At 43.4% G+C, this 1,153,433-nt stretch overlaps 3 protein-coding genes and 2 pseudogenes across 11 annotated transcripts; 1 reads left to right on the top strand and 4 right to left on the bottom strand.

Annotated features, from left to right (window-relative positions):
• Positions 1-1,812: 1,812 nt before the first annotated feature.
• UCHL1 (ubiquitin C-terminal hydrolase L1) lies at positions 1,813-97,502 on the bottom strand. Its single transcript, XM_030192622.1, has 9 exons — positions 97,288-97,502; positions 97,192-97,203; positions 96,414-96,542; positions 58,317-58,461; positions 35,258-35,343; positions 35,131-35,178; positions 15,933-15,999; positions 3,639-3,697; positions 1,813-2,203 (listed from the first exon to the last, which is right to left on the bottom strand). The coding sequence occupies exons 1-9, from the start codon at positions 97,318-97,320 to the stop codon at positions 2,120-2,122; spliced, it is 663 nt and encodes a 220-aa protein (XP_030048482.1). The 5' UTR covers positions 97,321-97,502; the 3' UTR covers positions 1,813-2,119.
• Positions 97,503-215,603: 118,101 nt separating this feature from the next.
• LOC115462180 lies at positions 215,604-219,557 on the bottom strand (annotated as a pseudogene).
• Positions 219,558-230,066: 10,509 nt separating this feature from the next.
• On the top strand, positions 230,067-894,520 carry APBB2 (amyloid beta precursor protein binding family B member 2). Of its 9 annotated transcripts, XM_030191330.1 has the most exons (18): positions 230,067-230,136; positions 230,529-230,700; positions 387,610-387,684; positions 446,762-446,882; positions 490,460-490,521; positions 497,221-498,024; positions 609,106-609,314; positions 630,321-630,383; positions 630,849-630,934; positions 632,657-632,717; positions 704,251-704,397; positions 711,488-711,615; positions 870,361-870,475; positions 881,927-882,014; positions 884,665-884,748; positions 884,998-885,113; positions 892,265-892,444; positions 893,384-894,520. In XM_030191330.1, the coding sequence occupies exons 5-18, from the start codon at positions 490,503-490,505 to the stop codon at positions 893,549-893,551; spliced, it is 2,268 nt and encodes a 755-aa protein (XP_030047190.1). In that variant the 5' UTR covers positions 230,067-230,136; positions 230,529-230,700; positions 387,610-387,684; positions 446,762-446,882; positions 490,460-490,502; the 3' UTR covers positions 893,552-894,520. The 9 variants fall into 9 exon arrangements, with proteins under 9 accessions (XP_030047190.1, XP_030047192.1, XP_030047193.1 ...); XM_030191332.1 differs by lacking the exon at positions 230,529-230,700 and having other exon boundaries at positions 609,109-609,314; XM_030191333.1 differs by lacking the exon at positions 230,529-230,700 and having other exon boundaries at positions 884,668-884,748.
• Positions 866,324-868,204, bottom strand: LOC115461757 (annotated as a pseudogene).
• A 56,474-nt stretch (positions 894,521-950,994) lies between the features above and the next one.
• NSUN7 (NOP2/Sun RNA methyltransferase family member 7) lies at positions 950,995-1,152,819 on the bottom strand. The gene is made up of 12 exons (XM_030191328.1): positions 1,152,665-1,152,819; positions 1,132,768-1,133,151; positions 1,109,493-1,109,551; positions 1,076,459-1,076,594; positions 1,050,738-1,050,885; positions 1,031,194-1,031,377; positions 1,018,227-1,018,437; positions 1,006,981-1,007,124; positions 985,316-985,417; positions 976,002-976,119; positions 962,529-962,652; positions 950,995-952,020 (listed from the first exon to the last, which is right to left on the bottom strand). The coding sequence occupies exons 2-12, from the start codon at positions 1,133,090-1,133,092 to the stop codon at positions 951,379-951,381; spliced, it is 2,193 nt and encodes a 730-aa protein (XP_030047188.1). The 5' UTR covers positions 1,133,093-1,133,151; positions 1,152,665-1,152,819; the 3' UTR covers positions 950,995-951,378.
• Positions 1,152,820-1,153,433: the final 614 nt, after the last annotated feature.

The following is a 1,153,433-nucleotide window of genomic DNA, read 5'->3' as shown; positions in this document are numbered from 1 at the left end:
AGGTGGTAACTAGTGATGCATCTTATTACATTCAATTATGGGTCGAGGTTTTTTTGCTTACATCTATGGGCCAATGTTTACAATCATTCCTTCTTTCAGCATTTGGTGCGCTTGGGTATTCAGCATTCTACTGCCCCTTGGTTTATGTTGGGAGATTTTAATGAAGTTATTGATGGGTATCAGGATTGTTCTTCCTCACTGGTGGGTGTTTTCATGTAGTTTCTTATAAAAGGAATATTTGTTTCAGTTTACCCTATACATATGGACATTATAGAAAAGTAGGTGTTACGAACTAGTTTATGTATAGCACATTTATGTTTTTTAGATCATAGTTTAAAGGCATACATATGGACATCATAAAAACAGCTGTTTGCAACTGGTTATTATTCATAATCTCTAGTACAATTCTATTTTCTTTTTAAGATCATTCACAGTTTATGCGCCATCATGCCACATACTTTTTTCAAGTCTTATATTCAAACCCTTTTAGTAGACAAACACAAACTTAGCTCAGCATTTAGCCTCCACATTCAAGTGAAAAAATGAGATCACAAGTTATAAACTATACATCATTCATACATCAATTTTTTTTTATTATTCATAGACTTTACATTGATTGTTTTGCTATTTAAACCATGCGCCTCCCGCTCCACTTCACAAAATTTGAAACACCAACTCGACGTTCAGACGTCCACTTTCAGTGCTTTTGTTCCGCTAAGGATAAATAAGTTATGGACCTCATTTTAAATTTTTCTTTAGTACACTCATAAGTGGCTCCTTGAATGAGGGGCTCCTTTATGTTCTTCACATTTATACATATTTTTCTTCCAGCAGAACAGCCGTATTATATTTCCACCCTTACTCAGACACTGCTTGTTTTTTGCCTTTAAGTCAACGCCATTGTTCAAGCGCTTCACTTTTATTCAATTTATAAATTGGTATTCTTTGAACTTCCACACAGTCTTTTGGTGCGTTAAAAAAAAATGCATGACAGACACTGGCAGCTGTTCGCTGCTGTTTTCAGATCTGTTTTGGTCACATACTTTTTCACTTTCTTCAATTGGATTTATCACATGACAATTTTTCAGTTTTCCTCTTGAATACATTTAGGCACATTACTGCACTTCTCTCCATCCATCCGATGCCATTTTTTTGCTGTGTCTTATTCCTATCATCTCAGTATGAAGACAGCACATCTCAATTTCACCCAAATACTCACATGCATGTCCACTCTTTTTTCATATTTCATCCAGATATCACAAGGATATAACAGCAAGAACCTCAACTATAATCTCTGTTAAACACTTCTACTACAATAGCAGAGGTACCTTTTATAGTTTCTCTGTGGTTCTCAAACATTGCCTGAAAGACTCATCCCTCATCCATATACCATATTTATGCATTTTTACCTTTAGCAACATTTCTATATTCTTTATAAAGTAGTTTTACATTTCTGGATTCTACATTTGTATACATATACTTTTTGTATTTTTCTTATAACTGATTATGTACTATTTTGGAAATACTAAAATGCCACCACCTTTTTATTGTACAATATTATTTAAATATTCATTTATCATGTCTATTGTTCAGCATTTTTTATATTTGATGTTGGTCATTATATATTCACGTTTTCTATGTAGACTGACCAGACCTCACTTTTTTTTTGGCTTTTGGTAGCTGTTTCTGGCCAGCACAGGTACCACTGATAATAGCAAGATGTAATGCCCAAACAGAGCAGAGCATATATGCTGTTCCTGCTCCAGCAGCCACCAGAAAAGCTTGGGCCACAAAATAGTCACACTGTAAAACTTCATGTTTCAAATAAAGTATAAGTTTTATTTATGTAAGTCACATTGCTCAAGTAATTTTGTAACAGAAAACAGATATAACTGAACATTTAGAAATAAATGCTCCATGAACTTTTGTAACAGAAAACAGATATAACTGAACATTTAGAAATAAATGCTCCATGAACTTTTGAATAAGCAGCTTAACATAGCCAGTTAAGTTGAACAGGAGAAGGCTTGAATGTACTGCTTCACCAATTAGTAAGCAACTTCAAATTAACAGCACTTATGTGGACATGTTGCTGTTTAGAATTAAGCATGGTCACTTCTTAAGCCTTGCTAAGTGCCACAGCAGAGAATCTGACTTCTCCTCTCTCACGGCTTGTAAACTGACTACAGATCTTGGCAGCATCCTGTAAGAAGAAAAAAAGTACTAGTTACCTACTTTAAGATGTGCATTTATTCAACAGAGGAAGTAGAATACACAAGTTTCCTATGGATCACATGCAAAGTACATTTTAGATATTTACTGCAGGTCCCATTTTATGCAATAGGACCCAGTAACATGCTGCTTAGTGCATTCTGGCAAAAAAAAAAAAAAATCAACTTTCATCTTTTACTAGAAAAAAAAGCCAGCATTTATTCATTACATGTACTTTTTATGCAAAAACTAGGTTTCAGTCAATAAATGCACAAGTTCATTACAAAAATTTTTTTTTTTTTTTTAAAGTAAACCATGTACAGGGTATGTCAGATTTCTAAGTCCAGTCGGTTATCAATAGAAATCAAACAAAAAACATGGAAAAGAAAATAAGATACCTTTTTTATTGGACATAACTTAATACACTTTTTGATTAGCTTTCGAAGGTTGCCCTTCGTCAGATCGGAAATAAGCAAATGTGCTAGCTGAGTGTATATAAGTGAAAACATTCAAGCATTACTATGACAGTCTGACAGGGTGGGAGGATGGGGGTGGGTAGGAGGTATGCATGGGGACATCAAAGCATATCATTGATATTCTAACAGGATGGGTGTGGATAGGTGAGGGGTGGGGTGATCAACAGAGACATACAGCTTTATGGTTTATAAAATCAGAGCCCAAACAAACCAGGGAATACTGATCACACCTTTACAGATGCAAACCAAATGGGGATAATAAACCTCTCGAGGAGGAGGTAGAAGCAAACATGAGCTGGCAGCTTAGGTCTGAGGTACTTAGCCTTTCTGGATCAGTTAACAGAATGCAGGAACAATGAAACCCTTCCATCCCTTCCTAAACCAAGTGCCCACTAGTGACTGACAGCTACACATTACTGTTAGCAGCTAATTGTATGAACTGCTAACAGTGTTAACTGCTAACATTTTGCTCTAGTTGTACATTATACTACCAATAACTATCATAACTGCCTAGACTGTTTCAGTAAATTGCTTTATATCAAGACTCCTTTTACCATATCCTTCCTGCAACCCTTGTGTGTGCAGCACCATTGGTTAAGAACCCCTGGCTTAATAGTGCTTGAGCACAGAACCAGGTGTTTTTGCTGGGGGAGATTCTACATAAGCCACTGCTACACAGAAATGTTAACTCTGCACAAATTCCCCCAGGAATACTGTATGTTGTCTTTTTAATGGCCCAGCTATCTTAGGTAGTACAGGAGGAATAACTCCCTGCTTCACCAGCTTCCCACTATGACAACACATTTCCATAGAATCTTGTCTGCCATAGCAAGACTTGTGTGTTCAGTGGACAGCAGTCCAGGAAGTCTTGAAACACCTTTTAGTAGTACATTTCAGTAAAAAGTATGCTCAAACTGCAAAGTGCAACAGCCTTTTCAAAAAGTTAAATACCTGCAGCAATGAATTCTCTGATGTGGAACCATGCTTCACAGGAAACGGCATTCTCCCATCTACAAAGATTAGATATCTAGATTTAACTCATCCAGCATTGTGGTCAATGACAATACTCCCAAGAACACTGTATAACTCTTAATATATACAATATGTAAGCTTGTCTAGACAAAGCTTGTGTCATAAGAACTTGATATGACAGAATGCTGGAGAGGAAGTCTTAGACCTTCAGGGGGAGGGGGAAGTTTTCAGGTCTATGCAAGCTGCTCCTATGAACAGCTAGCTAACAAAGCAGGTAGGGAGTACAGTAACTAGTTTGACAGTTCAAACTCATGCATGAGTAAGGGTTAAGGAACAACAAAAGCCTTGAGAAAGGTATGCCCTATAAAGTGCACCAGCTTACTTCTGTATTATATATTATAAGGCTGCAGGTTCCCTACTGCCATGGGGCTCTAACTGGCAACCTAGTTGAATGACTTGCTAATTTATATACACACAAAAAAAAGTGAAATTGTGTTAAAAGCAGCTTGAAAGGGAGAGTGCGCCACAAAGTACAAATTGCCAATTTTTGACATGTTCAAAGCACAAAGTATTAAGCACCAAGCACCAGAGCCTTTGGACTCCTTATCCCTCCTCCCAACATACACCACTAGTTGCAGCACAGGGTGAGACAGCAGGGCCTTCAGGGACACAAGTTTCCATAGTGCTAGATACTTTTAGTCTGCTGTTGCAGTACCAGAGGAAGATACACTGAGTCATGGGGCAGGCAAGGGAAGGTGATTTTAATGTTAAAGACTGCAACATGTTAGTTTACTACATATTTTATATTAAAATCTGAATGTTAAACTGCAATTGCACAATTTCTGATTAATTTTCAACGCTGTTATAAGAGCAGCTTGAAGTTACAGGTTGTTGCAAAGTTAGAAATATCACAGCAACTTTTAAATTGTGTTTAGTGTGTAGTGTCAGATTTGTATTATATTTTAGTTTGATATTAATTTTGGCTTGTTGCGCACATTTAAGTCTTGAGTATTCATCCAAGATTTTTGCTCATTAATTTTGTGTTAAATCACTATATACTTTTGAGGTTGCAAGAGATCCCTCTGAATTGGATGTGGCCTTCTGATTAAAAAGGTTCCTCACCTCTGGTACAGGACTTGCCACACTTAGGTTGGGGTGTTTAAATCTGGGAGTTGAAGGCTTTACTGAATGCAGACTTGCATCCTTATACATAATTGATTTTAAAAGCCTGTATCATTTGGGGATTTACATGGGTAAGTACTGATTTCACACAACTACATGTTAAATGAGAACCAGTTAAGCAACCAAGCGAAATAAGACTACAAACAGCGCAGAAGTTTTCCCCTCAAACCACTGGTCAAGGCCCCAGACCCCACAAGCAGTAATTGACACCTGTCAGCAAACAGTAAAGGTTTGCTGATTTACTTGCCACCCCAACCTCCCCCCCTTAAAAGCCTTGGTGGGAGCTCACCAGGCTAGTATGCCCTGGTGGTCTAGAGGCCTTGTCAGGGTCAGGAATCCCACTTTCCTGCCTTTTTCAAAATGGCCATAGACTTCAAACTTGCAAGACTGCTGCAGAAGTCTTGGCGGCATTTGAAAAAGCAGCGACACTAGCCTAGAGCAGCAGCAGTGGGCAGGAAAGTGGGGTTTTTGCCTGCCCCAAAGAGGTACTCCCATGCAGCTCTTCCTGCTCCTATCTCATGGGTGAGTACAGGGGTGGCTGAAAAAAATATGGATGGGAGGGAGGCTAATAAAAGGCGGATGCTATGTGGGTTGTTTTTATAAGGAACATTCTCTCTGACCATGATCTACTGTCCCCATCCTTATGTGAGGAGGTCAAAGAGTCAGTGGACTCAAGGTGCTACAAGATTTTGATATAAGGACTTTATAACTGCTTTGAGAGATTATTTTGATCTTAATATGGATTCTGGACCATCCTGTATATTGGGGCTATTTTCTCCAAAGGGCTAGTCAGCATTTTAAGGCCCAGAGAGACCATTTGGGTCAATGTTTCGAGCAGCTGGGACTTTTGAAGGCTCAGCACCAGGATCTTCAGAAGCTTCAGGTTGGCAAGATACTAGCTCTTCATGATGATCAATTATAGTTTAATACACATTTGAAGCACTCATTTTGAATGTAGTAATAAGCTTGGTTGCCTTTTGGTCAATAAGTTGGAGGGTGCGGGCTCAGGCATATTTTACATTTTAAGGATTCTACTGGGTGTTTTTGACTAGGCCTTCCCAGATTAGGGAGAGTTTTCACCACTTTTACCAGAAGGGGGAAGTGGGATGTTTAATTTCATTTACTGATTAAAGGGAGGGTGGTGGGCCAGATAATGGGTCTTTTCTTGTTGAAAAACTTGTTAAAATATGGAAGCCTAACATTGCTCATTTTTCTTGAGATATGGTTTTATACTGTTTAAATTGTACGAGTCTTGTTACTTGGTGTCACAAAAACACCTAGCACCTACCTGGGGTTAATCCTGCGGCCACCCAAAGGGTCCAATCCAGCACTGCTCAGGCTCACCTGCACATGTACTTCTACACTGGCACCCACTTGCCTTTGGGCGAGTCTCCCACCCGCAAGTTAATTCCCTGGTGGTTAAGGACACTTGGGCCACAATCCCAGGGGTCCCATAGTTCCTAGAAAACACCCACATATCAAGAAAACTACCAGTATTCCAAGTCAGTCCAGGACAGAGCTAATAAACTAATAGGTTTATCATAAGGTAGAAAAGTGAACACACTTTCCAGGTACCTGGGAAGTTCAGAATCACAGAATTTGAACAGGGTCCCAGTGCAGAGATCTCTACTCTCCACACTCCCACTCAGACTGGGCAGTGCTGCCAGATGGAAAACATTTTCCATGCCCCAAACCAGCCCAAAGTCGTTTGCATATGAATTACATTAATATTAATGTCAATTTCAATATAAATGACAATGAGGTCATTTGCATAGAAATGTCATTAAGCCCGCCTCCATGGGCCTTCTATTGGCCGCAGCCGTGCGAAAAACCCCACAACCTGCATGCATGAAAAAGCCGCAGCGGGTCATAGAAGAGTCCAATTGGGCGAGAAACCCGCAGCCCTGGCAACTTTGAGACTGGGGAATTCCAGCACATTCTGGCTGAATCTTAGTGCTCTGGGCCCTGATTGGCCCTGAAGTGTGAGTTTTTGACCAATGGCACTGCAGATTGCTTTCCTATTCCTGTAAGATAAGCCGAAAGGAAAACAGCTGCAGCTCTATAGCACAGGAACATAAGTCCCTTGTTTTCAATAAACTGCTTCTACAAAAAAAAAAAAAAGTGTATGCTATGTGTGGGTGCAGGGGGGCTGGAAAAAATATGGATGTATCTGTACAGGGAGGGGGCTGTATTATTGGTTAAAATGACTAAAGATTGCAGAACTGTTTTACACAGAATTTTGATTTTTTTTGTGCAGAACATTTCCATTTTACAATGAATGGAAAAACTGACTGCCCTCTGAATCTGTTCTGGGACAATTCTACTATAGCCACATTCTAGAAAAAGCCTGGTATTTAGTCATATACAGTCTACACAAAGACTTAGGTTCCTTTTACCAAGCTGCAGTAAAAGGACCCCAGTGGTAGCACTGGTGCACAGGCTTCCTGTGCACCAGGTAAAAGCCTTTTTTTTTTTATATTAAATGAAATGGCCGTGCAGCAAGTTAAACCACTTGCTCTGAAGCCATTTCCTGGGGTGGGGGAACCTTAACCACCACCTATGCCTTAACAACATTTGTAAAACTAAAGTTGCCCTAGGGCATCACTCTTACATGAATATCTTAAATACCAACTTGAAAGGCAAAAGTACTTTTGTTAAGCTAACCCCATTACCTGCTTCCAAGTTCAAAAGGGAACACACTGTTCATTATAAGAAAACATACTGTTCATTATAAGCAAAGGCAGGGTGCTATTGTTTAAAGAGGCTGATATTAAAGGTAAAATTATGTATCATACCTGATAATTTTCTTTCCATTAATCATAGCTGATCAAGCCATAAACTGGTGGTTGTGTCCATCTACCAGCAGGTGGAGATAGAGAGCAAAGCTTTTGCCTCCCTATATGTGGTCATGTGCTGCCGGAAACTCCTCAGTATGTCGATAAAGCTCCATCCGCAGTCAGCACTTAGAGAATTACACCCACAAAGGGACACACTGCCCAGCTCACCACCGCCGAAATGGGGGAGGGGAATCCGTCCAGCTCATCCCCGCGGAGCGGGGGAGGGACACCACCCCACCGATGCGGGGGGATCTGGCTTATCCTGCAACCACAACCGCGGGAGGAGCTGACTGACCCTAACACCGCCGAAGCGGGAGGGGTACAAAGCTGCCCTACAGCCGCATGAAGCGGGAGGGCGCGCCGGCAGAATTTAGGTCTCAATCCAGCCCCGTAAAACGGAGGGGAGAGGAATGCAGCAGCTCACTAACACAAACTCGTCTCAACTCTTGAAGAATCCAATTATAAAAACTTGAACACGAAGTCCTCCTGAACAGGAACTGAAGACAACTTGAACCTGAAATGCAACCAGAATATAAATAGTACAGATATCTGGGAGGGGCTATGGATTGATCAGCTATGATTAATGGAAAGAAAATTATCAGGTATGATACATAATTTTACCTTCCATATCATCATGCTGATCAATCCATAGACTGGTGGGATGTACCGAAGCAGTACTCACCCAGGGCGGGACATTGAAATCCCTGACCGCAACACAAGCTCCAAACGGGCCTCCGCCCGAGCAGCCACAGTCAAGCGGTAATGCCTGGAGAAGGTATGAGCCGATGCCCAAGTTGCCGCCTTGCAAATCTCTTCCAAGGAGACTGACCCGGCCTCTGCTATCGAGGCCGCCTGAGCTCTAGTGGAGTGAGCCTTCAGCTGGATATGCGGCACCTTCCCCGCGGCCACATAAGCCGCTGCAATGGCTTCCTTGACCTATCTTGCCACTGTAGGATTAGCAGCCTGCAGACCCTTACGAGGACCTGCAAACAGGACAAACAGATGATCCGACTTCCGGAAATCATTGGTCACTTCCAAGTTTCTGATGACTCGTCTCACATCTAGATATTTGAGAACAGAGTACTCCTCTGGGTAGTCCTCCCTACGAAAGGATGGGAGACAGAGCTGCTGATTCACATGGAAGCGAGAAACAATCTTGGGCAGGAAGGAAGGCACTGTGCGAATAGACACTCCTGCCTCAGTGAACTGCAGAAAAGGCTCTCAACATGATAGCGCCTGGAGCTCTGAAACTCTTCTGGCTGAAGTGATAGCCACCAAAAAGACTGCTTTCAACGTCAGGTCTTTCAGAGATGCCCTCGACAAGGGTTCAAAAGGCGGCTTCTGCAAGGCTCTTAGCACCAGGTTGAGATTCCACGCAGGCACCACTGAGTGCAGAGGAGGGCGCAGGTGATTAACTCCCTTGAGAAAACGTACCACATCTGGCTGCGAAGCCAGGGAAGCACCCTTCAGGCGGCCCCTGAAGCAAGCCAGAGCCGCTACCTGGACTTTAAGGGAACTTAGCGACAGGCCTTTCTCCAGACCTTCTTGCAGGAACGCCAACACTGAAGAAATTGGAGCAGTGAAGGGAGAAAGTGAGCCTGCTTCACACCACGCTGCAAAGGTACGCCAAACCCTGGTGTAAGCAGTAGAAGTAGAGCGCGTCCTCGCTCTCAGCATAGTGGCGATGACCTTGTCTGAGAAGCCCTTCTTCCTCAGACGCCGCCGCTCAATAGCCAGGCCGTAAGACCAAAGGGGGAGGTATCCTCCATCACCACGGGACCCTGATGCAACAGGCCCTGCTCCACTGGCAGTGGCAGAGGGTCGTCCACTGAGAGCCTGATCAAGTCCGCATACCAGGGACGTCTGGGCCAGTCCGGACCCACCAGGATTATCCGGCCCGGATGCTTTGCCACCCGGTCTAGTACCCTGCCCAACATGGGCCAGGGCGGGAACACAGAAGCTCCTGTGTCGGCCACTGTTGGAGCAGAGCATCTACTCCCAGAGATCGAGGGTCCCGTCCTCTGCTGAAAAAGCGAGGCACTTGGCAATTGGCCGATGACGCCATCCGATCTAGGCTCGGCTGGCCCCAGCGCTTCGTGATTCCCAAGAACGCCTGAGCCAATAACTGCCACTCTCCGGGATCCAAGGTATGGCGACAGAGTCCGCCTTGACATTCATGACTCCGGCAATGTGGGCCGCCAACAGCTGTTCCAGGTTCGCTTCCGCCCACTGGCATAGATTCATGGCCTCCTTGGCCAGAGGGGCGCTCTTGGTACCTCCCTGGCGGTTGACATAGGCCACAGCCGTGGCATTGTCCGACAGGACCCGTACTGGCTTCAACGCCAGTACCGGGAGGAACTCCAAAATCGCCAACCGAATGGCTCTGAGTTCCAGGAGGTTGATAGACCACTTTGCCTCTGCAGGAGACCAGAGCCCCTGCGCTGTCCTTCCCAAGCAGTGGGCTCCCCAGCCCGTCAAAGAGGCGTCCGTCGTGACGACAATCCACTCCAGGGTCACAAGAGGCATTCCTGCAGACAACTTGTCTGTCCTCAGCCACCAGCTCAGCGCCTTGCGCACTGCTGGGTCCAAGGGAAGGCGCACAGCATAATCCTCCGACAGTGGAGTCCAGCGCTGCAGCAGAGTGTTGTAGTGGTCTCATATGAGCCCTGGCCCAGGGCACTACTTCCATCGTGGCCGTCATAGAGCCCAACAGCTGCACATAGTCCCAAGCCCGAAGAGGAGAGGCTACTAGGAACTGGTCCACCTGAGCCTGAAGCTTGACAATCCGATTGTCTGGCAGGAACACTCTGCCCACTTGGGTGTCGAATCGAACTCCCAAATACTCCAGGGACTGAGTCGGGCGCAGCTGGCTTTTCTCCCAGTTGATGATCCACCCCAGGGAGCTCAAAAGAGCAATCACCCGGTCCACAGCCTTGCCGCACTCTGCATAAGAGGGGGCTCGGATCAACCAGTCGTCCAGATAAGGATGGACTTGTATTCCCTTTCGCAGGAAGGCCGCGATGACCACCATTACTTTGGAGAAGGTCCGCGGAGCAGTAGCCAACCCGAACGGGAGGGCTCTGAACTGGAAGTGTCGGCCCAGGACTGCAAAACGCAGAAAGCGTTGAGGCGGCCAGATGGGAATATGCAAATACGCTTCCTTGATGTCCAAGGATGCCAGGAACTCCCCTGCCTTCACTGCCGCTATAACAGAGCGGAGAGTCTCCATGCGAAAGTGCCGAACTTTCAAGGCCCGATTGACCCCTTTGAGGTCGAGGATAGGCCGTACAGAACCTCCTTTCGTTGGTACCACAAAGTAAATGGAGTAACGTCCCTTGCTAAGCTGATTTTCTGGCACCGGAACGACCGCACCCAGGCGGATCAGATTGTCCAAAGTCTGCTGCACTGCCACAGCTTTGACCGGAGACTTGCAGGGAGAGAGTACAAACCCGTCTCAAGGGTCGGCAGAACTCTAGCTTGTAGCCGTCTCTGATGACTTCCAGCACCCAAGCGTCTGAAGTTACCCCGGTCCACTCGCCCAGAAACGAGGACAGGCGTCCTCCAATCTGCACTGGGCCATGGACCAGGGCCCCGTCATTGGGTACGAGACCCTGGGGGAGGACCGGAGGGCGCACCTCCGGGATGGCGGTCTCTGCGAAAGGAATGCTGCTTGGGGGAGAAGTTCCTTTTGAAGGAAGAGGGGGCAGAGGAGCCCAACTTGCCCGGGCGGTACCGAAGGGCTTCCTGAAACCGTCCTCTGGAGTTACCGGGGCGAGCACTGGCCCGAGCCCTGACCCTCTGGTAACCTCTTGCCCTTAGACGTGCCGAGATCGGTCACGATTTTGTCCAGCTCGACCCCAAAGAGCAGCTTGCCTTTAAAAGGCAACTTAGCCAGGCGGGACTTAGAGGCGTGGTCAGCAGACCAATGCTTCAGCCAAAGCCACCGCCGTGCAGAGACTGAGCCATACCTTTAGCCGAGGCTCTCAAGACATCATACAGCAGGTCTGCCAAATAAGCCAAGCCCGATTCCAGGGCCGGCCAATCAGCCCTCAAGGAAGGATCCGAGGGGGAAGCCCGCTGCACAATCGTCAGGCACGCCCTGGCCACATAGGAGCCGCAAACTGAGGCCTGCAACTTAAAGCAGCCGCCTCGAAGGACGACCTTAAGGCCGCCTCCAATCTTCTGTCTTGGGCGTCCTTTAGGGCCGTGCCACCTTCCATCGGCAACGCCGTTTTCTTAGTCACCGCAGTGATTAAAGAATCCACGGTAGGCCAAAGAAAGGCCTCCCGTTCACTTTCAGGCAGAGGATAGAGGCGGGACATAGCCCTAGCCACTTTGAGACTCGCTTCTGGGACATCCCATTGAGCCGAAATCAAGGTGTGCATGGCATGCACGTGGAAGGTTCTAGGCGGGCACTTCGTCCCCAGCATAATGGCGGAGCCAACAGGGGCTGAGGGAGAGACGTCCTCCGGAGAGGAAATCTTCAAAATGCTCATGGCCTGCACTAACAGGTTGGGCAAGTCCTCTGAGCGAAAAATCCACGCTGCAGAGGGGTCATCCGCTCCATCCGAGCAGGAATCCGTCTCCTCCAAGGAATCCCCAAAGGACCATTGGGAGAACCCAGATACGCTGCCCTCATCTACATCAGAGGAGACAGAGTCCTCTAAGGCCTGGAAATCCACCCGAGGGCGTTTACTTCCGGGGGCCTCAACCCCTTTATCGGACAAGGGAGCCGAGCAGCGTTTTGCATAAGGAAGGCCTGATGCAGCAGCAAAATGAACTCGGGGGAGAAACCCCCCAGACTGTGCACTTCAGCAGCCTGGGCCACAGCCCTAGACACACCCTCAACCGGCACTCGCAAGAGCGGGGGAGAAACATGCTGCGCATCCAAAATGGCGTCCGGCGCAACACTCCGCGAAGGAGCCGCACGGGAAGAACGGCGCTTAACTTTGGCCGCTTTTTTGCTGTCGCCCAAATCAAGGGCGGCCATAGAATTAACGTCTCCCACCTCAAGGGCGGCCCAAGAAGCCGTCCGAGCAGAGTGGCCGGCCAAGATGGAGGAGGCGAGCAGCGGGGGGATGGGCGTTTATGGCGGGAAAAACCGCCGCACCGGAGGAAGAACCGGGACACTGACCGGCCTCCAAACTGACACCCAACAAGGGCGAATCAGACTTTAAGACCCCCGCATCCCCGCTAGAAGCGCACACACGGTCCGGGGAGCGATTCTTTGCGCCCTCGCCCTCCGACGCCATAGGCCACGTGGAGACCAAATCAGGGAACCCCCTGCCTGCTACAAAAAGGTAAAAATTACCTGCTTCTCGCTCCGAGCTGTAACGAACTGGTGTCCCAGTGAGTAGCTGCAATAAACGTTGAAATAAACGCCCTTAAGGATGTCCAAAATTTTTTTTTTTTCTTCAACGGAGCCAGCGGGAGGGGGGAGAAAAGGAGGGACCTGGCACCACCAGGTTTGCACTTGCTCAAGAAGAGCCCTCAACCCCAGGTACTCAAAACCTAAAAATTAGGCTTGGAGACCTAGCCAGAGCTGCTGCTGTGTGTGACCACCACCTGCTGAGATTCAGTTGGAAATTGAATCTATACTCAGCCAATGGCTTGAGACAGGGTTAACGGCAGCTACTCCTTTTGTTCTGCACCAGGGCACACAGCAGTGGTGTCCGTTGCCCCTGCTGTTTGTGCTGGTGGTCAAACGTCTAGTCTTGGCAGCCTTGCAGGAGTTAATGGCAGAATATGGTGGCCCATCCAGATTGAAAGCTAATCTTAAAAAAAAAAAAACAAACAGATCTTGAATGTCAGTCTTCCAATCCACCCTAACAAACCGTAAGTATTTAATAAAGGCAGACACCCATCTAAATGGAAATCTTTTCTTTGTATGTCTCCTGTGCTATAGAAACTATTTAGATGGAATTATGAACTACTTATGGCAAGCATTAAATAATCACTCCTCCTAGATGGGGAGGATGGAAGCAGAGAATGATGGTTCTTCCTAAAACTTTCCTTATTTCAGGTGCATAATGTTTCAAAGCTGGATCAGAAAGATTTATTTGGGAAGGAAGTTGTGGCATGTGAGGCTATGTTCCAATCTAAGGGGAAGGCGAGCATAACACCAGTAGAAACCATCTACACAATAGGCTCTGGTGGACTAGGGGGATGTTGATCACAAAATTACATTTCTCCCTTAATCTGATTCCCAGGGACATCTGAGGCACTCAAAAGCCTTTTATACAGACCACAATGGGGCTGTGGTTTAAGATTTGCTTCTTTTTGCTATGGATGAAGATATGGAGTAGAAAAGAGGCCTAGTGTTTACAGCACCAGTCTTCACAACCAGAGGTACCCAATTCAAATCCCACTGCTGCTCCTTTTGATCTTGGGCAAGTCACTTAACCCTCCATCGCCGCAAATTGTGTGTTTTGGAACTATGCAGGACAGATACCAGTTAGCAACTAGCAACTGGTTTTCTTACTTCAAGTAAGGCACTATCCAAGTGGAATGATATGCAGGAGGAACTAAAACTGCTTTTGAAAAACTGATGGGACAGCAAGTTAAGAGGATGTCTAATATACGACATCCTAAGATAGAAGGCTAGTTACAGGAGAGCTTGGAAAGACTTGATAGTGAGATCCTTGAGGAGCAAAGATTACATACTCAAAATTATCTTACGCACCTCAGAATAAGGATGCCCTTAAGGTGCGGGTGAGATGGCATTACACTCCACAGGATGAGAGCAGTTATGGGGAGAAATGGTTTGTGCTGGAGAGGTGTGTAGAGCGGGGTGCATATAGACATAACATATACGAGTATAAAAGCCCGAGTACAAGTTTGGGGAACACAGACATGTCCCCCTCTCCTTCTCCCCAGCTTCTCTCATGCCCCTCTTCCTCCCCCCAGGCTCTAGGTATTTTTCTCCTTTAGCACAGTGTCAAAAGTTTGTCTTCCTCTGCATGGCCGAGCTCTGCAGACACTTAAGCCACACTGTGTAGAAGTTAGGAAGTTAGACTTGAAACCATACTTCCCAAACTTCCTGCACTGTGGCTCAAGAATATGCAGAGCCCAGCCAAGGACTGACACTGAAGGAGGACAAAAATCCAGAGCCCAAGCTCTGCTGTAGAGGTGAACATTGGGTGGGGGAAGATGGGAGAGGGGCAGGTCTGTTTAAAGGCAGGCAGCGTTACCATGCTAAGCTGAAACCCCAATTTTTGGGGCCCAAAAGTCTCAGCTTATAATTTGAGTATATATGGTACTTAATGGGACTGTCCCAAGATTCAGGAGCTATGGGGAGAGGTTTTTACTTGGGGCTCCTATACTGTGCATTATAAAAATTGCTTTGAATGGGAGAGTGGACAAGACCAAGGACAAATTAATGTGTGGCAACACAGAAGTTGAATTGTATTCCTTCAATGCCATTAGCCAGATACTTTCAAAAATTGGTGCTCTGGGCTCTGACTGGCCCTGGAGTTCAAACTCCAGCCAGGAGGTATTAATCCAATACCCAGTCTCAGCAAGGGAGTGCACAGCAGGAATGCACAGAGGGTAAGCATCTCTGCCTTGAGGCCCTGTTCAAGACCTGTGAGCAGTTATTTTCCCGAAACTGCTCAGAAGCTACCCAGGTAACACAGGTAACATTCAGTTACCTGTTATTGCTTGTTTTCCATCTGTTTTATATTGTTCACTGTTCTACTTTTCTGATAAGCTCAATTAGCTCTGTTGTCCTGGACCAAGAACTCGTGCGGTTTGTGCTTGGGTCTGTGGGTGCTTTCTAGGAACTGTGAGACTAGTGTGAGCCCTTGGAATCACCGGGTAATAACTTAAGAGGGAGACTTGCCCAGAGTAAAGCAGGACCCAGTCAGTGGGAGGAGGGTGCAAGTGTACAGCACATGCCCAGGTGAAGGCAGGCCTGAGTAGTGCTGGGGACAGACCCTCCAGGTCGCTGCTAAGCATTTCACGACAATGCTTTTAACCTTCACTGCAACTCAAAGGCTTACTGATATTACTGAAACTGGATCCACCAACCTTGAGCCAGATTATAGATCATTCACAAATAGCACTCAGTCTAGTCTAACAGCATTGCAAAGTCACAAGTGGAAACAAGAAATGTGGAACAGTTTCTTAACAGGAATAGGGAAACTTAGTTATCAGTCGATAAACTTAACTGAGGTGGTTTTGGTGCTTTATGTTCCTACACAGGAGTTTATTGAAATTAAAGGGTCAAAAAGACAAGCTTTAAAAAGTTACATACCCAATTCATAAAGGCTACCATCCACATTGATGAATACTATGAAATGGAAGTTCACACCATCTTCTACCTATTAGAAAAAAAGGTAAACGTTAACAGCTATCAGTACATCACAAGAAGCAGTTATCCACATGGGAAGAGCGATTGTACTTTTACTGGATGAATTATTTCCATGCTGAGGAGGAATACTACACTGAGGAAGACAACTCATTTGTTCTGAACTGGTCTTGTATGGACACAGTAAATCTGTCCATCTACCAGAAGACAGAAAAAAATAATAGTCCAAAATTCATCCCTTAAGGGTACTGGGCAGCCTGTTCTCTATGTCCAAGCAGGTGGTAAACAGTGCAGCTCCTTCAGTGCTTTGCTAGGTCCTGGCCTGGTTTGTTCTGGGGTATCAGCTAAGCAGGGGTTTATGCTGGAAGGATTTGCTCATTTCTGGTGTGGAGATTCAGTTTGAGCTAGGATACTTGGTGCCAGTCCCTTAGTCCTCAACCAGGGTGACCCCTATGCAGCACAGAGGGTTGGAAAGGAGGCTAAGAATGGGACTGAATTTGCTGTCTGGTATGAACATAAGCATTGCCATAACAGAACATACCAAAAGGTCCATTAGGCTCAGTGGCCAATCCAGGTCACAAGTAACTGGCCAAGGCAGATTTTATGCTGCTTCTCCTAGAAATAAGCAGTGGATTTTCTCAAGTCCCATCTTAATGGCTTACGGACTTTAGGAAAATTATCTAGAACCTTTAAACCCTACTATGCTAACTGCTTTACCACATTCCCTGGCAATAAATTCCCAAAGTTTAATTACATGTTGAGTGAAGACATGTTCTCTGGTTTGTTTTAAACTCACCAACTAGTAGCTTCATTATGTGCCCCCTAATCCTAGCATTTCTAGAAAGTAAAAATATGCAACTTTTTACTCTGCTACAAGATTCTTGGTAAGCTGAAGTGTGCCTTATTTCAGCGTTAATTTTTCTTTTGGGAAACTGATGTTCTATGGATTTGAGAGGTTTGCCAGCTTTTCAGCAGTTACTAATGGCAGGAATTCCACATGGAGAGCCCTCCTTTTCAGTTATTGTGGTGCATTTTTCTGCAGTTTTTATACCCTTAGCCTGTCTAAAGGTTCTGTACATTAGTACTGTCATACTGGGACAGATCAAAGGTCCATCAAGCCCCCAATATTCAGTTTTCAACAGTGGCCAATCCAGGTCACAAGTACCTGTCAAGATCCCAAAACGGTACAATACATTTTATGCTGCTTATCCCAGAAATAAGTGGATTACCCCAAGTGCATTTTAATAATGGCTTAAGGACTTTAGGAAGCTATCCAAACTTTTTTTAAACCCTGTTAACTGCTTTTACCACATTCTCTGGCAACAAATTCCAGAGACTACACATTTAGTGAAGAAATATTTTCCCAAATTCATTTTAAATTTACTACTTTTTAGCTTCACTGCATGCCCCCTAGTCCTAGTATTTTTGGGAAGAGCAAACAAACCATTCACATCTATCCATTCCATGTCACTCAGTATTTTATATACCTAACATCGCCCCTCAGCCATCTTTTCTCCCAGCTGAAGCCATTTCAGCCTTTCCTCATAGCGAAGTAGTCCCATACCCTTTATCATTTGTTGCCCTTCTCTTTATTTTTTCTAATTCTACTATATATTTTTTGAAATGCAGTGACAAAGAATTGCACACAGTATTCAAGGTGTGGTCACACCATAGAGCAATACAAAGGCATTTTAACATTTTTATTTTCCATTCCTTTCCTAGTAATACCCAACATTCCTCTTGAAAGAGCTCATTGAGCCTTGGAAAAACCTAGGGAGAATCTTCCAAGGGCCATTGTAGTGCGCTTTTGTCCAATATAAAGATAAAGAGCGTGTTTTGCTGCGAGCCCGACAAGAATCCTCTGTACTTTACAATGATGCCTGGATTTCGATTTACCAAGATGTTTCAGCATACACCCTGCAGCATCGCAGAGCAATGAAACCAGTTTTAGATCTTACTTGTTCCAGCAAAAAGATATCGCTGGCTATTTCCATTCGCTTTGGGCTTCACTGCTGGAGGGAAAGTACACCACCTGCGTGAATTGGCAGAGGCCTGGAAGATACTACACAAGGCTGGATTTGAACCTACAGCACTTCCCCCCACTGCTAATGGCTCCTGCTATGACAAAAATTGCAGCAGTGGGTTGAGAAGGAATGCAAGAAAAAGCGAACCATTATGTTAAGACGACTTTCTGGTTCTGATCTCTTATGTGAGGCCTTGATGTTGTGGAGTATGGATGATGGTCAAGTATGCGTGTATTATACATTTGTTTTGATGATAGGACAATTACTCAGCAAGTTTTGGGGGGTGGGAAGGTTAAATGTGTTGATGGTTGGAGGGGGGGGGGTGAGGGTTGTGTCTGGCTGGGGGTTATACCCTCGTTTATCCCACCAGGTGGCTCTTCTGTGGGTATGGAGAGATATGCGAGGTGTTCAGTAGGTGGGTGGGGTCTGTCAAACAATAGAGCACAACATCCTAAATCCAAATTGTCCTCATCCACAATGTCATTCTGTTAAAAGTTGGTTGAATGTCAGCACTTAAGTTAATGAGTTATAATGTTAAAGGACTTAATTCCCCTTATAAATGTTCAGCTCTCTTTAGGGAACTGTTGAAAGCTCAACCATATGTTGTGTGTTTACAGGAAATACATTTTTTTTTTTTATAAACAAAAGTTACTGAGGCACTCGCTATCCAAACATTTACTTTGCCTCTGAAGTGCACGGGCAAAAAAAAAAAAAAAAAAAAAAGCAAGGAGTGGCCATACTATTTTATGAATCTTTAACCTGTTCAGTTAATCAGTGTTAGGCAAGACCCTGATGGTCATTTCCTTTTATTACATGTTTTGCTTGACTAGGTGGCAGTAACTGTAGCTTCAGTCTATGCTCCTAATGAGCATCATGATCTCTTGCCCACCTTCAGTCCGCTGTCAGGCTTCTTTTGGCAGGGGATTTTAATACGACCATGCAGCCTGCCATGGACAAGACTGGTTCTTCATCAGTAGACTGCAAGGCCTTTGCCAGCCTCAAGTCTATGGTTGACTCCCTGGGCCTGTATGATGTTTGGCAGTTAGCGCACCCTGCTGCCCAAGATTATTTTCTTCATCTCCGTATGCTACTTATTCTCGTTTGGATTATATTTTTGTAGACGAGACCGTGCCGATATAAACTGTTCTCCGGTAATTGTTAATATCACTATATCAGACCATACACCTGTCTGGGCAGTTATACCTTCTCTTGCAGGAAGTTTGTGACAGACGATGGACAATGAATAACTTGTTATTACAGGACCAGGATGTATGTCAATCTTGCCAAGAGTCACTGAATGACTATTTTGAGCTAAATATGGAATCTGGGCCTTCTATGGGAACAGTCTGGGATGCCTTTAAAGCAGTAGGAAGGGTTTTTTTCCTACAGAAAGCTAGTAATCGGGCGCAAAAGCAAAGGAATAAATTGGCTCAATGTATTTCAAGACTAGGGATCTTGGAGGAGACAAGGTCTTTGGGGAGGTGGCTGATCTTCGGGAACTTCAGGCATTGCGTCTTGAGGTAGCTGATATTCATGATGAACAACTGCAATTTGCCTACTCTCGCCTGAAGCAAAATTATTATGAGTTTAGTAACAAAGCAGGTCGGTTGTTGGCTATAAAGCTACAGAGGGCAAGAGCCAAGCGACATATCCCGCGTGTGAAGGATGGTCGTGGGGTGTTCCTAAGTCTTCTCAGATTAGTATGAGGTTTCAACATTGAGGCCTTGTACACAGCAGACCCTGGTATTTCTCCACATGAGAACTATGCTTATTTGCAATCCAAACATCTCTCAGCCCTATGTAATACCCAATGGACCCCACTGAGTTCAATTCCCAATTCAGGAACAGGCAGCTCCTTGTGACTCTGGGCAAGTCACTTAACCCTCCATTGCCCCGTGTAAGCCGCATTGAGCCTGCCATGAGTGGGAAAGTATGGGGTACAAATGTAAAAAAAAGAAGCTTTGGACACACCTATTACAGCACAGGAGGTTCTTCTGGTGGTAAAAAACCTGCCTACCGGTAAATCTCCTGGACTGGACGATTTTATGAATTCTATAGGACCTTTAGAGTGGATATGGTTCCCTATTTGGCTTTGATTATAAAATTCAGTTTGAGAGGGAGCTCCTTTGCCCCCATTGATGGAAGTATGTGTGGCAGTTTTACTAAAGCCTGACAAGGATAGAACTGAATGTGTGTCTTTGCCATATTTCTATTCTGAATTTAGACATTAAGATATGGGCAAACATTTTGGCTAACCGGTTGTCTGTGGTGCTGCCAGATTTGGTGCATCCAGATCAGGTGGGTTTTGTGGCTAAACTTCAGTTTATGGATAATGTGCGGAAAACTGTTGATTTGCTTTACCTTTCACAGTGGGAGGGGCTACTTATGTGCCTATTGGGGTTAGATGCAGAGAAAGCCTTTGATGGGGTCCATTGGGAGTTTCGTCACTGGATTCAAGTACGTCAAAGGCCTGTGTACGTATTAATGGGTGTAACAGCATTGTTTCCTCTCACTCCGGGTGTCAGATGTCCCCTCTCCCCATTGTTTACTCTGTTCATAGAGCCTTTAGCAGTGGCAATTAGGAGTAACCCAGATATAGTGGGCATTAGGTGTGGATCTGAGGAGTTTAAAATCGTTCTTTTTGCAGATGTTTTTGTCACTTAGCCACCCTTTGATCTCTATCCCTTATTTAAATTGCGGAATTCGGGGCTTTTTCAGCAGTCTTGGGTTAAAAAAAATGCCTCAAAACTGAGGGAATGGTTATAGGCTTTCCATTAACTTGTGGAGACTTTGCATGCCTCTTTCCCTTTTAAATGGGTGACAGTCTATTCATTACCTTGGTGTAAATTTACCTACAACGGTCGAGGCCATTTTCAGGCTAACTACCTGGCCCTCGTCCGTGAGATCTCTAGAGACCTGGATAGGTGGTCTGTGTTGGAATTGTCTTGGTTTGGTAGGCTAGCCACTCTTAAGATGAACATTTTACCTAGATACTTGTATCTTTCAGGTACTACCACTGCAGCTTCCCAGATCTTTTTTGGCTAGGATACAGGATAGGCTAATTAGATTTATATGGAACAAGAGACCTCAGCTTCCTAGGGCCTTTTTATATAAGGGAAAGAGTCAAGGAGGGCTTGCAGTCACAAATGAGTTCTGGTAATATAGGGTGGGGCACAGGCTCATGCAGCGAGTGGTTCCATGCATCGTCATCTAAATGATGGATTTTTTCTGGAACACTTGATAGGGGCTCGTCCCCTAAAACATCTTACCTGGCTGCCTTGTAAATATTGCTGTTTTGTCACGGAATCTGTGCCCATCCATTACGTCTACTTTTCATTACTGGGACTCAGCTTTGGGAATAGGAAACAATCACGGCTTACACCTATTGTGGGTAATCTTATGTCCCCCCTAGGATGGAGGGGGTGTTTCTCAGTGGGCACGTCAGGGACCAGAGTACATGGGGCCAGGTATCTGAAGATGAGTCTATACCTTTTGCATCCCTAGTTGCAGAGTATCACCTCCCTCAGATCAGTATGCTTGTATGCAGCTGGAGAATTTTTTTAGTTGCTCCTAGTACTCGAGCATGTATTGTTTGAGATGATTTCCTATTTGGAAGACTTGTGCAAAGACGAGGGGTACTCATGGATTTACCACCCGTTTGTATCAACATTTGAGTTAACTAGTTCCTGTGTGCCAAGGCCACAGGGCTAATTGGGAGCAGGAACTGGGATTAGTTATATCTGATGACTGGCTCACCATGGAAAAATTATAGGTCTCTAGTCTATCCTCATCCTTCTCGATCTATCTTCTGCTTTTGACACTGATCAGTCTGCTCCTTGATATGCTGTCCTCACTTGCTCTGTTCTTTCCTGGGTTTCTTCTCATCTCTCCCAGCATACCTTTAGTGTATACTCTAGTGGATCCTCCTCTACTTCTATCCCACTGTCAGTTGGTGTACCTCAGGGATCTGTCCTGGGACCTCTTCTCTATCTATACTTCTTCCCTTGGTACTCTGATCTCATCCCATGGTTTTCAGTAGCATCTTTACATTGACTCCCAGATCTACCTCTCAACACCAGAAATCTCAGCCGAAACCCAGGCCAAAGTATCAGCCTACCTGTCTGACACTGCTGCCTGGATGTCTCAGCACCATCTGAAACTAAACATGACCAAGACTGAGCTTCTTATCTTTCCCCCTAAACCAACCTCAAATCCTCTCCCATTCTCTATTTCTGTGGATAACACTCATATCCTTCCTGTCTCATCAGCTCGTAACCTTGGGGTCATCTTCGACTCCTCCCTCTTCTTCTCTGCACATATTCAACAGACTACTAAAACCCGTCGTTTCTCTATATCAGCAAAATTTGCCCTTTCCTTTCTGAGCACACTACCAGAACCCTCATCCATGCTCTTATCACCTCTCGCTTAAACTATTGCAACTTGCTTCTCACAGATCTCCCACCTCTTCAATCTGTTCAAAATTCTGCTGCACGACTAATATTCCGCCAGGGTCGTTATGCTCATATTAGCCCTCTCCTCAAGTCACTTCACTGGCTTCCTATCTATTTCTGCATACAGTTCAAACTCCTCTTATTGACCTATAAGTGCATTCAATCTGCAGCTCCTCAGTACCTCTCCACTCATCTCTCCCTACATTCCTCCCCGGAAACTCCGTTCACTGGGTAAATCTTATCTGCACCCTTCTCCTCCACCGCTAACTCCAGACTCCGTTCCTTTTATCTTGCTGCACCATATGCCTGGAATAGACTTCCTGAGCCGGTACGTCAAGCTCCATCTCTGGCCTTCTTCAAATTTAAGCTAAAGGCCCACCTTTTAGATGCTGCTTTTAACTCCTAACCCTTATTTACTTGTTCAGAACCCTTATTTTATCGTCCTTACCTTAAGGTTCCCTTATCTCTTGTTTGTCCTAATTAGATTGGGATGCAAACATACCAGGCTATAATCTTTCTAGGAAGGATAGAGAGGGGCGTAAAGGTGGAGGAGTAGCTCTGTATGTGAGAAATGATATCACAGCGACTGAAATGACAGAAAACTGGGGAAAGGAAGAAGCGATATGGATCACCTTAAAAAGAGAGAATAGAACCTCTGTCCATGTGGGTGTTGTCTACAGACCTCCGACAATTGGAGGACCTATATAAAGATCTGATCGCTGATATTCAAAAGTTGGGGAAGGAAAGAGGTGCTGTTGGGAGATTTCAATCTGCCGGATGTAGATTGGACAGTTCCGTCTGCGGAATCGGAAAGAAGTAGAGAGATCGTGGATGCTTTTCAAAGTGCTTTGCTCAGACAAATGGTGTCAGAACCCACGAGGGAGGGAGCGACGCTAGATCTGGTACTCACAAATGGGGATGTGTCAAATGTCCAAGTAGGTGCCCACCTGGGCAGCAGTGACCATCAAACGGTTTGATATGACGGCTGAAGAGGAGGGTGGCCACTCAAAACTCAAAGTCCTGGATTTCAAACATGCTGACTTTAGTAAAATGGGGGAATACCTGAGGAAGGAGCTGATGGGATGGGAGGAAATACAAGAAGTGGAAGGACAGTGGTCCAGGCTGAAAGAAGCTATAAATAGGGCCACGAACCTTTATGTAAGGAAAGTAAATAAAAGCAAGAGAAAAAGGAAACCGATATGGTTCTCCAAGCAAGTGGCTGAGAAAATAAAGGCTAAAGAGTTGGCGTTCCAGAAATACAAAAAACTCAAGAAAAGGGACACGAGGAGGAATACCGGATGAAACTGAAAGAAGCCAAGAGAGATACGTCTGGCGAAAGCACAAACGGAAGAACAAATGGCTAGAAATGTAAGGAGGGGTGGCAAAAATTTTTTCAGGTATATTGGTGAAAGGAGAATGACTAGAAAGGGAATTGAGAGACTAAAAGATACTGCAAACCGCTATGTGGATAATGATGAAGAAAAAGCAAATTTGCTAAATAGATACTTCTGTTCTGTTTTCACAGAAGAAAATCCTGGAGAAGGACCGCGATGGACTGCAAAAAGTACAAATGAGATTGAAGTGGATAGAGCACCGTTCACGGAAGAGAGTGTATATGAACAACTTGAAAAGCTAAAGGTGGACAAAGCCATGGGACCGGATGGGATCCACCCTAGGATATTGAGGGAGCTCAGAGAGGTTCTGGCGGGTCCTCTTAAAGATTTGTTTAATAAATCCTTGGAGACGGGAGAGGTTCCGAGGGATTGGAGATCGGCGGATGTGGTCCCTCTTCACAAAAGTGGTGATAGGGAAGAAGCTGGAAACTACAGGCCGGTAAGCCTCACTTCGGTTATTGGAAAAGTAATGGAAGCGATGCTGAAGGAAAGGATAGTGAATTTCCTAGAAGCCAATAAGTTGCAAGATCCGAGACAACATGGATTTACCAAAGGGAAATCGTGCCAAACGAACCTCATTGAGTTCTTTGGGTGACAGGAGAATTGAATCAGGGACGAGCTATGGACGTAATCTACTTAGATTTCAGCAAAGCTTTTGACACGGTTCCCCACAGGAGGCTCTTAAAACTGGATGGGCTGAAGATAGGACCCGAAGTGGTGAACTGGATTAGGAACTGGTTGACAGATGCCAGAGGGTGGTGGTGAATGGAATTCGCTCGGAGCAAAAGGTAAGTAGTGGAGTGCCTCAAGGATTGGTGCTGGGGCCGATTCTGTTCAATATATTTGTGAGTGACATTGCCGAAGGGTTAGAAGGTAAAGTTTGCCTATTTGCGGATGATACTAAGATTTGTAACAGAGTGGACACCCCGGAGGGAGTGGAAAACATGAAAAAGGACCTACAGAAGCTAGAAGAATGGTCTAAGGTTTGGCAATTAAAATTCAATGCGAAGAAATGCAAAGTGATGCACTTAGGTAGTAGAAATCCAAGGGAGACGTGTTAGGCGGGGAGAGTCTGATAGGTACGGGCGGAGAGAGGGATCTTGGGGTGATAGTATCTGAGGATTTGAAGGCGACGAAACAGTGTGACAAGGCGGTGGCCGTAGCTAGGTTGATAGGCTGTATAAAGAGATGTGACCAGCAGAAGAAAGGGGGTGTTGATGCCCCTGTATAAGTCGTTGGTGAGGCCCCACCTGGAGTATTGTGTTCAGTTTTGGAGGCCGTATCTTAAGGATGTAAAAAGAATTGAAGCGGTGCAAAGAAAAGCTACGAGAATGGTATGGGATTTGCGTTACAAGACGTATGAGGAGAGACTTGCTGAACTAAACATGTATACTCTGGAGGAAAGGAGAAACGGGCGATATGATACAGACATTCAAATATTTGAAAGGTATTAATCCGCAAACGAACCTTTTCCGGAGATGGGAAGGTGGTAGAACGAGAGGACATGAAATGAGATTGAAGGGGGGGGCAGACAAGAAAAATGTCAGGAAGTATTTTTTCACAGAGAGAGTAGTGGATGCTTGGAATGCCCTCCCACTGGAAGTGGTGGAAATGAAAACGGTAACAGAATTCAAACATGCGTGGGATAAGCATAAAGGAATCCTGTGCCGAAGGAATGGATCCTCAGGAGCTTAGTCAAGATCGGGAGGTGGGGCTGGTGGTTGCGAGATGGGGATAGGGCTGGGCAGACTTGTACAGTCTGTGCCAGAGCCGGTGGTTGGGAGGCAGGGCTAGTGGTTTGGAGGTGAGGATAGTGCTGGGCAGACTTATACGGTCTGTGCCCTGAAGAGCACAGGTACAAATCAAAGTAGGGTATACACAAAAAGCAGCAAATATGAGTTATCTTGTTGGGCAGACTGGATGGACCGTGCAGGTCTTTTTCTGCCGTCATCTACTATGTTACTTTGTAGATTGTAAGCTCTGACGAGCAGGGACTGTCTCTTCATGTTCAAGTGTACAGCACTGCGTACGTCTAATAGCACTATAGAAATGATTAGTAGTAGCAGTGAAATCCACTATTGCTGTCTGTTAATGAAAATGCAGTCAAGGTACTTTATTGCTGGTACCTCACCCCAGTTAGGCTACATGTTCTCTGAAGTCCACCTTCTTGTTGGTGTGGATGTCTGGAAAAGGGGACTATGGGTCACCTGTGGTGTGCTTGCCCCAAAGCAAGGGCTTACTGGAAGGCAATTCAGGCTTGCTTGCAGGGCTGGCTAGGTGGTGGGGTTCAGTGGCATTTATTTGGCAAGAGGCTATCTGGGCTGTCTCGAAATCAGTCAAATTTGGTACGTTATGCTCGCCTAAATCTGGCTAGGCACTGGAAGAGGTCAGTGCCTTCCTTGTTGGGATGGATTTCTAAACTATGGTATATTTGTGACATGGAAAGATTGACTGCAAGAGACGAACCCAAGCAACGTGGAAAGACATTTGGGCCCCTTTTATACAGGCATGCTCTGTGTAATAAGGGAAGGAGGGAAGGGGAAAAAACAGAAAAGGAAAAAACAGGTGAATTTGAATTTGGACAAAGCTGTTGGTTAAATGGTGTCCTCATCTACCGGGGAAGAAGGGGGTATTACTTTGGGTCTGTTGTAAAAGTTAAGATTATTGAAATAAGATCACTATACAGTAAGACAAAAAATACAGAGGAATGAACATTCTAGTTCAGTCTGTTGGAGTGGTTGGTCACAGAGTTCTGCTTGTTTGCCAACTATATGTTTGCTGTTATTGTTGAACCAATGTGCTTGATCTCAATAAAATTCTACAAATAAAAAAAGCAGAGGTCCCAACACTGACCCCTGCAGAACCCTACTATCTATGCTTCTCCATTGAAAATACTAACCATTTAACCCTACTCTGTTTGCTATACTTTAGCCTGTTTTTAATCCACAATAGACCATTACCTCCAATCCCATGAGGTACTTTGTCAAATGCCTTTTGAAAATCCAGACAATATCAACCGGTTCAATTTTATCCACGTTCACTCACCCCTTCAAAGAAATGTAGTAGATTGGTGAGGCCAGTCAAGATTTCCCTTCACTAAATCCATGCTGGATTTTGAATATGCTCTTTTGTTCTTTATTTGCCCAGCACTAACGTCAGGCTCACTGTCTGTAGTTTCCCGGATCACCTCTGGAACCCTTTTTAAAAATCAAGTGTTACATTGGCCACTCTCCAGTCTTCTGGTAAAATGCTTGATTTTAAAGATAAATTGCATATTACTAACAATAGTTCCACAAGTTCATTTTTCAGTTCCATCAATACTCTGGGATGTACACCATCCAGTCCTGGCGATTTGCTACTCTTATCAAATTGCCCCATCTTCCAGGTTTACATAGATTTGATTCAGTTTCTCTGACTCATCAGCACTCAATACCATTTCTGGCACCAGTATCTCCCCCACATCTTCCTCTGTGAAGACCAAAGCAAAGAATTTAATGTTTGCTATGGTCTTTTCTTCCCCAATGATACTCCTCTGCCATCTAGGTCAGAATCTTTTGCTGGCTTCTTGCTTTTAATATACTACAAAAAAAAAAAAATACACATTTTTGCCTCCAACGCAATCTTTTCAAAATCTCTGCCTTCCTTATCAGCGCTTTGCATTTGATTTGCCATTGTACTCTATTTTCTGAAGGTTTTTTTCTTATCAAGAAACCCCAGAGGTTATATCAAATCTGATATTGTTATGATCACTTATCAAGAGACCCCAGCACCATTACCTCCTGCACCAGATCATTTGCTCCACTAAAGGACTGAAATATAGAATTGCTCCTCCTCCTGTCAGCTCGAGAACCAGATGCTCCATAAAGCAGTACTTGATTCCATCAAGAAATTTTACCTCTATAGCATGCCCTGATATTGACTCTAGTCAATAATCGGGGTAATTGAAATCACCCATTGTGTTGCTCAGTCTGTTAGCCTCCCTAACTGTCTGATAACATGTCTACATCTGTGTCTTCATCCTAGCCAGGTGGACGGTAGAACACTCCTATCACTATCCTTTTCCCCTTTACACATGGAATTTCAATCCAGAGGGATTCTAAGATGTGTTGTGTCCTGTAGACTTTAGTCTATTTGATTCAAGGCCCTCCTTAACGTACAATGTTACCCCCTCCACCAATTCGATCAACCCTATCGCTGATAATTTGTATCCTGGTATGACAAGTGTCCCTCCTTCCACCAGGTCTCAGAAATACATATTATATCTATTTTTTCATTTAGTACAATATATTCTCCCATTTTATTTCTTAGGCTTCTAGCATTTGCACATAGACATTTGAGATTGTGCTTGTTCCTATTTACATGTTGCCCAGTAGTGACAGTGATAATGTGCAATCTTGAAAATCTGTCTGCTTTTTATTTATAAGACACCTGCCTACTATGCCCTCTATTGCAACTTTTCTTCCCTATTTTGGTGATATCTTTGAAAGACATCTTATTCCGAACCATGTGCTTTTGAGCAACTGTTGGCCTTCCCCCAAGAGCTGCTCTGTCTCAAATGCCAATGCAAGCAGTCTGGTCCCACCCATGTATATTTTGAGCAGATTTGAAGTTACTTGTTTTCTGCAACATCAATTTCCTGGAGTATTTTCATACACAGCCTTAACAGCTCTTAACGATATCCTCTTTGGGCAAGCAGCTAGTCTTTCCAGGCTTCATAAGGTGGAATTTGATTCTCTAGGTATTATGGATTTGATTCAGATATTAGATATGCAAATTGTCAAATCCTAAATTTCTGTTGATAGTACAAGCTGGCTTCCTTTCAGGTCTACATAAGTACATAAGTAATGCAACACTGGGAAAAGACCAAGGGTCCATCAAGCCCAGCATCCTGTCCACGACAGCGGCCAATCCAGGCCAAGGGTACCTGGCGAGTTTCCCAAACATACAAATATTCTATACATGTTATTCCTGGAATTGTGGATTTTTCCCAAGTCCATTTAGTAGTGGTTTATGGACTTGTCCTTTAGGAAACCACCTAACCCCCTTTTAAACTCTGCTAAGCTAACTGCCTTCACCACGTTCTCCGGCAACAAACTCCAGAGTTTAATTACACGTTGGGTGAAGAAAAATTCTCCAATTTGTTTCATCGTATGCCCCCCCAGTCCTAGTATTTTTGGAAAGTGTGAACAGACGCTTCACATCCACCTGTTCCACTCCACATTTTATATACCTCTATCATGTCTTCCCTCAGCCATCTTCCTCGTCCCATCCCCGCTATCGTTTTAGTCTCCCTTCGCTGCACCTTTTCCAATTCTACTATATCTTTCTTGAGATGCGGCGACCAGAATTGAACACAATACTCATGGTGCGGTCGCACCATGGAGCGATACAATGGCATTATAACATCCTCACACCTGTTTTCCATACCTTTCCTAATACCCAACATTCTATTCGCTTTCCTAGCCGCAGCAGCACACTAAGCAGACGGTTTCAGTGTATTATCGACGACAACACCCAGATCCCTTTCTTGGTCCGTAACTCCTAACGTGGAATCTTGCATGATGTAGCTATAATTCGGGTTCTTTTTTCCCACATACATCACCTTCCACTTGCTCACATTAAACGTCATCGGCCATTTAGCCGCCCAGTCTCCCAAGGTCCTTCTGTAATTTTTCACAATCCTGTCACGAGTTGACTTTGAATAACTGTCATCAGCAAATTTTATTACCTCTTACTCCCATCTCTAAATCATTTAAATATATTAAAAAGCAGTGGTTCTAGCACAGACCCCTGAGGAACCCCACTAACTACCCTTCTCCATTGTGAATAATGCCCATTTAACCCCACTCTGTTCCCTATCCAACCAGTTTTAATCCACAATAGGACATTTCCTCCTATCCCATGACCCTCCAATTTCCTCTGTAGCCTTTCATGAGATACCTTGTCAAACGCCTTTTGAAAATACACAATATCAACCGGCTCCCCTTTGTCCACATGTTTTACTCCTTCAAAGAATTGAAGTAAATTGGTCAGGCAAGATTTCCCCACACAAAAGCCATGCTAACTTGGTCTCAGTAATCATGTCTTCGGATGTGCTCTGTAATTCTATTTTTGATAATAGCCTCTACCATTTTCCCCTGCACTGACATCAGACTCACCGGTCTATAATTTCCCGGATCTCCCCTGGAACCTTTAAAAAAAAAAAAAAAAAAAATCGGCGTTACATTGGCCACCCTCCAATCTTCCGGTACCACGCCCGATTTTAAGGATAAATTGCATATCACTAACAGTAGCTCCGCAAGCTCATTTTTCAGTTCTATCAGTACTCTAGGATGAATACCATCCGGTCCAGATTTGCTACTCTTCAGTTTGCTGAACTGCCCCATTACGTCCTCCAGGTTTACTGTGAAGTCAGTAAGTTTCTCCGACTCATCTGCTTGAAATACCATTTCCAGCACCGGTATCCCACCCAAATCTTCCTCGGTGAAGACCGAAGCAAAGAATTCATCACTCTCTCCACTACGTCTTTATCTTCCTCGATCACCCCTTTTACCCCTCGGTCATCCAGCGGCCCAACCGATTTTGCTGGCTTCCTGCTTTTAATATACCGAAAAATTTTTTGCTATTTTTTTTTCATAATCCCTCTTGGCCTTCTTTATCTGCGCCTTGCATTTGCTTTGACACTCCTTATGCTGCTTCTTGTTTTCAGACGGTTCCTTCTTCCATTTTCTGAAGGCGTATGCTTTCACCTCACTTTTCAACCACACCGGCTGTCTTTTGGACTTCTGTCTTTCTTTTCTAATTCGCGGAATATGTTCTGCCTGGGCCTCCAGGATGGTATCTTTGAACAACGTCCATGCCTGTTGTACAGTTTTTACCCTCTCAGTTGCCCCCCTAAGTTTTCTTTTAGCCTTTCTTCTAATTTTATCATAGTCTCCTTTTCTTAAAGTTAAACGCCAATGTATTTGACTTCCTGTGTATAGTTACTTCAAGGTAGATATCAAAATTGATATGATCACTGTTATCAAGCGGCCCCAGTACCATAACGTCCCTCAACAGATCATGCGCTCCACAAAGGACCAAGCCTAGGTTTTTTCCTTCTTTCGTCGGCTCCTGCACCAGCTGCTCCATAAAGCTGTCGATTTCATCAAGGAATTGTACCTCTCTAGCGTGTCCCGATGTTACATTTACCCAGTCTATATTTGGATAATTGAAGTCACCCATTATCACATTGCCCATTTTGTTTGCATCCGATTTCTTTTATCATTTCTGCATCTACCTGCTCATCCTGGCGAGGCGGACGGTAATACACTCCTATCAACTTCCTTTTCCCTTTTGTACATGGAATTTCAACCCTTTCTTTTGGCTCTGTACCGATTTCATGCTGATGGGTTATTTATGTTTGGCCAGTGTGTTTATGCAGTCGTGGAAGTAGGGGTGCTCTGCTACAATCAATTTTTCTCTTCTATCTTGGTTCTTTACAGTTCTCACTTTGTTCTACAGGACTGGTGAGAAACCTCGATTTGCACCGTTGCTCCATAGCCCCTACACAGGGTATGATGGGAGTCCTTATTATGCCTCTTACTGATAGCATGCTGCTTAAGATACTTCAGCAATACAAATTCCCGTGGTGTGTGTGTGTGTGTGTGGGGGGGGGGGGGGGGGGGGGAAGTAGTCTGTTCAGGTGCCCAGCTGAGCCCTTATCTGAAGGTTCAGGGGCTGTGAATTTCTCTGCATCCCGTTATGCAATGGCAGCAGGTGCAGGTTTTGCACTATAGCAGAATGTTCTCAGTTGCTGCATGGTGGGACCAGCCCCAGGGTTACTCTGTTGCATAGCATGTGTGGATGGGTAGCGGCTACTACTGAGAGGAAAGCAGGCTAGCATTTGTTTTTTTAGGGCAATGACCCCCATGAGCATTTGTGTTTTTAGGGCAATGACTCCATGGTTTGTTCTGGGGCAATGCCCATATACACTACACAGCAGCAACAGCCTTGTGAACTGCACTGCATATTGTCTGTCTGCTGTACAGCAGTGGCAACCAAACAATGCAGTTTCACCACCTTAATTCCTTCATGGTGGCAATTAAGTGCTACCCAAGGGCAACTACAGATATTACACTAAGCCAGTGCCTCACTGATGTGCCAGCTGCTACATGTACTCTACAGTGGTGGAATCAGCATGTACTGCATGGTGGTGCAAGGGCAGTAACATGTATAGTGGTAACAACCTTATTTGGAGGAACACAAGAGCAGTAGTGATGGATAGTAGCAGCCTCATCAGCTGCATGGGACCAGTAACTACACCTGCATCTTAGCCTAAGCAGCAGCCTCACCAGTATTGCTTCAGTGCTTCAATAGGGTACCTCTTGCAGGGGACAGTATGATAGCTACACCTGATTGTGTGGGCCAGTGTCAGTACTCCATGTGAAGGTACCAACTTCCTCCTGTGCTCCAGCCTTCCAACTATACAGTACTGGCGGCTTTAATGCTACTCCACCATGCTGTCCTGTGACATGCAATGAAAGTTTTCCCTGTACTGAACAAACTTTTGTTAGGCAGGGTTAACAGAGGCAACAGCTGCTTGTGCAGTACATATCATGGGAGCCAGCTCTGTGAGTGCCTGAGCATACCCAATATTGAACGAACTCCTCGACTGTGTCCAAGGTGAGGTAATGTGTGCTTGGCACCCTCAATAATTTTGGAAGTTGGCTCTGATGGCACATATGGAACACATTCTTGTTGCTTCATCTTCACAAGTTGGTAGGTTTCAAACTCAAGATGTTTCTTACTCAATTACCTTTTGAGAGTGTCTACAGGAACAGAGTCCAATTCCATCCACAGGTGTATTTTTGAAGGCAGCGTCCCGAAGGGTCTTGTGGGTGGCATATGCAGGGGCCATGGGCGTAAACAGGTGCAATGAATTTTTTTCCACACAGGAGTGGCTTCAATTGTAGCTCTCGCTTTGTCATATGTAGTAGCCTCTGGTATGGTACTACCTGCTGAAGACTCAATAGCCATCTCCATCTGCAGAGATCTGCTATAAAAAGAACTGTTTCCTTTATTGCACCACCTGTCACATCCACCTAAAGGACACCATACCTCACACCCTCCAAGCTGGTGAACTTGCTGTCTGCATATGGACCATCAAAAGCCATGCTTGTTGTGTCGACATTAAGGCCATTGTACGTTTCCGGCCAGCTCCTAATGCACCTGTGAGGTTAATCTGAATGTCTTAACAGATATGCCTACCACATCCATCTAGAGATCTTTATTTTCAACTGAATTATCTAGTGATGGATGCTGTGTCCAATAATGTCAGCTATTTTCTCTCCACCTGGTACCTCCTATTCTGAAGGTTGATCTCTACCATTTGCTGACCCTGCTGTTGCGTCATTTGCAGTCACTCTCCTTGTCTCTAAGTTCTCTGCTTTTTCTCTCTTCTGGGGCATTGTGATCTCTGGTTCACTGGCCTCTGGAGCCACTGTTCTTCACTTGTTTCATTTGCCAAATTGCCAGGACTTCTCTGGTTTGGAGCTACTGGGATATAATCTGCCTCAGCTTCACATCTTTGGTGGAGACTGGCCTCTGAAATGCAAGACTTCCTGGCATTTGTTACACCAAGTTAGGATAGGCTCTCCACCTGAGTGGATGAACACAAAATCCCACGAGGTCAAAATACAGATGAACGAAGTGGGAAGTGGACCAATGACTCCAGGAAGATGAGACTATGATGCTTTTGTGCTTGTTTATTCTTTGTGGTAGCTCCTGGGTTTGTGGTTCTATTCCTGCCCACATTCTAGGAAGTTTCCTATTGTTTCATGGCTGTGTATGACGCTCACCACTTTGCTCTCTGGATGTTCACCTCAGTTATTCGCCACCTTCCTTTACCAAGAGGTGCTGTCAGCACCTCTGAGGCATCTTTATAAGATACCTTGCTTTAGTATGGTATGCTTCAGGGATCCTATTCTTGCATTATATAGGTTGAACCATAACTTCAGGCCTGGCATGCTCTGCTGTTTTGCAGAAACCACATCAGACCTATCTCCTTGTGGGTTTTTATCCTCTACTTCCACCCTGACGGGGACACTGCTTTGCTAATTGCTCTGGACTGGACACAAAGGAAGGAGAAATTGTGTCTTACATAATGGTTCTTTTCTTTAGCCCTACCAGACCAGAAACGCTCTCTAATTTCTCGTTATAGGCTCTTCACATGTCATTTCTTGAGTTACCTTCAAAATCCTATGTCACCTGGTTCAGTGAGATCTGCTTGCCAGTTAAGAATGTGCTTCACTACAACTTCAGTCAACACATGGCCTCACCAGCTGTTGAGTTTTCCATGTTTTTTTTTATGTAGTCTTGAGCACTACTGCTTGGCTATTGGAAATGCTGATCACTCCAAGCTGCACAATACCTTTAAGGAGCAAATTACCTGGGACTACTTCCCCCCACTCCTCCTGCTAGTAGATGGACATAACCCATTTGTTCTGGGCTGGTAGGACTAAAGGAGGAAAAGTAATTTACCCATCCCGCAACACAGAACGTTTCAAGAGCTATGGTAATGTACTGGAGGGGCACAGTTTCTTTAGTATCGTTATGTGTGTGCTATATTGTGTACCTGTTCTAAAAAGTGGCAGAGATGTAGCTTTTGGAGGGGAGGAAAGCTAAGAATTTGACAGAATTCTTAGAACCTGGGCAAGATCTCTACCTCACTCTTGGGACAGCTCCTGAATGAGCAAGGTAATATTTAAATAGAAAAATGGTAGCTTTCATCTTTAATATAAAAGAAAAAACCTTGCTTAATTTGTGCATGGAAAATATTCATTCTGTCATGGATCAGCAGATTTAGCTTTTATCATGATTCAAGCCTTATGTAAACACTAGGAATGTTTTAGCTATATGCTAAGCTGATTAGGTCAAGTGATCAATCTGTCCTGCTCCTTTCTATAATGAAAACTGAGAAAGTGGAGGAGTGGTCTAGTGGTTAGGGTGGTGGACTTTGGTCCTGGGGAACTGAGTTCGATTCACAGCACAGGCAGCTCCTTGTGACTCTGTGCAAGTCACTTAACCCTCTATTGCCTGCCGTGAGTGGGAAAGCGCGGGGTACAAATGTAAGAAAAAAAAAAAAAAAATTTACCATGTATAACTCCTGAAGCTCATCATTGGGCTACACTATAGAAGATATAATGCTGATCTCATCTGAATTGCATACATTTTAAAATGGAAGTTAAATCAGCATGTCGTATTAGATTATTAACAATACTGCAACAAACATTACCTGACATTGCCCTTCCTGGGCTACTGCATCATGGACTGCCTGAATAGCCTAGAGTAGAAAAGAAACCATGTCACTACGCAGACTTACAATATTGCTGTTAAAACAGCGTATTTAATATTAAGAATACCTCATTCTTTTCAAGATGGGAAGCCCTTTCTTCAGAAGAAAGATTGCTTGTTTCTGCCAAAAAACGTTTCAGGATAGAGCTGTCACCTGTTTAAAGATTTAATAGGTTAAAAGTGCAACATTCACAGCATCTTAGTAGTGAGAAGTTAGCATCTAGAGCTGGGTTTACACTTTCAAACCCACTGCAAGCACCACCTTATGCCAATTTGTTTTCCCGTTTAGATTGACTGGACATTTAGCTACGTACTAAGCTGATCACTAAAAGTCAATGTGATCAAGCTGTCCTGCTCCTTTCTAAAATGGAAACTACATTATCTTTTACTGATGCTTGACCACTGCAGAAACACACATGAGCAAGCTTTAATATAAAATTCTGCATCTGACCTAGTCATGTAAGACAGCTTGACATGACTAAAGGAATTTATAAGTTCAATAGGCCTATGTCGCTATCTAAACATCTTAGAAATCAATAGTGCTCCCTGAAAGTATATTTACCTGCCTTGCATCAATTAGACGGTGCAAAAAAATCCACTTTCTGCTTGAAAGCCCTGCTTTGAGTGGTTAAGGTTTACTACCTGAAAACCTGTTTTAAAAAGCCTACTTTCAGTCAATGGGCATGAACTTAGATAGATGTCTGCTCTACTACCTAAAACTGAATGAAGAACTATAGCAGAGCATCTTCATTTGGAGAAATGTGTCTTAGCAAAAAACTTGGGGGGGGGGGGGAGGCACACCTACAGGACATCAGTGGCATGTTTCTCTCCCATTTGCAGATAAGTAACGATCCTACAGTAGCATCTGAGGGACTTAGGCCAAAACTAGCAGGGTAAACGGTCATTAGGGTAGCATGTAATGTGTAGATTGGTGGATAGGGATGCAAGCAGTGGCCAATATGTATCCAAGTGCCATGGGGAGAATCTGGTGGATAGGGATGCAAGCAGTGGCTGATAATTATCTGAGTGCCATGGGGAGAATCTGCTTGTTCATTCTGTGGAGATGTTTTGTCAAAATGTCATGAGCCAGGACTAGGAGGTACAATGGGGCATGAAAACTACTTCCTAGTCCTGCACTCCCCATTCCAATGTCCCTCCCTACCCTATTCTACATACCTTTTGCACTATATTCCCTCCCTTTTTGTATCCTTCCCATTTCTATGGAGGCCACCATATTTTTCCTAAATGAGCAGGGACTGCAGGCTTGCATTCCACGTCTTAGCTCTGCTCGTACTTTAGTAGGCAAGGCTTGGCCTGCATCACCTGAGGTACACCCTTTATTTGTTCCCCTGCTAGCTCTTGTAGGAAAAGCGAAGCCTAGGCCCTGCCACAAATCTACTGTTTAGATTCTTGAAGTCTAGCAGTCTATTCATATACAAAAATAAAGGGACAGATGGACTCTCCAATAGAGATCATTGCTTAAGTAAAATAAGTAAAACTACTACGACTTATTTCTATAGCGCTACAAGGCATACGCAGCGCTGTACACCATACACAAAAAGACTACTTGATATATCAATCCAATTTAAATAAAAAGCAGAAGTTGCTGAGAGACTAGAAGCAGATCTTGAAAGTTCTGAAACAAACTGTAAAGTTATGTTTAAATCATTTTTATTGGTGTACAGAACCATGTAATAACTTTAGTACATCTATTAACCAACTTAACCATCCATTTCCATTTTGTACCCCAACTCTCATCCTTCCCCCCCCCCCCAAAAAAAAACTTCCTTATTCTTGACATTCTCTCAATGTATTATTGTATGCTATTATAAGTTCAAAAGATAACTGCGTGCTGATGGGGTTAGAGTGTTCCACCGCTGCTGAAATTATATTCCCATTTGCGAGTTGATATCAGGCACGCTCATTTTCCATGCATAGCATCCACATCATGCGTGTCCTCCACTGCTGTAGTGTCGGGCCTCTCGTCGATAACCACTCTGTTAGTATGACTCGTTTGCCCACAATAATAGCTCGTTGGACAAATGATGTAAAGCCTTTTAACTGTGGGGCGGCTAGTTATTAGATGACCAAACAAAAGGGTTGAGATAAGTCCAACATTGTTTCCAAAGTGAATTTACATATTTGATGAGTTCTTTCCAAAATCTCTCCACTTCTCTGCACTGCCAAAACGTGTGCCCCAAGTTTGCTCCTTCTGCTCTACATTTCGGGCACTCCCCCCAGGGAGAGAGTCCCATATAAAATGCTCATTTGGGGGGCACATGCACGCGCAGCACGAACTTGTATTGTAATTCCCAATGTATGGACTGGTATGTGATTCGTCTTATTGACAGCACATGGGACCTAATCTGGGCTGCACTAATTTCGGTGCGATCTATTGTCCACAGTCTGGCCAAACCAGAGTAATCTGGTTCTTCTGCTGTGTCTTTTATGTGGCGGTGGTGGTAAGATAAGGGCACCTTCTGCTGGGCTCCAAGGGAGAATGCCGATAATTCTTCTTGTGCATCTTCTGCCAAGGACTCCCAAGGCAGTGAAGTCACATAATGCTTCAATTGCTCATAAAAGAATTTCTCATTTTGTAGTATCCCATATTTTGTTTGTAATTCAATAAATGGCTTTATGTGTCCTTCTCTATTAATTACTTGCAATAAGTATTCCATCCCTCGTCTCTTCCACCTATGGAACACTGCATATATCTGTCCCGGAGCAAATGCTGCATTGCCACAGATTGGTAGGTATTGTGTCACTTTCGAGGAAAAGTGGTGGAGTTTGCAAATCCATTTCCAGACTGCCACCGCACATGGCATGACCCTTGTCTGTTTCAAAACACGAGGCACCGGCGTCCCAGCAGAATGTAAATTACTAAAATGAATCCCCTTTGTGAACTCAAGTTCCAGTGGAGTGTCTGTGAAATCTGTTGTGCCTCGGAACCAGTCATTAATTGTCCTCATACCACTAGCAATATTTAAATCTCTTATGTTCATCAGCCCCAGTCCATGTTCCACTGGCACGCAGAGCGTGGTAAATGCGAGACGGGCTTTTTTGCCCCGCCAGAGGAATTTCTGCGTCAAGGCCCTCAACTTTCGTTCATGCGTGTTATTTATATACAATGGCAACATTTGCAATACAACCACCTGGGTGCTATGATCATGTTAAATAGGGCAATGCGGCCCAATAACGAAAGAGGGAGCCCGGCCCACGCCTTCAGGCTAGTTTCTGTCTCTCTCAAAAGCCTATTAATGTTAAGATCATACAAATTATTGATATCTGCCGGAACCACCACTCCCAAGTACTTTATGTGGTCCTTCACTTGCTGAAAAGGTAACCTGTCTCCCCAGTTTCTCCCCTCATCTGCTCCAATTCCCATCGCAATTGACTTGGACACATTTAACTTAAACCCAGAAAGTTGTCCGTACTGTGTAATTTTATCTAACAGTTCTTTTATAGACCGCCCTGGACCTGTCAGGGTCAACAGAAGATCATCCGCGTATGCCAGCACCTTGATACACCGAGTCCCTATGGAAACACCTAATTTTATCTTCCTATCGGAGTGCACACAGTAGAGGCTCTAAAGATAGTACAAAGAGCAGGGGCGAGAGGGGGCAGCCCTGCCTATCGAAGTTAAGTCTGCCTAATTTTGTTCAGGCAAGAAGTCTTCTCCCCATCATACAAGTTTCCCCGATTAGAATACTGCATGGGGCAGGAAAGGCCTGAGAGCCAGTGGAAACAGAACAGGTAAAATGGAGAAATGAGACTTGAGAACGAATTAACTGCTTTATTCCAGGTGAATATTAGTCCTGCCCAAGGGCCGTTGGCTAGGAGACACTACCAAACAGACTGAAAGAAAATGAGAATGGTTATGTGGAGAGTGAAGATGATAAAGAGAATGTGCTAAACAATTACTTCTCTCCAGTATTCAAGGAGGAAAATCCTGGAAAAAGGACTGTGGTTGGCTGCAGAGGGAACGCCTGGGAATGGATACTACGCTGTTTACAGAAGTTTATAGACAGCTGGAAAATTTGAACGTGGACAAAGCTATGGGGCCAGATGGGATACATCCCAGGATACTGAGGGAGCTCAGGGAGGTCCTGGTGGGACCTCAAAGATTTAATAGATCTTTAAAGACGGGAGAGGTTAAGTGAGACTGGAGATAAGCAGATGTGGTCCCTCTTCACAAAAGTGGAAACAGGGAAGTGGGAAAATACAGACCGGTAAGTCTCGCTTCGTGGTAGGTAAAATAATGGAGTCACTGCTGAAAGGATAAACTTTCTAGAAGCCAATGGGTTACAGGACCTGAGGCAACATGGCTTTACCAAAGGAAAATCCTGCCAAATGAATCTCACTGACTTGACTGGGTGACCAAAAAAAATGGATGAAGGATGTGCACTAGATGTAATCCAATTGGATTTCAGCAAAACCTTTGATACAGTCCCCCACAGAAGACTCGTGAATAAGCTGAAAGGGCTGAACTGGATAGGAAACTGGTGACCGACAGGTGGCAGAGGATGGTGGTAAATGGAATCCGCTTGGAGGAAAGGAAGGTGAGCAGTTGCTCTTTTTGAGTTATAGTACAGTATCCACTGGCGAGAGGTGGATCGCCGAGTGATTTAACTCAAAAAGAGCAACGTTTAATCTACCTGGGACACTATCCAGCCTTGTGGCTTAACAGAGTGGTTGTGATTTAAAGTGGGAGGAATGATATAACTAATGATGCTGTAGGTTCTGATATTGTTCATTTGTGACAAGGGGTGGTTGTGACAGCATTTGGGAAGGGGAATTTTAACCAACAGCATTGCTGGATCTGACGCCACTGTATATTTGAGTGCATGGGTGGTGATTAAACACATTCTGCTACTACGGTAGGAAGGGCAGAGCCCTGTGGAAACCTGTTTGATCGTTTAGAAAGTACTGTGAAACAATGTTTAAGGATTTATTTAAGAGCTTTATGTGAGATATACTTCAGCTCATGTGAAGTTGTGATTTAAACTTGTGTATGTCTATTTGTAGATTCCCCTTCTGAAGAAGCAATGTGAAACTCTGCTAGGGTTAAGGGGATTTTTTGGTATCTAGTGAGATTGAGTGAAGAAATAAATACGAAGAGTGTTCACTAGAGCATGGACACATGGGAGACATCCCCAAGGGAAGTAAAACCTCAATATTTATGCATATCTATCAGATTATACTGTAATGGATAGGTGGTATAATCTATGTTTATATTTGAATTTAGATAAGGGAGGGGTGTCACAGTGGGCTCAAATGAGCTAGCCTTAGGTCTTCATTAGGTTTTTTTTTTTTACATGTATACATTTATGCATTAGGTGTATTACCTAGAGCATAAGAAAAATTGAAACTACAATTTCCTGCAAACACTATTGTATGTGAGCTATCCAGTTTTTGTTATAAATGCATAAGATTGGTGTACTAGTAGACAGTGAAAGCGAATGCAGTTATAAGTGACAAACTATAGTGCTGCGGAAGGCAATAGTATGTACATACATATGGGATTTGGAGCGCCTAATGTGCAATGATAGTTCCATCCAGGAGTGTAGCCAGACCTCGGCGGGAGGAGGGCACAGTTTAGACCACCTCCCACAGCCACCGACCCCCCCCCCCCCACTTTGGACCCGCCGCCAGGAACCTTTGATGGCAGGGGTCCCCAACCCCCGCCAGCCAGTCTACTTTAGTGCTGTCAACTCCAGCACCTTTGCTGTTGATCTGTTTGACTACAGATGTCCTGCACGGGGCTATATACAGGACGTGCATGCAGGACTTCTGCCGCCAACCCTCCCCTGTCGCCAGGTACCTTTGCTGGACCCCTGCCAGCTGAAGTCTTCAGCGCCTTCGGAGTGACCGGCGCTGAAGACGACTTCTGCCACCGACTCATCACCAGGTACCTTTGTTGGACCCCCGCCAGCAAAGGTGCCGGAGTTGACCAGCACTGAAGACAACTTCTGCCGCCAACCCTCCCCTGTCGCCAAGTACCTTTGCTGGACCCCTGCCAGCCTAAGTCATCTTCAGCGCCTTTGCTGTTGATCTGTGTCTGACTCCCGACGTCCTGCACAGGGATACATACAGGATGTGCATGCAGGACGTCGGGAGTCAGTCAACCTCGAAGGCGCCGGAGTCAACCGGCACTGAAGACAACTTCAGCTGACGGGGGTCTAGCAAAGGTACCTTGCGACAGGGGAGGGTCAGTGGCAGGAGGGGGTCCAAAGTAGAGGGGGCTAGTGCTTAATCTGTGGGGGCCTACACCCCTGGTTCCATCTGTGACACTATCACACGTTCCCTTGGGGATATAATGGTTGGAATGGGTATGAACTGAGCACATTAATATTTGAATTTGTGTGAAGAAATTTTAACTACAAAAAAAAACAAAAAAAAACCTAACACCAAGAAGTGCAGAGTGATGGATTTGGGATGCAGAAACCCAAAAGAGATACCAGATAGGAGGAAGAGATTAGTAAGCGCGACTCAGGAGAGAAACCTTGGGGTGTTGGTGTCTGAGGACCTAAAGGAAAAGAAACAATGTGACAAGGCGACAGCTGTTGCCAGAAGGATGCTAGGCTGCATAGAGGGGTATAACCAGCAGAAGAGAGGAGTTGATGCCCCTCTTCAAGTCGTTGGTGAGGCCCCATTTGGAGTATTGTGTTCAGTTTTGGCGGTCATATTTTGCTGAAGACAAAAAGACGAAGCGGTCACGAAAAACCTTTGGAGAATATTGACTGGAGTATAGACAACGTAAGGCCTGTCTATTCTTAGTTGATGCTGAAAAGGCCTTTGACCGAGTTCGTTAGGACTGCTTCTTTAGCAGCTTATGGTTTTTCAGGCCGTTTTATAATCAGTTTTCAGGGTGTTAATATTTGGTGCCTCAGGAAAGGGTACTGGTGAACAGGGGTTGGAGTCTTCATCCTTCCCAGTGCTTAGGGGTATGAGGCAGGGTTGCCCCCTTTTGCTGTTGCTTTTTGTGCTGTCACTGGACCCCCTCATTTGGGATATTATGGCAAACCCAATTATTCAAGGTGTGCAGATGGGGTCCCAGTGTTTTAAGGTGGTGGCCTTTGCCGGTGACATTTTAGTGCATCTGATGAATCCTCAGGAATCTCTTGAAACGTAAAGACTTTACAGGAATATATGATTTCACGGGGTTGTTTAAAGTTTGGAGAAAGAGGACTCGTCATCCTTTCCTCAGGTGCAGGATTTGTGGGTACCTGAGTTCTCTTCAATGGGCGACAATTTTACATACCAATGGCAGACTAACTATGGACACAGCTATTGTACAGACTTAATGTGGGGGCCCTTTTGGATGGTACACATCGGAGGGATCTTCTATTGTCACTGGTGTGGCAGGTAAGCCTTTTAAGGTGGTTATATGTGCTTCAGGTTTTACCTTTGCGATTATTAGAGATTTGAGATGTATTTATAGACTTTGGCAAGTTTTGCTGGTTAGGTAAAAAAAATGAGAATGGCTTCTATGCTGGGGGATTGGAGACAGGCCTGGGGGTTCCATATATGAAGCTTTATAATCAGGTGTTACGACATTTGGGAGAACACCGGTGGATTTAGAAAGAGCGTTACTATGTGCCATATAATTTTTATTATCTGCTTCACTGTACAGCTGTTCAGTTGCCTTCTCACCCCACACAGTGTGTTGCTAGGCCCATTGCAGGAGATGTGGAAGGTTTTAGCAGGGAGAGTGGGGGAAGCATACACCACAGATCAGCTTCCTATTTGGGGAAATGGGGAATTTACCCCAGGGATGGATAACCCTACTTTTGAGATAGAGAAATCTCCTCCCTCTCCCAACTAGAACATGTGGTAGGGGGAGGAATAAATGCTTTCTTTGAAGAGTCTGCAGGGTAGGGTGGGCTCTTCCTGTACAGAAGTTTGCATAAGCACAACTCCAGCATTATGTGTCTGCTTTAGACAGATCTTTATTGGAGATTAAGGTAGGGGCTGAGGTTCATGAGGTTTTTTTTTTTTTTTTGCAGAAGTGGAGATCATGGGTCTATTTTACAGCTCCGCAAGGTCTTGGTGAAAAGTCAGTCTCAGATGGAAGATTGACTCAGACTTCGCTGGAGCACTCCCTTAAGGGGATTCATACTTTGACCACTGATGCGAGACAGAATGTTGGTATAGAGTAATTCTTAAGAGTGTATATGCCCAAAGCTCAGGTGCCTCATATGGGGGGGGAGGGGGGGTCTTCCTGCTCTAAATGCGGGCACCCGCGCCACACCTTTTCATGCTTTTTGGGCATGTCCCAGGATTTGGAGCTTTTGGGAACAGATTAGGAGATTGTCAAGGTTATTGGATCAGGACATATGGGGATTGGTAGAGCAATTTTTGCTAGATGTGCCCAGAGCCTTCCAGCCCTTATCCAGATCTGCTAATAGTCGTAAGTTGTGTCTGGTGGCTCGGAAGGTTCTTAGTGTTGGCTCCTACCGGATCCCCTGGTCTTTTGGCACTAGAGGAACCAGGTGCATCTCGGTCACGTGGGAGGTGAAGGGTACTCTTAGACCTTAAGAATTTACTCGTATGGAACCCCTACTTGGCCATTTTAAATCCTAGGGGGCCACAGCCTCAATGACGTATAACAGGTGCTCTGGGTGGTTTTTAGATGCTCACGAAGAAAAATAAGTTTCCTGTGAGGTAGTAGGGTGGGTAGGGGGAGGGGGGAAAGGTTTCAAGTTTTGTCTTTTGGAATGTTTTATGCTGGGGGAGGGGTAGATAGGAAGAGGAGTTAAAAGGTGTTATTTAAAATCTAGAATTGATGGGTTCTATAGTTGAGGTGTGTTAAGCTCCTTTACTTATACTGATTTGTATTTTACTTTACAGTTGTCAGTGAGCCTGTAGGTTCCATCATTAATTGCTGAACTGTTACAATAAAATAAATAGTAGTGGGTGAGAAAGGGATAATGGGATTAAAATGTCACTGGTTGTAGTTTGAAGAGTTAAGAGTCCAATTGGATAAAGTGTGTTTACTGACAACTGCCCCCATCCTATTTGGATTAAACCACCCAAGCTGCTGGGTGGACTAATGGGCTTTAGTCTGCTCCAGATAGAAGGCTAAGGCTTAACTGCAGTCCAAGGTGTGCCAGGATGGGCATGAGGTATGGGAAAGCAAAGATACTTACCTGTAGTAGGTATTCTCTGATGACAGCGGGCTGATTGTTCACATGTGGGTTGACATCTGCCTGGAAATCAGCGTTTTGCAAGAGCAAAATATAAAAGTTTTGCCAGAGTCTTCTGGCACGAGTGCAGTGCATGCATGGACTGACTTCCCACTCGCCACGCAAGTCTCCTCAGTTAAAAGCAAATGAAACAGATCCCTCCCACCTCCCCTTTGTGAGAACAATCAGCCTGCTGTCCTTGGAGAATACCTGCTACAGGTAAGTATCTTCGCTTTCTCCAAGGACAAGCAGGCTGCTTGCTCTCACATGTGGGTATCCCTAGCTTCCAGGCTCACTCAAAACAATGAGCATTGGTCAACTGGGCCTTGCAATGGTGAGGACAAAGATTAACCTGAAACTACACAACTGCAGCCTGGAACAGAATAAAAATGGGTCTAGGAGGGTGGACTTGGATTCTAAACCCAGAACAGATTCTGCATCACTGATTGCCCAAACCAACTGTTGCATCGGGTATCCTGCTGAAGGCAGTAATGAGATGTGAATGTGTGGACTGATGACCACATTGCAGCCTTGCAAATCTCTTCAATGGAGGCAGGCATATTTTCAAAGCACTTAGCCTTCCAAAGTTCCATAGAAACATATGGAACTTTGGAAGGCTAAGTGCTTTGAAAATGAGCCCCTAAATGAGCCACAGACGCAGCCATTGCTCTAACATTATAAGCCGTGACATGGCCCTCTTCAGTCAGCCCAACTTGGGCATAAGTGAAGGAAATGCAATCTGCTAGCCAATTGGAGATTGTGTTTTCCCGATGGTGACTCCCCTCCTGCTGGGATCAAAACTGGGTGGACTGTCTGAAGGTCTTTGTCTGCTCCACGTAAAAAGCCAATGCTCTCTTACAGTCCAACGTGTGTAAATTGCTTCTGCCATGAACTTGGGGTGTGTGCGGAGGACTACTACGCTGTTGTGATAAAACTTAGCACAAGGTGCATCAACCACTAGGGCCTGAAACTCACTGACCCTACGAGCTGAACAGCCACCAAGAAAATGGCCTTCCAGGTCACGTACTTCAGATGACAGGAATTCAGTGGCTTAAAAGGAGCTTTCATCAGTTGAGTGAGAACGGATGTTGAGATCCCATGACCCTGGTGGAGGTTTGACAGGGGGCTTTGACAAAAGCAAACCTCTCAAAGCGAACTAAAGGCTGTCCAGAGATGGTAACCTTCTACACGCCGATAAGCACCAATTGCACTGAGGTGAACCCTTATGGAGTTGGTCTTTGGGACCAGACTGACAAGTGTAGAATATATTCAAGCAGGGTCTGTGTAGGACAAGAAAGAGGATCTAAGGCCTTGTCACACCAGACGGCAAACCTCCATTTGAAAAAAAAAAAAAAAAAAAAAAAAAAAAAAAAAAAAAAGAGTAACCTCTCTTAATGGAATCTTTCCTGGAAGCAAGACTCGGGAGACACCCTCTGAAAGACCTAAGGAAGTGAATTCCAAGTTCTCAACATCCAAGCCGTTAGAGCCAAAGACTGGAGGTTGGGATGTAGAAGTGACCCCTCGTTCTGAGTGTTGGAACACACTCCAATCTCCACGGTTCTTCAGAGGACAACTCCAGAAGAGGGAAACTTATCTGGCGCAGCCAGAAGGAAGCAATCAGGATCATAGTTCTGTGGCCTTGCTTGAGTTTCAGCAAAGTCTTCCCTACTAGAGGTATGGGAGGATACGCATACAGAAAGCCTGCTCCCCAATTAAGAAGAAAGGCATCTGACGCTAGTCTGTCATGGGCCTGAAGTCTGAACAGAACTGAGGGACCTTGTGACTGATCTGAACGGCAAAAAGATCCACTGAGGGGGTGCCCCACACTGAAGATCTTGCAGGCTATGCCCATGTTCAAAGACCACTCGTGATGTTGCATTACTCTTCTCAGCATGTCGGCCAGACTGTTTACACCTGCCAGGTAAGTGGCTTGGACAATCATGCCATGACAGCATGCCCAAAGCCACATCTGAACAGCTTCCTGACAGAGGGTGAGATCCGGTGCCCCCCTGCTTGTATGTAGTACATCACAATCTGTTTGAATTAAGATGATTTGGTTGGAGAGCCATCTCAAAGCCTTTAGAGCATTCCAAATTGCTTATAGTTCCAGGAGGTTGATCTGACCCGTTTCCCAGAAGGACCAGGTTCCTTGAGTGTGAAGCCCATCTACATGAGCACCTCACCCTAGGAGGGATGTATCTGTCAGCACATTTTGTGGCTGAGGAATTTGGAATGGTCGTCCCATGGTCAAATTGGAGCAGGATTGTCCACCAATGGAGAATTAAAAACAAAAAAAAAAAACTGACAGTTGGATCACATCCTCCAGATCCCCCGTAGCTTGATACCACTGGGAAGCTGGGGTCCATTGAGCTGATATAGGTAGACATGCCATGGGAGTTACATGAACTGTGGGGGCCATGTGGTCCAAAAGTCATCTGCCAAGCTGTAATCTGCTGTAACCATGGACACCAGAAACAGGTTGTCTGCCCTTGGGTTGGGAAGATAAGCCCCGAGCCGTCTTCGTGTCCAGCAGTGCGCCAATAAATTCCAGTCTTTGAACAGGAGTGAAATGGGACTTGAAGTAATTTATTATGAATCCCAGTAGCTCTACCACCTGAATAGTCATTTGCATTGACTCCAGAGAACAGTTCTCAGAGGTGCTCTTCACCAGCTAATCGTCTAAATAAGGGAACACATGCACTCCCAGTCTGCGTAGCGACGCTACGACTACCGCAAGGCACTTTGTAAACACCCTGGGCGCAGACGCTAGTCTAAAAGGCAGTACATGGTACTGAAAGTGCTGTGCTCCCAGCCGGAATCAAAGATACCTCCTGTGAACTGGAAGTAGAGATGTGTGTATAAGCTTCCTTTAAGTCCAGAGAGCATAGCCAACTGTTCTTGAATCATGGTTAGAAGGGTGCCCAGGGAAACCATCCTGAACTTTTCTCAAACCAGAAATTTGTTCAGGTCCCTTAGATCTAGGATGGGACGCATCCCTCTTTTCTGCACAAGGAAGTATCTGAAAGAATCCCAGCCCTTCTTCCCCTGGCGGAACGGGTTTGACCGCTTGGGCTTTTAGAAGGGCGGAGAGTTCCTCTGCAAGTTTGGATTCCAGATTGAGAGTGTATCTTAACTGGACTATTTAAAAAAACCCACCAGAGGTTATGAGAGGCCATCTTTGGCAAAAAAACAACCTCCCCCCAACCGGCAAGTCGTCCGGTACAGACACTTTTAGAGAGAATGCTGAACTGGAGCCAGTCAAAAGCCCGTCCCTTGCTTTTGCTGGGGAGCAGCAGGGGCCTTAGGCGCACACTGTTGATAACGAGTGCACTGGGTGAGCCTGTGCAGGCTGCCAAGAAGCCGGAGTGTACCTACGCCTAGCATAGGAATAGGGAACACTCTTCCCTCCAAAAAACCTCCTAGTTGGAGGTTGTAGCAGAAGATGCCCATCAGGTGAGAATCCATAGCATCATTGTGCTTCTTGATCTGGTTAACAAGATCCTTTACTTTCTCACCAAAAACGTTATCCCCCGGTAAGGAACCTCCATCATTTGCTGCTGGACCAAATGATCCAGGTCAGACACAGCCATGAGAGTCTGCACATCACTGTACCCTGGGCAGCAATTCTGGATGCTACAGTGTCGAAAGCACCCCTGACCAGGAATTTACAGTATGCCTTCTGCTGCCTGACCACCTGGCAAAAAGGCTCAGCCTACTCCAGAGAGAGGGCAACCAAGCTAGACAGTTGCCTCAAAGTTCCACAAGTGGACGCTCGTGAAGTGCTGGTATGACTGAATTCGGGCAGCGCTTTGCAGCCTGATACATCTTCCTCCCAAGAGTCCAAGGTCCTAGCTTCTCTGCCTGGTGGTGCCGAGGCATAGTCTGTAGTACTCAGCTCTCGAGGGTAGAGTCTGCCACCATGGAATTCTGGGGTAACAGACAACCCAGGTTCACCGTGGATCAGATACTGGGATTCAGCTTTCTTTGGGATCATGGGGCCCGAAAGAGGGAACAACCAGTTCTGCATAAGGACTTCCTTCAGCACCTTATGTAGAGGAGCAGTCACAGCCTCTCTAGGTGAAGGATAGTCCATGACCTCAAGCATCTCAGCCCTGGGCTCATCCTCAACCTCCATAGGGAAAGGAATAGCCGTAGCCATTACCTGGACAAAAGATATAAAGGACCAACTCCAGGGGAGATATCTTTCTGGTGGAGGGGAATGTTCAGAGGGAACCCCACAGGGCTCATCAGAAGAAAAGTACCTTGGATCTTACTTCGATTCCCACGAACTCCTCAGTATCTGATAAAACCTCAGCACCATCAGTCTGCCTTGACACAGGACAGACGTCCTCGATGGCGATGTTGAGAGGCAGACGTCCACCTGGACTGTGGCGAAGCTTCTTCCATTGAAGAAGGGGAGTCGACCTGGGTGGCAGCTGACACTGATTCTGCAGGCATACCATGAGACAGTCTGCCTTGACACAGAGGATAAGACGTCCTCGATGGTGAGAAGCTGACACCCCCACCTGGACTGTGGCGAAGCTTCCTCCACCGACAAAGGGGAGTCGACCTGGGTGGCAGCCGAATGATGCTGCAGGCGGCACAGATGCTGGGGACCTCACTGCAGATGAAGGGCCAGATGCCGCTGCAGCAGTCACTACGGAAGGCACAAGCACCCCTGACACCAAAGCAGATTGGCACAGTAGTCATTCCAGCTTTAGAAGCAGGGCCAGGATGTGCTTGTCGAGAGCCACCATCCGAGAAGGCTGCGGGGTCGGTGGAACAACTGGTGGCAGAATCTGCCGAGGTTCGGGAGCAGGTACCAGGCTGCTAGGAGACCAAAGCATCAGCACTTGTACAGAGGGGGAGTGGTCCTCTCTGCACCAATGCTTCTTGGGTGCAGAGTCCCTCAATGCCCTGAAGCTCCTGGCACTGTGTGTCAAAGGAGATCAATGACTGCTTTGCCTTCGCTAGACACCGAGACTCCTCAGTACCGATGAGGACGTGGAATCCTCACCTCTTCTCGGGGCCAGGTCTGACGAATGTTGGTCCAAGGGGGCCTGCATAACAGGAGGCCTCAAAACAGGTGGAGACCCACTTGATGCGTCACTGCTCCCAGCGTGTCTTGGCCTCTCAGCAGCCATTACCTCTGCTCCTGACAATGCCTCCTTGATGTCGACGCCGCTGACCTCAGTACCGAAGTCGATGTCCCGGGCCGAGCCCCAAAGTTTCTCACTGGGCTTTCAGATACCAGAGTGTTTCTTCATACAAAAAGACAGACTACAAGCGGCTGGGCTATGGTCGGGCCCAAGGCACAGGACACACCACAAATGAATATCGGTACCCGAGATGGTCTGGTTACACTCAGTACAACGTTTGAAGCCACTGGGGGTCTAAATTGATATGGGATGAAAACGGCTTTGGCGAAATCAAACGACGCTATTGTGCCAAAAAAAAAAAGGGCACAAAAAGGGGAGAAACCCCAACCGCACAGCCGCATCGAAAAAATAAGAACTTAATTGAACAAAAAATAAAAGGAATTCTCTTTAACAAGGTAAACAAAAAAAAAACTCACGAGAACTTTTTCCCAGGCCTAAACAAGGAGCACAGGAGGAACCTGCCGCACCTCATCATGGAAAAAAAATAAACAGACACGTATGTGTGGTGCATGCGTGCCAGAAGACTGGCAAGACTAAATATTTTGCTCTTGCAAAACACTGATTCCCAGGCTGATGTCAACCCACATGTGACAAGCCTGCTTGTCCTCATAGAAAGAATGCTTGCTAGATAACCAACTGGTTAAGATGGAACAGACATCACTTTAGGAATGTAGGGTGTGTGCAGAACTACTCTTCTGAAATGTACACAAGGTAGATCTGCTACAATGACTTTAGTGATCACCCTGTGAGCTTAAGTGTGCCACCAACAAGACCTCCAGGTCAGGTACTTATTCCTGTCAACTGAAAATGGCTTAAAAAGGTCCTTTCATCAGCTGGGTGATGACAACATTCAGGTTCCATGACAAGTTGGAGGTTTGATAAAAAACTTTAGGCTGTACAAAGATGGGCACTAACTGTGCAAAGGTGAACCCTTGCAGAGTTGGTTTTTAGATTAGACTCAGGTGTAGGAGGTATTCAAGCAGGTTGTGTAAGGCATGTGAGAGATCTAAGGCCTCCATTTAGAAGTATAACACCTCTTGGTGGAATATTTCCTGGAAACTAGGACTCTGCATCCCTACAGCTGTCCAAGGGTGTCTCCAAATCCTATGCCCTCAACATCCAGGCCATGAGGGCCAGGGATTGAGATTAGGATGAACATATCCCTCACAAGGATTAGAAAGCAGTCCAGTCTTCATAGTTCCTTTAAGGCAGATATGGTGCAGTCAGGATCATGGTTCCTCAGTCTTGCTTGTGTTCCAGTTAAGCAAAATAAAGATATACAGTGGGGGAAATAAGTATTTGATCCCTTGCTGATTTTGTAAGTTTGCCCACTGACAAAGACATGAGCAGCCCATAATTGAAGGGTAGGTTATTGGTAACAGTGAGAGATAGCACATCACAAATTAAATCCGGAAAATCACATTGTGGAAAGTATATGAATTTATTTGCATTCTGCAGAGGGAAATAAGTATTTGATCCCTCTGGCAAACAAGACCTAATACTTGGTGGCAAAACCCTTGTTGGCAAGCACAGCGGTCAGACGTCTTCTGTAGTTGATGATGAGGTTTGCACACATGTCAGGAGGAATTTTGGTCCACTCCTCTTTGCAGATCATCTCTAAATCATTAAGAGTTCTGGGCTGTCGCTTGGCAACTCGCAGCTTCAGCTCCCTCCATAAGTTTTCAATGGGATTAAGGTCTGGTGACTGGCTAGGCCACTCCATGACCCTAATGTGCTTCTTCCTGAGCCACTCCTTTGTTGCCTTGGCTGTATGTTTTGGGTCATTGTCGTGCTGGAAGACCCAGCCACGACCCATTTTTAAGGCCCTGGCGGAGGGAAGGAGGTTGTCACTCAGAATTGTACGGTACATGGCCCCATCCATTCTCCCATTGATGCGGTGAAGTAGTCCTGTGCCCTTAGCAGAGAAACACCCCCAAAACATAACATTTCCACCTCCATGCTTGACAGTGGGGACGGTGTTCTTTGGGTCATAGGCAGCATTTCTCTTCCTCCAAACACGGCGAGTTGAGTTCATGCCAAAGAGCTCAATTTTTGTCTCATCTGACCACAGCACCTTCTCCCAATCACTCTCGGCATCATCCAGGTGTTCACTGGCAAACTTCAGACGGGCCGTCACATGTGCCTTCCGGAGCAGGGGGACCTTGCGGGCACTGCAGGATTGCAATCCGTTATGTCGTAATGTGTTACCAATGGTTTTCGTGGTGACAGTGGTCCCAGCTGCCTTGAGATCATTGACAAGTTCCCCCCTTGTAGTTGTAGGCTGATTTCTAACCTTCCTCATGATCAAGGATACCCCACGAGGTGAGATTTTGCGTGGAGCCCCAGATCTTTGTCGATTGACAGTCATTTTGTACTTCTTCCATTTTCTTACTATGGCACCAACAGTTGTCTCCTTCTTGCCCAGCGTCTTACTGATGGTTTTGTAGCCCATTCCAGCCTTGTGCAGGTGTATGATCTTGTCCCTGACATCCTTAGACAGCTCCTTGCTCTTGGCCATTTTGTAGAGGTTAGAGTCTGACTGATTCACTGAGTCTGTGGACAGGTGTCTTTCATACAGGTGACCATTGCCGACAGCTGTCTGTCATGCAGGTAACGAGTTGATTTGGAGCATCTACCTGGTCTGTAGGGGCCAGATCTCTTACTGGTTGGTGGGGGATCAAATACTTATTTCCCTCTGCAGAATGCAAATAAATTCATATACTTTCCACAATGTGATTTTCCGGATTTAGTTTGTGATGTGCTATCTCTCACTGTTACCAATAACCTACCCTTCAATTATGGGCTGCTCATGTCTTTGTCAGTGGGCAAACTTACAAAATCAGCAAGGGATCAAATACTTATTTCCCCCACTGTACCTATTAGAGGGACGACTAGGAGGAAAGCATTTGACAACAGCCATTTGTGCACCCCAAGTTTGGAGCAGTACTGATACCTTGAGTGACAGATCCACAGAGGGTGCCCAACTCTTGCAAGATCTTATGAGCAACACCCATGCTGAGAACCAATGCATGTGGCTGCATCAACTTGTTCAGCCTGTCCAGACTTGTCTTTCTCTGCCAGGTATGTGTCTTGGAGCATCATGATGTGATGTGGCCCATTGCCACACCCTGACTGCCTCTTGACATGAGGATTAGAATCCTGTACCCCATGCTTGATGCTGTATTAATCCAGAGAGACCAGCAGGCTCCCATGTACTATTCAGTTCAGCTGCTACTATCGCTAAAAGCCTTTAGAGTAGACCAGGTGAACTGGGTATGAAGCTCATCTACATGAGCTTACCACACCAGACTGGATGAATGTGGTCTGAACCTTCTGGGACAGATTAATTTGTAATGGGAGTACCAGGGTCAAATTGGACCACACACCCAACAGAGGAGCGACTTGGCTAATTCCAGGATGTCAGATTCCCTGTAGCTTGGCATCATTAAGAAGCAGAGGTCCATTGGGTGTTCCTGGAATGGAAGAATGCATTGGGAGCACTGTGGAGGTCATGTGGCCCATCAATTCAACATCTGATAAGCCATGACCTGCTGGCTGCTCTGAATAGAGTGGTGATGGCAACAAGGGTACCTGCCTGTACTGGAGACAGAGCTCCAATTTACTTTAACTGCTGAACAGTGCAGGTGGGACTTGGGTAGTTGATGCTGCAAGCTAGGTGAGGCACTTTGTAAACACTGGATGCAATATTGGTAGGGGTTTCCCCACCTAAATCTGAGATACTCCCAGGTCACATTAGTATCCAATCTGGGTAAGAATCCTTTAAATCCGAAGAGTATAGTCAACTGTTTGAATCATGGGAAGGTTTCTAGGGAAATCCTGAACTTTGACCAGCTGTTTGCTTAGATCTAGGATAGATGAAAGCTCCCTGTCTTTTGGGGAATAAGAATCTCTTCCCGATGGGTTTGACCACATGGGCCTTTAGAAGGGAGGAGAGTTCCTCTGTAAGTGCTTCCTGGTGCTAAGAGCTCAAGTTAACCATTGGTGAGCAATTTAGAAGTCTTGTTTGCCAATTGAGAGCATAACCCACTGGACTATTTGGAGAATTCATCTGTCTGATTATGGCCACTTGTAACCTCAAACTGCAGTTGCACCAAGGAGTGAAGCATTACAATATTCAGTTTTGTTCTCCATTTCTACCATTCTATTTGCTTTTAGCCACTGCTGCACATAGATACCCAAATCTTTTTTCTGGGTGGCGACACTCAGTGTGGAACCTTGCATCGTGTAGCAATAGTTTGGATTCATCTTCCTTAAATGCACCACTAAGTTTGCCGATGACATTTGTTCGAAGTTGTAAAGTTTCAAGAGGACCTTAGACGGGGCATCTAAATGGAATACATTTAATGCGAGCAAATGCAATCATCTCACCTGTTATTCCTGTGTCCAGATTTCATTTTAAAATGTTAAAGGAGCTGTTCTAGCACAGACCCCTAGGGACCCCCCCCCACCCCACTATTTACCATTCTCCATTCAGAAGATTAGCCATCCAGCCTTATTCTATTCTCTCAACTAGTTCCTAATCCACAAAATGACTTCACCCTTATCCCATGACTAATTCTCAGGAATTGTTCATGAGGTACTTTACCAAATGCCTTCTGAAAACCCAAATATGTAAATCACCAATCTTCACACTTTCAAAGAAATGTAGAACATGTGGACAGAGATAAGAGCCATGGATTTATAGGACAAAGCCAATTAGCCAACAGAAATGTATATGTTCAGTAATTTTAGTCTCCACCATTTTGTCCAGCACAAATGTTGGGCACACTATCCCAGGTCACCACTGGAACCTTTTAAAAACTAGAAGCAAAACAGTTTTCCCTGGAGGCCTATATAAATTTACATGTGACATTACCTGAGTGGTTTTCAGCCAAATTAAAGTCCTGTTTCCAGGCAGGGTCAAGTGACCCACACATCAGCATTCTCCAGCAACAAAGTTACCTGAAGGGACTGATTTGACTGAGAACCAGTTTCCAGGTGGGGTCATGTGACCCACAAACCAGTGTTCAACAAAATTACCCAAATGGTTTTCAACCAAATCAAAGTCCTGTTTCTGGGTGTGGCCACATGACCCATGCACCAGCATTCAACAAAGCAAATGCCCACCACTATTTAAAACTGCTTGCCAGCGGCACTCATGTCAGCGCCAGAAGGACTGCTCTCCTTCCATCCAGGTGCCAATGCGATTGTCTCCAGGCAGCCGAGATCCTGCTCCCCCATTGGCCCCCATGGTTCTGCAACCTCTGCCTCAGCTGACGCCAATCTTTCCCTGACAGCCCTCGAAGAGTGCATCTGGGCCTTGCTCCATGAGCTGTTGGATGGCCTTGTGCAACAATGTGCCTCAGGAGTGCTTGCACCTACCATAACTTCTGCTGCAGCCCCACAGCCTGTGGTGCAGCCCCGGTGTTGACTGCCACCCAGGCTGGTAACCCCTCATCTGGAGGGAGCTTTGCTGAGTCGAGGTGGGATCCAGTCTCAAGACCATGGTTCCTTGGCATCAAGGCAGGCTGTCTCAGACATCCCTTAGGGACATCTTGTCCAATACTGAGGAGTACTCATGGGAAGAGGATCCCAGGTACTTTCCCTCAGAGTCCTATGGACTCCCTCCAAGCCCTCCCCACCATCTGAAAGGAGAAACAGAGCACCTCTTTTCCATCCTTTGTGAAAAATGGCTGAGGCCATTCCACTTCCTCTGGAGGTGGAAGATGAGCCCAGGGCCAAGGTGCTCGATGTCCTGGACTATACATCTAAGGAGGCTGTGACTGCTCCTCTCCACAAAGTAAAGGCAGGCCTTGTATGGAACTGGGCTTCCCTCTGTTGGTCCTTGTGGTCCCCAAGAAGATTGACACCCAGTATCGGATCCACAGTGAGCCTGGATTTGTGCAGTCTTACCTCTGATTCCATGGTAGTGGACTCTGCTCTCAAAAGGGCCAGGAGTACTAGAGACTGTCTTGGCAACCCCAGGCAGAGAAGCTAGAACCCTGGATTCTTTTGGGAGAAAGATGCAACAGGCTTCTATGCTCATTTTTCGCAGTCATACCAGCTCTTCATGAGCGTGTACTTGTGAAACAGGCATGTCTGACTTGGGTCAATACACTCTCTGGAGCAGGCTGAGTTTTTTCACTGGTTGGTCAAGCAGAAGGTGTGTCGCAAGTTCTTGGCCAGGGGCACTTATGACACCATGTGGGATCCAGGATCTCTGCTCAAAGTATAGCAATGTGCAGACTCATGGCTGTGAGTTTCTGACTTAGAACACACTCCTCATCTAGGAGGTTTTTTGGTTAAGTTGCAGGGTGCTCCTACTACCCTAGATGTAAGTACACTCTGGCGGCCCCCGCCAGCCTGCTCAGGCTCAGCCCTAGCACACTCAATCACGTCAGTAGTGTGTGCCTAAGGCCCCTACTGCTCCCCAGCACAAGGGGTGAGCTTTTGACTGGCTCCAGAAGCATAGCTGCAGTCAAGTGTCCATCCTTAAAGACTTGCTGAGGGGGAGGGGGTAAAATTCTCAAAGATGGCCTATTGTAACCTCCAATCCGTGAGATTGAGCCCTCCCTAGCCCACAATGTAAAATGAACTGCTGGGGTAATACAGGAGGAAGTTTGGGGAGGGACCTGGTGCCTCGGTGTGACCCCACAGCTGATTTGTGTGCACTGCACTCGGTTACAAGATGCCAAAATACTCCAGGGTACAGAGGAGAATACAGAAAAGAAATCCTCTTTTTTTTTTTTTTTTAAGACTAAGGAAACTAAAAGGAAGTCCCAGAAAAGACTAAAGGGCTCACCTCCTTGCACCTGCTGGAGACTGAAAATACCAAGTCTAGGGTTAGGTGGCCAGGGCTCTTATTGGCTCTCTAGATTCCGTTCTCAGTCTCCACCTAGGAGTGCATAACCCAGTCAATTCCTGGACCTGTCTGGAGGTAAGGTAAAGAAGGGGTAAATGTGTCTGGCACTCCCAATCATTTTTATATGTTGGAACCTATGCACAGGGACCCTTAGAATACACAGAACAAGGAATCAAGTTAGAAACCAATTGAACTGGGAATCCCAGTGAGGAGTGGCCTAGTGGTTAGGGTGGTGGACTTTGGTCCTGGGGAACTGAGGAACTGAGTTCGATTCCCACCTCAGGCAGCTCCTTGTGACTCTGGGCAAGTCACTTAACCCTCCACTGCCCCATGTAAGCCGCATTGAGCCTGCCATGAGTGGGAAAGCGCGGGGTACAAATGTAAAACAAAAAAAAAACAAAAAAAAAAACTTGTCACCCTCCCTCTCACCCCTTCAACCATATTGTCACAGTTAAAACAAAGGAGCCAGGTCTGATCTAGTGGGTACCAAGATCTGCCAATAATGCTTATGTCCAGTGTTAAAACAGCACTTCTAAAGTTGGGAACTAGAGAGCAAAGCCAGTCTAAAAATAAAGAGGAGACTTACCATTTATAATCCCACATATACTTCAAGAGTTTGATGTGCCTTATATACAGCATCAAGATAGATTACTCCACAGCAACATAGAAAATTCCTGGCTAATTGGTTGCAAGTTTAACATTTTGCAAAATATTCAAATCCATATTTCTATCAGTAGAAAATTCCACCATTTTGCCACTTGGTAAAAAGCAAAACAAATGCATGAATTTATAAGCACTTACAAGGAAAATGCAGCACTAAAAAATCCCTTGCAGTGACAGAAGCATTATGTCCTGGTAAGTTGATCAGACCTTGCATATAAAGTAACATACCATATAATGTGGAACATTAACAAATGTTACATTGGCTGCCAGTTAAAGCCCGTTCTATTTACAAATTGGTGTAAGCTTGCTCATATTTAGATATTCTATAAAATAGACTGGGCTGCTGTATTTTGAGCTGATGGAATTCAAATAGAGAATAAATTATTCAGTGTTAATTGCTCAAATTTAGTTGCACACAACTCAGGACAGTGCCTAAATTTGAGTACCTTTAATCTGGGGGTTTGTGAAATGAGGGGGTAGGAAAGATGGCAATCTAAGAATTGTTTATAAGTAACTCCTAGAATCTTACTTTTAAAAACTAAGTTGTGTCAATTATAAAATAATTGGCTTATAGGACTATCAGAATTTACCATAGAGTTTCAATTTTAAAGACATGTTAGCCCATGATAAAGTATCCAGACCTCTTGATGGCCCCCAAAATACCACTGTCAAAAAAATAGGTGAAATCAGCAAAGATTGTACATTAAGCTCAGTTAATTTCTTCCACAAAAATATTAAATATTGGTGAAACTGGTGAACCCTGGGGACCACCACATTCAGTAACCTATCAGATGAGAAAAGTTACCAAATAACTGACCTACTTCCCAGGAAATCTGGTGACTCCCAAACAACTTAAATTGCTAAAATTGACCCATGGAACTTAAAAGCCCTTGACCATCAGTCTACAATACTGGCAAGCTTGAAAGTTTGGGCAAAAATCTATCCCCTGCCCTGTGCAGTTTATTTTGTTAGAGTAGCTCTGGCTTATAGTTCTTGCCTGTGCACTGAATGAAAAAAAAAAATGCTAGCTTGTCATGCAAGACCTAAAAACTACTATAATTTGTAGGACAAGAAAGCAGCCACCATTTGGTAGTCGCTATTTTGCTTTTATTTCCTTCTCTGAAGATGAAGGATCCAAAGCACAGCATTCTTTTAAAATTGAGATGGACAGCTGTGTGGGTTTGATGCTCTGAACAAATGAAAAAAAAAATTCTACACAGTACTGTCTGCTTTAACATAAGAAAATCTGGTCACTCACCAAGGTCCAGTTTGTTATTGGCTACTGCATGTATAATACCAACAGTCCCACAGGAGTTGCCAATTGTCTGCTTCATGAAGTAAATTTTAGGACTTGTTTCTTGCCCTTTAAGTTCTTCAATCTGCTTCTCTCTGAAACCTTCATGCTACAAGAGATGAATGGACATTTTCTGAAGACTAGAGCAATTCGTTAGATCATATTACCCGACACCACTGTCTAGATTTTTCTATGAAAGATTAAATGGAACTAAGGTTATCTAGGCCCTAGTGGTGCAGTAAACTAGTCTACCAGTAGCTAGACATCCCTGCTCTGCAACCAACATGGTTTAAGTACTAAAACCTTGCTTCATAATTCAAATTGGGTCTATATAGGTCTTAGGGCTCTTCTGAGGGGGTATTGAGTACTGGCACCTTTTCTATTGTCTGCTAAAATTGACCCATGGAACCTATTTTAAAAGGTGCTACACACCAATGGCCAGTTTTCAGTTTGAGGTTAGTTGTGGCCTCAGAATGTACAGAGCTTTTCTATGGGTGGCTGCATTAGTGAGTTGTGGGATGCTTGTGGGTTGGGGTAGGAGGGGGTTCTTATCTATGTAGAGATTGTTGCATGTGCTTTCAGTTTATATAAATGACTTTCTAACAATGGGCAATGGGACTTGATATACTGCCTCTCTGTGGTATTTTGCAACTACATTCAAAGTGGTTTACATATATACAGGTACTTATTTTGTACCTGGGGCAATGGATGGTTAAGAGACTTGCCCACAGTCACAAGGAGCTGCAGTGGGAATCGAACCCAGTTCCCCAGGATCAAAGTCCGCTGCACCAACCACTAGGCTACTCCTCCACTCCGGTGGTGGGAAAGAAGAGTTGAGGATGAATCAGTGTTGTATACTTGTATGATTACTAAAAATTACAGAAAACATTTCACAAAAAACCCACAAAGTTCAAGTGAACTTGACCAGTATATATATATTTTTTTTGGTTAGAAAAATGTGTACCAGTACTCAAATCTACTAACACATTGTATAAGCCACATTGAGCCTGCAAAGAGGTGGGAAAATGTGGGATACAAATGCAATAAATAAAGTGCTAGTCCACTCTTCAGGGGTGGGGTGATCACTGAGGGACCCACCCCACAACAGCCAGGCCCCCTGCAACCAGTCACAGAATCTGAGGCAGAATTATATACCTAAACCTGCAATTCCCCAACTCCCCCCTCTCCCCAAGAGCTCCCAAGTCATTAGTGTGATTTGAAAGAGAATCTATTAAGAACCTGGCTGAGTGCCATTGAAGATACTCTAAATATGCCCCCCCCCCCCCCCATACTGATAGGAATTACTTCTGGCATTTAGGGTTTTTAGGAATCCTTTGGGTCTAACAGTAAATTCCATAGCGTCCCACAGAGCAATCCAGAGACTGGTGGGTTGTGTCCCTCTGCCAGCAGGTGGAGATAGAGAACTTTTGGAGGCTCTATATGTGGTCATGTGCTGCCAGCCAAACCTCAGTATTCTATCTGGCAAGTGGATGGTCATAACTCTGCAGCTCTGGGATTGGGACTCCTCGGCCGTTCCCGCAGGATGAGCTGGTGCCCGGTGGGGTTGAGGGTTCACTAGGCTGAGCAGGGATAACTGGTGGGGCCAGGTCCCTCCCTTTCTCCCCCCTCCCGCTGGTCCTGGTGGACATGTGAGTGATAAGTCTCCTGAAAAAAAAAAAAGCAAGAGATTTTAAACACTTGTGTGGTAGAAAGCACTCACAGGAGCATGTGTCTGCTACAAGGCAAGGTAAAGGTCTTTGGCGGGATGGTGGCTTCCTCTGCTCTATTTCTTTTTTCTGGGCATCATGGCAGCCCCATCGGAGTCTGTCAAGTGCTGCTCCTGGTGTGTGAACCAGAGAGCAGTGTCAGGGGCGAGCGATTCCTGCCCCCGCGTTTCGCCGGGTCCGGGGGGGGGGGGAGCGCTCAGAACAGCTGGGTCCTGCAGCACCTTCTGTGGCCTCGGGGTGTCCGACTTCGCGGCCACCAGCGAATGAGTTTGGCGCCATTGCGCCTTTAAAAGGGTGAGCGGCAGCGGACTCCACGCCTGGAGCGAAGAGCTGGCGATCAGCTGGGGCTGGGACGCACATTGTAGGCGCCGGAGAAGCAGTGGTGATGGAACGCATGGTTTCCTGCGCGGAGGGCTGTCTGGCACCATTTTGGCTGAGGGGGACACTCTCCCAGGGCCTTCTTTGGTCGTGAATCAGCGGCAGGGACCCCTAGCTGCAGAAATAAGTCAGGTTGACAGGGAGGTGGAGCAAGCAGCTCCTTTTCCCCCTGAATTTGTTCTGTTACTTCACAGAGCTTTTTTGCTAAAGAGATCAGGAGGAGGGCCTGGGAGTTGGAAGGTTCTGGGAGAGCCTCTCAAGAGGATGTCTCCTTGTTTCCTTCCTCGTTGTCTAAAAGACCACGCATGGATTCACAGGAGTTGGACTCCGTGTCTGTGGCCACAGAAGTAAATGGCGGTAGTTTGTCAGAGGTTTCTTTTCTGACCCAGTCTGATTTTCAGGAGGGCGAGTCTCCATCCGAGGGGGCTGATGATCCGACAGCGGCATGTCTGTCCCACCAAGAGGAATTGGCGAACCTAGTTAGGGTCATGGAGGTTTCAAATATCTCAGTGCCGGACAGCAGTACCTCCTCCGCGGTAGTCCCATCTATTATGTCAGGGACTAAGCGGCCATCCTGACTTTTCACATTCATGATGCTATGAAGGTGCTCATTGCGGTGCAATGGGAGACACCAGAGGCAGGATTGCGGGTGGCAAGGGCCATGATGCGGTTATATCCGCTTCCAGAAGGGGAGGAGGATTTGCATTTGCCCATGGTGGATTCCTTGATCACAGCAGTGACAAAGAGGACTATGTTGCCGGTGGAAGGCGGGACGGCACTTAAGGACCCTCAGGATAGGAAGTTAAGTATTATGCATGCAGGCGGTCTGCGGGTCTTACGCAGCTAGAGCATGCCTTTCTTGGGTGCAGAAGGCATCCTCAGAGGAACTGGTGACGAATTTGCCTGCGCTTGAGGCTGCGCTGGCTTATTTGGCGGATTTGTTGTACGATATTCTTCGAGCATCGGCCAAGGAAGTGGCCCTCTCGGTAGTAGCTCGCCGATGGTTGTGGCTTCATCACTGGTTGGCAGACACGGCTTCTAAGTCTTGTCTGGCTCGGTTGCCTTTTCGAGGCAAACTTATGTTTGGCAAGGATTTGGATAAGATTGTGAAGGATCTGGGAGATTAAGGGCTGTCGTTTACAGGAAGATACGCCAAGATCGGCTTCTTGAGTGGGTTCATCTCGGGCTCTGTTTCGGGAGGCAAGGTGTTATCGCCTGGGCAGGTCGGTGGCCTTCTCTAAACCCCGTTTTCCTCAAAAGCAGCAGCCTTTTCAGGGAGAGCGCAGGCCAGGTGGCACGGCCTCTAGACCCGCTGTGGGGTCACGTACCGGGGCCTTTGTCCATCTTCCAGGGTTGATAGGGGGATGGATGTCCCTTTTTCTGGGAGAATGGACCAGGGTGACTTGAGACGAGTGGGTGTTGGAGGTAATAAGGGATGGTTACAAGCTGGAAATTGGTTTGAGATCTTGCAAGGAGATTCCACAAAAAAACTCTGAAACTCCCCCAAAAGAGGGCGGCGGTCAGAGACACACTGGACAATTTAATTCGCTTGGGAGCTGTGGTTCCCATTCCAGTCTCTCAGCGGGGTCTAGGCCATTATTCCATCTATTTCGTGGTCCCAAAGAAAGGAGGGCCTTTTCGTCTGGTCCTTGATCTCAAGGGTGTAAACAAGGCTCTGCAAGTGCGTCATTTTCGCATGGAAACTTCGCACTGTCATAGCCGCAGTTCAGCCCAGAGAGTTTTACATCTCGATCTCAAAGAGGCTTACTTGCACATTCCCATCTGGCCTCATCACAGGTTTCTGCGCTTTGAGGTGCTGGATCACTCAGTTCTAGGCGCTCCCATTCGGTCTAGCTACGGGCCCTTGGACGTTTTCCAAGATCATGGTGGTAGTCGCAGCATTTCTGCGACAAGAAGGGGTGCAAGTGCATCCTTATCTCGACTGGTTGATACGGGCTCCGTCTTTTCAGGACAGTGTTCAGGCGAACAAAGTAGTCAGTCTGCTGAGGTCGTTAAGATGGATCATCAGCTTGAAGAGTCATTTGGTTCCTGCTCAGTCCTTGGAGTACCTTGGGGTGCTATTCGACACCTGTGTGAGCAGTCTTTGCTAGACAACCGGAGGGTGAAGCTGCAGGCAGTCTTCTGCGCAGTTCAGCTCCCAAGACCTGGGACTATGTTCAGGTGTTGGGATCCATGGCAGCCTGGAGGTTGTTCCGTGGGCCAGGAGTCACATGAGGCTTCAGATATCCCTGTTGAGCCGCTGGTCTCCGGTGTCAGAGGATTATTCAGTCCAGTTATCTTGGGAACCTATGGTCCGGATGGAAATGCGTTGGTGGCTCCTGGCTGACAAGTTGAGCCGGGGGATGCCCCGGGCGGTGCTGGACTGGGTGGTGGTGACTACGGATGCCACTCTTTCAGGATGGGGAGCTCATTGTTGGGGGATCACGGCGCAGCATTCTTGGTCACTGGAAGCGGCTTCTTGGTCCATCAACTGGTTGGAGCTGAGAGCGGAATGGCTAGCATTGCAGGCCTTTCAGGCGGATCTGGCGGGGGAGACTGGTCCAGGTTCTCTCCGACAATGCGACAGCAGTAGCCAATGTCAATTGTCAGGGGAGCACCAGGAGTTTTCCTCTGGCCAAGGAGGCAACATGTCTATGCCAATGGGCGGAAGAACACTTAGCTCGGCTCTGGGAGGTGCACATAGCGGGGGCTCTGAACACCGAAGCAGATTTTCTGAGTCATATGTTGGATCCGGGGGAGTGGGAACTCTCCGCTCAGGCGTTTGCATTGATCACGAGCCGGTGGGGCATTCCGGCTATGGACCTGATGGCACAAGCGGACAATGCCAAAGTCTCGCCAGAGCCTCAGGGATGGATGCTCTTCTTTCAGCCTGGGCCTCGGACAGTTCTGTATGTTTTTCCACCGTGGCCCATGATAGGCAGGATATTGAGACGAGTGGCGACTCACCCAGGTCTGGAGCGGAGCTGACTGAAGACGCCTTAGATCTGCATACTATGGCCTGCAAGGCCAGTCCGCAGCCACCAAGATCAGACCTCCATGTGGCACCTTTGCATTGAGACTTGTGGCAAACGGGTCCCAAGAGAGGAATCCCCCAGCGATCTTATCAAGCAAAATAACTGCGGCCTGAGACCACTCCCACAGATCAAGTGCGCGACGGCTGAGAAAATCTGCCTGGACATTCGCGATCCCTGCTGAAAGAACCGACAAGTGACACTCCACCCAGGTCAGCCTTGCTGATTCCTCCTGCTGCAAAAGGCAACTTCTCATTCCTCCTTGACAATTGACACGAACCACCAAAGGTAAAATTATGTATCATACCTGATAATTTTCTTTCCATTAATCATAGCTGATCAATCCATAGACTGGTGGGTAGTGTCCATCTACCAGCAGGTGGAGATAGAGAGCAATCATTTTGCCTCCCTATATGTGGTCATGTGCTGCCAGAAACTCCTCAGTATGCCGATATCAAAGCTCCATCCGCAGGACTCAGCACTTAGAGAATTACACCCAGAAAGGGACGCTCTGCCCAGCTCACCACCGCCGAAACGGGGGAGGGGAATCAACCCAGCTCATCCCCGCAGAGCGGGGGAGGGACACCACACCTGCCGATGCGGGGAGGACCTGGCTTATCCTGCAACCGCAACCATGGGAGGAGCTGGCTGACCCTAACACCGCCGAAGCGGGAGGGATATAAGGCTGCCCTACTGCTGCACGAAGCAGGAGGGAGTGCCAGCAGAATTTAGATCTCAATCCAGCCCCTTAAAACGGAGGGGAGAGGAATGCAGCAGCTCACTAACAAAATCGTCTCAACTCCAGAAGAATTCAATTGAAAAAAACTTGACACGAAGACCTCCTGAACAGGAACTGAAGACTAAACTTGAACCTGAAATGCAACCAGAATATAAACAGTACAGATATTTGGGAGGGGCTATGGATTGATCAGCTATGATTAATGGAAAGAAAATTATCAGGTATGATACATAATTTTACCTTCCATATCATCATGCTGATCAATCCATAGACTGGTGGGATGTACCGAAGCAGTACTCACCCAGGGCGGGACATTGAAATCCCTGACCGCAACACTGAAGCTCCAAAGCGGGCCTCCGCCCGAGCCGCCAGTCAAGTGGTAATGACTGGAGAAGGTATGAGCCGATACCCAAGTTGCCGCCTTACAAATCTCTTCCAAGGAGACGGACCCCGGCCTCTGCCCTCGAGGCCGCCTGTGCTCTAGTGGAGTGAGCCTTCAGCTGGATAGGCGGCACCTTCCCCGCAGCCACATATGCCACTGCAATGGTTTCCTTGACCCATCGTGCCACTGTAGGCTTGGATGCCTGCAGACCCTTACGAGAACCTGCGAACAGCACAGATGACCCGACTTCCGGAAATCATTGGTTACTTCCAAGTATCTGATGACTCGTCTCACATCTAGATATTTGAGAGAGAGGAGTACTCCTCTGGGTAGTCCTCCCTACAAAAGGAGGGAAGACAGAGCTGCTGATTCACATGGAAATGAGAAAATCTTGGGCAGGAAGGAAGGCACCGTGCGAAGAGACACTCCTGCCTCCGTGAACTGCAGGAAGGGCTCGACATGATAGCGCCTGGAGCTCGGAAACTCATCTGGCTGACTGCTTTCAATGTCAGATCTTTCAGAGATGCCCTCGATAAGGGTTCAAAAGGTGGCTTCTGCAAAGCTCTTAGCACTAGATTGAGATTCCACGCAGGCACCACCGAGCGCAGAGGAGGGCGTAGGTGATTAACTCCCTTGAGAAAGCGCACCACATCTGGCTGCGAGGCCAGGGAAGCACCCTTCAGGCGACCCCTGAAGCAAGCCAGAGCCGCTACCTGGACTTTAAGGGAACTGAGCGACAGGCCTTTCTCCAGACCTTCTTGCAGGAACGCCAACACTGAAGAAATTGGAGCAGTGAAGGGAGAAAGAGCCCGCCTCACACCACGATGCAAAGGTACGCCAAACCCTGGCGTAAGCAGCAGAAGCAGAGTGCTTCCTCGCTCAGCATAGTAGCGATGACATTGTCTGAGAAGCCCTTCTTCCTCAGACGCTGCCGCTCAATAGCCAGGCCGTAAGACCAAAGGGGGAGGGATCCTCCATCACCACAGGACCCTGATGCAACAGGCCCCGCTCCGCTGGCAGCCGCAGAGGGTCGTCCACTGAGTGCCTGATCAAGTCCGCATACCAGGGACGTCTGGGCCAGTCCGGACCCACCAGGATTATCCGGCCCGGATGCTTTGCCACCCGGCCTAGCACCCTGCCCAACATGGGCCAGGGCAGGAACACAGAGGAGCTCCTGTGTTGGCCACTGTTGGAAAAGAGCATCTACTCCCAGAGATCGAGGGTCCCGTCCTCTGCTGAAAAAGCACGGCACTTGGCAATTGATCGATGACGCCATCAGATCTAGGCTCGGCTGGCCCCAGCGCTTCGTGATGTCCAAGAACGCCTGAGCAGATAGCTGCCACTCTCCGGGATCCAAGGTATGGCGACTGAGAAAGTCCGCCTTGACATTCATGACTCACGCAATGTGGGCCGCCGACAGCTGTTCCAGGTTCGCTTCCACCCACTGGCATAGATTCATGGCCTCCTTGGCTAGAGGGGCGCTCTTGGTACCTGCCTGGCGATTGACATAGGCCACAGCATTGTCTGACAGGACCCATACTGGCTTCGCCGCCAGTACCGGGAGAAACTCCAAAAGCGCCAACCGAATGGCTCTGAGTTCCAGGAGGTTGATAGACCACTTTGCCTCTGCAGGAGACCAGAGCCCCTGCGCTGTCCTTCCCAAGCAGTGGGCTCCCCAGCCCGTCAAAGAGGCGTCCGTCGTGACGACAACCCACTCCGGGGTCTAAAGAGGCATTCCTGCGGACAGCTTGTCTGGCCTCAGCCACCAGCTCAGCGCCTTGCGCACCACTGGATCCAAGGGAAGGCGCAAAGCGTAATCCTCTGACACTGGAGTCCATCACTGCAGTAGAGAGTGCTGTAGAGGTCTCATATGGGCCCTGGCCAGGGCACTACTTCCATTGTGTCCGTCAGAGCCCAACAGCTGCACATAGTCCCAAGCCCGAAGAGGAGAGGCTACTATGAACTGGTCCACCTGAGCCTGAAGCTTGACAATCTGATTGTCTGGCAGGAACACTCTGCCCACTTGGGTGTCGAAACGAACTCCCAGATACTCCAGGGACTGAGTCGGGCGCAGCTGGCTTTTCTCCCAGTTGATGATCCACCCCAGGGAGCTCAAAAGAGCAATCACCCGGTCTGAAGCTCTGCAGCACTCTGCGTAAGAGGGGGCTCGGATCAACCAGTCGTCCAGATAAGGATGGACTTGTACTCCTTCCTTGCGTAGGAAGGCCGCGATGACCACCATTACTTTGGAGAAGGTCCGCGGAGCAGTAGCCAACCCGAACGGGAGGGTTCTGAACTGGAAGTGTCGGCCCAGGACTGCAAAACGCAGAAAGCGTTGGAGGCCAGATGGGAATATGCAAGTAAGCTTCCTTGATGTCCAAGGATGCCAGGAACTCCCCTGCTGCTATAACAGAGCAGAGAGTCTCCATTCGGAAGTGCCGAACTTTCAAGGCCCGATTGACCCCTTTGAAGTCGCGGATAGACCGCACAGAACCTCCTTTCTTTGGTACCACAAAGTAAATGGAGTAACGTCCCATGCCAAGCTGATCTTCTGGCACCGGAACGACCGCATCCAGGCGGATCAGATTGTCCAAAGACTGCTGCACTGCCACAGCTTTGACCGGAGACTTGCAGGGAGAGTGCACAAATCCGTCTCTTAAGGGTCGGCAGAACTCTAGCTTGTAGCTGTCTCTGATGACTTCCAGCACCCAAGCGTCTGAAGTTACCCTGGTCCACTCACCCAGAAACGAGGATAGGCGTCCCCCCAATCTGCTCTGGGCCATGGACCAGGGCCCTGTCATTGCGTACGAGACCCTGGGGGAGGACCGGAGGACGCACCACCGGGACGGCGGTCTCTGCGAAAGGAATGCTGCTTGGGGGAGAAGTTCCTTTTGAAGGAAGAGGGGGCAGAGGAGCCCGACTTGCCCGGGCGATACCGACGGGCTTCCTGAAACCGTCCTTTGGAGGAACCGGGGCAGGCACCACTGGCCCGAGCCCTGACCTCCGGTAACCTCTTGCCCTTAGACGTGCCGAGATCGGTCACAATCTTGTCCAGCTCGACCCCAAAGAGCAGCTTGCCTTTAAAAGGCAACTTAGCCAGGCGAGACTTAAGAGGCGTGGTCAGCAGACCAATGCTTCAGCCAAAGCCCGCGCAGAGACTGTCAGCCATACCTTTAGCCGAGGCTCTCAAGACATCATACAGCAAGTCTGCCAAGTAGGCCAAGCCCGATTCCAGGGCTGGCCAATCAGCCCTCAAGGAAGGATCCGAGGGGGAAGCCCGCTGCACAATCGTCAGGCACGCCCTCTAGGGCCTGGAAATCCACCCGAGGGCATTTGCTTCCAGAAGACTCAACCCCTTTATCGGACAGGGGAGCAGGGGCAGCGTTTTGCATAAGAAAAGCCTGATGCAGCAGCAAAATGAACTCAGGGGAGAAACCCCCCAGACTGTGCACTTCTGCAGCCTGGGCTACGGCCCTAGACGCACCCTCAACCGGCGCTCACAAGAGCGGGGGAGAAAAGCTGCGCATCCAAAATGGTGCCCGGCGCGAAACTCCGAGAAGGATCCGCGCGGAAAAAACGGTACAACTTTTGCCGCTCGAATCAAGGGCGACCATAGCATTAACGTCTCCCACCTCGAGGGCGGCCCAAGAAGCCGTCCGAGCAGAGTGACTGGCCAAAATGGGAGGGGGGCAAGCAGCGGGGATGGTTGTTTATGGCGGGAAAAACCGCCGCACCGGAGGAAGAACCAGGAAACTAACCGGACTCCAAACTGACGCCCAAAAAAGATTTAGTCTTTGAAACCCCCACATCCCTGCTAGACGCGCACACGCGGTCCGGGGAGCGATTCTTCACGCCCTTGCCCTCTGACGCCATAAGCCACGTGGAGACCAATCGGGGAACCCCCTGCCCGCTACAAAAGGTAAAAATTACCTGCTTCTCGCTCCGAGCTGTAACAAACTGGTGTCCCAGTGAGCAGCTGCAATAAACGCTTAAAGGACGTTCAAATTTTTTTTTTTTTTTTTAACGGAGACAGTGGGAGGGGGAGAAAAGGAGGGACCTGGCACCACCAGGTTTGCAGTTGCTCAAGAAGAACCCTCAACCCCAGGTACTCAACAAAACCTAAGAATTAGTCTTGGAGACCTAGCCAGAGCTGCTGCTGTGTGTGACCACCTGCTGAGATAGAGAACATACTGAGGAGTTTCCGGCAGCACATGACCACATATAGGGAGGCAAAAGGATTGCTCTCTATCTCCACCTGCTGGTAGATGGACACAACCCACCAGTCTATGGATTGATCAGCATGATGAAATGGAAGTCATTGTCAATCTGTACAGCTGTTCTGCTCAGCACTGAAGCCTCCAGTGCCAGCCAATATCACCCTGGTTTCCAATAGGGATGCCTCTTGGGTAGACCGAAGACCTTGAGCAAACTGTCCCATGCAGTGAGCACCCCAGCCTCGGAGGCAGGCATCTTATCACTATCCACGGGTGCCTCCAACAGCATCCCCTTGGTTAGACTGCTCAGACGGAGCCACAAGAAGAGACTGCTGCACTCCAAGGCCTGCAGAGGCAGCTTCTTCCAGAGTGTCTGTGGAGACCATCTGGACAAGAGGGAAGACTGACTTGTTTTCATGTGGGCTTGGGCCCAAGGAACTACCTCTACTGACAGTCATGGAGCCCAGCACCTGCAGATAATCCCAGGCATAGGGAGTGGGCTGATGCAACAAGATCTGAACCGTAGATTGAGAATTCTGTTAGAGGGAAGAAATATCCAACCTTATGCCGTGTCAAAGGATACCCCCAAATACTCCAGGGATTGAGAGGGGATCAGACGGCTCTTTGTTTAGTTGATAACCTAGCCAAGGGACTGCAGAAATTGAACTACCTGAGCTATGACCCTCACACTCCTGATATGACTGCCTGAATCAACCAGTTCAGATAGGATGAACCATAATACTTTCCTGAGAGCGGCCACCACCACTTTTGTGAACGTGCAAGGAGCTGTAGCCAGACTAAATGGGAGCACCCAAAACTGAAAGTGTCCCAGCACTGCAAACTGAAGAAACTGCTGGTGATGGGGCTGGGCCAGATAGGAATGTGTAGCTACACCTCCATTAGATCCAACGTCCTCAGAAACCCTCCTGCCCTTATGGTGACAACCGACTAAAGAGTTTCCATCTGGAAGCTGGACACAGTACAATTGACCACCTTGAGATCCTAGATGAGCCAAAGGGAACCTTTCTTCGGGACCACAAAGTAAATGGAATAACGGCCCTGTGAGGATAGCATGGGACAAAGCGTGAAGGCCTAAAAGCCTAAGTATCTCACACCACGCTCACTTTCAGAGGGACTAAGTAGGTGTCTGCCAGGGGCTGTGCAAATTTTAAGACACCTGTCACTCATTGACCAGTAATCAGAGTCCACCTCTGAAGAAACAGAAGGGACCCGTGCACCTTCATTCAGCAGAATAGGCAGGGGACTGGAAAAAAGCACTGGGGAGTCTCAACCCCCACAATGAGATCTGTGAAAGGACAGACCCCTGGAAGAACCAGGATCTCAGGGATTGGCGCCCCCTCCCAAACCAAAAACCACCCCCCTCCCCCGGCCAACTGATCTAGGCTTATCTTCTGGAATACGAGGCCCTTTAGTATCCTCTAAGCAACAAACTAATTTACTCAAATTGTCCCTGAAGAAGGAACCCTTAAAGGGAAACTTACTCAACTTAGACTTGGAGGCGTCTGCCAACCAACCCCCCCAATGAGAACGGCAAGCTGCTACCCCAAGGCCATGGATTTGGAGGAGGTTCTCAACAAATCATAGAAGGCATCTGCTAAGAAAGCCGAGCCCATCTCAATCTTGGCCACCTCCACATCTATGGAAGACAAATCAACTGACTCCATTGTCCAGCGGAAACAGGCCCTAGCTATTAAACAGCAGATGGCCGCCTGAACCTCTAAGGAAGAAACATCAAAACTACTTTTCACCTTCACTCTTCTATCCTGTACATCCTTAAGGGCTGTACCCCCCATCAACAGTGACCGCCGAGACCACATAATTCACCACTGGAATCTTAAGGGACTCTACCAGCAGAACAGTATAAAGACACACCATGGACCTGGCTATGTGAAATGGAGAATCTGGGGCATCCTACTGCACCTAGTGTCCCTGATATCTTGGTGCATAGGAAATGTCTTCCCTAGCACTTAATGCCCTTAACTAGCAGGTCCACCATACAAGCCTCAAGCTGCTCCTCCTCAAAACGAATGGTAGAAGCTACTATAGAGATTAACTCCTGAAGATCTTCCTTAGGGAAGATCCACACCACTGAGGGATCCTCACCCACAGACAAGGAATCCGCACCTGGTTCAGCTGCAAGATGATCCTCCAACTGCTCAGTTTCCAAACCTTCCTCCCTCCCCACAGCTTGCCACCTCATTTTCTTTCTACCAGACCATTTGACTGCAGAGGTGACAGGTATGCTAAAAGCATCATGCTTTTGGAAAAATTAGTTCCCTGATAACTAGTTCTAAAGGATCAGTCCAGACTAATGGGTCATGCCCATCTGCCAGCAGGTGGAGATAGGCAAGGCAACATCAACACACTGTGCCATGTAAGCACCTGTGCATTAGAATTCAGCCAAACTCCAACTTCTACATGCAAAGAATTCAAAGATGTTTTAAAACATGTGCAGCAGAAACAGTATAACAGTATACAATTATGCTCGAGAGAAGGGTGGTTCTGGACAAGAACGTATTTTTCCTTCCATTACATCAAAGGATCAGTTCAGACTAATGAGGTGTAGAAAAGCAATCCTCAATTAGGGAGGGAATGTGATACCCCTGCAGAAAGGGGTTTTAGCTCCTAAAGAGGCATCTGCTCTGGCTGCCACATCCAAGTGTGAATGCTTGACAAAGGAATGAGAGAAGACTACTATATCTATAAACTTCCTCCAATGAACACTTGAGATTCTGCCTAAGTAGACAAAGCTCTCATGGAATGAGGTTTAATGCAGAAATAGCTTTTCAATAGCTACTGCAGCTCTTGATGCAGATTTTTCTCAAGTCCACATAAAGGTAACAAAGATTAGCATCTAAGATTATTGGTAGATGCAAGATAACATGTATTAGTGTCCAAAAGATTAAGAGTAGTCTGCAATATAGTTGGAAAGAGAAAGGCAAGAAAACTGGTTTATATGAAAAAAACTTGGCAAGAAGGAACTGAATAGAAACCCTAGCCTCTGAAACAGAGAAAGGGATCCCTAAAAGAGAGGGCTTGAAGTTCAGAAACCCATCTTACAGAAGATAGCAAGCAGAAAAAAAAAAAAAAAAAAAAAAAACTTGTCAGATCTTTGATAGTGGCCTTGTTCAAATGGGGTTTTTAAGAGCAAGATTCCACTCTGTACTGAAAGGACATAAATGGACTACACATGTGCTCCAATAGAAACCTTCTAAATACGGACTATAAGGAAGCTGTAACAAACCTCAAGGGAAGAGCTAATCCTTTTCTGAAGCCTTCCTGAAATTTTTAAAAGGACTAAGTTTGCAAAGGGGAAATGCCCTTATCTTTAGACCAACTTTCAAAAGTCCCCACACCCTAGTGTAAGAAGCAGAAAAGTTGACCGCTTGTGAGCATGAAGCAAAGTGGTAATGACTTCTGAGTATCCTTTTATAGTCTCACCCTCAATAGCCAGGTTGTAAGATCAAAGGGGGAAGGGCGCCTCCATGAGAATAAGACCTTGATGCAGAGGAGAAATTTGAAGGTGCACTAGGTCAGCATACCAAGGATATCTGGGCCAGTCTGATGGTACTGGACTTATCAGGCCTTGTTGAACAGCAATGCAGCTTAGTGTCCTGCTTATAGACCATAGGGGAAATACATAGAGAATCTGTTGGCCAAGACTGCACTAGTACATCTATATATCTATGAAGCTGTATACTTGTGCATTGTTTGGATGGATACCATGAAAGTTGGAACACCCCAGTATGATATTATGAAGTGGAAAGCAGAGCTGCAATTCCCCTGGATCCAGAGAGATGTTCACCCAAGTTTAAGGCACCTGCTATATAGAACATTGAAGTTAGAGGAATGTTCAGCTACTGAAGAGAAAGCTTCTCTGGCAAGACAAGTGTTTTTGGTTCCTACCTACCTGTTGCTATAAGAAACTGCCTATGTCTGGTTTTCCTCACAGAAGGGGCAAAAGCCAAAAGACTCACTGCTCCAAGTTCCATCTGTTCATGGACCATGAAGATTCCACAACTGTCCACTGAACTTATACAGTCTGTTGAAGACCATGCCCCCCCCCCCCCCCCCCCCAACTGAACAGGCTGTCATCTGAACTGAGGACACTCAGGAGGTATGCAATGGAAGCCCTGCTTGGATGTTTGGAGGATGCAGACACCAGTTCAAACTCACTGTGGCTTGGTGCAAAAGATACCAACTCCTATATGCTTCAAAGACTGGGGACCAGCAGCTTCCCATGAAAACTGTAGAGAATGCATATGGAACTTAGCCAACAGGATTACATCCCAAGTGGATGCCATGGAACCTAGAACTTGGCAATCCCATGCTGAAGGGCAGGGAAAAAGACAATCTGATGCTGAAGCTTCAGCTTATGAGCCGTAGGAAGAAAGCCCTTCCCCATCTTTGTACTGAACCCCCAGATACTCATGAGATTGAGATGGTCAAGTGACTTGCTGTTCACCACCCCTCCTAGGGAAGAGGGTAGAGAAACTTCTGGAAGTATTAAGCATCTTAAAAGAAAGGTGCTTGAATGAGCCAATCATCCAGATAAGGGGGGCATTTGAATACCTTGTTTGTGAAAAAAGGTAGCCACCACTATATTACTAGTTTGGATAAAGTGTGGAGCAATTGCTAATCTGAACAGAAGTCAATTAAAAATGACTCCCTATGATTGCAATGCAAAGATCTTCTGTGATGAGACCAAATTGTAATGTGAAAATAAGCCTCCTTGAGATCTAGAGGCAAGACTCTCCTGACTGGACCAAGGCTATGACCGATCTGAGGATCTCCTTTCTGAAGTGCTGGATTTTGAGGGACAGTACCCTTGAGGTCCAGAACGGGACAGAAGGACCCTTTCTTTGGTACAATGAAATAGATCAGAGCACTTCCCTGTTCCTCTCTGCCAGAGGAACTGGCTAGACTGCAATGTCCTATACTGCCCAACACTTGCTGAAATTGCTGCAAAGGGATTGTAAGAAAATATTTGCAAATGGCTGGCAGAATCCTAGTTAGCAACCCTGATGAATGAATGAATCAGAGACCCATTGGTCTGTAGTTGTGTCCCCACTCCTTATAAAAAGGAAAAAAGAGGACCAACACTGAAGAGTAAACCCTGTACCCATCATTGCCAGGGATAAGCAGAGAGAGTAGAGTGTATAAGAGGTTGGTTGGTAAACCCTTACCTCAAAAGAAGACTTGAAAATGATTGAGCAGAAAAGCCAGATTTCCGCCAGCCTGTTAACACCTGGCTTCCTTGAAACTTGCTTTAACCATTCAGGACTGTTTAGTTTTGTCTTCTGAAGGTGCTGAACTTTGGTTCTGAGCTAGAAAATGTTAAGGATTTAGGAGACACTAAAGTTTGCCCCTGAAATGTAATTTAGCCAGACAAGACTTGGATACTACATGAGCTGCCCAATCAACTAAAACCATCTTCTTGAGACTGCTAGGGACAGACTTAGCTGATCTCGATGCTTTGCATGATACTTTGACAGCTGCTTCCAAAGAAGGAAAAATGTGGAAATTCCAAGGCAATTGCTAAACCCAAGTTTTAGCAACAAATGAGGTACAAACTGCTGCTTGAGAACTTAAAGCTGTCGTTTTAAAGAGGACTCCATTCTAGTCATGCACATCAAGGGCAGTACCACCCTCTGGGATAGCCATCCCTTTTAATGACTGCTGTAGTTAGGGCATCCACTTTAGCAAAAACTGCTCTAGCCGAGAGAAGAGGTAAACTTTAGATAGATATAGCCCTTGCCACTCTTTTAGTGGAGTCAAGAGCAATGCTTCCTCTAAGCAGAGCACACGAGCAACTGCTTATACATTAAGAGTGGTCACTCAGATTTTACATGGCTGCTCACAAAAATGTTTGTGCTAAAAATGTTTTTTGTGCTATATACAGAAATGCATTAATACTGGTGCTCAAACATTTTAGAACTTGCTTACACATTCTGCACACACCAGGCCACTTAGAGGAAACACTGGCCAGGGGTGTCCCACTGAGTTCTCATGAATATGAAAAGATTTAAAGGGTCTTTCAGTAGACATAGTAACATAGTAGATGACGGCAGAAAGACCTGCATGGTCCATCCAGTCTGCCCAACAAGATAAACTCATATGTGTATACCTTACCTTGATTTGTACCTGCCTTTTTCAGGGCACAGACCGTACAAGTCTGCCCAGCAGTATTTCCCGCCTCACAACCACCAGTCCCGCCTCCCATCTCCGGCACAGACCATATAAGTCTGCCCTCCACTATCCTCACCTCCCAACTACCAACCTCTCTTCCCCCACCTGCTCCACCACCCAATTTTTGGGTCCTCTCGTTCTACCGCCTTCCCATCTCCGGAAAAGATTTTTTGCGGATTAATACCTTTCAAGTATTTGAACATCTGTATCATATCATCCCTGTTCCTCCAGGGTATACATGTTCAGGTCAGCAAGTCTCTGCTCATACGTCTTGGAACGCAAGTCCCATACCATTCTCGTAGCTTTTCTTTGCACCACTTCCATTTTTTTTTTTTTTTTTTTTTTTTTTTTTTTAACATCCTTCGCAAGGTACGGCCTCCAAAACTGAACAATACTCCAGGTGGGGCCTCACCAACGACTTGCACAGGGGCATCAACACTTCCTTTCTTCTGCTGATCACACCTCTCTATACAGCCTAGCAACCTTCTCGCTACGGCCACCGCCTTGTCACTTTCGTTGCTTTCAGATCCTCGGATACTATCACCCCAAGATCCCTCTCCCCCTCAGTACCTATCAGACTCTCCCCGCCTAACACAAGTCTCTCGTGGGTTTCTACTCAGAGTTCCAGGTATGACTACTAAAGTTTTTTTCCTCTTAGTTTATTCAAAAGGAGTGAAGCCTGTGAAACTGGGATTACCTTAATCAGTGGGAATTGGATTAGACACAAGTGTTTGTATTGTTAAATAATTTCTGGTTTTAAGAGAGATCAGTTGTATTATTTCCACTAATATTGGACAATACATTCCCAACGAAATAAATTGACTATACACTGTTTTGGATTTGAAGCCAACCAGACGATCAATGTGGAATAATGATTCAGATAAATAATTGGGGATAATCAGGTTAATACCACATTTTCTTTGTTTACCTTTTAGTTGATCTTGTCTTGTTTCACTCTCCCTATTTTGTGGTCTAAGGAAGAGTTTAATTACCTGATTGAAATAATTCTTGTATTATTTTGTCTATATTTCTGGCAAGTTATTTTAGTGCTTGTAAAATTAAATTCTTATAAATAAAATTAAAAAAATAAAATAAAATGAAGATACATACCTGTAAGTAGGTCTTCTGAGGACAGCAGGCTGATTGTTCTCACGCCTGGGTGACATCCACGGCAGCCCCGAGGAACGGAAATCTTCCTATCAGCAAAGGTTTGCTAGAGCCGAGTGCGCGGGGCCACACACACCGCGCATGCGTGGCCATCTTCCCACCCATCGCGCGAGACTCCCAATCAGTTCGATAAAGCAAAGAGGAAAAGGACAACTCCAAAAGGGGAGGCAGGCGGGTATGGGAGAACAGCCTGCTGTCCACCGAGAATACCTGCTACATGTATCTTCATTTTCTCTGAGGACAAGCAGGCTGCTTGTTCTCACGACTGGGGCATCCCTAACCCCCAGGCTCACTCAAAACAAAGAAAGGTCAATTGGGCCTCAACGGCGAGGACAGAACAAGGATTGACCTACGAAGAAACATCTAAGAGTGCAGCCTGGAACACAACAAAAATGGGCTTTTTGGGGGGGGGGGGGGGGGTGGAGTTGGATTCTAAACCCCGAACAGATTCTGCAGCACCGACTGCCCAGACTGTCGCGTCAGGTATCCTGCTGAAGACAGTAATGAGATGTGAATGTGTGGATTGATGACCACATCGCAGCCTTGCAAATCTCTTCTATAGTGGCTGACCAAGTGGGCCACTGACGCTGCCACGGCTCGAACACTGAGCCGTGACATGACCCTCAAGAGTCAGCCCAGCTTGGGCATTAAGTGAAGGAAACAATCTGCTAGCCAACTGGAAATGGTGCGTTTCCCAGACAACCACTCCCCTTCTGTTGGGGGTCGAAGTAGTAGTGGGTGGACTGCCTGAAGGGGCTGGTCGGCTCCACATAGGCCAATTCTCTCTTGCAGTCCAATGTATGCAACTGACGTTCAGCAGGGCAGGTATGACAGGGAAAAAAAATGTTGGCAAGACAATTGGCTGGTTCAGATGGAAATCATCAGACACCACCTTGAGCAAGAAATTAGGGTGCATGCAGAGGACTACTCTGATTAAACTTAGAATAAGGAGCATGGGCTACACCAAGGCTTGAAGCTCACTGACTCTACGAGCTGAAGTAACTGCCACCAAGAAAATGGGACCTTCCAGGTCAAGTACTTCAGATGGCAGGAATTCAGTTACTCAAAAGGTTTCATCAGCTGGGTGAGAACGACATTGAGATCCCATGACACTGGTGGAGGTTTGACAGGGTCTTTGACAAAAGCAAACCTCTCATGAAGCAAACTAAAGGCTGTCCAGAGATAGGCTTACCCTCTACACGATAATGAAAAGCACTAATTGCACTAATATGAACTCTTACGGAGTAGGTCTTGAGACCGGACTCTGATTTTAGAAGGTATTCAAGAAGGGTTCGTGTAGGACAATAAAAAGGATCTAGGGCCTGTCACACCAGACAGCAAACCTCTTCCATTTGAAAGAGTAACACCTTTGTGAAATCTTTTCTGGAAGAAAGACTCGGGAGACACCCTCAGAAAGACCCAAGGAGGCGAAGTCTACGCCCTCAACACCCAGGCCGTGAGAGCCAGAGACTGGAGGTTGGTATGCAGATGAGACCCCTCGTTCTGAGGGTTGGAAAACACTCCAATCTGCACAGTTCTTCGGAGGACAACTCCAGAAGAATGAACCAAATCTGACGCAGCCAATAGGGCACAATCAGAATCATGGTCCCGCAGTCTTGCTTGAGTTTCAGCAAAGTCTTCACCACCAGAGGTATGGGAGGATACGCACAGAAGGCCCTTCCCCCAATGCAGGAGAAAAGCATCTGATGCTAGTCTGTCATGGGCCTGAAGTCTGGAACAGAACTGAGGGACCCTGTGATTAAGCTGAGTGGCAAAAGATCCACTGAGGGGGTGCCCCACATAAAGATATTGCGGACTACACCCGAATTGAGCAACAACTCGTGAGGTTGCATTATCCTGCTCAACCTGTGGCCAGATACATGGCTTGGAGAAGCATGCCGTGCTGGCGTGCCCAAAACCACATCTGGATGGCTTCCCGACACAGGGTGCGAGATCTGGTGCCCCCCCCCTGCTTGATGTAATACATGGCAACCTGATTATTCAAATTCAGACAGAATTTGATTGGACATCTGATCTCTGAAAGCCTTTAGAGCGTTCCAGACCGCTCACAACTCCTGGAGATTGATCTGAAGACCTGGAGGGACCAAGCTCCCTGGGTGTGAAGCCCATCTACATGTGCTCCCCACCCCAGGAGAGATGCATCCGTCGTCAGAGAGGCTGAGGAATTTGAAAAGGACGTCTCAAGGTCAAATTGGATCAAATCATCCACCACCGAAGGGCATTTTGAAAGTCGGTGGACAGCTGGATCACTTCCTCTAGATTCCCTGCAGCTTCATACCACTGGGAAGCTAGGGTCCATTGAGCCTCTCATATGAAGACGAGCCAAGCTGTGCTCTGCTGAGACGCTCTGGCCATGGAAACAAGAGACAGAAGGTGGTTAGGCATGAGCCGCCTGCAAGTCCAGCAGAGCCCCTATAAATTCTAGTTTTTGATGAGACTTTGGATAATTTAGAACAAAATCTAGTAGCTTCAGGAGTTGAATAGTCATCTGCATGGACTGTACAGCTGTCTCGGAGGTGTTCTTTACCAGCCAATCGTCGAGGTAAGGGAACACATGCCCCCCAATCTGCGTAGCAACATTGCAACCACCACCATTCTGTAAACACCCTGGGCACAGACACGAGACCAAAGGGCAACACAATACTGAAAGTGCTGTGTTCCCGGACAAAATCAAAGATACTGCCTGTGAGCTGGAAGAATCGGGATGTGTGTATAAGCATCCTTTAAGAAAAACCATCCTGAACTTCTCAAACCAGGAATTTGTTCAGGACCCTTAGGTCTAGGATGGGACGCATCCCCCCCCCCCCCCCCATTTTCTTTTGCACAAGTACCTGGAATAGAATCCCAGCCCTTCTTGCCCAGGCGGAACAGACTCAACCGCATTGGTGCTGAGAAGGGCTGAGAGTTCCTCTGCAAGCACCTGCTTGTGCTGGAAGCTGAAGGATTGAGCTCCCGGTGGGCAATTTGGAGACCAAATTGAGGGATTACCCTAACCAGACTATTTGAAGAACCCACTGATCGGAATCTTAGCCTCCCCCCCCCCCCCCCCCCAACCGAAGTTCGTCCGGCACAGGTACTTTTATGGTGGCTATGCTCAACTGGAGCCAGTCAAAAGCCCGTCCCTTGCTTTTGCTGGGGAGCTGCAGGGGCCTGTCTGGGTGCACGCAGTTTGACACGAACGAGCGCGCTGGGGTTGAGCCTGAGAAAGCTGTCGGGAAGGTGGATTGCACCTATGCTTATTGTAAGCATTGGGAGCAGTCCTCCTTCCCCAGAAAAACAGTCTACCTGTTGAGGTAGATGCTGAAGGCGCCTGGTGGGAGAGCTTGTTGAGGGCGGTTTCCCGCTGGTGGAGCCGATATACCACCTGCTCGACTTTCTCACCAAAAATATTTTATCCCCCTGCAAGGAACATCCGCAAGCTGCTGCTGGGTTCGATTGTCCAGGTCAGAGGCACGCAGCCATGAGTCTGCGCATCACTATACCTTGAGCAGTGGATCTGGATGCAACATAAACTGTTATAAGCACCTCTGGACAGGAATTTGTGACACGCCTTCAACTGCCTAACCACCTCCTGAAAAAGGCCTGGCGTGCTCCACAGAGAGCTTGTCCACCAAGTCTGCCAGTTGCTTCACATTGTTCTGCATGTGGATGCTCGCATAGAGCTGGTAAGACTGAATTTTGGACACGATCATAAAGGATAGGCCTTCCTCCCAAAAGAGTCCAGGGGTTCTAGATTCTCATCCCAGGGGAGCCAAGGCAAAATCTCTAGAACTCCTTGCTCTCGAGAGCAGAATCCACAACCATAGAATCGTGAGATAACTGCGCCCTTATCAACTCAGGTTCTCCGTGAATCCGATATTGGGACTCAGCTGTTTCCAGAGTGTCTGCCAGGAAAGGGTGTGGGGCCGGTGCAAGAGTCAGAGGCAGAATCTGCAAAGGGCAAGGAGACAGTACCGGGCTGTCCGAGGACCAACACCTCTTGAATGGAGGGTGAGCGGTCCCTCCCAGCGTTGACGCTTCACGGGTGCCGAATTCTTCGATGCCCCGGAGCTCCCGGTACCGTGTCTAGGAGACAGATGGCGATGCTTCTTAGCCTTCACTCGAGTGACATCAGTACTCCTCGCGCCTCCTCAGGGTCGGGTCCGAAGGTGTTTGGTCCTGGTGGGCTTGCACAGCAAGAGTCTGAGGCAGGTGGAGACCCACTCGAAGGCTCACTGCTCCCCAGCATGTGGTGATCTCCGGACAGCCATTACCTGCGCTCCCGATGTCGATGCCGAAATCCCAGGCAAAGCTCCAGACGGTCCCCGCTGAGCTTGTCTCGATGCCTGTGTTCGCTTTTTAAGGCTAAGACACAACTTACACGCATCTGGGTGATGGTCAGGCCCAAGGCACTGAATACACAAGTGGGGGTCAGTACCTGAGATTGCCCAGTTGCATCGAGCGCACTTCTTGAAGCCGCTGGGAATCCTCAATGTCATGGATGGAAAAATAGCGGCAGCGAAGTCTAAATTCTCGATGGTGCCAAAAAGAAGAGCACAAAAATGGAGAGACGTATGCACGGCCAAAGAGGACCATGACAAAAACAAAGAGAAACTTGAGGAGACAAAACCTAAGAAAGTTTTTTTTTTTTTTTTTTTTTTTTTAAAGAAAACAGCTCAACTAAGGAGAAATTAGATCTTACCTGCTAATTTGCTTTCCTTTAGTCCCTCCGGACCGGACCAGGATTGGACTGTTGGGTTGTGCCCGCCTACCAGCAGGTGGAGACTGAGAAAAAACTGACTCTAGAGAGCCAATAGGAGCCCTGGCCATGTGACCTTAGCCTCAGTATTTGAACAACAAAGTAGGAAAGAAAGAAAGAACTTCTGTGCCGTATGGAATCCTAGCAGCCACAAATTCCTTGGCAAAACCGAGTACTAGAGCTCGCCAGCAACTCGGCAGAGAAGTGGTATGACATATTTAAGGCTTTATATATATATTCCAGCAACTGAACTCACCAGCAACTCTCGGCAGAGAAGTGGTATGACATATTTAAGGCTTTATATATATATTCCAGCAACTGAACTCACCAGCAACTCTCGGCAGAGAAGTGGTATGACCCATTTAAGGCTTTATATATATATTCCAGCAACCGAACTCACCAGCAACTCTCACCAGAGAAGTGGTATGACCCATTTAAGGCTTTATATATATTCCAGCAACCGAACTCACCAGCAACTCTCACCAGAGAAGTGGTATGACCCATTTAAGGCTTTATATATATTCCAGCAACCGAACTCACCAGCAACTCTCACCAGAGAAGTGGTATGACCCATTTAAGGCTTTATATATATTCCAGCAACCGAACTCACCAGCAACTCTCACCAGAGAAGTGGTATGACCCATTTAAGGTTTTATATATATTCCAGCAACCGAGCTCACCAGCAACTCTCACCAGAGAAGTGGTATGACCCATTAAGGTTTTATATATATTCCAGCAACCGAGCTCACCAGCAACCACCAGAGAAGTGGTATGGACCACGCAAAGTCTTTTTTTTTTTTTTTTTTTTTAAACATTCCACGTGTGGTAAGGTAAAATTATGTATCATACCTGATAATTTTCTTTCCATTAATCATAGCTGATCAATCCATAGACTGGTGGGTTGTGTCCATCTACCAGCAGGTGAAGATAGAGAGCAATCCTTTTGCCTCCCTATATGTGGTCATGTGCCGCCGGAAACTCCTCAGTATGTCGATATCAAAGCCCCATCCGCAGGACTCAGCACTTAGAGAATTACACCCACAAAGGGACACTCTGCCCAGCTCACCACCGCCGAAACGGGGGAGGGGAATTAACCCAGCTCATCCCCACACAAGTGGGGGAGGGGAATCCGTCCAGCTCATCCCCGCGGAGCGGGGGAGGGACACCACCCCACCGATGCAGGGGGATCTGGCTTATCCTGCAACCGCGGGAGGAGCTGACTGACCCTAACACCGCCGAAGCGGGAGGGGTACAAAGCTGCCCTACAGCCGCACGAAGCGGGAGGGAGTGCCGGCAGAATTTAAGTCTCAATCCAGCCCCGTAAAACGGAGGGGAGAGGAATGCAGCAGCTCACTGTAACACAAACTCGTCTCAACTCTTGAAGAATCCAAGTGAAAAAACTTGAACACGAAGTCCTCCTGAAGTAACTGAAGACTAAACTTGAACCTAAAATTCAACCAGAATATAAACAGTACAGATATCTGGGAGGGGCTATGGATTGATCAGCTATGATTAATGGAAAGAAAATTCAGGTATGATACATAATTTTACCTTCCATATCATCAAGCTGATCAATCCATAGACTGCTGGGATGTACCAAAGCAGTACTCACCCAGGGCGGGACATAGAAATCCCTGACCGCAACACTGAAGCTCCAAACCGGGCCTCCGCCCGAGCAGCCACAGTCAAGCGGTAATGCTTGGAGAATGTATGGGCCGAAGCCCAAGTTGCCGCCTTGCATATCTCTTCCAAGGAGACAGAACCAGCCTCTGCCATCGAGGCCGCCTGAGCTCTTGTGGAGTGAGCCTTCAGCTGGATAGGCGGCACCTTCCCCGCGGCCACATAAGCCGCTGCAATGGCTTCCTTGACCCATCTTGCCACTGTAGGCTTAGCAGCCTGCAGACCCCTACGAGGACCTGCAAACAGGACAAACAGATGATCAGATTTCCGGAAATCATTGGTCACTTCCAAGTATCTGATGATGACTCGTCTCACATCCAGACCTCTGAGAGCAGAGTATTCCTCTGGGTAGTCCTCCCTACGAAAGGAAGGGAGACAGAGCTGCTGATTCACATGGAAGCGAGAAAATCTTGGGCAGGAAGGAAGGCACTGTGCGAATAGTCACTCCTGCCTCAGTGAACTGCAGAAAAGGCTCTCGACATGAGAGCGCCTGGAGCTCGGAAACTCTTCTGGCTGAAGTGATAGCCACCAAAAAGACTGCTTTCAACGTCATGTCTTTCAGAGATGCCCTCGACAAAGGTTCAAAAGGCGGCTTCTGCAATGCTCTTAGCACCAGATTGAGATTCCTTGCAGGCACCACAGAGTGCAGAGGAGGGCGCAGGTGATTAACTCCCTTAAGAAAGCGCACCACATCTGGCTGTGAAGCCAGGGAAACACCCTTCAGGCGGCCCCTGAAGCAAGTCAGAGCCGCTACCTGGACTTTAAGGGAACTGAGCGACAGGCCTTTCTCCAGACCTTCTTGCAGGAACGCCAACACTGAAGAAATTGGAGCAGTGAAGGGAGAAAGTGAGCCTGCTTCACACCATGCTGCAAAGGTACGCCAAACCCTGGCGTAAGCAGTAGAAGTAGAGCGCTTCCTCGCTCTCAGCATAGTGGCGATGACCTTGTCTGAGAAGCCCTTCTTTCTCAGACGCTGCCGCTCAATAGCCAGGCCGCAAGACCAAAGGGGGAGGGATCCTCCATCACCACGGGACCCTGATGTAACAGGCCCTGCTCCACAGGCAGTCGCAGAGGATCGTCGACAGAGCCTGATCAAGTCCGCATACCAGGGACGTCTGGGCCAGTCCGGACCCACCAGGATTATCCGGCCCGGATGCTTTGCCACCCGGTCTAGCACCCTGCCCAACATGGGCCAGGGCGGGAACACAGAGAAGCTCTTGTGTCAGCAACTGTTGGAGAAGAGCATCTACTCCCAGGGATCGAGGGTCCCGTCCTCTGCTGAAAAAGCGCGGCACTTGGCAATTGGCCGACGCCATCAGATCTAGGCTCGGCTGACCCCAGCGCTTCGTGATGTCCAAGAACGCCTGAGCAGATAGCTGCCACTCTCCGGGCTCCAAGGTATGGCGACTGAGAAAGTCCGCCTTGACATTCATGACTCCGGCAATGTGGGCCGCTGACAGCTGTTCCAGGTTCGCTTCCGCCCACTGGCATAGATTCATGGCCTCCTTGGCTAGAGGGGCGCTCTTGGTACCTCCCTGGCGGTTGACATAGGCCACAGCCGCAGCATTGTCCGACAGGACCCGTACTGGCTTCAACGCCAGTACCGGGATGAACTCCAAAAGCGCCAACCGAATGGCTCTGAGTTCCAGGAGGTTGATAGACCACTTTGCCTCTGCAGGAGACCAGAGCCCCTGCGCTGTCCTTCCCAAGCAGTGGGCTCCCCAGCCCGTCAAAGAGGCGTCCGTCGTGACAACAATCCACTCTGGGGTCACCAGAGGCATTCCTGCAGACAACTTGTCTGTCTGCAGCCACCAGCTCAGCGCCTTGCGCACTGCTGGGTCCAAGGGAAGGCGCACAGCATAATCCTCCGACATCGGAGTCCAGCGCTGCAACAGAGAGTGTTGTAGTGGTCTCATATGAGCCCTGGCCCAGGGCACTACTTCCATCGTGGCCGTCATAGAGCCAAACAGCTGCACAAGTCCCAAGTCCGAAGAGGAGAGGCTACTATGAACTGGTCCACCTGAGCCTGAAGTTTGACAATCCGATTGTCTGGCAGGAACAGTCTGCCCACTTGGGTGTCGAATCGAACTCCCAAATACTCCAGGGACTGAGTCGGGCTCAGCTGGCTCTTCTCCCAGTTGATGATCCACCCCAGGGAGCTCAAAAGAGCAACCACCCGGTTCACAGCTTTGCCGCACTCTACATAAGAGGGGGCTCGGATCAACCAGTCGTCCAGATAAGGATGGACTTGGACTCCTTCCTTTCGCAGGAAGGCCGCGATGACCACCATTACTTTGGAAAAGGTCCGCGGAGCAGTAGCCAACCCGAAAGGGAGGGCTCTGAACTGGAAGTGTTGTCCCAGGACTGCAAAACGCAGGAAGCGTTGATGAGGCCAGATGGGAATATGCAGGTACGCTTCCTTGATGTCCAAGGAAGCCAAGAACTCTCCTGCCTTCACTGCCGCTATAACAGAGCGGAGAGTCTCCATACGAAAGTGCCGCACTTTCAAGGCCCGATTGACCCCTTTGAGGTCGAGGATAGGCCGGACAGAACCTCCTTTCTTTGGTACCACAAAGTAAATGGAGTAACGTCCCTTGCCAATCTGATTTTCTGGCACCGGAACGACCGCATCCAGGCGGATCAGGTTGTCCAAGGTCTGCTGCACTGCCACAGCTTTGACCGGAGACTTGCAGGGAGAGAGTACAAACCCGTCTTTTACGGGTCGGCAGAACTCTAGTTTGTAGCCGTCTGAGGACTTCCAGCACCCACGCGTCTGAAGTTATTGTGGTCCACTCGCCCAGAAACGAGGACAGCCGTCCTCCAATCTGCACTGGGGCGTGGACCAAGGCCCCGTCATTGGGTACGAGACCCTGGGGGAGGACCGGAGGGAGCACCTCCGGGACGGCGGTCTCTGCGAAAGGAATGCTGCTTGGGGGAGAAAGTCCTCTTGAAGGAAGAGGGGGCAGAGGAGCCCGACCTGCCCGGGCGGTACCGACGGGCTTCCTGAAACCGTCCTCTGGAGGTACCGGAACGAGTACTAGCCCGAGCCCTGACCTCTGGTAACTTCTTGCCCTTAGACGTGCCGAGATCGGTCACGATTTTGTCCAGCTCGACCCCAAAGAGCAGCTTGCCTTTAAAAGGCAATCTAGCCAGGCGGGATTTAGAGGCGTGGTCAGCAGACCAATGTTTCAGCCAAAGCCACCGCCGCGCAGAGACTGTCTGAGCCATGCCTTTAGCTGAGGCTCTCAAGACATCATACAGCAAGTCTGCCAAATAGGCTAAGCCCGATTCCAGGGCCAGCCAATCAGCCCTCAAGGAATGATCCGAGGGGGAAGCCCGCTGCACCATAGTCAGGCACGCCCTGGCCACATAGGAGCCGCAAACCGAGGCCTGCAAACTTAAAGCAGTCGCCTCAAAGGACGACCTTAAGGCCGCCTCCAATCTTCTGTCTTGGGCGTCCTTTAGGGCCGTGCCACCTTCCACCGGCAAAGCCGTTTTCTTAGTCACCGCAGTGATTAAAGAATCCACGGTAGGCAAAGGATAGAGGTGGGACATAGCCCTAGCCACTTTGAGGCTCGCTTCCGGGACATCCCATTGAGCCGAAATTAAGGTGTGCATGGCATTATGCACGTGGAAGGTTCTAGGCGGGCATTTCGTCCCCAGCATAATGGCAGAGCCAACAGGGGCTGAGGGAGAGACGTCCTCCGGAGAGGAACTCTTCAAAATGCCCATGGCCTGCACTAACAGGTTGGGCAAATCCTCTGAGCTAAAAAGCCGCGCTGCAGAGGGGTCATCCGCTCCAACCGAGCGGGGATCCGTCTCCTCCAAGGAATCCGCAAAGGACCGTTGGGAGAACTCAGATACGCTGCCCTCATCTACATCGGAGGAGACAATGTCCTCCAAGGCCTGGGAATCAACCCGAGGGCGTTTACCTCCGGGGACCTCAACCTCTTTACCAGACGAGGGAGCAGGGGCAGCGTTTTGCATAAGGAAGGCCTGATGCAGCAGCAAAACAAACTCGGGGGAGAAACCCCCCAGACTGTGCACTTCCGCAGCCTGGGCTACAGCCCTAGACGCACCCTCAACCGGCGCTCGCAAGAGCGGAGGAGAGACATGCTGCGCATCCAAAATGGCGTCCGGCGTGACACTCCGCGAAGGAGCCACGCGGGAAAAACGGAGCTTAACTTTAGCCGCTTTGGTGCCGTCGCCCAAATTAAGGGCGTCCATGGCATTAATGTCTCCCTCAAGGGCGGCCCACGAAGAAGCCGTCCGAGCCGCATGGCCGGCCAAGATGGCGGAGGCGAGCAACGGGGGATGGGCGTTTATGGCGGGAAAAACCGCCACGCCGGAGGAAGGACCGGGACACTCATCGGTCACGAAACTGTCACCCAACAAGGGCGAATCAGACTTTAAGACCCCCGCATCCCCTCTAGAAGCGCCTAAGCGATCTGGGGAGCGACTCTTTGCGCCCTCGCCCTCCGACGCCATATGCCACGTGGAGATCAATCGGGGAACCCCCTGCCCGCTATAAAAAGGTAAAAATTACCTACTTTCCGCTCCGAGCTGTAACGACCTGGTGTCCCAGTGAGTAGCTGCAATAAACGCCTTTAAGGACGTTCAAATTTTTTTTTTTTTTTTTTTTAAACGGAGCCAGCGGGAGGGGGGAGAAAAGGAGGGACCTGGCGCCACCAGGTTTGCACTTGCTCAAGAAGAGCCCTCAACCCCAGGCACTCAACAAAACCTAAAAATTAGGCTTGGAGGCCTAGCCAGAGCTGCTGCTGTGTGTGACCACCACCTGCTGAGATAGAGAACATACTGAGGAGTTTCCGGCAGCACATGACCACATATAGGGAGGCAAAAGTTTGCTCTCTATCTCCACCTGCTGGTAGATGGACACAACCCACCAGTCTATGGATTGATCAGCTTGATGATATGGAAAGGAACGAATACACTTCCAAACTTAATAAAAGAATCTAAAGAGTTGATAGAACATGGGAGGGGCCTGGTCCGGTCCGGAGGGACTAAAGGAAAGCAAATTAGCAGGTAAGATCTAATTTCTCCTTCCTTAGCATCCCCCCGGACCGAACCAGGATTGGACTGTTGGGAAGTACCAAAGCAGTAATCTTACGGGAGGGACAGACATTGAGAATGTGGTAGAGTCCCTGAAGACACCCAAACTAGGATGAATATGAAGCCAAAGCTTGACGATCCAAGAACCACCAATAAACTAAATAGAATGACTACAAAGCAAAAAAGCTGAAGCTGAAAAGTCCAAGCGACGCTGAACATTGTCCCCTACCAAGTGGCCGCTATATATTGTCCCCTACCGGACTATCAGTGCAGCGCAAAGGACAGAGACTCAAGAAAAAAACGACTGAAAGAAGGATGACAAAGATAGAAGCAGAGCTGCCTGGCAACAAAAAACTGCAATGAATCTACCTCAGCTGAGAAGGTGGAAACCGAAATCCTGAAGTACAATACTCCAGATATTGTAGACTGTTGCTGACCTAGCAACAGATTGGAAGTATGTAAAGCCTGTCAGTGAGAAAGTACCTGATCACTAGAAGCTAAATAGGTAAAAACAAGAATGCAGTTAAATACTATGCAGAAGAAGGTACCTAAATCCTTGCTGCAAACTAGACTGAAGGTCCAAATAAACTGACAGCCGCTGCAGTTACCCAACATGAAAAAAAATCTCAGAGCGCAATTCAACAGAGAGAAAGAATCATCTGTAGCTGCTGCCTCTGCAAGCCAATCACCTGAGACTCTTGTCGTAGACCCCAATTAGTGAAAACGGGAATAAATCAACAGTAGACACTTGTTAGTACCTTTCATCTGTTAGAAACATATAGAAGTCCATAAAACACTACACAGTTCCAGGAACAACATGTATAGAATGTTTGTACGTTTAGGAATCTAGCCAGGTGCTCATGGTCTGGATTGGCCGTGGACAGAAAGGTGGGCTCAATAGGACCTTTGAGCTTTTCCCAGTGTGGAATTACATATGTACTTATGTAGCAGAACTATAAATATACATATATATTTTCACAGATGCAGCCATCAAAAAACTGGTCACTGTGTATATGCTCCTGGCATACCTGCAGGAAGAATGCTCAATCTCAACCACTAGTGAGAATACAGAGGCCAACTGAGCGGAGGGATTCCATCAGAGATAAATATCTGGATACGAGAGGGCATCTATCTCTGCCGCTGACAAGTCTTTTTAGCAAGAGAGTAAGCGAGGCACATGGAAGGTCAGAGCGAAAAGAAATAGTTCTAGAACTGGGACCTCCCCTTAAGGTACTATCCACTGAGAACTCTTTTTTCAATGGTCACGAAATTGACAGAGTGAAAAGCTGCCCAAAAAAGACTACCGAGACCCAAAGCGAATGAAGAAAAAATTCCTTCTTGGGAGCTAGAAAGTAAAATTTTACTCTGCAAAATAGAGCAAGGTAATAGCCGAAGGCCCAAGAACATCCAGAGAAAACAGAAAGTGGGACGCTTGTAGAGAAGACAAACAGTCTGCGCCAACTTGACTAAACAAAGAGAAAAAATAGAAACATGCTATGAAATCTAATGAGATCACACGAGAGCTCAAAAGAGAGCTCAAATGAGAGACCTGGCTACATGCACCCCATAACCTAGGGTGTGCCCGAAATGCACCACCCGTTGCTTGACCTGACAACTCTGCCAATAAGACTGTCTGTAATGAACCAGACATCTATGGAAAGGATGAAACGACGAGACGTAGTTTCATGTGCGCAGCTGCTACTACGACCATAACTTAATAAAAAAGTGCGCGGAGCCGACGCGATACCGAAGAGCAGGGCAAGAAAACTGGTAATGAGGACCTTATCCTCGTATCACGGACATTACTCCTCCTATACTGAGATGTACTAAGATGTACTGACCCATATCCATAAGACATGAATGTGGTACTTGCAACCTGGATTGACCACAACTGAGAACAGGATGCTGGGCTTAATGGACTCTTAGACTTTCCCCATGTGACTATACTCATATACTAATAGCAAAAATGCACAGGAAGTGAAAGAATCCCCTTCCAATTGAAAGGAAGGTCTGGAATGAGGACATATAGAATGAAAATGAGAGGATCACCATATGTTGAGCGTGGACTGAGACACACTGGCCTTTAATTTTACTGGATCTCCCCAAACCTCGTATCATGTCATGCCTCCTTCCTCACAGATGTACAGAGATGAACAGACGCACACTCACGAGATATGAATGTGGTATTTGCAATCTGGATTGACCCCATCTGAAAACAGGATGGGGACTCTTGGCCTTTCCCATTATGGCAACACTTATGCCCTTATGGCAAAAAATGCACAGAAAATGAGTGAATCTCCTTCCAAGAGAAAAAAATTCTGGAGAGAGGAAGAATAAAATGAAAATGAAAAGGAATAGACTTGGAAAATACCTATTACGGAAAAGGTGGTGAATTTGTGCCACAGGAGACAAGACTGTACCTGACGTCAAGAAAGCTTGAAACAAGACCCTAAAATCTGTAAGAAAGGGATAGCAGATGTTATGGATGGTCATACTGGACAAAACCAGAATGTTTACCATGTGCCCAGGCTGAATAGATAGAGGAAACAAAAATACAAGTAGATGGCATGAGAACCTCCCACTATCCTTAAGTGGGAGAAAATGCAAATTGACCTGATAACTTTACTCCCTAAGTGGACATATATCTTGTAAGTCCTAGAAGAAAACTAATATAACACATGAGAAACTCCAAGACAGTTGGAAAGTAGAGAAGACGTGAATAAAACATGCCTTCTAAAGCATCTGAGAAAACTGGGTGCTCGGTAGACAGGACTGAGTCTCCTAGAATATGAGAACCATCTGAACCATGTAGCCTATGCAGCTGTCATCTGCTATGCCAAAGAGAACGCATAGCCATGAAAGAAAATTGCTGAAAGGAAGACCTTATGTCCAGAATTGCAAAGTACGCAACAATTGAGTATCAGACAATGTATTTCATTGCACATGGCATCTGAACCATATAGCCTACGCTCTAGAGAATGTTTGTTAAGATCTTAAAACACTGTATAAGAACATAGCCACGGAGGAAAATTTCCTGAAAGGAATTAAGATCTTATGTCCAGCATTGTAAAGTACCAAACAAAGGCACCTGAACCAGATAGCCTATGCCATAGAAAATGTTTGTTAAGTTCTTAAAACACTGTATAACATCATAGCCATGAAGGGAAAAGCTTGAAAGGAACTAAGATATTATGGCCAGATTTGTAAAGTACTAATCAATTGACTATTAGACAATGTAGTCCTATTCACCAGGAAATGAGAAAGACACAGAGTGACACACACTGGACCTCCATAAAAACTGCGCTAGACAATAGCAAAGACCTTTCCTCCAAACATCACACACAAGGGAAAGGAATAGGAAATTGGTTATTTTGGAGCTGAGATATAATTTAATTCGCCCCATTGTCTAAAACAGAGAATTCCCGACTGAGCTGCACTTTGAATCGGAGTCTTGCCAAGAACAAAGAAATCGCCAACTGAGCTGCACTTTAACTCAACATTGCTAGCAACCAAAAAGTCCCCGACGGAGAAAAAACAGAGGGAAAAACAAAATGAGCGCCATTCGCATCGTAACATTTCGTTTTTTTTTTTTTTTTAATAGCTTGAAAAATACATGTAAAAATTAATTGCGGGGAAAATATACTACCAATTGCCCCAACTACCGGAGAAACTATCTCCTTTCCATTGCACAAACAGCCAAACACAGTAAAAGCAGAAAAAAGGTGCCGCATCAAGGGAAATTGCAGCTGCAGGCAAAACAATGGCGGCCAAGCGCGCCAAAATGAGAAGAATAAAGTTCGGGGGAGAAAACCACTGACCAGACCGACGAAGAAGCAGGAAATCCGTGCCGCTGAAAAACAGATAACCTCCGATGCACCACAAAACATGGTTTAGCCTCTGGCCCGACAGGAACCGTCAATACAGCTCCCAAGCTATACAGACCTGTCCAAGAGCGAGCACGCGCTTAGCAGTTCGCGCCTCTCTTTTTTTTTTTTTTTACAACTACCGCTGCTAACAATGCCGGATAGCAGAGGAAAATTAATGAAAATAACAAAAAAACGCCGATTAAAGTCACAGACGCTGACTTTTCACTTTTTTTTTTTTTTTAAATAGCTCCGCCAGAAAAGAAAATAAAGACTCTTCAAACAGAATAAGACAGAAGAGCTACCTGCTCGTTATAAGACTGGGGAAAGCAAAAACTACTTCCTTTAAATTCCTTTCATTTGAATTAATTTTTTTAATTCTCTTTTACTTGATTTAATTCTTTAAAAACAGCTGCCTATTAAAAGAGGCTGCCTCTCCCAAAGACGGTACACCTTTCCAGAGAAAGGGACGGCCCTTCCCTGCTAAGCCAGGGAGATGGGGAGGAAGGGGGGTGGACTCGAGACACCCGAGTTTAACACCCCAGAGGCTGTCAAAGAAAGAAAAGAAACCCTGTCAAGCCTCTAATTACGATTCCAGGCAGAGCAGAAGTATTATAAATATATCTGTAATATCTTATAGAGAAAAAGAGAGAGACTAATGGGCTCACTTCCTACCTGCTGAGAGACTGAGAAAATACTGGGGCTAAGGTCACATGGCCAGGGCTCCTATTGGCTCTCTAGAGTCAGAGTTTTTTCTCAGTCTCCACCTGCTGGTAGGCGGGCACAACCCAACAGTCCAATCCTGGTCCGGAGGGATGCTAAGGAAAGCAAAAATGAAAAAAAAAAACAAACCCCCACGAAAATTAAGGCTCTTTTCAGGAGCACACGGAGAGAGACCGCAGTCACCCCCTTACCATGGAAAGAAGAGAACTGATCTGGACTCTCACGCGGGCAGGAAGATGGCCGCCCACACGCACTCAAAGGCTGGCTGGCAAACTTGTTGGTAGGAAGATTTCCATTCCTCGGGGCTGCCGTGGACGTCATACAGTCATGAGAACAAGCAGCCTGCTTGTCCTCAGAGAATTCAATTATTCATCATGGATATCCTGAAAGCCTGACTGGTGTTCGACATGTTTGAGATCCACTACCCTAAGCAAACCTTCAGTTATGTGCCCTGTACCCCTCTACATACAGCATCTTCCCTATATTCAGTGGTATCCCTTCCCTTTAACCCCCCCTCCTGTGATGGCAGTGGGGCTAGTAGTCAGCATGCCTATAGGAATATTTACAATACTCCAAAGGAGTCACCAAAGCATGTCATGGCACGGTTGCTCAAGGTCCATGTTGAATATCTATAGGCATCCTCACTACTGTCAATGCCACTCTAGGCAGTTCCTATATTCCACTGCTTCCTTGGGTTAATGAAGAAGTGCTGGGTCACATCAAGCTTTTCTTCCACACCTTCCAGATCTAACATCATTAAAGATACTGTTGGAAAAAGCAACTTGTCTTGATTTGTTGCCTACAAGCATTCTAAAGACCAAATGCCAACAGACCTCAGTTTTCAAGAGGACTCCAGATTTTTACAAATTCTGAAAAGCTAGTCTTCAATGGTGCAGCCATGGGTGGGCCTTTACCCCCCCCCCCCCCCCAAAGTTCACATATTTGCTATGGCTGGTGGGGATCCCAAAGCTCCACTAGCTAGAAGAGGTCCTCCAGCAGCCAGAACAGCTCATTCTACTTGCTGCAGCTAGCAACATTGTTGCATATGTGGGAGGGTGGCACAGAAGCTGTTGCACACAAATGAAGCAGGTGCAAGAGGGGGAGAGGTTGGTGCAGTAGCTTGTGGACAGTGCTACCATCTGTAGCAAATAAGATGGACTGTTCTGGCCTCTGAGGGCTGGAAGGGCTGGGGATCCCTGCCACCTCAGGTATTTGTTAGGGGTCACTAGTACAGTGGAAGAAGTGTAGGGAATTGAAGACCCACCCAAATATATATCTGGCTACACCTGTCAGGAAGAGTCAATTTTATTTTTAGAATAAGGTAAATTACCACACAAGACAGCCCTGTACTGCTTTTTTACCTCTTAAGCATGAGTATTAGCTGGATGCACACCTACACCATGCAGCATACATTCAAGTTATGAGCAGACTTGGCAGAAACTGTTGCCCTGTACCTTACTAAAATGGGGTAATGGAGCTAGTTTATGGAACCTGAGCATCAGGAAATAAAAAGGGCAAGGGAGAGATTATACAAAAACAGAAAAATGAAGGCAGATAAAGATCATACATACAGCCTATCCAATCTGCCAATCCATGCCATCTACTCCTTAAGAGCTCTTTTGTACTTATTCTCTGCTTTCAAGAAAGCTTGGGGCATCACCTCCACTGGGCGGCCATGCCATGAAGTCACCTCCCTACCCCTTCTCAAGTATTTTTTCAAGGCCACCTTAATTTCTTTACCATCTGGACTGCATCCACCAACAGATTTATCAGAACAGTTCCTTGTTTTGCAAAACTGCTTACCATCAAAAGGTAAAGCAAAGAGGCTATGGAGCCTGATGTATATCTTAATGCAGTAAGACTAATGCCTCAAGCTTAAAAGACTTTCATAAACAGATCAACATTTTTAAACAAAGCTTTAAAGGCAATAAAGTTTATATGCCACTTATGTGGGTAAGCAAATAAAAGCAGTAAACGATTAAATCAGTACAATTTTAAGCCAATTGAACCACCTTCCCTACCACATTAAAAGTGCTAGGAAGTCATTAGAAAATTACTGTGATCTGAATACTCAAAACTGTATATTTGAAACAATTTATAACGGTTGTCATGTCAAGATCTGACATTAATTTAAAAGGGGTTGATAGGTGGGGATAACATGTTAAAAATAGGCTAAGTTTTAACTGCTTTCCTGGAAGCAATATATAACACCATGTCCCCATTTACTTTGGATATGTATCTAGAGCAGGGATAAGTGCTAAATAGTAGTAGTATAGGCCACCTGTAGCTTGTCAAATTTTATGCAGCCTGCAAGCATTCCCCATCTTTCTTCCAGTCCTGTGCAACCAAAGTAGTAACTGCTCAACTTGATGAATAAATTATCATGCAATCTGGTTATTTTCCATTTTAATTCTTAATTTTGAAGACACTACATTTTCATAAACAATAATGTGGTAAGCAGAGCATTTGCTCTATTTTTTAATATCACTACTGTACAACAATTTCTAGAATTGTTTTATTACATTGAATATTTTTTATGCAACTCAAATTGAGAAGTTTGGGAATTCACCAATAAAACCAATTTTAGGTTTTTACAAAAATCTTATTTTTATATTAACTTTCACACATGTATTTTTCACAGCAATATATATTTTACACTTTTTTACCAGACCCCTGACAGGTGGCTTGTCACCGAAACACAGAGCATGTCGGATCCACTCAGTTTCCTTGTCCTGTTCCCGAAGGTCTCTTGTGCTTGTTTTGGTAATGAACTTAGGTGCTAAGGAGTCTTGGCACCACATGTGAAGGCCCTGCTTGTTCCACCCCTTCTGATGGCTTCTGTACATGCACGGAATGTGGGTGGGACACGTATGGCACTTGTAAATGTGGTACCAAGGATCCTCCACACAGACTTTCACTATACTGATCTGGGCTGGTACTTTTCAGTCAACCAAAGATGAAAGAGCTGCTTTCTGTGTGAAAGGAATAAGAAGGCTCAGGGATTGAGGAGAACCAGAGCAGAGTTGTGGCAGGAAAGAGAAAGGGGAACTACTGTGATACACGGGATTATGGATTAAGTGGATAGATGGGTAGGAAAGAGGATACAGGAAATTGTTGGGAGATAAGGCAGAAAAAAAAGCTCTGGAAATTATAGAAGTGGGGAAGTAGAGAAGGGAAATGAAGACAACATGGCAACTTTATGTCAAGTTGCAGGATGATAAACTGACTGATGACAATATCTAAGTATTGAGATAGAAGAAAATTTTGTCACTTGTGAACTTTAATGCAATACCACTTTATATTTCTCATTCCGGAAATGGCGATTGCCATTACAGAATAATGTAAGCCACATTGAGCCTGCAAATAGGTGGGAAAATGTGGGATACAAATGCAACAAATAGTTTATATATGGGATTTTGTATGGAGGGGGATCCATTTTGGGGATTTTTTTATCCCAGGAGTAAAGAGTTGTGTGTGCTGCCCCTAGGACAGGGCTAATATTCATGTGGCTCACTGTAAAGAAGGCTATTCACCCTGATCTAAGTGGCAGATGTTATTTCACATAAATCAAGTCAGTTAACACAGATTACCACCAAAGTGAGCTGCATTCTTATCAAGACCAAGACATGGGTGCAAATAATGTGGGGTAAGCAGTTATTAAGTTTATACCAGAACACAAGATGGCAATACTGCCACAACTTATGGTCTTGTACACTAAAATGAATTACACCCCCCCTTCCCTAGTAAGGGCTTATAGGCAGTGATAATGTATGAGAAAACCCACAATGTTATTGACTGAACAAAATCTATTTATACCAGAACACAAGATGGCAATACTGCCACAACTTATGGTCTTGTACACTAAAATGAATTACACCCCCCCTTCCCTAGTAAGGGCTTATAGGCAGTGATAATGTATGAGAAAACCCACAATGTTATTGACTGAACAAAATCTATACCTTACTTCCATAAAGGCTAAGCTTCCAAACTATTTAAAAAAAAATTTTTTTCAGGCAAAAAAAGGGTTTCCACTATGTACAATGACTAGGTACCCCAACACACGAGAACCCTTCACATCCCCCAACCAGTCCCCATCATGCAACCGCTACCGCCCTACCTGTTGAGTCAAAGGGAAGAGCAGCAGCAAGGCGCAGACAGGAGATGGCACGGAACGCAGTGATTCGTGTTCCAGCCCCAGCACGTCCACGAAGCGCCAACCTTCCGTCACCCCGAGCTTGGCGAGCACCTGCACAACACCACGAGAGAAGAACGAGATGAAGGGCGCTGCCGCAAGACCCCGCCCAGTCCCCGTGTACGCGGTGACACAGCACAATCAGCTACTACCTTCCTCTCCCCGCCCCCCGCGCGCTTGGTTGCGCGGCACTCCCCGTAGAGGAAAACGCACGCGCACTCCAGCAGGGCTAGGGCTCCTTATAACGGAACATTTGAGCCTGCAAATAGGTGGGAAAATGTGGAATACAAATGCAACGAAAAACACAAATATACTCAGGGGATGCGCGGCCTAATGGGGAAAGGGCGATAGTGAACAACCTACAGAGTTTCGCATCTGCCTTCCTTCTCCCCTCTAGCCCCAAATAAGTTCGCTAGTAGTTTTGGGAAAAAAAAAATGCTGTGGTTTATCTTAATCATACAGCACAGTTATCTAAATACCATCCTATAAACCCCAAGACCATACCCTCCAGAAGCCCCTTCGAGTTCACCTACGGACCTTAATAGGCTAGACTGATCTGCAACTCCCCGTCCCTAAAAATACATCTTGGATCAGAGAGTAGGAAAAAAAATGGACGTATCTACCCAATAAATTAAATAGGGTCCCCCACCCCTCCAATACTTATACCATGGAGGTAAAGGTCTAGCCATCGCCACTGACTCACTTTATTCAGCATCTGTTAAAAAGAAAAAAACAACAGGTTAATAACCTCATAACATAAAAATCAATTTAGAAAAAAAATGCAATAAGGCCCGCTTGCCTCAGGGTTGATTTCCATCGCTTTCCACTGCATTTTAGCAACTTAAAGGGCGGAACCCACGTCGATCGCTACAGCGTCTCCACTACACCTGACTCTACTAAAGAAAAGCGAAAAAGCCACGCTTCCGAAGGGGTTTTATATAGTCCTGGACCAATACCACTGCCGCCTAGAAAAGAGGGGAGGTCAGGTCTGACCGCACCCTCAAAACGGCGCGTTCTCACGGTAATGGGGAAGCTTGATAGGACTGACCGACTACAGGGGCCCTGCGGGGGCGTGGCCCAGTGCCGAATCCGATCCGGACTTGGGAAGTGATTGGCCGAACGCGATGTTTCATTGTTTGCCTAGGGGAGGAGCGGCGTCCAACACCTGCATTAACTTGATGCTGCCTGTTTCTGGCGTTTTCTTCTGGAAGTTGCTGGTGAAATCACCCGTTGTTTAGAATAACAGGAAGCACTATCTGCTTGTTAGTGGACTGGTTTCGTTCTACTTATGCTTACAACAAAAGCAAAGACCGCCTATAAATCAACATATTTATCAGTTTCGGCTCCCCAAATTTCCAGATTACCTTTCGTTCTAACAGTTTGCACTGAAGAATAAAATACAGAGCAGCACTTAACCTTTCCGAAGGCATCATGAAACAGAGACATTGTTGATTAAAGCAAAAGATGTGCCAAAGTTTGAAGCCCCATGTATTTTTAGCTATAGCGCTCATAGCTGGCTGTGTCAGTCATGCGAAATTGCCTGCAATATCATAATGACATATTAATTTGTATATAATTTATTTTTTTTTTTATGTCTACCCCACCTTGCTAGCTTTAACCAAGTTACCCAGCCAGCACACTACCAACTTGCAAAGTTGGTAGCTTGCCTCTGTGAGAGATTAGTCCTTATTTTATAGTTAAACCATTTTTATTGAGTGAATTTCAAACAAGTATAAAACAATATGCAAGCAAACATGATAACATAATGGTAGGTCAAAACTGTCATGAAAGTACCAAGGGAACACACTCATAGGTTTTCAGAATAATATTCTCCCTGACCCTGCCAACCCCCTCCCCTAGGGCCAGTGGATTTCACTCCTACAGCAGAGAGATGTGGTAGCGTGTTAGTCCACTTTTAAAGGTAATCAATAGAAATAAAAAAAAAACAGAGAAAGGAAAATAAGATGATACATTTTTTATTGGACTAGCTTAATACATTTTTTGATTAGCTTTTGAAGGTAACCCTTCATCAGATTGGAAATAAGCAAATGTTGATAAATAACAGTATATATAAGTGAAACATCAAAGCATTCCAGTGACAGTCTCACAGTCTCACAGTGACATCTCCCTCCTACCCTTCCTCTCCAAGACACTTGAGCGCGCAGTCCACAGCCGCTGCCTTGATTTTCTCTCCTCTCATGCCATCCTTGATCCGCTTCAATCCGGTTTTCGCCCTCTTCACTCGACAGAAACAGCACTTTCTAAAGTCTGTAATGACCTGTTCCTTGCCAAATCCAGAGGCCACTACTCCATCCTCATCCTCCTGGATCTATCCGCCGCTTTTGACACTGTCAATCATGACTTACTTCTTGCCACACTGTCCTCATTTGGGTTCCAGGGCTCTGTCCTCTCCTGGTTCTCCTCCTATCTCTCCCACCGCACCTTCAAAGTTCACTCTCATGGATCTTCCTCCACCCCCATCCCCTTATCTGTTGGTGTTCCCCAGGGATCGGTCCTTGGACCCCTTCTCTTCTCAATCTACACCTCTTCCCTGGGCTCCCTGATCTCATCTCATGGTTTCCAGTATCATCTCTATGCTGATGACACCCAACTGTATCTCTCCACACCAGACATCACCGCGGAGACCCAGGCAAAGGTATCGGCCTGCTTATCCGACATTGCTGCCTGGATGTCCAACCGCCACCTGAAACTGAACATGTCCAAGACCGAGCTTATCGTCTTTCCACCAAAACCCACTTCTCCTCTTCCTCCACTTTCTATCTCAGTTGATAACACCCTCATCCTCCCCGTCTCATCTGCCCGCAACCTCGGAGTCATCTTTGACTCCTCTCTCTCCTTCTCTGCGCATATCCAGCAGATAGCCAAGACCTGTCGCTTCTTCCTCTTTAACATCAGCAAAATTCGCCCTTTCCTCTCTGAACACACCACCCGAACTCTCGTCCACGCTCTCATTACCTCTCGCCTGGACTACTGCAACTTACTCCTCACCGGCCTCCCACTTAGCCATCTATCCCCCCTTCAGTCTGTTCAGAACTCTGCTGCACGTCTCATATTCCGCCAGAACCGATATACTCATATCACCCCTCTCCTCAGGTCACTTCACTGGCTTCCGATCAGATACCGCATTCAATTCAAGCTTCTCCTTCTTACCTACAAATGCACTCAGTCTGCTGCCCCTCACTACCTCTCTACCCTCATCTCCCCTTACGTTCCCGCCCGTAACCTCCGTTCACAGGATAAATCCCTCCTCTCAGTACCCTTCTCCACCACCGCCAACTCCAGGCTCCGCTCATTCTGCCTCGCCTCACCCTACGCTTGGAACAACCTTCCTGAACCCTTACGCCAAGCCCCCTCCCTGCCCGTCTTCAAGTCTTTGCTTAAAGCCCACCTCTTCAATGCTGCGTTCGGCACCTAACCCTTACCGTTCAGTGAATCCAGAATGCCCCAATTTGACTGCCCCTATCGGACCGACCGTTCACTTGTCTATTAGATTGTAAGCTCTTTGAGCAGGGACTGTCTCTCTTTGTTAAATTGTACAGCGCTGCGTAACCCTAGTAGCGCTCTAGAAATGTTAAGTAGTAGTAGTAGTAGGATGAGGGTGGGGTGGGTAAGGTGAGAGACAGGGAGAGCTGGGTGGATGATGTACAGGGAGCTATGCATGGTTATAAGAGGGTGACAAAGCAGTAGAATTTTATGGTTTATAATGGGCTAGAAAACCCAGATCTTTGTTAAGTCCTGTCTACTGGGTGTCAAAATATGTAATCATTCTGATTTCAAAGGTCTTACATTCCTGGGTTATCTTAAAGTTTCCTTTTAGTATTCTCACCATAAAATCGTTGATACAGTGTTTGGGTACTGTAAGATGCTGCCCCCACAGAGGTGACATCCTGGTTGGCATTGGCATTTTTCATATGATGTCATTGTAAATTAAATTCTTCTTCAGCATCTGACTTGTTTCTCCAATATAGCACCCTTCGTCACACTTTTTACATTGAACGGTATATACCACATTGGAAGATGAGTATGTGAAGGATTCCTTTATGCTGAATATTTGTCCTTTGTGAATGACTGTGGGATCCTGTGAAATGTTTTGGCATAGTTTGCATCTGGATATATTGCAAGGATGTGTGCCACTCTCTTCTTTTTGAGTTTCTATCGGGAGCTTGCTTCTCACTAGTTTGTGTTTTAAGCTGGGTGGCTGTTGGAAGGCCAGCACTGGTGGGAAAGGGAATATCTCTTTCAGTAGTTAGTACATAAGTATTACCATACTGGGAAAGACCAAAGGTCCATCAAGCCCAGCATTCTGTTTCCAACAGTGGCCAATCCAGGTCACAAATACCTGACAAGATCCCAAAAAGTACAAAACATTTTACACTACTTATCACAGAAATAGTGGATTAAAAAATGTCTCTTCCAGTTCAGCCATAAAGAGGTTAGCATATTGGGGTGTCGTCCTGGTGCCCATCGCAGTGCCCATGATTTGTAGATAGATATCAGAATAAATTTGATTAATTTTGTAATACTTTCCGGTGAGTATTGATGGTCCAGGGTGGATATTTTTAGGAGTTCCTCACATGCAGCTATGCCATCTGCATGGGGAATGTTGCTGTATACTACTACTTATCATTTCTATAGCGCTACTAGACGTATGCAGCGCTGTACACAGTGATTCTACATCCACTGTGACCAGACGGGTACCTGGTGGTAACTGCTTGATATTTTTTAATTTATTCAGAAAGTCTGTGGTGTCTTATATGAAGCTGTTTGTCTTGTGCACGAAAGGTTTCAGAATCCCCTCTATAAGTCCAAATATTTCCTCCGTGCCAATCCCAGATATGATTGGTCTGCCAGGGTTTCCAGGTTTATGGATTTTGGGTAGCATAGAATGTGCCCACAGAAAGATGGTTTGGTATGAGTGACAAAAGGAAACAAGGGAATTCAGAAAGTCACCCCTAGAATAAACATGATGGCAGAGGGAAAGGTCATCTAAACATAGAAAGCAATGAGCACAAATGATCGTAGTCTAGGTAAAAAGATTCAAGACCTGCAAGCCCTGATGTCTGAAGAAAACTTGGATATTGTTTCTATTACAGAGAGGTGGTTCAATGATTCCCATGAATAGGATGTGACTATACTGGGCTATATCTTTTTAGGAAGGATAGAGAGGGCCGAAGGGGTGAAGAAGTGGCGCTGTGTGTGAGAGACAATATCAGAATGGCTGAAATGCGGGGGATCTGGGGAGAGGAAGAAGCTTTATTGATCAACCTGGAAAGTAAGATGGAACCTGTATCCACATGGGGGTTATCTACAGACCTCCGGCACAAACGGAGAAGCTAGACAGGGACCTGACAGAAGATATTCAAGATTGGTATGAAAGGGGAGATGCTACTGTTGGGAGATTTCAACTTGTCTGATATGGATTGGAACGTTCCGTCTGCAGAATCGGAAAGAAGTAGGGAGATTGTGGATGCTTGTCAAAGTGCCTGGATCAACCTGGAAAGAGAAGATGGAACCTGTATCCACATGGGGGTTATCTACAGACCTTCGGCACAAACGGAGAAGCTAGACAGGGACCTGACAGAAGATATTCAAGATTGGTATGAAAGGGGAGATGCTACTGTTGGGAGATTTCAACTTGTCTGATGTGGATTGGAATGTTCCGTCTGCAGAATCGGAAAGAAGTAGGGAGATTGTGGATGCTTGTCAAAGTGCCTTGCTCTGACAAATAGTGACGAAACCCACGAGGGAAAGGTCGATGCTGAATCTAGTGCTCACGAATGGAGGAAGTGTTTCCAATATCCGGGTGGGTGCCCACCTCTGTAATAGTGATCATCACATGATATGGTTTGATATAAGGGCAAAGGCAGAGTGTGGACGCACAAAACTCAAAGTACTGGATTTCAGATATACTGATTTTGATAAAATGGGAGAATACCTGAAGAAGGAGCTGTTGGAGTGGGAAGGCGTAGGAGAAGTGGAAAATCAGTGGTCAAAGCTAAAGGCTTCTATAAACATGGCAACTGATCTTTACGTGAGGAAAGTAAACAAAACCAAGAAAAACTGGAAGCCTATATGGTTCTCCAAGCAAGTAGCTGAAAAAATAAGAGCAAAAGAGGCTTTGTTCAAGAAATACAAAACAACGCATCAAGAGGATCACAGAAAAGATTATTGGATTAAACTCTAAGAAGTGAAAAGGGAAATATGGCTAGCGAAAGCGTGAGCAGAAGAAAAAATGGCTAAAGATGTAAAGAGAGGTGACAAGACCTTTTTCAGATATATTGGATAAAGGAGAAGATAGGAATGGAATTGCGAGACTGAAAGATAATGTGAATGGTTATGTAGAGAGTAAGGAGGATAAAGCGAATGTGCTAAACAATTACTTTTCTTCAGTATTCATGGAGGAAAATCCTGGTGAAGGACTGCAGTTGGCTGCTGAGGGAATATCTGGGAATGGAGTGGACACTGCGCTGTTTACTGAAGAAAGTCGGCCAAGTGCTTGTGAGAGACACCCTTCTTTTTTCTATTATTGGCCGAGGACGCCCATCTCCTAATCACGTTCGCCAAGTCCGGTAGATAACAAATACAAGGTGATGGTTTGGTCGAATAAGGTTCATGAGTTTCGGACGCAATGGGGCCGCAATGGGGCCGCAATGGGGGAAGGGTTATAAGGTGTCCATAACGAGCTGTGATGTTGCTGTGTTGGGTTGGGTTGGTACGATATGCCTTTTTAAACAGGTAGGTTTTTAGTGATTTCCTGAAGTTCAGATGGTCGTAGGTTGTTTTCATGGCCTTTGGCAGTGCCTATGCTCTTGTAACAGTTCGTGTAAGTCTCTAATCAGATACAATATGGCAATTATGATTCACTTATCTTGTCAGACGTAAGCAGTTTTGATGTCGAATTTCACTGCAGAGTTCAGTGTACTCCCATGTAGTGTTCGCCATTTACCGCTATGTGTCCGTTCTCCCCAGCTCTGTTATTCTGTCCGTCACATTATTTGTTGTTCTCAACGTGAGTTCACGTTTCACCCGAACAGCGTCTTCAGGAGAACTTGCTGAAACAAAACATTTTTATATACCACATTAGCTTCTTCTCATTACATTATTGCTCTATTAAAGTTTCTTACTGCTAAACTACTATTCGGTCATCTTAGGGCAGGAGTCCATTACCCAGTTCCTCCTGCTTCCGGAATGCCGACACATGCTCTGTTACCTCTGGCTTTAAATATCCTGAGATTACATTATCATGTCTCCTATAGGGCATCTCTGCTGCCAATCTGCCCATGCTAACCAGTCTATTGCCTTGTTCAACCCTTTGGGTTGAACCGTGTCCCATTCAAATATAAATCTCTGTTCTTTATGGATCAATACCGTTGATATGTCCCCTTCCCATTGTAAATGCACTTGAGACAACACCATGTATTGTAAGTCCATCTCTGTATGATTATGAGTAGCCCAGTGATCTACTAAAGGTGCTTCTCGTTTTGAGACCCTGATGTTCCGCTATTCTCTGTTTGACTTTGCGTTTAGTTTGCCCTATATACCATTTCAGGCATGGGCACTGTATCGCATATATTACCTGGGCAGTATTACAATCTCTGTGATTATACTAATGATACCTCTTCTGTGTCCTGGGGTTAAGAACATACTGTACTTCCATTGCGTGAACACAATAGGTGCATTGCTGACATTTTCTGTGTCCCCCCACTCTGGGTTTAATTCTGTCCCTCCAAAATACAGACAGCATTTCCCCAACATTTTTTGCTCTCCTGAAGTGTTTTGATAAGGTCTTTCAGCTGTTTTGTATAATCCTGCATGGGATCCTCAGTTAGTTTCCTGTAGTATATGTTGTCTGATAGCTGTCTGTGTCCTTCGATGTATTTTTGTGTGTCCATAATCACCACTAAGCCTCCTTTGTCTGCAGGTTTGATGACAATGCATTGGTTGTTTTGTAGGGTTTTTATGGCCGCTGTTTCTGGTGGAGTAAGATTGTACACTCCTACAGCTATAGTAACTCCAGTTCAAAATTCAACTGCGGGCCATATGGGCTACAATAGTCCAGAAAGGCTTCCAAGTGGCCTGGCATTGCCGCAGAACCAACAACAAATACTCCCAAACTACTTTATCAAATGCTTTCTCAGTGTCCCAGCTAGCCAGGATTGCATCCCCTGGAAATCTCCACACCTCCAAGAGGGTATGGCTAACCTTGAGGAAATTAAACGAGGCAAATCTGCCCGGTAAGAAGTCTATTTGTTCTTGATGGATAATCTGGGGGAGGAACCCACCCTGCCTAGACATAGGAACTGCTGACATGATTTTAATATCCTGATTCAACAATGAAATGGGGCAATTCTGCATCCTTTCCCAGTTTGTGGAGAACAGTTATATAGACATGGTTTAAAGAAGGTCCCACGCTTTGGGTGTCTGTAATCAAATCACACATTGAATGAACTGCTTGGGGATAACGTCCTGCAGGATTTTATAAAATTCAGTTCCTAGGCCGTCCAGCCCAGGTGCTAGTTTCAGTTTTTTAATTACCACGTGTACTTCTTTTCCTGTCTAGGGAGCATTGCGTTGTCTCAACAGCCCCAGCAAGAGCGAGGGCAGATTCAAGGTGCTGAAAAAAATCATCACATTTCTGGAGAGAGAAGGAGCCAGAAACATACAGTGAACTATAGAACTGAATAAACTCTTTTTTTTTATGTCTCCTAGGGTGCATATAGTGCCCACACTACCCTTAATCCGACTAATGTAGCTTTTGGCTGATCTCTGTTTTACTAGGGAAGCCAGCAGCTTGCCTGTCTTATTTCCCTACTAGTGCAGGTGTTAATTATATAACTTAGCACTACAGGGCCGCCGAAAGACAGAACCGGGCCCGGGGCAGCCGCAGCCCCTCCCCACTCAAGACGCAGCTGCCACCACCACCACCACCACCCCTAACTCAGGCCACCCCCACCCCCAACTCAGGCCACCCCCACCCCCTGCCCCCTACCTTCCTGCATCAGTGTGTCTATATCTCCCTGGCCTGGTGCCAGGGTCTGTCTCTCTCCTGCTCTTGTGTCCTAGGATTGGGTTATCACATTAACAAAATCACTCGGGTCCTGACAGGAGCAGAAGAGAGACATATCCCAGTGCCAGGCCCGAGGAATTTTGCCTCCTCCCCTAGGCGGCCTTGTAACACTATACAAGGCTTTGGCATCCAAGATTGATTGTGTCTGCTTCTTAACTTCAAAGTAGACCATTCGATTACAGTGTGAGGGGTATAGTATGAATAACCATCTAGCCTCCCTCAATCTAGATGCCACTTCTACAAGGTCTTTTTCTTTACACTTGTTAATTGACACCGTAAAAGCGATAATCTTGCCTCTGAGAACAACCTTATCTGCCTCCCAGTACACCCTAGGCCTCACGTCCCCCACAGCATTCTCTGCTTCAAAGTCTAACCAGGCCTGGGGGGAAGGAGCAAAAGGGGCGCTTAGGGAGGACAAGGCCATTGCTGATCTGCTGTTAGTAATATAGACTTACCAATAAGAAACAAAGTCAGACCGTCAAGATCCTACCTAAACCTACACTACCCAAATTACAAAGGACTGAAATACAAAACAACTTACGCAGCTGGCTTCTCCTACATAAGCGCACAACTATGGAATGGGCTCCCAAAAGCTGTGAAAACAATCCACGACCACTTGAACTTCAGGAAATCACTAAAAACCTACCTCTTCAAAAAGGCCTACCCCAATGACCCCAGGTAACCCTCTTCACCTACCAACACAGCATGACTACGATCGAACAGGACATCACGCAATCTTCATCCATTCCGACCCTCCACTTATACCTCATACGATCACTATACAGCTTTGTATTTGTTATCTACCGACTGGGCAAATGCCTTTGATGGTACTATGTAAGCCACGTTGAGCCTGCAAATAGGTGGGAAAATGTGGGGTACAAATGCAACAAACAAATAAATAAATAATATGTAACTTGTTATTAAAATTGTCCATAGTACCTGAAGATTGGAGGATGGCCAATGTGATGCCGATTTTTAAAAGGGTTCTAGGGGTGATCCGGGAAATTATAGACTGGTAAGCCTGATGTCGGTGCCGGGCAAAATAGTGGAAACTATTATAAAGAATAAAATTATAGAAAACGTAGACAAACATGGTTTAATGGGACAGAGTCAGCATGGATTCAGCAGAGGGAAGTCTTGCTTCACCAACTTGCTTCATTACTTTGAAGGCGTGATTAAACACGTGGATAAAGGTGAGTCGATTGATGTAGCATATCTAGATTTTCAGAAAGCTTTTGATAAAATTCCTCATGAGAGACTCCTGAGAAAAATAAAGTCATGAGATAGGAGGCAAGATTCTGGTATGGATTAGGAATTGGTTATTGGACAGAAAACAGAGGGTAGGGTTAAATGGTCATTTCTCTCAATGGAGGAGAGTGAACAGTGGAGTGCCACAGGGATCTGTACTGGGACCAGTACTATTTAACATATTTATAAATGATATGGAAATCGGAATGACAAGTGAGGTGATCAAATTTGCACATTTACAAAACTATTCAAAGTTCTTAAAACACATGTGGACTGTGAAATATTACAGTAAGACCGTATGAAATTGGAAGACTGGGCATCCAAATGGCAGATGAAATTTAATGTGGACAAATGGAAGGTGATGCACATTGGAAAGAATAATCCAAATCACAATTACCAGATGCTAGGGTCCACCTTGGGGGACAGAAAACAGAGGGTAGGGTTAAATGGTCATTTCTCTCAATGGAGGAGAGTGAACAGTGGAGTGCCACAGGGATCTGTACTGGGACCAGTACTATTTAACATATTTATAAATGATATGGAAATCGGAATGACAAGTGAGGTGATCAAATTTGCACATTTACAAAACTATTCAAAGTTCTTAAAACACATGTGGACTGTGAAATATTACAGTAAGACCGTATGAAATTGGAAGACTGGGCATCCAAATGGCAGATGAAATTTAATGTGGACAAATGGAAGGTGATGCACATTGGAAAGAATAATCCAAATCACAATTACCAGATGCTAGGGTCCACCTTGGGGGTCAGCGCTCAAGAAAAAGATCTGGGTGTCATTGTAGATAATACGCTGAAACCTTCTGCTCAGTGTGCTGCAGTGGCCAAAAAAACGAACAGGATGCTAGAAATTATTAGGAAAGGGATGGTGAATAAGACCGAAAATACTATAATGCCTTTGTATCGCTCCATGGTGGTAGAGGGGGGAGGCACATGAAGCTGTAGGACCTTAAGGGGAAGAGGACATGGAGTTGCTGGCACATAGTGGTAGGAGAGAAGGGACATGGAGCTGCTGAACTAAAGTAGTGGGGGAAGAGAGGGGACACACATTTGCTGGATCATGGGTTGGAGGGGAGAGGGGACACAGAGCTGCTACACCATAAGGTATAGGGGACACTAAGCTTTTGGACTATAGGGTTGGGAGAGAGAGAGAGAGGACACAGAGCTGCTACATTATAGGAGAGGAGGGGAAGGAGATAGGGAGGGGACATGAAGCTGCAGGACCTTGAAGGAAAGGGGACAGGGAGTTGCTGGACCATAGGCATGGGTGTAGACTGGGGGGGGGGGGCGAACGACTTATCTTCTTATCTTACTGGGAGTCGCAGCGGCGGGGCGCCACCGGCGCCAGTAGTAAAAGCACCAAACAGGCAGCTTGACTCCGTCCTTCGCTTCCCTGCCCTCTCTGTGTCCCGCCTTCCTCTGATGTCATTTCCTTTCAAGTGGACGGAACGCTGAGAGGGCAGGGAAGCGAAGGATGGAGTCGAGCTGCCTGTTTGGTGCTTTTACTACTGGCGCCCCACCGCTTTGACTACCGCCAGTTCGCCGCCGCTCTTTAGTGGAACTGTGGAAGTGAGCCAGCCAGCGAGCCTCAGCCTACTTAACCTAGTCCACTGTAAGGAAGGAAGAAGCGGCGCCATTGGTAAATGAAATCAAATCTTTTTTTACACTCCCCTGCGCAGCCGTCGCCGTTCACTCAACACAGTCAGCAAGCAAACCTGTGAGCTGCTGCTGCTGCCTGCATCGCATCCCCACGTTGTCGTTCTTTATGTTGGTCCATCTTTCTTTAGTCTAGTGTAGGTTTTTGTTGGGTGGGTAGGCAGTGCCTTACGAGGGGGGGGGGGGGCAAAGGGAAAGGGGTAGTTGGGGAGGGTTGAAGTTGTTAGTGGGTCGTTTAGTGGGATAGTGGCGAGAGAGAGAGGGGAGGGAGGTAAAAGGGATCGGATCTCACAGAATTAGTGGGCATTTAGAGATGGTTGTAAGGTGTATAGAGTTGGAGTAAAGGAATGCTAGATTTGCATTACGGTTATTCCCCAAAAAAGCCAGCTCTTTTTTCCTTCCTTCCTCCATATTAGCATATTCATTTATATATATATATATATATATATATATATATATATATATATATATGCAAATGAATATGCTAATATGCTCCACCCCATCCTTTGCCCCCCCCCCAAATGAAACAGTCAAACTACGCCCATGACCATAGGGATGGGGTGGTGAGGAGGGTACATGGAGCTGCTGGACTATAGGGGTAGGGGGACACAGAACTGCTGGATCATGAGTAAGAGGGGAGAAGGGTCAGAGATCTGCTGGACTATATGGGTGGTGGTGGGTGGGAGAGGTGACACAGAGCTGATAGACTATAGGGAGGGGGAAAGAGGGGACACAAAGCTGATGGACTATAGGGTTGTAGGAGAGATAGGGTGATGCTGGATAACAGGGGAGGAAAAGAAGGTAAAAGGGACAGGAAAATGCTGGACCATAAGGGTGGAGGAGAAGGGAAAAGAGACAGAAAAATACTGGACCATAAGGGTGGAGAGGATGTGAGAGAATGGAAGACAGGTGGAAATTGGAGAAAGGACACACTGGAAAAGAGAAAACAGGAAAGGAGAAAAGGGAAACTGGGACCACCATGTTTAGAAAAATAAACTGATCAGACAGCAAAGGTAGAAGAAAGCGCTTTATTTTTAATTTAAGTGGAATATAATGAAACACCACTTGTATGCGCACTGGTATTGTATGGGTCTGGATTATGTGCAATGGCAACATGCGTCCTGATGATGCTGGGTTTGTACATGGGACTTGTTTGTATGCGTACAACACAGTACTGTGGTCCTTGATGCCTAGTTTTTTTTAAGGAGGGGGGGTTATCAATGGCCTCCTGCCTGCCTCCGGAGTTGTCTTTCAAAAGTCGCCAAAAAACCATGCACACAACATGGTTTTCTGGTGGCCTCCCGTCAGACTCCAGAGTTGTGCGAGCTCTTCTTTGGCAACTTTTGTAAGACAGCTCCGGAGGTAAATTTGCTTATACGTACACCAATAGTATGTGTTCCAAGGTCTTTGGCTCCCATCTACCGCTACTATCGGTGCATCACTGTATGTTAGTTGTGGGAAGTGTGTATCATAGATGCATTTCCTTTTTACTGAACAAAATACCAAGACATTTCTGTTTTTATTTCTCCCATGTTGTGGTGCAAACTTAGTTTGACTTACTGAGGTTCCCAGTTCACTTTTTGTCTTCATTTTTCTATTTCTCATTTGTGATCCCTTGTTCTGTATTTAGTGAGGGTCTGTCTGTGCTTTGCCTGTGATCAAAGTGTAGTATTCTGTTTGCATGTTCTGTTTTTACCAGTAGTAGGTGCATGAATGTTCTAGGGCCCATGTAATATTTATAGTGCTGCCTATTCAAAGGTAGGATTCAAGTTGTTTGAATCATAAGCATTTGTGATACTGTTTTATGGCGGGTTCACTACATGTGGAGGAGTAGCCTGTGGATAGTGCAGCAGACTTTGATCCTGGGGAACTGGGTTCAATTCCCACTGCAGCTCCTTGTGACTCTGGGCAAGTCACTTAACCCTCCATTGTCCCAGGTACAAACAAGTACTTATATACTCTATGTAAACCATAGTTGCAAAAAAACACAGAAAGGCAGTTTATCAAGTCCCATTCCCATGTATGTTGAGTTAGGATTTTTTTTTCAGATTTTGTATTTAACAATGTGGAAAGAGTTATGTTGCTGTTAATCAGATGACAAGAGATAGGGAGGATACTGGTTTTGTGGATGCAGAGCATGTTTATATTTAACTAAAAAATTGCTATACTGTGTCAGACCAAATGTCCATAAGGGTCATGTACGTGGTGTGCCACATATGTGAGCATCATATGTCAGGTGTGTCCTGACTGAAGAAAGGTTGAGAACCACTGCTTTAGAGCCACGAACATAGAGGGGTGGGCTTGTCAGATAGCTTCTGCAATTTGGAACATTTTTTTTTAATGAATTCTTTATTAATTTTCTCCTTTATAACATTCATAAAAGAACATAATAATAGAAATATTGATAAATCAAATCATTATGATATTCATATGAAATAAATTCAAATAAGAAAATCATTCTAAACATAGTCCACAATACAGGATCCAAGATTAAAGAAATTATCATACTTGAAATTACATAATGTATATACCTAATTTATTCTTGAACAGAGGTTATGCCAACGATACAATCAGACAGCAGCTGTAGTCTGGTTAACTTCTTCAGGGAAGTTTCTCATACTTTCTTTAGCAATTACAAACTCTTTAAGTTTCTTGGGGTCAGTAAAAAGGTAATTATTTGTTCCATAAGATATTAAACATTTGCATGGAAACTTAACCAGGAAGGTTGCCCCTAGGGCTATAACTCTTGGCTTGTATGCCAAGAGCTCTTTCCTTCTCAGCTGAGTCTCCTTAGACAAATCAGGAAAAATGTGTATCTTCCCTCCCAAGAACATTCTTTCATATGACGAAAATATATACATAATACATTTATTTTATCCATTTCAAAGGCGAAGGAAACTAGCAAAGTAGCTCTTTCTGTTTCTACGGATGTTTCTAGAATGTCAGTAAGATTTAAAGGTTCTCTAGGTAATTGTTCAAGGGGCTTTTTCCCTTTTATATAATAGGTTTTAGTTATTGGTGGATAATTATCACTTGTAAATCCCAGAATTTCTGAAAAGTATTTCTTTAAAAGTTCCAATGGAGAAATAAATGTTGATACTGGGAAATTCAAAAATCTTAAGTTATTTCTCCTGAGTTGGTTCTCAAGAGACTTCATTTTCCTTGCAATCACGTTTTTTCCTTTAATTCTGTCATAACTTCTTTAGAAGATTGTACTTCAGTCTCAATTTTTATAAGTTCGTTTTTTCTGTCCTTCAACTTTAGTGGATAATTGTTGAAAATTATTCTTTAATTCCAAAGTCTCTCCCTGGAGAGACTGAGAAATTTTCAGTAAGGATGAGTTAATCCCCTGTAGAGCATCCCAGATAATATCCATTGTGATAATCTTAGGTCTTACCGGGCCACAAACTACTCCGGGAAAATTCTCTCTGGGTTGTAGAGGTGTTGAGGTTGCCCCCAAACTTCCAAATGATGATTCTCCAGAGAGCAATTCGGGGTGAGAGCCTCCTCCGAGTGCTTGGAGGACTAAACCCCCTTCGGGCGTCTCCAAGCATTCGCAACCTACCACTCTGCTACTTCCGGGTTGCGGCGGGGTTTGACCCGGCGAAGGAGGACTCAGGGACGCTCCCTCGCAGCTGCTGTTCACGGGTGCCTGCGCGATAATCTCTGAGGTAAGCGTTGGGATTCCCGTCGCCCGAAGTCCAAATGTTTCTAAGGTGGGTTGTCGTGTGGTGGGGTTCTGGACCGGTCCCGAGGAGGCTGGGGTCCCAATCTTCCCCTTTCTTTTCCCCATTCCGGAGGCGCGCCACAAATCAAACAAAACCCAGATAGAGCTCAGGAGCCCTCAGAGCGCACGTCTGTTCAACAGCGCCATCTTGGATCCAAGCGATTAGATCTTTGGAACATTTTTTAAAGCAGCTACAGAGCTGGGAAAAGAAAGGCTTGGGGAGGAACCAAACAATCTAGGGCCCAGATGCACTAAACCTAACGAGCCAGCAACGTGGTTTTTAAACTAGCTCTAGCAGGTTTAGTGAGCAAGTAGTAAAATGAGAAATGCACAAAGGGATTCTCCGAGTAATTTTCCTGTCAGTAGCAGATAATGAAAACGGAATGCAAAGCTATTATAATGAACCAATTACTATTATAATGTGCACGCAAGGCAACGCACAGCCGTTTTCTGACCCATTGCACAAAAGCAGTCCCTGCCTTTACCGTGGAGAATCTAACGGGAGGTCTGCTGCTTTCAATAATGCCTGGCTGGGGTTGCTGTGAGCTCCAGACTGTCTATTGCTGGTGCAAGGAAGCTGATCTTCATTCTAGGAGCTGCTGAGTTGCCCTTTGTAATCTCCCTTGTGCCCATCTGGTGCTGGCATTGTAGGGCAGGAAGTTATCTCTTCCAGAAGCACTTGAAGAGGAGGGGATAGGGGAAAATACTGGAATATTTTTGCAACAAGCCCTCTCTTCAAGAAAGTGATTTCTCTTTTTTTTTTTAAGTCCAGGTTTGAAATAGAATTGAACTCCAACAGAAAACATTTTTTTTTTTTTGTTTCATTATTGCTGCAGTGCAAAATGAAATAGCTTGGAGCTGTAGATATGAGCTAAAGGTTTAGAATTTGTTAAAACAACAAAACCTTTCATAGCATTACGGAGAGATCAGTACAAAAGTAGCTGGGCTTACCAGACCCATTTGCTCCAGCCATTCCAGCTGGTCTCTCTCAGCCAATCACAGCGTGTTTAGTGACACCAGTGTCAGCTAAAGGCACTGTGATTGGCAGGCAGGATCAAGGTAAACAGAAAAAGGCTTTAGATGGCTATTATACACACAGCTTGTCTGCGTGTATGAAGCCGTCTGTGGCATGTGCAGAGCAGCCACGCTTAACACTTGGCTGCTCTGCGAATGCTCAGCTAACTGACTGGCTGGAAGAATTCGCATGCAAATACGCTAACAGCAAGCAGCTTATTTGCATGTGATTTCCTTCATGCATGCCCGATGTTTTCAAAATCGCTAAGCAGCAACCGGGGATTGGTAAGGGAAGGGCTTTTTGAATGGAGTTAGTGCATCTGGGCCTGGGTTCAGAGGGTGGTGCCTTCTCCATTTGCCTAGCTGCCACCTCTGAGAAGGCAAATGCTTAACAAAAGGAGAGCTATTTGGGGTCTTTCGTAATTGAGAAACAGATTGACTAAAATAAAGAACTGTTTTGCTGCTTACTTCAGGCAAACAGTGATATCTTAAAAAGCCAATTTTGAGTTAAAGACTTGTGGAGTTTATTAGAGCCAGACAGAAGCTAGGAAAGTTATTGCTGAGATTCCTTTAACCTTATAGTAAATGCGAGCTTAACACTGGCAGGACTTTTGAGGATTGTTTTTCATTTCAAAAGGGATATATTTTTTCAAGGCTTGTGGGAGAAACCCTAAAGCCTTGAGGGTTTGAACTGCAGCCATGCTGAGGCAGAATTTTAGGACAGAAAGGTTAAAAAGCCTCCAGGAACTGTGGAAAAAGACCCCGGTTTAAAAAGGTGATTTTATTTATTTATTACTCAAAGAAGTCTTTTCAAGTGAATGCTCACTAATATCCTTGTTTGTGCTACTAGTCTGAGGATTATTTCAGAAAACTTTGAGAGAACAGGCCTTGCTGAGACCCCTATGCAGTCTTTCATGAGCTGCTTTCCATAATGTAATACTCATTGAACCATCCCTCACGGACTTCTACAGCTGACCTCAGTGACTAAAGTGACTGAATCCTCTCAGCGGACCACAACTCCCAAGGTGACAATAACTAATTTTGCTAGTCAAAATTCAACATAACAGCAAAATGTAACTTATATTTTTAATCTCCCAATTGGGAGAAACTAAGGCAGCTGGGGGGGGGGGGGGGCTTGGAAGAAAATAGAAGCACAATGTGAAGAAACTGGACCCTCCTCATTGTGAGTAATCTTCATGCTCAAGACTCTGTAGAAAATCTCAAGGTGGCGACACAATATGACAAGGTGGTAGACGCGCCAGAAGATGCTAGGTTGCATAGAGATGCATAACCAGCAGAGGAAAGGAGATGTTGATGCCCCTGTACAAGTCGATCGGGAGACCCTACTTGTAATATTGTGTCCAGTTTGGAAGCCGTATCTCGCAAAGGACATAAAAAGAGAAAATTGACGAAAATGGTATGCAGTTTGTGCCACAAGTCATATGAGAAGAGATTTGATGGCCTGAATATGTATATCCTAGAGAAAAGGAGGGATGGGGTGATATGATAACAAGAGTGCAAAATGTGATTTTTATGATAAACAGATTGAGGAAGCATCATCGAATGTGAAAGAGCTTTTTTCCGTAGTCTCTAATTTGGTTCAAGAAGGGAAGAATTCCCTGGGTTTATCATCAATTTCTAGTAATAAGTTTGCTGAAGGGTTTGTGGTTAAAGTGAAACAAATTATGGGTCATTTAATCAATCTAAATTGCCAATTGAAATTAGCTGTCCTTTGCATGATAATGAACAATGGATTACTTTTAGTAAGGTTTCCTGGACATGGTTGAGAGAACTTTTGTTAGGGTAAAGAACAGTGTATGTAAAACAGACATATGTAGACCAGCAGTTATTAAAGTACATAAGTACATAAGTAATGCCACACTGGGAAAAGTCAAAGGGTCCATCGAGCCCAGCATCCTGTCCACGACAGCGGCCAATCCAGGCCAAGGGCACCCGGCAAGCTTCCCAAATGTACAAACATTCTATACATGTTATTCCCGGAATTGTGGATTTTTCCCAAGTCCATTTAGTAGCGGTTTATGGACTTGTCCTTTAGGAAACCGTCTAACCCCTTTTTAAACTCTGCCAAGCTAACCGCCTTCACCACGTTCTCCGGCAACGAATTCCAGAGTTTAATTACGCGTGGGATGAAGAAACATTTTCTTCGATTTGTTTTAAATTTACTACACTGTAGTTTCATCGCATGCCCCCTAGTCCTAGTATTTTGGAAAGCGTGAACAGACGCATCACATCCACCTGTTCCACTCCACTCCACTCATTATTTTATATACCTCTATCACGTCTCCCCTCAACCGTCTCTTCTCCAAGCTGAAAAGCCCTAGCCTCCATAGTCTTTCTTCATAGGGAAGTCGTCCCATCCCCACTATCATTTTAGTCGCCCTTCGCTGCACCTTTTCCAATTCAACTATATCTTTCTTGAGGTGCGGCGACCAGAATTGAACACAATACTCAAGGTGCGGTCGCACCATGGAGCGATATAATGGCATTATAACATCCTCACACCTGTTTTCCATACATTACCTAATAATACCTAACATTCTATTCGCTTTCCGAGCCGCAGCAGCACACTGAGCAGAAGGTTTCAGTGTATTATCGACGACGACACCCAGATCCCTTTCTTGGTCCGTAACTCCTAACGTGGAACCTTGCATGACGTAGCTATAATTCGGGTTCTTTTTTCCCACATGCATCACCTTGCACTTGCTCACATTAAACGTCATGTGCCATTTAGCCGCCCAGTCTCCCAGTCTCCCAGTCTCGTAAGGTCCTTCTGCAATTTTTCACAATCCTGTTGCGAGTTAACAACTTTGAATAACTTTGTGTCATCAGCAAATTTAATTACCTCACTAGTTACTCCCATCTCTAAATCATTTATAAATATATTAAAAAGCAGCAGTCCTAGCACAGACCCCTGAGGAACCCCACTAACTACCCTTTTCCATTGTGAATAATGTCCATTTAACCCCACTCTCTGTTTCCTATCCTTCAACCAATTTTTAATCCTCCTATCCCATGACCCTCCAATTTCCTCTGTAGCCTTTCATGAGGTACCTTGTCAAACGCCTTTTGAAAATCCAGATACACAATATCAACCGGCTCCCCTTTGTCCACATGTTTGTTTACTCCTTCAAAAAATTGAAGTAAATTGGTCAGGCAAGATTTCCCCACACAAAAGCCATGCTGACTCAGTCTCAGTAATCCATGTCCTCGGATGTGCTTTGTAATTTTGTTTTTAATAATAGCCTCTACCATTTTCCCCGGCACCGACGCCAAACTCACCGGTCTATAATCTCCCGGATCTCCCCTGGAACCATTTTTAAAAATTCGCGTTACATTGGCCACTCTCCAATCTTCCGGTACCACGCCCGATTTTAAGGATAAATTGCATATCACTAGCAGTAGCTCCGCAAGCTCATTTTTCAGTTCTATCAGTACTCTAGGATGAATACCATCCGGTCCAGGAGATTTGCTACTCTTCAGTTTGCTGAACTGCCCCATTACATCCTCCAGGTTTACCGTGAAGTCAGTAAGTTTCTCCGACTCGTCCTCTTGAAATATCATTTCCGACACAGGTATCCTACCCAAATCTTCCTCGGTGAAGACTGAAGCAAAGAATTCATTCAATCTCTCCACTACGTCTTTGTCTTCCTTGATCGCCCCCTTAATTTTCTCCTTTATAACATTCATAAAAGAACATAATAATAGAAATATTGATAAATCAAATCATTATGATATTCATATGAAATAAATTCAAATAAGAAAATCATTCTAAACATAGTCCACAATACAGGATCCAAGATTAAAGAAATTATCATACTTGAAATTACATAATGTATATACCTAATTTATTCTTGAACAGAGGTTATGCCAACGATACAATCAGACAGCAGCTGTAGTCTGGTTAACTTCTTCAGGGAAGTTTCTCATACTTTCTTTAGCAATTACAAACTCTTTAAGTTTCTTGGGGTCAGTAAAAAGGTAATTATTTGTTCCATAAGATATTAAACATTTGCATGGAAACTTAACCAGGAAGGTTGCCCCTAGGGCTATAACTCTTGGCTTGTATGCCAAGAGCTCTTTCCTTCTCAGCTGAGTCTCCTTAGACAAATCAGGAAAAATGTGTATCTTCCCTCCCAAGAACATTCTTTCATATGACGAAAATATATACATAATACATTTATTTTATCCATTTCAAAGGCGAAGGAAACTAGCAAAGTAGCTCTTTCTGTTTCTACGGATGTTTCTAGAATGTCAGTAAGATTTAAAGGTTCTCTAGGTAATTGTTCAAGGGGCTTTTTCCCTTTTATATAATAGGTTTTAGTTATTGGTGGATAATTATCACTTGTAAATCCCAGAATTTCTGAAAAGTATTTCTTTAAAAGTTCCAATGGAGAAATAAATGTTGATACTGGGAAATTCAAAAATCTTAAGTTATTTCTCCTGAGTTGGTTCTCAAGAGACTTCATTTTCCTTGCAATCACGTTTTTTCCTTTAATTCTGTCATAACTTCTTTAGAAGATTGTACTTCAGTCTCAATTTTTATAAGTTCGTTTTTTCTGTCCTTCAACTTTAGTGGATAATTGTTGAAAATTATTCTTTAATTCCAAAGTCTCTCCCTGGAGAGACTGAGAAATTTTCAGTAAGGATGAGTTAATCCCCTGTAGAGCATCCCAGATAATATCCATTGTGATAATCTTAGGTCTTACCGGGCCACAAACTACTCCGGGAAAATTCTCTCTGGGTTGTAGAGGTGTTGAGGTTGCCCCCAAACTTCCAAATGATGATTCTCCAGAGAGCAATTCGGGGTGAGAGCCTCCTCCGAGTGCTTGGAGGACTAAACCCCCTTCGGGCGTCTCCAAGCATTCGCAACCTACCACTCTGCTACTTCCGGGTTGCGGCGGGGTTTGACCCGGCGAAGGAGGACTCAGGGACGCTCCCTCGCAGCTGCTGTTCACGGGTGCCTGCGCGATAATCTCTGAGGTAAGCGTTGGGATTCCCGTCGCCCGAAGTCCAAATGTTTCTAAGGTGGGTTGTCGTGTGGTGGGGTTCTGGACCGGTCCCGAGGAGGCTGGGGTCCCAATCTTCCCCTTTCTTTTCCCCATTCCGGAGGCGCGCCACAAATCAAACAAAACCCAGATAGAGCTCAGGAGCCCTCAGAGCGCACGTCTGTTCAACAGCGCCATCTTGGATCCAAGCGATTAGATCTTTGGAACATTTTTTAAAGCAGCTACAGAGCTGGGAAAAGAAAGGCTTGGGGAGGAACCAAACAATCTAGGGCCCAGATGCACTAAACCTAACGAGCCAGCAACGTGGTTTTTAAACTAGCTCTAGCAGGTTTAGTGAGCAAGTAGTAAAATGAGAAATGCACAAAGGGATTCTCCGAGTAATTTTCCTGTCAGTAGCAGATAATGAAAACGGAATGCAAAGCTATTATAATGAACCAATTACTATTATAATGTGCACGCAAGGCAACGCACAGCCGTTTTCTGACCCATTGCACAAAAGCAGTCCCTGCCTTTACCGTGGAGAATCTAACGGGAGGTCTGCTGCTTTCAATAATGCCTGGCTGGGGTTGCTGTGAGCTCCAGACTGTCTATTGCTGGTGCAAGGAAGCTGATCTTCATTCTAGGAGCTGCTGAGTTGCCCTTTGTAATCTCCCTTGTGCCCATCTGGTGCTGGCATTGTAGGGCAGGAAGTTATCTCTTCCAGAAGCACTTGAAGAGGAGGGGATAGGGGAAAATACTGGAATATTTTTGCAACAAGCCCTCTCTTCAAGAAAGTGATTTCTCTTTTTTTTTTTAAGTCCAGGTTTGAAATAGAATTGAACTCCAACAGAAAACATTTTTTTTTTTTTGTTTCATTATTGCTGCAGTGCAAAATGAAATAGCTTGGAGCTGTAGATATGAGCTAAAGGTTTAGAATTTGTTAAAACAACAAAACCTTTCATAGCATTACGGAGAGATCAGTACAAAAGTAGCTGGGCTTACCAGACCCATTTGCTCCAGCCATTCCAGCTGGTCTCTCTCAGCCAATCACAGCGTGTTTAGTGACACCAGTGTCAGCTAAAGGCACTGTGATTGGCAGGCAGGATCAAGGTAAACAGAAAAAGGCTTTAGATGGCTATTATACACACAGCTTGTCTGCGTGTATGAAGCCGTCTGTGGCATGTGCAGAGCAGCCACGCTTAACACTTGGCTGCTCTGCGAATGCTCAGCTAACTGACTGGCTGGAAGAATTCGCATGCAAATACGCTAACAGCAAGCAGCTTATTTGCATGTGATTTCCTTCATGCATGCCCGATGTTTTCAAAATCGCTAAGCAGCAACCGGGGATTGGTAAGGGAAGGGCTTTTTGAATGGAGTTAGTGCATCTGGGCCTGGGTTCAGAGGGTGGTGCCTTCTCCATTTGCCTAGCTGCCACCTCTGAGAAGGCAAATGCTTAACAAAAGGAGAGCTATTTGGGGTCTTTCGTAATTGAGAAACAGATTGACTAAAATAAAGAACTGTTTTGCTGCTTACTTCAGGCAAACAGTGATATCTTAAAAAGCCAATTTTGAGTTAAAGACTTGTGGAGTTTATTAGAGCCAGACAGAAGCTAGGAAAGTTATTGCTGAGATTCCTTTAACCTTATAGTAAATGCGAGCTTAACACTGGCAGGACTTTTGAGGATTGTTTTTCATTTCAAAAGGGATATATTTTTTCAAGGCTTGTGGGAGAAACCCTAAAGCCTTGAGGGTTTGAACTGCAGCCATGCTGAGGCAGAATTTTAGGACAGAAAGGTTAAAAAGCCTCCAGGAACTGTGGAAAAAGACCCCGGTTTAAAAAGGTGATTTTATTTATTTATTACTCAAAGAAGTCTTTTCAAGTGAATGCTCACTAATATCCTTGTTTGTGCTACTAGTCTGAGGATTATTTCAGAAAACTTTGAGAGAACAGGCCTTGCTGAGACCCCTATGCAGTCTTTCATGAGCTGCTTTCCATAATGTAATACTCATTGAACCATCCCTCACGGACTTCTACAGCTGACCTCAGTGACTAAAGTGACTGAATCCTCTCAGCGGACCACAACTCCCAAGGTGACAATAACTAATTTTGCTAGTCAAAATTCAACATAACAGCAAAATGTAACTTATATTTTTAATCTCCCAATTGGGAGAAACTAAGGCAGCTGGGGGGGGGGGGGGGCTTGGAAGAAAATAGAAGCACAATGTGAAGAAACTGGACCCTCCTCATTGTGAGTAATCTTCATGCTCAAGACTCTGTAGAAAATCTCAAGGTGGCGACACAATATGACAAGGTGGTAGACGCGCCAGAAGATGCTAGGTTGCATAGAGATGCATAACCAGCAGAGGAAAGGAGATGTTGATGCCCCTGTACAAGTCGATCGGGAGACCCTACTTGTAATATTGTGTCCAGTTTGGAAGCCGTATCTCGCAAAGGACATAAAAAGAGAAAATTGACGAAAATGGTATGCAGTTTGTGCCACAAGTCATATGAGAAGAGATTTGATGGCCTGAATATGTATATCCTAGAGAAAAGGAGGGATGGGGTGATATGATAACAAGAGTGCAAAATGTGATTTTTATGATAAACAGATTGAGGAAGCATCATCGAATGTGAAAGAGCTTTTTTCCGTAGTCTCTAATTTGGTTCAAGAAGGGAAGAATTCCCTGGGTTTATCATCAATTTCTAGTAATAAGTTTGCTGAAGGGTTTGTGGTTAAAGTGAAACAAATTATGGGTCATTTAATCAATCTAAATTGCCAATTGAAATTAGCTGTCCTTTGCATGATAATGAACAATGGATTACTTTTAGTAAGGTTTCCTGGACATGGTTGAGAGAACTTTTGTTAGGGTAAAGAACAGTGTATGTAAAACAGACATATGTAGACCAGCAGTTATTAAAGTACATAAGTACATAAGTAATGCCACACTGGGAAAAGTCAAAGGGTCCATCGAGCCCAGCATCCTGTCCACGACAGCGGCCAATCCAGGCCAAGGGCACCCGGCAAGCTTCCCAAATGTACAAACATTCTATACATGTTATTCCCGGAATTGTGGATTTTTCCCAAGTCCATTTAGTAGCGGTTTATGGACTTGTCCTTTAGGAAACCGTCTAACCCCTTTTTAAACTCTGCCAAGCTAACCGCCTTCACCACGTTCTCCGGCAACGAATTCCAGAGTTTAATTACGCGTGGGATGAAGAAACATTTTCTTCGATTTGTTTTAAATTTACTACACTGTAGTTTCATCGCATGCCCCCTAGTCCTAGTATTTTTGGAAAGCGTGAACAGACGCATCACATCCACCTGTTCCACTCCACTCCACTCATTATTTTATATACCTCTATCACGTCTCCCCTCAACCGTCTCTTCTCCAAGCTGAAAAGCCCTAGCCTCCATAGTCTTTCTTCATAGGGAAGTCGTCCCATCCCCACTATCATTTTAGTCGCCCTTCGCTGCACCTTTTCCAATTCAACTATATCTTTCTTGAGGTGCGGCGACCAGAATTGAACACAATACTCAAGGTGCGGTCGCACCATGGAGCGATATAATGGCATTATAACATCCTCACACCTGTTTTCCATACATTACCTAATAATACCTAACATTCTATTCGCTTTCCGAGCCGCAGCAGCACACTGAGCAGAAGGTTTCAGTGTATTATCGACGACGACACCCAGATCCCTTTCTTGGTCCGTAACTCCTAACGTGGAACCTTGCATGACGTAGCTATAATTCGGGTTCTTTTTTCCCACATGCATCACCTTGCACTTGCTCACATTAAACGTCATGTGCCATTTAGCCGCCCAGTCTCCCAGTCTCCCAGTCTCGTAAGGTCCTTCTGCAATTTTTCACAATCCTGTTGCGAGTTAACAACTTTGAATAACTTTGTGTCATCAGCAAATTTAATTACCTCACTAGTTACTCCCATCTCTAAATCATTTATAAATATATTAAAAAGCAGCAGTCCTAGCACAGACCCCTGAGGAACCCCACTAACTACCCTTTTCCATTGTGAATAATGTCCATTTAACCCCACTCTCTGTTTCCTATCCTTCAACCAATTTTTAATCCTCCTATCCCATGACCCTCCAATTTCCTCTGTAGCCTTTCATGAGGTACCTTGTCAAACGCCTTTTGAAAATCCAGATACACAATATCAACCGGCTCCCCTTTGTCCACATGTTTGTTTACTCCTTCAAAAAATTGAAGTAAATTGGTCAGGCAAGATTTCCCCACACAAAAGCCATGCTGACTCAGTCTCAGTAATCCATGTCCTCGGATGTGCTTTGTAATTTTGTTTTTAATAATAGCCTCTACCATTTTCCCCGGCACCGACGCCAAACTCACCGGTCTATAATCTCCCGGATCTCCCCTGGAACCATTTTTAAAAATTCGCGTTACATTGGCCACTCTCCAATCTTCCGGTACCACGCCCGATTTTAAGGATAAATTGCATATCACTAGCAGTAGCTCCGCAAGCTCATTTTTCAGTTCTATCAGTACTCTAGGATGAATACCATCCGGTCCAGGAGATTTGCTACTCTTCAGTTTGCTGAACTGCCCCATTACATCCTCCAGGTTTACCGTGAAGTCAGTAAGTTTCTCCGACTCGTCCTCTTGAAATATCATTTCCGACACAGGTATCCTACCCAAATCTTCCTCGGTGAAGACTGAAGCAAAGAATTCATTCAATCTCTCCACTACGTCTTTGTCTTCCTTGATCGCCCCCTTTACCCCTCGGTCATCTAGCGGTCCAACCGATTCTTTTGCCGGCTTCCTGCTTTTAATATACCGAAAAAATTTTTACTATGCTTTTTTGCCTCTAATGCTATCTTTTTTTCGTAATCCCTCTTGGCCTTCTTTATCTGCGCCTTGCTTTGACACTCCTTATGCTGTTTCTTGTTATTTTCAGGCGGTTCCTTCTTCCATTTTATGAAGGCATTTCTTTTAGCCCTAATAGCTTCCTTCACCTCACTTTTCAACCAGGCCGGCTGTCTTTTGGAGTTCCGTCTTTCTTTTGCGGAATATGTTTGGCCTGGGCCTCCAGGATGGTATTGTTCCACATATGAATGCTCGTGTAGAGCTGGTAAGATTGGATTTTGGCTACGAGCATTGAGGAATGGTAGGCCTTCCTCCCAAAAGAATCCAAGGTTTTACAGTCTCTGCTCGGGGGCGCCGAAGCATACTCTCTAGAACTCTTCACCTTCTTAAGGGCCAGATCCACAAGCCCAGAGTTGTGAGGCAACTGAGTCCGCATCAACTCAGGATCTCCATGGATCCAATACTGGGACTCGATCTTTTTGGGAATGTGGGGATTAGTTAGCGGCTTCGCCCAGTTCTCCAGCAGTATCTTTTTGAAGACATGATGCATGGGTACTGTGGACGATTCCTTAGGTGGAGAAGGATAGTCCAAAAGCTCAAACATTTCAGCCCTTGGCTCATCCTCCGTAACCACAGGGAAGGGAAATGCCGTAGACATTTCCCGAACAAAGGCTGCGAAAGACATTCTCTCGGGAGGAGAAAGCTGTCTTTCAGGGGAGGGAGTGGGATCAGAAGGAAGACCGTCAGACTCCTCATCTGAGAAATATCTGACGTCTTTCTCTGCCTCCCACGAGGCCTCACCATCGGTATCGGACACCAGTTCATGAACTTCTGTCCGAAGCCGTGCCCACCTCGACTCCGTAGACACATGGCCACGGTGGGAATGTCGAGAAGTAGACTCCCGCAACCGCAGCAATGAAGCTCCCTCCATCGACGTCGTCAGGGAGTCTGCTTGGGAGGCAGCCGACGCAGGCACCGCAAGCGGTACCGGCATCGGAGACCTCACGACGGGCAAGGGGCCAGCCGTTGCCTCACTCGACGGCACCGGTGGCGCAAGCACCCCTGGTACCGGAGGAGAAGGCCATAATAGCTCCTCCAGGATCCCTGGAAGGATGGCCTGGAGGCTTTCGCTTAGAGCGGCTATCGAGGAAGGCTGGGAGTCCAGTACAGGCGACGAACTCAGAATCTGTTCGGGGCGTGGAGGCGGTACCAGGCTGTCCAGGGTAGAGCGCATCGACACCTCCTGAATGGAGGGTGAGTGGTCCTCCTGGCGTCAATGCCTAGTGGGTGCCGACTCCCTCGGTGACCCAGAGCTCTCAGTACCACATCGGGAAGGTGACCGGTGCCGATGCTTCTTTGCCTTCACACGAAGCATGTCACCGAACCCTCCCGGTACCGATGAGGAGGACGTCGAATCCAAGCGCCTCTTCCTCGGGGCCGGGTCCGAAGAAGGTCGATCCCGGGGGGGCTGTACCGAAGGAGCCCTCGAGGCAGGGGGAGACCTACTCGAGGGCTCACCGCCACCAGCAGGGGAATGGACAGCCCTCACCTGCACTCCTGACGAAGAGGCACCCTCCGACGACATCAGTACCAACGATGATCTCGGTACCTTAGACGCTGGAGCACCGGTCAATGACCTCGGTATCGCAGACATCGATGCACCGGCCGATGATCTCGATACTGAGACCGTCGAAACACCAGGCGAGGCCACGAACAAAACGTTCCACTGGGCCAATCTCGCCACCTGAGTTCTCTTTTTCAACAGACAACAGAGAGTACAGGCCTGAGGATGGTGCCCAGCCCCCAGACACTGAAGGCACGAAGCGTGCCTATCAGTGAGCGAGATAGCCCAGTTGCACTGGGTGCACTTCTTGAAGCCGCTGGGAGGCTTCGATGACATGGGCGGAAAAATCACGCTGGCGAAGTCAAAATCCGAGATGATGGCAAAGGCACCAAAAATAAGAAGGGAGAAAACCCGTACGGGCGGCCAACAGGGCCGCTTTCGAAAACAAAAGGAAACTTGACAGGGGAAAAACAAACTCGAAATAAAGGGTGTTTTTTTTTTTAGACAAACACGCAACTCGAGGAACTTTTGAAATCAAAAGAAGACTTCTGAATCGGAAGAACGCGGCAAAAGCGCAAGGGTCTCCTCAGGGCACAGAACGACAAAAATCACAGCCGTCCCAAGCGTGGAAAAAAGAAGACTGACGAACACGAGCGAGTTTGGGCAGGAAGATGGTCGCGCATGCGCGGTGTGCATGCGTGCGCGAGGGCTAGCAAACGTCTTTGCTAGAGAAGATCTCCGATTGAAGGGGCTGCCATGGACGTCACCCATCAGTGAGAACAATCAGCCTGCTTGTCCTCTGAGAATTACTGTTACTGTGCACTGGATAAAGAGCCCAGACTGGAGCTGACTGTGAATCCTGGTATGTGCTGATAGCCTACTGCTTAAAGGCGACTATTTGCCTCACACTTTCAGGCGGCTTATATGTGCTTAAGATTGAAGGTGAATGCTGCTGTTGGAACTGTGTATCAGGTCTACTAGAAACCTGCATGGAATAAAGTCCTTAAGATTGAAGTTGCTGGTGGACATTTATTTCTTGACTGTACTGGGAGCCTGTGGCTGGAGGAGATTGTTCTATCCTTGGCTGCACCTAGAGGTACCTGGTTACAATATTTGTGCACTAAAATTATAGAATGAGGGGAACAGGTCCTGAAGTACCCCCTAGCCTGTCTGGTTTTCAGAATATACATAACGAATCTATATGAGAGAGAGGAGAGTTATATGCACTATTCCCATTGTATGCAAATGGATCTCATACATATTCATTTGGATTGCCTGCAAATCAGATTGGCTAGAGGGTATTCAAGGGCCAGCTTGAGAAATACTACATCACCTTTGCCTACATATGTTTAATGCTGGAATACCATATCTGCCTTCCCTATTGAAAGAAGAACTGATAACGGTTGAATTTGAAAGAAAATGATAAAGGCAAACTAGATTTATTTCTCTGAAGTTAGTTAGGTTGTTCTAAATTATCTTCACCACTTTGATAGTTTTAATTAACTTATGAGTGGTACTAGTATATGTAAAAGAGTGGGAACAGAGGAAGGCTTGACAAACCCCAGGAACAAAACAATTAAAATGTATTACTTAAATTTGTATAAAAACAGTATAAAATAAACTTTCAAAAGAAGAAGATATGTGCACAATAAAATAAAAGTCTAATAATGTGCACATATCTTTTTATTTTTATTTTATATTGTTTTGTTCCTGGGGTTTGTCAAGCCTTCCTCTGTTCCCACTCTTTTGTGTATTGTTGCTTGTCCCATGGGACCTCTTCTGTTCAGTTACCTTCTGGTTTCTGGTACTAGTATACAAAATCTTTTAAATATTAATAATAAAAGCTCCTGGTTTTTTACTGCATCTTTCTCATGTATTATATGTACGTGTGGATTAACTGAGCTTCATTTACACACAGGACAAGTAGGAGATGATACAATGGTGATTTTTCCCTTTGGGAAATCAATGAGAAGCGTATGCTAATTAGTCCTTCTCCACAGGACATTAATAATTTATTGTTTTGCATGATTGTCTCTCATCTTCCAGATAGGGTAGCAATACTGCAGTGGCTAGTTAAATCCTATGCTTGAAAATTAATGTGAGAGCAAAATGTTATGTTATGTTATGTTATGTTCTTCATCTCCCAGCTAGGAGTAGCAAAGGTAATGGAGGGTGCATTTGAAAGTAAACAGAAGCAAGACCTGACATGTAGAGCTCCTTGAATGTTTTCTAGGTACCATTTAATGGTGGGCATGAAAATGTCTGATGAGGTGATCCTTAAATAAATAAAAAGAGGATAGTAACAAAACAGAGGATCCCTAAATAGAAAGAGGATGGTATCAAAACCTCATAGGCTGTTGATGTATTATGATGGGCAGGACAGAGTGGTGCTTTGACAACTTCTCCAGCAGTGGGGAAGTAAGGCTAATGCCAGGCACATTTCTATGGTCTATGTCCCGTATATGCCAAGACAGGTCAGGATGGTCAGAAGTAGGCTTTAATGACAACTTTAATGACAACCCTCCATTGCCTCAGATACAAACTTAGATTGTGAGCCCTCCTGGGACAGAGAAATATCCAGTATACCTGAATGTAACTCACCTTGAACTACTACTGAAAAAGGTGTGAGCAAAATCTAAATTAATAATAAATAATAAACTTCAGTAGAAGGGAAGTAAGGCCAGTGCTGGGCAGACTTCTACAGTCTGTTTCCTATATGTAATCCCTGGTTAAGTTTGGGATTACTAAGAGAGTAAGTCCCTGTAGAGTGTCGGTGGGGGAAGTAACTAGGAGGTCCCTGGGTAGGAGGAAGCTCAGTCCTAGGGGAGTAGCTTTGAAATAAAATGCAGAAAGTGCACTGAAAGGAGGAGTGACAGGGGAGGTTGAGTTAGCTGCTAATAAAAAGAGTTAGTTGCCCTTTAGGATGGGGTTCTTTATTTTTATTTTGGGCCCTTTTGGTTTGAGTTTGTTTTGCTGCTGTGGGTCTTTGGTTGCCTGCAAGCCCCTGCCATGTGACCCAAGAAGAAGGGGGACCCTTTTAAACTGAAGTAAATCCATTGGCCAAATACAAGGAGAGTTGCTGTTGGGAGATGCAGTAACTGTGGAAGAGAGCTCTGTGTGGGCAGTGGAGTGACCCAGCCTAGGAGCATGGGATCAGAGCGAGGAGAGCACATCCTGTAGTTAGGGTGAGCCAATGCAAAGGTCATCCTGGGAGGAGTTCAGGCCACAGGGATCTGAACCTGATACAAAGAGGAGCACAGCCTTTAGAACATTGTCTTTGGGGGATAGGCACGGAGTGGAACTGTATAAAGTGTAAATAGCCCTGCTTGAGAGAACCTTGTAGGATATACCCTAAAGAAGGAGAATACAGGAGTTCCACTGGGGAAATACCAGAAGGATATTTATTTAAATATTGTACTATTTGATGAAGATGTCATGCTGTTGGATGTCCCTGATGTTTGAAATTGAAGAATAAACTGAGTTTAAGCTACTGACTGAGAAGTGGTCATTCGGACAGAAAGGTAAACAGATGTCTCCCCACAGGCTGCCTAGTTTAACTGCCAGCTTTGTTCTTACAGAGATTTGGACCTTAGCTTGTGGAGTTCCTGGGGGAGAAGAGGGTCATCCCACCCACTAACACTTCTTTCCCCAGGTGGAGGCACCATGCACCAAGTGAGTGAGTGAGGATTTGATGGAGTCTGCCCTTCACGAGGGCTCCTGCCCACTCGGACCCCAGACCCAGAAGTACCCAGGCAGAGGGGCATTACATATATATAGCAAGACAGATCTGGATGTGCTAGAGTGGGCTTCAAGAACAACTCCAGTAGTTTGGAAGTAAGGCCCGAAAATGTCAAAAATAGATCAAGAATACATATTTTATTTTATATCCCATTCATATCATATGCTATGAGTGTAGGTGCTGTGTAACTCTGTGGGGGAGGGGGGAAGACATCTTAAAGTTGAATATAACATTGTTAATTAATAACACTGTTGGATTGATAATGAATGTTATTGTTGGGCAGATTAGATGGATCATCCAAGTCTTTATCTGCCATCAACTACGTTATTATCAGTTGAATGTTCCCAGACAAGAGAATGCATTTACTAGACCTGGGTGAATAAAGGAAGATCTTTTGAGAAGCTTCAGCTACTTTTGATTGATTTAATAAAGTAGCAAAATTGTCTGCTAGTTCATTTTTAGGTGGAAGAATTAATACAGTGCAGTGGCCACTTGTACTATTTTTCCCTTAATCTCCTGGATGGGAGTAGCACATTGGAACAGTGCTAGTTGATTCTCTTTTGAGTCTTGTCTTTTCATCTTTTGGATAGGAGTGGCACATTATAGATGTGGTAGGTTCCATTTTCTCCAAAGGCCTTCATTTATTTTATTTTATTATTTACACAAACTTGATGTACCACAGGGGGCCTGGCACAGGCTTCAAAGCAGTTCACAATTTAAACAAATAAAAACTGTAAAAGTAGTAAAAAGAGAGGTAACTCAACAGAAGTGGGGGAGGTCAGGAGGAGGGAAATGCAGAGAACAGAGCAGGGTAGACGCAAGTATACAGGGAGAGTACGGTACAGCTGAGTAGGAGGCCACAAATAGATGAGTCTTTAAAGCTTGTTTAAAGGCAGAGATGGTGGGTTGGTCACGGATATGGTGAGGGAGGTCATTCCAGAGAAGTACAAGTAGGAGATGATGCACACAGGTTGTAGGCTAATTAGTTGTAATGGCGATGAGGAAAGAAGAGAGATCTGTGCAAGATGAGTTACCATGGTGCTCATTTTCATAGCAGATGGATTTCCCAAAAGACTAAAAAAAAAGTCCATCTGCCAAAAACTTCCAAATCACAATTTTCAAAAGGCAGAATCTAGAAGTCCTACACTGCAGTTTATCAAAATAGCAAGTGGGCATGTTGTGTGTGTGTTTAGGGCAAGACTGGGGAGGGCCCAAATTTAGGACATCCAAAAGCAATAATCGAATGGAAAGAAATGTCCAAGTCAAAAAAGATGGGAGTCCTTAGTTAGACCTGTTTCAATCACATCCAGTGTATAAAAAGGTGCCCTGATTGAGTAGCTGACCACTGGAGTGATTAAGGCATGACCCCTCCTTAATCCCCCAGTGGTTATTGTCCCCCTCCCTCACCAGTGAAAGTGACACAGCTGAGACACAGGAAAGGGAAACTAGGCTCCCTGACAACAGCAGGTATTGTAGGTATTCTAAACATAGTAGCAAGCAGGTCTGAAGGGTAGCCTAGTGGCCAGTGAAGTAGACTGTAAACCCCAGGGGACCCAGGTTTGAAACCCACTTCAACTCTCTCTCTCTTTTTTTTTAACATTTAAATTTCGAGCCCTACAAAAACATAGAGATACCTACTGTACTTAAATATTAAAGACATCTGCAAGCCTGAGGACTATTGAGGTGGTGCACATTCGGTTACAGCAGGTATTTTCCTGTCTCTGGAAGGATCACCATTGAAAATAACAGAGTTACAGTGGAATATGTACCTGGGTTCCCTGGATTAAACTCCACTGCACTGACCACTAGGCTGCCCCTTTGCTCTGCAGGGATGTCTGTGTGGCCATTTTCGAACAAATGCTTCCAGACAGATATTCTTGTCCCTGGTATTTGGGCATTCATAATTTGGATATTTTGTTTCGGAAAATGGCTGTTTATTTTGGACATTCTAATATATTTTCAAACAAGAAACCCTGATGATTTCCTGTTCAAAAATAGCAGTGAGTGGGACATTGTTTTGGCCGTTATAAGCAGGACATCTCAATTCTGACTTGAACACCCGTTTGAAAATGCCCCTCTAAGCATATCTATGCAATCAAGTATGAATACAAGCAATTTGGTTAACAGTGTTTTTTTTAATCACATGCGCACACACATAGATATCACAAAACCAAGCAAATCAAAACTGGTGGAGAAGATGGACCATCATTAACAAGACAGAATTAGCAAACTGCTTATATTCAATAGTTTTTTATTGATGACATTGCACAGACAAGAAACAGTACAGTCTTTTAACCACGCACAAGACAGATATCAATAACATCACCTTGAACAAATTGCACTTGTCTCCACGTCATCACATTTAACATTAGCCAAGACTATCCTTCTCCCGCCCCTCCCCTACCGATTAACAATTATTGTTGTCTTTACTTATGAATACAACTTAACCTGAAAATTAGACAAACATTGGCATCCATTTCTCATGTGACTATCCCCCCCATCCCCCCTCCCCCTCCCCTTAGAGCTGTTCAGATGTTCAGAATATAGCTGCGGCCTCTGGAAGGCATGGTCAACCATAAAGGTTCCCAGTGTGTACGAAATTTCTCCCCTGATACAGAGTCCAGTGAATGGACACCACATCTTTCAAGTTTCATTTGGTACAGTAGCTGTGTTCTCCAATATGCCAATGGTGGTTTCAAGTCAGACAGCCAAAACTTTAAAATGGTGGAGATCCCATATAGTGTCGCCAAGCACACAAAACGCTTGAACCCCGGAGGTGGTGGTCCTGAAAATTTGTATTTATGGAACAATAGGAGGGGATCACAGACTACGGTGCATCCCCACATTTGTTGTAATGCTTGAACGATCTCCCCCCAGAACTCCTTTGTTAAGGGGCACAGCCAGAACATGTGACCTAAACCTGCTTCTCCTCCACCACATCTAGGACAGGTTCCATCACAGGTTTCTATCACGCGTGCAGCCCTCTTAGGTGGCATATATGTTCTTAATAAAAATCTGTATAGTCTCTCGCACTGTGTGACTGACAATTGCAACCGATACAATTTTTTAATAAACTCCTTGCATATGTCAGTCGTGATTGCCGCTTCCAGATCTTTTGACCAATCTCGGGCCAATCGCCCATAGTCTATTTCAGATGTAGAATCTTTTAATTGCTGGTGGTGAAACCTGAGAGGAACCGATAACTGTGCACCTAATGTGTATGTCTCTGTCAGAATGTCTATTACATCCTCTGTTAGGTCGGTCCACAACAATGATGTTATATAATGCTTTAACTGTAAATACTCAAAATGATGCCTCCCCTGTATACCGAATTCTTCCACCAATGTCGTGAGAGGTTTTATTTTCCCGTCTTCATTAACTACATGTGATAAATAAAGGATACCCTTCGTTGCCCATTGTCTGAAGATGCTGTTGCCCTGTCCCGGTGGGAAGTCAGGCTTATTATTAATGGCTAGTAGAGGAGTGGTTTTTGCCGTGAAGTGATGTTTCCTACACACCCACCGCCATGTGTTTCTGAGTGATTGTAACAAGGGGTGCTTCTGAAACGCTAAGGTAGGTAATCGGTTACCCGAATGTAACAAATAACTGAAGTGTATCCGAGGAAAGATGGAAGTCTCAACCTCAGTGACAGAAAACTCCTGAGTACCCCGATACCAGTCATTAATATGGCGCATCGCGCTGGCAATTGATAGATTCCGTATACTCAGGAGTCCCATCCCCCCCTGTTCCCGCGGGGTTGTAATCACAGTCATCGGTAGTCTGGGGCGCTTCCCCTTCCATAAAAATCTCTGAATCCATTTATCTAGGGCTTTCTCATCTTTCCCTTTCAAGTACAAAGGTAATTGCTGAAAGAGATACAGCCATCTCGGTGCTATGAGCATATTAAAGAGAGCAATATGCCCCCAGAGTGATAATGGTAAAGTCTGCCACAGAGACAATCTATGCTTCGTACTTTCTAACAGTGGACCCACATTAATTCTGTACAGAGAGGTCACGTCCCGAGGTATCATTGTTCCTAAATATTTCAAAGCCTGATCTGCCCACTGCAGTGGAAAAATTCCCTGCCACCTCTCACGTATAGCATTATCCACTGCTAGGGCGCCAGATTTCTGCAGGTTTAAAGCAAATCCCGATAACTCACCATATTCTTCCAAAACTGCTAGGGTACATTGTAGTGAGGGCCGGGGGTCCCGCAAAACCAGAAAAATATCGTCCGCATACGCTAATGTTTTGACCTCCTCCCCTCCCATCCGCACCCCCTTAATCTCCCGGGACCCATTCAAAAGTCTTATCAGGGGCTCTAAGGAAAGATCGAAGAGGAACGGGGACAGGGGACACCCCTGCCTCGTTCCTCGCTTGACTGGGAACCACTCCGATCGGTTTCCATTTGCTATGATCTGCGCACCCAGTCCTGTATAAAGCACACGGATAATCTGTATGGCCTCCTCCGGCAGCCCCATCCATTCCAGCAACTATAGCAGATATCCCCAATTAACATGATCAAAGGCCTTGGAGGCGTCCAAGCTTACTAACATTAGGGGTTCATTGTTACTTTTACAGTGAGCCATAGCAAGAAGGATTCTGCGAACATGTAAAACCGAATGTCGTTTAGGTACGAATCCCACCTGTGCTGAGCCTACCAAGAGTGGAATGTGCTCTGCCAATCTATTAGCCAACATTTTGGCGAATAGTTTAATATCCACATTGATGAGCGATATAGGGCGGTAGGAGTCAGGGTCCGACGCCTCCTTCCCTGGCTTTAGTAACAACGTAATTAAGGCCGTGTTTTCATGTTTCGGGAACTCCCCTCCCTCTGTCACTTCATGAAAATAGTCTAACAGAGTCGAAATCAGAGGCAATTGTAATGTTTTATAAAACTCTCCTGAAAAACCATCAATCCCAGGTGCCGAGTTATGTTTCAAGCCACAAATAGCCTTTTGGAGCTCTCTCGGTTGTAAGGGTTGAGCTAAGTGTTCCCGAGCTTCTGGTGTTAACTTTGGCATCCCCGCCCTGGTTAAAAGTGCCTCTACTACTTGCTGCGGGGGAGAGCCAGATGACTTATATAATTCCTGAAAATGTGTCTGTACAATTTGTAAAATGTCAGTTGTTTTATTCCTTAATTCTCCCGCCTTATTCTTCATGGCCGTGATAGTGCGATTTCCCACCCATGGCCGAACTAGTTTCGCCAATACGCTCCCTTGTCTATTACCATGCTTATGTAATCTGTATTTTTGATATATTAGGCCTCTTTGGGTCTGTTCGTGTATTAACGAATTTAAGGTGGCCTGGAGAGCCTCATAGTTATCTCTGTTAACTTGGGTCGGGGAGTTCAAATAAGTGCGCCTGGCCCCACCCAACCGATCTGACAGATTAATAATGCTAGCTGCTACTTTCTGCCGCCTTGCCGCTACATAGGAGATAACTTCCCCCCTCATCACAGCTTTCGCTGTGCACCAAAACAAAATCGGGTCAGATTTGTGCTGCTGATTGTGCATGGAGAATTCCTCCCATTTTTGATGTAAAAACTTTGTAAAATCCACATCTTTAATTAAATAATTTGGAAATCTCCATGTCCTAGCTGTCTGACTTTCCTTATGATCTGTCAGCTGAAACCACACTGGGGAATGGTCCGAAATTAGCTCTTGTTCTATGCCAGCTGCTGTTACATTGGAAAAAAGCGGGCCAGATATAAACAGGTAATCTAAACGGGCCCAGGTCCCATGTGCCCGAGATCTGTGAGTGTAGTCCTTTACCTCAGGGAACAGGGACCTCCAAACATCCACCATCCCAAGGTCAGTGGCAAATGCTGGAAGGATCCCCCGGTCCCCACCATCCCCCACCCCCTCATTCCGTCTACCTGTGCAGTCTATATTTGGGTTCATCAGTGTGTTCATATCCCCAACAATTATTAATCTCTTATCTCTGTATGGTAACAGAATACGTAATAACTCTGAAAAGAAATCTGGATTAGAGGGGGTGGGTGCGTATACAGATAGCAAAAATATTTCAGACCCTTGTAGGTTTAATTTAACTAGCAGATAACGCCCATTATCATCCCGTAACATGACCTCAGATGCACAGACCAGATGTTTGCGATATAAAATCGCCACTCCCCCCTTCCTCTTTCCAGATGACACATAATCTACTTGACCCACCCAGGCTCTCTGTAATTTCTGATGTTCTTCATCAGAGAGCCTGGTCTCCTGTATACAGGCTATGTCAGCTCCCAACCTCTTCAAATGTGTGAGGATCTTCCTCCGTTTTATCGGGGATGAAATTCCCCCCACATTCCATGTAATTATTTTATAGCTAGAAGAGCCAGCGCACCAAACAATCCATCAGTTGTACCTTTCCTGCTAATTTATTGGCGCCAGGGCCCCAGCCCTTCCCCGGCACCCAACTGTACCTTTTTATTGTTAGCTTAGGAGGCCTCTCCCTTCCCATCCATATCAGAGTTCCGCAGCCTGTCATCCCGCATTCATAGTTAGAACAGCCCATTATCCCTCTCGAACTTCCCCCCGCCCCCAACCCCTTTCCTTGAACCAACATAACCTGTTTTAAACATTTCCCTTCCCCCCCCTTAAACACCCCATCATAACTGCTGTATCGTGACGCCAACTTGTCGTCACCGAGGTCACATCTCTGCGGGGGTCCCCGCTCCCCTACACCCTTATTGCTTACTACAACTTTCAAAAACTCAATTGGAACCGTCCTCTAACTTCCACTATTCGGTTTCAGCTCCACAAGTTATTTAGAGCACTGAGTCTCATCAAAAAACAGAAACCAGACAGTCTCATACCCAAATCCTGTTTCATGTAGCCTCTTCCTGTTGGCCCAGCTCTCTGTTTATGTAGTCCATGGCCAATTTCTCAGAAGTAAAGGTGCTCCACTTCCTGTCTTTCTGGATTTTAAGAGTCGCTGGGTATGCCAGAGCAAAGCGAATTTTCTTCTCCGCTAAAGTAGAGCATGCTGGATGAAACCGTCTTCTCTTTTCCTGCAGTCCTGCAGAGTAATCGGGAAAAATTAAAATCCGCTTTCCATCATATTGTAGATTGTCCCTTTTGGATTTAAATCCTTGCATGATCTCTTCTTTGTGAATGAAATTATGTATTTTAATGATGACCACGCGGGGTTTCTGTTTCTCTACTTGAAATCTCCCCAGCCTGTGGGCTCTCTCGATGCAGAAACCCCCACTGCTGTCCGAAAGGGCGAATTCTTGTTGCAGCTATTTTTCTAGTAGGGGGCCCAAACTCTTCTCGGCGATTGACTCAGGAATACCGACCAGCCTCAAGTTTGAGCGCCGCGCTCTATTTTCAAGATCTTCCATTTTCTCGGCCTGTGTCTTGAGCTGTTGTTCTATTTCCGCCATTCGCGGCTGGCTGGCATTGCACGTGTCTTCCAGGGTAGATACCCTCTGTTCTAACTCGTGTGTCCGCTTTGATAGCTCCGCCATGTTTGCGTCCATCTTCCCCAGTTGATTCGCCAGCGATTGAAATCTCGGTTCCAAAGCCGCCACTACCGCCGTGGTCAACTGGGTGAGCTGCCGTTCTGAAAATTCATCGCGTTCTTCCCGCCCGCTATCCGCCATCTTGGGCTCCGCGGGAGAGGGTGGTAGCTTCCCTTTCTCCACCTTTACGCTTCGTTTGGAGGTTCCAGCCGGCATGGGGAGCAAGTAATGTTCCATACACACTCCGAAAGCCTGGGTCTTGTTTAGATTCCGGTTGTTCTGCTATTTTCGGTAATTAACGTGATATGTGAGGAGCGGGGACCCGGAGCTCAGCCTCTATGCTGTTACCGCTCCCAGCGCATCACGTGACCCCCATAGCAAACTGCTTAAACTTTCATTGAAATACCACAATGGGTCAAAATAAAACATAAACTGTGACCCATTTAGTGTAAAAAAATAAAAAATAAATGCTTATCTTCAAAGTGATACCAAACATTCAATCTTCTCAAGGAATCAGTGTTCACATTCATTCACATCCCTGGCCAGACTGGGGACCCTACTTTGCACAGCACATTAGGGTGGGGAAGAAAATGTTGATGTTTTCTGTTTGTTTTGGAGGCATTATGCCTCATGTTGGGTGTAGCTACAGAAGTCATGTGAGGTGATGACATTTTCTAGGCCTGCTGGAGCATCTTGCTTGAGGACCATAGGGCAAAAGTGGATAAAGGTGAGCCAGTTGATATTGTGTTATCTGGATTTTCAAAAGGCATTTAATAAAGTATCTCATGAGCGTCTCCTGAGGAAATCAGAAAGTCATGGGATAGGAAGCAGTGTCCTATTGTAGATTTAAAACTAGTTAAAAGAAAGTGAGAGTAGGGTTAAATGGTCAGTATTCTCAATGGAGAAGAGTAGATAGAGAGGTTCCCCAGGGGTCTGTGCTGGGACCACTGCTTTTTAACATATTTTAAAATGGTCTACAGATGGAAATAACTAGTGAGGTAATTAAATTTGATGATGAAACAAAGATATTCACTGTTGTTATATCACAAGAGGATTGTGAAAAACTGAAAGAGGACCTTAGGAGAATGGGAGACTGGGCATCCAAATGGTAGATGATGTTTAATGTGAGCAAGTGCAAAGTGATGCACGTAGGAAAGAGGAACCCGAACTATAGCTACGTCACGCAAGGTTCCAGGTTAGGAGACATCGACCAAGAAAGGGATCTCGGCGTCGTTGTTGATAAGTTGAAACCCTCTGATCAGTGTGCTGCGGCGGCTAAGAAAACAAATAGAATGTTACGTATTATTAGGAGAGGAATGGAAAACAAAAATGAGGACGTTATAATGCCTTTGTATCAGTCCATGGTGCAACTGCACCACGAATATTGTGTTCAATTCTGGTCACCGCAGCTCAAGAAAGATATAGTGGAATTAGAAAAGGTACAGAGAAGGGCGACGAAAATGATAAAGAGGATGGGACGACTTCCCTATGAGGAAAGGCTGAAGCATCTAGGACTCTTCAGCTTGGAGAAAAGATGGCTGAGGGGAGATATGATAGAGGTCTATAAGACAGAGGTCTATAAAATAATGAGTGGAGTGGAACAGGTAGATGTGAATCATTTGTTTACTCTTTCCAAAAATACTAGGACTAGGGGGCATGCGATGAAGCTACAAAGTAGTAAATTTAATACGACCTGGAGAAACTTTTTCTTCATTCAATGTATAATTAGCTCTGAAATTCATTGCCAGAGAATGTGGTAAAGGCGGTTAGCTTAGCAGGGTTTATAAAAAAAGGTCTGGCTTACTTCCTAAAGGAAAAGTCCATAGACTATTATTAAATTGACTTGGGTAAAATCCACTGCTATTTCTGGGATAAGCAGCATAAAATGTATTGGACGTTTCAGGATCTTGCCAGGTATTTGTGACCTGGATTGGCCACTGTTGGAAACAGGATGCTGGGCTTGATGGACCTTTGGTCTGTCCCAGCTGGCAATACTTATGTACTTAGCATGTAATTGCAAAGGGGTGTTAACATGGGAGAGGCATGAGTGGGTTAGGGAGAGGTCAGACATGCATTAAGTTTATAAAATACTGTCAGTTAAGCAAATGTCAGTATTTAGAGGCAAGCACAGGCACCCAGTATAAGAGGCTAGGGGAGGCTTAGTTCCCCAGTTCGAACTTGGCCTTCCCCTCCTGCCTCCTTCCCACTACCACTCTCTACAACTGCTGCTTCTGGATCCAGTGGATCTGGGGTTTACCATCTTCCTTCTTCAGAAAATAACCTCAGAGATGCATTCTCTATGTGTGTGGCTGATGTCAACTGTTTTGCAGGGGGCAGAATCAGAAGTCAGCAGTCGCGCACATAGATGTTGTGGCTCCATGGCTGCTTTCTCTTGAATTGCTGCTGCTAGTCCTAGGAACCAGAAGTGACTGGGGTGTGTTTTGGGGGAGGTGTAGAGAAGAGATATTGCATGAGGGGAGGAAGAGAACAAACACTGAATGTGAGGAGAGGGATAGAGAGTGGAATTTGCTGGTTAAAAGAGGGGACAGAGAGAGACAAGATATGTTGGATGAAAAAGTGGAGAGTGAAAGACAAGATGGGTGGAAGGTGGCAGAGATTAGATGATGGATGGAAGAGGGAGAGTGAGAGACAAGAGATGATGGATGGAAGAGGGACGATGCTGAATGGAAGGGAGGGAGAGAGAGAGAGACAAGGGATGCTGTATGAAAGAGGGATGATGCTGGATGGGAGAGAGGAGAGAAGTGATACTGATTGAAAGGGAGGATAGAGAGAGAGAGAGAGAGAGACAAGATGCTGGCTGAAAGAGAGAGAGACAAGAGGTGCTGGTTGAAAGAGGAGGAGAAAGACACATACACAAGAGATGCTGGATAGAATAGGGCAGAGAGAGAGAAGAGATATGCTGGATGGAAAAGGAGAGAGAAAGATGGAATAATTTGGAAAAAAAAAAGAGGGCAGAGAGGGGGACAAGAGATGCTGGATGGGAGATGCTTGAAGAAATGAGAAGAAGAGAGGAGATGCTATATGGAAGGGGAAGGGAGGAGAAATGCTAGATGGAAGGGGGACAGATGTTAGATGGAAGGGGAGAGAGAGGGGAGATATTAAATGAAAAAGAGAGAGAGAGAGAGAGAGAGAGAGAGAGAGAGAAGGGAGATGTTAAAATGAAAGGGGGAGAGAAAAGGGAGATGTTAGATGAAAGGGGGAAGTGAGAGAGAGAGAAGATGCTGGATAGAAGGGGGGAAGTGAGAGAGTTAATGAAAGATTGGAGAACTGAAGGAAGGGGAATGGGAGGGCTACAGTAAAGGAAAAAGATGGAAATCTGTGGTAGATGCAGTAAAGCGAGGGAAATTGAAGACTGGATAGTAAGAATAAATGAAATATGAAGAAAAAGGCAGAAAAATAAATGGAAAAAAAGTTGACAGGAAAAAACTTTGGAGATGGATGTAGTGGAAGAGGAAGAAGATAGGAGACAGAATAATGACAGAGAAGAAACCCAGTTAAGAGACGACTGAGGAAAGCAGAAACCAGAGACTGGGACCAATGTTATAAGAAAAATTAAATAAGCAGACAACAAAGGGCTGCAATCTATAACCTTAGCACATAATTCCTTTAGCACGCAACTGCTATGGGGATGTGGATCTGGGAGGGGCATGGGTAGTTCAGGGGCATACCTAGTATTTATGTGTTAAGCGGGTCTTTTACAAATGTGTATAATTATCATTATAGAAGTTGTACTTAGCACAAACACTTTCAGGCTTATTTTTATCAATAGAAATCAAACAAAATAAAACATGGAAAAGAAAATAAGATGATACCTTTTTTATTGGACATAACTTAATACATTTCTTGATTAGCTTTCGAAGGTTGCCCTTCTTCGTCAGATCGGAAATAAGCAAATGTGCTAGCTGACAGTGTATATAAGTGAAAACATTCAAGCATTACTATGACAGTCTGACAGGGTGGGAGGATGGGGGTGGGTCGGAGGTATGCATGGGGACATCAAAGCATATCATTGATATTCTAACAGGATGGGTGTGGATAGGTGAGGGGTGGGGTGATCAACAGAGACATACAGCTTTATGGTTTATAATGGGCTAGGAACCCCAGATCCTTGTTAAGTCCTTTCTGTTGGGTGTCCTTACGTTCTTGTATGGTTTTAAAGTTACCTTTCAGGATTCTCAGTGTGAAGTTACTGGTAAAGTGTCCTGGTCCTGTAAAATGCTTACCAACAGGTGTGGGAACCCTACTGGCACCAGCATTGTTCATGTGATGTCTATGTAAATTGAATCTTGTCTTAAGCATCTGGCCTGTTTCTCCAATATAGCATCCTTCGTTACATTTTTTACACTGAATGATATATACCACATTGGAAGATGAGCAAGTGAAAGATCCCTTTATGTTGAATATCTTTCCTTTGTGGATGACTTTGTTTTGAAAGAGAAGGACGCCCATCTTTCGACACAAATTGGAAGATGGGCGTCCTTCTCACAGGGTCACCCAAATTGGCATAATCGAAAGCCTATTTTGGGCGTCCCCAACTGCTTTCCATCGCGAGGGCGACCAAAGTTCCTGGGGGCGTGTCAGAGGCATAGCAAATGCGCGACTGGGGCGTGCCTAACACATGGGTGTCCTCGACCCATAATGGAAAAAAAGGGCGTCCCTGATGAACACTTGGACAACTTTACCTGGTCCTATTTTTCTTATGACCAAGGCACAAAAAGGTGCCCGAACTGACCAGATGACCACCGAAGGGAATCGAGGATGACCTCCCCTTACTCCCCCAGTGGTCACTAACCCCCTCTCACCCTCAAAAAAACATCTTTAAAAATATTTTGTGCCAGACTCAAATGTCATACTCAGGTCTATCGCAGCAGTATGCAGGTCCCTGGAGCAGTTTAAGTGGGTGCAGTGCACTTCAGGCATGTGGAAACAGGCCCATTCCCCCCCCCCCCCACATGTTACACTTGTGATGGTAAATGTGAGCCCTCCAAAACCCACCACAAACCCACTGTACCCACATCTAGGTGCCCCCTTCACTCGTAAGGGCTATGGTAGTGGTGTACAGTTGGGGGTAGTAGGTTTGGGGGGGGGGTTGGGGGGCTCAGCACACACGGTAAGGGAGCTATGTACCTGGGAGCAATTTCTGAAGTCCACTGCAGTGCCCCCTAGGGTGCCCGGTTGGTGTCCTGGCATGCCAGGGGGACCAGTGCACTACGAATGCTGGCTCCTCCCACGACTGCTTCCTCTGCGCTGGCCCCGCCTCCTCAGAAAGAGTATCAGAGAAGGTGAGGCGGGGCCAGCGCAGAGGAAGCAGTCGCACGTCGCAGCAGCGTACAGACAGCCCTAGCGCCGCGTGGATCCGCTGCAGAACTAACACCTCTGCCAAAGGATGACAAGGGAGGGCAGCAGCGTAGCGGCAGCATGCTGACAGACCCGGTGCCGTGCAGTTTTGCTGTAGAGTTAGGCTGGCGCTGCCCGATGGAGATGGAAGGGGAGGGAGGGAGGGAGGGGAAAGAAGGCCTGCAGCGTGCCTGCGGGTGGCTGGGAGGGAAAGCTGAAGTGGGTTTGGGCTGTCTTTTATTATTGGCGTCTATGGGTGCACCGTTGCTGGGTGGGCCTGAGCCCAAAGTAGGGCTACGCCCCTGCTGCAGCAAAGAGAGACGGTGACTGTGGAAGAATATTGTTACAGCTTGAGCAGCAGTGGATTTACAAGCCAGGCACTTTAGAACCATGTGGATTAAGTACAGAAGTATTGCCATACTGGGACACACTGGGTATTGCCATGCGGCAGCCACCAGCACAGCTTTGTAAAAAAAAAGAGGGGGGGTTAGGACTCCTGAGGTCTTCTCCTCCTTTTACGTGTACAGGTAAGTGAATATAATTGTCTTGCTTATTTATGGCATATATGGACACATTATTTTTTTTATATATATATATATATATTTATTTATTTTAAATTATTAACAAGAGTACACTTGTGAAACGAAATACAGCCATACATTTTTTTTTTACACAAAACTTATGAATAAAAGCACGGCGGCAGAATCCCACCTCAGCCGGCAAAGGAAAAAATTAAATCAACTATTGTTCCATTTTAAACAAAATGTTACGCTTTCTTAGACCACTATATTGGGGGGGGGGGGGGGGGGGCCGAACTGAATAGAGAAGATTACATTACATGTAACTTTTAAATTAGGCAAAGCTGCGTATTCCTCCAATTTAACAGTAAATGATGTTATTTCAGTTGTTTCATATCTAGAAATGATTTCAGCTGATCAGGTGAATAAAAAACATATTTGCTCATACCCAACTTTACAATACACTTACATGGATAAGCTAGAAAAAAGGATCCCCCCACTTCCACTGTCCTTTTCTTCATAGCTAAAAAAGCTTTTCTTTTCCGTTGAGTTTGTTTTGTTACATCAGGGTATATCCACACCTTCTCAACTCCGAAAAGGGTATTAGCGTTCTTAAAGTAAAGTCTCATAGAGTAAAGGTACTGTTCAAATACGAATGAAGCAATAAGTATAGTCCTTTCTGTAGTATTGTCTTAGGAGTGTTCCAATAAAGCTGATATATTATTCAAATCAGTATTTATATTGTCTGCGTCTCCCGTTTTTCCCTCTTCCTTCTTGGGATTTACAATGTAGTGTATTTTATTTATTGGAGGTATAGCTTCAAGAGGTATTTTCACATTTTCATTTAGGTATCGTCTAAATAATTCCATCGGAGTATTCCCTGGGAGTTTAGGGAAATTCAAAAGGTGCAAGTTCAAACATCTGATGAAGTTCTCTATCTGTTCAATTTTTTGACGTCAATATTATCTTTAACGACCATAGCTTTAAATTCTTGAAATTGTTCAACATCTTTTTGTAAATTTATAACTTTTGCTGCTAGCTCTTGTTTAACTGAATCTACCGTGAGTTTTAACTCTTCAATTTTAGCACTGAGAGCATTTACTTCACCTGACGATTTTTGTAAAGTTAAGTCCATTTTATTCAGCATCAGCCAAATCTTCTCCAAATTTACCTCCGGAACTTTCTCCGAGGTTCCAACCTCAGATCTCAGGGTCTTTTGCAGCGGCGCTAGTCCCTCGCTTGGCAACACTCCCACCACACTTCCGGTGGCGTGCTGGGTTGCTTCTAGGGCAGCTGTCGACACTGGACACGGAGGGAAAAACAATGCTGCTGGAGAGAGGAAAGTTTCATCTCCCAGTAAGGATTCTGCTTCTCCGAGGGCCCCACTATGGGATTCGTTCCCCTCAATATTTGGGAGGTCCCGGTGAAGAAGCGCTTTAAGCTCGGCTGGTTAGGCGAGGAGGTCAAGGAGAGCGGGGGCACCAATTTCACCATCCCCTTACGCTTGGTATGTGGCATAGTTCTGAAGAAAACAATCTTAATTCCTAGCTTAGCAGGAGCGTTTCACACACTTTCCGACTATGCCACCACCTTGACACACCCTGGACACAGTATTATAATGCAAAGATTTGTCTAGTATTGTTCCAAGATGTCATCCACACTGAGGAAGTAGCTCTGAGTTGGTGAGATACCTTTTCTTTGTTGTTTTGGGGGGGGGGGGGGGGCATCACAGATCTGCTTTTCAGACAGATGCTTCTGTCTGCCAAGGAACCATCCATCTGTAGTGAGTCAATTGTTTGGTTCATGTCTGTACCCAGCATACTGTTTATACCAGATTGAGGTGACAATCACCTTAGAGGCCAGAGAGATGTATCACCACCAGGGCAGAAGTAAGACATAGACAAATTTAGCATTTGTCTAGAATCTAGTTATGAGATATTTAGGGGGTGCTCTCTTGCATGTGTGAATTCCATGGGACTCAAGATAGAATTTTATTTATTTTATTTGTTACATTTGTATTCCACATTTCCCCACCTATTTGTAGGCTCAATGTGGCTTACATAGTACCCCACATTTTCCCACCTATTTGTAGGCTCAATGTGGCTTACATAGTACCAGAGAGGGCGTTTGCAGACTCCGGTGTGAACAAATACAAAGTGATGTTGTGGTAAGATAAAGTTCATGTGGCACAGCCACATTAGGGCATTGTATAACGGAAGTCCATTACGTACTTTAGTTTTGTTGTGTTGCAGATATCAGGCATTTTTTCCATATCAAGGCAGCTGCTGGCAGGAAGAAGAGTTAGAGGTGGGAGACAGGAACCACCATGCCCTCAGAGGTAAGACTTTTCTTTTCTCCTAAACCCTAATGCATTGTCTTCTACTTACCCAGTTCCAGAAGGAGACATTAGGCCACTCCAGGATTTCTGACACCCTGAATTGTCCAGAGTGGAGGAGTAGTCTAATGGTTAGTGTAGTGGCCTACAAATCAGTGGAACTGGGTTTGATTCCCACTGCAGCTCCTTGTGATTCTAGGCAAGTCACTTAACCCTTCATTCCCCCAGGTACAAAATAAGTACCTGTATATAATATGTATATGGCTTTGAGTGTAACCACAGAAAGGCAGTACATCAAATCCATGCATTATGGGATCAGCAGCACTGAATTCAATTGGCAGCATTAGTGACTACAAATATCATACTGCTTAGGGATGTTAAGCTCAAAACCAGGACTGGTGAAGAAGTTTCCCTCCTGGAACCAGAGACTTGGTAACTCTGCAGTATTTCCCTTACATATCCCATCTAGTACTCTCTTCTTGACTCTTTCCCTCTGTTGCCACTTACCTCTCTAGGGAACGCAGCTTCCTGATTCTCTCCTCATTTTGAAATGGTGCCCCCTCTGGCTAGGCAAAGGGAATGGTTTGTGTTCCCTTGGGAGGAACAGCCTGACCAGGAGGACGGAGTCATCAGGTCCAAAACTTGTGAATCATGTATGTCACAGCATCTATTTTGGTAATGTTCCTGTGCTTGTAACATCAACACATATGCTGCATAAGTGGATGTGCACATATTTGATAGCACATGCAAATCAAAGGACATTCTACTGCATATGGATACTTTCATTTTTTTAAAGTATTCATGCCTATTCTATAAAGGGTATAAAGAAATGCATGCCCTATAGAAAACAGGAGCACTTTTTGATGCTGTCATTTAGGCACAATCAAGTGCCTTTCACATATCAACTGTGTGCTTCTGCTTACTACTACTACTAATCATTTCTATAGCACTACTAGACATACACATTATGTGCACTTACTTTCTCTGTCCCTAGAGGGCTCATAATCTAAAGGCTGCTTTTACAATGCCACAGTGGTGATTGCTGCATAGCAAATGTGACAAAGCCCATAGAAATTCAATGGGCTTTGTTGCATTTGGTGTGCTGCTAATCACTATTACAGCTTGGCCTAGTGGTTAGGGTGGTGGACTTTGGTCCTGGGGAACTGAGGAACTGAGTTTGATTCTCACCTCAGGCACAGGCAGCTCCTTGTGACTCTGGACAAGTCACTTAACCCTCCATTGCCCCATGTAAGCCGCATTGTGCCTGCCATGAGTGGGAAAGTGCGGGGTACAAATGTAACAAAAATAAAGGAGCCCTAAGTTTTTGTACCCAGGCAATGGAAGGTTAGGTGACTTGCTCAAGGTCAGGAATTGCAATGGGGATTGAACCCAGGTCACCAGGATCAAGGCCTGCTGCACTAACCATTAGGCTACTCCTCCAAGCTCTGATGGTAAACTGCCAGGGTGCAGCCATGACATGCCAGGTGACCAGGCTACCAAGGAGATCTACAGGGAGAGCAGAACAGAGCTATGTAGTCAAGCAGCCAAGGAGGAGCACCAAGCTGCTGACCCTGTCCCCTGTAGAACCAATGAGGAGGCTGCTGAAGAGCTAGCAATTTTTTAAAATATATTAGGTACCCTGTATTTCTCCATTTGTGTAGCATTTTCTCTCATTTGGAGTGTTCCCAGGATTCGGTTTACCAAGCTACTGTACAATCCTGAAAACTTGGATAAGGTCACCAATGATGTTGCTTTGGGAGATGAATGAAGTGCTCCTGAAGCATGAATTATATGCCTGAAGACAGCATTGTGGGGTTCTTTTTTTCCACTACATTTTCTGTTCTTGTTTTGTGCTTGGTTGGTATGATGCCTAAAACCATTTTTTAAAGCAAGATACAAAGAAAGAGAGACATTACTTTTGTGCTCAGATGTTAGCCAACCCATTATTCAAGTTTTTCACTGCCTTGTTAATCCAATCTGTCCAGCTATTTTCTGAGTCACTACTGATTGTCAGCCTTTCCTTAGCAATGCAGTGCTTTATCTGATACTATGAAACACTAGTGCATCATTCCTAAGTTTATGGCTTACTTGCTTGGAAATGTTTCAGTACCATGGAGAGTTCCATGATAGTATGTAACATGCCTGAACTATTTTAAGAACTGGTCAAAACCTGCCAAAATGACATTTCTCATCCTCCTGTGAAAAGAAGCATTCCTGTGTTGTGTGTGTGTGTGTGGGGGGGGGGAGGGTTGTCTCTGTCATTTTTCTGTGAGTAGTGGTAACCAAACTCCCTCCGCAGTAATCCTATCTCAGCAAACTGTATTCTTTTGAAGTTTCAAAATGTCCAGCTGATGCCTGGAGCCAGTGAGTCTACATTGATATCTCAGAAATTCCTGATTGTAGGTGGGCCATTACTGAAAACATGATTATAGGACTGGATGCTTGAGCCTGAGCGCAAGTTGCTGACCATAGCACATATGTTTGATCATTTGATATTATTTAAATTGTTTTGTGTTATGCTTTATTTGTTTTATTTTGTGAACCACCTAGGAACTTGTATTAGGTGATATATTAAATTTACTAAAGTTGTAACGTGGTCAGCTACTTCTAGCTTTCTCCCCTGATCTAACTCTGTAGTCACCCAGTCAACGATATTGATCAGATTCCTCTGCCTATCCCATGCTTATCTGGATCATCCCTACTAGAGGTCATTCCATGAATCCATCACACTTTCTCTGAGGAAATATTTTTTGATGTTGGTACTGAGCTGGGGATTCATACCATGATTTCATGTTCTAGAGCCATGGTTCCCAACTCTCTTCTGGAGGCACACTTAGCCAGTTGGATTTTCAGATAGATTTGGATAGACTGTGTTTCCACTGTATGCTAATCAATCTTATGCATATTCATTGAGGCCTGACCAGTTAGGTGTGCTTCTAAGACTGAATTGGGAAACATTGGTCTATGGGAGTGTACCAGGAATAAACCTGGGTAGACTATTGGGCCTGATTCACTAAAGTTTTTCTCCTATTCTATATCTGTGGAGGAAAAACTTAGTAAATCAGGCCCTAGACTGGCCTTACTGCCCTTACACATATATAGGGCCATAATTTATAAATGGTGCTGAAAATTCAGTGCCAATAAAATTCAGCATGCAACACTAGTCTATAAAGGGTGCTCCAAAATGAGCATTTTTTATAGAACAGCGTTGAGTGCTGAATTCCACACTCAACTTTGGGCACCAAATTTAATGCTCAATTTTGGGTGCAAGGACTTACACCAGCTGAAACCTGAAGTAAATTCTGTTGTGCAAATCGGGAGTAGATCCCTGCTATTCTGTAACACTGTGCACATTTTTTGTGAATGCTATGACCCACCCATGCCCCTCCCATGGCAATGTCCCCTTTTTGCATATGATCCAATTTAGGTATCCATTGTTACAGAAAAGTGCATAGCCAGACTCGTGCCCAAGTCATAATTAGTGCCAATTAAGTGCAAGTTAGCGCCAATAATCAAATAATTGGAGCCCATTAATTATTTTAGGTGCCGATCTGGGATTTGTGCCCAATTTTGGGCAACCTTTATAGAATCCAGGGCATAATGTCCAGAATATCCAACTGAAAGCTCACAGGTCACCATCCCAAACATGGATCATGTTTCACTATGCTGCATCAGGAAGCCTTAATTGTGACAGTGAACCTCATAATTTTATAGGGCATTAAAAAAGCAAAAGCAACTGGTAGGGGGTATCCCTGCCCCTGTTTCTAGACTAGTAATAAGAGTGCTGACTAGGAATCCCCTCCCCACCTCCTGTCAAAAAAAAAGACAATAGTGCGTTCCTCAACTAGCATTGACCAGTTGGAAGAGAGAGGTGGGAAATTCCCCTGCTAGTAACTTTTTTTTTTTTTTTTTGCAAGGAAGAGGCATTTTCAAATATGAAACGAGGGAGGGAAGAGGGCTGGTGGCCATGGAGGAACATTTTTAAAGATGGGAAGGAAGGGTCCAGCAGCTCATAGAGGTATTTTGTACATTTAAGATGGAGGTTTGGTGATTCCATAGTAGCTCATGGTGAGTTACATTCAGTACACTAAATGCTGTTGAAGCTCCAGTACAGTCAGTTTCAACCTTTTTTCAGATGAGACACCACCAGATGGATAAGGCTGACATATGTGACAAACTGCATGCATGACCCTCAAGGATCTTTTGGTCTGACACAGTATTGCAGTTCTTAAGTTAAAGGTAAACAAGCTCTGCACTCACGAAAATACAACCTCCTACCCCCCCCCCCCCCCCAACAACAGGTGCAGATGAGAATTTTAAGACATTTCTCTAAGGAAGTTACAACAAAATATTTTGATTCTCATGTCATCTGAGCAATAGCAAAATAAATCTCTCCACTACCAGGCACTACCTGGGGGGAAGGCCGACAGTCGCTCAAAAGCGCATGGTTCGGGATAAGGTATCTTGCAAAGATACCTCACAAACAAGGAAGTTAGGGTTTCTGGATAGTGAGGTTGCACAACAGACCGTGGTAGGCCAGGTGCCCTTAAATACAACTAAAGATCAGACAAAAGATGGCAAATCAGTAGTGTCCAGTACTAAGCATCATGCAAATAGGAACAACAAACATACTCTGAAATGTCTATATGTAAATGCTAGGAGTCTAAGAAATAAGATGGGAGTGTTGCAATATATTGCACTAAATGAAAAATTGGATATAATGGGCATTACTGAGACCTGGTGGAAGGAGGATAACCAGTGGGACACTGTCATACCGGGGTACTAAGTATATCGTAGTGATAGGGTGGACCGGAATGGTGGAGGGGTAGCATTGTATATTAACGAGAGCCTTGACTCAAATAGATTACAAATTCAGCAGGACGCAAATCAGACCTTTGAATCATTGTGGGTTGAAATTCCATGTATAAAAGGGAAAAGGACGGTGATAGGAGTGTACTACCGTCCGCCTCGCCAGGATGAGCAGGTAGACGTAGAAATGATAAAAGAAATCAGAGACGCAAACAAAATGGGCAATGTGATAATAATGGGTGACTTCAATTATCCAAATATAGACTGGGTAAATGTAACATCGGGACACGCTAGAGAGGTACAATTCCTTGATGAAATCAAGGACAGCTTTATGGAGCAGCTGGTGCAGGAGCCAACGAGAGAAAGAAAAATTCTAGACTTGGTCCTTAGTGGAGCACATTATCTGGTGAGGGACGTTATGGTACTGGGGCCGCTTGATAACAGTGATCATAATATGATCAGTTTTGATATCAACCTTGAAGTAACTATACACAGGAAGTCAAATACATTAGCGTTTAACTTTAAAAAAGGAGACTATGATAAAATGAGAAGAACGGTGGAAAAAAAACGTAGGGGGACAACTGAGAGGGTAAAAACTGTACAACAGGCGTGGACGCTGTTCAAAAATACCATCCTGGAGGCCCAGGCCAAATATTTTCCACAAATTAGAAAAGAAAGACGGAACTCCAAAAGACAGCCGGCCTGGTTGAAAAGTGAGGTGAAGGAAGCTATTAGGGCTAAGAGAAATGCCTTCAGAAAATGGAAGAAGGAACCGTCTGAAAATAACAAGAAGCAGCATAAGGAGTGTCAAAGCAAATGCAAGGCGCAGATAAAGAAGGCCAAGAGGGATTACGAAAAAAGATAGCATTAGAGGCAAAAAAAGCATAGTAAAATTTTTTTTCGGTATATTAAAAGCAGGAAGCCAGCACAACGCGGGCAGTCGGCACATACTCATACATACTTCTTGTTAACTAATCATATATACTGGAGTCCATTTCAGATATCATTTGGAGTTTATTTGGCCGCAGCCAGGTGCATTAACATTTACAATCTTAATCTAACACATAACACATATCATTTCTAATACTTAACATTATAACTAGTAACATTACATATACATGTATGTATGGGTACACAGCTTCCTTTGTCCGACAGGTCGTGCCGTTAGAGCAGCCTGTTCTCCCGCTGTAGTGCCTCTTGCAGCACCAATTGTCTCCCAGGTGTATCCCGTTAGAGGACCCACCCACAATCCTTTTCTTCGGCGCATCCCGTTGAAGGAAACACCCCGGCCTCTCTCTCTTGATCTGATGATGTGGGCCTCCTGGCCGTCTGAGCCAGAAGACAAGCTGTGAGTCAGCTACCATGCGGCATATGCCTCTTGTTTACATTTTAACTTTACACTAAGCTGTTTCACTTAACAGTATCACATTTCTTATCGTTTTGTCTGTCCGTTGGCTGTGTACCCGTCGCTGTGACCGTATCACTGCTGTAACTTTACGCTTGCCTAGCTGCGACAGTGCGCTCTCTTGCTGGGTGGGTGGGTTGGGTCAGCGTTGCTTCCTGCACTGGCTAGATGAAAGGGGGCTGCCTGTTCCCTCCCCATGTCATTTATATCCTTCACGCCCCTCCTCTTCATCCCTGTCTCTCTCCTTTTTAACCCTTTCCTTCCTTTTACCTGCCCTCTTCCCTAACTGTATCTCCGTCTATCCCTTCCTTCTTCTGCCCCTCCCTCCCTTCCCTCCTTTGCTCCCCTGGCCTTCCGCCCATTTGTGTACGGCATTCCCTTAAAGGGGTCTGCCTTCTTCTAAAGAATCGGTTGGGCCGCTGGATGACCGAGGGGTAAAAGGGGCGATCAAGGAAGACAAAGACGTAGCGGAGAGACTGAATGAATTCTTTGCTTCGGTCTTCACCGAGGAAGATTTGGGTGGGATACCGGTGTCGGAAATGATATTTCAAGCGGACGAGTCGGAGAAACTTAATGACTTCATGGTAAACCTGGAGGATGTAATGGGGCAGTTCAGCAAACTGAAGAGTAGCAAATCTCCTGGACCGGATGGTATTCATCCTAGAGTACTGATAGAACTGAAAAATGAGCTTGCGGAGCTACTGCTAGTGATATGCAATTTATCCTTAAAATCGAGCGTGGTACCGGAAGATTGGAGGGTGGCCAAATTAACGCCCATTTTTAAAAAAGGTTCCAGGGAAGATCCAGGAAATTATAGACCGGTGAGTCTGACGTCGGTGCCGGGGAAAATGGTAGAGGCTATTATTAAAAACAAAATTACAGAGCACATCCGAGGACATGGATTACTGAGACCGAGTCAGCACGGCTTTTGTGTGGAGAAATCTTGCCTGACCAATTTACTTCAATTCTTTGAAGGAGTAAACGAACATGTGGACAAAGGGGAGCTGGTTGGTATTGTGTATCTGTATTTTCAAAAGGCGTTTGACAAGGTACCTCATGAAAGGCTACAGAGGAAATTGGAGGGTCATGGGATAGGAGGAAAAGTCCTATTGTGGATTAAAAACTGCTTGAAGGATAGGAAACAGAGAGTGGGGTTAAATGGACAGTATTCACAATGGAGAAGGGTGGTTAGTGGGGTTCCTCAGGGGTCTGTGCTAGGACAGCTGCTTTTTAATATATTTATAAATGATTTAGAGATGGGAGTAACTAGCGAGGTAATTAAATTTGCTGATGACACAAAGTTATTCAAAGTCGTTAACAGGATTGTGAACAATTACAGAAGGACCTTACGAGACTGGGAGACTGGGCGGCAAAATGGCAGATGACGTTTAATGTGAGCAAATGCAAGGTGATGCATGTGGGAAAAAAGAACCCGAATTATAGCTACGTCATGCAAGGTTCCACGTTAGAAGTTACGGACCAAGAAAGGGATCTGGGTGTCGTCGTCGATAATACGCTGAAACCTTCTGCTCAGTGTGCTGCTGCAGCTCGGAAAGTGAATAGAATGTTGGGCATTATTAGGAAAGGTATGGAAAACAGGTGTGAGGATGTTATAATGCCGTTATATCGCTCCATGGTGCGACCGCACCTTGAGTATTGTGTTCAATTCTGGTCGCCGCATCTCAAGAAAGATATAGTGGAACTGGAAAAGGTGCAGCGAAGGGCGACTAAAATGATAGCGGGGATGAGACGACTTCCCTATGAAGAAAGACTAAGGAGGCTAGGGCTTTTCAGCTTGGAGAAGAGATGGCTGAGGGGAGACATGATAGAGGTATATCAAATAATGAGTGGAGTGGAACAGGTGGATGTGAAGCATCTGTTCACGCTTTTCAAAAATACTAGGACTAGGGGGCATGTGATGAAACTACAGTGTAGTAAATTTAAAACAAATCGGAGAAAGTTTTTCTTCACCCAACGCGTAATTAAACTCTGGAATTCATTGCCGGAGAACGTGGTGAAGGTGGTTAGCTTGGCAGAGTTTAAAAAGGGGTTAGACGGTTTCCTAAAGGACAAGTCCATAAACTGCTACTAAATGGATTTGGGAAAAATCCACAATTCCGGGACTAACATGTATAGAATGTTTGTACGTTTGGGAAGCTTGCCAGGTGCCCTTGGCCTGGATTGGCCGCTGTCGTGGACAGGATGCTGGGCTCGATGGACCCTTGGTCTTTTCCCAGTGTGGCATTACTTATGTACTTATGTACTTACCTAATTCAATATATATGCAGCAACAATAGTACTAATCCTACGATTCAAATAGCAAGAACCCTACCTATGAATAGGCAGCAATACAAATGTTACATTGGGCCCTAAAACACCAACACATCTGCTATAAGTAAAACAGAACTAGAATTGCTATAGATCTCTACACAGAAATGTATAGAATGTTTGTACGTTTGGGAAGCTTGCCAGGTGCCCTTGGCCTGGATTGGCCGCTGTCGTGGACAAGATGCTGGGCTCGATGGACCCTTGGTCTTTTCCCAGTATGGCATTACTTATGTACTTATGTAAACCTTTGTTATATAGAAAATACAAATCCTTACCTAATACAGAACAAGGGATCACAAATTAGAAACATGAAGGCAAAAACTGAACTGAAAGCCCCAAGAAGTCAAACTCATCAAATACTGCAACACTGGAGAAATAAAAACAGAATAGCATTTCCTCTTCAACTGTACAAAATACAAAGACATCCGCAATGTACATTTCACAAACTAACATATTCCAGTAAGTAAATTCAAAATAAAACACTTTTAAAAAACATTGCTGTCTGCACAATTTATTTTTCCTGCTCTTCCTTTCCTTCCTTCTATTTTTCAGCATCTCTCTCTCCCTCCTCTTCACCCCTGGGTCCAATCTCTCCCTCTCTCTTCCATCCCTCCCCCCCTCTGAGTCCATTATATCTCTTTCCTTCCTTAATCCCTGGGTCCATTATCTCCCCTTCTCCCCTCTTGTTGGCATCATAGGACATGTCTCCACCACCACCCTCCCATGTGCAGTCCAGCATCTCTCTCCCTCCCCATCGTGTGTGGTCTGGCATCTGTCTTGCTGTCCCCCCCCCCCCCCCCCCCATGAATGGTCTGGCATCTCTCTCCCGCCCATGCATGGTCCAGTATACATTTATCCTCCCTACTCCCGTATGCAGTTTGGCATCCCTCTCTCCCTCCCTCCCTCCCCCACTCCATGTGCAGTCTGGCATCTCTTTCTCCCTCCATGCCACTCAAGCATGGTCTGGCATCTCTCTTTCCTTCTATCCCTAACCCCCATGAGTAGACTGACATCTTATTCCCTCCACTCCCCACACCTATGCATGGTCTGGCATCTCGCTTTCCCTCCTCCCCTCTCACAAATGCATGGTCTGGCATCTCGCTTTCCCTCCACCCCTCATGTGTGGAATGGCATCTCTCTCCTTCCCCCCTCCCCCATGTGTGGTCCAGCATTTCTCCCACTCTCCTCCTGTCCCCTGCCCATTAGCAGTTTGGCATTCCATCCTCTCTCTAATCCCTGCATAGAGGTATAAGCAGCAGAAGAAAGAAAGTGTTAATGTCCCTGTACAAGTCATTGGAAAGGACCCAGTTGGAATAAGGTGTTCAGTTTTGGAGGCCGTATCTCACCAAGGACATAAAAAAGCGACAAAAATGGAATGAGATTTGTGTCACAAGACATGTGAGAAGAGACTTGATGGCCTGAATTTGTATACTTTAGAGAAAAGGAGGGATGGGGTAATATGATATAGCAGTTAAATATTTGAAAGGTATTAATATACAAATAAAATTTTTCCAGAGACAGGGAAGCAGTAAAACCAGAGGTTGCAGGGGGTCGACCTAAGTGTAACATCAGAAAGTGGTGGATACCTGGAATGCCCTCCTTAGGCTGTGGAGAAAAAAAACGGTAATGGAATTCAAAAATGTGTGGGATAGCTGCCCCCGGGAGATCTGATGCTACAACACACCAGCTTGGTGTCCACACCTGAGAACTGATACAGAGACATTTTATGTGAACATAAATGCAATGTTTATTGCTAACCACACACAATGTGAAATCCCCACCAACACCACCAACCCTACCCTCTCCTCCCACCTAACACCAACCCCATCCCTCCACCCACTCACCGCCAACCCCAACCCTTCCCCACACCCACTACCACCCCCTCTCCCATTTGTTCCAGCCACACAGGCCACTCTCTTCCCACCACCACAATTCTGTGGCTCTGAACACACCCTTTTCCTGTTACACATTTATTCACCCCTTCCCCTCCCACATCCCCTCCTGTGAACACCTTTCCCACCCTTTCCTCTGGCCCCAGCTGAGGTTCAGCCCTCTCAGGATGGGATAGAGTGTCCTCACTCTACCCCGTGGAGCTCTCACTCAGACTCCCCTGGCACATGCTGGTTGATACCTGATTTGTGGCCAGTACCCACAACAGACATTTGAATAATTCTGCTATTATGCAGTATGCATTATGTGAGGCTGCCATCATGGAGAATAGGGTTTCTATAGGTCTTAGAGAGAGAGCAATATAGTCATGGTAGCAATATCAGGCCTGCATCATGAGTTGCTGATCCCCAACCATGGGCACCATTCAAATGCTGTGTAATGATCTTTTTGTTATAAGACACCTATGATGTGAACCTTCTCAGGATGCACCATGGAGCTGTGATGCGGGGCCATGATGACAGTATTCACATGGTGATGTCATAAACATTCTGGCCCCATTAGCGTTACTTATGGTACAGGCCAGATACATTGAGCCAGCATAGGCCTAGCTTATGCACAGATTGTAAGCCCCTATGGGACAGATCACTACTGAGATGATACCTGACATTGGTGACCATTCCCCCCATTTCTGTAAACCACACAATATTATATATCAACAGATGTGTCTGACATTGTCTAGGTATGTGTGTCAACATTATGGGGCTGTAGCATTGTTCATTGTACCTGGCCACTTCCTCCACCCACCTGAGGAGCTATGGCAGTGTGCTCTGTTTGTTGGCCAGCTGTGAGTGGGGCCTTTCATCAGCTTAGCCCAGTGCGTTCCAAACCTAAGGGCACCCCAGTTAGTCAGGTTTTTATGAAATTCACAATGATTATTCATGAGATAGATTTGCATGCAGTGGAGGGAGTGCATACAAATCTGCCTCATGCATATTCATTTGGATATTGTGATAAGCTTTGAATGTCAAGGTCCATGAGGGGCACAAGAATGAAGGCTGAGCAGACAGAAAACATGGCATGGAACACTGTTTCCCAAGAAAAGAGGAAAAAGCTGAACCAGGAACATAGCTTCTTCCTTGGGTTCACTCCTGGGGTTGGAGCACATTCAGGCTCTGTGCTGTCTCTTTCTTCCTCCACCACCATCTTTCCTCCCCCTCCCCCTTGGGGCTGCCCACAACAAAATCCTCCACTTCCTCCTCCTTCTCCTTGCCCGCTTCTTCCTCAGCTTCCTCCTCCACAGCTTCCTCCTGGTCTTCCTTATATGCTGGATTTATACTCGTGTGTAAACGAAGAATAAATGTCAGTTACACACATTGGGCCCAATATTCAGCCAGCAGCAGACAGTGAGTCTGCTGTCTGCCGCTGGTGTTAAACCCAGATATTCAATGCTGGGCCATATCCGGTGACCGGCATTAAATATCTGTGTTTATTTGGGTTCTAAAAACTTAACCAGCTATGCCGACATTCAGCACTAACAGGTTAACCTTTTAGTGGTCAAATATAGGCCTGCTATATGTATATGCTAAACATAACAGGTTTGGTGCTGAATATCCATACCTAACCAGCTATGTCATGCAATATAGCCAATTAGTGGCTAGACACTAACTGGGATATTCAACTGGAGATAACTGGTTATCTCCCGCTGAAGACCCAGAGTTAGACACTTAAACACTATTTAACCAGTCAGTAGGCCAATATTTCCTGGGAGACACATACCATGTGTGTCATGTTTAATTGCATGGCAGTGCATTGAGAAGAATCTTAGCGGAGATTGGGTGGCGACGCCAGTAATTGGGAAGCGAAACCGGTGCTGGGCAGACTTCTACGGTCTACGCCATGATCGTGACTGAATAGATATGGATGGGCTTGAGTGTAAATTTTAAGGGGCTTCGACATTAGCTTGAGAACTTTTAGTACAAGAAGAGTGCTGGACAGACTTCTACGGTTTGTGCCCTGAGAATGGCAAGGACAAATCAAATTCGGGTATACATATAAAGTATCACATACCATGTAAAATGAGTTTATCTTGTTGGGCAGACTGGATGGACTGTTCAGGTCTTTATCTATCATCATTTACTATAATGTTACTATGACTAGTTAAAAGAAAGGTGCACATTAGGTCAGAGAGATGGTTAAATATTATCTCAGCCAGGGTAGGAGTGGATAACCATGTCCTGCTCCAGTATGTGCAGCCCGTGTCACTCCTTGTGTATGTGGGTGAGACTAACAAGTTAGTTACTTCTTCCATTAAAGGCCTGTTTGAAGAGCCAAGCTTTTACCTGCTTCCTGAAGTAGAGATAGTCTTGTAGAGCTTTTCAGGGACTACTCTAGAGAAGGCTCGCTTGTAGGTATCACATTGTGTAATGTCTTTTGGAGAGGGTGTGGTTAGTGATAGTCCTTGGGAGTATTTTAGTGTCCTTGGAGGTGTGTAGAGGATCATCCTATTCTTCAGCTACTCGAGACCATTTCCTGTAAGGGCCTTGAAGATCAGACATAGAGTTATAAATTTAGCCCTGTATTGTACTGGTCGCCAATTAAGACTTTGCAAAAATGGTGTGATGTGGTCACATCGCTTGCAACCTTCTATGTCTTGCTGCACATTCTGAATCAATGGAACTGGTGCAGGCCCTTTATAGTCAGACCGCTATACACTGCATTACAATAATCCAGTCTTGATGTTATCACGGCATGCACAACTGGGACAAGATTTACCTGCTCGGTGTAAGGAGAGAGGCAACGTAGCTGTTGCAAATAGAAGCAGCTCTTGAAGGTACAATCTGTGTTGGCTGTGGGGCGTGATGGGCACCTAGGGCTCTGAAGGCCTTCTGTGGTACCTGTTGTGTCCTCCTTGAACATGTAATGTATGGTTGAAGTGTGGCCTAGGGGTTAGGGCTGTAGGCTATGAATACAGAGGAACTGAGTTGAATTCCCACTGTAGCTCTGTAAGATTCCTGGTTCTCTTGCAAGCCATAGCTGCTACTATATGCTATGTAGCTGTATATGTTATGCTGAGCACTTTGATTTGGCCTTCAGTAGGGTGCTAGGGCACATCCCATCCCCCTGCCCTTTTCATGTGTTATCAATGGTTTAGTGTTGTCTGCAATACATTCTTGTGTATGTGGGAGCTGTGGCTGCACCGGTGGATATTGTGTATCTGGATTTTCAAAAGGCATTTGACAAAGTGCCTCATGAAAGACTCCAGAGGAAACTGGAGAGTAATGGGATCGGAGGTAGGGTATTACTATGGATTAAGAACTGGTTGAAAGATAGGAAGCAGAGAGTAGGATTGAATGGTCAGTATTCTCAATGGAGAAGGGTAGTTAGTGGGGTCCCGCAGGGGTCTGTGCTGGGACCGCTGCTTTTTAACATATTTATAAATGACCTAGAGATGGGAGTAACTAGTGAGGTAATTAAATTTGCAGATGACACAAAATTATTCAGGGTCGTCAAGTCGCAGGAGGAGTGTGAAAGATTACAGGAGGACCTCGCGAGACTGGGGGACTGGGTGTCCAAGTGGCAGATGAAGTTCAATGTTGACAAGTGCAAAGTGATGCATGTGGGTAAGAGGAACCCGAATTACAGTTATGTCATGCAAGGTTCCACGTTAGGAGTCACAGACCTAGAAAGGGATCTAGGAGTCATCGTTGATAAGACGTAAAAAACTTCTGCTCAGTGTGCTGCGGTGGCTAAGAAAGCGCACAGAATGTTGGGTATTATTAGGAAAGGGATGGAAAACAAACACAAGGATGTTATAATGCCGTTGTATCGCTCCATTGTGCGACCGCACCTCAAATATTGTGTCCAATTCTGGTCGCTGCATCTCAAAAAAGATATAAAGGAATTGGAGAAGGTGCAGAGAAGGGCGACGAAAATGATAAAAAGGATGGAACGACTTCCCTATGAGGAAAGGCTGAGAAGGTTAGGGCTCTTCAGCTTGGAGAAAAGGCGGCTGAGGGGTGATATGATAAAAGTCTACAAGATAATGAGCGGAGTAGAGCGGACAGATGTGAAGCGTTTGTTTACACTTTCAAACAACAATAGAACCAGAGGACACAAGATGAAGCTAGAATATGGTAGATTTAAAATAAACAGGAGAAAGTTTTTCTTTACTCAGCATGCAGTTGGACTCTGGAACTTGTTGCCGGAAAATGTAGTGACAGCAGCTGGCCTTACGGAGTTTAAAGGGGGTTTGGACAGATTCCTGAGGGAAAAATCCATTGAACATTATTAAAAATTAATTTTTTTTTTTTTTTTTTTTGGGGGGGGGGGCTTTGCTGGGTTCTTGAAGCCTGGATTGGCTGCTGTCGGAGACAGGATGCTGGGCTTGATGGACCATTGGTCTTTTCCCAGTATGGTGGTGCTTATGTGCTTATGAGGAGACTGCATACAAATGAATTGATCCAGGAGATAGCTGTTTATGGGTTGCTATGTAGTTGTTACTTATCTTGTTCTGCCAGGCACTGCCTGATGCACCTGATGAGAGGTATGTTCTTGTGCAGTATACGGCGGAAGCACCACCGAAGTATCACCAGGTCGCATAGCACCCCATAGCATCTGCAAAACATAAAGTTCAAGTAATGGCCCTTTTTAGCTTTGCAGACCAGGTTCCTGTATGCCATGCTTTGCAATGCTCTTCATGCAGGCTGCAAAGCTGAGATCTGGAAGTTTGGGTGCTTGCTAGGGAGTGTGCAGTCACTGCATGGCCAGAGGTCCTGGCTGGCTTTAGGTGGGCATGGTGATTATGAATGGCTTGGAGTGCTTCATTGTGGAGATCTGCACTGTGGCAAGAAGGTGGAGATGCACAGTAGCTCTTGAAATGTGGGATTTCTGGTTGCAGGCGCTGCATTTGTGGGCTGCTGAAAACCATGCATACGTCTATGTAGGCATTGGGCAGCAGGCCAGAGCTTAGGTGGGGGTGGCTTAGAGATGTGGAGCCCATCATTTCAGCTTTGCTTGCTGGAAATTCCATATTGGGATGAGGGGACATGTTGTAGACTTTCCTGCATGGGGTGGGGAGGGGGCACAGGGACGGGGTGGGCTCTCATGGCAATCTCAGCAACTCTGAATATGCCTGTGACCCTGGGAATGTATGATGATTGTACATGGCTGATGCTGGGCTCATAGCTGCACTGCATGACAATTACTTTGCAAGGGTGCTTCTGACGTGCCTCCAGACCCTCATGGATGTCTCATGGGGTAGCAGCCTTTTGTGTCTTCTGAAGAGCTGCCGCCTGTGAATGATACATAGCATGGCTAGGAGGGCACTCTCTTCCTGGCTGAAATTAGGCTACCTCTTGGACAACATCCTTGTGCTCTCTGGTTCACTGTTGCACATGCACAGGAACTAGGTATCCTGGGTTGTCACGGCCCACGCAGCCCATCCTGTGGACATTCACTTTCATAATTCTGCACTTGGCCATTCCTACTAGGTTATCTTAGAACAGTGTGAACATCCATGTCTGTGTTGTGAGCATCCAAATTATGGACGTCTCTGTGACAATTTTAGAACACATGAAAACATTCATTGCTCTATTTCTGTTATTGGGCATTTTTTTGCAATGTCCATCACTGGATGTTCATTTTCTGACTTGGACATCCTTTCAAAAATGCCCCTCCTCGTTATTATAAAATTAAACTGCAAGGAAGTAAGCTTAAAAGCAACATCAGGAAATACCTTTTCAAGGAAAAGGTGGTAGATACCTGGAATATCTTCCCAGTGGATGGGGACAAAAACTGTGTCAGAATTCAAAAAGATGTGGGATAAATACAGAGGATCCCTATATATAGTAGCAAGAGGACAGGATCAAAGCAAAACACATAACATAAAGGGGTGTAACCTGCACAGAGTGACAAGTAAAGTCCTAAACAAAGGCATAGAGGAGGTACCTGCATGTTCTACACAGAGCGGCAGGTATGATTCTAGCCACTTTGCTGGGAAGACTAGATGGACCATGTAGATCTTTATTTGCCTTCTATTACCGCTCCAGTGTTACTATGATGTTACTATGGTGGAACAGGGGGCTCCCATGCTTTGTGATTTGTATTACTGCCCTATGACACTTTTTCCCTTCAGGGTATTTCCCTTGGTTGGCCAGCAGGTGGTGTTTGAGCTCTGCATTTCGGCTGTATCAGAGGTCTGGGTTTTTTTGTAGCTATAATCTCCAAAAGGGAAAAGTCACCTGCAGAGTCATTGGTTAAACATCCTTAGTGCTAATGCTCTGTGCCATGATTGGCCCTGAAGCCAAAGACCTAGCCCAGAATATGCTAGAACTCCTCAGTTTCTGTTGGGAGTGTGGAGGGGGCTGACCTCTGCGCTGAGGCCCTGTTCAATTCCTGTGAGCAGTTTCTTTTTCCCGACCTCCCCAGGTGCTGCTTAGGTAGTAAAAAGTGTTCAGCTAGATTTAACACCAAATTTTGGTTATTTTACCTGTTCTTGTTTGCTGTTTAAAATTTTACCATTCGCTGTTCCACTTTTTTTTATAATAAACCTATTAGTTTGTTAGCTGTATTGCCCCGGACTGACTAAGAATCCTGGCAGTCTGTGTTCTCGGTCTGTAGGTGTTTTCTAGGAACTGCGGGGCCCCTAGGATTGTAGCACCAGTGCCCCTAGAAACCACCAGGGAAATAACTTGTCGGTGAGAAAACTTGTCCAGAGGCAAGTGGGACCCAGCAGGTGGTAGAGGGCATGCCAGTGTATTGGGGTGGATCAACCCTGATTCCCTTTAGTGGTCATCTGGTCATTTAGGCACTTTTTCTGCCTTATTTGTTATAAAAAGAGGTCTAGCTCAAAATGTCTTAGTTTTGTTTTATTCCATTATGGCTGAAAAATGTCTACGGAACGCCCAAATCCCGCCCTTAGCATGCCCCTGACACGCCCCCTTGAGATTTGGACGCACTGCAGATGAACAGTACAGAAAAACGTCTGAAGAATAGGTTTTGAAAATACTGATTTGGACGATTTTTTGAGAAAAATGTCCAAATGCTGCTTCATGCCACTTTTTACACATTTTTCTCTTTCAAAAATGAGTCCCATATTCTATTTCCTTAGCTCATTCACTCTACTTATTAAATCAGATTTGATCATGTTATGATCACTATTGTCATGTGGCCCTCTTGCACTAAATCCTGCATTTCACTAAGGAACAGATCTAAAATAGCTTTTCCTCTTGCCAGTTCCAGATTCAGCTGCTTCTTGAAGTAGTCAATTCATCATGGAGCTATACCTCCCTATCATTTGCTGATGTGACATATATCCACATCAACTGGGGTAATCAGAATAGTCTGAGAGGAGAATGCACAAATTACAAAAAATAACCACACAGTATGGTATGAAATCCTTAAGATAATTTACTCTGGATTATATATACAGAGTGAGGCAAAAAAAAAAAAAACAACAACAAATTAACCCCCTAGAGTTTTGTGCTGTTTTCTCAGCAACTGCTTAGAATTTCAGTATGAAACTTTTCAGCTTTATTTGTTGTTACTATCTATGTTTATGTGCCAAGTGGAATGTTATCTTTAAACACGGCAGAGTTAGAGACTTTTTAGCATGACTACCCAGCAATTTTCACACGTTCAAAAATGTGTGCACTGTAAAACTACCATTATTTGAAAAAAAAAACACACCCAGGGTACCAGCTTACTGTTAATGATGCCACAGTACTATAGACTGTTGTAAACAAGTTGATGGGACCTAAACCCCTTGGACTACCATGTCTGAGGAGTAATGTTGGAGGCCTATCACAAGTGCCGCCCAAAGCCGCAAACAATTGCCAAACTCAATGAAGCACTGGAGATTATCTGGGATAACCTGACACAGGGACCAATTGACAAGGCTGTTAAGAACTTTCCAAAGCGACTGAAGGCTTGTATTAAAGTTGGGGGTGAACACTTTGCGTATTCAAAGTACAAAATTATGACACATTGTTAATTGTATCGTTTGAATGATGTTATTTTACTGGGTTTTAGCTTGACCATTTTAATGCACAAAAATCACTAGGTAGTAATGCTAAAATGCCAGTAACATCAACATAGCTTAAGATAATTAAATATTGTTTAACAGTAATACATAAGTATGATGACTAAATATGTAACATTTCTCACTGAAATTCAAAGCGGTTGCTGAGTTAACTTCAAAACACTGTAAGAGGTTACTTTATTTTTGGCTTCACCATATCTATATGTGCTCATAAGAAATAGACACTATAAATTCTTGCTAAGACACAACAATTCATGCCTCACAATTCATAATCAATGCACATCATTTTCCAGTACTAAAGTACACCCTTAACACAACGTCCAGTGTGATTGCATTCAAAAAGATTCTCTTTTAAAATGTCTAAAAGACGTACTTAACTCAAAAAGGTTGCAGCATGTACATAATGTGCAGCTTATCCAGCTGAATGCTTACTGGCCACCATTCCTGCAGCAGACCATGTTTTACTATTGCTGCCTCAGGGAAACCTTAATTGTAACAGTAAACAGCATAATCTTCACATATAGGGCAGCTCAGGGAAAGGGGGAGTGGATCATTTTATGCATATTGAAAAGAAACCAATGCAATTAAAAATAGACCAATTAAAAGGGCTTCCCCAAAGTCCCCTCATATGCATATGCATCCCTCAGACCCATCCTCTCCCCCAGATAAATGCTATCAGAGTGGATGGATAAAGCATCATCAAGAGGAAGATGGAGGCCAAACTACTTTACCCACAGAGTAGATAGGCCACTGGCCCCCACATCTCATAAAAAGTACCTAACTCTATAACTGCAGCATAGGTCTAAGTCTGAGGGAAAGCCCTGCTATGTTACACTGTAAGTGCATACTTTTCAACTTGTTACTTCTCATGAATTTCCAAGAAATTATGTGCTGGCCACACACAGGACTAGCAGCCAGCAAGGCAGTGATGTTACTCTGTATTGTGATGTCACCACTGTTCTGCTCCCTGCTCTATCCCAGGCCCTCAAAAGCAGTTTTTCTTTCATCTCTCTCCTCCTATCTTGTTTCATACTTCCCCATCGTTTGTGTCACACGTTGACCTTTCCCGTTCCATTTCAATGTAGATTTACTTCTTCCCCCCACCCCACCCCAGAAAAATATAACCCTATCCTTTCACTCCTTTTGACTTTTAGTTCTCCGTTTCAATCTTTACTTCTGGTGAATTTCCAAAAAAGGACGTGCTAGGCACACAGATGACTACTAGCCAGCTAGGCAGTGATGTCACTCTGCATTGTGATCTTGCCACTGCTCTGCATTAACCCAGGTACTCCAAGTCAATTTCTTTTTCATCTTTCTCTTCCTTTCTTCTTTCATACCTCTCCATTGTTTATGTCAGACATTGATCTTTGCTTTTCCATTTAATTTTAGTTTTAACTCTCTCTCCCTCTCATAGCAAAATACTACCCTATCCTCTTGATCCATTTGCCCTTCAGTTCTATGTATCAATCCTTACCCCTAGTGAATTTCCAAGAAAGGATATGCTAGGCACACACAGATCTAGCAGCTAGTTAGGCAATGATGTCACTCTGTATTATGACATCATCACTACTGTGTTCACTGCTCTATCCCCAGTACTCAAATTCAGTTTCTCTTTTATCTAGAGGCCAACCAGGTTTCGGCCAAAAATGCCAGTTCATTTTCAGCTGAAACTGAAACTCTCCCCCTCCCTTTGCCTCTACCCCCCACAGGCCACTCAACCACCCAGCCATCCATAGGACCTCCCCAGGCCTACGTTAAGAATCCGTGGTGGTCTACTGGCCTCTTTGGGGGAAAGGAACGAATCCCACACATTCCTGCTCAGTCAGAGATAGTTGTTATGACTTCCAACTGCAGCCTCATGAGACTGCCACAGGAGGTTCCGGCAGACATTTTGAGGCTGGAACTGATAAATGCAGGAACAATCTCTATTTGCTCCTGCTTATGCTGGTTCCAATTTCAAAATGGCCACTGGGACTTCCCACGGTAGTAATGCATGACTGTCATGGGAACTCTTGGCAGCCATTTTGACTGAGCAGAGGTATGGGACAGGAATGAGAGGTGTTCATTTCTGCCCCCGAACAGGCCACTAGACCACAAGGGCTTCTTAAGGTAGATCCAGGGATGGCCAACTGGTGGTCAAGTGGTCTGGGGTCCAGGACTCTGCTGGGGGGTTGGCAGCAGCCCAGAGGGACCCATCTTCTTTGGGGGGAAGGGCATATTCTGCTGGAAAGGGGAAGGGGCATGATGATTTTGGCTTCGTTTCTGGCCAAAACTGAGCTGCAGATTTTGACTGAGGATTCAATTTCGGTCAAAATCAAAGCCACCAGTTTCAGTCAGCCTCTACTTTCATCTCTTTCCTCCTATTTTGCTTCATATCTCCCCATTATTTGTGTCAGACATTCATCTTTCCCTTTCCATATCACTGTAGATTTAATTCTTTCTCTCACACACACACTGTGAAATATAATCCTATTCTAGGGTTACCATATGACTCAAGAAAAAGGAGGACACATTGATCCAGTCCGGGTTTTGCTTCCATATGGAAGTAAAACCCAGACTGGCTCAATCTGTCCTCCTTTTTCTGGAGCCATATGGTAACCCTACTGGCCTATTCTCTCTCTCATTTTACCCTTCAAGTCTTCATCTTAATCCGTTCTCCTAGTGAATTTCCAGGAACAGATGTGCTAGGCAGTGATATCATTCTGTATTGTGACTTCACCACTGCTCTATCCTAGGCACTCAAAACCAGTTTTTCTTTCATCTCTCTCCTCTTTTCTTCTTTAATACCACCTCTATGCTTGTGTCAAACATTGATCTTTCTCTTTCCATTTTAGTTTTAATTCTCTCTCTGCCTCTCACAGTGAAATATAATCCTATCCTCTAGCTACTTTTTCCCCTTCAATTCTACTTCTCAATCCGTACTCCTAGTGAATTTCCAGGAAGAGAGGTGTTAGGAACACAAAGAATTAGCAGCCAGAAAGGAAGTGATGTCACTCTGTATTGTGACCTCACCACTGCTCTGCTCACTATCCCAGGTCCTTAAAGGCAGTTTTTTTCATCTCTTTCATCTTATCTTCTTTAATACCTCCCATATGCTTGTGTCAGACATCGATCTTCCATTTCATTTTAGTTTAATTCTTTCTTTTTCCCTCCCTCTCTCTCTCTGTGCCACTCACAGTGAAATATAACCTTATCAACTCACTACTTTTGACCTTCAATTCTATGTCTCAATCCATTCTCCTAGTGAATTTCCAGCAAAAAGGGGTCCTGGAACACACACAGGACTAGCAGCTAACTAGGCAGTGATATCACTCTGTATTGTGATGTCACCACTGTTCTGCTCCCTGCTCTATCCTAGCAGGCCCTCAAAAGCAGTTTCTCTTTCAGCTCTCTCCTCCTATCTTGTTTCATACCTCCCTTTTGTGTGTGTCAGACATTGATCTTTCTCTTTCCATTTCATTTTAGATTTAATTATTTCTCTCTATCTCTTTCTCCCTCCTAGTGAATTTCCAGGAAGAGAGGTGCTGCGCACGAATGAGGCTGAAGAAAACAGGAGATGGAATAATGTCAAAAAGTTGAAGCCAGTTAGGTTAGTCTGTGTTTCCCCTTCCCCATGCAGCAGTCATCTAGTACACTCAAAACAAAGTAAGCAAACCTCTGAGCTGCTGCATCTTCGTTGTCATTCTTTATTCTTGGTAGCAATTTTATTTAATCTCACTTATATTTTCAAACATGCTGGCTTGTGCAGCATACGGATGTACACAGAGGAAGTATTGGGTTCTTAGGTTAGAGTACTAATTTGTTCTACATTTTAAATCATTGTGTCATTTGGAGGGGCTGGCAATAGTGACTCCCTGTATTTGTGCAGCAATGATTTCACCTAGTAAAGGGTCACCAAAATAGATATCATGTTATGAAAATCAGGTGCTTAACTTACTATATTTATAAGTACATTTTAAAAAACATATTAATTAGGTTGAAACTGGAGCATTTAGCATATTTTTTCCTGTGCCTACATCAAAAGAAAAAGATGACGTAGAATGCAATGGTATATTATAAAATGCAACTTGCTTTTTTTATTATTACTACTGTTTCACTGATATGTATTGAATAATGAGGTAGGGGCTTCCTTCATGCAGAAGCTCTGTCCAGAGGCAGTCTAAATTGTCCAGTTCAGCACACTACTAGCCGCCAAATTCATACACAGCTAATTATGTTCAATGGAAAATAAATCTATTGACTCAGGCTGCTTGCTATGTGAATATTCCATCACTGTTTCATAATTGATATGAAGTATTACATATTGGTCAGAAATGAAGGACTGCCCTAGTGGTTAGAGCACTGGTCTTGACATCCAGGTGCCTGGTTCAAATACCACTGCTGCTCCTTGTGATCTAGCACAAGTCACTTAACCCTCCATTGCCACAGGTGCAAACTTAGGGCCCTCGTTAAGCAAGCTAGCATTTTTAGCACATACTAAAGCTAGAGACGCCCATAGGAATATATGGATGTCTCTAGCATTAGCACGTGCTATAAACAGGACCCTCAGATTGTAAGCCCTCCAGGGAAAGAAAATACCTAGTGTACCTGCATGTAACTCACCTTGAGCTACCACTGAAAAAGGTGTGAGCAAAAACTAAATAAATATTAAGGGCATTTGCTGTAAACTTAAATTGATTTAATTCATTTATCCAGTCCTTACATACATATAGTTTTGATTTTTAAACCCAAAGGTGAATCCTAAGGGTGATTGAACAATTAGGTATAAACTGTGTTGTTATTGTTTTTTGGTTTTGTTTTTTTTTTACTTGTTTTGGACTGCTTTGGTGTCCTGGTGATCTGTACATCTGCTGTCTGGAATTTGGGAAGATGGAAATGAGAAAATAAAAATTAAATTTTGGATGTACTTGGTAGAAGTTGTTGTTTACTTTTGCAATGTGTGTATGGATGCCTGATCTGGTGTATGCATATGATAATATTTGAATAACTGTCTATACTTATGGCTATGATTTCTGTACATGCAACATCATTAAAGAACAGACTTTTAAATGTCCAGCTGGATATATATGGTAATCTCATCTTTATTAAATGTTTCAGACATATCCATGTACTTGCTCCCATGATATAAGTGAATTCTATTATTCAGTCTCACTGTATTTTCAAACGTAAGCCACATTGAACCCAAGTTTGCTTGGGATAATGTGGGATATAAATGTTTTAAAAAAATCCCTTTATCCTCCACATTTTAAGACACTGTCTATCCAGCTGGATGGTGATGGCACAATGAAAGCATCCAGTGAAGATTAACTCAAAATAACCTGTTCCTTAGCTGGGCCTTATTATTACCACATTGAAAATGCAACCATACCATGCGTCTATGGTTATGTTCCACTAATAAGTTAAATGATTAACTGGCTATCTTGAAAGAAGTATATAACCTTTGGATGCATGACTAGGAACACAAATATACCCTTATTTATTCAATATCACAATTCCTCATGTATAGCCAGAAAACAACCTTTTGGGGTGGTTAGTGTTCCAAATGAGCTCCTTTTATTATTGACCAGATAGAAGAGATAAGAGTTTTCAGTTTTGGAACAGTGTAAGTCATCACAAGAACAAAATATAGGAAAACCAATGGAAGAAGTTGATTGGACAGCTTTTTTTTTCATGTGCTAGTTTAAAAGGACAATTGGTGTCCTGGGTTTCCTATGGCTGTCTATTTTGAGGCAGGGTAGTTCCTGCTCCTCTTGTAAACTTGTAGATTAAATTTTAATTTTTTGAGATTGTGAGAGTTTTTTTAAAATATAATGGTTAATGATTTTGATTCATATTTTAAGGTACTCCCTGATGAAGCTTTTATAGCGGAACCTGGTTCCAAGTCGGGGCTGTTTGAAGGAATAAAGGCACTGTTTCTATTTGATCATAGAACAAGAATAAACTAATGGGAACTGATTCCTTGATGCTTAAGATAAGAGTTCCTTTTCTTGGATTATCTGGTAGAAGTGGTTTGGACCAAGAGTCTTTGAGCTGAATTTGAGGAAATGTGAACTGTGGACACATGCACTGCTGTTAAATAATAAGGAAATGCAATAATATTTACGGTGATCTTGATGTGAAACTTTATTCACTTATTGGTCACATGGGTTTTCTGAGAACATTCACATTATAATTTTTTATGTAATTCTTGGGGAATTGATTTACATGCATGTTCATTAGGGATATCCTGAAAGAGCTGGCATTTGTTTGCCTTAAAACAGCTCCTAAACTGAATAAATGTACTGCTTTCCACTGCCGTGACATAGCTCTGCTTATTCCTATGAGGATCATTTTGATCTTACAACTTCTTCTACTTGCTCAACCCTTACTACTTCGCATACTCTATGACAAATAACTGATGGTTTAATTTTCTCAGCTTTCAGTGATTATAAGCTTCCCATCTTGCTATTTAGCCATTCTCTCGAAGCTACATCTCTTACTTCATCTGGGTTCTCTTGTTCATGTTTTCATTCCCTTCTTCATTTTTAAAATTTTGCTCTTTCTATTTGTTATTTATTAAGAATGCTCTTGTAATGAATGTAATAGATCTATCGTATCTGTATAATGGAGTTCTTTTAATTAAAAAAAATTATTCAGGTACTTAATATACCATCTTTCACAGCAAACCAAAGCAGTGTATAAATTCAAATAAAAAGAGTAAGGAAAGGAACGCCAATAATCAATAGGACAGAAGGAAAAAAATAAAGCAGGTAGAAAAGGGGAAAACCAGTGCAAGCGGACAAAATACAGAAAGACAACCGACTGCTCACCCCTACCCACTGCCTAAGGATAAATCTAGGATTACAGAGTTACAGGAATGCCTGGGAAAATAAATGGGCTTTGAGAAGACATTGGAAACAGGGGAACAAAAGCTCAGCTTTCAAAGCAGAGGGTAAGGAATTCCACAGAAATGACGCCAAACAGAAAAATGCAGAGTCGCACGTGGAATTTAGACAGAGAGATGGGAATCAAAAGCAGAAGGAGTGAGCAGGCAGGAAAATAGGAAGTGATCAGATTTGCCAGATAAGGTGGCGTGCCTAAATGAAGGCTTTAAAAGTAAGAGTCTGAATCTTATGTGTGATCCGAGACTTTATGGGAAGCCAATGATGTTTCTTTAGAAAAGGAGTGACATGGTCATAGTGGCGTGTATGACAAACAATACAAATAGCAGTGTTCTGTACAGTCTGGAGTTTACAGAGAGAAATATCAGGAAGACCAGCATAGGTAATGTTGCAATAATCCAATTTTGTAGCAACCAACGCATAGAGCAATGTAGCACAGCTTTCATCACTGAGAGATGGTCGAAGAGAACGAATCAAGCGGAGAGAACAGAAACACTTTCTAGCAGTGATGAAAATATGAGAGGAAAACAGAGCACTATCAAAATGAACTCCAAGGTATTTTAAAGAATCGACCAAATGAATGGGATTTCTGTCTAAAGTAGGAATTACAGAATGAAAAGAACAGTGACCAGTAAGCCAGACTGCTGAGGTTTTTCACTGGTTAAGATAAAGGTGATGAGAAGAGAGCCAAGTAATTACTTTATCAAGGCACTTCTGCACAGAACTAAGGTCAGGAAGATAAGGGTCTTGAGGAGAGACTAAATTTGCATGCGCTGCCTGCATTCTATGCAAATCTATTTGATGCATATTCATTGTGGATATCCTGAAAACCTGTCTGGCTAGGTGTGTCCTGAGGACTGGGTTGAAAACCCTTGCATCACACCCATGGCCCACCCGCCTATATGTACACGCCCTTGAGGTGACACACAACTTTACAGAGTAGCATGTAGTACATATCGGCGCATATCTGCCAATTAGGGTGGTACATACACATGTAATTGCAAACACCCATTTATAGATATACCTCCATACTGTGTTGGCAGATGAGAACCATGAGGCTCACCTAGATTGCTCAATTCACTTTCTGCTGCAATACTATAGACCGCATTTGATCTGTAACTTTTGCTTCAAACTCAGGATCTTCTGTGCCTATCCCATACCTTTTTGTAACAGTGCTGTAATTTGCATGCCATTATGTTTACATTTGTAAAAAATGGCCAGGAGATAGGCCTACCTGGACTATCAGAAACTAAGTTCAGTTAGGCAGAGAGGAAGTACGAGGTACATGGAGAGAAGGGGGGAGGGTGGGGGAATGGGGAGGGAGGAGGGAAGGATAGGGGTGGGAAGGGGATAAAAATGTTAAAAGTTTGCTGACGGAATGCGACACATGGGTGTGGGGAGTTATGTCAAGTTTTGAATATTTGCACCTTTAAAAGGTGGAATAAGTTTGTTTCGGTTAATATGTTGTCAAGGTAAATGTTGAACATCTGAGAATGGGAGGGAAGGGGGGGAGAGAAAAAAGTAAAAAGATTGATGACAACATGTTTAATTATGTCATTGTTGAAGCTAATCTTCTTTGTATGATGGTTGATGCAAAATATTATGTATATGTGCTTTCTGTGATGTCATTAATAAAAATTGTTGAAACATAAAAAATGGCGAGGTATGAGAGGCAGTATGAAAACTGTTGTTATAGGCAAATTCTGCCCAGGGGAGCAATGCGGACCAGTCATCCTGTCGAATGTTAGTGTACATCCGTAGGAAGGCCTTGTGAATTTGATTGACTCGTTCCACAAGGCCATTGGTCTGTGAGTCATAGGCGGACGAGAAGTGAGTGGTAATCTTAAAGGTAGAGCACAGTGCTCGCCAAAACCTTGAATTGAATTGAGAGCTCCGATCACTAATGATCCGCAGAGGGAGACCATGTAAGTGGAAAATGTGTTGGATAAAGGCCGTGGCAAGGGCAGCAGAAGGAAGGGCCTTCATGGGGATAAAATGGGCCATCCGGGAAAATCAGTCCACCACTACACAAATGACTGTGCATCCTTGGGACTCAAGGAGCTCAGTAACAAAATCCATTGATAGTTCCTGCCATGGGAGTTGCGGAACTGGTAAAGGCTACAGGAGTCCCCACGGCTTGCCAGGAGGGAACTTGTTCCAGGCGCAAGTGGGACAAGTAGAAACAAAATGTAAGATATCATGAGCCATGTGGGGCCACAAATAATATTGAGATATTAAATGAAAAGTCTTACGGAAACCGGGGTGACCAGCAAAAGTGGAGGAGTGTCCCCACTTGAGGACCGTCTTCCTGGATTGAGGTGGCACGGAAGTTCTCGTAGATTTGGGCAAGACCAAGGTCATGGAGGTGATGCAGTCAGGATTGAGCATGGGGTAACACTCTTCGGGTTCTTCAGAAGGGTTGAAGGCCCTGGATAGGGCATCAGCTTGCGTATTTTTCTCGGCCGGTCAGAAAACCAGGCGGAAGTTAAGAATAATGACCAGCGTGCCTGCCGTGGGTTCAACCTTTTGGCTTCCTGAAGGTATAGGAGATTCTTGTGATCTGTGATTACCGTGATGGGGTGCAGGGCCCCTTCCAGGAGGTAACGCCATTCTTGAAAGGCCAATTTAAGGGCCAACAATTCCTGGTCTCTGATGGTATAATTTTGTTCAGCCGGAGAAACTTTTTTAGAAAAGAAAAAACAGGGGTGACGTTTGCCAGACTCGGAGGCTTGAGAAAGAAGAGCCCTTGCCCCGAGAGAAGAGGCATCAACCTCCATAGCGAACGGTCTTTTGACATCAGGACTTCGAAGTACAGGGGCGGACAGAAAAGCTCGTTTAAGGGTGGTGAAGGCGTCTTGGGCTTCCGGTGTCCAGTTCTTCACATCTGCCCCCTTCCTGGTTAGCGCGGTGAGAGGGGCAGTGATGATGGAATATCAATGGATGAACTGCCGGTAGTAGTTAGCAAAGCCCAAAAATCATTGCAAGGCTCGGAGACCCTGGGGCACGGGACAATCTCGGATGGCTTGGAGTTTAGCGGGGTCCATTTGCAGGCCATTCGAGGAGATGATATATCCCAAGAATGGGATAGACTGTTGATGAAATGAGCCCTTCTCCAGCTTGGCAAATAGGCGGTGGCTCCGCAGGCGCTGAAGGACCGTACGCACATGATGGACATGGTCCTTAACAGAAGTAGAGAAAACCAGGATGTCATCCAAGTAAACTATGACCGAGCTGTACAGAAGATCTTGAAAAATAAAATCGATGAATTCCTGAAACATCGCAAGTGCGTTGCAAAGGCCAAACGGCATAACTAAATATTCAAAATGTCCCTCATGGGTATTAAAAGCGGTCTTCCATTCATCCCCATGGCGAATTCGGACTAGGTTGTATGCCCCTCGGAGATCTAACTTGGTGAAGATAGATGCCCCTTGCAGACAGTCAAAAAGTTCTGGAATGAGGGGAAGCGGATACCGATTCTTGATGGTTATTTCATTCGGACCTCTGTAGTCAATGCAGGGTTGCAGTGAGCCATCTTTCTCAGTAACAAAAAAGAACCCTGCCCCCACCGGGGATGAAGAGGGTCTGATGAAGCCCTTATGGAGGTTTTCTTGAATATATTCCCTCATGGTATTAGATTTGTCATTCCTTCAGGTCATTTGCCTGTTGTCCAGGGACCTGGCCAACATTGGTATATTGACTTCACAGATATGCAGACGCCTGTTCGTGGTAAACGCTTGTCTGCGTGGACGGTTTCTCTAGGTGGGTGGAAGCTTTCCCTTGCTCTAGAGAAACCGCACAAACGATGGCACAGTCACTGTGTAATGAGATTATTCCTCGATTTGGTATTCCTGGCAAAATTACCACAGATAATGGTACACACTTTGTGAATGAACTCTTGCAGAACCTCCTTCCGGCACTTGGCATTACTCACAGGACTGTCTGTGTTTACAAACCCACCAGTAATGGTTTGGTTGAAAGATACAATGGGTTGCTCAAAACAAAACTGATTCCTCCCGAGAAAGGGTGTAGAGCCGGCCCCGAGGGGGCATTTTGCCTGGGAATAGCTCAATGGGGCAATCAAAAGGGCGATGTGGAGGAAGGGAGTCCGCCTCCTGAGCATTAAAGAAGTCTTGGAAATCACGGTATTCTTTGGGGAGAGAAGCATCACACGGGCACAAGACCCCCGGGGAGGCAGCAATAGTCCTCGGGGATGGCACCACTGGTGTGAGACATGTAGCGAAACATTGAGAACCCCAACTGCCAATATCACCAGTAGTCCAGTTGGTACTTGGTGCGTGTTGTCGTAACCAGGCTAGGCCCAAAATAACGGCATGAATAGCCCGGGGAAGCACCAGAAATTGAATCTCCTCCTTATGTAAAATTCCATCTTGCATCTGCAAGGGCTGGGCAACATGAGTGATGGAGTAGGGAAGAGTTAAACCTTGAATGGAGGTCACTTGTAGCGTAGGTTTGCAAGGAATTGAAGGAGCTCCTAGTTGGTTCAGGAGACCGGCATCAATAAAATTTCCTCCTGCTCCAGAATCGATCAAAGCCTTGGTGCTAACACAAAATTCTTTCCAATGCAAGGAGATTGGAACGGAAACAAGGTTATCTGGAAGAGGCGAAAAACGGCCCAGGGCCACCCCTTTCAGTGACCCTGGGTCTAGGCATTTCCCGGTTTATTCGGACAATGTCTTTGGAAGTGGCCAGCCTGCCCACAGTAGAGGGAAAGTTGATTGTCCCGACGGTGAGCCCTCTCCTTCTCAGAGAGGCGATGCCGTCTGATAACCATTGGCTCTTCAGGGACTCCAGAAGTAGAGCTTGCCGTACCTTTGGGAGAAAAAGGGCGTGGCATCCAAGGAGATGGTCTCTACAGCGGCACTGAGTAGAGCATTCCAGTGACCTTTCTTGAAACCGTACGTCAATACAGATGCAGAGGGTGATCAGAGCATCCAAAGCATTTGGAAGTTCCCGGCCGGCCAGTTCATCTTTGATCTGGTCATTGAGTCCTTGCCAGAATATTGTCGTAAGGGCCTCTTGGTTCCATCTTACCTCTGAAGCTAGGGTTTAAAAGCAAACGGCATAGGCACCAACAGAACAATTGCCTTGTTGAATTCATAGAAGTTCTGCAGCTGCAGAGGATGGCCGTCCCAGCACATCGAAAACTAACCAGAAGCGGCAAAGAAATTCTCCAAGATCAGTGAGTAAAGGGTCCTGTTACTCCCAGAGAGGAGAGGCCCAAGCCAAGGTGGATCCGGAGAGCAGAGAGATGATATAGGTTACCTTGAGTCTATCCGTAGAAAAGGCTGCCAGTTGCATTTCAAAAAGCATAAGACATTGGTTGAGGAACCCTTGGCAAGCAAAAGGGGTGCTGTCGAACTGGGGAGGCTCAGAAAGCTGCAACTCTGGAGTAGGTAACACGGATCCAGACGACACAGCAGGAGGCTGTCGTTGGGATTGAAGGGTTGACATCTGGGAACACACATCCTGTAGAACTCCGGACAGACAGTTTAGCTGGGCCTGTTGCTGCTGAAGAACCTGGGCCAACTCAGATAGGTCGGGTTTGTCCGGCAAACTCATGGCTTCGGCTTACTGTCAGACTTGTGAGTTCTTGTACCAAGTAGAGCACTGCCAAGTCCGATGTAGCGAACCCGGGTTCTGCTTGGTGGCCGGGCAACCCCAAGGTTCACCTGTGGTGACCGCCGTTCCCTGGAGGTTGAACCCCCAGGTGCAGGCAGCCAGCAGGACTTACGTAGAGAGATGAGAAAAGGAGCACCAAGGGATTTGGCTAGGAGGTCAGCAGAAAGGAGAATAATTTCTAGGTAGGCAGCAAGCAGGAGAGTAATCCAGGTACAGGCAAAGTCAATAGGCAGGCAGCAGGCAAGAGAGTAATCCAGGTACGGGCAAAGTCAATAGGCAGGCAGCAGGCAAGAGGGTAATCCAGGCACAGGCAAAGTCAATAGGCAGGCAGCAGGCAAGAGAGTAATCCAGGTACAGGCAGAGTCAGCAACGAGGGACAAAGTAGATAAGAAGCAAACTACAGAGCAAGTAACACCTACCAAAGTAGAAGCCAAAACATGGAGTCCAGGAAGAGCTCAGCTGATAAAGTGCTGGCATCTGACATCAGCAGGAACCAGCAGGGAGAAGGAACACAGACACAGGACAAGAGCAGGGGGAGGAGGAAACCGGAAGACCAATAGGAGAGAAGCAAGGGAAGACAAAGAATGTTCCCACCAGAACGCAGCTGACAGCACACACAGCACACACAGCTGACAGGGGAAGGGAAGCTATGCAGAGAGAAAGCAGACACAGGTGTGTGGAAGCAGAGCAATCAAGAAGCCTGGAAGCCAGGCAGAGAGAGAGCAGATACAGGTGCATGGAAGCAAAGCAACCAAGGAGCCTGCAACCACCGTCTCTCTGAACAAACCCAGAGAAGAACTGCACACTGTGAAAATGATCCTCCCCTCCACCTGAGGGTCCTCGGGATCTCCCCTTCACCCTTGCTGCCCCAACCTCCTGGTTCACTGCAGTCCACAGGGCAGAGCTCAAAGAAATCACTTCAAAGCAAAACTAATAAGTTCTTTATTTTGCTTGGGATCCAACAGTCCAGCAGTGCAAAACGACACAATACTTGAAGCAAAAAAAAAAAAACACCTCACAATTCCCCCTGTTGCTCCTCTCAGGGGTACAACACAGCAAGAGGAAAAAAAAACAACTTTTAACTCCCAGGCTTCCAGCACCCAGCTGGGTTCCTTTCGGACAGTTTTATAGCCCTGGGTCTTCTTTCTTCCCCCCTCTCCCTTGAGAGGGGGCAACCCACTGCAAGCAGTTCCAACAAAAAAAACAAACACAGTTCTTGAGGCTTCAGCACAAAGCTCAAACCCCTTCAGCTTCTTTTAGACTTTTTAGCCACAGTTCACACTCCACCTTCTTCCTGCTGGGCTCAGCCCACTCCGAGAAAATCTCTCATCCCTCTTTAACCAGAACTCTTTAAACTCAAAGTTCAATCGCAGCCTGAGCTCTGGAAAATGAAAAGGCCCCACCCATCTGGGTCACTCTCTCTAAGCACTGACCCATCCTCCCACATGACCTTTCCTCTTTCCTCTCTTAGCCCAGTTACCATACCATGAAGTTACCTGGTCCCTTATTTTGTTACCTAAGGAGTGAGCCCAGGCTGAGAGGTCCATAGGCTCTTCCTCGCTCTCCTCTCTTTCTCTCTGCCCAGCTTCTTGATACTCCATGGGCTCCCCGTCCCACCCACTTTGCAGCTGTTCCTCTTTTCCTTGATTACCCTGCAGGGGCACCACCCTTTCCTTGTTAGAGTTCTCCCCCTGTTCCTGCTGGGGAAGGTAATCTCTGTACCAGCCTTTTCCCCGAGGTTGCTGGGAAATGTAGTCTCTTCCTCTCCTCCATTTTGTAGGGGTCACGAACCTTTCTCTGCTCTCTCTCGGGGGATGCTGGGTAATGTAGTCCTTTTCTCTCCACCCTTTTCTAGGGGGCATTACTACTTCTCTCGCTCTCTGGGGATGGAATGGAGGCAAGGCTCTGTTCTGCCTATGTCTGCTCGTGAGCCGCCTCCCTTCTTCCTCTTCCACTTCCATCTTATCTAACCCCAGGTCCTCTCCTTCACAACACACATGGCTCAGGGCTGTACCAGTCAAGTGTGCGTGTCGACAGGACCCCGTGCAGCCCGAGGACACTGCTTGCGTTGAGGCAGGGGACATGACAGTGTACAAGCTAGGCACTCAGACATCCACATGGAGCTGTACTCAGAGCCTTTCTGCATTAGCCCCTGAGAGTTCAAAGCCTATGTTTACTAAGGTGCGTTAGCATTTTTAACGCACGCTAATGGTTAATGTGCGTTAAACGCTAACGCACCCATAGAAATGTACAGGCGCATTAATGTTTAACACGCCATAACTTTACAGGTGTGTTAAAAATGCTAACGCACCTTAGTAAACATACCCCCAAGCGTGTCTCAAAAAGATAACATATGGAAGAAAAGCCAGAAAAGATGCAGAGCCTTTGTGATGCTGTTGTACCATGTATAAAACGAGCTGAAAAAGAAAAACAACACTAATAATTTAGGAAATATATCTCCACTCTCATATAGTAAACCACATTACCACACACTCCCTTCCTTTGCACTACATTTAGACCACAAATTAGTTTATAAACCTATATGGAATGTGCAAAAGCTGGTTGAGGGAATGTCCAGCTAATTGCCATCTGATCAGGTTTCTGATCTAGTTTGATGTGCAAGAAGTCCTAGTGGTAAGAATTAATGTGCTAGTTGATTCTTGTCATCCTCTTAACTTCAAAAGATGATATAACACCAGGAGACATTAAGTCAAAGAATTCTAAACTTCAACATTGCAGTCAAATAAAAAGCCCACTAGAGGTCATATGTATTACAGCTTAATGTGCATGCTAAGTTCGATTAGTATTCACTCTGCATAATGTACTAAGCACTGAGAAACTGATATAATAATGTGTCTTGGACTTAGCCTACTACTTTATTTTGGGTTGTACACTAAAATGACTTCCCACAAAGTATGAGGTTTAAGAAATCATTTTAGAAGCATGTACACATGAAAATGGCAGCATTTACAATGTGTTGATTGTATAGACCTGCATAGAATATGTAACCATTTTGGTGACACTACAGAAAAGGCAGTATATCAAGTCCATGGCCCCTTCATCCCTAGACATGCAAACGGCAGTTTTAAAAAGCCACTATTTACATGTGCAGGTGGCCAGATAGCAGACATTTGGTTTGGTCATGGCCATGGTTTCAGTGAGCCGAAAAATATGTTTGCATTTCCTACGTTACAATGTAAATACATACCGTATTTTTCGGACTATAAGACGCACTTTTTCCCCCCAAAATTTGGGAGGAAAATGGGGGGTGCATCTTATAGTCCGAAGGTAGATTTGGCTGGCTGGCTGGCTGGCTGGCAGGCCGCCCGCCCTCCGAGTTCAGGATCGCCCTCCCCCCAGCCCTGTCACCACTTCTCCCTACTCACGTCACGCGATCTTCCCTGGTGGTCTAGTGACGTCGGGGCAGGAAAGAGCCCCCTCTTTCCTGCCCAGCGCGCTGCTCTTCATCCTCCTGTATGCAGCCTGACGGTCTCGGCGAGATTCAAAATGGCCACTGAGACTTCAATTCTCGGCGGCCATTTTGAATCTCGCCGAGACCGTCAGGCTGCATACAGGAGGATGGAGAGCAGCGCGCTGGGCAGGAAAGAGGGGGCTCTTTCCTGCCCCGACGTCACTAGACCACCAGGGAAGATCGCGTGACGTGAGTAGGGAGAAGTGGTGACAGGGCCGGGGGGAGGGCGATCCCGAACTCGGAGGGAGGGATTCGGACAAGACGCACCGGAGCACTTAGGTTTTAGAGGAGGGAAAAAGGAAATTTTTTTTTTCCTATTTCCCTCCTCTAAAACCTAGGTGCGTCTTATGGTCCGGTGCGTCTTATAGTCCGAAAAATACGGTATATACGGTATATACTTTAAGAAATGTGTGTGCTGGCTTTTGTACCTGCTGCAAGGCAAGCACAAGCTACAGCTGATCCTTGGGACATGGGGTCTCCACCAGTGATTCAGGGGGCAATTGCACAACTTATGTGGTGTCTACCACCACCCCGAAAATGCAAATGAAAGCATTACTTCACTCCTCTCCTTAGCTGGCTCCTCTTTGACATGCAACTTTTTAAAAATGGCCCATCCATGTGCAAGCACCTAAAATACACACATATGTTGTAAATTAGGTACTTACATGTATAGATATATTGCTCTGTTTCTGCACATATATGTTTATTTTAATTATTGGGATTTATTAACCGCTTTTATGAAGAGATTCACCCAAGGCGGTGTACAGCAGGTACACTAACATAAAACTTACAATTTTGTTAACAGCATAACAATAGTAAAATAATCAAGAATAAACATAAATGAGATAAACTTTAAAAAAAATAAATTGAAACCTAATAATAGAACTACCGTGAAATATACACATTTAACAGCACTGGAATTCAAATACCAGAGATATAATACAATGTTAGCATAATACTAATGATACACCTAATAAGCATGCATTAGAACATTCAACTAACATAGATATAATGCTAAAACGTTTCTACAATATGGCTTACCATATAGCTGAGGGACCAAGAGCAGATATATGATTAGAACAAGATGTGTGATACAGAGTCAGTTGGGATAATTTGGTGGTTAGCTAAACTCAAGGCACTTTCGTTGTATAGTTGTATAGGAACTGATCTAATATACAGTGTGTGTAGCAAGCTAGTCCAGGTGCAGAATGAGTGTATAGTCAATCACCCTATGTATTAAAGGCTTGGGAGAAGAGCCAGGCTTTCACCTGCTTCCTGAAGTACAGGTTTGTAAAATAGATGCTCTGGTTACATGCTAGTAAACACATTTGAACTCCTCTGTGTCCAGGCTCTACATTCAGCACATAAACTTAGGCAACCTGTTACAGAATGAGGGAGTAAATCCCCACCTCTATTTTCAGTTTATATATAGTTGTTGTAGACCACATTGAACCAAGTGCCTGGGTAAAGCAGTATAGAAATGCAAAATTAAATTAAAATTCCAGACACATATCAAGAGAGGACCTTTTTTAAACACATTTGTTGAAAGTGCCTGAAAATAAAACCTTTCTGGGAGAAAACAGAATTGTCAATGAGATAGCACATGTACAGATTACTTTAGAATATACGTTGGTGCTTCTAGGCTATCTTGATAGGCCAGACCACATTGTGTTGCATAAAAAGAGTCTGATAAATTATTTGCTCCTAGCAGCAAGACTGATTATGGCTTTTAAGTTGAAATGCTCCCCAACCATTAAAGAATAGAATAAACAACTGTGGAAATGTTTTGAAATAATGTAGTTTGCAGCTAGGATGAAGGCCTTTGATACAATATGGCAGTGGTGTGCTGGTAAATGTTTAACAACCGGCTCTCTCCCCGGTCCCCCTCTGTGCCCCCCCCCCCCCCAAATTGCAGAGCTGACTATAGCCGGGGAGAGAGCCTGGGGGGGGGGGGGGTGGCAATGCATTATCCAGGAAAAAAAAATTAAATGATCCCAGGTTCCAATCTAATTCATGTTTAATGTGGGATAAAATGCCATAAATAAGTAAATAAATAAATAAAAACTTTTAATGTTGAGCACCTGATTCTCAAAGTGAACATATTCCAAACACTATAATGAAAATAAAATGATTTTTTTTTCTACCTTTGTTGTCTGGTGACTGTTTTTCTGATCATGCTGGCCCAGTATCCGATTCTGCTGCTATCTGTCCTCTTAACTCCGTTTCCAGGGCTTCCTTTCCATTTATTTCTTTCCATTTCTCCTTTCTTCTTCATTTCGGGTCCTCAGCTTCTGCCTATTTACTTCATCCATGTGCAGTTTTTCTCCTCTCTTCCTTTTCCCTCATCTCATCTCCTTCCTCACTCTTCTCTCCCCTCCATCCATGTCCAGCATTTCTTCTCTCTCCCCTGCCCTGCATGCACCCATGTCCAGCAGTGACCCTCCTCTCCCCTGCCCTCCATCCACCCATGCCCAGCAGTGACCCTCCTCTCCTCTTCCCTCCATCCATCCATGCCCAGCAGTGACCCTCCTCTCCCCTTCCTTCCCTCCATCCACCCATGCCCAGCAGTGACCCTCCTCTCCCCTGCCCTCCATCCACCCATGCCCAGCAGTGACCCTCCTCTCCCCTGTCCTCCATCCACCCATGCCCAGCAGTGACCCTTCTTTCCCCTGTCCTCCATCCACCCATGCCCAGCAGTGACCCTCCTCTCCCCTGCCCTCCATCCACCCATGCCCAGCAGTGACCCTTCTTTCCCTTGTCCTCCATCCACCCATGCCCAGCAGTGATCCTCCTCTCCCCTGCCCTCCATCCACCCATGCCCAGCAGTGACCCTTCTTTCCCCTGTCCTCCATCCACCCATGCCCAGCAGTGACCCTCCTCTCCTCTCCCCTGCCCTCCATCCACCCATGCCCAGCAGTGACCCTTCTTTCCCTTGTCCTCCATCCACCCATGCCCAGCAGTGACCCTCCTCTCCCCTGCACTCCATCCACCCATGCCCAGCAGTGACCCTTCTCTCCCCTGCCCTCCATCCACCCATGCCCAGCAGTGACCCTTCTTTCCCCTGTCCTCCATCCACCCATGCCCAGCAGTGACCCTCCTCTCCCCTGCCCTCCATCCACCCATGCCCATCAGTGACCCTTCTCTCCCCTGCCACCCCTCCCGCGTTGTTCACCGGCGACTTCTCCTCCCTCCCTCCGGATCTGTCCCTCACCGACCTGACTCTTCTAATTCTTTGGCGGGGCAGGTAATCTTGCCTGCCCGCTACCAGCGCTGACTCTCCCCTGCCGGTTCGCGCTTCAAAATGGCCGCCGAGACTTCAGTAGAAGTCTCACGAGGCCGCCTCTGGAAGTCTCGGCAGCCATTTTTAAAGCGCAAACCGGAAGGGGAGAGTCAGCGCTGGTAGCGGGCAGGCAAGACTGCCTGCCCCGCCGAAGAATTAGAAGAGTCAGGTGAGGGACCGGATCGGGCGGGCGGGAGGGAGGAGAGCCGGCTCGCAGTGGGGAACAACCGGCTTGCAAGTCGGTACAAAATGTAACAACCGGCTCTTGCGAGCCGGTGCAAGCCGGCTCCAGCACACCACTGATCTGCCCCCTCTCTTTCTCCCCTTTCCATCCAGCATTTGCCCTCTCTCTCTCTCCTTTCCATCCAGTGTCTGTCCCCTCTCTCTCTCCCCTTCCAGCGTCTGCCTCCTCTCTCTCCTTTCCATCCAGTCTGTCCTCTCCCTCTTTCCATCCAGCATATGCCTCCCCTCTCTCCCTCCCCCTTTCTATTCAGTGTCTGCCCCCTCTCTCCCCTTTTTAGCAAGCATCTGCTTCCTCTCTCTCTTCCCTTTCTATCTAGCATCTGCCCTCGCTCTCTCTCTTTCCCCTTTTCATCCAGTGTTTGCCCCCTCTCTACCCCTTTCCATTCAGCATCTGTCCCCTCTCCCCTTTCCATCCAGCTTCTGCCCTCTCTCTCCCAACCCCTTTGCATCTAGCGTCTGCCCCCTATCTCCTGCTTCCACCCAGCATCTGACCATTCTCTCTCCTCACTTCAATCCAGAGTTTGGCCCCTCTCTCTCCCCAGTCCCATCCAGTGTCTGCCTTCTCTATCCCTCCCATGTCATTCTGCATCTGCCTCCTCCTTCCCCCTCATCCAGCATCTGTACTTCCTCTCCCCCCTGCATCCAGCATCTGCCACCTCTCTCTCCCTACATCAAGCATCTGCCACACCTCATCCCCCTTTCATTAACCATCTGTCCCTTCTCTCCCCCTTACATTCAGTTCTGTCATGTCTCTCCCCCTTACATCCAGCATCCGTTCCCTATCTTCCCCTCATCCAGCATCTGGCCCTCCTTTTCTCCCTACATCCAGTGTCTGCCACCGCTCTCCTCCCATCTGGTGTCCCCCCTCCCCCTCATCCAGCATCTATCCCCCTCCCCCTTATATCCAGCATCTGCCACCTCTCTCCCCCTTCTATCTGGCATCTATCCCATCAACCTCATCCAGCATCTGGTCCTCCTTTCCCCCCTACATCCAGCATCTGCCACCTATCTCCCTCTTACATGCAACATCTGTCCCATCTCTCCCCCTCACCTAGCATCTGTCCTTCCTCTCCCCCTATATCTAGTGTCTGCCACCTCTCCCCCTTTCCATACAGACTCTGTCCCCTCTCTCCCCCCTACATCCAGTGTCTGCCACCTTTCTCCCCCTTCAATCTGGCATTTGCCCCCTCTCTCTCCCTCATTCAGTGTATGTCCCTCCTCTCCCCTACATCCAGTATCTACCACCTGCCACCCATCTACATCCACTGTCTGCCACCTCCCTCTCCCTCATCCACTGTCTGGCCCTCCTCTTCTCTCTACATCTACCATCTGCCACCTCTCTCCCCCTTCTATCCAGCATCTGTCCCCTCTCTCACCCTCATTCAGCATCTGTCTGTCCTCTCCCCCTACATCAAGCTTCTGCTGTCTCCCCTTCCATCCAACATCTGTCCCTCTCTCCCCCCTACATCCAGCGTCTGCCACCTCTCTCTCCCCTTCCATCTGGCATCTGTACCCTTTCTCCCCTTCATCCAGTGTCTGTCACTCCTTTCCCCCTTACATCCTGCATCTGCCACCTGTCATCCCCCTTTCATCTGGCATCTATCCCCTCTCCCCCTCATCCAGCATCTGGCCCTCCTCTCCCCCTACATCTAGCATTTGCCAGCTCTCTCCCCCTTCCATGCAGCATCTGTCCCATCTCTCCCCCTCACCTAGCATCTGTCCTTCTGCTCCCCCTGTATCTAGCGTCTGCCACCTCTCTCCCCTTTCCATACAGAAACTGTCCCCTCTCTCCTCCTACATCCAATCTCTGCCACCTGTCTCCCCCCTTCCACCTGGCATATGTCCCCCCTACATCTAGCATCTGCCACCTCTCTGCCCCATTGCATTCAGAACCAGCCCCCTCTCTTCCCCTCATCCAGCAACTGTCCCTCCTCTTCCCCCTACATCAAGCATCTGCCACCTCTTTCCCCCTTCCTCACTCCCCCTTCCATCCAGCATCTGTCTCCTCTCTCACCCTCATCCAGCATCTGTCCTTCCTCTCCCCCTTCCATCCAGCATCTGTCCCCTCTCTCACCCTCATTCAGCATCTGTCCCTCCTCTCCCCTACATCAAGCTTCTGCTGTCTCCCTCTTCCATCCAACATCTGTCCCTCTCTCCCCCCCTACATCCAGCGTCTTTCACCTCTCTCTCCCCTTCCATCTGGCATCTGTACCCTCTCTCCCCTTCATCCAGTGTCTGTCACTCCTTTCCCCCCTACATCCTGCATCTGCTACCTCTCATCCCCCTTTCATCTGGCATCTATCCCCTCTCCCCCTCATCCAGCATCTGTCCTTCCTCTCCCCCTTCCATCCAGCATCTGTCCCCTCTCTCACCCTCATTCAGCATCTGTCCCTCCTCTCCCCCTACATCAAGCTTCTGATGTACCCCCCTTCCATCCAACATCTGCCCCTCTCTCCCCCCTACATCCAGCATCTGCTACCTGCCTCCCCCCTTCCATCTGGCATCTGCCCCCTCTCTCCCCCTCATCCATTGTCTGTCCCTCTTCTCTCCCCTACATCAAACTTCTGTCACCTCTCTCCCCCACATCCAGTTTCTGGCCCTCCTCTTCTCCCTACATTCAGCGTCTACCCCCCTTTGCATCCAGCATCTGCCCCCTCTCTATCTCCCCCTTCCACCCAGCATCTGACCCTTCTTTCTCCTCACTTCCATCCAGATTCTCTCCTTACCCCCCCCCCTCCAATCCAGCATCTGGCCACTCTCTCCTCACTTCCATCCAGAGTCTGGCCCCTCTTCCCCAGTTCCATCCAGCATCTGTCTTCTCTCTCTCCATGTCTGCCTCCTCTCTGCTTCCTTCCATCATGTATCTCTCCCCTCCTCATCCAGCATCTGTCCCCGTCTCTCTCCCCCCCCCCCCATATCTAGCGTCTGCCACCTCTTTCCTCTCTTCCATCTGGAATCTGTCTTCTCTCTCCCCTTCATCTAACGTCTATCCTTCTTCTCCCCCCTATATCCAGTGACTGCCACCTCTCTTCCTCTCTTCCATCTGGCACCTGTCCCCTACTCATTCAGCATTTGTCCCTACTCGTCCCTACACCCAGCATCTGCCACCTCTCTCCCCCCTACATCCAGCGTCTGCCACCTCTCCCCCCTACATCCAGCGTCTGCCACCTCTCTCCCCCTCATCCAATGTCTGTCCTTCCCCCCTCCTACATTCAGCACCTGCCTCTCCTCCTTCCTACATCCAATGCCTGTCCCCCTCCCCCTACACCTAATATCTTCCACCTCTCTCCCTCCTTTCATCCGACATCTGTCCCTTCTCTCCCCCCCATTCAGCGTCTGGACCTCCTCTTCTTCCCACATCCAGCATCTGCCACCTCTCTCTTCCCTTCCAACCGGCATCTGTCCCAAGTCTCCCCCTCATCCAGCATCTGTCCTCCTCTTCTAGCATCAGTCTCCCCGCCCCCTCCATCCAGCATCTGCCCCCTTTTTCAGCCCTCCAACATCCCGCATCTACTCCCTCTCTCCTCCTCTCACCGGACCCCCCCCCCCCCCCCCACACTGCCACTGGTGCACCAGGCTCTCCCCACAAAGTATGGGCTTTGTGAACATTGTATGCTGTTGAAGATAGTATGGACTGACAGCTTTCAAGAACATTTAAGCTAAGTAACAATTGGTTCACCGAATATATATTGGGTATAAGCCTTGACCATTGAGTATTGTGGAAGGTGTATGTGCATGTATTGCATGAATAAGAAGAGTGGAGTTTTTTTTGTGAAGACTAGTGATTGAAGAACAGGAGTACTCTAAAATTGAAAGTTTGTTCTTACATAAGGAGTATTCTCCATGGTTTCTGAAGTCTTTTTTTCTCCACATTTCATGTATACTAGTGATTATACACCCCCAATACTGGGTTGCATCTTAGTAGAATTTTATTGTAGAAAGTGTTGATTATATTCTACTATCCCTTTTTGGGGTTAATCAGTGTAACTGATTTCAATTACCCCAATATTGACTGGATAAATGTTACATCAGGGAGTGCTAGGGAGATAACATTTCTAGATCTAATAAACAACTATTAACCGCTTTACAGTATGAATAGTTTCATCCAATGCTCTTGATTCTCGCCAAAGTACAAATATATCATCTGCATAAGACAGAGAAAAAATTTCTAATTTTTCTAAATATCTTCTCAGAGAACTCAAAAACACATTATACAGTTGTGGAAACAAGGGTAACCCCTCCTGATATCCAACTGATTGATCACTCCTTGTTTTTAACTACTGTGTATGTTCTACATTTCAAAAAAACTGTGAACCAGCCAAGAACTGAACCACTTATTCCCATCTTGTTTAGCCTACACAGCAATAAGTTGTAATCTAAGGCATCAGAGGCCACGGATATATCACATTGTAGCAAAATAAAGCTTCTTCCCCTTACTAGATGTTTCTTTACTTCAGAGGTTAAGGCAATCAGTAAAGTATCTGTGCTGTGTAATGGTCTAAAACCATGCTGCAAATGATGTAAGTACAATGATTCAGAAAGATAGAAAATTGAGGGGGTCTTTTAAAAGCGGCAGTAAGTCCAACGTAGGCTTACCGCTCACTAATCCTGAACTACTGCTGGCCCAACACAGCTGCCGGCGGTAGTTCTGGCTGGAGCACGTTCCATTTCTGGTGCTCTGGAAATTTTTTTCTGTAGCATGCTGCGCACTGCCAAATTTCTGCTGGGTTACTACAGGATCCCTTACCATCACCTCAATGGGTGGCAGTAAGTGCTCACCGCTGCATGGCTACATGGTAAGGGTTATCTTACCACGTGGCCATTTTTGAGGGGGGGGGGGGGCATTTTACCCAAAGCAGTAAACAGCCCCCACCACTATCGCAGAGCCCTTTTTCCTACAGCTTAGTAAAAAAGCCACAGACTGCTTGGCCTGCTAGCCAGAGGCCTATTCAAGAACTGTTACTAACCCAAACTGTTGCATCTGAGGATCCTGGCCTGTGAAGTAACAGGTCCCAGGGCCCAGGTGAACAAAACATTTAGTTTCACATTTATATACCTTGTCTGGCTGAGTTATTCCTAGGGCCACCCCCATAGCCCTCGCCCTGGGTCTCACACTCCCCTTCTTTAATTTCTGTAAGATACTCATCACTGAATCTGTAGTAACTGGAGAAAAACTATCCCAAAGCCTGTCCGCTAAAATTCCAATCTTCTCATTCTCAACCCCTAATGAAGATATGACCTCTGAGTACTGAGCTCCTGCTTTAATTGACTTTCCAGTAACATTTACTTTAGTTTGGAAAAAAAAAGCCAACTCTTCTGCTGAAGGCTGCATTGACTCTGAGATTATTAAAATTTTATCTGTATTCGTTAAAGACAATATTTTCAATAAGATCTGTCTACTATGCTTGGTATCACAACTTACATCTACCACCATCTTGATAAGTATAAATTTGTTCTCACTTGATCTCACTGCTGCATTTGATTTAGTGGACCACTCCATTGTACTTTCTCGTCTCTATCAGGCTGGGCTTTGGGGTACAGTCTATAACTGGTTTAGCTCTTACCTTGATCACCGTTCCTATATAGTGCAGACTGCACATTCTGACTCTCCCCCTTTCTCTCTTGCATCTGGTGTGCTGCAAGGATCCATTTTGGCCCCGTTACTGTTTAACATTTTTTTTTAGCACCCCTCATGACTCTGATACACTTCCTTGGGTTCACTGCATTTGTTTATGCTGATGATATTCAGTTACTTTGTACTCTTGATCCATCCAAATAACAGGAGATTTCAGTCCTTAATTCTAAGCTCGTGCAGATCACTGATTGGCTCTGGTCTAAAAAACTTGGTTTTGAATCCCAATAAATGTAATCTTTTTCTTTTCACTGGAAATAAAGAGACTTCCATTAGCTCTCCACTACTTCTTTGTCAGTCTCCTGATCCTCTGGCTTCTAGCACCAGAATTCTCAGAGAGCTCCTCAATAACAAACTCATTGTCTGCATTTCTCACATGTCATCTGTTGGTCGTATCACAAATTAAGGCTAATTCACTCTGTTCGATTACTTTTACACCTGCCAGCCCTCACTGTCTTAGTTCACTCCCTTATTCTTAGTCAACTTGATTATTGTAACTCACTCTATAAATCGCTTATGTTGGAGGACCTTCACCACCTGCAGCTTGTTCAGAATACGGTGATTAAACTCATTCATGGTGCTTGGAAATACAATTATTTTACACCCTTATTACAGTTTTCCCACTGGCTCCTTCTCCTCCCTACTGTATTACCTATAAAATCCTACTCTTGGTTTTCAAAATAAGGTCTACTGAGGATCCTTCATTCATTGCTTGCCTACTGTCTCACTGTGTCCCAGCCCAATCTCTCAATTCCTCCGTGCAGCACCATCTGATTGTCCCTACATTCAGAGATATTGCTCATGCTAGAATTAGACATTCCATTTTTTTCTGTACAAGGCCCGGAGCTCTGGAACCAGCTTCGATCTCAATCTTCATTGGAATGGTTTAAGACTTAACTTAAAACCTACCTCTTTTTGGAGGCATTTCACTGTCCTCCATCACTCCATTCATAAGCTCTGGCACCAGCAGGCTCTTGTCTATACAACAGCAAAAATCCAACTGAACCTCTATAATCATTGGGGCTCATTTTCAAAGCACTTAGACTTACAAAGTTCCATAGGTTGCTATGCAACATTGTAAGTCTAAGTGCTTTGAAAATACGCCTCATTGTCAATAAATTGACATACCATCCAGCTTATTTTCAAAAGAGAAAGAAGCCCATATTTCGAACCAAATCAGGAGGTGGGCGTCCATTTCCCGTGGGCGCCCAAATCAGTATAATTGAAACCCGATTTTTGGGGTCCTCAACTGCAGTCCATCACGGAGATGAACAAAGATCACTGGGGTGTGTCGGAGGCGTGGCAAAGGCGGGACTGGGGTGTGGTTATCGGCCAAGGAGAGATGGGCGTTTGTAGCTGATAATCGAAACAAGGGCGTTTTTGACGAGAATTTGGTCCGTGTCACGGTTGTGCCCAGGTCCCGGGCTCGCAGTCACCTCAGTCCCCGGGGTTTAGACCTGGGGAATGCTGTAAGGTGATGGTTTACCGTTTCCCGTGTTCCAGAAGATATGCTGGTCCGGTCCGGATCTTAAAGCTCTCCAGATTGTTTTGGGATTTTTTTGGAACCAAGCAGCACCCATACCTGGTGAACTCCCTTGTGACCTGCCTTTATTAACCACCTGGTAAGGTTCTTAGTTGCCTTGCAACAGTGTTCTTCAGAGGCGTTCCTTTGGTGTGAAGTGTTGCAGTGCCTTTGTGCAGTTCGTGTTGGTGACTTTTACTCTGCTTGTTTTTTGGACTATTCTTCTGCCTGCTGCCTGCCCAGACCCGGATTGTTTATTGGACTATTCTTCTGTCTTCATCCTGCCCTGACCCGGCTTGTTTCTGGATTGTTTGTTTTCCTACGGTTTTTCCTGGAACCCAGCATGTTTCTTGTGTTCCTGTTATTTGTCAGCCTGTTGCTGTGTCCTGCCGTGTCCTGCAAGTCCTACCGGCCGCCTGAAGCCCAGAGCTCAACTCTTGGTGAAAGGTGGCCAAGTGTAGGTGAAGCCTTACTCCAGTCCACCGTGTACCAGTTCCAGTCTGCCTTATCTGGTGTTGGGGTGATTCTCCTGCCGCTGCTGCTCCTCGGCAGTGGCCCAAGGGCTCACAAACCCAGGTTCCTGCTGTGTATACGTGACAGTCCGCTTTATTTGGACCCTTTTTTTCAGGTCCAAGTCCCAAAAAAGTGCCCCAACTGACCACATGACCACCGGAGGGAATCAGGGATGACCTCCCCTGACCCCCCAGTGGTCACTAACCCCCTCCCACCAACAAAAACCCACTTTACAAACTTTTTTTCCCAGCCTGTATGCCAGCCTCAAATGCCGTGCCCACCTCCATGACAGCAGAATGTGTTCTATCCTCTGACAGCCTTTCCCTGGTTCTGATGTGGGTCTCAGGTGAGTGTGACACTTTCTGTTAAGGACTCTGCATAGTCACATCAGCAATGCATTGTGGTGGGTGTAGGGTATTGGGCTCCGTGATTCCACTAGCTTGTGTTAAATGCTCACAATGTTGGTAGTTGGTAGGCTCTACTCCCATGGTGCTTTTCCCTCTGCTTACTGGGTCAGAGTGTGCCCTGTTTTGTTTCCGGTAGTCCATGAGGTAGTGGCCATTTGTGTAAGACACTTTTAGATCCCTTTCATGTGTTAGCCACGTTACAGCACTTGAATGTTGCTGCCAGCTCAGACCTACTGTTAATCTCAGTACCAGTGAGACTCGTTGCCAGTGGGGCACAACCTCTGATCTGCAGTTAACTGTGAGTAAAGGTGCTTATTCAAATAAAGGACGTTTTCAGCGAGATTAGTCTTCAGATGTCAACTGCTGTGCCAAGGTTATACACCAGCAACAAGACCCAGGCCCATCCCCCCCACCTGTAACACTTGTGGTGGTAAATGGGAGGCCTCTAAAACCCACTGTACCCACATGTAGTTGAGTTGCCCCCTTCACCCCTAAGAGCTATGGTAGTGTTGTACATTTGTCCCTCCCACGACCAAATGGCTTGGATTGGGATGTTTCTGAGCTGGGCGTTTTTAGTTTCCATTATCGCAAAAAAAAATAAAAATAAATAAATAAATAAATAAACGCCCATCTCAGAAGGGACCAAATCCATGGCATTTGGTCCATCCAAACTGTATTTTCGAAACGAAAGGTGGACGCCCATCTTTTTTGATAATACGGTCTGTCCCGCCTCTTCACATACCCATTTTCGGACATAGACGCCCATGGAGATGGGTGTTCACGTTCGATTATGCCCCTCCATATATTCCAAACCATTGTTGATTTCTCCACTAGTTTAAAGCAGTAAAAATCTTTATATATGAAGGCCAAGCCTCCTCCCTTTTCATCTTGTCTCGGCGAATAAATTGCTTTGTACCCTAAAGGACAAATATCTAAAATGTAAGGAGAAGAAGGATCTGGAATCCCAAATTTCCATTATAAACCCTATTCCTGGGCCTCTCTCTCCTATCAAATCTTCACTCAGTTGAGATTTATTGCATACCAAGCAAGAATTAAAATACAGACACTCAGTGACAATAAATTCTCTGCATGATGAATTCTGTGCAATAACTGGAATTTGTGTCAGATTTGTCAGATTCCTGCCTTTGTGTTTACTAACTAAAAACTGATTTCTTTTAACTCCACTAATTACTTCTGGTACATTAAAGGGTATGGAAAGACAGTCAATAAAGTTATTGCCATTTGAGTGCTTTGGGCTAGTACAATACCTATTATGTGTTAGGTTACTTTGCACTGTTTTTATCAGAGAGAGGATTAAACGTCCCATTATTCCCAAAGTTTCCCCTCCCATTAACCCCAAACCTAAGTAAATCAAGCATAAAAACATAAACCAATACATTTAAAAAAGAATTTAGTCCATTTTTACCTTCTTAAAAATGGACTAAATTTGAAAATAATTCAAATATATAAAACAGTTAAAAACTCACAATTTCAAAATATCGTCCAAAGTCATGCACGAAGTTGCGTACAAAGAGGCGGGGTGGACTCCTTCGACATGCCTCTTCGGTGCAACGCCTCAGGACCAGCTCGCCCTTTAACTTCTGTGGGTGATGTCATCAAAAAGGCACGGTGTCAGTTTCAGCCTGGGATCTCCCTTATTCACAGCAGTATTATCTGGAAAATTTCAGGGAGCAGAAACAGCAGTTTCAGTACCTCTACCACTGTGAGGGTAAAGGCAAGTGTTAGTAAATCGCCTCAGGACCCAGCTTGCTGGAGATGTGAACTTTCTCTTCTTTTGTTTGTTTTTTTTTTTACTTGATTTTCACTGGCTCTTACTGGAGAGGGACTAGAAATTTAGCCCACTGCTTGTTTGGAATAAACGGAGCAGTGGCCTGAGACTGCTATAATGGAACATTGCAATTTGGACATTTAAGAAAGGTGAACTGGACAGCCAAATGCAAATCTTCATACGCCCAGTAAAAGCTAGAAAACAGATTATTTTAGCAAACTGCCTCACTACAGACCTTGATTTTGAAAGCAAATATTGAAAGTTATTTCATTTGCATATTTTTCCATGAAGGAACGCTGATGTATTACAATATCGTGTGAGGTATTTTTCAGGCAAACTAGTATTTTTCACAATTCTTCAGTCTGACAATGAAAATACTGCTAATAAGAATTGCAGAGCTATGGTTTGAGTGTTATTTCAATACTACTGAAATAACACCCTTCATCATGCTGGTTTATAAACTGCTCATATTGTGTATAATGTAAGTATTGGCTATCTAATGGTTTCTGGTGGGTATGATTTAATGTTAATGCTGTTTACTCCAGGGGCTATGAAACAAAGTTGGCATCTTTTATGAACCTTGAGTAATGGTTTACCCTTACAGACCTGAAAGCCTGCCTCTTTCAGCACAACTCTTTAATAGGATGACTGCTGCACTGTAATAAGTGTTGCAGAAATAAGCGAGGCACAGCTGGTTATGCAATGCATAACTCATGATAAGCTTAATAATTGCTGACTTTTGACTGTTTTTTTTTTTTTTTTTTACTTTTTATCATCCTGTATATCCCAGTGTATTTACCTACCTCTTCTGAAGTTTTATTCCATTCAAATTCAGGACATTAGAACAACTGTGGCCCCAACGCACAAAACTCTGGCAGTGTTCCGAGTAGTGCCGTAAAAATACCGCTAGAACAGTGCAGAAGAACAACACCCTAATGCTCATCGCTAATGAGATGCAAATATAGGGGCGCTCACAACATTGAGCATTAGGGAGTTTGGCTGGAAGATTGTGCTTTGGCACGGGAGGATTGTGCTTGTCACATGCGCAGAAGAGTTCCACGGTAAGCTCGGCTCTTGTGCACATTCGCCTGGTAAAACCCGAACGTGAAGCACACGCTGGCATCAATTTTCTGCAGCCTAAATATAAGCATTTTTAATATTTAGTTTAGACGCTTATATTTAGATACAGAAAACAGACGCCAATGTGTGTTTTCACTTTGGGTGTTTTTAATTTTTTTTTAGTATGGCCCCTTTCAATTTAGACGCAGGAAACAGACGCCAATGTATGCTTTCGATTAGGTCTGCTGTTCCTCGTGAACAGCGCTTAAGGGCTTCCACGGGCTTCCTTCTGCTTCCAAAAGCAATCAAAACCAGCAGATTTTGCAGAAAGATTCATGAGAGAAGCAGGAGAATCATGAGATATCCTCTCTTCCAACAGCCTAATGCCTGCTCTGACCTGGCATTATTTTTTGCAGCGGTAAGGCAGTTTTGTTTCGGATGCTCTTTTCTAAGCATTGGAGAGGAATACAAAATGACCTCATTAACATGAGCTTGACTATATTAGAATGCTACTTGTGGTGTTCGTCTGTGCACTTGTTTGTTCCTGCAGTCCGGGCCTCTGAACATTCTGCGCAAGTAAATGTGAGCACTAGTACAGCGTTAATGGCCTCTAGCACCCGTGTTTACTTTTGAGCATTGGGGCCTGTCTGCAGTTTGGTAACAGCTAGCATGTGAGAGGTGTGAAGTTGTGAATGAAAAGTAGAAGAGCCTTAGATTAGGTTGAGAGAAGTGTGAGTGATGTATAGACATGAAGATAGGCTAAAATGGATTTTAAAAGATGAAACCTTCCAACCTGGAGAGAAAGTGGAACTTCTCCATTAATTGCATCTTTTTCAATGGTAAAGTTTAAAAAATCTAGTTGGGGGAAGCAGCTATGAACTTTTTATTATCTAACAGAGGAAAAAAGTTAATTTGAACTATTTTTCTTAGTAAAAAATATGTTTTCTTTCTTTCTTTAATATATTTATTATCCACACTATTCACAGCTCTAGGCAGGGTACAATTATACATAAATAAAAGAGCAATTACAACAAACAATAAAATCTACTTGTAACAGCTACCCCAACTTGAATTATATAAAGAATGAGTATTAACAATGGTTCCAATAATATTATTCCTCTACCCATATTTGTATTGTTTTCAAATGCCCTGCTGTATAATAATTTTTTTGCCTGCTTCCTAATGCTACAGTGACTTGTAGCTGTCAACTAATAATATTCAAAAGGTCCTGCGATGGAAATGAGCAGTTACAAGTTTCAGCCAATCGGTAAAGAATTTGGAGCAGAAATCTGTAATAATCTATAAACCCCAGAATATAATCGAGGTTTAGATTTGACAGGGCTGGCTGCAATCAAGCCTGGCTGTGTTCAATCAGCTGAATCTAATGGTCAATTATATTTGGTCAGTTGATTGATTAACTAAGAGATCAGTAACTTTTTTACATAGGAAAGAATAGATGCTGTGTGGCCATAGCTGTGTCCCAAGTTCTATCTACTTCGGGCAGAATAAATATACTCAGGTTCAAGGGCTTCTGTAAATGAAGATAAGGTTGTATGTGAATTGGGGTGACTAGGTGTTTGTGGGAATGTCTGTACTAGATGAAATGAAGGGCAATGACTTCTGGCCTTCTCACAGATATTTCAAATATTTTTTTATTATGCTATGACCATTTTTTTTGTGCCACATATCTTTTCTTTGCAGCAGTTGTGACTTGGATAAACCTGAATATTATGTGCTGTTAGCCCTCTCTAGAGGCCAAAAAGAATTCGTGTGAATCAAGCGCTTTGTGGATTTCTCACATTCAGGCTTATTTTCGAAAGAGAAGGGCGCCCATCTTTCGACGCAAATCGGGAGATAGGCGTCCTTCTCCCAGGGTCGCCCAAATTGGCGTAATCGAAAGCCGATTTTGGGCGTCCTCAACTGCTTTCCGTCGTGGGGATGACCAAAGTTCATGGGGGTGTGTCGGAAGCGTAGCGAAGGCGGGACTGGGGCGTGCCTAACACATGGGCGTCCTCGACCGATAATGGAAAAAAGAAGGGCATCCCTGACAAGCACTTGGGCGACTTTACTTGGTCCATTTTTTCTTACGACCAAGCCTCAAAAAGGTGCCCGAACTGACCAGATGACCACTGGAGGGAATTGGGGGTGACTTCCCCTTACTCCCCCAGTGGTCACCAACCCCCTCCCACCCTAAAAAAAATTAAAATATTTTTTCCAGCCTCTATGCCAGCCTCAAATATCATACCCAGCTCCATGAAAGCAGTATGCAGGTCCCAAGAGCAGTTTTAGGGGGTACTGCAGTGCACTTCAGGCAGGTGGACCCAGGCCCATCCCCCCTACCTGTTACACTTGTGGTGGTAAATGTGAGCCCTCCAAAACCCACCACAAACCCACTGTACCCACATCTAGGTGCACCCCTTCACCCCTTAGGGCTATGGTAGTGGTGTACAGTTGTGGGAAGTGGGTTTTGTTGGGGGGGTTGGGGGGCACAGCACACAAGGTAATGGAGCTATGCACCTGGGAGCTTTTTCTGAAGTCCACTGCAGTGCCCCCTAGGGTGACGGGCTGGTTTCCTAGCATGTGAGGGGGACCAGTGCACTACGAATGCTGGCTCCTCCCACGACCAAATGGCTTGGATGCTTCTGAGATGGGCATCCTCGGTTTCCATTATCGCCAAAAATTGGGGACGACCATCTCTAAGGACGACCATCTCGAAGGTCGACCTAAATGTTGAGATATGGGCGTCCCCAACCGTATTATCGAAACGAAAGATGGACGCCCATCTTGTTTCGATAATACGGGTTTCCCTGCTCCTTCGCGGGGATATCCTGCGAGGACGTCCTCAGGAAAACTTGGGCACCCTGTTCGATTATGCCCCTCATTGTGTCATGGAATGTAGGGGGCTTCAATATCACTATTACACATAAGAGAGTGATGGCACATCACATAAGAAAACTGATGTAGCCCTATTGTAAGAGATGAAATAACGATATCTGAAATTTTAAAATTGCAAAGGGATTGGCATAGTAAGATATCAGGCATCGCGTCGGTGGAACTACCTACCATTGACATTGAGATACATGTCCAATTATACAGTATTCCATAAATTTTGAAGATGCTATTATTTCATAAATCTGTTACTTTTTATTTTAATCATCTTTATTAAGTTTTAGAAAAATACAGGTACAAAAATGTCAAAACACAAAAACCAAAATAAGAAAAAAAAATCCTCCCTTCCCTCCCAATAGCAGGGTAGATTGGCTGTTTGCCCTCAACTACCCATGATTGCTGCAGCAGACTATTCAAGAACTGGGTTGATGGAGTACCCTAGTATGGAGTTGGATGACCTGCATTGCTTTGTTTAAAATGATGGTGGAATGAAAATTAAAGGACTGGCATTGTTTGGGGGAATTATGAATTGTGACCTAGAGGAGAGGGATAGAAAGGAGGAGGACATCAAGTACTGGGGAGGGAAAGGTGCTCCCATTGGTTTGGAATGTTTTAAAATCCTATGGGTAGGGATTATACGTTTCTTTCAGAGAGACACAAATCATACTGTCTGATTACTGTTTGATACAAAAAGGGTGGGAGAGGATGTTTACTGAATGCAGGATAGAAGCTATTGGGATTTTGGATCATGCATTGATATACTTTAAGGTACATCCTGGTTGGGGGGTTGGGATGATGGGAATAGTACGATATGGAATTTAAATGTGGGAATGTTGGAAACGGAGGATGTTTTGAAGGGGTTAGCTCGCAGTGGAGGGACTTCCTGGAGTTTAATGACAAGGGAGAAATTGCAGCAGGGATGTTATAGGATACGGAGAAAGTGGGGAGATTGATTCAGATTACTTCAGAACTAAAGAAGAAGTAGGAAGGAGAGTTACAGGCTTTGAAGCAACAATTAGAAAGTTTGAAGAGGGAGCACAAAAATCAAGGTGGGGACAAATTGTACAAACAGTTATTGTTAGTCAAAAACAAGATAAGACTGAATTCCAACTCGGATTAGGTAAATGCATTTATGGAACACGGGGCAAAAGCTGGAAAAGGTTACGCCTGGCAGGTTAAACAAAGGAGGCAGGAAAGACTACTAGTGGGTGGAAGTGGAAAAGGAGGTTGGAGGGCCTCAAGTGTGTAGTTGTAAAGATATTTGCAAGGCCTTCAAGAATTTTTATGGGAAACTTTATACCTCAGAACTTACTTTATACCTCAGAACTTATGTGTGGGCCTGATATAATTAGAAACTTCCTGGACAAGGCAGGCTTTCCCATGTTAGATGAAGGGGATGCCTAGGGGCATAAAGGTTGTAGAAGCTAATTAAACAACTGCAGGGGGTAAAGCAACCAGAAAGAATGGATTTGGGATAGAATTTTATCTAAAAAATTATGTCATCTGATATTTCCCATCTTAAAGCGAGTATTTAATGAGGTTTTGTTTATAAGGAAGCTGCCAGATATGATGTATGATGCTACAGTTATTGTTTTTCATAAAGAGGAGAAAACCGAAAACATTGATGTGGAGGTACCGCCCCATCTCGCTGTTAAATAGCAACATTAAAATGTACACAAAAATCTTAGCAAATCAGTTTGGAGAATGTCTGAGAGTATAAATTCAATTCCAGGAGGTACAAGCTTGGGAAGGCTGGGCTGTGCATTATTTGGACACAGAGAAAGCTTTCCACCAGATTGAATGGTTCTACTTGTTTGAGGCTCTGAAAAAAATTGAACTGGGAGATAACTTTATAATTTTTGCCCTCAACTGCCCATGATTGCTGCAGCAGGCTATTCAAGAGCTGGGTTGATGTAGTACTGTAGTATGGAGTTGGATGACCTGCATTGCTTTGCTTAAAATGATGGTGGTATCATGTCTTTCTCTTAATGCATTGACTATAGGTATATCAGTGGCTGACAACCTTGGATAAACATGTGAGGGGTGCATAGGGTAAAAAGAGGGCACAAATTGAGTGGCATGTGACTTGGAAGTCCTGAGAGGATGAGGAATAGGTTGCCTGCTAGATAGTGAGATATTACTGAAGCAGCAGTACATAGAATGATTAGATTATCACAGCAGTGTCCAGAAAGGGTCATTGGTTTATGGATGGAACATACACATATGGTGGCTTGTAAAAATCGTTGTTGAAATAAAATATGCCTAGGTGTATTCTATAAACCACACCTAACTTTAAGCTACGGTTTATAGATACACCTAGGGCCTGTCCATGTGACAAATTTAGTTGCGGGAATTAAGCCAAGGAAAACTTGGTGATACATGCCAGTGACTAAGGCATAGATCAGTTGTATTGTATAACAGTGCACATAATTTTTAGTAAAGCTCAAAATCCACCCATACCACGCCCGTCGGCCATGCCCCTTTTTTGGCAGTGTGCATTAGAATTTACGCACATCACTTTATAGAATACGCTTAGCAAGTTATGCGTTGTAAAGTCTGATTAAAGCCAATTAGTATCAGTAATATGCCTGTTACACTGATTGGCTTATTAAGATACTTAAGTTGCATGCCAATACAGAATACTGACCTGAATTGCATGTGCAACTCAAGTCATACTATATAGATATCTGGGGGATGGACCTAGATCTGTTTTTGAATTGATTGCTGGTGGTGGGGAGTGGTAAGGAAAGGGCCATCGTGTTTTTCTGGACCCCCTGGTATGGATTTGGAAGAAGCTTCAAAAGGAGGAGGGCTGGAGGCAGTGTGTAGCCAGACAGCCAGTTTTGGGTGGGCCTGAGCCCAAAGTGGGTGGGCACAAAATTTTTCTCTGCTCCGCCCTCCCTCCCACCACTATACCCATCATTTCTCCCCTCCTCTCCACCCCTATGCTACCATTTCTCCCCCTCCCCACCTATCCCGCTCGTATGCAGGCATGGGTCTCTCCCCTCACCTCATACACAGCCAAGACTCTCCCTTCCTCACCCCTCCACCCTTTACTGCATCTCTCCCTTTTTCCCCTGTGCATCTCCCTCACCAACCAAACAGCCTCATCTTTCCATCTTCCCTCCCCCCTGTGCAGCATCTTTCTTTCCATCTTCCCTTCCCCCTGTGCAGCTGCTGTGTCCCCGTCTTCCCTCCCCCATGCGACATCTTTCCCCCATCATCCCTCCCCCCGTGCAGCTGCAGCATCTCACCCTCCTTGCAGGCCTGCCCAGCAGCAGTGTTCCTGACGGCGATTCTACTCGCAGGCTCCGCTCACAGTCGCAGCAATTCCCACACGCTGCCTGCCGGCTGCCGCTCAACAATCTCCTTGCGCTACTAAACGCTAACCCGGAAGTCTCTCCTGCAAAGGAGACACTTACGGGTTAGCGCTTAGTAGCGCAAAGAGATTGAGCGGCAGCCGGCACTGGCAGGCAGCATGTGGGAATCGCTGCGACTATGAGCGGAGCCTGCGACTGGAATCGCCATCAGGAACTTTGCTGCTGGGCGGGCCTGACTCGAAATTGGGTGGGCCCAGGCCCACCCGGGCCCGCCCCTGGCTGGAGGGGATTAATGTGCTGGCAGGTTTAAGGGATTTTTCCCCCTTTTAGTACCATAGGATATCAGAATTTGCTAGCTGTTTGTGGTATTTAATTATTTATTTATTTTTCATATTTATAGACCACTTAAATCAAAGCGGTTTACAATAAAAACATACAAAATAAAATACAAACACCAATAAAATACATACATTATTATTTTATTTGTGCAACAAAAACTGTACCAATACATGCTAACGTTACATAAATTACTCCACAAACAATGCAGTCTTCAATAGCTGTTTAAACTGCAAAATTTCAGCAATAATCTCAGCTGACCTTTCAATGCATTCCATAACTGCACCCCAGCAACAGAGAAAGCAGCAGATCTAGTTTCACATATCTAACCTGAGCCACTATATGAGATAAACGCATTGCTGTCTCGATCTTAAACTCCTGTCAGGATGATACATACAAAAGGTATCTTTCAAATATAATGGATGCAGAGCTATAGACAGATTGATGCACATAGCAAAGAGCCGTAAACTGTATTCTGCTCTTTACTAGACTAGTAACCAATGTAACTGTCTCAAAAACTGGAACAATATGTGTTACCTGTGTTATACCTCTGACACAGGGTATAGTCAAGTTGGGATTCTTCCTGGGTGGATGGGAGAAGGAGGGAGGCATGAAAGATTCAACAATTCCAGCTTAGATACTTTGTTATGCAGGAACACCATTGGAAATGGCTTCATCGACAAATACCAGAGGTGGAGGGGCTATTTGCATTGGAAAGGGGCATAAGGGGCTTCCATAAGCACATTTTCCAGTTTTAGACATGTATATCCCAGCTTTGTAAAATTGGAAATTAGTCATTTACACAATAAATATCTAATTTATTTGGATTTTGCTCACATCTTTCCAGTAGTAGCTCAAGGTGATTTACAATCAGATACACTGGGTATTTCTCTGTCCCTGGAGGGCTCACATCACTATCTAATTGTGTACCTGAGGCAATGGGGAGTTAAGCAACTTGTCCAAGATCACAAGGAGCAGCACTGGGATTTGAACCAACCACCTCTGAATATCAAGCCTGGTGTTCTAACCACTAGGCCACTCCTCCCTGCCAATTTATACATCTCTAAAATGTGACTAGCACTTCTAAAATAAGCACCTTATTTTCTTCCTCTTTCTCTCTCTTAGAACAAAAAAGGCTATCTGAACAAAGCGAAGATCAGAGATGAGCCAATACCGAAGGTAGCCAGTGGACATGTAACTTCCTGGTCCATTGATTTTCAAAGCTGATAGGGACAGAATAGGGCTGAATACCTGGCTGAATGGTCCAGTACTATCCGTGTAAAAAAAACAGCTAGAGAGAGGATGGAAAAATTATCTGCATAATGGAAATACTCAGTTGCCATCCAGATAACTTATACATTTATCTCCTGATATTCAGTGCTATTTAACTGGCCAGGAATGGCTACTGGCTGGTTAAATAGTGCTAACCGGCGAAGCGCTAATAGTCAGCATAAGAAGCCGGTTATCTCAGCTGAATATGTGAAAACATGTACGACACTAGTGCAGGCGCCCCTTTACCGCAGCTTAGTAAAAGGACCCGTTAATGACAGGGAGCCCCTAGTGCCTTCTAATAGGAAGCAGTAAGTTTTTCTGTGTTTATTTTTTTAATGGCCACATGCTATGGCTAACATTAACACAGGGTCTATATTCAAGAATAGAAAAAAAAAAGGCCCTTTTGATGGCGGCTTGGTGTGGCAGGAAAGTCTCATATAAGGATGTGTTAAGCCCTTTCTTAGCGCAGATTATTCAGTAGCCAGTGGCGTAGCTACGTGGGGCCTGAGGGGGCCGGGGCCCCCGCAGATTCACCCCAGGACCCCCCTCCCGGTGAACCCGCCCCCGCCCCCGCCTACCTTTACTTTTGCTGGCGGGGAATCCACTCCCCGCCAGCCGACGTCTTCTCAGTCCTTCCTGCTCTTCATGTGTTTGCTGATGTCCTGCACGTAATTGTACGTGCAGGACATCAGACTCAGAGAACAGTTCTATTCTCTGAGTCTGACGTCCTGCACAACGTCAGCAAACACATTGAAGAGCAGGAAGGACTGAGAAGAAGAGTCGTGGCGGGGAGTGGGATCCCCCGCCAGCAAAAGTAAAGGTAGGCTGCAGCGGCGGCGGGGTCGTGGCGGGAGGGGGGGGGGGGGGCGGCAATGTCGGCGGTGGGGAGGCGGCGCCGGGGGAGGGCTAAAATGTGCCCCCTCCCCCGGGCTCTGGACCCCTCACCCACGGAAGGCTGGCTACGCCCCTGGTCAGAGCCCTATAATATCGTGGCATTGCCTCATGACTTTATCCCATTGGGCTTAGCTTTGGAGATGAACTTAAGTACATCATCTTCAACTGCTGTGGGGCTAAGTCTCACAATAAGAGCTGCACGATGCCTGATGCATTTTTAAATAGCAAGGCATTTCTCCTAATCCATTTGAAATTAGAAGATCCCCTCCTCCCTTGCACTTACTGGGAATTCCCCTAGTGGGTAGCTGGGCACAGGGCAATCCTCAGTCACACCTGCACCAGTAGCACCTTATGTAAAAATAGAGTTCCCTTATCTGGCAGCCTGACTCATAGTGGCAATATTGCAAGATTACTGCTAAGGGTCTGAGGCTGCTGTTTTTACAGAGGGAACTGCCAAGGCAGATGTGATTGAGGATTGTTCCTCCCCCCCCCAACCCAAGAGGGACCACTTTAGGTGAAATGGATTCACGGGTGGGAAAGGGTTAAGGGTGTCTTCTAGGGGAAGTGGATTAGAGAGTGGGAAGCCAATTTAGGAGAGTGTTTTTATTCTTTAAAAGAGATTGGGGTAGGGGTGATTTTTGAAACAGCACTAGCTCCTTTCAGACTATCCCCTGAAATACCTGCTTCTGCATTAGCAGGCTGATGCTCCTGGAGGAAAGTTAATAACCCTTCTTGTTGTTAATCTTCAATAAATAGCATATCCTGCAAAGTTTACCACTCATTATTGACTAAAATTAAATGTGATTTGCCATAACACAGTTTAGTTAATATAGCCTAAATTCATAAGCCCACTAGGGACAGGAAACTATCTACTGTGTCTGAATATAATTCACCTTGCGTTACCAATGAAAAGAGTGTGCTAAAATCTAATGGGCCAATGGTGACCACATTTTATAAAGGCTGCCATTGCACTGGAAAATACATACATTCAGTGCCACAATATGGATAGGAGTGGCACTGAATAGGCATAGTATATGGCTAAATGTATAGCAGTGATTATTCAACAAACCTAAAAGTCAACTACATAACCATCAGAGTAGCAGCTGAGTATCACCACTAGCTATATAACTAGGCATTATTGCCCATGCTTTGCCCTAAATGTGTACTGGCGCTACACAGGTTCAGCGGGATTCTGTATAGTTCACCCAACATTGGGCGCTTTGTTTCATGCACTGAGCCAAGATCTACGTACAAAGTCATTGGCTTAATTGGTGATAACAATAAATAATTGATGTTAACAAGCATTTAATTGGCAGTCATTAGGAGTTATGTGCCTAATTTTCATAGTGGAAGGGAGGGGCATGGGTGGGTCAGGGGCTTTCCCAGAATTTAGGCACGGTACTATAGAATACCTGCATTTGTGCACCTAATTGCCATTAGTTGGGCACGAGCATTTACACCAGCCTTTGCAAGGCATAAATGCGCAAGGCCAAACACAAGCATGAAATGCGCATTAAGCTGGTATTCGATAAAGGCTGCTCCACACAGAATGGCCTTTATAAAATACTAGCTTAGCATGGATCACATGGGTGCTAACTTTGAGTGATCTATGTAGAATTCCTCCCATGGTAACAAAGCAGTTGGAGTGATTTTTGCTAGCACTGTCCGTATAGTACCATTGAAAATTGGCAAACCAGGGGATGTATATGTTTATGGGTTGCCAGTAAACATAAGTCATTTTGAATATCAGATCCTAAATAAATAAATGCAGAGGGGAGGAATAAAATATAAGCTCAAGGCGGGATGAAGTGAAAAGTGAGATAAATTTATAGACATCCATGAATGATAGAATGGTTGAGAGGGACAAGATGAGGAAAAAGTCACAAAAACTCTAGAAATGGAAACTCAAAAATATATTCAAGAAAAAGAGGAAGGTGCATGCAAGAAATGTGACTTTTTTGTAAATTAATTGCTCATGTATTTTAAAAGCTAACCCAAATGCATACATTTCAGCGTCTTAATAAAAGATAATGTAAATTATAGAAAATTCAATGACAAACTTTACTACTACTACAACTTATCATTTCTAGATGTACGCAGTGCTGTACACTTGAGCATGTATGAGAGAGTCCCTGCTTGACAGAGCTTACAATCTAATCAAGACAGATAAACAGAACAAATAAGGGAAAAGGTGGGAATAGTAAAACAGACATGAGTACTGAACAAGTGAATAGGAGTTAGGAGTTAAAAGCAGCCTCGAAAAGTGGGCTTTTAACCTAGATTTGAAGACGGCCAGAGCTGGAGCTTGACATACTAATACAGGAAGTCTATTCCAGTCCTAAGGTGCAGCAAGATAAAAGAAATGGAGTCCCCTCCGAAGGGACACCACCTTGTAAGTGGTGGAGGGGCTTCCGTGTTTCAATGACTCAGAGGGCTATGCTGAAGGGTTACCCATATCAGACAGGCCTCTGAGGAGAAACCAGACAAAGAGTGTCCCAAATTAGGGAGAGGGGAAAGATGGTGACCTGAAGCTCGTACACTCAACGGCCCAGCTGTCCTCTGAAGTTCAGTTTTTGTTCACTTGAAATTTCCTCTCTGCATTGCAGTTGCCTTAACAGAGGAAGGGACAATGGGGGGTCAGCCGCCGATGACCAGCGTTTTGTCCCCTGTGCAGCAAGTGTGGGACCGCTGTATGACGAGCTGCCCATAGATGACTGGGTTGATGAGTCCTTTGATTAGCGCCGACGAAGGAGCGTCGATGCTCTTGGACCTGGAAACAACTTCATCGCTCAAATCATTTAACCACCATGCCCAAAGGGGTGGAGGAGTGAGTCAGGAGTGTATGCTGAAACGGAAGTCGTTTACAGCTGAACCCGTGTCGGCGGTGCTACTCCTAAACCCTTAAGAGTTATCAGCTTGGAGTTTTTGGCTCCCGTGGAGGTTGCATTGAATGTCATCTGGAGGGTGCTCCAGGACCTGACGGTGGTAAGAATGACTTTGCTTCAGATATAGTCTTGTTAATGAGCCACATGAGTAATCTAATCGAATCATTTGAGAATACAGCAAATGAAGTTCTACTGAAGTAGGAAACGGTTAAGATTTGAAAATGATAATAAGACCAGAAAAAATTTGAACAAAATATTGTTGTAGATGATTAATATCGAGATTGTTGTTTTCCCAGAGTTCCAGGTATGACTCCTAATGTTTTTTTTCCTCTGAAATGATTCCTCTTAATATATTAATTCAAAAGGAGTGAAGCCTGTGAAACTGGGATTACTTTAATCAGGGGAATTGGATTGAAGATTCAAGGGTTTGTATTGTTAAACAATTTCTGGTTTTAAAAGGGAAAAAAAAATGAAATCAGGTGTATTACTTTCACTAATATTGGACAATAAGTATGTTTCCAATGAAATTGATGGACTATGCACCGTTATGGTCTTGAAGAAACCAACCAGATGATCAATGTGGAAAAATGATTTAGATAAATATAACTGGGGATAATCGGGTTAATACCACGTTTCTTGTTTGCTGTTGCTTAAATTGATCTCCTTGTCTTGTTTTCACTCTCCCTATTTATGTGGTCTAAGAAAGAGAAAGATTGTACAAAATCCATTTATCTTGTTGAGATTGTTTTCTTCAAATATTGTTTTAATGTACAATCATCTCTGTTTTACTTTTGCAAGTGATCCTTGTAAAATGAAAAAATTATAAATAAATGATTTAAAAAAAAAAAAAAAAAAAAAAAGAAATGGAGTCTGGAGCTGGCAGAGGAGAAGGGTACAGATAAGAGATTCCCGGGGAGGAGTGTAGGGAGAGATAACAGTGAAGAGGTACTGAGGAGCTGCAGAGTGAATGCACTTGTAAGTCAATAATAGGAGTTTGAATTCTATGTGGAAACAGATAGGGACGGAGCCAATGAAGTGACATGAGGAGTAGGCTAATAAGAACATAGTGACACTGGTGGAATTTAAGTCATTGCAGCAGAATTTTTAACAGACTGAAGGGTAGAGAAATGGATTAGTGGGCGACCTGTGAGAAGCAAGTTACAATCGTCTATGCGAGAGGTGATAAAGAGTGTGGATAAAGGTTTTTTTGGTAGTGTGCTCAGAATGGAAGGCACGAATTTTGGTGATGCTATAGAGAAAGAAATTACAGGTTTTTGCAGTCTGTTGGATATGTGCAGTGATATAGTAAAGTTCAAAATAGATTAGAGACATGATGTGACAAAGCAAAAAAGGTACTAGACAAACTAACAGTAATTTCCTTAGCAAAAGTGAGCTAAGAACATCTCAAAGAAATAAGAAAAAGTACACACCAAGACAAACAGGGAAGCCCTTTTACTAAGCAGCACTAAAAAGTAGCCAGCACAATCCCCAGCGGGTCTTGGTCGCGTGCTGAGGCCACTTTTAGCATGGGTATTTGTGCTGTTATAGTTTTGATGCATTGTATATTTATTTGTAATCCACCCTGGATAAAGGTGGAATATACATTTTAATGAAATGAATGAAAATGAAATGGTGGTAAAATGGCCCCATTTTCCATTATTCTTATTAGTGGCAATGCTCTAATTTCCCCATTAACACATGACCATTAGCATGTGAATTTTCTAGGCAATAAGGGCTCACACACTAACCACATGCTAATCGATTAGCACACAGCAATGCAGCTATGCTAACCAATTAGTGCAGAACAAATTCCGCCTCCAGACACGCCCTCAGCGCTAACAAATAAATATATTTTTAGCATGTGAGAAGTGCACACCAATCCCAAAACTACCACAGGATATCTGAGTGCCCCACAGTAGTGCTTTTTAACCTGTAGTGAAAGAACCCCAGTATTTGTATTTATGGAAAAGGCATCATTCATAAGATATAATAGCAGCAGTTCATAAACGAAGCCTAGATGGGCAAGATAGATAGCAGAGGGCAGTAAGAGCAATGGAGAAAGTAGTCATTACGGGCAAGACGGCAGATGTGGTAGGAAGCAGAGGAAAGAGTTGGTGATCAGAGTATGAGAGAGAGCAAAAGGGAAGCACTAGAAACAATGAACAAGACACTGAGTCAGAACAAAGGCACTCATGTTAGAGTATAGAATAGGGCAGGGCAGGCATATCTCAGAAAAGAAACTACAACAAATTATTATCCTCAAGTTCAAGCCACTCAAATCTTGGCATCTGTAAAGAAATGAAATAGCAGCCATCCCAAAAGCAGTTATTCACCAGGATATTTTACAAAGGAAGAGAAATAGTTGAAATGGCTGAAAAATGCAGTAGGCGGTGTGCAGAAGATCCATTAACATACTCCACTCCATAGAAAGCTTCAGTCACCCAAATAACATACATGTGTTTATTGGCTTGTGGAAGCTCTGAGCTCTAAGATTGATTTGAAAGATGAGTTTTATTTACTTGGCATTTGGCTTGATTTTTTAGGATTTATCAGATACCAAACATATGGATTATAATTTTATAAAACATGTCTTGTGTGTAAACCATTATATTTATTTAGGGCACTTTTAACCAAGGGCCTGTAGTCTATTAGCATTTGGGTTTCCTTAGTACTAAGGCCACTTTTAGCGTGGCTGTAAATGGCTGTGCATTTTCCATTTTCCTGAATTAATGGCAAATTAGCGCATGGCCAGTAGCACGTGGGCCTTTAACTGCCCACTATTTTCTAGGCAGTAAGGCTCCCCTCTAACCCACAGTTATTGTGCAGCGATATAGCTGTGCTAACTGATTAGCACAGGGAACGCCTACTCTCTGCTCTCAAACACGTCCCTGTGCTAAAAAATAAAATCAAATTTTTTAGTGGCATGGGAAGTGTGTGCCAATCCCAAAACTACCGCTGGACCCTGGTGCATCCGACAGTAGTGCCTTTAATACGTTTATAACCTGCAGTAAGCACGCATTAGCGCTTACACAGCTTAGTAAAAGGCACCCTTAGTTTCTTATATCCTCCTACAAGCCCACAGCTATCAAAAGAAGTATACATTCAGTTACAGTAGGTATTTTTCTGTCCTGGAGGCTCACAATCTGAATTTGCAACGCAAGTTAATTGACTTGCCCAACAAGACTGGCTAAACCATTAGATCAAATGAGCCCAGGGCAATTAAGGGCTCCAAAATACCCAGCCTCTGCCCTCACCCGATTTGCAGGGTAAGCCTTTTCTTCCCTCCCTGTGGGTCCAGCGGTGCTCCCCTCACTCTCTCTCTCTCCCCTATGATCCTGTAAAGGTTGTCAGTGGCCAGCAGCAGCAGCATGACAGGCTGCCTTCAGCCAGCCCCTGGGTCTTCTCTATTCATTGTCCTTCTTCCTCTGATGCAATTTTGTGCAGGTGGGATGTGGCAGAGGGAAGAACCAGGGGCTGGCTGAAGGCAGCCTGTCATCTTGCTATTGCAGCTGTCAGCAACTATTGTAAACTTTACAGGCACCATGAGGGAGTGAGAGAGTAAGGAAGCACTGCCACACTCGCAGGAAAGGAGGACAGATGAGAGGAAAGAGACTGGAACTGGGGAGGGGGGACGCTAAATCTGCAGGGAGGGAGGGGGGGCACTGGAAGCAATGCGGTGGGGGAGGGTGCTAGCCAAAGCAAAGTTGGCTCAGGCCACCACTATCCCTTGAGCCAACCCTGTTGCCCAAGATCACAAGGATTTGAATTAGGGGTTAGGTAATCTCAAAGGAAAATTAGTTGATATGATACTTTCATCCGCTTCAAAACGCCGACCCCCAACCACAGTCATTTGTGCTTTAATCATTCAGATCATTGTTGACAGTCCTGATGCGCTGTCTAGCGCTGAAAAGGGGAACCGTGTTGAGCCTAAGTCTATCATCTGAATTTCCACCATATTTTGGGGATTTGTTTTTTTGTAGACCTATGGCCATAATAATACTTTACGATTTATCAATTCTGACTCCAAGGTTCCACGATTCATTTTATGGTCCACCCCGACTTCCTTGTCCTTTGCTTATAAAATAAGTGAATTTTTAAAATGAGGTGCCATGTTATAAAATTACTTCCCACAGTTCTCATTTTAGAATGAAGAGTGTTGCACATGATATAAAAAATGGTCTAGGATACTAACAGCCTTATTTTCGAAAGTGATGGGCGCCCAGATTTCGACCCAAATCGGGAGATAGGCGCCCATCTCGCAAGGCGCCCAAATCGGTATAATCGAAGCCGATTTTGGGTGTCTCAACTGCAACCTGTTGCGGAAATGGGCAAAGTTGAAGGGGCGTGTTGAAGGCGGGACTGGGGCGTGTTTATCGGCTGAGGAGAGATGGGTGCCTTTGCCGATAATCGAAAAAAGAAAGGCGTTTTATAGCGCGAATTTGGGTCATTTTTATTGGACTCTTTTTTTCATGAACAAGTCCCAAAAAAGTGCCCTAAATGACCACCGAAGAAAATCGGGGATGATCACCCCTGACTCCCCCAGTGGTGCACTAACCCCCTCCCAGCATAAAAAAACAACTTTAAACAACTTTTTTTCCAGCCTGTATGCCAGCCTTAAATGACCATACCCAGCTCCATCACAGCAGTATGCAGGTCGCAGGAGCAGTTGTTAGTGGATGCAGTGGACTTCACCCAGGTGGACCCAGGCCCACCCCCCTACCTGTTACACTTGTGGTGGTAAATGGGAGCCCTCCAAACGCCCCCAAAACCCACTGTACCCACATGTAGGTGCCCCCCTTCAGCCATAAGTGCTATGGTAATGGTGTAGAGTTGTGGGCAGTGGGTTTTGGGGGGGATTTGAGGGGCTCAGCACCCAAGGGATGGGAGCTATGGACTTGGGAGGTATTTAATTTTTTTTCTAATTGTTACAAGTGCCCCCTAGGTGTGCCCGGATTGGTATCCTGGCATGTGAGGGGGACCAGTGCACTATGAATCCTGGCCCCTCCCACAACCCAATGATTGGATTTGTTCGTTTTTGAGCTGGACGGCTTTCATTATCGCTGAAAAATGAAACCGTCCAGCTCAAATCCGCACAAATCCGATGCACTTGTCGGGCACAAAACCGTATTATCAAAAAAAAAGATGGGCGCCCATTTTAAAATCGAAAATACGGTCTGTCCCGCCCCTTCACGTATCCGTTCTCGGACATAGACCGCCATGGAGATGGGCGTTCGATTATGCCCCTCCATGGGTCCTGTTTTCTATGGTGCAGTAGCGTTATAGTGTGCGCTAAAATTAGCATGCGCTAGTGTGCTAGAGACACCCATAGGAATGTAATGGATGTCTCGAGTGTTAGCGAGCGCTAATTTTTAGCGCATGCTAAAACACTAGTATGCCCAAAGCACAAGCTTAGTAAAGAGGGCTCTAACTGTTATTCATGCATATAAAGAAGCAACCATTCCAGAAGGGAACATAGTAACATAACATAGTAGATGATGGCAGAGAAAGACCTGTACAGTCCATCCAGTCTACCCAACCAGATAAACTCATATGTGCTACTTTATACTTGATGTGTATCTGCCATTTTCAGGGCACAGACCGTAGAAGTCTGCCCAGCACTAGCCCCGCCTCCCAAACCACCGGTGCTGCCACCCAATCTCTGCTAAGCTTCTGAGGATCCATTCCTTCTGAACAGGATTCCTTTATGTTTATATCCCCTGCATTTTTGAATTCTGTTACCGTTGTCATCTCCACCATCTCCCGCGGGAGGCATTCCAAGAATCTACCACTCTCTCCGTGAAAAAATACTGCCTGACATTTTCTTGAGTCTGCCCTCCTTCAACCTCATTTCATGTCCTCTAGTTCCACCACCTTCCTGTCTCCGGAAAAATACCTTTCAAATATTTGAACATCTGTATCATATCACCCCTGTTTCTCCTTTCCTCCAGGATATACATGTTTAGGTCAGCAAGTCTCTCCTCATACGTCTTGTAACGCAAATCTCATACCATTTTTGTAGCTTTTCTTTGTACCGTTTCAATTCTTTTACATCCTTAGCAAGATACGGCCTCCAAAATTGAACACCAGGTGGGACCTCACTAACGACTTGTACAGGGGCATGAACACCTCCTTTCTTCTTCTGGCTATGGCCACTGCCTTGTCATACTGTTTCATTGCCTTCAGATCCTCAGATACTATCACCCCAAGATCTCTCTCCCTGTCTGTACATATCAGACTATCACCGCCTAACACATACGTCTCCCATGGACTTCTACTCTCTAAGTGTATCACTCTGCATTTCTTTGCATTGAATTTCAATTGCCAAACATTAGACCATTCTTCTAGCTTCTGCAGATCCTTTTTCATGTTTTCCACTCCCTCCTGGGTGTCACCTCGTTACAAATCTTGGTATCATCCACAAAAAGGCAAACTTTACCTTCTAACCCTTCGGCAATGTCACTCACAATATATTGAACAGAATCGGCCCCAGCACTGATCCCTGAGGCACTCCAATACCCACCTTTCCCTCATCCGAGCGAATTCCATTAACCACCACCCTCTGGCGTCCGTCCGTCAATCAGTTCCTATCCAGTTCGCCACGTCGGGTCCTATGTTCAGCCTGTCAAGTTTATTCAAGAGCCTCCTGTAGGGAACAGTGTCAAAAGCTTTGCTGAAATCTAAGTAGATTACATCTACAGTGGGGGAAATAAGTATTTGATCCCTTGCTGATTTTGTACGTTTGCCCACTGACAAAGACATGAGCAGCCCATAATTGAAGGGTAGGGTTATGGTAACAGTGAGAGATAGCACATCACAAATTAAATCCGGAAAATCACATTGTGGAAAGTATATGAATTTATTTGCATTCTGCAGAGGGAAATAAGTATTTAATCCCTCTGGCAAACAAGACCTAATACTTGGTGGCAAAACCCTTGTTGGCAAGCACAGCGGTCAGACGTCTTCTGTAGTTGATGATGAGGTTTGCACACATGTCAGGAGGAATTTTGGTCCACTCCTCTTTGCAGATCATCTCTAAATCATTAAGAGTTCTGGGCTGTCGCTTGGCAACCTCGCAGCTTCAGCTCCCTCCATAAGTTTTCAATGGGATTAAGGTCTGGTGACTGGCTAGGCCACTCCATCACCCTAATGTGCTTCTTCCTGAGGCCACTCCTTTGTTGCCTTGGCTGTATGTTTTGGGTCATTGTCGTGCTGGAAGACCCAGCCACGACCCATTTTTAAGGCCCTGGCGGAGGGAAGGAGGTTGTCACTCAGAATTGTACGGTACATGGCCCCATCCATTCTCCCATTGATGCGGTGAAGTAGTCCTGTGCCCTTAGCAGAGAAACACCCCCAAAACATAACATTTCCACCTCCATGCTTGACAGTGGGGACGGTGTTCTTTGGGTCATAGGCAGCATTTCTCTTCCGCCAACACGGCGAGTTGAGTTCATGCCAAAGAGCTCAATTTTTGTCTCATCTGACCACAGCACCTTCTCGCAATCACGCTCGGCATCATCCAGGTGTTCACTGGCAAACTTCAGACGGGCCATCACATGTGCCTTCCGGAGCAGGGGGACCTTGCGGGCACTGCAGGATTGCAATCCTTATGTCGTAATGTGTTACCAATGGTTTTCGTGGTGACAGTGGTCCCAGCTGCCTTGAGATCATTGACAGTTCCCCCCTTGTAGTTGTAGGCTGATTTCTAACCTTCCTCATGATCAAGGATCCCCACGAGGTGAGATTTTGCGTGGAGCCCCAGATCTTTGTCGATTGGACAGTCAATTTTGTACTTCTTCCATTTTCTTACTATGGCACCAACAGTTGTCTCCTTCTCGCCCAGCGTCTTACTGATGGTTTTGGTAGCCCATTCCAGCCTTGTGCAGGTGTATGATCTTGTCCCTGACATCCTTAGACAGCTCCGTGCTCTTGGCCATTTTGTAGAGGTTAGAGTCTGACTGATTCACTGAGTCTGTGGACAGGTTCTTTCATACAGGTGACCATTGCCGACAGCTGTCTGTCATGCAGGGAACGAGTTGATTTGGAGCATCTACCTGGTCTGTAGGGGCCAGATCTCTTACTGGTTGGTGGGGGATCAAATACTTATTTCCCTCTGCAGAATGCAAATAAATTCATATACTTTCCACAATGTGATTTTCCGGATTTAATTTGTGATGTGCTATCTCTCACTGTTACCAATAACCTACCCTTCAATTATGGGCTGCTCATGTCTTTGTTCCGTGGGCAAACTTACAAAATCCAGCAGGGATCAAATACTTATTTCCCCCCACTGTATAGCATGTCCTTGATTCAATTCTCTGGTCACCCAATCAAAGAATTCAATGAGATTCATTTGGCACGATTTATCTTTGATAAAACCATGTTGTCTTGGATCTTACAACTTATTGGCTTCCAGGAAATTCACTATCTTTCCCTTTGGCATCGCTTCCATTACTTTCCAATAACTGAAGTGAGGCTTACCGCCTGTAGTTTCCAGCTTCTTCCCTATCACCACTTTTGTGAAGAGGGACCATATCTGCTCTTCTCCAATCCCACGGAACCTCTCCCGTCTCCAAGGATTTATTAAACAAATCTTTAAGAGACCTGCCAGAACCTCTCTGAGCTCCCTAAATATCCTGGGGTGGATCTCATCCGGTCCCATGGCTTTGTCCATCTTTAGATTTTCAAGTTGTTCATACAGTTTCTTCTGTGAACGGTGCTATATCCCCTCCATTCTTATAGGTACATTTGCCAGTCGAGCATGGTCCTTCTCCAAGATTTTCTTCAGTGAAAACAGAACAAAAGTATTTGTTTAGCAAATTAGCTTTTTCTTCATCATTATCCACATAGCGGTTTGCAGCATCGTTCAGTCTCACAATTCCATTTTTAGTCTTCCTCCTTTCACTAATATACCTGAAGAAATTTTTGTCGCCCCTCCTTACATTTCTAGCCATTTGTTCTTTCGCCAGATGTATCTCTCTTGGCTTCTTTCCGTTTCATCCGGTATTCCTCTGTTCCTCTTCTTGAGTTTTTCTGTAATTCATGACCGCCAACTCTTTAGCCTTTATTTTCCTCAGTCACTATGCTTGGAGAACCATATTGGTTCCTTTTTCTCTTGCTTTATTTGCTCTCCTTACATAAAGGTTTGTGGCCATATTATAGCTTCTTTCAGCCTGAAACCATTGCCCTTCCACTTCTCGTATGTCCTCCCAGCCCATCAGCTCCTTCCTCAGGTATTCCCCATTTTACTAAAGTTGGCATGCTTGAAATCCAGGACTTTGACTTTTGAGTGGCTGCCCTGCACTTCAGCTGTTATATCAAACCAAACTTTTTTGATGGACATCTGCTGCCAGTTGGACACCCACTCGGACATTTGACCCACTATCCCCATTTGTACGCACCAGATTCCAGCATAGCTCCCTCCCTCGTGGGTTCTCTCACCCATTTGTCTGAGGCAGAGCACTTTGACAAGCATCCACAATCTCTCTACTTCTTTCCGATTCCGTAACTGGAACTTTCCAATCTACATCTGGCAGATTGAAATCTCTCAGCACAGCACCTCTCTTTTCTTTCCCAACTTTATCTAGTTCCTCCGATTGTGTTGGAGGTATATAGACAACACCCATGTAGACAAAGGTTCTATCGTCTCTCTTTAAGGTGATCCATATCGCTTCTTCCTTTCCCCAGGCCCATTATTTCAGTCGCTGCGATATTATTTCTCACATACAGAGCTACTCCTCCACCTTTACCGACCATCTCTATCCTTCCTAAATAGATTATAGCTCGGTTTCAAGCTTGAAATTCTTTTATGCCTCTCATACCTCTAATAGTACCTATCCTGCTACTTCCACAAGGTCCTCTGTCCTGCACAGTATTGTCTCCATAGCTACTAAGATAAGCAAGTCCCATTATGAGTCTAAACCTCATATCGTAGGTAGGGCAGCCACTACTGTGCAGGGAAACCCAATATGCCACCTCAATGCCTGTCATAGAGAGAATTAACAGTGCATAAGGGATGCAGGAATTTCTGAGAAGGTTAAGGCCTAAAAGTACCAGGATGCCATGAGTGAGGGCTTGATAAAATAATGAGTGGTATGGAACATGTAGACGGAATCACTTGTTTACCTCATTCCAAAAATACTAGGACTAGGGTGCATGCAATGAAGATACAAAGTAGTAAATTTAAAATGAATTGGAGAAAATATTTCTTCACTCAATAAGTAATTACTCTGGAATTTGATGCCAGATAATGTAGTAAAAGCAGTTAGCTTAGCAGGGTATAAAAAAGATTTGGATAGCTTCACAAAAAAAGTCATAAGCTATTATTAAAATCAACTTGGGGAAAATTCACTGCTTATTTCTTGGATAAGCAGCATAAAATGTATTGTTCTGTTTTGGGATCTTGCTAGGTACTTGTGACCTGGATTGCCCACTGTTGGAAACAGGATGCTGGGCTTGATAAACCTTCAGTCTGTCCCAGTATGGCAATACGTATGTTCTTATGTCATGTGGAAGATGTCAGCATGACATGGAGCAATTCAGGGCCTAACCTGAAAGTTAGCCTAATTAAGGATTCAGGGCCTAACCATAGAGTTAGCTAAGGCCCTCTGGGAGATACTGCAAGCAGCATCAGATAAAACAAGCTAAATTAATGCACAGGAATGTACTGGAAAAAGAGAAGCAGATATAAACACAATGAGAAACAAACATAGCCAGGAGGGGGCATACACACATCAGGCACAAGGACAGGCAGATACAGAAGCAGCCTGCAATAACTTTATGTTCTAAAGTGCTGTACACTTGTAAGACGCCTATTTCTATATAAAATACCTTTATCCAAGCCACACCCAAGTGTTGTATCATTGTGCTACAAACCCCACTGCCTTTGAGAAGTGATCCCAGAACCTCAAGAAAAGTACAAAATTAGAAACGAAGCTGACAGTAGTCTGTGTCAGTTACACCAGTTACAGCAAACTGAGACTAACTACAATGTTTCCTACAAGCTAGTAGAGCTGCAGGGTGAGTGGCTCTAGCCTCTAGCTGGAGACCAGCGTGTCCTTGATCAGTCTCCTCATGGCAGTGGTGACAAATGTACTATGTGAATCTGTAACTCAGAAGGAGATTTTGTACAAGTAAGGCTGAACATCGTTTAAAACGTCTGTCAAAACCATTGTTCAATTCCATGGAAATGTATAGTAAAATATGGTTCTGTGAAATACATTTTTCAAATCTCCAGTCACCTTTATTAGTAGTAATAGGGAGCAGTGGCGTAGCAAGGGGGGGGCGGAGGGGCGGTCCGCCCCTGGTGTCAGCACAAGGGGGGGTGCTCCGCGCCGCTTCCCGCTGCTTCCAGGCACCCGCACCCAAAGTCCGCCCCCCCATCGCTCCTCGTAGAACCTTCCTCCTCTCCGCCCCCCCTCCGTATCATAACCTTTTACTTCCCGTAGCGGCAGCGACGTGAGTTGCTTACGAAGAAGGCACTGCAGGCTCCCCTCCGGCTTCAGCTTCTGCCTTCGCTCTTCACACAGTGAGTGTCCCGCCTTCGCGATGACGTATTTCCTGTTTCCGCGAAGGCGGGACACTCACTGTGTGAAGAGCGAAAGCGAAGGCAGAAGCTGAAGCCGGAGGGGAGCCTACAGTGCCTTCTTCGTAATGGAACTGATGCCGCTGCCACCATGGGAAGTAAAAGGTTATGATACGGGGGGGGGGGGGCAGAGAGGAGGAGGGCTGCCATGGGCGGGAAGGAAGGACGGAGAGGGCAGGGGAAGAGAGGAGAATGCTGGACATGGATGGGAGAAGGGGAGGGCATGGGGGAGAGAAGAGATCGCCGGAGGGAAGGGCAGGGGAGGAGAATTGCTGGACGTGGGTGGATGGATGGAGGGGAGGGCAGGAAGGAACGGAGAGGCGGGCTGTGGGGGAGCTGAGGGAGGGCAGGGAGAATCGCTGGACATGGAGGGGAGGGCATGGGGAGAGAATAGATCACTGGAGAAGAGGGGAGGGCAGGGGAGAGTGGAGAATTGCTGGTGGATGGATGAATGGAGGGGGCAGGGGAGAGGAAATTTGCTGGATATGGATGGATGGATGGAGGAGGGGCAGAGGAGAGGAGAATTGCTGGACATGGATGAATGAATGGGGGCAGGGGAGAGAGGAAATTTGAAGGATATGGGTGGATGGAGGAGACGGCAGGAGAGAATGGAGAGTTCCTGGACATAGATGGAGAATTGCTGGATATGGATGGATGAATGAGGGCAGGGGAGAGAGGACATTTGAAGGATATGGGTGGATGGAGGAGACGGCAGGGGAGAATGGAGAGTTGTTGGACATGGATGGAGGGAAGGAAAGTCAGGAAGGAAATGCACATGGATGGAAGAGAGAAGAGAGGAGAAATGTTGGACAAGGATGGAGGGAAGGAAAGACAAGGAAGGAGATGCACATGGAGAGAGGGCAGATCCTAGATGGAAGGGGCAGGGAGAGAGGGCAGACTTTGGTTGGAGGGGACAGGAGAGAGAGGGCAGACACTGGATGGCAGGGAGAGAGAGAGAGAGAGAGAGAGAAGATGCTGGATGGAAGGAAGACAGTGAAAAGAAGATGAGGAAAGCAGAAACCAGAGACAACAACTGTAAATAAAATATATTTTTTATTTTTTTTTGCTTTAGGATAAAGTATTGTAGATGTGTTAAATGTTTATAACAGAACATGTAAATAGGTAATCTTTTTATTGGACTAATTTTAATACATTTTGACTAACTTTTGGAGAACAAAACCCCCTTCCTCGGGCCAGGATAGGATATTGTAAAATCACTGTACTGATCTGATCTGAGGAAGGAGGTTTTGGTCTCTGAAAGCTAAATGTATTAGTCCAATAAAATGGTGGTATTTTATTTTCTGTTTCTGTGGTGTTGCATTGTATGATCAGTCTGGCCTCTTGGGGGTTCAGTTTAATTTCTGTCTAAATAGAAAGTTTGATTACTTATTCTATAGTGGTTTAGGGTTTATCTGTGTTTGTGAAAAAGACACGGCTTTCAGTTGGCATTTACTGTGCAGGATCGACAATCTGTATTATTCTGTCTGGTTACGTTTTACAATAGGCGAATTGATGTTCTAGTGCTCACTGTAGTGTTTAAGATGCTTTCCTTTTTCCTTATGTGACTCGTAGAAATTACTGCTTATGGTATGGTAAAATTGTTCTAGAGATCCTGAGTGTTTTGTATTCTCGGTATGCCTAGTACTGGATTTTGGAGGGGGGTGTTAAAAATGACCGGCCCCGGGTGTCAACTACCCTAGCTACGCCACTGATAGGGAGCTTGAGTGTAGATCTTGTTTAAGATTTGTGATTGATAGAAATCTAAAGGCTCCTGTAACATAGTGCTTTTTTGCTACTTTTTGTTTATTGTTGACTTATTTACCTTCTCAGTTTTCTGTCTTGGTCTTCTTCCTAGTGTGGGCTTCATAGATATTTTATTTATTATGTGTAATTTCATTTATAATAGTTTATATCTTTAATATTTGTCTGTACACGCATATATTGTAATATGTAAATTGCATAACTTTAGTTGCAACTATTTTTATTGATGAACCAGCATGTTAAGCACAACCAACAAGCCCATATTCAGAGAATGAAATAGCAAAACACACTTCATAAAAACAAAATAGTAAATTCTATTATCAAAAATTTTACACTTTTCTCCCCTCACCACCCAACCTTCTACCCCCTCCCCCCCCCCAGGTGGTATATGCACATTCGAATACATATGCACAATAGTATCAAACTAAACCGGATTAACCTGGCAAACAGTACAAAAGATGTATTTTAACATTAATAATCTTACAAATGCTCTAACCCACCCAAACACTGAGAATCCCCCCCCTCCTTACTGCATCCCCCTCCACCATCTGTGCCCCAGGGGGCCTGGACTCTTATGACCCCCCAGAACAATGGACAGAAAGGCAACATAGATCAACTCTTTACCCCAATCCCCTCTCCCCCTTTTAAGCATGCTGACAACTCTTCACAGCACATTCAAAATAAGACTCTTACCTCGTGGTGACAGAGAATTGCATAACTTTAAAACAAAACTGCTTACCTCTGACTGCGTTGGCATCTGTGACAGGTATTCATGCCTGTTCATTACTCCTACAATGTTGATCTTTCCACCAAGTTTCTCCCCACTTATTTCCAGCATATCTGCTGTTCTTGCTCATCAGTCAAGTTCACATTGACCTTGAGTGCATCCTTTGGGTAGTGTGGGCCATCATCTGAGAAACACCAACACAATTTTTTTTTTGTAAAACTGCAGGGTTATCTGTCCTAGTCCATCATTTCCAGCATTCTACAGAGCATCCTAGAAAAGAAAGGAAAATTAATATTACATTCATACAGCAAAAAATAGAATAGAAATATATCCTAGTATAAACATGGCTAGATTTCTAGTTAACTACACAAATTACTATTAAATATCCAATTCAGCTTTCTTCTAAATGTTTGGCTTATGTATTTAAGCCGGCCATTATAGCTTGTCTATATGAAGGCTGAATAGTACTTCTGCTACATTTTTATTATATTTTAACAAATGTTGAAGACCTGTTGCATAGAAAGACTTCTCATCTAAGTGAAGTGCTTCCATGGCCCTTTCCAATTTCTATTAGTTTACATTCTGTTTTGGGTTTACTTCATGAGCTTGTTTGCAGATGAAGTGTTATAATGGGTTCCATGACCAGTGTACACAAATGGGAAACTCTACTTTACCTTGAAATCTCTCATAGACTCAATACTGTCAAGTTCATCAGATAACACTCTCATTTAAGTAAACTCAAAGACAAAATCTATGTCTTCTGTCTCCACTGTTCCAATGGAATAGGTCCCTTCCTTCTTGTTGTAATTTCCCAAGTGCTCTGGAGGAGGAGGATTGGGGGTGAAGCAAAGTCAGCAATGTTCCCTCAATCTGGCGATCTTCCATTGATACCTCCAGCACTTCTGTCTGACAGTTCATCTTGATATCGTGTACTGTAGGAAACAACTCGTACTCAGGGAACCTTCTTTCTTGACAAACCTGTTCTGAAAATTAGAAACAGCAAGAAACTCAAAAAAGCATTCAAATAAAACTGAATTCAGTTGCTTTTCATAAGCAAGGATGAAAAACTGGGACCTATACACCATGATACCTGAAAACCTTATATTCTTAGGAAATTCTTACAGTGGTGCGTAAGAAGGTATTTCACTGCCTGCAAAGAACTCAACAATAAGACAAATCAACCAAGAGAGATTTAAGGCCTGACCATGGTCGAAAATGAGAGAGAGAGAGAGAGAAAAGAATAAAACAAATGGTGGAATTTATTCACAGCTTTTAATTTTCTTTCCTTGAGTCCTAATAGACCAGTCCATTCAAATGGGTTATATCTGTTCCTGACCAGCAGATAGAGAAATCTGAACTTTTCCAATAACATCACTAGTACAGGGCTGGTGCCTGCTGGACCCCTTCAGTATTTGCTTTGCTCAAGCAATATTGTATTCAGACAAAAAAAAAACCTTTCCCCATAGGGATAACCCCTGTAACACATTACAATTAATAACCATAATTCCCAGCTTCAAGCAAGAAGGAACAGAATGAAAACCCTAAACAAGCCCCAATACAGTAGTCTTCGAGGGCAAGACTCAGTGTCTCGTAGGACTTAAGGAAAATATCCTCCTATCTAATAAAACGCACCTCCAACGTTCTGAAGCTGACTGCGTGGCTGAGGCATTCGTGCGCTCTGCTGTAAGGCTCCAACTACTGAACGTCACGTAGTTCTGGGAACGTCAGCCGCAGCACTGACCAACCGCATGACACCAGTATGAGGTCCCGCCCTCGCTGCAACACCACGCCCCTCCAGGTCGCCGCCACCAGGCGTGCAGGCTCGGCCCTTCTCTCTGTTAGCTCTGGTCCCGCCCTCATTTTTTAACGCTGCTTTCGTGTGAAGATGATTTTTACAATTTGGAGCGAGTGCGGCTGGAACTGGAAGGGAGGGACAACAACCCTAGAACTGGGAGGGAGGTAGGGGGACGCTGAAACTCAGAGGGAGGGGGGAGGGAGGGGCAGGGTGACCCTGGAACTCGGAGGGGCGACCCTGGAACTCGGAGGAAGGGGGGGGGCAACCCTGGAACTCGGAGGGAGGGTGACCCTGCAAATCGGAGGGAGGGGGGCCACCCTGGAACTCAGAGGGAGGGCATAAGTACATAAGTAATGCCATACTGGGAATAGACCAAGGGTCCATCGAGCCCAGCATCTTGTCCACGACAGCGGTCAATCCAGGCCAAGGGCACCTGGCAAGCTTCCCAAACGTACAAACATTCTATACATGTTATTCCTGGGATTTGGATTTTTCCAAGTCCGTTTAGTAGCGGTTTATGGACTTGTCCTTTAGGAAACCGTCCAACCCGTTTTTAAACTCTGCTAAGCTAACCGCCTTCACCACATTTTCCGGCAATGAATTCCAGAGTTTAATTACACGTTGGGTGAAGAAAAAATTTCTCCGATTTGTTTAAATTTACTACACTGTAGTTTAATCGCATGCCCCCTAGTCCTAGTATTTTTGGAAAGCGTGAACAGACGCTTCACATCCACCTGTTCCACTCCACTCATTATTTTATATACCTCTATCATGTCTCCCCTCAGCCGTCTCTTCTCCAAGCTGAATAGCCCTAGCCTCCTTAGTCTTTCTTCATAGGGAAGTCGTCCCATCCCCGCTATCATTTTAGTCGCCCTTCGCTGCACCTTTTCCAATTGTACTATATCTTTCTTGAGATGCGGCGACCAGAATTGAACACAATACTCAAGGTGCGGTCGCACCATGGAGCGATACAACGGCATTATAACATCCACACACCTGTTTTCCATACCTTTCCTAATAATACCCAACATTCTATTCGCTTTCCTAGCCGCAGCAGCACACTGAGCAGAAGGTTTCAGTGTGTTATCGACGACGACACCCAGATCCCTTTCTTGGTCCGTAACTCCTAACGTGGAACCTTGCATGACGTAGCTATAATTCGGGTTCTTTTTTCCCACATGCATCACCTTGCACTTGCTCACATTAAACGTCATCTGCCATTTAGCCGCCCAGTCTCCCAGTCTCGTAAGGTCCTCTTGTAATTTTTCACAATCCTGTCGCGAGTTAACGACTTTGAATAACTTTGTGTCATCAGCAAATTTAATTACCTCACTAGTTACTCCCATCTCTAAATCATTTATAAATATATTACAAAGCAGCGGTCCTAGCACAGACCCCTGAGGAACCCCACTAACTACCCTTCTCCATTGTGAATATTGCCCATTTAACCCCACTCTCTGTTTCCTATCCTTCAACCAGTTTTTAATCCACAATAGGACATTTCCTCCTATCCCATGACCCTCCAATTTCCTCTGTAGCCTTTCATGAGGTACCTTGTCAAATGCCTTTTGAAAATCCAGATACAGAATATCAACCGGCTCCCCTTTGTCCACATGTTTGTTTACTCCTTCAAAGAATTGAAGTAAATTGGTCAGGCAAGATTTCCCCACACAAAAGCCGTGCTGACTCGGTCTCAGTAATCCATGTCCTTGGATGTGCTCTGTAATTTTGTTTTTAATAATAGCCTCTACCATTTTCCCCGGCACCGACGTCAGACTCACCAGTCTATAATTTCCCGGATCTCCCCTGGAGCCTTTTTAAAAAATGGGCGTTACATTGGCCACCCTCCAATCTTCCGGTACCACGCTCGATTTTAAGGATAAGTTGCATATCACTAGCAGTAGCTCCGCAAGCTCATTTTTCAGTTCTATCAGTACTCTAGGATGAATACCATCTGGTCCAGGAGATTTGCTACTCTTCAGTTTGCCGAACTGCCCCATTACGTCCTCCAGGTTTACCATGAAGTAAGTTTCTCCGACTCGTCCGCTTGAAATACCATTTCCGACACCGGTATCCCACCCAAATCTTCCTCGGTGAAGACTGAAGCAAAGAATTCATTCAGTCTCTCCGCTACGTCTTTGTCTTCCTTGATCGTCCCTTTTACCCCTCGGTCATCCAGCGGCCCAACCGATTCTTTTGCCGGCTTCCTGCTTTTAATATACCGAAAAATTTTTTACTATGTTTTTTTTGCCTCTAATGCTATCTTTTTTTCGTAATCCCTCTTGGCCTTCTTTATCTGTGCCTTGCATTTGCTTTGACACTCCTTATGCTGCTTCTTGTTATTTTCAGACGGTTCCTTCTTCCATTTTCTGAAGGCGTTTCTTTTAGCCCTAATAGCTTCCTTCACCTCACTTTTCAACCAGGCCGGCTGTCTTTTGGAGTTCCGTCTTTCTTTTCTAATTCGCGGAATATGTATGGCCTGGGCCTCCAGGATGGTATTTTGAACAGCGTCCACGCCTGTTGTACAGTTTTTACTCTCTCAGTTGCCCACCTAAGTTTTTTTTTTACCGTTCTTCTCATTTTATCATAGTCTCCTTTTTTAAAGTTAAACGCTAACGTATTTGACTTTCTGTGTACAGTTACTTCAAGGTCGATATCAAAACTGATCATATTATGGTCACTGTTATCAAGCGGCCCCAGTACCATAACATCCCTCACCAGATCATGCGCTCCACTAAGGACCAAGTCTAGAATTTTTCCTTCTCTCGTCGGCTCCTGCACCAGTTGCTCCATAAAGCTGTCCTTGATTTCATCAAGGAATTGTATCTCTGTAGCGTGTCCCGATGTTACATTTACCCAGTCCATGCTGGAACTCGAAGGGAGGGAGGGCCACCCTGGAACTCAGAGGGAGGGGGGCCACCCTGGAACTCGGAGGGAGGGGGGCCACCCTGGAACTCGGAGGGAGGGAGGGGGACGGCCCTGGAACTCGGAGGGAGGGGGGGACAACCCTGGAACTCGGAAGGAGGGAGGGCGACCCTGGAACTTGGAAGGAGGGAGGGGGGCCCATGGCACACACTCTCATTCTCATACACACTCTCTCTCTCACAAACACACTCGCACCCAGTCTCACTCTCTCTCTCTGTCACACACACACACACTCGCACATTCACTCTCTCACACAGTCAGTCTCACATACACTCTCTCAAACACACACCTCCGAGGACAACCTTGCTAGCACCCGTTTCATTTGTGTCAGAAACGGGCCTGTTTTACTAGTAAGTACATAAGGATTGCCATACTGGAACAGACCGAAGGTCCATCAAGCCCAACATCCTGTTTCCAACAGTGGCCAATCACGGTCATAAGTACCTGGCAAGATACCAAACAGTACAATACATTTTATGCTGTTTGTCCTAGAAATAAATTAACAGGTATGAATACAATTTCACCATCCTTATTGTCCCATTAAACTAGTGCTCCAAAGGAATGTACAAGAGCAGTCTCTTAACAGTAGGGGTTAAGACAAGTCCCTCTTGAATGAGTACCCTGCCAAAGGCCTCATTCTGTTTGGACAGAATGACTATCTTGTAATGCTTTACAAAGGACTGCAGCAATGATCAGGTCATTGCTTGGCAGATATCTTCTTGTAGAATGACCTGATCTTCCACCCAGGGTGATGCCTGAACTCGGGACAAGTGAGCTTGCAGCCCCATCACACTAATCTCGCATGTCACTATATAGGCTGCCTCAATGTCCAGGTTAATCCAGCACGCTATGAAGTTCTTGGCTGCCACCTCCCCGTCATGCAGCCCCTGAAACAGGGCAAACAGCTTGTTGGACTTTTGAAAGGGATGTCACCTTCAAACAGCCTAACACCACCACTGCAATTATGGAAGGAGTCAGAACTATCGTTCTTCTCAAAGGCTGGCAGAACTATTGCCTGACTGAGATGAAAAGGAGATATCACCTTGGATGTTTTTATATATTCTGCCTAGTTGTAGGTGGCTTAGAAATTTTTTAATAAATAAAAAAGCTGGAATAGTCCTTGTCAAAAGAGTGTTCTGAGAAAAACAGATAGAGATCCTTACAGGATAAAGCCTACAACTCGAAGACCCATGTGGCCGAACAAAATGCCAGTAATATCACTATCTTCAGAGTAAGATCCTTCAGGGTAGCATGCTTCAAATGCTCGGGGGAGGGGGGTCCATCCAGGGCACTGATAAAATAGGTCCTACTGAGAAAGAGAAGGTTGAGATGTCTGACCCCTGCAAGAACCTCACCACATCCAGGTGGGCTGCCAAGCCCTGCCCTAGAAGAGAGAGCTGCCAACAAGGAAGTTAATGGCTGATCTACTATTGGTAATCAGTAACATGTCATTTAACATCATCCTGGAAATTACAGACTGGTAACGACATCAGTGCTGGGCAAAATGATATAAACTATTATAAAGAACAAAATGACTGAACACACAAACATGATTTAATAGGACAGAGTCAACATGGATTGAGCCAAGGGAAATATGGCCTCACTAATTTGGTGCATTTCTTTGAAGTTATGAACCACGATTATACAGCACTGTGCAGCAAGTCTTCCGAGTTCTCTCTTCAATAATTCAGTGAATCTGCACTTGCTATCTGCCTGGGCTGTTGCAGCAAGGATCACAATGACACCTGCATGGCCAACAGCATCAGATGTCACCTAATCTATTGGCCCCTGGGGGATCTGACTGCAAGTAAAGGTCACACACCATGGGCCAATAGATCAGATTCTGCTGGCCCGTGTACGTGTTGTCAGTGTGAGCTAAAGTTGCCTAATTCCGTGGTAAAACCATGGAATTGGGCTATTTTCCACTCCTCCCCACGGCTTTTTCTGAATGCCCACGGGTTGCGAATTTTGGGCTATTTTTGCCTCGCTTGGGTAATTGTTAATCGCCACAGCCAGCGAGTTGGCTGCTCCTTTACAGATGGCCTTCCTATTGGTCCTAATTGGACCAATAGGAGGTGAAATCTATCTGGCCCTGTTTAACTTGTAGTGGTGCGGCATGTTCTGCGTGCCTTTTTGTATCTTTCACGTGGTGGTCTCTGTGCCCCACCTGCTGCTTCTCACAGGTCTCTCTCTGTGCCCCCAACTGCAGCTCTGCTCCTCCATGTGGCCTGCCAGCTGGAGGAATCAAGAAGCAGGACAACAGATGGTGCTGGCTCTGGTGGCGGCTCCCCTCCTCCTGATCTGCTCTTAGAGACAGAGCAGATCATCAGGAGAGGGGGACCTGTGGCCACCACCAGAGAGGAGGACACAGCCAGGGAGAGGGATTTTGAGGTGATAGTATCTAAGGATCTGAAGGCGACGAAACAGTATGACAAGGCGGTGGCCGTAGCTAGAAGGTTGTCAGGCTGTATAGAGAGAGGTGTGACCAGAAGGTGTTAATGCCCCTGTATAAGGCGTTAGTGAGGCCCCACCTGGATTGTTCAGTTTTGGAGGCTGTATCTTGCTATGGATGTAAAAAGAATTGAAGCGGTGCAAAGAAAAGCTACAAAATGGTATGGGATTTGCATTACAAGAAGTATGAGACACTTGCTGACCTGAACATGGGTACCCTGGAGGAAAGGAGAAACAGGTGTGATATGATACATAAGTACATAAGTACATAAGTAGTGCCATACTGGGAAAGACCAAAGGTCCATCTAGCCCAGCATCCTGTCACCGACAGTGGCCAATCCAGGTCAAGGGCACCTGGCACGCTCCCCAAACGTAAAAACATTCCAGACAAGTTATACCTAAAATGCGGAATTTTTCCAAGTCCATTTAATAGCGGTCTATGGACTTGTCCTTTAGGAATCTATCTAACCCCTTTTTAAACTCCGTCAAGCTAACCGCCCGTACCACGTTCTCCGGCAACGAATTCCAGAGTCTAATTACACGTTGGGTGAAGAAAAATTTTCTCCGATTCGTTTTAAATTTACCACACTGTAGCTTCAACTCATGCCCTCTAGTCCTAGTATTTTTGGATAGCGTGAACAGTCGCTTCACATCCACCCGATCCATTCCACTCATTATTTTATACACTTCTATCATATCTCCCCTCAGCCGTCTCTTCTCCAAGCTGAAAAGCCCTAGCCTTCTCAGCTTCTCTTCATAGGAAAGTCGTCCCATCCCCACTATCATTTTCGTCGCCCTTCGCTGTACCTTTTCCAATTCTACTATATCTTTTTGAGATACGGAGACCAGTACTGAACACAATACTCCAGGTGCGGTTGCACCATGGAGCGATACAACGGCATTATAACATCCGCACACCTGGACTCCATACCCTTCCTAATAACACCCAACATTCTATTCGCTTTCCTAGCCGCAGCAGCACACTGAGCAGAAGGTTTCAGCGTATCATCGACGACGACACCCAGATCCCTTTCTTGATCCGTAACTCCTAACGCGGAACCTTGCAAGACGTAGCTATAATTCGGGTTCCTCTTACCCACATGCATCACTTTGCACTTGTCAACATTGAACTTCATCTGCCACTTGCACGCCCATTCTCCCAGTCTCGCAAGGTCCTCCTGTAATCGTTCACATTCCTCCTGCGACTTGACGACCCTGAATAATTTTGTGTCATCGGCGAATTTAATTACCTCACTAGTTATTCCCATCTCTAGGTCATTTATAAATACATTAAAAAGCAACGGACCCAGCACAGACCCCTGCGGACCCCACTAACTACCCTCCTCCACTGAGAATACTGGCCACGCAATCCTACTCTCTGCTTCCTATCTTTCAACCAGTTCTTAATCCATAATAATACCCTACCTCCGATTCCATGACTCTGCAATTTCTTCAGGAGTCTTTCGTGCGGCACTTTGTCAAACGCCTTCTGAAATCCAGATATACAATATCAACCGGCTCCCCATTGTCCACATGTTTGCTTACCCCCTCAAAAAAATGTATTAGATTGGTGAGGCAAGACTTCCCTTCACTAAATCCGTGCTGACTTTGTCTCATCAGTCCATGTTTTTGTATATGCTCTGCAATTTTATTCTTAATAATAGCCTCCACCATCTTGCCCGGCACCGACGTCAGACTCACCGGTCTATAATTTCCCGGATCTCCTCTGGAACCCTTCTTAAAAATCGGAGTAACATTGGCTACCCTCCAGTCTTCCGGTACTACACTCGATTTTAGGGACAGATTGCATATTTCTAACAGTAGCTCCGCAAGTTCATTTTTTAGTTCTATTAATACTCTGGGATGAATACCATCAGGTCCCGGTGATTTACTACTCTTCAGCTTGCTGAACTGACCCATTACATCCTCCAAGGTTACAGAGAATTTGTTTAGTTTCTCCGACTCCCCCGCTTCAAATATTCTTTCCGGCACCGGTGTCCCCCCCAAATCCTCCTCGGTGAAGACCGAAGCAAAGAATTCATTTAATTTCTCCGCTACGGCTTTGTCCTCCTTGATCGCCCCTTTAACACCATTTTCGTCCAGCGGCCCAACCGACTCTTTGGCCGGTTTCCTGCTTTTAATGTATCTAAAAAATTTTTACTATGTATTTTTGCTTCCAACGCTAATTTCTTCTCAAAGTCCTTTTTTGCCCTCCTTATCTCCGCTTTGCATTTGGCTTGGCATTCCTTATGATCTATCCTGTTACTTTCAGTTGGTTCTCTTCTCCACTTTCTGAAGGATTGTTTTTTGGCTCTAATGATTTCCTTTATCTTACTGTTTAGCCACGCCGGCTGACGTTTAGTCTTTTTTCCCTTTTTTCTAATACGTGGAATATATTTGTCCTGAACCTCCAGGATGGTGTTTTTAAACAGCATCCACGCCTGATGCAAGTTTTTTACTCTGCGAGCTGCTCCTTTCAGTCTTTTTTTCACCATTTTTCTCATTTTGTCATAATCACCTTTTCTATAGTTAAACGCTAGCGTACTTGATTTCCTAGTTTCACTTCCTTCAATGCCAATATCAAAACCGATCATATTATGATCACTGTTATCAAGCGGCCCTCGTATCGTTACCCCCTGCACTAGATCATGAGCACCACTAAGGACTAAGTCTAGTATTTTTCCTTCTCTTGTCGGCTCCTGAACTAGCTGTTCCATGAAGCTGTCCTTGATTTCATCAAGAAATCTTATGTCCCTTGCGTGTACAGATGTTACATTAACCCAGTCTATATGCGGGTAATTGAAATCCCCCATTATTATTGTGTTGCCCAGTTTGTTTGCGTCCCTGATTTCCTTTAACATTTCCGCATCCGTCTGTTCGTCCTGGCCAGGCGGACGGTAGTACACTCCTATCACTATCCTTTTCCCCTTTGCACATGGAATTTCAATCCACAGTGATTCCAAGGAGTGTTTTGTTTCCTGCAGAATTTTCAATCTATTTGATTCAAGGCTCTCGTTAATATACAATGCTACCCCTCCACCAATCCGATTCACCCTATCACTATGATATAATTTGTACCCCGGTATGACAGTGTCCCACTGGTTATCCTCCTTCCAATCTTCCGGTACCACGCTCGATTTTAATATATTTGAAAGGTATTAATCCGCAAACGAACCTTTTCTGGAGATGGGAAGGCGGTAGAACTAGAGGACATGAAATGAGATTGAAGGGGGGCAAACTCAAGAAAAATGTCAGGAAGTATTTTTTCACGGAGAGAGTGGTGGCTACATGGAATGCCCTCCCGCGGGAGGTGGTGGAGATGAAAATGGTAACGGAATTCAAATATGCGTGGGATAAACATAAAGGAATCCTGTTCAGAAGGAATGGATCCTCAGAAGCTTAGCGGAGATTAGGTGGCAGAGCTGATGGTGGGAGGCGGGGCTAGTGGGTGGGAGGCGGGGCTAGTGCTGTGCAGACTTCTACGGTCTGTGCCCTGAAAATGGCAGATACAAATCAAAGTCAGATATACACATAAAGTAGCACATATGAGTTTATCTTGTTGGGGCAACTAAATGGACCGTGGAGGTCTTTCTCTGCCATCATCTACTATGTTCATAGTAACATAGGCCTGGTTGAAGAGCCAAGCTTTCACCTGCTTCCTGAAGTAGAGATAGTCTTGTGTTAAGGGATGCCTTTCAGGGAGAACATTCCAGTGTGGGGGCTACTCATAATGATGCTGCAGATTATGGTGCTGATTGTGCTAATTATGCTGATTCTGTTTATGATGATTCTGGTTCTCATTAATATTGACCATCAATATTTATATTAATATTGTGCTATATTTGGGCTGCAAAAATTTCGCTATCTGGCAACACTGCCCTGCTGCATCAGCCCGAGCAGAGGGCAACTAAGAGCTGCGCTGAATTATTGAAGGGAGGAGGACATCTTGGAAGACCCTAAGTAGATAGTAGATCACTATGAGGCACTTACACTCCTACGTTGTAGTAGTACGTGAACACCGCAGGAAATACTTCCATCTCCGCAGGATTCCTACAAACTCCGTGTTTCCGTACAGCTCTCTACTTCTCTAAGTTCTGTCTTTGAGATCGCGCGCATCGCGCCCGCGACAGGCCCCGCAGTTTTCCTTCGGGGTCCCGCCCTTCTCTGACGCAACTCTTTCAAATCTCCAGCGTCCCGCCTCTGACGCAACTTCCTGTTTCCGAGAAGGCGGGACGTATCCGAGGGAGAGAGAGAGACGCTGCATCAGAGGGGACGGACGGTGTACTGGAGAAGGAAAGTTGTAGGACTGATGGTGGGCGATCTCAGGTATGAGTTTGACGGTAGGATGCGGAAGAGGGGCCGGACTGCGGATAAGGAGGAGAGGGGGAGATATGTTGGACCGGGGATAGATGGCGAGATTGCAGACGGGGCGGCAAGACTGGTCCCCCGAATACGTGTAGAACGGGGTGTTCGGCGCATGAGAGTGTGAGGGCAGTCGAATGCGTGTGACTTGGTAGCTCCTGCGGTGATATGCATGCCACTGATTCCTTGTTATTAACACACCGTGCCGCTTTATATATGTTCTAGTCGGACCTGTAATTGTTGGAGAATACACGAGGGGGAGTTGATAACATAAAGTGAATTTTTTTTGGTTTGGATGCTAGATTTTACATTCACCTTATTTATCAATTTCCCTCTCCTATTTCTGTTTCATTCAGGTGAATGCATTGATTTAATTGGAGTCTGATGTTAGTTGGGCATCCTGTCTGTGACTTATTGTCTGCCAGCATGTGCTCCGCATTAATTCTGGGATGAATCGGATACTGTCTGCATCCTAATCATGTCATACGCTAAATGTTCCGGAAAGCTGTTTTCTGCATTTGCTTTGAGGTGTTTACCCCTGCATTTTATAGTTCTTTATTTTCTATGCAAAACTGATTCAGCTTACCTCCCTTATTTCATCTTTTGGATTACTTCCAGTTTGACACATTTTTAAGATTATAAGGGTAATACATTTGATATAACACGTTTCTGTGAGGTGCATGCACTATAAGAACCAATACTTTATCTATCCCTAGTGGGCTCACAATCTAAGTATTTTTGTACTTGAGGGAAGTGGCTTGCCCAAGATGACAAGGATTTGAACCCAGGTTCTCAGCATATTACACTAATCATTAGGCTACTTCATAGATTGGATATATTAAGCATTTTCTTTTTTTCTGGACACAAAGGGGGCAATTGTACAAGTGGACATCTTCATTTAGGCATCCTGTTGCCATTGTAGTATAGGCTATTCCTGCACAGCATCTGGGCACCCAGATTCCGTAATAGAATCCTAGCATAACCTGGTATCGGCCCCTTACATTTGCGTGCCCGCAGTTGCACCAGCCATAGACCTGGTATAACTGCGGTCTTGTAAATGCAGCAGAGACACGTATAATTTTACAGCAGTTTGCAGTTTGTAAGTTAGGGACCAGATTTTGTAAATGGTGCCCAAATTTGGGTGCTGATAAAAATGAGCACTATACTATAAATGGTGCTCTGAGTTGGGTGCCATTTATAGAATGGCATCGGGATCTGTGCCCAATTTTGGGCACAAAGGTTTACACCAACGGAAACCTGGTGTAAATCTGTGTGCCTAAATTAGGCAGGGATCACCTGAATTTTATATTGCATGCATTTTTAGTGAACATCCCTTACCCTCCTATTCCCCTCCCATGGCAGTGTCCCCTTTTCAGTTGCACACTAAAAAATGTACATGTGTATCTTTATAAAATACTGTCTAGCAAGATGTGTGTGTAAATTCAAATTGTTGCCAGTTATTAGTGCCAAATTATTGGCGCTAATTGGCTTGTTCAGTTACATTGTGTGCACAGATTAGGTGCATGTCCATATTTGTATGCACAATTTTGAGCGCAATTTATAGAATTTGGGGGTTGATGTGTAAGTGGATGCCTGTCCATGCTGCTACTACTACTACTTATCATTTCTATAGCGCTACTAGACGTACGCAGCGCTGTACACTTGAACATGAAGAGACAGTCCCTGCTCGACAGAGCTTACAATCTAATTAGGACGGACAAACGAGATAAGGGAATTAAAGTGAGGATGATGGAAAAGTCATTACTAAGCTGCCTTTGGCTGCAAGATCTCAATCTGGGGCATTCTGTTTTTCTTGTTTGATTCTGGCGGCAACTTGCCGATTTAATGTGCTCACTGTATCTTTTATGCTTTGTATGACGTTTGGAAAATAAAAAATAAAGTGAGGAAGATAAAATAAGGGTTCTGAACATATGTAAACTATGCCCTCTTGTAGTAACATGCCAATTATGCACACTGTTACAGAAGATAACTTAGGCCCCCTGTTGGCACTTTTATGTGTAAGTGTGCACTTAATGCTAGTATTCTGTACATTAATGCGGGCGTCTCAGTTGTAGAACCCCCCCCCCCCTTAGTGGGGAAAGGGAAAACCCTTTAGTGCATCTGTTTTGTAGCTGTTGGTATTATTATATAGCATGGGGTTCTCATAGGGATCAGCACAATAGACTTTTCCTTGATTTACTTCAAATTCAGATTGATGGGGAATTGTGAAGTAGGAAGAACCTTTTGTAATTTTAAGTGTGTATCTTCTTTTTTTAAAGGTAAAGCTTTATTGATTTATATGAAATCCCCCCCCTCCACCCTCACTCATGTTTGGGTAGCATGTCTGGCTGCTAGAGAATGACATGGGGACAAAGTTTGTCCCTGTTGGCTCTGTCCTCATTTGCATAAGCCTTGAACACTTGTGATTTTATATTTAAATCTTTTTATTAAAAAATATAAAAACACTATTTTGTACAACTGTTTATTAATCACAAATAGAAAACAAGAATAACACCAAGCAACTATAATAACTCTCCCCCCCCCACCCAACCCCCAACAATAATTGATTTCTACTACCCCAAGGAACCCTAATCCACCTTGTTAAAATGTCCAGGGGTACAAAATACAATCTGCTCTTTAGGCCCTACCAGGAGAGAAATAAGCCCTGTGTGAAGCACTGTTATTTTTAAATCTGTGGATGAATAATAAGTCATCAACAACAGTCCTTCCCACAATAGAGTATGTCCTCTCGGGCGACATGCTGGTAGTAGGAATGCAGAGGAACCGCTGTACAAGTTTTGCCAGTTTTGGCCATCACTTGTGCTTTTTTTTTCTAAAATATCTAAACATCCTTTGCATTAGAGAATGGGATGGGGACAGAGTTTGACTGACTGCTCCAAGGGCTGAGGAATCCTTCAGCACCACTGTTTGATTAATAGGGGTTGGCATAGTCCATTCCTAAAGTTGATACATCCAAGACCACCTGGTCCACATGTAGAGGGGACTTGAAGCTATAGCAAGTGGTGTTATCTGAGCCATCCTCTTCAGTTTTTCTGTTGTTTGTTGCTGGGCAATTGAAGTTGTGTTGCACAGTTGACAGCGGGTAAAACCTCTTCCCATTTATGCCACTTAGCTCTGCTTCCCAACATACCAGAGAGATCTGCTGCTCCGAAGTCCAGATTGAGTACAAAATAGAATGGAGTTTCCAGAAATTCAGATGTACAAAAAAGGAAGCATTGTCTGCCCCAACACGCCATTGCAGGATGCTCATTCTTCCATTTGCTGTGGGAACTTTTCCTGAGCTGCAGCATTCCTGAGAAATTCTCCTGAAGGAGTTTCAAGGGACAAAGTCAATTGTGAGTCAGGCTTCTGGTGCACCATAGGAAACAGAGGAAGATGACATTGGCTGGGAAGTGTTTTGGCTTCCTGGAAAATAATCCACAAAGCACACAATTTAATTGCTCTGCATCTGGACCTAAAAATACTGACAGAGCCACTTTTTCTTGCTAAGTCAACTATATATAGATCAATTTATATATATATATAAAATTTATTTTTTTTTCTAATTAAGACAATTCACAGATTGTAGGACCTTTTTCCTTTTAAACCCTGATAACTTCTCAGGAGCAAAAAGTCCCTTGGCATTGTGATTTGCATCTTAATTTTATTTAAACTGCTAACTGAATTATTCAAGCAATTGTTTGCCGCCTTGCAATAATGTCCTCACTTTTGGTATGTTTTCATTTGCTGAGGAAGGTGGTGCCTGGGACTAAATAGAGAGTGGGAAAGTTTCTAAGAGCATGGCAATTGTGGGTTTATAACTCTCCAGGGGCTATGCTATTTTCTGACTTGAGCAGAAACTGAAAAATTAAAAATAACCAGATTGAGATGTACAGTTGTATAGCCAAGAAGAGATTGGGACACTGGGTTTATTGAAGAAAACAGTTTCCTTCGTGATATATCTGCATGCTGTTTCAATAAGGAAATAATTTTAATAGTGCTGTTTGAAATATATCTTAGAGCAGAATAGCTGTGTTATCAATTCTTTTTATTCCACTTTATTAAATTATAAAAGAAATAAAGTCTGACAGAGAAAAGGAGACAGTTGTCATTTATAATGGGAATGAAGCAGCCTGACCCTTTTCTCTGGGGTCAGCAGTGTTTTGTCTGAGCTATATCAAGAGCCAGTCACCAGAATAGGTTCTTTCATTCTAAAATGGGTTTCTGCTTGTGAATTTTTTTTTTACCCCCTTCTCCCTCAGTTGACTGAAAAAAGTCTGCTTCAAGCACTGTGTATATTCCAGTTTCTTTCGTAGTTTGATGAGAGCTTTCATTAAGCATGATTGTTAGACTGTGTCCCTCACTGTGTGCACCTCCTCACATTGAAGACAGAGGATGATATGCCTCTACAGAACACATTAGGGTGTTTTTTTTTTCCATTACAGATGCACCGTTTTCTTTCTTCATAAGAACTGGGGCTGAGGCACCATTTCATAAGTCATTTAAAGGGTTAACCCAGGTCCAGCTTGGCAGTATATTATCTTGACTGGTATGCCCTCTAGGTCCACAGTGGAATGAGGGCTATTCCTGTGTCATTTAATGCAGAATGCAGAGAGGCCTTCAAAAGTAAAATACTTATAATCACTGTTCTAAATAAATAACCAGTTTAAAGCACACCTCTGCCAACCAAGTTCATTGCAGCGTATGTGTGTATTTTATTTATTGGTCAGTTACTATGCTGCACAAATCTGACTTGCAGGGCTAGGCAGTTACAAGCTAAAATACAAGCAATGAAAGAACTCTATTAAGATAGGAAAGTCACGCATTCAGAGTCATTCTACAAAATAATACAAAATAACATTCTATAATGTAACATCACAACATGTCAGACAGGTAGACACAAAGAACACCACCCCCTCCAGAAACTGGTGTGTTGCGGATCCCAGATAAAGTGGATAAATCCAGGAGGGTATGCTTGCTGAAAAAGCCATGCTTTAAGGCAAGCTTTAAAGCGTTTTAGTGACAAATCACATTGGATGTTGGAATGGCATGCTATTCCAGAGAGGAGGGACAGTTTAAAGAAAGCACATAGTCTAGTGGACTCATAGTGAGTGAATATAGGGCTTGGTAATAAAAGATGTTGATCATTCAGAGATTGCAAAATATGAGTAGGGATGTAAGGAACAATTAGGGATATAAGAATAGCCATAGTGGGTCAGACCAATGGTCCATCTAGTCCACTATCCAGTTTCCAACAGTTACCAATTCAGGTCACAAGTACCTGGCAGAAAACCAGATGATAGCAACATTCCATGCTACCAATCCCAGCGCAAGCAGTGGCTTCCCTCTGTCTGTCTCAGTAGCAGACTCTGGTCTTTTCCTCCAGGAACATGTCCAAACCTTTTTAAACCCAGACTCGCTAACTGCTGTTACCATATTCTCCAGCAACGAGTTCCAGAGCTTAACTATTCTTTGAGTGAAGAAATATTTCCTCCTATTTGTTTTAAAAGTATTTCCATGTAACTTAACCCTAGAACGCATATTGGGGGCCTTTTAGGCCCCCATGCTTACATTTTTGCTATTATCTGCAAAATTACTTTAGTTAGAATTTTGAAACTCAAGGTATTACTCAAGTATGTCATTGTTGATAATATCCAGTTGTTCATATAATTTTTTTTCATAGGCATTATGGTGTAACAATGCTTGTTTGGTGAAAACTACATCTGTACGAATTGGGGGCCTTTTAGGCCCCCGCTGTTTTTATCATGTTCTCAGAAGTGTTTGTGTCTCAAGTTACTTTATTTGTACTCAGTAATGCTGGTGGAGGGGCCAGGGTGTGGATAATAACATGTGAGGATGTTATGTGATTTTTGGAGGGAGTGATAAGGCCATGACATCACCTCAGGTCCTCTGAACACTGAGGACAGTATACACTGTGAGCTAATTGCTGAAGGACCTGTGATAAGATAAGCTGTTGAGAGGAAATCTGTTTCATTTTCTAACATCTAGTCAGCAATGGCACAGTCTTCCTCCAAGTGTCTGACTGACCAAGAGATTGAAGCGATTATGTTTCAAAGCGATGATGAAAGTGAACTATCTTTGTCTGATGAAGAATATCTGCCACCAGCTAATCAAACATCCTCATCCAGTGATTCTTCTGATGATGAAGAAGTGAATCTAGTGGATCCTCAAGAAGTGATAAGTAGAACATCCAAAACGAATGTTTTTTGGGACAGTAATCCTACATTAGTCGGACGTACTCCAATACACAATATTGTGAGACAGGCTCAAGGAGCTGTGGGAAGTCCCAGTTACTTTACCCCTAAAGATGTATTCTGTACTTATTTTTCTGACAATATTGCAGAAGAGGTCCTATTATGTTCAAACCTAGAAGGAAGACGTATCGCTTCAGCAAAAAATAAGTCCTGGAAAAATATCTCAAAAGAGGAACTTTATGCATATATTGGACTTTTCCTGCTGGCAGGGAGTCAAAAATCGTATGATGTCCCAATACGAGAATTATTTCTGGACCCACTTTCTGATCCACACTATAAGGCGACAATGTCAGTGGGCAGATATGAGGAAATTAGAAGGATCATTCACTTTGATGATAAGCGAACTCGTGCAGCGAGGTTTGAAACAGACAAATTAGCCCCTATCAGTTATATCTGGAACATATTTATCAAAAATTGCACAAAACTTTACAATCCTAGTACTAATGTTACTGTAGATGAGCAACTTGTACCGTTCAGAGGATGCTGCAAATTCATACAATACATGCCCAGCAAGCCAGCCAAGTACGGTATAAAAATCTTCTGGATGTGTGATTCTGCAAATTATTATGGCATAAATGGCGTAATCTACTGTGGCAAAGAGGTTGGGGCACCAGTACAGAAGGATCTGGGGTCTGAAATAGTCAAAACTCTTGCTGTTCCAATATTCAATTCAGGTAGAAACATCACCATGGACAATTATTTCACCAATGTTGAACTAGGCAATTTTCTGCTTGCAAAAGCTATTACACTTGTTGGTACTATAAAGCAAAACAGATGAGAAATTCCAGCAGCACTCAAACACAATCGTCAGCGAGCACTTTATGAGAGTGTCTTTGGATTCAATAACAAAGCGACTTTGGTATCTTACAAGGCAAAGAAGGAGAAATCTGTAATTTTACTCAGTACCATGCATCACGATTGCAGTGTTGACAGCAATAACCAAAAATTGAAACCAGAAATCATCCTGCATTACAATGCAACAAAAGGAGGTGTAGATAAAATGGATGAGATGGTGGGAGAATATTCGTGTAAGAGGCAAACAAAACGATGGCCTGTAGTACTATTTTCAAATATGCTTGATGTAGCAGCCCTAAATTCATTCATTATTTATACAGAAACTCATCCTGAATTTCATGCACAGAGGAAGGACAGGAGATGCTTATTCTTGAAGGACCTTTGTCATGAACTTGTAATACCTCACATCATAGAGCGAAGCCAAAGAAAACTAAAGAAGCAATGAAACGGTGTGGCGTACAGTTTCAGATTACTCCAGAGCCAGGAGAAAGAAAACGAAAGCGTTGTTTCATGTGTCCAAGAAACATAGAGAGGAAAACTGAGCGATATTGTTCCACTTGTAAGGAAACTGTTTGCAAAGAACACTCTTCTGAAAAAATAACATGTCAGAATTGTTTGGAAGACTAATATAATAGAAAAGAAAGTTAGAATAAAAATGTAGCTGCAGCTAGTTTGCTATAGATTTCTATGCATTTTTGTGTGTTTTCATGTCTTTGCGTGAAATTTGGGAAAAAAAAGATTTTTTGGTGTTTTCTGTGAAAAATTATAATTAAAATGTTGTCCACTATTCATATTTTATTGAGCAATTTTGAAATAAACTTGTGAAAGTTATTTAAGTGTGTTTTTCTACATTATGTGCATGGGGGCCTAAAAGGCCCCCATGACATTAATATGTATATTTTTAACGTCATGCGTTCTAGGGTTAATTGAGTGTCCACTAGTCTCTCAACGTTTTGAAAGGGTAAAAAATGAATTCACTTCTATTCGTTATATACCACTCTGGATTTTGTAGACAGGGCCGCTGGGGGGGGGGATTCCCAGTTCTGGCCTCCAAGGGGAGGGGGGGGGGGCAGCGCCAGCAAGGCTTCCGGAGGCAGATGGAAGGTTCTTCTCCCTCGGTCTCTCCATCTCCTCCTCCTGTGTGTCAGGACCCAGGTGATTGCGTTAATACAATAACCCAGGTACTGGCACAGAGATGCAAGAGTGACAGACTGAAGGAGTAGCAGATGCAGGAAGGTAAAAGGGGTGGGGACCAAAGTGGGCGTGGCAGTGGCGGCCCAAATGGGGGCGGGCGATGGTCCAAGTAGAGGAGGGACAGCTGCAGCGATCTGGCTGTGTCTATCGGTGGCCCTGTTGACCTCAATCATATCTCCCCTCAGCCATCTTTTTTTCCAAGCTGAAGAGCCCTAACCTCTTTAACCTTTTCTCATATGAGCAATTCCATCCCCTTTATCATTTTTGGTCTCTCTTCTTTCAACCTTTTCTAATTCCTCTCTATATTTTTTTTGAGATACCGTGACCTGGATGCAGTACTCAAGGTGAGGTCGCACCATGTAGTGATACAGAGGCATTATAGTATTCCTGGTCTTATTTACTATCCATTTCCTAATAATTCCTAGCATCTTATTTGCTTTTTTTTGGCTTCCGCCACACATTGCACGGAAGATTTTCAGCATCTTGTCTACAATAACACTTAGATCTTTTTCTTGGGTGCTGACCCCCATTACGTAACTGATTTCGGTTATTCTTTTCAATGTGCAACACTTTGCATTTATCCACATTAAATTTTGTCTACCATTTGGATGCTCAGTCTTCCAATTTCTTAAGCTCTTCCTGCAATTTTTCACAGTCTGCATGTGTTTTAACAACGTAGAGTAGTTTTTGTGTCATCTGCAAATGTAATCACCTCATTTTTTCCAGTTTCCAGATCATTTATAAATGTTCTTTAAACCAGTATTTCTCAATCTTTTCAAACTCAAGGCACACCTGCAGTAACAAAAATGTGTGGCACAGAGACCTCAGGAGAGAAGATAATTAAAGGTATGGAGAAGGCTGATGACCCGAAACAGCCATGGAATCATTACACCAAACCTTGATTTCCATCTCCTGCTCTATTTTTGTACTGTCTGACTCAAATTCTGAATCCTACTGATATTAAGCTTTAAACTTTTTGTACTCTAAATATAAATTTACCAGTATGTTAGATCCAGGACACACACGTACAGGATGAGGCAAAAAAAAAAAAAAGTAACGCCCTAGAGTTTTGAGAAATTTTAGTCATCATACTTAAGCATTACTATTAAACAACATTTAATTGTCTTATGCTATATTGATGATGCTATCTAGGGATTTTTGTGCATTAAAAAGGTTTGAGCTAAAGCACAGTAAAATAATGTCATTTAAATGATACAATTAATGTGTCAGAATTTCACAGTCACTATGGATGCTCAATGTTCATCCTGTCTTTAGGGTTTAGTTTTAAGGGCCAAGCCTAAGATGTGTTTTGTGTGTAGTTTTTTTTTGAATGCATGAAAATCGCTGGGTTCTCACGCTAAAAAATAAATCTGTAACTTCGCCATGTTTAAAGATTAGTCTCATTCCACTTGGCACATAAACGTAGATAGTAACAACAAAGCTGTACAGTTTTACATTAAAATTCCAAGTGGTTGCTGAGAAAACAGTAAAACAAAACGCTCTAGGGTTTTTGTTTTTCTCACCCCGTGTATCTAAGTATAACATGATAAATTTACCATGTATTTTTTAAAAAATATTTTAAAGCTGAGTCAGAATCCACCCAAAATTACTTCTGACTGACTCCATGAGTCTTACTCCACAGACCTGTAGGAAAGCACTGAAAGTTCCACCAGTCTCTCTTCCAAACTTAACTAAAAAGGGGAAAGGAGGTGGAGACATATCGGTATATGAGCATTTCACAATGGACCAGCTCCCTCTATATACAGTGGAAGAGAGGAGATGGTTAGTTACCTAAGCTGTCTCGCATTGCTGCTGATTCTAGCGATCAGTAAATAGCATCTAATGCTATATGTGCACACTTCCCTTCTCACCCGGCAAAGGAAGAGGGGAAGGAGGAGAAGGTGCTGGGTGCAATTTATATGCTGCAATGTATATAATTGGATTCTATTTCTATTCTTCCATTCTCCAATCAAGAACCAAGGCAGATTACAACCGTAATCAAAATACAGTAAATACCTGACAATACATATCCTTGTTTAAAAAAAAAAAAAAAAATCAAAGATATAAAATACACATTGCATTTAATTTCCATACTGGAAGGTTCGGTCTGTAGCTAGGAAGATGTGTGCGTGACATGCTCGGAAAGGAGCCAGTAAAATTGTCCCTTGTTGCTGAGATCAGAGGCCATGTGCTAGTCTTCAGATCTGGGTGTCAGGCAGTGGTTAAACCTCTGTGACATGTGATCAACAGGCTAATGCTCAAAACTAACACCTGCAGTAACAAAAAACCCCACTTAGCACCAGATATGCATGCATGCTAATGTGCGCAGAATACACAGATGGCTTGAGTGTTGTGGTTAACATCTGTGCTAAAGATGATCCCAAATTGAAATCTATTGAAATGGATGTGATTTGGTGAGTAAGTATTCATAATGCACAGAATATAGAAATGCTAAATAGTAGTAGTAGTAGTAATATGATGGCCTCCAATACTGAAAAATTAATTGGTAAGGGGTGGCATTTAAAGAGTTTTGAAGAGAGGATTTCTCATCAGTGTTTCAAATTGAACTGCTGGTTTTGGTCTTTTTTTTTTTTTTTTTTTGCAAGCCAAAAGAATTCCGTGCAAGTTTTAAGCGTTGAAGTGAGACACAAACATGCATGAGTCCAAACAAAACCAAAAGTGAAGGCATATATTGGCCCTTGTTTATCTATGCTTTACATTTTTATTTTATTTATTTGGCTTTTGCTCGCAGCTTTTTCAGTAGTAGCTCAAGGTGAGTTACATTCAGGTACACTGGATATTTCTCTGTCTCTGGAGAGCTCACAATCTATTTTTATACCTGAGGCAATGGCGGATTAAGTGACTTGCCCAAGATCACAAGGAGCAGCAGTGCAAACAATTATTGAAAGGCTCATATATATTTATTAAGATTTACCACCTTTTTGAAGGAATTCACTCAAGGCGGTGTATAGTGAGACTAGATCAAATATGAGCAATAGGCGATTCAGTAAAAATATTCAAATAATACAAAGTATGGCATAATATACAACTTACAATGTCAACACGATACGTAGTAGAACATTTTAATTGACAGTGAAGGGTATAAGCAAAGATGGAACATATAGATAGGTAAGAGAGTAAGAAGAGTTAGACAGTAAGGTGACTAATTTAGAGGAAGTTGCAGCCAGCATTTAAAAAAAAAAAAAGAAATTTAATCCCCACCAGCTTTGAATGTTAACCTTTGTGCATCCATGAAAAGCATTTCTCTTTAAACTTTCATCTTTATTAAAGAACAAGAAAGAAGAATAACTATAAGCAGACTTCAAGTTCCATTTAAACATTATTATCCTAATGCCCCCTCTAAAAACAGAACAAACAATAGTGGAAAAAGGGGACAACCCTGTCGAGTGGCTCTGTATACTGAAAAAGAGGAAGAAAGCACTCCATTAACCAAGATGCAGCTTTGGGGTCATTGTACGGTGTTCATAAGTAGAGCGGTGTGGTAGCCGTGTTAGTCCACTCTTAAAGGTTATCAATAGAAATCAAACAAAATAAAACATGGAAAAGAAAATAAGATGATACCTTTTTTTATTGGACATAACTTAATACATTTCTTGATTAGCTTTCGAAGGTTGCCCTTCTTCGTCAGATCGGAAATAAGCAAATGTGGTAGCAAATAGTATATATATATACGGTGTTCATATAACTTGTAAAAAAAAATATCCTGTAAAACAGAATAGTTCCAGCACACGAAAAAGAAAAGGCCTAAAGACTAAATTAAAAGCTTTTTCTGCATCACAACTAATGCCTCTTGTTTAGGCAATTCACAGTACTCTGTCAGAATCTTCTGGACATTAAAATTGGGGGTGTCTACATCTAATAAATACATAAGTATTGACATACTAGGACAGACCAAAGGTCCATCAAGCCCAGCATCCTATTTTCCAACAGTGGCCAATCCAGGTTACAAATACCTGGCAAGATCCCAAAAAAGTACAAAAACACTTGATCGTTATAGATAAGGTGAGGTAAAATATCACTAAGATGTAAGACCATGATTTTCTCTAGAACTTAAAATCAACATTTGATAAGGATATTGGTCTGTAGGAGGTCACTTAGTTGTAATCCTTGCCAGGTTTTGGAATAAGAGTGACAAGAGACTGATTAGTCTCTGAGGTAAAAGTTCCCCTTACCGGCACTTGTGCAAAAAAGAACTCCAACATCGGAGCCAGCTGGGACTCAATCAAATGATAAAATTCACCTGAATACCCATCAGGACCAGCAGATTTATTCAGTGCCGGGGAGTGAAGCACTATTTTGATTTCTCCTTCTGTGATCGGAGCATTAAGAGTTTCCAACTCTGCCTGTGTTAAATGAAGGAACACTAAATAATCAAAATTAAATTGGAAAAGAGATTCACCATTAGCTTGAGCTGAGTAAATCTTCTGAAAAATGTTTTGAAAACTGTTGGTAATAGCTGTTGAGTTGGTATGTAATTTACCTTCACTATCAAAAATAGTTATGTTTTTTTGGGACTGGCCAAGGCTGTATCAATTTGGACAAAAGGGCACTAGCTTTATTGCCATGAAACGTATAACATATTTATAATATATGTGCTTTCTTCTTCCTTTCATATAATTTAGCATTTAAGGTGGACTGTATAGTATAGCAGCCTATATTTATTGGATTGTATGGGATGGCAAATATACCTTCTGTGTTCCTTCGCTAAATCTTTCTCTAGAGTCAGAATGGTTTAGTTCTCTGTGATGGTGAATAGCATAAGCTATGGTGTCATCCCTTAGCACTGATTTAGTAGTTTGCCAAAAAGAATGAATGGCATTATGAAAATAAAAGGAGTCTCATTTCTCCAAAAGATGTTTCTGAAAATGTGTACCATAATACAAGTCTTTTGGAAAGGTCCAGCAAAGTGTACATAAATGTCTCTGCTCCCTGAACTTCTATCCAGGCTAATGAGTGGCCTGATATTACTGGCTCTTCTATTTCAGCTTGTGAGATTCTAGCAAACCAGTTCTTAGACATAAAAATATCATCTAACCTGGAAGCTGTATTTTGCATTCGAGCAAAGTGTGTGAAACATTTCTCCGTGAGGTGCAGTGCCCACCAGGCATCAACTACATCCAAGTTAGTACATAAATAAGAGACCTTTCAATGTAAGTTTTTCTCTGGTAGAGGTCAGCTTGTCTCTAGTTGAGTCCATGATCATATTAAAATCACCAAAGAGAGAAATAAAGGCAAATTGCCCAAATATCAACGCTTATGACTATTTGAACAATAACTATTAACCTTGCCATTTTAACACAGCTATCACATAATGTCCTGATGGATCAATTAATGTTTTTATTTTTAATTACACATGGAAATAATTTTCCTATTAGAATAGTCCCTCGTGCGTGGCGTTCACCAGAAGATGCTGACACTACCTCCTTGACCAAGTTGCTCCGTAATTTTGAATGTTCTAGCTCAGATAGCCAGGTTTCCTGTAGGCAGGCCAATTGGCTCTTAAGTCCTTTTTAATACTGTTAAAATTTTATGGCTCTTTAGAGGGGAGCCAATTCCAGACACATTCCATGTTGCCATGTGTACATTAGACATAAAATATCATTCTTACAGCGCTTATACCCGGAACTACTAGTGTTTTGAAGTTGGCGTTCAATGTCCAGTCTTCACCGGACACCCCTGAAAACAACCTCCAGATAAACCATAACTCAGATTTAGAGACCCATCTCTTTCTTTAAGATCCAAACCCAACACTTAGAATTTTGCACAGATCCCACCCCATCCCCCTTACAGTCCTCTATGAGCACAATTACCCCTAGTTTCATGGATCACTCGTGCTCCATTTCCCTCTCCACCCACAAAAAGTGTGTATTCATCCTAAACAATAAAATGGATTTTTGCAAGACAAAATGTTATTCGTGTCACTGAACAATAAATGGAGTTTGTATATGGATGAGATTTTGAAAAAGGTTTGGAACAGTTACCTAAGTCCCTCCTGTAGTTGATACCAAGGTGTAATCTGCAAGCAGGTGGGAAGTTGTCGACTTGCCTCCTCTGGGGTCGCAAATATGCGTGGAACTTTATAATGCAGTACTCTTAAGACATACTAGATATTGACGATTGATAAGGACATTGTTCTTTGCCAAGGTCCTGCATATAGTGCTGAATGTGCAACGGTTAGCAGCAACGCTAGCAGAATAATCTTGAAATATCATCTCACACCTTGATAATGCAGATCTTTGTGCTGGTGATATCTCCGCAGAACCAAATCTTTGTGGACAGAATTGAGAATGCATGATGACTGGATGTGGCCTATTTTCTCCCAGTGTAGCGTCTGTGTGCATGTTTAATATGTGTCCCACCAGGGGATATGCTGATAAAAGTTCTGTCTTAATCCAGGTTTCCAGAAAGCCCAATAATTCGGCTTACTTCACCATTTCTGGAATGCCTATGAAATGGAGATTATTTCTTCAAGAACGATTATCCAAATCTTCAAGCTTGGTTTCACATTGGAGCAAAGTGGATTGAAGAGTTGTGATCTCCTCATCAGTTTTGCATATTAAAATCTTCAATGGTGCTAAGACAGTTCATAGTCCGTCATTCGGCTCCCAGATTCCAACACAGTGAGATAATGCGATGAATTGGAGCACAACAGAACTGATGTGTCTTTGCCCTTCCAGTTTCATCTAGACATGTGCACAAGAGCTGCGCTTACCATAAAACCCATGTGAGCATGTACCAGGCTTTTGGTTTCATAGAGTGATGTAACCATGTTTATAATTAGCTTTGAGCATCCCATAGCTATTCTTCTGAGTTGAGGGCTTTAGTGCCTGGCTTTGAACATTGGCCTCCAAGTTTGATGGCACACTAGTTGGGAAATCTGCTTCTTGTGGTTGGAGCATTTAACATAGCTGGGTCTGAAAATGTTTTACACATGTTCTAGAGGTCCGTAAGCTATTAGCCTGGTATAGTTGGGAAAGCCACTGTTTCTGTTCTTGAATCACTGATAAGAATCTGTTCTTTCAACAAATCTTAACCACCCTAACTTAAGTATTCTTTGTGTGATACATCGGTATTCTCATAGTAAGATAACACGTGCATAAAAATGAATATACAGTAATCAATATTTATATGATATAATCACATGGTGCAGCATAACCACCTCCGCATTTAATACATATGAAAATAGAAATCAGTTGTACATCCCCCAATTAAGAGTTTACTAAATACCTTCATAAAACAACCAGTGAACAGTGGGATTGTATCCTGTCTTTCAGCAGAGTATTCCACACACTTAGAATAGAACATGAAAATGTCGTCTTTACTGTTCTAGAATCTTGGCGTCCAGGGCTCTTCCTAGGAACCTGGCTTGGTCACCGTCAGAGACAGGATGCTGATCTCATTGGATCTTTGGTCTGACCCAGTATGGCTTGTCTTATGCTGTTAGCTCCCATACAGTAGGGTCAATGTGTGAAGCAGTAACTCAATTCTAGTGGTGGTACTAGTCCTGGACCTTTTGCAGGTTTTCTTTTATTGAACCAGTGTCGGAATCCAACAATGCCATTCCTGAGCTACTGAGGCTGCAGAGGTGTAATTGCTCACACATACTCATTTCCTGCTTGATCTTGACTGTGTGAGGTCTTGCAGCTAGGGCCGGGCCTAGGCCAAGAATAAGAATTTTTGTACCCTTAGGCACTTCAGATATTCTCCTTGCATTCTCCTCATCACTTCAAAATTGTCAGGGAGCGGTGGTATGCAGCTGGCCATGATTGCTAATCTTTTCCTGCCTGTTTCTGGTCATGATGATGCTGTCATTGATTCTCAGTGGAATGTAGGTCTGATCTACCCTTGAGGAAATTCTCCCACAGTGAGCAGGGTTTACAGTTGCAGTTCTTCAGCTTATCTGTATATTATCCTGCATGTTACTTTGCATCATGAGTACTCATAATGCAGAGTGGCTGCTTAGGGGAAGACTTGTAGGATTCTCATGCTTTCTGCTAAACTGGTAGTTTTTCTCAGTATTTCGTGTAAATGTTACGGAGTAAATGAAAACAAGAAGGTGGAAGAAATAATTCGGGTTGGTTATGACATTCTGTTCTTCAAAGAATATATATATAGTTTTTTTGTTTTTTTTAGAAACTTCTAAGTAGTCTGGAAATTTTTATCTTGTTTATCTTTGTGTATATTAAGTGCACATACCTTGAACTCCCCCAGGACAAGTGTAAGAACCTCTGCTCTAGTGTTTTGGTAGAAAATAGCCTGTATGGACTAATGCCTGGTGCTGCAGAGATAGGATATTTAATACCACACAGGTATTTTGCTATTCATCCTAAACATGAGTTGCCATACTGGGACAGGCTGAAGGTCCATCAAGCCCAGTATCCTGTTTCCAACAGTGGCCAGTTCAGGTCACAAGTACCTGACAAGATGCTCCACCTACTTGATCACATGGCTTCAACAGTCCATAAAACACCATTGGCTTGGCTCCACTTTTGAATACTTCGGTGGACTCTTTCCTGTCGATTAGTCTCTTGCCACAGGATTGCTCTCAACCTGTATTTGAATTATGTCACAGCTATGCCACTTTCTGTACAGTGGTGGATAGCTCTACACAATCTCACCCGGGGACTTTGTTTATGGATGCCTCCATGGTAGGTTGGGGTGCTCATTTGGTCTCCATACACTGTGGGGTGCTTTAGACCCCACAGAAAAAAAAATCATATCAATTTCTTGGAATTTCAAGCAGTCTAGAAATCACCCTCAGAACCTTCCAAGACCACATTCTCAGAGTCCTCATTTGCATGGACAGCCATGTATGGATGTTTATACCTGCTGAGGAACAGGTGTAAATGTTGACATGTAAAGTGTCATGAAAATATGTATTTTACACACACAAGTTATGACTCTGACCCTAAACACATTTACACTCGGGTCACTTGTGCATATTTTTAGAATTTCTGTTGTATTTTTATTATACATTTGGTTGGCCACTTTTGACGGCTCATGTTGAGTCATAAGAACATAAACGTTGCACACTGGGACAGAACAGAGGTCCATCAAGCCCAATATCCTGTTTCCCAAAAGTGGTCAATCCAGGTCACAAGTACCTGGCAAGATCCCAAAGAGTAAACCAGATTTTATGGTGCTTATCCTAGAAATAAGCATTGGATTTTCCGAAATTCATCTTAATAATGGCTTATGGACTTTTCTTTTAGGAAATTAACCAAACCTTTTTTTAGACCCTGCTATGCTAACTGCTTTTTACCATATCCTTTGGCAATGAATTCCAGAGTTTAATTACATGTTGAGCAAAGAAATATTTTCTTCATTCAATGTGTAATTTAATGCTTTCTTCACTGCCGCTGCACACTGACAGAGGGTTTCAAAGTATCATCAACGATGACACCTAAATCCTTTTCCTGGGCGGTGACTCCTGATGTGGAACTATAGCTTCTCATCATGTAGCTATAGTTCAGGTTTCTCTTTCCAGCGTGTATCATTTTGCACTTGCCGACATTGGGCATCAAAATGGAAGACAACGCTTAATCTTTCTTACAAGGTCCTCTTGTGATGAACAACTATGTCATCAGCAAATGTAATTACCTCACTAGTTGTTCTCATCTCTAGATCGTTTATACATGCATTAGAAAGCAGCGGCCCTAGCATAGACCCCCTGGGGAACCCCACTATCTCACCTTCTCCATTGAGAATACTGACCATTTTAACCCTACTGTATCTGTCTTCTATCTTTTAACCAGTTTTTAATCCACAATAGGATATTGCCTCCTATCCTATGACTTTCTGATTTCCTCAGGAGTCTTTCATGAGGTACTTTTGTCAAATACATTTGAAAATCCAGATACACGATATTGACTGGCTCATTTTTGTCCATCCTCAGGCTCGTCTGTCTATAATTTCTTGGATCATCTCAGGAACCCTTAAAAAAAAAATTCTTACATTGGCCATCCTCCAATCTTCTGGTATCATTCTGGATTTTAAAGATAAATTATAGATTACTAACAGTAGCGCTGCAAGTTAATTTTTCCATTCTATCAGTCCAGGTGATTTGCTACTCTTCAGTTTGTCAAATTGCCCCATTATATCTTCTAGGTTTACAGAGACTTGTTTAAGTTTCTGGTGAGCCCTCATTTGGAGTACTGCGTGCAATTTTGGAGACCGCACCTACAGAAAGATTTAAACAGGATGGAGTTGGTTGAGAGGGCGGCTACCAAATTGGTAAACAGTCTCTATCATAAAACACGTAGGGACAGGCTTGGGAAACTCAACATGTGTACACTGGAAGAGAAGCGGGAGAAAGGGGATATGATAGAGATGTTTAAATACCTCCGTGGCATTAATGTACAGGATGTGAGCCTTTTTCAAATGAAGGAACACTCTGGAATGAGAGGGCATGGGATGAAGTTAAGAGGAAACAGGCTTAGGAGGAACCTGAGAAAATACTATTTCATGGAAAGGGTGGTGGACACATGGAATGACTACCCAGTGGAGGTCGTGGAGACAAGAACTGTGTTGGAATTTAAGAAAGCGTGGGACGGGCATGTAGGATTCTTTAGGAAAAGGAGGAGCTAGGAAGGGGCAGACTGTATGGGCCATTTGGCCCTTATCTGCCATTATGATTGTATGTTTCTACAAACCATTTCTGACACTGGTATGTCCCCTACATCTTCCTTGGTGAAGACCGAAGCAAAGAATTCATTTAATCTATCTGCTATAGCCTTGTCTTTCTGAGTGCCCCTTTCACCTCTGTCATCTAGTGGTCCAACTGATTCTGTTATCGGCTTCTTGCTTCTAATATACCTTTAAAAAAAAAAAAGTGTTTTTTTTGCCCGCAATGCAAAATCTTCTTTTCAAAGTTTTTCTTTGCCTTCCTTGTCAGCGGTTTGCATTTGACTTGCCATTCCTTATGCCTCACCAGTTGCAAGCACCAAAGTTGCCAACTGGTCCTTTAAATAAGAACATAAGTGTTTGCCATAGTGGAACAGACCAAAAGTCCATCAAGCCTAGTATTCTGTTACCAACAGTGGCCAACCCAAGTCACAAGTACCTGGCAAGATCCCAAAATAGTAAAATACATTTTATGATGCTTATCCTAGAAATAAGCAATGGATTTTCCCCAAGGTCATGTTAATAATGGCTTATGGACTTTCTTTTTTGGAAATTATCCAAACCTTTTTTAACCCTCGCTAAGTTAACTGCTTTTACGACATTCTCTGGCAACAAATTCCAGAGTTTAATTACAAGTTGTGTGAAGAAGTATTTTCTCAGATTTGTTTTAAAATTACTACTTTGTAGCTTCATTATGTGCCCCTAGACCTAGTATTTTTGGAAAGAGTAAACAATCATTCAAGTCTAGTTGTTCTTCTGCAGTCATTATTTCATAGACCTCCTATCTTATCTCCTCTGAGCTGTCTTTTCTCCAAGTTGAACAGCCTTAGCCGCTTTAGCCTTTCCTCATAGGGAACTTTTCCTTTTATCATTTTTGTCGCCCTTCTCTGTACCTTTTCTAATTCCACTATATTTCTTTTGAGATGCAGTGACCCACACAGTACTCCAGGTGCAGTCACACCATGGAGCGATATAAATGCATTATAATATCCTCATTTTTGTTTTCCATTCTTTTCCTAATAATACCTAACAATTTATTTGCTTTCTTAGCTACTGCTACACACTGAGCAGAGGGTTTCTTTGTATCGTCAATTATGACACCTAGATCCTTTTCTTGATCAGTTACTCCTAATGTGGAACCTTACATCACGTAGCTATAGTTCGGGTTCCTCTTTCCCACATGCATCACTTGCTCACATTTAAATATTAACTGCCATTTGAATTCCCAGTCTCGTAAGGTCCTCTTGCAATTTTTCACAAATAGCACTCTTTGTTGTCCATTTGTAGGATTTGAAGCTCTGTGTTTCTTCTCTGTAAGGTAAACATCCACCTAGCCTTTTACCCATTTTTGTGTTTTAGGCCCTTTTAGGGCTTCTCTACTTAAATCCTTCCTGGGATCTAGTGATGTCACCTGTTGGGGGGTGGGGGGTGGGAATTAGCTCTTACTCTGTTAACCTCTCTTTGGGCAGCCTAACTCTGTTTGCAATTTAATATCAACATATTTAGAAAAAGAACCTTGGTTATCTAGTTATAGTCTTTAAATTTGGGGAGTGAGGGGAGGGTACTTGCAAATTCACTTTCTCAGTGTAGCAATTTTATACCCTTTCCTGCACCTTCCTTTCAGTACCTTTTTGACTAGCTGCTTTCCTGGCCATGGCAGGGGAGGGGTTTGCCACTTCCCATTTGAGATAGCCAGCTGGGGCATCTCTAGTACAGAGCCAAGTCTCCGTTTTCAACAATGACCTCCAAGGAGTTATTTTGCCCCAGAACCTGCTTTAAACGAGGTGTTAAAAGAAAAAAATGGTTTTATTTATTAGTCGGAGGCAAGCTCCAGCAAGCATTATGTGATAGTAGAAGCCTGCTGACACTTACAGGTGAATTAGTGGTTGACTTGGTGTTCATGTACTAGTATGTATATTATTAAATACTATTTTCTGGAAGCCAAAGGGCTGTGTTTATTGTTCAGGCAAAGATGAGACAAAAACAAAGCAAAGTACTAGCAATTCACCTGTCTTCCAAAAGTTTAAACTAGTGCATTTGATTTAATTTCTCAAAACCCCAGAAAGGGGGTAACATCACACACAAAGTTATGAAGAAAAGGAAAAATCATGCAGTAAAAACTTGTGTGAGAAGCATGGGAGGAGTTTTGCTCCAGGCATATATTTAAGCATGTTTAGACAAAATATCTCACAAGTGGGTTTTGTTTTTTGCCTGCTTGACATTTTTTCCCCTTCATGAGGTTACACAAAATTAAATCCTCAGTTGATCACATACATAGAGATAAACAGGGATGGGAAAGAATTACATGAGCCATGCTTCTCATGCTTCCTCTCCTTGTTTTTCTTGCTACCCTTTAGTTTGAAACTTAAATGTATCCCCATGGTCTTCTTGGTAACAGGCTGTATCCATAATAGCCCTTCCATTTCCTTCGAGGTGTCTCAACTGCGGTGAGATGCAGTTATCATGCAGTAAAGCTTGCTTCCATAGGGACCATTACATTTATATTTTAAAGACTCTGTGGGAAGCTGTCTTTGTTGGTGCGTGTCACATGTCCTGTGTATATATGCACAGTTGAATTGCATAATCTGACATTGCTGTTAGTGGTGGTGCTCTTTCAGTGAGCAACAAATGCCCAATGTGTCTTAAAACACAGATGTCCTTTTCACACTTTTTAAAATCTACCATCCATTTTGTGTTAAGGATTTCAAGTAATGCAATGAAAGCATTAGCTGAGTCCTTCATCGTGAATGCAGAACTGCATTTGTTTGTTGCTGGATGGATTTGAATTGTGTGTGTTCGTTTTTTTTTTTCTTTCAACAGTTTTATTGATGACGTGTCAAACCAAGAAATAACACAGCCATCTAAAAATTTGTTTTAGAACAAATTCCAATATCTAGGCATTGATCAAACACTTACAATACAAGTAGTCATGGAATTTTACTAATAGAACTCCCACCTTTACTCCCTCCCTCCCCCTTACTAAATAAGATTTTAAAAAAGGGAGAGATTGGGCAGTATCAAGCAGGGTAAAATAATAATGTCTAGGTTGGAGAAATTGCAAAACAGTCTGCAGTACAGCAGATACTAAATATGCTGAACCCTCTGTCATTGGAATGACTGACACTGTAACAGTGTGTTTCCATAAAAGAATTCTCGGTTACGGCAGGAGGCCTGGGCTGTTATGGGTGTTCTGGAGAGAAACAGAATCTGAGTTGTGGCTCCCTCTGACGAGAAGGGAAAAACAAATAAATAAAAAAGAGAGACAGCAGCTGACTCCCTCCTATAGCTCAGTGTTCAATATCCCGCTACAGGCCCACGGTGACAAAGATTGAATTTATGGGTCCCATATTGCTAACAAAGCCTTTCTCCGTCAAGGAGATAAACCTACTGACCCTTTTTCAAAAAACATCGAGTGTAGCTGGTTCTTCCATCTCCAATACGATGGTGAGTCCATACCAACCCAAACCCCCAAAATAACTTTTTTTTACCCACCAAACTAGCTTTCCTAATAAGTTGTTGTACTCCTTCTCCTAAGCGCCCTAAGTGATCTAACAGAAACCCTAATGGAGATAGGATAATCTGGGCCTGAAGGATCCTTGTTGGATATGAGGCTATGCTGCCCTCCAAAATTCTGATCTGTGGGCAGGTCCAAAAAGCTTAGTAAAAGGTGTGGTCTGCTCTGTTGCATTTCTGGTATAAAGGGTCATCCCATTTTGAAGAGTTGTTCTCGTGTACGGTAAGCTCAGAACTGACATTCCCTATAAGCTGTGTTTGTTGTGAGAGAGGGAGTTCGCTGAATAGCATAGAGAAGATACAGTGCATTAGGTTGACACTTCCAAGTCCACACCCCAATGCTGAATCAAATGAGAGAAATCTCATTGTGGGGATAACTGATTTAATAGTTTATATAAGTGTCGATTGCCCAATTGTCAATTGCCTAATCGGTCCTCTCCAGCTTGAGCTACCAATTCATACAATTGGACGTTGCTAGATCTTTCAAAAGCATTAGGCCAAAAGAAATAACAATGGGATAAATGTTGATAGGCAAAGATACCCCATCCTCCAATTGCTCAAGAGGTCGCAGCTTACCATCGGTATCGAGTACATAACATAACAATTCTATTCCTCTGTCACTCCACTCTAGAAAAACTTTATTCTCCATACCAGGCCTGAACTGGGAGTTACCTCATCACGGGAAGAAATCCGACACTTCTGATGAAAGAAACCAACAGCGTGTTATCTTGTGCCAAAGGTCTAACAGAGGTCATAAAATAATGCTTCGCTGCACCTCTATTGGAAGCTGAGAGATCAGGGCTTGTAACAAGAAAAGTAGATGCCAAGGAGCAAAATATTGCTTTTCCAACGTCCAAGGTGAGGAGTCCTGGCTATCCAATAGCCAGTCTACTAGTTGCCAGAATAAGCATGCCTGATTATATTTTTTGCCAGTACTCCTACCCTCCAAGAGCCCCAAAAGCATTTTAAATGGTAGTTTTGGTTTAGTCCCTCCCCAGCAGAATTTGGTCAAGATCTTTTGAAAGGCTTTAAGATCTTTTTTTTTTTAAACAATCTTAACGGGAGCATCTGCTGTGCCTCTGCAGTACATGACTCTTATCATTCTAAACAACTGGGTTCTACATTTAATTTAAGAGGGAAAGTCCTACAGCCATTCAACGTGGTTATTGTGGAGGCCAACAGCTTATCCACACTGAGGCGATAGATTTGAGTAATGTCACCTGTTTGCCCAAGTCCAGGAAAGATCCTTCTTCCCAATGCAAAGGAAATACACCTGGTCACTGATAGCGGACCTAGTCCTGTGAAGCCAATGCTAAAAATTTAGAATAATTGAGTTTAAAACCTGCAAAGTTTACATATTCTGAGAATACTTCCATCAGGGAGGAAAGCTTATCCACCCTTTGCCTTTGGAGGGACTGTAGTATTTTTAGGCGCTTGGTAGGGGACGTCATTCCCCCCCCCCCCCCCATACACACACACATTCCAAGAAACTAAGCGATATTTCCAATTCCTAAAAAGCTAAATGTAACAGTGGTGTATTTGGACTCAGGCCCACCCAAAATTTTGGCACTCTTCCTATGGCTGGCAGAGATCCTCAGACCCCACCAGCTGAAGATGTCCTCCTCTTCAGGCAGCTGGTGCTCTTTCAAACCGCAACTGGCAAAACTTGCCTCGAGCTGACACCAGCATCAGCCCCTCTACACATGCTTAGTTTTCATGCATGCACAGCCTGCTGGTCGTGGCATCAGCTCAAGGAAAGTGCTGCTGGCTGCTGTTAGGAAAAGTGCTGACTGCCTGAGCAGGAGGAAATCTTCAGCTGGCGGGGTTTTTTTAGATCCCTTCTTGCTCAGGTATTTAATATTTTGGGCTTGCAGGTAGAGGGAGGGACAAAGAGCAGAGAGCGGAGCAAATCAGAGCAGAGGGGGGCTAGGGACGGGGGAGTATGAATTCCGTGCCCACCCACCTTGGACTCAGGCACACCCAAAATTGGCTGTCTGGCTACGCCCCTGAAACGTAACACCATGAGTTATCATGAATGAGATCATCCCAGCCTGTGATCTCTGTTCCAAACCCTGTTCTGTGAGGAGCAATACAGTGCCCCTTAAGACCTGGTCAGCATCTTCTAAAACAAATGCAATATTATAAATAGCTGTTAAAATTGTAAAAATTAATTGAATAGATTTGAGAACTCTTGAAGAGGATGTCTCAGCTCAATTAAGAAAATTGTTGCCACATAACCAAAGAAAAACAGAAGTGTAGACTAAAAGTGACATAAATCCAAAATTACTTAGAATATAGCATTCCCTTTTCCCAAATCACCCCCCCCCCCCCCCCACATAAATAAAACAGTCCCCGCCACTCCCCGCATTTTCGCATTTCTTAGTAAGAAGAAGAATGGGAACAGGATCAGGCTGTTCAAAACAGACCAAAGACACTCAATATATAAAATTTTGAGGATGACTCAGCATGGTACCATGTTTCAGCACATATGTGTGTGCTTAGGCGTCTGCCAAAACATGGTACCATGTCAAGTCATCCTCAGTAGAAGTTTATAATTTTATATTGAGCTGCTTTGGTCTGTTTTGAAGAGCCTGATCCTGTTCCCACTTTTCTTATCCGTTGCTCAACCATAATGAGCTGCTCACATCTTGACTCCATCCCTCAGACCTCCCTTAAAAACAAATGACTGTATTCCCCTTAATTGTGAATTAGATCACCATACTTAACTCTGATCCCTTATTAACATAACTATAATTGTAATTGTTCATAGGTGCAAGGAACATCTTGTCCAATAGATCTCCATTTTCTAAGTTATTTCGTTTACACAATACCCAGGATCTGTATTGCCTTGTTCTAAAGTGATAGTTCAGCCCCTGGACCTCTCATGACTGATCTAAGCCTACACCAGGCACCAAGCGACAAACAAGCCCCTTTATCAGTCTGTGGTCGATTTCATCCGGGTATCTGTCATGCCAAACATATCAGTAATATCCTTACAGAAATCCACCCAGCAGCCAAAGTCTCCTCGTGTTCTACTTGTGTTTTTAAATCCATTTTGAACTTGCCCTTTGCCGTTATACAGAGCGGTCAACATGCTTCGCTGGTCCTCACTCCCAATGTATCCTCTGGCAGTAGTTTATTAGCAAAGACTGCTGCTTCCTCTGTTGTCACAAAAATGATTCTGACCCTGATATAGCCACAATTGGGCTGGGTAGAGAAGCGCAAATCGTATCTTGTTTGAGTTTTATTTGGTGCAAACTGATGAGAAAGCTTTCCTTTTAGCAGCCACTCCTGCTGAATAGTCTTGGAAACATAATTGTTTACTTTGATATTGCAGTTCCCCCCCCCCCCCCCCCCAACTAAAGAATAGTTAACTTTTGTGAGCATAATTCAATATTATAAAGAGAGCCACCTGAGGCCTTACGTTGGCCCAGTCTATTCACACGCTCCCGGTAGAGGACCCAAAAGTGTTTAAAGTCCTAATTCTTTGCTAAAAAGCATCTCCAAGAAGCCCATTAGCTCCACTTCTGTTATTTCTGGAATGCCCAGTATTCCAATTTTTCAAGATCTTCGATTTATCTTGACATTCTATGAGCGATTTCTGGAACTGGGTATTAGTGGTTTCCACCATCTGCATGCGTGCCAGACTCTTGTCCAGTAGTATTTCCATCGTGGTGGCCACTTCTGCAGCCACCTCAAGAGACTCAACATCATCATTTTGTCTTCCTGTGTGCAGGACCGTTCTTGCCCTTTTCTCGCTGGCTTTGCTGCCATTACTACTACTACTACTATAAATCATTTCTATAGTGATACCAGTCGTATGCAGTGCTTCAAAATTGAACATGAAGAAAAGACAGTCCCTACTCAAAAGAGCTTACAATCTAAATCAGGGCCGATAAGGGTAGGACAGACAGAAGGACACAAAGGGAAAAGGACTATTGAAGAGAGGAAGACAAGATAAAGGTTACGAGCAAGTGACAAGTTAGGAGTCGAAAGCAGCATCAAACAGGTAGGCCTTTAGCCCGGATTTGAAGGCGGCCAGGGATGGAGCTAGACGTAACGGCTCAGGAAGCCTATTCCAGGCATAAGGTGCGGCGAGATAAAAAGGTATGCCATAGCTGTTTTGCTAAAATTCACACCTCTGCAAATTCCTAAAGGGATCAGTGATATTATTTATCGGAGAAGTGTACAGATTAGCAAAGTAAGGAGGTCTTTTGTGGTGGGAGAGCAGGAGAACTATGAATCGGTGTCTTCTCCCTTCCATAGCATTGTATGCTTTTTTTGTTTTTTAATTTAATTTTTAAATTTTTCTTTTAATGCTCTGTTACAAACGGGAGTGATTAGAACAGGAAGGGTTTTTCTGCATGGGATTTCATACTGAAATTCTAAACCCAGCCATTTTGGCAATTCTTGTTCAGGACAGATTTGACTCTTAATATTTACAACCTGTCTTGGATTTATTCATGCTGAGTGTGTTTATTTGAATCTTTGGATTCAGATGTAGAAGGGAGAACTAGACAGTGAGTATCCCAGGAAGGATATTGCTGGTTCACTGCCCTGCCCCCCCTTCTGCTTTTGGAAATCCAGATGTGTGCTGTTCCCTCCCCAGGGTCACAGAGTGGGCTGTGTATCAAGTCACAGTAATCCTAGGGAAGCATGGATACTGCCAGTGTTCTTCTACCCTTTCACCACTGTTTCAGCTGTTTTTATTACTCTGGCAGCCAGTCTACTTCTTCTAGCACTGTGAGCCAGGGAGAGAACTCTGAATTATGATACAAAATCCCCAGCGTGATCTCTGAAGAGAAATGTATCATTCCTGGGTTACATTAATATTGCGCTGAGGGAGAAGTGAACATAGGTATTAGAAAAAGGGAGAAAAGTGTGCTGTCACGGATGAGGAGAAACCCAAAGATAAATGGGAAGTAAGCACTTGCAGGGGAAATGAACCGCTTGACAGACTCAGTTGATTAATTTGATAAACATTAATGTAGAAGAATTAACCTCAATAACAGGGTTATTAGCGTGTCTAGGTACACATATAGGAATTTCAGCAAGGACACTTCTAGACGTATGGAAACTATTCATATGATGTATGGGGCAAGTGAGCTAAAAATCTCTTCTGGTGGAATTAATTAAAAGATGTCAAGGCCTTGTAGGGCCAGGGAGGAATTTTAAGGAAAATAATTTATGAAGGAGAATTCATTAGCCATTAGCAGAGACTCTTAAATACAGCATTATGTTGTCATTGTAACCAAATCACCATCGTGTGGTCTCTCTTTGGAAGGTGTGTTTATAAAAAATGTGAGAGTGCCTTGTTATCACAGGTCTCTCTGTCCATCTGCACACTTCTGTAAAAGAGAAGGAAAAAAGAGCAGGGAAGGGGCCTGGGATGAGAACTAGTCAGAATTTCTGAAGAACAACCTTCTAAGATTTTATAAACCAAATGGTTTTTTTAGTGCAATGCCTCTCCTGCTGCTGCTGCTGCTCCATCTGGGGCCACTGAAAAGCAAGATCAGGAGGCACCAGCACTGTTATAAGTAACATGTCATCTGCTGCATTTAGCTCCTGTCTAGAGACAAATGATAAGCAGCCATGGGGAACTCAGAGAGGGGATCAGAGAGGTAAGCGCACGTAGGGATGGGGTTAGCTCAGGAGAAGGGGTGGTAAGAGATTGCAGGGGGGCGGTGATGGGAGGAGCAACAGAATGAGATTAGCTGGGGAAAGAATGTACCTTTAACAGTTCCCCCTCTGTAACTCTGATGGTTCCATGCCTCTGATACACACATAGCAATCAATGCTTCCCACCCCACCCAGTTCCCCAGAAACCCCCCTGCCTCTTCCATATACACTCTGTAGAAACCACCTCCCCTACAAACACATACCTGCCTCCAGACATACACCTAACCCTTTCAATTGAGGGAAACATCCATGCTGGACCATCCATTTTCTCCTGCATACACACCCTGTGCCATCCCATGGAGATGGGATCACTATGCATCTCTCCAGGTCCTCACACAGACATTCTAACAGATGAAGGGGAAACCTGCCACTGTGTCATGTTGGAAATGTGCAATTTTTCAACTTGTTTTTGATTCAGCTGACCTGGAATTTGAACCAGTAACCTTCTATATGCCAATGTAGTGTCCTTGCCACCCAAACTGTAGGTCCATGGTTATACTTTAATTCCTGAGGCAATAATTGTCCACAAAAGCTCTTCAGTCCAGTATGTACTAACCCACTGTTGCAAAAGTATTTGTGATTTAAATTCAAAATCTTTCCAAGTGGTCTGGGCTAATGTCATCTAGCACAGCTTTGGGTGGATGTAAGTATATTGCTGATAGTATTTAGAGTTTGCTGATACTTTTTAGAGTTTGGTTATTTTTTCATGTAACAGCTCCAGGGTAAGAGTTTTCAATAAACTCCCATGGGTGCATTTTATTCATGTGCAGCTTGTGGATAAACAAGAGCACTAACTTTTCAGTGCTAGTGGTTAATAAATTTACTGTATAGAACCCTCTTTTTGGCTAATCTGTACTTAACAAAAAAATGTAACAAGTAATACTGATTGACGTTTTATCTTTTGATCTGTTGAACTTTTTGTAGAACATTTTCTGTTCAAGGGATCTGCCTATGTTAAATTCCCATAATGGTGCATTTCTGAGAAGACACCTGTCAGCAGCAACCTTGGGAAGGTGGAGAAGCCAAGGGTGGGGGCTAGTACTGTGGATTGATGGCTCTGTTGTTTTTCAATTGCTGAGTCTCACTACTGATGTTCCTCCTACGTATATAGAACACAAGGAAAATGGATTTGTGGAAAGAAATCTTCATATAGCTTTGGGTTAAACTCTCTGGATTTTATGTTAAAGATGAGCAACTTTTAAAGCTGCCTTTTGAGAGGAATTTAGGGTCCCTTTTACTAAAGTGCTAAGCACTTAAGGTATTCTTAATACACACAAAAAAAGCTTCCCCAGAAATATGTTAAAGCTCTTAGCAGTCCCTGTTTTACCTGCTAAACCATGTCTTATTTGAATTTTTAGGGATTTTCTGTGAGGGAGGTGTGGTATCCTCAGAAGCTTAGCCGAAATTAGGTGGGGGAAGAGGGGTTGGTGGTTGGGAGGTGAGGATAGTGGAGGGCAGACTTATACGGTCTGTGCCAGAGCCAGTGATGGGATGCGGGACTGATGGTTGGGAGGCGGGAAGTACTGCTGCGCAGACTTGTACGGTCTGTGCCCTGAATAAAGCAGGTACAAATCAAGGTAAGGTTTACACGTATGTTTGTCTTGTTGGGCAGACTGGATGGACCATGCAGATCTTTTTCTGCCGTCATCTACTATATTACTATGTTACTATGTATGGTTAGAGAATGAGCATGGAAGTGTTAACCAACTAGTGCATTATAATTACCGTGTGCTAACTAGCTAATGCAGAATTAATGTGGGAGCACTTAGCACCTCCTAAATAGGAAGCAGCAAGTGCTACCTTAACTCTCAGCAGGTAGCACATGCTAATAGCACAACCTTCAATGATAATAATAATAATAAAAAATAAAATAGAGGGCATGTTCCCAAAAAGAAGCCGTGCTAAATCTGGGCTTAGTGCATGGTAAAATCATAAGATCACAAGTGTTGCCATACTGGGACAGACCGGAGGTCCATCAGGCCTAGCATCTTGTTTCCAAAAGTGGCCAATCCAGGTTACAAGTACCTGGCAAGATCCCAAAACAGTACAATATATTTTATGCTGTTTATCCTAGAAATAAGCAGTGGATTTTCCCCAAGTCGGCCTCAATAATGGCTTATGGACTTTTCTTTTAGGAAGCTATCTAAACCTTTTTTAGACCCCGCTAAGCTAACTGCTTTACTACATTCTCTGGCAACAAATTCCAGAGTATAATTGCACATTAAGTGAAGAAATATTAACATAGTAATATAATAAATGATGGCAGATAAAGACCCGAACGGTCCATCCAGTCTGCCCAACAAGATAAACTCATTTTACATGGTATGTGATACTTTATATGTATACCCAAGTTTGATTTGTCCTTGCCATTCTCAAGGCAATTTTCTCCAATTCATTTTAAATTTGCTACTCTGTAGCTTCATTGCGTGCCCCTTAGGCCTAGTATTTTTGGAAAGAGTAAACAAACGATTCATGTCTACCCGTTCCCCTCTACTCATTATTTTATAGACCTCTATCATATCTCCCCTCAGCCATCTTTTCTCCAATCTGAAGAGCCCTAGCCACTTTAACCTTTCCTTATAGGGAAGTCATCCCATTCCCTTTATCATCTTCGCTCTTCTCTGTACCTTTTCTAATTCCACTATATGTTTTTTTGAGATGGTGTGACCAGAATTGCACACAGTATTTGAGTTGCGGTCACACCATGGAGTGATACAAAGGCATTATAACATCCTTATTTTTGTTTTCCATTCCTTTCCTAATACCACCTAACATTCTATTTGCTTTTGCTTTCTTAGCCACCTCCGCTTCACACTGAGCAAAGGGTTTCAACATATCATGAACGATGACACCTAGATCCCTTTTCTGGTTGGTGACTCCTAATGTGGAACCTTGTATCACTTTGTACTTGCTCACATTAAACGTCATCTTCCATTTGAATGCCCAGTCTCATAAGGTCCTCTTTGTAATTTTTCACAATCCTCTTGTGATTTAACAACTCTGAATCATTAGTATCATTAGCAAATTTAATTACCTCACTAGTTACTCCCATATGTTAAAAAGCAGGGTCCCAGCACAGACCTCTGGGGAACCCCACTATCTACCCTTCACTGAGAATACAGACCATTTAACCCTACTCTCTGTTTTCTTTCTTTTTAACCAGTTTTTAATCCACAATAGAACACTACCTCCTATCTCATGACTCCAATTTCCTCTGAGGTACTTTGACAAATGCTTTTTGAAAATTCAGATACACAATATCGACCGGTTCACCTTTATTCACATGTTTGTTCACCCCTTCAGAGAAATGTAGCAGATTGGTGAGGCAAGATTTCCCTTCACTAAATCCTTGTTGGCTTTGTCTCATTAATCCATGCTTTTGAATATGCTCTGTAATTTTGTTCTGTTTAATAGACTTTTGCCTGGCACTGATGTGAGGCTCGCTAATCTATAATTTCCCGGATCACCTTTGAAACCTTTTTAAAAATTCAGCGTTACATTGGCCAACCTCCAATCTTTGGTACCATACTTGATTTTAAAGATAAATCAAATATTACTAACAATAGTTCTGCAAGTTAATTTTTCAATTCTGTCAGTGCTCTGGGATGAATTCTATCCGATCCTTGTGACTTGCTACTCTTCAGTTTGTCAAATTGCACCATTACATCTTTCAGGTTTATAGAGATCTTATTCAGTTTCTCTGACTTGTCAGCTTTGAATACCGTTTCTGGCACCGGTATCTCTCCCAAATCTTCCTCGGTGAGGACTGAAGCAAAGAATTCATTTAATCTCTCCCCTATGGTGTTAAGCGCAGATTCTAGCACCTATTAGGCTGGCTCAAAGTACTGTGGTGTGCTCAGCTAGCTGTTGTATCTGTTCTATCCTCCCCCTCCCCCCTGCTTTGATAATGAGTTTCAAAATCCCAATCCTGGCATCTCTCCCTCCTTTTCCTCCACCCACAGGTTGAAGGGAAGAGAGATGCTGGACTGGGATTTTGGCACTCTGAACCAGTTCCTCAGCTTATCCATATGCTGAACCAGCTCTAGGCCCCTTAGTTATGATTTAAGAGATCTTGACTAGATGGAAGGATAGTATAGTCAGGGTTTAATCTGTAGAGAAAAAGAAAGTGCACCAGTAGATTTTGGGGAGTGGTGAGCAGGTGGAGCAGGAGCAACAGGAGAAGAGGGGCTGGATTAGGGAGCAGAGTGACTTTTCTCTGCTGTGCTCCAGGGTCCCTCTTTCTCCTATAGGTTTCCTGGAAGTGGTTCCCCCCCCAAAAAAAAAACAACCCAGAGTATAATAAAGCAGTGCTGTTATCAGCTTATTACTGTTTTAAGTCATTGAAGTATTCTAATAGAAGTTGAATGGATAAAATAATTGACAAGGAAGGAGGTATGAAGTTGCCAGGAAGTTTCTCATCTCAAGTTCCAGGCCTGCAAGTGCTTCCAGCCAAATGTCTCGGCAACATGAGATTATAATGATCCAGACCTAATTTCCCAACACCTAAGATGCATACTGTATGCAACAATATGGAAAACATCCCAATAGAAACAGATTAAAGACTGCTGCACATTTTTCATTTATTTGTAAGAAATTGGTTTGCACAACTTGTTCTTTTTATTTATTTATTTTTTAATGGATCTCTGTTGAATTTCTCCTTCCTCGATTCCTGTCTGTGCTTGGGTTCTATTTCAGGCAAAGATCCTGCTACAGGATGATGTTTGTAAAAAGTCTTAAAGCTTTACAGGTCTGTAAGTCCTTCCAACCAAATGTCTCAGCAACATTGAGATTATGATGATCCAGACCTATTTTCCCAAAGCCCATCTAAGATGCATCCTGCAGGGTCAAAAACCAGCAGACTGCTCAGAGATGAGACTTGAAAAACATCAATGCTGACACATCCCACAAAGACATAAGGCTAGTTTGGAAAAGCTCTCTCAACTGAGTAAACTACTTCCATCCTCAGAAGGCAGCTGCCATCAACCCTGCTGATGACTTCATCCCTATATCAACTACTGTACCAGAATAACCGCCAAGCCAAGGAGGTTCTCCAAGAACTGATGACATCAGCTGCAAGGTATTATGGGAAGTTTGGGCTGTTGGAAATGCAAAGCTTTAAGACTTTTTTTTTACAAGTGTGGTATTGTAGGAGGACCTTTGTCTGAAATGGAACCTAAGCATAGATAGGGAGGAGAAATTCAACTGAGATCAATTAAATTCAGTGTTTCTATTGGGCTGTTTTCCATATCTTTTCAGCAGGAGGATGATAATTTTCCCCCCGCCTTTTGCTTTTCAGCTATTTCTCAACCATTGTGACTTGAAACTGGCAGCGCTGGTTTAGAGTTTCCTGGCTTACAGACTCTGTATATAGGGGTTGGTCATATCCTTCACACCAGTGCAGGATGCATTGGGTGTAACAGCTTCCTTTACTAATTTAGTCAAAAATCCCAGATTTTTATGGGTAATTCTCTGTGTGTTCTGATAGGTAGATTATATTTTAATTATGATTTTCAGCTCCTACTAACTTGTGTTAGAAAAATGATTGCACAAGAGGGGGTTCTAGTATTTTGCTGTTGTGTTCTCCCATGACAAGCAGACAAGGTTATTTTCACATATGGAGACTTTTGTTGGTGAAATATAATATCTTTTGGTGGAATGAATTTTAAGGGCGTCTTCTCTATTTTTATGTTAAAAAAAATCAGTAAAATGAAAATTACATTTTCTTTTTTCTGTGGTATATAGCAGATCTGTAAAAAAAAAAAAAAACATGTCCTTGAGATTTAGAGTAGCACAATATAAAAATAAAGGAAAAGAAAGGAAAACAAACAACAAGGAAGGAGGCATGAAAAAAGAAAATTAAGGAAACGGTGCCAGATAAAATAGCAAAAACACCAATAAAGATCAAAGGGAAATATGTGAATCTCTGGGAAAAGGTGACTAAAGCCGCAGATCCAAAATATTGAGAGTGGGTGATTGCTTATGGATCCAGGAAATGAAAAAAAAATCTCAAAAAGTTGCTTGTTTGAACTTTTTTGACTTTCACATAAAAGGATGGCGTTTGGACTGTTGTATTACAAATTGTGTACTCTAATATAATTCACTAAAACCTAGGGGCCCTTTTACAAAGCTGCTGGAGGGCTAATGCAAGGGTAGCACGCACCAAATTGGCACTACCGCTGGGGTAGTGCGTGTGCCCGGCGGTAGTTCTGAGTATGGCACGTGCCCAATCCCGTGGTAGAAAATATTTTTCTATTTTCTACTGCAGGGGGTGTTCCTGGTGGTAATTGGAAGCTTGGCCATATTGATGCACATGTTCATTAAAAATTGGCCTTTTTCTCAGCTGTGGTAAAAAGTGGCCCTGTGTGCTCCAAAAAGGCTCGCCCACACTACCGCAGGTCACTTTTTACTACAGCTTTGTAAAAAGACCCCCAAGTTTTTAAGTCATGTTTTCCTGGCACCGGTGAGAGAAAAAAATGGGAGTGGCCAGATGGGTGAGCCTTTCATAGATGCTGTGGCTAAGGAAAGAGACATTTCTTTGCTAATGATTGCTCAGATCGTGCTTTTGATCCTTTTATAACTTTGTTCACATACACAGTATAGTGCCGATTATCTGAATGCCAGTTATCTGCGTGATAGTAATGTACCTTCCCAGCCAGTCCTTGCAGTGTGTGCAGTCTGCTGCAGGAAATGTGAATGGAAACGCAGCAGAGAAAAGCCCTGCCTTTTCTTTTTCCAGCTTGCGGGGACGCAACAGAGGAAACGGCCTTGTTCTTTCAGCTTGCAGGGACGCGACAGAGGTAGATATAATAGGCATCTCAGAGACTTGGTGAAAAGAAGACTATCAATGGGACACAGTGTTAACAGGATACGAATTGTACTGCAATAATAGAGAGGATCAAATTGGAGGGGGTGTGTGCTATATGTTAGAGGGAACTGTGTCAAATAAAATAAACATTCCACATGACACAGATAGCAGTGTGGAATCATTATGGATAGAAATTCCATGTGTAAAGGGAAGGAGTATTCTTGTAGGGGTGTACTACCATCTGCTGGTGCAGAACGAATAGACAAAGAAATGTTTACAAAGATTAGGAAAGCTGGCAAATTGGGCAATGCTATAATGGCAATTTCAATTACTACAATACAAGGCATCTGTAGAATTCACAATCACCAATCACAAAAAACTTCTACACTGTTATTCTGCATCTTAAGGGATGTCATATGTTTTAACAATAAAAAAGAAAAGTGGAGAAAAAGGCTTCAGAATAAACTAGAGACACACCTACTTGCAAGACAAAACCTTCATAAGCGCAGGAGGCTCTTCCATAATCATTAGTCATTAAAAAAAAAACTCCACTCAAACTTGAAGATACATCATGGTCCCGATATTGGGATCCAAGATGGCCACGTAAACGTTAATTGCTAAGGACGTACCTCAAGTTTCTCCTGAATCCTAGGCTGTGAGGTTCTCTGCAAATCCCACGAGTATGGGGAAGCGGAGAGGTAAAGTGCGGGAGACTCCCTCAGCCAGCACCGGACCTAATCCTCAATTGCAGCCGACGGTGGAGCAATTTGGGTGGACAACCATCCCAAGACAAACTTCTTCTCCTTCTACCGGAGTGGCCGCGATGGCGTCTGACGGCAGTGTAAACGGGGTTTCTTTAAGCCCCGTGCAGCGCACAGCCCCCCCTCAGCCAGGAGGAAGTAGAGTGGAGCTTGGCCCTGTAATACGGAGCCCAAGTGGCAGTGCAGAACTACAGGGAGGGAGCCAGCCCGCTCCGTTGGATTTGCCCAGAATGGAGTCAGTAGGAGACGATTTACTTAGTTTGCCTTCACAAACTGTGAGTACTTTGACTCAAATTCTGACTGCTGCACCTCCTGTCTTCATGTTGGGAACTGTGGAAAAACCGGCTGTGGTGACGATGGAGTCACTCTGGGACTTAACTTACTCACTTTATTCCTCTCTCTCAAAAGTGACAGAAAAAAATGCGCTTGAAATAAAAGTTCTTTCTGAAGCTCTTCTTTCACAGACTCAGATAACCACCAAACAAGCTTCCCAATTAAATCAAATGGGGACAAAGTTACAAACTTTAGAAACTTTGGGTCAGGCTACAATTAGAGATCGGAACTATATGTTCCGTCGCTTGGAGTACTTGGAAAACCAAGCAAGGAAATTAAATTTGAGATTAACAAACTTTCCACGTTCCCCATTAATACCATCGATTGAAATGGTGAAGAAATACTTAGTGGATACTTTGGGAATGCCAAGTGAATCACTTCCCCCTATTGTGCGAGCACAATATTTACAATTTAACAAAAAGAGAGATGGAGAAATTTTGCAATCACAAACAGGAGAAGGCATGAACTTGACAGCGTTCTTAGAGTCATCGTTGGAAGTCATTACTCAAAAAACCACTATGGTGGTAACCTTTGCCTTTGAAATGGACAGGAATGCAGTTCTAAAACTTTCCTTTAGACACTTGGATTCCCTATTCTTTGGTTCTAAAATTAGAGTTTATCCTGACCTTTCTAGAGAAACCCAGAAAAGACGCAGGGCTTTCCTGGCTTTTAGAGCGAGGACCCTGGCTCTTGGTGCTAATTTTGTTTTGAAATTTCCATGTATTTGTTGTATATTATATCAATCTAAACAATTTCAATTTTTTGAACCAAAACAATTAGAGAAATTTTTGTTAAGTAGAGAGGAACCAGTGGTATTAGTTGATTCCCAGACTCACACTGCATAAGGTAGGCTAGAGAAAGAAGTATTGGAGAGCAATATACACAGTTTATTTTTCCATTTAGTTTCTGTTTACTAATTTTATCTTTTTTTTCTCTGATTCTTGGATCATGTTATAAACAACTTTCTTGGTCGAAGTAATGTAATTTTTTTTCCTTTTGTCTAATTAAGACATTGTTTTAGTAATAATTTTCTGTAAGTTTCTTATCTCTTTTGTGAGTTGTAATATTTTTAAATGCATAATAAATAAAAAAAAAAAAAAAAAAAGAAAATACATCACAATGACAAAAATAATTTTGAAGATACAGAATCAGGCTTAAACTTGGAAAGCATATAAGAAAAACATTGCCCATCAGCATATATCTGGCTTCACTCTGACCATAATGCATTCCATAAATCCCGACAGGGGTTCCCTGTTTCACCACTGTAGGCTGCGTCAGGGGAAAAAATGTCTCAAATTATATCCAACATTAGAATTGCAACAATCACAAGAAAAACATTCCACTCGTGGCACTCTCAGAATGGAGAATGGCACCAGTAAAACGCCTTCCAATTAAAAAATAAACAAACATTTACCTATTCTTCACGTCCACTCTTGTTTTCAGAAATTGAGAATGATGTTTGCATTTCAAAGGAATAACAATTTAAATAAATGCCACTGAATATCAGGCCAGAAGTATTAAGAATTAGAGAATTATATTTTAACATAATTCAACTCATTCTTTTTAAATCAATATCAGCACATACCAATCTGAAAATAAGAAAAAGGAAAACAGCTCTCCTTGGTTTAGTGTGGATACTTTTTAAAAATAGATCTTACTAATTATCCTGGTCCAGAAGCAACTGTCACGATTGTAGTTTAAACAGAAGCCACTCAGTATTTATTTTTGGAAATGCATATGCTTTCGTACGCAGTCACCTTTATAGGGCAAGGACTTGTGAAAATACATCATTGAGTCTGCTGAGCAAAAATGGTGCATGACGTTTAATGCAGGTGCAGAGAGCCAAGGAAAGAGGAGAGCCACGAGAAGGACAGCAGCATTTATCTGCTGTTCCTCCCTCATGCTTGCCCTTACAGTTGGCTAAACCATTCACTGACCTCTGAATTGGAATTTATAAAAACTAAAATAGTATCCTTAATAAAGAAATCTTCATTTTTTGGGGACTTAGTCATGCAAAGTAGGGGAGGCAATAGCTTCACTTCTGGCGGCAGGAAGCAATAACATGCTGGCTCTGCTTCTTTTAAACAAAGTCTGAATGGTTTGCAGTTTGGTAGTAGATTGAATTCATTCCCAGGACGGCTGAACCGTTGCCTTCAGCATAGTTGCCTTAAGCTTGGTAATAGCCTACTGCCAAATCTACAGTTCAAATATTCACAGATAATTACCAGTAAACACTATTTAGGCTAAGAACTGACTAAGAAATTAACGCATTTGAATACTATGTTGTATAATTAAATCAGCTGCACTTGTCATTCGGGGGAAACCTCCTGTGAATAAAGACTTTGATTAGAAGAAGCTGCAGAGCCTAGCAGTTAAACTTCTTTATTATATATTTTGACATAGTGTGGATAATCCTCTTGGTAAATTATCACTTTTTTTAATTTGTTGAATCCTTTGTCATGTCAGTAAGAATTGTGGAATTGCTGAAGGATGGCTCGGTAAACGGACATGTATGTTTGTGATTTGATACAGTTGTGTAATGCAAGTGTCCTTCCAGTTTGGTTTTCTTTTAAACTAATTGTGTTTTGTCAATGATATAGTTGGGTGGAGGTGGTACATAAGTGTTGCCGTACTAGGACCGACCAAAGGTCCATCAAGCCCAGCATCCTGTTTCCAACAGCAGCCAATCCAGGTTACAGGTACCTGGCAAGATCCCAAAATGGTACAATACATTTTATGCTGCTTATCCTAGAAAGAAGCAGTGGACTTTCCTCAAGGCCATTTTAATAGTGGCTTATGGACTTCTTTTAGGAAGCTATCCAAACCTTTTTTAAACCCTGCTAAGCTAACTGCTTTTACTACATTCTCTGGCAAAAATTCCAGAGTTTAATTACACGTTGAGTGAAGAAATATTTTCTCAGATTCATTTTAAATTTACTACTTTGTAGCTTCATTGTGTGCCCCCTAGTCCTAGAATTTTTGAAAGAGATTCACGTCTACCCTTTCCATTCCACTCATTATTTTATAGACTTCTACCATATCTCCCTTCAGCCATCTTTTCTCCAAGTTGAAGAGCCCTAGCCGCTTTAGCCTGTCCTCATAGGGAAGTCGTCCCATCCCCTTTATCGTTTTTGTCACCCTTGTCTGCACCTTTTCTAATTTCACTACATCTTTTTTGAGATGGTGTGACCAGAATTGCACACAATATTCGAGGTGCAGTCGCACCGTGGAGCAATACAAAGGCATTATAATGTCATTTTTGTTTTCCATTTCTTTCCTAATAATACCTAATATTCTATTTGCTTTCTTAGCTGCTGCTGCACACTGACAAAGGGTTTCAATGTATCAACGTTGATACCTAACTCTTTCCTGGTCGGTGACTCCTAATGTGGAGCCTTGCATTATGCAGCTATAGTTCGGGTTCCTTTTTCCCACGTGTATCACTTTATACTTGCTCACATTAAACATCAGAAGTCCTGTCCCAGAGAACAAGCTTAAAATACTTTGTAATTAATCATATGTGCAGTAAAATAAATTTGAAAGGAAAAAAGCCTCACTACCCTTCCACTCATTTATAAACTTACAAGGTGAAAGGCTTTAACAAGGGTCAGTTTTTGTCACAGGCATAAAAAACCGTTCCAAACAGAATTGTTGAAACTCCACTTGTGTTCAGTTACATTGCGTCCCCAAAAGTCATGTGACTCAAATAGAGGAGAGAGGCAAAAGCTTAGCATTCAAAAAAACAAGTGCACTTCTGCTTTTCATATCAATCACAGTGATTGTGCCCAGTGTTTTTGCTTGCAAAGCTGTCTCAAAGCGTGGCACAAATTTCTCCATGTCACTTGGATCCCCTTTGGCGACTCTCAGACATGCCCTGGGAGGAACCTGGGGCCGCAAGGTGTGTTCGAAGTGTTGATGATCAATGTGTCCTGCAATTAGCACTAATTCTCACAAGCAGAGTGATCACCGCTAAGAGTGACGGCTAAATTTTTTTTTTTTTGGTCACGCCTTGCTTTGCAAGCAAAATGCTGGCCACAGTCAGTGTGATTGATATGAAAAGCAGAAGATCACTTGCTCTTTGAACACTAAATTTTTCTCTCCTATTTGAGTTGCGTGCGAGTTTTGTGGATCCAATATAATTGAACACAAGTGGAGTTTAACGGTTCTGTTTGGAAGGGTTTTTTTTATGCTTGTGATGAAAATTGACCCTTGAGTCCTTTGACCTTGTAAGTTTTAAAACAGGTGGAGGTGAGGGTATTGAGGCTTTTTTTCCATTTCAAATTTATTGTAGTCTGCAAGTGATTTATTGATTACAAAGTACTTTAAGCATGTTCTCTGGGAGAGTATTTTGAGTGAATATTGACTTTCATTCTCTTATTATTGAACGTATTCTTTAGATGATGACAGGGGGGTGAATTTCCTTTAAAAGCTTTGCTTAAATCTGAGGTTTACCTCCTACATAGTTTGCTTTTTGTGAGGCAGCTAGTTTATGGAGTTCATAATAGTTTAAATTCTTGTCTTGAAACTTCTAACTTTAGTGAGTAGCTGTCAAAACATAAGCGTGCTGTGTGATTTGTAAGGGTTTATTGAGTTAGACAAGCACTTTGATTACATTTTTTTTTTTTTTTGTAAATTAAATGACCTTCACAGATTCTTGTGTTTTACAATACTGAGGAAAAAATGTTGAGCTGTGTAGTATGGTCTGTATTTATAGTCAAAACATGATTAGATCCTTGTCTAGGGTTACCCTATGTCTGGATTTCCCCAGACATGACCTCCTTTTCAGGGGGGGTCTGGACGTTTTTTTTCCCAGCAAGCCTGATTGTCTGGGTTTCTGGCTGGCTGGCGGGCTGATGGATAGACTGATGGACTGGCCTCCCCCCCCCCCCCCCCGAGCCTAATATAGTGCACCCTGGTGGTCCAGTGTCCTTTTTTGAACAGGATAGAACACCACTCTTTCTTGCCTACCGCTGCTGACCTCTTTGCTGCTGCCACTTCTTGAAAATGGTTGCCAAGACTTCAAGCGGCGGCCTCTTGAAAGTTTGTGGAAGTCTTGTGAGGCCACTTCTTGAAATCTCAGCAGCCATTTTCAAGAAGTGGCGGCAGCGGGGAGGGCAGCAGGCAGGAAAGAGTGGAGTTCTTTCCTGCCCCAAAGAGGCCACTACACCACCAGGGCTGCAAGTTAGGCCCAGGAGGGAAGGGGAGGGGATAAGTTGCTTGTGGATAGGTGGGAGAGAAGGGGGCAAGCTGCTCATGGAATAAAGGGGATGGAGAGGAGAGGGGGAATTCTGCTTTTTTTGGAAATGTACATCTTTTCTAATTTTAAGACTACAAAAAGTGCATTTGTTACTTTTACCAGTATTTCCACTGCTTATAGAATCTGGCTTTCTTGGAGGATTAAGGTGACTGTGGCAGCATTTTATTTTATTTTTTTTGTCCTTTTTTCTTTCCACAAATATGGTAACCCTATCCTTGTTTAAACCTGATAAGAAAGGACTACCCCAGTGGATAAATAAATAAAGCATTAAAATATTTTACAAGGGAAATTGTGTATTTATTCAACAAAAATATTCAAGGATAAGTATCTTTTTGAGAAAAATAAGTGAACACCTCATTAAGTAACAAGTGGCAGGCACCTCCTTGAGCAGCAGGAACTTGAACTAAACATTTCCAGTCACTTTCTCACAATAATCCTCAAGGAATTTTGGCCTATTGTTTCATGCAAAACTGTTTCAAACTGTGACATTTAAGGACTTTCTTGCTCGAACAGCTCACTTAGAGGTAGATGCACTAAACGTTTTTCATCGTTAAATGAGCCCTCAGGGAAGAATTTCCTATCCTTTCCATGCACTTAAGCCTATTTTCCGACGACAGTAGCAGCTAACGAAAACGGAATGGAGATGAGCAATTAGCGTGAAAACCCCATTGAAACGACATGCACTAACCTTTTCCGATTGCCTTTACGCAGGAAAAAGGCAGGAAAACTAACGAGAGGTCTGGACCTCTCGTTAGGACAGCTCTGTGCCAGGAAAAATCATTAAGTGAAAAAACAAACAAACTTTGAGCCAATCCCAGCGCATTAGCAGAGCTAAAAGCGCTGTGATTGGCTCAAAGGACGTCAGAAAACACATAAAAAAAATAAAAATAAAAAAAGGATCGGGAGGGGGCAAGGGCGCTCATCAGGAGCGTCCTGTACGGACGGCCTTGCCCCCCCCCCCGCTGCTCCCCACTTTCCGCCGCTCCCCCCACCCAAAAAAGCAAATTCTAGTAGCCCCTGCCCCCCTCCCTTCCTCACTACTCTCTCACCTCAGCTCCGCCTCCCGACATCCTCGTCCTGTGCCCCGCCCCCTTTTGGGGTCGTCGCCGCCATTCCCCTCCTCCATCGGGCCCCCCTCCCTCTTACCGGGCCCGTGCAGCGCCTCTCTCCTCTGTCCGAAGGCGCTGCACGGGCAAGAAGAAAGCTGATGATGCCTGCCTTCGCTCGCGCGTCTTTCTCCTGCTGCGCCCGCCCCTGTCTAACGTCGGTAACCTACGTAGGTTACTGACGTCAGACAGGGGCGGGCGCAGCGTCTCTCTCCTCCTGGGCCCGCCTTTTTGGATTTAAAATGCATTCAGTCTCATTGCATTCTCAATCTCATTGGGGGGGGGAGGAAAGGCCGTTTACTGGGTCGAGCTGTGGAGAGCTGAAACAACCTTTCGCCTCCTCTGCTAGAAGCTGGACGAGCCGGATCGTGCCTTCTTGCAGTTTGACTTGGGCAGTGAATTTAGGAAGACCCCCTTCTCTCCAGAACCCAAAGCAGGTATTTCCTCCTCTAAAATGTTTAAATTGTCTGTTTTGTGCTTCTGTGGGACTGGGGTGCGAGGATCTCAGAACTGCTTTTAACAATGCTGCCACTGTGAACGGAGAAGCCTCGGGATTTTGAAGCCGCTGTTTTGCTGCTTGCGATGAATCTGTTTGTTTAGAGAATGGAAGACTGGGCTTTTTTTATGTGTTTTCTGACGTCCTTTGGATTTGGGAGCCATGTGCTTGTGATTTGACTGTGTTTTGACTGTTTGTGGCATGCGCAGAGCAGCTAACATAACGCTTGGCTGCTCTGCGCATGATTTGGGGGCCGATTAATGATGTGTATTGTGATTCTTTGTTACATTGTACGTTTCAATACCGATCTCAGCATGTGTGACTTTTTTTTTTGGTGCATGTTTCGTTATTTTAAAATCGTTAGGGACTTTAACGATTTAGATTTTTTTACGTTTGGTTGCTGCATCTGCCTCTTAGGGTCTTTCTACAAGATTTTAATAGGGTTTAGCTCACAGCTTTGATTTGGCTACTTCAAACCCAAGTTCCCTTCTTCAGTCATTCTAGAGTAGATTCAATTGAATGTTTAGCATCATTGGGGTTCATTTTCGAAAAAAAGAAATGTTTAAAAGGTGGCATACATTGACATTTGAACATTTTGCTTGCCAAAATGTTCCAATCACTATTTTTGAAACCCATTTTAAAAACATTTTGGTATGCAATTCGTCGGCAGTGTGTTCAAATCACAAGGGAGCGTTTTGGGGGTGAGTAGGGTGCTCCTAAGACTCTGACATTTTTCTGCCATAATGGAGCAAAACAAACATCTCGGGCTACAAATTAAACTTTTGGTCCGAGTCCTATTTTTATCATGACTAAGAAAAAGGTGCTCTAAATGACCAGATGACCACTGGAGGGATTAAGGTTTGAACCCCCCCCCCCAACCAAAGATGTGAAAGAAACAGTACATACCAGCCTCTATGACAGCCTCGGATGTTATAGCCAGCCCTATTAGAGCAGCTAGCAGGTCCCTGGAGTAGCCTAATGGTTGGTGTAGTGCACTGTAGAGAAGGGGACTCAGGCCCATTTCTTATTCTTGTGGAAAGTGTGAGCCTCCCAAAACCCACCAAAAATCTACTGTAACCTCATGTAGGTGACACCTGCAGCCATAAGGGCTGTTGTAGTGGCGTATAGTTGGGTACAGTAGGTTTTTGGTAGGATTTGGGGGAACAATGGCCAGATGTGTATCTGGGACCTTTTATTTGAAGCCCAGTGCTCTGCCCCACTGCTCTGCTGGGGATGTCTGTGGCCAGTGTACTAAGAATGCTGGCTCCTACATCCCAATGGCTTGATTTTGTGCGTTTTTCACTTGGACACTTTTTTTTCCCCCGAAAATGGTGAGTACAGCAACATCTAAAGAAAAAGGCCATTTTCAAAACAAAGATTAACTTTTTCATTTTCGAACTTAGTTATATTCGCCACTTGAATTTTAGATGCTTTGAGCAAAATATCCAAAATTTGATTTAAACCTTATATTGAAAATGCCCCATGTCTTGCCAGGTAGCAAAAAAGAGAGACTAGCACATAATCAGAAATGGCACAAAAAATAAGCAGAAATGGGCCTTCAAGAGTGGAACAATAAAGAAGAGTCCTTTATTAAATAGACCCAACATGGGCCGTATTTCGGCAATTCTACGCTAGCGTCGGGTCAATTGGAGTGAATTCTCTTGTGGAAAACACACAAAAAAAGTGCTACTGTTCTTCAGACACTACAGAAATGCAATCATTAAGCAAAAGTAAAACTGCATCTTCAACCGCGGTAATTTTCAGATGCCAGGCGCGAGGGGCATGAGGTGCCACCACTGGATGGGCCTGAGCCAAGAATGAGTGGGCCTGTGCCTACCCAGGACTATCTGTAGCTATGCCATTGGACCTACCAACAAAATATATTTTATGTAAGTGCCATGTCTAAGACTCATCCAGGTAGGAAGGCGTTACAAGGGGATGATGATTGTTTACTAACTTTTTTTTTTTTTCTTTTTAAATAGTGAAGACCAAATTCAAACCTATATGTAGGACAGGATGCCAAAACTCAGTTCTGCAGATTAACACTGCTGGGTGGTTTATTTGTTATACAATTGTTTAAGCATCCGACGCTAATTAGCCAATTAATTCTGCAAAGGAAACTAGGGATTCACTTAGCATTTCACACAGAGTCTGAATTAGTCTCATTGTTCCTACCTTGTACATTATTGTATCTCAGGAAACTTGGAATTGTTTAATTTATACCCTTTTTTGTTGTGGTATGAAGAGAAAGCTGGTTTCAGTTAAACAAGAGTATGATGGTAAGAATTTGTAGTGGCCATTATTACGCTTGGGGCTTACACGTTTTCTCTGTGCTGTACTTAAAACATTTGCTATTCTGTGAAGAGAAGTGGAAGCTAAGGTAGTGTGGATCTTCATTTCCAATAAGCGTTTGCTATTGTTTTGGGTGACTCATTATGGTGGCAAGCTCCACCTACTGGCTTCAGGCCTTTTGAAAATCCAGATACACAATATCAACCGGCTCCCCTTTGTCCACATGTTTGTTTACTCCTTCAAAGAATTGAAGTAAATTGGTCAGGCAAGATTTCCCCACACTAAAGCCGTGCTGACTTGGTCTCAGTAATTCACGTCCTTGGATGTGCTCTGTAATTTTGTTTTTAATAATAGCGCTACCGTTTTCCCAGACACCGACGTCAGACTCACCGGTCTATAATTTCCCGGATCTCCCCTGGAACCTTTTTTAAAAATCGGCGTTACATTGGCCACCCTCCAATCTTCCAGGACCACACTCGATTTTAAGGATAAATTGCATATCACTAACAGTAGCTCCGCAAGTTCATTTTTCAGTTCTATCAGTACTCTAGAATGAATACCATCCGGTCCAGGTGATTTGCTACTCTTGAGTTTACCGAACTGCCCCATTAAGTCCTTCAGGTTTGCCGTGAATTCAGTAAGTTTCTCCGACTCATCCGCTTGAAATACCATTTCCGACACCGATATCCCACCCAAATCTTCCTGGGTGAAGACCAAAGCAAAGAATTCATTTAATCTCTCCGCTATGTCTTTGTCTTCCTTGATCGCCCCTTTTACCCCTTGGTCATTCAGCGGCCCAACCGATTCTTTTGCTGGCCTCCTGCTTTTAATATACCGAAAAAAATTTTTACTAGGTTTTTTTGCCTCTACTGCTATCTTTTTTTCGTAATCCCTCTTGGCCTTCTTTATCTGCGCCTTGCATTTGCGTTGACACTCCTTTCCTCAGGTTGCTCTGAGGGGAGGGTTTGCTTGGTTTGAGTGGGAAGCGCAAAGCAGAACCTTTTTTCTGAATGACCTTTGGAGAACTTTTGGTGCAAGAACCCTGGGGATTTTTGTGGATGAACTTTGGGGCATTTTTGGTGAAAGAACTTTAGGGATTTTTGAGGAATGAACGTTGGGAAACTTTTTTTTGCCGGGTAAAGTGTTGGAACTTTTTGCCCGGGGTTAAAGGACTTGGGCTGAGGGTTGTGTTTGGGCCCGGTGGAAAGAGATTATTTTGTTTTTCTTTTCTGTTGCAAAGTGGAAACTGTAAGCGGGGGGGGGGGGGGGGGGGGGGGGGGGGAAGAGACTATGTACCAAGCCCAGTGAGGCATATAGCCCAGGGAGAAGACTGCTTACAATAAAATACAGGAACTTAGCTGACTTGTTTGTTGCTGTTTGAATGGCCGAGTAATCCAGTATTGCCTAGAGAACCTGGCGTGGAGTTGTGCCCCGGCCTGGGGGAGACGAAGCGCAGCCAAGTGGCATGGGAAGAGCTCACAATGCTCATGAATGCCATATTGGTGTAATCAAAAATAATGGACTGAAATCAAAATTTCTGCCAAAATTAGATCTTCAAATATAGTGTATCTAGATTGTCAGATTTTGACAAAGTTCCTCATGAGAGACTACTGAGAAAATTAAAGTCATGGGATAGGAGGCAATGTCCTTGTGTGGATTAGGAATTGGTTATTGGACAGAAAACAGAGGTATGGTTAGATGACCATTTTTCTCAGTGGAGGAGGGTAAATAGTGGCGTGCCACTTGCTAGAGAATGTTATTCCAGAAGTTATATGGGTCACTCAGATGTTCTGAGGCAGGCAGGAGTGCTCTTTTTAGAGAGCTGTAGTTTCTTCCTTGTTATCCTCCCGTGAATACTATATACTGGGACTGGTGCTGTTTAACATATTTATAAATGATCTGGAAACTGGTACGACAAGCAAAGCAATTTAAATTTGCAGATGACACAACTATTCAGTGTTGTCACAGCACATGCGGATTGTGAAAAATTGCAGGAAAACTGGGAGACTGGGTATCCAAAAAGTTCTGTAATTGTAGTACATACAATACTGTATAATTAAAAAGGAGAAATACTGTATAGTACTGTATTTACAAGTGCAGACTGTATTTCTTGTACATACACTACTGTACAGTAAAAAAATTTTTATATGTATTTTGTCTTTTTCATTTACTTATTTTATTTTACTTTAAATTTTTGTCATTCTCTCAGTGAGACTCTAGAACTTGAAGGACACATCTACTTCAAAGGAAATTCTTCTCTTTTATTCTTTTGCTCAACAGAGTGCCTCTGTTTCACCATGTGCTTCTTCGGGAGACAAACCGCCAACTTCACTTTCTTAGTGTCCTTTTCCAGATAATGTAGATAAACATGAAACGTTCCTTATGCTCCGCTAGTGTCTTCCACAAGGGATAAAATTGCTTTCTTTTCCTTGTCATCAAGCAGATGAAGCCATTACGTATGGGTTATGTCCATCAACCAGCAGGGGAGATAGAGAGCACTCAAACTTTCACAGTGCCCTCTTGGCCAGCTAGCTCCACTGCCTCTTCAGTATTCTCTATCTCCCCTAGCAGGGTGGCTGCAGCTTGTTCGAGCTCCAGAAAAATCTGCCGGGAGGTGGTTCCTGGCTTGCCAGTTGTTAACCGGGGTGTTGGAGGCTATAGCAGCTTCACTTTAAAGGCACATAGGTTAGCCCTTTCCCTGCCTTACCCATACCTCTGTGGATGTGGACATATTGCCTTGCTTTCCCTGTCCTTACCCACCAACAGTGGATGCAGGCATATAGGTTCGCCCTTTCCCACTCATCTGAGCCTCCGGAGTCTTCAATACCTCTACTTTCCTCACAGCTTAAAAAAAAAAAAAAAAAAGTCGTGTCGCGTTTTTAAACGCAGAGACGCTGGAACAGAGGTTTTTGACCTGATTTTCAGCAGGATCGTAGTTGTACACTAGATCCTTTGAGGTAAGAGTGTTTTCCAACTCCTCCGGGGTGGGCCCGCGATCGGGGCGATTTTGGCGCAAAACCGCCATTTTGAATTTTACCACCATTTTTTGGCGATGGCTGCGGACAATGTAAAGCGCTGTTCCACTTGTGGCAAGCGCAAATCAGCAGCAGGGCTCTGTAAATCGTGCTGTACTGGCGTAGGAGCCGGCCCGAGCATGGCGAGTGATGTTTCTTCCCACTCTGAGCTGGCAGCGGGCGCCATTTTGCTTACACCGCATGGCGCGGCCTCCGTGGACACGGAGAGACCTGAGTCAGGTGGAGCACCTCGAGATGAGGTTATTTCAGGAGTGGCTAGCACCGGACAGGATTTGGGTGCCCAGGGTGAGATTTTCTCCCCGGATTTTGTGCTTTTGCTGCATAAAGCATACATGATGAAAAGAGTCCTTCCTCAAGGGTCGCCTGAGGCTCCTCTGATTGCCCCCCCGATGGATTCTGGCCTGGGACTGCCCAGTGAGGTTTTTTTTCACGGATGCTTGGCCTCGCTTCCGTGAAGCTAGAAGGTACCGCCCGGGGCGTTCTGCTGGGTTCACTTCACGTGCCCGTGGTCAGCAGAGGAACTCCTTTCACTCGGACAAGCGTTCCGCAGCCGGTGGCTCAAGACCAGGAGTTCAGGGGCGACCCTCTCAATGATGGTGCGCCGGCCCTCTCCTCGATGCCTGTCATCGGAGGACGGCTTTCCCTCTTTGTCGTGGAGTGGGCCAAGATTTCCTCAGATCAGTGGGTTCTGGACCTGATCAGAGATGGATACAGAATAGAATTCAACGCCCCAGTAAGAGACTTGTTTGTGGAGTCCCGATGCGGTTCTGCCGTCAAACGGGCGGCGGTGGAGGAGACTTTACAAGGTCTGATTCAGTTAGGGGCAGTGACCCCGGTGCCTCCCGCCGAGCAAGGCTGCAGCCGATACTCCATCTACTTTGTGGTGCCGCGAAAAGGTGGGTCCTTTCGCCCTATTCTGGACTTAAAAGAAGTGAACAAGTCCCTGAGAGTGCGGCATTTCCACATGGAATCCCTGCGCTCCGTCATTGCGGCGGTACAGCCAGGAGAGTTTCTCACGTCTCTAGACCTGAAAGAAGCTTACTTGCACATACCGATTTGGCCCCCGCACCAGAAGTTTCTGAGGTTTGCGGTGTTGGGAAAACATTTCCAGTTCAGGGCCTTGCCTTTTGGCCTCGCCACAGCTCCCCGAACCTTTTCGAAGGTAATGGTGGTAGTAGCTGCTTTTCTCAGGCGAGAAGGTATCAGGGTTCACCCGTACCTAGACGACTGGCTCATCAGAGCAGACTCTGCAACAGAGAGCTTACAAGCTACAGCCAGAGTGGTCTCGGTACTGCAATCTCTAGGCTGGGTCGTCAATATGGCCAAAAGTCACCTGACCCCTTCACAATTTCTAGAGTTTTTGGGGGCCAGGTTCGACACAGTCTCGGGCTTATGTGTTCCTACCCGAGCTAAGGCGGTGCAAGCTTGAATCAGGTCCGTCTGCTCCTGAGGATGCCCCGCCCACGAGCTTGGGACATTGTCCAGCTGCTGGGATCGATGACAGCTACGATGGAAGTGGTACCCTGGGCGAGAGCGCACCTGAGACCTCTACAGTATTCCCTACTCCGGAGATGGTCTCCTATTTCTCAGGATTACCAATGCAGACTTACTTGGCTCCCTGCGGCCCGACTCAGCATGGAGTGGTGGCTCTCGGACAGCATGCTGCGGCGAGGAATGCCGCTGACGCTCCCCGTTTGGTGCCTAGTGGTAACAGATGCCAGCCTGAAGGGCTGGGGCGCACATTGCAAGGGGAAGCATGCCCAGGGTCTATGGACACCCGAGGAGTCGGAGTGGTCCATCAACCGCCTAGAGTTGAAAGCGGTGTTTCAGGCGCTTCTGGCCTTTCAAGTGACCCTGGAAGGATTGGCTGTCAGAGTGATGTCGGACAACACGACAACGGTGGCCTATATAAATCGACAAGGCGGAACAAGGTGCAGAGCACTAGCCGCGCAGGCCGAACTGATTTGTCACTGGGCCGAGCTGCATCTTCAGTGTCTGTCGGCAGCTCATATTGCAGGTCAGAGCAATGTGCAGGCCGATTATCTGAGCAGGCATCAGATCGATCCAGCAGAATGGAATCTGGCAGACGAAGTATTCCTGCAGATCTGTGCCAAATGGGGCAAGCCCGTGATGGATCTAATGGCGACAAGTGCCAATACCAAAGTCCCGTGCTTCTTCAGCAGACGGGAGAGATCCTCGCTCGGCGGGGTTGGATGCCTTGGCTCAACCCTGGCCTCCGGGTCTACTTTATGTGTTTCCCCCATGGCCCTTGATAGGGCGCCTGCTCTTGCGGATTCGGCTGCACCCAGGAGAAGTGGTCCTCATTGCCCCGGATTGGCCAAGGAGACCTTGGTATGCAGACCTCCGACAGATGCTCCTGGAGGCTCCTCTGCCGTTACCTCTGGTACCGAACCTGTTGACTCAGGGACCGGTAGCCATGGAAGACGCCGGCCGCTTTGGTCTTACGGCATGGCTATTGAGAGGGCGCAATTGAGGGATAAAGGTTATTCCAATAAAGTTATTTCCACTCTCCTGCAAGCCCGCAAGCGGTCCACTTCCGTGGCTTATGCCAGGATTTGGTGCCTGTTTGAGTCTTGGTGTGCTTCCAGAGCCAGTGTTCCAATGCGGGCTCCTGTCCTGCCGATTCTGGACTTTTTGCAGGAAGGTGTACAAAAAGGCTTATCCTATAATTCACTGCTGGTGCAGGTGGCAGCGTTCGCCTCCCTTCGTGGTAAGGTGGAAGGCGTGTCTTTGGCTGCTCACCCAGATGTGGCACGGTTTCTTAGAGGGGTGCTTCGGCTCCGACCTCCAGTGCGAGCACCCTGTCCAGCTTGGAACCTGGGGCTAGTTTTGAAAACCCTGCAGGCATCTCCTTTTGAGCCGCTTCGGCGAGCATCGGAGAAAGACTTGACACTGAAGGCCGTTTTTCTGGTGGCCATTACCTTGGCGAGACGGGTGTCAGAGCTCCAGGCGCTGTCCTGTAGAGACCCATTTCTGCAATTTTCAGAGTCCGGAGTCACGGTTCGGACCGTGCCTTCCTTTATGCCTAAGGTGGTTTCAGCCTTTCACTTAAACCAGCCTATTTTCTTGCCCTCTTTTTCAGAGGAAGAGTTTCCAGAATCTTTTGGGCAGCTGCACCTTTTGGATGTGCGCAGGACTCTGCTGCAGTATCTGCGAGTTACTAACTCTTTCAGGACTTCTGATCATCTGTTTGTTTTGCTATCCGGTTCTCGCAGAGGGTCTCCAGCGTCTAAAGCCACTATTGCCCGCTGGCTCAAAGAAACTATCTTTTCAGCTTATCTGCTGGCCGGCAGGGTTCCACCTGTAGCCTTTAAGGCACATTCTACTAGAGCGATTTCTTCCTCTTGGGCTGAAACTGGAGCACTCTCTCTTCAAGAGATATGCAGTGCAGCAACATGGGCTTCTAAGCTCTCCTTTGCCCGACATTACAGGCTGGATGTGGCTGCCAGGAGGGATGCGCGTTTTGGTGCACAAGTGCTAGCGCGTGGTGTGGCTTGTTCCCACCCTATCTAGGGATTGCTTTGTTACATCCCATACGTAATGGCTTCATCTGCTTGATGACAAGGAAGAGAAAATTAGGTTCTTACCTTGGTAATTTTCTTTCCTTTATTCATAGCAGATGAAGCCATGAGCCCTCCCTGTATGAGTCTGTATGCTGTGAATCTGTTTTTCAGGTTCTGTTCTAATTTCCTGAAGTTCCTTCCTTGGGAGAAAGTTGGAAAACAATCTTCAGGATTCATGTTCAGTTTAAATTTAGGAGGATGTGTTCATTCCCTCCAGCATGTTTTTTTGGAGGATGTGTTGATTCTCTCCAGGAGGCGCGTGTGTTCCCCTCCAGTTCTATAAATAGGAGGATGAGTTCATTCCCTCCAGTGTGTTGGGAGGATGTGTGATTCCCTCCAGGAGGCGCGTGTGTTCCCCTCCACTTATACAATAAGGAGGATGAGTTTATTCCCTCCAGGAGGATGTGCATTCCCTCCTTTATGAGTTCATGCCCTTGTGATGGGCCATCGTTCGCTGTGAGGAAAGCTCTTGTGATTCCCATTGCGGTTTGCCATACTGCTTTGGAAGCTTCAAATACTGAAGAGGCAGTGGAGCTAGCTGGCCAAGAGGGCACTGTGAAAGTTTGAGTGCTCTCTATCTCCCCTGCTGGTTGATGGACATAACCCATACGTAATGGCTTCATCTGCTATGACTAAAGGAAAGAAAATTACCAAGGTAAGAACCTAATTTTCCCGTACTTAATTGCACAGTCTTTTAATTTTTTAAATGATTTTTCCCCCTTGTTTTCAATAGAATCCGATTATGATCAGATTCTCCTAGGCACTTAATCTGAAGCAAACTTTGATATGCTCTACAGCACAGCTGTTTCACCCCAGCTTCATCAGGAGCGTTTTTGTCATGCAGCACTTTCAGTACCCTAAAAAACATGTTTTAGCAAATTATTCAAAATAATGCCTACTTGACTGCAAGCTTTAAGGTTATAATATTAATCATGACATCAAAAGAATATAGATTGTGGTGGAGTTTTTTTTACCCTGCCGTTGAATATGCTGTTTTGAGAGTATGCACTTTCAAAATGGTGCCTATTTTTTAAAATGGACGTCTAGAGTCCTTGACCAATTGGGAGAGACTATCCCCTATTGGTCCAAGGGAGTTAAACACTGAAAAGGTCCTTGTGCGATCCATTTTTAACCCTTAGATCTGCCAGATTGCAGCCTTCATGTTTATATATATATAAATCATCTTTAAACAAGGCTTTCCACTCAATGGTTATATTTAAACCATTCGGTTGAAGAGTTTTTTTAATCTATTTATCCAATACTGTTCTTTTTGAATTAGTTTTTTTCCCCTTTCCCTTCCTCTTATGGATTCGTGGACTTGATCAATGACACCACATGTAAAATTCTCAAATTGATGCCCTATTTGAAGACAGTGTAGTACCAAAAGAGCCTCATGTCTTTGAACGAACACAGATTTAATATGATACATCAATCTTGTGCGTAAGGGCCGAGTCATTTTTTTTCACATATAACATTGTGCAAGGGCAAATCAGGTGCAAATGTCTGAACTCAGAGTTGCCATTTATAGAATAGTGCTCAAATTTGCATGTCATTTACTGAATCTAGTCCTAATTGCTTACACGGTTTAGTAAAAGGGCCTCTAAGTATGTTAAAATAGTAAATGTTTAAAGTCTTTTTAAACATCAATAGATATAAAATCAAAAATGTTAGTGCTTAACAGGCTGTAGCCATGGGTTTACGCAAGGGCCAATGAGCTTTCAGTTCTTTATCTGGATATAGTGGAAGCATATAATGGTCCCATGGTTGTGTTTCATTTGCGAAGCTGCTTACTGCAGATTTGGATCTTGGTGTCCTTTTATCATTGCTGTCCAAGGGGTAGGGAAGGGACGTGGGGCAACCAATCCAGGTGCCCCACATCCCTTCCCTACTCCTTGGACAGCATCTTCCTTCGTAGGGAACGCTTCTTGGTGTGTTTGGTTCTTCCCTTTTATCACTGGCACTCTGAGGCAGTGCCTCCCCTGGTCCATAGATTTAGCTGGGCTTGCTTATTTAAAATTCTGATTCTGTATTTTAGATTGTCAGTGATTATTATTGGTTTGTTTCTATTTCGTATCTTATTAGTTTATGCTACTATATTTTTATGATCATCCTTGTGTTCAGCTTTTTGTAAAGATTAATCTGAAATTGAAATACTGCCTTCAGGCAATCATTTGCGTTGCAACTTGCTAAGTGTAAGGAGACTGAATGATGCTGATAACCGGAAGGAATGATTGCAGTTGCCTGTAGAATAGCCAAATATTAGTTTGGAAAGCTTTTGTGTAGATGTATGAAAGGACAATTATGAACAAATTGCAACCTCTATGAAAGGTGTTAAGTAATGTGCATTTTGTAAATACTATACTATTAAAAAAAAAAAAAAGCCAACTAGGGGAAATGAGTTGCTTACTTTTAGGTCTATTTAATGTGTTACTGAGGCAGGAGGTAAATTTAGATAAAAACATAATGAATTAAACATAATGCCCCTAATTCTATAAACTTGCATGCACAATTTTACTAGATTCAGTAAATGTGCCCAGCACAATTCTATAAAAGCTGCTCAAGGATGAGCGCTCTTTATAGAATACTGTTGGTTGCCGAATTCTGCGCCTAACTTTGGATATGAGGACTTGCATTGAAGAACACTGCAGTAGGGGGTCAGTTTATAATTGGGAGCCTGATAGGTACCTATATTCGTTTATAGAATAGGTTCCTACTTTCTTTTATAGAATACTAGTATACCAGAGTAAATACATTCATATAACCTATGCATATAACTTGGTGCTGGCTGAGGTGTGTGTGTGTCTAAGTTCGAGAGAGAGGTGCATAACACGGTATTCTATAAGTTATACATGTAATTTTGTCCTCCATCCACTCTTTGTCCAAACTCTCTCTACGTGTATGCCCACCCTCCAGCCATGCACTATGTGAAATGTGTATTTATAGGATAGCGTTTAGGTGGAAAGTTGGCATAGATGCATGCATGTACATGAGAATATGTTGGCATTTTATTGTATTACGTATGTGTGTGGCATCTAAATGTAGGTGCCTAGAATTACCCCGAATGTGCAGAAAAAAATAGGTCCATTCCTTCCATTTCTTTCTTCCCCCTCCCCCCTCCAAAAGTTAACGAACTGGACAACAGGAGTGAAACCAGAATATGTATGTATCTTACTAAGCTGTATTAGGTGCTAATGCACACGTAATGCAGCTTTAAAGGGTGTACTTTGGGATGTGCTCAGGCATTCTGTGGAAAGTACCAAATGTGTGTGTACTAAAAAATATTTAAAATTTTTTTTAAGGGGGCATGTCTGAGGGCCAAGAGTGGGTGTTCCCTAATCAGCGCAGCTACACTACCATGCGCTAACTGGCATAGTATAGTGCGTGACCCCTCACCACCTACAAAATGGGTGGCGATAAGTGTACACACACTTTTTTTTTTAATGGCTGCGCGCTAATGGTAACATTAGCACATGCTCATTAATACTAAAATTAGAAAAAAGTCATCTTGCATGCCTTAGCGCAGTGATGGCGAACCTTTCAGAGACCGAGTGCCCAAACAGCAACCCAAAATCTAATTATTCATCGCGAAGTGCCGGTACTCATTATGGGTGGGGTCACCACATATGACTCCACCCCTATGTTAGCCACACCCCCTTACACCAGCCATGGCTCATATAAATAGACATCATTGAAAATGTTATACTAGTATAGGAGAAAAAAATAACATCATTTTCTTCCATTATAAATCATTTCTGTAAGTTGTTAGAGCTCCAGTATACCCAGTGCAAAATAAGACAGCAGATGTAAATTCTCAAATTGGACATATTCCAAACACTAAAATGAAAATAAAATGATTTTTTCTACCTTTGTTGTCTGGTGATTTTGTTTTTCTATCCATATTGGTCCTAGTCGCTGATTCTGCTGCTCTCTATCTGTTCTCTTAACTCCGTTTCCAGGGCTTCCTTTCCATTTATTTCTTTACTTTCCTCCTTTCTTCATTTCTTGCCCTCCATCCATGTCCAGCAACCCTCCTCTCCCCTCCAGCCACAAATGTCCAGCCTCCCTCCCTCCTACCAAGCACCAGGCCTGCCACCCAGCACCAGGCCTCCCTCCCACCCAGCACCAGGCCATCCACCCACCCAGCACTCCCACCTAAGCACCAGGCCGCACTCCCACCCAAGCACCAAGCCTCCCTCCCTCCCACCCAGCACCAGGCCATCAACGCACCAGGACTCCCACCCATGCACCAGGCCTGACTCCCACCCAAGCACCAGGCCTCCTTTCCTCCCACCCACCTGGCGTCAAACATTCCTCCCTCCCTCCCACCCGGCACCAGCCCGCCCGGCCTCCATCTGAGCACGAAATTTAAAAGTTTTCCCTTGTCCGAGTTAAGGCGGCGTCAGCAGTAGCAGCGAAAAACGTGCTGCTGGCTCGGCGCACCTCCTTCAACCTTCCGTCTCTCAAACTCTGGTCCCGCCCTAACAGGAAATGAGGGCGGGACCAGAGTTTGAGAGACGGAAGGCTGAAGGAGGCGCGCCGAGCCAGCAGCACCCCTTTTGCTGCTACTGCTGACGCCGCCTTAACTCGGACAAGGGAAAACTTTTAAATTTCGTGCTCAGATGGAGGCCGGGCGGGCTGGTGCCGGGAGGGAGGGAGGAAGGAATGCTTGACCCCGGGTGGGTGGGAGGGATGACGGAGGGCTGGAACAGGCTGAGGCGACCGGCGGCGCACGTGCCAACAGAGAGGGCTCTGCGTGCCCTCTCTGCCACGCATGCCATAGGTTCACCATCACCGCCTTAGCGTGTGGTGAAAAACCTGTACAAGGGCACACTAAGCCCTCTCTTTACTGCAGAACTGACCCTTGGTTGTTTTTTTGCATTTACACTTATAATAAAACTTTTTTGAAGCGATAGTCGGCTAAAGAAGCACAATACAGCAGAATACCATACATGCTGAAAAGGTGTGAGCAAAATCCAAAATAAATAAATAAATGAAGCAAAACAGTTGAGTTGAGTAAGAGCAGTGCAAGATCATATGCTTTTATAAGGAGCAGATTTATATAGTCATGTTGAGAATCAAATTAGAAATTACAAGTGAAAGATTAGTTTGGAGCCTTGATAAAACAGTTTTTGGATATGACTGATTTATAAAAGGGGTTTGTGCCATTTTGCACCTATAGGGAAACAATTATTTTTTTTCTTCATAATAAATCAAGTCTGATGTCATGTAGTGTGTTCGCTCTGCTTTCTTATGAAATGGCGTGGTTTTGATAGGTTGAAATGGGTAGCATGAATGTCTAAAGAACAGTGGGGTAAGCCACAATTTATGGCCTGACTGTAGTGTAATGCTGAATGAGCATGGTGGGGTTTTTTCCGTTTAGTGGCTGTCCTAGGATGCAAAGGTTAGTGAAGGTGTTGGAGATATCAAAAACCATCAGCCTGAAGTGTTGCGTCCAAAACCAATAGAAGGCAGAGGGAGCCAAATCAGAAATGGAGAGAAGAGCCAATTTACAGTATATTATAGAGTACATCTGGCAAAAGAAAGTGAGGATCTTGCCATTTAATAACCTAGGCCTCAACAGACAGTAGTAGGTTGCCTGGCAACCAGGAGGCCCATACTATTACATGAGAGACTGAGGCACAGGGTGGTAATTTCTGAAGTGAGGTGTTCAGTCTAGAGACATTCTGCAGGATGCACACATGCTGCAGACTCTTAAATAATAATAAAAAAAACCCAGCAAAAAACACCCTAATATACCACTTAAGAAAAAAATGTAAATATTCTCACAAAATTCAGAACCAAAATATCCCATATGGAAAAAAAACCCCCACAACAAAAACAAGAATATGGAAAAGGGAAAAAGATGTGCTCATAACTTGAAAAATCATGGAGCAACCTTGGATAGTAACAGATAAAATCATCATGCACAAAAAAAAATAAAATAAAAGCTTTCTGAAAGAAAATTTAAGGGTCTCTTTTACTAAAATGTGCTGATATCTGGGCTTAGAGTGTGCTAATGTGAGATTTTAGTGACTGTGTACTAAACCCAGATTTTATGCTGCGCTTTTTGAAGGCATTTTCAATTTATTATTTTTCAAGTTGTGTGCTAATTTAATTTGTGTGCTTTATCTGTGTAAAATTAATGTGGAAGTGCTAAGTGCTCCCATGTTAACTCTGTATTATACAGTTTAGTGTGTGTGCTCTATACCCAATGCTTCCATACCCAATCTCTCATACCATTCCGCCTCCCCAAAATATATTTTTTTAAGTTAGCACGCACTAACCTACTTATTACTAACAAGCAAAATATCACAAAACCTTTTAATGCATTTTCCAGTAGCCCGTTAGTTTGCACTAATCACATGTTAAGGCCTTAATGTCCTTTAGTAAAAGCCCTTAAATCATTAACTAAAAAGAATATTTTTATATATATGAATAAAATTATGTATGCACTCATTAGGATAAACTTTATATATAATAAATTAAGGGGATCTTTTTCTAAAGGACATTAAGCCCTTAACTTGCAGTTACCGCATGTAAACAAGCTACCGCAGAATGCATTAAAGCGTTTTGTTGTATTTTGCCTGTTTGTACTGTAATCTGTGTGCTAATTTAAAAAAAAAATTTGGGGAGGGGGCATGTCAGGCAGGAAATCTAGGATGTTCTGATTAGCTTGTTCTAACTGGATAGTGCAGACTTGAGAGCTCTTAGCGCTGCCTAAATAGGAAGCAGTAGGTGCTTCCGTATTAACTTCTGGCAGGTACCATGCACTAATAGGAACATTAGTGCATGACCTGCAAAAACAAAAATGCCCTTGAAAGCGCTGCATTAAATCTAGGCTTAGCACAAAGCAAAGTCCTGTGTTAGAATACACTAAGCCCAAATTTTATCGCACTTTAGTAAAAGGGCTCCACGATGAGATGCTTCCAGATGCAAAGATACCATATGTACTTAATTTAGTGAAAGAGAGAAGAACAGGAACCCTTGTAGCCGTACAGTCAAAACAAATGCAACAAGGTTGACGAAAAGGAGGGGGGACAACAGATATCTAAAAATTTGCACTTTATTAAGCATCCAGGATGTGACACGAGCTGTTTTTCGGCCCACAAGGGCTTTCCTCAGGAGTCACTTGAATTGGATGTCTGTTGATGGAACTAGAAAGATGCAGTTATATTCAATATCTGAATCAAGGGTTAATCCTTATAATATGTAACATAGTAGATGACGGCAGAAAAAGACCTGCACGGTCCATCCAGTCTGCCCAACAAGATAAACTCATATGTGCTACTTTTTGTGTATACCCTACCTTGATTTGTACCTGTCCTCTTCAGGGCACAGACTGTATAAGTCTGCCCAGCACTATTCCCGCCTCCCAACCACCAGCCCCACCTCCCACCACCAGCTCTGGTACAGACCGTATAAGTCTGCCCAGCACTATCCCCACCTCCCAACCACCAGCCCCACCTCCCACCACTGACTCTGCCACCCAATCTTGGCTAAGCTCCTGAGGATCCATTCCTTCTGAACAGGATTCCTTTATGTTTATCCCATGCATGTTTGAATTCCGTTACCGTTTTCATTTCCACCACCTCCCGCAGGAGGTGAAAATGTCTGTGAAAATGCTTAAAAAAACCGCTTGGACTCTGGTGAAACACTCCTGAAAGCTTAAAGATGCTAAATCCATTCATACAGTACCACACAGGTCAATAAACATCCTCTGTATTCTTAAAAGTAGAAGGAATTTTTAATTCTTTGTGCTTACTTGAGCTGGTGTCTATAAAGGCCAGTACATAAGACTGTTCCAAAGATGCCAGAGAGAGAGAGATAGGATCCTTCCTGTCCGGTGTAGGGGAAATGACATTAAATGTTACTTCTGCTAGCATCTGGCTATTTCTGAGTCCGGTGGAGTTCTCCATTGTTCTTTCATGGCATGACAAAACAACCATATATAAAATGATGAAGGTTGAGGACATTTAACTGGTCAGTGAGCTCTGATTCATTGAATACCACTGGTGCTTTAGAATGTTTTTATTACCATCTTGGGGCTTTCTGCAGCTTTTCTTGTTAACAGCTGTTTGAAAATCATTGAAGTTTAACTTATCTTGCCATCCGTTCTAAAGTTTTCCTCGTTTGACTTTCAAGGACATATTTTGTCTAGTTAATGTCACGATCGCAAGCTTTACAACAGCTGGCATCGCCAGGGCTGGGATCACAATTCTTACCCTGGACTTTTAACTTGGTGGCCATAAAGCGGATGAACATATAACTGTGGACAAAGATAAAGGCTAATAAAGAAGCCAGGGGCCCAGGGCTCCGCAAGCAGCAGCTAAGGACTGTAGCAACTCATTGTGGAGTAGAGGCTACAAAGCAGATAATTTCTGCCACTTTGATATCTATCACAAAGTATAAACATTTAACTGCTCATTGTTTGGCCTGTACTCATTACATTGTTGAATTGTATTCTCTAAAGCATTTGTCAGAAGTATCTGTGCTGCAGACGGTTAACTACAAATCTATGCAAACAATTTGCCTGTAGGCCACAGGGCATGTGGGCTCTACCTATTTCACTAGTGCTGGAACAACTTGACAGAACATGATTAATAATATTTTGGAAGCGTATAAGCAATTTAGCCCTTTGGCAGCTTCTGATTTTAGATGTGAATGGGGTTGCAGGCGACCTTTAAATTTCAGTGGAAGTGATATTTTTTTTGTGTGTGGGGGGGGGGGGGGGGAATGAATCTTTAAAGGGGAAGTAATTTGTCTGCTAACAAGAATAGAAGCATTTTCATATTCAAGTTTTTATTTTATGTTTTAATTTTAGAACCAGTTTTTGTTAATGACATGTACTCGCCTATCTCCAAAAACACTACCAGCAAGGTCAGCAATATCACAAATTATAGACCAGTAGCCTCAATACCACTACTGACCAAAACGATGGAAGATCTAGTAACATAGCAACTAACAGAATACTTGACAAAATCCTCAATTCTTCATAAATCCCAATCAGGTTTAAGACCACAACACAGCACTGAGACGGTCATAACCACCCTGATAACGAAATTCAGAAGCATAATATGCCAAGGACAAAACGTATTACTACTGCAATTCGACATGTCAAGTGCATTCAACCTAGTAGGCCACACCACACTAATGACGCTGCTCGACAACATAGGATCAGTGGTGCCGTGGCAACATGGTTCAATCGCTTCCCAAAAACCAGATTCTACATTGTAAAGATGTCCAACCGAACATCAGCCTCATGGATCTCTGAGTACGGGGTACTACAGGGATCATCAATACTGTTCAATGTAATGATGGTGCCACTCAGGAAAAAAACCTGGAATTTAATGGGTTTCAACCCTTTTATATAAGCAGACATTGCCATTTTTATACCTGTCCAAAACAATATCACAAACATACAGGACAAAAATTAAAAAAAGGATTGGACCCCATGGAAGAATGGGCAACAACTTTCAAACTCAAATTGAACAGAGACAAAACCAAATTCCTAGTACTATCCAGCCCACACAACCACAGATCCTACCAAAAATTCAAAATCGACCAACAAACATACCACATCAAAAAACAACTTAAAATACTAGGAATCATTCTTGACAAACATCTAACACTTGGACAATCAAACATCAGCAGTAACATCAAAATGCTTCAGAACACTATGGAAACTGAGAATTCCCTAGACAATCTTTCCGGATACTGGTCCAATCAATGATACTATCGCAACTAGATTACTGCAATGCAGCATATGTAGGGTGCAAGGAAGACACACTGAAATCACTGCTAACAGTCCAAAACACGGCAGCAAGACTGATTTTCAAGAAATCAAAATACAAAAGAGCAACCCCACTGCTTGAAACATTTCGTTGGCTACCAGTCAAGGCAACAATATTTTTCAAAGGGAGCACCCTAATCGTTGCCCTTCTCTGCACCTTTTCTAATTCCACTATATCTTTTTTGAGATGCGACAACCAGAATTGAACACAGTATTCGAGGTGCAGTCGCACCATGGTGCGATAGAAAGGCATTATAATATCCTCATTTTTGTTTTCTATTCCTTTCCTAATAATACCCAACATTCTGTTTGCTTTCTTAGCCGCAGCAGCACACTGAGCAGAAGGTTTCAACATATCATCAACGACGACACCTAGATCCCTTTCTTGGTCTGTGACTTCTAACGTGGAACCTTGCATGACGTAGCTCAGATTAAACGTCATCTGCCATTTAGATGCCCAGTCTCTTAGTCTCATAAGATCCTCTTGTAATTTTTCACAATCCTCCTGCAATTTAATGACTTTGAATAACTTTGTATCAGCAAATTTAGTTACCTCACTAGTAGTTACTCCCATCTCTATTGTAACTCCACCAAAATGTAAATTGTAAGCTACTTTGAACCAAAATGTGTTTTTGGATAATAGTGGGATACAAGAATGCATAAATAAATAAAATGTAGCTTATACTTAATGTAGACTGTTCTTTATCTGATAGTTTATCACATGCACTACTTGTGTAATGGAATGGGTGGACATGAATCGCTTGTTTACTCTTTCCAAAATACTAGAATTAGGGGGCACACAATGAAGCTATTAAGTAGTACATTTACATCAAATTGGAGAAAAAATTTCTTCAGCATGTAATTAAACTCCTGTGGTAAAAACAGTTAGCTTAGCAGGATTTAAAAAGGTTTGGATAACTTCCTAAAAGAAAAGTCCATAAGCCATTAATAAAATGGACTTGGAGAAAATCCACTGCTTATTTCCAGCATAAGCAGCATAAGTCTATTTTACTGTTTTGGGATCTTGCCAGGTACTTGTAACCTGGGTTGGCCACTGTTGGAAGCAGAATCCTGGGCTTGATGGACCTTCAGTCTGTCTCAGTATGGCAACTCCTTATGTTCTGCCTCCAATCTTTTAAGGCCTGTACATAGCCAGATCTAGTTTTCAGGTATTCAAAATGTTATTTAACTTGTTTTGTTGCAATATGTATGCACATGCATCACAAAAATATTTGTGAGAATTTGGAAAAGCCAGACCTGTTGAGGGGCTCAAGAGCTGAGACCTACTGTTGTATATCTATGACTCCTGATATATGTTTTTTTGGTGACATAATTTAACAGAATGACTTTTTACATCAAAATGGGATTATTGTAAAGTAAGGCCAATAGTATCATCTTGGAGAGGAGTAAGGTTCTGTTTGATTGAAAAGTTAGTTTGTTAACTTAAAGACCATCTTCTATTAACAATTGTGCAACCCTGATATTGCTGATCTGTGATTTTGTAAAATTCTCTGTGATATTTGTTTGGGTAGGAAATGAATTACATTGTTGTTGGAAATGCTGTCTCTCAGGTCTAGACTGCTCTTTAACTACTACATTTTTAAGTTTCTGTGCTACAGAAGCTAGAACTTTTCCCATAGAAATGCATCGGGCCTTTTGAGGGGGAAGGGGAGAGAGAGGGTGGGTTATTTCTGTGCATCCCCCACCCCCAAATCTGATTTGGCGTATTTACTAACTTGCAGTGTCATTACTTCATGCAAAGTTTCATCTCATTCTGTTAGTTTTGGATAAGACACATGGACAAGCATTCTCAACCCTTTTGTATAATTTTTCTCAACTTCTGATGGGTTGGAAAGAATAAAAAGAAACAGAGGGGCATTTTCAAAAGGACGCCCAAGTCAGAATTGAGACATCTAACTCATAACATCCAAACTGGACGTCCATCTCGCATTTATTTGCCAACAGGAAATACGTCAGGTTGTCCGTGCCCTGAGGACATCCAGCATAAACAACTAGAAAATCCAACATAAGAACAGCAAAATAAGCAGGGCAAGGACGTCTGTCTGTCAGCATTCTTTGAAGAACTGCCACACAGGCATCCCTGCAGAGCACAGGGGCAGCCTAGTGGTTAGTGCAATGGACTTTAAACCAAGGGACCTGGGTTCAAATCCCATACATACTTTGTAATTGTGATCCTCCAGGAACAGAAAATATCTACCATTCCTGAATGTATACCATGTCGATAACTTTCAGGCTTGCAGGTGGCTTATATATTTAGGTACAGTAGATATTTTTCTGTTTCTGGAAGGCTCACAACAAAGAGTTAGTGGGATTTGGTCCCTTGGTTTAAAGTTCTCTGCACTATTAGGCTACTCCTCAGACTTGCTTCCTCCATTGCTAAAAATGCTCATAATACTTGAAGATGTCATAGAGCCTGGTATCCCCTTTCAGTTTCACGTTCAGTGGAGAGGGAGGGGGGACAGTAACCACGATTAAGGAGGTGTCGTGGCGTAATCCCTCCAGTGGTCAGCTGCTCAATTGGAGCGCCTTTTTGTACCCTGGACTTGACTGAAAAAGATGTAAGTTAGGATGTCCTTCCTCCTTCCCTTAGAGGGAAGAGTTGCCTAGTGGTTAGTGCAGTGGACTTTGATCCTGGGGAACTGAGTTCGATTCCCACTGCAGCTCTTTGTGACTCTGGGCAAGTCACTTAACCCTCCATTGCCCCTGGTACAAAATAAGTACCTGAATATATGTAAACCGCTTTGAATGTAGTTGCAAAAACCTCAGAAAGGCGGTATATCAAGTCCCATTTCCTCCTCCCTTTCCCTTTCCCATTTTATTCTTGGATGTTTCTTTCTGTTTGGTAATTACTGTTGGATGTCCTGATTTTGCCCCCCTCCCCCTAGTTCTGCCCAAAACATGACCCCAACACACTCCCTTTCTATTTGGACGAGAGCTACATGAGAACAGGGTTAGTGGGAATTCTGTGGGACTTCCATGGGGATCCCCTCCAGGTCCATGGGCTCCTACGGGGTTAGATGCAGGTCCTGCAGGGGTCCTGCAGAAGGTGTAGTGCTAGGCCAGTCTATTCTTTCCTTGTGCAAAGGCAATTATAAAAATTTATGGATATGGTTGATGGCATTTAAATCCCCATAAGCACTGAGAGGGGAAGTTATCAGCATGGGCTTCTGTTAAGTTGTTGGGTTATTTTAGCACAGGGAACAAGTGGGGATGGAGGAAATTACTTGCGGGGATGGGTTATATTCCAGTGGGGTGGGTGAAATTTGTCTCCCTGCAACTCTGTAATTTGGATGTACTGCAGTGTTGGAAGTCTCTTTTCTGCATTTGCAAAATCGGGATTTGAATAAGCTCCGTAGTATTAGAAATAGTACAGAATCCTTGGATTTGAAGTTCTTGGGGTTTTCTTTTTCTTCTTTTTCTACACACCTTTAAATTCAGCCCTTGTAAATAAGAAGTCACAAAATGCAGTGGTCTGCTGGAAAAGTAATTACAAAAACAGACAAAAGGAGCAACCGTACTTGTTGGTTGTCTTTGAATAAGACATAAATATAACTATACACTTATTCTTTACAATTAGTCAGGAATTCCCTGACCTGTGTAAATCAACACATGGAAAGAAAAGGATTGTGGGTTTAGCAACACCATTTCAGTAGCAGTACATTCCTCACCAAAGGACTTACAGTCTAACTTTGTACCTGCCACGGTGGAGTATTAAAGGGTCTTTTTACAAAACTGCAGTAAAAATTGGCCTTAGCGTGCCTTTATGTGAGATTTTTCCCTATGCTAGTGCCATTTTTACCATGGCTGTAAAAAGCCCTTATTTTGTATTTCTTTAATGACTGTGTGCTAACTAACGTTGCCATCAGCATGCAGCCAGTTTTTTTAAATTACTGTGGGAGAACTCACTGCCACCTATTTTGTATGTTCTAAGGGTTCCCACATTTTCTGTACGCTAACTGGTTAGCGTGGAAATGCCCTCTGTCTGCCCCTGACACACCCTCTCAAAGTACAGAATAATATTTAGCACACAATGTGTGCACATCCAAAACTAAATTAGCTTATCCACTTCAGGCTTTTTTGCTATGTTAGGCGCATATAAGCACCTAACACAGCTTAGTAAAAAGATCTCTAAATGACTTGTGCAGTTGCGTAGCAAGGGTGGGGCAGTCCGCCCCGGGTGCACGCTGCTGGAGGGTGCAGAGAGCAGCCGCGCGCCTGTCGGCTCCGCTGGTTCCCTGCTCCCTCTGCCCTGGAACAGGTTACTTCCTGTTCCGGGGCAGAGGGAGCAGGGAGCCAGTGGAGCCGACAGGCACGCGGCTGCTCTTTGCACCCTCCAGCAGCCAAGAATGCGCCGGGGAGGGGGGGTGTCGTGCTGCACCCTGGGGGGGACGGATGCCGCTGCACCCTGGGGGGGGGGGGGGGGTGCGCAGCGGCGATCCGCCCCGGGTGGCAGCCGACCTAGGATCGCCACTGGACTTGTGCCAGATAACAAGGAGTAGCATTTGAACCCTGGCTTACCTGGTTCTCAGTCCACTGCTCTAACCCTTAGGTAACTCCTCAACACCTTCTATCAATGCGGCAGGAAAATTAGGGCTCTGGGCACGAAACTGTTTTGTTACACCTGTAAATGCCTGGTGAATTTTCAGAAGTTTAAATATGTGGATATAGCTGAAAAGCAGAGACCAAGCATGGTCGGAAGAATGACGACTTTTGTCTGATTTAAATATACTCTTTTCCCTAGGAAACTATAAACTGTAGTTAGTTCATTATAGAAAGGTTAAGCTTCCACTTTCTTGGGTCTGAATGATTCATTTCTGGGCTGTAATTAGTGAGATACTTCTGGATTTGCAAAGCAGCTTCCAATGCTGCATCCTTATCTGCATCATGTTTTTACTTTCTCAGTTTACCCCTCTCTTCTCTTACTCCCTTGGGATTATTATGCTGCTTGCAGCTGGGAAGTATAAGAAGTTTAAAAAAAAAACCCCACTGTGTAGATTTTCCTTCTGTCTTAGCACCGGTAATAGCAGCCTCAGCAGACTTGTCCTTCCATCACATCCACAACGCACCTGCTGTGCCCAATTGTCGGCACTCCTGAGTTCTGCACTTGTGCTGCAGTGCGCATGGTTTGGTCCAAGTCATGGAGGCTGGCCCAGACCTACGTGCCTTTCTTTTGATTTTTATAGCACCTGCATAAGTGATGCTATGCTTTTGCTATGTTGTCATTGGCATGGTGGGGGGAAATAAATCAGCACAGCAAGGAGTTATTTCTTGCCTCCTCTGGTCCACTAGTTTCATCCTTATTATTATTTTTTTTTTATATGCTGCCATTTGTCTTGGGACATAACAACCCAGGTTTTTCCCTCACTTATTCCCCTCTCACTTAACCCAACCATTGCAGTGACAGCCTTTGGCCAGGAGCCACAGGCTGCAGTTAAGTGTAGAACTCCTTATGTATTTACCTCAGTCTGGCCACTGCAAGGTCAAGATTCCGTCTCCCCTTCCCTTCCCCTGAGGGCCAACCCAGGAAGAAGCCAAGCCTTTCAATCCAGCCCCAGTCTTGTATATGTTAGGGCTCAGCACTTTGCTGGGCCACTGAGTCAGCCCAATGAGGAATGGCTATATAGCACTGTTTCTTGGTTTATTTAAAAGAAAATAATGAAGACCTACTCGTTTAGTAGCCAGCATGACTGCTTTTTGCTAGATATTAGGTGGAGGTCTTTACATTTGGGCAGATAAAATTTGACTGGTCTGAATATTAGAGCTGCCAAGTTACCCATTCCAAGAGAGAGATGTTTTGGTTGGTCCTGTATTTTCTGCCAGTTTCATCCTGGTGCATTATGGGATCTGTAGCACTAATTTCAATGGATAGAATCATGGACTACAAATACTACACTGCTTTGGGATGTAAGCTTAAAACCGGGACTGGCCACAAAGTCTCTCTCCTGGAATGGCTAACTTGGCAGCTCTGAAATGTAAGTGCACAACTAGATTTTTACTTGATACAGCTACCAGAAATGCTGATTGTGTTGAATCAGTAGGATCATATATTACATTTTTAAAAATGATTCCTTGCAAAAATTACTCGCTACTTTTTGATAACACAGTAAGATTTAAACCTCTCAGGTAAATCATGAATTTTAATTTAGTCAGGCATAAAACAAATTTCCTATAAAATTAAAACCATTTTGTGAGTAGATGTCTGTGCAGAATATTAATGGCTCAAGATACTGAGTGTAGCTCACATTTACTGTCTCTGTGTTGCAGGGAAACAGATGGAAAGCTCTATTTTTCATAGAAGCTGTGGGACAGAAAAGGGATGCCCAAGTTGGGGTGTTCAGGGATTCCTTAAGTTGAATGTGGAGCTTTTATATTTCTTACTCATTTATTTTCGTCTTTGTTTATCTTTCTTTTCTTCTGATTCCATCTCACTTTCATCTGGGGGTTTTTTTTTTTTACCTTTCCATGGTTCTGCATTTTCTCTCCGATCCTTCACATACTGGCTATTCTTATGTTCTTATGATTGGTGCAAGAAGCCTGCAAAATGCCATGCTTTTATTTATTGGCCCCCTGTTACGCAGGGCATAGGCCAGCTTTCCCTTTTTCCCAGACATAAAAGCAGTCGTGCTTGGAGGAGATATAAAAAATAGTGGGGAAAATTTCCGAAATATTCTTATATTCACCTTGTAAAATGGAAAGTACAGGTATATTTTAAAGTCCACCCAAAGCATTCTCAGAATGTGCCTTTTGAAATCTATGTATGCTGCAGATACACGTATGAGAAGTACATTTTCTAAAATCGTTACTTGCAAAATGTGTGCCTGTTTACATAGGTGAGCTAGCTTTTTACATGTGTAAATAAATGCTGTCTCATGTAGTGTGAGTCTTCAGTATGGCCAGCCACGCACCACACATTCACCAAGCCAGTCTCTGTAATCATCAGCAGGATTTTATTAGCTGGTCAGGAATAAGGATAAAACGTCTTAGTATGTAACACTAAATTCTCCTTACAGAAAACATAAGAATAGCCATACTGGGTCAGACCAATGGTCCATCTAGCCCAGTATCCTGCTTCCAACAGTGGCCAATCCAGGTCACAAATACCTGGCAGAAACCCAATTAGTAGCAACATTCTATGCTACCAATCCCAGGGGAAGCAGTGGCTTCTTCCATGTCCATCTCAATAAGAGACTGTGGATTTTTCCTCCAGGAACGTTTTTTAAAACCAAGATAATGCTAACAGTTGTTAACATCCTCCGGCAGCGAGTTCCAGATCTTAACTATTCTTTGCATGAAAAGATATTTCTTTTTATTTATTTTAAAAGTATTTCCCTGTAATTTCATTGAGTGTTCCCTGGTCTTTGTACTTTTTGAAAGAGTGAAAAAAATTGATTCACTTCTACCCATTCTATACCACTTAGGATTTTATAGATTCATAGACCTCAATCATATCCTCCTTCAGCAATCTCTTTTCCAAGCTTGAAGAACTCTAATCTCCCTTAGCCTTTCCTAATCGTTTTTGTTGTTCTTCATTGAACCTTTTCTAATTCCGCTATATCTTTTTTGAGATACGGTGACCAGTATTGAATGCAAAACTCAAGGTGAGGTCACATCATGGAACAATACAAAGGCATTATAATAATCTGTCTTATTTTGCATCCCTTTCTGCCGCCACACACTGGGCAGAAAACACATAGGTCTTTTTCTTGAGTGCTGACTCCTAAGGTGGGCTTTAGCATCAGGTAACTATGATTCAGATTATTCTTCCCAATGTGCATCACTTTGCATTTGTCCACATTAAATTTCATTTGCCATTTGGGTGCCCAATCTTCCAGTTTCCTAAGGTCTTCCTGCAGTTTTGACTTTGAATCAGTGGTGTGCTGGAGCTGGCTCGCACCGGCTCTGCAGAGCCGGTTGTTAATTGAGCAATTTTGCGAGCTGGTTGTTGTGCGGTCAGCCGGGACTTGACGTTTTTTCCCCCCCACTATTTGCAGTGGGAGGCTGGAGGCACGCATGCCCAAACACACCAGCTGTCACCTGGTATTGGTGCATGCGTGGTGTGTGGCAACCCTGCCTCCTCGTGCTGCACTGCAGGCAAGAGATTCGTGTGCTCGCGGTTCATCTCAGCAGCGCTCCTGATCACAGCCCAGCTGGTTGTGGAGCTGTACCCAACACTAACCTCAACTTGGCTGCCTCTCCACCGCTGTCCTGAGATTTTCTGCCAGAGAGGACAGAGGAGAGCCTTGCTGGGCTGATAGTTGCGACAGAAATGCACCTTACCGAGGACGGTGACGTCACGCGATAAGATGGCGGCGTGAGTGAACAGCTCTACATGCCCAGCAAACAAAAGCGTCTGTTATAGCGATTTTGGCACTCCAGGTCCTGAAAGGTCGACGGATTCTGATACAGGAACAGCGGGCGAAACACACTATGGCAGGGAAAGAATCAGGCAGCCCCCGAAAATCGCTAAAAGCATTTACATACCAGCCGCAGCACGAGGGAAACAAGATGGCGACGGGGCAGCGAGCTGCAGTAACAGAGAACAGCAGGCGGGAAGCAGAACGGACTGCGATGGCAGCCGAGGGTGAGCTTTCCACAAAAGAAATGCACGCATTATTGATGGAGATCCGGGCAGAAGTAAAAGGTGGCAGAGAGGATATTACTAAGCTGGCCACAGAACTTCGCGGTGAACTAGTAGAGATGGGAAGACGGGTGTCAGAAGTGGATGAGCGTATCGACGAACATCAGGAAACTCTAAACACGCTGACATCTGCTCTCAGAGAACAACAGGATATGTGCGGAACGCTCATAAACAAAGTGGAGGACTTAGAAAACCGAAGCAGAAGATCAAATATCAGAATCAGAGGTATCCCGGAACAACCAGAATATATAAATTGTGAAAGGGTTGTACAACAAGTTGCCAGTATGATTCTGTCAGAAGAGAAGCAGACGATTCAACCGGAAGATATTAAAATAGATCGGGCACACAGAGTGTTGGGGCGTACACGGGCAAACGTGCCCAGGGATATAATAGCATGTCTTTCAGAATACCGGATTAAAGAAGCTATTATGAGCAAAGCCCGTAAAATGGACATAATCAAATGGGATTTACTCCCAATTGAGATATATCAAGATGTGGCCCCGCAGACACTAAAACGCCGTGCAGAGTTCCGGAACTTCACGAAATATCTACGGGATCAAGGAATATTTTATCGCTGGCAGTACCCTTTTGCGCTATCATATAAAGAGGATGGAAAGTGGATTAAAATTCAATCGGTGGAGGAAGCACGTGCAGCCTGGCCAGAGGTGGAGATAGCGCAGGATACTCCAGAACATGCAGCCGAGCCGACAACACGTCCGAAACATCAAGGATGGACCCGGGTGACCAGAGGGAGAGGGCGTCTCACCCGACAACCATCAAGTCAGCTGCAAAAATCCACAGCTATAGAGGGACTCTGACAGACAGACCTGAGAGGCTATCACCCTGACTGGATAAGGATGAGACATTATATACAGGTTTCACGGAGTGAATGTGGACTTGGAGACATTATATAGAGGTTTGAGCAAGCTTAATAGTATCAACCAAAGGGCATGTATGTTGTCACCGCTCTCTTGTTGAATGGGTGGGATAAGTTGGACCCATTGGCTGAAAAGGGGAAAGGGGGGAGGGGGAAGGGATACCAGGGTAACTCAGAAAGAGGGGATATATGTAATATTAAGATGGAAGTCATATAAGACACAGACCAAACAATTAAAGGATAGAAATAGAGAATTAAGATGGCACAGGTAAAATGCATGACATTAAATGTACGAGGTTTAAACTCTCCACAAAAAAGGAAGAGTCTTCTGAGAGAAGCCTATAGGGTGGGAGCGGATATTATCCTAATACAAGAAACACACTTGCTGGAGAGAGATGAGCATTTATTGAGATCCCCGCGATATCCAATTCAGTATCTGGCATCTAATAGGCAACAGAAGAAAACGGCGGGAGTAGGGATACTGTTAAAACAAGGGCTAGCTTGGGAAAAGATAGTGATAAAAAGGGACATAAGAGGACGTTATATAATCATGGTGGGTAAAATGGAGGGCCAAATATATACCATAGTGAATGTTTATGCCCCGAATCAGGCCCAAGGGGAGTTCTTCGATCAGGTCAGCTCGCAGCTTTTAAAAATAGTACAAGGGGAGGTTCTAATAGGTGGGGACTTCAATATCACTATGAACCCTGGGATAGATAACACTGGGATGGCAGCTGGATACGCGCAGGTAGAACGGGACAAACTGCTTTCCTTTCTGAATGCATGGGGCCTGGTGGATATGTGGAGGGTCTTACATGGGACGGAAAGAGATTATACATGTTATTCGGCACCACATGGCACACACTCTAGAATCGACATGTGGATGGGCAATGAGGGAATGTTGTTGCAGGTCAGGTCCATAAAAATAGAGGCACGCACATGGTCAGACCATGCTCCGGTTGTTCTCTCTTTGAGGGGACGGCGGGAAGTGCGTGGACAAAAAAGCTGGCAATTCCCAGACAACTTGCTAACAGACCCAAAGCAGATGAAGGCAATTGAAGGTGAACTAAAAGAATTTCTTTCTATTAATGATACAGCCGATATTACACCGGGGATACTTTGGGAAACTCTGAAAGCAGTGATAAGGGGAAAGATGATATCTCTTCAAGCGTATTTATATAAAGACATTAAACAACAAGAAAAAGTATTAAGACTTAAGATACAGGATCTAGATAACCTAGTGAAACAGCAGTGCGCTACACCAGATCAACAGAGTATGTTACATAAAACGAGGGTCCAACTGGCCGCTTTAGAAAATAAAATTATTCAAGAACAGCTGCAGAAAGTGCAGCAAGAATATTACGAGTTCAACAATAAGGCCAGTAGGATACTGGCATATAAATTAAGACAATTAACTAGGCGTAACAATATTCATAGTATAAAAGACGTGAAAGGGAAAGTATACGACCAGTTAGAGGATATTCAAAGAGAATTTGTCACATACTATGAGAAACTTTACCAACCGGAGTTCGCTCCATCAGAGGAACAGATCCGCTCTATATTAGAGGCCGTAGACTTTCCCAGATTAACAGAGACAGAGCGAGCTATGTTATCGGCCCCTATAGATCAGGAGGAAATAGATGTAGTGATTAAGGGACTCCCGGGGGGGAAGGCCCCTGGGTTAGATGGCTTCGGCAATCGTTTCTATAAATGTTTCAGGACTATCTTGACCCCAATACTGACCCGAGTGTATAACGATATTACAGCAGAAACCATTCTTCCACACTCGTGGAGACTAGCAGAAATAGTGCTGTTGCTTAAACCACAGAAAGATCCGCAAGAATGCGGATCCTACCGTCCAATTTCACTGCTAGGGACAGACTACAAAATTTTCACCACTATCCTGGCCAATAGGTTACAAAAAGTGCTACCCCGTTTGGTTCATGAGGACCAGGCGGGTTTTATCGTAAACAGACAGACCTTTGATAACACCAGGCGAGCACAATATATAATAGATAGAATTCAGAAAATAGGGCAGCCAGCGGTCCTTCTTTCATTGGATGCAGAAAAAGCTTTCGATAGAGTGTTGTGGCCCTTTCTATTTGCACTGTTGAAGAGAGCCGGTTTTGGTGGACAGTTTATACTGTGGGTAGCAGCACTTTACCGACAGCCAATGGCTCAACTTAAAATTAATGGCACTCATACTATACCTTTTGAGTTGTTCCGCGGAACAAGGCAGGGTTGTGCATTGTCCCCCTTGCTATTTGTGCTAACCATGGAGCCGCTGGCTAGAATGATAAGGCAGGAGCCGAGGATACAGGGTATACATATGGGAAGTCAAGAAACTAAAATCCTACTGTACGCAGATGATGTCCTGTTGACCTTGGCAGAACCAGGGACCACATTACCAGTGGTATTGGATATTCTTAACTCATATGGGGAAATAGCGGGCCTAAAGATTAACATACAAAAATCAGAACTTATGCCTTTACAATTTCCCCCAGGCCTACAAGCTGAAATTCAACACCTTTTCCCGTTCAGATGGACATCTAAAGCTATACGATATCTGGGGGTGAATTTGACATCAAATACCTCCGACCTCTTTAAAGAAAATTTTGTACCCAAAGCTCAAGAGATGTTTCAGGACTTGGAGCGCTGGGGGGGATTAGGTATGTCCTGGATGGGGAGGATAGCAGCAGTAAAGATGACCCTACTCCCCAGATTACTATATCTGTTTATGGCTATCCCCATCCACATCCCAAAATCATTTTTTAGGGCATTAGATCGTAAGGTTTTTGCCTTTATATGGAGGAGAAGGCCCCCACGGGTTAAACGAAATGTGCTGTATCAATCTAGAAAGGATGGTGGAATGGGGGTGCCCAATTTCTGGTTATATTATAGAGCTACATTGTTGCAAATGTTGTCTATGGGGCAGAAGGGGATACTCAAACCCTGGTCACACGCAGCACAATGGGGCCTGAGAGGCGTTCCCCTGTGGGCTGCCCCATGGCTCCCAATACCATTGTTGAGAGGCCTTATAGAAGGACTGCAGGGACCGATGGGAGTGGCCCTAGGGGAATGGATTAAATGCAGATTAACATGGTTTCCTGGCCGCAAGTACCATCTGAATACCCCCATAATTTTTGCGCTGGACTTCCCTGCAGGGAGGGAGGAAGGAGTATATGGGCATTGGGCCTCAACCTCTCTGAGATTATTGGGACAGATATGGGACGAGGGACAGTGCCACACATTTGAAAGCCTGAAAGAGGAATATGGTCTGACTGACAGAGACAGATTTCATTATATACAAATCCGAGACTTTATACATCGGAAAGCTAAAAATGAGCTGCTACTAGCTGTCACGGAACTGGAGCGGGCAATGGGATCCGGGTCAGGGAAGGGAGGAGTATCTAGAATTTATAAAGCATTAATACACCATTCTCTCCCTTTGACCTCATATAATGCAAAATGGGAGGCCCTACTGTCGACCACTTATACACCTGAGAAATGGACTAAAATATACAAAAATTTATTATCTTTTTCGATATCGACGCCCCTGGTGGAAAATGGATATAAGATGCTATATCAATGGTATCTTACGCCACACAGATTGGCACGCATATTTAAAACAGGGGCGTCGACATGTTGGAGGGGCTGCGGGGCAGAGGGCACATTCTGGCATATATGGTGGGAATGTCCGATCATTAAGACCTTCTGGGTGACCCTGATGTCGTATATTCAAAGTAAACTGGGAATTTCTGTTCAGCTGTCCCCAGGTTTATGCATGCTTAATATACATGAGACAGGGATACCATATCCACAGAACTGTTTATTGACATATATAGTTACAGCAGCCCGTACGTTAATTGCAAGAAAATGGAAACAAGTAGTAGCTCCCACAGTGGAACAGGTATTTGTGAAAGTAGATTTTTGTTGTGTGATGGATAAACTAACAGCTATGAGAAGAGGAAGGGTGATCCGTTTTTATAAAACATGGAGCAAGTATATGGAATGGAGGGGCCTGCAAGTATAATAAGGCATAGAGGCCATGGTAACAAAGGATCAGGATATAAAGTTTGAGTTACCTTTGGTGGGAGGGGAGGAGGGTGGGTAGGGAGGGGGGGGTATATGTTCATATTTGACGCTATATGTAATCGCAGGCATGGAAAATGTCAATTGTATGCAATATGCAATGTTAAAATAATAAACATATTTGGGAAAAAAAAAAAAGAAATGCACCTTACCCTCTCTGCTGGTAAGAATTTAAGAAGCAGATGTTGCTGGGCCCCTTTGTTGGGGGAGGACAAGTTAAGTGGAAATTGGTTTGGGGGAGCATTGCCCCCCCCCCCCCCCCAAAAAAAAAACACTTGCATTGTCCGAGTTCCTGATTCTCTCTCCCCTGCTGCTGCCCTTCCCACTGCCCCATGCATTGAACTTTTTATCCTTTCAGTTTCTTCCCTCCTGTATCCGCTCCCTCTCCCTGCCTCCCTCCTTCAACCTCTCTCCCCCCCCCCCCCCCCCGCAGCAGTTCTCCGGACCGGATCATTATAGATGGACACATTTCAGTGAGGATATCCTGTTTCCTGATGGGTTCATCTTAACTGTTGTTGTAATCTACCTTGGGAAGCCTGGTGTTATAAAGATGATGGAATATATTGAAATTAAATGGAAGTAGAATTAAACTCTCCTTTCATTGGGGCACATGGAATCAGATCTTAATCTGTTTTGTAGAAGTTTACCTTTTAGATACACAAATGGATTATTCTGTTTTGAACATGTTTCAGGGGCAAGTGGTTTTATTAGTCAAAATAAAAATATTTTGTTTCATGCAGATTTCTTTTGTTTAAACATAAATGGGCCATAAGCCCCTAATGCAGCCCATTGGTTTTCTTATATTTTGTTCTTGTGATAAATTATACTGTACCAAAACTGAAAACTCTTATCTCTATCTGATCGATAATAAAAGGAGCTTATTGTGAACACTATCCACCCTAAAAGGTTGTTTTGTGGCTGTACATGAAGAATTATGATATTGACTAAATACATGTATGTGTGTGTCCCTAGTCCTGCATCCTACGTTTATTAATCCTTTCAAGAAATCCAGTTAATATTTTAACTTATTAGTGGAGCATAACCGCAGAGTCATCATATGGTTGCATTTTCAATATCGTAATAATAGTGCCCATCTAAGGAACAGCCAGGTTATTTTGAGTTAGTCTTCACTGGACCAAACTTGCTTTCCGTGTGCCATCACTATCCAGCAGGTAGGCAGTTTTTTTTACATTAAAAGAAGGTAAATTTGGATGTAAGGATTGTTTGAAAGTACGCTCTCTCCCTGGGTATAGCCAGCTCTGCAAATGTTGGGGGGGAGGCGCAGAGGTGGACCAGGGAGAGAGCCTGTTGTTAAAAATTTACCAGCACACCACTGCTTTGAATAGTTCTGTGATCTGCAAATTTAATCACCTCACTCATTCCATTTTCCAGATCATTTATAAATGTGTGAAATAGCACCTGTCCCAGTACAGATCCCTGTGGCACTCCACTGTTCACCCTCCTCCATTGAGAAAAATGGCCATTTAACCCTACCCTCTGTTTTCTGTCCAGTAACCAATTCCTAATCCACAGAAGGACATTGTCTCCTATCCTGTGACTTTTTAACTTTCTCAGGAGTCTCATGAAGAACTGTCAAAAAGCTTTCTGAAAATCCTGATACACTACATCAACCGGCTCACCTTTATCCACATGTTTATTAATACCCCTTAGTAAAAGGGTCCCTTAAAGTCAGCATGTGTCCAAGCCAAGGGAAGTCTTGCCTCGATCTGCTTCATTTCTTTGAAGGTGTAAAGTCTTTAATGCACAGTTAGTGAATTCTTACTGCCTACCGTAGAATACGGTAAAAAATTTTGCCTGTTTGTGTGCTATAATTCGTGTGCTAGGTATTTAAAAACTTATTTTAGAAGAGGCATGTCAGGCAAAGAGTGGGCTTTCCTACATTATCTAGCTAGTGCCTTAAGATTAGCATGTACAAACTGGATAATGTGGGGTTAACGCAAGAGCACATAATGCCTCCTCCCATATTAATTTTTGTTCAGATACTATATGCTGGGAACATAAATGCAAGACCTAAATAAATAAATAACCTTACAAACATGCTGTGTTTAGTGTTTCACGTTAGAATGCGCTAAGCCCAGATTTTAGCACACTTTCGTGAAAGGGCCCCTAAGTGATTATATAGAATTCTTTTTCTTAACATATCGGATGACCGTAGCCCAACAAAAGAAAGTCATCCCATAATACATTTTTTAAAAAATAAGGCTACAATATCTGAGCCCTTCAACCACTATAAATTAAAGACAGGCCTGAGGAGGGTGGAGACAAGCCCCCATTTCTAGTGTTCCTTATGCTTAAGTCACAGCAAATGAACAGGAATCAGCATCATAACATTTAACACACTGTGAGCCAGACAGATTGGAAAGGGGGAAAGAGAAAGGAGAAGCACTGGGGGTGGGGGATTTGTTATCGTACTGAATGTACAATTTTCACATCATAGAACCAGAACTGTGCTAAGGGAGCAGGTCCACTGGCTAGTTAGAGAAAAACATCCACAATGGATGGAGCTTCCCCCTCCTCTTTTCAGTTACACATTGAAAGAGTCTAGTAACCCTTCTCTGCCTACTAGAATGAAAATCGGCTCAAAATGCCCCCAAACAGAACTTGCTGAAACCTAAAACGAGAACATAAAAACTCCAGCAGAATACATAGTTGGAAAATTATTTCTCAATTTTTTTTTTATACATATCTGTTCCACTAAACCCTTCTAAAATGACCCCCTTAGTGTATTTTCAGACAGCTTAAGATGCTGACAGTAAGTGAATTTGCCATTCTTACTCATAGGGAGCTCATGCCACTGAAGTATAATAACACTTCCCTTCATGCTCTGTAAGTAATGAACTAACAGCCGAGAATCGAACAAGATTAATTACAGCAAAGTCTGACTGCCACAGGTTGCGATTTATTATAATGGTGAATGATTGACTTATACTGAGGTATGGTTTAGACTGGTTATGAAAGGGAGGATGGGCTCTTCCTCCCTCTCCCCCTGCAATATTTGTCATATTTCCTTTGTTATAGGGGAGTTTCTGCATCTGTGCACAAAAGTTCAGCCTTGCAAACTGAAAAGCAAATATTTGGATATTTTAAATAATTTAAGGGCCTTCTTACAGTGTTAGGTGATAATGTATGCCTAATGCAGCAAAAATGGCCTAACATGGGATGTGCTAAAGTATTCTGTGATAGTTTTGCCATCTGTGCTGGTTAAATGTGATATAATTGGTAATTTTAAATTTTTTTGGGAGGGGGCATGTTGGGGCAGAGAATAGGCATATGTGCGCGAAACAGCTAGCACACCGACATCACTACCACGCTAGCTAGTTAGTATTCCCATAATGTGGGACTCCTTAGTACTTCCTAAATAGGAGGTGGTAAGTGGTCCTGCAGTAATTGTTTTTTTTCAATGGCCACATGCTAATGTTAAAGGTAGGAAAAGAACTGGTGAGGAGGGACCCACTGTTGGGTTTCTGTCAGGTACTTGTCACCTGACTTGGCCACTGTTGGAAACAGGATACTGGGCTGGATGGACCATTGGTCTGACCCAATATGGCTTATCGTATATTCTTATGACACAAACTTGGTATTGCTGTAATTAAGACTTTATCAGAAACTGCATTAGCCCAATTGCAAAAGACAACACCAAGCTGCGGAAGTAAAATCTCTTACTGAACGAACACAAAAAATGGAACTTGTGGGTCAAACATTGATTAAAGATAAGAATTTTACTTTCCGAAGGCTGGAATATCTGGAAAATCAGTCTAAGAGACTTAACCTGAGGCTAATAAATTTTCCTAGTTCGCCTCTTATTACCCCTGTACAAATGATTAAAAAATACCTTGTGGAAATATTGGGCATGTCAGAAAATTCACTACCACCAATAACGAGAGCGTTTTATTTGCCAACTAATTCTAGAGTGGAGTCAGGAAACCTTCCTCAAGGTGGTGCAGTGATGAATCTGACTACCTTTTTGGAATCATCTTTAGAAGTTGTAACGAAAAGAGCAACATTATTAGTCTCATTTGCTTTAGAAATGGATCAGGATGCAGTACTGAGACTTTCTTTAAGACATTTGGATTCAGTTTTTTGGGGGTCAAAAATAAGAATATACCCAGACTTATCAAGAGAGACTCAGAAGAGGCGTAAAGCCTTCTTGGCTTTGCACACAAGAACTGTGACAATAGGCATTACCTTCCTATTGAAATTTCCTTGTGTTTGTAGAATTATGTTTCAATCTAAACAGTTTCAATTCTTTGACCCCAAACAGCTAGAGGACTTAGTAGGGAAGAGGTTAATGTAGTGGTTTAATCCCATATGTACATTGTTTAACAGCCTTGGAGTGAATCACTCGGGACGTGACGCTTCATTAATATAATTTACAATGAATGATTATTTCCTTTAGATTATATGATTAATCTTACATCTTGGATTGATTTCTTATTCTTGTGGTCGATAATTATATGAAACTTAGATAGTATTTACTTGTTTATATAAGTTTCCATTTCTAAATTGTGTATTATCATTCATAAATGTGAAATTATGTTTGTTAAAAAGTTTAATAAAAAAAACAAACAGACTTGGTATTACCTGCATGAGTACTATGACATCACAAATAGTAACTTAAGGAATCATTTTTGATCTCCCCCTCCTCCCCAAAAGTAGTGGCTTTAAATTACAAAGAAAAAAAAAGGGGGTGCTTTATTTGGTTCTGGTACTCATACATACAGGGCCACATTCAGGGGGTGGTTGATTTCCACGGTTCTACCTTATGGTAGCCACTCTCCTCTGAAACGAGCTACAAGGCATTTGAAAAGGCAGCACTGCAAATATTACACCAACCTAGCTCTTAGGAAAAATAGTACAACAAGATTCTTTACTGTATATAGAGGTTTATGATTTCTTGACATTTAATAAGATCGTCTTTAGTTACAAAGCAAATCAAGGAATTTATAATAACATTTAAATAACAGAAAGGAATTCCATAAGGTACAGGACAAATATCATTCATCCAGAGAAACAAGCAAACTGCAAGATAGCAGATGGGGGCTGCAGAGCTGTCCAGTGCAGACCTCCAACTCCCCCGTCACCAGGACTTGTATCCCTGCGAGAGTTTCAGCGGCGACTGGAAGTCGAGGCCGCCGCTGAAACTCTGCAGCCATCTTGAAGCAGCGCCGGCAGCAAGCGGTCTGCAGCAGCCCCAGGCAGAAAAGAGGGGTCTCTTTCCTGCCTTGAAGAGGCTACTAGACCACCAGGCACGATAAGGTACGGTATGAGAGGATGGGATGTGGATGGAGTCATGTGGGTGGGGGGGGGGGGGGGGAGGGAGGTGTAAAACAAATTTAAAAAAATAATAAAAGTTGGAGAGAGGCTGGAGAACGGGTTGGGGAGGGGACATACATGGGGGGGGGGAGAGGGAGGGAAATACATAAGTGGATGTAGAAAAGAGGAAAAGGGGGGTATGCTGCTCATGGATGGGAGGGAAAAGAAAGGGGGGGGGGACATGCTCATTTCACAGGCATGTCATGTTTGTTTTGTATTTAGCACAGAAAAAAAATGCATTTGTTACCAGTATTTTTGCTGCTTGCAGAATCTGGCTTTCTTGGGGGTGGGGAGTCAAGGTGACATTGTGGCGCAGGAGCATAGCGGGGGTGGGGCGTGCCGAATTTTTTTTTTTTTTGCCACGGCAAATATGGTAACCCTAAACAAGATGGCCAAAGCTGCACCCACCACTCTTTGCAGGTTATTGTCATTCATAATTACACACTTGTTGGAACAAAGGATTTAGCTTTGTACAGTTTGGTCCCAAGTAAGTGGAGCCCTCAGTAGATAATGGCTAGTGCTCTTGCTTTTTGCCTTTGTCAAAATCCTATTCAGTTCAGGTCCCAAAACTTGCACCCCAGAGATGGCCATTTGAATGCTGCTTAAATATTACCTGCAGATGTGCATAAGATTATTGCAGCTCAGCATTTAGTGTGAGCTAAAAACACTAACGTACCTTAGTAAAAGACCCCCTAAAAGTTTAAAACACTTTAGTAACGGGGACCCTTGATATTTCTTATTAAACTTCCTATAATTTTGAGTTCTTTTTCTTAGGGCTATATATATATATATATATATATTTTTTTTTTTACTGTGGGGTTTTATTTTATAACACTTATTCTGTGTACATGTGTTATACGCATGGAAAAGGGCATATATAAAATTTGGCTTTTTAGATAGGTATTCTATTATAATGTCAATATTGTGATGTTTAACTTACTTTTATTAGGAAATATGTGAAATATTTGATAAACAGTATTTATTTAACAAATAAGGTCAAAAGTGATTACAAAATTGTCAGGAAAGCATCAAACTATTGCAACTTTAGGAGTGCAATACGATTTTAAAGAAAAATAAATCTATAACAGGTTGATTGAACCGTGTAAAAAAAAACTGTTTGACACTTGGCATGCCCATTTGTGGGTCCATGGGTAAATATTAGCCGAAATTGGGTGGTGGAGCCGGTGGGGGGAAGAGGGGTTGGTGGTTGGGAGGCGAGGATAGTGGTGGGCAGACTTATACGGTCTGTACCAGAGCCAGTGGTGGGAGGCAGAGGCGTATCTGGTCTCCAGCGGTAGGGGGGCCAGAGGGAGGGGGCACATTTTAGCCCCCCCTCCACCATTACTGGACCCCACCGCCACCAACGACTCTCTCCTCCCGCCGCCAGCCCTCCCCCGCTGCCATTTCTTACTTTTGCGCCGAGGTCCACTTCCTCCTGGGCCTTTAAAAATATTTCTTCAGCTGGCGGGGGACCCCAACCCCCGCCAGCCAACCCGAGGTGACGTCTTTCAAGTTCTTCGTCTGCCGTGGCTGACGTGCTGGAGTTGAGCGGCTGAATCCAGTTAGGAGTCTGACGTCGCACGATGCAGTTAAGATGTATGTATACAACTGAGACGTTATTACGCTCACAAAGTGTTTGACTTTATTGATAATGATTATCATCAATAAAAACCGTTGAAACATAAAAGTCGTCATGTGAGTATGCCATTGTTGAAGAGACGGGGCAGAGAAAGAGCCAACATACCAAGATGAATTTTTGGATTTTTTTGCCATGAGCACAGTATGATAAATGAAACCCCTAATACCTTTAGGTAGGGGGGGGGGGGGGGAGTGACATGATGAAAAAGTATCAAGGGGTCAAAATGTACTCCACAGTTCCAAAACACCTCTGACAAGAGCCGCTGCAAGACATGAGTAATCTGTGGGCAGCTCCAAAACATATGGCCCAAGGAAGCGTGTGGTGCAGTACATTTGGGACACTCTCCAGAGGAAGGAAGGCCCATGAGTTGTGCCCTTCTGGGAGCCACATAGAGACTAAGAGCAAATTTATATTGTAATTCCCACTAACACATTGTCAAGCGACGAATGCCAAGAACATATTTCTTGTATGCCTCAGAAGAAAGCTGTACGGATAGATCTGTGCTCTAGCCTGTGGCATATCTGCCATAATCAAGTTCAGTTAACAGTGCCTCAGATATGACTATGATGAAAGGATAGGGGCACTTTCATTTGCGCTCCCAAAGTAAAAGTGGAAGCGAGCTTTTCTTGGATGTCCTCGCTCAGATCACGGTGATCTAGCCACATAATGATGGAACTGCATAAAGGCAAAAGTGTCTGAAGAAAGCAACACAAACTCTCCCTGCAACTCAGCAAAAGGTTTCATATGTCCATTGTTTGTCACCACGTGAAGAAGGTATTTGATGCCTTTACATGCCTAATGATAGAAGGTAGCATATTGGTCTCCGGGTGGAAAAGCAGGATTGCGACAGACGGCCAAAAAAGGCACGACTCTAGCAGAGAAGTGGTGATATTGGCAGATTCAATGCTAAACTGCTTTCGCTGTGGGTCACGAATAGGAAGCAGTTAATAACAGCAGGCAGTGGACCACCTGCTGTATGAAGGAGATGACTAAAATGAACTTAGTTGAGTTTCCAGAGGTGCATTCCACTAGCAACAGTCAAATGATGAAGAATGAAAAGGCCTAGGCCCTCCCAAGGCCAGTGGCGTGTGAATGGTAGAGATAGGAAGACAAGCTCTTTTGCCTCTGCCAAAGATAAACCTCGAATAGACAATTCAATTGCTTCTCATCCGATGCTTTTAAGTAAAGAGGCAGCATTTGGAAAAAAATAAAGCCTATCGATAAATCCTCCCCATAAGCAAGAGCGGATACACCCAAATGCTAAATAGTAGTAGTAGTAGTAGTAGTAATACACCCGCCAGAGTCGTAACCGGGCACATGTATCCTGCAATAATCTATGAACACTAGCATCATACAAGGTTGACAAGTTTGAGGGAGCATAGAAACCCAAGTATTTTTAAGGTCACCTTTCACCCAGGTTAAGGGAAAACCCCCAGCCCATAAAGTAAGGACTTCCGGTAATATCAGAGGCACCTGCGAGTTAGTCAGGTTTAAGGTGAAATACAATAGTTAACCAAAATGGCATATTTTGGTAAGCAGCTGTGTCCATATGAGTTATGGATCAGTCAGCACCACCAGCACATCATTAGCAAAGACTTAATGGAGAAGCCAGAAATAGCCATCCTGGGGACATCTGGAGCTACTTTCAGAACACATAGCAGGGGTTCCAAAAATAGGAGACGGAGGACACCCCTGTAGTGTGCCCCAGGCAATGGGAAAGGGTGCAGTCCTGACACTATTTACCAGCAGGGAGGCCTGAGGTTGGTTTTATATAGTACCTGCCCTGCTTGCTGAAACCAGCCCTCAAATCCTATGTAACATAGCACCTGAAGTAAATATGGTCAACTCACTTTATCAAATGCCTTCTCTGCTTCCAGACTCACCACTAGCAAAGGCACCCAGGGATATTGACTATGCCATGACAAGTAGGTTTTCAAGCGTAACAAACTGCCTGTGTATTACGAACAAAGCCAACTTGCTCTTCCCTCACTAATCCTGGTAGGATCCTCGCCAATCTCTCCGCTAATACCTTAGATAAAATCTTGATCATTTAATTAAGGAGATTGGAAAATAGGAGTCCACCTGCTCTCTGGGACGAGAGGGCTTTGCAATTAGGGTAACTAGGGCAGTATTAGCATGTAGTGAGAGTGAGCGTGAAGAGACACTATGTGGAAGCACTTATTATGAGTTAGCACTTTTTTGCACTTTGACACTAGCTGGAAAAAAGGAAAAAAGAAGAAAACAACAATGAACCGAGTTGAGGCATATATGTGCAGCGTATTCTACCCTGGTGACACCCAGCACTCCCAAGCTAAGTACTGGTATTTTTTTCAGCTTGCCTGAGTTGTTCAGGCTTTTGCTTATTAGTATTTTTTTGGTAGGAAGGGAGGGTATGTGGTGCTATGATGTGGGTAGAGGTGTTATGATCACAAGCTGCGTTATAGCTTAACTCATGCACCCAGTTCTGAGCACTACTTAATATATTACACGTTTAGCTATATTGCATACTACTAGCCACATTAGGTTTTAGGGATAATTAGTAAAGGCATATATTAGGTTTCTGTCATTTGATTATTATTAAATTTTAACTGCCAGACCCGCGACCATTTTTCTAACGTTCGGAGATCCCTTCTCATCGTTTCTACTCCCTCCAGGGTATCCACTGTATTGGCTATTTTTGTGTCATCCGCAAAAAGGCACAACTTTCCTTCCAACTCTTCAGCAATATCTCCCACAAATATAATAAACAGAATAGGCCCCAGCACCAACCCCTGAGGAATTCCACTGCTCACCTTCCTTTCCTCCGAGCAGATTCCATTTACCACCACCCTCTGCCACCTTTCGGTCAACCAGTTTCTTATCCAGTTCACCACTTTTGGTCCTAAGTTCAACTCTTTCAGCTTATTCATGAGTCTTCTGTGGGGGACCATATCAAAGGCTTTGCTGAAGTCCAAGTAGATTAAATCTAGCGCACGTCCCTCATCCAGTTCTTTGGTCACCCAGTCAAAAAAGTCAATAAGATTCGTTTGGCAGGATTTTTCTTTGGTAAAGTCATGTTGCCTCGGGTCCTGTAACCCGTCGGCTTCTAGAAAGTTAACTATCCTTTCTTTCAGCAGCAACTCCATTATTTTTCCTACCACCGACGTGAGACTTACCGGTCTGTAGTTTCCCACTTCTTCCCTGTCTCCACTTTTGTGAAGAGGGACCACATCTGTTCGTCTCTCTTGCAGAACCTCTCCCGTCTCTAAAGATCTATTAAATAAATCTTTAAGAGGCCCCTCCAGGACCTCTCTGAGTTCCTTCAGTATCCTGGGATGTATCCCATCCGGTCCCATAGCTTTGTCCACCTTCAGATTCTCCAGCTGCTTATAAACTCTTTCTTCCGTAAACGGCTCAGTATCCACTCCATTCCCAGACATTCCCTCGGCAGCCAACCACGGTCCTTCTCCAGGAATTTCCTCCATGAACACCGAAGAGAAATAATTGTTTAGCACGTTCGCTTTATCTTCATCACTCTCCACATAGCCATTCTCATTATCTTTCAGTCTCGCAATTCCATTCCTATCTCTAACTCCTTTCTCTATCTGTAAAAAAGTCTTGTCACCTCTCTTTACATCTTTTCTTCTGCTAGCGCTTTCGCTAGCCATATTTCCCTCTTCGCTTCTTTGAGTTTAATCCGATAATCTTTTCTGTGATCCTCTCGTTGCGTTCTTTTGTATTTCTTGAACAAAGCCTCTTGCTCTTATTTTTTCAGCTGCTTGTTTGGAGAACCATGTAGGCTTCCTGCTTCTCTTGTTTTTGTTTACTTTCCTCACAAAAAGATCAGTCACCATATTTATAGCAGCCTTTAGCTTGGACCTCTGTTTTTCCACTTCTCCTATGCCTTTCCACACCAACAGCTCCTCCTTCAGGTATTCCCCCATTTTATCAAAATCAGTACGTCTGAAATCCAGTACTTTGAGTTTTGTGTGTCCGCACTCCGCCTTCACCCTTATATCAAATCATACGGTGTGATGATCACTATTACATACGTCGACACCCACCCGGATATCGGAAACACTACCTCCATTAGTGAGCACTAGATCCAGCATTGACCCTTCCCTCGTGGGTTCTGGGCAACATGTTCACTTTTGTTGATCTTCCTTATGGAGCACCTTTACAGATGTTGCTGCCAGACAGCTACCGCAAGCCTTCAGTACCTGAGCCACCATATTTCCTGGTTTATTGCCAAAGGGATGAAAGTGAAATTTCCTAAATAGCAATTCTCTAGAGTTCTGCTGGTGTAAAAGTGATTAGGCAGGTATTATGAAATTAGCCTGCTGTTGAATAACTTGCATTGGCTAATATTAGAACCTCAAATTCAATTTAAAATAGCCTGTTTGGTCTATGAATGTGTCTGGTGCTGATTCAGTTATGGTAGGAAACTTGCTTATATTTCCAAGCAGAGGGCATCTAAGGAGTTCAAAAAATCTGTCTCAATGTCTCTTCTATAAAAACAAAACAAAAAAATAAACACAATTGATGTATGGGAACATTCTTTTGCTTTAACTACTCCTTACAGTTCTTTCGAAAGGTCTTAAACTTATTTGTTCATTTCTTAATATTTTGTTTTATAAAAATTACTTGGATGGATATTTTTTATTAAGATTAGATTGATTTTAATGTAGCTCTATCCAGTTATGATATCTCTTTGCTCTGTGATCCGCTTTGAATCACAAGTTAAAAGCAGAATTGAGTGGGTGTGATCCACCTGGGGCCATGAATATAGGCCTGCTTAGCCTTCCGTAATTGGGATTCTAGGTGCAATATGCCTGCTGTTAAACACTTATTACAGGCGCTTGTGTAAGCAATGATATTCCTTCTGAGAACTGCCTTGGTTGTAGGCCAAAACAGGGAGGGCTGTTCCAAAAGATCCCAGTTCATGTGTAGGTAACCCTCCCACTTGTCAATTAAATATTTCTGAAAATCAGAATTACCATTAAAAATAAGAGGAGAATCACCGGGCCTCCCCCCCCCCCCCCCCCCCCCCCCCTTGAATGGTAGAACTTTGGAGTCTCTAAAGCGAGCCAGTCTTTGTATTCTATATGTGTGTGTTACTTTTTTCTTTTTTGGCAGTTGTGAAGCGTGATCTCCAGAGTCAGAAAATTATAGTCTCAACTGCATGGAGCAAAAAAAAAAACAAAACAGAGAAAAATGTTGGCTGGTGTCTTGCATTTTTCTGGTTTTCTGTGAGTAGATATCTTCATGCATTCTTTCCTCTTTGGCATGCCTTTTGGCTTTGATTTGAAACATCTGGTTTGCTCTTTTATGTGTTGAGGAGCATTAATGTTAGGCTGACACTGCAGAATTAGGTTAGATAGGATCTTCAGATTGGTTTGCTTAATGAGACTTTTCTTTATTTGCTTGCCTCTCTGTTCCCAATTTCACAATCGAGCAAGTGAAACCACAGGCACATTCCAGTCTCTTACCAGAGAAAACTATTTCAATAATTTTTCTGAGTAATATTTTGTCATTTCCATGTGTCTGTTTGAAGGAAGGGGATACAAACACACATAGGTGACATCATTTTGTTAGACTAATTTAATACATCTATAACTAGTTTCAGATCTATGCTCACTTCATCAGGTCAGTGAAGTCAACAAATAAGTTTGAGGTGATGTTAACTTGAAGAAAGAATAGACCTGGAAAGCTAGCTACAGATGTAATAAGTAATGGTAATAAGTCATCTGGATTACTGTAACACGTTGTATGCTGGCTGCAAAGAGCAGACTATTAAAAAAACTCCAAACAGCTCAGAATAACGCAGCCAGACTCATATTCGGAAAAACTAAATACGAAAGTGCGAAACCCTTAAGAGAGAAACTACACTGGCTCCCTCTCAAGGAACGCATTGAGTTTAAGATCTGCACGACCGTACACAAAATCATACACGCAGATGCCCCACTCTACATGCTAAACCTAGTGGACCTACCACCCAGAAATGCCAAAAGATCAGCCCGCAAATTCCTCAATCTGAATTTCCCCAGCTGCAAAGGACTTAAATATAAGCAGGCTTACGCTACTACCTTCTCGTACAGAAGTACACAGCTATGGAACGCATTACCCACAGCATTGAAAATCATGGACAATCTAACCAACTTTCGCAAATCTTTGAAGACACATCTCTTCAAACAAAGCTTACAAAAAGAACCCTTAATGACTCAACTCACCACCCAACCCACTCAAGGACTAAAATACACCTCTTACACCACCCTACCTAATCACCTACCTCTCTAATCCCTCATACATCTTCTGATTACTTCCGATTGCATCTAAGATCCTGTCATGACTTTGTCATAACAACACTCTGTAAGCCACATTGAGCCTGCAAATAGGTGGGATAATGTGGGGTACAAATGCAATAAATAATAATAATAATTGTTAGTCCGTTAAAAAGCTGTCACTTACAACATATTTGTTGACCCTCATTGGTATATATTTTGAAATACTTTTTTGGGTTTCTACCTCCTCCAAAACTTGTTGATTCTATTTACATGTCATTGAGCGCTAGTAGCTCCTTTTATTTCTGTACCTGAGAGAGAAGCATCTATGTGCTAGTGTTGTATGTTTTCACATTTTAGAATGAGATCTAAGGAAATCAGGAAGGTTTCGGGTGCATAGCTAGTTTCTTAACTTTGAAAGTACAATTTGCACCTTGCTACAGGGAAGTTGGGCTAAGATTCCATCAAGCATTATTTAAAGTCTTGCTTTCAGTGCTGAGACAGGTACCCCATGCAAGTGACCATGCTTGTGTTCATGAATAGCGGAATAAAAAAGTAATAAAGCAAATCAGATACAGCTTGAGCTGTACAGTTGAGAAAGTCATAGCGCGCAGGCAGCAAGAAGAGACCCTGACCATGCAGCATTGGGCCATACATAGCAAAGGAAAGTTTTTTTTGTGTTTTGAAAAACATTTCCTTCTATAATTATTAATTGCCTCAACCTAAGATTTGTTTTGGGAGGGGGAACAAGGAGGCAGGGAGGCAATGTTAATACTAGAAACTGAAACTACAACATTGCTTCCTTTTCTAGGAAAAATGTTAAATCTTATTTTATTTATTTATGTATGCATTCTTGTATCCCACTGTTACCCCCAAACAGGTTTTGGTTCAAAGTGTCTTATGCATTCTGGTTCTGAGATATATATATATATATATCCATTTTGTTTTAAATTTACTACTACTTAGTAGCTTCATTGTGTGCCCCCCTAGTCCTAGTATTTTTGGAAAGAATAAACAAGTGATTTATCTCTACCTGTTCCAATCTACACAGTAAGTAAATAAAAGGCCTTTTCTACATGTAAAACAGGCTTTACACTAGAGGCAGCAGAATGTATTTCTGTTTGTGGGGGCCAAACTAATCTCCAGGCCTGTCCCCAAGTTCTCTAGTTGATGCTGTGTTGGGCAAAATCTTGGTGGGGCCAAGGCCTCAGTGGCCAACCCCATTCCACTGCCTATGTTTTACATATGGAGTAACCTTTTGTATAGTTATCCCCTAAATGTCAGTCACGCACCTTCTATATAATTCAAATTTTTTTAAACTCTGTTGGCAAGACATCTCTTACTACACGTGAAACAAGTGGCTGTGCAGCTCACAGCTAGTCAGCAGCTGACTGGTTTTTAGCACATTTGCCAGTAGCATTTAGGGTTTTGGCAGCATTATTCAGTGCTGTTTGTGGTAGGTAGATTGTACAGTATCTATGCCTGAGCTGCAGTACGCTCTTCTGTTGTGATCCGAGCATTATATGCACATGTAGATACAGCATGCATGGCATTGCCATCCTCAGTGACTGCTGCCACATTCCTTGTGGTGGAGGAGTTTAGGGGAGGGGGGCGGGGAGAGAAGACACTTCCTTTAGAAGCCAAGTGTGCTGCTAACATAGGAGGCAGAAGCACCCAGCTATGGTTTCACTTGTCAGGAATTCCATAAAGCTGTAGTGAAAATACAAGAAGCTAATTACAATTTGTTCTTGCTTTTATGTTTAAATCTTTTTATTAAACAAAATACATTCATATACTGTAGTCATATTACAACTCAAGGTATTACCGCATGTTAACTTCTGATAACTACTACTGTCAACGTATTGTCTGATTATTTCTTTTAACAACTTTTAACAACTTTTATTACCCCAGCAATCCCTGTCCCTCCCCCCTCTCTGCTATCCCTTCTCTTCTCACCCCTCCCTCCCACCCTCCCTCGTCTACTCCTCAGTTTAGTGGCTTCCTAGGCATTGCAGGGTCTACCCAAAGTCTCACATGTCTAATTAGCAATTAAGTAGTCTCCTCCTGGCTGCTGGCTGCAGAGTGTCCCAAAAGTTACTCCAAATACTTGTCAGGTGTTTACCCGCTTCTGTGTCAAAGTCTTGTACTCCACGCCTTTCTAGTTTCAACATCTCTATCATCTGTACCCTCCATTGGGCCAAAGTTGGTCTTGCACTCTCTCTCCAGTTTGTCAGTAGTACTCTTTTCCCCTGCAACATCATTCTTTGTAAAAATCCCTTCAAGCCCGCAACTCGGCGGCCCACGTTTTTAAAGTCCTCGAATAAGAGCAAGGGTTGTACAGGCACTGCACAGTTCCAATACTTCTCAGTAGCTCCTATCACCGCTCTCCAGAAGCTCTGCACCTGCGGACATGTCCAAAACATATGGCTCAATGTAGCTGTATCTTGGCCACATTTCAAACATGCCCCTGAGGCTCCGAACTTTGCCTTGTATGCTCGGTCAGGCGCCACATAAAGTCTCAGTGCAAACCTGTACTGCAACTCCCAATCACGGGGGAACGTGGCACTTTTCCGTATACTATTCAAGAATCCTGTAAACAGCGTCTCTGTCACTTCCTCTTTAAGGTCTGTCGTCCACTTTTTTGCATAGCCTCTGTAGTCTATGTCCTCTGTTGAGTCCAGGAGGTTTCTGTGAAAGAATCTCAATGGCACCACATTCTGCGCTCCCAAAGTCAATGCCGAGCTGATAACCTCCTGCACGTCCTCGCATAGGTTCATCCAGCCCAATGAGTGTATATAATGTCTCACTTGCATATATGCAAGGGGGTCGATTCTCTGTAGCCCAAACTCTCGCCGCAGTTCTGCCAGACTCTTAAGTTGTCCTTCCTCATCTAGTATCTGATAAAGATATAAAATCCCTCGCGAGTGCCATTCCTCAAATGTTCTAGAAGAGGTTCCCACCGGGAAATCCGGATTATGTTTTAGTGGCAGGAAGGGTGTCGCTGCCGGCGAGAATCTGTGTCGCCTACACAGCCATCTCCATGCTTCCCGCGCTGAGTTGACGAATGGATTTTTCCTGATCTCCAGCTGCGGCCTCCTCCCCGTGGTGTGCAGCAGCCATCCCAGGTGTTCCCTGGGAGACAGTAATGTCTCTATTGCAGTTGGCGTGAAGTGTTGCGTGCCAGCCAGCCAGTCCCTGATGTGTCTTAGTATGCAGGACACTCCTAAGTACCTTACATTCAACAACCCCATTCCCCCATGGGCCCTGGGCTTCTGCAGCACCGATATTGGCAATCTGGGACGCCTTCCCCTCCACAGGAATTCCTGGATCTGTTTATTGAGCTTCCTCTCCTCCCTCCTCCGCATGAACAGTGGCAACATTTGAAATAGATAAAGCCACTTAGGCGCTATCAACATGTTAACCAACGCTATTCGACCCATTAACGAAATGGGGCAGGCGCCCCAGAGTTGCAGAAGCCGTCGGGTTTCCATCAGCATTGGAAGTACATTTAGCTTGTACAGTGTAGCCAGGTCCCCTGACACCCGGACTCCTAGATATTTAATATTTCCTTCTGCCCATTCCAGTGGAAATCCCCCTTTCCAACTGTCCCTTATTCTTTTCCCCAATGGCAGCCCCTGCGATTTTGTGAGGTTAAGTTTAAAGCCTGACAGGTTCCCATATGTCTGCAGCACCTCTAATAAACAATTCAGTGATGAGTGGCCTTCATCCAACAGCAGCAATAGATCATCTGCATAGGCAAGAATTTTTGTTACTGTCCCTTGGATTTTTATTCCCTCTATTCCTTCCTCTGCCCGCACCCTGCACAACAATGGTTCCAATGAGAGCACAAACAGGAGAGGGGACAGAGGGCAGCCCTGCCGAGTCCCACACTTTATGTCTATCTCACGAGTCCTAACCCCATTAATTATGAGCATTGCCTTTGGTGATGAATATAACGTTCTTATGGCCTGCAAAAACCACCCCGTTATTCCTACCCACTGCAAAGTTTCGAACATGAAGGGCCAGAGCACCCTATCAAAGGCGCGCTCTGCGTCCAGGCTGGCTATAAGACCACCCTCCCCTTCTACCGTTGCATGAATCACGGTCGCTAGTAGTTTACGCACATTAAGCACTGACTGCCGCCCTCTGACAAAGCCCACCTGACTATCATGGATCAGCCTGGGCAGCAAGGGAGCCAATCTATCTGCTAATAATCGCGACAAGATTTTTAGGTCTACATTAATCAGTGATATCGGCCTGTACGACCCAGGGTTCATCAAATCTCTCCCTCCCTTCGGTATCAGACTGATTAAAGCTGTGTTCGCCTGTGGGGGTAGGGTCTCTTGTTCTATCACTTCAGTGTAATATTCCCATAACGGTCCTATCAACTGATTCCCCAATAATTTATAAAATTCACCCGAATAGCCATCTGGCCCAGGCGCCGAGTATAGTTTTAATGCCTTGATAGCCTTCTGGATTTCCTTAGCAGTTATCGGTTCGTTTAGCCCTGCTGTCTCTTCCGCAGTGAGTTGTGGTATCCCCGAGTTTCTCAAATAGGTTCTTATTGCCTCTGAATTCCCCTCCCCCCTTTGGTATAGTGCTGCGAAATGACTCCAGAATGTTTCAGCTATTTCTTCAGTTCTAGTCTTCACCTGCCCCATGTTATTTTTAATTGCCACAATAAAGTGGGATCCTCGAGCCCCTTTCACCATCCTTGCCAAGCGCCCCCCTGCTATGTCTCCATATTTATACATCTTGTATTTTCTGTATATTAGGGAGCGAGTCGTTCGTTCATGCAACAACTCATTCAGAGCTGCTCGTGCCACCAACAGCGTTTCATAGTTCCCTGTAGTGGGTGACTTTACATGTCGCCGCTTTGCTTCTCTAAGCTGACGTTCTCTGTCTATGATGCCTTTTGCAATGCGGCGATTACGCTGACTGACATATGTAATTATGTGGCCCCGTATGACTGCCTTTGCCGCTGCCCAGAAGAGCACTGGGTCCTCTGTGTGCTGCGCATTGAATGTACAGTAGTCCTCCCACTTTGCAAGCAAATACTTCTTAAAGTCTGCCGAATGATAGAGATAAGCTGGGAACCTCCAGTTCCCCTGGGCTCTATAGTATGGCTGCGCTTCAAAATCCACCCAAATCATTGCATGGTCTGAGGGACCCTCCGACTCTATTTTTGCCCCTTGCACTTGACTAAAGAGTTCCTGCGAGAGGAGAATATAATCTAATCTAGAGTGGGTCCTATGGGCCCTTGAGGTGTGTGTGTAGTCCCTCTCTTCCAGATTCATCAGCCGCCACGCATCTACCAGCCCCGCTAACCTACAGAAAGATTCCAGCAATGAGGGGCCCGAAGAAGTCCCTTTGTGGCTAGACCCAGAGCGATCCATTTCCAGATCAAAGACCTGATTCATGTCTCCTGCTACTATTATGGGCAGTTCTGGGTACTGCTGACATTTGGCCAACAACTGCGAGTAAAAAGCCTTATTGGGTCCTGTTGGTGCATAGACAGCTATCAAGAGCCGGTCCTTACCTTGTAACTTGAGTTTAACCCCCACATATTCCCCTTCTGTATCTTTAAACAACGGTGTTACTTGGCAAGCTAGGGCTTTATGGATTAAAATAGCCACCCCTCCCTTTCTACCTTTTGCTGGGGAACAGTGTACCTCTCCTACCCATTGCCTTTTCAGTTTTTCACTTTCCTCTTGTGAGAGCCTGGTCTCCTGAACACAAGCTATTTGGGCCCCCTGTCGTTTCAGGGCATCTAAAATCTTAGTTCTCTTTATTGGGGACGTAATCCCGCAAACATTCCAGGAGACCACCCTTACCTCTCCTCTCTGCTTCTTAACCAGGAGTTATACTTTGTTTCTCTGCCAGTTCTCTCATTATGTTGCCCCGGGGGCGCCCAGCCTCCCCCCCAGTGCTTTGCTGTGCCCAGCTATCCAGCTCACCTAGTTCCCCCCCTACGTTCTGACTTTGACTTCCCTGCCTTGTGTTCACTTCATATAAGGTGCCACGTTGTTTTGAGATTCTGCTCCCTATTTCTTCCCATCTACTCCCCCTTTCCCCCCCTCCCCCCTCCCCTCCCTGCCCCTCCCTGTTCAACTGTAGTTCTGGGTCCATATTTCTACAGACCTAGAGTCACTTCAATGCCAGTGGCCCCCCCACCTCTATAACTTTTCCAAGGTGCCCAGATTTCACCCCTTACTGCTACAAGGTGTTTCAACCCTCAGTGTGCTGAAAAAATAACATTTTTACATTTTCTTTATCATACCTATGCACAGGAACTTCATTTAGCGTTGTTACTAGCTTGAACATGATTTGCAGTATTCTCTATCTCATTTATAAACGCTGAGGCCCCTGCCACGTCCTCAAAAGACCTCCATCGGCCCTCGTGCTTGATCTTGAGGATAGCTGGGTAAATCAGCATGAATTGAATGCGGGCCTCATGTAGTTTCTTGCACAACGGGGTAAAGTTTCTCCTCCTTCCCTGCAACTGTGCCGAATAGTCCTGAAATATTCTGATTGTGTGTCCTTCGTATTGAGTAGAATCCCTTTTCATCCGGTATCCCTGCAAGATTTCCACTTTGTGCAAGTAATTATGTACTTTTAAGATGACTGCTCTCGGAGCCTGTCTCCCTTCTTGTTTCCTGCCCACGCGATGGATCCGCTCTAGACAAAGCGGGCCCGCGTGATCCGAGAGCGCAAATTCTTCTTTTAACCATTTTTCTATTTTAGTGCACAGTACACCGTCCCCCACTGATTCGGGGACGCCGATGATTCTGAGGTTTGCTCTCCTTGACCTATTTTCTAGGTCGTCTAAGGCCGACGCCATTTTGTCAATCTTTTCCAGCGCTCGTTCCAGTTTTTGAGTTGCCGGTGCCCCTGCGTCCTCTAGCGCCGAGACCCTGCTTTCCAGCTCCGTCGCTCTTTGCACCGTCTCTCCCAGCAGCGTCTCCATGTTTGCTAGCCGCCCCTCCAGCCGCTCCCATCTTGGCTCCATTGCCTTCTCCACCGCCGCTGTAAGTTGCGATAGTTGCTCCAATGAGAACACGGGGTTTTCCGGCGCTTGTTTTGTTTCTGCTGCGCTTTCCGCGCTTTTGGCCTTCTCCTTATCCTTTTTTTTGTCCTCTGCTCGCCATTACTTTTCCCGATGTTTCTATAAATTTGTCCATCTGCTATGCGCTGCCTTCTCTGCGTGTTCTTTTGTCTCCCGTCCTGTTTTTGCTTGATTTGAGGTGTTAACGATGAATTAGGAGGTGTTGGGGCCTAAGAGAGCCTGAGAACACGTCTCACTCCCTCTACAGCATCACGTGACTCCTTGTTCTTGCTTTTAAATAACATATAGAAACTATGGGGTGGCAGCAGAATGAAATAACTTTGAATTAGGGCTGGATGAACCATTAAATAAACTAGACAGTTGTCTGGAATGGCAGCTTTATGGGGGTGGGGATGGGGAGGGAGGAGCAGCAGCAGCAGCTGTATTCAAGGCAAAACAATCCTGACAGCCACACTAACTTGAACCATCAGCATGTTCTTTTATGTGCATGGAGAGTGGGCATTTTTCAGATAGCTCATTTACATATGGAAGTTTGTCCTTTGTATGTAAATATATTTATTTATTTATGTATTTGTTTGTTGCATTTGTATCCCACCTTATCCCACCTCTTTGCAGGCTCAAAGTGGCTTACAATACATCATGAGTAGTGGAAAAATGTTAGTAAATAAACATTTAGTATTGCAGGATCTTGGTCAGCATGATGATAATAAAACAAAGTAATAGTATACAAGCAGATATTAAGAAACAGTTCTGAATATAGATGGGCGAGTTGTACATATTCACATTGGTTGATCTTTGTGGTATGCTTTATTAAAGAGATGGGTCTTCAGTAATATGCGGAAGTTTGTTCTTTCGTAGATCGATTTCAAGCTGTGCGGCAGTGCGTTCAATAACTGTGTGCTCAGGTAGGTAAAGTTTGACGCATGCGTTAGTTTGTATTTCATTCCTTTGCAGCTGGGGAAGTGCAGATCAAGGAATGTGCGGGATGATCTTTTGGCATTCCTAGGTGGTAGGTCTATCAGGTCTGACATGTAAGCTGGTGCGTCTCCATGGATAATTTTGTGAACTAGTGAGCATATTTTGAACGTGATGCGTTCCTTAAGTGGGAGCCAGTGTAATTTTTCTCGTAAGGGCTTGGCACTTTCAAATTTTGGTTTGCCAAATATGAGTCTAGCTGCAGTGTTCTGGGCTGTCTGGAGTTTCTTGATTATTTGTTCTTTGCAGCCGGCATATAGTGCGTTGCAATAGTCTAGAGGACTGAGCACCATTGATTGTACCAGGTTGCGGAAAACACTCCTTGGGAAGAAAGGTCTTATTCTTTTTAATTTCCACATTGAGTGGAACATCTTCTTGGTTGTTTTTTTCGCGTGGTTCTCTAGTGTTAGGTGTCAATCAATGGTGACTCCAAGAATTTTTAGGGTTTCTGAAATAGGAAGGTTTAGAGTTGGTGTGTTTAATGGCGGTGAATTCTTTCTTGTTGTGTTGGGAGGTGAATATTAGACACTGGGTTTTTTTCTGCATTGAGTTTTAGCCGAAATGCGTCCGCCCAGGAATGCATGATATTGAGACTTTGGTTGAAGTCATTGGAAATTTCTTTTAGGTCTTGTTTGAATGGGATGTAGATTGTTACATCATCTGCATAAATGTATGGATTAAGGTTTTGATTTGATAGTAATTTTGCCAAGGGTATCATCATTAAGTTGAATAGCGTTGGCGAGAGGGGGGATCCTTGTGGTACTCCGCATTCAGGTACCCATGTGGCTGAAATAGTCGCGTTAGATGTCACTTGGTATGATCTTGTGGTTAGGAATCCCTTGAACCAATTGAGGACGTTGCCTCCGATTCCGAAGTATTCAAGGATGTGTAATAAAATTCCATGGTCATCCATGTCAACAAATATATACAAAACAAAGTATGATGTCAATTTTGTACAGGTTTGTTCAGGGAAAGGTGATGTTGGGGTAATTGTTGAGCTTTCAAAATCTCACAGGGAAGAGGGGATTAGGATTTGATAGTTATTTTGATAGTTAATGGGAGGGAGGTGTTGCGCAAAGCTGAAAATTGAATTCAAATTGTTTGTAAGAAAGGTTTGGTAACTGTGTGAATGGTGAAAAGCATAGGTCCCAAGTTGCACTTTGATCTATTGGAAGTTGTATGATTTATCCAGTGCTTTCTCCCATTCTTGGCTTTTGGATTGTGTTTTACTAATTTGATTTTGCATTGTGTATGCGATGAGTTTAAATATGTATAAAGGATACTCTATAGATTCTGGATGGTATTAATAAAGGCAAAAAAAGCCCATTTCTGATGAGTGATTGCACCCTATCATCTAAGCCATGAAAAGGGGTCTGAAACTCTGTACAGCCTGTCTTGCACAAACACATAGTAACATAGTAGATGACAGCAGATAAAGACCTGTATGATCCATCCTCTACCCAACAAGATAAACTCATACCCCCTGATATTCATCCGGCTGCGGACAGTAGTTTTTTGTCCACCACCTGTGCCAAAACCAGAAATTCAACACCAGTCCCGGTCTGGTCTTTGGCACTGAATATCCATTTTTTTTTTAAAGCTTGCTAGTGCATGACCAGGTAATATCAGACTTAAGCGGTTGTGTGTTAGTGGATAAAGATAGTACAGCTAACACTAATCGGTTAAGAGCCACTGAAAATGACTGGATAGCCATGAGCAAGTGAGTTAAGTGGTCGGCGGCTGTGCCCAGCCATATAACTCACTTTGAATATTGGCTGGTCAGCATATAGTATGATGCGTTATCCTGATTTGTCCATGCCATTTTCGGGACACAGATCGTAGAGGTCTGCAGATAGGGGCTCAGAAATATGTAGGCTTTTTAAATCTATAGAGAATGATATACTAGATCTATGGCGCATCAGTTCACTAAATTAAGAAATGAAAGGCAGATTTTAGTAGTATATGGAGAGGGGAATTCACATACAGTTTTACAAGACACTCTGCCAAATGTAGAGTCTCTTGTAAAAGTTCCTACACATACAGAGGGAACAGCAAGGTTAGAAAGCTGTACATGGGGGAAAGATTATGATAGGTAATAAAACTCCTAGGTCATGATCATCCTTCAACAATTCTTTAAAAATGCATAATGGGACATCATTCTTTTAAATATCACACTTTGTTTTTCAGGTATGTGTTGAGGATTCTTTGGATTAATGCAGCTGTCAGGACTTATTTTGTTTTGAATGCATCAGCTTTTTGTTGGCCTACCTGAGTCTTCTGCCCAAGGTATCTTCCTAGTTTTGCCTAATGACTGAGTTAGCCCTAACCGTTATACTATTCATGGTGTTGTTTTTGAATGAGAAATTAACCTCAAACCCTCTCTGTGCACATAAGAATCCCTTACACAAGCATATGGATGATACTCCTGATGCTAAGTTGTGGTCTATTCAGTATATATAATCTAGCCTGTCAAAGTCCCTTCCTACCTGAGAAATGACCAGATTAGGTTTGAAAACCATTTCTGGCAACATTGTGTTGCATTGTGTTAATTTATGTATATTTATTTATTTAGATTTTGCTCACACCTTTTTCAGGTACATTGGATATTTCTCTGTCCCAGGAGGGTTCACAATTTAAATTTGTATCTGAGGCAATGGGGGATCCTGTACATCCTGCTACCAGCACATCTTCTAAGAAGACATCTTCTATTGCAGGAAGGGCTGTGGAAAACAGGAGAGCTAGATTGAATCCTGAGATTATTGATGAATTCTTATTTATTCACAGATTAAAAAATCGTAACAGTGCTTCATAGGGCATATTTTTCCCCTCTAGAGCATATAGAACGGGTTGTATTTTATACCCCTGGACATTTTAACAGTGTGAATTAGGATTCCTTGATGTAGTAGAAATCACCTATTGTTGGGGTTGGAAGGGAAGAGGGTGGTGGTGGGAAGGAGAGTTATTATAGCTGCTTATTGTTATTATTGTTTTCTATTTGTAATTTATACACAACAGTTGCACAGCATATTCCTTTTTATACTTTAATAAAAAGATTTAAATATAAATTCATAAGTGTTCAAGGCTTCTGCAGATGAGGACAGAGCCGACGGAGAAAGAACCCGTGGGGGTGGGGACAAACTTCGTCCCCACGTCATTCTTTACTCTGGAATTGATTGCTAGAGCATGTGGCAAAAGCAGTTAGCATAGTTGGATTTAAAAAGGTTTAGGACAAGTTCCTAAGAAAAAAAATCCACAAACCATTGCTATGGAAAACTTGAGGAAAGCTGCCACTTATCCCTAGCACTAGGTAGCATATCTATCTACAGGAGATTCAGCCAGCTACTTGTGACATTTGGTCTGATCCATTATTGCAGCTTTTATGTTCTTAGGTTTAAAACATGAAGTTTGTGATTTCAGGAAGACTTGGGGATATGTGAAGGCTCATTATAGATAGAGCATAGAAACTGGAATTGATCAGGTTAGGATGTGTACAGGTCTGTTGACAGATCCTTTTCAAAAATACTAACATAGACTCTTTTGCTAACAACAAAAAAAAATAATAATAATAAAAAATACACCCATCCGCCCCAGGAGTGCACATGTGTGTGGCAGCAGGAGCATCCATTTTCCATAAATGTGGAAAAATCAGCAAAGGAAACTGGACAACTTACGTGGATAGTTTCAACACTTCACGGATTGCATGTGTAATATCAACTTTACGTGTAAGTGCCAATATTTACATGTATAGTCAGCCATTTTACAAACCTATACTTGTGCCTGAGGCTAATTACCTACAGTCTTCCATCTTTTTTTTTTTTTAATTACTATTTTTTTTTTTTTTGCTATTTGGAGGGGGAAATTAATAGAAGACTGAGGATGCTTTCCTTAATCACTCCTCTAAAGGGCTGGCTGGCTGAAAAGAGCATTTTTAAAACCTATGCATGCTTTAGAGCAGGTGAACCAGTGGCGTAGCCAAGGGTGGGCTGGGGTGTGCCCAGGCCCACCCACTTTAGGTTCAGGCCCACCAAGTAGCAGCACACCTATAATGTGGCTGGCAGGGACCCAAGCCCCACCAGCCAAAAACTTCCAATAACTTTTTGTTGCCGGTAAAAATCTGCTATTTAAAAGGTGTACGGGGGACAGGGGATGTTTGAAAGACCATATGGCATGCAGGCGAGAGAGGGAGAAACCAAATCACTTGTAGGACAAGGCGGAGTGCTGCCCACCCACCTTGGATCCAGGCCCACCCAAAGATGGGTGTCTGGCTACGCCCTTGAGGTGAACATCTCCCATGTGCAGTTTTTTTTCCCCACAAGTTTCTCCCACTTAAACATTTTTCCCCCATTCTGAAATAAGGAATATTGTAGCTTTTAGTTCGACCCAGCCTCACCCAAATCATGCCCAGATCACACTCTTGAAATATTTATGTCCTGTGGATTTGCATGTGTAAATATTGTTTCTGAAATGGGGTTTTACACATGTATTTAATAGACATGTTTAAATCCTGGTACTAACACGTGAAAATTACATATAAATCTTAAAAAAAAACCCTTAAAATCCTGTCATCGTTCCCTCATTTTGAAATAAGAAATGGGGGGGGGGGGGGGAAGAAAGACAATAAAATGATAAACAGCTCAGAAGGACAGGCCCTGTGACCTAATAATGCTGGAGTGGTGGAGACCCGGGGGGGGGGGGGGGGTCTAATTTCCTGGGAGAGATTGGTACACTTTTATTGTGGGTCAGGAACTGAGGGCCTTGCTTGGCATCAGCAGCCATTTTAGAGGAGCACAATATCAAGGATTGCCAACTGTGAATGTCACAGGGAGAAAGGGTGGGGGTGGGATAAAGATGATTTTTATGATGGTATAGAAATGCAGTATGGAGAAAGTTCTGAAATCTGGACCTAACTACACAGTTTGTCCTTGCATAGCTCTAGAAATTGTTTCCTATGCTGCTACTTAGAAACATACAAATATTATTAGAAGGAAATGTTTCTATGTTTTCTGAAGTAGAGGAGTGTGGTAGCCGTGTTAGTCCACTCTTAAGGTTATCAATAGAAATCAAACAAAATAAAACATGGAAAAGAAAATAAGATGATACCTTTTTTATTGGACACAAGAAATGTATTAAGTTATGTCCAATAAAAAAGGTATCATCTTATTTTCTTTTCCATGTTTTATTTTGTTTGATTTCTATTGATATGTTTTCTGAGAATTTGTTTTTCTTTTCTGGTTTCAAAGCTTTTTAAAATGTTGCTAGTGTAACCACCTTGCTTATTTAGTTGCACAAGTATTTGTACAAAGGATTATTTTTCATGAGGGAGGAGAGTACATCCATTAGACCCTTTGAAGCATGATGACATTCACTCCAAGCAGCACAGTTTCTTCCGAGAGTACACAATACACCGTGGTTGTTGTTCCCCAACTAAAACAGCCTCTTCACTGAAGAAAATCAGTAACAAGGAAATTGGTGACAGGTTATCAACCAGTTCAATTATTTCCCTTTGCTCCTGTTGATACAGGGCATAATGATATAGATGATATGGTCATTGTGGAGGATCATGGATGTTAGAGATATGTTCTCCAGATTTTGTTCTCCTTACTCGCTGCTTAGAAGTGCCTCCGTGACGGTTCAAACTCTGACCTACATTTGTTAGAACCACCCAGTCTTAAGACTAACACCCTTTTCCTTTTGTCCCAGAATTACTTTCCGCACAGAATCTCAAGCTCTGTCTTGGTATGCCACACTCTCTCTGTAAAACTCCACATTGCTTTCTTCTAACAGAATAGTCACTCATTTCATCACTGGAAGTGACATGCTGATGTTGGAAAAACTAAACTGAAAGGCATATTAATGTAGCATATTTCTTCCTCTGGAACCTATGTGCCAGATTCTATAAATGGCACCATCAATTCAGCGCTGATAACATTTGGCACGCAACACTATAAAGGACACTCCAGGAAGAGTGCTCCTTATAGAATAGCATTGAGCACGGATCCCCCACTATTCTGTAACACTGTGTGCATCTTTTGTGAACCAATATAGGATTTGTGCCCAAATTTGGGCAACCATTTTAGAAGGGGGGGGGGGGGGGTATGTGACCACTACAACATAGCTGTACTGGAAAGGAAAACCACTTCCTGACAGACTTGTGGAGAATGAAGAAGTTGTGGTCACCTGGGACATTCCTATTACCTCCAATAAAAAGCCCGATATAACAAAAATTAGTTTTTATGATAAAGTAGTAAAGTACAAAAACAGCACTATTGTATTAATGAAATTGTTCATACCAAGTGTCTATTCTGTACTATGTGTGGAGAATAAGAAGAACCAAGAAAATGTGCCAGAAAGATACAGAAATTGTCCCTACTGCATGGGTGCCACTAGCCTGGTTAAAAAGAATTTCTAAGGGTATTTTGGTATGTTGGCTGTACATATTACGCCTTACGAACTCCAGAAGAAGACTAGAAATGTTGAGACAAACATTAGCAGTCAAGCTGAGAGATGGAGAGCTTTCCAACATACCTTGGAATAGGGATGAGGTTCATTCCTGCCATTAGGAAAGGAATGGAAAACAAAAATGAGGACATTATAATTCCTTTGTATCGGTCCATAGTGCGACCGCACCTCGAATATTGTGTTCAATTCTGGTTGCCGCATCTCAAAAAAAGATATAGTGGAATTAGAAAAGGTGCAGAGAAGGGTGACGAAAATGATAAAGGGGATGGGACGACTTCCCTATGTGGAAAGGCAAAAACGGCTGGGGCTCTTCAGCTTGGAGAAAAGACTGCTTAGGGGAGATATGATAGAAGTCTATAAAATAATGAGTGGAGTGGAACGGGTAGACGTGAAGCATCTGTTTATACTAGGACTAGGGGGCATGTGATGAAACTACAAAGTAGTAAAATTTAAAACGAATTCGAGAAAATTTTTCTTCACTCAGGAATTTGTTGCCAGAGAATGTGGTAAAGGCTGTTAGCAGAGTTTAAAAAAGGTTTGGTTGAGGTCACGTGATGCACGGCTAGAGGGTGGCTGTCGTCGTGCTGAGCTCCCCCCCTGCCTGAGATAGAACAGCGATAAAACGCATCGGCGAAATTGGTGATTCACCTGAAATTCAAGCGAAGTCCTGAGCTAATATCAGTGCAAATAAAACGCGACTCAGAAAAAGCGGATGGCAGCGAAATCGGGGAAAAAAGAGGGGACGAGAAGCCGGATCGTTGAATCCAAGATGGCGGACGCAAGGAGCGGGAGTCCTCCGACGGTGAGCTCCGCGTGGGCTGCAGAGGTAGCGGCAGAAGTATCTTTAATGCTGGAGGCCTCTGTAGATTTAAAACTGCAAAGAATCACAGAACAACTACAGGGAATAGACGACAAGTTGGGTGGAATTCAGACGGAGTTTGCCCAGTACAAACAGAGACTATCAGATGTGGAAGATTATGTGCAGAGACAGGAACAAGCAGATAAGACCCTGAAACAAAAAGTGGAACGCTTGGAGGCTAAATTAGAGGACCTCGAAAACAGGGCACGGAGGAGCAATATTAGAATGATAGGTTTGCCAGAAAATATCAAAGAAGCAGACCTGAGATCTGTATTGGAATCCTGGCTTCCTGCTGCACTTAATTTAACATTGGTAACAGGCCCGCTACGCGTGGAACGCGCCCACAGGCTAGGCCCTCTGCGAAGAGAGGATCAGAGACCCAGAGTGGTGATCTTTAAAGTGCTCAATTTTGCGCATAAGCAGGAGATATTTCGAGCGCTCAGGAAAGTAGAGCAGCTGAAATACGAAAATTGTGTGGTGCGCTGTTTCCAGGATTATTCCATGGCGGTTTCTCAGCAGAGGAGGGCATATCGAGACGTGTGCCAACTTTTGTTCACGAAAAAGATTCAATTTGCTTTACTTTATCCTGCCAGGCTGAAGGTTTGGTACAGAGGATCCCAACAGTTTTACAACACGGTGGAGGAGGCGCTGAAATTTGCGCAGCAGGCTGTGAGAGCAGAGGGACCGGCATGAGTGATCCAGCCTGGTAGACCAGAACTTTCGAAACTTAACGAGAGTGCAAGATCTTGCTGCCTGATAACTATCTAAAGCTCGATATTCCTAAGAGAGCATTTGAAGAGTCCCATAACATATAATGTGATTTAATACAATGTTATTTAGATTATCTTTTGGGGCCTTCAAGATAAGAGTTAGATAAATGATTGTTTTGTTCATATGAATACCTGAGCTACACTTGAGTGGGAAGATAGTAGGGACATGAACAGTGTGATTGCTAAGGGAGCATATATAGGTGGGAGGGGGAACTCGCGTGACTGGGCTTCTCTTTAGGAGCCATGAAGGGTCTGACAGGGGATAGACAAGGGGGGGGGGAGAGGGAGGGAGGGGTTGAAGAGATATCCGGGAAGAATAAGGGGGGAAAATGTCTGGAATGGATGGTCGAGAGGAGGAGGCCTAAGGGCTGGGAGGTCTCCTCTTTTGATATTTGGGGAAACTAACCTTGCAATTCAAATGTATGACTACTGGATCTATGAGTTCACTTAAAATAGTCTCGTGGAATGTGGGGGGGGTTTCCTCCCCTATTAAACGAACTAAAGTGCTGCAGGAGTTACAGAGACAGAGGGCTGATGTGGCTTTGCTTCAGGAGACACATCTCTCCTCTGGAGAACATGCTAAATTTAAAAGGGGATGGGTGGGATCCTTGGTGGAGGCCCCGGCAGTGGGTCGGAAGGCAGGGGTGCTGATTCTCTTTCGAAAAGGCATTCCGCTTCGGATCGGCTCCGTCTGGGCTGACCCGGAGGGCAGGTGGGTATTGACTAAAGTAGAAATTAATGGCTGCCCGTTGGTCTTCTGCAATGTTTATGCCCCTAATGTGTTTAATGAAAAATTTTTGCAGGATTTGATTAAGAGGCTGTCTCCGCATGCAGAAGGAGGACTGATAGTGGGGGGGGACTTCAATTTGGTATGTGACCCTCTCATGGATCGCTCCACCCTAACTTGCCAGGGTCCGGGAGGGAGTCGTAAAGCGCTGTCCTCCTTATGTAAAGCCCTAGCATTAGTAGATGTCTGGAGGGTATTACATTCATCTGAAAGGGACTACACCCATCTTTCCAGGGCACATGGTTCTCAGTCCCGCCTAGACTATTTGTTTGTCTCACACTCCTTGTTTTCTCAGGTGCACAAGGCAGAGATTGGTCCCTATGCAGTCTCGGATCACGCTCTGATATGGTTAAAATTGACGAATCACTTGAAGGGTCGGGGCAATTGGATGTGGAGATACCCCCTGGAGTTGGTGAGAGATTTGAGATTTCATAAACACCTATTAAATAGATGGGAGGATTATACTTATCACAATGGAGCCCATGTAAATCAGCCGGCTTTGTTCTGGGAAACAGCAAAGGCGGTGTTAAGGGGAGATATCATTTCCTACTCAACGCATAAAAAGAGAATGCGAGATAGGGAAATTGTTAGATTGGGAGGTTTGGTTCAGAGGTTGCGGAGAATATATGGGCACTCCCCCACGGTTTCAAATAGAATGGCGTTATTGGAGGCGCAGAAAGAACTCAATGAGTTATTACATCAACGGGCGACCAAGACCCAGTTGTATTATAAATATCGCCTGTTCCAATATGGTAATAAGGCAGGAAGTATGTTAGCTAGAATGGTTCGTAGGAAGGAAGGGATCAACCGGGTCTCACAGTTGAAAACAGGAGGTGGGAAGATGGTGAGAGAAGCTAGAGATATTGCGGACACTTTTGGTAAGTTTTATGAGGCGCTATATGCATCGGACCGAGACGTAGTGTTAGACAGCACTCTGTATTTGGACAATTTAGATTTACCTAGCCTCTCTGAGCGGCAGAGAGAAGAATTGAATGCACCAATTATAGAGGGAGAGCTGATGTTGGCATTACAACAAAGTGCCTCTCATAAGGCTCCTGGACCTGATGGTTACAGAGTGGAATTTTATAAACAGTTTTACGATCAGATCCAGGGGCCTTTATTGAATTTGTTTAACTCAATGGTGTCTAGGCAGACGCTCCCTGCTACATTTCGAGAAGCTCAAATTGTTGTGATACCCAAAGAGGGGAAAAATGTGATGGATCCGGGATCTTATAGACCCATTTCTTTGATCAATGCAGACGCAAAATTATATGCTAAGATTCTAGCCAATCGATTAGCACTGGTTTTACCATCCCTGGTTGAGGAGTCCCAGGTGGGTTTTGTGCGGGGAAGGACGGCAGTGAAAAATGTTCGATCTTTATTGACATCTTTAGAAGTTGTAGCCAAAAGCCGCCTTCCGTCGCTCTTAGTGAGTTTTGATGCGGAAAAGGCGTTTGACCGGGTCAGTTGGTCACATTTATTTGCGGTACTACGTGCTTATGGTTTTGGGGGTTTTTTCCTGGAAGCGGTCAAGGTCCTATATTCGGAGCCGAGTGCTTATGTATGGGTAAATGAGGAGCGCTCGAGATCCTTCCGGATCTATAGAGGAACGAGACAGGGATGTCCCCTGTCTCCTCTTTTGTTTGTTTTATCCTTGGATCCTCTTCTCCGAGAAATACTACAACACCCGGAGATTAGAGGTGTACAGATAGGGAATTCTGAGTTCTTGCTTTCTGCCTTTGCAGATGACTTACTAGTACATCTCACAGAGCCGCACTCTTCTTTACCAGCTCTCCTGGAATTATTTACGGAGTTTGGAGATTTTGCAGGGTTCCGTCTTAATTACAGTAAATCACTGGCACTGCCCTCGGTGGAAGGTCTAAAGAAAACATGGGGAGAGAGATTTCCTCTTCGATGGGCACCGGGATCTTTCAAATATCTTGGTCTACATATCTCGATGAAAGTCTCAGAGCTGTATAGTTTGAATGTTTCTAGACTGTTGGGGAACACGACGGAGAGATTACGTGCTTGGCGGTCGTTGCCTCTGTCTCTCAGTGGACGGATTCAATTATTCAGAATGGTAGAGTTTCCTAGGTGGCTGTATTTATTGCATATGTTGCCCCTCTATTTGAAAACAAAAGATGTGAATTTGCTGACCAAAGTGCTCAGATGCTTCTGCTGGGGAGGTAGAAAAGCAAAATTGCCAATACATATATTGCAGGGGACTTGGAGGGAGGGAGGCCTAGGGCTCCCGGATCTAAGGAGGTATAATTGGGCCTGTCTTTTGCGTCATCTTGGAGATTGGTTTTTGGCGCGAGATGATTATACTTGGAGAAGGTTGGAAAGCCAATATTATGCACCGTGTCACTTTCATTTTCTTTTGCAGGCTCCTAGTAAATCGCTTCCTCCTGATCTACGTTCTAGTATACTTGTGTTCCCTTTACGGATGCTTTGGAGAGATATGATGCGGATGTATGGCCTGAATAGGTGTGTATCAGATTTGCTCCCTATTCAGGGTAATCTGTTGTTTCGGCCGGGCTTGGAGAACGCGGTTTTTCGGACCTGGTCGAGACATGGGATAAATCGGTTGGAGCATGTATTAAATCGACAAGGCCGCATGTTAAACCTAGGAGCACTGGGGCTGGGATATGATATGGGCGGTACTTTTGCCTATGCCCAGTTAAAACACTATGTGGATTCATTGGAGATGGAAGCCTTGAGCGCTGGACACTGTCGCTTATTGAGACAGTTTTTCCATTCGGTACAAAGTGAACGACTATCTATTTCTGGGTTACATAAGGTTTTGGGGACACTTTTGGCGCCCAGGGATCGGGAGAACATTCGTCAGAGATGGGCAGGAGACTTGGAAAGACCACATCTTTCTTTAGATTTCAATGTTTTGACGGCCAGGATACGGAGCTTAACGGGGAATGCAGGGCTTAGAGAGTGCCAATATCGCATTCTTCATAGGGCCTATCTAACGAAGGCTCAGGTATTCAAGATGGGAGGAGTTTCTACACCTCTATGTGGGAAGTGTGGGAGGGCTCCGGGATCTTTCTTTCACTATTTATGGAGCTGCTATAAAGTGAGACACTTTTGGGATTCTATTGCCCAATACCTGGCGAATCTTTTGGACTTGAGAATCATGTGCTCTCCGATGGGAATCTTGTTAGATAAATATGAAGCTTTTCTGTTGCAGAGGGGGTCAGCCCGTCAAATGGTTCGGAAGGCCTTTTTGATTGGTAAAAGACTAATAATGAGTCAGTGGATGGCGGAGACCCCCCCGGACTTCTGGCACTGGCGCAACAAGTTACACGAATTTGTATTGTTTGAGAGAAGAGGGGTGGGGAGCTCCCCTGGGAGGTTGAAGCGGTTTTTGGATGTTTGGGGACCATATATTAATACTCTGTCTCCTAAAGGACGCAGTTTAATGGTGAACTCACTTTAGATGTATCTTGAAATTGGATCATCCTTCGTGGTAATAAGTTAAAATCTGGAAATCTCTCAACAAGGGGTGGGAAGTAGAGGGAGGGGGGAGGAAGGGATCTTTGTAGTTGTTTCACTATATCACAACACTTTTTGGTAATAACATGCTCCTCATAACGTTTAAAAAGTGGTGGAGATTGGTGTGAGATGGGGGAACATATGAGTTTTGAACATATTATTTTGGAATGTGGATATGGGAGAAGGGAAGGCTGTGCTAACACATCAATGAAAGTTATTATTTGTATATGGCCATGGTGAACACTGTTGATAAGCATGGCTAGGGGGGAGGGAGGGGGATGGGGAAAAAGTTGGAAAAAAACGTGATGACTGTAAGTAGTGGGGTAGCTCCCTGTTTGTTATGATTTTAAAATTGTAATGTTATAACACCGTTAAGGTATTGAGTCGGATTTGTATTTCTTCAAGTCATCAATAAAAAACCGTTGAAACATAAAAAAGGTTTGGTTGGCTTCCTAAAGGAAAAGTCCATAGACCGTTATTAAATTGGATTTGGGAAAATCCACTTTTTCTGGGATAAGCAGTATAAAATGTTTTGTACTTTTTGGGATCTTGCCAAGTATTTGTGACCTGGATTGGCCACTGTTGGAAACAGAATGCTGGGCTTGATGGACCTTTCCTTTTGTCCCAGTATGGCATTACTTATGTACTTATGACATGTGCAAAATGAGACCATTCAGAGGCAGCATCTTGAGAAGAACTGATCTCACAGTCTACAGACTCGAGGACCTGAAAGCTTGTACTGTTCAGAGGGAAATTGAGAGCTACCACCAAATAGCATCTTTCTCACTGAGAGAAAGCTTAAGAATGAAAACTTTGCTGAGGTGGATTTCTGCTCTTGTCACCTATTTCCAGAATCCATTTGCCACATATTTCTTTCTCTCTAGAATAGGAAATACATTTTCCTCTTCCTAAGGTATAATAATCCTTAGTAAGGACAAAGGATTCCTAAGCTAGTATTTCCTACTAAGCTCTAAATTGTCTTATTTGCATGTTTCTTGCTAGTGCATTCTTTGATACCTCTAGATCATGCCTTGCGTCCCAACGGTTTAGTCAGTAAGGGGGCAATTCTACAACTGGCTGCTGCCATTAGTAGGACAGACACAAAAGAGAGGGTAAAACAGCATACAAAATAATACAGAAACAAAAAAGCAACACTGGGCCTTCAGGATTGAGATGATCAAAGTCTATCCGTCAATTAATAAACAAGAGACTTTGATCATCTCAATCCTGAAGGCCCAGTGTTGCTTTTTTGTTTTCTGCTGCCATTAGTAGCCTGTTCTATAATGGCACCTAGGTGTCCAGGTTCCATTACAGAATACTAGTGGAACCTGGTATTGATGCATCTAACACTTACATGCCCACAGTGACACCAGCCATAGATCTGGCATAACTAAGGGTGCCAAAATGCAGTAGGGATGTGCGTAACTTAGAGTATTCTGTAAGTTACATGTGTAAGTGGGAGCCCTGTCTTTGTGTACACCCCTCCCTTTCATTTATAAGATGTGGTAATTTTAGAAGCATCCCCATGTGTAAATGGCAGCTTTTAAATGTCTAGAGAGATGCAGACATTTAAATGCTGTTTCGAGTGAAGTGGTGTGGTAGCCATATTTGTTTTGCTTTATCTCTGTTTGTTACCTTTAAAACTGGACTAAGAAAACAAAATAAGATGATTGCCTTTTTTATTGGACTAACAATGCGTTTTAGCTTTCGAAGACAGTACCTTCTTGAGATCAGAAATGAGCAAATGCTGACATATTAGAATATGTGGCAGCTTCGCCCAAGTTAACCCCCTTCCACCAGGACCAGGCTCTTCAAGATTCTACCCCCTCCGACCCAATCCCTGGGGGCATAAGATGGGAGAGAGTGGGTATTGCTCTGGCCACTCTAGACATCAGGGTGCCCCCCCATAAGCCTGGAGATTGGGGCAGGGGGTGAGGGTGGCAATTTTCAAAAGTTCAGCTGCAGCTGGGGGTGCAGTTGTCAAGGGAGGCTTCTGTGCCATTGGGGGGAGGGGATTGGATACTGCCAGAAGGGGACCAGAATGATAAAGGGGATGGAACCCTCTCGTATGAAGAAAGGCGAAAGAGTTTAGGGCTCTTCATCTTGGAAAAGAGACGGCTGAGGGAGAGATGTGATTGAGATCTACAAAATCCTGAATGGTGTAGAATGAGTAGAAGAGAATAGATTTTGTTTACTCTTTCAAAAAGTACAAAGACTAGGGGACACTCAAAGTTACATGGAAATATTTTTTTCACTCAACGAATAGTTAAGCTCTGGAACTCTTTGCCGGAGGATGTAGTAACAGCAGTTAGTGTAGCTGGGTTTAAAAAAAAGTTTGGACAAGTTCCTGGAGGAAAAGTCCATAGTTTATCGAGACATGGGAAAGCCACTGCTTGCCTGAGATTGGTAGAATGGAATGTTGCTGCTATTTGGGTTTCTTCCAGGTACTTGTGACCTGGATTGGCCACTGTTGGAAGCAGGATACTGGGATAGATGGACCATTGGTTCTTATGATAGTTACTTGGGAGGGGGGGAGGGATGCAGGTGGGTAGCAGTTACTTTAGGGGAGTCAGGTTACTCTGGGGAAGAGGTGGTATATGCAGGTGCCTAGATTATAGAATTGCCCCTCAGGTAGCTGCTTATAAAACTGCATGGGAAGTGATACCACCTATTCTGTGTGATATATGTGTAGTCCATCCTGGGTCTGGAGAATGGCAAGATTAACGCTTATGCATATTATAAAATACAAGCATATTAAGCACCACTTCCTACTGGTACAAACATAAGCACAGCTCCTCCTGCCTCGAGGCAGATGTAACTGGGAGGCAGCTTTTGGAAGACACATACACGCATATGTTGCCTTTATATATATATATATATATATGTATATATATGTGTATATATATATGTATATATACACTGTAGCTGTACATATGTGCATGCAATTTACACGTGTACTTGTGTAGTTTGCTCCCCTGAGAATACCTACATGCAGATTGTGTAACAGTTGTTATGAAATTTTATAGAAGTTATTTTCTGTGTATAAAACAGGCTTTAGATGCAGAAAGAGTTAAACTTAACACCCTAAAAAAATAGCCTGCCTAGCCTGGAAGGACCACATGTCTATTTGCAGGAGTAAAATATAAAGATTAAGAATAAGCCAGTGATGCTGGAGTTGTGTGCAATTGTATTTCAATAGTGCTCATTGTTGATATCCAAAAAACCGGGTGTCTGCATGACACTGATAAACTTCTTTGCTTATTCTATAGAATACTAAATTCCAAGGTACTGTATGCAATTTTAACTCCACTGTACAGCCACAAACCAACAAAAAATATTTTATTTTAATGCTGTTCAAACAGGCCATTAGCAAAGACTTGAAAGTAAAAATTGACTCTCTTATTACATTAGGGGAACAAGCTGGTTATTTAACTAAAAAGGAAAGAGATTTTTTAATAGTTGAACACCCACGTACTCCTGTTTTGTATGTATTGCCTAAAATACATAAATCTCTTATAGATCCACCAGGGAGACCAATTGTGTCAGGCATTGGCTCTCTTTTAGAACCACTGTCTGTATTCACGGATTCATTTCTTAGACCCCTCATTCCTTCTATTCCATCTTATGTGAGGGACTCGACGCACATTATTAATATTTTGGACGAATTGGGTCCAGTTCATAATAATATTATTTTAGTGACATTTGACGTCGAGTCTCTCTACACAAGTATCCCACAAGATGAAGCATTGGCAGTAATTCAAGAAGCATTGCTTGAAAGGAAATCATATAGAAGAATACCCATGGAATTCATCATGCAAATAATTACTATAGCTTTAAAAGAAAATTTTTTTCAAATTTGATGGATGTTACTACCAACAGGTGAAAGGGACAGCCATGGGGGCAACGGTAGCCCCATCGTTTTCAAACTTATTCATGGGTAATTTTGAAAGGAAATATATACAGACTAGTCCCTTGAGAAAATATATTTTAACATGGAGGAGATTCATAGATGACATACTGATGTTATGGGAAGGTAGTGAAATACAGCTGAGAGAGTTTCACGAATGGTTGAACACACGTGATAATAATTTGAAATTTCAAATGTATTTTAATAGAAAAGAAATACCATATCTGGATATAAATCAAAAGTGTTACAGAAAACAAGAAATTAGGTTATTAAATCCTTTCAGATGTAATTGTAAGCTCTGTCGAGCAGAGACTGTCTCTTCATGTTCAAGTGTACAGCGCTGCGTACGTCTAGTAGCGCTTTAGTAATAAGTAGTAGTATTTATTTATTTGTTATATTTGTATCCCACATTTTCCCACCTCTTTGCAAGCTCAATGTGGCTTACATATTACATAGGGGACTTACATAGGCAACTTACATATTACATTAGTAGTAGTAGTAATATGGACAAATATACTATAAATACAAAATTGATTGAATCCTTGGTGGCCTCTCAAACAATGGATTTTCTGGATAATTATCATGGATTGCATAGCATTCAATATGTATAGCACTGAATCATAAAATTTCGTTTGTCCTATTACAATTTGACGTTTCTGGAGCATTTGATACTGTTGATCATGTATTGATGTATTATTGGATCGACTAAATGATCTTGGTTGTACTGGAGTTCTAAATTGTTTTAGATTTTTTTTAACAATACAAGGTATAAAGTAAAAAAGATGGGTAATTTCTCAAAATGCTAGTCTTCTTGTTTCGGAGACTCTCAGGGGTCACTGTTGTTTCCAATACTGTTTAATATCTTTTAAAGTACATTGGGTTCATTTTTAGAACCTTCTGAATTTTATTTTTCATCTTATGCAGATGATATTTTTATTTTGGTACCTTTAGTATTGGGGTTTGAGAGTGGTTGTATATTGATTTTTAGATTGTATAGAACTGACTCACAGTTGGGCTTCCATGAATTTCTTGAAACGAAAATACAACTAAAACAAAATTGTTATATTTTACTTCAATTTTATCTGAGGTTCCCAATAAAACTGTCATATCGACTGGGGAACAATTGAATTTGAGATCTCTAGTAGGGTCTTGGGTATTACATTAGATTCTCAGCTAACAATGGAACCCAAGTGAGAAGTTTGGGCAAAAGATTTATTTTAAGCTTCGTCAGTTAAGAGCTATTAGACGACTGTTCTTTCCTGAAAATTATTGGGTTTTAGTTCAAGCAATAATTTTGTCATATTTGGATTATTGCAGTGTTTTGTATTCAGTTATACAAAATAAATTGCAGAATAGATTGCAGTTAATGCAACGTATGGCTGCAAAATTGATTTATGGTGTAAAAAATATGATTGAGTTACGCCATTGTTGATTGATTCTACACTGGCTGCCTGTTGTCACACATGTAGAATTCAAAGTTGCATGCATGGTCTTTAAGATTATTTATGGTTTATGCTCTAGTTCTCACATACAATTCACAGCGCAACAATGATTTTGCTACTGAGAGAAAACATGTGATTTATACTAAATTGAACCCGCCAATTCCAAATATGAACTCCGAATTTGCCTGACACGTCTAGATTTTAAGTTATACATGCAAAGCCTATTCACTTATTATATTAATGCTTGGGATGCATTTGTGCTAGTAGTGCAGAACTTCCTTGGGAACAGACGAGCTGAAAACTATGCTGAACTAGTAGACAACATGCTTAAAGAATATGAACAACTTGGCTGCCGAATGTCATTGAAAATGCATTTCTTACATTCCCATCTTGACTTTTTCCCTCCCAATTTGGGACACGTAAGTGACGAACATGGAGAGAGGTTCCATAAAGACATTTCTACAATGGAGAATAGATATCAAGGCTGCTGGAATCCCAACATGATGGGGGACTACTGCTGGTTTTTGCAATGGGAAAATATGACCGGTCACAAACGCAAAAGTAGATGCCTGAAGCACTTTTAACAGTACTGGGCCTTGCTGAAGTAAGACTTTTAAACTGGAATACGAGACCTTTTTGAAATTTTGTTATTCCATTACATTTTCATGTACTGTTTACTACAAAAACTTTGATGTAGATCAGGTAATTGTTGGAGTATAACTCGTTCTGTAAAAAAAGTATTCAATGCTTTCCAAGTGCTAAATTCATTTGGGCAAACTTATGCATAATAACATTTCCTGACGTGTTACAACAATTCTAACTTCAGATTTGGAATACGCACACTGAATTTAGTATAGGACAAATGGTTTTTGCCCAGTAGCACACAGAAAATGTTTTTTTTGTTGTGCTACCATACCTTCTTTCAGAACTTCTCGATTCTGTTCCACATTAAGTTTGGGCTTTCCTACAGTTTGGAATGTGTTACTTAAAAAAAAATGTAATGAGAGTTTATTTAGCTACCGATCTAGTAGTTTATGCAACTCTATTCCAGTATCTATATGGACAATGATTAGCTATTTGTTCCGAAAATCATTGAAGACTTATCTGTTTAACAAACATATGAATGGCTTCTGATATTTTTTAGACTTGTTTTATTAATTTGTTGTGACACGCTTTGATTCTTGTGCAGACATAGGCGGGATACAAATACATGTATGGTATAGAATGGCAAGTCACACAACTTAGGTTTGCAAACATAATATAAACACCTTAGGGGGGGACTTTGCTACAGTAGACCCTTTTAGGGAACCAAAAAAGGAAAAAAAATCAGCAGTAATATTGTCTGGTTATTCTGGTGTACACACTGTCTGTGGGTAGTTCCTATATCCAAATAGGCATTTTTGAGCAATACTCTAGAGCAGGGTATCCCAAACTGTGGGTTGGAACTCCAAATGGGGTTGCAAAGCCTACATTTTGAGGTTGCAAGCTCTCTTTGTCCTGTCTTCCAATGAGCATGCAGGTGATGATGGCATTGTCTGCTGTGAAGCTGTAGGAGGACCTGGCATAGCAGCATAGGTGAATGATAGGCCATTTTGGGATCACATCCTTTCTGTGGCTGCAGTAACAGGGTGATGGCCACAGAAAGTTTATAAGCTTTTCGAGATTGTTCAGTACTATTATTTGTCCTCATAGTTTCAGCACTAATTCTCTGTGGCTGAATTCTCTGTTTCTGGTTGTCCATGGGGTTTGTTGGTGATTATGCCTGTTTTTTTTTTTTTTTTTGTAGGGCTGAATGTTCAGAATCCACTTTTGTCAAATTCACCACGTGTGTGTGTGTGTGTGTGTGTGGGGGGGGGGGGGGGGTATAATGAATGACTCTTGGTGTTTGTGTGAAGTGGTGTAGGTTACTTCTGAGACCAGTATCTTCTGCCCCCCCCCCCCCCCCCCCAAAGGACTGGAGTATGGTTTCTCCTTCTCACTGCCTGTGGCCAGATGCAGCGGAGCTCAAATGAAATCTAATTTTTCCCACACAGCTTTCTCTGTGCTCCTCCTGAGCTTGGTTGAAGCCAAGATTCCTTTGCTGGCATGCTCTGCTTCCAACTTGTGGCTCATTCACTGATTGAATGGTACAGTAAATCCCTTTCCCTTGTGGTTCCTTGCATTGGAAATTCAGGAAGTGAATCTCTCGTCTCCTCAAGTCTGAGCAAGAGAAGTTAACCCTTGCCAGGGTTGGTCAGGTCTGAATTATGCTTTTGATATTCCACCTTTTTGTGGTATAACTAAAGCAGTTTATATATTATGTACAGGTACTTTCTCTGTCCCTAATGGATTCCTTTTAGGAGCTAACGACTTCTGACCTTGCCAGGTTTGGGTTTTGTATTTTCCCAGCCTAATGTATTTCATAGAGTTCCCAGGGCTTGCCAAACACTTTGTAAACGTCGCTGTGGGGACATTTCTGTAAAGGGCACTAAACATTAGGCACCAAAACTCTTTGCACTAAGATAGAGTTCTATAAAGTCATCTGGGTGCCCACTTAGTCACCATAGCTAAAGGTAGGTGTAAATATTAGTGCCTAAATGTTGGCATTTACATGCTCATCTTACAGTATTCTAGAAGTTTCACGCATAAGTGTGTGACCTGCCCTTGCCCCACCCATGTGCAGGTCCTCCTTGTAATTAGACGCTAAAGCACCTAGATGCTATAGTAGCATCTAAGTGCAGTTACATGTCTAACTGCCATTACTCACATTTTGATGCTTATCTTCCATTTTAGAGACAAAAGTTAGGTACAAGATTGACACTTAATTTGTGGTGCACTATATAGAATTAAAGGTGTGTGGGGGGGTGTCCAGTTTATCAAGCACTGGTTTACTCTGTAGAAGAGAAAAAAAAAGTTGGAACCTCTCAAATTTACGACTCAAGCTGCTATAAGCTCTTTGAGGAGAGGATCTGTAGGTAGAGAGGCCCTTTGCAATGACCTCATGAATGGACCTGGATAAATGATTTCTGCTAAGATGATATGATGTCACTGCTCAATAGTTATGTCTGAGTGCATTTATCCATGTTTTCTATTCAAACCAACAAAATGCATTGCACTTTTTTACTAAAAATATACACTCACAGAGCCTCCAATTCATGTTAGCTTAGAAGAAAAACCCTACAGTCATTGTGGTTCTGATGCAAGAATGTTTCTGAAGAATTAGCTATTAGGGTAGGCTTCATGCATACAGGATCCAGTAGGGCCTATGGTGCCACTGGGTTTCAATGTTTTCTTTGTTTTCCTATCATATGAACGAAGGTTGGCAACGCCTGCGGGGACTACTTAAGGATGCAGTTTTCTACACAGCTACTTCCAATTCTTCCCTTGGCCTTGTTTGTAGATTTTGCGTGGGTATACAGCTCTTTGCATTTTTAAAGCTATGATTTTATTTTGTGTAGCCTCTGTGGACCTTCATTGACTGTAGGTTTCTCCTGTGAGAATACCCGTGTCACATATCTCATGAGAGGTAGCACTGCTCTGGCCTTGGGATATAGGGTTCTGCGGTGAGACACAATTGTTGGCTCCTGAGATTAACTATTCTGCCATTTGCTTCCACTTCCACGAACTCAGTTCAGTCCAGGTTTTGTTCTGAACCATTAAAGTTTATTGAAAGTCTTTAAGTTGTCAAGGAAAATAGTGATAATAGTGAAAATAGTGATATGGAAAGAGAAGACTATATCCTTTCTTTAAGAATCCTCAGCTGCCTTGCAAATCTCCACTGATCAGTATTATGTGGAGTGAGGTTCATTGGCCTTGGTGCTCTCAGTTCTAAGGCGTGAGTGCAGTATCTGCAATGCTAACTTTGGAAGTGTTTGTCGGAGTGTCTGTTGGTGGGCAGTCTGTGGTAGTCTTGCCTTAGCTGCAATAGACAGTGAGGAGGGGGAGCTGGGAGGATTGAGATCTGATCAGGCATTAGTGTGGTTGAATGGATGAAGTACAAGCATCATGATAGAGAACTGGCTGCTGTTACTAGGACCAAGTTCTTGGGCTTGAGAGATGAGTTCTCTCCAATCCACAGTTTTCTTCTGGGTGATGAAATTGCCTTCAGACACCAGAGGCTGTTACAGTGGAAGCCATGTGAATGGCTGTTGCCATATAAGAGTTCTATTGCAGACTTCAGGATTTAATTTGTTTTCTGATTTGGCTGTGATGAGACTTTGGAGGAACATTCTAAAGAGCTTAGACTTTCTGGCTATTTGAGCACCATCTCTTGTTGTAAGAATAAAGAAATATCTCTGGAAAATCATGGAGTTGTTGACTGTGATGATCTCTCCTTTTATTAGGGTCTCCTTCAGAGCTGCCAAGTTACCCAGGAAGGAGACTTTTTGGTCAGTTCTCTTTTCTTTTTTAACTTAAACACCAAAGCAATATGGTATTTGTAGTCCCTAATTCTTCCCTTTGAAATCAATGCTGTAAGCCCATAATGCACTAGGACTGGTCTGCTAGAAAATTTCCTTCCTTGACTTGAGTAACTTGGCAGCTCTTCTGTCTGCCAGGCTTGAGGTGTAATTGGTCACAGATGGAAGGGTGGGCCAATGGCAAACTCCCTGGACAGTTTAAACCTGACAAACATTATGGAAAGGTCTCTTGAAGATGGAGTGCAGAGAGCTATACTTCTAATCTCTTTCTCTATTGAGTAAGATAAGAATTATTCTTATTATTGTTGCTGTTTTAACACATTTTAATTTTCCTAGATTATGTATAATTCAACATGAGCTTGAAGGATATTGTGGGGCCCTCTTACTAAGCTTCAAGAAGTGGCCTTAGTGCACCCTTACATGACTGTTTCCTGTGCATTAAAGCCATTTTTACCACAATCATAAAAATGACCTTTTTTGTATTTATGACCATGTGCTAATGTTGCCATTAGAGTGCAGCCATTAAAAAAAAATTACCAAATGCGCTCATACCACCACCCATTGTGCAGGTGGTAAGGGCTCATGTGGTATTCCTATGCTAACCAATTAGAACATTGTAATTCAGGTTCGCTGATTAGTGCTGGAACATCCATTCTCCGCCCCCCTGACATGCCCCCTGAAAAGATACTTAAAATTTTATTTTAGCACACAGATTATGCTAATTTGGCAGTTAACTCAGGATACCTCAGCATGTCCCATTTGTACTCCATTCTAAGCTGTATTAGGTGTGCGTTAGTGCCTAACACAGCTTAGTAAAAGGGTCCCTATATCTTAGTGTGCCATGTGGTTCTGTTTCCAGTTGATTTTTTTTTCTTCAGTATCTCGGTAAGTGCTTGATTAAAGACTATAATAAAACATATGTCCTTCTCTGATCTAGTTCTACAGAATGGAGGGCCTCCTAATGTGAAGGGAAAAAATCCACTATTGTGAGCCCATTAGGGGAGAATACCAGTACCTGGAAAAGAAAATTGTAAACCACTTATGTCTAGGATGTATGTAAATACTGGAAATAAATAAATTATATTTATAGTTGTACATTTTTCATTCTGCTGTCTAAAATGTGTAATTCAGAATGCATTAAGGTAGTAGTTTTTTTTTTCCTTTATTCAATGACTAGGGATATAGCGAGAGTCCAAAAACAGAAAAACATGTTATGTAACTGTTTTAACTTACATCATCAATTCTTCCCTTTTCCTTCCATCTTATATTGTCTCTAACTCCTTCTGTGCAAATTGTACTGTTAGAAAATAATCCAAAAAGATATGGAGTCAATCAAATCAAAACACTCTAAACAAAAAAACAAAAATGACCCCTGTACTAAAAATATGTGTGAACACGCAAGATGTGCATAAAGGAAGGAAAAAAGCCTTAGAGCTCCAGATCCTTAGAGCTAAAGTCGATCCCAATGATCTGTTCCTTATCATTGGCAAAAAAACCTTCTCAGTGTTCAAAAAAAATTCACTGTATAACTTGCTGTGTGCAAAGCATCAAAAAAAGAGCACATATTTGCTTATAGTGCTTATATTGTCTAAACTCACTTATGTCAAAATCCAACACAGCGTGAAATGCAAGAAACTTAAGGATTAGTACTTAGCTCAAAAACTCAGATGGCTGTCTCTCCTGAAGTCATTACTCCAGCTTTAACCAGTTCCCCAGACCAACGCTGGCCAGCGTTTTGCTTTAGCTCAAATTAACAATGCTGCTTCAGGGTCTTGAAGATCGGGGCTGTGAAAAAATAGGTTAGAATCAGCATGTCAGTATCATCTAGCAAACACTCCTCACATATTTCTTACTAAAGACAAATGGCATCTTGGCAAAAAAAACCGCTGTCCGCTGACTCTCCAGCACATCAAGAAAATGGCGAACTTATTTAGTTAGCATGATGTCAGACACCAAAGGAAACACAGCCAATGGGATGTAGAGTTCGAAAACAAATGACATCATTCAATCTGGAAATTGCCTGCCGAGAGCTCATTATTTCAGCTTTCAGTATGAGTAGGTACTTGCAGAGGAACTCTCTGCCCTTCTAAAGGCCCATGCGGTCGAACCTGTTCCACCAGGGGAAGAAGGGCATGGATTCTATTCCAGGTACTTCTTCATGCAAAAGAAGAGTTGGGGGGGGGGGGGGGGGGGAGGGGAGATGCATCCCATTCTAGACCTAAGGGCCCTGAACAAATTCCTTGTCAAAAGTTCAGGATGGTTTCCCTGGGCACCCTTCTGGCCATGATTCAGGAAAATGATGGACTGGACTTAAAGGATGAATATACTTGTATCCTGATACTTCCTGCATCTCCAATTTTGGCTGGGAACACATCACTACTAGTACCGTGTGTTGCCTTTTGGCCTCGCGTCAGCTCCCAGGGTATTTATCAAATGCTACACAGACTTGGGAGTCCATGTGTTTCCCTTACCTTGACAGTTGGCTGGAGAAGAGCTCAGGAGTCCATGCAAAGGACTATTCAGGTGCTAGAGTTACTAGGGTTCATTACAGACTACCCCAAGTCCCATCTTCACCCTGCTCAACAATTGGAATTCATTGGAGCCCTGCTTGATACACAGCAGCTTTGATCTTTTTTTCCAGGACCAAGAGAAGACTGAACCTGTATCCACACGGGGGTTATCTACAGACCTCCAGCACAAACAGAGAAGTTAGACTAGGATCTGATAGAAGATATTCAAAAGATTGGTATGAAAGGGGAGGTGCTACTGTATGGAGACTTCAGTTTGTCTGATGTGGATTGGAATGTCCCTTCTGCGGAATTGGAAAGAAGTAGGGAGATTGTGGACGCTTGTCAAAGTGCCTTGCTCAGACAAATGGTGACGGAACGCACGAGGGAAGGGTCGATGCTGGATCTAGTGCTCACGAGTGGAGGAAGCGTTTCCAATATCCGGGTGGGTGCCCACCTATGTAATAGTGATCATCATACTGTATGGTTTGATATAAGGGCAAAGGTGGAGTGTGGACGCACAAAGTACTGAATTTCAGACGTACTGACTTTGATAACTGTAACTACCATACATGTACCTCATTCTACTACAATATCACTTTGTATTCATTCATACCATGTATTTGTTTAGACCGTGATCAGCTAATGCCGTTAATGGTTATATGTAAGCCACATTGAGCCTGCAAAATGTGGGAAAATGTGGGATACAAATGTAACAAATAATAATAAAATGGGGGAATACCTGAAGAAGGAGCTGTTGGCTTGGGAAGGCATAGGAGATGTGGAAAAACAGTGGTCCAAGCTAAAGGCTGCTATAAATATGTGATTAAAACTATTACTTGCCAGCCTCTGTGTCAGCCTCAGATGTTATACTGAGGTCAGTTAGAATAGCATGCAGGTCCCTGGAGTAGTCTAGTAGTGGTGCAGTGCACTGCAGACAGGTGGACCCAGGCTTCTACCTCCCCCTACTTGTTACACTTGTGGGGAAAACTGTGAGCCCTCCCAAACCCACCAGAAACCCACTGTACCCACATATTGGTGCTCCCTTCACCTGTAAGGGCTATGGTAGTGGTGTACAGGTGGGGGTAGTGGGGTTTGGGTGGGTTTAAGGGGCTCAGCAGACAAGATAAGGGAGCAATGGTGAGATGTGTACCTGGGAGCATGTTATAATGTCCCCTGCAGTGTCCCCAAGGAAGCGCTATTGCTTTCCTGGGATGTCACTTTTCCACTATTCTAACTGATGCCAACCTTACTATTTTTTTATAACATCTGAGCCTTGTGTCTATTGTTTATCATTAGATTTGGGCTTTGAATTCAGATCTATAGATGAAAAGGAGGTCTCATTATTAATACTAAATACCAGAGTACTATTTTTCCATACTTCATAGCAAGAGTGTACATTTCCTAATTACCTGGCCCAGTGCAACTGAATCTTTTACCTCCTCAGTGCATGTAAATGGTTTCATCCCTGTGTGGATTCTCTGATGCCATGCGAGGCTTTCTTTCTGTCCAAAGTTTTTACCACACTCAGGACATGTAAATGGTTTCACTCGTGTGTGTATTCTCTGGTGCATTGTGGGGTTTACCTTCTGACCAAAGCTTTTACCAGACTCTATACATGCAAATGGTTTCTCTCCCGTGTGGACTTTCTGATGCACTTTGAGATTTACATTACAACCAAAGCTTTTACCACACTTAGAACATGTGAATGGTTTCACTTTATTGTGGATTTTCTTGTGTATTTTGTATGTTTTGTATTTGGATGTATTTGTTTGAAAATGGACCAAAAATGCCCCTATAGAAAATGGAGAAAAAGAGAAGAGTGGGGGAAGATAGGCTCTTTCCAATCAATAGGGGAGACGTATATTTAAAAAAAGTATATTTATTATAACAGGTTGACTCAACACAGCCGTGTTTCAGCACCGTAGCGCCTTCTTCAGGAGTCTTCCAACAGTATTTCCAGTACTTGGATGATTAATACTCCAAGAAAAACCAATTTTGAAGAGCATGCCGTTCCTGCTTTTTCAGAGCAGTGGCAGAAATGCATACAGCAAGCATAGCCATAGTAACACGTCCAAAATGCCCCTATAGAAAATGCCCCTCCATGTAAATCAGTTTGACTACAAGCATGTCCCAAATACATGTGAGCATGAAATTAAGGGAGAGGCTACTGCTACAAAAGCTGATCTAGTATCTACTAAGGAGAAAAGTCATGTGACAGTGGATTTAGCCAGTGTCTTGGTTAAAGACTTAGGTAATATATGGAGGAAGAGCTGAAATGTTAGAAAATGCATCTCATAGTTGTAATTTAAACTCCAATCTCTGTTCCTTTTACCTTGCTGCACTGTATGCCTGGAATAGACTTCCTGAGTCAGTATGTGAAACTCCATGTCTGTATTCAAATCTAGGCTAAAAGCCATAAGTACCTAAGTATTGCCATACTGGGACAGACCAAAGGTCCATCAAGCCCAGCATCCTGTTTCCAACAATGGCCAATCCGGGTCACAAATACCTGGCAATATCCCCAAAAAGTACAAAACATTTTATACTGCTTATCCCAGAAATAGTGGATTTTCATTTAATAATGGTTTATGGACCTTTCCTTTAGAAAGCCGGCCAAACCTTTTTTTAAACTCTGCTAAGCTAACCACCTTTACCACATTCTCTGACAACGAATTCCAGAGTTTAACTACACGTTGAGTGTAGAAAAAGTTTCTCTGATTCGTTTTAAATTTACTACCTTGTAGTTTCTTCGCATGCCCCCTAGTCCTTGTATTTTTGGAAAGTGTAAACAGATGTTTCACGTCTACCCGTTCAGCTCTACTCATTATTTTATAGACCTCTATCATATCTCCCCTCAGTCGCCTTTTCTCCAAGCTGAAGAGCCCTAGCTGCGTTAGCCTTTCCTCATAGGGAAGTTGTCCCATCCCCCTTATCATTTTCATTGCCTTTCTCTGCTCCTTTTCTAATTCCACTATATGTTTTTTGAGATGCGGTGACCAGAATTGAACACAATATTGAGGCTACTCTTAACTTCTACAATTTAGTACTTATAGACTGCCCCAAGTAAACTGATTCAAAGCAATTAACAAGCAACAAAAAAGAAAATACACCAGTTAAACATACGAGTTCTGAAAAAGATAGATTTTCAAACCTTTACAAAAAGACAGGTAAATTGTCATTGTTCTATTTCCTAATAATCATTTGCAAAGTACCAATATCTGTTTTAATTTATTTTATTTTATTTGTTGCATTTGTATCTCACATTTTTCCACCTTTTTGCAGGCTCAACGTGGCTTACATTATGCCGTAATAGCGATTGCCATTTCCGGAAAGAGAAATACAAAGTAGTATTACATTTAAACTTCATAAATGTTAAAATAAATTCTAAAGTAAGTTAGGTAAACAGTACATTTCAAGCGTAAGAGATAAGGGGGTAATGCATTGCATTAACGTTCATTAGTGACAAATTGAAGCAAACAGGTATAGAGAGTTCGATTTTGTCTGGTTCTGGTAGAGTATTGATGTCAGGTCATTTATGAAGGATCATTATGTTATGTCTTTTTGAACAGGTTGGTCTTTAGTAATTTCCGGAAGGCTGCCAGGTCGTGCGTTGTTTATATGGCATTTGGTAGTGCATTCCATAGTTGCGTGCTGATGTAGGAGAAACTAGATGCATATATTGATTTATATTTAAGTCCTTTGCAACTGGGGTAATGGAGGTTCAAGAATGTGCATGATGGATCTTTTTGAGTTCCTGCTAGGCAAGTCTATGAGGTCTGACATATATACCGGGGCCTTGCCATGAATGAATGAATCATTCCCACCTTAAGTAATTCCCTAATCTCTTATATTTTCCTTTTTGTCTGGTTTGATTAGATTGCAGGCTCTGTTGAGCAGGGACGGTCTCTTGCATGTTTAGTGATTAGCGCTGCCTGCGTATGTGTAGTAGAGCTATAAAAATTAGTAGTAATGGCGTATATATATATTTTTTTGTTACATTTGTACCCCGCGCTTTTCCCACTCATGGCAGGCTCAATGTGGCTTACATGGGGCAATGGAGGGTTAAATGACTTGCCTAGAGTCACAAGGAGCTGCCTGTGCCTGAAGTGGGAATTGAACTCAGTTCCTCAGTTCCCCAGGACCAAAGTCCACCACCCTAACCACTAGGCCACTCCTCCAGTAGTTTTCTTATCTGTGGATATTCAAAACTTACACAGATAGGGAGCAAGTCTATAAGTGGGCGCTTCCATTTAGGTGTCCTGATTCCACCGGCTGAAAGTATTTTCTATAACAGCATCTGAGCGCCTGGAGTCCATCACAGAATAATAGTGTAACCTGATATCAGTGCACCTAACACTTACATACCTGCAGTTACACCAGCCATAGATCTGGCGTAACTGCGATCATGTAAATGCGATAAGGACACGTGTAACTTATAGTATGCTGTAAGTTATGCTTATGAGCTCCACCCATGGGTATGCCCTATTTGCTTTTACATGCTCTGCCACTTATACTGAGCACTTCTGTGAGGGTACACATAACTCCCAACTATCCCTCTGCTACAGGTTACCATATTCAGTTACGACCCAGAATTCTAACTCAAAGAGAAATATGAGAAGACTAACTTTGAAGGCTTATGGATCAATTATCCACAAGATAGATCCAAAAAAGGAAAAAAAAATTATAAGTGAGGGAGAGATTCTCAGTGTTAACTCACCCAGACAGAGCAGCGCCCAAGGGTAATAGCTCCACCCTTAGGAGCAGATATCACCCTTGGGCGCTGCTCTGTCTGGGTGAGTTAACACTGAGAATCTCTCCCTCACTTATAAATTGGTTTTTTTTTTTCCTTTTTTGGATCTATATTGTGGATATTTGATCCATAAGCCCTCAAAGTTAGTCTTCTCATATTTCTCTTTGAGTTAGAACTCTGGTTCATATTTGAATATTGTACCCTCACAGAAGAGCATTTGGGTCTACTAGCACTTGTGTGCATAAGTGTACACTTACCTGAAAAAATGCTAGAGTTCTCTAATTTTACACACCAAAGTGATGTGTAAGTGAAGGTGGCCCGTCTTTTATTGCTGGGGTGAAAATACATTGAATCCCCCCCTCAGCACTATCTCTGTAAAGGAGAAACCAAAAACTATGGGGGCAATTCTATAAATTGGCAACGCAAGTTTGTCTCCTTGATGCTGCACGCTGGGCACGAATTCTGTAATGGCATCTTGGCACCAAGAGTCTGTTTTATAGAATACTAGTGTAAGTCGGCATCATTGTGCCTACATTTAGGCATACCCAGTGGTGTGCTGGAGCTGGCTTGCACTGGCTCGCTAGAGCCGTTTATTTTTTAAAGAATTTTGGGAGCCGGTTGTTAAACTTTTAACAACCGGCTCCCACAATTTGGGCTGGGGTGGCTCAGGTCCCTTCCTGGCAGCATCAGCTTCTGCTGCCCTGTGTCTGGATGTCTCACTCCGACCCTCATGGCAAACCAAAACACAGTATGAACCCGTTTGCGGGGCCGTTGCCCTTCACGCGCCACTGCCGGCTCTCTTCCTCCTCCCTCTCCAAAACAGGAAGTTACATCCTGAGGGGAGGGAGAAGGAAGGAAGCCGGCAGTGGTGCACGCAGGGCTATGACCCCTCGTACGGTTTCATGCTGTGTTTTGTTTTGGCTGCCGCGAGCGTGAGGATCGCAGCTCGTGGTTCCTGCTTCAGGCCGCTGCAGTACTAGCCTGGGAGGAGAAGGGAAATTGGCAACGGCATGTGCAGGGCAGCAGCTGAAGGAGGTTAGATTGAGAACAGGAGACACATGAAGTCAAGATTCCATGGAGGTTTGTCTCTTTCCCCTACCCCACGCAGCCGTCATCCCAAACAAAGCAAACAGTCCTTTGAGCTGCTGCATCCATGTTGTCGTTTTTTAATGTTGTTAGCATTTTTATTTAATCTCACTTATATGTTCAAATATGTCAGTTTTCATAGGTAGAGTATAATTTGTTATAAATTGTAATTAGTCTGTCATTTGGAGGAGGGGCTGGTTATAGGGAAACTCTAGCACGTGTTGTATTTGTGCAGATATTATTTTCTCCTGGTAAACGGCCACTAAAACAGGCATCATGTTATGAGAATCAGGTGCTCAATATCCAGAGTTTCTATTTATTTACTTATTTTAAGTTATTTATGACATTTATATCCCACATTAATCATGAATTAGGTTGAAACCTGAGAGCATTTAAAATCTTTTTTTGTTTGTTTGTTTTTTTCCCTGTGCCTAGATCAAAAGAGAAAGATAACTGGCATCCATGCCATTAAAGGTATGCCTAGCATGGGGGGGGGGGGGGGGAGGGAGAGTGAGGAATGCATTCAGTGGTGTGCTGGAGCCGGCTCGCACCGGCTCGCAAGAGCCGTTTGTTAAATTTTTAAAGCTCTTGCGAGCCGGTTGTTCCGGCAGGCGAGCCGGCTCCCAGGGGCGGCGCAACCCGTCACTCTGGGGGGTAAATAGTTGATTCCTTCGTTGTCATCTCTTTCCCCTTCTTCTTCCCCCGCCCGCTCTCTCCCTTCAGATCTGTCCTAGTAGAGCCCCGATGAGCAGAAACTAAACCAGCTGGTTACAGACTCCGTTGTTACAGTGGGGGGGGGGGTTCTGTCTGCCGGATGCACCCTCCCTCGCTTTCACGCACTTCCTGCTGCCAAGAAGGGGGCGGCTCTTCCAACTTGATTCACAACAGCACGAGGCTCCGCACCTGCCGTTTCTTTCTGGCTGCATTGGGAAAGATCCGCGAGACTAGGACAGGTTTGAGGTGAGGGAGCGGGGGGAAAAGTGCATGAAGGGACAAAGCAGAACAGGGGAGGGGAGAGAAAGAGAGATTGATCCTTCAACACGTTGGGCAGGGGAAGTCCAGCAACTGAACGAGAACAGGCTTGAGGGAAGGGAGTGGATGGGGGGGATGGATAAAGCTGGACATGGAAGGAGTGAGGGGGATGCTAGAATATGTGGGGCAAGGGAGGGAGAAGAAAGATGGCACACAGTTGTGGGTTGGGATATGCATTGCTGGACACCAGGAAGAAGGGAATAGGGAGGGGGGCAAGAAGGGGCAATGTTGGATGGGGAAGGAGGAGAGAAAGACAGACAGAGAAGGGAAATGTAGGAATACATGGAAAGGGGAGGGAGAAGAAAAATGACAGACCTTCTTGGTTTGGGAAAGGGGATATGCTGGACTCTGGGGGGAAAAGAATAGGGAAACTGGGCTTAGAGGGCTCAAGTGTAGGGGCACCTAAAACTTGCTGCACTGGATTGCCCCATCACAGCTGCCACCATGTCCACCTCACCCCGGCATCTAGGATACAAGCATCTAGCATCTCCTTCCCTCCCCTATTCCACCCTCTACCCAAACGGGATAGCGGGTGGAAGGAAACATTGGGGAAATGTTGGTGAGGAGGCGGGTAGACGCTAGAGAGAGGTGGATGGAAGGAGAGATTGGTGGAAGATGCTGGAGAGGAGGCCATGTGAAAAGAGACATCAGGAGAAGATGCTGGAGGCCAAGTGGAAGGGAAGATCAGGGGGAGACACTGGGTATTGTGGAAAAGTAGATGGAGGATATACTGGCCATAGAAGAAGGTGGAAGGGGAGATCCTGGAAATGGAGTAACATGGGAAACTGGGGGGGCATGCTGGACATAGTGGAAAGGGAGATGGGAGGATGTACTGAACTTGGAGGTAGGTGACAGGGAAGATCATGCTGACATAATGTCATGAGGGAAGGGAAGACAGGAGAGATGCCTGATGTGGTTGAAGAAGCAGGGAAAAGAGGAGAGATGTTTGACGAGGGTGGGGGACAGATAGGGAGCTAGATAGAAACAGTAGAAAGAGGGAGCTTGAAGACTGGAGGATGAGAAGGAGACATTTAATTTAAGATGCAGAAAATAAATTGGAGAAAGCTGAGTATGAAAAAAAATCAATGAGGAAATGAAGAAGATAGGAATACAGAAAAGAAATGGCAAATGGGCAGGAGGCTCTGGACAGACAGCACAGTAAGAGGATAGAAGAAAGAAAGAAGAAGCAGAAACTAGGAGTGTCAGTTTTGGTAATTGGAGGGGAGGGAACAGTGAGGAAGGAGATGAGATGAGGGAAAAGGAAGAGAGGAGAAAAACTGCACATGGATGAAGAAAATAGGCAGAAGCTGGATCCACTGGACAGTCAAAGTGCGGAGGACCCAGATTTTACTTACGGATGTAGGACAAGAAATGAAGAAGAAAGGCGGAAAGTAAAGAAATAAATGGAAAGGAAGCCCTGGAAACGGAGTTAAGAGGACAGATAGCAGAATCGGATACTGGGCCAGCATGATCAGAAAAACAAAGTCACCAGACAACAAAGGTAGAAAAAATCATTTTATTTTCATTATAGTGTTTGGAATATGTCCACTTTGAGAATCAGGTGCTGAACGTTAAAACGTTATATTTATTTACTTATTTATGGCATTTTATCCCATATTAAACATGAATTAGATTGGAACCTGGGATCATTTAATTTTTTTTTCCTGGAGAGAGTAATGCATTGCCCCCCCCCCCCCCCCCCGGCTATAGCCAGCTCTGCAATTTGGGGGGGGGGAGCAGTGGTGGACGGGGGGGGGGGGGGGGCGCTGTGGTGGACGGGGGGCGCCGAGGTGGACCGGGGAGACAGCCTGTTGTTAAAAATTTACCAGCACACCACTGAATGCATTGCTCCCCCCTCCCAAACTGTATGGCTGGCTATGCCTGGAGAAAGAGCCTGTTAAAAAATTTCCAGCACACCCATGTACATACGTATGCAGTGCTATGTTTGTAGGAAAAAAGGTACTGGTACTCATACAGGGCAACCTTAGGGATGGGGTCACTATCGGTGGTTCTGCCCTACAGTAGCCACACCCCTTTAACAGCCATGGACATATAAAAAGGCATCATTGAAAATATTTTTTCATTTCATGCCCCCTAGTCCTTGAATTTTTGGAAAGATTAAACAAGTGATTCATGTTTTATCTTTTCTACTCCATTCAGTATTTTATACACCTCTCTCTCCCCACTGACCTCTCACCATACCCAGCATCTGCACTCTCCTCTCCCTCCCTCCCTTTCACCCCATAATCCAACATCTCTCCTCTCTCCCCTTCCCCTCCATCTCTGGGTGTGGATCCAGCATTTCTCCCTCTCCCCTTCCCCTCCACATCTGGGTGTGGATCCAGCATTTCTCCTTCTCTCTCCTCTTCTTCCACCCCATGATCTGACATCTCTCTGTCCTCTCCACTTCAGAATCCAACAGTTCTCCCTCCCCTCCCCCTGTCCAGCATATCCCCATTCCACCCTCTCCTCACCTCAGGGTCCAGGCTAGGTCCAACATCTCTCCCTTTCCCTTCTGTGCCAGCTCAGGTATCTCCCTCCTTTTTCTTTTCTGTATATTAACCCCTCCCCCCCACCCATTCCCAACTCATAAATCTCCCCCTTTTCTCTTTATATCTTTTAAATCCCCCTCCCCTGCCCGGGTTCGGGATCCCTCCCCCTCTCAATCTCTCTCGAACCCCCTTCTTCTGTGATCTGGTAGCTCCCCCTGGTTTACCTTTCAACTTGTTTCTTTCACACGACAGCAGCGTTTCAGAAAAAGTTGCTTGTGCCAGCCCCAGAGTCTCCTCTCTGCTGCACTCCAGCAGAAACAGGAAGTTACATCATGGGGGAGAGGAGACTTCACAGCTGTCTCAGGTGATTTTCTCCGAAACGCTGCTGCTGCAGTGTGAAAGAAACAAGTCTTAAGGTAAACTAGGGGTAGCTGGTGGAAAAAAAAAGGTGCCAGTATGCTGTACCGGCACAAAAAAACCCTGCATTATGTCATCTTTTTGAGGTATTGAATCTGCTGCCTGGATGATTTGAGGTAATCCCATGACAGCTATCTGTGCCAAACACCGGCATTGTGCCAAGAATGCTTTGGATATATCCTGAGCGCTTCTGTTCAGGAAATTCGCACTTCCAAAAGTTCCAGATAAGTTAGATATGTTTTTTTTTTTGTTTGTTTGTTTGTTTTTTTGCTGATTTAAGAATTTTTACGACAGAGGAAATTATTTTTGAACACAAGGGGCATAAGGCGGATAGGGGAGGTAAATGATTTTATTGCCATATATGGCCTTTTGGTGAGTTATATCCACATTTCACCTTTTAAGCACTGTGTGATACCAGTTGCTAATCTTAATATTTCTAAAATAAAAGTTAGTTAATGCAATTTTTTATATGGATATTACTATAGCCTTACATGCTGAAAACCCTGCCCTATATATTACCCTTTCCACACATACCAACATCTCCTGCTTGCTCCCTGAATGGAGTTCTGAATGCTCTCCCTCCAGTCCCCACTGCTTAGGAGAGATGGTGTTTATAGGGTCCCATTCAATCCTAGCTATGCTACAGCTCTTCCAATATTTTACAAAAGACTCTGCTGAACTTGGAGCTTATTATAAAAAATACATATAAGGATACTAGCGAGAACGCCTATATTTGCCAGCATATACATCAGGAGCATCAGTTTCATAAACCTACATGTTGAGGAAAAGTGTGGCATTGCTTTGCAGCTTCTGTATGTAGAAGTGCAGACAATTACACATTTAAGAGCCATATGGCACACAATTCTAGTATAAGTGCAGCCAAGTGTGGAACAAAGCTCCAAATGGACAGTTTTTATTGTGATAGAAATTACAAGAGGATTAAGCACAGTTGTCCATCCCCTCAATCACTTGTTTTAGGCCCTGGCTGAAAATTGTGGCCTTCAGAGGAGAAACAAAACTGTGTCCTATGACATTTACACATGGATGCAGTTTACATGTGTAAATGCCACCATTTACACATATCAGTGTCACTCAAGGCTCATCTTTATCCACATATTCTACAATCCTTTCTTCTCCCCTTAGACCTGTGTGTTTCTCCCATGATTTCTGGAATTCTTTTTTTTTTTTTTTTTTAATGCTATCTTGAATTCTGATACTTCCTATATTGTTCTTCTGTCTACCATGCATCGAGCACCTATTCTGTAAGGAAATATTTCCTTAGATTACTTCTGAGTCTACTTACCTTTATCTTATTTCAGAGCTTCCTTTCCATTCCAAGAGGCTTGCCATATCTACATTTATATATTTATAGGGATTTATTAACTGCCTTTATGAAGAGATTCACCCACAGTAGAGTTTTACTGTGGCCTCAGTTATGCAGGGCCTGTCTATGAAGTGTCGACTTCATTTGTGAATGTGTCTTCCTTATTGCTGCAGTGCAGTGATCTGCTGAATAAAAACCTGCCGTCATAAGGCTGTTTTCGAAGCTGCAGTGTGCAAGCTGGCCTAGAGTTCAGACTTGAGTCTGGGAAAAAGAAGGCAGAAATATGTACATTTGTCTTCTGTAGCTAATACAATTTGATTCTTTTTCTTTTCTGAAGGCCAGCCAAGAAATCTCTTTTATTTGAATAATCTTTACTGTCCGCCAGAATGAAGGCCTATTTCCTTTCTGACTCTGGGTTGTTTTGGATTTTTAATTGCAGGAAACAGTGAACTCCGCAGGGAAGATACTATTTCAGGCTGTAGAAAGCAATTAAAGACTCTGGGTTCTTTGCAAAGCCAGAACTTTCCTATAATTAGTCTGCAAATCTCTGTTCTGTACTGTATATGTAAATTTCAATTTCTGCTCCTAATACTGCAGCCTCAGGAGCTGAGGACTTTGCCATTTTGGGGGAATTTTCTATTTTCTCTCGTACTGCTCCCCTCCCCACATCTGGATGTTTTTATCATTTATGTGGTTTCTGTATCCTATAAAAACCTTCACTTATGCATATATTAAATACCTTTCAATGAAGCAACATGTTTTTTTTTGTAGAAATTTTGATGCACCAATTGGGAATTATAATTCAGTGATGCAGCACACCATGAAGTCACCCTGACAGTCAAACCTGAAACAACTATATTAATGAAATACTGTTTGCTATAAATGAAATGCATAATGGCTTCCCACCACATAAACACTTTCTAAGGATGGAGGTTTTCCATAGCTAACTTATGTCCTCTTTACTGCTTGTTAGCTATGGAAATCTTTCTCTTGTTCCTGGTAGGTCAGAGTGAACGTTTGTATTGGTTGAACCATTATGTATTTTTGTAGGTAATATAAACAAGATTTGAAAGATCACTCGCCAGGGCAAGTGGATTGTTTTCCTGAGTGGGACATTCTTTCAGAGCCCAAAGGAAAAGGATGCATCTTTGGCCCTGATAAGGCACCAGACCAGATAGCTATGACATCAGTTGCTAGAAAAGAAGCGTGAAAAAGCAGGTGGGAGGAGAAAGTGGAAGAGAGGAGAGTGAGGAGGTAGAGACTGGTGGTGGAGAGAGTGAGTTGTGCATTTGACTGAGGATAGGACAGGGTCAGCCCAAGGGTATCTGGCACCCCAAGGTGAACCTTCATCCTTGCACCCTCTCCCACCAAGGGGCGGTTCAAGGCCCTCCTCCCATATCCAGTACCTCTTCTCTACCTTCAGTCCATGATCTCTCCCCTTTCTTACCCCCTTCATCTTGCCTTCCATATCTCCCACCCTCCAAGCTGTCCAGTATCTGTGGCCTTCCCTATCTCACCTCCCCTCTCTTTCCCTCCCTTTCATCCACTCTATGGTCTTCAGCATCTCCTGTTTCCCCTTCCTCCACTCATGGTGTTCAGTGGTTTCCCTTCACTTCCTTACCCCAGTGTAGCTCCAGCATGGCATCAATAAGTCTACGAAAGACACATTGCAGCTGATGTAGGGCCTTGAATATCTGTGCATGCTCAAGACCTTCCCCATACTGACTGGTGACTGCCATGCTGGTGCCGTACTCCAAATTTTTCTGCACTAACCTCCTAATTCTATAGCGCTCAAACTTGTGCGCAATTTAATTGCTTAATGAGCCACTTAGTGCCAATGGGTGCTAACAATTATTGGTGGTAATTGACAATAATTAGAATTTACACATGCATCTTTATAGTCACTATTCTGTAAATATGTGTGTGAAAACTTTTCCATGCAGATCTGAAAAGAGGGCATGGCCATGGGAGGGGCATGGGCAGGTGAGGGGCATTTCTAGGATTTGCGCACAGTGTTAAAGAATTCAGGGGATCTGCACCAGGGTTCAGTTGGTATAAATCCTTGTGCCAAAAATTGGACACGGATCCTAGTGCCAAGTGCTATTCTATAAACAACGCTCGTCTTTGAGCACCGTTTATAAACGCTTAGCGCACATTTTTTTTGGCACCCAAATTTGGGCGCCACTTACAGAATTGAGTCCTGTGTGGAACCCTAGTACGCCTAGAGGTCAGGCTGGCCCTGTTTGGTGAGTATGCACTCACCAGGAAAGAAATCTTCCAAGTAAGGGTGGCCAGAATATGTGCCGAATGTATATTGTCCTTGGTAAGGCAATCCTAGAAGAATTTTTTTCAAACCCTGTCAACTTAGCTATTGATGGTACCACATGGAAAATAAAGTGACAGAGAAAAGCCAGCCTCCTGTGTGTGTGTAACTTTCCTTGATTTACAGCTCAATTCGAAAATGGGGCTTAAGTAGCTGGTCAGGAAAAGGCAACCTTGAGGACAAATTTCTGAAAAATTCAGATAGTGAAAACAGGGATAGTAGAAGTAACATAGTTCTGAAATTATGGTAATTTGCTAGAGTTCTACACTGCCTGTCTTGGCTCTTCATATTTTGTGCAGAGTGTTTTAATAAAAAATCACCAGCTCTGAGTAAGAAGGTGTATCTTTGTACCTCAGAATAACTTTGAGGGTGGTTTGACATTTAAACTAAGTCTAGAATTGTGAGTGGGTCAAGTCTTTTTCAGCCAACCCTAACAATTCCCTTCTTTATATTTACTGTCTACTCAGCAATTTATACCCATCACCTTCTGTCAGAAACATCTGTCACTTCAAGCACTTTCAGAGAGCATCTTGCCCTCTCTGCATCAGAGCAGCAGGGCGCCAGATAACTTGAGTGCATTCTTTTGTTTTGCTGACTGATGCTTAGAGCTTGGCTTTTTGCTGCTGTTCACCCTTCTTTGCCCTCCCATGTCTAATACCTTGACCACTTCATGACTAACCCTATTCCCAGTTTCTAGTTCTTTTCCTTCTTGTTTTTCTTTCTTGTGAAGTTTGATGATGTTGCCCAATTTTGTTTTGGTTTTGGCAAGCAGAGGAATTTGCTTTGCAAATTCCTGAAATACTTTGCTGGTTAAATGAACCTTGCTGTAACAGTAAAGAGATGGTAGCGGTGGCCTTGCTCACCTTCTGTTTTAAATATGTTTGGTTTTGCATTTTTTTTTTTAAGACTGTGGTTGCTAGAAATACTTTAAAGATGAAAACAAATCTAAGGGATATTAATAGTAAGTTTTAACAGTAACTAAGGTCTCATCTGTCTTGGGTTTATAGGTGGGAAAGCAAAGAATATTCAAAGTTATGTACTATAAGATATGTAATCAGGTAGAGAAAGTGCAGGCTATGTGCATACTTGCACTATGTGTCCGACTTCTCCTTAATCGTTCTGCTGGGTGGCAGCATTGGGGGTTGTGTGATCAGGCAGGGAGCATGGATTGGGAGTCCGAGGGAGCAGGAAGGGGAAGTCCCTTTTGTACCCAAAAACCCCACAGGAGTATGGGGCCAGAAGGTCCAGAACCAAAAGATCCAGGCCAGCTCGGGAGAACAGCTTGTCTCCTTCCCCATTGAGGTTATTGGGATCAAAAGGCTACAAGTCCCAGCAGTCGTTGAGAGAGAAACCGGGTAGGACCAGGAAGTGCTACCCACACTACGAGTCCCAGAATCCTAGGGGAAAGGAGGAAGATCTGAAGGGGCTTGATCAGGAAGATAGGAGACAGCTGGAAGGGGGGTGCTATAGAGGAGCCCATGGACTGGCAGGCTGGGAAAGGTGGAGGATGGTTGGCGAGAGAGGAGATCCCAGAGGGGGAGCCCATGGACATTTCTGTTCTAGCTCGAGTCAAAGGTGGGCAGTTGAAAGGGCTCATGGCAACATGGTTCTTTGACTTAATGAAAGGAGGGAAGAAGTGGCTACAACAGCACTCTAACAGTAGGTGAAAGTTTCAACTGGGGTCGTGTGGGTGGTTGTCAGGTGTTGGACCTGACAAGGAGGGTGGGACCCTTTCATTTCCCAGGCTGTAAGAGGTGGAAGTGAAGACAGGGGTGAAACTGAACCAATTGCATGGTGTATACTAATGACTGTGTTTAAGAATAGGAAAGAAAGGAAAATAACTGTCAACCTGAGTTTGTGACAAGGGTGAACTTTGATAATATAAAAAGGAACAGAACCTGTGGAGTGGGGAAGGGATACGAACCTGAGGAGTGGGGAAGGGATACAAGTGCCTTCCTTCCCATAAGGGGAAGGAAGGAAAGCTGGGGGGGGGGGGGGTTGCCCTTCAGACTGAGAGTGACTACAGTCCTGGAATTAAGGGTGGACTTGGAAGAGTGCTCAGAGACCCAAGCAGCTGGAGGAGCTGCAGTTGCGGCCAGGGGGCAGATAGAGGAGCCCAGTAAATCCTCGTCTTAGCTGCAGCCTAGGCGGCTGCTTGGGTCAGAGCTGGGTGTATCCATTTGGGGTTGAAACCGGACACTGGGGGCCAGAAGGGGGAGAAAGCAGAAGTGACTGACCTGGTTTCTCCCTGTCCCTGTGAGAGGATTGGCAAGCCGGGAGATCCAGGAAATTGAGGTATCCGATGGATTACAAACCTGACAGTGTCCCGTGGATTACAGTTGAGAGAGCTAAGTGTGGAGATGACCTCTCCCTACTGCCTCATATGTGAGTACTAAACATAGAGGAATGTAGACAAAGACCATACGGCATATCCAGTCTGTCTATCCATTCCTTCTATTCCTTATCAATCCCTTAGATATTCTATGTACTTGTCCCAAGCGCTCTTGAATTCAGATACTGTTTTCATCTCCACCACTTCCACCAGGAGGCCATTTTATTAATTCACTACACTTTTAGTGGTCATATGTTGTTTTCAAGTTGAATTGAAAGAACAAAATGTTGTATAAAGAATAAAGTTTTGTATGAGAAATGTACTTAAACCTCATCATTATTGTTTATCATGGAGGGATATTGAAAATTTGCCACCATATTTTTTTTGTGTTGGGCTTTTAGATTTATCCATGAGAAGTTGGCATATATAGGAGACCCACTGTTTATATCTCAAACATTCACTATCCCGAAAACGTGACTGGTGTGGGTTCACTAGGACAATTTTGGATAACCTGTATTAAGTGCTGGCACTGAATTTTAATGTAATACGTATATTCAATGCTACTATCCATATATGTAACAACTCTGAATATTTTCCCTTTAGATTTAGGCTTGCTGAATATTGTGGCTAAACTACTTGTTATAAGAACATAAGTGTTGCCATACTGGGACAGACCGAAGGTCAATCAAACCCAGTATCCTGTTTCCAGCAGTGGCTAATCCAGGTCACAAGTACCTGGCAATATTCCAAAAGAGTAAACCAGATTTTAAAACCAGATTTTATGCGGCTTATTTTCCCAAGTCCATCTTAATAATGGCTTACGGGCTTTTCTTCTAGATATTATCCAAACCTTTTCTAAACACTACTAAGCTGATTGCTTTTACCACAATCTCTGGCAACTAATTCGAGTTTAATTACACATTGAGTAAAGACCCCTAGTCCTTGTATTTTTGGAAAGCGTTAACAAATGATTCATATCTATCCATTGCACTCCACTTAGTATTTTATAGACCTCTATTATATCTCCCCTCAGCTGTCTCTTCTGCAAGCTGAAGAGCTCTGGACTCTTTAGCCTTTCCTCATAGGGAAGGCATCCTATGCCCTTTATCATTTTTGTTGACGTTTTCAGAGCCAGCTCCACCCCTCTCCTAACATGGCCTGATTTTTATCTGGATAGGTGAGGTATGCACTCACTACCCTCCAGTGAGCACATAACTCGCATTCAATCTTGGAATGATCCTTAGAAGGTTAAATCAAATTTAGATGGCTAACTAACGTTAAAGGAAAGTTAGTTGAGCCCCCACACTCCCAACTCTTGCCCACGTCCTTACCCTTCTTGTGCTGGTCAATAGCAGCCCAGCTCTCCTCCACATGAAGGTGGTGGTCACAGAAGTCACGCAGCAAACTGGAAGGAAGAACCAAAGATTTGGTATGACCAAAGACATGGTATGACCAAAGTCAGCTAGAACTTGTCACTCACTTTCTCCTACCAGAGATCTAGTATTGAACGGATTAAACAGCAAGGCTTAATTTACTGAATAAACATGTAGGGCAGTTCTATAACTGAGCGTCCATATTTATGCGCCACCTGCATGCATAGATGTACAGAATACCAACGCTTTCACAGTAAAAGAGGTTATAGGCTGAGGAGTAATCTGTGGAAATGCATTTTCACAGAAAGGGTGGTGGATGAGTGGAATTGCCACCTGGTGCAGGTGGTGGAGCAAGGACTGTGTCTGAATTTAAGAAAATGTGGGACAGGCATGTGGGATCTCTTAGGGAAAGGAGGTAATAGTGATTTGCTGTAGATGGACAGGCTGAATGGACCATTTGGCTCTTATCTGTGGTCATGTTTCTAAGTTTTCACCTAACGTGTTAAAGTGGCAGTAAAATGATTAAGCTCTGTTTTTTTTTTTTTAAGAGCATGTGGGTCTTAGCACATAAGTGCAAGGGGGTGGAGCATGGGCAGTGCTACTACTTATACGCATAGGGGGAAATTCTATAAATGGCCCTGAATGGTATTTTATAATGGGCGTTCCAGGATTGGGGCCTTTTGTAGAATAGTGCATAGCTCTGGGATTTGCACTCAGCTTTGGACATGAGGAATTACATAAACTGAAACCAGGTGTAAATCCTGGTGCACAGGTTGGGCGCGAATTCCCTGAATTCTGTAACACTGTGTGCATTTTAAGGAAACACCCCTGGCCCACCTGTGCCCCTTCCTTGACCATACCTACTTTGCAGATCTGCACGAAAGCACTTAGGCGCTGTTCTATAAATGGATGAGTAAATACGTTTTCGTTTGGATTTGCCCATTCTGTCCCGGTTTGGTACCTAATGCTTTTTCGGCACCATATATATGGAATTTCTTCCACAATTCACAAAATACTGTGAGTTATGCTTGCCCTTTCTACATTCAGACACCCTCCAGTTTAGGCTGATGTGATTGCGGTCACCTACGTTTTAGACATGCCAATGCTGGGTCACACTAGTATTCTATAGATTTTGGGCACCTCGTGGCATCAGCGTGCCTAAAAGGAGTTGCTCGTTTATAGAATTACCGCCTTAGTATTTTACATTTTTTAAATATAATAATGTCATGAGGATAGATTGACCCAGGGCTTTTTTTTTGTGCCGGCACCTTTTCTACCCCGGCGAGTCCTGCACCCTTTCTCTCACTTCCCTACTTATTGTTTTTTTACAGACTTGGCAGTGCGAACAGTGCAGCGATTGAGAGAGGCTGGCAGCATCGGAGCTTCCCTCTAGGAGTCCCACCTACTTTGTTTCAACTTCCTATTTCTGCATAGGCGTGGCTTACAGAGGGAAGCTCCGGCGCTGCCAGCCACTCTCAATCGTTGCACCGTTCATGCTGCCGAGTCCGATGCTGGCAGCCTTTCTTTATTGCTTCATTGGCTGGCAGGCAGGCACTGGGTTGGGAGAAGGAGGATGGGCTGGGGGAAGAAGAATCACTGGACATGGATGAGAGGGGGAGGACAGGGGAGAGAGGAGAATCACTGGATATGGATGGAGGGGAGGACAGGGAAGAAAGAATTGCTGGACATGGATAGGAGGGGAGGGCAGGGGAGAGAGGAGAATTGCTGGACATGGATGGGGGGGCTGGACAGGAGAGAGAGGAGAATTGCTGGACATGGATGGGAGGGGAGGGCAGGGAAGAGAGAATTGCTGAACATGGATGGGAGGGGAGGGCAGGGGAGAGAGGAGAATCCCTGGACACATGGAGGGAAGGGCAGGGGAGAGAGAATCCCTGGACACATGGAGGGAAGGGCAGGGGAGAGAGGAGAATCGCTGGACATGGATGGCAGAGGAGAATCACTGGACATGGATGGGAGGGGAGGGCAGGGGAGAGAGAAGGCAATACCGGACATGGATAGGAGGGGAGGTCGGGGAAGAGAGATTCGCTGGACATGGATGGAAGAGGAGGGCAGGGGATAGAGGAGAATCATTGGACATGGATGAGAGGGAAGGGGAGAGAGGAGAATCCCTGGACATGGAGGGGAGAGCAGGGGGGGAGAGGAGATTCGCTGGACATGCATGGCAGGGGAGATAGGAGAATTGCTGGACATGGATGGGAGGGGAGGGCAGGGGGGAGAGGAGACATGCTGGACATGGAGGGGAGGGCAGGGGAGAGAGGAGAATCCCTGGACATGGATGGCAGGGGAGAGAGGAGAATCGCTGGACATGGATGGCAGGGGAGGACAGGGGACAGAGGAGAATCGCTGGACATGGGAGGGGAGGGGAGGGCAGGGGAGAGGAGCCATGCTGGACATGGATGAAGGGGAGGGAAGACAGGAAGGAGATGCACATGGATGGGAGGGCAGGGGAGAGGAGAAATGTTGGAAATGGATGGAGAGGATAGCAGGAGATAGAGGAGAATTTGTTGGACATGGATGGATGGAGGGGTTGGCGGGGAAAGAGGAGAAATGCTGGACTTGGATGGAGGAGAAGGGAGAGAATTATTGTTTTATATGGATACAGGGGAGGGAAGAGAGAGGAGAAATGCTGGACATGGAGGGGAGGAGAGAGGAGAAGTGCTGGACATGGGTGGAGGGGAGGAAAGAAAAAGAAGAAAATGCACATGGATGGAGATGAGGGAAAGGGAAGAGAGGAGAGAAACTGCACATGGATGGAGAAAATAGGCAAAAGTTGGATCCACGTTATACCTCCTCCAGTCAATTCCAGGGAGGAGGACCCAGCTTTTACTTATGGATGTAGGGCAAGAAATGAAGAAGAAAGGAGGAAAGTAAAGAAATAAATGGAAAGGAAGCCCTGGAAACAGAGTTAACAGAACAGATAGAGAGCAGCAGAATCAGAGACTGGGACCAATATGGATAGAAAAAGAAAGTCACCAGACAACAAAGGTAGAATAAATCATTTTATTTTTATTTTAGTGCTTGGAATATGCCCACTTTGAGAATTTACATCTTCTGTCTTATTTTCCACTGGGTATACTGGAGCTGTAACAGCTTACAGAAATTATTTATAATGAAAAAAATATTTTCAATTATGTCTGTTTATATGCGCCATGACTGGTAGAAGGGGTGTGGCTAATGTGGCAACCCTGCCCATAATGAGTACCGGCACTTTTTTTCTACAAAGAAAGCACTGGATTGACTTCTCCGACATGCATCAGGTGCAAAGATGATGACAATACCTTTAATCACGCCATGTGGGCCTGTCTTCTCATACAGCATTTTTGGTCTGAAATAGCTCTCTGAGTTCTTTATTACACATTTGTATTCATTTTACAGTAGACTTGGAGGGACATTTTTGATATGACATCTAAGTCTGACTTTGGACATTTTGCAAAAAACATCCAAAATCTAAATAGGAAAGAGTCATTTTTGAAAATAAAAAGTCTATCTTTTTTTTTTTTTTAAACGATTTGGACTTTTTGGGTTTTTTTTTTTTTTTTTTTTTGGGGGGGGGGGGGGGGGGGGGTCCATTTTCGGGGGAAAAAACATCCAGGTGCAAAACGCACAACATCAAGCCATTGGAATGTAGGAGGAGCCAGCATTTTTAGTAGACTAGTCCCCCTGACATCCCAAGACAGCAATAGGCATAGGAGCCGACTCTGTGGGTGCTTGAGCACCCCCAATATTGAGAAAATTCCTTCTATATGTTCAGGAAGGGGTTATTTCCATTGGGCTTAGTACCCCCAATAATTCTGAAAAGTTGGCTCCTATGGCAATAGGGCACCTTAGGGGGCACTGCAGTGGACTTCATAAAATGCTCCCAGGTACACATCTCACCATTGCTCCTTACCTTGTCTGCTGAGTCCCCCAAAACCCACCCAAAACCCACTACCTCCAACGGGTGCACCACTCCCATAGCCCTTACAGGTGAAGCTGGCACCTATATGTGGGTACAGTGGGTAACAGGTAGGGGGGAGGTAGGAGCCTGGGTCCCTGTCTCCAGGGATCTACTTCTACATGCTGTTCTAATGAACCTGAGTATAACATCTGAGGTTGGCATAAAGGCTGGCAAGTAATGTTTTTCATCACATTTTTTGGGGGTGGGAGGGGGTTAGTGACCACTGGGGGAATAAGGGGAGATCACCCCTGATTCCCTCCAGTGGTCATCTGGTTATTTAGTGCACCTTTTTGTGCCTTATTCTTTATAAAAACAAGTCTGGGTCTAGCTCAAAACGTCTGCGTTTTAGTCCTGGACGTTTTTGTTTTGTTCCATTATGGCTGAAAAACATTTGTCTTAGGAACGCCCAAGTCCTGCCCTGAGCACGGCCCTGAACCGTCCCCTTGGAATTTGGACGTACTTCTGACGGACTTCATAGGAAAACGTCTAAAAATAGGTTTTTGAAAATACTGGACTTTTTTTAATGAGAAAAATGTTGTAATGCTGCTTTGCCATTTTTTTAGACATTTTTCTCTTTTGAAAATGAGCCCGTTGGTGTTTGATCTATTAGGGTGGAGAGGGGGTTGGGCACATTGGGCAAGACACAGAAGGCACTACTTAGAAAATTTATAATAGTGGCAAAAAAATACATTTTATGTTCCTGGGTGAATCCAGAGCCTCTATCTATTTGGACGTGATGTTCCAATGTCCACCGTTTACTATGTTACTATGTTTAGCATTGTGAGAGGCGAGAGATGCAGCACTTTCTGAAAAAAGAGAAAAGAATTACCATTCTGTGTGGGATCCATATATACTATCTCTGTCACAAGGAGTTTGATACTGAACCACATGTAGTCTTCTAGTAGCTGTTTGGAAAGGTTTTATTTTTTAATTTATTTAATGTATTTTTGTTTCCACTTGGATCAGAATAATACAAACTTTGGGTATGGGGGGATGAGAGAAGGGTTTGGTTGGGGGAATGGCTATAATATGTTTGTATTACTGGTACAGGGCTATAAGAAACCAAGCTCTCTGTGATGTTTTTCTTTTGGTTATGTACTGTTGATTCTCGATAAAAACAGATTTAAATATAATGTCATGAAGATTCATAATCACACACTCGCAGCTCCACTGCACTGTGCTTTGTTTCCCTAATTAGAGAAACACTTGTTTTTATATCTTCATATGTACGAGCTTGGGCCTAGAGCACTTGTTTTAAAACATGAGGCACAGTGGAAGGAAAAGCCCCTTCCTTAGCCCCATTGCGATTCCTCTGACCACCACCTTAGTAGCCCTCGCTGTTCACTCTTAAGCACACCCCAATTTTGTGCAAACTGTGGAATTTGTTGCAAGAGGATGTGGTCAAAGCTGTAGCATAGCTGGGTTTAAAAGTGGTTCAGACAGGTTTCTGGAGGAAAAGCCCATATACCACTGTTAGCCAGCAAACTTGGGAAAGCTACTGCTTGTTCCTGGCAGTGAACAACAAGGAATGGATGTACTGTTTAGGACCTGCTGAGTATTTCTTAGTGTGGTGGCCCCTTGAGGCAGGCGCGTAATCAATATAGAAGGCAAACAGAGGAAATGATGGCAGATAAAGGCCATGGGGGTTCAGCCCACAGCGGTAAGTGGCTTGCAAGCCGTTTCCAACCATGGGCTGACCTAACCCTGGATATTCAATGTTGGGACATGTGCGGCTCCCCAGCATTGCATATCTGGGTATCACACACCCAGAAATTAACCGGTCACCAGCCGATAATCATATCCGTGCCCAGATAACTCGTTGCATAGAGTTAGGACAGCTGTTTTGCTGTTCTAACTTTGACTCACTTAGCCAGTTAGCAGACTGAATATCGCCGCCAAGCAGCTAAGTTGATGCTCCACTTCCAGCTTGCCCGTACCTGGCCGGTTAGTGGGAATATTTATTTATTTAGATTTTTTGCTCACACAGCAGCACTATGAACTGTAAGGAGCCGTGAGTTGGGAACAGTCATGCTGCAACATATTACAAGGTTGCCTACCCCAAGTCTGAACAATTACTGGCCTCAAGTGATGAAATATTTGTACTGTTAGATGAAATTGTTGTGGATTAAGTGATAACCTACAAGTGGCTTGCTGTGTGACCTTTAATTTGAGACAGTAACACTAAGTATTGCGTGTTGTGAGGTAGCAGAGAGGAGGCAGTGAAGTGTTCATGGAGGAAAACACTCTGTTAGGCAAGAACCCACTAGGTATAAAGTTTGAAATTTTTATTCAGGAGGGACAGCTGGCTACTTTAGCTTTATTGTATTAAGAGTGGTACTTGTTGGGACGTCATTTAGCCCATCTGTTCAAAAGTAAAAGTTTAAGAATAATAGATTTATGGCTAACAGTCTGTGTTTTAGGACATTCTGATGTTGCTGTGCTCTGACAACTGACATCCATTACCAATACTGTTTTCTCATAAACATGTAGTGTAGTGGTGAATGTGCATTCATTGTTTTCTTGGAATGATTACCACATAAATCCTGGGTAACTAATGACACTCAAGGCTACATTATTAAGGAAGTAACTGATGACAAATTAAAGTGGCCTTTTACTAAGCCGTGCTAAAAAGTGGCTAGTGGTGGTTTTCCCGCACGCTCCAGTCACTTTCTACAGTGGTTGTGAAAACCCTTGTTTTCAGTGGAGGCAGTAAATGGCAGTGTGCTAAAAAAACATTGGCACATGGCTGTTTACTGCCTCCTATTAGTAGGTGGTAAGGGCTTACATGCTACTCATGCAGTAGTTGGGTGCCTATTACCGCTGGGCACGCCCCCACCCCCATGCTAGAAAATAAAACTTATTTTCTGGGCACGGGACACTGCATGCGTTGAACACAGTACTACCGTCGAGCGCCTGGGCGTGCCAGGCGTTAGTACTGTTTCCCACGTGGTAGCCCTACTGCTCTTTAGTAAGAGGGCCCCTAAATACGAGAATAGGACGTTTTTGAATGCGATTTCAGGATGAAGCCTGACGGGCTGTGAACGGAAAGTATTCCACATTTTAATCCTGGAGTATTTTCATTTTTGGAGTAGAATACAAGAGTGAAACTAGATTACCCAATCCAGAACTCAGGTTTGAGTAATTAAGGCAGTTTATAGCTTTTCTGCATGCTGTCTTAAATTCTTTAATTTGTATTTTGTAGTTATCTTTCAGTACTTTTATTTAATTTTTTAAGGCTCATATTATTAAAATTTGTAATCACAGTTAATTGTTAGATTAAAAGTATTCCCCCCGCCCCCATTGCGCTTCTTGTAGCTCCGGACAATGAATGGTTGAGTGAATTACCCAGAGTAGCAAGGCACTGCAGTGGGAAAATAAAATAACCATACCTTTAATTGTGTGATTAATTGCAATTAAAATTTGATAGAATGCATCCTTAACTAATTATCTAAGAATAGTACAGCTTGTGAGTGAAAATAGTGTTAGAGTAAGAAATATCCTTTGTGCCAGGTTTTCTGGACCCTAAAATTTGAAGTCTAGTACATGGTCTATATGTAAACTGTAGGCCCTGTGCTGGCTGGAGTTGGTGAAAGACGTGCTGCAAAGGGGAGGAATACTTGGAGCGAGGGAGGGAGAGTGAGGTGCTGAGAAGGAAGAGGGGAGGGAGACAGCAATAGAAAACAAAGAGGAAAATAACCAACACCAAAAATAGGAGAAAAATTTCCAGATTCCTAAATATTCTGACTAGAATCTTAGGTTTTCTCGGAATAATTTTTTAACGATAGTGTTTACTCTTAAAACTACAGTACAGTCTCGATTCTCAGACTTTCGCTGATCCGACCATCTGGCATATCCGACAGACCCCCGGTGATATCACGCAGTTTCTCTTTCCATTTCCGAACCGGGACCCTACCTACCTTTACCACTGTTGTGAGCCGGGACCCTACTTTTAGTGCTTTGTTTCTGCATTGTTTGAGGGGTTACCATTGTTTTCTGTATTATCCGACTTTTTATTTATCTGACAATGGATTGGTCCCGTTTCGGTTGGAAACCAGTCTTCTACAGACTGAACAAGGTTATAGCTTGGGGGTGGGGGTGCCTCTTTGTTTACACTAGTAAGCTAGAGGGCAACAAACGGCCTGCAAGACGAGGTTTTATGGCAGTTGACTGATAAAATACTGTGGCTCATCTATGTTGGGGAACCTAACCAAGGTTTTCTATAAAGGGATGCTTTGTAGAAGAGCTGCCGCCTTTTTAGGAAGGTTTGCTAATTCCAGTCCCGAAAGGAACTTGGCCCAGTGGCTGAACACTATTGCTTAAAACAGAGAAAATCAAGTGCCTTGTCATCCTTTGGGTGGCTTCCGTCATTTTTCATGTGTTTTACAGTAAACTGTGATGACCTGATTCTGTTTTCTGTGACTAATGCACATCTTCAGCTGTGTCAAAAGTGGCAGGAGCTCCTCTCCTTTAGAGGTGTTGGAAGGAGAGTAGAGGAGACAAATCGTTCTGTACCAGTGAGTTATTTTACTGGAGCTCATGGCAGAGCAAGAATGAAAATGGTAATTTGGTGGTTTCATGCCTGCAGCTCCAGGCCCAGAGCTGTTCCACTACTTCTTTTCAGACTCCAGAGCAGGAGGGGTATAGTGCTACGGCCTTTCCCTTCCAAACAGTCTCCAGAAAAGAGGAGGGGAGGGATGTGCCTGGAGCAGAGAACAGCGACTCTGCCTCCCTAATCCAGCCCATTTTCTCCTCTTGCTCCCTGCCCCTGGCTACATGGTTCCACTTTTTGTCCACAAATTAAGCCCAGCTGCTAATTTTACATGATAATCTCATTTATATGGTGATTCACAACTTTTTCCTGTGACCCCATTTTTGTGGTTGAAAATTCACATGACTCCAGATGGTAGCAAAAGCAAATTATTACTTAAACATAGAAAACAGCACACTGATGATGATTTTTTTATGATTCAGTAACATAAATGTGAAAATTAATAGTTATGTGCTGTGTTTGCCACACCTGAGATACTCGGGATTGCAAATAGGACACAGCTTCTTACAGTACAACACAGCCACTGACCCATCAAATCAGCCTTCTCTCTTTTAGATGAAAGCTGTGGGTAGGTGGCTGGGAAGGTGTCAACAGTTGTGGTGTTGGGGTCCGTGCTTGCTAATGTGTGTTGATTTCAGTGGATTTTTGTATACGGGTGACTTGAGTGTTACTGCATGGGTGCTGAATAATTGATGTGCTGTGGTAAAGGTAGCAGGATCTAGATGTGTACAATTCAGGTCTGTGTGAGTGGATGTGGCAGGTGTGTGACTGAGTGGATTTAGGTGGGTGGGTGTGTGATTGGGTGCTGTATGTTTTAATGAATGGCGAGGAGTGAGGCATCCATTCCTACTTACTCTGATTACTACAGATACTGACTGTGTAGGAGGATGAGAAGCTCTGAGACACTCCTGTTTTCCTTCTGCCGACGCTTGTTTTTCCTCTCTTCCCTATTTCATACACTCTTTTCTTCTGTGACCTCTCTGCCGCTTCCCCTATCCCTTCCCTCTTGCCCACCACAACCTAAGATCATCCGTAACTCAGCCACACTCCACCCCCCTGACTCCATTCCCTTTCTCTCCCTCCAGGATCATTACCTTAAACCAGTGGTTCCCAAACCTGGTCCTGGAGGCACCCCAGCCAGTCAGGTTTTTGGGATATCCACAATGGATATTCATGAGAGATTTGCATGCACAGCCTTTACTGCATGCAGATCTCTCGTATGAATATTCATTGTGGATATCCTGAAAAACTGACTGGCTGGGGTGCCTTCAGGATCAGGTTTGGGAACCAATGACTTAAAGCTCATTTGTACTCTCTCATTCTCTCCTCCCCAAGTTCATCTCCTCAGACTTATCTCTCAGTCTCAACCACCACTACTACAAGCTCATTCCCTCTCTTTTCCACCTCTTTCCTTCCTAACTCATCTCTTCCAGCCTGATCCTCTCTCTCGTACTCTGCAGGCTCAGCCAAATCATTGACTGGTTTGCTCACCTCTTCCTCCCAGCTAACTGCTTATCTCTTCCCCCAGGCTAAATCATTCATTGGACTAGAGTTTCACAAAGAATTGAAACTATTTGTTTAGCATTTTTATGACTTTTCTTATGACTATTTCTTGTGACACTGTACGGAGCTATTTATTAGATGTGAGCATGTTTATGTATATGCCAGGGTCTGGCCTGATAGTCTTATATGTAAACCGAATGAACCTTTTGTTATGGAGCTTGTGGTATAGAAGCTGTTGCATTATGGTATGTATTCTTTCACCTTTACTCTTCCCTACCTGCAGGCTCATGCTGTTTCTCTTTCTCCTCCTGCCTCTAGTTCTTAATCTCCCCCCCCCCCCCCAGTCGATCGTATCCTCCCCTCACTAGTATTTTCTCTATCGGCCTTCAGATCCACCTTTCATTCTTTTTGCCCAGACCATTCCCCCTGTCTTTTTCAATCCCTCCTCTGGCCACTGTGGTGTTTAGCTTCCTACATCATTGTCTTGCCTGTGAGGTTGCAGAGGCTGAGTGGCTGACTGGGTGCATTATGTGTGGGTGCATGGGCTGAGTGAGTGGGGTGAATGTGTGTGCTCACTTCATGATACCCCTCTCTGACTTACCTTTCCTGTCCTGCACAGGCTCATGTTTGCTCATGGTCCCCCCCCTTAATCACATCCCTCCCCCAGATTCACTTCTCCCTATTCAAACTCGACACCCTGCCATGGCTCATGCCTTGCTCATGTCCCCCTCAGTCAGACCTTTCCTCCAGACTCTCTTCCCTTTCCATACTCGCACCCTGCCCAGATCATGCCTTTCATTCCCCTGTCACATTCCTATCCCAGAATTGCCTCCCCCTCCATATTGACCATATCCAACTCCCAAAACCCTCTTCACTCTCACCCCCTTACTCTCACCCATATCTCACTTCCCTGTTTGTTTTTATACTCCCCTTTTGCTGGTACCATTTTTTAAAACTTAATTTTACTAAGTTTTAAGCCAGTACCAACAATCTTAGAACTACTAAAACATCTGCTCACTATTAATAACAGAAAACATGCTTGTACCCCTGTGATTCCTCAATCCCCCCCCCCCCCTGCCTGTCCAGGCTTGATGATCATCCCCCATCCCCTTATAGCTTGTTGTCCCACAACCATGCACCAAAATACTTATTTGCCTCATTCTCTCAGTATGATGCCCACACTCTCTGCACGTGCTCCATCTTTCCATATACTCAAGCAGTAGCATCTCCATTTCCTACAACCTTACTCCCCACTCCTGTGGTAGATGTAGAAACATTGAGTCAGCTTCCTAATCTCTCTCTGCACTTGGATCCAGAATGGGCATATGTTAGGACAGGTGCAACAGTGAACTTCTCTGTCTGCACTCCTGCTAGTAGGAGTCTTTCCTGTTTTCACCCCATGGTCACCCCCTAGTGGGTGTCAGATACCTCTCATAAAGAATTTTATATTGCTGCCCTACTATGTTTGCAGACAAGGAGCACTTTCACCCTTTGCCTCAACTGCTGAAAGTTAGCATTTAGCGTTTAAATGAAAACCAGCTATTTTGGGGGCGTTCTGGGAGAGAAGTAGGCACTTGGCTGGTTATGTTCCAATATTTACCACTTAACCGGCCAGGGTGACTGCTTAAAACACAGTTCTATCTTTATGCAGCAACCCATGGCCAGTTAAATTCTGGTTATAGACTTAACCGGGTATTCAGTGCCGAAGCCTGGACATGGCCCAGCATTGTATATCTGGTGTTAACACTGCTAGTGGTCAGTAAAATTCTCACCACTGCCGGCTGAATATCTACCCTTAAGTTGCCCTCCTAAAGTACGTAGTTCACGTCATGCTTCCACCTTCTGGTCCCGTTTGTGCTTCCTCGCTCTTTAATTATCTGTATCAATCTAACCTATTCTTTTCTCCTGCTTTCTTTTTCTGTGTGCAGATAATTAAATTGGATACCATCTTAATGTTGCCTTCCCTGTATCCCATAATGTCTTGATTCTCACCTCTGAGTTATTATTACGACCAGTGGTGTGCTGGTAAATGTTTAACAGGCTCTCTCACGGTCCACCTCTGCGCCCCCCCGTCCACCTCTGCACCCCCACAAATTGCAGCGCTGGTTATAGCCGGGGAGAGAGCCTGGGGGGGGGGGGGCAACGCATTACTCTCTCCAGGAAAAAAAAAATTAAATGATCCCAGGTTCCAATCTAATTCATGTTTAATGTGGGATAAAATGCCATAAATAAGTAAATAAATATAAACTTTTAACGTTGAGCACCTGATTCTCAAAGTGGACATATTCCAAACACTATAAAATGAAATAAATTATTTTTTCTACCTTTGTTATCTGGTGACTTTTTGTTTTTCTAATCATGCTGGCCCAGTAACTCTGCTGCTGTCTGTCGTCTTAACGCCGTTTCCAGGGCTTCCTTTCCATTTATTTCTTTACTTTCCTCCTTTCTTCTTCATTCTTGCCCTACATCCGTAAGTAAAAGCTGGGTCCTCTGCAGACTTTTTTTTTTTTTTGTTTACATTTGTACCCTGCGCTTTCCCACTCATGGCAGGCTCAATGCGGCTTACACGGGGCAATGGAGGGTTTAAGTGACTTGCCCAGAGTCACAAGGAGCTGCCTGTGCCTGAATTGGGAATCAAACTCAGTTCCTCAGTCCCCAGGACCAAAGTCCACCACCCTAACCACTAGGCCACTCCTCCACTCCCTAACTTGCTGGGTCCTCTCTCCCCTGCACTCCCCTCCATCCACCCATGTCCAGCAACCCTCCTCTCTCCCTTGCCCTCCCTCCATCCACCCATGTCCAGCAACCCTCCTCTCTTCCCTGCCCTCCCCTCCATCCACCCATGTCCAGCAACCCTCTTCTCCCCCCAACATCCCCCTTTTTCTTCCTGCCACCAGTGCCACTCTGCATGGTTCAAATCTTTTTTTATTATCTCAGTTGAAACGGTCGCGTCATAGAAAGCCCTGCCCATCTTTAGCCTTCCCTTCGTGAGTTCGTTCCCTCAGAGTCCCACCCTCGCGGAAAGAGGAAATGACATCAGAAGGTGGGACTCTGAGGGAAACAAACTCACGAAGGGAAGGCTAGAGATGGGCAGGGCTTTCAATGACACGGCTGCTTCGATGGAGGTAATAAAAAAAGATTACACCCCCCAGGGCGGCGCGGGGTGGGTGCAGGCAAACGAGGGCTGTGGGAGGTGAGGCAAGTGGGGGTAAGCATGGCTTGTGGCGCCCTCCTGCCGTGCTTACCTCGTTTACCGGAGCCGGCTCGCCGTGCAGAACAACTGGCTCGCAAGATCTTAAAAAATTTAACAACCGGCTCTTGCGAGCCGGCTCCAGCACACCACTGATTAGGACTGATACCCTTCCAATTTTTCCTTGATAACATTACACACACCTGGATCCTTTAGTAAGGACTCATTTAATTTCCATCTACCCCCTATTGGCTTCCCCCTTCCCCACCCAAAACACAGGAACATGATCAGAGTGGATCGTAACACCTATTTCACACTTTTTAATGTGCTATGTTTCCTCCATACCCAGCCCCCACATATCTTTTCACAAGTCAGATTGATAAGGAGCTGAAAAAAAAGTAGCCATACTCCAATGAATTTTACCACAGCACTGTCCACTAGGCCCAGTTCCTCTATCTGCTGCCTCACCAGTTTTACCAGCCTCTTCTGCCTAATATGCTGGGCTTCTTTCCCTCTCAGTCATAGTCCTAATTCAGTGTTAAATTAAAATACAGTCTCCCCCCCCCCCCCCACCCCCAATATTAATAATTCTCCTTCCATTCATAGCAATCACCTCAAACGGGTTCTGAAAAATCAGTCCAAAAAGGGTAATTCAAAACAGCACTGCATTGTAGTTGGCAGCAGAATAAACAAAATGCGTTCTTACGCATCCAGGGCTTCCAACAAACTGCCAGAAATGTAACATAATGAGGCTCATTTTCAAAGCGCACAGACTTACAAAATTGCATAAGTTACTATGTAACTTCGTAAGTCTGTGTGCTTTGAAAATGAGCACCAATATGTTTATAATATGTTGTTTTTTTTTCCACAAAAACTGCTTTTAAACTTAATGTATTAAGCCGTATATCAAATAATCAAACCAAATCAAAAAGCCCAAAGGATTGTTTAACTTGCATTTCCATAGGATGCCTGTAATTCTGAGATCTGAGTGTCAGGATCTGCCTTCCAAATCAATTACCTTGGCCTGCAGTATGCCCACCCTGGAGGCAGATAAATATGGCCCCAGGGCAGCAGCAGGACTTTAGAAAACCCCAAAAGTGTAGCAGCAAGCAGAGAAGGCCCCAGAGATAGTGGCAAGCCCATAAGTAAACTGCAGAAGTAGAAATGGTGGCAGGCAGAGAAGGCCCTGGGGACAGTGGCAAGGCCCAGGTGTGGTGGCAGCAGGTAGATAAGACCATGGTAAGGGGGTAGCATTGGCAGAGCCTGTAAGTAGACCCCAAGATCCACAGCGGCAATCGACTGCTTCAATAGTTGTGCATGGAGGCATAGAATTTGGGGGGGGGGGGGGGGGGGGAGCAATGGTGCTTAGACCTATATAGTTAGGCTTATTTTTGTTTTCAATTAAAATAACTTTCCTGCATCATTGTGTACCTCAGTTATGATTTTTTGATGAACTTGTTTTGCAAAACTTTCCCTTCCTGTTGTGTCCTTAAATTTTCCTATTATGTATCTTTGTTTATATCCTGGTATTATAAACACTCCGATATTCATCGGAATAGCACTAGATCAAACCCTGTCAATAAATACCGCTATCTATGATTGCCCTCTAATCTATTTCTATCCTTTTAAGATATAGCCTCCAGAACTGAACACAGTATTCAAAATGATGCTTCATCTCTACAGAGGCATGATTGTGTTTGGAGCAGCTGCAGAGGAGTTGCTGATAGCTTCCTTTTTTCACTGCATTTTGACATGGTTGCTATTAGTTCAAAATGGTCGCTTCTGTCAGTTTAAAGTTAAGCTGAAGACAAAGCTTGAAAATAGCTAGCACTCCGTTGGGTCTCCAACGTTTCATGCTCCCACCACCTGTGAAATAAGCCAGCTTGAATTTTGACCATGAGAGTTTTCACTATGTAAAATAAAAAGGGCATGTGCGGGTCTTTATCTGCTGTCTATATATTTATTATGTTACTATATGGAGAATGGCCATAAAGGATATGCCTTCATATCTTCTGGCAACCTGCCAGCCTTGAAATCATGCCTGAAAAATTGCATGACACTGGTGTGGCACAAACCTGAGAGGTTCCAGGGAGAGCAGATGGTCTCATTAATAATGCTCTGTACCTCAGAATTTCAACCTTGATAGCCATGATCATTAGCCTAATTCAGTGTGCAGCATATAAGAAAGTTTATTGGACTTCAGGACGAAGGATGGAGCTGAATTGGATGCATATATTTCTCTCTACTCCTTTGGGAGAGGATCACACTTTTTTAATGTTCCAGGGAAGACTGGATTTGGGCATTCAAGTCTGAGTAGACTGTAACCTGCTTTGCATTTAGCATATCTGGATCCAATTTGTATATAGACTGTTAAGAACTTTTGTGCTGTGCAAGCTTGTAGCAACCTCTGATTCAGTTCCTGGATATGGCCAACCAGGATTTGCAGTCTTCAAGAGGGAGGAAGTCGTAGCCATTCTGCACTGATGACAGCTGTTGACTGTAGAGAACATTTATATTGGGTTGTGAAAGGATCTGAAGGCTCTGCTTGTCTGCTGAAGGCTATCACTATGATAGCCAGGCTGGGCTGAGAATAAGACCTAGAGCCTAGAAGATGTGTATGATGGTTTGTGATGCAGGAGTCCCGGGTTAATAGCAGCATCTTAGTCAGAAGCTTAGAAGTGAGAGGTTGACACTGCCAGGTTTGTGTTACAAGAGGCACCCGAACGTGTTAATTTGCTGCAACCATTAAAGGCATGGAGAAGAGCCAGATGTTCATCTGATTTCTGAAGTACAGGTAGTCTTAAGTTAGGCATAGGTGGACTCAATGCTTCTTTATGTACACTTCCTCCAGGAACTTATCCAAACCTTTTTTTGAAACCCAGCTACACTACCTGCTTTTATCGCATCCTCTTGCATTGAATTCCAGATCTTAATTATGAGCTGAGTGAAATATATTTTCTCCTATGTGTTTTAAAAGTACTATTTAGCAACTTAATGGCATGACCCCTAGTCTTTGTACTTTTTGAAAGAGTAAACAACTGATTAGTGTTTAGATCTTCTATTCCACTTAGGATTTTATAACTCACTGAACTTGAAAGTGTCACAAAGAAAGTTTTCATGAACAGTTTTTCTTTTTTGGAGGGATGAGTTATATCATGAGACTAGCCAAGAATGTCACATTGGTGAGACACTGTCCAAATAATTTCATTTTCATTCTTTCTTCTAATGAAAAACTGGTGGTGAACAGAAACATCAAGTATAAGTTTAATTCCAGCATCTACTGGTTCAGTCATCAGAGTGCTTGGATGAGGTTCCAGTGGAAGCAATGGCCTGTACATCTTAATAAGTGGAACCTCGTTTTGATTTGTCCATGTCTGGATGTTCTCAGTTCTGGTGGTATTGACAAAGGATCTGTTGACACAGAGCCTTTTCTAAAATACCTGCAGGAATGCAGGAGTGGGGGAATAGACTAATGGTTAGTGCAGTGGACTTTGAACCTGGTGACCTGGGTTCAATTCCCACTGCAGCTCGTTGTGAACTTGGGCAAGTTGCTTAACCCTCCATTGCCCCAGGTACAAAAACTTAGATTGTGAGCCCTCTGGGGACAAAGTACCTGCATATGATGTGTATAGTGCTATGTAAGTCTAGTAGCACTATAGAAATGACTAGTAGTAGTAGTAATATACATATGTATGTGCCAGCACATGCTACAGGTGCAGCCATTTTATAAAGTTACCCACTGAAAAAAATGAATGTCACAGACCTGGCAACTTCCATGTGGAGGGGTCAGCACTTACACTTGGAAGTAGTGATGTGTAAGTGGTGCCATTTCACAAACCTACATGTGTAGGTGCTGCCAATTAAGATGTGATGCCACAATTTTGACTTGGTTTTGTTTTGGAGGTAAAGATGAACTATATAGGATTCAAAGGAGAATGACTCCCTTAGTTCTTCAGGTATTCCCATTGTAAAATATGAAATACGCATGTAGATTTTAGCCCTGCTCACTGAAAAATATTTTTTAAATTAGAGCAGATAAAAACAAAAGTGAATTGCAAGCATCTGTTTCTTGTTAAAATGTAGTTGTAGAGACAAAACCACAAAAGCTAGGAAACTGGGCAGAGGCTGCTGCAGTTCCATTATTACTGCTTTGCTCAGATTGCTGCAGCTCATACAAACATTAGTCAATGTGTCCCACAGTGGAGCGGCTCGTGTATTTTATTTATTTATTTATTTTTAACACAGATTTATGAGCCATAGGAAGGACAGCAAGAAACTGTAGTTAAAAGATTCTTGAATAATTTCTTTTCACTTTGAAGATGAACTAAGTTGGTACAATTAAAATTTTCTACTGTTGAGAATCCTACTCACATGCCTGATGCCTCATCGATGTCCTTTTGCGTACAAGCTGTGTAGACTTAAGTCTTTCGGTCACATCTGACAATGCTGATAATACATGTGTGAAGCTTTTGTTTGCAGAAGGTTTTCTTTGTGTCCTGAAACGTTGAGAGTGAATCGAGTTCTTCTGATCTTGGTGGAATCTTGTGAGCCCTTGTATGCTATATTGATGAACTGAGTGGTATGAAAGTCTAATCACGGGAGCAGTCTCACGTGTGTGGCTTTTGATGCTGTTGAATCAAGCAGTTCTACAAGCACAGACTTAAAAATGATTCCAGACAAAAGAGAGCCCAGATGAGCTCCAGGGACACTCTGTTGATTGTGGGGACCAATACAGAGATTCAGCCATAATTTACCTCCACATTTGGTTATAATAAACAATGTGTCTGCAAGATCCTTCCGTGCAGGAAGGAATGCTTGTGTTCCTTCAGATCCCGAGAAACTAGACGGATTGCCCATGCCCATGAAAGATGTGTGATAGAAAAGAAGGTTAGAAACAGCGTGTCAAAAGTAAATTACTTTAAAGCAATTTCATTTTTCCCCTTTTAAAAAAAATCTGTGATTTATTGAAAAAATATACAATATATATAAAAGTATGTGTGTTTGACTGTTATACCCGACTGTCTCAGTTTAAAAAAAAAATACAATTATAGTAATACAATATACCCTCAAATATCATCCCCCTTCCTCCCCTCTCTGTAATCCAGAAACAGGATGAGAAGAGAATCTCCAACCATACACTTCGCATCAAAATTGCTTTATTTAGTAGAGAGCTGTGTGCTCTTAGTAAGGCTCCCAAAGCAGTTGAATCTTTTTTGGCATCTATCCCCAGCCTTTCCATAGCTAATAAGGAAGGTCATCTAAATTCTCCACTGAGAGACACTGGGGGCCATGGAAAGTTTCTAATTCAATAGTATTCAAAAAGGCCTTTCTCAAAAATTTCTTAACAGCTTTATAGCATGTACAGATAGTAGATCCTACCTCAAAACTGAGATCAGGTTGTGTCTTCACATTTATGCCCAGAAAACTCTCATAATGTACATAAGAAGAATTTCAGAAATGTATTTCTACAAACGACCAAAACATGTGACTTAAGTCAGCTGCCCGAGCTTTATATGTAGGACATTCATCTCTATCAATTATGTGTGCTTTGTAAGGAGAGATATGGGCCCCTTAACACAGATCTTGTATTGCATTTCTCATATATTTTCAGGTGGTTGTTTTTTTTTAAGGCTGTGGATTAATTGTTAACTATCTGGTTAGTTAATTTTTTGCACGATTGAACATTTTAATCATGATTTAATCTTGGTCCAGCATTGCTGTATTTGCCTGAGTTGTGGGCAAGTGTCCACAATGCAAGCAGGTTTCCTCTGCCGGCTCAGAGAGCCCTCCTGCAGCCATAGAAACAGGAAGTTGCATTAGAGGAGGCAGGAATGTGGCTGCAGGAAGGCTCTCAGGGCTGGTAGAGGAAGCATGCCTATATTGCGGACACTTGCCCACAACCCAAGCAAGTGCAGCAATGCTGAACTGTTTCATTCAAGATTAAAAATTGTGAGATTAAGCGCAGTGATTCTTTAGTTTCATGTTAAATATATATTTTTTCTTTCTCTACAGTAACTGGACATGACATGCTAATGCCAAGAAACACTGTGCGAAAGCAGATGAACGGCAAATCTGTTTTTCCTCAAGGTATGTAACTTAAAAAAAAATTCTCTTCTGTTCAAGTATCCTAAATGGATTTGACTTGGGATTTTAGTTTTGCTTTACTACATTTCTAAATCTGAGCTGACGGTGAGGTATAGTAAGTGTTTCCCTGTTGGGACTTTCAATATGAGGGCCTCAATTACTATTTTATTTGGATTTTTTCCAGTAGTATCAAGTACTAATCTGTGTTGCCATTTGTTTAAATACATCTGTGGTATAAATACACAGGAGGCAAGTCTCTTTCAGCTGAAAGGAAGCTCTGGAATGAGGGGACATAAGATGGAGGTGAAAGAGGATAAAGATGGAGGTGAAAGAGGATAAATTCAAGAGTAATCTAAGCAAATACTTCTTCACGGAGAGGGTGGTGGATATGTGGAACAGTCTCCTGCTGCAGGTGGTGGAGGTGAAGACTTATCTTAATTCAAGAAAGTATGGGACAAGCACATAGGATCTCTGTGGGAGAAGAAGGGATAGTAGATGGAATGGATGTGCACAGTAGATAGGCTGTATGGTCTTTTTCTTCCGTCACTTTTCTTTTTCTATGTACATGACTTAATGTGCGTTAAGATTTAACACACGTTATTTAATGCAAACCTCAGAATTGACCATGAGACCTATTTATTAACTAAGCACAGAACGTGCAGGGCCAGTCTTAGCAATTGCAGGGCCCTGTGCAGACCAGTTCAGTGAGACCCCCCACCCGCGCCCACCACCATGTCATTTATCAGTTTAAAAGGAGGTTTAGAGCTCCTGGAACCCCACCTCACCCCATACCTTGATATGCATCCATCACATTTCAGCAGAGAGTGGCAGACAGCGGCAGCAGTTTTCATATGCCATCAGCTGCTGAGCCCAGAGCTTCCTCGCTGATGCATCCCACCCTTGCGGAAGCAGGAAGTGACATCAAAAGGGGTGGGACAGCAGCGAGGAGGCTCTGGGCTCGGCAGCTGACAGGAAATGAAAATTGCTGCCGCTGCCTGATGCTCTCTACTGAAATGTGGATGCTCATTAAGGTACGGAGCAGGGAGGAGTTCCGAGACAGGAGGACAGATGTGCCAGAGATGCGTGGCCTCTAGGAGTGGGAGGCCCTGTGCGACTGCCCCTGTCACCCCTGCCTAAGACCGTTCCTGTTAGCGTGCATTTATGTACTTTAAAACACATTACTTTAAATGAGGCCCTAAATTTGAGACAATAGTGGATGAAGTGACTTGACCAAAGTTACGTGGAGTGTCATTCCGAGAAATGGATTTTTACCCTAGCCCAGTGGTTCCCAAACCTGGTCCTGGAGGCACCCCAGCCAGTCAGGTTTTCAGTATATCTACAATGAATATTTCTGAGTGAGATTTGCATACAGTGGAGGCAGGGCATTTATATCTCTCATGAATATTCATTGTGGGTATCCTGAAAACCTGACTGATTAGGGTACCTCCAAGACCAGGTTTGGGAACCACTGCCCTAGGCTTATTGGTTCTTAGATTACTGCTTTAACCACTAAGCCACTTAATTTACTAAACTGCTTCAAGTACTTGCCTTGAATCTGATTTTATCTATAGTGTTGATGTATGTGGTACCGTACAAGTAGACATGTACAAGTAACTGTAAATCTATGCAGTGTTACAATAAATACTCGAACCAGTAAGTAAAAGATTGCCTTTGTTTAGCTTTTTCAAGAAAAATGCAGAGTGGTCAGATCATCTTTCATTTTTTTTTAGGAGTGTAAAGCTTCCCCTTCCCTGCCTTCTTCCCTTTAGACAATCATTGGAATACTTTTATCATCCATTTATTGTCTAATATTGTCATCTTCTGCTCAGTTTTTCCTGACCTGAGGAAGGAGCTTTTAGCTCCCAAAACTAGTCAAAAAATGTATGAAGTTAGTCCAATAAAATGGTATCACATTATGTTGTCTTTGTATGACTTTAACCTTTAATTTTGTAATTTCAAGTGGAGTAATGCAGCAGCCACCCTATTTTGTGTGTGTGTCAAGGAGGGGAGGGGAGGTGGAAGACTTGCAGTTGATCTTAAGATTAAAATTGCCGGACAGGGCTTGAACTAGATATGACTCCTCCATTCTCTTTATTAGGGACTGCCAAAGCAGAACAGGTGTACCTCTGACTACAAAACAGAGCTTTTTGTGTTTAGCCTTTCTGTATAGAAGGCCAACCAATCTGGAGGCCTTCCCTCAGACTCTAAAGGAGTTGTGCCCCATTTGTTCCACCCCTCTGGCCCTTCCCTGCTGAGATAAAGTTCTTTCTCTTTGGGAGTGAAGATCACTATTTAAGGGGGAAAGTTTTTTGTTTCTTAAATAGTGAAGATTCTCTTTCTAAACATTTGGCCTTGGCATAAAGTAGTGGGCTCCAAGTCATTTAAAAGTCAAGCCCCCCCCCCCCCCCCCCCCTTCAAATGCTTCGGCTAACACATGCAGGCTGAGACCTGGGATTTTCCCATAGCAGTCAATAATTGCAAACACAAATTGCATTTGACCACTATATTGCCAAAGAGCTGTGCATTTTGTTAACTTCAGACTGCAACTTTTTGTTGGAAGGAAAATGGAAACCGTTAATTTAAATGTCCAAAGGCCTCCAAAAATAGTGCTGCAACCAAGTTTTTTTTGCAACAAGAGTTAAATGGTTCTGTGGTACCATTTTCAACTTTCTGTAGCCCTTTCCACAATAAATTTGCGTATAGCTGTATATTACAGTTCATAGAAAAGAGTGGCATTTAATGAAAATGTTTCATATTTTGAATACATTCCTTTAAGAAGAAGTTTTGTAATTATTGTTGAATATTATTTTTCTCTTTGCATTTCAGTTTTTTCTGTTTTTCTCTCTCATTTTTTGTTCAGTCCTGCTAGCTTCTTGTCCCCTTCTTTTCCTCTGTTTGTGTGCTTAATCCAGTGGTTCTCAACCTTTTTTCAGTTGGGAAACACCTGATGGATGATGCTCGCATATGTGTGTCACACTGCATACGTGACCCTCATGGACCTTTCTTCTGCTACAGTATAGAAGCTCTTATGAGTTAAATGCAGACATGCTCTGCATCCAGCATTGGTCCAGCACCTTTCCTACTCCCCCTGCAGGTGCAGCACTTCTCTCTCCCTCCCTGAGCCCCCCCTCCTGCCATGAGTGCAGCATTTCTCTCTCTCTCTTTCCCCCCCCCCCCCCCCCCACAGGTGCATCACCTTTTTCCTTTTCCTCTTTCAACCACACTGCAAGTGCAGCATCTTCTTTCTTCTGACCTCAGCCCCCCGTGAGTCTAGTACTTCTCTCCTTTCCATCACCAACCCCCCCCCCCCCCCCCACATGGGTGCAGCACCTTTTTCTCCTCTTCTCTTAGCCTCCCACCCCAGTCCATGAAATCTCCCCTCTTTGCCAGCAGTGGCAGCCATAATAGGCTGCCTGGGTTGACTTGGCACCTTTCCTCTGCTGTCTCCCCATCCTCTGCTGCAACTTTCTGTGTACATGAGGGCAGGACATAGCAGAAGAAAGGTTACAGGTCAGCCCAGGCAGCCTATTATGGCTGGCACTGCAGGCAAAGAGATGAAGTTTCACGTATGGCAGGGGATGGTGCTGGGGGAGGATGAGGACAAGGTGCTGGATCTGCAATAGGAGGAGAGGGAAGAGTGAGACAAGCTGCAGCCTTTTATATAAAAATCAAACAAGCTAAATAAAAATGCTGCTCTGTGTACCAACCCGTGACACACCACCCGGGTGCTCTGTCACGTCCTAATCCAGAGATGTCAAAGTGCGGGGTGGAGGGCTGCAAACCAGTCAAGTTTTCAGGATATTTCTAATGAATATTCATGAGGTAAATTTACATGCTTTGTCCCCATTGTATGCAAATATTTTATGTATATTTATAAAGGTCATCCCGAAAGCCTGACTGGTTTTACAGCTCTCCATTTCCTTCCAGTTACCTTCTCTCTATCCTGTCTAGTCACTCACTTCCTTGTCTATACATTCTATTCCAGTGGCTCATGTCCATTCCTATCTTCCCAAGTTGTTAATAGTTCTCCTATAGGCCAGGACTTCCCAGTGGTCACGGATCTGGGTTTCAGGTTGCTCACACTGAATAATCATAAGGTGTACCTGCATGCATATGGTCCATGAACAAAATTTATCTGCATAGCTTTATCCCCCAAAACCAGATGTCCTGTACCTCTGAGACCTTTTTTTTTCCATTTTCCATATAGCATTGGACTTCTGGACAGGCCAAGATTATCCTTGGACTTTCATTGTAGTATTTATTTTCTCCCTCATGGCCTTCGGGATTAAGGTTTCCTGGTTCTCTTGACTTCTCTGTCTAGGATAGCAGTTTGTTGCACTGTGTTCAATGTTTCAATTCCTCTCTACATTTAAAGGCTTGCAAACATTTTTCTGATATGAATGCATTTGAGCTACAAGAAAACCACAGGGCCCTGTCAGATCAATCAGAAATATTTGCCGTGTTTTAAGTTGCCATTATATAATTGTTGTAGAATTCAGTTCAAGAAATTCAGCTGGCTGTGGTCTGGCTGGCTGTTCCCTCCCCCCCCCCCCCCCCCCCATTGTTTTAATAATAAGATTCTTTATGCTACTGCTGTGCGTTTTAATCTAGTGGCAAATCTCCTTCAGCCCATTGATGGATCCTGACCCCATTTTGCCACCTATAATTTTTAAATATTTGTGTGAGGGTGAGTCTCCCTGGTGAGTGTGTGACACTTCTTATCGTACCTTAACAAGATTGGTTCCTCTTCTTAATGACTCAGCTTTTTCGACAACGGCTGATATAATTGTGTTCTTGAAGCAGAATAATTGTGCATGATTGATGTTGAACTTGCCTTAAGAAACCTGTTCATCTCTGAACTTGTGTCCTTGAGGCTGGAGAAGCCTTTGGAGGGAGGAGGCATATGAAAAAATAAAGGTTTTGATTTCCACCTCTGAAACCCATTAAACATTACAAGAGGAAATGCAAACAGCTTTCTGGTATTAGCTTGGGCTGTTCCAGCAAAGTAAAAAGTAATTGACCACCTTGCTGTAATGGTATGAGGTGAAATGCTTTCCCTTAGGCTGTTTTCTTAGTCAGGCTTTCCTGTTAGCTTTCTAAAACATAAACCTGAGGCCAGGCATAGGACATGCCTTCCATTTGGACTCCTACCTTTGCTAGCTGATCTTTTCTCAGTGGTTTATTTGTGGGCGTCCCCTCTACACTTGCGAAGCTGTTCTAGGTCCAACCACAAAAAACAGGAGGCTGTAGTTCAAAACAAGGAGTTTATTGTAGCAATTGCACCACTAAGGACTTGACATGGTGGTGTTTCAGTATTTCCTCCTGTTGCAGGCGGAGACACTGAAACACGGCACCATTTCGAGTCTGTCTTATTGGTGCAATTGCTACAATAAACTCCCAGTTTTTGACTCATACCTCCTACTCCCTTGTGTTTTTCTGTGACTGTTCATAGGGGTGTTTTTGTTCCTCCAGCTTTTGGGTGGTTCCACGCCATCCCAGGCACTCCAACATACTCATGTAAACTGCTATAAGTTATGCATTTTACATACCACACTTAGGCATGTCCATTTACACCAGCCATTGACCTGGCCTAAATGGTCGTACCTACAGGTAGGCATGCCGATTTGGATATATGCTACTATACGACAATGAAGTTACATGGAAATACTTTTAAAACAAATAGGAGGAAATATTTTTTTCACTCAGTGAATAGTTAAGCTCTGGAACTCGTTGCCAGAGGATGTAGTAACAACTGTTAGTGTATCTGGTTTGAAAAAGGAAAAGGTTTGGACAAGTTTCTAGAGGAAAAGCTATAGTCTATTTAGACAGACATGGGGAAGCCACTGCTTGCCCTGGGATTGGTAGCATGGAATGTTGCTACTATTTGGGTTTCTACAGGAAAAAAATAATGGAAATAATTCCACTCCAAAAAAAGAAATTGAAGCAATAAAAAGGAGTGCTCCAACAGAGCAAAAGCTTTTAGCTTCAGTGTCTTTTTGATAGTTGCCGCGTGCGTAGCGTTATTCAGCGACCTTGTTTGGAACTGCCCCAGAAGCAGGTTCTGTGGAACCGAAACGCCATGCTTTATACGTAGTGGGTGTTAGGAATTTCAGTTACTACTACTACTACTTAGCATTTCTATAGCGCTGCCAGGGTTACGCAGCGCTGTACAAGTTTAAACACGGGGAGGGACAGTCCCTGCTCAAGAGAGCTTACAATCTAACGGTACTTCTAGCGCTTTGCCAGTTAAGTACTAGGCTTTCTGATTTTTGATTTTTTTTAAATTTAGTAAAAGACTGCTCATAATTAAATTAAAAAAGACATACTTTAGCATCAGAGGCATATGATTAGTATGTGTTTAAGTGCTGGGCTATAGGAGATCTCGTAGCTTATATAACTGCTATATGATGCCTCCAAGCTAGGTTGGTCTTAGAGAGTTTTTCTTGTTGAAATTTCAGAATATTTAAAATTAATTTAGACGTGTAGTTATTGAGTTGTCTTACATGTTTTTTTGGGTTCCACCTGTTTTGCTCAGTTGGAGCACTCCTTTTTATTGCCTCAAACTATTTGGGTTTCTACCAGTTACTTGTGACCTGAATTGGCCACTGTTGGAATCAGGATACTGGGCTAGATAGACCATTGCTTAGACCCAGTATGGCTATTCGTATGTTACGTTCTTAAGTTCTATAATGGTATCTTCGCAGACAGAGCAATTATATAATTAGTTCTCGGTGCATGGCATCAGTACACTTAACTGGAGGAGCCTTATTATAGAATTGCCCATCTTATGCGTATAACACTGTGCACTGGCTACTAATCATTTGGCAGATCAAGTTTAAGATTTTAACTATAGTACACAGAATACTATCCAGCTTATTTTTGAAAGAGAAAGACGCCCATATTTCGACCCCGAATCGGGAGATGGGCGTCCGTTTCCCGTGGGCGCCCAAATCGGTATAATCGAAACCTGATTTTTGGCGTCCTCAACTGCAGTCCATCACGGAGACGAACAAAGATCACTGGGGTGTCGGAGGCATGGCGAAGGCGGGACTGGGGCGTGGTTATCGGCCGAGGAGAAATGGGCGTTTGTAGCTGATAATCGAAACAAGAAGGGCGTTTTTGATGAGAATTTGATCCGCTTTATTTGGACCCTTTTTTTCCAGGTTCAAGTCCCAAAAAAGTGCCCCAACTGACCAGATGACCTCCCCTGACTCCCCCAGTGGTCACTAACCCCCTCCCACCAACACAAACCCACTTTACAAACTTTTTTTCCCAGCCTATATGCCAGCCTCAAATGCCGTACCCACCTCCATGACAGCAGAATGTGTTCTATCCTCTGACAGCCTTTCCCTGGTTCTGATGTGGGTCTCGGGTGAGTGTGACACCTTTTCTGTTAAGGGCACTGCAGAGTCACATCAGCAATGCATTGTGGTGGGTGTAGGGTATTGGGCTCCGTGATTCCACTAGCTTGTGTTAAATGCTCACGATGTTGGTAGTTGGTAGGCTCTACTCCCATGGTGCTTTTCCCTCTGCTTACTGGGTCAGAGTGTGCCCTGTTTTGTTTCCGGTAGTCCATGAGGTAGTGGCCATTTGTGTAAGACACTTTTAGATCACTTTCATGTGTTAGCCACGTTACAGCACTTAGTTCTTACCTTGAATGTTGCTGAAAGAGGGCATTGTAAACCATTCTGCCAGCTCGGACCTACTGCTAATCTCAGTACCAGCGAGACTCGCCAGTGGGGCACAACCTCTGATCTGCAGTTAACTGTGAGTAAAGGTGCTTATTCAAATAAAGGACATTTTCAGTGAGATTAGTCTTCAGGTGTGAACTGCTGTGCCAAGGTTATACACCAGCAACAAGTCCTGTCCCTGGAGTACTTTTAGTGGGTACTGCAGTGCACTTCAGGCAGACAGACCCAGGCCCATCCCCCCCACCCGTAACACTTGTGCCGGTAAATGGGAGGCCTCTAAAACCCACTGTACCCACATGTAGTTGCCCCTTCACCCCTAAGAGCTATGGTAGTGTTGTACATTTGTCCCTCCCACGACCAAATGGCTTGGATTGGGACGTTTCTGAGCTGGGCATTTTTAGTTTCCATTATCGCAAAAAAAAAAAAAAAACCTCCCATCTCAGAAGGGACCAAATCCATGGCATTTGGTCCGTCCAAACCGTATTTTCAAAACGAAAGGTGGACGCCCATCTTTTTCGATAATACGGTCTGTCCTGCCTCTTCACATACCCGTTTTTGGACATAGACGCCCATGGAGATGGGCGTTCGCGTTCGATTATGCCCCTCCACGTGATGATGACCTAGTTGCTGTTGCAGCTCTTTTGGATGTGCACCATCCAGTTACAGCCTTGCGTTTCGAGAATCAGCAATTGCTGGAGGTCTCCACAGTATGTTAAGTTTGGCATTGTGAGCAAGCCTTTTCAGTTGTCACACCTATTTTGTGGAATGAATTACCCATTGAACTTTGTTTATTTAAAGATATATAATCTTTTTGAAAACAGTTAAAGGCATATTAGAAAAGGGATGCAAAATAAGACTAAGAATATTATAATGCCTCTGTGTCGCTCCATGGTACGACCTCACCTTGAGTATTGTGTTCAATTCTGTTCACCATATCTCAAAAAAAGACATAGAGGCATATTTTCAAAGCACTTAGCCTTCCAAAGTTCCATAGGTTTCTATGGAACTTTGGAAGGCTAAGTGCTTTGAAAATATGCCTCATAGTGAACTTAAAAAAGGTTAAAAGAAAATCAACCGAAATGGTAAAGGTGATGGAACTACTCCCATATGAGGAAAGGCTAAAGATGTTAAGGCAGATGGGGGGGGGGGGGGGGATATAATTGTGGTCTATAAAATCCTGAGTGGTATAGAGTAGGTGAAGGTAAATCTATTTTTTACTTTTTCAAAAAGTACAAAGACCAGGGGACACTGTGAAAAAGGCCTTTTTAAAATTTTGCTGAAAATGGACATGCGGCAAAATGAAAATTGCCGCGCGCCCATTTTGGGTCTCATACCTTACTGCCAGCCAGTGACCTAGCGGTAAAGTCTCGTTCGGTAACTGGGTGGTAATGGCATACGTGTGCCAAATGTCACTTGGCGCGTGTCCGATAAGCGCGGCAGAAAATAAAAATTATTTTTCAGCCGCTCGTATTGGACGTGTGGCAAAAATAAAATGACAGCAAGAGCCACGTGGTAGCCGTGCGGTAATTCCATTTTGGCGCACGTAGACGCTTACACTGCTTAGTAAAAGGGCCCCTTTGTGTCTTAAAAAAACATGAATACAATTGGGGGGGGGGGGTCTTTTACTAAAGATTAGCTCTAGTTATCTGCAACAGGGACCATGGGAATAAAATGGGACCTGCTGCAGATAAGTCAAGGTAACCTTTAGTAAAAGACCCTCTTGATGAGTAAACCTGAAAGAAATAAAATTACTAAATTGTCTACAACTTAATCTAAAGTTGTTTTCTTGAGAAATTGGACTGTCATTCTCTAGAACAATGTGTTTGTTGCAAATAATGAATACTTAAAACACACACACACAAAATAAGCTAGGCACTCCATTCCAGCATAAAAATAAAATTGATTTTTCATGATCATGTTACAAACTACACATTTTTTAAACATATGAAAAGGAATTATTTTCATGTGACTGATAAAGTTGATGTAATTTATGTTGGCTTCCAGCTGCCTGTTATCACTTTTTTTTTTTTTTACATTTCACGCTCAGTGCCTTTAACTTAATATCTTTTTCCAATTTTTTTTTAGCAAATTCTGTATATTTGTAAAACTCTGTAACTGGCAGCTCATTTGTATCAGCCGTTATTCCAAAAGTTTTCACTTTGACACAATCTTTAGGCACAATTAACAGCCTAAACAGAATAGAAATAAACTGCTATGTGAATGAAGTAAACACAAGATTCACATCCAGCATATCTCGAATATATAGAATGACAAAACAATAAGTAATTATTGATTGCTAGTAACATCTGTGGACGATTGGGCCATTTTGTGACATGTTTCAGCTAATTAAAATTATAATTAAAATGTAAATCAGAATTTGCAAAAATAATTAGAATTTTTTTTATCTATTCAACCAAATGGTGGCTCTTTTTTAAATTGTATTAAAAACATTTTTTTTAAGAAGATTGAAAGTGTTCGTACTGTGCTTCTAGGAAAAGAATTGTAACCCAATATTCAATCTGGGTGTCTAGCTGACTCTAATACAGCTGTAGTGGATGATCAACTTTGGAGTACATTTGATCCCATTATTGCTGCAGAATTCCAATTTCTTGTTCTACCCCTTTCTTGTTGTTGTCGTTTGTTGAATGAATGTTGGTCAAATTTATTTTCACATCTTTCAGTACCTCTTATTAGTTGGATAGTTTCATTTTTTTTTTTTTTTAGTTCTAGACTACCATTGAATATGGAGCAAATTTGTTCCCTTATATGGAAGGGAAGCTCTGCCCAGCACATCCCAGGATGCACCAGGCAGAGTGCCACCTTTTTGAAGGCAGCGCTTATAGGCAGAGGAAGTGCTACTTCCTCTGCCAGCTTACAGGTACAGGGGGCAGGACATGTGGAGGGGGGCTACTAGGGCCACCAGGGATTTGATCTTTTTTATTGGGGGGGGGGGGGGGGTAGGGGTCTGGAAGTCCACTGGTAGGTAGTTTTACTCTTTCTGTCTTCTTACCGTCTGTCTCATTGACATCAAGACCAATTATTTATTAAGATATCATCCTCCTGTTAAGGATATCTATTACAAGCATATACTTAATTCTGTGTTTTTATTTCAGGCTGTTAACGTTTGGAATGCAGTACCTAGTTCTATTAGGATGATTTCAAACTATATGCCTTTTCATAAGAGATTGAAAACATTTTTCTGGGTTCATTTTAGAACTTAGCATAATCTAATTTGTTTTTACTATTTTTGTTTTTCCCCATTTATTGTTTGGGTCTCTTTTTTTTGTAAGTTGCTTAGGATGTATTCAGGGATTCAATGACTAAATAAGTCCTATATTAGATTAGAATTGTTAGATGTAATTCTAATTAATTAAAACTAGAATTGGTTCCAAAGCTAACTAATTAGCCTCTAATTAGCTTAACATAAGCAGGAGCAACTGGACATTGTTCCTGCTTATACTGCTTCCTATCCCACGATGGCTGCCAAGACATCTGTGACAGTCTTATGAGGCTGCCTCAGGATGTCCTTTCAGCCATTTTGGCTGCGGAACCCGTGGGGGCAAGAGCGACTGGGGATTACATTTGCCCTAAAGACCCACTAAACCACCAGGAGGTTTAAATGTAGGCTTGGGGAGGGCCTTCGGGTGGTGGTGGGGTGGGGGGGACACTGGTTGGAGTCATAAAGGTGGGGCAGTGCAGGGCGTGTCCTAATTAGATCCAGCTCTTCCGGCTAGTCCATCTGCTCCAGCCTCCGTCGGATCCAGCTCTTCCTGCTCGTCCCAGTCCATCTGCTCCAGCCTCCGTCGGATCCAGCTCATCCTGCTTGTTCCAGCCACCTGCTCCTGCCGTTCCAGCCCGCCTATTCCAGCTTGCTCCAGTCAGCCTGATCTAGCTCTCCAGCCATCTGCTCCTGCTGCTCCAGCCCGCCTAAACCTGCTTGCTCCAGTCAGCCTGATCCAGCTCTTCCTGCTTGTTCCAGCCACCCGCTCCTGCCGTCCCAGCCCACCTAATCCAGCTTGCTCCAGTCAGCCTGATCCAGCTCTCCAGCCATCTGCTCCTGCTGCTCCTGCTTGCTCCAGTCAACCTGATCCAGCTTCCCCTGCTCGGTCCAGTCCATCTGCACCAGCTTGCTCCAGCCCGCCTGATCCAGCTTCCAGTCCATCTGCACCAGCTTGCTCCACCCCACCAGCTTGTCCAACTTGCCTGCTCACCCACTCCCTACCTCTCTCACTACTATGGCCCCCTTTCACATTCTATTTCTCGCCCTATCCCTCCCCAATCTCTTCCCCCTCCCTCCGCTGTCTACCACACGAACTCACTACCCATCCCCCCCGTCCTGCCCACTCCTGCTATACCCTACCTACCCCTATCCCCCACCACCTCACCATCCCTACTGTCCTCCTCCTCCTTCCTAACTCTCAACCTCCAAAACCTTCCTGCCATGAACCCTTCCCCATTCCTCCTCAGCGCATCCCGCCTTCGGCGCCCTACCTCCCCCACCCTTCTCCGCTCTCTCTTGCTCCTTCTCCTGCTATCCGCGGGAGACATCAATCCCAACCCAGGCCCACCACACATGTCCTCGTCCTCGTCTCATCTATGCAAACGTTCCCGCGATAATCTCCAATCTCATCTCCATTCCCCTCCTCCCCCCTTCCTCCCTCCCCTTCTCGTGTGCCCTGTGGAATGCCCACTCAATCTGCAACAAACTTACCTTCACCCATGATCTCTTCATCTCCCATTCCCTCCATCTGCTCGCCCTAACCAAAACCCGGCTCACCCCCGACAACTCTGCCTTAGTCACAGCCCTTTGCCACGGAGTCTACCTTTTCTCCCATTCGCCCCGCACAGCTAGCCGCGGCGGCGGCGTTGGCATACTACTTTCGCCCTCCTGCAGTTTTCAACCCCTCCTCCTACCACAGTCTCACTGCTTCTCATCCTTTGAAGTCCATTCCATTCGTCTAGTCTACCCGCTGCCACTCCGTGTTGCAGTCATCTACCGTCCTCCTGATAAGTCCCTCCCTTCCTTCCTTACTGACTTCGATGCCTGGCTCTCCGTTTTCCTCGAGCCCTCATCCCCATCCCTCATTCTTGGTGACTTCAACATACACACTGATAACCCATCTGACTCATACGCTTCTCAATTCCTCACCCTAACCTCCTCCTTCAACCTCCAACTGAGCTCCACCACCTCTACTCACAAATCTGGTCACTGTCTTGATCTCTCTTCTACCTGCACGCCCTCTAATCTCTGCTTCTCCGCTCGTCCCATTTCTGACCATCACCTGATCACATTCACACTTCATCACCCTCCCCCTCAGTCCCGCCCAACCCTAACTACTACCTCCAGGAATCTCCAGGCAGTTGACCCCCCCCCACCTTATCCGCTAGTATCTCTGGCCTCCTCCCGTCCATCACGTCCTCCGAGTCCATCGACAAGGCTGTCTCTAACTACAGTGCCACTCTCTCCTCCGCCCTTGACACCTTTGCACCGTCTGTTTCCCGTCCCACTAGGCGCACTAATCCCCAGCCCTGGCTTAACCCTTGCACCCGTTACCTTCGCTCCTACTCCCGATCGGCTGAACGCCTATGGAGGAAATCTCGCACCCATACTGACTTCATTCACTACAAATTCATGCTATCCTCCTTCCAGTCCTCCCTATTCCTCGCCAAACAGGACTACTACACTCACTTGACTAATTCCCTCAGCTCTAACCCTCGTCGTCTCTTCGCCACCCTCAACTCCCTCCTCAAAGTGCCCTCCGCTCCCACCCCCCCCTTCACTCTCTCCTCAATCACTGGCTGACTACTTCTGCGACAAGGTCCAGAAGATCAACCTCGAATTCACCACTAAACCTTCTCCTCCCCTTCATCCTATCTCCCACTCCCTCAACCAATCAACCCAGGCCTCCTTCTCCTCTTTTCCTGATATCACCGAAGAGGAAACCGCCCATCTTCTCTCCTCCTCGAAATGCACCACCTGTTCCTCAGACCCCATCCCCACCAACTTACTTATCACCATCTCTCCCACTATCACCCCTCCCATCTGTCATATCCTCAACCTCTCTCTCTCTCCACCGCAACTGTCCCTGACACCTTCAAGCATGCTGTTGTCACACCTCTCCTCAAAAAACCTTCACTTGACCCTACTTGTCCCTCCAACTACCGCCCCATCTCCCTCCTACCCTTCCTCTCCAAAATACTTGAACGCGCCGTTCACAGCCGTTGCATTGATTTTCTCTCCTCTCATACCATCCTCGATCTACTTCAATCTGGCTTTCGCCCACTTCACTCGACAGAAACGGCATTATCCAAAGTCTGTAATGACCTGTTCCTCGCCAAATCCAAAGGTCATTACTCCATCCTCATTCTCCTCGACCTATCCGCCGCTTTTGACACTGTCAATCACAACTTACTTCTTGACACACTGTCCTCTTTTGGGTTCCAGGGCTCTGTCCTCTCCTGGTTCTCCTCTTATCTCTCCCATCGTACCTTCAGAGTACACTCTTATGGTTCTTCCTCCGCCCCTATCCCGCTCTCTGTTGGAGTCCCTCAGGGTTCTGTCCTTGGAACCCTTCTTTTCTCTATCTACACCTCTTCTCTGGGCTCCCTGATCTCGTCTCATGACTTCCAGTATCATCTCTATGCTGACGACACCCAGCTTTATCTCTCCACACCTGACATCACTGCGGAAACCCAGGCCAAAGTATCAGCCTGCTTATCCGACATTGCTGCCTGGATGTCCAACCGCCACCTGAAACTGAACATGGCCAAGACCGAACTTCTTGTCTTCCCACCCAAACCCACTTCCCCTCTACCTCCACTCTCTATTTCGGTTGATAACACCCTCATCGTCCCCATCTCATCTGCTCGCAACCTCGGTGTCATCTTCGACTCCTCCCTCTCCTTCTCTGCACATATCCAACAGATAGCCAAGACCTGTCGCTTCTTCCTCTATAACATTAGCAAAATCCGCCCTTTCCTCTCTGAGCACACCACCCGAACTCTCATCCACGCTCTCGTTACCTCTCGCCTTGACTACTGCAACCTACTCCTCACTGGTCTCCCACTTAGCCACCTATCCCCCCTTCAGTCCGTTCAGAACTCTGCTGCACGTCTTATCTTCCGCCTGAACCGATACACTCATATCACCCCTCTCCTCAAGTCACTTCATTGGCTTCCGATCAGGTACCGCATTCAATTCAAGCTTCTGCTACTAACCTACAAATGTACTCGATCTGCAGCCCCTCTTTACCTCTCAACCCTCATCTCCCCTTACGTTCCTACCCGTAACCTCTGCTCTCAAGACAAATCCCTCCTTTCAGTACCCTTCTCCACCACCGCCAACTCCAGGCTCCGCCCTTTGTCTCGCCTCACCCAACGCGTTGAACAAACTCCCCGAGGCCATACGCCAGGCCCCCTCCCTACCCATCTTCAAATCTGTGCTTAAAGCCCACCTCTTCAACGTCGCCTTCGGCACCTAACCCCTACACCTCTACACAGGAAATCTAGACTGCCCAACTTGACATTTCGTTCTTTAGATTGTAAGCTCCTTTGAGCAGGGACCGTCCTTCTTTGTTTATTTTGTACAGCGCTGCGTAACCCTAGTAGCGCTCTAGAAATGTTAAGTAGTAGTAGTAGTATTGTAAGCTCTGTCGAGCAGGGACTGTCTCTTCATGTTCAAGTGTACAGCGCTGCGTACATCTAGTAGTGCTATAGAAATAAGTAGTAGTAAGTAATAGGGCGGACAGTGAGAGAGAGAGGGAGTTTGGTTTCAGCCAAAAATGCAGTTTTGGCTGAAACCTGAACCCAGGTTTTGGTTGGGTTTCAGTGCTGAAACCAAAACTCAGTCTGTTGTAAAAGAGTGAAGGTGGTGTAGAGAAGGGTTACCAAAATATTGGCATATATATGAAAAGCCCTGTGACATGACTTAAGAAACTGAATGTGTGCACCCTTGCAGAGAGGTGAAACAAATGAGAAAGGAACAATCTATCTCTATACTTAAAATGTATTGATGTACAAGAGAGAGGCTTTATTCAGAGGATGAAAAATTGTAGAACCAAGCAGTCGCATGAGTCTATGAAGGAGTTACACTCAGGAGCAATGTTTGGAACTATTTTTCATGGAAGTTGTGGTGGATTCATGGAATGCCCTCTTGGAGCGGGGAGCGGATGGTGAAGGCTAAAATGGCAATGAACACTGAGAGGGCATGAGAAGTACAGTGGATCCTTTTGACTGCAAAAAAGGGAACAGATAGTGGCACATCTAACAGCATATGTTTAACTAGCCATTAAGCCCATTAAAACGGGCAAGATTTCCAGCAACCCTCCTCACCGCCACTCCCTCCCCCCTCCGTGCCGGTCCCCCTGCACTGACCTGACAGCGCCTCTCACCACTGTGTGAGAGCGCTGCAGGCAGCAGGAGATTGCTCTGCTGCTGCCTGCAGCGCTTCCACAGGGAGGTGAGAGGCGCTGTCAGGTCAGTGCAGGGGGCCCGATACGGAGGGGGGCGGGAGCGGCGGCGGGGATGGGGGGGAAGGTGGAGGTTGGTGCGCGCGATGTTCGTTTCCAGGCGGCAGCAACCGACAGTCCGACTCCGTTTCCCTCTCTGTTCCGCCCTCTGACGTCATCACGTCTTGACGCGAGGGCGGGACAGAGAGGGAAGTCTCTACTGCGCATTTGCAGGTGAGTCGGTCACTTGCCATTTATATGTTTGATTGTTCAATGATCCTTAATTAGATGATACAGCTATTTAGTTTTGGGGGTTTCTAAGATACAAAATGGACAATATGAAATGATAAAAAATTAACAATCTTCTGGGTGTATCACGCAGGATTCAACAATTAGAGGTCCTAGTAGAAACGTAGTATTTCACACAGGTCTCTCCATTTGGGACAAAGCCACACTAATATCGGTAGATAACATTTCAAAGAATTTTGTGGATAGAAATAAGGAAAGGAGGGATTCTGTGTATGAATAAAGAAGATCTTAGATGAACATCTGTTTAAGATGGTAGCATATGAAAAAAGATGATGATACACTGTTCTTCATAAGGAGAGAAATTACAACTGGCAGCAATCTACTATTGGCAGCTGAAAATACATCCTTGCACTGTGGATGGGAGTAACTAGGCAGGCTGAATGCATCAGTTGGTCTTTGTCATCATCTGCTTTGTTAGGTTTTGCATCTTCCAGAGGAAATGCAACTCCACTAGGAATAGATAATTATAATAGTGTATTTCTAAGCCACCCTTCCAATTACTTTGGGAGGGAAAAAGTAAGGAAGCCATATTGGCAATGGGAGAGGAGGACCAATTTAGCGTTAGCATGACCCTCTCCCCCTATGCTCACTCAAAACTGTGTCTATGTATGTGGTGATGCCTTCCTGGAGTGTCTTTTCCAGTTTTAAGCTTATCTAACAAAAGCTGATGTATTTTTATAACCTTGGGTTGGTTAAAAGCATCATATGGGCTACAAAGTGTATTTTTTAATGGACTGGTTAAAGTTCAGGGCTGGGACTAGTAGTGCTAGGAGGCCTGTTGACACTAAATTTTATTTATTTATTTATTACATTTGTATCCCACATTATCCCACCTCTTTGCAGGCTCAATGTGGCTTACAATTCATCGTGGATACTGGAAATAGAAGAGTATACATTTGGTTTTACAGAAAGCTTTGGGTGCATGATGGTGAAATACATGATAGTGTTAGAGCAAAGACATTAAAGAGCATAAAGAACATTTCTGGATATCTTAAAGAATGAACAGTTACACGTGTTGATCTTTGTGGTATATTCTGTCGATCCACTCCATCCACTCAAGCACACTCCTTCTTTCAGTTTAAAAACAAAAAGAAACCCCCACAACAACAACAACAAAAACAGTCTAGAGCAGCACGTGTGTTCCAGAACCATCTGTATGGTCCAGAATTATCTGTAATAAATTGTTTTTACTGACTGGAATGTTGTCCGCTCATCCTTGTGTCGTCATCACTGTCTTGCTGCACATTGTGTTCCAAACTAAGAGCAGGTTGGAACTTCAGGCAAAACCAGGAACTGTTTCAGAGGCATCTATGTACATGAAAGGTATCTTGAAAGTATTCTCTCTTTACCATACTGAGCACTGACACTCCTTTACTTCTCCTCTGAGCTCCACCGTAGCAGAAACTCCCTTGCTAGTATGATTACTTACATATCAAAGTACAGTGCAATCCGCTTAAGTGCAGTGGTCTGGGACCAAAGAAATACATGCAGTTAACCGGAGTGTGCACTTAACCATTGTGACCCAAAGAAGCTTGACATCTGATAAACATATGTACAGTACTGTTTATTATACGTACAGTATGCAGTCTCTGTTAACTGATGTTATACAGTCTCCATTAACTGATGTTAGGCTTCCTTGAAGTAATCAGTCATAGTCCTCTGTACACTCTTGTGTCTGTGAGTTCCATAGACTACGTCTGCAAGACGGTAAAAACTGTCATAGCACTGACATCCAGTGGCCTCCAGATAGGCCCACGCAGTGTTGAGACTCTCCAGCGCTCTTGCAAAAGTGACAGGAGGTTGTTGAATTTTGTCAGCATGTGCCTTGCTGCTCATTTCATCATCTGTTTCATCATCAGCCATTGCCTGTGTGTATCAAATTAAGTAGACCTGTAGCTTCCAAGTGTGGGGACTTAATTCAAATGTAATCACAATCCTCCCAAACACTTCCAATTTGAAATATTTATATAATAGTATCCCAGTGCTTCAAATCAACACAACTTTTTCATTTTTTCTTTCAAAACGGGGATCTTCAGATTTAAACCTTCCCGCCATTCGGAACAGCTGTTTCCGTACATTGGCGTCACTTACATCCTCATTGATCCACCCGTATTGAAATGTTTTTTCTATTATTTAATTCCTTTTTTATATTTATATATGTGCTTCTGAATAATTCTATATTCTATATTCAATTCTTCCTTATAGTCAAAATTTTAAAACTTAGCTTTATAGTTGCAATTCAGCAGCATTTTTCTCCCAGAGCAAACCTCTGCCAACATGGCCAGGTTTCGATATTCTTCTTCAGGGAAGAGGTATGCTGCCAACCACCACCACGTTTTCCAAACGCTAAAGCTGTGTAGTACTGCCAAGCCAAGAAAAAACATTTCAATACGGGTGGATCAATGAGGATGTAAGTGACGCCAATGTACGGAAACAGCTGTTCCGAATGGTGGGAAGGTTTAAATCTGAAGATCCCCGTTTTGAAAGAAAAAATGAAAAAGTTGTGTTGATTTGAAGCACTGGGATACTATTATATAAATATTTCAAATTGCCTGTGTGTAGGCACATATCTGGACATCAGTGCTGTCGTCAGTTGTTTGTAGATCGTAATCAACAGCTACGTAGTGATGAAACTCCTCTTCAGTAACATCGGCTGGGATGCAAATAGCCTGTTCATCTGACGTGTTTGCAACAGCTGCATCTGTTTCGTCCCTCTCCACATCCCTAACAAAGCTTGCCTGCTTGTAGCAGTTCACAATGGTTGCCTGTGTAACGTGATTCCAGGCTTCTTTCTGCATATGTAGGGAATCCAACAGTGATAGATTACGAGCCAGTTCAACAGCACGTTTATCCTTGCCAGTCTGGTCATCCATAACGCTCATCAGACGAGGTAGCACAAGAGCCCGATAATGTTGTTTGAAATTGGCTATTATGCCCTGATCCATAGGTTGGATCAGAGAGGTAGTGTTTGGTGGCAGGAAGACCACCTTGACGTTAGACAGCCTGGCATCATCACTGTGTGCAGCACAACAAAGCAACAAAATCTGACGCTTTTGTGCCCGCATTCTAGTATCTAACTTCTTTAGCCACTGCTTCCAAATTTCCCCAGTCATCCATGAATTTGCATTAGCCTCGTATGACACAGGAAGTCGCTTAACATTCTTGAAGCAATGGGGCTGTTTGCTTTTTCCAGTGACGAGTGGTTCCAGCTTCTCACTCCCATCCATATTGCGGCAAAGGAGGATCGTCAATCGGTCCTTCGACGTTTTACTTCCTGTACTTTCGGCTTGTTTGAATGCAAGTGTTCCATCAGGAATTGCTCGCTAGTAGAGACCGTTTTCGTCAGCATTGAAAATGTGCAAACTCATTGAAGATGGTAGGAAGAACTGTGTTAGGCGGGGAGAGTCTGATAGGTACTGAGGGGGAGAGGGATCTTGGGGTGATAGTATCCGAGGATCTGAAGGCGACGAAACAGTGTGACAAGGCGGTGGCCGTAGCGAGAAGGTTGCTAGGCTGTATAGAGAGAGGTGTGATCAGCAGAAGAAAGGAAGTGTTGATGCCCCTGTACAAGTCGTTGGTGAGGCCCCACCTGGAGTATTATGTTCAGTTTTGGAGGCCATACCTTGCGAAGGATGTTAAAAAAAATGGAAGCGGTGCAAAGAAAAGCTACAGGAATGGTATGGGATTTGCGTTCCAAGACGTATGAGCAGAGACTTGCTGACCTGAACATGTATACCCTGGAGGAAAGGAGGAACAGGGGTGATATGATACAGATGTTCAAATACTTGAAAGGTATTAATCCTCAAAAAAAACTTTTCCGGAGATGGAAAGGCGGTAGAACGAGAGGACATGAAATGAGATTGAAGGGGGGCAGACTCAAAAAAGATGTCAGGAAGTATTTTTTCACGGAGAGGGTGGTGGATGCTTGGAATGCCCTCCCGCGGGAGGTGGTGGAGATGAAAACAGTAACGGAATTCAAACATGCGTGGGATATGCATAAAGGAATCCTGTGCAGTAGGAATGGATTTTCAGAAGCTTAGCGGAAATTGGGTGGCGGAGCAGGTGGGGGAAGAGAGGTTGGTGGTTGGGAGGCGAGGATAGTGGAGGGCAGACTTATACGGTCTGTGCCAGAGCCGGTGATGGGAGGCGGGACTGGTGGTTGGGAGGCGGGAAATACTGCTGGGCAGACTTGTACGGTCTGTGCCCTGAAAAAGGCAGGTACAAATCAAGGTAAGGTATACACATATGAGTTTATCTTGTTGGGCAGACTGGATGGACCATGCAGGTCTTTTTCTGCCGTCATCTACTATGTTACTATGAACTGAAACAACCCAATTTTCAGCACCAAATCATCAGCGTCTTGTTTTTCACCATGCTGTTTTTTTAATTTTATGTTGTTCCTCTCCTTCCATCTTTCCAACAATCCAACAGTGGCTTTGAATTCAGTTAGTCCAAGACTTTCAGCTAGCTGATTAGCTTTCTCCATAAGCAGTGGACCACTGACAGGAAACTGTCTGCTCCTGACTTGAGAAAACCACCGAAGAAGAGCATACCTCCTCAGCTTTTCCCGCCTGTTTTCGTTTCCGGTGTGGATTTGTATTGTTTAGCCAGTCTTCCAGAAGGTGGTCTTTCTGCTTCAAGATACGTGAAATTTGACTGAGATTGACACCATATTCTTTAGCAATAGATGCTTGACTTTGTTTTCTAATTTTTTAAGAACTTCTCGACGACTCCAGTATACACTCTAACAACATTCTTTCGCTTCTTCTGCCTGTGGCAGTTAACCAGCGAGATTTCAAATTTACCGCCCCTTTGTCATGCGTGCCAATCGGTTTCCATATTCCACATGTGCGCTAATGCGGAGTCTTTCTTGCAGAGGAGCAGTCTTAAACCATGCATATAAGTGAATCTTGCACTTATCAGTGGTGTGCTAAACCAAAGTTTGTCCCCATAGAAATTGATGGCACCAAAAACGGGACCGAAGTACGGCATGCAGTGAAACAGAGCATGCGCTTATCTGACGTGCACTTAAATGGAGTGCACTGTATTAATTTCATTGAGCTTTTGCTCACAGAGGGCCCGATGCACTAAACTTATGTGGCCAGCAATGTAGTTTTTTTGACCAGTTTAAAACGGTTTAGCGAGCAGGGAATCCAGCAATGAAGCATAAAGGGGCTCTGCGGGTTGTATTCTGTCTGCGGTAAAGCCACCAGGATTCATAATCTATTATAATGAACTTATCAGTATTCAAATGTGCATTCCGAGGGATGCACAGCCGTTTACAAGCAATGCACAGGAAGACCCGCCCACTTTCACCAAGAGAAAATGTTCGTGAGGACTGGAGCAGCCATAGCTAGCTTCTCTGGATCTTCTGCCAGCAGCTCCTCCACGGCTGATGAGGAAGAGAGAACAGTGGCTGAGTAGTTAGGCGCACGTTACAGCTCTTTCTGCTGCTCAGGAAATATGAACTGACTGGACTTCTTAACACTGCCTCCTGAAGCTTCCCAGCAGCTCATCCACAGCAGATACTGCTTCCTCTGTCGCACATTGCGTAACCGTGGTCCCCCTACTGGGTTAGATTTACTACAAAATAGCATTTGCTGCCATTGGATCCCAATTGTATGCTGGGTGAGGTGCCTCACCAATGGCCCTTGTTCCAATTCCTCTACCACTGAGTTGCGGGGATCTCGGATCCATCTGTCCCATCCTGTCAGCCTGTCCTCGGAGACAAGTGAAGAAGAAGTTGAATCCACTGAGGTTTGTCTCTCTTTCCCATCCCTGTACATGCAAAACAAAGCAAACAGTCCTTTGAGCTGTTGCATCCACATTGTCGTCCTTTAATGTTGGTAGCATTTTTATTTAATCTCACTTAGATGTTCAAACATGTCAGCTTGTGCATCATACGGATGTACATAGAGGAAGTATAATAATGGAATAACTTTTCATAGGTAGAGTAGTAATTTGCTATGAATCGTAATTAGGGACTCTCTAGAATGTGTCATATTCATGCAGAGATTTTTTTTTCTCTTGGTAAAGGGCCACTAAAACGGACATCATGCTACGATAATCAGGTGCTCAGCATCCAAAGTTTCTATTCATTTATTTGCTTATTTATGACATTTATATCCCACATTAAACGTGAATTAGGTTGAAACCTGGGAGCATTTAAAATCTTTTTTTTTTCTGTGCCTAGATCAAAAGAGAAAGATGGTTGGCATCCTGCCAGCAAAGGTATGCCAAGCGTGCCCTGTCCGCATGGGTGGGGAGGAGAGAGTGAGGAATGTTCCCCCCTCCCCCAAAATTGCACAGCTGGCTATGCCTGGAGAGAGAGCCTGTTAAAAATTTTCCAGCACACCACTGCAGTCAGGCTTAGTGATTGACTGTTCTGTGCATGCACAGCATAGTGACTGGTCCAGCTGCATGCTGTCAGTATTAGACTAACTGAGGCTTCAGGGCCTACTCTGTGTCAGCCAAAGGCCTGTGGGAGAGCAGCTCTGACATTCTCCCTCCTTCCCTCCTAGTCTGATCCCTAGGAATGTCAGTACAAAATGTTTCCTCTGTCTGGATATTTCAACTCCTGTGCTTTCGAGCAATAAAACAAACCAGAATCAGTGCTCAGGAAAAACAATAGAAATAAACCACCCTCTCCATAAACTGTTCCTTCACAGGAATTCACACTTCCTTGGTAAAATTAACCAAATTTTATCATAAGCCAGTGAGTGGGAAAATAATTCAGTTATGTAATCCCAGAGAGAAAAGACAGAGAGACAGACACATGCGCACACCCCTTCTCAGCCCTGACAGAGACACACTCATTCACTCAGACACATCAGGCTGACCCTGAGACACACAGAAGCAGTACTGTATGATCTTATTTCTAGATAAAATACCTTTTGCCATGCCACGTTTGTATGTCGTATTATTTTGCTACCAAACCCACTGGCCCTAGGAAGTGGAATCAGGATCAAAAGAAAGGAACTCGGAACTAGACCAAAGCCAAAGCTAACATCTGACCTCTGGAGCCATAACAGACATATGTGATTTTTTTTTTTTTTTTTTTGCATTGCTTGCTATTTTCATCTATGTAAGTTTTACCGAGGAGGAAATAGCGATTGCTGTTTTATGAGGACTTTTGTGCATCTGGCCCAGTGTCCTTTTAGGTTCCTTCTCCCCTGGAACACAGGTTCTCATTCCAGTGGAAATTGCAGTTTAGATGGTAGTCTTTTGTAGGCTCTGGTGCTTGTTTACCCTGTTTTCCCTTCACCTGTAGTCCGACGTGGATGTCAGGGATCCTCTCCTTTAAAGTAGATGGACTTTGTGGGGTAAGAGCCAAGCCTGGTCCCCTAGTAATATCCTGGTTCAGTGGCTGGGGACTGTGAGCCAAATACAATGAACGTCACTCTGGGCTGGGTATTGTCACGTCCCTTACCTCAGCGGCATCTTCGGGCAGCACAGGGCTCCGTAGCAGCGCTGCCTTGATCAGCGTGACGCTCTGCCTGTCTCCATGGGTGGTGCTATCTCTGCCCGCTGAGAGGCTCTGCAGCGCAATTTGCTGTGTGTCCGCACGACTGTGCCCCTGTCATCTGAGTGGCCAGTCAAGGTGCTCGTTCCCATTGGCCCCTGCTTGCTTCCGCCTCCCGCTTTCTCCCTATGGCTGCTCTCCTTTCCCCTGCTGGTGTCAGACGCCAGCACTTTATCTTCTGATCCTTTCCTGGGTTCCATGCTTCGACTTCTACCTCAGTAGGTGTTTGTTTTGCTCAGTATTAGCTTTCTTGTGCTCGTTGCTGACTTCTGCTGCCTGCCTTTTGACCCAGCCTGTATTCCTACTACTTTCAGTGCCTGCTGCCTGCCTACTGACCCAGCATGAGTTCTGACTATTCTTTGTCTGCTGCTGGCCTATTGACCCAGCCTGTACCCTGACTAGTCTCTGTGCCTCTCTTCAAAGTCCTGTCACTCGCCTGCACCTGGGGGCTCAACCTCCGGGGAACCGCGGTCACTACAGCTGAAGCCTCAGGGTTGTCCAACCGCCGAGTCAGGACCTGGCTGGGTCCTCCTCCAAGAAGCTTTAGTGTTCTACTCAGCACAAGGACACACGAATTTTACAGGTATTTATAGGAGCCCTGTTTTTCCTCTAAGTAATAGATCCTCCCACTCTTCCAGTCAGACAGGGAAGATGCAGTCCCTGTTCTGGAAAGTGTTGGGGGTTAGTAAAAGGGCAGAGCTGTTTCTCTTTCTGGTAGAATGCTGAAAATCCTGGTACTGCTGCACAGGCAGAACTTCAGTAATCTTTACACTTGCCTTAAATTAGAAACAAACTAAACAGATAACCTTTGTCTGACAAGAGAAATGGCAGGATAGAAACCTCTGGGTTTGCCTGACTGTGAATTGCTTTAATCTTGAAGTTGACTTTTAGAGGTTGAATCTCTGTTCTTCTTTTTTTACTTTGCCATCTTAGCTGATATATAGGACTGAGAGATTCAGTAATAGCTTTAGATAAATGAAAGTGAATATGTTTAGTGCTGTTCTTGAGATTACAAAATACCTAAGAATAGAATTATATTTGCAAAACAGACTTGTTTGTTTATGGTCTGAGCAGCTTGAAATACTGTAAAAATATCTGCGTGGAAAAATCTGTCCAACGCAGCATAAGTGTTATCTCAGAATATTTATTTATTTACTCTGTATTACCTCATGACCTTTGGCGTCACAGGAGAAAGGAGTTGTTAAGCAGTCGAGAAGAATGAAATTCTAGTTGGTGCTCCTATAGCTTTGAAAAAATATATATATAATTGGGATCAGCCTGTTAATACAGACATTCTTCAGTAGTCATGTTAAAGGTATTTTTAGCAATGTGCTTTATGCGTGTTAGATGTGGGTACACTAAAGATACAGTTTCTCTGTGTGGTCTCAAATAGGGCTACCAGGAAAAATGGGAGGAGAATGTCTCCCTTCTCCTCTGTGAGAACATTTTTAAAACATTTTGGGCAGTACCTACTCTGCTTGAATATAACTCACCTTGAGCTAAATCCAACTTTAAAAACAAATTTAGCAGAATTCTGCTTATTTTCTCCATAATATTTTAAATGTGGACAAATTAATTCTCTGTTTCTTGACTTCAGTTTTTTTTTTACATTTGACATTTTTACTATGCATTTTCCCAAGCTGTACACAGTACTTAAGCACAACTCGTAAAATGGTTTTGGCTTACTCTGCATTTTCGTTTTTGCATTAGCACTAAAGATCTCATAAAATAATACTTGACTAGCTCACTGATCTCTGGCACAATGTAAGCACTTGTGCAATTGTAGCCTAATAAATATTTTAGCATGGAGTGGGGTGTATTTGGCAGGTTAGATGACTAGACCAAGTAATTTGCAAGACATAGTTATAAAGCTGAATGTTTGCTGTGTTTAAAAATATTTTCAGACTGGTCCTGGATATGGAGAAACCTTGAAGGTGAATATACTCTGGGCAGATTGGATAGGCTGAATTGCCTTTATCTGTCACTGTGGGGGCAATAATCAAAACTTCCTGCTTTAGTGCAGATTCCACAGATACTTTTACTCATGAAGTATGTACTAAATGTCAATGCACATTTATTTATTTCATTTATATCCCACATTATCCCAATAAATCAGGTTCAACATGGCTAACAACTTATTGTAATTAACAGTACAAAAAGTGATGCAGGATAGTATACATTAAGTAGTAATAAAATAAATGAGGACTGAATATTACAATATGTAATATGGAAATGAATGCTAGACACAAAAAGGTAACAATCTATAGTCGTGGTCAATTACTCCAAGTCCCATCTCACCCCAGTTCAAAAGTTGAAATTCATTGGAGCTATGTTTAATACAAAGACAGCTCGAGCTTATCTTCCGGAGGCAAGGGCAGACAACCTTCTGTCCCTGATGTCCTTAGTTCGAACATCTCAACAGATCACGGCTCGGCAGATGTCGAGAATTCTGGGGTACATGGCCTCCACAGTTCATGTGACTCTCATGGCATGCCTACACATGAGATCAGCTCAATGGATCCTAGCTTCCCAGTGGTATCAAGCTGCAGGGAGTCTAGAGGATGGCATCCAACTGTCCACCGAGTTCCAGAATTCTCTGAAGTGTGGATGATTCGATCCAATTTGACCTTGGGACATCCATTCCAGATTACTCAGCCACAAAAAGTGCTGACGACAGATGCATCCCTTCTGGGGTGGGGAGCTCATGTAGATGGGCTTCACACTCAAGGAGCCTGGTCCTTTCAGGAAAAGGTCTTCAGATCAATCTCCTGGAATTGCGAGCGCTCTAAAGGCTTTCAGAGACCGGCTGGCCAACCAAATCATGTTGATTCAGACAGACAATCAGGTTGCCATGTATTACACCAACAAGCAGCGGGGCACCGAATCTCGTCCTCTGTGTCAGGAAGCCGTCCAGATTTTGCTTTGGGCGCGCCGTCACGGTATGTTTCTGCAAGCCACGTATCTGGCAGGCGTAAAACTCACAAGTGGTCACTGGACATGAGTGTTGCCCGCAAGATCTTTCCGAGTGTGGGGCACCCCCTTGGTGGATCTTTTTGCCACTCAGATCAATCACAGAGTCCCTCAGTTCTGTTCTAGGCTTCAGGCCCATGACAGATTAGCGTTGGATGCCTTTCTCCTACATTGGGGGACAGGCCTTCTGTATGCGTATCCTCCCATACCTCTAGTAGGGAAGACTTTGCTGAAACTCAAGCAAGACTGCGGAACCATGATTCTGATTGTTCCTTTCTGGGCGCGTCAGATTTGGTTCCCTCTTCTTCTGGAGTTGTCCTCCGAAGAACTGTGGAGATTGGAGTGTTTTCCAACCCTCATCACCCAGAACGAGGGGTCGCTTCTGCATCCCAACCTCCAGTCTCTGGCTTTCATGGCCTGGATGTTGAGAGCTTAGAATTTCCCTCCTTGAGTCTTTCAGAGGTTGTCTCCCGAGTCTTGCTTGCTTCCAGGAGAGATTCCACGAAGAGGTGTTACTCTTTCAAATGGAGGAGGTTTGTGTCTGGTGTGACAGCAAGGCCCTAGATCCTCTTTTCTTTTTGTCATACACAGGCCCTGCTTGCATACCTTTTACACTTATCAGAGTCTGGTCTCAAGACCAACTTCGTAAGATTTCACCTTAGTGCGATTAGTGCTTATTATCGCCATGTAGAGGGTAAGCCTATCTCTGGACAGCCTTTAGTTGTTCACTTCATGAGAGGTTTGCTTTTGTCAAAGCCCCCCGGTCAAACCTCCTCCTGTGCCATGGGATCTCAACGTCGTTCTCACCCAGCTGATGAAAACTCCTTTTGAGCCACTGAATTCCTTCCGTCTGAAGTACTTGACCTGGAAGGTAGTTTTCTTGGTGGCTGTTACTTCAGCTTGTAGAGTCAGTGAGCTTCATGCCTTGGTAGTGCATGCGTGTAAAAAAAAAAAAAGTGGGAGAGCGACCAAGGATACCAGAAACTGGAAGATGTTCATTAATAAACAACTTTATTAATAATTTGAAGACTCGACACAACGTCGTGTTTCGGCCGTCAGGCCTGCATCAGGAGTCTATAAAAACATACATTTTATATATATAAAAAAATAGAAAAGACAAAATATAGTGCACACAAATAAGTTAAAACAATGAATTTACAAATTATGTAAACTTATAAACTTTAAAAGTATATGTGTAATAATTCGGTCAGGGGGTTTAAAAATACATACAAAAAATGAACTAATAACAATAATGTACTATATATAAAATGGTGATGCAATAATGTATTTCGAAAGCAAAAACACCATACATATTTTATATAAATAAAAACATATATGCACACATAGATTTGAGCAATAATAACGAAAAAATGTAAAACGCACATATGTATTGATTAGGGGAAACAAATTGTAAAGGGGCAGAAGAAATAGTAAAAGACCTTAATGTCATGACGTGAAAAATTAGGTACCATAATATATATAGCGTCAAAATTACATGCATATTAAAACTGTTGGTCAATGCTACAATGTGTATTGGCATATGTAATCTGATGTCACCAGTATGAATAAAAAACAGCAAATAAACCAAGAGATATGTGGAAACCATGAATAGAAAAAGTATTACTATCCAGCGTGATGCGAAACTAACAAATGGGATTATATAAAGAAAATGGCTAATTTAGATGTCCAAGATGAAGGTGATATCAGACAATAAAAGCCAAAATAAAAAATGCAATTAAAAAAAGGAACTCCAATATTGTGTTTAAAAATAACACTAACCTGCTTTGCACAGTGCTGCGGAGCAATAAGTTCCATCACAACAGAGTAGTCCTCCACACGCACCCTAAGTTCCTTCCTAAGGTGGTGTCTGAGTTCCATCTGAACCAGTCAATTGTCTTGCCAACATTCTTTCCCTGTCCTCATACCCGCCCTGGCGAAAGCAGTTTGCATACCTTGGATTGCAAGAGAGCATTGGCCTTTTACGTGGAGTGGATGAAGCCCTTCAGACAGTCTACCCAGTTGTTTGCTTCTTTCGATCCCAACAGAAGGGGAGTCGCCATCGGAAAGTGCACCATCTCCAATTGGCTTGCAGATTGCATTTCCTTCACTTATGCCCAAGCTGGGCTGACTCTAGAGGGCCATGTCACGGCTCATAATGTTAAAGCCATGTCTACGTCAGTGGCTCACTTGGTCAGCCTTCATTGAAGAGATTTGCAAGGCTGCAACGTGGTCATCAGTCCACACATTCACATCTCACTACTGCCTTCAGCAGGATACCCGATGCGACAGTCGGTTTGGGCAGTCAGTGCTGCAGGATCCAACTCCACCCCCCTAGACCCATTTTTGTTCTGTTCCAGGTTGCACTCTGTTAATTGTTTATCTGTGTTATGTCCTCGCCGTTGCGAGACCCAATTGACGAAAGTTCATTGTATTGCGTGAGCCTGGTTGCTAGGGATACCCCACATATGAGAACAAGCAGCCTGCTTGTCCTTGGAGAAAGCGAAGATACTTACCTGTAGCAGGTATTCTCCGAGGACAGCAGGCTGATTGATCTCACAAACCCGCCCACCTCCCCCTTTGGAGTTGTTGTTAGTTTATTTGTTTACTTTTTGATTCAACTGAGGGACACACTCGCGCGACGGGCAGGAAGTCGTCTGCACATTCGCGCCAGAAGACTCTGGCAAAACTTTTATTTTTGCTGGGAAAAATTTGCCGTTTCCTGGGCCAACGCGGACGTCGACCCACATGTGAGAACAATCAGCCTGTTGTCCTCAGAGAATACCTGTTACAGGTAAAGTATCTTCGCTTTATCCCAAAGGCAGGTAGATAATTAGTTTGTAGTGTCTATGGCTAAATGTGCACATCTACCCTCTTAACTAACTCAGGACACACAAACTGAAAAGGCTTCCCCTCTGTACAGCTTATTCCTTTATGAGTGGAATATGAACACTAGGTAACAAGCAAAAAGATTACTGAAGGCAATAGATGTCTTTAAATTAAAACTTCATTTAATGGGCACTCAGGGCTGAGTTATTATGCATAAGAAGAGTGATTAAAAATAAAAGGCAAATTGTCCACATAGTGTAAAGTGGTTGTAACAAGTATAACTCTTCAGCAGAGAAGATGTTCTAGGTCTGCTTCGGGTAGTTTCAAGCACTTCATAGTACAACGTTGTACTCTCTCCCTCCTTCCTGGAATGCTCCTAACTCATAAGAACATAAGAATAGCCATACTGGGTCGGACCAGTGGTCCATCTAGTCCAGTATCCTGCTTTCAACAGTAGCCAGTCCAGGTCACAAGTACCAGGCAGAAACCCAAAGAGTAATGCTGCTGATGGTGCTCAGATACTGTTGGACCATAGTTCCAGAATAGACCTCCTACTGTTGAGGTTTGATTGGCTTCTTCTCTGGAGCAGAGACCCAGAATGCTCCTGCAGCTGCATAGGAAGGTATGTTTGGAGTCATGCTAGACACAGATAAGTCCTAATACTGCTTTTTGTATCTTTCTTTCAGTTGCATTGTAATTCCCAGATTTAAACTATCTGAATTTGCATTCTAGTATAGGTACTGCAGTTAGTGGACATGGACATTTCTCTGATCTTTAGCAGTTTTGGTACTTCCAGCTGGGAAGCAGCTGATACTACATGGGCTGTGGTTATCTTCAGGTTGCAATAACTGGGTCCCTAACACAAGTGGTTACATACTTGACATTAAAATCCCTTTTGGGAAGTATGAACTCCCCCTCAAATCACAAGTCAGGAACCTTAGAATACAGTTAGATTCAACACTTACTCTGATTCCCCAAATCCAAGCAACCTTCAAGAGCTGCTTCTACTATTTGTGACTACTACGCTGTTTCTCTCCTTACATTGAGAAGGTAAATCTTATCCCAGTTGTGCATGCCATGGTAACATCAAGACTGGATTAATGCAATGCACTGTACAGTGGTCTGACTACAAAGGGCCTGCACCAGCTCCAGTTGATTCAGAATGCAGCAGCAAGAGGGAAAAGAGCTAGACTGCAATCAGACTGGATGGGCCGTTTTGGTCTTGATCTCATTCTCTACTATGTTAGGATGAACTGAAGAGGGGTTAAAAATGTAGAAGGGGAGTAAGAAAAGGCAGAGGAAATTGCAGAGGGTTAAAATGGCAGTTTTGTATTAATTGGCTTTGTCTAGCTGTCGCAAAGACAAGCATTGCAGCATGCTGGAAACAGAGCAGAGGACCTACAGTACACAGTTGGTTGGTGAAAATAAAACTGGTAGCTGAATTGGAGAAGTTGACAGATTGCAGATTAGGATGCTATGATTCCACTGCAGTAAAAACACCCCCCCCCCCCCCCCCCAAATCACTAATGTTGGAACACATAACAGGAAATATAGATGGAAAGCGATGGCCACAAATGCTCATAGTCTAAGCAATAAAGTTCACGACCTAGAAGCCCTGATGTTGGAAGCAGACTTAGATGTTGTTGCAATCACAGAGACGTGGTTCAACGGTTCCCACGAATGGGATGCAAGCATACCTGGCTATAATCTATTTAGGAAGGATAGAGAGGGTCGTAAAGGTGGAGGAGTAGCTCTGTATGTGAGGAATGATATCACGGCGACTGAAATGACAGGGACCTGGGGAAAGGAAGAAGCGATATGGATCACCTTAAAAAGAGATGATAGAACCTCTGTCCACGTGGGTGTTGTCTACAGACCCCCGACACAATTAGAGGAACTAGATAAAGATCTGATCGCAGATATTCAAAAATTAGGAAAGAAAAAAGAGGTTCTGTTGATGGGAGATTTCAATTTGTCGGATGTAGATTGGAAGGTTCCGTCTGCCAAATCGGAAAGAAGTAGAGATCGTGGATGCTTTCCAAAGTGCTCTGCTCAGACAGATGGTGACGGAACCCACGAGGGAGGGAGCGATGCTGGATCTGGTGCTCACAAATGGGGATAGTGTGTCAAATGTCCGATTGGGTGCACACCTGGGAAGCAGTGACCATCAAACGGTTTGGATTGATATGACGGCTGAAGTGAAGGGCGGCCACTCTAAACTCAAAGTCCTGGATTTCAAGCGTGCTGACTTTAGTAAAATGGGGGAATACCTGAGGAAGGAGATGATGGGCTGGGAGGACGTACATGAAGTGGAAGGGCAGTGGTCCAGGCTGAAAGAAGTAATAAATAGGGCCACAGACCTTTATGTAAGGAGAGTAAATAAAAGCAAGAAAAAAAGGAAACCGATATGGTTCTCCAAGCAAGTGGCTGAGAAAATAAAGGCTAAAGAGTTGGCGTTCCAGAAATATAGAAAATCTCAAGAAGAGGAACACGGGGAGGAATACCGGATGAAACTGAAAGAAGCCAAGAGAGAGGTACGTCTGGCGAAGGCGCAAGCGGAAGAACAAATGGCTGGAAATGTAAGGAGGGGCGACAAAAATTTCTTTAGGTATATTAGTGAAAGAAGAATGACTAAAAAGGGAATTGTGAGACTAAAAGATACAGCAAACCGCTATGTAGATAATGATGAAGAAAAAGCCAATTTGCTAAATAGATACTTTTGTTCTGTTTTCACTGAAGAAAATCCTGGAGAAGGACTGCGAGGGACTGGCAAAAGTACACCTGAGAATGGAATGGATATAGCACCGTTCACGGAATGGATCCTCAGAAGCTTAGCCAGAATTGGGTGGCGGAGCAGGTGGCGGAAGAGAGGTTGGTGGTTGGGAGGCGAGGATAGTGGAGGACAGACTTATACGGTCTGTGCCAGAGCCAGTGATGGGAGGCGGGACTGGTGGTTGGGAGGCAGGAAATACTGCTGGGCAGACTTGTACGGTCTGTGCCCTGAAAAAGGCAGGTACAAATCAAGGTAAGGTATACACATATGAGTTTATCATGTTGGGCGGACTGGATGGACCATGCAGGTCTTTTTCTGCCGTCATCTACTATGTTACTATGAATGGACGCATTTGAACCAGTTGTTAAGAGTTCTTTAATGGGTTGGGGGTGGGGGGGGGGTTCGAGTTGGGTTGGAGGGTAGTAAGGGGGTGGGAGGGAACTGGGGGGATATGGGGAGGTTATAAAATTGTAAGTGTGGAATGGCATGAGTAGTGGAAAGTTCATCTTGCTATTGGGAGGTAGGTATTGTTCTAACAATATGAAGTCGTGGTGATATGTCTCCCTTTTGTTGTGATTTGTTGTAACTTCCAAAATTCTTTTCAATAAAAACTTAAAGTAAAAAAAAAAAAAAAAGGCAGAGGACGCAGAATGGAGAGGAGAAGACGTGGAGTGGAATGTACAGAATTTGGGAAAAGTGGTTGGATGGGAGAGGGGAAATGATGGAAGGAAACGAGTGCAGGGTGGAAAAAGTGTGCTCCCTACACACACTCCTTATCCAACACACAGACATATCCCTCCTCCATAAACACATGCATCCTCGCCCCACACACCTCACATACCCCCCACACACATATACTTGGTCTCAATGGTGAGCAAAGCAGCTAAGATATCTGCAGGATAGAGTATTGCGGTATGGCTATTTAGTGTGGTGTGCTGTGGACTGCCATTTAGAGGCCAAATGTGTGGTGAAGGCATGTAACCCACAGGAGGCAAATAGGAAGCTAAGCAGGAACCTGGGTTCAATTTGCAGCTCAGGTCTTTGCTCCTTGGGCCAGCCGGGATTGTGGGTGCTGCGGTGGGGACAAGGGAGTTGGTCACTGCACCTTAGGGATGTCGATAGCTGTATTTAGGGCCTATGATTTCAGGGTTCCAGAATGGCTGGACTAAAGTAAATTGGGAAGGGATATAAAATAAAAAGTGCAGTACTATGGAGCAGGTGGGGGAAGAGGGGTTGGTGGTTGGGAGGTGAGGGTAGTGGAGGGCAGACTTATACGGTCTGTGCCAGAGCCGGTGATGGGAGGCAGGACTGGTGGTTGGGAGGCGGGAAATACTGCTGGGCAGACTTGTACGGTCTATGCCCTGAAAAAGGCAGATACAAATCAAGGTAAGGATACACATATGAGTTTATCTTGTTGGGCAGACTGGATGGACTGTGCAGGTCTTTTTCTGCCGTCATCTACTATGTTACTATGTTACTATGTATCCCTAACACTCAACACTCCCTCTCTCTCTCTCTCTCTCTCTCTCTCTCTCTCTCTCTCTCTCTCTCTCTCTCTCTCTCTCTCTCCCCTCCCACCTCCTTTCTACAAACCATCTTGCCATTGTGCCACACTGTAAGTGTGTGTTTTCCAACTCCTTAATTTTTGTTCTACAGTGAGAGAGTTTTTCAGCTTTAAAACTTTATTAAATAAATATCTTGGTGATGGTTGCAGTCAGTGTATCAGTGTATGACTCTAGATCAACAACTGTATCTTAATATAGACAGTGCTGTGAATTATGTTGAGAATTATCTGGTGATAGAGAGAGACATATTTCCATGTGTCTGTCTCACTCAGCCTTGGGGAAAGTTATTGAAAATCCTTCAGTGAGATGAGAGGCCCAAGATTTATGTACTGTAACAGGCTTTGCTCCAAAGCATGTAATTTCTCTGATGTTTCCTACCTCCTTTGGCTGATTCAACCGAAGACAATTTCCTCTTCCCAAGTGAAAAGTATTTGAGTGCTTTTTTTAAAAGGCTGCATTCCTGGATACTCCGTTTCCAATTCAGAATTAATTTAATGTTTAACTAGTGCAGAGCTTAATAGTGAATGTTAAGTTCTTCTCAGTTTTTTGCTGGATGGGGTATATAGAACTTTTTTTTTTAATTACATTTGTACCCCGCGCTTTCCCACTCATGGCAGGCTCAATGCGGCTTACATGGGGCAATGGAGGGTTAAGTGACTTGCCCAGAGTCACAACTTGAATTTGGAAGCAATTAGTAAATATATAAGGCAAGCGATCTGCAAAATCCAACGTGGAAAACAAATTAGCAGATCAATATAATATCCAAACAGCTTTATTGAAGATACCGTATGTAAGACAAATGCCCGACACAGGCCGTGTTTCGCCCAACAATAGGGCTGCGTCAGGGGCTAATCTGTATCTTCATTAAATGAGAGCGGTGGTAAATTATATATATCAGGGCAAGGATAAAAGGAATTTCCTTTATAAAAAAACCAGCGTAAGCAGCACAAACCAGCGTATTCTATATGACGCCAAGTAATCAATGAGAAATCTGCTTTTTCCAGCCTTGACTAGCACCTGCATCAGGGGTCACAGTGATGGCGTGGAAAACTTGGAGAATAACTCGAATATATTCCTCTACAATATATTATTCCTTACCCCACGTCTCATATAGTAAAAGCACCAAGGCACTTTCACTTTCTGTATCCGTTTGGTGCTAGTCACCGAAACACTGCCCGTGTCGGGTATTTTGTCAAGGCTCATTCATTAAAGAACTGTGTTCCATTTTTAAAGGCCCGCGGTGCTGTTTTTTTGTTTGGACTTTAGTTTGTACGTCGTTCCCTCTCTTTTGTTATATCCGATATTTCTCTGCCATTTCAAATTCAATTTTTTGATGTTGTAAAACTGAGTTCCACCAAAAGTGAACGTTTAATAGATGAGCAGATTTCCAGTTCTGCAGTATATGTTTCTGAGCAATGGTGAGCAAGATGTCCAACAATTTTGCTTGCGAAACTGATAAGTTCAGGTTTTAGGAACAAGATTTGTAGATTATTATTGAAAGTGTGAGGTCACAATCAAGGAACATAATCTTTTGTATAATACACCATATTGCTTTCCAAAATTTAAAGATGAGGTCACATTCATACAGCATGTGGGAATGTCTCTTATGTGTTGATGTACAGCACTGCGTATGTCTAATAGCGGTGTAGAAAAAAGTAGTAGTATTGCTCCATTTTCTTCCAGATTAACATGGGCACCAGTTCTCTATTATCACAGCAATAAATAATACTTGCAGGGAAGGTTAGATTAAATTTGAGCAAAACTGTTACCCCCCCCCCCCCCCCCCTGATATTCAGCCAGATTTGAGCTGCATAATGATTGCCCAGTGCCAACATTCAGACCCGATATTCAGTGCCAGCCTGCATCCGGCATTGAATATCCAGTTTCACTTTTGACAGAGGCAGTTTAACCAATTAAAGCTGATATTCAGCACTAACTGGTTAAGTGCTTAGCGGTTAGATAGGCCTGCTATTTATGCAGCCTATTTTAACTGCTAAACATAGCTGGTTTGGCACTGAAAATCTTGCACCTAACAAGCTGTGTCGATATAGCACGGTTACCGGCTAGCTGCTAAATGCAGATATTCAGCGGAGATGACCAGTGTTATCTCTCACTGAATATCCACAGTTAGGTGCTAAAACACTAACCAGCTAGGGGCTGTTCCTGTCTGGTTAAAGTTTTGATTATCGGTTAGTTAATTACCATCCATGGGCTTATCTTTAAGAAAGAAACATCATGGGTCCAAAAAAAGAATGGTTTCCTTTGTGTTTAACAACTTACACTGCCGTTTTAGGTACAATTCAACACTGGTAGATATCCCTTGTTTACAGTATGTTAGGAAGCCCTCAGATTTTTTTTTTTGTAACAGAAAAAAAGAGAACCTCTCTTATGAAAATACATTTTCATCTTTCAGTCTTTTGTCTGGGTGTAGCACTGACAAATATCAATAAAATGGCACAAAAGACACAATTTCCTCCTGTGAACTTTTCAAGATTGCTGAGATATCAAATAGTTATGAAAGTATCATAATTTTTCACTTGGGCTTCATAGTTATATGTAGGCAGATAATACATCTTAGAGGTGGAAATTAATGATTCAACAGTAGCTTTCAGAATATCCATCCAATGTTTCTTAAACATTTGTGTGCAAGTAGCAGAAGGACATGACTGAGTATTACCTGGGACCCCACCTAGAAGGAGCAGTCCTTCCCTCCCCCCTCCCCCCCCCCCCCCCCCCCCCCCCCGAGACTCCAGGATGTGGCTGAATATCACCTGGGACCTGCATAAGAAGAACATCCCTCTTCCCCCCCCCCCCCCCCCCCAAAAAAAAAAAAAATTCTTGTCTTGCCTTCCTGGTATCACTTCCTAAGAGAAGACCCCCCCCCCTAATAAAATTTAATCAGTTGGGTTTTTTCGTTGCCTTTTTCTTTTTTCAGGAAATGTTCTTAATTTTCTTGACATCTGCCAACGCATTGCTAATGTTTTCAGCAGAGAAGTGTGATTGCCAGGTTAGTCTACTTGGATATGTAGGGAAAAAAAAGATTAAAAACCAAGTTATAGCTGATACCTTTTTGTTGGTCGAATGTAATACATCTTCAAGTTATCTTGTCTTCATCAGGTCAGTTGAGAAGCACTGCAGTTCCACTGGGTTTAAATAACACACTCATCTGGGTTTTGGTTGTCTGCTCAGTGAAAGGGGGATAGACAGGGGTGATTGAATAGTAACACTCTTCAGTTCTAAGTCCCTGTATCTGATAGTGGGCGAGAGAACCAATGTCTCTATCCAGTCCTTTTACTTCAGTTTCTAAGTGTTTGATTGTTCTAATTTAAAGGTTTTCCATTCCTGTAGCTTCCTTTAATCACCTTTATTGTAAGGTCATTAAGGGAATGATCTTCCTTTAAGAAATATTCACTTAAAGACACTAAAGAGCTGTCATTGTTTGTTTTTTTTTTTCAGCAATAGCTTATGCTATGTCTATGAAGACTGATGTATGTCAGTTTTTGGCTTGGTTTTTTTTTTCGACTTAGCAACCCTTTCACTTTTTTTTTTTGTTTTGGTCATGTAAATTATATTCATAGAGAAGAGTGGATGAGAGCCTTTTATTTTAAATGTCTTTCCCATGTGGGTAGCTGTAGGGTACTGTGATATGTGCATGGTAACTTTCAAGTTTTTTATGCTGTTTTCTTCTGTTTGGGATTCTGTTTGGAATTTGCTTCTTACAAGTTTTTGTTTCAGGGTAGGTGGTTTGCAGAAGGTTAGAATTAGTGATTTATCCTCCAGAAATAGGTGTTGAAAATCTTTTATAATTTTTCTTAGGTTTTCTAGTTCTGGATTATATGTTTGAACAAGCAGTACATGTTCCACGGTTTTCCTGTCCTTGTATTATACTAGGTTTTTTGATTGAGGATGGTTTTTCTTGCAGATGATTTTGGAATGATAGCCCTTCCTGTCTTATGGGTCAAAGCAGAAACTATTTTAAGCACACATTTAAGTTTTAAAATAGTTTTAAAATGTTATTTATTTAGAGGCCCTTTTTTAAGCTGCGTTAGGTGCTAATGAACACGTGATGCAACACAAAATGGAGTACAGTGGGATGCACTACAGAGTCGTATGGTAATCCTGAAATCTGCCCGTTCTAACACAGGCTGGAGGCTATTTTTAAATTGTCTGCATTGGGACAGTGACCATGTATACTGTGTGTCTGTGAGATTTGCACAAATTTTCAAAGTAAAACGCATCTAACTCCTGCTTTGAAACTTACTGCAGTTACCCATTAAGCACTTGCAACTGCTTTTCTGTAGGGCGAGTTTTGTTGGGGAAGTATTGCATGGTGGGGGGAGGTCACTTATGTCAAAGTAGAGAAAAAAGTGCCTATGTGCCTTTATAAAACAGACACCCAGAACCAGCCCCAGTAGCGCATAGTACACTGTTATAATTATTTATACTAAAAGTTTTATTTGCATATCACTGGAAGTTAGGTACAAGCATTTACACCAGCCTTATGGCTATTTTTATTGGGGTGTGTAGAAATATACTGTCACTTGCTCTCAGTGAAATACAGGCCAATGGCTCAGGCTAAGAGCCAGGCCTCTTAAAATCAAAAATCATCTCTGACACAAAATATATTTTACTGCAGCTCAAGCTGAAGTGAGTTCCCAGAGAGCTGGCAAGGGAGGGGGCATTTGTTCTTGTCAACAATCCTGGGACTGGCACCTGCGAGAAGTCATGAGCAAGATGTTTTGGCTAATGCAAGAGTTAGTAATGGGTCAGGTGCAAGTAAAGGGAGGAGGAGCTGAGGAGGGCAAAATGACCTGTGAAGTCATTTCTTCGCAGATGTTGTCCTAAACATAATTTGTTTATACTTAGAGTTTGGGAACATGTGAAGTCATTCTGATCAACTGATAAGAGCCAAGAGCTCTGGTGAGAAAGCTAGGGTCCATTGAAATGAGTAGGGTCAAAATGGTATAAAAAAGGCAGCCTAGTGGGTATTCAATCAGAAAAAGAGAGAAGGCTGTAGACGCGTCGTGAAATGCTGTTCCACCATATGAATGCCTGAACTGCCTGTACTATCTTTGGGTAAGATACTGATGCTAATAAACTTTCTTACTATATCTATTGAATACTGGGTTTCCTTCTAATTATTGAATTTGCTACTGCCCGGACCGTGTAACACTGTCATGAGCAGAAAGAAGGTTGGAGTAATTGAGTATTTGGAGGGAACATACAGTCCTTTTCAGGATAGTAGAAAGCCCATGGCTTCCGCTGCGCAACAGAGGTGGCAGACCTAATTATTAATCAGGTGCAAGGGGGGGGGTTAGGGAGGCTGAAGATCCACCAGATCTCCAGCCCTCCTTGAACTTGTTGGGAGGGGGGACTGGAGGTCCACTGGACCTCCAGCCCCCATGTCACTGGCTTGAGATAGGGGGATCAGGGTTCCTGTTGAGGGGGGGGGGGCTTGGGGGCTCAGCAATTGCCCAGCAGAAGGAAACTTCTGCATCTGTACTCGGCAGATTTCCATGGATGTTTACAACAAGGCCCGGCTCAGGGAAAGACATCCAACCATCAGAGATTATCACCTGAAGCCAAGTTGTCTCCTCCTGGTGGATCAATAGCAAGGCTTGCTCCTGATGCAATAACCGTTGGACATGCTGTTTTGATAAGCTGAGGAATTGTCATTTGGGCCATTGTGGGAGGAGAGCCCTAAAGATGCACTTTGGTTTTCCCTCGTCTCTTCACCATTATACAAATGAAATAGAAAAGACAATTTCCTTGTCACAGAGCACTCAGGTACAGCTTCCTACACCGCCTTGGATTTGCTCCCTTTGGTCGCTGTTCTTTGAACCTTTCTAATTTTGCTATACCTTTTTTGAGATATGGCGACCAGAATTGTACACAATACTCAAGTCATGCAGAAGGGGTGGGTAGGTAACCTCAGAGAGCTGTTCTGGGGAGGCTACTTTATGAACAGCAAGATAATGTATTTGCTTGTTTGTCCAATTGAAAGGATAGAGAAATATTAAAAGGTCTGTGTTGGTCCTGGCTAGTTTAACATTGAGAATTTAGGAGTTAGTCGTATTAATCTTAAATCTAGAAACCTGCTCATATTCCTGCAAAATCCCAATTGCATTAGATAGGGAGGTTTCCAGATCTGTTGGTGTGAATAAAATGTCATCTGCATAATTTTATGTATCTCCCCCATAAGGTTGATACCTGAGGTACCTAGGAGGGACTTAACTTGATGGACCAGGAGCTTTATAGATAAGCCAACGTTATTGAAAGAAATGTAACCGGCAGCAGACTGGTTAAATTGTTTGGTCAGGGCTAGCTGCAAATTTTCAGTGGCACTCAGCTAAGTGCTGCTGACATTCACGGTTAGCACCTTATTCAAAGCCAGCTATGTTGGGGGCATTCCGGGGTGGAGTCAGCACTTGGCCACTTAAGTGCTGATATTCAGCCCTTAGCAACCAGGTTTAGCACATAAATGGGACCATATAAAAGCCTGTGTTATCTTTATGCACTACCCTATGCCGCTTAAGTGCTGAATATCGATTTATGCGTCTATTTGTTAACTGGATCAAAAATAACCGGATATTCAAAGCTAAAGTCCAGACAGGGCCCGGCTTTGAATATCCGGGATTAACTCTGTCAGCGTTGAAGAAAATACTGACTGCTGCCGGTTGAATGTCATGCCCAAGTTGAATAGCAGGGGTGACGAAGCACAGCCCTGCCAAGTTCCCCTCTCTCTAGTTCAAAGCGTTTGATGTAATCCCCATTGATCCTCAAGGTTGCCAGTGGCTTCCTGTAAAAGGACTTTATCCAGGCATAACAGCCACCAGAGATACCCATCCTCACCAGCACTTTAAACACAAAGACTTTTTCTGTATCGATTAAAAGAATTAATGTGCCTGCTCTTTTGGTTTGCCACATCAAGTGGAGGGTTTGTCTCCCCATTAGAAAGCCTGCTAGATCATCTTTTACCAACTGGGTGTAAATATTTTATAGTTTGTATCCAACAAAGAGATTGGCTTATACGATCCATATAGAAAAGGGTCTTTCTCTGGTTCGTGCATTAGTAACTGCAAATAACCTCCAGTGAAATTGTGCCAGTGCGCTCTTGAAGCATTTGGAGAATTGTTAGTGAACCCATCGAGCCCTGGTGCATGTCTTACCTTGAGGCAGATCTTTGATGTCCCAAACAGTTTTCTCTAAAGTAATTGGCAAGGATAGCTGTTCTGTCTCAGCCTAGGTCAACTTTGGTAAGTCCAAACCCATCAGGTAATGATCTGTTGCTCATCAGAGACCGTGTCCTTTGGTTTGTACAAATGTTTATAAAACTCTACAAACACCATTTGTATCTCTTGTGGATATACACAAGCCTTTCCATTTGCGCCACCTATGTTTAATATAAAATTATGTCAGGATTGCTTTTTGAGTTTGAGCCTGTAAAGTGGCCTGCCCTATTCCAAAACTCAAAATATTCCTGACTCTTTTTTGTTGTTGTAGTTTATCATGAATATTCTCCCACTCTAGTGCCTAGATACAGGGCCAGGGCCATGCCCTCTATTAAGAGAGCACTCTAGGTCCTCCTCTATTTGCTCTTTTTTTTTTTTTTAAATCCAGTAGCAGACGATCATCAAAATGCCAGACTGGCAGACATGACACTTCGGCAAGAGAGTAAGCGAAAGTACCATGGGCACATGATCCGACCAAGTCTGTGCCTTTAATTTACTAGCAGATGTAGCATGCAAGATATTCCTATCCCTTAGCCATCAATGTGAGAATAAACAGTATGTACCTGGGAAAAATAGTTAGCCTGGATGAGTCTGTTTCCAAATGTGAACTAGGTCCCAAAGCTAAGAATCATGTTGACTTTTCCCTATCAGCATTAGCATACTAGACACATGCCCAAATAACCTCATGAAATCTGCTCCTCAACAATTCATAATAGACCTAACGAACCATGTAAACTTCATGCTACAAAACGGACTTTTCCCAAAAGAAAAAGGAAAAATCTTACTCATCCCAATTCCTAAAGATAAAAAGAAAAGCACGAGTGAATTAACCAGTTATAGGCCAGTAGCATCCATACCACTAATAACCAAAATAACCGAAGGAATGGTAACTAAACAACTCACAAACTATCTAAACAAACACTCAATACTGCATGATGCCCAATCAGGATTCCGGTTGAATCATAGCACAGAAACAGTATTAGTCACCCTTATGACTAAATTTAAGCAAATAATTGCGACTGGCAACAATATACTCCTCTTACAATTTGACATGTCAAGTGCCTTCGATATTGTTGACCACGGAATCCTATTACACATACTTGAATACTTTGGCATTGTAGGAAATGTCCTGAATTGGTTCAAGGGGTTCCTAACCCAATGTTCGTATCAAGTCACATCAAATTCAACCATGTCTAAGGCATGGACACCTGAATGTGGAGTACCACAAGGATCACCCCTCTCACCAACCATTTTAAACCTAATGATGATCCCTCTGGCAAAACTCCTATCAAACCATAACCTCAACCCATATATATACGCTGATGATGTGACTATACATCCCTTTCAAACAAGACATTAACGAAATCGTCAACGAAATCAATCAAAGCCTACACATCATGAACACATGGGCAGATGCATTTCGTCTGAAATTAAATGCAGAAAAAACTCAATGCCTGATACTCACCTCCCAATACAACACAAAGGAATTTACAGCTGTAAACACACCAAACCTAAACCTTCCAATCTCAGAAACGCTAAAAATCCTTGGAGTCACTATCGACTGCCACCTAACACTCGAAACTCACGCAAACAACACAACTAAAAAGATGTTTCACTACATGTGGAAATTGAAAAGGATAAGACCATTCTTCCCAAGATCCGTCTTTCGCAGCCTAGTGCAATCCCTCGTACTCAGCCATCTGGATTACTGCAACTCACTATACGCAGGTTGCAAAGAGCAAACACTGAGGAAACTTCAAACAGCCCAGAATACGGCAGCCAGACTCATCTTCGGAAAACCAAAATATGAAAGTGCAAAACCATTACGAGAGAAACTACACTGGCTTCCACTCAAGGAACGCGTCACTTTTAAAGTATGCACATTAGTCCACAAAATCATTCACGGCGAAGCCCCAGCATACATGTCTGAGTTAATAGACTTACCACCCAGAAACGCCAAAAGATCATCCCGAACTTTCCTCAACCTCCACTTCCCCAATTGCAAGGGCTTGAAATACAAGACGCTACACGCGTCAACCTTTTCTCACATGATCACGCAGTTTTGGAATACACTGCCGCGCAACTTAAGAACGATCCACGAGCAAGCTTCCTTCTGCAGATTATTGAAGACCCATCTTTTTGAAAAAACTTACGGAAAGAGCCAAAACACATAAAGTCCACACTTACTGTTCATTAATGCATCATACATCCACTTCTGAACTCTCATCCCCTGTAATCTCACATCACTCATACCTTTACTCACAGAAATATGTATACCATATGTTTTTATGCCTTAATATTGCCCTCTAAGCTCCCATTGTCTCCTTCCAATGTTTCAATGTTTGTGTTCCATTGTTACATTCCTTAACGACACTTCGATTGTCTCGCATAACTCTGCACAATGTAATCCATAACCAATTTGTAACAAATTGTATTTCCATCATTCATTTCATATTGGGAAAATGTGGGAAACAAATGCAATAAATAAATATCTCACAATTGGGGTCAAGTTATCGATTGGAGGGTCAAGTATCAAGTTGAAATCACCCCCTGCTAATAATCTACCCTCTGTGTGTCAAGAGCAGTTCATCAAGCTCTTCATAGAATGTGCCTTGGTCAATATGAGGGGCATAAATATTTATAAATTTGTATAATAGTTGGAACATTGGTGCTTTCACTAATGTATAACACCTCCCCTTGTATAGTTTCCTTGACTTGCATGGGGAGAGATCCTGAAAGAAATATCCCTACCCCTTTGGTTTTCTTTTGGAGCCTATTAGAAGCTAGATTAATAAGTAGGGTAGTTTCTATGTTTGTTTATGCTTAGGCAGGAGGTGCATTTACTGTATGAACCTGAAATTTTTTAATACATAGCCTTTTTGAGTAAACATTGCACTTTGTAGAGAGTTGAGACTCCTCACATTAAAAATTACGTGTTACTTCACTCATTATTTAAGCACGGCTGAGATCTAATATCAAACCCAATTGAAGCCATAGGTTCTGTGTTCAGATTCATTGTGTTTCACCAAAAAGTGCCCATTCTATCTCTCTTACTCTCCCCTCCCCTTCCTCCATACCTTCCTTCTCTTTAAATCACCACATGTCAACATATACTCTGTTAACTCCCCTAATGGAGGAAGCACTCAAATAATGCATGTGATATGAGGGGAGGTGCACTTCTTGCCCCTCTCCTCATATCACATGCATTATTTCAGTGTTTCATCCTCTCATCCCCTCAAGGTGTATTGCAACAAAGATTAGATAACTTAACAAATAGAACTCAAAAGCAAAACCTGGTACAGCTAAGTAACTTGAACAGGCCACTCACTAGCCCCATTAGACTAGTCTCACTGCACTTGATAAAGCCAATAGATTTTAGGAACCCGTACAAATGTAATTCTCGTAAGTACATAAGTATTGCCATACTGGGAAAGACCAAAGGTCCATCAAGCCCAGCATCCTGTTTCCAACAGTGGCCAATCCAGGTCACAAATACCTGGCAAGATCACAAAAAAGTACAAAACATTCTATACTGCTTATCCCAGAAATAGTGGATTTTCCCCAAGTCCATTTAATAATGGTCTATGGACTTTTCCTTTAGGAAGCCGTACAAATCTTTTTAAAACTCCGCTAAGCTAACCGCATTTACCATATTCTCTGTCAACGAATTTCAAAGTTTAATTACACGTTGAATGAAGAAACATTTTCTCCAATTTGTTTTAAATTTACTACATTGTAGCTTCATCGTATGCCCCCTAGTCCTAGTATTTTTGGAAAGAGTGAACAAATGATTCACATCTACCCGTTCCACTTCACTCATTATTTTATAGACCTCTATCTTATCTCCCCTCAGCTGCCTTTTCTCCAAGCTGAAGAGCCCTAGCTGCTTTAGCTTTTCCTCATAGGAAAGTCGTCCCGTCCCTGTTATCATTTTCGTCACCCTTCTCTGCACCTTTTCTAATTCCTCTGTATCTTTTTTGAGATGCGGTGACCAGAATTGAACACAATATTCGAGGTGCGGTCGCACCATGGAGCGATACAAAGGCATTATAACATCCTCATTTTTGTTTTCCATTTCTTTCCTAATAATACCTACCATTCTATTTGCTTTCTTAGCCGCAGAAGCACACTGAGCAGAAGGTTTCAACGTATCATCAACGACGACACCTAGATCCCTTTCTTGGTCTGTGACTCCTAACGTGGAACCTTGCTTGACGTAGCTATTATTCGGGTTCCTCTTTCCCACATGCATCACTTTGCACTTGCTCACATTAAATATCATCTGCCATTTAGATGCTCAGTCTCCCGGTCTCGTAAGGTTCTCTTGTAATTTTTCACAATCCTCCCGCGATTTAACAACTTTGAATAACTTTGTGTCATCAGCAAATTTAATTATCTTACTAGTTACTCCCATCCCTAGGTCATTTATAAATATGTTAAAAAGCAGCGGTCCCAGCACAGACCCCTAGGGAACCCCACTAACTACCCTTCTCATTTATGTGGCTCCCTTATGCAAGATTTAGTATCAGAAATTTGTCTCTTCCATTGGCGCTTTCCATTAGTGGGACACTGCCATTTAGTGCGCTCTTTCGATAGGATGGGTTTCCTGAGACTGCCCTTCAGATCACTCTTGTGCTGGAAACGGTTCTTGAGCCAATTCTTTTGTTCTGATCTGGATAAATTTTCTCTGTTTATAAAAGCCAGAGCAAAGGGATGTTGCCACTTGTAGTGACAGTCTATGGTTTTAGTTCACGCCATTGTCTTATAGTGATAGTGGCAATGTCCTGATAAATTCCAATCTGATAGGTATCCCATGTAAGTTTACTAGCCACCTTTGCTCTGAATAATATGGTTTCCTTTAGGTTGAAGTCATAGAAACAAGCCACTAAGGCAGATTGGGCCTAGGTGTGCCTAGTGCACGATGGGCCTACTTAAGTTTTATAGTATCGAGATCTGTTGGGACCTTGTCCTCTGAGAGTATTGAGCTCACAGTCTTCTGCACAATAGATTCACAGTTAGTATACTCTGGGCCTTCTGGAACCCTATGAAAACAGATTCTGTTGCCTACAGCAGTTTTCTAGGTCTTCAAGCTTGTTGGTCATCTGAACAGCTGTTTGTTGGGGTTCCGGGAGCTGTGATTCAAAAGATAAGAATGTCAGTGTGCTTCTCAAGGTGTGATTTTGCCTCCTCCACTTGGTGTCACGGCTCCCTGATCTCACTACATAAATTGGACCCCAGTGCTATAAATTTAGTGCACACTGCCCGTCCACTCATAAAACTCTTCAAGTTACTCTGGTAGTATTTCCAACTGTATCATGCTTTCAGGGCTGTGCTGTATCTCTCGTAGCTTCCTTCACTATAGCTGATCCTGGGGCTGCCACCATATTTAATATTGCTAGACATTCCTGATCTGTCTTCAAGTATGAGAACTCTGCCAGATTTATAGCATGCTGCTTAGAGCCCATCACAGTGGTTTGCTAGCTTGAAAGGTTGCATGTACCAGCTATAGTGAATATTAAACGGACGGATGGCAGGGATAATCGCTGATTAAGGTTAGGGAGATGTGGAGCTGAAGGCTCAGGCAGCCATACCAGGCGCTGACATCACTTCCTCCCCCATTAAGCCCAGATTTTAATGTGTTTTAGTAAAAGGGTGCATATGTACTCTTATTAACTCATTTGATATGGATTTATCTTTAATCGTACAAACACTGATGATCTTCAGGTAACATCACACCTAATATTTGTAGATGATATGAAGTTATATAATTCCTGTGACCATCATCTGACTGAACAACTCTGAATAGTGAACAGATGAGAGAGGATGACTTTTGGGCTGGAAAAATGTGCAGTAGCAAGACAAGAGACTGTAGTATAATAGAGCTTGAGCAGAAAGTGTATATTAATATTTAGGAGCAGAAAAAAATGCAATAATCCAGCAGAAATTATTGAAAGAAAAGGTCAGCAAGGAATACTGCAGGGGACTGAAACTGATATTGAAAAGTGCTTTAACAGCATGAAATAGTTATCAATCAGCTTGTAGTCCCATTGTTCTCGTACAGCTTTGAAATTGTGGACTGGCCTCATATAGATCATGAAAAATTGGATGCAAGAACAAAAAAAAACAACTTCTTCATACTCATGAGGTAATTTGTAAGAAGCACTATATGCCAAGACTTTTTGTTCTAAGAACTGAAGGAGGAATGGGCCTTATTAAAAAAAAAAAAATATATTAACCCCTGAATTCTATAAAAGTTGCTAAAAAAAAGTGTGTGCAAATTTGGGTGCGTACCCAATTTGTGCACACAATCTAATAGAATAAGCCAATTAGCACTGATAATTGAATAATCAATTGGTTCTAATTGGCATTAAAATTTATGCGCAAATCCAAAAAGGGGGTGTGCTCATGGATCACGGGCAGATTGGGGACGTTCCGACAATTTGTGCGCACTGTTATAGAATGAAGGGGATCCCTAGGCATGGGGATTTACACCAGGGTTTTGTTGGTATAAATGGTCGTGCCTAAAAGTAGTCACTGTTCCTGGTGCTAAGCACTATTCTACAAACAGCTCCTAACATTGAGTTCCCTTTATAGAACAGCAGAAAGTGCTATTTTTATTTTAGGCACTGATTTTTATTTTTTTATTTTTTTAGTCACCATTTATTGAATTTAGTCCTATATGTACAGTATGGAACTACAATCACAGGTCTTCAGGCATATTGAATAGACCCAACTACTTAAAAAAACCAAAAAAGTTGATATACGAAAGCAAATGGCCAGAGCTGATCTTCATTTGAAAACTTGGATAAGCATTCCGATGAAGGAAAAGAATGAGTTTGCAAAACATGAGAGAGAAAATTTTTAAAGAATTAGGCCACATCAGTCAAGGAAATACTAGCAAAAGCACAATGTAGTGGAAGATATAGATATTTGCCTTAGAAACCACAAGTAGACTAAACCCTAACACATGAATGGTTAAAGAGGGATGAATATAAACCTAAAGATGAGAGACTGATAATTTCAGTACAGGATAGTGGACTATTGACAAGATAGTTCATTACCAGTATAGAAACACTGGTTAAATAGGCGAATTCAGATTTTGTAGTACTGAACTAGAAATGGTCACACAGTTTGTCACCAGGTGTGATAAGCTGATTTCAGAAAAACTGTATACAGAAAGGCACATCTCATACATTGGAAACTATTGGAGCAGTATCCAGGCTGTGGCAGTCAGTGTTTTTAATATTGACTCAGCAGACATTTTATACCAGAATATTCAGCACTGGGCCATACCTGGATACTGATGTTGAATTCCAGGTAGAGTGTGGCTTCTGGGACTTACCCAAGTACTGCCAATACTCAGACCGGTGCCTGGATAAAATTAGGACAGCCTTTTTGCTGCATTCCTGCCATCTTAAACTTGGTGGCTTATGACAAAATTAACTCAATGATTTTAGTGGCCAGAATGAGGGGGCTCACAGCAAAATTGGTAAAATGTGTGGCAAAACAGCAGGCAGGTAAGAATTCTTGTTGATTTCATTGCCCAAATTCTTTAACTTATCCTGACTAGCTTACTCTGAAATACATTATTAGCCATTCAAAGTAACCTGGATGTGACAAATTCCAGGTCTAAATACAGATGTCCATATTTTTAGACTTGGATGTCTCTTTCTCATCTGTGATCTGAGTTGGATGTCCATATTTTGGGCCCTCTCTGGTCCCACCCAAAATATATCCAGACCGTGCCCCCTTATCATAAGGACATACTGCAGTGTTAGACGTCCAAATCCTGCCTTTGTAAAACTGGGATTTGGACGTCCATGCAATATGAATGTCTAAAATGCCAGTTTTCAGACATCCAAAACAAGAATAAGGCTCTAAAATAACCACCTTAGTCTAAAGTCTTTCAGGGACTTTGGCAATCTCTGGTAATATGAGCACTATTATACTTTCTAATTTGTTGTGTTTCTCTTTTTAATTGAAATAAAATGCGATACAGTATTTATATTTTTACTTCAACTATGTTTTTTTTCTGTTATTATTAATGTTCTTTTTCCATAATACTTTGTACCTTATAAATTGTGATTGACTTAGTAGATTATGGCAGATAAGGATCAGTTTGTCCATGCAGGCTCCCCTACCTCCATTGTCCTAGGTAAGAATATATCCCAGCTGTCAGCCATACGAGTTTAGCCCGCCTACATTACTGTAGCTGGTAGTCATCATTTGTCATTGCATTTATTGCTTTTTATATTTCTAAAATGATACCACCCAGTTGTCAGCCATATGAGTTTGACCCAGCTACCTGTGGTCATATTCACTGCCTTCATCACCTTCCATTTTGCTCATGATGTCATCCAACTGTCAGCCATACTTGTTGCAGGATATTACTTCTTATCCAAGTCAGTTCTGTCTGTGCCCCCTCCTTGTCCATTACATTCTAGATAGATTAGCATACAAGTTTCCAAACTCTGCCAACATCCTGCTTATACTCGTACCACCTCCTTTTGCCCAACCTCTCAGCTCTGTTTGTATCATTGCCCTTTCAATTTGTTCCAAATACGTTTAGATTTCATCATGATTGGTTTCTGCTACACCTGTTCTGGTAGGTTATTCCAGGATTTCATCACCATTTCGCGTAGGTTAGTTTTCAGACTTCATATTAGTATGCTGTTGCTGGTGTTCTCCAGTTTATTGATCTTCTGAAAAACATTAAAGAATATATTTGTATGTTAGGGGACCTTGTGATTAACATGATTAACCTCTAGAATCTGATAACATTGAAATTGTAAGTATCACTCTTGTTAAGTGCTGTTGACTTGATGTCAACTCTTGGCAACCTTCTGTATAGTTGACTGAACTGTGTCTGGTCTTCAGTCAGGCAACTAATCATTGATAGGGTGGCTTTCCTTTTTTACATTGACATTCAGCCTTGCTGAGCATGATTTTGGTAAGTCCATTTTAATAATGGTCTATGGATTTTTCCCTTAGGAAGCCACCCAAACCTTCTTTAAACCCCGTTAAGCTAACTTCCTTTACCACATTCTTTAGCAATGAATTCCAGAGTTTAGTTACAGATTGAGTGAAGAAAGATTTTCTCAGATTCATTTTAAATTTACTTCTTTGTTGCTTCATTGCGTGCCCCCTAGTCCTAGTATTTTTGGAAAGAGTGAACAAGTGATTCATATCTACCCGTTCCACTCCACTCATTGTTTTATAGACCTCTATCATATCTCCCTTCAGCCATCTTTTCACCAAGCTAAAGAACCGTAGCTGCTTCAGCCTTTCCTCATAGGGAAGTAATCCCAACCCCTTTATCATTTTCATTACCCTTCTCTGTACCTTTTCTAATTCCACTATATCTTTTTTGAGATACGGCGACCAGAATTGACCACACAGTGGAGTGATACAAAGGCATTATAACATCCTCATTTTTGTTTTCCATTCTTTTCCTAATAATACCTAACATTCTATTTGCTTTCTTAGCTGTTGTAGCACAGTGAGCAGTGGGTTTCAACGTATCGTCAAGGACGACGCCTAGATCCCTTTCCTGGCCAGTGACCCCTAAAGTGGAACCTTGCATTACGTAGCTATAATTTGGATTCCTCTTTCCCTTGCATCACTTTGCACTTGCACACATTAATTGTCATCTGCCATTTAGACACCCAGTCTCCCAGTCTCGTAAGGTCCTCTTGTAATTTTTCACAATCCTCTTGTGATTTAACAACTTTGAATAACTTTGTGTCGTCAGCAAATTTAATTACCTCGCTAGTTTCTCTCATCTCTTGATCATTTATTTTTGTTTTAATTTTTTATTTATAACCATTTAAATTTTTACAAGCGATAAAACAACTTGCCGGAAATACAGAGAAAGTAATATATAGGAATTATTTCAGTCAGGTAATTCTATTCTCTTCCTTAGACCACTAAATAGGGAGAGTGAAACAAGACAAGGAGATCAATTAAACAGTAAACAGAAAAAAAAAGTGATATTAACCTGATTATCCCCAGATATTACTTGTCTAATTCATTATTCCACATTGATCATCTGGTTGGCTTCTTCAAGGCCAATATGGTGTATAGTCAAATCATTTCATTGAAAACATACTTATTGTCCAATGAAATAATACATCTGATGACATTCTTTCTCTTTTAAAAACCAGAAGTTATTTAACAATACATATACTTAAGTCTCTAATTCAGATCTCACTGATCAAAGTAATCCCAGTTTTCACAGGCTTCACTCCTTTTAAAGTAATAATTGAGGAAATATTTCTGAGGAAAACTTTAGGAGTCATACCCGGAACTCTGGGGAAAAACAATAATCTTGATATCATCTATAATAATAATCATTTTATTATTCAAATTTTCTGGTCTATTATCATTTTCAAAATCATAACCACTTCTTGCTCGTGTAGAATCATTTGTTATATCAATTTTTCACTCTCAAAGGGTTCAATTAAATTGTCCATGTAACTCTCTAATAAAATTATATCTGAAACAAAATTATTTACTGCCCCCGTTAGGTCCCGAAGCGCCTTCTAGATGGTATTCAATGTAACCTCCACGGGAGCCAAAAACTCCAAGTTGATTTCTCTTAGGTGTTTAGGAGTGGTTCTGCCGATTTGGGTTCTGCTGTAAACGTCCTCTGTTTCAGCATATGCCTCTAACTCACTCCTGCACTCCTTTGGACATGGTGGTTGAATAATTTGGGAGCGATGGAGTTGTTTTTTCCAGGTCCAAGAGCGTCGACGCTCCTTCGCCGATGCTAATCAAAGGACTCGCCAACCCTTTCATCTGTGGGCAGTTCGTCGCGCAGCGGTCCCGCACTTGCTGCTCAGGGGACAAAACGCTGGCCATCGGCGGCTGACCGCCGGTTGTCCCCTTCCTCTCAGTTAAGGTAACTGCAATTGCAGAGAGGAAATTTACGTAAAGAATACCAATAGAAATCAAACAAAATAAAACATGGAAAAGAAAATAAGATGACAGCTTTTTTATTGGACATAACTTAATACATTTCTTGATTAGCTTTCGAAGGTTGCCCTTCTTCGTCAGATCGGAAATAAGCAAATGTGCTAGCTGACAGTGTATATAAGTGAAAACATTCAAGCATTACTATGACAGTCTGACAGGGTGGGAGGATGGGGGTGGGTTGGAGGTATGCATGGGGACATCAAAGCATATCATTGATATTCTAACAGGATGGGTGTGGATAGGTGAGGGGTGGGGTGATCAACAGAGACATACAGCTTTATGGTTTATAATGGGCTAGGAACCCCAGATCCTTGTTAAGTCCTTTCTGTTGGGTGTTAAAATATTCAATCATTCTGACTTCAAAGGTCTTAAGTTCTTGTATGGTTTTAAAGTTACCTTTCAGTATTCTCACTGTGAAATCACTGGTACAGTGTCCTGGTTCTGTGAAGTGCTGTCCCACTGGGGTGGGGGCCCTACTGGCTGTATTGTTCATGTGATGTCTATGTAAATTGAATCTTGTCAAGCATCTGGCCTGTTTCTCCAATATAGCATCCTTCGTTACATTTTTTACACTGAATGATATATACCACATTGGAAGATGAGCAAGTGAAAGATCCCTTTATGTTGAATATCTTTCCTTTGTGGGTAACCCGGTGGGACAGCACTTCACAGAACCAGGACACTGTACCAGTGATTTCACAGTGACAATACTGAAAGGTAACTTTAAAACCATACAAGAATGTAAGACCTTTGAAGTCAGAATGATTGAATATTTTAACACCGAACAGAACGGACTTAACAAGGACCTGGGGTTCCTAGCCCATTATAAACCATAAAGCTGTATGTCTCTGTTGATCACCCCACCCCTCACCTATCCACACCCATCCTGTTAGAATATCAATGATATGCTTTGATGTCCCCATGCATACCTCCGACCCACCCCCATCCTCCCACCCTGTCAGATTGTCATAGTAATGCTTGAATTTTTTCACTTATATACACTGTCAGCTAGCACATTTGCTTATTTCCGATCTGACGAAGAAGGGCATGAACAATACAGCCAGTAGGGCCCCCACCCCGGTGTCTAGTTCTTTCATACCCATTGTGTTAAGAGTGATACGTTGTTGGAATTCTTGACTGCTTATTTTATCATTTATTATTGATCCAAGCAGGTTGAAGCTGCTATTGCTATTTTTTTCTCCATCTGGCATGAAGTTATTGATTTTACCAGTTGTTAGGATATTTGTTTTCTCCATCTTAAGGTGCAAGCCCATTTTGAGACTGTTTCTTGATTTTGATAACCTGATGTTTCAGATCGTCTTCACTATGCTGATACCACCATGTTACTAGTTGAAAGCTAAGGTTGTTGAGTCTTCCACCGACTTTATTTATTTATTTATTGCATTTGTATCCCACATTTTTTCACTTTTTGCAGGCTCAATGTGGCTTACAGTATGCCATAGTGGCGATCGCCATTTCCGGTATGAGGAATACAAAGTGATATTGCATTAAGTACATAGATGGTAGACTACATCATAAATTAAATTAGTTAATCAGTTTGTCATGGTGTGAGAAATAAGGTGACAGAGTTATTGAAGCAGTCAGGTGTAGAGAGTTCGGTTTTGTCTAATTCTTGAAGAGTTTCGTTGTCTTTCACACCTTAGGTTTCTTTATCCAGTCTTTCTTCTCTACTCGGCATCATTGACCTCCTGTTCATACTTACAAAGTGCTTTAGAACTGCAGCTTTCTGTTTTCTAATTTGAATGGTGTTTGGTAGGTATTAAAACACACGTTGTACCACTTTGATGAAAGCATAAATAAAGACTTGAGTTTCCAGTATATTTTGTTAAAATTATAAACAAGGGGAGTGATATTCAGTCTGTGACAGCAGTTTTTAAGTTGCTGACAACTGCTGAATTAAGCCCAGGTATTCCATATCTGGACACCAGTATTGAATATCCAGGTCAGTGTGGCAATCCAGAAGTTGCTTGGGCACCAGTCAATATTTAGACCAGTGCCTGGGTAGCGTGGCAAATAGTCCTAATTTTATCTGCTTAATTACCTGGGGGGTCCTTCTACTAAGATGTGCTGAAAAATGGCCTGCAGTAGGCGTGTGTTTTGGCTGCTCGCAGAATCATTTTTCAGCGCACCTGTAAAAAAAATGCATTTTTGGGTTTTGGGCCGAAAATGACCAGCGGCAAAATGAAAATTGGCGCACGTCCATTTTGGGTCTGAGACCTTACCTCCAGCCATTGACTTAGTGGTAAAGTCTCACATGTTAACCGAGCGGTAATGGTCAATGTGCATCCAAATGTCAATTACCACCCACACGCCAGAAAATAAAAATGTTTTCTGACGCATGTATCGGATGTGCGTCAAAAATGAAATTACCATCTGGGCCACACGGTAACCGGGTGGTAACTCGGAATTGGCGCATCTTGGACGCGTATAGGCGCTTATGTGGCTTAGTAAAAGGACCCTCTAGTTAGCAAAGTGAGTATCACCGCTAATGAGTAAATCCTGGCTCCATCATGACTCCGCCTCTAGAACGCCCCAGCACTGTCACTGCCAAGGCAGTGCAACGGCAGTCAGAAAAGGTATTCGGTGGCACTGCCCAGTTATGGGCCGCTGAAGGCTCTTGCCCGCTTAAATCCTTTTGAATATTAATTCCAAAATAGCTAATTGCCCAATGGAGAACTTGTGTGCTTGACTGCTGCTTGCCTTCTCATGTTTTGAAATGTTCAACAGTAGACCAGTTATTGAAAGTAATGATATGGGAGTTTACGCTGCCAGGAACAAAGAGGTGTCCCTTTTGCACCTTGGGCATGTGTAAAATGGCACCATACCAACCAGTAGTCTGTGCTTAACTTAAAGTGATTTTTTTTATTTTTGTTACATTTGTACCCCGCGCTTTCCCACTCATGGCAGGCTCAATGCGGCTTACATGGGGCAATGGAGGGTTAAGTGACTTGCCCAGAGTCACAAGGAGCTGCCTGTGCCTGAAGTGGGAATGGAACTCAGTTCCACAGTTCCCCAGGATCAAAGTCCACCACCCTAACCACTAGGCCACTCCTCCACTCATTTCTGCTGCACAAAATAGCTTTAATGGGGGAAGGGAGGAAGCCTGGTTTAAGGCCAACCAAAGCTGAAAAGAAAAAGCCTGGGGAGTAGTTTATAAATCTACTTATTAATTTTAGCCCCCAGTGCTTCTGGGATCTGCTATTTGGAAGCATTGTAATTGATCTGGATTGCGTAAACCCAGATGATATTAGTGCAGCAATTCTGTACTGTTTTGCTTTCTTGAATTTAGTAAATGTTTGCTGACAGATTTATATCACCTTTATGTTTTTTATTATGATAAATTTTCATTTGTTAGCTATATGATGATTTGTGAGCACTCCGTGTAGTCCGCTGTTGTGAAATCACAGTGATGCATTCTTGTAAGGGCAACTTGATAGTAATTGAAAATGATGTCTAAGCATCTAGTTCTCCTTCAGGAACTCTTCAGGGTTGATGGTTTCACTGCTGATCTGTTGATAGTAATGGAGACATCATTAAGACAGAGCTGCAAAAGTCCATTTGCTGGATGACTGATGGCAGTAGAGTATGGCCTGTTTTCCTCAGTATTTGCTGTGCAGCTATTAGACCTCAAAGGAATTTCTGTCACTCTGAAATAGTTGAAGGGAAAGTATTCCATATATTTAAAGAATACTATTCTAAATGAACACTAATCTCTGCAGAGAACAATGCACATCCTCATCTTGTGTTTTGTTTGTTTTTCTCATTTGATATACAGGTACACATTTACACATCTAAGCAGCTTACAATTAAAAGATATCAAAACAGTTTTTTTAAGGCATTCCCCCTCATTCTATAGCAGGGCGTCTAAAGTTAAATCCATTTGTATGCATATGTTATAGAATATCTGTACATATTTATTTATTTAGATTTTGCTCATAGCTTGTTCAATAGTAACTCAAGGTGTTACATTCAGGTACACTGGGTATTTCTGTCCCCGGAGGGCTCACAATCTAAGTTCGTACCTGAGGCAATGGAGGGTTAAATAACTTGCCCAAGATCATGTTATGAAATCCAAGCTGTGCTCACAGCAGCATTCTATCTAAAACATACACACAGAGCTGTCTTTGCGCATATATTTAATGGGGTGTACTCGTGGGCAGGATATGGGCATGTCTCCCGTTTACCTGCAGAATTTACTATAAGTTATTCGCATAAGTATCACACTCAAAGGAGTAGCAAGGTGGATCACCAGGGAAGCAACCGCTCCCCCAAACTATGTGCCATGGCAGCACTTGCACCTTTTGTTCATCTTACAAAAATATACTGGGATTTGTTGCTAGGACTCCTGATGTAGCTGAAAATGTCTTTGCTTACTACAGCTTAAATTGCATACTGTGGGATGCGCTCAGGCGTCCTGTGGTAATTTTCAATTTTGTGTGCTCTAACCATGTGCTAAATATTTTTTCACACGGGGAGGGGGTGTGTCTGTGAGGTGGAGAGTGAGAGTTTCTGCACTAATCAGCTAGCGCATCTACATTACTGTGCACTAACTGAGTAGTGCAGGATTACAGAGTGAGCCCTTACCATCTATAAAATAATGGTAGATTTTAAAAATGACAATGAAGCCAAATTGTCTTCCACACATAATAGAGCTTTCCCAAGGAAAGCCTTCTATTTTTATTTCCAAATACTTGCTATATCACCTTCACCAACTAGCAGACCAAGGTGGTGAACACCGTGCAGAAAGGAACTACAATAACTTGATAGGAAAGTTGAAACATCTTCCATACAAGGAAGCAGCACTGGAGAAAGGGTGGGAACTTTAGGAGAGGGAAAGGGAATGACAGCAGGACTTTTAGCCTAACTATTTTTGGATCACCCCCCCCCCCCCCCCCCCAAGTCAGGGTTAAAAGCAAATATGAAGAGCCAGGTCTTCAAGGAAGTTTTAAATTGTTTAGTAGGTAATTCCACATGGAGGATGACATCTGAATTCAAGAAAGCATGGGAAAAACATAGAGAATTTCTGAGGGACAGAAAGAGATTGTGGAGTTTAGTAGTTGTAAATGGACAGACTGGGTAGATGGGCAAACTGGATAGGCCCAATCGTATTTTATTTGCTGTCATTTTCTATGTTTCTGTGTTTTGAAGGCTGAAGTGAACTATCTTGATCTCTGATTATCTGTGTAATATTTTCAAACTGGAGGTCAGGATTCTGTGATACCCAGTGCTGAGAAAGTTTGTGAACCCTCTAGGATGGTCTGTATTTTTGTACAGTTTATGCTGGAATCCTAATCTAAACCCTGATAAGGGAAAAAGATAACACTGAATAGATAACTCAGGCATATACGATATTTTGTGATTATTTATTCAACAAAGGATTCCACATTAAGGAGGTTATTTAAGAAGTATCCTCATGTGTAAATAGTGGCATTTACACATACAGATGACATACTCAGGTAAATAATTATTTCAGAAATCACTGTTTACATATGAACCATACCATGCAGAGATTTTGAGGGGACATAGTGTGGGTGTGGCTTGGGTGGGCTAAAAGTTTACATAGAGAATACTTATGTATGCGAAACAAAATTCCATGTTGGCCCTAAGTTGCTTCCCAATAGCCAGGTCCCCCTGGACCCCCCTCCACCAGGCAAGTCCAGTCTGAGGTAAAACTCCCTGAACCCCTGTCATGCCAGATAACATACTCAAGCACATTCATACTCTGGCAGCTACCAGGGTTTTTCCTGATAGCTACTGGTGGGGGCAGGAGCAATTCCCAGAACCTCCTGCTCTGTAGGCACTGGTCAACTCCTAGCAGTAGTCTCACAGTATTTGGCAGCTTGACTCCTAGTGGTAGAACCATGATAGTACTGCTGAAGATCAACAGGCATCATTCTGAACCCCAACTCATTCGAGGCAGGAACATCCAGCAGTCATTCCTGCCCCCACCGGGAGAATATTCAGTAAGTGTCAGGGGTGGGATGGATGGTCTTGCCTGGCACAGAGAGTGTTTTGGGAGGTATTATCTCAGGGGAGTGGAATGGGGATGGGATTTGTGGCTATTGTAGGGATGGAGGTTTGAAGGTTCGTGACTATCAGGAACAGTGACTCTAAAATTTGTGGATGTGCATGTGCATATTTTGGGGAAGTTGGCACACTTTCTTTTACCCACATGCAGCTTTTTAAAATCATGGTTCCTGCTGGATATGCTGGAAAATATCCTTGTGTTTGTAGAAGTCCTTCTAGGTATTTTATGGAGAGCTCCACTTTTAGTAGAGTGTGCTGTAAAACGCAAGGGGGACTATGCTTATCCAGTCTCGATTTGCCTCTCAACCTATCATATAAAATGGACCTTTCAGTATCTCTTTGTAAATAAATAGGTGAACTCTTCATTCACTAACTGGCAGCACCCCCCACTGAGCCACAGACTTTCCAACTTATGTACATACCTGTCTTACAAGTTATGTGGCCTGTTATTCAACTGCCCTCATAGTGGAGTTAATGCTGTAAAGCTAACAGATGCACAAGGCAAAATCCATTTGAGCTTCTATTTACCCACTGAGACGTGCTATAGAACAGTAATTTTAAACCTGCCACTGCCTTCTAGCAAATGGAAAAATAATTCTGCCAGCTGCATGAGGGAATAATTTATGAGCATAGTTACCTTGAAATTTGTAGAGATCGTTAGCATTTTAATGGAAAAATGGTAGCAGTTGTACTAAATCTTGTTTTTGTTTTGCTTTTCTCCAGATAGGCCTTTGAGTCATTTTTGAGGAGTACTTTGTCAGCTGTTTTCAAAACTGGGTAATGTGCTGACTGGCCACTATGGGCAAGCGATACCCGGGGGCTTACTATCGTCCAAGCAGCTCATGTACGTATGTCACTGGACTTTATAATTCTCCTTGACTGCTGTCATGTCGTTTGGTGGTGTTTCTTTCCTTTGCTAAATATCAAAAGTTTTTTTTCTGCATTTAGAATTTTCTAATGATTAGAATCAGATAGTTATATTGTGCTATAGATTTATAAACGAGGTTGGCAGAAACTTTGAATGTATGAGTACATGTAAAACAGAATGTGTTTATCAAAATGAACTGCCTGTGGCAGTCTGTCTCCTGCATTCGGCAGCAGACTTCTGTTTTTGTATGTCCTTTCCTGCACTTTTGCTGGAGAGCCAGGATCTCCTGCTGGAGGGCTCCCCATTCCAGTGGCAGCAGGAGATGCCTTAAAACATCATTTCCTGCTGCTTTGGGACTTGTCCCACAGCTCTTTTCCCAAGATTGGTCTTTTTTTTTTTTTTACTTCTCCACCTCCTCTTTCTTCTCCCCTTTTCTTAATGTGTTTCTAGTTGTGGATAGTTGTTTTTTTGAATGCGAGCTCCAGTTTTGCCATGTTTGTAACTGTTGTTTGTTGAACTGTGGTGCGCTCTTGCTTGTATTGTATTATGATAAAATCCAATAAAAGATATTAAACAAAAAAAAAAAAAAGATTGGTCTTGTGGCAGCAGGAAATGTTTAAAGAATCTTTTGCTAGCACTGCAAGGGGAGGTGACTTCTGGTGCCACGGGCCACAACATTGGGGTGTTCCAGGAGTGGAGTTGGGGGCGGGGCTGAGGGCATGTCTTTAATATTAAGGTACAGTAGGTATCTCTGTTTCTGGAGGGCTTATAATTTAATGGTAAAAAGAGTTGAAGTGGGATTTGAACCTGGGTCCCTTGGTTTACAGTCCACTGCACTGACTACTAGGCTAGTTCTTCTCAACCCAGTCCTTGAGGCACACTTAGTCCCATTAGGTTTCAGGATATCTACAATGAAAATGCATAAGAGATTTACATACCAAGGAAGAGAGTGCTTGCAATCTATCTCATGCATATTCATTATGGATATCCTGAAAACCTGATGGGACTGAATATGTCTCAAGGACTGAGTTGAGAAACACTACACTAGGCCAGCATTTCCCAAGCCAAGTCCTGGAGTACCCCTTGCCAGTCAGGTTTTCAGGATTTCCACTATGAATATGCATGACTTGATTTGCATACACTGCCTCTATTATATACAAACAGTACAAAAGAATTCATATTCTGCTATATACCAACTAAGGATCAATGCAGATTACAAGTTAAATTAAAAAAAAAATTAGGTCGTCATTAGGAAAAGAATACAATAAATATAGGTATACACAGACAATCGGAAGTATCTCATTACCAAATGCAAATCTTTCATGCATATTTATTGTGGATATCCTGAAAACCTGACTGTCAAGGGGTACTCCAGGACCAGACTTGGGAAACATTGCACTAGGCTATTCTTCAGACCTGCTTGCTACTATGTTCAGAATGCCCACAATTCCTGCTGCTGTCAGGGAGCCTAGTTTTTTCTGGTGTCACTTTCAGGATTGAGGGAGCTGGACAGTAACCACTGAGGGCTTAATGAGGAGTTATGCCTTAGTCCCTCCAGTGGTCAGCTACTCAATCGGAGCACCTTTTTATACCCTGAACATGATTGAAACAGATTTAACTTAGGATGTCCTTCTTTTTTGACTTGGATATTTCTTTCCGTTCAATTATCACTGTTGGACATCCTAAAATTTGGTCCTCCCTTGCTATTTCGACAAACTGCCCACAACACACCCCCTTGCTATTTGGACAAACTGCATTGTAGAACGTCCAAATTCTTTCTTTCGAAAATCACAATTTGGACGTTTTTGGCAGATGAATGTTTTTTGGCCATTTTGAGACATCCATTTGATTTGAAAATGAGTGTCATAGTAATTTAGTAAATGTCAGCAGGTAAAGATCTTCACAGTCCATCCAGTCTGTCCAACAAAGGTGACCAGTGTTGAATCTGGCACTCAGCACAGATTCTACTTCTTCATGATTAAATACTGGTATATGTAGAGGCTCATTTTCAAAGTCTAAGTGCTTTGAAAATTGTTATAATCAGCACCTTAATCTCTGTCTCTCCCTTCCAATTTTGGGGCACAAACCATAGAAGTGCGCTGTGTACGACTAGTAGCGCTATAGAAATTATTAGTAGTAGTAGTAAGTCTGCCCGACACCAGTCCTCCTTCCCAGCTTTTAGAGTTGCTATTGAATCCCATTCCAGCCTTCATCCTGGATAAAACAATACTGTTAGAAAAAGAAAACGGTACAAATAAAACTTCATGATAAAAATAATTTAATTTCTAATTAAACTTAAAACCACTTTGAACTTGTTTTAAATCTTTAATCTTTATTTGCTTTTTGCATCAACCACCAGAATAACATGAATAAAAAGGCTGTTCTGAAATACAGCATTCTTATCTAAGACATCAAATTTTGATCTTCTTTCATAAAGTTAGATTAATCTCCAACTGATATTTACTGAGTGAGGCATGCCAATAGGCTAGTAATTGCAAAATCTTTGGCTTTAGGTAAAGACTGAATGGCAATGTTACTGTTGGGCACAGCTAAAAAAGCCATGACCTTGCTGAGAGCAAAGAATGCCCTGGCTGATAAAAGGAAATTGCTGTCTGCAAATAAGATGATGTGATGAAATGTAGAGCCTTAAAGATAATCACTAGCCTAAACTGCATACAGAATCTAATCAATAGCCCACACAAAGATGAAACATGAGGAGTAATATGCTCCCTTTTTGGACAGCCAGTCACAAGTGGGACTGCAGCATTTTGAAGCAATTGCATTGCCTTTAACAAGACAGCTGAAGGCCGGCGTATAGTGAATTAAAATAATCTACTACTGGAGCAATCAATGGCTGTAGCACAGAGCAAAAATCTGACACATCAAACAGTGGTTTTAATCTACACAATGGTCACAACTTATAGAAACACGCTTCAGTAACATTCTTCACCTGGGGCCCAAAACAAACTCTCATCCAAGGTAACACTTAGGTAATATACTTGTTTTGAGATAGGGATCTTAACACCCTTCATACCGAAAGTATTCAGCTTTTCAGATAATGGTACAGTGCTCAGGTTTGTTTGTTTGTTTTTTTTTTTTTTTTGGTGTTGTGTCCTGTTTTATGGAATGCCATCCCTGTATCTTCGTGTGACATTATTGATTATTTGAGCTTTAGGAAGGATGTGAAAACAGTTTTATTAGCTGAAGCATTTATGTGCTGATTTGAACCGTTTTGTGAAAGTGTTGATTATCTGAATCTGAGAAAGGTGAGAGTACAGTTTTAACCAGGGTTTTTTTTGAAGGGGTACTTGGGGGTACTGAGTATCGGCACCTTTTCCATTGTCTGCTAAAATTGACCCATGGGTCCCCAAGTTTTAATGAAAGAGCTCAGGCTCTACACACCAATTCTGCCTTGCCATAGATTATGCGACTGGTTGCAGGGGGCCTGGCTGTTGTGGGGTGGGTTCCTCAGTGATTACCCCACCTCTGAAGGGTGGCCTGGCATTTGAGTACTGGCACCTTTATTGCTAGCAAAAACGCACTGGTTTTAACTGAAAGTTTTGTGTGTTGAATTTTATTGCTTATGTGTGTTTTATGTATTAGTTGGTTAAACTTTGAGGGGTCAGTATTATGTGGCGCATTGAGTGTAAGGTTTTACTGTTGGTCTTCAAGACATTGTATGATGATGCTCCATTGGCTTTCATTCAAAGCTTGTGGGCATATTGTCCTGCACGGGTGCTCAGATCCCTCCCCCCATCATGTTCATTTTGAGACCGTTCATGCTAGTGTCTTCTTTGTTGGACCGAGTCTGTGGAATGCTCTTCCACCTGCTATGTGTCAAATATACCACCAACTACAGACCAATAGCAGCCGTACCCCTACTGACCAAAATAATGGAAGGAATTGTTGCCAATCAACTAACAGAGTACCTCAACAAATTTTCAATACTACATGAGTCATAATCAGGTTTTAAACCTCACCACAGCACAGAAACAGTACTAATCACACTCCTAGTCAAATTCAAACATGGAATTTTGACTGGGAATAATATCCTCCTACTTCAGTTCGACATGTCCAGTGCATTAGACATGGTTGACCACACAATCCTACAAAGAATCCTCGACAAAACTGGAATAGGAGGTAAGGTACTAGAATGGTTCAGAGGATTTCTGACCACCAGATCCTACCAAGTAAAATTAAATTCTTCGATCTCTACCCCATGGAAAGCAGAATGCAGAGTCCCCCAGGGCCCTTCACTCTCACCAATACTCTTCAACTTAATGAATGTCCCTCTTGAAATATCACTATCCAACAAAGGCTTCAACCCCTTCATATATGCCGACGATATATCTATCCCTTTCAAAAAAGATATATCCAAAATCGCCACCAAAATCACAGACGGCATAAGTACCCTAGAAGCCTGGGCATCAGCTTTCAAACTGAAACTAAACAGGGAAAAAACACAATGCCTAATACTCGCATCACCATACAACACCGAGCAATTCTCATCCATCAATATTATGAGCACAAGCCTTCCTATAGCAGACCACTTGAAGATCCTAGGTATCACTGTAGATCAAAAACTATCATTCAACAAACAAGTCGCCAACACTACAAAGAAAATGTTCCACATGATGTGGAAACTCAAACGAATAGAAAATTACCTCCCACAGAATGTTTTTCACACTCTGGTCCAAACCACAGTCCTTGCCCATGCATATTACTGCAATGGAATTTACGCAGGATGTAAAAAAACAAACATTAAAGAAACTACAACCTGCGTAAAACACAGCACCAAGACTGATATATGGAAAAAACTATTGTGAACGTGCACTTCACTACTCTAAAACCTGCACTGTCTACCTATCAAAAACCTGTTTATCATTCAAGATCTGGCCGTCTTCAAATCTAAGCTAAAAGCCCACCTTTTTGATGCTGCTTTTAACTCCGAACCCTTATTCACTTGGTCAGAACCCTTATTTTATCATCCTCACTTTAATATTCCCTTATCTCTTGTTTGTCCTGTTTGTCTGTCCTAATTAGATTGTAAGCTCTGTCAAGCAGGGACTTGTATTATAATGGCCACCAAATTGGCACTTCAGAAGAAAATTTCAGAATAGGGCTTATAACAACAAATAAATAATATCTATATTCAAGGAATAGCTCTAAAACTATCAAAGCAGTTTACATATTATATACAGGTACTTATTTTGTACTTTGGGCAATGGAAAATTAAGTGACTTACCTAGAGTCACAAGAAGCTGCAGTGAGAATTGAGCTCTTCCCCTGGTTCTCAGGTCACTGAAGTTGGCTGTAGTTTCTGTAGCTCCAATATCAAGAGTTTGTTATTCCTTGAATATGGGTGATATTTGTATTATTTATAAACCTTGTTCTGAAAATTTCTTCTGAAGTGCCAATTTGATGGCCTATAACCAGTTGGGTGTCAGCTATACAATAGCGTGTAGCACCAGGATCCATGCCCAACTTTGAACACGAAGATTTATACCATCTGAAGCCTGGTGTAAACCCTCATGTGCAAATTAGGTGTGGGTCCCCCAAATTCTATAATACCGCATGCATGTTTAGTGAATTCCTCTGACCCGTTTGTGCTCCTCCCATTACCACGCCTCCCTTTTCAGATGCATGCGTAAATCCAAATTGCTGCCAGTTAATGCCAGTAATTGATTGTGTCCAGTTATTGGTCCTAATTGGCTCAATTACTCAAATTGTGTGCACAAATTGGGCGCGTGCACAAATTTGCGTGCCATATATATAATCCGGAGTAATAGTGGGTACCTTGTTATGGATTACCTTTGTAGTGTTGCAGAAAATTCATGGATAGGAGGCTTATGTGTTTAGGGAATAATTTTGTAGTTGGTTGCCTTGATTGAGAGGGCAGCCTATTTGATAAAGACAAATGCCTAGGTGTCTTCATAAAGTACTATCACAAATCCTGCAGAAATGGTGCCTGGATTGACCACACTTTAAATCAAGACGCATTTTTGGCCACTTATATTTTATAAAACAAAGCAGACCAGAGGGAAGCAGCAGCACAAATGAAATGTGACGCAAAACAGTGAAGTGGGCTGCAGGTGAAACAGCTAGGCGGAGCCAAATGTTCAATTTTTGGCTCGTGTTTCGACAAGTGCCAGTGTCAAGGGTCTATGTACATAAGAATACCCAAACATGTTAAAAGTAAAAAGATGTAGGAGAGGGGAAACCAAAGTACACTCCCACAGAAGCAGAGAACAAAAGCACAAGGAGCTTTCGAGATAGGGAGTGTCAACTCCAATTTATTGGACAGACTGTGGTACACTTGTGGTGGAACGTGTGAGCCCTCCAAAAACCTACTATATCCCAACCGTACAGCACTACAAAAGCCCATATGTCTGCAGGTGTCACCTATATGTAGATTTGTGGTGGGTTTTCGAGGGCCCACCATGTAGTATAAGGGGGGGTAAAGATGAGATGTGTATATGAAGTCCACTGCAGTGCCCCCTAGTGTGCCCCACAGCTCTGCTGAGTTGTCTGTGTGGCCATTCTGCTAAGATTGTTGGCCCCCATATATCCCAGTGGCTTGTTTTGTGCGTCTTTCACTTGGGTGTTTGTTTGGTTTTTTTTTCAAAAATGGTCCTGAGTGCAAAAACATCTAGCAAATGACCATTTTCAGACAAAAAGATTAGACATTTTTCTGGTTTGACAATTGCTGTTTGTCACTCGATTTTTTTTATTTTTGGACATTTTCACAAAATGTCTAAATTAGATTTAGACATCATATTGAAAATACCCCTCGATGTATATTATATTTCCATATAGCAATAACACCCCCCAAAACCATATGTGTGAATGTATAGATGCAGATTGCATAAACTATATTAGTTTTAAATAGTAAAGTGGGCAGAAAAATATATTGTACAAAATATTAACGTGAGATGGTGCAAAGTTGCTCCTTCAGTTCAGCATTTTATCGAATCAGTGAGAAGATATAAATTTAAAAATGTATAAAACAGTGGGAGTCACCTCAGAACAGTGTCAGCAAGGTGGTGATTTTGTGAGTTTGCAAATGCATCCAGTACACTGCACAGTCTGCTGACAGTGTTTGACCTGCTTATATGGCTGCACCAGACAATATAACCAGCAGCTCTATAAAAGAGTGTTTATTGTGACCCCTAAGGCAGGCAGCTGAGTCTGCTGAAACCCGGCCCATAAAAGATTGTTTATTGTGACCCCCTAAGGCAGGCAGCTGAGTCTGCCGAAACCCGGCCCATGTCCGGTCCCTATCTGTTGCTCTTATTAAAGATTTTTCAATTAATATCTCCCCATTGAGTCGTCATTTGGTCATCCTCTACAGTCTCTTGGTTGCTTTTGGATTTCCGTAGAGGTTGGTTTTCCTGTGGTGTTTGTGGATATCTTTAGATTCCTGTCAGATTCCTACAGGTCCCAGGATTCTGTCACTTGCAGCAAAGAGGAAAAGTAAAAGGATGGAGTGGAGGAGTGGCCTAGTGGTTAGGGAGGTGGACTTTGGTCCTGGGGAACTGAGGAACTGAGTTCGATTCCCACTTCAGGCACAGGCAGCTCCTTGTGACTCTGGGCAAGTCACTTAACCCTCCATTGCCCCAGGTACAAATAAGTACCTGTATACAATATGTAAGCAGCATTGAGCCTGCCATGAGTGGGAAAGCGCGGGGTACAAATGTAACAAAAATAAATTACAAGGCTGGGAAATCCTGCATGGAACAGCCACGGGTATAACACTAACAAGAAAAAACCTGCTTGACATGGTGGTAGGAACAGGGATGAGAGATCAACTAAAAGGGCAGGTGGCAGAGAGGAAGTTTTGATTTAAATTTGGGATTTTTATATTCTCATCCTCCCAGAATGGTGAAGAGCCTGAGTTAAAGACAGTAGGGCAGACTGAAGGGATTAATTGTCCTAATCTGCCCTCATCTATTAGGTCACTGTGATGGAAAACAAAATGCTTATCAAACAGGAAAATAAAGCTGTCCTTCTGGAACTACTTTAAAAACTAAAACAGTTGGACATTTAGCAGCATTATGTTAATGTATTTTTTTTATTCAGCTGTTATGTGCTGCACAATTCTCGATATGACCCGTTTGTTGTGTGACACTGACACATTCTTCCCATTACTGTCTTCATGTCTGACTCCAATGAAAAATAAGGCCGGTAAGTGGGAGGGAAACTGCCTTTTCTTGCTCTGCTTCAAACAGATAAAAGAGAACTGCTGTAATATCGGAGAGGAGCAATGGTGTAGTGCTTCGTATTTCTTGAGAACGTGTCGGGGAGAGTTCATTAGTACTGCCTGGGCTTTTACTTTTCCCAGTGGCTGTGGTTTTGCAGGTTACTTTGGAAGCAAGCTCCAGGTGGCAGATAAAGATAATCTCCCCTTAGGATGGGCTGTAATTATGAAACCTGTCTCTGTGTACCATTTTCCCTTTCACTTTTCATTAACTGGAAAGCAGACTCCAATCCTCTCTGCTGGGACTTAATCACTTGCTGTTGGGTTGGGGCATTGCAGAGAGTGTGTCTGTGTGTGTGTGCGCGCGCAAGCACACACGTGTGCTGCTTCTGCTCCAAGCTTCATGCTGGGAGGTGGTAAAGTGGGAGAGATCAGAATTCTGTACCTCCGGTTTATACAGAAATAGAAGGCATAAGACTTTGAAGTTCTCTGCAAATACCAGATGAATGGAAATAGGCCGTTTAATTTCATGTCTCAGTACTGATATCCTGTGATATTATTAACCAATAATATACCGTAGGTGTAGGCTGCCAGATAAAATCCTTCCAGGAACCATTATTTGCATTCCTCTTGTAATTGCTTACGTTAGGGTTTTCAACCCCATTTACAAAGTTTGTTTAAAGCATGGTTAATGTCAGTGGGCTATGCAAATGTATTTTTATTTGGATTGGTTGAGGGTAGAGCTGGGCTGGGGGGAGGGGCAGCTGACATTTTGTCCATTCATTCCACTTTGTCTCTCAAGCAATAAAGCAGCCCACACAATAAAGGTTGCTTCAAATTTGAGAATGGTTTATTGTAACTTGCATAGCCAACAGGGGTCATATTTCCAAGAGCTATTTACAATCCCTTGTATATTTCAGTAAAGTTACTTAATGTGAGAAGTAGCACTTAGTTCCCTTACAATCTTCTTTCATATTCCCTGTATATATTTACAGTGCTTGAGAAAATAAAGGGAAAAGAGTTGTCGTTGATGAAATACTGGAAAAATCAAGAAGAGGAGCGCAGAGAATAATATGTGAAACTGAAAGAACAAAAGCATAGGCAGAAGAACAAATGACTAGAAATATAAGGAAGGGGAGACAATAATTTTTTCAGGTATATTAGTGAAAGGAGGAAGGCTAAAAATGGAATTGAGACTGAAAGATGCTATGGCTATGTGGAGAGCAATGAGGAAAAAAAAACAAACATGCTAAACAAGGACCATGATTGGCTGCTAAAGGTACATATGAGTATGAAGTAGATAACGTACCATTTATGGAAGAACGTGTTTATGAACAATTTGAAAAGTTGAAGATGGACAAAGCCATGGGACCGAATGGGATCCATCCCAGGATATTGAGGGAGCTTAGAGAGGTTCTGGCAGATATTCTTAAAGATTTGTTTAATAAATCCTTGGAGATGGTAGACGTTCTGTGGGATTGGAGAAGAGCAGATGTGGTCTCTCTTCACAAAAGTGGAGGTACAGAAGAAGTGTGAAAGTACAGGACAGTAAGCTTCACTTTGGTTATTGTAAAAGTAATGGAAGCATTACTGAAGAAAAGGATAGGATATTGAATTTCCTGGAATCCAATGAGTTACAAGATCCAAGGCAACATGGTTTTACCAAAGGTAAATCATGCCAAACAAATTTGATTGAATTCTTTGACTGGGCGACCAGAGAATTGGATCAGTGATGTTCACTAGATGTAATCTGCTTGGATTTCAACAAAGCCTTTGACATGGTTCCTTATAGGAGGCTCTTAAATAAACTTGACAGGCTGAAGTTAGGATCCAAAGTGGTGAAACGGATTAGAAACTGGTTGACAGACAGATGCCAGAGGGTGGTGGTTAATGGAATTCACTCGTAGGAAGGAAGGTGAGTAGCGGAGTGCCTCAAGGTTCTGTGCTGGGGCTGATTCTGTTTGGTATATTTATGAGTGATGTTGCTGAAGGATTAAAAGATAAGATTTGCCTTTTTGCGGATGATACCAAGATTTGTAATAGAGGGAGTGGAAAACATGAAAAGGGATCTGCAAAAGTTAGAAGAATGGTCTAATGTTTGGCAATTAAACTTTAATGCAAAGAAGTGCGGAGTGGTTCATTTGGGGAGTAGAAATCCAAGGGAGCCATATGCCCTAGGAGGTGAGAAGCTGATATGCACAGACAGGGAGAGGGACATTGGGGTGATGGTGTCTGAGAATCTTAAAGCAACAAAGCAGTTTGACAAGATGGTGGCCATAGCCATAAGGATGCTAGGCTGCATTGAGAGAGGTGTAACCAGCAGAGGAAAGGAGATGTTGATGCCCTTGTACAAGTCTCTGGTGAGACCCCACCTGGAGTATTGTGTTCTGTTTTGTAGGCCATATCTTGCTAAGGAAGTAAAAAGACTAGAAGTGGTCCAGAAGAAGACGACAAAAATGATATGGGGCTTGTGCCATAAGATGCATGAGACTGGAAGACCTGTATATGTGTAGGTAGCCTAGTGGAAAAAAGGGACAGAGGAGATATGATACAGATGTTTAAATATGTGAAAAGTATTAATATAGAAACAAATCTTTTCCAGATAAGGGGAAACAGTAAAACTAGAGGAGGTTGTGTGGTGGTAGATTTAGGAGCAATGTCAGGAAATTCTTTTTCATGAAGAGGGTGGTCAAATGCCTAGAATGTCCTCCTGAGGGAGGTAGTAGAGACAAAAACAATGACGGACTTCAAAAAGGTGTGGAATGAACACAAAGGATCTCGATATAGGAAATGGATGGTATTAAAAAAAATGGCTGTATGTGTGTGGATGTGCAAGCGATGCTTGGATGGCAACTCCGGCTTTGAGGAACTAAAGCTGGTGCCGGGCAGACTTTGTAGGTCTGTGTTCTGTATATCGCAATCCAGTTTAGGATGGGCTGGAAAGGGCTTCAACAGCAATTTCAGTAGCCAGAATAGAGGACAGTGCTGGGCAGACTTTTACAGTCTGGGTCCTGCAAATGACAAGACGCATTTGGATACACTGGAGTTGGCTTTGGCGACTCCAGTAGTTGGAGCATAAGGACAGAGCTGGGCAGACTTCTATAGTCTATGTCCCAGAAACACCAAAGAAAGACTGTGATCGAGGATATAATATCTTTATTGTTGATTTAATTATGAATTGATGATGAGTATGACTGTTGGGCAGAATGGATGGACCGTTCAGGTGTTTACCTGCCATCCCTTACTGTGTTACAATATTACAGCCTTGGGTTATTGCCAGGTCCTTCCAGAACAAGTTTGGAGAATAGAGGTGTCTTTACCTTGGGTGCAGTTTTTCTTATTCAGCTGGATTGCTTAGCATGTCTTGTGTCTATCTCGTTCTTCTGCTCCTCACAGGAAGTATTGGAGTACAAGGTTCCTTGTACCTGTGCTCCGTGGAAGCAGTCTAGTAGCTTGGTAGGCTCTGAGGATGGCTTCTCAATCCTTGCTTTTCCAGGACAGTGACTGTGTTAATCCTCGGCTGTCTTCTCCTCAACAAAGAGGCTGCTGCAGCTTGAAGGTTAATAATGGTGGTTAGTCCCCTAGCACGGTTCTGGTGCAGTGGCTCAGGGCTGTAAGCCAAAGATAATGACTCTCCCCTTGGGCTACCTATTTGTTGGGGCCTAACTTTTCCTCCAAAGGCTGGATCCCACCACCCTCTCAGGTGGGGAAAACATAGATCCTGTTCTGGAAGTGCATGAGTTAGTGAAAAGTCAGAACTGTATCCTGTTTCCAGCAGTGGCTAATTCAGGTTACAAGTACCTGGCAAGATCCCAACACAATAAAACAGATTTTATGCTGCTTATCCTAGAATATGCAGTGGATTTTCCCCAAGTCCATCTTAATAATGGCTTATGGATTTTTCTTTTAGGAAGTTATCCAAATCTTTTTTTTAAAACCCTGTTAAGCTAACTGCTTTTTACCACATTCTCTGGCAACGGATTCCAGAGTTTAATTACATGTTGAGTGAAGAAGTATTTTCTCCATTTTGTTTTAAATTTGCTACTTTGTAGCTTTATTGCGTGCCCCTAGTACTAGTATTTTTGGAAAGCGTAAACAAGCGATTCATGTCCACCCATTCCACTCACTCAGTATTTTATAGATCTCTAGCATATCTTCTCTCAGCCATCTCTTCTCCAAGCTGAAGAGCCCTAGCCACTTTAGCCTTTCCTCATAGGGAAGTCATCCCATCCCCTTTATCACTTTTGTCGTCCTTCTTTGTACCTTTTTTAATTCCACTGTATCTTTTTTTTAGATGCCTTGACCAGAATTGCACCATGGAGTGATACAAAGGCATTATTCTCATTTTTGCTTTCCATTCCTTTTCTTATAATACGTAACATTCTATTTGCTTTCTTAGCTGCCGCTGCATACTGAATAGAGGGTTTCAAAGTATTGATGATGACACCTAGATCCCTTTTCCTGGTCGGGACTCCTAATGTGGAACCTTGAATCACATAACTATAGTTTGTGTTCCTCTTTCCCACATGTTTCACTTTGCAGTTGTTCACATTACAAGTAATCTGCCATTTGGATGCCCAGTCTCCCAGTCTCGTAATTTATATTGATCATCAGTAATAAAAAAATCTCTTGTATACATAATAAGAGTGGCACATAACTAAAATTCTGGAGAGGCTTGTCTGTATCTTTTCTGTGTGAATAGAAAAGCACCTGCTCGGGCTCTGAAGGTTTACCTCCAGATGTAAGGGAAAGACACATTAATTCCAAATGGTATTAAAAGTCATAATTGGGTTGTAACTTCTGGGTATACTAATGTCAAGTCCATAGAGCTCATTAAGTACTGGTACCAAATTTCATGTCAAGAGATTTATATTTGCTCCCTTGCATGATAGGATGGTTGCATAGCTTTTCTCGAGTAGAGAGGTGTGGTAGCCGTGCTAGTCCACTTTTAAAGGTAATCAATAGAAATAAAACAAAATAAAACATGGAAAAGAAAATAAGATGATACCTTTTTTTATTGGACATAACTTAATACATTTCTTGATTACCTTTCGAAGGTTGCCCTTCTTCGTCAGATCGGAAATAAGTAAATGTTGGTAGATGACAGTATATATAAGTGAAACATCAAAGCATTGCAGTGACAGTCTAACAGGATGGGGGTGGATAGGTGAGAGACAGGAAGAGTTGGGTGCATGAGGGACAGGGAGATATGCATGGAGATAGGAGGGTGACAAAGCAGTACAATGTTTTGGTTTATAATGGGCTAGAAAACCCAGATCTTTAAGTCCTGTCTGGTGGGTGTCAAAATATTTGATCTGACTTCAAAGAAACCCTTAATGATCCACTCGCTGTTGGAAAGACAAACTTTTCCATACAGCTATCACCCAATTTCTAAAACTCCATTTATGTCAAAACTTCTAGAGAAAGAAGTTGGTCAACAGGTCTTAAAATTCTTGGATGCAAATAATTTTCACCCACATTAAAGATATAGTACTGAAGGAGTGTTGTTGGATAACCCAAGACAGCTCATTGATGTGCTTAGAATCCAGTTGGATATGACTGCTTTTGATATTGTAGACCACCCCATATTTCTGTCACAATTAGAGCAGATTGGTATTACAGGAGAAGCACTGAATTAGTTTTGATCCATTTTCTCAAAAAGGCTTTATCAGGTAGCCATAAATAATTCTATCTATACAGTTTACTCATTAACATATGATGATCCACAGGGATCCATACTGGCCTTGATCTTGTTTTAATATTTTCATTGCTCCTCTGCCTACTCTGATTCAAGATTTGTTGTTTTTTTTTTTTAATGCAGATGACATCCAGTTAATTTTGTGCATGGTAAATGGGATTGAAAATTAAAAACTGGATTGAAAATCATAAGCTAATTTTTAATATTCAGAAATGTGAAGCTGTGTAGCTATCTAAGAATAGGACCCTCTCATTTCAGCCCACCATACTACTACTACTACTACTAAACATTTCTAAAGCGCTACTAGGGTTACGCAGCGCTGTGCAGTTTAACAAAGAAGGACAGTCCCTGCTCAAAGGAGCTTACAATCTAATGGACAAAATGTGCAGACAGTCAAATTGGGACAGTCTAGATTTCCTGAATAGAGGTATAATGGTTAGGTGCCGAAGGCAACATTGAAGAGGTGGGCTTTGAGCAAGGATTTGAAGATGGGCAGGGAGGGGGCTTGGCATATGGGCTCAGGAAGTTTATTCCAAGCATAGGGAGAGGCGAGGCAGAAAGGGCGGATCCTGGAATTGGCGGTGGTGGAGAAGGGTGCAGAGAGGAGGGATTTGTTCTGTGAGCGGAGGTTTCGGGTAGGAGCGTAAGGGGAGATAAGGGTAGAGAGGTAATGAGGGGCTGCAGATTGAGTGCATTTGTAGGTTAGTAGGAGAAGCTTGAACTGGATGTGGTACCTGATCGGAAGCCAGTGAAGTGACTTGAGGAGAGGGGTGATATGAGCATTTCGGTCCAGGCGGAAGATAAGATGTGCAGCAGAGTTCTGAACGGATTGAAGGGGGGATAGATGGCTACGTGGGAGGCCAGTGAGGAGTAGGTTGCAGTAGTCAAGGCACATCCACAATAATTCAATCATGGTTAGGGAATACATTATATTGCTAGACATTATGAGGAAAATTCAATAAATGGCACCCAGAGGTACATGTCAGGGTGATCGCGTTAAGCTAGTATTCTGTAAATGCACTCTGTGTGAAGCAACCTTCACAGAATACTAACGACGCTCATTTTGTGCCTAACTTTGGGTGCGCACAAATACAGTGATTCTGTAATAATATTGCACCTAATTTCTGGGAATGCCCCTGACCTGCCATGACTCTCCCATGGCCATGACCTTTTTGGAGTTGCACACTATGGAATTTAGACTCATATGTTATAGAATAAAGCGTGGGGCTGATCTGTGCATAACTCCTACTTACCGCCAATTAAGTGCTTGTCAACGCCAATAATTGATTATCACTTAACTAGCTAATTAGTTTGTATGCCCAACTTTGGGCAACCTATACAGAATCCGGGGGTATATGGGAAATGGGACTTGATATACCGCCTTTCTGAGGTTTTTGCAACTACATTCAAAGTGGTTTATTTATTTATTTATTATTTTATTGCATTTGTATCCCACATTTTCCCACCTATTTGTGGGCTCAGTGTGGCTTACAATACATTGTGAATGATGGAAATACAGTGTGTTACAGTACGATTATGGGTTACATTATGAGGAGTAATGGGGAGACAAAGTCAAGTCAAAATTTGTTGGGGCGTAGAAACCATGGTATTATTCAGGTACTTACTTTGTACCAGGGGCAATGGAGGGTTAAGTGACTTGCCCAGAGTCACAAAGAGCTGAAGTGGGAATCGAACTCAGTTCCCCAGGATCAAAGTCCACTGCACTAACCACTATGCTACTCCTCCACTAGCAACAGTCCATGTAGAAGCCTGCCCTTGCGGATCAGCAACGCGGCCGCGCAGGCTTCTATTTCTGTGAGTCTGACGTCCTGCACGTGGAATAGCAACATTCCATGTAGAATCTCAAATAATAGCAACAGAATCTCCAATAGTAGCAACATTCCATGTCAATCTCAACTAGGGAAATGGGACTTGATATACAGCCTTTCTGAGGATTTTGCAACCACATTCAAAGCGGTTTACATATATTCAGTTACTTACTTTGTACCAGGGGCAATGGAGGGTTAAGTGACTTGCCCAGAGTCACAAGGAGCTGCAGTGGGAATTGAACTCAGTTCCCCAGGATCAAAGTCCACTGCACTAACCACTAGGCTACTCCTCCACTAGCAACATTCCATGTAGAATCTCAAATAATAGCAACAGAATCTCCAATAGTAGCAACATTCCATGTCAATCTCAACTAGGGAAATGGGACTTGATATACAGCCTTTCTGAGGATTTTGCAACCACATTCAAAGCGGTTTACATATATTCAGTTACTTACTTTGTACCAGGGGCAATGGAGGGTTAAGTGACTTGCCCAGAGTCACAAGGAGCTGCAGTGGGAATTGAACTCAGTTCCCCAGGATCAAAGTCCACTGCACTAACCACTAGGCTACTCCTCCACTCCTGAAACAATAAGCTATCTTTTACTTCTCATATTTCCATGACCGTTAAGTATTTCACTGCTCTCAGGAGGGATATAGTCTCTTAAGCAGTTCTTGGATTCTCAAGCATTGAAGCCTCTCCTTCATGCTCTTGTTAATCAATTGAACTATTGTAATTCTCTCATAGGGAGAGTTCCACTATCAGCTAAAGAGAATACAGCAATGAAGATTCTATATAGTGCTAACAAGTATGGTCATAAAAGAGCAGCGGTGGCTCCCAATTTCACGTTGCATAAGGTTTAAAAGCTTGATCTTAGCTCTTCGTACTTTGTTAAATTCTGTCTTAATTTCTTAGTATAAGCAACAACCGAGGCACAAGTAATCTGCATACAGCACACAGGGGGTTAAAAAGAGCAGATCATACATCACAGGAGTTCAAAATATTTATACTGTACAGGAGATCTCACACAAAGGAAGTCTGATGTGGCCACCTTTTGCCCAATCAGTGGGCTGCGATAGGGACAATCACAGTAGATCAAATTAAGCACATAATAATCTTTGAGGAATTCAAGTGAGTGAGTAGTACTCAGACTGTGCTTTAGTGGATGCTGCCATCTGTACATGATACTTGAGTACTGCAGGCTATTTGAATTCCTCATAGATTTTTATGTGGCTTAATTTAGGGGGAGGTGGGGTTGTTCCTGGGAAGGATTTAGGGTTATGTGCCATGCCTCTTTCTCGCTTTTTTGTAAAATATATGCATATTCTAACTCAGAAAAACATCAGCACAAGCATTTTGTTGGCAGATTTTTATTTATTTATTGCATTTGTATCCCACATTTTCCCAACTTTTTGCGGGCTCAGTGTGGCTTACAATACATTGTGAATGATGGCAATACAATTTGTTACAATTCGATTATGAGTTAAATTGTGAAGAGTTATGGGAAGACAAAGTCAAAATATCATTAGGGGAATAGAGCAATGGAAAGTAACAATGGGAAAAAGATAGGATGATAGGACAATGGCGAGAGAACATTCGGGTATAACAATTTATCTGTGGGTAGAGTTTTAAGTGTAGTGAAAATACGGGGAAAGAGAATTCAGAAGAGAGTGTATTGATGCATTTCTATTAGTGTGTATGGACTTCATGTGTTTTGATCCTTGCGATAAGTTTTATCAAAGAGATGAGTCTTTAATAGTTTGCGGAAGTCGGTTAATTCGTAGATCGTTTTCAGGTTGCGTGGTAGTGTATTCCAGAATTGCGTGCTCATATAAGAGAAGGTTGATGCGTGCAGTTTAATGGCAACTAATAAAACCTTTGGTTATAAGAAGTCCGGTGTTGGTGAACATTTGTGAAAGGCAGAGAACTCCCCTGTGGTTGAGGCAGAATCCGGGTGCATTACCGAGAAGTGCAGAGCCCAGCAGTGACTGTGTGTGAAGGAAGCTAAGCAGGGTCAGCCCTGGCTGGGTCCTGGAAGGGTGACCAGCTCACACTACCTGCAAAGTTGCATTTGCTCTTTTGTAATTTGGATTTAGAAATGAAGCATGTCGCTATCACTTGGTTTAAATATTTTGCAGATTGACATTTGTCTAGGACATGAGACATCTATATTAAAGGACGAAGACAAGCAGGTATGTGTGAAGCAGCTCTTCTTTCTAAACTATGTGAAAATGATCTGTTAGCACAACCCCCCCACCCCCTCCGTTAGCGTTTGGCACTGAATTCCCTCAGGACTGCTTACTTTATTTATTTTATTTACTTATTTATTTACTTACTTATTTTCATAGGGAAAGTACAAATGTATTTTCACTTTTAGTTGGCGATATCCACAGAGTGAAAAGTACACACGTGGGCAGTTATATGCTTACACACAGCATGTGTTAAAAATTCCTTCCTAGACAATTCTGGCAAACAACTTACTATAGCTGAGATAGCATTCTCATTAGCATTTAGCGATATCATGATAGCCACTGATATTTTGCCCTTTAAAAGCTTGTCCTGCATACTTTTGCAGTGATGAGAAGGGCAATTCTATAACTGGGTGACCACATTTATGCAACTTGTGTGCATATAAATGTGTAGAATACTAATACTTAGCACATTCAATATACACTTACTCGTGAAAGTGCAAGCGCTATTTTTTAAGGGTGTGTATAACTTACATAGTGTGTAAATGCAAAGGGAAGGAGCAGAAGAAAGGAGGTTTGGATACCTCTGTACAAGTCATTGTTGAAGCCCCAGTTGGAGTATTGTGTTCAGCTTTGGAGACCTTATCTTGCTAAGACTTGAAGCGGTTCGGAGAAAAATGACAAAAATGAAATGCTGCTTGGCCACTGTTTGGAAAATGGGATACCTGGCTAGATGGATCATTACTCTTATGTTCTTATGACTTGAAGATCTGAAGATGAATACAAGATTAGCCATACTGGGTCAGACCAGTGGTCCATCTAGCCCAGTATCCTGCTTCCAACAGTGGCCAATCCAGGTCACAAGTACCTGGCAGAAATCCAAATAGTGCAGTAGAAGTTTGCTATCAGTGCTCATCTGTTTTGAAGTAGTCATCTTCCTTTTTAAATTGGTGTGTAATATACATTTGTATTTTTGATTATGGTTTTCTCAATAAAGTAGAGACATTACTCCAGTGGAGGTTCTGATAGGCAAGGGATTGATATTATGCAGTAGGCTCAAGGGTTTGAAATAGCTGAGTACAATAGGAGATCTAATAGCCTGGCCACTGATCTATATCTGATGCCTCCAGTTCCTTTTTTTTCTTCTGTTTTTCTTTTACATCACAGTAACTTTTGTTCCCTTTTGGCATGTGATCATCTTTGAGGAGCAGTAGAATGTTTGTTATATTATTTTTGCTGTCCGTCCCCCTCCCCTTTCTTGTTGATAGAAACCCAAATAGTAGCAACATCCCTTGCTACCAATCCCAGGGCAAGCAGTGGCTTCCCCCATGTCTGTCTCAGTAGCAAACTATGGACTTTTCTCCAGGAGCTTGTATACCATAGAGGAAAGGAGAGACAAGGGTAATATGATACAGACCATTCAAATGCTTGAGAGGTATTAATATACAAGCAAAGCTTTTCCAGAGACGGGAATATAGTAGAACTAGAGGACATGAATTTAGATTGCAGGGGGGCTGACTCAAGAATAACGTCAGGAAGTACGTTTTCATGAAGACTGTGGGTAGATACCCAGAATGCTCTCCTATGGGAGGTGGTAACAGAATTAAAAATGCATTGGATAAACACAAAGGAGTCCTGCATGGAAAGAGAATGGAATCAGGTTGACTTCGTGGTGCTTAGATGGCAACTCCAGTAATTGGGAAGGAAAGCCAGTGCCGGGCAGACTTCTACGGTTTGTGCCTTGATCATAGTTGGACAGATTTGGATGTGCTGGAATGGGGCTTCGATGATGGCTTCAGGTAGTTGATCAAGGCCAGTGCCAGGCAGATTTCTACAGTCTGTGACAAATTAAGGTCAATTATACATGTGTAGTATCACATCATACATTATGCTGTGAGTTTCTTGTTGGGCAGACTAGATGGACTGTACAGATCTTTATCTGCTGCCATCTACTAAGTTACTAATACATGAGTGGAGCATGGGCAAGGCTTCCATTTAAGCATTTAACTTACAGAATACTGTCAGCTGTGTGTATCCCTGTTGTATTTATGCAATCAGTTACACCAGATCTATGGTTGATGTAATTGGAAGGCACACTGGTACCAAGTTACACTAGTATTCTATGACAGACTCTGGGTACCCAGGTCCCGTTATAGAATAGGCTCCTTCATGCATCCTCAAAGCACCTAAATGGAGGTGCCCCGTTGTGGAATTGCTCCCATAGTGGAGCCGTAATAACTTCTTCTGGCAAAATGTTGCATAATGGTATCATCCTCTAAGTAGAATATCCTTTTTGTTACAGTTAAATTTAAAAAGTATGTATATATACTTAGCAGCCACTTCAGTCCTCCTAAGGAAATCTCCTTCAATTTCCCACTTTAAATGTAATGAGGCTCGCCGTTTCTAATGAAAACATTTTTCAAAGTTTGACAGGAAATTCATTTTAATTTGGATTTTAGTTTTCACTTTTCAGTTTATTTTTATTTGTGTTTTTATAGTGTTACTTTACATTCTGTCTTGTACAGGTTGATTTATATTTACATTTGTATTTGTTTTATTGCATTTTTAAAAATTATAAACTGCTTTAGCGGTATATAAAATTGATAAATCCAATCCAGTTTGTTATCCATTAATCTTAGAAGATTTTTTTGTTTTGTTGCTTTTTTTTTTTTTGGTTGAAAAATTAGTAAAAGATTGGCTGTGGATCTTCAGTTTCACATAGGGTTGGTCATTGATCTGATCTGTTTGTATAATGTAATGACTTTTTTTTTTACCCTCTTTTGTTCCATATAAAAAGCACCTGTTTGGACTGGTTTCAGCCTTGGTTAGCTCCTGTGTTCTCTTGATTATTTCTATGTCCCATTCTTTGCACCTTTTCAGTGTAGAAGCCTGTGTGGTATAATTTGGGACTCTTACAGTCCTACAGAGAAGCTTCATAAATAATTTAAAAAAAAAGAATGTGTCTTAGGTTGATATGGCATGGGTAGTATTCTTTGCAGTTAGAGGCAGACTGATACGTATGTCTTCAAGTGGTACAGTCTTGTAGTTCTATCATGATACTGAATTGTTAGTTTTCAATCTAAATATTGATCCAGGATTGTAATTTAAAACAAACACAGATCTGTTCAAAAATAGAAGTTTGGGTCATGTCTTCTCAACAAAATCATCAAAGAGATGGAGCTAAAATAAACCACAAAAATCTGTTTGCTACGTACTGCTCAAAAGAATACGTTGTTATGAGGGAAAATGAGTGAGTAAATTGTGAGCATAAAAAAATGTGGAAAACAAAGACCACAGTAAAAAATGCTAAACACACCTTGATTGAGGTCCACGTTTTTTTATGCCTATAGTTTATTTACTCGTTATTTTCCCTGACAACACAAAAACATATTCTTTTGAGTTGTACATATTATTGCAATCCAGAGGTGGCCGGTTCAAATCGCCTCAGGTGCAAACTTAGATTGTGAACCCTTCTGGGAGATAGAAATATCCAGAGTACTTGAATGTAACTAACCTTGAGCTACTACTGAAAAAGGTGTGAGCAAAATCTAAATAAAATAAATATAGATCAAGGGTGGGTAACCTGTGGCCTGAGGGCCAAATGCAGCCTGCCATTGAGTTTTGTACGACCAACTAAAGGATAAGAAGTATTTCTAGAAATTGTCATTAACCCGAGTTTTGGCTGTTTTAACTACTGTATTTCACAAATATTTTCAATTTTCAGAATAGCCTCTCCTGCAGTTTATTTCCATCTGAGTTAAAATTTTACTTTATTTCTTTATCACAGGAGGTCTATGGAATGCTGTTCATTTCAGGTTCTAACATTATGTAATGTTGCGGCCTATCTGGGATAATGCTGACATTATCTGTGTATAAAGGTTGCCCATCCCTGTTATTGATATTAATGGTTATGTTTTCCCCCTTCCCTGCCTAAACAATCTAGAAATCTTCTCATCTACCAGCCACTGATGTAAGCGTACAGTATGTAGAGGATGTAACTCATACTGTATAGCTATAGAAGGCAACCTATTCCCTAGAGCCCTGCAGAGATGTTTCAGTTGAATGTAGCCCCTTGTGGTGAATCTGTGTCTGTCTTTGATTGCCTTTCAGTTAAGCAGGATGTGCCCGGGTGCTCTGCGGTAGAGGCTTTGACGCAAGTTGGATCACTAGCACTCATTGCTCTTCCTCCCGGGTTTAGACACATCCTTCCTTGGGGAATTTCTGCTTGTTTTCTGAAATGTTTCCTAGCTGAATTGAACCAGTAAAGCTGCAGTCCAAGTACAGTACAGTCTACATCTAGCTTGCTTTACTGATTGATTTTGACACTGGTTTAAAATTGAATAATGAACTGTCTTCAGTGATCTTAGAAAACATTTATAACTGGTTTGAAACTTGGTTACAGGAACATTTGTGAATAAAGTTAATTGAGCACTCTGCTATGGCTATGTGAAAGATCTCCTCTTGGGAAAGAGAAGTATTATTTGCACACAGAATTTACACGTTGCACTCCTTACATTAGCATAAGAGACAAACTGCAGGATTTGGGTTTTATTTTTCTTCTGGGTAGAGAATTTGAAGTTACTTTGTTTCTGTACTTTGAAATTGGCAGACATCTTGCCCCCTTTCTGCTGATATCAGGATGTCCCTCAGGATTCATCTCTGTCTTTTCTGCAGTTTATGAACTGTGGTGATCATTAGCATTCCCTTCCCCATGCCATGCCTCTTGCCTCTGTTCTTCAGACCTCTTCCTCAGAGATGCCAAGGTGGTCCTTAAAGAGTGAGATGTACTACTCCAGTAAGTGAAACTGAAGGCCAATGAGTGAGGTTTTTCTTGCATTGCATCCAGGGTATAAATTTGGAAAAATGTGCCTGTTGTATTCCTTTGCAAGCATCTCCCTTCTCACTCATCGCTCCCTCCCCAGTCTAGCGTCTCCCCTCTAGCATCTCTCTTCTCGCTCTTTCCCACCCCCCCAAGGCTAGCATCATTTCTCTCGTTCTTTGCTCTTTTCAAGAGAAACTAAATAGGTTAGGTCTTCTCAGCTTTGAGAAAAGATGACTGAGAAGGGATATGATAGAAGTTTATAAAACTATGGGTAGGATGGAACAGTTAGATAATAGTTGTCTATCCTCTCAAACAACACAAAAAAAGGATATTTAAGGAAACTTATGACCAGCAGAAAGATAATAAACTGCAAGCTTTTTTTTCCCATGCTGCTTGTAATTAAGCTGTAATCAAGGTGACCAATATAGTGGGACTGAAGAAGATTGGACAAGTTGGGAGGAAAAATCCATAAAAAATTATTCACCATTTAGCTGAGAGAGCCATTGTTCAGTCTTGGAATTTAACTGTTGTGGGATCTGCCAGGTACTTGTGACCTGATTGACTACTGTCCGGGATGGGATTCATGGCTTTTCTTACATTAAAAGACAATCCAAAATGGTGGGAATGACCAACCAGATGAGCCAGGATAAATGTACACAAAATCCTTTTATTAAATGCTTGATTGAAAATGGACCCAAATATACTCAGTCATGATTAGAGAAAAAGCCCTTGACTGGAGATGGACCCAACACAGTCCGTGTTTTGGATAACAAGCCTTCTTCATGAGTTCTCATAAAAGCACGAACATCCAAATATTACTTTGGCATTTGTGGGAGTGTTTGGTTTTCTTTCTTTTGTTTGACTCTCATCTTATGTTAAGACAAATTGCAGGTAGGTCACCAACAAGGACTTCAAAGCAGAAATATCAATATTTTTTTCAAGATTTAATGTTGATAGTGGAGGTCATCACACATAACAGACATAGTAACATAGTACATAGTAACATAGTAAATGACGACAGATAAAGACCTGAATGGGCCATCCAGTCTGCCCAACAAGATAAACTCATTTTACATTCTATGTGATATATATGTATACCCAAGTTTGATTTGTCCTTGCTTTTTTCAGGACACAGATCGTAAAAGTTTGCCCAGCACTGTTCTTGTACTAAAGGTTCTGAAGCTAATATCGAAGCCCCTTAAAATTTACACTCCAGCCCATCCATATCTATTCAGTTACGAATCAGGGTGTAGACTGTAGAAGTCTGCCCAGCATCGGTTTTACCTCCCAATTACCGGTGTCGCCACCCAATCCTCTGCTAAGATTCCGTAGATTCATTCCTTCTAAACAGGATTCCTTTGTGTTTATAGTAAACATAGTAGATGACGGCAGAAAAAGACCTGCACGGTCCATCCAGTCTGCCCAAGAAGATAAATTCATATGTGCTACTTTTTTATTTGTACTGTCCTTGTCAGTGCACAGACCGTATAAGTCTGGCCAGCCCTATCCCCGCCTCCCAACCACCAGCTCTGGCACAGACCCTATAAATCTGCCCAGCACTATCCCCGCCTCCCACCACCGGCTCTGACACAGACCGTATAAGTCTGCCCAGCACTATCCCCGCCGCCCAACCACCAGCCCCGGCACAGACCGTATAAGTCTGCCCAGCACTAGTCCTGCCTCACAACCACCAGCTCTGCCACCCATTCTAGGCTAAGCTCCTGAGGATCCCTTCCTTCTGCACAGGATTCCTTTATGTTTATCCCACACATGTTTGAATTCCATTACCGTTTTCATCTCCACCACCTCCTGCGGGAGGGCATTCCAAGCATCCACCACCCTCTCCGTGAAAAAAATACTTCCTGACATTCTTCTTGAGTCTGCCCCCCTTCAATCTCATTTCATGCCCTCTTTTTCTACCGCCTTCCCATCTCCGGAAAGGTTTGTTTGCGGATTAATACCTTTCAAATATTTGAACGTCTGTATCATATCACCCCTGTTTCTTCTTTCCTCCAGGGTATACATGTTCAGGTCTGCAAGTCTCTCCTCATACGTCTTGTAACGCAAATCCCATACCATCCTCGTAGCTTTTCTTTGCACCGCTTCAATTCTTTTTACATCCTACGCATGTTTGAATTCCGTTACCGTTTTCATCTCCACCACCTCCTATGGGAGGGCATTCCTCATATCTACCACCCTTTTTGTGAAAAAATACTTCCTGACATTACTCCTGAGTCTGCCCCCCTTCAACCTCAATTCATGTCCTCTATTTCTACCGCCTTCCCATCTCCGGAAAAGTTTTGTTTGTGGATTAATATCTTTCAGATATTTGAATGTCTGTATTGTGTCACTCCTGTTTCTCCTTTCCTCCAAGGTATACATGTTCAGGTCAGCAAGTCTCTCGTATGGTTTGCAACGCAAATCCCATACCATTTTTGTAGCTTTTATTTTCACTTCTTCCAGTCTTTTTACATCTTTAACAAGATACGGCCTCCAAAACTGAATACAATACTCCAAGTGAGGCCTCACCAACGATTTGTAGAAGGGGCAGCAACACCTCCTTTCTTCTGCTGGTTATACCCCTCTTTGTGCACCCTAGCATCCTTCTGGCCACGATACAGGTGTTTCTTCACCTTCATATCCTCTGACACCAACACCTCAAGGTCTCTCTCCTGAGTCCTTGATTTTAAAGACATATATGTTAAAACAATCTGAAGTTAGTGTTGGTGTAAAGATGAGACACCAGTGGGGATTTATAGGACTGAAAACCATAATATCTTAGAGATGCAATTCCTCACACTATCTGTACTTTGCATAGTATAGAAGGAACTGTGTTTCTGTTTCTAGTTGTCCCATTTTGGCATTGCATGCAGAGTGGATTGTTAAGATTTCCATTTTGGTGTTTCTCTGTTGTAGTCAAATATTCTGTGTTTGTTGTGTGTTGCTGGGGTGAGGTGCTTTGCTAGTGCATAAAGAGATCTGTAGCAATCTTATTTACTGTGATACATTGCTGCTATGGTTTACTATATGCTGTATTTGATGTGTATTGTTTTTTCAGATATTGGAGTTGTATTGCTTTTACTGAGAAGACACCAGAATAAAAAAAAAAATTTTGCATTATGAGTTTTATGGGAAATGTCCTAATTCTGCTGTGCACCTAGTGATTGGGGGGAAGTATTCTGAGGATTCAGGGTATCCCCCCAATTTTATAAAAGTCACTGAAAATTGCATGCACAAATTTGGGTGTGGTCCCAATTTGTACACACAATTTAATTGAATAATGAACCGGTTAGTGCTAATTGGTTTATTAACAAGCTGGATTTAATTAAAACTTGTGTGCAGGTCCAAAAAGGGGGCATGGCCATGGGAGGGTCATGGGCAGATTGGAGATATTCCCACAATTTATACGTGGTGTTAAAGAATAACAGGGATCCACACCTAATTTAGGGGCCTGGGATTTACATCAAAGTTCCTTTGGTGTAAATGGTCACACTAAGTGTAGTCATAGTTCCTGACACTAAGTCCTGTTCTGTAAGCAGCACCTAACTTTAAGCACCGTTTACAGACTAATGCTAAGCGCTTTTTTCCCAGTGCTGATATTTTAGGCAGCATTTATAGACTTTAGTCTATAAACAAAGTGCTGGTCTTATGTGCGGTGCATCACCCTTGTGAGTATCATCCATCAGGTGTGTCCTGACAGAACAAAAGGTTGAGTCACTGATTTGAAGATATGTACACTCTGTATATATTTCTGCTTTTGCATACATTAATTTAGTAGCTCATTCATTTGAACTGTCCTCATGCAGAACTTTCATTTCAACCGAGTGTAACGCGAAGTATGATGGACCAGTGTTCCATACAGCAGCATAATAGATTTATTTTCCAGTTTGTGAGCATCTTTTCTAGGCAGTGTGACTTTGCCTTTCTGCTACTTCTCTTGCATTATCTTACTTGCTTAATTTTAGATGCCATTACTCATAAATCATGTTTGTTTTCAGTTCACTAAAAGGATTTTTTTTTCATTCACTGTGCATCCTCCCTTAAGGTGATTGTTTCCTGTCTGCGCCACCTTGGATTTATGAACTTTATATTTCTTTTTAGTCCTATTGAAATCATGGACATGGTGTGGAGTCTTATATAAGCCTTATAACCTAAATATGTGTCCTTAGAGAAAAGTTGGATATGAGAGAGATTCAAATATTTAAGGGGTATATAGAATGGACAAGAAGCCAACATTTTGTTTGTTCTTTTTAGTCGAAGGAAGTCCTAGAACGAGGTCATGTCTTGTTTCTAATGTTTTTATATTTGCAGAAATTCAATAAGAAATCTTGTGGGGGAAAAAAAAAGAACAAGAGGTCATGTCTAGGGATCTACTTTTTTTTTAAACACAGGATTAGCTCGTGAGCCCTTACTTCTTATAAAATAGGTAGTAGTAAGTGCTCACGCGCTAATTTTTGTTAATGGCTGTACACTAATGGCAACATTAGCACATGATATAGAGAAGCCAATAGTAAACACAATAGCAAAAAAGGTTTCTCACAAATAGTCCAAAGAAGAGTTGAAACTAGTCATATTGCTCAAAAATTGATTATCAAAAGTCAAAATATCAAAAATCCTCTTCAATCCAGACTTACTATAAGAATGGAACTATACACATAAAATAGAACATTCATATCAAGTCAAACTACTTGATGGATTTCCAAAGCACCCGCTCAAGCCTGAATAATAGGCAGTATTATATAGTATTATATAGTTCAGTGCAATAAGAAAGAACTACTGTAAATCTGGCGGGACCCGTTTCGCTGATTCATAAGGCTTCGTCAGAGTCAAATACAGAGCAAGCATCTAATTAAAAGATCCTGTGTATGGCGTGAGCAGGTGCTTTGGAAATCCATCAAGTAGTTTTGATTTGATGTGAATGTTCTATTTTATGTCTGTAGTTCCATTCTTATAGTAAGTCTGGACTGAAGAGAATTTTTGATAATACATTTTTGAGTAATACGACTAGTTTCAACACTCCTTTGGACTATTTGTGAGAAACCTCTTTTTTGTTATTGTGTTAACATTAGCGAATGGTCATTGAGAAAATAGAAAAACAGGCATTTTGTGACTGTGGGCAAAATCTGCCTTGGGTGAATCTCTTCATAAAGGTGGTTAATAAATCCTAATAAATAAATAAAATAAGAAATGGCCTTAGCCTGCAGAAAAAACTCGTGTAAGGGTACGCCAAGGTCAGCTTTTCCCACAGCTTGCTAAAAGGACCCCTACGTTTTTGTAGGTAATGTGCACTAATGGGAATGTTAGTGCACGGCCTGCAAATAAAAAAAAGAAAGTGTCTTAAAGTGCTGTGTTAAATCTGGGCTTTTTAATATTCTTATACACATGTAAGGAGGGAAGTTATCAGTGTGGGTTACTGTTAAGTTCGGTTGTTTTACCACAGGATCCAATTTTATGCAATGAGACTCTGCTAAAATAACCTGACTTGTGGTAAAATAATAGTAGCCCTCATGGATAACTTTCCCCCTAATGCTGGTAAGTAGGTGCCGATGGGCCTTGTTTTAGAAAACATATGTTGCCTTTCTAAAACAGGCTTAAAAGATCTTCCAGAGAGCACCAGATACTTTACAATTCCATATTAGAAAGAGACTAGTTGCTGTGTGATTGCAGTTGCTGGCCCAAAACAGTTGAACCAGATCCCGATTCACCTCAGTTTGCTGACAGATACAACCATATTCAGGAAACAACTGAAAGCATTTTTGTTTACAAAATGTTATGAAGGGGCATGCTACAGCAGATGAGATTGACTGACTGTTTTTTCCAATTAGAATGCCAAAAGTGAATAGTGCCGTTTTTATTTTGTACATTGTGTTTTTATTGCTTATCATCTAATTGTATGTTATTGGTTATGTTGATAAGCTTTATTGTGAATGTTTTTATGTTATCTGCCTTGTCAAATATACAATAAACAGTACTTGAACATAGACATTCTCTTATAAAATTACTTCCCCCCCCCCCCCCCCCCCCCCAAAAAAAAAAGTGACATGCTTTTTTGAACATGGCTGCTCTCAAGGCTTCAGGAAAACTGAGGAAGCAAGTTAATGAAACTGAATAATAACACTAAAAAATGTTTAGTCACACCAGTATAACGATTAATGTTTTTTGCAGAGGGCACAGAGGGTACAGTTTTAGACTGAAGTGTTTCCATCTAGGTTCTTTTGTTAATTTCCTAAGGTCGTCTACCTGCATTTCGAAGATGGCACTTGCAGTTCCTGTAGAAACATCAGTTATAAATATAGATATCTTTGTGAAATTGTTCTCAGCTGCTGTCTTCCTGGAAACTAAAAGGATGACAGGAAACATTATGTTCTTATGTGTGGTTAAATTATGGGACATGCCAGCTGAGATGAAGCTGAATGAGTTCCTGGAGGATGAAGAGGTATTTTGTTTGAAACAAGGGACTCTAAAAGTTAAAAGTTGGCACAAATCAATGCGCAAATAAATGGTGTGTTGTGCTGTTTTTGTACTTCTGTGTTTCAATATATTAAAAAAAAAAGTTAAAAGTTGGAATTTTCCTCGGGGATAGATGGAGCAAAAGCAGAAACACCCATCTAGCCTTAAATGGATAAACAATAACCTTAAAAGTACAAATTGTCTCCACCTCAGGATTGGTTTCTGTGATTAGAAGGATTCTTTCAAAGAGAAAAGGGGTGGGATTTAATATACTGCCTTTCTATGGTTACAATCACAACAGTTTACATATTATATACAGGTACAGTACAATCTCTTATCCTACCTTCACTAATCCGACCATCCAGCATATCCAACTGACACCTTTCTCCCCCCCCTCCCGGTGACGCCATCATGTCTCTTTTCATTTTCTGGTTTAGCACAAAGGGAAGTTTCGCTCCTGAGACAATTTTTCAGACCTGGGACCCTGCTTTTACAGCCTTTGTTTATGCATTGCTTGAGGGGGTTATCACTTATTCAACAAGGGGTCGGTCCCATTTACAACAGATAATCGAGACTTTACTGTACTTAATTTTGTACCTGGGGCAATGGAGAGTTTAATGACGTTCCCAGAGTTACAAGGAGCTGCAGTAGGAATCAAACCCGGCTCTCAGGAATTCTCTTGCTGCAGCAACTTTCAAAGTAACTTGCACGTGGTATAAGATGTCAGACAAATTGGCAATGACTGTAAGCAAGGCCATAATCTTGGAAAATAGGCTATATTCTTATACTGGGGGGGGGGAGAGGGAAGTATACTATTCCATATTTTGTCCTTGGGTATTCAATATTGCTAAAGTTTAGCTTGACAATGTTAATATTCCTCTTTAATGTAATTGCCATAACAGGGTATATAACTCAGGTTTGGTGATATTGTTGAGTAGATGTTGCCACAATCCCCTCCCGATATTCAAAACTATTTAACCAGCCACGACCTGGCTCCTGGCTGGTTAAATAAGTTTTAAGTGCCTAACTGCGGATATTCAGTGGGAGATAACCGGTTATCTCCTGTGGAATATCCCAGTTAGCAGCTAGCCGGTCAGGTGCGTATATTTAGCGCCTTACCGTCTATGTTGAGCTGTCAAAATTGGCTGCTTAAATAGCAGGCCTTTCTTTGACTGCTAAAAAATTAACTGGTTAATACTGAGTATCAGCATAGCTGGTTAACTTTTTAGCAAATATAACAAATGTGCTCTATTATACTAAAACAATTTTTCGATTTATTAATACATGATCATGTAACAATACATCTACTTTGGATTTTCACGGCTCTCACCCCAGTCTCACAGTCACTCAAACATCCATTCGCATGCACCCTACTAAATCATTCTACCCCACCATACCACTAATTGACATATCCATCATAACAACAACGTGTAACACTCAGTGGCGTAGCAAGGGCGGGGCGGTGGGGGCGGTCCGCCCCGGGTGTCATCGGGTGAGGGGGTGCTCCGCTCCTGCTGCTCCGCCTTAAAAAATTTTTTTTTCGAAGCGCCAGAGAGTGGCAGGCAGCACGCCTCGCGTCTGCCCTGCTAGTAAAGAAGATCTCGCTGATGTCGTCGTCCTTCCCACACTGAGTCCCGCCCGCCCTCACGGTAATAGGAAGTTGCCTCAGAGGGGGTCGGGACTCAATGTGGGAAGGGCGACGACGTCAGACTCAGCGAGATCTTCTTTACTAGCAGGGCAGACGCGAGGCTCGCTGCCTGCCACTTTCCGGCGCTTCGAAAAATTTTTTTTTAAAGCAGGACAGGGTAGGAGAACAGATCTCGGGTCGGGTCGGATTCAGAGGGGGGAAGGGGATTGGGGAGGGGAGGGGAGGGGTGGGGGCGCTCAGAGGGGTGCTTAAAGGGGATTAGGGAGGGTGGGAAAGCAAGGAGGGGAGAAGGGGATTGGGGAGGGGTGGGGGACCTCAGAGGGGTGCTTAAAGGGTATTAGGGAGGGTGGGGGAGCTCAGAGAGGGGAGAAGGTGATTGGGAAAGGGTGGGGGAGCGCAGAGGGGTGCTTAAAGGGGGTTAGGGAGGGTGGGGGAGCTCAGAGGGGTGCGTAAAGGGGATTAGGGAGGGTGCGGGAGCTCAGAGAGGGGAGAAAGGGGATTGGGGAAGGGTGGGGAGCACAGAGAGGGGAGAAGGGGATTGGGAAGGGGTGGGGGAGCTTAGAGGGGTGCTTAAAGGGGATTAGGGAGGGTGGGAGAGCATCAAGGAGGGGAGAAGGGGATTGGAGAGGGGTGGGAGGAGCTCAGAGGGGTGCTTAAAGGGGATTAGGGAGGGTGGGGGAGCTCAGATGGGTGCTCAGATGGGAGAAGGGATCTGAAGCTGGAACTGGTGTCTGACAAGGGGGCAGGAGGGAAAATGGGTCCATGCCTGGGGCAGGTGGGAGAATGGGTCTGGGGCTGAAAGGGGAGGATGCAAGGCATATGGTGGATGAAGGGGACTGGAACTGGGGGCTGAAAAGAGGGGGCAGAGGGAGAGAGGGGACAGATCCTGGATGGAAGGGGGGCACGTGAGGGAGGGCAGACCCTGGACGGATGGGAGAGGGAGGGCAGACGGATTGAAGGGGCAGAGAGAAAGGGCAGATGGTGGATGAATGGAAGGGGCAGAGATAGAGGGCAGATAGTGGATGGAAGGGGCAGAGAGAGGGGGGCAGACACTGTATGGCAGAGAGAGAGCAAAGACAGATGCTTGGATAGAAGGAAGACAGTGAAAAGATGAGGAAAGCAGAAACCAGAGACAACGAACTGTAAATATATATATATATTTTTTTGCTTTAGGATAAAGTAGTATTGTAGCTGTGTTAATAAATGTTTATAATAGAACATGTAAATAAGGTAATCTTTTTATTGGACTAATTTTAATACATTTTACTTTCAGAGAACAAAACCCCCTTCCTCAGGTCAGGATAGGACACTAACAGTACTATACTGAATTGACCTGAGGAAGGAGGTTTTGGCCTCTGAAAGCTAAATGTATTAGTCCAATAAAATGATATTATTTGTTTTATTTCTATTTGTTAATTTGTAAAGTGGTGATTGGTATTTGTTAGTTGTTTCAAATTTACATCTGCTGTCTTTATATTTTGCACAGTACTAGAGGACATTTTCTGTTTCTGTGGTGTGGCATCGGGGGTTCAGTTTAATTTTTGTCTAAATAGAAAGTTTATGATTACTTATTCTATAGTGGATTAGGGTGTATCTATTTGTGAAAAAGACATGGCTTTCGGTTCGCATTGACTGTGCAGGATTGACGATCTGTACAAATCTGTCTGTTTTCGTTTTACAATAGGTGAATTGATGTTCTAGTGCTCACTGTAGTGTTTAAGATGCATTCCTTTTCCTTGTGTGACTCGTACAAATTACTGCTTATGGTATGGTAGAATTGCTCTATAGGTCCTGAGTGTTTTGTATTCTCGGTATGCCTAGTACTGGATTTCGGGGGGGGGGGGGGGTGTTAAAAAATGACCGGCCCCGGGTGTCAACTACCCTAGCTACGCCACTGGTAACACTTCAGTGTGCAACAGCAAACCGTAATCAGTCAAAAGATCATAACAGTTCACAGTTAAACCTTAAGTAGAAAAGATCTTAACGTTGGCTTTCTTCAATGGTATGCCGGCAAAGATAATCATGTCAAATCTCGCGCTTTCACAGTTTCTCAGGTTTAAAAACCTTTAGACGATATTAATCTAAAGTGCAGCTTGCTCTGTTGTAACTTCAGCTTTGATCTATGTTTGGCTGTACAACTTGACTGAGGGGAGACGCTGTGGAATCCATCCAAACCCTGCTATATATGCATGAGTTTCATCAATTCTCGTTCCTCAATGCGAGACCGCATTTCGGTAATCCTTCATCAGGAGGTACTTATTCTCGAAACCTTCGAGACTACATTCTAAGTGGGGTGTCCCAGGCACCGCCCCCAAACGTCACTCTGTGAAAATCCAAAGTTGATGTATTGTTACATGATCATGTATTAATAAATCGAAAAATTGTTTTAGTATAATATCAGAGCACATTTGTTATATTTGATTCACGGGTTCTGTACTCTGATTTTAGGTGTTATTCCCCTGAGGTAATAGGTTGTAACTTTTTAGCAGCCAGAATAAACCCGGATATTTGCTAGGGGAGACAAGTTCTGGAAGAAAACAGAAAACAATATGGCAAATAAAGGGCCATATGGTCTATCTAATCACCCCATCCATACCATTTACTAACCCCCCTCTTCTTCCTTAGAGATCCTATGTATTTGTCCAACGTTTTCTTGAATTCGTCTCTCCACCACCTCCATCAGGAGGCTGTTCTGCACATCCAAAACCCCTTTCCATAAAGAAATATGTCCTTAGATTATGCCAAAGTCTGCCCCCTTTCGCCTTCATCTTATGCCCACTCATTCCAGAGCTTCTTTTCAATTGAAAGAGGCCCAACTCTTGTACATTTATGCCAAAGAGATATTTAAATATCTCTATCATATCTCCCCTCTCCCACCTTTCTTCCAAAGTATACATATTGAGATCTTTATCTCTGTCCCAATAGATTTTATGACGAAGGCTACTGATCAAGCAAGTATCAACTGAAAGGAAACTCTGGCATGAAGGGGTGTGGGATGAAGGTGAAAAGGCAGTAATATAAGGAAATCTTTATGGAAAGGGTGGTTGATGTATCTGAATTCAAGAAAGCATGGGACAAGCACAGAAGATCTCTAAAAGAAAGGAAAGGATAGTAGAGATTAGTATGGATGGGCAAACTGGGTAGACTTTGTGGTCTTTATATGTTATCATTTTCTCTGTTTCTATCGGAATTCATAATGTGAAATATTAGGATACTTACCAAATATCATTCATATATAAATAATGCCAAAGTATATTTTTCTCAGAAGTGTTAAATAGTTTGCTGATGGAGATCTGCAAACAGTGGAGAGACGATGAAAGAAGTCTAAGAAAAAGAAAGAAAAATTAATACTTTATATGACCAATCGGGTCTTACAAAACCACACCTTGACTACATACCAGATCTATCGAAAAGAGATATTAGGACATTTTATACATAGCATCATTAGCACTCATTAATTGAAACAGAGCTAATATTACTTAGGAATTTTTTTTGACATTTTAAACAATAAGCACAATAAGCAAGAAATTACACAGCCTACGTCAAGGGTTAGAGAGAGGAAATATAGAAAAAAGTAACAAGAAATCAGCATTAAACTAAATTATGCCTGGTCAAATTTCTTAGATTTATATTTTATTTATTTATACAAACTTATATCCCACAGTTATCCAAAAACAAGTTTCGGTTCAATGCGGCTTACAGTTGATGGGATCAAGTTACAATTTAACTGAGGGATTAGGGTGTGTCAGACATTAGGCTTAGGTGGGTTTTTTGTGGCATTTGAGATTAGTCATAAACTTTCTTGAAAAGATAGGTTTTCAGTTAATTTCTGAATTGGAGATAATTGTAATGCTTCTTATAGTCTTGGGGATTGAGTTCCACCATTTGGTATTTGAACCCGGCTGTGTAGATTGATTTGTAGAGGATGTTGCTACAGTTGGGTAGGTGTAGTAATAAGTAGTTCCTGGGTTTGTGTTTCTTGGTGATAAGTCAATCAGGTCTAGCATTTAGACAGGAGCCATTCCAAACAGTGTTTTGATGATTAGTGTACTTGTTTTAAAGAACAGTCTGACCTTGATTGGTAGCCAATGCAATATTACAGCAGTGGTGTTACTTTATTGTATTTTGATTTTCCGTATATCAGTCTCACTGCCGTAATTTGGACTGTCTGTAGTGATTTTAGCATGCTTTCTTTGCATTCTACATAAGACACATTGCAGTAGTGTAGTGGTAATATCAGAGATTGTACTATGAGGTGGAATGCTTGTCTGGGAGAAAAGTCTCTAATACATCTCAGTTTCCATAGGATTTTAAAGCTCTTTGCTGTGACTTCTGCTACCTGGTGCTCCAGAGATAGATGTTTGTCTGTAATAATTCCTAATATTTTTAGTTGAGATTCAGTAGGATATGGTTGTTTGGTCTACTGTTGGTGTTTGATCAGAAGTGGGGGTTTTGCAGGCTAGATAGTACTAGTAGTTTGGTATTATCACTGCTTAGTATGAGTAGGAAGGTTTTAGCCCAATCTTCCATCAGTTCTGTTCCTTTTTTGCCATGTCTAATATCTCAGTGGTATTTTTGCTGGAAGGTATATGTAAATTATGACAGCATCGGTGTGTATATATGTGTGTGTATGTATATATATATATATATATATATATATATCTACTATAATAAAACTCACCCTCAACGTTCTGAAGACAACGTTCTGAACTCACTCCCTGAAGGGTTCATGGATTCATGGTGGTGAAGCCACAACACTGACCATGTCTCTCTGCCCTGCCCTCGCATGACAGACCAATCAGAAAAAACACCCTCAACATTCTGAAACGCAAAGGACCATCACAACACTGTTCCCAGGCAACACTAGGCAACGTAAGACGGACCAATCAGAGAAAACTACGTGACAATAAGGGAGGAGCCATTCCCCAGCAGAATGGCTCATTATCTGAGCAGCACGGAGAGCACAGAACCACCGCTGGAACGAGAGAAGAATATTCCTGCTGTGGGTATGTGCAAAAATAGATGGGGGGGGGGGGGGGGGGGGGGAGAAATTTTTAAATGCCTAATGCCAGTACTGAAGAGTGCCAGAGGGCCTATAGCACAGACTATATTTGGGATCGCTTGACATGGAGTCAGAGGAGCCGGAAAACAACGTGGCCGTCACCATCTGGGACGTGGGCGAACAGGACAAGCTGCGGCCCAGCTGGAAGGATTACCCGCGACCCAGCCAGCAGCAAACAGCGACCAAGCACAGCACATCCCCCAAACCCCAAGCAAAACACAAAACAAAACAAAAAAAGACACACATCAACAACCTGTACACACACCGCACCCTCACACACTCACACACACACACACACAAAATAACTCTGTGACACATACACACACACAAAAAAAAGCCACATGCTAGCGCCCGTTTCATTGGTTTCGGAAACGGGCCTTTTTTACTAGTGTGTGTGTGTGTATATATATATATATATACAGTACATACACACACACACACACACACACACACAGATTGAGGCCCATGTTCTTCAGTTCAGTGGTGCCATCATGATATTATATAGTATTATAGTATAGTATAGTATTATAATAAATTTAATACTATTCTACCTATAAACTATTCTAATGCACTTCCCTATCTAACAACAGTTTTTCTAGCTAATGTGGCTCAAAGAAGACATAACTAGCATCAGGAAACGTAATTTAATATTTGGAGGGAAACTTTAGAAAAAAAGTTGCACCTAAGACCAAAACTGTTGACTTAAATTGAAGAAATTGTTTACATTGAACCTGTGCTGCCTTAGAAACATCTGGAAAAATTTGAAGCTTTCCTCCATAAAACAAGGAATTCAGGAAGCTGCACATATTTTTTGTTAACTAATTCAGCAAGCTAAGTAGGATCCCAAAACACACATTTCACCTTTCTTAATCCAGTTTTAAATTTAGCAGGAAATCTCACACAAAAAATAGCTCCTATCTTCACAAGATCTGATCTCAGTGCTAAAAAAAAAAAGCTTCTCTCTTAATCTGTATCCTTCTTGAAACATCAGAAGACAATGTTATGATGCAACCTATAAAGGCCTTGGGGTTATTATACAAAGCGATTTATGTGGCCAGAAATGGCTCCTGGCTACTTAAATCACTTATACTGTACATAGCTCTCTGCTGATATTCAGTTGCCCTTAACCGGTTAGTGACTTTGAATATCACCACTGACTGCTAAACTCAAAGCTGGCTATTTTGTGGGCAGTCCGGGGGCAGAATCTGCATGACTGTTTCCTCTAAGTTGTACAGGAGTCCACCACCTACTGCCATGCAAGTTGGGGGGGGGGGGGGGGCAGGAAGTCTTATTTCACTATCACATTTTCAATAGTGAGGGACAGGCAAGTTCTGCCAAACTCCACTTAAGCTGCCTGTCTCTAGCAACTGAAAACTACTACTAATCATTTTTATAGCGCTACTAGATGTATACAACGCTGTACACATTATAAGCAGCTACTTTCACTGTCCCTAGGGTGTTCATAATCTATCTTTTTTGTACTTGGGGCAATGGAGGATTAAGGGTCACAAGGAGCAACAGTGGGAATCGAACCCAGGTTGCCAGGATCCAAAGCCCGCTGCACTAACCATTAGGCTACTCCTACACTCATTATTGAAGCACCACTCCCCCACTGACAGCAGTTCAGTCAGAGGACTACTACTACTACTACTACTAACTAGCATTTCTAAAGCGCTACTAGGGTTACGCAGCGCTGTACAATTGAAACATAGAAGGACAGTCCCTGCTCAAAGAGCTTCCCATACACTGTACAGTTAATCATTGTACTGCAGTGTTTCTAGGTCAAAAATTGTGGGCTTTTCCTGATTTGTGTAGAATTACACAAGATAGGTGTAAAACATTTCTTGCTGCTGACCAAGAAGCACATAACTTGGGTATGAGGGTATTTCTCCACTTTCCTTGTAAATGTATTGTTACATGTGAAAATAAGAAAGATCCTCGCAATTTCACAGTTTGTTGAAAGTAAAGAGGCCTTATTATTTATTTATTTATTTATTGCATTTGTATCCCACATTTTCCTACCTCTTTGCAGGCTCAGTGTGGCTTACAGTACATAATGGATAATGGAAAAGAGAAGAGAATAGACAATTGGTGTTACAGAAGGATATTGGGTTGCATGGTAATGGAATACATGATAGTAATATAACAGAAGGCATTATTAACATTTCTGGATATATCAGGGGCGTAGCCAGACACCCAATTTTGGGTGGGCCTGGGCCAAAGATGGGTGGGCAGAAGAATTCCGCCCTGTCCCATAAGTGATTTGGTCACACTTTCTCTCGCCTGCATGCCATATGGTCTCTCAAACATACCCCCTCCCCTGCATACCTTTTAAATAGCAGATTTTCACTGGCAGCGAGCAGCAACTAATACACACTGCTCATGTTGGCCCCACAGCCTTCCCTCTGAGGCAACATCCTGTTTCCGCATAATCGGTAATACATCAGAGGGAAGGCTGTGGGGCTGGTGCGAACAGTATGTATCAGTTGCTTCTCGCTGCAGGCGATGATCTGCTATTTACAAGGTATGCAGGAGGGACACTTGTTGGGAGTTTTCGGCTGGTGGGGCTAGGGGATCCCTGCCAGCCACATCATAGGTGTGCTGCTACTCGTTGGGCCTGAGACCAAAGTGGGTGGGCCTGGGCCCACTCGGGCCCACCCTTGGCCACTGGGATATATGTGGGATATTCACATGTTTAGATCTTTGTGGTATATCTTGTCGAAGAGATGGGTCTTTAGTAGTTTACGGAAGTTGGTCATTTCATAGGTCGCTTTTAGGTTGCGTGGCAGTGTGTTCCAGAATTGCATGCTCATATAGGAAAAGGTTGATGCATGCATTAATTTGTATTTTAGACCTTTACAGTTTGGAAAATGAAGATTCAGGAATGTGCGAGATGATTCTTTAGCATTCCTGGGTGGTAAGTCTATAAGGTCTGACATGTAGGCTGGGGTGTCACCATGGATGATTTTATGTACTAGGGTACACACTTTGAACGTGATGCATTCTTTGAGTGGGAGCCAGTGTAGCTTCTCTCGTAGGGGTGTTGGGTAGGGGTAGGGGTGTAGGGTCTACACATGTAGCTGAGGAGTGAGGGAAGTCTTAAATGTTTCCCATGGGGGGGGATTTCAGGTTATTTAGATTGGGTTTGTTTGTAAAGGTGGAGGGAACCAGGCTTTTTCAGGAATAATTATCATTTAGCTATACCTTTATAAATCTCCCTTTTCCCTTTGGATCCTCCTCCATTTTATTTCAGTTCTTGGTGAGCAATTGTATATTTTATTTGCATATGTATTAGTTTGCCATTTTGAGATTTTCTTTTGTTATTACTTTGACCTTCAAATGTTGTATTGTGATTTGATTTGAAAATATTCAATAAAAAATTATGTGCTTCAATACTTGGTATTGCCCACGGCCTGGCCTCTTTACATTTATTATCAGTAGACTAATAATTGGACATCATCAAATTTATTAAAACTTAATACAGCTAGCACCAAACTGCTCTACTTTGACACATCCATTACTAGAATTCCACAAAATATGGTCCTTAAATCAGGGGAATTGCTGTCTTTTGAAAAATCATCTACAGTATTAGGATACACAACTTTCTAGGAAACATCAAGTGAACAACTTGTGTAGAGGGGTGTTTGCTAAACTACGACAGCTTAAAGCTTTAAGATCTTCTTTTTATCCAATTCAGTTTAGATTATTAGTACAAGCTATAATTTTGCCACACCTAGACTACTGAAGTTCACTGTACGCTGGTATTAATCAGGCTCTTTTGAAGAGACTTCAATTGTTGCAGAGCTGTGCCGTGAGGCTAATATTTGGTTGTAAGAAATATGATCACATGACTCCGCTCTTTAGGGATCTTCATTGGTTACCTATTGCTTCAAGAGTGGACTTTAGCTTGCTTAGTTCACAAGATGTTTTATGAATGTTGTCCATTAGATCACATTAATTTAATTCAGAACATATCAATAGAAATCAAACAAAATAAAACATGGAAAAGAAAATAAGATGATACTTTTTTTATTGGACATAACTTAATACATTTCTTGATTAGCCCGTTTCATTGGCTCCAGAAACGGGCCTTTTTTTTACTAGTGTTATATAAAAAAATTGCAGACCTGTTTATTGATCTGACAGGTGTGCTTTGCCATCAGAGTAGTTAATGTTATGCCTTTATGGGCAGAAGAGCTGGTCTCAGGTAAAGTAAAAGATTTAGTGCAGTTGGGAAGGGGGGTTGGATACAATGTTTGTTTTTCAGGGCTGAAGTTGCTTGTGTTTTGTACATTCTTAAGACCTCCCCCCGCCCCACGTTGGACAGAGGTTTTATATATGTGTTGGGCTGTTATTTTTTTAATACTGTTTCACATGGACTACAGCCTTGTAAGCGCTTGAGAACATATTTAAAAAGGGTAGTGTGTTGATTGAAGTATGGACAAATGTCTTTGGCTTTTTGCCCTTAAGATTGTGCTGACTGACGTCTTGCCATGAGCATACTCTTTTGAATTTCCAGATGTTACTGGCTTCAACAGGGTGATTGTGCATATCTGAAAAATGATAATGAGCTTCATGCATATTATAATGAGACCAATAATATAATATGCACAGGAGAGCAGGGCCAAGTCTTAAATCATATGTAAAGGGTGGGAATTACTAAGATGTGATAAATTTTGTGAAATGTTATTTTGTAAATGTTTTCAGGACCCACCTTGGCTGGATCAAAATTCCATCGCCTTGTATTTTCAGTAAAATCAAAAAAGTGTCTCTTATGTCAGCTTAATTGCTCCTGATTAAATTTCTTTTTACTCATGAAAGCCTTTTAAGTTTTCAGAAAATTGTGACTGAAAGTAAATATCGACCTTAATTCTTTAGTAATCCTGAATGAACTGGAAGTTGACTATAGAGATATGTCAGTTTTGCTTGACTGAAGAGGCTGGGATGATGATCTGTGTAAGGGTCCATGGCTTCCTGTTTGTAGAAGTGTGCATTTGTTAACTTGCATTTGGCTTGTTATGGTGTCTGAAAATGTGAAGTTGTGCAAATAGCATGTAAGCTATTGTGCACTTAGAAAAGTTCTAGCATGCACAAAAAACAAATAGATGAAACAAACATGATAAAATGCCTGCAAATTGGGAAAATATGTTTCAAATAAGCACAAACTGTATTTTCTTTTGGAATGAATTCTTGTACCTGTATGCTGTATGACTGGTATTGGAGGGCTGAGTTCCCTCAAGATCTTCCACTTTGTCTCAGCGATGTCCAAAGTGATTTCTGGTAGCATACTAGTACAACATTTTCAAAAGGGGAATCCTGGTAGTCAGTACTAGCAAAAATGACAGAGGCTGAAGGCATTTTTTAGACATAGTAGACACTTGTCCTGGAAAGCTCATTCCTCAATAAATTGGTTAGTCTATAAGGTGCCACCGGCCTTCGTCATTTTTTTTTTACCACCACAGAAGTCGTCATAGCATGAAACCAGAGATTAAGAGGGATCTATGACATTGTGCAGAAATGAAACTGGGCAGACTCAATGGATCTTATGGAGCTTTTCTTTTGTTATTGTTTGCATAAAAAGCATTAAAAGAAAATTCAAAGAGTGGTACCATAATATAGCTCTACTGGCAAATGCCTTTATGGTACTATGTAAGCCACATTGAGCCTGCAAATAGGTGGAAAAATGTGGGATACAAATGTAACAAATAAAAAAATAAATAAGGGAGAATGTAATTGGCATGTTTGATATGAGCTGTTTGCCAGTGCAGTACTCTATTAGCTACGATACATTTTATAAAACATTTTCTAATGTAATATTTGAGGAACATGCATACATCATTCTCTAGAACAGAGAGTGTTTTCTGACTAAATTTGGTGCCGAAACCATGCAATAATAATCACGAGTCAGAAATGGGAGCGAAGTGGGTAATTGCTGCTGATTTACAGCTGGGGAAACTGAGACACAGAGAGATTATAGTGACTGGCCTGATTTCACAGAGTCTGTGAGGAAATAGGATTTGCATGCATGGATCTCATGAGCTCCCCCACCCTTATATTTCCCTACCCTACACCCCCTGCTTGTTTTAATAAACTATCGGACAATTTCATACACTCTGATTTTTAAAAATTATTATTATTTTTAATGTGGTGCCCTTTTAATTTCCAGTTTTGACAAAGAAGAGAATTCATTGGTTTAAGACCCTGATTCACTAAAGTGCTGTGACCCACACTATTACTAACACAGGCTAGTGCATTGGCTCACTTTAAAAATAATGGGAACGTGGAAATGAATGCATACTAGTACAACATTACAAATACCCAGTGTACCTGAATGGAACTTGCCTTAAGCTACTACTGACAAAGGTGTGAGCAAAATCCAAATAAATAAATGTGCTACTATTAATGAATGTTAGCATAAGTTACTGTGTTTTAGTGAATCGGAACCTTTGGGCCTGGCTTCCTAACGCTTTTCTCCCTTTCTTTGTATAGGGATAAAAGCGTAGACAACCAGTTGGTCCCACCGTGTCCAAAAGTTCATTTGTAAAATACAATTTATTCTTTTCAGTTATTAACTGCCCTAAATGCATGCAGTTGGTCACCCCTTCATTCTATAACATGGTGCCTAAATTTACATGCCAATTGCATATGTAAATTTATAAAGTATTAGCATGTACACTGGTAAAGATAAGCTTACCAGTGCTGTTCTATAAATGATGAGTACAGCTTGCTTAGTGCACAAATATAAGGGGTGTTTTCAGGGGAGGAACATGGGCGGGACCAGCATTTACAGGTGTAACTTACAGGAGACTGTAAGTTATGTGCTAAAGTGTCTCATTTAGGCATGGCCACTTATGCCTGCTATTGACGTACCATAAGTGAGCATGCCTAAATTTAGGCACATTGGGATAAGTATTCCAGCCAGCAGCAGTGAACACTGTGCTGACCGCCACCGGCGCTATTCCCACATATTCAATGCTGGGCCAAGTCTGGGCTTCAGTATTGAATATCTGGTTTATTTGGTGCCACCTAACACATGGCCAGTTAAGTTGATATTCAGAACTTAAGAGGCCGTGGTTTGCTGCATAAAGATAGGACTGTGTTTTATGACAATTCCATTTATGTGGTTACCCTGGCCAGTTAAGTTCTGAACATCGGTACTTAACCAGTCAAGTGCTGACTCTGCCCTCAGAATGTCCCCAAAGTAGCTGGTTTTCACTTAAATGCTAACCACTAATTGTCAGCGACGAAAACTGTTTAAATACCACTGAAAATTAACAGATAGCTTCAAATAAATGATTTAACTGGCCGGCGGTTGTTTCTGGCCAGCTGAATCATTTTGAATATCGATCATATAGTTGCCAATTTAAGTTGGCATTCTCTAATAGAATCTTGGTGTCCAGATGCCATTTTAAAATTAGCGCTAAGCATGTGGCATGTAGGTGATTAAATTGTGGTGCCCAGTTATGGAATCTCCCATTAGTGTACATTTTTTCAGTGCTTAACACATTATTTAGATGTATATCCCTTTACAGTTTTGTTATTTATTTTCCCTTTATTAAATTTCTTATTTCACTTTTGTTGATGTTGAACTATGAGTTATAACCTGTATCGTAAGGTATTTTGCTTTGTTTGTAATCTCTTGAATGGTCCATCTTTTCAGATTTCAAATTATAACCCTTATCGTGCTGAAGCCCCTGTGATCCATGTCAGAAGTACTTCCAGGTCAGACTCCCTTTCACATATTGCTGGTACTGCACTCACATGTTTATTGAGCCTTGAAAGACAGTTTAAAAAGGAAATGTGTATGAGTTTTCCTTTTCCAAGTATTTCCCATGTGCTCATAATGTACACTGCAGCTAAATTAGTAATTTATCCACCTACTATTGGTAGGCAGTATGAAGATCTGTGTAAAACTAATTTTTAGCAGTGCCACTGTTTGGGGAATAGGCTGTTTATTTTTCACCTTGGTCATAATGCTAACAACACAAGAATAGGGGTTAAGTACATTTTAGCAGGTTTCACTCCATGGATGGCCTAGCCGGTCAGAGTTATCTATCCTACTGTGCTCTTTCAAATAAATAAATGGGTCTTGTTGGAAAACGTGCGTTCAGTGTTTATTTACTGTCAATAAATTGCTGATTAAATCTCTCTTTATTTGTGCTCTCTTTTTTTTTGGGGTGAAATTGTTAAATGTTGAGGTGTGTGGATTTCCTCTCTAATATATTCCAAGCATTGTGTTGGTGTAAAGACTGACTTTGTTTGGTTTATTAGAAAACTCACCTCTGTGAGAAGTTGATTTGCAATACTTTACAAAATTACTACTACTACTACTTAACATTTCTAAAGTGCTACTAGGGTTACGCAGCGCTATACAATTTAAATTGAAGAGGATCCCCCTATACTTTGGAAAATCTGTCAGGAAATTGAAGGTAGACTTGAGGGCTAACACCCAGGGCTGGCCCGGCCACTAGGTGGACTAGGTATTCACCTAAGGTGGACAATGAGGGGAGCAGCCCTTGTACAGCAGAAATCACTGCTGCTTCCCACCCATCTGAAACAAGAAGATTGGAGTGAGTGGGAGGCAGCAGGCTTCGAGTATGCATGGGTGCTCAAGGCCTTATGTCAGACACAATGATTTTTGTCCAGTGCTGTAGTCCCAGGTGGCACCAGCACAGAAGCAGCAGTGACAGTGAGTGGGGAGGAGGGCTGAAGTAGGCACAGCAGGGGTAAGGGAAGCAGGGAGATGGGGAGATGCTGGAAATGAGGGGTTGGGGGTAGGGAAAAGAAGGGCAGATGTTGAACATCTTGGAGAGGGGAGTAGGAAGGGAAGAGCAGATGCTGGACTATCGGCTGGAGGGGGCACATGGATGAAGGTTTGCCTAGGGTGTCAGATACTCTTGGACCAGCTCTGCTAATATCTCTGCATGTTTGACCAAAAAGACTAAGTGCTAATCTTAGGTTGGCCTTCAGCGATCAGAGGTTGAAAGGCAACAGTTGTAATTGGTGTAGGGTTAGATTTAAGAATTAACTTGGAGCTCTTCCAAAAACTTGGATCCAAACTGGGAGATTGCACATTATGCTCCCCAGTCTTAGCTGGAGTGGGACCCACAGACCCAATGTGGAAATCTGGGAGAAAGGCAGCATAGATTCCTTGGGGATTTGCAAGATTTCTTCAGAATATTTTACCATGTCATCTGTCATTAAAAGAGGGGATGTAATAGTTCTCAATATGCAAATTTGGTTGTTGACAGTTTTTCCACAGCCATATTTTGTAGTGAACTGTTTGTCTTTGACCAAAATAGTCTGAGGAGTGCTTAAGTCCCCAAACTGCTGTTCAATCAGATCAAGCTTCCCTCATACCTTTTTAGACTTCTTGAGCCTCCACCTAGTTTCGCAAAGTTTTCCCCTTGTTGGTAATCTCTAAGAGGTCGTTAATGCATGTAAGTGGGCTAGTATAGTTCCATTTCTCCACCTTCCTGCTCTCTAAAACTAGGTGACTCCTTATAGAATTTCCGCCTTACGGTTTGATATTCAAAGGGATTTAAATGGTATGGGGAGGCTCCAGGCCATTTAAATCAGTTGTCTGGGGTTAGACGCAGATATTCAGTGACACTTAACCATTTAGTAATGCTAAATATCTGCAGTTAAAAGATAGAAAACAGAGAGTGGGGTTAAATGGTCAGTATTCTCAATGGAGAAGGGTAGATAGTGGGGTTCCCCAGGGGTCTGTGCTGGGACAGCTGCATTTTAATATATTTATAAATGATCTAGTGATGGGAGTAACTAGTGAGGTAATTACATTTGCTGACAACACAAAATTATTCAAAGTTGTTAAATCGTGAGAGCATTGTGAAAAGTTACAAGAGGACCTTATGAGACTGGGAGACTGGGCATCTAAATGGCAGATGACGTTTAATGTGATCAAGTACAAAGATGCATGTGGGAAAGAGGAACCCGAATTATAGCTACGTCATGCAAGGTTCCACGTTAGGAGTCACAGACCAAGAAAGGGATCTAGGTGTCGTCGTTTATACGTTGAAACCTTCTGCGGCTAAGAAAGCAAATAGAATGTTAGGTATTATTAGGAAAGAAATGGAAAACAAAAATGAGGATGTTGTAACGCCTTTGCATCGCTCCATGGTGCGACCGCACCTCAAATATTGTGTTCAATTGTGGTCGCCGCATCTCAAAAAAGATATAGTGGAATTAGAAAAGGTGCAGAGAAGAGTGACAAAAATGATAAAGGGGATAGGATGACTTTCCTATGAGGAAAAGCTGAAGCGGCTAGGGCTCTTCAGCTTGGAGAAAAGGCAGCTGAGGGGAGAGATGATAGAGGTCTATAAAATAATGAGTGGAATTGAACGGGTAGATGTGAAGCGTCTGTTTACACTTTCCAAAAATACTAGGACTGGGGGGCATACGATGAAGCTACAATGTAGTAAATTTAAAACAAATCGGAGAAAATATTTCTTCATGAGAATGTAGTAAAAGCAGTTAGCTTAGTGGGGTTTAAAAAAAGGTTTGATGGCTTCCTAAAGGAAAATTCCATAGACCATTATTAAAATGGACTTGGAGAAAATCCACTGTTTATATCTAGGATAAGCAGCATAAAATGTATTGTACTGTTTTGGGGTCTTGCCAGGTACTTGTGACCTGGATCGGCCACTGTTAGAAACAGGATGCTGGGCTTGATGTACCTTCAGTCTGTCCCAGTATGGCAATACTTATGTTAGCACCCAAGCGGAAACCGGCTATTTTGTGGTTTGGCTGGGAGCAGGGTCAACACTTATGCAGTTAAGTGCCGATGTTCAGCACTTAACCGCATAAGGTAACTGCATAAATAGGACCACATAAAACACTATGTTATCTTTATGCATTTCATCTTGTGCAGTTAAGTACTGAATATTATTATTATTATTATTATTTATTGCATTTGTATCCCACATTATCCCACCTATTTGCAGGCTCAATGTGGCTTACATAGTTTTGTTATGATATTGTCATTCCAGAATATCAGATACAGTTAGTAGTGTGCAGAGATTAAGTAGGGAAGAAGGAGGAAGTGATTAGGCGGGTGATAGAAGAAGTGGATTTTCATAACTGGTTGGGTTGGGAAAGTGGATCAGTGAAGCTGTTGGTTCTCGTTGTAGGCCTTGTTGAAGAAGTATGCCTTCAGGGATTTGCACATAAACACAAAAGGGTTAGCTGCCCACATATGCCGGGATGTTGCATTCCGGTGGCCGGACATGGTTTGAATATACAGGGATAATGCTGACCTCCATTGGCTGAATATTTACCCCTTAGCATTTAAAAAAATGTGCATTCTTAGGTAAATTTGAGCTAAGATGATACCCTAAAGGTTGTTACTCCTTCTTTGCTAATGGAAATACACTTTAATAACCCAGGTGCATAGGGAATTGGCTGAATTCTATTATAAATACCTTATAGAATACTAGTAAAAAAGGCCCGTTTCTGACACAAATTAAACGGGCGCTAGCAAGGTTTTCCTTGGAGTGTGTATGTTTGAGAGAGAGAGAGTGTGTGTGAGAGATGGAGTGTGTGTGTCATAGAGAGGATGAGAGAGAGACAGAGACAGCGTGTGTGTATGTTTGTGTGAAAGAGAGTGTGTGAGAGACAGAGTGTCTGTGTGTGTGAGACTGTTTGTGTGACAGAGAGAGTGTGATAGACAGGGAGTGTGTCAGAGAGTGTATGTGAGAGTGAGTGAGTGTGAGCCCCCACCCCCCCTCTCGCAGGGCCCCCCTCCCCACCCCCACATCTCTGGTCTCAGGACCCCCTGCCCCCCCCATCCCCTGCCCCCCCCACCAGCCATCCATGTCCAGCGATCCTCCTCTCCCCCTGCCCCCCTGCAGCTACCCATGTCCAGCGCCCCTCCCCTCCCCCCCATGTCCAGCGCCCCTCCCCTCCCCCCCCCCCCGGCGCATCAAACCCCCTCTCCACCCGCAGCTGCAAGTGGTAATGCTGTCCGGCCGCTGCTGCTTCTGTTGAGCAGCAGCAGCCACTTCAAAAAGAAAAGAAGCGATAAACATTTTTAAACCCAGCCCAAATCATTCGGAAATGCCAGAGTCTTAAAACGCAGTCTCTGCATCCACTTCTCCTCTCGCCTCCACGTCACTGCCCCTGGAGGAAGACCCCGGAGGAGCGCAGTGACGTGACAGGCAAGAGGAGGAGCGGCTGCAGAGACTGCGTTTTAAGACTCGGGCATTTGTGAATGATTTTGGGCTGTGTTTAAAAACATTTTTTGCTGCTTTTCTTTTTGTAGCGGCCGCTGCTGCTCAACAGGAGAAGCAGCAGCGGCCGGACAGCGTTACTACTGGCATCTGCGGGTGGCAAGGGGGGTTTGATGCGCCGGGGGGGGGGGGGGTTGATGTGCATCAGGGGGGGGGGGGGGGTGTTTGATGTGCTTTGGGGGGGAGGGGGGGCTTGGGTGATGCGCCGGGGGGGGGGGGGGTGTTTTTGTGGTGCCGCGCTTGGAGAAGTAGGGAAACACGTTGGTTGGTTGGTTGTATTGCCTCTCACTGTTCCGCCCTTGACGTCATCATGTTTTGATGCAAGGGCGGGACAGAGAGAGATGGTGACAGACTGACGAACCTAACGAACCTTATGAACCCTTCACTTCAGTGAAGCCACGGAGTCAGCTTCAGAACGTTGGCAGTGGAAATTATTATAGTAGACTAGTGTGAGTTGGCATCAACACATATACATTTAGGTGCCTGCACTTATGCCAGGCCTTGCACACCTAAATTACTGTAATTTTTAGTATTCTGTAAGGTACATGTGTAAGTAGGAGACACGCCTATGTCCTGCCCTTGCTTCACCAATGTGCACCCCCTTGCGGTTACACGCTGTACATGATCCCTTACGAATAGCTTTTAAGATGCCATTTAGGGTGGAAGGTGAACCTAACGGCATATACCCAGTTATACATAGAATTGCCCTTATAGCGTTTGAAACTGAAACAGGTTGTTCAGCTGTACCTGTCTGTAAAGTCCATTTTCAAATAATGTTATTAAGGTTTTTTTGAGTCACTATAATGACTTCATTGCACCATTGTTGTCTTCATGGTTCAGAAATTTTATGTTAAGGGAGCAATTTTCAAACTATTGGCATTGCTGGAAAATGCATAGGTACTTGTGCTCTTTGCTTCAGGTTTCAAAGTAAAAGTCCTTATGTATTTTCACTTTGAGAATTGCCTGAGGAAAAAGTACCCACAAAGATCTGCATCTTCTTTTTCTGTATATACCTTTTCTGGCCAAAACAATGCATGTAGTGTTGTCTTGAACTAACCTTGTCCTGAGAACACGTAAGCTACATTGCAGGGAAAAAAGCATGTTGTGGAACAAAAACAAATGCTTTTACCTGCCTGCAGGGTGAGCAGTTTTCAGACAGTTTATGTGCATAAAACTCTTGCAATTAAAGCAAATTGTGAAGGCAGTCCCCTCCAAATACTTCTGTCTGAACAACCATATACAATAATGGAGAAGAAAGGTAAAGAATCAACTGGCAATAAATCTGACCATACAATAAATTTATAGGTACGAGAGGTGACGCCTCAAGAAGCCCCCGGCTAAATAATTTAAAAGCTCGCAGGGGCTGGGCTGCTTCATCATCGGCAACCACCTCTACAAATTTTTCTCTTATTGCTTTTCCTTTACTTAGAAATTTCACTATACAAATCACTTAGCTTTCATTCCATCTGAGCTCTCAGGACGCTGAATATGACCATGACCAACGGTGGCCAGCGTTTCGTCACCTGCCTCAGGGTCAAATGCATAAAACTCTTGTGCAGAAATCTTTCTGAAATTGCTCTCTCCATTTATTATGGGTTTTTAGTTGGAAGGAGCATGAGGCCGTTAGGTCCCTATTGTCAACCTGTTTCCCATTCCCTTGATATGGTAGCATTATGTCTCAGGCTGCCCATGGAGTCTATCCAGTGACCACTTCATTCCTGCAAATCCCCATGCATACTTTTTGCTGTCTCACTAAAATCTGTTGGTTTAAACTCTTAAAGAACCAAAGTGACTTACCCTCCAGTGCCAGCTACTGGAGACCAGGATTGACCACTGTTGGAAACAGGATACTCGGCTTCGGTCTGTCCCAATATGGCAGTGCTTCTGTACTTTTGTAAGTCACTGGGATGGTCCAAAGCTGTGGTAACAGTTATTGTTTTCAACTGGTTTATCCTCCTTACATCTAAAATTATTTATGGAGCACTGAATGAGTGGATTAAAATGCATTGTTTATGTTCGAGGGGATTATTTATTTCCTTCCTCAGTCATTTTTGATCAGTGGCTAAACGGCTGTTCTAGACAGGAAATTTTGCTCTTCTGCGTGCAGAACACAAGGGGATGTGGGGAATGAATGCTTGACTTTTCTTAATATGTATTTTTTTTTCTTTTGTAGTTGACTCCAGTGTGGACACACTGCCTGTGTTTATGGCAAGTCGCAGTGCAACAGACATTGCAAATCGAAATGGCCCCGTCACTCCTCCTAACACCCTTAATCTACGCTCTTCTCACAATGAACTGCTAAATGCGGAAGTCAAGCATACGGAAACCAAGAGCACCACCCCTCCAAAATGCAGGAAAAAATATGCATTGACTAGCATTCAGACCGCCATGGGTCTTGCTGATCCTGCAACCCAACCTCTGCTGGCAAATAACTCTGCCAACATCAAGCTGGTAAAAAATGGGGAAAACCAGCTCAGAAAGGCAGCGGAGGAGGGGCAACAGGATCCCAACAAAAACATCAGCTCAGTGGCTGGTATCAACATCATTTCAGAAAAGTTGGAGGGCAAGGAGCCAAACCTACAGGATTCCTCAGGCTGTGAAATCTTAAACTCACAACCCCGGAAAACCAAGAGCTTCCTTAATTACTATGCAGACTTAGAAACTTCAGCCAGGGAATTGGGAGAGACTCTTGGGAACAGCCATAACGAAGAGAAATCAGCACCAAGCAATAGCCAGGCCGCTACTATTAACGAAGATGTTCTTCATAATGGGAAACAAAGCAAGTCTTTGACTCCAGATGATGGCCAAGTGGCCACTGCCTCCTCAAGTCCAGAGACTAAGAAGGACCACCCTAAAACTGGAGCAAAGACCGACTGTGCATTGCACAGAATTCAGAATCTGGCACCCAGTGATGAAGATTCCAGTTGGACAACATTGTCGCAGGATAGTGCTTCACCAAGCTCGCCAGATGAAACAGGTAGCAAATGAGGAACCATTTCTCTGAAACTTTTGTAGCTTTTGTAACATGTAATGCAATTTTATAATCCATTTTCAGTGCCCCAAAACAGCAATTTAAATGAGTGAAGAGATTATCATAAAATGGTCTGGGCTATGTTCATGTAAAAGTGTTCACTAAAGGGGCAATTCTACAATTGGGCACCTCCATTTAGGTGCCCCGAGGATGCCTGGTAGAAGCCTATTTTATAACGGAACCTGGGTGCCTAGGTTCCATTATAGAATACTATTGTAACCTGGTATTGGTACAACTAATATTTACATGGCAACAGTTACACCAGCTGTGTAACTAGAAGACACGCCCATAGCTCACCCATGCTCTGCCTATGTGTATGCCTCCCCCCCCTTACAGTTAAGCGCAATGGCATTTAGGCATTACTTTATAGAATAATGCCTATTGCACATAGACGCCTATCAATCAATGGTGACTTGACGTATCTAAGTAGCAGGTACCTTTAAGCACTAGCTTATAGAATTTGGAGAGAGAGTTTTTAAGTGTACTGCTTCCAGACCCTTTGCATTAGGTGACATTTGTGCAGCGTTTAAATATGTATCACATAATATCATGTTCATTGTTGATTTAATCATGAATTGATAATGAGTGTGACTGTTGGGCAGACTGGATGGACTGACTATTCAGGTGTTTTATCTGCCATCATTTACTATGCTACCATGCACGCTTTCTGAAAACCTATAAAAGGAAGTGTATTTTCTTTGATTTTCATGTTTGCTGGAGGGAACGTAGCAAAAAATGTTTGGAGTGTTTATTTTAGGTATGTACTGTTTACAGTGTGAATTTATGTATGTATACATACATACATACACTGTAAACAGTACATACCTAAACTAAACACTCCAAACATTTTTGTATGTATTTTTTTTTTCATATGTTAGCTGAGAACTACAGTGTAATCTGGTTGCACTTCTGAGGGGGGAATTAGGGTTGAGCTACTGTTTGTTGGACCATGCTAAGGGGCTGGAGCAGCTCCAGGTGGGTAAGGAAACATTCAAGATTCACGTTCTGAATTTGAGACACGTTTTCCTCAGTGAGAAACTTGTCCCTTACCCACTCCTGCCACATGCTTAAAAGCTTCGGAGCACTGAAAGTGCCTCATAGCTGAGCTCGTGATTGCTGAAAATTATTTGCAGCTAAGACAAGCTCCTGCTGAAAGGTAGTGGGAAAAGTTTTATTGGGAATTGGGAGGGGGGCTGGGGGGAGGTTCTTTTTAACTGAGCCAGTGCCCACTGAAGGAACAACAGTGGGTGCACGAAGTTGAAGGACATTGGACAGAGTCCAGAGGGAGGGGGGTGAGTTTTTGTTGTTGTTTCTGTTGTTGTATTCCAAAATATTTTTTCAAATTAAAATTTATAGTTACAACAAAGAAAGCTCCTGCTGAAAGTACTGTTTCACAGTTCATCTTTGTACAGTGGAAAAGATTGAGCCATTCAAAAGGCACAGGTAGTCAGCAAGAATAAGAATAAAACCAATGAATCGGGTATCATGGGAGAATCATTAGCCAGTGAATAGGGAAATAAACACACATATGTCAATTTTTCTCTAAATGCATGAAAGTATTTATTACGTTGATGAACTTAAATTAAACATCTAGCACAAAATGAAACCCAACATGACCATGTTTTACCCTGAGACTGCATCAGGAGTTTATACAATAGTGAAGAGAAAATAATAACATAAAGAAATCTGATACTGTCCTGTCCAAACAAACCCAATGCAAGTAATAACTACACTTGTCATAGATGTGTGCCATATTGATGAGAAGAACTGCCGTCACAGATGTGTGCATTAGAATTGTTTGTGCTATATCTGAATTAAAAACAATTCCCCAATATTTAAATTTGGTGTACTGCCAGACTTGTACAGATTATGGTGGTTTAAAATATTTAAGAAGAACTCCATTCAAATAATAGGAAAGTACTAAGTCATTCATACAAAAGAGGTTGTCATTCGCTCAATAAAAATGTCTATATATAACATATATTATATATATAGATATATATAGAGAGAACCATTCCACAAGTCCCCTTATTACGTAAGCTCTACACCAAAAGCATTCAGAAAAAAAAAACCTGAGTTTTTAACAAATCTTTATATTTCTTCAGAGAACCCTCTGCCCAAACAGATAACAGCAATTTGTTCCATGATATAGGCACAAGCCAGAAAAATGGGTTTTCGCGTGTCAATTCCCAGTGGGCTTTTGAAGGAGTAGGAATTTACAACCCTGTGATCTGCGATGGATGTAAAGGCCCTTCTCAGTATATAAAAGCAAGATTGGGAGGGGGAGGCTGGGAGGCATTTTCATAGTAAGCTCTATGAACATGCACCAACAATTTACTTATAATCCTAAAACAAGCAGGAACGTAAGAGTATAAGTTATAAGTGTTGCCATACTGGGACAGACCGAAGGTCCGTCAAGCCCAGTATTCTGTTTCTAACAGTTGCCAATCCAGGCCACAAGTACCTGGCAAGATCCCAAAACAGTACAACACATTTTATGCTGCTTATCCTAGAAATAAGCAGTGGCTTTTCCCAATTCCATTGTAATAATGGCTTATGGACTTTTCTTTTAGGAAGATATCCAAACCTTTTTTAAACCCGACTAAGCTAACTCTATTACCACATTCTCTGGCAATGAATTCCAGAGTTTAATTATGCGTTGTAGCTTCAATTCGTGTCCCCTAGTCCTAGTGTTTTTGGAAAGAATAAACAAGTGATTCATGTCTATCCGTTCCACTCCACTCATTTTATATACCTCTATCATATCTCCCCTCAACAGTCTTTTCTCCAAGTTGAAGAGCCCTAGCTGATTCAGCCTTTCCTCATAGGGAAGTCGTACCATCCCCTTTACTATTTTCATCGCCCTTCTCTGTACCTTTTCTAATTCCACTATATCTTTTTTGAGATTCGGTGACCAGAATTGCACACAGTATTCAAGGTGTGGTCGCACCATGGAGCGATACAAAGGAAGCCAGTGAAAGTGTATAAAAAGATTCTTAACATGTCATATGCCTTATTGCTGCATTCTGTAGCATCTGTAAGCATTTTAAGTTGAGATACCCGCATAGACACGTTACTGTAATCAGAGTGGTATATTAACAATGCATGAGTTAATGCATATAAAGAAGTGTCGTCCAGGATTCCTTTAAGAGATTGTAATTAATGTAACACAAAAAAGTCCACAAAAGATCCAAGATGGCGACGGTCTGAGACGCGCTACCAGACGCGTCTCACTCTCCTCCATACAACGCTGTAGCGGCTGGCTCCTTACCTGATCCTCGCTATGGGGAAACCGAGAGGTAAAGTCAGGGAGATTCCCTCCCTCCCTGGCGGGTCTAGCCAGCTTCGACAAGCGTGACTGGAGGACTTTGGAGTCGCGCTGGGTCCCGGGAGAGTTTCTACTCCGTCTGAGGAGGCTGGCACTTTGGCGTTGGCCGACAGTGCAGACGGGGCTTCCCTGAGCCCCGTCGATCGTGCGGCCCCACAACCAGGAAGTGGAGGCTTTCTTCAGAGCCCTTGCGCTCCAGCCCAGAGTGGAAATCGGAGTGACCAGGGAGGGAGCCTGTTGGAGCCAAGTGAAGATCATGGTGCTGCCAGCCTAGAAGCCCCAGAAATGACATCTTCTCCTGTGCTGTTGTCCCAGACAGTGAGTATTCTGGAGCAGGCTGCTAAAGCACCGCTTCCTGTGTTGACCTTTGGGAAAATGGAAAAGCCTTCCGTAGTGACCCTGGAGTCACTTTGGGACTTAACCTTTACAGCACATGCTTCCCTACAATCTTTGGTGGTTAAAAATGCGGCAACTATAAAGTCTTTATCAGAAACTGTACTCTCTCAATTGAAAAAGACTGATTCTCAAGCCAGGGAAATTAAAGCTCTTACCGAAAAAGCTTTAAAATTGGAACTTGTGGGTCAAACACTAATTAAAGATAAGAACTTTACCTCTAGACGGCTGGAATATCTCGAGAATCAGTCTAAAATATTAAATTTAAGGCTGATAAACTTTCCCAGTTCACCTTTGATTGCACCTGTTCAGATGGTTAAGAAATATCTTATTGAAATACTGGGTATGTCAGATACCTCCCTACCACCAATAACTCGTGCTTTCTATTTACAAACTGATCCATGTAAGGAATCAGGGGAACCTCTCCAGGATGGTAGGGAGTTGAATCTGACCTCCTTTTTGGAGTCGTCTCTTGAGGTTGTAACAAAGCGGGCAACTTTATTGATCACATTTGCTTTGGAAATGGACAGAGATGCAGTATTGAGGCTCTCATTAAGACACTTGGATTCAAATTTTTTGGGGTCTAAAATAAGAATCTATCCTGATTTATCTAGAGAGACTCAAAAAAGGCGTAAAGCCTTTTTGGCTTTGCGCACAAGAACTTTGGCAATAGGAGCTAACTTCCTATTGAAATTTCCTTGTATTTGTAGAATTGTATTTCAATCTAAACAGTTTCAATTCTTTGGCCCTAAACAATTGGAGGAATTTTTACTAAGTAGGGAAGAAGTAAATGTAGTGGTATAACCCCATATGTTCACTGTTTAACAGACATGAAGGGAACACCCGAGATAGGCGCATCATTTATTTGTATTACCTTAAATATTTCTTTTAGATTAGTATATAATCTTGCATCTTGGATTATTTCTTTAATTTGTGGTCGATAGTCAGTGAAACTTGAATTTAAGAATTTCTATTGTTATATTATGTATAATTTCCAAGTAGTGTATTATCACTCATAATTGTAAATTTATGTTTGTTAAAAAGCTTAATTAAATAAAAAAAAAGTTCACAAAAAATCCTTTAAAATAACAGAGAAAATTTTGTTCAGTGAAAGAAAAGTGATAATTAACATGCCGAAATATGGAATACTACTTCTGAAACGTTAAACAGATGAGCCCAGTCTGAGGCATTTGATCTGTATGCCCATCCTTAGAGAGTGTTTGCTGCCTACAGCCAGTGTTTGTGTCTCTCTGCACTTCAGTGTGTGTTTGCTGGCTGCAGAAGGACTTTGTGGTCACCAGTACTGCAGCTCCTTTGACTGTTTGGCTGTGAAATTTGAGGCTCCACCCACCAGTGACATCAACATTCTGACACCTTCTGTTGGTGAGGTATAACAGCAAAAATCCAGTATGAGGCGCGCCACCTTAGGCTTGTCACTGAAGGGGCATCTTTGTGGGCTAACCTTATCTAGCTTGTTGAGCAAAAACACCAAGAAAGCCATTACTAAGTCAAGCCCTTCAGCACATGGTTACACACTCAAATCCCGCATTAGTCCTAAGGAGTGACTTGGATTGGGAGACTGAAGCACAGTGGTTTGGAGCCATCTGTTTTCCAAGGCAGAGAAGGCAAAATCAGGGCAGATACAATATCATCAGCGCTCCCTAAATCATCTGACACTGCTCAGTTGTTTCAGCTATCATCCCGTTGGCTGGTGATGTCAGTGCAGCTCAACTTAATCAAAAGAGACTACCTCTGAGGCGTCGGTTTGATACAGCAATTTAAATCAGGATAGATACAATATCATCAGTGCTCCCTAAATCATCTGGCACTGCTCAGCTGTTCATGCTAGAAATCTAGATCGTACCAAGTTAAATAATTAGGCACTCTTTTCATCCTTGCTTTCTAGTTGTGGAGTACTGCAGGGTTCTCCCTTGTTTCCGATCTTATTTAACATCATGATGATACCTCTTGGTAATCTACTTGAGAACAATGGTCTTTTTACTTTTATTTATGTTGATGACATCATTATTTACATCTCATTTTCCAAAAATCTTTATGATATCATTAACAAAATCAGATTAGGTATCGCATTAACTGAATCCTGCGCTTCTAATTTTAAATCGAAACGTAATACTGAGAAGACTAAATTTTTATTAACAACAATTCTCAAAGATTTTACGATTGGTAATATAACATATCCTCTTGTATCCTCAGTGAAAATCTTAGGGGTTACAATTGATCAGTTTTTATTCTTAGAAAATCAACTCTTGAATGTTGTCTCTAGGTCCTTCCATATGTTTTGGAAACAAAAGAGACTGCAATCATTTTTCACAAAGCGAGTCTACGTACCTTAACCCAATCTCTTGTTCTAACAAAAATCGACTATTATAATTCCATCTATGCTGGAATTAAATATGGCCTTCTTAAAAAAAACTACAGACTGTTCAAAACATGTCTGCCCGTCTAATTTGTAAATCACCATGCTTTGTTAAAGCTACCCCACTCCTTCATAATCTACGCTGGTTACCAATAAAGAGCAGAATTTTGTTCAGCCTATGTGCATTGGTCCATGAAATTTTGGGCCCTGTTTACTAAGGTGCGTTAGCATTTTTAATGTGCCTACAGTTAGCTCGCGCGCTAACCACGTAGGCACCTATAGGGATATTGTAGGTGCATACACAGTTAACGCGCGTATATTGTTAATGCACGTTAAAAATGTTAGCGCGCCTAAAATGCAGCTTAGTAAACAGGGCTCTTTATTTGGTATGGGAAAGAAAGCCAGCAGATCAATGTCACAACAAAAAGATTTTATTGAAGATACCGTGTATGAACAAATCGCCCGACACAGGCCGTGTTTCGCCCACCTAGGGCTGCGTCAGGGGCTACAATGAACAAATATATAATAATTATCATAGATCATAATATATGGAATATTACTAGGTATACATAGAGAGTATACTAGAATAATTACATGAATAAACGGTATGTGCCTTTTATTATCTCATTTATAAATTTTTTTATACATATTTGTATTGAAGTTTGTAACCTATACCAGTGCCCTTGCTTTGCTGTTACGTGATGTCAGATTTCATTATGCTTTTATATATATGTTTATATGCACTGTCATACAATTGTTGCATTATATATACTTCTTTTATATATATATTTTCTTATATATGCTCTTTTATGTACATGTATATATATATTATTTATATTGGACAGTGCGTATCGATACGTTTATTCATGTAATTATTCTAGTATACTCTCTATGTATACCTAGTAATATTCCATATTTTATTAATTGTTTTTTTGTCAATTTATATATTTGATATATTATGTTCGTATGTGTGTTATATTTTATTTATTATGATCTATGATAATTATTATATATTTGTTCATTGTAGCCCCTGACGCAGCCCTAGGTGGGCGAAACACGGCCTGTGTCGGGCGATTTGTTCTTACACGGTATCTTCAATAAAATCTTTTTGTTGTGACATTGATCTGCTGGCTTTCTTTCCCATATTGGATTTTGCAGATCGTTTGCCGCCTTGTTTTTTGGGACCCTTTATTTGGTATGTCACCGTCCTATATGAATGAACTCATTGGTTTACCTCCACGCAATGCTTCTGTGTCATTTACATTTCCCCAGTTTCAGAAATGTATCTTACAAAACAATCCACAATGCTAACTTTTCTTATCACATCACCAAAATCTGGAATTCTTTACCTAAACAAATTAGATATACTAATGATTGTGTTATTTCGTAATTTATTGAAAACGTACTGTTTTTTTAGCCCAATCTTCAACAGTGTTAGACCTCAGTGTTGAATATTATTTAGTTCCTTTTATTTCACTTCTTCTTTGCCCCTTATTTCCTATATATGATTTTTATGATGTGTTCTTTAAATGTAACTCTGATTTATTTCTTTTCTTTTATGTTTATATTGTAAGCCACATTGAACCTGAGTTTCACTTGGGCTAATGTGGGATAGAAATGCCATAAATAAATAATAAATAAATGGAACTGCAACCACTGATGGATGACAAGAGCGACCAGCAATCCAACATGCAGTAGTTTTTGATCCTGAATTTTTGTATCAATGAGTAGTAAACCAACTGGATATCACATTTAGGGACCCTTTTACTAAAACGCACTAAAAAGCAGCCTGCCCGAGTCATTCCCGTGTGCTGAAGCCACTTTTAGAGCGATGGTAAAATGGCCCCATTTTCGCCTATTAAAGGTCATGTGCTAATTTCTCCATTAGTGCGTGAGCCCTTACCGACAACGCTGCGTACGTCTAGTAGCGCTTTAGAAATGATAAGTAGTAGTAGTATTTTCTAGGCGGTAAGAGCTCCTGTATTACCCACATGCTAATCAGTTTCCATGTGGCTATGTAGCTGTGTTAACCGATTAGCACCCCCCAGACCTTCCTCCAGGGTAAAAAAAATAAAAACTATTTTTTAGAACATGGGTAGTGCATGCTGATCCCAAAAGTACCACAGGATGCCTGAGGGCGCTCTACAGTAGTACTTTAACCTGAGGTAAGCATGTGTTGATGCTTACTGCAGCTTAGTAATAGGGCCCCTTAAACATTTTTGTAATGGAGATAAATCCAGAGCTAAAAAAGAAAGCAAAGCAGCATGCCCAAAAATCTTTTTCAAATTGAAAAATGAATGTATTTGTTCAGAAGCAACATTAAGGAAATTTACAAGGATATCGAAGAAGAAAAGCAGCGCCTAGTGACGGTCTCTTGATGCACTGATAGAAATCATTTGTCTTTCTCGAGTGGAATGAGCCAGGTCAGGATAAATCCAAGTATCCTTTGTCCTGGAAAAAAAGAAACCAGCGCTTTCTTGAAGCATAGCCTCATCTTATTTAAGTCTTACAGAATAAAAACGTTCTTGAATCAATGGATCACAATCTTAACAAATGAAGGTGATCTACTAGATCAGTGCTTTTCAACCCAGTCCTTGAGGTGCACCTCATCCCATCAGGTTTTTAGGATATCCACAATGAGTATGCATCAGATAAATTTGCATACACTGCCTCTTTGGCATGTAAATGTATCTCATGCATGTTCATTGTGGATTTCCTGAAAACATGATGGGACTAAGTAAGCCTCAAGGACTGGATTGAGAAGCACTGTACTAGATGGAAAGCAGACACCAGATCTAATGTGGAACCTTACATTACATAACTATAATTCAGGTTCCTCTTTCCCACATGCATCACCAGGGCCGTGCCTAGGGTCTCTGGTGCCCCCCTGCAGACTATCAGTTGGTGCCCCCCCTCCCCCCCGTCTAGCATAAATTGCCATAAATAAGTAACTTTTAACATTGAACACCTGATTATCAAAGTGGACTTATTCCAAACACTATAATGAAAATAAAATGATATTTTTCTACCTTTGTTGTCTGGTGACTTTGTTTTTCTGATCATGCTGGCCCAGTACCTGATTCTGCTACTATCTGTCCTCTTAACTCCATTTCCAGGTCTTCCTTTCCATTTATTTCTTTACTTTCCTCCTTTCTTCTTCATTTCTTGCCTTACATCCGTAAGTAAAAGCTGGGTCCTCTGCAGACTTGACTGTCCAGTGGATCCAGCTTCTGCCTATTTTCTCCATCCATGTGCAAGTTTTCTCCCTTTTCTCTCATCTCATCTCCTTCCTCTCTCTTCCCTCCCCTCCATCCATGTCGATCATTTCTTCTCTCTCCCTTTCCCTCCATCCATGTGCAACGCCTTCCTCTATCTTCCCTCCTCTCCATCCATGTCCAGAATTTCTCCCCTTCATCCATGTGCATCTCCTTCTTGTCTTCCCTTCCCTCCCCTCCATCCATGTACAGCATTTTTCCTCTCCCCCTCCCCTCCATCCATGTTCATCTCACTTCCTCTCTCTTTCCTCCTCTCCATCCTTGTCCAGCATTTCAACTCTCTCCCCTCCCCACCATCCTTGTGCATTTACTTCCTCTGTCTTCCCTTTCCTCCATCCAAGTCCTGCATTTCTCCTCTCTCCCTTCCCCTCCATCCGCGTGTATCTCCTTCCTCTGTCTTTCCTTCCCCCCAACATTTCTCCTGCCCTCCCCTCCCATATATGTCCAGGGTAAACTTCTACAAAACAGATGAAGATGTGATTCCATGTGCCCCAATGAAAGGAGAGTTTAGTTCTACTTCCATTTAATTGTAATATATTCCATCATCTTTATAAACACTAGGCTTCCCAAGGCAGATTACAACCAGTTAAGATGAACCCATCAGGAAACAGAATATTCTCACTGACATCTGGCCATCTGAATTGTAGAGAAGCAGCACAGTGAAGAAAAATGAGCACAAACTACAGAATTTATAATTCTACTAGCTACAATAATTTTGAAGTTGTTTTAGTGGGAATCGAACCCAGTTTCTCAGACCCTCCTATTTAACCCATAGGCAAAGTTCACACACACACCTTCCATCCCCCACCCAGGGTCAGTGCACCTCTATGGCTTTCCTACACCCCAGGACCAAGTAGACCCTCCCCCAACAGCCTCTGATTCATAGATTTAGAAGGAAATAATTACTAAAAACTGGAAGAGCTCCATCTGCCCCCACTGACTCCTTCCTCACCATAAGCTCGGGCCTGACCAGACACATACAACCTCGGATCTAGCATAATCTGTAACTGAGAACCCGGCCCGGCCCGGTCGGGTCCCCCCCCCCCCCCCCCCCGCTGCGAGGAGAGGGAGGAGTGGACTGGGAACCCCCCCTCCAACTTACTTCACGGCGGGTTGCTCCTGCTTGCAACACTTCCGGAATTAGCGCCCCTCTCCTGCTCACTACCCATAGGCTCGCTGCGAGGATGATGTGAGCAGTGCTTGCTTGCTGGCTCCGCCTCATTTCCTGGCTGGCTGGAGGCAGTTCTGTGTGTTAAAAGCTGAAACGGAACCAATTAGCTGAATCTCACTTTCCATCTTCTGTTTGCAGCCGTCATCCCCATTCACCCAAAACAAAGCAAACAAAACTAAGAGCTGCGCTGTCCTCATTGTCGTTCTTTATTGTTGGTAGTATTTTGATTTAATCTCACTTATATTTTCAAACATGCTGGCTTGTGCAGCATGCGGTTCTACACAGAGGAAGTATTGGTTTCATCGATTAGAGTAGTTATTAGTTCTATACTTGCAGGGGGCAGAATGGAACGTCGGGGAGCTGCTGAACCTCAGAAAAAAAGGTGCCGGTATGGCGGCGCAGCACCGCAGCGGCGCCCTTGAAGGCAGGCGCCCCCCTGCGGTGCTTACCTCGCTTACCGTGTTGGCACGGCTCTGTGCATCACTTTGCATTTCTCACATTAAACGTTATCTGCCATTTAGATGTCCAGCCTCGTAAGGTCCTCTTGTAATTTAGCTGTGCAGTTATGCATGTATGATCCTGGAGGCACCCCAGCCAGTCAGGTTTTCAGGATATCCACAGTGAATAATCCTGCATTGCCTTCACTGCATGCAAATCTATCTCATGAATAGAAAGCCTGACTGATGGGAGTGCCTCCAGGATCAGGTTTGGGAATCACTGCAGTATCCTTCAAATTGAGCACACAAAATCCATAGTGCACAACTGCAAGGAAGGGTATGCACCGGGGGGGGGGGGGGGGGGGGGGGCATGGATCAGCACCGTGCCTAGCATTTACACATGCAGGTATTACAATTATATCAGTTATGCGCCTGACAGCAGTTAGGCAAGAGCATTTATACTAGACATTGAGCTAGCGCAAGTGCTCACACCTAAAGTTAGGTGTGTAACTGTGGACCTTTGCTAGTATTCTGTAATGGAAATTGCATGCTTAATGTGTATCAAACCAGCATCTGCTTTAGGTGACCTGTAGAGAATTACCCCCTAAATGTCAAATGTGCAGTTAACACAGGTACACTTAACGCCACCTCCATAAGTGGCAGGTGTATCCATGCTCATAACACCTGAAAGTAAAACACATTAAAGAACATGTCCAGTCTTGTTTTAGGCAGGAGGGGGCCCCTCCCCCAATCTCCCCATCCCCATAACATAAACATTAATGTGTGAAAAAGTCATTTAAACACAGAAAAACAACCAAATACAGAGCAAAGGATCAGAAATTTAAAAAATATATATGAACACCAAAATTGACCTGGGAGTTCCAAGAAGTTAAACTTGGCAAGTACTGCAACACTGAAGAAATATAAACAGAGATGCACCTCTTTTTTTATTGAACACAATTGGTGGCATAGCCACGGGAGGCCTGGGGTCCCCCCCACACTTTGGGCTAAGGCCCCCCCCCCCCCCAAAAAAAAATAATAACCATCAACCTTGCTGTGGCTGGCAGGGATCCCCAAGCAGTGCCAGCTAAAGACCTCCTCCTCTGGTCTGGCAGCCAGAGCTCTCTGAGCTCTTCAGTTGGTGGCTGTGTCCTCAAGCTGCTGCCACCACTCTGGCTCCCCCAAGCATTCTCAGCTTTCACGCATGCAGAAAAACCAAGCATTGACAGGGGTGGATCAGCAGTGGCAGCAGCAACTCGGGGACACTGCTGTTAGCTGCAGAGCTTGGAGAATTCTGGCTGTCAGAGCGGCAAAGGAAGAGGTAATCTTCACCTGGAGAGGCCTGGAGATCCCTGCTAGCTCAGGTATCTGTGTTTTGCATTCAGGTGGGGGGGGGGGGGGGCAGATGTCAGGTGCCCACCCACTTTTGGGTTCACCCCTGCCCCCCTTCAACCATCTGGCTATGCCACTGAACACAATACAAAGACATTTCCAATACACATATCCCAGAGTTAAAATATTCCTGTTAAATTCAAAATAAAACACTTTTTTCTACCTTTGTTGTCTGAACATTTTATTTTTCCATTATGTTGGTTCCAGTTTCTGTTTGTCTTGTACTAATTTTTTTTCGATGGCTGTTGTCCGTTTCTTTTCTTCTTTCTCTTTCAGTACACCTGACTGACATATTGATCCTTCCCTTATAGCTCTTTCTTGCCCTTTTTTTCCTGCTTCTCTATCCACTCAAATTTCACCTTCTTTCTCACCCTTCTCCTCCTTTTAACTTTTCACCTATTAACTTTCCATATTCTTCTCTCATTTCTTACCTCTCCTCATTTCCCACCTCACTCCTTCCTCAGCCTGCTATTCCTTTCCATCTTTCATCTACTCTCCTTTACTACAGTCTACCTCTTTATTCACTATCCTCCTCTCACTCATCTTGCCACTGCTTCTTGGACTCTCCCACATGGTTCTGCCATTTCTATTCCCCCCCCCCCCCTCCCTCCCTCCACTCTTTTGTAGCCCGGCTTCTCCTTTATCCACCCTCCCTACATGGTCCATAATCTCTCCTCCTCTCTCTCCCCTCTATGGTCCAACATTGCCCCCTCTCTCTTTCCTGCTGTTGTTCCCCTCCCCTCATCCCATCCCATCCTACCCCACCCCACAGGAGCCAGCATATTCCCCCCCCCCCTTCCATTGTTCAGCACCTGCCTCTCTCTCCCTTCCTCCTCTGGGTCCAACATCTTTTTTTCTTTCTTCCCAACTGCCCCCCTATCTAGCATCTCTCCCTTCCCACCACCCTTGGGCCCAAAACCTCTTCCTTCCCTCCATCCCATTGTCCACCATCTCTCTCTCTCTTCCTCCCCTCTATTCCCAGGCCCATTATTTCTTCCTCCATCCCTTCCCCACTCCCAGTATGGCATGTCCCCCTATCACTCAACTCCCCCTCCCAGTTTAACAGCTTCAGGGGGTCCCTGTGGTCTGCCATCTCTTCCACTTCTCGCCACCCCATCCAAGGTCCCCCCTCCCTTTACTTCACCTTCTATATCTACCTTATATCATGTTTTGGTTCACAGGGGATCACCGACGGCCACCCCCGGCACTCTCTCTGTTGTATTCCACCCCCTTCTGATGCAGTTTCCTGTTTCAGCCTGGACGGAATGTGGCAGAGGGACAGCGCTGGGGCAGATGCAGACATTGCATAAGAATCTGGCACACTGATGATCACCTGTGAACAAAAATGAGAAGTAAGGTTGACAGGGAAATTGAGAAGAAGGAGGGAGACCTCGAATCAGGGAGGTGAAAATAGGAATCGATGGCAGGCTGCGGGGGCCCCCTGGAGCTGTGGGGCCCAGTTCCCCCCCCCCCCCCCCCCCCCCCCCCCCCCCAGTGCTGGCTCTAAACATGTCTGTGCAGAAGCTGCAGGTGTAATGCTGGGCACTTTACCACAGGGCCTTTACACTCAAAATATGTTGCCTTTGGCTGTTAAACCACATTAAGTGCAAAAACTTAACGCTCTTCAGTAAATATGTGCCTTAATTATTTGGAGTATATCATGTTCTCAACATATTTTTACAAAACGTGGAAGGACATTTCTTCAGAATTAAGGAAAGGGTTTTGTGGAAATTGAACTGGATAAGCTAGAGTGGGTTATTTTTCTTTTAGACTGGAAAATATGAATAAATGCTTTAAATGTTGGCGTTAATGAATAGAGCAGCTAGAGTGGCAGAGATTGACACTGCTGGTTTCATAATTAGTACAGATCCACAATCTTTTATCTGAAATTCTGAAAACAACAAAGCTCCGAAAACTGAAATGTTTATCATGGAGGCTGTTTGTACACTAAAGCTCACGTTTGATGCCAAACATGCCCCAATGCAACACACTCTGAACCCAAAAGAGCTGTAGATTCCCCTATGATAACAGCGAGAAGCAGTTAGTACTGATTTGTGCAGTACTTTCACAAAGCTTCTAATCCCTAATCGTCCTGACTACCATTCCGAAATGTGAAAAATTCCCAAATCTGAAATGTCTGGTCCCGAGGATTTTGGATAAAGGGTTGCGTACCTGTATCAGTAATGCCGACAGATCAGTGCGGTTTACATATTCTCAGTTTTGTTTTGGATACCATAGCTGGAGATTCACTGGATAGCTGAAAGTGTTACTCCAGATACAGGTCCGTTTCATTTCATTGTGGAAATTTTGATCTGTGTAACAGATTTATTACTACTACTACTATTTATCATTTTTATAGCGCTACAAGGCATACACAGCGCTGTACACCATACACAAAAAGACAGTCCTTGCTCAAAGAGCTTACAATCTAGATAGGACAGGTAAACAGACAGAACGATTAAGGGTAAGGGAATAAATAGGTGAGGATAAAGGACAGGGCAAGTGAGTAGTGGTTAGGAGTCAAAAGCAGTGGTAAAGAGGTGGGCTTTAAGTTTGGACTTGAAAACGGCCAAGGACGGGGCTAGACGCACAGGCTCGATGCATCATTTAATCATTATTAAATGATGGACTTTTATTAAATCTTGATCGATATGAATTAAGACAGGGCTGAAGCTTTGTAGATAATCTACTGTGAAAGCAGAACTGTTCCTTTAAGAAAAAAAAAGATTCTGAAATAAATCATGCTTAGATTATTTAGATGCACTTTAATCGAGTAAAAGTTTTATGATATGCTGTTTTTGTGAGATGAGTTTGAGGATCGACATTCTGGTGTAATGAAAAATGTGGGTTATCATGTAGAGAGAATTTGATTGACATAGAATTTAGCATCGTTTTTACATTCAGCTTTTTTTGAGAGCCTGGTTTGATAATTGTGGGATTTTTATACTGATTTGGGAGTTAGAGGGTGAACATGTACAACTTAGTGAATAAACCATGTTTTAATAGAAGTGTGCATCTGCACTTGGTCGGCTTGACTTTCAGTTTGTGTTTTTGAGGTAGTATTCATTCAAGTTTTGGCATACTAACTCCAGGGGGCTTTGAGAGTCTTTCTGTAATCAAAAAGGTATTTTTTGAAATGTCAAGAGTAATCAGTGGCTCTAGATATTTATTAGACTGGTTAAATAATATAGTAAATAATGTATAATCATTTTCCTTTTCGTAGATGGTTGCTTTATAAGATTGGTTGACCAATATGGATTATACCAATCTAAAGAGGTAATATTGTCTATTAATTTAGAAAATGTATTGGGTTTGATATTTAGCCACACTTGTGTGTATTTATATATATTTATATGTATAAATAAAATGCACATAAGCAGCAGTTCCTTTTTTTTAACCAATGAAATAACACAATTTTTAAACAAATTAGATTTCTAATTGCAATTTTTCTTCTGCTAAAATGTTCTGTACATAAGCACTGCCACGCTGGGAAAAGACCAAAGGTCTATCAAGCCCAGCACTCTGTCTCCAACAGCAGCCAATCCAGGCTCCAAGAACCTGGCAAAAACCCCAAATTTAATAATGATCAATGGACGTTTCCTTCAGGAATCTGTCCGGACCCTCTTTAAACTCAGCAAGTCTAGTTGCCGTCACTACCTTCTCCGGCAATGAGTTCCAGAGTCTAACTACGCGCTGAGTAAAGAAAAACTTTCTCCGATTTGTTTTAAACCTACCACATTCTAATTTCATCTTGTGTCCCCTGGTTCTATTATTGTTAGTGTAAGAGTAACTTGTGGCATATAGTATATTCCATTTTGTGTATGTATCTCGTATGTAAGAGCTCAGAACAGAAGACATATGAGTATGATTTCTGAAAGGTTTTGCGTCATTTTTTGTGCCTTTGATAAACGAGGCCTCATGAAGGTCCAAATGCCAGGAATTTGGAGAACAGCTGTTCACATGTAATACTGTCTTTGTATAGCAGCACCTTCCAGAAACCTGCTACGTTGCACTTTTACAAAAATCCTTTGTCCTAATGTGAATCTCCTGTCAGAAAAGACTAAGTCTGCCTGATTATAATATGGATGAGGCCATCAGTTGTGCAGTGGGTTGTTAGGGCTAGGCTCTCGATCATGTGGGGAGACCTGTGCACCACTCTGCTCCTGCATGAGCTTGACATCTGTCCCAATGTATTTTACCTACAGTTCTATGAAAGGACAGGAAAAAAATGCATGCTTTGGGAGTCACAAATGGTGCATAGGTACAGCTAGAGGGTGTTCTCATTAAGATTCAAGAGCGGATGTCATCCATCTCACAAGATACACTGTGATTAAGGTTTTGAGTATGAGGTTTCAGTTCATGACGTGGTTTATGCTGTCACTGTGATATCACTCCAGATATCTCTAATAAACTCTCCCCCTCCCATACCCATATTTTTATTCCCTTCTAGTTGTGTGTATATATGGATGTTTATATCTGGTATTAGCATCTGGTGCATGCCACATGTGAGGTCTGCTATGCTTAATTGACTTTTATTATACACCTTCTCAACTATTCTCTTTAACATCTTTCTAAAGCAGTGGTCCCAAACCTGGTCCTGGAGTCAATCCAGCAAGTCAGGTTTTTAGGATATCCACAATTAATATTCATGAGAGAGATTTGTATGCACTACCTCCACTGCATGTAAATCTCTGTCATGAATATTCATTGTGGATATCTTGAAAATATGACTGGCTGGGGTGCCTCCAGGACCAGGCTTGGGAACCACTGTTCTCAGCCTTTCTAAAACAACGCTTTTAAGTCTAGTAAATTGGAGAAATCTTAGTGCATAGAAACTGTGCAACAATCAAATAGTGGGTCTTGTCTGTTTGATGTTAGTTAGATTCAGCACATTGATAATTGAAATGCTTCACTTTTGTGACACTGCATTTCTAAATAAGTTCATTCTGCAGGAAGTGTAGATAGGCTGTCAGAGTTAGGGTTCCCAGTCCATAGACATAAAGAATTGATGCAACTATAAAAATACATGATTTCCTGCAGGTAAACATATTTTAGGATAATTCATCATAACAACCCCCAAATTAAATTATATTTAGAATTCACTGCTGAGCAAATGCCAGTTTTTCTATTTGTGCTAGCTGACTAGAAATGTTTGTACTTGCACTTCTACACTAAGAGAGTAATTTTCAAAGGCATTTAATTTAGAATAGTTCAGTTGTTTGAAATACTGCCTTTCAAGCCAAATCAAACAGTGTACAATAAAATTAATTAAAACAGACAATCTTTGTGGTAGGTTTTCTTTTATGTTTGTTTATCTTGTCCAATGAATCAAGCACTGTTTTTCTAAACAACAAAAAAAGAACAAAGTAAAAAAACAAAAAAAAAACCCCCAAAACAAAAGGATAGAATCAATTTAAGTTAGGAATGATACAACTTAAAGAAGCAAGGGCTGACAGAGAAACACAAGGTGGGAGAGGGTTATGATACATAGCAGTACACCACATCATATGGAACACCACAGCTTGGTATTTTTCTACTAAAGACCAAAAGCGTGTGAAAAAAAGATGTTTTCAAATCGGATTTAGAAGCTGAATGTATTCAGGAGCCCTTTTACTAAAGGGTGTTAAACCCTTAGGGCCCTGTTTACTAAGTCGCGCTGTAGGCGCATTAGTGGTTTTAGTGCACGCTAGAGACATCCTTATATTCCTATGGGTGTCTTTAGCATTAGCACATGCTAAAACTGCTAGCGCACCTTAGTAAACGGAGCCCTTAATATGGTGTTAGTGCGTGCAAACAGACTACTGCAGAAACGCGTTAATGCTTTGTTTTAATTGCTTGTTTGCATGTGCTAACACATGTGTTACAGATTTTTTTTTTAACATATTTTTAGTAGGGGGCATGTGATGGGTGGAGAATGAGTGTGGAAATTTTAACCAGCTAGCACATTATACTTAACTGGCTAACACATGTAACCATTTATAAACTGGGGTTTGTTAAATATAATTTGTGTATTAAGACTGACATTTTGACCTGTGAGATTTTTTTCTTTAGTTTTTTTTCCCCCCAGAGTATTTTTATTCAAATTTTCATAAAATATATTTATGCAATGTTTCATAGTGTATCTAGATAAAGGCACAACAGCCAATTTGGACCAGTTGATTTTGTATCCTGATAAGAGGGAGAGAGAGTATACGATTCAGAACTGAGGGAAGTGAATCTACTGTGGTGTACAGCAAAAGGTCATCAGTGTAGATGGCCAATTTGAAGGAGTCATCATTGATCAGAATACCTTGTATTTTTGGGGACTACTCTAATGCTAGAGGTTCAAGTGCTAAATTGAACAGGAGGATTGGAAGTGGACATCCCTGCTTAGTACCATTTCCAAACAACTCTCATTAAAAAGAGGTACAATTTATCATTATAGAAGTAATGGGATGGTCGTATAGGGTTTTAATCATATGGATAAAGGATTCACTTATACCAAACTGTTCTGCCCCCATATTCATAGAGGCGGGGTATATTATGTATATTTAGTATGAGTATTGTTTGTATTTAATTGCATTGTCTGTGTAATAGATAACACTGTGTATTAGGACTGCTTTTTCTATAGTTTGTAGTTCCTGTGATTGACTCCTTGTGAGCTTTCTCTATTGGCTGTTAGCTCTGAGCTAAGGTTAGCCCTCCCAAGGAGATTTAATACACAGGAGTGGAAGTGAGCCTTTCTAGTCCAAATTAAGCAAGGAAGCCAGTTTGGTTAATCTCTGTTTCTACTCCTCCGATCCTGGGGCTGCCGTCGGACGTCACCCATCAGTGAGAACAAGCAGCCTGCTTGTCCTCGGAGAACTATGTGTTCTGTCCTCTGACAGCCTTTCCCTGATTGTAATGTGGCTCTGAGGTAGGTGTGACACTTTTTCTGTCATTCTCACTGCAGAGTCACATGCGTTGCATTGTGGGGGGGTGTAGTTATCAGGCAACGTGACTTCACTAGCCTGTCTGCATAGAACTGTTATATGTTTGGTTATGCTGTTGCTAGTTGGCAGGGTCCCTTCCCATTGGTGGTTTTCCCCTGCTCTCTAGGTCAGAGAGTGTGCCCTTTTTCTGTTCCCTTTAGTCTGAGGTAGGCTCCATTTATTAGACAGTACAGAACCCTTTCCTGCATTACCCTCTGTTAGAGTACTTAGTTTTTATCTTGAATATATCTTACTAAAACAGATATTGTACTCCATTCAACCAGCTCTGAGCTAATGGTGTTTTCAGAATAACGGAGACTCTTTGCCATTGGGGCAGAACCTCTGATCTACAGTTGACTGTGAGTAAACATTGTGTTATTCAAATAAAGGACTTTCAGAGAGATAGTCTTCAGGTGTGAACTGGTGTACTGAGGTTATACATCAGGATACAAGTCTTAGAGGCCTGAATAGTAAAAACTAATTCAGAGGGCAGGCAGAAGGCCAGTGAAAGAACTAACCATTCAGGAAGAGAGGAGAGTTCAGCTTGGAAGAGAGCCTATGAACTGTAGTTACAGCTTGAAATAAAAGCCTTCTGAATTGTGTTATTCAGCAGAAGAAGTTAAGCTTAAGGGAAAGCAGAACATATAGTGAAAGTTGATTCCAGTGTTAGATGCTGACAGTTCCTAGTTGACCACATTAATGAACAGTTCCATATTGTAACAAATTCCTGGCAGCTCTGCTCAAGTGAAGCCCGCCATCCTGCCTGCAGCTAGGACAGAAACCTGATCTGACAACCCCCTGGGGCGAGGTGGGTGTGTTGTTGCTAATCCACACAGAAGGAGGGAGGATTCTGACTCAGAGCTACTCTTACCCCTCCCATCTCCTACGTTCACTAACCTAAGTTTGAAACTTGATTTAGTAATGATCACAGCAGACTTCTCCCTAAGTCACTGAAGAGAGAGAGCCACTGCAATTGAGTCCCAGCAAGTCCTAGCACAGCTTCACACCGAGTAGCCTTTTATACTTCCAGCCTCCCTGTATACAAGAGCTGATCCCTCACTTAATACAGACTAATAAGCAAGTACAGAATGGCAGATCTCAACATCACACAGACTGTAACAGATAAAGTATTCCCTGCACCAGATACGCAGGAGCAGTTAGAGGTCAAGGCAGACTCAGTAGATAGCCACCCCCACCAGTCCCAACAAAGAGTCAAGAGTAAAAGAACTCGCACATTTTTTGTCCCTTCCACATTTTTCATACATACATATATGCAGCACTATGTGAGGTTAGAACATTTTTTGGTCTCTTTATAGTTTCATCTTTTATCTATGGATCCAAATGATGCTCATGATGCATACTTTTATTTTTATTTTCATTTTTATTGTATGTGCCATTGTACTTGTATGATGATATGATGTATATATAATCTCCATATATTTGATTTTTTTGTTTTAAACTATGTTTATGGCGTATACTTTTTATCCTTTTTAATGTATTTTAAGGAAGTTATGACATACATTTTTGCCTGTCTTACACATTATTATATTATACATGTTAATTTTTAGTATCATTCCTTCACTGCTTGATTTTATCTTTTTTATTTTAAGTTTAATTTCTCATTGTATTATATATTTAATTTGTTGTTATTGTCTAGCATTCTTTTTCCTTTATATATATATATATATATATATATATATAATATACACACGCGTATATTTACTTGTAGACTCCTGATGCAGGCCTAGCGGCCGAAACACAATGTTTGTGTCAAGTCTTTTTTATCAATAAACGATTGACTTTGAAGCATTCATCTCAGCTGGAGGCAGAGCCACAGGTCCTGCCGTGAGCCTGTAAGGGCTCATGGCAGGGAACACTCTGGGGTAGTGGGTACCTGGGCCACCAAGAAAAGAGAAGCTTCAGGCTGTTCTTGGGCCTTGTGGCAGCGGCTCTTTCCTTTTTCAGCTGATGCTGACAAAAGTTATCTGTTGGGCAAGTGCAGGGAGTCAGCAGTCCTTGAACATTCGCAGATGCTGAAGGCCGTACACTGGCCCAGTGCACAGCTTTTGTAAGCGGCAGCCAAAGGAGGAGGGAGTTGCAAGTTAAAGCCGCTAACCATGGGGGATGGGAGAGAAAAATGCTGGTAACAGATGGGAGACTCAAATGTAAACAGAGATCCCCATTTTTAGGTCCTTTTTTTTTTTTGGCCCCAAAATTTTGATTTATGTTACAGTATATATGGTATATCACTTGTCCAGAAAATAGGATCAAAATAGGATATTTGTTACTAACTGGAGAACATTACTTAGAGAAAACAAACAAAAAAAAAACCCAAGATCCTCTTAGTCCCCAAACAACAGAATCCAACAGAAATTACAGAGAGACCAAATCTGAAAAGAAATTAAGCAACAAGTGAAAGGCCTATTCAAATTGACATTACATTTACACCCGAAATAACTTCTGGTTTTTACGTAGGGGGCATACTGCTTAGCTGTATAGGAAACTTATTATCCAGAAACAGTTGAAGATGTTGGGGATCAACGAATGCATATCTAACATTCTGAAATTTCACCACACAATTTACAGGAAAACGGAGAAAAATTCCATTTGGCATCACGAGAGGGTGAAGTTCTAAAAAAGACTTTTGCCTACCCTGTGTTTCTTTACGCACATCAGGAAAACATTTGTATTTTTTAAATAATGTGTTACTATTTCTTTTTGTATGCAGTATCTGCATTTAAAATACATATTCTCCCCAATATTTAAAATGATTAAAACGGCCTGAAGAGGTTCCTGGACATTTGCATTGCTTGTCCATGGCTCAGGTTAGTGCCTGAGTTGAAATTGGTTAACTTGTGGGCGTTCCAGGGGCAGAGTTGGCAGTTATATAGTTAAGTACCAATATTAAGCCTTTAACCACATAAGATAACGGCTTAAATTGGGCCGCATAAAGAGCAATCCTATCTTATGCGGTTAAGGGCTGAATAAGTTTTGGCGGCCAACATATAACCAGATATTCAATGCCAGTGCCCAGACATGGTCCAGTATTGAATATCCAGGAAAAGAGCCAGTGGTGGACATATAAATGCTGACTGCCACTGCTTGAATATTGGCCAGATTATTTTTGGCCTATATTTTTAATCTGGAGCAGGGGCGTAGCCAAACAACAGATTTTGGGTGGGCCTAGGCAAGAAGTGGGTGGGCACCAAGTGTTCTCCCCCCTCCCCAACCACCACCCAAAAATATCTCAGCAGCTGGAAAAATGCTTCTTTCCACCTCAGCAGTCTGCAGCAGCTTGCACAGGTGCCGGTATCGTGGAGAGTAGCATTTTCATTACCATCAGGAGAAAGTCTTCAGCTGGCCGAGCTTGGGTTCCCACCAGCTACCATTAAACGTGTGCTACTGTTGGGTGGGCCTGAGCCCTGAATGGGTGGGCCCCGGCCCACCCCATGCCCACCTGTGGCTATGCCACTGATCTGGAGAGAGGTTTTGTGAGTAGGGCAGTGTACACTTTAAATGTACCTCTCACCCACTCCATCTCCTTGAAGTGAACAATGTAAATTTGAGTCATCTGATACTTCCTGTCCATGTTGTAGCCCCTATGTTTCCCCCTGGAGCTTCAAACTGGGGCCAGTTTATCAGAAAGAGACAAAGCACCACACAGACGCCTGTTTATTTAGCTTCATTGACAATTCCTTACAAATTGGTTCTCCTAATTGGGTTTCTGCCAGGTACTTGTGACCTGGATTGGCCACTACTGAAAGCAGGATTCTAGGCTAGATGGACCATTGTTCTGACCCAGTATGGCTATTCTTATGTTATGTTCCTAGGAAGGATTTTTAGATTGGTTAATGACCATTGTACGGCACTCCCCTTAATCCAGCAAGTGCACTGGGAGGTGACTAAAAGCCGTGCATTTTTTTGGATAGTGCATAGTCTGTGGAATAAATTCCCAATTGCACTGCATGCAGAACCTTCATTACTGAAATTTAAAGGAAAATTGAAAACTCTTTTTTTTTTTTCCCCCCACAAGCTTTTGAAGGAGTTGGGGATTTGATGAAGCTGGGGCAGTCTCTATCTGTATTTTGACATTTTATTAATATATATGTTTTGTTTGATGGTCATGTGACTATGGGATGTGACTCTTTCCTATTTTATTATAGTTCTGTTTTGTGTGTGTGTGTGTGTGTGTGTTGTGATTTTATAAATTTGTAAACTGCTGTGACCTGAAAAGCCAGGTGGTATAGTAAATTCTCCAGTAAACATAAATACTAGTGCCACTTTCTGCTGGATTTGGTTTGAATTCAGCAACTTTAGCTTCTGGTTTGTACATATGTCTCTGTTTGTATGTGCATGCACACTTATAATTTAGCAGTTAAAAGCTAATTAATAAAGAGGCCCATATACCACACTGAAATGTAATTATATATATTGTATGAATTTAGAAGTTTTGCAACCATAGGCATATACAAGATATCTTAAACTCTTGAAAGGGAGGCAACACTCATGAAAGTTTGAAAGTCACTGCTAAGAGCATACTCCATGTGGCTGTCAACTCTTCTTGTAGCCAGAGATCTGACCGCCTTTGTCTGATTTGACCTTCTAGTCCTAGGTCCACAGCCTCTGCAACCTTTCAGACAGATGTATCATACTCTGTCCAAGAGAACAATTACATTACTGGTGTGCTCTCTAACATTAAAATCTATTAAGTGATTAAAAATAAAGCTCTGCATGGAAGCAAATGAGAGTTTGGCAGTCTTCAAATGCATTGCAAATTTCTAATATAGATAGGTGTCGTACGTTACCGACAACATAAAAATCTGCCCTGCAGCTACCATAAAGCTTCTGATGTACTTGTTCAAGTTGCCATTCCTGGGCAATGTCTATGCCAATGTGAATAGCTTAAATGAGAAATAGATTTAATTTGCCCTTCTGCTTTATTGCTTATTCAATTAACACCTGTGAGATTACCATCATCACTAGTTTAATTATTAAAAGAGGCAATTGAGCAGCCAGGAAATAAAATTTCAGCAGTGTGGACCTTACTTGCATCCAGTGTTCAATCAACTTGGGCATTTGTTAAAGAGTGAAGAGAGTCATTCGTCTACTCTCTTTCTTTGACCTGTAGATCTTCTTTTTAGCCAAACATCACACTCCCCTCTTCTGGTTGTGTGGCACAATGCAGAGTTCTGGGAGTTATATTATTGCTTGATAAAACTGGACCTTTGGCAGGTTTTGATACTTGTATTTGACCACTGTAGAAACTGGTCAAAACTGATAGTGTTCCTGACCTTCTAAGATCACTGTTTGTACGTTTTGGAAGCTTGCCAGGTGCCCTTGCCCTTGGCCTGGATTGGCCACTGTCGTGGACAGGATGCTGGGCTCGATGGACCCTTGGTCTTTTCCCAGTGTGGCATTACTTATGTACTTACATACTTATGTACTGTAGAAGACTGCCCTGATGTTGAACTGAGGATGAGAGAGCTGGTAATTACCATTCTGAGGCATATGGAAAAAGGGGAGTGTTCTAAGAGCCTATAGTAGGTACTCCCCATTGGAGAGGGCTGTGTGCAATACTCCTTTGTTCAGAAAAATAGGGGTATATGGAGTTTGCTTCACAATGAGGTGGGTGAGTAAGGGGAGAGCCTGGATAACCTATTCTAAGTTCTGGATTTTTATTTCCACTCGGAGCCTAGCATTTTGGCATCTGAAGAAAAGTCTGGTTGCCAGGGTGGTGAAGTGTCCAATGGAAAGAGGCCTTGGAGCAGCAGAGGAGACTAGGAAGAACTTGGGATCCCATGGTAGCAGCTTCCGATGGAACTGACACCAAGTGGTATGGAAATTGTCAAGGAGGAGAATATAGGAGACAATAGTGGAAACAGAGGTAAAGTTCCCTTTGGGAGCCTGATTCTGAACCCAGATGATGCCTTTGCCCCTAGAACAACAAAGGAAGAAGCAAACTCATTTGGAGAAAGGGCCTGAAGGTGTGAAAAGGTCCCAGGGCACAAAACATTGTTGTCTATATGGAGTTTACAGAGCATAATTGTATTACAGAAGAAGTGGAATGAACTATTTGTGGTTGCTCCAGTTTTTACAACATAGTTGGCTGTTCTGGTTTATGAATGTTTTTGGAAATATGCATGCACCCGATGTGAATCTCATTTCCCATTCAGAGACTCACAACAGGTTTATTTTCCAAAAACAAGGAGAGAGTTGAAGTCTGGACTAGTGAGCCTCCTGTATATTGAAGGAGTACCAGGCCAGGGGGCTTGCAGACACATGTGAATTACTTTGATGAAGAACTCCTTTTGCTTACTTTGCTTAGGTTCCCTTCTCACTTGGTCGACAAGAGAAAAGTTAGGAAAAACATTTCTCCCAGCCCTAACGTAGACAAGGGCTGCTGGGATATATTACTTACAAAATAATTGTTCTCTGTGGTAATGTGACTCCATAGCCAGGGTTGGAACTTTCAGGAATATAGCCACACACAATGGTTGTAAGTAACACAATAGCTTTTTTAAATTTAAAGTAAGGACTTCCCAAGTCTATTCTCTGCAGAGATTAGACACTCTAAAAAAAACAATCACTTGGAACTTTACTATAGTTCATTTTGATGTCTGTCCCTGACAGGCTGTATAATTTAGTGCACGCTACTTTTCCCTCTTGATTTCAGGGCCCACAGTCACTTCTTAACGCCAAGGTTCCTGTGATCTCTCCCTAACACAGCTTCAGAGGTTTAGTCAACACTCTCTTAAGGTTCTAAGGAAACGTGTCCTACCTCACTGAAGCCTCTGCTTCTGACAAACTCAGGGTAGCAGTCTGCTGAGAGCCACTTACTTTCCCAGGGTCTCCCCAGGTGCTGCAGCCAGTGGGAAGACCCTGGGAAGATTACTTGACATGGGACCTCTCTCATCCACTCTGCTTCAGGGCATTTAACCACCTCCCAGCCTGAGCCCCCCACCCTTCTGACTCAGCTTCTGACATGGCAGGTTTATTATCACCTGCCGTAAATTGGCTAAACTGCAACCTCTGTGAGGGATTGTTCTTACGGGCATGTACCGCTATTATACTCACTCACTCACATTCTCCATATTTTCATTATTAAATTAATAATGTAAAAGGTTGATACAGAGGGGCTGATGCACAAAGCTTATCAAGTTTGCAGTGTTTCATTTAGACTTGTTTTAACCAGTCTAAATGAAACGTTTTTTTCCGTGCAATGCACAGAGGCTTTCGACCACTGCTTTACAGTGCATGAAAGCAGCGTACAAAAGTCCTATGCTAGCATTAAAATGAGTTCATTAGCTATTCCTTCCAGTGCTAACAAGCTCATTAACCATTCCATGGAATGCACAGAAAACCCCTTGCCTAGTGGCTAAAAACTGACAGCTCTGGAGCTGTCATTGGGGTCCCATGCTAAACTTTACTGTCAGTGCCTAAACTTGATTGGCTCAGGTATTGGCAGGGAAGTCGACAGTATGCCAGTTTTCTGCCCTAGCCTGAGCCTCCCAGGTGATCTAGTGGACCCCCTGCTGACCCCCTTAAAAGCATTGTTGGTGGTCTGGTGGAACCCCCGACCTAACGTGGCAGACCCCAGGCCCTCTGGTGGCCATTAACAGCCCTGGTGGTCTAACGGGATGCCCCTCTGTCCTCTCTGATCTGGTGGGCCCTAGTGGTCTAGCGGGAATACCCTCCACACCCCCAGACCTCCCACCAACTTTAACTTAGGAGGTAGGAGGACCGCCGCCTCCCGCAGTTTCCAAACTGGTGGCACCCAGTCCCTGCCCAGTGCATCCTGGGATGCACTGGGAGGGGCTTAAGCACCATATAATATTTCCTCCTATTTGTTTTAAAAGTATTTCCATGTAACTTCCTTGAGTGTCCCCTAGTCTTTGTACTTGTGGAATGATTAAAAAATCTGTTCACTTCTACTCATTCCAAACAACTCAGAATTTTGTAGACCTCAATCATATCTCCCCTTAGCCGTCTCTTTTCCTAGCTGAGAAGCCCAAACTTCTTTAGCCTTTCCTCATATGAGAGGAGTTTCATCCCCTTTATCATTTTGGTCGCTCTTCTTTGAACCTTTTCTAATTCAGCTGTCTTTTTTTGAGATACGGCAACCAGAATTGAATGCAGTACTCAAGGTGAGGTCACACCGTGGAGAGATACAGAGGAATTGTAGTATTCTTGGTCTTATTTACCATCCCTTTCCTAATAATTCCTAGCATTCTGTTTGCTTTTTCGGCCTCCGCGGCACACTGGGCAAAAGATCTTGGCATATTGTCTACAGTGACACCTAGATCTTTTTCTTGGGTGCTGACTCCTAAGGTGGACCCTAGCATCAGGTAACTTCTGATGATCATTAGTGCTCAGGTGGAGCATTCTCAAATATTAGAGATACTTTCGCCATTCAATCGTACCAGGTCCAATATTGCCCCTTCCCTTTTGATTCCATCACCATTTGTCTCGGCAGTGTCCCTTGATGCACATCACATCCTTTCTGTTTCTCACAGTTTTTCTTTCATTCCTTGCTGACAGGTATATACCAGTTCATAAATGTACCTACTCATCTTGCTTATTATTCTGTAACTCCATCTTACTTTTCTTCCTGCACTATTCCTTATACTCCCTTACTGGCAGCGCTATAGAAATGCTTAGTAGTAGTAGTAGTTATACATTGTTGTCCTTAGACTCTCACTGCCTGGTATTACTTCCACCCTGCTGTTCTCATTTGGAGTCTACCTGTCATTCTGCCTTTTTCTTCCTATCCCCATAGCTTTGGAATGACCTACCCTCCGTGCTTTGTGCTGAGACGTCAATTTAAGACAGCCTTAAAGACTCGTTTCTTAGTCATCTGTCAAACATAAGCATATGCTCTAACCTACTCTCATGCCCACACACTACATCCTGTGAGTCTCCCACCTTCCCCAAATTGTTATTTTAAGTGTTGTCTTGTCTATTTGGCTGACGCTTTCTATCCTATCTAAATATATTGGTGTTCCTTTCCTCATTTTATATATTTTTTAAATTTTGTAAATCACTTTGACTCACTAGTTGCATTAGGCGGTATATCAAGTTTGCAAAATAGTCATAAACATAAATCAGTTTTGCAGTTGGAATATAAGTATAAGTTATAAGTGTTGCCATACTGGAACAGACCGAAGGTCCATCAAGCCCAGTATCCTGTTTCCAACAGTGGCCAATCCAGGTCACAAGCAACTGGCAAGATCCCAAAACAGTACAATACATTTTATGCTGCTTATTTCGGAAATAAGCAGTGGATTTTCCCAAGTCCATTTTAATAATGGCTCATGGACTTTTCTTTTAGGAAGCTATCCAAATCTTTTTAAAACCCCGCTAAGCTAACTCCTTTAACCATATTCTCTGGCAACAAATTCCAGAATTTAATTACATGCGGAGTGAAGAAATAGTTTCTCCGATTCATTTTAAATTTACTAATTTGTAGCTTCATTGCATGCCCCTTAGTCCTAGTATTTTTGGAAAGAGTAAACAAGTGATTCACATCTACCCATTCCACTCCACTCAGTATTTATATACCTCTATCAAATCTCCCCTCAGCCATCTTTTCTCCAAGCTTAAGAGCCCAAGCCGCTTCAGCCTTTCCTCATAGGGAAGGTGTTCCATCCCCTTTATCATTTTCATCGCCCTTCTCTGTACCTTTTCTAATTCCACTATATCTTTTTTGAGATGCGGTAACCAGAATTGCACACAGTATTCAAGGTGCAGTCATACCATGGAGCGATACAAAGGCATTATATCATCCTTGTTTTTATTTTCCATTCCTTTCTTAATAATACCTAACGTTCTATTTGCTTTCTTTGCTGCCACAGCACACTGAGAAGAGGGTTTCAAAGTATCGTCAACAATGACTCCTAGATCCTTTTCCTGCTCGGTGATTCATAACGTGGAACCTTGCATCATGTAGCTATAGTTTGGGTTCCTCTTTCCCACATGCATCACTTTGCACTTGCTCACATTAAACATCATCTGCCATTTGGATGCCCAGTCTACCAGTCTCATAAGGTCATCTTGAAATTTTCACAATCCTCTTGCGATTTAAACTTTGAATATCTTTGTATCATCAGCAAATTTAATTACCTCACTAGTTATTCCCATAACTAGATGATTTATTAATATGTTAAAAAACAGCAGTCCTAGCACAGACCCCTACGGAACCCCAGTATCTACTCTTCTCCATTGAGAAAATTTACCATTTAACCCTACTCTGTTTTCTATACTTTAACCAGTTTTTAATCCACAATAGAGCACTACCTTCAATTCCATGATTTTCCAATTTCCTCTGAATTCTTTCATGAGGTACTTTGTCAAATGCCATTTGAAAATCCAGATAATCTGGCAGCCTTCTCCTTCATCCCTGCTTTTTGTGTATCTTTGATCAGATTGTGTCCAGTTCTTCTGTCTAAGCCAGGGTTTTCTTTAAATTTAACCAATCTCTATTGTGTTTGCAGATAACTGGAGACAGGCGATGTAAGCTCTAAGACTCCAGATGATCTGTCTTAGAACTAGAACACTGCAGTTATTACACTAAATAATAGTCATTGTGTCAAATAGTTTTATATGTAAAACATTTTTTATTACATTGAATGCCGGAAGTCTCTTAAAATGCCACCTATTTAATTGTTTAATATTTGACCTATGCTTTAGGGAATATAAACCCAACTTTAGAGTTCAGTCCTTTACAGTACACCCAAAGCAGAGTAAGTTTCACTGTCAGATTAAGGTAAAAATAGAAGCAGAGTAAAACCTCGTAGCAGATGATGATCTAAAAGAAGTTTAAACTGTGCGAAGCAGAGTAAATTATACAGAGAGAGTAAGGCATTAATTGATTTACACAAGATTTTCTTCCATTGTTTTGGTTTTTTTTTCTTTCTAAAACCTTATCCAGATTGCCAAACCCAGTGTCGCAGTGGAACATAGGATTAAAATGTGCCCTGCTAGATTTGCTCCTGCTGGTTTAATGCAATCTGATCTCTGTAGCCAGCCAAATGTCCTCTGCAGAGAGCTTTCAGCTAAGCAGGTCCAAACTCCATTTTAGAATGCAATTCTTTACAGACCACCCAAAACAGAGTAAAATTCTGTGGACGACAACTGGAGCATGTTGTGAGTATGCAGTCAGCCTACATTAATAATGCTTGTTATTGTTAAATTGGAAAGTGCACACTTTGTGTGACTTGATAATATGTTTCCCCTTTCCTCCAATTGCAAGTTCATGCATATCAGTTCAGGGACTGCGTGTGAAGACGCATGGTAAATTGTGTCTCATTAGAGTAAGCAGGGATTGTGGTCTCATTTTTGAGAGGATTTCTGTGTATGTTTGTCTCTGTTTTTCAGTGTGTATAGGTGAAATGTCCATGTAGGGGTGTGGTAGTGGTGGGGGAACGATTGCATTCATGAATTGGGGAGGGGAGTAAGGGGGTAGCTTGTGAGTTGAAGGAGGGGTAGATTTGTATCTGTGCATGTATGCACACATAAGTGGGGTGAGAGCTATGTATAGGTGGATGGATGGCTAGGAGTGGGTGTGGGAGAGAGGATGTGTTTGGGAGAGGTGAGTTTGGTGGGTGGCATGAGGGGCTCTGTGCGTGTGGGTGGGAGGTACAGAGCATATGCTTGGCACACAGGCATTTTCGCTCCCTTCCCCTGTGTATTCAAATCTTCAGCATTTTGCTTTATCCCCTCACCCTCCACCATCATATTTCTCTCTCCTTTTTTCCTCCAGCCCCCCCCCCCCTAAGTCCCATGTTCTCTATTTCCCTCTCTTCCATGTTTTCTCTCTCCTCTTACTTCCTCCCCTCCATGCTTGTCCTCTGCCCTCCCCTCTGCTCTCCTTTATCCTTCTGTGCTCAATCCTGCCCTCCACTCCCTCTACGTAACTCTCCCCCCCATCATTCTCTTTTCCCTTCAGCTTCAAACTCTATCCTATCCTCTTCCCCTTTTTTCCTTCATCTATTTGCATACTTTACTCAGGAGTAGCCTAGTGGTTAAGGATTTTGATCCTGGGGAATTGAGTTCTATTCCCACTGCAGCTCCTTGTGACTCTGGGCAAGTCACTTAACCCTCCTTTGCCCCTGGTACAAAATAAGTACCTGAATATATGTAAACCACTTTGAATGTAGTTGCAAAAACCTCAGAAAGGCGGTATATCAAGTCCCATCCCTTTCCCTTTCATGCCCGTTGCTCTCCCAGCTTGTAACTTTTATTTAGATTTCCTTCAGGGTTCCTGCCAGCAGAAGAATTGAGCAAGACCATGGTTGCAGTGAAAATCTGATGTGCTTTCTAGTAGGTACCTCATCTTCTGCTGGCAGGCACTGCTGCCTTTCTCGGTTCTTCTGCTGGGGGGTAGGCTCCCTGCAGATCTTCCCCATAGCTGTAATATTTCTTCATCCTTTTTTTCAGTGGGGCTTGGGGTCCCTGCTAGCATGTACCTCTGCTCTTTGTTTCCGCTATGGGCAAGCAACGCCGTAGGAGTTAGCATTGCTGTCTGGAGTCTGATTTATCTACCTTTATTGGAATAAATAGATTTATATTCATAGGGTGTGCAAGCGCAAACTTATGAATACAGATAGATGGGATCTCCCTCTTAGGTGCTATCATTTGGTCAAAATGCACCTAATAATAATTATTATTATTGTATTCTATAAAATTCTAGCATCACCCATAACCCCTCCCCTATTGGGCATTACTAAGCTTCCATGATTCCACAATCATATACCAAAGCTCTCTTTAACCAAATCCCCCAAATTCCACATCATCTAATTATTAACAATTTTTCAAGACCTATAACAGTTTGCTTATTTATTTGGATTTATTTACTACCTTTTTGAAGAAATGCACCCAAAGCGATGCACAGCAAGAAAAATCTGAACATAGGCAAAAGACAATTTTAGCAGAATGAAATATTCACTTAGCAGTGCATATTATGGTATGTAGGGGGTGTAATGCTTCAGTGTGCAAAGGAAGAGCGGGACTTGGGGGTGATTGTGTCTGACGACCTTAAAGCTTTCAACAGGTAGAAAAAGCGATGGCCTAAAGCCAGAAGGATGCTTGGGTTCATAAAGAGAGGCATGACCAGCGGGAAAAAGGAAGTGATAGTTCATTGTATAACTCTCTGATGAGGTCTCATTTGGAGTACTGCGTGCAGTTCTGGAGACCACACCTACGGAAAGATATAAACAGGATGGAGTCGGTCCAGAGGGCGGCTAAGAAATTAGTAAACGTTCTTGAATGCAAAAATTACAGGGACAGGCTTAGGTACCTCAACATGTATACGCTGGGAGAGAGGAGACATGATAGAAACGTTTAAATATCTCAAGGGCATTTAAGTACAAGAAAGCCTTTTTCAAACGAAGGAGAGCTCTGGAACGAGGGGGCATATGACAAAGTTAAGAGGAAATAGGCTTAGGAGTAACCTAAGGAAGTATTATTTCACAGAAAGGGTGGTGGAGGCGTGGAATGGCCTCCCGGTGGAGGTGGTGGAGTCTAAGACTGTTCCAGAATTTAAAAAGGCATGGGGATAAGCATGTGGGATCACTTAGGAACAGGAAGAATTAGGGGTTACAGAGGATGGGCACAGTGGATGGGTCATATGGCCTTTATCTGCCGTCATGTTTCTATGTTTCTATGCTACTTAGTGTTGACACAATCCTATATAATAATTCTCACCTCCAACATTCTATGCGTCTTGCTGCCTGTGTTCGTGACTTCTTCGGAGTTGGTCTGCTAGGCTCCGTAGCACAGGCTGACATCAGCAAACGCATTGTGATGTCAACATCAGAACCCGGGGTAAAAAAAAAACATGCCTCACAGCTGATCCAACCCCCCCTCCCAAACTGCCATACAGCTTGACAGCAACACACAAAAAAAGACTCGAGCCTGCCTGACGCCACTGATGCGCTTAACAGCCGCCCTCCTGAAACACCTGGGGGGGTGCAGCATGACACCCCTCCTCGGTGCTTCGCCCCCCCCCCCCCCGAGTGCATTCTTGCCTGCTGTGTGCACACTGCTGGGGGGGGGGGGGTGTCTGTTCCGCTGGTTCCCTGCTCCCTCTGCCCTGGAACAGGAAGTAACCTGTTCCCCGGCAGAGGGAGCAGGGAACCAGCGGAGCCGACACCTCCCCAGCAGTGTGCACCCGGGGCGGACCACCGCCCCGTCCTTGCTACGCCACTGGTCAAGTGGAAGATGCTGGATAGAGGAGTAGAGAGGATAGGGAAGACAGGAGATACTGGATCAAGGAAGGATGGAAAGAAAGGAAATATGCTTGCTCAGGTAGAGAAGGGTAGATAGTAGACATGGTGGAAGTAGGGTGACAGAAGGGAGATGCTGAATTGGGATGGGGAAGAGAGAGGGAGGGGGACCCGGAAACTCGGAGGGAGGGGACGACCCTGAAACTTGGAGGGAGGGAGGGGACGACCCTGGAACTCGGAGGGAAGGAGGGGGGCCCCTGGCACACACTCTCATTCTCACACACACACTCTCTCACAGACACACTCACACCCAGTCTCACTCTCTCTCTGTCACACACACACACTCGCACATTTTCTCTCTCTCACAGAATCACTCTCACACACACTCTCTCAAACATACACACTCTGAGGTAAGCCTTGCTAGGGCCCATTTCATTTGTGTCAGAAACGGGCCTTTTTTTACTAGTATACAATAAAATATCTTAACATAGGGTGTTAGCAAAGGTAGAACATATAGACAGATACGAGAGAGTAAAAGGAGTTAGATATGGGAACTAAAAGAGTATTACAGGTGAAGTCATAAAGGTGCATGAATATGATCTCAGCTAAGTGGATACGATATGTGCAACCGGTTTTAGTCCTTGTGTGTGCGTGTGAGACTAGCTAGTTGCTTTTTCTTTGAAAGGCTTGGGAGAAGAGCTGAAGTTTCACCTGCTTCCTGAAGTAGAGATGGTCTTGTGTTGAGCGAAGCCTTTTAGGGAGTGCATTCCAGAGAGTGGGGCGCAGGTGTCTCATCGTGTGATATCCTTTGGAGAGAGTGTGGTTAGGGATATTCCTTGAGATAACTGAGTTATGTTGAGGGAGATCCTGTTCTTTGGTTACTCTGGCCCATTTCCTTTAAGGGCCTTGAAGATCACACACAGTTTTAAAATAAGCCCTGTATTATACTGATAACCAACAACTACGCAAAACCCACTAATGTCATGCAGTAGATCGATTCAGGGCATTAACCATTGGTTATATCCTTAACACACTTAAATAAAAGGGCCCCTAGGTTTGTACCCAAAGCTATGGAGCTTAAGTGACTTGCCTAAGATCAAAAGGAGCAGCAGTGGGCTTTGAACTCTTGCTTCCCTGGATCTCAGGCTGCTTCTTCACCAATGTCAACAGAGATATTAACAACCTGACCCTCCTGGTCAGATGGCTTTTATCATTTTAAACAATGAAATGTTGATGCCTAGTTCTTTTTTCCTCATTGGAACAGAAAGTTGCACATAATTATGAGATTTTTGTTATTTACATTTCTTTGTAAAAACTATATCAATAAACATTAGCAATGGGGTTTTCCTGTAAGAAACTAGACAGGAAATGGAGTCAGGTGGTGACCACAGGCACTAACTAATACCAGGGGACAGTGTTGAAAATGTTTGTCAGCCAACGGTGGGGCAGCTTTCACAATGCAGATTGATATGGGAATGGGATTTGATATACCGCCTTTCTGTAGTTCTTGCAACTACATTCAAAGTGGTTTACATAGTATATACAGGTACTTATTTGTACCAGGGGCAATAGAGGGTTAAGTGACTTGCCCAGAATCACAAGGAGCTGCAGTGGGAATCAAACCCAGTTCCCCAGGATCAAAATCCGCTGCTCTAACCACTAGGCTGCTACTCCACTCCACTGTGCTCTTACTTCCTGGAGATGTTCACTGAACTGGTCTGCTTTTCAGTGGGAAACAGTAATAAGAAGGGGGCTCTATATGTCAGAGATATCAAAGTGTGAACATAGATATAGTGTGCTTGTTATCTGGGGCATGAATCTAAATGAAATTGGACGAAGAGTTGAAGTTAACTTGCAGAAAGCAGACACACAGACACAACAATAAGGCCAGTCTCTCTATAAGAAATAGGATGAAAGATGATACAGAATATTTAGAAATATAGCCCTGCCACAGGCATCATGAGGACAATTATGTGTAAGATGGGGTTTTTCCTCCGGATTCTATATATGGTGCCCAAAACTGTGTGTGCAAATTTTGGTGCATACCCAATTTGCAAGTGCAGTTTGAGTAATGAGCTGATAACTAGCAATAATAGGGTGCTAACAACCAATTATTGCAGTTAATTGGCTCCAGTTAGGTTTTGCGCACGCATCTTGTTAAGCGCTATTCTATAAAGAGGCGTACACAGATCTTTTAGTGTTCGACTGACAAGAGGGCATGGGTGGGTCAGGGGTGTACACTAAATTCAGGGATCCATACCAGGTTTCACTTGGTGCCCAAAGTTGGGTTCGGATCCTGGCGCTATGTGGTATTCTATAAACGGCGCTCAACTCAGAACGCCGTTTATAGACTAGCACGCGGTGCTCATTTTTGGTGCCCAAATTTGGGGATCGTTTACTGAATCTAGTCCTTTAGGTGCAGAAATAAGACTTTTGAAAATTACACTAGTACTCTATAATGAAATCTGGGCATATACATATATAGCGAAGATGCACATATCAGGGTGCTGTTCCTGGAAGGATGTGGGGTGGGGGATATTAGGGTGGAGAGTATGCTTACTTTTGGATTTCTGGGTGAAGTACCTGCGCCAGTAGTAGATGCCGATTTGTGCGTATGAATTTCCGGAGTCTATTTTAAATTGCCATGGACAGCAATTTCAGTATTTTAAGGGCAATTCTGTAACTGGATGCTTGCATTTATGAGCCATTGAGTGTCACTTTCACAGGTTAGTATATGCTTACATGCATGAGTGGCAGCAAATGTGGCTAAGCGCTATTCTATAAGGGTGCGTAAAAGTGACATAGTGCACTAATGCGATGGGACATTCACATGGACAGAGTATGGGAGGGACATAAGCAAGACTGCCACTTAGGCTCTTACTGCGTGGCACCAGGGTGCCTAAAAGGAGGTACCCACTTATTGAATGGACCCCCAAAGGGTGGTTGTTGGTTCTCCAATACAGTTTTACAATAAGTGAATTGATTTCATTATAGAATAGTAGCATAAACCCCCATTGGTATGCCTAAATGTAGATGTGCTGAGTTACACCAAGTCTGTGGCAGGTGTAAATGGAAACGTGTGCACAATTTACTTAACTCTCTGAGCTGTGTGTGTAAGTGGGAGACAGCTCACGTGTATGCCTGCCTTACATTTACACGCTATGCCACATGCATGCCCTTTTAGAATAGCGGTTAGGATACTTGTACGCATAAGGGGTGGTACTTGCTGCATTTATGTATGCAAGACATACCTAATTGCAGGTGCGAATTATATAGAACTAGCCGTTAAGCCCGTTAAAACGGGCAAGTATTGGTATGCTCTATTTTGATGTATAACTCCCTCCCTCCCTCCCCTCGGCTCCCCGCCCTTCCTCCTTCCCTCCCTCCCAGCTCCAAGGCCCGATTCCCTCCCAGCTCCATGGGCCCCCCCTCCGTCCCTCCCAGCCAGCTGCAAGGCCCCCCTCTGTACATCCCTCCCAGCTCCAAGGCCCCCCTACTTCTGACCTCCTATGTCCAGCATCCTCCCTCCTTCCCTGCCAGCTTCAAGGCCCCCAGTCTTTCCCTCCCTCCCTAGCTCCAAGGCCCCATTCCCTCCCCTCGCAGCTCCAAGGCCCCCTCCTCCTTCTGAGCATTTATCCTGCCTTCCCCTCCCCCCCCCCGAGGTCGCTGTTGTCGCCGCTACCGCTCCCCCCCCCCCCCCCCGAGGCGCCACCGGCCCCTCCCTCCCAGCTCCAAGGCCCGATTCCCTCCCAGCTCCAAGGCCCCCCGTCCGAGCCAGCTCCAAGGCCCCCCTCCATCCCTCCCCTCCCTCGCAGCTCCAAGGCCCCCCTCCTCCTTCTGAGCATTTCTCCTGCCTTCCCCCCCCCCCCCCCGGGGTCGCTGTTGTCGCCGCTACCGCTCCCCCCCCCCCCCGAGGTTGCCACCGGCCCCTCCCTCCCAGCTCCAAGGCCCGATTCCCTCCCAGCTCCAAGGGCCCCCCCTCCATCCCTCCCAGCCAGCTGCAAGGCCCCCCTCTGTACATCCCTCCCAGCTCCAAGGCCCCCCTACTTCTGACCTCCCATGTCCAGCATCCTCCCTCCTTCTCTGCCAGCTTCAAGGCCCCCAGTCTCTCCCTCCCTCCTAGCTCCAAGGCCCCATTCCCTCCCCTCCCAGCTCCAAGGCCCCCCCCCCGTCCAAGCCAGCTCCAAGGCCCCCTCCGTCCCTCCCTTCCCCTCCCTCGCAGCTCCAAGGCCCCCCTCCTCCTTCTGAGCATTTCTCCTGCCTTCCCCTCCCCCCCCCGAGGTCGCTGTTGTCGCCGCTACCGCTCCCCCCCCCCCCCCGAGGTCGCCACTGGCCCCTCCCTCCCAGCTCCAAGGCCCGATTCCCTCCCAGCTCCAAGGGCACCCCCCTCCATCCCTCCCAGCCAGCTGCAAGGCCCCCCTCCTCCTTCTGAGCATTTCTCCTGGCTTCCCCTCCCCCCCCGAGGTCGCTGCTATCGCCCCTCCCCCCCCCCCGAGGTCGCCGCTACCGTCCCCCCCCCCCCCCCGAGATCGCCACCGGCCCCCTCCACCCGGGCCCTCTGTTCTACATTTAACTTACAGCGCCGAAACCGCAGGCAGATCAGCTCCGTCGGCCTTCCTTCTCTGCCTGTGTCCCGCCCTCGTGTGACGTAACGTCAGCGAGGGCGGGGCACACAGGCTGGGAAGGAAGGCCGACGGGAGCTGATCTGCCTGCGGTTTCGGCGCTGTAAGTTAAATGTAGAAGAGAGGGCCTGGCCTGGTGGAGGGGGTTGGCTGCGACCTTGGGGGGGGGGACGGCAGCGGCGACCTGCAGGGGGGGAGCGGCAGCGGCAGCGGCGACCTCCGGGGGGGGGGGGGGGGAGCGGTACCATTAGCGGCAGCGTCGACGTCCGTGTGGCAGTGACTGCACTCCTCCTCAGCGCAGAGTTTCCCTCTCTGTTCCGTCATCACGTCTTGACGTGGGGGCGGGACAGAGAGGGAAGTCTCTACTGCGCATTTGCAGGTGAGTCGGTCACTTGCCATTTATAGGTTTGATTGCCCCTGTGCCAGTATTCCCAGAAGCAGTGGCACTGAATATACATATACTGTGGCAAGTGCTGCTGTTATACAGATATTCAGTGATACTAAATCGCTGTATAGAAACATAGAAGCATGACTGCAGATAAAGGCCATATGACCCATCCAGTCTGCCCATCCTCTGTAACCCCTAATTCTTCCTGTTCTTAAGCGATCCCACATGCTTATCCCATGCCTTTTAAAATTCTGAAACAGTCCTCGACTCCACCACCTTTCTGTGAAATAATACTTCCTTAGGTTACTCCTAAGCCTATTCCCTCTTAACTTTGTCATATGCCCCCTCATTCCAGAGCTCTCCTTCATTTGAAAAAGGCTTTCTTGTACTTAAATGCCCTTGAGATATTTAAACGTTTCTATCATGTCTCCTCTCTCTCTCCTCTTCCAGCGTATACATGTTGAGGTTCATAAGTCTGTTCCTATAAATTTAGCATTCAAGACCGCTTACTAATTTCATAGCCACCCTCTGGACCGACTCCATCCTGTTTATATCTTTCCGTAGGTGCGGTCTCCAGAACTGCAAGCAGTACTCCAAATGAGGCCTCACCAGAGACTTATACAATAAGATAAGGGCAGCCAATTTACTGGACTAAATTTATCTGTATAGTTGTACAGCTGTCCATAGACTCAAGTTTTGTTTTGCAACCATGTTGCAGTTTGTGTAACTTGAGAAAGTAGATGGGTGCAGAAGCGTTTGCTGGACTACAGTAATCTGGCTATAGAGTTAAAACTCTGTGAAATCATGGGGCACCGCAGACACTGTACTACAACTTCTGTGGATGAGATGCATTATTTGGGGGATGAATTAACCTCTTGTATGGTGTTTGCTGCCTTGCATTTGGTAATTACTGCTTCCGTGCTGCTCATTTTTTTTGTACTAGGGTGTTGTGCTTTTCCTGAAAATAACAGAATTGTTTGACCTTATAAACAGACCAATTCACTTCCCTTCTTCTCACGGTTTTTTTTTTTTTTTTAATATAACCAGTGGTGTAGCATGTTTGGGGCGATCCCGTCTGGCAGCATCTGGATGCAGACACTGAAATTTAACAATGTGTGCTGCCCAAGAAAATACTTAAAATCTAGCGTTTATTGAGGTCTGAGTAATCCATTTGTGATGTTTTCCATTACGAGATACCTGTGCAGGTTTACCCATAAACATGTTTTGCTCCCTCAAAATTATCATTATAGCAGTGTGGCAGAAAGTTGTAATCAGATTTATTTCTTCCCAGGATAGGTTTTGCTCCTTTCCTGCAGTCCCAGAACAGTCTCTTCACGACACGTTCAGCAATTAGATTCTCCAGGGGTATAAGTTGTTCTGGTAGGACTGATGCCAACTGATGTTGATGACCTTTAGGGGTCACCTGTGATCTCACATATTTTTACCTGTCAGTTCTATTAGCAATCAGAGCTTGTTTCTAGATCTACTGATTGGTACCATTGTCAGTGGTCTTAGCCCCATAAAGCTCTGCGATATGAAGGAGAGTGCCAATTGGGGTTAATTCAATAAATGGCACCGAAACGTAGGCACCAGGATGATGCACGTTGAGCATGAATTCTGTAACAGTTCTGCGTGGAGCTGCCTTTATAGAATACAAGCGTAAGCTTGCAGTTTCACACCTAACCTTAGGCACGAGCACTTACGCCATGTCCAAAGGCTGGTGTAAATGCTCGCGCCTAACTTGGCAGTTTGGTGTGTAACCCCTAGTATTCTATAACCTGCGTGCGTAATTTATAGCCATGCCCCTGACCCACCCATCTCCCTCTCATGGCCCCCAGGAAGTTACACGTGACAGAAATTGTGCGCACAGCTTCTAGAACAGCGGCAAAGGTCAGTTGCATGCGCAGCTGCCAATTGATGCAATTAACTCCAATTTAAGCTATTGGCTAACAGCCAGTTATTAAATTGCTCTCACAACTGACCTTATTCTATAAATTGGGAACCCAACTTTGCATGCTATGCGTAAAGTTGGGCATCCAATTTTATAGAATTAGAGGGTTGACGCCTATCTTTAGGCACCAATCTGTAGAATTGGCTTTTTAGATTCTAAGACCTCTGGGAACAGGAAAATCATAACTGTATCTGAATGTAACTTGCCTTGAGCTACAACTGATAAAGGGTGTAAGCTAGTGTTTATTAACCATTCTGCGACTGCAACCCCATTATTGAGGCCTCAGAAAACTTGGTTACCAGCAGGGCTGCTGAGAGACTGAGCCGGGCCCGGGGCAGGGCCACCGCCGTTCCCCCCCCCCCAAGGATAATGGTAATGCCCCCCAGATTCGGCGCCGCTGCTGCCCCCACCCCCACCCCACACACCGGAACTGTAAATACCTTGGATCCTGAGGCCTTTTCTCCAGGGCTGCTCTTTCCTTAGCCGCATTGCCTGCCCCTGCATCTGTTTTTCTCTCAGATCGCACATGCTTGGTTTCCAAACAGAGCATGCACGGTCTGAGGGCACAGCAGCTGCTTGGCAGACCCGGCACCAAAGTTTTCTCTCTCCTGCTCCTGTCGGGACGTGATCACCCGGGTCCTATTAGGAGCAGTAGAGACAGTCCCCCCCCCCTCGGCGGCCCTGGTTACCAGAGGCCTGGACCAGTGACGTCTCTATGGAGGGCTTGCCTACATTGCAACTCCAAATGCGTGTTTTGTGACCCACAGTGGGAAGTGCTGGTGCAAGTTAAATTTAAAATCCGTTTCTTCCATATCTCAGATATTGCTGACTTGAGCACATCAACTTTAAATATTCCAAAAAAGGAATGTGAACCTCATGCATATTGTAATGAAGTCAAAAATTAGAGGAGGCAGGTCATAAAAGTGTGTGTGGGGGGGGGGGGGGGGGGGGGGTGGAGGGGTTATTACACTTCTCCCAGGAGGGTAGTGAATAACTTTTGGTAGCGAACTTTTATGTGTTTGAGCTAATTGACTTATAATGTGAATTTTCCATTCAAACAAAATTGAAAACATAATAGTGTAATAATAAAGCTAATAGAGTGAGAACTTTTATCTATTGTTGACAGTTTTTGTTAAATAATTGTTGTGATTTCTCCATTTTCCCTTTGCCTTCGTCAGTTGCAAAGTGATTAGGGAGAATTCACTGGTATTCATGGGTTCACATCTAAAGTACCTTTTCCTTGCTATATCTTGGATTTTATTACACAGTTTACTCCACTTGTTAAAATTGGCTGTCCCCTTGGTCAATTTGTCTGTCATGGCTCTTGGCTTTGTTTAAATTATTGATTATGGCAAGGGGAGGGACTTTCTTTTGAGAGCAGCACTCTCGCTAATAGAAGTCTTCACTAAATCAATTTTTCCCATTGCTGTAATGCACCTTCAGGGAGTTGAAGGTTAGACGCCTTTGGAAAAATTGTATCAAACATTAGAGCCTTACAGTTTTTGAGGGGCTAATAATTTAAATATTTTTCACATTTCAACAAATCTCTATGAACAGATATTACTTTTGTTTTCTTACATTTTCAAAATTATTTTTACTCTTATGGGATTTTTCTACCCGAGTGCTTCTGAGGTCTACATTTGATTAAATCCTACTTTAATCAATAACCAAAGGCTTTTTAGTCTGAATGTTCAATTTCAAGGGCCTGTCTTCTATACAGAACCAGTCAGAAAAATACATCAGTGCCCCATGAGCTGGAATCAGTTCAGTAGAGGATGCATTGTGTGCCCACAGTACTGTAATTTGTTTATTGCTTTTATTAGAGATTGTACTTCATTTATATTCTCACCATGTGGTGTCTCAGCTGTGAACTGTGCGGCCATTGGATTGGTCATGGTATGTGCGTATGGGGAGGTTCTCTCTCTCTTTTCTTCTCAAAACGCAACCCTTTTAGGCTAATTAAGTAAATGCTTCTGGTACCTGGGAGGTTCTTTGGTTCTGTGGTGTATATTCTTTCCTTGGGAATCACTTTATAGCAGGAGAGTATGAAGCTGCTGGAAGGTTCACACACTGTGGCTAAGTTAAAGGATGCTGGTTGCAGGCCATCTAAGGCTGAACTGCACAGGAGCAGCTAGTAATTGTAAGTAATACTATTCTGCTTTGCCACTCCGGGAGTTACACACCCACCTTCTCTTATTACCCTTATGTGTGCCTTGCTCTTGTTGTATTTGTTTTACTTCTTCCTCTTCCCCTCCCCCCACTTTGAAAAGGTGACTGTGTTGTGGTAAGAAAGACAAGTGAATTAACTGAGCAAGCTTTGCTTGAGTGGGTCATACAAATGGAAACAGCAGAGAAGTCTTTTCCCAGCTCATTACATGGGAAAGGATTGCTTACTGCCTGGCCTGAGCTCCATTCATTGAGTAATTGTGATGGGACTGTTAATTCTTTCACATAATCGTTCAGTTCTTTTAACCCCCAGGGAGGGATCAACTCACCAATTTATTCAAACAGAAAATGTCTGATGCTATCCAGATAATATAAACCCAGGGCTTTTTTTGAGGGGGTACTGAGTACCAGCACCTTTTCCATTGTCTGCTAAAATTGACCCATGGTCCTCAAGTTTTAATGAAAGAGCTCAGACTCTGTACACCAATTGTGCCTTGTCATAGATTCTGAGACTGGTTGCAGGGGGCCTGGCTACTGTGGGGTGGGTCCCTCAGTGATCATCCCCACCCATGAAGGGTGGCCCGGTATTTGAGTACCGACACCTTTTTCGCTAGACAAAATGCATTGTATAAACCATACACCTTGGTTTTGGTGAAATGTTCTGCACTTTAAGGTACAAGAGTGTTAATTCCAGAGTTTTGGGCACACTCAGCTCGGACAAGATTGTGAAGCTTGTGGCAGTAAGATCCTGCTATTGAAGTTTATTACTTAAGAGGGAAAAAATACCTGTTGTTTAATCATGAGTTTGTGAAACTGAGAATAGATTTTCCCTGCGATTGTCTTATGCAGTCTCTTCAGTTCTTGTAAAATGTAAGTACAGTAGCAGTTGTCTTACATTTATAGGAGTGACTGGTGGGTGAGGATGGGGAGCTGAAGATGGTATGAATTTAGAAACTAAATAGGTGACTTCAGGGAAGTCTGCCGAGTACAAGTAGGGATGTGCATTGGTTTGAAAGACATGAGACATTTCCCATGTCATTTTGTCTTACGTTTGGCCAAAACAATGGGAATACCCCCCCCCCCCCCCCTGCACACATTCAGTTTTGTTTTTATTCCCCTGTATCATACTGTAAATAGCATACATACTGGTGGGAAATAGCATGTACTGAGGGGAACAGAAAAGACTGTGTAAGACAAAAGAGAGGAAATCCATTCTTTCCCAATAGTGCGTACCTTTTCTGAAAGAGTGCATACTATTAACGATATCGCTGTAAAAAAAAAAAAGAAAAGAAACCCCCCAAACAAAATGAAAATTCCTATAAACAGGGGAAACTAAACAAAATGAAAAATTGTGGGCAGCACACTCTTAAATACAAGTATGAAACTGCAAAATTCCTTCTTTCAAAGTGTTTGACCTACAGGTGGTTCAGGATTTTGCCTGAATTCTCAGTAGAGGCCATTTTTCTAAAGAAAAATGTTAAGAGAAAAAGGTGGGTAACGGGTACATTCTCCTCATCATGATCCATTCACTTCTATCATTGTTTCTTCGCATCCAGGGGCTTTGCATACAGGTTTGCTCGGCTTTTGCACTCAATTTTGTGGGTGTCGTATGTAGTAATGAGAATTGTGCATGAACAAACTTGTGCAAAAAGCCTTTGGTTGACATTAGTGCACAGCATATTTAAATCCATGTTAATGAAGCTATTGCTATTCTCGGTGTCCTAAGCACAGCCCTCCACTGCTTAACCGACAGTAAATTAAGACTCAATAAGTGCTGATAAATATATTGTACAAAACAAAATTTCATATATATATTTATAATGACTAGAAAAACACTGAAATTCATGGTGGATAATGGGTGTGGCAGACAGCAGTGAAAGAGTTGAGGGCATGCTTGGAGAAAAACCTCTGTGGTGTCCCCCTTCTCTTGGTGACCTAAGCACTTGCTTATTTTGCTTAATGGTTAATCCAGGGCTGGCTGTTCTGTGCAAATAAAGAGAAGGGCATTAAAGACAAGTAGTATGAGCACAATGCTGGGGCTTTAGAGCAAGGTCTGAGAAGGAGTGAGCTCGTTTTTCTGTGGTACCGTTATCGAGGATTTCATCCCTCTTGAGTTTAAGGACCCTCAGGTTTTTTTTTATGGCTTCCATGAAGAGCATGGGTAACAAACTAAGGCAGAGCTGGGGGGAGGTATGCTGAAGAAAGAGTAAAGTGCTGGACTATTCATAAACACAGATCGGTATGTTGCAGGAATTGAGATAGGAATTTGTGATGCTTCAGGAGTCAGACAGCACACACCAGAATGAGAGAGTAATCTTCTTTATTTGCCAGCAAACAAAGCAGGACATCAGTTCTAGCTCTCTTCTCTTTCTCTCAGCTCTTTGTGTCTTTCTCTCAGCTCTCTGTGTCTTTCTCTCAGCTGCTTCTCTTCTTATGCTGTCTTCTCCTTCTTCTGTCTGTTCCTTCTGTCCTTCTCTTTCTTCTGAGCTCCTTCTGACGTAAACTGCTTCTGCTCCCACTTAAATAGGGTCCTAAGCCCTCCTCCTAGCCTAGCCCCCTTTACTCCCAATTGGTTAAGAAACTGATTGGCTACCTTGCCTCAACCAATCATTACTTTTGAAATATCAGTTACATAGGTTCCAGACATCCTAAACTGACCTCTGACCTGGGGCCCCTTAAGCCAGACATTTGGTCTCCAGTCTCTTACATGTTATTATGATTGATTTCTCATATTCCTAGTACTAACTGCTAACTAAACTCTGGCATTCATTAAAGAGGTCAAAAGCCAATCTTAATTAATAGCATACATATCAGGTTATTACTTCCAAGACCATTCCTGCATTTTACCTATAATTAATCAAGGAGAAGAGAGCTGACTAGTCCTGACCTTTTTCACCTATCAGCTCCATACACAGAACTAGCTAAGACCACAGAAAACTCAAAACACATGTTGGGCTCTTCACAGCAGACAAAGAGTAATACAGAATTTAGAAAGACATTCTACACAGAATTATTAATTTACACAGAATACAACATTTTCTAAAGTAAGCATTCTTATAAGACATGTCTAAACATCAGGAATATCTAGAATTATTTAGAATCTAACTATTTCCTTATAACAAAATCTACATATCAAGAACTTCTGAAATAGTATTTCAGCCTTTTAAACTTCAGCATGTCTGGCTTTGTTCATTCATAATAGTTTACAGCTGTGCCAGCTAGCATTGGCAATTCACAAGGGACAGAGTTGCATTTCTCACTGACCTTTCCTAACCTTAGCTCGGCAGCTAGACATTGAAATAATATGAAACATCTGGCATACCTTCACTTCAGTTGCAAAGTAAAAAGCTGATTTTGAAATAGGAATTCAAACACCACTTTTAAACCCCAGATTTTAACAGTTAATATCACTTCTTATATATATAATTTCTTTGTCCACTGCCTCATTCCCCCCTTTGAGACTAAAATCAGCTTATGCAGAGATAAGTCTCACAACTCAAACTCTGGAGATTATAGTGATCCTAACTAGGAATAGACTTATGAATCACCATTACCCTACTTGTTAAGGTCCGACGGCATACTGCCGAAGCACATGAGGCCAAGAAACAAAACAACAACCCTGCTAAAACTAAGACTATTAGGGAAATGAACAAGGGACGTATCCAGGAGGTCAATGACCACCACCAGGAGGTAAGGTCTAATCCTCCTCGGTAATCTTCCACATTAAGGCTGGCCAACTGTAGGACTTTATCCATGGCATGCCTAACTACATGCGTCCTATTTATGACAATAGTACAGCACTCTGAAGAATTTAACACTGTGCAGAGACCACCCTGGGCTGCAAAGAGATAATCAAGACCCATACGGTTATACCGAGAAACTATACTTAATTCATTAATTTGATCCTGCAATGCATTGACTACCACGTTCAGCTCATGAACTAAAACATGGAGTAGGGATTGAAGTCTCCGGGTAGCCATACCTAGTTCAGTAATACCCGCTACCGGGCCTCCAATTGGAATCCAGGCTGTGGCAGAAAGGGCTACAAGTCTCTTTTTAGTCAGAGGATAAGTAGAATTAATATACTGGAGGGCTAATTCAATCGCCTCATCCTCTGTGGCAACGGAGGAGGGTAAGGACAAAGCCTCTCGCTTAGAGCGGTGCGGGGATAGTGGCTTAAGAGGAATAACTTTAGGAAAATAATTCAAGGTTACCAATACACAAAAATCATATGTGGAGGGAAGAATCATGTGGAGGACATTATCACAGAGCCAGTAATGACCAAGGAGAGGGCGACGAAAGTTCCCAATAAATGTAGGCACAGGATGGAGATTAGGATGCCCATAATGCGAGCCCCTATCCCAGGGGGAACGAAGAAGAAATGGAGACTTTGCACACCATAGGTGCCAATCCCCAATTGTAACAGACCGCTCATATGATGCAACCCCTTCATCCCCCGGGGACTTATGAAAGTAGAAAATAGGATGGGACACTATAGTCTTCTCAGTAGTATAGTTAGGAGCCAGATAATCACCTTGGTCATAATCTACAGGTATGGTAGTAGGGCACATAGGAGTACCTGGAGAAACTACCCACACAGGTTCCTCCTTCTCTAGGAGAACATTAGTATAGTTACAGGGAATGGGAAGAACAGTTGAGATGCTTCTTGTTAAACAAAACACTCCAGAAGCTGGATAGGGAGACGTAAAAACTGGCCTTAGAGAAGATTCAGAGGGGGAAGTAGCATTATAAAAGGACCACCAAGTATAATCCTGGCTCCAAGGGCCTGAACTCGAAAAGTAGGGAGGTATAAGAGCTGGGAGTTGCACAGGGACAGGAACAGCTGGGACATCTGTAGTATAAGGAGAAAATCGGGAACACACAATACAAGGGGAAGTAATCTTTGCCTGGCTAATTAGTTCCTGGACTGAGTGTAACCAAAGGTTGGAGCGAGTTGGGGTATTAGGAACAAGGAGGCAAGGAGTAGAAAACAACAAAAGCATCCAAACTACTAACATTTTCTTCTTCCTAATCTAAAACAAATACAGCAAACTAATTAAGCAATAATATTTCAACAGTCTGTGCTAATCACAGATTACTCTCATATAATGTTCTCAGTCTTTGAGTTCTTATACCAGTTGGGATAGACCCTCAACTGACAAGGATCAAGCTTTCAAATTCCAAGAAAGCCAGAATCAGGCAAGAAAGAGTCTCAGTGTGAAGCCGAAGTTCAGCCGCTCCTGCAGTATGCAGTTGACCCTTCTTTTCAGCTAGTAGATTCTTTGGTTCGGGTCAGGCGCAACTTCAATGGCTCCGCTGGATCTCTTTCTGCTCTCCACTGTCTAGGCTCCGTCTGATCCGTGCTGGGCTCAGTCTGGTCAGCAGACTTAATTCGAGACCAATGGACCCATGGAGTTATCCCTGCGACCTTCACAGCTGCAGGGGTAGAAAGCAAAACAGTAAAAGGTCCTTTCCATCGGGGCCCCAAAGGCTGGAGCTTCCAGTCTTTCACCCAAACTCTATCCCCTGGCAGGAAGGAATGTACCTGAGCCTGGAAGGGGACAGGGTTTATTTCTCTCACATAAGACTGAAGCTCAGAAATTATCTTCCCCAAGAGGGCTACCTGCTCCTGCACCTGGGCAGACCCTAAAATCCCTATGTCTCCCTTAATTCCCTGTAAAATGGCTGGGGGCTTCCCATACACAATTTCAAAGGGAGAGAGGGCTGTTCCTTTAGTTGGGGTGCATCGGAGGCGGAAGAGGGCTAGTGGCAGTGCCTGTGGCCATTTCAGTTGGGTTTCCTGACAAATCTTTGCTAGGCTATTTTTCAAGGTTCTGTTTGCTCGCTCAACCTGCCCTGAACTCTGGGGACGATAGGCACAATGCAATTTCCAGGTAATGCGCAATGCGCGGGACAGGGCCTGAAGTGTAGCTTCAACAAAGGCGGGACCATTATCTGAACCTATGGCAAGGGGCAGTCCATACCTGGGGATGACATCCCTAAGGAGAGCTCGAGCTACTTCTGTGGCTTTCTCAGTGACTGTAGGATATGCTTCCACCCACCCAGAAAAGGTACAGACCATGACTAAGAGGTATCGGAACCTACCACTCCTGGGCATTTCTGTGAAGTCTATAACTAGGGACTCAAAGGGTGTTAGTCCTCTAGACTGAACTCCTGGTGGAATACGGGGTCCCTGACGGGCATTATTCTGGGCACAGAGAGTACATCGGGCAGAGGCAGTGGCAACCAGACTATCCAATCCTTCCAGCACCACTACTCGACTGAGTAGACGGGCTAGTGCTGTTTTCCCTAAGTGTGATAGGTCATGAGCTTGAGACACTACAGGCCAAGCTAGGTGGCGTGGCACCAGAACTCTGGTATCAGGGAGATGTAACCAGCCATCAGGTCTCCTTACTGCACCTTCTTCTTGAGCCCATTTCTCTTCCATTTGGGTATACATAGGTGTCCATTCTTGCAATCGGATTTGGAACAGGGGGGTCACAGTACTTGCTGGGGGTCCTCGAGCAGCTTCCTTGGCCACCCGATCAGCATGGCGATTCCCTCGGGCCACTGGAGTATCTATTCTTTGGTGTCCCCTGCAATGAATGACAGCTACCTTCTTAGGGGCCCACACAGCCTCTAGCAGCTGAAGTATTTCGGGTCCATACTTAACAGGTTGGCCTGCAGCATTTATGAGTCCCTTTTCCTTATACAAAGCTCCATGAGCATGTAGAGTTGTGAAGGCATACTTGGAATCAGTATAAATGTTGGTCACCAGTCCTGCTGCTAGCTCCAGAGCTCGTATGAGGGCCACAAGTTCTGCTTTCTGGGCTGAAGTTCCTTGGGGCAGGGCTCTTGCTTCTATCACCTTGTCCTCTGTCACCACAGCATAGCCTGCCAGTCGCTTGGAGTTCTCCACATAACTGCTTCCATCTGTGAAATAAATTACATCTGGGTCCCTCCATGGAACATCTTTAAGATCTGGTCGACTAGAGTACACTTCATCCATGGTTTGGATACAGTCATGATCCGGTGGTCCCTCAGATGCTGGCAAAAGAGTGGCGGGATTGAATGTAGCCACTGTTTCCAGGTGTATCCGTGGATTCTCACACAAGCTAGCTTGGTACTTAACCATGCGGTTATTTGTAAACCAGTGGTTGCCCTTATACTCCATGAGGGTAAGAACTGCGTGGGGGACTTTAACAACCAGTTCTTGCCCCAAGGTCAACTTATCAGCTTCCTGGACCAGTAAGGCTGTTGCTGCAATGGCCCTCATGCAGGCTGGCCATCCTTTAGCCACTCCATCCAGCTGTTTAGACAGGTATGCAACAGGCCTCTGCCAGGATCCCATCATCTGGGTCAGCACACCCAGAGCAACCCCCTGTCGCTCATGGACATACAGTGAGAAAGGTTTCTCCACATCAGGAAGGCCTAACGCAGGGGCTTGGAGTAGGGCTTTCTTTATGGCAATGAAGGATTGTTGAGCAGTAGGTCCCCATTCAAATGGTTCCTTTTCACCCCCCTTTGTGGCTTGGTAAAGGGGTTTCGCCATCAATGCAAAATTTGGAATCCAAATTCTGCAGAATCCGGCTGCTCCCAGAAATTCCCTAACTTCTCTTCTGGACTTGGGTTGTGGAATTGCAGCTACCGCTTGCTTCCTACTAGCATCCAGTCTCCGACTTCCCTGGGAAATGCAAAAACCCAGATACTTCACTTCTGACTGACAGAGTTGGGCCTTTGAGCGTGAGACCTTATAGCCTGCATCCAAGAGTAGCTCCAGCAATTCTCTGGTAGCCTCAAAACACTCTTCCTGGGTCACTGCTGCAATCAGGAGGTCATCTACATACTGGAGTAAAACTCGCCTGGAAGGCTCAGATTTAAAAGTCTTAAGGTCTTGCCCTAGGGCTGTCCCAAAAATAGTGGGGGAGTTCTTGAACCCCTGTGGCAGGCGGGTCCATGTATACTGAAGCTTCCTTCCTGTTACTGGGTTTTCCCATTGAAAGGCAAAAAGCAATTGACTGGCGGGGGCCACCCGAATACAAAAGAAGGCATCTTTTAGGTCTAGTGTCGTGAAATGGGTAGCTCCAGAAGGTATCAATCCTAGCAGGACATATGGATTAGGCACTACAGGGTGTAATGAGATAGTGGATTTGTTGACCACTCGTAAGTCTTGGACTGGCCGGTAGTCCTCAGTCCCTGGCTTTTGAACTGGCAATAGTGGCGTATTCCATGGAGACTGGCAAGGTCGAATAATTCCATGGGATAACAGACGATTCAAATGTGCTTGAATCCCTTCCAGAGCCTTTCTGGGAATTGGGTATTGGCGAAGATGGATTGGCCGGGCACTTGGAAGTAAATCTACATGTACAGGAGGAATATTTCGGGCCAACCCTGGGGGATTATCTTCTGCCCATACCCCACTGACCTGAAAGCTGTCTGCCAGGGGTAGGTCAACTTGGCCCTGCGACTGATGCAGCCGCCATTCTTCTTCAAGAGGGCAGCAGAAACTCAGTATACCCTTAGGGCTGGATGTTGGGGGCCGAAAGGAGACTGAAGTCTGGCCATCAGAGTCAAAGGAAATTTGGGCCCTAAGCTTGGACAGCAGGTCTCGACCTATCAAAGGGATTGGACAGTCTGGCATATACAAGAATTCATGAGTGACTATGTGTGAGCCTAATTGGCATCTACGGGTTGTCAGAAAGGGCCTCCGGTTCTGCACCCCCGTGGCTCCCACCACTCGGACAGTTTTTCCAGACACAGGCGCTAATCGCTCTGTCACAACAGAATGTTCAGCTCCTGTATCAATCATGAATGGAATTGAGCGGCTCCCTATAGTTAGCTTGACCATAGGTTCCTGGGAGCCCAGTTTATAGGAACCCGGTCTGTCCTATTCGTCCCATTCTGCCATCTCGGCTATCCCGATGATGTCAGATTCAGGAGGCTCATATCTTCCCTCTCGAACTCGGCCTCGGCTTCCTCGATCTCCTGGTCCCCTTCTCAGTCCCTGGCGCCTCTGGGGGCATTCATCTTTCCAGTGCCCTCTTTCCTTACAATAGGCACACTGATCCCTCTCCAATCTTGGTCTGGGATTCTCCCCCCTTGGCTGGGATTGATTGAAGGAATCTCGGGCCCTGGCTGGTGGTCCGGGGTCCCACTTTGGCTTCCCATTAGCTAGAAGTCGACCTCGGTTAAGGGTGGAATTAGTAATGGCTGCCGCTAAAAGGTCGGCCTTCTTCTGCATCTTCCGGTCAGCCTCTCGGCGCACCTCCTGATCTCTATTAATGAAAACCTTGGTTGCGATCTCAATTAGCTGGGTGGTATTCATCCCTGCGAATCCCTCCTGACGCTGCAACTTCTTCCGGATATCTGGCATACTCTGGGCCACCAATGCGCTATTCACCATTCTCTGGTTTTCTTGGGCTTCAGGGTCAAATGGGGTGTATGTTCTGTAGGCTTCAATTAGTCGCTCTAGAAAGGCCCCAGGGGATTCAGTTGCCCCTTGGAGAATTTCAGAGACCTTTGCCAGATTAATGGGCCTCTTTATGCCTTTCCTCATACCTTCCAGTAAGTCCCGGCAATAGCCAGACAACAGTTCATAGTGCTGCCCATCATTTGGATCCCAAGCTGGAGCTGCGCGAGGAAACCGAGCTCTAACCCACCCCTCTAGGTCCGGTGTCCTCTCGGGAGCACGCTCTCGCGTGATGGCCTCAGCATTTTGCAAAATCTTCCGCCTCTCCTCAGTTGTGAAGAGGGTCAGGAGAAGTTGTTGACAATCAGTCCAGGTTGGGTTATGGGTGGCCATAATGCTAGTCACTAGGTCCACCACTGCCTGAGGCTTTTCAGTATAAGAGGGGTAATGCGTCTTCCAATTCAGGAGATCAGTGGTTGTGAAGGGTACATACTGATAGGCCTGTGCCTGTATAACCTGACCCTGATTATTAGGATCCGGTCGAGTGGTAGTTACCTGTCGGAGTGGCAGAACCCTCGAGGAGGTGGGAATGGAACCTGAGGTAGAGCTAGGAGCTACCCTCCTATCATGCTCAAAGGTAATTGCAGCGGGTCTAACCCATTCAGTGGAGGTGTGTTGAACCCCTGAGGGATGGGGAGGGGTACTCATAGACTGAGAGGTGGTCACAGGTGAGTCAGTCCATTGAAAGGGATGCCGGGCCCCTAATGAGTGGGTAGGGGTACTAGAGGGAGAGGCTGGGCTGTCAGGAGTTGAGGAGTCAGGGAGTGGAGCCCAAAGTGGGTCTACAGAGGTTAACAGGGGAGGATGTGGCACAGAAGGGTAGAGGCCAGGTGAAAAGTCCAACCTAGGGTGTGGCAGGTTTGGCACAGGAGGGGAAGAACTATCCGGAGAAGCCTGTGCTGGAGAGGCTTGGGCTGGGCGGCGTGGATCTCTGGGGGTGGCACGGAACCCCAACAATGGGCCATAAGGTGGTGGCTCAAGGTCTGAGGGGTCATCAGAGAGTATGGGTTTCTCAGACAGGGTAGGGGCGGAAGCCACCGATTGGGTGGTAAGCTTCCTGGGGCTCTTTCCCTCTTCTAGTTTAGATTTTCTAATCTTTCTTTGAACACGGCCTAACATGAATTTTACTGGGGATCCCATATAAGTTTTCAACCACGAGGGAGGGTCAGTCACAAGGCTGTCCCAGGAATCTATATAAGGGAGTTGTTCAGAATATTCTGATTCTCCTACTACTATGCTATAGACCTTCCGGATTACTTCAATATCTAAGCTGCCACTAGGGGGCCACCCCACTCCCATAGATGGCCACTCAACTTCACACAAGGTTCTTAAAGTACCTGAGCTTAAAGTCTGTCCATAGTCATTAATTAAAAAGCCTTTCTTGAAATTTCTAAGCATACAATCTAGGGGGGTAACAATTTGTCTAGATGATGTCCCACCCATAATGCTTACAGTTACAACACACAAAAAGGGAGGGAATTTTTGAGAGTGCAGTAAGGGGTCCGCACTCTCGAGACACTAGGTAGACAGACAACAATCGCTTCCTTCCGTTGCTGACCAATTGAACTCGCGTTAATTGGAAATGCAGCTATAAGAAGTCCGCACTCAGTTAATCATTCACGCATCACACATTCCATACAGAAAATCCCACCCAACAATTTCAGATTTCTCAAATACAGATAAGCTCAAGCGTTTTCGCTTCTAGTCCCCGCGACTAGAAGGTACTAGGGCCTTTGCTGAGAATTGATCAGATTCTCCTTCCTCAATTTTCTTGAGGGGCTGGTTTACAATTTCCTAGCTAGGATTACAATACAAAATACAGAATACAAAATACATACCCGGCGAATGTTCTCCAGTCAGTTGGGTGCTGGGATTAATGCAGGATTCATGATCCCACTGCTGCCACCAAGAATTGTTGCAGGAATTGAGATAGGAATTTGTGATGCTTCAGGAGTCAGACAGCACACACCAGAATGAGAGAGTAATCTTCTTTATTTGCCAGCAAACAAAGCAGGACATCAGTTCTAGCTCTCTTCTCTTTCTCTCAGCTCTTTGTGTCTTTCTCTCAGCTCTCTGTGTCTTTCTCTCAGCTGCTTCTCTTCTTATGCTGTCTTCTCCTTCTTCTGTCTGTTCCTTCTGTCCTTCTCTTTCTTCTGAGCTCCTTCTGACGTAAACTGCTTCTGCTCCCACTTAAATAGGGTCCTAAGCCCTCCTCCTAGCCTAGCCCCCTTTACTCCCAATTGGTTAAGAAACTGATTGGCTACCTTGCCTCAACCAATCATTACTTTTGAAATATCAGTTACATAGGTTCCAGACATCCTAAACTGACCTCTGACCTGGGGCCCCTTAAGCCAGACATTTGGTCTCCAGTCTCTTACATGTTATTATGATTGATTTCTCATATTCCTAGTACTAACTGCTAACTAAACTCTGGCATTCATTAAAGAGGTCAAAAGCCAATCTTAATTAATAGCATACATATCAGGTTATTACTTCCAAGACCATTCCTGCATTTTACCTATAATTAATCAAGGAGAAGAGAGCTGACTAGTCCTGACCTTTTTCACCTATCAGCTCCATACACAGAACTAGCTAAGACCACAGAAAACTCAAAACACATGTTGGGCTCTTCACAGCAGACAAAGAGTAATACAGAATTTAGAAAGACATTCTACACAGAATTATTAATTTACACAGAATACAACATTTTCTAAAGTAAGCATTCTTATAAGACATGTCTAAACATCAGGAATATCTAGAATTATTTAGAATCTAACTATTTCCTTATAACAAAATCTACATATCAAGAACTTCTGAAATAGTATTTCAGCCTTTTAAACTTCAGCATGTCTGGCTTTGTTCATTCATAATAGTTTACAGCTGTGCCAGCTAGCATTGGCAATTCACAAGGGACAGAGTTGCATTTCTCACTGACCTTTCCTAACCTTAGCTCGGCAGCTAGACATTGAAATAATATGAAACATCTGGCATACCTTCACTTCAGTTGCAAAGTAAAAAGCTGATTTTGAAATAGGAATTCAAACACCACTTTTAAACCCCAGATTTTAACAGTTAATATCACTTCTTATATATATAATTTCTTTGTCCACTGCCTCATTCCCCCCTTTGAGACTAAAATCAGCTTATGCAGAGATAAGTCTCACAACTCAAACTCTGGAGATTATAGTGATCCTAACTAGGAATAGACTTATGAATCACCATTACCCTACTTGTTAAGGTCCGACGGCATACTGCCGAAGCACATGAGGCCAAGAAACAAAACAACAACCCTGCTAAAACTAAGACTATTAGGGAAATGAACAAGGGACGTATCCAGGAGGTCAATGACCACCACCAGGAGGTAAGGTCTAATCCTCCTCGGTAATCTTCCACATTAAGGCTGGCCAACTGTAGGACTTTATCCATGGCATGCCTAACTACATGCGTCCTATTTATGACAATAGTACAGCACTCTGAAGAATTTAACACTGTGCAGAGACCACCCTGGGCTGCAAAGAGATAATCAAGACCCATACGGTTATACCGAGAAACTATACTTAATTCATTAATTTGATCCTGCAATGCATTGACTACCACGTTCAGCTCATGAACTAAAACATGGAGTAGGGATTGAAGTCTCCGGGTAGCCATACCTAGTTCAGTAATACCCGCTACCGGGCCTCCAATTGGAATCCAGGCTGTGGCAGAAAGGGCTACAAGTCTCTTTTTAGTCAGAGGATAAGTAGAATTAATATACTGGAGGGCTAATTCAATCGCCTCATCCTCTGTGGCAACGGAGGAGGGTAAGGACAAAGCCTCTCGCTTAGAGCGGTGCGGGGATAGTGGCTTAAGAGGAATAACTTTAGGAAAATAATTCAAGGTTACCAATACACAAAAATCATATGTGGAGGGAAGAATCATGTGGAGGACATTATCACAGAGCCAGTAATGACCAAGGAGAGGGCGACGAAAGTTCCCAATAAATGTAGGCACAGGATGGAGATTAGGATGCCCATAATGCGAGCCCCTATCCCAGGGGGAACGAAGAAGAAATGGAGACTTTGCACACCATAGGTGCCAATCCCCAATTGTAACAGACCGCTCATATGATGCAACCCCTTCATCCCCCGGGGACTTATGAAAGTAGAAAATAGGATGGGACACTATAGTCTTCTCAGTAGTATAGTTAGGAGCCAGATAATCACCTTGGTCATAATCTACAGGTATGGTAGTAGGGCACATAGGAGTACCTGGAGAAACTACCCACACAGGTTCCTCCTTCTCTAGGAGAACATTAGTATAGTTACAGGGAATGGGAAGAACAGTTGAGATGCTTCTTGTTAAACAAAACACTCCAGAAGCTGGATAGGGAGACGTAAAAACTGGCCTTAGAGAAGATTCAGAGGGGGAAGTAGCATTATAAAAGGACCACCAAGTATAATCCTGGCTCCAAGGGCCTGAACTCGAAAAGTAGGGAGGTATAAGAGCTGGGAGTTGCACAGGGACAGGAACAGCTGGGACATCTGTAGTATAAGGAGAAAATCGGGAACACACAATACAAGGGGAAGTAATCTTTGCCTGGCTAATTAGTTCCTGGACTGAGTGTAACCAAAGGTTGGAGCGAGTTGGGGTATTAGGAACAAGGAGGCAAGGAGTAGAAAACAACAAAAGCATCCAAACTACTAACATTTTCTTCTTCCTAATCTAAAACAAATACAGCAAACTAATTAAGCAATAATATTTCAACAGTCTGTGCTAATCACAGATTACTCTCATATAATGTTCTCAGTCTTTGAGTTCTTATACCAGTTGGGATAGACCCTCAACTGACAAGGATCAAGCTTTCAAATTCCAAGAAAGCCAGAATCAGGCAAGAAAGAGTCTCAGTGTGAAGCCGAAGTTCAGCCGCTCCTGCAGTATGCAGTTGACCCTTCTTTTCAGCTAGTAGATTCTTTGGTTCGGGTCAGGCGCAACTTCAATGGCTCCGCTGGATCTCTTTCTGCTCTCCACTGTCTAGGCTCCGTCTGATCCGTGCTGGGCTCAGTCTGGTCAGCAGACTTAATTCGAGACCAATGGACCCATGGAGTTATCCCTGCGACCTTCACAGCTGCAGGGGTAGAAAGCAAAACAGTAAAAGGTCCTTTCCATCGGGGCCCCAAAGGCTGGAGCTTCCAGTCTTTCACCCAAACTCTATCCCCTGGCAGGAAGGAATGTACCTGAGCCTGGAAGGGGACAGGGTTTATTTCTCTCACATAAGACTGAAGCTCAGAAATTATCTTCCCCAAGAGGGCTACCTGCTCCTGCACCTGGGCAGACCCTAAAATCCCTATGTCTCCCTTAATTCCCTGTAAAATGGCTGGGGGCTTCCCATACACAATTTCAAAGGGAGAGAGGGCTGTTCCTTTAGTTGGGGTGCATCGGAGGCGGAAGAGGGCTAGTGGCAGTGCCTGTGGCCATTTCAGTTGGGTTTCCTGACAAATCTTTGCTAGGCTATTTTTCAAGGTTCTGTTTGCTCGCTCAACCTGCCCTGAACTCTGGGGACGATAGGCACAATGCAATTTCCAGGTAATGCGCAATGCGCGGGACAGGGCCTGAAGTGTAGCTTCAACAAAGGCGGGACCATTATCTGAACCTATGGCAAGGGGCAGTCCATACCTGGGGATGACATCCCTAAGGAGAGCTCGAGCTACTTCTGTGGCTTTCTCAGTGACTGTAGGATATGCTTCCACCCACCCAGAAAAGGTACAGACCATGACTAAGAGGTATCGGAACCTACCACTCCTGGGCATTTCTGTGAAGTCTATAACTAGGGACTCAAAGGGTGTTAGTCCTCTAGACTGAACTCCTGGTGGAATACGGGGTCCCTGACGGGCATTATTCTGGGCACAGAGAGTACATCGGGCAGAGGCAGTGGCAACCAGACTATCCAATCCTTCCAGCACCACTACTCGACTGAGTAGACGGGCTAGTGCTGTTTTCCCTAAGTGTGATAGGTCATGAGCTTGAGACACTACAGGCCAAGCTAGGTGGCGTGGCACCAGAACTCTGGTATCAGGGAGATGTAACCAGCCATCAGGTCTCCTTACTGCACCTTCTTCTTGAGCCCATTTCTCTTCCATTTGGGTATACATAGGTGTCCATTCTTGCAATCGGATTTGGAACAGGGGGGTCACAGTACTTGCTGGGGGTCCTCGAGCAGCTTCCTTGGCCACCCGATCAGCATGGCGATTCCCTCGGGCCACTGGAGTATCTATTCTTTGGTGTCCCCTGCAATGAATGACAGCTACCTTCTTAGGGGCCCACACAGCCTCTAGCAGCTGAAGTATTTCGGGTCCATACTTAACAGGTTGGCCTGCAGCATTTATGAGTCCCTTTTCCTTATACAAAGCTCCATGAGCATGTAGAGTTGTGAAGGCATACTTGGAATCAGTATAAATGTTGGTCACCAGTCCTGCTGCTAGCTCCAGAGCTCGTATGAGGGCCACAAGTTCTGCTTTCTGGGCTGAAGTTCCTTGGGGCAGGGCTCTTGCTTCTATCACCTTGTCCTCTGTCACCACAGCATAGCCTGCCAGTCGCTTGGAGTTCTCCACATAACTGCTTCCATCTGTGAAATAAATTACATCTGGGTCCCTCCATGGAACATCTTTAAGATCTGGTCGACTAGAGTACACTTCATCCATGGTTTGGATACAGTCATGATCCGGTGGTCCCTCAGATGCTGGCAAAAGAGTGGCGGGATTGAATGTAGCCACTGTTTCCAGGTGTATCCGTGGATTCTCACACAAGCTAGCTTGGTACTTAACCATGCGGTTATTTGTAAACCAGTGGTTGCCCTTATACTCCATGAGGGTAAGAACTGCGTGGGGGACTTTAACAACCAGTTCTTGCCCCAAGGTCAACTTATCAGCTTCCTGGACCAGTAAGGCTGTTGCTGCAATGGCCCTCATGCAGGCTGGCCATCCTTTAGCCACTCCATCCAGCTGTTTAGACAGGTATGCAACAGGCCTCTGCCAGGATCCCATCATCTGGGTCAGCACACCCAGAGCAACCCCCTGTCGCTCATGGACATACAGTGAGAAAGGTTTCTCCACATCAGGAAGGCCTAACGCAGGGGCTTGGAGTAGGGCTTTCTTTATGGCAATGAAGGATTGTTGAGCAGTAGGTCCCCATTCAAATGGTTCCTTTTCACCCCCCTTTGTGGCTTGGTAAAGGGGTTTCGCCATCAATGCAAAATTTGGAATCCAAATTCTGCAGAATCCGGCTGCTCCCAGAAATTCCCTAACTTCTCTTCTGGACTTGGGTTGTGGAATTGCAGCTACCGCTTGCTTCCTACTAGCATCCAGTCTCCGACTTCCCTGGGAAATGCAAAAACCCAGATACTTCACTTCTGACTGACAGAGTTGGGCCTTTGAGCGTGAGACCTTATAGCCTGCATCCAAGAGTAGCTCCAGCAATTCTCTGGTAGCCTCAAAACACTCTTCCTGGGTCACTGCTGCAATCAGGAGGTCATCTACATACTGGAGTAAAACTCGCCTGGAAGGCTCAGATTTAAAAGTCTTAAGGTCTTGCCCTAGGGCTGTCCCAAAAATAGTGGGGGAGTTCTTGAACCCCTGTGGCAGGCGGGTCCATGTATACTGAAGCTTCCTTCCTGTTACTGGGTTTTCCCATTGAAAGGCAAAAAGCAATTGACTGGCGGGGGCCACCCGAATACAAAAGAAGGCATCTTTTAGGTCTAGTGTCGTGAAATGGGTAGCTCCAGAAGGTATCAATCCTAGCAGGACATATGGATTAGGCACTACAGGGTGTAATGAGATAGTGGATTTGTTGACCACTCGTAAGTCTTGGACTGGCCGGTAGTCCTCAGTCCCTGGCTTTTGAACTGGCAATAGTGGCGTATTCCATGGAGACTGGCAAGGTCGAATAATTCCATGGGATAACAGACGATTCAAATGTGCTTGAATCCCTTCCAGAGCCTTTCTGGGAATTGGGTATTGGCGAAGATGGATTGGCCGGGCACTTGGAAGTAAATCTACATGTACAGGAGGAATATTTCGGGCCAACCCTGGGGGATTATCTTCTGCCCATACCCCACTGACCTGAAAGCTGTCTGCCAGGGGTAGGTCAACTTGGCCCTGCGACTGATGCAGCCGCCATTCTTCTTCAAGAGGGCAGCAGAAACTCAGTATACCCTTAGGGCTGGATGTTGGGGGCCGAAAGGAGACTGAAGTCTGGCCATCAGAGTCAAAGGAAATTTGGGCCCTAAGCTTGGACAGCAGGTCTCGACCTAACAAAGGGATTGGACAGTCTGGCATATACAAGAATTCATGAGTGACTATGTGTGAGCCTAATTGGCATCTACGGGTTGTCAGAAAGGGCCTCCGGTTCTGCACCCCCGTGGCTCCCACCACTCGGACAGTTTTTCCAGACACAGGCGCTAATCGCTCTGTCACAACAGAATGTTCAGCTCCTGTATCAATCATGAATGGAATTGAGCGGCTCCCTATAGTTAGCTTGACCATAGGTTCCTGGGAGCCCAGTTTATAGGAACCCGGTCTGTCCTATTCGTCCCATTCTGCCATCTCGGCTATCCCGATGATGTCAGATTCAGGAGGCTCATATCTTCCCTCTCGAACTCGGCCTCGGCTTCCTCGATCTCCTGGTCCCCTTCTCAGTCCCTGGCGCCTCTGGGGGCATTCATCTTTCCAGTGCCCTCTTTCCTTACAATAGGCACACTGATCCCTCTCCAATCTTGGTCTGGGATTCTCCCCCCTTGGCTGGGATTGATTGAAGGAATCTCGGGCCCTGGCTGGTGGTCCGGGGTCCCACTTTGGCTTCCCATTAGCTAGAAGTCGACCTCGGTTAAGGGTGGAATTAGTAATGGCTGCCGCTAAAAGGTCGGCCTTCTTCTGCATCTTCCGGTCAGCCTCTCGGCGCACCTCCTGATCTCTATTAATGAAAACCTTGGTTGCGATCTCAATTAGCTGGGTGGTATTCATCCCTGCGAATCCCTCCTGACGCTGCAACTTCTTCCGGATATCTGGCATACTCTGGGCCACCAATGCGCTATTCACCATTCTCTGGTTTTCTTGGGCTTCAGGGTCAAATGGGGTGTATGTTCTGTAGGCTTCAATTAGTCGCTCTAGAAAGGCCCCAGGGGATTCAGTTGCCCCTTGGAGAATTTCAGAGACCTTTGCCAGATTAATGGGCCTCTTTATGCCTTTCCTCATACCTTCCAGTAAGTCCCGGCAATAGCCAGACAACAGTTCATAGTGCTGCCCATCATTTGGATCCCAAGCTGGAGCTGCGCGAGGAAACCGAGCTCTAACCCACCCCTCTAGGTCCGGTGTCCTCTCGGGAGCACGCTCTCAGCGTGATGGCCTCAGCATTTTGCAAAATCTTCCGCCTCTCCTCAGTTGTGAAGAGGGTCAGGAGAAGTTGTTGACAATCAGTCCAGGTTGGGTTATGGGTGGCCATAATGCTAGTCACTAGGTCCACCACTGCCTGAGGCTTTTCAGTATAAGAGGGGTAATGCGTCTTCCAATTCAGGAGATCAGTGGTTGTGAAGGGTACATACTGATAGGCCTGTGCCTGTATAACCTGACCCTGATTATTAGGATCCGGTCGAGTGGTAGTTACCTGTCGGAGTGGCAGAACCCTCGAGGAGGTGGGAATGGAACCTGAGGTAGAGCTAGGAGCTACCCTCCTATCATGCTCAAAGGTAATTGCAGCGGGTCTAACCCATTCAGTGGAGGTGTGTTGAACCCCTGAGGGATGGGGAGGGGTACTCATAGACTGAGAGGTGGTCACAGGTGAGTCAGTCCATTGAAAGGGATGCCGGGCCCCTAATGAGTGGGTAGGGGTACTAGAGGGAGAGGCTGGGCTGTCAGGAGTTGAGGAGTCAGGGAGTGGAGCCCAAAGTGGGTCTACAGAGGTTAACAGGGGAGGATGTGGCACAGAAGGGTAGAGGCCAGGTGAAAAGTCCAACCTAGGGTGTGGCAGGTTTGGCACAGGAGGGGAAGAACTATCCGGAGAAGCCTGTGCTGGAGAGGCTTGGGCTGGGCGGCGTGGATCTCTGGGGGTGGCACGGAACCCCAACAATGGGCCATAAGGTGGTGGCTCAAGGTCTGAGGGGTCATCAGAGAGTATGGGTTTCTCAGACAGGGTAGGGGCGGAAGCCACCGATTGGGTGGTAAGCTTCCTGGGGCTCTTTCCCTCTTCTAGTTTAGATTTTCTAATCTTTCTTTGAACACGGCCTAACATGAATTTTACTGGGGATCCCATATAAGTTTTCAACCACGAGGGAGGGTCAGTCACAAGGCTGTCCCAGGAATCTATATAAGGGAGTTGTTCAGAATATTCTGATTCTCCTACTACTATGCTATAGACCTTCCGGATTACTTCAATATCTAAGCTGCCACTAGGGGGCCACCCCACTCCCATAGATGGCCACTCAACTTCACACAAGGTTCTTAAAGTACCTGAGCTTAAAGTCTGTCCATAGTCATTAATTAAAAAGCCTTTCTTGAAATTTCTAAGCATACAATCTAGGGGGGTAACAATTTGTCTAGATGATGTCCCACCCATAATGCTTACAGTTACAACACACAAAAAGGGAGGGAATTTTTGAGAGTGCAGTAAGGGGTCCGCACTCTCGAGACACTAGGTAGACAGACAACAATCGCTTCCTTCCGTTGCTGACCAATTGAACTCGCGTTAATTGGAAATGCAGCTATAAGAAGTCCGCACTCAGTTAATCATTCACGCATCACACATTCCATACAGAAAATCCCACCCAACAATTTCAGATTTCTCAAATACAGATAAGCTCAAGCGTTTTCGCTTCTAGTCCCCGCGACTAGAAGGTACTAGGGCCTTTGCTGAGAATTGATCAGATTCTCCTTCCTCAATTTTCTTGAGGGGCTGGTTTACAATTTCCTAGCTAGGATTACAATACAAAATACAGAATACAAAATACATACCCGGCGAATGTTCTCCAGTCAGTTGGGTGCTGGGATTAATGCAGGATTCATGATCCCACTGCTGCCACCAAGAATTGTTGCAGGAATTGAGATAGGAATTTGTGATGCTTCAGGAGTCAGACAGCACACACCAGAATGAGAGAGTAATCTTCTTTATTTGCCAGCAAACAAAGCAGGACATCAGTTCTAGCTCTCTTCTCTTTCTCTCAGCTCTTTGTGTCTTTCTCTCAGCTCTCTGTGTCTTTCTCTCAGCTGCTTCTCTTCTTATGCTGTCTTCTCCTTCTTCTGTCTGTTCCTTCTGTCCTTCTCTTTCTTCTGAGCTCCTTCTGACGTAAACTGCTTCTGCTCCCACTTAAATAGGGTCCTAAGCCCTCCTCCTAGCCTAGCCCCCTTTACTCCCAATTGGTTAAGAAACTGATTGGCTACCTTGCCTCAACCAATCATTACTTTTGAAATATCAGTTACATAGGTTCCAGACATCCTAAACTGACCTCTGACCTGGGGCCCCTTAAGCCAGACATTTGGTCTCCAGTCTCTTACATGTTATTATGATTGATTTCTCATATTCCTAGTACTAACTGCTAACTAAACTCTGGCATTCATTAAAGAGGTCAAAAGCCAATCTTAATTAATAGCATACATATCAGGTTATTACTTCCAAGACCATTCCTGCATTTTACCTATAATTAATCAAGGAGAAGAGAGCTGACTAGTCCTGACCTTTTTCACCTATCAGCTCCATACACAGAACTAGCTAAGACCACAGAAAACTCAAAACACATGTTGGGCTCTTCACAGCAGACAAAGAGTAATACAGAATTTAGAAAGACATTCTACACAGAATTATTAATTTACACAGAATACAACATTTTCTAAAGTAAGCATTCTTATAAGACATGTCTAAACATCAGGAATATCTAGAATTATTTAGAATCTAACTATTTCCTTATAACAAAATCTACATATCAAGAACTTCTGAAATAGTATTTCAGCCTTTTAAACTTCAGCATGTCTGGCTTTGTTCATTCATAATAGTTTACAGCTGTGCCAGCTAGCATTGGCAATTCACAAGGGACAGAGTTGCATTTCTCACTGACCTTTCCTAACCTTAGCTCGGCAGCTAGACATTGAAATAATATGAAACATCTGGCATACCTTCACTTCAGTTGCAAAGTAAAAAGCTGATTTTGAAATAGGAATTCAAACACCACTTTTAAACCCCAGATTTTAACAGTTAATATCACTTCTTATATATATAATTTCTTTGTCCACTGCCTCAGGTACTTGTCAGATTTGCACATATTCTGGAGTGTTTATTCTGCGCATTAATATTAGTATTTTATACACAGAAGTTGATTCCTGAATTAAAGCAATATACAGGTCGATTCTTGGACCTCCAACCATATATAGACCTTATGGATGTACAAGCAATAAAAGAGCACTAAGTTTCACCACAGGCACGAGTATTAATTTAATGCAATTCCAGCATATGCACGGATGTATGCACTTGCAATCAGACAAGTGGAAATGCAGTTTTATTGTACACAAGACATTATGGGGTCCTTTTACCAAGCTGCAGTTAAGCTGCTTAACCACAGCTTAAAATGCCTTACCACGGGGGACACTCAGGCATCCTGCAGTAATTTTGGCATTGGCACGCACTTCCTACACGCCCCTATAGTTGCTACTAGTGCAGACCCATGTGTGCGTGTCCCATGTTACATAAGAACATTAGAATTGCCATATTGAGTCAGACCGAAGGTATATCTAACCCAGCATCTTTTCTTCATCAGTGGCCAATTCAGCTCACAAGCTGGCAGGATCCCCCAAAGTAGCAAGATTCCATGCTACTTACCTGCAGGTTTAAGCAGTGCCTTTCCACAGGTCTACCCTAACTGTTATGGACTTTTCCTCCAGGAAGTTGTCCACACCTTCTTTAAATTTTACCACATCTTTTGGTAACAAGTTCCCGAACTTATATATTAGCTGAGTGAAAAAATATTTTCTCCTATTTGCTTTAAGTATACTACTTACTAACTTCATTGTGAGCCCCTAGTCTTTTTACTTTTTGAAAGAGTAAACGATCAATTGGCTGTTAGCTGTTCCGTTCATTCAGGCATTTATAGACCGCTATCATATCTCCCTCAGTAATCTCTTCTCTATGCTGAAGAGTCTCGCAGCCTCCCTAACCTTTCCTATAGCCGCAATGAGCCTGCCATGAGTGGGAAAGTGCGGGGTATAAATGTAACAAAAAAAAAATATATGAGAATTGTTCCATCTCCTTTATCATTTTGGTTGCTCTTCTTTCTGCATTTTCTTATGCCATGATATTTTTGAGTTTCTGGGAATGCAATTGCCCACAGTACTGAAGGTGTGGTCTCACCATAGAGCAATGCAGAAGCATTATGATATTCTTTGTTTTGTTCTCTATTCTTTGCCTAACTTCATTCTTTTGGCCGCTGCCGCACACTAAGCAGAAGATTTCAGCATTTTGTCCACAAGGCGATGCACGTTGGAAAGAATAATCCGAATCATAGTTTCCTGATGCTAGGGTCCACCTTGGGGGTCAGCAACCAAGAAAAAGATCTAGGTGTCATTGTAGGCAATAAGCTGAAATCTTCTGCTTAATGTGCGGCAGCCAAAAAGCAAGCATGATGCTAGGAATTATTAGGAAAGGGATGGTGAATAAGACCGAAAATACCATAATGCCTCTGTATCGCTCCATGGTGCATGCACACCTTGAATATTGCATTCAGTTCTGGTCGCATATCTCAAAAAAGATATATTGGAATTACAAAAGGTTCAAAGAAGGGTGACCAAAATAATAAAGGGGATGGAACTCCTCTCGTATGAAGGAAGGCTAAAGAGGTTAGGGCTCTTCAGCTTGGAAAAGAGACGGCTGAAGGGAGATATGATTGAGTCTACAAAATCCTGAGTAGTGTAGAACGAGTAGAAGTAAATCAATTTTTTACTCGTTCCAAAAGTACAAAGACTAGGGGGACAGTCAAGGAAGTTACATGGAAATACTTTTAACACAAATAGGAGGAAATATTTTTTCACTCAATGAATAATTAAACTCTGGAGCTCTTTACCAGAGGATATAGTAACAGCAGTTAGCGTACCTGGGTTTAAAAAAGGTTTGGAGAAGTTCCTGGAGGAAAGGTCTGTAGTCCGCTATTGAGACAGACGTGGAGGGGCATAATCGAACAGGGCGCCCAAGTTTTCCTGAGGGCGTCCTCGCAGGACGTCCCCGCAAAGGGGTGGGGAAACCCATATTATCGAAGCAAGATGGGCGTCCATCTTTCGTTTCGATAATACGGTCGGGGACGCCCAAATCTCCACATTTAGGGTCGAACTTAGAGATGGTCATCCTTAGAGATGGTCGTCCCTGGTTTTCAGCGATAATGGAAACCGAGGACGCCCATCTCAGAAACATAACCTAACATAGTAAATGACGCAAGCCATTTGGTCGTGGGAGCAGCCAGCATTCGTAGTGCACTGGCCCCCCTCACATGCCAGGACACCAACCGGACACGGTAAAGGGCACTGCAGTGGACTTCAGAAATTGCTCCCAGGTGCATAGCTCCCTTACCTTGGGTGCTGAGCCCCCCAAAACCCGCTCCCCACAACTGTACAACACTACCATAGCCCTAAGGGGTGAAGGGGGGCACCTACATGTGGGTACAGTGGGTTTGTGGTGGGTTTTGGAGGGCTCACATTTACCACCACAAGTGTAACAGGTAGGGGGGGGCTGGGTCCGCCTGCCCTGAAGTGCACTGCACCCACTAAAACTGCTCCAGGGACCTGCATACTGCTGTCAGGCAGCTGGGTATGACATCTGAGGCTGGCATAGAAGCTGGCAAAAAAAATATTTTTCAAGTTGTGTTTTTTTTTTAGGGTGGGAGGGGGTTAGTGACCACTGGGGGAGTAACAGCAGGTCATCCCCGATTTCTTCCGGTGGTCATCTGGTCAGTTCAGGCACCTTTTTGAGGCTTGGTCACAAGAAAAAATGGACCAAGTGAAGTCGGCCAAGTGCTTGTCAGGGACGCCCTTCTTTTTTCCATTATCGGCCGAGGACACCCATGTGTTAAGCACATCCCAGTCCTGCCTTCGGTATGCTTCCGACACGCCCCCGGGAACTTTGGTTGTCCCTGTGACGGAAAACAGTTGAGGACGCCCAAAATCTGCTTTCGATTATGCCGGTTTGGGCGACCCTGGGAGAAGGACGCCCATCTCCCAATTTGTGTCGAAAGATGGGCGCCCTTCTCTTTCGAAAATGAGCCCAATAGGGAAACAATGACCCATGACCCACTATGGTTACTCTTATGTTCTTATTTAAATACTTTTCCTGAGTGGTGACTCCAAGGGGGGGGGGGGGGGGGTCTAAAAATGGTGTCCAAAGTTAGGCACCAGGAATATCTGTTGTAAAATAATAATCTGCAAAGGACACTCTGCATGGGGCACCCTTTAAAGAAAACTAGTTTAGCACAGATCTCGCCCCTAATTTTGGGCACAGCACATAATGCCTGCTGAAATCTGGTATATATGCTGGTATACAATTAATGGCAGTTGGACTCGTTGTCATGGGCAGGGTAAATCTGGCACAGATTAGCTGTTTCCCTGTGTGTCTCCCCACCAGACACGTGCAAAAAGAAGCAGTTCTTGTGAATATGCCTCTTTTCCCAAATCACCAGGTATTTTATTATGCTTTCCAAAACACCGTCTTAACTTTAACAGATATATTCTTTCCGCAGTAACTCAACCAATATCATGAAACATAACACTCTGTTCGTACACAATTTTCTTCAACTCGGCACAGTTCAAGCAAAAATAAAAACAGAGCTCTACCTTTTTTTTGTTGTTGTTTTTAGTTCTTAGCCATATGGTCTGGGCAGCCACCTCCCTCGCAATGTTACTTGTTTTTATACTGGCCAGCCCCCTGCTACCTTAAGTAAACAAAACTAAAAAAATCTTAAAAGTTCCAGACACAAAGACATCAAATAAAATAGTCAAGAACTAATCTTCCTTATCTGAGTCTTCATCTATAACTTAAGGGTTGACCCCTATAGCCCTCACCTACTCCCAGAGCCTTAGGCCTTTCCTCAGTTTCCTGGTCCACCATTCACTTTGGGGTCCTCTTTGCCCTGGGTTGTGTGCCCATTTACTCATGCTGGCCATCTGTGAGGGAGCTCCTTTCACTCCCTGGGCTTGGGCTCTTCCCTCTGGTTTCTCCTCTCCTCTCCTCTCTCCCCTGTTTAGCTCCCGCTGTCTACACTGTGACTGCACTTCCCTGCACCACAGTGTAAATGACCCTATTTTATAATATCTCCCCTAAGTTCATGGATTGCCCCTTTTTAAGTTGTGCACTATAAAATTTAGGCACGTATTATATAGAATAGGGCAAAGGGCAGATTTGCGTGTAAACTGAAATGAGTGCCAATTGACACAAATTATTGATTATTAATGACTCATTAACTACATAAGAACATAAAAATAATCATACCGAGTCGGACCAATGGCCCATCTAGCCCAGTATCCTACTTCCAACAGTGGCCAATCCAGGCCACAAGTACCTGGCAGAAACCCAGTTAATAGCAATATTCCATTCTACCAGTTCCAGGGCAAGCAGTGGCTTCCCCCCATGTCTGTCTCAATAACAGACTATAGACATTTCTTCCAGGATCTTGTCCAGAACTTTTTAAACCCACATACGCTAACCGCTGTTACCACATACTCCGGCAGCTCCAACATACTCTTTTGGCCGCTGCCACACCCTGGACAGAAGATTTCAGTATATTGTCTGCAATGACACCTGGACATTTTTCTTAAATGCTGACTCCTAAGGTGGACCCTAGCATTGGGTAACTATGATTTGGATTATTCTTCCCAATGTGCATCATTTTGCATTTGTCCACATTGCCATTTGGATGCCCAGTCTTCCAGTTTTCTAAGGTCTTCCTGCAATTTTCACAATCCGTATGTGTTTTGACAACTTTGAATAGTTTTGTCTCGTCTGCAAATTTACTCACATCATACGTCATCCTTTTTTCATGATCACTTATAAATGTTAAATAACACCGGTCCCAGTACAGATCCCTGCAGCACTCCATTATTCACCCTCCTCCATTAAGAAAAATAGCCATTTAACCCTACCCTCTGTGTTCTGTCCAGTAACCAACTCCACAGAAGGACATTACCTCCTAGCCCATGACTTTTAAACAAAATTTTCTCAGCAGTCTCTCATGCAGAACTTTGTCAAAAGCTTTCTGAAAATCTAGATACACTACATCAACCGGCTCACTTTTATCCACATGAGGCCAGACTTCCCTTAGCTGAACCCATGTTGACTCTGTCCCAATAAACTATATTTATATGTTCCATAATTTTATTCTTTATAATACTTTCCATGGCACTAAAGGCAGGCTTACCGGTCTGTAATTTCCCAGATCATCTCTGGAACCTTTTTTAAAAATCGGTGTTAAATTAGCCACTCTCCAATCTTTCAGGTACTACTGGTGATTTTAAGGACAGGTTACAGATCACTAACAAAAGATCAGCAATTTCATGCTTGAGTTCTTTCAGTACCCTGGGGTGTATGCCATCGGGTCCATGTGATTTATTACTCTGTAATTTGTCAATTTGGCTCAGCAAGTCTTCCAGGTTCACCAAGATTTCTTTCAGTTCCTCCGCATCATCACCCTTGAAAACCATTTCCTGTACATCTTCCATCTTCTTCCATAAAGACCGAAACACAGAATTCATTCAATCTCTCCTCTATGGCCTTGTCATCCCTGAGTGCCCCTTTTGCCCCTTCATGATCTGTCGCATGGATTCTCTCACAGGCGTTCTGTTTTTCTGAAGTACCTGGAAAAGTTGTTACTATGAGTTTTTGTCTTCACGGCAAGTTTTTCTTCCAGTTCTTTTAGCCTTCTTTATCAATGTTTTACATCTAGCTTGACAGTGCTTATGTTGCTTCTTTTTTTTTTTTTTTTCATTTGGATCCTTTTTTCATTCTTTGAAGGTCACTCTTTTGGCTCTAATAGCCTCTTTCACTTCACCTTTTAACCTCACTGGCTGTGTCGTTTGCTCTTCTCTTCACCTTTAATATGTGGAATACATCTGATCTGGTTTTTCATAATGGTATTTTTAAACAATATCTACACCTGATTTAAAGTCCTAACCCTTGCGGCTGACCCTTTCAGCTTCTTTTTAACCATTTTCCTCATTTTGTCACCCTTTCGAAAATTAAATGCTGCTACAGTAAATTTTTTTTTAGTGATTTCACTCCAGATATCAGCTCAAATTTGATCATGTTACAGCTTACACGCAGATCTAGAACTCTTGCCCAGATTTGCGAACCTACCTTTGGGCAACCTGTATAGAATCTGGGGGTATTGTTGAACCCAGCATTCTGAAGCTATAATTTGGGTTATTCTTCGCTTTGTGCGCCACTTTGCACTTGTCCACATCAAATTAAATGTTAGCGTTCATTTTTGCTGTCAGCATATTTGTTTGCTATTTGCTTACAGCATTGGAGGGGCAAAATATTTGGGCTAGTTTTGTACTAAGAAACCGTGCACTGAGGGTTTAGCACATAGCTCTAACACAAAATAACTGCATTGGTCCCCCTAAAAGTACATCATGACAGTGTACCAAAATTTATTATTTCATGTAATAACTCAAACAAGTTAAAGCATTTTCTTCAAGAATAAAATTGCCCAAAGTTAAAAACATCAGTAAAATACAATAGTAACAATGTACAACAGATGCAAATAACGTACAACAGATGTACAAAATTACTAGAAGAAAATATATTAGGTAAATAGATATAGTTGGAGTTTACCGTCAGACACTTATCTCACCTATTTCATTAATTCAGGCAGAACATGGGTGGTTCCGCGAGGCTAATGTTAATTGGCATTAAAAAGATATTACAGTTGCTTCTAAAATAAATGGAATAGTAACATTTCAACTGCAGAGTGCTGATTGCCGTGGAGTGTGTATGGAGAATTTGTATTGTTGCTGTAAATCTTCTCCTTGCTTTCTCCCACCTCACCACCATCACTTTCTCTCCAGGTAAAGATGTTAAGTACTTGACTGAAGTAAAGAGAGAGAGATTCTGTATGACGTCCAGTTAAACAGACTTTGATTTTCCACTGGTGTTTAATTCCACTGTTTGTTTTGTTAGAGACCAGTAGCGTACTGGCAAGAATATTATCTGCAGTTCACTTGTGATTCTTTAAAGAGAAAATATGAAAGGAAAAAGATTAATCAGTGCCTTTCCCTCCCTCTGTCAAAATCTAACCTCTCTACCCAACAAAACTTCTCTTTTTTTTTTTTTTTTTTTTTTCACATTTGAGATGGCAGTTTTTGTCCCACCTCTTTTATATGATATGACATTGTCTTTTTCTTCAAAATCTCTGGCAATCAGGTTTATATATCATAGCGTATGCCCTCTTATCTTGATCCTATTCGTCATCTCTATTAAGAGTGAGAGTTTTGAATCACGCCACGTCTCACATCTGTACTCCCCCATTGATGGTACAGAGAGGTAACACAGGTATAGTACATTGCTTTGAAATTGGTTTCTCGACTGTCATTTTATGAGCATTATGCTTTTTTTAAAATGTCTAGCAGAATCAACTCATTTAATGTTTTCTTCTCTCCCTCCCCTTCAGAAAAGATAACAAGGATGAACCAGACAGTTCCCTGAATATATTTGGTCTGTGGCCCCACTATTGGTATAATTTTTTTAAGCTGTTTTCTGCATGTAAAAGATGATCTGCACATGGGAAATGATTCTTGTAAAACTGCACAAAGACCGCACCTTGAATATTGTGTCCAATTCTGGTCACCACATCTCAAAAAAGATATAGTGGAATTAGAAAAGGTGCAGAGAAGGGCAACAAAAATGATAAAGGGGATGGGACGACTTCCCCATGAGGAAAGGCTAAAGTGGCTAGGGCTCTTCAGCTTGGAGAAAAGGCGGCTGAGAAGGAGATATGATAGAGGAGTTGAATGGGTAGACGTGAAGCGTCTGTTTACGCTTTCCAAAAATACTAGGACTAGGGGACATGCGATGAAGCTACAATGTAGTAAATTTAAAACAAATTGGAGAAAATGTTTCTTCACTCAATGTATAATTAAACTGTGGAATTCGTTGCCAGAGAATGTGGTAAAGGTGGTTAGCTTAGCGGAGTTTAAAAAAGGTTTGGACGTCTTCCTAAAGGAAAAGTCCATAGACCATTAGTTAAATGGTCTTGGGGAAAATCCACTATTTCTGGGATAAGCAGTATAAAATGTTTTGTACTTTTTTGGGATCTTGCCAGGTATTTGTGACCTGGATTGGCCACTGTTGGAAACAGGATGCTGGGCTTGATGGACTTTTGGTCTTTCCCAGTATGGCAATACTTATGTACTTATGTAAAAGTGTGCACTGTCAATACCATGCATCGTTTTACATGGACCACATGTAGGTATTCCCAGGGTTGGTGTTTGGACAGGGATGCAAGATATGTACACATTTGTTTGTTTGTTTGTTTCTCTCTCTCCACCTCTCCCTCCCTCACTCCCTCTGCCTGCCTTCTTGGTCAAACTCCCATCATCTTATCTCCTCCCCCTCCTCTCATCTCTAGCCAATGGTATTGTACCACTGATTTGGAAGCATACATTCCTTTGCCCTCTTCTTAAGAAATGTCACCTAGACCTGTCCTTGCCCTCTAGTTTTCGCCCCATCTTGAACCTTCCCTTCTCTAAAGCTCTGGAGAAGCTCATCCATTATCAGTTAGTTCAACACTTTGAAAACAGCAACATTCTTCATTCTTTTCAATCAAGCTTTCGCCCCAACCTTAACATTGTACAATCTCATCCGCACTTCACTTGATCTGATTTGCTCCGTTGTTTTGATCTGTTTCCTGCCTTTGACCTGCTGCTCTTCTGCACCCACTCATCCTTGCCCTTGTTTCACACTTCAACTACTGCAGTGCTCTTTATGCTGGTCGTCTTCTATACTTTCTCAGGCACCTACAACTTGTTCAGTCTACTTCAGTTAAACTTCTGCATACGCTTTCCGGTTTGATCGTGTCACTGCTCACCTTTGTACTGAACACTGGCTTCCAGTCATTGCTGATATCAAATTCTGAATTCTCTTACTGGTTTACAAATCCCGGCTCCCCATGGCCCCATCTTACCTAAACAACCACCTCATCCCTTATACCACCCTCTACTGCCTACATTCTGTTGAGAATAATCTCCGTTTACCCACACTTCGTCTCAGTAGCTCCCATGACTCTGCATTTAGGTATCTTGGCCCTAAATTCTGGAATGACTTACCACTTCACGTTAAGAACCAGTCAACAGTTTCTGCCTTCAAACAGGCTCTAAAAACACACCTATTCTCTACTTCCATTTTTTTGGCACTACCTAGCTTTTTCATTTCTCTATCCTTTTTTTTTTTTTTTTTTATTCATTGTCTGTGAACCTCTTTGGCTATGTGCAGGCCTTTGGTGATATGTCAGATGTACTGAGATAATAAATAACTCACTTAGGGCCTTGTTTACTAAGGTGCATTGGTGTTTTTAGTGCGCCTACACTTTGCACGTACGCTAACCATGTAGACAACTATAGGGATATTGTAGGCACATACATGGTTAACGTGCCTATGACGCTGCTTAGTAAACAGGGCCCTTATTTCTCAATTTTTAGCACCTAAATGTATAAAATTAAACTGTTTAGTTTGATAAATAGCCTTATCAGTATAAAAAAGGCCCAGCATTGAGTCTGGGTAAAGTCACCTCCAACATTTATCTGCAAAATGGATAGGTTACACATTTGCAATTAAACCTTCTAAATACCATTTAGTGTTACTAGTTAAATAGATAGCACACTGAATATATGATTTAACTTTAGATGTGGGCCACCACTGCTGAATATCAGGCCCTGAGTATTTTCCTATGATTTTCTTATTTAATTTTATTGAAATGTACCTTTCATGGATTGTTAGTTCAGTGTTTCACTAAAAGTACTGCTGATATCTGACATTAACAAGGCTCAGAAGAAACTCGGACCAACTTCTCCTTTGAGCTTGGTCCATGTGTGGTTTACTCTCATTTACCATGGTTCCTGTGGATCTCATGGAGCAAACGAAGGACGAAGCATTAGGCAACCATATCTTAATTTGCCATGATCAGAGGTTAATATGTCTTTCCTGACTGCACTGTTTCATTTTAAGTGTGGGCAGGAGATGATTACTTACAAGCTACTAGTAGCAAATGCCAGCCTTTTCAACTGTTAACTGTTCTACCTGAATATTGCTGACTGAAATTTCAAGTGTTTGAAATGGTTTCCCAGTGGGGTGTTCTGTTCCAGTACAGTGATACCCAGGGCTTTTTTTGAGGGGGTACTGAGTACCGGCATCTTTTCCATTGTCTGCTATAATTGACCCATGGACCCCAAGTTTTAATGAAAGAGCTCAGGCTTTACACACCAATTCAGTCTTGTCATAGATTCTGTGATTGGTTGCAGGGGGCCTGGCTATTATGGGGTGGGTCCCTCAGTGATTACCCGCTCCTGAAAGGTGGCCTAGCATTTGAGTACCGGCACCTTTTTTGCTAGAAAAAACGCACTGGTGATACCTATCCTTGTGGGAAAGACCTAGGAAACATTATTGGTAATTTTTGAATAAGCATGTTTCAAGATGTTTGTTTCTCCCTGTTGCAAGCATCCCTCTAGTTGGGCCCATGGAATGCACTGTGTTATTTAGTGGTACATACTAGGGGTTCAATGCATGGTTGCAAGTGGAGCCCCTAGAACTGCCTGGTTATTTCAGCGGGTCTTTGAAAGTGGCTAAAGTGGTCAGTTGGCTGAGTTTCTGTATAACTGTACTCCTCTTTTCTTCTGATTTTCCCTTCCCTTTGTTTTTCTTAATATTGTCACTTTCATCCCATTTCCCCTTTTTATGTTCTAACCTTGTAAACCACTCTGCTATGCTAGCGCTTTAAGGGCAGTATATCAAAACCCTGTAGTACTGTGGTCCATTTTTGTGCTGTAAACTCTTGAATTGGTTGGTGTAGATGGGCTGGATGGATAGGCTGGATTGTCTTTTTCTGCCACCATGTCCAATGTTTACATACATTGTGTTCTGTCCTCTGACAGTCTTACACTAGTGTGATCCTAAAAAATGTGTTTAATGCCTTTACTGTTGTTCTCACTTCTAAGGATTTTTTACTGCTGCAGTTCTCACTGCAAAGATATGAGCAGTGCATTGTGTGTAATGTAGTCTCACATGTAATGCAGTCACCCCTGCTTGTATGAATAAAATCTGTTACTACTAGTCTGTTCTCCTGCAAAGACCTCCACTCTTTCTCAGCCAAGCTTGGCTCTTTTGTCTACCTGCTGTCATTCTTACTATCTCTGTTCTGAGAGGTCAGCTGGGTATGACCTTTCCTTCCAATCAAGGGCTGCCCTCTGGGACCACCTCTGCTACCTGATGGCAGTCTCTGTCCCTATTGGTCCCTTCACCTCCTCCTCCCTGGTCCTGTGTGAGCCTTTCTTGGCCTCTCCTTCTCCTTGAGGCATTCTCCATCTTGCTTCAGACAGCACTTGTCATACTAAACCCCTCGTAATGAACTAATTTTTTTCCTCATTAGTTCTTTCTAATAAGATATTGCACATTCCAGCCACTCAGTTCTGAAATACTTGCATCTGTTTAACTATTTTCCCACTCTTCAATAAAGCTGCCTTTCTTCAGATTTCTATCTCCTACCACTGATACAGCTCTCAGGCCCCGATGCACAAATTTAGCGCATTGCTAACAGCCAATGATACACAAAGGGGCTTGCATTAAAATGAGCTGCATGGATCCTCCTTTGTGCATCCTCGCTGTTTGCGAGTTAGAGCTGTCAAATCCATTTGACAACTCTGATGCACTGGACCTCCCCAACCCCACACTGTTTTTTTAAAAAATTTACCCTGGTGGTCCAGTGGACCCAGACCACCCCAATCTTTTCTTCAAGTGGACCACGGCCTCCCTCCACAACCCCCCATGACCCCACAAACCTTTTTATTTTTTTAATTTCCATGGTGGTCCAGTGGACAGAACCCTTCCCCCTGCACGTGCACACATACCCTCTCCTGTACCTGACCCCACCCTACCCCTCCCTTTACCTTTACAACAGAATTAAAAAAAAATTCCCTGGTGGTCCAGTGGACCACACCCCTTCCCCTGTGCAGGCACACACCCCTCCCACACCCAACCCACACCCCACCCCCCTCCCTGTACCTTTAAACAAGGTGGAGGCAGGAGAGCAGGAGCAATGACTCCTGCCTTGGGCCTGCCTGGAACAAAATGGTGGCACCCAGGCCCTGCTCAGTGCATTCTGGGATACACCGGTTAGGCCTAAACACCATATAAGGATTTTTTCCCCGGATATGGTGTTTAGCCCTGCCCAGTGCATCCCGGGCCTGGGCACTGCCATTTTGTTCCAGGCAGGCCCGAGGCAGAAGGGAGCAGCCGTTGCTCTTGCTCTCCTGCCTTCACTTTGTTTAAAGGTACAGGGAAGGGCTTGGGTGTGGGAGGGAGGGGTGTGTTCCTGCTCAGGGGAAGGGGTGTGGTCCACTGGACCACCAGGAAAAGTTTAAAAAAAGATTGGGGGGGATCAGGGCCCACTTGACCACCAGGGAAATAAAACAATGTGTGTGTGTGTGGGGGGGGGGGGGGTGTTGTGGTCCATTGGACCACCAGGGAAATATTTAAAAATATTTTTTTGGGGGGGAGGGTCGCAGGGAGGTGAGAGGTAGGAAACACAAGCAGGCAGCCTTTATAGCTTTCTGCGTGTGCTTCTCTCCTCTCCTCTCCCACAGCTCCAGAGCAGCCATAAAATTTGCTTGTTAAATTAAGGCTGCTGTGGAGCTGTTCATCCCCTGGAATACGCATTAGATTACGAATGAGCTCATTAGAATACAAATGAGCTCATTGTAATACATTTGCAAGGGGTTCTCGGTGGCTGCTAACAACACATGTTAGAGCCATGGAAAACCCCTTTGTGTATTACTAGCTACCTAAACGTTTGTTTTAGACTGACTAGAGCCAGTATAAAGCAAACATTAATAACAAGGTAAGCTTTTTGCATCTGGCCCTTAGAATTACGGAGTCTCTGTTGCCTTGCGGCAGTACTTTGATTGTGAGTAAACTATCTATATTTATTCAGTAAAGAAAATTTCAGAAAATAGAGGCTTCAGATATGTGCTGGTGTGCCGAGGTTATACTTCAGGATAATAAGGCTTTACAGATATTAAGTTTTAAAAAGGCCTTGACACATTGCAGTGATAAAGCTTTTAACAGTTTTCTTTCATAACTTTTCATCTACTAGATTTTTCTCTACTTAACTTTAGAAGGACATTTTCGATATGATGTCCAAATGACAAAACAAAAAAAGAATATTGGAGTGCATGCAAAAAAAAGTCCATAATGGAAGAGGTAAATAAACGTTTTCTTATATTCGAAAAAAAAATGCACACAAAATAATAAAAAAAAAAAAAAGAAACACTGCAAACATCATAAATGTTTTGAAATAAATGTCTCCGCCAATCGGAAATAAGGTACGCAAATATGCAGCGGTGGTAGTGGTCCCCGTGTTGAGAAAACATCCGATGCAACAGTAGGACCTTCCCTCCACATACAAAATGTGCATTGATATACCTCTGCAAGTGGAAGAATGTTCTTCATGGTGGACAGCAATGTCACTGCACAAGGAACCAAATTCCTCCATGTAGGAGTCTGAGCTCCTGGTCCTACTTTGCCTCAGGCACAAGAGAGAGAGATTTAAACATTCCCACCACCTTTCACCCTGTGCCAGCTCCATGAGGGAATGGAGATCATCAGGAGCAGCCTGGAAAGGTGAGTGTGAAGCAGTGCCCCCCCCCCCCCCCCCCCCCCGGATCAAATCACCACTCAGTGCAAACATCATAGGTAGGCAGGGTCAGATCCAGTGAGCTTCTTTTTGTTGTTGTTGCAGTAAATTTTATTGATTTTTCATAAGTGAGAATAACAAAACATTGATAAAATCAGAATGTCCAGAATATCCAATGACAAGTCATTTTGGGACCCCCTTCAATAACCATTAAATGCTGAAATGAGGAACTGCATATATCTGAACCCCCTAACTCTCCCGTCCCCCCAAGCCCTGGTATGCTGCACATGCCTACATACCAGTGCCGTAGCGAGGGCGGCTGACACCCGGGAGGGGCACCGCTGCGCACCCCCCCCCCCCCCCCGAGGTGCAGCACGGCGCACCCCCCCTCGGCGCGCACACCCTCCCCCCTCTGGCGGGCACCCCCCCCCCCTGGAGCGCATTCTTACATGCATTGAGAAAGCGAGGAGCGGGCGGGAGGATCAATCCGCCCCCGAGTGCACGTCGCTGGGAGCTGCGTCGGCTCCGCTGGTTCCCTCCTCTCTCTGCCCCAGAACAGGAAGTAACCTGTTCCGGGGCAGAGAGAGCAGGGAACCAGCGGAGCCAACACCCCCCCAGCGGCGTGCACCCGGGGCGGACCGCCCCCCCTTCCTACGCCACTGCTACATACTGATTGGCAGCAGTTTACAAAAGTGCATGCAGCCACCCAAAGGCACACCTGCTTTACCCCACTGCCCATCCCTACTTCCCAACAGCAGTGCGCAGGCTTCACAGAGAGGCTACCATGCCATCCTCAGGCCTCATAGCACTTGTACTTGTGTACTGCATACCCACCCCCTCAGCCCCCCCGGCACCAAAAATCTGGCTGTTGCCATCTTGTCACAGGCTATGTGAGAAGCATTTGACGCCAAGAAGCTCCACACCTGGACCCTGTCTCCACCAACTTGTGTTTTGCAGTCAATTTGGCATACACCATGACTTTAATATGCTCAGGCACCAGTTCAAGCGGATACATCCCATACATCAGTGCCTCAGGGCCTGATGTAAGTGAAGGGAGTGGGACTTTATATACCGCCTTTCTGTGGTATTTTGCAACTACATTCAAAGCGGTTTACATATAACATAGTAACATAGTAGATGACGGCAGAAAAAGACCTGCACGGTCCATCCAGTCTGCCCAACAAGATAACTCATATTTGCTGCTTTTTGTGTATACCCTACTTTGATTTGTACCTGTGCTCTTCAGGGCACAGACCGTATAAGTCTGCCCAGCACTATCCCCGCCTCCCAACCACCAGCCCCTCCTCCCAACCACCGCCTCTGGCACAGACCGTATAAGTCTGCCCAGCACTATCCTCACCTCCCAACCACCAGCCCTGCCTCCCAACCACCGGCTCTGGCACAGACCGTACAAGTCTGTCCAGCACTATCCTCGCCTCCCAACCACTAGTCCCGCTGCCCACCACCGGCTCTGGCACAGACTGTATAAGTCTGCCCAGCACTATCCCCGCCTCCCAACCACCAGCCCCGCCTCCCGATCTTGACTAAGCTCCTGAGGATCCATTCCTTCGGCACAGGATTCCTTTATGCTTATCCCACGCATGTTTGAATTCCGTTACCGTTTTCATTTCCACCACCTCCTGCGGGAGGGCATTCCAAGCATCCACTACTCTCTCTGTGAAAAAATACTTCCTGACATTTTTCTTGAGTCTGCCCCCCTTCAATCTCATTTCATGTCCTCTTGTTCTACCACCTTCCCATCTCCGGAAAAGGTTCGTTTGCGGATTAATACCTTTCAAATATTTGAACGTCTGTATCATATCACCCCTGTTTCTTCTTTCCTCCAGAGTATACATGTTTAGTTCAGCAAGCCTCTCCTCATACGTCTTGTAACGCAAATCCCATACCATTCTCGTAGCTTTTCTTTGCACCGCTTCAATTCTTTTTACATCCTTAACAAGATACGACCTCCAAAACTGAACACAATACTCCAGGTGGGGCCTCACCAACGACTTATACAGGGGCATCAACACCCCCTTTCTTCTGCTGGTCACACCTCTCTCTATACAGCCTAACAACCTTCTAGCTACGGCCACCACCTTGTCACACTGTTTCGTCGCCTTCAAATCCTCAAATACTATCACCCCAAGATCCCTCTCTCCGCCCGTACCTATCAGACTCTCCCCGCCTAACACATACATCTCCCGTGGATTTCTATTCCCTAAGTGCATCACTTTGCATTTCTTCGCATTGAATTTTAATGTACAGGTACTTATTTTGTACCTCAGGCAATGGAGGGTTAAGTGACTTGCCTACAGTCACAAGGAGCTGCAGTGGGAATCGAACCCAGTTCCCCAGGATCAAAGTCCACTGCACTAACCACTAGGCTACTCCTCCACTGACCAGGGCCACTGACATTGCAACCCTATAACAGCTATGCCCTGGATCAAGACCTGAGTATGCAGCTGTCCTCATTAATGTGCCCACAACTCCCATATCCACTAGAATGTGTTGCAGCCAACCCCAAACCTAAGAGATGAGGTAGAATGGAAGGGGATGGGGGAAGAGATGTTGGACAGCACCTTGTATAACCATATCTACCTAGCACATTACACCATCTATGGCAGGGTAAATAAAGCAGTAACCAGAAAGACCCCACAGCAGGAGTCAAACCCATATCCCCTGCATTGAGGGCCCAGAGCCGTAATCCCTACGCCAGTTTAATTGGCACTTAATGCATACAAGGCACACATAATTGCAGACTCCCAGTTATATAACTGTCCTGTCAACACACATCGGCACTTTTTTTTTTTTTTTTTTTTTTAATCATGGGAAAATCATGAGTTTTTTTTCCATGTTCAGTTGCGAGAGAATTTTTTTTTTTTTTTTGTAGAGAAACTAAATGTGGACTCTTTTCAAACATGGCTTTGTAGAGAAACTAAATGTGGACTCTTTTCAAACATGGCTTTGGAGTGTGACTGACTGATCATGCAAATTATATAGAGAGGCAGTACTGATTTTCCCAGTGTCTTGAATAATTATCTTGGCAGAAAAAACTTGTGTGCTCAAGTAGGGGATGGATATCATTTCCTGTCAGGCCTGAATTTGAAGGGTGATTTGACTCTTCTTTGTTATCAGTCCTAAAGATGTGCCTGCATATGGTAGGTAGCTCATGCATTAAGAAGCTGTTCTTTTGACAAGGCAGTAGCTGAAAAATGTACCTTCCTCAGATTCAGGTTTCGCTTTTTGCTCAGCTTTGCTGGAGTGTCCCACTAGTAATGTCTATTATATGCTCTTTTTTAGTGACATTCTGGATAAGAAATTATATACATTATCTTGCCTAGTTTTGCAGCTACACTGAAACTAAAAAAAAAAAAAAAAAAAAAGCGAGTCATATAGTGTTAGGTTTATATTTTTCAAAGGCAACAGAAGTGCACCACCTAGTGGCTAAATTAGACCTAAACGTTAATCCTTGAGAATCTAAATGACTTTTGCACAGCACAGAATCCATCTAGGTCCTGTCCAGTGTTCCCTCTAAGGATGGATGGCTTGCAGAATTTTCTGCCAGTTAACAAAAGTTTTCACTAACTAGATTTGTGAGCTATTTTATGCAGCAGAAGCTCTTGATTAAAAATTATAATAAAAAGGCACAACATTTGGGAAAATATGACATTTTATTACCTTAAGTAGTATTGTTTGTCTTACGTTTCATGAATTTAAAAAAGAGAGTTATTCTGATGGAAAGTTATTGAGAACCTCCACTGCCCAAAAAACTCTCACATCAGGTTTTTTTTTTTTAAACAGAATCAAGCAGCTTTGACAGAACATCCCTGGTGACACTGTTGTTATTTAAATTTGAACAATCTATGATGAGCACTTTTGTATGAAAGGGACCAGAACAGTCAACTTACTAGAGTGCCAGTATAAGCTAAGTAATCATTCAGCTGCTAAAATGAGGCAGATGGGAATAGTTCACTTTCTCTGTGCTGCTTTCTAGCAACTAATTAAAATATCTTGGTATTGTATTGTCTTGTATGTGCTACCTTTTGCTATGTGCACAGGGTTCATGATCTGTTTGTATACACACATGCTCTCAGAGGGAATACTGGTCTTGTCAGCTTGAATTTGCCATGAAGTGGAGGGGAAACACCATGGAGGCTTCCCTCAAGATGAGCGCTCTCTACATGTGTGAAGAAACAGTGTGAATTTAAACCTGTAAAATGTATTGGATATTTTCCTGCCTAAATTAATTCTGGAGAATATTTCTGTAGTTTGGCCAGCAGGTGGTAAATTTTTTGCTTAAAGCTGTTACAGAGGACTTCTCTTTCTTTTAGTTAGCACACAGATAATAGGAAGTGCCTGTGGTGATCAGTTTTTATTTGAAACTTGACTGTTCTGGGCTCTGATTGGTCTGGAGTTTGAAATTACCCAGCAGGTGACTTATTTGTTGGCCTTTCCATGTACTGTTTAGACAGCATACAAATGTTTAGTTAGTGCTATAATTGATCCATATTTCAGTTACCTGTTATTTGCTATTTACACTATTTTGTTCCACTGTTCAGATTTTTAGACGATAAACAATTTGCTGTCTGGACTGATAAAGGATCCTGGTGGTTTGTGTGTTGGGTCTGTGAGTGCTTTCTGGGAACCGTGGAACCAGTAACCTAGAAATCACTAGGGATAATTGGAGAGCGGGAGACTCGCCCAGAGGCAGTTGTGACCCAGTCAGTGAGAGAAGGGTGCTAGTGTAGAGCACAAGTGGCAGGTGCAGGCGGACCTGAGCTATGCTGGGGATAGACCCTCTAAGAGGCCACAGAGTAGCCCCAGGCAGGTGGCTAGGCGTTCTGTGACACTGTGGGCGCAGCGTTTTTTACCTCTCACTCTCCACAAAATCCTTTGTGCTTGCTTCCCATTGCTATAGCAGCTGCGAGTCTAGCAGTCCAATCAATCTAACCTCCTTAAACGCAGTTGTTGCGTGATAACTCAAAAGCAGCATGCTTTTTCCTGCATTAAAAACGGAAGAGAATATTGAGGAGTCGATATTCAAAAGTGTTTAACCAAGCAAAAGGGGCTTCTGCTGAGCTGGCCATGCTGGATAGTGCCGCTAAATATCCCTTCTTGTTGCCATAACACACTCTGGCTAAGTTTAGGGACAGTCTAGGGCAGAGCTTGGGCAGAGCTACCACTTAACCAGTTAGTGACAACAGCCAGTCATGTGAGCAAAGGTAGGACAGCTGAAAGGCATTTTCAGTATCGGCCAGTGACTGGTTAACTTCTGGGTTGTTGCACTAACCTTGATATTCAATGCCAGAGTCTGGATATAGAGTTAATATAACCTGCAGCTGTGAACAGTTTACAAGTCACTTACCACTGTGGGCTGAATATCAACCCCAGAAATTTCAAATCTGTTCCACTTAGTTTTTTGGGGTTTTTTTTTTTTTTTTGGGGGGGGGGGGGGGGGAATAAAAAGCTCACAATCAAAGGTATGTTATTAGTGTGCTTATTTGTGGGTGAAGCCAAGCCCCCTCCCTGCCCATCTTCAAATCCTTGCTCAAAGCCCACCTCTTCAATGTAGCTTTCCACACATAACCATTTACCTCTATTCAGGAAACCTAGACTGCCCCAATTTGATTGACTGCATACTTTGTCCTTTAGATTGTAAGCTCCTTTGAGCACGGACTGTCCGTCCTTGTTAATTTGTATAGCGCTGCATGACCCTGGTAGCGCTTTAGAAATATTAAGTAGTAGTAGTAGTGATGCAATACAATTGAGTCGAGTTGTGAACTGATTCCAAAGAGGCATATGATATACTTGCTCAAACATGACTCCAGGAGCTTCTGCCCAGGAGGGAAGGGTTAGGACAGCTGTTGTAGTTGATTTGATCATTAGGCTTGTAGATAGCTGGGGGGCTGATGGACATGGGGATTGCCTGGTCACTTGCCTGCCTGGTGCGAAGGTGGTAACCTCATGTGTGACCTAGATAGGATAGTTTTGGGGAGGAGATGAGACTGCCTTGGTACGCGTGGGTACCGGCGACATAAGAAAATGCTCCCCATTCCACATGCAGGATCCACGGCTTCTTATATTTACTAGTACTTTAGATCCAGTACAAAAAATGTAAAGCCTAATATGAGTTGGAGTCGGATAGTAGAAATATAGAAGGGTCAGAGTTGAAGATTTGTTGTACTGACTCCACAGCCCTGGCTGCAGGCAAATTAAATGCCATGATATGATGCACTGTTGTCTTGGGCAGACGGGTTACTTTTAGCATTTTTAAGATCAGAATGCATGCTTTCAAACTGACAAGGAAGGGCAGGGAGTAAGATCTGTATTGGAAGCTATAATATTTATAATAATATATAAAGAAAAGGAAATAAAATAAGAACTTAAGAAAAGCCATGCCAAGTCACACCAAGGTCCATTGATCCCAGCGGTCAATTCGGATCATAAGTACCCAATAGATCCCAAAAAGTAGATCCATCTGTCACAGTTAATTTTCAGGATGAGCAATGGCTCTTCCAGGTCTACTTGGCTAATATTTTTTAATGGACTTTTCCTCCAGGAATTTATACAAACCTCTTTTGATCCTGTTGTTGGTTGCCTTGACCACATCTTCCAGCAATAGACTTGACATCTTAATTATGTGCCAAGTGTGTGTGTGTGTGGTGGTGGGGGGGGGGGCTGCTATGATTTTTCAGTCTACTAGTCATTAGTTTCATGGAGTGTCCTATTGTTTATGTTGTTTGAAAGATTAAACAGCTGTTTCCTATTTAACTATTTCACTCCCTCATGGTTTTATAAACTTCTGAGGCATCCTCTTTGTTGTCTTTCTTCCATGCTGAAGAGTCCTAACCTGTAGGGCTGTCCCAAACATTAAGCAAGACTAGTCCGTCACCTAGGACAGCAGCTTCTTGGGAGCAGTAAAGAAGCAGCAGCAGTCAAAGCAAAACAATAGATCTTGACAGCCACATATGTCTAACCTGAATTTTAATAGAATTAGCTTTTTTGTACCTACATATAACTGGGGTGATTTTTCCCTATCTGTATCCCTTTGCACTTGTCCACATTAAATTTCATTTGCCTTTCTGACGTCCAGTCTCCTAGTCTCACAAAATCCTTCTGAAATCCTTGAAATCTTCTACCAGTAATTTTGTGACATCCGCATTTGTCACTGATGTCTCCAGATCATTTATGAATATGTTAAACAGCACAAATCTCAGGACCAAAAGTTAGGGCACTGCAATGCTGACCTATTTCCATGTGGATAACTGACCATTTAATCCTGCTCTCATGTTTCTTGTCTTTAGTCAGTTTGCAGCCCACAAAAGAACATGGCCGCCTATCCCATGACTATTTAATTTCCTAAGGGGTCTCTTGTGAGGGACTTTGTCAAACGGCTTCTGAAAATCTAAATACACTCTATCAATTGGACCACCATTATCCATCTGCATGTTTACATATTCAAAGAAAATCCACTAAATTGCTAAAACAACACTTGGCCCTTGCTAAAACCCATTGACTCATTCCCATTTAGCTGTATTTTGTCTATATAGTCAGTAATTTCAGCAGGTAACTTAAGATAAATGTTCTTTCCTAACAATCCTTTTCTCTATATTGACAAACCCACCTTTCCATCAGTAGTGCCCCAGACAAATGAAAAAAAGGAGATAAATGTCCAGTGCTCAGAAAAGTTTTTTTTCGCTTAATTGCATTAAAAAGCATTAATGATCTCTCAACTTCATTTATAAATATGGGACATCAGTAATAGTGGCTAAAGTAACAAGAGAGATAACTTTACTCTTATATCGCCCAGTTCTTCATTGGTTCAACAATGCTTTATTTTAGCAATTCAACTTTTTATGTTTGTTTTTACGTGTGGTTTTTTTCTTTTAAAATCTTGCTCGCAAATCAATATCATAGGAAGTACTTAACTGACGTTTCATAGCTCCTAGGACCATTCGCCAGACAAATGAAAATCAGCTATATGTATCTGGAACTTTATAGCGATTGCCATAGACACCTTACAGTACATCTACAGTTTTGTTACAACATCAAAATTCTGATGCATCATTGATGTCAAAGCCAGGCTGTGCTCCAGATGCCCCCCAAATCAATTAAGAGCAAGCACATTTGTAAGAAGCACGTAAGCCTATACTAAGGAAAAATGTACCAATATAGAAAAAAGGGAAAGTTTCCATACTGAGGAGTTTCTCTAGCTGTGATGTAGTTTTGAGTGCTGTTTCAGACCATATTCTACAGGATAGGTCCTGAGTAACAGGTTCTTATAGAAGTCATCAGCGTAGGACATGGCTCCAAGAGGGCAGAAGATGAATCCTGTCCTTTCCGTTTTCTGTTTTTAAGAGTTCCAGGAGGAACTCAGAAGCCCACTGTGTTTTTGGAGGTGTTTGTCTTACATCCCTGGGACAAAGACATCTAGTTGGAGTCAACCAAAAGCCAAACTGGCAAGAGATACCAGTCTCCATGGCAACACTGGGAAAACACGTGTTTATTTTTCTAAAATGGCAAAAATAAAGTTTATATGCCAGCACATACACATACACATTTATGCTCGTTTTCAACCTGTTGAAATTTTCAAAATTTTGTTTTCTAAAATGGATGTTTATGCCACAGGCACTTGGCACATAAATGTCCATTTCTCCTGTATTTTAGAACAGCCTGTACATCAGCAGATTGGGTTCTAAACTACTAGTGAAACTTGAAATGTCTTGACCTCGACATCTGAACTCCAACTTCTATATCTTTTCTAAAACGAGGCTGTGAGAACGTTTAGGCAGTTTCCTGTGACTTTTCAGTTTTTGCACTGTTTTCTTTTCTCTTTAGTAAAGTTTTATTTTATTTGAGAGACTGAATAAAAGATCCCTTTGTTCTTTATAACTGCCCCCATTCCAGAATCTGTGTTCCAGACTGCAGCTAGCTTTCTTTATTTTGTAGCCTCTGAAGGAGGTCCCTTGCCTTTTCAAAGAGTGTCTGCTTAAGAGGGGAGGGGTTTACATATGCACGTGACAAAATGGATTTAAGGCAATGGCTTATTAATGTTAAAGAATAGCTACAAATTGGAAAAAGCGGGGAGAGCATGGCTCATGGAATTCCTTCTATCACGTCGGTGTGTATGTTATCTCTGTTGTGTGTTCTGCATGTGTTGGGAGATAGGGGTGATGAGGAAGCTTGTGAAAGATAGTGGTAGGGGGAGGGATATTTGAGGGTAGGGCAATTTGCAAGAGTGGTTTTGGTTGTGGGACAGTTATAGGGAGTAGTTAGTTTGTGGACTGATGGGGCAGTTGCAGGGGAGGTGGACTTGATGGGGTAGTTGCAGCGGAGGTAGCTGGGGTTGTGTCAGTTTGCAGGATAGAAGAGCAGTTGCAAGGGGTAGGTTTTGGGGATGGGAAGCAGGTTGTGGGATGGTTCTAAGTAGTTTTGAGGCAGGGTAGTTTGTGGGGTGTTAGGGAAGTTGCAGAAGTTATATTTCTAGTTGTGGCAGTTTGGAGGATGGTCAGGCAGTTGCAGATGGGGTAGTTGTGGGGGGCGGGGACACTGATTTTTTGGTGTCATTTATAAAATTCAGTCCTATTTGACCATACTCGACCTAGTAAAATGCATTGCTGCTTTGTGGCCATGCATGATGTGATAATCTTAGTGATGTCACAGTGCTGTTGATGCAGGGCTTCTGTGACTTGTCAGGGTTTGGCTAGTAAGGAATCTTTACAGGCAGTTGAACTTTGTTGAGCAATGAACTGCTTCTCAAAATGTGAGGCTAGTGGAGTGTGAGAGAAATTCAAAGAGAAAAGCAGCAAGTTACCCGAAAGGTGAGCAGATCTTCTGTATCTTATGTAAGAAAACTTTGAGAAGATTTGAATGGATTACCTTATGCTGTAATTTATAAGAGTTACTTTTTTAATTGAAAACATTTTTATTAAATTTAACCGAAGTACACAACAGATATGAACTTTGCATATTACAGTTAACCAATAATACATAATATCAGTTCCAAAGTCAACTATTTCTTCCATTGCTCTTTCCCTGTCCCCCAACTCTCTTCATCCCATCTACGCAGCAAAAACATTGGAGCAGAGGTCTTAGTTCTTACAACCTCCTTACTCAGTACTCGTCCCCAACCCAACAGCTGTCCCCATGCCATTCCCTACCTCTCCCCCCTCCCCAAACAATTTACAAGTGTGCAATGGCATCCGATATTATAAGAGTTACTTTTAAAATATATATATGCAGTTTTTGCCCCACTTTTCAATATAAAAGTATGCATATTCCTTAGCTTGGAAACTTGTTGCGAGTACTAAGTGCACATTGACATTTGTATCTGCTTCTTGTGTAGGTTCTTCTCCTTGGAGAATGTGAGTTCATTTGAAAAAGCAATCTCAGGGCATGTGTTGTCCTGATGCAGCTGAAAGTACATGTGCTATGGAAGAGTTCAGATTTTTTTTTTTTAGATCCAAATAAATCAAGCTGTAGTGGTACCAGGGGCGTATCTGGACTCCGGAGGTAGGGGGGGCCAGAGCCAGAGGGAGGGGGCACATTTTAGCCCCCCCCCCCCCGCCGCCGCCGCCGCCGCCGAGCCCCCACCGCCACCAATGACTCTCTCCATCCCCCTCCCGCCGCCAACCCTCCCCCGCTGCCGTTCTTACTTTTGCTGGCGGGGGACCCCAACCCCCGCCAGCCGAGGTCTGCTTCCACCTGCCGCAAAAACTTCTTCTTCAGCCGGCAGGGGACCCCAAACCCCCGCCAGCCGCCCCGCGGTGTTTAAAATTCATCTTCGGCCTCCGTGGCCGTGCTGCTGTGATAGGCGCTGTTGAAATCCACTTCGGAGTCTGACGTCGTTGTACGTGGTACTAATCTTTATTAGAACTCATACAAGTGTCACACTATTTCACATGTGAGATCATTTTAGAAGCATTTAGAAGTGTCAACAGCAGCATTTCCACACGTAAATTGTCTACTTGTGTGAAAAGCAATTTCAAAAAGTTATTATTTACACACCTAGATTCCCAGGATGCAACATTTTTTCAAGGGGTATGTGGTTTGAATGGGTTAATTTACAAATGGAATACAAGTATATTCTACCCAGTGCATTTTTTCTAGCAAAAAAGGTGCCGATATTCAAATGCAAGGCCACCCTTCAGGGGTGGGGTAATCACATGCTTGTTTGTTTAGCTACCAGTAAGCTCTTTTCCTCTTTCATATTTTCTAAATAAATAGACCCATTGCCACCATAGAACAACATACACATCATTATTATCCTTCCAGTAGTGCTATAGAAATAAGTAGTAGTAGTGGTGCCACTGTAGTAAAAAAAAAAAAGAATCAAAAAGACACTTTGTAGACTTTGGAATAGAAGCCGAAAGAATTAAGGACATCCAAATAATGACTTTCAGTGACAAATTAGGTTCCTAAAGTGCGTGCGCCAAGCGTTAACCCTGTAATGGCTATTATGTGCGTAATAGCAGTTATAGAATACCAGTGTAAGTTATGCTAACTCAATGGCTGTGTAAATGCTTACGCCTAACTGCTGCTCAGCATATAACTGACAGAATTCTGAAAACATATTACATAAGATCTAGGCACAGCCCCAACCTGCCCCTTCCCCTCCCACCTCCACACACCCTAGAAGTTGCATGCTGAAGTTATCCAACAAAGTGCTGTTAATACCAATAATAATTGGTTATTAGTGCCAGTAAGCTAATGTGTCAATTAAGTTATGTGCGTAACTGTAGGTATTCTATAATCTGTGTGTGCAATTTTGCACGCTAACCCCCAGATTCTATTTATCACACCGAGATTTCCGCGTGGAAATCAAAATGTATTCCATAACGATGCACATAACTTAATTAGTTAACAACTTAATCACCGATGATGGTTAACAAGCAATTATCAGCACTAATTGGCATTAAGTAGAATTACGTGCACTACCCATTAAGCGTATTCTGCAAAGCATTCTGCATAAATTCTACCAAAAAGAGGGCTTGACTGTGGGCAGGTCATGGGCTTTATGTAACCTTGTATGCATGGTTATAGAACATACCTGCTCTGCGTCTAACTTAGGCGTCGGTATTTACACCTTGGTTTGCTTGACATAAACTAGATTTAGGTGCTGTCATGGCTGCTCTGCATATTCTATATACTGTGTGGCAATTTAGGCATATTCTATAATGTACACCTAAATTAAGGTGTACTTTATAGAATGTGCTAGACTAATTCCATTATAGCACTGAATTTTTAGGCATGATGATGTATAGAATATAGTCCTAAGTGTAAAATTGTATGCCCAGGATTATAAAATGAGGGGGATAGGTGGCAAGTCTATAAAGTGCACCAAAGGTTAGGTGCCAAAATGCTGGTGCTAAGCGTGAATTCTAAAATAGCATCTGGGTGCCCAGTTTAGAATCCTAGCGTAAATCGCAAGGCATGAAAGGTGTGTGCTTAAATGCAGTACTAAAGGGTACAGGGTGATGGATTTGATATATCGCCTTTCTGTGGAATAACCAAAGCAATTTATGTTTTTATTATTATATGCAGATACTTTTTCTGTCCCTAGTGGGCTCTCAAATAAGTTTTTGTACCCGGGGCAGTGGAAGGTTAAGTAACTTGCCCAGGGTCACAAGGAGTTCCAGTAGGATTTCAACCTGGTTCCCCAGGTTCTCAGTCCACTGCACTAAACATCCTCAACTGTAAAGGATATAGAGTGAAGGGTAATTGGATTTGATAGAGTGTAAATGACACTTTGCTATAACGTGTGTGTGTGTAATTGTGGGAGATGCCCGTGCTGCTCCACTCATGTGAATGCCCTCATGCAGTTGCGCACAATGCATGTCACACTAAGATTATAGAATAATCCTTAATGCCCAGCTAGCACTTGTGAATCTGTAACATTTACTCACAGAGGACCAGATTCTATAATGGGAACCCAAATTTGGGCACTAAAAAAAAGAGTGCTGAATGCTATTCTATAAACAGCTCTCTGATTTGGGTGCTGTTTATATAATAGCGCATAGTGCTGGGATCTGTGCCCAACGTTTGGCTCAAGGATTTACACCAACTGAAACCTGGTGTAAATCCTTGTGTCTAAATTAAGCACGGACCCCCTGAATTCTATAATTCTGCATGTATCTTTAGTGAACACCCCTGACCCGCCCATGCTCCTCCCATGGCCACACCCCTTTTCAGTTTGGTGCTAAGATATACGTATGCATCTTTATAGAATAGCGCCTAGCAAGATGTGCACTTAAATCCAAGTTGTTGTCAATTAATGCCAATAATTGATTGCATCCTATTATTGGTGTAATTGGCTCATTACTCAAACTGTGTGCACCCAAATTTGCACACACAATTTTGAGCGCCGTATATAGAATCTGAGGCATAATTGCTAGTATAACCTGAGCACAAATGGCATTTACATTTATTCACTCATGTTCTAGAATGAGGGGGATAGTTTAACAAGTATAGCTGTTCTGTGTTTAAATGGTAGCCAACAATTACCACTTGCATGTGTATTTGCCGACACTTACAAACGGAAGCTGCTGAGTGATGCTGCTCATTTCCTAGATGTGTAGCTTTGTGAAATCAATGTTCTGGTAAACACATGTGTTTTAGCCAGTGTTGTTCCACGTATTAGGCTCCATGCTTTGGAGAGCCATTGGCAAAATACATGGGGGGGGGGGGGGGGGGGGGGACAGTGAATGTCTCTATCTGGACAGTCAAATTCCTATATCGATGTTCTGTGTAAAATAGGGCTTCGCTTGCATCTTTTGGTTACAGTACAGTTATGGTGGAACACCATTTAGGACTTTGCCTTATTCTTGTCTCTGTGAATTTGTTGCAAAACACTACCTTTGTCCTGGGGAAAGAAATACCTGCTTCCTTGACTGGGGCACCCTTAGCTGGGACAAAGGAAAAGTATCTGGGAGATATTAAGTGAAGTTTTCCCAGTCCTGAGTTGAGCTCCTGTCTTACATTGAAGGATGGATGAGAACTGCCTTGAGGCAGAGGCTGCTGGGTATTTTCTCTGGATATGAAGATCTTGTGCTTTTATAACCAGGGCTGCCACTTCAGGGGTGCTGCTGCCCATAGTGCTCCAGGGAGAGTCTGCCCCTCTGACTGTGGAGCATGCTGCTGTGGCTTGGAAAGGGCACTGCCTAACACAGTGCTTTGGGGGGGGGGGGGGGGGGGCAAGACTCCATCCACATAGGGCAACCCAGCACTAACGCTGGCCCTTGCTATAATTCACAGGTCTTGCTGACAGCATTTTGGCTACCCCGGGCAACCTTTTTTTTAGCTGTTTATTTTTGCTGTCTACCATGTGATGGTTCTGTGAGGAAGAGGATCCACAGGCTGTCATGGCAACGGCCCATGCTATTAGGAGAGATGATTCTAAGTGACCAGTTACTGGCAGCGGGTTAATTTTGCTTTTTGCAGGTAATGTGTGATGTTAGACAAAACTGGACACACACAGGCCCGCGTTATAATCATTTACCTGTGTTTACCATCTTGCAGTTTTTCCGGGCATTTCATTTTCTTCATAGCCATGACCAGTTTTTGTGCAGACTGTGCGCTGGCCTTCATTATTGTGAATTCTGAGGGTAGGTAGAATGTGTGAGTTGCTGCTTGATGTGTTAGAGATTTCTGAGGAGTAGGGGGAAGGGGAGGATTGGCAGGCATATTTGTCTGTTTTCTGTAGAAAAACAAACATCCAAAGTTGCAACTGGTTTAAAGGTATTGACTTTTTTTGACTGGCTTCAGCTGAGCTTGATTTCGATTTTAGCTTGCTGCATATAGTACCTGCGTGCAAACAGATGAACTATGCACCAAGCAAGTGTCACTCTAGAAAAATCAATGCTGTTGGACTGCTCTTGGACTCTCCCTGTCTCAAGCCACAAGAAGTTAGTTACCCTATAGCTCACAGACTGCATGAACAGTTTCAGGGATTTTGTTTAGTGAAATGAGGGCTTGATGCTATTGAAACTGAAAATTGGTCTGTTCTGTCAGAAAGACAATGATGAAAACTTCTAGTGTTGACTTTGTACCACTCTGCCCTCTTCTGTTCTCCAGCAGGCTTGAGTGACTTTCTGGGGCCATTTTAAATTTGGAGAAGAGGGGAAGGGGCAGTTTTATGGTCTTTGTAAAAGCCTCATGACACTCCTTTAGAATTTTCATATATTTTTGTAATCAGATCATCTACCTTCACATTCTCTTTGCTGCCGTAAGGTGTCATGAATAGGACAGCTATAAACACTTGGGCATATTTTTTGTTGGGACTGCAGTGTGAGCTGGGCAGGAACATAAACAGAATTCTCATTTTCTGGCCAAAATTTCTATCCCTCTTCTTGCAAGCAGGCCTTTACTTTTCATCCTCTTCTACCTACCCCTCCAGCTTATATGATTTAGTAGTGGGAAAATTGTACAAATACATCTTTTGTGAAATTTGGTTTTAAATACTTGCCTCCTTCTGTTCTTTTTCTTATAGAATCGATAGAGTTTCATTTTATTTTCTGGGATTCCAACTTGTTGGTATTATTGTGTTTCCTGATCTTTCTGTCCCTTCCAATTATTCCTATGAAGGTTTATTGTTCCTCTACGTCTTGGTAAAAAAAAAAAAAACATCAGCCAGTTGATTTCATGGCCATCTGCTAAAATAAATTGCTCTCTTCAGTCAGACTATGGCATTGCATGGGTATGTCATAATCATGCTATAGACTGGTGCAAGTTTTGCTAGTCCTATCTGCAGCAGTTCCCACCGTCTCATGATGCTCAAGTTGCATCTGTGCTTCACAACTTCAAATGAAGGCAAAGGTGATTCCAATGTGGAATGGTTGCTCTTCATAATTGCACAAAGCAGAACCAGCACAACTCAGCATTCCTTTGTCAGGCTGGCTTTCTTGGTCCCCAAAGGTAATAAAATGACTTACTGTTCAATTTCATATCAAGATTTGTTTGGTTTCACATCTCTAGGAGTATATTTTACCATAGTGGTTTTCACTGATTTTTAGGGGGGTGGGGGACTGCTTTGTATCTAAAGAAGCTTAAGGAGAGCAGACATATTTTGTGACACAGCTGGCCTTGTGTCAATGACATATCCCCACCAATCTGTTTTCTCTCACTCTTTCCCTCCCCACTACCTTTTCCACCTTTCTGACTCTCTGAAATCTCACCTTGTCACCAGCACCAGTATCCTTCTCTCTGCGGCTTCTCTCAGACTCCCAGCAGGTTAATTGAATAATTTTCCAGATTACTACCAGAGAGGTAGTTCCCGTTGATTCCCTTGCTCCCTCTTCTACTGCAGCCATACTCTCTCTTGGGGTAGAATCAAGTGTTTCTCCATCACTCTTTCCTCTTAGTAGTACCAAGAGCAATAGCAACAAACAGGGAAAGAGCGAAGAGGAGGAGTAGCTTGTGGCCATTCCACGTCTACTTCTATCTGGCACCATTGTTTTTTTTATCACCTCTTCCTGTTCCCAGGATGTGTTTGGAGAGCAAAAAGCACTGAAGTTCCATGGTCCCCTTCTTCCCCTCCCTCCCCTCTTTATATCATAATTATATCCTGAGCTGGCACTGAGAGGTAGGAGGATGCAGCATCACCAACTCTGTGATTAGCAGGATATAAGTGGATGTAATCTTGCTACTGTATCTTCTATAGAAGTATCAAAAGGAAAGAAAAACTGGATGTCATCCGCATAAACCTGAGATGGTTGGCCCAGTTGTCCAAGTCAAAATTCATTGGCTTTTAGCTTAGTCCACTTGTTCATAGGTCAATATTGATGCCTTGATGCACAAGATCCATAAAGTCGCAAATCAATAAAATTGAGGGTTAGCCCACTTGTCTGTAAAACCATCCACTTATATCCAAGTGGATGGTTTTACAGACAAGTGGGCTAACCCTCACTTTTACTGATTTGCGACTTTATGGATCTTGTGCATCCGGGCATCAATATTTACCTATGAGCAAGTGGACTAAGCTAAAAGCCAATGAATTTTGACTTGGACAACTGGGCCAACCATCTCAGGTTTATGCGGATGACATCCAGTTTTTCTTTCCTTTTGATACTTCTATAGAAGATACAGTAGCAAGATTACAAGTGATTTTTTTAATACTATTTTTAGGTGGCTGAAAGAGAAAAAATTGGCCTTAGACGTTGATAAAGACCAAAGTCGTGATGTTTGGTAATTGTGAGGAAGAACAGGTTCCTGATTCAATTAAACTGTGTGAGAATGTGGTACATTTGAAATCTGATGTTCGTAATTTAGGAGTTATCCTTGATATTTTGTTGAGCTTCAAACCACATACTACTATTAATCATTTCTATAGCGCTACTAGATATACCCAACGCTGTACAAATTATATGTAGGTACTTTGTCCCTAGAGGGTTCACAATCTAACTTTTTGTACCTGGGGCAATGGTGGGTTATGTGACTTGCTTAAGATCACAAGGAGCTGTAGTGGGAATTGAACCCAGGTCGCCAGGATCAAAGCCTGCTGCACTAACCATTAGGGTACTCCTCCACATATTAAAAAGGTGGTCCATACCTCTTTCTTTAAGCTTAGGATAGGATGTTAAGTAGATTAAAGATATGTATTCCAGTGAACGATTTTAAGTTGACTGTCCAGAGTGGTCTGGATTACTGTAATACTGTATGGGTTTAGCAAAATCCAGTATTAGAGTACTGCAGGCTGTCCAAAATTCAGCGGATACGTTAACATCTAGACAGTCACGTTTTCAACACGTCTCTGCAATTTTGAAGGATTTCCACTGGTTACCAGTGGAAATGAGAATTCAGCTTAAAATATTGTTAATTCATAAGGCATTGAAGTCGTAATCTGATTATTTGAGAACAGTTCTTAAAATGTATCATTCAGTCAGTTATCTAAGAATGCAGGTTTATTGGTTATTCAATCATTACGGAAAATTCATTTTGAAGAAACAAGACAAAAATCTTTCTATAGCGGATCTACAGTTGTAGAACTCTTTGCTTTTGCAGATCAGGCTGATGTCAGATACAAGTCAATTTAAAAAAATTACTAAAAACACTTATTTTGTTTAGTATTTTAGAACTGAGAATTTATGGGTATGCTGCTTAGCAGTCTTTGGAGGTTAATTTATTTTATAGAAGATGGAATATGCTTTTATTGTTTTTAATGCAATATGTAAGTTTTTGTATTAATTTGTTTGGTTTTGAATATGTTTCCTTGTTATCAGCACAGTTTTTTACGGAATGTAAATGAGTAAGCTAAACTAAACTAAATGGGTTAGCCAGGGCTGTTGGGGGGGTCAAGGTTCCCAGGCCCGGCCTCCAAGAGGGGCTTGGCGCTAGGGTCTGTCTCTCTCCTGCTGTTGTGTGTCGGGACCCGGATGATTGGATTAACGCCATAAACCAAGTCCCAGCACATTGGTCAGGAGAGTGACAGACTGAGGGAAGAGCAGACACAAGAAGGTAAGGGGGTGGGGTGGGGGTGGCCCAAGTAGGGGGGTGGGGGTGGCGGCAGCCCTGCCCCTGGCCTAGCTCTGTCTCTTAGCCCTAGGATTAGCCAATTTATTCATCATATGTAAAGGGATTTGTAACTCGCACCTTTCTTAGTAGTTCAAGGCAAGTTGCATTCAGGTACAGTAGATATTTTCGTGTTATCTAGAGAACTTACAATCTAAGTATATACCTAAAGCAGTGGAAAGTTAAGTGACTTGCCCAAAATCACAGGAAGTGACAGTGGGCTTTGAACCTTGCTTTCCTGATTGTCAGCCTGCTGTTCTAACCATTAGGCTTCTCCACTCCAGAGTTTTGAAATTGAAATAAAATAAATGTTCAGTCCATGTTAGTTGGTACTTTTTTTTAAATGCTGGCTTCTGCGGGCTTATTTAGACCCAGATATTCAGTACCGACCATATATGGCAACCAGTACAGAATATACAAGTTTTGATGGCTGCTGGAAGTTATTTACCGGTATGTACCACTGATACTCAGAACCAGTGTTAGAAACCGATACCTGGATAAATATCTGAACAAGTTAGGACTACCATTTATGTGGTACTACTTGCCTGAATAATTTTCTAGGCACCTACTCTAAATATTGGCAATGCATGGCCAACTGTGCCTAAGCCTGTGCTGTTCCCCCAGAACACTCATGTACTAACCGGTAGTGCTGTGGCGATCAGATATGATATTCGGCAGCATTATCCAGGTAGATGCCACTGGATATTATATCTGGACCTGGTCATGGGAGTTAGGGTGGTAATTCTATAACAGTACATCTATAAGTACGCACTCATTCCCACTGCAGCTGTTTGTGACCCTGGGCGACACACTTAACCCTCTATTGCCCCAGGTACCAAAAAAACTTAGATTGTGAACTCACTAGGGACAGAGAAAGTATCTGCACATCTTGTGTACAGCGCTGCGTACGTCTAGTAGCACTTTAGAAATGGTTAGTAATAAAGGAAAGTAGATGCCTTCTTTCCTTTGTAGAATGCTAGCATAACCAGATACATACAGTATGTGCATATGTGGTTAGATGCAAGTACCAAGTGCTTGCACCCAAATGCTGTAGATGTGTGTAATTCATACTATTCTATACATTATCCCCCAATTCTGTAAAGGTTGCCCAAATTTGGGCGTATTCCTGAGATATGCAAACATTGTTTAATGTTTTTTTTTGCACACTTTAGGTTCACTCTTAGAATGTCATGGTTTCTCATGTTTCATCTACGCTGACAATATCACAGTTATGATTCCTGTTTATCAGACCATCAATCAGGTTAATCAGCTAGTTGAGAATTGTGTAGATTTAATTTCCAGATGTTTATTTTGTGTACATAATTTTGAGTCTATGCATATTATGTTTTATTGTCCTGGCTTCTTAATTGTTGTGAACTGCTCAGAACTTTGTGGTTATAGTAGTATACAAATACTATTAATTATTGATGTTAATTGGCACCAATTAGGATTTGTGTGCGCATCTGGCTGTGTGCTATTCTATAGCACTGGGTGCCTAAATTCCAATATCGTGCAACCCAAAAAGGCGTGGCCATGGGAGGGGTATGGATGGGTCAGAGGTGTTATAAAAATGTGTACACACTATGCACAGTTATAGAATACCCGGGCGCTAGAATTGGCACTACGTGTGCTATTCTATAAAGGGCACTCAGCCTGGAGCACCTTTATAGAATAGTACCGATTTTTTTTTATTTTTTTTTTTCTCAAACTGATTTTTGAGCACCATTTACTGAATCTGGCCCTATGTGAGTAAATGAGTTCTATTCTGCCTTTATGTACACCTACCTGTAAAATACATACTGTGTAAGGTATAGGTGTGTTTAGAGAATTGTGTTTGGGCATATTCTTGGCATTTATATCCTTATATGCTAGAATTCTAAACATTTATGTGTGTAACTGGTGTATAAATGTTAGCTCCTACTTTATAGAATTACTCCCTAAGTAGAGCTGCCCCTACCCATTTAAATCCATTTGAATGTTGACCCCTAAGTTTGTACCTGAGGCAATAGAGCATCAGTGAAACTTGAATCCTGCCTTCTCTTGTTGTTGTTGTTATCTGAGTGATGCATGAGATTCATCAGCTTCGCACCAGGCTGGCAATCTACTAAGCGATCCTCATGTCCTCCAACTACCCAGCTATGCCTAATAATCGAATCATCAACTACAGTGGCCATCCTAACCTTTCCTTCCTGGGCTCATGCCCCTGAAGACGCATCCTCTGTGTGAAGATATTGCATTAACTGAGGATGGATACTGGTTACAGAAATGCTTCCTGCAATCAAGGTGATACTCTGCTTTCAGATGATCTTTTTTCGCCATGGCAACACAGAGGCGACTTCTTCACTATGTCCCAGAAAAGTTTATTTATGTGTTCTAACAAGTTTCAATTCAAAGTGGCTTACAACTTACATTTTAGGTGAGGTTTACAAATTAGCTTTATCTTTGGGTAGGACAAAGATTGTTTCTTAGATATCTATAGAATGTTTGAGTGTAGTTCTGAAACGTAGAACTATAATTCATGTGGTTGTCTGTAGAGGTAGGATGTTGATGGAGGTAGAACGATGTTTTTTGTGATTATCTGATGAATTTTGATAAGATAGATTTGTAGAGGTGAGATGTCGCTCACTTGTGTTACCTACAGAATTTTCTGAAGAGAGAGGTTTTCATTTCTTTCCTGAATTGAAGGTAGTTAGTGATGGTTCGTATGGCTTTTAGTATTGAGTTCCACCATTTGGAGCCCAGGTAGCTAAAACCTGCTATATAGATGGTTTTGTAGGTTATGTTTCTGCATTTGGGTAGAAGAAGTAGGGTACCATCTGGTTTCTGGGTTTGCATTTCTCGGTGATAGTTTAATCATGTCTAGCATATATTCAGGAATCATTCCAAATAGTATTTTGAAAATGAGGGTACTCGTTTTAAAATGTAATCTTACCTTGATTGGTAGCCAGTGTAGTGTTTTGAGCAGTGGAGTTGCTCTTTCATATTTCAGCTTCTTGAATATGAGTCTTGCTGCTGTGTTTTGGATGGTTTGTAGTGATTTTAGTGTGCTTTCCTTGCACCCTATGTATGCTGTGTTATAATAGTCTAGCTGTGTTAGAATTGTTGATTGTACCATTATCCGGAATGATTGTCTAGAAAAGTAGTCTCTTATCCTTCTCGGTTTTCATAGTGTTTTGAAACATTTTGATGATGCTGATATTTGATTATCCAGTGTTAGATGTTTGTCGAGGATAATTCCTAATATTTTTAGTTGTGTTTCAATGTGGTATGTTTGTTGGTTGGTTGAGAAGTTTTGGTAAGATGTGAGGTTGTTCGCTGGTGTCTCCATCTGATTTTTTGTGGGAGACTGGTGTCTACCATTTCCCGGCCCTCTCTGAGCTGGGCGTTCTCCGCCATGAATCATCATCAGACCACAAAGTAAGCCTTTTCTGGGTCTCAATCTTCGGTTCCGGGCGGTCCAGCTGTTGGTGCTTCATTCCAGCGGTGGTTCTGCTCTTGTCCATTTGTGTCTCACAGGGGCTGGGCTGCTTCTGTGCGAGGTTGTTCCCAGCCCCTGGTGCACCCAATGGGTCTGCAGGCAGATGTCGGTGTTGCTTCGCTTCTCTGCTCAAGCAGGGATTGCCCGTTTGGACCCAGCGTCAGCTGGCCGATTCGGTTATTCTTTGTATATTCTTCTCTGTCTGCCTCTGCTCCTCCAAGTCTGCTACTGTAGTCTTCAAGATCAGATTCATCCCCTGTGAGCTAGGAGCTCTTTACACTGAGCACAAGTATACAATCTCTCAAAATCTGGGAGATAATCATACCTGTAGCACTCAGTGCTAAAGACTGGGTAGCTGCCATTTCGCTTCTGAACTGCAGTCTGCATCAGTTTAGGTGAGCTGTTGCTCATGGAGTAGAGATACTAATATACAAGGTATAGTGTTATTTATTTTATGTTTGCTTCAAATAAACTGCAAGAATTAATCTATTTCCAAGGGTTAATAATGCTGATGCCCAATTAAGTCTTCAGGCAAACAATTACCCTCCTATCCTGGAGCTGGGTGTAAGTTAGGGTGGGATGGAGGTCTGAGAATCAAACACTAAACGGAAGGTTTTTTTTCTGCAAGGCTTTAATAAGCACTAAATAGAACATTTAACTGCTAAACTATGCCTTGACTTTATAAACACTGTGGCCGATATTCAGCCGGCAGCGGTCAACATTTTTTTGGCCACTGCTGGCTTTATTCCTGGATATTCAGTGCTGGGTCATTTCCTGACACCGGCATTGAATATCCAGGCATACATGGTTGGATAATGCTTATGCAGTTAAGGGTAATATTTAACACTTGATTGCATAAGTTGAACCATATAGAGAGAGCCGACAGCTTTTTATGCGATCCAATTTATATGGTTAAGTGCTGACTCTGCCCCAGGTCCGCCCACAAATTAGCCAACTTCAGCGTAGGTGCTAACTGCAGATATTCAGAATCACAGTCCAGTTAAGTCCCACTGAATATTCGTGGTTAGCCCCGGACAAGCAATTTAAACGGCTTGGAGCCTCTCCTGGCCGTCTAAATCATTTTGACTGTTGGGTCAATCCAAAGTTTTCAGACAATTTTCCAGCAAGTAAATACAAGTACAGATAACCTTCTCGGCAGTAACAGATCTTGTCTCAGCACTCCAGGTTCAAAAACTGGGGATAAATCTGTACTAAAACAGGAAAATGATCATCTTAACATGATGACTGCAGAAACTCTGTGGGAACATCTCCAGACTTGACTTTGTTGTTAAATAAAGTTTGAATATATCACTGGTGGAAGACCTTTGGCATATATGTGAGCTCCTGATTTTGTTTTAACAAGTGAACACCAATAAACACCCTTGATGCAAAAAAGTTAAAATAATGTCTTGTTGGATAATATGAAGATACTTGCTTGTAGCAGGCCAATTATTCTCACATGTGAATAATGCGGTCCACGTTGCCCAGTCTGGAGCTTGAAAAAGCTTTATTGAACTTTGAGAGCATGCGCTGCGCTCCCATGCCTTCCCACCCACCATGAGAGCGTGGGACACACAGTATAATGTACTAAAAAAGGAGACAACTCCAAGGGGAGTTGGGAGAATATGTGACAATATATGACCTGCTTTCCTCTGAGAATACTTGCTACAGGTAAGTATCTTTGCTTTCTCCAAGGACAAGCAGGCCAATAATTCTCACATGTGGGAATCCCTAGCTACTAGGCTCACAGAAAAGGACCTCGCAACGGCAAGGCCAAAATACAGATTAACCTGAAACTATATACAAACTGTGTGAGTGCAGTCTGGGACAGAATAAAAAGGGTCTAGGGGGTGGACTTGGATTCTAGACCCCATACAAATTCTGCAGAACTGTCTCTCCAAATAAACTGTCGTGTTGGGTAGTCCTGCTCAAGGCAGTAGTGAGATGTGAATGTGTGGACTGAAGACCACATTGTAGCCTTGCAAATTTCTTTAATGGAGGCTGGCCTCAAGTGGGCTACCAACACTACCATGGCTCTGACATTGTGACACTCAAGGGTCAGCCCAACCTGGGCATAAGTGAAAGAAATGGAATCTGCTAGCCATTTGGAGATTGTGTGTTTCCTGATGGCTACTCCCAGGCTGTTTGGGTCAAAAGAAACAAAAATCTGGCTGGACTGTCTGTGGAGCCTAGTCTGCTCCAAGTAAAAGGCCAATACTTGCTTGCAGTCCAAGATGTGCAGTGTGCTCCCTGCCAGGTTGGGCATGAGGTCTGGGAAAGAATGTTGGCAAGATAATCGACTGGTTTAGATGGAATTCCCACACAACTTTAGGCAGGAACTTAGGGTACGTGCAGAGAACCTCTCTGTTGTGATGAAGCTTCATATAAGGTGCATCCACTACTAAAGCCTGAAGCTCGCTGATCCTCCAAGCCGAAGCAACAGCCACCAAAAATGTGACCTTTCAGTACAAGTACTTCAGATGATAGGAATCAAGTGGCTCAAAAGGAGCTTTCAACAGCTGGGTGAGAATGATGTTGAGGTCCCATGACACAGGTGGAGGTTTGACCCGGGGGCTTTGTCAACTGCAAATGTTTCATGAGGTGAACAACTAGAGGCTGTCCAGAGATGGGCTTATCCTCTACACAATGATAAGCACTAATTGCACTGAGGTGAATCCTGACTGAGTCGGTCTTGAGGCCAGACTCGAAAAGGTGTAGAAGGTATTCAAGCAGGGTCTGTGTAGGGCATGAAATGGGACCTAGGGTCTTGCCCTCACACCAGACTGCAAACCTCCTCCATTTGAAAGAGTAACATATTAGTGGAATCTTTCCTTGGAAGCCAGTAAGACCCTGGAGACACCCTCTGGAAAATGCAAGAAAGCAACTTCTAAGCTCTCAACATCGAGGCTGTTGGGCAAGTTCAGTGTTATATAATAGTATTTTATATAGCACACAGTTCATCTGATGATGCCATTGTTTTCTTAAACAATAAAAAGAACCAATGGCAAGACTTTGTCACATTTATTTTTAACTGTATGATATTATAAAGAAGGGTAATAACGCTCTTGAAATATCAGTGGGGTTTTTTTTTTAATCTTTAAAGTGCATTCTCACAGCATATATTTTTTGTTTTATGTACCTTGGCTACTATGTGAAATGCATCTCTTCTGTGGCCATTTTCTCCTATTTCGTTACTGTTTTGATAGTCTTCTAAATTGTAGTTGACAGCATTTCAGTAAAAGCTGCTGTTCCTGGAGTTGTTGATGGAATTTTAATGCCTCTGACATGTGATAAATTTATTTTTTTCTTGCTTTTTGGGCCTGTAAATTAACAAAATTTACTGTCATGTAACAGTGAGCGCTGGTCCTCATAAAATAGTGACAGTGTCAGCGAAAATCGCATTTTTGGAGGGAAATGGATTCTAGTATTATAATCCATTATTTATAATCTGAGATTAGTGCTGCTTGTATTTTCACATTGACAAACAGGAGAAAATATATTTAACCTGATTGACGTGTGCTTGTACTCTCACAGGCCCATTGTGGATGTAATTTGTGCCTTTCTTAGTAGTTCAAGGCTCTTTTGCTTTGTAATATCTCTTTCTCTCCCTCCACTCCCCCAGACTTCTTTGGATCTCTCCTTTTCTGCTTCTGCCCACAAATGCAGGGTCAGTGGGTATGTTGCTTCTGTCTCCACCACCTTGTAGGTTCTGTTATCAGTCTGCCAAGCCTCCAGTAGTGGGCAAGGAAATGTGAAGAGAAGAAAATATCCTTTCTGCCTTTGGTAGCAGCACAGAAGAACTTGGTGGAACATTGCAGCATTTCATCCAGTTCTGTGACTTCAGCCTTTTCTGTCTGAAATTATAGCACCAAATGAACATCTGTAGTTGATGCATTTTTCACTGGTGTGTGTGATGAGCAGAGTGACAGCATCACCTGCCATATATTGCAGCTACTTGCATGCTGAACCAGCCACTCTCCTTTTCCTCTTTCACTGGTATTTAGTTGTTAATAGTTTGTAAAACCAGGTCAGGCAGCAGGAACTGAAATCTAAGGGCATGAGGGGGAGGGGGGTGGCAGGTGTTCAACAGTTTGTTGGGAACAGTGCAGCAGCAGTGACTCAAGGAGCAAGGTTATTCATTAGAGTGGAAATGCAGGGAGGAGAGAGGGGTTTGAGATACGAATATAGGGGTGGATACTGTTGGATGAATGTTAACACATGGAGAAGATTGGTAGTGGATAAATCCCCTGATTCTATAACTGGGTGTGCACATTTATGCATCTCTTGTGCACATAAATGTACCATCACTTTTGTAGGTAATGTACACTCACAGGAGCCAAATGGCTGCCAAACCCAATAGAATAAAGAGTTTGCTCAATATTGGGGATGTTCAAGCACCCACAGAACTGGCTCAGGAAAGAAAGGATAGAGGAGATATGCTACAGATGCTTAAATACTTGAGTGGTTTTAATCTGTAAACAAATCTTTTCCAGAGACGGAGAAGCGGTAAGACTAGAGGACTTAACCTGAGGTTGCAGGGTGTTAGACTTAGGACTAGTGTCAGGAAATATTTGGGATATTAAAAAAATTGAGGCATGTTAGATATACCTTTGCATTCAAAAGCACACAGTCTTGGAACGTAGTACCCATGGCCCTGAAAACCATGATTAATCTAACCAGCTTTTGCAAAGCTTTGAAAACACATCTCTTCAACAAAGCCTACAAAAGTCACCCTCAATGAAACAAATCATTCCTTAAACCGCCCAAGTACCCCAAAAAACACCTCTCACAGGACCTTACCTAACACCTTTCCATCTAAATCCTCTTATACCTCAGTTTATGATCGACTGTTTTTAAATCATGTAACGACGTTATCATAACTATGTAAGCCACATTGAGCCTGCAAAAAGGTGGGAAAATGTGGGGTACAAATGCAATAAATAAAATAAAATATTATTTTGAACAAGATAATTTTAGAGTAATATTACAGTCTTTCGGACCTATTGCAAATCAGTTACTGCAATCTAATCTGTATGTATTGTAATGTAGGTGCTCGTAGAAGACTAAAGACACTACAAAATACTGCAGCAAGGCTTATTTTTTCAGTATCTAGGTATGAAAGGGTTATACTCTGTATGTCAGGCTACTTGTGAAGGCTAGAGTGAGTTTTTTTTAATTGTGTACTGTTATTTTTTTTTTTATATAATCTATGGTGAGGCACCAGATTATGAGTAATTTAATTTTTACTATAAAACCATAACCATAGGGGGTTATTTGCAACTTACATTTCCCAGTTCTACAAGTGTTGGGTACAAGTCTGTTCATTTGGTCACATTTCAATTTATGGTGGTGAGATGGTGAAATTCTTTGCCTCTTCAATTTAGGAATATTCCACATTAAATTATGGTTTGTTTTGAAATACTTTCTTTTTGTCAATAAATTTTTATTGGAAAGATTAAAAAAAAACCATACAAAGTCAGCATTCCCAATGCACAACATACCAAACAAATACAACATTTGTAAGGTCCCCTCCAGCTCTATCTCTTACAAAAAAACAGTTTTTCAAAGATAACCAAACCTTGCCCCCCTAAGAGCCCACCTATCCCTTTCCGAACCCCCTCCACTTCTAATCTGTAGTAGAGAACAACAGAGCCAAGTGAATCCACTCCTCCATAGTCGGATCATATCACCCCTTAAGGTGATCAGTAAGGATAACCAGATCCTGAAGATGTGCCACCCATGCTAACCAGGCTGAGTGGGTCCAATAGTTTGCTTCCAAAATGCTGCAATCACGCCTTTAGCTGCAGCTAAACATAGTCTCCTAAAGTGGACCTGCCAACGAGACCCTGATGTATTACTCAAACCCGATGTATTACTCTGGATGTCAATGGAAATGGTTTACCCAGAATTTGAGTTATTCCCTGAACCACATGAGTCCAATATGATTGAATCTTCTCACATAAGTACATAAGTACATAAGTAGTGCCATACTGGGAAAGACCAAAGGTCCATCTAGCCCAGCATCCTGTCACCGACAGTGGCCAATCCAGGTCAAGGGCACCTGGCACGCTCCCCAAACGTAAAAACATTCCAGACAAGTTATACCTAAAAATGAGGAATTTTTCCAGTCCATTTAATAGCGGTCTATGGACTTGTCCTTTAGGAATCTATCTAACCCCTTTTTAAACTCCGTCAAGCTAACCGCCCGTACCACGTTCTCCGGCAATGAATTCCAGAGTCTAATTACACGTTGGGTGAAGAAAAATTTTCTCCGATTCGTTTTAAATTTACCACACTGTAGCTTCAACTCATGCCCTCTAGTCCTAGTATTTTTGGATAGCGTGAACAGTCGCTTCACATCCACCCGATCCATTCCACTCATTATTTTATACACTTCTATCATATCTCCCCTCAGCCGTCTCTTCTCCAAGCTGAAAAGCCCTAGCCTTCTCAGCCTCTCTTCATAGGAAAGTCGTCCCATCCCCACTATCATTTTCGTCGCCCTTCGCTGTACCTTTTCCAATTCTACTATATCTTTTTTGAGATATGGAGACCAGTACTGAACACAATACTCCAGGTGCGGTCGCACCATGGAGCGATACAACGGCATTATAACATCCGCACACCTGGACTCCATACCCTTCTTAATAACACCCAACATTCTATTCGCTTTCCTAGCCGCAGCAGCACACTGAGCAGAAGGTTTCAGCGTATCATCGACGACGACACCCAGATCCCTTTCTTGATCCGTAACTCCTAACGCGGAACCTTGCAAGACGTAGCTATAATTCGGGTTCCTCTTACCCACATGCATCACTTTGCACTTGTCAACATTGAACTTCATCTGCCACTTGCACGCCCATTCTCCCAGTCTCGCAAGGTCCTCCTGTAATCGTTCACATTCCTCCTGCGACTTGACGACCCTGAATAATTTTGTGTCATCGGCGAATTTAATTACCTCACTAGTTATTCCCATCTCTAGGTCATTTATAAATACATTAAAAAGCAACGGACCCAGCACAGACCCCTGCGGGACCCCACTAACTACCCTCCTCCACTGAGAATACTGGCCACGCAATCCTACTCTCTGCTTCCTATCTTTCAACCAGTTCTTAATCCATAATAATACCCTACCTCCGATTCCATGACTCTGCAATTTCTTCAGGAGTCTTTCGTGCGGCACTTTGTCAAACGCCTTCTGAAAATCCAGATATACAATATCAACCGGCTCCCCATTGTCCACATGTTTGCTTACCCCCTCAAAAAAATGCATTAGATTGGTGAGGCAAGACTTCCCTTCACTAAATCCGTGCTGACTTTGTCTCATCAGTCCATGTTTTTGTATATGCTCTGCAATTTTATTCTTAATAATAGCCTCCACCATCTTGCCCGGCACCGACGTCAGACTCACCGGTCTATAATTTCCCGGATCTCCTCTGGAACCTTTCTTAAAAATCGGAGTAACATTGGCTACCCTCCAGTCTTCCGGTATTACACTCGATTTTAGGGACAGATTGCATATTTCTAACAGTAGCTCCGCAAGTTCATTTTTTAGTTCTATTAATACTCTGGGATGAATACCATCAGGTCCCGGTGATTTACTACTCTTCAGCTTGCTGAACTGACCCATTACATCCTCCAAGGTTACAGAGAATTTGTTTAGTTTCTCCGACTCCCCCGCTTCAAATATTCTTTCCGGCACCGGTGTCCCCCCCAAATCCTCCTCGGTGAAGACCGAAGCAAAGAATTCCAAATGTGGAAAAAAGTACCTGTAGCTTGCAAACATTGCTTTCAGTTTCACAGGAGTATAATACCACATTGTAACTACTTTATAAGCATTTTCTTTAATCAGCACACAAATGGAAACTTTCTGAACTTCTTTAAACAGATGTTTCCATTCACATGTTTCCATCCACTCCCCTTCTACATCCCGCTCCCACTGGTCCATAAACCGAAATCTACAAAAGGACCATCCCCACAGAAATATGTATATTAATGAAATAGGTCGTGGCCAAATAGAAAGTGAACGCCACAGATTCTCAAAGTGTTCAGTATCATCTTGGTCAGAATTATGCCAATCCTGTCCCATCATATAATGCTTGACTTGCAAATATGAAAACACATCACCTTCAGACAGCCCATAGATGTTTTTCAATTCTGCAAAAGTATAAAGTCACCCATATCCATCAGTTGGCGAAAACACTTGAGCCCCTTCTCCCATCTATGAAACACTCCACTTTCCTGTCCTGCCTGAAAACCAGGCTCAAATCAATTGGTGCTAAAGATGATGAACTATTCCCAGTCCCCAATCTTTTCTTTACCCTCGGCCACAATCCCAAGAAATGTCCCATAAGAGCTGCATCTAATCTAAGGGAATCTGGAATAACCAAAGTAAATAACATAGGGGGACAGTTGCTTGAAAATCCAGGATAACCAAAGTAAATAACATAGCTTGCTCAAGTACCACCCCCATCTTTATGCGGGGAGCCCTCCTAGTCCCAAATTTGCTTGAACTGGCCCGCCCAATAATACCAAAGAAGATTCGGGACTGCCCTACCACCCCATTCCTGCCTATGCCACAGAAACTTTGTGGCTAATCTGGGGGCTCTTGCTCCCCATATAAACCTAGAAAAATTCCTTTGTAACATCTTCAAAACCCTCTCTGGCACCGCTATATAGGTAGCGCTTGGATTAAAAATAATTAACGTGGCCGTGCATTCATTTTTAACGCTGCTATTCTTCACCACCATGATATCCAACTAGGCTGTCATCTGTCTAAATACTACTCCTACTACTACTACTAATCATTTCTGTAGCACTACTAGACGTATGCAGCGCTGTACACATTATATACAGGTACTTTTTCTATCCCTATGAGGCTTGCAGTCTGTTTTTTTTTTTTGGGGGGGGGGTTTGTACCTGGGTCTAAGTGACTTGCCCAAGGTCACAAGGAGCTGCCGTGGGAATTGAACCCAGGTTGCCAGGATCAAAGCCCGCTGCACTAACTATTAGGCTACTCCTCCGCTCCCTCTTTGAGAGTGGAAATAGAGGATTATAATTAAGTGTATACAGTAGAGTAAGGTACCTGGGAACCTGAATTCCCAGGTTGCGAATATGTGTATTTGCCCATTTAAAAGGAAAATTAGCCTTTAAAAGAGCTTCCTCCCCAGCATCTAGTAACATCCCCAACATCTCAGTTTTGTCTAAATTAACTTTAAAGCCTGATAATTTCCCAAAGCTTTTCAACTCAATATAACCGCTATAGAAAGATGTGGATTGCCAACATATAGCAAAATATCATCAGCAAAATAAGGCCACTTATGTGGAGTCTTCCCACCCAGCTGGAAGCTACAAATATCCAGATTATCTCTGATCCACTGTGCCAGAGGTTCAGTTGACAAGGCAAACAGTAAATGCGAAAATGGGCACCCCTGCCTGGTGCCATGGGTGATAATACATGAGTCAGTACCCTCCATTTACCCGCACCCTTGCCATAGGTTAAAAATAAAAACTTTTCATCCACTGACTAAAGTTGTTGCCCAATCCAATCTTGGCCAAGAACTTCCAGCTAACACGATTGGTGAAGACTGAAGCAAAAAATTTATTTAATCTCTCTGCTATGGCCTTGTCTTCCCTGAGTGCTCCTTTTACCCCTCAGTAATCTAGCAGTCCAGTTGATTTTTTTTACCGTCTTCTTTCTTCTAATATACCAAAAAAAGTTTTTACTATGTGTTTTTTGCCTCCAATGCATTCTTCTTTTCAGTCTTCTTGGATAGTTGGGATATTTCAGCCATACAGTCCCACCCACCCAGCCCCGAGTTGAAGCTTGCTTAGGTATGACCTGAGGAACATGGGCTACTATATGTTTGAATACTGTACAGTGGTGGGAAATTCCACACATGCTCTAAAATCTTGTCCAGAGACTTCAATACTTTCTCCTGTTGGTTCTGTCACTCAGTGACGAAACCACTTGGTGGTTGAAATATCCCAACTATCCACGGAGAACATCTGTTACAGGTATGCAATTTACATGGTACAGTAAACTATCTTGATATTTGTTTGAAAGGTGGTATGTTGTATTTGAAGAAAAAATAAAATAAGTAAACAAAATTACTTTACATCCATCAATTGTTAACAGATTATCAACCTGTTTTGAGCGTACTCTGTTGCTACAGAGCCAAGTCAGGTTCTGGAAGAGTAAAAGGCCCTCAATCCAAACCAGGCTGAGGTCCAATCAGACCATTGGTGGTTCTTACCACTAACCACTGCAGAAGTTTAGATAGTAATGAAGACTCAATGATTTTTTAGGTCTATTAACAGTCTTTGACACCATGGACCACAGTATCCTTTTGGATAATCCAGTGGTCCATAATCTCGAAGCACAGTGATTTGAGTGTTGTTTAAGAGAACTAAATTCAGTAAGTTAACATAGGGTACCCCACAGGTCAGTCCTACCCCCAAGGCAAATTGATTCATAATTTGAGAGTGAATTATTTAGTACATAAACAGCTGGAACGTTTGCTAGTTTGAAATTAGTCCAAGACTGGATATTGCAAAACAAAATCTTATTTAACCCATGAAAATGAAAGTATTATGGGTTTAGAAATCTTCAGTGCTGTAGTTTTCCCTGTAGCTTTATCTAATTAGCATTTTCATTTTTGTTTTCTTTGGCCTAGCTCATGCATTTTCGTTAGTAGTTCGAGGCGAACTACATGCAGAATTAAGTTGGAATTATAGATCTTGGGAATCGCGTTTGACTCTGCGCTAACCATGCAGTAACAAATAATATGGTTAATCTATCTTTCCTTTGTCCATAACTTGAACATATTTATTTAGATATGGTAGTCCCTCATTGGTAATGGGGTGCACTGACTACTGTATAGGCAGGACATTGAAATAGTGTCACAATAGTCTGCCACTTTAATTAAGGACACTGTTGGACCTTGCAGATGTTTTTATAAAGAATTGCATTTTTTACAGTCCAGTCTGACTTATTGATTTCTTCTCTCTCAGCAGATATATGGAGTGACCATTCGTTTCAGACAGATCCAGACTTACCACCTGGCTGGAAGAAAATCAGTGACATTGCTGGTATTTATTACTGGCACGTACCAACAGGAGCAACACAATGGGAGCGACCTGTTTCCATCCTGATGGATCTGCATGGATCAAGAAAGGGATCCCTCAGCTCAGTTACCTCATCTCCTACCCCAGAAAACGAGGTAGGGCATAGTGTATTTACTACTGTTTATAATGCACAATATTGAGAAAAATATTAGGCAGTAATTCTTTAAGGAGCTGCTTAGTTCTAGGTGGCAGAAAGGTGCATAAATGGTGGTAAGAATGCTGTCTAGTGGAAAAGTATGCACCATGGTTTGATGGTGCATGTTTGCTGGTGGGTTTACACACCTACGGTAGGTACACGTAAATTGTTATTCCATCATTTATGTGTATACTTGCGAGGCACAGGCATTTATATCAGTTATAGGGTGGTGTAAATGCTTTTGTCTTAATATATTCATATTTTTTTGTCATTTGTGCTAGTATTCTCTAAAGAAAAATAGGTGCCTACTTTTCTGTATAGACTTGGCTTTGAATAGAAACCTTAAATAGGTACTTTAGCAGACACTAAAGAATTTCTCCCCCCTCCCCCAAATATTCAAAACTATTTAACTAGCTTAGAATAGCTGCTAGCTGCTAACTAGCTATATTGCGTAACATAGACAGGCACGGATATTCAGCGCCAGACCGGCTATGTTGAGCTGTCAAAATAGGTCTATCTTTGACCACTAAAAAGTTAACCAATTAGTGCTGAATATCGGCTTAGGCAGTTAACGTTTTAACAGTCAAAATAAACCCAGATATTCAATGCTGGTCACTGGATACGATCCGGCATTGAATATCTGGATTTAACGCTGTTGACAGACAGAAAACGCGCTGCCCACTGCTGGCTGAATATCGGACCCTTCTAAATTCCTTTCTTCCTTCACTGTTCTGTGAGGTAGAGTTGAATTCCATGTTCTTGAGCCTTTCTGGTGATTTTTTAAAAATAATCTCTGGCCATGGAGATTGCATCCCACCATCTGTTAGACGTTTTGTAGATCCGTAGCTCTCAACCAAGTCCTCAGGGCACACCTAGTAGGGATGACTGTATGTTCATTTGTGGCTATCCTGAAACCCTGGGGTTGGGGTTGAGAGCCACTGCTGTAGATGACTCTGAATGGAGCACTGTAGCTGTGAGCTGAGCAGAGGAATTTGTGGTTGCTTCAGCAGTGGCTTTCTTCCTTCACTGCACTTTAAAAAGTTGTCCATTGTTGCAGAAAATGTGCTTTGCAGTGGCCTTCCCCTAAAGGTACACTTCTCCAAAGCCAGTCTCAGCCCTGTCTCTTTCTCTGCTCTTCACTATTTTCAGTGGACCTACTGAATAGCATCCCAGTCTTTGTAACTTGCACACACAAGCCTTGGTTCAAGACAATGTGGCCACATCTGAAGTTTTATTTTCCAGTGGAGCCTGACTTGGTCAGTCTTCTCATCAGTGAGGTCCACTGTGTGGTCTTAGATGAGTCAATTTTATAACAGGACCACTGTGCTGGAAGTCCTTTGCGCCTTTACTATATAGGCACCCGGAGCCACTCCAGCCAGAATTCAAATGCTCAAATTTGCACCTGCTCTAAAGAAAGAGTAAATATGTACATGCATATTTTATTAAATGTCTGTGTTCATCTCAGCTCTACCTTCTCTGTACTCTGGTCATGCCTATGTGCTGTTTGTGTAAAAGTATGCATTATCTTTCACTGTGTGTGTTTTATGTGAGTATATGATGACCACAATAGCCTTTACTTATGGAAAAACCTTTACAAAATTACGTCCCATAAATTCTATGAATTGGTTAATAACTAGCTGAGGAAAGGGAGTAGGTATTTTGTTTTTCCAGCATTCTCAAAGGATTCTTTTTACAGTATACAGTAAGTTAAAAAAAAATATATACCAGAACAGAATTAAATCTTCTCTCTCTCTCTGATGAGATGTAATATAATTAAGATTATGTATCTTGGGGGTACTTAACTAATCCTACGGTCTAGATAGAGATTGTGAAGGATATTTTATGTTTAAACATGAAGGGGTATATTTGCAATAGCCAGCAGGATTTATGCTGAATATGCTCAATTTTGACAGGTTTTGGAGACAGCCTAGCTATCTAATTAGACAGCTAGTGCTGAAAATTAGTGCCAGCCTTTGGTTGAACATCATCTGGGAGCACCCAGAAATTCATGTTTAGTAGGCTGCAGTAAATTTTCAAAACTTAAAAAATAAAAACTAATGATTTGTATAGCACTACCTAAACTTCTGGAAAATACTAAAAACTAACTTGTTCAAAAATGCATACCCAAACAATCCAACTTAAATGCCTTAACCCAGCGGCATGACGAAACCAAAGCTAGAACTGGACATAATTTAACTCTTCCTCCTTACGATTCCCAATGTGTCTATAACACATTGACCTTTACTGTATCACAGCCTCAGTCTGTATTTGTTCAAACTGGTACTGGCAATTGTCTCTACGGTACTATGTAAGCCACATTGAGCCTGCAAATAGGTGGGAAAATGTGGGATACAAATGTAACAAATAAATAAATAAATACACAATGCTGTAAAGTGGTGATAAGTAATGAGGTGCAATAAGCATCTACTCCAAGGAACTTAGAGTCTAAGTGAGCAGTTCTACAAGTGGGCAGTTCTACAAGTGGGAATCTCCATTTCAGCACCCCAGTGCTGTGCAGTGAGAGCCTTTTGTGTAATGGCATTTGGGTGCCCTAATTCCGTTACAGAATACTAGTGTAACTTGGCATTGGTGTTTGCAGTTAAGCCTGCTCTAGACCTGGTGTGACTGTGGATATGTGTAACTTACTGTATTCTGTAAATTGTGTATGTAAGAGGCAACCCTGCCCATGCCTTTCTCCTTAGAAAACCCCCTTGTATGTATACACTATGTCACTTACATGCTCCCTTACAGAATATAGCTTAGGTGTGTCTGCTGCTATTTACTCAAAAAAGTGATAGAATTGCCCTTTTTGTGGGTATCTGAGATATTGGGAGATAGTGATTTTCCCAGGGTCACAAACAATGTCAGAAGTAGAATAGAAACCTAGTCTATTACCCTTACAATTAGGCTACTTCATCTCCCACATGGTGGATCTGTTAGCAGCCCAGATCATTTTGAATATCAGCCCTGACTTGTTACTAGGCTGTACTTCTGTTGTACAGTTACTGTTTTAATTTGATCTTTTGGATATATCTCTCAGAGGGATTACTTTTTACCTGTCACCATGTAGTACAAGCAAAATTATGTTGTATGAAATCATTTTGAAAATTCTCTGATACTAAATTTTTCATGGGCTTTGAGAAATGAAATTAAATATTTAGACCGAAAGTGGAGAGAGAGATGAGTGGTCTTTCAGGCATGAAACGTGCTTTTCTGAGGACAAGCAAGACATAGGATTCTCACAGCGTTCTAAAAGTTATAGAAGCCTTTAGTAGGCCCGCACCACACATGCGCAAGTGCCTTCCTGCCTGCCTAAGTCATGCGGGATCTGCAGTTTTGCTTTTTCTGCGGAGCTGTGAAGTCGTGTCTTCAGTGGTAGCAGCGAGTGTTTTCTTAAGTGATTTTTTTGCTTTCCTGCCCTCAGTTTTTGATGTGAGTAGTACAAGATTTTTCCCTTTTCTTCAGTTGTGTTCCACCTCTATTTTTTTTTCCTCATAGTTTTCAGCCCTTTAAGTTTTATTTCTTTTTTTGCAGCTAACGGCCATTTTAGGCCTGAGGTCCCAGTTGAGTCAAAAAAAAAAAAAAAAAACATCTATTTTTGTAACACTGAGCTATTTTTCATGTGATGTTCCAGAAACCTGCCAGTGGATTTAAGCAGTGCACAGATGTCCACGTGTGCTTAAAGTGTCTGGGACCTTATAAGTTCTCTAATTACTTTCTTTGTGCTTAAGAGAACCCAAAAGAGTAGAGAGGCTGTGTTTGAGAGGCTTTTCAGGACGCAAAAGTCTGGTCCATCAGCATCGGTCCCCATGGCTTCTGGAAAGAGCTGCACTGGACACTGGAGATGCATTGTCATTGAAGAGATTTTCCCTGCCTTGATGTCGAGAGCTGGTAGCACCCTCAAAAACAGCACTGAGGACCCACGTGGATTCCTCTTGGTCCTCGTTGGCACCAAAAGACTCTGATGCTAGATACCGAGTGAAAGAAGCATCAGTATTGGACCTCCTCGAAGTACGGTGCCAGGTGCTCCAGGGCACCGGCACTGCCAGTTCCCAAGAAGCATTGGCACTTTCCCTATGTGGAAGTGGTGCCAATGGGCCTGTTTCCCCGCAGTTGGGACCCCTCTCTGATTTCGCTCTGACATCTTCACAGGTTGTCCCCACACCGGCACCAAACCCACCTTTACTGATGTCTGCCTTCGAGGTAGAGCTCAGGGTTATGCTACAGGAGCTCCTGGGGCACATTCTAGAATGGTGTGATCTTGCGGCATCGAGGGCACTTGCATACACCTATGATGCCATTCCAGCCTATCTTGGAGAACCATTCCCTGCCTGTCAGATGCTCATCTACACATGTACCTCGTTGGGCATCAGATCTGGCACCAACTGATGTGGTACTTACCTCCAGCCTGTTAGGGGAGGAAGCAACCCCGGAGTCTGTGAGAAGACTCACATCTCAGCTGTCTTGCCCAGAACCTGGACATCCATCCAGTAGACCGAGGCAGGCACAGACTTAAATTATTCATGAAGAATATTTTTAAAATTCTGAGTCTGACCACTCCTAGGGATCTGAAGTGGAGTCAGAGGTCTTCTCGGAGGAAACATCTCTTAGTCTACCTTCAGACCCCTCTCCACCACAAGAAAGAAGGAAGTCTCCCCCAGGGGAACTCTCCTTTGTAGGTGGGTTTTTTTTTTGTTTTTTTTTTTTTGGGGGGGGGGGGGGGGAACTGGCAGAGGGCATTCCATTTAAATTGGAGGTCGAGGACAAGCCCAGGGCTGAGATGTTGGATGACCTCAACTATCACTCCCCTCCTGAGGAAGCTGTGACAGTGCCTGTTATAACATCCAGAAAGATGCACAGATGAACAATTGGGATACCCCACTCTCTTTGCAGGTTGTTCCTATGAAGATGGACTCCCTGATTAGGGTCCAGAAGGCTCCTGGTTTGAGAAGCCAGAGTTGCTACACCACTCCATGGTAGTCAAATTCGCTTTCAAAAGAGCCTGAAGCTTCAGCTCCCCCAGGCAGGGACGCTTGCATTCTGGAGTCTTTTGGAAGAAAGGTATTCCAGGGCTTGATGCTTATTTCTTGTATCTAGTCCTACCAGCTGTATATGAGCACCTACTTTGAAGACCTTGGTGGGGAGAGTGCCAGACTTTGCAGACACTGTCCCACCGGAGCAGGCCGCATGCCTTCATCAGATAGTCACTAAGTAGAAGGAGTGCATAAAAAACTTGGCTTTGGCTACTTTCGATACCTTTGATGTAATGTCCTGTCTTTCCACCATAGGTATTTAGATGCATAGACTATCATGGCTACATGTCTCAGACCTAGAACCAATTGTTCAGGAAAAAGTGGTGGAGGTCCCTTGCAAAGGTGACAATCTTTTGAGGGGCAAGCTTCTGCGGCCTCCACATCTCGGAGGTTTTTGGGCAGGAGTTGAAAAGTACCTACTAATCTCAAAGGCATAGGTTCATTCCTTCCTCCTGTGCTCAGTAACAGGCCCAGCCTCCATGCTCCCATCCTTGGCAGCAGCAGACTCAGGAGCCCCAGTCAGTCCCAAGCAGATGAGCTTTTGACTGTTTCCTGCAGAGCGTAGCTGCAGTAAATGCATCCATCGCAGACAACTTACCAGTTTGAGGGAGGCTGAATTTTTTCCAAGCAAGGTGGCCCTTTGTAACCTCAAACAGGTGGGTTCTGCAAATATTCTGAGTGGGTTCCACCCTCAATTGACATCAACTTCCTCAAATTGCCCACCGAAAGTATCAGATCTCAGCACTGGGAAGTTTCTCTGCTAGTACTCTCCTCCCTTCTAAAGGCCCACACAGTCGAACACGTTCCACCAGAGAAAGAAGGGAAGGGATTCTATTCCAAGTACTTCCTCATGCCCCAAAATGTGGGGGGGGGGGGGGGGGGGGGGGAGGGGGATTCCATCCCTTCCTAGGCCTAAGGACTCTGACCAAATACCTGGTCAAAGAAAAGGTCAGGATGATTTCCTTGGGCACCCTTCTTCCCATGATTCAGAAAAATGATTGGCTATCCTTTCTGGACTTAAAGGATGCTTACACACATGTCCAGATACATCCCAGTGTTAGGCAGTATCTCAGATTTTGGGTGGGAAAACACCACTACCAGTATTGCGTCCTGCCATTTGGCCTTATGTCCACTCCCAGAGTGCACACAAAATGTCTAGCCATAGTTTCAGCGTTGCTATGCAGACTGGGAGTTCATATGTTTCCCCGTCTGGATGATTGGCTGGTCAAGAGCACATGAAGGGAAGGTGCTCAAGTATCCGTGCAGAAGACTGTTTGGGTGCTGGAGCTATTAGGGTTCGTTATGCCGATGAGGTAGTTGCCCTTAGAGCTGGTTGACCTATTTGATCAAGAAGGCTGGGCTCTGACGTTTTTTTTCCTTCCTAACATTTATTTAGTGGAACACACAGAGCATCATGTTTGAAACTGACGTTTGAGTGCAAAACGTATATATTTTTTAATGAAGAGTTTTATGCTTATATATAATTAGTCTCTTTCTCCCTCTGTTTAGTTTGGAACATTTATTCATTATCAACTATCCTGCCCCATCTGCTCCCGGTGCAGCAATTGGAGTATATTAGAGCCTTCTAGACATGGTGCAAGCTCAAGCCTACCTGCCTCAGGAAAGGATGAATGTTCTTATTGCCATCGCTACTCTAATTCAGCACAGCCAGCAGCTCACATGTCACTCCCATGGCTTGCTTTTATTTGCAGGGTGACCAGTAGACCTTGCTACCCAGTGGTGCAAGGCCACAGGGAACCTTGCAGATGTCTTCAAGGTTACACCAAAGTTTGCTCAGTCGCTTCTCTGGTGGATGATTTGACCCTGGGACTCCCATTCCTAATTCCTTTACACCAAAAGGTTCTGACTATGGATATATCCAGTCTGGAATGGGGAACTCATGTAGATGGGCTTCACACCCAGGGGCACTGCTCTGTTCAGGAGATAGGGCTTCAAATCAATCTCCTGGAGCTACGGGCAATCTGGAATGCTCTAAAAGCTTTCAGAGATGGCTAGTTAACAAAATTGTTCTAATCCAAACAATCAGGTTGCCATGTACTACATCCACAAGCAGCGGGGTATGGGTTTATACCCCTTGTTTCAGGAGATGGTTGGGATATGAAATTGGGCCACCAGACACAGCATGGTGCTCCAAGCTACATATGTGGCAGGGAAGAGCATTCTGACGGACAGTTTGAGCAGGGTGATTCTGTTCTATTGGAGTCTTATATACTGCCTGTTTTCCAAAAGAAGGATTCATGGCGGTTTACATATTAAGAGAACTCTACAATAGACAGCGATAACATCACAAAATTGTATAATAAGCAAACATCAACGAACATATATTATTTATTGATCAAAAAGATGAAAAGAGAAATAAGAGGATACATGTCTTAAATCTAATGGTAACTTATTCTATAGCCTTGTCCCAGAAATGGAAAAAGAATTCTTTCGATAGTAGTGTTAAAACAAATATTTTTTAAGGATAGAAAACCTAATTTCAGAGTTCTCACAACACCCAATCTTGTATTAGCAGATGCAATTGCACGAGTGGTCTCTTAATATGGACATTGCCCACAAGATCATCGGTGGATCTTTTTGCCACTCATCTCATCAACAAAGTCCCTCAGTACTGCTCCAGACTCATGTCCCATGGCAAGCTAGTGTTGGATGCCTTCCTCCTTGATTGAGGGTAGGGCTTTCTGAATGCATATCCTGTCATACGTCTGATAGGTAAACTCTGCTGAAACTCAAGCAGGACTGGGGAATTATGATCCTAATTTCTCCTTACTGGTCAAGGCAGGTATGGTCTTGTGGAGTTGTCCTTCAAAGAACTGTGATTGGACTGTTTTCTGACCCTCATCACCCAGAAGGAGGGGACTGTTCTGCATTTCAACCTTCAGTCCCTAGCCCTCACGGCTTGGATGTTGAGAGCATATAATGTGCTTCCCTTCAACTACCTGAGGGTGTTTCCAGGATTCTGTTGGTTTCCAGGTAGGATTCCACTAAGAAGTGCTGAAATCTCATGATAGTATGTTAAGCGGTACAGCAAATATAATAAACTCTGTTATATTTTTAAGTGGAGGAGATTTGCCATCTGGTGTGAGGGCAGGACTCTAGATCCTCTCTCATCATGGAGATTGGTTTTATGATTTCATTAATGTTATCTTGTAAACCACCTAAAATATAGGATAGAGCAGTCTATAAATTGTGTAATAAATACCCTACCCAAAACCTGCTTGAATACCTTCTACACCTCTGAGTCTTCTCTAAAAGCCTATTCTGTAAGGATTCACTTTAGTGCACTTAGTGTTTACCATTACCATATAAAGGGGAAGCCCATCTGTACTGTTCCTAGTTGTTCAAATCATGAGAGATTTGTTAACAAAACCCCCTGTCAGACCTCCAGCAGTGTCATGGGACCTCAATGTCATCTTCACTCAGCTGATGAAAGCTGTAATGCCACACTGGGAAAAGACCAAAGGTCCATCGAGCCCAGCATCCGTGTCCACGACAGTGGCCAATCCAGGCCAAGGGCACCTGGCGAGCTTCCCAAACGTACAAAAATTCTATACATGTTATTCCTGGAATTGTGGATTTTTCCCAAGTCCATTTAGTAGTGGTTTATGGACTTGTCCTTTAGGAAACCGTCTAACCCCTTTTTAAACTCTGCTAAGCTAACCGCCTTCACCACGTTCTCCGGCAACAAATTCCAGAGTTTAATTATGCGTTGGGTGAACAAAAATTTTCTCCAATTTGTTTTAAATTTACTACACTGTAGTTTCATCACATGCCCCCTAGTCCTAGTATTTTTGGAAAGCATGAGCAGACGCTTCACATCCACCTGTTCCACTCCACTCAATATTTTTTATACCTCTATCATATCTCCCTTCAGCTGTCTCTTCTCCAAGCTGAAAAGCCCTAGCCTCCTTAATCTTTCTTCATAGGGAAGTCGTCCCATCCCCGCTATCATTTTAGTCGCCCTTCGCTGCACCTTTTCCAATTCTACTATATCTTTCTTGAGATGCGGCGACCAGAATTGAACACAGTACTCAAGGTGCGGTCGCACCTGGAACGATACAATGGTATTATAACATCCTCACACCTGTTTTCCATACCTTTCCTAATAATACCCAACATTCTATTCACTTTCTTAGCCGCAGCAGAACACTGAGCAGAAGGTTTCAGTGTATTATCGACGACGACACTCAGATCTGGTTCTTGGTCCGTAACTCCTAACGTGGAACCTTGCATGACGTAGTTATAATTCGGGTTCTTTTTTCCCACATGCATCACCTTGCACTTGCTCACATTAAACGTCATCTGCCATTTAGCCGCCCAGTCTCAAAAGGTCCTCTTGTAATTTTTCACAATCCTGTCGTGAGTTAACGACTTTGAATAACTTTGTGTCATCAGCAAATTTAATTACCTCGTTACTTACTCCCATCTCTAAATCATTTATAAATATGTAAATGCAGGATAGTCTTACTGGGAAATGAAGCAGCAGCAGAGGACAGCCCCAGGATAATACAGCAGAAGGAGAGCCAGCAGTCTTGGGTCTTCTCCTGCTCCCCTTAGGAGGCTGGAACTAGGCTAACTAATCTAGAAGATCTGCTGTAAGGCAGTGTTCCCTTTAAGCTGTGCACGTGTGCGCACAGATCGTGAACTCCATGTGCATAACAAAGCATAGCATGCACAAGAAAATATAATACTAAAGTAAATTTTAATAAGGTGTTTTAAAGCAATATAGGAGAACCAAACTCTGCATCTGCCTATTGTAGCAGCTGATGTCTTCTAATTATTTAACACAAATTATGTGTTATAATAACTTGAGTAGAATTGGTTTAATTAAAGAAATTAAGTGTATATAATAGGGGAGGGCAATGATTAAGAAGTTTAATAGCTATTAATCATGCAATTAAATTTTTTAATTATGTAATTTAATTGTGCTTTACCACAACATGCATTTGATCCATAACGAGTAATTTCAAACCATTCTCTGGTCTAGGAATTTAACATTTATTTACTACATTTACTACTATGACAAACTTGAAAGATACGGGCCAGTATCCAACATCCCGTTTCTAGGGAAACTCAGAGAACAAAACAGTCTGTGTTCAACTTAATGAATGGCTAGAAAAGAGTAACTGGCTAAATCCATGTCAATCTGGATTCAGACCCGGTTATGGAACAGAAACGGTCCTCGTATCCCTGCTCGATGATCTTCATAGAAACCGGGACAAGGGATGTTAGTACTGCTAGATTTCTCAGCAGCTTTTGACACTGTGGATCATGATATCTTGCTAGCATGACTGACAGAAACAGGTATCAATGGAACAGTACTTGCCTGGTTCAGATCCTATGTCAGACAGGCAACAATCCATAATGTTTGGCAGCAACTCATCACCACCATGGACACTGACCTGTGGGGTACCACAAGGATCGATACTGTCACCTGTTCAATATCTACCTCAAGCCACTAGCTGATTCAGTCAATGGACACTCAGTTCTACATCTATGCGGATGATGTGCAGCTACTCATACCCATTGAACCTGACTTACCTACAGCCTTGAATAAACTGATTACTTGTCTAACATCAATTCAAGAATGGGCTAAACACACCAAACGTTGCCTGAACCCAAGTAAAACCGAGCTTCTCTGGGTCCCTAACACAAGTGGATACATACCTGACATCAAAATTCCTTTTGAGAAGTATGAACTCCCCCTCAAATCACAAGTCAGGAACCTTGGAATACAGTTAGATTCAACACTTACTTTGAGGATGTTATAATGCCGTTGTATCGCTCCATGGTGCGACCGCACCTTGAGTATTGTGTTCAGTTCTGGAAAAGGTGCAGCGAAGGGCAACTAAAATGATAGCGGGGATGGGACGACTTCCCTATGAAAAAAGACTAAGGAGGCTAGGGCTTTTCAGCTTGGAGAAGAGACGGTTGAGGAGAGACATGATAGAGGTCTATAAAATAATGAGTGGAGTGGAACAGGTGGATGTGAAGCGTCTGTTCACGCTTTCCAAAAATACTAGGACTAGGGGGCATGTGATGAAACTACAGTGTAGTAAATTTAAAACAAATCGGAGAAAAGGTTTCTTCACCCAACGCATAATTAAACTCTGGAATTCGTTGCCGGAGAACGTGGTGAAGGCGGTTAGCTTAGCAGAGTTTAAAAAGGGGTTAGACGGTTTCCTGAAGGACAAGTCCATAAACCGCTACTAAATGGACTTGGGAAAAATCCACAATTCCAGGAATAACATGTATAGAATGTTTGTACGTTTGGGAAGCTCACCAAGGTGCTCTTGGCCTGGATTGGCCTCTGTCGTGAACAGGATGCTGGGCTTGATGGACCCTTGGTCTTTTCCCAATGTGGCATTACTTATGTACTTATGATTCCCCAAATCCAAGCAACCTTCAAGAGCTGCTTCTACTATTTGCGACAGCTGCGCTGCCTCTCTCCTTACATCGAGAAGGTAAATCTTATCCCAGTTGTGCATGCCACGGTAACATCAAGTGTGGATTACTGCAATACACTATACAATGGTCTGACTACAAAGGGTCTGCACCAGCTCCAGTTGATTCAGAATGCAGCAGCAAGACTCATAGAATGTTGCAAGCGACGTGACCACATCACACTATTTTTGCAAAAACTTCATTGGCTACCAGTACAATATAGGGCTAAATTTAAAACTGTCTGATCTTCAAGGCCCTGAAAGGAAATGTCCCTGAGTATCTGAAGAATAGGATGATCCTCCACACACCGCCAAAGACACTAATGTCCTCCCAAGGACTTTCACTAACTATACCCTCTTCAAAAGACATTACACGATGTGATACCCGCAAGTGAGCTTAACACAAGACTATCGGTACTTCAGGAAGCAGGTGAAAGCTTAGCTCTTCAACTAAGCCTTTAATGGAAGAAGTAACTAACTTGTTAGTCTCACTCACACACACAAGGATTGACTCGGGCTGCACATACTGCAGCGGGACATGTTTATCCACTCCTACCCTAGCTGAGATAATATTTAACCATCTCTCTGAGCTCACGTGCAACTTTCTTCAAATCAGTTACCTTACTTTCTATTTCTTCCTACTTTCTTACTCATCTATATGTTACAACTTTGCCTTACCCTTCACTACCAATTATAATGTTCTATTACGTATTGTGTAGTCATTGCAAGTAGTATACCATGCCATACTTTGTATCGTTACTTGAATATTTTTACTGCTGTAATTGCCTATTCACTCATGTTTCACCTTGAGTGAATTCCTTCAAAAAGGCGATAAATAAATTCTAATAAATAAAATAAAAATACATCACTTCCTATGAACAGGCGTAAGTGATATACTGTATCCAAAAGCTTTCCCTGAAGGTTCTGGCACTTCTGTCCTCCTTTTCTCTCTCAGCACATCTCCAGCCATACCCCTCTCTTTCCCTTTCTCTCCCTCTGTCACACTATAGCCCCAGCCCCCATCCTCCCTCCGATCACAGCTCCAGCACTATTTTCCTCTCCTTCTCTGCAAGCAAAGCTTCCAGCACTCTTCCTGCCTTCCAGCACAGCTTCATCCTTCTGCCTCCCTTATATCATAGGGAATCGGTAAATCTAAATATGCTGCTTTAAAAATATACTAATACTAAACTAAAAATAGTGGCACAAAGCGACCTCTATTCTAGCCACAGTTCAACCAGTTATTCAAACATAGCAGTTAATTATTTTCTGGAGTAAGGGTTACCCTTTTGTTTGTGTATAATGTGACCGGCCACAGAAAATAAATGTTTGCAGGGCATGGTTTTTGCTGGTGTTCCAAGATATTTTCTTGCTAAAGTTGACAAAGCTGAATAGTTGGATATCCTGTATTTTCACTAGTTCAAAATATTTATTTATTTGTTTGTTACATTTGTACCCCACATTTTCCCACCTATTTGCAGGCTCAAATTGGCTTACATTCGCCAATTCAGTTGATAACAAATACAGGTTGTATTGTGGTCTAATGAGGTAGGTGTGTATCAGGCAACATGAGGGTCGAAGGGAATGTAGATTGTATATTGTCCAGTAAGATCATTGGTTATGCTGTGTTGCTGGGTGTGGGGATTTACGGTGGATCGGTGGGGTAAGCCTTTTTGAAGAGGTTGGTTTTTAGTGATTTCCTGAAATTTAAATGGTGATGGATTGTTTTCACAGCTTTTGGGAGTGCATTCCATAGTTGTGCACTTATGTAGGAGAAGCTGGATGCGTAAGTCCTTTGCAATTTGGGTAATGTAGGTTTAGGTACGATCGTGATGATCCGATTTTGTTTCTGGTTGGTAGATCTACGAGGTCTTTCATGTATCCTGGGACTACGCCATAGATAATTTTGTGGACCAAAGTGCAGATTTTGAAGATGATCCGTTCTTTGATTGGGAGCCAGTGCAGCTTTTCTTGAAGGGGTTTAGCACTTTTGAATTGGGTTTTACCATATATCAGTCTGGCTGCTGTGTTTTGGGCGGTCTGGAGTTTTTTTGTGAGTTGTTCTTTACATCCCGCATAGATTCCGTTGCAGTAATCTGCATGGCTTAGGACCATTGATTGTATTAGGTTTCGAAAAGTTTCCCTCGGGAAGAAAGGTTTTATTCGTTTGAGATTCCACATTGCATAGAACATTTTCTTTATTACGGTGTTTACTTGGCTCTCGAGAGTAAGGTTGCGGTCGATTGTGATGCCGAGTATTTTTAGGCTGTCTGAGGTAGGGTGGGTGTGTCCTGGAGTGCTTATGGTTGTGGGTTTGTACTTGTTATATTGAGATGAGAGGATGAGGCAGTGTGTTTTTTCAGTGTTCAGTTTCAGTTGGAATGAATTTGCCCAAGAGTCCATGATGTTCAGGCAGTCATTGATTTCATTGGTTATTTCTGTTAAGTCATGTCTGAAGGGAATATAGATTGCAACGTCATCTGCATAGATGAATGGGTTGAGGCTTTGATTGGATAGGGATTTTCTAGTGGGATCATCATTATATTGAAGAGTATTGGTGATGGTGATCCTTGGGGTACTCCGCAGGCTGCTTTCCACGGTGGTGATATGTTTGAGTTTGATTTTACTTGGTATGTTCTAGTGGTTAGAAAACCCTTGATCCAATTGTGTACGTTTCCATCAATCCCAAAGTGGCCAAGGAGTCTTAGTAGTATATTGTGGTTTACCATGTCTAATGCGCTCGACATGTCGAATTGGAGTAGGACTATGCTTTTACCTGTGGCTATTTCCTGCTTGAATTTCACCAGGAGAGTGATTAGGACAGTTTCAGTACTGTGGTGAGGGTGGAATTCTGATTGTGAGTCATGTAGTATTGAAAACTTGACCAGTAAGTTGTTTGGTTACCAAGCTTTCCATCAGTTTGACTACTAGAGGGATAGACACAACTGGGTGATAATTGGTGAGGTCGTTTGTGTTTTTCTTAGTGTCTTTTGGTATTGGGGTGAGTAGGATGTTACCATATTCCTCAGGGAAGAAACCTTGTTGTAGCATGAAGTTAAGGTGGGATATGAGGTCTGCTATGAAGCGGCCGGGGACGGATTTAAGTAGATGACTGGGACATGTATCCAGTTTGCAGTGGGTGTTGGTGAACCTATGAGTCGCTTGTGTAACTGATTCAATGGTGAGGAGGGTAAATGTCCAGATGTGGTCAGCTGGGTATCCACCAGGGATTAGGTTCAGGTCGTTGATGAAGTTTTCAGTGTTGTGCTGAGGAAGTGTGCTACGTAATTTTATTATTTTTTCATTAAACTAGTTAGCAAGTTTGTCTGCGGGTGGAATGTCTATATTGGTTGTGGTGATAGGGGTGGTGTCTAGTAACTTATTTATGAGTTGGAATAGTTTCTTCAGATCTTTGTAACCTGATCCTATTTTAGTTTTGTATCTTCTCCAGAAAAAGTTGGTTCTGACTTGTAACATAAAATTTCAGCATCAGCACTGTCTTGATGACCTATATCTTCATTGTCTTAATCCGGGGGTAAATTGAACAGACACCTTTTCTGTAGGGGTGGTTCTTTCACTTCTTTTATAATTTCAACCTGAGTTTTTGAAGACAGCAATTGCTTTACAGCATTCCATGTGGTGCTTCTCAGTCTTCATGATTTAGAAAGGTCTTAAAGTTTTGGATCCAAGGTAGATGCAACTTTTAGCCAATCCAAGGTGAAGTTCTGCTTTTGAGAATTCATATCAGCCCAACAAGCTTCTCTGAATTTTATAATGTATATTGGATCATCTTCGGAATCTGTGCACTCATGCTTGAGATATGAAATTGTTGGTAACGCGACAGAGCACGAAATGTGCTTCTGATGTCCAAGCAGTTCAGTCGCTGTTTTGCATTGTTGCAGCACCCTTGACACTTTATCGATCTTCTCCCATTCAGCTGCTGACAAGTTAGTAAGTGGGTGCTTCTGTTTGGACAGTACCGCAGTGACTGCACCCTTATGTTTCTGAAGTCGCTGAAGCATATCGTAGGATCTATTCCAATGTGTAGGCACATCTTGTATCAAACTTTCCTCTGGCATACCTTTCAATTTCTTCTGTTCATTTAACTCTATTAGCTGGATTATGTTTGAAATGCCTAATGATTTTTCTGCATTTTGCTAGACTAACTCCCAAGTTGGTTGCTTTAATAGTGGCATTTACAAAAAGCTGAAGTGAACGTGCCATACAGGAAACAAGCTGGTGAGGCAACGCAGTGGTAACTTTGATCATGTTTTGGGCATTGTCTGTTCCAAGTGTAGCTGTTTTTCTCGCAGGTTCAAATCATCCATCATTGAGATAATGTGGTGTTTGACATTTTCCAATGCATGTTGCTCACTGAAATTAAAAATTCTGAGCGCAAATGACTGAAGGATCCAATTCTTATTAACAAAGTGAGAGTAGACTTCTAAATAAATGTCATTGGCCATGGAAGTCCAGTAATCTACAGTAATGGCTACATAAATAGCACCTGCTAAAATTTTTAGTCTCTCAGCTTTCATTTTTTTCAAAGATATCCATTGTTTTTCGTGAAATCATTCTTGATGGACATTTATAGGTATCTGACGTTGCTACCCTCAGCACATTATGCAGTCCTGTATCAGTGACAACACTGTACGGCCTATAGTCCTTTGCTATCCAGCAGGCTGTAGCATCTGTAATTGCATTGTTTTGATCTTTGCTGATAGGCTTCTTGTTAATACAAGCAGAATATTGTTGGCTGCAAAGAGGATGATGACAAAGCTGTTGTGCTTTTACTTGGTGATATGAGCGAATGCATGCTTTGACCTTAGATGGCATTGAAGTGTTCTGACATTGCGTTGATACTTGAATTCTTTTTTGTAGTATTTACAAACAGCTGTTACTTCATTCTTCAATAGAAATTGCCCATCCAATAAAAGCTTTTTATAAGTACATAAGTATATAAGTATTGCCACACTGGGACAGACCAAAGAGCCATCAAGCCCAGCATCCTGTTTCCAACAGTGGCCATTTCAGGTCACAAATACCTGGCAAGATCCTGAAAAAGTTCAATATATTTTATGCTGCTTATCCCAGAAATAGCAGTGGATTTTCTCCAAATCAATTTAATAATGGTCTGTGGAATTTTCCTTTAGGAAGCCATCCAACCTTTCTTAAACCCTTCTAAGCTAACCACCTTTACCATATTCTCTGGCAACGAATTCCAGAGTTTAATTACACATTGAGTGAAGAAACATTTTCTCCAATTTGTATTAAATTTACTACTTTGTAGCTTCATCGAATGCCCCCTAGTCCTATTATTTTTAGAAAGACTCAATCTACATTTAAAATCAAAATCTCAGGCTTGCACCAGGCAGTTCTCTCATCCCCCCTCCCCCAGCCTTCACACAGTTTCTCTTATGCCGCCCCCTGTCCCTCAGCCAGGAAGAGGTTGGACCCCAGATATCCACAAGATTGTAGATTCAATATGGATGACCACATGTGCACTGGACCCAGGTCCTAGATGATTATGGTGTGTTAAACGCATCATTGCAGGACAAGGACTTACCATTTCTGTTAAAGACAGCCCTTCTGATGCTCTCTTTAAAGTGAAGGAAACACCCACCCTAGTCTAGATCACCATACTTCAAAATGGCACCAGCCCCTGGTCAACCAGTGCAGCAGCATATCCCAAACAGAAAAATGCTCTCGTGTCCTCCCCTAGTTTCACTTCTTTCTCCCTCTCCCCCCTCATTTACCTCGACAGCTGTGTTCAGCTGATTTTTTTCAGGGATGTGCTCCAGGAGCCAAAATGCATTATGTATGCGGCAGTGGGAGGCAGTGCCAACATGCACTGTGTGCACGCCAGAATGGGAGAGAGACTCCGAAGTTGTGCTGTGTGGGAGAGAGACTAGGAAGCAGCGCCAAAATGCACCATGTGCAGTGGTGGGAGGGAGACTCAGAAGTTGCGCCAAAATGCACTATGCGTGTGACGGTGGGAGGCGTCACCAAAATGCACTGTGTGCACGCCAGAATGGGGGAGAGATTCAGAAGTTGCACCACGTGGGAGACTAGGAAGCAATGCCAAAATGAACCGTGTGCACGCTGATATGGGAGAGAAACTAGGAAGCAGCGGCTGGCCTTACGGAGTTTAAGGGGGGGGGGGGTTGGACAGGTTCCTGAAGTAAAAGTCCATTGAGCATTATTAAATTTTTTTGGGGGGTGGGGAGTTGCCAGGTTCTTGAAGCCTGGATTGGCCACTGTCAGGGACAGGATGCTGGGCTTGATGGACCCTTGGTCTTTTCCCAGTATGGCTGTGCATATGGGTGAGTCGGGGAAGTCTTGTGGGGGCTTGAAACTGCAAGACTCCTCATAATTCGTGCACCACTGTGCTGAGAAACTAAAAATTCAGCAGTAGAGGTAAAAAAAGGGGGAGGAGGAGTGGGTCTGCGTTAAAAAAGAATTAACGTCTTAACTGCCTAATATATAACACTTTTCAAATCTCAATATTATTTGTATCACACTTGCTGAGATATAAATTTTAACTCAGCTTATAAAATGTTGCACAAAAAGAAAATTTTTGTGTGCAAAGCCTGTCAAAAATTAAAGGGAACATTGCAGGAAGGTAAGCTCAGCTAGTGGTACTGTAATTCACTACCGGGGGGGATGTTTGATTTGGTAACCACAATGGCAGGAGCTTGAGGACCACTGCAGTGATTCTATTATGTGGAGAGAGGAGGGAGCGAGAGAGAATTACCAATGCAGTGCAAGTGGTCTAAACAGGTGATCCAGTCCTGGTTTCCCTCTGTTACATACTTAGTGTAGTGGTAATTCAGAGCTGCCAAGTTACATGGTTCCATAGGGAGACTTTGTCCTGTCCTGGTTTTCAACTTGCATCCCAAAAGCAGTGCAGTATTTACAGTCCCCAATTCTAATCGGTGCAGCAGAACCCAGGTTGGGGTTAGCAGAAATCCAGGACTGGCCTAGAATTTTCCATTATTGTCCTATTGATTTTGCTTAATCAGAACTACAAATCCATGAATCTGGTGTGGGAAAACTAGAAGTATATTGGCCTGGTTTGTGTTGGCAATCCTGAGGGTTGCTGGGGTAAGAAGGGGGATCTAGATGGTGCTTCTCTGCATATACTGTACATTGCAGTGTGTGTATATATACTATACTGGGGAGCAAGTGTGTTATGAAAGATCATATAAATGAGGGGAATCTGAGGAACGGAATATGTGTGAAGGATGTTCTGCCTAATTCTATAACAGGGCACCCACATTTACCTGCCACTTGGGAGTGTACATATCAGGAAGACACTTATGTGCTACTCTGTAAGGGTGTGTGTAAGTGGCATAGCACATACTGTCGATGTAAGGAGGCATTCATAAGGGCAGCGTGTGGGAATCGCATGGACAGGGCCGCCATTTACATGCGCAACTTAAAGAATACAGTGACTTAAGTGCACCTTGTGCCACATATGAGTGCCCACAGTCTCACCGGATTTATGCCTTGTATAACTGTGGATGCCTAAATGTTAGGTACACCAGGGTTACACTACTTAGTATTCTATAATGGAACAACGCCGCTTCAAAATGGCTGCCGAGACTTTAAGTGACAGCGTCATGAGACTTCCAGAAGTCTTGCGAGGTCACCGCTTTATGTGTCGGCAGCCATTTTGAAGTGGTGCCTGCAGCGAGCGGGCAGTGGCATCGCCAGGCAGGAAAGAGTGGAGTCCTTTCCTGCCCTGAAGAGGCCACTAGACCACCAGGGAACGATAAGGGAGGGGAGGGAATCGGAGTAGAGAGGTGAGGGAGCTGTAAATAAAATGATGGGTGGAGGAAGGCTGGGAAAAGATTTGGGTGGGAGGGAAATATATTGAAGGGGATGGCTTTCTTTGCAGGGGTCAAGTCAAAGTGACTGTGGGGGTAGGGAGGGGGCGTGACAGAAGGCATAGTGGGGAGGGGGCATGGCTATTGCTCTTTTTTTTTTTTGTCAGGGCAAATATGTTAACCCTAGTCACAAAGATGGTGATTCCTGCTGTGTCAGCAGTGCATCCTTCACTGTGGGCTGCAGAGGCTGAAGCCTGTACCTACACTGTAACTCCAATTGGTGGATGCAGTTTGTATACAAGTAAATTATCCTCTAACTCTTAAGCTGTTGGTACTGTAGAAGGTATATAAATTTATAGAAATTAAAATACATTGTCCCACACAGGATCAGTAAAATTGGTCTCTTTATTAAATCTGCATAATATATATCTTATTGCAATTGAGCCTGCCATGAGTGGGAAAACGCGGGGTACAAATGTAACAAAAAAAAAAAAAGGAGGGAAGACATGGAGAGATGGCTCTCTCCTTCCAAGTCTCCCTGAAGAATGACAGTCTAGTGCTTACATTTATACCCTTAAAACACATATGAGGTAATTGATTCATCTATACAGAATTCCATAGCATCAGCATAACATACTTTTTAGAAGGCTGAACCTAATCCAAGCAGGTATGCTAAAAGTCAAGTATAAGGGCATAGGTCAATGGAAAACCTATTACATAGCATTTCTCAACTACTTTTAGTAACAGACTAACATTTATTACCTGTTTTTCTACAGAATATGCTAAAAAGATATCTATCACAAATACTAGTCAGTTCAGACCTTCTTTTAATCTCTCTTATCTGAAGGCCTTTCTTTGTCAATATAAATAAAGAGGTCTGCAGTACACTTCTACTTACTGGCTTTCTCCTAGGTCAGCTAAGCCACGATTTTGTCAATAGCTCACTTAAGATAATTTCTTGCATTTCTGTTAAAAACATAAGTTTAATTTTTTCTGTTCCATAGTACCCTCCCACCCTACTCTAGGCTACCCTGCACTGAGAAGCAGTTATAGCCCTAAAAGGCTGTCTGTCCTACTACTCCTTCCTTTAATAGGTTATGTGGAGAGCATAGGGGAGGGGGAGTGGTTATTGGTTTCCAGAAAGGAATTAGTATGCATACCTATTACCTACTCAAAGTGAACAAACAGCTGCTGGGCGGACTGGATGGACCATGTTGCTCTATTCAAAACTGGAACATCCGAGAGATTCAGCTGGTTGTGAAACATTATTCCATTATCCTAAAATTCTGTAATGTTTGGCACACTGGATATGACCCGTGTTCAAATTCAGACCCATTTTGCTTGCTTTGTCAAGGCCATAGCATATTCCGAATAACCTCATTGTGTCTGTTTGTAATTCACATTAACTTTACCATTTCCAGTCATTTGTTTTGGTAAGTACTTGTAAAACTGTGTTTATTTTTCTCCTGACCCTCTCAACACCCATCATATTATAGACTAACCAGTAGAAGTTTGAGTTGTTTTATTCCTAACTCATCCTGTGAATATCAATGCTAACAACCGTGTCTTGTGTTTTTTTTTCTTTTCTTTTTTTTTTTTTTTTTTTATCAATGTCTTCCTTTGTGAATAATTATATGTCTAGAGACAGCCATGGAGTGATTTTGCTGTACTGAATGGGGGAAAGATTAATAGTGACATATGGAAGGCAAGTATCTGGTCAGATTTCAGATTGCTCCATTATGTTTTAACCCCTTTGTATTTTGCATGGCAGTGGCTGTGTATGTTTTTCACCAGGGCTTTTCACAACACGGGCTCAAAAATAGAGCGATCACTGGGGCAATGCCTAGCTCACGTGCATTCTCTTCAATTTCCCATCTTTTCATCTCAAAAGGGTCTTCTATACTGAATGGGGGGGGAGGGGGGAGGTAGTGCCAGTACTGCTGTTGCATCTTAAACAATAAAATGTTTGTCCTGAATGAAGCATTGATTTGCTTTGAAGCCATCCGGAGCACTTTAGAGAGCGTGCATGCTTCTTCTTTAACCATGCTTTCTTGTAGGGAGGGAAGATGTTGTATGTATTTAGTTTGTCTGCTCTTTTAAGAATGAGAGGCAGCAGAGTGAGCTGTGTCATTGCAGTGTGCTCACGCTCCCACTATTGTCTTCTCTTCAGGATTTGCATGCAGCCACAGTGAATCCAGATCCAAGCTTAAAAGAGTTTGAAGGAGCGACGTTACGTTATGCCTCATTGAAACTCAGGTAGAAAGTTTAATTTAGGTTTTTGGATGTAATGTAAAATTCTGACTGCTGCTTCCACCTTTCCAATCCTGTCATTCTGACGACATGGGGGTTCTTAATCAGTGGTGTTCGCACCCTCAGAGTGTGGGAAGGTATCAAATGGGGTGGGGAGAAGGGTCTTGAAATCTTAGGCAATTTATTGAAACTTACTAGACAGTGAAGGTAGTTATTAGGACAGTTTTCAAAATTCTTTGGGCTGAAAACTGTATTTAGTGTTCATACAGGGTACATTATTCAACAAGATTGTGTACAATTTATGTATCATTGTAGCTTTAAGTGTGACTGCTTTGGTGGTACACCTGTGTACTACTGTAATTTGAGTGACATGTTAGCAGTTAGCATTGCTAGCAATTAACAGCAACATATGTAGCTGTCAGTAGTGGACAGGTGGTTTAGGAAGGGGCAGGGGCGTAGCCAGATTTCGGCGGGAGGGGGGGTCCAGAGCCTGAGGTGAGGGGGCACATTTTAGCCCCCCCTGGCGCCGCCAACCCCCCCCCCCCCCCCCCCCCCGCCATTGCCACCGCTGCCACCACCAACTTTGGACCCCCCCCTCCCGCCGATGACCCTCTCGACCCCCTCCCCCGCCGACAACCCTCCCCCGCCGTTGCCTACCTTTGCTGGCGGGGGACCCCAACCCCCGCCAGCCGAGGTCCTCTTTTTCCTTTGTTCTGTTTCTGAGTCTGATGTCCGGCACGTTGTACAGGACGTCAGACTCAGAAACAGAACGAAGGAAGAAGAGGACCTCGGCTAACGGGTTTGGGTCCCCCGCCAGCAAAGGTAGGCGACGGTGGGGGAGAGGGGCTCAAGAGGGTCATTGGCATGGGGGTCCAGGGCCAAATCTACAGGGGCCCAGGCCCCCGTGGCCCCACGTAGCTACGCCCCTGGGAAGGGGGTGCGACGGTTTCATTGATCAGTTAAAGGAGTGCGGGAACCAAACCAGGTTAAGAACCCGTGCTTCAGAGTAATTATGTGAGTGGTGAAGGGGAGGGGCCAGATTATTACAAGAAGCCTGCCCTCCTTATAGGTGTCCAGTGGATACATATGTTAGCAGTGGCTCATAAGCAAGAAATCACATCATTTACTCAAAGAAAAGCTAGAAGAAGTAAAGCATTGGAGACCAAAAAATGATGAGTTGCCTAGGAACAAGATCAAAAAAGAAAGCAGTAGAGCCCCAGAATAGGCAGACTGGCTTTTCGTGAGCTCAAGGTAGTGCTGCTTTTTTATGGTAACATCCATCAAATATATGTGACACCCAGGGATGTGCACAGCACACTCAGCAAAACAAAAAGAGTACAAATTGTTTTACTTTTGCGGATTCTTTTGCCATCATCATCATTGCTTTGTATACTGCTCTGTAGAAAGAGAGGGATAGACTATCGTCTTCTCCAGTAGACGTGCACTGGCTGAGTCTAGAGGGAACCCTGACTCTGCAGCTAAAACTGTATTACAACAGGAAGTAATTCTATGAAATTGCAGTAAGGGATGGAAAGCAGAGGTGGTATTGGTTGGGCAGTTCTCAAGCAAAGGAGTAAAAGAACCGGGGAGGGTACTGTTCTTTCAGTACCCCAGTAAATAAGAAAATCTTGAATTCCTGCTGTAGATCTCATGGACCATTGGAGAGTGGATGTTTGTGCATGCTGTAGTGTTCATAGTTCATAAAACTTACAATATTTTTCTTCTTAGAAATGGTCCACAGTCGGATGAAGACAATTCCGGTAGCATCAACAGTGATCCAGGGGCCAAGGTTAGTAAAGCAGTGATCCCTGAACATTGAAAATGTGTCTGGGTGTATAGCTGGCTTTTTGCTTTTTGCCCTTCTTCAAGGCTGATGCATGTTTTATGTTTGGTGTTCTGTGAAAGAACTCTGCTTACTTCAACATAAATGTGTACCATTTATTTATTTAAAATATTTTTAGACTGCCTGTTCTGCAAGAAACACGTACAGCATAAAAGCATGTACAATAATAAAACAAAAAACATAAAAATAAAAGGAAAATACAACATATGTTCAAAATGTGCAAAAATATATATACAACATATAATAAATCATAAGATTGAAACAGAAATAAAGTACTTCAGTATTTCACAATGCCAGAAATCTAGCATTGCCAGGTCTGAGGCTGATATAGAACTCCCATGGTCAGAATCGACTCCATCTCCTCTTCCTATGCCCCACTCCTGCACTCTCCCATCTCAGCAAAATTAATGGACCCTATTCCCTTCCAATCCCTGACATGAACAGCCCCCTCCCTCCCTCCCTCCCTCCCACCTACCCAAACAAACAGTTTCCCTGATGTCTAGTGGCATCTACCTGATCCAGTACCTCCTGATGAGACAAAAGTGATGCCCATTTGCTCTTGCCTCAGGCGCCATCATTTCAAAATGGCGAGGCCCTACCCTGCCTGTTGCATTGTGGAATGTACTGGGTGAGGCCAGGTCTGCCATCTCAGAATGCACTGGGCGGGGCATGGCCGCACCATCTTGAAAATGACAGCATCTGAGGCAAGAGTGAGTGGGTATTGCTCTTGCCCCATCAAGAGGTACTGAGTTGAGGTGGTTGAAACCTGGAGGTGGGGGGGGGGGGGGGTGCTGACAGTAGACACCAGGGACCTCTTGTTTTTAAATTCTGGGCGAGGAGGAGGAGGAAGGGGGTGCCACTAGAAACCAGGGAAACAGTTTGGGTGGGTGGGAGGAAGGGAGGGAAGGGGCTGGTCGTGTCTGGGGGGTGCGACATGAGAATTGTTTTTTAAATATCGGGGCAGGGGTGAAAGAGAATGAGTCAAATGATTTTGGGATGGGACAGGCAAAATGCCACAGTGTGCTTGACTTTTTTTTTTTAATGTAACCCTTCTTTGTCGGTGCTGAGCCAGTCACAGCTCAGGCACTGAGAGGAAAGATGACATTTATCAATGAGTTACCCATTACTCCCGTGATTTTAACGTGGCAGTAATTTGCATGCTGATTGATTTATTACATTATTGCATGCTGTGGGGTGTTTTTTGTTTTTTTTTTGCGGTACCGAGAGACTTGCTACATCTGCCCCTTTTTCACACCTGAAACAATAGTGGACTAAGGGGTATGTTTACTAATGTGTATTAGCATTTTTAATGCACCTTTAAAGTTAAGACGCGTTAAACGTTAATGCGCCTATACATTTCTATGGGTGCGTTAGCATTTAATGCATGTTAACGCTAACTTGCCTATAATGCACCTTAATAAACATAGGTGTAAGTGATTTGCCTAGGATCACTAGGAGCCACAGTGGGAATCAAACTCAGTTCCCCAGGTTCTTAGCCCACTGTTCTAACCATTAGACTACCCTTCCACTCCATTGTTGTCTTGAGGAGCTGCCAAGTATTAGTAAAGAAGGAGCTGGAGTAGAGATCCCAGGCTGGGCTTGTTAGAGCTCCTGGGAGTTGTATGTTGCTAAGGGCCAGATGCACTAAACCTAACGAGCCATTAACGAGCAAGTTGTAAACCCTGGCATGCACTAAAAGCCATTTTACGACGACGGTAGCAGCTAACGAAAACGGAATGCAGATGAGCAAATTGTGTAGAAACCCTATTGTAATGAGATGCACTAAGCTTTTCCGATTGCCTTAACGCTGGAAACTCTAACGAGAGGTCTGTACCTCTCGTTGGGGCTGCGCGGGATTGAAAACTGATGAAAAACTGCTATAAAAAGTCATTCCGCCCCCCCCCCCCCCCCGCCGCAATAATAAAAACAAAAGTGCAGTTGAGGCCGACCATCGAAAAAAGCTGTCTGTTTTCGCCGTCATTCACTTCCGCAATAATAAAAACAAAAGTGCAGTTGAGGCCGGCCATCGAAAAAAGCCACCTGTTTTCGTAGTCATTCACCTCAGCAATAATAAAAAACGTCTTTTTTGGCCGTGCTTCCACTCAGCTGAGAGACCTGGAAGTCTCTGAGCCAATCACAGCGCGTTTTGATTGTGGATCCAAGTTTCCTTGATGAAGATAAGATCGAGGTTTTTTTTTAAAAGTATTTAAAAATCTTTAATAAAAAGATTTTTTTTTTAAAAACCTTTCTCACTTGCCTTGTAAGGACGCAGAAGCTGTCTGAAAGGAATATCTTTCTATATAGCCTTGTTGCCGTGACAAAAAAACTGGCAAAATGAGAGCTTCATGTAGCACTTACAGCCGTCTCAGATCCTCTGTACCAGTGGACCAATTTGGGGATTTTGTTTGAATACATGTATATTTGGTATGCAACCATGTAAATTATTTGAAACATGCCTTTGGCTATAAATTTGTAAGGAAATATGACTGCTTTGTGTCATGGTGCATTTGTGGTAGTGTCCATGGAAGCAGCAGCAGTAGTGTGCTTGTCCCAAGAAGGAACATCTTTCTTCCTGTTGAGAGAGGTTGTTCTGAGATTGTCATGAGAGACTGGGGATCATTAAAACTCTGTTAACCCATTAGTGCCCAACATTGGGCACTAATGGGTTAAAGATCTTTCAACGAATGGCATAGAGAAGTGGCATTCACCAACAGTGCTGGAGTGCCACAAAAAGGTTAGGTTAACAGGACAGCCTTGATAAATCTGCATGACATGAGATTAGATTTACATACAATGGGCATAGTATGCAAATCTATCTCGTATATATTCATTGTCTATCCTGTAAAACTGCCCTGTTTGTGGTGCTTGAGGACTGGAACTAAATACCAGTGGCACGGAGGGTATTTTTGAAAAAATGTCCAAATCAGAATTGGAACATTTAGTTCTTTATGTCCAAAACAACCTGTCCATCTTAGAACCATTTTCGAACAGGAGAAATGTCTGGGTTTTTCTTTTGAAAATAGCTCAGAAATGGACATTTTTACACAGAATATATCTAAAAAGAAGATCCATTTTCCAAACTGACACATCCAACTTATAAATGCCAAAAAACCAGGCACAAGAACACCTGTCTGGCATTTTGAGAGAAATAACATAGTAACATAGTAGATGACGGCAGAAAAAGACCTGCACGGTCCACCCAGTCTGCCCAACAAGATAAACTCACGTGCCATTTTTTGTGTATACCTTACCTTGATTTGTACCTGTCTTTTTCAGGGCACAGACCGTAAAAATCTGCCCAGCACTATCCCCGCCTCCCAACCACCAGCCCCGCCTCCCACCACCGGCTCTGGCACAGACCGTATAAGTCTGCCCAGCACTATCCCCACCTCCCAACCACCAGCCCTGCCTCCCACCACCGGCTAAGCTTCTGGAGATCCCTTCCTTCTGAGCAGGATTCCTTTGTTTATCCCACGCATGTTTGAATTCCGTTACCGTTTTCCTCTCCACCACCTCCCGCGGGCCACACAGTTGTCCCTGGTCAGAGGGGCAGCCTAGTGGTCAATGCAGTGGTCTTTCAACAATGGCACCCAGATACAATTCCCCCATAATTTCTTTATTTTGTATTGTGAGCCCCTCAGGAACCGAATAAAGCCTACTGTACACCATTATAATCCCATTCCACCCTGCAGGTGTCTCCTATATTTATTTAGGTATAGTAGGTAGTTTAGAGGTTTTGGAGGGTTCACAATTTCCACCACAAATGTACGAGGTGGAATGGGATTTGGACCTGGATCTGCTTGTTCACAGTCCTCTAGGCGGCTTCTGAGATCTGCTGGCTGCTGTGTTGGATTTATCTATAATACCTGCAGCTGTCATACAGCCTGGTATCCCTTTTCAGTTTCACTTATAGAGGTGGGAGGGGTCAGCATCCACTGGGAGATTAAGGAGGGGTCAAGCCTTAATCCCTCCAGTGGTTAGCTGTTCAGCCAGAGTACCTTTTTGTAACTGATGTGATTGAAACAGGTCTCGATGAACATGGCTATCTTTTTTGTCTTCGACATTTCTTCCTGTTCCGTTGTCACTGAAAGATTTCCTAATTTTGGAAACATGCTTCCAACATGCCCCCTTACTATTTGGATGAATATTTACTCTGTGAAACCAGTTAATTTGCATTTTGGGTTCCCCTGAAAACCAGACCTGTTTTGTGGTTTTCAAAGCCTGGGAGTTGAAGCACCCTAGCATAGGGAACTAGAAAGAAAACACTACTGTGGAAAATCCCAGAGTCCTATATGATATCTCAAAAGCATTTGTTTAAAACTGGTAGGAGGAGCTGGCTACTTTTCCATTTAGGATAGATTGTTGAATCAAGTTCATGCTGTTTCTGAAAAATAAAATAAAACAGATTTTAAAGCAGGATTGACAGACCTACCTAATGCTTTTCAAAATGCCATTTTTCTAAATTAATTGATCTGAATCAGTGATAGATCTCCACTGGTCTGTTGCACCAAAACTGGTGTGTCATAAAAACGTTAGAGGTGGAGTAGGAGGAATCTGCATTCTTTATCTTTTTTAAAATCCAGCGATGTAGCTCCGCTGGCCCTTTTATTTTCAACTCAGCAAGACTGGCAGTAAGAGTGAGGTGCTTAAGCACACATAATCTCCTGCTTCCCATGGGCCCAAGTCTCTTGATAAGAACCACATGATATATATTGCAATTTATCAACTTGTGATTTTGTCTCTGGTGGAATATACCTTTCCTCGTACTTAAGTTGGAAGAATAAGCCATTTAGTACAGTCCGCCTTACCAGTTGATTTTGTCTGCACTTTTATTTCCGGTCATCAATCTTCCTTGCATATATCACCACTCTCTGCTCTAGAGGAGATCGTCAACTCCTTTCTCTGACAATTTTGTCCTTAGCTGGCGAGTGTAGTCATCCTGCCAGGGATTGACCTGATGACCGTGGACTTGATAGCACCACATTGTGGCCCATTGAACTGAATTGCTATAAACTTATCAGTTATACGAATTAATATGTCTTAGGTAGCCTTTTTTATGATTTGTATTCATAGACTATTCTTTTTTTCATTATCAGCTAGGTTTTTTTATGACACTTTTTAGGAATTTAATTATTAACAAGAATTGCTAATAAATCTGAGGGGTTATGGAACTATATTTCAACTATATTTCATTACTGTTCAGCACCATGGTTGGGACAGCTCTGGTGACACAGATACCGCAACATGAGTCCTAGTTCAAATTTTTGAAACATGCTAAAACAAATCAGAAAGTCAGTGAGGAAAAATGCATTTTTCCTAAGGGCACGCAATGGATTTCATGGAATTTTCCAAAATGCTTGATTTTTGGTTACACGCGACAAAAACCATATCTTGAACTTTATTTTTTGTCCTAATTTGCAATGAATTATATTTCATATGTGCCTGTATAACAGTAGAACCTGAATGAAAATGAGAAGTTTGAAGGTAAAACTAAACTGTTGCAATAAATATGCCAGTGTGTCATGTGGCTCTTGTAGTTTGCTGTGGCACGCAGACCTGTCTGTGAGGCTTAGGCGCAAAACAGATACACTCTGTTTTGTGGTGGTGTTGGGGTACCTGACAGTGTAAGTTATAACAAAAATGGGTCCCAACCAGATTAGCATTGGTTAGGGAAATGTCAGAAGTGAATGTATCACCCCTTATCCTTAGATCCAAGCCCACTGCACCAAAATAATAAAAGAAAGTAACTCCACACCCAAATATTATAAAAATAGGGTCTTATTTATTTACAGTAGCAGCAAACGACATAGAGTAAACAGGAATAAAGACAAAGACAATCCTATTACAGAGATAGCTTGGAGTAAAGATATTTAAAATCCCTAGCTAGACTCTATAAAGAGTCACTCTAACCCCAGGGCACTATGGAAGGATGCTTGGCACACATACAACCTGATGTAGTCCTTCAGATTCAGCATATTCTTCAGATATCAGTCTGGTCCAACACAGATCTTGCACCTCAGATGTGGTGTTGGCATATGGGAGCTAACCTTGGTAAGAGTTGACTTTTATGGAGAAATCGGGAGCCTTATCTCTATCACTGAGGTATGTTCTATCCTTGAAGAACATAAACAAGTAGCTCCAAGTGTCCTTCATTATTATCAGTTCTGATAACAGCTTGTTGTATTGACACCCATTCTGATGATAACCTATGTTAATGTTGATAACAGCTTGATTGGCCTGGAACATCATGACCTTATTAGCAGCTTAATCTAGTAAACAAGAGTTGTTATTCTTCTGTTAGACTGGATGTCTCCACAATGTCTTAGAGGTTTATAAAGGAAATGCCTGAATCTGTATTATAATCAGGTTGTTAATGCTGGATTATGCCATGTATGTAGGACCATGTATGTCATGTAGGTCCATATAGTCACATGGATGGCTATGAATAGTGCTCGTAGTGCTATAGTAATGCTTCAGTAGCTTTGCTCCTACAAGATATAAGCTAGGAAGGATATGATTGATTGAAATCAGTTGTTTATTTCTCACTGAGAAGATTGTTACTGAGGCAGTAAAGGAAAGCTAACTCTGTCAAGGACGTGAAGCTCATTTGGACCCAACCCAGTTCTGTGTATATTTCTAACTTATTTCCAACTCGAGTATTAGTCCAGCTGTAGCCCATCCCTTAGTACTCGCCCCTTTCTTTTATTGGATTCCTAGCCAATATTCTTTCAAAGGCAGGGTCCTCAGAAGGATAGGCAAGATGAGCAACTGTTGGGGGCGCCCCATGTCACTGTTACAGCTACAGTGGCAGTAGGAGCTCTTTTCAACCATGTTATCCAAACTAACAAACTACCCCCCACCTTCACCCTACTATCTTGACAGAATTTTGGTGGAGGAGAAGAATAACTTAAAATGGGAAAGGCGTAGGAATGAGTCCATAGTGTTTATTTCAAAACAAGTGTACATTCAGAGGTATGACCCGACACGGACCATATTTCTGCTCTACTGCCTTCATCAGCAGTCAAATCCTGTATCTATGGTACTCAATCTTCCAATACAACAAGCACCCAAAAGAGGTTATACCACACAAGGTACTGCTGGTTTTGTAAGTTGCAACAAGCATTCTCTGCAGTTCGCAACTTTTGTAACCTCAGTTATTTTGGAATAAATTCTATGGACTGTTGACTTGGTTTCCTCGGACTTCTTTCCCCATTTTTTTGCTTTGCTGTGTGCATTTCATATCCGTGAGGACTTTTTCTCCTAATACCTAAGAAGGAAAAACAGTTTGCCTGCTTTCCTCTTTTTTTCAGCTGCTCTATGGAGTTCTTTTCCTTCTCTTGAACATTTGGTTTGTAAATTGCTTTGTTATGCTCCTGCAGAAAAGGTGGTATATTAAATTGTAATAATAAACATATGGGAGGTAATAGTATAAAGGATACCAAATATTAGGCACCAAGATGCAGTGTGCTAAGCACTAATTCTTTAAAAGCATTAATGGGCTGATGATCAGAAGCAAACGCAGGCGCTAGAGGCTGTTAGCACCATACTAGTGCCTGCGTTTGCTTCCACCCCATGATCAGAGCCCCCAAGCGCGTGAAACAATGCGCTTGCAGGCGCTGAACGCAACTAGCATGCAAATGTATGCAAAACAGGGCTAAACCTATTCATTCATTCCCAATGATCAACGACCAGCGCGCTAAAGATTGACACTCTGACCACGGCAAACCCTACACCAGCTTGGAGCTGGAATGGTGAATCCTGTCCAGCATGCATTTGCCAGGCCCCCATTCCCCCCAATGCAGCAGCCCCCGGAAAGAAACACGACCCCCTCCCGCGACAGGGGGCTGGCGGTCCGGCGGACCTCTGGTCCCCCAACTCCCCCCGACACAGGTTCGGGGGGGGGGTCTGGAGATCCGGTGGGTCTCCAGCACCTCCCCCAAGCCCTCCCAGCATCCCTCTGATGTCCCTGGTGGCCCAGTGGGCCGTGGGTCAATCCTCCCCTCCCTACCTGGTGATCTAGCAGCCTTCCCCCGTCCACTACCTTCAGTTGGAGGAGGGAGATGGCCTCCCTCCTCTTCTATCGGCGCCACCTGGAAAATGGCGGCACCTAGCCCTGCGTTGGGTGGGGCTTCACACCATATAAGGAAGAAACTGAATGTAGGGGGTGGGGAAGGGCCACAAGACCACCAGGTGGGGGGGATTGACCTGCTGCCCACTGGGCCACCAGGGACATCATAGGGATGCTTGAGGATTTAGGGGGGCTGGAGATGCACCAGATCTTCAGCCCCCCTGAACCTGGGTCGGGGGGACCGGAGGTCCGCTGGACCTCCAGCCCCCCCCTTTTTCTTGGCTTGGGGCGGGGGTAGTTGGGGTCTGGTGGTCCCACGGACCTCCATCCCCTGTGTTTGACAGGTCTGGGCTGTTGATAGCCCAGACCTGTCAAACAAGTGCGTGAGGATGCGCTTAGGCACAATCCACCTGCATTTCTACCCCATGATCAAAGAGAATTGCATGCTGAAATTTGCATGCAATTATCTCTGATCATAGGTGCAGTAAAGCCCTGTGCTGTTCCAGTGCTATTTTTAGAGCATTGTTTGGAACAGCACGGGGCTTTTGATCATCTGCCCATAAGTGCCCAGCTTCCATTATAGAATAATAACATAAGCCAGCAAATATTTAAGTGTGCCTACTTATGCCATGTCAATAGGTATAAATGCATGCCTCTTTAAATGTAGCACGTTAGCGCGTAACTTACAATATACTGTAAATTACATGCGTAAATGTAGGACCCACCCAAACCCCGCCCACTTGCATGTACCCTTGTATTTACGTGGCAAACGGATGTAGGATACCAGTGAATGTGTGGCTTACACTTATGCGCGTAACTAACATTCACACGTGTAAGTGCTAGTAATCTATAACTTACATGCGCAACTGGCACCCAACTTTAGAGGACTTGTTATTAGTGTTATGCACTTTTAAAAGAAATGAGTAACTGTAATAGTTACTTTCGTGTAAATGTAATGAAACAACTCTAATTATTTTTTTCACTAACAAGCAATATAATATCTCATTATTTTATACAGTCACGGTAAATTACTTATAACATTTATTAAACAACTAACTAGTACCTGTGATATATTACTTACAAAGTAACTAGTACCTGTAATATATTACTTTTCACAGTAACTTATTTACTTTTATTAAACTATTAATTGTAGTATTACTTTTACAAAATAACTTTGCCCACTCTGCCTTTTGTAGCATGAGGGGGATAATAATTAATAGAAATAAAACATAAAAATAAGATGATACCTTTGGGATCAATATTCAGTGTGATTTTAAGAAGACATTGAACGACCGGGAGCTGATATTCAGCAGCATTTAAGTGTACAGTGCCACTGAATATCGGATGTGAATGTCATGGCAAACCTCTCTAATTACTGTCAGGGAAAAGCCAGGATTTATGTGGTCACTGGCAATATTCAGTTGCTAGTTCCCTCTTATCTAACTGGGCAACCTGCACTGCACAGAAACTAGTCCTAACTTTGCCCAGTAAGCTATGTGGGTATGATACTGAATATTGGCCATATTAGCAAATATTAGCCATATCGGCATAACTTCCAGGTACTGCTGATGACTCAGATATTCAATGCTGATATGGTCCAGCACTGAATATCCTGATGTAATTTAGCTGGCAGTGGATTTCTAGGTATTTTATTTCTACTTGTTAATCTGACACTAATTTATCCAATCATATAATCAAAATTCCTAATTGAACTGACCAATTTATTCCCTCATAACATTTTGTTTTATTCCTCTCTTTACATATCTAATGCTTAGCTGTTTGCTACCCTCCACCTCTCTTGGGATCATCATATTTAAATGACTAAAATCCTCTCATCAGCTCTAGGAGTGGAAGGATACCTCTTCCAGGTTACATTCTCAGCACTACCAGTAGGGGTCACCATTGTAGTGGCAGCCATCTTTCCTCTTCCTGAGCGTACTACCTCTGTACTTACTATGCCCAACTGACCCCGTTAAAAGAGGAGGATCCAAATGTGGGTCACTCATGTTGTAACACGGAGTACTTTGGCCAGAAGCAGAGGGCCCACACATTTCTTGTTTTTTGAGGAAACAGTTTTAGCTGTAGAGTATGGGAACATAATTGACCTACTGCATATATATATAAACTAATTAGAAGGAAGAAAATGTCTCTTACTACAGCTGTAATGGCCATTGTAAATAACTTGTATTGCTTTGTTTGTTTTTGGCGTGTTCATTTTATTGTCTGTGTCCTGTCGCTTCGTGTTATTATTGATATTTCACTTTTAGAAATAGTTTTCTGCTGTAGCAGAGCGTCATGAGCCATTTTTCCCTGAGTGGATGAGCCTGGAGGCTTAATGTTCATGAAGCTGAGCAGGGGATAAAATCGTTGGTTACTAAATCACATTGTTAAGAAAACAACTCTGATGGAAGGCAGTAATGACATAACCATGCAATGAAGTGCAGTGCAGTTATTGTCTAGGATTTAAACCTTCATGTTATCCTTCAGGCCCAGCAGACATGAAGAGAGATACTTTACTGGCTGATGAAGGGTATGAATTGTGCATATCTCCTGTGCAAATAGTGTTCAATTCACTTTTTACTACTTGAACAAATTTGGGATGCTGAAAGGCCTCTATTTCATCTGAAGTAAACTGTGGTTCTCTGTCCCCACATTATGACTGTTTTATTTTGTCTCAGGATAGTAGGCACGCACTTACATAATGGAAAATGCCTTCAGATATGATATAAAATAAGATGCTTTTCAGCGTCTGAATATCAAGGGTCAGTTTGTTATAATTATCCTCTCTACTAAAATGCATTTACAAGACAAATCATTGCAGAAGTGACTGTATTTTCTTTATTTACTCCTGAATTCTAGAAAAGTCGCTGAAAATTGTACATGCAAATTTGAGTGCACACCCAATTTATGTGCACAGTTTAATTGGATAACGAGACAATTAGTGCTAATAATTTATGCACATCCTTATAGAATAAAGGGTTCTGTGTCTAAATTAGGTGCAAGGATTTACACCAAAGTTTTGTTTATATAAATGGTTGCACCTAAATGTAGTCACGGTTCATGACGTTAGGCGCTATTCTTTAACCGGCACCTAACTTTATAGAATAGCGCTAAAGTGCTGTTTTTTTGGTGCTGATTTTTTAGGCGCCATTTATAGAATTTAATCCTTAATGTCTAGTTAGGGCTAAAAATAATTCCTTCCCTGGTCTTGTCCATTCATTCTCACTGTGTTAAATTGAGTTCTGCATGTGATAATTTAAAAAAAGCTTTCTTGCTTTTTGAGTAGAATCACCTTACCTGGTCAAATTCCATTTCAGCTTTTCCCACTGTATAATGGCATATTGTGAGTTATGGGCTGCAGATCCTGCATCACAATTACACAGGGGCCTGTATTGTGTTTTTCCATAGCTAGCCAGGAAATACTGAGGCAAGCTAAAGTCAGTCTTGCTGATTGTGCTAATACAGTTCTGAAGGGAGATGGTATCATGGGCTTTAACTAGTTATCAGTTTCAATGTCTTTCAAGCAGCAACAGGGAACTGTGATGTCTCAGGGTTTGTTTGCTGCAGAAATTTGATTGGGTACCACATGCAGCATTAAATCACATTCCCTGCCTCAGAGATACAGACTGCAGATACATAATGCAGCACTTGAAAAGTGCTCTGAACTTGAGAGAGAATTTTAAATAGTGATCTGCAGTATCTCAGAGTATGTTATGTCTGTCTCTTGAGGTCAAGACCTGAGCAGCCTCCTTTTCCATCTATGAAGCAGGACACTGGTGAACTGCTTAAGGGTCCTATTTTTAATAAAGGCTAGATCCAAAGTAGTTTCCCTTTTCATTGGTTCTAGGACTAGTGGTTCCATGAACCAATTATGTATGGTATCTAGAAACCTTACCTCCCTAGGATGTCCCAATGAGACGTTTACCCAATCAGTACTGTGGAAGTTGAAATCTCACATTATTATAATGCTACCAAATGTGTTAGATTTCCTATCTTCTATTTGTGTTCACTGTGGGGCTTTTCATCCTGCCCTTGTGGATGGTAATATACCCCCACCAGTGTGCTCCTCCCAATCACACATGGAATTTCTATCAAAAACCTCCACATTGTATTTTGGATCTAGCCTTTATTAAAAATTATCCTATTTAATTCTGTGCCATTCTTAACATAAGGGGTGGACTGACCATTGGGACTATAGGGCATTGCCTGAGGACCCACACCAGTAGGGGTTTTCTCCCCTAACCTCTATCTAGTTTAACCACTCTTGATTGGTGGCTAGGGCCCCACGATCCTTATTGCCCAGATTCCTGTCAGCCCACCCCTGCTTAGAAACATGATGACAGAAAAAGGCAAACGGCTCATCCAGTCTGTCCATCCACATTATCTCCTCCTCTCCCTAAGAGATCCCACGTGCTTGTTCCATGCTTTCTTTAATTCAGATTCAGTCTTTGTGTCCACCACTTCCACTGGGAGGCCATTCCATGTATCCACTTCCCTTTCTATAAAAAAGTATTTCCTTAGATTACTCTTGAGCATACAACCTTTTAACTTCATCCTATGCACTCTCTTTATAGATTTTTCCTTTTATTGAAATACTCACCTCCTGTACATTAATGTCTCTTATCATATCCCTTCTCCTGCCTTTCTTCCAGAGTACACGTATTGAGGTCTATAAGTCTGTCCTCATACATTTTATAACGATGACCAGTGACCAATTTTGTTGCTGCCCTCTGGACAGACTCCATCCTGTTTATATCTCTTTGACGGTGTAGTCTCCAGAATTGCACACAGTATTCTAAATGGGGCCTCACCTGAGATTTATACAACTGCACTATCACCTCTTTCTTCTCCCTGTGCACCCAAGTATCCGTCTGGCCTAGTTGCCACCATTTCTGCCTGTTTGGTCACCTTAAGATCGTCAAAGTGTTTCAGCAGGCTCTTTTGGGTTTTGCGGGGCCTATTTTTTTCTTTTGCTCTGGTACTTTTTTTTTTTTAATGCACTTGGGCTACTTCTGCCTTTACCCCGTAGCATTTCTACTGGGTTAGTTTAACTTCAGCATTTTGCCACTGAACCTTCTCTTTAAAGGTTAGCATCAGCAGCTTGATTCCACAGTGATTGAGGATGGTAAAGAATATAGCAGAACTAAAGATGCAGAGAAGAGTGACAAAAATGTTTAATGAGATAGAACACCACTCTATGAAGAAATGCTAAACAGGTTAGGGCTGTTCAGCTTAGAAAAGCTATGACTGAGAGGATATGATAGACATTTACAAAATCATGAAGGGGGTAAAATAATTAAATAAGGAACTTTTTTATCGTTTATTGTATTTTACTATAATGTCAATTCTTGCTGAAGCAAATCAAAACAGTTTACATTAGGTAATCAATAAAAAATATAAAACATAAAAATCTTAAAAGAACTCTATTAAAATATAGGAAAGAAAACACAACCTTCATACAAGGGCACATCACGTAACATTCATTCATTAATCTTCATACAATCAAAAGTACATTGTCTAACCAAAAATAAACTTTCAGCAAGTTGCAAGTCATCAATTCAGGAATGAAAGGAGAAAAATATTGTTGCATCAGTCTGTGTTAATGCAAGTCGAAAAAAATTAGTTTTTAGAAAGGCCCGGAGGGAAGGGTATGATTTTTCCAAACGAATTTGCTAAAACAAGAAGAGACTCTAAGAAACTAACAAGGGGATTGAAAACCAGTCCTGGAAAATGTTTTATCACAGAGCACATAATTAAGCTGTGGCATCTGATGCCGAGAGGATGTGGTTAAAGGAACTAACATAACAAGATTCAAAAGAGATTTGGACAAATTACTGAAGACGCCTATAAAAGCTTATTAGCCAGGTAGACTTGGAAACTCACTGCGTATCCCTGGAAATGAGCTCTGTGAAATAGATCTACATTTTGGATCTTTTGGAATTTGTGTCAGAGAATGCTCGATGGACCTTGGTCTGATTCTACATGGCTTATCTTTTGTTCTGAAGAACATTATCATTATTTAACCAGATAGCCTTCGGTTTCTTCATGTAACCCATCTGAGAAGAAATAGGCTCTCCTATTAGGATTGATGAGTACTTGCAAATGACCAAAACTAGTCACAGTTGCAGACAATGCTGAGCTCGATGGACCATTAACCTCACCCAACTTGGCACAAGTTAAGCTCAGGAACTCTGAGGTTAGCGTATGTAGATATCTGGATTTAAAAAGGGTTTGGACAGGTCCCTGGAGGAAAAGTCCATTATCTGCTATTAAGATGGATATGGAGAAAGCCATTACTTATCCCTGGGATGTATGATTTATTTTTGTTACATTTGTACCCCGCGCTATCCCACTCATGGCAGGCTCAATGCGGCTAACATATTATATACAGGTACTTATTTGTACCTGGGGCAATGGAGGGTTCAGTGACTTGCCCAGAGTCATAAGGAGCTGCCTGTGCCTGAAGTGGGAATCGAACTCAGTTCCCCAGGACCAGAGTCCATCACCCTAACCACTAGGCCACATAGTTACAGAATAGTGCTTAGGTGGCATTCTGGCAATCAGCACATTAATGTGAATTTCATAGAATATTCCGCTCACATGCACACATTCAATATCTTGCATGCTTGAAGTCTGCCAGTGCTTTGCCGTTTTCAAGCTATGCTGAGATGATGTTCCAAGTGTCCACAACCTTATCAATGAGAAACATTTTTTTTCTCACATTTGTTTCACACCCTTCAGTTTCATATGATGATTTCTTGTTCTTGAACCTTCCATTCTGTGGAAAAGCTACCTTCTGCGATCTACTGAAGCTTGCTTGATATTTGAGTGTTTCTATCGTATCTCCTTTTTCCCTTCTTGCTTCCAGGGAGTATATATTTTTTTAATGCTCATTCTTTTCTTGTAAGGGGGGTGCATTACAGCCCATGCCTTTATTAGATGGTTAATTTCTTGACCCCCTTATTTGTCACAGACCTTCTCTTTCTCTGCATTTCTTTCCTCTTCTATCCTATTGTGTTCAGTTATTTATTAGCAGGTTATTGATTCCATTGTAAAAGGTTGATTATGTTGTGTTATACCTCTTCCCTCCCACTTTGCTATATTGTCCATTGTTGTGTTTTGTCTGTATATCCTGTTTGCTCTGCTACTTTATTCCTTTTTGTAAACCATATTTATATCCCTGGATTATTTGGTAGTATAACAGCTGCTCAAATAAATAAATAAATACCCTCCTTTGAATCGTCTCTACATCATCAATGTCCTGCAGATATAGTCTTCAGAACTGTATACAGTACTCAAGGTAGATTTTAGAAAGGTAATATTACTTCTCTATAGGGTTGTGCTTATGTTTGAGAGTGCATGTGGGTGAAAGAAGATGTGGGAATAATAAACATGGGCTCAATGAGTATTTGTGAAGGCATTTGGTAGGGAGGGGAGGAAAAGGAATGTGAGGAGAATGGGGATGGGTATATGGAGGGGTTACTTATGGTGGTTTATGTTGGGGTGGTTGGGGTGTGTGCTAGTATGGTGTGGGGGATTTGTCTAGATATGTTTGAGGGTTTGTGTATAACAGGTGTAGGGTACAGGTGTGGTTTTGTGAGATTTTTGGAAGTATTGAGGGAGGAGATGGTTTTAAAGGTGCCTTTTAGTTCCATCCTTCACCATCTGCTTCAGTTATTATCTCCTCCCTTTGCCTGTACTGCTCTGGGCCAAATTGCTTGAAATGTGGTAGGGGGAAGGTGGGTTTGGAATAAAAGCACTCATCGACCTTCTGGAGTCTGTAATGGTTTTACTTAGAAAGCAATAGGATTATTTTGGAGGCTCAGTTCTCTAACATATTGACCCAATGTATCTCGTTTTAGAACACCTTTGAGATATTCACATTTTCTTCCTGCAGGCCAAATTTGCTGCATTGTTGTCTGCTTTTGGAGAGTAGTTATACCAATAGAAATAGACAGATGGTTGAATGAACAGATGGACCTTGATCCTTTTTACATAATTCTTTCTAACCTGTCATGTGTTGAAAAGTATAAAAAGATACAGATCAGTATTTAAACCCTGCAGCCAGCATTTCTTTTAAGTGCCAGCAGAGAACTGTTTAATTACATTCCACACTACTATTCACAGAAGTGGAAGCAATGAATACATGTATAGAGTGGCAACCACTGCCACTATACGGACAGAGGTAATGTTCAGCCCTTATCCACTTAACTAAACAGTATTTTTCTGCATACTGCTTAACTATATGGGTAAGAGCTGAATATCTCTACTTCAGCTTGGAAAAGACAGCTGAGGTCGGATACCTATTTCCGTCAGAACAGAAAACAACTACCTTAGCTTCAGGAAGAGGCTAAAAACCTTTCTCTTCCCAAAGACTGCTTCATAACAATCCATAGACTTCTACCTCCTAGTATCATCCATTATCCTTTCCTATAATGTTTTTGGTTTCATGCATTACACGAGTGGTCTCTAATTGTTCTCATACCTCATACTAACATTAGCAGCTTTTATCTCACCTAGAATGTAAACCGCACTGAACCTTGGAAAAGGGTTATTATTGGTATACCAGAATTGATTTGATTTGATAGAGGTCTACAAAATCCTGAGTGGAGTAGAATGGGTAAAAGTGAATTGATTTTTTTTACTTTTTTTTGGAAAAATACAAAGATTAGGGGGTACTCAATAAAGTTACATGGTAATACTTTTAAAACCAATAGGAGGAAATATTTTTTTAATTCAACAAATAGTTAAGCTCTGATACTCGTTGCTGGAGGATGTGATAAAGGTGGTTAAGCAAATTGGGGTTTAAAAAAAGATTTGGACAAGTTCCTGGAGGAAAAGATCATAGTCTGCTATTGAGATAGACATGAGGAAGCCACTGCTTGCCCTGAGATTGGTAGCTTGAAATGCTGCTACTATTTGGGATTCTGCCAGGTGAAACCTGGATTGACTACTGTTGGAAGCAGGATACTGGGCTAAGCTGACCCAGTATAGCTGTTCTTATGTTGTTACATCTGTATAGCTGGGTGGAATGCTCTTGCTCCTCATGACACTATGGGACAGTTCTATAACTGATATACATAGTAACATAGTAAATGATGGCAGAAAAAGACCTGCATGGTCCATCCAGTCTGCCCAACAAGATAAACTCATATGTGCTACTTTTTGTGTATACCTTACCTTGATTTGTACCTGTCCTTTTCAGGGCACAGACCGTATAAGTCTGCCCAGCACTATCCCCGCCTCCCGCCACCGGCTCTGCCACCCAATCTCGGCTAAGCTCCTTAGGATCCATTCCTTCTGAACAGGATTCCTTTATGTTTATCCCATGTGTGTTTGAATTCTGTTACCGTTTTCATTTCCACCACCTCCCGCGGGAGGGCATTCCAAGCATCCACTACTCTCTCCGTGAAAAAATACTTCCTGACATTTTTCTTGAGTCTGCCCCCCTTCAATCTCATTTCATGTCCTCTCGTTCTACTGCCTTCGCACCTCCGGAAAAGGTTCTATAACTGATAGGAGCCTGTTCTATGAAAGGAATGTAAGCGCCCACATTCCTTTATGGAATGCTAGCATAACAGTGAAAACATACACATATAAATTCGGTGGAAGCATTTACACTAGCCTTAGAACTGGCATAATTGAGGGCACCCAAGTGCCTGCGATATAGGGAACTTATTGCATTCTATGTTATGCACATAAGAGGGAGTCTCGCCCATGCTCTGCCCAGACTCTATGTAAGATATTCTTTTATTTACAGAATAGCAAATTTTGTCAAATACTCATGTATCTATCAGAGGTATGCCTGCTCTCCTTAGAGGACATTTGCAGGGCGGCGACATGGTCATCGATCTCAATGTTCGCCAGGCACTACCATCTTGATGTCACCACACAGTCGAAGGCCTACTTTGGTGTTTCAGTGATTTCTGTGGGAGCTTCCGGTTCCCACCCTACTTAAGGACTGCTTTACTGCATCCCACTAGTGTCTGGATTCATCTGCTGCTCACGCTAAGGAACGAAAAATTATGTCTTACCTGATAATTTTCTTTCTTTTAGTGCAGCAGATGAATCCAGTTTTCCCTGTTGGAACTCGTTGCATGCTTTTGTTTGGATGCAGTGTTTTGCACATGTTCTAGTTTCCAGTATGAGGATTTCAATTTCTATGTGGGGAAGGAAAAATGTTATAATTCTGTTTCCTTCTTTGTTGTGAGAAATTCTGAGTAGCCAAGGAGCATTCCATCCTATAAGACACTTCAATTCAGCGCTCTCTAGTCTGTGGATTCATCTGCTGCACGAAAGGAAAGACAATTATCAGGTAAGATATAATTTTTTGATTTTTGTGGTCTGCACTTTGTAGTCTAATGACCTGTAAATGTCATTACTTCCCATGGAGGAAGGCGTGCTAAACTTCAGTGCACTTTTTCCTTTCAGTTTAGCACTGAAACTTTACTTCAGCCTCTGAGAGCAAGAACATTTTTACCTTCCAATTACCTTCAATATAGACAGATAGATAAATCAGCCACCAGAGACTTGAGATCCCCAACTTGAGAATCATTGGAAACAGAATTCCCAGTTTGCTGACCACAGACCTCAGGCCCTTAGGTACCAAAGTCTCAATTAAAAGACCTGAGTCTCCACTCACTGAGCCCAAACCTTCACTAGTCCATCCCTAAACCTAAGTAATTTCCCTCAACCATTCACTAGCCACTTCAACCCATCAACCCCCTCCCACATATTTACCCAGCCCACCTTCTGAATACCCCACACATGCCCCCACCAACACATCCATCTATTCAACCCTTCATCCACCCAGGTAGTGGTATTAGTAGATTGGTGGTGGTAGGTTGGAGGGAAAGGGAAAGGTTAGTGAATGGGTGGATGGATATTGTTGTATAAGAGAGTGAACATTTTATAATGGGTTTGGGGGTTTAGTGAGTGGAAATGTTAGTGTGGGAGTGTATAAGAGGGTATCTGGATGTGGGACAGAAGTTTCCATGCATGATGAATCCTAGGGGTTAGGGGAATCACAGAAAAGTTTAAAGTCTCAAGGAAATAAACTGTACCTGATCTTGTAACTTGATTTGAGCTTGGATTTGGAAAGGCGAGTAACTAAATCTCAAATCTGAGGTGGGTTAGTAGGTGTGGTTTAATTAAAGTTAAGAACTAGTTATCTAATTGGGTGAAGCTATAAAAAAGGAATCTTTCCTCTTGGAGACAATACAAGAAATGCTATAGGTGGGCCTTTAGAGAAACCAGTGTGTGTTCTCCTTCATAGTAAGTATCTACATTTTAAAGAGACCAATTTCTACACACTGAACCGAAAGGCAAATTTAAAACTAGTAGAAGTCAGTTTATTCGGGGGCCATGGCTATGTAGGCCCAGAAAAGTCTTCCCAACTATTTATATTATTTTTTTAAAAAGAGAGAATGTCTTTGCATTTTCTTTATTTTCTTTAGCAACCAAGTTTTTATAGTTCATAAGTATTACCATTAAGTACATAAGTATTGCCACACTGGGACAGACCAAAGGTTTATCAAGCCCAACATCCTGTTTCCAACAGTAGCCAATCCAGGTTACAAGTACCTGGCAAGATCCCAAAATAGTACAATACATTTTATGCTGTTTATCCTAGAAATAAGCAGTGGATTTTCCCAGTCCATTTTAATAACGGCTTATGGATGAGTGCCATCTCATACAAACAAACAATGACAGAGGCCCGCCATCCCTAATTTAGTATTCTACTTCGAGCTGTGGGTTGCAAAGTGTCCCAAAAGTTCGCCCATGTCTTCTGAAGGTGTTCTCCCTCCTTGGAGGACATGTCGGAAATCCCACGTTTCTCTAAGTTCAATAACTCGATCATTTGAGATCTCCATGCTCCCACAGTTGGACCTTTTTCTTCTCTCCAGTGCAACAAAATGGTTCTCTTTCCCATCAGTATGGTTCTTCGCATGAAAGCCCCAAAGCCTGGAGGGGCAGGACGAACCCACCTATAGTCCCCAAACAACATCAGTGGCTGGCTTTTGATCTGGCTGCCCCAATACCTCTGTGTCTTGCCAAGAACCCGAGTCCAAAACAATCCCACTTGATGGCAAGACCAGAACATGTGTCCTAATGTTGCTGGAACGTGGTCACACCATGGGCATGCAGCTGAGTCCCCAAAGCCAGCCTTGAAGGCTCGTGCTGGTGAAACATACAGTCTAAGAGTAAATTTGTAATCCATCTCCCAATAACGGTTGACGATAGAGCATGTCCGTATGGTGGTCAAGTAATTACACAGGAGCTCTGCAGTCACTTCTAGCTTCAGATCTTTGGCCCAACTCTGCGCTCTTGCCTGAAAATCTATGTCTTCAGTCGAATCCTGCAAAAATCTGTGGTGAAATTTAAGCGGTACTGAGTTCTGGGCTCCCAAAGTCAATGCCGTATTCAAGGTATCCTGAACATCCTCGCTCAGATTAATCCAGCCCAGAGCTGCGACATAATGACTCATCTGAAGATAAGCAAAACGATCGCTCTCTGTGAGTCCAAACTCCTGTTGTAGTTCTGCAAAAGGTCTCGCTTTCCCTTCATCTGACACCAGCTGATAAACATACTGGATCCCCAGCGTCCTCCATCGACGAAATGCCACCGATGAGGAGCCTTCTGGGAAATCTGGATTATGATGCAGTGGCAAGAAAGGGGTGGCCCGCCAATCAAATCTGTGTCGTTTACATAGCCATTTCCAGGCCGCTCTCGCTGATGTAACCAATGGGTTCTGATCCTCCCCTGTACTTAACCCCCCTCCTGGGGCGTGCAACCTCCATCCCAAATGCACAGTAGGCACCAGAGCCTTCTCTAAAGCTATCACTGAAAAATCGCCTGTTCCCACTAGCCAGTCCCTGATGTGTCTCATTGCACTTGCTATGGTGAGATATCTTATGTTGAGCAACCCCATCCCCCCCTGTGGCCTCGGCTTCTGAAGGATATGAATTGGGAGTCTGGGTCTCTTCCCGTTCCACAGAAAGGTCTGCACGACACGATGTAAAGCCCGCTCCTCCCCTCTCTTCAAGTATAAGGGCAGCATCTGGAACAAGTATAGCCATTTAGGGGCTATCGTCATGTTAAACAGGCCTATTCGGCCCGAGAGTGATAAAGGGCAGGCTCCCCACAGCCTCAACAGACATCTAGTTTTGGTCAATAAGGGTCTTATATTTGCCTCATACAGTGTCTCCAGGGCCCTAGGGATGATCACCCCCAAATATCGCAGTTGACCTGCCGCCCATTGTAATGGGAAACTACCTCTCCAGTCTGATTGCAATGTATCATCTAAAGCTATGGCCATGGACTTGGATTTATTGAGGGAATAGCCCGAAAGGTCTCCATATTCAGTAATAGTGTGCAGGAGACACTCCAACGAAGTCTGTGGGTCACTCAGAAGTACCATTACATCATCTGCGTAAGCAAGTACCTTTAGCTCTCTTCTGCCAACCCGGATCCCCGCTATCCTGCGCTGAGCTCTGATCTTCACTAAGAGGGGCTCCAACGTTAAGAGAAAGAGCAGCGGAGACAAAGGGCAGCCTTGACGAGTGCCTCTCCCGATGTCGAATCCTGGAGTTCTAACCCCATTGACTCGAAGCATAGCCTGCGGGCGCGAATAAAGTGTTTCTATCGCGTTAAGATACCACCCGTGTAACCCTATGTCTCTTAGTGTTTCAAACAGGAACGGCCACTCTACTTGGTCAAATGCGCGTTCCGCATCTAGGCTTACCACCATTTTCTGCGTACCTGGAGGGGAGTTAGCCAATAATGCAAGGATCAATTTACGTGTGTTTAGGACCGATTGACGTCCCCGGACGAAGCCTACCTGATCTTCATGAACAAGGCGGGGCATCAGAGGCGCTAATCTTTCTGCCAAAATGCGCGATAAGAGTTTAATCTCCACGTTAATCAGGGAGATGGGTCTGTAGGAGTTTGGATTCAGTAAATCTCTGTCTTTTTTTGGGGATCAAACTTATGAGTGCCGTATTTGCATGTGGGGGAAAATGTCCCATTTCTACCACCATGTTAAGATATTCGGTCAGAGGCCCTACGACCTGTGTATTCATCAGCTTATAAAACTCTCCCGAGAGGCCATCTGGTCCCGGCGCTGAATATAATTTCAGCGAGCCTATCGCCTTTTGTAGTTCTTTGGCTGACACCGGGGCACTGAGGAGGCTTGCTTGGTCTGTGGAAATTTTCTCTAGCCCTACATCTTTCAAATACCCCTGTATGGTCTCCCGGGTTCCTATGCGCTCTTGCGCCCCTTTATACAAATTTGCGAAATGCTGGTAAAAAGTTTGTGCAATCTCCTGGAGATCATGTGTTATTCCTCCAGCCGTAGTGCGGAGCGCTGTTATGAAGTGTGGTTTGCGCGCGCCCCTCACAAGTCTAGCTACCATCCCTCCCGCCTTGTCTCCAAATTTGTGTAGTTTGTATTTTTTGTACAGGAGGGACCTCATTACCCGTTCATGGAGGAGGCTATTTAGTGCCACTCTCGTGGACATAAGTGTGTCATAATTTGTCTGTGTCGGTGCCCCGGCATATGTCCGCCTCGCCGCTCTAAGCTGTTTCTCCAAGATAATTATTCCCAGGGCGATTTGCCGATTCCGCTTACTGACGTAAGCTATGGTCTCACCCCTGAGCACAGCCTTTGCCGTGGACCAGAACAAGACCGCGTCCTCCCGATGTTCCTGATTATGCGTGACAAATTCCTCCCACTTCTGTTGTAAATACTTTTTGAAGTCGCTAGATGTAAACAAATATGCAGGAAACCTCCACCCCGGGGATTGTTGAAAAAGGGGGGCTGATTCCAGATCCACCCAAATTAAGGAGTGGTCCGAGATTTCCTCGGGGCCTATAGAGGCTTCTGTTACCCTGGGGAATTCAGTCTGTGACATGAGAACATAATCTATTCTGGACTGTGTCCGATGGACCCTGGATGTATGGGTATAATCTCTCTCTTCTCCGTGTAATATTCTCCAGGGATCCACCAGTCCCATTTCCCGACAGAATGTTTCCAATACAGAAGGTGGAGCGGAGGATCGCGATTGCTGGTATTTGGAACGGTCTAAAGCCGCGTCCATCACCTGGTTCATGTCCCCAGCCAAGATCAATGGAAGTGTACTATGCCCCCTGCATCTCGTCAGTAACTGCGCGAAGAAGTCTGTGGGTGTTGTGTTGGGACCATAAGCTGACACCACTAGCATCTCCCTCCCCTGTAAGTTGATCATTCTCCCTTCAGCATCTCTAAACTCAAGTTTAGCAGAACACATGAGTGATTTATGAATTAGTATAGCTACTCCTCCTCTCCTTCCCGTAGCTGGTGAGCAAAACACTTCCCCCACCCAGTGTCAGTTCAATTTTTCATGCTCCTCCTGGGACAATCTCGTCTCCTGGAGGCAGGCTATCCCCACCCCATGTCTGTGTAAAGCTGTTAGAATCTTGGTTCTCTTGATTGGGGAAGAGATACCACCCACATTCCAGGATATTAAACGCACATTATTCTGAGCAGGGCGGGATCTGTGACTGGGTACCTACGATGCACTGCCAACCTGAGTCTCCCGGGCACCCAGCCTTACCCAAGGGACTTTCCATGTTCGCTGCTGCTTTGCCCACTGAGCCTCCCACACCCCAATGTACGGGCAGCCTACCTCCGTCAAGAACTCTAAAGTGTACATGTGTCTCCTGTGTGTATCCCTCTCCCAACAAACCCCCCTCCCACAACTTCCCCTTATCCCCCCCTCTCCCCTGAAACCAGCCTAGTTCCTTTACCCTATACATCCAGTTCTATTACTCAAAGAGGAGCCCTAAAAGGCCTTTTAGGCCTCCCCGCCCTAAAAGGTGCATAACTTTTGAACCTCGCCTCTTATGGGATGAAGACACTGTAGAAAGTTCACTCTCCCCCCATCTGTCTGTTCGGATCTGCTGGGCACTGCTCTAGTTCAGTGATGTATGTGTGCGCCGCTTCTGCGGAGTCGAACGTTTTCCAGCGGCCTTCGTGGCGAATCTTAAGCACTGCTGGATATATCAGCATAAATCTTGCCTGTAGCGCATGAAGTCGGCGGCACAGTGGCGTGAATTTCTTCCGACGTTCCTGAAGGGAGGCAGAATAGTCCTGGAAGATTCTAATCTGGTGCCCCTCATATTTTGTATCATCTCGCTTGATGCGGTATCCACTCAAAATCTCTTGTTTATGCAGATAGTTGTGCACCTTCAGTATCACCGCACGCGGGGCCTGGCGGCCATCTTGGATTCGGCCTACGCGATGCACCCTTTCCAGACACAGGCCGCCCGCATGATCAGACAATGCGAACTCTTCCTTCAGCCACTGTTCAACAACTGTTGCCAGTACAGAATCCCCAATCGACTCAGGTAGGCCAATCAACCGCAGGTTACTGCGCCTGCCTCGATTCTCTAGTTCATCCACCTTATCTGTGAGCGTTGTCACTGTGGTCTGTAGCTGGCAGATCTGCTGCTGCATCGGAGGGTTTGCGTCTTCCATCTCAAACACCCTATGCTCTAGGTCTCCACTCCGACGCGACTCCTCTGCAAGTCGTGTTTCAAAGTTTGCGATCTGCGTCGATATTCTCTCTAGCCTGGGTTTCAGCGCTTGGACTACTGCCGCGTTCAGTTGTGATAATTGCGCTAATTGTGCCTCCGAAAAAGGCGGCCCGCTTTGTTTCTGTGGCGAATCCACGTCCGGGCCAGTTGCCTTCAGCGGTTCTTTGTCTTTCCTCGCCCCGCGCGCCGGCATAGTTTTAGCTGGTTTTTCCATAAACTTGTCCATCACTCAGTTAGCTGATGTTTTATGTCTTCTATTTTATCCGAGGCGAGGCGAAATCACAAGTTATTTGGCAATATCGGGCGTTGGGCCTCGGAGAGCTGGGACTCACGTCCTACTCCCTCAGCGCATCACGTGACTCTCTCTCCAAATCGTTTTAAATTTACTACTTTGTAGATTCATTGAATGCCCCCTAGTTCCAGCCAATTGCAAGATGTCACGGCTGTGGCTTTGCCCCCCGTCCAGACGCACCTCTTCCTCCGGTGGCCAGGTTCTGCGACTTTTATGGACTGCCTTCTCCCCGTTTCTCAAGCCGCATTCTAGAGATTATTCTAGCCCTTCTCTGATGTTCCAGCTTCCAAGCCTCACTCTGGTGTTTGTGTGCTTCAAGCCTCATTCCTGAGGGCATGACATCATCAGTTAGGGTTCTTTTAAGGAACTATGGGATATTCAAGCTTTGCCTTTGCAACAAGGTCTCTAGAGTGTTCTGGCGTTTGTGTGTGTTTGTTGCACTTCTGATTGTTCTGCCTTTTCTGCCTAGCCTTGTGCCCTACTTTGTTTGCCTTGCCCTGAGTTCTGCCTCATTTGCCTTGTGTTTTGTTTTGCTTTGTCTTGCATTCTGCCTTGTTTGTCTTGCCTTGTGCTCTGCCTTGTCTGTCTAGCCAAATTTGTACCCTGTTCCTTCACCCTGTCCCAGCCAAGCCAGCTCTGCTCCAGGTTCCTGTCCCAGCCAAGCCAGCTCTGCTCCAGATTCCTGTTCCAGCTCCAGATCTAGCCCAGGTGAATCACCTGCTGCTAGCCAGTCTCTGGCAGCAACCCAAGGGCTCACATTCCTTGAGATTGTGACACAAGAAAACCTTATGAGATTGGGAGACTGGGCATCCAAATGGCAGATGATGTGCAAGTACAAAGTGATGCATGTTGGAAAGAGGTACCCAAACTATAGCTAAGTGATGTAAGGTTCCACTTTAGGAGTCACCGTCCAGGAAAAGGATCTAGGTGTTATCGTTGCTGATACTTTGAACCCCTCTGCTCAATGTGCAGCAGCATCTAAGAAAGCAGATAGTATTTGAGGTGCAGTTGCACCATGGAGCGATACAACGGCATTATAACATTCTCATTTTTGTTTTCTATTCCTTTCCTAATAATTCCTAACATTCTGTGTGCAATTCTGATCATAGCATCTAAAAAAAGATATAGCAGCATTAGAAAAGGTAAAAAGAAGGGTGGCAGAAATGATAAATGAATGAAAAGACTTCTCTATGAGGAAAGGCTATGGCTCTTCAGCATGGAGAAGAGACTGCTGAGGGGAGATGTGATTGTGGTCTATATAATACTGAGTGGAGTGGAACAGGTAAACAGAAATTGCTTGTTTAATCTTTCCAAAAATACTAGGACTTTGTAATTTAACAATTTTGAATAATTTTGTGTCATCAGCAAATTTAATTACCTCACTAGTTATTCTTATCTCTAGATCATTTATAAATATTTTAAAAAGCAGCGGTCCCAGCACAGATCCCTGTGGAACCCCACTATCTATCCTTCTCCGTTGAGCATATTGACCATTTAATCTTACTCTCTGTTTTCTGTCTTTTAACCATTTTTAATCCAAAATAGGATATTACCTCCTATCCCATGACTTTCTGATTTCCTCATGAATCTTTCATGAGGTGCTTTGTCAGATGCTTTTTGAAATTCCAGATTCACAATATTGACTGACACGCTTTTATCCACATGCTTATTCACCCCTTCAGAGAAATGTAGTATATTGGTGAGGCAAGATTTCTCTTAACCTAATCCAATTTGACTTTGTCTTATTAATCTATGCTTATGTATATGCTCTGTAATTTTATTCTTTATAATAGTCTCTACCATTTTGCCCAACACTGACGTCAGGCTTACTAGTCTATAACTTCCCAGATCACCTCTAGAACCCTTTTAAAAAATTGGTGTTAAATTGGTCACCCTTCAATCTTCAGGTACCATGCTTTGTTTTAAAGATAAATTACATATTACTAATAATAGCTCTGCAAGTTCATTTTTCAATTTGATCAGTACTCTGGGGTGTATGCCATCCGGTCCAGTCAATTTGCTACTCTTCAATTTGTCAAACTGCCCCACTACATCTTCCAGGTTTACAGTGATTTATTTTTCTCTGACTCAACAGCGTTGAATACCATTTCTGGCACTGGTGTCTCTCCCACATCCTCCTCTGTGAAAGCAAAGCAAAGAATTCATTTAATCTCTATGACCTTGTCTTCCTTGAGTACCTTTTTTACCCCTTGGTCATCTAGTAGAGAAACTGATTCTTTTACTGGTTTCTTGCTTCTAATATACCTAAAAACGTTTTTACCGTATGTTTTTGTCACCAATACAATCTTCTTTTCTAAGTCTCTCTTTGCCTTCCTTATTGGTGCTTTGCATTTGACTTGCTATTCCTTATGCTGTTTCCTGTTGTTTTCAGTCGGATCTTTATTCCATTTCTAAAGGATTTTCGTTTAGCTCTAATAGCTTCCTTCACCTTACTTTTTAACCATGCCGGCTGTCGTTTGCCCTTCCTTCCTCCTTTTTTAATACATGGAATATATCTCATCTGGGCTTCCAGGATGGTATTTTTGAATAGCATCCATGCCTGATGTAACTTTTTGACCTTTGCAGCTGCTTCTCTGTTTTTTGTTGGGGGGGGGGGGGGGGGTTGACCATTCTCATTTTATCATAGTCTCCTTTTTGAAAGTTTAAATTCTAATGTATTGGATTTCCTGTGTGACCTTAATCCATCGATTATATCAAATCTGATCATGTTATGATTACTCTTATCAAGTGGCCCAGCACCATTACCTTCCATGCCAGACATGCGCTCCACTAATGACTAGGTCTAGAATTGTTCCCCCTCTTGCTGTTTCCTGAGCCAGCTGCTCCATAAAGCAGTCCTTGATTTCATCAAGGAATTTTATCTTCCTAGCATTCCCTGATGTTACATTTACCCAATCAATATCAGGGTAATTGAAATTGCACATTATTATTGTGTTCCCTAGTTTGTTAGTCTCCCTAATTTCTAATAACATTTCTACCTGTCTGTTTTTCCTGTTCAGGTGTATGGTAGTACACTCTTATCACTATCCTTTACTCCTTTACACATTGAGAAAAGTGGTGTATTAGCTGTGTTAGTCCAGTTTTAAAGGTAATAAATAGAAATAAAACAAAATATAGAAAAGATAATAAGATGATGCATTTTTTATTGGACTAACTTAATACATTTTTTGGTTAGCTTTTGAAGGTAACCCTTCTTCAGATTAGAAAAGAACAAATGTTGACAAATATTCTGACATTTTACATATGGAGTTTCTATCCATACGGATTCCAAGATGTGCAGAAGTTTTAGTTGATTATTTCAAGGCCCTCCATAACGTATAATGCTACTCCTCCACCTATCACTGCAGTATAATTTGTACCCTGGTATAGACTGTGTCCAATTGGTTATCTTCCTTCCACCAGGTATCAGAGTTGTCTATTATATCTATCCTTTCATTTAGTGCAATATATTCTAACTCTTCCATCTTATTTCTTAGGCTTCTGACATTTGCATACAGATATTTCAAACAATGTATTTTCATATTTATAACTTGCTCAGCAGTTGACAGTGATAATTTGCAATCTTGAAAATCTGTCTGCTCTTTATTTAAAGACACCAGGGGCTCATTTTCAAAGCACTTAGACTTACAAAATTCAATAGGTTACAATGTAACTTTGTAAGTCTAAGTGCTTTGAAAATATCTGGTCTACTATGGTCTCCTGCTGCCTTTTCCCCATTTTTTCTCATGGGACTGGCTGGTGTACGTGTTTAAAAGCTCATTTAAATAAAATTGCAAGCTGAATGAAATAACTTTTGTTGTCTTGCTCTTAGATCATGGCAACACTGCTGTGAGTCTGCTTCATGCACTGGTTCTGCTTAATTGCGGATATCAAAGCTACACTGTATGTTTATGCATAACTGTAGTACAGGACAATACAATAGTGTACTACACAATAGAAAATGACACTAGGGGCCCTGTTTACTAAGCAGTGTTGGCGCGTTAACGTTTTTAATGCATGTTAACCATGTACGTGCCTACAATATTCCTATAGGTGCCCACATGGTTAGCGCATGCGCGCTAAAAACACTAATGCAACTTAGTAAACAGGGCCCTAGGCCTGCAAAGAAATTTATTTGCAGTTGCTAAAATGTGCACAAGCCTCTTAGCAACATTTTCATACTCAGGCCAGGAATTTTTTCTTTTTTTATTTTAACCTATTCTGACAAATTTTGCCAGACTTTTTCCTAATTCTTGAACATAAATTATTGACTTGGAAGTGGTTAATGCATCTGTTCCTATTGATGCATAATCTATTTTGTTTCTGAGACTACTAGGTTTATAGTCCTTATAATATCCCATGTTAAGAAAGGGAGAAGTAATGAAACCTTTAGATCGATGTCTAAGCAGTATGGTATTGACTCACTAAGAGAAATGAGGACAGATAGCATCGGTCTGTCAGGTGATTTCACTGGATTTTTGTGTAGGGAGAACATGTTTACAGATGGAGCACGAAGACATGGGCCAATGTTTTTTAAAAAAACAATCGCTTTTTCATGAAATAAGCGCATTTGACAGGGCAGCAGTGATTAACCCATTTGCTTTTTTCTTAAATACTGTGACAGATTCCCATTAACCTCTGACAGCAGATGGTATCTGACAGTTGGTGTTTAATCTCTGGCATAATCTGGTTTGTTCAATATAATGAGTTCAATGCCCTTGCCGATTGGTTTCATCTCTGCATTTCAAAGAGTTTATAATTCTATTAAGTGCTGCAGTATTTGGTTCAGATTGTTTATTCTACCTTCTCTGCCCCTTTGTAATCTGGAATCAAGCGACACTTTGAGAATCTCTTCAGAACCAGCACTCCAAATTGAAGATTAAATGAAGTTTTCTATTTTAAATCACTATTTCTTCATCATATAAATTACTTCAGATTTCTCAAGATCTTTCGCATCCTTTAATACCATTCCCCCTCAGAAATCCCCCAGAAATCATTAGAAAACAAATCAGAACATTGTCAGTGGTTCCCAAACATGGTCCTGGAAGCACTTCAGCCAGTCAGATTTTTAGTATATCCACAATAAATATTAATGAGAGAGATTTGCATGACCTCTCATAAATATTCATTGTGGATCTCCTGAAAACCTGACTGGCTGGGGTGCCTCCAAGACCAGGTTTGGGAACTGCTGCATTATGTTATTCTCATCAGTAACACCTAACAACATACCTAAAGCAAAGGTGTGTGAGAAATAAAATTTCTGTCCAGAATGAGATAAATGTGTAATGAATTAAATGAAAAATCTAATAATTGTTTTTGTTGTTTTACTCCCTCTAAGGCAGTGTTTTGTATGCTTTATAAGATTGACCCCTCTCCTTATGCCCCATTCCCCACCCCAAGAATAGCTTTACATAGGTTTGTAACTCCTGAGTCAGGCTGGCACCATTATGTATGGAAAGAATGAACAATAGCATTGGCCATGGTTTGCTGATGATATTTGCAGTCGGAGAACTAGTGGGGCAGGAACAACCAGAGATTCAATTTATCTGTAAATATGTCAAAAATCTGTAAGATTATCTGGATGCTGGTGAGAATGGCAAGCCTTTTGTTTTTGGCAGTGGTGAGCAGATGTTGTTTTTTTTTATTATTTTTTCATTTGATATAAAATAGAAGGATAAAGTAAGCCATGCTGAGCCAAACCATGTCCATTGAGCCCAGTATCCTGTCCCCTGTATTTAAATATACAGCACCCCCTCCCCCCTAAAGTAGATCTGTGTTTTATAGCCCATTTCCAGGGATAAGTGATGGCTTTCACAAGAACTGGATAATAAATTTATATGAATGTTTCCGCCAGAAACCTGTCCAAATCACAACTATTTGAGGTGTGCTAGGGAATGGAGCCATGTAGAGTGGGCATAGTGGAGTGGAGGAGTGGCCTAGTGGTTAGGATGGTGGACTTTGGTCCTGAGGAACTGAGTTCGATTCCCACTTCAGGCACAGGCTGCTCCTTGTGACTCTGGGCAAGTCACTTAACCCTCCATTGCCCCATGTATGCCGCATTGAGCCTGCCATGAGTGGGAAAGTGCGGGGTTCAAATGTAACAAAAAATAAACTACTATGTTAAACACCTTGAATAAATCCTCCAGCAACAGATTAGACAGAGAAAGCTTAATTGTGTATTTCATGAAAAATTATTTTCTCCAATTTGTTTTTAATTTGTTGGCTGGGTTTTTTTTTTTTTCATTGAGTTTCCTCTTGTTTTGGTATTGTTTGAAACTGTTCACCATTCTACCCCCTACAGGATGTTATAAACTTCTGTCATAGTCCCTCTCAGGCGTCCCTTTTCTGAAATGAAGAGCCCAAACTTTTCTTTGTAAGAAATTAAACAAACCATAATCAAAATAATGCAAACAAGTTGAAATATGCACACTTATAGTGTAACAAAATGCTTCTCTATTAGCAAACTAATCCATTGTTCTCTTAAGCTTCCATGGATGGTATGGTTATTGATGCTGTCCAGGGGCTACCATGTCCAGGTTGGCTTGACTGATGTTTCAGCCATCTTGCAGTGACTTTCTTTGTGGCGATGTTGTATGGTTGGTCTGTGTGCCGGTTTTTATGTAGTGGTTCTAGATCCAGATTGGTTGGTGTTTATCCACTCACATTTAAATCCTTGAAGGAGGGAAAAGTTGATGTCTGACCATTCAATCTAAACTCTTGAAGGCGGGAGAAGTCATTGGTTCTTGGCGCAGTATTGTGGGGTGCAAAACCCATATTAATATCACTTAGTAACTAGGACCCTTAATGTTTTACATCCCTACATGGACTCCAGTTGATCTCTGACCAGGGCTTTTCTTAGGGGTAGGGGAGTGCATCAGGGTGACTACCTTGGGGCCCCTTACTTTGAGGGGCTCTTCACCACTGCTATAGTCATGTCTCCTGTATAACATCATAGGCCTGTGCTCCTGATGTGGCCTAAAACCGAATAAAAATACATTTTCTGCTCCCTTTAATGCAGCCCCTTTGGAGGCTCGCTGGTGTGCCTCATATTCCCTCAAGCAGTTGCTTGCTGGGGCCAAGAAGATGATAAGCTGCAGTGCTCCCCCTCCCTACCCTAGGGGACTGCGGTCTGATGCTTCTAACGTCTTGTTGCCACTGGCTTTTCTCTCCACTACATGATTCAAACAGCTGATCTCACATTAGAGTCCCAAATAAATAATCTTATTAAGAAGATCTTTTGGAGACTAAGGCAACTCTGTTAAGTACAATGCATCTTCTGTCTTGAACATTTTCAATTGATAGTTCAAGCATTAATTTGGTCTCAGCTTGACTACTGTAATTCTTTAAGGGAAAGGGAATTCTTCTAGGCTTAATTTAAAATTTCAGTTCTTACAAAATACTTCAGCTAAACTGATTTATAAACTTTTTAAATGTGAGAGGGCTACTCCGCTTTTAATTTGACAGGATTGGTTTCCTAATCAAGTTTGAGTAGAATATAAAACTGCTTGCTTGATATTTAAATTTTTAAATGGTATGCATCCCATTTTTCTAACATAATCCCTAACGTACCCAGTACTCCAAATATTTCTCATGCTTTCAGACTTCCTTGATCTTAAGTTATCTGTCAACAAAGTGTATCTGGTAAGCATATCCTAGATGAATAAATGTAAACTGTTTTGGTTGTACCACAGAAAGGTAGTAGAGCAAATCTATGATTCTTTACCCTTTTAGGTGCGGTGACAGACCAAGAGACAAAGAGATAGTGTAGTTTGGGAGGTGTAAGGAATTGAACACAATTAATTAATTAATTTTATTTTATTGCATTTGTATCCCACATTTTTCCACCTATTTGCAGGCTCAATGTGGCTTACAGAGTTTTGTTATGACATTGTCATTCCAGGGTATCAGATACAATTAGTAATGCACAGAGATTAAGTATGGGAAGAGAAAAAGGAGAGTGTTAGGCGGGTTAGTATAGAAGGTGACCTTTCGTAACTGGGTGGTTTGACGTGGTAGTTTAGTAAGGCTATAGGTTCTCTTTGTAGGCCTTGTTGAAGAGATATGTCTTCAGAGATTTGCGAAAGTTAGTTATTTCGTCAATAGTTTTCAGGGCTGTAGGTAATGCATGCCACAACTGCGTGCTTATGTAAGAGAAGGTCGTGGCATGCATCAGTTTGTATTTTAGTCCTTTACAGCTGGGGAAGTGCAGATTGAGAAATTTGCGGGATGATCTTATGGCGTTTCTGGGAGGTAGGTCCACGAGGTTTAGCATGTAGATTGAAAAATAGGGCTCTTGTGGGATTTTTTTCTTCATGCTATTGCTTAAATCTCCCAGAATTTGGAGGGGGGGGGGGTTGTTTTTGTTTTGGGGTTTTTTTTGTCAACAAATAAAGAATTTTGGATTGCCACAAGAAAGTCCTCACAGTGGACAACTCAGGGGGCCCAGTGATAAAATAGCATGACATTTGGTAAAATAACTCATCTATATGGTAGCCCACATTGATAACCTCCCCCCACAAGGAGTATGTAGAACACCATAAAGTAACTTAAACACTTTACATGCAGTGAGGCCAAATCTGACTTCATTCAGTGTGTGGTGACTTCAAGGGTAAGGTCACCTTCCTAGGACTGTGCAGCTTATGCTCTGCTCTGGTGTAACATTTAGACTTCTACCCACATGACTCTGAGATGCTGGTGGCTGCAGAGATAGAAGTCAGATGGTTTTTCATGCCCTTGAAAAAGTGATCATTTAGAGATACAAAGATCCAACTATGTAAGTAGAAAAAAAGAGGAGCTTACCATTAACGTCCTGTTGAAACAGGACATTGGAGTTGCCCTTAATTAAAGTCGTCGTCCTGGAGCATTATGGAAATGAATAAATTAACATGTTATAATGGAGGCAGAAAGAGAAATTCTCTGAGATCAGATATGTTTTATTGGTCCTTATTCAAAATCCAATTTACACAGATAAAGATGCATTAAAAGCCAAGGCTGGTATTTGTGAAGGACAATCTCACATTTGTATACATTTTCCTAGTTTAAAAAAAATTATCATTCATTTTGCATGAAAAGCATTAAGTTATCCTCGCTAATTATTTCTTTATTATGCTGTCATGGTTTCTTTTCTACCACATTAATGTCTTTAAGATTTTCTTGAAGGTTGAATGGTTTATAGCAGTTGTGAATCTGGTTAAATAGTCTAGTCTCCATTGTTAAGCACTGTACTGTAGCAAGAAGAACCCATTCCCTTTTCCTGTCTTTACACAGCTCTCTGTATCTGCCCTTCACCTACTGTTCACAGGACATAATAGCTGTCAAAGCCACTTGGCGAGAATAACCCCTCTACCCTGGGTTTTAGAAGTCTGACATTTTCCTTCTGGGAGTGATTACAAGTTCTAAGCAGGGAAAAAGTACTGCAGAAAGTTCATGGCTGTGCAGCAGTCTGCTCTTTTCAATTAAGAAAAAAAAAGCCACCTGCTCTGTAATTACAGTGATCCTCTTTATTCCTTTTGTTAAATGATTTAGCTTTCACTCATTCCTTTAGATCATTGACTTAAGTACTGGATTTCCCACTGCCTGGACCCCTTGACTTTAATATTAAATTTCAGGTTTCAAGAATTTTGTACAGAGTCAGCTATGTTTAGATGCTCTAGGAGCTGCATACTATTTTCCCCAAAACTGAGTCAGTCAGAAAATGTTTTTGTTAGCTGAATTTTAAAAAGCTAAGTGGACTTCAATTCCTAGGCTCTATGTCCATAAACTTGTAGGATGGAAAATACCCTACTATATGTATGTGAATGCAACTTGCATTTGTTGGGGTCTGTACCCACCTTAGCCAAACCCCAACTGATTACTGCTAGAAACCCACACTCTTGGATTTGTTTCTTACACTAATAAAAACAAATAATACTTACATACTCAGAAGTGAAATAAAAAAAAGAAAAGTTTATTCTGGAAACAAGTAAAAGTAGCTCAAACAAGGCTATAGCAAGTCTGAAATACAGAAAAGAAATTTAGATAGACTTCCTTGGGCAAGGAAGCCCAATTTACATAGATATCCCTTTTTTTATACAATAGACTTAGTATGTTATACAATAATCAGGAAACTAATTACCATTTTAGCACATCCCACTAACCAATCTACTTTCCTAATCCCACATTAATTCATACCCCTAATTCCTAGAATAGCAGTTATGCCACTCCACCTGAGTCTGAATCACAGAGCCATAACTTCTGTCACAAATTTTAAGCCAACCTCCTCATGCAACTTCAGCAGTTTTTTTTTTATATCACATATCCAAACTATATACCAGCTGACCTTGTGGTTAAGCTAGCAGACTGTACCTAACTTCCCCTTTTCACCATCGAGATACAATGTGGTTTCAAACTGTATGAAACACAGAAAATCTTGACCCAATAATTAATACAATTTTAAATTTCCATTAAAGTTATCTTAATTACATTGGACCATTCTGTACTTATCTTCTAAAAGCTTGTTACAAAGTCCACAATAAAATTCTTAAGCTGTCTTGTACAGTATCTTGTCCTAGACATGACCTTAACACTGGTCAGCAAAAATACTGAAAAAACAGGGGGTTTTCCCACTCTGTCCCCAAGATCTTTGCATAACCGTCTCTTGCCCACACATGCATCTGTCAGTAAAAAGGTCCATTTCCCCTTCTCCCATGACTTGCCCAACATATCACACTAAATGCATAAACATCTTTATAGGTCCAGAGGAGTGTGGGGGTCACATGGCTATCCTTGCACAATTTCAAAAGGCCACCTTGCAGTCTGATCTAATTAGCAAGGCTTGAAAACAGCACACAGAATAATTAGGGGGGATGAAATCTTACAGGTAACCCATGTTTGTTTTTTATCCAGAGGTGCTCTGAATATACAAACATTAGGGGTCACAAGCCCCCCAGGCTCCCCACACATTGTGCTACTACTGAAAAATGGCATGAGCTATTTCAAAATCCAATCCCTTCCCTTTGTGACTTTAATACTTTGTTGCTGAGACTGCAAAGTTGTTCTGCTTCATCTTTCAAACTCTTTACAAGAAAGCGGTGATATACTCAATGAGAAGTTTTCTAGAGTCTAGAAATGAAACCTGGTCTTCCTTCCCTGCTACCTTCCAATCTCTTATTGAGACCTGCTCAGTTTTTTTTTTTTTAGTCCAGTAGCTCCTTCATTCTACTTTTCATTCCAGCTCATTTGGAACTATGGTAGAAATTCTGGTATTGTAGCCTTCATTCACATTTCCTCCCTGTAGTAATACAGTACAGTCTTGATTATGCGACCTTCAGTAATCCAACCATCTGGCATATGTGGCAGACCCCCCCCCCCCCCCCCCCCCCATTGACATCATTACATTTATTTCTATTAAAAGGCTTTGTTTTAGAACAATTTTTGAAAATCTGGAACTCTGTGCCTTTGCTTATGTATTGTTTGAGGGGGTTTATTTATTATCCGACAACTGATTGCTCCCGTTTAGGTTGAATAGTTGAGTGTACTGTAGTGATAGTTCTAGTCTGGTCATTGTAGCAATGGTCCGAGGCCAGAAGCCACACACCAGAGGATACTGACAGCCACCAGCTTGAATATTGGCTAATAGAAGCATATGTAAAGCAACATAATAAAAATGATAATGTACAAAATAAAAAAATACAGTATGGAATAAATGATAAAACAAATGAAACACAACTACACTAGACAAAATAAATATCACCAGAACTCTATGTATTGAACACAAAATGTGCCACTACCTTTTCCACTTCAAATCTACCTCTTCAAAAACTCTATGAATAACCACACGAACTATAGATGCCCTCTCAACATTGCACAACACTATTTTAATTCCACCAAAATGTAAATTATAAGTCACTTTGAACCAAAACTTGTTTTTGGATAATAGTGGGATACAAGAATGCATAAATAAAATAACAGCCCTCAAGAAATCACATATGATAACACTTGCACTTTTCAAATAGCTAAATTTTAAGGACAATTGAAATACAAGCAATTTCCTTTAAAATCTGTGGTAGACTATTCCATATTCCCGACATTTTTCCAGAAAAACATTTACATGAAACCCTACCTGAACAAGAGAGTTTAGGGCTTGGAAGTATAATATTACAATCCTGAGTAGAACCCAGTCTCTCCCTTAAACATTTTGGACAAGTGTTATAAACTATTGTGTATCAATTTGACATATTTGGAGAAAGGCGGTATAGCAAATAAGAAAGCTAAACTAAATCGCAAAAGGCTAAACATACCAACATAAACTTGATCTTCTAGTGAACAGGAAGCCTGTGAAGTACCATCAAATTGGTGAGACACACTCTCACTTTACACTTCACCTTACCACTCTTGCAAACTATTTTTTTAAACCTTTTGTAACTTTCTCTAGGTCATTTTATAGTCTTATTGTTGAGCCCAACTAATAGAAAGAAATTAAGTTAAGGTTAATGCATGATGATCAGTTTCGTTATTTTGCTTTCATGGAATTGAAATGTGATGTTTGGATGACGTTCTGTATATTATGGAAATACTGAAACAGTAAGTGACAGTCTTGAACTCATGCTGTAATATGTTCAATTAATGTGGCTGTGATATGTCTCTTGTATTTGTCCAGAATCTTAAAAAAAAAAAAAGTGGTGCCAGAACTTTTTCTTTTCTTTGTGAGGTGCTGCAAGGTTTCCTCTTGGGACTTGTATTATTCAACATCTTTATGGCTCCTTTTGCAACCCTAATTCAGTGTAGCTGGGTCACCCTTCCAGGACCCAGCCAGGCTCGACCCTGCTTAGCTGTCTCCTTCTTCACACGGCTGCTGCCTCCCTCCACAGCAATCTGGCTGCCTTGAGCCTCAGCTCCAGGCCCTGAGAACTTCCAGGACTCCTTCATCCCTCCGTTCCTTTCACAGAGGCACATTCAAAGCACAACGTTTATAAGTAAGGGCTTTTATTTTCTTGCTTCAGGTCAACATAAACGCCCAGGCACACCTTAACTCCAGGTTGTTTAGGGCTTGCTACCCAAAGCACAAGTCAGGTTCAAAACAGTCCATATAACTTCACTTCACTTGACCTAAGATTACTTCTCTTAGGGAACAGTACATTATCAGAAAAAAACACAGTAGCTTGGTAGGTTGCAGCCCAGACCTTTTCAGTAGGAAACAGTTTACACAGTCTTTCTTGCACCTCCTTACAGCACAGTTACACAGCTTGGTTCCCACCTGGTTCAGGCTGGGGTTTCAATTGTGCCCAGCCCTCTTTCTCTTCCAGGGCTGCACCTGTTCCCTCTCTAATAGAGATCTTCCCCAGCACCCCAGCCTCTCTCCTCCGGTCTTCCACCAGTCTCTCCAAGGCACAGCTAGCCATCCTCTTACAGCAGCTTTTCGGGTTTGAGCCAGAGCTCCAATCTCCATCTGTTCCTCCTCTAGCCCTTCAGTAATCTCCATTTATCCTCCTCTTCAACTTCCCCCGCCCCCAATCTCTCCAGCTGGCCCTCATCACCTTCCTCAGAGACCATTTCCCAATCTTCTATCTCCTCCCCTAACTCTTGCACAGCCGGGTGGGGAAGAGAAGGATTCTGGGACTGGTAGTTCCTCCCCTTTTTCCTTAACCCAGCCAACCTCTCTGCCTCTGGTAGCCCAGCTTTCTGAATGTGGGTGTTGTGCACATGTAATCTGCCCCGTTGGGCTTCCCCGGCTCCCTGCACCCCCTTTCTTCGTGCTTTCCCGGATCCCCTTTCACCTGCACTCTCACATACCCCCATCCTCAACTGATTGCTAGGGATTTCTATTTCTTCACTAGCAATCCGTGACAGGACATCGGCATTGGTTAACAGCCGACCCGCCCGGTGCTCCACTCGGAAGCGGTAGGGTTGCAAGGCCAGGTACCACCGGGTAAGACGGGCATTGTTGTTCTTCATATGTCCCAACCATTTGAGAGGAGCATGGTCAGTCACCAACGTAAATGCTCGGCCATCCAAATAGAAGTGACAGGCCTGTATGGCCCACTTGATGGCCAAACATTCCCTCTCAATGGTGGAATACCTCGTCTCATGCGGTAACAACTTGCGACTCAGGTACGGGAGGGAATGCTCTTGTCCCTCATGTAGCTGGGATAACACTGCCCCCAACCCCACCCCAGAGGCATCCACCTGGAGCACGAAGGTTTTATCAAAGTCCACTGCCCTTAGTACGGGCTCCTGACACAATATCGACTTTAACTTATCAAAGGCCTCTTGACTTTCCCCATCCCACTGAAGAGTGTTAGGGCTCTTACTTTTCAACTTATCTGTTAAAGGGGCTGCTATTGAGGCGAAATGGGGAATAAACCTCCGACAGTAGCCCACTATGCCCAAAAATCGCCTTAACCCTTTCTTATTCCCCGGACGTGGAAACTCCCTAATGCTCGCCACTTTGTCACACAAGGGAGTGATATGTCCGTCCCCCACCATGTACCCCAAATATTTCATGCGCCGCTGGCCGAAATGACATTTCTGGGGGTTTAAGGTTAAACCTGCCTGTCGGAACATATCCAGTACCCCTCTGAGTTGGACTACATGGATGGCCCAGTCCTCACTATGGATGACCACATCATCCAAGTATGCTGCCGTATACTCCTGATGCGGACGTAATATTCTATCCAACAACCGTTGGCAGGACGCAGCTGCTGAGTGCAACCCAAACGGCATTCTTTTAAACTGATAAAGTCCTACCGGGGTAGCAAACGCAGTTTTCGGCCGTGCTCCCTCCATCAGGGGTATCTGCCAATAGCCCTTGGTCAAGTCCAGGGTAGACAGATACCTGGCGGTTCCCAGACAATCCAGTAATTCCTCAATGCGGGGCATTGGGTAAGCATCTGGGGTGGACAGGGCATTGACTTGGCGGAAGTCAATGCAGAACCGCCAGGTACCATCAGCTTTTGGTACGAGCACCACTGGGCTTGACCAGGGACTGAATGACTCCTCGATTACCCCAAAGGATACCATCTCCTTAACCTGCCGGACCACCTCTTGCTGCTTGGGAGGTGAGAGACGATAGGGCCGCTGCCTCACTACTCTCCCTGGTTCTGATATAATATCATGAGTTATGAGAGTGGTCTCCTCGGGACGAGCGGTCAACATATCCCGAAACTCATCTAGGAGTGCCCGCAGATCCCGCTGCTGGGGTTCACTAAGGCCTGGATCTATCTGGGGTTCCCCCCTTGTGAGAACTCTGTAATCTGGGGCCCCAGGTCTTCTTCCCCTTCCTGTATCCCCTGACTCCATAACCCCTTTCTATCCCCCCAGGGCTTCAGAATGTTCACATGATACGTTTGTATCCGGCCTTGCTCATGCCTCACTGCATAGGTGGTGGGACCTAACTGTTTCTCTATCGTTACAGGCCCTTTCCACTGGCTCGTGAATTTATGGGGTGAGTCAGATATCAATACCAGCACTTTTTCCCCCACCTGAAATGTCCGATTAGCACTCTTCCTATCATAATAGGTCTTTGGATGATCTGGCTAGCTGCTGCTGCGCCCCCTCCTGTACCCTCCTCAAGCGCTCCTTTAGATCAACCAAATACCTATTAACTTCCTTATCCTGCTCCTCGGGTGGCACCCACTGCTCTTTTAGAATGTCCAGCACTCCCCTGGGTACTCTCCCATACATCATCTCAAACGGAGAGACCTTTAGGGAGGCTTGCACACTTTCCCGGCACACATACAACACAAAGGGAAGTAACAAATCCCACTGTTCATGATGGATTCCGAGTCCCTTTCTTAACAGCATTTTCAAGGTCTTATTGAAGCGCTCTACCAACCCATTCGTCTGGGGATGGTAGGCCGCTGTACGGAGGTGCTGGATCCCAAATGCCTTCCATACCTGTTTCAGAGTACGTGACAGAAAATTGGTACCCCGGTCTGTTAATACCTCCCTGGGAAACCCCACCTCACAGAAAATCCGTATGAGATGGGAGGCTATGACTTTTGCTGAGGTGTTGCGGAGCGGAATTGCCCAGGGAAACCTAGTAGCCATATCCACAATCACCAGTATATATGAGAAACCCCGCTTGCTCTTGGTGATGGGACCAATCATATCCATGGCCACCCGAGCCATCAGGATAGCTATCCGAGGCAGGGAACATAGGGATGCTCGGGCAGGCACCTTCTCCGACACCTTTTGGCACTGGGCACATGCGGCGCAGAACTGCTCAATACCCTTGTATAGCCCAGGCCAATAGAAACAGAGAAGCACCTGCGTAAGTGTCCCTTGGACTCCCTTATGCCCTCCCAAAGGGTGATCGTGAGCTAGCCGCATAACTAATTCCCTGAAACCCTGGGGAACCACTAACTGCTTCCTTGTACCCTCCTCACCCGGAGCCCGGGCTATACGGAATAGTAGCTCCTGATCAACACTGAATCGCGGGAAAACCTGTTCTCCCTCCTGTCCCGCCTGCTCCCAGGCATGTACCGTAAGCTAGCATCCGTTTCCTGCTCCTTGTGGAAGTAAGGAAACCTCTCCCGCACCCCCACCGGGTCTTGGGGAAATTCCCCCTGCTCACTCAAATCAGCTCTCTCACGCTTCTGGGCTCGCTTCTTCTGGCTGGAGCTAGGCTTCTCCCCACCCGGGGCCCCAAAAATGTCCATCTGGAACGGGAATACCTGAGAAACTGTGGGCCTATCCCCCTCTCCCTGCTTACTTTGTGCCCGGGTAGTTACCAGCCCTGTCCGACTCCCCAGGTATCGAAAAAAAGGAGCCCAATCCCGCCCTAAAATCAAATTTTGGGGTAGCCGGGGTAGTACCGTCACCTCCACCTCATGGGTCCCTGCCGAGCTCTTAATCTGCACTCGATGTACTGGATATCGTGAGGTAGCCCCATGAATGCACTGGATGTTTATTAGTCTACTCCTTTCGCCCTCGCTCTTTCCCCTCCTTTCACCTGGTCCCACAACTTCTGGGAACACATTGTTTGGTCAGCCCCCGAATCTAGGAGCCCCTCTACCTCAATCCCTCCGAACTCTACCCACTGAGTGAATTGGCCCCCGGCTGAGACAGGCACATGAGAGGTTAACCCCAGTCGGACCCCACAATCCCGTCTCACATGTCCAGCCTTCCCACACCGGTAACACTGCCTGTCTTCCCCCATGCCCTTTTCCTTATATCCTGGGGAGCCTTTCCCCAACATGCCTTTAGGCTGGCAAGCAGACCCTTTTGATCCCCCCAAACATTGAGACTCAAGGTAACATTCCATCCCTTTTACAGCAGTTTCTAAGGTTTCAAACCCCCTTCTCACCAAATCCGCCCTTACCACTTCTGGTAAAGACTCTAAAAATTGTTCTAACACCAGTTCTTGTAACATTTGCATCACTGACCTTTTCTCAGGTTCTAGCCACCTTGTGGTGAGGTCCATTAGTCTCTGGGCCAGGGCTCTCAGAGTTTCCCCCTCCAACTCCGGAACCGCCGGCGATAGGTCTGTTTACTCACACCAAACCGGTCCAGAATGGCCTGTTTAAGGCACTCATAGTTGGTTACCTCTGATGGAGCCAGCCCCCGAAATGCCGCCAAGGCCTCTCCTGATAATTCTGGGGCCAAACGGATGGTCCACTGATCCTGGGGCCATGCAGCCGCCATGGCTATTTGTTCAAAAGTCCCCAGGTAGTCCTCGATATCATCCCCGGGTGCCAACTTGCCCCAGGGTAGCCAGTTCACATGGCCCGGTTCCCCATAGGCTCGTCCTCCCCCTGTTCTGGACTCCTCTCCACTCGGGCCCGATCTCCTTGACCCACTCCCAGACCATACCATATCTTGTACTAGGTCCAACAAGGGTTGTTGCTGGGCTCTTGAGGCGGCCAGCGAGTCCTCCATAAATTTCTGGGCCAGTTCCTGTTGTTTCTGGAACTGATGAGCCATAAACGCCATTAACTCCTTTGGCTCCATGATATTCCCAATGCACGCTGATCCCTAGAAAACACAGAACACAAGACCCAAGTGCCGTTCTTCACACCATATGCCACGAGCAAATGATTCCTCCCTCCTGTTTCACAATCATTGCCCCAATCTCAAATCTGCTTACCAGAATTCAGGTAAACAGAAGCCTTCCTTGGCGGGTCTGCGAAAATCCCACCACTGCCACCACTTTGTAGCTGGGTCACCCTTCCAGGACCCAGCCAGGCTCGACCCTGCTTAGCTGCCTTCTTCTTCACACGGCTGCTGCCTCCCTCCACAGCAATCTGGCTGTTTTGAGCCTCAGCTCCAGGCCCTGAGAACTTCCAGGACTCCTTCCTCCCTCCGTTCCTTTCACAGAGGAACATTCAAAGCACAACGTTTATAAGTAAGGGCTTTTATTTTCTTGCTTCAGGTCAACATAAACGCCCAGGCACACCTTAACTCCAGGTTGTTTAGGGCTTGCTACCCAAAGCACAAGTCAGGTTCAAAACAGTCCATATAACTTCACTTGACCTAAGATTACTTCTCTTAGGGAACAGTACATTATCAGAAAAAAACACAGTAGCTTGGTAGGTTGCAGCCCAGACCTTTTCAGTAGGAAACAGTTTACACAGTCTTTCTTGCACCTCCTTACAGCACAGACCTTGGTTCCCACTTGGTTCAGGCTGGGGTTTCAATTGTGCCCAGCCCTCTTTCTCTCCCAGGGCTGCACCTGTTCCCTCTTTAGTAGAGATCTTCCCCAGCGCCTCAGCCTCTCTCCTCCGGTCTTCCACCAGTCTCTCCAAGGCACAGCTAGCCACCCTCTTACAGCAGCTTTTTGGGTTTGAGCCAGAGCTCCAATCTCCATCTGTTCCTCCTCTAGCCCTTCAGTAATCTCCATTTTATCCTCCTCTTCAACTTCCCCCGCCCCCAATCTCTCCAGCTGGCCCTCATCACCTTCCTCAGAGACCATTTCCCAATCTTCTATCTCCTCCCCTAACTCTTGCACAGCCGGGTGGGGAAGAGAAGGATTCTGGGACTGGTAGTTCCTCCCCTTTTTCCTTAACCCAGCCAACCTCTCTGCCTCTGGTAGCCCAGCTTTCTGAATGTGGGTGTTGTGCACATGAAATCTGCCCCATTGGGCTTCCCCGGCTCCCTGCATCCCCTTTCTTCGTGCCTTCCTGGATCCCCTTTCACCTGCACTCTCACATCAGTCATTAGGGTTGATACCATATATAAATGCAGATGATATCCAGATATTAGCTTTTTATGATACCTGGGATATACACTAATTGGATTTCTTATACTCCCATTTTTTTCTGCATTTGACAATGGCTTCATACAAATAAGTTACAGCTTAATATGCAGAAGACAAAAGTGTTAATTTTGAAAGCAGGCCATGCTGCGGACTGCTCATCTCTGCTGACTTGTGGGGCCCAGATTCCTATTAATACTGAGATTAGGGTGTTAGATGTTCTCCTGGATTCTTGTCTGTCATTTCGCTCTCATGTTTCGGCAGTGGTGAGTAAATGATTCTGTCGTATGAGACAGATTTTCTCCATGCAGCATCTGTTTACCAAAGGGGCATTACGGATTGTTATTCAAACTTTGGTTCATTCTAGTTTAGACTATTGCAATTCTTTGTTTTTGAGCATTCATCAAAGGGAAATCAAAAGGCTTAAGCTGATGCAGAACACTGCAGTAAAACTTCTTTTTGGGGCTCGTAAGATTTATCACATGACACCTTTATTGATGGCAGAACACTGGTTTATTTTAAGGTTTTGATGTTAGTATTTAAAATCCGTCAGACTGACCTCCCATCATTTTTGGCCTGTCAGTTGGTTTCCTGTGTTCTCGCTACAGCTTTCTATCAGCTCACCAGTGCCAGTTGGCAGTGCCTTTCTTCAGTTAGGTCTCCTTGATTTCACAGCAGACTGCTATGTTTAGCGTGATGTGTCCTTAGCTTTGGAATCAGCTGCCAACCTCTTTGAGGTTGAAAGCTGCTTTATTGCTATTTAAATGGATGCTTAAATCACACTTCTTTCAAGAGGTCTTCCTCTAATTTTTGAGTATTCCCCCCCCCCCCCTTTTCTCTGATGGTAGTGAAGTGGTGTGGTATTCCAGGATCTGGGGCTCTAGTGACACAACAGACCTTTGTTTGTGCTTTTATTTTGTCTTTCTTGTTTCCTTTTTATTGATTGGCATTCTTTTTCCTGGTTTTGTTTTGTTTGGTTTTTTTTTTTAATTTTGAAACCCACTTTTATGGCTGTCCTTAAGCAATCTATCAAATAAAGCAACCTTGAAAAAATTATCTGTTGGATTTGGCTTTAGTCACTGTTGAATTATACATTAAGTGACATGGGTTTGAATGTCTTTTCCTTGATGATTGTCTTGGGATGACCTGTTCAGTTCCATGTGTATATAGCTCCTTCATTAATATTAATTTTTCTTTACTCAATGTGTAATTAAACTCTGGAATTCATTGCCAGAGAATGTGGTGAAGGCAGTTAGCTTAGCCAGGTTTTAAAAAGGTCTGGATGGCTTCCTAAAGTAAAAGTCCATAGACCATTATTAAATCGACTTGGGGAAAATTCACTGCTTATTTCTGGGATAAGCAGCATAAAATGTATTGAACTTTTTCGGGATCTTGCCTGGTATTTGTGACCTTTGTGAGCCCTTGGCCCAGAGATGGCCGTGTGAGAATCACTCAACCCCCTCTGGGTAGACCACATCTCCTCAGACCTTAGAGTACTCCCAAGAACTGGACTAGACCACAAGTGGAGATGACCTGAGGCAGCTTTATTAGTAGCAAAGAACACAAGGCTAAAAAGGTAGCCAAACGGCACAGAAAGGAAAACAGGCAGCCTAGCTATACAGTCTAACCTAGCTGAAGCAAGGCAAATATAAAACATAGATAAAGGTAAAGTAGAACAGCCTAGCTGTATAAGGAAATCAAACAAAAGCAGCATAGCTGCACATCTCAATACTAACAGAGCAATGGAAACATATGGCATACAATAGAACACAATAGACTAGGCAAGGGCCCACCCTAGCGGGACAAAACAAACATGCAATACTTGGCTGACAGTGGTAACACCGCTAGTGGTTGAGAAAAGGGTTCATTCTGTCAGAACACTCAGATGAGCCGCTCAACAACCGTGGCAAGCTCCCTCAAAACCAGAGTGGAGCAGAAGCAAAACAAAGGGAAAAGAAAGAGTCTCTTGAGGACCTGCACCGCAGGTAGAAGCCAGAGCGGGTCACTCCGGTCACAGAAGACTAGGGATGTCACCTAAGACAAGCAAAGTCACTGAGGCGCCCGAGCCGGATGCTCGCAAGGCAAGCAAGATAAAGCAACAAAGCCCGAGTCAGCGCTCCCAAGGCAAGCAAGGTGAAGAAGCCAAACCTGAGCCAATGCTCCCAAGGTAGAAGACTCAACGGTCCTGCACAGCACCCAAGGGCCAGGATCAGCCCACGCAGACCCCTCCACACTCCAAGCACCGCACCCTTGTCCAGAGATATCTCGAGATGTGGCCTCAGCTGCTGCACCTGCAGCAGTCCCCATCATCCAGCCCACACAGTCCCAAACACAGCACAAAGCCACTCGCTGCATACAGCGACTAAGGACTCACGGTGGGTGACTGGAATCTCAACTGAGGCACGGGAGGCTCTGGACTCACAGGCCTGGCAGCAGGCTTCACTGGACCCAAGCAAAGGTAAAAGTTGTAGGCAGAGCTATTACTCCTCATAACTACCAAGCTAGAAAGCAGGCTTCACAGGAACACAGCATTGTGAAAGCTGTTGGCAAAGGTTTACTCCTCAGGACTCCCTGGCTTGGAGGCACACTTCCACTGGAACACAGCATAAGGAGAAAGCTGTAGGTAAAGCTTTACTCCTAAGGACTCCCTGGCTTGGAAACAGACTTCTACTGGAACACAGCATAAGGAGAAATCTGTAGGCAAAGCTTCAGGCCATGGCCTTACAAAGAAACAGTAGTAGGGACTAGCAAAGCCCAGGCAGGCCTGGGCCCCCATCAAGGATAATTGCCAGCACCCTGAGCACTCTCAGAAGCCATCTTAAGAAGTGCTCAGTGCTGATGACATCATCAGCTTGGCCTCCACCACTCTACAGTGGCCCCACAGGTCACTGACTGGAACTGCAGGTAATTTTAGAAGGTTTAGTATTTGTGAGCTGGATTGGCCACTGTTGGAAACAGGATGCTGGGCTTGATGGACCTTTGGTCTGTCCCAGTGTGGCAATACTTATGTACTTCATATGCTTGACCTGTCTCATAAAAATAATGAGTCTGACATTTAAAAGTACTTTTCCAGATAGTAGCACCTACTAGCCAGTGCCATTGAATATTATTACTGACCTCCCCGGCATTGTCTGTTTAGTGCTGGGGCAGAGTGTGGACAGTCTGTGGAATTATCTGGATAGCAGCAATATATATCTTTGACAGCACAAAGACTGTCTTAAGCTGTCCAAATAAGATACCTGAATTAATACCTTTTGGGAAGTATGAACTCTCCCTAAAATCAAGGTCAGGAATCTTGGGATATTTCTAGGCTCATCACTCACTCTGATCCCACAAATTAAAACAACCTTTAAAAATTGTCTCTATCTCCTACGGCAGCTCTGAAATTCTCTATTTCTGTCGACAACACGCTCATTCTTCCTGTCTCATCTGCTCGTAACCTTGGGGTCATCTTTGACTCCTCCCTCTCCTTCTCTGCACATATTCAACAGATTGCTAAAACCTGTCGTTTCTTCCTTTATAATATCGCCAAAATTAGCCCTTTCCTTTCTGAACACGCTATCAGAACCCTCATCCACACTCACCTCTCGCTTAGATTACTGCAACTTGCTTCTCACAGGTCTTCCACTCAGCCACCTCTCTCCTCTTCAATCTGTTCAAAATTCTGCTGCACGACTAATTTCACCAAAGTCGTTATGCCCATATCAGCCCTCTCCTGAAGTCACTTCACTGGCTCCCTATCCGTTTCTGTATAAAATTCAAGCTCCTCTTATTGACTTATAAGTGCATTCACTCTGCAGCCCCTCACTACCTCTCCACCCTCATCTCTCCCTGCACTCCCTCCTAGGAACTCCATTCACTAGGCATATCTCTCCTAATTGCACCCTTCTCCTCCATCGCTAACTCCAGACTCCGTTCCTTTTGTCTCGCCGCACCTTATGCCTGGAATGGGCATCCTGAGCCGTTACAACTTGCTCTATCCCTGGCCACCATCAAATCTGGGCTAAAGGCCTACCTGTTTGATGCTGCTTTTGACTCCTAACTTGTCACTTGCTCGTAACTTTTATCTTGTCTTCCTTTCTTCAATAGTCCCTTTCCCTATGTGTCCTTCTGTCTGTCTTACCCTTATCCTTATTGGTCCTGCCTGTCTGTCCTGATTTAGATTGTAAGCTCTTTTGAGCAGGGACTGTCTTTTCTTCATGTTCAATTGTGAAGTGCTGCGTACGACTGGTAGTGCTATAGAAATTATTTATAGTAGTAGTAGTAGAAAAGACAAGTCTGACCACAGTGGTTCATGCCATGATAACATCACAACTAGACCACGGTAATGCCCTGTATACTGGTCAAACCAACTAGAGCTTGCATTAGCTCTAACTGATTCAGAATGCTGCAGCACAACTGATAGATGACTGCATTCGGTATGTGTATATTTTTGATCCTGTTTTTATGGTAGTCCTATTATTAGGCTTCAGTTTGCTGTTTTCAAGTTTACCTCATTTATTGTATTTATGTTTATATTTGGTTATTTTACTATTGTTATGTTGTTAACAAAATTGTAAGTTTTATGTTAAACTGTACCTGCTGTACACCACTTTGGGTGAATCTCTTCATTAATGCGGCTAATAAAGCCCAATAAATAATATAAGTATCCAAAGAGCTGATTATGCACATATCCTATAAAAGGAGGAAAATGGAAGAATAATCTTCCACAGGTAACAAACAAGACAAAGAAAAGTGGAGGTGACAAAAAATAAATAAAATAAACCATACACCAAAAGTGCTCAAATGTCCTTTAAAATAATCTTCAACCAAAAACAAATGTATAAGATGTCAAGACATATTTCAAAGTTTTACAAAGATCATAATGTTACATGACTACTTTTTTTCCTTTTAAGAAGAGTTAACTTCATTCTATTTTAAAACAACATATAAAAGTGCATTTATTGGCTCATTTTCAAAGCACACAGACTTACAAAGTTACATAGGTTACTATGTAAATTTACTATGTAAATTTGAGAATGAGCTCCTTAACAACACACCTGAAAAGGGGGGGGGGGGGGACTAACTATAGTACTTTTAATATGTAATGATAAATGTAAGAACATTAAAAAAAAGATATAAGAATTATACATTGTATACCACGTCATAATTTATCTTTAAAATGTAAACTTCCAATGGAAGCAAAATCATTGTTATGAAAGTAGTATACATATAAAAACAAAATAAAACCCAATATATTAGTAATTAAAACCAAAACTAATATCAATGCTATTCTCAACTAATATAGCATATTTAAAAAATGTAATAATAACAACCATCTTAAAAAAGAAATCATATATATTCATTATATGAACATAAACAAGTCCACTTAAACTGTAGTCTAGCTTCAAGCGTCAAATGAAAGCCATATCCGAAGATGTCTTGTCAATGATCAGATTGATGTTAAAGCGCCAAAGTGCCTGGTGATCTAAATCCAGCGAGCCTATTTCCATAAACAAAACTCAGCTGTTTGTGATAACAAATAATGCTGCATCAATGATTAGCAAGGAAAATGAGTAAAAGAGGCTCCGGCACAATCCTCCCGTGCTCGTTTGACAGGTCTGGACTGTTAAAAGCCCAGACCTGTCAAACACAGGGGCTGGAGGTCCGTAGGACCACCAGACCACAACAACCCCCACTCCGAGCCAAGTGAAATGGGGGCTAGAGGTCCAGCGGTCCTTCGGTCCCTGTGACCCGCTCCCCCCTGACACAAGTTCGGGGGAGCTGGAGATTCAGGGGGTTTTCAGCCCCCCTAACCCCCCCCCCCCAGCATCCCTCATATGTCCTTGGTAGCCCAGTGGGCCGCGGGTCATCCCCCCCCCACTTGGTGGTCTAGCGGCCCTTTTCCACCCCCTACCTTCAGTTGAAGGAGGGAGGTGGCCTCCCTCCTCTTCCATCGGTGCCACCTGGAAAATGGCACCGCCCAGCCCTGTCCAGTGCATCCTGGGATGCACTGGGTGGGGCTTCACACCATATTCTCCCTTATTTCTTATCTTGTTTCTGTTATTTCTTATCTTATTTCTGCATGTTGCACTGCACGTCATCTTGGATCGCGTCTTTTTAAAGACTGTTATCCTGATACTCAATTCCCATCGGTGATTCTACATAAGGACCCCTGATGTAGGCTTTACGCCGAAACACAGTACTGTGTCGAGTTTGGAAGAGTAAAGATTTTGCTTATTACATTTCTCGTCCCTCTGGTATTTTGTGGAAGAGTCCTGCTACCTTCACTACTCCTGTTGGATTTCTTCTAAGTAGTGACATACGGTCCTCCGCTTTTGTGGTGTCCCGGCCATAGAAAGTGTGTACTATCTGCACCTTGGCATTCCCAGGGGCATAGATTGGAGTGAAGGTAGAGTAGCAATGTATGTGTGTATTTTGTAAAATAGGCATCTAAACACGTAGAGTACAGACACACATTTACACCTTCAGAGAACCTGTGAATTTGTGCATCAGTATTTGTGCGTTATTGAATCAGGAGCTGGGAGCCTATTTTGTAAAGGCATATGGGTGCCTGTGTTACCCTTATGGAATAGATTCTTTTTTTGGACTTCTCACATAGGAATTCTCAATATCTCCTATTGAGGTAATTCTGTAAGGAGCTGATAGATTTACACAGCAAGTATGCGTGTATAAACTGGTATTCTAGTCATTGACGTGTGTATATATTTGCGCGTTGTTAACCTGGCTATGTACTATTGTGTAAATACGCACATGGGTGGAGTCGGAATGGAGCGTGGTCAATGTGCACACTTAGGGGCACATCACCACAATCTAGGCGTGAGCATTTAAACTAGCTTTATGGCTGGCGTAAGTTCTCATGCCTAAAATACATTTGTGCACATATATCCAGTTAGACTAGTATTGTATAAACCTACTTTTCTTTACAGAATAGGCTCCAAAGAGGCGCCATTTTATAGAATTGCCCTCTATGGTCTCCATTTAGGAGCCTTGAGGGCAGGTGGTAGGAGCCTATTCTATAAAGGAATCTAGACCATTAGGTTCCATTCTAGAATACTGTGTAACCCATGCTTAATATTTGGGTGTACACTTTACATCAGCCATAGAGCTGGCCTAAGTGTGAGCGCCTAATTGTGATAGGGACATGCATATGTTACAGTATTCTACAAGTTATGTGCATCAGTGGGGTCCTTGTATATGTCATGCCTATGCTCAGGCTGCAAAAGAAAAGTAGAGAAGACAACACAAGTATCAGTTCTGGGAGTGTATATGAGGAGACCCCACACAGGTAACTATCCAGGAAAGAACACCTTTATTGGCACCAGTGTAGACCCGACATCGGGCCATGTTTCAGCGAGAGAACCCCGCCTGCCTCAGGGGTCATGGAAACACTACAAATAATGAAAATAAATAAATATATATATATAACATTTAAAACCAAATCTTACAGCAAAATTATAAATAAAATGATAATCATGTAAAACAATACAATGGATTGTAAGAACTGGCTATGGCTCCACATTAAATCAGTTTACATTTACATTACAGATGCTGCCAAAGGTAAACTTTTATATATAAATCGTAATAAGTTTGACCATAATAAAAATGCTATGTATATGTAACATGCATCGCTTATATAAGTGACTATAATATATAAAAAACATAGCGTATTGTATATATAAAAAATATTTTATATAAAAAGATTAACCTCGCAGATGTTGAATATTAGTGCAAGCATATAATCCTGGAGCAACAGCGTATATAAATATGGACTATAAGATAAGAATAAAAACTGTATCAAAAATGTAAAATGATATTTATAAAACACAGAAGAAACTGGATTTAACAAGATGATTGTAAAAGACATGCAAAGCAAATAAGGATCTAGTATATGCATGGTACTCTAAAAATGAGTCGCAATCACTAAGAACATGAGAGGTACAAAAGACATGTATACTGTCATGTCAGATGAATACTATCGTTACAAGTTGGGGAAAAAACTTTTTAAGTTAAAACCTAATTATACCAAGAAAAAGTGTATTGAAAGAATACTCTACTTTAAAAAACAAAATTTCATAACGGCAAGTTATGCTAAGAGCCTGACATGAGAGAGAAATTTAGTACTGCTTAATATGCAATCGCAGTTAACCCGAGCCAAAACTAACTTTCGGCTAAGCATGGTTAGATGCACAGTAGTGACAGAGAGCATAATAAGCCACTTGAAACAACAGATTACACAAATATAAAAAATATAACGATTGCATAGTCTTAAAATGGTATGGAAAAGCTACATATGTAAGTAAAAAGACTAATTACAGTAAGTGAATGTATTAAAAGAGTACTCTACTTTAAAGGACAAAATGTCATAATGGCGAGTTATGCTGAGAGCCTGACATAGGAAAAAACCCACTAGTGCTGCATAATATGCAATCGCGGTAAACCAAGCCAAAACTAACTTGCAACTAAACGTAGTTAAATGCATGGTAGTTACAGCTAGAGAGCATAATAAGCTACTTGAGACAATAGATTGCACAAGTCTGGAGAATATATAGCACATAACTAGAGAATATATAACAATTACATCGTAAAATGTCTTAAAATGATACGGAAAGCTACAGATGTAAAAATGGTGCGAACCTCATAACAACAGATGTTATGTCAGTTTCTTAATTAGGCTGTCATTTGCTGAATAGTGTCTAAACAACATTCTAAAACTTACCAAACGCAGCTCGAAGAAATGTAAGGCTTGAAAAAGCCGTGGTCCAAAAAGGCAAAGCTTAAAAAAGCCACAATAAACAACAGAGTCATCACAGGACGCCACAGTTAAATACAAATAGAAAGAATATGAATCAAAGGTGATGTCATATATATTGCCTAAGTAGGGTTACATGAATATTCAAAATAATAGCAAACCAAAAGAAAATGCAAACCATAAAAAAGAGGGGACGTATGTGTGAAAGGAAAAATGGATCAAAATGATTAAAAAAAGGCAATTTGTATATAATATGTTGTAAAATAACACCATTGAAAATTGAACAATTACATTTTAAAAAAGCCTCTCCCGTCCACTTAATTCACTTTGAATATTGACCCCTAAATATTTAAACGCACAATGAGCATGTAAATTTTAGCACCCAGTTTACAGAAATGCCCTTCACATGTGCAACTAGTAACAAAAACATAGCTCACATATTTATGCCTGCTCTTGAGAAGTAAATATACCTTTGTATGTCTGCTGGTTATACATGTTCACTTTTAAACAATTGAAACTGCCCAGCTCCACCCCTGGCAGCACCCACTTTAAATATGTATAAAAGCATGCATTAGATTGCCCGTTGCACGTACTTTCATTTCATAAGTATATGTAGTACAAACAAAAAAACAGCACCACGGGCCTTAAAAAATGGAACACAGTTCTTTAATGAATAAGCCTTGACAAAAAGACCCGACACGGGCCATGTTTCGGTGACTAGCACCTGCGTCAGGGGTCACAGTGATGACGTGGAAAACTTGGGGAATAACTCGAATATATTCCTATACAATATATTTTTCCTTACCCCACGTCTCATATAGTAAAAGCTACAAAGCAACAAGGCACTTTCACTTTCTGTATCCAAACGGATGATGAGGATAAGTATATGTAGTGGCATATTTTATAAAATTCTCTGTATGTATAAAATCCAATTTTACACATAGAAAAAGCTTTCTAAAGTTCTTCCTAAGTGAGTAGTTTTGTCAAAATTTGACTTTCAAGAGAATGTCTATTTCAGTAGGATGTCAATAAAAGCCATAAATTTTAATGGAAAGTTTATTGCCCTCATGAGAAAGAGAGAAAAAAGTAATTACTTGATGCAATTAATAGATTTTTTTTTCCTGAAGTCAATTTTTAATTCAATGGAGTAATTATTTTTTTTCTCCTTAGTCTCTAATGCGTAGTTAGCAGTTTGCTCAAATAGGTGGCTTTCAAGGACATCCATAGAAGTTAATTTCCTTATCTGCATCAGTTCAAATGTTTTACTTTAACTGGTAGTTCAGCAGAACAGCTCTTGTGTTGGGACATTTCAAAGTTGCCCTATTGCAAGCTAAGTAGAATGTACAATATACTCAAATAATTTGATTGGCTGGAACATAGGGCATTAATCCATGTAAAATGCCCTGATTTGCTGATTTAACTGCAGAATGCGCTGGTCATCTGCTCCTTTATCAACAAGTATTAGTGCTTTTCCACTGAACATAATCCTCTTAAACATATTTTAGAATATAAATTCTATTAACATTTTTTTCCAATAGCTGGGCAATGTTACTGTCAGTTGATTCCTCATGTGGAACAAAGGCCCTCCTGATGGTGTATCTCCATGTCAGTATATAAGCTATCTCGGAGGGATTATCTCATAATTATAAGCGAGGCGGTTCATCATTTCTGAGGGTTTACAACAGTGCAGTCCATAGAATGAAAACAGGCTGCTTTTACATGGCAGCAGGCTGTTTTATGACAATGAGAGAAAAGAAAGCCCAGTAGTTGGAAAATAAGGACAGTGTTGGGCAGACTTGTACGATCAGTGTCTCAGAAATGCCAAAGAAAGACCATAATCAAGTATTTTCTGTCACCTTCATTGTTGGTTTAATCATGAATTGATAATGAGTATGACTGTTGGGCAGACTGGATGGACCGTTCAGGTGTTTATCTGCATCATTTACTACGTTACTATCATGCTCAACTGCTGCTTAATGAACTGCAATCTCTGTACTAAGATCGAGGAGCTGTCATATAAACCCTTCACACTTGGACCCAACTTGTGTTCAGGTAAACTATCCTAGCCTCTAGATAGGCTTGCAAGCAATTCCATATCAGCCGCAGTTTTACTGCATTGCATGCCCGGACTTGTAGTTCTGACAGTTGCAACTGAGTGAGGCAGAACCAGAGTTCAGCTTTGGCCTATGGCATTGCAATAGAAAGTAAACTGGGCAGACCCTACCGTTAATATCTGCCTTATACTTTTCCCACACATTTTTATGAGTGAGTGGTTGCAGGAGCCAACGTTCGGCCTTATCGGCTGTATATTGAGTTGTTGAATGAACAGAGGCTTAGACAGTGGTGAAAGACAGTATCAATAAGATAGACTCCTGATGCACATATGTGATTACCGAAACACAGCACTGTGTTGAGTCTCATTGGCCTCTTAATAAAGTTCAACATTCATTTCCACGGATCATCTTTGGAAGTCCATTGGTCTCTCCCTACTTGTTTGGGCTCTGTTATGTTTTTCCTTTCTTTGATTTCCTTAAAAGTGGCATCACTACATCTCCATGCATGCAGTGCAAGGTAAAACCAGGGCTACATCAGCTTGTTTTATAGGATCTGGTGGCAGCCCTGTGACCAAATGTCATTGGCTGATCTTGTCTACTACACTGGCACTGCTCTACTTTTGGTAATATGTAAGCTGTCACTTGAAATAAGGACAGCTAAAGAAATAATAGTATCCCTAGTAATATATTCCACTGCTGGTACACTGATAATCAGCGCATCCCTTGTGTGGTAATTTGGTGGGGGCCATTTAGTGGTACTTTCCAGGGGATGAGGAAGTATTTATATTTTCCTTTCTCTCTGGTTTCAAGTGGTCTGTTATTCTATATTTAGTTTGTTACTCCATGAGAAGATTTAACGTTTTACTGTTTGTCATCTCATTTACAGTGATGGGGTACCATCAGGAAGTTTCTGACTCTTTTTGGAATGCCCATCATATTAGGATATGGTTGGTATGCTGGACTTAAAAGGGAAGGGGTGTCATGAAAAGTTGTAGACCCCCCCCCCTAAAATGTAGCATTTACATCAGGCAGTGCCTTGGTATGGATGATGCTTCTACTGACTTACATACAGAAATGTTAGTTGATTTTGGATGACAGAAATTGCTAAATATGCTGTGAACATTGTCCCCCAGTTATAACCCTTGCACAAACCTTGTTTGATTGTGATGTATTAAACTAGGAAGAATATGCTACAGCCTATTGGCATGAATTTTTGCAAAAAGTTTCATGTCATTCAGAAGGGAAATCCGGTCAGCTGGCGCACAAGTATGGGTCCTTCCCCAGCTTGGGAAGAACCACCATGTTAGCTCTATATGTGGACCTCAGAAGAGCAGAGCCCTCCATCAAGTCATTAAACAATTGGGCCAGTAATGTTGATACCAGTGGGTTCAGGATTTTGTAATATTCTGTAGGAAATCCATCCTACCCCTGCGATTTTCCTGTGGGTAGCTGGGCAATAACCCAAGACACATCAAGACTAGTAATAGGGGAATTCAGTTTCAAAGCCTCCTCCCCAGTTATGTGTGGGAGCCAAGGCCTCGAAAGAAACTCCCTAATCTCTTCTATAGGACACTGTAATTCAGAGGCATACAGAGCTTGGTAAAAAGTAATCTCAGAAGCGATATCTGAGTGAGAGATTTTGTGCACTCCAGGAGATGTAGTAATCTGGTTAACCCATCTTTCACTCTGTTGCTTTGTGACCTGCCACGCTAACAACTTCCCTGATCTATTCCTGAATTCTATAAATCACGTTTCAATTTCCTCATTATAAACTCAATGCATCCAGTGTCTTAACACCTCCAATTGCCCCTTGAGCTGAGTAATTTGACTTTTGAGCAATTTAGAGTGATGTGTCTCGTACCTTTTGCAAGTTGCTCAGACTCTCCAATAAAGCCTGTCGCTTAGCCTCTCTCACTTTATAGGCCCGAGACAACTCCTAGATCAAAATACCCCTCATGTAGGCTTTCCCCGCCTCCCATAACGTATGGAGGTTCACATCCCCAGTATTTAAGTTCTAGATACTCTTGCTATTTGGCTCTCATCAGCACCTGTGTAGCTGGGTGGGACAATAAATTGACATTAGGACTCCAGGGGACGCCGCTGGCATCCCCACTATCAAAGAGCTTTTTCAAGACTTTCCTGGAATAATACAAAAAAAACCCACTCCAAATAGTGCAAAACAAAATCTAGGAGCTCACTACTCCTCATCAGTCTCGTAACTTCTCGTCATCCACCACCTGGATAATCAAACTGCAAGTATATTCTCCTCCATTTGGAAATCGTCCCCAGCTGGGGCCTTCTTAGTCTCCATTCTTTCTGAGGGAGAGTCCGAGACCATATCTTCCATCGCCCCTTCCAGCTGTGAGTTGGTAGCACCGGAACATAAGTACATAAGTAATGCCATACTGGGAAAGACCAAGGGTCCATCGAGCCCAGCATCCTGTCCACGACAGCGGCCAATCCAGGCCAAGGGCACCTGGCAAGCTTCCCAACGTACAAACATTCTATACATGTTATTCCCGGAATTGTGGATTTTTCCCAAGTCCATTTAGTAGCGGTTTATGGACTTGTCCTTTAGGAAACCGTCCAACCCCTTTTTAAACTCTGCTAAGCTAACCGCCTTCACCACTTTCTCCGGCAACGAATTCCAGAGTTTAATATACGTTGGGTGAAGAAAATGTTTCTCTGATTTGTTTTAAATTTACTACACTGTAGTTTCATCGCATGCCCCTAGTCCTAGTATTTTTGGAAAGTGTGAACAGACACTTGTTCCACTCCACTCGTTATTTTATATACCTCTATCATGTCTCCCCTCAGCCGTCTCTTCTCCAAGCTGAATAGCCCTAACCTCCTTAATCTTTCTTCATAGGGAAGTCGTCCCATCCCCGCTATCATTTTAGTCGCCCTTCGCTGCACCTTTTCCAATTCTACTATATCTTTCTTGAGATACGGCGACCAGAATTGAACACAATACTCAAGGTGCGGTCACACCATGGAGCGATACAACGGCATTATAACATCCTCACACCTGTTTTCCATACCTTTCCTAATAATACCCAACATTCTATTCGCTTTCCTAGCCGCAGCAGCACACTGAGCAGAAGGTTTCAGTGTATTATCGACGACGACACCCAGATCCCTTTCTTGGTCCGTAACTCCTAACGTGGAACCTTGCATGACGTAGCTATAATTCGGGTTCTTTTTTCCCACATGCATCACCTTGCACTTGCTCACATTAAACGTCATCTGCCATTTAGCCGCCCAGTCTCGTAAAGTCCTCTTGTAATTTTTCACAATCCTGTCGCGATTTAACAACTTTGAATAACTTTGTGTCATCAGCAAATTTAATTACCTCGCTAGTTACTCCCATCTCCAAATCATTTATAAAGATATTAAAAAGCAGCGGTCCTAGCACAGACCCTTGAGGAACCCCACTAACTGCCCTTCTCCATTGTGAATACAAACCTGAACTCTCACTCTTCCGAAGCGGGAATAAATGCTTAGGCCTGACTGTATCTGGCAGCAATGATAGTTTGGGCTCCCTTTAATAATGAAAAAGGGACTTTCTGTTTGATACTGTTATTTTTCTTTGGACGGGATACCCAGTGCAGAGGCTTTCTTAGTCCTGAGCCCCTTCCAAACTGGCTGTCTATTTTATTGGGTACTAAAATCCACAGATTTCAAAAATACCTCAATCTCTGCTACGGAGGTAAGAAATCGTTTCTTCCTGTTTTGAAATATGACTAGTTTCGCCAGGCACCAAATTCCCACGGGCCACCAAAGCCTGTTTGTAGGGCCGTAACTCTTTTTGTTTCTGCATTGTTTTCACACTGAGATCAGGGAAAATGTGCAGGTCATATTTAGTGATCTTTTGCTGCCTCGCTGCTCTCAAGACATAGTCCACCTCCTGATAGTGAAGCAATTTCACAATAAAGCCATGTGGAAGTAAATTCCTGTCTGGCTTAGGCCACAGCTCCCTATGCGCTCTCTTGATGTCAAAAATTGGATGAGCCGGAGAGTGTGAGAAGCACTGAGCCAATAGCTTTTCTACAAACAGTATGGGGGCATCTTTTTCTATACCCTCTGGGATGCCAAAGATCCGCAAGTTAGACCGTCTGTGACAGTTCTCTAAGTCCTGCACATTGGATATTAATAGCTCCTACTGTCTCTTACAGGCCTCATTCTCCTCACTGTCCTTCTCCTGCGCGATCTCCATGGAGTACATGTACCCCTCCAGACAATCCACCCGCTCCATGAGCACCACAGTCTTTGTGTCCAGCTTTTCTACCACCAGGTCCACAATTTCCAATTTAGCCACCCTCAACTCCTGCAAAAGCCATTGCCAGGGAGTCTTCATTCTTTCCCACCTCCATGGACTGCCCAATCGCAGGGCACTTCTGGCGGGGCTAAGAGTACTCATGGTCCCTAGCTTCTCGGCCTTCCCATATTTTTGATGGTGGGGGTACTCTTTGCCTTCAGAATTCTAGGCATCGCTCTCTATCAGATAACAAACTGGTTCCCCGCACACAGTCTTGGCTCCGTTGTGGTCACCAACAGCCCTTAAAACCTCAGGAGACCAAGGAAGGATACTAAGTGCCATTGCACATATCCTTGTTGCCTGGAGGCTCAACTGGAAGTCCCTAAAAGAAATGTTCGAAACAGATTGGTTAAAAAGAAGCACAAATGCTCACTCTTTCTCTCCCTCAGCCAACAGTCTGTTGTCAATTCAGCTTGCCAGTTCCTCACCTGAGGCTTATAAGCATAATCAACGTCACATGACCAACTGAATTAGCAAACCTTCACACAGCATTAACAATAAAAAATAAATAAAAGCCTGCACACAGCACATTTTTACACTTAAGAGCACACTGTACTGCTTAAAACAATAGCGTTTTTCAATATAGTAATAAATTAATGGTGCCCTGGTATAGCATGAATTAAAAAATTATAAAATAAGGTATGCAGAATAAAACATTTTCTAAAGGAACAAGCAATGAATATCATATGCAAACATTGTTAAAAATCTATTGGTTAAGCAGTAGCTCTTAAGCATAAAAAGGTGTACCAAGCCTCTCTAATGCACTACAATGGCACTAGATATTTTTCACTTTATCAAGTTTTATGTCCAATGAAAAAGGTATCATCTTATTTTCTTTTCCATGTTTTATTTTGTTTGATTTCTATTGATAACCTCAAGTTTTATTCAAATTTGCTATCCTGCTCAATGGTCATGTCTTCTAGACGGCTTACAGGCTGGATAGTATAAGAGAAGGAGTGTGATATAACGTAGTACGTGACTGTGAGGGAAGAGGGGAGAGCTACAATCAATAAACCTTTTTCTTAGTGTTTTTGAGTGTCTTTGAATTGCTCACCGTTATTCTTTGTCTTTTAGCTTGTCAGAATCCCTTTTTATTGTTGGTGCTGTGTGCTGGCTTTATCTTGTTAGTGCTATATGCAGGTTTGCTAAGTCAGTTGGTCATGTGACCTTGATTGTCTATAAGCCTCAGGTGAGGAACTTGCAAGCAGGCTTGGCTAAGAGAGAGAAACAGTGAGTATTTGTTATTCTTTTTAACCAATCTGCTTTGAATATTTCTTTTAGAATAATACAACAATTATTCTCTCTTTTCTCAATTTTTACCAGCTCTGGTGCAAGTGGGTTCACCATCTGACTATGTAATATAAGTTCTGGTGCCCCGGGTTCTGTCAGCAGTACAGCTTCAATTTTTAACATGATTTTGCATATGGTATGCTACTGTTTGGGATTCTGTCAGGTACTTATGACCTGAATTGGCCACTGTTGAGAGCAGGATACTGGGTTAGATAGACCACTGGTCTGACCTAGTATGGCTATTCTTATGTTCTTGTGTCAGTAGTTCAGCTTTATTTTTAACATGGATCTGTATATGACTTTTGGCTTAACCTTGTATGTGCTTTTATAGCAGAATGCTGCTAGCTTTTAGTCTGACTTACACATTAGTCTCATCTTAAATTTTTTTTGATTTGGTCATGGTTGTTATTTATGATTATAACTTTTAGCTTAACCTTGTACCTTCTTTAAATCGGGGGTGTTCAACCTTGGTCCTCGAGCGCCACAATCCAGTCGTGTTTTCAGGATTTCCCCAATAAATACGCATGAGATCTATTTGTATACACTGCCCTCCATTGTTTGCAAACAGATCTCATGCATATTCATAATGGAAATCCTGAGTACTCGACCTGGTGAGAGCCGAGGTTGGACACCTCTGCTTTAAATGCTGCTAGCTTTTAGTCTTCAAATCAAATCAAAATTCTTATAGACTGCTGTCTCCCCCTTTCAGAGTTCAGTGTGGTGTACAATAATTCAAATCAGGTTTTATGGTTTTGGTTTATTATTTTCGGTTACTATGATTTGAATATGATTTAATTATCTTTTTCAGTGATTTATATGCATTAATTTCTTTTATGTGATATTTGTCTATATTTTGTTATACAGTATTTTAGGCCCCTGACACAGCCCAGAAGGGTGAAACTCAGCTAAGTTGGGCATAGTTTTTACTTCTCCACTGCTGCTGTTCAATAAAATTGCTTCTTTGTACTGTATTTTGGACTATTTAATCTTTTTTTCTGGTCTGCTTGCTTTTTTTCTGCTGTTAAAGTATGTGGTATATAAGTTCATGTTCAGCAAACCAGCTTACATACAAGCATTTTCAGTCCCCTTCCCTCCCCCCCCCCCCCCCCCCCCCCCCCAACATATTGGGCCTGATATTCAGGCTGCAGCGATCATAAAATCTAAAGGTAATAACTGCTGTGTGCTGGGCTTAACCCAGATAGTTAATGCTGGGCCTGATTCAGGCACCAGCACTGAATATCAAGGTCTGGCTGGCCACATTAAATTATCTGAGTGCTGACCAGTATTCAGACCAGTATCCGAATATCAGATTGGATAACATTACGACAGCTACTAACCAGGTAAGTCCTGGCTTTGCCCTGGACCACCCTGGCAGTAACTGGTTAGTTCACTGGTGAAAGCACATATTCAGAGGCACTAACTGGTTAAGTACAAGCAGGACTTAAATTGCAGAGCACTTTCTCCCTGTCTTTGACACCTTCCTTCCATCTCTTGACACTCACCATGTTTTTTTTCTCATTCGTTTTTTCCCTGTTTGTGTCTAGCAATCTCATACCCTGCTGACTCCTCCATTTTGGATATTCAGCACTGGCTGATATCTGCAGGTCGGGCAAAGCGCAGGAGGCACATGACTTCGAGCTGGAAACAACTGCATTGGCTCCCAATAAAATACAGAATACGTTTCAAAGTTTATGATGCACAAAGTTTTATATGAAGGTGTTCCATCATATCTCAGTTCTTTGGTTATTCCCAATATTCTGACAGAAACTGTATGATCCACGAACAATAATAGATTCTGCCTGCCTGCTCCATCTCGTGCGAAATGGGAATCTATAAGAAATAGTGCTTTTTATTTTTTGGCACCAGCATTGTGGAATTCTTTACCTAAATACATTAGGCTTGAAAAATCATACCCGACTTTTCATACCCTATTAAAATCCTATCTGTTCCAAATAGCTTTTAACTGTTTTTGAGCATTGGTGGGATATATTTTTAGGATGGTGGGTGGATCATTATATAGTAATATTCTCTTGTGTGGCTGATTGTCCTTTCCTTTCACATAATGGAGTTCCTTTTCTCCTGTGTTTGTGTCTTCATATTTTTTGTTTTTACTTAAGTAAACCGCTTTGACTTGATTTGCAACTTTAGCGGTATATCAAGTTTAATAAATAATATAGACACTGAATATCTGGTTAAGATTCCACTGGCTGGCCTCAGAGCACATATTCAGCAAAAAGGCTGTCCTAACTTTATCCAGCCAATTATGTGTGTACCAGTCTGACTGTCGGCCATTACTTGTCTTGGATAACTTCTGCTGGCCACCTATAACCCAGATATTTATGCCGGTGTCCGAATTAGCCCCAGCATTGAATATCCGAGACTAATTCAGCCTGTGACGGTCAGCGCAGGGCTGTGGAGTCAGTACATCAAACCTTCAACGCCTATTTTTCTACTGTCTGACTCCGGCTGCTACTAATATTAGGCTTTAAATATATTTACTAGTATTATAGATCTAGGCAAAATATAGATATATATAGATATATAAAGTATAAAATGATAAATTTACCATATATTATAATGCTGTTAGTTTTTATTTTGAAGCTGAATCAGTACATTTTTACTGACTCCAACTTTGACTGTATTCAAAATTGCTTCTGACTCTGACTCTCACTCCACAGGCCAGGGTCAATAGGCTGAATATCAGTTCCATCGTTCTATAAAGAAATACGGGAAAGCAGCGCTGTGCACATTTAGTAGTTAAAGTTAATTCTCTGCCATTTCATTTTACCCTCCGCTGGATCATGTTGGTATAGACTCCTCTTTTTAATTCTGTAAAAACGTATGACGCCAGAGGGAGAGTTTGCTCAGTGACCTGCATTAAAAACTTAAGATTAACCTCCCAGACTCCCTGCTGCATTCAATAATGATCCTGCCTAGGCATTTGCATTAGAAAAACAAACTAACAAATGAAAAACTCTCAGTGAAATGACCATAAAATTGAATTGTAGCCTTTCCTAAAGTATGGTAGTATGCAGTGGACATAAGTAGCTCACCCTTACGGATAGCTCTGCTTAATGAGGCAGTAAAGATCAGATGAGGATTCTCTTGATAAATCACACCTGCTTTCTGAGGCGTGGCATAAGGTAGTATAGATTATTTACTTTAGTTTCTAGATTAGATCTGATTTCCACTGCGACTGTCCCTGCTTCCTTTAAACATGCTGTGGTCACACCTCTCCTTAAGAAGCCTTCACTTGACCCTACTTGTCCCTCTAATTACCGACCCATCTCCCTCCTTCCTTTTCTCTCCAAATTACTTGAGCGTGCTGTTCACCGCCGCTGCCTTGATTTTCTCTCCTCACATGCTATTCTTGACCCATTACAATCTGGTTTTCGCCCTCTCCACTCAACTGAAACTGCGCTTACTAAAGTCTCCAATGACCTATTACTGGCTAAATCCAGAGGTCAATATTCCATCCTCATTCTTCTTGATCTTTCCGCTGCTTTTGACACTGTCGATCACAGCATACTTCTCGATACCCTGTCCTCACTTGGATTCCAGGGCTCTGTCCTTTCCTGGTTCTCTTCCTACCTCTCCCTCCGCACCTTTAGTGTTCACTCTGGTGGATCCTCTTCTACTTCTATCCCTCTGCCTGTCGGTGTACCTCAGGGTTCTGTTCTTGGTCCCCTCCTCTTTTCTATCTACACTTCTTCCCTTGGTTCATTAATCTCATCCCATGGCTTTTCCTACCACCTCTATGCTGATGACTCCCAAATCTACCTTTCTACCCCTGATATCTCACCTTGCATCCAAACCAAAGTTTCAGCGTGCTTGTCTGACATTGCTGCCTGGATGTCTCAACGCCACCTGAAATTAAATATGACCAAAACCGAGCTTCTCATTTTCCCCCCCAAACCCACCTCCCCGCTCCCCCCGTTTTCTATTTCTGTTGATGGCTCTCTCATTCTCCCTGTCTCCTCAGCTCGAAACCTTGGGGTCATCTTTGACTCTTCTCTCTCCTTCTCTGCTCATATCCAGCAGACCGCCAAGACCTGTCGTTTCTTTCTTTACAACATCCGTAAAATCCGCCCCTTTCTTTCCGAGCACTCTACCAAAACCCTCATCCACACCCTTGTCACCTCTCGTTTAGACTACTGCAATCTGCTTCTTGCTGGCCTCCCACTTAGTCACCTCTCCCCTCTCCAGTCGGTTCAAAACTCTGCTGCCCGTCTCATCTTCCGCCAGGGTCGCTTTACTCATACTACCCCTCTCCTCAAGACCCTTCACTGGCTCCCTATCCGTTTTCGCATCCTGTTCAAACTTCTTCTACTAACCTATAAATGTATTCACTATGCTGCTCCCCAGTATCTCTCCACACTCGTCCTTCCCTACACCCCTTCCCGTGCACTCCGCTCCATGGATAAATCCTTCTTATCTGTTCCCTTCTCCACTACTGCCAACTCCAGACTTCGCGCCTTCTATCTCGCTGCACCCTACGCCTGGAATAAACTTCCTGAGCCCCTACGTCTTGCCCCATCCTTGGCCACCTTTAAATCTAGACTGAAAACCCACCTCTTTAACATTGCTTTTGACTCGTAACCACTTGTAACCACTCGCCTCCACCTACCCTCCTCTCTTCCTTCCCGTTCACATTAATTGATTTGATTTGCTTACTTTATTTATTTTTTGTCTATTAGATTGTAAGCTCTTTGAGCAGGGACTGTCTTTCTTCTATGTTTGTACAGCGCTGCGTATGCCTTGTAGCGCTATAGAAATGCTAAATAGTAGTAGTAGTAGTAGTAATTTCTGTAATCATATGTCATCTGATGCTTCACCCCTCCCCCCAAAAGCACCAGTGTAGTCATATTTTAATTTGGAACTTTAGGAGACAAACATGTATAAACAGTTGACAGTAACATTTTCAAAGGCTCAAAATAGTGCATAGCAAAACATGTAACTATATGAAATCAATAATAAAGGTTGTGGATTAGAACACCTGATTGCAGGCGTAAGTAGCTGTTGAAAGGCAACTCCCCCTACCCTCACCATATATATTATATTTCAGTGCTCTAAAAATATAAACTATAATACTGTTTTATGGATCCAACAGGTGTCGGTCTTTAATGTATCCAAGAAGTGTGTGACGTTGAAGCAGTTTACAAGATGAGTCCTGCTGGCCACCAGAGGGCAGCACTCCATAGAGTATTTTACTGTTCTGTAATTTTTTTAATTGGGTTTAAGGAATTCTGTTGAAATGTTCTTGGAGCCTTTGCTCTTCTCATGGCTTCACTCCGCAATTCATTTAGCAAGAACCTGTGTATCATCCTAACCATCTAAAATTAGGTGAAAGTTATAAACCACTTTAGCAACAAATATACAATTTGTATGATCTGCTTTCCAGCCTGAATGCTGCTCTGACTGGTCCTTGGGCTCTCTCCCCACTTTCATGCCAGTCTGGTTTTCAGTGTTAGCCTCATGAATACTCATGAGATATATTTGCATACATTAAAGGCCATATTTGCAAATATATCTCATTTGTATTTGAGTCATGATAATTTTCTTTAAAATGCCTAGTCAGGGCCAGTGGTATTTTCTACCTTCCACAAAGAAAACTAAGCAAGTTCAAAAAAGGTTCCGGATTAGCTTTCTGGCAGAAAATCACTACAGAAAAACCCTTTGTTTTGTTTTTTTTTAATATCATTTATTTTCTAATGGGATGAACACAGAGGATCTCTAATTAGAAAATGAATGATATAAAAACCAAACTTAAAGGGTTGCATATGTGTTTGCATGTCAAGTGGTGTTTAGATGATGATTTTGGCTGCATCAACTAAGGCCGGTTCTGGGCTGGGTTATACGGTCTGAGTCCCGCATATAGCAATCCGGTTTAGGATGGGCTGGAGAGAGCTTCGATGGAAACTCCAGTAATTTGGAACATGAGGACGGTGCCGGGCAGACTTCAGTGGTTTTGTCCCGCAAATGACAAGATGGATTTTGATAGGCTGGAGTGGGCTTTGATGGCAACTCAAGTAGTTGGAACACAAGGGTAGAGCTGGGTGGACTTCTATGATCTATGTCCCAGAAACACCAAAGAAAGACCGTGATCATGTACATAATATCACATTCATTGTTGATTTAAATCTCTTGGGCAGACTGTATGGACCATTCAGGTCTTGTCTGCCGTCACTTACTATGTTACTATGATTAGAGATGGCTTGAAAACTAGATTGGCAGTGGGGGACAGGGCCAAGGACCTGTTTCATCAGTGCTGATGTAGCTTTTGACACAGACATAATTTTGCTTCTGTAAGCACTGTCTCTTAATTTTACATCTTGTTGCTTTAGAATTAGAGTTAAATTCTTGTTGCTTGTTTATAAAGCATGGCTGGAATGGCACCTTCTTGTTTGTCTCAGGTGCTGTGTCCTTATGTCCCATCTCATGCATTGAGATCAGAAGGCAAAAGACAGCTTGTGCTGCCTCACCTTTCAAAACTGAATTCCGTTGTGACTAGAGAAGTAATTTTATAATTTGTTGGGCCTCTCTTATAGAAGTAATTGCCTGAGTCTTTTAGTCTTATTTCTGATTTACTAAACTTCAGAAAACAATTGAAAGGTTGGTACGAGAGGAACTGGGATGGAGCAGAGTAGGATAGGAATTGGCAGCATTAGACCTGTATGATTGCTGAAGAGAAGGGATTTGGGTTTACTGGTGTTTATGGTGAGCTGGTTGTCTTGCAACCAGTTTATCTGAATAAGTCTGGAATTAACATCATAGATGTGGAGTGGGTCAGAGGAGTCAAGAGTACAGAGGACTTGAATGTCATCTGCATAAACATATGCCACGAAATGTAAAGTCTAGCAGAGTAAGAAGTGGCACCAAGAAAATATTGACTAGCCCAGGGGTGAGCCTTAAGGGACTCCGGAAGCCAGAGAAAAAGTTGAATGAGGCACCACTGTGATTAACTGAGTAACTCTCCTATGAAAACCATAGGAGAGTAGTATCTCTTAGCCCAATCTGCTAGAGTCTGGTGAACAGAATTTTATGATCCACCATATCAAAAGCCTCGAATAGGTCAATAGTAAGGAGGAGGTCAGACCTAGCATGGACAAGCTGAGAGTAGCAAGAGAGAGAACAAGGTCAAGTGTATGACCACTTATATGTGTAGGGCTGAGACGTATAAGATTAATATCTTTTGGAGGAAAAAGACTTCAGATCCTCAACATTCTCTGTTAAAACAGCTAAACAGTGAATGATTGAATGCTTATATCCACTATTGACAGGAATGCTTTCTGATGTGGATAGTGCATGAGCTCCTCATTAGTCTAAAAAAACCTTCGATATTATCAAAATGAATAATGTATTTATATTACTTCTTTTATTATGTTATATATTTTTATTGTATATCACTGATATATTGGCGGTACTTATCTGGGCATTAGTAGCAACTGCGGCTGGGGACACTCTACAGAAAATTTCTGTTTTGCTGCAAGCTTCTTAAGGAGCGATATCCATAACTATAGTGAAGCCCCATTTATATCCTGCCTTCCTTTTCAATTAAACAAACCAAAAATGTTTTTAAAAAGCAAGCGTGGCACCACAGGCAGCCTTCAGGCGTTGGCTGTCGGCGCTGCAGCCGCTCCTTTCATGTCACTGCCCCTGAAGCAGGAAGTTGAGATCGACTTCCTGCTACGCTGCGCTCCTCTGGGGACAATGAGAGGAGAGAGGAGCGGCTGCAGAGCCGACAGCCAATGCCTGAAGGCTGCCTGCGGTGCCATGCTTGCTTTTTAAAAACATTTTTGGTTTGTTTAATTAGCTCTTTTTCTTTTTGTAGCGGCCGCTGCTGCTCAACAGGAGAAGCAGCAGTGGCCAAGAAATGAAGATCTGGTGGAAGGAGGAGCGGGAGGCAGGAGATAAGATAGAGTGAGAAGAGAAGGAGGGGAGATGGAGAAGGGCTGAAGAAAGAGAGAAGCTGCTGGTGATAAGGATGGGGAGAAAATGGGGGGGGGGGGATCCTGGCTGAGATCAGAAAGAGGGAAGACGCTAGAAGGAAGGGTAGGGAGAGAAACAGAAGAGACATTGAAAGAGGGGGGGAATGATGAATGTAAAAGGGTACAGAGAGAGACACTGGATGGAAAGAAGGGGATAGAAAGAGAGAGACACTGGATGGAAGGATTGGGAGAGGGGGTAGATGGATGGAAGGATGGGGAGAGAAAGAGGGAAAATGGATGGAAGGAAGGGGAGAGAGAGGGAAACGGATGGAAGGATAGGGAGAGAGACACTGGATGGAAGGATAGGGAGAGAAAGAGGGGAGATGGATGAAAGGATGCAGAGAGAAAGGAGAGAGACTGGAAGGATATGGAGAGAGAAGGGACACTGAACAGAAAAGGGTAGAGAGAGAGAGAGAGACACACTGGATAGAAGGAGGGGGAGAGAGACATTAGGTGGGAGGATCAGGAGAGAGGGTAGATGGGTGGAAGGATGGGGAGAGAAAGAGGGAAGTTGCTGGATAGAAGGGTAGGGAGAAAGAGGAGACGCTGGATGGAAGGATGCAGAAAGAAAGAAGGGAGACACTGGAAGGATGGGGAGAGAAAGAGGAGAGCTGCTGGATGGAAAAGGGGAGTGGTGAAAGACTGGAGAATAAGAGGAAGGGGCACGGGAAGAACAAGGGTGAGGAAAAGATGAAAAGCCATAGGTAGATGGAAGTAAAAAGAAGGAAATTAAAGAATGGATAGTAAGAATGAATTAAATCTGGACAGAGAGAGAGAGAGGCAGAAAAATATTGAAGAAAGCAAAGAAAAAGGAGAGAAAAATGACAAATGGTGGCAAAACAGTTAAGCGAAAACAAAGGAAAGCAGAATCAAGACACTGGGAGCAACACAATTAGAAAAAGTAAATGGCCATACAACAAAGGTAAAGAAAATAATTTTATTTTTAATTTAGGATAAAGTAATATGGTACCTGTGTTAATAAAGTTTCAGAGACCAATACTTCCTTCCTCAGGTCAGGAGAGGATACCATAACAGCATTACACTGACCTGAGGCAGGAGGTTTTGGCCTCAGAAAGCTAATTGAAAAGGGTGTTAGGCTAGTAAATAAATTATTTTCTGAAATGGCCGTGGGTTTGAGGTGTGCTAGGGCCGGAGCCATGTAGAGTGGGCATAGCCAATGCAAAGTGGGGTGGGGCTGTGGGCGTGTACTAAAATCTCCCTGTCAAAAATTGGGACCCCTTGGCAGCTCTGCTTTATTGCAGGGCGCACTCAGACTTCCCATGTGCTGAAAAATAGGTTTTATTTTTCAATGTTGGGGGCAGGTCGGGGGAACAGAGTAGGCATGCACTGTGCTGATCAGCGCATCTACATTGCCACATGCCAACCAGTTAGTCTGTGATTAGCCCATGAGCCCTTACCGCCTACAGAATAGGTGGTGGTAGGGGTTCACGTGCTAATGGCCACACGCTAATGGAAAAATGAGTGTGTGGCCATAAATTATAAAAATAAACTTGGCCATTTTACCCATGTGATAAAAATGGTCTTAGCACGTGGGAATGATCCACATAAGCACACGCTAAGGCCATGATTTACGTCAGTTTGGTAAAACAGCCCCATAACTGGCAGTTTAAGTTAGATCAATAGGATCCTCCCTTTTTTATTCCGAGTTTTATTTTGTTTGTAGGAAAATGTTAATGTACAGGTCAATATTCAGCTTGTGACGGTGAACATTTCATTAAACACTGACTGTCTCCAGCTAAATTAGATCTAGATTTTAAGTGCCAGTTCCTGTCCAGGCACTGACACTGAATATCCAGCACCTGGAAATTATGCGAGTATGGCCAATATTCATTCTCTTAGCCCAGGGGTTCTCAACCCAGTTGGGACATACCCAGGCAGTCAGAGTTTCAGGATCTGCCATCATCTGCTATGTTACTACCTCCACTGTATGCAAATTAATCTCATTGTGGGCATCCTGAAAACCTGACTGACTAGGTGTGTCTCAAGGGCAGAGTTGAGAACCCCTGCCTTAGCCAGGTAGCTAATTGGGCAAAGTTAGAACTGCTTTTGTGCAGTCCTGCATGCCCAGTTAGCTGTGCAGGCACTGGCACTAAAAATTGCTGGTGCCTGCATAAGTCCCAGCTCCTCCCCAATTCTACTCCTGGACTGCCCTGGAACTAACTGGTGAGTTCTGTGGTGATCAGAGCTGATATTCAGTAGGAACTTTCGATTAAGTGCCTCTGATTATCATCTCCTGGGCCACCCAGCACCATTTAACTGCCTGATTAAAGTGCTTCAGATATTGACCCCTTAGATATTAGTGTTAAATGTTGTGATCTGATAGGTTGTATTATGCTTTGCACACTATGGACTGGATTCAAATATGCATGGAATGCTATTCTATAAAGGACGCTCTGAGTTTAATGCACTAGCACTTAGAGCTCATTCCCATGTCCAAATGTGGCCATCAGTATTTATTCCAGCACCCAACTATGGGCATGAGAAAGGCACTATTCTATAGCTCTGATCGCATTTTTTTAATGCCCTGGCCCTAGCCACACCCCTCCTTTGAGTTGCATGCTAAGGGATTTAGGTGTGCAGGGGTACAGAATAGTGTCCAGGAAGATGCGCGTACAAATATTTAATAATGCCAATTAACTGTAGTAACTGATAACATCAATTTTTTTGCAATTAGCTCGTAAGCCAATTAATTTGCATGCACATCTTTGATCAGCACCCAAATTTGGGTGCTGTATATAGAATCCAGGGGTATATTTAGTGACACTGGTGAGCAAGAAGTTTTAAAATAAACCCTAAGCCTTCTCCCCACACTTGTGTGGTTCTTTTGAAACTGATTTGCATATTTAAAAATAGAATTTCTGAAAATCAGATCTTTCTGCAGTTTTTTTTAATGCCTCCAGCCATATAATTCCCGGTTGTTCATGCAGTAGTTTTGTTGTGTGTCTTCCAGTGTTTTGCTGTCCGCTCTCTGGGCTGGGTGGAAATGGCGGAAGCAGATCTCGCTCCTGGTAAAAGCAGTTTTGCTGTGAACAGCTGCATCAGACAGTTATCCTACTGCAAGAATGACATCAGAGACACAGTTGGCATCTGGGGAGAGGTAAGAAAAGACCTGAGCTGCCTATATAATGCTTTCTGCAGAAGCCTTTCTCCAGAAACAAACTTCTGTATGTGTATCATGGGACATAGCTGCTGATTTCTGCTTTAATAGACAGTAATCTTTTAGAACTATATTACAGGAAACTGTAGGAGGAAAACATGATTCTGTATACCTGCTGCCAATGGCGATCCTAGGTCGGCTGCCACCCGGGGCGGATCGCCACTGCGCACCCCCCCCCCCCCCCTCTGGGTGCAGCGGCGTCCGTCCCCCAGGGTGCAGCACGACCCCCCCCCCCCCTCCCCGGCGCATCAAGCCCCCCCCCCCCCCCCCCCAGTGCATTCTTGGCTGCTGGAGGGTGTAACCTGTTCTGGGGCCGAGGGAGCAGGGAACCAGCGGAGCTGACAGGTGCGCGGCTGCTCTCTGTACTCTCCAGCAGCGTGCACCCGGGGCAGACAACCCCCACCGCCCCGCCCTTGTTACGCCACTGCCTGCTGCCTGTTTTTAACCTAACACAATGATTTTCAGATCTGGTTCTTAAGTAATCTGAACAGACCTGGTGCTATGAATATGGGAGATACGTTTGCATTTCCATTTAGTCACAGAGGTGGATTAATTTGCTTAGTTCAGTAGACATGAAAACTGACCTATTGGGGATTCTGGAGGACTGTGGGGCAGATTCAAGAAAGAATGCCAAACTTTAAGCGCCAGGGTGATGCACACTAAGTGTGACTTCTATAATGACAGTTCCTTGCCTAACTGCCACTATAGAATATTAAGTTAAGTCCTTGGTTTCATACCTAACTTTAGGCGCAAGCACTTAAACCATATCAGAGGCTGGTGTAAGTGCTTGCGCCTAACTGTTGGCAGTCAGACACACAACCTCTAGTATTCTGTAATCTACATGTGTTATTGCTAGGCACGCCCTGCCCCGCCCCCTAAAACTTGTGCAAGATAAAAGAAATTCCACATAAAACTTCTAGTATTGTGACTAAGGGCAGTTCCACGCGCAACTGCTAATTGTTGCCAATTATCACCAGTTAACACCAATGTAATCCAGAACTGGCTGTTAACCTCAATTAAGTTAATTAAATTATGTTAAATTATGTTTTGCGTGCAGCTGACATTCTATTAATTCCACGTGCAAGTTTGCCAGCTAAGCGTAAAGTTTGGTGCCCAATTTGATAGAATTAGGGGGTGTATTTAAAAACCACTGACCTAGACACGAGGGTGTTGAAGTAGACTTTAGGACTCTTCATTTTCACCACGGATGAGAGGGAGCAATGAAAAAGGCCAAAGAAGAATCACAGTAGAATAGTCCAGCAATAAATCAGTGTTCTATAGAATCAATCAAGGCTAAAGTAAAGGCTAAGGTAAATATATTCCAGCACAGATTATCTGTCATATAACAAATAAAAACCTAAATCATCACATGATTTATAGAATAAAGACCTTAGAAAACGGAATGAAAGGAAATGATCATGATGCTTTTGGCCTGGATGGTATCAGACATAATTTATATGAGCAGCTCCTACTGCAGTGATCCCAAACCTGTCCTCAGGGATCCTGCCACTAATCAGGGTTTCAGGTTATTCAAAATGAATATTGTCGTCTCTTGCTGGTGGTGCACTAGGATCACACTATGCAGGGCCACCGAGAGACCGCGGCTGCCCCCCCCCCCCCCCCCCCCCGATCACCACCACTTCTCCGGATCATCACCGCTCCCACCCCCTTCCCCCCAGGATCACCGCTGCCGTAACTGAGGTACCTTGGGGCTGGTGGGGATCCTGAGGCCCCACCAGCGGAAGAATCCAGCGCTGCTCTTCACTCCATGCCTGCCCTGCCCCTGCGGCTGCTTTTTTCTCTTGGCGCGCATGCTCGGTTTCAAAACCGAGTATGTGCCTGAAGGGGGAAAAGCAACCGCTCGGCACAGCGGGAGAAGCGAGTGAAGAGCAGCGCTGGGGGGGGGGCCCGGCACCAGAGTTTTCTCTCTCCTGCTCCTGTTGGGACCCGATCATACGGGGTCCATCAGGAGCAGGAGAGAGAGAGGAAGATCCCGGCGCCGGATCCCCCTTGGAGGCTGGGACCAGGGAATTTTGCCTCCCTCTGCCCCCCCCTCTTGGCAGCCCTGACACTATGGTGAGCAGAGATCCGTGTGGACCTGGAAAGGGCTTTATGAGGTAGAGTACCAAAAAGTCAGAAAAGGAAACAACGCTGCATAGGCGTACTATAATTAAGTGCTCTTATTCCACATCTATGTTCATATACATCCAACTTAAATTTCCAGCATAAGAAACAACTCTTGACCTGGGAGAGCCTTTAAGATCTGAGACTACAATGTGACTATCTCTGGATGGAATTCCTAAAGTATATTATGCTAGCACAAGGGCTACAGCATTTTCAGTGGCTGGTCCGCAGTTGTGCAATAAGTTGCAGATAGGATTCAATTTAAATGATTGTTGAAGATGCACTCCATTGTGCCAGGGACGTAGCCAGACAGCAGATTTTGGGTGGGCCTAGTCAAGAAGTGGGTTGGCACCAAGTGTTCTCCCCCCTCCCCCCCCCCCCCCCCCCCCAATGCGATGAGGCTAGTATCAGCAGCTTAGGAAGTTTAGACTGCTGAAGTGGCGAGCAGTGTTTGTAGCACCATCAGGGGGAGGTCTTCAGCTGGCGGAGCTTGGGATCCCACTAGCTAGCACTAAATATGTGCTGCTGTTGGGTGGGCCTGAGCCCTAAGTGGATGTGCCCCGGCCCACCCAGGCCCACCTGTGCCTACGCCATTGCTTTGTGCAGGCCTTTTTTTTTTTAAGGACAGATGGGCTGCTTTATGGGTGGATGTGCAAAGCTAATAAGTGAGGATATGAATTTGGCACGAAGGATGTAAAAAGAATTGAAGCAGTGCAAAGAAAAGCTACGAGAATGGTAAGGGATTTGCGTTACAAGACGTATGAGCAGAGACTTGATGACCTGAACATGTATACTCTGGAAGAAAGGAGAAACAGGGGTGATATGATACAGACGTTCAAATATTTGAAAAGTATTAATCCGCAAATGAACCTTTTCCGGAGGTGTGAAGGCAGTAGAACAAGAGGACGTGAAATGAGATTGAAGGGGGGCAGACTCAAGAAAAATGTCAGGAAGTATTTTTTCACAGAGAGAGTTGTGGATGCTTGGAATGCCCTCCCGCGGGAGGTGGTGGAAATGAAAACACGTGTGGGATAAACATAAAGGAATCCTGTTCAGAAGGAATGGATCCTAAGGAGCTTAGCCGAGATTGGGTGGCAGAGCCGGTGGCGGAAGGCGGGGATAGTGCTGGGCAGACTTACACGATCTGTGCCAGAGCCGGTGGTGGGAGGCGGGGCTGGTGGTTGGAAGTCAGGGATAGTGCTGGGCAGACTTACAAGGTCTGTGCCCTGAAAAGGACAGGTACAAATCAAGGTAAGGTATACACAAAAAGTAGAACATATGAGTTTATCTTGTAGTGCAGCCTGGATGGACCATGCAGGTCTTTTTCTGCCGTCATTTACTATGTTACTATGATGTCAGTGCAGTGGGTGGAGCCTAAATGCCACTTTCATGGCCCAAGAAACAGCAATTGCATCAACATTCCAGGATAGATGCTTTTTTGTAAGACTATACTTGGCCCTTTAATCTGAGGGAACAAAGAGAGATGGAATATTGTAGTGAGTTGTGTGAATGTTTGGAAAATCTCCAAATTATTTTTAAAAGTTAATAAAGTCCTCATTTTGTACAGGATGTTGAGATAGGAATTGGGATGTTCACAGTTCCCTCTGTATTTTACATGGAGCCTTTTGTAAAACTTGTATGAAGGTGCTGACAAATAACAACATGTTTGCCAGCACATAGAGCAAGAGCATGTGTTTCAAAAACCTACACGTGCAGAAAATCAACAGCATCACTTGTCAGCTTCCATGTATAAGTGCCAGAGATCATAAACGGAACAACTGATTTTTTTTTTTCTTTACTTCATGTTTCAAAGATTTTATTGATGATGCCACAGATTAACACAATCATTTGATTAAGTACATAACAGTTTAAACTTTGTCAGTCATATGTACACTAATCCGCGGTCATTATCATCAAATTTGATTTACAATTTCCTTCCCAATTCCCCCCTTCCCCCCCTTAATACTGTCTTTAACATAATCCTTGTATCAAAATAGAACAATAAACAACAATGAACATTACCCGCTATCTGCACTTTCCAAGAATAATAACTTGTATTTGTATCGCGGTTAACCCCTTATCTAATATCTCCCTCCCTTTCATCCCCTTCCCCCCTCCCCCCTTTTATCATGAAATATTTCGCATTCACTTCATGAGCCATTCAGTTACATCTCCCACTCACTCCTGTGCTACGGTATTGGTTAAGTTGCTCTGCCTTATGTTGTGTTACTGAACTCTAGTTACCATTATCCTCTCCCTCCTTTATGGTCCCCTATGTGGAAAATTTATTTAATATTGCACTTCTCGCTTTATGGGATATACTTTGTAAGTACTTGGTCCAGATGGAGATAAACTTCCTTCTTTTCTTGGAAGTGCCCTGGGCTTCCCTGGCCTTCCATAGCATCAATTCATGAAACCTATTTCTCCAATGCCAGAAGGAGGGTGATACCACCTGCATCCAGTGTTTTTTTTTTAACTTCATGTATAAGTGCTGGCAGTTGTACATATAAGAGCCGTAGTTCAGACAATTATCTGTATAATTTCTACCAATTAAGTAGGAAAGCCCTGAAATGTAAATTTATATATTTTAAAGCTAATACAAAGTACTGGAGGGCCAAGCACAATTGTCCCCTCACGTGTTCAGTCACGTGTTTTAAGCTTTGGCTGAAACAAGCACTTTGCAGAAGTTTATGCATGCCTTGGAGGAGGTGCAAAAGCTGACCAGGAAAGTTTTAAAATATACATATATTGTAAAATGAGAACTATGGGAGCAATTCTTTAACAGGGCATCTAGTAGAAGCATATTCTCTAAAACAGATCTCCACAACTGCACCTTGAATATTGTGTTCAATTCTGGTGACCACATCTCAAAAAAGATATAGTGGAATTAGAAAAGGTACAGAGAAGGGCAATGAACATGAGTAAAGGCTAAAGCGACTAGGGTTCTTCAGCTTGGAGAAAAGACGGCTGAGGGGAGATATGATAGAGGTCTATGAAATAATGAGTGGAGTGGAATGGGTAGATCGCTTGTTTACTGTTTCCAAAAATACTAGGACTAGGGTGCACACAATGAAGTTACAAAGTAGTAAATTTAAAATGAATCAGAGAAAATGTTTCTTCATTCAACATGTAATTAAACTCTGGAATTTGTTGCCAGAGAATGTAGTAAAAGCAGTTAGCTTAGTGGGGGGTTTAAAAAAGGTTTGGATGGCTTCCTAAAGTAAAAGTCAATAGACCATTATTAAAATGGACTTGGGGAAAATCCACTGCTTATTTCTAGAATAAGTACTTTTTGGGGATCTTGCCAGGTATTTGTGACCTGGATTGGCCACTGTTGGAAACAGGATGCTGGGCTTGATGAACCTTCGGTCTGTCCCACTATGGCAATACTTATGTATTTAACCCAGCCTGGCTTTCATGATTTCCACAATGAATATATATGAGATCTATTTGCATTCACTGTGTCCATTGCATGCAGATAGATCTCATATATATTCATTAGGGAAATCCTGAAAACCAGGCTGGATTGTAGACCTCGAGGGCTAGATTTCAGGACCCTTTCTCTAAAGGAAAACCAGTACGACTGGGTATATACGTGCATGATGTTTAGGTGGGAGAACTTATGCCAGCTGTAGAGCTGGTGTAAATGTGAGCACTTAAGTGCAGCAGATACCCATGTATCTTACAGTAAATTATACAAGTACATGAGGTTATGCCTGTGTCCTCATGCGCCGCCCCTGTGTACACATCCTCCCCTTTGCAAATAAAAGCTTTGTAAGTTATGCAGTTATTTGCAGAACAGCGCTTAGGTGTCTTACGAGCATATATGTTAGTATTGTAAACATTTAAGCACATAACATGCGTGTAAATGTTAACACCTAGTTTATAGAATTGCCCCTAAAAGAGTAATTCTATGCCTGAGCACCTGCATTTACACCCCACTTGAATGTGTAATTGTACAGAGTACTGGGACTTTTAGGTAAGTGTACGTTTACACGCGTATGTGACATCAAAGTGGCTAAGCACTATTCTATAACTCACATAGCATATTAATGCAAGGGGCAATTTTGTATTGGTCACTTACATTTAGTAGAGCGAAATGGTAGGCACTAAGCGGTATTCTGTCACAGCATCTGGGCACACAGATGCCATTCAATGGAGCACTGAAAATAAATATTTTAACATTTTTGTTGGAGGCGGCATGTCTGGGGATAGAGAGTAGCCCTTCATGTACTAATCAGTGCATCTGCATTATTGCATGCTAACTGGTTAGGTCAGGATTACCATGTGAGCCCTTACCGCCTGCAAAATAGGTGTCAGTAAGTTCTCCCGCTTTTTAATGGCTGCGCATTAATAGCAACATTAGAACATCAACCATTTTTTAGCTGTGGTTAAAATGGTCTTGGTGTGCAGGGAAAAAGCCATTTAAAGACACTTTTTACCGCAGTTTAGTTAAAAGGGAAGAGAAAGGGTAAGGGGATGAAATTTGATATACAGCCTTTCTGTGATTACAATCAAAGCTGCTTACATATTATATACAGGTACTTATTTTGTACCTGGGGCAATAGAGGAGTAAGTGACTTTCCTGGAGTCACAAGGAACTGCAGTAGGACTCGAACCTGGTTCACCTGGTTCTTAGGCCACTGCAGTACCATTAGGCTATTCCTCCACTCACAACCCCTAAGTTAAGTTTCCCGATAATCAAGTCAACCAGTGTACAGGATTTGAAAACAGTTTTGAGGCCTATGAATACATTAGCTTTTTATGTGCTGCAGTTTGCCATGCTAACTCACTGAAATCTGTACTTCATTTCAAATCTACTCAAAAGTCACAGCGCTAATGAAATAGGATATAGGTTTAATTTGTTTAGACTGTGGACCTGACCTGCCTTCTGATTGACCTGCAGGGAAAGGACATGTACCTGATCCTGGAGAATGAAATGCTGAACTTGGTGGACCCCATGGACCGCACCGTCCTCCACTCACAGCCCATTGTCAGCATCCGTGTGTGGGGAGTAGGCCGGGACAATGGCCGGTGAGTTCCTCTGCTCTTGCAATCCTGTGGTGGAGCTTCATAACAAGAGTAACATTTAATGATCTTCAGGGTGAATTATAAACATACAAAGTTTGTGTAGCATTCATTAAGGTCTGCATTAGCTCTTTCCATCTGAGCTATTAAATGCATGGTGTATGGCCTTTTCTTTGGTTTAAAACAAAAAAAAGTACTTTATTCCTTTGTTTGTCTGCAGTGGCGAACCAAGGTGGGGGCAGTCCGCCCCGGGTGCACGCCGCTGGGGGGCTGCCGCGCGCCTCTTGGCTCCGAGTTTGCTCGTTCCCTCCCTCTGCGCGGAACAGGTTACTTCCTGTTCCGGGACAGAGGGAGCAGCAGCCAGGGAACGAGCGGACTCGGAGCTAATAGGCGCGCGACACCCTCCCCAGCAGGTAAAAATGCACCCGGGGGGAGGGGGATGTAATTTGGCCGGGTGGGGGAGCGCTGCACCCGGGGGGGGGGGTGTAATTTCGCCTGCGGGGGGTCGCGCTGCACCGGGGGGGGACGCATTGGCGGTCCGCCCCGGGTGTCAGCCAGCCTAGGAACGCCACTGTTTGTCTGTGCAACAAATTGTCCTTCTGTCTATCTGTATAAGAACAAATGAGAATGTTTTGGAAGGGCAGGTGTTTTTATAAGAACCTTGGGCTGTGGTCTTTTGTACATTCCATTCCCTCTCTCATTTGTTTTTCTGCCTGTTGAAAGGTTATCGGAGGTATGAGGAAAATCTTGTTTTGTCCTACCAAAGTTCTGTTAACTGCCTTGTGGCTCGTCCCTTGTGTTTCCTTCCTCTCCCTCCTTCTTGTTCATGAAGCTCCCAGTTTGGCCTTGATGTTTTTGTGGAAACATTTGTTTCCGTGAGACACTGCAGGCATAGAATGTGTACTTTGGCTTGGGGGGGGGGGGGGGTGAGTGGAAATGCAATGAATGATAGCTTGCATTCAGCAAACATTTTGTGTACATTTACAGCAGGTTCAAACACTGTCAGGTAAACAAAAATAAAATGCCAAGCTGATTTTTCTAGGAGGTTTTCAGTATCCTCAGAGTTCCCTGGATGCTGAATAGGATATCCTAACAGATCCACTAACTCACAAGAGCACAGCTCAAGGACAAGCATTCATTACTCTGTGCTTGCCACTTTTGGTTCTTATTTTGGAAGAATGTTTCAGAAGGTTATGCTCAATTTGAACTGATGGGAAGTGGCAAGATTTAACAGGACATGAATAAAACATGTGTTCTGAAGAAAATTCATCCATTTCACATTTGCCCTCCCGTCAACTTATGTGTAGTGGTCCTTGCTTCTCAGGAGCTGTGAGGCTCTGCAAGGATACCTTGGCATGGTTAAGATGAGCAGTTTGAAAGTACATTTAATTTCAGAGGACAAACAAGGTGGGAAAGGCATACAAAAAAGGACCCCAATGCCTGCTTTGTCTGTAGGGTAGGTGCTCTTCTGCTTTACCCTTTTTTTTCTAGTAGAGACTGCAGATGGCCGGATATAGTGCCTTCTTAATGCAACCTTTAGATCTTTAACAAAGAGCATCAAAATGGCTTCCTGAAATATTCCAGAAAATTTGTAGTTCTATCTTTTCAGGGAAGGATTTTTGTTTCCTGTTTGGTAGATGTGTTGATGTTTTGCAGGAAGGTTTGATGTGGAATGTACACCTGTACTATTTCTGCCAGTCATGTTTTCCTATAGGAATGCAAGTTGCAGTCATTGGGTGGGCAGTTGTATAACAAGGTGCCTGCTAGGAGCCCATTTTATAAAGAAACATAGGCACCTACTGTCCTTTTTATATTTATTTTATTTATTTGTTACATTTTTGTATCACACATTTTCCCACATATTTGCAGGCTCAATGTGGCTTACATAGTACCGTAAAGGCGTTCGCCAATTCCGATATCAACAAATACAAAGTGATGTTGTGCTAGAGTAAGGTTCATGTGTAACAGACACATTAGGGAATTGTAGGGAGGAAGAGTTACGTTATGTCCATTATGAGCTTTGGTTTCATTGTGTTGCAGGATTCAGGCATTTAAGTTGCGTCGGTAGGGTATGCCTTTTTGAATAGGTTAGTTTTTAGTGATTTCCGGAAGTTTAGGTGGTCATACGTTGTTTTCAAGGCGTTTGGTAATGCGTTCCATAGTTTGGGCTTACGTAGGAAAAGCTGGATGCATAAGTTGATTTGTATTTGCAGCTTGGGTAGTGAAGATTTAGGTATGTTCGTGTTGGTCCTGTTGTGTTTCTGGCAGTGGCGTTCCTAGCATGGCTGACACCCGGGGCGGATCGCCGATGCCCCCCCCCCCCCCCCCCCCCGGGTGCAGCACAACCCCTCCCCCCCCGGCGAAAGGACACCCCCCTCCCAGGTGCAGCATGACCCCCCCACCCCCGGTGAAAGGACACTCCCGGGTGCATTTTTACCTGCTGGGGGGGGGGGGGGTGCCACGCGCCTGTCGGCTTCGCTCGTTCCCTGCTCCCTCTGCCCTGGAACAGGAAGTAACCTGTTCCGGGGCAGAGGGAGCAGGGAACGAGTGTTGCCAACACATGCGCAGCACCCCCCCCCCCCCCCCCAAGTGGCGTGCACCCAGGGCGGACCGCCCCCCTTGGTACGCCACTGGTTTCTGGTTGGTAGGTCTATGAGATCTGTCATGTATCCCGGGGCTTCGCCGTAGATAATTTTATGAACCATAAACAGGATCAAATAATGGATACAAAGTGACAAAAGTAATCCTGAAATGCAATACAAAAGCCAAGATATCAGGCCAAAATATTTTATATATGAAAGAGAAACTCTAATATTGAATATTTGAGTCTTCTATGCAGTTCTAAGATGACAGCAGCTATTTAGACTCCCATAAGCATATAATCATGGAGCCCTCTTTAAGTGAAATAGTTCTTTAACCCAGGGGCGTAGCCAGCCTTCCGTGGGTGAGGGGTCCGGAGCCCGGGGGAGGGGGCACATTTTAGCCCTTCCCCCCCGGCGGCGCCCCCCCCCCCCCCCACCGCCGACATTGCCGCCCCCCCTCCCGGCGAACCCGCCCCCGCTGCAGCCTACCTTTACTTTTGCTGGCAGGGGACCCCACTCCCCGCCAGCCGACGTCTTCTTCTCAGTCGCTTCCTGCTCTTCAATTTGTTTGCTGACGTCCTGCACGTTGTACGTGCAGGACGTCAGACTCAGAGAACAGAACTGTTCTCTGAGTCTGACGTCCTGCACGTACAATTACGTGCAGGACGTCAGCAAACAAATTGAAGAGCAGGAAGGACTGAGAAGACGTCGGCTGGTGGGGAGTGGGGTCCCCCGCCAGCAAAAGTAAAGGTAGGCGGCGGCGGGGGGCGGGTTCGCCAGGAGGGGGGTCCTGGGGTGAATCTGCGGGGGCCCCGGCCCCCTCATGCCCCACGTAGCTACGCCACTGCTTTAACCCCCAGATTCTATATAGAGTGCTCAAAATTTGGGTGTGCACCCAATTCACATATGCAATTTAATTGAGTAATAAGCCAATTAGCACCAGTAATTGGATACTAAGTCAATTATTGGCACTAATTGTCAATAATTTGGATTTGTACATGCATCTTGCTATATGCTATTCTATAAAGATGCACACACAAATCAGTGTGAGACTAAAAAGGGGCGTGGGCATGGGTGACTCAAGAGTCCTCACTAAAGATGTGCACAGTATTATAGAATTCGGGGGCTCTGTGTCTAACTTACACATGATGTACACCAGGTTTCAGTTGGTGTAATTCCTCGTGCCCAAAATTGGGCATGGATTCTCAACTCAGAGTTCAGTTTATAAAATAATGCTCTACGTGTATTTTTTTGGGCACCCAAATTTGGGTGCCATTTACTGAGTCTAGTCCTAAGTGCTGTAATATCATAGTGCCATAATATGAGCATGTAAAGTTATTAGCAATTCAGAGCACAAAAAAACATAGCTCAGATGGCAGCTCTCAAATTATCTTCTGTAAAGTTCTCATCCTCCAGAACCCAACCTGCCAAGTCTCGCTGGGAACTTTGTCAGGGGGTGGGGCTCAATTTGACTGACTTTAGCGGTGTTGTGCCCCATTTCCAGTTGGTAGTGGAGGTCAGTGAGGAAGCAAAAATATGGACTGGTTATGGGGATTTCAAGTACCTAAAGGGATACATGATAAGGAAAGCATGGGCTGCTTGTCTGTTTTGCTGACACACCAGTGTGACCTGAAACATTGGTTGAGAACCACTGCCCTAGAGGAAAGGAGGGACAGGGGAGATATGATTCACTTGAAAGATATTAACTTACAAACATCTTTTTTTTTAGAAACAGTGCAGCTGTAGAACTAGAGGACGTGAAATGAAGCTGTAAGGAGGTAAACCTAAGAGTAGCATCAGGAAATACTTTCTCACAGAAAAGGTGATGGGTGCCTGGAATGTCCTTGGTGGAGGTGGTGGGGGCCAAAACAGCGAAGGAATTCAAAAAGGCATGGGATAAATACAGAGGATCCTTATACAGCGAGGGGATGGAATCTAAGCAAAACTCAAATGACTTTCAAACTTCCAAAAAGGCATAGAGAGGTGTAACCTGCAAGCAGCATTAGGTTCAGCCCTGAAGAAAGACTCAGGTGTGACTTGCACAGAGTAGCAGGTACAACTCAAGCCACCTTAGATGGACCATGCTGGTCTTTATCTGCTGTTTGGATTTAGATTTATTTTATTTACTATGCTAGTATGGCGCTAAAACATATGAAGTTTCTTAAAATCCTCAGCCCGGGTTGGTCCTGTGGCACAGTGACAGTGTCATGCAGAAGATTTCAAGTTTGAAGCTGAGTAAGGTCAGCTAGGGATGCTGTATTCACAGTGCCTTGATTCTTTTTTTTTTTTGGGGGGGTGGGGGGGGAGAAAGTTGTGGTCATCACTAGAGAATGACACAGGGCCAAAATTTGTCCCCACAATTGCTGTCTGATCATCTCTGCACAAGCCTTGAACAGTTATGATTTTATATTTAAATCTAAATTATAAAAAGAAACAATATTCTGTACAATTTTTATAAATCACAAACAATACCGTAAAAGGATCAACAAAACCCCTGTCTCCCCTCCCCCTCACTAATATCCCCTCCACTATTGGGAAAATTGAACAAGCCAAACTATTATAGAACACCACAGAAAATTCATGTTTACAGAACACCTTGGTCATGCACACAGAACATAAATGCTAAATACATAATACCTGACCAAAAATGATAAACATAAATTAAACTAAAATCTCAGGAAGCAACACCTCACATGTAGTACAACATCAAAGAAGTAGAAAGACATTCATTTCCTCCTGTACCGTGCAAAATATAAAGATCACATATGCCAGGGATGGTGTTAGGGAAGAGCAAGTAGGACAGCTGCACCCTGGCCAAAGAGAGCCCTAAGCCCGCTGGAAGCTGAAGAAGGCACAGCCTGATGGGTCCCATCCCAAATTTCTGCCCTGGGCCCCAGCCATGTCTAACACCAGCTCTGGCAGGATACACATTTCAAATCTGACATATTCTAATCACAAAATAGAAAATAAAAGTATGTTTTCTACATTTTGTTTTCTGGTCATTTTATTTTTCAAATCATGTTGGTCCCAGGCTGTGGGTTTTGTTCCCTTCCGTCTTCTCTTAATTTATTCACCAGGGTCTGCCCGTTTGATATTTGTTCTTTCTCCATGCTCACCATCTATCTTCCATCTCTGTGTATCTTTCTTTCCCCATGTTCAAGATCTCTCTTCTCTGTGTCCCCTATATTTTTCTGTCCAACATCTCCTCTTTGTCCATCTCCCTGCATCCATCATCACCACTCTATGTCCCTATCCCCTCCACCTGTGTCTAGCATTATTCTTCTGTGTCCGTTGTTCTGCTTTAGGTTCTTTCGAGTATATCTCTGTCAGACATAGACTATAGAGGTGGTCAAAGGTTATTAAATAAACTTTATTCAAGTAAGTAAATCATAAACCATACATTACCACTTGAGTTGACAACATCTCTTGTCAGAGACTAGGAAGTCCCAATGCAGCCAAACAGAGAGAGACTCAGAAGGCACAAGGGACCTAGGCAATACGTCTGTTCCTAGTTGAGACCTCTATTTGTTCACCTTTAACTCCCAGCTTTTATACTGACCAATAAACATGATCTCATTCAGTTGAATAAGGCTGACATGTAGCTAAGGAGTGACAGTTTCTTAATGCATCCCCGGGAACTGGCCAGGTTTCCAGAGATTCATGTGAAACATCATCCTTAGCCCTGAGCATGTTGTCATTCCATTTAGTACAAATTACTTCATTTAATATGATAATGCTATCAGTTCCTGTCCTGAGAGTCCATTATGTACTTCCAAGGGAGCATTAACTATGATATCATTACTTCATTATATACTTTCAATAAACATTAAATATGATAGAACTCATTATGTACTTTCAAGGAAACATTAAATATGATAACAATACGTAGGCAGAACTCAATATCAAGCACAAACTTTTCCATTACTGTCCACCCATCGATATTGAGTTTTGATCACCATAACAGATTGGCATAAATTTGGGTTTAGTTTGATACCTTTGTCTGCACATGGTCAATAATCCAGGGACACATTGAATGCAACAACAGAGGCCAATTAAACCTCCAATAAGTAGAAAAGCTATCCCAATACCATATTTAAGTTGTCCCCAGTTTGGAATCCAACTAAACAGCCAATTCCACCATGAATTATTAACATTTTCCTGTACATGTTGTACTAATTCATTTAAATCATCGATATGTTTAGCAATACTCTCTGAGTGATCAGATAAATTAAACATCAAAGTCCTTATGTGTGACAGCAAATAGAGTTCTTAAAAGAAATGTAGGTATTGGACCTGCAATCAGGCATGTCCGCAATAAGTCTGATGTAGCTTTCATGTTAGCAAGACAAAAATGTGAGGTATTAAACACATCATGAACCAGATATTCCCAAACATTTTGTCCATGCTCCAACAGACAAGTAGAGCGTACGTTGCGAACAAGGTCCCACCTGAATAGGGTACCTCCGATGGCCATACCAAGTAGAATAAGAGCAATTATTACACCAGCAGTCATGTTTTTTGCTAGGAAAGAATAGGGTTACTCATTCTTGAAAAGGGTTACTGATTCTGTGACTCATTGTCGGGTGTAACATCGCTCTCATGACGCATATTCCCATTTCTCATGTCCTGGTTGCATGACGAGGACTACATTCAGTGCCACTAGCAATAAGATCAGCAGGGACAGGAGGACCAGTAGGCTATTGAAGCCACAGTTTAGCACCAGTTGCTAAGCCAGTAGAACCAAAACCGGCTGTGCCACGACTAGTAAGCACAGTGGAGGGAATCGGAAAAAGTAGTAGGGGCTCCTGTCCAAATGAGAAACACAAGTAATTGAGCAACACGATCCCCAGCATTGAACTGGAATGAATCGTCAGTAATATTATGTTACAAAATTTTAATTTCCCCTTGATAATCAGCATCAATAATACCACCCATAGTTTGTAAACCTTGCAAAGCCAAAGATGAGCGAGGATTGATGTGACCAATTTGTCCCGATGGTAAGGTAATACCCAACCCTATTGGGACAATAGTAAAGGAACACCATAATAATATGGTATATGAAATATCCATTCAATATTATTATCTGCAGCAAATACCTGCACCAATTTACCAGCAAAATGCGAACTATTATCACTTTGAATTTGTAAAGGAACACCATAATACAAAATGAATAATTGTATTGCTTTAAGAGTACTATATTGGTTCGCATGTTTGCAAGGGTGTGCCAACAGATAACCAGAATATGTATCCACCGCAGTACAAATATATTCACAACCCCGAGAAACTGGTAAAGGTCCCACAAAATCAATTGGCCAAATTTGACCAGGTAACTTACTGCGAGCCAGTTGTCCAGTAGTACTTACAGGTAAATGTCGCTTATTTAAATGCTGACAGATTGGATAAGACAAAATAACAGTTTTAATAACATCCAGAGAGAGACAAATACCTCTTAATTGAGCCCACCTATGGGTTGCCTTCTCACCCATATGTCCACATTTATGATGCGCCCACTGAGCCATGCCCTGAAAATCCGCCAAGTTGGGATCATTTGTGGTTGTGATCGCACAGGCGTGCATAGTGGGGGTATCAATGGTAGCATGTCCGTCTGCAATAGAATTATACAAACGTTCTAATGAATCAGTAGGGGTATGGTCGTCCACATGGTATACAGTAACAAAATTACTAGATACTAAGGAAAATATATCCTGCCACACTTCTTTGCCTCAAACATCTCAAGAGTGAATTTGCCAATTGTTTCTGTGCCAAGTGGGCATCCATACCACTAGTCCATTGGCTACTGACCAAGAATCAGTATACAAATGATATTGACCGGGCATTTCATGTTGTAACGCTAAATAGATAGCATATAATTCTGCATATTGGCCGCTTTTGCCTTTACCTTCTGCTTGGAAAATTTGTTTAGTTACAAGGTTATATGCTATAGCTTTCCAATATTGTGTATTTCCTACATATTTTGCAGTGCCATCAGTAAACCATGTTGTCTTTTGCATGTCAGGCATCAGTTCGTGATAATTTTTCCCCCAAGACACCATTTCTCCAGGCATAATAGGAGGTATAGCCACATCACGAAATGTTTCTGGTATTTCAGCAACATGTTCATGCAGCATTGAGGTCCCACTCGGACCTGATTTAGCTCTATCCTGAATATACCACTTCCATTTAATAACACTAGCTTCCTGGGCATGTCCTATATGATGTGTTCTCGGCATACTTTGTATCCACTGCATTATAGGAGCTTGAGGTCGCAGTATCACTTCATGATTAAGTGTGATTTGTTCTGTATCAATTAAAGCCCAATAACAGGCTACTAATTGCTTTTCAAAGGGAGTATAACGCTCACCAGCTTCAGGGAGCGTCCTACTCCAAAAACCTAATGGTACTCTTTTTCTATCTTGTTTCTGCTATAAGCTCTAATTAGCATACTTATCTACAACTCTTACATGCAATTCAATAGGTCCTGGCAAGACAGGCTACAAATTTAAAGTAGTTTGTATAGTTTGTTTGGCAAGATCAAATACAATCTGTTGTTGATCTGTCCATTCAAACTGATGTTTCTTAAATGTTACACGGAATAATGGAGCTAGAATCTGACTTAAACCAAGTATATGGTTTCTTCAAAATCCAAATAACCCAATGAAGCATTGTGTCTCCTGCTTAGTGGTTGGTGGGAGTGGGGAATGCCAAATTTTTCTCTCTTGCTTTGGGTAAAATTTCTCTATGTCCTTTATGCCATTGAATCCCCCCAAATCAGCGGGCTGCTGTATTTTGTCTGCATTAATCTCCCACCCTTTTTGTTTTAGATGTTCAACAATCTGATTTAAGTCATTTCCCACTGCCTCTTGTGATGGGCCCTGTATTAAAATGTCATCAATATAATGTGTGATTTGAATATTACTGCATGCAATTTCATCTAAATGCTCAGCTACAATTTTATGACAAATAGTCGGGCTATGAATATATATCCCTGCGGCAACCTAGTGAACGTACACTGACATCCCATCCAGCTAAAAGCGAACTGATCTTTCTTCAGAAATTGTAATAGTAAAAAATGCATTTGCTGCATTTTTTTCTTTTGCTTATAACGAGCAATTTCCACAACAGCTTATTCTGCACTAGTTTGTGTGCATTCTAATTTATCATGCATCAATTTCAGCTGTGTCTGTGCTGATGTAAACCCACTTTGCAGCTCAGTTATTTGTTGAGCCTGTTCAGCCAATATTTCATGCATTTTTCTGTAGGCATGCAGCAAGATCCAGCCTTGCCTTCCTAGGGCACTAACTTCCTTTCCTTTCTCTCTACTGGCACTTTCTGCAAACAGTCCAGTAGTTCTGTTGGCTCACCATCTTTCAATACTACCTCCCCCCCCCTCCCAGGGTTCACATAAACCAGCACAACAGGACCATTCTATTGCTATCGTCCGGTATGGGACTTCACCCCATCCCGGAATATGAATTGGAGCAAGCGAGGTCATATTAGAATACCTCTCTTGTTCCTTTTTCCTACAAAACATTGAACACCCCTATGTGCTGACAATGATATACCCCACTCCTGGTACCAAATGCAAATGTTCTGCTTTAGGTTCTTTCGAGTATATCTCTGTCAGACATAGACTATAGAGGTAGTCAAAGGCTATTAAATAAACTTTATTCAAGTAAGTAAATCATAAACCATACATTACCACTTGAGTTGACAACATCTCTCGTCAGAGGCTGGAAAGTCCCGATGCAGCCAAACAGAGAGAGTCTCAGCAGGCACAAGGGGCCTAGGCAAACACGTCTGTGCCTAGTTGAGACCTCTATTTGTTCACCTTTAACTCCCAGCTTTTATACTGACAATTAATAAATATGATCTCATTCAATTAAGTATGGCTGACGTGTAGCTAAGGAGTGACAGTTTCTTAATGCATCCCCGGGAACTGGCCAGGTTTCCAGAGATTCATGTGAAACATCATCCTTAGCCCTAAGCATGTTGTCATTCCATTTAGTACAAATTACTTCATTTAATATGATAATGCTGTCAGTTCCTGTCATGAGAATCCAGTATGTACTTCCGAGAGAGCATTAACTATGATATCATTACTTCATTATGTACTTTCAATAAACATTAAATATGATAGGCAGAACTCATTATGTACTTTCAAAGAAACATTAAATACTAGTAAAAAAGGCCCGTTTCTGACACAAATGAAACGGGCGCTAGCAAGGTTTTCCTCGGAGTGTGTATGTTTGGGAGAGTGTATGTGAGAGTGACTGTGTGAGAGTCAGAGTGAAAGTGTGTGTGTGTGAGAGAGAGAGTGAGTCTGGGTGTGAGTGTGTTTCTGAGAGTGTGTGTGTGAGAATGAGAGAGTGTGCAAGTGTGTATGTGAGACACAGTGAGAGAGAGAGAGTGTGTGTGAGACACAGATTCTCTGTGAGAGTGAGTGTATGAGACCAAGCAAGTGTGTGGCACATAGAGAGTGAATGTGATACATTGTGAGACAGAGTGTGTGAGAGTGAGAGTCAGAAAGACATTGTATATGAGAGAGAGAGTGTGAGCCTTGCCCTCCCAATCCATGCCCATCTGTCCCTTGCCCCCTCCATTCATCTTTTTCCAGCAATTCCCCTCTCTCCCTGAGCCCTGCCCTCCCAATCCATGCCCATCCATGCTCCTGTCACCTGCCCCCTCCATTCATCCCTATCCAGCAATTCCCCTCTCTCCCTGAGCCCTGTCCTGCAATTCATATCCATCCATGCCCATCTGTCCCCTCCATTCATCCCTATCCAGCAATTTCCCTCTCTCCCTGAGCCCTGCCCTCCCAATCCATGCCCATCCATGCTCCTGTCACCTGCCCCCTCCATTCATCCCTATCCAGCAATTCCCCTCTCTCCCTGAGCCCTGTCCTGCAATCCATATCCATCCATGCCCATCTGTCCCCTCCATTCATCCCTGTCCAGCAATTCCCCTCTCTCCCTGAGCCCTGCCCTCCCAATCCATGCCCATCCATGCTCCTGTCCCCTGCCCCCTCCATTCATTCTTATCCAGCAATTCCCCTCTCTCCGAGCCCTGCCCTGCAATCCATATCCATCCATGCCCATCTGTCCCCTCCATTCATCCCTATCCAGCAATTCCCCTCTCTCCCTGAGCCCTGCCCTCCCAATCCATGGCCATCCATGCTCCTCTGTCCCCTGCCCCCTCCATTCATCCCTTTCCAGCAATTCCCCTCTCTCCCTGAGCCCTGCCATCCCAATCCATGTTCCTCTGTCCCCTGCCCCCTCCATCCTTTTCTAGCAATTCCCCTCTCCCTTCCATGACCCCCCCTCGCATCCATGCTCTTCTGTCTCCCATGTCCCAGCCTGTCCCGCCCTCTCCCCCCCCCCCCACTTCGCACCCTTGCTGTCGTTTCTCCTCTGCCCTCCCGCTCCCATTGTTCAACTGCCCACCCTCTTCTCTTCCCCCAACATCCCTTTTTTTTTTTCTTCTTTTTAAATTTACCTCTGTGGCGGCGGTTCCGGCAGCGCAGCGTCAGGGAAGGAGGCGGCGCTCCCGACGTCTAGCCTTCCCTTCGCTGTGTTCCGCCTTCTTCTGACGTCATCCTTGACGTCAGAAGAAGGCGGAACACAGCGAAGGGAAGGCTAGAGATGTCGGGAGCGCCGCCTCCTTCCCTGACGCTGCGCTTTGTTTTTTTTTTTTTCCGCCCTCGACGTCATGACGTTTGCCCTGGACGTCATGACGTTTTACGCGAGGGCGGGGCAGAGACGGCTGGCAGCCTGGCTGGCTTCACACCACGAATCCACGAACCCTTCAGGGAGTGTTTGAGTGACTTCAGAACGTTGTCTTTAGAACGTTCACGGTGCGTTTTATTATTAAATATGATAACAATACTTAGGCAGAACTCAATATCAAGCACAAACTTTTCCATTACTGTCCATATGCCCCCCTCTCCCAGTCCAGCATCTCACTTCCGTGTTCCTATTTTCCCCTATGTCTAACATCTTCCCTCTTTGTCCATATACCCCCCTTCCATGTCTGGCATTGCTCCTTTGAGTCCATATACCATCTGCATGCAGCATCTCTCTGTCCCTATGCTCCCCTCCTTGCCCATCATCTCCCCTCTGTTTCTGTATACCTCCCTGTTTCCAGCTTCTCCCCTCTCTTTCTCCCCCACACCAATGTGTCTGCCTCCCTCCACTATGTGTTCAGTATTTCACTCCCTTTTCCTTCATCCCCTTGGTTCAGCATCTCTTTCCCTTCCCCTCTTACAGGTCCAGCACCTCTCTCCCTCCAGCAGGCCCCATACCATGGGTCTAGCCCCCCGACCCCAATGGGTCCAGCACCTCTCTCCCTTCCCACCAGCCCCCCATGGGTCCAGCACCTCTCTCCCTCTCCCCAGCCTCCCATGTGTCCGGTGCCTCTCCCTTTCCCCAGCTTCCCATGAGTCCAGCACCTCCCTTCTCTCCAACCCACCCCCCCCCCACCATGAGTCCAGCGCCTCTCTCTCTTCTCTCCAGCTGCCATATGGGTCCAGCACCCCTCTCCCTTTTCTCCAGCCCCTCCATGGGTCCAGTGCCTCCTTTCTCTCCAGCCCCTCCATGGGTCCAGTCCCTCTCTCACTTCCCTCCATCCCCCATGGGTCCAGCTCCTCTCTTGCTTCCCTCCATCCCTCCCACTATGGGTCCAACACCTTTCTCCCTTCCCTTCAGCCCTCTCACTATGGGTCCAGCACCACTCTCCCTTCTTTCAGCCCCCCTATGAGTCTAGCGCCACTCTCCCTTCTCTCCAATCCCTCCATGGGTCCAGCACCTCTCTCTCCCTCCTCTCCAGCCCTTCCATGGGCCCAACACCTCTCTCCCTTCCCTCTATCCCCCATGGGTCCAGAACCTCTCTCCCTTCCCTCCAGCCCTCCCACTATGGGTCCAGCGCCTCTCTCTCTTCCCTTGTCCCCCCCCCCTCCACCATGGGTCCAGTGCCTCCCTTTCCAGCCCCCCTATGGGTCCAGCGCCTCTCTCCCTTCTCTCCAGCCCCTCTATGGGTCCAGTGCCGGTCCAGCACCTCTCTGCCTTCCCTGCAGCCCCTCCATGGGTCTAGTGCTTCTCTGCCTTCCCTCCAGCCCCCCTCCATGGGTCTAGTGCCTCTCTGCCTTCCCTCCAGCCCCCCCATGTGTTCAGCACCTCTCTCCCTTCCCTCCAACCCTCACCATGTGTTCAGCACCTCTCTCCCTTCCCTTCAACCCCCCCCCCCCCCATGTGTTCAGCACCTCTCTCCCTTCCCTCCAGCCCCCCCCCATGGTTCAGCGCTTTCCTCTCTTGCCTTCCCTTCCCTCCAGCCCCCCTCCCACATTTGCAGCACTCTTGTCCCCTCCCTCGGTTCTGGCACTTTTGTCTTCCTCCTCCACCGTGGTAGCTGTCTTATTCAGCAAGCTGACATCGATCTCCACAGGCCTACTCCAGGGCATTCTCTCTGCTGGTTCCCACCTTCTGATACAGCTTCCTGTTCTCACTAAATAGAAAGTTGCATCAGAAGGCAGGCCCCGGAATAGGCCTGTGAAGATCGCTGTCAGATGGCTGCACAAGGTAGAGCTACTGCAGGAGGCAGGTGGGAGGGAAGAAAGGAAAGCAGGCACGGAGATGTCTGAATTGTGGGAGTGGTAGCTGCAGTTTTGGGGGGTTTTAACAATGGGGCAAAGCTTTTTACTGTTCCTACCCGCATTAGATGCGCCATTTGTTTTCCATTTACTGTGGGTCCCCATCTCCATGTCATTGTCTAGTCATCGCTCAAAGGGGACACCTGGTTCTGACTGAGCTGGAGTCTCAAAGGAGCAAGAGAAAATTAAGCTCTTTATAAGGCAATAACATAGATTCAAAGACATTTGCGGAACCTAGCGTTAGGGCAAGTGCAGGTGGGCTTTTGGAGTTGTAACAGAATAGCCATTGAGAGTTGGTGGGTCTCATTACAGCAAGTAGCAGATGAATGCAGGTTATTCATTCAGTAGTGTTCATACTTGGCCAATTGTACAGTGAATAATACTTAACCAGGGTGAATCGATGGGCTGGCACAGTCTACTAAGGGGGCAATTCCATAAAGTGCTAGGATGCAGTATACTAAGCACTAATTTTACAACAGCATCTGGGAATCTAGAGTCTTATAGAATGCTACTGACGTCTGCATTTATGCGCTAACATTTAGGCGTGCCCATCAATGGTGTAGCTATGGGTGGGTCTGGATAGGCTCAGGCCCATCCTGGATGGCCTACCCAAAAAATTAAGTGGCAGCCACCTCGTTCTGCTCTCTCCCACCCCCAGATCTGGCATCCCCTCTTGTGCCTCAACAGCTCCCCCTCCCTCTCTGATCTACCTCAACATCTTCACTGGCACAGCAGCAGTGCACTTCTGTTGTCAGCATTCGTTGGCCCCGCAGGCTTCCCTCTGCCGTTTCCCGCCCTCACTGACTTCACTTTCTGTTTCCTAGACGTGGTAGAGGGATGTCTGCGAGGCTGGCTTAGGCAATGAAGGTACGTCGCTGCTGCACTGGCGAAGATGCTGAGATAGGTCGGTGGGCTGCCGGACTAATGCTGGATCTGGGCTCGGAGGAGAGGAAGAGAGATACAGGATGGAGGAGAGGGAGAGAAAAGCAGGATAAGGGTGGGGGGTTTAGTAGGCCCACCCAAAATGATAGGTCTGTCTTCGCCAGTGACGCCCTCTTACACCATGTCAATAGCAGATGTAAATGTGCATGCCTAAATGAAGTGCTTTAGTGTGTAACCTATCTGTAAATGTTCTGTCTATGGACCTCACCCTGTAAATGCCCCCTTTCATTTGCACACTAACCCCCTGATTCTATAAAAGTCACCAAACATTTTGTGCCCAATTTAATAGAATAACCAGCTAATTAGTGCCAATAATTGGCTTTACAACAAGCAATTATTGGCACAAATTAGGTTTAATTGGGACTTGCATGTTTAAATTTAGGTGCAGAAATGGGAGGGTCATGAGTGTTTCAGGGCAGATCAGGGGCGTGGTTTTGAGCTACGCGCTTAATTATAGAATAACGGTGCTCCGCACATAAATTTAGGTGCAGACATTTGCATCATGTTTTTGTTGATGCAAATTGGGGCGCCTAAATTTACTTATGATTTCTCTGCTTAAGTGTTGCTCTGTAAACTACGCTGAACTTTAGGTGCAGCTTATAGAATACTGCTTTAAGCATTCTTTTTGCATCATTTGTAAAATTCACCTCTAAGCGAGGTGCACACTAAAATTGTAGAATACTTCTCAGCGCTCAACTAGCACTTATGCACATAACTGTAACAGTCATGCACATGAGTTGTAGTATTCTATGACTTATGTGTGCACTTGGTGGCTAAATTTAGGAGTGAGGGACTAAGTGACCACATGAATGAAGAGGTAACTTAAACAACCTTGTCCATGCTCCTCTCTCTCTCCATGCTCCTCTGGACTTGACAAGGGTGTGTTTCAGCACTAATGCCTTAGCTTGATACTGAGGTAGTCTGAGACTACGGTCTTGGTCAACAATAATTTTTATAGCTGCATAAATGTTTATAATGTGTCTCTTGTATGTTGCAAGAGTTTGTCTTCTTTGGATGAATGCTGTGTTCCTTTTCTTTTAATGCTTTGTTTTTAGATTTGTAGACCGCTGTGTCCTTTTATTAGCAGTGGCAGTATTTCAAGTATTAAAATAAACATAAGCAAATCCTCTTTGTCCAGTTTCCTATCCCAAACCTGCAGCTATTGCTTAGTGGTGACAATATTTAGGGCCCTCCCTTCCCTTACTCCAATCTCCAACATACTACGCAGCAGAATAACATGATGGTGAAATGGGGAGGGGGAATTTGGGGTGTATTTTGAAAGAGAATGTAGCAGCAGGAGGTGTAGTGAAGGAGAAAATATTTTCATGCTCCTTTCTCTAGGACAGCACAGAAACTTGCACCAGCCTGGGATTCTCTGGGGTATCGGCATGGCTCTATTTCTCAACTATGAGATCGGAGCCAAAGTGGTTAACCAACACCTGACTGTCCAGAAGTGACCTGTAAATCCTGTACCACATTTCTGGCAGTAATTTTCTTTATATTTAAGGAGGATTTAATGGTGTAGTTCTTTAGTCTGCTTGGGAGTGGATACATTCAGGGCTTGGGGGAGGTAACCGCATGGCTGCACTGCTAACTCATTCTGCCTTGGAGTTCACAGTCCAGTGTTCTCCACCATGGAGGAGTGTCTCATTTTTTCTCAACTGGCAGAGAGCCAAGAGGAGTGTTGCTTTTAATGTGGACACTCAAGCATGGGAATGTGATCAAAACAGGAACTGCATGACCAGAGACTGGGGTAGGATATATAATTGTAAAAAGAAATCAAGTTATCACTGAGAAGGTTAAAAGAAACAGTTCACGGAAAATTACAAGCAGGTGATCCTTCATCCTTTATAGTACTTGTGGATGGATTATCATGTAGCCATACCACAGCACTTTAAACAGACTGTCCATGCTGAGAGATTTGGTACTGTAACTGCAGCATACGTTATATATAAGAGTAATTATGGAAGGTTATTTTCAAGCACATATGCTGCTTATATATGTCCCTCATGTAAAAGTATGCATAATGGCTAGATCGCTCGTACTTGTATGTATGTTTGGTGTAGCCGTGTTCTTGCATACTTTGTAAAATACATGTGATTGCACATAGTGTACACATGCATATTTACACCTGTTCTTGAGCAAGTGTACCTGTCTGCGAGTTCATTTTATGTGCAGTTTCTGCAGGATTTGTGTTATTTTATAAAAACACATATGCACTGATGTGTCTTTATAAAATAGGCTGCAAATAAGACGCCTCTTTACCCCTTCAGCCCCCATAATGGGCTAGATAGGCTCATGCCGTCTCCTGTTCTCAATGTAACCCACTTGCCCTAGACTTTCTGCCCTACAAATCACCCCTTCCCCTATGGTCTGCAAACATTTGTCTGGGGATTTTGTCCTTTCAGATTAATGGACTAGAGTACAGATCTATAAACTTGTTGGTACAGCCCCAAAATGTGGCATTACAAAACTGTCACACAGTGCAAGGAATATTAAAAATGTCTGCAAACAAGGATACTTTTATTTTGAAAGTAAAGCTTAAGAGGCCTTTGGTATTTCCAGTTTGCAAACACACTTATGACGCAGGGATCCAGGGTTGCAGTGGCGTAGCAAGGGCGGAGCAGTGGGGGCGTTCCTCCCCAAGTGTCAGCAGGTGGGGGGGTGCTCCACTCCCATTGCTCCCACCCAAAGGGCCACTGGCGCTGCAGTCCCCACCTGCCTACCAGCTCCGTTGACAGACAGCAGCCCTCTTCTCCTGCCACCACCCTGCCTTAAAAAAAAAATCTGTGAAGCGGCGTCGCAGGCAGTGCCTCGCGTCTGCACTGCTTGTAAAAGAAGCAAATCTCCTCATTGTCCGGCCTTCCTTCACTGTGTCCCGCCCTCCTCTGAGGTAACTTCGTATTTCCTGGTAGTCAGGTCGGGGGGGGGGGGCTCAGAAGGGGGAGGGGAGGGGGTTCTCAGATGGGAGAAGGGGACGGGTGGGGAGGGGGTTCTCAGATGGGAGAAGGGGGCTGGAACTGGGGTCTGAGAAGGGGCCATGAGGGAAAATGGGGGCCATGCCTGGGGCTGGTGGGAAAATAGGGCATGCCTGGGGCAGGTGGGAGAATGGGTCTGGGGCTGAAAAGGGGGGCCCTAATGCAAGGCATGTGGATGAAGGGGGCTAGAACTGGGGGCTGAAAAGGAGGGTAGGGGGCTAGTACTGGGACTGGGGGCTGAAAAGGGGACAGGGAGAAGTGGCTGGGGGCTGAAGCTCGGGACTGGTGGGATAGTGGGACTGAAACTGGGGGCTGAAAAGGGGGGGCCGGTGGGAGATGAGGGCTGGGGCTAGAACTAGGGGCAGGTGGGATAAGGGGGCTGGAACTGGGGGCTGAAAAAAAGGGGCAGAGAGAGGGGACAGATCCTGGATGGATGGGAGAGGGAGGGCAAATGGTGGATTGAAAGGGCAGACAGTTAATGGAAGGGGGAGAGAGAGGGGGCAGATGTGGATGGAAGGAGCAGACATTGGATGGAGGGGACAGCAGAGGGCAGACACTGGATGGCAGAGAGAGAACAAAGACAGATGCTGGATGGAAGGAAGACAGTGAAAAGAAGATGAGGAAAGCAGAAACCAGAGACAACAAACTGTAAATAAAATATATATTTTATTTTTTTTGCTTTAGGATAAAGTAGTATTGTAGCTGTGTTAATAAATGTTTGTAATAGAACATGTAAACAAGGTAATCTTTTTATTGGACTAATTTTAATACATTTTGACTAACTTTTGGAGAACAAAACCCCCCTTCCTCCTTTGTTTTATTTCTATTTGTTATTTTGTAAAGTGGTGATTGGTACTTGTTAGTTTTTTTCAAATTTACATCTGCTGTCTTTATATTTTGCACAGTACTAGGGGACATTTTCTGTTTCTGTGGTGTTGCATTGTATGCAGAGTCTGGCATCTTGGGGATTCAGTTTAATTTTTGTCTAAATAGAAAGTTTATGATTACTTATTCTATAGTGATTTAGGGTGTATCTGTGTTTGTGAAAAAGACATGGCTTTCAGTTGGCATTGACTGTGCAGGATCGACGATCTGTACTATTCTGTCTGGTTTCGTTTTGATGTTCTAGTGCTCACTGTAGTGTTTAAGATGCTTTCCTTTTCCTTGTGTGACTCGTAGACATGACTGCTTATGGTATGGTAGAATTACTCTATGGGTCCTGAGTGTTTTGTATTCTCGGCATGCTTAGTACTGGATTTTTGGGGGGGGGGGGGGGGGGTGTTAAAAAATGACCAGCCCCAAGTGTCAGCTACCCTAGTTATGCCACTGCAGGGTTTGTTTATTTATTTATTTATTTGTAGCACTTGTATCCCACATTTTCCCTCCTATTTGCAGGCTCAATGTGGCTTACATTATGCCATAATGGCGATCGCCATTCTGGAATGAGAAATACAGAATATTATTATATTTAAAGTACAAGTATAAGGAGTAGATATACAGTTCAATTCAGGCATTAAAGATCAATGGTAAAAGTAGAAGATTCAACAGTAATAACGATAATAAAGTAAACAAATAGAAAGAGTTCAATATTTACTTGTTTTGATAAGTTTTGATGTCTGGTCATTTATGAAGTATCTTGTAATGTAAATGTACTTTTCCAGTGATTGAAGGATCCTGTGCATTGCTCACGCTGAGCTGAGAATAAACACCAGCAGTTAAAAACCAGTCCAATTTATCACAAAGATTTCTAGTCAAGTTTTTATGAAGTTAACACCACATGAGGCTTTCTGAGGACCTGACAGACTGTTCTAAAGGTGAACAGTAGCCTATGGCAGAAAAGAAAGCTGTTGGCTGCTGCTCTGTGTGGATGATTGAGGCAAGTGTAACAAGAATTTAATTTGTTTCAAATTTTCCTGTTCTTGTTCAGACTCAAACCTAGTTGAAGAGAACCTTTCTTTGTTTGGAAGCAGCAGTGTTGCTCTGCTTTTAAAAGCAGATCTGTGTAGCTTTTTGGGATGACAGCCGTCTGAGTTGCTCAGGAGAGGGCAGGGATTTTCCTGGTTGGGGTGTAATGTGGTAGGTTGTAGGAGTCTATTAAGGGCTCCATCGAGCTGTCTCAAGCAGAGGAAGGCTTGCACATGATACAGATCAAGAACCACAGATTGAAAGGAACTGGCAACTCTGATTGCATCTCTGTCGTGCTGAGAGGCACTGGCACAAGTCACGCTCCTTGGCTTCCCTCTAGAACTTCTGCACACAGCTTTGCTCTTTTCACACTGAGGTTCGCACAGCCAAACATGAGTACCTCAGCAAGTGCATCTCAGCCTCTGCTAACTGCCCCCAGACTGCTTACTGTATTCTTGAGCAGCTGTCCCTTTCTCACACAGTTTTCTGTGCTTTTATGACCCTTCCATTCTTCCATTTACTACGCTTTCTGATGTCTGGATTTCCAAGATTTCTTCCCTGCACCAAACCCTGTCCCAGAATCCCCCTCTTCCCTTTGATCTCTCCACTCTCTTTCCCAACTCTACTTTGGAGCCCCTTTCTGTTCCTGCCCCCTTCTCTGCTACATGACACTAATTCAGTCTCCATTCTGACGTCTCCTTCATGTTGTGCACTCGCTTATACTCTTTCTTCCTCTTGGACCCCTGGCCTGTGCGCCTGGTCAGTTGTATTCTCCCTTCTCCCTCCTCTCACCTTCTCCCCTATCCCTTTGTTCCAGTCTTACCTTCAGCCTCATGCCCTCTCTCTGGAAACATGACCTAGTTCAACCTCTCCTCAAGAAGCCCCACCTTGATCCTATTCTTACCTCCAACTTTCACCCTATTTTATACAAGTATGAGCAGTCTAGCCATTTTGCATATGTTTACACAAGGGGTCATTTTATAAGAAGCATATGTGCTTGAAGGTGACCACCTTCTCTAAAATTCTTGAAAAGCTGATCCTTCTTCAATTGGAATCAATCCTTGAAAACACCAATGCCCTCCATCCCTGTCAATCCACATTTTGTTGTAACCACATTACCAAAAACCTCCTACTTGCTCTTAACACTACTATCTGCTCTTTCTTTGACCATCACTCGTAGTCTCCCTAGATCTCTCATCTGCCTTTGACATAGCTGACCATACTGCTCTTCTCTCTCGTCGCCACTCCCTGGGTATCTGTGGTACTGTGCTTTCTTGGTTTTCAAGTTAACCTCTCTGGATGGATCTTGCAGCTGTTCCATGGCACTTGTTTTCCCAGTAGAATCTGGAGTTCCCCAGGGATCCATCCTCACCTCCTCCTTCTTTAATATGTTTCTCTTCCCTCTCTTTACGTTGATTCAGGAACAAGGCTGCACTCCTTTCTGTTACACTGATGATATTCAGATCCTCTGTCATGTCTCCAACCCATCCACCTCGCTTTCTGCCCTCAATTGTTGTCTCCATTATGTTTCTAGTTGGCTTAAGGATAACCATTTTTTCTGAACACATCCAAATGTGAGGCCATTGTATTTTCTAGCCCACACTCACCCTTGCCCCTTTCTGTGACATTGTCAAAATCTTGGACATCATTTTCAACTGTAAGCTGACCTTTAAACCCCAGATAGATTCTGTTGTCTGCTTCTCGTTCTTTGCTCTACACTGTATTTGGCCCCTGCGCTCTTCACTTGTTCCATACATATTCTCTCCCTTCTCCTTTCCTTTGTTATTTCTTGCATCAATTTTTGTAATTCCTTGTACTCCACTCTCCATCTTGGTTCACTCAAATGACTTCAACTCATCCAGTCATAAGTACGTAAGTATTGCCATAGTGGGACAGACCAAAGGTCCATCAAGCCTAGCATCCTGTTTCCAACAGTGGCCAATCCAAATCGAAAGATTGGAAAGATTCCAAAAAAGTACAATACATTTTATGCTGCTTATCCTAGAAATAAGCAGTGGATTTTCCCCAAGTCCATTTTAATAATGGTCTATGGACTTTTCTTTTAAGAAGCCATCCAAACCTTTTTTTTAAAACCCCGCTAACCTAACTGCTTTTACTACATTCTCTTGGCAACAAATTCCAGAGCTTAATTAGACGAGTGAAGAAACATTTTCTCTGATTCATTCTTAATTTACTACTTTGTAGCTTCATTTCGTGCCTCCTAGTATTTTTGAAAAGAGTAAACAAGCAAATCACATCTACCCATTCCACTGCTGTTAAACTCCTTCACACTGCTTTGACCATGTTACCGCCCTCCTTTGCTCGGAACATTGGCTTCTGGTAGCAGCCCACATTAAATTTAAATCCCTCTTCCTGGTTTTCACATTACATCCCTCTTCTGCTTTAGTATATCACAACTCTGTCTTTATTTCCTATACTCCAACATGTTCCCTCCATTCTTTCACCACTAACCTACTTAACGGTTCCGTCCCTCCCTCCCTGTCTTTGTTTAGTTATTTCTCATGCAATCAGCTTTAGCTGGAACTCTCTGCCATCTCACATCCATATGGAACTTTCCTATCCAAAGTTGAATCGCAGCTCAACTCGTCTGTTCATTGGCTCCTTCGTGGTTCTACTCGACCTCATCTCCCCTCCCTCTTGTCTTCTCCCCTGATTACCTTTATTTATTTCAAAAATATACATCAAGAAAACAATCTTGAATAGAACTTTTTCATATGAAGAAATAATTCCAAAAGATAAGAAAGAAAGCAAAACTAGGCAATTATACAAAGCCCTAGATATAAAAATTACAGACCACAACAGGGGGAGATCCAAGAAAAGAACAGAGAATTCAAAAAGTAAACAGTATAAATATAGCAATTAGGCACTGACCACCCCCAACCCATCATATTTATAATACTCCATGGCTCACACTTTTACAGTGATTGCTTCTACACCTGATTTCTTCCTTTGAATGTATTTTGTCATAAAATGCATATGATGCCTCATGCAGTTGCATGGAAACCTTAAGACAAATTTAAACCTAAGAGTCAGGATTTCCTACCTCATAGCAAGGAACTGTTTCCTACGCTCCTGGGGTTTTTTTTTTTTTTTTTTTTTTTGGGGGGGGGGGCGGGGGGTCACTTACATCCAGAAAAATTCTAATCTTATATCCAAGAAATTCTACGTTTTGAAAACAAAAATGCAGGTGCATCAGAGAGTCGTTATCCTGAGTGAATATGAAAGAAACAATTAAAGCAGTAGTTCCAGTCACAAAATCTCCAGAAGCTTTCAACAGGCCTGTAACATCCAATTCAGAGGCTTCAACTTGCATAATCCTTCCTTGATCTTTCCCAGCTTGTAAAACATAGTGTATATTATTTAAAGGGGGCATAGTGTATATCTTTTAAGTACTTATAGAAAACCTCTCTAGATTTCTTTGTAGATATTCGAGAAAAATTCAAAATAACGTAAATTTAGATACCTAGCTCTGTTCTCCATAAGTTCCAACCTTCAGTGGATAGCTATTTTGTCCACCACTAGAGATGACTGAGTATTTTAATAGCTTTCACCTCTTATTGAAGACATCCGCAAGATAGCTAGGAAAGGGGAAGTACTACAGATAGGTGACTTCAATATGCCGGATGTTGATTGGGGTGTCCCAGCTGCAGGGTCATCTAGAAGCAAAGAGATCTTAGATTCCCTACAGGAATAATTGTTCCAGAAGTGGGTAATGGAACCAACGTGGGATGGAGCTATTCTGGACCTGGTGCTTGCGAATGGAGAGAACGTTTCTGACGTCAAGGTGGCAGACCATTTGGCATCTAGTGATCATCATATGGTGTGGTTCAATGTTAAAACAGAAGAGGGGGCTCATTCAAGATTGAAGGTCTTGGATTTCAAAGGAACTAACTTTGCCGAGATGGGGGGATTTCTCAAGGAACAGCTGAAGGATGTAGAACAGCAATGGACAAGACTGAAAGGAGCTATATTAAATGCAACTAACCTTTATGTTAGAAAATTACATAAAAGAAAGAGGAAAAGAAGGCCACTCTGGTACTCGAATGTAGTAGCTGAAAAGATAAGGGTAAGGAGAGTAGCCTTCACACGTTATAAGATGACTCAGAAAGATGAAGACAGGAGAGAATACCTGAATAAGTGAAGAGAAGCTGGAAAAGCTATCAGGAAAGCGAAGCGGCAAATGGAGGAAAAGATAGCTAATATGGTAAAATTGGGGGATAAGACCTTTTTCAGATATGTAAGTGAAAAGAGGAAGTGCCATAATAGTATTGTGAGGCTCAAATCTGAGGGAGAGAAATATGTGGAAGATAAGGATAAAGCTGAACTGCTTAACAATTATTTTAGCTCTGTGTTCATGAATGAAAGACTGGGGCTAGGGCTGCAGAAAAACAAAGGCTAAAGGGGATGTATGGTAGACCAAGACCTGTTTACGGAGGACTGTGTTCGTGAGGAGCTAGCCAAACTAAAATTAGACAGAGCGATGGGGCCAAATGGGATACACCCGAGGGTGCTCAAGGAACTAGGAGAAGTTCTGTCAGCTCCACTGACGGACCTCTTCAGGGCTTCCTTAGAAACTGGAGTGGTCCTGGTAGACTGGAGAAGGGCGGATGTGATTCCTTTGCTCAAGAGTGGAAGTAAGGAGGAGATTGGGAATTACAGACCCTGTCAGTCTGACCTCGGTGGTGAGTAAGCTAATAGAAACACTTCTCAAGAGGAGGATTGTGAGATTTCTTGAACTAAATGCAATGCAGGACCCGAGGCAGCATGGCTTCACTAGTGGCAGGTCGTGTCAGATGAATCTGACTGTCTTCTTCGACTGGGTGACCAAACGGTGCCTGATGTAGTATACTTGGATTTCAGGAAAGCCTTTGACACAGTTCCTCACAGGTGACTGATAAATAAGAGTGTCCTTGGTATGGGACCTAGAGTAACTGATTGGGTTAAAAATTAGTTGAATGGAAGGAGACAGAGGGTAGTGGTAAATGGAACTTGCTCTGAAGAAAAGGATGTTGTCAGTGGAGTACCACAGGGATCAGTCCTAGGGCCATCTCTTTTTACATCTTTGTGAGTGATATTGCGGAAGGGCTATCTGGTAATAACGGAGGGGTTGTTGTTCACCACTGAGGTCAAGCCTTCTAGTATTAATTCAAGTAATGTCTCACAACGTCCGGATCCACGTGTAGGATTATATCCGTTATCGTTCTGTATTCTAACGGCTGTCTTGCTGTGTTTTAGTCCAAGGGAAGCCAAATTAAGGTTTTCGGTAAACTTTCGCGTAATGATCTGCTGCACTTAGACTCGCAGAACCAACAATAAATGGTTTTCGAGGAACGCCAACCTTATACAACCTGGGCTATGGCCTTTAGCGGGGAGTTAAACTGGTGTAACCTTTCAAAAGGATCGTTGTGGCACAATCGCAGGGTAATTGGGCTACAGATTTCAGGTTGTTTCCTTGCAGGTTAGCTGAAGGGAGACGTTCATCTGGGTGTCGGGGCCTGTCTACGGTGTCTGGCAAAGATGGAGTCAGAACCAGGTAAGGGTGTCGCACCCAAAGGATAAGAGGAAACTTCAAGCAGGCTCAAATGCCGATTAGATCCGGTTCACCCACTAGTTGTTTGGGAGAATCCTCGAGTCGTTCCCTCATGAGTTACCTGATGGAGTTCCATCTGGGTATCAAGGCCGATCAACGGCGTTTGGCGCTATGGGGAAGCAGGCCAGTTGGAAGCGCCTCAACCACCAGGTAGGGGGGGAACTTCGTGCGGGCTTAGTTGTCGATTAGCTCCGGCGGATCTACTGGTAGTCTGGGTGTGTCGCGATCCCTTCATTGGACATGTTCGATCCCCTCTTAGGACTTATGTTTGGATTCAGCAGTTATACGGCCAGTGGAGCCAGTTACCACAGGGTCCCTGGAGCAGCAGTAACTCCGTGAGCTTTTAGGTAGTTGCCATCTAACCTATTATATAGGACACCCTTAAAAGAAGGACAATTAAGTATTGAGGAGGGGACTCCTGGGACACAGCCCCTCATTAAGAATATATTTTCTGTGTGTAAGATCAAACCCTCAATATGCAGCTTTTCTATATATCAAAACCCAAGACTATCTTCCACATCCTGCAACCTTACAGACCTAGGATCCATCCCATCCTCACGGACCTAGGGTTCATCCCAGCCTCCCCCATTCTCACGGACCTAGGATTCATCCCAGCCTCCCCCATCCTCATGGACCTAGGATTCATCCAACCTCCCCCACCCTTACAAGTACAGGACAGCTCCTAATGAAGGACTGTATCTCATGGACCCCTCATAATCTACTTCCCATCTATCCAGAGACAGGATACCACTCGCGGCCAATGTAATGCCAATTTTTTAAAAGGGTGATGTCTGTGCCGGGCAAGATGGTGGAAACTATTCTAAAGAATAAAATTATGGAACTCTTAGACAAACATGGTTTAATGGGACAGAGTCAGCATAGGTTCAGCCAAGGGAAGTCTTGCCTCACCAATCTGCTTCTTTTCTTTTATGGTGTGAATAAACATGTGGCTAACGGTGAGCCGGGTGATGTAGTGCATCTGGATTTTCAGAAAGCTTTTGACAGTTCCTCATGACAGACTCTGAGAAAATTAAAAAGTGATAGGATAGGAAGCAATGTCCTTTTCTGGATTAGGATTTGGTTATTGGATAGAAAACAGAGGGTAGGGTTAAATGGCCATTTTTCTCAATGGAAGAGGATGAATAGTGGAGTGCCATGGAGATATATACTGGGGCATATTAAACATATTGATAAATTATCTTGAAATCGGAATAAGTGAGGTGATTAAATTTGCAGACAATACAAAACTATTCAAAGTTGTCAAAACACATACAAATTGTGAAAATTTGCAGGAAGACCTTAGGAAACTGGAAGATTTGGCATTCAAATGGCAGATGAGACTTTATGTGGACAAATGCAAAGTGGTGCACATTGGGAAGAATGATCCAAATCATAATTACCTGATACTAGGGTCCACCTTAGGAGTTAGCACTCAAGAAAAAGACCTAGGTGTCATTCATAGGCGGTCGGTGGCCCAACTGTTTGGGGAGGCTAAAGGGGGTGGGGTTAGGGGTGGGGCCAGGGGTGGAGCTTAAATCCATAATTGTCTGATAACACACAGAAAAAATAAATAAAAATAAAAGTCACAATACCTTTTATTAAATTTAGATATTAGCTATGTATCATATGTCAAATAATAAAGTGGTTGCTCAAAGCATATACTAACCACAATCGCTCAACTGCAAAACAGTATGCACAACTTTGTGCAAAAACACACTCAGAACCTTACTGTACCATAAATATTACACTGGGCAGAACCTAATACACCAATATACCACCCATACGGAAAATGCAGACCGTCAACAATATGAAACAAGGGATCATAATATCACAATTCTCATGTAGAGCCACAAAACACCCTAATTCATGTTTAATGTGGGATAAAATGCCATAAATAAGTAAATAAATATAAATTTTTAATGTTGAGCACCTGATTCTCAAAGTGGACATATTCCAAACACTATAATGAAAATAAAATAATCTTTTCTACCTTTGTTGTCTGGTGACTTTGTTTTTCTGATCATGCTGGCCAAGTATCCGATTCTGCTGCTATCTGTCCTCTTAACTCCGGTTCGAGGACTTCCTTTCCATTTATTTCTTTACTTTCTGCCTTTCTTCTTCATTTCTTGCCATACATCTGTAAGTAAAAGCTGGGTCCGCTGCAGACTTGACTGTCCAGTGGATCCAGCTTCTGCCTATTTTCTCCATCGATGTGCAGGTTTTCCCCCTTTTCCCTCATCTCATCTCCTTCCTCTGTCTTCCCTCCCCTCCATGCATGTCCAGAATTTCTCCCCTTCATTCATGTGTATCTCCTTCCTGTCTTCCCGTCTCGCCATCCATGTCCAGCAACCCTCTTTTCCCCTCTAGCCACCCATGTCCAGCAACCCTCCTCTCTCTTCCCTGCCCTCCCCTCCATCCACCCATGTCCAGCAACCCTCCTCTCCCCTCTAGCCACCCACCCATGTCCAGCAACCCTCTTCTCTCCCCTGCCATCCCCTCTATTCACCCATTCCAGCAATCCTCCTCTTTCCTCTGCCATCCCCTCTATCCACCCATTCCAGCAACCCTCCTCTTTCCCCTGCCATCCCCTCTATCCACCCATTCCAGCAACCCTCCTCTCTCCCCTGCCATCCCCTCTATCCACCCATTCCAGCAATCCTCCTCTCTCCTCTGCCATCCCCTCTATCCACCCATTCCAGCAACCCTCCTCTCTCCCCTGCCATCCCCTCTATCCATCCATTCCAGCAACCCTCCTCTCCCCTGCCCTCCATGCATACCCAGCGCCAGCGCGATTCTCCTCTCCCCTTCCCCTCCCCTCGTTTACTATCTGCCCCGCGCCATCTTTAATTTACCTGCGTCCCAGCGTCGGCCCACCGCGTCATTTCAAAGCCCGCCCTGCTGCCTGTCTCTATTCTTCCCTCCGTTTGCAATGTGATTCGTTCGGCAGAGTCCTGCCTTCTGACATCATTTCCTCGAGGGCGGGACTCTGCCAAACGAACACGTCGCGAACGGAGGGAAAAATAGAGACAGGCAGCATGGCGGGCTTTGAAATGACGCGGCGGGCCGACGCTGGGACGCAGGTAAATTAAAGATGGGGGCAGTTAGTAAACAAGGGAGGGAACAGGGAGACTCACGGCGCCGCCTAACTCTTTCCTGCTGTGGCTAGGGAGGCTTAGCCTCCTCAAGCCTCTTATACCGGGCGCCTATGGTGTCATTATAGATAATACGCTGAAGTCTTCTGCCCAACATGTGTCAGCAGCCAAAAAAGCAAACAGGATGCTAGAAATTATTAGGAAAGGGATGCAAAATAAGACCAAGAATATTATAATGCATCTGTTTCGCTCCATGGTGTGACCTCACCTTGAGTATTCCATTAATTCTGATTGCTGTAGCTCAAAAAAGATACAGCAGAATTAGAAAAGGTTCAAAGAATGCATTTGGATAGGCTGGAGTGGAGCTTTTTAAAGGCATCGACAACTTCAGAAATTGAGAACAAGGACAGTGCCGGGTAGAATTCTACAGTCTATGCCCTGAAAATGGCAATGACAAATCAAGATCAGGTATACGTATGAAGTATCACATCATAAACACATCATAAACTCATTACCTAAGAATAGATGGATCACGGTAGGTTCAGGCAGACTTCGTTATGTGACAAGAAAGCATCCAACCTCACAAGTGTTTCCCCTACAAAATTCTCTTGCTCCATTACAGCACCGTGATGTGCTTGAAAACAGAACGGAAGCCGAAGAAAAAGCAATGAAAGTGGAACAAAAAGATATGAAGGTACCCAAAGAGAAAAGAAACCCCCAAATCACTAATGTTGAAACGCATACCAGGAAATGTAGATGGAAAGCGATGACCACAAATGCTCGCAGTCTAAGCAATAAAGTTCATGACCTTCAGGCCCTGATGTTGGAGGCAGACTTGGATGTTGTTGCAATCACAGAAACGTGGCTCAATGGTTCCCATGAATGGGATGCAAACATACGAGGCTATAATGAGAGGGTCGTAAAGGTGGAGGAGTAGCTCTGTATGTGAGGAATGATATCATGGCAACTGAAATGACGGGGAAAGGAAGAAGCGATATGGATCACCTTAAAAAGAGAGGATAGAACCTCTGTCTACGTGGGTGTTGTCTACAGACCCCCGACACAATTAGAGGAACTAGATAGGAAAGCGCGGGGTACAAATGTAACAAAAAAAAAAAAAGATCTGATCGCAGATATTCAAAAATTGGGAAAGAAGAGAGAGGTTCTGTTGATCGGAGATTTCAATCTGCCAAATGTAGATTGGAAGGTTCCATCTGTGGAATCGGAAAGAAGTAGACAGATAGTGGATGCTTTTCAAAGTGCTCTGCTCAGACAAATGGTGACGGAACCCACGAGGGAGGGAGCGACGCTGGATCTGGTGCTCACAAATGGGGATAGTGTATCAAATGTCCGAATGGGTGCCCACCTGGGAGGCAGTGACCATCAAACGGTTTGGTTCGATTTGACGGCTGAAGTGGAGGGCGGCCACTCAAAACTCAAAGTCTTAGATTTCAAGCGTGCTGATTTTAGTAAAATGGGGGAATACCCGAGGAAGGAGCTGATGGGCTGGGAGAACGAACAAGAAGTGGAAGGACAGTGGTCCAGGCTAAAAGAAGCTATAAATAGAGCCACAAGCATTTATGTAAGGAGAGTAAATAAAAGCAAGAGAAAAAGGAAACCGATATGGTTTCCAAGCAAGTTGTCGAGAAAATAAAGGCTAAAGAGTTGGCGTTCCTGAAATACACAAAAACTCAAGAAGCTGAACATGGAGAGGAATACCGGAGGAAAGTGAAAGAAGCCAAGAGAGAGATACGTCTGGCGAAAGCGGAAGAAAAAATGGCTAGAAATGTAAAGAGGGGTGACAAAAATGTCTTCAGGTATATTAGTGAAAGGAGGAAGACAAGGGAATTGTGAGACTGAAAGACGCTGGAAACCGCTATGTAGATAAAGATGAAGAAAAAGCAAATTTGCTAAATAGATACTTCTGTTTTCACAGAAGAAAATCCTGGAGAAGGACCGCGATGGACTGGCAAAAGTACAAATTAAAATGAAGTAGATATAGCACCATTCACGGAAGAGAGTGTGTACAAACAACTTGAAAATCTAAAGGTGGACAAAGCTGTGGGACCGGACGGGATCCACCCCAGGATATTAAAGGAGCTCAGAGAGGTTCTGGCGGGTCCTCTTAAAGATTTGTTTAATAAATCATTGGAAACGGGAGAGGTTCCGTGGGATTGGAGAACGGCGGATGTGGTCCCTCTTCACAAAAGTGGTGCTAGGGAAGAAGCTGGAAACTACAGGCTGGTAAGCCTCACTTCAATTATTGGAAAAGTAATGGAAGCGATGCTGAAGGAAAGGATAGTGAATTTCCTGGAAGCCAATAAGTTGCAAGATCCGAGACAACATGGTTTTACCAAAGGGAAATCATGCCAAACGAATCTCATTGAATTCTTTGACTGGGTGACTGGAGAATTAAATCAGGGATGTGCTATAGACGTAATCTACCTAGATTTCAGCAAAGCTTTTAACACGGTTACCCACCGGAGGCTCTTGAACAAACTGGACGGGCTGAAGATAGGACCCGAAGTGGTGAACTGGATTAGGAACTGGTTGACGGACAGACGCCAGAGGGTGGTGGTAAATGGAATTCGCTCGGAGGAGAGAAAGGTGAGTAGTGGAGTGCCTCAGGGATCGGTGTTGCGACCGATTGTGTTCAATATATTTGTGAGTGACATTGCTGAAGGGTTAGAAGGTAAAGTTTGCCTTTTTGCGGATGATACTAAGATTTGTAACAGAGTGGACACCTGGGAGGGAGTGAAAAACATGAAAAAGGATCTGAGGAAGCTAGAAGAATGGTCTAAGGTTTGGCAATTAAAATTCAATGCGAAGAAATGCAAAGTGATGCACTTAGGGAGTAGAAATCCACGGGAGACGTATGTGTTAGGCGGTGAGAGTCTGATATGTACAGACGGGGAGAGTATCTGAGGATCTGAAGGTGATGAAACAGAGTGACAAGGTGGTGGCTGTAGCTAGAAGGTTGCTAGGCTGTATAGAGAGAGGTGTGACCAGCAGAAGAAAGGAGGTGTTGATGCCCCTGTATAAGTCGTTGGTGAGGCCCCACCTGAAGTATTGTGTTCAGTTCTGGAGGTCGTATCTTGCTAAGGATGTAAAAAGAATTGAAGCGGTGCAAAGAAAAGCTACGAGAATGGTATGGGATTTGCATTACAAGACGTATGAGGAGAGACTTGCGGACCTGAACATGTATACTCTGGAGGAAAAGAGAAACATGGGTGATATGATACAGACGTTCAAATATCTGAAAGGTATGAATCCGCAAACAAACCTTTTCTGGAGATGGGAAGGCAGTAGAACTAGAGGGCATGATATGAGATTGAAGGGGGGGGCAGACTCAAGAAAAATGTCAGGAAGTATTTTTTCACGGAGAGAGTGGTGGATCCTTGGAATGCTCTCCCACGGGAGGTGGTGGAGAGGAAAATGGTAACGGAATTCAAACTTGCGTGGGATCAACATAAAGAAATCCTGTTCCAAGGGAATGGATCCTCAGAAGCTTAGCCGAGATTGGGTGGCAGAGCCAGTGGTGGGAGGGGGGGCTGGTTGGGAGGCGGGGGTAGTGCTGGGCAGACTTATACTTGCTGTGCCAGAGCCGGTGGTTGGGAGGCAGGGATAGTGCTGGGCAGACTTATACGGTCTGTTCCCTGAAAATGACAGATACAAATCAAGGTGTAAGGTATACACAAAAAGTAGCACATATCAGTTTATCTTGTTGGGCAGACTGGATGGACCGTGCAGGTGTTTTTCTGCCGTCATCTACTATGTTACTATGTTTGTCTCTCTGCGAATGATACCAAACTTTGCAACAGGGTGGACACCCTAGAGAGCGTGAATGACATGAGGAAAGACCTAGCAAGCTGGAGGAATGGACCAAAAAATGCAGGGTCATGCACTTGGGTCGCAAGAATCTGAGGGAATGGTATAGTATTGGAACACGAAGAGCTGGCGGCAGTGAAGTGTGGTGTTCTCTGTTCCACCTGCTGCTACGGGAATGCCCGGAAGTGATTGAGGAACTGTAACAAATTGCTCCATGGATTTCTGCCCCAGTGGCACCAGAGTCTTCGCCTCGTCCTTCTGCTATTGGAGCCCTAAGCACTGGAATGCTCTCCTGCATCACCTCAAAACTCAAGCGGACCACGCCCTCTTCAAGAAGTTGTTGAAGACCCACTTCTTTGCCAAGACCTACTCCTCACTTTATACCGCTGCCTGATGCACCCTCCCTGACCCCTACCCTGCTAGTTTGCCCTGTTAGATGCTTTTCCCCCTGCTTACTTCCTGTCTACTTTTCTAAGTTTCCTATTTTGTAATCTTATTAATGTTTTGTAAGCCACATTGTGCCTGCATGAGTGGGAAAATGTGGGATATAAGCGAACAATAAATAAATAAATAAATAAATCTTATCCAGCGGTATAACAACAAGAGGAAACTTCTCTAGGAGAAGGAATTCACAGAGCTTCATTACAGAGCATCAGTGTCTGCGGCCATCTTGGATCCGTTACCTTTTTTTATTTTTTAATTAACTGTATAGTTGCTTTTATGTACTTCTTGCAGTATATCATGCACTAAAAATTAAATAGATAAAGCGGTAGGGAAAGCTAATAGTACATCAGCATGTATGAAGAGAAGTATCAGCAGCAGGAAAAGAGAGGCTGTATTTGGCCGAACTAAGCTACTAGTGAAAAATGTAAAACCCCAGCTGGAATCCTATGTTCAGTTTTGTAGGCCATACCGTTGGGAAGACATCAGAAGAATGAAAACTATTCAGAGGAGGGCTACCACAATGGTACATGTCCTATAATGTAGAGAGGCTCCAGGAACTCAAAATGAGCTTTCCAGAAAAAAGGGGAATAAAGGTGGCATGATAGAAATGTTGAAGTATCAGGTAGGTTACCAGAAGGTACAAAATTAACATTTTCTGTAGAAGATGATGCTCAAAGACTTAAGGACCATAATCTGAAATTTGATGGAAGGAGACTCAGAGGACATGTAATGTATTGCTTTACTGAGAGAGTAGTGAATGCCTATAAACGCATATGATGGAGGTAGTACCAACCAAAATAGTGACTGAATTCAATTATGCCTGCCTCAGAAACAGGTGAAGATCGAAAAGGATCTGTAACCACACAGTAAGTGGAGTCAATTAGGGCAGAATGGATGAGTCAATCGGCACTTGTCCGGAGTGGAGGTGTAGGTTAGTGGTTAGAGCAGCAGGGAAGCCAGGGGTTCAAATCTTGGGAGGGAGGCCAGGTAGTGACAGGTAGTCAATTGAAGTATCTCTGACAATCTGCTCCCTCCATCCCATTTTCCCTTATTGTGTATCCAGATATTATTTTAAATTTCCCATTTTATTTTATAAAACTTTTACTGTAAACTGCTTTGTATATCCACTACAAGAAGTGGTATACAAAGAATCTGAACTAAACATCTACAGTGACTCTTTGGATCATAAGTACATAAGTACATAAGTAGTGCCATACTGGGAAAGACCAAAGGTCCATCTAGCCCAGCATCCTGTCACCGACAGTGGCCAATCCAGGTCAAGGGCACCTGGCACGCTCCCCAAACGTAAAAACATTCCAGACAAGTTATACCTAAAAATGCGGAATTTTTCCAAGTCCATTTAATAGCGGTCTATGGACTTGTCCTTTAGGAATCTATCTAACCCCTTTTTAAACTCCGTCAAGCTAACCGCCCGTACCACGTTCTCCGGCAACGAATTCCAGAGTCTAATTACACGTTGGGTGAAGAAAAAGTTTCTCCGATTCGTTTTAAATTTACCACACTGTAGCTTCAACTCATGCCCTCTAGTCCTAGTATTTTTGGATAGCGTGAACAGTCGCTTCACATCCACCCGATCCATTCCACTCATTATTTTATACACTTCTATCATATCTCCCCTCAGCCGTCTCTTCTCCAAGCTGAAAAGCCCTAGCCTTCTCAGCCTCTCTTCATAGGAAAGTCGTCCCATCCCCACTATCATTTTCGTCGCCCTTCGCTGTACCTTTTCCAATTCTACTATATCTTTTTTGAGATACGGAGACCAGTACTGAACACAATACTCCAGGTGCGGTCGCACCATGGAGCGATACAACGGCATTATAACATCCGCACACCTGGACTCCATACCCTTCCTAATAACACCCAACATTCTATTCGCTTTCCTAGCCGCAGCAGCACACTGAGCAGAAGGTTTCAGCGTATCATCGACGACGACACCCAGATCCCTTTCTTGATCCGTAACTCCTAACGCGGAACCTTGCAAGACGTAGCTATAATTCGGGTTCCTCTTACCCACATGCATCACTTTGCACTTGTCAACATTGAACTTCATCTGCCACTTGCATGCCCATTCTCCCAGTCTCGCAAGGTCCTCCTGTAATCGTTCACATTCCTCCTGCGACTTGACGACCCTGAATAATTTTGTGTCATCGGCGAATTTAATTACCTCACTAGTTATTCCCATCTCTAGGTCATTTATAAATACATTAAAAAGCAACGGACCCAGCACAGACCCCTGCGGGACCCCACTAACTACCCTCCTCCACTGAGAATACTGGCCACGCAATCCTACTCTCTGCTTCCTATCTTTCAACCAGTTCTTAATCCATAATAATACCCTACCTCCGATTCCATGACTCTGCAATTTCTTCAGGAGTCTTTCGTGCGGCACTTTGTCAAACGCCTTCTGAAAATCCAGATATACAATATCAACCGGCTCCCCATTGTCCACATGTTTGCTTACCCCCTCAAAAAAATGCATTAGATTGGTGAGGCAAGACTTCCCTTCACTAAATCCGTGCTGACTTTGTCTCATCAGTCCATGTTTTTGTATATGCTCTGCAATTTTATTCTTAATAATAGCCTCCACCATCTTGCCCGGCACCGACGTCAGACTCACCGGTCTATAATTTCCCGGATCTCCTCTGGAACCCTTCTTAAAAATCGGAGTAACATTGGCTACCCTCCAGTCTTCCGGTACTACACTCGATTTTAGGGACAGATTGCATATTTCTAACAGTAGCTCCGCAAGTTCATTTTTTAGTTCTATTAATACTCTGGGATGAATACCATCAGGTCCCGGTGATTTACTACTCTTCAGCTTGCTGAACTGACCCATTACATCCTCCAAGGTTACAGAGAATTTGTTTAGTTTCTCCGACTCCCCCGCTTCAAATATTCTTTCCGGCACCGGTGTCCCCCCCAAATCCTCCTCGGTGAAGACCGAAGCAAAGAATTCATTTAATTTCTCCGCTACGGCTTTGTCCTCCTTGATCGCCCCTTTAACACCATTTTCGTCCAGCGGCCCAACCGACTCTTTGGCCGGTTTCCTGCTTTTAATGTATCTAAAAAAATTTTTACTATGTATTTTTGCTTCCAACGCTAATTTCTTCTCAAAGTCCTTTTTTGCCCTCCTTATCTCCGCTTTGCATTTGGCTTGGCATTCCTTATGATCTATCCTGTTACTTTCAGTTGGTTCTCTTCTCCACTTTCTGAAGGATTGTTTTTTGGCTCTAATGATTTCCTTTATCTTACTGTTTAGCCACGCCGGCTGACGTTTAGTCTTTTTTCCCTTTTTTTCTAATACGTGGAATATATTTGTCCTGAACCTCCAGGATGGTGTTTTTAAACAGCATCCACGCCTGATGCAAGTTTTTTACTCTGCGAGCTGCTCCTTTCAGTCTTTTTTTCACCATTTTTCTCATTTTGTCGTAATCACCTTTTCTATAGTTAAACGCTAGCGTACTTGATTTCCTAGTTTCACTTCCTTCAATGCCAATATCAAAACCGATCATATTATGATCACTGTTATCAAGCGGCCCTCGTATCGTTACCCCCTGCACTAGATCATGAGCACCACTAAGGACTAAGTCTAGTATTTTTCCTTCTCTTGTCGGCTCCTGAACTAGCTGTTCCATGAAGCTGTCCTTGATTTCATCAAGAAATCTTATGTCCCTTGCGTGTACAGATGTTACATTAACCCAGTCTATATGCGGGTAATTGAAATCCCCCATTATTATTGTGTTGCCCAGTTTGTTTGCGTCCCTGATTTCCTTTAACATTTCTGCATCCGTCTGTTCGTCCTGGCCAGGCGGACGGTAGTACACTCCTATCACTATCCTTTTCCCCTTTGCACATGGAATTTCAATCCACAGTGATTCCAAGGAGTGTTTTGTTTCCTGCAGAATTTTCAATCTATTTGATTCAAGGCTCTCGTTAATATACAATGGGGCGAGTCCCTTCACCTTCCTTTGCTTCAGGTAGAAACTTACATTGTAAGTGCTCCAGGAACAGGGACATGCCTAGTGTACCTGAAAGTAACTCACTTTGAGGTACTGCTGAAAAACGTGTGAGCTAAATCCATAATTACTTTGTTACCATGAGTGGTGTGGGGGAGGGTTACAAAAAATGTCAAAATTAAGCTTGTTATAAAAACTGAATAACCCCCACCCCATGTCAATGTAACAGGAGCCAGAAAAATTCCCTGCATTTAAAGAGCAGCTTTGCTTTTGTATACATCTGTTAACAATAAATATATCCTTAAAATGCTAAATAGATTTAGTTTTACATTAATGTTCTGTAAAGTGCATAAGACAAGAAGGCATTCTTTTCTAGTAATGTCGTCGTTCAAATGCTTTTGCTTTGCATCAGTATAAATATCAAACAAAAGTTTAACTGATTTACTTCTAATTCATAGCACATTCCTTTAGTGGATTTATTTTAGACAGTAAGTAGCATGATCAAAAAGTAAAAAGCTGTGCAATGAATTTTATATCAATATGATTCACTATAGAAATCATTTTAGAAGTATCTAGAGGTGTAATTTGTAATCTTTATACATCTATCAACTTTGATTATATTGATTACTTTGATTGGAACTTGGATTGCAGCCGTTATGGCAAACGTTTTAGCTCTTAAACTGCAGTTTATTGGATGTGGTACATTGTGATAAAACACCCACAGAGGAGACTCTAGTGCGTAAGCATTCATAACCATAGGGTTGCTTCTTGGGATCGGCATCCTTGAAAAAGCATCACAGTCTGCAAAGGCATCAGTTGTCCCATGACTAATCTGGCTACTGGAATTTAAACCACAGTTTATATGAGTTTGTTTCATCTAATAATAAAGCCCTATAGAAAAAGAAAGCATGGTGTTTGCTGCCAGAATGAATTTTTCTTAAAATTCTGCTGTCTTTGTTCTGTAGTAAAAACACTGTTTGAGAAAAATATCTATAAATGTTTGACCATTTGGCATGTAACCAGAGAAATAAAATTGCTTTATCTTTCCTACTTCTGGTCCTATTGTGATCCAGTAATGATATTACACCATCAGCAGACTGTGATACAAAATCACCATCTTGCAATCACGACTGCAAATATTTGTGCTAATTCTTCTAGCCTCGGCAGCTTTCCAATAAGCATCACAAGCCGTGTACATGAACCACCTCTCTTCCTCCCACTTCCCTTCTCAGTAATGTGCTTGGATTTGCAAGCCATGTAGCAAAATGTGCCTTTGTAGTTGGTGAGTGGGTCATGGGTTCAGTTAGTAGAGCAGGCCCCAGACTATGGGACTTGGAAATTTGCACGTTCCAAGGTATAAGTATTATAAGTAGTATACAGTATTAGTATTATAAGTAGTATACAGTATTAGTCACCCTTATGACCAAATTCAAACAAATAATTGCAACTGGCAACAATATACTCCTCCTACAATTTGACATGTCAAGCGCCTTCGACATGGTCGACCATGGAATCCTACTACACATACTTGAATACTTCGGCATAGGAGGAAATGTCCTGAACTGGTTCAAGGGGTTCCTAACCCTGCGTTCGTATCAAGTCACATCAAATTCAACCACGTCCAAGGCATGGACACCTGAATGTGGAGTCCCACAAGGATCACCTCTCTCACCAACTATATTCAACCTAATGATGATCCCTTTAGCAAAACTCCTATCAAACCATAACCTCAACCCATATATATACGCCGATGATGTGACAATATACATCCCATTCAAGTCGTTTTATACAAACCCAACAGCAGCTGTACTAGTTAATGGAATGCGCACCCCACAATTCCCGGTCTCGAAGGGAACTAGACAGGGATGCCCTCTCTCCCCGGTATTGTTCCTACTAGCCCTAGAACCACTGCTGAGGACACTGGTTAAAGAACAGGGAATAGTGGGTGTAGAGGTGGGAGGAGAGAATGTTAAAGTGATGGCATTTGCCGATGATCTGCTGATAGTGACCGCTCGTCCAGAAAGTTCAATACGAAAGCTGATACAAAGAACCTCAGACTTTGGTAAACTCTCTGGATTTAAAATAAATTTACAGAAATCTTACATAATGCAGATGTACCCGCGGGGAGAAACTACAACACTAGGGACAGGTGCCCAATTAAAGCAAGGGAAGGAGATCAAATATTTAGGTGTCCAGATCCCTCAGGACCTGTCTAAACTCTATGACTTAAATATTCAGCCCTTACTATTGAGAACTATAAGGAAAATGGCACAATGGCAGGAGCTGCCTATATCGCTTTTAGGGCGGGTAGCATTGTATAATATGATGATAGTGCCCTGCTGGCTTTATATATTTCAAATGCTACCGTTATATATAAAAAGACCAGATGAACAAAAACTGAACTCAGCTTTGACAAAATTCCTATGGAAGGGGAGGAGACCGAGATTGCCCCTTGCTATGGTCTGTACCCCAAAGGAATATGGAGGACTGGGCCTCTTAGACATCAGATCATTAACTGTGGCAAGCTCTATACGACATTTAAATGACTGGTTTAGAGGTACGACAGATTTCACTGCAACAAAGATAGAGCTGGAACTTTTTGGACCCTACCACTTCAGTAGTCTTCTTCATGGCTTACAATGCCCCATATCTCCAGCATTAGAGATCTCACACATCTTACCTACAGCGCAAAAAGCGTGGCGGTGGGTATGCAAACTGCACCACTGTTCTCACAAAGTGACACCTTTGCTTCCCATATGTGGCAACCCAGCATTCCCGCCAGGCCTTATATATGGAATATTTAGAAAATGGACAGAACGGAAAGTTACCTATATTCAGCAAATTATCACTGACGAAGGGAAACTACAACCTCATGCTGCACTGCAAGGATTACAAATATTGGGACCTAATGACTATTTTCATTATTGGCAAATACGTCACTATATCTCAAGCCTGCCTTGGGAAGACCTTGCAGAGGACGTACAAGAGGAGCTGGCCTCAGCATTGTCCTTGAATTCACAACAGAAAGTACCATTGCATTATCATCATAGACATATTAAAGACACCAAATCTGAATTAGACTATGCTAAGTATGCCAGAGACTGGGGAAAGGACCTACCAATACAGATACCAACTAATGTGTTCATGGAACATGTTCTCTCGCTACGGCACATATCATCATGGGCTGCACACTGGGAGCTCCAATATCGATTTGCCTTGAGACTTTATGTTCCCCCACGCAGGGCATTCCACATGGGGTTGTCTACAGATGGAGCCTGCCCAAAATGTAAAGGGAGTGGAGCGACATTAGGACATATGTTCTGGAGCTGTCCGAGAGTCACTCACTTCTGGACCAACCTACTTAGACAAATTGAGAGCTTATGGAAGGCTAAATGGAGGTGTACCCCTCTATTATTGTTTGGCAAACCAGAACTTAGTAAGCCTGGGCCTAAGGGATATGTAGCCTTCGTGAAGAGAGCTACTATGATGGCAAAGAAAGCTATCCTAATAGACTGGCTAGAGGTCACAGGACCCTCGATTCAGACATGGCGAACTCAAATGATAAATCTCATGAGACTGGAAAGGATACAGACAAAGGAGCAACCACGTACAGAATTTGAACATTTTATGGACAGATGGAGCCTGTTTCTGACAACATTGACCTCTGAATCTAGAAGTCACTTATTGAACATGTAATAGAAAGAGCATGATAATTGTTGTGTATGTCTCCCATTAAGATGGGGTGGAGAAGGGGTGAGAGGGAGGGGAAGGGGTGGGGAGTTAAAGTGTTAAAATGTTGGTACTAAACCTACAGAATTGCCTGTACGAATTATGCAGTCTGTTACCAATAAAAATGATTTAAACATACATCCCATTCAAACAAGACACCAAAGAAATCTCCAACGAAATCAATCAAAGTCTACACATCATGAACACATGGGCAGATGCATTCCGCCTGAAATTAAACGCAGAAAAAACCCAGTGCCTGATACTCACCTCCCAATACAACACAAATGAATTCAACACGATAAACACACCAACCCTAAACCTCCCAGTCTCAGAAACGCTAAAAATCCTTGGAGTCACTATCGACCGCCACCTAACACTCGAAACCCACACAAACAACACAACCAAGAAGATGTTCTACTGCATGTGGAAATTGAAAAGGATAAGACCATTCTTCCCAAGATTCGTCTTCCGCAGCCTAGTGCAATCCCTCGTCCTCAGCCACCTGGATTACTGCAACTCACTATACGCGGGCTGCAAAGAGCAAATACTGAGGAAACTTCAAACAGCCCAAAACACAGCAGCCAGGCTCATCTTCGGAAAACCAAAATATGAAAGGGCAAAACCACTACGAGAGAAATTACATTGGCTTCCACTTAAGGAACGCGTTACTTTTAAAGTTTGCACACTAGTCCATAAGATCATTTACGGCGAAGCCCCAGCGTACATGTCTGATTTAATAGACCTACCACCCAGAAACGCTAAAAGATCATCCCGAACACACCTCAACCTCCACTTCCCCACTTGCAAGGGCCTGAAATACAAGACGCTACACGTGTCAACCTTTTCCCACATGAGCACGCAGGCTTGGAATACACTACCACACAACCTAAGAGTGATTAACGAACAAGCCTCCTTCCGTAAACTACTGAAGACTCACCTGTTTGAACAAACTTACGGAAAGAGCCAAAACACATAGATTCCATACTCACTGTTCATCAATGCAATATACACCCACTTCTGATCCCTCATCCCGCAATCCAGTCAATCATACACCTACTCACGGAACTATGTACACCATATGTCTTTGTCTAACATTGCCCTTTAGCTTCCCATTGTCTCCTTCCAATGTTTTTATGTTGATGTCCCATTGTCATATTCCTAATTGATATTCGAATGTCTCGCACAACTCTCCACAATGTAATCCATAACCAAGTTGTAACAAATGTATTTCTATTACTCATATCCTATTGTAAGCCACACTGAGCCCGCAAAAAGGTGGGAAAATGTGGGATACAAATGCAATAAATAAATAAATAAATAAGGAAATGTTCTGTTCAGTGATCCTAGTAAACTCTGGTGTTTATTTTATAAGGTTGTATCAGGGAAATATCTCTTGCATTAACTTTCTCATTTTGCTTTGTCCTGATGAAGATTGTGGAGCCTCTGAAAATTGGTCCAGAAATCAGGTGTAGTTTAGGATGGGCATGGGAGGTGAGTTCCTCCCTCCCCAATGCTGTGGGTGCTAATGGTGGATTGATCCCCATGCCCTCACTGCTGATATTGACTTCCTTACCCTTTGGCCTCGCCAAAGTAAACAAACGACATCAATTCCAGAACTGTTAGGTTAGTCCACTACAAGCTGTTACTAGAACTTTTTTTGTTGACATTCGAGTCTACTGTTATGAGCAGACACACTCTCTGCTAGGCTACCGGGTGAGCAAAATCTTGATAAATGTGTAATTGTGGAAGGCATGCACTCTGCTTTTGCAGAGTCATAGAGGCCTAAAATACAATGACAAGTAAAGACCATTAGGAGTGTCTAGTCTGCCTAATATGATTCCTGCAGTGCCGCAGACCCCAGCTGATATCTGCCTTCCCCTCACTTCTTCACAACTACAAATCCTTTGTGCTTATCCTGTTCTTTTTTTCAATTTCATTATTGTTACATGCAGTGGAGTGTGCAGTTCTGTGAGCACAAAGAGCAGCAGTTGTATCTGCTCCATCTTTTTTCCTGCATGTCCCTATGGCTACAGGCAGCCTTTGGAGAGATCACCAAAGAGGGAGTGGAGGAGTAGCCTAGTGGTTAGTGCAGTGGACTTTGATCCTGGGGAACTAAGTTCAATTCCCACTGCAGCTCCTTGTGACTCTGGGCAAGTCACTTAATCCTCCATTTCCCCCGGTACAAAATAAGTACCTGAATATATGTAAACCGCTTTGAATGTAGTTGCAAAAACCTCAGAAAGGTGATATATCAAGTCCCATTTCCTCTCCCCTATTTGAGATTCTACATGGAATGTTGCTGTTGCTACTATCTGAGATTCTGGAATGTTGCTACTATTTGAGATTCTACATGGAATGTTGCTATTCCACTAGCAACATTCCATGTGGAAGCCTGCCCTTGCAGATCAGCAACGCGGCCGCACAGACTCACAGAAACAGAAGCCTGCACGGCCGCATTGCTGATCAGCAAAGGCAGGCTTCTTCATGGACTGTTGCTAGTGGAGGAGTAGCCTAGTGGTTAGTGCAGTGGACTTTGATCCTGGGGAACTGAGTTCAATTCCCACTGCAGCTCCTTGTGACTCTGTGCAAGTCACTTTTAACCCTCCATTGCCCCTGGTACAAAATAAGTACCTGAGTATATGTAAACCGCTTTGAATGTAGTTGCAAAAACCTCAGGTGGTATATCAAGTCCCATTTCCCTATATGTGGGACAAGAAAAAAGTGTGGGGGGGGGGGGGGGGGGGGGGCAGAGAAATGTCACTCCACCAGGAGAAGCATTGCTGTTAGGGTAGTTAAAAATTGGGATAGAGAGCACCTCTGTTGTAAATGAAATCCTGTTAAAGTATTTTGTGGGCAGTGGTTTTCTCTATAGAGAATTAATTAGTGATAGTGTTAATGGCTGATATTCTGTCACAGAATTGTCAGAGCAGCTATGTGGGAGTGAGTCCTCTGAAATGAAATTAAGGAGATACAAAACACTGTTTGGAATGCAAAGTGGTGATTCCCCCTTGTATTTTGAGCCTGTGTTAAATTAGTATTTGTGGTGGAAAGTGACTGTAAATGTGTTAAGTGTTCCAGTAAGCGCATCAGTCTTTGCAACAGTGGAAAAGTTTCCATCTGCAAGAGCTCATTCACGAGTGGAAGAACTGAAATTCATTCAAATCAGAGCAGCAAATTAATAGAAGAGACCAAGGAAATTAATCTTTTGTGCCTTGCAGATTCCATTTTCAAGGTACAATTAATAACAATCTGTGAAACGACAGACTTTCAAGTGTCCTATTGTTTGAAATAAGGTTCCTTTTGTAAAACTCTGCTTAGGTTTTATGGATATTAAAAAAAAAAGCATAGGTCAGCAAGGATTTCCAAGTTCATTTTACAATTTTGATACCATTATAGGGCTTGATTTTTATAATAGGACATGTGTGTGAGAATGCCAAAAGACACCTATAAATGTGTGTGTACTTTACATGTATATGTGCATATTTTATAAAGTATACAAATACATCAGAGCTCTGCTTCCACTCCCTAGGAATGTCATACTTTGGGCAGAAGAAAGGATAGTGAGCTTTCTAGAATCCAGTTGGTTGTATGATTCAAGGCAACATGGTTTTACCAAAGCAAGATCATGCCAAAAAATATCTGATTTCTTTGATTTGGTGACCAGAGAACTAGTTGAAGGACATGCACTAGATGCAGTCTGTTTGAATTTCAGCAAAGCCTTCTGTCAGCCTTCTCCCTGTTTCTACTTTAAAGGAGATAGAACTAGAACAGCTTTTAAACTAGAAATTGGGGGGTAGGCCGACCGTCATTCAAAAGCGCATGGTTTGGAACAAGGTATCTTTTCAAAGATATCACCAAAACAGGGAAGATAGAGTATCCTGATAGTGAGGTTACAATAGAGACCATAGTAGACCAGGAGGCATATTTTCAAAGCACTTAGCCTTCCAAAGTTCCATAGAAACCTATGGAACTTTGGAAGGCTAAGTGCTTTGAAAATATGCCTCCAGGTGTCTTTAAATAAAAAGTAGACAAAAAACTGCAAATTATCACTGTCAACTGCTGAGCAAGGTGTAAATAGGAACAAGAAACATAGTTTGACATGTCTATATGTGAATGCCAGAAGTCTAAGAAATAAAATGAGAGAGTTAGAATATATTGCACTAAATGAAAAATTAGATATAATAGGCATCTCTGAGACGTGGTGGAAGGCGGATAACCAGTGGGACACTGTCATACCAGGGTACAAATTATATTGTAGTGATAGGGTGGATCGAATTGGTGGAGGGGTAGCATTGTATGTTAAGGAGGGCCTTGAATCAAATAGATTGAAAATTCTGCAGGACACAAAACACATCTTGGAATCCCAATGGATTGAAATTCCACGTGTAAAGGGGAAAAGGATGGTGATAGGAGTGTACAACGTCCACCTAGCCAGGATGAAGAGATAGATGTAGAAATGTTATCAGAAATTAGGGAGGCTAACAAACTGGGCAACACAATAATAATGGGTGATTTCAATTACCCCTATATTGACAGGGCATGCTAGGGAGGTAAAATTCCTTGATGAAATCAAAGACTGCTTTATGAAGCAGCTGGTACAGGAACCAAAAGGAGGAGGAAAAATTCTAGACCTAGTCCATAGTGGAGAGCATGATCTGGTGCAGGAGTTAATGGTGCTGGGGCCGCTTGATAACAATGATCATAATATGATCAGATTTGATATTGGCTCAGGAGGAAGTACACACAGGAAATGTAATACGTTTGCATTGAACTTTCAAAAAAGAATTATGATAAATTGAAAAAAACAATGAAAAAAAGAGCAGCTGCGAAGATCAAAAATTTACATCAGACATGGATGCTGTTCAAAAATACCATCCTGGAAGCCCAGGCCAGTTATATTCCGTGTATTAAAAAAGGAGGAAGGAAGGCCAAGCAACAACTGACATGGTTAATAAATGAGGTGAAGCAAGCTATTAGAGTGTGGATAAGGAGACAAAGAGGGACTTTGAAAAAAAAAGATTGCATTGGAGGCAAAAACACAGAGAGATGTATTTTCCAAGCACTTAGACTTACAACGTTCCATAGGTTACTATGGAACGTTGTAAGTCTATGTGTTTTGAAAATGAGCCCCATAGTAATAAATTTTTTAGGAATAACAAGAAAACTGTAAAAGAATCAGTTGGACCACTAGATGACTGAGGGATAAAAGGGGCACTCAGGGAAGACAAAGCCATAGCAGAGAGATTAAATTAATTCTTTGCTTTGGTCTTCACCGAGGAAGATTTGGGAGAGATACCGATGCCAAAAATGGTATTCAAAGCTAACGAGTCAGAGAAACTGAATGAAATCTCCATAAACCTGGAAGATGTAATGGTGCAATTTGACAAACATAGAATTGAAAAATGAACTTGCAGAACTATTGTTAGTAATGTGTAATTTTTCTTTAAAATCAAGAATGATACCAGAAGATTGGAGGGAGGCCAACGTAAAGCCGATTTTTTTTTTTTTTGTAAAGGTTCCAGAGGTGATCTGGGAAATTATAGACTGGTGAGACTGGAGTGGAGGAGTGGCCTAGTGGTTAGGGTGGTGGACTTTGGTCCTGGGGAACTGAGGAACTGAGTTTGATTCCCACTTCAGGCACAGGCAGCTCCTTGTGACTCTGGGCAAGTCACTTAACCCTCCATTGCCCCATGTAAGCCGCATTGAGCCTGCCATGAGTGGGAAAGCGCGGGGTACAAATGTAACAAAAAAAAATAAAAATGTTAATGCTGGGCAAAATGGTAGAGACTTATAAAGAGCAAAAGTACAGATCATATTCAAAACCATGGATTAGTGAGACAAAGAGGGGCATAATCAAGCGGGGCACCCAAGTTTTCATGAGGGCGTCCTCGCAGGATAGTCCCGTAAAGGGGCGGGGCAACCCATATTATTGAAACAAAATGGGCGTCCATCTTTCGTTTCGATAATGCAGTCGGGGACACCCAAATCATGAAATTTAGGTCGACCTTAGAGATGGTCATCCTTAGGTCGTTTTTGAGATGGTCGTTCCTGGTTTTCAGCGATAATGGAAACCGAGGATGCCCATCTCAAAAATGACCAAATCCAAGCCATTTGGTCATGGGAGGAGCCAGCATTCGTAGTGCACTGGTCCCCCTCACATGCTAGGACACCAACCGGGCACCCTAGGGGGCACTGCAGTGGACTTCAGAAAAAGTCCCAGGTGCATAGCTCCCTTACCTTGGGTGCTGTGCCCACCCCCCCAAAACCCACTCCCCACAACTGTACACCACTACCATAGCCCTTAGGGATAAAGGGGGGCACCTACATGTGAGTACAGTGGGTTTGTGGTGGGTTTTGGAGTGCTCACATTTACCACCACAAGTGTAACAGGTAGGGGGGTGGGCCTGGGTCCGTCTGCCTGAAGTACACTGCACCTACTACAACTGTTCCAGGTACCTGCATACTGCTGCGATGGACCTGAGTATGGCATAGAGGCTGGCAAAAAAGTATTTTTAAAGATTTTTTTTTGAGGGTGGGAGGGCGTTACTGACCACTGGGGGAGTAAGGGGAGGTGATCCCTGATTCCTTCCGGTGGTCATCTGGTCAGTTCGGGCACCTTTTTGATGCTTGGTCGTGAAAAAAATTGGACCAAATGAAGTCGCCCAAGTGTTCGTCAGGGACACCCTTCTTTTTTCCATTATCAGCCAAGGACGCCCATCTCCTAAGCACACCCCAGTCCCGCCTTCGCTACAATGCCGACACGCCCCCATGAACTTTGGTCGTCCTCGCGACGGAAAGCAGTTGAGGGCGCCCAAAATCGGCTTTCGATTATGCCGATTTGGCCGTCTCTGCGAGAAGGACGCCTATCTCCCGATTTGTGTCGGAAGATGGGCGCCCTTCTCTTTCGAAAATTCACCTGAATGCCAACATGGATTTAGTGAAGGGACATCTTGCCTCACCAATATACTATATTTCTTTGAGGGGGTGAACAAACATGTGAAAAAGGTGAGCCGATCAATATTATGTAGCTGGATTTTCAAAAGGCATTTGACAAAGTACCTCATGAAAGACTCCAGAGGAAATTGGATAGTCATGGGATAGGAGGCAGTGTTCTATTGTGGATTAAAAAAACTGGTTAAAAAACAGAAAACAAAGAGTAGGGTTAAATGGTCAGTATTCTCAATGGAGAAGTGTAGATAGTGAGGTTCCCCAGGGGTCTGTGCTGGGACAGCTGCTTTTTAGCATATTTTTAAATAATCTAGAGATTGGAGTAACTAATGAGGTAATTAAATTGGCTGACAACACAAAGTTATTCAAATATATTAAATCACAAGAGGATTGTGAAAAATTACAAGACTGGGAGACTGGGCATCCAAATGGCAGATGATGTTTAATGTAAATGTTCAAAAGTGATGCATGTGGGAAAGAGGAACCCAAACTGTAGTTACGTGATGCAAGGTTCCACATTAGGAGTCATCAGCTAGGAAAAGGTTCTAGGTGTCATCATTAATGATACTTTGAAATCCTCTGCTCAGTGTGCTGCGGTGGCTAAGAAAGCAAATAGAATGTTAGGTGTTATTAGGAAAGGAATGGAAAATAAAAATGAGGACATTATAATGCCTTTGTATCGTTCCATGGTACAACCGCACCTCGAATACTGTACTCAATTCTGGTCACCGCATCTCAAAAAAGATATAATAGAATTAGAAAAAGTACAGACAAGGGCGACAAAAATGATAAAGGGGATGGGACGACTTCCATACAAGAAAGGCTGAAGCGGCTAGAGCTCTTCAGCTTGGAGAAGAGATGGCTGAGGGGAGATGTAATAGAGGTCTATAAAATGAGTAGAGTGGAACCAATAGATGTGAATCGCTTCTTTACTGTTTACAAAAATACTAGGACTAGGGTATATACACAGTGAAGCTACAAAGTAGTAAATTTAAAACGAATCTGATAAAATATTTCTTCATTAAATGTGTAATTAAACTCTGGAATTCATAGCCTGAGATTGTAGTAAAAGCAGTTAGCTTAGCCTTGTTTCAGGAGCATTCTTCAATAACGCTTTCAAATTCTCCACATTTTTCTAAACAAGTTTCCATATAGGAGTTTCATGAATTAACCAAGCAGAATGGGGATGGGTCCCAAAGTTGTGAACTGGATTAAAAATCGGTGGACTAACAGACTACAAAAGGGTGGTGGTAAATGAAATTCATTTGGAAGAAAGAAACATGAGTAATATAGTGCTTCATGGGTCAGTCCTGGGACCAATTCTATTCAAAGTTGTTGTGAGCGATATTGTCCAAGGGTTAGAAGGAAAAGTTTGCCTTTTTGCGAATGACATGAAAATTTGCAACTGAGAGAACAGTGTGAGAAGTGATCTATAAAAATTAGAAGCATGGGGTAATTCTTGGCATTTAAGCTTTAATGTAAATAAGTGCAGAGTGATGTATCTGGAGTGTAGAAATTCCAAAGGGTATGTGATAGTTGGAGGGAGGCTGTGTTTATTTTTGGTTTTGCAGGCCATATGTCACTAAATGACTTGAAACTACAAAAAGACAGTTCAGAGAAAAGAAGCAAAAATGGTATGAGGTCTGTGCCAGAAAACTTATGAGAAGAGGCTTGAACACCTGGATTTGTTACTAGGGGTGGGGAATGATCCCATTCCCACTTGAGTCCTGAAGAATCACCAAGAGTACCTCACTATGTCCCTTATTGTTAGGGATCCCTCAGAGATTCATTTTCAGGATGACACTCCTACTTCACTCCTTTTGGTTTCACTTTTCTTCTCTATGCAGATGAAATTCAGCTTCTTTATCCTTTGGACTCCCCCCTCCCCTTCAGTTTCTATATCTTTTTCTACAAAATTAGTTGTGATAGCAGACCAGTTCATGGAGAATAAATTGAAGTTTAACAACTCTAAGTCTGAAGCTATGAATTTCTCCTCCCAACCCTTGCACTTTTATGCCCAACTTTTCTATCTAAGGAGTTCCTTCTCATTTAATACTTCCATTAAATACTTGATGACACCCTTGATAATAATTTAGGGGTAGATATTCAGCCAGCAACGGTCAGCTTTTTGCTGACCACTGATGGCTTTATGCTTGGATATTCAATGTCATGACAAATCTTGATTACTGCAGTAGTCTCTTACACGTGATAAATCTTTCCGACCAACACTGACTTCAATTAATACAGAATATGGCCATAAAACTACTGACAGGTTCAAAGAAATATGACCATGTCGCACCTCTTCTTAAAGAACAGCATTGTCTGCCTATCTCACATCGAATTACTTTTAAAACTCTTATCTTGCTTCACAAAATTCACCATTCAGGTACACCATTTTATCTCTCTTGATACCTAATTCTTTATACTCCCTCCAGGACTCTGCAATCATCTCATTCCAATTCAATACATATCCCTTCTCTTTGGTAAATATGCTATGATTCTGTTTACACTAAAGCCTTCAGTGTTATAGGTTCCACTCTTTGGAATGCCCTACACTGACTTGTACCCTGCTCTTAAAGCTTTCCTTTTCAGAGATGCCTATAATCTTTAACTCTCACTTATACTCTATGTTCTGAGTATCGAGGCACATTAGATGTCAGCCGTTGTGAACTTTGCGGGACTGCATTTTTCCTCTCCTACACCAAATGGAGTTCCATCTTCTTTCTCCCTATTGCTTATTCTTGTCTATTTTTTCTCTCTTATTCTCCATGCTTGGTTTTAACTTTTTATGTTTATTTTGTAGACTGCTCTGAAGGCCTTTGCCCAAGGGCAGTATATCAAAATTTTAATAAACTTGAAACCAAGCCATGTTCGCTCTCCAACATTGAATATCCGGGCATACATTGCCAGCTAAAACTTAGCCAGTTAAATGTGATGTTCAGCACTTAAACAGCTAAGAAGAACTGTATAAAGATAGAACTGTGTTTTATGCAGTCCTATTTATGCAATTATCTTAGCTGGTTAAGTGCTAACTCTGCCCCTGGAACCAGTGGCGTCGTGAGGGCAGCTGACACCCGGGGCGGGTCGCCGCTGCGCACCCTCCCCCCATCGGTAGCGCAACAACCCCGCCCACCCGCCCGCGACAACATACCTGGAAGGCGGTGAGGGGAGGGCCAATCCGCCGAGTGCACGCCGCTGGGGGGTGTCGGCGCCTCGCTGGGTCCTTGCTCTCTCTGCCCCGGAACAGGAAGTAACCTGTTCCGGGGCAGAGAGAGCAAGGAACCAGCGAGGCGCCGACACCCCCCAGCGGTGTGCACCCGGGGCGGACCGCCCCACCGCCCCCCCCCCCCCCTTCCTACGCCACTGCCTGGAACACTCACAAAATAGCTAGTTTCGGCTTGGGTGCTAACCGGGTATTTTCAGTGACACCAAGTGCTACTGAATATTCCTGGTTAGCCTTGTACAAATGATTTAAATGACTAGGAGTCATTTCTAACCATTTAAATAGCTTTGAATTTCGTTCACTTAACCATCTGGTTCCATATTTTTAAGGTTATAGCCTCATGCTTCTCTACACTTAGAAAGATTAATTAAATACATTCCCTTCTGGTACCCTATTTCTTCATAATACTGCTGCATGCTTTAGTGATTTCCAAACTTGACTACTGTAACTCCATGCTTAATGGTTACCAAATACTCAAATATATAGATTACAGTTAGTCCAAAACACCACTGTAAAACTCAGCTGTGGTCACAAAAGATATGAACGCTTTACTCCTCTTTTCTTAGCTGAACACTGGCTTCCCATAGTCTGTCAAATACCATATGAGATACTTCTCTTATGCTATAAAATCCAGTTCTCAGGCCTACCATCATTCTTGGCTAACCATCTTCTACCCTGCACCCAGTGAGGACTCTCCATTCATCACAGCAGCATCTTCTAACTATTCCTTCATTCTATTAAGTTCATTTAGATACCATTAGGACTTCATGCTTTGGTGTGGTTGCAGAAAAGACAATCAAAATAGGGATGGACCACAGATTTCCAACAAAGGAAGCCAGAGGCTTCCCCCTCATAGCTTTTCATTGGAAATCGAAATTGGGACCGACCGGACAGCAATGGGCAGCAAAAATTAAAATAGTGGCCGAGATGGAGAAACTAACAGATCGCAGACTGGAGCGTTTAAAATTGGATGCTGAGGAGTGGGTACATTTGGATAACATACTGGGTGAAATGTAAAGTTTAAGTTACTATGTATAGGGGAAGGGAAGGGAGTTAGTTTGGGTGGGAGAGGGAGGGAGGGGGAAGGGGAATAAATAGATTCAAGGAAGGGAGGAGGGTGGGACAAAAATGGAGAGTGGGTAGGTCGAAAAGAGAACTATGCACTTATACATGTATATGTCTAACTTTGGAGGTATATTATTCTACAAGGAATGTAACGTGTGTTCAGTATTTTGAGGTGTTATGCTTGTTAAACTCTCAATAAAAACTTTAAAGTAAAAAAAAAAGATCAAAATGTTTAATATTCACCAAGCATTGTAAAAGCAACAATCAAATCAAAAATAATGTCTGTCAAGTTCTCATGCAAAGTCCACCAGACTAAGCACAGTCTATCATATGGACTGGACACAGATCTGTGTTTTGGCACAGATGCCTGCTTCTGAGGTCACTGTGTCTGATAAAAAGAATATATATCTTGTTATGCACAAGACACCTCTGTAGTGGCTGCAGTAAGCACTAAAGACGGACAAAAGTATCAGTGTGTGAGTTCCAAAAATACGGTCAAGCTTGGCACAGGGTGGATTGTCTCCTTTCTTGTTTTTTTAGTGTGATTGCACCCATTCTCTAGAACAGTCTTCCCCTCTATCTTAGGCTTGAAAGGTCTTTTCAAACACAGCAAAGGTGACAAAAACAAAAGACTAGATGATGTCTTGTAGTGATAAGCTTTGTTTCGAACATCCAAGACTTGACACCAGTCGTATTTTGGCCAAAACAACCTGCCTCTGGAGTCTTCTCTAGCAGATGTTTAAACTGCGAGTTAACCTTGAGATAGCAAGTATGTTACTGTATACCTTGTACATTTGGCCGCAAGAGATTTGCAACATACAAGGTATACACCTCTGTGTACTTGAACTCCTTCCAGCCGCATCCTAAGGTTTCTACAGGGGTGGAACACTTCAGATAGTTAATTCCCCCCCCCCCCCTCATATCTCTGGATGGGTGGAGGGGGGGGGGAGAACCTAGCCATTACCTCCTTCTAAATTTGGCTTCTTGCCTAGCATAGCCCTTCCTTGGCTTCAGTGCAAAATTCTCTCCTCGACTAGCGTCAGGCTCACGAGGCTACTTTCCTCATTCCACTGGGTTCCTGGTCATTGAGCTCTGTAGCCTCTGAAGATAATGAGTGTTGCCATACTGGGACACACTGAAGGTCCATCAAGCCCAGTGTCCTGTTTCCAACAGTGGCCAATCCAGGTCACAAGTACCTGGCAAGATCCCAAAAGAGTAAAACAGATTTTATGCTGGTTATCCTAGAAATAAGCAGTGGATGTTTTCCAAGTCTATCTTAATTAATGGCTTATAGACTTTTCTTTTAGTTAATTATCCTAACCTTTTTGTAAACCCTGCTAAGCTAACTGCTTTTACCACATTCTCTGGCAATGACACCTAAATCCTTTTCCTGGGCAGTGACTCCTAATGTGAAACCTTTCATCATGTAGCTATAGTTTGAGTTCCTCTTTCCCACATGCATCACTTTGCACTTGCTCACATTAAATGTCATCTGCCATATGGATACCCAGTCTCCCAGTCTAGTAAGGTCCTCTTGCAATTTTTCATAATCCTCTTGTGATGTAATATCTTTGAATAATTGTGTCATCAGCAAATTTATTTACCTTACTAGTTATCCCCATCTCTAGATCATTTACAAATATGTTAAAAAGCAGTAGTCCCAGCACAGACCTCTACGGAACCCCATTATCTACCCTTTCCTTCATTTGGATGCTACCTCAGGAAATCTTGTCCCATCCTTAATGTTTTTTCTATTACTCGTTCTGGAGGAAGCTTTTCTCTGTGCTGACCGTTACTGCCTTCTCCAGCTAATAGAAAAATGTGAAGAAGGAAGATCCAACTTCCCCACTCATGCAGCTAACCCTACAGCATGTGTAGGGAGCTCCCTTACTCTCTATTGGCCTTCTTCTTGGACTTCTGCTATTAACACTTTTCTTGGGGAAGTTTCTCCTCCACATCACCCTTGCTAATGTTTATCCCTCAGTTTCTTTCACTTTCTGAGCACTCCTCTTTCTCTGCTGAACAGTTATCAATAGAAATCAAACAAAATAAAACATGGAAAAGAAAATAAGATGATACCTTTTTATTGGACATAACTTAATACATTTCTTGATTAGCTTTCGAAGGTTGCCCTTCTTCCTCAGATCGGAAATAAGCAAATGTGATAGCTGACAGTGTATATAAGTGAAAACATTCAAGCATTACTATGACAGTCTGACAGGGTGGGAGGAGGGGGGTGGGTAGGAAGTATGCATGGGGACATCAAAGCATATCATTGATATTCTAACAGGATGGGTGTGGATAGGTGAGGGGAGGGTGATCAACAGAGACATACAGCTTTATGGTTTATAATGGGCTAGGAACCCCAGATCCTTGTTGTCCTTTCTGTTGGGTGTTAAAATATTCAATCATTCTGACTTCAAAGGTCTTACGTTCTTGTATGGTTTTAAAGTTACCTTTCAGGATTCTCACTGTGAAGTCACTGGTACAGTGTCCTGGTCCTGTAAAATGTTGACCAACAGGCGTGGGAACCCTGCTGGCACCAGTATTGTTCATGTGATGTCTATGTAAATTGATTTAAATTGATGTAAATTTAAATTTAAATTGATGTAAATGTTTTCACTTATATACACCGTCAGCTAGCACATTTGCTTATTTCCGATCTGAGGAAGAAGGGCAACCTTCGAAAGCTAATCAAGAAATGTATTAAGTTATGTCCAATAAAAAGGTGGTATCTTATTTTCTTTTCCATGTTTTATTTTGTTTGATTTCTATTGATAACCTTAAGAGTGGACTAACACGGCTACCACACTCCTCTGCTGAACAGTAAATTGCTTAAAGTTAGGCATTGAGATGATGCATGCTAAGTGTGCATTGTATATCAGTAATTGCATGTGCAGTTGCTGTTCTAGAATACCAGCATAAGCCCACATTTACACACTTAATTTTAGGTGTGAGCATCTCAGTGGCTGGTGTAAATGCTTGCACATAAATGCTAGTGTTCTGTAATATAATCGTAAGTGCTAGGCACACCACTGACCCATCTGTGCTCCTCCAAGGTGCATGTCCCCATTGCAGTTGCGTGCTGTAGATTGTGCTCGCAATTTGCAGAATCCCACCTAGGAACAGTTATGCATGAAACTGCTGATTAGTGCCAATTAGCACCAATTATAGGCAGTAATTGGTGGTTATCACCAATTAACAGCTAATTATTATAGTAAGCCACATGCGCAACTGACTCATATTCTATCATGTGCGAATGTAACTTTGTGTGCTAAGCATGAAATTGCAAGCACAATTTTATAAAATTAGGGATTAAGGCCCAGATGCACTAAACTTTAACGACCCTTTAATGAAGAATTTTCGAACCGTGGCTTGCATTAAAGGCCATTTTCCGACCACGGTAGCAGAAAACGAAAACGGAATGCAGATGAGCAAATTGTTTAGAAACCCCATTGAAACGAGATGCATCAAAGTTTTCCGACTACCCTTACGCAGGAAAACTGCCGGAAAGCTAACGACAGGTGTCGTTAGGGCTGTCCGACTAAAAACTGTAATGAAAAAAAGAAAAAAAAGCAAGGGGGCGAAAACGCGCGTTAGGGGCGTCTTTTATTGACCCCCGAGGTCGCTGCTGCTCCCCGCTCCCTCTGCATCAATATAAAAGTGGAAAAAAAAGGTTCGGGAGGGGGCAAAGGCGCTCGTCAGGAGCGTCCTTTATGGACGGCCTTGCCCCCCCCCCCCCCCCGTGGTCGCCGCTGCTGCTCCCCGCTTCCTCCGCCAGCATTAAATAAAAAAAAACAAAAATCAAAGCTTTAAGAGCCCCGGCCCCCCTCCCTTCCTGTCTCTCAACTCTTTCTTTCTCCACACAGCCCCGCCATCCTCTGCCCCCGCCGCCCCCCATGAGGTCGTCGCTGCCGCTCCTCCCCTCCACCGCCCCCCCCCCCCCGCATTACCGGACCCGTGCAGCGTCTCTCACCTCTGTATGAAGGTGCTGCACGGGCAAGAAGACCATCGCTGCAGTCTTCAGGACGTCTCTCTCCTTCGTCTTCCCTGACCTGGGCCCGCCCCCATCTGACATAGGTTTCTTACGTCAGACAGGGGGGCGGGCTCAGGTCAGGGAAGACGAAGGAGAGAGACGTCCTGAAGACTGCAGCGATGGTCTTCTTGCCCGTGCTGCGCCTTCATACAGAGGTGAGAGGCGCTGCACGGGCCCGGTAATGCGGGGGGGGGCGGTGGAGGGGGGAGCGGCGGCGATGACCTCAGGGGGGGGCAGCGGGGGCAGAGGATGGCGGGAGGCGGGGTTGTGTGGAGAAAGAAAGAGTTGAGAGACAGGAAGGGAGGGGGGCCGGGGTTCTTAAAGCTTTGATTTTTGTTTTTTTTATTTAATGCTGATGGAGGAAGCGGGGAGCAGCAGCGACCACGGGCGGGGGGGGGGGGGGGCAAGGCCGTCCATACAGGACGCTCCTGACAAGCGCCTTTGCCCCCTCCCGATCCACGTGTTTGTGTTTTGGGTTTTTTTGTTTTGTTTTGTTTTTTGACGTTTGTGTCATGCGCAGAGCAGCCAGCATAACGCTCTGCGTATGCTTTAGGAGCCGATTACCAACGGGGATTACACCAGTTTGATGAATTGTTCTTTACAATACCGTACCGAACATTTGCGACTTGTTTTTTTTTGGTGCATTGTTTGTTTGTTTTTTTAAATTCGGTATCGGCTTTTACGTTTTTGCTTTTTTTACGTTTGGTTGATGCATCTGGGCCTAAGTGTTGTAACCTCTTCTCCTAGCATCCTGCACTGCTTCTAATTACTTTCAGCTGTGGAAGATGTTGACTTGACACACCTTTCCCTTCAAGGCTACCTTGTCCCATCTGTCCTGAACAGCAAAGCCCAATACCTTTGGGGCATGTAGTTCTCCACATTTAAAGAATCTCTGCTTCTACCTTCTGGATTCATAAGGTATCCTTTTTCCTTGCATTGTTTTCCTGAAAAGCTGAGGCTGCTTGTTTGTCACAATATGTATAATCTAGAGCAGGGGAGTACTATCAGTACTATCCCTAGCGGAATGCAACATTACATAATGTTGGAACTGGAAATGCACAGATCTCCATAGACCTTCAGTGATAAATAAGTACAAATTTAACTAAAATTGATAGAAACAAACTGCTAGAGTTGCTATTCTGAAAATATTTTCAAAATAGCGTATTTAAAATCACCAGAACTCTGGTTAATGACGTTTTTTATGTATACGTGGTTTCAGGGGCCAGGAAAAAATTCATTGATGGGGGGAAGAAGTCTTTGCATCAGAGGGAACTGGAGGTGTAATTCCTTAGCTCCCTGGGGACTGTGCATAAAAAGTGATTTTTGTCTCCCCTAAAGACATTATTTACCTACATTACCTCATTGACTTGGAAATATTTGAAGAAATTTCAGAACACTCTGATTGACTGCTAGCAACCAAACTCAGTTGAGCAAAGTAATTGCAAGTATGTCAAAAATGGTGCCTGTGCAAACTGATACATAGGAGGAGCATTTTGATGCTGGCACCAAGGTTACCAAACTGGACATGACTAGGTGGTTTAAGGCTTTGAAATGCAAAATTAAAGCAGTTAAAAGTGAAGTTCAGGTTGGAAATTTGCAGTGATAATGAAGCACGGTTAGAGCCTGTTTGATAACAGGAGATGGTATGATGTCAAAAGGCTGAAGCTTGTCTCCACCCACTCCACCCAGTGAGGTTTTAATTCTCCCCAATGTAGCCACCACCATCTTGGTACTACAAAAACAGTGAAATTGATAGGTCGACAAGCTCCGCCTAATAGCTTCAGCCCAATAGCTTCAGCCCACATAATGGGCCAGATGGAGCACATGTTGTCTCCTGTTATCAAGCCTCCTTGGTTAGAGCAGATGGAAGACTGTGTGGATGCCTTAGATGCTTGAAATAATGATCTTAGCACTACGAGTCAGCAGCAACTTACTAACTCTGAGATGTTGGATACACTTGAAGATCTTGAAAATCAGTCACACAGGAGTAACCTGTGATTTAAATGCTTCCTCGAGGATGGAAATCATCAACATTATAGGCAGGATGTGATCAAAATAGCTTATTTTATCACATCTCCCCAACTTTCCAATCCTCCACTGTTGGATGTTCATCCTTTGAACTTCCAATAATTTCTCCTTAGTTCTGTGGATATAACCTCTGTTAAACATGAGACTTAATCCATGAAGGACTTACCCAATCCTTTTGATGCTTTCCAGATCTCTTCTAAAGTTATCGCCCTTTGCTTCTTCAGCTGAAATAACCGATGCTGGGAGTGTATCACTCAGAAATGTTGAATATTCTACAACTTTCCGCTCCACCCGCTGCTCAACAACTATTTTCTTTGCTGGCAGACTGAAACCTTTCACTTGTATTTGTCAAGTAGAGTGGTCCAGGGGAAGGATCCTCTACATCAAGGAGAAAAATGTATTCTGCTTTAGAAGAGACGAGGATACAGCTTGCCTTTACTCAGACTTCCCAGTGATGAACGTTTTGAGGCCAAATAGCACTGAAGGAATGAGTTAATTGAAGTTTTAGAAATTTTAGACTATGTGGGAGGAAGTCTATGGTCTCCTACTGTTTGTGCATAATGCAAACAGCGAAAATGTGAGATAAAGAGCAGAGTCAAATGCCTACAGGATATACTCTGTCATCTTGAATCTCCACATTCTTTTAAAAGGGGTTATCAATAGAAATCAAACAAAATAAAACATGGAAAAGAAAATAAGATGATACCTTTTTTATTGGACATAACTTAATACATTTCTTGATTAGCTTTCAAAGGTTGCCCTTCTTCGTCAGATCGGAAAAAAGGGAATTGAGAAATACATCTCCAGACAAAAAAGGACTAGATCTGCAGCTTTGGAAACCCTATTTTTAACGATTCATACACAATATGGGAGTAATTATAATCTTTTCACACTTGGAAAAAGACCTTTATAAAACTGCATGACAGCATGCAACCTGCTTGTAAAATACATAATAATACAGTAAATGATGGCAGATAAAGGCCTGTGTGGTCCATCTAGTCTGCCCAGTAAGGTGGCTACAGTTGAACCTGCTGCTCTGTTGAGATTAGACCCCTCTATGCTATTAAGTGTGAAAGACATTTAAGTTTTGCTTTGATTCCATCTTTTTGCTATATAGGGATCATCCATGTTTATCACTTGCCTTTTAGAATTCTGTCAGTGTTTTTGTCCCAAGCATTTCCACACCAGGAGGGCATTCCGGGCATCCACCACCTTTTCTATAACCAGGTATTTCCTGATGTTGCTGTTAAGATTACCTCCTTGAAGCTTCATTTCATGTTCTCTAACTCTACAACTACCCAGTCTTTGAAAAAGATGTTTGCTCATTACGGCATTTCAAGTATTTATACATCTCTATCATATCTCCTCTCTCTCCATTTCTCTAGAGCAGGGGTGGACAGCCTGTGGCCCCGCAGGCCAAATGGGGCTCATCACTGAATTTTTTTTTAACTTAAAATTTTATTTTAAAATGCACAATAGTGTAATACAAAATAAATACCAAGAACATCATGTTTTTAGGAACAACCAAAACCCCCCAGTCCTCCCCTCCCCTCCAACCGCTAACAGCTTCCACTGCACTCTACTAAAGCAGCCTATCATGTGTTCTTCGATACTCAGTTTCATCAAAAAAGAACTCCCTCCCCCAACCAAGCTGTTAAAGTCCAATAAATAATGTCCAGCTCCTACACTTGTGACATCAAGGTAGACAAATGTATTCATTCTTCCTGGGTTGGTTCAAAGTGACCCCAATGGTGATCTGTCAACTGATCCAAGTCCCAAATTTCCTTCAGCCTTAATATCTACTCTGAAACAATAGATCCACTAAGTTTCTTCCATTTAGCAGCAGCCAGGGACATTCTCTTTGCCATTTTTGCCCCCTCTTATTACCAAGTCCTGGCAGACAAAATTTCAGTTTGCAAGGAAATACCACCCCCAAACAAGTTCCAAAAGGATCGCAAACCAGGACAGGGCCACCATATATAAAAGAAGGTGCCCTAATCCTGAGAACACCTCCAACAAACATCAGGTGCACTAGTTGGGTACATCACATGTAATTTATCAGGCGTATAATATCATCTGGTAACTACATTATATGCATCAGAACACAAATAGAGGCAATGTGAACCTCCAAAAATACTGTTTTTGAAGCCCCTTTATTCAATTCTTCCTCCAAGTCACGCTACCACTGTAAAATAAATTTGTATTTGTAAAATTCCTTCCCATTTAAAAATGTATATAAATTAGAAATTGGGTCTTTTAGTTTCTCCATCATCCATAGGTTCTCAAGATGCTCAACATCCTCTGGATTCTCACAGATCCAATTTTGTGAAATGAGAAAATGCTCATCTTGAACATAGGGGAAGATATCACCAGGTGGGAAATTATAAATTTCCTGAAGTTCTCCAAAAGAATTAAATTCCACAACCTCTAAAAATTGACAAACAAACCAATCCAGCTTTAACACATCTAGAAACTGAGATGCAAAACAAATGGCTGCTAAGGAGGATAACTTGTGACCTGACCCATACTGTGCTCAAACTTTAGCCCAACTCTAACAGATGCATGATATAAGGATTTGTTATGTAAGATTTTGTATAGTGTCTTATATTTGTGACCCATAAAAGGAAATGATGAAAAATGAGTCTATTCTAGGCATACATTTGCCTTAGCAACATTAATTTCCCACTCCAGCAATTGTCGAAGCTGTGAAACTCTATAACGGTGTTCAGTACTGCTTTCACATCCAGCTTATTACGCTGCCATATTAGCATTTTCATCAATCGAGGGGCTCTTGCCTTCCCATGTAAAGAAAAGGATATCCCTTGGAAGCTGTAAAAGAACTGATTGTGGCACCTCCAGGGGTAAGGTTTGGAATAAAAATAAGAAATGTGGTAAAATGTTCATTTTAACTGCCGCTATGAGGCCCCAACAAGAAACACAATACCACAAAAAAATGGGAAATTATTTCACAAATAATGTTTTGTATACAAAAACCGATCAAATTGTGATATCACTTATAATCATCACGTTGACATATAAACTATTCACTTTCCATACATGAAAAATCAAAATGTGAAAGAAAAGATCTCAGATACCCCAGCAGTTGTCCATAGACATAATAGGACTGACTTACCTGGAACTCAGAATCCCTCCAGGGATCCAAGCTCCGATGTGCTCTATCAATTTTAGGAATAAATTGATCCCCAACAGCCTGCTCTGAATTGGAGTCACGCATGGAGAATCTTGAAAACAAAATTTGAGGCTGCAAGTTGTGGCTTATTAGTTTTGCCATGTATTAAAATTTTCTCCTAACTATAGATGTTCCTGAAGTCCTGTGTAGAAATTCCCCCCCCCCCCCCCCCTCCCCTGTTTTGAGAATATATTACTTTCCTCCACCTTTTAAAAATAGAAAAATGGAAGGGTCAAATGGAGCATTTGCTGATTTCAGAAGACAGTGTAGATTTGGCAGCCTTTCTGGAATCTTCTGAGGAGCACGTAACTACTTCACTTGCCTTGACTGTGACACTGACTCCTTAGCCTTTATTTGAAACATCATGAGAAGCCATTCCTCAGATTCAGAATTATGATTTACTCAGCTGAGGAAGACATTGCTGCCTGGATGTTTCACCACCATCTGAAGCTAAACATGACCAAGACTGAGCTTCTTATCTTTCCACCTAAACTGACCTCTCCTCTCCCCCCTTTCTCTATTTCTGTGGATAATACGCTCATCCTTCCCGACTCATCAGCACGGAATCTTGGGGTCATCTTCGACTTCTCCCTCTCCTTCGCTTCACATATTCAACAGACTGCTAAAACCTGTCGTTTCTTCCTCTATAACTTCACCAAAATTCGCCCTGTCCTTTCTGAGTATGCAACCAGAACCCTCATCCACACTTTTATCACCTCCCGCTCAGACTACTGCAACTTGCTTCTCACTGGTCTCCCACTGAGCCATCTCTCTCCTCTTCAATCTGTTCAAAGTTCTGCTGCATGACTAATATTCCACCAGTGTCGTTATGCTCATATTAGCCCTCTCCTCAAGTCACTTCATTGGCTCCCTATCCATTTCCGCATTCAGTTCAAACTCCTCTTACTGACTTACAAATGCATTCACTCTGCAGCTCCTCAGTACCGCTCCACTCTCATCTCTCCCTACACTCCTCCCCGGGAACTCCGCTCACTGGGCAAATCTCTCTTATCTGCACCCTTCTCCTCCACCGCTAACTCCAGACTCCGTTCCTTCTATCTTGCTGCACCGTATGCCTGGAATAAACTTCCTGAGCTGGTACGCCAAGCCTCATCTCTGGCCATCTTCAAATCTAGGCTAAAAACCCACCTCTTCGATGCTGCTTTTAACTCCTAAACCTAAACCTAACCCTTCAACTGTCCCCTATCCCTGATATGTCCTGTCTGTCCTAACCCTTATCCCTTACTTGTCCTGTCTGTCTGTCATAATTAGATTGTAAGCTCTATTGAGCAGGGACTGTCTCTCCATGTTCAAGTGTGAAGCGCTGCGTACGTCCGGTAGCGCTTTAGAAATGATTAGTAGTAGTAGGCCTAGTATGTTTTGTTGGGGGCTTTGTTTTATTTTTTTTCTTAAGTTTCCATACAGGTATTTTGACAAATATTCTACTGTTTCCTATGTGCTTTTTCTGATTTTGGGCAGCTTTCTCTGTTCTTGAGTGATAAATGTGCCAGTGGAGAATCTCAGAACCATTAGGGTTTACTCTTGGCTTTATTCTCCTCTGCCCTCCTTTTCTCTTTTTTAGAATTCTTCTCTTGACAAATGGTGGTAGTGATTTTCTTTTGTCAAGACTTGGATCTCCTCAATTGTTGTGGACTTTGAATGGTGAGACTTTAGAGTATAGTGGAGTTATATAATTTTCCTGGCCTTTTCTTGTTGTTGTTGTTTTTTAATTTCCTCCCAAGAGTTGATTTCTTGCTGTGTAAATAGAAAGTTTGACATGTAAATGGCACCACTTACCAATCTAAATTGCATACGTGGGCAAATACTGATTTTGGAAAGCTGCCATGTGCATGTGTAGAACCACTGAGTTACAGAGATTCAAGGAAACATGGTGGGAGCGTGGCTTGGACGTGGTTTAAGTGTACCTAACAAATAGATATGGATTTCCCATTTTACAGTAGGAAGCCTCATCTATAGAAAAAGATCCCTATTGGCTTTTCCACCTGCCCTGAGGCATGCCAGCTTAGAGGCAAGTACAAAGGCCGACAAACCCCTTCCCATTTCCCTGACACCCTCCCCCAGCATCATGAATGCACTTCCTTTTCTTTCATATTCCTCCAGTTTTATGAATACACCACCTTCCCCTCCCCCATTAAGCACCCAAGTTCAAAATGATGCCTCTAATCTCTACTAAGATTATCACTTGGGGTCTGAGGTGCCATTTTGAACTCCAGTCCTTGATGGAGCAGGACTGTCTGATCACTTTTGCCCCTCACTAGACCACCATGAAGCACTTCTAGGAAGCATAGGAGCCAACTTTTCAAATTATGAGGGAGTTCTGAACCCAATAGAAACTACCTCTCCCTCGACACAGTCAATGAGTTCATTCAATATTGGGGGTGCTCAAGCACCCACCGAGCTGGCTTCTTTGCTAGTAAGATCTAGAAATTCCTGGAGGGTGGAGATGAGAGGGGTATGCATGATCTTAAGGAGGAAGTGTATTCATGATGGTGGACAGGGGAGGGGGGACAACATGATTTCTCCCACTGGCCCTTTAACAGCCTGACTTGGGACTCACTCTCATTGCTGCAGTCAGGACCTGCGATGTTTCTGGCTGCAGCAATGATAGTGTAAGAATTCAGGATACTTAATTTTGTTTTTTAGAATTTTCCTTCTGAATTGCTGCACCCAGTGCAGGTCCTTGCATATACATGCACACTTTTGCTTTGGCAGGGCCTTTTGTAAAATACAGAGGAATTAAACATGTTCTGACCTGGACATCTCAATTTCTCCCTTACGTAAAATGGGGCTTTACATGTAAAACAAATGACTATCTTTCTGTTCATGCAATGAGTTAAAATGTTTGTTTAATAAAAATGTAATATACCGCATATTCCAACAGATGAGGGTCTAAGCAATTTACAATAAAAGGGACAAAAAACAGAAAGGAACGCCATAGTTTATTGGATAGAAGACACACGCTTGTGCAAGATCAATCAGTCAAAACAAACAGTACTGCCCACCAGGATCTAGCCTTCAGTCAAGGAATAAGGATCAGGCATATGCCTCATTGAAAAATAAATGAAGTCTGGATCTGAGAATGACACACAAGTTTTCATACCAGCAAGAGGATCACCAAAGAAATTAGAAAGAGGGAGAAAATCTATTTATTAAACATATAAAGATGGAATAAATGTCTTCCAGAGAAAGCAAAGTAGTAGCACAGAGAAGAGACTAATTATGATGGGGTGTCAGCCCCCAGCCCTAGATAACAGCTGTGTAGTTCAAGAAAGGGAAAAAAAGCACCCACTCATTACTATCCACATCCAATCAGCACATCAGTGTTCGGTGACTGAGAGGCGAGAGAGTGCCTGAAGCACTGGCAACAGCAGCAGCAACAGAGCCGCAGCTGACAGGCTTCACCTCCGCTCACCGAGGAATGAATGAGCAGCTCTTCACCCTGGTGTTACACACTGCTGGCCAGTGCATGGCAGATGTAAGGACACTGTGTGTTGGCTGCCGGCTGCAGACCCTAGGAAGGGGCACAGGAGCGGGCAGGTGTCGTGCCTGGCATTAAATTTCTTCTTGCTGCTGCAGCTACTAAAAAAAATAAAAGAAAAGGGGTAAGGTAAAGTTTAGAATAATTAGAAAAGAAATTGTAACATTTTTTAGTACCTTGGTGTCTATCTACATGTCATTTGTAAGTTCAGACATCCCGTGTGTGTGCATGTGCTTGTAATGAGTAGAAAAGACTGCCTGCAAGGTGAATAGCAGTTTCCAATGTAACATTGCTGATACTTAACCTTAAGCAAAGTTCTGTGGTAGGGAGGCTCTGGAGGACATGTCCAGGGATGTGCTGCCTGATACAGCTTAGAAACAAAGACATGCTGCATGTTCAGTGGCCTAAGGAGCTGAGTATTCTGTCTGCTAGTTCTGAGTTACCTGCTTCTGGGCAGACTTCAGTCACTGCACAGGTCTCCCATTCCTTATTTCTTGTGTTGAGGTTTTGCATCTTGGATAATGCTAGGATTTTTTATGTTGATTTCTAAAACTGTGCAGTAACAGTAAATTTTATGTTGTGACCACTCTGTCCAGTTTTGGTCCTAAATGAGGCTTTTACACTAGAAGAAAGATTCATTTGTGTATGAAGACATTATGTAGATTTGATATTATGATGATTTGCAAAACTTTAAACGTTGATTTGCATGTAATAAGAAAAAGTTATATTGTAACCCTTGGTTGAATGTGTAATGCAATAATAAGTGGTAGGATTTATATAACATTTTCATTCGTAACAGGATTCAATAATGTTTAATAAACTTTGATATATTGCTCCTTGAAAATCAACATTTAAAAAAAAAAAAAACTAAAACAAAACTGGGAGGGAAGAATCCCCCTGCCGTATTTGGCATCAATATGGCATATTTGGTGCCATATGATATGTTTCAGTAATGTTCTGTGGGTGTGTTTGTTGTAAATGGGTGTGTTTGTTGTATAGGTGGGCATACAGCCACCTCTGGGGAGAGTAGCTTGCCTGGTGATGTATGACAGCTTCTGAAAGGGGAGGGCAGCGAGAAAACAGTGATGTCCTCGTTATACTAAATACTGTTCCAGGGCAGGGGGAGACTTGGTGATTAAAGGCTGCATTTTTGCTCAAACACTTGCCAGAGGAATGTAATTTCTCTTCAGGTCTCTGTATCTCCCCAAAGAATTTTCAAACACACAGGTGGGTGGGGTTGGGGGATAAATAATTGAGTGATCTTGACTTGATGTAATGATAAATACTCATTTAGGGAAGGTTAATGGATGTAATCTTTTTGGGAGGAGGGGCGGTACCACTCTTGCAGCCTCCCACTTCACTCTGTGGTATGTGGGCATTAAGAGATTTTTCCCCCTTGTTGTTGCAATTTACAAAAATTATTTTCCTTTTTTTTTTATTTGCATCTTTTTCTTGCTAAGCAAACAGTTTTGAATTAAGATCCTAGATCAAGTGCCAGAAAAACATAATGAATGATCTGTCAAACCTTTATCTTGCGAGGCTTCTGTTTGTTTTGTGGGGGGGAGCATCTGCTAGACTGGTGGTTGGAGAGTCAGTCTTCTACATTTTTGAGGTTTTATTTAAAGTTGTTTTTAGCAGAAGCTGTTTTAAGTGGAAAAGCTAATTAAATATGTTATAGCTGGATAATGTTTATATGCCCAGTCACCGTAATTTGTAGTTGTGGTGATTTTCTTTCATGTCAGTGTAAAGTAATTAATTTGGAAAAAATATGCAGAAACCTTTTGTTCGGAGAGCATTTTTCTTCTCTAGAGTTGCAGTGGTAGGAAAACCTTTGTCAAGTGGCACTGCTACTAAACAAAAAATGCAGTTGTGGCTAAATGGCATTTTAAAGCCCAGATAGACCTTGCGAGGTTTGACTTACAGCCAGGCAGTTAATACATTGCATAATTCATGGGAGTGATGTCATGTTCATGAATTACAAACTAATGTTGACACCACCCCTGTGAATTATGACCAACCAGGGCTGATAGCAAGGGTCTGATTGATTGGAAGATTGTCCAATAGCAGATTGTCTGGGTGATCACAAAGGATTGCAGAAAGACAGACCTCGTGCACGGTTAACTGAACCCATTTGCCTTTTTCCTAGCTTTCTAATATTTCCAGATGTTTTCATTCTGAATTTTATTTGCAAAATTGCTTTTTTTGTAAACAAATGGGAAAAAAAAAATCTTGACTGATGCTATATTCTTTGGATTTGTAACCTGTTCCAGGTTGCTGCATCGCTTTTCTAACTTACAATTCTCCTGTGCCATTGGGAGACCATGGATGCTTTTGAACAGTGATGCAGGAAATGTTCTGAGAAAGTATCATCTTAAATCTGGAAATAGGCAGCTCTAGCATTCAGATAGAGGAGATTGCTGTTCTCAGTGGATGTTACTCAACAAGAAAAGACCACATGGCAGCCCAGAGAGCTTCAGGCCATGCTGGTGGGTGTATCTGTTATTCTTTTGACACTAAAATTGATCTTAAGCTTCATAATTTATTGAATTTTAATTACCAAGGTTCCAGGAGGATGTGAAAGAGAAACTTATTCTACAGTATATAGGTGGCATATTGGATGTATGGGATAGTTTTGCAGGAGTTAAAGACTCTGTTAACTGATGAAGACCTGATCAGGAGCTATTGAGAGTTTGTGTCAGACAGAGGGACTGATGCCCTGTTATCATGTACTACCATCTGAGGGAAAGATTAGGAATACATTTTAATTACACCAGCCTTATTGTACTCTCCACGAACGTCCATAAGATATTCTGAAAGATTCAGGGTACCCCATAATCATACCTAGGAATATGTGTGTTTTGCTGAGATTTGCGGATTAGCAGTGAAGATCACAAGGCAGGGAATTCACTCTGCATTTTTGGTGCATATGGTAGTAGTAGAAGCCACCATGGTAGATATTGATTATTCCTTCAATGTGCCACCAGTAAGACATTAAGAAGAGACCCCTCTCCCTTTGCTAGTGGCATGAATTTGCACTAAAGGCATATCAGAGCCGAAAATGCTGAGCAACTCCCCACATCCTCTTAAATTTTTTAATTCCTCTCATCTTCCTTTGTCTCCAAACTTCAATCTCCATTTTTCCCCCCTTCTCTTACTCTTTTTTCCCACTTTCTGTTATTGCACTCAGGTCGATTGTGCTCTTCCTCTTACTTTTTGCTTTACTTTCCCTATTATGCATTTTCCCTCCATTGCAGGAGAGATACTACAGTAATGCTGAACTGTCAAGGTGTAATCATCTTCAGGGGCAAATAGGCAATGCCATTTCAGATGCCGGTGCCAAAAGGCTGTGGGAGATGGCAAGGACATAACAGAGTAAGAGAGTTGAACCCATGTAATTCCAATATTTTGCACTAATAGTAACCACCCTTAGCATTTAATTAAAAATGTCACAAACTGACAGTTTTTCAAACACAAGTAAATTAGTAATGCATTAGATTAATTCATATAAATAACTGACTAGGGAATTAGGGGGAAAGGTTTCTCATAGGACTTTGAGGCTCTTTTACTAAGCTGTATTAAGCAGTGAGTGTGGGCTTTACTGCATGGTAGACATTTAGCATGAACTGGGCTGCCGAGAAGGGGGGGGGGGGGGCAAGATTCCCTGGGCCCAGCCTCCAAGGGGAGAGGGGAGGGCCCAACACCTTCAAGGCTTCCAGAGGCAGGCGGAAGGTTCTACTCTCTCAGGCTGTGCCTCTCCTGTGCATTGGGACCCGGGTGTTTGAGTTAACACGATAACCTGGGTCCCGACACACAGGAGCAGGAGAATGACAGACTGAGGGAGGAGCAGGAAGGTAAGGGGGCGGCGGTGGCTGCAGTGGCCCTGCTGCAGGCCTGGCTCTGTCTCTTGGCGACCCTGAGCATGGACCTGCACTAACTCCTACTATATGTTAAAACCAGCTAGTGTGGTAAAAATCTCCACTAACTGCTTAACTTGGATATGGGTGGTGAAAGGGCTTGATAGGGGATGGAGCTGAGGAGCGGCGTACTGTGCCATTGCTGATAGTGCAGCTGCACTCACTTCCACTTCAAAAGGAGGTAACTATTGGCAGTCCGATAAGGTGACTGCCAGTAAAGCTGATCCTCCATGTCTCCCTAATGCGATTCCCTTCAACATCAACCCCTACCCTGTTCCATAGCTTCCCCAATCCAAGCTTCCTTATCCACTTATCAGATCCTTCACTCCAACCCTACCCCCCCTCCCCAAGGAGCCAACTCATGACAAACCTCCCTCAAACCTAACCCTGCCTGCATGTCCTAAAGGAATGCCTCACATCCACAACCTTGGGACCCCTCCCCATCTCTAGAAAACTGGAGGTAAGGCCTTCTGGTCCAGTGGCAAGAAGCAGGAATGGTTCTCTCTCCTCTTGCTTCATCTGGCTTTAGATTCCAAATGGTGCCCGCTGACCCCTAGCAGTATTCCCATGGTACTACCACTAGGGGATCAGCCTTCCAAAAAATATAACAGCAGTCTGATCTTATATGGAAGGCTGACCCCTAGTGGTAATACTACAAAATTACTGCTAGGGCTAAGGAGGTTTAATGACAGGAGATAGCATGAGTCTATCTGGCTCATCTGGGCTGAAGCCAGCAGGTGGAGCTTGCTGCCATATTGGTTTGTCCAAAACAATAGCAAATGTTATTGAAAACAATAACAAACTTTTGAGGTTTATATTGTTTTGTATTCTTTGTTAGGAGGAGATTGGAGGGGGATGTAAGGAGAGTTGGGGGGGTCTTTGAAGGGGGAGGTTGTAGTCAAAATATTTTTGACATTGCTCTAGAGTTTGCACTGTAATTTGCAATGCTGTATTGTACATTTCAGTGCTGCGCTGTATACCTTTATTTTTGTTTATGATGACAATAAAGATATTTTTGTGTAAAAATAATAGCCTCAGGCAGCAGAAGCTTGGATGCCCAGTCTAGCTTGTCAGTCACCGCTGCCCTCCGAGTGCCCACATCCCCCTGCAGCTCAGCTTGATGACAGTGGCGGCATGGGCAGCAGCTCTAACTTCTTCCAGGTATCTTCACATGATGGGGCTGCAAGGGAGTCAAAACTCCAGATCTGGGTATTTATTCACCACTCCCGGCATTTTCATATATGCCTATAGAATTTTTATTCCCAAATGGATGTGTGGGGGTTCTCTCTCTCTCTCTCCAGAAAAGTCCCAAGTTCTGAAGCTCCCACAGCTATCAGCAAGGCTGCCTCCTCGCTCTCACTCTCTGTTCCCAGCAGCCAGACTATCACAGATAGTTCTTCTGTATACATCTGTATGCAGCACAAGTCCGTATGATTCTAACTATAGCTGAGATAAAATAATAATGAACAACAATGTGGATGAAGCAGCTGATAGTTTGTTTTGGACATACCAAGTTGGTGGCTGTTAAGGGAAACCGGCTTCCCCTTTTTGATGTCATGCCGTCTTCTGTAATTAAACCTCTTTGGTTAGGAGACCACCACCAGGCCCTACTTCTAGGGAAGTCCAAGAGGTGGAGAGGATTCAGGGTGGTGAAGGGATTTCTTTCCTTTGGAATATGTGAGTAAGGCTAGGTTTCGGGGAAGGACTTGTCTGGGGTCAGATTGAGGGTCATTCTTGGCAACAGCTCCCTTCACTTGACCGAGGTCCCTACTCCTGCCCTATTCTGAAATGCTATTTCCTCGTCTTAAGTTTTCGGAGCCATTTTATATCCTCATTTACTCCCCCCCCCCCCCCCCCCCCCCGCCTACAATACTCTTCTTTGGGACACTTTTGCACAGTCACTACCTATAGAAACCTACTGATCCTTGGTGACTTTAATTTTATTTAGGTAACCCATGCTCGCAGGATAAATACTTTCTTTCTCTTCTCTTTGACCTCGACCTTCAGAAACATGTTTCCTTTTCCACCCATAGTGCTGGCCATACCCTTGATCTTCTTCTGTCGTTGCAATCAAGCTCTTTCTTTCAGATCTCTAATCTATCAGCATCTCCTGTTCCCTGGTCTGACCCATCTTTTTATTTCTTTTTTTTTTTTAAATTTTTATTTATTTATTTATAATATTTCAAACCTTATTCACAAGATATATTTTGTACAAGAAACACGGAGGTATTATCTGAAATAATAAAAAGAAGATTCTGATTTAAAGTAAATATTCCTCTTTTCTTAGACCACTAATTTAGAGGGGGGAGGTCAGTAAAGTTGAGGAGAACATATATCATATTAATTCATAATAGGCAATAAGGCCTGGACCCAAACCACGGGCTATTTTACAATTACATTGCTCAACACTAGTCCCAAAAGTCATTTGGTAATTTTCTTTAAAGCAATAAAGCTTTTCAGCTGGTCTGGTTCATAGAAAACATATTTGTTACCCACATATCTTATCATACATTTGCATGGGTATACCAGTAAAAAACTGGCCCCCAGTGCTTTAGTATCTTCTCTTAATGCTAGAAACTTTCTCCGTTTTTCCTGAGTTGCTCTTGTGACATCCGGATAGATCCAGATTTGTGCACCCAAAAATTCTTTTAAAGCATATTTAAAATATAACTTCATTATTGAGTTCAGGTCTTGCTTGAAGTCTAGGGAAACCAACAACGTAGAATGAGTGTGAATTTCAGTTAAGGATTGCTCCAGGAATGCAGTCAAATTTTGTAATCCGGAGGTTTGTTGCTTTTGATTCTCTGGTTTTCTCTTTTCCTCCTCTTTCCTTTTTTGCGGTATTGGGAGGTAGTAGATTTTGTTTATCGGGGGAATATTTTTATTTCATTTTTATATTGTCTCTCCTCTTTCCTGTGGTGAAAATGACGCTACCAAGTCCAGAAATCTTCATCTGCTGGGCCCTCATTCAATCCCTTCCCTTTTCTCCAGTTTTCCCTCGCTTTTTGAGCAGCTTACCATCTGGAATAAAGTTCTTCAGTCCTATCTGCACAAGCATGCCCCAGAATGGACCAAACTCGGGAAGTGAGCTCCACGTTGGCCCTGTTTTCATGCCGGGCTACAACTTTTGTGCCACTATGTTAGATGGTTAGAGCACCGCTGGTGCAAATCATGTATTGCACTTAAAAGGAAGGTCCTTCTTTCTACCATTCTGCCCTGAAGCAAGAGAAACGCTCCTGCTTTATTGCCTTGATTAATAATGGTGTCAATATGCCCAAAAGTTATTCTCTATGGTCTCCCAATTGACGACATCTTGGGTACCATTGCCCCCATCCACTGTTATTTCTGCCTCTGAGTTTACTATTTACTTTTCTCAGAAGGTTACTTCCCTTCACCTAGCTCTCCCTGTTTCAGCAGTTTGTCTGACTACTTGTTCTTTGGATCTGAGTTCCTCATCTTGGTTGAAGATTCCCTGTCACAGTCTTTCTCCATTAGTCCTTTCAGAGATGAATACCTGTCTAACAGGGGTCTACCCAGACTACTGGAAGCATGCCAACATCTGCCCTATTATTAAGAAGCCTAAATTTAACCCCTCACTGATGTTCAACTTTTGATCCATTTCCAGCCTCCCATTTGTTGCTAAACTAGCAGAAAGGGGTTGTCTTTAATCAGCTATTTCAATTTGTTAACGACACCTATGCCCTCCATCCCGAGCAGTCTGGATTTAGGACCAGTCACAATACCGAGACTGTTGTAGCGAGCCTTCTTAGTGATTTACATGTCACCTTCAACAGAGGCAAGTTTGCACTATTAGTTTCTTTGGACCTTACTGCAGCATTTGACCTGGTAGATCACACTCTTCTTCTCTGCCAACTTCAAGATATTTCTGTCACAGGTACTGCTCTTAACTGGCTTGTTTTCTTCTTGGCCAATAGATCATTCACAGTGTCTACCACAGCATCATCATCAAGCCCTCTTCCTCTTCTATGTGAGGGTCCCCAGGGCTGTGTTCATGCACCTCTACATTTTAACATCTTCTTGAGTGTGCTAGTGCTGCTGCTTTCAAGACCTGGATTTATCTACCTATATCTATGCTGATGATGTTCTTATAGTTCACTATTCAGATCCATCTGTCATTGATATCTGTTTCTTGCAATCCACACTTTCCAGAGTCTCCTTTGGCTTTTAGAAAATCTCTTTGTTCACAATATTGAAAAATCTGTGATTTGTTGGATTACCAGTCGACACCCCATTCCATCTTTAGTACCGGTTTTGAATAGTATCCCCCTGACCTTAGTATATACTTTCAAATATCTTGGCATCTTCATTGACAATAACCTTTCGTTTGAGCCGCAAGTTAATGCGTTGGTTGAATCCTGCTTCTATTCACTTAGACAATTTTTTTCTATTCGCTCATTCCTTGACCACTCATCACAAATCATGGTCCTGCTTGCTCTTGTCATTTCTGAACTTGATTATTGCAACATTGTTTATGCCAGTCTCTCCCAGTCACTGCTTCAAAGACTTCAATCTGTTTAGAACTTAGCAATTCAGATTTTGTGTCAGGCTAGTCACTTTGATCATGTTTCACCACTCCTTAGGCAGCACCACTAGCTCCCAGTTAAATACTGCATCCAATTCAAGGCACTTACCTTGACACACAAGATCTTTCGCTCTGTCTTATCTTTCGTCTCATATTATCTCCTATACCCATGCCAGTGTAATTTGCTCCCTGGACAACCAACGGCTCTGCCTTCCCTCTTTATCTTTGGCTCATCTTGATGTGACTCGTGAGTCTGCTTTCTTCTACCTGGCTCCATCTCTCTGGAACTCGCTACCAAAACCCCTCCATCTCGAGCTATCTTTCCCCATATTCAAGGCTTGTTTAAAAACGCATCTGTTTGCGCTCGCATTTGGGTCATGAATTTACCTTCCATTTCTCCACAGTTATCTGCCCTTGGCTACAGCAGTTGTGTGATATAATTTTTTTCTCTTCTTTCTCTCTGCCCCCTTCCCCTGCCTCTGTTCTTCACTTTCCTATTTGAATTTGCATTTATTTTCCTTTTTTCTGTATATTTGATATTGTACATTGCTTTGACATTTGTTAGAAAGGCAGTATATTAAAACTAATAAACCACAAACTGGGGGGTTGGGGGAGCTGATAAGGGAATATGGGATGTCAGATTGGGGGGGGGGTCTGATAATGGGATTAGGAGGAGATTGGAGGAGCATATTAGGGTGAGGTTTGGGAGATCAGAATAGGCCATCAGATGGAGGAGTGGAAGATTGAATTGGGAGGCACTGGAATGGTGGATCCCCTAGATAGCTGTCATTTTGACAGTGCCAGGGCCGCATTAGATGTGTGGGCTGATATCATGGAGGGCCTATGTTACTGACCCAGACATGTACACAGGGCATGCTCCCATGTAGTTATTGCATATGCTTTGCAATTACTGCATGTTATTTTTGCTTTTAACACATGGTAAGTGTAGTAACTTACCACACTTTAGTAAAAGAGCCCCTTTATTCCTTATAACAGTAGAATTCAGGGCTGAAGAGCTTGGTATTTATTTATTTATTGCATTTGTATCCCACATTTTCCCACCTATTTGCAGGCTCAATGTGGCTAGACAAATGTGGTAGACAAAGTTTCAACATATGGTTGAAGAGTTCTTGGTATAGTGATGTCTTTTTTTTTTCCTAGAAGAACTAATGGATGCCTGCGATGGCACACATGTAGCAAACTTATGAGGCATTGGAGAGAATGTGGTGAGGAAGGAGGTGGCTCGGCCAAAGACTATTGCAATAATCAAGTATCAATGTCAAAAATGCCACAGACATACAGGTTAGAATAGGAAATCTGTAATTCAGAAAAGCCAACCCATTTCAAAATAGTCGAGAAAGATGGGCCTTCATTAAGGGGATTCAAACAATATTTACTCCTCTAATTGTGTATAATCATCAGTCCAATGACCAGTCTTCCAACTTAGTGTCCATATATGCAGGTGTCATGTCAGATGGTTTAAAACTTTTTTGACTGTGGAAGTTTTGGACAGCAGATCTTTAGAAGGATTGAAGTGGAGTAGCAGTTTATAAGATAATTACTTTAGATCGATCCTATGATGTGTGATTGAATTATGAACATACCAAAAAATCAAGGGAAAGCTCTAATATATGGGAAACATCAATCACATAAACATACAGTCCCCATATCGTGAGACTTGGGGATTGTATGTTTAGGTGAATTACTACTACTACTACTACTACTATTTAGCATTTCTATAGCGCTACAAGGCATACGCAGCATTGCACAAACATAGAAGAAAGACAGTCCCTGCTCAAAGAGCTTACAATCTAATAAACAAGAAATAAAGTAAGCAAATCAAATCAATTAATGTGTACATTAATTGAATTATGAACATATGCATATAATGTTATGACCCGGAAGTAGTGAGCCCCTGTGCCCTGACTGAGCACGGCTGAGATGGAGTGATGCCGCACTCAGTCAGGCAGCCAGACAACCCCTAGCTTCACCTGGGAAGCGACCACCGTTCACTGAGAGTTGAGCTCCCAGCTGCAGGTGGCCACCAGGACTTCTGGAACCGGCGGGGTTGCACAGCCGCTGACCAGGATGGCAGAGAACAGACACAGTTCAGAACCAGTACTCCGATAGGCAAGAATAGTCAAAATCAGTCCAGGGTCAAGGCAGGCAGCAAACAAGCGAAATCCAAGAAAACTAGCCAAGGTCCGGTACAAAGGAAAACAGGAACAGAAGATAGTCTGCGAACAGCACTCGACAGCAACTCCTCAGAACAATTGAGGCCGAAGCAATGAAGGACTGAAGGCAGGGCTTTAAATAGTGTTGGAATCAATCTCAAACATGTGCAGCTGATTCAAGATGGCTGCCCCCATCAGCAGAGATGCCTACGTCCAAATATGGGCTTCCTTCCTGAAGCTAATCAACACCAAGATGGCTTCCTAGGATAAGATCTATCCAAGATGGTTGACTCCTGAGCTATCCAAGATGGCTGCGGACATTGATCCAACCAAGATGACGGCTGCCAGAAATAGGAAACAGAAACAGACCTATCCTAGAGAAAGCACATCCAAAATAGCCGGCTATCTCTGCCGGACCGCACCTTGCCGGCGAATAGGCAGCGCAGGCCTGGAACCAGGTGAGGAACGTAACATATAAGGACCCCACACATGCATATATTGATGCTGATTGAAATACAAGTTTGAAAATTAATTATAGGTTTCACTGGTCCAATAATTATGCACAGTCCCCCACATTCTAAATATAGTGTCTAGATTTGTGCACCAATTTGGGCATACTTCCAAAATCCATGTGCAAATTAATTGGCTAACAACCAATTAATGTCGGGTGCTAACAACCAGTTACTGAAGTTTATCGGCACCCATTAAGACTTGCACATGCTTCTGGCTGTGCACTATTCTATAAGACAAAGTGCCTAACTCTACTAGTACGTAACTCAAAAGAGGACATGGCCATGTGTCAGAGGCATTCTGAAATGTTGCACATGTAGCTATAAAATACTGCCTCATTGTACCTAACTTGGGCACCAGCATCTACACCATGTTTCAGCAAGTGTAAGTTTGGCACCCAAAGTTAGGCACAGGAATCGGCGCTAAGCATGATTCGGTAAAGGGCATGCACCCTTTATACTACTACTACTACTATTTAGCATTTCTATAGCGCTACAAGGCGTACGCAGTGCTGCACAAACATAGAAGAAAGACAGTCCCTGCTCAAAGAGCTTACAATCTAATAGACAAAAAATAAATAAAGTAAGTAAATCAAATCAATTAATGTGAACGGGAAGGAAGAGAGGAGGATAGGTGGAGGCGAGTGGTTACGAGTCAAAAGCAATGTTAAAGAGGTGGGCTTTCAGTCTAGATTTAAAGGTGGCCAAGGATGGGGCAAGACGTAGGGGCTCAGGAAGTTTATTCCAGGCGTAGGGTGCAGCGAGACAGAAGGCGCGAAGTCTGAGTTGGCAGTAGTGGAGAAGGGAACAGATAAGAAGGAGGATTTATCCAAGGAGCGGAGTGCACAGGAAGGGGTGTAGGGAAGGACGAGTGTGGAGAGATACTGGGGAGCAGCAGAGTGAGTACATTTATAGGTTAGTAGAAGAAGTTTGAACAGGATGCGAAAAAAGATAGGGAGCCAGTGAAGGGTCTTGAGGAGAGGGGTAGTATAAGTAAAGCGACCCTGGCGGAAGACGAGACGGGCAGCAGAGTTTTGAACCGACTGGAGAGGGGAGAGGTTACTAAGTGGGAGGCCAGCAAGAAGCAGATTGCAGTAGTCTAAACGAGAGGTGACAAGGGTGTGGATGAGGGTTTTGGTAGAGTGCTCGGAAAGAAAGGGGCTGATTTTACGGATGTTGTAAAGAAAGAAATGACAGGTCTTGGCAATCTGCTGGATATGAGCAGAGAAGGAGAGAGAAGAGTCAAAGATGACCCCAAGGTTTCGAACTGAGGAGACAGGGAGAATGAGAGAGCCATCAACAGAAATAGAAAACGGGGGGAGCGGGGAGGTGGGTTTGGGGGGGAAATGAGAAGTTCGGTTTTGGTCATATTTAATTTCAGGTGGCGTTGAGACATCCAGACAGCAATGTCAGACAAGCACACTGAAACTTTGGTTTGGATGCAAGGTGAGATATCAGGGGTAGAAAGGTAGATTTGGGAGTCATCAGCATAGAGATGGTAGGAAAAGCCATGGGATGAGATTAATGAACCAAGGGAAGAAGTGTAGATAGAAAAGAGGAGGGGACCAAGAACAGAACCCTGAGGTACGCCGACAGGCAGAGGGATAGAAGTAGAAGAGGATCCACCAGAGTGAACACTAAAGGTGCGGAGGGAGAGGTAGGAAGAGAACCAGGAAAGGACAGAGCCCTGGAATCCAAGTGAGGACAGGGTATCGAGAAGTATGCTGTGATCGACAGTGTCAAAAGCAGCGGGAAGATCAAGAAGAATGAGGATGGAATATTGACCTCTGGATTTAGCCAGTAATAGGGAGACTTTAGTAAGCGCAGTTTCGGTTGAGTGGAGAGGGCGAAAACCAGATTGTAGTGGGTCAAGAATAGCATATGAGGAGAGAAAATCAAGGCAGTGGCGGTGAACAGCACGCTCAAGTAATTTGGAGAGAAAAGGAAGGAGGGAGATGGGTCGGTAATTAGAGGGACAAGTAGGGTCAAGTGAAGGCTTCTTAAGGAGAGGTGTGACCACAGCATGTTTAAAGGCAGCAGGGACAGTCACAGTGGAAAGTGAGAGGTTGAGAATGTGACAGATAAAAGGAATAAGAGCAAGAGAGATGGCATTAAGAAGGTGGGTGGGAATGCGCTTAATGCTAATTTTTTTCCAGTGCCATTTATATAATACCCCTTCCATAAGATATTGTGGTTGAATCCTCTGTTTTAGAAAGCTCATCTTTCTCTGATTTCAATTTGGGTTGATGTTGTGAAGGGCACTAATCAAGACACAAATTGAAGGGGAAGGAGGGTTTAGATTTAGCACATGTCTTTTCAGTAGTAGCTCAATGCAAGTTAATTCAGGTACATTTGGCATTTCTCTGTCTCTTGCAGGCTCACAGTCTAAGGGGTCAATATTCAAAACATAACTTTATGCTTATTGGGCCCTGGAAGTAATCTTCAGTGGCATTACACATGAGACTCATTTGCAAGAACTGCCTCCATTGTTTGCAGATCTATCTTATGCACCTTCTTGATGGGTGTCCTGAAAACCTGACTGGGTTGAGAACCTCTGCTCTCTATGTTTAGATAGAGTAGAAAGGAAACAAATCAAGCAAGCATATTTTATGACCATTTTAGGTTAGTATTGTTTGTTTTCTTACAGCCTTTTTATTACCCTGCAGAAAGAGAGGTTAGTAATGTTGACACCTGCCTCAGCAGCAAGTAATTAATGTTACTGCATCTATTGTTGGGCACAAAATGGATGCCCAAGGTAGCTATAGAGTACAGTTTGAAGCTACTTAAATAGCAAAGAATACATTTGTTTCTTGTAATGGCCAATCAAGAGAGGCCGCATGGCTGGTCTGCATAGTAAGACTTCCTGATTTTATGGTAAAAGAGCTCTTTCAAATAAAATAACATAAAGAAAAAGAGTAGCATTTGAAAACAAATTGCCTCTCAATCATTCTGCAAAGTTAATTTCTACTGAATTTGTGAGTCAGAATATGGATGTTGGAGAGGACACGGTTGCATCCTTTTTGCCTCCAGAGAATTAAGCGTAGAACTTTTCACAGCACTAGTGGCATTAATTCAACAAGCAAGGCTGCACAAAAAAGTATCACGTTGAAAAGTGAAGATGTACGATGAACAGAACAAGTGTTAAAGATAAGACTGAAATAGAGCTTTCATTTTTAACAGGTGCCATAATAAATCCAGAAGACTGTGTTTTCCCCCACTGAACACCACAGTAGAAAGTCAATATTAAGTAGAAGTTTGCTCGCTTCATTTTTATGTAGCTGTGTTTGCTACATGTTATTGGATCTGTTCTTCACACATTCCCCCCAGGGATCGACAGTTCTGAAGACCAAGAATGCTAAATTTATGTTTGAAATCTATTATTGAAATTACTTTGGTTAAACAATTTGTTCTTGATTCAGTGGTGGTAGCAAACTTGGCATAGGAAAAGAAACAGGTGGACATATGCTGGGTTTTGCTAAAGCTTCTGACAGTGCCCCATAGAAGAGAAGTATCCAGATACCATTTATCAACTATAAGGAATTAACTGAAGGGGAGGCATCAGGTGTTCATAACCAATGCTATGAATGCTTTGGATCAAATATGATAGTATATACAAATTTTTGTAAATAGATGTTTCATTGGGATTAAAGGTGATAAAGGATCCTTTTTTTTATTATTATTACACCAAGCAGGGATCACTGATTTTATAGGATATTGTGATAAGTATAGGACATCCCCTACCATGATCTGGTCACTAGAAGGAGTTCCAATGGGGACACTAGTGTAAAATGCTGTACAGGGTATGATCAAAACACAAGGAGGGCAAGAGGGTATCAAACAAAGCAAGGCTACCTCTTGTTATAAAGACTGCAAAATACTTAACAATATTAAATTTCTATGAGGTGCAAGAGAATATATAAAAATGAGAAAGGGAAAAGCCTCTGCTCCCACACCTCCACCCTATATTTAATTTGTAAAGGGTAAGAAGAAAAACTGTGGGTTCACTGTCCTCATCGGCATAAAAAAACCCTTATCTCAATTCTTTTCTTGCTAAAACCTCATAGAAAAGGTAACAATGGATCCAAAAACATCTGTGAATAAGACGTGAGAAAACATAACTTAAACTTCTAAGTCACTCATGAAGATAAGCATGCAGGAGAAGTCAGTCACAGTTTCGCTATCAAAAGCTGTCTCAAGGCGTTCATGACATCAATAGTTCAAGCACGGAACTTCTTCAGTATGTTGGGTTCTTTCCCTAAGAAGCAACCGGAAAGAGGGTGTTGATTGAAGTCACCCTAAGTTTAAAGAGGAGCCCAAACCTTGACACTGAGCATACTAGAGTCTATAACTAAGAGTTGTCTTTGAGCTCTTTCCTAGAGGCAAAGCTCTAGTTAGTACTGGCGGAGAGCTGGTGATAAGCGATTGGCCACAGAGGTACCATCACATAATTGGCACCCCAGGTGGGACAATTAAGGGCCACACATTGAAGACTGGTTCCAGTCAATACTACAGGAATCTCCAGAGGTATCAGCTTCTGGAATCCAGAGAGAGTCCCCAGTGAGAGAGAAGATTGGGCAGAGTGGACCCTTGGCCACAATATGGATATCCTTTGCATGCGTGAAGAAAGCTAGTAGATAAAATTTAATGTGTACAAGGATAAGGAGCGCAGGAGTAGACATGCCCTTTGAATGAGGTTTCAGTGCTTACATGAACCAGGAATGTGTCCTGGGCAAAGTAGTTGATAGTGAACCAGGAATGAGCGCACTATGCTAAACATCAGGAGTCAAAACCGGGCACTAGGGAGCATTCATTAAGGTGGGAGTGTAAGCAAAGCACAAAGATGTCATACTTCCATTGTTTACATCCCTCCTTGGGTCATAGGAAGATTGTGAAATTCAGTTTTAGTCATTCATACTCAAAAGAGTGTATCTAAGTATTAAAATGGACTGCTGCCTCAACTGGCACATCTACAACCCAATGCTGACCAATCCTGTATTTTAGGACAGTTCCTAAATCAATACTGAACTGGTGTGAGTAGGTACTGGAATGTAGTGATCAGATGGGGAGTGTCCCAACGATTCTGACATCTGTCTGTGGAGGGAAGCCAGTTACTGGAGTTCACATACTCTTGCAGTCAATCAGCGGGACCTCAGCTATGCACAGGTGGGGTTTCATAGAAGCATGAGAACATGATAATGTTGAACCTAATATGTGGTATGTAGAGGCCATCTTGAGTCTGTTTACCTTGGTACAGAAGATATTTGAAAGGAGATTTGATTATACCCAATGAATAGCTCAAGAAGTCATTCAGAGATTTTGCATATAAACTCTTTACCAAAGGGACAACAGAGCAAAGGCGTATTCCTCAGGCTAAGTGTAAATCATTTTCACCATGTTGAGGAGAAGGAATATTTTGCATAAAGAATAATGACATTATTGAACATATTGCCAAAGGAGATATTTATGGCAACAGCAGTAAATAACATCAAAATAAAAGCATATTGTTTCTGAAGGAAAACTATACTGAGGGAAGTGGTGAAAATACAGTTAGACTGTAAGGAAAGGTGTTAATTCAGGGATTTGAGTTTGTGCTCAGTGCTGGGCTTAATTCACTAAGAGGCCTTTTTACTAAAGCGTGTTAAGTAGTTAATGTGTGAGTGTGGTAATTGTTGTGCTGGCATGACAATTACTGCACACTATTTCACATATTCACTGCATGCCATGTTAGAGGGCAGGTTATGGGAGAAGAATGGGCAAAGACTGCATGTTGCAGTTAGTGCATAGTACTTAATCACAGGCTGTCCCTGAAGAGGAGGTAGTAAGTGCCTCTGCGCTAATTGTGAATAATCTTAACACACAGTAAAGAACTTTTGGAGGCAGTTTCTCCAAACGGGTTAGTTTTGAGCATACCATGACAGGAATGAATCTCACTCTTAAGCCAGGGCATGTGGAGTATGATTTCAGTCTGTCAAATTTACTGCTAACACTCCCTTATCCCTTATTTGTCCTGTTTCTTTGTACTACTTAGATTGTAAGGTATTTCGAGCAGGGCCTGTCTCTTTAAGTCCGGTGTACAACCCTGCGTACCTCTAATAGCGCTACAGAAATAAGTAGTAGTAGTACTTGTGCCAAAGAGAGAGCTTCCTTCTGAGTTCATAAGATATAACATGTATAGGCAATTTATCCAGGTGCACTTGGAAGTTCTTTTTGATCAAGCCTATGGCTCCCAAAATGATGGGCAATATTTTTGTATCTTTCTACCATGTTTTCTTGGTCTCCGACTGCATTTCTAAGTACTTGAAGATCTTCTCTCTTTTCATGCGATTAACTGAGTAATCGTTTTGAATGAACACCTCTGTAAACAATGCCGTTCTGGTGTTTTTCTCTTTTACCACTGTATCTGGTTTTCCTGCATCCAGTTTATCAGTTGGGATGGGGGATGACCCAGGTGATTATAACCTCTTTCTTTTCCACAATTGTCTTAGGTTCATGATCCCAATGCTTTTCTGGCACATTAATTTTGTAATGCTTACAGAGTTTCCAGTTAATGAGACGTGCCACCTTGTTGTGCCTCACTCTGTGTAACAATTTTCCACCATCAGCACTTCACAGCCAGCCATGAGATGAGTAACACTTTCTAGCTCTTTCTTACAGAATCTACAGATGTCTGTTGCATCAGTTTTTTTCAATGTTTGCTGTAAACCAATTTATCCACAATCCGCTGTCTTGGTCTGCAACTATCAATCGCTCATCCTTAGGTTTCAATTCACCTCTCTCTAATTTTTCTGTGTGGTAACTGCAGCAGACATGTTGGACATGCCCACAACTTGTTACTGCACAACCTTTCCACTTACTACACAATTTTTACTTTAAAGTGCAATAAGTGTGAAAACTTATCGCAGTTTGATAAAATGGTTCTTATGCTTTTTTCCCCTGTTGACACCAACTGAGGAGCAAAGCCATTGTAAATCAGGCTCTCCATTGCCTTTCATGGGTAAAAATAGGGTTGATGTGGTTAAGTGGATTCCCAACCTCTTGGAACTGCTTCTGTGCTTTCCTAGTATGCAAAACTTGGCTACATAAAAAGAAGAGGTGTGTCAGGGGAGGATTTCAGGGGAATGTAGGCGTTTTTAGCCTTGAAGCTTAGAGTTTATGTTGGGTGCTGATTTTTTTCTAAAATTGCCATATAAATGTTTTTTGACTTTTCAGGAACAAAGTGGGTAATTTGCCACCAGACTTATGAGAGTCAGTGGAGGACTAAGTAAAAAACAAAACAAAAAATAACTTAGGGGAGCTGCTGCAAAGGTCAAAAGTTTACATCAGGCGTGAAAGTTATTAAAAAACAGTGGAATGCAAAAGAGGCTTTTCAGTCCACAGTAGACAGCAAGCAGTAGAAAACAAAGCAGACCAAAAAGTCCAAGGAATTCTTTATTCCAGTGTTGAAAGAGGAAAGGAGCTGTTGCCCTGCTGCCAATCACTTTTGTGTTTTTAAATCACAGATTATATGGTGTTTTGGATATACAATTGTCAGCTAGGGGTAGCATTGCTTTCCGCCCCTGGTTAGTGTTTTACCCCTGATGCAGCCATTTTGGTGAAATGTGGCCACATCAGATATTTTTTTTATAAAGAATTCCTTGGACTTTTGCTCTGCTTTGTTTTCTTCTACTTGCTATTCAAAAATACCATCCTGGAAGCACAGACCAGATATATTCCATATATTAAAAAAAGGAAGGGAGGCCAAATGACAGCCAGCATGGTTAAAAAGTCAGCTAAGGGAAACTATTACAGCTAAAAGAAAATGCTTCCTTCAGAAAATATAAGAAGGATCTTGCTGAAAATAATAGGAAAAAGCATAAGGAATGGCAAGTCAAATGAAAAGGAGTTTGCTTTAGAGGCAAAAACACATAGTAAAAATGTTTTTAGATATATTAGAAGCAAGAAGCCAGTAAAAGAATCAGTTGGACCACTAGACCACGAGATAAAAGGGGCACTAAAGGGAGACAACACCATAGTGGAAAGATTAACTGAATTCTTTGCTTCAGTCTTTACCGAGGAAGATTTGGGAGAGAGATACCAATGCCATAAATGGTATTCAGTCCCGATGAGTCAGAGAAACTGAAACAAATATCTGTAAACCTAGAAGATATAATGGGGCAATTTCACAAATTGAAGAGTAGCAAATCACCTGGACTGGATGGTATACATCTCAGAGTACTGATAGAACTGAAAAATGAACTTGCAGATCTATTGTTAGTAATATGTAATTTATCTTTAAATACAAGTATGATACTGGAAGATTGGAAGGTGGCCAATGTAATGCCAGGTTTTAAAAAGGGTTCCAGAGGTAATCTGGGAAATTATAGACTGGTGACCGTGGTGTTGGTGACAGGCAAAATGGTAGAGACTGTTATAAAGAACAAAATTACAGAGCATGTACATAAGTATGAATTAATGAGACAAAGCCAACATGGATTTAATGAAGGGTAATCTTGCTTCACCAATCTACTACATTTCTTTGAAGGGGTGAGTAAATACGTCGATAAAGGGGTGAGTAAATATGTCTATAAAGGTGAGCTGTCAATATTGTGTATCTGGATTTTCAAAAGACGTTTGACAAAGCACCTCATGAGCAACTCCTCAGGACATTAGAAAGTCATGGGACATTGTGGATTAAGAACTAGTTAAAAGATTTTTAAAAAATAGAGAGTAGGGTTAAATGGTCAGTATTCTCAATGGAGAAGGGTTCCCCAGGGTTCTGTTGTCAAACTGCTCCTTTTGATTATATTTATAAATGATCTAGAGATTAGAATAACTAGTGAGGCAATTAAATTTGCTGATGACACAAACTTATTCAAAGTTGTTAAATCAGAAGAGGATTGTGAAAAATTGCAAAAGGACCTTACAAGACTGGGAGATTAGGCATCCAAATAGCAGATGATGTTTAATGTGAAAGTGATTCATTCGGTAAAGAGGAACCCAAACTATATGTATGTGATGCAAGGTTCCACATTAGGAGTCACCACCCAGGAAAAGGATCTAGGTGTCATTGTTGACAATACTTTGAAACCTTCTGCTCAGTGTGCAGCAGCAGTTAAGAAAGCAAATAGAATGTTAGGAATTATTAGGAAAGGATTGAAAAACAAAAATGAGAATGTTATAATGCCTTTGTATCGCTCCATAGTGGGACCACACCTTGAACACTGTGTGCAATTCTGGTCAGTGCATCTCAAAAAAGATAAAGCAGTGTATTTTTTCAAAGCACTTAGACTTCCATATGTTACTATGTAACTTTGTAAGTCTAAGTGCTTTGAAAATGAGCTCCATTGCAGAATTAGAAAAGGTAGAGTAGGATGACAAAAATGATAAAGGTGATGGGACGACTTCCCTTTCAGGAAAGGCTAAAGCAGCTAGGGCTCTTCAGCTTGGAAAAGAGACAGCTGAGGGAAGATGTGATAGAGGTCTATAAAACAGTAGCATAGCCAGAGGGCCAATTTGCAGTGGGCCTGAGTCTAAGGAGGGTGGGCCTGAAGATTCATCTCTTCCTCACTGCCCACTCACCTGCCGCTGCCACCACTGCAAAAGCCAAAAAGAAAAGAAACACCTGAGCTGGCAGGGATCCACAAGTCCTGCCAGCTGAAGACCTCTCTGCAGAAAGAGCACTTAGACTCTATGCCGCCACCAGCAGTGTCCTAGAATCGCCAACACTGCCAGCCTGTGCACATGCACGCAAACTGAGCAAGAGGTGGGGCTTTAGCGACTTGGGAACACTGCAACTGACTGCACAGGGTCCCTGCCAGCCATGCCAATGGAGCACTGATTTTGGGTGGGCATGATTCCAAAATGGGTGGGCCTCGGCCCACCCTTGGTTATGCCGCTGCTGTAAACTACTGAGTGGAGTGAAATGGGTGGATGTGAATCACTTGTTTACTCTTTCCAAAAATACAAGGACTAGTGGGCATGTAATGAAGCTACTAAATAGTAAGTTTAAAACGAACCTGAGAAAATATTTCTTTACTCAATGTAATTAAATTTTGGAATTCATTACCAGAGAATATGGTAAAAACAGCTTAGCAGTGTTTAAAAAAGGTTTGGATAATTCCTAAAAGAAAAGTCTATAAGCCATTATTAAGATGGATTTGGGAAAATCCACTGCTTATTTCTAGATTAAGTAGCATAAAACTTATACTCTTATTTTGCATCACATAAATGCACATGTGTACATTTAAGCATGAAAGTGCCTTGTATTTGAAAATTAGTTGGTTGTGCATGGGCTAAATTAGGGGTTCTTAACCAGTGGTGTCTGCACCCACAAGGGATGCAGGAACAGTTCAAAGAGGATGTGGAGAAGGGTCTTGAAATCTATTTTATTCAGTAACATTATGTACAATTTATGTAGGATTATTTTTATTTTTTTGTTACATTTGTACCCTGCGCTTTCCCACTCATGGCAGGCTCAATGCGGCTTACATATTGTATACAGGTACTTATTTGTACCTGGGGCAATGGAGGGTTAAGTGACTTGCCCAGAGTCACAAGGAGCTGCCTGTGCCTGAAGTGGGAATCGAACTCAATTCCCCAGGACCAAAGTCCACCACCCTAACCACTAGGCCACTCCTCCCACTCCTTTAAATGTGACTTCTGTGGTAGTGTAATGATGTACTACTGTAAGCTTAATGAGGACGTGTTAACACTGTTAGCAGCTAACAGTTAGTGACATATATAGCTGTCAGTAGTCACTAGTGGACAAGAGCTTTAGTAAGGGGGGGTGTCAAGGTTTAACTGATCACTTAAAGGGATGCAGGAGCCAAAAAAGGTTAATGTCTGCATCTAACTTTGCTGTTTAGCGCCCTATTGAAAACTTATCTCTTTAAAGCTTCCTTGTCATTTTAGGACACATCAATAAATAAACAAAGGTTCTCTTTCCTTTAGAATGTTCATTAGGCTTTAAAGAAAAATATTGCCAGTATCTGTTAATGAGGTATATCTGACTATACTCTGTATAACAGATATGGCTTTCTACACCTTTCTACTAACCATTCTTTCACTCAGTACACAATTTGTTTTTAAAGTGCTTCAAGACTGTCATCTCCTTGGGTAAATCTCTTTACATATCCAAGTCTTGAAGCAAGAAACTAGATAAGCATTTTAAAAACAAATTCATTGAGGAAAACCAGTTTGAAAAAGGGCATCAGGTTTCTGACAAACTACAAAGGATGTTACAAGTTCAGCTCAGCTGCTAGCATGTCGTCCCATGTACTGAGTAAAAGAGTGGTTATTTATTTTATTTAGATTTTGCTCACCCTTTTTCAGTAGTAGCTCAAGGTGAGTTACATTCAGGTACTCTGGATATTTCTCTGTTCCAGGAGGGCTCACAATCTAAGTTTGTACCTGAGGCAATGGAGGGTTAAGTGACTTGCCCAAGATCACAAGGAGCAGCAGTGGGATTTGAACCGGCCACCTCTGGATTGCAAGACCGGTGCTCTAACCACTAGGCCACTCCTCCACTCAGATTTAGCTGGTTAGTAGAAGGGCATAGAAAGCTATATCTGTTATACAGGGTACAGTTATATATACTTCATTAACAGTGGTGATATAGAGAAGTGACTAATACATCCAAATAAATAACTAAGGCCCCTATTTTCAGTTTTTGCCCTCTCTCTACTTATAAAATGCTGAGCCAAGTTGGCTTTAGGGGCTTTAAGCTAAGGATATATACTAGCTAGCTTCCAAATTGATGAAAAAAGACCAGATTTAAGACTCAAGGAAATCATGCTACAAAGAGAGACAATAAGACAGCCAGCAATTTGCATAAGGAAATAATTAGGAATAGGGGTTATTAGAGGAGGAAGGTAATTTGAGACTGTTGACTTTTCCTCCAGGAACTTGTGAAAAGGTTTGCACAAAAGGTTTAAACCCAGATACGCTAACTGCTGTTACCATGTCCTCTAGCAATGAATTCCAGAGCTTAACTCCTATTTGTTTTAAAAGTATTTTCATGTAAATTCATTGCGTGTCCCCTGGTCTTTGTACTTTTTGTTGAAAATAATTGTAAACCACTTAGCTGTTATGATTTTGTGGTATGTTGTGAACTGAGCTCCCCCTCCCCCCAAGCTTTGACCATGGGCGGGTCAGGGGCATTCACTAAACATGCACACAGTTCTATAGAATTAATGGGATCTATGCCTAATTTACATGCAAGGATTTACACCAGGTTTCAGTTGGTGTTAATCCTCATGCCCAAAGTTGGGAGCTGATCCTAGCGCTATGTGCTAGTCTATAAACAGCACCCAATTCAGAGCTCCCTTTAGAGAATAGTGCTCAGCACTTTTTTTTGTTGTTGTTTTTAGGTGCCCAAATTTGGACACCATTTACAGAATCTAGTCCCAAATGGGTTTTCTATAGTATGTGCTAAAATGGCTTGGCCCTGCTTCCATAATTGCCAGAGGAGTGTTCACATAGGAAGGGCAGCGGCAACGATAACGTTTATATGGTTAACTTACAGGATACTGTAAATTACGCATGTCAATATGGCATTTAGGCACTAACATTTACACCAGCCATAGACTTGGCTCTGAGGGGTCCTTTTACTAAGCTGCGGTAAAGGGCGGGGCCTGCAGTAGCATCAGCGCGTGTTTTTGATGTGCGCTGAGGCCCCCCTTCTACCGCAGTGGGTAAAAGGCTGTCTGTCCTGGAAAAGAAATGGCTGTGCAGTAAGTGAACCACTTGTTGCATGGCCATTTTGGGAGGGGAGAGCATACCACCACCCATTGAGGTGGTGGTAAGAACTCCTGCGCTAACCTGGTGGTAACCTGTGCTGCCCAATTACCACCAAATGAGCACTGGTACTACAGAAATAGAAACTTTTTTGTAGCGCGGGGGGTGGGAACTACTTCTGGGCTCCTGCAGTTGTTCCAGATTGACGTGCAGCAAAGCTACTTAGTAAAACGGCCCCTTAGTGCTTAAATGTAGGTGCATTGTTACCGACTTACACTAGTATTCTGTTACAGCATCTTAATGCACAGATGCCATTGTAGAATTGGCATTCACTGTGTGCATTGAATGCGCCTGACAGGAAGCGCCCAGTTATAGAATTGCCCCCTTAGTGTGTGTGTCTGCAGTGTTTCTCCTCTGTGGCCTCAACTGATAAGAGCCCAGCAGTTCATCAGTCCCTACCTATTCAGTTAGTCCTTTAAGATCCTTATATTTTGCTTTATTTTTCTGTTATTACCTACCTAGTGAATATAATCCAATGTGTTGCTGAATCCCATTTAAAAAAACAAAACAAAACAATGTTGCCTGCAAGTCACTGCACAAGCGGCGTTATTTCAGCAACCTGGGAGCATCGGACTGCAATGTCCAGCATTGAATATCTGGGTATAAAACTAGCAGCAGCGAAAAAATCACTGACCACTAGCAGCTGAATATTTACCCCAAGGTTTGTAAAATGTATAAGGTCCCTCCTTTTTAACTTGTTTCTCAAGTTTATAAAGCGCTTTTTGAGGTGTCCATCCATCTACTACAGGAGCTGTCCTGGTGCTGAACATTAGTGGACTTCACTTCATTAAATCTTGAATTTATTATTTTGGGGTGGGGAGAATATGATGGTCTGTTTTTCTGTATTACTTTAACCCATGCACAGTTTGAGTGGCTTCAACGTTTGTTGAAAATGAATCTTATTTCAGCAACATCACTGTAGCTATTGGAGTTTCATTCAGATGTCTTTTTGTTTTGTTTTGTTAGGAGTTACGGATCAAGAAAGGGATCTGGGTGTCGTCGTCGATGATACGCTGAAACCTTCTGCTCAGTGTGCTGCTGCGGCTAGGAAAGCGAATAGAATGTTGGGTGTTATTAGGAAGGGTATGGAGTCCAGGTGTGCGGATGTTATAATGCCGTTGTATCGCTCCATGGTGCGACCGCACCTGGAGTATTGTGTTCAGTACTGGTCTCCGTATCTCAAAAAAGATATAGTAGAATTGGAAAAGGTACAGCGAAGGGCGACGAAAATGATAGTGGGGATGGGACGACTTTCCTATGAAGAGAGGCTGAGAAGGCTAGGGCTTTTCAGCTTGGAGAAGAGACGGCTGAGGGGAGATATGATAGAAGTGTATAAAATAATGAGTGGAATGGATCGGGTGGATGTGAAGCGACTGTTCACGCTATCCAAAAATACTAGGACTAGAGGGCATGAGTTGAAGCTACAGTGTGGTAAATTTAAAACGAATCGGAGAAACTTTTTCTTCACCCAACGTGTAATTAGACTCTGGAATTCGTTGCCGGAGAACGTGGTACGGGCGGTTAGCTTGACGGAGTTTAAAAAGGGGTTAGATAGATTCCTAAAGGACAAGTCCATAGACCGCTATTAAATGGACTTGGAAAAATTCCGCATTTTTAGGTATAACTTGTCTGGAATGTTTTTACGTTTGGGGAGCGTGCCAGGTGCCCTTGACCTGGATTGGCCACTGTCGGTGACAGGATGCTGGGCTAGATGGACCTTTGGTCTTTCCCAGTATGGCACTACTTATGTACTTATGTACTTATATGTTTTGTTCTCTTCATTTATACCTCAGTAAGTTGCAATGCCTTTAGCTTCTTAACTAACTTTTTGGCCCAGCAGTTTTATCCTGCTTCCTTTGAATTTCCAGCTCAGTTGGAATTGGCATCTCAGCTGTAGTACATCTGCCTGAAATGTTTCCTCATTTTTAGCTATCTCCTTCCCTTATGCAATTCAACAATTCCATCCAATTTTCATTTTCTCTGAAACCTAGAATATGAGCTCTGAGTCTGGCTGCTAGCTGTCACCATAGTTCAGATGCGCTTTCTTTTCATCCCCCAGGCATGGACAACCCAAGGATCAGAATAAAATGGACTGTGTCCAGTAGTTTGTTCACAATATTGTATAGTTTCTTTGTGTTTTTATAGTCTGGTCCAATTTTAGTTTTGTAATACGTCCTTTTGGTCTGCCTTATTGCGTATTTGTATTTCCTTTGTAATTGTTTCCATGCGTTGTGTGTTCTTTTTTTAATTTTTTTCCACGCAGGTTCCAGTTTCCTAGATTGTGTTTTTAGTTTTTTCAGTTCTTCATTGAACCACGGTATTGAGTTGTGTCTATGTGAAGTTCTTGTTTGTAAGGGTGCTAGTTTGTCTGGTATGTGTCTGCATCTTTTGTCCCAATCTGAGAGGTATTACATGGATTCCATTTGTGCTGTCCAGTCGTTGTTGTATATCTGTTGCCAGAAAGTAACCAGGTCTGTTTGGCCTCTCGTGGTGTGGGTTGTGTGTGGGAAGAGCCCCTTTTCCGCCATTTTATGGATAGGTTTAATTTGTAATGGTGTTGGTCCATGGTGTTTCTGTCCATCTAGTTTGTGTTATGGTTAAGTTCTGATCAGTGGACAGTTTGCGTGAGAAGAGGTTGAGTGTATGACCCTTCGTGTGGGTTGTTTGCATGTGTGGTCATGTAAGATCTCATAGGTGAAGGGAAGTCCTTGCGTTCTCATGCGTTGGTAGAGTTTGAGTCTTCAAGGTGAAGGTTAATGTCTTCTAAAACTAGTGTGTTGGAGTTGGATACACATATGTTTGAAACAAAGTCCATGAAGTCCGCCTGGCTTTCGTTCCATTTGCATGGTGGTCTATAGAATAGTACGCAATTTAGGTGGTCAAGCAGGGTTTTATGGTGGATTCTGATTGAAGCTGTTTCGAGGTGGGTTGTTATAGATTCTCCAGTGGTTTCAATCGTGAAGTGAGATCGGTATATAAGCGCTATGCCCCCTCCTCTTGTTTCTTTTCTGGTCCAGTGGATGATTTTATACCCTGGAGGACATAGGTTTAAGATGATAGGGTCCTTCTGATCATGGATCCATGTTTCAGTGATGAAGAGTAGATTGAGTTTCGCTGACGTGATCCAGTCTGTTGTTGTTTTGTTTACTACAGATCTGGCATTGACGTAGCCTATTTGAATGTTTTGGTATTCCTGTGCTAACCAATAAATGCATTTATATTACCGCATGCTAAGTGTTCAGCACATGGATACCATGTGAGCCCTGTACTGCCTACAAAATAGGTGATGGTACGTGCTTGCGTACTAATTAAAAAATATAGCAACATGAGCACATGGCCATTAATGCAAAAATATAGAAAAAAGGTATTTTTATATCTTCAGTAAAAATGCCCGTGTAAGGGCATTCTAAGGCCACTTTTTACTGCAGCTTAGTAAAAGGAACCCTTAGTTTTTATCTCTCCTATAGTTACAATAATGTTTTCATTTTCTGTAGACAGTATTTTTTTCCAGTTCTTTTATTTTATCATGTGACCTGATGGCATTCATATTGTTATTTTAATGCACCGTTTTTCTACCCACGAGGTCTGCTTTATTAAGTGTGTTTCTCATAAACCCAGGGTTGGCAAACAGCTTCACTAAATCAAGCTTTTAGTTTAGTACATGCATTTGTCTTATTTTTGTAATGGAATAGCCATCCAGAACAACTGGTTGGGGGGGGGGGGGGGGGGGGGAGATGAATCAAACACAAGATAAGCACACAAAAAATTCTTTACAGTGGAGAAGCAAGGATAAAAACCAGAGATCAAACAGTGGTTGTGGTATTGCATTGAATAGATGAACCTTGTGCTTTCCATCATATTCTATGTTTTTCTGGAGTAGGCTAAGCATGTACCTCACCCTTAACTATACATTTATCATCTCTACTATTTAGAACCCATTGCAGTTACTTTTATCACATGGCCAAGGATGTCTCTCATGTTCAGCTCTACGTTTACCCTGAAATTCTATAAATGGTGCTTAAAATTGTGAGCATAAATTTAGGCACACACCCAATTTGCACGTGCAATTTAATCAAATTAGCGCCGACTTGCTAGTTTATATGCACAATTTAATCAAATAAAGCCAATTATCAGCACTAATTGGCCTTAATTGAAATTTGTGCGTGTGTTTTAAGTCATGTGGATCAGTTTATGCACAGCTCCAAAAAGAGGGCATAGCTATGGGAGGGTCATGGGCAGATGAGAAGCATTCTAGAATTAATGCATTATTATAGAATAAGGGGGATCCATGCATAATTTACACAATGATTTATACCAGGATTTACTTGGTGTAAATCCTCACATCTAAAGTTAGGTGCAAAGCATATTTTATAAATGGCACCTAACTCTGTATGGATGTATTTGGATCTCTACTTCATCATAGGCAAAAACCTTCCCAGAACTAAAGTGACTTTGAAAAACAAAATACAATCTGTGTATATATAGTGGTCAAAAAAAAGTTGAAAACCGCTTATCTCATGGCATCGGTAAAGCTCAGGAACAGCATTCTTGCCTTCTGGGACCCTGAAGCAGTTTATGAAACACAGGCCATCGCTGCCCTGGGACAGGTTTGCATCTTGAAATATCTACCAGATGCTGTTCCTGTGCTTTATTGATGCCATGAGATAAGCGGTTTTCAACTTTTTTTGAGCACTATATATACACAGATTGTATTTTGTTTTTCAAATGAAGTCACTTTAGTTCTGGGAAGGTTTTTGCCTATGATGAAGTAGAGATCCAAATACATCCATACAGAGATCTACACAGATCGTTATAGCCAGGGCCGCCGAGAGGGGGGACAAAATTCACCAAGTCCCAGGCCTCCAAGGGAGGCCCGGCACCGTAGTCCCCGGTCTCACCCGCCTGCCCTTGGCTCCATCGACAGCTCCTCTCCGTCCGCCACCGGGCCTCCAGCATTCAAATCGGCAATGCCTCACCTCAATGTGAAAGTGCAGCGGCAGATCGCCTCCCTTTGGGCATTCCCTCCCTGTGTCCCGCCTTCGTCTGATGTAACTTCCTGTTTCCGTGAGGGCGGGACACAGGGAGGGAAGGCCCGAAGGGAGGCGATCTGCCGCTGCGCTTTCACACGGAGGTGAGGTGCTGCCGATTTGAATGCAGGGGGGCCCGGTGGTGGACGGAGGGGGGCTGGGGTGGGTGGGTGGACACTAGGGATTGTGGCGCCAGCGGCCTGAGTAGCGATTGGGGGGCGGCTGCGGCGACCTCTGGGGGTGGCAGCAAGGCCCCAGGGGTGGCCTTGCCCAGGGCCCGGCTCAGTCTCTCAACGGCCCTGGTTATAGCTCTTTAAACCTTGGTTTTGGTTTTGAGCTACTTTGAGGCTTTTCCTGCCCCTTTTTCTACCTTACAGTATTCTGTAAGTTATATGTATAAGAGGCAGCCCTACCTATGCTCTGCCCATGTGTATGTCCCCTTGCAAATATGCACTATGATATGCTCGGGAGCTATTTGTAGACTAGCACTAAGACGCCGAGCTGGTGCTTTCATGGGTAAGTGGACACGTGTGTGCTAGTATTCTAGACATTTACTTGTGCAAGAGGTACATAAATGCAACTACCTAGATTTAGCACTGCTCTTCACATAAATATGTGACTTCTCTATAAATGTAATAACTGCCAAAGTGTGAAGAAAACTGTTTTATTGTATTCTTGAATGTGTATGGTTAAAAAGAGGAAGATTTGTTACTGTGGTATTCATGTTTAGTTCACTGTTTGTCTGTGATATTTAAAACTCTGCTGTGTTACACTGCTGATAGGCTGTATCTCTAAATTCAGCCACTGTCTTTTGGCTGCAATGTAAGTTTCTATAAATACAAATTCAGCTGAAACAACAGAGCACAGGAAAATGTGTCTCCTGGTGAGGTAAAGCAGCAAAGGTGCCAAGTGTACCCTTAACGCACGTGGAGCACATGTTCTGTACCACGTGTCTTTGTGTGGAGCAGGGTCTCTTTGTTTTTCCATTTTGTAGCTAAATCTTTTCTAATTTGCTGTTTCTGCTCCGTTTCTTCATGCTTTCTGGGACACAGAGAAAGGTAAACAATTTCCTTTTTCTCTCCATTCTTGTGTCTGGTGCTTGTTAGATCAGTATAGTCCTTCGTCTTGTAATCCACATGCACTGCAGAGCCTGTTACGTCTGTGGAATGTTTAGTTTAATGGGAAATGGATTTTGAGATAGAGGCCTGAAGGGAACACTGTGTTGTGCCATAAAATGGGTTATGATTGTAGGAACCTAGAAACACGGGACAATAAAGCAGGTGGCGAGTCTGAGTTATCTCTGGTAGCTGCCTTTCTGTTTGTGATTATACTCTGCTTGGTTTGCAAGAACACTAGCCCATTAACATTTTTTTCTTTCAGGCACAATTGTTAAACATCCTACACTCACATAATGTCATTTTGTTAAAGGTGAACATTCACCTGACACAAAAGATTTTATTCTGTCTTGTGATCGAATGTTAGCAAAACAAAGGAGTGAAGTTGGCAGAAGAGATGAAGGAAGCAATTTTTATTGAAGACCCAGAGCAGGGCGGTCACTGGAGGTTCCGCTTTGGAAATTTGGATTGCGTGTTGGCTCAAGTTGCTATGAGAAGCAATATACTAGATATTTGATGAGACCCCTGATGCAGGCTATATGGTGGAACACAGCCCACATCAGGTCTTCAATAACATTTACTTCCTTCACCCCTTTTTTGTGTCTGTCTTCACTCCTTTGTTCTGCAATTTGATGCTGTGCTGTTGATTTGGTGTGCTGTGATTAACTGCAATTTATTTACTTGCAGATTTAAGGGCCCCCTTTACTAAAGTCATTAAAATGTTTAGTTACTACATATTAATGGCCAAAGGGTAACTGCAAAGCCTCTGTATTAACAGTTGGGGTCGTGTCCAGCTTTTTCCCATACAGTTAAAATGGAGACAGTACACTCAAGGAGCAATTCTTTATAGGTGTCAAAACTTAAGCACCAATTTGGGTGAAATGATGGACACTAAGGAATGGACAAATTCTATTATAGAATACTAGCATAAGTCCACATTTATGCAGTAAAATAAGCGCAACCGCGTACAACTGGTCTATGGCAGCTGTAAATGTTGGTTCCTACAAGTATTCAGTTTACATGCCCCGTCCATGTACATGCACTCTTGCAGTAAAGTACTTTAGCATTTAGGTGCTACCTTATAGAATAGCTCTTAAGTTCAGTTAAGCACATAACTGCAAATGTAGATACCATTGTGGCACATTACTGCATCCAGAGCAGGTACAGGAGTGGGAAGAGAACCTGGCTCTTCAAAAAGCAGACCAAAGGCATCCAATATTTGTAATATAATTTATTAAAAGAAGGACTCTACAAGGTACCCTGTTTCAGCACTAGAGTGCCTTCCTCAGGAGTCTGGATGCTTTGTCTTGAAAGGTTAGTAGACAAAGTGCTCTGGGTAGAATCTTTTTGGTGATGTTGTGATCTTGAGAAAGACGTTTAATGTATATGGCTGCTGTGCGCCTCTCGTTCATTTTCTTACAACTCTCTACAAGGGTCTTCCTTTAATAAATTATATTACAAATAGTGGACGCCTTCGGTCTGCTTTTTGAAGAGCCAAGTTCTCTTCCTACTCCTGTACCTGCTCCTGAGACTTCACATGGGACACCGTTGTTCTTTTCCACCTTTGGTAGCTTTGTTGCTCACATAACTGCATTCATCACGCCTGATTACATTCCAATTGTGCAATTTTGCGTGACAGATTTTAGAATTAGGGAGTTAAGGGGTAATTCTATAATGGGCACCACAATGTACGTATGCCAGTGCTGCGCTGAGCTCTATAGTAACATAGTAAATGATGGCAGATAAAGACTTAAACGGTCCATCCAGTCTGCCCAACAAGGTAAACTCATTTTACATGGTATGTGATACTTTATATGTATACCCGAGTTTGATTTGACCTTGCCATTCTCAGGGCACAGACCATAGAAATCTGCCCAGCACTGTTCTTGTACTAAAAGTTCTGAAGCTAATGTTGAAGCCCCTTAAACACTCCAGCTCATCCATATCTATTCAGTTACAATCAGGGCTTAGACCTCACTTTAATATTCCCTTATCTCTTGTTTGCCCTGTTTGTCCTAATTAGACTGTAAGCTCTGTTGAGCAGGGACTGTCTCTTCATGTTCAAGTGTACAGCGCTGCGTACGTCTAGTAGCGCTATAGAAATGATAAGTACTAGTAGTAGTAGTAGTAGACCATAAAAGTCTGCCAAGCATCGGTTTCGCTTCCCAATTACCGGTGTTGCCACCCAATCTCTGCTAAGATTCCATAGATCCATTCCTTCTAAACAGGATTCCGTTGTGTTTATCACACCAATTCTATAATGGCATCTGTGCACCTTCATTTAGGTGCAACCACTTACACCAGGTCAATGGCAGGTGTAAATGCGCCGAAATGCAGCATTTTAGTGTACAGTTTGCAGTATTCTGTAAGTTACATTTGTAAATGGTGGGGCTCCCACATGTACACCCCCTTGCATTTATGCGCTAAGGGCTCCTTTTTACTAATCCACACACAATTTCTTCTGATTTTCCCCTATATAAGATTGAAATAGGTGCATGCTAGGCTTTCACATATAGGTAATCTGTTGTTATAATATACACATGTAAGGTGCAGTCCCTTCCTAATCCCTGCCTCATTCCACGTCCGTTAGTTAATGTGGGAATTAATACATACACAGAGGGTAAGTCTATAAAGAGGCAATTATTTTTAGGCACCAAGAAGGAGCCTATTCTATAAAGAAATGTACGTGCCAACTGTCCTTAATTGCATTACATCACATATACTGCCAATAGCGCCAATGAAACTTAGTGCAGTTTAACAAAACAAGAGCTGGGCATAACCCAGGATCCACTAATAATACATTCGTTAATACATTGTTCACAATCTAGATAAAACATATTCTTCAAATAAAAAGGTTTTCAAAGGTTTGCAGAAGAGGCCATAGTTATCTATCGCTGAAAGATTATTAGGTAATGAGTTCACAGCACTTAGTTGCTTGACATTGGAATGCTGAAGTTAAAACTGAGTTGTATACCACTTTTTTGGGGACGAGGATAGTTAAGAATCAAATATCTTCTAGCAGTTCTTAGTCTATTTGAATCTGAGAATAATATCAAAGTACTCGTATATTCTAGTAGCTCACCATGAATAATAAGGAAAATGAAAGTATATAACTTAAAAATAGTTCTTGCCTCTACCGGTAGCCAGTGGAGTGTATAATGGTGTTACTCTATCATATTTAGAAATAGAAAAATGCAACCTAGCTGCCGTATTCTGTAAAACCTGCAGCCTCTTCCAGATACCACTCAGCTTCTGACATATAATCTAATGGGCCCCTTGGACCAATGGCCCGCTCCACCTAATCTTCCCAGCACAAGTATGAATAAGTCACTTTTCTCAGTGCTCAACATAAATTTTATTGCAGTGTCCCATAACGAAACACATTCTGAACTGCTAAGTTAGCTCTGCAGTATCCTACCAGAGGCTTCCAACAATTCACCCACGTGGGTCCCTTTCCCAGTTGTACCTTCCACTAATACAGTCCTGTAACTTCTTACTGCCCTGGCAGTGCATTAATGTTACAAAAAAGCACTGGCACAGCTTAGTACATAAGCCATACTGTGCCATACTGGAACAGACCGAAGGTTCATCAATCCCAGTATCCTGTGTGATGAGCACCTTGTGGCCAAGGGCCCACTCTGCCTGATCGCCTCTCTCACTGAGAACTCTGGATTTCAGCAGCTGATATCTCTGGAGATTCCTGTAGTATTGACTGAAACCAGTCATTGATGTGTGGTCCTTAAGGTCCCACCTGGGGCACCGATTATGTAATGGTACCTCTGTGGCCTGCAGTTTAAACCACCAGGTCTCTGCCAGTAATAACTACAGCTTTGCCTCTAGGAAGAGCTCAAAGACAACTCTTACTGATAGCATGTAGGGCCCCGTTTGCTAAGCCACACTAGAGGCATGTTGTTGCTTTTAGCACGTGCTAACCATTAGCGTATGCTGTGTAGGTACCCACAATATTCCTGTGGGTGCCTACACGGCATTTGCTAATGTTGTGCACATGCTAGAAATGCTAACGCACCTTAGTAAACAGTGTCAAGGTTTGGGCTCCTCTTTAAACTTAGGGTGACTTCACTTAACACCCTTTTTCTGGTTGCTTCTTAGGGAAAGATCCTTCTTTTCCTTCTGGTAATCAGTGCCTGAGTTTCTTTCATCATTTAGGCTTATTTGGGTGGAAAACATTTTGATTTAGAGGTTTCCAGGGCATATGCAAATTAGGCACCTTACCATTCTCAGCCTTATGCAAATTCCCTTACAGACAGCTTTGGCTATATACAAATGTAGAGTCTTCCATCTCTTCTTTCCCAGGTCTCTCACTCCTGGTCACTGGTTGGACTGAGCCCTTCTTCAAAGAGCACGGGGGTCTCAGTCTAACAGCTTCCTTCTCTCGGACAGGAGTTTTCCTCACAATCACTTTACGTCCTGTCCTCCACCCCACAGCTGTTAGTTTAAGTCTTAGTTCTAAGGATACAGTGTTGCCTCCACATCATGATCCACTCTGTATTCAAAACAGGCAAAGTCATTATAACATTAAGGTAAGTACCTTATTTTGGATTTTAGAGTTCTGGTTTCTTGATGTGGTGTCCACTTTAAGGATCTTCAGTCAAGCTTCTCTGATTCACTACAGGCCTCCATTCTTCTTTGTCAGGCTCTCTTCCCCTTTCAGAGCTGTTGGAAATGCCTGCTCCTAGATTGTTAGAGAATGCACGTAAATTATAGTATTCTGTAATTTATGCACACAATTGTGCCCATCCATGCTGTTTCCAGACATTGCCCATGTAAACTCCTGCCTGTAAAGTATGTGCCATTGAAGATTGCCATGGATTTACAGAACAGTGCTTAGCTATTGTCCTTTATACACATATGTGTCCATGTGCACTATTGGCACTTACATACTTACTTTGACACCTAAATCTTGGCAGATCCTTATAGAATTAGCTCCTAAGGGGGGATTCTTCAAGGTGTGGTAAAAGCACCTTGATCTCCCATAGGGTTCCACAGCCTTCGGGATTCTGGTTCTGCAGGGTGCTGTATCCTGCCTAAAAAAGCATGATAAAATAATCCCAGCTTTTTGCTGAGGTTATTGTACTGCCCAGGAGTATTGGGCCACAAAGCCGCAGCCTGATGCTCCTAAGCAGACAGGACTGAGTCCCTCCGATCCAGCCCCCCTTCCTGATTAGACCATCTGCCCCCATCCGCCACAGGGGCTGCATTTTATAGCATTGGTGGTCCAGTGGGGGGGGGGGGGGGGGGGGGGTGTCTTTGGGCAAGAGCAATGCTTCATTCCTGCTATATCCAGCACCACTCTCAAACTGGAGCCTCCTAGTGGTAGTCGCGCGTGACTACTGCTAGGTATCAGATTTCTATATAGGGCTAGGAGCGGCACTGGATAGGACATGAGAGATTGGGCATCACTCATGCCCAAAGACAGCTCAACCCCCCCACTGGACCGCCAGTGCTGTGAAAGGTAGCCCCTGTGGGGGATGTGGTCAAAGGATCTTGATCGGGGCGGGGGGGTCCAAGGCCAGAGGGTGGCTTGATCATGGGGAGAGGGAACCCAGCCCTGTCAGCCCAGTAGCATGAGGTCTCGGCTTTGCGGCCCAATGTTCCCACGTGATAAAATAACCCCATCAAAAGCAGGGGTTATTTTACCATGCTTTTTTGGCCCTCATGTAACTTAGGGTGTATCACCACAAGTAACCTTAGGGTATTTGCATAATAATGAGATGCAAAATATGCATTTGCATATTTTGCATCTCATTACTCCCTAACCTGTGGTAACTTAAATTTTGTTGCGGTATTTTAAGTCAACTGTCGTTAGGGCCAAATAGTGTGTGTTCCAGCCTTAACAGCACTTGATGAATTACACCTCCGCCCACCCACCCGCAAATTTCAACTAGTAAAGAAAGAGCAAACCGTGTGGAAATGAAGACTTTATTCATTACTCAGGCTTCTGGGTCTTTATACACACATGCCCAGGAGGACATGGGAGCTTGAGTAGTGAATAAAGTGTGCATTTCCACATGGTCTGCTTGCTCTTTGCTATCAAGATTGGATTGTAAACTGTTTGCCTATTTTATTGGCCCCTAAATGTTAAACCACTGCGTTAACTGTTAGCACATGCTAATTCCAGCGTTAATTGCTTATCATCCTTAAGAGCCCTATTTGTTATTTTCTAAGTAGTAAGTATGTGGGGCTGCTATCAGAGTATTTGCTTTATAAAGTCCTGCACAGGTGATATTCTGTCACTTGCAGAAAGGGTTTAGATTAACAATTGCTGGTGTTAGCTCTTTAGTCAAGATCCCCTAATCAACATGCTTCCAACAATGGCCAATCTAGGTCACAAGTACCTGGCAGAAACCCAAATAGTAGCAAGATTCCATGCTACCAATCCCAGGGTGAGCGATGGCTTCCCCCATGTCTATCTCAATAATAGATTATGGACGTTTCCTCTAGGAACTTGTCCAAACCTTTTTTAAAATCCAGATAAGCTAACCACAGTTACCACATCCTCTGGCAATGAGATCCAGAGCTTTTAATATTCTTTGCATGAAAAAAATATTTCCTCCAATTTGTTTAAAAGTATTCCCATGTAATTTCATTGAGTTTCCCCTTGTTTTTGTATTTTTTGACAGTGAAAAGTCAATTGAGTGGAGGAGTGGCCTAGTGGTTAGGGTGGTGGACTTTGGTCCTGGGGAGCTGAGGAACTGAGTTCGATTCCCACTTCAGGCAGAGGCAGCTCCTTGTGACTCTGGGCAAGTCACTTAACCCTCCATTGCCCCATGTAAGCCGCATTGAGCCTGCCATGAGTGGGAAAGCACGGGGTACAAATGTAATAAAAATAAAATAAAAATTCACTTTTACCCGTTCTACACCACTCAGGATTTTGTAGACCTCAATCATATCCCCATTCAGTCGTCTTTTCCAAGCTGAAGAGCCCTAACCTCTTCAACCTTTCCTTATATGAGGCGACCTATCCCCTTTAATCATGTTGGTCGCTCTTCTTTGAACTTTGTATAATTCCGCTATTTCCTTTTTTTGAAATACAGTGACCAGAATTGAATGCAATACTCAAGGTGAGGTCGCACCATGTAGCAATACAGAGGCATTATAATATTCTTGGTCTTATTTACCATCCCTTTCCTAATAATTCCTAGCATCCTGTTTGCTTTTGCGGCTGCCACACAATGGGCAGAAGATTTCAGAGTGTTGTCTACAATAACACGTAGATCTTTTTTTCTTGAGTGCTGACTCCTAAGATTGACCCTAGCGTCAGGTAACTACAATTCTGATAATTGTTCTCAATGTGCATCACTTTGTACATTGGGAAGAATAATCTTCACTTCTTTTTTATTTATCGGAGATATCTGGATTGGATTGCAGAGTTTTGTTTGTTTTCCAGGGTCCGATTTGAACCTTCCTGCTTTGCAGCATGATTTGCCCAGTTTGGGGTTAACTGATGCTTACAGAATATTGTTCAATTAAAATTTTGCCCTAAACTTTGGTTTAACTCAGAACCTCAGCAATTAGAAATACAAGAAACAGGATAAGACTGGAACAGGAGAGAGAAAAGATAGAGCAGTTCTTGTCCTGTGGGAAGGAAAAAGAATTAGTGTTGAAGCTTTGCGTGGTCTTCAGCTTCTTTGCTAAATGATGACTTGGAGACATGTTTGACCTTATCAGTTGTTTATAGCTTATGCCAAAGGATTCAGGGTTATTAACTCCCCCATGTTCTGAGTAACACAGCTCTTCATCCCTGGTTCATACCACAGTTTCACATGCTTACAAACCAGGTCACACACAACTGTTGATTGCTTAAATGACATAGCCCTGCTGGCACTAACCTTTTAAATATTTACAACCAGTACAGCTCTTAATTATGTAACTTGGCTGCATCTGTAGAGTTGTCTTCTTTTGATTTATTGCATTATCAGCCTTTTTGTGTTTTTGTATATACATAATTCATGAGAGAGAGACCAGCACCAAAACCTGAGATTTGTCTCTTATTGTCCTCTGTATACCCTGTAATTTTATTTTACTGCCTTTGTTACTCTTTTGCAAAGTATTTTACTGTTTTTTTTACATTAACCACATGCAGGACATTCTTATAATGTACATGCTCACAGTTGTGTGACAATGCGTGTATACACAATTTGTGGTATTCTCTACTAAATCTTCAATAAAACTATCTTGGACAAAAAAAAAAGAATGCTGACACATACATACACATGTATATACTTACACACACATAAGCCAAATTCTTCTTAAGCGCTATTCTTTAAATATGCACATTTCTTCCATAGTGTATATTTAATATGTGGGCGTACACATAATGGGAGTCTGGGAGTAGCCCAGGCACAGACTTGCCAAAGTCTCCCGCTTTTGCTGGTTATTTCCCGCCAAGAAATTGGGATCTCCCACTGAGTGGCCTCCCCCCCAGCAACAGTAGAAAGCGCCTTCATAAAGCACCATCTCCTTCTACCACTTATCCCACATCCCATGACAGCAGGAGATGATGTTTTATGAAGGCACTTCCTGCTGCCGCTGGACGGGGAGACCAGTCCTGTAGCTGCTGGCTGCAAATCAGCTGTGCTGGGGGTGGAGAAATGGGTGGAGCAATGGACGGTGGGGTGGAACTGGGCTGGGGTGGACACTAAATCTCCCACTAAGTGCCACTGAATATCATGGTTAGTACCAAACACAAAGCCAGCTATCTTGGGGGCGTTCTGCAGGCAGAGTCAGCACGTGACTGTTTTAAGTACTGATATTCAGTGCTTAAGCGGCCAGGGTCAGCGTATAAATGGGACCACATAAATATCTGCTCAATTTTTATGTAGTAACCCATGGCCACTTAAGGGATGAATATCAACTTCAGTGGCTACTTGTCAGCCAGCTTAAAAATAACCAGATAGTCAAAGCCCACAAAGGTCCCAGCTTTGAATATCTGGGAATAATGCCATTGGTGGTGAGCAAAATGCTCTCATCTGATAGCTGAATATTGACCCCTTAGATTGTGGACCCACTATGGATAGAGAAAGTACCTGTACGTAATATGTAAATTGGTTTGGTTGTACCACAGAATGGTGGTATATCAAGAATCTATTATTAAAAATAATTTCAAAAATAACATCAAAGATGACCAAATAAACATACTGATCAAAACTACTAATAAATGCATACAGTGATATTTCAAACACATTAAAATTATTATAAACAAAATAATGTAAGTACATTGCAAACAGAGTTAGATAACATGAGATATTGTAAACAAAATAATGATGTATAAAGTTTCTTCAAATTAAATGGCGGCTGTATACCTATCAAATACCTAACAACATACCCCTGTTTAGAAACCTATGGAAACAGTGAAAAGAATATCCTGCTTCTTTTAATAATTATACTACTATTTAAAAACTGTTAAATCATATTTGAACAGCAAATATATCACTTCTGTATACTTCCACAACTTAATTAAAAGCGTGTTTCTAAATAACATCGGCCAGTATTGTCTCTCCATTAAATATATAACTTTCGTTTCATATCATCTATAAACTTCTGAAACAAGTTGTTTATAGGCAATTTTTTACTTATGTACCCTTCTCATAAAGGAAACCAACCAATACTTGTTTGTCAAACAATAAAACATAGCCAACTGGCAGATCTTTCAAACCAATTAATACGTTAAGGGTCCCTTTTACAAAGCAGCAGTAAATAGTAGCCTGTACTATCCGCAGTGTGGGTCTTTCCCACGCACTAAGGCCACTTTTAGCGCTACCGGGAAAAGGGCCAATTTTTCTGTTTTGGCAATAATGGCCATGCACTAATTTTCCCATTAGTGCATGGCCATTAGCGTGTGAGCACTTCTGTTTTGTAGATTGTAAGAGCTCACTCTTTAATTGGTTAGTGCGCAGCAATGTAGCCGTGCTGACCTATTCTCCGCCCGCAGTGCTAAAAAAATAAAAGCTATTTTTTAGCAAGTGTGTATCGTGCACACATGAAAAAACTATTGTGGTATGCCTGAGCACACCCTGCAGTAGTGCATTTTAACATTGGTAAGCACAGGTTATTACTTACCACAGCATAATAAAATAGCCCCTAAAAAAGTAAGTAATACATGTCTTGCTTAAAATCCTTCAAGGCAACTGCTTTTTGACCTTAGAGCACACACTGTTGAACTACAAATGGTACTCTCAGTACTATGCTGGCTTATCAATGCAAAAAACATCCTGATAATGTTCAGAAAGCAACAATTACTTAAAAATCACTAAAGCTTCCCAAATGAATATTCTGCTCTTATTATTGAACCGCTGCATGCTTAAAAGGAGAATAAATAAGCATGCAGAACTGTTACTTACTGATGCAAAAAAATCTATATGTAATGGCAACCAGACAATATTGCTGCAATTTGTTACCTCCATTGCTTTTGACATTGTCGATCATGGTATTTTATTGTACAAACTAAGGGCTCCTTTTACAAAGCCACACTAGAGATTCTGGCACAGCAAATGCGATGAAGCCCATAAGAATTGAATGGGCTTCGTCGCATTTGCTGCACCAGAATCGCTAAAGTGGCTTTGTAAAAGGGGCCCTAAATGAGCTAAGACTTTTGGGCATTGTTTTCGAATGGTTTCATAAGTTTTTAATCAATAACTCATATGTAGTCAGAAAACATTTTTGCACAAATGGAAGCCAGTATGTGGAGTGTCACAGGATCATCACTTTTGCTATTACTGTTTAACATCTCCATGCGTTTTTTTTGAGTATGGTTTCTTTAGAACATGATGAACATTTGTTTTCCTATGCCAACAATATATTCTTACTGATAAAAACTCTTTCAGACCATAATCTCATTTGTCAAAAGATACCTAATTGTATAGCTAAAGTCAATGTGGGCCATAGCTTGTATACTGAAACTGCTGTTAAAACTAATATAATTTGGAAAAGCTGATGAAACAACCTAAGACAGTTTCTTTATGCCAGTGTTTCCCAAGTCCAGTCCTGGAGTACGCTTTGCCAGTCATGCAATGAATATGCATGAAAGAGATTTGCATATAATGGAGACAGTGTATACAAATCAAATTTATTCATATTCATTATGTTTGTGCAGCGCTGCGTACGCCTTGCAGCGCTATAGAAATGCTAAATAGTGGTAATATCCTGAAAACCTGACTTGGGAATCACTGCTTTATGCTCAGGTGAAATCTTGCCATTTTGTCAGTGTGCTAAAATCTTGGGAGTATTCTTGGATCAGTCTCTATCTTTGATCTTAAAACAGCTCAGATCTATTAGGCCGTATTTCTTGAGGAGCATTTTGCACTATTAACTCAACAATTAGTGTTGTCAAAATTACATTACTGCAGCACTTTATATAGACTATCTATTAAAAACTGGAGAAAGCTCTGACTATTACAGAAAACAACAGCTAGACTGATTTTCAGGCATTCAAGATTTGCTCATGCTGTTCCACTGCTCATCTCACTTCATTGGTTGCCTGTTAAAGCTCAAGTAGAATTTAAAGTGGCATGTTTTGTTTACAAGGTAATGTATGGTATCAGACCTATTCTTTTATTAAAATTGATCATTTCCTACTACAAATCGAACATCCAGATCTACAAATTGACTTTTATTTCTTTATTTCATTTAAATCCCACATTATCCTAATAGATCAGATTCAATTATTGTAATTAACAGTAGAAAAAGTTAACTTATCCTTCATTTAAAGGTGCAACTAGAAAAAATATATTAGAAACCTCTTTCATTTTTTGATCCATTCAGTCCTGGAAGGGTGTTCCTTTCCCTGTAAAATGCAAGTTATTTATTGTTTAGAAGACACCTGAAAACCTATTTATTTCAAAAATATTTGTATTAATTTAAGAGATTAGATTAGAATATCCATCATTCAACAACAGGAGTGCCTCACACCGCTGCTGATTGAAATGTCAAAACTGTAGCCTGAAGCACCTGCTGCAAGTTTAATTAAAATCTTCCATCCTTGATCCTGAGTGAAAGTGGTGAGCAAACTCAAGTCTCATGGTATTTCAACGCTTTTTTCTTAATATTAGTACTACTCAAAAGTAATTCCTTAATATCCGTTACTGAAATACAATTGTAAGAATAGCTCTATCATTGTTTAAAATAGTAAGTAAATAGGTAACGTTGCAGGTGTCTGTCCAATCAGATTTTTTTTTTAAGATGTTCTCTGGATAGAGACTGAGTGTATGTTCTCTTAGGCTTCTGTAGCTGATATCATGTGTGATGCAGCTGTCTGGGTGGTTAAAGATGTACTCCCCATAGAGACTGGTTATAAGTTCTCTTAGGCTTCTGTAGCTGATATCATGTGTGATGCAGCTGTCTGGGTGGTTAAAGATGTTCTCCCCATAGAGACTGGTTATAAGTTCTCTTAGGCTTCTGTGGCTGGTATCATGGTTCTTTCAGCTGTTTGGGTGGTACTGTGTCAAAATTTGCTGGACCGACATTTCAGCCATCTTGCTGTTGCTTTCTTCAGGTTGATGCTGTGTGGTTAGACTGTGCTGGGTTTTATATAGTAGTTCTCGATTGGGATTGGTTGATGTCTGTCCAATCACATTTAAACTCTTGAAGATGAAGAAAAATCATTAGTTTGACCAATCAATTCTTTTTCACTTGAGATTTTTTATTTTTCAGAACAATATCAACAAACCACACACAAATGTCAGCCAGCAAACACAAATGTTGTCTTGGAAATTCTGTACTCTTTAGTGAAAACAGTGAGCTGTGTTTATCCCTCCAATCAATCTTGTTTTTGAAATGACAGAGATTTTAAAAATTTATGCATGGTTTATGGATTAGCAGATTATTTCCACTGGTCAGTAACAAGTGCATAATTCAATTAGTATCTGTAATTATAAAACTGAGAAACAGATGTCTTTTGGTTTTCTCTTGCATAGTCTCCACTCATTGTAATGCAGCAGGAGTGGTTGGCTCAAAGGAACTGCGATAACATTACAGTGCATTTCATCTATAGGCCACCAGTTTAAAACCAGCAAAGGTTGCTAAGGACATGTGGAGGAGGGAGGGGACCTGTCGCTTCTTCCTCTTTAACATCAGCATAATTCGCCCTTTCCTCTCTGAGCACAGCACCCGGACTCTCATCCACGCTCTCATTACCTCTCGCCTTGACTACTGCAACCTACTCCTCACTGGCCTCCCACTTAACCATCTATCCCCCCTTCAATCCGTTCAGAACTCTGCTGCACGTCTTATATTCCGCCTGAACCGATATACTCATATCACCCCTCTCCTCAGGTCACTTCACTGGCTTCCAATCAGATACCGCATACAGTTCAAGCTTCTCCTTCTCACCTACAAATGCGCTCAGTCTGCAGCCCCTCATTACCTCTCTACCCTCATCTCCCCTTACGTTCCCGCCCGAAACCTCCGCTCCCAGGACAAATCCCTCCTCTCAGTACCCTTCTCCACCACCGCCAACTCCAGGCTCCGCCCATTCTGCCTCGCCTCACCCTATGCTTGGAATAAGCTTCCCGAGCCCTTACACCAAGCCCCCTCCCTACCCATCTTCAAACCCTTGCTCAAAGCCCACCTCTTCAATGTTGCTTTCGGCACCTGACCTTTATACCTTTCAGGAAATCTAGACTGCCCCAATTTGACTGCCCCTACTTGACTGACTGTACATTTGTCCTTTAGATTGCAAGCTCTTTGAGCAGGGACTGTCCTTTTATGTTAGATTGTACAGCGCTGTGTAACCCTAGTAGCGCTTTAGAAATGTTAAGTAGTAGTAGTAGTAGGGGTAATTATGATTCTTTTAAACAAGGAAAAGGGCTTTTATAAAATTGTGACGTTATGCACATGCTTACTTTACATGATCTGTGTATAGGCAGAACATAGATTGTGGGATCTACAGACCTGTTTTATAAAATGTACACATGCAAAGTACAGAGCAGGTGGAAATTTGTGCATTGGAATTTATGCACTGTTGGAGCTAGTTCTGGGAGCCAATTTTAGAAAGGCACATAAGTTCCTGAGTTGCCTTTGTAAAATAGGTGCATTTTTGGACTTTTCACATCCTGCTTAAAAATTCAAGGCCAAAAAGGTGGTCTATGTGAAATCATAAATGATGGACTCAAGTTAGTTTTTAGGGCCTATAAACACAGCATTCTTATCACAGCCCTTATCATATTCCTTCAGATCTGTGGGTAAAGTGATAGGGTAGCTGTGTTAGTCCACTTTTTAAGTTAATAAATAGAAATAAAACAAAGAAAGATGGTACCTTTATTGGACAAACTTAATACATTTTTTGGTTAGTTTTCAAAGGTAACCCCTTCTTCAGATCAGAAATTCATAAATCGGAGTTCTGATCTGAAGTAGTTTCATGTCATTATGAATTTCATTCCTGTGCCCTTTGTTGCTGCAGTCTTTGATGAATTACAATGCCATGCTGTCAGCAGACACAATTCGGATTATTGAGTTTCTTTGCTCCTCTTTTGTTACACGTTCATAACGACAACTATGTATTTTGATGTGGACTCCTGATGAAGTTATAATGCTGACACACAGCCTGTGTCGAGGCTGTTGCCATTTATTTGTTAAGATATATGTAGCTTCAACCATTTGTATTTTTCGGACACATCATAATACTGAAACTACTCTCTTAGGTCTTATTACATTTATCAGATCTCAGCAAACCAATTCTTGAGTTGTCTTACTTATCTCTCTTGATCTAAAAGGCAGCATTTGATGCCATAGACCATTTGCTCCTCCTTCATCGCCTTTTGCAAGTAGGATTAGCAGGAGCGGCCCTCTCCTGGTTAGTCTCGTACTTTACAGATTGTTGATATACTGTCTTCTTCTCTCACTCTACTTCGGATTACTACTACTTACCCTCAGGGGTACCACAAGGTACTATCCTCAGTTCTTTGTTATTTAACATCTTTTTGGTCCCACTTCTTTATTTTCTAGACTCATTAGATCTTGAATCGTTCGTTTATGCTGATGACATTCGAGTCCTTACTCCTATTAATCCATCAGATCTGGCCCAGCTAGCAGATCTCAACCGGAAATTAGACTTAGTCTCCTTATAGCTCACACATCATCAGTTACTACCCAGCCCTGAAAAGTCACAAGCAATTATTTTTTTGACTAAAGCACAGATGCTGACAATCCCTATTCTATTTAATACACCCACCATTAAGGTCCTGGGAGTCATCCTTGATAATGCTCTCACTTTTGTTCCACAAATTTCTTCAGTATTGCACAGTTCTTTTTTCCATCTAAGGCATATATTTCCTACAGCCATTAACATACTTGTCCATTCCTTTATTGTTCCCCAGCTATTTTACTGTAATTCACTTTACTCGGTCTTCTGCAACGTCAACTACACCATTTACAAGTCATCCAACACACTGCTATGAAACTTATAACAGGACATAAAAAATTTGATCATGCTACTCCTTTGCTAAAAGAAGCCCATTGATTACCTGTTCACAATCGAACTCAGTACAAATTACTTTTGCTTGTATTCAAAGTTTGTACTATCCAAGAGCCTTCTTTTCTCTTTGATCTTTTGGAACAATATCAACCTTCTTGCCTGCTGCGCTCATCTCAGTGGGAGCGTTTAGTCATCCTGTCTCTTCATGATGTTCCTCCAGGCTCGGCACGCCATTCCCTTTTCTCAGTATAGGCCCCTGTATTTTGGAACTCCCTGCCTGAGCGCCTGAAGATATCACCATCAATCGCTCAGTTCAAAATGGACTTAAAGCCTTGCCTCTTTATAGACGCATGTGGGCCATAGCCGGTAGAATTTGCATGGAAAAGTCTGTCTTTCCCCTCCCTCCTCCTGTTTTACCCTTGCCCCTTCTCCTGCTTTTCTATTAACTATTGTATTTCCACCCTGGCTCCTATTGTATCTATCCCATTGTCCATTCTATGCGTGTCTATATGATTTAACTATTACTAGATTGTATGCTGCTCAGACATGTGTGTGTTGGGCAGGATAGAAAGTCCTTTAATAAACTTGAAACTTGTTCTACAATAAAGAATAATCAGAGCTGTATTATCCAGTTCATCCATCTGGTCATTCCCACTGTATGTGTTTTCTGCCTTTGGTTCTTCTTTTATTGTAGGCTGCATTTTCCTGTGTGCATTGTTTGTTTTTGTTCTAGTGTGTTATTATTTTATAACACATGTAAATGCTTTTGCTGAAATGATATAATGATATATGTCAATTTTTTGTGCTGTTTCAAATAAGATATGAGACAACAGTATTGCTGTGCTTGTAACAGAAAGAAACCTATAATTACAAAATTGGTTGGATTACATGGGGCTACACCTTTCATTTTGGTTTGTTTGAGCTATTGGTATGTGTATTTAAGATTCTCATGGGTTTTTCTTGCAGCTGAATTAGGGAGTTTAGATGTGCTTATCACTCTGTTCGGCCTCCTCTTGCCCTGCTACAGGGCATGTTAGAATTGCCCACTGTGAGCATATCCAGAGGGTTAATCTCCGTTCTCATGCTTTTTCTGTTATGGTGTGTTTGCCTTTGGGATTCATTACCAGCAGACCTGCGATTGCTTGGTGATCTTTGGATTTTCAAAGGTATGTTAAGGCTCGGCTGTTCACACAAGCATTTTTGTCTGCTGGGTACTATATTGTATTTTATGGTCTTATTTCAGATGTTTTATTATTCCATGCCTAGAAATGTGTTTGGTTGGCAGGATATACAGTCAGAAGATAGAGTTGGGGGAAAAAAATCAAGGAAACAAAGCAGTACTGTAAAAAGTCTTTATATTTAGTCCATGGATCACGTGATGCAGTGAGCCAGGCAGCAGCGTTTTGCTGTAGCTCCGGGGCCCCCGCCTTTCAACTAAGTAATTTCTTAATTCTATGCTGCAGAATTTGACTCTGGTTGATTATGTGAGAGTTTGCTAAATGGACAAATACTTAAGTAAATCACCTTTGGCCATGGCGCAAAAAAGGAGAAGTGTAAACTGGCGAGCGGTGAACCTAAGATGGCAGATACTTCCACTGTAGTATCGGTGGCATTCATGGATGCCCAGCTCTCTCGCAGCTAACCTCGGCAGTGGACAAGGCGGTGGAGCCATGCTGGGAAAAGATTTCAAATAAACTAGACATTTCAAACGGCACTAGATGGCCTTTCTAACCAAACAGGAGACCTGGAGACTCGAATTTCGGCCCTGGAGGACAACTCGCACGTGCAGGGCCCAGATCTCCATCGTTTAAATTTACAACTTCAGGAACATTCGTGAAAGTTGGAGGATCTGGAGAATCACTCCAGAAGAAATAATCTCCACATAGTGGGCCTTCCTGAGACAATTTCAGAGAGAAATTTACATACCTGGCTTGAAAACTGGCTTTTACAGAGCTAGCGCTCTCTGATTCCAAAGGCCCATTTGTAGTGGAATGAGCGCATCGAGTAGGCCGAGTGTCCAGCGATCAAAATTCGTCAAGAGTGATTATGGTAAATATTCTAAACTATCAACATAAGCTGGAAATCTTACATGGCTTTCATTTGTGGAGGGACAATTTCACCTATGAAGGTCATCGGGTTTTGATTTTCAAGGATTTCTCTCCAACAGTACAAGAACAGCACCGACAGTTTCATCCATTGTGCAAGGCGCTTATAAGGAAGGGAACCCGGTTTATGCTACAATATCCAGCACAATTAAAAATCTTACATCAGGGTCATTGGCAAACCTTCAAAACGGCGGATAAAGCCATACCTATTCTTTTGGACAAAGGACTAATAGAAATTGAGTAAATTGATGCTCTACTGGTGGTCCACTATTGCAGAGCTTTATATGCAATTTACATTATGCATAGATCTGGTAACTGATGGAGGTTGTTGGAGGCCGGGGGTCCCTAGCATTAAGGGTGATCTCTCTCATTTCTCCCAGGCTTTTGATCTGGGCGAATGGTATCTGGACTTAATAAGGGTATGGGTTTAATATGGGATTGTTAGGGTGGGAGTTGGGAGGATTGGGTTACTTGTTGGGAGTTTGTAACAGTATGTTTTCATACGTTCATGGGTAGACATTTGGATAAGGAGCACTTGGGATACTTCTCTGCAGGTAATGTTTGGTGGGCAATTGGGCACTTCAGTGTTGCTTTTCACATGTTGATCTTAAAGACATGGCTGCTAGCACTGCAATTTCGGTTGGAGGGGCAAAGGTCTGAATGTCCCGGGGGGGGGGGGGGGGGGAGGCTTGGTGTCCGGGCATGATATTTTACTGGATTTTTTCAATCCTTATTCAGGCATTGTTTACAACACAGTACTTCACACTTGATGTTTGGGGAGACTTTAATTTGGTCTCAGACCCGTCCTTAGATTGTTCTAACCCAGCTTCCACACATTATAAGGGGTCCAATTTTCTCCGCTCTCTTAATTTGATTGATGCCTGACATGCTTTACATCCCAGTGAAAGAGATTGCACACACTGTTCTCGGGCACATGGAACTTTAGCAAGATTAGATTACATATTGTTAGAGCGTTCCCTGTTTGCTTCTCTTTTGTCAGCAGTCATTGGCCCAGAGGAAGTCTCAGACCATGCTCTAGTGTGGGCTGACATGGAGATGCCTGCTGATAGACGGGGTGGTGTTGGTTGGGGGTACCCATCTTATTTGCATAAGGATACTCAGTTTCAAAAGTACATAAGAGTTAAATGGTCAGAGTATGCTACCAATAATGCAGTGCATGCCACCAAGAACGTCCTGTATTGGTCGGCATTGAAAGCGGTCTTAAGGGGTGATATCATTGCATACACAAGCGCACGGAAAAAGTGACTGGCAGCGGGAATATTACAATTGGAATCTCAATTAAGGAAAGTGAAACAAGCTCAGGTAAGGAGACCTACTAGGGAATCCCTTGAATGTTTACAGGCCACACAGGTAGCACTTAATACATTACTGCATGAAAAAGAGTCTCAATCCCTATTGTATCGTAAATATAAACTCCAAAGATTTGGTAATCGGCCAGGCCATATGCTTGCTCGAGTGATTAAAATCTGGGGAGGACGGCAGACAATAGCCTCCTTACCAGATGCCTGCAGTAAGCTTACCAATAATCAAGAAGCAATAGCTCAAATATTTACTAACTATTTTTCCTCACTTCACTCAGTGGAGGATACACTACCGGGCCATAGTTTGACATCTTATTTAGAGGAAGTGGGCTTACCTAAATTGACCCCAGCTGAATTGGAAACCCTCAATGCTCTGCTTGGTCTTCCAGAACTAAAAGCGGCAATTAAATCGCTGAAGCTGCACTCTGCCCCAGGCCCAGATGGATTTACAGGAGAATATTACAAGGTGTTACCACTGGAGGCCTTGGGGGCGCTGTTGGATTATTATGAGGAGGTGATTGAAAGAATCTATTTCCCTCCTCACGCTAATATAGCTTTGATAACTTTATTACTGAAGCCGGGTAAACCGTGTGAAAATGTAGATGCTTACAGACCAATATCACTCCTCAATGTAGATATAAAATTATCAGAAATATTGGCTGAGCACTTGGCGCAATGTTTGCCCTGCTTGATTGGATCTGAACAAGTAGGGTTCGTTCGTCATTGTCAATCAATGCATAATGTCAGGCACTTACTTCTTGCAATGGCTCATTGTCAGGAACTTCAACTTGCATCTTTGGTAGTAAGTTTAGATGCAGAAAAAGCTTTTGACAGGGTGGGCTGGGATTACCTATTCCACACATTATCTTATATGAGCTTCCAGGGTTGGTTTCTTCACGTGATGCAATCTTTATATCATCACCCTACAGCCTGCCTGTTGGTAAATGGCATTAAGGAGACAGAGTTCCCTATAGCACTCGGCAGGGCTACCCCCTTTCCTCTCTACTTTTCCTACTTTTGCTAGAGCCTCTGTTACATAGGCTCTCAGTGTCACATTCTGTCAGGAGGGTGTCCATTGCGAATCAGCACATTAAAACTTTAGCATATGCAGATGACTTGTTATTGGTCTTGACTAACCCATCTCAATCTCTTCAAGCTTTACTTGCGTGCTTGAGGCATTATGGCCAATATTCGGGGTTTATGTTAAATTTGGATACGTCCTATGCTCTTTCGTTATTGCCTGGAACTCAGATACAATGGCAGGGGGCTTTCCCGCTAAAATGGGCCCAAGGGTCAATTAAATATTTAGGTGTGCATAGACCTGCAGATCTTACACAGTTGTACACATTAAATATACAGAGATTGCTTCATGAGACACAGCTTAAGTTGAATGCAAGGGGGACATTACCTATTTCTCTGTTAGGCCATATAGCTTTGTATAATACGTTTATTGTCCCAAAGTGGTTATATGTATTTCAACTCCTGCCTTTATATTTGAAAGTGTCAGATGAAAAAAAAATTGAACAAGCTGTTACAATGTTTTCTTTGGAGATGTGGGAAGGCCCGCCATTCCATTTCCACGTTGTGTATCCCGGTGGTGTCTGGGGGTCTAGGATTGATTAACGTGCAATACATTACAATTGCAAGTGATATGCGACATATCAATGATTGGTACCATTCTGTACATGATTATTCCAGTACATCCCTGGAGCTCCAGCTTTCCCCGGCAGTTCATTTCAGCAGTCTTCTTCATTTGACCGGGGAGGTTGTGCCGCAGGTGTTAAAGACTTCATCTATTATGACTACAGCTAAAGCTGTTTGGAGATGGATTTGTCGCTTATATCATTTCTCTTCAAGGATAACACCATTTCTTTTCATTTGCAATAATCCAGCGTTTGTTCCTGGTCAACTATACCCCATTTTTCAAAAATGGAATACACAGGGTATTATATACTTGTTGCAGGTGGTAACAGAGGGGAAAATCAAATCCTTTCAAAATCTTCAAATGGAATTTGCCATCTCCCCAGCAAATGTTTTTCATTATACTCAACTAAGTCACTATGTAAAATCTTTGCCTTGGGATGCCTTTGCGGAGGATGGTCAAGAAAAACTTTCTTCAGCGTTTTCCCTGGAAGCACAACAAAGAATGTCTCTCTCCTTTCATCATAGACACTTAAAGGATTCTGTATCTGAATTGGATTACTCCCGCTTGCTTGCTCTATGACATAATGACTTGCAAGTTACACTTACCATTTCTCAATTTAAAGCACGTATTCTTGCCATTCGCCGTGTGTCTTCGTTTGCAGTCCATTGGGAGCTTCAATACAAATTTGCTTTGCGTTTATACATAGCGCCCCAGCGAGCTTTCCACATGGGACTCTCTCCCTGGGGATCTTATCCGAAGTGTGGAATGGAGGGAGTAACGTTGGGACATATGTTTTGGTCATGTCGAGCTATTGTATGTTTTTGGAAAGATATACTACTGCAAGTTTCCAAGATATGGTATGTTGGATGGCATTATGACTCCTCACTTTTATTTGGCCATCCTAGGCTGGGCCCCCTGGTCCCATCGGGCCTTACAGCATTTCTGGCTAAGGCCTCTATAATTTCTAAACAGGTTATTCTGGCTGAATGGTTAACTACTAAGTACCCCTCAACTCAACACTGGTGGTCACATATGATTTTGCTCATGCGTATGGAATGGCTGGGCATTCGTGACTTTAACTCTGTTGTTGGAGAGCGGTTACAGCAATGTTGGAGCCCATTTTGGACTACATTGACACCGGCGGCCCAGAGTCGGCTGTTGAATTTGTAGATCAGTGTTCAATGACCGTTGCTGGATATGAGTTGACCCTATCCAAGGATTTGTGGAAGGTGTGGGAGGGTTGACAAAGGGAGGGTAGTATTTGCTATTGTTTAATGATGAAATAAGGATGTTTATTGTTCTGTCAAGACTGTTTATTAATAAAAAAAAAAGATTGAAACAATATTTAGTCCATTTGCTAGTACAAATGTCACCTGCCCGATGCAACCACGTTTCGGCTTGCGCCTGTTTCAGGGAAATATGATGTTACCTTTAATAGGGAATCTCAAATTTAATTGTCTAGATTTCAGACATCCAGAATTGAGATCTAGTCAGTTGCTTTCTACAACTCAAAGAACCTATTGAGCAAATTGTCATTCCTACGTGGGTAAGCATAGAAAACTTTCTCAATTTTTATTGGCCTTCTCTCTGGGTATTTGATTCCTGAGCTTGGCATCCTCTCCAATTATCATTTACTCCTCCCTCCATCTGCCTTCAGCTCCACTAAATTCTACACTAAATTCTAATCAGTTGCTGATTGAAGTTCCAATGCTCTTTCACCCCTCAACTCATAATTCCTTAGGAGTTCCTTTACTGCCACTAGGTGAGGTGGAAATGTTATTTCCTCTAGTGACATTCATCTTTTTCTTGCTCCTGGAGTTATTGATGTGCATATTCCGTTTCTTCATAATGTACACATACAAACAGTATACACGCCAACTGATTAACCTGGAGTTAACATGGGAGACCTTAGCACCTCCTAAATAGGAGGCAGTAAGTGCTCCCATGTTAATTGTGTGCAGTTGCCACATGCTGACAACATTAGCGTACAACCTGCAAAAAAAAATTTGAAAATGCTTTTTTTTTTTTTTTGGACAAGGTAGAAATGAGCTTAGTTTGTGAGAAAGTCCCATGTTGCTAAGCCCAATTCTTGCTGCATCTTAGTAAAAGAACCTCTAAATAAAATAGCAACACTAATGGTTAAATGTCTAGTTCCTAAACATAGCTCCCTTGACAACAGGGTCCATCATCATGAAAAGTCCCTTTGACCTTCATTGGATGTCCTTGTTTTTGATTGAAAGCTGGCTTCACATATGCAGTAGTTGGTCCCATGGGTTTCCTGTCTATTAATCTTCCAAGGATAATTACCGAACCTGTGGAGGATCTCTGCCAGCACAATGCAAATTCTACTAGTTTATTATAGATGTTTAACAAGCATAACGTGACTCAAATGATTCATGTTATACTGTTGGCAATTATATAAATAATTGAATCTGATTTTTACATATTATAGATGTTTGACATCTTTTTGCATAGACAGACATGGCATGTTCTCTTCCTTTTCTCATACTGGTGATGCCAAAGTGACTTAGTACAACTGAAAGTGATAGTGGTACAGTTTATATCATTCCATTCCATTTAACCTACTTCTTTAAATAATTCTGATCAAGATGGTTAAATGAGAAGCATAGGGGGCTATCAGGGTGCCCTAATTCTTTCTACTTATCTATATATAGTTGAACTATTTTATGGTATTAGAATGAAGACTGCAGTTTAATTTGGTCAAATGGGCTGCTTTTAAGACATAAAAATGCCAAGTAGAAGCAAGCGTATTGCAATGTTTTAAAGAAAATCAAGAGGAAATATTCTGGAATGATAGCAGTAAATTCAGTAATTCCTTATTTCTGCCTCGTGAATCACTTCTGAGGTGGTTAAGTTATTTTTTTTTTCCTTTGACTTGTATTATTTTCCAATAACTAATTGAAGCACTTATGCTTATGTTAGTCCCTAAACTTTCTTAGACTGAGTAATTATGAGTTTGCACATTTAGGTGATCGCATATGATGAAAGGCATTGCTTGAATCATTTGGTGTAGATTTTCCAAAGCTTATTTAGGGCTTAAATAAATTAAACAAGGAGTTAAACATGTAGTTTGGCTGAATATTTTCTAAAGCCTACACATAAATTGATGCACTTAAATATGACTCTAATTTTCAAATGTTAACTATGTAACATCACACTATTGTTTTGAAATTGATAAAATTGTATATATGTATCTTTGTATATTTAGCCACATAAACCCATATTCAAGCACAATTTGTGCGAGTAATGTTTGAAAATTGGATTGTTTGGTATAAAGTTCACGTGTAAGCAATGTTTACAATGGAAGCATTACTAGCTTGCTTCTTCTTTTCAATCCATTGCTGATTAGAATCAAATTTCGTAGTCCACAGTGATGGAAGTCGCCCAAGTAACTTGAGCTGTTCAGTGAACTGTGCACAGCTCCCAGGGTGCCCCAAGTAAATGGATGTGACACGATGGTTTCTTCTTTATGGTGTGATTACAGTTCTCCTTTGGAAGAAAACAAGAATGACGCTTTATTTGGAAGAGCAGTTGCATTTTTGATCTTCTCAACCTGCTTCCCATAAACCAACTAATTTTGTTTCTTCCATTCTGCTATATATCCATGCTTGGTGATGCCTCCTCTCTCTCTTCTTCAGTCCTATGATTGAGCATCTCAAAGCCTCAGTTATCTTGTTGCTTGTTTCCTGTCCTTTCTTTGTAGTTTCTACTACTAAGAATCATTTCTATAGCACTACTAGGCGTATGCAGCACAGTACACATTATATGAAGGTACTTTCTCTGATCCTAATGGGCTCACAATCTAATTTTTTTATTTGGGGGGGGGGGGGGTTTGTACTTGGGGCAGGAGAGGTTTAAGTGATTTGCCCAGGGTAACAAGGAGCTGCAGTGGGTATTAAACCCAGTTCCCCAGGATCTCAGTGCACTGCACTAACCATTATCATTGTCATTGCTGGGAAGTCTCTTACAGTACCTATTGAAATGCTTGTCCTACTTTAAGGCAGCTGTGGCTGCTCTTACACTTTCTAGATTTGGGTGGAACAGGGTGGGAGGAGAGTGAATAGGCAGATGTAGAGAAGTTAATTTTGTAACAGGGTGTTTAAGAGAGTAAGTAGATGTCTACTTAGGTTCTATTTTATAAAAACGCATAGGTGCCTGCTTCCTGCTTCTGCGGGAATGTATATTTCCTCTCCTCTTGTGTCTTGGAACCCGCTATCAGGGCTGCCGAGAGACTGAGCCAGGTCTGGCCCCACGATCGTCGCCGCTGCCACTCCCCCCCCCCCCCCCATCATCACTGCTGCTTCCCCCCCGGACCGACCCAACTGCAGTGCAAATACCTTGGCTGTAAGGGATCCCGAGGCCGCGCCAGCAGAAGAGGTCTTCCTCCAGCGCTGTTCTTCACTCTGCCCATTGCCTGCCCCTGCTGCTGCTTTTTCTCTCAGCGCATGCTTGGTTTCAAAATCAAGCATGCACAGCCTGAGAGGAAAAGCAGCCGCTTAGCAAGCAATGGGCAGAGTGAAGGGCAGCACTGGAGGAAGACCTGCAGTGCCTGCTCTTCCAGGTCCTCCCCGGCCTCCAAGGGGGACCAGGTGCTGGAGTTTTCTCTCTCCTGCTCCTGTCGGGACGCGATCTCCCGGATCTTGTCAGAAGCAGGAGAAAGAGAGAGACCCCAGCGCTGCTCCCCCCCTCCCCCCACCCCTCTCCCAGCAGCCCTGTCCACTATATCTCAAAACATGTATTGAACAGAATTGTGAGGGATGCAAAAAGTGCTTTCTCTTGCTCTTTTTTTCTGGGATGTACTTCATTATGCCTCACTGCCTTATTTATTTTATTTTATTTGTTACATTTGTATCCCACATTTTCCCACCTATTTGCAGGCTCAATGTGTCTTACATAGTACAGTAATGGTGTTCGCCAGTTCTGATATGAACAAATACAAGGTGTTATTGTGATAGAATGAGGTTCATGTATGGTATAAATTTAGGGGAACTTAGGGAGGAAGAGGGAAGTTGGGGTGAGTCCATTATGATCTTTGTTTTTGTTGTGTTGCAGGTGCTCGGGCTTTTATGTTGGGTAGGTAGGATATGCTTTTCTAAACAGGTTTGTTTTTAGTTCTTTCCGAAAGTTTAGGTGGTCGTACATTGTTTTTACTATTTTTGGCAGTGCGTTCCATAGTTGTGCACTTAGATAGGGAAAGCTGGATGCATACGTTGATTTGTATTTGAGTCCTTTGATGCTTGGGTAGTGAAGATTCACGTATGTTCATGCAGATCTTGTTGTGTTTCTGGTTGGCAGGTCTATGAGGTCTGTCATGTATCCCGGGGCGCCTCCGTAGATAATTTTGTGAACCAGGGTGCAAATTTTGAAAGCAATACGTTCTTTGATTGGGAGCCAGTGCAGTTTTTCTTGAAGGGGTTTGGCACTTTCGAAACGCATTTTTCCAAATATAAGCTTGGCTGCTGTGTTTTGGGCGGTTTGAAGCTTCTTTATAATTTGTTCTTTGCAACCCGCATAGATTCTGTTGCAGTAGTCTACATGGCTTAGTACCATTGATTGTGTCAAGTTATGTAAGTTTCCACATTGCGTGAAACATTTATTGTAATTTATAAAAAGATCATAAAGTGCTTCCATCACTTTAAATGGGTTTGCAATCATTTTGGCCCCTATTTTGTATCTCTTCATCTTCTTGAAATACCTACAAATGAACATGTTTAAAATGTAGTGCATATTATTTAATACAGAAAATGTGAAGAATATGCTATACCAAGGAAACAGGCTAGATGTTAGGCAAAAATCAATTTACATAGACATAAGATCACATGCCAGAAAAGCACACCAAAGGGATTGGTCTTTGGGACCAGACCACTACATCCATGCTCCTTTGTCACCTGGCCCCTGCATTTTTCCCTATCCAGCATTTCCCCTCTCTGCCTGAGGCCTGCCCTGCAATCCATATCCATCCATGGCCATCTGTCCCCTCCATTCATCCCTATCCAGCAATTCCCCTCTCCCTGAGTCCTGCCCTTCCAATCCATGCTCCTCTTTCACCTGGCCCCTCCATTCATCCCTATCCAGCAATTCCCCTCTCTGCCTGAGGCCTGCCCTGCAATCCATATGCATCCATGCCCATCTGTGCCCTCCATTCATCCCTATCCAGCAATTCCCCTCTCCCTGAGTCCTGCCCTTCCAATCCATGCCCATCCATGCTCATCTGTCACCTGGCCCCTCCATTTTTCCCTATCCAGCATTTTCCCTCTCTGCCTGAGGCCTGCCCTGCAATCCATATCCATCCATGGCCATCTGTCCCCTCCATTCATCCCTATTCAGCAATTGCCGTCTCCCTGAGTCCTGCCCTTCCAATCCATGCCCATCCATGCTCATCTGTCACCTGGCCCCTCCATTTTTCCCTATCCAGCAATTGCCCTGTCTCCCTGAGGCCTGCCCTGCAATCCATATCCATCCATGCCCATCTGTCCCCTCTATTCATCCCTATCCAGCAATTTCCCTCTCTCCCTGAGTCCTGCCCTCCCAATCCATGCCCATCCATGCTCCTCTGTCCCCTGCCCCCTCCATTCATCCCTTTCCAGCAATTGCCCTCTCTCCCTGAGCCCTGCCCTCCCAATCCATGCCCATCCATGCTCCTCTGTCCCCTGCCGCCTCCATTCATCCTTTTCCAGCAAGTCCCCTGTCTCCCTTCCATGACCCCCCCTTGCATCCATGCTCCTCTCTCTCCCATGTCCCAGCCTGGGCCGCCCTCTTCTTCCCCCCCCCCCCCTTCGCATCCATGGTGTCGTTTCTCCCCTGCCCTCCCGCTCCCATTGTTTTTCTTTTGTGGCCACCCTCTTCGCTCCCCCCAACATGGTTTTTATTTTTTTTTCTTGTTTTTAAATGTACCTCCGTGGCGGTTCCGGCAGCGAAGCGTCAGGGAAGGAGGCGGTGCTCCCGACGTCTAGGTTTCCCTTCGCTGTGTTCCGCCTTCTTTTGACGTCATCCTTGACGTCAGAAGAAGGCGGAACACAGCGAAGGGAAGGCTAGACGTTGAGAGCGCCGCCTCCTTCCCTGACGCTTCGCTGGCGAGCGTTGCGATTGGATGAGTGTCATTGCTCCGCCCTCGACGTCATCACGTTTGACGCGTGGGCGGGGCAGACACAATGCGATCTCACCCCCTTCACTTTTGGCTAACAGAGGCTTCATTCGAACGTTGGAGGTGCGTTTTATATAGAGAGATATAATCTATTATTATCTCTTGTCCCAACCTGAGAAGATGAATTTTAGCTCCCAAAAGAAATGTATTAATTTAGTCCAGTAAAGAGGTATCACTTAGTGTATATTCTCTGGGGGGAGGTTGGTTGTTTTTATTTATTAGCCTTTATTGTAACTCTTTTAAATATGACTAAATAAGTTCCCTTTCTTTCTTCTGTTGGGGCCTATTTCCCCTTTGAAAGAGGCCAGTCAAACATTGGGGAGCACAAGCAAGTGACGGCATTTTGAAAAGAGATCCGGTGGCTGACTTCAGTAAAGCAATTCTACGACTGTGAGCTAAAACAGGGGGTGAAATGGAAAAGAAATTAATCTTTTTATTTTATTTTATTTTTTGCTGGGTATTACCTACCCACCCTCCTCTTCTTTAGCTTTAAAAGGAATAATGGAGGAGGGGTGACTTTAATCATAATAGTGCTTCAAATAATCTTTTGTCTTTTAACAATCTGTTATCTAAGAGATTTATTCTAGGGAAGCCTCACTACTGTGTAGCAGTGAACCTGGCTTTGCTTTGCTAGTAGCAGATGCTAATCTAGCAAACCATTACCGGCCGTTTTGAATAATGTCCAGTTCTAAAGAAATTAGCTTTGAAAAAATTGACTGATTTTCAATTCATTAGGTGTAGTGAACATATTATTAGTTTTTTGCCATCTGTTGTCATTCTCCCAAGCTCTTTTAACACAAATAAAGTCACATCTGTTTCTACTTTATTCCTTTATAAAAGAAAAAGCAGGATCTTCGCAAAATATTGTGTTTTATGATTAAATACCAATTCCCCTCTTTGTGCTTCCAAAAGACCTTGATATGGAATAACCAAGATATTTGGTTGCATTAAACAATGTTAATTGAGCAGACTGCATTGGAAATAAAGCTGCTGGTCTCCTGTGAGGCTGCAGTAAAGGGTAGGAAGCTTGGCTCCTCTGCTCTAAAAATTTTTACTTTTTTCCAGTTGGTTTACAACGACCCAAAGGATGAGATCTGTCTTTCCTCCCTCTTGTTTTATATTTCCATGACTTCCCTCTGTTACATTTTGTAATTTTTCCTCTTCCTGTTATCCTCTTATGCCAATATCTTGTCATATATTGTCTTTGTTTTCAGTTGGCCTCTCACTTTTTACATTGGTTTATTATTGAATAATTGTACTTCTAAATTGCTTAGACTTTTATTATATAGGTGGTATATAAACAGAACCTAAACCTGAATCTATGATCACAGTGGGCATTCCTTCTTCAGTTCCTTCCTCTCATCTCTAGTACAAAAACCATTAATTACCTGAGCTGACTGATAAGAGGAGGAGGAGGTGAGCGACAATTCCTCAGGCCATGCTTTTCCTCTACTAAATAGGGCAAGAGTCACAGTTTGAACCATATTGTACTACACTGTACTGCATTAACAGACTCTAGAAGGCACAGCAGTGCCCAGTTCAGTCTTCATTTCCACCACCCCTCCCCAGCTCCCACCCACCTCTAGCTCAATACTTCATTTATAGTCAATTATTCTAATTAGGACAATGAGGAGAGTTTTTATTAGAGTTTTAATTACATTTAGTTAGTTTCTGAGAATAAATTATGTATTATAATCTTAAGGCTCTTTTTATTCATCTGATAACCCTAATATCTTAAGAAGTTTTAATTAAACAGCTCTATAATACTAAGATTCAGACAGCAGTCCAGCAGCAAGAGGGGTGCTATCCAGTCTTTTGCATTGAGTGTCACATGTATGATTATCTCCCAGCTGGTACAAGATTATATGTATGTGCTCGATGCAAAGAGCTCCTAGCTTTCAGAGAACGAGTCCATTCTTTTGAGGCTAAAGTAGCAGACTTAGAGGAACAGAGGGAGACAGAGAGGTACATGGTGGAGGCCTACAGGGACATTGTAGAGAAGTCCCACCTCCAGTCTGGCAACCCCTATGCTTCCTTGGAGGAGGGAGATCTTCTAAGAGGAGAGCAACGGGACCAGCCCACCAGGGGATTCAATATGCTCTTGTACCAAGGATGTGTCTCTAGGAGTTTGTGCCCGGGAGGGAAGGGTTGTAGTTGGTGATTCGATTATTAGGCATGTAGATAGCTGGGTGGCTAGTGGATGTGACGATCACCTGGTCACTTGCCTGCCTGATACGAAGGTGGCAGACCTCATACATCACATAGATAGGATTTTAAATAGTGCTACGGAGGAGCCAGCTATCTTGGTACATGTGGGTACCAATGACATAGAAAAATGTGGGAGAGAGGTTCTGGAAGCCAAATTTAGGCTCTTATGTAGAAAGCTCAAATCTAGAACCTCTAGGATAGCATTTTCAGAAGTGCTCCCCGTTGAAAGCTGAGGGCACAAGAGACAGAGCTGCAGAGTCTCAATGAGTGGGTGAGGCAATAGTGTAGAGAGTTTGATTTGTAAGGAACTGGGCAGCATTCTGGAGAAGGGGTAGCCTATTCTACAATGATGGGCTCCACCTTAACCAGGTGGGACCAGGCTGCTGGCATCGGCATTTAAGAAGGTGATAGAGCAGCTTTTAAACTAGAAACTGGGGGAAGGCTGACAGTCATTCAAAAGCACATGGTTCGGAACAAGGTATCTTTCAAAGATATCACCGAAACAGGGAAGATAGGGTGTCCTAATAGCGAGGTTGCAATAGAGGCCATAGTAGACCAGCCTGCTTATAATCGAACGAGAAAAACGCCCAAGTTCCGACCTAAATCGGGAGATGGGCGTTTTTCTCACAAAAACAAATAAAGCGGTATAATCGAAAGCCGAACTTTGGACGCTGTCAACTGCACTCCGTCGCGGATGCGGACAAAGTTGACGGGGGCGTGTCGGAGGCGTGGTGAAGGCGGAACTGGGGCGTGGTTATCACCCGAACAGAGATGGGCGCCTTTCGCCAATAATGGATGCGTTTGTAGCTAGAATTTAGGGCACTTTTCCTGGACCCTGTTTTTTTACGAATAAGGCCCCAAAAAGTGCCCTAAATGACCAGATGACCCCCAGAGGGAGTCGGGGATGACCTCCCCTGACTCCCCCAGTGGTCACTAACCCCCTCCCACCACAACAAAATGATGTTTCACAACTTTTTATTTTCACCCTCAAATGTCATACCCTCCTCCCAAGCAGCAGTATGCAGGTCCCTGGAGCAGTTGTTAGGGGGTGCAGTGGACGTCAGGCAGGTGGACCCAGGCCCATCCCCCCCCCTACCTGTTACAATTGTGCTGCTTAATCTTATTAGTCGTCCAAGCCCCCAAACCCACTGTACCCACATGTAGGTGCCCCCCTTCACCTCTTAGGGCTATAGTAATGGTGTAGACTTGTGGGCAGTGGGTTTTGAGGGGGATTTGGGGGGCTCAACACCCAAGGGAAGGGTGCTATGCACCTGGGAGCTCTTTTACCTTTTTTTTTGTTTTGTAAAAGTGCCCCCTAGGGTGCCCGGTTGGTGTCCTGGCATGTGAGGGGGACCAGTGCACTATGAATCCTGGCCCCTCCCACGAACAAATGCCTTGGATTTATTCGTTTTTGAGCTGGGCGATTTCATTTTCCATTATCGCTGAAAAGCAAAAACGCCCAGCTCACACCTTGGCGAATAAAACATGGGCGTCTATTTTTTTTTGAAAATACGGTTCACTCCGCCCCTTCACGGACCCGTTCTCGGAGATAAACGCCCATGGAGATAGGCGTTTCTGTTCGATTATGCCCCTCCAGGTGTCTTTAAATAAAAAGCAGACAAAAGATTGCAAATTATCACTGTCAACTGCTGAGCAAGATATAAATAGGTACAACAAACATAGTTTGAAATGCCTATATGTAAATGCCAGAAGCCTAAAAAATAACATGGGAGAGTTAGAATATATTGCACTAAATGAAAAATTAGATATAATAGGCATCTCTGAGAGCTGGTGGAAGGAGATAACTAGTAAGACACTGTCATACCAGGGTACAAATTATATTGTAGTGATAGAGTGGATCAAATTGATGGAGGGGTAGCATTGTATGTTAATGAGGGCATTGAATCAAATAGATTGAAAATTCTGTAGGACACAAAACAAATCTTGGAATCCCTATGGATTGAAATTTGATGTGTAAAGGGGACAAGGATAGTGATAGGAGTGTACTACTGTCCACCTGGCCAAGATGAACAGATGGATTTAGAAATGTTATCAGAAATTAGAGAGGCTAACAAACTGGACAATAATAATGGGTGATTTCAATTACCCCAATATTGACTGGGTAAATGTAACATCAGGGCATGCTAGGGAGATAAAATTCCTTGATGAAATCAAGGACTGCTTCATGGAGCAGCTGGAACAGGAGCCAACAAGAGGAAAAATTCTAGACCTGGTCCTTAGTGGAGCGCATGATCTGGTTCAGCAGGTAATGGTGCTGGGGCCACTCAATAACAATGAACATAATACCAGATTTGATATTATAAGTACACGCAGGAAATCCAATAAACTAGCATTTAACTTTCAAAAAGGAGACATGATAAAATGAAAAGAACGGTGAAAAAAAATACTTAGAAGAGCAGCTGCGAAGGTCAAAAGTTTATATCAGGCATGGATGCTGTTCAAAAATACCATCCTGGAAGCTCAGGCCAGTTATATTCCATGTATTAAAAAGGGAGGAAGGAAAGCCAAGCAACAGCTGTCATGGTTAAAAAAGTGAGATGAAGGAAGCTATTAGAGCTAAAAGAAAAGCCTTCAGAAAATGGAAGAAGGATCCGACTGAAAATTAATAAGAAACAAGTCAAATTCAAAGCACTGATAGGGAAGGCAAAGAGAGACTTTGAAGAGAAGATTGTGTTGCAGGCAAAAACACATAGTAAAAACGTTTTTAGGTATATTAAAAGCAAGAAGCTGGCGAAAGGATCGGTTGGACTGCTAGATGACCAAGGCTTAAAGGGGCACTCAGAAGACAAAGCCATAGCAGAGAGATTACATTAATGTTTTGCTTCGGTCTTCACCAATGAAGATTTACGAAAGATACCAGTGCCAGAAAAAGGTATTCAAAGCTGACAAGTCAGAGAAACTGAATGAAATCTCTATAAACGTGGAAGATATAATGGTGCAATTTGACAAACTGAAGAGTAGTAAATTGCCTAGACCAGATGGTATTCATCCCAGAGTACTAATAGAATTGAAAAATGAACTTGCAGAACTATTGTTAGTAATAAGTAATTTATCTTTAAAATTTCTTCTTACAACAATACTCTATCCTCTGCCTTAGACACTCTTGCACCTTTGATGACCCGCCCTGTAAGGCGTACAAAACCCCAACCTTGGTTGACTTCTAATATCCGCTACCTACGTTCCTGTACCCGCTCCGCCGAACGCCTCTGGCGGAAATCTCGGGCCCTTGCTGATTTCTTACACTTTAAGTTCATGCTGACCTCCTTCCAATCTGCTCTTTTACGTGCCAAACAGGATTATTATATCCAACTGACCAACTCTCTTGGCTCTAATCCTCGACTTCTCTTCACCACATTGAACTCTCTCCTCAAGGTGCCCCCTCCCCCAACTCCCCCTTCATTATCTCCTCAGACCCTTGCTGAATTCTTTCACAACAAGGTTCAAAAGATAAACTTTGCTTTCTCTACCTCACCACCTCTCCCTCCACTAGTCCATTCCCCTCTCTCTCCTTCCCTTTCCTCCTTTCCTGAAGTTACTATTGAGGAAACTACACTTCTCCTTTCTTCCTCAAAATGTACCACCTGTTCCTCTGATCCCATTCCCACCCACCTTCTTAATGCCATCTCTCCTGCTCTTATTCCTTTTATCTGTCACATTCTCAACCTCTCACTTTCCACTGCGACTGTCCCTGCTGCCTTTAAACATGCTGTGGTCACACCTCTCCTTAAGAAGCCTTCACTCGACCCTACTTGTCCCTCTAATTACCGACCCATCTCCCTCCTTCCTTTTCTCTCCAATTACTTGAGCGTGCTGTTCACCGCCGCTGCCTTGATTTCTCTCCTCACATGCTATTCTTGACCCACTACAATCTGGTTTTCGCCCTCTCCACTCAACCGAAACTGCGCTTACTAAAGTCTCCAATGACCTATTACTGGCTAAATCCAGAGGTCAATATTCCATCCTCATTCTTCTTGATCTTTCCACTGCTTTTGACACTGTCGATCACAGCATACTTCTCGATACCCTGTCCTCACTTGGATTCCAGGGCTCTGTCCTTTCCTGGTTCTCTTCCTACCTCTCCCTCCGCACCTTTAGTGTTCACTCTGGTGGATCCTCTTCTACTTCTATCCCTCTGCCTGTTGGCGTACCTCAGGGTTCTGTTCTTGGTCCCCTCCTCTTTTCTATCTACACTTCTTCCCTTGGCTCATTAATCTCATCCCATGGCTTTTCCTACCATCTCTATGCTGATGACTCCCAAATCTACCTTTCTACCCCTGATATCTCACCTTGCATCCAAACCAAAGTTTCAGCGTGCTTGTCTGACATTGCTGTCTGGATGTCTCAACGCCACCTGAAATTAAATATGACCAAAACCGAGCTTCTCATTTTCCCCCCCAAACCCACCTCCCCGCTCCCCCCGTTTTCTATTTCTGTTGATGGCTCTCTCATTCTCCCTGTCTCCTCAGCTCGAAACCTTGGGGTCATCTTTGACTCTTCTCTCTCCTTATATCCAGCAGATTGCCAAGACCTGTCGTTTCTTTCTTTACAACATCCGTAAAATCCGCCCCTTACTTTCCGAGCACTCTACCAAAACCCTCATCCACACCCTTGTCACCTCTTGTTTAGACTACTGCAATCTGCTTCTTGCTGGCCTCCCACTTAGTCACCTCTCCCCTCTCCAGTCGGTTCAAAACTCTGCTGCCCGTCTCATCTTCCGCCAGGGTCGCTTTACTCATACTACCCCTCTCCTCAAGACCCTTCACTGGCTCCCTATCCGTTTTCGCATCCTGTTCAAACTTCTTCTACTAACCTATAAATGTACTTACTCTGCTGCTCCACAGTATCTCTCCACACTCGTCCTTCCCTACACCCCTTCCCGTGCACTCCGCTCCATGGATAAATCCTTCTTATCTGTTCCCTTCTCCACTACTGCCAACTCCAGACTTCGCACCTTCTGTCTCGCTGCACCCTACGCCTGGAATAACTTCCTGAGCCCCTACGTCTTGCCCCATCCTTGGCCACCTTTAAATCTAGACTGAAAGCCCACCTCTTTAACATTGCTTTTGACTCGTAACCACTCGCCTCCACCTACCCTCCTCTCTTCCTTCCCGTTCACATTAATTGATTTGATTTGCTTACTTTATTTTTTTGTCTATTAGATTGTAAGCTCTTTGAGCATGGACTGTCTTTCTTCTATGTTTGTGCAGCGCTGTGTATGCCTTGTAGCGCTATAGAAATGCTAAATAGTAGTAGTAGTTAAGCATGGTATCGGAAGATTGGAGGGTGGCCAGTGTATTGTTATTTTTAAAAAAGGTTCCAGAGGTGATCTGGGAAATTATAGACCTGATGTCGCTGCCGGGCAAAATGGTAGAGACTATTATAAAGAACAAAATTACAGAGCATATTCAAAAGCATGGATTAATGAGACAAAGCCAACATGGATTTAGTGAAGTTAAATTCAACTTCCTGTTATGTTGTTGCATGTTAGAGATAAATCTTGCAGTAGGAACTGCTCAAAAGTTGCTATAGCTGGGTCATTTGCCCTGGCGGCAACCATGTTGATCTCACTTTTAAACTCTTCATAACTGCATCCAACTGTTCATCTTTATCCTGAAAAAAAAGTTTCAACCGTAATGTCCAAATAAATCTACGTAAACACTCTAGTCTCAAATGAATCATATGTCATAGTAGGTATACACAATAATCCAAATTGCAAAAGTAATTCTTTTCCTTGTGTCAAATGTCTAGATGAAAGATTATAAACATTCAATGTTTGGTGTTCCATCGATTCTTGATAATTTTTCTTGCTGTTGGGTGGGGCTGTATTTCTTTGGATTGAGTATCCACCATACCACAGTTGCTGTGGTTCTTCTGTCTACAGTTGTCCCAACCCCCTGTTTAAGAGGGTGAGGCTGTCTAGTGGTAAGAAGATAGCCCTGTGGAATATTTGGAAGGCAGGTATGAGGACTGAAGCTACTCTGTGTAAATCTGTTATTCAAACTTCAGTAAACAATGGTAGCCAAGGAATCCAAGATGGCCGCCAGATGAGTATGGACGTGTTTTGTGAGTCTCCCCCGTAATACATTAAATAAACAGAGAATAATGAAGGCAGATAAAGGCTATCCAGTCTGCCCATCCGTATCATCTATTATCTCTTCCTCTCCCTTAGAGATCCTATGTACTTGTCCCAAGCTTGCTTGAATTTAGACAGTCTTCATCTCCACCAGGAGGCCATTTTACGAATTCACTACTGTTTCCATGAAGAAGTATTATCTCGGGTTACTCCTGAATCCTGGCCCCTTTCACCTTCATCCTGTTCTCCCTCAGTCTACAACTTCTTTTCAATAGAGACTCACCTCCTGTGCATTTATGCCATGGAAGTATTTATATATCTCTATCATATCTCCCCTCTCCTTCCTTTCTTCCAAAGTATTAGTTAAGTCTGTCCTCGTATACAATTTATGATGAAGACCATTGACAATTTTCTGGACTGAGACCATCTTGTTTATATGTTTTTGAAGGTGCGGTCTCCGGTACCCTAAAAGAGGTCTCACCAGAGACTTATACAGAGGTATTCACCTCCTTTTTCTTGCTGACTATTGCTCTCCTTATGTACACAAGCATCCTTCTAGTTTTCGTTGTCACCTTTTTTTTTTACCTGTTTGGCCACCTTAAGATCACCGCATATAATGACACCTGAATATTTCTTATTTTTCATGCACAAAAGTAGTTCACCTTAAACTGTACTGCTCCCTTGCGTTTTTTGCAGCCCAAATGCATGGCCCTGCATTTTTTTAGCATTAAATCTTAGGTTTCAAATTCTGGATCAGTCCCTCTTCATGATATCCACACCATCAGGGGTGTCTACCCTTTTGCAGTTTTTGGTATCAACCAAAAAAAGGCAAACTTTACTATACAGCCCTTCAGCAATATCGCTTACAAAAATGTTAAAAAGAACCAGCCCAAGAACTGAACCTTGTGGTACACCACCAACATCCCTTTCTTCAGAGTGAACGCCATTTAACATTACATTCTGTTGTCTTCCACTCAACCAGTTCCTAACCCAAGCATCAAGGGAACAGTTACTGGTTTGTAGACCCACTACATTTAAAATCTTTTATTTCTGATAAGGGTTTTTCTTTAAATTAATTACTTTAATTTCATTTTTTCTGACCTTCATATGGGGATATTTAAGTGCTCATTTTCAAAGCATATAGACTTACAAAGTTACACAGAAACACAATGAGCCTCTAAATATGTTTTGGCAGAGAGCTATATTTAAAATAGTTATTTTTGATTTTTCTTTTTTTTTCCTTTCTCATACAATAGTCCCCCCCTTTCATGATATAGACTATAAGTGGTTTTGGGGTTCTCTGGATTATTTTGATTTATGGGTGGTTTTTTCTTGCGAACTATTGGTACATTGTGCTGTCTTTTTATGAGTTATTGAATTTGTATTAAAATTGCAATAAAAAATAAAATTTGCATGCAAATAATTGTATATTCCCCAAGGTGTAACTGTCGAGTGAGTAAGATATAACACACTTTGCCCCAACTTCATAATTCAGTGACAGCAGAGACACTTTTGTGACACTACCGTCATATATCAAAGCATGGGCTGCTGATGCTGTGAAAAAGCAGTGTAGGGCTACCCTGGTCGTTCAGGTGGCAAGTGCTGTGTGCTGCTTTGTATGAGGTCCTTAGTTGGGTCTTCCACTCTCTGGATTGACTGAGGATGCTTTGAAGGCATCACAAACCCCAGTAACAAAGATCTTTTAAGTAAGACTATGCCTTCAGGGCTCACCAGCACATGATAAGGCACAGCCAACCTCATAAACAGATTTATTAGACTAACTGCTATAAGCCTAATGTAGCTTTAAATTTTGCACTTTAGTGAGATACAGAATGTATTAGGTGCCACGCAGGGGATCTCTATTAGCACTAGTTAGCTTTTGTCTAGTTTGATTAAATCATCCCCAGAGTTTAAAATTTGCTTTATTTTGTATAACTCTATAATAATTGACTCTGTGCCAAGTCATGGGTAACAGGTTAATAAAAGTAATGATCCTCTCAGTGCTGTTCAAATTATAGTTTGCCATGTTATTCAGATACATTGTTTGCAGTGCAGACATCTTTCAAGTTAAGTATGTTTGTAGTGTGCTTGTTAATATTGTAAAGTAGCTGAATTAAGCCTCATAACATTAACCGTTTTGTTCATGTGTATCCAAGTTTCAGGAACAAGTCTGGAATGTCTCAGAGTAAACCTATTAAAACACTTGATTTACGGCAGGACAGGAGACTACATTATTATTCTTTCCATCCCAATGGGAAAGAATTACACAAAAGAGGTTGAGAATGTCTGTCTGCCTGGTGGCAAAATAACTCTCCATAAAATCTCTGTAGCATAGAAACTTAGATGGTGGCACAAAAGCAGAAGAGATGAAAAAATCTATATGAAGAAGAATTTATTCAGCCAACAATGGGCATTGTTGGTTGAATAAATTCATCTTCTTATTGATTTTTTCGGCTGTTCTGCTTTTTGTGTCACCATTTTGGATATTGCAGATAGACTGCCCTGTTGGGCATAGAAACTTATATACAGTGAAACAGAAGCACTTATAGAATTCTTCCATTCAAACTGCGTCTCCCTGCTCTCCCATTCTCCCACCTCCAAACTACTCCCTGCTGTAACCCCACCACCCTGCAAACTGCTCCATCCCAATTCTCCCCACAAGCTGCCCTACTCCTGAAAACTACCCCTGCAACTCTTTACCATCCCCAATCTGCCCTACCCCTCAAAACTAGCCCCCCTCCGCAACTACCCCACCACCCTGAAAAATGTCTCAACCCCAAAACATACTCCCCACACAATTGCCTCAGCACTTCGCAAACTGTCCCCACCCCAACCCCCTAAACTTCCCCTCCCAAACTATCACCTGCAACTGCTTTACCCCTTTTAAATTCACCAGAAGCCGGCTCACTTGGGTACAGGTGCTTGATTACTTCCACTTGTGTACAAGGACCAGTGTAAGAGTAGTGGATGACTCAAGTGAACCTTGATCCTTTTGTCCCCTTCAGGCCCCTAGACCAACCCCACTACCCTAGGAGTTTGATAATTAAACTCAACAATCATGGTCATCTCACATTAATCCTATAAATGCATAATTTGATGTCATAGTTTTATTAAACGTTGCTGCTACTACTATTTGCAGCAATACTGGATGTGTGAAACACTGTACACAAACATGTAAGAGGCAATTGTTCTCAAAAGAGCTTACAGTCTATTTAAGACAAACAGGACAAAATGGGATCCTTTTACTAAGCTGCAGTAAGCGCTAATGCATGCTTATCACACGGTGTGCCGAGGCATCCCACAGTACGCCACAAATGTGCTCACGCTACCCATGCACTAAAACAATATTTATTTTTTAGCTGAGGAGGCATGTCTGGGGGACAGAGAGTGGGCATTTCTGCACTAATTAGTTAGATTCCGTGTCTCTGTGTGCTTACTTTCAGAGCTTTGTGACATACAATGGAGCTTCCTCTAGTTTTCTGTAAGCTCACTTTCCTCCATCATACGTAAAGTATAGATGAAACTTAACCTTGTAACAGGCGTTTTTGACTACCAGAAGTTGATGGTTCCTAGCCCTTTTACGTTTTTCCCCTGGGAAATGACAGGATGGGCAGGGATGAATTAGGAAGCAGAATAGCACTTCTCTGATCTGTCCCCTGCAGCCTCACTTCTACCCTTCCTTGCATGTGTGCTAATCCAGCCCTTCCCCATGTATGCATGGGTTGCATTCTGCCTAGGGATAGGAGGGAAGGGACTGGAGCTTACACAGCAGCATTCCACTCCTCTATGTGCTCTTGGGTGCAAATGCTTATAACTCTGACGCTGTTCTGAACAGTGCTGGAAAAATACTGCCAGATCAGTGTGGTGAAGGAACTCCCTAATGTTCAATGCTAATGAGATGCAAATTTAATCATGCTCATAGCGTTCAACATTAGTGAGTTTGGCAGGAGGATAGTGTCTGGCGCATACGCTCAAGAATTGTGTGTTAAGCAGAGCTCTTAAGCACATGCCAGAACTCCGGGGGGGGGGGGGGGGGGAGGAGGAAAAGGGCCAAATTGAACTGCAGCAAGAAAGCTTCAAATTGATTCTCAACCCCACTAGCAACACCAGATCAGGTGGTGTTACCTTTCCAGGCTGAGGTGGGGTAGATTTGGCGATGGCCGCATTGCAGTTGCTGTGGACGCTGCTGATGCCAGTTTTCTCCAGCTGTGCTCAAAACTCCGGAATGAAACACTTCCCACCAGCTGTACTGGGCTGCAGTCTTCCAGTGCATCCTCCTTCCTGCTGCTGAGGCTTAACACCAGACTTCTCTGCTTCTTCAAAAACCCTAGCTCCGAGCTGGCGTAGGGTTTCCCATGGAAAGGGCACCCTAGTTTACTGTGCTGTTTTCTGAGCATGGGTGGGGGGGGGGGGGGGGGAATAGGGAATGACCTCATTTTAATGTCATTTGAATGCTGCTTGCGTTATCCCTTTGGCGGGCTCGTTATTCCCCGCAATGAGGGCCTCTGAGAATGCTGTGCTGGCAAACACGGGGGCTAGTCTGGCGCTAATGGCCTCTGGCGCCTTTGTTTGCTTCTGAGCATCAGAGCCTTGGCACGCAGTACTCAGGTGTTAGCAGAAAAGTGTAAGGAGGAGGAGCTGAAGTCTGAAAGAGGGCAGGATAAATAGGGGAGAATGTCTGGGCAGTGGGAGAGGGGGTGAATGAGTAAGGGAGGGGAAGAAAAAGAGAAAAGCACAAGTGATGCTACTTCTTCTCATCGCCCCCCCCCCCCCACACACACACACACACATTCTAAGAACTTTGTTTTTTGCCTTGTATTTTTTTTTTTAACTTTTGCCTTGTGTTTTATTTTTTATGCTGAATATTTTAAAGGTATTAATTTACAAACAAACCTTTTCCAGAGACAGGAAGGTAGGAAATGAATTGAGGTGTGTGTGGGGGGGGGGGGGGGGCAATTCAGGAATAATGTGAAGAAGTACTCTGTCATGGAGAGGGTGTTAAGTACCTGGAATGAGGTAGTGGAGATGAAAACGGTAACGGAATTAAAAAAATGTATGGGATAAATGCGTGAAACCAAACAAGCTTAGTGATAATTAGATGGTAACACCAGGAATTGGAAAGCGAAGCCAGTGCTAGGCAGACTTCTACAGTCTGTGCCCTGATCGTGGCTGGACAGATTCAGCTTCTGTAACTGGAGAACAAGGCCAATGCAGGGCAGATTCCTATGGTCTGCCCTGAAAATAGCAAGTACAAATCAAGATGAAGTATAACATATCATGCCTTATATTCTGAGTTATCTTGGGCAGACTGGATGCACCATACAGCAGGGGCGTAGCCAGACAGCAGATTTTAGGTGGACCTAGGCAAGAAGTGGGAGGGCAGCAAGTGTTCTCCGCCCACCACCAAAAAAATATCTCAGCTGGTGGAAAAATGTTTCTCTGCACCTTGGCAGTCTGCAGCAAGCATGCGCTGAAAACTATCGTGGAGAGCAGTGTTTTTGTTACCATCAAGGGGAAGTCTGGCCAAGCTAAATGTGTGCTACTGTTGGATGGGCCTGAGGCCCACTCAGGCCCACCTGTGGCTACGCCACTGCCATACAGGTCTTGATCTGCCGTCATCTACTATGTTACTATCCAGCTTATTTTCGAAAGTGATCGCCGACCATCTTCCAACATAAATCGAGAGATGGCCGGCGATCTCGGAAAAGCGGTGAAATCGGTATAATCGAAAGCTGCATTTTTGACAGCATTGGCGCTTTCCCGTCACTTCACCGGCAAAGGTTCAAAGGGGCATGGCAAAGGCGGGGCGTGGGCGTGGCTACCAGATGGCCAGCTTTCGCAGATAATGGAAAAAAAGTGACGTTAAGCAGTATTTCGCCGGGTTTACTTGGTCCTTTTATTTTCACGACCAAGCCTCAAAAAGGTGCCCCAACTGACCAGATGACCACTGGAGGGAATGGGGGATGACCTCCCCGTAGTCCCCCAGTGGTCACCAACCCCCTCTCACATGAAAAAAAAAAAAAAAAAGCACTTTTTGCCAGCCTCTATGCCAGCCTCAAATGTCATACCCAGCTCCCTGACAGCAGTATGCAAGTCCCTGGAGCAGTTTTTAATTTTTTGTTACATTTGTACCCCGCGCTTTCCCACTCATGGCAGGCTCAATGCGGCAGGCAATGGAGGGTTAAGTGACTTGTCCAGAGTCACAAGGAGCTGCCTGTGCCGGGAATCAAACTCAGTTCCTCAGGACCAAAATCCACCACCCTAACCACTAGGCCACTCCTCCACTGGGTGCAGTGCTCTTCAGGCAGGCAGACCCAGGTTCATCCCCCCCCTACCTGTTACACTTGTGCTGCTAAGTGTTGAGCCCTCCAAACCCCCCCCAACACCCGCTGTACCCACATGTAGATGCCCCCCTTCACCCATAAGGGCTATGGTAATGGTGTAGAGTTGTGGGTAGTGGGTTTGGGAGTGATTTGGGGAGCTCAGCACCCAAGGTAAGAAAGCTATGCACCTGGGGAGCTTTTTTGTATTTTTTAAACATCTTTAGAAGTGCCCCCTAGGGTGCCCTGGCATGTGAGGGGGACCAGTGCATTACAAATGCTGGCTCCTCCCACGACCAAATGCCTTGGATTTCGCCGGGTTTGAGATGGCCGGCATTTTTTTCCATTATTGCTGAAAAACAAAACCGGCCGTCTCAAACCCGGCGAACTCTGGCATTTGGCCGGGCTAAACTGTATTATCGAAAAAAGAGATGGCCGGCCATCTTTTTCGAGAATACGGTTCTGGCCAGCTGTAGCACGCCGCCAAAATAGATCGCCAGCAACATTCGGTTATGCCCCTCCACGTTTTTTTCTCTCCCTTGATTGATGCTCCCTCCCAAAAGAAAAAAACAAATCCGGTAATGTTTTCTTTCCTCTTTTCCCTTCACTGGTACTTTTGCTATGCTATGATAGCAGAAGTGAAGGGTACATCAGGTCAGAAATGGGGTTAAAGGGTCATGCATTGGATAATACCGCCTTTCTGTGGTAAAACCAGAGTGGTTTACATTTATATCAGGTACTTTCTCTGTCCATAGTGGGCTCAGAATCTAAGTTTTTTATACCTGAGGCAATGGAGGATTAAGTGGCTTGCCCGGGGTCACAAGAAACTGCAATGGGAATTCAAACACCAGGATTTCGGCCCACTGCACTAACCATTAGGCTATTCCTCCTACCTGCATATAGGACTAAATTCAATAAATGGTGCAAAAAAAATAGCACTATTCTATAAACAGTGCTTAAAAAGCTAGTCGTCATTTAAAGAATAGTGTTTTGTGCCGGGAACTGTGACTTCATTTAGGCACGACTATTTACACCAGTGGAACCTTGGTGTAAATCCCCATGCCTAAATTAGGCACGGATTTTCTTTGTTCTATATCAACACACATAAAATAAAGGAATGCCCCTGAGCAATCCTTGACCCTCCTATGGTTGCGCCCCCTTTTTGGATCCACAGATTTACATGTGCAAATTTTAATTAATTCCCTACATCAATGCTAATTGGTGCATTATTCAATTAACTTGCACATGCAAATTAGGCATGCACAATTTTTTAGCAACTTTTATGGAATTCAGGGCATAATGTAAACTGATTTGGTTGTACCACAGAGAGGCAATCTATCAAATCCATGACCCTTTATCTTTACTCCCGTATGCCTCGTCTGGCGAGATGGAGGGCAGAAAAGAGAATCATACCATGACAGCTCTACAGCTAGTTCTAGTAAAGCTCTCCATCTGAGTACTGGCACTTTCTTATTCTGTTAGAATATCAATGATATGCTTTGATGTCCCCATGCATACCTCCTACCCACCCCCATCCTCCCACCCTGTCAGACTGTCATAGTAATGCTTGAATGTTTTCACTTATATACACTGTCAGCTAACACATTTGCTTATTTCCGATCTGACGAAGAAGGGCAACCTTCGAAAGCTAATCAAGAAATGTATTACTACTACTACTACTACTATTTAGCATTTCTATAGCGCTACAAGGCATACGCAGCGCTGCACAAACATAGAAGAAAGACAGTCCCTGCTCAAAGAGCTTACAATCTAATAGACAAAAAATAAATAAAGTAAGCAAATCAAATTAAGTTATTAAGTTATGTCCAATAAAAAAGGTATCATCTTATTTTCTTTTCCATGTTTTATTTTGTTTGATTTCTATTGATAACCTTAAGAGTGGACTAACACGGCTACCACACTCCTCTATTTAAAAAAAAAAAAAAAGGGAAAAAAGCTTGCATAAAATATTGTATTTTGTTGAATGAAACCTCCTCTAAAGTTTGTAGACTGCATTAGTCAGCTATCATGTTTCTTTTTTTTTTTTTTAATTGTGTGATAGTTTAAATCCCTTTCGAAATGCTTTTTTAAAGTATGCATTCATTTTAAAGGGAGAATAGTTTTTTGTGCTGAGAAAAATGGAAATTTCTTGTTTTCTCAGTTCTAATACAGAAAACAATTTTTCCAGCATCAGGGAAATGTGAGATTGGATTGAGGTCTGAAAGCTTATGGCTTGGCACTAATTTTTTGTCCCAGTGCTTCAGCTAGGCCCATAGTTTGATATCCAACAGTAACTTAGCATCATAATATATCATCCTTTTACCAGAAGGAAAATATTTATGTTGTCATTATGCCCGAAGATACTATCTAGATAGAAGAAGTACTGTGCATTTTCTCTATAAAAGGTACATATGTTAAGGCCTGTGGCATAGTATTATACGCCCAATATAGAGAGCCCCATATATGATGTGTTGCCAAGGAGACTTGGATGATCTTAAACTCAAAATTGCTGTGTTTCTGCAGAGTTGTTTTGTGAATGACAGTATCATTTCATTACATATTTTCTTCACACATACAAATGAAAATTGTGCCTCATTCTTTATGCTAGAGGCAAATAATAATATTACTGCTATTTTATTAAGCGATTGTGGCTGTGTTTTGGTAAGTGTCTCTGAAGAAGGATAAATTAGAAAGCATAGCTTATGCTGTCTCACAGGGATCACATGCATCATTTGCTTATCAGGCCCTGAAGAACAATACAAGTACAATTACAAGAAATAGATACTCATATAAAAGTAGAGCTGTTACCTTTCAACTGCATCTTAAATTAATGTGAACACAGATTACAGTTATTGAACTGTCACTATGTGAGAATGAGGTCACTCTTGGCACTCTTGGGAAATTTCCAACAGGGATGATGTATCTAATGAAGAAGATGTAAATAATAATCGTAGGAGACCAGGATCGATGGTGGTTCTTGATGTTGATAGATCATTATATAGACAGTTGTTGAAGTAAGAGTTGTAAATGATGAATGAGTAAACATTTTAAAATAATCAGTATTCAGTAGGTAGGTGTAAGAACACAGATGATGATTTTTGGTTTTTTTTTCAGATCTTATAAAATCTGATTCATTACAGTTTTCCCCATATCCTGGGAGCTCTAGATGAATCAGACCCATAGAAAATAACTCCCTGGGTGATAATTTGAGAATAAGAAATTTAGCAAGGTACAATATCAAGAAGTCATGTCACTACTTATGGAGGTGAATCACTTACTGTTAAATTACACTTTTCATCCTTGATAAGGTAATGTAACATATGGAGAACTCCATTCCTTTAGCGCTGCAAACAATTCTAGTTTCCTGCATGTATACAATGAATAGTCATGAGATGTGTTTGCAAACTAGATTGTAGTAAATTATTATAATATGTTTGTCCCTTAAAGTAGGACCAAGGGTGATTTCTTGCCACTGTTAGTAGTAATGTTTTTTTCAGATGTTGAAAAACTAACACAGGTAACATATTGCAAATAAAAAATAATTTACTTTAAAGCTGAAAGATCAATAGATTAAAAACTATTATATTGCAAACAAGAAATGTTAGTATTACGTAAGATGATGTGAAGTTTTTTATCATAATAAAATCATTGACAGCAGAGATCAAGATTTTTTTTAATAAATAATTGTTAGTGGTGGCTCATTAATGTTCCTTTACAGGTGAGCTCAGTATTTGGTGCTGTCACTTTACATGCTATCTGTTGAGTCTGCTCTATGCAAAGAGTTTAGAAATAATTCTGGATGCCATACTTAAATTTGTATTAAAAATGTTCTCCAAGTATCTGTACTCCATCTTTTGGAGATCCATATTTGGCTGAAGGAATCACTGGGTTTTCAGATCTGTGCCACACACACTCCCTTCAAGCCCTGGGGTGGATTCTTTGATTGGGGCTAGGGATTCTCCACATCAAGGTTGAATGTATACTATTTCTAGTTGAACAAGATACTCTAGACAATATTGTGGTGTTCAAAATTATAATGTCTATACTAAGTGAAATTGTTCAGTGCAAAATAACTGGCAACACGTTCTAATGCAAATGTAGCAAAATAGGGGCTACAGCCTTTTCATCAAGATACTTCTGGGGCTCCTTTCCTTTGGATTTGGGTTCCTCATCCCCAAGGAGTATTTTTGATACCTGAAAGCTTGATTCTCTTTTGGAAATTGCTTTCTCCTTCATTGATTAGAGACTCCTACGGAATCATGGATCAGGCACTAGGAAAAAATATAGCCATCTGGCATGGGATTGTAAATGCAACCCTATGGGCCTTGATCTTTCCTTAAGCTATACTGTAACCACCGGCCTCACTGACTAAAAAGCTAAGTGTTTGACATTTCTTGCTTCTAAAATTGTCTTTGCTAGCTTATGTTAAAGCGTAGGTGTGAAACAATTACATTAGCATACCACAGTAGTAGGGAACCCCTCTAATGAATATGCATAAAATATGTCCCATGTATACTGTGTTAATTATGTGCAGATCCATGTCATGAATATTCATGTGTGATTTTCTGCAAATCGAACTGTTTTTTTTCTTTCAAGTACTGGAGGTTCCCCATACCTGGTGTGTAAATTAGATTGAAATACTGTTCATCTTTGAGTCCCAGCTTCCCCAATTCCTGCTTTTCTAAATATTTCTGAATCCCTCCTCACGTTAATTAATAATCTAAAAAATTTGGGGGGATTCTTCACAAAATAGGTACTTAACATAGAACTAAAGATTTTACACAATGTTGTGGGGCTCATTTTCAAAACACTTAGACTTAACAAAGTTCTTTGAAGCTGTCTTTGTTTGTAGATCACTTCGCTGTGTGTCTTGATCGAACTACAGAATATCAAGAGATTGAAGAAATTAAGCTTTTTATTCAGTGTAGTAACTGAGGGACTCTAATTCTTCGGCATACCATCTAGAGGCTTAGAGTTTGCATCATTTGTCTGAAAATCTCTCCAGTGAACAAGTTGTCAACTCAAACTGAAATTGATGCTCCCGTTAGAATCCAAAGAACAAGGAATGGATTCTGTGATGTAATAATTGTCCCTCCAAATTAAAAGCTCATATATACCGATACACACTCTTCTCCCTACTCATCCAGAATGCTTTCATAGCACTTGAACCAAATGATAGTCCAGAATAAACATATGAAATAGCAACAGAGTAATATCTCTGCTGTAGATTAAAAGTCTCAGAAATTGTCATAAGATCTCATAAAACCAGAGAATAACTGTTGAGAAATTTAGTAAAGGCATTAACTTAAGGGAATACTTGGCGGTCAAAAGCTTAATAGAATTCTTAGCTAACAGGAATATAAATTACATTGCATTGGGGCTTATATCCCGCTAACATTTTTTCAGGTGAAATTATTGGTGAAAAAAGAACAGATTTTGGAGTTGATATAGTATGCTGAAATCATCAGTTTAGTACAGCGGAAGTTCAATAATTTAGAAGAGGGTTTAAATATCTATCAAAGCCAATAGCATTTTCTGACACATTACCTGCTCATTATAAGGGAAAGGAAAAGCTAGACCATAACACCGACTTTATTATATGACTCAAAACCTGGTGTAAAGAAGGGGGTTTAGATATACAGGGACAGGAAGGGTTGGGGCCAAACATGGAACAATAATATCCTTTACTGTAGTGATGGCCTATATTTTTCTGTGAGAGGAAAATTGATCCAAGGTGAAAGATTGGGGTTGTATGTTGACAGTTGTTTAAGCTAGAGGAAGGGGTTGGTGGATGGAAGATGGCTGGAACTGTGGCCTCCAAAGAACAAAGAGAGACTGAGAAAAGCACAAAGGTGAGGAGCTTATTAGGCTAACCATAAGCAACAAGGAAAGAAAATAAGAAGCTGTTCAGAATAACTGGAAGTGTTCATAATCTAGGCAATATAATTCTAGATTTGCTAGTCATGGAGGGAGATATGGGTATTCTTGTATCAAGGAGATGAGGTTCATTAAGTCCTGTAAATGTGATATGGCCATACCATGATGTAATGTATTTAGGACGGATAGGGATAACAGAAAAAGGTAAGATGATGTAGTTTTTCTGTTAATTCAAGCAACTGAAATGTAAGATGTATCAAAAAAAAGGCACTGTGAATTTCTTAGAAAGGGAAGCTGACACTTCTAGCTATATTAGTATGGTCTGCAGTCTTCCAGCTTAGGCAGAAGACCTATACAGAGATATGATTGAAAAGTACAAATGATGGGAAGGAAGGAGAGATGTTTCTGGTGGGAGATTTTGACTTTCCAGATGTAGGCTGGAATTTTCAATCTCCAGAATATGTTAGAAATAGAGAAATCTTGGTCTCCCTTTGATGGAATGTCCTCAGACATATGGCAGTAGAACCTTTGAAGGAAAGAAATTATACCAGAGCCGAGACTTAAACATTGTGAACACTTTTCTAAAGTTAATGTAAGTGACAACCTGTACATTGGAGATCATCAAGTAATATGGTTTGACGCAATAGCCAGGTAGAGATGAGTTACATCAAAGTCAAAGCTGTGGATTCAAACATTCCAATTTTCATAAAATGAAGTACCTTTTGGAGGTTCTGGGAGGATGGCTATGATTATGATTTATTTAATATACCACCCTTCTTGAGAGCATAGCAAGGCAATGTACAATCTAAAGGAAAGGAATGCCATGCTTTAGGTAGGATAGAAGAAGCAAGGAGAACAGAAAGGGGTAACACATTTAGGGAGTTATTAGTTCAACAATCACGCAGAGGTCACTATTCAACCAGGAGTTTGCTAGCTTAACATTCTATTAGTGATCATGAATCATCCAGGCAGGAGGGGATGGGCTCTAGCCAACTGCAATGCCATTGAGACTCTCACTGAAACTACAAGAAAGAATTGGGTTTTCAATGCAGCTTTAAACTTTGCAAAGAGAGTTTGAATCGGAGGGGAGCTAAGAGGAAATTCCAGAGGGATGGTACCGTTCAGTAAAAGACATAATGGTAGATTCCCATTATATGCTGGAGACTGAATTGATGTGGAGATGACAATTGTTGAAAGAATACAGTACCATAGTAGGAGATGGGGAGCGAGGATGAGGAAAGATAGGGAGGAATACCTGTGTGCAAAACCTTTTTGAGTAAGAGTGAGTATGAAAATAGAATGGAATTGGAAGCTAGGGATGGTTAATAAAGAGTGGAGTGACAGTTGAATCTGGAGGCATACAATAGAATCAGAATAGCTGTATTTTGTACAGCTTGAATATGGCAAATAAGTGATTGTGGGAGACTGGAATATATGATGTTAAAATAATCTAAGCAAGAGATAAGTACATGAAGAAGGGTCATTTGAGACTTCATCAAAGAAAGATTGAACTAAACAAAGTTCTTTACCAAAGGGCCAATCTGACACTTAATGGAGAGCTCCTGAGCTAGGATTATACTAAGATATTTGAAATGTGGTACTAGTATGATTAAGAAACTATGAAGCTGTGGCATTAGGGTATGAGAGTGTAATCAACCTGTGATCCATGCAGCTACTATTTTAGATTGGTTTAAAACTTGAAACAGTTGGTGCAGTCATGAAGCAATCATGTTTAGTTCATGTTGAAACTGAGGCTCTGAGTGGAAGGTAATGTGGTAGACCGTAAAACGGAAAAGGTCTGGCCATGTAAAAAAGAATAGAACCACTGTAGAACTGTACCAGAAATGCCTGTGTCTGATAGCCGGGATAATAAGAGAGAGTGATCAACAAGATATAAAGCAGCAGACAGATCAAGTGAAACAAGTAGTGTAATCTTTCCATTATCAAGAGCAGAGTGACATTTCCTTGGCAGAGTAGTTTTGATTGTCGCTATGCTGTGCATTGGCTGAAATCCTGATGCAGAACGCTGGTTTGGTCAGTATGTTGCAAAAGCTGTTGAAAGACAATTTTTTCTGTTATCTTGGAAATGAAAAGTAGGTTGGAAATCGAATGATAATTTGAAACTATTGTAGAAACTGGAGGCAGTTTTTTAAGCATGGGACAAATGTGAGCATGTTTCCAGGACTTAGGTGAAATAGAAGAAAAGTAATCTAAACTAAACTCTGTATGTAAATAAAACAAATGAAAAGTTGAAAGTGACTGATTTGTTTTTCATAAGGAATAGAGGTAAAAGTAAAGTCAAAAAAGTTAGCATACAGAACATCTCAGTGGATCACAAGGGAGAGATATGGAAAGTAATTATAATTGAAAAAGCATAAGTGAAAGAAAAGATAACTAAAGAGAGAAAATTCAGTGTCAAGACTTTTTTTGAGGTATATGTGAATGGAGAAAGAGCAGAGATGGAATTGTAAAACAGAGCAGAAAAGGAGAAACATAGAGGGGGGGACAAGGGAAATGCAGAGATGTTGAAAATGTTTGGTATTCACTGACAGATTAGATAAAGTCTATCGGTTGTTGATGAGGGTTGAATGGTATTGGGGTAGATGCTGCTCCATGTACAGAGGAGTTTGTGTGGAACTAGCAAACATTAAAGTGGTAAGACTGGATGCTTCCTAAGATAATAAGGCAGGTCAAAGAGGTTCTTGCAGATCTTCTGAATACCTGTTCAATAGATCTTTGGAGAGTGGTTTTGCAGAACTGGAACAAGGGTGGCTTTTGTCCCTTTTTATAAAAGTGGTATTAGGGAGGAAGTTTAAAATTACAAACCAATTAGTTTGACCAGTGTTAGGATAAGGAAAAAATGAAGTGGGTTGCAGGATCTGAAAAAAACATGGTTTTTCTAGAGGAAATTGTCCAATAAATCTGATCAGTTTCTTCAGTTGGGTGACCAGAGTGTTAGATCACAGGTACTAGATATGGTGTACTTGGATTTCCACGGAGCCTTTTATACTGTTCTGCAAAGGAAGATCATAAATTCTACTGAGCAATCTAGAGCTGGGACTTAAGGTGGTGGACTGGATTAGAAACTGTTTGAAGTATAGCGAACAAATTGTGATTATAAATGGAGTTCATTGGCATGGCAGGAGTATTTAAGTTTTAATCGTACTCCTGTTATGGCTATCTTTACTTTGTGGGAGGCGGCTAAAGTGGTTCAGCGGGTCAGATCACCTCGTCAATAATATTTGCAAAGAATGGGGGCGAGAAGATATTAGAACTTGTAGTGCTACTAAAAAACTTTGAAGAACACCATAAATGTACACATGAAAATAAAGTTCTTAAAAAGCTGATAGCTGTGAGAGAGGAGCTTAATGCTTTGAAATGCTCAGAAACAGCTTATCTGAATTTGACCAGGCGACACTTTTATGAGTTTGAAAATAATCCCACTAAACTTTTAATGTGGCAGTTGAATAAAACCAGAGCAAAACAGAGTTGTCATTTTGAAAGACTATAAAAGTGACATCTTATATAACTCTAAACAAATGGCTGAAAGTTTGCCAGTTTCAATATTAGATGAATATAATGAGAACTAATATTGATGTACCAATTGATGTAATTTCTCATTGGTTAGAGTCTCTTAAGATGACACTCAATAAATTAATCAAAGTACCTTAAACCTAACTAAACAAGCTACTGGTCACTAAAGCAAAGAATATACAATTGCTCTTGTATATTCAAAATGCTGGGCCTTGATCCAACTCCTAGTTGCACAGTTCTGTACCACTTTTAAAGCCTTCATCACATTTGATAGAAAACTAAAAATTAGGGAATTAAGAGAGTCCAATTTAGTTAAAACTAACACCTGAAGAAAAGTTCTGAAATCAAAAATTATCTATCTTCTACACAATCTCAACCTAATATATATATATATATATATATATATATATATATATATATATATATATATATATAATACAATATACTCAACAACTGTTGTAATTATATTTATCTTTATTACATCAATTAATCTCATAAACCTAACAATTATTGTCTAAAATCCCCATATATCTAACATTCATTCATCCATTCACTCTAATTCAAATCTATAAAACTAATATCAAAAAATTATTATCAAACTCTATAACATTAGAATATCCGGAATGATTGTATCACTTATGTTTTTATAAATGTACTATTTTCAATAACAACACTGGTGTGAAACTTATTAATTACTCTGTCAGTCAAAGCACCTTTTCTTCGTTACGATCTTCACTCAATCCATTCGTAACCTGATATAGACTTCTCTGTAGCCATGTGAAGATCAATCCATTGATTATGTCAATTACCCACCACAGCAGGTTTAGATCAAAGTTTTATATTCCATCGTAAACCACAACTGATTTACTGTGTGCTGTACTACTGAATGACAGAAGTTCCATTCACCGTAATTCCAATCTTCACGGAACTAATGTTAAATCTTTTCCTTCAGTTTCAAACTGTTCATTGAAGATATCCTCTCATTGTTCACTGAAATAATCATGTACAGACCCTACACGATCGTGTTTCGCAAAATTTGCGTCTTCAGGGGTCAGTAATCTAAGTAAACAACAATAATAGCATACATTTGTATTTCACAAACAATATTTCAACCCTTTTGAAAACCAATATTGTAAACTCTTACCGGCTCTACAGGTGGCCAAGCATTCAACAATCCTGGATGTGCCGGTGGTAGCGCCTCAAAAGACGCCCACACATGCGCATACCAAGGCTTCAAAGAGACTGAGTTTAAATACCCTCTCACAAATTTAACCACTCTACTTCCTTGTTTAACCCATTAGGGCTTACAGTGTTCCAAAGATAGATTAGCCTTTGTTCTTTTCGCAATAACATGCGAGGCACATTTCCTCCCCTTTCAGAACTAATTTGACTCAAAACTACAAAGCGAAGATCCTGAACTTCATGTTTAACATCTACCCAATGTGAAACCAAAGGAGCTTCCATTCGTTTAGTACGAAGATTACTAAGGTGCTGTGCTATCCTAACTTTAATCTTTTTAGTAGTTAGTCCAATGTACCATAATTCACAGGGACATTTTATACCATACACACAATTTGCAGTATTGCAATCAGTACAAGCCTGCAAACGATATATTTTCCCTGAATGAGGAACAATCACCTCATTAACTTGCATGGCATAACTACAATATACACACCGATTGCAACTCACATGGCCAAAATCCTCATGTCTTACATTACATGCAGTATTATGCCCTGCCAATTGTTCACCTAAATTTCTACCCCGAGGAAATTGCTGAAAAACTTTATGTATGCCCAATATGGACCAATGACGTTTCATAATATGTATAATTTGACTAGATGACTTAGTGTAAGGTAACACACAAGTCAACGGATCATTTTTTACAGATTTATATTTCTGGTTATCACATGATGGTTGCCATTCATTATGATTATTAAACGCTCTCTTAGCCGCTTTTTTTAATATTTTATCAGGGTATCCTCTACACTGAAAACGTGAAATCATCTGGAGAGCTTGATGATTGTATTCTTTACGAGAACTGCACAACCTACGGACTCGAAGCAGTTGACTCGATGGTATACTATTTTTTAAATAATAGAGAGAGATGCCAATTGCTTAACAAAGGTCTCATTGAAAGAGACGTATGTATGAAGGTCACCCCAAGACTATTGGTCCTAGACAGGGGCAGTCGCACAGGGCCTTATGCTCCAAGGGGCCCCACAGCAGCAGCTTTAGCATCTCCCTCCCACTCCTTGCTTCAGCCATCATTGCCGTCTCCTGTTCTCAATCTAAGCGCCTTGGTCAGTTCTCTCCTACTTCCTTTAGGCTCCCTGCATCGCTGCCTTCTTCAGTCTGGGCCAGCGGCAGCATCAGTGAGGTAAACACACTGCCTTCAGCAGCCTGGAAGCTTTCTCTCTGCTGCAATTTCCTGTCCCACATAGGCGGGACGCTGCAACAGAGGGAGAGCATCTGGTGCCACCAAAGGCAGTGTGCTTACCTCATTGACACTGCCGGCAGCCTGGACAATTTAAGAAGGCAGTGGTGCTACAATTCGGAACTAAGGGAGCGGGTAGGAGAGAGCTGAAGGCGGTTAGATTGAGACGGCTGCTGAGTCCATGAGGTTGGTCTCCCTTTCCCTCTCCTCTGTGCACCCTTTATCCTCTTACCCAATCAAAGCAATCAAATCTATGAGCTGCTCTATCCACGTCATTCTTTATTGTTGGTAGCATTTTATTTTGGACCTTACTTATATTTTCAAAGATGCTGGCTTGTGTAGCATACAGATGTACACAGAGGAAATATCAGTTTCATCTAATTAGTTCCAAATCGTAATAATTGTGTCATTTGGAGGGACTGGTTATAGGGACTCACTCTATTCTGATGCTTTCACCTAGTAAAGGGCCACCAAAACAGACATTATGAGTATCAGTTGCTTAACAATCAGACTTATTATATATAAGTACAGTTTTAAAAAATCATTAATTAGTTTGAGACCTGGGAGCATTTAACATCTTTTTTCCTGTTCCTACATCAAAAGAAAAAGATGGCATGTGGGGACTTGCTCCTTTTGCTTTGTGGAATGCAGTGGTATATTATAAAAATACACTTGCTTTTTTTTATTATTGCTACAATTTCACAGAGAAGGTATTGAATAATGAGGAAAGAGTTCCCTTCCTGTAGAACTGTCCAGAATCAGTCTAAATGTGCTAACATTGTCCAGGTCAGCACACTATTAGCTGCCAAATTCATACAACGTTAATTATGTTCAGTGGAAAATAAATCTGTTGACTCGGGCTGTTTGCTATGTGAATATTCAATCATTGTTTCATTATTGCTACCAAGTATTACATATTAAGGGTATTTGTTTTAATTCATTTATCCAGTCCTTCCATGCACATGTTTTTTTCTTTTTAAATCCAATAGCATTGTGCTTATTTGAATTAGTTTTTCTGTACAAGTTTTGCTTGATTTGTCTTTATCTGAAATAAAAAATTTTAAAATACATCTTGTCAACAAGGGGCCAGGGCTAGGTGGGGACAGGGGACCCCACTGAACTGGTCTGCACAGGGCCCCACAATTGTTAAGACCAGTCCTTTATATAGAATCTGGGAAATGTGTCAAGTCCTGGAGATCTTGACTCCAGATGAATACAAACAAGGTAGAGATGGCAAGGAAATAGGTCTAAAATGGTGTGCAATCTGCACCAGAAGTCCTTTTACCAGAAACCCTATGAGTTGAAGCTTAGAGATGTTCAAACTGCAGAAAGATACTTCTAATGCACAAGAAGTAAACATTTATCAATGGAAGGATTTTATACAACAAGGGACCCCACTACATGAGAATCTGAGAGGCTAGACTCGGGTGCAATTTCAGGAAATATTTTTCATGAAATGGTATTGAGGGTGTGGAATGCTGTCCAGGAGCAGATGGTAGAGGCTAAAACATTTGAAGGGCATTTCTAAAGCGGGGTTCATACATTTCCACATGTGTTATGTGCATAAATGTACAGAATGCTGACAGTGTGTGTGAATGTCAATATTCACCAAAACGTATTCCGTAAGGGTGTGTCTAAATAGCATAGCTTGCAAATGCTAAAGGGCATGCATGGGGCAGAGCATAGGAGGGGCTATAATTTATGCATGTAACTGTTTTATTTATTTGAAAACTTTGTAGCTCACTCATCTACCATCCTGAGCGGGGAGCAATTTACACTCACAATCATAGGTACACATTTCACAAAACTCACAGTACAAACATACTATATCTTCTAAAACTTCAAAATCTAACAATGACTACTAACAGTCAGTCTAAAAGAAATTGGCATTAAGAAGAGATGTCAAAAGCTTGCTGAAACAAAACAGTCTTTAAAGCTTTTTAAAGTTGCCCGTGCTTCTTAAGGCTCTAACCTTAGTAGGCAGAGAGTTCCACAGCCTTGGCCTGTGATATAAAAGATCAAATTTCTATATTCATCCAAACAAACATTCTTAAAAGAAGATGCTGATCTCAAGGACCGAGATGGCTAATGTAAATGCAAACTTGCTGAAATCACTGGGGAAATTTTTATTGGTTATCACTTTGAATACCAGCAATAAAATCTTGTGTAAGTTCCATATGCATTCCTGCCACAGTTAATCACCCACACTTTTGTCAGCTGTATGACTGGTGTAACTGTGGCACCTAAATGTTAGGAGCACTGATACTGGGTTATGCTAGTATTCTATAACAACACCTGGGTGCCCAGATGCCATTATAGAATAGTCTCTTATTGTGGAGCATCTGGGCATCTAAATAGAAGCATCCAGAATTGCCCCTTAACAGACTTTAAGAATGCATAAGATAAGCATAGAGGATCCTTAGTTGCCAAACTAGGAAAGAGCATAAGAAGGACTTATTGGCATGTGTTTCTAATGCTCTGCTCACATGATTCAACAACAATTGTTGGGGCTTCCAGAATTAATAGTAAGCTGGGTAATATTAAATCTTAACATTTCTAGGTCTGTCTGGCAGGCTGCACAGGGGCTTTAGGAAGCCAGGCAAAATAAACATTGGTAGCTTTTTTAGATTATTAGAAAGCTTTTTAGAGAAGGGGAGTTGGGTGTGAACAAACTAGAGGACCTGATATGCTTATCTACTCAAAGATGGTAGAGTAAAAAGGAGGAAAATGACAAAGTATACTGGGATTATGAATGGTTGTTCTACCAAAGGTCAGCCTGTATAGATGGCAGCTTGGATATATTGTTTGCAACATGGACAGGAGTGACCAGACAGACTAGATGTGCCTGAGGGCCATTTTTTTGCCATAATCTTAAGCAGTTTGGGAAGACAGCTAATAAAGGGAATCCTCATATATACACGTATATCATAGGCAGTTTGTGTGCCTGTTTGTTTTAGTCGCCAGTGGTGCACATATATATAGGCATGCACACATGGGAAGCAATTCTGTAACAGGTTGCCAAAAGTTAGGCACCTGCTTTCTGCGGTTTGCCAGCCTATTGTATAAGAACACTTATGCATGTAAGTGTTCTTATAGAATACTGGCATTGGTACACCTGCATTTAGATGTGCACGCTTACACCAAGTCTATGTTTAGAATAAATGTGAGGGCCTAAATGCAATATTTATGTGCATAAATTACAGTATTTTGTAAATTAAGCACGTAAATATCAGCCCTGCCCATGCTCCTCCCTGTGATCACACCCTTACTTTTATGCAGTAAGCCATATGCACGTGTAAATTAAGAGAATAGCACCCATAGACTATGGAATGGGTTAGGCCTTAGGGGTCATGGCCATACCAATATTTTGACCAATACAGCATTAACAATCAGAGGTTGGGTTCAAGTCCTGAGATTGGTTTGTTTGGCTTGTCCAACCAGAAGAGTGTTCCGCTGTCCCTAAGTGCACAGTTAACGGGAGTAAAAGGCCACACCGTGTTGGTTGGAGGGAGTGGGGCACAGTCCTTGTGATGCTTTGCATATCCAGGGGCTGTCTGTCCATCATATTTGATGACCTATTCCAATAATAATAATTATTATTATGGCACATAACGTAAGCAAAGATTTGTCTAGTATCACTGGAGAATCTGAGTGTTTTATCCAGGTATCTATAGACATTGTAGCTTAAACCCAGAAAAACTTGTGGGGGGGGGGGGTGTTTTTTGTAAGTCTGCTGTTGTCAAATCTCAAATGTCAAGGTTTTGTTGAAATTTGTGTAGCCTTGCTATAACATTGCCTACTGTTTCAGCATCAATAGGGATAGCCTGACATGGCTTATTACAGAGTCTTACCATTTCTATTGTCAGATCTCAATACTCATTTCCAATTCTCTAATTCTTGTGTCTCCTGGTATCACAATATCAATGAAAATCACAGTATCTTTTTTTTTTTGGGGGGGGGGGGGGGTTCAATTATTGTGACATCAGGTGTGTGATGTTCTAAATGTTAAGTCTGTTTGAATTTGAAAATACCATATTTTTTTTCTATTTTCTACGACTTTTTCTACATGGTGGTTATACCAGTGTTTGTTGACTCTAAAGTTGTACTTCTTGCATACGCTCTAGTGAATCATTGTGCTTACCTTACTGTACTGTTGTTTGTAGTCAGTCTGGGTGATTTTACTAAATCCAGTATGCAAGTGGTCAATTTTTTCATCTTTTTTTCATTACATAGTCTACATGTCTACTAGTTAAAATATGTTGAATATTCACTTTTGTACAGTTTGTGAAGCTTGTTCCTGGACTGCAAAAATTAGTTTTTTAATCTCCTCCTTGAAGGTACCCAGCAGCAGCCATTACCAGATCCTGGTGATGTCCACGTTATTTTTGATTTCCCTAAGGTATTGCCCATGTAATGCCTTGTTTTCCCAGTTGGCCAAACAGGTATCTAATGTTCAGTAATGTTCTCATTTTTCTTTTCTGTCACCTTAATGCTGTTCTCCTTGGAAACTTCAATTAACATTTTCTCATTGCTGGTCCTGATGTAATCATTCAGTCTCCATTTTTTTTTTCCTCAACAATCTGCCTAACTTGGAGCAGAGCCCAGGCACCAGTTTTTCATGATAAATATAGCCAGTCAATGTCACTTTAGGCAAAGCATAATTCATTTTTTATTTCTTTTATTTGGATTTAGTTCACACCTTTTTCAGTAGTAGCTCAAGGTGAGTTACATTCAGGTACACTGGGTATTTCTCTGTCCCTGGAGGGCTCACAATCTAATTTTGTACCTGAGGCAATGGAGGGTTACGTGACTTGCCCGAGATCACAAGGAGCAGCAGTGGGATTTGAACTGGCCACTTCTGGACGTCTAGATTGGTTCTCTAACCACTAGGCTACTCCTCCATGTCACTCCTATATTAACTTGCTTATACTGTACTCACACCAACAAGTAGCAGGTGTAACTCAACAAAGTGCTAGTTCAAAGCTGTAGTGCACTGACCCCTTTTGCAGAATTAATTTAATTTTAAACAATTGTTCCTAAAAGAACGTGACATTTCAGTGCATTAGAAAACAGGCATGTTCTTAGACAGTAAACAGAGAAGCACTTCCTAAATCGAGCAACATATATAGGTATGTAAATTTGGGAATTGATCCCTGATACACCCACAGCTCTCCTTGGTGTACAGGAATGTTTTCTTTAATCTACAGGAAGCAAGAACAATTCTTATACATCAGATTTAGCTATTCCACTTTATAGCATACTTCATCCATCTTGTGTATGAGAACCTTAAGAAAGAACAAATGTCCTCAGCTAAATCAGGTCCACCACTGGTGGATCATTACACAGTAATATGTGAGTTGTAAGCCTTTAGCTATTTGTATGCTGTTCATGTTGAAATACTGACATTGGCATTTTATTTCATAAATATATACCATGTCACCAGTTATTGTCCCTATAAACAACTTCTTAAGATATGGAACTGGCCAAAACTGTACAATAAGTGAAGTACTAGTATCTGCAACGTTATTTTACAAATGTTTCAGTGTACACAAATGTATCATGATTGTTGTGTTGTGTCTTCATACCTAATTTAAACACCCATATGAATGTGGTCTGCGAAGCAGATTATAGATAGAGTCCATTGAAGTTGTCTTTTTAAAAGGAATTTTACAGAATATTCAAGTAGTGTAGCAGGGAAACGGAGATGCCTCTTGATCCCAAGACCAACAGACCCAACGAATGTGCCTACTTTTTGTTTGGCTCCAGAGAGTTTGTCTGTTGATGTAAGCTTTTTCATACTTCGCCATTAAGTTAGACTTGATACTGCCACAGGTTTTAAGACTGGTTGAAATGTCTTATGATTCAATGCAGAATATGTGGCAGCCATAGCACCCTTTACTAGATGTGGCACATCTTGTCTATTTATTTTTATTTTTTGTTACATTTGTACCCTGCGCTTTCCCACTCATGGCAGGCTCAATGCGGCAGGCAGTGGAGGGTTAAGTGACTTGCCCAGAGTCACAAGGAGCTGCCTGTGCTGGGAATCGAACTCAGTTCCTCAGTTCCCCAGGACCAAAGTCCACCACCCTAACCACTAGGCCACTCCTCCACTCCACTTTTAAGCTGGTAATGAGGCAACTGATCCCTACAGACTATCCAAGAATGTTTCAGAACTTGTCTTGCTGTGTATCACTGATGTGGATCTACATGCAGCATATGAGATAATAAATCCTTTGCTGCATCTGAAACTGTGTCCCAGTTCCCTCCACTCAGAGAGAAGTTTCCACTACCTATTCGAAGAAACATTTCTTCAGGAGTATCATTAGGTCCATTAGCAAAAGGAGTATATCCAGCCAGCATCGTATATAAGAGGACACCTAAGCTCCATATATCACAAAGAATATCATAGCCTTGTCTCATGAGAACCTCAGGTGCTTCAAAATTGGCAGTGTAACAAGTCCATTCTCACCTCAAAGCCGTTTTGCAAACCCAAAATTACAAATTCTGATTGAGTCGGCATTGCTAGAGTCATCCATATATAAAATATTACTAGGCTTAAGGTCCTGATGCAGTACCCCTTGACAGTGTAGATAGTCTACTGTTTTAGTTACTGTATACAACACTGCACTGGCTTCCCTTTCAGATAAATATTTCTGTCTAAAAATCCGATTAAGTAACTCTCCTCCCTTCATCAGTTCAGTAACAAGATAAACATATCTCCCTCATCATCATACACATCTTTAAAAATAATATTAGGATACTGGCCATAGGATCTCGCTTATTTTTGTCAGTGATCTTGACAGCAAACTCCATGTTTCTAATTATGTGTACGCATCGTTTACAAACAGTAGGAGCCAACACCAATGTCCTTCTTCAGTTCATACATATCAGTAAAACGTGCACCATTTCCATGAAACTGCTGGACTACAGGCAATACACTACTGAGGGAGGAGATTTTATGTTCTTCAATGATAGATGTTGAATCAAAGCTAAATCCTTTGAAGAGCTGATGTGCATTAGCACTGAGAGGCACTCCTGGAGAGTCTTCCGTTGTTTTTGCTGTAAATTCTGGATCAATGCAAAATGTATCCTCAGGCTTTCCAGAAGCAGGCTTAAATGGAGGTTGAATTTCCTTTCTGAATAGCGTATTCCAGTCAATAGTTGCAAAAAGGATGCCTCTTGATTTCTTCAACATCATCTGGACCCGCACCTAATCTGTTTGAAGGATTTCTTTAAAATAACATCCTTAAAAGACTCTGAGCTTCAGGGCTAAGGGATTTGTGGCATGCCTAATTTGGATTTTAGTATCATATTCACTGTTTCATTCCTATCTTTACCTTGGAAAGGTAACGTACCAGTGAGCATTTCAAATATAAGTACACCAAACGACCACCAATCTGCACTCTGTGTGTGACCCCGTCTGGAGCCATGTATTCTTCTGTGCCTCAAAATGAGTAAGCCTTCTTTTCTTGGTCTACCGATTCCTTGCTTAGTAGCTGTTCAGCATCAGGACCACCTATTTTTTTCTTACAAGAAAAACGTTTCCAAATGATCCCTATCCACAAACCTTAAGTAATTCAAATTGTCCAGGATCTGCCTTCTCACAGCCTTCTTTTACAAGATGAGTGATAGGAATGTCATTCAAACTTCCTTCTTCATGATAAGAATAGGACTGTCCTTCTTCCATGGGCTCTTCAATCTTTTTAAGACCATTCAGCTTACTGCTGCCACATTGTAATCTGCTTTCAAGTTTTCTGGTCCAGATTGTCCAATTCTAGTTGGGTCCAGTCTACAATCCCAGCTCTGTATCAGTAGCTGTGTATATTAATATTCCTCCTGATATTCAGCTGGCGTCTGCGTAGTGATTGCGATATTTAGTCAGCTGCGCTGTAACTGCCCAATGCCGACACTCAGACCAGCTATTCTATGCTGGGCTGTATCTGGCAACCGGCATTGAATATACAGTTTCATTGTTGACTGTGAGTGCTAACTAGTTAAGGGGTCCTTTTACTAAGCTGCAGCAAAAGGGCACCTGCATTGGCGTCTACATGTGTTTTTGATGTGCGCTGAGGCCTCCTTTTACTGCAGTGGGTAAAAGGCTGTTTTTTGTTTTTTAAAGAAATGGCCGCGTGGCAAGTGAAGCATTTGCCACACAGCCATTTTAAAGGGGAGCACCTACCGCCATCATTGAGGTGGCAATAAGGGCTCCCGTGCTAACCCGGCAGTAACCAGGCAGCACGTGGCACTGCCCGATTACTGCTGGGTAAACACTGGCGAGGGTGGGAACTACTGCTGGGCTGCTGCTGTAGCCCAGCAGTACTTCCGGTTTAGCGAGCAGGAAGCCCGCATTGGGCTTACTGCCGCTTAGTAAAAGACCCCCTAAGTGATTAGCAGTTAAAGATAGGCCTGCTATTTATGCCTATTTTAACCGCTGAATGTCTGCGCCTAACTGGCTATGTCACTAACAGCAGATATTTAGCAGGAGATAACCGGTTAGGCACTAAAACACAATTTAACCAGCCAGGATCTGTTCCTGACCAGTTAAATAGTTTCAAGTATTAGCCTGATTGTTGTTACCTACAATGCTGCTATGAAGGCAATTTTAAAAGCTATTTATTATATAAAGCACTGTTTTATTTATGGAAATAGGTCTTTTTGTAATTATACATCCCGTAAGCAGATAGCTATGTGCATGTAGTCTACATATACAGAAGTTTAATCAGATCAAGTAGAGGCATTGGGGAGGTGTTTGCATTTGTACACTTATCTTATAAAATACACATATGTGTGTATAAATTAAATCCAGAAATTTGTGCATGGTCAAGACTAAGTGCAAATGGAAGTGAATTCCCTGAGGTAATTTTCCACTCGGAAGTGTGCCCATGCTACTGCACAGGGAAGAAGATCATGTGTATACTCTTTATGATCAGTTACTAAATTATTCCACCTAGCTTAAAGTATTTTTGATACTATTTCATAGTGTAGTTTGATTCCAGCTACATGTATTTTTCCACTGGCCAGGTATTAAGGCAGGCCTCTTGAATTGGCTTAATGATAAGTGATCAGTTTTGCTTCTTCTGTGGTTGATGGGCCTTTTCTTTCTACCTTGATGTGATTGTACAGACATACCATTAGAACTCCTAGTACCACTTGATTTATGGGGTGCAAAAAGCTAGCACAGCCTTTGGTGAAATACAGTTCTGCACAGCACTGACTCTTTGACTTATTTCAAATCATCTGTCTTCCTCGTGAGAACCAGAATCATTCCCAAATTTTTATGTGATGGCTTTCATCAATGCCCTCTGCAGGGAAGCACTGCAGCTTGTGTCCTACAAAGGTGATGGAGCATTTAAAACATGCAAATAGGATGATAATTATAAATCCTTTGTCATTTTAGTTCTATTACAGTTCTTTTTATCTTGGCTAAGTTTCAGAACTTACACAAATCCTGAATATGAAACTGAGTAAAATATAATCTACTAATTCTCCATCTGTGTTTTATTTATTAATTTAGTTTGTTCAGGTACATGAGAGAGGTTTGCAGTGTATTTCTCTTTGCCCTAACAATACAGCCAGCGTGTTCAATTTATTCTCTAGGTCAAGGGATTATAATGATTTTTTGTTGTTAGCTTGTGAGTATCAGAGTCTTAAGCTAAATTGATCTTCCTAGCTTGAGGTTTGTGACTATCTTAAATGTGAATTGCTTATTAATTTGCTCAAGGCTTAAAATTATTTTCCACTTTAGATAACTACAATGTGATTGGGTGAAATTAGTTAAAAGAGAAAGATGGAACATGCTGAGCAGAGAATGTTATTTATTACCAATGAATCTTGTTTCTGCAGAGACTTCGCTTATGTAGCAAGAGACAAAGACACAAGAATTCTGAAATGTCATGTGTTCCGATGTGACACCCCAGCAAAAGCCATTGCGACTAGTCTCCACGAAATCTGTTCTAAGGTAAGTGACTCATAGACATGAAGAAGAACATACGACATCATTAAGCATTTGCAGGGGAATTCTATAAATGGCACTTAAAGTTGTGCACCCAAATTTGGGCATGTGCCCCATTTGTGTGCACAATTTAACGAGCCTTAGTGCCAATAATTGGGTGCTAACAATCCTTGGCACTAACTGGCAACAATTAGGATTTACGTGTGCATTTTGCTAAGCGCTGATTTATAAAGATGTGCGCGTAAATTCTTTAGCAAACAACTGCAAAGGGGGCGTGGCTATGGAAGGGTCAGGCATGTTCATTAAAGATGCGCACACTATTATAGAATTCAGGGGATCTGCATCTAATTTAGGCACAGGGATTTACACCACAGTTCAGTCGTGCCATTCTGTAAATGATGCCCAACTTGGAGTTCTGTTTATAGAACAGCACACATTTTTTTCAGCACCCAGATTTGGGTGCAGTTTACTGAATTTTGTCCTAAGTTCTCACGTACCTTAGTATGTGTTATTTAAACCAGACAAATATGGTCATTTTCAAAGTAGCATTTTTATCTTGAGATATTTATGAAAGTCATCATTGTACAAATCACATACATTTCACCAGCATGGTGAAACCAGTGATGTCTCTCAGGTCTGAGAATAATTTTAAAAAATGTTGGCATTGTGGAGGTAATTTTACAAGGGGAGGGGGTGGCACCTAGTTAAAGCATCTTATTAAGGCACTTCTGTAAAGCCTATTTTACAAAATCAATTAGGCATCTATTTGTCTTTATATATTGTGTAAGTGGCAGACATGGACATTTACAGTAGCCCTACAGCTGCTGTAAATATCCATGCTAATATTTGTCAGATACTCATGTAAATTAATGTATTTTGTAATCCACAAAATACATTACACTTCTACCTGTTCATATCTGCCATCAAAGTTCACACCATCAGTTCAAAGCATATACGCCAGTTAAACTTACAAGAGGTCATTTTCATGCATAAGTGGCCACATACACATGTAAATAACTAAAATACCTCCCAAGTGTGCATGTACTGTATGGCTTAAAGTATGTGCTGCATTATAAAATTACTGTCTGTATATGCCAACATGGGTAAAACATTTTAAGTTGCTGTTACGCCCAATATTCACCGCTACTTAACCAGATAAGAGAAGCTTCTTGGTTAAGTAGCACTGTCAGGATCGTACCCGAATTTTTAGTGGCACATAACTAATAGTAGTAGAAAAATGAGCAGACCAGCAGTCAGGAAGGATGTAAAAGAGACACCCAATGTGGCCTTATTTCACCCGCAGCATGCTTCTGGGTAAAAACTAAGATGCAAACAAACAATACAGTTAAAATCATACAAATCATAAAAATTAACTTCAAATATAAAACACAGACATGCCTAATCAGATAAATAATATTTAAAATGCATAGTCAGGCAGACAGTAATTATTGTTAAAACTGAGAAATGATGATGGTGAAAGCACGCCAAAATGGATCTACATATGCACAAAAAAACTTTTACAACAAAGATGTTAGCTCTTAACAGGATTTACCATATCATTTTAGTGCACAGCATAATTCAGAGCAAATCCAACAGCCTAAAAATATGACAGAGGTTTGTAAAAACAATACTCCTGCTGGAATTCTGTGCCATAAAAATCAAAATTATGCACAAAAATTCTGTGCACAAAATTAGCAAATTCTGCAAAATTCTTTTAACAAATTTGTAAATTATTCGTTTGTCATAATTTAACCAATATTATAGCCCCCCCTATACACAAATACCATCCCCTATCAGCTCCCAATGGCATCCACCTTTATACAGCCCCCTTCCCTCCCTCCCTCCACTATTCCCCATTTTTTTTATAGCACCCCTCTCTCCTTGCCTGTACCCACACGCCATCCATATTTTTTCAGCTGCCCCTGCACTCACCCGTGAGGTAGGAGAAGGAGGAGCTGCATCAAGAGTACCTTTTTTGGACAGGAAAGAACCCCACTCTTTCCATGCCACTGCTCTGGGCCAGTGCTGCTGCTTTTTACAAATGGCCGCCGAGACTTCCTGCAGCAGTCTCACAAGATTACCACTTGAAGTCTTGGTGGCCATTTTGAAGAAGTGGCGACAACATTCAGAGAGTGACGGCAGTGGGGAGGAAAGAGTGGGGCCTCTAGACCACCAGGACATGCTCAGAGAGACCCAGGGAAGGCCCACCAAGGCTCAGGGGCAGTGGCAGCAGGGGCCAGCAGCCAGCCAATTCCACTCAGAGCACAGATTCTGCACAAAAATGTTGAATTCTGCATGGCTAGGGAATTCTGCACAAATTATGCACTCCGCAGTTGGCAGAATTCCAGCAGGAGTAAAACTACAGCAGGTGAATCCACTGAGTTCTTACAATAAAGAAACATTTAAACCAAGCAATAAAGCTCAGGTAGTTCAAATGAAAGGTATTCACCTTTACCTGATGCTAGGGTTCACCTTGGGGAGTCAGCACCCAAGAAAAAGATCTAGGTGTCATTGTAGACAATATGCTGAAATCTTCTGCCCAGTGTACAGCGGCAGCCAAAAAGGCAAACTTGATGATAGGAATCTTTAGGAAAGGGATGGTAATTAAGACCAAAAATATTATAATGCCTCTGTATCGCTCCATGGTGCTACCTCACCTTGAGTACTGTGTCCAGTTTTGGTCACAGTATCTCAAAAAAAGATATAGCGGAATTAGAAAAGGTTCATAGAAGAGCAACCAAAATGATAAAGTGGATGGAACTCCTCTTATATGAGGAAAGGCTAAAGGTTAAGTCTCTTCAGCTTGGAAGAGACGGCTGAGGAGTGATATGACTGAGGTCTGCAAAATCCTGAGTGGTGTAGAAAAAATAGAAGTGAATTGTTTTTTTACTCTTTCAAAAAGTACAAAGACTAGGGAACACTCAATGAAGTTACATAGAAAAGTTTTTAAAACAAATAGGAGGAAATGTTTTTTCACTCATCGAATAGTTAAGCTCTGGAACACTTTGCCAGAGGATGTAATAACAGTGGTTAGCATATCTGGTTTTAAAAAAGGTCCTAGAGGAAATGTTCATAATCTGCTATTGAGACAGACATGGGAAATTCACTACTTGCCCTGGGATCAGTAGCATGGAATGTTACTACTATTTGAAGTTTCTCCGAGGATGAGCAGGCATAGTTGTTCCTACATGTGGGTGGCGTCATCCTACAGAGCCCCAGTGCGGATGCTGAATCACTAGCAATAAAGAAAATTCTAGCAGCATCCCACCATGCATTCTCTGGTGCCTTCCTGCTCGAGCACGGGTCTCTTTAGTCTGTGTTTTTGGTAATTTTTTCGCTTTTGCGAGTGCCTTCCCCAGTGGGTAATTATCTCCCTTAATTTATTTTTCCTATTTTCCCTTCCTCATATGTTTCAATAGTTTTTCAGCATTTTTTTTAGTTTCCTTTATTTTTTGTGAGTTGCTGCACGGTTAGTCTGCAACCCCAGCCTCAGTTTGAATGCTTTCCTTTTTTACTTGTTCAAAATTGAGGAGTTTAATTTAGCCAAAATTCTTTTCTCAGTGTCCCAGAAGAGACCCCTAGTGGTTTCAAGCGATGTGCTAAGTGCCAACAAGTTATTTCTCTCACAGACCCGCACAACTGGTGCATTGGGTGTCTTGGGTCAAACCATGACCCCTCTTTGTGATGATTGTCTTTGTCCACGATTGGCTCCTGTTGAGCTAATCACAGAGATTGTGACTGGCTTAACAGGAGAAGCTTTTTGGCTCTTCGAAGATCAGATCATTGTCTTTGGCACCAGCAACATTGACCTCCATGGCTGCTCTGACAACGGTAACCACTGGGAGTGCACCAGCATCAAGTGGATTTCCACCTGCCTTGACACCAGGCACTATTAGCAGGCACTGGGACCGGTCAGCATTAGATCCCACACTGGAGAGATGCTTGGATTTGGCAGTGTCCTCATTGGCACTGAGGGATCAAGGCTGTATGCATTGGGGGAAGTCCAAGAAGCATAAGCATCGGTCCTCCTCGACACATGGCGCTGGGAGCACTGGGCATTAGACTCTCCAATATCTGAGAAGCACCGGCATCAAGAGTAGTGCACCCCTTCTTTGGAAGAGGTGCCAGTGTGTCAGTCATCAAGCAGCCAGGTCCCCGACACCAGTTCGGCACAGATGACTTCCCAGGCTGCCTCCACACCGGCTCCCATTCCTTTGCTGATGACCACCCTCGATGAGCGGTTACAGAACATGATCCGAGAAGAGCTGGCGCAGTTGCTGTAGAGTGCTTCTGCTTTGGCATCGAGGGTGCTTGCTCCCTCAGCTGAGCAGCCCCATCCCTTCTCTGAGGCTCCACCGATGCCAGTGTTCAGATCAACCCACTCAAAGGCAGTATTACATCATTTTTCTTGATGATGAATCTACTTATGTAAGCAGTGCAAGCAGTCGTACTGTTGGATTTTTCAGTTGTTTTGTTACATTGGCTGGCTACATGGAAGTCATCCGAGATGATTTCTTCTAGATCTCCTACTTGTCCATCTGATTTGATATGTTTAGAGAATCTTTGCATCTCAAACACATTTTTATTTTACACTTTTAGCACTGAAGATCATTTTCTAAACCCTTAGCTATTTTTTTCCAGTTTTTGAAAGTTCTCTTTTATTTTTTTTCATCCATTCTGGCAACTGTTCTCTCTGCTATAGATTTTTGTTTATCTGCAAACAGGCATATTTCTGCCTCGATTCACTGAGATATTTCAAAGTACTGTTCTTAGTACCAAGTCCCAAGGTACTTCACTGGTCTCTCTGCTTTCACTAAACCAGTTTCTGATCCAGTTAATAACTTTGTCTTATTCCAGTTCTGTCCAGTTTTCTTATCAGTCTTTTGTGTAGAACAGCACCTAAAACCATATAGAAGTCCAGATAGATAATAATACACCTTCCTGATCCACCACTATTATCACTCCAGAATGCCGATGATGGAATAAAAGAGGAAGGTAGATATATACAGCATTTGTGAGCATAATGTATTCACTAGATTAATTGTATTATTTTTAATTTATTAATATAGGAAAGAAATTCTGGCAGACACAGTGGGACATCAATAATATAAAATTTTTCAAGAATAATGAATAGAAGTTCTGCCAGCAGACAGAGGGAAGATGTAAAGCTATTCTTATCTAAAAACAATAACATAAAATTACTTGTCCAGAATTGTGTTAGCATTGTATTAATGAATAATGTATTACATTATATAGAAAGTATTATGGTTTATTGAAATGTTCTTATACTGCCCAATCTAAAACATGGGTCTAGGAGGTTTACATAAAATCAAATTAAAAGCAGGAAAGGAACACCATTTCATAAAAGGAAAGAAAAATAATCCAGATATACAGACAAGGCTAAAGTTCGAAGCTCGGTCATCACCAACACATTCACAACAAGAAACTATAGTAAAGAATTTCAGACAACCTTCCTACCAAGTTAATTCCGCTGGTCTCATAGCAAAGCCCCAAGAAAGGCACAAATAAATAAATGAGCTTTTAAAAGCACTCCAAATTTCTTATAAGATAGCATTTTATGGATCATTACTAGATGATAAGTAAATTTAATGAATTTAGTGTCCTGTTTACTTGTACACTTAGCATGCGCTAACGTTAGAGACACTCATTATATTCCTATGGGTGTCTCTAGCATTAGCTAGAGTGTGCTAAAAGGTTTGCGTGCCTACAGCGTGGCTTAGTAAACAGGGCCCGTAGTGTTTTTTTTTTCTGGCAGTCCACAGCTGTTAATGCGGCACTAATTTTTGTATGTCAGTAGTTTACTGCATAGGGAGTAAATGTTTTCTTCAGCACATGCATTAGAAAGCAATGTGCTGGAGCTTAGCACAGCATTCTAACACAGAGCTTACCACATGAAACCAATGCCCAGATCACTCAGGTCGTTAAGAGCCCTACTTTTAAGCCATGATTCAGTTTGTGGTATTCGTAAATAGGAGTTCATTAAGAATGAATGTTCATGGTCTCAAACATAAGAAATTTAGGGGCCCTTTGACTAAAGCTTAGTGCGCGCAAATGGAATTAGCATCAGCAAAATGCTAAGAAGCTCATAAGTATAAAATGGGCTTCCTAGCATTTAGCAATAGCTAAGCTTTAGTCAAAGGGCCCCTTAGATTGTACTCTAAATACAGATGCTGCATTGAGGGTCCCTTTTGGCAAACTGCAGTAAAAAGTGGCCTTAGCACATGCTTGTGCAGGTCATTCCTGTGCACTAAGGCCATTTTTTTCACATGGGTAAAATGGCTGCTTTTTCTATTTTTTTTTAATTAATCGCCACACCCAAATTTTCCTGTTAGGGCGCCATTAGCACATGAGCCCCTACTGCTACCTATTTTGTAGGTGGTAAGGGCTCACTTGCTAATCACATGCTAATTGGATAGTGTGTGGCATGTAACCAGTTAGCACAGAATACGCTTACTCTCCGCTCCCAGCACTAAAAAATAAAATCTATATTTTAGTGAGTGGGAAGCACGTTCTGATGCCAAAATTACCACTGGATGTCTGAGTGTGCCCCACAGTAAGGCATTTTAAGCTACAGTAAAGTTGCTATTTCCATTCTTTTTATCCTGAGCTGAAAAAGGAGGACAGAGGTCCCATTATTCAATTTTTGGATTCATTAAATGATTTGTGTTCTGTGAAGCAGCTTGTAGCTGATACTGTTGGACTACTTTAAAAAAAAAACCAAAAAAACCTTTTTTCACATTGATGATATGATTGTCCTGTTTTGTTAAAGGAAGTTTTCTTATGCCCATGAAGGAATTTACCCTGAGTTTGTATTCATATAGCAAACAGATGGGGGGGGTGGGGGTCTGAGGCTTTTTTTCCTATTTTCACACTATGGACTAAATTCTGTATATGGAGCCAAAAAAAAAATGAGCACTAAGCATTGTTCTACAAACAGCACTCTGAGTTGGGCACCTTTTATAGAACCGTGTTTGGGATCCATGCTGAAACCAACTGAAACCATCCTCGCACCTAAATTAGGTGCAGATCTTCTGAATTGTGTAACACTGCACACAAATTCCAGGAACTTCCCTGACCTGCCCATGGCCACATCCTTTTTGTATTGCGTATAAAAATGTACGTGTGCACCTTTATAGAATAGTGACTAAGAGATGCGTGTGTAAATTTAAATTATTTCCAATTAGCACCGATAATGATAGTGCCCAGTTATTGGTGCTGATTGGCTTGTCCTGCAGTTCAGTTGCACATCCAAATTGGGCGCACGGTCAAATTTGCATGTGCAGTTTTTTGCACTGTATATAGAATTAGGGGATATATGACTTTACAAAGAGTGTAAATGTTTTCTTGGATCTTTTTCCATATGTGAAGTGTCTTTTTTTTTTTTTTGCATGATTTGAATGTTCTTCACTTTCTCTTTTGTATTATTGATCCTTAAAAAAATTCCTGCAAGCATAATTAGTCTTTTCCAGCTGCACCCTACCCCCCAACCCTAGTTTTACATTGAACTTAGAATCTAAGATTAGATTCTGTTTCAACCTCAATCATTTTTCAGTTTCAAATATCTACTGTTGTGAACAGAACATGTAACTAAACAAAACTTCCTTTCATAAGGCTAACTGCAGGGCATAATAACCAGACCCCAGCACAGCTGTCAAGACAGTTCAGCTCTGCTATAATAGGAATCAAGGTGAGGCCCTAATACATGCACAGTACCTACCGTTACATATTGACTAAATCCTTCAGAGGAGAGAAAATTCCCTTTTGGTTAGAAGCCAAATGCCAAGGAATCAAAGTAAATATTTATGCTGGGCAGTTGTGCAAGTCTCCACCTTCCTCAGCAATGTAGAAGGTGATGTTCCCCCAGAAAGAACACATTAATCAAGGCTGCACAAGCTAGCAGTTGATTTCACCATCTAGTCTCAGAAGTATTGCTCAGCACTATAAAAACTACTCACTTTGACATCTTAAAGGACCATGCTGCATGGTATGAGGAATGCACGATGTGCCAGCTCAGTGGCAGCATTTCACCATCATTGTAATCTCCACATTGACTGCTTGGCCCTACCCATAACTTCTGATAAGATTATAGCTGAAGATTATGCAAACTTGTAGCACAACAGGAAAGTTTGATTTGATTAAGTTGTCTAAGTGCTGAGATAATTGCTATTTCCATTCGTTCCCAAGGTTCAGTCCAGACAAATGGGTTGTGACCATCTGCCAGCAGGTGGAGATCTCTATCTAACTCAGAGTTCTCTGTTATGCCTCATAAACTCCTGCGCTTAGCAACCAAGCCAGTATTCTCTCCAGCAGGCGGGATAACAGGTCCTGTGCACTGTGGTGACTTCGGTGATATATACATATGCAAATGAATATGCTAATATGGAGGAAGGAAGGGGAAAAAAGCTGGCTTTTTTGGGGGGAATAACCATAATGAATATGTATGAGATATCAAGCCAGCTCTTTCTCCCTTCCTTCCTTCTTTCCTCCTTACCCAGCACTCCCTCTTCCACTCCAGTAGTATTTCCTCACCCCCTTTCCCATACCATGCCAGTGTTGACCTTAGAAATGCATAAGCTCTATATGTAGATCCTTCAAGAGGTAGTGTGTCATGATTTAGGCTCTACACCCTTTCTGATGTTTTGGTGCCATCTCAGTAAAGCCAACACACAATCTCTCCACTGCAATACACTATACACAAACTTGTGCAAAAACACACTCATAACCTTTACTAAACCATAAGAGCACTAATTCCAAGGACAGGACGAGCTGCAACCTTATGAGTGAAAAGGCAGAACTGTAATTACACCAGGCTCTAAAACACCAATACACTACCTCGTGAAAAACACATGACACAACAGACATGACACAAGGAACTAGAAAGCAAAAAATATGAAGGCAAAATACTGAACTGGAAAGTTAACTCAAGAAGTCTGACTCAGCATGCAGCAATACCAGAAAAATTGAAACTTACATGCAAAATTTCACAGATGCACATTTCAAAAAGCTGACATATTCCAATTAATAAATTCTGAATAAAATACTTTTTTCTACCTTTATCTGATCATTTAGTTTTTCTATTCGCTTTGGTCCCAGTGTCTTCTGTTTTATGCAGTGTCTTCTTTCCATTTGATATTCCATTTAATAGATTCAAAATAAAATACTTTTTTGTACCTTTGTTGTCTGGACATTTTACTGTTCAATCATGCTGGTTCCAGTTTCCTCTTTTCCTGTCTTTCTGCTAATTCTCCTTCAACTGCTTGCTGTCCATTTGTCTTTTCTCTTCTCTCCTGTCTTATTCCATTCCTTCACTACACCTACCTTTGACACATTATTTCTTTTTTAGCTCATTCCTCTCTGTTTTGTTTCTTTACTGCCTCTTTGTTCACTTAAATTTCACCCTCTTCCTCATCCTTCTCCTTTTTCATTTTCAGCTATCAAATTCCATTTCCTTCTCTCACCCACTAGCTGCCCCATTCCTCTTCTCAGTCCTTCCTCCAACCTTCCATTTCCTTTTATCTTTAATCAACTCTCCATTACCACATTTCTGCCCCCCCCCCCCCCCCCATCACTATCATCCTCTCATTTGTTTCCTTCCCACCTCCCCTTTGGCCTCTCCCAAATAGTTCCACCATTTGCAGCATCTTCCTCCCTCCAACCTTCTAGCCCAGCACGCCTGCTCCCTTTCTCCCCTTGTAGCCTAATATCTCCCTGTCCCTTCCACACACACACCCACACCCCAGCATCTTCCAGCCCCCCCTTCCCTATGGTCCAGCATTTCTTCCTCTCTCTCTCTTCCCTCCCTCCAATTGTCCAGCATTTCTCCCTCACTCCCTGCTGTCCCTGGATCCACAATCTCCCTCTTTTTCTCTTTCCCCTCTAGTGTATATCTATCCCTCCCTCTCATCCATCCCCATGTACAACCTCTCTTCCCTCCTTCTTCTCTCCCACTGCCCACATCACTCTCAGTATCTCCCTTCCTTGCACCCTGGGCCCAACATCTATCTCTTTCGTTCTCTTCCTTCCCCTTTTAGCATCCCTCCCATCCCCATACAGCATCTCTCTCTGTCTCCCTCCCTCCCACTTCCATGTTCCAACATTTCCCCTTTTCTCTTGCTGTCACTCCCTCCTCCTCCACATCCAGCATTATTTCTCCCTCTCTCCCCCCCATGCATCTCCCCCCACCAACATTCCCCACCTCTCTCGCTCACCTCTACCTAGCATTACCCCATCATCCCAACAGTGCTCCTGTGACTGTCTCTCCCTGCCACCAGCCAGCATGCTGCCTCGGTCATCCCCGCCGGCGCTGCCTCGGTCCCCCTGACTCCCTGCAGCATTTTTGTCTTCACCCGTCCTGTACCCGTCACCGTCAGCACTGCCATTCATTCTCACAGGCAGCCTCATTCCCGCTCCCCTTTGCCGCGTCCTCCGGCTCTCTCTGATGCACTTCCTGTTTAACAGGAAGTGCATCAGAGAGAGCTGGAGGACGCGCCAGGGAGCAGGAACGAGGCTGCCTGTGAGAATGAATGGCAGCGTTGACGGCGACCGGTACGGGTGAAGACAAGAATGCTGCAGGAGTCAGGGACCGAGGCAGCGCCGGCGGGGAAGACACAAGCCCCGCCAGTTCGCCGGTGCGACTCGTTTGGGGGGGCAATGCCCCCCTCGCCCCCCCCCCCCAAAATCTACGCCCATGATTAAAGCATTATGTTAAATGAGCAGAGCAACAGTGGTGTCACACAAGATCTCAATCAAGCCTTGCCTTATATAAAATATGTTAAGCAGAAGATAAATTTGCAGTTATTCAGGCTAAATACTATACTAGGTCCTGCACCAATAAGAAAATTGTACAAAACGTTTATTTAGACTAGTCTACAAATTCTTAGTTCTCAAAAAAACAGAAGACAGTTTGATGTTGGTTAATATCTGCTTCCTTTTCTCTTTCTCATACCTTTTCAGTAGTAGTTCAAGGCAAATTACGTTTAGAGTACTGTATTTTTCTGTCCCCAGAATGGAACTGGGTTCAATTCCCACTGCAGCTCTTTGTGACTGTGGGCAAGTCACTTAACCCTCCATTGCCCCAGGTACAAAATAAGTACCTGTATATATGGAAACCGCTTTGAATGTAGTTGCAAAATACCACAGAAAGGTGGTATATCAAGTCCCATTTCCCTTTCCCTTTACAATCTCAGTTTATACCTGAAGAAATAGTGTTGAGGGACCTGCCCCAGGACACAAGGAGAATCAGTGGGATTTGAATCCTGGCTTTTCTGGTTCTCAGCCCCCTGTTCTAACCGTCAGGCTATTCTTCCACTTTATATATTTACATTTTGTGGTCTTCCTTTCCTCCTCATCCTTTCTCTCATAGTTCTTACTGCCCCACAACTGTAACAGTAATAACACAGCACTAACCACAGTAATCTCTCTGTCCTCCTCATGCAGATTATGGCAGAGAGGAAGAATGCCAAAGCTGTGGCTTGCAGCTCTCTACAGGAACGCAATCACATCACCCTAGATGTTCCCCTGCAAGGTACATCAAAATTAACAGTCATACTGCTTTGCATTTCAAGATAACTTATCTCCTGTGTTTGTTTTATTCCTTTATAAGAATGGAGTAGAAAGACAAATGTAAATAGCCAGACCAATATTCCAAAGGGCTTATCGGGTTAGCAGGACCTGCTACTTGGATAAGTCCTACTCAGCCCACTACTCAGCAGCACTATCTGGATAGTGCTAGAGCAGTCTGTGTTGGGGAGGAGTTGGTGCTTGTCTGGATAGTGGTGATTTTCGGCACCACTGTTTGGATAAGAATCCGCATAATTTAGGACAGAGACAATGGCTGTGCTAGGTGCGTGCGATCAGCTATCTGAATAACAGCTGAATAGCGCCACTATCTGCATAACTGCAGTGCTGATCTCGACCTTCAGAGGCAGCCACTATTCTATTTGCTAGTTTTTTACTCCTGGGGGAAATCTGTGCAAAATGTTTAAAAATTGTGCAAAATTCTCTACTGTTTAGTTGTAGCATTCTTTTGCACAGAATTTCTCCATTCTAAGGCCCGAAATTTCCTCCTATTTCCCTCTTCAAGTTCCAGCCTCCCTCAACCTCCCCAGTGGCACACTTACTCTTTGTCTGCTCCCAATGGCATACTCACCTTGGTCTGCTCCCCCTCCCCAATGGCACACCCACCTGTGCTTCCCCTTCCCAATGGCACACTCACCTTTGTCTGCTCCCCCTTCCCCAATGGCACACTTACCTTGGTCTACCCCCTTTCCCCAATGACATAATCACCTTGGTCTGCCGCCCCCCCCCCCCCCCCCCCCCACACACACACACACATGCACACTGCAGAGATTGCGCAGCAGGAGGAAGTGAACTGCTGAACATCGGGTCACTTTCTCCTCTGCCGGCTTAGACTGCATTGTTTATGTGAACCAAGGGATGCCACATGATCTTTGGGGGGACCGGGGGGAGAGACCCAATGCCGACAGCAGAATTCTGCACAATAATTGCAGATCTCTGCACATTCTGCGGAGTGGGGGAATTCTGCACAAATTCTCCGCTATGCAGTTGCAAAGAACTCCTCCAGGAGTAGTATTTATAAACTGCTAAATTCCAATTGGTCCAAAATGATATGCAATAAATTAAAATGTGCCACATTATGTACATATCACAATATTCTATCAGGAAGAACTAACGAAGGGAGGAATTTATCAAGTTGCATTAGGGCCTTAAGTTGTGTTATTTGGGCCTTAATGTGACTTAAGCATCCCTGACACTGCTTGTCTAGCAGTGATATTTAAGCTACCACAGGTTACACAGTAATGATATGCAAAACATGACAGTGTATGTTTTGCATCTCATTACTATGCAAATACAATAACACTGCAATAACAGTGATACACTGCAAGTCACATTATGGGCCAGAAATCACAGTAAAATATCCCTAGTTTTTAGATGGGGTTATTGTACCTCTTGGAAGCTTTGGGCTGCAGTACCGTAGCCCGATGTTCACAGAGTTGCGGGGCAGCATCCATTTCTCCCAATTCCCTCTCCCCCACAGCATCTGTGCCTCACAGTTCCCACCATCCCTTCCCCTTTCTGCAGTATCTTTAAGCTACAGTCCCCACTGCCCCCCCAGAGAGGGCCTCAGGGCCCTTACCTGGTGGTCCAGTGGTTGCCGGGCAGGAGAGCGGTTCCCTCTTGCACCTGCACCACATTCAAAATGGCATGAATACCACTAGGGTCTTATTTCCATTTTGGATGCAGCACAGGCTGTGCAGAATGAAGGGGGGATCACTCCTGCTCAGCAACCACTGGACCACCAGTTAAGGGCCCTGAGGCCCGATCTGGGGGCAATGGGGACTGTGGCTTAAATATGCTGCAGGGAGGGGGGGTGAGTAGGGCAGGAATCAGGAGGCATGGATGCTGCCTGTGGGGGTGGGAAGGGATTGGCTGCATGGAAACTGTGCTCTTAGGCACATAGAATATTGCTGCTTGCGAGGTGTCTGACAAGCAGCATTATCCTTTTATCACGGGATTCAACAACCTGCTGTACCGGGATCCCGCAGGTTGCTGAATCCTGTGGGGAAAAGCGATCTTTTACCACACTTTGATGAATTTCCCTGTAAGAGAAATTTTGAGAATGAGCAAAGTACTTCTGAAATACCATTTTCAAATGTTTGTGAAAATGTATATAAGATTGTCGTTTAACAAGTATTGGGAGATTATAAATTGGCTTGATATAAAAAGAACTATCCAGATACAGACACTGAATATCTGGTTCTTTTTCTATTTGTTTACCCACAGCGACCAATATTTAAAAAAAAAAATCCACTGGCTGCTGCAGGTTCAATATTACTCCCAAATTATTTTCAGTATGCAGCTGTTTTGTATTTTTTTCCTGTTATAACTAAAACATGTTTATTCAAAATGCTTGCAACAGCAAATCACCTTCCTTTCAAAACTTTACTCTCTGGGCTGTTTGAATTCTGTTGTTTTTACCAACTTTTTCACAGCCTGATTTCTGTGTGGAAGCAAGTTCCCTTTGTAGAGGCACTCTTTCTATATGCTGCGTACAAGTATTAATACTATGCCGACTGACCATAGGCCAGTACCAGATACCGTAGGCCATTCCTAGCTTGCTTGTTAAGTGCAAACATTCTTCTGTTTTCATGCAGTAGATTTCCCGACACCAAAAACCGAACTAGTACAGAAGTTCCATGTGCAGTACTTGGGTGTGTTACCTGTAGTGAGGCCAGTGGGTAAGTGACAAACCGTTGTTCTCCACTCACTAAAAAAAATAGTATTAGAAAAAACTCAGAAACATAACAAGGAAAAGTAGCCCGAGTTTGATATGAATTGAGGTGTACTATTGACTAGTCCCACCTGAGCGTGATTTGCTTACAGGGTACATTTCCATTAACTGAGAAACATGCATGTCAAAATGCCTGCTCTGTGTTCAGTTTTGCAAGACCCCTTTGGGTAATCATATTGTACTTTTACCATTTCAGGTATGGATATGTTGAATGGTGCCATAGAAAATCTGACGGCTTCATCCAGTAAAGAAGACTGGACTGCAGTTATTATGAATGTTGCGGATGCTACTGTGACAGTCATCAAGGAAAACGTAAGGCGGAAGTATTTAATGCAGGGGAAATAGCATGGATTTCAGGAAATAAAGAAAAGAAGCTATGAGACCTTGTCTTTTTAAAATTGGAATTTAATATAGGCAATAATACAGAAAAAGTAGACCTCATTAAAAAAAAAAGTAGTCAAACATGTTATGGAATTATTTCTTTTTTTGTCAGGTTTCCATGTGGTTGTTACCTAAGATCATTTTCTAATGGAGGCAGGGATTGAAAGAGAAATCTTGCTCATATTTATTGTAAGTCGGGTCGATGTTCAAAGTGACTTAACTAGCCAGAAACGGCTCCTAGCTAGTTAAATCGCCTGTTAAGGGCTAACCGCTAATTTTCCATGGCACTTAACCAGTTAGCACCGAAATGCAAACTGGCATTCCAGGGGCAGAGTTGACACTGGGCCAGTTAAGTGCCAATATTCAGCACTTAACTGGCTAGGTTAACTGCACAAATAGGACCTCATAAAAAGCAGTCCTATCTTTAGGAAGTAAACCATAGCCACTTAATTGCTGAATATCGCACTTAACTGGCTATGCGTTAAGTGGCTCCACAAAAATGGATATTCAGTGCCGAAACCCAGACAGGACCCAGCATTGAATATCCAGGAATAATGCCAGTGGCGGTGGGCAGCCAAATGCCGAGCGCTGCTGGCTGGATATTAACCCCAGTATGTTCTCTGCTTCTGTAGAAATGTTCCTCATATCTGAAGAATTGAGTGAAATAATGTAGATCCTTTTTGAAACAGATATTTTTCTCTAGATGCACTCACTCCTTGCTCATTTTATGTGGCTTATGCTGCACGGCTCTGTCCTTTCCTTGTGTGGTTGCTCCTGAGATCGATCTTGTAATGAGCAGCTGCAGCACGAAGAGAAATTGTGCACAACCATGATTAGCTGAAGTACAGAACTAGTGAATGATCAGAATGGTTCCTACAGCAGGAATCATGGTAATTTGTAACACAGCTGTAAATATGTAGAAAAGAGGCATTGACATTAATTTAAAAACCAAACATTGAAATATGACCTCTTCTATTTGGCTGGGCCAGGGCAGTCTCTGTGACCATTATTTCTGTCTGTTTACTGAGAGAACAGCACTCTGCTTCTGGCTTCACCTTGTACATTGGGAAACTTGCATGGGCTTGTCTTCATATCAAAGAAAATACTCCCCAGGAGAGGCTGTGACATCTAAATCTTCTAGATCTGTCAGAAGTGCTTTAGATCATTTCAGAATTCGCAGTACATCAAAAAAATATGTGTTGCTAAGATCAAACAGTTGTTCCCATCAACCAGTCAGGAAGAACAAGACCAAATACCTTTAAATAGTGTCTTATACTAAGTGGGCAGAGATTTATCTTCAGTCACAAAAAGCAGTCCTTGTACCTGGAAAAAAATTAACTGTACGTGTAGAATGGATTCCACAGAGTTGAGTTCACGAGAACAGTCTCAATCATGTGTCAGAAAAAAAAATGATGGCGGATATTGCAGTAGATACCAAGAAAAATACATAGATTTAAGTCCACCTGTGCACCTAGGCACATCAAGCAGCAAGTTTTCAGCGTGTTCAGTCAGCCACAACAGTTTCCATCTCTTCTCAGTTGGTACCAGAAAAATAGGCAATGGCAAAAGAGATCTATTCAGTGAATTATTCTTTTCTTCAACCATTGTCTTTTCCCTGAATCCTCTGATTTTTAGGGTACTATGAAGATGAAAGAGTAGCAAATGCAGAGGAGATCCAGGAAATTATAGACCGGTGAGTCTGACGTCGGTGCCGGGCAAGATGGTGGAGGCTATTATTAAGAATAAAATTGCAGAGCATATACAAAAACATGGACTGATGAGACAAAGTCAGCACGGATTTAGTGAAGGGAAGTCTTGCCTCACCAATCTAATGCATTTTTTTGAGGGGGTAAGCAAACATGTGGACAATGGGGAGCCGGTTGATATTGTATATCTGGATTTTCAGAAGGCGTTTGACAAAGTGCCGCACGAAAGACTCCTGAAGAAATTGCAGAGTCATGGAATCGGAGGTAGGGTATTATTATGGATTAAGAACTGGTTGAAAGATAGGAAGCAGAGAGTAGGATTGCGTGGCCAGTATTCTCAGTGGAGGAGGGTAGTTAGTGGGGTCCCGCAGGGGTCTGTGCTGGGTCCGTTGCTTTTTAATGTATTTATAAATGACCTAGAGATGGGAATAACTAGTGAGGTAATTAAATTCGCCGATGACACAAAATTATTCAGGGTCGTCAAGTCGCAGGAGGAATGTGAACGATTACAGGAGGACCTTGCGAGACTGGGAGAATGGGCGTGCAAGTGGCAGATGAAGTTCAATGTTGACAAGTGCAAAGTGATGCATGTGGGTAAGAGGAACCCGAATTATAGCTACGTCTTGCAAGGTTCCGCGTTAGGAGTTACGGATCAAGAAAGGGATCTGGGTGTCGTCGTCGATGATACGCTGAAACCTTCTGCTCAGTGTGCTGCTGCGGCTAGGAAAGCAAATAGAATGTTGGGTGTTATTAGGAAGGGTATGGAGTCCAGGTGTGCGGATGTTATAATGCCGTTGTATCGCTCCATGGTGCGACCGCACCTGGAGTATTGTGTTCAGTACTGGTCTCCGTATCTCAAAAAAGATATAGTAGAATTGGAAAAGGTACAGCGAAGGGCGACGAAAATGATAGTGGGGATGGGACGACTTTCCTATGAAGAGAGGCTGAGAAGGCTAGGGCTTTTCAGCTTGGAGAAGAGACGGCTGAGGGGAGATATGATAGAAGTGTATAAAATAATGAGTGGAATGGATCGGGTGGATGTGAAGCGACTGTTCACGCTATCCAAAAATACTAGGACTAGAGGGCATGAGTTGAAGCTACAGTGTGGTAAATTTAAAACGAATCGGAGAAAATATTTCTTCACCCAACGTGTAATTAGACTCTGGAATTCGTTGCCGGAGAACGTGGTACGGGCGGTTAGCTTGACGGAGTTTAAAAAGGGGTTAGATAGATTCCTAAAGGACAAGTCCATAGACCGCTATTAAATGGACTTGGAAAAATTCCGCATTTTTAGGTATAACTTGTCTGGAATGTTTTTACGTTTGGGGAGCGTGCCAGGTGCCCTTGACCTGGATTGGCCACTGTCGGTGACAGGATGCTGGGCTAGATGGACCTTTGGTCTTTCCCAGTATGGCACTACTTATGTACTTATGTACTTATGTACTAACTCCCAGCTAGCCCAGTTGAGCCTGGTATATAGCCCCAGTGAAAATGTTAGTAGTTCCCTCTTTCGTTTTTCGATATGCCATCATAGAGACCTGTCCTTCATCTACATCCCTAAGATTTTATGTTAGAGGTCTGGCTTTCTAGAAAGACATTATGTCCTCTAAAGCTTTAGTTTTTTTATTCCCCAGTTTCCAAAATCGTCTACCCCTACTTTTAGTTTACATTAGATTTCAGAGAATGTTTGCCTTTTTGTTACTTGAAATCCAGTATCTGAAGTGCATAGTAATATAGTATATTCTGATATATAGATCATTCCTTTGTGTGTTCATATTTATTGTAAGTCGGGATGATATTCAAAGTGGTTGAGGTTTCTTCTTTGGTTTTACAGGCATCAAGGTATGTAAGTTTTAGACATTTTTCTTAAAACATCCTTGTTTCTTTGATTGTCATTAAATTATGTGTTCCTGGCTTGTTCAGCTTCTTGTTTTGTAATCCACATTGAACTGTGCAGTATTGCGGGCTATACAAATTAAAAAATTGTTATTTGGCTCAGCCAGTGTGCCCAGTTTCCCTTGCTTCAGAATATATCAGAGTTCTGCTGCTATTTAAATGTTGGTTGATCTTGCTGCCTCCTCTTGGAAGCTTAATGCAGCAGTACCAGCACTCTATGTGCACTCGCTTTGTCTTCTGCACTTTTTGACCCTCTGTTTCATATTTCTTCTGATTGAGCATATGGAATTCTTCAATATATACATCCATTACTCAGGTCCTAGAGTGTTTTAAAATAGACAAGTCTATGGAAACCTAAATCTAGTATTAAAGTATCGGTGTAAGCTCTAGAAACTCTTCTCTTTACTGTTTTTATTGTTGTTCTCTAAGGGCCACCTTTTTAGTAGTCTTACATCAGGAAGGAGAGTGGGAGAATTATTGTGGTCCTGTTAAAAATTGAGATGATCACAGTTCAACCACATTCATTTCCTTTGGGTTGTTGGTATGACAGAGTGTGTATGAGGTAGCACAAGATACAGAAAAAAAATAGTTTATTAATAGAATTGGTTTCTAAGGTTTTTTTTTGTCCTCCACCAACGAAGATAAACCAACCTCAATAACCATGAACAAATGAATAGCAGCACAGAATAGGTTGTAAATTAGTATTTGTGATTTTTGCCTTGACCACTAACTCAGATGGCTTTCCTTTTCCAGTCTGACAGTACAAGTTGTAGATAGGATAAAGGTTTCCGACTGTTTTAGTAACTTTGAAAGTATGTACTTGGAGAAGGTGTTAGTCTGTCACCTTCTGTTTATTCAGAGGAGAAATTTGTTTTTGATGTTTCCACCTGTTAGATAGAAGAGAATATTAACTTGCTAATTTGTGTTGATGTATTAAAATCACAAGAACATTTACCAAGTAAGAATTGAATGTGTGTTGATTGGTGTTTCTCTTTTTATCCCAATGGAAGTTGGAATAATTATACAGAAGGAGTTAAAAATGTCTGTCCATCTGTTTGGGGACAAAATAAGACTCTGAGGGCCAGATGCACTAAACTTAACGAGCCATTAACAAACCCTGGCATGCACTAAAGACTTTTTTCCGACGACGGTAGCAGCTAACGAAAACGGAATGCAGATGAGCAAATTGTGTAGAAACCCTATTGTAATGAGATGCACCAACCTTTTCTGATTGCCTCAATGCAGGAAAATCTAACGAGAGGTCTGTACCTCTCGTTGGGGCTGCGCGGGATTGAAAAACCGCTACAAAAGTAAAAAAAACCAAAAAATCGGGGAAAAAAAGTCAAGTGCTCATCAGTGCAATAATAAAAACATCTATATTGGCCATCATTCCCCCCCCCCCCCCCGAAGACGCCGCACTGCTCACCCCCTCCGATGCACCTCGATCCAGAGGACAGTGCAGTTGAGGATGCCTATCCAATAAAAACGCCCATTTTGGCTGCCTTTCCCCCCACCCCAGCAATAATAAAAATGTCTTTTTTGGCAGTGCTTCACTCAGCTGAGAGACCAGGAAGTCTCTGAGCCAATCACAGCTCGTTTAGCTGGTCTCTCAGCTGAGTGAAGCACTGCCAAAAAAGATGTTTTTGTTATTGCAGGGGGGGAAGGCGGCCAAAATGGGCGCCCATCCAAAAAAAACGTAAATTCTATATTGGCAATTGTCATTAAGTACATAAGCATTGCCATACTGGGAAAGACCAATGGTCCATCGAGCCCAGCATCCTGTTTCCAATAGTGGCCAATCCAGGTCACAAATACCCAGCAAGATCCCAAAAATGTACAAAACATATTTTATACTGCTTATCCCAGAAATAGTGGATATTCCCCGAGTCCATTTAATAACGGTCTATGCACTTTTCCTTTAGGAAGCCGTCCAAACCTTTTTTAAACTCCGCTAAGCCTTTACCACATTCTCTGGCAACGAATTCCAGAGTTTAATTACACGTTGAATGAAGAAAAAATTTCTACGATTTGTTTTAAATTTACTACATTGTAGCTTCATCACATGCCCCCTAGTCCTAGTATTTTTGGAAAGCGTGAACAGATGCTTCACATCTACCCGTTCAACTCCACTCATTATTTTATAGACCTCTACCATATCTCCTCTCAGCTGCCTTTTCTCCAAGCTGAAGAGCCCTAGCCGCTTTAGCCTTTCCTCATAGGGAAATTGTCCCATCCCCTTAATCATTTTCATCGCCCTTCTCTGCACCTTTTCTAATTCCACTATATTTTTTTTTAGATGTGGCGACCAGAATTGAACACAATATTCAAGGTGTGGTCGCACCATGGAGTGATACAAAGGCATTATGACATCCTCATTTTTGTTTTCCATTCCTTTCCTAATAATACCTAACATTCTATTTGCTTTCTTAGCCGCAGCAGCACACTGAGCAGAAGGTTTCAAAGTATCATCAATGACGACACCTAGATCCCTTTCTTGGTCCGTGACTCCTAACGAGGAACCTTGCATGACATAGCTATAATTTGGGTTCCTCTTTCCCACATGCATCACTTTGCACTTGCTCACATTAAACATCATCTGCCATTTAGACGCCCAGTCTCGTAAGGTCCGCTTGTAATTTTTAACAATCCTCCCGCGATTTAACGACTTTGAATAACTTTATAGAATACTAGTGTAAGTCCACATTTACTACTACTACTACTAATCATTTCTATAGCGCTAATAGACTGTACTTTCTCTGTCCCTAGGGGGCTCACAATCTAAATTTTTTGTACCTGGGGCAATGGAGGGTTAAGTGACTTACCCAAGGTCACAAGGGAGCTGCAGGTTGCCAGGATCAAAGCCTTTTTCACTAACCATTAGGCTACTCCTAACTTTAGACACAAGCACGTACACTAGCTCAGTGGCTGCTATAAATGCTCCCATCTAAATATAGGCAGGTGCATAAATGCTAGTATTAAGTTCTAAGCACACTCCTGACCCACCTGTGCCCCTCCCAGGTCCACATGCCCTTGCAACTGCGCGCTATGCATTTTGTGCGTGTAGTTCGCAGAATCCTGGCTAAGGGCAGTTACATATGTAACTGCTAAATTGTGGCCAATAATTGGTTAGTTCCAATTGGCAGTTATTTCTCGATTTTACTTTGTGATTGCTGAGCAGTGCTTTTAAGGAACTATTGTTCTTTTATTTGACATAGCTCTGTAGTTTCTTAGAAGGTTTGAGCATTGTATTGTGCTCTGTGCAATCCTGAGGAAGGCTGTTATGCTGAAACACAGTTTGTGTCTACTCCTATGTGTGAATTTTTATAATGAAGAGCTATTTTGTGTGGACTATTTGCTCATTTGCCTGGCAATTCCCACTGTATTTTGTTGCTTTTTGCAGTTTATGGGATTTTTTGTTTGTTTGATTTCTCTCTTCTGTACTAACAGTAATATGAAATGATCTTTATTTTTCCATGATAGAATGAAGAAGAGATCCTGTTAGAATGCAGAGTACGTTTCCTATCATTTATGGGAGTGGGGAAGGACATCCATACATTTGCCTTCATTATGGACACAGGGAACCAACATTTTGAGTGCCACGTTTTCTGGTGTGAACCAAATGCAGGCAATGTATCAGAAGCTGTGCAAGCTGCTTGTATGGTAAGATTATTATAAAGAGAAACATTTTAAAGCATACTGCTCATATTTCTTACACTAAGCTAAGTAGGTCATTTTCAAAGCAGATAGATGTCTCAAAATGGCCAAAACATGTCCGTCTGCCCAAAACATCTAAATCACAATTTTCTTAAAGGCGGAATTTGGACATTTTCTACTGAGTTCATCCAAATAACAAAGGGGCATGTTGTGATCATGTTTTAGGCGGGACTAGGGCTGGTCCAAAATCAGGACATCTTTCAGTGATGATAGAACAGGAAGGGAAAGGGAAATGGGACTTGATATACCGCCTTTCTGAGTTTTTTTGCAACTACATTCAAAGCGGTTTACATATATTCAGGTACTTAGTTTGTACCAGGGGCAATGGAGGGCCTGCAGTGGGAATTGAACTCAGTTCCCCACAAACATCTGCACCCCCTTTTGGTGCAGGTGCTTTTCCCAGGTCAAATAACCTACACACTTTTGAAAATTCAAAAGAATGCGTTCATTTCCAAACCCATGTCGATGAGCACACACACAAGTACTATCAACAACATTTTACCCATGTATCAGGCTGGGCAATTTCCACCAGTAAACACTATTGTACCTGTGGAAATGGCTTTGAAAATTGCATTCCCTGTGCATAAATTTGGCAACATAAAATAGAAGCATTCCAGGGTGCACTATGAATCTTCATTTGTAACTTTTTATTTTCAAACTGTTTGCCATCATTTTCATACGTAAGGTTATGCACTTACAGTTTGCTGCACAACAACCCAATATTCATACACAATTTATGTGATTATGTTTTGAAAACAAGGGGGCCTTTTGTATACTTAAAGACTGTATCTAATTTTGCAGTTAATATATGTACTGAAAAATTATCCCAGTGTGTTCTGGCATTGTAAAATCATAATTGTTGTGAAAATGTCTGTTTTATTTCAGTTACGATATCAGAAGTGCTTGGTAGCCAGACCTCCTTCACAAAAAATGCGACCTCCACCTCCTCCCGCAGACTCAGTGACGCGAAGAGTCACAACCAGTGTAAAGCGAGGAGTCTTGTCTCTCATTGACACTTTGAAACAGAAACACCCTGTTCCTGAAATGCCATAGCTGAATAAGTGAAAGCCTCCTTGAACACTTATGTTAATCCTTTACTGAAGATGTAGTAGCTACGCTAAAAAAAGAAAAGAAAAAAAGAAAACAAACTCCAGCCTTCCATTCAATTACTGCTGCTTTGTCTTCAGACAATTTAATCTTATAAAAACAATGTTAGACAAGCATGTTCTCTCGTTCTTGGTCACCTCTGTGTGATATGAAAAGAAGCATGAATATATCAAATTTTTTAATTTTTATTTTATGCTGTCAGTGAGTTACATTACGAGCAGTGGAAGGTCGGTTTCTGATTGTAAATACAACAAACATTACTGATGTTTGCAAGAACAAGAATATATGGCCCATCCACCCGGTGAACAAATGCTGAAGTCCTTGGAGTGAATGATGTCTGTCTAAATATTTTCAGTTTTCTTGAGCTGGATGTGGCACAAGTAGTCCTTAAATCCCTACAGCACTTTGCACAGTTTTCAGCACTGGAGTGAATACCATAAAATTGGAAGTGACACCATTTTGTTACCATTGTATAGCAGCCATATTTTAATTCCACCTCTCATTTGATAACGTTGTCCATCACCGTTGAGCCATTTACTCCCTGAAGACATTCCCTCAATGTGCTTTGAATCCAAGGTGATGTCATGTCATATGTATCACTTCCACAAAGTTTTGTTACAGACTAAGTTCTCTCTGAGGTGGTTTTCAGACTCTTTGAAAATCAAAGGCAATGTAAGAGTTTGGAAAAGGAAATGTCAGAATACTGTACTGACTGTGTGACATTATAAAAGTCTTATTGCAAGATAAAATTATAAATAGGGCAGCCTGTAGGATTATAAAAGATAGTCATTCAGATGCATTCGGAAGGTGAGCATTCCAAATTGTGACCATCAGAACACTTGTTGATCAAGGGAAAGAGAAATGGGACTTGATATACCTCCTTTCTGAGGTTTTTGCAACTACATTCAAAGCGGTTTACATATATTCAGGTACTTATTTTGTACCAGGGGCAGTGGAGGGTTAAGTGACTTGCACAGAGTCACAAGGAGCTGCAATGGGAATCGAACTCAGTTCCACAGGATCAAAGTCCACTGCACTAACCCCAAGGCTACTCCTCCACACACTTGGCACAAAGGGGTCTATTTATTAAAATGTGGTAAATATTTTGCACTTACAGTGTGTTAAGTGCAACAGTTGTGCAGTAACTGTTGGGTTATGTCCTCTACAGTTACCACACAGAAGTGTTCCTTATCATGCATTAAGTTCATTTGCAATTAGCATGATGCACTTGATGTCACCTCTGGAGGAAGTGTTAAGTGACAGTGTATGTTAATTACTATATGCTAACTGGAATGTGCAGTTCATGCTCTGCCCACGGTTCATCCACTCTCTGCCCCATCCCAAGCTAAGCAGCATGGGATTTTTAGCGTAGAGCACGTGGTAGCTGCTAGCATGGGCCAGTGCTAACAGTGCATCCTAAATCCCAAACTAACTACTTAGCACACTTTAGTAACTGTGCCCCAAAGTTTTCTGATGGGTATCAAGCATGTATAAAGTTTAAAACAAATTGGAGAAAATATTTCTTCATTCAATATGTAATTAAACTCTAGAATTCATTGCTAGAGAATGTGGTAAAAGGAGTTAATTTAGCAAGGTTTAAAAAAGGTTTGGATAATTTCCTAAAAGAAAAGTCCATAAACCATTATTAAGGCGGACTTAGGAAAATCCACTGCTGATTTCTAGGATAAGCAACATAATATCTATTTTACTCTTTTGGGATCTTGCCAGGTACTTGTGACCTGAATTGGCCACTGTTGGAAACAGGATACTGGGCTTCATTGACCTTCCGTCTGCCCCAGTATGGCAATGCTTATATACTTATGCAATGAGTGTGTTTTGATGAATGCCACTAAACTGTGGGGATGACTCTTTGGCAGTTGACTCACTTGTGGAAGCAATTGTACAATAGCAAAAATGTTTAATTACATATGTACACCAGAATTTTAATTACATTTGGAAATCTGTCTCCAATTGCATCTCAATGAGGATTTAATATCAGCAGTAATTTAGTAATTAGTTATAATAGTCTTTCATCATTAAAGAGATAGCAGAATATAGCTGATGCCATCAGATGAACTGTTCAACATTCTGGATTCTAGCTAGACAAGTACTGTAAACTTTACTTCTCTGTAAAACACACACACACACACATCAAAGGCAAATATGAAGCTAATATAATGTTTTAACATGACACACTGTACTATTCAGAGTGGTGAAGAACCATTTGTTCAATTCACTGTTCAGTTATCACAAGATTATGAAATATATCTTTCACAAATATTGTACAATTTTTGCTGTCACCACAGGATCTGCAAAAGTTGAATTCTTAGTTAAGTACTTAAAGTGATACACTAGGCTTTAGCCTTCAAATGTAGAACTGAAGATATGATTATTTGTGACTTGAAGTGTGAATCACATTTCTAAGGTAAGTTAGTTTACACTACAAGTCTCATCATGCATAAGACACCATCTTTTCACTGCTTTGAAGAGGAAGTCTTGTAAAACTGTATCTGCTGTTTCGGACATTGTGTCACTGTGCTGATCTGCTAAAGGAGGCTTGACTTCATTTCTGATTTCCCTTGCATTGGTGAGAACTGGTTTCAGTGTCATTGTAAAGCAAGATTGTGTATTGTTTCAGAGCAAACAGAGAGATCCTATTTCTTGGCAGGTGGAAGCAGTCATTCCTGATGGCTTTGGCAGTATGCATGAGTTTCATGTGCTTTGCATACGTTTCTCACAAGTTAAGTGGTCTATTGTAAAATTATCCTCTCCATGTCTAGGGAGGAAACCTTCATAAATCAGACCCTAAATATCAGTTTATTTTACCTTAGGAGCAACATCCTCATCTATAGTGTGTTGTGGGTGTTTGGTGCGTTTGGAGCCAATATGGCCAAGCCATCTGCACCAGAAAAGAATGCAAATCACCTGAGAGATACAAAATGATGCCCTGGAATTTGTATTTGATGTGTTGCAGTTTTTCTCAGGTCTCCCTTTTTAACACTTTAAAATTGTTGCTTTGAACAGCTCCAGCTGTAGAGGCAATTCACTTATATAATTCAGGACAGCAAATTATGCACAGGTACAAAATAGTACCAGTACTTTCAGTTTCTACATAGCCTTTAAAACATTTGCGTTCTAACTTCCCCTGAATTATATTGACCTTTCGCTATGCTAATAGTTGAAAGCTGAAAGGACCTTTCAGTGAAGGTCTTATGAGCATAAATGACTTTTACATTCTTTTTAGATGCCAGCTGTGAGGGATACAATGGCTTGCATACCTGCTTAAGCCTGATAAGAACAACACTTGAATGTCATTGCCAGAACTTGCATTTATAGTTCATATGAGGAAAAAGAGAGCATGATCATAAGAATAAACAAAGTCTTTAGTAGTCTGATAAGGACAAACCGTTGCCCAAGAATATCATGAAGGTGGTAGGCTAGCCCGTTCTGTTGTACAACTTTCCTTACAGCATACCTGTTTTGATTTTTTTTTACTAGCAATGCTGATACCACATTCAAACAAAGACAGGTTTATTCCAAGTGCTACACTTTTCACTCGCTCTGCTTCCAGTGCACGTTAATTTTGCTGTCCGAGCAGCAGACTCAATACACACATATATGCAATGAAAATCAAAGCAGTAGGAAAACATTTGCTGAAAACAAAAGAGAACAACCAGTAGCAGAGATTTTGTTTTAAAAAGAGCTTTGCATATTTTACCAAAATGCAGATTAATTTTATAAAAAATAGTAATTTTAAGTATGTTAAGTCACTTTCTTGTACCATGGCCAAAAAGTATGTATGTATGTAATAATATGTGTGAAGAAATGCCAGTGTTTTAGTAAGACTTCAGTTATCTATGCATTCTCTATATCCAGTGCTCCTATGAGCCGGCAGCCATGTTCAGAAAACATACAAGGCCTTGTCTTTATTTTATTTATTATTAATCTGTCAAATACAGCTTAAATATTTGTATTTTATTTATTCTATTTTTACTGAAATATCCTGTATTATTATGTTGGTGTATTATCATTACTGGATATCCTCTTGCAAGGTTTCTGGTACTAATTAATCTCCGTGTATTATAGATTGGTTAAAAGTGGTTTTTGTAAGTCACATTTTTATTGGAAAACGTAGAACAAATTTTTATTTTAAAATGCAAACTGATAGACACTGACCTCTCAAGTCTCCTCATTAATATGCACCTTTGCATAGGCAAGGAGAGAGGAGGAGTCGCATGCTGAGGTCAATAACTTTACATTTCATCCTTGCAATGCAAAACTACAAAAATTGGTTGAATCCGTTTTTATAGTATCTTTATTTAAACCACATGCTGCCTCAAGAAAAACAACTTTTATGTAAGGAAACCTTGCCGGATACTTAGTGAAGTAACAAACTTTATGTGTAATGTTGCCTATACCTATAAAACAGATTGCCCATTCATCTTTTCTTTTCTTTTTTTCTTTTTTTTTGTCTTTCCACATGTTCTGATTGAGCAGTTTCTGCTACCTGTGCCCTCTTAGACAGCATACCTGGGCAGTTCAGGTGACCCTCACTGGTTCAAGGAGCGCCTTCTATACCATTCAATGGCCAGCAGGGGCTGCCACAGAAACAACAGCTGTCTTCCCTTGCTCCTTAGGCCTGAGTGCACAAATGCACTATGGCCTGAGTCACGGGGCTGGCCCCATTGATCTCACTTTTGAAGTGAGTAAAAGTGTATTGTAGCATCCCTTACTCTTTAGCGTAATTCACTTTATTTCTACCCCTCATCTCCATGTAGAAGGGCTCGACCTTGGGATTAGGTGATTCTACCTTTTCCAGCAGACCCTCTGTTGAGGGGCAATGTACTCATGTAAATCTTGAGTCTTTTAAGATGCTGGGTTCTTTGAAAGCTGTGATATGTCTATTGTTGCATCTGAAGAAGGGTCTGATGTGGTCTCAAACTCACATACCTCCACTACTCCCCCTCATAAAATCTAAAAATCTTAATGTCTTTATCAAATATTCACCATTTCATAAAGCTGTGGGTCTATGAATATAAAACCATTGCTAAATGATTTTCAAAGAACTAAGATATTCTGACTCCTGTGGCTGATAAAAACCCCACCTGTAGAGAGCAGTACTAGAACCATTAGTTCTTTACGGACAGTCTTCATTATCTCAGTGCATCGCTACAACATGTGCTGTGCTATCAGCCAAAGGAGAGTTGAGGAGCTGTATGAGGGGAAAAGCACTTGCTGCAGAGAAGTCTTAAAACTTGGTGTTATACAACATGGATAATTCATCTGGAAGAGGACTTTTTCACCCTGCTGTTGACCACTTTTACACATTTAAATGTAATCTGTTGTGAGAATAAACTTAATTACTTCAACCGCTTGCCTTGTTATTTGTTTGCTATCTGATAAATAAAACAGGAAAATCAGTACTTTTCAGGATTATTTAAAAAATGCAGCAGATGTTTCAGAAATATAAAGATAGCAACAACTACCACTGAATAATTCAATACATCCATTCCCATTCGGAATAAAATTATTTGTAAAAAGAAATGCACATTTTCTACTATTCCTGCACTACCATTGTTAGAACAAAAATATCCTCTCGATCTTAAACTGTAATGGTGAAGCTGTATGTGTGAGCGCAGAGGCAGGCAACTGGCTTTCATCTTCCAGAGGTGCTGCATATGTGTGTAAATAGGTAACTAAGGGAAATGGGAGGGAGCAGGATCCGCCACTATCCAAAGCAGAGTTTGGGAAGGATTGATTTGCCTCAGAACATTAGAGTTTATGGAACTCAGAGCTGCTGTTTGCTTCAGCTGTTGCAATGCCCTTCAAGATTTCTACTATCAGTGAAACTCTTAGATTTATAATTAATAAGCTAGTGAACAAATGCATTGCTTTTCCAAGAGAATAAACAAAGTAATCTAGCGTTGCAACAATGTGTGAGATGGAGGAGCCATGTTCAAATCTAAACCTAGAGCTTCCAAAGGAGATATTTAAAACAATCCCCCTTGCTCCCATATTAACATTACCGAAGTGATGTGTTTCTCCACACAGATAGGTAGAGATAAAGGTCAGCAAAGACAAGGGCCAATAAGGGCTTTTTAGTCTGTCTAATTGATGTTACATTACCAGAGAACCATCTTAATATTCCTGGGGAATCCTGTACCACTGTGCAATGCTGGATTTTGCATCTAGGTAGAATCTGGCAGAGTGGCTGCATGTTCAGCTCACCAGGGCCAAACGGAGATCTCTCAGCTGGCAATGAGCTGCATGAAATCTATTTTACTCTGTATCGGCCACTTGGAAACAGGATATTGGGTCCCAAAGGATCTTTGGCTTCTTCCAGTATGGCAATGCTTATGTATAAAAAAATTTATGGGAACAATACTGGCAGGAGTAGGACAGGGGGACTGATCAGGACAGGCCGGTGGGGAGAGACCTGAAAAGAAATGAGGACTAGTCAAGGGGAGTTCACTGCTTTTGTATGTATTTATGGAAAATTCTGCTCAAAAAGGTTAAAATTCTCTACCTTGAGTAGTATATTTTTTAAATAGTTAAATGTGTGGGGTGGGGGGAAGGGAAGGATTTGTATGAGTGGCAAATAAAGGTGGTTAACAGGGGGTCTGCATCCGGAAGGCACTATTTACTTATTCCACCATATTGGGAAGGGGAAGATCTTGTGGAGGGATGGGAAAAGTTGGATTGAGGTAAAAGTGAGGGGAAGGAGGGGGGAGAAATTTCATAGCTCTTTATTGCGTAGGAGATCATGAGTCCTGATCAAACTGTGACCTGGAACATTGGGGTTGCCTGTTAAAAGAAAAACGCTTTAAAATGATTAGAGGTGGGAATAGCTTTCTTCCAGGAAACACTAGACCGTAAGCATGAAAAATTAGTAAGGGATTGGGTGGGTAAATGCTATGTGTCCTGTTAATAGAAGTGCAGAGGTTGTGCTTTTATTTCATAAAGCCATATCATTTGTAGAACACAGGGTACTGAAGGATTATGCAATGAACCATGTGGTAAGAGAGATTTTTCCATGCACTATTTAGTTGCATAACACTGTGGCATTCAATCTGTAAATCAGTCATTTTAGTACACAGTGGCCATTGAATAGGAAAAAGCTGCTGGGCATAACTGAACCTGATCAGGCATTCCAACTTTATTGCCTACTTTTGGTTATTTCACTAATATACTTGCTCTGCTGTGAGGACAAACGGTGGCAGGTGAGCAGCAGCTTAATATAGATGATTCACTTTGAACATTTTTATCTGCTCCTTAGTAGCATCCACTTCATCATGGCCTTGGTCTTCAGGAATTGGGGGCTCCAGAGCTATCGTTAAATTGAGATATGAGCAAAAGTGTGGGTTTTTTTCTAATAAAATCTAACTGTGGTATTTGTTACCCGCTTAACCCCAAGTTCTAGGCAGGTTACATAAGACTGAATATGCAAATTTTCCTCAAACACATTTTCACACATTATAAAATAATGTTTAAAAACAATTTGATTAGGAAAATTATAACACTAAATAAAAAATTCCTATTTAAAATATAAAATAACCAGGTTTTTACCGATCATCAGAAACTCATGCAATCGGAGAGAAGCCCCAAGTTTTTGTTAGAATTTAAATTATTTAGTTTGAGGTTTAACTTGCTTTAGTGACTGGCTGACTAACCTTCCTTTCAGGACAATTGTTATGCATGGGGCCCTGTTTACTAAACCGTGCTGTAGGCGTGCTAGCGTTTTTAGCGTGTGCTAAAAATTGGCACGTGCTAATGCTAGACACCCATATATTCCTATGGATGTCTCTAGCATTAGTGTGCGCTAATGCTAGCGCACCTTAGTAAACAGGGCCTATAGACTCATATGTTTCTTTGACCTTTTTTTACTTATTGTCTTTCTTTAAGATGGAGAACTTCGGAACCACAATGTTAAGGAACAGGCGTTTCTAGTTTTACCCTTCTGCTATACATTTATGATTTGTATACAGCCTACCTTTCAGTGGTGTAGCCAGACAGCCAATTTTGGGTGTGACTGAGCTCAAAATTTTCTTTGCTCATGCCCAGTGGTGTACCAAGGGGGGGCGGTCCACCCCGGGTGCACGCCGCTGGGGGGGTGCCGCGTGCCACTCAGCGTCGTTTGGTTTCCATGCTCCCTCTGCCCCGGAACAGGAAGTAACCTGTTCCGGGGCAGAGGGAGCATGGAAACCAACGACGCTGACCAGCGCGTGGGCGGCACCCCCCAGCGGCATGCACCCGGGGGGGTTCTTTTGCTGGGGTGGGGGGGGTGTCCCTTCGAAGGCAAAAAAGGAGGTAAAAAATCCTCACGACACCGTGAAGATGAAACAAAAAAGTGAGGAGAATGGATGAGGATACCAACTGTTTTATATTTATTCACTTAAAAAATTCACTTAAAAAATTACATGTGCATAAACAGCGACCCGACACGGCCGTGTTTCGGCACAATGGCCTGCTTCAGGGGTCTTTATAACCTTGAATGATGTAGTTTAGAATGTTTGTTCCAAGGGAAATAACAGGAAACAAATCTCTCTGGTCTCCTCTCTTCAAAAATAATATATATGAGATATATATATTTTTTTAAAAACGAGCATCTAAATACTCCTCTCCTAAGAGTTATCGGCAAATTGTGAAAAAGCTGTTCCGGGGCAGAGGGAGCATGGAAACCAACGACGCTGACCAGCGCGTGGGCGGCACCCCCCAGCGGCATGCACCCGGGGGGGTTCTTTTGCTGGGGTGGGGGGGGTGTCCCTTCACCATGGGGAGTCACACTGCACCCAGGGGAGCGCATCGGCGATCTGCCCCGGGTGTCAGCGCCCCTCGGACTGCCACTGCTCATGCCCTTCCCCAACTCTTCACCCCTCCCCTGGCACCTCACAATTCATCATATAAATACTATTGCTAATGAGGATCCCCAAGCTCTGAAAGCTGAACACTTCTTCTGAAGGTGGCCAAAACGCCCTTTTACCAAGCTTGGCAGGCAGCAGCAGCCGCCGCCCTGAGCTACCGATGTCACAACCCCAAGCATGTGTAGTTGTTGACTCAAGTTTGGTGCTTCATACTGCAGAACTTGGCAGAAGGGAAGTCTGCCTACCTTTGGAGAAGGTCATCAGCTAGTGATGCTTGGAAATCCTTACCAGCTATTGCAAGGGTCAGAGCGGGTGTTAAACATGCTGGGGCCCAGGTCAGGAAATAAAAGAGGGGGCCCTCCTGATCCCCTCTCTTCACTGCCTCCCTGCCAATCTCCCAGCTGCCATTATTATAATACCATAGCCACCGGCTTTCTATTTTACTGAGAACTTAAATCAAAAATCATGAAAGACTGGTGTTCATCAGCATAAAATAAATTTAGATAACGATGCTTTCAGTAGTGTGGCTTTCAGTATCATGTGTTCATAGTGAAAGACAGCATGTCACTCGTCACTGACCAAAAGATCCAAAAGTTCTATGTTCATAAATTCACTCACAATAACGTTCAAATATTTAGACTTTTTAAGTATTTAGGTAATATCTTTAAAGTATTTCCTGCATATACTCATCTGGATAATAGAGAGTGTGAGGTCGGGTACTTAACCATCTGACATGTTTCGCTAAGTGCTGTATCAAGGATATGTCCCCTGAAACAAAAAAGGAGAAAGAAAACTAAATTCTCCTAAAATACTTACAAAAAGTATACAAAAAAACTTTCAAGAGTCATACCTAATAGATAACTGCCAGCTATCTAATAACAACCATTTTAAACATTAGAAAAGATGGTGGTGGTGTCTTTTGGAAGCTATTTAAACCACCCACACAAACTTCATTAGCTGATATTAATGAACAGAAACTCCTCCCACAAACCTCCCTCTAAACTAACATCATCCATGCTACTTCCTGATGCAAACCCCTAGGGGCAACAGAATTAAGAGAAAAAAATCCATTTTTGCTCCCTAAAGTTCAACAACTTCTCAGCAGAACCACCCTCCCACCCTACAGTAGCAGTTTCAATCACACGCCATTCTAAATCAGAGATAGAATGAGATTTCTCTTCCCAATGAACTACCAAAGGGGCCTGTTATGAGTCAAAATATGAGATTTGTGTTCAGTCAGTCTGGTTTTCTTACTGCGTCCAACGTAAATCAAGCCGCACGGACAAGTAATCACATATACTACATTTGCACTAAGGTAGGAAGAGTCCTCTCTGGCTCGGATCCTGTAATTAGTTTGAGGATCTCTCTATTCAGTGCCAGCTAATGTAGTCTGGCACCACTGGCAGTTGCTACAGGGTTCATGGGAAAAATGTGTCTTGAGAATTGTCCAAGGTGTAATAGTGGGTTGTTGTCAGATCTTCACCAATAGTTTTGCCCCGTTTGTAAGATACAATAGGAAAGCCTTCAAAAATAAGATATAATTGCATGACATGCCAGTGTTGCCGCATAATCTGTACTAGATGTTGACTCATCCTAGTAAAAAGAAGACAACAGACAGGGTTTGCCTTCTCTGCTCATTAGTTTGATGCAGCAAAGGCATTTGGCCAAGTTATATGGGATTTTATTTTTATTTACAGTGCTATGGTAGTATGGCATAGATGGGTTTTTTTAGGGATGCAGTGGGCTTTCTATACTCGGATCCCACAGCAACACTCTGGGTAAATAGGATGAACTCACAACCATTTGAGGTCCAGGGCTGCCCATTGTTGCCTCTATTCCTTGTTCTTACCTTGGATTCTTTAATAAGAGATATATGGTTAAATTCCAGAAATTGAGAGTGTTTGTTTTAAAAATTCAGATTTAAGATTTCAGCATTTGCTGATGATTTATTGGTTCACATTACTAATCCCCAAGTTTCTCTTTTGGCATCAATGGAGGCTTTTTGGGAATTTGAGATTTTGGGGGTTTCAAATTGAATTTTTCAAAGTCCTTGGCATTGGCCTCTTCAGATATCATACAAAGGGAGTGAAAGCGGCAACTTCTTTTTCAATGGGAGTGTGGTAATGTGAGCAAGGGCAGACCGTAGAGCCAGGTAAGACAAGCCACACACACTCAGCAGGTTATAGTGGCAGCAAATAACATTTATTAAAGGTGTTTAGTTAAGGGCTCCTGTTCACTGGAAGGGGAGAGAGGAATACTCAAAAACTAATTCTGTAAACATAACAGTATGTCCTCAGATGGCCTGTTCCTGCAGGGCCACAGCTTACTTGAATGAGTCTCAGCTCAGCAGCAACTCTTGCTGGGCCCCTGGATCCAGAGTTACCAGCACAGCTCTAGTGGGTACACAAGGCTGCCTGTAGCTGGCCAGGTCAAAACAAACACTCTTCAAGATTCCAAGTTGAGCTTGGCCTACCTGAATATAGTGATTGTAGTTTCTCACTTTCAAGGTGGAGGCATCTGCAGTGGGCATCACTGCTTCCTTCTCTCCCCCTCCCCCTCTGTGGTGGGTTTCCTTTTAGATCGATTTGAGGGGTTGAGTGCAGACCAGGTGGGGCCATTTGCTTATATGAATGGCTGGAATAATTGGCAAAAAAAAAGTCATCCTTAGTGTATGGATGAGTACAGATCATCCAGCATTTTGGAATTGGCACAATAAGTTGCACAATTTAATGTTAATGGAATGAAATTGGGTCTGAATCCTCCCAAAAAAGCAAAAATCGTTTCCTTAATACATGGGAGGTATAGTATCACCTCCTAGAGTTTGCAGTTTGATCCTCAACACATTGTAAACATATAGTAACTAGTAAAAAAAAGGCCCATTTCTGTATGAAAGGAAACGGGCGCTAGCAAGGTTTCCCCCCCCCCTCCCTCCCTCTCTCCCTCTGTCCCCTCCAAGTCCCACGGCCCCCTTTCCTTCCCTCCAATTTCCATGGCTTCCTCTCTCCCTCTGTCACTCTCCTTCACTCTGTCCTCCCTCCGAGTTCCAGTCCCCCTCCCCCAACGTGCACGTCACCCCCCCTCCAAAATCGCCAACCCCCCTCTCTTACCGGGGTCCTGAGCTCCTCTGACTCTGGTCCCGCCCTAATTTCCTGTTTCCGCAAGGGTGGGACCAGAGTCAGAGCTCAGAGAAGGGAAGGCAGCAGACTCGCTGAGCCTGCTCGCTCTTCAATGCTTCCGCCGGGACCCCGGTAAGAGGAGGAGGAGGAGGGGGGGGTAGGTAGCCTCCTGCACGCAGGGATGCCGCTTCCACAGTTTTTTTTCCGCTTGTGTTTCAGCTGTTCCTGTGGTCCCGGAAGAAAAGGCTGTCGGTAGCGGCATCCCTGCGTGGAGGAGTTAAGAACTTTTAAACAGGTGGCTGTTATGAAGGGGAGAGTGAGAGAAGGGTGGAGTGGGGGTGGGGTCCTGAAATGTCAGAAGGGGGTTTGGGGGGGGTGTTTGCAGCGCCATTACCATCATCAGAGCTCCAGCAGCACTACCAGTAGTTTTCATCTCTAACGTTCTGTTTTGCCTGTGTCCGTAGTTGGTCTGCTGGGATCTCGTCATAATGCAGTCAGTGACGTCAGTGTGTTCTAATGTGCCTAGCAGACCAACTCCGAGGGAGCCACGGTCCCAGGCAGGTTAGAACGTTGGAGGTGAGAATTATTATATAGGATAAGGAGTTCTTTGTTGTAAGATTGTCTGCCTAGATTTGTTAGGTTTTGTTTTGGGTTTTTTTTTTTTAAATAAACTCCTTGGATTGTTTTGGGGTTAGTTATCTTGATTTGGGTGTTTAGGTTTCAGTTCTCTAGCTGAAACCTGGTTTATTTCTCTCAGGGAGGTATAGGAATCCAGTCTCCCTGGCACATTATTGCTGATTACTATACCAGCTGTTCATACTTGCCAGAAGGGTGGCCAGATTGTTTTTTTCCCTTTCTTTCTGGTGAAACTTTTATGGAAAGGTTTTTTGGATGAGGTTTTGGGTTTTCTAGGGTTAAGGGCGGGGAGGAAGAGGAATGCAAGGTTTATATAAATTAATACACACAATTTAAGGTTTCTTCAACTTCTTTGATTCATCACAGCTTGGTAGACTATTACCAACATGATCATTCAATCATTTTTATTGATGACAAAACCTGAACATTATACATGAAAGTTACAGTCTGTCAGAGCCAGAGTCAAAATAGATTGAATAACAACAAGAACAGAACAGAACATCAGCCATCAAATACAAATGTTTCCTCCTCCCTTTAATTTCCCCCCTCCCTACCACAAACAAGTATCCTACCCCCTCCCCTATTCCCCGTCCCTACTCCCCTTCCTCTGCACGCTATTCATTGCTTGTTACAATATACAATTTCGCAAAAATAATTGAAGCCAGACATCTCTAAAAAGAAAATAAACAATCATGTTCAAAAACCACCTGGGACTTCTGCACTGCATTCTAGCTTAAGTTCTCACCTTCCCCAGCCGAGGACCCCCCTCCCCTCCTAAAGCCCCTCCCCATTCCCCTTCCCTTCATATAACATGTTATGCATGCTAAGAGTTTAGAATTCTGCTCCGTGCCACTGCTGTCAACGAGTCCCAAAAAGGGGCCCACATACGGCAAAAGGCATCCGCCCTAGTTGAGGCCAAATCTCCAACCTCTCTATGTTCCAGGGAACAAAGGAAAATCATTCTGGACCGCCATTGGGACAACTCCAGACATTCAGCCGTTATCCCAGGGGCGTAGCCACGGGCGGGCCTGGGTGGGCCCAGGCCCACCCACTTTTGCCCAAGGCCCACCCAGGAATGGTGCACTGACTCGCTGTCCCCAAGTTGCATCCGTAGCTGGTTCGCTCCCTTCCCTCCGCTCCCACAGCGAGTCCTTCAATTGTTTTGTTTTTTTATTCAGTAGCGGTGCTTCCAACTTAAGACCCCCCCCCCCCCCGCCCGGAAGGTCATGTGTGTCTTTTTCCTCCCTTCTGTTGCTCCTTTCCCTGTGCTCCCACCTCGTTCCGCGAGTCCGCCACTTCAGGTTTTTTTTCTCCCTGCTTCTGCCGCGGTGCTTCTAACTGGCGTGCGCAGGCGATTCACACACACAGGGTGGGCTTCAGGGTTCGCTCTTCCGCATCCCGCCCTCTTCGATGCAACTTCCTGTTAGGGCAGGACGCACGCGGCAGAGGGAACCTCGGAGCTGGCCCGTGTCTGTGAATCGCTGTGCAGTGCACGCCAGCAGCACCGCGGCAGAAGCAGGGAGAAAAAGAAAACTGAAGTGCCGGACTCGCGGAACGAGGTGGGAGCACAGGGAAAGGAGCAACAGAAGGGAGGAAAAAGACACAGATGACCTTCCGGGCAGGGGGGGGGGGGTCTGGAGGGAAGGGAGAGAAGTGCTGCCCTGTGGGAGTGGCTGGCTGGGTCCTGGACATATGGGGGGCTGTAGGGAGAGAGGGGCTGGAGCTGTGGGGGGAGGGGCTGGAGGGAAGGGAGGGGGGTACTGGACTTAGGGGGGGGTCTGGAGGGAAGGGAGAGAAGTGCTGCCCTGTGGGAGTGGCTGGCTGGGTCCTGGACATATGGGGGGCTGTAGGGAGAGAGGAGCTGGAGCAGTGGGGGGAGGGGCTGGAGGGAAAGAGATGCTGGAGCTGTTGGGGGAGGGGCTGGAGGGAAGGGAGGGAAGTGCTGGATCCATGGGGGTAGGCTGGAGAGAAGGGAGGGGGGTACTGGACTTGAGGGGGGTCTGGAGGGAAGGGAGAGAAGTGCTGCCCTGTGGGAGTGGCTGGCTGGGTCCTGGACATATTGGGGGGCTGTAGGGAGAGAGGAGCTGGAGCTGTGGGGGTAGGGGCTGGAAGGAAAGAGATGCTGGAGCTGTTGGGGGAGGGGCTGGATGGAAGGGAGAGAAGTGCTGGACCCATGGGGGTAGGCTGGAAAGAAAGGAGAGGGGTACTGGACTTGTGGGGGGGTCTGAAGGGAAGGGAGAGAAGTGCTGGACCCATGGGGGTAGGCTGGAGAGAAGGGAGAGGGGTACTGGACTTGTGGGGGGGGGGGGGTTCTGGAGGGAAGGGAGAAAGGTGTTAGACCTTTTGGGGGGTCAGGGGAAGGGAGAGAGGTGTTGTACTCATGGGAGGTGGCGACTGATTGGCAGGAAGGAAGAGAGGTGCTGAACCTGGGAGAAGGGAAGGGAAGGGAAAGGAAAGAGGTACTGAAGGCAAGGGTTGAAAGAACAGGGAGTCAAATACTAAACACACAGAACAAGTGAGAAAAGGCAGGAGGGCAGGCAAGCCAAATGCGGGCGGGGGGAAAGAGGGAGGGGAGAGAAGCTGGATGGGGAAAGATAGTGGCACAAAGATGGATGGTGAGCATGAAGAGAAAAGAAATGCCAAATGGACAGAAGACCCTAGCGAGAGAAGAGAAGTCAGTGGTTAACAGAAACCAGAGCCTGGTATGAACATTATTTGGAGAAAAAAAAATGACCAAACAACAAAAGGTAGAAAAATATTTTTATTTTCTATTTTGTGATTAGAATATGTCAGATTTGAAATGTACATCTTGCCAGATGTGATGTTAGATATGGCTGGGGCCCAGGGCAGAAATCTAGGAGGGACCCCAGAGCACATTATCAGGCTGCACCTTCTTCAAGTTTTGGCAGGCTTGGGGCTCTCTCTGGCCAGGTGGCCAAGGGCAGTTACCCTAGCTGCACTCCTCTAACACCATCCCTGGCATGTGTCATCTTTATTTTTTGCACAGTATAGGCATAGGAGCTAACTTTTCAAAATTATTGGGGGTGCTAAGCCCAGTGTAAATAACCCCTCCCTGGACACATACAAGGAATTTTCTCAATATCGGGGGGTGCTCAAGCACCCACAGCACCCACAGAGTCAGCTCCTATGAGTATAGGAGGAAATGCATCTCTTTCTATTTCTCTGGTATTGTACTACATGAAAAGGCTGGCTTCTTGGGATTTCGGTTTAATTGATGTTTATATTTGTGGTCACCTATTCTGTATTTGGCATTTGTGTTCTGTGTGTGTGACCAAGGTATTCGTATAGTATGAATTTTCTATGTAGCATTCTGTAGTAATTTGGCTTGTTCAGTTTTCCTAATAGATGTTGATATTTTAGGGCATCACTGTAATATTTAGGGCCCTAAAATATCATAGGTGGAATCCTTGTTTTGGGAGCTAGTTCTAGAATGATAGATTTGATCTAGGTTCTGAGTAGCTTGAATTACTTTATACGTCTGTTATTGAGATTACACAAGAGACAAATATGTATTTGGTGAGTTTTATGGGGAAGTGTCCTAGCCCTGCTCTGCATCCACTGTTGGGGAAGGGCCAGGGGGTTCTGTGGATGCAGAATGTATTTGGCTTCAATACCATATAAGACAGAGCTTCCGAAACTGTGGGTTGGGATACCAAAATGGGGTCACAAAACCCACATTTGGGGTCACAACTTGAGTGGGCTGTCTATGGTACATTGTTCTGCACCTCCAGGGGGGGTCACATAATTTTATTTGGCCACTATTATGGGGATGTGGCCACAAAAGAATTGACAAACCCTGATACAGGAGAAGCATAAATGTGTTGGGGGACCATGGCTCAATGAGGACTGAAGAGTGCAGTCTTTTGGACTTCCCTCTAGCTTCAGTGTGGCCTGCACTGCTACCCTCATTGAAGTTATTGGGAGCGAAGTAGGGGTGGAGCATGGGGTGAGGCAGAGCACGGGTGCATCAGGTGGTGGGTTTTTCTCTTTCAGAAAGTTGGTAACCCTAGTGCCCACCCATCCAACCTGTTGGCCCACCCAAAAATTGCCTTCTGGCTACGCCACTGCGTTATCCACAGGTGAAGAATAGATTTCCTCCCCATCAGGACAGTTTTTTTTAAGAAAGGGCTTAAACCCCTTCGGTGGCGGTTGTACAAACTGAAATTTATTAAATAACAACATTGGCCTGCGACGCCAGGTGACCCCCCACAGTTGGGACACATGTTGACACACTTGGGTCCAAAAGTCCAAAACCTGGACAGCTCCAGAACATATGTCCCAGGTCCGCAGGTGAGTGACCACATTTCAAGCAGCGATCATCTTCCCTTATAGAAGCTCTCCACGCCCTCTGTGGTGAAATAAACATTCGGATAAAGAATTTGTAGGAAGCTTCCTGCAAAGCCACATTTACCGAGATCTTGACAACATCTAAAATGCATACCTTCAATTGCTCTGCCTAGACACCCACCATTAACTCCCCATTCCATTGAGCCGCCAGCCGGGCATAGTCAAATTCCCCCAGCTGCTCTCTAAGACCCACATGAAAATATTTTAGGGGGACTGCCAATTGAGCATCCAAAGCCAAAACAGATAACAATCGATCCCAGGCTATCGGACTCATGGAGGAGGGAGGGAGTGACTTTAAATAATGGCGTAATTGAAAGATTGCAAAAAGATCCCTCCGCAGTGTTTTAAATTCTAATGTTAATTCCTCAAAAGTCTTTTAAGTACTACTACTATTTAGCATTTCTATAGCGCTACAAGCGTACGCAGCGCTGCACAAACATAGAAGAAAGACAGTCCCTGCTCAAGGAGCTTACAATCTAATAGACAAAAAATAAAGTAAGCAAATCAAATCAATTTATGTGTACAGGAAGGAGAGGAGGGTAGGTGGAGGCGAGTGGTTACAAGTCAAAAGCAATGTTAAAGAGGTGGGCTTTCAGTCTAGATTTAAAGGTGGCCAAGGATGGGGCAAGACGTAGGGGCTCAGGAAGTTTATTCCAGGCGTAGGGTGCAGCGAGACAGAAGGCGCGAAATCTGGAGTTGGCAGTAGTGGAGAAGGGAACAGATAAGAAGGATTTATCCATGGAGCGGAGTGCACGGGAAGGGGTGTAATGTCCCCTCCTCTGTATAGAATTGATGAAGATATACTATACCATGACTAATCCAATTTGCGAAGGTGGCCGAGGTAGAGCCAGGAGCAAAGCGTGGGTTCCCTTCCACCGGCAACAGGGGCGAGCAAACAGATGAGATTCCATAAAATCTACAAATCCACCTCCAAGTCTTCCATAAAGGCATCAGGAACAAGCCAGCAAACCGCGGCGTTCGCAACTCCTTCTACGAGGCATGCAGCCAAAAACTAAAATGGTGTGGAGACAATAGCTCAGTTTCTATCTCTGTACACGAAAAATAAATTGTTCCGCAGAACCAGTCTGAGAGGTGCCGTAGATTACTAGCTATTGACATGAACTTCACATTCAATAAACCTAGGCCACCTTGCGCTCGTGGTAGGTACAGCTTTGCCGATGCTGCTCTAGGATTTGTATCTTGCCAGATATATCGAGTGACAATCTGAGTCATCAAATGTTCATCTTTTCAGGTTAGTAATATGGGCAGCATCTGCAAGATGTAAGTCCATTGAGGTACTAAAATCATATTATAAAGCGCTATCCTGCCCTTAACAAAGGCAAGGACTTCCATATCTGTAATCCACATCTTGTACGGTCTCTCAAAGGGCCTATATTCAATTCGTACAGGCACGCCAAGTTCGCCGGTATCAAAACGCCCAAGTATTTCAGCAGTCCAGTCGCCCATGCTAAAGGAAATGCCCCTTCCCAGGATTCCCTGATCTGAGCCTGAATCGGTAAAGCCACTGATTTTGGAACACAAACAGAGCAGATCATTTAAAGAACACAAATGGATTTATTAATTGAAAAACAAATTGCACAATATGTATACACACAAACAGCCCGACACAGGCCGTGTTTCACCCAACAGGGCTGCTTCAGGGGCTATAAAATAATAATGAGATAATGAATTAAAAAATAATAATAATAAACAAATAATAACATATATATTGTTCGTACTACATATATACAGCTGATTTCGAAATGGTATCAGAACATATAACAATATATAGACACATCATACACAAATATGTGTATAAAATATATGTGTGATTATATAACACCAAAATCCCAGCATAAATTATATTTAACGTGACATAACTAGACAGACATATACAATTGGTGCTTTATAGTTTATGCCTTAACTAAAACCATAAAAGCCATGCATTATGTATAGAATATAGTGAGGATTGTCGGGCTGTTTGTGTGTATACATATTGTGCAATTTGTTTTTCAATTAATAAATCCATTTGTGTTCTTTAAACGATCTGCTCTGTTCGTGTTCCATCTTGGAGTTTGCAGACCGTCTGCCTTTGTGCTTTCTTGAAGCCACTGATTTTTCCATATTTAGAGAGAAACCAGAATAATAGCCAAATTCCTCCACGGCACTAAGTAGATGCGGCAACGACCGCTGCGGTTTAGTCAGAGTCACAAGAACATCATCCGCGAATGCCAACATTTTGATCTCTGCTGTCCGCAAACGTGCCCCAGCGATGTCTGGATCTCTCTGAACCATCCTTAACAGTGACTCTAAGTACAAGAGAAATAAGAGGGGAGAGAGCGGACATCCTTGACGTGTTCCACATGCTACCGGAAAGGAGCCAGAGCGTATTCCATTTACCATGAGAGACGCCTGTGGTCGTGTATATAGAGTCTCTATCGCCTGCAAAAACCAGCCCTGCAGGCCCACATATTCCAACACGGAAAACAAATAGTCCCATCTCACCTTATCGAAGGCCTTTTCTGCATCTAAGCTGACCAACAATAAAGGATCTTTAGTGAGATGGCTTTCAACCATGGCTAAGCAGATCTTCCGGACATTAATACATGAATGACGGCCCCTTACAAATCCTACCTGACCCTCGGCTATCAACTCCGACATCAAAGGGGCCAAACGCTCCGCCAAAACTTTCGCCAGAATTTTCAAATCTACATTTATTAGCGAGATTGGTCTGTAAAAGCCTGGATGGTCCAACGGCTTACCCTCCTTGGGAATTAAAGTAATTAGAGCTTCATTTGAATGCTTAGGAAATGCTTTCTGAGAGATCAAGTCCTCTAAGTATGCCAACAGCGGGCCACAAAGTTTGGGAAACATCAGTTGGTAATATTCCGCCCCAAATCCATCTGGGCCCGGGGCCGACCCCCTTTTTAACAACTTCACTATTCCTTGCAATTCCCTGGCCTGCAGAGGAGCGTTCAGCTTCTCCAAAGTCCCTAGAGGAAGCCGCGGCAATCCAGAGTCAACCAAATATTCCTCTATTGAAGGTCCTGCACGGGGTTCTGGGTGGGCATATAGCGCCGCATAGTATTCTTGTAAAATCTTGACCACCCCTGCAACACTGTTGGTCCGTGCCCCCCGCAGGGCCCTGCAAACAGGGGATGAATCTATTACCTCCCCAGGATTTGTTGATTCTTGCCAACAATTTACCAGATTTATTCCCAAATTTATGGAAAGAGTAAGATCTGTAAAAGAAATGCTTTTTTGTTTTTTCATGGATCATGGCATTTAGCGCTGCCAGAGAGGCAGACACCACTTCTCTAGTCTCAACAGAGGGTCTGGCCATATGGGCCTGCTTCGCTGCTCAATATGCCTTTTCTAGCTGAATTATCCCCTGAGATAGTCGTCGAGCGCGACTGCACATATAAGCAATGATATCCCCTCGCAAGACAGCCTTCGAAGTTTCCCAGTATAATTGCGCGTCTTGCTCGTGGATACCATTCACATCCTCGAAGTAGGACCATCTCTGTTGGAAGTACTCACTAAATTTCTCATCAGTTTTTAGATATGCAGGGAATCTCCACGATACATATCAGAGTTTTGTCATCCCCAAGTCCATGTCCACCCAAATAAGAGTGTGGTCCGAAACCTCTATCGGGCCAATCTCCGCACATTGCAACTGTGGCTACAGAGTTGAGGATAACAGAATATAATCTAACCAGGACCATGTACCATGGGCTCTAGACATATGGGTGTAATCTCTCACCGTGGGATTGCTTAGCCTCCAGGGGTCCACTAATTGTAGAGCACCACACAAAAATGATAGCCCTTTCCCTCTACCCATCGCTGAACCCGCAGTGGGGTGTGACCTATCCTGCTGCCCATCCATGACTTGGTTAAAGTCGTCCAGCACTATCCATGGGCCGTCGCGTGTTGGATCCCTAGCCGGACCAGATGTTTGAACAAGGAATGGTCGTATACATTAGGTCCATAAACATTAAGAAGAAATATCTCTTGACCCATTATATTCAAATTGAGTAATATGTAGTGGCCTTCTTTATCCCGTTCTACCACCCTAGAGGTACACTGCAAACTCTTATGTATCAATACCGCCACTCCCCCCTTCTTACCCCCAGAAGAGGCAAAATAACAGTCCCCCACCCATCTCTGTTTCAGCTTCAGATGCTCAATGTCCGTGAGTTTGGTTTCTTGAAGGCATGCAATGGCGGCTTTGTGGCGTTGCAGGGCAGTCAAAACTTTTGTTCTCTTTACCGGGGAAGAGATGCCAGAAACATTCCAGGAAATGATCCTTGGGAGTGGCCGTCTAGCCATGTTCCCAGATTTCTAACCTAGAAGAAAAAAAATTTTTCTGCCAAAATCTCACCCCTAGGTGCCCAGCCTTCACCCAGGGGTCTTTCTCATCTCTCAGCAGCAGCACGGAGACAAGTCCCAAAAAACATTCGCTCCCCACCCCCATGGCAGCAGAACCCCATTCTCCCCCTAATACTAGGACACGCAATCTCAACAAAAACACTATTACAACTGCCAACTTTCCCCCTTCCCTAACCCCCTCTCTCTCTTCCCGCCCTCTCCACCCCATCCCCCGAACATTCCACACACTCTCCACATGGGTCTTTACCCACCCAAAAGACCACTTACCAACGCCTATCAGTTTCCATCCCTCCTAATATAATCACAAGTACTGAAACTTTACTATTCATCTCCTATGCATCAACCGTACTTCTCTGTTTTGTGCAGGCACATACATTTTCCCCTCTTCTGCCATCCATTCCATACACTCCGGCCAGGCCATACAATCCATTCACAGTCCCCTAACATATATGCTGGTACCCCTGCTGACAAGCAAATGCTGCCTCCCAAATGCAAAGGGAAATGCTTTCTCAAATGTTTGTATCACCTCAATGTAAGTCTGCACATTAACTTTTTCAAAGTTCTTTTTGTCCTCCATCAGTCTGTACCAACACAAATTTTTTTCCCCCAACTTCCATCACAAAACAGACAAGTCGCACCTAGGTTCAATAGTGCTAGAGTCAGCGTGATCCAGGGCCTGTCAACCCAAGTTCTGTGGGGCGGTACTCGCCGCTTCCTCCTTTACCAACATGATATTACAGGGTGTTCAATTATTTGACCATGGTGAATACAATTAAGGAAATGAGGGAAAAGATTCACAAGTTATAACAAATATGTGATTTATGAGACTTCTTTCTTGTATGTTATTATGTTTCATTGTTTTACTTTGTTCCATTTTAATAAAAAAATATTTAAATACTAAATCCTGCACGCACCCCCCCCCCCCCAAAAAAAAAAATAAGATACTTTTACCTAGTTGGCTTTATTTATTCCAAAATCTTCCCATACGAATTAAAGAAGAGGACTTAAAGTGATGGCATAAACTTATGTCACTTCCTTTGGAAGGGGAAAAAAACCATGGATGCAATTGCGGCTGTTGCAAATTTCCAAAGAGGAAGGAGAGCTAGGTCTTCCAGACATTAAGGCCTCTAACATAGCTTGTTTAATGAAACACACAAGAAACTGGGGTTCAAGAGATTAATAACTTTTGTAATTATATAGTAGAGCAACAAATTGTTAGACCATACAAATTGTCTTATTTGTTGTATGCCCGAGGTAAGGATTTGAACAGCTGAGATAACAATCAGTAAGGTGGGCCTGGAAGATAAGTAAGCATAGATTTTCTGTACCTGTACGTCTTCCTCTGATTGGTAATAGGGATTTTCAACACGGAATGCAGGGGATGGGGTTTACTACTTGCAATAAGAAAGGTATCACATCACTCAGTTGAAGGAGGTTGGTTCCTTGCAGCTCCTTTCTTTTAATTAACTAAAGCAAAAGTTCAGGTTAGGGAACACGGATTGTTATAGATATCTGCAGCTAAAACATTATGTCCAGCCTCTGAGCAAAATCCAGGGGCATGGGATGTAAAACCAAGTGAGAACTGAAAGTATGGCAGCCTTCTGGGATATACTATGGCATCATTTAGAGTCACTCATGGGTCAGATTTTTAATAAATATAAAGAACTGTGTTTGTTAGATTTGGAGGATGATCTGGAATTAGAGAAAGATGAATACTGTTTGTCTGAAAGACCTGTTTGATAATGAATTGCTTAATAGACAGATCCATCAACATTAATGTTATGGAGAAACCAAATGCATCAGTTGTTGAGATTTGTATGCACTGTTGGGTACATTGAATTGAAGTTTATAGACTTTGCTTGACAGGGATGTTTCTCCTTAGGTAGGATATGGGGTGGGTGGGGGGGTGGGAGGAGAGGCAGGGAGGGAGATGAGAGGAAAGGGATTAAGGGAGGATCAGAAGTTTGTATTATTGTTTATCAAGGGTATCGGAGATTTGAAGTGTATGCACTGTTGGGTACGTTGAATTGAAGTTTATAGATATTTGGGGAGATTTATATTGAAAACAAGATTTTTTTTCATAAAAATGTACATTAACTGGTTAACATGTATTACTTTGCTTTATCACACATTTAAATAATGCAAATCCTGTTATTCTTGGTGGGGCCTATTAACTATGTACATAACTCATATTAATATGTTAACTGGTTATTGGATATTCATAAATAGAGCCTTAATTCTGATTAACAATCATTTCCAAAAGCTACAAAACAACCATACTGGGTCAGACCAATGGCCCATCTAGCCCAGTATCTTGCTTCCAACAGTGGCCAATCCAGGTCACAAGTACCTGGCAGAATTCCAAATAGTAGCAAGATTTCATGCTACTGATCCCAGAGATAAATAGTGGCTTACCCCATGTCTATCAACAGCAGATTATGGACCTTTCCTCCAGGAATTTGTCCAAAACGTTTTTAAACCCAGTTATGCTAAATGCATAGCCGCATCCCAGAGTTTAACTATTTGTTGAATAAACAAATATTTTTCCTATTCATTTAAAAAGTATTTCCATTTAACTTCATGGCACGTCTCCTAGTCTTTGTACTTTGAAAGGGTAAACAATTGATTCACTTTTACCCGTTCTACTCCATTTAGGATTTTATTATCTCTATCATATCACCCCTGAACCATCTCTTTTCCAAGCCCTAACCTCTTAAGCCTTTCCTGAACACTCGTAACATTCCAATCACCTACATATGAAACAGGTTCCCCTTGTTACCTTACACATAATCACACACACAAAAAAAATATCCACCACTACTACCCAGGCTGAACTTATACAGCAAGACAATATGAACTACCCTCAGGAAACCCAAAGTGGACTACTAAGCGATATTGTGACTCAACAGGAACCTTAAGCCAAAGTGCCAGGCCTCTTGGAAATGGCTCTCAGACAGGACCTGCCTGAAGAGCAGCTTTTAGTATGATGTAGAAGCCAGGAAGTGAGGTCAGCACATCAGTGGGGGGGGGGGGGGGGGGGGGGTAACTAAGATACTTACCTGTAGCAGGTATTCTCCGCGGACATCATGTATATATTGTCACATGTAGGTGATGTCATCCATGGAGCCCAGTGCACACACTGCCATATATATCCAGATCCATTCTCTGTTACCCACTCAGAATCTCCTTATACATCATCTCAAACAGTATATATATATATATATATATATATATATATATATATATATATATATATACACACACACACACACCCCTACTCACTTATTTCTGTGCAAAAAAAACAGGTAATTCTGCTAGCTGGAAAGGGAGGTGTGATAAGAGGCATGGCAAAGGAAGAGAATAAAAGACAATGGGCCAAGTGTGCTCTACACCAGTATGTCTCAAACTTGTCCTGGAAGTATTCCAGCCAGTCATGTTTTCAGGATATCCACAATGAACATGCATGAGAGACATTTGCATGCCTACTATCTCCATTATAGGTAAATCTCTCATGTATATTCATTAATCTTCTCAAAATAGGATGACTAAACCATTCCATATATCTTTACAAACTTTATTAGAAATTACATAACATATAAAATCTATTGCACTTAATACATAACAAATAAAAGCACACAAAGTACTTATGATCATATCCACTGCAGATTGTCTCTGGTAATCTGATTAATTCTGATGATCAATGAGTATCTAATATCAATACTCCCTTTTCCTGATAATTATCTTCTCAATTGAAACAAATATATTCAAAAGCTGAACATGCAAAAATTCATATTCAAGAAAAGTTCAAAATATAAGATGATGTTGTCCTTATGGATGTTAAAACTGGACCAAAATATCACAATAGGTCATCAGTGGTTTCCTTGCTTCCAACTTTTCATCTAGAAATCAATGCTGAGGATCTTTAAAATGCATAGTCTAAATAGCGTGTATGCAGCATTAACTCGATCTCTACAGGACCCGTTTCACTACATGCTTTATCAGGAGACCTTGCTAAAATTAACAAAACATCAACATCACAGTGTATAAACGCCAACCACTATATAACATAATACAAAAGAAAGATGTAAATGTTTTTTCATATTTTTATTCTGCCTATCATTAACCTACAGTGCCTCCTTTAAACTAACTACATGAATAACCTCATTGACTTCCCAACCAGAAATAGATCATCGTCTTCTCGCATTACCTCAATTTACACCTTCCCAACTGCAAAGGTATTAAATATAAGACCTCCTATGCATCCAATTTCTCCTTTTTGGGCAGCCAGCTTTGGAACGCTCTGTCAAGATCCATCCGAACAATCAACGACCATCTACCATTCAGAAAAATGTTGAAGACCCATCTCTTCGAGAAAGTTTATCCTAATGACCCAGCTTAACTTTTTAAGCCCACCCACATGATTCCTGTCCCGACAATTATTATACCTTTGACCATGTCTCACAATCTCCTTATGTTCATTCCTCAATCTCTTCCTCTCCCTACTCCTTACCCCTCCCAATCTCTTCTTCTTTTGCTCATCCTATCTTTGTTTACCTCTCCATGCTCAATTTACATATCCTCAAAACCCCACTACTACTATGTTTACTACAACTTGTAACATTTTCCTGCAAGACTTTGTAATTCTATGTAAGCCGTATTGAACATGCTAAGTGTGGGAAAGAGCGGGGTACAAATGTAATTAATAATAATAATAAACCCCAATCTTTAAGTTCCCAAAGCACAAAGCAAATAATGTTCACTTACCAGAGAAATGTCCTCTTCTCTCAGAACTTCTCAGAAAGAAAGTTCAGTGGGACCTTTCCTTGTTTTATAGTTTTGAATCTAAGGGAACTGCTTCAAACAGGCCCTTTCAAGCTATCTCAGTAATCAGGTTGCCCTTAGTAACCTCTGCAAATATTCTACTTCCTCACAACTTAATTAACACCTAATTGAGGTCAGTAGCAGTGCTACCTCTCCAGCAACCAAAGAACAGAAAATAATTGTCTTTTAGAACAAGATTTGAGCCTTCCTTCTATCCTTTTAAAGTTCTTTGGCTGTTAAGTTTCTACCTCTAGAAAAGGTTTCAGTTTAAAACTATGGGAAAAGTGTCTATTTCTAGAGAAAATTTCAGCTTAAAATTATGGGAAAAGGGTTATACACTATAGAAACTAATTAATAATGCTGCCTTTTCTCTCTTCCTCTCCTCCTCCCCTAATACTAAACTAGGTCCTGCAGTGCCTGCTAGAGGCTATCTGTTAATGCTGTGGTACAAAGTTCAAGTTTTAAAACTAGTTGATAAAGTTTGGTTTTTTTATATTTTTATTCTGCCTACCATTAACCTACAGGTCCTCCTTAAACTCCAATCTTTAAGTTCCCAAAGCACAAAGCAAAATAATTTATTATTTGTTGCACTTGTATCCCACATTTTCCCACCTATTTGCAGGCTCAATGTGGCTTACAGAGATCTGTTATGGCTTCGCCATACCAGGGCAAGAAAACAGTTGGTATTATACAGAAGTCAAGGAAAACAAGTAGTTATAGAAAGATACATTCTGAGTAGAGGTAGATAGGTGTTTCGTAGGTAGTTATGGGTTCTCCTGGTAGGCCTTGTTAAATAGGTATGTTTTCAGGGATTTGCGGAAGTTGGTTAATTCGTTTATCGTTTTCAGGTGCTTTGGGAGTGAATTCCACAACTGCGTACTTTTGTAGGAAAAGCTGGTTGCGTGTGTTATTTTGTATTTTACTCATTTGCAGCTGGGGAAGTGTAAGTTAAGAAAGGTGCGGGAGGATCTCTTAGCATTTCTTGGTGGTAGATCCACAAGGTCTAGCATGTAAGTTGGGGCGTCTCCATAAATGATTTTATGGACCATTGTACAGATCTTGAATGTGATACGTTCTTTAAGTGGAAGCCAGTGTAGATTCTTTCTTAAGGGTTTTTCACTTTCATATTTTGTCTTTCCAAATATGAGTCTGGCTGCGGTAATGTTTGAAGTTTCTTGATGGTCTGTTCTTTGCAGCTGGCATAGAGTGCATTGCAATAGTCCAAGTGACTTAGTACTAGTGATTGTACCAGTGTTCGAAAAATGGCTCTTGGGAAGAAAGATTTTATTCTTTTGAGTTTCCACATGGAGTGGAACATTTTCTTAGTTGTATTCTTTAAGTGATTTTCAAGTATTAGATTTCGATCAATGGTCACTCCTAGAATTTTTAGATTGTTTGAAACGGGGAGGGAGAGGTTTGGGGTGGTTATGGTGGTGAATTTATTTGTGTTGTATTGTGAGGTGAGTAGGCATTGTGTTTTTTCTGCATTGAGTTTTAGCTGAAATGCATCCACCCAAGAGTTAAGGATTTGGAAACTTTTGTTGATTTCGTTGGTGATTTCCTTTGGGTCATGTTTGAACGGAATGTAGATTGTGACATCGTCTGCATATATGTATGGATTGAGATTCTGATTGTCTAATAGCTTTGCTAGGGGTATCATTATTAGGTTAAAGAGTGTTGGTGAAAAGGGGGATCCCTGGGGGACTCCACAGTCAGGTATCCATGGGGGTGATGTCGCCGTTTTGGTTGTTACTTGGTATGATCTTGTTGTCAGGAATCCTTTAAACCAGTTAAGCACGTTGCCTCCAACTCCAAAGTAGTCCAGTATGTGTAATAATATTCCATGGTTGACCATGTCGAAGGCACTGGACATGTCAAATTGTAAGAGAAGTATGTTATTACCAGTTGCAATGGTTTGTTTGAATTTATTCATTAAAGTTACTAGTACTGTTTCTGTGCTGTAGTTCGATCGAAATCCTGATTGGCATTCATGCAGAATTGAGTATTTATTAAGGTGGTTAGTGAGCTGTTTCATCACTACTCCTTCCATAAGTTTGGTAATCAGCGGGATAGATGCTACTGGTTGATAATTGCTTACGTCACTTGTACCTTTCTTTGCGTCTTTAGGTAAAGGAGTGAGTAGAATATTCCCTTTGTCCTTTGGGAAAAGACCGTTTTGTAGCATGTAGTTTATATGTCTCGTGAGGTCTGTTATGAATTGTTGAGGGGCAGATCTTATAAGGTTACTAGAACAAATGTCTAGTTTGCATTGCGATTTGGCATATTTTTTGAGTGATTGAGAGATGTTTTCAATCGATAGTGGGTCAAAGTTGGTCCATGATCGGTTTGCTGGATATTCCCCATGTGTTGGGTCTAGACATTCAAGGAGGTTTATATAATCAATTGTAGTGCTGGGTATCATGGTGTGTAGCTTTGTAATTTTCTTTTTGAAGTAGTTTGCCAGGTTGTTTGCTGATGGGGTATCTATGTTATTAAAAGTAACCGGTGTGGTATTTATTAGGTTACTAACGAGTTGGAAAAGTTTATGTGTGTCATTGTATCCTGGTCCGATTTTAGTTTTATAATATGATCTTTTAGTGTGTCTGATGGCGTATTTGTATTTTCTATGTAGTTGTTTCCATTCATTGAAAGTGGGGTCGTCTTTTTGTCTTAATCCAGGCTCGTTCCAGTCTTCTAACTTGTGTTTTTAGTTCTTTCAGCTCTTCATTAAACCATGGTATTGAGTTTTTTCTGTGTGAGGTTCTGATTTGGGTTGGTGCTATATTGTCTAGTATGCTTCTGCATTTGTTATCCCAATCGTGGAGAAACTGGGGTGATTCTGTTGGTGTTGTCCATTCGCTGTCATAGAATTGTTGCCAAAATGTCAGTGGGTCGATTTTGCCTCTCGTGGTGTAGGTTGATTGTTCTCGTTTGTGTTGTGTTTTGTTCTCCAATGAAGGGAGAGGTTTGCTTTGTAGTGATCGGACCAAGGTATGGCTGTCCATTTTGTTTTCTTTAGTTTGAGGTATGTAATTATGTCTAGTGTGTGTCCTTTAGTGTGCGTGGGTTGTATGTTTGGCCACTGAAACTCCCAAAGTTGAAGGAAGACTTTGCATTCATTCACGTTTGTTGAATTAATATCCTCAAGGTGGAGGTTGATGTCGCCTACTATAAGAAGGTTTTGGGAGGAGATACACGTGTTCGATATGAAATCCATAAAGTGTGTTTGACAGTCCTGCCAATTGCCTGGTGGTCTGTAGAATAGGATGAGGTTGGGTGGGGGTCTGTAGGGTTGGGTGGTTGATTCTGACTGAGGCAATTTCAAGGTGGGGTAGTATGGATTCGGCTGTTGTTGTGACAGTGAATTGGGATCTATATATTATAGCTATGCCTCCTCCTCTTTTTCCATGCCTTGTCCAATGGGTGATTTTGTATCCTGGAGGGCATAGTTCTAGGATTATGGGGTCTATGAGGTCATGGATCCAGGTTTTGCTTATAAATAGAAAGTCGAGTTTGTCTGTTGTGATCCAGTCGGTTATTGTCATAGTTTTGTTGACTGCAGATCTGGTGTTTATATAGCCCATTTGTATTAGTCTATGGGGTTCGGTTAGGGTCTGGGATGTGGTGATTTTTATTAGTTGTCTATTTTCTTGGACTTTGAGTTTGTTGTGTCCCTTCTTTTCTTTCTGTTGGTAGTTTCCGTAGGTGGTATGTTGTCCGTTCCATTTTTTGGTCTTTTGGTTAGTTGTGTTGTATTTGGGTTGTGTGGATGGTTCGTGTATTGTGGGGAGATTATTGTCTGCGAGAGGGGTTGCCAGTGCGTGGTGAATTAGGTAAAGACAGTAAATGGTTAGGAGTAGTTGGTTTGTATTCATGTTGACGTTAGTGTAATTAGTGTTCAGTCGTGCAGTTGAGTGTGTTATAAATAGATCGTAGGTGAGTAGTGTGATCCGCTTTGGCAGGTTACAGCTCTAGGCTTCGTACCATGCTATGAGATGCTTAGTAAGTCATCAAACAATACTGTGCTATGGTGACTCAGTAGTTTAACCCTATCTAGATTATATAGAGTACTGACTAGAAAGTTAGATATAAAAAAGTCATCAAACAGTACAGTGCTACGGTGACTCAGTAAGTTAACCCTACCTATAGAGTACTGACTAGAAAGTTAGGTACAGAAAAGTCACTGCACTATACAATGCTATGGTGAATTAGTACACATTTGGAGGCTAGAGTTCGTCCGGTGTTTCAATGCTGCAATAACTCACTGATTTAACCTTAAATAAAAATTGTATAGAATATTGTACTATAAAGTTTGTTCATGAGGTTGCTCTGCATGCATCAAAATAAGTAGCTAATTTTTGCAATTATTTTATCTCACAGGATTAGGTTTGTTGATAGTTTGACCCTACCTAGATTATACAGAGTACTGTCTGGAAAGTTAGAAACAGAAAAGGCTTATAAAAAAAAGCATTTGGAGGCTAGAGTTCGTCAGATGGATCAATGCTACATTACCGCGATGATTTAACCTTGAATAAATTGTATAGAATATTGAACTATAAAGTTTGTTCAGGAAACCATTCTGCATGCAACAGAATGAGGAGCTAGTTTGTGCAGTTATTTACCCCACAGGATTAGGTTAGTCGGGACAGTCAGGACAAAGCTAGTATGTCCTTCCTTGGCTGCGTAGTGCAATGCCGTTAGGCAGATGTCTGTTGTCCTTGTGGTCACATCGGTGCTCAGATCACTGACTGGGAGTCGGGTCGTTTCATCCTGTGCTGTTACGGCTGGCCGGTTTAGAGGTTGTGCACCCACTTTATCTACAGCTGCGTAATGGCTAAGGTACAGGGTGAGGAGATAGTTGGTGCAGGTATGCGCAGGAGTTCCTGCTTTACACGGACTTGCTGCAGATCTTTCCCTTCGCTGTTGTTGTGGCCGCGATGGCTTGCAGTGGTCAACTGCGGGTCAGGTCGGTCTTGGAACACCGTCAGGGTTTATACCTCAAGGTGGTCTCCCAACGTGCATCCGCTTGCACGGTAATTCTTTTCTCCTCCGTTCTGTGCAGTCGCATCCGGCGGTTAGCTGCTCAGCTTTCCTCGTTTCGCAGTGTGTAGCAGTTCGCCGATGTCTGGTCCAGGTCCGGTAGGAGTTCGTATAAGCAACGACTTGCCCGGGAGTACCGTCGGTTGATGCCTGCAATCGCACAGTTAGCGAGTGAGGTTGTCGGTCTCCAGTTCGGGTGGGTCGGGTTCAGCCAGGGTAGTGGCGCGGCCACGAGGTGGACAAGGTTTCGTTGTTGGTCCCTCGCACTGTCTTTTTCGCTCTGGAAGCTTGCAAAAGTGCCAGCAAAAAGCGTCAAAGATGTTCTGCGTTCGGCGGTACCCTCTCCTCGCTGGCCAGATATCTAAATGGTCTCGTTCCTGTCCGTCCGCCGGGTTCAACCAGGATAGTAACGCGGCCATGAGGTGGGCCGGGGTTCGCTGTTGGTCCCTCGCACAATCTTTTTTGCTCTGGAAGCCTGCAAAGTGCGTTGGGGACGTTCTGCGTTCAGCGGTACCCTTTCCGGTCCGGTCGAGGATGGCCCAGGTAGGTCTGTTCACTCGGGACCTCGTTTACGGAGCTCCTTACCTGTCGCCCATCTTATCAGATGTTATCAGATGTTAATACAAAAAAAGCAAAACAAGGCTAATATAGGCGGTATATCAAGCACAAAATAAACAAACATTATTTACCAGTTTTGCATCTTTTTCTGGATGAAAGACTTTAAACAATTGCCAGTTTTGACATCAAAAAGTTGCAGATTAGGTACCCCCCGAGTGCCATCTTTACCTGAGCTGTATGTTTGCCACGTTGCCAAAACAGTCTTCTTTGGAGAAAATTCAAGGCCAATAGCTTTGGGGAGATCAAATGACTGCAGAACTCTGCCATCAGCAACATTTACAATATTTATTGTTTCTCCGTTAGACCAACCAAAGAAGCTTCCATCCTTACTGAAAGTAGAAACCTTGCAATTTTTCCTGGAATCCCTTGGGAATGCTTCATGTTCTGCAAAACTTGGGGGGGCCATTTATCATGTAGATCCCCTCAGAATCCCGGACATTTACTACAAAAGCTGTCAGCCAGAAACTAACAACACATTAATTCATATCGTAGGGAGAAGAATGTGTATGTATGAAGCAAGTTACATCTACATCTCTCATGGGTCACGATCTGCTTAAACCGCTAGCACTGAAACTTTAATGTGATTTAAACTGTTCATTCCTGAAATGTCTTCACACTTTCAGAGGCTCGGTCACTTGAGTTACACAACCCACCTGCCAAAAGTGGTGTGCCAGAGAAATTACCAGAGAAATGTCCTCTTCTCTCAAAAAGAAACTAAAAGGATTGGCTGCAAAGGTTAGGACACTAAATCAGGCATGGACGTTATTCAAAAATACCTTCTTGGAAGCCCAGTCCAGATGTATTCCTAGTATTTGCAAAGGTGGAAAGAAGATAAAACGTTAGCCTGCATGGTTAAAAGGTGAAGTAAAAGAGGCCATTGCAGCCAAAAGATTGTCCTTTAAAGAATGAAAAAAGGACTCAAACGAAGAAAATAAGAAGCAACATAAGCATTGGCAAGTCAGATGCAAAGCATTAATAAAGAAGGCTAAAAGAGAAGATGAAGAGAAACTTGCCGCAGAGGCTAAAACTCACAGTAAGAACTTTTCCAGGTACATCAGAAGCAGAACGCCTGCGAGGGAATCCATGGGACCGTTAGATCATGAAGGAGCAAAAGGGGCGATCTGGAAGGACAAGGCCATAGCGGAGAAACTGAATGAATTCTTTGCTTTTGTCTTTATGGAAGAAGGTGTTAAGAGATCTGCCAAATTAAAGAGTAGTAAATCACCTGGACTGGATGGTATACATCTAAGGGTACTCAAAGAACTCAAGAATGAAATTGCTGATTTGCTGTTAGTAATATGTAACCTTTTGTTAAAATCATCCGTAGTACCTGAAGATTGGAGGGTGGCCAATGTGACACTGATTTTTTAAAAAGGCTTCTAGGGATGATCTGGGAAATTATAGTCCGGTAAGCTTGACGTTGGTGCTGGGCAAAATAGTGTAAACCATTATAAAGAATAAAATTGTAGAACACGTCGACAAATATGGGACAGAATCAGCATGGGTTCAGCAGAGGGAAGTTTTGCCTCACCATTTTGTTTCATTTTTTTGAAGGCATGAATAAACATGTGGATAAAGGTGAGCCGGTTGATGTAGTGTATCGAGATTTTCAGAAAGCTTTTGATAAAGTTCCTCATGAGAGACTCCTGAGAAAATTTAAGGAGTAATGGGATAGGAGGCAAGGTTCTGGTGTAGATTAGGAATTGGTTATTGGACAGAAAACAAAGGGTAGGGTTAAATGGTAATTTCTCTCAATGGAGGGTGAACAGTGGAGTGCCACAGGGATCTATACTGGGACCGGGACTATTTAATATATTTATAAATGATATGGAAATCAGAATGACGAGTGAGGTGTTCAAATTTGCAGATGATACTAAACTATTCAAGGTTGTTAAAACACTTGCGGATTGTGAAATATTGCAGAAACACCTTAGGAAATTGGAAGACTGGGCGTTCAAATGGCAGGCAAAATTTAATTGTGGACAAATGTGAGGTGATGCACTTTGGAAAGAATAATCCGAATCATAGTTACCTGATGCTAGGGTCCACCTTGGGGATCAGCGCTCAAGAAAATGATCTGGGTGTCATTGTAGATAATATGCTGAAATCTTCTGCTGTGTGGGGCGGCAGTCAAATAAAGCAAACAGGATGTTAGGAATTATTAGAATGAGATGATGAATAAGACCAAAATTACTGTAATGCCTTTGTATCACTCCATGGTGCATCTGCACCTTGAGTATTGCATTCAGTTTTGGTTGCAGTATCTCAAAAAAGATATAGCGGAATTAGAAAACGTTCAAAGAAGAGCTACCAAAATGATAAAGGGGATGGAACTCCTCTCGAATGAGGAAAGGCTAAAGAGGTTAGGGTTCTTCAGCTTGGAAAAGAGACGAATGAAGGGAGATATGATTGAGGTCTACAAAATCCTGAGTGGTGTAGAACGAGTAGAAGTAAATCGATTTTTTTACTCATTCCATAAGTAGAAAGACTAGGGGACACTCGAGGAAGTTACATGGAAATATTTTTAAATTTCAACAATTCTTATTGATGACAAATCAATACAATACAGCCATGGTCAAGCAATGGTTCCAATGACAAGACATGTAGAAAAGGAGACACTTTACCACCAGTCATCAGTCTTTTTTATATTCCCCCCCCCCTTTTTGATCTTCCCTCCTCCCTTCCCCTATTGGAAAAAACCCTATCTTACACCCCATCAATTGGCATCATAGCTTCAAATGCAATAACCCCCCAAAACACAACAACTGTGCTCTGATAGCCCTCCTACCCCCTCCCCGGGGATTTGTTTATCAAAATAGGGTAAGTGCTGATATACACCCAAATGAACTCCCCCCCTGCTATCCCCCAATCTCCTAACCCCCTTCCTCCCCCCTCCCATGTCTGCTCTACCCTCTTATTCCCAATTCCAAAGAAGTAAAGAAAGGAAACCCTTAATCCCAGTCAATTACCATTAGTTGCCGAGGGAAAATTAGTCAATGCTCCAAGTTTGTTGATAATATGACTCTTCACCCTATGAGGTAATATGTTAATATATCCTTCCCAAGTAAGGTAAAAATTACTTTGTGTTTTATGATTAAGCAAGGAGTCCTGGAGTTCCATCAAAAGTAATTCATGTAAACGGTTCCTCCATTGCCAAAAGGAGGGGTTCACTTCTTGTGTCCAATTAACAAGTATGCACTTCATACCAACCAGGAAAGCCTTATGAGCCATTACATTCTGATACATCGTGCCTCCCTCCACTGGTGGTTGACATCCTAATAGAATGCACATAGGCAGCTGGTTAACCTTCCTCCCTCCAATCCTTTCTAGGAACTTGACTATCCTAGTCCAGAAAGCTGTTATAGCTGAACATTTCCAAAAGGCATGGTAAAAGTAATTATGTGTTGCTCCACAGCGTCTACATTGAGCTGATTCTATGTACCCCATTCAACACATCCGAGATTGAGAGGTATAGGCCCTATATATCACTCTAATTTGACACTCTCGAAGATTTGCATTTTGTGTCCATTTCAAAACCCCTCTCCAACCCCTCATCAAATCTCTCGGAGTGACCTCCCTCTGTAAATCTGCTGTCCACCTTGCTGCCACTTGTGTGAGGTCTCCCTGCGGCCTGGCCAGTAGCAACCTTTTATGTAGTACAGATATCGAGATAGGATCCCATGACACCATCTCGAATAAGTTCTCCAGCCTAGTGGTCAAATCAACACCAAGTGCTGCTCGGGGTAATGAGGCTATATAGTGTCTAAGCTGTTCATATGCAAAACATGCCCCCCAGTCCGCCGCATCTAATCGCAGTTCGGCCATCGTCTTGAGACTGCCATTGGGTTCCAATAAATGATGTAAAAAATACACGCTCCCCCTCCCCCCAAGACCTCAGTACAGGGTTTTCTCCTCCCGGGCGGAATGCCTCATTCCCTTGAAGGGGTAATAATCTGCTACACCTATGATCAAAGGACCACAGCCTAGCCAAGTCTTTCCATATGGCCTTCAAGGGTTCCATATGGCCTTCAAGGGCCACACTAAAACACTAGACCACAACCTTACAGGCAGGTCTTTCAATGCCACATGCAAAACATAAAACAAACTCAAGGGGCTGCACCATGCTTGTTCTAACACTAGCGGGGTGTAATCTTCCATCTGCTGGTACCAGTCCCCTAAGTGGCGTAGTAAACATGCTATATTGTAGAGTTTTATGTCTGGCACTCCCATCTCCCCACTTCTCCAGGGCCCCACTAGCTGTGAGAACCGTATCTGTGGTCTTTTCCTTGCCCCCCAAAAATTTGAAAGTAGCTTTTGCAAAGCTCTCATTTCCCGGTGTTTGAGGTATAACGGTATTGTTTGCAGAAAGTATAGCCATTTAGGGAAAAGCATCATGTTGAACAATGAGATGTGGCCCACCAATGATATCGGTAGCCCTTCCCATCTTCCCAATGTTCTCTTGGTGTTTTCTAGCAGATACTCTATATTAGTTCTATAAAGCTGCTTGGGGTCTTTAGTAAGCTGGATCCCCAGGTATGTAAATACACTCCCCGCTCTTTTAAATGGGCAATGTAGACTTTCCCATTGTTCCTCTCCCATGTAAAGTGTCATAACCTCAGATTTGTCTAGATTAAGACGGAATCCCGAATAATCCCCAAATTCAGCAAAAATATCCAGCAGGGACGGCAAGGACACCTGGGGGTCCTGTATCATCCTTAGGAAGTCATCGGCAAAGGCAGAGATCTTAAAGGAAGTAGTCTGTATCTGTACCCCTCTCACCTCCTCCATGCCCTGAATTTCTCTAATGAGGGGGTCTAGTACCATCACGAAAAGAAGAGGCGAGAGGGGACACCCCTGTTCAGTACCCCTGGCAATCTCAAATGTTCCAGAGACCTGCCCATTAACCAAAACCTCCGCAGTAGGTCTCTGGTATAAAGTCTCTATGGCTTTCAAAAAGAACCCCTCCATCCCAAAGGCCCTCAGGGTGGCAAACATAAAATCCCATTTGACACGGTCAAATGCCTTTTCGGCATCAAAGCTAATTATTAAAGCAGGGGATGATGAATCATGTAAGCTTTCCAGTGCCCCCAAGATCCGTCTGATATTGCGGGCTACTGATCTTTCTCGTACGAAACCACCTGGGACTCCTCTATCATCCCTGGCAATATCCGTGCCAGTCTGTTTGCCAGAAACTTTGCCAATAATTTTGTTTCAAATGAGAGTAAAGAAATAGGTCTATATGAACTAGCTAGGAGAGGATCACGGCCTGGCTTTAGCAAGACCACTATTTGTGCTTTCCGCAAAGAATCTGGCAAAATTCCCATTTCTACAAATCGATTGAAGACCTCTGTCAGGCAAAGTACAATATCCAAGCTAAGAAGCTTATAGAACTCAGAAGAGGACTTCCGGTGACGTCATGAGCTAAGGAGCAGCACTACCGAAGCTCCGAGACACCCAGCACCGAAATATCGCTGAATAAAAGGAAAAGAAGCCCCAAGGATCCAAATTAGTATATGGAAAAGTTCCTTCTTACTTCACCTACAGGAATGGCGCAAAAAAGCTTAAAAAAAGAAAAAACAAAAGCAATCAGCGGAGACGCCAAGATGGCGGACGATTCGGCCCCGCCAGGAGCCTCATTCACGGAGGCACAACTTACACAGCTGACACAGGCGACTGAAAAAGCATGGACGCCAAAATGGTCCGAATTAACAGCCAAGTTAGAAGCTTATCAAACTAAACTAGATGGTATTGAGATTCGAGTGGGGGACTTGGAAGCGAGAACGTCGGCAACGGAAGATGAAACAAGGGAGTATGGACCAGACATTGCCAACTTGCGCCAGCAGCTGAAAGAACAAAAGGACTTACTTGACGAATATGAAAACAGAGCGCGCAGGAATAATATCAGGATCGTAGGACTCGACGAAGGTCTTCCAGAACGGAACTTGGACACATGGTTAGAAAATTGGTTATCTAAAGAACTTGCGATAACAGACACTATGGGCCCCTTTGTGATTGAACGAGCACACCGGGTGGGCCGGAAGATGCCAGATCGAAACAGACCGAGGGTCATTGTTGCAAAACTTCTGAACTACAAACACAAGGTAGAAGTCATCCAAGGCTTCAAAATTAAAAGAAACACTCTCAAATATAATGGCCAGAGTGTCCTAATAATTCAAGACTTCTCATCGCTGGTACAAGAAAAACGGAAGTTATACCACCCATTGTGTGCAAAATTAGCAAATCAGAAAGTAAAATTTGCTTTGCAGTATCCAACCCAACTAAAAGTTTTCTATCAGGATAAATGGCAAACTTTTACAACAGTGCAAGAAGCCCGAAAGCAACTGACAGAAAACAAGGTAATAGAAGTAGAATGAAACGGTCCTAAGTGCACAACGACAAAATGGTCCTTGGGGTAAAAGTAACAAAGTGATATAGCAATGGACACGAGTACATATAAAGTTATAGTAAAAGCGGGGCTGGGGTCTCTGGCCGAATCCGGGGTCACTCTCATCTTACTAAGGGAACTTGGGGGATGAGACAGGGTTCTAGTGGGGTAGGGGAGAATTTGGAAAAGGGGGGTTGGGCAAGGGTGGGAAAAGGCGGGATCTCTCTGCAGGATCAAGGGTGCACAACATCGATAGATTTCAGACATTTAAAAAGGTTTAATGGAATAAAGAGCAGAAAATATCAAGAAAAAAGCCGAACTTACTTTACTAATGAGATAAAAGATGATTTTGAAAACAGAAATAATAACTACAGAGTAACATTATGCCAGTGAGGATAATAACTTGGAACGTGGGGGGCATAACGTCCCCCATAAAAAGAAATAAAATACTACAATCTTTAAAAAGACATAAAGCGGACATAGCCTGTCTACAAGAAACAAGATTAAGCGATTTAGAACACGCAAAGTTACAACGGAATTGGGTGGGCGAGTATTATGCGGTGGCCTCTAAGGGACGGAAAGGTAGAATAGCAATATTATTCAGGAAAGGACTATCATATAAAGTAACTAAGGTGGAAAAAGGGGAGAGGGGGCGAACTATTATATTGAAAATATGGCTGCACGGGGTGGAAATTTCGTTGGTGGTGGTCTATGGCCCCAACGAACATGATCCAAAATTTTTTGGTTCCCTAGGGAACAAATGCTTGCAAAGTAAAAACCTAATAGTTTTAGGAGACTTTAACTTAGTTCGGGATCCTAAGGAAGATTCCTCTAAACCAAACTCAGTACACTATTCAGGACAGAGGGCTGGGGAACTTCAGAGGTTCACGAAGACATTGAATTTGGTAGATGTCTGGAGAACTTTTCACCCTGGAGAAAGAGACTTTACCCATAGATCGCGGGCTCATGGTACATTAGCAAGATTAGATTACATATTCATGGAACACCCAATATTCTCAATGGTGAAGGCAGCTTCAATAGGGCCAGAGGAAATTTCAGACCACGCCCCTGTATGGGTGGACCTGGAAGCTCCGATGGATAAGTTGGGAGGTGCAGGATGGAGATATCCAGCATACTTACATACAGACCCACAACTAAGGAAGTACTTAATAGACAGATGGGAAGAATATGGAAAACACAATGGAGAACATGCTCTAGTAGACCCCACATTGTATTGGTCGGCCTCTAAGGCGGTCCTCAGAGGAGATATTATTGCATACTGTAGCGCAAGAAAAAAAGCGCAGGGCGGCTAGTATATTGCAACTGGAAAAACAGTTTCGAAAAGCCAAAAATACATACATACGTCACCCCTCACCAGGATCACTGGAGACACTGAAAACAATACAGAACACTCTAAACTCACTAATCCATGAAACTGAAACCAGAGCCCTCATTTTTTACAAATATAGGCTACATCGCTATGGCAATAAATCAGGCAGATTATTAGCAAAGGTGATAAAAAATTGGGGAGGGACGCGAACGGGTGGCTTCATTAAAAGACGGCACGGGTAAACTCACAACAAATCAAAAAGAAATTGGGCAACTTTTCACGAAATATTTTACCTCCCTATATAGCGCTGCAACACCACCAAACACACAGGAAATACAAACCTATTTGCAAAATGCAGGACTTAAGACCCTGGCGCAGGAGGAAATTGATAGCCTTAATGCTCCCCTAACAATAAAAGAACTACAACAGGCTATTAAGAGATTGAAATTAAGATCTGCCCCTGGCCCAGATGGGTACACGGGAGAATACTATAAAGCCATACCGGCAGAGGCCTATGTGGCATTGTTAGCCTATTATGAAACGGTTATAGACAAAGGACAATTCCCACAATATGCCAACAAGGCCCTCATTACCTTAATACCGAAACCCGGAAAAACCTTAGATAAGCCAGAAGATTACAGACCTATCTCGTTACTGAACGTAGATATCAAATTGCTGGCAGGCATGTTAGCTGCCAGACTCGCTCAATATTTGCCTAAGCTGGTGGGTAAAGATCAGGTGGGGTTCATCAAAGGAAGGCAGGCGACACACAATGTTAGACGTCTATTACTAGCAATGGCAACATGCCAGGAAAATAGAACACCGGCAGTAGTAGTCAGCCTAGACGCTGACAAGGCATTCGACCTTGTCGGATGGGAATACCTATTTCATACATTAACAGCAATGGGAATAACGGGATGGTTCCAACAAGCGGTACAAGCCCTGTATAGCAACCCTGGGGCAAATGTGTTAGTAAATGGTATAAAGGAACCTGAGTTTGATATAATGAGGGGCACAAGGCAGGGCTGTCCCCTCTCGCCTGCGCTATTTGTGTTGTCAATAGAACCATTATTATGTGCACTTAGGACCCAGAAAGATATCAAGGGAGTCCAAGTGGCAGGAAAGGAGGTAAAAGTATTGGCATTTGCGGACGACCTACTAATGACGATGATGGACCCAACAAGATCTATAGAAAAACTACTGGAAGAACTAGAAGTATTCGGCCAATTATCAGGATTTAAACTAAACCTAACAAAGTCATCAGCTCTGGAAGTGGTAGCGGACAGTAACACCAACTGGAAACATACAATACCGTTCACATGGGCGGCTACACACATCAAATATTTGGGAGTGTGTGTCCCAGCTAGATTAGAAGATCTATATGAGTTAAACATACAACGATTGATGTCAGACAGTAAAACGAAGCTGCAAGCCTGGACTGAACTGCCTATATCGCTGCTGGGACGCATAGCCCTATATAACATGATAATAGCACCAAAATGGACATATATCTTTCAAACGATTCCAATATACTTGAAGCAAAGGGATGAACGTACCTTCAATACAATGTTACAAAAGTTTCTTTGGAAAAAGAAGAAGGCTCGTCTTTCCATTTCAATTTTAAGTATCCCAGTAGAATATGGAGGCCTGGGGTTGCTAAATCTAAGGTACCTAGGCATAGCCGCAGGCATGAGGGTTATCAATGACTGGTACTGGACAACTAAGGACTATACAAATACCAGTATGGAGCTGGAACTACTACCAAAGATTCATTTCAGCAATTTCCTGCACGGGACCGAGACGAGAGCACCATATGCTCTACAGCACTCTGGAATTATGGGAAATGCACGGGCAACTTGGAAATGGATATGTCGCCTATATGGCTTCTCAGCAAAAGTTACACCGTTTTTGTCAATATGTGACAATCCAGCCTTTGCACCTGGTCAGATGTATGCCACCTTTAAAAACTGGCGAAAGAAAGGAGTTGTCTATCTACTGCAGGTAGTAACTAGGGAAGGCCATATGAGGTCATTTGCGGACTTACAGCGGGAATATGACATACCAAATAAAGACAAATTTTATTATATGCAGCTGAGCCATTACGTGTCTACTTTGCCATGGACATCATTAACAGAAGACGTTCAGGAGGAGTTATCCTCAGTTTTTTCTTTAGGATCGCAACAAAGAGTGCCCATGTCGTTTCACCATCGGCAGATACGAGAGATAACGCCGGAATTGGAGTTCCACAGATTGGCACAACGGTGGTCCATGGATTTGCAAGCAACGGTACCAGAGACATTGTTCAAAGCGCACTTATTGGAGATTAGAAAAACTACAAATTGGACCTCACATTGGGAATTGCAGTATAAAATGGCTTTGCGCATATATATACCACCAAGACGGGCATTCCATATGGGACTCTCCCCATGGGGGGAATGCCCAAAATGTGGACAGAGTGGAGCAACGTTGGGCCACATGTTCTGGGCATGCATAGGTATCCAGAAATTTTGGTCACTGATAACAGCATATGTTTCTGGTATGTGGGGGCAGACCTGGAGAAGCGACCCGACCATGCTGTTCGGAGGCCTAGACCTTGGTCCTTCGTTGAGGAAAGGATACAAGGCATTTGTGAAGAGATCTGTAATAATTGGAAAACAAATCATTTTGGCTGAATGGCTAACAAATAGATACCCAACGAAACAACAATGGCGCACACGTATGCTAGTTTTGGTGCGTATGGAGAGACTTGGTGCAACGCCACTTGACTCTGAGCAAGGGAAAAAATTTCAACAAAGGTGGAGTCCGTTTTGGGACACAATGAGCCCAGCGGCTAGAAGTTACCTGTTAAACATTTGATTGAAATGTTGATTGAGCTCAATGCAGGAAGATAATTAACAATGCAGAGAGAGGGGTAGGGGGGAAGGGTGGGTAGTTGTGCTGTTAAGATGAAAAGGAAAAGGGGAGTTAGACAATTGAACCACCAACAGGAAAAGAACTAGTTTGCTGTAAATTGAAGTTAAAAGATTTAAATACTGTTGTTAACAAAAATTACAATGGCAAGGTGGGTAAATCGATGTTAGTTGACTGGTGGGGAGCGGGGGGGGGGGGGGGGGGGAAAGCGATGAAGTGTTTCTTTTGCTTTGCCAGGAAAGATCTGTTATAAATGATCACGTGCAATGAATGTTGATTGGTTCATGTGAAATGTTTTGAATAAAAAATTATTGAAACATAGAACTCAGAAGAGAGCCCATCCACTCCCTGTGATTTGTGCAGCGGGCTGGCACTTATACCCCAGCTTACCTCATCTTCTAAAATTACCATATTGAGGCTGACTTTTTGCGTCTCTGTAAGCTTGGGAAGTTGTTGTTGTGCTAAATACCACTCGGCCTGGAGCCCCTGGTACTCTGGAGGGGAATACAGATTCTCATAGAACGGCTGGAATACCTCATTCACACCCTCCAAAGAATGCTGAATACCTCCCCGTGCATCCCTAATTTGTGACATGTACCTTGAGCCCCCCACCTGCTTCACCAGTCTCGCCAGTAATTTCCCTTGCTTGTTCGCATGTTTGTATAGCTAATAGCGATAGTAATAATTAGATTTTTTTGCTTTGGCATGGATTAACTGGTTCAAAGATGTCTGAGCCTCCAATAGCCTAGATTTATTAAAGTTCGTTGGGCTATTTCCAAACCGCTCGCGTGCCTGCTCCACTACTTTCCCCATCCTAATTATCTCTCTCTCTCGGGATCTTTTCTTATAGGAATAATATGAGATGATGGCTCCTCTCAACACGGCTTTGGCCGCTTCCCAAAATAGTACCGGGTCTTCATGGTAACTAGTCTCATTGAACTCTGAGTATTCTCTGCTTTGGGACTGTATATAGGGGGTGAACTGGGGGTTGTAGTAAAGTTCTCTGGGAAACCTCCAGCGAGCTCTCGGGATGCCATCCCCCCCCCCCCCCCCCACACACACACACAAATGAAATCCACACAAAAGCATGGTCCGACACCTATGGCGGCCCTATCTCCGCCTGTTGTAACCAGGGTACCCTATTTGCCGAAACCAGAATGTAGTCAATGCGCGATAGTGTGTCATGCGCTCTAGAGAGATGAGTATAGTCCCTCTCTCCCGGGTGATATAAACGCCATGCATCAACTAGATCTAACATAGAACACAACCGTGGGACTCCCTTTGTCAAGATCACAGGTCCCACTCTGGAGGCACCAGTACTATCCAATAACGGGTCATAGACTGAGTTAAAGTCCCCTCCCTCCCATGATTATAGGCAACTGGTCAAAGGAGTGCACGTCTCACCAGGGTCTGATAAAACCTCCTGTTATATTGATTCGGTGCATACACATTAATTAGTAGAAAAGGTTGGTTGTTCACATGGGCCTCTAAAAAAACATATCGTCCCATCGGGTCCACAATTACCCGCTTCTTAGAAATATGGAGCCCCTTGCGGAATAAAATGATAACTCCCGCCTTCCTGTTCGGCGATGGACTCTCCAAATAAATCCCCCACCCACCATTTACATAGCTTCTTATGTTCCACTGCTGTTAAGTGTGTCTCCTGTAGCATTGCTATATGTACTTTTTGTCTATTTAAAGTCTGTAAGATCTTACTCCTTTTAATTGGGGAGGGAATACTCCCCATGTTCCAAGATACGAGCTTAACCACATCCTGTCAGAATTAGCCTAAATATGTTGTTAAATGTGTAGTAAAGAGAGAGGCGTCCCAGCCTACACCTCTCTCTTTTTCTTTTTTCTCCCTCAGCAACTCCTAGTTGTCGTCCCCTACCCCTTTTGGCACCTGTAAATGAGCAGACCCTCCCCCCTCCCTTATTCTCCCACTCCCCTTCAACTCCCCTCAAGTTCTTCCCTCTTTCCCCTCCAAACCCCAAACCCTTGTGTTCCAAGAGGGAACTCATCACGTATTGGTGCCCCTTTCCCCTCCTTGTCATTCATCCATCTACTCCTTAGGGAATACCAGAACATGTGCAATTAATGCCTAACCCCATTTATTGAGACCAGATCTGCTCCCTTAACCCCACTTCCAACTCCTCCACTTGAGACATGGGCACAAATATTAACATTCAGTCCCCAAGCATACTCATCAATCTCCCGATCCCAGATTTATCAGTCCAACGCAAGTCTCGGGGTTCCTGTTCAATTCACTGAACCAGAAGGAAGTCTTCCATTTATTAAGCAACCTTCTCCGCAATCCTTTGAATATCAAGCTGCGGACTCCTGTGACAAACCTTTAAGAAAGTCTTTAGCTGCAGACACTTCTTCAAAGAATTTCTCCGCGCCCTCATGTTGGACCTTCAATTTCGCGGGGTAAATCAGTGCAAACCTGATTCTTTTCTCATGTAGGGCCGCACACACGGGAGCAAACTCCTTTCGCGCCGCGGCCACACATGCAGAATAATCCTGGAAGCAGAGGATTCTTTGTCCTTCGTGGCTGAGCTCTCCTCCGGCCCGTACAGCCTGCAATATCGTCTGTTTGTGCCCATAGTGAAGAATCTTCAATATTACCGCCCGCGGTCTCGCCGCTCCCTGTCGCCTTGGCCCCAGCCGGTGCGCTCCCGGTAAGTTGTTCAGCTTTAATGTGCTCGGGAGCCAGGTCTCTAAAAAAAAACCTCAGCTCAGAGTCCTTGATCTGTTCTGAGAGCCCAATTAGTCGTAAGTTATTACGACGAGACCTGTTCTCTAGGTCATCCAGTTTATTTTCTAGCTCCATGATTTTCTTCTGTAGGGCCTCTGCAGGTTGTTCTGAGGCTGCTGCTTGGTCTTCTAGATCACTGACCCGCTGCTGCATGTGGTCCAGGTCAAGGTGAAACCTGTCTAGGCGTTCATGGGCGGATTCTGCTCGGTCAAACAGCGCTTGCAATTTTTTATCGAGAGCCGCCTCTACCGCCGCTGTTACCTCTGCGGTAATTTCAGCTGTCCATGCCGAGCAAACACTCGAATTCGGCGATTGCTGCCAGGCACCATTTTAGGTTCCGCGGCCTTGCCTTTCTCTTTTCTAATCATTTTTGCCGCCATTCTTCGTACTCGAGACTGTCTGGTAAACCTCCACTCGGTCTCCAAATTGTTATGTTGACAATACAAGGGCTCGTTTTTCCCCTTTGAGGCTGATAATAGCGTTAGATGAGAGGGAATAGGAGGAGCTCTGTTCGAACGCGACTTCACTCCTGCATCACACCACTTGATCTCTCCTACATGGAAATATTTTTAAAACAAATAGGAGGAAATATGTTTTCACTCAACAAATAGTTAAGCTGTGGAACTCTTTGCCGGAGGATGTGGTAACAGCGGTTTGCAATTTGGGTTTAAAAAAGGTTTGAAGAAATTCCTGGATAAAATGTCCATAGTCTGTATTGAGACAGACATGGGAAGCAACTATTTACCCTGGAATTTGTAGAATGGAGTGTTGCCACAATTTGGGTTGCTGCCAGGTACTTATGACCTGGATTGGCCACTGTTTGGAAAACAGGATACTGGGCTAGATGGACCACTGGTCTGACCCAGTATGACTACTCTCATGTCCTTATGACTGGCTTACCTGCTGGTGACTCTCACTGGGTTTCAAAAAATGGCAGCCATTGTGCTTAAACGCCTAGACATACGCATTTGCAAGAGCAATATATAACACTGAGAATACAAGTGCCACAGCATACCTCATCTAGGATAGGCTAATAATAAACTCTAATCAACCTCTTTGTATATTCTATTGGGGGGGTGACAGTGTTCCATTCAAAAATCAATCGTCGTTCATGAAAAAACATTCTCTGCTGGACACTGCCCCCTCCACAAGGATCAAAACGCATGAGAACCACAAAACGTAGGTCCTGTACTCGATGAGATTGCTGCATCCTGTGTGCCACCAGCAGTGCCTCCATCCGCTGAAGCTGAATATTACTTAGATGTTGTGCAATGTGATATTTAATTTTCCTCATTGTTTTGTCAATATATCAATGGGCACAAGGATATTGAATACCTTATACCACAAAGTCAGAATCGCAATCAGTGAATGGTTTTAAAATATGATAACTATTTGACTGCCAGATCCAGATTTTGTCCGTGTCCAAGGCATACTGGCAATACACACAGTAACCTCATTTACCATGATTACCCTTCACTAACTCATTCCTCTTCAAATTCCTATTACACCTGAGCTCTTCCCCCAGATTAGGTCCTCTAGTATAAGCAAATCTGGGGTTATGTTCAAACCCTTTACTGTATGAAAGCAAAGGCCAATGTTTAATCAGAAGTAGCTGAACCTGATAAACTTGAATGTAATATGGCAAGACACAAGTTAGTCTCACATCAGTACATTTCTTAGAACGGCTCAGCAACCACTGCCTTTGAACATTATTAGCGCATTTATACGCTTGCGTTATCACTGTATTAGGATACCCCCCTAGTTTGAAACAGAGCATACATATCAGCGGAATGAGTTTTAAATTGACTATCAGATGTACAGAACACTTAAACTTCATAAACTGTCCTATGGGAATACTATTTTTTAATTGTTTAGGGTGATGGCTAGAAAAATGAAGCAATGCATTTCTGTCTGTAGGCTTTTAAAAATCTGAGTATAAAATTGTCCATGCTCATATTGGATCAATATATCCAAAAATTCAACACTATGCATGCCAATATGGCTTGTGAATTGGATGTTCTCATCACAACTATTTAAGTATTCAAAAAATGCAGAAAGTTGAAGATTGTTCCATGAACACATCAAAAGAATGTCATCAATGTAACATTTCCAGGTCACAATATGACTCATAAAGGTATTCTGATAAACACATTTCTTCTCAAAATGATCCATAAACAAGCTACTGTGGGGGCTAAGTAGCCCCCATGGCTACTCCCTTGGTCTGCAAGAAAAACTTATTTTGAAACTGGAAACATTTTTTTTGTAATCACCAATTCAGCTAAGGCATTAACAAATGTAATTTTGTTATGGGAAAGTTGTAAAAAAAATCAAGAGAATTCCTAATTAAATCTAAAGAAGCATTCTGAGGTACATTAGTGTACAAAGCTGTGACATCCAAAGTTGCCAAAATGATTTCCTAACCTAAGGGTATATCTATTTCAGCCAAATATTAAGTAAATCACAAGAGTCCCTAACATAGGGTTGGATTTTGGGGACCAGTGGCTGTAAATGAAAACCTATATATTGTGATAAATGCTCTAAAATCGAAGCTCAGTCCAATACAATAGGGTGACCAAGGGTTTTTAAACAACTGTTTATGAATTTTCGAAAAGAAGTAAATATCCAGAGCCTGAGATGCAGATCTATACAGGTATTTACATTCCTGATATGAAATAACACCCTCCTTATGAGCTATAATAACTATAGACCATATCTGTTGTTGAATCTCATTTGTGGGGTCAGTCAGTAGTTCTAAATAAAATTCCAAATTACCCAATTGAGTTCATGCTTGTAAACAATAATCTTCAATGACAACACCCCCACCCTTATCTGCCCTAGTTACAATTATAGTATGGTCATACTGTAATTGTTTTAACGCAATTTTCTGTTCCTTTGTTAAATTATTAAGAATGAAACCACAATTTTGTTCCAAACTAGATAAATCCTTCAAAACAAGCTTTTGAAAGGTTTCCAAAATGGGGTCTATTGGACCAAAGGCGATATTGTTGCATAAAAGTATGCTGATCCTCCAGCCTCTGTATTATCTATTGCATGGGAACAAAACTCGATCCTAACCCCCAAACCTGTTCCTGAATAGGAGACAATACTTTGGAAGGCAAATTATAAACCAAAGCTAAATATTTTGTTGTACCGCTTTGGACGGGTGGACAACACACTGGTCAATGTTGGCACACTGGATGATAGCGCTGTTGTTGACAAAAAAGGGGGAGGTTCTAACAACGGTTTTTGCACCCCTTCCGTAGCCTTATTTTGTAATCTAAGTTCACTTCATCCCCTGAGGAATCACTAGATGAATTCAGGAAATTAACCTTCTTGTTTTTTCTTATTTCTTCTGGATTGCCGATTGTGGTCCATCCAGGGGTAAAGGGTATGATACATACCTGTAGCAGTTGTTCTCCGAGGACAGCAGGCTGATTGTTCTCACGACTGGGTGACGTCCGCGGCAGCCCCCACCAACCGGAAATAAGCTTCGCGGGACGGTCGACACGCAGGGCACGCCCACCGCGCATGCGCGGCCGTCTTCCCGCCCGTGCGCGACCGCTCCCGCCAGTTGAATGACTAGCAAAAATATGAAATACACAACTCCAAAGGGGAGGAGGGAGGGAAGGTGAGAACAATCAGCCTGCTGTCCTCGGAGAACAACTGCTACAGGTATGTATCATACCCTTTCTCCGAGGACAAGCAGGCTGCTTGTTCTCACGACTGGGGTATCCCTAGCTCTCAGGCTCACTCAAAACAAGAACCCAGGTCAATTGAACCTCGCAACGGCGAGGAAACAACAGAAATTGACCTACGAAGAACAACTAACTGAGAGTGCAGCCTGACCAGAATAAATTCGGGTCCTGGAGGGTGGAGTTGGATTTACACCCCAAACAGATTCTGCAGCACCGACTGCCCGAACCGACTGTCGCGTCGGGTATCCTGCTGGAGGCAGTAATGTGATGTGAATGTGTGGACAGATGACCACGTCGCAGCCTTGCAAATCTCTTCAATAGTGGCTGACTTCAAGTGGGCCACTGACGCTGCCATGGCTCTAACACTATGAGCCGTGACATGACCCTCAAGAGTCAGCCCAGCCTGGGCGTAAGTGAAGGAAATGCAATCTGCTAGCCAATTGGAGATGGTGCGTTTCCCGACAGCGACCCCTAGCCTGTTAGGGTCGAAAGAAACAAACAATTGGGCGGACTGTCTGTGGGGCTGTGTCCGCTCCAAGTAGAAGGCCAATGCTCTCTTGCAGTCCAATGTGTGCAACTGACGTTCAGCAGGGCGGGTATGCGGCCTGGGGAAGAATGTTGGCAAGACAATTGACTGGTTAAGATGGAACTCCGACACCACCTTCGGCAGGAACTTTGGGTGGGTGCGGAGCACTACTCTGTTGTGATGAAATTTGGTATATGGAGCATGAGCTACTAGGGCTTGAAGCTCACTGACCCTACGAGCTGAAGTAACTGCCACCAAGAAAATGACCTTCCAGGTCAAGTACTTCAGATGGCAGGTATTCAGTGGCTCAAAAGGAGGTTTCATCAGCTGGGTGAGGACGACGTTGAGATCCCATGACACAACAGGAGGCTTGATAGGGGGCTTTGACAAAAGCAAGCCTCTCATGAATCGAACGACTAAAGGCTCTCCAGAGATGGCTTTTCCTTCCACACGATAATGGTAAGCACTAATCGCACTAAGGTGATTCCTTACTGAGTTGGTCTTGAGGCCAGACTCTGATAAGTGCAGAAGGTATTCAAGCAGGTTCTGTGCAGGGCAAGAACGAGGTTCTAGGGCCATGCTCTCACACCACACGACAAACCTCCTCCACTTGAAAAAGTAACTCTTTTTAGTGGAATCCTTCCTAGAGGCAAGCAAGACCCGGGAGACACCCTCAGACAGACCCAACGCAGTGAAGTCTACGCCCTCAACATCCAGGCCGTGAGAGCCAGAGACTGGAGGTTGGGGTGCAGCAACGCTCCGTCGTTCTGCGAAATGAGAGTCGGAAAACACTCCAATCTCCACGGCTCTTCGGAGGACAACTCCAGAAGAAGAGGGAACCAGATCTGGCGGGGCCAAAAGGGCGCGATCAGAATCATGGTGCCGCGGTCTTGCTTGAGCTTCAGTAAGGTCTTCCCCACCAAAGGTATGGGAGGATAAGCATACAGGAGGCCGGTCCCCCAATGGAGGAGAAAGGCATCCGACGCTAGCCTGCCGTGTGCCTGAAGTCTGGAACAGAACAGAGGCAGCTTGTGGTTGGTCTGAGAGGCGAAAAGGTCCACCGAGGGGGTGCCCCACGCTCGGAAGATCTTGCGTACCACTCTGGCATGGAGCGACCACTCGTGCGGTTGCATGACTCTGCTCAGTCTGTCGGCCAGACTGTTGTTTACGCCTGCCAGGTACGTGGCTTGGAGGAGCATGCCGAACCGACACGCCCAACGCCACATCCCGACGGCCTCCTGGCACAGGGGGCGAGATCCGGTGCCCCCCTGCTTGTTGACGTAATACATTGCAACCTGATTGTCTGTCCGAATTTGGATAATTTGACAGGACAGCCGATCTCTGAAAGCCTTCAGTGCGTTCCAGATCGCTCGGAGCTCCAGGAGGTTGATCTGCAGATCCTTTTCCTGGAGGGACCACAGACCCTGAGTGTGGAGCCCATCGACATGGGCTCCCCACCCCAGGCGAGATGCATCCGTCGTCAGCACTTTCGTGGGCTGCGGAATTTGGAATGGACGTCCCAGGGTCAAATTGGTCCGGATGGTCCACCAGAGCAGTGAAGTGCGGCAACTGGTGGAGAGGCGGATGACATCTTCTAGATTCCCGGTGACTTGAAACCACTGGGAAGCTAGGGTCCATTGAGCAGATCTCATGTGAAGACGAGCCATGGGAGTCACATGAACTGTGGAGGCCATATGACCCAGAAGTCTCAACATCTGCCGAGCTGTGACCTGCTGAGACGCTCTGGTCTGCGAAGCCAGGGCCAAGAGATTGGTAGCCCTCGCTTCGGGAAGGTAGGCCTGAGCCGTCTGGGTATTCAGCAGCGCTCCTATGAATTCCAGAGACTGAGTAGGCTGGAGATGGGACTTTGGGTAATTTATCACAAACCCCAGCAGCTCCAGAAGTTGAATAGTGCACTGCATGGACCGGAGGGCTCCTGCCTCCGAGGTGCTCTTGACCAGCCAATCGTCGAGATATGGGAACACGTGCACTCCCAGCTTGCGTAGATACGCCGCCACCACCACGAGGCACTTTGTAAACACTCGTGGGGCAGAGGCGAGCCCAAAGGGCAGCACACAATACTGAAAGTGCCGTGCGCCCAGGCGGAATCTGAGATACTGTCTGTGAGCTGGCAGTATCGGGATGTGAGTGTATGCGTCCTTTAAATCCAGGGAACATAGCCAATCGTTTTTCTGAATCATTGGCAGAAGGGTGCCCAAGGAAAGCATCCTGAACTTTTCTTTGACCAGGAATTTGTTCAGGCCTCTCAGGTCTAGGATGGGACGCATCCCCCCTGTTTTCTTTTCCACAAGGAAGTACCTAGAATAGAATCCCTGCCCTTCCTGCCCGGGTGGTACGGGCTCGACCGCATTGGCGCTGAGAAGGGCGGAGAGTTCCTCTGCAAGTACCTGCTTGTGAAGGGAGCTGAAAGACTGAGCTCCCGAAGGACAATTTGGAGGCAGGGAGGCCAAATTCAGGGCGTATCCGCACCGCACTATTTGGAGAACCCACTGGTCGGAGGTTATGAGAGGCCACCTTTGGTGAAAAAATTTTAACCTCCCTCCGACCGGCAGATCGTCCGGTACGGACACTTGTAGGGCGGCTATGTTCCCGTGGATCCAGTCAAAAGCCCGTCCCCGGCTTTTGCTGTGGAGGCGCAGGGGGCTGCTTAGGCGCACGCTGTTGACGAGAACGAGCGCGCTGGGGCTGTCCCTGTGCCTGGCGAGGCCTTCGGGCCGGCTGGTTGTACCTACGCTTTGCAAAAGAATAGGGTGCAGCCTGCCGTGCCCGGGAAAAACGCCCACCCGTGGGGGCGGGTGCTGAAGGCGCCCGGTGGGAGAGCTTGTCGAGAGCGGTTTCCCGCTGATGCAGTTGGTCCACCATCTGCTCGACCTTCTCACCGAAAATGTTATCCCCCCGGCAAGGGACGTCAGCCAGTCTCTGCTGGGTGCGGTTGTCCAGGTCAGAGGCACGCAGCCATGAGAGCCTGCGCATCACTATACCTTGGGCCGCAGCACGAGATGCCACGTCACAGGTGTCAAAAATCCCCCTGGACAGGAACTTTCTGCACGCCTTCAGCTGCCTGACCACCTCCTGATAAGGCCTGGACTGCTCCGGCGGGAGCTTATCGACCAGGTCCGCCAGCTGTTGCACATTGGTCCGCATGTGGATGCTCATATAGAGCAGGTAAGATTGGATGCGGGTCACGAGCATGGAGGATTGGTAGGCCTTCCTCCCAAATGAGTCCAGAGTGCGAGACTCCCGCCCCGGGGGCGCCGAGGCGGTATCCCTCGAACTCCGTGCCCTCTTGAGAGCAGAATCCACGACCGCTGAGTCATGGGGCAACTGGGGCCGCATGAGCTCTGGGTCAGAGTGGATCCTGTACTGGGACTCTGCTTTCTTGGGAATGGTGGGATTAGTTAGTGGTCGCACCCAGTTCCGGAGCAGCGTCTCCTTCAGGACATTGTGCAGCGGTACCGTGGAGGACTCTCTAGGTGGTGATGGATAGTCGAGGACCTCGAGCATCTCGGCCCTCGGCTCTTCCACAGAGACCACGGGAAAGGGAATGCTTATAGACATATCCCGCACAAAGGAGGCAAAGGAGAGACTCTCAGGAGGTGAGAGCTTCCTCTCCGGTGACGGCGTGGGGTCCGAGGGAAGGCCCGTAGACTCCTCTGAGGAGAAATATCTCGGGTCCTCCTCTTCCCCCCACGAGTCCTCATCCTCGGTATCGGACATTAGCTCATGTAGCTGCGTCCGGTACCGGGCCCGGCTCGACGTCGAGGCACCGAGGTCTCGGTGTCGTCGAGCGGTGGACTCCCGCGCCGGCGGGGACGGAGCTCCCTCCATCGACGTCGACGGGGACTCCACCTGCGTGGCTGTCGAGACCGGCACCGCAAGCGGCGGCGGTGTCGACTGCCCCGGCGCCGGGCTAGAGCTCGCCGGCGCCACAGTCATCGGCGCCGAGGGCGCAAGCACCCCCGGCGCCGGCACAGCCTGGCGCATCAGCCCTTCCAGGATCCCCGGAAGGATGGCTCTGAGGCACTCGTCCAGGCCCGCTGCCGGGAAAGGCGGTGGGGCCGGTAAGGGTGTCGGTGCCGGAAGCTGCTGGGGGCCAGGAGACGGCACCGAGGTGCCGGAACCCCGACGCGTCGGTACCTCCACCACCGACGGAGATCTCTCCTCTCTGCGATGACGCTTCGGCGTCGACTCCTCTTCAGGGTGCACCGAGGGCTCCCGGTGACGGCGCTTCTTGTCTTTTTTCCGGTGCACGTCACCGGTGCCGGAGGGCATGGAGGAGGAGGAGGTCGATCCCCCTCGGTCTCGGGGTACCGGGTCCGACAGGGTTCGGTCCCGTGGCTCACGAGTTGAGGGAGTGACCGGGGCCGACTGCCCACGCGGTCTCTCTACCCCACTCTCGCCGGCGGACCGGCGGGCCGACGGGACCTGTTCTCCTGGGGTCGCTGCCATCGGTGCCGATGTCTCGGGCATCGATACCGGTACCGAAGAACCGGTCTTCGATACCGATGCCGTCGAGGTCGACGTCGAGGGGCCGGCGCAAGTTCCAAAAAGACGGTCCCGCAGAACTTGCCTCGCAACCTGAGTCCGTTTCCGGAGACCGAGACACAAAACACACGACTTGAGATTGTGCTCCGGCCCGAGGCACTGGAGGCACCAAGCGTGGGTGTCGGTCTGCGAGATCGGCCGGCCGCAGCGACCACACTTTTTAAATCCACTCGGGACCTTCGAGGACATCGACGGAAAAATCGCGTCGGCGAAGTCAAAGTCGGCAATGGTGGCTAAAATCACACCACGAAAACTGAAACCGACCGAGCGGCCACTAGGCCGCAACGAGGCGTCCCCGCTAGAAAGCGAGGGAAAAGAAGGAGCGCGTGCTCCACACGCGCAAAATTCTTTTTTTTTTTTTTTTTTTTTTTAATAAAAGAGAAAGAAGAAGAAGCAGAGGCCGAACAGGCCAAAAGCGACGATCCGCGTAAACGCGGTCGAAAAAATCCGGCGGCTGAAACGAGAGAGAGGGGAAAACACAACTCTCTCAGTCGCGGAAAAAAAGTAACTGGCGGGAGCGGTCGCGCACGGGCGGGAAGACGGCCGCGCATGCGCGGTGGGCGTGCCCTGCGTGTCGACCGTCCCGCGAAGCTTATTTCCGGTTGGTGGGGGCTGCCGCGGACGTCACCCAGTCGTGAGAACAAGCAGCCTGCTTGTCCTCGGAGAAACATATCTCCTGATATAATCTAATTCATCCCTTTTATATTTAGTTATTTTTTCCTAATCTTATTTTTTTATTTCTCTATCAGTTGTACATAATCTTTATATTGCTGATCAAACTAGATCTGATGAATCTGCTGTTTAATAATCTCAAGTTTTTGAGGATATTCTCCTTCATGCCTCTCTACCTCCTTATTTATCTATTGTTAACATCAAATCCAGTGAGCATGTAGAAATAAGCTTGTTCCACTTGGTCACATAATCTAAATCATCAAGGAACCAAGGTTCCTTATAATACAATATCAGCCCTCTTGGTATCCTTTGTCTATTACAATATTCAACTACGGCAGCTGCATGAAATTCCGTTCTAATCACATACTTGAATAACTTTAACCACTCACTCCAATCTATAATTGGATCCTGAAAAGATGACTCAAATAGGTGATTTCCTGTAAGTATTAATTTTTTCCACAGTGAACCCAGTTTTAGAGTCCCAGATAGGTGCCGTCATTATGCTCAATTATCCTGTAATATTACAAAGCAGCACTATGAGCTAAATACTCAACAAATGCCATCAATCAACCTTCTCAACATAGGATGACTAAACCATTCCAAGTATCTTTACAAACTTTATTAGAAATTATATAACATATAAAATCTATCGCACTTAACACATAACAAATATAAAAACACACAAAGTACTTATGATCATATCCACTCCAGATTCTCTCTAGTAATCTGATTAATTCTGATGATCGGTGAATATCTAATATCAATATACCCTTTTCCAGATAATTATCTTCTCAATTGAAACAAATATATTCAAAAGCTGAACATGCAAAAGTGCATACTTGAGAAAAGTTCAAAATGTAAGACATTGTTGTTCTTATTGATGTTAAAGCTGGACCAAAATGTCACGATAGGTCATCAATGCTCTCCTTCTTCCGACTTGTGGAGGGGGCAGTGTCCAGATCAGAATATCTTTTCATAAACAAAAATTGATTTTTGAATGGAACACTGTCACCCCCAATGGACTTAAGCAAAGAGGTTGATTGGAATTTATTATTAGCCTATCTTAGATGAGGTATGCTGTGGCACTAATATTCTCAGTGTTATATATTGCTCTTGTAATTGAGCATGTCTAGGCGTTTAAGCACAATGGCCACCATTTTTTGAAACTCAGTGAGAGTCACCAGCATTCTTTTGTATTATATTGTATAGTGGTTGGAGTTTATACATTGTGATGTTGATGTTTTGTTAATTTTAGCAAAGTCTCCTGATGAAGCATATAGCAAAACGGGTCCTGTAGAGATCGAGTTAATACTACATACACACTACTTAGACTATGCATTTTAAAGATCCTCAGCATTGATTTACGGATGAAAAGTTGGAAGCAAGGAGACCACTGATGACCTATTGTGACATTTTGGTTCAGTTTTAACATCAATAAGGACAACAACGTCTTACATTTTGAACTTTTCTTGAATATGGACTTTGCATGTTCAGCTTTTGAATATATTTGTTTCAATTGAGAAGATAATTATCAGGAAAAAGGAATATTGATATTAGATCTCGTTGATCATCAGAATTAATCAGATTACCACAGACAATTTACAGTGGATACGATCCTGATAAGTACTTTGTGTGCTTTTATATTTGTTATGGTTAAGTGTGATAGATTTTATATGCTATGTAATTTCTAATAAAGTTTGTAAAGATATATGGAATGGTTTAGTCATCTTATATTGAGAAGATTGTTTATTTAATTGATGACATTTGATGAGTATTTAGCTCATAGTGCTGTTATATATATTCATTAGGGATATCTTGAAAACCCGACTGGCTGGTGGTCCCCCAGGACAGGCTTGAGAACCACTGTTCTACACCATGAAACATGTGAATTGTCAAATCTTGCCATTTAAGGGCATTTGCTAGTCATTTTATTTAGCTTTCTTAAATAAAGGTTTTATTCTCACTAAGTGAGAAAATGGGTTTAGAAAACACACAAATGGCAAATTCTTGAGTTGTAAAAATCACTCTGCTAGGTAAACTGTTTATTACATGTAAAAATGTGATATGTAGTCCTAGAGTAACCATTTCAGGCTATTGTGATTGACTGTTTCAGCATCTCTGTGATGTAATAAACCACTGACAGTCATATTTGACAGGTCAATGATAAACCGCTACATTAGTTCATGCCAGATGTACTGTAGGATAATAGATGTTGGCAGAAAATGACCAATTGGCTTATCTAGTCTGACTATATTCCTGTTCATATAGCAAGGATATAGCCCATCTGCCAGCTATAGAAGCTTCACTGTCTTTTTAATTCAATACCCTACTCCCATCCACTCCCCACCCAACCTCCATGTCCTATCACCAGTCTTTGTAATACTATAAACTACTACCAAAACTTGTAGGACAGTTGATCAACCATAGATTTACTGCACAATAACTGGCCACCACCTGGTTGTTGTTTAAACGAACTGCAGCCTACTGCTACCAATCTGGCTGCCCCGTAGCTTGAAAATTGCTAGTCATGCAGCGCTTAAATACCCAAAAACAATTTATGCACTGCTTTGCATAACTTTATTTAATTGTTACCCATGTAAAAGGTTTTATGATGGTTACAGAGTTTATGCATATATATGAATTAAAATTGGTTTTCCAACACTGAATCCTTTGGTTTAGGTTATGGATAGATTATTGGTTTTTTAATCAAAAGACTACCTTGTAGCTACAATCATTAGTCTGAAATTCAGATGTTCCCCCTCTTAAGAATTTACTTCTCTCAGCATATTCATTCTGGAGTACAAGAGGGAAGGCAGATTCATCTGTAGTTCATAGTTGAAGATTTCCTTGATCTAAGTATGTTACACATTATGCCAAGTCTGATTCTCAACTCATATTAAGACGGACTGAATGGAAACTGCTCATCACAGTCCTCGACAGTAGTTTAAAGCTAAAAAATGTTTTTAAAAAAATTAAAAAGAAGACTACAGCACTCTTAAGGACATGAAAAGTTATTTTAAAATGCCCAAGTTTTAAGAGACTAAGTCTTAAACAATGAACCTTCTACAAAAAGCGTCCATGTTCACAGCCAAGGTCGGGGATGCCTAACCACAAAAGGCAAAGTTTCTTTTTGTTTGTTTAATATGGTTAATGATGGTGCTAGTGAGTTTTGTAAGCTGTTCTTTACTCCATTCAGGCGATACAAGCCAGGATATGAATTAGATGGATTTCGTGCTTTGCTTCCTGTTGAATTGTAGAATGGCAACAGTACTGGAGGAAGAACTATTTCTACAGGTTTCAATGCAATCATTTTGTCTTCTGACTTTGGTTTCATATTAGTCTGCTTGTCAAACACCTTTGACATGGATGAAAGACTGTTTGTATTCTTTGCTGTCCCAAGCACAACTGTACTTGTGATCTGCTTGAGTACTCTTTTATTCTGAATGTTACTATTTATTTGACCCATATTTTTCTGTAATAGAGTACTAGGCGGTTTTGATAATGGAATTTTTGTGTTTGAATTACTAGACTCTCTGTTTAGGAACTCTGCAATTTTGGCCTGAGAAACAGAGGCACTAGAAACATTTTTTTGTAATGATGTTTTGGATTTCTTTTTCTTTTCCTCTCTTTTGGGGGGTTTTGCCATCTCAACACCTTCCAGTAGTCCTTTAGCAGCAGCCCGAGCCAACACATCTTTAACAGACACAGTCTCAGATGGATCTCGCTGAAAATTAAAGAAAAAAATGTTACTGGTATTTTACATTAAACAATAGCACTTCTACACCCTGACTACAGCAGGCACAGAATGCTTTCTGAAATGCTAGCATGCACCCTCTCCTTAACTTTCAGCCACAAGGCCTCAAACGTCCTACCATGCAGTACCAGGTTCATTCTCAACCATTATGGACCAGGAAAGGAAGAAAACTTGCTATAAGGAAAGTTAACTTGTTCTTCCTTTCTCACTTGAAGTGGGTCTGCTCTGCCTCCGACTTGGCAGCAACACAAGTCATAGTGATCATGTGCTCCTTTCCCCATGCTGCTCCTTCTCTCCAATCTGTGCGCTTATGTGGAATGAGCTGCTGGCCTCTTGCAATGTTTGTAAGACAAGAGTATGTTCAAAGAAAGGAAAGGGTTAAAACTACAAGAGAGGGACAAGAGAATCACATTAAAAAAAAAGGAAACCAGAAGAGGGAAGGAAGGAACCTGGGTGAGAAGGGAAGAACAACATGGAGAAGGCAGAACGGGGAGCATGAAAGCAAAAGTGGAGAAAAGTGGAACCCTAAGGTACAAATTGCAAAAAAGGCAATGGAAAAAGGCATAGGCCAAATCCTGATGAAACTGTGAAGGGAGAACCGAGGGGACAGATACAACTAGAGGGTCTTTCTGGAAGTTAGAGAGAGATTAGAGAGAGAACTGGGGGGGGGGGGGGGGCTGAAGGCCTCAGACAGAATGCTAGAGGATAGGGAGGGAGAGAACAAGGAGTGCAGAGGAAAAAAGCACTACGAGGCACAGAGAAAAAACTGGAAGGTGTCCACCTTCCAGAAGAAGCAAAGAAAACTGGGGAGTAAACCTACCAAGGAAGGGGGAAGTAAGTTTTCTAGCTAGGCTGAGGTAGATTGAGGTTAGAGAGAGTAGAAACTGGAGAGTGACATTGCTGGGAAAGGCTAAATCTTATAAGGTAAAAGACCGGAGGGGGTGGGAGATTTCAGGCCTGTTGGAGGCATCAAGCCTTAAGATGGGAGGATTCCATACAAATAAAGTAACTATGGTGAACAGAACTTTTTATTTTTTTTTTATAAAATTCCCCCAGCTGCTGAACTGCCTCTCTCTCATAGAAATACATTGGACCATGTTTACAAATGTTTAGCTTATGCTAATGAGCATTTAAAATGCATTAAGTGCTGCATGGTCCATAGAATAAAGTGAGCTGCATGGCACTTAAATCTACACTGTTTGTTAGTGCACACTTAGTCTTTAGTAAACATGGCTCTTTATGTCTCTGGAACCTTTGACGAGAACAGGGAGACTGTGGTTTCACTAAACTATTTAAAAATACAAACAGAATTTCACAGGAAAGTAGGTAAAAAGCTCTCTGTTTGGAGGGAGGGAGTGAGGTCAGCCCTCAAATGGACACTTGAAAATGAGGTCCTGGGCCCCACTTGAAACCCGCGATGTTGAAGAGCGCTACCGCAATTTCACCAGCAGTATACTGAAGATGGGTTGAAGACTAAAGCATACTGTAAAGAGACTGATAGGAACACTTTCCTCCACTATAAAAGTCATCATCCTATCCCTCTGAAAAATAGTATACCTGTTGGCCAATTTTTGCGTATCCGTAAATTGTGCTCAGAAAAAGAAGATTTTGTGATGCAAGCACAAGAGATGAAGTATAGATTTAAACAAAGGGGATACCCATATAAGGTGATAGAAAAAGCATTTAAAAGGGCATATAATGGTTGTTTCAATCTAAACCCAAGATAGAGAAAAATAAAATGACATGTGTTTACCTTAAGTTTCAGCTTCACGGGCGATACAACAAATTGTATGTAAACATTGGCCAATTCTAAATATGGTAGTTACTAGGTATATGTAGCAATGAATATGCATGAGATCTATTTGCATGCAAATAGATCTTATGCATATTCATTGGGGAAATCCAGAAAACCCGTCTAGATTGCAGCCCTTGAAGACCAAGGTTGCCCACCCATGTGCTAGCAGAATCCTCTTACCTGATACAAAATAGGGTACTACAAAAAAAAACATACAGACATAACCTGAAATGGAGACCTCCTCCCCCAAGAAAGCTATAATCTTTAAGCAGGGAAGCATTGGTAAAAAAAAGAAATAGAAATGAATTTTCCTCTGTACTTTCTAAATAAAAATAGAAAAAAATTACATTTTAACATCTCAGGAGTAAATAAAAATAATGTTTTTCTTTTCTTCCTCTGTTGTCTGGGAACTTTATTTTTCGAATTAAGCTGGTCACTGTCTCTTTTCCACTTTCCATAAGTCAGTCTTCTCTCAAATTCTTTTCCAGGTTGACCTTTCCATTTTTTCTCTCGTCTTCTACCTTTCCTTCAGTCTGGAACTGATCTTTCATTTTGTTTTATTCCTACTACTACTTATCATTTCTATAGCCCTACTTTTCTCTTCTCCTGTTTTTATATCCACCCATTTGATTTTACTCTTATTCTCTCTCTCACCTTCTAGTCCTTAGTCTCCTTTTCACAGATTGGCTATTCCCATCTCCCTCATTCCCTCTCCAGCACTCCCTTTGCCCCTCTGTATCTCTCCTGCCTCAGTCTCCTATTCCCCTCCCTCTGTTTCACCCACTTCCTTACTTCCCCAGTCCCATCCTTTTAGTCCTCTTCTACCCTCCATTGCATCCTCTCACCAGCCCCAGCTCTATCCCCGTCTCTCCTTCCTTACCTTGTTTCCAGGCCATACTTCCATCTCTTAAAGCTATACCCCATGTACTATTGCTTCTCTTTCACCATCTCTTTAACCCCACTTCCACCCTCACTCAGCCCCTTCAGAGACCCATTCCCTTCCTTGCATACTGTTAACTATAAAATGATTTGACTATCAATGTTTTTAGTAGGTTGCCAAATGGCCACCAAGTTTCAGAGTTGCTGCCTTTTAGTTTTATTTCCTCTCTCTCTCTCCATCTGCCATGCAGGACTCCCCTCTCCCCACCCCCCCCCCCATCTTCCATGCAGGACCTCCCCTCTCTCTCTCTCTACCCCCCATCTGCCATGAAGGACTCCCCTTCTCTCTCTCTCCAGCCCCCATCTGCCATGCAGGACCCCTCCCCCCCTTATAGCCATTCAGGATCTCTTCTGTCTCTCTCAAGTAAACATCCAACATCACACCACTGTCTTTCACCTCGTCCCCCTCACCAACCAAAATCATTTCCCTCTCTTGCCCATCACATTGCTCTTCTGTCTCTCATCTCCCAGCATCCAGCTTTACCCTGTCTTTCTCTCCTCCTCCCTTCTATCCAGCTTTGCCTATCTTTCTCCCAATACTCCTGTCTCTTTTTTTTCCCCATTCAGCATGCAACATTGTTCCATCTCTCTTCCCCTCATCCCACCATTAGCCCCATCCCCATGCAAGGCTCTATTTGCATGGAGAACTCCCCTCCCTCCCCAGTCATCCAACATCACCTCACTGTCTCTTTCACCCCCTCCAACATCACTTCTCTCTCTTCCCTATCATATCGCACTTCTGTCTCTCATCCCTCAGCATCCAGTTTTACCCCCAGTCCTCCCTCTCCCCTAATGCTCATGTCTTTTTTTTTCCTTGTTCACTACGCATCATCCCATCTCTCTTTCCCTCACCCACCCTTGGCCCCATCTCTCTCTCTCGCTTTCTGCCCCCACCTGGTCACTCACTGACACCTCCTCCTCGAGTTCATGGAGACATGTAACTGTTTTTTTTTTGTTTGGAAAGAGTGCCCATTGTTAAACATGTACAAGCACACCACTGCCTATGCGCCATAGGTTAAGCCTCCCGAGCCCCTGAAGGAACTGCAAGCTTAGCATCCCTTCCCTGCCCCTCACTCACTGGTTCGCATCGCTGCCTCCCCAACTTGGCTGTGAACAAAATAAAGCCGTGCTTGGGGTCATAGCTCTATGTGCACCGCTGCTGGTTTCCCTCCTCTGCCCTCCCCGAAACAGGAAATCTCATCTTGGGAGGGCAGAGGAGGGAACCAGAAGTGGAGCACATAGAGCTTTGACCCCATGTGCAGCTTTATTTTGTTCATAGCTAAATCATGGAGGCAGCAGTGTGAACCAGTGAGTGAGGGGAAGCTAAGCTTGTGGCTCCTTCACGGGCTTGGGAGGCTTAACCTATGGCACACAGGCAGTGGTGTGCTGCTGTAAATGTTTAACGGCTCTCTTTTCAAAAAGAAAAAAAAGCCTGTATATAAGTACAGAACTGTATTATTAATTTTATTGGTACAAAAGATATTTGTAGGCAGCAACCAATTTACAAATAATATTAAAACATATTCTTTACTGTTAATTCTCTATGGTAAATTGATTTTTGCAGAATGCTTTGGTTGATTTTTGCTGCACTTTTGTATCTGTAGCCAACCTATATTTGCTATTCATCCAAGATTTAACAAATGGAGTTGCATCCCAATCTGTTTTTTCCCCAATAAATTTATTGACATTAAATCTGACATATGATTTACTGTCAGACTATTTCTCATCCTATACAATGTTAGATTGTAAGCTGCCCTGATGGTTCTCCACAGGGCTTTTTTTGAGGGGGTACTTGGGGGTACTGAGTACCGGCACCTTTTCCAGTGTCTGCTGAAAATGACCCATGGACCACAAGTTTTAATGAAAGAGCTCAGGCTCAAGACACCAATTCTGCCTTGTCATGGATTCTGTGACTGGTTGCAAGGGGCCTGGCTATTGTGGAGTGAGTCCCTCAGTGATTACCCCACCTCTGAAGGGTGGCCTGGCATTTGAGTACCGGCACCTTTTTTGCTAGGAAAATTGTACTGGTTCTCCAAAAGGTGGGATAGGAAGTTTTGAATAAACTTGGAAACTATATACCAATATACACACTTCTGGGAAACTGGAACAAGTCGGACTGTTACAGATTCCTACACAGACACTACATGCCAGCAGAATCCTTCACCTCAGTCGCACATGTAGAACATGGACAGGACCTCACTTGATACAGAATAGGGGGCCCAAAAAACATGCAGTCCAAAACTGGAGACCTCCAAGAAATCCAGATTCAATAAGCAGGGAAAATACTGGTAAAAGTAATGGAAAAGCATTTTCTTCCATACTCTGCTAAATTAAAAAAAGAAAAACAGAAAAGATGTGTTTCCAAAAAAACAAAACATCCATGAGCAGCATGTCCCCCTTTCCTTTCCCTGCTGTTCATGAGCAGATTGCCCCCTCTCCTCTCCATCCCCTTCTATCCAAGTGATGCATTTCTCCCTTTTCCCTTCCCCTCCCTCTCTCCCGTCCCTCCATGTACAGCATGTCCCCTTTTCCTCTTCCTTCCCTTCCATTCACTTGCAGCTTGTTCCCTTTGCTCCCTCCCACCCATGTACAGCTTGTCCCCTTCTGTCCCTCCCATCCATGTGCAGCTTGGATAGAAAACAGAGTAGGGTTAAATGAAATGGGCAATTCTCTCAATGGAGGAAGGTAAATAGAGGAGTATCATAGTTATCTGCTCTGCAACCAACGCTTATTTATAAATGATTTGGAAAGTGAAAGAATGAGTAAAGTGATTAAATTTGCAGTTGACACAAAATTATTCAAAACTGTTAAACTGCATGTAGATTGTGAGAAATTACTGAAGGTCCTTGGGAGACTGGGCTTCCAAATAGCAGATAAAATGTAATATGGACAAGTATAAAGTGATCCACATAGGGAAGAAAAACCCAAATTATAGATATACAATGCTAGGTTTCAAATTTGGAGTCACCACGCAGGAAACGGATTTTGGTATCATTGTGGATAATATATTGAAATCTTCTGCCCAATGTGCATTGCAGCCAAAAAAGCAAACATGTTAGGAATAAAGAACAATGTCTCTGTATTGTGGTATGATGCCACCACACCTTGAGTAATGTGTGCCATTCAGGTCATCACATCTCAAAAACGATACAGGAGAATTAGAAAATATACAGAGAAGGGTGACCAAAATGATTAAAGGAATGGAATGACTCTTAGATGAACATCTAAAGAGATTGGGGCTCTTCATTTTGGAGAAGAGACAGCTATGAGAAGTCTATAAATCCTGAATTAAATAGAATGGGTAAACATGAATCTATTGTTTACTCTTTCAAAAAGTACAAATCCTAGGATACATGCCATGAAGTTACTAAGTAATACATTTAAAACAAATTGGAGAAAATATTTTTTTCACTATTCGTATCTGGAACTCATTGCTGAAGAAAATGGTAAAAGCAGTTAGCGTAGCTGGGTTTTAAAAAGGTTTGGGCAAATTTCAGGAAGAAAAATCCATAAACTATTATTGAACTAGACTACTGCTTGTCCATGGTGTAAATAGAATAGGATCCTGCTACTTTTGGGATCCTGTCAAGTTTGTGTAACCTGGATTGGCCACTGTTGGAAACAAGATACTATGCTAGACAGACCTTCGGTTTGACCCAGTAAAACAATTCTTATATGTACTGTCCCACTATGGATTGCAATCCCAAGGGAAAGTTAATTGGTTATGTGAGAACCTCTGTCCTCTCAAATGGTATATTAAAGCAAGAAGCCGGCAAAAGAATTGGTTGGACCGCTAGATGACCGAGGGTTAAAAGGGACACTCAGGGAAGACAAAGCCATCGCGGAGAGATTAAATCAATTCTTTGCTTCGGTCTTCACAGAGGAAGATTTGGGACAGATACCTGTGCTAGAAATGGTATTCTTGATTCTCTCACTATCCCTCTATCCCATTGGTGCAGGAGTACTAGGACTCGGGTCAGAAATTACAGACAGCAGCTCAGCAATGAACTGAAAGAGGAAGAGTCTGAGTCTCTCCTTTGTCGGCGTGGTGGCGCTTGGCAGTCAGCACATGCACGGAGAGGGAGGACAGCCGAGTCGGAAAGAGCAGCCAGGCAGCTTGAGACTGACTGACTGAGAGTCTGACTGAGACTTTGTTCTTCCCTAACTCGGAAGACCCAGCCAGCCTGCCTCTTCCTCCTCCTTCCCCGATCTAGCTTGTATCACCAACAATTTGAAGACAGCCCAGGCCAGCAGCTCTGAACTGAACCCAGGGCAGTGAGGGAAGGGAAATTTCAGTCTTAAATTCAAGTTCATTGAGGACGGCTGGAGCTAGTGTGAGTGAGCCAGCCAAGACAACACAACTAGTCCTGACTCTAGGTCAGTTTTATTCATCAATCACTATTGATCATTCACACAGGGCCTTTCTGAAGACCAGTAAGCTACTTTATTCTGCTTGTGCTTAATTTCAAAATGTGTCGGCAACTCTGCATCCAAGAGAGAACTTTTTAGTATAAAAAGATTGAACGTGTGTGTGTGTGTGCACACATGTTTTTTTTCTCTTTCACAACTGGGAACATGTGGGCCATGTGGCAGCTGCAATGCACCAAAATGGGATTTGTTTGTGGTTGTGCTGGACTGGTCAGTCAGGGAGTCAGATTATGATAACTGTTACTCACTCCTGTGTCACTCTCTATGTTACTGATCTGGATTGGAATAAGACAAGAAAGAGTTTGTGTCCTTTTTGATTGGATGTGCTGTAGCAAACTGTTTGCGGCTTCTGTAGATGGGGACAGAGATTGCAGGGACGGGGCCAAACTTTATTCCTGCGTCATTCTTTACTCTTGATCACCCAGCCTAAGCTCTCTAAAAGCTGGATCACTTTGGACATAGCCTTCCTGGCCCCGTCCTCTGGCACCAATTAGCCAGTCATTTAGATTTTAGGTGGACTGATCCCCTCTCTGTGATGAAATACCACCACCAGGACCTTCAATAAGGTCCTGGGCACTGTGGCCAGACCAAAAGACACTGCCCTGAACTGAACATGCTCACCTTGATCACAAAAGCGTAGAAATGTTCGGCAGCCAAGCTGAATTGTGACATGTACATAAGGAACTCCCTCTGCCACAGAATTGTGATCACCGACTGAAAACTTTCCCAAGCAGAACTTTGGAACGGCAGACTCCTTTGAGGTCTAGAATCAGTAAGTCCCCCTTTCTTTGGGACCACAAAGTAGACAGAATAACAGCCTCAGCCCTGTTCCACTGAGGGAACTGGCGCTATAGCTCCCAGCTATTGAAGACTGACCAATGCTCAGCCACAGACTTTTGCTTGGCATCTGACCCACGAGGAGAAACCAAACAGACATTTTAGAGGTTCTGCAAACTCCAAGGCATGCCCAACAGTCTGATGTGACATGAGCCAATTCTGAGGAAAACTGTTTGAGCCATCCTCACATCTCTCCCAGCCCCTTGGAATGGGCCCCACTGGCCTTCATTGGGAACTTTTACTGCTAATCAAGAAACCTTCCCCATCTCGGGGTTGTCCGAGCTCCCCAAAAGGGCTGTGTCTTCTTAAAATGTTCCTGGCCATAGCCAGAATAGCTTGCTGCCTGTCTGCTTGATCGGGCTGTGACATACTGTGTGATCTCCCTGCCAACTTCTGAGGCCTTGACTCACCCAAGTTCTTAACTATCTTCTCCAGGTCCTGTGCAAACAGGAGGTTGCCCATGAATTGAAGTTTACTGAGCCTCAATTTTGAAGCCGCATCCACTGCCCAATTCTGGAGCCTAAGGACTCAATGGGCCACCACCATAGAGCCCATTGATCTTACCCCAATACACACTAGGTCATACAGGACATCTGCCACAAAGGCAGCTCCCAAGTCCAGCAAGACTGCCTTCAATAACTGAGGCGACTGTTGAAACCACTGAAAAAGCACCCTGACCATGTAACCACCACTAATCGCAGCTTGAGTGCCCATGGCCGAGGCAGTGCATCCCTGCTTCAACCACGGTCCTGTTTCTTCAGGGGCACTCCGCCCTCTATGGGGATCATTGGCTTTTTTCACAACTGCCATTACTAGCATGTCTATCCTCAGAAGCTTGAAGAACTGATCGAAATCCTCCTGGGGCAAGGAATAAAGCCTTCCTATGACCTTAGTGCCCCTAACCACCATCCTATGAAGGGCCTTAGGAAGGGAAAATGTCCTTGCCAGTCTCCTCAGATCCTCCAAAATAGGATCTCTCTCTGAGGCTTATTCTATCAGAGCTTGTTATCTTAAATGAGAAAGCCACCTGTGAAAAAAGGGACAAGAGCTCCTCCTGCCTAAACAGGAATACCACTAGAGACTTGCCAAGTTCAGAGGGGATAAGCTCCCCCACCCTCTGGAGACAGGCTACCCAAGGGAGAGAAACCTCCTTCAGAATCACCTGTCAGTCACTTGTCCCCGTGAGCTGAGTCCAGGACTAGGACTTTGGCTCTGCTCCTGTGTATCTGTCTCCTTTCTAGGCGTCTTCTGCCCTCTGGGTTCTGTTCAGAATTCTCTATCAGCCCCCCCTCTCCCCCCAGTTGCCCTGACACAAGCAGGGAAGCCAGAGCCTGCTCCACATAGCTTACTATCGCCTGAAACAGACACTATCTTGGGACTGAAGAACTTGAAGGGACCTAGTCGGATGCCTCCTCCATAGCCAACTGCAATGACTCTGAATGTCTTCAGCTTTGGGAACACTCTTCCCTCCCCCTGCCAGGTCCTACTGCATGGGAGACATATGGCCCTATGCTACATGGCTATGCTTCCCATCGGGGGAAACTTGCCTCATTTGTGGCTGTCAGCTCCTTGATTTCCCCTGGTATTAGCCACCTGCACAGACTGCTGCTTCCAAAGCCGCTAATTGCCCTACTACCGCTTCATCACAGATGGGCTAGAAAGAGCCAGTGGTTCAGCTGACTCTCCGTGCTCACAGGTGCCACAGTACCTGCTGCAGTTTGATATGCTGGGGCTGAGCAAATGCAACAGGTCACTAGCATACTCCCCTTCTCCTAATCAGGCAGGGCCACACTGTATGCCAACTCACATCAGCCTGCCTTTACCTGCCCTGTCCTGTCTGGTCCAGAGCTCCCACTGACAAATCCTCCTGCCTTAGTACCATGCAGCTTGTTTTTTTTTTTTTTAATGCCATAGCCAGGGGAAGGACAGACAGGGGAGAAGGATCAGAGGGGAGCAACTACATACAGATACCTGACAGACACCTGAGAGAGATCCTGAAGTCAGCCACCTTACTGCCCCCACCCCCACCCCCAAGCCCATTAAGGAAGCAGTGTAGCCCAGACCTGTTCAGGGGCTACGACTTCCAATGCTCAGTCATGGAAAGGTCTGTGGACTGACCTCGAGAACCACACCTAAGCTGCTGGCCTGCCCACAGACCTGGAACATAACCCAGCCTCAAGGCTCAGACCTCACAAACTGCTGCTCCACCAATCCAGACAGCAACCATCTGCTGGAGACAGAGAATACTGGAGATTTCTAGGACTGTGTCAATTCTTAGAGTGGCAATAATGTCACTGAAAGTCAATGTACTTTGCTTCCATCTGCTGGCTAGAGAGCACAACTCACAGTCTAGATTTGTCTAACAGGCATATAAGGAATATATGCTTATGAAAGCCTAGCATTTTATATTAGAATAAATACTTACTGTTCTGCTAGTATCTCTATTAAACATATACACACACATTTTCCTTAGGCTTACCTCTCTTGAAAGAACAGCCAGAAAACAGCCATTGGTTAACTCTGATGGTTCCATTTTGAAAAATTTACCAGAAGCCAACATAATTTCTGATGGGTGACAAAGAGGAAGAACAGGAGGGCTAAGCCTGTGTAAAAATACCAACAGTCAAAACAATATGAAAGTATAAATTTTAAAAATGCATATTGTATAAATTATTCCCCAGGCTGAACAGCTGCTTCATATTGTACACTATCATATAGCATATTCAAAATCATACACACAATTTCTATTGAAAATCTAGCCTTAATATTTAAACTCTTATGAGTACATAAAAAAAAATAAACAAGAAAAGCACCTCAGAACTTATGAGAAGCACATTTAACTGCAATGCTTATCAAATCCAGTCATGGCCAAGAAGTCTTATTTAACAGGAGAGAAAAAAAATTTCAACTCATCTCTGAAAAACAGGTCCACTTCCTGCTGAGTTACTGTAGCAGCAATATTCATCTGCTTTTCATATAGCTCAGCGATTTAAAGTATGATTTTTTAATATCAGGTCACCCATTCTTAAATTTTTTGACTATTTAAAAGGCTTGTTTTCCTCCAATTTATGCAGTGAAACCATGCTACTTTCCCTATGGAACCAGAATAGATAAGAAGAGGAGGAGGAGGAGGTGCAGTCGAGGATTGCTCTCTAATGCTCATTCACAAACATGGGGCTCTTGAGCCACCGAAAGTCATCAGTTTATTCTTACTTAGTAACATAGTAGATGACAGCAGATAAAGACCTGCACAGTCCATCCAGTCTGCCCAACAAGGTAAATTCCTGGCATATATGATGCAATATAACGTATGCATACTTGGATCTGTCCTTGCCATTTCCAGGGCACAGGATGTAGAAGTCTGCCTGGCACTGGTCTTATTCCCTATTACTCAGTTTATTCCCCAACAACTTTCATAGGACATCACAAAGGAGAGACCACTCGTGTGGTTCCTTCACAGCAGTCTCATTCTTGCAACATCCCTGAAAATCCCAAGAGCCATCCTCTCCCCCCTCATCCATATTACTCCCCCCAACCCCTCAGGTCAGTGCTCAAAACATTACAGGTTTAAAAACAAACAACCTACCTGTCCCTCCAACTACCGCCCCATCTCCCTCCTACCCTTCTTCTCCAAGATACTTGAACGTGCCGTTCACAGCCGCTGCCTTGATTTCCTCTCCTCCCACGCCATCCTTGATCCGCTTCAATCTGGTTTTCGCCCTCTACACTCGACAGAAACGGCACTCACTAAAGTCTGTAATGACCTGTTCCTTGCCAAATCCAAAGGTCACTACTCCATCCTCATCCTCCTTGACCTACCCACCGCTTTTGACACTGTCAATCATAATTTACTTCTTGCCACACTGTCTTCATTTGGGTTCCAGGGCTCTGTCCTCTCCTGGTTCTCCTCTTATCTCTCCCACCGTACCTTCAGAATACACTCTCATGGATCTTCCTCCACCCCCATCCCGCTCTCTGTTGGGGTTCAAGGATCTGTCCTTGGTCCCCTTCTTTTCTCAATCTACACCTCCTCCCTGGGCTCACTGATCTCATCTCATGGTTTCCAATATCATCTTTATGCCGATGACACTCAGCTTTATCTCTCCACACCAGACATCACTGCGGAAACCCAGGCCAAAGTATCGGCCTACTTATCCGACATTGCTGCCTGGATGTCCAACCGCCACCTGAAACTGAACATGGCCAAGACTGAGCTCATTGTCTTTCCACCCAAACCCAATTGTCCTCTCCCTCCACTCTTTATCTCAGTCGATGGCACCCTCATCCTCCCCGTCTCATCTGCCTGCAACCTTGGAGTCATCTTCGACTCCTCCCTCTCCTTCTCTGCCCATATCCAGCAGACAGCCAAGACCTGTCGCTTCTTTCTCTACAACATCAGCAAAATTCGCCCCGTCCTCTGAACACACCACCCGAACTCTCATCCACGCTCTCATTACCTCTCGCCTTGACTACTGCAACCTACTCCTCACTGGCCTCCCACTTAACCATCTATCCCCCCTTCAATCCATTCAGATCTCGGCTGCGCGTCTTATCTTCCGCCAAAACCGATATGCTCATATCACCCCCCTCCTCAAGTCACTTCACTGGCTTCCGATCAGGTACCGCATACAATTCAAGCGTCTCCTACTAACCTACAAATGCTCTCAATCTGCAGCCCCTCACTACCTCTCTACCCTCATCTCCCCTTACGCCCCTACCCGTAACCTCCGATCACAGGGCAAATCCCTCCTCTCAGTACCCTTCTCCACCGCCGCCAACTCCAGGCTCCGCCCTTTCTGCCTCGCTTCACCCTATGCCTGGAATAAACTCCCTGGGACCATATGCCAAGCACCCTCCCTATCCATCTTCAAATCCTTACTCAAAGCCCACCTCTTCAATGTCACTTTTGGAACCTAACCATTGTACGTCTACCCAGGTAATCTAGACTGTTCCAATTTTTGATTGTCTGCACTCCTTGTCCTTCAGATTGTAAGCTCCTTTGAGCAGGGACTGTCCTTTGTTTTTTGTACAGCGCTGCGTAACCCTGGTAGCGATCTAGAAATGGTAAATAGTAGTAGTAGTAGTAATAACAAACATAATAACTTGCATGTAGGCATACCAAACTGATTGCTCCAGGAGACCTTCACTGCAAAGATCTTCAAATGATTTACACCCTGTCCATCATCATTAACCAAATGACCTACTTGTGAAATGCCCTTACAGGCCCACGACTGAATAAAATAACTAAGAGTTGGGAGAATTGTGCAAACTATTGCACCAAAGAGAGTCAATATTTAAATGCAATTATGCAGATGGAAGCAGATACCAACTGCATAACTGCTTTTATTTCCATTTTCTGGTCCAGCGAGGTCTTAAAATTTGACAATATAACTAAATTACTTAAGCAGGTGTTCTTCCTTGGACAGTAGGATAAAAGCCCTCAGATGGGTGATGTCATCTGATAGAGCCTACGCAAGAAAAAGTCTTTCCAACTTGGAATAATTCTGGAAGCTTTCGAAAGGCCAAACAGCATATGCCTAAAATATATCACTTCAAGTTGTTGCATGGGACCTCCTCAGTGTTTCTAAAAGATTTGGGCTAGATTTTCTAAAAGGCATGACTTATCATAGGCCCCATTTTATGCAAGAAGACCTATTTGCTAATAATGTGTGTGAATTTGGTAATACACTCTAGTAAACCTAGTCCCCAAAGGAGATAATTCCTAGTGTTGGCTGTTAGAAATGTAGGGAATTGTATCCTTCTGTCCAAGATAAGTAACTTGATATCCTGCTTATCCTCAGGAAACAAAACAAAACGTCCTCACAGACAGGACTTCCTAGCTTCAGGCTGCCTTCAACAGAAAAAATAGGGGAAACATATATGAAAGGCTTTGCCAATGACCAGACACTAAACACTATTTTTGATGATAATCATCCTTTTTTAGCTTAATTGATCATCTTTTTATCTTTATATTTTGAAGACAGCCTGAAAATCAAGGAAACAAGCCCTAGAAGGGATGAGGAGGAGTGTACATACACCTTTGAGAGTAGTAGGGCTTCTCACTCGACTTTCCCAAAAACCTCCTAGAAAAGGAGGGTGCAGAAGGCGCTGGTCAGGAAAGTGTATCAATGGTATCAGTATGTTTTTTGACTAGGTCCACAACCCCTTTAACCTTCTCTCCAAAAAAGATTCTCCCCCCAACAAGTGGCGCTCACCAACCTTTGCTGGACCACTGGGTCCAAGTCAGAGAGACGCAGCCATGAGAGTGCGTGCATCGTTATACTTTGTGCAGAGATCCTGGACGCTATATCAAAAGTGTCAAATGAGCCCCTGGCCAGGAATTTACAACAGGACTTCTGCTTTTTGGCCAAGTGGCAAAGGGACTTGGCCTGTTCTGGAGGGAGAGTGTCTGCCAAGTCAGTCACACTGCTCACCAAGGACAGCAAGTAGAGGCTTGTGTAGAGCTGGTATGATTGAATAAGGGAGATTAGCACTGAGGCCTGATACATCTTATGCCCAAAAGAGTCCAGCATTTAAGCTTCTCTGTCTGGGGGTGCCAAATCAAAGTTCCTTTATTTGGATTTTTGCTCACACTTTTATTAGTAGTAACTCAAAGTGAGCTACATTCAGGTACAATGGGTAGTTCCCTGTCCCAGGAGGGCTCACAATCTAAGTTTGTACCTGAGGCAATGGAGGGTTAAGTGACTTGCCCAAGATCACAAGAAGCAGCAGTGGGATTTGAACTGGCTACCTCTGGATGTTAAGACTGGTGCTCTAACCACTAGGTCACTCCTCCACTCCTCCTTTAACTTCTGGCTCGTTTGAGCGTGGAGTCAACTACCAAGGAATGATAAGGCAATTATGGCCTATCAAAACAAGGTGCAATCTGAATCCGGTACACGGTGTCAATCTTTTTGGGGACTGCTGGGACAGAAAAAGGGGACTCCCAATTCTTCACCTGAACATCATGTAAGAGAAACAGTCACAGCCTCACTAGAACTGTAATCCAGAACCTCAAACATTTCAGCTCTGGGTATTCCAGAGTAGGGAATTGCAAAAGTCGGTGGAAAGATGGATGACATCCTCTAGATCCCCTGTGGCCTGGCTCCACTAGGAAGCTAGGGTCCATTGAGCTAATCTCATATGCAGGCATGCCATGTGTCCTAAGAGTCTCAACATCTGCCGAGCTGTGATCTGTTGAGACGCTCGAGCCAGGGACACTAGGGCCAGGAGATTGTCTGCCCTTGTCTGAGGAAGATAAGCTTGAGACGTACTGTGAGAAGGAAGAGGCTGTCCTACCCTGGTTAGGCCCCTAGAGGGCGCTGTTCCCCTAAAATGTCCAGGGAGAAGGGCTGGGTGAGTCACTAAAGGGATTCAGTAAGGGGGATGTATAGCAGGAGGTCATTAGGACCAAGGAGAGTCCTGGAGGAGGAAACAGGTGCAGCAGGTTATGGGCTGGGTCCTGTTTAGTCATTAACCACTTAAGACCCCACCAGAGGGTGAGGGAGAGAGGAGAGCTAGCCGCGGCAGAAGAGAGCTGGTAGCTGAAGCAGGAAGATCCCCATGGGAAGTACTGGCTGAGCCCTTTGGACTGGTGGTGAACTGTATGCAAAGCAAGGAAGCTGGCTGGGGTAAGAAGGCCCTAGAGTGTCAGGTATAAGAACTGTGTGTTCAAAGAGGGACTGTGTGTCCAAGATGAAAAGACTGTGTGTCTAGAACAGTGTGTTACCAAGAAGGACTGAGTTAATACGGCTGGGGTAAGAAGGCCCTAGAGTATCAAGTATAAGAACTGTGTACTACAAGGAAGGACTGTGTGTCCAGGACTGAGTTAGTACTGAGCCCAGATGCCTGTGTGGGAAGGCTCAGGGGGAAGAAATCTGTTGGGTTTGAACTGTGCAAGAAGAAATTTTTAAGCTGGAAGATTGCACTGAGTAGGAAGAAATGGTTAAGCTGGAAGAACTGTTTAAGCTTGTGAAAGTGTTTTAAGCTAAAAGAAGTGTGCCCCAGAGGCGGGAATAAAGATTTGTATGAGAAAATCCTGTTGATGAGACCTGACTATGTTTGCCTTTTTGAGAACCAGGTCACCCCGAGTAGAAAGGGGTAGTAGACTAATTTGCATGAAATCTGCATACTGAGAACCAGCGCACCCTGAGTGAAAGAGGGACCTGGGATCCTGAGGTGGGAGCTTCATCTTCACAATAGCCTCATCATCTTCACAGTACGTGTGTCCAACAGTGCTCCGATGAACTCCAATTTCTGAACTGGGACAAGATGGGACTTGGGATAATTGATTACAAACCCCAGTAGCTCCAGCACTCGAATAGTCATCTGCATGGACTGTAAAGCGCCTGCCTCCGAGGTGCTCTTTACCAGCCAATCGTCGAGATAAGGGAAGACATGCACTCCCAGTCTGCGTAGCACTGCTGCGACAACTGCCAGGCACTTTGTGAAAACCCTGGGCGCAGACACAAGGCCAAAGGGCAGTACACAGTATTGAAAGTGCTGAGTTCCCAACTGAAATCGAAGATACTTCCTGTGAAGTGATAATATCGAGATGTGGGTATAGGCATCCTTTAAGTCCAGAGAGCATAGCCAATAATTTTCCTGAATCATGGGAAGAAGGGTGCCTAGGGAAACCATCCTGAACTTTTCTCAGTCAAGGAATTTGTTCAGGGCCCTTAGGTCTAGGATGGGACGCATCCCCCCCGTTTTCTTTTGCACAAGGAAGTACCTGGAATAGAATCCCAGCTCTTCTTCTCCTGGTGGAATGGGTTCAACCGCATTGGCCTTTAGGAGGGCGGAGAGTTCCTCTGCAAGTACCTGCTTGTGCTGGGAGCTGAAGGACTGAGCTCCCGGTGGACAATTTGGAGGCATGGATTCTAGATTGAGAGTGTATCCTAACCGAACTATTTGAAGAACCCACCTGTTGGAGGTTATAAGAGGCCACCTTTGGTGAAACAATATTAACTTCCCTCCGACCGACAAGTCGTCTGGCATGGACACTTTTTCTGAGGCTTTGCTGCACTAGAGCCAGACAAAAGCCCATCCTTTGCTTTTGCTGGGGAGCCGCAGGGGCCTTGGTCGCACGCCGTTGACAGGAATGAGCACGCTGGGACTGAGCCTGGACAGGCTGCCGAAAAGCAGGAGTGTACCTACGCCTATTGTAGGAACAGGGAGCACTCCTCTTCCCTCCAAAAAACCTCCTAGATGAGGTGGCAGAAGACGCCCGGCAAGAGAGAGAATCCATAGCATCATGGTGCTTTTTCATCTGATCGACCATGTCCTCTACTTTTTCTCCAAAATGATTATTCCCCCCCCCCCCCCCCGGCAAGGAACATCCGCCATTCGCTGCTGGGTCTTATGATCCAGGTCAGAGAGACGCAGCCATGAGAGTCTGCGCATCACTATACCTTGAGCAGCTACTCGAGATGCCACATCAAAAGTGTCATAGGTACCCCTGGCCAGGAATTTGCGACACGCCTTCTGCTGCCTGACCACCTGGTGAAAAGGTTCGGCGAGCTCCGGAGGAAGGGCTTTGACCAAACTGGACAGTTGACTCACCGAGTTCCGAAAGTGGATGCTTGTGTAGAGCTGGTAAGTTTGGATCTTGGCGGCGAGCATAGCGGCCTGATACATTTTCCTCCCAAAAGAATCCAAGGTCCTAGACTCTCTGCCTGGGGACGCCGAGGCATAGTCTCTAGTACTCTTGGCTCTTCTGAGAGCAGAGTCCACCACCATGGAATCGTGAGGTAGTTGGGCCTTCACCATTACTGGCTCTCCATGGACTCTGTACTGGGACTCAAGCTTTTTTGGGGACCACTGGATTAGATAGAGGGAACGACCAGTTTCGCATAAGAACTTCCCTGAGTGTGTTATGCAAGGGGGCCATTGCAACCTCTGTGGGCAGAAAAGGATAGTCCAAGACCTCAAGCATCTCGGCCCTGGGCTCATCCACAACCTCCATAGGGAAAAGAACGTCCTTAGACATTTCCCAAACGAAGGAGGAAAAGAATGTCTCCACCTGAGAGTCTACCTTCTTTCTATTGGCAGAGTAGGATCAGATGGGACCCCATATGACTCTCCCTCCAAAAAGTATCTGGGATCTTCCTCTTCCTCATGTATAAAATTCAGTACAGGCTGTGATTCAAAAGGTAGGTAATCGAATACTATGCACACTGAAAGACAGCCTAACACAATCACACAGGTGATGTTTAAATTCAAGATAACAGGAATACCCTCAGAAACCAAGGCTCCCGCCAGGGTCTAGCCAGCAAAACACCGTTGTCTTAAAAAAGACTTTGTGTCTGTGACTTCATAGGGTTTGTTTCCTGTTTCTGTATTTACAAATTCAAAGCTCCCAAAGTTTTAAACGTTAATCTTTAGGATAACTGGATCAAAACACATTACAAGCAACAGCATGGTCTATTTTACTTAGCTCAATCAATGCTGGCTTGACTCTGCTGGTTTTTACTTTTTCTATTTCAAAACAGGGCCCAATTCGTTTCACCCTAAAAAGGGCTTCATCAGGAACCAATTGACTAAATCATACAAATGTTCAGGGTCGCTCAACCTCTCTCTCTGCACAGGCAGCTTTGAGTTGGAACTAAGCAAAAAATAACAAAAATGAAAAGAAAAAACTCATGCGTGATCCCCTGGGCCGAAGGCAACAGCGAAGCAGAAAAAAACTCTGTGATACCAGCATCACAGAAAAAAAAGCAACTGAGGGACTCACGCTTGTGTCGTGGGTGGGAAGCCGTTCATGCATGCGCGGTGTGCTCTGCCTGCGTGACGCAGCATTCGAGAGACTTCTTCTTTGCTCTCAAGATTTTGCTGGTCTCCTGGGCCATCGCGGACGACGACCCATCCGTGAGAATAATCAGCATGCTTGTCCTCGGAGAACAAAACACATCTTGGAGTCACTGTGGATTGAAATTCCATGTGTAAAGGAGAAAAGGATAGTGATAGGAGTGTACTACCGCCCGGCCAAGATGAACAGATGGACGCAGAGATGTTAAAAGAAATTAGGGACGCAAACAAACTGGGCAACACAATAATAAATGGGTGATTTCAATTACCACAATATTGGCTGGGTAAATGTAACATTGGGGCACGCTGGGGAGGTAAAATTCCTTTATGAAATCAAGGACAGCTTTATGGAGCAGCTGGTACAGGAGCTGACAAGAAAAGGGAAATTTCTAGACCTAGTCCTTAGTGGAGCACATGATCTGGTGCGGGAGGTAATGGTGTTGGGGCCACTTGATAACAGTGATCATAATATGATTGGATTTGATATTAGCTTTCAAGTAAGTATACATAGGAAATCAAATACGTTAGTGTTTAACTTTAAAAAAGGAGACTATGATAAAATGAGAAGAACGGTGAAAAAAAAAACTAAGAAGAGCGGCTGCGAGGGTCAAAAATTTACATCAGGTGTGGATGCTGTTCAAAAACACCATCCTGGAAGCCCAGGCCAAATATATTCCGCATATTAAAAAAGGAGGACGGAAGACCAAACGACAGCCGGCGTGGTTAAAAAGTGAGGTGAAGGAAGCTATTAGAGCTAAAAGAAAATCCTTCAAAAAATGGAAGAAGGAACTGACTGAAAATAATAAGAAACAGCATAAGGAATGTCAAGTCAAATGCAAAGCGCTGATAAGGAAGGCTAAGAGGGACTTTGAAAAGAAAAGATTGCGTTGGAGGCAAACACAGATAGTAAAAAATATTTTTAGGTATATTAAAAGCAGGAAGCCGGCACAAGAATCGGTTGGACCACTAGATGACCGAGGAGTAAAAGGGGCGATCATGGAAGACAAAGCCGTAGCGGAGAGATTAAATGAATTCTTTGCGTCGGTCTTCACCGAGGAAGATTTGGGTGGGATACCAGTGTTAGAAATAGCATTTGAAGCTGACGATTCGGAGAAACTTAATGAATTCTCTGTAAACCTGGAGGATGTGATGGGGCAGTTCTACAAACTGAAGAGTAGCAAATCTCCTGCCATTTTCAGTGCACAGACCGTAGAAGTCTGCCCAGAACAAGGCCCACCCCCCAACCCCACCTCCCCCCATTGGCTCTGCCACCCAATCTCGGCTAAGCTTCTGAGGATCCATTCCTTCTGAACAGGATTCCTTTATGTTTATCCCATGCATTTTTGAATTCCGTTACCGTTTTCATCTCTACCACCTCCCGCGGGAGGGCATTCCAAGTATCCACCACTCTCTCCATGAAAAAATCGAGCGTGGTACCGGAAGATTGGAGGGTGGCCAATGTAATGGCGATTTTTTAAAACGGTTCCAGAGGAGATCCGGGAAATTATAGACCGGTGAGTCTGACGTTGGTGCCGGGCAAAATTGTAGAGCCTATTATTAAGAACAAATTTATTAAGCCTATTATTAAGAACAAAATTACAGAGCATATTCAAAAGCATGGATTAATGAGACAAAGGAAACATGGATTTAGTGAAGGAAATCTTGCTTCACCAATCTACTACATTTCTTTGAAGGGCTGAACAAACATGTGGATAAAGGTGAGCCGGTTGATATTGTGTATTTGGATTTTCAGAAAGCATTTGACAAAGAACCTCATGAAAGACTCCAGAGGAAAGTGGAGAGTCACGGGATAAGAGGTAGTATTCTATTGTGGATTAAAAACTGGTTAAAAGATAGAAAACAGACAGTAGGGTTAAATGGTCAGTATTCTCAATGGAGAAGGGTAGTTAGTGGGGTTCCTCAGGGGTCTGTGCTGGGACCGCTGCTTTTTAACATATTTATAAATGACCTAGAGATGGGAGTAACTAGTGAGATAATTAAAATTTGCTGAACACACAAAGTTATTCAAAGTCGTTAAATCGCGGGAGGATTGTAAAAAATTACAAGCAGACCTTACGAGACTGGGAGACTGGGCATTTAAATGGCAGATGACGTTTAATGTGAGCAAGTGTAAAGTGATGCATGTTGGAAAGAGGAACCCGAATTATAGATACGTAATGCAAGGTTCCAAGTTAGGAGTCACGGACCAAGAAAGGGATCTAGGCGCCGTCATTGATGATACGTTGAAACCTTCTGCTCAGTGTGCTGCTGTGGCTAAGAAAGCAAATAGAATGTTAGGTATTATTAGGAAAGTTCCATGGTGCGACTGCACCTCGAATAGTGTGTTCAATTCTGGTCACCACATCTCAAAAAGATATAGTGGAATTAGAAAAGGTGCAGAGAAGGGTGATGAAAATGATAAAGGGAATGAGACGACTTCCCTATGAAGATAGGCTAAAGCGGCTAGGGCTCTTCAGCTTGGAGAAAAGGCGGCTGAGGGGAGATACGATAGAGGTCTATAAAATAATGAGTGGAGTTGAACGGGTAGATGTGAAGCGTCTGTTTATGCTTTCCAAAAATACTAGGACTAGGGGGCATGCAATGAAGCTACAATGTAGAAAATTTAAAACGTGTAATTAAACTCTGGAATTCGTTGCCAGAGAATGTGGTAAAGGCAGTTAGCTTAGCAGAGTTTAAAAAAGGTTTGGACGGCTTCCTAAAGGAGAAGTCCATAGACCATGGACTAGGGGAAAATCTACTATTTTTGGGATAAGCAGTATAAAATGTTTTGTACCTTTTTGGGATCTTGCCAGGTATTTGTGACCTGGATTGGCCACTGTTGGAAACAGGATGCTGGGCTTGATGGACCTTTGGTCTTTTTCAGTATGGCAATACTTATGTACTCATATGGCAATACTTATGTACTTATGTCATACTCATGTCCATCGCAGCAGTATGCAGGTCCCTGGAGCAGTTTTAGTGGGTGCAGTGCACTTCAGGCAGGCGGGCCCAGGCCCATCCCCCCTTCCTGTTACACTTGTGATGGTAAATGTGAGCCCTCCAACACCCACCAGAAACCCATTGTACCCACATCTAGGTGCCCCCCTTCACCCATAAGGGCTATGGTAGTGGTGTACAGTTGTGGGTAGTGGGGTTTGGTGGTGGGGGGGTCAGCACACAAGGTAATGGAGCTATGTACCTGGGAGCAATTTATGAAGTCCACTGCAGTGCCTCCTAGGGTGCCCGGTTGGTGTCCTGGCATGTGAAGGGGACCGGTGCACTACGAATGCTGACTCTTCCCACGACCAAAAGGCTTGCATTTGGTCGTTTCTGAGATGGGCGTCCTTGGTTTCCATTATTGGAAACGGCCAAGTCTAGGGACGACCATCTCTAAGGATTACCTAAATTTCAGGATTTGGGCATCCCCGACCGTATTATCGAAACGAAAGATGGACGTCAATCTTGTTTCGATAATACGGGTTCCCCCGCCCCTTCACCGGGACGTTTTGCGAGGACATCCTCAGCAAAATTTGGGCGTCCCTTTCGATTATGCCCCTCCCCGTGACTTAACCTTGTTGTTAGACTTGAGGATCCATTTTTTGTTATTGTTTTGCTGATTGACTGTAAGCCACATTGAACTTTATAGGCTAATGTAGGTTATAATGTCAATACATTTAAATAAGCCTCATGTAAATCTTCCTGTTGAACTCTTCCTTGAAAGCTGCTAATGCCAACTTTATATTGGTAGCCTGGTCTCAAGTCTGATCTCAAGAAGACTGAGCAGACTTTTGATTGGGGCACTTTAAGGATATGGGATCCACCATTATTTTGGTGCACTGACATTGTATTTTTACAGGGCTCAATGTTGATGCGTCTGAGACTCTGCTCAATGCTAGATACTAAGGGGACAATTCTACAATTAGTCACCCTAAGAATGTGTGGTATGAACCTATTTTATATCAGTACCTGGGTGTCCAGGTTCCATTATAGAAATTAACATAACCTGGTATTGGCACACCACTTATGCACCTGTAGTCACATCAGCCATAGACCTGGCATAAGTGCAGGTGCCTAAATGCGGGACACATGTAATTTATAGTGTTTTATAAGTTACCCATGGGAGTCGCATACACGTGTATGCCTTACTTGCATTTATGCGTGCTATTACAGAACAGCACTTAGGTACCCTGACACTTTGACCTAGGTAAATGCTAGTATTCTTGACATTTGTGTGAGCAAGGAGCACATAAACACTGGAGCCTACATTACAGAATTGTGCTATGAGTGCCCTCTGTGCCAAAAATGAGGATCCCTCTTCCTCTTCTTCAGGCAGGAATCAGTTCAAGTTTGCTCCAGGTGGCTTCTATCGGTGCTCAATGTACTCTTGACGTTGATGCATTTGCAGTGTCCAGTGCGAATCCTGGATCTCTTGAGAAAGAGATGTCGCTTATGCTGAAGAACTGGACTAAGACAGAGACTTTTTCATGCTGCTCTTTATAGCTATGAATGTTTCTGTCATATGTGAACACAAATAGCATTGAGAGGATTTGGGATCAGGCTCAAGGCATTGCAAGCTCCAGTTGTGGTTATCTGCAGCAGATATGGTATTGCTGTACCACCCTTCTCTAGGTCACTGGATCAGGAAAAAAGGACTGAATTTACCTTATTAACGGGTCTTTTTACTAAGCAGCAGTAAGCACTAACATGCGCTTCCCGCACACAAAAATGCACTACCAAGGGTATGGTTAGGCGCCCGGCGGTAGTTCAGGCATCTGCACACGCTTTCCCAGGAGCGTGTTTGGAGGACGAAGAGTAGGCATGGCCAGCACTAATCAGTTAGTGCAGCTACACTGCAACAAGCCAACTGATTAGCACATAGTTAGAGCGTGAGCCCTTTTTGCCTACTAAATAAGTGTTGGTAAGGGCTCTTGCACTAAAGGCCATGCACTAACTGGGAAATTAGCACCTGGCCATTAATGGAAAAAATGGAAATGCGGTCATTTTACAGCCATGCTAAAGTGGCCTCAGAGTGTGGGGAAACTTGTGCCCTAATCGTAGCGCATGGCCCCTTTTAGCGCAGCTTAGTAAAAGGGCCCCTAAGTCTTTGCATACATTACACATGATGAGAAAAGTTTATGTGCCTTACCTATAAGGCTGTGCTTTATTTCCTTCTATACTGATCTCCAGTGCTTTAGTCACAACATTTTCATTTTCTTGAGCATAAACTGAGCATGTGCAGTAGACAATTGCTTGTACTTTATGAACTAAAAAAATACAAAACAAATAATGTTAATGTACTGTAGTTAGGGAAAAGGTCACCATTTTATAAATAAACCTAATATAATAGCAAGGGAACTGAACAGATGGCAAAAATGGAACTTTCTGTCTATATTGCCAAAGATATGTTCCAGTCGGCAGCCGGCAGCCAAAAAGGATAACAGTTCTGTTTAAAACAGCTTCTATCATCTTCCTCCTTGCTATTCTACCTTCTTGGATACATAAACCTGCGAGATCCCTGATTTTATTCACCCCAGCACCCTTCCCATGTTTAACCACTAAACTTTATAACACAGTTTATATTTATTAAATTTCTATAGCGTCTGGTAGAACTATAGAAATGATTAGTAGTACTAGTAATAGATTTTCACAATAAACATACATAAGTATCAAAAGGAATAAAAATATGTTTCAATATATTCAGCAATTAATATATTCAATCACATCATGGAACACAAGCCCATAACCCATGATAGTCTCCTCAAAACAAAACAACGGAAACTATCCCATTACTTATCCAATAAAGCAGCTTCTACGTGAGAGGATTCCAAATTATCGTTTATTCAGATATTTGATATACTGCAGAGTCTGATCAAAGCGGTTAACAGTAAAAAGCAAAAATCTATAAAATCAAAGGAAAAGAATGACAATTCTTAAAAGGAAAGCAAACATATTCATATCTTAGAGGAATGGGAAGGGAAAACTCAGGTAGTCGATAAAAGGGGAACAAGGATGGGCTGACTGTCTCTAGTCTTTCAGGCTCAGTAGATAAATTAGAATCATACCTTGAGTAGTCCAAAGGCTAATTCAAAGTAATATATTTTAAGGTAAGACTTAAAATTTTGTAAAGGAAAATTCCGATTTGATATACGCTGGCAGATCATTCCATAATGTAGGCGCTAGGGAAAAGATCACTCATGACCTGGTACTTTCATAGCAGGACTATTTGGGTGAAGGTAGAAAAAAACAATGCCCACTGAAGGAACATAGTGCAAGTGCCAGGGTATATGGGATGACCAGATATGATAAGAAAAAAGGGGTTCTGAGGTGGTGGACCTTGAATGCCAAGCACAAAATTTTAAATTATATGCGAAATTTGATAGGCAACCAATGTAAAGAACAAAACGAGTGACGTGATCATGTTTTTTTTGCATGGTGGTATAAGAAACGGATGGTAGCATTTTGTAAAATTTGCAATTGAGTAGTTGTTTTTTTCTCTGACCTGTGGAAAAATGGAGAAAACGGTTGGTTTCAGTTACCAGAACTCATGATTTCAACTGAAAAACAAAACTGGTTCCATAACTGGGTACTCCTGGCAACAGCAGTCGCACCACTGGTAAGGGTTGGTACAACTTGAATTCTCCAACAAGCCACAGCCAAAGCAGGATCAGGTAGATTCGCCTTGCAACACACCAATTTTAACTCCACTGAATCACTTCAGCATATATTATAAACATCCAATCCCAAATAATCTATAGCTATATACAAAGCCAGGGACAGGGTCAGCAAATCCTGACAGTTATGTCATGCCGTAGTCTTCCAGGGCGAGCCCTGGACTATTCTAGCAGGTCTCAAGGAAAGGAAAGGAAATTAACAGGCAGGAATACATTTCACCTTCCCTTTCATCCTGCTAGACCAGTTCAGACCAATACGTTATTAGGTGGGGGAGGACAAGGCCCCCTGAATAATAGCTCTGCCAAAGGCTGTGTTGTCCCTGAAATGGAGTAGCTGCCTTTTGGTTAGAGTATTGGGCTGAGAACAAGGAAGTTCCGTTCAAATCCCACTACAGCTCCTTATGATCTGGGGGGGGGGGGGGGGGCATATCACTTAACCCTCCATTGCTTCAGGTACAAAAAACTCTTGAGTCCTCCAGGGACAGAACAATACCTATGTACACTGCTCCAATAGCTTTCTGACTTGCACATGATATATAAGAAAATTTGAAAATTAAAAAAAATATATATATCAAAGGTATGTATAGGCAACCATGTCACTGCCCTGCAGATGCCTTCTGGTGCAACAGCCCAGGATACTGACTGGGCAAGAGCAGAATGAGCCTTCACTAAAATTTGAAATCGATTGATCATCACCCACCTAAGAAGCAACAGCTTGTATAGCAGAAGGCAAATGGTACATAAGAATGTGAGAATAGCCATGTTGAGTCAGATCGATGGTCCTCTACCTGGCAGAATCCCAAAGTGTAGCAATATTCCATGCTAGTGATCCCATGGATAAGTTATCCCATGACTAATCTTAATAACAGATCATGGACTTTTCCTCTAGAAACTTGTCCAAATATGCTAACTGCTATTACCACTTCCTCCAGAAACGAGTTCCAGAGCTTAATTATTCATTCAGGCCTTAACGCAGCAGTCAGCAGCTACAGAAGATACATCATGGCCAGTGCAGAGCCTTGAGTAACTGCACATACTCAAACACTGACTGCTCTCCACCTCCTCTGAACTTCTTGTTTTGGAAAGGGTGGGAATTGGCAGGACTTGAGGATTTGCAGGTGCTCAAGGCCTCGCATAGGCCACCATGACTTTTCTAGGGCTGCCAATTAACACATTGCTGTCCCAGAGGACAGGAGGTAAGGTATGAAGACTAAAGGGTGGAGAGAGGGGAAGAAGGAATCTAGAGACAAAGTGCTGATGGGCACTTGTTAATGGGATGGCACTGTGTTGCCAGTGTTTGTGTGAGGCACAATGCTGGTAGTAGGAAAAACAACTGGGTGTTAGTAGTGGTAGGCTGGAGCCATGAGTCTCTCTAATATATAGACTGTACGCAGGCAATACTGTATGAGGCACACATGAAAGACAGGAGGACTACCAGGACACATCCTTATCACAAGATATATAGGCCCAGAACACAGCTCCTACAACTTACTGATGAACAGTGCCTCTCCAGGTTTCAGTTTGATGAGGCTGCTATATACCAAATCTGCTAAGAGCTAGAGCTGCTCCACCACTTACAGGGGGCAATCTGTGTCCACACACCTCAAGGACACCATAGCACTTACCAGTCTGTACTGGCTGTCATTGCTGGTCTCAACCAGACTGTCATCTCATGGTGAATCACACAGTTACTCACAACCCTTCTCACATACACATCTCTATACTATATTGCCTTCCCTCACGCTGTGCAGTTGTGACAATGACCCAGTTCTATGAGGTGGAACACTTCCTTTCTGTCCTGTCGGGCTGCACCCATGTGCTATCAAGCCTCTGAAAGGGAGAGCGCTCACCTACTGCAAAAAAAAAAAAAAAGGCCTAAATGCCCAGGGTGAGATCAATGATGTCTTCCCCGGATCCTGCCTTGACTCCTATATCCCGACTCACTCAGGGATATGTGACCATTTTTGAGAGTGGCCAGATTACCAGCAGCAGTACCTACCCACACACATACACCTGCCAGCACCAATCAAGAGGTCCAAGTCCCATCACATAGCTCACTGCACCTGTGCAGGGGGATCTGTGCACAGATCCTGCATCATATATGGTACCCTTTCACCCCATGTTGGACTCTCTCCATTTGACACATGGGCTACCACAAAGGATGTGACTGACCCTTACAATGATGCCTAGGAGCACAACATCAGACCAGGACCAACAAAGAAAGGATTTTTGGACAGCACAAGAATACTTCCACTGAATAGACAGATCTGATGGAAACTCCTCTACAAACTGGAAAAGGCCTGCCAAATTCATGGCCTACCATATCTTACACAATCTTGAGTTAAGCACAAAGTCCCTACACCAGAGGGACTGGAGCTGCAGGATGTGGACATGGAGGAGGAAGCACTACCCCAACACAAGAGCGCTTGCATTCACATTTGTGGGGCACTGCTGCAGGAATTAATTCCAAATAATCACAAACCTTCACTGAAATGAAATTAAGTGAGTCTTACAGTGTTTAGACATAAATAACCATCACCCCTACAGTGTCATTTGTGCTTCCCATCTGCCATCAACCACAACCACCCATCTGAACCCCATATACCTACTAGCTTGCTCTCTCTTCCCCTCCATAAGTACGTAAGTGTTGGCATACTGGGACAGACCGAAGGTCCATCAAGCCCAGTATCCTGTTTCCAACAGTGGCCAATCCAGGTCACATGTACCTGGCAAGATCCCAAAACAGTACAATACATTTTTTGCTGCTTATCCCAGAAATAAGCAATGGATTGTCCCAAGTCCATTTTAATAATGGCTTATGGACTTTTCTTTTAGGAAGCTATTCAAACCTTTTTTAAACCCCACTAAGCTAACTGCTTTTACCACATTCTCTGGCAATGAATTCCAGAGTTTAATTACACATTGAGTGAAGAAATATTTTCTCTGATTTGTTTTAAATTTACTACTTTTTAGCTTCATTGAATGCCCCCTAGTCTTAGTATTTTTGGAAAGAGTAGACAAGCGATTCACCTCTACCCATTCCACACCACTCAGTATTTTAAATACCTCTATCATATCTTCTCTCAGCCGTTTTTTCTCCAAACTGAAGCGCCCAAGCCATTTAAGCCTTTCCTCATAAGGAAGTCGTTCCATCCCCTTTATCATTTTCCTCGCCCTTCTCTGTACCTTTTCTAATTCCACTAACTTTTTTGAGATACTGTGACTAGAATTGCACACAGTATTCAATATAACATCCTCATTTTATTTTCCATTCCTTTCCTAATAATACCTAACATTCTATTTGCTTTCTTTGCCGCCGCAGCACACTGAGCAGAGAGTTTCAAAGTATTGTCAACAAAGACTCCTAGATTCTTTTCCTGGTCGTTGACTCCTAACGTGGAACCTTGCATCACGTAGCTATAGTTTGTGACCATCTACTAACTAACCATCTACTATAATAAAACTCACCCTCAACGTTCTGAGGACACTGACGTCAGTGAAGCCAAGCCCTGACTTCCTTCAAAAAGGTTCGAAGGTTCGTGGTGGTAAAGCCACCAAAATCGCTCCGGGCCCCGCTCTCGAGGGCGGAGCAATGGCAGAACAACGAAGGGGTTGGCAGGGAGGCGGGGGGTGGGAAATCACTCCGGGCCCCGCCCTCTTTTACTACTGTTACAATAAGACCCGCCTCCTCAGCAATCAGACAATCTAAAAGCCCGTCGTTGTTGAGGGCGTGCTGTTTCATAGAAGGACACTTGAACAGTCATAGCAAAATGCTAAGATAGGACCCACCTACTAACAGGAATCAGCCAATCAATAAGCTCTGTCCTCCTTCAGGGCGAGCCAGTTTCTTTCAATAACAACAGGACGGGTTCAGCTAAGCTACTAGAAGAGAGCATGGTGCAGGTTGAATGACGGGGAGGAGCAGTCAGAGGACTCCTGAAACTAATCAAAACGGCAAAAAAAAAAAAAAAAAAAAGTCGACCACATCTCTGCAGGGACTTTGGCTAACTGGTGAGGGGAATTCTATTTTTTCCCGTTTTTTTCTCTGTACCTATACATAAACTTTGATCACTTGAGATGCTAATGGCAAAAGAAGGCTGGGAGACAGTTTTGGTCCTGACACACAGTCAGATTCAGATCTTCTCTTCTTCACACATCCTCTACCCCTAATCGTTTCTTTTTCTGTGCTGCTGGCTGTCAATGGGAGCACTACACCCACATTCTACAGCCACTTCTGTTCTCTCACTATGCTAAACGGGACCGAGTCACAAACTTTTAATAAACAACTGGATCCTCAGAACAAAGAATTGCCTGAGCTGAAGATCGGAGCACAAGAAAGGTTCTTCTACTCACAACAGACACAGATGGGCCAGCAGAACTGTTCTCTGAACTTCTCCTACCCGGGACAGACGATGCCAGGTTTTGCAGTATCAAGTTCAAGGAGGTTTTTAAGTCCGGCCTCGAGTAACTGCACATATAGCCCTGTACGTCGGGGAGAAACTCAGAGGGAGGGAAGGGGGATGACGCTGGAATTCGGAGGGAGGGAGGGGCCCCTGGCACACACTCTGATTCTCACACACACACTTTCTCTCTCACGGACACACTCACACCCAGTCTCAGTCTCTCTCTGTCACATACAAACACTCGCACATTCACTCTCTCTCATGACCCTGGAACTCGGAGGGATGGAGGGGGGAGGGAGGGGCCCCTGCCACACACTCTGAGTCACACACACACACTCTCTCTCTCTCACGGACACACTCGCACCCAGTCTCAGTCTCTCTCTGTCACAAACACTCGCACAATCACTCTCTCTCACACAGTCAATCTCACACACACTCTCTCAAACATACACACTACGAGGAAAACCTTGCTAGCGCCCGTTTCATTTCTAACAGAAACGGGCCTTTTTTACTAGTAAGAATATAAGTGTTGCCATACTGGGACAGATCAAAGGTCCATCAATCCAAGTGTCTTGTTTCCAAGAATGGTCAATGCAAGTTACAAGTACCTAACAAGATCCCAAAACAATAAAACCAATTTTATACTGTTTATCCTAGAAATAAGCAATAGATTTTCCCCAAGTCCATCTTAATAATAGCTTATAGACTTTTCTTTTAGAAAGTTATCCAAACTTTTTTTAAACCCTGCAAGCTAACTGCTTTTACCACATTTTCCAAAAACAAATGCCAGAGTTTTAGGTGAAGAAATACTTTCTCCGATTTGTTTTAAATTTACTACTTAATAGCTTCATTGCGTGCCCCCTAGTCCTTGTATTTCTGGAGAGTAAACAAGTGATTCATGTCCACCCGTTCCATTCCATGCAGTATTTTATAGACCTCTCTTATATCTCCCCTCAGCCATCTTTTTTCCAAGTTGAAGAGCTCTAGTCGCTTTAGTCTTTCTTCACAGGGAAGTTGTCCTATCCCCTTTATCATTTTTGTCACACTTCTCTGTACCTTTTCTAATTTCACTATACATCTTTTTCGAGATGAGTTGACCAGAACTGCACACAGTATTCGAGGTGTGGACACACCATGGAGCAATACAAAGGCATTATAACATTCCCATTTTTGCTTTCCATTCCTTCCTAATACCCAACATTTTACTTGCTTTCTTAGCTGCCACTGGACACAGAGCAGAGAGTTTCAAAATATCATCAGTGGTGAAACCTAGATCCTTTTCCTGGTCGGTGACTCCTAATGTAGAATCTTGCATCACGTAGCTATAGTTTGGGTTCTTCTTTCTCACACGCATCACTTTGCACATGTTCACATTAAAAGTCATCTGCCATTTGAATGCCCAATCTCCTTGCCTTCTAAGATCCTCTTGCAATTTTTCACAATCTCTTGGATTTAACAACTTTGAATAACTTCATGTCATCAGCAAATTTAATTACCTCTCCAGTTATTCCCATCTCTTGATCATTTATAAACGCGTTAAAAATCAGCAGTCTCAGCACAGACCTCTGCGGAACCCCACTATCGACCCTTCTCCATTGGGAATAAATAATGACCATTTAACCCTACTCTCTGTTTTCTATCTTTTAACCAATTTTTAATCCACAATAGGACATTACTTCCTATCCCATGACTCTCTAATTCCCTCAGGAGTCTTTTATGAAGTACTTTGTCAAAAGCTTTTTGAAAATCCAGATACATAATATCAACTGGCTCACCTTTATCCACATGATTGCTCACCCCTTCAAAGAAATGTAGTAGATTGGTGAGGTAAGATTTTCCTTCATGCCTCTCTCATATCCAACTGTTTAGTCACCCAGTCAAAGAAATCAATCAGATTTGTCTGACAAGAATTGCCTCTAGTGAAACCATGCTGTCTCGGATCCTGCAGTCCATTTGATTCTAGAACCCTCACAATCCTCCGCTTTAGAAACGTTTCCATTAGTTTACTCACCACTAAGATCAGACTAACAGGTCTGTAATTCCTAACCTCCTCCTTACTTCCGATCTTGCACAGAGGGACCACATTTGCACTTCTTCATTCCTTCGGGAGCACTCCAGACTCTAAGGAAGCATTGAAGAGATCAAACAATGGAGCCGCCAAAACTTCCCCGAGTTCTTTGAACACCGTGTCTATTTTTAGTTTAGCTAGCTCCTCTCGAACAGACTCCACTGAAAATCTGTCTTGGTCTACCAAACAACCATTTCCATTAGCAATTGTTTTCTGTGGCCCTGCCCCTGGCCTTTCATCCATGAACACAGAACAGAAATGATTGTTAAGAAGTTCAGCTCTATCCTTATCAGTTTCAACATTTCCTTCGCCCTCGAGTCTCACTATGCTGTTTTGGCACTTCCTCCTATCGCTTACATATCTAAAAAATGTCTTGTCCCCCAGTTTTACTATACCGGCTATCTTTTCTTCCATGTGCATCTTTGCTTTCCTTACAGCTTTTCCAGCTTCTCTTAGCTTTCCTAAGTATTTTTGCCTGTCTTCCTCTTTCTGCATAGTCTTGTAACTTATGAAGACTAACCTTTTCAGCTACTACATTTGAGAACCAAAGCGGCCTTCTTATACTCTTACTTTTACGTACTTTTCTAACATGAAGAGGTTTATCACCTTTAAAAATGCTCCTTTCAGTTTTGCCCACTGCTGTTCTACTTCCTTCAGCTGTGCCCATCCAATTAACTCTTCCTTGAGATATTCCCCCATCTTAGCAAAGCTAGTTCTTTTGAAGTCTAGAACCTTCAATCTTGACTAAGCTCTTTCCTCATGTATCGTAATATTGAACCAAACGATCACCCACCAAAACTTCAGAAACAGACTGACTCTTTTGTGTTAATACAGGTAGAACATATGTGGTGGTTTACTTCTCAAAAAAAATCTTCAAAATATAAAGCAGCAATATATTTTGTATTTCAGGAATACAAATACCAATTTTGTGCATCTTTATGGTAATTTTATTAAGACATTTATGAGTTTACTGTATGTCAGTATATGTGTGTAAAAATGTCTCTTACAAAGTTGTAGGTGACTTTGGCATAGGCATGTTTGGAGGCAGGTTTTGTGAACAGCACAGGTGAAGTCACAATTTGCTCTCCAGCTGGTGTAAATATACGTAGGTTCAATATAGCCACAATTTCTGCATGATTTGTACTAAATAGCCTATAAAGACACACAAGAATATGCATTTTTATAAACTGGAACAAAACAAGAGCCCTTGTCTTCTCCACTTATGCAACCTTTTTAATGAAAATACCCTCTTTCTGCATAGAATATGGTTTGTTATGATGCAATAACCTTTTTGTAGACAAACACTAATAAAACATACATTTTGTTGCATGTGTTAACTCTAGACTCTGTTGTCTGGCAAGAACATGTAGCTTATCTTCTGCCACAGATCCTTGAGAGAAATCCTGAAGTAACCCTGCATCTGCAAGACAAAAACAAATATTCTCTGAGCAATGTATATTGAAACTCTTTTCAGACGTTACATTAATCACACAACTTTAGTCATACATGCAAGTGGACAAAGTAGTTTTGTGATACTTTACTATTGTATGCAAGCTAAATTTTGGAAAGTTTGTATACTGTCTGAAAAAAAAAATTCATATAAGTACAAAGTGATACAGTCCTGCTTATTTTCGAACGAGAAGGCCAGCCATCTTCCGACACAAATCGATTTTGGCCGGCTTCAACTGCTTTCCATCGCAGAGCCAGCGAAAGTTCAATGGGGTGTGTCAGCAGTGTATCGACGGCAGGACAGGGGCGTGGTTAAGAGATGGCCAGCTTCGGCCGATAATGGAAAAAAGAAAGCTGGCCCTGACGAGTATTTGCCGACTTTACTTGGTCCCTTTTTGTTCATGACCAAGCCTCAAAAAGGTGCCCCAACTAACCAGATGACCACCGGAGGGAATGGGGGATGACCTCTCCTTACTCCCCCAGTGGTCACCAACCCCCTCCCATCAAAAAAAAAATATAAAAATAATTTTTGTGCCAGCCTAAAATGTCATACCCAGCTCCATGACAGCAGTATGCAGGTCCCTGCAGCAGTTTTAGTGGGTGCAGTGAACATCAGGCAGGCGGACCCAGGCCCATCCCCCCACCTGTTACACTTGTGGTGGTAAATGGGAGCCCTCCAAACCCCCCCCAAAACCCACTGTACCCACAAGTAGGTGCCCCCCTTCATCCCTAAGGGCTGGTAGTGGTGTACAGTTGTGGGTAGTGGGTTTTGGGGGGGATTTGGGGAGCTACGTACCTGGGATCAATTTGTGAAGTCCACTGCAGTGCCCCCTAGGGTGCCCAGTTGGTGTCCTGGAATGTGAGGGGGACCAGTGCACTACAAATGCTGGCTCCTCCCACGACCAAATGCCTTGGATTTGGCCGGATTTGAGATGACTGCCATTAATTTCCATTATCAGCGAAAACCAATGGCGGCCATCTCTAATGCCGGCTATCTCTAAGGGCAGGCCAAATGTTGAGATTTGGCCGGCCCCGACAGTATTATCGAAACAAAAGATTACTACTACTACTTAGCATTTCTATAGCGCTGCCAGGGTTACGCAGCGCTGTACAAGTTTAACATGGGGAAGGACCGTCCCTGCTCAAAAGAGCTTACAATCTAAAGGTTACAAACTATGTAGTCAGTGTAGGTATCAAGAGTGGGGAAGGTGGTTATGCGCCAAAAGCAAGGGAGAAGAGATGGGTTTTGAGTAAGGACTTGAAGATGGGCAGGGAGGGCGCATGACGTATGGGCTCGGGAAGGCTGTTCCAGGCATATGGTGATGCGAGGCAGAATGGGCGGAGTCTGGAGTTAGCGGTGGTGGAGAAGGGTACAGATAGGAGTGATTTGTCCTGAGAGCGGAGGTTACGGGTGGGAACATACGGGGAGAGGAGGGTAGAGAGGTAATGGGGGGCTGCAGATTGAGTGCATTTGAAGGTTAAAAGGAGAAGCTTGAACTGTATACTGTAGCGGATCGGGAGCCAGTGAAGTGAAAGATGGCCAGCCATCTTGTTTCGATAATACAGTCAGGTATGCCACTTGACGGGGCCGGCGTTAGAGATGGCCACCTTTATAGATGGCCGGCCCCGTTCGATTATGGCTATCACAGTGTGACTTAATATTCAACTTTCCATAAATTACATCAAAGCAGTTTAAGTTGTTTGCAAAGGTTTAGGCACCTTTAGTGAAACTGTATGTTTCAATGAATCCTTACGTGAACAGAAGCTGACATAATTTTACACAGAACAAAGTATTACATGGTATCTTTCTGAAATATTTAATGCATAATTACAATTTGCACGTTTTTTGTACAATTTTAAAAAAATGAGAAATGCTTATCAAAAAATTAATTAACCCCATAAATCATTTGCAGGCTGTAGAACATGAAAGACATCAAAATTCTGAAAAAAATTGCATAGTTCACTATAATACAAAAACTTTCAAAAATGAAAGTTGCCCAAAGTTGCCCCTCCAAACTTTTATAGCCTTTGAGGCTCATTTTCAAAAGAGAAAAAAGTCCAAAAAGTGGCATAAATCTGTATTTGGATGTTTTTCTCACAAAAACATCCAAATCTGGTATGTTCAAAACCAATTTTTAGACTTTTTTTATGAGGTCCATCAGAAGTGTGTTCAAATCACAAAGGGGTGTGGTTAAGGGTGGGATCTGGGCATTCCTAACACTTGGACGTTTTTCTGCCATAATGGAACAAAACAAAAACATCCAGAGCTATAAGCTGGACATTTTGATCTAAACCTCTTAACGAATAATCTACAAAAAATGCCTAAATGACCAGATGACCATTGGAGGGAATCTGGGATGACCTTTCTTTACTCCCCCAGTGGTAACTAACCCCCCCCCCCCTCAAAAATGTGATTAAAAATATTACTTATCAGCCTCTATACCAGCCTCAGATGTTATACTCAAATCCATTAGAGCAGCATGCAGATCCCTGGATTAGTCTAGTGGTGGGTGCAGTGCACTGCATACAGGTGATGGACCCAGGCTTATACCTCCCCTTACCTGTTACACTTGTGGTGGAAACTGTGAGCCCTCCAAAACTCACCACAAACCTACAGTACCCACATATATTCTACCACAATTACACCTTGTATTTGTTGATACCGAAAATGGCGAACGCCGTTATGATACTATGTAAGCCACATTGAGCCTGCAAATAGGTGGGAAAATGTGGGATACAAATGTAACAAATAAATAAATATAGGTGCCCCCTTCACCCATAAGGGCTATTGTAGTGGTGTCCAGTTGGGGGTAGTGGGTTTTGTGGGGCTCAGCAGACAAGATAAGGCAACAATGATAAACATAGTAACGTGGAGGGGCATAATCGAACGGGGCCGGTCATACATATGGGCGACCGGGCAGACTCAAGAAAAATATCAGGAAGTATTTTTTTCACGGAGAGAGTGGTGAATACTTGGAATGCCCTCCCGCGGGAGGTAGTGGAGATGAAAACGGTAACGGAATTCAAACATGCGTGGGATAAACATGAAGGAATCCTGTTCAGAAGAAATGGATCCTCAGAAGCTTAGCCGAGATTGGGTGGCAAAGCTGGTGGGGGGAGGGGGGCTGGTGGCTGGGAGGCGGGGCTAGTGCTGGGCAAGACTTCTACGGTCTGTGCCCTGAAAATGGCAGATACAAATCAAGGTAAGGTATACACAAAAAGTAGCACATATGAGTTCATCTTGTTGGGAAGACTGGATGGAACGTGCAGGTCTTTTTCTGCCGTCATCTACTATGTTACTATCCTGCTTATTTTCGAAGGAGAAGGCCGGCCATCTTCCGACACAAAATCGGGAGATGGCCGGCCTTCTCCTAAAGCCAACCAAATTGGTATAATCGAAAGCCAATTTTGGCCGGCTTCAACTGCTTTTCGTTGCGGGGCCGGCGAAAGTTAAAGGGGGCATTTCAGCAGGGTACGGAAGGCGGGACGGGGGCGTGGTTATGAGATGCCGGCTTCGGCCCATAATGGAAAAAAGAAGGCCAGCTCTGACGAGCACTGGCCGGCTTCACTTGGTCCATTTATTTTTAGGATCAAGTCTCAAAAAAGTGCCACAACTGACCAGATGACTACCGGAGGGAATTGAGGATCACCTCCCCTTACTCCCCCAGTGGTCACCAACCCCCTCTCACCCAAAAAAAACAAAATTTTAAACATTTTTGTGCCAGCCTCAAATGTCATACCCTGCTCAAAGACAGCAGTATGCAGGTCCCTGGAGCAGTTTTAGTGGGTACTGCAGTGGACTTCAAGCAGGCGGACCCAGGCCCATCCCCCCTACCTGTTACACTTGTGGTGGTAAATGTGAGCCCTCCAAAACCCACCTGAAACCCACTGTACCTACATGTAGGTGCCCCCCTTCACCCATATGAATTGGATTTGGCCGGGTTTGAGATGGCCGCCATTAGTTTCCATTATTGGCAAAAACCAATGGTGGCGATCTCTAAGGCACAAATGTTGAGATTTGGGAGTCCCCGACCATATTATCAAAACAAAAGATGGCCGGCCATCTTGTTTCGATAATACGGTTGGGTATGTCGCTTTCCAGGGCCGGCCTTAGAGATGGTCGCCCATATGTATGACCGGCCCCGTTCGATTATGCCCCTCCACGTTACTATGTTTATCATTGGCTTTATCTGCCAGCTCAGTAGTATTTCCATTTATTCTGCTGTTGAATAGAATCCTCAGCCTAGATCAGCACTCTTGCTTGTACTAAGCTGGAAAGAATGCTGTTTTTACAAGTGATGCTGCATGCCACTTTTAGATGGTCCACCAGCTTCCTTCTACTATATGCTTCTTATAGTCAGGGCCAGTCTCAGCAATTGCGGGGCCCTGTGCAGACCAGTTCGCTGAGGACTCCAGCCCCACCTAGTCCTGCCCCTTGTTGACAAGATGCATTTTAAACATTTTTTTTATTTCAAATAAAGACAAATCAAGCAAAATGTATAGAAAAAATAATTCAAATATTCACAGTGCTATCATAGGAAACCTTTGGGTTTAAAAAGCAAAACCATGTGCATATAAGGACTGGATACATGAATTAGAACAAATTTGCTTAATATGTAATACTTGGTAGCAATAATGAAAAAGTGATTGAATATTCACATAGTAAGCAGCCTGGGCCAACAGATTTATTTTCCACTGAAAATAATTAACTTTGTATGAACTTGACTGCTAATAGTGTGCTGAACTGGACAATGCTGGCACATTTAGACTGACTCCAGTTCTGCACAAAGGAAACCCTTCCCTCATTAATCAATACCTTCTCTGAAACTGTAATAATAATAATAAAAAGCACATGTATTTTTATAATATACCACTGCATTCCACAAAGCAAAGGAGCAAGTTCCCACATGCCATCTTTTTTTCCTTTTGATGTAGGCACAGGAGAAAAAAAGATTTTAAATGCTCCCAGGTTTCAATCTAAGTAATTCAAGTTTAATGTGGGATAAGCCATAAATAAATAAATAGAAACTCTGAATATTGAGTATTTAATTCTCATAACATGATGTCTGTTTAGCGGCCCTTTACCAAGAGAAAAAAAAATCTCTGCATGAATATAATACTACAAGGGTGTCCCTTAAACATCACAGTGAGCACTAGAACAGCAATACACCCATTGTAAAACTAAACAAGGCATTAGTAAAAATGATCCTGCCAACACAAAACCATGTCGTTTTCACATAGAACACAGATACATCCTCACCAAGTATAGAATAAGTAACCACAAACTAAAATAGAAATATGTGATAAAAATTAAACTGAACCCCCAAGAGGTCACATTCCACATACAATGCAACACCACAGAAACAGTGATGTATGTCCCCTAGTACTGTGCAAAATATAAAGATAGCAGACGTAAATTTGAAAAAAACTGACAAAAACCAATCACCACTTTACAAATTAACAAATAGAAATAAAACAAAAAATAGAAAATAAGATAATATTTTATTGGACTAATACATTTTTCAATTAGCTTTCAGAGTCCAAAACCTCTTTCCTCAGGTCAGTACAGTATACTGCTGTTACAGTCCTGTCCTAAGGATGGAGGTTTTGTTCTCTGAAAGTTAGTCAAAAATGTATTAAAACAAGTCCAACAAAAAGATCACCTTATTTTCATTTTCTATTTGTCACCACAGCTACAATATTACTTTATTCTAAAGCAAATAAATCTTTTTTTCTACCTTTGTCATCTCTGGTTTCTGCTTTCCTCGTCTTCTCTTCGCTCTCTCCCATCCATCCAGCATCTGCTCTCTTTCTCTCTCCCTTTCATCCAGCATGTCTGTTTTCTCTGCCCCTTCCATCCTGCGTCTGCCTCTCCCCCATTCCATATGGTGTCTGCCAGCTTTCTCTGTCCCTTCCATCCACTGCCTGCCTTTTCTTTCCCTTCTATCCAGCCTGTGCCTCCCTCTCTCCTGTTTGCATGATGCATTCCAGCATTTTCTCCTCTCTCTGTTCCCCATCGATATCTATCTTCTGCTCATCTCCTATTTGACGTTTTTCTCTCCATGTCCACTTTCATTCCCTCTGACTCACTGCCTCTCCTATCCATAACCTCCACTGTGTGTCCCTGTCCCCATTCCTCCCATGTTCAGAATTTGCTGTGTTCTTGTCCCTGTTCCCCCCATGTTCATCATCTGCCCTCTGTCTCCTCTTCCCTTCCAGTGTTCCTCATCCTCCTTTCTCCCTCTCCCCTGCACTCCCACCCCAGGGCCAGTATCTCTCTCCCTCTTCTCTCCCCTGCTTCATAGTACTGCATCTTGTTCTCCCCCTCCTCAGATCCAGCTTTTTCCCAGTCTCCTCTCCCTCATAATCCCACCTTTCTCACTTCCCTTTGACCTGGCATCACTTTCAATCCTTTCTCCACCCCCCCCCCCCCTTTTCTCATGTGTCCCACCTTTCTCTCCCCATCTCCTCTCACTTCCCTTTGATCTGGCATCACTCTCACTCCTTTCTCCAACCCCCCTTTCCCCATTCCCCTGTCATCAATTTCCTTCCTCTCTCCACCACCCTTTCCCCTTAGGTCTGGCATCACTCTCTCCACTCTCCCCCCTTCCCCTTAGATCTGGTATCACATCACATCATTCTCTCTCCACCCCCCTTTCCCTATGGTCTGGCTGGCATTGCTCTCCCTCCTTCCTCCACCCCCCCCCCCGACTAGTGCGGTATCGCTCTCCCCCTCCTCACTCCAACCCACTCCACTCCTGCAGGCCTCCAAGCTTCCAGGCCCACCACCAGCATGTCAGAGATGAAAATGCTGCCTTCGGCCTGCCCCAGAAGCCTCCTCTATACAGCTTCCCACGTAGGTGGGACGCTGTACAGAGAAGGTTTCCGGGGCTGTCCGAAGGCAGCGCTTACGTTACTGATGCTGCTGAAGGCTGCGAAGTTTAAAAACCAGCAGAGTGGGGTAGGTGTGAAGCGAGGAGGGGTGAGTGATACTGCACTAGTCGGGGGGGGGGGGGGGGAGAAACATCCATGGCGGTACCCCCTATTGACCTCCACCCGGGGCGGGCCGCCCCCACAGCCCTGCTCTGTGGCTCGGGGGGAGGGGAGGCAAGGAGTCAGATCGCGGCAGTGGCGGGGAGTAGGAGGGAGCGCCGTGGGGCCCTGTGCGTTTGCTCCTCTTGCCCCTTCCTAAGAATGGCCCTGCTTATAGTAGTTACTTTCTCTATTCTGCAGATCCTCAAGTACTTTTAAATGGCTCCAAATCACTGGGGTTTTATGAGACTTCCACTCTATTGGGGTTGGGGGAAGGGAACCTGGCATGGGGCTGAAGTTGGAGAAGATGAAAGGCCAGGGGCATCCTACCTACTCTGCTTTACCTGTGGGATGCTCATGGCCCTGGCAGTGCCATTATCACTTCCTAGCTCTTCGCCACTTAGCATACTAAACAAGATCTTCCTTTTCAAGCCACTTTCAATATCTGATGATGCCGATGCAAACCCATGATTATTCATCAGATTTTGTATTTGCTAATACCAGCTGCATACACTTCTCAGCAGAGAACTGGGTGCACTTACTGTTCTGCTCTGTTGCTTATACCAGCTGCCTCTCTTCTGACCGTCACCCTGCCTCCCTTTGCTCCTTTATGCAGATGACACCTGCCATTCTGCTCTTTTACAGATGCATTAGAAGATGTAGCTGTTACTCTCCTCTTGAAGAGATCTCTCTTTAGCTTGGTCAGGACTACAGGAGGCCACAAACATACATCTGGAAAAATCTCTCTCTCTTCACCCTTATGCTGCTGTTGGTCTCATCTAACCTCCCTTCTTCCTTGTAACACCATTTCTACACCTATCCTTCCCAAGTATTATAAAGTGATCAGACTAGATTGTACGCTCTAAGAAACAGGGGATGTCTCCTTTGTGTGTCTTTACAGCCCTGCATCACCCAAGGTCTTTGCCGTGTTGAAGGACTCTAATCCCTACTATGATTTCTCAGTTATTTCAGCTGAGGTCAGGCCCAGATCAAGAGGTTGTGACAACCTGAATTGACTTTTGCTTTTGTGGGCCTCCCTTTCACCCCCATCTTGCAGTATAAGCTATATAACAGAGTAAAATTTCAGCCGCCATAGTTGATGGCTTAGGTTGAAGCCAGTATGCTGTTTAATTCTTATATTTATTGCTACTATCCAAATGGGTAGCAGCGCTGAATTACGTGGCTAGTGCGGTGACCATGCTGGCATCGTTTATTCTAGAATCAACTACAGTAATCAGAAGGGCCTGGAGAACCAAATTCTACTCACAGCAACACTTCAAAAACACTTCTATCTCATAACCAATCAATAGAAGCATAAACACTAAAGAAAGGAAAAAGCCTCAAAGAGCTCTGGGTAAAGTTACCTCAAACAGCTTAGACTTCATCATTGGCAAAAAAAAACTTCCTTTTGCTAAAGATGTGCTAAGACTGTGTGGCTTTATTCAAAAAATTGTTCAAGCACAACTCAAAACTACTTAACTTGTTGCCGCTGTTCTCATGCCACAGATCCTTCTCCATAAAAATCTCGTCAACCAACAATGGCCAAAGTTTTGCCTTCCTTTGTCAGGGTCGGTGGTTTGTAACTGAGAAAAGAAAAAAGAAATCGGGTACCCGGCAGTTGAGAAGCAAACCAAAACTCCACACCACTTCTTACTTGCTCCGATAACTCCAGCAGCATATCATCAGGCTCACACAGTCCTAGAAAATGGTCGCTCACTATAAAGGATGATGTCAGATGCCACTTATTATGGGAGCCAATTAGATTCAATGACATTCGACCTTAACCAAAAGCTACATTTTATAAGAGAAAATTTTTAATATATTTTTTAAAAGAAATGGCACCACTCAATTTTAGCGCTCAGTCCAGCTGGTTCCATAGAATTAAGGCAAAAAATCCAACGTTCTGCTTGTCACAACATTCTCAGTCTGTAGACCCCCCTAGGGGACTAGGTGATCTGTTGTAGAATAATACAACGTAATTGAACAAATTCATGTCCAACTTTCACACAATGTATTGCTAGAGGAGATGTAATCTTTTGAGTTCTAATAAGTGCTCTTATGTTCAATTAAACATACATAAGGTTTTTGACACAGGCAAATTATATAATATACTACAAAGTCTGACTTGCAAGAAGTCTGTGCCATCAGACGATAAGTAACTTTAGTATTTGGATCATTAAACACTGATGCCTCTATCATCAAAGCACACAATGAACATTCCCCACAGCTTTTATGACCCAAAGTTTGATTCTCCAATGGAGTTAATAGAGTTCAATTCAGGCAAATCTGCGGGGCATGGTAGTTCTTTAAAATTCCTTCCACGGTTGAATGCAAAATGAACAGTAGAAGAGGAAAATGTTGGTAAAGTTGTCAATATTCCCTAGTATTTCTTAATTATTCTTACAACTTTGTAAACCTCTGTAGTGTATTTCAACACACATGTATGGACAGTATCAGGCTCATGTCATTGTTGTGACTGTAACAACAATTACCTGTTAAACCTAGATCTTTGGTAGGCTCTCCTTAACTTCAGCGAGATACCCCTTGTTCAAAAGTCTATCAGATAAATCTTTTGCTTGGCGATCATGTATCTCAGAATATATTCGTTGATAACTAATGGACTATGAAAAAGGAAGACTATCACATAGGGACTTCGGGTGACTACTCCTGTGGTCGAAAAAGGTGTTCCTGCCACAGTCTTCTTTTCAAAAATAGTAGTTGAACAACATTGGATTTTTTGCCTTAATTCTATGGAACCCGCTGGACTGAATGCTAAAATTGAGTGGTGCTATTTCTTTTAAAAAATATTTAAAAAAATTTTCTTCAAAGATGCAGATTGTTTGAGGACGTATGTCAATGAATCTAATTGGCTCCCATAACAAGTGGTGTCTGACGTCACTCTTAATAGGGAGTGGCAATTTCCTTGGATTGTGTGAGCCTAAAGAAATGCAGCCGGTGTTACGGAAGCAAGCAAGTAGTGTGGGGTTTTGGTTTGTTTCTCTCTGCTGAATACCTGATTTCTTTTTTCTTTTCTCACTTACACACCACCGACCCTGACGAAGCAAAGCAAGAACTTTGGCCTTTGTTGGTTGATAAGGTGTTTATGGAGAAGGCTCTATGGCGTGAGAACAGCAAAAAAGTTAAGTAGTTTTGCGCTGCGCTTAAACAATTTTTGAACAAGCCAAGCAAAGTCTTAACACATCTTTAGCAAAAGGAAGGTATTTTGCCAATGATGAAGCGTCTAAGCTGTTTGAGGTAATTTTACTCTGAGCTGTTAAGGTTTTTTCCTTTAGCGTTTATGATTCTATTGATTGTGTCTGAGATAGAGAACTTTTTTGAAGTGTTACTGTTTAGTCTAGGCCAGGGATTCTCAACCTAGGCCTCGGGATATACCCAGCCAGACAAGTTTTCAGGACACCCATGATGAGTATACACGAGACATTTGCATACAATCAGTGGTGTGCTGGAGCCGGCTCGCTCCGGCTCGCAAGAGCTGCTTGTTAAATTTTGACAGCTCTTGCGAGCTGGTTGTTCTTCGGGGTGAGCCGGCTCCATTACACGAGGCAAGCATGGCAGGAGGGCGCCATCACAGGCCATGCTTACCTCCCCTCCGCCTCCCAAACATGTCCAGCGATTGTCCTTCGCCCCCACCCTCCCCTCCCGCTCCCATACATCTTTTTTATTACCTCCGTTGAAGCGCCGCGTTATTTAAAGCCCTGCTTCTGATGAGTTTGTGCCCTTAGTCCCGCCTTCTGACATATGACGTCAGAAGGCGGGACTAAGGGCACAAACTCATCAGAAGCAAACAGGGAAGGCTAGAGACTGGGCAGCAGGGCTTAAATAAAGCGGCGCTTCAACGGCGGTAATAAAAAAGATGGATGGGAGCGGGAAGGGAGGGTGGGGGCGAAGGACAATCGCTGGACATGTTTGGGAACGGGAGGGGAGGGAGGAGAATCGCTGGACATGGATGGGTAGAGGGGGGCAGGGGAGAGAAGACAATTGCTGGGCATGGATGGGCAGAGGGGGGCAGGGGAGAGAAGAGAATTGCTGGGCATGGATGGGTAGAGGGGGGCAGGGGAGAGAAGACAATTGCTGGGCATGGATGGGCAGAGGGGGGCAGGGGAGAGAAGAGAATTGCTGGGCATGGATGGGCAGAGGGGGGCAGGGGAGAGAAGAGAATTGCTGGGTATGGATGGATAGAGGGGGGCAGGGGAGAGAGGAGAGTTTCAGGACATGGATGGAGGGAAGGGCAAGAGAAATTCTGGACATGGATGGAGGGGAGGGAAGGGAGAGAGAAGAAATGCTGGACATGGAGGGAAGATAGAGGAAGGAGATTAGATGAGGGAAAAGGAAGTGAGGGGAGAAACTGTACAAGGATGGAGAAAATAGGCAGAAGCTGGATCCACTGTACAGTCAAGTCTGCGGAGGACCAGAAATGAAGAAGAAAGGAGGAAAGAAAAGTAATAAATGGAAAGGAAGCCCTGGAAATGGAGTCAAGGGAACAGATAAAGAGCAGCAGAATCAGATACTGGGCCAGCATGATCAGAGAAACAAAGTCACCAGACAACAAAGGTAGAAAAAATAATTTTATTTTCATTATAGTGTTTGGAATATGTCCACTTTGAGAATCAGGTGCTGAACGTTAAAAGTTTATATTTACTTATTTATGGCATTTTATCCCATATTAAACATGAATTAGATTGGAACCTGGGATCATTTAATTTTTCTTTCCTGGAGAGAGTAATGCATTGCCCCCCCCCCCGGCTATAGCCAGCTCTGCAATTTTTTTTTTTGGGGGGGGGGGGGGGCGCAGTGGTGGACCGGGGAGAGAGCCTGTTAAAAATTTACCAGCACACCACTGCATACAATGGAGGTAGTGAATGCAAATTTCACATGCATATTCATTGTGGCTATCTTGAAAACTTGACTGGATTGGTGTGTCCCAAGGACTGGATTAAGAACCCCTATTCTAGGCCTACTATTTAGCCAGCCTAACCTTGCCTAATGAGTGGTCAAATATCACCACTATTTTAATAATTTTCTGATCTGTCTTCCCCCAGCCCTCTAGAGTATTTTCTCTTCTCCTCCTAGCTTTTTTTTTTTTTACCCCCAATCACCCTTGGAATATTTTCTCCTCTTTTCCCAGCCTCCTCCCAAACCTTCTGGAATAACAAAACACAGAAATAGGCAAGAATGCTGAGGACAGTGGAACAGGAAAGGAATCACTGCAAGTACCCTTGGACAGTTTAGATGTGACAGATGATGGAAGCACCTTCTAAGGAGATAAAAAAATTAAGAAACACTACTGTTTACTTTTTGTTTTTTAATGAAAAGAATTCTGTGATGCAATTGTTATTTCAGAACAGGTACTCTTTTTCATGTATCAGTGGATCTGGGGGTCCTTTTACTAAGGTGCGCTGAAAAATGCCTGCGCTGTTGTACGCGAGTGTATTAGACGTGTGCAGGTCCATTTTTCAGTGCACCTGCAAAAAAGGCCTTTTGGCCAAAAATGGATGTGCGGCAAAATAAAAATTGGCACGCATCCATTTTGGGCCTGAGACCTTATCACCACCCACTGACTTAGTGGTAAGGTCTCATGCGTTAACCAGGCAGTAATCGTCAGCACGCGTACACTGTCGATTACCACCGGTTATCGTCACTCAGTACAGTTTAAAGACTTTCTTGTGAAAGTTTCCTTCATAATCTACTATAGAGGCTCCTGCCAACTCATTGGAAACTTTTCCTGAATAACAAAGTGTGTAGTTTCTAGTATCAACTTAGCATGAGAATGCAATATTTCTTTTTAATACTTTCTGTATTTTTTCTTATTATATAAATTGGGTTCCACTAAATTGTAGGTGCTTCGTTCTTTATCCACCTGTTTATTTACACCTTCAAAGAAATGAAGCAAATTGGTGAGGCAAGACTTCCATTGGCTGAACCCATGCTGACTCTGACCCATTAAACCATGTTTGTCTATGTGTTCCGTAATTTTATTCTTTATAATAGTTTCCACTATTTTGCCAGGCACTGAAGTAAGGTTTACTGGTCTGTAATTTCCCAGACCACCCCTGGAACTATTTTTAAAAATCGGCGTAACATTAGCCATCATCCTGCAGTCTTCAGATACTACGGACGATTTTAATGACAGGTTACCAATCACTAACAGATTAGCAATTTCATGTTTCAGTTCTTTCAGTACCCTGGGGGATATGTCATCCGGTCCAGGTGATTTATCACTCTAACTTCTCAATTTGGCTCTGTACATCTTCCAGGTTCACCGAGATTTCTCTCATTAAACACCTTTCTTGTTTGATGTCTGTAATTTCTGCTCAAGATATGATTCCTGTAATTATCTTAACATTTTCAATAAAGAAAAGGAAAAAAAGCAACAGTCCCAGAATCCCTGGGACCCTTTACCCTTCTCCATTGAGAAAACTGGCTATTTAGCACTACTTTGTTTTTTTTAATCTTTTAATCAGTTCCAAGTCCATGACAGGACATTACCTCCTATCCTATGACACTTCAATTTCCTCAGGAGTCTCTCAAGGACTTTGTCTAGCACTTCCTATAAATTCTGATACTTCTGGCTCACCCTTATCCACATGTTTATTCATGCCTTCAAAAAAATGCAGAAGACTGGTGAGGCAAGGCAAGACTTCCCATGGATAAATCCACATTGGCTCTGTCTCATTAAACACTTTTCTTTATATAATAGTTTCTACCATTTTGCCCAGAACTGTCAGGCTCACCAGAGTGTAGGTTTCTCAAGTCATCCCAGAACATTTTTTATAAATTGCCGTTACACTGGCCACCCTCCAAATCTTTAGCTACTGTAGACAATTATAATAGTAGCTCAAAAATTATTAACAGTAAATCTGCAATTCAATTTTTTTTAGTTCTTTCAGCATTCTGGGGTATACAATCTCAAGAGAAGCTTACAGCAGCTACTGACTTAGATGCAACATTTTCATTAATAGCTTACTGCATAGATAAGATAAAGAGATGGGGTCTAGCATGCTGAAGTTAAATACTGCCAAAGCCATGATTTTATGGTTTGGTCAACAGTTGACAAAGTTACCAGTGTGTCACGTGGTACACATTAATTTTTACGAGTGGTCATCTAAGATGTTAGGAGTAATTCTGGACTCTCTACTTTCATTTGCACTCCAGGTGAACAACTTGAATAAAAAGATCCTCTTTCAACTCAGGTAACAGAACAATTTATTCTTTCTTATATGATGACCATTTTGCACTGATAGGGCCATATTTAATATTGTCCCAATTAGATTACTGTAGTGCTATTTATGCTGGATTCTCTACTAAGCTTTGGAGAAGGCTCCAACTTCTACAAAATACTGTAGGTAGACTGACTTAAAAAAAAAGGTTTGATCAAGTCACTCCTCTGTTTTTAAAGCTTCATTGATTACCAATCTGAGCTTATGTTACTTTTAAATTGTTGCACTTTGCTTTTAAAATTCTTCATAGATTGGCACCTATAAATTTGGCTCATCTGATTTCTTTTGCTCCAGGTAAATGGTCTTTTAGATCAAAAGACTGCCATCTAGTACATTTTCCTTCATTCAAAGTGAGTTTAAGAAAACATTTGAGAATTCCTTTTCATTTCAGGCAATTCACTCTTGGGACAACTACTTTATTGTAAGAAGACTGTTGCTTGATGAACAAACTGTAAATATGTAAGAGCTCTTTTATTTCAAAAACTAGTAAGAAATGCCCGTTTCTGATGCCAATGAAACGGGCGCTACCAAGGCGCTTTCCTTACCATCCCCCTCCCCTTGTTGCTGGACTTAACCTCCGTGTTGATCGCGGCGGATCAGGTGTTCGGATGGCACTCCGTGGGGGGAGGGGGTGGAGGATCTGCGTAGGTCGCTGTTTTTCTGTGTGCGTCGGGGGGGGGGGGGGGTGGAGCGTCGGAGGGCGGTGGAACTGGGGATTCATTGAGTGTCATAGCCCCGCCCCGAACGTCATAACGTTGTGACGTGAGGGCGGGGCAAGCACTCATGGTGGAAAACTGATCTGGACCATGACAACTTAACTTGGAATGCTAGGTAAGTTTGCCTCATAGAACGTTGGCGGTGCGTTTTATATAAAGAGATATTGGTATTAAACTGTGAGACTCATATGTTCCTATGATACATTTGTAAACAGCTTTGGACCAGAAGCTGCGATTAAGTGGTCTAGAAGAGTTTTAGATTAGATTAGAAGCTAAACCTACTTTATGCCTGTTGGCCTTACATCTATCTTCCCTAATAAAGACATCTAGCTAGTAATTAATTTCTCCTTAGCTAGAAGGATTATTTTGGAAGTCTGAAAAAAAAACAAACTGTGATAATCTGCCCAATACTGAAAAAAAAAAAATCTCTAAATACCAATGACTCAAGGAAACTATTGTCCAAACAAAAAAAAACAGCACCACGGGCCTTTAAAAATGGAACACAGTTCTTTAATGAATGAGCCTTGACAAAAAGACCCGACACGGGCCGTGTTTCGGTGACTAGCACCTGCGTCAGGGGTCTACATAGAATACAAAACATAGAAATAATATATTTAAAAATTTTTTTTTTTTTTTTTAAATATAATGAGTAAAACCAAAGATTATTATTTAGACTCATCAAGCATACATATATAAGCCTATATAAACACCTAAAGCATTTAATATTTTAACATTGCATTTAATATTTTAACATTCTCATATATTATTATATAGTAATTTGAAAATAATTATTTTCAAATTACTATATAATAATATATGAGAATGCTTGATGAGTCTAAATATTAATCTTTGGTTTTACTCATTATATTAAAAAAAAAAAAAATGTTTTAAATATATTATTTCTATGTTTTGTATTCTATGTAGACCCCTGACGCAGGTGCTAGTCACCGAAACACGGCCCGTGTCGGGTCTTTTTGTCAAGGCTCATTTATTAAAGAACTGTGTTCCATTTTTAAAGGCCCGTGGTGCTGTTTTTTTTGTTTGGACTTTAGTTTGTACTTTGTTCCCTCTCTTTTGTTATATTCAAGGAAACTATTGGCCATTTCAGATTTAGTTTTTTGTAGGTAAGTTGATTGAATAGACAGGTCTGCTGCAACTATTATTGCTCCTGGATGAACAAAATATTCTAATCAGGCTTCTGAAATGTCTTAGTACAAAAACCACTGTGGTTTCAGTTTTTCCACAGGAATATATCATAAGATAGATAAGGGACAAACTAATTTTGACTCTTTCTGATCTGTGAGCAATGTTTGATGCATTAGACCACTACTTTTTGTACCCAATAAGGATTTTCAAACAGGAAGAAACATCCATGACTAAAAAGGACATTTTTATCTAGACCTGTTTCAGTCATGTCCAAGTTACAAATCACCCCTCCTTAATCCCCCCAATGATTGCTGTCCCCTTCCCTTTCCCTTGAAAGGGAAATTGGAAAGGAAAACCAGGCTCTATGGCAGCTGCAGGTATTAAGAACAATAGTAACAATTCAATAGGATTACTTCAACTGTACTTTAAATACATTCAAACATTTTTGTGAACCATCAGGGAAAAGTATTCACTCAGGTTCGGCAGGATATTGAATGCTGAGAAGAGTGCCAAACCTAAGTGAATAATTTTCCCTGATACAGCTATGCTAGCAAAACACAGCACTATGTCGGGCTAAAATGCAGTTTATTCCAAGTTATGATACTGAGAGGCATTGGATTATTGCATCAGCTTTTTGAAGTCTAACAGTGAGAGGCAGTGAAGAATCACTCAGCCGTTAAAGATATGTGTAACACTACATAAGTAATTTCCATGTTATGTTGAAAGAGAGAAAAGTTTTTACATATAAAAAGAAATGGACCGATGAGGATTCAGAATGTTTATGTGCAAGTGTTTGCCTCACACCTGAAAAAAGAAATCATCCATTTTTCTGATGGCTCACAAAAAATATTTGGATGTATTTAAAGTATAGTTAAGTAATCCTATTTTATTGTTACTGTGGTTTCAGTGGATTGTATTAAGACCACAATTTGGTAATCAATAGAAATAGAACAAAATAAAACATGGAAAAGAAAATAAGATGATACCTTTTTTATTGGATATAACTTAATACATTTCTTTAATTAGCTTTTGAAGGTAGCCCTTCTTCATCAGATCAGAAATAAGCAAATGTTGATAGATGACAGTATAACATCAAAGCATTTCAGTGACAATCTAACAGGATGAGGGTGGGTTAGGTGAGAGACAGGGAGAGCTGGGTGGATGAGGGACAGGGAGATGTGCATGGAGAGGGTGACAAAGCAGTACAATTTTATGGTTTATAATGGGCTAGAAAACCCAGATCTTTGTTAAGTCCTGGCTGGTGGGTGTCAAAATATTTAATCATTATGACTTCAAAGGTCTTATGTTCCTGTATTGTTTTAAAGTTCCCTTTCAGTATTCTCACCATAAAATCACAGGTACAGTGTTCTGGTTTTGTAAAGTGCTGCCCCACGGAGCTGACATCTTGGTTGGTACTGGCATTTTTCGTTGCATTTTTTACACTGAATGATATATACCACATTGGAAGATGAGCATGTGAAGGATTCCATCCCCACCAGTGCTGGCCTTCCGACAGCCACCCAACTTAAAACACAAGCTAGTTAGAAGTAAGCTCCCAACACAGACTCAAAAAGAAGAGAGTGGTACACATCCTTGCAATATATCCAGCTGCAAACTATGCCAAAACATTTCACAGGACCCCATAGTCATTCACAAAGGAAAAATATTCAACATTAAGGAATCCTACATTGGAGAAATAAGTCAGATGTTAAAGAAGAGATTTAATTTACATAGACATCATATGAAAAATGCCAGTACCAACCAGGATGTCACCTCTGTGGGGCAGCACTTTACAAAACCAGAACACTGTACCTGTGATTTTATGGTGAGAATACTGAAAGGGAACTGTAAAACAATACAGGAACATAAGACCTTTGAAGTCATAATGATTAAATATTTTGACACCCACCAGACAGGACAACAAAGATCTGGATTTTCTAGCCCATTATAAACCATAAAATTGTACTGCTTTGTCACCCTGTTATCTCAATGCACATCTCCCCGTCCCTCATCCACCCAGCTCTCCCTGTCTCTCACCTAACCCATCCTCATCCTATTAGGCTGTCACTGAAATGCTTTGATGTTTCACTTATATATACTCTCAAAATAGCTGTGGCACAGAAAAAAGTACTTGAGTCTATCCCAATAAAGATTCTGTGGAGTGTATCTGTTCTAATTTTGATAATACAACAAGGGAAAAATGTGCCCAATGTTTCCTTTGTACTAATACTTTGGAACTTAAGGACTTTTTTATTCATTCAGTCACAAAGAAAAAGTTCTTTTTGAAATTTAGAACTACCTGTTTGTCTGATCATATAATTTATCTTATCATTTGTCCGTGCCCCAAAATCTATGTTCGGGAAACTACACGTCCAAAAGAGTTGCTTGAAATTACGGAGGGAAGAAGCTCCCATTGTCTCACCTTGCCTTCAAATGGATCATGACTTCTCTTCTTTGCAGATTTGTGCTATTGACCATATACTAAAGGATTGCCCTAATAGGAAGTTACTCCAACGAGAACAATTTTGGATTTTCTCATTGAATACAGAAGAACCTTATGGTTTGAATTTAAAATCAGACTAGCGTACATGTCCTCCCTTTTAGGGCATTCTGGTACTTGTAGTAGTTCTTCACTATAGGAAGTGACATCAGAGTTCCAAGCCCGGGGCTCTATAATAGAAGGATGCTGCAGCCATTTTGGTGGAGACCAGTGGTGTACTGGAGCGGGCTCTCACGGGCTTGCGAGAGCCGTTTCTTAAGTTTTTAAGAATTTTGGGAGCCGGTTGTTAAAGTAGGCCTCCTCATGGCTACTTTAACAACTGACTCCCAAAATGTGGGCTTGGGCCTCCTCCTGAATTCTCTTTTACTTTGCTGGCAGTGATGTTGGCCCCACTAGCCAAGTAAATAGACTGCTGCTGCTCCCTGTTTCTGACTCTGAGCATCAGGCTGGGACTTTTCATGCAAGCACAAGAAGGTTCCATCATGCTGCTCAGAGCCAGAAACAAGCAGCAGAGAATGGTGGCAGTCCATTTATTGGCTGGTGGGGCTCGGCAAAGGTATGCCTAGCGTGCCCGCACAAGGGAGGGGAGAGAGAGGCATGTATTCCCCCCGCCCCAAATTTCAGGGCCAGCTATGCCCGGAGAGAGAGCCCTTTGTTAAAAATTTACCAGCACACCCCTGGTGGGGACTAACAAGCAGGAAACAGACCTGTGTCTAAATCTGTGGCAAGTACTTTTATCTAAAACTAAAAAAAATTTTGATAGCAGTTACTAACTGAACCTACTGGATCCTTTTTCTTCACTAGAGTTTCTCTTATACTAAACTGTGTTTGCACTTTATGGTTTTTGCGTTTTTGTATAGTTATGCACATGACATGTTTGTTTGGTTTTCATTTAACTTTACATTTTTGATTATTTTGAAGGTAAATACATGCCTTGATACAGTGATTTTTTGTGAAACTGAGGCCTGAGTCGGTGTGTTTGGAACCCATGACACTTCTTTATCTATACCTGCATGCTTAAAAGTTGAGTTCAACTTGTTATTATTAGTTCTTTTGATATGGATACCCTCCTTTTTTGATTTTGTGGATTCTTTTTGTATCCTTTACCTTTTGAAACAGAAGGGTTTTTCTGTCTGTGATGAGAACCCCCTCCGATGTTAGAAGAGCACTATGGCTCTCAATGTGAAGCTTATATATATATATATATATATATATATATATATATATATATATATATATATATAGGCTGGAGGTTGGGGAATTCTGAGGCTTTTCCCGTGCTGTATTTTCAAAATTAGAACAGATACACTCCACAGAATCTTTAGTTGGATTGATTCAAGTACTTTTTTCTGTGCCACAGCTATTTTGAGAGCTTTTTTTCTTTTTTTGATTACTTGGTAGTATTGCTCTCTTTCTCTTTTGTGATATATCACTTATATATACTGTCATCTATCAACATTTGCTTATTTCTGATCTGATGAAGAAGGGCTACCTTTGAAAGCTAATTAAAAAAATGTATTAAGTTATGTCCAATAAAAAAGGTATCATCTTATTTTCTTTTCCATGTTTTATTTTGTTCTATTTCTATTGATTGCCTTTAAAAGTGGACTAACACAGCTACCACATCTCTCTACTGAGGTATTGTGAATAAAGCAGTAAGCAAGTCAAAGAAGTAGTGTAGTGGTTAGTGCAGTGAACTGTGAACCAAAGGACCCAGGATTAAGTCCCACTTTTTTTTTTTAATAATTCTGATACTTCCAGAAACAGAAAAATACATACTGAACCTAAATATAATACACCTGCAAGCCTGAAGGCTATTGAAGTGGTGTACAGTCAGGTACAGTGGCTATTTTTCAGGTCCTGGAAGGATCACATTCACAAAAAACAGTTATAGTGGGTTTGAACCTGTGTCCCTTGGTTTACAGTTCATTGCACTAACCACTAGGCTACTCCTACTCCTCTGTTCTGCAGAGACATCTCTGTGTCCATATTTTTGAAAATGATGCCAGACAGAAATTCATGCCCCTGGTTTTATGCCGTTCAAAAGTTGGATGTTTCACTTTGAAAAATGGCTATTCATTTTGGTTATTTTCAATACAAAAATATCTCACAGTCATAACTGAACAGGAAATCTAGACGTTTTTCTTGTTCCTTGATGTGAGATGGCCAGTTTTTTGGGGGCATGCTATGAGCAGGATGGGTTTTTTGGACTTAGATTTTTTTTTTAATTTATTGTCTTTATTAGAAAGCAACCAACACAAGAAATACACAACTTCTCCATCACAAAGCCTAAGGCCCCGCTTCACACACCAATTTTCACTAACATTAAACCATCTCAAACTTAGATTTTTTTTTTAAACAACCTTCCACGTCTACAGCAGTGTTTCTCTACTTTTTTTCCAATATGACCCCATTCCAGCAACTGAAAATTCACGTGTCCCCAGATGATAAACAGCAAGAATTCTCCTCTCTCACCCACTTTCTACTCCTCCCAATCATTCAAAGCAGGAAAGTGACAGCAGTGGCAGCAGCCAGAATACAGCCTGTGAATCAACATGCGCTCGTGTACACCCTCTATTCTGCAGGTACGCGTTCTAACAGGAAGTCTACTCAGGAAGAAATGGAGGCTTGTGAATGTTCACTGACCCAGGCTGCCCGCCACTACAAGACACAGGTTACAATGGAATTACAGACAGACAAGACGAAGTGGCCCTGTTTGTGAGCCCCCTTCCATGGATGTGACTATTTGGGGTCCCAATCTCCAGTTTGGGAAGAAATAGCCTACAACATATTTTCTATGACTGGCACTGAATTACTAGAATGGTGTATTTGTATAATAGTTAATGGCAAATTCAGCCAGTACTATATCAAAGAAAACCTCAATAAAACAAAGTAAAGTTACCTCTATGTTCATTTAAGATGAATTGCACAGGATCACTAACACCTGAGCCAGAGCATAAAGGCAGCAACAGAATGATTTTTGCTTTCTGTAATCTGTGATCCACTGGGTCAATGTCCATGAAATTTTCACGAAGAAATTTAATATCTAAAAATGAAAGATTAAATATATATGAAACATGTAGGAACAAGGCAGAGAATGACTTATGCTGAAATACAATTGGTAGAATGATTAAGTCTGTATGTTCTGCACGTAAGAAGCTTTGACCATAATTGAAATCATTTGAAAGAGAGACATTGTAAGATACCCAATCACTTCACTGACTAAATTATTTTTGTTTCCAAATAATTTTTTTAACAAATTAAGAACACTGCCATCGGGGCCTCCACTTCGAAGAAGCGTTTTGGAAAATTTCAATTGCCTTCATGCTTGAAAGGTTTCTTATATATCCAGGGTCCTCTGGTTTTCAGCTCACTGCTCTAACTATTAGGCTACTCTTCCACTCCACATGGACTTCTGTATGGTCATTTTATAATATGGATACTCCTATGCTGTTTGTAAAATGGGTGTTTATTTATTTATTGCATTTGTACCCACATTTTCCCACCTCTTTGCAGGCTCAATGTGGCTTACATTACATCATTCATGCTGGCTGCAGTGGACGTCTACTTCTCATGTATTTTAGAAAAGTAGATCCTGTTCTAAAATACTAGCACTGCTAACAATGTACTGACTTGTATGTTCTTTCTAAAATGCTGATCTACAGCACTTAGGTACTGCCTTATAGAAGAGTACCTAACACATATACACAGGTAACATGTGGATTTTGCTCACACCTTTTTCATTAGTAGTTTATGGTGAGTTACATTCACGTACATCTGGCATCTCTCTGTCTCTGGAGGGCTCACAATCTAATTTTGTACCTGAGGCAATGGAGAGATAAGTGACTTGCCCAAGATCACAAGGAGAAGCAATGGGTTTTGAACTGGCCACCTCTGGATATCACGACTGGTGCTCTAACCACTAGGCTACTCCTCCACTCCATTACTGGCACCTCTGACATGTGTGTGTAAGTCTAAACACCAGTTTATAGAATTGCCCTGTTAGAGTGTAAGCCAGTGGCTTCTCAAACCTGTCCTGGGAGAACCCCAGCCAGTCAGGTGTTCAGGATACCTGCAATAATTATTCATGAGTTAGATTTACATGCAATGGAGACAGTGCATGTAAATCTAACTTAGGAATATTCATTGCAGGTATCCTGAAAACCTGACTGTTTTCTGGGAGAACCCCAGCCAGACTGAGAAGCAGTCTGCAAGTTCCTAAAGGAATGAAGATGTAGGGGCAGACATGATTCTTAGAAAATAGGAGACACTTAAATAAATTAGTTAAAAAGGAATGCTTGACAGCTGTGTTTCACCCAGTGAGGGCTGCTTCAGGGACTAAATCGTACTACCAAAACCAATATATAAGACCAAATGAAAATTCATAATAAATCACATAATACTTAAAAATTAACATTAAAGGCCCTCATAATCAGTACCAGTTGAATAAATAAGTAAAAGTGTATATCATAAAAACCCAGGCTTCAAAAAAAATGTGCAAAGTGACATAACACACTAACAAACATTAAAATGTGTGAGGGAACGCAAGCTAATTATGTAAGCAATTTACATCAGCACTGTTACGATCCTGCTGGATAGGCAGAGGAAGGTTTGGGACTCACTCCTGATTGGCTTGTCAGGAGATGAGCCAGCAGATGTCAGAAGCTTGATCCATTTAAGCCTGCCTTTCCCTTACAATCACTGATTTGGCATTGATTGCTTTGCTGAAGCCAGCCTGTGTTTGGGCGCTTGTGTTACGTGGGAGTTTAGCCTTTCTCCTCATGCTTTCTGTGTGTGTGTGTGTGTGTGTGTGTGTGTGTGTGTGTGTGTGTGTGCTGGGTATTCCCAGCATGAGCCTGATTGCCTCACTTCCCCCACCTGGCTTGCTTCTCCGGCTCTAACGTTGTGCTGTCTGGGGTAAGCGGTTGCCTTGAATCATTTCAGCTTTCTCTTCCTCAGTGCTCCCTTGGTTGTACTGAGCTGCTGCTCTGCTCCCTGTGGTTCTGCCTTCCTTTGTCCTTGTACTTTGCTCCTGTTTGTTTCAGTTCTCTTGTTTGCTGTAGCTGTCTCATGTGTGTGGAGAGCAGCGTTCCTGTTCTGGTCTGTGTGAGTCAAGGAAGCTTCCCTCTGTTTGTTTACTCTCCCCTTATCTTGTCTGCAGAGTAGCTCTGCCCTGTTCTTTCCCTTTAGCAGTTCCTTTTTTCCTTGGGGGTTGTGGGGCCAGTCTGTGAATTTTTATTTGTGTTACTTATGTTAATTTATATACCGTATCTTATTGCAACTGCAAAACAGAATGTATAAAAACAACTAATGTATACAAATAAACAAACATAGGAATTCCATTCATGACAGGAAAGCACAGCAAATCAGAATAAACTGTATGCTGTAGTAAAGCCTTGTTCCTTTGTGTGCTGATTGTTTCAGCTTAGAGTGTATTCCTATAGTTGGTTTCCTTTTTCCCCTGAGTGCTGTGTTGTTTAAGCCTAGAGTGTTTCTTTCTGGGGCTTCCTGTATTCCTGTTCGCCTGGGGCACGCTTTGTTTCCATGTAGAAGCTTCTGCCTCTTCCCCTTTCCTTTGTGGCTTTACCCTGCACTGTGTGCGCTGCACTTCCATGTGGAACCCGTGTTCTTTCTTCCTTCCCAGAGTGTGACTCTGTTCCCGGTCGGCCGTGAGGCCCGCTTGCTTGGTCTCTGTGTGAGTGGGTTCCCGACAGGCCGTGAGGCTTGCCTGAATGTTCTATCTTCCCCTTTCTGGTGGTGCCTGCTGGCTGTTGTGAGTGTACGGGGCTTGGTGGCTGGGGTGGTGCACAGGGCCTGTTCAGTCTACCCTTGGCCAGAATCCTATATTAGGCCTCGGCCTAGACTCAAGGGCTCACATCCAGAATAACAGCCACAAACAATGCTGCAGAAACATGAAAAGCAGTTGTCAATACTTAGTCTCATCCCTGAGATAAATATATCAGTATACATTAGTTTCATCCTTGATAAATACATCAGTATACATCAGTCTCATCCCTGAGATAACTACGTTAGTATACATCAAGCAGTTTCTTAAGAAAAAACTGCAAAGAACAAACAAGCACTCACCAGGATCTCCAACCTCTGGGGGTGGGTCACTGTACAGACAGTATCTAGTTAGTATGACTGGAACTTCACTTAAAACACTGGTGGGTTACTTGACCTGCACTCTAGCAGTAGGAAAAAAAATCCCCACATTTGCTTTTTCAATATAAGCCACATATATGCTAATAAAGGGGCCCTTTTACTAAAGGGTCGCCATGAGCACTTGGGAACTGTTGGCCTAATGCGGATGGCCAGTGGTAGTTCCACTCCCCAGCGTGTGCCATTTCTAATGGGCCTGAAAATTCTCTTTACCGCAGGGGGTTACCGCTGGGTAAGGGATCCCCCTAAAATGGCCCACGTAACAAGTGTGAACTTACCACAAGGCCATTTCTTTTTTTGCCCTTTTACCCAATGCTGTAAAAGGTATCTCGGTGAGCGATAAAACTGGGTACCGACGCCACTGCAGGGCTCCCTTTACCGCAGCTTGGTAAAAGGGGCCCAAAACCAGCTAAAAAATAGTCCCGGACTAAAAAAGCGCAAAAAATAGCTTACAACATATTTAAAAAATAAAAAAATCAAAATGCCATATGTTCTACCTATGCATTTAAATCATATAGGGGGTAACATGGCTGCCAAATGAACCCCCCCCCCCCCCCACATATCTAAAAATAAAACACCTTCATTTTGAAAAACTAAAGGGCATAAACATGGAAAGCACATGTCCCTTGTACACTATAGATTCATGAAGGACGTGACCTCAGCTTTGAAATGACACCAAAAAAACCCATTTTTTAAAATACTTTGAAAATTGCGATTAAAAACGCTGAACACAAAGGGCTGTCATTATTAAAAACACAAATGACATCGTTAAAATGCTCATTAAAAAAATTATCTATATATATAAAAGGCACCACTGAAGCCTCCAGCCGGAAGTGTGAAGCGCCAGAGATATCCGGTTTCCCCATGAGTGAAGGAAAACAGCACAGCACGAAATCCCTCTCTCTGTAACAGTGAAGGACTCAGAGGGGGGAGGGGAGAGAGATGCCCTCACTTTCTCTGTAACAAAAACACAGAACAGCAGGAAACTTAACACTGAAGGACTGGACTCGGAGGGGGGAGGGAGAGAGGGCAGAGGGCAGGGACACACACTCCCACATGCACACTCTGAAGAAAACCTTGCTAGCCCCCGTTTCATTTGCATCAGAAACGAGGTTTTTTTTACTAGTATATCATAAAAGAGACAACCTCAGCTTCCAAATGATACCAAAATATCAAAAGTTGGAGCATGTAAAAAACATATACAATATGCCCATGCAGCTAATTGTAATCATGATGAGACTGAACACTTATTAAAAAGCCAAAGATAAAATAAATTGGAGCCATAAGGATAACAGAGCTTTGTGCTGGTAGTAACCATTAAGACCAATAACTGAAAACATTTCTACAACTGGATACAGTGGGCATTATATAAATACAGACAAATCCAATTCTTGATTTAGACTCTTTGGGTGTACAGTATGGAAACTGAAAATCATCCTTTGTTCAAGCTTTAACACAACAGCATCCAGATTGCCCTCTCTCCAAGAACTTGTGGTACTAAAAAGAATGGTTGAAAGACAAAGCGCCGCACCAGAGGTTTCTCTGATGTTCAGAGTTTAATTGCACTTTTATGCTGTCAGTCTTATTAAATTATCTTATGGTTTTGCTGATACAAACAAGTCCACATGGGCAAATGCCTGCATAGACGACACCAGCGATTTTATAGTTTGAGAGCTGTCTCAGTCCGAACACTTCAACAGGAAAAATTTAACAAACCACTAATTTAAAGATACAGACCATCATACAAGGAGGAGTCATATAAAATTAATATAAGAAATAATTACAAAATGATCAGTGGGCTAGACTACAGCATCACTAGACATATCAACAGTGCTCAGCTCTCTGGTAATGACTCCTTAGTAGGTGAACTCAATCTTAAGAAACAAGAAGTTGTTTCGGGTCCAAAATTAAGAGATTTACCCTCTAAAATAACCAAATCCAAGGAAATTTTAATGTATAGTTTGCTCCAAGAGCCAAAGGTTTAGGTTTTAAAGCTAAGAACTCCTGGTGTCTCTTCTGAGTGACTTGATAAATCAGGGAATATATGAATTTGTGATCCAAAAGAGACTTCATTCAGATGACCAAAGTAAATACGAAGTATCCAATCCCAAACAGGCTCCAACGCAAAGGTAACTATCATAGCAGACCTCTGTGTGACAACCTCCAAAGATGACTCGGAAGCCAGTCACGTCCATAGCAATCATCTCTCCACCTTGCTCTCCTCCAGCTCTTCCAAGACCAGGAACATTGTAAGCTCTAACTGGGGGGGAGGGAGAGGAAAAAAAATGCCTCAGGTGGTATCTTCCAACACTTCAAGGAAGTATTTGCAAACCATATCAACAGCATTAAAGGAAAATGTGGAAAATTTAATAACCTCAAATTATTTTTCCTCATTTGATTTTTCCACAAATTCAACCTTACGATGCAAATATTCCTTGTCCTTCATCAAGGCAATTATCACCTTCTGTGTCTGAGCAGTGCTCTCCTCTATGGACTCCAATCTTGCAGTATGTTGTTCTACACAAGTGACCTGCTCCTGCTGAACCTTTTTGAAATCTTTACAATCTGACACCAATTGCTGAACAACTGTTTGTAAAGAGCAGTTCACCACCTGAATCACTTCACAGAGTGACTAAAGTCATAACAGCTAGTTTCTTTACCTCCAAACTCCCAGATTGCAGCTCTCCCACTCGACTGTCTCCAGATGCTTCACAGGAGGCAGCAACTCCAAGCGGAGACTATGTTACCATGTTACCATGAGGGGCATAATCGAGAGGTGCATAATCGAAAGGGGCGCCCAAGTTTTCCTGAGGACGTCCTCACAGGACGTCCCGGTGAAGGGGCGGGGAAACCCGTATTATTGAAACTAGATGGGCGTCCATCTTTCGTTTCGATAATACGGTTGGGGACGCCCAAATCTTAACATTTAGGTCGACCTCAGAGATGGTCGTCCCTGATTTTCGTCGATAAAGGAAACCAAGAACGCCCATCTCAGAAACGACCAAATCCAAGCCCTTTGGTCGTGGGAGGAGCCAGCATTCGTAGTGCACTAGTCCCCCTGACATGCCAGGACACCAACCGGGCACCCTAGGGGGCACTGCAGTGGACTTCAGAAATTGCTCCCAGGTGACTACCATAGCCCTTATGGGTGAAGGGGGGCACCTAGATGTGGGTACAGTGGGTTTGTGGTGGGTTTTGGAGGGCTCACATTTACCACCACAAGTGTAACAGGTAGGGGGGATGGGCCTGGGTCCGCCTGCCTAAAGTGCACTGCACCTACTAAAACTGCTCCAGGGACCTGCATACTGCTGTGATGGAGCTGGGTATGACATTTGAGGCTGGCATAGAGGCTGGAAAAAAATATTTTTGAGGGTGGGAAGGGGTTAGTGACCACTGGGAGGGAGTAAGGGGAGGTCATCCCCGATTCCCTCCGGTGGTCATCTGGTCATTTAGGGCACATTTTTGTGGCTTGGTCGTATGAAAAAAAAGGACCAGGTAAAGTCATCCAAGTGTTCGTCAGGGACGCCCTTCTTTTTTCCATTATCAGTCAAGGACGCCCATGTGTTAGGCACGCCCCAGTCCCGCCTTCGCTATGCCTCCGACACGCCCCAATGAACTTTGGTCATCCCCGTGAAGGAAAGCAGTTGAGGACACCCAAAATCGGCTTTTGATTATGCCGATTTGGGTGACCCTGTAAGAAGACGCCCATCTTGCGATTTGTGTCAAAAGATGGGCGCCCTTCTCTTTCAAAAATAAGCCTGCATGTTCCCTGCACTGGGAGAGGAAGCCACAGGAAGGCCCCCAAGAGAGGACGGCGTCTGTAACAACCCAATGTACCACCCTGCTCTCCTCCAATGAACAAGGCACTTCAGGATTGTGAAAGTGCTGTCAGTATAGGGCTCAATGAGACCTCTTTCACACTACAATCTGACAATGCAGACCCGGTCAAAGAAATGGCTAGTGAGGCTGACTCGGTCTTCACCTCACAAGCTTCCAGAGTTAGCTGCCTAGAAGCCAAGCTAGGGTCAATTGCTGGGGGGACAGCCTTAACTATCCCTTTCTTATTTTTCCCCATTGCAGGGAATGCTCTGTGGCAGCTGTCTGCTCGGGTCAATGTGGAGCTGAGGATCAAATGTTCAGCTCAGATGCCTGGTCCACAATAGATTTACATTGCATGTTCACACCACAGACAGAGCAACCTCTACATCTGTAGTATCCGTAAGGTAGTTTCCTTATGTGTTCATTGCTCGTTGGTAATGTTGAGGGAACCAGGTGGGCTTTTAAACTGCGCCTTCTTATTGGCTAAAGTCAGTCTTTTATCACTGAAATAATCTATGTGCTGTATAATGTGCCAGTGCTTCCAGAGAATTTTTGTGATATTATTCAAAAGATGTGTGAAGGGCAGGGTGAATATAATGCTCTCCTCCTTCTTCCAGATGGCTGGTATAAGTAATGTCCTTTTGACCATAATCCTGGCCTTTTCATAACAAGCATCAATACATTTTCTTGGGTACCATTTTGCAACAAATCTCACCTTTATTTCAGCAGACCTGCTTTCAAATGAATCAAAGTCAGAACATATGCGTCTCATTCTTAAAAACTGACTACACAGTAGGAAGGTTGTTTACCAAAGAATTATGACATCTTTTGTTAGTCTCCTTTTTTCTAACTATTGTGTCTGCCCCTACATCTTCATTCTTTTTGGGGTTACCCCAGGACAGGTCTGGGAATCACTGCTGTAAGCCCTCAAGTGGCAGGGAAATATCCTAAGTACTTAAATGCAATTCACCTTGAGCTACTACTGGCACCGTTGTGCGGGGTGCTAAAGTTGTTGGGGGTTGAATACTGCCTTTATGCTGATGATGTGCAGTTTTTTTTCTAAAAACAGTATAGGGCTCTGGTTTGTCAGAACAGATTTCAGCTTATATGAAGGTGATAAATGAGTGGATGGAGATACATAGGCTTGCTTTAAATTTGGAGAAAGAGATTATGGTTGTAGGGAGTGGTGGATGTTAGGTGGCCCCAGTGTGGGTGTGTGGTATGGAGATGCTTGTAAGGAGTGAAATAAAGTTGTTGGGGGTGGTGTTGGATGCTCATTTAACTATGCAAACTCAAACTGGTAATGCTGTTCAAGCATCTTTTGCTCAGTTGCATCGGTTGAAGCCGATGTTAACGTTTTCTGATTTTCGTAATGTTGTGCAGAGTTTGATTATATCGAGGTTGGATTACTGTAACTCTCTTTATTTGGGGTTGTCTAATGCTAGAATAAAAGCCTTACAAGTAGTGCAGAATGCTGGTAGGTGTCTCGAAGTGGGACCATATTTTTAGGCAGCTACATTGGCTACCTTTGCACTTTAGAATACAGTTTAAGGTATTACGTTCGTTGTATCAGACAGTTTATGGGATTGTTCCATGGTATTTACAGTCTGTTATAAAATTGTTTGCATCAGCTAGATGTCTTAGACCAGATTCTGTGAAGAGGTTGGCAACTGATTTGTTAGGAACTACACATTATGCATTTACAAGGGCTGCAGCCTTTTCAGCTGCAGGGCCGGTTTTATGGAATGCTTTGCCTGGTTATCTCCACTTTGTAAGCATGCAGGGCAATTTAAGAAGTTTTTGAAAACCCATTTTTTTTTTAATGTACAGGCATTCTCCATGTGATGCAGTTAGGGAATGGAAGCTCTCTGGTATGATTTTTAAGGGGGGCAATGTTGGTTATATTGTATGTTTTGTTTTGATTTTATGACTATGCATTTTAATGCTGTGAAGTGTGAATCATTTAGGTTTAAGCAGGGTATGTTTTATAAATAAATACATAAATAATAACATATTGAAAAGATGTGAGCTGAATCCTAAATCCTCCTCCTAAGGTTGGTCTTTCAATTTACTACGATTTCATGAGAAACAAAATCATATGGCAATGTTGTGATTTTTCTGCTCTTTCTTTAGCTGCAGAACTGCAGAAGACTGAGGACTATGACTTTATATAACAATCCAAGTACAAATTCATAGCTTAGATCTCAATTTTAAGTCTTAATTTTAATTATACTTCATACTTCTTTTCAAGCAATTTAGTCAAGGAAAAGGGCATGTATTTACATTTTTTCCTTGTTAAGTTCTACCAAGAAAAGAAAACCCCTTCTCAGTCCTGACCTGCTGCCTCCTCGTCCTCCCTCCTGGCCCTGGATCTGGGGCCATTACCTCTCTTCCCAGGCCTCTGCCAATAAAATCATCTCTTCTTCCCTCCCTTGTCAGACCAGTAATATTCCATTGTTGGCAGATGCATTTTTCCCATGGGTTATTGTAATCATAATAAAATCAGGACTTTGCTTAGTTTTAGACTTCTAAAATTGCTATATACTGATCTTGCACTTACATTTTACATCATATGGAGAAATTAGACCTTACCTGCTAAGACACAGTGAGAAGCTGATGAGAGGCTTCCAACTAGCATTTCTTTTAAAAATTACGGGCCCTATTACTAAGCCGTATAAGCGCCTACATGTGCCCAACGGGCGCCAAAATGGAGTTACCGCCCAGCTACCGCATGGCTCATTTTTGGCACACAGCCAAAAAATAATTTTTATTTTTGGACATACGTATCAGATGCGCAAGTGGCATTTGACATGCATAAGTCATTACCACCCGGCTACCGCCTGAGACTTTACTGCTAGGTCAATGGCTGGCGGTAAGGTCTCAGACCCAAAATGGACGTGCGCCAATTTTGATTTTGCCACATGTCCATTTTCGGCAACATTTTTTAAAAAAAGGCATTTTTTTTGCAGGTGCACTGAAAAATGGATCTGCGTGCACCCCAAACAGACGCCTACACTACCGCAGGCCATTTTTAAGCACACCCCTCAGTTATATGCACCAGTAAGATTCAGGTGCAGCCTCACTAAGTTGCTAGTAGCACAATTTCTCCATTGTAATCATAACACTTTTTATTGGATTCCTACTGTTGGTACATGATTCCTTTTTGGATGTTATTGTTGGTGTACATTCCTCTTGTCAATAAAAATTATTATTGGATTCCTTCCTAAGACATAAGAATCTGAGACACAGATCACAGGACAAGCCACTTCACTTTCAATAAAAAAAGGTGTGAGGGCAAGGGATTGAAGGAGGACATGAAGTAATGTGCTGTGGTTCTGAAGTTTTAAGGATGGAAAAATGTCCAATTTGATGGGCTCCCTAAAGGACTGTAAACCATATCTGTGTTGGCCAAGAGAAAACAAAGAATCAAATTCCTAGTCTCAGAGTTTTATCAAGGTTTTTTTCTTCACTAGAGGTCTAGGTTTTAGTCTTTTGATATTCTGCCTTTAAACACTACAAAGAGGCATTGGAAAAGGTAACCCCTTGTATGCAAAGACCATAGTTGTGAATAACTTGTTTTATAGCCACTATTAGCAGGGTTTTGCCAATGCCTTCCCCAATCATTTTTACCTCCAACTAAGGCTGGTACCAATGGCATAGCCAGGAATTTTTAAACAGGGGGTGTCTTTTCCTGCACTCCTTCTGTACCTTAAAATCACCCCCACTCTAGACTTCACCCAGGCAGCAGCAGCAGCACTCATAGGCTGCCTGCAGCCAGCATCGGGACTCTCTCTGAACTGTTATGCCCTTCATAAAACAGGAAGTTGTATCAGAAGGGGCAGGATGGTTCAGAAAGTCCTGGTGCAAGCAGTCTCTGAGTGCTGCTACCGCTGCCTCACAAAGACTGGAACAGAGGTCATTTTAAATGATTGGGGGGGGGGGGGGGGGGGAGAGAATTGCAGAGCTTTGTGGGGCCAGGAACAGATGTGAGAGATGCCAGACTATACGCAAAGGCAAGAGGGAGAATGCAGATCAACTGTCTGTCAGGGGGTGCGTATGCAACATATGAACAATGTTGAAAACAACAAAAAAAAAAAAAAACACTGTGGAGAAAAATACTGGATTGCAAGCAAAAGAAAATAGTAAAATACAACACTAGGCACATACTTTTACATTCTATCCGTGCGAATAGTTCCTGCAGTTCAGATTCCTTAGTCTCTGACTTTATCCCACACACAAAAATGTTGCAAGTAAACTGGTTTGTGAGCATAGACATATGGGCAAGAGTTAGCCCTGTACATCCATTTGTTACTAAGATATCATCATCCATGTTCAGTAAGGCCTTTACAGAGTGCACAGCAAGACTGTGATACTTGTCCTAAAAGACAATTTAAAAAATACAGTTAGGACATATGCCATATATTAACAGAAATTTGCAATACAAAAATATAACTAGCAAAAATTCTTAGATTAGTTGAAGAAAAACCTCCAACCTCCCAGTTGAGGTTCAGATGTGGAAAAGCAGCCAAAGGGACCAGTGTAAAAATGGGAGAGCAGGGACAGAAAAACTAGCTTTAAATATAGCAACACTTAAACCAAAACCAAAAGTGAAAGAAGCTATGGTAGTGTGGGTGCAGCTGTGGGCATGGGCCCCTCATATGTACAGGCAGCAAACAGAAAAAAGTCTTTATTATGTGGTCGGTGCTGTGATTAGTGCATGGGTTTTCCACCCGACTCATGTGCTCTGGCCACTTTCTAGCATGGCTGAAAAATGGCCGGTCAGGGCTTCTTTTTAATGGCCACGCGCTAATTTCCCCATTAGTGCATGGCCATTACCACCACCTAATTAGGAAGCAGTAAGAACTCCCGTGCTACTCCTGCAATAATTGAGTAGTGTGTGGTAATGTGTCCACACTACCCAATTAGCGCAGGCACATCTTCTCTCTGCCCACAGACACACCTCCCGCAGCAAAAACTATTTTTTTTTTTTTTTTACTGCGGGAGTAGCACGTGCTACTGCCCAAACTACCATAGGACACCTCAGCATGGCCTACAGTAGTTCATTTTTACCATGTGGCAGACCTACATTAGGCCTACCACGCCTTAGTATAGCTCTGAACTTGGTAACTCAGGGCCCCATTTACCAAGCTGCAGCAAAAGGAGGCCTGCGTTGGTGTCGGCTCATGTTTTTTTACGTCCATCGAGGCCCCTTTTTACAGCAGCGGGTACAAGGGAAGTCTTTCTTTCCTGCAGGAAATGGCCATGCGGCAAGTAAAGCACTTGCCACGTGGCCATTTCAGGGGGAGCCCTTACCACCACCCATTGAGGCAGCGCATGGAACTGTCTGATTACCGCCAGGTACCCTCCGGTGCTACAAAAATAAATATGGATGTGACGGCACGCTAGAGTGAATGTCGGTTATATCTTTTTTAGATGCCCCCCCCCCCTTTTTTTTGAGATGTACATATTTTTAGATGCAGATTTTTTCATTATCAGCCATGCTCAGATGGATTCCTTTTCTCATTATAGGGTAGATATGGGAAAATTAGGTTCTTACCTTGGTAATTTTCTTTGCTTTAGTCACAGCAGATGAATCCATTACGAATGGGTTGTGTCCACATACCAGCAGTGGGAGATAGAGAACACTGAAAACCACAGTGCCTCTAGGATGGCTAGCTCCATCTGCCTCTCAATATTTTGAAGCTTCCAAAGCAGTGTTAACCGCAAAGTAGCATAACATGAACTTCCTTCACAGCGAACGAATGCCCCAGAACAGGAGCAATAACGCAAAGGAGGGACAAACTCAACCTCCTGTTGTAGAACAGAAATCCTGAAGACTGTTTTCCAACTTCTCCCAATGAGGGAACATGTTTGCAGGAAAAACTGAACACAAAACAGAGTCAATAAGGGAGGGATCATGGATTCATCTGCTGTGACTAAAGGAAAGAAAATTACCAAGGTAAGAACCTAAATTTCCCTTCCTTGTCATCAGCAGCAGATGAATCCATTATGAATGGGATGTATCAAAGCAATCCCTAGATAGGGCAGGAACAAGCCACACCACGCGCAAGCACTTGTGCTCCAAAAAGCGCGTCCCTCCTGGCAGCCACATCCAGCCTGTAAAGACGGGCAAAAGAGAGCTTAGAAGCCCAAGTAGCTGCACTACATACCTCTTGGAGACAGTGCTCCCGTCTCAGCCCAAGAGGAAGAAAGCGCTCTTGTGGAATGTGCCTTAAAGGTGTCAGGAGGCCAGCCAGATAGCAGATATGCTAAAAAAATGGATTCCTTAAGCCAATGGGCTATAGTGGCTTTAGACGCTGGAGACCCTCTGCGAGGACCTGACAACAATACAAAAAGGTGATCAGAGGTCCTGAAAGCATTAGTCCTTTGCAGATACTGCAACAGAGCCCTGCACACATCCCGAAGGTGCAACTGCCCAAAAGATTCCAGAAACTCCTCCCTAGTAAAGGAGGGCAGATAAATAGGCTGGTTTAGGTGAAACGCTGAAACCACCTTAGGCAGGAAGGAAGGCACAGTACGTACCGTTACTCCGGACTCTGAGAATTGCAGAAATGGGTCTTGACAGGACAGTGCCTGGAGCTCAGACACCCGTCTCGCCGCTGTAATGGCCACCAAAAAGACTGTCTTTAGAGTCACATCCTTCTCAGAAGCTCGCCTCAGCGGCTCGAAAGGCGAACACTGAAGAGCCTTTACTACTAGCCCCAGGTTCCAAGCCAGACAAGGGGCCCGCATGGGAGGCTGGAGCCGAAGCACCCCTCTAAGAAACCATGCAATGTCCGGATGCGCAGCCAGGGAGAGGCCAGCGACCTTCCCCCGAAAACATGCCAAGGCTTCCACTTGAACATGCCGCATTATGTGGGAAAGCGCGGGGTACAAATGTAATAATAATAATAATAATTATTATTATTATTATTATAGGCCAAACCTTTTTGTATACCATCCTGCAAAACGTCAAGTGTCGGCGAGACAGAAGCCCGCATGGGTGTGATCGCTTTAGAAACACACCAAGCCTCAAACTGGCGCCAGATCCGAGCATAGGCAATGGAAGTGGAACGCTTGCAGGCCTGCAAGAGAGTGGAGATGACCTTGTTAGAATAGCCCTTATCTCTCAATTGCGCCCTCTCAATAGCAATGCCGTAAGACCAAAGTGGCAGGGATCCTCCATGGTCACCAGACCCTGCATCAACAGGTTCCATACCAGAGGCAAAGGAAGGGGAGCCTCCACCAGCATCCGCCGGAGGTCCGCATACCACGGCCGCCTGGGCCAATCCGAGGCAATGAGGATCACCACTCCTTGATGCAGCCGAATTCGCAGGAGTCGCCGCCCTATTAAGGGCCAAGGAGGGAACACATACAGGAGGCCCGGGGGCCAGGGTTGAGCCAAGGCATCCAACCCCGCCGAGCGAGGATCTCTCCGTCTGCTGAAAAAGGACGGGACTTTGGCATTTGTGCTTGAGGCCATAAGATCCGCTACGGGCGTTCCCCATTTGGCACAGATCTGAAGGAACACTTCGTCTGCCAGTTCCCACTCCGCAGGGTCGATTTGATACCTGCTTAGAAAGTCGGCTTGCACGTTGCTCTGACTTGCTATGGGGCTCATTTTCAAAGCGCTTGGACTTACAAAGTTTCATAGCGATTGATGGACCACCCCGTTTCCTCGGGTGTCCACAGACCCTGGGCATAGCTTCCCTGGCAATGTGCTCCCAAGCCCTTCAGGCTGGCATCCGTTACCACCAGGCACCAATCGGGAAGCGCTAGCGGCATTCCTCGCCGCAGTATGCTGTCTGAGAGCCACCACTCCATACTGAGGCGGGCCACAGGGAGCCACGTGAGTCTGCGTTGATAATCCTGGGACATAGGAGACCATCGTTGAAGCACGGCAATCTGCAGAGGTCTCATGTGCACTCTCGCCCATGGCTCCACTTCCAAGGTGGCCGTCATTGACCCCAACAGCTGGACAAAGTCCCAAGCTCGCGGGCAAGGCATCCTCAGGAGCAGACAGACCTGATTCTGAAGCTTGCACCGCCTTTGGTTGGGCAGAAAGACAAACCCCGAGGCCGTGTCGAACCAGACCCCCAAATATTCTAGAGATTGCGAGGGGGTCAGGTGACTTTTGGGTATATTGACGACCCAGCCCAGAGACTGCAGTACTGAGACCACGCTGGCTGTTACATGACGACTCTCTTCTGCAGAGGCCACTCTGATGAGCTAGTCGTCGAGGTACGGGTGAACCCGGATACCCTCTCGCCTGAGAAAAGCAGCTACTACCACCATTACCTTGGAAAAGGTTTGGGGAGCTGTGGCAAAGCCCGAAACTGGAAATGATTTCCCAACACCGCAAACTGGAGGAACCGTTGGTGTGGGGGCCATATAGGAATGTGCAAGTAAGCTTCTTTTAGGTCCAGAGACCTGAGGAATTCTCCTGGCTGTACCGCCGCAATGACGGAGCGCAGGGTTTCCATGTGAAAATGCCACACTCTTAGTGACTCGTTGACTTTCTTTAAGTCGAGAATGGGCTGAAAAGACCTGCCTTTTCTCGGCACCACAAAATAAATGGAGTAATGACCGCAGCCGTGTTCGGCGGGAGACACAGGGATCACCGCTCCAAGGTGCAACAAGACTTGTAAGGTCTCCTCTACCATCGCCCGTTTGACGGCAGTACCGCCATCGGGACTCCACAAACACGTCGCTCACCAGGGCACCAAATTCCAATCGGTAACCTTCTCTGATCAGGTCCAGGACCCACTGATCTGAGGTAATCTTGGTCAACTCCTCAAGAAAGAGGGAAAGGCATCCTCCTACAGCTGTAAAGGAGGAGTGGACCAGCGTCCCATCATTGTGGAGGACGGCCCTGAACTCCTGGCCTTCAGCCTGCCGCTGCGGAGCATTTGTCCAAGTGAAAGGAGTTCCTCTGCTGAAATCGGGCACGTTGAGTAAACTCAGCAGAGCGCCCCAGGCGATACCTTCTAGCTTCACGGAAGCGAGGTCTGGGGGAGAGGGAACCACTTGACCCTTGGAAGAAGGCCGCGGCCTATCCTCAGGTAACCGCTGGGGTTTAGCATCCCCCAGGTCTTTAACAACTTCTCCAACTCCTCTCCAAATAACAGAAGGCCCCAAAAGGGCAACTTCACCAGCCTTTGCTTAGATGCCATGTCAGCCGCCCAATGCCGTAGCCATAGAAGGCGGCTGGCGGACACCGCCACAGACATCTGTTTAGCCGAAGGTCTGACCAGATCATAGAGGGCGTCAGCTAAAAATGACAAGGCCGACTCCATGCGTGGTGCAACCTCAGCGAGGGACTCCGCACCATCCACAGGCTGTTCCACTGCCTGTTGTAACCAAGAGAGGCAGGCTCGAGCAACATAAGAACTGCAAACAGATGCCCTTAAGGCTAGTCCCGAAATCTCAAAGGACCCTTTTAGCACTGATTCCAGCCGCCGGTCCTGAATGTCCTTCAGGGCGACCCCTCCCTCTACTGGGAGGGTGGTCTTTTTTGTCACTGTCGTGACTAAGGCATCCACTTTAGGCATCCCAAAACGGGCCAAGTACTCCTCACTCAGAGGGTAAAGATGCCCCATCACCCTGGCCACTTTCAAGGGCCCCTCGGGGTCAGCCCATTGAGCAGAAATAAGCTCTTGGATGGAGTCATGCAAAGGATAGGCACGAGCAAGCTTCTTAGTACTCACCATCCTTGGATTGCCAGAGGAGGCCTCGCCTTGAACAGGGTCATCATTGGTTAGGGTGGTGGACTTTGGTCCTGGGGAACTGAGGTTCGATTCCCATTTCAGGCACAGGCAGCTCCTTGTGACTCTGGGCAAGTCACTTAACCCTCCATTGCCCCATGTAAGCCGCATTGAGTCTGCCATAAGTGGGAAAGCGCGGGGTACAAATGTAACAAAAATTTAAAATAGAGAGGGCCTGTAAGGCATCAGAGATAAGTGCTGGCAGCTCATCGCGGTGGAAAATCCGAACCGCAGTGGGATCATCCAGATCCAGTGGCAAACCGGCTCCTTCCTCTGGCTCTTCAGACCACGAAGGCCTGCCAGATCCCTCAGAGTCCCCACAGCCCGACCACGGGGGGTGGGGGGGGGGAGAGATAGGGGGAGCGCCACTCTCCGACGGGGAATTTACCCGTCTATGCTTAGCATGAATCCAACGCTCAGGGGCATCCACGTCTGGCATCAGCCCCGGGCCATCATCAGTCGGAGGGGAACCAGGTAGCAACGCAGTGTCAGACACCTGCAGCAGAGCTCTTTTCAGCATGAAGGCTTTATGTAAAATAAGCACAAACTCGGGGGAGAAAAACTCACCCTGACCTCCGGGCTCCGAATTAGGAGTCACGGGGAACGGAGCTCCTCTGTAGCCTCAGCCCGTGGCGCCCCTCTGCTCTCAGACTCCTCCGCAACCGTGGGGGTTGAGCCATGCGTCGCTTCCAAGATGGCGCACGCTGCCAGCTCCATCGAGCGGGAAGAATAATCGCTCGCCATGCTCGTACTGGCTCTACCGTCTAAACAGCATGTTTTACAGAGCCCCACTGCTGATCTGCACTTGCCACAACGGGAACAGCGCTTAACTCCCTCAGCAGCCATCGCTGAAAACGGCGGAATAAAATTCAAAATGGCGGCTTTGCGCCAAAATCACCCCGATCGGAACGCCGTCCGTGGGCCCTCCCCGGAGGAGCTGAGTACCGCTCTTACCTCAAAGGACCGAGTCCACGAGCTCCGGTCATGCTTCACAGTCAGGAAAAGCCTCAAAAAGCAGCGCTGAAAAGCGTGGGTTTTTTTTTTAACGCTGTGAGGAAAGTTGGAGGCAAACAGCTACAGAGGCACTCCGGAGGCAGAAGAGGGTGGGAAAGGCAGGGAAAGGGCGAACCTATATGCCTGCATCCACACAGGGGGAAAGGTAAGGCAGGGAAAGGGCGAACCTATGTGCCTTCAAAGTGGGCTCCACTCAGCCACATCACCCCTGCTACAACTGGGAAAAGCACAGGAGCCACCTCAGGCAGAATCTTCAAGGAGCTGAACAAGCTGCGTCCAACCCTGCTGGGAGATAGAGAAATACTGAGAGGCAGATGGAGCTAGCCGTCCTAAAGGCACATTGGTAGGTGGACACAACCCATTCATAATGGATTCATCTGCTGCTGATGACAAGGAAAGCCTCAACCTTCTTTGCTGTTTTTTAGTTAAGTAATAGATAATCGATACCAGTGCTTTCCTTAAGGCTTGTTTCACTTTCATTTTATCTTTTTAGATCACAGTGCGTTACAAAAAGTACCTTTTCGTGTTTTACCTTTTCATGCAGCTAACCAGGTTAGTTTAACTTTTCTTTTTTGGGTTTTATGTTTCAGCACTTTCTCCTCTGGCTTGTATAGGTGTATTTACTCACGTTTCTATCTTTATAACTTATGGTATTAATACACACTCTTCACATTTATTGTGCCACCTTTGAGGATTTGCACTTCCCATACCAAGGCTCACATTTCGATGTTTCCTTTTTTTCACAGAAGGCAAAAGTAGAGACTAATAGACGATTCACCACTGGAGACGTGAGTCCAACAGTCTCTGATATAATAAAGACTGTTGGACTCACGTCTCCAGTGGTGAATCGTCTATTAGTCTCTACTTTTGCCTTCTGTGATTCGTCATCGTAGAGAACTTTTCCTCTTCCTTTTTTTCACAACATACATACAGGTGTCTTGCTCATCATACCTATCAATTTACCACCCTTTTTCCTCCCCATTACATAATTATAAGTACATAAGTATTGCCACACTGGGACAGACCAAAGGTCCCATGAAGCCCAACATCTTGTTACCAACAGTGGCCAATCCAGGTCACAAATACCTGGCAAGATCCCAAAAAAGCTCAATACATTTTATGCTGCTTATCCCAGAAATAAAACCGTGGATTTTCCCCAAGTCCATTTTAATAATGCTCTATGGACATTTCCTTCAGGAAGCCATCCAAACCTTTTTAAGACCCCACTAACTGCCTTTCACTAGCAAACGCCATTCTCTGGCAACAAATTCCAGAGTTTAATTACACGTTGAGTGAAGAAAAATTTTCTCTGATTCGTTTTAAATTTACTACTTGGTAGCTTCATTGCATGCCCCCTTGAAGTGGAAGTGAATTTTAAAGATTGTTTTTCAACTCTGCCTTGACTGACAAGTGCACTCAGGGTCTGTATTTTTTATCAGAAGTAATTCTGTTTAAAAATGAGTGTTTAACTTTGATTGTGTAAAAATAAGTTGGAATGTAGAAGATAAGACACAGCTCTAATAAATTTGGCATGTGAAAGTAGGTAGAGGTGGAGCCTGTTTCGAGTTCAGACTGGCCACCTGGACTGATAAACATGTGATCACATTCCCATAGTATGGCTTGTTTACCTAAACAGAGAAATTCTCAAGCATTCTGTAATTTTCCTTAGCTCTGAACATTTCTAAGCCTAATAAAAAAGGGGGGCCTTTTACAGTGATGCTGGAAGCTCATCTATGGGTGGACGCATTGCATAGAACCAGACTCCTGGTCAAACTCCGGCTTCGCTGAAAAAGGGGTTTCTCTCAGCTTATGTAAAAAGCCTGGATGATGTAAGGACCAATGATTAATGAGACAAAGTCAACATGGATTTAGTGAAGGGAAATCTTGCCTCACCAATCTACTACATTTCTTTGAAGGGGTGAACAAACATGTGGATAAAGGGGAGCCGGTTGATATTGTGTATCTGGATTTTCAGAAGGCGTTTGACAAAGTACCTCATGAAAGACTCCAGAGGAAATTGGAGAGTCATGGGATAGGAGGTAGTGTTCTATTGTGGATTAAAAACTGGTTAAAAGATAGAAAACAGAGAGTAGGGTTAAATGGTCAGTATTCTCAATGGAGAAGGGTAGTTAGTGGGGTTCCCCAGGGCTCTGTTCTGGGACCGCTGCTTTTTAACATATTTATAAATGACCTAGAGATGGGAGTAACTAGTGAGGTAATTAAATTTGCTGATGACACAAAGTTATTCAAAGTCATTAAATCGCGTGAGGATTGTGAAAAATTACAAGCAGACCTTATGAGACTGGGAGATTGGGCGTCTAAATGGCAGATGACATTTAATGTGAGCAACTGTAAAGTGATACATGTGGGAAAGAGGAACCCGAATTATAGCTACATCATGCAAGGTTCCACGTTAGGAGTCACGGACCAAGAAAGGGATCTAGGTGTCGTCGTTGATAATATGTTGAAATCTTCTGCTCAGTGTGCTGCTGTGGCTAAGAAAGCAAATAGAATGTTAGTTATTATTAGGAAAGGAATGGAAAACAAAAATTATGTTATAATTCCTTTGTATCGCTCCATGGTGCGACCGCACCTCGAATATTGTGTTTAATTCTGGTTGCCGCATCTCAAAAAAGATATAGTGGAATTAGAAAAGGTGCAGAGAAGGGCGATGAAAATGATAAAGGGGATGGAACGACTTCCCTATGAGGAAAGGCTAAAGCGGCTAGGGATCTTCAGTTTGGAGAAAAGGCGGCTGAGGGGAGATATGATAGAGGTCTATAAAATAATGAGTGGAGTTGAACAGATAGATGTGAAGCGTCTGTTTACGCTTTCCAAAAATACTAGGACTAGGGGGCATGCGAGGAAGCTACAATGTAGTAAATTTAAAACGAATCAGAGAAAATGTTTCTTCACTCAACTTGCACTTAAACTCTGGAATTCGTTGCCAGAGAATGTGGTAAAGGCGGTTAGCTTAGCTGAGTTTAAAAAAGGTTTGGACGGCTTCCTAAAGGAAAAGTCCATAGACCGTTATTGAATGGACTTGGGGAAAATCCACTATTTCTGGGATAAGCAGTATAAAATGTTTTGTACTTTTTTGGGATCTTGCCAGGTTTATTGTGACCTGGATTGGCCACTGTTGGAAACAGGATGCTGGGCTTGATGGACCTTTGTTCTTTCCCAGTATGGCAATATTTATGTAAGCAATGTCTTGAATTTTTTTTATAGGAGGTTTCTACAGCTTAGGTCCAAGAAAACAGAAGGCAAAGTGTTGAGTAGACTCTAGATATGCAGGCTTAGGAGAAGGAAGAACTAAGCGATGAGAGTCTAAATAATGTAAAGATCTAGTAGGAATGTACGGAACATCAAAGATGAAAGGAAAGAAGGCAGACCAGTATGATATGGCTTATGAACAAAGCAGATAATTTTAAAGAAAAATTTAAAAGGTAAAAGCAACCAATGGAATTGGAGAAACAGAGGGGTGACATTATTTGAAAGTTTAGCTTTACAGAGGAAACGAACTGCTGAATTGTGAAGTGTTCTGAGCCTTTTAAACTGAGAATGAAAAGCCCTGCAAAAATAGAATTACAGTAATCAAGTTTAGAAATAACAAAAGCGTGTAACAGAGAATGTAAGTAAGAAAAATTGAAATATGAATGAATAGAGTGTAACTGACGAAAACTGCAGAAACCTGATCTAAGAACTGAAGAAATATGTTGAGAAGAAGGATAGTTGTGAGTATAATAGGACACCCAGGTAACAGAAGGTGTTAAGTGGTTGAACTGATCGACTGAAGAGGGTCAGAGCAATTGTAGGGATCAAAAATGGACCTGTGACCCAGCAAGCTGTAGTCTTATCAGGGTTGAGAATCAGTCTGTGTCTGATAAGCCATGATAGAACAGTTTTGAGACAAGTTTGTACTTTGGAGAGATCAACTTGATATGGAAAGAAAGGAAAAACCAAGAGAATATCGTCTGCATAAATACAGAAATTTACATTCACACCTTGGAGAAGAAAGGCCAGTGGACTTAGAAAAACATTAAATAGAAGTGGAGAAAGAACTGAGCCTTGGGGGACGACATATTGAAGAGAAATATGTGCTGAATTGAGGACCCAACAGAAACTGAGAATGAGCGATCCGATTGGAAAACCAAGCCAGAGCAGTGTCTATCAACCTAAGAGAGGCCATGGCGAAGGAGAGAGTTAACAACGTCAAAAGCTGAACAGAAACATGCAAAATATTCTCTTAAACAGCTGTTTCTGGCCACTTGGGATGTGTTATCTTCAATCTTTGTGTCATCAAGCTCGTAGTTTAATTCTTAACTCATTTTTAACTTTCTTCCTGTCCTGTTTTGTCTTTGTCTCTTGTCTGTGTTTCAGGGGAGAAAGGGGGTCCTTGTACAGCATAAGCCATGGGTTCGGTGATTGAGCAACATGTTTCATTTTTTTTTAGCTGGGAGTGGGATTCTTAGATGTTTGTCTTGTGTACTGACTTGCTGAAGTGCTATAAGAGTACAGGTGCTTCAGCCTTTGCTGATTTTCTAGTTCTTTGTCGGGAGAATGGACGGAAAGCTTTGTTTAGGCATTGATGTATATTAGAACTTGGGTCTCTCTGCTGAATATTGGGGATTTTTGGTGTGATGCACGTGGGAAAGAGGAACCCAAACTACACTATGTGATGCAAGGTTCCACATAGGAGTCGCCGCTCAAGAAAAGGATCTAAGTGTCGCTGATATATTGAAACCCTCTGCTCAGTGTGCAGCGGCAGCTAAGAAAGCAAACAGAATGTTACGAATTATTAGGAAAGGAATACAAAACAAAAATGAATGTTATCACTCCATGGTGCGACTTCACTTCGAGCACTGTGTGCAGTTCTGGTCACCACATCTCAAAGATATAACAGAATTAGAAAAGGTACAGAAAAGGGCGACAAATGAAAAGGGGATGGGATGGGATGACTTCCCTTTGAGGAAAGGTTAAAGTGGCTAGGGTTCTTCAGCTTGGAGTAGAGACAGCTAAGTTACTAGAATGAGTTGTTTACTCTCATCTTTCACCTCTACCTCTCACTTCCCAAATATATAGCAGTGGCTCAGTTTGTCCATGCTCAATGGCAGACCAACACCACAGGGTCTAAAACTTGAAGGCAGGGAAAAGAAGCAGAGGCATAAAAAGAATCACTGAAGCAATCCTGATAACTGAAGCACAGACTCCAGAAACAGCTGATAAGGCACCAAAACTCAGCTCTTTCAGCTTGCCACTGTAAATCCCCTACCCCCCAATCGAGGTACAGTTAAAAGAGGAGCAGGGGCACTGAAGGCCTCCAGAAACTCTGGAGCCGAGGTACATACCCTTCTGTCTGCAAAGAGGGAGGACTGTGGGGGAAGGGCCCGGTTTTCTGGGTGTAGCACCTCTGGGGGAAAGTGGCCCCCACAGATCAACATCCCCAAGACAGAAGAGGCTGAAGCAAAGGGGAGGTTTTTTTTTTTTTTAATTTAAATATTTAGAGAAGACACCCCAAACTTAAGGAAAGGAACAAAAACACAGATTTGGACCTACCAGATTGGCTCAGACTGCACGTTCACTATTTGCTGGGAGACTGAGAAAAACTGGCTGCCTGGCTACGGCACAGTGTATCTAAACAAGTCTCAGAATCAGTGTTCTGAAGCCTCCATTTCTGGTAGGCATGCATAACTCAAGCTTCTTAAGTGGTCTGGATGGCTGCTAAAGAAAATTGTTTTTTTCTGGGAGATGCAGGGGAGCACAAGGGGAAGCATACTCAAACAGGTGTATGGACAAATAAGGGGAGGGGCATGAAGACCCACACCCCTTTGGTGGGGACCCACAGGGCTAAGTCAACATCTCACCTAGTGGACAATAAAAAAAAACCTGGGCAGTGGAGCCACAGCCAGGCCAGGGACCAGTAGCACCAGCCTGTACAACTTATCTGCTAGATGTAGAGAAAAATATTGGGACTTTCCACTAAGTACCAGCAGATTATACCAGCGAGTTCACTGGAAAAGATCAGCTTTCTCTATCTCCATCTTGTTGGTAGGAGGAGATAATAGCCACTCGTTCACAACAGTATAACCCCAGACAAGGAATACCCAATTTTTAAACACGACTTCATATTTAATTTTGGTAAATAGTGAATTAGAAGAATGTCACAACCTAGTATACAATAAATCACACATTTGGTGACCTTTAGGGAAGCTGAAGTGCTCACAGCAAGGAAGCCAGATCATGTTCTTTGATTAAATAACATTTAAACAGAGTAACTAACCTTCTGGTGCTGCTGTGCTCTCATGTTTACAACATACGAGCTTCTGAAAGAAACAGATTCATTATGGATGTCTCACCTGTAATAAAAGTTTATGCTCTGTGAAAAGCTGTAAATTGTTAAGTTCCTCTCTGAGATGAGGAGGAAAGACAAGTACATCTGGACAGTGTTCATCCACACAGAAAGCATACCCCTCAAGTTCTGGAGCAGCATTTACTTTAGAGTACCCCTCTTTCTTCAAGGCGCCACAAATGTCTTCAAAGCTGTCAGTAGTAGAAAAAACTTTATTAAGAAATATATTCACAAATGTTCATATTATACAATTATTTTCTTGAATATTATAAAATACCAGCAAATAGATCTATGAGGAGTACAAAAAAAGAAGACTATACATTACTAGGGATTTGCAGCAATGATTCTATTGTAAACCCCCTGCTATCCTGTAGCCAAAAATGTCAACAATAAAAACAAAAAAAGTAGAGCTCAAAACCTCATTTATCACCTATGTTTTCTGAAATGATTTTATTCTTTAGCTGCTTGATATAAAAAGATCATAAATATCTTTGTATTTCAAGACTTTTGCAGTAGAAAAGTAATGAAAATTGTGTTCTAGCTTGTACCAAATTTTCCAAACAGGGAAATGCTAAAAGCTGACTCAGGTATAATGGAACCAGACCACATGCTTCAATCAGGTGCCAATGTAGCTTCTGTAATAATGGGGGCACGCTATAAAACTGTCATGCACTGCTTAATCTGTTTTGTAGGGTCTGTAGCCTCTTTCTGGTTCTCTCTAAGCAGCCAACATAGATAATGTTACAGCAATCAGTATTAGAAAGTATTATAATTCTAATAGATTTTGAATGCTCTGAACAAATTACTGTGACTTGGACCTGAAGGGTTTCCTTTAGGATCCCTGCCACTGCCTCAGTGGCCCCAATTTCTGCAAAACCACTCCACCTCACCTTGAGGGTGAAAATAGAGGCCCTGACCTTCTTCTAGAGATTGTCTAAAGCCAGAAGGGGGTGGGAGGAGGGAAGGCAAGGGGAGATAAAAAGTCTTATTCTACTATGCAAAGACACAGCCCTTGGAGATCATACTCCTTTGCTCACCAGAAAAATCCCCTTCTTCCTCCAGTGTGTGAGGGGAAGATAGTAAAGGCTTTCTAGTGGCAAGAACCTCTTCATGATCCACAGCCACTTGAAGAGGTAGCAAGTGTCAAGGCTTGCTCAGGGACAACCCAGTATCCAATGAGGACCCAATACTCACTCCCCCTTTGGGGACAACTCCACTCCCCCCCCCCCCCCAGGGACACTGTGGGGAGGGAAGAAGGAAGTAGAGACGAAGGAAGGAGGAAAGAGAGGGCCCTCTCCATCCTACTTCCTCCACCCCCCCTCCCTAATAGTGAGGTAGCAGAAAAATGGATCTGTCCCCTTCCCTTAAGGAGGGGGAAGGGTCTCATAATTCAAAGAATATAAAAGTGAGGCCTCAAATGCTGAGGAGACTCAAGAGAGCACCTTTCCCCAAGGCCATACTACTACTTATATTAGTGATAATGTCACTGAAAACTCAGTGTACTCTGCCTCCATCTGCTGGCTGGAGATTCTAAACACCTTGGAAGCTCAAGACATCATCCGGAAGTGCAACAGTACCTATAATTTGCCCATATGGCCCATTTTGAAGAAAAACCAACACTTGGAGACTCGCTGTGGACTACTGTCAGCTGAACAAATGGATACCATTTGTCATTTGGCCAATGGCTCCGTTAGACCAGACTCTTGCCACCATAAGAGGTTCCAAATACTTCACTAGCCTAGACTTAGCTTCAGGTTTTTGGACTGTGCCCGCGCATCCTCGTGATCAATACAAGAATTAACTTTTGGTAATATACAATACACCTGGAATAGAATGCTTTTTTTTATATCTCAATTCCCCAGTGGAATTTAACATTTTCCTACAGAAGGCGCTTCCAGATGCCAAGGCTAGGGACACTTTAGTGTATGTAGATATCATCTTGATAAAAACTAACATAGTAACATAGTAGATGACAGCAGAAACAAACCTGCACGGTCCATCCAGTCTGCCCAACAAGATAAACTCATATGTGCTACTTTTTGTTTATACCCTACCTTGATTTGTACCTGTCCTCTTCAGGGCACAGACCGTATAAGTCTGCCCAGCACTATCCCCGTCTCCCAACCACCAGCCCTGCCTCCCACCACCAACTCTGGCACAGACCGTATAAGTCTGCCCAGCATTTTCCCCGCCTCCCAACCACCAGCCCCGCCTCCCACCACTGGCTCTGCCACCCAATCTCGGCTAAGCTCCTGAGGATCCATTCCTTCTGAACAGGATTCCTTTATGTTTATCCCACGCATGTTTGAATTCTGTTACCGTTTTCATTTCCACCACCTCCCGCGGGAGGGCATTCCAAGCATCCACCACTCTCTCCATGAAGAAATACTTCCTGACATTTTTCTTGAGTCTGCCCCCCTTCAATCTCATTTCATGTCCTCTCGTTCTACCGCTTTCCCCTCTCCGGAAAAGGTTCGTTTGCGGATTAATACCTTTCAAATATTTGAACGTCTGTATCATATCACCCCTGTTTCTCCTTTCCTCCAGGGTATACATGTTCAGGTCAACAAGTCTCTCCTCATACATCTTGTAACGCAAATCCCATACCATTCTCATAGCTTTTCTTTGCACCGCTTCCATTTTTTTTTTAACATCCTTCGCAAGATACGGCCTCCAAAATTGAACACAATACTCCAGGTGGGGCCTTACCAACGTCTTATACAAGGGTATTAAAACCTCTTTTCTTCTGCTGGTCACACCTCTCTCTATACAGCCTAGCAATCTTCTAGCTACGGCCACCACTTTGTCACACTGTTTCATCGCCTTCAGGTCCTCAGATACTATCACCCCAAGATCCCTCTCCCCGTCCGTACCTATCAGACTCTCCCCGCCTAATACATACGTCTCCCTTGGATTTCTACTCCCTAAATGCATCACTTTGCATTTCTTCGCATTGAATTTTAATTGCCAAACGTTAGACCATTCTTCTAGCTTCCGCAGATCTTTTTTCATGTTTTCCACTCCCTCCGGGGTGTCCACTCTGTTGCAAATCTTGGTGTCATCCGCAAAATGCAAACTTTACCTTGTAACCCTTGGGCAATGTCACTCACAAATATACTGAATAGAATCAGCCCCAGCACCGATCCCTGAGGCACTCCACTACTTACCTTTCTCTCCTCTGAGCGAACTCCATTTACCACCACCCTCTGGTGTCTGTCCGCCAACCAGTTCCTAATCCAGTTCACCACTTCGGGTCCTATCTTTAGCCCGTCTCGTTTATTCAAGAGCCTCCTGTGGGGAACCGTGTCAAAAGCTTTGCTGAAATATAAGTAGATTACGTCCATAGCACGTCCTTGATTTAATTCTCCGGTCACCCAGCCAAAGAATTCAATGAGATTCGTTTGGCACGATTTCCCTTTGGTGAAACCTTGTTGTCTTGGATCTTGCAACTTATTTGCTTCTAGGAAATTCACTATCCTTTCCTTCAGCATCGCTTCCATTACTTTTCCAATAACCGAAGTGAGGCTTACCGGCCTGTAGTTTCCGGCTTCTTCCCTATCACCACTTTTGTGAAGAGGGACCACCTCTGCCATTCTCAAATCCCACGGAACCTGTCCAGTCTCCAAGGATTTATTAAAGAAATCTTTTAGAGGACCCGCCAGAACCTCTCTGAGCTCCCTCAATATCCTGGGGTGAATCCCGTCCGGTCCCACTGCTTTGTCCACCTTTAGATTTTTAAGTTGTTCATACACACTCTCTTCTGTGAACGGTACTATATCCACTCCATTCTCACATGTACTTTTGCCAGTCCATCGCGGTCCTGCTCCTGGATTTTCTTCTGTGAAAACAGAACAAAAGTATCTATTTAGCAAATTAGCTTTTTCCTCATCATTATCTACATAGCGGTTCGCAGCATCTTTCAGTCTCACAATTCCCTTTTTTGTCTTCCTCCTTTCACTAATATACCTGAAGAAATTTTTGTCACCCCTCCTTACATTTCTAGCCATTTGTTCTTCCGCATGTGCTTTCGCCAGTCGTATCTCTCTCTTGGCTTCTTTCAGTTTCATCCGGTATTCCTCCCCGTGTTTCTCTTCTTGAGTTTTTCTGTATTTCAGGAACGCCAACTCTTTAGCCTTTATTTTCCCAGCCACTTGTTTGGAGAACCATATCGGTTTCCTTTTTCTCTTACTTTTATTTACTCTCCTTACATAAAGGTTTGTGGCCCTATTTATAGCTTCTTTCAGCTTGGACCACTGTCCTTCCACTTCACATTCACCCTCCCATCCCATCAGCTCCTTCCTCAGGTATTCCCCCATTTTACTGAAGTCAGCATGCTTGAAATCCAGGACTTTGATTTTTGAGTGGCCGCCCTCCACTTTAGCCGTCATATAAAACCAAACCGTTTGATGGTCACTGCTGCCCAGGTGGGCACCCACTCGGACATTTGACACACTATCCCCATTTGTGAGCACCAAATCCAGCGTCGCTGAACCATTTTATGGAGGCAACATTTTGACCTTTCATGTAAAGGTAGTGTTTGTGTCATGGATCCTGGCAACTACAAACAAAATCATTAATGCCAATGGGCACCCCCTTTTTCTATTTCAAAACGTGCACACTTGGAATCAACATCACTGCGCATTCTTCTACCTTGCTCCTCACATTTAGAATAATCTTCCCCTCTCTCTCTAGAGCAATTCCTCTTTCAAGGACTTAAAAACTGAACCAAAAACCTGGCTTTTACGATTAGCTTTTGAAGAAACAGTCTGATTTAAACTACCAATATTAATTACCCCTTAACCGTGCTTTGTGAGTATCTTTATTTTGTTTTCTTTTAGCTTTACCTGTTTTTAAACTTAACTACTGTGTTTTTTCATTGATGGAGTTCCTTTCCTGTTTTCTATGTTAGCCTGTACACCGCTCTGTTCTGTTTGTCAGCTAGAGCGGTATAGAAAGTTTTGCAAATAAATAAATACATTTGCCATTATGCGATCACTGGCTTTATTGTGCTACAGCAAAGAAACCATGGTTTAACTAGTAAGAGAGGCCTGTTTCCAAAAGAAAGGAAATAGGCGCTAGCAAGGTTCCAGGGCCCCCTCCTCCCTCTCCCCCCCTTCCTCCTCCTCCCCCACTCCTCCCCCCTCTCATCTCAGGACCCCCCTCGTCTCAGGACCCCCTCCAGTCCCCCTTCCCCCCGTCCAACGGCCCCAGTGCTGTCCTAGTTCTAAGCCCCCCCCTCCTCCAATTTCGGCCGCCCAGCGCCTGGGCAGACTTATACGGTCTGTGCCGGGGCTGGTGGTTGGGAGGCGGGGAAAATGCTGGGCAGACTTATATGGTCTGAACCAGAGCTGGTGGTGGGAGGCGGGGCAGACTTGTACGATCTGTGCCCTGAAGAGGACAGGTACAAATCAAGGTAGGGTATACACAAAAGGTAGCACATATGAGTTTATCTTGTTGGGCAGACTGGATGGACCGTGCAGGTCTTTTTCTGCCGTCATCTACTATGTTACTATGTCTCTGTGGCCTCCGAGTGCAAGGAGGACGTGTGTGGGTGCCCCAGCCTTTTGTAAGTGGCAGCTGCTGTTTAAAAAGTTTTACCTCCTGCTCCGCCGGCAACACTGAAGTCCAGCAAGTACAGACGCTGCTTCAGACAGGCTGTGGTTTCGCTTCTGTTTCAGCTTTTCCTCTGGTCCCGTCCTCATTTCCTGTTTGCGGAAGGGTGGGACCAGAGGAACAGCCGAAACAGAAGCGAAACCACAGCCTGTCTGAAGCAGCGTCTGTACTTGCTGGACTTCAGTGTTGCCGGTGGAGCAGGAGGTAAAACTATTGGTCCGCCCTGTGACGTCATCCCCAGGGCGGACCAATAGGAGCTGTGTTACGAACCCAGGCAGCCAGACGGAGGTGCAAATTATTATATAGGATTTTACTTTTGCCTATGGCCATATCATCGTTTGTCTTGCACATTACTTTTGGTCTTATGATTTTGCTAGCAAAGAAATCAAGTTATGACTCATATATATACCTTACGGTCTAAGAGCAATAACATAAATACTTATGTTAAAAAACTGTGGTGCACCTTTTGAAGTTCAAATTACAATTCAATTTCAAAATTATATGCATGCATTTCAAAACTTGTGGAAACAGATTTGTTATCCTAAATAATGTATATACATACCTCCTAAGCAAAGGCGGGCATGAGATACCGGTTTCCATTCTACATTACTCACATATACCTATTATTATAACAGGTTTAGATGCATAAAATGAAGATACATACCTGTAGCAGGTATTCTCCAAGGGCAGTAGGCTCAATATTCTTATGTATGGGTCGTTGTCCGTGACAGCCCAGGAGCCCGGAACTTTGAAAAGAAAAAGAAGTCTCCAGAATGCGCCGTCGCAGGGACCGAATGCACTGCGCATGTGCAAATGGCTTCCCGCCCCCGACGCAAGCGTGCCCTAATTAGTTAGTAAAAAGCAAAGGAGAGAACTGTAACAACTCCAACGGGGAGGAGGGAGGGTTGTATGAATATTGAGCCTGCTGTCCTCGGAGAATACCTGCTACAGGTATGTATCTTCATTTTCTCCGAGAACAAGCAGGAAGACTCAAAAAAGATGTCAGGAAGTATTTTTTCACAGAGAGAGTGGTGGATGCTTGGAATGCCCTCCCGCGGGAGGTGGTGGAGATGAAAACAGTAACGGAATTCAAACATGCGTGGGATATACATAAAGAAATCCTGTGCAGAAGGAATGGATCCTCAGAAGCTTAGCCGAAATTGGGTGGTGGAGCCGGTGGGGGGAAGAGGGGTTGGTGGTTCGGAGGCAAAGATAGTGGTGGGCAGACTTATACGGTTGGTGCCAGATCCGGTGGTGGGAGGCGGGACTGGTGGTTGGGAGGCGGGGAATAGTGCTGGGCAGACTTATTAGGTCTGTGCCAGAGCCGGTGGTGGGAGGCGGGGCTGGTGGTTGGGAGGAGGGGATAGTGCTGGGCAGACTTATACGGTCTGTGCCCTGAAAAAGCCAGGTACAAATCAAGGTAAGGTATACACATGAGTTCATCTTGTTGGGCAGACTGGATGGCCCGTGCAGGTCTTTTTCTCCCGTCATCTACTATGTTACTATGTTCTTATGAATGGGGTATCCCTAGCCCCCAGGCTCACTCAAAATAATAAACATTGGTCAATTGGGCCTTGCAGTGGTGAGAACATAACAGATTAACCTGAAAAGAAACACAACTAAGTGAGAGTGCAGCCTGGAACAGAACAAAAATGGACCTTGGAGGGTGGAGTTGGATTCTAAACCCCGAACAGATTCTCCCGCACCGACTGCCCAAACCGACTATCTTGCTGGAGGCAGTAGTGAGATGTGAATGTGTAGACTGATGACCACGTTGCAGCCTTGCAAATCTCTTCAATGGAGGCTGACTTTAAGTGAGCCACTGACGCAGCCATGGCTCTTAACATTGTAAGCCGTGACATGGCCATCTAAAGTCAGCCCAGCTTGGGCATAAGTGAAGGAAATACAATCTGCTAGCCAACTGGAGATGATGCGTTTTCCGATGGCAACACCCATCCTATTGGGATTAAAAGAAACAAACAGCTGGGCGGACTGTTGATAGGGCTTTGTCTGCTCCACGTAAAAGGCCAATGCTCTCTTACAGTCCAAGGTGTGCAACTTGTCCTCACCAGGGCGGGTATGTGGATGGGGAAAAAAAGTTGGCAAGACAACTGGCTGGTTCAGATGGAACTCCGCCACCACCTTCGGCAAGAACTTAGGGTGAGTGCAGAGGACTACTCTGTTATGATGAAACTTGATATAAGGTGCATGAGCTACCAGGGCTTGGAGCTCACTGACTCTAAGAGCTGAAGTAACAGCCACCAAGAAAATAACTTTCCAGGTCAGATGGCAGGAATTCAGTGGCTCAAAAGGAGCTTCCATCAGCTGGGTGAGAACGACGTTGAGATCCCATGACACTGGTGGAGGTTTGACAGGGGGCTTTGACAAAAGCAAACCTCTCATTAAGCGAACCACTAAAGGCTGTCCAGAGATGGGCTGACCTTCTACACATTGATGATAAGCACTAATTGCACTAAGGTGAACCCTTACAGAGTTGGTCTTGAGACCAGACTCTGATAGGTGTAGAAGGTATTCAAGCAAGGTCCATGTAGGACAAGAAAAAGGATCTAGGGCCTTGCTGTCACACCAGATGGCAAACCTCCTCCATTTGAAATAGCAGCACTTTTTCGTGGAATCTTTCCTGGAAGCAAGCAAGACTCAGGAGACACCCTCCGACAGACCTAAAGAGGCAACCTCTAAGCTCTCAACATCCAGGCCGTGAGAGCCAGAGACTGGAGGCTGGGATGCAGAAGCGACCCCTCGTTCTGTGTAATGGGGGTTGGAAAACATTCCAATCTCCACGGTTCTTTGGAAGACAACTCCAGAAGAAGAGGGAACCAGATTTGACGGGGCCAAAAGGGTACAATCAGAATCATGGTTCCACGGTCTTGCTTGAGTTTCAGCAAAATCTTCCCTACTAGAGGTATGGGAGGATACGCATACAGAAGGCCTGTCCCCCAATGTAGGAGAAAAGCATCTGATGCTAGTCTGTCATGGGCCTGAAGTCTGGAACAGAATTGAGGGACTTTGTGATTGGTATGAGTGGCAAAAGGATCCACCGAGGGGGTGCCCCACGCTCGGAAGATCTTGTGGACAACTTCCATGTTCAGTGACCACTCGTGAGGTTGCATGATCCTGTTCAACCTTTCGGCCAGACTGTTTTTGACGCCTGCCAGATACATGGCCTGGAGAAGCATGCCGTGATGGTGCGCCCAAAGCCACAACTTGATGGCTTCCTGACACAGAAGGTGAGATCTGATGCCCCCCCTGCTTGTTGGTGTAATACATCGCAACCTGGTTGTCTGTTCGAATTGAAATGATCTGATTGGACAGCCGATCTCTGAAAGCCTTGAGAGCGTTCCAGATTGCTCATAATTCCAGGAGGTTGATCTGAAGATCTTTTTCTTGAAAGGACCAAGCTCCCTGAGTGTGAAGTACATCTACATGAGCTCCCCACCCCAGGAGGGATGCATCCATCGTCAGCACTTTTTGTGGATGAGGAATTTGGAATGGACGTCCCAAGGTCAAATTGGTGGAAAGGGTTCGACCGCATTGGCCTTTAGAAGGGCGGAGAGTTCCTCTGCAAGTACCTGCTCGTGCTGGGAGCTGAAGGACTGAGCTCCCAGTGGGCAATTTGGAGGCTTGAATACCAGATTGAGAGTGTATCCTAGCCGGACTATTTGAAGAACCCACTTATCGGAGGTTATAAGAGGCCACCTTGGGTGAAAAAATATCAACCTCCCCCCGACGGGCAAGCCGTCCGGCACAAACAATTTTTCTGAGGCTATGCTGTACTGGAGCCAGTCAAAAGCCCGTCCCTTGCTTTTGCTGGGGAGCCCTAGGGGCCTTACGCACACGGTGTTGACGGGAACACGCGTGCTGGGGCTGAGCATGAACCGGCTGCCGAGAAGCAGGAGTGTACCTACACCTGTTATAGGAATAGGGAGCACTCCTCTTCCCTCCAAAAAACCTCCTAGAAGAGGAGGCAGTAGCAGAAGACATCCGGCGGGAGAGAGAATCCATGGCGTCATGATGCTTTTTTATCTGATCGACCATGTCCTCTACTTTTTCTCAAAAAAGATTATCCACCCGGCAAGGAACATCCGCCATTCGCTGCTGGGTGTTCTCCAGGTCAGAGACACGCAGCCATGAGAGTCTGCGCATTACTATACTTGAGCAGCTAATTCGGGATGCTACATCAAAAGTGTCGTAAGACCCCCTGGCCAGGAATTTGCGACACGCTTTCTGCTACCTGACCACCTGGTGAAAAGGTTCAGCAAGCTCCGGAAGAAGGGCATCAACTAAACTGGACAGTTGACTCACCGAGTTCCGCAAGTGGATGCTCGTGTAGAGCTGGTACGCCTGGATCTTGGCAGCGAGCATAGCAGCCTGATACTTTCTCCTCCCAAAAGGATCCAAGGTCCTAGACTCTCTGCCTGGGGGCACCAAGGCATAGTCTCTAGTAATCTTGGCTCTTCTGAGAGCAGAGTCCACCACCACCATGGAATCATGAGGAAGTTGTGCCTTCACCATTACAGGCTCTCCATGGACTCTGTACTGGGACTCGGACTTCTTGGGAACCATTGGATTAGATAGAGGGCACGACCAATTTTGCATAAGCACTTCCCTCACTTCCCTCAGGGGGCCGTAGCAACCTCAGTAGGTGGAGAAGGATAGTCCAAGACCTCAAGCATCTCGGCCCTGGGCTCATCCACAACCTCCATAGGGAATGGAATATTCTTAGACATTTCCTTTACAAAAGATAAAAAAGAGAGACTCTCAGGAGGAGACATTCTACTCTCAATTGGCGGAGTAGGATCAGAAGGAACCCCACATGACTCTTCCTCCGAAAAGTATCTGGGGTCCTCCTCTTCCCACGAGCGCTCCTCATTGGTGTCGGACAAAAGCTCTCTAAGAGCAGCCCAAAACCGAGCCTGTCTTGATGTTGAGGATCGACAACCTCGTGGGGTTTGTCGAGAAGTTGACCCCTGCCTAGACTCTGGCGAAGCTTCCTCCACCGACGTCGAGGGGGAATCGATCCAGGTGGCAGCCGACGCCGGTACCGCAAGCGGCACCGAGGACGGGGACCTCCTCAAAGGCAATGGCCCAGATGGCGCCTCTGCAGTCGGTACGGAAGGTGTAAGCACCCCCGACACCGAGGCAAATTGGCGCAGCAACCCTTCCAGGAGCTCAGGAAGAAGGGCCCGGATGCACTCGTCAAGAGCTTCCATCGGAACAGGCTGGGGGGCAGGTAGAGGAGTCGGTTGCAGAATGTGAGGGGGCTCGAGAGCCGGTACCAGGCTGCCAGATGACCGATGCATCGGCACCTCTTGTATGGAGGGTGAGCGGTCCTCCCGGTGCAGACGCTTCTCGGGTCCCAAATCCCTCGGCTCCCCGGAGCTCCCGGTACCATGCATGGAAAGAGATCGATGACGGTGCGTTTTAGCCTTTGCTCGACGCCTGTCAGAGAGACTCCTCGGTAACGAAGACGTAGAATCCTCACGCCTCCTCGGGGCCGGGTCCAATGAAGGTCGGTCCCGGGGGGCCTGCATAGCAGTAGGCTTCGAGATGGGTGAAGACCCACTCGATACCTCGCTGCTCCCAGCTCGATGCAGTCTCTCTGCAGCCATTACCTGTGCTCTCAGTGTCGCTGCTTCCCTTGATGTCGATGCCCTTGGTACCGATGTCGAAGTCGACGTCGAAGGACCGGACCGCTCAGAAGAAACGTTTCTCACACTGAGCCGCTCAAGCCACTTGGGTCCGCTTCTTCATCAATTTGCACAGCTTACAGGCAGCTGGGAGATGGTCAGGCCCAAGACACTGAAGACACCACGCGTGGGGGTTGGTGCTCGAGATGGTCCGGTTGAACCGAGTACAATGCTTGAAGCCGCTGGGAGTCTTCGATGACATGGGCAGGAAAATAGTGGCACAAAAAGAGGGAAAAAGACCCAGCCGAGCGGCCTAAAGGTCAGCCGCGACGAAAAATAAAGGAAACTTCAAAGGATGAGGAAAAACTAAGAAAAAAAGAAGGAAAAACCGGATTTTATTTTTTTACTGAAAGTAATAACTAAGAAAGAAAATAAAGAAGAAAATAGCGAAAAATGCCAAAAGCCATCTCCTGAGCCGAAAAACTGCACAGCGGGAAAAAAGAAACTAATTAGGGCACGCTAGCATCATGGGCAGGAAGCCGTTCGCACATGCGCAGCGCATTCTGGAGAGTTCTTTTTCTTTTCAAAGTTTCGGACTCCTGGGCCGTCGCGGACGACGACCCATATGTAAGAATATTGAGCCTGCTTGTTCTCAGAGAAACACTTTTACACTTGTCTTCCTTAAGTATTACACATGAATGCTTTTACCTGTGATATCTACGCTTTGTTTTTCCTAAATCAAGTTTTTTTGTGTGCATATATTTTGTTAGGTCATATATATGTAGTCAAAATTAGGTAGTACAAAGGTTTAATTTACTTTTCTATCGCACATTTGAGTGTTTTTCATATCATAATGTATATGCTTCAACACTTGTTTCAACATTTATATCATCAATACTTACATAATTTCATACTGATTCACTGAATGTTATATATGCTAAGTGATACATTTCTCTTAAGTTTTATCAATGGTTAGTATATTATTGTTATTTGATATGATAAGAGATGAGGTTTCTTCTTTGTTATGGTTTACTTATAGTACATATATAACTAGTATAGTGCAGTTTATTTATATCTTATAAGGTACACCAAGTTTTATTTTGTGAGTCACTTTCATTTTGTTTGCATTGTCATAACACACATTAGGTTAAGTTACTACATTCCAATTATGTTTACTGTCATTCTAGTGCAAATAAACTATGGATTGTTTTTCCTGTGAATAGGTTTTGCCTATGCTTTGATAGTATTGTTAATAGCTTTGCTTGTAATACTCAAACTCTTGATATTTTATTGCGCCTGTACAGACAATTATGCATTTCCTTTTGTGTATTTATTGTAATATTATTTTATGTAGTATACTTTTTCTCTCTGCATTGTCAGAGACTAATAAGCATGAGTGTCTACAGTTACTGTGGCATGGACTTTTAAACCACTCAAATAAGCTTTTGTTACAGTGTTGTTTATTCGTGGTTACAAGTTTTAAGTATAATGCCTAGCATGTTAAGGACTGCATTTCCTATGGACTATTTGCACAGCCATATACCACATAAAGCCCACGCTGTGGATATTAAAGTTCACTAAAGTGGTGTATCAAACACTACCTTCAACACTGTGTATTCATCACTCAGTTGTTGCAATGCTTTGCTACAAAGTGACTTTTCTTCCATGAACTCACAAGTCATCTGAATTTTATAGACATTTGCTTATGCATTTTGAAGTCATTTAACCATATTTTCTTATGAACATCATTGCATGCAATTTAATGTGCTTTGCTTCATTGCATAATCCTATATTCAAGAATAATGCATTTCCATAGTTGTATGCTTATGGAGGAGGAGTGGCCTAGTGGTTAGGGTGGTGGACTTTGGTCCTGGGGAACTGAGGAACTGAGTTTGATTCCCGGCACAGGCAGCTCCTTGTGACTCTGGGCAAGTCACTTAACCCTCCATTGCCTGCCGCATTGAGCCTGCCATGAGTGGGAAAGAGCGGGGTACAAATGTAACAAAAAAAAAAATTTATTATTTTAAGCTATTGTTTGAAGCTTGATTACAATGTTGTCTGGTACTCATTTATTAAGCTTAGATGCATGAATGTAGTCTACTCAATTTCAACTAAGCATGCTAAATGCACAGTTTGTTTAGCTAGTGTTTCAAGATGCAAAGCTCCCCTTAGAGCTGAACCCTTGAAAGAGGGGAAATGTAGGAGCAAAACAAGCACTATGAAGCACTTTATAGCAAAGATATACAAAATTATAATGCATGACATTATCTAGCATTAGCAACCTGACCTTAAGATGCAGAGTCAGTTATTCCAACTTTTGTTGCTAAAGCCTGTTTTTTGCTGAAGCTGTGAACTTGCATACAGAAGAAGACTGCTGACAACAGATCCAATGTGCTAGAACAAGGTTGTCATCAGCATTGATGTCATGGCCAGACAGCCAAGGACTCCTGGAGTGTCCCATGCAGCTGGAGAGACACTGTGGCTGGCAAACTGCATATTGTTTATGAAAACCTGGCTTCTTGTCAAAGTGACGCCATCATTGTGAAGCCAGTGAGACAACGCTGGCACCTCTGAAGTCATAATAATGGTGATCACAGTTATGTATATGTCACCCCCAAGGCCAGAATGTACATCATTAGAACAGCTGCAACCCATGATGTCTATATAAAAAGGGGCTTTTATCTGAGGCAAGGGGCTGCTGTATTGGTATTCCATTCAAGGAGCAGACTGCAGTGAAGCTGAACATCTGAGGAACACGCTGCCACCTGCTAGAGGGCTGCACCAGGTTGTATGTGTGTCATGTACTTTTGTATAAGTGCTGTGGGCTCAAGGAGTCTAGTTAGGAATTTATGAGCATTTACTCTAAACTGTTTCTATGATAAGACTTCATGGGTATTTATTCTTGCCTTCTTTGCACATTATCTTTGCTGCTACTGTAAATAAACACACACTACTTTTATCATACTTAGTTGTGGAGTTAGTTCTTTGTAGGCTAAAAAACCAATACTACAAGAAACAAATAGGCTCAGACTATAGGGACACAAAAAAAATTATACAAACTTATAAACAACCTAATAAATACCAAACCTTTGATGACAACGAATGATAACCCCCCCCCCATTAGAAAACGACCCTGCCAGATTCTTTGAAGAGAAAATACTCAACCTAAAGAATAACTTAACATAAAACAACACAAACCTCGAACCCCTCAGAAGCTCCACCGGACATGACATGGACCACCTTCACACAACCCACCTATGAAATAGTAGTACAAGCGCAAAGAAAATTCTCCTCCGCCCACTGCATGCTAGACACATGCCCCAATCACATAACAAAACTCGCTCCTAACTGATTCATAGACCACCTCACCTCTCACCTGACCTACATGTTCCAAGAAGGCTGCTTCCCTCAGAAAAAGGGCAACATACTGCTGCTTACACCAATCCCAAAAGATCCCTCCAAAAACATCAAAGATACAGACCTCCATACCTCTGCCAACCAAAATTAGTGAAGGAATAGTTGCTACCCAGCTCACCAACTACATCAACAAATGACATGGCCTTCAAAACTTCCTCAGGGGAAACTACAAGTGCTTCCGCACGGACTCCAAAACGCAAGGCAGAATAGATGAGCCCAAATAAGAATCAATAGCAGAGGCCTGCATCTCCTCATCATGGGCATACAGCCCTTCCAAATATTCACTGAAGCGAGACCTAATAAGGGAAAAATGTATACAATAAATGGCCTCCATTGTCTTTAATTTTCCCAAACGTCCTATCCGCCTGCGCCCTCCGGCTTACAAGCCAAAACAGAGTTCGCCTTACCAGACTATTCCTAATAGTGCTGCTTCACTCTATTCAAGACGAACTGGACATTTTCCTGATGATCAATGACATTGGGGAAGTCACCTGGTTTGGATGGGACTCCCTTTGGAATTTTATAAAACAATTGTAATTGAGCTTTCCCTTTGCTAGCAGAAGTTATAAACAGAATGAGAGTCAGGACACTGATGCCTTCTTCCACGTTGGAGGCTTGGATTTCTGTTCTTTTAAAAGAAGGGAAAGATAAAACAAATTGTCAATCATGTCATCCTATTTCAGTGTTAAATATGGATGTCAAGCTTTTGGCTAAGGTTTTAGCTGTGCAGTTGGGCTCTGTGATGCCTACTTTGATACACCCTGATCAGGCTGGATTTGTCTCTAAGAGGCAAGCAGCTGATAACATTCATAAAATTAACAACTTAAATTACATTTCATCAAAGGCTGATTGGCAATCTTCCCTTTTGGGAATAGATGCTGAGAAAGCTTTTGATAGGGTCCACTGGGGCTTTTTGGACCGTGTTTTGGTAACCATGGGTATTGGTCTTCTGTTTAGGACTTGGATATAAGAGATTTATTCCAAACAAATTACTTGTGTTCGCATCAATGGTGGTAACTCGGCTATGTTTTCCATCACCAGAGCTACAAGGCAGGGCTGTCTATCTCCTTTGCTGTATGCCTTGTTGATGGAACCACTTGCGTCAGCCATACAAGCCAATCCTAACATCCGGGGAGTTTCAGTGGGTGACACTGAACATAAAATTAGTTTGTTTGCTGATGTTTTGTTGTCTTTAACAGCCCCATTACTATTTTGCCTAACTTGATCTCTGTACTGCAGGCCTATTCCCGGATTTAATGTGTACATGGGTAAAACTGAGGCCCGTAACCTGACTATAGATAGCCCCACTTTATTACAAATACAGCAATCTTTCCCATTTCGGTGGGTTGGGGAGGGTCTGCGATACCTTGGTGTATGGTTGAAATCTGATTATTCTCAATTGTATGCTACTAATTATCTAAAGTTGTTTTTGGCCATTAAAACTGATTTAGATCGTTGGAAACATCTGAACTTGTCTTGGTTTGATCGTATTTCCACTATAAAGATGAATGTGCTACCCAGATTGCTGTATTTGTTTCAAGTGCTACCAGTTAAGGTTCCACATCAGGTTCTCTCTTCGTTTCAGGGGGTACTAAAGTTTATTTGTTTTGGGGGGTGGGGGGGGTGTAAGAAGGCTTTCCCATTGGGTTCTTTTTCAAGATGCTGCCAGTGGAGGATTGGAGGTTCCAGACGTGTGGAATTATTAGAGCAGCTCAAGGGCATTCAGCGATTAAATAACGGCAGAAAAAGACCTGCACGGTCCATCCAGTCTGCCCAACAAGATAAACTCATATGTGCTACTTTTTGTGTATACCTTACCTTGATTTGTATCTGTCATTTTCAGGGCACAGACCCTATAAGTCTGCCCAGCACTATCCCTGCCTCCCAACCACCTGCTCTGGCACAGATAGTATAAGTCTACCCAGCACTATCCCCGCCTCCCAACCACCAGCTCCGCCTCCCACCACCGGCTCTGCCACCCAATCTTGGCTAAGCTTCTGAGGATCCATTCCCTCGGAACAGGATTCCTTTATGTTTATCCCACGCATGTTTGAATTCCGTTACCGTTTTCCTCTCCACCATCTCCCGTGGGAGAGCATTCCAAGCAGCCACCACTCTCTCCGTGAAAAAAATATTTCCTGACATTTTTCTCGAGTCTGCCCCCTTCAATCTCATATCATGCTGGTTCAAAAATAACCCTTCTAAATTGTGGGTACAAATTGAAAAAGATCAGGTGGGACCGTTGCTTTTGAAATATCTGTTATGGCTTCCCCTTAGACATAGATTTTTACAGGCAGGTGTTTCCCCTATAATTCTGCACAGTTTTCAAATCTGGGATTCCCTGAGTCCTGTGGTGGATTTTAAGTTCTCTTACTACATTCCCATTTGCCATAACCCTGAATTCCCACCAGGTTTGGTTCCCTCGATTAACTATAGATTGTGGGAGCAACAAGGATTAACCAGCTGGGGTCAACTTGATTTTGATTTACCCCAATCTCATTATTATGCTTATGTTCAGTTGGCTCATTTGTCATCCTCTAAGCGTATTAAGCCCAGGTTGATGAGTGACTATATCTTCTTGGAGGACATCTGTGAGAAGATCTGCAAAGATTTTGGTGAGTACACTGTATGGTTATTTGAGGGATCTTCGGGGCCCTGACAAGAGGCATGGACTTCTGGGTGTTACATACACGCCAGAGGACTGAGACACCATTGAAAAGTCTCTAGTGGAAATAGTTATCACTTCCAATATCCGTGAGAATAAAGTCAAGATTGTTTACCGCTGATACCTTACCCCAGATCGTCTCCATCATTGGTTTCCTAAGACATCTTCATTATGTTGTAGAGTGTGTGGAGTTTAGGGCACTATCTGCCTTATTTTCGAAAGTGATGGGCGCCTAGATTTCAACCCAAATCAGGAGATGGGCGCCTTTCTCCCGTGGGCGCCCAAATCGGTATAACCGAAAGCTGATTTTGGGCTTCTTCAACTGCAATCTGTCGTGGAAACTGACAAAGTTGATGGGGGCGTGTCGGAGGCGGGACTGGGGCGTGGTTATCAGCCGAGGAGAGATGGGCGCCCTCGGCCGATAATTGAAAAAAGAAAGGCATTTTTACTGTGAATTTAGGTCATTTTTGGACCCTTTTTTTTCACGAACAAGTACCCTAAATGACCACATGAGCACCGGAGGGAATCGGGGATGATCACCCCTGACTTCCCCAGTGGTCACTAATCCCCTCCCACCATAAAATAACAAACTAAAAACTTTTTTTTCCAGCCTGTATGCCACCCTCAAATGCCATACCCAGCAGTATGCAGGTCCCTGGAGCAGTTGTTAGTGGGTGCAGTGCAAGTCAGGCAGGTGGACCCAGGCCCATCCCCCCCTACCTGTTACACTTGTGCTGGTAAATGGGAGCCCTCCAAACCGCTCCCAAAACCCACTGTACCCACATGTAGGTGCCCCCCTTCAGCTATAAGGGCTATGGTAATGGTGTAGAGTTGTGGGCAGTGGAGTTTGGGGGGATTTGAGGAGCTCAGCACCCAAGGGGTGGGAGCTATGGACTTGGGAGGTATTTCATTTTTTTTTTTTACTTTTTACAAGTGCCCCCTAGGGTGCCCGGTTGGTGTCCTGACATGTGAGGGGGACCAGTGCACTATGAATCCTGGCCCCTCCCTCGACCCAATGCCTTGGATTGGTTCATTTTTGAGCTGGGCGCCTTCGGTTTCTATTACCACTGGAAAACGAAACCGCCCAGCTCAAATCCACACAAATCCGATGCACTTGCCCGGCACAAACCATATTATCGAAAAAAAGATGGACGCCCATTTTTTCCAAAAATACGGTATGTCCCGCCCCTTCACGTACCCGTTCTTGGACACAGACGCCCATGGAGATGGGCGTTTGCGTTCGATTATGCCCCTCCACGGGTCACATTTGGTGGTCCTGCCCGAAAGCCGTTACATTTTGGAAATTCATCCGCTTCCAGATTTTGTAGATAACTGGCTTGAGAGTTCCCTGGTATTCTGGGATTTTCCTGTTCAATAGAGTGATCTCAGAACTTCGGAAATATCAGACCTTGTTGGTGCGCCAATTGCTACATGTGGCTAAGTTTACCTTAGCAGCTGCTTGGAAGACACCAGGAGTCCCACCTTTAGTTAAGTGGAGATCTCGACTTTACACTGTATATAAACTGGAGAAGCTAACTGCTATTAGGCAAAATTCTTTCAAGACTTGGGAAAAGATTTGGGGATCTGTATGTAATTTGAGCTTTGAGGGTGAGTGAGACCTGGCTTGGCTTTTTCTGTGTGATCACCTTTTTAGGGCTCCAGGGTCTGAGTTTTTCTCTCTTTTTGTTTTCTCCTTTTTTTACTTCTTCTCCCCCTTTGGTTAGATTTTTTTCTTTCCCCTTTTTCTTTAGTATTGCTTTATAATATATATATTAGACGTTTCATTAGCCTTGAGAACAAGTTGTGTTTCTACTTGAGCAGACTGTACATTGCGCCTGTATTTTTTTCATTGATCACTGTAATAAAGACCTCGTTAAAAAAATAAATAAATAAAAAGAAACCAGCCCATTACATACCAAGAGATACATGTAGCACATATTCCACATCTTCAGTCCAGCAGACCAATGCTAAACTGGGAAAGGAAGATGGAACTGGACAAGAATGGAACATACTGGGAGCTTTATTTCTAAAAACTAATGTTAAGTCTGTTGAACTGATAGGTAGAGCTGTGCCCTACACAGTGCAGGCTGGTGAAGAAATTGATATATCATCATCTAGTGCATCACTGAAGAATTTCATACTAGAATGTATATAAACAACAAAACTTGTCCAAGTTGTAAAATATTTGTTTAAAGATGTTTACTTTACCTAGTTTTAACAGTGTTGATCCAAGCATAGAGGGGTAAAGTAAAGGCTCTCTGCTCCTGTTTACGCACATTTTCGGGTAGAATATGGTCAATTGTAAGAGCATCATATTTAATTCGACATCTTGCAAGCGAAGCAGCCAATTTGTTTTATAGCTGCAAATATAAAAAACAACTTTCAGCATTAAAACACAATAGGATAAAGTACCCTTGTTTATGTTTGTTTTTATGTTATTATGCTCGCTTTATGTTCTCTCCCTTTTACTGAGATTATAATATACTAGAAAAACATAATAAAATATTATATACACCAATTATTTTTCTTAACTTGATTACTGGACAAAATCTCACTATTTTGCTTACTTTAGCATCTTGATATACCATTATAAAAGCCTGGGGACAACTAAAGCGGTTTATGGTACAACAAAGAGTTAGAAAAGACAAAGAGGGGAGAGGAAAGAGGCATGTGTGTATCTTTAATACAAGGCTCAAAGTTCTTGTCATAGGTCCAGCTATCTATTATTCAAATAAAAGCATTCACATGCAAATTTTAATTTCATATCTTGCAACTAATATTCCATCAATTGTTTAACTACTACTACTTAACATTTCTAGAGCGCTACTAGGGTTACGCAGCGCTGTACAATTTAACAAAGAGAGACAGTCCCTGCTCAAAGAGCTTACAATCTAATAGACAAGTGAACGGCCGGTCCGATAGGGGCAGTCAAATTGGGGCAGTCTGGATTCACTGAACGGTAAGGGTTAGGTGCCGAACGCAGCATTGAAGAGGTGGGCTTTAAGCAAAGACTTGAAGACGGGCAGGGAGGGGGCTTGGCGTAAGGGCTCCGCAATAGTAACTAAAAAAATTACTTATCTGCAAAATCTCCAGAATGAAACAGTGACTGTTTAATTATTAGGTCTGCCATCTCCATTTGGGCAGCAGCGGAGCCATGGGCTTTCTACTATCCTGAAAGGAATTGCATATCCCCTGCAAATGCTTAATTACCCCAACCTGGTATCTGCTCATGATGGTTTCACACAGAGCAGCAACAGGCTCCTTAATTAGAAATAAACCCAGTATTCAGTAGACATAAAAATATAAACTGGGCACTGACAAGCTCCATAATCAGAAGGACTCACTGGGATATAAGAAGATAGTTTATTACAATCTCACCAATAGCAGTACAGGCAAATCAGGCAGTCACATGGTGGAACAGCATTACATGACACGTCCTCTCTCTCTGGCCTTCTGGAGTCTTCTGAAGTCTTCTTTCTCTCTGATCTAATATCCTTCATACTGCTCCTTTTATACTATTTTTGGCCTCATTGATTCCAATGGACCCTAGCTTTGTCACCAGGGCTTTTGACCCTTATCAACCTTATCAGTTGATCAAAATGACTTCATCATATTCTCAAGCCCTAAGTATAAACAAGATAAGTTCAAAGCGCATCTTGTGAGATGACTTCACAGGTCTTTTTGCTCTTCTGAGCTCCGCTTCCCTCTACTTGCATCTGACCCTCTACTATCTTTCAGTTTAATCGAAACATCTTGCTTATGACTTCTCACAGGTGCCAGTCTCAGGACTGTGGACAAGAGCAAATGCCCCCCTCCCTTGCCAGCTCTCAATTACCTCATTTCAGCACTTGCCACAGTGAAATATATTTTGTATCAGAGATGATTTTTTATTTTAAGAGGCCTAGCTCTTTAGCCTGAGCCAATGGCCTATATTTTACTGAGAGCAAGGGCTAGCATATTTCTACATGACCCATGCCAACATGATCACATTTTAAGCCTTAAAGTTCTGCCTCAAGGAAAACTTGTCAACCAATCACCAAAGTCCATTATTCAATAATCCTCAGGAAAAAATGCTTTCATGCCATAGCTTCTGTTTCAAATATAAAGTTCCAGCATATGCAGGTTAATATGTCTTCTAGTGTATCGAATGTGGCTCTAAACAACCATACCCTAACACTTTATGTAAGTCTTATAATTTTTATAACTTCTTATGCTTTTTTTTTTTTCAAAGAAAATTTTTTTGGGACTTTCAGAAAGTGAATAGCAACACTGCAATACACAGTTGCTTTATAATCGCTTCCAATCAAGTATTAAAATCCAGCAGTAGTCAAACATCATTCAGACAGGAAATTTCATAAAGAGCCACTCATACTATTTAGTGATTCAACATGCTTGAATAGTTCCAATCTTCAAAGATGGCACTGACATTTAAACAGCATTTTAAATACAAGTCATGTGACCACAGGCTCATCCCAACTGGATCGATTCAGTTGACATCAGATCAGTGACCACCATTCAAGTTCTGCATTAAGCCTGATTGGTTGAACTGAATCCAGCTCATATATCCAGCATTGTTCTTTATTCGATGTTCCCACCCTCCCACCCGACTTGTATACTATCTATAATTCTCTGGTGGATATTTTTCTAAGAATGATTATAGTCTATCCAATATTGTACCAAGGAGCCGATACCACCTGATTCATAATTAGAGATTTATGCTCCGTTAAGCAAATCCTAACAGGTCTAGCAGATCACCCCACATATACCAGAGAACAGGGGAAAGTTATGATGCATAAAATATTTTTTAGACATACAGGAAGTATTCAAACACACTACAATCTGTTGTTGAGACCATGGGTGAAGCCATTCAGTACCTTCAATCTTCAAGGAGCACCACTGACAGTTTTTACATTTAAAGTACCCCAATGTTCTTTCCCCTTGTTCACAATAATCAATTCTCTTGTAAGCAAGAGTTCTCCAATAGGCTTACTCTGTTGAAAGGCACATATAGGTTGATCACTAAAACAGTCATGCACCTGTAAAATGTGCCACACTTCACGGACCAATGATGCAATTTTACAACTTAACGAGGAAAAGGGTAGAACCAGCACTAACCTTTCCTTATTCTAGGGAAGATATCCACTGGAGAATTACAATCATTCAGAGCACCCAACTTATATACTAAGACTACTGTAAGATATTAACATGATTTTATGTTTTGGCAGACAAAACGGACAACTCCTCTGATGAAACACTGGCCATATTGGCAGTGGGTCTGCTATTATGAAGGTAAGTTAATATATAATTTATGAATGGAATTAAATAGTTTTAAAATATATCTGGAGGATCGATGAGGATTGGAAGCGGGTATAAAGCAGTTGTATACTGCAGTGTTGCTATTCACTGTTTCTGAAGGTCCAAAAAATTCTCTGAAAATTTTTGAAAAAAAGCATAAAAAGTTATAAAAACTATAATATACAAAATATTGTTAGGGTATGGTTTACAGCCAAGTTCAATACACTAGAAGACATATTAACCTGCAGATGTATTTGTTGCACTTGGTTCCCCGTGATAAATTATCACCCATATAGAACTGGAGACAGAAGCCATCTCAGCAGTTTCTCTCTGGGGGCCTGTCAAATAATGGACTTTGGTTGATGATCAATTGACAACAGTTTTCCCTGAGCAGAGCTTTAAGACTCGAAACATGATCATGTCAACACGGGACACTTACTTTTTCATTCTGGATATTTTGCAGATTAAAAAAAAAAAAAAAAAAAAAAAAAGACTATTGAGGAGTTAAATATTTGATAGAATATGGATTGCAAGGTATGAAATTTGAATCTGCATATGAACACTTATTAGATAGGTGGTCCTATGATTAGAACTTTAATGAGCCTTGTATTAAAGATGAATTGTCTAGTCCAGTGGTTTCCAAAACTAGCCCTGGAGGCACCCAAGGCAGTCAGGTTATCACAATGAATATTCATGAGAGATTTGCATGAAGGAGGCAGTGCATGCAAATCTCTCTCATGAATATTCATTGTGGATATCTTAAAAATCTGACTAGCTAGGGTGCCTCTAGAACCAGGTTTGGGAACCACTGGACTAGTCTACAGCTTATTTCCCTGTGACGATCCTCTAAATTATTTTCTTAAGTTCTCTGCTATATTAGTCACTTTAGTGGGTTTTGTCGATTTATTTTGGATTTTTAGAGACTATCCCCAGTGTTGTTGGGTTTATAGTGTTGACTTCTAATACATTTCCATGACATTTTTAGTTTAACTAACCATCAGGTCATGCAATAACTAGCTAATCATCAACCTCTCCTAGAAGCAATACATAAAAATAGGGTTCAATAGCATCATAATATATTTAAACTGAATGGCATTCCTTTACTATTGATGTTATATTGATGTACATGTGTTGTAACAAACTTGTATAAATATTTGGAAAATAATACATTATAGAATAATTTTGATGTGATCTCTGTGACACCTTTTCAAAAATGTATAAGAAATACCCAATTGCATTATGGAAACAAAAATCATGTTGTCCAGTGTTTTCTTGTTCTAAATCATGAGCTTTCCCCCAACTATCAGCTTTCCCCCAGGTTCTAGCTTTTAAAAGCTACTAAGTGTCCTTTACAACATTAAGCTGGAGGCTATCTTTCCAGAATAGGCTCTTCCTTTCCCAAAATGTTGCTCAATTCCCCTTTTTGGGGTTAAGAGAAGGAGAAGATTGTGTTGTGACAATTAGAAGAATTTATTGATAAAGTTGGCTTGCTTGATCCATATCAAATTGGTTTTAGGTGGGCATACGGGGTCGAGTCCCTTTTGTTGTCCCCTGTAGATGAGTTGCGGAAGGGTTTTGATCAAAATGTGTTTGTTTGGTATCATTAGATGTTTCTGGGGTTTTTGATTCAGTGAATATTCGGTTAGGTTGAGTCCGTTGGGGATGAATGGACGGGTTTTTGAGTGGTTCATATCTTATTTGATGGCTCAGTCATTGAGTGTAAGTGGGGGTCACGCTTCTCGAGATTTTGTTGGAAAGGGGGGTACCTCAGGGGCCAGCCCTTTTGGCCCTGTTATTTAATGTGTACATGTCTTCTCTGGGTGCAGTTTTGCAGAGTTTGGGAACTGGATATCGTCTTTATGCAGATGATGTGCAGTTCTTTCCTGCTACCTCCTGAGGAGCTGGTTTAGAAGTTCAGTTGCAGCTGTACATGGATAAGTAAAATGTATGGATGAATAAGCATGGCTTGATGCTGAATATAGCAAAATCTGAGATAATGATTCTAGGGAGAACATGGAGAAATTTGGGCCTGAATTTCTAAAATGTACATGATGTTAAATTGCCAGTCCAAAAAGTGGTGAAATTATTATGTGTTTATCTAAATTCAGGACTTACCACGAAGAACCAGGTGATGAGTGTCAAACATGTTTTGCACAGCTTCAGTTGTTATACAGGTTGAGACCTATGTTACCACTATATGATTTTCATGGGATAATTTAGAGTATGGTTGTATCTCACTACATTACTGCAGTGCCCTTTATCTTGGTATGCTAAAGTCCAGGATGTGGGCACTGCAGTTAGTACAAAATGCTACTGCTAGGTTAGTTGCTGGTGTTTCAAGTGTGATGCATATCACACCAGTTTTGAAACAGTTCCACTGGCTCTTGGTTCAATATAGGAGATACAGTTCAAGGTTCTCTGTTTTGTTCAACAAGCTCTTTATGCTCCACCTCCCCCACTCATCAAAATGGTCACTGTCTTGATCTCATCTTCTCCTCCAACTGTTCACCCTCTAGTTTCCTTGCCTCTGATCTTCCCCTTTCTGATCACCATCTTATAACTTTTACACTTAAATCTCCTCCCTCCCAGTCCCGTCCTATCTTATCTAATTTATCTAGGAACCTTCACGATATTGACCCTTCATCTCTATTCTCCCATGTTTCAAACCTCCTCTCTACTGTAGCACCATCCATGTCTGTCAACGAGGCTGTTTCTTCTTACAACAATACTCTATCTTCTGCCTTAGACACTCTTGCACCTTTGATGACCCGCCCTATAAGGCGTACAAAATCCCAACCTTGGCTGACTTCTAATATCCGCTACCTACGTTCCTGTACCCACTCCGCCGAACGCCTCTGGCGGAAATCTCGGGCCCTTGCTGATTTCTTACACTTTAAGTTCATGCTGATCTCCTTCCAATCTGCTCTTTTACACGCCAAACAGGATTATTATATCCAACTGACCAACTCTCTTGGCTCTAACCCTCGACTTCTCTTCACCACATTGAACTCTCTCCTCAAGGTGCCCCCTCCCTTATCTTCCCCTTCATTATCTCCTCAGACCCTTGCTGAATTCTTTCACGACAAGGTTCAAAAGATAAACCTTGAATTCTCTACCTCGCCACCTCTCCCCTCCACTAGTCCGTTCCCCTCTCTCTCCTTCCCCTCATTCCTTTTCCTCCTTTCTTGAAGTTACTATAGAGGAAACTACACTTCTCCTTTCTTCCTCAAAATGTACCACCTGTTCCTCTGATCCCATTCCCACCCACATTCTTAATGCCATCTCACCTGCTCTTATTCCTTTTATCTGTCACATTCTCAACCTCTCACTTTCCACTGCAACTGTCCCTACTGCCTTTAAACATGCTGTGGTCACACCTCTCCTTAAGAAGCCTTCACTCGACCCTACTTGTCCCTCTAATTATCGACCCATCTCCCTCCTTCCTTTTCTCTCCAAATTACTTGAGCGTGCTGTTCACCACCGCTGCCTTGATTTTCTCTCCTCACATGCTATTCTTGACCCACTACAATCTGGTTTTCGCCCTCTCTCCACTCTACCGAAACTGCGCTTACTAAAGTCTCCAATGACCTATTACTGGCTAAATCCAGAGGTCTCTATTCCATCCTCATTCTTCTTGATCTTTCCGCTGCTTTTGACACTGTCGATCACAGCATACTTCTCGATACCCTGTCCTCACTTGGATTCCAGGGCTCTGTCCTTTCCTGGTTCTCTTCCTACATCTCCCTCCGCACCTTTAGTGTTCACTCTGGTGGATCCTCTTCTACTTCTATTCCTCTGCCTGTCAGCATACCTCAGGTTCTGTTCTTGGTCCCCTCCTCTTTTCTATCTACACTTCTTCCCTTGGTTCATCCCATGGCTTTTCCTACCATCTCTATGCTGATGACTCCCAAATCTACCTTTCTACCCCTGATATCTCACCTTGCATCCAAACCAAAGTTTCAGCGTGCTTGTCTGACATTGCTGTCTGGATGTCTCAACGCCCCCTGAAATTAAACATGACCAAAACCAAACTTCTCATTTTTCCCCCCAAACCCACCTCCCCACTCCCCCCATTTTCTATTTCTGTTGATGGCTCTTTCATTCTCCCTGTCTCCTCAGCTCGAAATCTTGGGGTCATCTTTGACTCTTCTCTCTCCTTCTCTGCTCATATCCAGCAGATCGCCAAGACCTGTCGTTTCTTTCTTTACAACATCCGTAAAATCCGCCCCTTTCTTTCTGAGCACTCTACCAAAACCCTCATCCACACCCTTGTCACCTCTCATTTAGACTACTGCAATCTGCTTCTTGCTGGCCTCCCACTTAGTCACCTCTCCCCTCTCCAATCGGTTCAAACCTCTGCTGCCCGTCTCGTCTTCCGCCAGGGTCGCTTTACTCATACTACCTCTCTCCTCAAGTTGCTTCACTGGCTCCCTATCCGTTTTCGCATCCTGTTCAAACTTCTTCTACTAACCTATAAATGTACTCACTCTGCTGCTCCCCAGTATCTCTCCACACTCGTCCTTCCCTATACCCCTTCCCGTGCACTCCGCTCCATGGATAAATCTTTCTTATCTGTTCCCTTCTCCACTACTGCCAACTCCAGACTTCGCGCCTTCTGTCTCGCTGCACCCTACGCCTGGAATAAGCTTCCTGAGCCCCTACGTCTTGCCCCATCCTTGGCCACCTTTAAATCTAGACTGAAAGCCCACCTCTTTAACATTGCTTTTGACTCGTAACTTGTAACCACTCGCCTCCACCTACCCTCCTCTCCTCCTTCCTGTACACATTAATTGATTTGATTACTTTATTTTTTGTCTATTAGATTGTAAGCTCTTTGAGCAGGGACTGTCTTTTCTTCTATGTTTGTGCAGCGCTGCGTACGCCTTGTAGTGCTATAGAAATGCTAAATAGTAGTAGTAGTTTATGCCTCTGTCCCAAAGTATTTGAAGGATTATTTTACTTTATATCAACCCAGGGTTCTTTTTGTGCTGGTATGCAACGGTACGGTGTACCAGCGGCACCTTTTTTCCCGGGGAGTCCTAACCCTTTCTCTCACTCCCCTACTGTCCAGCGATCTCCGTCCTCGCTCCCCTGCCCTCCCTTTACATCGATGTCCAGCGATTTCCCTCTCTCCCCCCTGCCCTCCTATCGATTCTTTCCCCAGCCCGTCCTTCTCCACTGCCTGCCTGCTATGAAGCAATAAAGAAAGACTGCAGGCAGCGATTGAGAGAGGCTGGCAGCGTCGGAGCTTCCCTCTGCGAGTCCCGCCTACTTTCTTTCAACTTCCTGTTTCCGCATAGGTGGGACTCGCAGAATGAAGCTCCGACGCTACCAGCCTCTCTCAATCGCTGCGTGCAGTCTTTCTTTATTGCTTCATAGCAGGCAGGCAGTGGAGAAGGACGAGCTGGGGAAAGAATCGATACAAGGGAAGGCAGGGGAGGGAGAAGAATCACTGGACATCGATGTAAGGGGAGGGCAGGGGGAGAGAGGAGAATCGCTGGACATGGATGGGAGGGCAGGGGAGAGAGGAGACATACTGGATATGAATGGGAGGGGAGGTCAGGGAAGAGAAATTCGCTGGACATGGATGGAAGGGGAGGGCAGGGGAGAGGAGAATCGCTGGACATGGATGAGAGGGGAGGGAAGGGGAGAGAGGAGAATCGCTGGACATGGATGGCAGGGGAGGACAGGGGACAGAGGAGAATCGCTGGACATGGGAGGGCAGGGGAGAGAGGAGACATGCTGGACATGGATGGAGGGGAGGGATGACAGGAAGGAGATGCACATGGGTGGGAGGGGAGGGCATGGAAGAGAGGAGAAATGCTGGAAATGAATGGAGAAGAGAGCAGGAGATACAGGAGAATTGCTGGATATGGATGGATAGAGGGGTTTGGGAGGAGAGAGGAGAAATGCTGGACTTGAATGGAGGAGAGGGGGGAGAGAGATTACAAGGGAGGGAAGAGAGGAGAAATGCTGAACTTGGATGGAGGAGAGGGGAGAGAGAATTATTGCTTTATATGAATACAAGGGAGGGAAGAGAGGAGAAATGCTGAACTTGGATGGAGGAGAGGGGAGAGAGAATTATTGCTTTATATGAATACAAGGGAGGGAAGAGAGGAGAAATGCTGGACATGGATGGAGGGGAGGAAGGAAAAAAGAAGAAGATGCACATGGATGGAGATGAGGGAAAGGGAAGAGAGGAGAAAAACTACACATGGATGGAGAAAATAGGTAAATGCTGGATCCACGTTATACCTCCTCCAGTCAATTCCACAGAGGAGGACACAGCTTTTACTTATGGATGTAGGGCAAGAAATGAAGAAGAAAGGAGGAAAGTAAAGAAATAAATGGAAAGGAAGCCCTGGGAACGGAGTTAAGAGAACAGATAGAGAGCAGCAGAAATCAGAGACTGGGACCAATATGGATAGAAAAACAAAGTCACCAAACAACAAAGGTAGAAAAAAATCATTTTATTTTCATTTTAGTGTTTGGAATATGTCCAATTTGAGAATTTACATCGGCTGACTTATTTTGCACTGGGTATACTGGAGCTGTAACAGCGTACAGAAATGATTTATAATGAAAAAAAATGTTATTTTTTTCTCATATACTAGTATATTATTTTCAATGATGTCTGTTTATATGAGCCATGGCTGGTATAAGGGGTGTGGCTATCATAGGGGTGGAGCCATATGTGGTGACCCTGCCCATAATGAGTACCGGCACCTTTTTATCTACAAAAAAAAGCACTGTATCAACCTAATAGAAATTTGAGGTCAGAAGCTACAATACGCCTATCTTTAGATAGGATTGCTACCATATGATATACTGTTACAAGAACTGCTGCCTTTTCAGTAGCCGGGATATTGATATGGAATGCACTGGTGGGACAATTGCATTTGTGCCAGTATAGTGCAATTTAAGCGGCTCTTAAAAACTCATTTATTTGTAGAAGCCTTTATGTGAGGACAGTTTTGAGATAGTAAGAGCAGAAATTTTATTAGCTGTGAGATGTCTAAGAGTATTTTGAAGCAAAAGCAGCATTTTTTTTATTATCTGTGATGTGTCTAAGAATTCTGTACTTATATTATTCTTTATACTATTTTAATTTTGTTCATTTGAATTTTATGCTGTGTTTGTATTCTGTAAACCGCCTTGTTTTTAAGCAGTATAGAAATTTGGAAATAATAAATCTAAATCCCTTTTCCCTGTCTCATCCACGCCAAGGACACAGTCATCCCTCTAATTTTGTGGTAGGATGGGCATGGGGGAGCACAGGGATTGGCTTGAGGGCAATAAATTCCCCCCTCCTCCCCCCCCTCCAAGTGCGTTAAAAATTCTTATGCTGGTGGGGATCCTGATGTCAGCCACAGAAATTCGGTGCCTGAGCTGCTCCCCTCCTCCTTGTACTGCTGCTTTAATGTGGAAGTCAGCCTCCAACTGCCAATTCCAGGACTCCTGAGCATGCTCAGTTGTTGCGCAAACTGAGAAGGCACAAAGAGTCATCCTGGTGTCTGTGGCTGGAGGCATGCCACTGACTTCCACATTACAGCAGCAGTATGAGGAGGGGAGAAGCTAAGGCATGAAATTTCTTTGACCTGCAGGGGTTTGGCATCCTCTGCCAGCCATTTAATGGACACCATTAATCCAAGCATTGAGACTCCGGAGCTCTGTCTCTTGAATTCTGTGTGTGGAATGGGCAGCATTTCTGAGAAAACTACTCTGGAGGTTCTGGATTTCAACTTTCTACCTTAAAGCCTAAATTTGGCTTCCAGATCCTCCCTCCCACATTTTCCTACGTCATTGATACCTACAAGTACCAAGACAGTCGGCTTTGCCCCAATACTGCCTAGAACCTTATCTGGGTGACATCTCAGATGTCAGCTATATAAGATTCTAGGCAGTACTATGGAGAAGTTGGCTGTCTTGGTACTTCACACCAGGCAAGTGACCAAGTGATCTTCACAACCACCATCCAACCAGCTTTCTACATCAAATCATCAACTAACACCTATCCTAACCTTTCCTTCCAGGGCACATGCCTTTGGAGACTCATCCTTGGTGTGAGAGGATATTGCATCACTAAGAAGGCAGGTCCTGGTACAGTATCACTTCCTGCCATATCAAGGTGATGCTCTTTTCAGGTGACCTTTCTCTTTCATGGCAGCACAAAGGCTGCCAGACTGGAGGTGGAACTTCTCTTCTATGTCCCTAAGAGTCTCCTCTTTATATCTCTGTTTGGACTCGCTCCCTGAGAGCCAGGCGCACATATACATTTTGAGTGGACACATGAATCAGTAAGATCTGAGTCCTGCATATGACGATCCGGTTTAGGATGGGCTGGAAAGAGCTTCGACGGAAATTCCAGTGATTTGGAACATGAGGACAGTGCCGGGCAGACTTCTACGGTCTTTGTCCCGCAAACAAGACTGATTTGGATAGGCTGGAGTGGGCTTTGACTAACTCATTAGTTGGACCATAGAGCAGGACGGACTTCTATGGTCTATGTCCCAGAAACACCAAAGAAACACCATGATCAAGTATATAATATCATGTTTATTGTTGATTTAAATCTTGAAATGATAATGAATGTGACTTTTACACCTAAGATTGTCCTTCTTATCTCTGGAGCCTGTGGTCCACCACCCACCTTTTTCCTTTATTCTTGTGCATTCCCGTGGGGCAATAGAGTTCTCCACATCTGCGGATTTTTTGGGAAATGCCACAAAAACAGAACCCAAATTAGCTTGAGAGAGTGATAACCAGTGAACCAAAATACCCTCAAGCAATGTCAAAAAACCTGAATACAGAAACGTGTTACTCCTTGGGGGACTCAATTACAGAAGCATTAATTTGGAAACACAATTCGAGAGAGAAAGAAATGTTTAATTTCTCTCAAGATCTTCAGCTAGCGGAACAGAGACCAGATTGTTTGTGAAATCAGAAGAAAGTAAGGATTCTAAAAGTGAAGATGTTATCCATCTGGTTTGCTGGAAAGAGCACCTCTGAAGACCAGAGAGGCTTTTAAATTTTGGAAGACAGACAAACCCAGTATCAACCTTATAGCATTTTTAGAAGTTTACCTATTTTTGGTAAGGAAAGAGAGGGTGCATCACACAACCAGCTTTAATACATGGCTCCAAATCTAGTATAGTCAAAAAAGGTTTTATATATACAGGTGATTGAGGTAATAGAACAAGTGGCTATACTGTAATGATAGTCTACAAGTTTCTGTGGCAAAGAGGGATCCTGAAAAAGTTCAAGCAATATATAGACAGGTGTTTAAATTGGGTGACAAATGGAAGAAAAACATAACCCCCTGCAAAATCATTACAACAAGTAGTAAAAATAAAAAGGAGACATCTTAAAAAAAAGGAAGAGGAGACCAGAATAAAAATTATACAAAATCAAAGCAAGCCACCCAAAAAGTGCTGGAAACCTATAAACAAATGATTATAGTCCAGGCAACAAAATTCCTGTTCTGGAAGCCCTGATAATGGATATGGACTTGGACATTGTGGCCATTAAACCGACATGGTTCAGAAAGTCGCATCAATGGGATAATTGCCATATCTGGACATAATCAATTTACGATGAATAGAGGAGTGGCTCTCTATGTTAAATACTGGGGATTTGAATCTACTAGATGTGGACTGGAATATCCCATCTACAAATCTGGAGAGAAATAGAAACACTGTGGATATGTTACAAAGGGCTTTACCCAGGCAAATGGTGATGTAATCAACTAGGAGTGCTGATTCTGGATCTACTCACAAATGGAGAAAGTGTGTCTAATGTCTAAGTGGATGCCCTCTTGGATGGCAGCGATTACTACACAGTCTGAATATACAGGCTAGGGTGTAAACCAGTCACACCAAACACAAGTCCTGAATTTCAAACACGCTGACTTCTGCAAAAAGGAGAAGTACCTGAAGGAGGAGATGGCAGAGTGGGAAGGAATAAGGATAGTAGAAAACTGTGGCCTAAACTGAAAAGAGCTTTAAAAAGGGTTGTACTGTTCCAGGCAAAGTATAGTATAGCTTAAACAGCCAGCTTAAATCATTCCCAAGCAGAAGCTTCACCAGCAGACTCAATTCTTAAGCAAATCTTCTTTATTGTAGTACTCAGAATAAACAAAGAAAATCTAATTTAAAGTTCGGTTGCTTAGACAGATTGTTGCCGTCTGCATAGAGTCTGCATCTAGCCACTCCAGAGGCAAGGAGCTGGCCAGAACCTCAGCCCAGCTGAGAGGAAAAGCTGCTAACACTCAAAAGAGAATAAAGGGGGAAACTCAGGGTAAATTGGGGAGATGGTGAAAAATCTTGATAGAATTACAGCAGATTCAGGAGGGATCAGCCCTAGAACAGCTACTGATCACAAAGCATTCTAGAAAAACTGGACTCTCTCACACAGCCTGCAGGGAAAGCTGGCCCTAGTTCAGAGCTAACAGCCAATAGGGAAAGCTCACAAGGAGTCAATACTGCAAACTATAGGAAACTATAGGAAAAGCAGTCCTAATACACAGTGTTATCTATTACACAGACAATGCAATTGAATACAGATAATACTCATATTAAATATACATAGAGGGGCATAATTTAAATGGATGCCCAAGTTTTGCTGAGGACGTCCTCGCAAAATGTCCCGATGGAGGGGAGGGGAAACCCGTATTATCGAAACAAGATGGACATCTATCTTGAAATATACAGTGGGGGAAATAAGTATTTGATCCCTTGCTGATTTTGTAAGTTTGCCCACTGACAAAGACATGAGCAGCCCATAATTGAAGGGTAGGTTATTGGTAACAGTGAGAGATAGCACATCACAAATTAAATCCGGAAAATCACATTGTGGAAAGTATATGAATTTATTTGCATTCTGCAGAGGGAAATAAGTATTTGATCCCCCACCAACCAGTAAGAGATCTGGCCCCTACAGACCAGGTAGATGCTCCAAATCAACTCGTTACCTGCATGACAGACAGCTGTCGGCAATGGTTACCTGTATGAAAGACACCTGTCCACAGACTCAGTGAATCAGTCAGACTCTAACCTCTACAAAATGGCCAAGAGCAAGGAGCTGTCTAAGGATGTCAGGGACAAGATCATACACCTGCACAAGGCTGGAATGGGCTACAAAACCATCAGTAAGACGCTGGGCGAGAAGGAGACAACTGTTGGTGCCATAGTAAGAAAATGGAAGAAGTACAAAATGACTGTCAATCGACAAAGATCTGGGGCTCCACGCAAAATCTCACCTCGTGGGGTATCCTTGATCATGAGGAAGGTTAGAAATCAGCCTACAACTACAAGGGGGGAACTTGTCAATGATCTCAAGGCAGCTGGGACCACTGTCACCACGAAAACCATTGGTAACACATTACGACATAACGGATTGCAATCCTGCAGTGCCCGCAAGGTCCCCCTGCTCCGGAAGGCACATGTGACGGCCCGTCTGAAGTTTGCCAGTGAACACCTGGATGATGCCGAGAGTGATTGGGAGAAGGTGCTGTGGTCAGATGAGACAAAAATTGAGCTCTTTGGCATGAACTCAACTCGCCGTGTTTGGAGGAAGAGAAATGCTGCCTATGACCCAAAGAACACCGTCCCCACTGTCAAGCATGGAGGTGGAAATGTTATGTTTTGGGGGTGTTTCTCTGCTAAGGGCACAGGACTACTTCACCGCATCAATGGGAGAATGGATGGGGCCATGTACCGTACAATTCTGAGTGACAACCTCCTTCCCTCCGCCAGGGCCTTAAAAATGGGTCGTGGCTGGGTCTTCCAGCACGACAATGACCCAAAACATACAGCCAAGGCAACAAAGGAGTGGCTCAGGAAGAAGCACATTAGGGTCATGGAGTGGCCTAGCCAGTCATCAGACCTTAATCCCATTGAAAACTTATGGAGGGAGCTGAAGCTGCGAGTTGCCAAGCGACAGCCCAGAACTCTTAATGATTTAGAGATGATCTGCAAAGAGGAGTGGACCAAAATTCCTCCTGACATGTGTGCAAACCTCATCATCAACTACAGAAGACGTCTGACCGCTGTGCTTGCCAACAAGGGTTTTGCCACCAAGTATTAGGTCTTGTTTGCCAGAGGGATCAAATAATTATTTCCCTCTGCAGAATGCAAATAAATTCATATACTTTCCACAATGTGATTTTCCGGATTTAATTTGTGATGTGCTATCTCTCACTGTTACCAATAACCTACCCTTCAAATATGGGCTGCTCATGTCTTTGTCAGTGGGCAAACTTACAAAATCAGCAAGGGATCAAATACTTATTTCCCCCACTGTAGGTCATCCTTAGAGATGCTCATCCTTAGACTTGGTCATTTCTGATTTTCGGTGATAATGGAAACCAAGCACGCCCATCTCAGAAACGACCAAATGCAAGCCCTTTGGTCATGGGAGGAGCCAGCATTCGTAGTGCACTGGTCCCCCTGACATGCCAGGACACCAACCGGGCACCCTAGGGGGCACTGCAGTGGACTTCATAAATTGCTCCCAGGTACATAGATCCCTTACCTTGTGTGCTGAGCCCCCTCCAAAACCCACTACCCATAGGCGGTCGGTGGCCCAACTCTTTGGGGAGGCTAAAGGGGCGGGGTTAACATCCATAATTGTCTGACAACACACAGAAAAAAAATAAGTCACAATTAATACCTTTTATTATTTAGATATGTATCATATGTCAAATAATAAAGTGGTTGCTTAAAGCATATATTAACCAATGTATACTATACAAAAATATTATCAATTATTAAACACTGCTATTTCCATCCATTTCAAGCACTTACCAACACTAAACCACATACACATCTATGGAACAATTCAGATCCTCCAAAATCTTCTAAAACCACGTCTGATGTTATGACAAACTAAAATTAAATTAAAAGTGTTGATGTCACCTCAGTAAGGCCAACACACAATCCCTCAACTGCAAACACTATGCACAAACTTGTGCAAAACACACTCAGAACCTTACTGTACCATAACAGCACTAACTCCGAGGCTCATAATATCACAATTCCTCATGTACAGCCACAAAAAAACCTTTAAGGGTGGTAGTGTTCACAATGAACTACTTTTATTAACGACCAGATAGAGATAAGAGTTTTCAATTTTGGCACAGTATAAGTCATCACAAGAACAAAATATAAGAAAACCAATGGACTGCATTAGGGGCTTATAGCCCATTTAGTAATGCTTATAAACAAAAGAGATCTGCATGAAATAAAATATTAATTTTTATTTTGACTTACAAAATTCTCTCTCTGCCCCAAACCAACATTGCCCCACTGTCTTGTCCCCCCACCACTATAGTGAATGATACATACCTGTAGCAGGTGTTCTCCGAGGACAGCAGGCTGATTGTTCTCACGACTGGGTGACGTCTGCGGCAGCCCCCACCAACCGGAAGAAGCTTCGCGGGCGGTCCGCACGCAGGGCACGCCCACCGCGCATGCGCGGCCGTCTTCCCGCCCGTGCGTGACCGTTCCCGCCAGTTGAATGACAAGCAAAACTATGAAACGCAACTCCAAAGGGGAGGAGGGAGGGTAGGTGAGAACAATCAGCCTGCTGTCCTCGGAGAACACCTGCTACAGGTATGTATCATTCACTTTCTCCGAGGACAAGCAGGCTGCTTGTTCTCACGACTGGGATATCCCTAGCTCTCAGGCTCACTCAAAACAAGAACCCAGGTCAATTGAACCTCGCAACGGCGAGGATACAACAGAAAATTGACCTACGAAGAACAACTAACTGAGAGTGCAGCCTGACCAGAATAAATGCGGGTCCTGGAGGGTGGAGTTGGATTTACACCCCAAACAGATTCTGCAGCACCGACTGCCCGAACCGACTGTCGCGTCGGGTATCCTGCTGGAGGCAGTAATGTGATGTGAATGTGTGGACAGATGACCACGTCGCAGCCTTGCAAATCTCTTCAATAGTGGCTGACTTCAAGTGGGCCACTGACGCTGCCATGGCTCTAACACTATGAGCCGTGATATGACCCTCAAGAGCCAGCCCAGCCTGGGCATAAGTGAAGGAAATGCAATCTGCTAGCTAATTGGATATGGTGCGTTTCCCGACAGCGACCCCTAGCCTGTTAGGGTCGAAAGAAACAAACAATTGGGCGGACTGTCTGTGGGGCTGCATCCGCTCCAAGTAGAAGGCCAATGCTCTCTTGCAGTCCAATGTGTGCAACTGACGTTCAGCAGGGCGGGTATGCGGCCTGGGGAAGAATGTTGGCAAGACAATTGACTGGTTAAGATGGAACTCCGACACCACCTTCGGCAGGAACTTTGGGTGGGTGCGGAGCACTACTCTGTTGTGATGAAATTTGGTATATGGAGCATGAGCTACCAGGGCTTGAAGCTCACTGACCCTACGAGCTGAAGTAACTGCCACCAAGAAAATGACCTTCCAGGTCAAGTACTTCAGATGGCAGGTATTCAGTGGCTCAAAAGGAGGTTTCATCAGCTGGGTAAGGACGACGTTGAGATCCCATGACACTGCAGGAGGCTTGAGAGGGGGCTTTGACAGAAGCAAGCCTCATGAATCGAACGACTAAAGGCTCTCCAGAGATGGCTTTACCTTCCACACGATAATGGTAAGCACTAATCGCACTAAGGTGATTCCTTACTGAGTTGGTCTTGAGGCCGGACTCTGATAAGTGCAGAAGGTATTCAAGCAGGTTCTGTGCAGGGCAAGAACGAGGTTCTAGGGCCTTGCTCTCACACCAAACAACAAACCTCCTCCACTTGAAAAAGTAACTCTTTTTAGTGGAATCCTTCCTAGAGGCAAGCAAGACACGGGAGACACCCTCCGACAGACCCAACGCAGCGAAATCTACGCCCTCAACATCCAGGCCATGAGAGCCAGAGACTGAAGGTTGGGGTGCAGCAACGCTCCGTCGTTCTGCGAAATGAGAGTCGGAAAACACTCCAATCTCCACGGTTCTTCTGAGGACAACTCCAGAAGAAGAGGGAACCAGATCTGACGGGGCCAAAAGGGCGCGATCAGAATCATGGTGCCGCGGTCTTGCTTGAGCTTCAGTAAGGTCTTCCCCACCAAAGGTATGGGAGGATAAGCATACAGGAGGCCGGTCCCCCAATGAAGGAGAAAGGCATCCGACGCTAGCCTGCCGTGTGCCTGAAGTCTGGAACAGAACAGAGGCAGCTTGTGGTTGGTCTGAGAGGCGAAAAGGTCCACCGAGGGGGTGCCCCACTCTCGGAAGATCTTGCGTACCACTCTGGAATGAAGCGACCACTCGTGCGGTTGCATGACTCTGCTCAGTCTGTCGGCCAGACTGTTGTTTACACCTGCCAGGTATGTGGCTTGGAGGAGCATGCCGAACTGGCAAGCCAAACGCCACATCCCGACGGCTTCCTGACACAAGGGGTGAGATCCGGTGCCCCCCTGCTTGTTGGTGTAATACATTGCAACCTGATTGTCTGTCCGAATTTGGCTAATTTGGCAGGACAGCCGTTCTCTGAAAGCCTTCAGTGCGTTCCAGATCGCTCGGAGCTCCAGGAGGTTGATCTGCAGATCCTTTTCCTGGAGGGACCACAGACCCTGGGTGTGAAGCCCATCGACATGAGCTCCCCACCCCAGGCGAGATGCATCCGTCGTCAGCACTTTCGTGGGCTGTGGAATTTGGAATGGACGTCCCAGGGTCAAATTGGTCCGAATGGTCCACCAGAGCAGTGAAGTGCGGCAACTGGTGGAGAGGCGGATGACATCTTCTAGATTCCCGGTGGCTTGGAACCACTGGGAAGCTAGGGTCCATTGAGCAGATCTCATGTGAAGATGAGCCATGACAGTCACATGGACTGTGGAGGCCATATGACCCAGAAGTCTCAACATCTGCCGAACTGTGACCTTCTGAGACGCTCTGGTCTGCGAAGCCAGGGACAGGAGGTTGTTGGCCCTCGCTTCGGGAAGGAAGGCCTGAGCCGTCTGGGTATTCAGCAGAGCTCCTATGAATTCCAGAGACTGGGTTGGCTGGAGATGGGACTTTGGGTAATTTATCACAAACCCCAGCAGCTCCAGGAGTTGAATAGTGCAGTGCATGGACCGGAGGGCTCCTGCCTCCGAGGTGTTCTTGACCAGCCAATCGTCGAGATGTGGGAACACGTGCACTCCCAGCTTGCGTAGATACGCCGCTACCACCACGAGGCACTTTGTAAACACCCGTGGGGCAGAGGCGAGCCCAAAGGGCAGCACACAATACTGAAAGTGCCGTGCACCCAGGCGGAATCTGAGATACTGTCTGTGAGCTGGCAGTATCGGGATGTGAGTGTATGCGTCCTTTAAATCCAGGGAACATAGCCAATCGTTTTTCTGAATCATTGGCAGAAGGGTGCCCAAGGAAAGCATCCTGAACTTTTCTTTGACCAGGAATTTGTTCAGGCCTCTCAGGTCTAGGATGGGATGCATCCCCCCTGTTTTCTTTTCCACAAGGAAGTACCTGGAATAGAATCCCTGCCCTTCCTGCCCAGGTGGTACGGGCTCGACCGCATTGGCGCTGAGAAGGGCGGAGAGTTCCTCTGCAAGTACCTGCTTGTGATGGGAGCTGAAGGATTGAGCTCCCGGAGGACAATTTGGTGGCAGGGAGGCCAAATTCAGGGCGTATCTGCACTGCACTATTTGGAGAACCCACTGGTCGGAGGTTATGAGAGGCCACCTTTGGTGAAAAAATTTTAACCTCCCTCCGACCGGCAGATCGTCCGGTACGGACACTTTGAGGGCGGCTCTGTTCCCATGGATCCAGTCAAAAGCCCGTCCCCGGCTTTTGCTGTGGAGGCGCAGGAGGCTGCTTAGGCGCACGCTGTTGACGAGAACGAGCGCGCTGGGGCTGTCCCTGTGCCTGACGAGGCCTTCGGGCCGGCTGGGTGTACCTACGCTTGGTAAAAGCATAGGGCGCAGCCTGCCAGGCCCGGGAAAAACGTCCACCTGCTGAGGTGGATGCTGAAGGCGCCCGGTGGGAGAGCTTGTCGAGGGCGGTCTCCCGCTGATGCAGTTGGTCCACTAGCTGCTCGACCTTCTCGCCAAAAATGTTATCCCCCCGGCAAGGGACGTCGGCCAGTCTCTGCTGAGTGCGGTTGTCCAGGTCAGAGGCACGCAGCCATGAGAGCCTGCGCATCACTATACCTTGGGCCGCAGCACGAGATGCCACGTCACAGGTATCATATATACCCCTGGACAGGAACTTTCTGCATGCCTTCAGCTGCCTGACCACCTCCTGAAAAGGCCTGGACTGCTCCGGCGGGAGCTTGTCAACCAGGTCCGCCAGTTGCTTCACATTGTTCCGCATGTGGATGCTCGTGTAGAGCTGGTAAGACTGGATGCGGGTCACGAGCATGGAAGATTGGTAGGCTTTCCTCCCAAACGAGTCCAGAGTGCGAGACTCCCGCCCCGGGGGCGCCGAGGCGGTATCCCTCGAACTCTGTGCCCTCTTGAGAGCAGAATCCACGACCGCCGAGTCATGAGGCAATTGGAGCCGCATTAACTCTGGGTCCGAGTGGATTCTGTACTGGGACTCTGCTTTCTTGGGGATGGTGGGATTAGATAATGGTCGCATCCAGTTCCGAAGCAGTGTCTCTTTGAGGACATTGTGCAGCGGCACCGTGGAGGACTCTAGGTGGTGATGGATAGTCGAGGACCTCGAGCATCTCAGCCCTCGGCTCATCCACAGAGACCACGGGAAAGGGAATGCAAATAGACATATCCCTGACGAAGTAGGCAAAGGAGAGGCTCTCAGGAGGCGAGAGCTTCCTCTCTGGTGAAGGCGTGGGGTCGGAGGGAAGGCCCACAGACTCCTCTGAGGAGAAATATCTGGGGTCCTCCTACTCCCCCCACGAGGCCTCTTCCTCTGTATCGGACATAAGCTCATGCAGCTGAGTCCTCAACCGGGCCCGGCTCGACGTCGAGGCACCGAGGCCTCGGTGTCGTCGAGCGGTGGACTCCCGCGCCGGCGGGGACGAAGCTCCCTCCATCGACGTCGACTCCACCTGCGTGGCGGTCGAGACCGGCGCCGCAAGCGGCGTCGGTGTCGAAGGCCTCGGCACCGGGCTAGAGCTTGCCGGCGCCACAGTCAACGGCGCCGAGGGCGCAAGCACCCCCGGCGCCGGCACAGCCTGGCACATCAGCCCTTCCAGGAACCCCGGAAGGATGGCTCGGAGGCACTCGTCCAGGCCCGCTGCCGGGAAAGACGGGGGGGGGGGGGGGGGGGGGGGCCGGTAGAGGCGTCGGTGCCGGAAGCTGCTCGGGTCCAGGAGACTGCACCGAAGTGCTGGGACCCTGACGCGTCGGTACCTCCACTACCGAGGGGGACCTTTCCTCTCGACGCTGACGCTTACTTGGCGTCGACTCCTCTCCGGCGCCGGGGGCCGGATGCATCGATGGCGACCGATGACGGTGCTTCTTTGATTTTTTGCGATGCCCGTCATCGGCGCCAGGTGGAATGGAAGAGGAGGAGGTTGATCCCCCTCGGTCTCGAGGGGCCGGGTCAGACAGGGTTCGGTCCCGAGGGCCATGAGCAGAGGGAGTGACCGGGGCCGATTGCCCACGCGTCCTCTCACCCCTACCGTCACCGGAGGACCGGCGGGCCGACGGGACCTGTACTCCTGGGGTCGATGCCATCGGTGCCGATTTCGCGGACATCGATACCGGTACCGAAGAACCGGCCGTCGATACCGATGCCGTCGAGGTCGACGTCGAGGGGCCGGCGCAAGTTCCAAAAGGACGGTCCCGAAGAACTTGCCTCGCAACTTGAGTCCGTTTCCGGAGACCAAGACACAAAGTACACGACTTGGTATCGTGCTCCGGCCCGAGGCACTGGAGGCACCAAGCGTGGGTGTCGGTCTGCGAGATAGGCCGGCCGCACCGACCACACTTCTTAAATCCACTCGGGACCTTCGAGGAGATCGACGGAAAAATCGCGTTCGGTGAAATCAAAGTAGTCGATGGTGGCGGTAAAATCACACCTCGAAAAACAACTCGACCGCGCGGCCACAAGGCCGCAACACGACGCCCCCGCTAGAAACGAGGGAAAAAAAACAGCGCGTTCGTTTTTTTTGTTTTTTTTTAACAAAAGAAAAAAGCTTTTGGGGAACACGCAACGAAGGAACTGAAAAATATCAAAGGTTCGCGAACAACGTGACGGTTTTCCGGGGCTGACTAAGAGAGAGCGGTAAACACGATTCTCTCCAGGCGCGGAAAAGAAAAGACTGGCGGGAACGGTCACGCACGGGCGGGAAGACGGCCGCGCATGCGCGGTGGGCGTGCCCTGCGTGCGGACCGCCCGCGAAGCTTCTTCTGGTTGGTGGGGGCTGCTGCGGACGTCACCCAGTCGTGAGAACAAGCAGCCTGCTTGTCCTCGGAGAACCAACATGTCGCCCCATCTATCTCTCCTCCCTTCATCATCCACTGTGTCATCACCTCCTCCGTCTTTCCTCCCTCACCAGTCACTTTCCAAGTTCTGTTCATTTCCTATTTCACAAAAAAAGTCTTAAGAATTGCTAAAAGAAACATCTATATGTTTTCATAACCGGGTGACCAGGCAGTACCATACGTTAATGCATTGCTAAATCTCCTCCTAGGACTCTCGTTTACAACCACCTTCTCTTGTTCAGCAAAGCAAGGAGTCCCAAATACTCCTCTCGCTCCCCCCTCCCCCAACACATACCTGCTTGCTTGATCCGCTACCTCCCTCCCTGGCTCGGTTGGTGACTAAAAAGAGCCGCGTGCTGCAACACTCGGGCTCAGAGTCACAGCCCCAGGCTCTGCCGCCGGAACGGACGGTGCAGGAAATGTGTCACAGGGAGAGGTTCCGACAGAACTGGAACCGCTGGGGAAGGAGTTGCCTTAAGGAGATAGCGAGCAGACAGCTGGTAATTAAAGAAGCTTAGCAAGCTTAGCAAGGGGTGAGCGCCGGCGGAAGATGCAATTTTGTTCCTGGCTGCCCCGGGGCCGAATTCGAGGAGGTGGCAGGCGGAGACGGTCACGGTTGGCCTGGGGAGGCTTAGCCTCCCCAAGCCTCTTATACGGGGTGCCTATGCCACTACCCACAACTGTACACCACTACCATAGCCCTTACGGATGAAGGGGGCACCTAGATGTGGGTACAGTGGGTTTCTGGTGGGTTTTGGAGGGCTCACATTTACCACCACAAGTGTAACAGGTGGGGAGGGGGGTAGGCCTGGGTCCACTGCACCTACTAAAACTGCTCCAGGGACCTACATACTGCTGTGATGGATCTGAATATGACATTTGAGGCTGGCATAGAGTCTGGCACAAAATGTTTTGAAAGATTTGTTTTGAGGGTGGGAGGGGGTTAGTGACCACTGGGGGAGTAAGGGGAGGTCATCCCTGAATCTCTCCAGTGGTCATCTGGTCAGTTCGGGCACCTTTTTGTGCCTTGATAGTAAGAAAAACAAGCCTCCTGTCTTTTCTAGAATTAGAAAGTATCATGTTCTATAGTTTTGGTTTGGAGAAGTAAGTGAATTTCCTCCTGCAATAGAACTTAGGTGGTCAAAAGCAGGTTTGTTGTTTAGAAGAGGTTGGTCCAGAGCATGGCTGATGAACCTGAGACGATCTCTCCTTGATAATGGAGAGAAGCCAGGTGTCAGAGGTAGAGCTTTGACAAGCCAACAAGAAAAAAACTGAATTCTGTCTCCCACAGATAGAAGCAGATGAATATTTTGTAGTGACAGGAGGTGAAGAGCATAGACAAAAAAAAAAAAGAACTAATGTTTCATTTAGGCAGGAGTTATGTTCTCTGGCTCAAACCAGGGGTGATCCAGGAAATTACAGACTGGTAAGCCTGACATCAGTACCGGGTAAAATAGTGGAAAGTATTATAAAGAATAAAATTTCAAACGCAGACAAACATGGTTTAATTGGACAGAGTCAGCATGGATTCAGCCAAGGGAAGTCTTGCCTCAATTTGTTTCATATCTTTGAAGGCGTGAATAAACATATTGATAAAGGTGAGCAAGTTGATGTAGTGTATCTAGATTTTCAGAAAGCTTTTGACAAAAGTTCCTCACCACAGACTCCTGAGAAAATTAAAAAGTTATGGGATAGGAGGCAATGTTCTTTGTGGATTAGGAATTGGTTATTGGACAGAAAATAGAGGGTAGGGTTAAATGGCCATTTTTCTCAATGGAGGAGAGTGAATAGTAGAGTGCCACAGGGATCTGTACTGAGACTGGTGCTATTTAACCTATTTAAAAATGATTTGGAAATCAGAACAAGTGGGGTGATTACATTTGCAGTTGACACAAAACTATTCTAAGTTGTTAAAACATATGCAGACTGAAAAATTGTAGGAAAAACTTAGGAAATTGGAAAACTGGGCATCCAGATGGCAGTTGAAATTTAATGTGGACAAATACAAAGTGATGCATATTAGGAAAAATTATCAAAAATAGTTAGCTGATGCTAGGGTTCATCGTTTGATAATTTTTGAATTCCAAGCTAGAGACTTCTCCTCAGATAGGGTGGCCTACATCATCTCCCTACTGTCTGGCTAAGCCCTTGCTTGGGCTTCTCCACTCTGGGAACAGAATGACCCAGTGCTCAACGACCTCCACAGTTTTTTTAGTACAATTCAGAAGGGTCTTTGCAGAGCCTGGGAAAGGTCACACTGGCAGCTTCCGAGTTTCTTAGACTGAAGTAGAGGATGCAGACCCTTGGGAATTATGCTATACAGTTCCGCGCTTTAGCTTCAGAACTAAGCTGGAACAACAAGTGAAGATCTCTACCTCTCTGGAAGTCTTCTCACTGCAATTCTTAGCCAATAACACTTACACAGCTCTATTGCTAGGAAGTGTTCATATCTAAACGCTACAGACATATATACTAATTGTGCTAATAGGAAATTAGAATAGGTTCCTCTAATTTTGGGTGCCCTGTTATAGAACTGCCCTAATGGCATGCATGTCAAAGTTCTGAATTTTCCTGCCACTTTTTGGGCACAGATAAAATTGTGACTTTGGCAACGTGTTGTCCTAGTTTTGAATAAAGGCTAACACAATGTAAAACAAAGTCAAGAACCAAAACAAATGGGAGAAGTTAATTTCCTGTCCATTTGGCTAAATGGAAAACGGAGCAGTGTAACAAAATTCTGAGTGTAGAATGTGTAAACGTGAATTGATTGTTTACTGCTTCAAAAAGTACAAAGACTAGGGAAATTTCCAATAAGCTACATAATAATATTTTTAAAGCAAATAGGAGAAAATATTTTCCCCCCTCAATGAATAGTTAAACTCTGGAACTTGTTGCCAGAGTATATAGTAATAGCAGTTAGTGTATCTTAGTTTAAAACGACACGGGGAAAGCCACTACTTATCCCTGGGAACAGCAGCATAGAATCTTTCTACTTTTTGGGATTCTGCCAGGTACTTGTGACCTAGATTGGCTACTGTTAGAAACAAGATACGCAGAACTTACACCGTGTTCTGAATTCTGGGAAAGCAATTCCATTCCGGCACTGTCATATGACATCACCTATGTGCCTGACACAATGCTGATGGAAAAAAATCCTTTGTAAAAATCACTTCCATAAACACATACACAAGCGTCTCAGGCACTGTATCAAGAAAATTATGAGCAAAGTAAACTATACCTGAACAGGTAATGTTCTATTTCTTGAACTTCTGGTATGAGCTCTTCTTTGTTAGAAAGAATTCGAGGTTGGAATTTTCTATCTTGGTAATCATACAGTATCACAATCATTAGGCTGGTTCTATCATCTGCCTAAAACAGTAAAACAAAACATATAAAGTATAAATATAAGGCATTCTGACATTTGATACCAATATACAGTTCCTGTAACACAAACTAAGTACAGTACTTTACTGATGATTATGTAAGGAATACTGTATTTTGGCAGTATATTCTGTAGAGGTCGCCTACAGTTAGGCACCAGGATGATATGCGCAAATTGCAAATTCTATATCGGCAATTATGTGCCAGCAGTTAGGCATATAAATGATAATATTCTATAACCTGTGCACATTAGCGCCAGATGCACCCTGACCTGCCCATGCCCCTCCCAGATAGATGCCCTCCTTTGCTGTGGCAAACTATGGTTTTTGTGTGCTCAATTTGTAGGGTTGCTGACTGCATAACTGCAAATTAGTGCCAAATACCACCAATTATTGGTCAACGCCAAGTAGCAGCTAACAATTAATTTATATAATACTATCAGTTGCGTAAGTTTATAGAATCAAGGGGTTTGAAGACTTCCTTATTCACAAGGCCTAAAAAGTACTTTCAACAGCAGTACTACTACTACTACTAAACATTTCTAAAGCGCTACTAGGGTTACGCAGCGCTGTACAATTTAACCAAGAAGGATACTCCCTGCTCAAAGGAGCTTACAATCTAAAGGACAAAATGTCAAGTTGGGGCAGTCTAGATTTCCTGAGTAGATGTATAATGGTTATGTGCCAAAGGCGACATTGAAGAGGTGGGCTTTGAGTAAGGATTTGAAGATGGGCAGGGAGGGGGCTTGGCGTATGGGCTCAGGGAGTTTATTCCACGCATAGGGTGAGGCGAGGCAGAAAGGGCGGAGCCTGGAGTTGGCGGTGATGGAGAAGGGTACTGAGAGGAGGGATTTGACCTGTGAGCGGAGGTTTCGGGTAGGAACGTAAGGGGAGATGAGAGTAGAGAGGTAGTGAGGGGCTGCAGATTGAGTGCATTTGTAGGTAAGTAGGAGAAGCTTGAATTGTATGCGGTACCTGATCGAAAGCCAGTGAAGTGACTTGAGGAGAGGGGTGATATGGGCATATCAGTCCAGTCGGAAGATGAGACGTGCAGCAGCGTTCTGAACGGATTGAAGGGGGGATAGATGGCTAAGGGGGAGGCCAGTGAGGAGTAGGTTGCAGTAGTCAAGGCGAGAGGTAATGAGAGAGTGGATGAGAGTTCAGGTGGTGTGCTCAGAGAGGAAAGGGCGAATTTTGCTGATGTTATAGAGAAAGAAGCGACAGGTCTTGGCTATGTGCTGGATATGCGCAGAACCAGCAAGTCAACCCTTTGTTCTGGTCCTTATTTCTACATATTTGATCAGTATAAAAGCATTCTAGAAGCAATGAAGGGTTACACAAAAACGCGTATTTTGAAAGCACTTAGACTTACAAAGTTACATACAGGGGCATTTTCAATATGATGTCTAAGTCCAACTTTGGACACTTTTCTAAAATCGTCCAAAATTCAAGTGTGGAATATAGCCATTTTCAAAACAGAAAAACGTTTTATCTTTTTGGCCCATTTTCAAAAAAATACCTTCTCCTGCTGGACTGTCTTCATACCTCATGCTCTACAGCCTTTTACTGTGTTATGCTCACTTTGTGAAATGTTATCTGTGGATCTTAGATTGGAATCCGACAAAAAGTTTAAGGTTACTTTGAAAACCTGGCTCTTTTCAAGACAGTTTTCATAGTATAGCCCTTTTATGTTCTCTCTCTCTCTCTTTTGTACAGTATAGATATGAAATTTTGGGTAACACTGTTCTACTCACTCTCCCCCCCCCCCCCCCCTCAATTGCCTCTAGTGTATGTGTGTGGCAGTTTATCACTAAGAAGGATTCTGCAAATAGAGGCCAATCATACCAATTAAATAAGAAATAAGCAACATAAAGTAGGTATTGTCTGTTTGCAGGAAAAAAAACTGAATGATACCGAACATGCTAAATTATGTAGGAGTTGGGTAGGAGAATGCCATTCCATAGCAGCACAGGGGCGTAGGGGTGGCTTAGCAATCTTGGTTAGGAAGGGACTCCCATTCAAACTTAAAGTGATTGCACAAGGAAAGCAGGGAAGATATATAATTGTAAAGGTATGGCTACAAGGATTTGAATTTACATTAGCAAATTTGTATGGCCCAAATGAACATATCCCTGGTTTTCTTAGTGGGTTGGCCAACATTTGCCTGCAACACAAGACTGCGGAATTAATAGTAGTAGGGGATTTTAACATGGTTTCAGACCCGCACCAAGATACAATAAGTTCGACCTCTCCATACTACGCTGGGCAGAGGTGCAAAGAGTTTGCTATGTTTCAGAGATTGCTAGGCCTAGTGGACACGTGGATAGTGTTGCATCCAAGCGAGCATGATTATACCCACAGATCCAGAGCCCACGGAACGCTCGCAAGGTTAGACTATACACTGGTAGAGAGGTCCTTATTTGCAATGGTTAGGGCAGCAGAGGTGGGACCTGAAGAGATCTCAGACCATGCCATAATTTGGTTAGATCTGGAGATGCCGGCAGATAAGCAGGGAGGAGGGGGCTGGAGATTTCCAGCGTACCTATACAAAGACCCAAATTTTCAAGAGTACATACGTAGTAAGTGGAAAGATTATATGGAGAATAGTAGTGAACACACCCGAGACCAACCTAGTTTATTCTGGGCCGCCTCTAAGGCGGTGATAAGGGGAGATATTATTTCATATTGCAGCATATAGAAAAAGCGTAAAATGGCTAGTATTTTACAGTTGGAAAGGCAGCTTCAAAAAGCAAAGAAGAGATACATACATAGACCCAACCAGATAACTCTGGATGAACTAAAAGTGGTACAGACAACATCAAAAGCGTAAAATGGTTAGTATTTTACAGTTGGAAAGGCAGCTTCAAAAAGCAAAGAGGAGATACATACATAGACCCACATAGACCCAACCAGATAACTCTGGATGAACTAAAAGTGGTACAGACAACATTAAACACCCTATTGCATGAGCAAGAGACTCATTCCTCCCTTTACTATAAATATAGGTTGCAGAGATACAGGAATAAGACAGGTACCTTTTTGGCAAAAGTTATTAGAAACTGGGGAGGGTCTCGGGCGATACCTGTATTGAGGGACAAGCAAGGGAAACCTGTTAACTCCAGAGAACGTATAGGACAGATGTTTACTGAATATTTCTCTGAACTGTACTCAACCCAACCACAAACAACCAAACAGCAAATGCAGGAATATATTTAGAGAGATCAGGTATAGTCAAGTTAACAGAAGTAGAGGTGGAAAGTTTAAATGCCCCCCTGACAGCGTTAGAGCTGCAACGGGCCATTAAATCCCAGAAATTTAGATTGGCTCCTGGCCCAGATGAGTTTACCGGGGAGAACTACAAATTGCTACCACCGGACGCGCTTTTGGCCACGCTAGACTATTACAAGGCCGTGATTACCCTGGGCCAATTCCCCAAATATGCTAACGCGGCTTTGATCACCTTGATTCCCATACCTGGGAAGCCATTGGACCGAGTAGAATCAATATCGTTGCTAAACGTAGACATCAAGCTGCTTGCTAAAATATTGGCTGGTACATTGGCGGATATACTACCCAACCTTATAGGTCAAGAGCAGGTAGGGTTTGTGAGACATAGACAAGCAACACAAAACGTGCGGAGACTGCTATTGGCCATGGCAGCCTGCTCAGAGAGAGCACACCCCGCCCTGGTCGTCGCCTTAGATGCGGAAAAGGCGTTTGACCAGGTGTGGTGGGATTACCTATTCTGTACATTGGAACACCTAGGATTCACAGGATGGTATTTGCAAGCACTCAAAACGCTGTACTGTCATCCCACAGCAAGTGTATTGGTCAATGGACTTCGGGGAGCAGAATTTGGAATAGAGAGGGGCACTAGGCAGGGTTGCCCTCTCTCCCCCCTGCTTTTTGTAATATCTTTAGACACTTTATTGTATACGTTAAAGAAAGACGACACAATTAGTGGGGTCCCTGTTGGGCCTAGATGTATTAAGGTACTGGCATACGCGGATGACCTGTTATTGACTTTGACCAATCCACAGCGATCAATAAAAATATTATTAAATAGAATTGGACAATTTGGGCAACTTTTGGGTTTCAAACTAAATTTGTCCAAGTCTATTGCTTTGGACATTGGCCCTGGTAAGGGGAGCAGTGGCGGGGAAAGATTCCCTTTTCAGTGCGCAAAAGATCACATAAGATACCTGGGAGTAGAGATTCCGGCATACCTTAATAATCTGTACGATCTTAATATCCAACGGTTTTTGAGGGAGACCAAAGCTAGTTTAAAAGCATGGGCCGGGCTCCCTCTCTCCTTGCTGGGCCGTATCGCCTTATTTAACATGATTATAGCTCCTAGATGGCTGTATGTTTTGCAATTGTTGCCTTTATACATGAAAAGTAAGGATGAACGAAGGTTGAAAGCTGACACGAGTTCCTTTGGCGGGGCAGGAGGGCCCGTCTTGCGGTAACAACGCTCTGTGTTCCGGTGGAGTATGGAGGATTGAGACTGTTGAGAATATGATACCTAAATATTGCTAGCGGTATGAGGACCATTAATGACTGGTTTCGAGGTGCACAAGACTTCACTGATACTCCACTGGAACTTGAACTCTCTGAGGGGGTTCACTTCAGTAACTTTTTACACTCCTCCCGGACTCCTATACCCAATATTCTGAAATATTCAAGGATTATGCCGTACACAGTGGCAGTCTGGAGATGGGTTTGCCGCTTACATCATTTTTCTCCAAAGGTGACTCCTTACCTCCCGATCTGTGACAATATCGCTTTTGTCCCTGGACAGATTTATTCAGTGTTTCGCAGATGGAAGAAGCGGGGGATAGAGTACTTGCTGCAGGTGGTTAATAGGGAAGGACACAAAGCCTTTTGCCGATCTACAAACAGAATACGGGATACCTCAAAACAGGGGCGTAGCTACGGGTGGGCCTGGGTGGGCCCAGGCCCACCCAATCTTGGCTCAGGCCCGCCCAAGCGACGACGACTGGAACGGCGACTTTTACCCGAAGTCGCAACGACGAACGGGCAGGCAGCGCTGCGGTAGTAAAAGCAACAAGTAGACTGGTTCGACTCTCCGTCCTTCACTTCCCTCCCTCTGCGTCCCGCCCGAAAGGAAATGACGTCAGAGGAAGGCGGGACGCAGAGGGAGGGAAGTGAAGGACGGAGAGTCGAACCAGTCTCCTTGTTGCTTTTACTACCGCAGCGCTGCATGCCCGTTCGTCGCTGCAACTTCGGGAGTAGACTGGAACGGAAGTTGGCTTGGAGATGCTGTGAAGGGGGAGGGGGGACACGCTGAATAGAAGGGGGAAGGGGATGGACAGAAACAGGATGGGCAGGGGAGAGAGGTGAATTGCTGGACAACAGGGATGGAAGGAGGGGAAAGGGGAGAGGAAATTTGCTGGAGATGGATGGCTAGAGGAGAGGAGAGGGCAGGGGAGAATGGAGAGTTGCTGGACATGGAGCGGAGGGCAGGGGAAAGAAGAAAATTGCTGGACATGAATGGATGGAGCGGAAAGGGGAGAGTGGAAATTTGCTGGAGCTGGATGGCTGGAGGAGAGGGCAGGGGAGAATGGAGAGTTGCTGGACATGGAGCGGAGGGCAGGGGAAAGAAGAAAATTGCTGGACATGAGTGGATGGAGCGGAAAGGGGAGAGTGGAAATTTGCTGGAGCTGGATGGCTGGAGGAGAGGGCAGGGGAGAATGGAGAGTTGCTGGACATGGAGCGGAGGGCAGGGGAAAGAAGAAAATTGCTGGACATGAGTGGATGGAGCGGAAAGGGGAGAGTGGAAATTTGCTGGAGCTGGATGGCTGGAGGAGAGGGCAGGGGAGAATGGAGAGTTGCTGGACATGGAGTGGAGGGCAGGGGAAAGAAGAAAATTGCTGGACATGAATGGATGGAGCGGAAAGGGGAGAGTGGAAATTTGCTGGAGCTGGATGGCTGGAGGAGAGGGCAGGGGAGAATGGAGAGTTGCTGGATGAATGGATGGAGGGAGGGGAGAGAAGTCAGGAAGGAGGTGCACATGGATAGAGGGGATGGAAGAGAGGAGAAATGCTGGACATGGATGGAGTGGAGGGCAGGGAAGAGAGGAGAAATGTTGGACAAGGATGGAGGTAAGGAAAGACAAAGGAAGGAGATGCACATGGATGGAGGGGAAGGGAGAGAGGAGAAATGCTGGACATGGATGGAGGGAAGGGAAGACAGTGGAAGTAGATGCACATGGATGGAGGGGAGTGAGGAGAAATGCTGGATATGGATGGAGGGAAAACTGCTGAGTTTAAGGGCTGGGTTGGAACACGTTGAGGGCAGATACTGAAACTCGAGGAAGGATAGGGGCAGGGCTACAGATGGTAGACAGGACGCATAAGGACACAGGAGTATGGTGGACATGGTGAGTGAAAAAATATCAAATGGAAAGAAGACACTGCGTAAAACAGAAGACACTGGGACCAAAGCGAATAGATCAGACAACAAAGGTAGAAAAAAGTATTTTATTCAGAATTTATTAATTTGAATATGTCATCTTTTGGAAATGTGCATCTGTGATATTTTGCATGTAAGTTTAAATTTTTCTGGTATTGCTGCATGCTGAGTCTGACTTCTTGAGTTAACTTTCCAGTTCAGTATTTTGCCTTCATATTTTTTGATCTTTAGTTCCTTGTGTCATGTGTTTTTCAAGTGTGATCAAGGTGCAGTATTCTGCTAGCATGTAGTATTCGCAGCCCTTTTTGTTTTGCTTTTTTTCACGAGGTAGTGTATTGGTGTTTTAGAGCCTAGTGTAATTACAGTTCTGCCTTTTCAAGCATAATGTTGTAGCTCATCCTGTCCTTGGAATTAGTGCTGTTATGGTTTTAAAGATATGAGTGTGTTTTTGCACAAGTTTGTGTATAGCATTTTGCAGTGGAGAGATTGTGGGATAATGTAATTATATTTAAAAATATCAATTTTTCCATTAAGTATGTATGTGGTTATACTGATGCAGGGCAGCTGTTGGGCAGACTACTTAGAAATCCATCATCAAGTGAATTCTTAGGCATTATTTTGTAGGATCCCAAGAGACACTACTCATACTTATATAGACAGTGCGTGCCCACCCATATTAGCTCTGGGCCCACCCAAAATCTCAGGTCTGGCTACGCCACTGCCTCAAAAAGATCGATTTTTCTATGAACAATTGAAACACTATGTGATCTCAATACCTTGGGAGGCACTAGCGGAGGATGTGCAGGAAGAACTCTCATCGGCATTCTCCCTGGCGTCCCAGGAAAAGGTGCCCTGTCCTTTCACCACCGGCATATAAAGGACACGGCAGAGGAGCTGGATTATACACGTCTGTCACAACAATGGACAGCAGATCTCAAGACTGAAATCAGTATAGCCCAGATTAGGTCCCATGTAATATCAATTAGGCGAATATCCTACCAAACCGCACATTGGGAATTAAAATATAAATTTGCATTGCGCCTACATGTGCCCCCTAGGCATGCATTTTACATGGGCCATTCCCCTTGGGGAGAGTGCCCAAAGTGTGGAGCAGAGAGCGCGGATTTGGGGCACATGTTCTGGCAGTGCAAAGAGGTGGAGAAATTTTGGAAAGATGTGATAGAATATGTCAACTTAATCTGGCAGCAATGTTGGGCTTATCAAGCAGCCCTTCTGTTTGGTCAAACAACAGTAAACTGTCCCACGGCCAAAGGATTTACATCATTTACTCAACGTGCTATAATTGTGGGCAAACAAACTATATTGACAGAGTGGTTATCAAGGAGAGGCCTGACCTTGCAGCAGTGGAGAGCACTGATGTTGATGATGTTGCGTGTTGAAAGGATGGGAATAACAGATATCAATTCGCAAATTGGAGAACAATTTCAATCAAGGTGGGCACCCTTTTGGGACACGCTGGCCCCGTCCGCCCGAAGTTACCTTCTGAACTTGTAATGGACATAATATAAGTTGGGAAGATTAATGAGTATAGGGAAAGGGGAGGGGAGTTGGGGAGAATGGGAAAGAATGGGGGGAGAGAAGAGTTCTCTTGTTAGGGGGTAAATTGAAAATTGTTGATGTTTAGTTGCTTAAATTGTCATGTGTTTATGTTTGAGGTGTTTGTATCATCAATAAAAATGATTTAAACATAAAAAAGAAATAAGCAACATATAGATTGTAGGAGTAAAGGAGGCATTGAGATACATGGGAGGAACATAGGAAGAAAGAAGCTAAGCTAGAAATGAGAGAAGTCAGAGATGGAAACTGAAAAGATGAAAAGATTCAGGGAGAACTGTTTGCAAATTTTTAGGTTTGTTTTGGATCTTTGAATATATGTTTATAAAAAGTAGAAGCATGCTCTTTTCATCAATATGAAAGCACTTGTAGTATTTGATTATGATCTGGTGCACTGAGCTTCCTGCAGCAGCTCAACCTTAAATTTTGTGGTACCTTTGCATAAATGTGCATATGAATTCATCTACTGGCTACCAGTACAATTCAAGGCTAAATGAAACAAACAAAAAAAAACACTGTCTGATCTTCAAGAAATGGGCTACAATTAAGAACAGAATCTCCCTCTACAGACCTCCAGGGCTCCTAAAGTCACCACACCCACTCCAAAGGACATCACCCACCAATAAGCCTTCTCTAGAGTAGCCCACACACACTGGAATGCACTCTCTGAGAGGCTTGGCTCAGGGCAAGCCTCTTTCTACTTCAGGAAGAAGGTAAAAGTTTGGCTCTTTTCCTAAGCCTTTAAGGGAAGAAGCAACTAACTAGCTAGTTACACACACAAAGGACTAACACTGGCTGCTGGAGGAGTGGCCTATTGGTTTGAGCACCAGTCTTACAATCAAGAGGAGACCAGTTCAAATCCCACTGCTGCTCCTTGTGATCTTGGGCAAGTCACTTAACCCTCCATTGCCTCAGGTACAAACTTAGATTGTGAGCCCTCCTGGGACAGAGAAATATCCAATGTACCTGAGTGTAACGCACCTTGAGCTACTACTGAAAAAGGTGTGAGCAAAAATCTAAATAAATAAATACTATGGCAGGCCTTGCTTATCCACTCCTACAGTAGCAGAGAGCATATTCATTTAACTTTGACTTCATGTATAATTTTCTTTTAGTTAGAGTAACAGGAATTACATAGCCTCTATATCTTCTATCTGTCCATACAGTGGTGGAAATAAGTATTTGATCCCTTGCTGATTTTGTAAGTTTGCCCACTGACAAAGACATGAGCAGCCCATAATTGAAGGGTAGGTTATTGGTAACAGTGAGAGATAGCACATCACAAATTAAATCCGGAAAATCACATTGTGGAAAGTATATGAATTTATTTGCATTCTGCAGAGGGAAATAAGTATTTGATCCCCCACCAACCAGTAAGAGATCTGGCCCCTACAGACCAGGTAGATGCTCCAAATCAACTCGTTACCTGCATGACAGACAGCTGTCGGCAATGGTCACCTGTATGAAAGACACCTGTCCACAGACTCAGTGAATCAGTCAGACTCTAACCTCTACAAAATGGCCAAGAGCAAGGAGCTGTCTAAGGATGTCAGGGACAAGATCATACACCTGCACAAGGCTGGAATGGGCTACAAAACCATCAGTAAGACGCTGGGCGAGAAGGAGACAACTGTTGGTGCCATAGTAAGAAAATGGAAGAAGTACAAAATGACTGTCAATCGACAAAGATCTGGGGCTCCACGCAAAATCTCACCTCGTGGGGTATCCTTGATCATGAGGAAGGTTAGAAATCAGCCTACAACTACAAGGGGGGAACTTGTCAATGATCTCAAGGCAGCTGGGACCACTGTCACCACGAAAACCATTGGTAACACATTACGACATAACGGATTGCAATCCTGCAGTGCCCGCAAGGTCCCCCTGCTCCGGAAGGCACATGTGACGGCCCGTCTGAAGTTTGCCAGTGAACACCTGGATGATGCCGAGAGTGATTGGGAGAAGGTGCTGTGGTCAGATGAGACAAAAATTGAGCTCTTTGGCATGAACTCAACTCGCCGTGTTTGGAGGAAGAGAAATGCTGCCTATGACCCAAAGAACACCGTCCCCACTGTCAAGCATGGAGGTGGAAATGTTATGTTTTGGGGGTGTTTCTCTGCTAAGGGCACAGGACTACTTCACCGCATCAATGGGAGAATGGATGGGGCCATGTACCGTACAATTCTGAGTGACAACCTCCTTCCCTCCGCCAGGGCCTTAAAAATGGGTCGTGGCTGGGTCTTCCAGCACGACAATGACCCAAAACATACAGCCAAGGCAACAAAGGAGTGGCTCAGGAAGAAGCACATTAGGGTCATGGAGTGGCCTAGCCAGTCACCAGACCTTAATCCCATTGAAAACTTATGGAGGGAGCTGAAGCTGCGAGTTGCCAAGCGACAGCCCAGAACTCTTAATGATTTAGAGATGATCTGCAAAGAGGAGTGGACCAAAATTCCTCCTGACATGTGTGCAAACCTCCATCAACTACAGAAGACGTCTGACCGCTGTGCTTGCCAACAAGGGTTTTGCCACCAAGTATTAGGTCTTGTTTGCCAGAGGGATTAAATACTTATTTCCCTCTGCAGAATGCAAATAAATTCATATACTTTCCACAATGTGATTTTCCGGATTTAATTTGTGATGTGCTATCTCTCACTGTTACCAATAACCTACCCTTCAATTATGGGCTGCTCATGTCTTTGTCAGTGGGCAAACTTACAAAATCAGCAAGGGATCAAATACTTATTTCCACCACTGTATGTTCCATCTATACTGTCTATTAAGATGTTTTATTGTGGACTGGATAAAAGTAGCATGCTATGTCATATGTGTACTGTCTATTTTTTTATATATATTTTTTTTTCTGTTGCCAGAGAATGTGGTAAAGGTGGTTAGCTTAGCGGAGCTTTAAAAAGGTCTGGACGGCTTCCTAAAGGAAAAGTCCATAAACCATTATTAAATGGACTTGGGGAAAATCCACTGTTTCTGGGATAAGCAGTATAGAATGTTTTGTACTTTTTTGGGATCTTGCCAGGTATTTGTGACCTGGATTGGCCACTGTTGGAAACAAGTATTGCCATACTGGGAAAGACCAAAGGTCCATCAAGCCCAACATCCTATGTACTTATGTACAATGTTCAGGCTGTTCTTGCTACACACCACCTTGGGTGAATTTCTTCAAAAAGGTGATAAATAAACCTTTATAAAGTATGAGAATTCTTCTACACAAAGAGAAATCAGGTTCATAGTCACTTTTAAAGATGATTGCTCAAGGAATGTAGCCACGTATGTCAAAGTAGTATTTAGAAAAACTACAGAACTTTGACCATGGTAAACAGATTTGAAATGTAAGGTTCTAGTTTCAACCTGTGAATGGTTCAGAAGGTTCTAGTGTCAACCTGTGAATGGTTCAGTTTCTAAGAATCTTGCTGGGAAAAACATCTAACCACATAACAGGTGTCAGGATGTTCTACTCCTTTCCACTCTGGTTACCACATCTTCCTAAGGGTCCATCTTGTTCCTCTTGGAGCTTCTTTACCACTCTAACACTGCCTTGTGTTATTTGATTACTTGCTATAACCCAACTGTGCTCCTGATCTTGATTTTTCGCTATGAAGTCTTCCTCTGTTCTGAAACAGTTCCCCTGCTACAAACTGGCTCATTCCTGAGCTGGGACCTCTTGCAACTATCAATGTGCTTTATTTATTTAAAAGACTTTAAATGGAAGAAACAACTAATTAGACAGTCACACACACAAGGACCAACACTGGCTGCACGTGGAGGGGCACTTTCGATAGAACGTCTAAATCAGAATTTAAATGTTTTACAAAAACGTCCAAATTCTGAACAGGAAAGGAGGTCATTTTCGAAAAAGACAGATGTCTATCTTTTGTGTTCAAAAATGCTATGGATGTCCTTTTTTTGGTCCATTTTCAAACAAAAGACGTCCAAATGCAAGATGTCCAAAACAGAGGAGGAGTGGCTTAATGGTTAGTGCAGCGGGCTTTGATCCTGGCAACATGGGTGCAATTCCCACTGTTGCAAGTCAAATGCACAAGGGGCATTTTTGGATATGACATCTAAGTCTGAATTTGGACGGGGTTTTTTTTATGTAAAACGTCCAAAATCAGAATAGGAAAGGCCATTTTCTACTAAAAAAAAGTCTATCTTTTCCTTTTGAAAAGCTGTTTGGAAAAATGTTTTGTGATTTGGAAGAGTTAGGGGAGGTGATCCCCAATTCCCTCCAGTGGTCATCTGATCATTTGGGGCATCTCTTGTGTGGAGTACAGGAGTAGCCTAGTGGTTAGTACAGCAAACCTTGATCCTGGGGAAGTGGGTTCAATTCCCACTGCAGCTATTTTTTTTATAAAAACAGATCTAGCTCAAAACATCTAAGTTTTAGTCTTGGACATTTTTGTCGTTTCATTATGGCTGAAAGACCTCTAAGTCTTAGGAAAGCCCAAGTCCCGCCTTGAAAACACCCCTGGCACGCCCCCTTGAGATTTAGACATGGGTTCTAGGGAATATCTCATCCTTCATTTCCCCAGATGTAAGAAACTAGTTTACAAATCAGTTTTCTCTGCTGGATTTATGTATCAGGGAACTACTGATAGAACTGAAAAATGAACTTGCTGAGCTATTGTTAGTAATATGTAATTTATCCTTAAAATCGAGCGTGGTACCAGAAGATTGGAGGGTGACCAATGTAACGCCGATTTTTAAAAAAGGTTCCAGAGGAGATCTGGGAAATTATAGACCAGTGAGTCTGACGTCAGTGCTGGGCAAAATGGTAGAGACTATTATAAAAACAAAATTACAGAGCACATTCAAAAGCATGGATTAATGAGAAAAAGCCAACATGGATAAGTGAAGGGATGTGGATAAAGGTGAGCCGGTTGATATTATGTATCTGGATTTTCAGAAGGTGTTTGACAAAGTACCTCATGAAAGACTCCAGAGGAAACTGGAGAGTCATGGGATAGGAGGTACTGTCCCTATTGTGGATTAAAAACTGGTTAAAAGATAGAAAACAGAGAGTAGGGTTAAATGGTCAGTATTCTCAACAGAGAAGGGTAGTTAGTGGGGTTCCGCAGGGATCTGTGCTGGGACCGCTGCTTTTTAACATATTTATAAATAACCTAGAGATGGAAGTAACTAGTGAGGTAATTAAATTTGCTGACAACACAAAGTTATTCAAAGTCGTTAAATCACGGGAGGATTGTGAAAAAGTACAAGAGGACCTTACGAGACTGGGAGACTGGGCGTCTAAATGGCAGATGACGTTTAATGTGAGCAAGTGCAAAGTGATGCATGTGGGAAAAAGGAACCCGAATTATAGCTACATAATGCAAGGTTCCATGTTAGGAGTCACAGACCAAGAAAGGGATCTAGGTGTCGTCATTGATGATACATTGAAACCTTCTGCTCAGTGTGCTGCTATGGCTAAGAAAGCAAATAGAATGTTAGGTATTATTAGGAAAGGAATGGAAAACAAAAATGAGGACGTTATAATGCCTTTGTATCGCTTCATGGTGCGACTGCACCTCGAATATTGTGTTCAATTCTGGTCACTGCATCTAAAAAAAAGATATAGTGGAATTAGAAAAGGTACAGAGAAGGGAGATGAAAATGATAAAGGAGATGGGACGACTTCCCTATTAGGAAAGGCTTAAGTGGCTAGGCTCTTCAGCTTGGAGAAAAGGCTCACAGGGAAATCGTCCCATCCCCTTTATCATTTTTGTCGCCCTCCTCTGCACCTTTTCTAATTAGACAGGCTGTAATATTTAATGAAGGTTGGAGTTTCTTTATAACCATATCTTTATAGCCCATATAAATTATATTATAATGGTCAATATGAGCCAACACCAGTGTTAGTGCAATCATTCTAAACCAGGGGCATAGCAAGACTTCGGCGGGGGGGGGGGGGGGTCCAGAGCCCGAGGTGAGGGGGCACATTTTAGCCCCCCCTCCCCCCCCCCCCCGGCGCCGCCAACCACCCCATTTTTGACCTCCCCCACCGCTGCCACCTTTGACCCCCTCCAGCGCCAACCCCCTCATCCCCCCCTTCCCCCCCATCGCCGCCAACCCTCCCCCACTGCCACCACCACATATTAAACCATTTATGCACTGAAGGTGCTCTGGTTCTTTCCTTGGCCACCAGACATGCACCAAGGTACTCCTACTACATAATTTCCAACAGGCAGAGGTGATAGAGGGGAACCAGCGGCTCAATCTGGAGTCAAGTACCACCAATACTCCCAAGAATTCCTATGACTGAGAAAAGGGGAATCCAAATCCTAAAGATATTTGTAAATAGCTGCTACCAAACACTTTGTTTGAAAATCATTGCAAATTTGGTACACGTGAGTATGCTCCACCTCTGCTTATACCTTATGCTATTAAGATGTTTTAAATGTGCATTAAATAGACACTGATAGTGATGATATCAGTGGCATAGCTATGGGTGGGTGTTGGTGGGCACAGGTCCAGCCAGCAGCAGAACCCCACATCAACATCTCTCCTCCATGGCACCCCGGCATCTGCCTACCCATCTCTGAACCCTGTCCTTTCCCGGTGTACCTTACAGGAGTCCCCGGCGCCTGCAGTGATCCATTATTGCTGCCAGCATTGGCCCCGCAGGCTTCCATCAGCCGGGTCCCACCCTTGCTGATGTCATTTCCTGCTTCCTGTCTAGCGGGATATTGTTAGTTCTCCCTTTAGACGTTGGCCTTTCCCACTGGCCTTATATCATGATAAAGAACTTTTGGAGTATCTCAGAGATAAATGGCGGGACTGCAGGACCTTCAACGACTAACATAGTTCTAAGATAGTACTGGGAAGCAGCTAAGGTGGTAATACAGGGGGATGTTATCGTTTATAGTAGTATGAGGAAGAAACGCAGGGACGCTATCTTACATATGGATAAACAAATGGAGGGGCATTTTCGAAGAAACGTCTAAATCAGAATTTGGACGTTTTCCAGGCATCCAAATTCCAAACCGGGAAGAAGGTCATTTTCAAAAGAGATGGCCATCCATCTTTTGTGTTCAAAAATACCATGGACGTCCTGTGATTTGGACATCTTTGATTTTCGGCCATTTAAAAAAAAAAAAAAAGTGTCCAAGTGTAAAACGTCCAAAATCAAGTCATTGGGACGTAGGAGGAGCCAGCATTTTTAGTAGACTGGTCCCCCTAACATCCCAGGACAGCAATCGGGCACCCTAGGGGGCACTGCAGTGGACTTCATAAAATGCTCCCAGGTACACATCTCACCATTGCTCCCTTACCTTGTGTGATGAGCCCCCCAACCCCCCCCCCCCCAAAACCCACTATCCCCAACTGTACACCACTACCATAGCCCTTGCAGGTGAAGGGGCTCCTATATGTGGGTAGAGTGGGTTTCTGGTGAATTTTGGAGGGCTCACCGTTTCCTCCACAAGTGTGACAGGTAGTGGGGGTATGGGCCTGGGTCCACCTGTCTGAAATGCACTGCACCTACTACTAAACTACTCCAGGGACTTGAGTATGACATCTGAGGCTGGCATAGAGACTGGCAAGTAATGTTCTTCAACACACTTTTTGGGGGTGGGAGGGGGTTAGTGACCACTGGAGGAGTAAGGGGAGGTCATCCCTGATTCCCTCCAGTTGTCATATGGTCATTTGGGGCACCTTTTTGTGCCTTATTCGTAATAAAAACAGGTCTAGCTCAAAACATTTTAATGCTGGACAATTTTGCTTTGTTCCATTATGGCTGAAAGACGTCCAAGTCTTAGGAACGCCCAAGTCCCGCCTTGAACACGCCCCTGGCACACCTCCTTAAGATTTGGACATCCATCTGATGGACTTCAGAGAAAGGCATCCAAAATGAGGTTTCGATTATACTGATTTGGACGTTTCTGTGAGATGGACGGCCAAATGCCGACTTATGTCACTTTTTGGACGTCTATCTGTTTCGAAAATGAGCCTGATAGTATACTACCGCCAGCTGTATGGGAAGGTACCAACAGCTGAAAACAGGGATAGATTCTTAGGAGCTCAGAGTGACCTCAATAAATTACTTCATCAGAGAGCCAAAAAAATTGGCTTTATATTACCAATACCAGCTTCACAAAACATGGTAGTAAAGGGGGGAAGTTATTGGTGCAATTGGTACGGAAGAATAAGGGATCAGAGAAGGTCCTGGCTCTGCACCATGCCTTGGGGTGTTTAGTACATACTGATGGTGAGTCCAGGTATTCCGGACTTATGAGAAATTGTATACCTGTGATCGGACGCAAGAGTTGGACCTGGATGTTTACCTTCATAGCATGGATTTGCCAAAAATTACCGAGACTCAGTTAGCGGGCCTTAACATATCAATTGGTATTGATGAAGTGGTATGGGTGGTGGGGAGCAGCCCTTTATATATGGCACCTGGGCCTGATGGGTATAGAGCTGAATTTTTTAAGTTAATGTTACTGGATATCCAACATATTCTGGTGGATCTGTTTCAGAGCATGATAGGGGATCAAATATTACCCACTTCTTTACGTACGGCGGAAATTGTGGTATTCCCTAAGCCGGAGAAAGACCCTAGCTATTCTGAATCTTATACATCTATTTCCTTGAATGGATAGGAAGCGAAATTGTTGGTAACTGTATATGCCTTCCTATGCTTAGGCCTGTTCCTAGAGAAGTGGTGGTTATTCCCTCTACTCTTCTGGTGACAATGGCTTCAGATCCTGAATGGGACTGGCTACCAAACTTTTTTCAGGCATAGAAAATACTTTATTTGTGAACAAGTCTTTCCAGATATGGCAAAAACTACTCATAAGTACATAAATAATGCCACACTGGAAAAAGACCAAGGGTCCATTGAGCCCAGCATCCTGTCCACGACAGCGGCCAATCCAGGCCAAGGGCACCTGGCAAGCTTCTCAAACGTACAAACATTTTATACATGTTATTCCTGGAATTGTGGATTTTTCCCAAGTCCCTTTAGTAGTGGTTTATGGACTTGTCCTTTAGGAAACCGTCTAACCCTTTTTAAACTCTGCCAAGCTAACCGCCTTCACCACGTTCTCCGGCAACAAATTCCACAATTTAATTATGCTTTGGGTGAAGAAAAATTCTCTGATTGGTTTTAAATTTACTACACTGTAGTTTCATCGCATGCCCCCTAGTCCTAGTATTTTTGGAAAGCGTGAACAGACGCTTCACAACCACCTGTTCCACTCCACTCATTATTTTATATACCTCTATCATGTCTCCCCTCAGCCGTCTCTTCTCCAAGCTGAAAAGCCCTAACCTCCTTAGTCTTTCTTCATAGGGAAGTCGTCCCATTCCCGCTATCATTTTAGTCGCCCTTCGCTGCACCTTTTCCAATTCTACTATATCTTTCTTGAGATGCAGCGACAAAAGCAGTTTCTTCTAATGCAATCTATAGTCTTGGCTCTGGGAGGATTATTTCTTCTTAAATATCTATAAAGTTGTAAATCAGAACACAACATTTTCTTTGACCCTTCTAAATTGGTCTGTTTTTTTTAATAACAAAATGGTTGCAGAAGGACAAGGTGACCAGCCTCAAGTGGGTGAAGTTTCCTTTGTTTGATCTTTGTACCCATATTGTTCATATGTCAAGTAATTTCTTCTTAAAGTAAAACTTTGGGCTCCTTTTACAAAGCCTATGGGCTTTGTCACATTTACCATGCTGGAATCACTAGCACGGCTTTGTAAAAGGAGCCTTTTGTTTTTGTTACATAGTAACATAGTAAATGACGGTAGATAAAGACCTGTACGGTATATCCAGTCTGCCCAACAAGATAAACTCATTTTACATGGAATGTGATACTTTACACGTATAAATCAGAGTCTGATTTGTCCTTGCCTTTCTCAGGGCACAGACCATAGAAGTCTGCCTTGTACTGTTCTTGTACTAAGCTCTGAAGCTAACATCGAAGCCCCTTAAAATTTACACTCCAGCCGATCCTTATCTATTCAGTCACGATCAGGGCGTAGACCGTAGTAGTCTGCCCAGCTCCCATTTTGTTTCCAATTATCAGCGCTGCCACCCAATCTCTGCTAAGATTCCATGGAACTATTCCTTCTAAACAGGATTCCTTTGTGTTTATCCCATGCATGTTTGAATTCCATTACTGTTTTCATCTCCACCACCTCCTGTGGGAGGGCAGTCCACATATCCACCACCCTTTCTGTGAAAAAATACTTCCTGACATTAGTCCTGAGTCTGCCCCCCATTCAACCTCAAGTCATGTCCTCTAGTCCTACCGCCTTCCCGTCTCTGGAAAAGGTTCATTTGCGGATTAATACCTTTTAAATATTTGAACGTCTGTATCATATCACCCCTGTTTCTCCTTTCCTTCAAGGTATATATGTTCAGGTCAGCAAGTATCTCCTCGTATGGTTTGCAACGCAAATCCCATACCATTTTCGTAGCTTTTCTTTGCACCGCTTCCAGTCTTTTTACATCTTTAGCAAGATACGGCCTCCAAAACTGAACACAAGATGTGCACATAATGGGTGGGGGGAATAATATGAATATTTTTTTCCATGGGAGATACCAGTGGGAGAGGGCAGGGACACAAGGGTGGGAATGGAAGATGGCTGGTAGTCCTTTCTGTTAAGAGAAAAAATAACAAGGGTGGAGACAATTAAAATGTGTGCGTGAAAAAGAGGATTAATAAGGAAAAAAACATACCCTTTGCACCGTGGGAATAGCTGCGGGGTCATCTCGCAAGCCTTTGTGCCTCAGCTCCCTCATCTCCTGGCAGAGGCCCTGAATCAGCATCTTCATCTGTTGTTGTTGTTGCTGCTGCTCCTGGAGAAATGCCTTTCAGCTTGTTGCTGCTGCTCCAGGAAATGATGTTCGGCTTGTTGCTGTTGCTCCAGGAAATGACATTCGGCTTGCTGGAAATGCCTTTCTAGTTGCTCACACAACTCCTGGAGATGGTTCTCCACACCCGTTGGAGTTCTGCAACTCCTCCAACAATGCATTGCCCACCAAGTTCAGCTACTGACATTGTGCTTCTGACACGAGCTGCATCTGATCACATAAGGCATCTGTGGAATGCTGTACATGACCAGCTACCTCTGACAGCAGTCTGTTGACACCTGAATTCCACTTCTCCCACAGCTGAGGCTGATCAAGCCATAGCTCAGCAGGAAGGGGGGATAGACCGAACATACATGTGAAGGGTCACATCTTCCTCCAACAGCTGGTACACTTCTTCCTCCAGTGACACCTCACCCTCTCCTTCCAGTATGGGTGGTAGAGGCCACACCTCTAAGCCATAACAAATGAAAGGGTAGAAATTAACCTCCAGCAATTCACACTCACCACTACTATCCTATTTCACCATCTACGCAGCTATTTCATCCAAGCACGCAGCACACAGGCCACTCTGCACTCACCTTCTTCTTGGCCATCCATTATGGAACATGTTGCCCCAGCACCCCTATGGAAATGCCCGCCACCTGATACCTCCTTTCAAAAACAAACAAAAGATATTCGAATAACGACCAGCTGCCCCAACCATCGCCACTACTATTCCCTTCCAACATCCCCACGGCACATTACGTCACTCACTGTCTCTCTCTGCCCCCCATGCTGATACATGTTGCCCCCTGACCTGGCACCCCTGTGTAAGCCGCCAGATGTTCCCCTACAAAGCCAAACACAAGTCAGTTTTATCACGACCAGCAGCGCACCCATTGTTCTCCCCCTCTCATCACCAACCCACCAGCAGTACCCTGTTTCACACAAGACAAACGCATATGACCACCTAAACTTCCGGAAATCACTAAAAACTAACTTGTTCAAAAAGGCATACCCTACCGACCCAACTTAAATGCCTGAACCCTGCACCACAACGAAACATAAGCTCATAAAATACATAAACTCTTCCTATCTACGATTCCATAACGCGTCTTTCACACATGAACCTTACTTTCCCACAACAACTCTTTGTATTTATTCTTACCGGAATTGGTGAATGCCATTAAGGTACTATGTAAGCCACACTGAGCCTGCAAATAGGTGGGAAAATGTGGGATACAAATGTAACAAATAAATAAAGTCATTGATGGCCTCCTCCGACATGTCTGCACCACTAGACAGGCCCACTACCTGCTCGAAGTCGATGGTGGGCAACACAGCCTCCTCCAAGGGAGTCAGATTCAGATTCAAGACACAGTGAGCCCCCCCCCCCCCCCCCCCACCTTTCCCTTCGCATGCTTCCACAGCTTGTGTGCCTTAGATTTGAAAAGCCCCTGGAAATCTTGCCACCGATGCTTGCACTGCTCCACAATGCACCTAGGGCACTCATATCCTCTGCTCTCTCCAGATCTGATTTTTCTGCCCTATGGAGAGCTGTGACTTTTTACATAGGCGGCCAAATTCTTCACGGACAGAATGCACCAGAACTCTAAGCTCTTCCTCTGTAAACTTTGGCACATGCTTCCCCTTCCACGTGGCATCAGGGCCCCCACTTTGTGCCGCTAGTTCCTCCTCCTCCTCCTGCAGGGGCACACCATGATTCATCTTGTTCTCCATTCCTTCCTTCTACAAACTAAAATATATAAAGAAAAAAAAACCAATACAGGTGATGATAGCACGAAAAAAAAAAAAAACTACAGACCTACATACATTTCCCTATAGGGGAAAAATGCTAGAGTGAACCACAGGGGTGCACCAAACAGCAACAATGAACATAAGAAAAGGTGGTGGAAGATGGTAATTTACTACAGAAAACCAGCAACCTTGATGACATGCAGTGCCTCCCTCCCTGTTGAAAAGGTAAAGGATACGCCCACCCACACCTCTGGGAAAAAATAAACACATTTCACACTCACCAACTCAAAAAAAAAAGTGCAGACAATACTCTGCAAGCAATGCAAAGCACTGAATATTGCATGGCAAACGCCAGTCATCAGACTGGTAGAAACAGCAGGCTTTTAAGCTTTTGCGACACTTTTCAATATCCACGTCTCACAGCCTGATGCACATCATACATGCCTTGGACACAAGTCTATGATGCGATTTTCTTGGACATGCGTATAACAGCTGCGGTGCTTACCATGTGCATGTGCTTACAACCTCGCTTCCGTGGATGTCAACAGGTTAGCGGGACTTTCATGCATTGGGCTTTGGATTAGCATGCAGCTCATTTGCATGTATTTTCCTTTGAGCATTACTCGTTTTTTCAAAATCACTAACTTCTTCCGTGGATCTTAACGCTCATGGTATTTTACTGGTACTTTAATGCATCAAGACTGAAGGCACTGCTATGACTGTGGAAAAGATCTGCAGAGATCCAAGAGAGCTTTTGACATGTAATTAATAGCACATCAGATATGTAGGCTGAAAAGCACTAAAAGTAGCAGAATTTGAACCGGGGCTACTTGGATGTTTGCCTGGAGTTTAAATTACCCTGCTAGGTCTCCAGAGAAAAGGAGAAATGTCAGGGGTCTGCTGGATTCAGAACAGGCCAGCTGTAGGAGAGAAGGCAGACCAATATGCCCATCTTTTACTACCAAGGTTTCACATAAAAGCGGAGCACAAGACTGAATTCAGACTTCTTGACTGTTCTTCAAATGGAGAGAAAGCCTTAGTTCCCTTGTTCTTAGCCTTGTTTGTGAAGGAGCAACTCTGTCAAACTCAGAGCATGAATAACTTGTAATAAAATAAAGGTAAGATCTTAGACAGGTGTTTAGATCCCTAACCTAGAAAGGCTTATGAAATGGAGAGCCACCAATATTGAATGAATGCACAGGAATCCAAACTGACTGAAGGAAATAAATCATTCTGGAATTAGAAGAGGAAATGTTCTTTATTCTTCAGGAGACACGTGTGCATGAGCTCCTCCCAGAGTCCATGTCAGAATGCTAGAATATCATCGGAGAAGACAAAAATGAGGAGACAAATTGAGAATAGCCATACTGGGTTAGACCAATGGTCCATCAAGCCCAGTATCCTGCTTCCAACAGTGACCAATCAAGATCACAAGTATCTAGTAGAATTCCAACGAGTAACAAAATTCCATGCTACTGGCCTCAGGGATAAGTAGTAGCTCTTCTCACATCTTCCTTAATAGCAATTTATGTACTTTCCCTCTAGGAACTTGTCCAAATTTTTTTTTTTAATTTTCATGAAGTCTTTATTAGTAAATAGTACACAAATTCTGAACATAACATATCATGCGTATCATGGCACAATCCAATAAGACAGTACACAACTTTCTAACACTGTGGCAAACAAGTAATAATAACATGGCTTTGCTCTCATTACAGATCACATGAGTGTCTTTTAGTGCACTACTACATCTATTGAACTGTTCAAAGTAACCATTCCGGTACTTCAACCTTTTTCAGTTTTATGATATACCCCAAATTCCGTCTCCCTCTTACCTCTCAAAACCCCCACCCTTCCCGCCCCTCCTATCCCTCCCCTCCCCCAACACCTCTGTAACCTATGGCATCGATCAAGTTATACATGAAGGATAAAAGAGTCCCAGATCATGTGCCATCTACACAATTGATTACGCCTTTCTGCTAGCAATCTTTCCATCTCACAAATATGCCTCAGTTTTTGGATCCACCGATGTATCGGAGGGGTTGTGGGCTGCTTCCAATGGGCAGCAAGTACAACTCTGGCGGCACTTATAGCCTGCTTCAAAAAGATTTGCTGGGTATGAGGGTGACCCGCAACACCAGCAGAGAATAATAAGAAGACTGGGCTCCACGGTATCGGGCCACCCGTCCACCTCTGCAGCCTGCTACGTATCGACCTCCAGTAGGCACCAACCTTCCTACATGTCCACCATATGTGGCCTGTTGTGCCCTTTACACCACAGCCCCTCCAGCACAGCCCTGTGGTTGCAGGGTAGATGCGCTGAAGACGCTCAGGCATCAGATACCATCGGTAAAGCACCTTCGCCGCATTCTCCCTAAAAGGTACATGAGACGACACTCCCACCACAGCCCGCTCCATTCTCTCCCAGGCCGCCTCCTCCAGTTCCATGCCCAGTTCCCTTTGCCAGCTCTTCCTATGTAATCTGTAGTTCGGGGACTGCCTATTAACAATTTGATAAAGGCGTGATATCAGTCCACTGGTCCTGGGTAGGCCCTCGCAGATGGCCTCTAGTGTTGATTGTTCCCTAGACACTACCTCCCGAACTGCCCGTGTCTTAAGAAAAGAGGATAGCTGAAGGTAGGCATACTGGTCGGGTCCCACTATCGGAAATCTCTCAAGGGCCTCCGAGTATGACAATAAGATCTCCCCTTCAAACAGTTGGCCCCACATTCGTAAACCTCCCGTATACCATCTTGTGAATGCTCCTTTTGTCGTACCCGGGTAAAATAATGGATTGTGGTCTATGGGGGACAGACGGGAGAGTGTAGTACGTTGATGTGGAAACACTGTTCCAGTTTGAGATGGTGACATATATAGAGGGACACAGCCCCTCCTCTAAAGACCTAAGCGAGCTCGGAATCCATATAAGTGCCCCCAGTGGCCTCGCACCTAGGGTATATTGTTCCACCTGCACCCATTGCCGGTCTGGGTAATCTTGGAACCATTCCACTGCCACACGCACCTGGACCGCCCTATAATACCAGGCCAGGTTGGGTACCCCCAGCCCCCCTCTCTTCCTATCCTGATACAAGACCGAGCGTGCCAGTCGTGGACGTTTTCCCTCCCAAATAAAGTGCATAATACGGTCCTGCAGAGTTGCTAGGAATTTACGGGGCATTGTGATTGGGAGGGCCTGAAATAAGTGGAGTAAGCGCGGCAGCACATTCATCTTAACTGCAGCTATTCGGCCGAACCAAGAAAGGTCCAGATCAACCCAGTTACCCAAGTCCTCACTGAGTGTCCCAGCCAAGCCCTTATAGTTTACTGCGAAAAGGTCCAGAAGGTGTGCTGTCAAGTCAACCCCCAAGTAGCCCACCAGAAAGCATAGGAAGACCTCAACAGGCCCACAAGTTCCCCGGGGAGCATCACATTCAATACTTCAGATTTAGCCATATTCACTTTGGGAACTTGTCCAAATTTTTAAAACCCAAATATGCTAACTGCTAACTCTGGCAATGAGTTCTAGAGCTTCATTATTTTCTCCTATTCAATTTAGAAGTATTACCATTTATCTTCATGAAGTGTCCCTTTGTCTTTGTACTTTTTGAAAGGGTAAACAATCAAGTCATGTCCACTTGCTCTCCTCCACTCAGGATTTTCTAGACCTCCATCATATCCCCCTCAACTGTCTCTTCAAGCTGAAAAGCCCTAACCTCTTAAGCTTTTCCTCATATGAAAGGAGTTTTATCCCCTTATTCATTTGATCACCCTTCTTTTAAGCTTTTCTAATTCTACTATATCTTAGAGATATGGCAATCAGAAATGCACATTATACTCATAGTGAGATCACACCATGGAGTAATATAAAGGCCTTATAATATTCTCGGTCTTATTTTCTACTACGTTCGTAATAATTCCTAACATTCTATTTAATTTTCGGGCCACCCACTGCACACTGATTAGAAGATTTCCACAAGGACACCTAGATCTTTTCTTGGGTATTGATTCTTAATGTGGAACCTAGCATCCAAGTAATTATGATTTGGATTATTCTTCCCAATGTGAATTACTCTGCATTTGACCACATTAAACTTCATTTGATATTTCAATACCCACTTAAAATTTCCTAAGGTCTTCCTGCAATTTCTCACAGTCCACATGCAACTTAACAACTTTGAATAGTTTTGTGCCATCTGCAAATTTAAATCACCTCTTATCGTTTCCATTATCAGATTATTCATAAATATGTTAAACAGCACCAGTCCCAGTACAGATCACTAGTTACCTTCCTCCACTGAAAGATGCCCATTTAACCCTATGCTCCATTTTCTCTTTTAACCAGTTCTCAGTTCTCAATCCACAACAGAACACTGCCTCCTATCCCATGGCTTTTTAACTTTGTCAGGAATCTCTCATAAGGAACTTTATGAAATGCTTTCTGAAAATGTATATACACTATATCAGCTGCTCTCCTTTATCCACATGTTTATTTAGTCCTTCAAAGAAATGAAGCAAATTGGTGAGGTAAGATTTCCCTTGGGTGCATCCATTTTGACTCTGTCCCATTAAATCAATCATGTTTGTCTATGTGTTCAGTAATTTTATTCTTTATAATAGTTTCTATCAATTTTGCTTGGCACTGATGAAACTTCCCCGATCACCCCTGGAATCCTTTTTAAAAATTGGCATTACATTGGCCACCTTTCAATCTTCAGGTACCATGGATAATTTCAATGTCAGATTACAAGATCACTAATTGTAGATTAGTAATTTCATGTTTGAGTTCTATCAGTACCCTAGGGTGTATACCATCCAGTCCAGGTGATCTACTATTCTTAACATGTCAATTTAGCTTAGTACATCTTTCAGGTCCTTTGTATCATCACCCTTGAAACCATTTCTACCACAGGTAGATCTCTTAAATCCTTTTCAGTAAAAACTAAAACAAAGAATTCATTCAGTCTCTGTACTACGGCCTTATTCTCTCCAAATGCCTCTTTTACTCCTTGATGATCCAAGTGATAAGTATACAGCCTGTGATTCCCTCACAGGCTGCATACTGCTGTGTTATTGTTATAGGAAAGGAAGTACATTAAACCTAATAAATTATAAGCCATAACCAACAGGTTCTGGACTGGTCTAGTGAGGATGCTAAGGAAGGTAAAATTATGTCTTACCTGATAATTTTCTTTCCTTTACTCGTAGCAGATGAATCCATAAACTGGTGGGTTGTGTCCATCTACCAGTAGGTGGAGATAGAGATTACTAGACTGAAGATAGTGATACCAGATGACAAGCCCCTTCATCAATCAAACAGACACAAACAAATAGGAAGTCTTCCTCACCAACTATGCTTGAAGGCAACTCAAAACAGTGCCAAAACGTGCTCTAGGTGTCCCCACTGGAAAGCCCTTCAAGGAGGGAAGGGCTCGGATATCCATCCGTTTACTATTTGGTTTTGGGGGGATTTTTTGTAATGGCTTCAAAAGAACCTGGACAAAGAGAAAAAAAAAAACAATAGAGACCCAGGAAATACACACACAGCAGAACTTAGTGGCAGAGAAGGGAGGTATCCTGGATTCATCTGCTGTGAGTAAAGGAAAGAAAATTATCAGGTAAGACATAATTTTACCTTCCTTACCCTCAGCAGTAGATGAATCCAGAAACTGGTGGGATGTACCAAAGTAATCCCAAAAGAGGGTAGGAATCTGCCACCCATCACACCAAAACTGTCATTCCGAAAGAAGCATCCGCTCTCACCACCACATCCACTCTATAATGGCACGAAAAGGTTTGCAGAGAGGCCCAAGTATCCAGATCTCGTCTAGGGTCAGAACTGAAGTCTCCACCCATGACGCAGATTGCGCCCTAGTGGAATGGGCCTTCAACTCCTCCAGTGGAGTACGGCCGACCAAAATATACATGGAAGAGATGGCATCTTTAAGCCACCAGGTTACAGTTGCTTTAGAAGTCACCTCACCGTGCCGTGAGCCTGAAAGGACATAAAGGCGATCGGAATGCCAGAACTCATTGGTCATGTGCAAATAATGGAGGAGAACCCAAACATCCAGGAAACGAAGGTTCCCAAATTCTGCTAGATAGTTCTCCTTCCGAAAAGGTGGTAGAAGGAGAGGCTGATTGACATGAAAGGACGAGATCACCTTAGGCAGAAAGGAATGGTACGTAAGGTGACCCCAGATTCTGAGAGGTGCAAAAAGGGGTCCCAACAAGACAATGTCTGGATCTCAAAGATCCTACACGCCAATGGCATAGCCACCAAAAACACCATCTAAGATCCTTGACAGAGGCCTTGTGTAACAGCTCAAAAGGAGCTCCCTGTAGGACCCAAAGTACTAAATTCAGGTTCCCAGTCGGATGCCAATATGGAGGACGGCGATGGAGCGCCCCCCCCCCCCCTCCCGGCAAAAAATGAACCACATCCGAATGAGAAGCTAGGCAGGAGCCTGATACTCACCTTCAGAACAGGCCAGGGCTGCAACCTGGACTCGGAGAATTATAGGCCAATCCTTTCTAAAAACCGCCCTGCTAAAAGGCCACCAGCTGAGATACAGAGACCTTCAAAGGGGACTAAGCCCTAGCAGAACACCATGTCACAAAGATCCGTGAAACTCAAGCATACGCTGAAGTATAATACTTCTGCACTTGTAACAAGGTAGCAATAACTGAATTAGAGTAGTCTTTCTTCCTCAAGTGTGACCGCTCAAGACCAAAGCAGGAGGGATCCTCCATCAGAACTGGTCCTTGAGGCAGATTGGGCTGAGAGGAAGCCAAAGGGGCACTTCCATCAGAATAAGTCCAAATACCAAGGGCAACGTGGCTAATCCAAGGCCACCATGATGACCTGCCCCTGGTGTCGCACAATCCTATGCAACATCCAACCTGGCAACAGAGGGAACATGTACAGGAGTTCAGACTCGGGCCAGGGTAGGAGCAGAGTGTCCAGGCCTGCGGACTCGGGTTCCCTCTGTCTGCTGAAGAAATTGGCCCCCTTGGCGTTTGCTTGGGACATCAGGTCCAACTCTGGCATCCCCCACTTCTGGCAAATCTGAAGGAACGCCTCTGCCAATAGCTCTCATTATGCAGATGACAGCTGAGAAAATCCGCCTGCGTGTTGCTCTGGCCCACAATGTGTGCCGCGGACAGGCACTGATCGTGGGTCTCTGCCCACCCTAGAAGGTAAGGCAGGCTTCGAGTGCCGCCCTGTCAATTGATGTAAGCCACTGCCGTAGTGTTGTCTGAGAAAAAGTGGACCCCCATGCCCGTCAGCAAATCCTGAAAGGCTCTGCAGGCATTCACCACTGCACGCAGCTCCAGTCAGTTGATCAGCCAAGCCGCTTCCAAGTTTGTCCAGCATCCCTGCGCATAATGATGAAGACTGTGAGCTCCCCAGCCCATCAGGCTAGCATCTGTAACAACCACGACCCACAGAGGAAATGCCAAGGGCATCCTCTTCTGCAAATTGGGATTGTGAAGCCACAATGTCATGCTGCGCCTTGCACAGGGCTGCCATGGAAGGCACCAGCGGTAGTCCTGGGACATCAGCGACCATCTGCACAGCAGGGAATGCTGGAGCGGGCTCATGTGAGCTCTCATCCAAGGCACCATCTCTAGGGCTGCTATCATGGAACCCAACACCTGAACATAGTCCCAGTCCCGGGGATTCGGCAGTAGAACAGATTGGAGACCCTAGTCTGAAGCCTGACCCATCTTTCCTCCGGCAAGAAGACTCTGCCATCAGTCATGTCGACTCGGGCGCCGAGGTAGTCCAACATCTGTAATGGCACCAGGTGGCTCTTGGGAAGGTTCAAGACCCAGCCCAAAGACTGTAAAAGAACAATCATCTGTTTGGTGGCCCGGCGACTCTCCTGTTCCGACTCTGCCCGGATCAACCAGTCTCCAGATAGGGATGTACCCTCCTCTCTCTGCAGGAATGCCGCTACCACTACCATCACTTTGGAGAAGGTATGGGGAGCAATAGATAGACCAAAGGGCAGAGCCTGAAACTGAAAATGGCACCTCAGAATAGCAAAGCGCAGAAAACGCCGATGCGGGGGCCATATAGAGATGTGCAAATAAGCCTCCTTGATATCCAATACCGTCAGAAATTCTCCTAGCTGAACCACCGCCACCACGCACCACAGGTTCTCCATGTGAAAATGTCGGACCCTCAGGTGCTGATTGATCTTGCGGAAATCTAGGATGGGGTGAAAGTATCACCCCATCTTGGGAACAACAAAATAAGTGGAGTAGCGGCCAGTGCAAGTCTCTAGAGGAGGCCCTGGCACCACCACCCCCAGGTCCACCAGTACCTGCAATGTGGCTTCAACTGCTGCCCATTTAGAAGATGTGGTTCACCCACCCGTATAAACAGAGAGTGGAAGGAAAGATTGGCCACTCCCAGTCACGTGCAGCACCAGCAGGTTGCTTATCCCCATGAAAGGAAGAACACTGCTGAAATCTGGGGAGCTGGAAGTTGAAGCTCAACCCAGATGGTACAGGTGAGCCTCCCGAAAACGGGGCCTCACCGCCCCCAACTGTGTCACAGACTTGGGCTCGTCTTCGGGGAGCCATTGTCCCTTGGAGTCCCCCAAATCTTTCATAATCTTCTCCAGGTCCTCCCCAAAGAGGCAAATCTACTGAGGTGTTGCTTAGATGCCATATCCTTCCCCAAGTGACAAAGCCACATCAAATGGCGGGAAGAAATCACCAGTGACATCTGTTTGGCCAGAGTGTGCACCAGATCATAAAGGGAATCTGTCAAATAAGCTAGCCCCAGTTCCATATGGGGCACAACAGACCCCAGAGCAGAGGCCGTGTCCTGATCTTGCTCCAAAGCCTGTTGAAGCCAGCTAAGGCATACCCTAGCAGCATTAGAGCTACAGATAGAGGCTTGCGAAGTTAACATGGAAACCTTAAAGGCATGCCTCAAATAAGCTTCAAGATGCCGATCTTGCATGTCTTTCAGTGCCACTCCACCCTCCACAGGCAGAGTAGTCTTCTTGGTAACTGCCATCACCAGAGCATCCACCGCGGGAAGGGAAAATTTATCTGCCTGGTCCAGCTAACCGGGTAAAGGCAAGCTATTGCCTTAAGCCACCCTCAAGTCTGACTACTGAGCTGAAATAAGCTCTTGATGGCCTCGTGTACTGGAAAAGACCTGGATGGCTTCCTTGTGCTGGCCATCTTAGGATTGACCAAGGCCTGTACTTCCAGATCCACAATGTTCAGCACCTCCAAAGAGCTAGACATCAGCGAAGGTAACTCGTCCTTTATGAAAAAGGCGCACAGCAGTAGGATCATCAGACCCTCCCTGGTACAACTCACCCTCTTCCAGCAGATCCACCCGAAACGGCCGGAGGGAGTCTCTAGAGAGCGCCACCAGTGGAGAGAGGGAGATGGAGGGCCAACGACCCCCCCCCCCCCCTCAGAGAAGGAGATCAGGTGTCTCCTTTTCAGTACAGGATCCTCAAGCAGGGAAGAGGTTCCAGATCCCCAGAACAACCCCCTAGACATGGAGGAGGCTGAGATAGAGGCAAGGCCCGCTCAAGTAAATAGGCCTCATGTAGCAGCAAAATAACTCTGGGAAAAAATCATTCCTGGTGCTCCTAGGCCCTAGCAAAGGCCTCGGAGAGGCTGCCAACATTGGACAAGAACCCCCTGCTGAAACTTTGGCAGCCAGGTACCACGTCTGCGGGCGAGGAAAAGAGAGGTGCGCGTCTGCCACCTCTGAGCAGGAAGAAAACCCATCAGGAAGAGAGCTGTCAGCTTCAAAAGCTCCAAGCAGCCTGCCATAGAGATTCCCACAGAGGGAACACCGCTTTAACACTTCCACTGCCATAGTCGCACACCGGAGCAAAGAAAAAAAGATGGAGCACCGTTACGGCACGGGAGAAAGCCACAGTAATTCCCAGCACTGGTCACTGACAAACAGGCTCCCCAGGCTCAGACTAAGCTCTCCCGTGCAGGCACAGTAGCAGTCCCACTGTGTGCTCGCCTCCCATACTGTCTGCCTCTGAGTTTTTTTAGTTTTTGGCTGCCCTCTAAAATCGTGGGTTTCTTTTGTTTTAAGTTGGTGAGGAAGGCATAGATCACAAACAAACAGCCAAGACAGCAGAAGTGAAAGGAGGCAGAGGAACTACACTACAGGGTGAGGCAGGGACCAGGAGCCCAGGTATGCCAAGGATGGCACTGTTTGGCCAATCGCCCCCAAACTCAACTGGCAAAGGCCCAGGAGCTGCCCCACCGAAGATGAATTCAGGAGCTGGAGATAGAGCTATACTGACGGATGAAAGTGCTGGTCTTCTGGTATCACTGTCTTCAGGCTAGTAATCTCTATCTCTACCTGCTGGTAGATGGATACACCCCACCAGTTTCTGGATTTATCTGCTGCTGAGGCTAAGGGATCACTATTTAAAGACTGTGAAAAGAGTAAAACAGATCAAAGGAAATAAACTATTTAAAACAGAAATAAATCTTTTCAAACATTTCTTATCCATTTTCAGTAAAACACAGATTGAAATACATCTTAAAAAAACAATTTGATTGATATGCAGTTCAAACTTTAGTATAATTTTCTCCATGTTGCGACTTCAAATTTTCATCAAGATTAAATCTTCTAATATAATAAAACGCACCGTGAACGTTCTGAAGACAACGTTCTGAAGCCACTCAAACACTCCCTGTAGGGTTCGTGGATTCATGGTGTGAAGCCAGCCAGGCTGCCAGCCGTCTCTGCCCCGCCCTCGCGTCAAACGTTATGGGCAAACGTCATGACGTCGAGGGCGGGAAAAAAAACCAAACAAAGTGCAGCGTCAGGGAAGGAGGCGGCGCTCCCGACGTCTCTAGCCTTCCCTTCGCTGTGTTCCGCCTTCTTCTGACGTCAAGGATGACATCAGAAGAAGGCAGAACACAGCGAAGGGAAGGCTAGACGTCGGGAGCGCCACTTCCTTCCCTGACGCTGCGCTGCCAGAACCGCCACCGAGGTAAATTTAAAAAGGAAAAAAAAAAGGGATGTTGGGGGGAGAGAAGAGGGTGGGCAGTAAAGTTGAACAATGGGAGCGGGAGGGCAGGGGAGAAATGACAGCATGGATGCGAAGGGGGGGGGGGAGAAGAGGGCGGGCCAGGCTGGGACATGGGAGAGAGAGGAGCATGGATGCGAGGGGGGTCATGGAAGGAAGAGAGGGGAATTGCTGGAAAAGGATGAATGGAGGGGGCAGGGGACAGAGGAGCATGGATGGGCATGGATTGGGATGGCAGGGCTCAGGGAGAGAGGGGAATTGCTGGAAAGGGATGAATGGAGGGGGCAGGGGACAGAGGAGCATGGATGGGCATGGATTGGGAGGGCAGGGCTCAGGGAGAGGGGAATTGCTGGAAAGGGATGAATGGAGGGGGCAGGGGACAGAGGAGCATGGATGGGCATGGATTGGGAGGGCAGGGCTCAGGGAGAGAGGGGAATTGCTGGATAGGGATGAATGGAGGGGACAGATGGGCATGGATGGATATGGATTGCAGGACAGGGCTCAGGGAGAGAGGGGAATTGCTGGATAGGGATGAATGGAGGGGGCAGGGGACAGAGGAGCATGGATGGGCATGGATTGGGAGGGCAGGGCTCTGGGAGAGAGGGGAATTGCTGGAAAAGGATGAATGGAGGGGGCAGGGGACAGATGGGCATGGATTGGGAGGGCAAGGCTCACATTCTCTCTCTCATATACAATGTCTTTCTGACTCTCACTCTCACACACTGTATCACATTCACTCTCTATGTGCCACACAGTCACTCACACACTCGCTTGGTCTCATACACTCACTCTCACAGTCTCACACACACTCTCTCTCTCGCACACACACACACACACATTCTCTCTCACACTGTGTCTCACATACACACTTGCACACACTCTCATTCTCACACACACACTCTCTCACAAACACACTCACACCCAGACTCACTCTCTCTCTCATACACACACACTCACACTTTCACTCTGACTCTCACACAGTCACTCTCACATACACTCTCCCAAACATACACACTCCGAGGAAAACCTTGCTAGCGCCCGTTTCATTTGTGTCAGAAACGGGCCTTTTTTACTAGTATCCTTATATTATGGGCCATATTTATTAACTGGAAAATAAGTAAATTTCCTTGCAATTGTGATGAAATGCTGAAATTTGAAGGTTTTAATATCAGCAGCAAGAATACCTCTTATCTTACAGAAAGAAGATGTGGGTTGAGTATCTATTTTAAAGACGTTTTGCTCAAGTTAAATATTTATAAATACGTATACTTACTATTGATGGACATGGGTAAAGACCACTATCAAGTAATATATTTTCAAGAAGGTCTTGATCTGCAATAGAACAAAATAAATTAGTTTTTGTCTGTCCTAAAGAAACTCACAGATGGATTTATTGGATATTCCATCATTTCACAATGTAAGGCTTGGGAACTGCTATTTTGTTTTTTTTACATCACAGGTCCTAAGCTGTGGAATAGCTTGCCCTCTGAGCTATGTGAACTTAACAGCATGAATACCTTCAAGACGTCCTTAACAACCACCTTGTTTCAGCAAGCATTTAAGAAACTGATTGAATGATGGTCCTGTTGTATGGGATAAGACAAATCAGCTCAAATTATTTATGAGTTTTTATACATTGTGTATGTATATGTTCCCCACCAAGAATTAGAATTATACACTGTGTGGGTTATACATTTAAAAAAAAATAAAAATGTAACAAACTATCTCTACCAACTATACAAAATGTGAACTGATCCTAAAAAGTTTCAATCAATCATGAATACAAAAGTCAACTGTATAATTGGGATTAAGGATGTTGCAAGGCTAGGTGTAAATTAGTTTAAACAAAATTAACCAAATGAGTACTATCACTATAGAGGATGAGATCTGAAAACTAAGCTCTAAACATAACAGGCCAATCAAGATGCTTGATGTCTATTTAAAAGTATTTCTTTTACACCATCATCTCAGTATGCAATTAGAGAATACTCTTGGTTAATCAACACACTAATACAGTGGTTGGAAACATTTCTACTTAAGTTAACATGTTCCAAGGATTCTGTGGCAGTGGATGGAGAATGGTATATATACATGCTATAACCGAGTATTGCATTTAAGAAGACTGCCAATTATATAAGAATCTTTGCATTACAACACAATAACTTTTACTGTCTGTCAAGTATTTGGCTTGCTGGAAATCCCACAATGCACGCATTCAAGGAACAGTTAAACATAGGGGAGGTTTAAAAAGACTGCTTATCTGTTAGGATAGCTGGGTCATGGATGGCTGAGGCTGGGCACACAAGGTCTCAGAGAAAAAGGTCAAATCAGAGTATAAAAGTGTTCAGACTGATTTTGTTGGGACAAGAAGAGTTCTAGAGCCTTGCACTCACAGACAAAACCAAGTTACTTATCAGTAGATAGGAGGATACAAGTTCTCACAAATGGGTGATGCCATCTGACTGAGGCCAAGATGCACTAAAAAAATTGTTAATGTCTGTTGCTTACCGATTCCTTAGCGAATCGGTAAGCAACGGGAAAGCATCAAGGAAAGGGAATGCACTAAAAAAATCGTTAATGCCCGTTGCTTACCAATTCCTTAGCGAATCAGTAAGCAACGGGAATGCATCAAGGAAAGGGAATGCAAATGAGCTGCTCGTTGTAGCTCACTTGCATTCTCTATTCCATCGCTAAACAGTCGGCCAGTTGAACATGCGCAGAGCAGCCAAGGGTTATGCTGGCTGCTGTGCGAATGTCAAATACGCCTCCCTGTGCCGCCCGAAAGGAAGACGCCGCGCCGCTCACCCCCTCCACGGCCTGCTGCAGGAAGGCTCCGATGCAGCTCGATCCAAGGAGAGTGAAGTTGAAGACGTCCATCCAAAAAGACGTCCTTTTTGGACGTCCTCCCCCCCCCCCCCCCCCCGGCAATAATAAAAACTTCCTTTTTGGACGTCCTTCACTCAGCTGAGAGACCTGGAAGTCTCTTAGCCAACCACAGCGCGTTTAGCTCAGCTAAACACGTGATTGGTTCAGAGACTTTTGGGGTCTCTCAGCTGAGTGAAGGACGTCCAAAAAGGAAGTTTTTATTATTGCCGGGAGGGGGGGGACGTCCAAAAAGGACGTCTCTTTTTTAAGCGGAGAGCTAATAATAACCTCTAAACCTTAAGGGTGGGTTTTGCTGGGGTTTTTTTGAGTGAAGAACGTCCATAAAGGATGTCCCTGACCAGCACTTGGGCGGTGTTTCGGGTGAAGGACGTCCATAAAGGACATGCCTGACGAGCACTTGTTTTCGGTTTGATGAGGTGGGATATATCTGATCGGTCTTTGGTGATTGTGTAGTATGGGTATGAAGTATTCTGTACAAGTGGGGTGGTTAGAGTTAGGTGGATCAGAGATAAGGAGTAGATTGCTAGGATTAGTTTAGCCGTATCCATTTTGATATCGGTTCACTTTGGGCTGCTAACAGGCCATGTTCAATAAGGTGTGTGATGGAATTTTTTGCCTTGGGCTGGAGTCTGGTGTACAGGTCAGGTGTGTTTTGTGTATTTGCGGATTGCCTTTGAGCTAGTTGAGGTCAGTAGTGGCTCTGGGTTTGTATTATGTTAGTGTGCTGGGCTGGTGGGGGGGGGGGGGAATAGTTCTGCGATAAGGTTCTGCTTTGGTTTATCTCTTAATGGTTGGTTAGTTCCACTGTGAGGGCTGTTATATGACTTGGCTCACCAGGACACACCTGCGTCTCTTTCTTTCCAGAAGTATTTGGTCAATGGTTATGATAAGTGTAAGAGTGGGCCTGATGCTATGGCTTATGCAGATTTTTTGATGGATAAGATGGCTACACTGAAGCAGAGGGTGGCTGATTGGGAACATCACGGGGTAGATCAGGAGTTGCCAGTTACAGAGCCCAAATGGGTTAAGTTTGAAGAGGTTGGGGTTAAAGAGGTGACAAGAATGATTTCTATGATTACTCCTGCTTGGTCTGCGTCGGACCCTTGTTCGTCTGGAGTCATTCGTCAAATGGCTGATAAAATTGCATTAACTTTGACATGTATTGTAAAACAAGTCTCTTATAGAGGGTGAGCTACCAGTTGTTCATAAGCAAGCTAATATAAAACAGTTGTTAAATGAGAAATTAGATCCTGAAAGTATGGATTGCTATAGACCTATTTCTGATATCCCTTTATTGGGGAAAGTTATTGAGAAGGCTGTTTTGCAACAACTTGAAGATTTTGTGAATGAGAATAATTGTCTGAATAAGTTTCAATATGAGTTTAGAAAGGCTCATAGTGTGGAGATGTTATTAATCTCTATAGTGGATACTTTGAGGAGAGGTATGGATAAAAATCAATGTTTTTGCTTGATGTCTTTAGATGTGTCATCTGCCTTTGACTTTGTTGATGGGGCTAAATTACTGGCTAGATTAAAGAAGTTGGGTATAGGGGGTAAGGTATATGATTGGTTTGCCTCCTACTTGTCAAAACGTTTGTTTGTCCAAAATTCCTGTTCTGAGACAGGATCCGTCTTGTCTGCGCTCCTGTTTAATATTTATATGGCCTCTTTATGTGAGGTCCTAGATTCATTAGATGTGGAGTACTGGCTGTATGCCGATGATATTCAATTTTTTTTCCCCAATAGTAGCATGGGGAGAGGCGTTGTCTGCGCATCTGACATTTTATATGAATGAGATTTGTAAATGCATGGCACATAATAAGTTGACCTTGAATGTGGGAAAACTGAAATGCTTATTATAGGAAGGGTGATGGATAATTGTTGGCCTTTGGCTACTTGTGTGGATGAAACTGCTGTGCAAAAGGAGATAAGTTATTAGATGTGATTTTGGATTCGCAGCTTTCGATGAAAGATCAAATTGTGCATGTGGTTCAGTCAGCCTTTCATCACCTGTGGATGTTATTTCATTTAAAACCTGTTATGTACAGTTGATTTTAGGAGTATTATTCAGGCAATAGTTTTGTCAAAAATATATTGCAACTCTCTTTATTTGATTGTTCCAGAGTATAGGCTTAAAGCGTTACAAATCTAATATAATAATTTGCTACTTGAACGTTCGAATGTGTCTCACTGGGATCGTAACCACCTGCTGACGTCACTAGCCAACACTAGAACCCTGCTTGCCTGACGTCAGGACTGAAGTGGTTACGATCCCAGTGACAGAGCGGGAAACGCGCGCGACTGGCAAAAAGAACAGCGGGCAGAGACATCCCTACATATACGTCGCCCCCCCTCTGCTACCCTCCCTTCCCCCCCTCTTACTGGGGTCCCGGTGGCAGCACTGAAGAGTAAGCAGGCTCGGCGAGTCTGCTGCCTACCCTTCTCTTCGCTCTGACTCTGGTCCCACCCTCATTTCCTGTTTCCACAAGGGCGGGACCAGAGTCAGAGCAGGGAAGGCAGCAGACTCACCGAGCCTGCTCACTCTTCACTGCTGCCGCCGGGACCCCAGTAAGGGAGGGTAGCAGAGGGGGGGGTTGGTGATTTTGGAGGGGGGGGGCGACGTGCACGTAGGGGGATGGGCGGGGCCAGTGTAGGGGAGGGCCACAAGTGGAGGCATCGCAAGGACGTGTCTGTGAGACAGAGAGGGGGGTGGTGATTTTGGAGGTGGGGCTGGAACTCAGAGGAGGGGGGCCTGGAACTCAGAGGGGGGGGAATGCACCACCTGTAAAAAAAAAAAACAACAAAGAAAACAGCACTCCCAATCAGGCCTGTAGAGAACACCTGGAAACTTATGGACAAAGTGGTGAGTTGCAGGGAGTGGGAGAGGGGAGGGAGGATGGCCTGGAAAGGAAATCGGAGGGGAGGAAAGGGGGCCGTGGGACTTGGAGGGGACAGAGGGAGAGAGCGAGGGGGGGGGATAACCTTGCTAGCGCCCGTTTCATTTCATACAGAAACGGGCCTTTTTCTTTACTAGTAGTACATAATGCAGCTGCTAGATCGGTTGCTGGCATTTCTAAGTTTGAACATATAACTCCAGTGTTGAAACAACTTCACTGGTTGAATATGAAACAGAATGCAGTATAAAGTTTTGACTCTTCTTTACCAAGTGGTTCATGATAAAATGCCTTGGTATTTTGCTCAGGTTTTCACTCTGTTTTCATCTGGAAGGTCTTTAAGCTCCTTCAGTGTGAAGCCCATCTACATGAGCTCCACATCCCAGGAGAGATGCATCCATTGTCAACACTCTTTATGGCTCAGGAATTTGGAATGGAAGTCCCAAGTGGAGACAAACAAAGCAGATCAATCAGTGATATGGTTCAAAACTTTATTTTCAGAGATTCGCCCGACACAGACTGTATTTCGCCCACAAGGTCTGCGTCAGGGCCTCTACAAAAGCAAATAAAATCAAATACAATTAAAAACATATATATTTGTATAATACTATATCATAAAACGTTAATAATGAAAAAGAAACCATATCAGATATATAAAATCAAACACTTGGAAGGAGAAATCAAATATCGTCGAGGAAATAAACATAAATACTTGCATAAACCTATGTTTACAAACATACAAATTTGACTAATAAGACAATCATAAATTCTCTGTTATGCATATGATAATTATCTGAAATAGAGATAACTGATTTAGATAGCATAAGAACAATAGTCCAAACAATAATTAACATAATAAAATATCATTTATACTTACATATATAAAGGATCGGACTCACAACAATTATAACAAAATACCTCATACAATTTTATCACTCAATAAAACTCACAAATTTATCACTCAATAAAACTCACAAAAAGAATTATATGGCAAATTATATTTATAATACATTTAAAATGTCAGTTATAATTATATATATACAAAAAAAGGTAAAATAGAATATTAAAAGGGCCAAAATAAATCATATGATTCAACAAGACAACGGCCACACAGAAAAAATTCTATGGCAATACTTATTTAAAATGTCATTTGTTATCAGTTATCTCTTTCAGAAAGGAATGGCATATATGTTGGATGAATACCTTAATAGGAGAAATCTATTACTATAATGTTACTTGAAAACATACATAATCAAAATAATAAAAACATAGATAACTCACAATAGTCCAAGCAGGACATGAGATTGAAACGTAAAAAAATCAGCAGGGTACTTTCCTCAATCAAGGTGAGGACACTGCAAACAAATTACGAAAAGTAAGAAAAAAGAAGGAAAAACTTTCCATATGCTACTTGGAGACTTAAAAAAAAAGTTTATATATATATTTTAAAAGTTAAGTCTTCCTTTAATAATGATAATAAATCATCATAACAGTTGTTATCTTATTTAATAAATAAACAGAGAGCTAACATAACACAAACAGGCTATATACATAGAGCTCTCAATCTCTACACTTGCCTTAAGGAACCATTACTTGCTACAAAGAACTAACTAGCCACTATAGAAAGCAAAGTGAAACTGAACTGAAAACATGGAATAAAACCAGAGCTGGCAAGTGTGCACCAGGGGCGTATCTGCGTGGGGCCTCAGGGGCCTGGGCCCCCGCAGATTTCGCCCTGGACCCCCCTACCGCTGCCAACCCTCCCCCTCCGTTGCTCGCCTACCTTCGCTGGCGGGGGACCCCAACCCCCGCCAGCCGAGGTCCGCGTCCTCCTGCCGCTGCCGGCTGCCTTTGGTCCTTTAATTCTTCCATTGAAGCTGGCGCCGACGAAAGTTTCTTTTGAGTCTGACGTCGCTGCACGTTGTACGTGCAGGACGTCAGACTCAGAAATTGTTTCTGAGTCTGACGTCCTGCACGTACAACGTGCAACGTGCAGCGACGTCAGATTCAAAAGAAACTTTTTCGTCGGCGCCAGCTTCAATGGAAGAATGAAAGGACCAAAGGCAGCCGGCAGCGGCAGGAGGACGCGGACCTCGGCTGGCGGGGGTTGGGGTCCCCCGCCAGCGAAGGTAGGCGAGCAACGGAGGGGGAGGGTTAGCAATGGCAGCGGCTGGGGGGAGGGGGATCGGCAATGGCGGCGGCGGCGGGGGGGGGGGGGCTATAATGTGCCCCCCCTCTCTGGCCCTGGCCCCCCCTACCGCCGCAGTTCAGATACGCCCCTGGTGTGCACAAACACCTACTCTGCTTGATCGCTCAGCTATAAACCACCCAGGGAGTAGCGTCTTTAAAACAAAAGTCAAAAAATCACCAAAGATGTAAAGGAACTAAAACCAATGTGTAACATACCTCCAAAAATAATATGAAATATATTTATATGTATATAAAGATATGATAAATAACAATATTATAAAATTTTTACAACATTTATAAATATCAAATTATACAAAGGGTTTTTTTTAAAAAGAACTCCAACCAAACCTCTCAAACTCTACACATGCCTGAATTGGGCATTAATTGCTGCAAAAAGCAACAGTCCACTATGGAGATCAAAGTGGAACTGAACTGAAAGCATGGAAAACTCAGAGCTGACAAGTATACACAAACACCTACTCTGTTTAATTGCTCAGCTGTTGTAAACCACGAAGGAAGTGGCGTCTTTTAAAACAGAAGTCTTAAAACACCAAAAATGTTAAATGTCACAACCACTGCCAAATAAAACTGAGCCTCAGTCCCTACTAACAGTCTTAATATTTAAGATGGAATAAAACCGTAGCACTTGTGGAAACGTCTAAATAACAACATGTCCCTTAAAACTGGCACTTATTCAGCTCAATACACAGGGTAAGTCTGGTCGCATCTCTCAGCTGCTGGAAAAAACAGAGTGGAGGAAATGACGTCTTTTATATTAATTGCATGTCACAGCTGACCGAAAGTGCAAGGCAATACAACACCCTGTAATCTCTGTGCCCCCCCCCCCCCCGCCCAAGGACAAGTAAAAGATTTTTAAAAAATGGAGGTTAAGAATATATTAAAAATGAGAAAAAATTAAAGAATAAAAAATTATGAATAAAAACAAATCAGATAACATCCTTAAAAAATTTGTAATCATCCAACATATAAAATCCATTTTAAAGAAACACAGATAAATCAGTCTCCATATTTAAGCCACCTGGGTGTAAAGTCCCCAAATCAAATATTAATAACTAGTAAAAAAGCCCCGTTTCTGATGCAAATGAAACGGGGGGCTAGCAATGTTTTCTTCTGTGTGCATGTGGGAGTGTGTGTGTCCCTGCCCTCTGGCCTCTCTCCCCTCCCCCCTCTGAGTCCTTCACTGTTACAGAGCCAGCGATTTGATTTCGTGCTCTGCTGTTTTCCTTCACTGACTGTGTTACAGAGAGGGCGGGGCAGACACTCATAGGGAAACCGGATATCTCGCCCCCTTCACACTTCCGGCTGGAGGCTTCATAGAACGTTGGTTTTGCCTTTTATATAGAGAGATTGTTCTTTTTGCAACAGTTTATCAATCGCTCCGCCCCTCCATGATTTCTTGTGTACAAAAAGGGTACAAAACCTGAATTCTTCAAATTTATGTCCTAGTTGTAAGGCATGTTCTACTAGTGGTTTTTCTTGTAGTTTCCTCTTTAATGCACTTCTGTGCTCTATAATTCTAACATTCAACTTTCTTTTGGTCTTCCCTATATAAGCCAATCCACATGGACACAAGGCAGCATAAACTACATTTTCAGTTTTACAATTGGAAAAATGTCTAAGGTCAAACTTTTTGCCTGAGGATGGATGGTATGTAAAACGTTTGGATTTTAGTGTTAACATAACATATTGAACATGAACCACAGGGGTAATGTCCCATGGGTAAATTCCTGATTGTCTATTATTTTGTAATGCAGATGGCACTAACATATCCCTGAGATTTTTCTCTCGTTTGTATGCAATCATCAAATCTTTATTGTTGAATGGAGTGAGACCTTGCACCATGTGCCAATGTTTTTTTTTAATTTTCACAATGGAATTAGACAAATGAGCAAATGGCAGTGTGCATACTATTTTTTCTCCCTTCTTTTTATTATCAGTTGGCTTTAAAAATGATGTTCTCGGGATACATGATGCTCTCTGATAGCCCTTTTCAATCACTGTTCTCGGATATCCTTTATCATGGAAGCGTTTACTCATATCTCCTGATCTCAGTTTATAGGTTTTTTCATTTGTGCACAGGCGTCTCAGACGTAGGAACTGGCTATATGGTAAATTATTTTTAAGTGGCCTACTATGACAACTTTTGTAGTTTAGTAGTTTGTTTACATCCGTAGGTTTTCGGTAAACATCTGTTACAAACCCATTGTCCTTCATAGTAATATTGATGTCAAGGAAAGGTATCGACTCTCTACTATAGTTGATTTGGAATCTGAGATTTGTATCTAGAGTGTTTAACCATTCAAAAAATTCATTTAGTTCACACTCCGTCCCAGTCCAAATCAGCAAAATATCATCAATGTACCTTCTCCAAAGGGCAATTCTATTGGATAGCAATGAGGTATGGAGGTGCTTATTCTCAAACTCACCTACGTACAGATTTGCCAAGGAGGGTGCGAACGTAGCACCCATAGCGGTGCCCTTTATCTGCTGATAAAATGTCCCATTAAAAGAAAAGTAATTCTTCATAAGTGCAATCTTGGCTAACTCTACTACAAATTCTGTAGGAATTCTCATATAGAAATCCCTATTAGTGATTGTTTTCCTGATTATTCCAATTGCTTCTTTCTGAGGTATATTTGTGTAGAGACTCTCTACATCCAGAGTAACCAGCATTGTATCTTTGCTGCATGTCATAGTGTTCAAAACATTAATTATATCGGCTGAATCACGTATGTACGAAGGTATCTTGCTAACATAAGGACGTAAAAATTTATCCACAAAAATTGAAATAGGTTCAAGAAGTGAGCCGCATGCCGACACTATAGGTCTTCCTGGAGGGGAGGATAGGGATTTGTGTATTTTCGGAAGCATATAGATGGTTGGGATTACGGGTTCATCTACTTTCAAAAAATGATTCCTTTTGAGTAATATACTGTGCCTCTAGCCCTAATTGAACCAATGTCTTAATCTCTGCTTTTAATATAGGTGTGGGGTCGTTTCTAAGTGGCGAATAGAATGTTTCATCACGTAATTGCCTATTTACTTCTGCAATATAAAGATCTTTATCCATAACGACAACCGCGCCACCTTTATCTGCTGGCTTAATAATAATTGTATCATCATTATGTAGGCCATTAATAGCGGCATTCTCTTCTTTGCTCAAATTAAAAAATGTTTTCTTATTCTTACTTTGCTCCAACTCTGTTATTTCTTTAAGAACAATAGATTCAAAAGATTGAATAAGATGATGTGTATTGTTCGGTGGGAGCCATTTACTCTCATTTCTAACTATAGAATGATCAGTACAGCCTACATTACTTTTTGAAAAGAAGTCTATAATCTTCAATTTTCTAACAAATTTAAACAGTTCAACTCTTGTTTTGAAAGCATTATACTTCGGGGTAGGGACAAAGGAAAGGCCTTTGCTAAGTACATTAATCTCTGTAGTGGTCAACACCCTTTTTGAAATGTTACATACGGTATTTAATATCTCCCTTGTACCTCCTGTCTCATGGGGTAATGTTGGTATTGACGAACACCCCTTCCTCTGCCCCTTCCTCTTCCTCTCCCTCTGTAATATACATGCTCCCTCTGATTGTCTATGGTATGGTTGTCCGCGACCGATTTCTTTTTCCATAACTGGCCTATTTGAAAAACCTGTTTGTCAATATTACCCCGAGGTGGTGTAGTATATAATGAGGCCGAAGGATCAAAAACCTCATCTTGGTCACTTCTGGGTCTTTTTCTTTCCCTAGTAATGGTAGGGCTATTAGGCGCTGCCTTTTGTACTTGTCTCTGTACTTCATTTTGTTTCTCATTACGAGTTCTTGATATATGAGACCTACTAGTTTCTCTATTATTCCTCTTACTAAAACTCTTCTTCCTCTGTAGCCTATTAGTATGCCATGGATAGACACTATTGTTCTTATAATCCTGATCATCGCGTCTGAATTTTTCAAACTTCAATAATCTCAAATCACGCTCGAATTGATCTTAGATATATATATATAGAGAGAGAGAGAAGTCAATCTATATATATATATCTATATCTATATCTATCTATATATATATATCTGTACCTAACCAACAGACTGCTAAAAACTGTTTCTTTATCACCACCAAAATTCATGCCTTCCTTTCTGAACACAATACCGATACCAAAACCCTTATCCACACTCTTATTACCTCTCACTTTGACTACTGCCAACTTGCTTCTCACACAGGTCTCCCACCAAGCCATCTGTATCCTTATATTTGTTCAAAACTCTGCTGCACGACTTATATTCCACCAGTGTCGCTATGCTTATATTAGCCCTCTCCTGAAGTCACTTCATTGGCTCCCTATTTATTTCCGCATACAATTCAAACTCCTCTTACTGACTTACAAGTGCCCTCACTCTGCAGCTCTTCAGTACCTCTCCACTTTTCTCTCTCCCTACACTCCTCCCTGGGAACTTCATTCATTGGTTAACTCTTACCTGCATCCTTCTCCTCCACTGTGAATTACAGACTCTAAATCTTGAAGCATCATATGCCTGGAATAGACTTCCTGAATCAGTAAGTCAAGCTCCAGCTCTGGCAATCTTCAAATCGAAGCTAAAACTCCACCTTTTTGAGGCTGCTTTTAACTCCTAACTCCTATTCACTTGTTCAGTACCTATATCTGTTTTATAATTCCCACCTTAAGTAATTCCCTTATTTGTCAAGTTTGTCCATCTTGATTAGATCGTAAGCTCTGTCAAGCAGGGACTGTCTTACATGTTCAGTGTACAACACTGCGTACGTGTAATAGCGCTATAGAAATTATAAGTAGTAGTGTAGGCTAATGGTCAGTAGAGGAAGGGATCCACGTCCATATACCACTCTAACTAGTACACTTATTGTGGAAATGTTGAGCCTTCTAAAACCCACAAAATACCAACTGTACCTATAAATAGGAGACTACTGCAGACAGGCTACAGTACATAAGTAATGCCACACTAGGAAAAGACCAAGGGTCCATCGAGCCCAGCATCCTGTCCACGACAGTGGCCAATCCAGGCCAAGGGCACCTGGTAAGCTTCCCAAACGTACAAACATTCTATACATGTTATTCCTGTAATTGTGGATTTTTCCCCAAGTCCATTTAGTAGCAGTTGATGGACTTGTCCTTTAGGAAACCGTCTAACCCCTTTTTAAACTCTGCCAAGCTAACCGCCTTCGCCACGTTCTCCGGCAACGAATTCCAGAGTTTAATTACGCGTTAGGTGAAGAAAGATTTTCTCCAATTTGTTTTAAATTTACTACACTGTGGTTTCATCACATGCCCCCTAGTCCTAGTATTTTTGGTTTTTAGGTATTCCTGGAAGGCTCACAATACAAAATAAGGGTGTTATTTGTACCTGGATCCTTTATGTGAAGTCCACTGCACTGACCACTAGGCTGCCCCTCTGCTCTGCTGGGATAGCTCATTTACTAGAAATAGTGCCACACAGCCATCCCTATGACTTATTTTTATGCATTTTTCTCTAGAAATATGCACTCAGCACAAAAACTCCTGGAAAATAGCAATTTTCGAAGCAAAAAAATAGGTACTTTGCTATGTGCAAGACAACAATTTTAGACATTTTCAACAAAACACCTACAATTGAACTTGTATGTCATATCGAAAATGCCCCTCTATGTGTTCCAACGCATCCATTCCAATGAAATCGAAAAATTAATGTTTCTTACCTGATAATTTTCTTTCCTTCAGTCGCAGCAGATGAATCCAGGAACTTGTGGACTGTGTCCATCTACGAGCAGGTGAAGATAGAGAGTGCTGAAGTGCACTGCCTTATGGGTCAGTCAGTATTTCTCACAACAAGTCAGAAGGAAACAGAATTATAACATTTCTCCTTCCCCACAGGGAAAAGGGTCAACCCAGAACTGTGAGCAGGTAAGGCTAAATCCAACACACCACCTACAAATTAAACAAAGCAGGACTATGGAGAGAAGGAATAGAAGTCACCAAGAATTACTACCGGAAAAATAGGACGGGGCCCTGGATTCATCTGCTGCGACCAAAGGAAAGAAAATTATCAGGTAAGAAACAAATTTTTCATTCCTTAGCGTCAGCAGCAGATGAATCCAGGTACTTGAGGGATGTAGCAAAGAAGTTCTTAAATAGGGTGGGAACTTGAGCCTGTGGAAAGCATTGATCCTCCCATGCGGAGACCCAGACCTGAAAGGGACAGGAGAAGGAAAGCTTGGCAGAACACGCAACTGCCCAACATCTGTACTTCAGAGAGAACATACGAGTATACGCCCAGGAAGGTATGATGTCACAGTTAGAAGATGCCTGGAAGACAGCTGGGTGTAGAATGCCCACTAGCAAAACGTGGATGCAATAGCCTTCCTGATCTAGTGAGGAAGTGTGGCTTAGAAGTAGACTTCCCAGTTAGAGGACTCATAGATCATGCACAAGAAACAGACCTACAAAAGGCAAAGGAAACTTCCAAAAAGGGAAAAGCATCCAGAAAGCATCCTACCAGTTGGAAAACAAGGGAACAAGAAATCATAAAGCACCTGAGGACTAAAGATGGGACTGAGAGCAACTTCCTCCTTCAGGAGAAATCTGGTAGATCTCGACCTGACGAAGGCAGAAGATCCAAAAATCTGGTTGGACTGAAATCAGGAGCCCTGAAAAACCAAGCCGTCCCAGACGATAGCATGCAGAATCCATAGCACTAGGGAGAACCCAACCTGAACAGAGAGCTTGGTTGTCTCATCCTCAGAAAAACACTGTGTTGTACTTCACTCAGAGCTACACCAAGTTTGCAAAGTCCCCTCAAACATCGATTTGCCCCAAAATGGGAGGCCAATCAGCCACTGTAGAAAACTGCAGCTGCCGTGCAGAGGAGTATTAAAGCAATGGACAGGAAGATATGTAATGCTACTTGCCTAGCTACACCTGAACCAAGTCAAACAAGGGATCAAAATTCCTGAGCCCCCCCCCCCCCAACTGGGGCATTCCCCCACTTTACAACAGCTGCACAGAGCAGTCTTCAGAAAGCAAGGACGACCGAATCGTCAGAAGAAAGCTGCGCTGAATCCAGTAGAAGTGGCAGAGGATGGCTCGCAGTTCCAAGGGCGATAACTCCCAACAGCCAAGAAGGAGGCACTGCAGTAGCCTGACGTTACACAGGTTCAAGGAAGAATTGCTAAACAGAGGCTGTTTGGTCCAGAAACCAAAAATACTTCAAGTCTAGGACAAGAACAAGGAAGTAGCACCTGAGGTGGGACAAAGGCTGGAGCAGAAACGCAACCTAAGTCTATGACCAAAAAGCACTCCAGACACCCCAAGAGCTTGATAGAAACAACCAAATCCTGGAGAAACTGAAGCCCAATCCAAAAGGACTAAAGACGATGAGATAATTGGCGTGAAACTTGCAGACTCCTTAGATAAAAAGAGGAGCCAATCAGCCCAAAGAGCAAGAACCACCACCTGAAAGCTCAAAACACGGACACAGAATCTGTAACAGAGAGAAAGGAGAAGAACTTGCATGAGTGGACAGACAAGATAGTCCATATGACATCTCTACCTTTACATTTCTGTGCCCAACATTGGGGAGTAAATTTGACTCCCTTATCCATCCACATCCTTAAAAGAATTCGGAAATCACAGAACAAAATTACGAAAGGAAAAACTGGGAAATAACCCCACCTCCACTTCCTACAGATCCAGGGAGGACAGAACTCTCTCTGGCTGGACTGTAATTATACCAGATATCCACATGACCCACATGACAAGGAGACCCTAAAGATGCTGTGAACTCCTTGAAGTTGAAACTCAGGAGAAGGCATTACCCTTAGCCTGAACAAAATGTAAATGGGAGCACCCTAGAAAGATACATGGGGCAAGAACACTATGACCCATGTAACTGCAACAGGCAGTGCCACTACTCAGGGAACCTGGTAGCCACACCACTATAAAGAAATCCGAGGAGAGCACCAAGCCCCCACTAGTAGACAGTACAGACGGCATGAGGAGACTCAATGGAGTAGTCGAGATGTGCCAGCCAGCATGCTAAGCAACTAGATGTTGTTGAAGAGAGGATCCTCCCCATTAGCCAGTTTGGCCAGGAGGACTAGAGTTCACGAAGGCTAAAACGACACTGAGGATGTAACATAATCCAGAGACCTGTCCGCTGTCTCTCTGAGATTGGCTACTGTTGGAAACAGGATGCTGGGCTTGATGGACCTTCAGTCTGTCCCAGTATGGCAATACTTATGTAACCAACCTTTCTAGATCTCCTCCAAACAAGAGCCCTTCAAAAGGGTAGCTCTTCAAAAATGATGTAGACGCCCATCAAGTGCCCAAATCCTAAGCCAGAGCTATCATCTTGCCTAGACAGGCAAGAGATGGCTGAAGTGACATGCGCACTAGAACCGTCTGGCATAGGTTTTCAAAAAGGTGCTAGCCAGAGTAGCTGAGAGCCAGCAGGCCAGAACATAAGCACTGCCATACTGGAATCGACTGTAGGTCCCTCTAGCACAGTACCTTGTTTCCAACAGTGGCAAAGCCATGGTACAAACACCTGGCAAGGTCCCAAAATAGAACAATACATTTTAAATTACTTGGAGGAGTAGCCTAGTGGTTAGTGCAGTGGAGTTTGATCCTGGGGAACTGAGTTCAATTCCCACTGCAGCTCCTTGTGACTCTGGGCAAGTCACTTAACCCTCCATTGCCCCTGGTACAAAATAAGTACCTGAATATACTATGTAAATTGCTTTGAATGTAGTTGCAAAAACCACAGAAAGGCGGTATATTAAGTCCCATTTCCCTTATCCTATAAATAAGCAGAGGATGTTCCCTAAGTCAATAATGACTGATGGATACTTCTGCTAGGAAGAAATCCAAACCTTTATGAAAACCCACTAAGCAAATTGCTTAAACTACATTCTTTGGGAAAGAATCCCAGAGTTTACACTGAGATGGGAGAAATATTATCTTCGATTTGGTGAACAGTATATGGCTGTGCAGAACCATGCATTCATGGTAGGCCCACTGCAGAAGGTCTAGAATTAGAAACCTGTGGAGCACTGTGCTCACTCTCCACTAGTCACATTCAGCAGGAAAACTGAAACATACTAAGACAAAGGGGCATTGCCACTGAGAAAGCAGTGCCAGAGCTAGAACATGACAAGCTATGCTAGCAACAGGGTGCCAGACTTGCAACAAACTGCTGAGAAAAACCCACAATTAGTATCATGGCATGGAGAGAGCTGATCCATCCATGCCAAGAACTATTTGCCAAGGCAAGCTGCATAGCACAGCGAAGCAAAAACAAAAAATGCCCCCAAGAAAAAGCGAGGAGACCAGTTCATAACCTGTGAGCTAGAGAGCGACATCAGCCACCAACCAGAAAAACTGTGGAGTGTCTAAAAGCACTGCCACACCATCTTAAAGAGAAAAAAACCCAGCCTGAGAAAACTTTTTTTTTTTTTTTTTTTACAACATGAAAGTCAAATTTGACAGGACAGTAAACTCCTATGAAAAGAAGAGAACCAGAGAACACCCTGGAAGCCAGGAGAGAGGGTTCCCCTATCCCCCAGTCCCCGAGAAGAGCAGAGAGCCTGGGGAAACATGCCTCAGGCATCAGAGAGCTGGTGGCAACCCCACAAGTTCACTACTACATGAACCCACGCAAAAGACACCGTACACAGCACAACCAGTGCTGTCACCCCAGCAAGGAGAAAAATTAAAGAAGAAACAATAGACAGGAAAGACATCCTCAGACGCTCATTCCGGTATTACTATGCCACTGGCAACCAGGAATTTGGGTAGCCCGCAGGGCTATTTGTGATTATGAGAAGGCTTTTACTACTACTACTACTATTAAACATTTCTATAGCGCTACTAGACTTATGCAGCGCTGTACAAATTTACATGAAAAGACAGTCCCTGCTCAACAGAGCTTACAATCTAAATTGGACAGACGAACAGACAGCTAGGGGTGGGGAAATTGCAGTGGTAGGGGTGATAAGTGAGGGTGTTGAGTAAGAGAGTCATGGTTACAGGAGCCCAATCTTCGCGGTGTGGCAAACATTTTCCACAACTACACTTTAAAATGTTGAGGCATTTATACACTACAGAGTTGAATCTTGACCCCTGAGGCAGGCATCATTTGATGCCAAAACACGGCCCATGTCGGGTCACCTGTTAATAAAGTACTCCTGTTGTCCTAATCTTGAAGGCCCAGTGTTACTACTTCTGGTTGCAAACAAAAAGAGCAACACAAATAAAAGCACTAAATCAGGAAGGCCACCCTGGACAGCTGCAAAGTGTCAGTGCAGTCCATGCTCACAGGAGAACTGAACCTCACCCAACAAGAAGTCTTCCACTCTCAGAGCGTCCCTCAAGTTTAAAATACCAAGCAGTGGAAGACAAGGGAATGGGAGATGGACTGGAGGCTCTCGAAAACTCACTCCACAGCAGAATAGGACCAGAAGTAAATACAGCGAAGCTGAAAATAAACTGTAACAGCCCGACAGGAAACCCTCTTCGGGAACTGACACTTCAGCATCAGCATACCCCCTGAATAGACCCCTCAGGCCAGTAGCACCAAAACAAGCAGGAGCGAACTCTCTCTGCTGCACAACATCGGGACTCTCAGCCCGCGCACCAGAAAGAAGGCAGGGCAAGGCTGGTCTATAGCACTAGAGAAAGTATCCCACGCCTTCCCCGGAAGGGAAACGAATAATTCCTCCACAGAAAAAAATAACATCCTTTGAGATCACAGGCAGACCCCCCCCCCCCCCCCCCCCCCGGCCAAACTAGTACTACAGCAGGGCAACACCCCCTATTTCACACCCAAGCAATGTAGATGAGAAAGGGCAAAGAGAAAGCTCACTATAGTGAGACCAATAACTGCCATAATAGCATCTACACATGCCCTGAAGGAAAAAATGGCGTTGGCAGGCTGAAAAAGTCCCAGAGGTCGCTGAAAAGAAACCCAGCTTGTTTCCCGCTCAGACAAATGGCAAGTCCAAACAGAAAAATAAGCACCCCAGCGCCGGGAGAATAATTTCTCCTACCCTAGCCAGTCAGAAGTGTCCAGAACGGACGCGGACTGAAAACCATAAGAATTTAGGGTAATACTCACCACAGTGCTGAGCATGGAGACGCCAGCACTCCTGGGAAGTCAACCAGATGCCCAAAGCAGCAGTCTCACCCTCTCCAGGAAACAGCTACAGCCTCCGAAAAGGCTAGCATAGAGCCAACAGTCCTCACTTCTTGGGGTTGTGAGGGAGGAAAAGGCAGGAGAGGGTAGAAGGTGAAGGAGGGACCGATGACCAGCACCACTCAAACACCCCTAAACTCTACTGAACTGAGAGACCCAGAACAGGAGCCACAATCAGATGAGACCAGGAGCTTGTGAGAGACTGCTGAAGATAGAGAATACTGACAAGTCCAGGGAGAATTCCGTCCCATAAAGCGGTGCAATTCAGCGCTCTCTCCCCACCTGCTGGTAGATGGACACAAACCACAAGTACCTGGATTCATCTGCTGCTGATGCTAAAAAACACTGAGTTCCAACCACGAAGAATCACTAAAACACAAGTCAGAAAGCTAGAATCATACTAAAACAAATAGATGAAACTAAAAAAAATGATCAAAAAATCAAATAAACAAGGGTTAAGCTTTATTTCACTTCTACAATAATTCTATTCTATTAGGGTCTTGTATACTGACCATTATTCCTAACACGATTCATAAAAGGAGTCCTAACAATGAGAAAATTCACAAAGTAAATAACTCACTAATATGGGCCAAACATTCATATCAGTAAGTCCAACATTTTCCTGAACAACATTCAAGACTGTTTTCATATTCACAGTAAAGCATTCCAGTGGTGTGCCCCCTAAAAATGAAATGATTTTTCTACTGATTTTAATCTAATATTTTTCATTGTAGGATAGCCTAATGTTAAAGTCCAGTAATAAAGGTTTCTCCTAGAAGGGATCTCTAACAAATCCACCAACTCTTCAGAAGGTTTCTCCTAGAAGTGATCTCTAACAAATTCACCAACCCTTCCGCATTTGCCCCAAAAAGCGCTTTGAAAATCAGACATATTATTTTGAATCTAATATGCTGTTCAATAGATAGCCAATATAACTCCCTTAGAATGGGTGAAACACTAGCAAACCGACCCAAGCCAACTATTAATATGGTTGCTGTATTCTTTAAATAGCTGCAGTTATTCAATTTACAGTTGATCTGGTAGTATAGTGAATTACAATAATCCAGCAGAGGAAGAATGGCCTGCGTCAAGATTCTAATGTCTTCTTTCCATAAAAGAAGATCTAGTTGCCCGCAGTTGTCCGAACTTAAAATATCTTACTCAAAGCAACTGCTTTTCAAATGAAAGGGTAGAATCTAAACTACTACTATAAATCACTTCTATAGCGCTACCAGTCGTACGCAGCGCTTTACAATTGAACGTGAAGAAAGACAGTCCCTGCTCAAAAGAGCTTGCAATCTAAATCATAAGTACATAAGTAACATAGTAACATAGTAGATGACGGCAGAAAAAGACCTGCACGGTCCATCCAGTCTGCCCAAGAAGATAGATTCATATGTGCTACTTTTTTATTTGTACTGTCCTCTTCAGTGCACAGACCGTATAAGTCTGGCCAGCCCTATCCCCGCCTCCCAACCACCAGCTCTGGCAAAGACCCTATAAGTCTGCCCAGCACTATCCCTGCCTCCCACCACCGGCTCTGGCACAGACTGTATAAGTCTGCCCAGCACTATCCCCGCCCGCCCAACCACCAGCCCCGGCACAGACCGTATAAGTCTGCCCACCACTAGTCCCGCCTCCCACCACCGGCTCTGGCACAGACCGTATAAGTCTGCCCAGCACTATCCCTGCCTCCCACCACCGGCTCTGGCACAGACCCGTATAAGTCTGCCCAGCACTAGTCCCACCTCCCACCACCAGCTCTGGCACAGACCGTATAAGTCTGCCCAGCACTATCCCTGCCTCCCACCACCGGCTCTGGCACAGACCATATAAGTCTGCCCAGCACTATCCCCGCCGCCCAACCACCAGCCGCAGCACAGACTGTATAAGTCTGCCCAGCACTAGTTCCGTCTCCCAACCACCAGCCCCAGCACAGACCGTGTATGTCTGCCCAGCACTAGCCCCGCCTCCTAACCACCAGCTCTGCCACCCATTCTAGGCTAAGCTCCTGAGGATCCCTTCCTTCTGCACAGGATTCCTTTATGTTTATCCCACGCATGTTTGAATTCCGTTACCGTTTTCATCTCCACCACCTCCCGCGGGAGGGCATTCCAAGCATCCACCACCCTCTCCTTGAAAAAATACTTCCTGACATTCTTCTTGAGTCTGCCCCCCTTCAATCTCATTTCATGCCCTCTCGTTCTACCACCTTCCCATCTCCGGAAAAGGTTTGTTTGCGGATTAATACCTTTCAAATATTTGAACATCTGTATCATATCACCCCTGTTCCTCCTTTCCTCCAGGGTATACATGTTCAGGTCCGCAAGTCTCTCCTCATACGTCTTGTAACGCAAATCCCATACCATCCTCGCAGCTTTTCTTTGCACTGCTTCAATTCTTTTTACATCCTTAGCAAGATACGGCCTCCAAAACTGAACACAATACTCCAGGTGGGGCCTCACCAACGACTTGTACAGGGGCATCAACACCTCTTTTCTTCTGCTGGTCACACCTCTCTCTATACAGCCTAGTAACCTTCTAGCTACGGCCACCGCCTTGTCACACTGTTTCATCGCCTTCAGATCCTCAGATACTATCACCCCAAGATCCCTCTCCCCATCCGTACCTAGCAGACTCTCACCGCCTAACACATACGCCTCTCTTGGATTTCTACTCCCTAAGTGCATCACTTTGCATTTCTTCACATTGAATTTTAATTGCCAATGACTTTGAATAACTTTGTGTCATCAGCAAATTTAATTACCTCGCTAGTTACTCCCATCTCTAAATCATTTATAAATATATTAAAAAGCAGCGGTCCTAGCACAGACCCCTGAGGAACCCCACTAACTACCCTTCTCCATTGTGAATACTGCCCATTTAACCCTACTCTCTGTTTCCTATCCTTCAACCAGTTTTTAATCCACAATAGGACATTTCCTCCTATCCCATGACCCTCCAATTTCCACTGTAGCCTTTCATGAGGTACCTTGTCAAACGCCTTTTGAAAATCCAGATACACAATATCAACCGGCTCCCCTTTGTCCACATGTTTGTTTACTCCTTCAAAGAAGGACAAACAGACTAATAATCTAGAAAAACCCTCAATCTTCAAAATTTCACCCGAAGCCAAAACAGAACTATTTGGAACATTTTCATCAAACCAAAGAATCTTAGTCTTTTGTTTATTCAAACAAAGAAAATGTCTAGTTGCCCAGTTGTATATACAAGAAATACAGGGCCCTGTTTACTAAGGTGCACTAGCATTTTTAGCGTCACGCTAATGTTAAGACACCCACTATGGGTGACTACAGCGCGGTTTAGTAAACAGGGCCCACAGTATTTAATAGAACTCAAGAGTACTACCCAAAGTGCCCATCATAGGGCAAAGAAGAAAAATATCAGCAGCAATGTATCACATCTATCTAAATATAAAAGGCTAAATAAATAATGAAAGTGCAATACAGGTAAAAGGACAAATAAAGAAATATAAAATGTTCTCAATAAATAACAGCAGTAGATTCACTATCACAGGCTGTCATAACAGGCAGTTTGTTTACACCATATTGGATCTTGCAGATCTCCTGTCCATTTATATTATTTGGGGCAGGCATCACATTTCCTGAAGACAAGTCAATTAAACATCGTTGTATCAATATTAAAAATTGTGCGAGCCCTTGGTTCCCCACTGTATAGAATATAGGCATACATTTGCTTCCTTACACTGCCTGGTATTATAGAGCAGTTGGCAGTGTCAAAGCATCAGGGAGACATCCAGCATTTTTGCGGCAAAAGGAGCAAAAATGGATTTTGTGTTTAAATTCTGTGAAGCCTTTTGATCCAAATATAGCCACTGAGAGGAAAGCTTTTATTTAAAAAAGGGGGACATTAGACTTTAAACACAATGATGTCATTCGTCACCAACGATTGAGAGCTTTTTAAGTTGACACTTTTGTGGTTTTGTAGCCGTTTGGAAGCCATCCTATGAATGAGAAGAGTTCAACAAATCAGCTACAGCAAGTTTGCCCCTGTCAGGAGATTTGGATGAAATATAGGCTGCATGAAGACTTTTTTTTTTTTTTTTTGAAAGACAGTAGAAACTTCAACTTATGACTCTACAATGATTTAAATGGACAGCATGAGCAGTGAACAGAAATGGACTGATTTCATACATATAATTGAGTATTCTCCTGTTCAGTGGGGGGAGGTTTTTTCCCCATGACAAATGATTAGAAACTTCCAACCATTACGCTTTGTAGCTCGGGTTGTAAAATCTTCCACTAAGGTCTTTCTCCACTTGTTTTTGGGGGGTAAACTATGAACAAGAGAACACCTAGCATAAACAGTTTTAGATCCGAGTAGATTTTGTTTTGGATTTTCTAGTTGTGTCTACTCAAGTTCTCCATTTTGACATTTAGTTAGGTAATTGAAGTCCCCCATTATTATAATGTGGTCAAGTCTGCTAGCTTCCTTAATTTCTGAAAACAGGTCATCTGTCTATTCATGCTAGTCTGGCGGATAGTAGTACAGCCCTTGTCTTTCCTTTCACACATTGAATTTTTATTGATAAGGATTCTACAATACTATTGTTAGACTCCATTCCCTCTAGCGATATCAACCCAACACTTCAATTTGATCCACCCTATCATTGCATATAATATGTACCCAGGCAACTCAGTGTCCCACTGGTTATCTTCCTTCCACCAGACAGCTAACCAGGCAAAGAGGACTGCTGGCTTGAGATATTGGTAAGGAAAGAAGTTGTGCTGGGGCTTGCTGGGCTTTTTTTCCTGTTGAATGTCCAACAGGAGTGGATGATTTCAGAACTTTAAAAATGTGTGCCATGTCTATAGTGACTAATTCCTCTGTATAAAAATGCTAGAAACCTAAAAAATAAGATGAGAGACTTAAGAGTATATATAGCACTAAATGAAGAGGTAGATATAGTAGGCATCTGGTCACCAACACTGAATATCGGCTAGTGCCTAGAAAACTTCTGCATGGCAGCCTGAAGAGTCCTATTACCACCCCCCCCTCCTCCCAAAGAGCACTGGCCCCCACTCCATTCTGATATACCTTCCCCAGAGCAAAGTCCCTCACAGACCCCACCACTTCCTGCAGGCCCCCCTGAGCCTATCTTTAAAATCCCCAGTGGTCTATGGTACAAAGTGCAGAAGCAATCCACACTTTCTCTTGCCCATTGTGGCTTCAGCTTCAAAATGATTGTTGTGACCTCTAGCTGCGGTTTTGTGGTACCAAACTCTATAACAATTCTCTGCAAATGCATTAGAAAGGTGATTTATTATGTGTTTCACATTTTATTACTAACCTTCAAGTACTTTATACTCACATTTTAGAGCACTGAAAGCCAGCTCATAAGACCAGCGCTGACATTTTTCATCTTTGAAATTCGGCAAGGTCAATCCACTTCCACTTCTATTTCCATATTTTACTACAACTTTATCTGGCGGTTTTTCCACACGAATATTCTGAAAAATCTGTGCTGCATTCAGAAAGATATGATCAGGATAGTTGTTCTTTTCATGGAAAAATGCTGTATTTTTTGCAACAGGTTCTGTGCTGCTTGAAGTTGTCAGGTCATTCAGTTTTGGGATTTCATCTGCATCGGTTGTATTTGAATTCTCAAAGTCCATGTTGCTTTTAACATTGAGCATGTTTTCCCCTGCAGACCTTTTAGGAAAAAAATACTGAAGAGGCCAGGATCCAGCTGCCTCTATATATATTAACAACAACAAAAAGAAAATATGCAGTTAAAATCATTTACTTATACATTTCTTAAATACAGTACAGATTAAGAAACTATTTTGAGAGAGAATAAATATTTACATTAAACAGAGCCTAATACTATTTTTTTAAAACAGTAAACCACCTTGACTGGATAGAAGGTTTTTGTTTTTTTTTTTTGTGTTTTTTTAAAGGTAAACCACCTTCCAACTTACTGGATAGAAGCGGGTTAAAAATGCCACATTTAAATTTAAAAGTTATAATTAGCAAAAAAAAACCCCACAAAAACTTCAGGTTTTCTAAAACTGCTCAGTGAATCATTTAGCTGCTTGAACTTTAATGATAATGTGATGTTACTAATATGCAGTCTCATTAACATGTTTTGGTAACCAGAACCCACTGCATAAAATGGGAACTGCAGTAAAATAACACGTATAAATTATATTAGATGGTTATTTTATTTATTTGTAGCATTTGTATCCCACATTTTCCCACCTATTTGCAGGCTCAATGTGGCTTACATTATGCCTTGATGGCGATCGCCATTTTCGGGTACAGAATTTCAAATGGTAATACATTTAGTTATATACATACATAGTAAAGAGGAATACATTGTGGTATTGCATACAAATGATTTTGCGTCAAGGTGCATGCATACATGGTACAGAGGAATGCAATATGGCATTGCATCGAGGTTTCTAAGTAATAAAATGAGTTGTAATACAGGTTAGGTCATCGACTATGTGGTGGCTCATGTTAGTAATTTTAGTATTTAGACCAACAATTAATTTGCTTAGAATTAGGAAGCCAAGGACTGGATTTACTAAAGCATATTACACTGTTAGAACATGCTGGTGAAGTTCACGTGTTATTAGTAAATAGGTCTCATTGCATAAAAAAAAGGGCCTGTGGTAGAGAGTATGTATACACGTGAACTGCCACACAGGAGGGGGAAGAGACAGCAGAGTATGCACCATGGGGATGGGTGGCAGAGAGATACAGTGATAACTGGGTAGAAGAAGAGAAATAAGAGGTCAGGGTGTGTACCTGAGGGGTGGGGGGAGGGGAGGGAGAATGAGAGGTTGGGGTATTGCATGCAGGAGAAGACTTTAGGGACAGGCAGAATTATGGGTCTTGCTGGGAGTTAGAAAGAGATAGAAAACTGCAATTAGCCTAGTGAGAGACAGAACTAAGGAAGCTGCAGCCTGGAAGAGGAAACTTCAGGTCAAAGGAAGGAGAAAATCTGTACAACACACAATGCAAGGAAATAATGCAGAATTTTCAAAAATTTTGTACAGAATTCCCCCAAGAGTGCATGTGCAGAAGTAAAACGAAAAAAAAAAAAAATTCTGATAAAGATTTTAAATCTCACCAATTATTAGGGTAAGAGCACTCAACTATCTGTTAGCAGCCAGAAAGGAGGTTGAAAGCTGGTACATATAAAATATTTTGCTTTTGAAAGCTGATTCAGAGGCCAAATTAGTAATAAGAATACAATGAAACATTTTCATCTGAAGTAAAATTCATATGAATATCTGAAAAAAAAATGAGGAGGTAGCTGAGTCCCTCAAATGGTTTCAGCCCTCTAAAAGTCTGAAAAACTCAGGCAATACCAGCATGATCAAAAGGCTAGAGAACAAAAACTGATAACACAGATAAAAGCAGCTTGGAGATGAAAGTATGGCTTATCTGAAATACTCATTTTCCTTTAACTCCATGGGATTCAGGCCCAGATGCATCAACCAAACGTAAAAAAAGCTAAATCGTTAAAGCCATTACCGAATTTTAAAAAACGAACAATGCTCCAAAAAAAGGTTTGTTCTTTGCATCCCACATAAATTCCATTGCAGTAGTCTATGTGGCTTAGTACCATTGATTGTATCAGGTTGCGGAATGGTTCTCTCGGGAACGGAACATTTTCTTTGTTGTGGATTTCACTTGTCTCTCTAGTGCTAAGTTACGGTCCATTACAACGCCGAGGATTTTGAGTCTGTCTGAGATAGGGAGGGTTTAATCTGGGGTGTTCATGCATGTGGGGTTGTCTGCGCTGGGATGAGAGGATGAGACAATGTGTTTTTTCTTTACTGAGTTTTAGTTGAAATGCATTTGCCCATGAGTCCATGATGTTCAGGCTGAGCTTGATTTTGTTGGTGATTTCTGTCAGTTTAGTTTTGTAAGGAATGTATATTGTGACATCATCTGCATAGATGAAAGGGTTAAGGCCTTGGTTGGCTAAGGACTTGACTAGTGGGGTCATCTTTAGGTTGAAGAGGGTTGGCGACAACGGTGATCCTTGTGGTACTCCGCAGTCAGCTTTCCATGGTGATATGTTTGAGTTTGATTTTACTTGATATGTTCTTGTGGTTAGGAAACCCTTGATCCAGCTAAGTATATTTCCACCAATCCCGAAGTGATCTAGTAATCTTAGTAGTACATTATGGTTTACCATGTCAAATGCACTAGACCTGTTGAATTGAAGGAGGAGGCTATTGTTTCCTATCGCTATCTCCTGTTTGAATTTGGCTAGGAGAGTGAGTAGTACTGTTTCCGTGCTGTGGCGGGGGCGAAATCATGACTGGGACTCGTGTAATATTGAGAATTTACGTAGTCTGTAAGTTGTTTGGTTACCATGCTTTCCATCAATTTGACTACCAGCGGGATAGATGCTACTGGACGGTCGTTAATGATTTCATTTATCTTTTTCTTGGTAACCTTTTGGTATAGGGGTGAGTAGGATATTGCCATTTTCCTTCGGGAAGAGGCCTTGCTGAAGCATGTAGTTTAGGCAGTGCTTTTTTTGTGCCGGTACGCAACGGTACGGCGTACCGGCACCTTTTTTTGCCCCCCTCCCCCCCGCGACACTCCGGGTGAGTCCTGCACTTTTTTTTTTTTTAAGACTCAGAACGCGCGAACGATGCAGCCGGCAGCGATTGAAAGAGGCTGTCTGGGCTGGCGTCTGCGTCGGAGCTTCCCTCACCCTCTGCGAGTCCCGCAAAACAGGAAGTTGTAACAACGAAGGCGGGGCTCGCAGAGGGTGAGGGAAGCTCCGACGCAGACGCCAGCCCAGACAGCCTCTTTCAATCGCTGCCGGCTGCATCGTTCGCACGTTCTGAGTCTTAAAAAAAAAAAAAACTAAGTGCAGGACTCACCAGGAGTGTCGCGGGGGGGGGGGGGGGAGGATTGGGGAGAGAGAGGGAAAAAAACAGATGGAAGGATGGGGAGAGAGAGGGGGAAAAACAGATGGAAGGATGGGGAGAGAGAGAGGAAAAACAGATGGAAGGATGGGGAGAGAGAGAGGGAAGACGCTGGATGGAAAAATGCAGAAAGAAATAGGGGAGACACTGGAAGGATGGGGAGAGAAAGCAGAGCTGCTGGATGGAAAAGGGGAATAGAGAAAGACTGGAGAATAAGAGGAAGGGGCATGGGGAGAACAAGGGCGAGGAAAAGATGAAAAGCCACAGGTAGATGAAGGAAATTAAAGAATAGATATAGTAAGAATGAATTAAATCTGGACAGAGAGAGAGCCTGAAAAATATTGAAGAAGGCAAAGAAAAAGGAGACAAAAATGACAAATGGCACAGAAGAGTTAAGCGAAAACAAAGGAAAGCAGAATCACAGACTGGGACCAATATGGAAAGAAAAACAGTCACCAGACAACAAAGGTAGAAAAAAATCATTTTATTTTCATTTTAGTGTTTGTAATATGTCCAATTTGAGAATTTACATTGGCTGTTTTATTTTGCACTGGGTATACTGGAGCTAAGAGCTTATAGAGATTATTTATAATGAAAAAAAATCACGTTATTTTTTTCTCCTATAGTACTATAATATTTTCAATGATGTCTGTTTATATGCGCCATGGCTGGTATAGGGGGTGTGGTTAATGTGGGTGTGGCTATCATAGGGGTGGAGCCATATGTGGTGACCCCGCCCATAATGAGTACCGGCACCTTTTTTTCTACAAAAAAAAGCACTGAGTTTAGGTGGGATGTGAGGTCTGCTATGAAGCGGTCAGGGGTGGATGTCATTAGGTAGTTGGGACAGGTATCTAGTTTACAGTGTGTGTTGGAGAACCTGCTAATTGCCTGGGTAACTGTTGACGGTAAGGAGAGTGAAGTTTGTCCAGGTTCGATCAGCTGGGTATTCTCCAAAGGTTGGGTTCAGCTCATTAAGGAAGTTTTCGATATCAGTGTTGTCCTGAGGTAGCTTATTGCATAGGTTTATACTACTACTACTACTATTTAGCATTTCTATAGCGCTACAAGGCATACGCAGCGCTATAGAAACACCTAATTTTTTCACTGAAATATTTAGCAAGTTTATCTGCCGATGGGATGTCTGTGTTCGTTGTAGTGACCAAGTTAGTGTCTAGGAGTTTGTTCACCTTATGTTATTCCTTTCTGTGTTACCCACTGCACAAGGCGAGCCCTGCAGCAGCTTCAGGAAGCACAACTACTGTCCACATCCCAAGGAAAGTGACAACACATCCGCTTCTGAAAGAGAAACACACGACAACACTGAGGAACACTACAGGGCCCTCCAGCCCAGTGAAGGAAACACTGCAAAGGCATCTCGATTGGAAGCCCATTCAGACCAACCTTGCTGTGACTTGTGATCGAACAGCCTCTAAGCCCTGCACAGTCTTCATCAAATACCCCAACACCTTGCTACTGTAGTACCGTTTATTTTTTCTTTTCCCTTTTTACGTTTTTTATTCTTTTTTGCTGCTCGTTTCTCCTCTTTTCACCATGAAGTGGCTTCTAATACTGTGCTCAGCCCTCCTGGGCTTCATGATGGGCAACCTACCTGATTGCACAGGCTTTGGACAAATTCCCGTTGTTTGCAACATACCCAGAAAACCTAGAACTCGTAGACAACCGAAACACACCATTAGATGCCCTCTAATGAATTTTAACATCCATCAGCAGAGTATCATGTGTGCGCCAGGCCACAAGCAAATCACCAAGCCCAACCCTCAACCTAAAACTTGAGCTCTCCTGAACTTAAAACATTTCTCTTACACAGAACACACGACCCGCCCAACACCTGCCTAAAACTCTAGCTTTCCTGAACCTAGCAAAACATTCCTTACACAGAACACACAACTCACCCAACACCTGTGGCAACAATCTGTGTTAATGCAACATCCGTGGGGAACAAGACCTTATTAATAAAGGAATTTCTTGAATCTTCTGATCTGGGCTTCCTGTTTATCACCACGACATGGCTTACAGAAATCAAGAGCCTGATACTACCCCACCTATACCCACTCGGATACGACATTCTTCATTCCCCAAGACTAGGCAAGAAAGGGGTGAAGGCCTTGCCCTCCATATCCCTAGTCAAGTTCAGAAGTGTTCCCAGAACTGGAATACATGCTATGTAAATTCCATGATAACTCAAATGAGATTGACCTATTTACTGACTGCCAGGAGCCTGGTCCATGGCCAAACCTATCATATCTGAGATCATTTCGTCCACCAAGTCCCAATTTCCCAGAGTAGTTGCCCTGGGAGATCTAAACTTACATCTAAAGAATGAGGCGGATACCAATGTTCATAACTTCAAATTGTTCTTGAAGATAAATGACACCTTACCACGTTTGGGGAAGGTCCAACCCATGAACAAGGCCATATGCTAGATTTCCTTATTTCCTATCCCACCAACCTGAATGGCTCACCTAAGTGGAAACCTATACCATGGTCCGATCACTATCAACTAGACTTTACCATTAATATCTGTTTGATGAGCCAGCCCAAGCATCAACCTTTTAAACAGATAACCTCCAGAGGGAAAATCAATGAACCAAGCTTCTGGATCGAGTTAAAAGACCCCCTCGCCCTTGAAATACCCACTCATAAAATCAGTAAAATCTGTCTGGCACATGAAAGTCAAATCAATGCTGGATAATGAAAGATCAAGGCAGTACAAAAATCTCTCTGGTACTCTGAAGAGCTCACTCAGCTAAAACAGAAATAACAAAACCTTGAACAGCAATGAAGAAAAAGCAAATCTATTGATGACGGGTCCAATTGGAAACTTGCCTTTTGCCACTATAAACGAAAAGTAGCTGACTACAAACGGAATTACTACAGCAGCATAGTGGGCCAGAATAACCTCAACAATAAAAAAAACTATTCAACCTAGTAAGAAGTCTAACCTCCACCTACTCTGCTGATACACATGCCCCACCGCTCAAGAACTAGCAGACTATTTTGACAGCAAGAACAACCAAATTAGATCTGACCTAGTTAAACGCAACCAACAGATGAAACTTAAAAGATTACAATTTAAGAGCATGTTCAAGCTTGAACCCAATTCAGGGAACTATAGCCAACCAGATATGGGAAACTTTTCAACTGCTTTCATTTGAAGACACAAAATCACTGCTACTAAAATACTCACACTTGCACTGCTTCCTAGACCACCGCTCGAAATTCCTGTTCCAATCCACTCCACCAGAGGTTATCCAATGGCTAACAGATTGCCTCAATAAGCTGCTAGATTCAGGCTCTCTTCCTCTAGACATGGGAAAAATCGTGCTTACACCACTACTGAAGGGCACAGGGCTAGATATAACCTCTACAGCAAATTATTGGCCAGTCATGAGCACACCACTGTTTCAAAATGCTGGAATCTTATATTAGAAAAAATTTCAAAATATATCTGAAAACTTTTTCTAAGTTATACCAATCCCAATTTGGATTCACAATTCACACACAGCACCGAAACCCTGCTCTTAGGGCTAACAACATATGTCAAACAATACCTATGCAAGGGGAATTAGGTTCTATACTTCAATTCGACATCTCGGTAGCGTTTGACACAGTGGATCATGCAATGTTACTCGAAAGACTGAATCAGATGGACCAGTCCTCAAATGGTTCAACAAATTCCTCTCAAACTGAAGCTACTCTGTAAAACAAACAAACATCTTTCAAACCACTGGATCCCGAAATATGGTGTCCCCCAAGGATCCCCATTATCCCAGTATCGGGAATCTCTCTATGGAACTCAGAGATCAGAGATTAACAACCTCAGCTTCCGGAAGACATTAAAAACTTACCTTTTTCCCAAAGCCTACTACATAACGATCTCCACTCATCAAACCCCTGATGGACTACTGACCTACTATATGAAACACCTATCACTCTCACACCCTAGCTCTAAGCAGATAACATGTATCAAATCAGCAAGATAGTATTCACCAAATGTCCTACTTACAATACAGTACCAATTGTATCTAACCAACAAGAATATACTCATTGTTATTTACAATATTGTACCAACTTCCGCCCCTCTGATAATGTAATCCACACTGAACGTTTAGAAGGGGATATTAGCATGTAAGACCTGAATTGAATTTTTTTTTTTAATTTAATCATTTTAAATTTTAACCACCAAGTAAATAACTTGCACAGAAAACTGTAACTATCCAAAAAATATAATCAAAAAAGAAAAACAAACTTTTCAGGCAAACAAATAAGGGAAGGGAAATGGGACTTGATATACTGCCGTTCTGAGGTTTTTGCAACTACATTCAAAGCGGTTTACATATATTCATGTACTTATTTTGTACCAGGGGCAATGGTGGGTTAAGTGACTTGCCCAGAGTCACAAGGAGCTACAGTGGGAATTGAACTCAGTTCCCCAGGATCAAAGTCCACTGCACTAACCACTAGGCTACTCCTACACTCAATCTGTTAAGGAAGGTACACTCAAGTCTATAGTACTGGATCTAAGACTACATAAAGTGGAACACTTTTACAGAAAAAAAATATATATAAGGAAAATTACACCCAACGTGCTACTGAATTCCAGTATTCAAAATAGAGTGTAATCACAAGGGTAAAACTAAACCCCCGTGACCTGTTTCCCTGCGAGAAAAGCAGTGAGGTGAGAAGATTAAAAAAAAAAAAAAACTTACTACCTAACTATACAACATTTACACCTTTCTGTGTTTAAACAAAAATTTAATCTTGTGATTGTACAATTTGAAAAATTTATAAATAAAATAAAATAAAAGTTGACTAAGGAAATTTGAGCAATTTGAAAATTTATATATATACATAAAAAAAAAAGTTGACTAAGAAAATCTGAGTGCCAATGGAGACCTCAGCACTCCCAATACTCTCACCACATTTAGGACAGAATCCTCCTCCTACAGGGTTGCTATTCTAACTGCAAAATAGCAAAGATACTTACCTTTAGCAGGTATTCTCCGAGGACAGCAGGCAAATTTATTCTCACAACTGGGTCGACGTCTGCGTTGGCCCGGGAACCGGCATTTGCAATAGCAAAAAGAAAAAAAAATTGCCAGAGCCTTCTGGCGTGTGTGCAGCACAAACCACGCATGCGCGGACTGACTTCTCGCCCATCGCGCAACTGCACTCTTCAGTTAAGTTCTATAGCATAAGAAAATAAAACAACTTCAAGGGGAGGTGGGTGGGATTGTGAGAATAATCAACCTGCTGTCCTTGAAGAATACCTGTTACAGGTAAGTATCTTCGCTTTCTCCGAGGACAAGCAGGCTGGATTATACTCACAACTGGGGTATCCTTAGCATCCAGGCTCACCCAAAACAACTAATATTGGTCAACTGGGCCTTGCAATGGCGAGGACAAAACACAGATTAATCTGAAACTATATATAGCTAGCTGAGAGTGCAGCCTGGATCAGAATAAAGTGGGCCTAGGTGGGTGGAGTTGGATTCTAAATCTCAAACAGATTCTGCAGCACCGACTGCCCAAACCAACTGTCACGTCAGGTATCCTGCTCAAGGCAGTAGTGAGATGTGAATGTGAGGACTGAAGACCACGTTGCAGCTTTGCAAATCTTTTCAATGGAGGCTAAGTGAGCCACTGACACAGCCATGGCTCTGACATTATGAGCCATGACATGGCCCTCCAGAGTCATCCCAGCTTGGGCATAAGTGAAGGAAATGCAATCTGCTAGCCAATTGGAGATTGTGTGTTTTCTGATGGCAACTCCCCTCCTGTTGGGACCAAAAGCAACAAACAACTGGGAGGACTATCTGAAGGGCTTTGTCTGCTCCACATAAAAGGCCAATGCTCTCTTACAGTCCAAGGTGTGCAAGATGGTTTCGCCACGGTGGGCATGAGGAAGGGGAAAAAATGTTGGCAAGACAATCGACTGGTTCAGATGGAACTCCGATACCATCTTCGGCAGGAACTTAGGGTGCATGCAGAGGACTACTCTGTTGTGATGAAATCCTATATAATTCTCACCACCAACGTTCTAATGTGGGATGCCTGTGTCTGTGGCTCCTGGAGTTGCTGAGCTAGGCTCCGTAGCCAGGATGACGTCACTAACAGCTGATTCCCAGGCAGGGGAATGAGCTGTCAGTGCGCTGCTCCCTGCCACTTTCGGAGCAAGTGGCAGGGAGCGGCGCATCAAAAAACGACAAGCGCGGCACCACAGAACCCCCCCTTCGGCGCATCACCCAATCCCCCCCCCCCCCCGGCACATCAAAACACCTCCCCAAGCACATCAAACCGCATCGCTACCCGCAGATCTCAGTAGTAACGCTGTCCGGCCGCTACTGCTTCTCCTGTTGAGCAGCAGCGGCCGCTACAAAAAGAAAAGAAGCGATAAATGTTTTTAAACCCAGCCCAAATCATTCGCAAATGCCAGAGTCTTACAATGCAGTCTCTGCAGCCGCTCCTCCTCTCACCTCCATGTCACTGCCCCTGGAGTAAGACCCCGAAGGGGAGCAGTGACGTGACAGGCGAGAGGAGGAGCGGCTGCAGAGACTGCGTTGTAAGACTCTGGCATTTGCGAATGATTTGGGCTGGGTTTAAAAACATTTATCGCTTCTTTTCTTTTTGTAGCGGCCGCTGTTGCTCAATAGGGGAAGCAGCAGTGGCCAGACAGCATTACCACTGGCAGCTGCGGGGGGGGCCGCTGGACATGGATGGCTGGAGGCGGGGCAGGGGAGAGGGAGGTGGGGAGGGGGTTCTGAGACCAGACAGGTGGGGAGGGGGGCCCTGCGAGAGGGGGGTGGGGGCTCACACTCACTGTCTCTCAAATACACTCTCTCTGACACACTCCATCTCTCTGTCACACACACACAGTCTCACACACAAACATACACACACGCTGTCTCTGTCTCTCTCTATGACACACACACTCTCTCTCTCAAACATACACACTCCGAGGAAAACCTTGCTAGCGCCCGTTTCATTTGTGTGAGAAACGGGTCTTTTTTACTAGTTTGATATAAGGTGCATGCACTACCAAGGCCTGAAGCTCATTGACCCTACGAGCTGAAGTAACAGCCACCAAGAAAACGACCTTCCAGGTTAAGTACTTCAGATGGCATTAATTCAGTGGCTCAAAAGGAGCTTTCATCAGCTGGGTGAGAACGACGTTGAGATCCCATGATACTGGCAGAGAGGTTTGACAGGGAGCATTCACAAGAGCAAACCTCTTATAAAGCGATCAACTAAAAAGGCTGTCCAGAGATAGTGCTTATCATCAGCGTGTAGAAGGTATTCAAGCAGGGTCTGTGTAGGACAACAGAGAGGATCTAGGGCCTTGCTGTCACACTAGACAGCAAGCTTCCTCCATTTGAAAGAGTAACACCTCTTCGTGGAATCTTTCCTGGAAGCAAGACTCGGGAGACACCCTCTGAAACACCCAAGGAGGCGAATTCTAAGTTCTCAACATCCAGGCCATTAGAGCCAGAGACTGGAGGTTGGGATGCAGAAGTGACCCCTCGTTCTGAGTGATGAGGATTGGAAAACACTCCAATCTCCACGGTTCTTCGGAGGACAACTCCAGAAGAGGAGGGAACCAAATCTGACGTTGCCAATAGGGTGCAATCAGGATCATGGTTCTGCGGTCCTGCTTGAGTTTCAGCAAAGTCTTCCTTACTAGAGGTATGGGAGGATATGAATACAGAAGGCCTGTTCCCAAATGTAGGAGAAAGGCATCAGATGCTAGTCTGTTGTGTGCCTGAAGCCGAACTGAGGGATCTTGTGATTGGTCTTGCGGGCGACGCCCATATTCAGTGACAACTCATGAGGTTGCATTACCCTGCTCAGTCTGTCAGCCAGACTGTTATTTATGCCTGCCAGATAAGTGGCTTGGAGAAACATGCCCTAACGGCGTGCTCAAAGCCACATCTGGATGGCTTCCTGACATAAGAGGGCAAGATCTGGTGACCCCCTGCTTGCTGGTGTAGTACATCGCAACCTGATTGTCTGTTTGAATCAAGATAATTTAGTTGGCCAGCAGATCTCTGAAAGCTCGTAGCTCTAGGAGGTTGATCTGAAGACCTGTTTCCTGGAAGGACCAGGCTCCCTGAGTGTGAAGCCCATCTACATAAGCTCCCCACCTCAGAAGGGATGCATCCGTTGTCAGCACTTTTTGTGGCTGAGGAATTTGGAATGATTGTCCCATGGTCAACTTGGATCGGATTGTCCACCACTGAAGAGAGTTGTGAAAGTCTGTGGATAGTTGGATAACATCCTCCAGATTCCACTCAGCTTTGATACCACTGGGAAGCTAAGGTCAATTGAGCTGGTCTCATATGTAGATGTGCCATGGATGTTATATGAACTGTGGAGGCCATGTGCCTCAAGAGTCTCAAGATCTGCCGAGCTGTGACCTGCTGAGACGCTCAAACTGCGGACACCAGGGACAGGAGGTTGTCTGCTCGTGTCTCGGGGAGATAAGCCCAAGCTGTCTTCATGTCCAGTAGTGCTCCAATGAACTCCAATCTTTGAACAGGAGTGAGATGGGACTTGGTGTAATTTTATTACGAACCCTAGAAGCTCTGCATGGACTCCCGAGCACTGTCCTCTGAGGTGCTCTTCACCAGCCAATTGTCAAGATAAGGGAACACATGCACTCTCAGTCTGCGCAGTGACGCTGCAACTACTGCTAGACACTTTGTAAACACACTGGGCGCAGACGCCAAGCCAAAGGGCAGTACACGGTACTGAAAATGCTGTGTTCCCAGCCGAAATCAAAGATACTTCCCGTGGAAGTATCAAGATGTGTGTAAGCATCCAGTCCAGAGAGCATAGCCAATCGTTTTCTTGAATCATGGGAAGAAGCGTGCCCAGGGAAACCATCCTGAACTTTTCTCGGACTAGGAATTTGTTCAGGGCCCTTAGGTCTAGGGTGGGACGCATCCCCCCCGTTTTCTTTTGCACAAGGAAATACCTGGAATAGAATCCCAGCCCTTCTTCCCCTGGTGGAATGGGTTTGACCGCATGGGCCTATAGAAGGGCGGAGAGTTCCTCTGCAAGTACCTGCCTGTGCTGGGAGCTGTATGAATGAGCTCCCGATGGGCAATTTAGAGGTATGGATTCCAGACTGAGGGTGCTATGTAACCAAATTGATTTAATTAGGTCTCTGGCACTGAAGATTCAAAACCCAATTCTAACAAACACAACTTTAAGACAAGATACCAGAACCAGAGTCAACAAATCTTGTGTAACCAAGTTAATTAGATTAAGTCACTTGGCACAGATACAAAACACAGTTCTACAGAGCACCTTTAAGACAACTGCAGCATAAAAACATGAAATCACTGGCACAGAAATGCAACACAGTTCAAATAAGAAACTAATGGCGTAAAATTATGAAATCACAATGCAACAACAATTGTAAGTTATAGGCAATAGGATAGAAAGGTTCAGAGAGGTCAGACCCTCAACAAGTGAAAAAAGTTTTTTTTTTGTTTTTTGTTAGATGAGATATAATAGAGTCATAAACTATAAGGAGCAAAGCTGGATCTTTAAATTGAATGCTGTTGAGCCTAATGGGCTCAACAGAGAAATTGAATGGCAGTCTTTAATTTGATAGACACTGCTATTGGTTGGTGGAGTCACCCGACTTTTAATTTAAAATGACAAGAAAAAGAAGCCGTGGCCATGTTGGCTGACGGGGTCTGAAATTCTGATACTCTACACTGAGACATAAAGGTAACTGACCACAATAATGTAGATATAAGAAGAACTGGTGAATTACACAGTTACCTGATGTTTGACTGATTTCGTTTTTTCCTCATGGGCATACCTTGAAAAGGCGCTTCCAGTGAAACACGTCGGTATGCAGCCCCATTTTTCAGTTCAACAAGATTCTAAAGCTAAGTAAAAGGATTTCTATTCTTCAAATAAGAAACTATAAAAATAAAAAAAGTTATATATATATATATATATATACAGTGGGGGAAATAAGTATTTGATCCCTTGCTGATTTTGTAAGTTTGCCCACTGACAAAGACATGAGCAGCCCATAATTGAAGGGTAGGTTATTGGTAACAGTGAGAGATAGCACATCACAAATTAAATCCGGAAAATCACATTGTGGAAAGTATATGAATTTATTTGCATTCTGCAGAGGGAAATAAGTATTTGATCCCCCACCAACCAGTAAGAGATCTGGCCCCTACAGACCAGGTAGATGCTCCAAATCAACTCGTTACCTGCATGACAGACAGCTGTCGGCAATGGTCACCTGTATGAAAGACACCTGTCCACAGACTCAGTGAATCAGTCAGACTCTAACCTCTACAAAATGGCCAAGAGCAAGGAGCTGTCTAAGGATGTCAGGGACAAGATCATACACCTGCACAAGGCTGGAATGGGCTACAAAACCATCAGTAAGACGCTGGGCGAGAAGGAGACAACTGTTGGTGCCATAGTAAGAAAATGGAAGAAGTACAAAATGACTGTCAATCGACAAAGATCTGGGGCTCCACGCAAAATCTCACCTCGTGGGGTATCCTTGATCATGAGGAAGGTTAGAAATCAGCCTACAACTACAAGGGGGGAACTTGTCAATGATCTCAAGGCAGCTGGGACCACTGTCACCACGAAAACCATTGGTAACACATTACGACATAACGGATTGCAATCCTGCAGTGCCCGCAAGGTCCCCCTGCTCCGGAAGGCACATGTGACGGCCCGTCTGAAGTTTGCCAGTGAACACCTGGATGATGCCGAGAGTGATTGGGAGAAGGTGCTGTGGTCAGATGAGACAAAAATTGAGCTCTTTGGCATGAACTCAACTCGCCGTGTTTGGAGGAAGAGAAATGCTGCCTATGACCCAAAGAACACCGTCCCCACTGTCAAGCATGGAGGTGGAAATGTTATGTTTTGGGGGTGTTTCTCTGCTAAGGGCACAGGACTACTTCACCGCATCAATGGGAGAATGGATGGGGCCATGTACCGTACAATTCTGAGTGACAACCTCCTTCCCTCCGCCAGGGCCTTAAAAATGGGTCATGGCTGGGTCTTCCAGCACGACAATGACCCAAAACATACAGCCAAGGCAACAAAGGAGTGGCTCAGGAAGAAGCACATTAGGGTCATGGAGTGGCCTAGCCAGTCACCAGACCTTAATCCCATTGAAAACTTATGGAGGGAGCTGAAGCTGCGAGTTGCCAAGCGACAGCCCAGAACTCTTAATGATTTAGAGATGATCTGCAAAGAGGAGTAGACCAAAATTCCTCCTGACATGTGTGCAAACCTCATCATCAACTACAGAAGACGTCTGACCGCTGTGCTTGCCAACAAGGGTTTTGCCACCAAGTATTAGGTCTTGTTTGCCAGAGGGATTAAATACTTATTTCCCTCTGCAGAATGCAAATAAATTCATATACTTTCCACAATGTGATTTTCCGGATTTAATTTGTGATGTGCTATCTCTCACTGTTACCAATAACCTACCCTTCAATTATGGGCTGCTCATGTCTTTGTCAGTGGGCAAACTTACAAAATCAGCAAGGGATCAAATACTTATTTCCCCCACTGTATATATATATATATATATATATATATATATATATAGATTAATGAACATCTAAGACCGATGACGAGAAGAGTATGAAGTAAGTCACCATATGAAAAGTGTTGTATGGTGTACTGCCTGTGAAAGCAATTCTCTCTCTGATGGTCTGAAAACATAATATAGAAAATATCTGTGTATGTGTATATGTGTGTGTATATATATATATATATATATATATCTCCTATATAATAAAACGCACCTCCAACATTCTGAAGCTGACTGCATGGCTGAGGCATTCCTGCTCTCTGTATCCATCTCCTGAATTGACATCACGTACTTCCGGGTTCGTCACAAACAGAAGTGACCAACCACACGAGGTTTCTCGGCTTCAGAATGTTGGAGGTGCATTCTATTAAATAAGATTGGTCAGTTCCTTGAAGCACAGCCAGAGCTCAGCGTCCTGCACAGTAACGCTCAGACACCAGAGAGAGAGAGAGGAGGGGCCTGACACCAGAGAGAGGGGGAGGTATCTCTGTCACACACACACTCTCTCTGTCAATGTCTTTCTCTCTCTCACACACTCTGTCTCACAATGTATCACATTCACTCTCTATGTGTCAGTCACTCACACACACATTCTCTTGGTCTCATACACACAGTCTCACAGAGAGTCTGTCTCTCACACACACTCTCACACACTGTATCTGTGTGAAACACACTCTCACATACTGTCTCACATACGCACTTGCACACACTCTCATTCTCACACATACACTCGCACCCAGACTCACTCTCTGTCTCACACACATTCACTCTCTCTCTCAAACACACAGTCACTCTCACATACACTCTCTCAAACATACACACTCCGAGGAAAACCTTGCTAGCACCCATTACATTAGTGTCAGAAATGGGCCTTTTTTACTAGTATATATATATATACACTAGTAAAATATAAATATATAAACAGTGATCATTTATACAGCTTTGCATTACACATGAAATTTTGATTATTGATAGTATCTAATATAATAAAACGCACCGTGAACGTTCTAATGAGGACAACGTTCTATGAAGCCATCTGACGTCACTCCCAGGCTGAGGCTGAAGGGTTCGTGGATTCGTGGTGTGAAGCCTCCCTTCAAGCCAGCCGTCTCTGCCCCACCCTCGCGACAAAACAAACAAATCCGGAAGCGAAACGTCAGGGAAGGAGGCGGCGCTCCCGACGTCTAGCCTTCCCTTCGCTGTGTTCCGCCTTCAAAATAAGGCGGAACACAGCGAAGGGAAAGCTAGACGTCGGGAGCGCCGCCTCCTTCCCTGACGCTTCGCTGCCGGAAACGCCACGGAGGTAAATTGAAAAAGAAGAAGAAAAAAAAACGATGCATGGATGCGAAGGGGGGGGGGGGGGGGAGAAGAGGGCGGGCCAGGCTGGGACATGGGATAGAGAGGAGCATGGATGCGAGGGGGGGGGGGTCATGGAAGGGAGAGAGGGGACTTGCTGGAAAAGGATGAATGGAGGGGGCAGGGGACAGAGGAGCATGGATGGGCATGGATTGCGAGGGCAGGGCTCAGGGAGAGAGGGGAATTGCTGGAAATGGATGAATGGAGGCGGCAGGGGACAGAGGAGCATGGATGGGCATGGATGAATGGAGGGGGCAGGGGACAGAGGAGCATGGATGGCCATGGATTGGGAGGGCAGGACTCAGGGAGAGAGGGAAATTGCTGGCTAGGGATGAATAGAGGGGACAGATGGGCATGGATGGATATGGATTGCAGGGCAGGCCTCAGGGAGAGAGGGCAATTGCTGGATAGGGATGAATGGAGGGGCCAGGTGACAAAGGAGCATGGATGGGCATGGATTGGAAGGGCAGGACTCAGGGAGAGGGGAAATGCTGGATAGGGATGAATGGAGGGAACAGATGGGCATGGATGGATATGGATTGCAGGGCAGGCCTCAGGCAGAGAGGGAAAATGCTGGATAGGGATGAATGGAGGGGGCAGGTGACAGAGAAACATGGATGGCCATGGATTGGGAGGGCAGGGCTCAGGGAGAGAGGGGAATTGCTGGAAAGGGATGAATGGAGGGGGCAGGGGACAGAGGAGCATGGATGGGCATTGATTGGGAGGGCAGGGCTCAGGGAGAGAGGGGAATTGCTGGAAAAGGATGAATGGAGGGGCCAGGGGACAGATGGCCATGGATTGGGAGGGCACAGCTCACACTCTCTCTCTGATATACAATGTCTTTCTGACTCTCACTCTCACACACTCTGTCTCACACTGTATCACATTCACTCTCTATGTGCCACACAGTCACTCACACACTCGCTTGGTCTCATACACTCACTCAAACAGAGAATCTGTGTCTCACACACACTCTCTCTCTCGCCCACACACACACACTCTCTCTCACACTGTGTCTCACATACACACTTGCACACACTCTCATTCTCACACACACACTCTCTCACAAACACACTCACTCTCTCTCACACTGTGTCTCACATACACACTTGCACACACTCTCATTCTCACACACACACTCTCTCACAAACACACTCACTCTCTCTCACACTGTGTCTCACATACACACTTGCACACACTCTCATTCTCACACACACACTGTCTCACAAACACACTCACTCTCTCTCTCACACACTCACACTTTCACTCTGACTCTCAAACAGTCACTCTCACATACACTCTCCCAAACATACACACTCCGAGGAAAACCTTGCTAGCGCCCGTTTCATGTGTGTCAGAAACGGGCCTTTTTTACTAGTGTCATAATAAGTGGGCATTTATTAATGCATTCAGAAATGCCATGCATACACTTAAGACTTGTAATCAACAGATCTCCAAACATAAAAGCAAGGCAAAAATCCATTTATCTTAAATTCTTCACATAAGCAGATGAACGATCTGGTGCACATTACAAGTGAAATCTTCTAGTTGTTCAAAACATAGTATTCATCTTGTCTGTATAGTCACTAGGAAAAGCCTGAAACCCCGACTGAGTTGCCCCCTCGAGGGCAGAGATTGGCCAATCTTGCTCTATAGTTCACTTTCAAATTATTTAAAAGTTCTTGTAGACGATAAAAGGCATTGGAATTTTCACAGATATACAGAATGAGTTCATGAGGAACAACAGCACCAGTTTTCCCATTCTACCCTGTTCACAACTCTGGTCTTTAAAAAAAATAAATAATAATAATAATAAAAAAGCTGCACCAAGATTATTTCATTTCATAAAAGCCATCATGAAGTGGTTACAGCTGACCAGGAATGGATATGAAGTGGCAATCTATAAACAAATAAATATCAGTATCTCATTAATACTCCATTTAATAGCCTACCACAAGGCAAGAAAAAGGAACGGAAGGAGCCAACCACCACAAATCAGGATGTAAAAAAAAAAATGTGATTAAACAGTTAATGCATATGTATATTGCTAGACTTGACGTTCTCTTCTAGTATTAGATTTGAGATATTTTCTAGGCTAGATTGTAAGCGCTTTGAGCAGGGACTGTCTTTCTTCTATGTTTGTGCAGCGCTGCGTACGCTTTGTAGCGCTATATAAGTGCTAAATAGTAGTAGTTTTAAAAGTAATAGAAATAAAAAAAAACCAAAGAAAATTAAATGAGAGTATATTTTATTGGTCTAACTTAATACATTTGACTAGCTTTCGCAGGCAATACCACCTTCTTCACGGCTACCTAACCATTTTATCCTAGGTTTTAAAATTACTGGATCACATTCACCAGTTTCTTTTGGATTAGAACCTCATCTTTGATGATATAAATAGACACTTCTCACCACTATTTTTCTAATTATTTGTTTATTCTTTTTCACACCAGTAGCATATTTTATTTCTCAGCATGTTCTCTCTCTAATTTATACTTATGTTTGATTTATGATTTTTCTTTTAAGAACCCCTGAAGAAAGCACTTTTATTATTATTCTTTGCCGAAACACTGCAGTGTTGGGTCATCTATGTTTAGGAGAACCTATGGTATACCGTCTGTATGGACATTGTACACTCCTTTTGGATTTAGCATCTTGAAGATCTGTTGTTAATAAACTGAGACATTAGCTGACATACGGTTAAAGCACTGGGTTGTTGTTTTGGGGGGTTTTTTTTATCCTAATGCAAAATGAACAGAGTTAAGTGATACAAGTACTACTACTACTATTTAGCATTTCTATAGCGCTACAAGGCATACGCAGCGCTGCACAAACATAGAAGAAAGACAGTCCCTGCTCAAAGAGCTTACAATCTAATAGACAAAAAATAAAGTAAGCAAATCAAATCAATTATTGTGTACAGGAAGGAGGAGGGTAGATGGAGGCAGGTGGTTACAAGTGGTTACGAGTCAAAAGCAATGTTAAAGAGGTGGGCTTTCAGTCTAGATTTAAAGGTGGCCAAGCATTTAGCATTTATGTTTCACAATCAGTTTAGTTGTTAACATCGTCTTGGCTGGAACTTTATTTCGGTAAGCAATTAATAGATATATTTAAGTACTGTACCACTCATAAAACTGACCTTGCATTATACACCCAACCACTACCTGTAAATAAATAGGAAAACACTAGTGCCCTGCAAAACTAGGGTTCATTACTAATAACACACACAGACAGAATATATATACAGGAAACAAAATAAATCAATAGCAAAACTTACGAGTCTCTGAAAACCACACGATCCTGTAACAAAAAACCTCAAATTGCTGTCTCCTTACCGTGTGTTACTGCGCCTGCATTCGCTTGACACTGCCAGCAGCTCCGTGCGCACCGCGAAGCTAAACGCGAGCCAACAGGTGCCAAACTAGCGCCCTCCTCCGACGACAAAGGGTACGCAGCAGCATTTGCCACTGCTACGAAAGCCCGAGCCCCCTCCGTCCTTCCTACCGTATCCAAAAATACGTTCCCACCCACAGACGACAAAGGGGGACGAGGGTGGGGCGCAAGGAGGGCACGCCCGCGGCCTCTCCAGGAAGAAAGGAAAGAGGGCCTCAGTTCCGCGGGATGTGATTGGTGGCACCCTTTGATGGAACGAGCGGAAGGCGGAGCTGCTGATGTGCGAGTGGGAGATGATTGGCGGGAGAGGGGGAAGGGGCGCGGCCATATGCGGCGATCGAGCCAGAGTGGGTGTGTTTTGTTGTGGCGGCGCGTGGCCGAAAGAAAGCAAGGAGGGAAAAGGGGAGAGGATGGGCATGGGGGGAAGGGAGGGGCCGTTTCATTCAAACGTAGAACTAACCGATTCTGCTGCTCGAGAAAAGAGGGAAGGGGATGGGGATTTTTGTGGTAGAATCTTTTTTCCCCGTAACCTCATCGGTTGAGCTCCGCACTGCGATTTATATCCTCAACAAATGGAGGGGCAAAAGCGCAGAGAGGTTGCGTCTACATGTTTGGTCACAAACCCTAGGGGACCTTTTTTATGTGAATGTTTTTTAGTCACTGATGCTTTCCAGGCTGTCGTGGACTTCCCTCTCCACCCCCCCTCACCCC

This window comes from Microcaecilia unicolor, chromosome 2 (genome assembly GCF_901765095.1).
Source record: "Microcaecilia unicolor chromosome 2, aMicUni1.1, whole genome shotgun sequence".
In the NCBI taxonomy this organism is placed as follows: Eukaryota; Metazoa; Chordata; class Amphibia; order Gymnophiona; family Siphonopidae; genus Microcaecilia; species Microcaecilia unicolor.
This window is presented reverse-complemented; position numbering and strand designations above follow the sequence as displayed.

Excerpts from the sequence above, each read along its gene's own strand:
- UCHL1 (XM_030192622.1), bottom strand. The coding sequence starts at position 97,320 with ATGCAGTGGAAAGCGATGGAAATCAACCCTGAG. Across the intron at positions 35,344-58,316 it reads CAATAACAAACTGGACCTTG|GTGACAGCTCTATCCTGAAA; the intron begins GTGAGTGACCAG and ends ATCTTTAAACAG. Across the intron at positions 16,000-35,130 it reads CCCAGGAAGGGCAATGTCAG|GTAGAAGATGGTGTGAACTT; the intron begins GTAATGTTTGTT and ends TTTTTCTAATAG.
- APBB2 (XM_030191329.1), top strand. Across the intron at positions 630,935-632,656 it reads TATGCCTCATTGAAACTCAG|AAATGGTCCACAGTCGGATG; the intron begins GTAGAAAGTTTA and ends TTTTCTTCTTAG. Across the intron at positions 704,398-711,487 it reads CAGTTGGCATCTGGGGAGAG|GGAAAGGACATGTACCTGAT; the intron begins GTAAGAAAAGAC and ends ATTGACCTGCAG.
- NSUN7 (XM_030191328.1), bottom strand. The coding sequence starts at position 1,133,092 with ATGCTCAATGTTAAAAGCAACATGGACTTTGAGAATTCAAATACAACC. Across the intron at positions 1,007,125-1,018,226 it reads CGCACGGATAGAATGTAAAA|ATATTAAATTTCTTCGTGAA; the intron begins GTATGTGCCTAG and ends TTTCATTTTTAG. Across the intron at positions 976,120-985,315 it reads GTTAACACATGCAACAAAAT|TTCATAAAGTACAAGCAATT; the intron begins GTATGTTTTATT and ends GTATTTTTTTAG.